The 1,099,892-nt window shown below is 49.0% G+C and overlaps 29 protein-coding genes, 6 long non-coding RNA genes, 2 other non-coding genes and 10 pseudogenes across 157 annotated transcripts, besides 178 other annotated features; 29 read left to right on the top strand and 18 right to left on the bottom strand.

Moving 5' to 3' along the window:
- Positions 1–10,732: 10,732 nt before the first annotated feature.
- Positions 10,733–37,128, bottom strand: CYP2B7P (cytochrome P450 family 2 subfamily B member 7, pseudogene; annotated as a pseudogene). The gene is made up of 9 exons (NR_001278.1): positions 36,950–37,128; positions 25,134–25,296; positions 24,852–25,001; positions 22,264–22,424; positions 19,921–20,097; positions 19,187–19,328; positions 16,875–17,062; positions 16,541–16,682; positions 10,733–12,340 (listed from the first exon to the last, which is right to left on the bottom strand). The product of NR_001278.1 is annotated as a cytochrome P450 family 2 subfamily B member 7, pseudogene (transcript).
- Positions 40,071–40,341: a silencer, noted in NCBI's record as "fragment chr19:41426957-41427227 (GRCh37/hg19 assembly coordinates)". NCBI's record gives its function as "represses an EF-1alpha promoter that drives an FKBP-Casp9 reporter gene in an ReSE screen in HepG2 liver carcinoma cells {active_cell/tissue: HepG2}" and the evidence as "EXISTENCE:reporter gene assay evidence [ECO:0000049][PMID:32094911]".
- Positions 52,879–53,028: a silencer, noted in NCBI's record as "silent region_10651". NCBI's record gives its function as "represses an Ori minimal core promoter by ATAC-STARR-seq in GM12878 lymphoblastoid cells {active_cell/tissue: GM12878}" and the evidence as "EXISTENCE:reporter gene assay evidence [ECO:0000049][PMID:35858748]".
- CYP2G1P (cytochrome P450 family 2 subfamily G member 1, pseudogene) lies at positions 60,885–70,567 on the bottom strand (annotated as a pseudogene). The gene is made up of 5 exons (NR_040249.1): positions 69,241–70,567; positions 67,401–67,719; positions 63,068–63,255; positions 62,815–62,956; positions 60,885–61,419 (listed from the first exon to the last, which is right to left on the bottom strand). The product of NR_040249.1 is annotated as a cytochrome P450 family 2 subfamily G member 1, pseudogene (transcript).
- Positions 63,835–64,129: an enhancer, noted in NCBI's record as "tiled region #12493; HepG2 Activating DNase unmatched - State 8:EnhW, and K562 Activating DNase matched - State 5:Enh". NCBI's record gives its function as "activates a minimal TATA promoter and a strong SV40 promoter by Sharpr-MPRA in HepG2 and K562 cells {active_cell/tissue: HepG2 | K562}" and the evidence as "EXISTENCE:reporter gene assay evidence [ECO:0000049][PMID:27701403]".
- On the top strand, positions 79,162–85,954 carry CYP2A7 (cytochrome P450 family 2 subfamily A member 7). 3 transcript variants are annotated; one of them, NM_000764.3, is made up of 9 exons: positions 79,162–79,362; positions 79,642–79,804; positions 80,765–80,914; positions 81,149–81,309; positions 82,457–82,633; positions 83,400–83,541; positions 84,016–84,203; positions 84,725–84,866; positions 85,519–85,954. In NM_000764.3, the coding sequence occupies exons 1-9, from the start codon at positions 79,183–79,185 to the stop codon at positions 85,698–85,700; spliced, it is 1,485 nt and encodes a 494-aa protein (NP_000755.2). In that variant the 5' UTR covers positions 79,162–79,182; the 3' UTR covers positions 85,701–85,954. The 3 variants fall into 3 exon arrangements, with proteins under 3 accessions (NP_000755.2, NP_085079.2, XP_047294235.1); NM_030589.3 differs by lacking the exon at positions 79,642–79,804 and having other exon boundaries at positions 79,162–79,372; XM_047438279.1 differs by lacking the exon at positions 85,519–85,954 and having other exon boundaries at positions 84,016–84,817.
- Positions 104,203–106,435: an enhancer, noted in NCBI's record as "-6754/-4532 enhancer fragment". NCBI's record gives the evidence for it as "EXISTENCE:reporter gene assay evidence [ECO:0000049][PMID:16857725]".
- Positions 104,203–110,967: a biological region, named in NCBI's record as "CYP2A6 5' regulatory region". NCBI's record gives its function as "regulatory_interactions: CYP2A6".
- Positions 104,263–104,298: a protein binding site, noted in NCBI's record as "DR4-6698". NCBI's record gives the evidence for it as "EXISTENCE:protein binding evidence [ECO:0000024][PMID:16857725]".
- Positions 104,263–104,298: a protein binding site, noted in NCBI's record as "DR4-6698". NCBI's record gives the evidence for it as "EXISTENCE:protein binding evidence [ECO:0000024][PMID:16857725]".
- Positions 105,487–105,510: a protein binding site, noted in NCBI's record as "DR4-5476". NCBI's record gives the evidence for it as "EXISTENCE:protein binding evidence [ECO:0000024][PMID:16857725]".
- Positions 105,487–105,510: a protein binding site, noted in NCBI's record as "DR4-5476". NCBI's record gives the evidence for it as "EXISTENCE:protein binding evidence [ECO:0000024][PMID:16857725]".
- Positions 106,342–106,371: a protein binding site, noted in NCBI's record as "DR4-4618". NCBI's record gives the evidence for it as "EXISTENCE:protein binding evidence [ECO:0000024][PMID:16857725]".
- Positions 106,342–106,371: a protein binding site, noted in NCBI's record as "DR4-4618". NCBI's record gives the evidence for it as "EXISTENCE:protein binding evidence [ECO:0000024][PMID:16857725]".
- Positions 108,520–108,554: an enhancer, noted in NCBI's record as "ERE". NCBI's record gives the evidence for it as "EXISTENCE:reporter gene assay evidence [ECO:0000049][PMID:17646279]".
- Positions 108,520–108,554: a protein binding site, noted in NCBI's record as "ERE". NCBI's record gives its function as "mediates induction by estradiol" and the evidence as "EXISTENCE:protein binding evidence [ECO:0000024][PMID:17646279]".
- Positions 109,750–109,778: an enhancer, noted in NCBI's record as "ARE". NCBI's record gives its function as "enhancer when multimerized" and the evidence as "EXISTENCE:reporter gene assay evidence [ECO:0000049][PMID:20887713]".
- Positions 109,750–109,778: a protein binding site, noted in NCBI's record as "ARE". NCBI's record gives the evidence for it as "EXISTENCE:protein binding evidence [ECO:0000024][PMID:20887713]".
- Positions 109,948–110,967: a promoter, noted in NCBI's record as "-1019 promoter". NCBI's record gives the evidence for it as "EXISTENCE:reporter gene assay evidence [ECO:0000049][PMID:14974084]".
- Positions 110,210–110,233: a protein binding site, noted in NCBI's record as "CCAAT-745A; G allele at rs61663607 does not bind". NCBI's record gives the evidence for it as "EXISTENCE:protein binding evidence [ECO:0000024][PMID:15247629]".
- Positions 110,831–110,967: a promoter, noted in NCBI's record as "-135 core promoter". NCBI's record gives the evidence for it as "EXISTENCE:reporter gene assay evidence [ECO:0000049][PMID:11394901]".
- Positions 110,832–110,861: a protein binding site, noted in NCBI's record as "probe 2 p53 site". NCBI's record gives its function as "positive regulation of promoter activity" and the evidence as "EXISTENCE:protein binding evidence [ECO:0000024][PMID:26343999]".
- Positions 110,866–110,893: a protein binding site, noted in NCBI's record as "probe B". NCBI's record gives the evidence for it as "EXISTENCE:protein binding evidence [ECO:0000024][PMID:15671201]".
- Positions 110,866–110,893: a protein binding site, noted in NCBI's record as "probe B". NCBI's record gives the evidence for it as "EXISTENCE:protein binding evidence [ECO:0000024][PMID:15671201]".
- Positions 110,881–110,905: a protein binding site, noted in NCBI's record as "probe A". NCBI's record gives its function as "positive regulation of promoter activity" and the evidence as "EXISTENCE:protein binding evidence [ECO:0000024][PMID:15671201]".
- Positions 110,917–110,921: a TATA box. NCBI's record gives the evidence for it as "COORDINATES:motif similarity evidence [ECO:0000028][PMID:11394901]".
- On the top strand, positions 110,946–117,852 carry CYP2A6 (cytochrome P450 family 2 subfamily A member 6). The gene is made up of 9 exons (NM_000762.6): positions 110,946–111,146; positions 111,413–111,575; positions 112,630–112,779; positions 113,014–113,174; positions 114,342–114,518; positions 115,296–115,437; positions 115,912–116,099; positions 116,621–116,762; positions 117,416–117,852. The coding sequence occupies exons 1-9, from the start codon at positions 110,967–110,969 to the stop codon at positions 117,595–117,597; spliced, it is 1,485 nt and encodes a 494-aa protein (NP_000753.3). The 5' UTR covers positions 110,946–110,966; the 3' UTR covers positions 117,598–117,852.
- Positions 112,588–113,087: an enhancer, noted in NCBI's record as "H3K4me1 hESC enhancer chr19:41354211-41354710 (GRCh37/hg19 assembly coordinates)". NCBI's record gives its function as "activates a minimal SCP1, AML or CMV promoter by ChIP-STARR-seq in naive H9 embryonic stem cells {active_cell/tissue: H9 hESC(naive)}" and the evidence as "EXISTENCE:reporter gene assay evidence [ECO:0000049][PMID:30033119]".
- Positions 117,475–117,769: an enhancer, noted in NCBI's record as "tiled region #4763; K562 Activating DNase matched - State 5:Enh". NCBI's record gives its function as "activates a minimal TATA promoter and a strong SV40 promoter by Sharpr-MPRA in K562 cells {active_cell/tissue: K562}" and the evidence as "EXISTENCE:reporter gene assay evidence [ECO:0000049][PMID:27701403]".
- Positions 134,010–134,509: an enhancer, noted in NCBI's record as "H3K4me1 hESC enhancer chr19:41332789-41333288 (GRCh37/hg19 assembly coordinates)". NCBI's record gives its function as "activates a minimal SCP1, AML or CMV promoter by ChIP-STARR-seq in primed H9 embryonic stem cells {active_cell/tissue: H9 hESC(primed)}" and the evidence as "EXISTENCE:reporter gene assay evidence [ECO:0000049][PMID:30033119]".
- Positions 134,510–135,011: an enhancer, noted in NCBI's record as "H3K4me1 hESC enhancer chr19:41332287-41332788 (GRCh37/hg19 assembly coordinates)". NCBI's record gives its function as "activates a minimal SCP1, AML or CMV promoter by ChIP-STARR-seq in primed H9 embryonic stem cells {active_cell/tissue: H9 hESC(primed)}" and the evidence as "EXISTENCE:reporter gene assay evidence [ECO:0000049][PMID:30033119]".
- On the top strand, positions 134,620–142,916 carry CYP2F2P (cytochrome P450 family 2 subfamily F member 2, pseudogene; annotated as a pseudogene).
- Positions 142,670–142,879: an enhancer, noted in NCBI's record as "active region_14669". NCBI's record gives its function as "activates an Ori minimal core promoter by ATAC-STARR-seq in GM12878 lymphoblastoid cells {active_cell/tissue: GM12878}" and the evidence as "EXISTENCE:reporter gene assay evidence [ECO:0000049][PMID:35858748]".
- Positions 148,783–149,673: an enhancer, noted in NCBI's record as "H3K27ac-H3K4me1 hESC enhancer chr19:41317625-41318515 (GRCh37/hg19 assembly coordinates)". NCBI's record gives its function as "activates a minimal SCP1, AML or CMV promoter by ChIP-STARR-seq in primed H9 embryonic stem cells {active_cell/tissue: H9 hESC(primed)}" and the evidence as "EXISTENCE:reporter gene assay evidence [ECO:0000049][PMID:30033119]".
- CYP2T1P (cytochrome P450 family 2 subfamily T member 1, pseudogene) lies at positions 150,293–152,950 on the top strand (annotated as a pseudogene). The gene is made up of 2 exons (NR_144551.1): positions 150,293–150,808; positions 150,898–152,950. The product of NR_144551.1 is annotated as a cytochrome P450 family 2 subfamily T member 1, pseudogene (transcript).
- Positions 152,544–153,043: an enhancer, noted in NCBI's record as "H3K4me1 hESC enhancer chr19:41314255-41314754 (GRCh37/hg19 assembly coordinates)". NCBI's record gives its function as "activates a minimal SCP1, AML or CMV promoter by ChIP-STARR-seq in naive H9 embryonic stem cells {active_cell/tissue: H9 hESC(naive)}" and the evidence as "EXISTENCE:reporter gene assay evidence [ECO:0000049][PMID:30033119]".
- RAB4B-EGLN2 (RAB4B-EGLN2 readthrough (NMD candidate)) lies at positions 152,952–183,174 on the bottom strand. The gene is made up of 12 exons (NR_037791.1): positions 183,002–183,174; positions 181,294–181,374; positions 180,894–181,008; positions 177,553–177,615; positions 177,318–177,472; positions 174,633–174,728; positions 174,415–174,545; positions 159,978–161,054; positions 154,719–154,838; positions 154,119–154,255; positions 153,842–153,909; positions 152,952–153,584 (listed from the first exon to the last, which is right to left on the bottom strand). It is a non-coding gene; the product is annotated as an RAB4B-EGLN2 readthrough (NMD candidate) (long non-coding RNA).
- On the bottom strand, positions 152,959–162,202 carry EGLN2 (egl-9 family hypoxia inducible factor 2). 2 transcript variants are annotated; one of them, NM_080732.4, is made up of 6 exons: positions 162,131–162,202; positions 159,978–161,054; positions 154,719–154,838; positions 154,119–154,255; positions 153,842–153,909; positions 152,959–153,584 (listed from the first exon to the last, which is right to left on the bottom strand). In NM_080732.4, the coding sequence occupies exons 2-6, from the start codon at positions 160,818–160,820 to the stop codon at positions 153,529–153,531; spliced, it is 1,224 nt and encodes a 407-aa protein (NP_542770.2). In that variant the 5' UTR covers positions 160,821–161,054; positions 162,131–162,202; the 3' UTR covers positions 152,959–153,528. The 2 variants fall into 2 exon arrangements, with proteins under 2 accessions (NP_542770.2, NP_444274.1); NM_053046.4 differs by lacking the exon at positions 162,131–162,202 and adding an exon at positions 161,755–161,871.
- Positions 157,011–157,190: an enhancer, noted in NCBI's record as "active region_14668". NCBI's record gives its function as "activates an Ori minimal core promoter by ATAC-STARR-seq in GM12878 lymphoblastoid cells {active_cell/tissue: GM12878}" and the evidence as "EXISTENCE:reporter gene assay evidence [ECO:0000049][PMID:35858748]".
- Positions 158,848–159,588: an enhancer, noted in NCBI's record as "H3K4me1 hESC enhancer chr19:41307710-41308450 (GRCh37/hg19 assembly coordinates)". NCBI's record gives its function as "activates a minimal SCP1, AML or CMV promoter by ChIP-STARR-seq in primed H9 embryonic stem cells {active_cell/tissue: H9 hESC(primed)}" and the evidence as "EXISTENCE:reporter gene assay evidence [ECO:0000049][PMID:30033119]".
- Positions 159,767–160,441: an enhancer, noted in NCBI's record as "H3K27ac-H3K4me1 hESC enhancer chr19:41306857-41307531 (GRCh37/hg19 assembly coordinates)". NCBI's record gives its function as "activates a minimal SCP1, AML or CMV promoter by ChIP-STARR-seq in primed H9 embryonic stem cells {active_cell/tissue: H9 hESC(primed)}" and the evidence as "EXISTENCE:reporter gene assay evidence [ECO:0000049][PMID:30033119]".
- Positions 161,865–161,914: a silencer, noted in NCBI's record as "silent region_10650". NCBI's record gives its function as "represses an Ori minimal core promoter by ATAC-STARR-seq in GM12878 lymphoblastoid cells {active_cell/tissue: GM12878}" and the evidence as "EXISTENCE:reporter gene assay evidence [ECO:0000049][PMID:35858748]".
- Positions 162,065–162,424: a silencer, noted in NCBI's record as "silent region_10649". NCBI's record gives its function as "represses an Ori minimal core promoter by ATAC-STARR-seq in GM12878 lymphoblastoid cells {active_cell/tissue: GM12878}" and the evidence as "EXISTENCE:reporter gene assay evidence [ECO:0000049][PMID:35858748]".
- MIA-RAB4B (MIA-RAB4B readthrough (NMD candidate)) lies at positions 164,449–185,856 on the bottom strand. Its single transcript, NR_037775.1, has 10 exons — positions 185,724–185,856; positions 185,508–185,641; positions 184,314–184,424; positions 181,294–181,374; positions 180,894–181,008; positions 177,553–177,615; positions 177,318–177,472; positions 174,633–174,728; positions 174,415–174,545; positions 164,449–164,823 (listed from the first exon to the last, which is right to left on the bottom strand). It is a non-coding gene; the product is annotated as an MIA-RAB4B readthrough (NMD candidate) (long non-coding RNA).
- RAB4B (RAB4B, member RAS oncogene family) lies at positions 164,451–183,146 on the bottom strand. The gene is made up of 8 exons (NM_016154.5): positions 183,002–183,146; positions 181,294–181,374; positions 180,894–181,008; positions 177,553–177,615; positions 177,318–177,472; positions 174,633–174,728; positions 174,415–174,545; positions 164,451–164,823 (listed from the first exon to the last, which is right to left on the bottom strand). Exons 1-7 carry the CDS (start codon positions 183,015–183,017, stop codon positions 174,430–174,432), a joined length of 642 nt encoding a protein of 213 aa, NP_057238.3. The 5' UTR covers positions 183,018–183,146; the 3' UTR covers positions 164,451–164,823; positions 174,415–174,429.
- Positions 181,544–182,075: an enhancer, noted in NCBI's record as "H3K27ac-H3K4me1 hESC enhancer chr19:41285223-41285754 (GRCh37/hg19 assembly coordinates)". NCBI's record gives its function as "activates a minimal SCP1, AML or CMV promoter by ChIP-STARR-seq in naive H9 embryonic stem cells {active_cell/tissue: H9 hESC(naive)}" and the evidence as "EXISTENCE:reporter gene assay evidence [ECO:0000049][PMID:30033119]".
- Positions 182,963–183,032: an enhancer, noted in NCBI's record as "active region_14667". NCBI's record gives its function as "activates an Ori minimal core promoter by ATAC-STARR-seq in GM12878 lymphoblastoid cells {active_cell/tissue: GM12878}" and the evidence as "EXISTENCE:reporter gene assay evidence [ECO:0000049][PMID:35858748]".
- Positions 183,093–183,332: a silencer, noted in NCBI's record as "silent region_10648". NCBI's record gives its function as "represses an Ori minimal core promoter by ATAC-STARR-seq in GM12878 lymphoblastoid cells {active_cell/tissue: GM12878}" and the evidence as "EXISTENCE:reporter gene assay evidence [ECO:0000049][PMID:35858748]".
- Positions 183,883–184,012: a silencer, noted in NCBI's record as "silent region_10647". NCBI's record gives its function as "represses an Ori minimal core promoter by ATAC-STARR-seq in GM12878 lymphoblastoid cells {active_cell/tissue: GM12878}" and the evidence as "EXISTENCE:reporter gene assay evidence [ECO:0000049][PMID:35858748]".
- MIA (MIA SH3 domain containing) lies at positions 183,903–186,233 on the bottom strand. Of its 2 annotated transcripts, NM_001202553.2 has the most exons (5): positions 186,182–186,233; positions 185,724–185,856; positions 185,508–185,641; positions 184,314–184,424; positions 183,903–183,996 (listed from the first exon to the last, which is right to left on the bottom strand). In NM_001202553.2, exons 2-5 carry the CDS (start codon positions 185,848–185,850, stop codon positions 183,973–183,975), a joined length of 396 nt encoding a protein of 131 aa, NP_001189482.1. In that variant the 5' UTR covers positions 185,851–185,856; positions 186,182–186,233; the 3' UTR covers positions 183,903–183,972. The 2 variants fall into 2 exon arrangements, with proteins under 2 accessions (NP_001189482.1, NP_006524.1); NM_006533.4 differs by lacking the exon at positions 186,182–186,233 and having other exon boundaries at positions 185,724–185,872.
- A 9,770-nt stretch (positions 186,234–196,003) lies between these two features.
- Positions 196,004–210,190, bottom strand: SNRPA (small nuclear ribonucleoprotein polypeptide A). Its single transcript, NM_004596.5, has 6 exons — positions 209,912–210,190; positions 203,889–204,061; positions 201,783–201,962; positions 198,319–198,492; positions 197,718–197,806; positions 196,004–196,385 (listed from the first exon to the last, which is right to left on the bottom strand). Exons 1-6 carry the CDS (start codon positions 209,982–209,984, stop codon positions 196,226–196,228), a joined length of 849 nt encoding a protein of 282 aa, NP_004587.1. The 5' UTR covers positions 209,985–210,190; the 3' UTR covers positions 196,004–196,225.
- Positions 206,184–206,323: an enhancer, noted in NCBI's record as "active region_14666". NCBI's record gives its function as "activates an Ori minimal core promoter by ATAC-STARR-seq in GM12878 lymphoblastoid cells {active_cell/tissue: GM12878}" and the evidence as "EXISTENCE:reporter gene assay evidence [ECO:0000049][PMID:35858748]".
- Positions 208,956–209,583: an enhancer, noted in NCBI's record as "NANOG-H3K27ac-H3K4me1 hESC enhancer chr19:41257715-41258342 (GRCh37/hg19 assembly coordinates)". NCBI's record gives its function as "activates a minimal SCP1, AML or CMV promoter by ChIP-STARR-seq in primed H9 embryonic stem cells {active_cell/tissue: H9 hESC(primed)}" and the evidence as "EXISTENCE:reporter gene assay evidence [ECO:0000049][PMID:30033119]".
- Positions 209,584–210,211: an enhancer, noted in NCBI's record as "NANOG-H3K27ac-H3K4me1 hESC enhancer chr19:41257087-41257714 (GRCh37/hg19 assembly coordinates)". NCBI's record gives its function as "activates a minimal SCP1, AML or CMV promoter by ChIP-STARR-seq in primed H9 embryonic stem cells {active_cell/tissue: H9 hESC(primed)}" and the evidence as "EXISTENCE:reporter gene assay evidence [ECO:0000049][PMID:30033119]".
- Positions 209,584–210,304: a biological region, named in NCBI's record as "NANOG-H3K27ac-H3K4me1 hESC enhancer GRCh37_chr19:41257087-41257714".
- Positions 210,122–210,304: a silencer, noted in NCBI's record as "fragment chr19:41256994-41257176 (GRCh37/hg19 assembly coordinates)". NCBI's record gives its function as "represses an EF-1alpha promoter that drives an FKBP-Casp9 reporter gene in an ReSE screen in phorbol 12-myristate 13-acetate-treated (for megakaryocytic differentiation) K562 erythroleukemia cells {active_cell/tissue: K562(+PMA)}" and the evidence as "EXISTENCE:reporter gene assay evidence [ECO:0000049][PMID:32094911]".
- Positions 210,299–210,368: an enhancer, noted in NCBI's record as "active region_14665". NCBI's record gives its function as "activates an Ori minimal core promoter by ATAC-STARR-seq in GM12878 lymphoblastoid cells {active_cell/tissue: GM12878}" and the evidence as "EXISTENCE:reporter gene assay evidence [ECO:0000049][PMID:35858748]".
- Positions 210,569–210,708: a silencer, noted in NCBI's record as "silent region_10646". NCBI's record gives its function as "represses an Ori minimal core promoter by ATAC-STARR-seq in GM12878 lymphoblastoid cells {active_cell/tissue: GM12878}" and the evidence as "EXISTENCE:reporter gene assay evidence [ECO:0000049][PMID:35858748]".
- Positions 210,840–211,465: an enhancer, noted in NCBI's record as "NANOG-H3K27ac-H3K4me1 hESC enhancer chr19:41255833-41256458 (GRCh37/hg19 assembly coordinates)". NCBI's record gives its function as "activates a minimal SCP1, AML or CMV promoter by ChIP-STARR-seq in naive and primed H9 embryonic stem cells {active_cell/tissue: H9 hESC(naive and primed)}" and the evidence as "EXISTENCE:reporter gene assay evidence [ECO:0000049][PMID:30033119]".
- Positions 210,909–211,148: an enhancer, noted in NCBI's record as "active region_14664". NCBI's record gives its function as "activates an Ori minimal core promoter by ATAC-STARR-seq in GM12878 lymphoblastoid cells {active_cell/tissue: GM12878}" and the evidence as "EXISTENCE:reporter gene assay evidence [ECO:0000049][PMID:35858748]".
- Positions 210,916–220,532, top strand: ACTMAP (actin maturation protease). Of its 28 annotated transcripts, none has more exons than NR_148548.2 (9): positions 210,916–211,108; positions 211,786–211,912; positions 216,195–216,263; positions 216,710–216,834; positions 217,197–217,326; positions 217,418–217,478; positions 218,623–218,878; positions 219,529–219,699; positions 219,954–220,532. NR_148548.2 is itself a non-coding variant. In NM_001353808.2 (9 exons), exons 4-8 carry the CDS (start codon positions 216,732–216,734, stop codon positions 219,686–219,688), a joined length of 720 nt encoding a protein of 239 aa, NP_001340737.1. In that variant the 5' UTR covers positions 210,916–211,108; positions 211,786–211,912; positions 216,195–216,263; positions 216,710–216,731; the 3' UTR covers positions 219,689–219,699; positions 219,954–220,532. The 28 variants fall into 28 exon arrangements, 24 of the variants coding, with proteins under 24 accessions (NP_001340737.1, XP_011525086.1, XP_011525077.1 ...); NM_001353808.2 differs by having other exon boundaries at positions 217,418–217,488; XM_011526784.4 differs by adding an exon at positions 219,204–219,320 and having other exon boundaries at positions 217,418–217,488; positions 219,529–220,532.
- Positions 215,419–216,384: an enhancer, noted in NCBI's record as "H3K27ac-H3K4me1 hESC enhancer chr19:41250914-41251879 (GRCh37/hg19 assembly coordinates)". NCBI's record gives its function as "activates a minimal SCP1, AML or CMV promoter by ChIP-STARR-seq in primed H9 embryonic stem cells {active_cell/tissue: H9 hESC(primed)}" and the evidence as "EXISTENCE:reporter gene assay evidence [ECO:0000049][PMID:30033119]".
- Positions 216,385–217,351: an enhancer, noted in NCBI's record as "H3K27ac-H3K4me1 hESC enhancer chr19:41249947-41250913 (GRCh37/hg19 assembly coordinates)". NCBI's record gives its function as "activates a minimal SCP1, AML or CMV promoter by ChIP-STARR-seq in naive H9 embryonic stem cells {active_cell/tissue: H9 hESC(naive)}" and the evidence as "EXISTENCE:reporter gene assay evidence [ECO:0000049][PMID:30033119]".
- ITPKC (inositol-trisphosphate 3-kinase C) lies at positions 220,533–244,281 on the bottom strand. Of its 5 annotated transcripts, XM_047439466.1 has the most exons (8): positions 243,103–244,281; positions 235,954–236,053; positions 231,978–232,191; positions 228,029–228,233; positions 224,306–224,407; positions 223,624–223,695; positions 221,814–222,036; positions 220,533–221,443 (listed from the first exon to the last, which is right to left on the bottom strand). In XM_047439466.1, exons 1-7 carry the CDS (start codon positions 244,255–244,257, stop codon positions 221,833–221,835), a joined length of 2,052 nt encoding a protein of 683 aa, XP_047295422.1. In that variant the 5' UTR covers positions 244,258–244,281; the 3' UTR covers positions 220,533–221,443; positions 221,814–221,832. The 5 variants fall into 5 exon arrangements, with proteins under 5 accessions (XP_047295422.1, XP_047295424.1, NP_079470.1 ...); XM_047439468.1 differs by having other exon boundaries at positions 220,533–222,586; NM_025194.3 differs by having other exon boundaries at positions 220,533–222,036.
- Positions 241,756–242,457: an enhancer, noted in NCBI's record as "H3K4me1 hESC enhancer chr19:41224841-41225542 (GRCh37/hg19 assembly coordinates)". NCBI's record gives its function as "activates a minimal SCP1, AML or CMV promoter by ChIP-STARR-seq in naive H9 embryonic stem cells {active_cell/tissue: H9 hESC(naive)}" and the evidence as "EXISTENCE:reporter gene assay evidence [ECO:0000049][PMID:30033119]".
- Positions 244,031–244,390: a silencer, noted in NCBI's record as "silent region_10645". NCBI's record gives its function as "represses an Ori minimal core promoter by ATAC-STARR-seq in GM12878 lymphoblastoid cells {active_cell/tissue: GM12878}" and the evidence as "EXISTENCE:reporter gene assay evidence [ECO:0000049][PMID:35858748]".
- COQ8B (coenzyme Q8B) lies at positions 244,507–269,863 on the top strand. Of its 2 annotated transcripts, NM_024876.4 has the most exons (15): positions 244,507–244,806; positions 246,758–246,862; positions 246,996–247,115; positions 247,260–247,326; positions 251,257–251,334; positions 255,946–256,068; positions 256,212–256,297; positions 257,538–257,678; positions 257,771–257,852; positions 258,700–258,793; positions 260,942–261,083; positions 261,219–261,326; positions 265,339–265,404; positions 268,356–268,442; positions 269,020–269,863. In NM_024876.4, exons 2-15 carry the CDS (start codon positions 246,761–246,763, stop codon positions 269,356–269,358), a joined length of 1,635 nt encoding a protein of 544 aa, NP_079152.3. In that variant the 5' UTR covers positions 244,507–244,806; positions 246,758–246,760; the 3' UTR covers positions 269,359–269,863. The 2 variants fall into 2 exon arrangements, with proteins under 2 accessions (NP_079152.3, NP_001136027.1); NM_001142555.3 differs by lacking the exons at positions 244,507–244,806; positions 255,946–256,068 and adding an exon at positions 246,274–246,340.
- Positions 244,961–245,040: an enhancer, noted in NCBI's record as "active region_14663". NCBI's record gives its function as "activates an Ori minimal core promoter by ATAC-STARR-seq in GM12878 lymphoblastoid cells {active_cell/tissue: GM12878}" and the evidence as "EXISTENCE:reporter gene assay evidence [ECO:0000049][PMID:35858748]".
- Positions 245,711–245,760: a silencer, noted in NCBI's record as "silent region_10644". NCBI's record gives its function as "represses an Ori minimal core promoter by ATAC-STARR-seq in GM12878 lymphoblastoid cells {active_cell/tissue: GM12878}" and the evidence as "EXISTENCE:reporter gene assay evidence [ECO:0000049][PMID:35858748]".
- On the top strand, positions 253,230–253,338 carry RNU6-195P (RNA, U6 small nuclear 195, pseudogene; annotated as a pseudogene).
- Positions 269,636–270,573: an enhancer, noted in NCBI's record as "H3K27ac-H3K4me1 hESC enhancer chr19:41196725-41197662 (GRCh37/hg19 assembly coordinates)". NCBI's record gives its function as "activates a minimal SCP1, AML or CMV promoter by ChIP-STARR-seq in naive H9 embryonic stem cells {active_cell/tissue: H9 hESC(naive)}" and the evidence as "EXISTENCE:reporter gene assay evidence [ECO:0000049][PMID:30033119]".
- Positions 270,050–270,289: a silencer, noted in NCBI's record as "silent region_10643". NCBI's record gives its function as "represses an Ori minimal core promoter by ATAC-STARR-seq in GM12878 lymphoblastoid cells {active_cell/tissue: GM12878}" and the evidence as "EXISTENCE:reporter gene assay evidence [ECO:0000049][PMID:35858748]".
- Positions 270,610–270,949: a silencer, noted in NCBI's record as "silent region_10642". NCBI's record gives its function as "represses an Ori minimal core promoter by ATAC-STARR-seq in GM12878 lymphoblastoid cells {active_cell/tissue: GM12878}" and the evidence as "EXISTENCE:reporter gene assay evidence [ECO:0000049][PMID:35858748]".
- On the top strand, positions 270,742–295,488 carry NUMBL (NUMB like endocytic adaptor protein). 3 transcript variants are annotated; one of them, NM_004756.5, is made up of 10 exons: positions 270,742–270,933; positions 274,398–274,482; positions 276,837–276,976; positions 278,425–278,499; positions 278,591–278,665; positions 280,336–280,476; positions 283,972–284,161; positions 287,744–288,049; positions 291,373–291,495; positions 293,255–295,488. In NM_004756.5, exons 1-10 carry the CDS (start codon positions 270,910–270,912, stop codon positions 293,923–293,925), a joined length of 1,830 nt encoding a protein of 609 aa, NP_004747.1. In that variant the 5' UTR covers positions 270,742–270,909; the 3' UTR covers positions 293,926–295,488. The 3 variants fall into 3 exon arrangements, with proteins under 3 accessions (NP_004747.1, NP_001276908.1, NP_001276909.1); NM_001289979.2 differs by lacking the exon at positions 274,398–274,482; NM_001289980.2 differs by lacking the exons at positions 270,742–270,933; positions 274,398–274,482 and adding an exon at positions 271,229–271,353.
- Positions 271,512–272,451: an enhancer, noted in NCBI's record as "H3K4me1 hESC enhancer chr19:41194847-41195786 (GRCh37/hg19 assembly coordinates)". NCBI's record gives its function as "activates a minimal SCP1, AML or CMV promoter by ChIP-STARR-seq in naive H9 embryonic stem cells {active_cell/tissue: H9 hESC(naive)}" and the evidence as "EXISTENCE:reporter gene assay evidence [ECO:0000049][PMID:30033119]".
- Positions 271,789–271,838: an enhancer, noted in NCBI's record as "active region_14662". NCBI's record gives its function as "activates an Ori minimal core promoter by ATAC-STARR-seq in GM12878 lymphoblastoid cells {active_cell/tissue: GM12878}" and the evidence as "EXISTENCE:reporter gene assay evidence [ECO:0000049][PMID:35858748]".
- Positions 273,575–273,869: an enhancer, noted in NCBI's record as "tiled region #4590; K562 Activating DNase matched - State 5:Enh, and HepG2 Activating non-DNase unmatched - State 23:Low". NCBI's record gives its function as "activates a minimal TATA promoter and a strong SV40 promoter by Sharpr-MPRA in K562 cells, with weaker activation in HepG2 cells {active_cell/tissue: HepG2 | K562}" and the evidence as "EXISTENCE:reporter gene assay evidence [ECO:0000049][PMID:27701403]".
- Positions 298,196–298,475: a silencer, noted in NCBI's record as "silent region_10641". NCBI's record gives its function as "represses an Ori minimal core promoter by ATAC-STARR-seq in GM12878 lymphoblastoid cells {active_cell/tissue: GM12878}" and the evidence as "EXISTENCE:reporter gene assay evidence [ECO:0000049][PMID:35858748]".
- Positions 309,106–309,155: an enhancer, noted in NCBI's record as "active region_14661". NCBI's record gives its function as "activates an Ori minimal core promoter by ATAC-STARR-seq in GM12878 lymphoblastoid cells {active_cell/tissue: GM12878}" and the evidence as "EXISTENCE:reporter gene assay evidence [ECO:0000049][PMID:35858748]".
- Positions 312,928–313,909: an enhancer, noted in NCBI's record as "NANOG-H3K27ac hESC enhancer chr19:41153389-41154370 (GRCh37/hg19 assembly coordinates)". NCBI's record gives its function as "activates a minimal SCP1, AML or CMV promoter by ChIP-STARR-seq in primed H9 embryonic stem cells {active_cell/tissue: H9 hESC(primed)}" and the evidence as "EXISTENCE:reporter gene assay evidence [ECO:0000049][PMID:30033119]".
- Positions 324,379–324,500: a silencer, noted in NCBI's record as "fragment chr19:41142798-41142919 (GRCh37/hg19 assembly coordinates)". NCBI's record gives its function as "represses an EF-1alpha promoter that drives an FKBP-Casp9 reporter gene in an ReSE screen in phorbol 12-myristate 13-acetate-treated (for megakaryocytic differentiation) K562 erythroleukemia cells {active_cell/tissue: K562(+PMA)}" and the evidence as "EXISTENCE:reporter gene assay evidence [ECO:0000049][PMID:32094911]".
- Positions 329,903–330,493: an enhancer, noted in NCBI's record as "H3K27ac-H3K4me1 hESC enhancer chr19:41136805-41137395 (GRCh37/hg19 assembly coordinates)". NCBI's record gives its function as "activates a minimal SCP1, AML or CMV promoter by ChIP-STARR-seq in naive H9 embryonic stem cells {active_cell/tissue: H9 hESC(naive)}" and the evidence as "EXISTENCE:reporter gene assay evidence [ECO:0000049][PMID:30033119]".
- Positions 331,573–368,227, bottom strand: LTBP4 (latent transforming growth factor beta binding protein 4). Of its 3 annotated transcripts, none has more exons than NM_003573.2 (33): positions 368,212–368,227; positions 362,138–362,196; positions 361,837–361,991; positions 361,216–361,325; positions 356,167–356,358; positions 355,741–355,988; positions 355,562–355,664; positions 355,086–355,160; positions 354,867–354,989; positions 353,864–354,028; positions 353,024–353,173; positions 352,790–352,909; positions 351,732–351,863; positions 351,522–351,647; positions 350,736–350,861; positions 349,999–350,241; positions 349,409–349,534; positions 349,201–349,320; positions 348,197–348,328; positions 347,864–347,989; positions 347,355–347,477; positions 346,947–347,078; positions 344,373–344,504; positions 344,168–344,293; positions 341,900–342,046; positions 338,726–338,992; positions 338,372–338,443; positions 337,661–337,789; positions 337,311–337,457; positions 335,384–335,536; positions 334,038–334,418; positions 333,536–333,688; positions 331,573–331,997 (listed from the first exon to the last, which is right to left on the bottom strand). In NM_003573.2, exons 1-33 carry the CDS (start codon positions 368,225–368,227, stop codon positions 331,843–331,845), a joined length of 4,764 nt encoding a protein of 1,587 aa, NP_003564.2. In that variant the 3' UTR covers positions 331,573–331,842. The 3 variants fall into 3 exon arrangements, with proteins under 3 accessions (NP_003564.2, NP_001036009.1, NP_001036010.1); NM_001042544.1 differs by lacking the exon at positions 368,212–368,227 and adding an exon at positions 364,013–364,158 and having other exon boundaries at positions 361,837–361,972; NM_001042545.2 differs by lacking the exons at positions 361,216–361,325; positions 361,837–361,991; positions 362,138–362,196; positions 368,212–368,227 and adding an exon at positions 359,756–360,024 and having other exon boundaries at positions 331,575–331,997.
- Positions 335,586–335,635: an enhancer, noted in NCBI's record as "active region_14660". NCBI's record gives its function as "activates an Ori minimal core promoter by ATAC-STARR-seq in GM12878 lymphoblastoid cells {active_cell/tissue: GM12878}" and the evidence as "EXISTENCE:reporter gene assay evidence [ECO:0000049][PMID:35858748]".
- Positions 338,160–338,800: an enhancer, noted in NCBI's record as "H3K27ac-H3K4me1 hESC enhancer chr19:41128498-41129138 (GRCh37/hg19 assembly coordinates)". NCBI's record gives its function as "activates a minimal SCP1, AML or CMV promoter by ChIP-STARR-seq in naive H9 embryonic stem cells {active_cell/tissue: H9 hESC(naive)}" and the evidence as "EXISTENCE:reporter gene assay evidence [ECO:0000049][PMID:30033119]".
- Positions 346,440–346,719: an enhancer, noted in NCBI's record as "active region_14659". NCBI's record gives its function as "activates an Ori minimal core promoter by ATAC-STARR-seq in GM12878 lymphoblastoid cells {active_cell/tissue: GM12878}" and the evidence as "EXISTENCE:reporter gene assay evidence [ECO:0000049][PMID:35858748]".
- Positions 346,941–347,488: an enhancer, noted in NCBI's record as "H3K27ac-H3K4me1 hESC enhancer chr19:41119811-41120358 (GRCh37/hg19 assembly coordinates)". NCBI's record gives its function as "activates a minimal SCP1, AML or CMV promoter by ChIP-STARR-seq in primed H9 embryonic stem cells {active_cell/tissue: H9 hESC(primed)}" and the evidence as "EXISTENCE:reporter gene assay evidence [ECO:0000049][PMID:30033119]".
- Positions 350,990–351,069: an enhancer, noted in NCBI's record as "active region_14658". NCBI's record gives its function as "activates an Ori minimal core promoter by ATAC-STARR-seq in GM12878 lymphoblastoid cells {active_cell/tissue: GM12878}" and the evidence as "EXISTENCE:reporter gene assay evidence [ECO:0000049][PMID:35858748]".
- Positions 351,210–351,539: a silencer, noted in NCBI's record as "silent region_10640". NCBI's record gives its function as "represses an Ori minimal core promoter by ATAC-STARR-seq in GM12878 lymphoblastoid cells {active_cell/tissue: GM12878}" and the evidence as "EXISTENCE:reporter gene assay evidence [ECO:0000049][PMID:35858748]".
- Positions 354,876–355,170: an enhancer, noted in NCBI's record as "tiled region #12022; K562 Activating DNase matched - State 4:PromP". NCBI's record gives its function as "activates a minimal TATA promoter and a strong SV40 promoter by Sharpr-MPRA in K562 cells {active_cell/tissue: K562}" and the evidence as "EXISTENCE:reporter gene assay evidence [ECO:0000049][PMID:27701403]".
- Positions 355,534–355,783: a silencer, noted in NCBI's record as "silent region_10639". NCBI's record gives its function as "represses an Ori minimal core promoter by ATAC-STARR-seq in GM12878 lymphoblastoid cells {active_cell/tissue: GM12878}" and the evidence as "EXISTENCE:reporter gene assay evidence [ECO:0000049][PMID:35858748]".
- Positions 357,368–357,427: a silencer, noted in NCBI's record as "silent region_10638". NCBI's record gives its function as "represses an Ori minimal core promoter by ATAC-STARR-seq in GM12878 lymphoblastoid cells {active_cell/tissue: GM12878}" and the evidence as "EXISTENCE:reporter gene assay evidence [ECO:0000049][PMID:35858748]".
- Positions 357,598–357,747: a silencer, noted in NCBI's record as "silent region_10637". NCBI's record gives its function as "represses an Ori minimal core promoter by ATAC-STARR-seq in GM12878 lymphoblastoid cells {active_cell/tissue: GM12878}" and the evidence as "EXISTENCE:reporter gene assay evidence [ECO:0000049][PMID:35858748]".
- Positions 358,236–358,759: an enhancer, noted in NCBI's record as "H3K27ac-H3K4me1 hESC enhancer chr19:41108540-41109063 (GRCh37/hg19 assembly coordinates)". NCBI's record gives its function as "activates a minimal SCP1, AML or CMV promoter by ChIP-STARR-seq in naive H9 embryonic stem cells {active_cell/tissue: H9 hESC(naive)}" and the evidence as "EXISTENCE:reporter gene assay evidence [ECO:0000049][PMID:30033119]".
- Positions 359,941–360,090: a silencer, noted in NCBI's record as "silent region_10636". NCBI's record gives its function as "represses an Ori minimal core promoter by ATAC-STARR-seq in GM12878 lymphoblastoid cells {active_cell/tissue: GM12878}" and the evidence as "EXISTENCE:reporter gene assay evidence [ECO:0000049][PMID:35858748]".
- Positions 362,722–362,781: an enhancer, noted in NCBI's record as "active region_14657". NCBI's record gives its function as "activates an Ori minimal core promoter by ATAC-STARR-seq in GM12878 lymphoblastoid cells {active_cell/tissue: GM12878}" and the evidence as "EXISTENCE:reporter gene assay evidence [ECO:0000049][PMID:35858748]".
- Positions 364,196–364,490: a silencer, noted in NCBI's record as "tiled region #6117; HepG2 Repressive DNase unmatched - State 20:ReprD, and K562 Repressive DNase unmatched - State 1:Tss". NCBI's record gives its function as "represses a minimal TATA promoter and a strong SV40 promoter by Sharpr-MPRA in HepG2 and K562 cells {active_cell/tissue: HepG2 | K562}" and the evidence as "EXISTENCE:reporter gene assay evidence [ECO:0000049][PMID:27701403]".
- SHKBP1 (SH3KBP1 binding protein 1) lies at positions 369,996–384,520 on the bottom strand. Of its 7 annotated transcripts, none has more exons than XM_006723474.3 (18): positions 384,408–384,520; positions 384,109–384,162; positions 383,952–383,997; positions 383,763–383,836; positions 383,181–383,239; positions 382,851–382,931; positions 380,908–381,069; positions 380,737–380,827; positions 380,457–380,647; positions 378,927–379,042; positions 377,908–377,995; positions 377,676–377,792; positions 374,449–374,649; positions 372,614–372,769; positions 372,215–372,311; positions 370,971–371,149; positions 370,540–370,663; positions 369,996–370,417 (listed from the first exon to the last, which is right to left on the bottom strand). In XM_006723474.3, exons 1-18 carry the CDS (start codon positions 384,491–384,493, stop codon positions 370,186–370,188), a joined length of 2,154 nt encoding a protein of 717 aa, XP_006723537.1. In that variant the 5' UTR covers positions 384,494–384,520; the 3' UTR covers positions 369,996–370,185. The 7 variants fall into 7 exon arrangements, with proteins under 7 accessions (XP_006723537.1, XP_006723538.1, NP_612401.2 ...); XM_006723475.3 differs by having other exon boundaries at positions 370,540–370,660; NM_138392.4 differs by having other exon boundaries at positions 374,449–374,619.
- Positions 384,422–384,491: a silencer, noted in NCBI's record as "silent region_10635". NCBI's record gives its function as "represses an Ori minimal core promoter by ATAC-STARR-seq in GM12878 lymphoblastoid cells {active_cell/tissue: GM12878}" and the evidence as "EXISTENCE:reporter gene assay evidence [ECO:0000049][PMID:35858748]".
- Positions 384,512–384,691: a silencer, noted in NCBI's record as "silent region_10634". NCBI's record gives its function as "represses an Ori minimal core promoter by ATAC-STARR-seq in GM12878 lymphoblastoid cells {active_cell/tissue: GM12878}" and the evidence as "EXISTENCE:reporter gene assay evidence [ECO:0000049][PMID:35858748]".
- SPTBN4 (spectrin beta, non-erythrocytic 4) lies at positions 384,929–494,392 on the bottom strand. Of its 6 annotated transcripts, none has more exons than NM_020971.3 (36): positions 494,088–494,392; positions 488,603–488,786; positions 473,545–473,696; positions 471,145–471,318; positions 468,339–468,430; positions 466,416–466,496; positions 463,789–463,904; positions 459,360–459,472; positions 459,078–459,265; positions 458,886–459,003; positions 458,460–458,618; positions 457,261–457,563; positions 455,007–455,157; positions 447,839–448,787; positions 445,945–446,082; positions 441,242–441,992; positions 437,754–437,956; positions 432,262–432,352; positions 428,622–428,768; positions 427,050–427,313; positions 411,980–412,204; positions 411,066–411,155; positions 406,968–407,246; positions 406,747–406,877; positions 405,105–405,309; positions 403,990–404,370; positions 400,990–401,234; positions 395,832–395,970; positions 395,648–395,732; positions 395,034–395,230; positions 393,111–393,730; positions 391,667–391,736; positions 390,665–390,957; positions 389,201–389,374; positions 389,013–389,055; positions 384,929–385,982 (listed from the first exon to the last, which is right to left on the bottom strand). In NM_020971.3, the coding sequence occupies exons 2-36, from the start codon at positions 488,769–488,771 to the stop codon at positions 385,824–385,826; spliced, it is 7,695 nt and encodes a 2,564-aa protein (NP_066022.2). In that variant the 5' UTR covers positions 488,772–488,786; positions 494,088–494,392; the 3' UTR covers positions 384,929–385,823. The 6 variants fall into 6 exon arrangements, with proteins under 6 accessions (NP_066022.2, XP_016882538.1, XP_016882539.1 ...); XM_017027049.2 differs by lacking the exon at positions 494,088–494,392 and adding an exon at positions 493,329–493,669; XM_017027050.2 differs by lacking the exons at positions 473,545–473,696; positions 494,088–494,392 and having other exon boundaries at positions 488,603–488,660.
- Positions 385,042–385,131: a silencer, noted in NCBI's record as "silent region_10633". NCBI's record gives its function as "represses an Ori minimal core promoter by ATAC-STARR-seq in GM12878 lymphoblastoid cells {active_cell/tissue: GM12878}" and the evidence as "EXISTENCE:reporter gene assay evidence [ECO:0000049][PMID:35858748]".
- Positions 390,328–390,897: a silencer, noted in NCBI's record as "silent region_10632". NCBI's record gives its function as "represses an Ori minimal core promoter by ATAC-STARR-seq in GM12878 lymphoblastoid cells {active_cell/tissue: GM12878}" and the evidence as "EXISTENCE:reporter gene assay evidence [ECO:0000049][PMID:35858748]".
- Positions 391,128–391,197: an enhancer, noted in NCBI's record as "active region_14656". NCBI's record gives its function as "activates an Ori minimal core promoter by ATAC-STARR-seq in GM12878 lymphoblastoid cells {active_cell/tissue: GM12878}" and the evidence as "EXISTENCE:reporter gene assay evidence [ECO:0000049][PMID:35858748]".
- Positions 431,896–432,215: a silencer, noted in NCBI's record as "silent region_10631". NCBI's record gives its function as "represses an Ori minimal core promoter by ATAC-STARR-seq in GM12878 lymphoblastoid cells {active_cell/tissue: GM12878}" and the evidence as "EXISTENCE:reporter gene assay evidence [ECO:0000049][PMID:35858748]".
- Positions 437,774–438,069: a silencer, noted in NCBI's record as "fragment chr19:41029231-41029526 (GRCh37/hg19 assembly coordinates)". NCBI's record gives its function as "represses an EF-1alpha promoter that drives an FKBP-Casp9 reporter gene in an ReSE screen in phorbol 12-myristate 13-acetate-treated (for megakaryocytic differentiation) K562 erythroleukemia cells {active_cell/tissue: K562(+PMA)}" and the evidence as "EXISTENCE:reporter gene assay evidence [ECO:0000049][PMID:32094911]".
- Positions 495,234–495,433: a silencer, noted in NCBI's record as "silent region_10630". NCBI's record gives its function as "represses an Ori minimal core promoter by ATAC-STARR-seq in GM12878 lymphoblastoid cells {active_cell/tissue: GM12878}" and the evidence as "EXISTENCE:reporter gene assay evidence [ECO:0000049][PMID:35858748]".
- On the top strand, positions 495,648–513,625 carry BLVRB (biliverdin reductase B). Its single transcript, NM_000713.3, has 5 exons — positions 495,648–495,783; positions 502,848–503,012; positions 503,149–503,238; positions 509,901–510,029; positions 513,347–513,625. The coding sequence occupies exons 1-5, from the start codon at positions 495,705–495,707 to the stop codon at positions 513,502–513,504; spliced, it is 621 nt and encodes a 206-aa protein (NP_000704.1). The 5' UTR covers positions 495,648–495,704; the 3' UTR covers positions 513,505–513,625.
- Positions 496,455–496,574: an enhancer, noted in NCBI's record as "active region_14655". NCBI's record gives its function as "activates an Ori minimal core promoter by ATAC-STARR-seq in GM12878 lymphoblastoid cells {active_cell/tissue: GM12878}" and the evidence as "EXISTENCE:reporter gene assay evidence [ECO:0000049][PMID:35858748]".
- A 2,504-nt stretch (positions 513,626–516,129) lies between the features above and the next one.
- Positions 516,130–516,876, bottom strand: SERTAD3-AS1 (SERTAD3 antisense RNA 1). Its single transcript, NR_187496.1, has 2 exons — positions 516,765–516,876; positions 516,130–516,503 (listed from the first exon to the last, which is right to left on the bottom strand). It is a non-coding gene; the product is annotated as an SERTAD3 antisense RNA 1 (long non-coding RNA).
- Positions 516,527–516,746: a silencer, noted in NCBI's record as "silent region_10629". NCBI's record gives its function as "represses an Ori minimal core promoter by ATAC-STARR-seq in GM12878 lymphoblastoid cells {active_cell/tissue: GM12878}" and the evidence as "EXISTENCE:reporter gene assay evidence [ECO:0000049][PMID:35858748]".
- Positions 516,807–517,126: a silencer, noted in NCBI's record as "silent region_10628". NCBI's record gives its function as "represses an Ori minimal core promoter by ATAC-STARR-seq in GM12878 lymphoblastoid cells {active_cell/tissue: GM12878}" and the evidence as "EXISTENCE:reporter gene assay evidence [ECO:0000049][PMID:35858748]".
- On the top strand, positions 517,058–520,549 carry SERTAD3 (SERTA domain containing 3). 6 transcript variants are annotated; one of them, XM_047438716.1, is made up of 3 exons: positions 517,058–517,178; positions 518,778–518,904; positions 519,307–520,549. In XM_047438716.1, exons 2-3 carry the CDS (start codon positions 518,839–518,841, stop codon positions 519,901–519,903), a joined length of 663 nt encoding a protein of 220 aa, XP_047294672.1. In that variant the 5' UTR covers positions 517,058–517,178; positions 518,778–518,838; the 3' UTR covers positions 519,904–520,549. The 6 variants fall into 6 exon arrangements, with proteins under 6 accessions (XP_047294672.1, NP_976219.1, XP_047294673.1 ...); XM_047438717.1 differs by lacking the exon at positions 517,058–517,178 and adding an exon at positions 517,316–517,538; NM_203344.3 differs by lacking the exon at positions 518,778–518,904.
- Positions 517,307–517,366: a silencer, noted in NCBI's record as "silent region_10627". NCBI's record gives its function as "represses an Ori minimal core promoter by ATAC-STARR-seq in GM12878 lymphoblastoid cells {active_cell/tissue: GM12878}" and the evidence as "EXISTENCE:reporter gene assay evidence [ECO:0000049][PMID:35858748]".
- Positions 517,832–518,211: a silencer, noted in NCBI's record as "silent region_10626". NCBI's record gives its function as "represses an Ori minimal core promoter by ATAC-STARR-seq in GM12878 lymphoblastoid cells {active_cell/tissue: GM12878}" and the evidence as "EXISTENCE:reporter gene assay evidence [ECO:0000049][PMID:35858748]".
- Positions 525,827–526,091: a transcriptional cis regulatory region, noted in NCBI's record as "candidate enhancer chr19.4185 targeted for multiplex CRISPR interference". NCBI's record gives its function as "positively regulates DLL3 gene expression in K562 cells {active_cell/tissue: K562}" and the evidence as "EXISTENCE:mutant phenotype evidence [ECO:0000015][PMID:30612741]".
- Positions 527,170–527,459: a silencer, noted in NCBI's record as "silent region_10625". NCBI's record gives its function as "represses an Ori minimal core promoter by ATAC-STARR-seq in GM12878 lymphoblastoid cells {active_cell/tissue: GM12878}" and the evidence as "EXISTENCE:reporter gene assay evidence [ECO:0000049][PMID:35858748]".
- Positions 527,170–528,153: a biological region, named in NCBI's record as "H3K27ac-H3K4me1 hESC enhancer GRCh37_chr19:40939147-40939975".
- Positions 527,325–528,153: an enhancer, noted in NCBI's record as "H3K27ac-H3K4me1 hESC enhancer chr19:40939147-40939975 (GRCh37/hg19 assembly coordinates)". NCBI's record gives its function as "activates a minimal SCP1, AML or CMV promoter by ChIP-STARR-seq in primed H9 embryonic stem cells {active_cell/tissue: H9 hESC(primed)}" and the evidence as "EXISTENCE:reporter gene assay evidence [ECO:0000049][PMID:30033119]".
- Positions 527,570–527,649: an enhancer, noted in NCBI's record as "active region_14654". NCBI's record gives its function as "activates an Ori minimal core promoter by ATAC-STARR-seq in GM12878 lymphoblastoid cells {active_cell/tissue: GM12878}" and the evidence as "EXISTENCE:reporter gene assay evidence [ECO:0000049][PMID:35858748]".
- SERTAD1 (SERTA domain containing 1) lies at positions 535,401–539,804 on the top strand. The gene is made up of 2 exons (NM_013376.4): positions 535,401–535,526; positions 537,847–539,804. The coding sequence occupies exon 2, from the start codon at positions 537,847–537,849 to the stop codon at positions 538,555–538,557; it is 711 nt and encodes a 236-aa protein (NP_037508.2). The 5' UTR covers positions 535,401–535,526; the 3' UTR covers positions 538,558–539,804.
- Positions 535,944–536,033: a silencer, noted in NCBI's record as "silent region_10624". NCBI's record gives its function as "represses an Ori minimal core promoter by ATAC-STARR-seq in GM12878 lymphoblastoid cells {active_cell/tissue: GM12878}" and the evidence as "EXISTENCE:reporter gene assay evidence [ECO:0000049][PMID:35858748]".
- Positions 536,076–536,878: an enhancer, noted in NCBI's record as "H3K27ac hESC enhancer chr19:40930422-40931224 (GRCh37/hg19 assembly coordinates)". NCBI's record gives its function as "activates a minimal SCP1, AML or CMV promoter by ChIP-STARR-seq in naive H9 embryonic stem cells {active_cell/tissue: H9 hESC(naive)}" and the evidence as "EXISTENCE:reporter gene assay evidence [ECO:0000049][PMID:30033119]".
- Positions 540,035–540,124: a silencer, noted in NCBI's record as "silent region_10623". NCBI's record gives its function as "represses an Ori minimal core promoter by ATAC-STARR-seq in GM12878 lymphoblastoid cells {active_cell/tissue: GM12878}" and the evidence as "EXISTENCE:reporter gene assay evidence [ECO:0000049][PMID:35858748]".
- Positions 540,200–540,700: an enhancer, noted in NCBI's record as "H3K27ac hESC enhancer chr19:40926600-40927100 (GRCh37/hg19 assembly coordinates)". NCBI's record gives its function as "activates a minimal SCP1, AML or CMV promoter by ChIP-STARR-seq in primed H9 embryonic stem cells {active_cell/tissue: H9 hESC(primed)}" and the evidence as "EXISTENCE:reporter gene assay evidence [ECO:0000049][PMID:30033119]".
- Positions 540,415–540,534: an enhancer, noted in NCBI's record as "active region_14653". NCBI's record gives its function as "activates an Ori minimal core promoter by ATAC-STARR-seq in GM12878 lymphoblastoid cells {active_cell/tissue: GM12878}" and the evidence as "EXISTENCE:reporter gene assay evidence [ECO:0000049][PMID:35858748]".
- Positions 546,557–547,205: an enhancer, noted in NCBI's record as "H3K27ac-H3K4me1 hESC enhancer chr19:40920095-40920743 (GRCh37/hg19 assembly coordinates)". NCBI's record gives its function as "activates a minimal SCP1, AML or CMV promoter by ChIP-STARR-seq in naive H9 embryonic stem cells {active_cell/tissue: H9 hESC(naive)}" and the evidence as "EXISTENCE:reporter gene assay evidence [ECO:0000049][PMID:30033119]".
- Positions 546,604–567,629, top strand: PRX (periaxin). 4 transcript variants are annotated; one of them, NM_001411127.1, is made up of 7 exons: positions 546,604–546,693; positions 553,010–553,053; positions 553,137–553,235; positions 553,362–553,487; positions 557,531–557,687; positions 562,577–562,773; positions 563,423–567,625. In NM_001411127.1, exons 1-7 carry the CDS (start codon positions 546,651–546,653, stop codon positions 567,425–567,427), a joined length of 4,671 nt encoding a protein of 1,556 aa, NP_001398056.1. In that variant the 5' UTR covers positions 546,604–546,650; the 3' UTR covers positions 567,428–567,625. The 4 variants fall into 4 exon arrangements, with proteins under 4 accessions (NP_001398056.1, NP_870998.2, NP_066007.1 ...); NM_181882.3 differs by lacking the exon at positions 546,604–546,693 and adding an exon at positions 548,015–548,055; NM_020956.2 differs by lacking the exon at positions 546,604–546,693 and adding an exon at positions 548,029–548,055 and having other exon boundaries at positions 562,577–567,629.
- Positions 550,722–551,313: an enhancer, noted in NCBI's record as "H3K27ac-H3K4me1 hESC enhancer chr19:40915987-40916578 (GRCh37/hg19 assembly coordinates)". NCBI's record gives its function as "activates a minimal SCP1, AML or CMV promoter by ChIP-STARR-seq in primed H9 embryonic stem cells {active_cell/tissue: H9 hESC(primed)}" and the evidence as "EXISTENCE:reporter gene assay evidence [ECO:0000049][PMID:30033119]".
- Positions 550,722–551,395: a biological region, named in NCBI's record as "H3K27ac-H3K4me1 hESC enhancer GRCh37_chr19:40915987-40916578".
- Positions 551,226–551,395: an enhancer, noted in NCBI's record as "active region_14652". NCBI's record gives its function as "activates an Ori minimal core promoter by ATAC-STARR-seq in GM12878 lymphoblastoid cells {active_cell/tissue: GM12878}" and the evidence as "EXISTENCE:reporter gene assay evidence [ECO:0000049][PMID:35858748]".
- Positions 551,314–551,907: an enhancer, noted in NCBI's record as "H3K27ac-H3K4me1 hESC enhancer chr19:40915393-40915986 (GRCh37/hg19 assembly coordinates)". NCBI's record gives its function as "activates a minimal SCP1, AML or CMV promoter by ChIP-STARR-seq in primed H9 embryonic stem cells {active_cell/tissue: H9 hESC(primed)}" and the evidence as "EXISTENCE:reporter gene assay evidence [ECO:0000049][PMID:30033119]".
- Positions 553,134–553,263: an enhancer, noted in NCBI's record as "active region_14651". NCBI's record gives its function as "activates an Ori minimal core promoter by ATAC-STARR-seq in GM12878 lymphoblastoid cells {active_cell/tissue: GM12878}" and the evidence as "EXISTENCE:reporter gene assay evidence [ECO:0000049][PMID:35858748]".
- Positions 556,744–556,793: a silencer, noted in NCBI's record as "silent region_10622". NCBI's record gives its function as "represses an Ori minimal core promoter by ATAC-STARR-seq in GM12878 lymphoblastoid cells {active_cell/tissue: GM12878}" and the evidence as "EXISTENCE:reporter gene assay evidence [ECO:0000049][PMID:35858748]".
- Positions 557,444–557,663: an enhancer, noted in NCBI's record as "active region_14650". NCBI's record gives its function as "activates an Ori minimal core promoter by ATAC-STARR-seq in GM12878 lymphoblastoid cells {active_cell/tissue: GM12878}" and the evidence as "EXISTENCE:reporter gene assay evidence [ECO:0000049][PMID:35858748]".
- Positions 557,704–557,873: a silencer, noted in NCBI's record as "silent region_10621". NCBI's record gives its function as "represses an Ori minimal core promoter by ATAC-STARR-seq in GM12878 lymphoblastoid cells {active_cell/tissue: GM12878}" and the evidence as "EXISTENCE:reporter gene assay evidence [ECO:0000049][PMID:35858748]".
- Positions 570,760–571,309: an enhancer, noted in NCBI's record as "H3K4me1 hESC enhancer chr19:40895991-40896540 (GRCh37/hg19 assembly coordinates)". NCBI's record gives its function as "activates a minimal SCP1, AML or CMV promoter by ChIP-STARR-seq in primed H9 embryonic stem cells {active_cell/tissue: H9 hESC(primed)}" and the evidence as "EXISTENCE:reporter gene assay evidence [ECO:0000049][PMID:30033119]".
- HIPK4 (homeodomain interacting protein kinase 4) lies at positions 571,212–582,122 on the top strand. Its single transcript, NM_144685.5, has 4 exons — positions 571,212–571,955; positions 577,254–577,610; positions 580,225–581,070; positions 581,624–582,122. Exons 1-4 carry the CDS (start codon positions 571,491–571,493, stop codon positions 581,804–581,806), a joined length of 1,851 nt encoding a protein of 616 aa, NP_653286.2. The 5' UTR covers positions 571,212–571,490; the 3' UTR covers positions 581,807–582,122.
- Positions 571,310–571,859: an enhancer, noted in NCBI's record as "H3K4me1 hESC enhancer chr19:40895441-40895990 (GRCh37/hg19 assembly coordinates)". NCBI's record gives its function as "activates a minimal SCP1, AML or CMV promoter by ChIP-STARR-seq in primed H9 embryonic stem cells {active_cell/tissue: H9 hESC(primed)}" and the evidence as "EXISTENCE:reporter gene assay evidence [ECO:0000049][PMID:30033119]".
- Positions 582,908–612,698, bottom strand: PLD3 (phospholipase D family member 3). 3 transcript variants are annotated; one of them, NM_012268.4, is made up of 13 exons: positions 612,625–612,698; positions 595,463–595,675; positions 594,883–594,974; positions 594,709–594,783; positions 594,478–594,620; positions 593,514–593,697; positions 591,365–591,485; positions 591,156–591,283; positions 589,520–589,720; positions 586,773–586,912; positions 584,619–584,784; positions 583,508–583,607; positions 582,908–583,407 (listed from the first exon to the last, which is right to left on the bottom strand). In NM_012268.4, exons 3-13 carry the CDS (start codon positions 594,907–594,909, stop codon positions 583,220–583,222), a joined length of 1,473 nt encoding a protein of 490 aa, NP_036400.2. In that variant the 5' UTR covers positions 594,910–594,974; positions 595,463–595,675; positions 612,625–612,698; the 3' UTR covers positions 582,908–583,219. The 3 variants fall into 3 exon arrangements, with proteins under 3 accessions (NP_036400.2, NP_001026866.1, NP_001278240.1); NM_001031696.4 differs by lacking the exon at positions 595,463–595,675 and adding an exon at positions 595,808–595,840 and having other exon boundaries at positions 612,669–612,698; NM_001291311.2 differs by lacking the exon at positions 612,625–612,698 and adding an exon at positions 601,698–601,751.
- Positions 589,317–589,611: an enhancer, noted in NCBI's record as "tiled region #12346; K562 Activating DNase matched - State 5:Enh". NCBI's record gives its function as "activates a minimal TATA promoter and a strong SV40 promoter by Sharpr-MPRA in K562 cells {active_cell/tissue: K562}" and the evidence as "EXISTENCE:reporter gene assay evidence [ECO:0000049][PMID:27701403]".
- On the bottom strand, positions 591,486–591,547 carry MIR6796 (microRNA 6796). Its single transcript, NR_106854.1, has one exon. It is a non-coding gene; the product is annotated as a microRNA 6796 (primary transcript).
- Positions 593,282–593,447: a silencer, noted in NCBI's record as "fragment chr19:40873853-40874018 (GRCh37/hg19 assembly coordinates)". NCBI's record gives its function as "represses an EF-1alpha promoter that drives an FKBP-Casp9 reporter gene in an ReSE screen in K562 erythroleukemia cells {active_cell/tissue: K562}" and the evidence as "EXISTENCE:reporter gene assay evidence [ECO:0000049][PMID:32094911]".
- Positions 605,291–605,480: an enhancer, noted in NCBI's record as "active region_14649". NCBI's record gives its function as "activates an Ori minimal core promoter by ATAC-STARR-seq in GM12878 lymphoblastoid cells {active_cell/tissue: GM12878}" and the evidence as "EXISTENCE:reporter gene assay evidence [ECO:0000049][PMID:35858748]".
- Positions 612,752–613,041: an enhancer, noted in NCBI's record as "active region_14648". NCBI's record gives its function as "activates an Ori minimal core promoter by ATAC-STARR-seq in GM12878 lymphoblastoid cells {active_cell/tissue: GM12878}" and the evidence as "EXISTENCE:reporter gene assay evidence [ECO:0000049][PMID:35858748]".
- On the top strand, positions 612,866–668,439 carry C19orf47 (chromosome 19 open reading frame 47). Of its 16 annotated transcripts, none has more exons than XM_011526460.3 (10): positions 612,866–612,956; positions 619,503–619,554; positions 624,986–625,073; positions 625,169–625,283; positions 627,464–627,542; positions 632,843–632,980; positions 634,907–635,059; positions 637,317–637,387; positions 639,017–639,365; positions 666,052–668,439. In XM_011526460.3, exons 1-10 carry the CDS (start codon positions 612,879–612,881, stop codon positions 666,072–666,074), a joined length of 1,146 nt encoding a protein of 381 aa, XP_011524762.1. In that variant the 5' UTR covers positions 612,866–612,878; the 3' UTR covers positions 666,075–668,439. The 16 variants fall into 16 exon arrangements, 14 of the variants coding, with proteins under 14 accessions (XP_011524762.1, XP_047294131.1, XP_005258577.1 ...); XM_047438175.1 differs by lacking the exon at positions 666,052–668,439 and adding an exon at positions 640,043–640,330 and having other exon boundaries at positions 634,910–635,059; XM_047438176.1 differs by lacking the exon at positions 612,866–612,956 and adding an exon at positions 612,996–613,069 and having other exon boundaries at positions 634,910–635,059.
- Positions 613,032–613,121: a silencer, noted in NCBI's record as "silent region_10620". NCBI's record gives its function as "represses an Ori minimal core promoter by ATAC-STARR-seq in GM12878 lymphoblastoid cells {active_cell/tissue: GM12878}" and the evidence as "EXISTENCE:reporter gene assay evidence [ECO:0000049][PMID:35858748]".
- Positions 625,957–626,251: a silencer, noted in NCBI's record as "tiled region #7250; K562 Repressive non-DNase unmatched - State 15:Elon". NCBI's record gives its function as "represses a minimal TATA promoter and a strong SV40 promoter by Sharpr-MPRA in K562 cells {active_cell/tissue: K562}" and the evidence as "EXISTENCE:reporter gene assay evidence [ECO:0000049][PMID:27701403]".
- Positions 630,064–630,264: a silencer, noted in NCBI's record as "peak3483 fragment used in MPRA reporter construct". NCBI's record gives its function as "represses an SCP1 promoter by STARR-seq MPRAs in K562 erythroleukemia cells {active_cell/tissue: K562}" and the evidence as "EXISTENCE:reporter gene assay evidence [ECO:0000049][PMID:32103011]".
- Positions 637,784–638,284: an enhancer, noted in NCBI's record as "H3K4me1 hESC enhancer chr19:40829016-40829516 (GRCh37/hg19 assembly coordinates)". NCBI's record gives its function as "activates a minimal SCP1, AML or CMV promoter by ChIP-STARR-seq in naive H9 embryonic stem cells {active_cell/tissue: H9 hESC(naive)}" and the evidence as "EXISTENCE:reporter gene assay evidence [ECO:0000049][PMID:30033119]".
- Positions 661,809–661,915, top strand: RNU6-945P (RNA, U6 small nuclear 945, pseudogene; annotated as a pseudogene).
- Positions 674,896–675,727: an enhancer, noted in NCBI's record as "NANOG-H3K27ac hESC enhancer chr19:40791573-40792404 (GRCh37/hg19 assembly coordinates)". NCBI's record gives its function as "activates a minimal SCP1, AML or CMV promoter by ChIP-STARR-seq in primed H9 embryonic stem cells {active_cell/tissue: H9 hESC(primed)}" and the evidence as "EXISTENCE:reporter gene assay evidence [ECO:0000049][PMID:30033119]".
- Positions 676,014–676,513: a silencer, noted in NCBI's record as "silent region_10619". NCBI's record gives its function as "represses an Ori minimal core promoter by ATAC-STARR-seq in GM12878 lymphoblastoid cells {active_cell/tissue: GM12878}" and the evidence as "EXISTENCE:reporter gene assay evidence [ECO:0000049][PMID:35858748]".
- AKT2 (AKT serine/threonine kinase 2) lies at positions 676,048–731,076 on the top strand. Of its 4 annotated transcripts, none has more exons than NM_001243027.3 (14): positions 676,048–676,212; positions 696,042–696,134; positions 704,339–704,467; positions 706,124–706,235; positions 718,706–718,859; positions 719,324–719,455; positions 721,283–721,348; positions 722,420–722,488; positions 723,302–723,424; positions 725,008–725,136; positions 725,289–725,503; positions 726,043–726,130; positions 726,246–726,348; positions 727,442–731,076. In NM_001243027.3, exons 4-14 carry the CDS (start codon positions 706,135–706,137, stop codon positions 727,519–727,521), a joined length of 1,260 nt encoding a protein of 419 aa, NP_001229956.1. In that variant the 5' UTR covers positions 676,048–676,212; positions 696,042–696,134; positions 704,339–704,467; positions 706,124–706,134; the 3' UTR covers positions 727,522–731,076. The 4 variants fall into 4 exon arrangements, with proteins under 4 accessions (NP_001229956.1, NP_001617.1, NP_001229957.1 ...); NM_001626.6 differs by having other exon boundaries at positions 696,042–696,171; NM_001243028.3 differs by lacking the exon at positions 696,042–696,134.
- Positions 676,884–677,023: an enhancer, noted in NCBI's record as "active region_14647". NCBI's record gives its function as "activates an Ori minimal core promoter by ATAC-STARR-seq in GM12878 lymphoblastoid cells {active_cell/tissue: GM12878}" and the evidence as "EXISTENCE:reporter gene assay evidence [ECO:0000049][PMID:35858748]".
- MIR641 (microRNA 641) lies at positions 678,752–678,850 on the top strand. Its single transcript, NR_030371.1, has one exon. It is a non-coding gene; the product is annotated as a microRNA 641 (primary transcript).
- Positions 680,645–680,764: an enhancer, noted in NCBI's record as "active region_14646". NCBI's record gives its function as "activates an Ori minimal core promoter by ATAC-STARR-seq in GM12878 lymphoblastoid cells {active_cell/tissue: GM12878}" and the evidence as "EXISTENCE:reporter gene assay evidence [ECO:0000049][PMID:35858748]".
- Positions 680,805–680,854: an enhancer, noted in NCBI's record as "active region_14645". NCBI's record gives its function as "activates an Ori minimal core promoter by ATAC-STARR-seq in GM12878 lymphoblastoid cells {active_cell/tissue: GM12878}" and the evidence as "EXISTENCE:reporter gene assay evidence [ECO:0000049][PMID:35858748]".
- Positions 686,085–686,144: an enhancer, noted in NCBI's record as "active region_14644". NCBI's record gives its function as "activates an Ori minimal core promoter by ATAC-STARR-seq in GM12878 lymphoblastoid cells {active_cell/tissue: GM12878}" and the evidence as "EXISTENCE:reporter gene assay evidence [ECO:0000049][PMID:35858748]".
- Positions 686,165–686,234: an enhancer, noted in NCBI's record as "active region_14643". NCBI's record gives its function as "activates an Ori minimal core promoter by ATAC-STARR-seq in GM12878 lymphoblastoid cells {active_cell/tissue: GM12878}" and the evidence as "EXISTENCE:reporter gene assay evidence [ECO:0000049][PMID:35858748]".
- Positions 686,745–686,824: an enhancer, noted in NCBI's record as "active region_14642". NCBI's record gives its function as "activates an Ori minimal core promoter by ATAC-STARR-seq in GM12878 lymphoblastoid cells {active_cell/tissue: GM12878}" and the evidence as "EXISTENCE:reporter gene assay evidence [ECO:0000049][PMID:35858748]".
- Positions 692,138–692,986: an enhancer, noted in NCBI's record as "H3K27ac-H3K4me1 hESC enhancer chr19:40774314-40775162 (GRCh37/hg19 assembly coordinates)". NCBI's record gives its function as "activates a minimal SCP1, AML or CMV promoter by ChIP-STARR-seq in primed H9 embryonic stem cells {active_cell/tissue: H9 hESC(primed)}" and the evidence as "EXISTENCE:reporter gene assay evidence [ECO:0000049][PMID:30033119]".
- Positions 692,987–693,836: an enhancer, noted in NCBI's record as "OCT4-H3K27ac-H3K4me1 hESC enhancer chr19:40773464-40774313 (GRCh37/hg19 assembly coordinates)". NCBI's record gives its function as "activates a minimal SCP1, AML or CMV promoter by ChIP-STARR-seq in naive H9 embryonic stem cells {active_cell/tissue: H9 hESC(naive)}" and the evidence as "EXISTENCE:reporter gene assay evidence [ECO:0000049][PMID:30033119]".
- Positions 692,987–693,951: a biological region, named in NCBI's record as "Sharpr-MPRA regulatory region 4564".
- Positions 693,657–693,951: a silencer, noted in NCBI's record as "tiled region #4564; HepG2 Repressive non-DNase unmatched - State 19:H4K20, and K562 Repressive DNase matched - State 5:Enh". NCBI's record gives its function as "represses a minimal TATA promoter and a strong SV40 promoter by Sharpr-MPRA in HepG2 and K562 cells {active_cell/tissue: HepG2 | K562}" and the evidence as "EXISTENCE:reporter gene assay evidence [ECO:0000049][PMID:27701403]".
- Positions 695,534–696,512: an enhancer, noted in NCBI's record as "H3K27ac-H3K4me1 hESC enhancer chr19:40770788-40771766 (GRCh37/hg19 assembly coordinates)". NCBI's record gives its function as "activates a minimal SCP1, AML or CMV promoter by ChIP-STARR-seq in naive H9 embryonic stem cells {active_cell/tissue: H9 hESC(naive)}" and the evidence as "EXISTENCE:reporter gene assay evidence [ECO:0000049][PMID:30033119]".
- Positions 696,652–697,237: an enhancer, noted in NCBI's record as "H3K27ac-H3K4me1 hESC enhancer chr19:40770063-40770648 (GRCh37/hg19 assembly coordinates)". NCBI's record gives its function as "activates a minimal SCP1, AML or CMV promoter by ChIP-STARR-seq in naive H9 embryonic stem cells {active_cell/tissue: H9 hESC(naive)}" and the evidence as "EXISTENCE:reporter gene assay evidence [ECO:0000049][PMID:30033119]".
- Positions 704,391–705,133: an enhancer, noted in NCBI's record as "H3K4me1 hESC enhancer chr19:40762167-40762909 (GRCh37/hg19 assembly coordinates)". NCBI's record gives its function as "activates a minimal SCP1, AML or CMV promoter by ChIP-STARR-seq in naive H9 embryonic stem cells {active_cell/tissue: H9 hESC(naive)}" and the evidence as "EXISTENCE:reporter gene assay evidence [ECO:0000049][PMID:30033119]".
- Positions 705,506–706,005: an enhancer, noted in NCBI's record as "H3K4me1 hESC enhancer chr19:40761295-40761794 (GRCh37/hg19 assembly coordinates)". NCBI's record gives its function as "activates a minimal SCP1, AML or CMV promoter by ChIP-STARR-seq in primed H9 embryonic stem cells {active_cell/tissue: H9 hESC(primed)}" and the evidence as "EXISTENCE:reporter gene assay evidence [ECO:0000049][PMID:30033119]".
- Positions 706,006–706,507: an enhancer, noted in NCBI's record as "H3K4me1 hESC enhancer chr19:40760793-40761294 (GRCh37/hg19 assembly coordinates)". NCBI's record gives its function as "activates a minimal SCP1, AML or CMV promoter by ChIP-STARR-seq in primed H9 embryonic stem cells {active_cell/tissue: H9 hESC(primed)}" and the evidence as "EXISTENCE:reporter gene assay evidence [ECO:0000049][PMID:30033119]".
- LOC107985289 (uncharacterized) lies at positions 707,066–711,660 on the top strand. The gene is made up of 2 exons (XR_001753939.2): positions 707,066–709,093; positions 709,353–711,660. It is a non-coding gene; the product is annotated as an uncharacterized LOC107985289 (long non-coding RNA).
- Positions 708,524–709,147: an enhancer, noted in NCBI's record as "H3K27ac-H3K4me1 hESC enhancer chr19:40758153-40758776 (GRCh37/hg19 assembly coordinates)". NCBI's record gives its function as "activates a minimal SCP1, AML or CMV promoter by ChIP-STARR-seq in naive H9 embryonic stem cells {active_cell/tissue: H9 hESC(naive)}" and the evidence as "EXISTENCE:reporter gene assay evidence [ECO:0000049][PMID:30033119]".
- Positions 709,148–709,772: an enhancer, noted in NCBI's record as "H3K27ac-H3K4me1 hESC enhancer chr19:40757528-40758152 (GRCh37/hg19 assembly coordinates)". NCBI's record gives its function as "activates a minimal SCP1, AML or CMV promoter by ChIP-STARR-seq in naive H9 embryonic stem cells {active_cell/tissue: H9 hESC(naive)}" and the evidence as "EXISTENCE:reporter gene assay evidence [ECO:0000049][PMID:30033119]".
- Positions 718,812–719,313: an enhancer, noted in NCBI's record as "H3K4me1 hESC enhancer chr19:40747987-40748488 (GRCh37/hg19 assembly coordinates)". NCBI's record gives its function as "activates a minimal SCP1, AML or CMV promoter by ChIP-STARR-seq in naive H9 embryonic stem cells {active_cell/tissue: H9 hESC(naive)}" and the evidence as "EXISTENCE:reporter gene assay evidence [ECO:0000049][PMID:30033119]".
- Positions 734,317–734,870: an enhancer, noted in NCBI's record as "H3K27ac-H3K4me1 hESC enhancer chr19:40732430-40732983 (GRCh37/hg19 assembly coordinates)". NCBI's record gives its function as "activates a minimal SCP1, AML or CMV promoter by ChIP-STARR-seq in naive H9 embryonic stem cells {active_cell/tissue: H9 hESC(naive)}" and the evidence as "EXISTENCE:reporter gene assay evidence [ECO:0000049][PMID:30033119]".
- On the top strand, positions 734,704–739,185 carry CCNP (cyclin P). Of its 5 annotated transcripts, NM_001411133.1 has the most exons (6): positions 734,704–735,018; positions 736,582–736,671; positions 736,750–736,905; positions 737,847–738,005; positions 738,090–738,241; positions 738,921–739,185. In NM_001411133.1, exons 1-6 carry the CDS (start codon positions 734,752–734,754, stop codon positions 739,084–739,086), a joined length of 990 nt encoding a protein of 329 aa, NP_001398062.1. In that variant the 5' UTR covers positions 734,704–734,751; the 3' UTR covers positions 739,087–739,185. The 5 variants fall into 5 exon arrangements, with proteins under 5 accessions (NP_001398062.1, NP_079153.2, XP_047295412.1 ...); NM_024877.4 differs by having other exon boundaries at positions 738,090–739,185; XM_047439456.1 differs by lacking the exons at positions 738,090–738,241; positions 738,921–739,185 and having other exon boundaries at positions 737,784–737,936.
- Positions 734,897–735,016: a silencer, noted in NCBI's record as "silent region_10618". NCBI's record gives its function as "represses an Ori minimal core promoter by ATAC-STARR-seq in GM12878 lymphoblastoid cells {active_cell/tissue: GM12878}" and the evidence as "EXISTENCE:reporter gene assay evidence [ECO:0000049][PMID:35858748]".
- Positions 736,375–737,574: an enhancer, noted in NCBI's record as "P300/CBP strongly-dependent group 1 enhancer chr19:40729726-40730925 (GRCh37/hg19 assembly coordinates)". NCBI's record gives its function as "activates an origin of replication core promoter dependent on BRD2, BRD4, P300/CBP, MED14 and CDK7 cofactors, with strong dependence on P300/CBP, by STARR-seq in HCT116 cells {active_cell/tissue: HCT116}" and the evidence as "EXISTENCE:reporter gene assay evidence [ECO:0000049][PMID:35650434]".
- Positions 740,773–741,972: an enhancer, noted in NCBI's record as "MED14-independent group 3 enhancer chr19:40725328-40726527 (GRCh37/hg19 assembly coordinates)". NCBI's record gives its function as "activates an origin of replication core promoter dependent on BRD2, BRD4, P300/CBP and CDK7 cofactors, and independent of MED14, by STARR-seq in HCT116 cells {active_cell/tissue: HCT116}" and the evidence as "EXISTENCE:reporter gene assay evidence [ECO:0000049][PMID:35650434]".
- On the top strand, positions 743,009–745,335 carry TTC9B (tetratricopeptide repeat domain 9B). 2 transcript variants are annotated; one of them, NM_152479.6, is made up of 3 exons: positions 743,009–743,438; positions 744,024–744,206; positions 745,121–745,335. In NM_152479.6, the coding sequence occupies exons 1-3, from the start codon at positions 743,012–743,014 to the stop codon at positions 745,228–745,230; spliced, it is 720 nt and encodes a 239-aa protein (NP_689692.2). In that variant the 5' UTR covers positions 743,009–743,011; the 3' UTR covers positions 745,231–745,335. The 2 variants fall into 2 exon arrangements, with proteins under 2 accessions (NP_689692.2, XP_016881857.1); XM_017026368.2 differs by having other exon boundaries at positions 744,818–745,335.
- Positions 743,551–744,141: an enhancer, noted in NCBI's record as "H3K4me1 hESC enhancer chr19:40723159-40723749 (GRCh37/hg19 assembly coordinates)". NCBI's record gives its function as "activates a minimal SCP1, AML or CMV promoter by ChIP-STARR-seq in naive H9 embryonic stem cells {active_cell/tissue: H9 hESC(naive)}" and the evidence as "EXISTENCE:reporter gene assay evidence [ECO:0000049][PMID:30033119]".
- Positions 745,336–745,817: 482 nt separating the features above from the next.
- MAP3K10 (mitogen-activated protein kinase kinase kinase 10) lies at positions 745,818–769,967 on the bottom strand. 5 transcript variants are annotated; one of them, XM_011526981.3, is made up of 10 exons: positions 768,680–769,967; positions 762,838–763,018; positions 756,736–756,908; positions 756,097–756,272; positions 755,236–755,482; positions 752,174–752,290; positions 748,417–748,588; positions 748,205–748,317; positions 747,172–747,876; positions 745,818–746,423 (listed from the first exon to the last, which is right to left on the bottom strand). In XM_011526981.3, exons 1-10 carry the CDS (start codon positions 769,359–769,361, stop codon positions 746,101–746,103), a joined length of 2,889 nt encoding a protein of 962 aa, XP_011525283.1. In that variant the 5' UTR covers positions 769,362–769,967; the 3' UTR covers positions 745,818–746,100. The 5 variants fall into 5 exon arrangements, with proteins under 5 accessions (XP_011525283.1, NP_002437.2, XP_047294801.1 ...); NM_002446.4 differs by having other exon boundaries at positions 756,760–756,908; XM_011526982.4 differs by lacking the exon at positions 745,818–746,423 and adding an exon at positions 746,492–746,743.
- Positions 754,881–755,401: an enhancer, noted in NCBI's record as "H3K4me1 hESC enhancer chr19:40711899-40712419 (GRCh37/hg19 assembly coordinates)". NCBI's record gives its function as "activates a minimal SCP1, AML or CMV promoter by ChIP-STARR-seq in primed H9 embryonic stem cells {active_cell/tissue: H9 hESC(primed)}" and the evidence as "EXISTENCE:reporter gene assay evidence [ECO:0000049][PMID:30033119]".
- Positions 769,270–769,569: a silencer, noted in NCBI's record as "silent region_10617". NCBI's record gives its function as "represses an Ori minimal core promoter by ATAC-STARR-seq in GM12878 lymphoblastoid cells {active_cell/tissue: GM12878}" and the evidence as "EXISTENCE:reporter gene assay evidence [ECO:0000049][PMID:35858748]".
- Positions 769,840–770,339: a silencer, noted in NCBI's record as "silent region_10616". NCBI's record gives its function as "represses an Ori minimal core promoter by ATAC-STARR-seq in GM12878 lymphoblastoid cells {active_cell/tissue: GM12878}" and the evidence as "EXISTENCE:reporter gene assay evidence [ECO:0000049][PMID:35858748]".
- Positions 770,500–770,739: an enhancer, noted in NCBI's record as "active region_14641". NCBI's record gives its function as "activates an Ori minimal core promoter by ATAC-STARR-seq in GM12878 lymphoblastoid cells {active_cell/tissue: GM12878}" and the evidence as "EXISTENCE:reporter gene assay evidence [ECO:0000049][PMID:35858748]".
- Positions 813,397–813,691: an enhancer, noted in NCBI's record as "tiled region #5792; K562 Activating DNase matched - State 20:ReprD". NCBI's record gives its function as "activates a minimal TATA promoter and a strong SV40 promoter by Sharpr-MPRA in K562 cells {active_cell/tissue: K562}" and the evidence as "EXISTENCE:reporter gene assay evidence [ECO:0000049][PMID:27701403]".
- Positions 816,071–816,120: an enhancer, noted in NCBI's record as "active region_14640". NCBI's record gives its function as "activates an Ori minimal core promoter by ATAC-STARR-seq in GM12878 lymphoblastoid cells {active_cell/tissue: GM12878}" and the evidence as "EXISTENCE:reporter gene assay evidence [ECO:0000049][PMID:35858748]".
- Positions 816,741–816,890: an enhancer, noted in NCBI's record as "active region_14639". NCBI's record gives its function as "activates an Ori minimal core promoter by ATAC-STARR-seq in GM12878 lymphoblastoid cells {active_cell/tissue: GM12878}" and the evidence as "EXISTENCE:reporter gene assay evidence [ECO:0000049][PMID:35858748]".
- VN1R96P (vomeronasal 1 receptor 96 pseudogene) lies at positions 839,163–840,070 on the top strand (annotated as a pseudogene).
- Positions 840,124–840,324: a silencer, noted in NCBI's record as "peak3482 fragment used in MPRA reporter construct". NCBI's record gives its function as "represses an SCP1 promoter by STARR-seq MPRAs in K562 erythroleukemia cells {active_cell/tissue: K562}" and the evidence as "EXISTENCE:reporter gene assay evidence [ECO:0000049][PMID:32103011]".
- Positions 846,688–846,784, top strand: LOC124904803 (uncharacterized; annotated as a pseudogene).
- Positions 853,650–854,214: an enhancer, noted in NCBI's record as "NANOG-H3K27ac hESC enhancer chr19:40613086-40613650 (GRCh37/hg19 assembly coordinates)". NCBI's record gives its function as "activates a minimal SCP1, AML or CMV promoter by ChIP-STARR-seq in primed H9 embryonic stem cells {active_cell/tissue: H9 hESC(primed)}" and the evidence as "EXISTENCE:reporter gene assay evidence [ECO:0000049][PMID:30033119]".
- Positions 866,659–866,748: an enhancer, noted in NCBI's record as "active region_14638". NCBI's record gives its function as "activates an Ori minimal core promoter by ATAC-STARR-seq in GM12878 lymphoblastoid cells {active_cell/tissue: GM12878}" and the evidence as "EXISTENCE:reporter gene assay evidence [ECO:0000049][PMID:35858748]".
- Positions 870,176–870,717: an enhancer, noted in NCBI's record as "H3K27ac hESC enhancer chr19:40596583-40597124 (GRCh37/hg19 assembly coordinates)". NCBI's record gives its function as "activates a minimal SCP1, AML or CMV promoter by ChIP-STARR-seq in primed H9 embryonic stem cells {active_cell/tissue: H9 hESC(primed)}" and the evidence as "EXISTENCE:reporter gene assay evidence [ECO:0000049][PMID:30033119]".
- Positions 870,299–870,628: a silencer, noted in NCBI's record as "fragment chr19:40596672-40597001 (GRCh37/hg19 assembly coordinates)". NCBI's record gives its function as "represses an EF-1alpha promoter that drives an FKBP-Casp9 reporter gene in an ReSE screen in phorbol 12-myristate 13-acetate-treated (for megakaryocytic differentiation) K562 erythroleukemia cells {active_cell/tissue: K562(+PMA)}" and the evidence as "EXISTENCE:reporter gene assay evidence [ECO:0000049][PMID:32094911]".
- Positions 870,450–892,241, top strand: ZNF780A (zinc finger protein 780A). Of its 11 annotated transcripts, NM_001142579.2 has the most exons (9): positions 870,450–870,487; positions 871,158–871,227; positions 871,979–872,133; positions 876,595–876,648; positions 878,156–878,282; positions 879,479–879,574; positions 885,184–885,257; positions 888,414–888,556; positions 888,744–892,241. In NM_001142579.2, exons 3-8 carry the CDS (start codon positions 872,131–872,133, stop codon positions 888,534–888,536), a joined length of 477 nt encoding a protein of 158 aa, NP_001136051.1. In that variant the 5' UTR covers positions 870,450–870,487; positions 871,158–871,227; positions 871,979–872,130; the 3' UTR covers positions 888,537–888,556; positions 888,744–892,241. The 11 variants fall into 11 exon arrangements, with proteins under 11 accessions (NP_001136051.1, NP_001136050.1, NP_001136049.1 ...); NM_001142578.2 differs by lacking the exons at positions 871,979–872,133; positions 888,414–888,556; positions 888,744–892,241 and having other exon boundaries at positions 885,184–888,348; NM_001142577.2 differs by lacking the exons at positions 871,979–872,133; positions 888,414–888,556; positions 888,744–892,241 and having other exon boundaries at positions 879,476–879,574; positions 885,184–888,348.
- Positions 905,162–933,133, top strand: ZNF780B (zinc finger protein 780B). Of its 17 annotated transcripts, none has more exons than XM_017026426.2 (6): positions 905,162–905,204; positions 905,909–905,977; positions 911,016–911,069; positions 912,597–912,723; positions 913,923–914,018; positions 924,767–933,133. In XM_017026426.2, the coding sequence occupies exons 3-6, from the start codon at positions 911,061–911,063 to the stop codon at positions 927,034–927,036; spliced, it is 2,502 nt and encodes an 833-aa protein (XP_016881915.1). In that variant the 5' UTR covers positions 905,162–905,204; positions 905,909–905,977; positions 911,016–911,060; the 3' UTR covers positions 927,037–933,133. The 17 variants fall into 17 exon arrangements, with proteins under 17 accessions (XP_016881915.1, XP_047294293.1, XP_016881914.1 ...); XM_047438337.1 differs by having other exon boundaries at positions 913,920–914,018; XM_017026425.3 differs by having other exon boundaries at positions 905,817–905,977.
- Positions 905,173–905,302: an enhancer, noted in NCBI's record as "active region_14637". NCBI's record gives its function as "activates an Ori minimal core promoter by ATAC-STARR-seq in GM12878 lymphoblastoid cells {active_cell/tissue: GM12878}" and the evidence as "EXISTENCE:reporter gene assay evidence [ECO:0000049][PMID:35858748]".
- Positions 924,653–925,852: an enhancer, noted in NCBI's record as "P300/CBP strongly-dependent group 1 enhancer chr19:40541448-40542647 (GRCh37/hg19 assembly coordinates)". NCBI's record gives its function as "activates an origin of replication core promoter dependent on BRD2, BRD4, P300/CBP, MED14 and CDK7 cofactors, with strong dependence on P300/CBP, by STARR-seq in HCT116 cells {active_cell/tissue: HCT116}" and the evidence as "EXISTENCE:reporter gene assay evidence [ECO:0000049][PMID:35650434]".
- A 3,054-nt stretch (positions 933,134–936,187) lies between the features above and the next one.
- Positions 936,188–938,026, top strand: LOC390933 (PAT1 homolog 1, processing body mRNA decay factor pseudogene; annotated as a pseudogene).
- On the bottom strand, positions 940,355–964,333 carry ZNF546 (zinc finger protein 546). Of its 2 annotated transcripts, none has more exons than NM_178544.5 (7): positions 964,236–964,333; positions 963,478–963,532; positions 962,983–963,145; positions 955,211–955,297; positions 953,993–954,119; positions 952,828–952,923; positions 940,355–947,728 (listed from the first exon to the last, which is right to left on the bottom strand). In NM_178544.5, exons 3-7 carry the CDS (start codon positions 963,064–963,066, stop codon positions 945,612–945,614), a joined length of 2,511 nt encoding a protein of 836 aa, NP_848639.2. In that variant the 5' UTR covers positions 963,067–963,145; positions 963,478–963,532; positions 964,236–964,333; the 3' UTR covers positions 940,355–945,611. The 2 variants fall into 2 exon arrangements, with proteins under 2 accessions (NP_848639.2, NP_001284692.1); NM_001297763.2 differs by having other exon boundaries at positions 963,061–963,145.
- Positions 945,606–946,805: an enhancer, noted in NCBI's record as "P300/CBP strongly-dependent group 1 enhancer chr19:40520495-40521694 (GRCh37/hg19 assembly coordinates)". NCBI's record gives its function as "activates an origin of replication core promoter dependent on BRD2, BRD4, P300/CBP, MED14 and CDK7 cofactors, with strong dependence on P300/CBP, by STARR-seq in HCT116 cells {active_cell/tissue: HCT116}" and the evidence as "EXISTENCE:reporter gene assay evidence [ECO:0000049][PMID:35650434]".
- Positions 963,299–963,398: a silencer, noted in NCBI's record as "silent region_10615". NCBI's record gives its function as "represses an Ori minimal core promoter by ATAC-STARR-seq in GM12878 lymphoblastoid cells {active_cell/tissue: GM12878}" and the evidence as "EXISTENCE:reporter gene assay evidence [ECO:0000049][PMID:35858748]".
- Positions 964,184–964,683: an enhancer, noted in NCBI's record as "H3K27ac hESC enhancer chr19:40502617-40503116 (GRCh37/hg19 assembly coordinates)". NCBI's record gives its function as "activates a minimal SCP1, AML or CMV promoter by ChIP-STARR-seq in naive H9 embryonic stem cells {active_cell/tissue: H9 hESC(naive)}" and the evidence as "EXISTENCE:reporter gene assay evidence [ECO:0000049][PMID:30033119]".
- Positions 964,184–964,698: a biological region, named in NCBI's record as "H3K27ac hESC enhancer GRCh37_chr19:40502617-40503116".
- Positions 964,217–964,511: an enhancer, noted in NCBI's record as "tiled region #7932; HepG2 Activating DNase unmatched - State 1:Tss, and K562 Activating DNase unmatched - State 1:Tss". NCBI's record gives its function as "activates a minimal TATA promoter and a strong SV40 promoter by Sharpr-MPRA in HepG2 and K562 cells {active_cell/tissue: HepG2 | K562}" and the evidence as "EXISTENCE:reporter gene assay evidence [ECO:0000049][PMID:27701403]".
- Positions 964,519–964,698: an enhancer, noted in NCBI's record as "active region_14636". NCBI's record gives its function as "activates an Ori minimal core promoter by ATAC-STARR-seq in GM12878 lymphoblastoid cells {active_cell/tissue: GM12878}" and the evidence as "EXISTENCE:reporter gene assay evidence [ECO:0000049][PMID:35858748]".
- Positions 964,684–965,185: an enhancer, noted in NCBI's record as "H3K27ac hESC enhancer chr19:40502115-40502616 (GRCh37/hg19 assembly coordinates)". NCBI's record gives its function as "activates a minimal SCP1, AML or CMV promoter by ChIP-STARR-seq in naive H9 embryonic stem cells {active_cell/tissue: H9 hESC(naive)}" and the evidence as "EXISTENCE:reporter gene assay evidence [ECO:0000049][PMID:30033119]".
- PSMC4 (proteasome 26S subunit, ATPase 4) lies at positions 979,629–990,228 on the bottom strand. 2 transcript variants are annotated; one of them, NM_006503.4, is made up of 11 exons: positions 990,155–990,228; positions 989,149–989,247; positions 988,838–989,024; positions 986,953–987,099; positions 986,760–986,869; positions 986,565–986,658; positions 981,409–981,576; positions 981,247–981,323; positions 980,939–981,107; positions 980,676–980,731; positions 979,629–980,201 (listed from the first exon to the last, which is right to left on the bottom strand). In NM_006503.4, the coding sequence occupies exons 1-11, from the start codon at positions 990,188–990,190 to the stop codon at positions 980,088–980,090; spliced, it is 1,257 nt and encodes a 418-aa protein (NP_006494.1). In that variant the 5' UTR covers positions 990,191–990,228; the 3' UTR covers positions 979,629–980,087. The 2 variants fall into 2 exon arrangements, with proteins under 2 accessions (NP_006494.1, NP_694546.1); NM_153001.3 differs by having other exon boundaries at positions 988,838–988,931.
- Positions 989,265–989,944: an enhancer, noted in NCBI's record as "H3K27ac-H3K4me1 hESC enhancer chr19:40477356-40478035 (GRCh37/hg19 assembly coordinates)". NCBI's record gives its function as "activates a minimal SCP1, AML or CMV promoter by ChIP-STARR-seq in naive H9 embryonic stem cells {active_cell/tissue: H9 hESC(naive)}" and the evidence as "EXISTENCE:reporter gene assay evidence [ECO:0000049][PMID:30033119]".
- Positions 989,969–990,358: an enhancer, noted in NCBI's record as "active region_14635". NCBI's record gives its function as "activates an Ori minimal core promoter by ATAC-STARR-seq in GM12878 lymphoblastoid cells {active_cell/tissue: GM12878}" and the evidence as "EXISTENCE:reporter gene assay evidence [ECO:0000049][PMID:35858748]".
- LOC124904720 (uncharacterized) lies at positions 990,422–997,135 on the top strand. 2 transcript variants are annotated; one of them, XR_007067260.1, is made up of 3 exons: positions 990,422–990,513; positions 990,957–991,039; positions 996,161–997,135. It is a non-coding gene; the product is annotated as an uncharacterized LOC124904720 (long non-coding RNA). The 2 variants fall into 2 exon arrangements; XR_007067259.1 differs by lacking the exon at positions 996,161–997,135 and having other exon boundaries at positions 990,957–991,162.
- Positions 990,859–990,908: an enhancer, noted in NCBI's record as "active region_14634". NCBI's record gives its function as "activates an Ori minimal core promoter by ATAC-STARR-seq in GM12878 lymphoblastoid cells {active_cell/tissue: GM12878}" and the evidence as "EXISTENCE:reporter gene assay evidence [ECO:0000049][PMID:35858748]".
- Positions 1,001,052–1,001,861: an enhancer, noted in NCBI's record as "NANOG-H3K27ac hESC enhancer chr19:40465439-40466248 (GRCh37/hg19 assembly coordinates)". NCBI's record gives its function as "activates a minimal SCP1, AML or CMV promoter by ChIP-STARR-seq in naive H9 embryonic stem cells {active_cell/tissue: H9 hESC(naive)}" and the evidence as "EXISTENCE:reporter gene assay evidence [ECO:0000049][PMID:30033119]".
- LOC124904722 (uncharacterized) lies at positions 1,001,371–1,002,073 on the top strand. Its single transcript, XR_007067261.1, has 2 exons — positions 1,001,371–1,001,525; positions 1,001,892–1,002,073. It is a non-coding gene; the product is annotated as an uncharacterized LOC124904722 (long non-coding RNA).
- Positions 1,014,477–1,014,771: a silencer, noted in NCBI's record as "tiled region #5808; K562 Repressive DNase matched - State 21:Repr". NCBI's record gives its function as "represses a minimal TATA promoter and a strong SV40 promoter by Sharpr-MPRA in K562 cells {active_cell/tissue: K562}" and the evidence as "EXISTENCE:reporter gene assay evidence [ECO:0000049][PMID:27701403]".
- Positions 1,017,411–1,017,911: an enhancer, noted in NCBI's record as "H3K4me1 hESC enhancer chr19:40449389-40449889 (GRCh37/hg19 assembly coordinates)". NCBI's record gives its function as "activates a minimal SCP1, AML or CMV promoter by ChIP-STARR-seq in primed H9 embryonic stem cells {active_cell/tissue: H9 hESC(primed)}" and the evidence as "EXISTENCE:reporter gene assay evidence [ECO:0000049][PMID:30033119]".
- On the top strand, positions 1,017,641–1,018,737 carry PRR13P5 (proline rich 13 pseudogene 5; annotated as a pseudogene).
- Positions 1,019,455–1,019,544: an enhancer, noted in NCBI's record as "active region_14633". NCBI's record gives its function as "activates an Ori minimal core promoter by ATAC-STARR-seq in GM12878 lymphoblastoid cells {active_cell/tissue: GM12878}" and the evidence as "EXISTENCE:reporter gene assay evidence [ECO:0000049][PMID:35858748]".
- Positions 1,019,645–1,019,724: an enhancer, noted in NCBI's record as "active region_14632". NCBI's record gives its function as "activates an Ori minimal core promoter by ATAC-STARR-seq in GM12878 lymphoblastoid cells {active_cell/tissue: GM12878}" and the evidence as "EXISTENCE:reporter gene assay evidence [ECO:0000049][PMID:35858748]".
- FCGBP (Fc gamma binding protein) lies at positions 1,026,759–1,098,070 on the top strand (the record flags this gene model as incomplete). The annotated part of the gene is given in 36 exon segments (NM_003890.3): positions 1,026,759–1,026,829; positions 1,033,087–1,034,334; positions 1,036,661–1,037,010; positions 1,042,751–1,043,321; positions 1,045,604–1,046,208; positions 1,047,136–1,047,702; positions 1,049,981–1,049,992; positions 1,050,311–1,050,319; positions 1,050,701–1,050,705; positions 1,050,707–1,050,716; positions 1,053,617–1,053,625; positions 1,053,628–1,053,633; positions 1,055,078–1,055,115; positions 1,055,117–1,055,146; positions 1,055,149–1,055,662; positions 1,058,556–1,059,150; positions 1,059,269–1,059,468; positions 1,061,696–1,061,837; positions 1,065,250–1,065,587; positions 1,066,898–1,067,471; positions 1,067,866–1,068,482; positions 1,069,207–1,069,750; positions 1,071,322–1,071,914; positions 1,074,808–1,075,402; positions 1,075,521–1,075,720; positions 1,077,947–1,078,088; positions 1,081,501–1,081,838; positions 1,083,157–1,083,730; positions 1,084,119–1,084,735; positions 1,085,462–1,086,005; positions 1,087,598–1,088,169; positions 1,088,742–1,089,315; positions 1,090,978–1,091,177; positions 1,094,273–1,094,656; positions 1,097,501–1,097,772; positions 1,097,897–1,098,070. Coding segments are annotated over 36 exon segments (12,654 nt in total), but the record flags the coding sequence as incomplete, so codon positions are not given.
- Positions 1,033,568–1,034,069: an enhancer, noted in NCBI's record as "H3K4me1 hESC enhancer chr19:40433231-40433732 (GRCh37/hg19 assembly coordinates)". NCBI's record gives its function as "activates a minimal SCP1, AML or CMV promoter by ChIP-STARR-seq in naive H9 embryonic stem cells {active_cell/tissue: H9 hESC(naive)}" and the evidence as "EXISTENCE:reporter gene assay evidence [ECO:0000049][PMID:30033119]".
- Positions 1,075,175–1,075,676: an enhancer, noted in NCBI's record as "H3K4me1 hESC enhancer chr19:40376357-40376858 (GRCh37/hg19 assembly coordinates)". NCBI's record gives its function as "activates a minimal SCP1, AML or CMV promoter by ChIP-STARR-seq in naive H9 embryonic stem cells {active_cell/tissue: H9 hESC(naive)}" and the evidence as "EXISTENCE:reporter gene assay evidence [ECO:0000049][PMID:30033119]".
- Positions 1,093,765–1,094,964: an enhancer, noted in NCBI's record as "MED14-independent group 3 enhancer chr19:40357069-40358268 (GRCh37/hg19 assembly coordinates)". NCBI's record gives its function as "activates an origin of replication core promoter dependent on BRD2, BRD4, P300/CBP and CDK7 cofactors, and independent of MED14, by STARR-seq in HCT116 cells {active_cell/tissue: HCT116}" and the evidence as "EXISTENCE:reporter gene assay evidence [ECO:0000049][PMID:35650434]".
- Positions 1,098,071–1,099,892: the final 1,822 nt, after the last annotated feature.

Raw genomic sequence — 1,099,892 nt, 5'->3', positions numbered from 1 at the left:
TTGGTACATGTATAGATAATAGAGCAAAAGATATTTATATAGAAGAAATAATTAGTGGATTTTTTGATGAATTTGTGGACATATGGACAGAAGGATGAAAATTAAAAGGATAGATAGATAGATAGATAGATAGATAGATAGATAGATAGATTGAAGGATGGAAAGAGTGTGGTGAGCCTGCCTCGACAGCCCGGGACAGGCTCAAATATATCAGGAAGTGGGTAAGAGATACTGAGACCTGTGGCTAGGGTGAGGAGATCCCTAGTGCTGAAGTGTAGGTGCTGGGAGTGTAAATCTTTTGCATTTTTCTCTAGTAGGTGGGGTAATGACTTATGGAATTTTCAGGTTCACTATAGTGACCAAGAAGTGCCCACACACACACACCCAAAAGGGGACAAGCAGCAAAGCCCTTTCTCTCTTGTTGAATTCCAGAGCCAGAGGGCTGGGAAGGAAGCCAGGCATCCCTCCTTCTGCTCTCAAAGGTCTCTGTTTTGGTGTTTTAGAAACTGGATTCCTCAGTCCTCAGCCCAGCTGAGTTGGGAGCTCCCCAAAGCCTCCACTGGCATCTTGATTCCACTGCTTTTCACCTTTTCTGGCAGCTGAGGGAGAGCCCTGAGGCCTGCCTGTCTCCTTTGGGAAGCTCCACCTGACTGCAGCCTGTCTCCCAGCCTGAGCCCCTCAATCCCTCTGGTTCTGTACGATTCATTCTCTGACCTTCCCTGGGGAAGGGAGGCAGTGATCTGACCTACCCACCCAATTCAGTAGCCATGGAGCTGGGGGAGGTGTCTATGAGGCCAGGTTGATGGATAGGTGAGAAGAAAGAAAGTATTCCTTCCTGATCTCCTCCTCATCCCTCACCCCACCCTCTGGAATAATGACAATTACATAATCACCTCCGCCTTACTCCTTCCCACAGGCAGAGAGCCAGAAGGAGAGGTATGTGGGCAAAGAGCATGGGTAAGAAGAGAGAAAGAGACAAAGGTTCCAGGGGGACAGAAAGCAAGAGAGAGAGAGAGCACCAGGGAGAGATGGGGGAGACAGAGAGAGATGGAGAGAGAGAGAGAAGAGAGAGAAAGGGAGACAAAAACACCAAGGAGAGATAGACAGGGGAGGAGAGAGACAGAGAGATGGAGAGAGAGAAAGAGAGATTGAGAGCACCAAGGAGAGATGCAGGAGAGAAAGAGACAGAGAGAGATGGAGAGAGAGAGAGAGGAAAGAGAGAGACAGATAGAAAAAGAGACAGATATCACCAGGGAGAGATGGGAGAGAGAGAGAGAGAGAAAGACAGAGACAGAGAGGGAGAGAGAGAGAAGACAGACAGAGATGGACAGAGAGAGAAAGAGAGACAAGGAACCCCAAGGAGAGATGGAGAGGGGAGGAGGGAGACAGAGAGATGGAGAGAGAGAAAGAGAGATTAAGAGCACCAGTGAGAGATGGGGGGGTGAGAGAGATGAAGAGAGAGAGAGAGACAGACAGAGAGCACCAGGGAGAGATGGCAAGAGAGAGAGACAGAGAAAGAGATGTAGAGAGAGAGATGGAGAGAAAGAGAGACAGATAGCACCAGGGGGAGATGGGAGAGAAAGAGAGACAGAGAAAGAAGGACAAAGAGCACCAAGGAGAGAGGGAGGGGAATGGAGAGAGACAGAGAGACTGAGAAAGAGAGAGACCGAGAGCACCAGGGAGACATGGGGTGTTGAGACAGATTAAGAGAGAGAGAGAAGAGAGAGAGACAGAAAGACAGAGGACACAAAGAAGAGATGGAGACAGGGAGAGATGGGGAGAGGAAAGAGAGATGGAGAGAGAGAGAGAGCACCAGGGAGAGATGGAAAGAAAGGGAGAGACAGAAAGAACCAGGGAGAGACAGAGAGAGAAAGAAAGACAAAGTGCCAGAGAGAGAGAAGGGGGAGAGGAAGGGAGGGAAGGAGGGGAAGGAGAGGGAGGGAGGGAAGAAGGTGGGAAGGGATGGAGGGAATAACTGGGACCCAGTGAAACAGGGAGAAGGAATCTGAGAAAGACACAGGACACTGCTAGAGGGAGAAGCAGAGAGAGATGGAAAGAGGCACACACAGAGAAAGGAAGAGGTGGACAGCTAGAGAGATGCTCACTCCGAAAGGTGTAAATGCAGATACAGACAGACCCAGAGCCCTGGATAGACTTAGACAAGTGAAAAAAAGAGACTCAGAGGAGAGAGTCAGAGAAGTACAGAGCGTCAGAGGCCCAGAGCTCTTTGGCTCTGCCTAATTTATTGGTTTACAAGCTCTTTGTTCTTAGGGCAGATGGGAGGGTGAGGAAGGGATGAGGAAAAGGATTAATCAATGAAGGAGAACTCGTGAGTCATTCAATAAGATGAACAGCAGTGGCGATTTCTGTGTATTTCCTTGAGCAAAGGCGTGTCTAAACTACTTAAGATCTTTAACTTATCAGAACTGAAATGGGTGGGAGTGGGTTTCAGGAGAAACCAAGATGTTTGATTATACTCCACTGCTTCTAGGGAGTGCTATCTCCCTGATCAACCTGTGAAATGCCACTGAGCGGTTATGCTCTCAGGGCATAAGGACATGAAGGCAATAAGGAGACTTTTCTCCTTAGAGGCTGCCCATGGCTCCCCATGGGTGTCTCACACGGGGGAGACCAACTCATCTGGCACTCCAGAAACTCTTTTTCCCGCAGGTCTCCCTTTTTTTGTCTCTATTAATTTTTTTTATTAATAACCGCTATTACTATCATGTCTCGTTCACAGTGTCTGGCTTCTCTCCGAAGGCGTCGTCTGCATCTGTAGACTAAAAACAAACAGCATAAACATACGTAAACCAAAATAAAATTTGCAATTGTTGATCCAGCTATGGTTTTAATCCACTTTAAAGGATTGGTATTAGAAAGGCCATCAGTGGCTCCAGCAAGAATATCAGCTCCGAGCAACAGGTTGAGACGAGCCTGAGATACCTCAAAAAGTTGTTTTTTCAGTTTAGCAATATCTAGGGTTAAATTATCTTCTTTTCCTTGTGGGTTACATCTAATCATCTCCCAATGGTGTACAGTGGCATTATAAAAGCTAGAAGTAATATAAAAATCAGAAGTATTCCAATCACATTGCTCCAAGCTCATAATCCAATCTCCCATCCAAATTACTGTTTGACGGAGATCACTAATTTGATTTGCCAATTTTTGATCTATTTGGCTTTGGGAATTCCAAAGCTTAGAAGAATTTTTCTGCCAACTATCCACAAAGCCCACAGTTTGAATAGAAGAGTGCAAAGCAACACCAGCAGCAGCAGCAGTAGCTGTGACAGCTATAAGGCCCATGATCACAGCTATTAAAGTAAATATGAATCATTTTGATCTATTAAGTATTCCTTTTAGTACTTCAGTGATAATATGTATAGAGGGAGAGGCCTCCCAAGGTCTATTGAGGGGAACAGGTATCCAAACTCCTTCTCGGGCCCTAAACAGTAACATGCTATTATCTTTATTAAAGGTAGAATTAATGCAGGTAAAAAGATGACAGTTGAGGCATGATATGGTTTGAGAATCAGCTAGGATATTAATTTTTCCCACTGCCAACATAAAAGGAGGTTTAACACAACTCTGCAATGGGACCATCTGATTAAAGGTCATGGCTACAACATTCCTTCCTCCTCTGGATGAGTAGGACCTTGGTTGTCTGTTGGTCCAGGCATCCAGACACTATCATTAATATAAACCTCTACTGGGGGGTCTAACAATGTAATAGGCCTAATCAGTGGTGGGAATGGAATTTAGGTCCAATAAGTGTAATTTTGATCTGCCTCAGCTACAAGGTGACACACCAAGGAGATTACCACCATCATAGCTACCATTAGATTACTGGTGGTCAGCGGCTTGTTCTGAGACCTCAGGTTCTCTTCTGCAACGTGAGCTAGTCTCTTCATCTGCCCCCAGGTCAGTGGAGTTGCTTGGTGAGTTTTACTGGTTTCCATCTGCTCAACAGAGATGTTCATCTGAGCCATCTGATGAACTGGGGGTGCAGAGACATTCCGAGGTCTTTTCCTCTTCCTTGGGTTCTGGCTCATGGCACAACTTAAGATGTCTTGTGGGTACCCAGACAGGAAGCTGATTCTCTCCTGGTGAGATACAAGCAAACCCTCAACCCCAACAAGACCCACTGGGGCCTTTTGTTTGGGCCACTTTTTTGGTCATTGATAAAGAGCTATGATGGACACATCTGCTCCTGTGTCGACCACACCCTCAAATTGTTTTCCTTGAATAGTGACCATACAAATAGATCTATTGTCAGAGACTTGATTTACCAATAGGGAGGCTTGCCTGCTGAATTTGTGCTTCCAAATTATTCTGTTCTTTTTTCTGAGCTTTCTTCTAAATTAATATACAGTAAAAGCCACAGTTGAGCTATTCTGTCACCTGGATTAGCACTCCAGGGAACAGTGGAGGAGATAACAATTTGAATTTCTCCCTGGCAATCAGAGTCCACTACTCCAGTGTGTACTTGAATTGCCTTTAAATTTAAGTTGGACCTTCCCACCTTGCCATCTGGCAATGGGTCATAAGCTCCCATTGGGACCTTCCTAGGAGGCTCCCCAGGAAGGAGGGATACAGCTTCAGTACAGCATAAATCTACTGCCCCACTTTTAGCTGTGGAGGGGAACAATTGCTGCACATTTGTACAGGGAAAGACTGGGCTGGGAACACCCCATTTGTAGTCAGGGACGTCCTGTCCTGAATTGGGAATGCCCCATTTTGAATTAGGGCCTGTGGCTGGCCCCTCTGTCCATTTCCTGGCAAGGGCTGTCCGCTGTTATCAAACTTTGAATGACAGTGATTAGCCCAGTGTTTTCCTTTTTTACATCTGGGACAGGTACCTGGTTCCCTGCTTTTTCCTCCTAAGTTTTGCCTTTTTTGTACACTCTCTTTTTGTATGTCCTATCTGTCCACAATTATAGCAAGATCTGGGGAACACTCATATGTTTTTTGTTACCCTTAGTCTAGCCATTGCCGGAGCAAGAAGGCTGGCCTTATTCAAGTGCCTCCAATGCCATCACAGGCTTTAATGTATTCACTTAAAGTTTTTTCCTCATTTAGATCTGCCTTTCCCTTAATAGGTCTAATTTCTGCCTGACATTCTGTATCAGCATTTTCATAAGCAAGCAGCTGAACTATCACTTTCCTGACATGAGAATCCAAAATAGCCTTTTGAGCCGTGTCTTGCAAATGGGTGATAAAATCTGGATAAGGCTCCTTTGGACCCTGTTGAACTGAGTTAAAAGAAGTATAAGTAGTACCAGGGTCGTGAATTTTTTCCCAGGCTCTGAGGCATATAGTTCTGAGCTGATCAACAGTCTCATCACCCATTACCATCTGTCAATTTAGAGTACCCCATGCCTGTCTGATTCCAAGCAAGTGATCAGATGTGATATTAACAGGAGGTTGGGCTTGAGCATTTCTGCATGCCTGATTTGTTGTTGCTTGATCTGTCCGCCAGGTTTTAAATTGGAGAAACTCAGTGGGGGACAGGGTAGAGTGGGCTAATGCCTCCCAATCCATAGGTATTAAATGCCTGTTATAAGCCACAGATTGTAACAAGGAATGAACCTAAGGAGAATTTGGCCCATATTGTCCAATTGCTTGCTTTAAGTCTTTTAATATTTTAAAAGGAAATGGCTCCCAGCATGCTTCAGCATGTTGTCTGGGCTCCTCAGCTGGAGAAATAATTACCAGAAACTGCCAAGCATCCAAATCCCCCACATCTCATGCCTGGTAAATAGATGCCTGGATTGTCCCTGCACCGTAATTTGTATTTGGACCTGCTCACAGCATTCCTCTACCATAATTAAAAGGTGGACAAGCCTGGATCATTCCCTCACCATAATTGGCTGTTGGGTGAGCCTGAAGCTTCCCTTCAACATAGTTAATTGTGGGGCATGCAACAATGGGAGCAGCAAGTCATGTCTCAGGCTCCCATTCCAAAAATTCATAAGGCTGAGGCGGGGGTGGCCATTCTGGACCTTCCCCTAAAGGCGCAGTGGGTGGCACTGTTTCTGCAGTAGGTGGAAATGTTTCTTCTATAAGTTTTTGGAGGTTAGCATATATCCCTTTCTCCCCCTTTTTAAAACTAAACTGTGATGGTTCACTTTGCAGATCATCAAACTCCTGATTATTAAACTTTTCTATGTCATCCTGAAACTTCTCATCCTCCTCAGTGTGGAAAGGCTCCAGTGGTATTTTGATTGCTGACCACACAGACCAAGCAGACAAGGGAATATTGTAGCCCTCTTGTTGTGCTCATTTTAAGTCTGCTCCGAACTTGTCGCAGTCTTTTACATTCATGGTTCCATATTCCGGGAACCAAGGGGAATACTTTTCTATGAGCTGGAACAAAGATGTGAGATTTTGGGTACTCACAATTGCCCCTCTGTGGCACAATAACTGCCACACCAAGCTTAAGTAATTAGCAAATTTACTCTCAGCCTGACCCGTTTTCCCGAGGTTACCGTGGAATTCTCCAAGCACACTACTTATCCACAGAGCTTGAAGTGAAAACATATTCAGGCACCCTTTTTCTGTCATCTTCCACTTTCCATGCTCTAGCATTCCTTCACCAGATTATTTGTAGAGATAACGGGGAGTCCCACGTTGGGCGCCAGATGTTGGGGAAACCAGCCCCACACCACCCTGCAGGTACCGCGAGTCCAACGGAGACTAAAGAGTTAGAAAGAAACAGAGTGAGAATTTAAAAGGTGGGTCCGGGGGACCAGAGTGTCAGAGGCTTGCTCATGGCCCAGAGCTCTTTGGCTCTGCCTAATTTATTGGCTTACAAGCTCTTTGTTCTTAGGGCAGATGAGAAGGCAAGGAAGGGATGAGAAAAAGGATTAATCAATGAAGGAGAACTCGTGAGTTATTCAATAAGATGTAGAGCAGTGGCAGTTTCTGTGAATTTCCTTGAGCAAAGGCGTGTGTCTAAACTACTTAAAATCTTATCAGGACTGAAATGGGTGGGAGTGGGTTTCAGAAGAAGCCAAGATGTTTGATTGTACTTCACTGCTTTAAGGAAGTGTTATCTCCCTGAGCAACCTGTGGAATGCCGCTGAGCAGGTATGCTCTGGGAGCATAAAGACATAAAGACAATAAGGAGACTTTTCTCCTCAGAGGCCGCCCATGGCTCCCCATGGGTGTCTCACATAGGGGAGACCAACTCATCTGGTACTCCAGAAACTCTCTTTCCCACACCAGCTTGGCCTGGGAAGCCTTGTGAGCAGCCGGCACGTCATTATTTTTCTGATACCACTTCTGTACCAGGCCCTGACAGACCTGATCTCTTTTAATCCCAACAAGAAGACTCAATGATAATTGTTACAGTGCATTCTTACAGTGCACAATGATATCCCAGACACTTTTTGGAAGTGCAAAAAGCTCTTTGCACATACCTCACTGAATCTTCAAACAGCCCCACATTAGAGGTGCTATGATGATCTCTGCTTACAGAGGCAGAAATAAGGCACACAGAGGGCTTAAGTCACTTCTCAAGGGCACCAGCAAGGAGCTGGGATTCAACATCCAGACAATCTGGCTCCAATCAGTGATATTATCTCCTTCATTCCTGACAGACGGGAAGCTGAGAACTCTAAAGATGTGGCCCCCAGATTTGGAGAAGTGGGAGTTCTTATATAGATGTCAAAATATCACCCAAAGGAGCCAATGAACACCCTGAAATAGTCATGCAGCTGGGTGGCATTGTACCCACCTAGAAAAACTCCATGCAAGTATTTTGGATCCCTTGAAGGCTCAGCTCTTATTTACTCCACAAATATTTATTGTGAACCCTACTATATGTCAGGCACTTGTTCTGGAGGGTGGGGGAACCCACAGGGACCAAAGCAAACCATGACAACAGTAATAATTAAGTAAATGAGAACCTGCCAGGTGCAATGGCTCACACCTGTAATCTCAGTGCTTTGGGACGTCAAGATGGGGAGATCATTTCAGACCAAGAGTACAAGACCAGCCTGGGCAAAATAGCAAGACTACATCCTTTCAAAATATTTAAAAGTTAGCCAGAGGTGGTATCACAAACTTAGTCCTCACTACTCAGGAGGCTGAGATGGGAGGATTGCTTGAATCCAGGAGTTGGAGGCCGCAATGAGCCATGATCACACCACTGCACTCCAGTCTGGGTGATATGGTTTTGCTGTGTCCCCATCCAAATCTCATCTTGAATTGTAGCTGCCATAATCCCTACATGTTGTGGGAGGGACCCGGTGGGAGATCATTGAATCATAGGGGTGGTTTCCCCCATACTGTCCTCATACTAGTCAATAAGTCTCATGTGATCTGTTGGTTTTATAATGGAAAACCCCTTTCACTTGGTTCTCATTCTCTCTCTTGCCAGCGCCATGTAAGATGTGACTTTTGCCTTTCAGCATGATTGTGAGGCCTCCCCAGTCATGTGTAACTGTGAGTTTATTAAACCTCTTTTTCTTTATAAATTACCCAGTCTAAGGTATGTTTTTATCAGCAGCATAAAAACGGACTAATACAATGGGCAACAGAGCAAGACTCTGACTCTATAAATAAATAAAGACAGATGGATAGATACATAGATGATAGATACATAGAAAGATAGGTGATTAGATAGACAGATAGATATAGATAGATAGATAGATGATAGATAGATAGATGATAGATAGATGATAGATAGATAGATAGATAGATAGATAGATAGATAGATAGATAGATGATAGATAGATAGATAGGAAATAAGAACCCTGCCCTCCCAGAGCTGTCATTTTACCAGGAGGAAACATTATCAGAGGCAATGCCTGCTTGCTCCCGGAAGGTGCCAAGTTTGCTTTCTCACCTCCGGGCCTTTTACCTTGCTGTTCCCTCAGCTGAGAAGGCTTCTCACCACACCTTCTCATGGCCAACTCTCAGAAGCCTTCTCAAAGAAGCCCTCTCTGACCACTCAATCTGAAAGAATCCCCCATGGAACCTTTGTACACTGTTGGTGGTAATGTATATTAGTAGAGCCACTTTGAGGAACAATATGGAGTTTCCTTAAAAAAAAAAGTAGAAATAGGCCAGGCGCAGTGACTTATGCCTGTAATCCCAGCACTTTGGGAGGCTGAGGTAGGCAGATCACCTGAAGTCAGGAGTTCAAGACCAGCCTGGCCAACATGGTGAAACTCCATCTCTACTAAAAATACAAAATCAGCCAGGCGTGATGGTGGGTGCCTGTAGTCCCAGCTACTTGGGAGGCTGAGGCAAGAGAATGGCTTGAACCCAGGAGGCAGAGGCTGCAGTGAGCTAAGATCATACCACTGCACTCCAGCCTGGGTAACAGAGTAAGACTCCATCTCAAAAAAAAAATAAAATAAAATAAAAATAAACAAACAAAAAAGAAAAACATTAAAAATCGAGCTACCATACAATCCAGCAATCCCACTGCTAAGTGTATTCCAATAAAAGGAAATCTGTATACCGAAGAGATGTCTGCACTCCCATGTATTTCGCAGCTCTGTTCACAACAGCCAAGATATGGAATCAACCTAAGTGTTCATATGGTGCCCATACAGATGGGAGTACTATTCAGCCATTAAAAAAGAAAAAGATCCTGATATTTGCAGCAACATGGATGGAACTGCAGGAAGTTATGTTAGGTGAAATAAGCCGGGCAGATTCTGCTGTCACTCTTAAAAGACATGTTTCTCTGTTTGTTGTTTTATTTCTGTGGTTGGTGAGGGAATGTGTGCCATGCATTTGCACAGGCAGAGTCCCTGCTAACTCTTCAGAGGCTACAAGGAGCCTAAAGCTGGCAGGTGCTGCAGAGGCCAAAAGGTTAGCATCTCAGGGCTGAGTCCCAGAACCAGCTTCCCATTGGCCACAGGCTGGCTGATGTATCCTTGCGATAAAGATATTAAACTTGCAACAACTCCCTCAGGGAAGGGTGGTGGTCCTGCTGGTGGAATATGTGGAGGTTGTATTTATTTATTTATTTATTTATTTTTGAGATGGAATCTCGCTTTGTCACCCAGGCTGGAGTGCAGTGGTGGGATATTGGCTCACTGCAACCTCTGCCTCCTGCGTTCAAGCGATTTTCCTGTCTCAGCCTCCCAAGTAGCTGGGACTACAGGTGCGTGCCACCACACCCAGCTAATTTTTCTATTTTTTTAGTTGAGACAGGGTTTCTGTATGTTGGGCAGGCTGGTCTCGACCCCCTGACTTGAGGTGATCCACCTGACTCGGCCTCCCAAAGTACTGGGATTATAGCCATAAGCCACCGTGTCCAGCCTGGAGGCTGAATTTAGAGTGGTTCCACTTCAAGAATAGCGCTAAGCTTTATCAAAAGGTGGCATTGCAGCACAGGGGATTGAGAGTAACTGGCAGGCAGAACTGGGGGCATCCTGGGCCCTTTGGGGATGATAATTTATTCTGGGCCAAAGAAGAAAGTGGGATATGGAGGAGACACAGTCTGATGGAGTAGCCTAGCTCCATTTTCTGTGGGCTGTGGGGGTAGTGGGTGGCTGATTTAGCCACTCATTCATTCATTCCTCACCAAATATTTTGAACACCTGTCATATGCCACATGCTGTATTGAGAGTACAGTGACGAGCAAGACAATGGTTTGGCCCTTCACAGAGTTGTCACTGAGGTGAGGGAGGCGTTCTCACCAACATTCCTTCCAGAAAAATCCCTAGGGACCTGACAATAAAAGAATCACACACAAAATGGCACAGATCACCTCTTGACGTGGGGAGGTCATGCTTTAGCGATGTTTATTTAATTCTCAGTGGATTTGAAGGAACATATCAGGGAATCCAAAGCACCAGTGCAGAATCCCACAGCTCAGGGAACCTGCGCCAAGGAGGCTTTTTGATAGAGGGAAACAGTAGGAGGAGGCAGCTGGGAATGAGGATGGGGGAAGACTACAGCAGTGTGTGACTGTGGTCTACAACAGGCACGAACCTCAAAAATAGCGTTCAACGTGAAAGGAACCAGACACAAAAGATCACATATTACGCCTGTAATATCAGCACTCTGGGACACTGAGGCGTGTGGATCACCTGAGGCCAGGAGCTCACAACCAGCCTGGCCAACATGTCCCTACTAAAAATACAAGAAAATTAGCCAGGCGTGGTACCACATGCCTGTAATCCCAGCTACTTGGAAGCTGAGGCAGGAGAATCTCTTGAACTTGGAAGGCGGAGGTTGCAGTGAACCAAAATCACGCCACAGCACTCCAGCCTGGGAGACAGAGCAAGGCTTAGTTTTAAAAAAAAAATCAAATATTGTGTGATTCTGTTTATAGGAAATATTCAGAATTGGTAAGTCCATAAGGACAAAAACCAGATTGACAGGGGCTGAGATGAAAAAGAGAATGGGGTATGGGGAGTGACAGCTTGATAGGTATGGGTTTTGTTGGGGGGAGATAATGAAAACATTTGGAACTAGGAGAATCACCTGACATCAGGAGTTCAAGACCACTGAACTCGAACCTGGGTGACAGAGTGAGACTCCGTCTCAGAAAAAAAGAAAATGTTTGGAACTAGATGGTGGTGGTTGTACAGCTTTGTGAATGAACCACACACCACTAAATTGTACACTTTAAAATGGCTAATTTTATTTTATGTGAATTTCATCTTAATTTTTAAAATTATATATATACATGGCCGGGCATGGTGACTCACACCTGTAATCCCAGCACTTTGGGAGGCTAAGGTGGGTGAATCACTTGAGTTCAGGAGTTTGAGATCAGCCTGGCCAACACGGTGAAACCCCATCTCTACTAAAAATACAAAAATTAGCCAGGCATGGTAGCACACACCTGTAATCCCAGCTACTAGGGAGGCTGAGGCAGGAGAATTTCTTGAACCCCGGGGGTGGAGGTTGCAGTGAGCCGAGATCACGCCACTGCACTCCAGCCTGGGCAACTGAGTGAGACTCTGTCTCAAAATATATATATATAATTTTGTATATTATAATTTTCAATAATCTCACTCCTCCACTCATTTGCACTGCGACCTCAGACAACTGGTGCCATGGAAGGGAAGGAAGCTGGCTTGCAGCAGGTCTCTCAGAGGCAGGAAGTTGCAGGGAGTCAGAGCCATTATCTACAGAGGTGGGGACACTGAATGACCCTGGAATCCTTTGACCCCCTTCCCTCAGCCCCTTCAGCGGGGCAGGAAGCAGATCTGGTATGTTGGGGGTATTTTGCCCACACCACACTCCTGGGGTGTCAGATCGATGTCTTCAGGAGCCACGGGGCTGGCCACGGAGAAGTTCTGGAGGATGGTGGTGAAGAAGAGGAACAATTCCGCACGGGCAATGCCTTCACCAAGACAAATCCGCTTCCCTGTGGGCACAGAAGGTCACCAGCATGGGCACAGGGCAGGTGCATACACTTCGCTCTGCCATGTCCCTAAGCCCAGACATGTATGTCCACTGCAAGAGATTTGCATAAGACTGGCCTTTAACCTACAATTCAGGGTGGACTTTTAGGAAGCTGCTCTGAAACCAGGTGCAAATCTTTGAATGGATGTGCCATGTTCATTTCTCTCTCTCTCGCTCTCGCTCTCGCTCTCACTCTCTCTCTCTCAATCTCTTTATTTATTTATTTATTTATTTATGTATTTATTTATTTATTTTTGAGATGGAATCTCTCTCGGTCACCCAGGCTGGAGCACAGCGGCGACATCTCGGCTCACTGCGACCTCTGCCTCTCAGGGTGTTGAAACGATTCTCATGCCTCAGCCTCCCAAGTAGATGGGATTACAGGCACCTGCCCCCACGCCTGGCTAATTTCTTGTATTTTTAGTAGACATGGGGTTTCACTATGTTGGCCAAGCTGGTCTCGAACTCCTGACCTCAGGTAATCCACCCACCTTGGCCTCCCAAAGTGCTGGGATTACAGGCGTGGGCCACCGCGCCCGGCGCCATGTTCATTTTTCTAGTAGAGAGTTTGTAGCTTCTGTTACAGTTCCAAAGGGTTTGGTGATCCCCACAGTGTATAATGACCCACTTCTGGTTGTGTGTGTGTGTGTGTGTACCTCTACATGTGTGTGAGCACATTTATGACAACATTCTTAGTGTTCACTTCTCATACGGGGAGAATGGCACCTCTCTCAAAGGGCTCTTCTGAGGTTAAAGGAGACAATTGTAAAAATTCTTAGAACAGCACTTGGCTTCTGCTAAGGAGCCTTAAGGTTTGGTTATCGCCTTGTGTTTGTTTCTGGGGGTATCTGTGGGGTATGTGTTTCTGGCCATGTGTCTGTGTCTGTGTCTCTAGGCTGTTTTCTGGTCTCAGCCTGAGATCCACAGGCTTCAAGAGCTCAGGGGGTAAAAAACCCAAATTGTATATAAATTGTGAATGGGACTGATGCATATGAGACAGGGAGGGTCTATGGCTTCCACCGATTCTCAGAGGTGCAAGGAACCCCCAGTAGGTTCTAAACCACAGATTGGGAGAAAAATGAGAACAAAGGGAGCTGGAAAAAGCTGAGGCAGAGACAAAGGGAGCCTTTCCCTTCACTTCAGTGTTTCATAATCTGCAAACCTTGGAAAGGCCATGTCAAGTGTGAGTTTTCAGGCATTCCCTATGCCTGCCAAGTTGTTGGACAAGTGTGTCTATGTGGAGGTGTCTGGAAATGGGTCCATGTCCCTTTGGCACATCCAGAAGTTGGGCAACATGAGCTTAGAAACAGGCAGGTCTCTGGGCCTGTTCTTCTGTAGCTCTTTGTGTGACCTAACATTTTCCACAACAGCCTGATGCTTATTATCTCCCTCTCATCACGCCCTCCCCATCTCTGGGGCCATCTGTTTGGACACCTTTCGAATTTCTTTGGCTGCAGTACCCTTTTGGCTTGGGTTATACCTTTCTTTCTGCCCCTGGCAGCCCTACTCCTGTCTTTTTCTCTGTCTATACCTGTCAGACACAGTTTTTCTTCTTTTCCTCTCCTTTTTTGGCTTTCTTCCATCTTGCTTAACCTCCTATCTCCATCTATTTGAATCTGATTGCTCCCCAATCTCTCTCTCTCTCCTTCTTTCTTTTCATCTCCCTCTAAAGATACCTTATTTGTCTCCTTCATTCTTTCTTCCTCTCTTCTTGTGTCACTCTCTCTTTTTCCTATCTCTTATTCTGTTTCTCTCCTTTCCCTCCTTCCTTCTCCCCTCCGCCTTCCTTTTCCTCCTCCCTCTCCTCTTATTCCTCCTCCTCCTCTTCTCCTTATGTGGCTCTCTCTGTGTGTGTCTCTCTCTCTTCCTCTCCGTATACTGCCTGATGTTCACCTGCTGTCTGTCCTTCTGCCACTGTCTCCCCATCTCTATCTCTCAGTGTGTTCCCTCTTTGTCCCCAACTATGTTTCTCAATCTTATTATCTTTGTTACTTATCTGTCTCTGTCCTTATTTCCCTACATCTCTGCCTCTCTTAAAACAAAATAGCAGGCCTGTCACAATGGCTCACGCTTGTAATCCCAGCACTTTGAGAGACTGAGGAAGGAATATCACCAGGTCAGAAGATCAGGACCATCCTGGCTAACATGGTGAAACCCCATCTCTACTAAAAACACAAAAAATTAGCCAGGCATGGTGGTACACACCTGTAGTCCCAGGTACCTGGGAGGCTGAGGCAGGAGAATCGCTTGAACCTGGGAGGCAGAGGTTGCAGTGACCTGAGATCATGACACTGCACTCCAGCCAGGGCAACAGAGCAAGACCCTGTCTGAAGAAAAAAAAAAAAAGAAACCTTAAGATAATGTCTCAGGCATGGTGGCTCACGCCTGTAATTCCAGCACTTTGGGAGGCTGAGGCGGGTGGATCGCGAGATCAGGAGATCAAGACTATTCTGGCTAACACGGTGAAACCCTGTCTCTACTAAAAAACACAAAAAATTAGCCGGGCATGGTGGCAGGTGCCTATACTCCCAGCTACTCAGGAGGCTGAGGCAGGAGGATGGCATGAACCCAGGAAGCAGAGCTTGCAGTGAGCTGAGATTGTGCCACTGCACTCCAGCCTGGGTGATAGAACGAGACGGTGTCTCAAAAAAGGAAAAAAAAAAAAAAACAAGACAGCAAAATTGAGAGAAGACATTGACCCTCAAGCCATCACCCCATGTGTTCCTAACTGTCATTGAAGATAAAATGTGGAAGGAGGTCACTGTACTGCACAAAACCAGGGGCTGGGCCAGGACCCTGGGTTGCTGAAGTCACTGATGAAACTCAAGACTAGGGATTTGTTTCTGGGGCCTTTCATGGATGGTGCGTGTTAAATTAAATTAAATTTGGCCTAAAGCAGCCTCCCTGCATAACAAACTGTAACGTAACTCAACATGTAAACAAACTGCAATGTAACTTGAGAGTATATTCTTGTAACAAGTAACCTTGGACAATCAGGGCAGCCAAGCTTCAGCCAGTCACAGGCTACAAGCTGCCCAGACATGCTCAGATAAGGCAAACACAGAGCTGTAACCAATCAGGCTGTTTCTGTACCTCAGTTCCTTTCCCTATGGATAAATAGTGCCTGATCACATTGCTGGGTGGAGCTCTCTGAACCTTTCCTGGTTCCGTGTGCTGCCCAATTCATGAATTGTTTCTTTGCTCAAATAGACTCTGCTAAGTTTAATTTGCCTAAAGTTTTTCTCTTAACCAGCCAAAGAGTGGAGGATGAGAACTGGGACAAGTCAGAGCACGTCAAGACCTTCTCCACCTCCCCAGTGCTAGACCATAAATCCAAACTCCTTCCACAGCCTTCAAGGTCCTGCCCAGCTGAGCCCTTTGTCTTATTCCCTTCCGCAATCTACACCCAAGGCTCACTGGACTTCCTATAGATTCTCAATGGTACCATCACATTTCCACCTTTAGCCTTTGCCCTTGCTGTTTCCTTTGCCTGGAACACACTTTGCAATCATTGATTGACGCCCACCCATGAACATCTCGGCTTGGAAGCCAGTTCCTCTGGTAAGCTTTTCCTTAATGACCCACCACAAGATTAGCTACTATTTCCTATTTTGTGCTCCCAAAGCTCCCTTTAGAGCACTTATCACAATTATGTCTAATTATAATAATAATTGCCCCGTGAGCATGTCCTTTGTGCCAGGCAGTTCCAAGCATGTTGCAGGCATTCATTCATTTCATGAGATGATTATTTTATTATTATTTGATGAATGTCCATCTTCCCTGCTGGACTTTAAATTTCCTGGGGCAGGAACCCTGTCTCCGTGTGACCTGTTTGATGCATTGTCTTCAGCCCCTAGTACAGCACTGGGCTTACAGCGGTGCTCAACAGATTTTTTTCTTTTTAAGAAAATGAATTCACTGAGGTTTAGAGATGTTAAAATACTTGCCCAAGTTCCTGCTTGCCCAGATGTGCCTTTGGGAATGTCATCTTCTTTCTCAAGCCTCCTTACAGGGTTGTAGTGAAGATGGAAGGGGATAAGGCAGGTGAAGCAATTGGAATATATTAAGTGCTCAATTAATAAGGACCTGTCATTTTTTTTCTCAAGTTGAGGATAGGACCTGCCCTCTGGTGTCTGGGAAAGAAACTGTGGGTCCAGCTTACCTAAGGAGAAGGGGATAAAAGCTTCATTCTTTTTCAGTGCCCCATTGGCATCCAGAAAGTGGTCAGGATTGAAGGCGTCTGGTTTTTCAAAGTAGTGTGGGTCACGGAGAGCAGTGCTCAGGATGAGAAATACTTCCGTGTCCTGAGGAAGGATCACAAGATCAAAAGATATTGCCATTCCCTGCCCACCCTCCACACACACAGCACAAAAAAGAAAAAGAAAAAAACAAAAACAAGGGGACTCAATTGAGAAGCTAACAAAAGGTTGAGTTTGGGGATTAAGAAAATCCAGGATGCCCACACAGGAGGGATGTGGGGGTGCAGCCAGTCTTACCTTGGGGATGGTGTACCCTCAGAAGCTGGTGTGTTGGGTGACAATGTGGGGCACACCCATGGGGAGAAGGTCAGCAAATCTCTGAATCTCACGGATGACTGCCTCTGTGTATGGCATTTTGGCTCGGTCATCAAGCGCTGGAGGGCGATGTGGGCCAACCACCTGTTCAATCTCCTTGTAGACTCTCTCTGCACAGAGAAGAAGATGAATGAATCTCATTTTAAAGAGGCATTTGAGGCCAGGCATGGTGGCTCACACCTGTAATCCCAGCATTTTGGGAGACTGAGGTGGGCAGGTTGCTTGAGTTCAGGAGTTCAAGATGAGCCTGGCCAACATGGCAAAATCCCATCTCTACTAAAAATACAAAAAATTAGCTGGGTGTGGTGGTGCAAGCCTGTAGTCCTAGCTACTCAGGAGGCTGAGGCAGGAGAATCGCTTGAACCCAGGAGGTGGAGGTTGCAGTGAGCTGAGATCATGCCACTGCACTCCAGCCTGGGTGACGGAGCAAGACTCTGTCTCAAAATTAAAAAAAAGAAAAAAGAAGGAAAGAAAATTTTTTAAAAAGAGACCTTTCAGCAGGGACACTACTTTCTATTGACCAATTAAAAACCTACAGTAAAGGCTTAGATCTTTGATACTCCTCAAAGCAATCAGCGTGGGGTGAGGAGAGCAGGAAGGAAGCAACAAGAATTCTCACTGCTTGAAATCTAATGACTATTATGGATCCTCTTCCCACATGCACAGGTACACACACACATATGCACACACATAACACGATTTTGCATGGAATTTCAGATTAAGAACTCCAGGCCACAAATCAAAACACCCTCTCTAAGATGAGTAGAAAATAAACTAATATTTATTGTGTGTATATTATAGGTGAGACACTATTCTTGGTCCTCAGGTATATAACAGTGTAATAGAACAATAGATGAATCCATGAACAACTGGATAAAAACATCAATCAATCAATCAATAGATCAATTCATGGAAGGAAAGATTGATGAAGAAATGAACAAACCAATAAATGGATGTATATATTTACTTACCAATTAATAGATGGATTGATTGATTAATTAATCACTAATGAATGGTCCATAGACAAAGAAATCAATGAACCCAATTAATGAATAATCACATGAATGGCTAGATTTATGGAAGAACAAGTGAATAAGTAAATTAGTGAAGTATGAGTAAATAAAGGAATAAATGAATGGCTGGATTGAATGATAAATAGATCAGAGGTGAATAAATGAGTGAATTATTGTGATAAATGAAGGAAAGCATGGATGGATTAAGGGTGAATTGAAAGACTGACTGATGGAAGGATAAGGGTGAAACCTAGTTCATAGAAGGATGGAAGAATGCATGAATGAATGAATAAATGAACCAATGAATCAATGACAAATTGTCCATCAACATATCACTGTTTCAAAGGATCAACTTGTGGATCAAGTAATCCAAATAAATGAATGACACAGTATATGTCCTTGGATGAATCATAAATGAAAAAATCAGTGAGTACACATTCTTTAATTAATAAATTAAACAAAGAATAGATGAAAAGATAAGTGGATGAACGGATCAATTTTTAAGTCATGGCACAGAAAGTCAAATATTCCATGTTCTCACTCATAAGTGAGTGCTACAAAATGTGTACACATGGACACAGAGAGAGGAACAACAGACAGTGAAGACTAAGAAGAGCGAGGGAGCAGAAGGGGGAGGTGAATGATGAGAAATTACTTAATGGGTACAATGTACACTGTTCGGGTGATAAATACCCTAACGGCCCTAACTTGACCATTACAAAACCTACGCACATAACAAAACTGCATATGTACTCCCTAAATTTGTACATCACAAGATCAGGAGATCGAGACCATCCTGGCTAACATGGTGAAACCCCATCCCTACTAAAAATACAAAAAAATAGCCGGGTGTGGCGGCGGGCGCCTGCAGTCCCAGCTACTCAGGAAGCTGAGGCAGGAGAATGGCATGAAACCTGGAAGTGGAGCTTGCAGTGAGCCAAGATCGCGCCACTGCACTCCAGCCTGGGTGACAGAGCAAGACTCTGTCTTAAAAAAAAAAAAAAGATCCTTGAGTGATGGAAGAAAACAATGGGAGAACGCATGGACAGATTCTTCATGCGTCCATGCATCCACCAACAGAATTGGCTTGATTGGAAGCTAGTCCAGAGCCTACAGTGATCCCGGAATAGGAAGCCAGCATCCCCTCTCTCATCCAGGTGGTACCCATAGCCCCATTTCTGCAGTCCAGAAGACCCCCTTGACTGGCTGTCCCTGGCCCACCTGCGACATGAGGGTATTTGAGCATGAGCAGGAAGCCGTAGCGGAGAGTGGTGCTGGTGGTCTCAGTGCCAGCAAAGAAGAGCGAGAGCGTGTTGATGATGAGGTTCTGGTGGCTGAATTCACTGTGTGGGTTGGATTTCTCCTGCGTCCACAGTAGGGAGGGGAGGGCAGGGTCAGGAGAGGCTGTAGCCTTGCTGTGCACACGCCTGTCTCCCTGGCTGCCCTCCGTTTGCCTGAAGGTCTTTGACATTATCTGGCCCAATTTGCTTTTCTCTGTCCTCTACATGTCCAGCTGCACATCTCTAACTCATCTCTCTCAGCCTCTTTTTACTCTGCCTGGCTCTGTTTCTATCTCTCTCCACATCTTTTTGATGTGTTTCTCTCTTTTTGTCTCCCAGTCTCTTTCTACCTCCGTGAGTCTTTTCTCCTGTTGCTGTATTTTTGTCTCTTGCCCCAAATTCCTTCCTCAGCCAGTCTTCTCTCTCCCTCTCTCTCTCTCCCCCACTTCCCACCACCACTCTCTCTCCATCTCAGTTCCTCCTATTTTCTCCTTCCTTTCACCTCATCTTTCTTTCCTTCCTCATCTGCTCTCCTCCTTTTCACTATTCTCCCCTCCCTAATCTTTGTTCTTCACTCCCCATCTTCCCCTTCCCTACCCCTTTTCCCTCCCTCTTCTCACCTCTCTATCTTGCCCTCCCTCCCCTCCCTTCCCTTTTTCCTCTCCCAGACCCCACTTTTTCCATGTGGAGCAGGTAGGTGTCGATGAGGTCCCTGGGGGCGCTGGGGTCCAGGGTTTCACGGTGCTTCTCCACACTGTGGCCAATGTAAGCATTGATTTCCTGTAGGTTTTTGTAAACTTGCCTGTGTGCCCCAGGAAAGTATTTCAAGAAGCCAGAGAAGAGCTCAAACAGCTGCAAGAAAGAAGGGGTGGTGAGGTTTGCCTAGGGCTGAGCTAGCAGGTCACAGGGAGAGAGCGCCTCCTGGGCCCCAATCCCTCCATGGGAACCCCACTTCCCCACTCCCCTCTGCCTCTGAACCCCTCACTCACTGACTCTATATCTCCTTTGATCTATCTCACATTTACCTCTTTCTGCATCTTCCTCCCTCATCCTTCTGTCTTTTTCTTGGCCTCTGCCCCATCTCCCTGCCTCTCTCCTTTCTATCTCTCTTAGTCTCTGTCTCACTTCCTTTCTGTGTCACCCATTGTCTACCTCGGCCTGTTTATTTGTCTTTCTCATACTTTTCTCTCCCTCTTCCCTCCTCTCCTCATCTCCCTTGCTGTGTCAGACATTAATAAAATGATTCTTACACAAGATAAGCCTGCTGACATGTTAGGACTATGTATTTTGGAGGTTATTTCTATTACTTTGATGAAGAATGGAATGCCTAATTTATTGCAAATAATTGCAAAAATGCAAACGTATATTGCGATGTAAAATTCCTTCTTAATCTCTCCTTCTAGAGATAACCATTGTTAACTGTCTGGTGGGTCTCCTTCCAGACTTTTCTCTGTGGTTCTCGGTGGGAGGAGAACATTAGAATTATTGGTCGGGCTTGTTACAAGTACTCACCTTGGACCCCATCCCAGACTTTCCAGATCAGACCGCCTGGAAAGTAGGGTCCTGAAAATCCATAACTGTGACAACCCCACATGTGAATCCAACATACACCCCTGCTTAAGAGCTGTAGCTATGTTGACCAGCCTGGCCGACATGGTGAAACACCATCTCTACTAAAAATACAAAAAAATTAGCTGGGTGTGGTGGCGCTCGCCTATAGTCCCAGCTACTCGGGAGGCTGAGCCATGAGAATTGCTTGAACCTGGGAGGTGGAGGTGGCAGGGAGTTGAGATCACACTACTGCACTCCAGCCTGAGTAACAGAGCAAGATACTGTCTGAAAACAACAACAACAAACTACAGCTATGCATACTGTTCTGCAGCTTGATATTCTTAAATTTAATATGTAATAGGCATATTTCCAGGTTAATCAATAAGGAGACATTTTATTATTTTCTTTTAAAAGAGCAGAAGATTACCTTTATAATCTGTGGAAAGTTTTTTTTTTTAAAAAAAAAAAAACAGGGAGAAGGAGCAATGGGAGAAAATGAAGAAATGCTGTTCCTTATTGTCTTGTATCCTTGAATTTCTTCAGGTGAGGAGCTTTACCAAAGACAGAGAAGCAAGCATACAGAAGAACCAGGAGTAGGCTGGACATAGTGGCTCATGCCTGTAATTCCAGCACTTTGGGAGGCCAAGGCGGGCAGATCACTTGAGGTCAGGAGTTCAAGACCAACCTGGCCAACATGGCAAAACCCTGTCTCTACTAAAAATACAAAAAAATTAGCTAGGCGTGGTGGCAGGTGCCTGTAATCCCAGCTACTCAGGAGGCTGAGGCAGGGGAATTGCTTGAACCAGGGAGGTGGAGGTTGCAGTGAGCCGAGATTGCACCACTGCACTCCAGCCTGGGCAACAGAGCAAGATTCCATCTCAAAAAAAAAAAAAAAAAAAATCTTAGCCAGATGTGGTGGCACATGCCTGCAGTCCCAGCTACTCGGGAGGCTGAGGCAGGAGAATCACTTGAACCCAGGAGATGGAGGTTGCAGTAAGCCAAGATGGCACCACTCCACCCCAGCCTGGCTGAGAGAGCGAGACTCCGTCTCAAAAAAAAAAAAAAAAAAAAAAAGACATCCAGGAGCAGAAGAGCAGAGATCAAGCCCAAAGCCTGATTCATTCTCTCTCTCCCTCTCTTTCACATTCATTCTCATCAACTCTGTCTCTCAGGATCTCTTGATCTCTGCCCTTCTTTGTCTTGTTTTTGCTCATCTTTCTTCTCTCAGTCTCTCTCTGACTCTGTTTCTGCCTCCCCATCGTGCCCCATTCTCTCTCTCACTGTCTCTATCCCTGTCTCACCGCCTCCCCTCCCTCCAGGTCTCCATGTCCCTGACTCCACGTGGTCTCTGCATTTCTTCCAGGGATAAGCTGCATTTCTGAGCCCCCAAGTCAGGTCATCCTTTTCTCGTGTGTCCTGGATGTTCACCTCACCCCCACCCTCCCTCTCCTTCTCCCTCTCCTGGACCTGGCTGGATATAGAGCTGATGAGTAAGAAACTCTGGCAGAACAAGTTCAGCGTCTTCAGGAACTCTTGATCTTGGTAGTGGAAGCGTTTTCCAAAGATGATGGAGCAGATGATGTTGGCGGTAATGGAATGGAAGAGGAAGGTGGGGTCCACGAGGGCTCCTAGGAAGAAGCAGCAGGTCAAGGACACAGACTGAAGGGCCTGGGGAACATCAGGCTGTCACCTATCTCTGTGTGATTGTCTGCCATCACTCAGTAATGGTAAACATGAGAATAACCATAACAGCTAATTATGTACCAGCACGTCACGTGTAATTCCACTGAACTCTCACTACAACAATGTGAGGCAGATGCAATTTGATTATTAGCTCCAAATTATAGATGGGCAGACAGAGAGGTTGAGTAATTTGACCAAAGTTGCACAGCTACTCATTCCTGAGGCCAGGATTTAGACCCAGGCAACACAGCTATCGAGTCCATGCAGCCGGTTCTCACTCTGCACCTCCTCTCCGGCCCCACCTCTGACTCTGGGAGTGAATACAGCTAAATCCCAGGGGTAGGGGCTGGGCAGAGTAGGTGTTTAATCAATTGCTTGTATAAATTAAAAAGCCCTGGGTGGGCACAGTGGCTCATACCTCTAATCCCAGCACTTTGGGAGCCTGAGGCAAAAGGATCAGGAATTCAAGACCAGCCTGGGCACCATAAGGAGAACCTGTCTCTACAAAAAAGTTAAAAATGTAGCCAGACATGGTGGCACATGCCTGTAGTCCCAGTTGAAGGAGTCTAGGGGGCTGAAGTGGGAGGATCACATGGGCCCAGGAGTTTGAGGCTGCAGTGAGCTATGATCGTGCCACTGCACTCCAGCCTGGGTACAGAGTGAGACCCTGTCCCTAATTTAAAACAAATAAAAAACCATCTTTCTACCCCCACCTGTTACTCCCCCATAATCTCTTCTTTCTACATCTAGGGCTCTCCAGTCATCCGGGCATTATTCTGCACTTGTTAAGTGATACCTGTATACACCAGGCTCAGCACTGGCCCCAGCTGGAGGGAGGGTGGTCTGTGAGCACCCAAGAATGTCAGGTTAGTGCAGCCTCTCTCTGGGTCTCACTTGCCTGTCTTCTCTCATTCCTCTGCAGACCCTTTCTTGAGCCTTGTCTGTCTGTCTCTCCTCTAATTTTTTCTGCCTCAATTTCTCTTTGCCTTTGTTTCTTTCTGTCTCTCTGTGTGTATATTTCTCTCTCTCTTTTTTTTTTTTTTTTTTTTTTTGAGACACAGTCTCACTCTGTCACCCAGGCTGGAGTGCAGTGGCATGATCTCAGCTCATGGCAACCTCCATTTCCCAGGGTCAATCAATTCTCCAGTCTCAGCCTCCTGAGTAGGTGGGATTACAGGCACGTGCCACCATGCGTGGCTAGTTTTGTATGTTTAGTAGAGACAGGGTTTCACCAGGTTGGCCAGGCTGGTCTTGAACTCCTGACCTCAGGTGTTCCACCAGCCTCAACCTCCCAAAGTGCTGGGATTACAGGCATGAGCCCCATGCCCAGTCTATATATCTCTTTGTTTTGGTCCCTCCATCTGTCTCTTTCCTCCTGCCTGTGTCACTCTGTTTCTTCCTGTCCTTCTCTTCAGTCTTCTTGTCCCTGTTTGCCTATAGCTCCTGTGTTTCTACCTCCCCACGCAGCCTCTGCATTTACGTCCCAGAGTCTCTTGAGAAATTTTGATAAGAGAGATGGTAAACACCTGGCATAAATGAGATGGAGGTACTAGCCAGAGACCCGTCACCTACATGTCCCACAGACACCCAGTTATGGAGAACTCAAAAATAACCTAGTGATTCTTTGATGACCCCTCCAGCTGCACCCGGGCAGAACATCCCACCTGGCCTGCTTGCTCACTGCCAGCTCATCAGCACTTCACCCAGGGCAAGGAAAACACAGGTCATTATTTGTTAAATGTCTGTAGTTTTTTCCTTTATCTCTTTGCTTTCTTTTACATAACTTCTGATTTTGCCTTCGATAGACACAATTGATCCATGAAAATATATGTCTTTCAGGGTTTGTTTGTTTCTTTGTTTGTTTGTCTGAGACAGGATCTTGCTCTGTTGTCCAGGCTGGAGTGCAGTGGCACAATCACAGCTCACTGCAGCCTCAACCTCCTGGGCTCAAGTGATCCTGTAGTCCCACCATAGCAAGTAGCTGGGACTACGGGCACACACCACCATGCCTGGCTCATTTCTTTTTTATATTGTGTAGAGACAGGATCTCATTATGTTGCCCAGGCTGTTTGCTTCCCAAAGTACTGGGATTACAGGTGAGAGTCATCGCATCCAGCCTCTTTGAGTAACTTTTGGACATTATACACCTGGCATCTCTCTCTTTCCCTGGCTCTGTTTCTCTCCTGCCAATCCCCGTCCCTCTCTATTCCCCTGTCTCTCTCACTCTCTGTCCCTATACCTCTGTCAGATCATGTCTCTGGTTTCGTCTGTCTCTGTCTCTGCCCATGTATACCTCTCTGCCTTTCTATTCCCGTGCCTGCATCTCTCAGTGTTTCATTGCCTTTCTTTCCTATTCGTCTCCCAGGACTCACCCTTGGATTTCCGAAGTTCCTCTATCAGACACTGAGCCTCGTCCTGAATCCGCTCCTCCACACTCCGCTTTCCCATCCCGAAGTCCCTCATGGTGGTCACAGAGAATCGCCGAAGCACCTTCCAGCGGTTTCCATTGGCAAAGAGCATGCCTGCAGTGCAGGGGAGGTGTGAGTTGGTTGCAGAAGAAGTTGGAAGAAGGCTCTGAGTCCTTCTTCCCCCCATATACTCCCTTCCCTGATGCACCCCCACCTGCCCCCTCCCAGTGCCTCTGAAGCCCTCACCATATCCCTGGTAGACTGGGTCCATGATGACGATTTTTCCCCGGCCAGAGAAGGCCTCAGCGTTGTCCACCAGGGCCTCCCGTATGGCCTCTACTCCACACAGCATGACCACGGGCCTCGGTCCCAGGTGTACCGTGAAGACGTCCCCATATTTCTCTCGGAACTGCCAATCACATCCACACCAGGGGTGGCTGTTAGTCAGCATACACCTCATTTGTAAAACTATCAAAATACTTACATACCAGATTGGTAATTAGCCCCTCCTCAACATCCGCCTCCCCAGGCTGCCCTTTCCCCTGCCAGGATCCAGCAAGTAAGGGTTAACAGTTAACGGTGTCCAAGGGAGAGAATACAGTCATAGGTTCTTAGTTTCTGTTTCTGATTGGGCCAGTAAAACCCCTTCCTCATCCTTCTTTTCTGTATATTACTAGAGACAAAATCTGAAAACCATGGCTTCAGGCTGCTGAAAGACTGAAACAAAACAAAACAGAACAACAACAACAAAATAAGGTGGGTTGGACAAGCTTAGGTTAATTGGTGGCCCAGCCAGGGTCTGCTCTAATTGGCTGCTGCCCTAAACAGTAGAGATGGTTGATAAAATACTACGAATATCACCCTCACCCCATACTTCTTATGATCTGTGGTTTTGCTTTTGCTTTTTTTTTTTTTTTTTTTTTTTTTTTTTGAGACGGAGTCTCGGTCTGTCGCCCAGGCTGGAGTGCAGTGGTGCAGTCTCGGCTCACTGCAAGCTCCGCCTCCCGGGTTCACACCATTCTCCTGCCTCAGCCTTCCGAGTAGCTGGGACTACAGGCACCTGCCACTATGCCTGACTGATTTTTTGTATTTTCAGTAGAGACAGGGTTTCACCACGTTAGCCAGGATGGTCTCGATCTCCTGACCTCGTGATCCACCCACCGCAGCCTCCCAAAGTGTTGGGATTACAGGCGTGAGCCACCGCGCCTGGCCTGGTTTTGCTTTTTGCAGTTTCAGTTACCTGCAGCTAACCACAGTCTGAAAATATTAAATAGAAAATTCCAGAAATAAGCAATTTGTAAGTTTTAAGTTGTGCACCATTCTAAGTAGGATGATGATGTCTCTCATCATCCACTCTGTCCCACCCAGGACATGAATCATCCCTTTGTCCACCCCGTCTGCACTGTGTATACCACCCTCCCTGTATAATGTGATTGTATAGGAAAAAAAGAGTATATATAGGGCTCAGCATTATTTGGGGTTTCAGGCATCCACTGGGGGTCTCAGAACATATCTCCGGTGGATAAGGTGGGATTACTGTGCAGCCACTTGGGGAACCGCTGGGCAGTATTTCCTGAAGCTGAACAAATGGATAACTGGGAAACCATCCACTTCACTCTCAGGTACATGCCCAGCACAAATGTGTATGTGTGTTCACCAAAAAATGAACAAATATTCACAGAAGCTTTCTTTATAAAATACTCATCAACACAGATATAGAGAAACAGTGAGAGTTCACACAATAGAATAGTATACAGCAACGAAAAAGAACAAACTACAGCTACATGCAATAACGTGGCTGAAACTCACAGGCATAATGTTGAGTGGAAGCAACTAGACACAAGAGAGTCCATGCATCATAATTTTATGTGTATGAAGTTCAAACACAGGGCCGGGCATGGTGACTCACACCTGTAATCCCAGCACTTTGGGAGGCTGAGACGGGCTGATCACGAGGTCAGGAGTTTGAGTCCAGCCTGACCAACATGGTGAAACCCCGTCTCTACTAAAAATACAAAAATTAGTCTGGCGTGGTGGCCCTCACCTGTAGTCCCAGCTACTCGGGAGGCTGAGACAAGAGAATTCCTTGAGCGTGGGGAAGTGGAGGTTGCAGTGAGCCGAGATCACGCTGCTGCACTCCAGCCTGGGTGACAGAGCAAGACTCCATCTCACAAAAAAGAAAAAAAAGTTCAAACACAGACAAAATCAACCCATGATCAAGATGGTAGGTGGATAGTGACTAGAAAAGGACGGGGTGTGGTGTTTTGGGGGACTCTTGCTACTTGGCCTGCATGTCAATTACATGAGTATGTTCAGTTTGTGAAAATTCATTGAGCTGTGCACTTTTTATAGTGATGTTCAATTTCAATAAAAACTTGACATAAAAATTAGAAAAATGTTTAAGTTTACTTACAAATGCCCTGCATTGATCTCTGCAAAGCCCCTTCACTGGTCTCCTGCCTTACATTCTTAGACCCCTTAACAACTGTTTCACTGCCCCACAAGCCAGGGTAACCCCACTAAAATGTAAAATAATTAATATCCCTGTGCTCACCAAGGCCTCCAATACTCCAACTTTGCTGAGAATAAGATCTGAAGTCTCCACCTGTGGTTGACATGGTCCTACATGATGTGGCCCCATCACCTCTCTGACTTCTCCTCCCACTGATTCCTCCATGTTGTTCCCTGAGATTTTTCCTGCTTCAGGATTCTTGCAACCACCCTGCCTCCTTCTGGCACCTTCCACCTGAATCTTTCCTGGTCCCTGCTAAGAAACAAAGCAAGGCGGAGTCTTTCCCTAACCACTCAATCTAATGTAGTTCTCCATCACTTTCTGAAATATCCTCCTGCTTTAGTTTAATCGTAGCTCTTGTCCACCTAACATTTCCTTATCTGTTTATTTTTTGCTTATCTGTCTCCACCAATGGAATGTCCATAAGCACAGTGTTACCTCGTATGTCTTGTCCAAGATGCCACATCATCAATTCATAGAATATTTCCTGGTACATAGAAAGTGCCCAGTGAATTGTTATTGGATTCATGAATAAATGAATGAGTGGATCAAGGTAGTTGCCATTTAATGAGCACTTATTATATACTAGCTGCATGCAATATCCCATTTAATTCTCACAACCACCTTAGGGGCACACATTCTCATTGTCATGGTCTTAATTGACAGAAGAGAAAACTGTGACTCAACGCATAAGAATTGAATCTGAGACACGAGCCCGCATCCCTCTGGCTCCAAAAGGAATCTGGAAGCTTATTGGGAAATGGAGAAGCAACAGCGCCACCTTCCTCAGCCTTGACACACACTTGCTCATGCCCTCCCTCTTTCCCCTACCCCCAAGAGATGCAATCATAATAGACGGTCATGAATACCTAGAGGACCCTTGGAAGGTTTATGAAAGAGTTTTAGGGAGTCTGTGAAGCCTCACAACTTTATGCAAACATGTATGTGCCTATTTGGAAAAGAGGGGGCCACAGCTTTAATCAAACTCTCAGAGGATTTCATAATCCACAAAATGTTAAGCAGCTTTAGTCTAGGAGGGCTTTGGAGACAGACCTCCTGCTGGAGCTCAGCTTCTCCTTTTCCTAGTTGTGTGCCACTGGACAAGTGCTTTCCCCAGGCTGAGCATCTCCATCCCTACTGTTTTTTTGTTATTGCTGTTGTTGTGTTGTTGTTGTTTTTTGAGACAGAATTTCACTCTTGTTGACCAGGATGGAGTGCAATGGTGCAATCTCGGCTCAGGGCAACTTCCGCTTCCTGTGTTCAAGCAATTCTCCTGCCTCAGCCTCCTGAGTGGCTGGGATTACAGACATGTGCCACCACACCAGCTAGTTTTGTGTTTTTTTAGTACAGATAGGGTTTCTCCATGTTAGTTAGGCTGGTCTCGAACTCCTGACCTCAGTTGATCTGCCTGCCTCAGCCTCCTAAAGTGCTGAGATTACAGGCATGAGTCACCATGCCCGGCCACCATCCCTACTTCTAAGATGAGGGTAGCACCTCACCTTGTCCACAGGTAGTTGTAAATGACACCTAGAAAATCCCCATGACAACACAGGTAATTCCCAGACACATTACTCTAGTGGGAAAACTAAGTCCATTGATTCACATGATAGCATGATATTCTCGTGACACATGGAAAATGATGAAAAGAAAACAATAGGCACTTGAGACCTTCACCTATGTGATGGGACTCTATTTGGTGGGGAGGGATCCTTAGATCTGCGACCCCCTACTGGGGGCCTGGTAGCACTTTGCAGGCCCCGGCCGACTGTCAGTTCTGCTGAGTCAGGCTTGGAGCTTTCACTCACTGACTCCTTCATTTGTTTCTATACACATATTTGCTAAACGCCTATTGTGTACCAGGCACTATGTTCAGCTCTGTGGTGAGTCCTCGCAGGCCTTCCTTGTCTGGAAGTGTGAGGGAGAGATCAGCCACAGGATCACAAGTAAATGCAGCATTGTCAAGGACATAGGCTCAGTAAGGAGGGGCAGCTGGTGTATGAGAGCCTATGGTGGGGACCTGGGGGTCAGGAAGTCTTCTCAAGGGAGCTACTGCTTGCCTGGATGGCTAAGGAACCCCAATAATGAGGAACGGACACTGTTCTTGCACTGACATTAACCAAGATGACCCACCCACATCCTCAAACAACAACAACAACAACAAAACAAACTATTTACCCCAAGCCCTCCCTGTGAGAAAATGGAAATCTTTGCTGCAACGAAGAAGGGGAGAGGGTCAAACATGTCTATTCAAAACTTATCCCAATGCTTTGGGATGTTGAAGCAGGAGGATTGCTTGAGGCCAGGAGTTCAAGACCAGCCAAGGCAATATAGTGAGACCCTCCCCCAACACGTCTCTACAAAAATAAAAAAAAATAGTGGGGCATGGTCGTTCACACCTGTAGTCCCAGCTACTCTGGAGGCTAAGGCGGGAGAATCTCCTGAGCCCAGGAGTTCAAGGTTGCAGTGAGCTATCACTGTGCCATTGCACTCCAGCCTGGGTAACAGACTGAGACCCTGTCTCTAAAACAATTTAAATGAAAAATTCAATATCGTTCCTGACAAGCCTCCACTTTCTATGAACTAACAAGATAGCCACAAAGATCCTTTTGAAAACTCATTTTAGGCAAATATGAATTTCATTGACAGTTTTGCTTGTTTCAGAATTTGTAAAGGATTGGGATATTCAATGACCATGCCAGCTCTCATAAAGAAAGGGGGCAGTGAGATACCAAGAGCTAGAAGGAGCAGCAAATTCTGTTAATAGAGGCATGATTGGTCTCCAGATAGTGTCTGCAGAGTTTAGAAAAAACCCTTAAAGAGAAGGTTCAGTGAATTGTGTAGGATGTCTTTGACCAGAATTTAAACCTATGCACACTTTCCTAAATGTTGTCACTCCTCACACTGCAGATGATTTTTTTTTTAAGAGACAGGGTCTTGCTCTGTTGCCCAGGCTGGAGTGCAGTGACGTGATCATAGCTCACTGCAACCTCAAACTGCGGGGCTCATGTGATCCTCCTGCTTCAGTCTCCCAAGTAGCTGGGACTACAGGCACAGGCCACCATGCCTGGCTAAATTTTTAAAAAATTTTTGTGGAGACAGGGTCTTGTTCAGTTGCCCAGGCTGGTTTTGAACTCCTGGCTTCAAGCAATCCTCCCACCTCAGCCTCCCAAAGTGTTGGGATTACAGGCATAAGCCACCACATCTTTGAGTGTTGCCCAGTGGGGTCGTGAGCCACCCAAACAATATTTTACCTAATCATAAGACTCCTTGGCTCCCTCCATGTCATTCCCCTGAAAAATCTAAGTGTTCCATAATTTGAGAGTCTATGACCCAATTACTTTGTATCTTCCAGCTAAAGTGACAGTGTCTAACTCATAACCAAAAACCACATGTTTTGACTAAGTGTCTAAGATAAATATATATGTATGACAATTATCACATTCATCATTTGTATGTCCACATATTCTGTCTAAGCAAATAATTTTAAAATTCATAGTACCATTGGCATATATACTCTGTATATATGCATATTTACTCTATCAGTAAAAAGACCATTGATCAGAAATAAAAAAACTCTATTAATAGCAAAAGGATAACAAGCCTAAGATTCAGGAGTATGGTCAACATGAGAGGGGGAAGGGGAAGGTATTGTCAGTATTCTAATTCTCCCATTGGAAAGTGGGTTGATTGATTAGTAATGATAAGTAGATAATTAATCATAAAATCAGGCATGGTAAGCAGTGATAACCCAGGTAAATACTGAGCCAGTGGCAGTTACCGGTATAGGGCACTATGTGTACTGTTGATGAGCACTCCCTACCCACACTCCTTTGCTGCTCTCCCTCTCTCCTCCACTCTCCTGGCACTGACATGGGCTAGTCTGCTCTCTCTCATTGGCACAGCAAAATCTATTTGATTCGTGCCACCACCTCTTTTACCTCATTCTTTCAGTGGCAGGCAGGTACCCAGGATGTAACAGAGGATGGCAGAGAAGAGTGAAATTCTACACCTGTGGCTCATACCCAGACACCTCGTCATGCCCACTCACCCCTCCAAGGACAGTGCCCCCGTGCAGTTCCAATTCAGAGACAGGGTCTCAATCTGTTACCCAGGCTGGAGTGCAATGGCACCATCAAATTACCTATGATAACCTATTTAATAAACCAGTGTTATGTACCTGAATTGGAGAAGCATAAATTGGTACTTATGGTATTAAAATTTGTATTTAAGAGGCTGTAATTCCAGTGTGAAGCATGCACTCATGGAGACACTGGATGGCCGCCTGATCCTTCCTGAGTTCTTAAAATTTCCATTACTAAAAGCTCTGCATTCCACGACTCATCATAGAAGAGATAAAATGATCCAAATTATGAAAAAATATTGATGAGGTGACTGTTCTAATGGTTTATAACTAATATTTGATTTATCAAATCCATAATTCTAGTAAGACAACAAAAACCAAAAACCACAGGTGATATATTTCTGGGACTTGGTAGATCATTTGAACACTTGAAGATGGAGTTAATTCAACTGCCACCTTCATTGCATGTTTTCTGGTTGTATTAAAGCTTTTTTATGCACAAAGATCAATGCCATAACAGTAGCTAAAATGTTATTAGAAAATGTATTTCCTTACTTGGCATTCCTGGAGAACTCTCCAGTGGTAGAGGTACTTGCTTCACTAGAGAAGTGGTAAAATACTTAAATAAGGTATTGAAGAAGGAATTAATGAAATCAACTATAACCTAATAGTAGTAGTAATAGAAATTTTAAAATCCTTTTAAAGTTGCTGCAAAGTGTGACCCCCACCTTACATTCAAGTTAAAAGAGAATATTAACAACCTTTCTTCTCTCTGTGGACAATGGACCTTATCTCTTCTTCCCAACTCCACATTCCTTAAAGTTTATTACAGGCCCAGTGAGTTCCTGCATGGCTGCAGGGTCATAAGACTGATAAGTTTAGGTTGCAACACATGTCTTTCTTAAGATGTAAGAAATGTTAATTAACTGCTTTGTTTCTCCCTTCTGTAACTTGCTTCCCACCTCATGTAGTTCCCACCTTAAGATGTTTAAAAGCAGGCAAAGCCCTTTGTTCGGGGCTCAGACTCTCTGGACATATTTCTGGCTGAGCCAGTGGTCACCTTAATTTAATAAACTCTCCTGAACCTTTTTTGGTCTCTCCAGTCTTTGATTGTCCCGCAACAGTATTACAAACAAAAGGCATTAGGCAAAGCATGCTGAATTGATTGGAGTCCCTTGGTCAAAGGTATTATTGATTGACGGCAATCAGATCCACTCCTATTGGAAAGACATAGATAGATCACTTGTAAAATAGTAATAGGAAGTCCTATGCCCCAATAATAGAATCTCATGTATCTCCCACTCTTATAAACTCTGATATGATTCAATAATGCAAGGCTTTAATACATTATGCCAAGGCATGTTTTCACCAGGTAAAAGGAGTCATTGATGACCCATCAGTTGATGACAACCAGACCTTTCACTATCTATAATTTAGAGGTTGGGCTCTTTGGAAATGACACCAGAGAAACTGTCCTTGAACTCCATTGGAAGTAACCATACCAGGTTCTTCTAAGACTGTCCTTGTACTCCATTGCAAAGGACAATGCCAAGTTCTTCTCTGTAGCAAAACTTCAGGGTCTGGGATCTTGGATCCACATCTCTCAATTGAAAAGGGTCCTTCTAGACTCCTAGAACTTTATGTCTGTTGAGACCTTAAGGCAAAGCTGACCAGGAAAGTTTTTCCCAAGAAGCAGTTGGCATCTTATATGTGGACAGCTTTTCCAAGACTGTGGATCAAGATTTCTCTTCCATCATGAAAGCATTATCTTTTATCCTTTCTTCCCTGTTTCTTGCTGTCCTAACCCTTTCCCTTTCCTTACAAGAAAATCCATAGTACAATAATCTGTGAATGGCTTTAGCAAAGGCTTATACCCTAGGAAAAAAGACAAGCAATTGTTGAGTTTGTGAGCCAGTTCCCCAAAATCAGGAAATAATTTCACTGGCGCCAATGCCTCTTTGTGTTCCCAATGGGAATCACCCGGAAACCCCAAAGGAGGAGTGGAAAGCTATATCTTGATATTCTAGACATCAATTGCCACTTGCTTTTTTGCACTCACTGGAAATATTTGATAGTGGTTATGTTATTAGTTATTTAATATAATAACAGTATGTAATAACATACTATTAACTAATAACTAGTTATTAGTTAATATAATACAATAACAGTATGTAATAACATTCTATTAACTAACTAATAATATAATCACTACCAAATATAGAAAATGTATCTGAATGATGGCTGCAAAAAGCATATTGTGCTTCCAGGCATCCCGCATAGGACCTGGGGACTACCTATGTGGGTACGGTTAATTGCATGTGTAATGTTACTGAATTAAATATGGTAAAGTGGCCAGGCATGATGGCTCGTGCTTGTAATCCCAGCACTTTGGGAGATTTAGATGGGAGGATCACTTGAGGCCAGGAGTTCGAGACCAGCCTGGTCAACATAGCAAGACCCCAACGCTATAAAAAATAATTAAATAAATAAATAAGTAAATACAGTAAAGTCTCTTTCCAACTAAATGTGGCTATGCACCCTTGCAGCATGATAGAAAGAGACCACAAAAAAAGTGAGCTTCCCACCTTGTTCAAGAGCTGTGCAGACTTATGTGTAAACAAATTTAACTGATATCTGCTCTAATGCCAGTAGGTGACCCTCTTTTCCAACCCCACAAGTGCCTACCTTGGGTCTGCTGAGGTTCGCTTACTCTGTTCTTTCTCCTCACTGGCCCGTAACTTGCTATTTGGCCTAGCTCACTGCTGCTTTCCAAATTTTTTCCTTGAGAGTTCCCTAATACCTCCCACAGTTAAAAGCCAAAACAGTCAATAACTGAAATTACTATCAACCTCAAAGTCGATGAAGATAAGTTGGTTTCTGCAGAGAAAAGGTTCCAATGGAGTCCCTGGGTGCTCACTTTTGGTGATATTGGGGTGACAGTTGTATGGAATCTGAGGCTAATTTATACATTAAGGGACATCTTGGATTATGTAGCCAATTGAACCTCCAAGGAGTTCAGATGGGTAGAAGCCACTCTCCAAAAGGAGGATGAGAACATTGTATTAAACAAAAACGCTTAATGGAACATCATGCAGTTTTAGATCTCCTCTTTGCCCATCTTGGAGGCTTGTGTATGGTGCTGAACAAAACCAAATATTGTTCTTATCTTTCCCGTGAATTTACTAGTACATATAACTTAATTTAAAATGTGGCTGACAATGCTGTTTCTCTAGACACTGCCACCAAATACACTAAGGAAAATTCTCAGGGGAAAAAGAAGATATGTATTTACGGGTGCAGGTAACAGTTGATTTGCAAGCATCCTGAATGGTGATGGCAAGTGATATGGTTTGGTTCTGTGTCCTCACCCAAATCTCATCTTGAATTGTAATCCTCAGATGTGGAGGGAAGAACCTGCTAGGAGGTAATTGGATCCTGGGGGCAGTTTCCCCCATGCTGTTCTTGTGATAGTGAGTGAGTTCTCACAAGATCTGATGGTTTTATAAGAGGCTCTTCCCCCTTGGCTCTCTCTCTCTCTCTCTCTCCTGCCACCTTGTGAAGAAGGTACTTGCTTCTCCTTCACCTTCCACCATGAATGTAAGTTTCCTCCTTCTCCCTCAACTTCTACCATGATTGTAAGTTTCCTGGGGCCTCCCCAGCCATGTGGAACTGTGAGTCAGTTACATCCCTTTTCCTTATAAATTACCCAGTGTCAAGTATTTCTTTATAACTGTGAGAATGGACTAATACAGCAAGCCTATCACAAGGTTTTCTACTCTTAATGTTTCTTCTAGTGGGTCTCCAAGGTACTATGACATGTGTTACCAGGTGAACTACAAAAACAAATGCCTCTGTAAATCAAGTTATTTTATAGCAAGCTCTAGTCCTTAATCACCATTGTGCTCTGAACAAAGTATATGACCAATTGGACTCTAATACTATTGAACTATCTTTATTGCCTGAGCTTTGAATTATTCGATTTTGATCAGTTTGGTTCATGGAGACTCCCGGTAAGGTACAGACTTCATTTTCTTTGTATTACCCTCCTGAGAGCCATCATAACAGTCTCCCTGATGTGTTGTATTTTCTTGAGAGTCTTGGCCGGGTGCAATGGCTCACACCTGTGCAATGGCTAGCACTTTGGGAGGCCGAGGCAGGTGGATTGCTTGAGCCCAGGAGTTTGAGACCAGTCTGGGCAACATGGTAAAACCCTGTCTCTACAAAAAATACAAAAAGTAGCTGGGCGTGGTGGCATGCACCTATAGTTCCAGCTACTCGGGGGGCTGAGGCGGAGGATCACCTGAGCCTTGGGAGGTAAAGGCTGCAGTGAGACATGATCATGCCACAGCACTCCAGCCTGGGTGACAGAGTGAGACCCTGTCTCAAAAAAAAAAAAAAAAGAGAGAGAGTCTTAAATGCTCATATGCAGCCATTCTTTGTACATCCAATGGCTTCATTACAGTATGAATAACAAAAACATGAAGAAAACAAAGAATCACTCAACTACTTTGACATTGTCCATTGTGAATTCCATACTGAGAGCAAACAAGTCCATTATGATGGTGACAGAAGTAATGTTGATGCCCAAGGTTTTGGTCAATCTCAAAATTTTGAGGCTCATCAAAAGGGGAGAATTGTTTAATTAAATTAAATTTGACATAAAGTTCTCTCTGCATAGAGTGAACTGCAACCTAACTTGGGAGGGAGTATATTCTTCTTTTTTTTATTTTTATTTTTTTGAGATGGACTCTTGCTCTGTCGCCCAGGCTGGAGTGCAGTGGCACCATCTCTGCTCACTGCAACCTTCGCCTCCTGGATTCAAGTGATTCTCCTGCCTCAGCCTCCTGGGTAGCTGGGATTACAGGCACACACCACCATGCCCAGCTAATTTTTGTATTTTTAATAGAGACACAGTTTCCCCATGATGGCGAGGCTGGTCTCAAACTCCCGACCTCAGGTGATCCACCGCCTTGGCCTCCCAAAGTGCTGGGATTACAGGCGTGAGCCACTGCACCCGGCCCAGATGAATAGATTCTTGCGACAAGTAGCCAAATGTTGGCTAATCAGAGCAGCTGGGCTTTCAGTCCACCACAGGCTGCTAGCTCCTCAGACTGTGACCAAGTAAGGCAAGCTGTGATCTGTGGCCAGCCAGGCTGTTTCTGTATGTCACCTCCTTTTTCTGCCTGTGAATACTGCTTGCCCATACTGCCGTGTGGTGTCTCTCCTGGTTTAGGGAGTTGTCCGATTCATGAGTCACTTCTTTGCTCAAATAAACTCTGCTAAATTTAATTTGACTGATGTTTTTCTCCTAATACTACCACCCATCATGCTTCACTATGCTCTGTACTCACCAACCATCCCCGTGCCACCCCTGACTCTGGAAGTCTGCCTCATTCTGTTTGGTGAAGGATCCCCAAGTACAGAGACAAGAAGCAGCCCACCCTCAGACCCCATTCGTCTGTGTCTTACCCTCAGAAAGGATTTGAGTAGGCCTCTTCTGTCCATCTGCAGAAGGTTCCCCAAAAGGGGCAGAGGGCGGGGCCCTGGTGGGAGGGTGCCATGGGAGTTAGGGTGACGCTGAACCAGGAGTAGCAAGAGGCCTGTGAGGAGTGCAAGGAAGAGGAGGACGCTGAGCTCCATGGTTCCAGTCTGACTGCCCTGCACCCCACTGCAGCCTCTAACTGGGCCTTTTATCCTGAACCTGCCTCTTCACTCAGTTATGAAACTTCATCCATTCCCCGCCTCCTTTCTCATTATCGTCAAGGAGCATTAGCTTAGAAAAAGGTGTTAGGGAACCCAGACTTCCTGCTTAGGCAACCCAGCGACCTAATGCCTATCCCTTATCCACTCTCTAGATGTTGGCAGGGATACAGTGGTAGAGATATCAAAGTCCACCTAAGCATGTGAACGTGTGGGTGTTTGTGTATGAGTATGTGTATTTTTGTAAGCACAGGTGAGCATGCACACTTTTTTACTTAGCTTTGTCTGTTTGTTTATGCTTCCGTGCATTTCTCCATGCTTGCTTGCATCCGTGTATGTGCTTATATGATTTTTATATGTAAAGTGGTGTTTGTATTTATGCAAATGTGCAGGCGTGTGTTTCTGTGGTTGAATCTGGGGGTGCTTATGTGTATATCCTTGCACGTGTGGAGCTTCCTTGTATTTATACAGTTTCATATATGAAAGTGCATTTACATTTGTGTGTTGTGGAGGTGGTGGTAGTGTGTGTTCAAAATTGGGAGGCTGGCTGGGTGCAGTGGCTCACACCTGTAATCCCAGCACTTTGGGAAGCTAAGGTGGGCAGATCACTTGAGGTTAGGAGTTCGAGACCAGCCTGGCCAACATGGCAAAACCCCGTCTCTACTAAAAATACAAAAATTAGCCGGGCGTGGTGGTGGGCACCTTTAATTCCAGCTACTCGGGAGGCTGAGGCAAGAGAGTCACTTGAACCTGGGAGGTGGAGGCTGCAGTGAGCCAGGATTATGCCACTGCACACTAGCCTGGGTGACAGAGCAATACTCTGTCTCAAAAAAAAAATTGAGAAGCTGATGAAAAGAAGGAATTGTTCAATTCAATCAAATCTGGTCCACTGCCTTTGTCGCATAGCAAACTGTAACCTAGCAATATGTGAACCAATTGTGTGTATCTGTGTGTGCTGGTGTATTTGTGCTTCTGTGTTGGTGCATCTCCTAGCCCCTCTCTTTGGAAGCCTGCAGACGCTTGTGGGGAAAAGAAAGAGAGATCAGATTGTTACTGTGTCTATGTAGAAAAGGAAGATATAAGAAACTCCATTTTGATCTGTACTAAGAAAAATTGTTTCTGCTTTGAGATGCGTTAAGCTGTAACTTTAGCCCCAACCCTGTGCTCACAGAAACATGTGCTGTATTGAATCAAGGTTTAATGGATTTAGGAATGTGTGGGATGTGCCTTGTTAACAATATGTTTGCAGTATGCCTGGTAAAAGTCATCACCATTCTCCATTCTCGATTAACCAGGGACAGAATGCACTGCGGAAAGCCACAGGGACCTCTGCCCAAGAAAGCCTGGGTATTGTCCAAGGTTTCCCCCCACTGAGACAGCCTGAGATATGGCCTCATGGGAAGGGAAAGACCTGACTGTCCCCCAGCCCAATACCCATAAAGGGTCTGTGCTGAGGAGGAGTAGTGAAAGAGGGAGGCCTCTTTGCAGTTGGGATAAGAGGAAGGCTTCTGTCTCCTGCTCATCCCTGGGAATGCAATGTCTTGGTGTAAAGCTGACCATTCCCATTCATTCTATTGAGATAAGAGAAAACCACCCGGTGGCTGGAAGCGAGATATGCTGGCAGCAATACTGCTCTGTTACTCTTTGCTAAACTAAGATGTTTGGGTAAAGAGAAACATAAATCTAGCCTGTGTGCACATCTGGGCACAGTACGTTTCCTTGAACTTATTCATGATACAGATTCCTTTGCTCACATGTTTCTGTGCTGACCTTCTCCCAACCTGTTGCCCTGCTACACTCCCCTCACTAAGATAGTAAAAATAATGATCAATAAATACTGAGTGAACTCAGAGGCCGGCGTCAGTGCAGGTCCTCCGTATGCTGAGCGCTAGTCCCCTGGGCCCACTGTTCTTTCTCTATACTTTGTCTCTGTGTCTTATTTCTTTTCTCAGTCTCTCGTCCAACCTGATGAGAAATACCCACAGGTGTGGGGGGGCTGGCCGCCTTCAATGCTCAGGGTCTATCTCCAGTGTCCCCTCCTTTATCAGTCCTTCTGTGACAGCCATAGGTGGAAGTGATGGGAGAAACAGAAGGAGGGGCAAGAAATGCAGAACCAGTGAGTCTCAGAGGAAGAGGTGGTCAGTTGGAGGGAGACAGAAACTGAGACTGGCAGGTGCAGTGATCGGGTCCCCTTGGTTTCTGATCACTCTAACTAGCGCTGAGGGGGTTCTTCCCAACTATCTTCCTGGTGCAGGAAATTTCTCTGGCTCTATCTCTCTCTAACTTTATGTCTCTGTTTTCCCCCTGGAGACTCTTGAGCTCCATGTGTGTGGAAACTGGGTCCAGTTTGATTGATGTCTACTGGACTCCCATATGTCTCTATCTTCACTGTGAGCCTGCACCCACACAGCCTCTGACAGGGTCAGTCCATATTTGCACAATTTGGATGTGAATGTGTCCGTGTCTGCCTGTCTCATCCTAGGCCTGACTTTTGACCATGAGGCAACATCTTTCTTGCAATGTTAACCAAACTCTTTGCTGGATCCAGGATCCTGACCCTGAAGTTACTTTGACCCAGCAGGAGAAGACAAACAGTCCTGATTTTTAAGAGGTGGAAGCTGTGCTTTCCTGACCCTGGAGAGGTGCCAGCACAGACCTGTCCAACCCAAGGACCTGGGTCTTGCTGTGCTGTGTCATCTGACACTAAGATTGAGTCCTCATTCCAGCCCCAGCGTGAAGCACCGATGGGGAGGCGTGAAGTGCTTTACACACAGTGACTCAGTGTTTACCCTGAGCCCAGAAGTTACTTTGACCCAGGAGAAGCAAACAATCCTGACTTTTAAGAGGTGGAAGCTGTACTTTCCTGACCGGGGAGAGGAGGCAGCATGGACTTTTCTGACCCAACGACCTGGGTCTTGCTGTGCTGTGTCATCTGACACTAAGATCGGGTCCTCATTCCAGCCCCAGGGTGAAGCACCAGTGGGGAGGCGTGAAGTGCTTTACACACAGTGACTCAGTGTTTACCCTGAGCCCAGAAGTTACTTTGACCCAGGAGGATAAGATAAACAATCCTGATTTTTATGAGGTGGAAGCTGTACTTTCCTGACACTGGAGAGGTGCCAGCATGGACTTTTCTGACCCAAGGACCAGGGTCCTGCTGTGCTGTGTCATCTGACGCTAAGATTGGGTGCTCATTCCAGCCCCAGGGTGAAGCACCAGTGGGGAGGCATGAAGTGCTTTACACACAGTGACTCAGTCTTTACCCTTTTAGGGAGGTATTGTTGCCATCCCCATTTTATAGATGGAGAGATTGAAGCAGTGACAGTTTGCAAGTCTTACCCAAGGTCATATAGTGGGTTGAGGCTACATTGTCCAATATGGTAGTAACTTGCTGCATGTGGCCACTAATTAAGTACTTGAAATGTGGTCCAAATCCTATTTACAATAGCAAAGATAGGGAATCAACAGATGAATGGTTAAATAAAATGTGGTATATATACACCATTGAATACTATTTAGCCATAAAAAGGAATAAAGTCTTGTCTTTTATAGCCACATGGATACAACTGGAGGTGATTATCTTAAGTGAAATAAGCCAGGCACAGAAAGTATCACATGTTCTCATTCGTAAGTGGGTGCTACACAATGTGTACACATGGACCTAGAGAGTGGAATAATAGATAGAACCTCCAGCGCGATTTTGAATCAGAGTGGTAAGAACCGCCATTCTTTACTTGCTCCCAATCTTAGAGGGAAAGCATCAAGTCTTTCACCTTTAAGTATGATGTTGGCTGCAGATATTTTTGTAGATGCCTTTAGTCAGGGTAAGAAATTCTGTTTATTTCTAGCTTGCTGATAATTTTTAATCAGGAATGGATGTTGGATTTCCATCAAATGTTTTTCATGTCTGTATTATTATTGGGAGAACCCACCCTCAATATTTCAACATAGGTTCTTTCTATTTTCCATAAGTGTTGGCCAGCTGAGAAATAAAGAGAGACAGTACAAAGAGAGGAATTTTACATCTGGGCCACCAGGGGTGACATCACATATTGGTAGGACCATGATGCTCACCTGCGTCTCAGACCAGCAAGCTTTTATTAAGGGTTTCAAAAGGGGAGGGGGTGTAAGAACAGAGAGTAGGTACAAAGATCACATGCTTCAAAGAGCAAAAAGCAGAACCACTGATAAGGGTCCAACAAAGATCACAGGACAAAAGGCAAAAGCAGAACCACTGATAAGGGTCCAACAAAGATCATAAGGCAAAGGGCAAAAGCAGAACCACTGATAAGCGTCTATGCTCAGCGGTGCACATATTGTCTTGATAAACATCTTAAATAACAGAAAACAGGGTTCAAGAGCAGACAACCAGTCTGACCACAAATTTACCAGGGTTAAGTTTTCCCAACCCTAGTAAGCATGAGGGTTCTGCAGGAGACCAAGGTTTATCTCGGTCCTTATCTCAACTGTACAAGGCAGACATTCCCAGAGCAGCCATTTATAGACCTCCCCCCAGGAACGCATACTTTTACCAGGGTATTAATATTAATATTCTTTGCTAGGAAAAGAATTTAGCAATATGTTTCCTACTTGCACGTCCATTTATAGGCCCTCTGCAAGAAGAAAGAAAGAAGAAAAATATGGCTCTTTTTGCCTGACCCCACAGGCAGTCAGACGTTATGTTTGTCTTCCCTTGTTCCATAAAAATCACTATTATTCTGTTCTTTTTCAAGGTGCACTGATTTCATATTGTTCAAACATACATGTTTTACAATCAATTTGTACAGTTAACACAATTATCACAGAGGTCCTGAGGTGACACACATCCTTAGCTTCTGAAGATAACAGGATTAAGATACTAAAGACAGGCATAAGAAATTATAAAAGTATTATTTGAGAACAGATAAATGTCCATATTAAGATGAAATCTTCACAACTTTTTTTATGTTTCAAAAATAATTGTAATAAGTGGAGAACAGTTTTGCTCCTTCCATTAAACATATGAATTTTACAAATTATAGTGATATATTTTTCTCTCTGGGTAAATATGAGTAATACAGAGAACAATGTGTAAAACAAATGGTTCCTGGAAAAATAGGAATAAACAAAAAGTACTGATCAGTACCGGTGGCTACCCATAATTAACACCACTAGTCAAATTCTCAATAACCACATAGAAAAAGGGTTTAACTGTATATGCTGAGGTAAGTGTCTTACAGAGCATACCTCTGTATGACACTTACATACAGCATGTAAGTGTATAGAGAAAGCATGTACTTTCTCTATTTCTTCTTATATATATACTTTAAGTTCTAGGGTACATGTGCACAACGTGCAGGTTTGTTACATATGTATACATGCGCCATGTTGGTGTGCTGCACCCATTAACTCGTCATTTACATTAGGTATATCTCCTAATGCTATCCCTCCCCATGGTGTATATGTGCCATATTTTCTTAATCCAGTCTATCATTGATGGACATTTGGGTTGGTTCCAAGTCTTTGCTATTGTGAATAGTGCCACAATAAACATAGGTGTGCATGTGTCTTTATAGCAGCATGATTTATAATCCTTTGGGTATATACCCAGTAATGGGATGGCTGGGTCAAATGGTATTTCTCGTTCTAGATCCCTGAGGAATCACCACACTGTCTTCCACAATGGTTGAACGAGTTTACAGTCCCACCAACAGTGTAAAAGTGTTCCTATTTCTCCACATCCTCTCCAGCACCTGTTGTTTCCTGACTTTTTAATGATCACCATTCTAACTGGTGTGAGATGGTATCTCATTGTGGTTTCAATTTGTGTTTCTCTGATGGCCAGTGATGATGAGCATTTTTTCATGTGTCTGTTGGCTGCATAAATGTCTTATTTTCAGAAGTATCTGTTCATATCTTCACCCACTTTTTTTATTATACTTTAAATTTTAGGGTACATGTGCACAACGTGCAGGTTTGTTACATATGTATACATATGACATGTTGGTGTGCTGCACCCATCAACTCATCATTTAACATTAGGTATATCTCCTAATGCTATCCCTCCCCCCTCCCCCCACCCCACATGATGAGTTCATGTCCTTTGTAGGGACAGGGATGAAGCTGGAAACCATCATTCTCAGCAAACTATCGCAAGGACAAAAAACCAAACACTGCATGTTCTCGCTCATAGGCGGGAATTGAACAATGAGAACACATGGACACAGGAAGGGGAACTTCACCCACTTTTCGACTGGGTTGTTTGTTTTTCTCTTGTAATTTTGTTTGAGTTCTTTGTAGGTTCTGAATATTAGCCCTTGGTCAGATGAGTAGATTGCAAAAATTTTCTCCCATTCTGTAGGTTGCCTATTCACTCTGATGGTAGTTTCTCTTGCTGTGCAGAAGCTCTTTAATTTAATTGGAGCCCATTTGTCCATTTTGCCTTTTGTTGCCATTGCTTGTGGTGTTTTAGACATGAAGTCCTTGCCCATGCCTATGTCCTGAATGGTATTGCCTAGGTTTTCTTCTAGGGTTTTTATGGTTTTAGGTCTAACATTTAAGTCTTTAATCCATCTTGAATTAATTTTTGTATAAGATGTAAGGAAGCGATCCAGTTTCAGCTTTCTACATATGGCTAGCCAGTTTTCCCAGCACCACTTATTAAATAGGGAATCCTTTCCCCATTGTTTGTTTTTGTCAGGTTTGTCAAAGATCATACGGTTGTAGATGTGTGGTATTATTTCTGACGGCTCTGTCCTGTTCTGTTGGTCTATATCTCTGTGTTGGTACCACTACCATGCTGTTTTGGTTACTATAGCCTTGAAGTATAGTTTGAAGTCAGGTAGCATGATGCCTCCAGCTTTGTTCTTTTGGCTTAGGATTGACTTGGCAATGTGGGCTCTTTTTTGATTCCATATGAAATTTAAAGTAGTTGTTTCCAATTCTGTGAAGAAAGTCATTGGTAGCTTGATGGGGATGGCACTGAATCTATAAATTACCTTGGGCAGTATGGCCATTTGCATGATATTGATTACTGCAATCCATGAGCATGGAATGTTCTTCCATTTGTTTGTGTCTTTTTTATTTAGTTGAGCAGTGGTTTGTAGTTCTCCTTGAAGAGGTCCTTCACATCCCTTGTAAGTTGGATTCCTAGGTATTTTATTCTCTTTGAAGCAATTGTGAATGGGAGTTCACTCATGATTTGGCTCTCTGTTTGTCTCTTATTGTTGTATAAGAATGCTTGTGATTTTTGCACATTGATTTTGTATCCTGAGACTTTGCTGAAGTTGCTTATCAGCTTAAGGAGATTTGGGGCTGAGACAGTGGGGTTTTCTAACACAATCATGTCATCTGCAAACAGGGACAATTTGACTTCTTTTCCTAATTGAATACCCTTTATTTCTTTCTCCTGCCTGATTGCCCTGGCCAGAACTTCCAACACTATGTTGAATAGGAGTGGTGAGAGAGGGCATCCCTGTCTTGTGCCAGTTTTCAAAAGGAATGCTTCCAGTTTTTGCCCATTCGGTATGATATTGGCTGTGGGGTTGTCATAAATAGCTCTTATTATTTTGAGATACATCCCGTCAATACCTAATTTATTGAGAGTTTTAGCATAAAGGGCTGTTGAATTTTGTCAAAGGCGTTTTCTGCATCTATTGAGATAATCATGTGGTTTTTGTCTTTGGTTCTGTTTATATGCTGGATTACATTTATTGATTTGTGTATGTTGAACCCACCTTGCATCCCAGGGATGAAGCCCACTTGATCGTGGTGGATAAGCTTTTTGATGTGCTGCTGGATTCGGTTTGCCAGTATTTTATTGAGGATTTTTGCATCAATGTTCATCAGGCATATTGGCCTAAAAGTCTCTTTTTTTGTTCTGTCTCTGCCAGACTTTGGTATCAGGATGATGCTGGCCTCATAAAATGAGTTAGGGAGGATTCCCTCTTTTTCTATTGATTGGAATAGTTTCAGAAGGAATGTTACCAGCTCCTCCTTGTACCTCTGTTAGAATTCAGCTGTGAATCTCTCTGGTCCTGGACTTTTTTGGTTGGTAGGCAATTAATTATTGCCTCAATTTCAGAGCCTGTTATTGGTCTATTCAGGGATTCAACTTCCTCCTGGTTTAGTCTTGGGAGGGTGTATGTGTCCAGGAATTTATCCATTTCTTCTAGATTTTCAAGTCTATTTGCATAGAGGAGTTTATAGTATTCTCTGGTGGTAGTTTGTATTTCTGTGGGATTGGTGGTGATATCCCCTTTATCATTTTTTATTGCGTCTATTTGATTCTTCTCTTTTCTTCTTTATTAGTCTTGCTAGTCTATCAATTTTGTTGATCTTTTCAGAAACCCACCTCCTGTATTCATTGATTTTTTGAAGGGTTTTTTGTGTCTCTATCTCCTTCAGTTCTGCTCTGATCTTAGTTATTTCTTGCCTTCTGCTAGCTTTTGAATGTGTTTGCTCTTGCTCCTCTGGTACTTTTAATTGTGATGTTAGGGTGTCAGTTTTAGATCTTTCCTGCTTTCTCTTGTGGGCATTTAGTGCAACAAATTTCCCTCCACACACTGCTTTAAATGTGTCCCAGACACACTGGTATGTTGTGTCTTTGTTCTCATTGGTTTCAAAGAACATCTTTATTTCTGCCTTCATTTTGTTATGTACCCAGTAGTCATTCAGGAGCAGGTTGTTCAGTTTCCATGTAGTTGAGTGGTTTTGAGTGAGTTTCTTAATCCTGAGTTCTAGTTTGATTGCACTGTGGTCTGAGAGACAGTTTGTTGTGATTTCTGTTCTTTTACATTTGCTGAGGAGTGCTTTACTTCCAATTATGTGGTCAATATTGGAATAAGTGCGATGTGGTGCTGAGAAGAATGTATATTCTGTTGATTTGGGGTGGAGAGTTCTGTAGATGTCTTTTAGGTCGGCTTTGTGCAGAGCTGAGTTCAATTCCTGGATATCCTTGTTAACTTTCTGTCTCATTGAACTGTCTAATACTGACAGTGGAGTGTTAAAGTCTTCCATTATTATTGTGTAGTAGTCTAAGTCTCTTTGTAGGTATCTAAGGACTTGCTTTATGAATCTGGGTGCTCCTGTATTGGGTACATATATATTTAGGATAGTTAGCTCTTCTTGTTGAATTGATCCCTTTACCTATGTAATGGCCTCCTTTGTCTCTTTTCATCTTTGTTGGTTTAAAGTCTGTTTTATCAAAGACTAGGATTGCAACCCCTGCTTTTTTTTTTTTCATTTTCCATTTGCTTGGTAGATCTTTCTCTATCCCTTTATTTTGAGCCATACGTGTCTATGCACGTGAGATGGGTCTCCTGAATACAGCACACTGATGGGTCTTGACTCTTTATCCAATTTGCCAGTCTGTGTCTTTTAATTGGAGCATTTAGCCCTTTTACATTTAAGGTTAATATTGTTATGTGTGAATTTGATCCTGTCATTATGACATTAGATGGTTACTTTGCTCATTAGTTGATGCTGTTTCTTCCTAGCATTGATGGTCTTTACAATTTAGCATGTTTTTGCAGTGGCTGGTACCAGTTGTTCCTTTCCATGTTTAGTGCTTCCTTCAGGAGCTCTTGTAAGCAGGCCTGGTGGTGACAAAATCTCTCAACATTTGTTTGTCTGTAAATGGTTTTATTTCTCCTTCACTTATGAAGCTTAGTTTGGCTGGATATGAAATTCTGGGTTGAAAATTCTTTGCTTTCAGAATGTTGAATATTGGCCCCCATTCTCTTCTGGCTTGTAGAGTTTCTGCCAAGAGATCTGCTGTTAGTCTGATCGGTTTCCCTTTGTGGGTAACCTGACCTTTCTCTATAGCTGCCCTTAGAATTTTTTCCTTCATTTCAACCTTGGTGAATCTGACAATTATGTGTCTTGGGGTTGCTCTTCTCGAGGAGTATCTTTGTGGCATTCTCTGTATTTCCTGAATTTGAATGTTGGCCTGCCTTGCTAGGTTGGGGAAGTTCTCCTGGATAATATCCTGAAGAGTGTTTTCCAGCTTGTTTCCATTGTCCGCGTCACTTTCAATTACACCAATCAGATGTAGATTTGGTCTTTTCACATAATCCCATATTTCTTGGAGGCTTTGTTCATTTCTTTTCACTCTTTTTTCTCTAAACTTCTCTTCTCGCTTCATTTCATTCATTTGATCTTAATCACTGATACCCTTTCTTCCACTTGATCAAATCAGTTACTGAAGCTTGTGTATGCATCACGTAGTTCTCATGCCATGGTTTTCAGCTCCATCAAGTCATTTAAGGTCTTCTTTACACTGTTCATTCTAGTTAGCCATTCATCTAATCTTCTTTCAAGGTTTTTAGCTTCTTTGTGATGGGTTCAAACATCCTCCTTTAGCTCAGAGAAGTTTGTTATTACCGATTGTCTGAAGCCTCCTTCTCTCATCTCATCAAAGTCATTCTCTGTCCAGCTTTGTTCTGTTGCTGGTGAGGAGCTGCATTCCTTTGGATGAGAAGAGGCGCTTTCATTTTTACAGTGTTCCGCTTTTCTGCTCTGGTTTCTCCCCATGTTTGTGGTTTTATCTACTTTTGGTCTTTCATGATGGTGACGTACAAATGGGGTTTTGGTGTGGATATCCTTTCTGTTTGTTAGTTTTCCTTCTAACAGTCAGGACCTTCAGCTGCAGGCATGTTGGAGTTTGCTGGAGGTCCACTCCAGACTCTGTTTGCCTGGATATCACCAGCGGAGGCTGCAGAACAGCAAATATTGCAGAACGGCAAATTTTGCTGTCTGATCCTTCTTCTGAAAGCTTCATCTCAGAGGGGCACCTGGCTGTATGAGGTGTCAGTGGGCCCCTACTGGGAGGTGTCTCCCATTTAGGCTACTCAAGGGTCAGGGACCCACTTGAGGAGGCAGTCTATCTGTTCTCAGATCTCAAACTCCATGCTGGGAGAAGCACTACTCTCTTCAAAGCTGTCAGACAGGGACATTTAAGTCTGCAGAAGTTTCTGCTGCCTTTTTTTCAGCTATGCCCTGCCCCCAGGTGGATTCCATAGAGGCAGGCAGGCCTCCTTGACCTGCGGTGGGCTCCATGCAGTTTGAGCTTCCTGGCCACTTTGTTTACCTACTCAAGCCTCAGCAATGGCGGATGCCTCTCCCCCAGCCTCGCTGCCACCTTGCAGTTCGATCTCAGACTGCTGTGCTACCTGTGAGTGAGGCTCCATGGGGGTGGGACCCTCCAAGCCAGGCGTGGGATATAATCTCCTGGGGTGCCGTTTGCTAAGGCCATTGGAAAGGCACAGTATTAGTGTGGGAGTGTCCTGATTTTCCAGGTACCATCTGTCACGGCTTCCCTTTGCTAGGAAAGGGAATTTCCCGACCCCTTGCACTTCCCGGGTGAGGCGCTGCCCTGCCCTGCTCCATGGGCTGCACCCACTGTCTGACAAGTGCCAGTGAGATGAACCCAGTACCTCAGTTGGAAATGCAGAAATCACCCATCTTCTGCATCACTCACGCTGGGAGCTGCAGACTGGAGCTGTTCCTGTTTGGCCATCTTGGAACCTCCTCCTCAAATTGGGATTATTTTGAAGAAAATGCCAGACCTTGCATCAATTCACCTATAAATGTTTTCACCACGTATCTCTAAAATTATCCCCATTTACCACTGGGGAAACCAAGGCATGAAGAGATCACATAACTTAATCAACGTCACTTTTCTGATAGCATTCAGAGCCAGGATCAAAGCCCAGCTCCCTGGATCCAGGGCCCTTGCCATTAACTGTTGAGATGCCTCTGGAAACTTAGATGTGAGTCTTTTTTTTTCTTTGTGTATTTTGTTTGTTTGTTTTCTTTTTTGTTTTTGTTTTTGGTAATGACAGGGTCTCAATGTGTTGCATGGGCTGGTCTCAAACTCCTGACCTCAACCAATCCTCTTGCCTCAGCCTCCCAAAGTGCTGGGATTACAGGAATAAGCCACCACGCTGAACCATGAGTGAGTCTTAAGTGTGGCATCACTCAGGCAACAAAGAAACTACCATTTCGTTTCAAAGTTGTCAAATTACTTCTCAAACCAACAGTTGGAATATAAACCTCAGGGATGAAAGTATTGCATCAACGTTAAATTTACTATAGCTGATAAATGTAACTGCAGTTATATCAGAAAATGTCCCCATTTTTAGGAGATACTCTCCAAAGTATTGAGAGGTAAAACCTATGTTGTATGTAATTTACCCTAAGTGGTTCAGAAAAAGTACTAAATAGATATTGCTATGGTTTGAATGTTTTTTATCCATGTTGGAATGTAATCCCCAATGCAACAGTATTGGGAGGTGTGGCCTATGACAGGTGATTGGGTCATGAGGGTTCCATCATCATGAATGGGATTAGGTACCCCTACAAAAGGGCTTGATGGATGGAGTTCACCTCTCTTGGTCTTCCACCTTCCACCATGTGAGAACGCAGTGATCCTCCCCTTGGAGGATCCAACAGCACGGAGCCATCTTGAAAGCAGAAACCTGATCCTCACCAGGCACCGAACCTACCAGCTCCTTGATCTTGGACTCCCAGTCTCCAGAACTGTGGGAAATAAATTTGTATTCTTTATAAGTAGACTGGGTGCTACTGCTCACGTCTGTAATCCCAGCACTTTGGGAGGCTGAGGTGGGCAGATTACTCAAGGTCAGGTGTTCAAGACCAGCCTCACCAACATGGTGAAACCCTGTCTCTACTAAAAATACAAAAATTAGCCAGGAGTGGTGGTAGGCGCCTGTAATCCCAGCTACTCTGAAGGCTGAGGCAGGAGAATCACTTGAACCCAGGAGGCAGAGGTTGCAGTGAACCAAGATCATGCCATTTGCACTCCAGTCTGGGCAACAAGAGCACAACTCCATCTCAAAAAAATAAATAAATATGTTACCTAGTCTGTAGTATTTTGTTATAGTAGCATAAAACAGAGTAAGATAGATAGATGATTGATTGATAGAATAGAACAAGTCATATTGGGAATGGGTTAAAATGTTAAGGTGAATCTGCATAAAGAGTACTTTTTTAAACATTTTAATCTGGGCCTCAGCCAGGCGCGGTGGCTCACGCCTGTAATCCCACCACTTTTGGAGGCTGAGGAGGACGTTCAAGACCGACCTGGCCAACAAGGTGAAACCCCATCTCTACTAAAAATGCCAAAATTAGCTGGGCATGGTGGTGCATGCCTGTAATCCCAGCTACTCGTGAGGCTGAGGCAGGAGAACTTCTTGAACTGGGGAGGTGGAGGCTATAGTGAGCCAAGATCATGCCACTATACTACAGCCTGGGTTACATAGCAAGACTCCATCTCAAAAAAAAAATAAATAAATAAAAATAAATAAATAATAATCTGGGCTGTTTGCAGTGGCTCCCACCAAAATCCCAGCACTTTAGGGGGCTGGAAAAGGAAGATTGCTTGAGCCCAGGAGTTTGAGACCAGCCAGGGCAACATGGCGAGATATAATCTTTACAACAAATTTTTTAAAACATTAGCCAGATGTGGCGGCATGCCTTGAGGGCAAGAGGAGTGAGGTTGGCCTAAAGCCCCCTCTCCCTGCAGGAGGAGAAGAACCCCAACACAGAGTTCTACTTGAAGAACCTGGTGCTGACCACGTTGAACCTCTTCGTTGGGGGCACTGAGACCGTCAGCACCACCCTGCACTACGGCTTCCTGCTGCTCATGAAGCACCCAGAGGTGGAGGGTAAGGCTGGAGGGGAAGGGAAGTGGAGGGTCCCAGACCCTCAAAACTCCCCTGAGCCTGGTGCAAAGTCCCCACCTGTCCCAGATCCCAGGACCCTGAGACGTGCCTTGCTGTCCAGAGACAGGGCAATATTCAGCTGATAGGCATCAGCTGAGTCTCATTAGCTATTTAAATATTGAAAATGTCTGCAATGATTGGTCAGTCACTCCTGTCCCAAGCCCACTGAGTGCCCGCTGCCCGCTCCTCTGGATCATCCCCTGAATTCCTCCCTGTGCCTCCCCTGTGATTCTGGCACGACCTGGTTAACGTGATCCTGCGCCAACAATGCTAATTGCTGACATCTGTTATGAATGGTCTACCTCCGTGTCATACACGGAGCCAAGTCATCCACCCCGTTTTACCTATTCAGGCTATCATCCCTGCTCTGAGACCCCTAGATACCTAAACGCATTCCCCTTCCTCCCCCAGCAAAGGTCCATGAGATTGACAGAGTGATCGGCAAGAACCAGCAGCCCAAGTTTGAGGACCGGGCCAAGACGCTCTACACAGAGGCAGTGATCCATGAGATCCAAAGATTTGGAGACTTGCTCCCCATGGGTGTGTCCCGCAGGGTCAAGAAGGACACCAAGTTTCGGGATTTCTTCCTCTCCAAGGTGCTGCATGTCCCCCCACCAGCCTAGGACTTCCAACACACTCTCTGTGACCTCAGCACCCCATCTCCATGAGAAGCTTTCTAGCCCCTGTCTCACTCTCTCAATGAAAGATTTTTTGAACCACCACATCCCTTCCATCTTCCCTCTCAGAGACTCCTGAATCCTGTATCTCCCCCAGAATTTTTGCCACATGGAGAGGAATGAACTCCATGTCCACAAACTCCCTGTCCCAAGGGACATGAGTCTCCTTTTCCTTTCCCCTTGCCTTTTTGCTTTAAGGACATAAATTTCATGTTCCCTGAACACCCTGCCTAAGAGGACATGAACCCCATGTCTCCCAAACTTCCTGTCTCAGAGACGTGAAACTTCTATCCCCCAAGGCTCCTCCCTCAGAGGTCCCCAATTCCCATGCCTGCCACTTCCCCTCACCTGGGGCACCCTAGTTCCCCCTCCAGCCCCTGTGTACTCTCAACAATCCCCCAACCCGCCTCATCACATACACCTTCCTCCTCCCTCCCAGGGCATAGAAGTGTTCCCTATGCTGGGCTCCGTGCTGAGAGACCTCAGGTTCTTCTCCAACCCCCGGGACTTCAATCCCCAGCACTTCCTGGGTGAGAAGGGGCAGTTTAAGAAGCGTGATGCTTTTGTGCCCTTCTCCATCAGTAAGAGACCACTGTTTGCTGCCAGGCTACTACTCACACCAGCAGGGGCCTCCCTTACCCAGCTCCCCTCTCTGCCGTGTAGCCTAGTATTTCCCCAGCTTGGAAGTTCCTGTTAGAATCTACCGTTGAGCCACCAGCTGATACTCCCTTAACTACCAAGCACCCAGTACCTGTGCCCAGGCAAAAGGAAAGGAAACATCATACCCCTTTCAGAGGCGGGGAAAACCAAAGCCCAGAGAGAATCAGAGATTTATTTCCCTAGGGTCACACAGCAGATTCTTCAGATCCCTAAAAAGGAGATGACGGCACAGCAGTCATATTTGCGAGTGTTATCTGGGGGAAGGGGCATCTAAACCTCCCATTGTGACACCTGGCATCGATCACCCCATCTTTTGTACATCTTTTGTACACTCAAGGAAACTGAGGCTCAGGGAGGATCAGAGCCTCCTCTGAAAGTCTCTCAGGCCATAATATTCCACCCCTCCTCCCTGGGAGAGCCGCAGCTGGAGGTCTGTAGCGGGGCAAGGCTGCACTAAGAGTGGGCTTCACCTCCACCCCTCCCGCCTCTCCTCCTCAGGAAGGCGGAACTGTTTCAGAGAAGGCCTGGCCAGAATGGAGCTCTTTCTCTACCTCACCACCATCATGCAGAACTTCCGCTTCAAATCGCGGCAGTCGCCTAAGGACATTGTTGTGTCCCCCAAACACGTGGGCTTTGTCACAATCCCACGAAACTACACCAAGTGCTACTTGCCTTGCTGAGGGAGGGCTGTGCTGGTGCCGGCGTGGTGGGCGGGATCAGAGGAAGGGCGGGGCCAGGAGCGGGCCTGCGGGAGGGGCGGGGCTAAGAATGGGGGCAGGACAGGGGGAAAGGAAGGGGCGAGGTGGTTAGGGGGAAGAGAAGAAACAGAAGGGGCTCAGTTCACCTTGACGATGTCCTTCAGAGCTGGGATGAGAGGAAGGGAAACCTTAAACTATGCTACAAAGAGTAGTAATAATAGCATCTCATTTCTTGAACAAGTACCTCCGTGTCAGCTCTGTTCAAAAACCGTTGCATGCTCACCTCACTTAATGCCCACAAACCTCTGCAAAGGGGAACAGCATTCATGCCCATTTTACACATGACAAAGCTGAGGCTCAGAAAGTTGTCTGTAGCTGAGGTGTCACAGAATATAAGTGCCCAGCAAATCTTTGAACACAACCCTCTGGGCAGATTCTTAAAAAGCACCCCTTCCTCAAGTCAAACAGCTTAGTATAGCATCACACAGCCTGAACAGCCCTGTCCTGGGGTTTTCTCCAGAGACCTGGCCGGCGGTTGTCCTGGCTTCACTGCACACTTGCCCACTCTCACCTACTCAAGCACACTTTGTGCACCAGGGTGTAGCCTGCACCCCCTACCAGGTAAGGCCACTGTCGTCCATTGAGAGTCAGTTCAGGGACACAATGAGACCGCTTAATGAAGAAATTGACAGAGAGAAACATTCTGAGAGAATGCTGGGAGAACTCTGGATCAGGACATACCATATGCATGTGTGTGATCATGTACAGTTGTGCATGTGAGCATATGACTGCATACTCTCCCCATGTATGCATGAAAAACATTCCACTATGGGTTTCTGAAGGTTGGGTTCTCTTGATGGATCTAGGGTCTGTTGTAAGACCCAGCTAAGAGTTTCACAATTACCTGCCCTCTCTCAAATAAGTTAGTGTGTGTCCCCCTTAGAAGCTCCCTTACAGCTTTCACGAAAATTAACTCCAAGTTTATTGTAGACCTAAATAAAAAATGAGTATAAAACTTCTAGAAGATAACATAGGAGAAAATCTAGATGACCTTGTGTTTGCTGGTGACTTCTTAGACACAACACCAAAAGCACAATCCATGAAAGAAACAATTGATAAATTCTACATCATTAAAATTACAAATTGCTCTGCAAAAGAATTGTCAAGAGAACGACAATACAAGCTACAGACGGAGAGAACATATTTACAGGGCACATACCTGATAAAGGACTTACATTCAAAATACACAAAGAACTGTTAAAACTCAACAATAGAAAGCAAACAACCCAATGAAAAGTGGGCAAAAGATCTGAACAGACACCTCACCAAAGAAAATATACACATAGCAAATAAGCATACGGAAAGATGCTCCACATCATATGTCACTAAAAATTTCAAATTAAAACAATAATGATATACCACTACCCACCTATTAGAATGGCTAAAATCCAAAACTGATCACCAAATGCTGGCAAGGAGGTGGTCCAACAGGAACTGTCATTCATTGATGGTGAGAATGCAAAATGGCGCAGCTAATTTGGAAGACAGATTTGCAGTTTCTTGCAAAGTTAAACAGATTCTTACCATGTGATACAGCCATCAGGCTCTTTGGTATTAACCCAAATGAGCTTTATATCCACACACAAAAACTTATATCCACACAAAATCTTACACAGAAATGTTTACAGCAGCTTTATTCATAATTGCAAGACTTGGAAGCAACCAAGATGTCCTTTAACAGGTGAATGAGGAAACAAACTGTGGTACATCCATACAATATTATTTAGCAATAAAAAGAAATGAGCTATCAATCTATGAAAAGACTGGGAGGAACCTTAAATGTATATGGCTCAGTAAAAGAAGCCAGCCTGAAAAGGCTTCATACTGTGTGATTCCAACTATATAATATTCTGGAAAAAGTGAGACTGTGAAGACAGTACAAAGATCAGTAGTTGCCAGGAGTTTAGGGAGGAGGGATGAATAAGTGGAGAATATGGGATTTTTTCTTTCTTTCTTTCTTTCTTTCTTTTTTTTTTTTTTGAGACGGAGTCTCGCTCTGTCATCCAGGCTGGAGTGCAGTTGAGGATCTCGGCTCACTGCAAGCTCCGCCTTGCCTCCCATTCTCTCCTGCCTCAGCCTCCTGAGTAGCTGGGTCTACAGGCGCCCACCACCACGCCTGGCTAATTTTTTGTATTTTTAGTAGAGACGGGGTTTCACTGTGTTAGCCAGGATGGTCTTGATCTCCTGACCTTGTGATCCGCCCCCCTCAGCCTCCCAAAGTGCTGGGATTACAGGTGTGAGCTGCTGTGCCCAGCCCATTTCTGTTGTTTTTTTAAGCCACTCAGTTTGTGGTACTTTGTTATATGTACCTAGGTTCCTAGGCAGCCCTAGGAAGCTAATAAATCCATCCCTGGATAAACTGATAAATAAAAGGTGATATATCCATACAATGCAATTTCGTTCAGCCACAAAGAGGAATGAAGCAGAACTTCATGCTACAACTAGCATGAACCTTTAAAAAAGTATTAGTGAAAGAACGCAGTCAGAAAAGACCACATAATATATGACTTAATTTATATGCAAGTCAGGAATAGAGAATCTAGGCCAGGCATGGTGGCTCATGCCTGTAATCCCAGCAGTTTGGGAGGCCAAGGCCGGACGATCATTTGAGGTCAGGAGTTCAAAACCAGCCTGGCCAACATGGTGAAACCCCATCTTTACTAAAAATACAAAAATTAGCCTGGCGTCGTGGTGGGTGCCTGTAATCCAAGCTACTCAGGAAGCTGAGGCAGGAGAATCTCTTGAACCTGGGAGGCAGAGGTTGCAGTGAGCAGAGATTGTGCCATTGCGCTCCAGCCTAGGCAACAGAGCGAGGCTCCATCTCAAAAAAAAAAAAAGTGAATCTACAAAGAAAAGTAGATTCGTGGTTGCTCAGGGCAGGGAATTGACTGTGGGGGAAAAGGGGTAAGACCTAGAAGGTATGAGGTTTCTTGTAGAGGTGATGAAAATGTTCTAAAATTGACCATGGTGATGGTTGCAGTATTGATTAATACACCCAAACCCACTTAATTGTACACTTTATGATCTGTAAGTTATATCAATAAAGGCTTTTTCAAAAAGAAAAGAAACAAATATAAAGAAAAAAACCTCACAGTAAAGAAAATGTCCTCTCTGACTTGTAGGTCTTGATTAGTTCTAGGAAGAAAATTGATTCACCTAGTTTCTGAGAAATGTTTACTCTAATTAAATGAATTACTTCCAGGGGATAGCAGGAGTACGGATTCCCTCTAACCTGCCTCATACTTCCTGGTGTTACCTAATCCACCTGGGCTTCCTCCATCACAGTCCTCCACATTCTACTCCGTGCTTCCTTCATCAGAGCTATGCTGGGCTATGCTGGGCCGTCACTGTAAAGGATGGAGCACTCTTCCCTGCTGGGCTGTGAGCCCTATGTGGTGAGTCACTGAGCTTTTCCTGGTCACCATTATGTCATTAGGTCCTTCCGTGGGCCCCTTGGAAGGACCCGATGTGTGTTGAATAACTACAATGTCTTAGATTCTCAGAATTTCTAGGAACTTTTTTTTTTTTAACAGAATCTCACTCTGTCGCCAGGCTGGAATGCAGTGGTTTGATCTCAGCTCACTGCCACCTCCACCTCCCGAGTTCAAGCGACTCTCCTGCCTCAGCCACACGAGTAGCTGGGACTACAGGCACGTGCCACCACATCCAGCTAATTTTAGTATTTTTAGTGGAGACGGGCTTTCACCATGTTGGCCAGATTGGTCTCAATCTCTTGACCTCGTGATCCGCCCACCTCGGCTTCCCAGAGTGCTGGGAATACAGGCGTGAGCCACCGCGCCAGCCTCTAGGAACTTTCTAATAGGCTCACGTCATAAATAGAAATGAAGGCTATTTTGAGGACCTATAGCTCTTCTGTGCTTTACCTAAAGAGAGATCAACAATTCTCTCTCCTGCTTATTCTTTTTTTTTTTTTCCTTAAGACACAGTCTTGCTCTATCACCAGACTGGAGTGCAGTGGCGTGATCTCAGCTCACTGCAACCTCTGCCTCACAGGTTCAAGCAATTCTGCTGCCTCGGCCTCCCTAGTAGCTGGGACTACAGGCACGTGCCACCATGCCCGGCTAATTTTTGTATTTTCTTGGTAGAGACAGGGTTTCATCATGTTAGCCAGGCTGGTCACGGACTCCTGACCTCAGGTGATCCACCCGCCTCAGCCTCCCAACGCCCTGGGATTACAGGCGTGAGCCATCGCGCCCGGCCTGCTTTATGTATTCTATTTGCAAGTAAGATCATTTTAAAAAACGTTTCACAGCTAAAAATGTTTGATGCCCATTGTACTGTGTACTTGCGAGGTGTGTTTGTAGCTCTGAGATGCTGCATTTATAGAAGGGGGTGCCAAGGCTTTAATGATGTGGGTTTGTATGTTGGTGTCTGTGGTGGGCATAGGGATGTGCTACTTGAATCTTCATTCATGGAGAACTTTCCAATCAGCTTCAATAAGGGCAGTGAGCTGAGAGTCTCCAGTTGCAGCACCATTAGGACCCACCTCAGTGTGGAGCGGAACCCATGCTTTTCCAAGGAAGCCCCAAATAGTAATTAAGGACTCTGGGATCCAGGGCATGACCCTATCTGTCCAACATAAACCATCCCCAACAGCATTTTTCTCTGGATTATGGGTCTGTTATCTCTGCCTGGTGGTCTTGGCCTGTCTCTGTCCAATCCTCCTTCCTTCCTTCTTTTCTTTCACAAGTGTTGGATCTGCATCCTGTTCTGAAGACTTTTCTGCTACCAGTGTCATCTGCTTCCTTCCTTTTTGGTCTTTCACATGCATTACCCTCCTCCCTCCAATAAAATGATGGACCCCTAACTCCGTCTAAATCTCAGCTTCCCGGAGGATCTAATTCCCATAATGTATATAATGGCATTTATTGTTTGTTTGTTTGTTTGTTTTGAGACAGTCTCACTCTGTTGCCCAGGCTGGAGTGCAGTGACACTATCACTGCAACCTCCACCTCCCAAGTTCAAGTGATTCTCATGCCTCAGCCTCCTGAGTAGCTGGGATTACAGGGATGCACCACCATGCCTGGCTAATTTTTTTTCTATTTTTAGTAGAGATGGGGTTTCACTGTGTTGGCCAGGCTGGTCTCGAACTCCTGGCCTCAAGTGATCTGCCCACCTTGGCCTCCCAAAGTCCTAGGATTACAGGCGTGAGCCACCATGCCTGGCCGCATTTATTGTTTATTATACACACAGTCTCAAAACTCTTTTCTGATTTTCTGAGTACCTCCTATTGTGTGGCTCTTGATCAGGGACAAGGCTTTGCCTCCCACTACAACAGCTGAAGGAGGTATTCATTCTTCCTCACCTCACCTTGAACCCTAAGGTTTTAACATGTGGCTAGATGTCTGGAACTCTTAATCATGAGGATGTGAGACAAAAACACAGACACAATCAGGAAATCATCTATAGTGGCATCAGTGGGTCTAGAGTCCCATGGCAGTACCCAGGGGGTGGGTCAGGTGTTCAGTACCCAGGAGATGGGTGGTGTGGCAGCAGGTCCTACCAGATAGCTTTGAACATTACCTTGGCTGTTGGTCCCCTACCACAGCCTCTTTTTCCTACTCATATTCTTACCCTATTTTTCCAGAATTGCTGTTAATTTTGTGAGCTAAACAATCACCTTCCAGTAGCTAACAGCCTTTCTATTTAAAATAACCAAAGTCACTTTATATTGCTTAAAAATAGGAACCCTGGCCGGGCGCAGTGGCTCAAGCCTGTAATCCCAGCACTTTGGGAGTCCGAGATGAGTGGATCACCTGAGGTCAGGAGATAGAGACCAGCCTGGCCAACATGGTGAAATCCAGTTTCTACTAAAAATACAAAAATCAGCCAGGCGTGGTTGTGCGTGCCTGTAATCCCAGCTACTTCAGGGAGCTGAAGCAGGAAAATCACTTGAACCTAGGAGGCAGAGGTTGCAGTGAGCTGAGATCATGCCACTACACTCCAGCCTGGGTGAGAGAGTGAGACTCTGTCTAAAAAAAAAAAAAAAAAAAAAAAGGAACCCTGACTGTCATGGGTCCCAAGGTTCCCTGGAGGTGACAGGTTGAAGAAGAGGTGATCAAAGATGAGATCCTATCCTTGGACTCCTGCCTGAACTCCCTCTTTCTCTCACACCCTATATACAATACCGTAGCAAACCCCACCATCTCAGAGAGTGAAACAGATTTCAAATCTACCATATTCTGCCCAGCTTCACTGCTGCTGCTGGGTCTGAGTCAACACCACCAGTTGCAGTAGCCTGCTAATAGGTCTTGGCTTTTGTATCCATCATATGATAGCTAGTGTGAGCCCTGTAAAATATGTCTGTACATGTCATCCTCTGCTCACCATCCCTCCAAATACCTCAATCACTCTCAGGGTAAAAGCCAAGACCTCACCTTGGCCCACAAGACCCCACACAGTCTGGTCCCCATCGCCTCCCTGGCCTCGTTTCCTTCACTCCTACTCTGTCTTCCTCCTCCATGCGAGCTACACCTGCTCCCTGTGGATTCCTGGATGCACACAGCCTCCTGCCTTAGGACTCTGCTGGTTTGTTTGTTGCTTTGTTTTTTGAGACAGAGTCTCACACTGTCACCTGGGCTGGAGTGTAATGACACAATCTCAGCTCACTGCAACCTCTGCTTCCCGGGTTCAAGCAATTCTCTGTCTCAGCCTCCCAAGTAGCTGGGATTCAGGCACCTGCCACCACGCCCAGCTAATTTTTGTATTTTTAGTAGAGACATACGTTTCACCATATTGGCCAGGGTGGTCTCAAACTCTTGACCTCAGGCGATCCGACCACCTCGGCCTCCCGAAGTGCCGGGATTACAGGCATGAGCCACCACGCCCGGCCACTGCTGTTGGTTAATCTTTCTGCCAGGAACACTCCCTTCCCAGATATCTTCATAGCTTGTTGCCCCATCACCTTGTGAAACCACCCCTAACCATCCATTTGCAATTCCAATCACAGAATGCATATCCCACTTACCAGCCTTGCTTTTCTAATGCAGTATGTCATTTGCATATTTGTTTCATGTATGCTTTATTGTCCACCTTCCTTACTAGAATGTTAGCTCCCTGAAGGCAGGAGTTTTTGTCTGTTTTGCTTACTGATGGATCCCAAGTCCCTGAAGACTACGCTGGCACTTGTTGGGTATTCAGTAAATATTGGCTGAATAAATGAAAAAGAGGGAACGTTTTTGTCAGTTAATGGAGTCTGGAAAGGGAATGATAGAAGCTGGGGATAACTGAGCTATCCTCAAAAATGGAGTGGGGAGGCCGAGCACGTTGGCTTATGCCTGTAATCCTAGCACTTTGGGAGGCCAAGGTGGGTGGATGGCTTGAGGTCAGGATTTCAAGACCAGCCTGGGCAACATGGCGAAAACCCATCTCTACTAAAATTACAAAAATTAGCCAGATGCAGTGGCACGTGCCTGTAATCTCAGCTACTCGGGAGGCTGAGGCATGAAAATCCCTTGAACCCAGGAGGCAGAGGTTGCAGTGAGCCTAGATGGTGCCACTGCACTCCAGCCTGGGCCACAGAGTGAGACTCCATCTCCAAACAAACAAACGGACTGGGGAGTATTTGGAATTGGGAGTTGTGCTGAGAGCAACTGGAAAGGAAGATTAGAAGAAGAGATGATGGCGGAGAAAGGTAATGAGTCAGCAAGATGGGTGAGGATGGGGCATTTTACCCAGGGGAAGTCACTGGAGAGCAGCTGGCAGAAACTATAACTCATAACAAGTCAAGAAAGACATTTCAAGCTGTTGGCTGTGCCCTACATCGCTGTCACACACCATACTCAATAAACTTGCTACGCTCAACAGACTTGAGGTCTTTGTTCACTTTTCGGGGGCTGGTGGGTAAAGATGAGAACCAAGGAGAAAGGATTTTAGACTACATTTTGGTCAAAATCAGAGCACACACAAAAAGGGACAACATGAAGACACAGGGACTGCAGTAATAATTTGATGCAGCCAGAAACCTAAGCAACGGTGACCATGTGACCATGAAACCTGCAGGCAGAGGTGCAAATCTTGCACAGGGCGTTGCTCTTCTACGGGAGAGGAAGACACGCAGCTGTACATTCTCAGGTGACCCTGGCTGACTCTGTAATCATAGTGCCTCCTCTTAGGGATGCTTGAGGATTAGTAAGATGAGGAAGAGGGGGTGCTCCTGAACACGAGAGGAGAGCTGCATTCTTCACCACTTCCTCCTTGCCCCGCAGGAGGTGTGGCTCAGCGGGCCACAAGGCAGAGCTCATAGGTCGGGGTGATGTTGCCAAAGCCTGAGAGCTTGGGGGTGATATCGATGTCCACAAGTGGCACCAGCGAGCATAGAGAGAAGTTCTGAAGGGTGGAGGTGAAGTAGAGAAAGAGTTCCATGCGGGCCATGGCCTCGCCCAAGCAGATGCGCTTTCCTGCAGGCACAGGGGAGGGCAGAAGGAAGGGTTGCACCTGCACAGGTCATGGGGGTGCCAGGGGTGTCTGGACTGACCACCCCACTGGGCCTCAGCTGCCTCATCCGCACATCAGGGCTCATGACTGTGACTGCTTTATAAAGGGGTGTTACACAGGCTTAGTGGGTATCTATAGTTAGTGCTCAGCTAGGACCTGCTACTTCTCTGATGGCTGGGATTCCATCCCGTTCCAAGACGGAATGGTTCTATAGGATCCATGAGTTTCAAGGTTGTGTTCATTTCAGTTCCTCAAGGGTTTGTCAAATGCCTATTAGGTGCCAGACACTGGTGAGGAAAAAAAGTGAAAACTCACCCGTAATAACACTTACTGTTTATAAGCCACTCTTCCAATTGTTTGGAGGGATTAATCTCTGTTTCACAGATGGGGGCTGAAGTGACTCACCCAAGACCCCACCATTTCTAAATGATGGAGTGGAGTCCAGATTCCCAACCACTGTCCTGACTCCAGGTTCCAAATGACATACACTTTTGGTTGTTGTTTTTTGTTTGTTTGAGACAGGGTCGTACTCTGTCACCCAGGCTGGAGTCCAGTGGCATGATCTCGGCTCACTGCAACCTACACCTCCCGGGTTCAAGTGATTTTTGTGCCTCAGCCTCCTGGGTAGCTGGGATTACAGGCGCCTGTCACCACGCCTGGCTAATTTTTGTATTTTTAGTAGAGACAGGGTTTCACCATGTTGGCCAGGCTGGTCTCGAACACCTGGCCTCAAGTGATCCACCTGCCTCGGCCTCCCAAAGTGCTGGGATTACAGGCATGAGCCACTGTGCCATGCCAACATACACTTAAAATGTTGCTGCATAAAGATTTTATGACATGAGTAGGCAAATGAGTGTCTGTTGGGCAAATTTGCCCTGCTGCTTGTGTTCATACAGCCTGCAAACTAGGATGCTTTTGGCATTTTAAAATGGTTGGGGAAAAAAGACTCTTTTGTGATATATGAAGATAAAACAAAATTCAAATTTCAGTGTCCGTAAACAGTTTTTCAGGCTCACACACATGCTCATTCATTTACATATTGTCTATGGCTGCTTTCATTGATCAATGGCAAAGGTTCAGAGACTATCTGGCTGGAAAAATAGAAAATATGTCTTATTTTGTTCTTAACAGCCAGCCAGTTGGTTTATGCCCTGTTTAGTGCTATTACCATCCCAACTTTTTTTTTCTAATTATCAGAGTCAAACATCCTAATATTTACTAATTCTGGGATTCTAAAACTTTATGGTTCTATGATATAACCTTCAAATTCACACTGTGACTTGAACTTCAAATACAGACCAGTGGCTTGGGGGTGGATTTAGCACATGCCTGGAGGAAGTCAGACCAGAGAAACCTACCAGAGGAAAAAGGCACAAAGGCTTCATTCTTCTTGAAGCGGCCCTGCTCATCCAGAAAGTGCTGGGGATAGAAGGCATCTGGGTAGCGGAAGTATTTGGGGTCTTTGAGGACAGAGCCAAGCAGGGGAAATACGTCTGTGCCCTGGGGTGAAAATGAGGGCAGTTAGGAGAAATCAGTGTTGGGCTACAGAGGTAGGGAACCAGGGAGAGAGAGGAGTGCAGTGGAAGGGAGGCAATGAGGGTGCAACCCCACCTTGGGCAGAAGGTAACCTCGAAACTGAGTGTCCTGGATGATGTTGTGGGGGACACCCATGGGCACGATGTCTACCAGTCTCTGTATTTCATGGATAACGACATCTGTGTAGGGCATCTTGACCCGGTCATCCACCCTTGGGAGCCGGTGTGGTCCAATCACCTGGTTAATCTCTTCGTGAATCTTAGCTGGAAGGGGCCAGAAAATATAGCGGACAAGGGCACAAAACAAAACAAAACAAAATAAAACAGGTGTTTTTGTTAGGGAAGCCAGGGCAAATCATGCATTCCAAGCTCCAGCAGAAAGAGATCTCAGATGCAAGCCATGCATGTTTGCTCCCTTCTTTTTTTTTTTTTTTTTGACAGCCTGTCACCCAGGCTGGAGTGCAATGGCACAATCTCGGCTGACTGCAACCTCCGCCTCCTGGGTTCAAGTGATTCTCTCTCCTCAGCCTCCAGAGTAACTGGGATTACAGGCACCTGCCACCGGCCCAGTTAATTTTTGTATTTTTAATAGAGACAGGGTTTCACCATGTTGGTCAAGCTGGTCTCAAACTCCTGACCTCGTGATCCACCCACCTCAACCTCCCAAAGTGCTGGGATTATAGGCGTGAGCCACCACACCAGGCCTGTTTGGTCGCTTCTTTAACTTAACAACTGACACACTGGTGATGCTCAATTACTCATCAGACATCGGGAGACAGGCAGCTTGGAGTCTTGAACGCTGCCAGGACATTTGGTCTTTACTTAAAAGAACCAAAAAGCCATGGTCCCAGCTTGGCTCTCATACATGGGTTTTTTAAAGAATGGGAAAGAGGCATGCTAGGTGACTAGGACAGGATTGACACAAATGACAAGCGGTTATGTGACTGATTAAGATCACCACTGCTGGAGTTACTCCTCTGCACTTTAGGGATGAGTGACTTCACCTTCTGAACTTGTTTCATCATCTTCAAAATGAGTGTGCTGTTTGGACAAGGTCATAGAGTTGTAAACATTACATAAAGTCTGGTATGCAAGGCAAGGAACTAGGACAGTGCTTGGCACATAGAAGCATCCAATAAATATTTGATTTTCTTTTCTTTTTTTTTTTTTTTTTTTTGAGACGGAGTCTTTCTCTGTACCCCAGGCTGGAGTGCAGTAGTGCAATCTTGGCTCACTGCAACCTTTGCCTCCTGGGATCAAACGATTCTCATGCCTCAGTCCCCCAAGTAGCTGGGATTACAGGTTTGCGCTACCATACCTGGCTAATTTTTGCATTTTTAGTAGAGAAAGGGTTTCACCATATTGGCCAGGCTGGTCTCGAAGTCCTGGCCTCAAGCGATTTGCCCATCTCTGCCTCCCAAAGTGTTGGGATTACAGGCGTGAGCCACTGCACCCGGCCTGATTATTTAGACCAGTGAAAGACAACTCAGACAATGGAGGTGACACTAGAAACATTTGAGTGGAAGTGTGTTAGCATCTCTCATCTGCACCAGGAGAAATCCTTTGGCTTGTTTTGAATTGCATTATTAAGGAGAGGGGCCAAAACTGGGAATTTTCCTTAAGCAAGTAGTGAGTTCCTCATTACTAAAGTTACCCAAATGGACCAGATCAGAAGTGATTGGAGACGGATTCTATTTAACTTTGGCAGGGCAGTTGGCTCGATAATGTCCATCAAAGATAACCACCTCCAAGTCTCTAAAACCTAATGCCTGGAAGGCTATGTATACAAGGGTAACAAAAACACAAGAGAGACTTTGAAAATGCCAGTAAATTAAGAATCTTGGGATGAAGAGATTAGCCTGGGTTGTCAAGATTGGCCTTCAATATAATATTGTGTGTCTGTATAAAAGAGAGGCGGGAGAATCGGAGTTTGAAAAAAAAGATGTGAGGCTAGGCGCAGTGGCTCATACCTGTAATTCCAGCATTTTGGGAGGCCAAGGAGGGTGGATTACCTGAGGTCAGGAGTTTGAGACCAGCCTAGCCAACATGGTGAAACCCTGTCTCTACTAAAAATACAAAATCAGCTGGGTGTGGTGGCACATGCCTGTAATCCCAGCTACTCAGGAGGCTGAGGCAGGAGAATCACTTGAACCCAGAAGGCAGAGGTTGCATGAGCTGACATCACGCCACTGCACCACAGCGTGGGCAAGAGAGGAAGACTCTCCAAAATAATGAAAAAGAATAAAAGATGTGATGCCAGAAGCAAACAGAGGCTTGAAGAAGCTACGCTGCTGGCTTTGAAGATGGAGGACAGAGTCGTGAACCCAGGATTACAAGGAGTACAGCTTTAACACCCCGAAAAGGCAGAGAATCAGATGGTCCGTTGGTGTCAGCTAGTGAAAGCCTATTTGAACTTCTGAAATTCAGAACAGAAGGATAATACATTTGTGTTGTTTTAGATGACTAAGTTCCTGGTAATTTGTTACAGCAGCCACAGGCCGCAGACACCAAGTAGAAGATTAAGTTAAATGACCTCCCAAAGTCGGGGATTTTGTGTTTCCACGTCCTGAAGTTCTAAAGGGTGAAGAGTCATGAGGATTCAGTATCATTATCCATATAAAATAATTAGCACAATGCCTGGCATACAGTAAGCACTCAAGAAAAGCTAGTTGAGCTTAATCATTATTTTTTATTATTATTACTTAAATGTGTTGATGTTAGAGACTCATATTTGGAGAAAAGTGGGATAAGGGACACATTATAAAAGTTCCTGAATTCTGTCTAGTTCTACCGATAATTCCATTTAGGCAATTTAAAAAATCCTTCCGGGCTGGGCGCGGTGGCTCACGCCTGTAATCCCAGCACTTTGGGAGGCTGAGGCAGGCAGATCATGAGGTCAGGAGTTGGAGACCAGCCTGGCCAACATGGCGAAACCCCGTCTCTACTAAAAATACAACAATTAGCCGGGCATGGTGGCAGGTGCCTGTAATACCAGCTACTCAGGAGGCTGAGGCAGGAGAATCGCTTGAAACTGGGAGGTGGAGGTTGCAGTGAGCTGAGATCATGCCATTGCACTCCAGCCTGGGTGACAAGAGCAAGACTCTGTCTCAAAACAAAACAAAACAAAATCCTTCCCTTGCCCTCACCTACACCTTCCGTAAAACAAGATCAGTAGATCTGGGAACAATTTCTCTAGAATAATGCACATATTCACAAATACACAATTTTATGAATAATTTCTGGGGTACATGGGCATTTGAAGCTTTTATATAGACCTGTTAATCACCCATAGAGACCAGGCAAGGAGCCTCAGGTGTAGAGAAAATGTGTCTCTATTTCTACCTCTTATCTAATTTTCTCTGTTTGTTTGTTTGTTTGTTTGTTTGTTTGTTTTCAGCCTGTCTTTTCTCTATAGACCCCAGTGTTTCTAGACCTTATTTTTTGGTGGAACTGAACTCCTTTAAAAACACAATGAAATGAGTATAGAGTTTCACATTTGCAAGATAAAAAAGTTCAAAAGATTTTTTTCACAACATGAATATACTTAACACTACTGAACTGGACACTTAAAATGGTGAATATGGTAAATTTTATGTTATGTATTTTTTTTACCACAATACAGATATACAAATGGAATGAAATTTGAGACTCTCTTCAAGAAGAGTCACAAAGTCATATGTCACCAAAATCTGTGTAGGATATCGAGAGCTCACAGACCCACCCTGAGATCCACTGATGAAAGTTTCTAGATAAGTGGTCTCTAAGGGTCTTCCATGTTAATTGTTTTGTTGTTGTTGTTTTAAGAGATAGAGTCTCACTGTGTCTCCCATACTGAAGTGCAGTGGCATGATCATAGCTCACTGCAGCCTTGAACTCCTGGGCTCAAGCAACTTCCAGCCTCAGCCCCACAGGCGGCTGACACTACAGGCATGTGCCACCATGCCCAGCTCATGTAAACTCTTTTTTTTTTTTTTTTGAGACGGAGTCTCGCTCTGTCGCCCAGGCTGGAGTGCAGTGGTGCAATCTCCGCTCACTGCAAGCTTCACCTCCCAGGTTCACACCATTCTCCTGCCTCAGCCTCCCGAGTAGCTGGGACTACAGGTGCCCGCCACCACACCCAGCTAATTTTTTTGTATTTTTAGTAGAGACAGGGTTTCACCATGTTAGCCAGGATGGTCTTGATCTCCTGACCTCATGATCCGCCCGCCTTGGCCTCCCAAAGTGCTGAGATTACAGGCATGATCATGTAAACTCTTAATATGGAAGCTGCCAGAAATCTCAGTGGATTCTTAATATTTTCCCTCTTCTTCCATTCCAGAGCTTTCTCCCGCCAAGGCCCATCTTCTCGTGACTGAGAGCTCCATAACCACCCAGTCACCTAGTGGCCCTCCCCCTTGTGGCCCTCATACCTTGGTCTTCTGGAACTCCTCCAGTAGGTAGCTGGCCTCCTCCTGAATTCGCTCCTTAATGCTCTGCTTTCCCATCCCGAAGTCCCGAAGGATGGTCAGGGAGAAGCGTCGGAGAATCCTCCATCGTTCTCCATTGGCCAGAGCTACACCTGCCAAGATCTCAGTCTCAGGCTTCTGCCTCCCTCCCCTTGCTGTGTTCAACTCTGTGCTTAGGCAGTGATGGGGAAAGATTATGAAAGCTCTAGACTCTGCTGTCCAGGAAGCCATCCTCAACCTTCAAGACTCAATCAAGAGAGTAAGGTTCCCTCTCTGCAGGATCCTCGGGAAAGAAAAAAAAAAAGTCCAGACTCAGGTGGAGGAAAAGGGAATCAGTGCAGGAATGATAGGGGGAGATCAAAGAGTGTTTCTTACAGGAAGCAGAGGTGGAACTGGATAAATAAAAAAATAACTGAGTGAATAACAGTTGGAGAGTGGATAGAGAGATTGATAGATGTATGAATGATGAAAGCATTAATGAATGGAAGGAATGATGACTAGATGAATAAATAGAAAGTTAATTGACAGAAGTATAGATAATAGAGTGAAAGATATTTTTATAGAAAGAATAATGAATGGATTTTCTGATGAATATAGATCAATGGACAGAAGAAAAAAGGTAATAGAAAGATAGATGGATAGATAGATAGATAGATAGATAGATAGATAGATAGATAGATAGATTGATAGGCAGAATGTGGTGAGCCTCCTTGGAATTGAAGGATGTGGGCAGTTAGAGATGGATGCATGAGAGAAAGAGATCTACCTAAGTGAAGGAGGCAGAGACCTATGGGTTAGGTATGTGTATAAGTATAGGAAGATGAGAAATAAGGTTAGCTATAAGGGGTATGAGGGTTGGCTATGGGTGCATAAAGAATATCACTAATCCCCCGGGCTCAGTGGCTCACACCTGTAATTCCAGCACTATGGGAGGCTGAGGCAGGTGGATCACCTGAGGTTGGGAGTTCGAAACCAGCTTGACCAACATAGAGAAACCCCATCTCTACTTAAAATACAAAATTAGCCGGGCGTGGTGGCGCATGCCTGTAATCCCAGCTGCTCAGGAGGCTGAGGCAGGAGAATGGCTTAAACCCAGGAGGCAGAGGTTGTGGTGAGCCAAGATCATGCCATTGCACTCCAGCCTGGGTAACAAGAGTGAAACTGTCTCAAAAAAAAAAAAAAAAAAAAATATATATATATATATATATATATATCTCACTAATCCATTAAAAATAGGAGCAGAAATAACACAGAAAACAGTTTGGAGTCAGATGGCATAGGCTCAAAATAAAATTATCCTACCACTTACTGTGTGACATTATCTAACCTTTATCTTAGCTTTTTCTTTTTTTTTTTGAGACAGAGTTTCACTCTTGTTGCCCAAGCTGGAGTACAATGGTGCAATCTCAGCTCACTATAACCTCCGCCTCCAGGGTTCAAGTGATTCTCCTGCCTCAGCCTCCTGAGCAGCTAGGATTACAGGTGCCCACCACTATGCCCAGCTAATTTTTTTTTAAATTTTTAGTAGAAACGGGGTTTCACCACGTTGGCCAGGCTGGTATCAAACTCCTGACTTCAGGTGATCTGCCCGCCTCAACCTCCCAAAGTGCTGGGATTACAGGCATGAGCCACCATGCCTGGCCTATCTTAGCTTTTTCATTGACAACATTAGTATAATGTTAACAGCTCTCCTAAGGGAGTCAATACAGTAAGTCATGTGGACTACTTACCAAAGAACCTGGCATATAGGGAGTGCATTGCAGTCATTTCCGGTTTTATTGTTTTTGTTGTTGTTGCTACCTACCATGACCTTGGAAGTTTTGCTTTATTGAAGCCAGTTCTCCACGGCCACTGAACTCATCCGCTTGGTCTATCAAGGCTTCCTTCACTGCTTCGTGTCCACATAAAACCACCACTGGCCGGGACCCATGTACACAGTGAACACAGGGCTGTATTTCTCCCTGAGCTTGGAGTGAAGGAAAACACAAGAGGAGGGGCTGACTGGAGTACCAAGCATAGGCCAGTTGAGGATTTTAGAGGATGGCGATTTTAGAGGGATATAAACATGGTACTAAGGAACCAAGGTAAATCTGGGCTTGGAAGGAATACTGGGAAAGAGGCACGGAAGTCTTGGCTTCTGTCATTCTCGGCAAAAGCTCATCCCTTCCCACAAGAGTTACTGTCTGCATCTCCAAAATAAGGGACCTGGATTCGATAAATTCCAAGATTCATACTTCTCTCTCTGAAATGTTAAATTTCTAGAATCTTAAGACTTCATGATACCAAGTCTCAAAGTGCTAAGACAAGCTGAGTCAAAGAATCCTGTGTTTAAAAATATAATGTACTGTGATTCCAAAGTCCTGAGATCATGAAAATCTTATTTCAATGCACTGAGAATGTGTGTTTCCAACATTTTAGGATTCTGGAATTTCAGAATTCTAAGATTTGCAAAGTCTGTGTTTCTGAGAGTCTATCTTTTAGAAGTCATAAGTTTCTATGTGAATCTGGCTATAGGATTAGTTGCTTTTAGCCCTATTAAAGGAGACAGACAGACTCACCTTCATGAAAGACTGAAACGTAGCATCAGTTCGAACTTGCAGCAGGTGCCCCAGGAAAAGAATTGGTGTAGGACCTGGGGGCAGCTTTCCTGCCTTATCCATTCGTTTCCAGGCAATGAGGATGAGCAGGCAAGACAAGCGGAGTGCCAGAAAGATGGTGACAGCCCCTCCCAGCTCCATGGTGCCAGGTCAACAGGTTCTGTCCTGGGCACCAGATCCTGCCTAAGTAGGTCCTGGGAGATCAGCTTATACCAAAATCTGAACACCCTGGGATTCAAGTTTTCCGGGTTTGAGTGTCATCGGGGAAGAGATTGCTTTATATTGGGGGTGGTTATATAACCTATAATCTCCCACCTGAATAAAGGTAAATTGAATTCACACAGGGAAATCCTCTGGGGCCATTCCCCTTTCTTCATATTTCCAGTCTCCCTGTTCTTCCCTCTCAGCTCAACAGAATTGAACAGAATTTCTTGGTGGGGTGTAAGAGGCAAATTATTATCTTTTTAGGCTATTGATTTTAGGATCCAGACAATCTGGGTACAAGTGGCAGCTCTGTCTTTTCTTCACTGGGAAAGTCACTTAACCTCTGGGACTTGTTTCCCCATCTATCAAACAGGGAAACCATGTTGTTTTATTTTTTTTTATTGTTTTATTTTTTGAGACAGATTCTCACTCTGTCACCCAGGCTGGAGTGTAGTGGTATAATCTCATTTCAACTTCTGCCTCCAGGGTTCAAGCGATTCTCATGCCTCAGCCTCCCAAGTAGCTAGAACTACAGGCGCACACCACCATGTCCAGCTAATTTTTGTATTTTTGTAGAGATGTGGTTTCACCATGTTGGCCATGCTGGCCTCGAACTCCTGGCCTCAAGTGATCCACCACCCGCCCCCCCGTTAGCCTCCCAAAGTGCTGGAATTACAGGCGTGAGCCACCACAGCTGGCAGACCATGTTGTTTTAGAAAGTCTTGATAGACAACAAGGAAAACTCTTTGTTCGTTACTTAATTAAGTATAACCCTAATTAAACAGTTATTAAATTTTTTTAATTGACATAATAATTGTACATATTTGTGGGGTACAGTGTGATGTTTTTATACATGTATGCGATGTATAACAATCAAATTCGGGTAATTATTATATCCATTACTGAGACATTTATCATTTCTTTGTGGTAAGAACATTCAAAATCCTCTCTTCTAACTATTTTGAAATATGCAATGTATTATCGTTAACTACAGCTACCCTACTGTGTAATGGAACACTAGAATGTTAATAAGGAAAGTAAGCTGAAGATTTAGAAAACAAGAGAAATAAATCAATTGAACAGGTTTTGTTCAAAAAGTTCTTGTTTTCTACTCAAGATGTTAAATAACAATAATCAAAGATTACTTGTGTTGGTGTATCAGAACTTTGCTGTATCAAATTTAAAAAAGAAAAAAAGAACTTTGCTGTATTGTGTGTTGGTGTGTGTGCGTGTGTGTGTTTTAAAACTCTAAGGTGTAGGGATCACCTCTGAACCCCAGTCTCTGGAGGAGAACATCTCCTCCAGCGCAATTAGTGATTGTGTTCCTTAATAATCTAAAAAGTGATTCACTACCTTTTCCGCACCAAATATTTTCAAAGCCTTATTGGCCTGAAATGAACTTCCTGGATATTATATCCTACCCACATATACTATTTATCAAAATTCAATGTCCTTTTCACACGACTGTATTCTCAGACTTGGAAACTGAATCCCTCAAGGTATCTGTAAGTTTTGGGAATGGGGTTTGGCTGGCTGAGCTGAGGCATCCTGTGTCCAGAAGCAGTGGAAATTCTACGAAAACTGAGTGACTCACACACAGTGCCACGTTCTGTCTCTTGGATCTGCTGCTAGAATGTCTTTCTTGGAGTAGAGACTCAGCTCAGCCCATCTCCTTTGACTCTCTTAGATTTCACCTCCCCATCCCATTCTGATCCTCACACCCCAGCATTTAACACCCATTCAGGGTGGTGGCATGTGTGTGGTGATGGTGAGTCTGGTTTTCCTACTCAGACGGGAAGGGAGAGAGCAAATACTCTTAGAACAGCTCCCTTCACCATTCCACCTCCAGATAGGAAGCCAGGAGTGGAGGAACTTGAACTAAAAAGTAGAAGCAAGCTAAAGAGGAAAAATAATTGCAGAGGACTTGAGGCAGAGAAATTCAGAGCATGGCAGATTATGCCAGGTATTATGTGATGGAGACAGAAATCAAGATTGAGACAAAATCGAGGTGCATAGAAACAGAACCAGAGTGAGATCAAAATAGAGATGAGGACAGGCACAGTGACTCACACCTGTAATCCCAGCACTTTGGGAGGCCAAAGCAGGTGGATCACCTGAGGTCAAGAGTTCGAGATCAGCCTGGCCAACATGGTGAAACCCTGTCTCTACTAAAAATACATGCACACACACACACACACACACACACACACACACACAATTAGCCAGTCATGGTGGCGGGCGCCTGTAATCCCAGCTACTCAGGAGGCTGAGGCAGGAGAACTGCTTGAACCCGGGAGGTGGAGGTTGCAGTGAGCCAAGATCGCACCACTGCACTCCAGCCTGGGCAACAAGAGCGAGACTGTCTCAAAAACAAAACAAAGCAAACAAAACAAAATTGAGATGAGAGAGAGAGAGATTCAGTGAGTCAAAGATAAATGTCAAGGAGGACACAGAGACAAAAGACAATTCAAAGAAACAGAGAGAGGGAGATAGAAGCAGAAAGAATAAAAGACAGGAAAAAAGTTTCAGTGAGACAGAGACTGAGAAAGTGACATACGGCTGAGAAGAGAATCAAGAGGAACCCAAAGAGTGGACGCACCCATGGCTCACAGAGAAATCCAACTAGACAAAAAGTTGGAGGTGGAGATGAACAAAGAGAAAGGCAACGAAACAAAGAGATACAGGGACAAGAGAGAAACCCAGGTCTAAGTGGGATAGAGAGAAGGAGATTTGTGCTCCAGAGGGTGTGTGCATGAAATGGAACCTGGGTCATTTTTTGCCTAGTCACATGGCCCTCCTTCTGGGACTAAGAAATGTGATGCTGCCAGAATATTTTTTTTTTTTGAGATGGAGTCTTGCTCTGTTGCCCAGGCTAGAGTGCACTGGTGTGATCTTGGCTCACTGCAACCTCCACCCCCGCCCCCGGGTTCATACTTTGTTTTGTTTTTATTTTTAATGTTTTTGATTTAAAATGGTTTTTTTTTTTTTTTCCTGAGACGGAGTCTCGCTCTGTCGCCTAGGCTGGAATGCAGTGGCACGATCTCTGCTCACTGCAACCTCTGCCTCCCAGGTTCGAGTGGTTCTCCTGCCACAGCCTCCCCAGTAGCTGGGACTACAGGTGCACGCCCGGCTAATTTTTGTATTTTTAGTAGAGACAGGGTTTCACCGTGTTGGCCAGGATGGTCTCGATCTCCTGACCTTATGATCCACCCACCTCAGCCTCCCAAAGTGCTGGGATTACAGGCATGAACCACCGTTCCCGCCCGGCCTTAAAATCTGTTTCAACTGGTATAAGTTATAGCTACTACTGCTTGCTGTTGGTTTTTGTCTACATGGAATATCTTTTTCCATCTATGTACTTTCAGTCTATATGCATCTTTACAGGTAAAATGAGTTTCTTATAGGCAGCATATAGTTGCATCATGTTTGTTTGTTTTTGTTTGTCTTGTTTTTGAGACAGAGTCCCTACTAAAAATACAAAAAATTAGCCGGGCGTAGTGGTGGGCGCCTGTAGTCCCAGCTACTTCAGAGGCTGAGGCAGGAGAATGGCATGAACCCGGGAGGTGGAGCTTGCAGTGAGCCAAGATTGTAGCACTCCACTCCAGCTTGGGCAACAGAGCAAGACTCCATCTCAAAAAAAAAAAAAAAAAAAGATTGCACCATTGCATTCCAGCCTGGGCAACAGAGCAAGACTCCACCTCAAAAGAAAAAAAAAAAAAAAGCTGTTCATCCCTATCATCTATCCAACTTCTTTCCCATCTCTGAACTCTAAGTCCTGCCATTTTACTGGTAGGGAGGAACTTCATGGCCATGGATGTGAGCTATCCAAACACTCAGAAAAAAAGAATCTTGACTGTCTTCTCTTCTTTGACCTTCTTCACTCTATTTTCAGCCAACATTCCCACAGCCCCACCCCCCAAATCCTTGTCATCAATCTGAAATGTGAAACACAGACATTTCACTCTCTGGCCACAACAACTAGTACCCCAACTCCCCCACTGCTTCATTGCCAATGGCATGAGGGGTATACTGGCCAACTAGGTCTTTGGTTAAGCTTCCAAAAAGTGCAAACACTACAGAAGGTCAAGTCTCCCTCCTATTAAAAGACTTTTTTTTCTAACATTTTGAAATCCTTTGTTACATGTTTACATGGAAGTATTTGAAGAAACACAAGAGAGTACAAGCAGTTTTTCTAATGTTTCATAAAGAAAAACAGGTGGGGCCTAGCAGTCCAAAGTGGTGATTAACAGCATGAAACTTACATTCACAGCCAGGCATGGTAGCTCATGCCTGTAATCCCAGCACTTTGGGAGGCCGAAGTGGGCAGATCACCTGAGGTCAGGAGTTTGAAACCAGCCTGACAAACATGGTGAACCCCGTGTCTACTAAAAATACAAAAATGAGCTGCGTCTGGTGGCTATAATCCCAGCTACTCGGGAGGCTGAGGCTGGAGAATCACTTGAACCCAGGAGGCAGAGGTTGCAGTGAGCCAAGATCGCACCATTGCACTCGAGCCTGGGCAACAAGAGCAAAAGAGCGAAACTCCATCTCAAAAAAAAAAAAATTTACCATCACACAAGACCATACTAAGACTCTACACTCATTAGCTGTGAAATGCAGAAGCAAGTCACTTATGACCGGCTTTGGGGGAACTTATCTAACTCATTTGCAAAATGGAGATGATAAAGCTAACCTCAGTCTTGCAATCAGGAGTTCAATTAAGATTATGCTCATAAAAAGCTTCCTGCAGTTCTGGGGGTTTTTTCAAGCAGATAAATGGAGCTGGGATAGGACTGTTTTAATCCAAACACAGATGAGCACAGGAAAATATCACATGTTCACGTGTATGCAACATGGCCCACAAGTCTGCACACACACACCAGAATGAACACATGAAAACATCCACATACTGGCCGGGCACGGTGGCTCACACCTGTAATCCCAGCACCTTGGGAGTCCCAGGCGGGCGGATCACGAGGTCAGGAGATCGAGACCATCCTGGCTAACATGGTGAAACCCCATCTCTACTAAAAATACAAAAAATTAGCCAGGCATGGTGGCAGGCGCCTGTAGCCCCAGCCACTCAGCAGGCTGAGGCAGGAGAATGGTGTAAATCTGGGAGGCAGAGGTTCCAGCCGAGACCATGCCACTGCCCCCCAGCGTGGGGACAGAGCAAGACTCTGTCTCAAAAAAAAAAAAAAACAAAGAAAAAAACATCCACATACTTATATGTAGTCACCCAATTGTGAATGTATACACACAAATATGAATATGCAGCATTCATCTTGTTCTACACAGAAATACACATCGTAGACACCCCTAAATCATGTGTGCACACATGCTGTATGCAGAGACAGACACAGATTGGCAAGCATTGAGAAACAGTGCCACACCCTGTCAGGCACACACACACATGTGCATGTGCAGACATAAGTTGGAATGGATACCCATTATCAAGCACAAACATACACACCACAAAGCCTGGTGCACACATAAATTCATGTATCAACATGAACGTGCTGAAACATACATGCACGTAGACACTAAAAGCATGCACCCAGAATGACACACACACAGTTGTATAAATGAGGATAAACATGGCAGAGGCATCCAGGAGAACCCACTGGACAAAATGGCACAAAACAAAGATGCACGAGCACACAGGGTGATTGAGGGGAACACTGACTTGCAGGGAAGGAGAAAGAGAAAGATAGAAAGATGGGATCCAAGACAAGCATAGACAGACAGGTGGGCAAAGTCCTGTGCAGGGCTCCAGGGCCAACCAGAATAACCTGAGAGTCTAATGCTGGCCTGTCCTTCCGCAGATACTGCCTAACTCAGCACCACACTCCAGGAGGCCATGAAGGATTAATTTCCTATTCACAGCTCCATGGGGTAAAGCTTGGCTGTGCTGAGGAAGGGATGGCGAAGGAGGTTCCCAAAGACTCTGTCCCTTTCCTCCTTCCCAAAGGAAAAGATTTGTGAGCTTTAGACTAGAGAATGTAAAAGCAAGGAATGTGCTTAGGGAACATCTCATCAATCTGCTTCATCCTACAGATTAAAGAGAACAACTACCATTCATTGAGCACTTACTGCCATGTACCTCATCTGCATTAACACATATACTTCTCCCCTAAATAGCCAAAGAGGTAGGAGCTGTTCTTGGCTCCATAAGACTCAGAGAGATGAAGTCAGCTGTTCAAAGCCACACAACAAAGAAAGGATAAGGTTAGGATTCCAATCCAGGCCTTAATCATTGCACCATCCATTCAGAAAGGGAAACTGAGGCCCAGCAAAGGAAAGGGATCTTCCTGGGCTCGCCACTAACTCACTCTGAAAGCCTGTTCCCAAGACACTGCCCACTGGGACAAGTCCCTCCCACATGATTTCAGACACCATTCTCTCACTCCATGCTCTAGGGTAATCAACAAGTCCAAAATTCATTGACCTCTATGTCCACAAATACTAGAGTTCTCCCAACCTGTCTCTCCCCATCCCCTCCCTGGCCAGGTCATGGCAACCTGCTGATCACTCAGTGCACTTCTTAGTGCCAACCCCACTGAGAAACAAACTCCTCAGATTTCTGTCTCCCACCTTTTTAAGAAACAAGAAGGAAAAGGAGGAGCCAGGCCCAGGTGCAGGCTGGTGAACAGGATTAGAGGGATTGATATCTGCCAAGCTGGTGCTAATCTTCCTTTCCACCTCTTCCCCTCCAAAATCAACAAACAACTTTCCTCTCTCTGCCTTGTTCTCTGACCTTTGTTCCCTCCACACAGGTCTCAGAGCTCAGCATCCTAGAACAGTTTGAGCAAGATGTCAGTCCTGGGGGTGCCAACCTCACCCACCTCCACTTGTCCAAAGTTGGTGACCCAGAGGACAGGTGCAACCCTAAATGGTCCAACCACCAGAGCCTGTCCTGTGGCCATCTGGGGCCCCTCTCAGGGTCTGGCTGAGGCTCATCTCAGACCCACATAGGACCAATATCAGCACCTGCCTCATGCTCATGTCAGAGCCCACTGGGACCAACCTCAGACCCTATATGGTGCCACCCTTATGCCCTCCTGAAGCAGGACACTCTTATGCCCTCAATGACACCTGAGACAACACACAGAGCCCTCTTGGCACCAAACATGACTTCAATATTCTCCTGGTGTCAAGTTCAGTGCCAACTTGTTTCCCATCCTCGCATACACCTGGGGGCAGTCCCAAAGCCAACACGATGCCTTTCCCTCCCTGGCCATACCTGATGCTGATATCAGAACCCGCCAATGTCATCAGTGTGTCCACTGCTGATGCCAGTCTCAGCACTCACCTCCTGCTAAGGCTGGCCCGCACTTGACTCCCAGGGTGATCTAGGCCAGTCAATGAAGGGGGGCGAGGAGAAAGTTCACATCCCAGCTCCCTCACTTACTCCCTGTGTGACCTCACTCAAGAGGGTTTATGGAGTCTAGATCTGCTCATCTTCAAAATGAGGATGATCACGATGAACCAACCTCACTGTTACAAAGATTCAACCAGATCATACACACCTAGACTTAATCTTCCCATATATGACCATGCTCACCAAAGGGTAACTGTCCTGTTTACTAAGGAAGAATTTCCCTGAAGGAAGGACAGGAGGGCTACTCATCCCTTCTCCACTCACACCCACCCCAGGATCTGCCTCTGTGCCTAACACTGGAGTTTACCCCAATCTCTTCTGCGACTGTTCCCTCTGCCTGCTAATAGTAGTAGCCCCTGACAAAGCAGGAATCGCCCTTAAAGGAGACTTAACTCACCCTCAAATGTGATCTTCTCTTCCCAAACACTCCCTTTCCACTGGCAGGAAAACCAAATCCAGAAAGGGGAACTAAGTACACAGAGCAGGAGAGATGGGAGTTCAGGGCCACTCACACATGTCCCCTGCCCACTGTCTGTTTTCTGTCCTCTGTAGATCTTTATATAAAATGAGAAACATAAACAACAATCATAATATTAATAGGGATGATACAATCAATCTAGTGGGTTTCCCTGAGGATCTGGGTTGGAAACCAGCGGACAACCCTTGGGACACTTGAGATTTTTCCACCATTTGGGGGTTGTTATTACTATTTCTCCAGACCTAGCCAATCCCTCTGCCAACCGCTAACTCCAGGTACTCTTCTCCAGGTGTGGGGAAAGTTCCCCTGAAATATGGCCCTGGTCTTCCACCCCTTTCCCAACCAGAGATGGGCAGTGGAGGTTCCATGGCACCCATCCTGGCCTCACTCTGAGGTTCCAATGAGGATTCTGGGCATCAAGAGATAGCTCTGGGCAAAAGCAAAATCAAGTCAGCCCCTGGGCCCATTGCTGGGCTGCTGGGCTTTCTGGGAGCACCTGCTGGCTTGCTACACACTCCTCCTCCCAGAAACTCCACACCCACAGCCCTGGGTCTTCCTAGCCCCGAGACTTTCAAGTCCATATGCCTGGAGTCCCCCCTCCTGAGACCCTTAACCCTGCATCCTCCGCAACAGAAGACCTCCAGATGCACAGCCACACTTCCATCTCACCCTAATAAAACCCAGACCTTTGGATTCCTCTCCCTTGGAATGCCCAAATCCACAACTTTGGGGTGCATTCTCACTCTCAGACCCCAAATCCAAAGCCCAAGTGCTCCCCTATGCAAATATTCCAAACTCTTCAGTTCTACAGTTTATCGGTTGCCCCCTCCTAAATCCACAGCCCTGCGGCACCCCTCCTGAAGTACCACAGATTTAGTCTGGAGGCCCCCTCTCTGTTCAGCTGCCCTGGGGTCCCCTTATCCTCCCTTGCTGGCTGTGTCCCAAGCTAGGTGGCATTCATGGTGGGGCGTGTAGTTGGGAGGTGAAATAAGGTGATTATGTAATTAGCCAAAGTCCATCCCTCTTTTTCAGGCAGTATAAAGGCAAACCACCCCACCCATCACCATCTGTCATCTCACTACCACCATGCTGGCCTCAGGGCTGCTTCTGGTGGCCTTGCTGGCCTGCCTGACTGTGATGGTCTTGATGTCTGTCTGGCAGCAGAGGAAGAGCAGGGGGAAGCTGCCTCCGGGACCCACCCCACTGCCCTTCATTGGAAACTACCTCCAGCTGAACACAGAGCACATATGTGACTCCATCATGAAGGTGTCCCAAGGCAGGAAGATGGGTGGCACAGGGTGGGGGCTGCCTAGTTGGCTGGGGCTTTGTGGCAGGGGATTGACCAGTGTGGACCAGAGTCTTAGGAAAGGGAGTTTTGGAGTTTCAGCATCCGGGTCCTAGCCAGGAAAGACAGGATCTTGGGATGTCCAGCTCCCTGACTGTGAGAACCTGGGGGTGAAGGATCCCAGTACTTGACATCTCGGTGCTGGGCCCCATTCAGAGTGGGGGCTGCTCCCTCTAACCACTCCCACTCGCCTCCATCAGTTCAGTGAGTGCTATGGCCCCGTGTTCACCATTCACTTGGGGCCCCGGCGGGTCGTGGTGCTGTGTGGACATGATGCCGTCAGGGAGGCTCTGGTGGACCAGGCTGAGGAGTTCAGCGGGCGAGGCGAGCAAGCCACCTTCGACTGGGTCTTCAAAGGCTATGGTGAGGGGGTGCCCAAGATGGGGAAGGTGGCCAGGCGGACACGATGGTCTCAGTGTTGCCAGCCTTCTCCCTGACTCTCCTGCCCACTGGAGGCTATGGCAGAACCCCCGGTCTGGTCTTATCTCCCCATCTCCCTTCACTGTGGCCTCTCCATGTGTATCCCTCACCTGTCTCCAGCGTCCCTGTCGTGATTCCTCCCTGCCTCTCTCTGCCCCACCTCCTTATTCTCTCTCACTGGAGTCTCCTCTTTCCCCTCTCTCTCCATCTCTGAGGACATCCTGGGTTTCTGTTTTCCAGCCCTGGTCCTCTGTCTTCATTTGTCTTTTTGTTGCTCTCAGCTTCTGTGCTTCTCCATGTTTCTCCTCTCTCCACTTCCCTCTCTCACTTTTTCCTCTCCCTTAGGATTTCATGCTATTCTTACTTCCACATCTCCAGCCTCCATCTCCTGGTAACAGTCTCTCTTCCTTCCAGACCCTCTCTGTTTCTGTCTCAGTATTTTTCTCTCTTCTCCAGCTCAGCTTAAGAATGTTTCACCATTTTTATTTCCTCCTCCCAGATCTCCCCATATCTCACTTCCCCTCCCTCCATCCTCTTCCTCCATCTCTCTCTTTCTCTCCCCACTTCCTACCCTTCCTCCATGGAGTATCCCCTTATCCCTCTGTTTCTCTGCGCATCTCTATCTGGCCTTTCTGTTTCTCTTCTGATTCTCTTATTCTTTCTACCCGGTCTCTCTCTCTCTCTCTCTCTCTCTCTCTCTCTCTCTCTCTCTCTCTCTCTCTCTCTCTCTCTCCCTCGTGTTTCTCTGACTGAGTTTGCACCTGTCCTGGGCACTGGCACTGAATCCATCTCTCTCCCACCCCACTACCCCTCTGCTCCACCCTTGGGGAGCCCCTTGGAACTGGTCCGCTCCTGCCACCGCCGCCCCCTGACCTCTCTCCACCCCCGCCTTGACCTCCCCAGGCGTGGCGTTCAGCAACGGGGAGCGCGCCAAGCAGCTCCTGCGCTTTGCCATCGCCACCCTGAGGGACTTCGGGGTGGGCAAGCGAGGCATCGAGGAGCGCATCCAGGAGGAGTCGGGCTTCCTCATCGAGGCCATCCGGAGCACGCACGGTGAGTAAGGTTCCCCGAGTGCGGGGGCAGGAGAAGGAAAACACCCAGGACGAGGAACCCGCGCGCGTTCTGCCTGCGGATGGGGACTAGGTGGGGAAAGGCGCCCGCACTTCCAGCCCTGGAGTCTGGCGCTGGGAATTTGGCTCAACAAGGCCCTGCCTCCTGGAATTCTGATTCTCCTCAGACCTCTGAGTTGACTCTCTCCCCAACCCCCTTCTCCCTCCACACCCGCAGGCGCCAATATCGATCCCACCTTCTTCCTGAGCCGCACAGTCTCCAATGTCATCAGCTCCATTGTCTTTGGGGACCGCTTTGACTATGAGGACAAAGAGTTCCTGTCACTGCTGAGCATGATGCTAGGAATCTTCCAGTTCACGTCAACCTCCACGGGGCAGGTAACTGGCTGCAGCCCGGCCCGTGACGCCCCTACCACAACCTGCCAACTGCTCCCCTACCTGGAGACAGGTGCCCCAAACTCCCACCCCGCTCCAGACAGTGTCCCCTCAAAATCAGCCCCCGATATTGGACAACTGGACAGTTGCACCAGAAGCCTGTCTCCAAGGACACCTGGATAGCTCAACAGATGCTCCCCAAAACAGAGCCTGCTGGTAGGATACATACCCTCAGCTCAGCTCTCTCACCTGGGCACGTGTTCCCATCCCCAACTTACCGTAATTTCTAACAGATGCTCCCTACCCAGTTCTTCTGAATATTTTAACACCTGGACAAATGACTGCGTCAACCCGCCTCCTGCATGCCTGAACACCTGGTGCTGCAAAATCCAGCCCATCATAATCATTTCACATCTACACAAATGTCCCAGATTAGCCCACTGGAATATCTGGCCAAGCGCCCTCTACTTCACCCACTTAAATGCCTGAAAACATGGACAGCTGCCCTAACCAACACCTTAAACACACAAATATCTAGACAGATTGTTCCCTGACACACAAATAAGTGTTCCCCAACCCTTTCCAATCACACACCTTACAGAGGTGCTCCCTGTGCATCGCACTTGGATAGGTAAACACCTCAACAGGTATCCCCTGCACTTCAACATCTTCACCAGCCCCACTTTAATACCTGAACACCTGAACAAAAGCCCCCAATCCAGACCCAGTAAGTATCTGGACAGCTGTCTCCAACCAAGCCTACTTGAATGCCTAAATACCTAGACAGGTGACACTCACCTCATACCAGCCCCACCTGAAGAGCTAAACACCTGGACAGGTGTCTTCCAACTCAACTTCACTTGAATATCTGAACACCTAGATGTGTGCTCCAATCCAGCCTCATTTGCATACCTGAAACCTGGATATATGCCTCAGTTCTTCTCACCTAAATTACTAGACCGTGGCCCTGGTACCTAACCTTCCTGAAAACTTAGATATAAGTTCCTATCCGACCCCACTGAAATACCTAAACAATGAGACAGATGCCTTTAACTCAGTTCCTTCCTTGCTATGAAACAAATCCCATTCCCATCAGCTCCTGCCCCGTGACAGCTGTCCTTCCCTTCCCATCCTCTCTCTGCAACCCCAGCTCTATGAGATGTTCTCTTCGGTGATGAAACACCTGCCAGGACCACAGCAACAGGCCTTTAAGTTGCTGCAAGGGCTGGAGGACTTCATAGCCAAGAAGGTGGAGCACAACCAGCGCACGCTGGATCCCAATTCCCCACAGGACTTCATCGACTCCTTTCTCATCCACATGCAGGAGGTACACCCCAGCAGCCAGTGCGGGGAGGTGCAAAGCCAGGCAGAGGGAAATCAGACTGGGAGTGGGGCGGGCAGACGACACAGACCCGTTCAAATTAGCCCTCATCATAATAATCCTCACAATTGGCTGGGCGCCGTGGCTAACAGCCTGTAATCCCAGCACTTTGGGAGGCCGAGGCAGGTGGATCACCTGAGGTCAGGAGTTCAAGACCAGCCTGGCCAACATGGTCAAACCCTGTCTCTACTAAAAATCCAAAAATTAGCTGCACGTGGTGGCGCGAAGGGGGGCAGAGGTTGCAATGAGCCAAGATCACGGCACTGCACTCCAGCCTGGGTGACAGAATGAGACCCTGTCTCAAAAAAAATTAATTAATTGTTTAAAAAGTAAGTGAGCCTGCATGGTCATGCGCGTGTGCAGTTCCAGCTACTCAGGAGGCTAAGGGTGGAGGATTGCTTGAGCCCAGGAGTTCGAGTCCAGCCTGTGCAACTTAGCAAGACCAAGTCAGTGTAAGAAAAAAAAAACTGACAGCTAAGTTGATAATTAAAGGACAGATGGTCAGCAACGTAAAGAAGGTGAGAAGAAAGAGCATTTTGGGCAAAGCCAGCAGCCAGGGCAAGGGCTGGAACCTAGAGCGAGTCTGGTAGATCTAGGGTCCCTCTTTCCACCTTTGGTCTGGACCAAAGAGAGGTAGATCCAAAGGAAAAGCCCTAGAAGGGCCCTGAGGGCAAGAGGAGTGAGGTTGGCCTAAAGCCCCCTCTCCCTGCAGGAGGAGAAGAACCCCAACACGGAGTTCTACTTGAAGAACCTGATGATGAGCACGTTGAACCTCTTCATTGCAGGCACCGAGACGGTCAGCACCACCCTGCGCTATGGCTTCTTGCTGCTCATGAAGCACCCAGAGGTGGAGGGTAAGGCTGGAGGGGGACGGAAGTGGAGGGCCCCAGACCCTCAAAATTCCCCTTCGACTGGTGCAATGTCCCTACCTGTCCCAGATCCCAGGACCCTGAGACGTGCCTTGCTGTCCAGAGACAGGGCAACATTCAGCTGGTAGGCATCAGCTGAGTCTCATTAGCTATTAAAATATTGAAAATGTCTGCACTGATTGGTCAGTCACTTCTGTCCCAAGCCCACTGAGTGCCCGCTGCCCCTTCCCCCGGGTCATCTCCTAAGTTCCTCCCTGTGCCTCCCCTGTGATTCTGGCACAACCTGGTTAACAGGATCCTACTCCAACAATGCGAATGGCCGATGTCTGTTCTGTTATGAATGCTCTACCTCCGTCTCATAGGGGGAGCCGTATCATCCACCCCGTTTTACCTATTCAGACTATCATTTCCTGCTCTGAGACTCCCAGATACCTAAACACATTCCCCCTCCTCCCCCAGCCAAGGTCCATGAGGAGATTGACAGAGTGATCGGCAAGAACCGGCAGCCCAAGTTTGAGGACCGGACCAAGATGCCCTACATGGAGGCAGTGATCCACGAGATCCAAAGATTTGGAGACGTGATCCCCATGAGTTTGGCCCGCAGGGTTAAAAAGGACACCAAGTTTCGGGATTTTTTCCTCCCTAAGGTGCTATCCTCCCCACCCCCTAGACTACGGGGACTTCCAGCCCTTCTCTGTGTCCCCAGAATCCTGCCCCCATTAGAAGCTTTCTACTCACTGTCCCACTCCCTCAATCAGTCAAAAAGGACTTCCCCAACCACCACATCCATTCCACCTTTCCACTTAGACACTCCTGAGTCCTGCATCTCCCCAGACTCTTTGTGTCGGGAGAATCAAACTCAAGTTCCAAAACTTCCTATCTTAAGAAACAGAAGCCCCCTTTCCATTAGGCCTTTTGTCTTAGGGACACAAATTTCAGGTCCCCCAAACAACCTGCGTAGCAAGACATGGACCCCATGTCTCCCAAACTTCCTGTTTCAGAGATGTGAACCTTCTATTCCCCAAAGCTCCTCCTTCACAGGACCCCAACTCCTCCATGCCTGCCACTTCCCCTTACCTGGGGCACACTAGTTCCCCCTCCAGCCCCTGTGTACTTTCACCAATCCCCCGACCCTCCTCATCACACACAACTTCCTCCTCCCTACCAGGGCACCGAAGTGTTCCCTATGCTGGGCTCCGTGCTGAGAGACCCCAGCTTCTTCTCCAACCCTCAGGACTTCAATCCCCAGCATTTCCTGGATGACAAGGGGCAGTTTAAGAAGAGTGATGCTTTTGTGCCCTTTTCCATCGGTAAGAGACCACTGTTTGCTGCCAGGCCACTGCTCACACCAGCAGGCGCCTCCCTCACCCACCTCCCCTCTCTGCGGTGTAGCCTGGTATTTCTCCAGCTTGGAAGTTCCTGTTAGAATCTACCCTTGAGCCAGCAGCTGATACTTCCTTAACTACCAAGCACCCAGTACCTGCACCCAGGTAAAAGGAAAGGAAACATCTTTCCCCGTAGATGTATTTCTCTAGGGTCACACAGCAGATTCCTCAGATCCCTAAAAAGGAGATGACGGCACAGCAGTCATATTTGCAAGTGTATCTGGCAAGAAGGACATCTAAACCTCCCATTGCTACACCTGGCATGGATCACCCCATCTATGATGGATGTGTGACATTATGCCTTTTTCAAAACCCATAGAACTGTATAACACAGAGTAAACCCTAGTGTAAACTATGGACTTTGTTAGTAATAATATATCAATATTGGTTCACCATTGTTACATCTCTTGTAGAAAGAAACTGAGGCTCAGGGAGGATCAGAGCCTCCTCTGAAACTCTCTCAGGCCATAATATTCCACCCCTCCTCCCTGGGAGAGCCGCAGCTGGAGGTCGGTACTGGGGCGAGGCTGCACTGAGAGTGGGCTTCACCTCCACCCCTCCCGCCTCTCCTCCTCAGGAAAGCGGAACTGTTTCGGAGAAGGCCTGGCCAGAATGGAGCTCTTTCTCTTCTTCACCACCGTCATGCAGAACTTCCGCCTCAAGTCCTCCCAGTCACCTAAGGACATTGACGTGTCCCCCAAACACGTGGTCTTTGCCACGATCCCACGAAACTACACCATGAGCTTCCTGCCCCGCTGAGCGAGGGCTGTGCCGGTGCAGGTCTGGTGGGCGGGGCCAGGGAAAGGCGGGGTCAGGGCGGGGTTCGCGGAAGAGGCGGGTATAAGAATGGGGGGAAGATGCGGGAAAGGAAGGGGCGTGGTGGCTAGAGGGAAGAGAAGAAACAGAAGCGGCTCAGTTCACCTTGATAAGGTGCTTCCGAGCTGGGATGAGAGGAAGGGAAACCTTACATTATGCTATGAAGAGTAGTAATAATAGCAGCTCTTATTTCCTGAGCACGTACCCCCGTGTCACCTTTGTTCAAAAACTATTGCACGCTCACCTCACTTAATTGCCACAAACCTCTGCGAAGGGGAAAAGCGTTCATGCCCATTTTACACGTGACAAAGCTGAGGCTTAGAAAGTTGGCTCTATCTGATGTCTCACAAAACATAAGTGCCCAGAAAATCTTTGAACACAGATCTGTGCCCATAGCCCTCTAGACACATTCTTAAAAACCACCCATTCCTCACGTAAAACAGCTTAGTATAGCATCACATGGCCTGAACATCCCTGTCCTGGGGAGTTTTCCAGAGACCTGGCGGGTGGCTGTCCTGCCTTCACTGCACACATGCCCACACTCTCACCTACTCAACATGCTTTGAATACCCGGGTGTAATCTGTGCTTGCTACCAGATAAGGCCACTGTAGCCCATTCAGAGTCAGTCCAGGGACACAACGAGACATGAATGGACATACAGAGTCAGTCCATTAACAATTTTTTGCAGAGCAGAAGTTTTTAATTTTAATGACATTCTGTCAATATATCCCTTAATGAAGAAGTTGAAGGAAAGAATCACTTACAGAGAATGAGAGAACTCTGGATCAGGACATAGCCATATTCATGTGTGTGATCATGTTCAGACATGCATGTGAGCATATGACTGCATATTCTCCTCCGTGTATGCATGAAACATATTCCACTATGGGTTCTGAAGGCTGGGCTCTCCTGATGGATCTGGGGTCTGTTGTAAGACCCAGCTGAGAGTTTCACAATCACTGCCCACTCTCAAAGAAGTTAGTGTGTGTCCCCCTTAGAAGCTCCCTTACGGCTTTCACGAAAATTAACTCCAAGTTTATTGTAGACCTAAATGAATAGTGAGTACAAAACTTCTAGAAGATAACGTAGGAGAAAATCTAGATGACCTTAAGTTTGGTGATGACTTATTAGATACAACACCAAAAGCACAATCCTTGAAAGAAGCAATTGATAAGTTCTGTGTCATTAAAATTAAAAGCTTCTGCTCTGCAAAAGAATTGTCAAGAGAATGACAATATAAGCTACAGACTAGGAGAACATATTTGCAGGGGACATACCTGATAAGGGACTTACATTCAAAATACACAAAGAACTGTTAAAACTCAACAGTAGAAAACAACCCAATTAAAGAATGGGCAAACGATCTGAGCAGACACCTCACCAAAGAAAATATACACATAGCAAATAAGCATAAGGAAAGATGCTCCATATCATATGTCAGTAGCCATTTCAAATTGAAACAATAATGATGTACCACTACTCACCTATTAGAATGGCTAAAATCCAAAGCTGACAACATCAAATGCTGACAAGGAGGTGGCTCAACAGGAACTGTCATTCATTGATGGTGGGAATGCAAAATGGCACAGCTACTTTGGAAGACAAATTGGCGGTTTCTTGCAAAGCTAAACATATTCTTACCATGTGCTACAGCAATCATGCTCTTCGGTATTAACCCAAATGAGTTGAAAACATACAGTCACACAAAAACCTCTGCACAGATGTTTATAGCAGCTTTATTCATAATTGCCAAATCTTGTAAGCAACCAAGATGTTCTTCAACAAGTGAATGGATAAATGAACTGTGATATGTTCATACAATGAAATATGGCAGGGCATGATGGCTCACACCTGTAATTACAGCACTATCGGAGGCCGAGGCGGGCAGATCACTTGAGGTCAGGATTTTGAGACCAGCCTGGCCAACATGGTGAAACCCATCTCTACTAAAAATACAAAAATAAGCTGGGCACGGTGGCATGCACCTGCAGTTGCAGCTACTTGGGAGGCTGAGGTGGGAGAATTGCCTGAACCCATGAGGCGGAGGTTGCAGTGAGCTGAGATGGAGCCACTGCATTCCAGCCTGGGTGACACAGTGAGATTTTGTCTCAAAAAAAAAAAAAAAAGCCAAAAAAAAGAAAGAAAGAAAGAAAAGAAATATGATTTGGCAATAAAAAGAAATCAGGCCACAGAAGGACATGGAAGAACCTGAAATGTATGTAGCTAAGTGAAAGAAGCCAGTCTGAAAAGGCCACATACTATATGATTCCAACTATATGACATTCTGGAGAAATGAAACTGTGAAGACAGTACAAGATAGTAGTTGCCAGGAGTTTAGGGAGGAGGGAGGTTTTTGTTCTTCCCTTTGGGGTGGTGAGTTCTTCCAGGCCCCAGGGAGGAATAGAGATGCTGTCCAGGAGCCAGGGCCTTAGCAATCTACCTGGTGCTCTATTCTATTGCAACTGAGGTGGCACCTCAGATCAATCAGTGTGATACATCATAACAACAGAATGAAGAAGAAAAACCATATGATCATCTCAACTGATGCTGAAAAAGCATTTGATGGAATTCAACATCCATTCATAATAAAAGCCCTCAAAAAACTAGGTATAGCAGGAAGATATCTCAACATAATAAAAGCCATGAATGACAGACCCACAGCTAATATCATATTGAATGGGGAATAACTGAAAGTCTTCCTCTAAGATCTGGAACATGACAAAGATGCCCACTTTCACCACTGTTATTTGACATAGTACCAGAAGTCCTAGCTAGAGCAATTAGACAAGAGAAGGAAAAAAAACGCATCCAAATTGGAAAGGGAGAAGTCAAATTATCCTTGTTTGTAGATGATATGATCCTATATTTGGAAAAACCTAAAGGCTCCACAAAAAAACTATTAGAACTGATAAACAAATTCAGTAAAGTTGCAGGATACAAAATCAACATACAAAAATCACTAGCATTTCTATCTGCCAACAGCAAACAATTTAAAAAAGAAATTTTTAAAAATCCAGCCTGGGCAACATGTCAAAACCCCATCTCTACTACAAATATTTTAAAAATTAGCTGGGCCTGGTGGTGTGCGCCTGTAATCCCAGCTACCTGGGAGGCCAAAGTAGGAGAATCTCTTGAGCCCAGGAGGTCTAGGCTGCAGTGAGCCAAGATCACATCACTGCACTCCAGCTCTGCGTGACAGAGCAAGACCTTATCTCAAAACAAAAGTGATCTCATTTACAGTAGCTGCAATACAATGAAATACCTAGGAATTAACCAAAGAAGTAAAGGATCTCTATAATGAAAACTATAAAACACTGATAAAAGAAATTGAAGAGGACACCAAAAATTGAAAAGATATTCTGTGTTCATGGATTAGAAGAAGCAATATTGTCAAAATGTTCATACTACTCAAAGCAATCTGCAGATTCAATGCAATTCCTATCAAAATACCAATGACATTCTTCACAGAAATAGAAAAAACAATTCTAAAATTTAAACAGAACCACAAAAGATCTAGAGTAGCCAAAGCTATCTTAAGCAAAAAGAACAAAATTGGAGGAATCCCATTATCTGACTTCAAATCGTATTATAGAGCTATAGTAACCAAAACAACAAGGTACTAGCATAACAAGTTACGTAGACCGATGGAACATAATAAAGAGCCCAAAAACAACTTCATACATCTACAGTGAACTCATTTTCTACAAAGGTGCCAAGAACATTCATACATTGGGGAAATAATAGTCCCTTCAATAAATGATGCCAAGAAAATTGGACATCTATATGCAGAAGAATGAAACTAGACCCCTATTTTTTGACATATGCAAAAATCAAATCAAAATGGATCATAGACTTAAATCTATGACCTCAAACATGAAACTACTAAAGAAAACACTGAGAAAGCTCTCCAGGACATTGCACTGGGTAAAGATTTCTCGAGTAATACCCAACAAGCACAGGCAACCAAAGCAAAAATAGACAAATGGGATCACATCAAGTTAAAACGCTTCTGCACAGCAAAGGAAACAATCAACAAAGTGAAGAGACAACCTACAGAGTGGGAGAAAATAAATATCTGCAAGTTTTCCATCTGACAAAGAATAATTGACAAAAAAAATAAGGAGCTCAAACAACTCAATAGGAAAAAAATCTAATAATCCAATTTAAAAATGAGTAAAAGATTTGAATAGACATTTCTCAAAAGAAGACATACAAATGGCAAACAGGTATATGAAAAGGTGCTAGTATTAATCCGTTCTCACACTGCTATAAAGAAATACCTGATGGCACGGTGGCTCATGCCTGTAACCCCAGCACTGTGGGAGGCCAAAGCGGGCAGATCGCCTGAGGTCAGGAGTTCGAAACCAGCCTGGCCAACATGGTGAAACCCTGTCTCTACTAAAAATACAAAAGAATTAGCCAGGCGTGGTGTTGGGCGCCTGTAGTCCCAGCTACTTGGGAGGCTGAGGCATGAGAATTGCTTGAACCTGGGAGGCGGAGGTTGTAGTGAGCCGAGATCACACCACTGCACTCCTGGGCAACAGAGTGAGACTCCATCTCAAAAAAAAAAGAAAAGAAATACCTGAGACTTGTATTAATCCGTTCTCATGCTGCTACAGAGAAATACCTGAGACTGGGTAATTTATAAAGAAAAGAGTTTTAATTGGCTTACAGTTTTGTAGGCTGTATAGGAAGCATAGCAGCTTCTGCTTCTGGAGAGGCCTCAAGAAACTGCCAATCATGGCAGAAAGCAAAGAGGGAGTAAGGCATCTTAGATGGCGGAAGCAGGAGCAAGAGAGAGTGAGCGGGGAGGTGCTGTACGCTTTTAAATAACCAAATCTCATGAGAACTCACTCACTATCACAAGAACAGCACCAAGAGGACAGTATGAAACCATTCATGAGAAATCCAACCACCCTCCAGCAGACCCCACCTCCAACACTGGGAGCTACAATTCAACATGAGATTTGGTGGGGACACAGATCCAAACCATATCAGTGCTCAACATAATTATCATCAGACAAATGCAAATCAAAACTACAATGAGATGTCATCTCACCCTAGTTCAAATGGTTTTTATCCAAAAGACAGGCAATAACAAATGCTGGCAAGAATGTGGAGAAAAGGGAACTCTCATACATATCTCTTGGTGGAAATCTAAATCAGTACAACCACTATGGAAAACAGTTTGGAGGTTCCCCAAAACACTAAAAATAAAATGACCCTATGATCCAGCAATCCCACTGTATATATCCAAAGAAAAGAAATCAGTATATCCAAGATATATCCACACTCCCATGTTTACTGCAGCACTATTCACAGTAGCCAAGATTTGGAAATAACCTGACTGTCCATCAACAGATGAATGGATAAAGAAAATGTGGTACATTCACAAAAAGGAGTACTATTCAGTCATAAAAATGAATGAGATCCTGCATTTACAACACAGTTGCAACTGAAGGACATTATGTTAAGTGAAACAAGCCAGGCACAGGAAGACAAAGGCCACATGTTCTCACTCCTATGGGAGAGCCAAAAAAAATTGAACTCATGGAGGTAGAGGTATAATGATGGTTAGCAGAAGCTAAAAAGGGTAGTGGAGAAGGGAGGATAAAAAGGAGATGGTTAATGGGTACAAAAATACAGTTATATGGAAAGAATAAGATCTAGTGTTTGGTAGCACAATAGGGTGAATGTAGTTAACAATGATTTTTAGTATATTTCAAAATAACTGAGAGTGGAATTGGAATGTGCCTAATACAAAGAAATGATAAATGCCTGAAGTTATGGATATCCGAATTTCTTTTATTCGATTATTACACATTGTGTCTATGTGTCAAAATATCACATGTACTTCATAAATAGTACAACTTTTATGAAAGAAAAAGAAAAGATTGGCCAGATGCGGTGGCTCACACCTGTAATCCCAGCACTTTGGGAGGCCAAGGCAGGCAGGACCGCTTGAGCTCAGGAGTTCAAGACCAGCCTTGGCAAAATGGTGAAACCCTGTCTTTACAAAAAATACAAAAATTGGCTGGGCATGGTGATGTGCACCTGTAGTCCCAGCTACTTGGAAGGCTAAGGTGGGAGGATGGCTTGAGCCTGGGAGGACAAGGCTGCAGTGAGCTGTGATCGTGCCACTGCACTCCAGCCTAAATGACAGAGGGAGACTCTGTCTTAAAAAAAAAAAAAAGAGAGGGAGAAGGAAGGAAGGAAGGAAGGAAAATAAAAGGGAGGGAGAGAGGAAAGGAGGGAGAAAGGAAGGAAGGAAGGGAGGGAGGAAGAAAAAGAAAGAAAGAAAGAAAGAAAGAAAGAAAGAAAGAAAGAAAGAGAGAGAGAAAAGAGGAAAGAAAATAAAAAAGGAAAAGAAAAGAAAGAGGGAGGGAGGGAGGGAGGAAGGGAAGGAAGGAAAAAATTCCTCAACATGACACAGCAATATTTAGCGGATTTTACTGTATAGATCTTACACTAAATGTAAGCCAAATGTAATGCTAGGTATGCCATTTTTTGTGTCATTGCTTATGGCATTTTTATTTTAATTTCCAAATAAAGAACTATGATCAATCTTTTCATTTTAAAAATCTTTGTCTACCCCAAGTTCATAAAGATTTTCTCCTATGCTTTCTTTTGAAGAATTCAGTTATAGCTTTTACTTTTAAGTCTGAGTCATTATGAGTTAATTTTTAAATATAGAGTGAAATAAGAGCAAAAGCATATTTTTTCCTTAAGGAAATTCAGTTATTCCAACACTTTCATTAAAAGACTTTCCTTTCTCCCATTGAATAGCTTTGGCATCTTAATCAAAAATCCATTGATCATATAAGTGTCTGTTTCTAGACCTTCTTTTCTATTTAATTGATCAGTATATGCCTACACTACTTTATGGTAAAATAAGGTGAGCCCTCTGAATTTGTTACTCTTTTATAATTACTTTGACTGGTAGTTGTAAAAGATATACATCTTAGAATTTTTTTTTTTTTTGAGGCAGAGTCTCTCTCTGTCACCCAGGCTGGAGTGCAGTGGCACGAACTCGGCTCACTGTAACCTCTGCCTCCTGGGTTCAAGTGATTCTCCTGCCTCAGCCTCCCGAGTAGCTGGGATTACAAGTGCCCAACACCATGCCCAGCTCATTTTTGTATTTTTAGTAGAAACAGGGTTTTGCCATGTTGGCCAAGCTGGTCTCAAGCTCCTGACCTAAGGTGAACCGCCCGCCCCAGCCTCCCAAAGTGCTGGGATTACAGGCGTGAGATACCTTGCCCAGCCACAGCTTAGAATTTTAAAATCATGTTATTAACTTATACCAAAACAAAGACAGCCTGCTGAAATTTTGATTGAGATTACAAATAATCTATTGATCAATTTCAGAAGAACTGACATCTTAACAATATTAAGTCTTCTAATTCGTGGCCATGATATATCTCTTTATTTAGATATTTAATCTCTCTCATCAATGATTTGTAGTTACACTATTGCATAACTTTTGTTAATTTTATCTTTAAGTATTTTGTGTTTTCAATGGTATTATAATCAAAGGCTTTCAATATCCCCTAAAATCTTAAATCCTGGCCGTGCACAGTGGCTCACACCTGTAATCCCAACACTTTGAGAGGCCAAAGTGGATAGATCGCTTGAGCTCAGAAGTTCAAGACTAGCTGGGCAACTTGGCAAAATACAGAAACACAAAAAAATTAGCCGGGCGTGGAAGTGTGCGCCTATGGTCCCAGCTACTCAGGAGGATGAGGTGGGAGGATGAGGTGGGAGGATCGCTTCAGCCTGGGAAGCAGAGGCTGCAGTGAGCCGAGATTGTGCCACTGCACTCCAGCCTGAGTGACAGAGAGAAACCATGTCTCAAAAAAAATAAAAATTAACAAAATCTTAAATTCAGAGCCATACAGAATTTTATAATGAGATTCTTCTGTATTCACATTAAGAACTACATTCCCCAGTGGCTGCAAATTTCTATTCTAAGAAGCTATCATTTCTTTTGATACCTATTGATCACGACAGGGAATGAAAATGGGTCCAGTGTGGTCTCGTCAATCCAGGAATTTTTCAGAGGAAGGGTTTAATATTGGTTGAATGCCCAAGAATCCAGCTTACATGGGAGGAACAAAGGGAGTGTGGGTTAATCATCATAATCCCAAAACTAGCACAGAAAGTGGGTATGGCCTCAGACATCACCCAAGGTGCTGAAAGGAATCGCCTCCCAGCCACAACACACCTGCTCTTTCCTCTCCAAACCACTAATGCCCATCCCAACTCCAGATTATGGAAAGGGTCAACTCTCACTTTTAAAAATCCTGTTTAAAAGATACTTCTGGCTGGGCGTGGTGGCTCACGCCTGTAATCCTAGCACTTTGTGAAGCCAAAGTGAGTGGATCACTTGAGGTCAGGAGTTCAAAACCAGCCTGGCCAACATGGTGAAACTCCATCTCTACTAAAAATACAAAAAATTAGCCGGGCATGGTGGTGCACATCTGTAATCCCACCTACTGGGGAGGCTGAGGCAGGAGAATCGCTTGAACCCGGGAGGCGGAGGTTGCAGTGAGCTGAGATGGAGCCACTGCACTCCAGCCTGGGTGACACAGCGAGACTGTCTCAAAATAAAATAAAATGTACTTCTGAGTGTGTTGTGAGTGTGTATCTGTGTCTGTGGGGAGGTGTGTGTGCATGTCTGTGTCTGTTTCTGGGATCCTTCTAATCTCATTAGTAGTAGCTTTTGTCTCCTTGGGATTTTATGTATCTGATAATATCAACGATGAATAAAAGTTTTATTTCCTCCTTTTCAATTTGTACTGCATTTCTCTTTTGTACTTTACAGCAATGGCTATATTGTTTAATGTGAGTGGTGAGAGCTGACATCACTGTGTTTGTTGGGTATGGAGAACCAGTCAGCCAAGAAAATACCTGTTAAGTACAATACTTTAGATAGTTAAGAATACCAAGTATTTTGTTCATTTACTTAGCATCTTTTTGGTATGTTTGTCTTTGAGGGAGTGGTAAATGGGTATGGAAGCTAGTATAGAGGATTAAATGTGTAGGAAGTTATGACTGTTTTTATCCATTCATATATATGTGAGAGAGAAAAGGCTATATTTTATTATAGAGTAATGCATTTCTTATTTTCCATTGTTTGTTTTGTACAGAAAATTTCTAAAGATTAAATAATACTCTCCATAAACTAATATTCTTCTGCGCTTTTTTTTTTTTTTTTTATTGAGACAGAGTCTGCTGTGTTGCCCAGGCTGGAGTGCAGTGGTATGATCACGGCTCCCTGCAGCCTTGAACTCCTAGACTCAAGTGATCCTCCCACCTCAGTCTTCTGAGTGGCTGACTATAGGCACATGCCACCACATCCAGCATCCAGCTAACTTTTTTTTTTTTGAGATGGAATTTCACTTTCGTCACCCAGGCAGGAGTGCAATGGCCAGATCATGGCTCACTGCAACCTCCACCTCCCAGGTTCAAGCGATTCTCCTGCCTCAGCCTCCCAAGTCCTGAGATTCCTGGTGCCCCACCACCATGCCCAGCTAATTTTTGTACTTTTAGTAGAGACGGGGTTTCACTATGTTGCCCAGGCTGGTCTCAAACTCCTGACCTCAGGCAATCCACTGCCTGCCTCGGCCCCCCAAAGTACTGGGATTACAGGTGTGAGCCACCACGCCTGGCCTAATGTTGTTGGTTGTTTTGTTTTGTTTTGGTAGAGACAAGTTCTCACTATTTGCCCAGGCTAGTCTCAAACTCCTGGCCTCAGCCTCCCGAATAGCTGGGGTTACAGGCACGTGCCACCATGCCCAGCTAATTTTTTTTGTATTTTTAGTAGAGACGGAGTTTCACTATGTTGGCCAGGCTGGTCTCGAACCCCTGACCTCTGGTGATCCACCCCCCTCAGCCTCCCAAAGTGCTGGGAGCCACCGTGCCTGGCCTAAAATCTTAAAAATAATAAAAGAAATGTTTAAATCCTATCTGTGACATTAATTGAAATCTGACCAGAGCCGGTGATGTAAGATACAAATACAACCTGCTCCACTCCTAAAAATAACAACAAAGTAATAATACTAATAACTAGCAACCCTCGTGAGTACTTACGTAGCAGGTTTTGGAGTTCCAGCCTAGTTTTGCCAAAACTCCTTATTTAATCCTAGGCCCCTGTCTCAGCCTCCCGAGTAGCTGGGACTACAGGTGCACACAACCACACCTGGCTAATTTTTGTATTTTTCAGTAGAGACAGGGTTTCACCACATTGGTCAGGCTGGTCTTGAACTCCTGACCTTAGGTGATCCACCCACCTCAGCCTCCCAAAGTGCTGGGATTACAGGCCTGAGCCATCATGCCCAGCCCAATTTTTTTTTTTTTTTTTTTGAGACAAGGTCTTGCTCTGTCACTCAGGCTGGAAGGCAGTGGTGTGATCATAGCTCACCATAGCCAGGACCTCTTGGGCTCAAGCAATCCTTCCACCTCAGCCTCCCGAGTAGCTGGGACCACAGGCATGCGCCACAATGCCCGGCTAATTTTTTTAATCTTTTGTAGAGACAGGATCTCACTATGTCGCCCAGGTTGGTCTCAGACTCCTGGGCTCAAGCAATTATCTTGCCTTTGCAGTGAGATAATTTAGGAATCAGAGAGACTGAGGGGTTGAGGAGGATTTCTTATTATTATTTAGGTGCACCGGCCCAGTCAGATCAACATCCAAAATGACTGAGCCCCAAACAAAGAGTCCAGTTACCTTTTAAGCACTTCTGGTGCAGGAGGAGATCTGTGCAGGGGGAAGCATAAAACAGAATCGAGAAACAAAGACACTTATCCAGTTGAGACATGCATTACATCATTTCTTACTTTTCAAGGAACGGCATATTTTACGACTTGAGATTATCTGTCTAGTGACCTTGCAGCTGCACAGCTAGAGAAACAGAGTCTTCACAATGCCTGGCAAAGGGAGAGATAAGGCTCCCTAGCCACAGAAAAACAGGCAGTTAATTTTAAAGGACTCCAGCTCTTTCTCTTCCTCAAGGGGAATTGGGTTTTCTTACGTAAGAAACTGAGCTTTTGCTTACAAAAAGAGCTCCAAAGGGAAAGAGCTGCTTACAGTGGCCTCAAATCATTGGCTGAATACAGAGCTGCACAGGCTGAGGGAAAGACTCCACAAAGCTGAGGAGAAAACAGCTACTGAGAAAAGAATGACTACTGGCTGAGCAGCTGAGGCATGAACATTTTTTTTTTTTTGAGACAGAGTCTCACTCTGTCACCCAGGCTGAGGTGCAGCCACATGATCTCAGCTCACTGCAACCACTGCCTCCCAGGTTCAAGCGATTCTCCTGCCTCAGCTTCCCAAGTAGCTGGGATTACAGGTGCCCACCAACACAACCAGCTAATTTTTAGTATTTTGAGATCACGCCACTGCACTCGAGCCTGGGTGACAGAGTGAGACTCCATCTCAAAAAAAAGTAAATACATAAAAATAAAGCTGAAGATGTCCTCATTACCAAGGTACCAAGGTAAGGTCCCAGAATCCTCCAATAGCCATGTTACATCTTCCTCCACAGCCTAGAATCTCCATGTTCATCCCAAACTTCCTCCCTCAGGACCTCCCAACAATACACATTTCCAAAGCCTCCTACAATAGAGGCCACCAAACTCCCATGTACACCAAATACCCATGTCCTGACCTCAAAACCCTTTCCTAATGAACTCAAATGGCCATGTTCCCCTACACAGTCTCCCTCAAGACAGAATTAGTGTGCAGGTGTCAGCCCCTTGTGATAGACAAGCAGAGGAAGAGCAGCAGTGGATCTAAGAACAGGTAAATGTCCACTACATGTCCTAATTGTGTGGGCTTGGCCTCCAGGATATCATCTTCTTCCTGCACCCTTGACTTTCAAGGAAGGAACAAATATGGAGAATAAAGGGGGGAGCCATAAGGAGGACGAGGAAGATCTTAGGGACCTAGAAATAAAAACAGCACCTTCAAGGCGTTGAGCTTCCCTGTGCCTGATGCTGTGCTAAGGAGAACTTTTCATGGAGTGTGCTATGCAGTCTTCACAAATCTGTGATAAAGGTTCTATGATCATCCACATTTTACATATGAGCAAACAGAGAGTCACAACCATTAAGGTTCAACCACTGAAAGGACCTAGCACAGATCACAGATGTAGTAGTCAGATCTGTTTGACTCTTTTTTTTTTTTTTTTTTTTTTGAGACAGTCTCACTCTGTCACCCAGGCTGGAATGCAGTGGCACAATCTCGGCTCACTGAAACCTCTGCCTCCCGGGTTCAAGTGACTCTCCTGCCTCAACCTCCTGAGTAGCTGGGATTATAGGCACCCACCACCACACCTGGCTAACTTTTGTATTTTTAGTAGAGATGGGGGTTTCACCATGTTGACCAGGCTGGTCTTGAACTCGTGACCTCAAGCGATCCACCAACCTCGGCCTCCCAATGTGCTGGGATTACAGGCGTGAGACACCGCACCTGGCCAAGGCTATGCTCTTAACTACACTTACTCCCCTTCCTGCCCTTTCCCCTCAATCTGTAGACAGGGTACTAAGACCAACCGGGAAGAAATTCAAACTCCAGGGCACTGCGTGTTTCATAATAAACCACAGATCTCAAGTTTCAAACATTTTCCAATATGTGTTGGCAGCTTAGATATCATTTGTTGACTGTCTTCTACCAAGGATGGGTTGGGGGAAGGTAATAACAAGCCCTAAAGCTGTGTCTGGTTTTGTAACAAGCATGTGAGTCCATAAAACCAAATGCCTGCATGAGATGGTAATTGTCCATGTGCTCTCCCCCTTGGAAAGAGGCTGAAACCTTTGACTCCATGATTCTTCAGCATCAGGACTATAGCAGATGTTAAAACCACAGTCTCTAAAGCAAAACTTGAGCTATTAAGATCACTGGGTGTGAAAACATGGCCTCTTGTTTTGTTGGTTGTTTGGGGTGGGTTTTTTTGTTTTTTTTGAGACAATGTCTTGCTCTGTCACCCAGGCTGGAATGCAGTGGTGCAATCATAATTCACTGTAGCCTTGACCCCCTGGCTCAGGCAATCCTCCCACCTCAGCCTCCTAAGCAGCTGGGACCACAGGCAGTACTAGGGTACTACACCCTAGTAGTAGAAAAAATTTTAAATATTTTTGTAGAGGTGGTGTCTCGCTATGTGGCCCAGGCTGGTATCCACTCCTGCCTCAGCCTCCCAGAGCAATCCTTACTCTCAGTTACGGTTCTTGGAACTGTAAATTGGTACAGCTTCAGAGGAGAGTAATGTGAACGCTTTTGTCTAAATTACAAAAGAACATACTCTTGGACTCAGTTAACTCCACTTCTAGTAATGTCTCCTACGATGTACATGACAGTGTGCAAAATCATCTAGATTCATCAAAGAACTGTTTACATAATGGAAAACGGGAAACCAAAATGTGCACCAAGATATTGGTTAAACAAATTATGATGCATTCATTTGATAGACTTTGTGCATCAGAATCCCAGCAGGAAAATATGAGTGCTTAATAGAGGGGTTTTTTTTTCTTTTTTTTTCTTTCTTTTTTTTTTTTTTGTGATGGAGTCTTGCTCTGTCACCCAGGCTGGAGTTTAGTGGTGCGATCTCGGCTCCCTGCAAGCTCTGCCTCCCGGGTTCATGCCATTCTCCTGCCTCAGCCTACCAAGTAGCTGGAGCTACAGGTGCCCACCACCACACCAGGCTAGTTTTTTGTATTTTTAGTACAGACAGGGTTTCACCGTGTTAGCAAGAATGGCCTCGATCTCCTGACCTCATGATCCACCCGCCTCGGCCTCCCAAAGTGCTGGGATTACAGGTGTGAACCACTGTGCCTGGCCAATGGAGGGACTTTTTACAAAGTTGAGGGCAGTGTGAAGGAAACCTACAAGATGTTGAAGCACTCTATGGCTTACAGTAAGGATAAGCCATCATCATCCCTAGGTGGAAAGGTGCAGTGAGAGGGACAAGTTTCTGAAACTGAGACTGACTGTATAGGGGTAAAAGAGAGCCTCCAGCAGGAGGACATGGTTTCTGGCAGAGGAATACAACCACTGTTATCACATGGCCAGGCACGATAATCTGACCTTGCTCTTCTCTCAACCTTCCATTGGCCAAGCCCAAAAGTTCTTAATGTAGACCTCTCTTCATGACCTTCATGAAGAGAGATGATGAGCACTCATAGAAGATCTAGTGGGTGAGGCAATACAGAGAGGGTTGCACACAATAAACCCACTCCAACATTCCTATCTCTCCAAACTTCTGGATTCCTTCCTCTGAACAATGCTGATGAAGTTGTGGCATCTCAAGTTCATTGACTTTAAAGTCACTCTTGAGACCAAGTTTCTCTCAACACCTATCTCAATTCTTAGAGCCATTTAAAGCTGCCTGAGCTAACATACTCAATCCAGAATTTCTGGTTAAGTATACCACGATCTACAAATTCAGCCCAATCTAATATTATATTCTATTCTCCTTGATCTAACACCCTTATAATATATTATCATTTCTTTTTTTGTTTGTTTGTTTTTGTTTTTGAGATGGAGTCTTAGTCTGTTGCCCAGGTTGGAATGCAGTGGTGGGATTTCGGCTCACTGCAGCCTCCACCGCCCAGGTTCCAGCAATTCTCCTGCCTCAGCCTCCCTGGTAGCTGAGATTACAGGCACGTGCCACTACGTCCAGCTAATTTTTGTATTTTTAGTAGAGACGAGGTTTCACCATATTAGCCAGGCTGGTCTCAAACTCCTGACCTCAGGTGAACCTCCCGCCTTGGTCTCCCAAAGCGCTAGGATTACAGGCATGAGCCACTGTGCTCAGCCTATATTACCATTTCTATTAACTTTGGTTTCAGCCTATGCAAAATACAAGAAGCATTGCAATTATTTTGGAGTATATGCTATTATCTCCAAGATCATACTTGTACTTGTCACCCAAAATATGCTGCGATCTGACTCTAATTAGGGATCTGTAGACAGAAAATAATAAATGGGGTGAGGTTGGGCATGTTGGCTCACATCTGTAATCCCAGCACTTTGGGAGGCTGAAATAGGCAGATCACTTGAGGTCAGGAGTTCGAGACAAGCTTGGCCAACATGGTGAAACCCTGTCTCTACTAAAAATACAAAAATTATCTGGGCATGGTGTCAGGTACCTGTAATCCCAGCTACTCGGAGGCTGAAGCAGGAGAATCGCTTGAACCTGGGAGGGAGGTTGCAGTGAGCTGAAATTGCACCACTGCACTCCAGCCTAGGTGACAGAGACTCCACCTCAAAAATAAATAAATAAATAAATAAACAAGGTGAGTATTGAGGAGAATATACTGCCCATTTCAAGATAACTCCCCTGTTATTATAAGAAAGAGAAAACTAGTGTCCTCGACCATGAGAGGGGAAGATACATTCATTCAGAAAGGATGCTCAGAGTGACTCAGTTTCATCTGAGGCTACCCAGATATCCCCATTCGAAGTATCAGGGTTCCTCTCCTTCCCAACCAATGCCCTAACTTTCACATATAAGACTTGGTGAGGATGTGATTTCAACTTCTGATATAATTCTTCAATCCACACAATTAAAATCTGTGTTTAATTTTCATCCTGCAGCAATAAGAAATAAGGGATTCCTATAGGATTAGATAGAAGCACTCTAGTTCAGCCAGGCACGGTGACTTGCAGCTGTAATCCAAGCACTTTGGGAGGCCAAGGTAGTAGGATTGCTTGAGGCCAGCAGTTCAAGACCAACCTGAGCAACATAGTGAGATCTCGCCTCTACAGAAAATTTAAAAATTAACTGGTCATGATGATGTGCACCTGTAATCCCAGCTACTGGGGAGGCTGACACAGGAGAATCCCCTGAGCCCAGGAGATCAAGGCTGCATTGAGTTATGATCATGCCATTGCACTCTGGCCTGGGCAATAGAGGGACATGTTGTCTCAAAAAAAAAAAAAAAAGGTATCTAGTTTACTGATTTAAACTGAGAGTTTAAAGACAAAATTTGCCTTTTTTTCTTTCTGTAATACATCAGTGCATCAAAGTAGTACATTTCTATCATTATTATTATTGTCATTATTATTATTATTTTGCAGGTGAGGAAATTCATTCTGAGAGGCATTGACTGACCTCCCCACAGTTACACAGCTACAAAAAGTATCAGTGCTCTGACTCAAACCATATCTTGTTTGACTCTTTCCTGCTCTTTATTCTACAGACAGGCAAATAAAGTCAAGTGTGAAGTGATTTAACTACCAGGGCCCTGTGCGATTTATAATTATACTATAGTTATCAAGTTCTGAACATTTTCAGGTTTGTGTTGACAGCTTCAATTCCAGTTTGGGCTGCTTCCCACTGACTGAGGGGAGGCATAAGAGAGTAGCAAGAAACCCAAAAGCCACATGTCATATTTCATAACAAACAATTGAATAACAATTGCTCATTCAGACCCTAACCATGCATGGGTACTGTCTCTTGGGAGGAGGCTGAAAATCTTTGAAAATCTTTGACTTACCCAGCCTTCCATGTATGAAAGAAAGATTCATGAAATCTTGGAAATTACAGTCTCTATACCAAAGACTTGAAATATTACAATCACTATCTGTAGGGTCATAGTTTCTGCTATAGTTTGAGTGTTCCTGTCAAAATTCATGCTGGAACCCCTGAATTCCCGGTTCGGTAATGCTGGGAGGTGAAACCTTTAAGAGGTGAGGCCTGATGGGAGGCACATAGGTCACATGAGCTCCACCCTCGTGGGTGGCTTGTTGCCTTTCTCAAGGTAGTGAGTGAGGTCTCATTTTGCAAAACAGGATTCGTTCTCATGGGAATGGATTCATTCCTTCAAGGGCAGACTGTTATAAATTGAGGACACCGCTCATGTGTTGACCCTTCACAAATGTCTACTTCCCCTTCGACCTCATGCCATGTTATGATACAGCATGAAAGCCATCACAGAAGCCAAGCAGACACTGGCATTATGCTCTGGACTTTCCAGTCACCAGAATCATAAGCCAAATAAGTCTCTTTTCTGTGTAAATTACCTAGTCTCTGGTATTATGTTATAGCAACACAAAATGAACTAAGACAGTCCTCTGAGACTTAACATTTTCTAATACAAACCTTCGAAAACTTCTGTAACAATTATAATCAACAATATCCTCTGGGTACGGTGGCTCACATCTATAATCCCAGCACCTGGGGAGACCAAGGCTGGTAGATCACTTGAGGTCAGGAGTTCGGGACCAGCCTCGCCAAAATGGTAAAACCCCGTTTCTACTAAAAATACAAAAGAAATTAACCAGGTGTGGTGGTGTGTGTCTGTAGTCCCACCTACTGGAGAAGCTGAGGCTCAAGAATTGCATGAACTTGGGAGGTGGAGGTTGCAGTGAGGCGAGATCTCACCACTGCACTACAGCCTGGGTGACAGAGTGAGACTCCATCTAAAAGCAATAATTTTTAAAAATTCCAAGATGGGGAACAAACACAGTTACACACTTCATTTATTCAATGAATTACTCAAGATACCCACCTACACCTATTTGCCAGAAATCTAATGTTCTTTACCTTGAGTTCTCTTAGCAGTCCTCATCTTCAGCTGTTGGAACATTCAGGATTCTGGGCTTGCTCCAAAGGAAAAGTCCCCATCCTTATCCTCTGCTAATAGGGCTGTACACCTCTATACATGATTTGACAATATCAGTCAAAATTATTTTTAAACAGCATTATTTGATTCAGCAACTCCATATATAATAATTTATCCTGTAGTTGTATTTGACTATGTGAAAAATCACCTATATACAAGTTTATTTACTGCAGTTTTATTTAATAGTGAAAGATTGGAAATGACCTAAATGTTCATCATTAAAGAACTGGCTAAATAAATGGTTCATCCATACAATGAAGTGCTGTGTGGGTTAGGATCCCAGCAGGAATGATAAGTCATACACAAACAGGATAATTGAGAGTTTAATGATAGGACTATTTACAAAGTTGAGGGCAGCATTAAGGGAAATCCTGGAAGCCCATAACAGTGGGGCTCCATTGCCACCCCATCCCTGAGAGTGGAAATGGAGGAAGTAGTTACTGGAGCCCAGTGAGACCTTTGGTATAAAACAGAGTTAGGCTGGAAGCAGTGGCTCATGTCTGTAATCCCAGCATTTTGGGAGGCCGAGGCCGGCATATCAGTTGAGGTCAGGAGTTCAAGACTAGCCTGGCCAATATAGTAAAACCCCGTGTCTACTGAATATACAGGTATATGTGTATATATATATATATACACACACATATACATACAAAATTAGCCAGGCATGGTGGCATGTGCCTGTAATCCCAGCTACTCAGGAGGCTGAGGCATGAGAATCAATTGAACCCTGGAGGCGGAGGTTGCAGTGAACTGAGATCTCGCCACTGCACTCCAGCATGGGCGACAGAACGAGACTCCTTCTCAAAAAAAAAAAAAAAACAAAACAGAGTTGGCCGGGCACGGTGGCTCACGCCTGTCATCCCAGCACTTTGGGAGGCCGAGGCGGGCAGATCACCTGAGGTCAGGAGTTCGAGACCAGCCTGACCAACACAGTGAAACCCCATCTAAAAATACAAAGAAAATTAGCCAGGCGTTGTGGCGTGTGCCTGTAATCCCAGTTACTTGGGAGGCTCAGGCAGAAGAATGGCTTGAATCCAGGAGGTGGAGGTTGCAGCGAGCCGAGATTGCACCATTGCACTCCAGGCTGGGCGACAACAGCGAAACTCTGTCTAAAAAAAAAAAAAAAGAAAAAGAGTTGATAGGAGTCATGGCCAAAGCAAGTAGACAGCCAAGCCTGTCCATGGGGTAGAGGAAAGTGTAATTCTTACCTAAGGAAAGGACCAGTGGGAGAGAAGAAAACATTTTCAACACAATATAAGCTGGGCGTGGTGGCTCACCCCTGTAATCCCAGCACTTTGAGAGGCCAAGGTGGGGAGAACACTTGAGGTCAGGAGTTTGAGAGCAGCCTGGCCAACAAGGCGAAAAACCCCATCTCTACTAAAAATACAAAAGTTAGATGGGCGTGATGGTGGGCGCCTGTAGTCCCAGCTATTCAGCAGCAGAAGGCAGGCGTATCACTTGAACCTGGGAGGTGGAGGTCGCTGTGAGCCGAGATCACACCACTGCACTCCAGTCTGGGCAACAGAGCAAGATTCTGTCTCAATAAATAAATAAATAAATAAAACAATATAATCACTGGGTGGGGTGGCTCATGTCTAAAATCTTAGCACTTTGGGAGGATGAGGCAGGAGAATCACTTGATCCCAGGAGTTCAAGATCAGCCTGGGCAACATAAGGAGACCTCTCTCTACAAGAAAAATTTTTTAATGTGCTATGCATGGTGGCATGCTTCTTGGGAGACTGAGATAAGAGGATAAGAGGATCATTTGAGCCTCAGGAAGTCAAGGCTACAGTGACCCATGATCATGCCACTGCACTGCAGCCTGGCGATGAAGCAAGACCTTGTCTCAAAAAAATAAAAATATAAAACAATATAACCTACCACAGAGAAGGTGATATAGTTTGGGTCTGTGTCCCTACCCCAATCTCATGTTGAATTGTAATCCCGAATATTGGAAGAGAGGCCTGGTGAGAGACGATTGAATCAGGGGGCAGATGTCCCCCTTGCCATTCTCATGATAGTGAGTTCTCGTGAGATCTGGTAGTGTGTAGCTGGCCGGGCACAGTGGTTCACACCTGTAATCCCAGCACTTTGCGAGGCCAAATGGGCGGATCACTTAAGGTCAGGAGTTCAAGACCAGCCTGGCCAACATAATGAAACCCTGTCTCTACTAAAAATACAAACATTAGCCCAGCATGGTGGTGCACGTCTATAGTCCCAGCTACTTGGGAGGCTGAGGCAGGAGAATTGCTTGAACCCGAGAGGCAGAGGTTGCAGTGAGCTGAGATCGCACCACTGCACTCCAGCCTGGGCAACAGAGTGAGACTCTGCCTCAAAAAAAAAATTAGTATGTTGAGGCACTTTCATGTTTATTGTAGCACTATTTACTAAATGTCCCATCTCTGAACTCTAAGTCCTGCCATTTTCCTGGTAGGGAGGAACTTCATGGCCATGGATGTGAGCTATCCAAACACTCAGAAAAAAAGAATCTTGACTGTCTTCTCTTCTTTGACCTTCTTCACTCTATTTTCAGCCAACATTCCCACAGCCCCACCCCCCAAATCCTTGTCATCAATCTGAAATGTGAAACACAGACATTTCACTCTCTGACCACAACCACTAATACCCCAACTCCCCCACTGCTTCATTGCCAATGGCATGAGGGCTATACTGGCCAACTAGGTCTTTGCTTAAGGTTCCAAAGAGTGCAAACACTATAGAAGGTCAAGTCTCCCTCCTATTAAAAGACTTTTTTTTTCTAACATTTTGAAATCTTTTGTTACATGTTTACACGGAAGTATTTGAAGAAATACAAGGGAGTACAAGCAGTTTTTCTAATGTTTCATAAAGAAAAACAGGTGGGGCCTAGCAGTCCAAAGTGGTGATTAACAGCATGAAACTTACATTCACAGCCAGGCGTGGTAGCTCATGCCTGTAATCCCAGCACTTTGGGAGGCCGAAGTGGGCAGATCACCTGAGGTCAGGAGTTTGAAACCAGCCTGACAAATATGGTGAACCCCGTGTCTACTAAAAATAGAAAAATGAGCTGTGTCTGGTGGCTATAATCCCAGCTACTCGGGAGGCTGAGGCTGGAGAATCACTTGAACCCAGGAGGCAGAGGTTGCAGTGAGCCAAGATCGCACCATTGCACTCGAGCCTGGGCAACAAGAGCAAAAGAGCGAAACTCCATCTCAAAAAAAAAAAATTTACCATCACACAAGACCATACTAAGACTCTACACTCATTAGCTGTGAAATGCAGAAGCAAGTCACTTATGACCGGCTTTGGGGGAACTTATCTAACTCATTTGCAAAATGGAGATGATAAAGCTAACCTCAGTCTTGCAATCAGGAGTTCAATTAAGATTATGCTCATAAAAAGCTTCCTGCAGTTCTGGGGGTTTTTTCAAGCAGATAAATGGAGCTGGGATAGGACTGTTTTAATCCAAACACAGATGAGCACAGGAAAATATCACATGTTCACGTGTATGCAACATGGCCCACAAGTCTGCACACACACACCAGAATGAACACATGAAAACATCCACGTACTGGCCGGGCACGGTGGCTCACACCTGTAATCCCAGCACTTTGGGAGTCCGAGGCGGGCGGATCATGAGGTCAGGAGATCGAGACCATCCTGGCTAACATGGTGAAACCCCATCTCTACTAAAAATACAAAAAATTAGCCGGGCATGGTGGCAGGCACCTGTAGCCCCAGCCACTCAGCAGGCTGAGGCAGATGAATGGTGTAAACCTGGGAGGCAGAGGTTCCAGCCGAGACCATGCCACTGCCCCCCAGCGTGGGGACAGAGCAAGACTCTGTCTCAAAAAAAAAAACAAAGAAAAAAACATCCACATACTTATATGTAGTCACCCAATTGTGAATGTATACACACAAATATGAATATGCAGCATTCATCTTGTTCTACACAGAAATACACATCGTAGACACCCCTAAATCATGTGTGCACACATGCTGTATGCAGAGACAGACACAAAGATTGGCAAGCATTGAGAAACAGTGCCACACCCTGTCAGGCACACACACACATGTGCATGTGCAGACATAAGTTGGAATGGATACCCATTATCAAGCACAAACATACACACCACAAAGCCTGGTGCACACATAAATTCATGTATCAACATGAACATGCTGAAACATACATACACGTAGACACTAAAAGCATGCACCCAGAATGACACACACACAGTTGTATAAATGAGGATAAACATGGCAGAGGCATCCAGGAGAACCCACTGGACAAAATGGCACAAAACACAAAGATGCATGAGCACACAGGGTGATTGAGGGGAACACTGACTTGCAGGGAAGGAGAAAGAGAAAGATAGAAAGATGGGATCCAAGACAAGCATAGACAGACAGGTGGGCAAAGTCCTGTGCAGGGCTCCAGGGCCAACCAGAATAACCTGAGAGTCTAATGCTGGCCTGTCCTTCCGCAGATACTGCCTAACTCAGCACCACACTCCAGGAGGCCATGAAGGATTAATTTCCTATTCACAGCTCCATGGGGTAAAGCTTGGCTGTGCTGAGGAAGGGATGGCGAAGGAGGTTCCCAAAGACTCTGTCCCTTTCCTCCTTCCCAAAGGAAAAGATTTGTGAGCTTTAGACTAGAGAATGTAAAAGCAAGGAATGTGCTTAGGGAACATCTCATCCATCCGCTTCATCCTACAGATTAAAGAGAACAACTACCATTCATTGAGCACTTACTGCCATGTACCTCATCTGCATTAACACTTATACTTCTCCCCTAAATAGCCAAAGAGGTAGGAGCTGTTCTTGGCTCCATAAGACTCAGAGAGATGAAGTCAGCTGTTCAAAGCCACACAACAAAGAAAGGATAAGGTTAGGATTCCAATCCAGGCCTTAATCATTGCACCATCCATTCAGAAAGGGAAACTGAGGCCCAGCAAAGGAAAGGGATCTTCCTGGGCTCGCCACTAACTCACTCTGAAAGCCTGTTCCCAAGACACTGCCCACTGGGACAAGTCCCTCCCACATGATTTCAGACACCATTCTCTCACTCCATGCTCTAGGGTAATCAACAAGTCCAAAATTCATTGACCTCTATGTCCACAAATACTAGAGTTCTCCCAACCTGTCTCTCCCCATCCCCTCCCTGGCCAGGTCATGGCAACCTGCTGATCACTCAGTGCACTTCCTAGTGCCAACCCCAGTGAGAAACAAACTCCCCAGATTTCTGTCTCCCACCTTTTTAAGAAACACGAAGGAAAAGGAGGAGCCAGGCCCAGGTGCAGACTGGTGAACAGGATTAGAGCGATTGATATCTGCCAAGCTGGTGCTAATCTTCCTTCCCACCTCTTCCCCTCCAAAATCAACAAACAACTTTCCTCTCTCTGCCTTGTTCTCTGACCTTTGTTCCCTCCACACAGGTCTCAGAGCTCAGCATCCTAGAACAGTTTGAGCAAGATGTCAGTCCTGGGGGTGCCAACCTCACCCACCTCCACTTGTCCAAAGTTGGTGACCCAGAGGACAGGTGCAACCCTAAATGGTCCAACCACCACAGCCTGTCCTGTGGCCATCTGGGGCCCCTCTCAGGGTCTGGCTGAGGCTCATCTCAGACCCACATAGGACCAATATCAGCACCTGCCTCATGCTCATGTCACAGCCCACTGGGACCAACCTCAGACCCTATATGGTGCCACCCTTACGCCCTCCTGAAGCAGGACACTCTTATGCCCTCAATGACACCTGAGACAACACACAGAGCCCTCTTGGCACCAAACATGACTTCAATATTCTCCTGGTGTCAAGTTCAGTGCCAACTTGTTTCCCATCCTCGCATACACCTGGGGGCAGTCCCAAAGCCAACACGATGCCTTTCCCTCCCTGGCCATACCTGATGCTGATATCAGAACCCACCAATGTCATCAGTGTGTCCACTGCTGATGCCAGTCCCAGCACTCACCTCCTGCTAAGGCTGGCCTGCACTTGACTCCCAGGGTGATCTAGGCCAGTCAATGAAGGGGGGTGAGGAGAAAGTTCACATCCCAGCTCCCTCACTTACTCCCTGTGTGACCTCACTCAAGAGGATTTATGGAGTCTAGATCTGCTCATCTTCAAAATGAGGATGATCATGATGAACCAACCTCATTGTTACAAAGATTCAACCAGATCATACACACCTAGACTTAATCTTCCCGTATACGACCATGCTCACCAAAGGGTAACTGTCCTGTTTACTAAGGAAGAATTTCCCTGAGGGAAGGACAGGAGGGCTACTCATCCCTTCTCCACTCACACCCACCCCAGGATCTGCCTCTGTGCCTAATACTGGAGTTTACCCCAATCTCTTCTGCCACTGTTCCCTCTGCCTGCTAATAGTAGTAGCCCCTGACAAAGCAGGAATCATTCTTAAAGGAGACTTAACTCACCCTCGAATGTGATCTTCTCTTCCCAAACACTCCCTTTCCACTGGCAGGAAAACCAAATCCAGAAAGGGGAACTAAGTACACAGAGCAGGAGAGATGGGAGTTCAGGGCCACTCACACATGTCCCCTGCCCACTGTCTGTTTTCTGTCCTCTGTAGATCTTTATATAAAATGAGAAACATAAACAACAATCATAATATTAATAGGGATGATACAATCAATCTAGTGGGTTTCCCTGAGGATCTGGGTTGGAAACCAGCGGACAACCCTTGGGACACTTGAGATTTTTCCACCATTTGGGGGTTGTTATTACTATTTCTCCAGACCTAGCCAATCCCTCTGCCAACCGCTAACTCCAGGTACTCTTCTCCAGGTGTGGGGAAAGTTCCCCTGAAATATGGCTCTGGTCTTCCTCCCCTTCCCAATCAGAGATGGGCAGTGGAGGTTCTATGGCACCCATCCTGGCCTCACTCTGAGGTTCCAATGAGGATTCTGGGCATCAAGAGACAGCTCTGGGCAAAAGCAAAATCAAGTCAGCCCCTGGACCCAGTGCTGGGCTGCTGGGCTTTCTGGGAGAACCCGCTGGGCTTGCTACACACTCCTCCTCCCAGAAACTCCACACCCACAGCCCTGGGTCTTCCTAGCCCCGAGACTTTCAAGTCCATATGCCTGGAATCCCCCTTCCTGAGACCCTTAACCCTGCATCCTCCACAACAGAAGACCCCTAAATGCACAGCCACACTTTGTCTTACCCTAATAAAACCCAGACCTTTGGATTCCTCTCCCCTGGAACCCCCAGATCCACAACTTTGGGGTGCATTCTCACTCTCAGACCCCAAATCCAAAGCCCAAGTGCTCCCCTATGCAAATATTCCAAACTCCTCAGTTCTACAGCTTATCTGTTGCCCCCTCCTAAATCCACAGCCCTGCGGCACCCCTCCTGAAGTACCACAGATTTAGTCTGGAGGCCCCCTCTCTGTTCAGCTGCCCTGGGGTCCCCTTATCCTCCCTTGCTGGCTGTGTCCCAAGCTAGGCAGGATTCATGGTGGGGCATGTAGTTGGGAGGTGAAATGAGGTAATTATGTAATCAGCCAAAGTCCATCCCTCTTTTTCAGGCAGTATAAAGGCAAACCACCCCAGCCGTCACCATCTATCATCCCACTACCACCATGCTGGCCTCAGGGATGCTTCTGGTGGCCTTGCTGGTCTGCCTGACTGTAATGGTCTTGATGTCTGTTTGGCAGCAGAGGAAGAGCAAGGGGAAGCTGCCTCCGGGACCCACCCCATTGCCCTTCATTGGAAACTACCTGCAGCTGAACACAGAGCAGATGTACAACTCCCTCATGAAGGTGTCCCAAGGCAGGGAGATGGGTGGCACGGGGTGGGGGCTGCCTAGTTGGCTGGGGCTTTGTGGCAGGGGGTTGACCAGTGTGGACCAGAGTCTTAGGAAATGGAGTTTTGGAGTTTCAGCATCAGAAAGACAGGATCTTGGGATGTCCAGCTCCCTGACTGTGAGAACCTGGGTGCGAAGCATCCCAGCACATGACATCTCGGTGCTGGGCCCCATTCAGAGTGGAGGCTTCTCCCTCTAACCACTCCCACCCACCTCCATCAGATCAGTGAGCGCTATGGCCCCGTGTTCACCATTCACTTGGGGCCCCGGCGGGTCGTGGTGCTGTGTGGACATGATGCCGTCAGGGAGGCTCTGGTGGACCAGGCTGAGGAGTTCAGCGGGCGAGGCGAGCAAGCCACCTTCGACTGGGTCTTCAAAGGCTATGGTGAGGGGGTGCCCAAGAGGGGGAAGGTGGCCAGGTGGACACGAAGGTCTCAGTGTTCCCAGCCTTCTCCCTGACTCTCCTGCCAACTGGAGGCTAAGGCAGAGTCCCCAGTCTGGTCTTCCCTCCCCATCTCCCTTCATTGTGGCCTCTCCATGTGTATCCCTCACCTGTCTCCAGCGTCCCTGTCCTGATTCCTCCCTGCCTCTCTCTGCCCCACCTCCTTATTCTCTCTCACTGGAGTCTCCTCTTTCCCCTCTCTCTCCATCTCTAAGGACATCCTGGGTTTCTGTTTTCCAGCCCTGGTTCTCTGTCTTCATTTGTCTTTTTGTCCCTCTTAGCTTCTGGGCTTCTCTGTGTTTCTCATCTCTCCGCATCCCTTTCTCACTTCTTCCTCTGTCTTAGGATTTCAGGGTATTCCTACTTCCACATCTTCAGCCTCCATCTCCTGGTAACAGTCTCTCTTCCTTCCAGACCCTCTCTGTTTCTATCTCAATATTTTTCTCTCTTCTCCAGCTCAGCTTAAGAATCTTTCACCATTTTTATTTCCTCCTCCCAGATCTCCCCATATCTCACTTCCCCTCCCTCCATCCTCTTCCTCCATCACTCTCTTTCTCTCCCCACTTCCTTCCCTTCCTCCATGGAGTGTCCCCTTATCCCTCTGTTTCTATGTGCATCTCTCTGTCTGGCCTTTCTGTTTCTTTTCTGATTGTCTTATTCTTTAAACCTGGTCTCTCTCTCTCTCTCTCTCTCTCTCTCTCTCTCTCTCTCTCTCCTCTCTCTCTTCTCTCTCTCTCTCCTCTCTCTCTTCTCTCTCTCTCTCTCTCTCTCTCCTCTCTCTCTTCTCTCTCTCTCTCTCTCTCTCTCTCTCTCTCTCTCTACCTCGACATCGTGTTTCTCTGACTGAGTTTGCAGCTCTGCTGGGCAATGGCGCTGAATCCATCTCTCTCCCACCCTACTCCCTCTCTCCTCCACCCTTGGGGAGCCCCTTGGAGCTGCTCCGCTCCTGCCCCTGCCGCCCCCTGGCCTGTCTCCATTCCCGCGTTCACCTCCCCAGGCGTGGTATTCAGCAACGGGGAGCGCGCCAAGCAGCTCCGGCGCTTCTCCATCGCCACCCTGCGGGACTTCGGGGTGGGCAAGCGAGGCATCGAGGAGCGCATCCAGGAGGAGGCGGGCTTCCTCATCGACGCCCTCCGGGGCACTGGCGGTGAGCAGGGGACCCCGAGTGCGGGGGCAGGAGAAGGAAAACACCCAGGACGAGGAACCCGCGCGCGTTCTGCCTGGGGATGGGGACTAGGTGGGGAAAGGCGCCCGCACTTCCAGCCCTGGAGTCTGGCGCTGGGAATTTGGCTCAACAAGGCCCTGCCTCCTGGAATTCTGACTCTCCTCAGACCTCTGAGTTGACTCTCTCCCCAACCCCCTTCTCCCGCCATACCCGCAGGCGCCAATATCGATCCCACCTTCTTCCTGAGCCGCACAGTCTCCAATGTCATCAGCTCCATTGTCTTTGGGGACCGCTTTGACTATAAGGACAAAGAGTTCCTGTCACTGTTGCGCATGATGCTAGGAATCTTCCAGTTCACGTCAACCTCCACGGGGCAGGTAACTGGCTGCAGCCCGGCCCGTGACGCCCCTACCACAACCTGCCAACTGCTCCCCTACCTGGAGACAGGTGCCCCAAACTCCCACCGCCCTCCAGACAGTGTCCCCTCAAAATCAGTCCCCGATATTGGACAACTGGACAGTTGCACCAGAACCCAGGATGGATGTCCAATACCCTGTCTCCAAGGACACCTGGATAGCTCAACAGATGCTCCCCAAAACAGAGCCTGCTGGCAGGATGCATACCCTCAGCTCAGCTCTCTCACCTGGGCACGTGTTCCCATCCCCAACTTACCGTAATTTCTAACAGATGCTCCCTACCCAGTTCTTCTGAATATTTTAACACCTGGACAAGTGACTGCGTCAACCGGCCTCCTGCATACCTGAACACCTGGTGCTGCAAAATCCAGCCCATCATAATCATTTCACATCTACACAAATGTCCCAGATTAGCCCACTGGAATATCTGGCCAAGCGCCCTCTACTTCACCCACTTAAATACCTGAAAACATGGACAGCTGCCCTAACCAACACCTTAAACACATAAATATCTAGACAGATTGTTCCCTGACACACAAATAAGTGTTCCCCAACCCTTTCCAATCACACACCTTACAGAGGTGCTCCCAGTGCATCCCACTTGGATAGGTAAACACCTCAACAGGTATCCCCTCCACTTCAACATCTTCACCAGCCCCACTTTAATACCTGAGCACCTGAACAAAAGCCCCCAATCCAGACCCAGTAAGTATCTGGACAGCTGTCTCCAACCAAGCCTACTTGAATGCCTAAATACCTAGACAGGTGACACTCACCTCATACCAGCCCCACCTGAAGAGCTAAACACCTGGACAGGTGTCTTCCAACTCAACTTCACTTGAATATCTGAACACCTAGATGTGTGCTCCAATCCAGCCTCGTTTAAATACCTGAAACCTGGATATATGTCTCAGTTCTTCTCACCTAAATTACTAGACCGTGGCCCTGGTACCTAACCTTCCTGAAAACTTAGATATAAGTTCCTATCCGGCCCCACTGAAATACCTAAACAACGAGACAGATGCCTTTAACTCAGTTCCTTCCTTGCTATGAAACAAATCCCATTCCCATCAGCTCCTGCCCCGTGACAGCTGTCCTTCCCTTCCCATCCTCTCTCTGCAACCCCAGCTCTATGAGATGTTCTCTTCGGTGATGAAACACCTGCCAGGACCACAGCAACAGGCCTTTCAGTTGCTGCAAGGGCTGGAGGACTTCATAGCCAAGAAGGTGGAGCACAACCAGCGCACGCTGGATCCCAATTCCCCACGGGACTTCATTGACTCCTTTCTCATCCGCATGCAGGAGGTACACCCCAGCAGCCACTGCGGGGAGATGCAAAGCCAGGCAGAGGGAAATCAGTCTGGGAGTGGGGCAGGCAGATGACACAGGCCCATTCAAATTAACCCTCATCATAATAATCCTCACAATTGGCTGGGTGCCGTGGCTAACAGCCTGTAATCCCAGCACTTTGGGAGGCCGAGGCAGGTGGATCACCTGAGGTCAGGAGTTCGAGACCAGCCTGGCCAACATGGTCAAACCCCGTCTCTACTAAAAATCCAAAAATTAGTTGGGCATGGTGGCGCGAAGGGGGGCAGAGGTTGCAATGAGCCAAGATCACGGCATTGCACTCCAGTCTGGGTGACAGAATGAGGCCCTGTGTCAAAAAAAATTAATTAATTGTTTAAAAAGTAAGTGAGCCTGCATGGTCATGCGCATGTGCAGTTCCAGCTACTCAGGAGGCTGAGGCTGGAGGATTGCTTGAGCTCAGGAGTTGGAGTCCGGCCTGTGCAACTTAGCAAGACCAAGTCAGTATAAGAAAAAAAAAAACAAAAAAAAACTGACAGCTAAGTTGATAATTGAAGGACAGATGGTCAGCAAGGTAAAGAAGGTGAGAAGGAAGAGCATTTTGGGCAAAGCCAGCAGCCAGGGCAAGGGCTGGAACCTAGAGCGAGTCTGGTAGATCTAGGGTCCCTCTTTCCACCTTTGGTCTGAACCAAAGAGAGGTAGATCCAAAGGAAAAGCCCTAGAAGGGCCCTGAGGGCAAGAGGAGTGAGGTTGGCCTAAAGCCCCCTCTCCCTGCAGGAGGAGAAGAACCCCAACACGGAGTTCTACTTGAAAAACCTGGTGATGACCACGTTGAACCTCTTCATTGGGGGCACCGAGACCGTCAGCACCACCCTGCGCTATGGCTTCTTGCTGCTCATGAAGCACCCAGAGGTGGAGGGTAAGGCTGGAGGGGGACGGAAGTGGAGGGCCCCAGACCCTCAAAATTCCCCTTCGACTGGTGCAATGTCCCCACCTGTCCCAGATCCCGGGACCCTGAGACGTGACTTGCTGTCCAGAGACAGGGCAACATTCAGCTGGTAGGCATCAGCTGAGTCTCATTAGATATTAAAATATTGAAAATGTCTGCACTGATTGGTCAGTCACTTCTGTCCCAAGCCCACTGAGTGCCCACTGCCCGTTCCACCGGGTCATCCCCTAAGTTCCTCCCTGTGCCTCCCCTGTGATTCTGGCACAACCTGGTTAACAGGATCCTACTCCAACAATGCGAATGGCTGATGTCTGTTCTGTTATGAATGCTCTACTTCCGTCTCATAGGCGGAGCCATATCATCCACCCCATTTTGCCTATTCGGACTATCATTTCCTGCTCTGAGACCCCTAGATACCTAAACACATTCCCCCTCCTCCCCCAGCCAAGGTCCATGAGGAGATTGACAGAGTGATCGGCAAGAACCGGCAGCCCAAGTTTGAGGACCGGGCCAAGATGCCCTACATGGAGGCAGTGATCCACGAGATCCAAAGATTTGGAGACGTGATCCCCATGAGTTTGGCCCGCAGAGTCAAAAAGGACACCAAGTTTCGGGATTTCTTCCTCCCTAAGGTGCTATCCGCCCCCACCCCCCAGACTACGGGGACTTCCAGCCCCTCTCTGTGTCCCCAGCATCCCACCCACATTAGAAGCTTTCTAGACCCTGTCCCACTCCCTCAATCAGTCAAAAAAGACTTCCCCAACCACCACATCCGTTCCACCTTTCCACTTAGACACTCCTGAGTCCTGCATCTCTCCAGACTCTTTGTGTCAGGAGAATCAAACACATGTTCCCAAACTTCCTATCTTAAGAAACAGAAGCCCCCTTTCCATTCGGCCTTTTGTCATAGGGACAGAAATCTCAGGTCCCCCAAACTCCTGCCTAGAAGGACATGGACCCCATGTCTCCCAAACTTCCTGTTTCAGAGATGTGAACCTTCTATCCCCCAAAGCTCCTCCATCAGAGGACCCCAACTCCTCCATGCCTGCCACTTCCCCTTACCTGGGGCACACTAGTTCCCCCTCCAGCCCCTGTGTACTTTCACCAATCCCCCGACCCTCCTCATCACACACAACTTCCTCCTCCCTACCAGGGCACCGAAGTGTACCCTATGCTGGGCTCTGTGCTGAGAGACCCCAGTTTCTTCTCCAACCCCCAGGACTTCAATCCCCAGCACTTCCTGAATGAGAAGGGGCAGTTTAAGAAGAGTGATGCTTTTGTGCCCTTTTCCATCGGTAAGAGACCACTGTTTGCTGCCAGGCCACGGCTCACACCAGCAGGGGCCTCCCTCACCCTCCTCCCCTCTCTGCGGTGTAGCCTGGTATTTCTCCAGCTTGGAAGTTCCTGTTAGAATCTACCCTTGAGCCAGCAGCTGATACTTCCTTAACTACCAAGCACCCAGTACCTGCGCCCAGGTAAAATGAAAGGAAACATCTTTCCCCGTAGATGTATTTCTCTAGGGTCACACAGCAGATTCCTCAGATCCCTAAAAAGGAGATGACGGCACAGCAGTCATATTTGCAAGTGTACCTGGCAGGAAAGGACATCTAAACCTCCCATTGCTACACCTGGCATGGATCACCCCATCTATGATGGATGTGTGACATTATGCCTTTTTCAAAACCCATAGAACTGTATAACACAGAGTAAACCCTAATGTAAACTATGGACTTTGTTAGTAATAATATATCAATATTGGTTCACCATTGTTACATCTCTTATAGAAAGAAATTGAGGCTCAGGGAGGATCAGAGCCTCCTCTGAAACTCTCTCAGGCCATAATATTCCACCCTTCCTCCCTGGGAGAGCCGCAGCTGGAGGTCGGTACTGGGGCGAGGCTGCACTGAGAGTGGGCTTCACCTCCACCCCTCCCGCCTCTCCTCCTCAGGAAAGCGGAACTGTTTCGGAGAAGGCCTGGCCAGAATGGAGCTCTTTCTCTTCTTCACCACCGTCATGCAGAACTTCCGCCTCAAGTCCTCCCAGTCACCTAAGGACATTGACGTGTCCCCCAAACACGTGGGCTTTGCCACGATCCCACGAAACTACACCATGAGCTTCCTGCCCCGCTGAGCGAGGGCTGTGCCGGTGCAGGTCTGGTGGGCGGGGCCAGGGAAAGGGCAGGGCCAAGACCGGGCTTGGGAGAGGGGCGCAGCTAAGACTGGGGGCAGGATGGCGGAAAGGAAGGGGCGTGGTGGCTAGAGGGAAGAGAAGAAACAGAAGCGGCTCAGTTCACCTTGATAAGGTGCTTCCGAGCTGGGATGAGAGGAAGGAAACCCTTACATTATGCTATGAAGAGTAGTAATAATAGCAGCTCTTATTTCCTGAGCACGTACCCCCGTGTCACCTTTGTTCAAAAACCATTGCACGCTCACCTAATTGCCACAAACCTCTGCGAAGGGCGTTCATGCCCATTTTACACGTGACAAAACTGAGGCTTAGAAAGTTGTCTCTGATGTCTCACAAAACATAAGTGCCCAGAAAATCTTTGAACACAGATCTGTGCCCATAGCCTTCTAGACAGATTCTTAAAAAGCACCTATTCCTCACGTAAAACAGCTTAGTATAGCATCACATGGCCTGAACATCCCTGTCCTGGGGAGTTTTCCAGAGACCTGGCGGGTGGCTGTCCTGCCTTCACTGCACACATGCCCACACTCTCACCTACTCAACATGCTTTGAATACCCGGGTGTAATCTGTGCTTGCTACCAGATAAGGCCACTGTAGCCCATTCAGAGTCAGTCCAGGGACACAACGAGACATGAATGGACATACAGAGTCAGTCCATTAACAATTTTTTGCAGAGCAGAAGTTTTTAATTTTAATGACATTCTGTCAATATATCCCTTAATGAAGAAGTTGAAGGAAAGAATCACTTACAGAGAATGAGAGAACTCTGGATCAGGACATAGCCATATTCATGTGTGTGATCATGTTCAGACATGCATGTGAGCATATGACTGCATATTCTCCTCCGTGTATGCATGAAACATATTCCACTATGGGTTCTGAAGGCTGGGCTCTCCTGATGGATCTGGGGTCTGTTGTAAGACCCAGCTGAGAGTTTCACAATCACTGCCCACTCTCAAAGAAGTTAGTGTGTGTCCCCCTTAGAAGCTCCCTTACGGCTTTCACGAAAATTAACTCCAAGTTTATTGTAGACCTAAATGAATAGTGAGTACAAAACTTCTAGAAGATAATGTAGGAGAAAATCTAGATGACCTTAAGTTTGGTGATGGCTTATTAGATACAACACCAAAAGCACAATCCTTGAAAGAAGCAATTGATAAGTTCTGTGTCATTAAAATTAGAAGCTTCTGCTCTGCAAAAGAATTGTCAAGAGAATGACAATACAAGCTACAGACTAGGAGAACATATTTGCAGGGGACATACCTGATAAGGGACTTACATTCAAAATACACAAAGAACTGTTAAAACTCAATAGAAAACAACCCAATTAAAGAATGGGCAAACGATCTGAGCAGACACCTCACCAAAGAAAATATACACATAGCAAATAAGCATAAGGAAAGATGCTCCATATCATATGTCAGTAGCCATTTCAAATTGAAACAATAATGATGTACCACTACTCACCTATTAGAATGGCTAAAATCCAAAGCTGACAACATCAAATGCTGACAAGGAGGTGGCTCAACAGGAACTGTCATTCATTGATGGTGGGAATGCAAAATGACACAGCTACTTTGAAAGACAATTTGGCGGTTTCTTGCAAAGCTAAACATATTCTTACCATGTGCTACAGCAATCATGTTCTTCGGTATTAACCCAAATGAGTTGAAAACATATAGCAACACAAAAACCTCTGCACAGATGTTTATAGCAGCTTTATTCATAATTGCCAAATCTTGTAAGCAACCAAGATGTTCTTCAACAAGTGAATGGATAAATGAACTGTAATATGTTCATACAATGAAATACGGCAGGGCTTGATGGCTCATACTGTTAATTATAGCACTATGGGAGGCCGAGGTGGGCAGATCACTTGAGGTCAGGAATTCGAGACCAGCCTGGCCAACATGGTGAAACCCCATCTCTACTAAAAATACAAAAATTAGCCGGGCACGGTGGCATGCGCCTGCAGTTGCAGCCACTTGGGAGGCTGAGGTGGGAGAATTGCCTGAACCCATAAGGCAGAGGTTGCAGCGAGCTGAGATGGAGCCACTGCACTCCAGCCTGGGCGACACAGTGAGATTAGAAGAAGCAATATTGTTAAAATGTTCATACTACTCAAAGCAATCTACAGATTCAATGCAATTCCTATCAAAATACCAATGACATTCTTCACAGAAACAGAAAAAACAATTCTAAAATTTAAACAGAACCACAAAAGATCTAGAGTAGCCAAAGCTATCCTAAGCAAAAAGAACAAAATTGGAGGAATCCCATTATCTGACTTCAAATCGTATTATAGAGCTATAGTAACCAAAACAACAAGGTACTAGCATAACAAGTTACGTAGACCGATGGAACATAATAAAGAGCCCAAAAACAACTTCATACATCTACAGTGAATTCAATTTCAACAAAGGTGCCAAGAACATTCATACACTGGGGAAATAACAGTCACTTCAATAAACAATGCCAAGAAAACTGGACATCTATATGCAGAAGAATGAAACTAGACCCCTATTTTTTGACATATGCAAAAATCAAATCAAAATGGATCATAGACTTAAATCTATGACCTCAAACATGAAACTACTAAAGAAAACACTGAGAAAGCTCTCCAGGACATTGCACTGGGTAAAGATTTCTCGAGTAATACCCAACAAGCACAGGGAACCAAAGCAAAAATGGACAAATGGGATCACATCAAGTTAAAACGCTTCTACACAGCAAAGGAAACAATCAACAAAGTGAAGAGACAACCTACAGAGTGGAAGAAAATAAATATCTGCAAGTTTTCCATCTGACAAAGAATAATTCACAAAAAAATATAAGGAGCTCAAACAACTCAATAGGAAAAAAATCTAATAATCCAATTTAAAATTAATAAAAGATTTGAATAGACATTTCTCAAAAGAAGACATACAAATGGCAAACAGGTATATGAAAAGGTGCTAGTATTAATCCGTTCTCACACTGCTATAAAGAAATACCTGATGGCACGGTGGCTCATGCCTGTAACCCCAGCACTGTGGGAGGCCAAAGCGGGCAGATCGCCTGAGGTCAGGAGTTCCAAACCAGCCTGGCCAACATGGTGAAACCCTGTCTCTACTAAAAATACAAAAAAAGTTAGTCAGGCGTGGTGCTGGGCACCTGTAGTCCCAGCTACCTGGGAGGCTGAGGCATGAGAATTGCTTGAACCTGGGAGGCAGAGGTTGTAGTGAGCCAAGATCACACCACTGCACTCCAGCCTGGGCGACACAGTGAGACTCCATCTCAAAAAAAAGAAAAGAAATACCTGAGACTTGTATTAATCCATTCTCACGCTGCTATAAAGAAATACCTGAGACTGGGTAATTTATAAAGAAAAGAGTTTTAATTGGCTTACAGTTTTGTAGGCTGTACAGGAAGCACAGCAGCTTCTGCTTCTGGAGAGGCCTCAAGAAACTGCCAATCATGGCAGAAAGCAAAGAGGGAGTAAGGCATCTTAGACGGCGGAAGCAGGAGCAAGAGAGAGTGAGCGGGGAGGTGCTGTACGCTTTTGAATAACCAAATCTCATGAGAACTCACTATCACAAGAACAGCACCAAGAGGACAGTATGAAACTATTCATGAGAAATCCAACCACCCTCCAGCAGACCCCACCTCCAACATTGGGAGCTACAATTCAACATGAGATTTGGTGGGGACACAGATCCAAACCATATCAGTGCTCAACATAATTATCATCAGAGAAATGCAAATCAAAACTACAATAAGATGTCATCTCACCCTAGTTCAAATGGCTTTTATCCAAAAGACAGGCAATAACAAATGCTGGCAAGAATGTGGAGAAAAGGGAACTCTCATACATATCTCTTGGTGGAAATCTAAATCAGTACAACCACTATGGAAAACAGTTTGGAGGTTCCCCAAAACACTAAAAATAAAATGACCCTATGATCCAGCAATCCCACCGTATATATCCAAAGAAAAGACATCAGTATATCCAAGATATATCCACACTCCTATGTTTACTGCAGCACTATTCACAGTAGCCAAGATTTGGAAATAACCTGACTGTCCATCAACAGATGAATGGATAAAGAAAATGTGGATAGAATGGATAAAGAAAATTCACAAAAAGGAGTACTATTCAGTCATAAAAATGAATGAGATCCTGCATTTACAACACAGTTGCAACTGGAGGACATTACATTAAGTGAAACAAGCCAGGCACAGGAAGACAAAGGCCACATGTTCTCACTACTATGGGACAGCTAAAAAAAATTGAACTCATGGAGGTAGAGGTATAATGATGGTTAGCAGAAGCTAAAAAGGGTAGTGGAGAAGGGAGGATAAAAAGGAGATGGTTAATGGGTACAAAAATACAGTTATATGGAAAGAATAAGATCTAGTGTTTGGTAGCACAATAGGGTGAATGTAGTTAACAATGATTTATAGTATATTTCAAAATAACTGAGAGTGGAATTGGAATGTGCCTAATACAGAGAAATGATAAATGCCTGAAGTTATGGATATCCGAATTTCTTTGATTCGATTATTACACATTTTGTCTATGTGTCAAAACATCACATGTACTCCATAAATAGTACAACTTTCATGAAAGAAAAAGAAAAGATTGGCCAGGTGCGGTGGCTCACACCTGTAATCCCAGCACTTTGGGAGGCCAAGGCAGGCAGGACCGCTTGAGCTCAGGAGTTCAAGACCAGCCTTGGCAAAATGGTGAAACCCTGTCTTTACAAAAAATACAAAAATTGGCTGGGCATGGTGATGTGCACCTGTAGTCCCAGCTACTTGGAAGGCTAAGGTGGGAGGATGGCTTGAGCCTGGGAGGACAAGGCTGCAGTGAGCTGTGATCGTGCCACTGCACTCCAGCCTAAATGACAGAGGGAGACTCTGTCTTAAAAAAAAAAAAAAAGAGAGGGAGAAGGAAGGAAGGAAGGAAGGAAAATAAAAGGGAGGGAGGGAGGAAAGGAGGAAGAGATGGAGAAAGGAAGGAAAGAAAGAAAGGAAAGAAAGAAAAAGAAAGAAAGGAAGGAAGAAAAGAAAGAAAGAAAGGAAAGAAAGAAAGAGAAAAGAGAAAAGAAAAGAAAGAGGGAGGGAGGAAGGAAGGAAGGGAAGGAAGGAAAAAATTCCTCAACATGACACAGCAATGTTTAGCGGGTTTTACTGTGTAGATCTTACACTAAATGTAAGCCAAATGTAATGCTAGGTATGCCATTTTTTGTGTCATTGCTTATGGCATTTTTATTTTAATTTCCAAATAAAGAACTATGATCGATTTTTCCATTTTAAAAATCTTTGTCTACCCCAAGTTCACAAAGATTTTCTCCTATGCTTTCTTTTGAAGAATTCATAGTTATAGCTTTTACTTTTAAGTCTGAGTCATTATGAGTTAATTTTTAAATATAGCGTGAAATAAGAGCAAAAGCATATTTTTTCCTTAAGGAAATTCAGTTATTCCAACACTTTCGTTAAAAGACTTTCCTTTCTCCCATTGAATAGCTTTGGCACCTTAATCAAAAATCAGTTGATTATATAAGTGTCTGTTTCTAGACCTTCTTTTCTGTTTCATTGATCAGTATATGCCTACACTACTTTATTGTAAAATAAGGTGAGCCCTCTGAATTCGTTACTCTTTTTTTTTTTTTTTTTTTTTTTTGAGATGGAGTCTTGCTCTGTCGCCCAGGCTGGAGTGCAGTGGCACAATCTCCGCTCACTGCAAGCTCCGTCTCCCGGGTTCACGCCATTCTCCTGCCTCAGCCTCCGGAGTAGCTGGGACTACAGGCGCCCGCCACCACACCCAGCTAATTTTTTGTATTTTTAGTAGAGACGGGGTTTCACCATGTTAGCCAGGATGGTCTTGATCTCCTGACCTCGTGATCCGCCCGCCTCGGCCTCCCAAAGTGCTGGGATTACAGGCGTGAGCCACCGCGCCCGGCCTGTTACTCTTTTATAATTACTTTGACTAGTAGTTGTAAAAGATATACGTCCTAGAATTTTTTTTTTTTTTTTTTTTTTGAGACAGAGTCTCGCTCTGTCGCCCAGGCTGGAGTGCAGTGGCACGAACTCGGCTCACTGTAACCTCTGCCTCCCGGGTTCAAGTGATTCTCCTGCCTCAGCCTCCCAAGTAGCTGGGATTACAAGTGCCCAACACCATGCCCAGCTAATTTTTGTACTTTTAGTAGAAACAGGGTTTTGCCATGTTGGCCAGGCTGGTCTCAAGCTCCTGACCTAAGGTGAACTGCCCGCCTCAGCCTCCCAAAGTGCTGGGATTACAGGCGTGAGATACCTTGCCCAGCCACAGCTTAGAATTTTAAAATCATGTTACTAATTTATACCAAAACAAAAACAGCCTGCTGAAATTTTTATTGGGATTACAAGTAATCTGTTGATCAATTTCAGAAGAACTGACATCTTAACAATATTAAGTCTTCTAATTCGTGGCCATGATAAATCTCTTCATTTAGATACTTAATTTCTCTCATCAATGATTTGTAGTTATGCTATTGCACAACTTTTGTTAATTTTAAGTATTTTATGTTTTCAATGGTATTATAACAAAAGGCTTTCAATATCTCTTAAAATCTTAAATCCTGGCTGTCTGCAGTGGCTCACACCTGTAATCCCGACACTTTGAGAGGCCAAGGTGGGTAGATTGCTTGAGCTCAGAAGTTCGAGACTAGCCTGGGCAACTTGGCAAAATATAAAAATACAAAAAGATAGCTGGGTGTGGTCGTGCGCACCTATGGTCCCAGCTCCTCAGGAGGATGAGGTGGGAGGATGAGGTGGGAGGATTGCTTCAGCCTGGGAGGCAGAGGCTGCAGTGAGCCGAGATCATGCCACCACACTCCAGCCTGAGTGACAGAGAGAGACCATGTCTCAAAAATAAAAAATAACAAAATCTTAAATCCAGAGCCATACAGAATTTTGTAATAAGAGATTCTTCTGTATTCACATTTAAGAACTACATTCCCCAGTGGCTGCAAATTTCTATTCTAAGAAGCTATCATTTCTTTTGATACCTATTGATCACGATGGGGAATGGAAATGGGTCCAGTGTGCTCTTGTCAATCCAGGAATTTTTCAGAGGAAGGGTTTAATATTGGTTGAATGCCCAAGAATCCAGGTTACATGGGAGGAACAAAGGGAGTGTGGGTTAATCATCATAATCCCAAAAATAGCACAGAAAGTGGGTATGGCCTCAGACATCACCCAAGGTGCTGAAAGGAATCGCCTCCCAGCCACAACACACCTGCTCTTTCCTCTCCAAACCACTAATGCCCATCCCAACTCCAGATTTTGGAAAGGGTCAACTCCCACTTTTAAAAATCCTGTTTAAAAGATACTTCTGGCTGGGTGTGGTGGCTCACACCTGTAATCCTAGCACTTTGTGAAGCCAAAGCGAGTGGATCACTTGAGGTCAGGAGTTCAAAACCAGCCTGGCCAACATGGTGAAACTCCATCTCTACTAAAAATACAAAAAATTAGCCGGGCATGGTGGTGCACATCTGTAATCCCACCTACTGGGGAGGCTGAGGCAGGAGAATCGCTTGAACCCAGGAGGCGGAGGTTGCAGTGAGCTGAGATGGAGCCACTGCACTCCAGCCTGGGTGACACAGCGAGACTGTCTCAAAATAAAATAAAATGTACTTCTGAGTGTGTTGTGAGTGTGTATCTGTGTCTGTGGGGAGGTGTGTGTGCACGTCTGTGTCTGTTTCTGGGATCCTTCTAATCTCATTAGTAGTAGCTTTTGTCTCCTTGGGATTTTATGTATCTGATAATATCAGCGATGAATAAAAGTTTTATTTCCTCCTTTTCAATTTGTACTGCATTTCTCTTTTGTACTTTACAGCAATGGCTATATTGTTTAATATGAGTGGTGAGAGTTGACATCACTGTGTTTGTTGGGTATGGAGAACCAGTCAGCCAAGAAAATACCTGTTAAGTACAATACTTTACATAGTTAAGAATACAAAGTATTGTTTTCATTTATTTAGCATCTTTTTGGTATGTTTGTCATTGAGGGAGTGGTAAGTGGGTATGAGAGTTAGTATAGAGGATTAAATGTGTAGGAAGTTATGACTGTTTTTATCCACTCATATATATATATGGGAGAGAAAAGGCTATATTTTATTATAGAGTAATGCATTTCTTATTTTCCATTGTTTGTTTTGCATAGAAAATTTCTAAAACTTAAAATAATACTCTCCATAAACCAATATTCTTCTGCGCTTTTTTTTTTTTTAATTGAGACAGAGTCTGCTGTGTTGCCCAGGCTGGAGTGCAGTGGTATGATCACGGCTCCCTGCAGCCTTGAACTCCTAGGCTCAAGTGATCCTCCCACCTCAGCCTTCTGAGTGGCTGACTATAGGCACATGCCACCACATCCAGCATCCAGCTAACTTTTTTTTTTTTTGAGATGGAATTTCACTTTCGTCACCCAGGCTGGAGCGCAATGGCCGGATCATGGATCACTGCAACCTCCGCCTCCCAGGTTCAAGCGATTCTCCTGCCTCAGCCTCCCAAGTAGCTGGGATTACAGGTGCCCACCACCATGCCCAGCTAATTTTTGTATTTTAGTAGAGACAGAGTTTCACTATGTTGCCCAGGCTGGTCTCAAACCCCTGACCTCAGGCAATCCACCACCCGCCTCAGCCCCCCAAAGTACTGGGATTACAGGTGTGAGCCACCACGCCTGGCCTAATGTTGTTGGTTGTTTTGTTTTGTTTTGGTAGAGACAAGGTCTCACTATTTCCCCAGGCTAGTCTCAAACTCCTGGCCTCAGCCTCCCGAATAGCTGGGGTTACAGGCATATGCCACCACGCCCAGCTAATTTTTTTGTATTTTTAGTAAAAAAGGGGTTTCACTGTGTTGGCCACGCTGGTCTCCAACCCCTGACCTCTGGTGATCCACCCCCGTCGGCCTCCCAACGTGCTGGGAACCAGTGCGCCTGGCCTAAAATCTTAAAAATAATAAAAGAAATGTTTAAATCCTATTGTGACGTTAATTGAAATCTGACCAGAGCCAAATAACAACAAAGTAATAATACTAATAACTAGCAACCCTCGTGAGTACTTATGTAGCAGGTTTTGGAGTTCCAGCCTAGTTTTGCCAAAACTCCTTATTTAATCCTAGGCCCCTGTCTCAGCCTCCCGAGTAGCTGGGACTACAGGTGCACACAACCACACCTGGCTAATTTTTGTATTTTTCAGTAGAGACAGGGTTTCACCACGTTTGACAGGCTGGTCTTGAACTCCTGACCTCAGGTGATCCACCAACCTCAGCCTCCCAAAGTGCTGGGATTACAGGCCTGGGGCATCATGCCCAGCCCAATTTTTTTTTTTTTTTTTTTTGAGACAAGGTCTTGCTCTGTCACTCAGGCTGGAAGGCAGTGGTGTGATCATAGCTCACCATAGCCAGGACCTCTTGGGCTCAAGCAATCCTTCCACCTCAGCCTCCCGAGTAGCTGGGACCACAGGCATGCGCCACAATGCCTGGCTAATTTTTTAATCTTTTGTAGAGACAGGGTCTCACTATGTTGCCCAGGTTGGTCTCAGACTCCTGGGCTCAAGCAATTCTCCTGCCTTTGCAGTGAGATAATTTAGGAATCAGAGAGACTGAGGGGTTGAGGAGGATTTCTTATTATTATTTAGGTGCACCGGCCCAGTCAGATCAACATCCAAAATGACTGAGCCCCAAACAAAGAGTCCAGTTACCTTTTAAGCATTTCTGGGGCAGGAAGAGATCTGTGCAGGGGGAAGCATACAACAGAAGCGAGAAACAAAGACACTTATTCAGTAGAGACATGCATTACATCATTTCTTACTTTTCAAGGAACGGCATATTTTACGACTTGAGATTATCTGTCTAGTGACCTTGCAGCTGCACAGCTAGAGAAACAGAGTCTTCACAATGCCTGGCAAAGGGAGAGATAAGGCTCCCTAGCCACAGAAAAACAGGCAGTTAATTTTAAAGGACTCCAGCTCTTTCTCTTCCTCAAGGGGAATTGGGTTTTCTTACGTAAGAAACTGAGCTTTTGCTTACAAAAAGAGCTCCAAAGGGAAAGAGCTGCTTACAGTGGCCTCAAATCATTGGCTGAATACAGAGCTGCACAGGCTGAGGGAAAGACTCCACAAAGCTGAGGAGAAAACAGCTACTGAGAAAAGAACGACTGCCGGCTGAGCAGCTGAGGGATGAACATTTTTTTTTTTTTTGAGACAGAGTCTCACTCTGTCACCCAGGCTGAGGTGCAGCCACGTGATCTCAGCTCACTGCAACCACTGCCTCCCAGGTTCAAGCGATTCTCCTGCCTCAGCTTCCCAAGTAGCTGGGACTACAGGTGCCCACCAACACAGCCAGCTAATTTTTAGTATTTTGAGATCACGCCACTGCACTCGAACCTGGGTGACAGAGTGAGACTCCATCTCAAAAAAAAGTAAATACATAAAAATAAAGCTGAAGATGTCCTCATTACCAAGGTACCAAGGTACCAAGGTAAGGTCCCAGAATCCTCCAATAGCCATGTTACATCTTCCTCCACAGCCTAGAATCTCCATGTTCATCCCAAACTTCCTCCCTCAGGACCTCCCAACAATACACATTTCCAAAGCCTCCTACAATAGAGGCCACCAAACTCCCATGTACACCAGATACCCATGTCCTGACCTCAAAACCCTTTCCTAATGAACTCAAATGGCCATGTTCCCCTACACAGTCTCCCTCAAGACAGAATTAGTGTGCAGGTGTCAGCCCCTTGTGATAGACAAGCAGAGGAAGAGCAGCAGTGGATCTAAGAACAGGTGAATGTCCACCACATGTCCTAATTGTGTGGGCTTGGCCTCCAGGATATCATCTTCTTCCTGCACCCTTGACTTTCAAGGAAGGAACAAATATGGAGAATAAAGGGGGGAGCCATAAGGAGGACGAGGAAGATCTTAGGGACCTAGAAATAAAAACAGCACCTTCAAGGCGTTGAGCTTCCCTGTGCCTGATGCTGTGCTAAGGATAACTTTTCATGGAGTGTGCAATGCAGTCTTCACAAATCTGTGATAAAGGTTCTATGATCATCCACATTTTACATGTGAGCAAACAGAGTCAGAATCATTAAGATTCAACCACTGAAAGTACCTAGCACAGATGTAGTAGTCAGATCTGTTTGACTCTAGAGGCTATGCTTTTTTTTTTTTTTTTTGAGACAGTCTCACTCTGTCACCCAGGCTGGAATGCAGTGGCACAATCTCGGCTCACTGAAACCTCTGCCTCCCGGGTTCAAGTGACTCTCCTGCCTCAACCTCCCGAGTAGCTAGGATTATAGGCACCTACCACCACACCTGGCTAACTTTTGTATTTTTTAGTAGAGATGGGGGTTTCACCATGTTGACCAAGCTGGTCTTGAACTTGTGACCTCAAGCGATCCACCCTCCTTGGCCTCCCAGTGTGCTGGGATTACAGGCGTGAGCCACCACACCCAGCTGAGGCTATGCTCTTAACTACATTTACTCCCCTTCCTGCCCTTTCCCCTCAATCTGCAGACAGGGTACTAAGACCAACTGGGAAAAAATTCAAACTCCAGGGCACTGCCTGTTTCATAATAAACCACAGATCTCAAGTTTCAAACATTTTCCAATATGTGTTGGCAGCTTAGATGTCATTTGTTGACTCTTCTACCAAGGACGGGTGGGGGAAGGTAATAAGAAGCCCTAAAGCTGTGTCTGGTTTTGTAACAAGCACGTGAGTCCATAAAACCAAATGCCTGCATGAGATGTAATTGTCCACGTGCTCTCCCCCTTGGAAAGAGGCTGAAACCTTTGACTCAGTGATTCCTCAACATAAGGAATTTAGCAGATGTTAAAACCACAGTCTCTAATTCAAAATTTGAGCTATTAGGATCACTGGGTGTGAAATCATGGCCTCCAATTTTGTTGGTTGTTTGGGGTGGGTTTTTTTGTCTTTTTGAGACAGTGTCTTGCTCTGTCACCCAGGCTGGAATGCAGTGTCACAATCATAATTCACTGCAGCCTTAACCCCCTGGCTCAGGCAATCCTCCCACCTCAGCCTCCCAAGCAGCTGGGACCACAGGTGCATTCTCCCACACCCTAGTAGTAGAACTTTTTTTAATGTTTTTGTATAGATGGTGTCTCGCTATAGGGCCCAGGCTAGTATCCACTACCACCTCAGCCTCCCAGAGCAATCCTTACTCTCAGTTACGGTTTGTGGAACTATAAATTGGTACAGCTTCAGAGGAGAGTAATGTGAATGCTTTTCTCTAAATTACAAAAGAACATACTCTCAGATTCAGTTAACTCCACTTCTAGTAATGTCTCCTATGATGTACAAGAAAGTGTGCAAAATCACCTAGATTCATCAAAGAACTGTTTACATAATGAAAAATAGGAAACCAACATATGCACCAAGATATTGGTTAAACAAATTATGATGCATTCATTTGATAGACTTGGTCCATCAGAACCCCAGCAGAAAAATATGAGTGCTTAATGGAGGGACTTTTTTTTTTGAGTCGGAGTCTCGCTGTTTCGCCCAGGCTGGAGTGCAATTGCGCGATCTCAGCTCACTGCAAGCTTCGCCTCCCGGGTTCAGGCCATTCTCCTGCCTCAGCCTCCCGAGTAGCTGGAACTACAGGCACCCGCCACCACGCCCGGCTAATTTTTTGTGTTTTTAGTAGAGACAGGGTTTCACCATGTTAGCCAGGAAGGTCTCGATCTCCTGACCTCGTCATCCGCCCGCCTCGGCCTCCAAAAGTGCTGGGATTACAGGTGTGAGCCGCCGCGCCTGGCCAATGGAGGGACTTTTTACAAAGTGGAGGGCAGTGTGAAAGAACCCTACAAGACGTTGAAGCACTCTATGGCTTACAATAAGGAGACGCCATCATCATCCTTAGGTTGAAAGGTGCAGTGAGAGGGAGTAGTTTCCGAAACCGAGACTGATTGTATAGGGGTAAAAGAGAGCCCCCAGCAGGAGGGCATGGTTTCTGGCAGAGGAATACAACCATTGCTATCACACAGCCAAGCAAAATAATCTGACATTGCTCTTCTCTCAAACTTCCATTGGCCAAACCCAAAAATTTTTTTAATGTAGAGGTGAAGGGAGCATGGGTGGTACAGTTTATAGAGGCCACCCTTCTAAAAGACAGGTCATGGTGGAGAGTGGAGATGGTAGGGCAAATAGAATACCCAGCACAATGGCCAGGAGCTCACACCTCTAATCCCAACACTTTGGGAGGCTGAGGTGGGCAGATCATGAGACCAGGAATTCAAGACCAGCTTGGCCAACATGGCAAGACCCTGTCTCTACTAAAAATACAAAAAATAGCCAGGTGTGGTGGCACACACCTGTAATCTCAGCTACTCAGGAGGCTGAGGCCCAAGAATCACTTGAGCCCGGGAGGCAGAGGTCGCAGTGAGCCAAGATTGCCCTACTGCACTGCAGCCTGAAAGACAGAGTGAGACGGTCTTAAAAGAAAAAGAAAAAAAATTCCAACCCAACCTGACAGATACAGTGGATATAGTAAGTTACTATTTGTATATTTGTGTATGGAATAACCTGGAAACTGGTAACATTAGTATCAACTTGGCAAGGGAAACTGGGTTGAAGAAATTTCACTTTCCATCATTTTGTATCTTTTGAATTTTGGATAGTGTCAACATATTATCTGATCAAGGAGAAAAGAAATTTAAAAATCAGGTGTAAAGGGAGTGTACCTCTGCTTCCAAATTTAAGCCAAGAGCCACTGTGAAAAGTAGTTTGGTGATTTCTAAAAAAACTTAAAATAGAACTACCATCCGACCCAGCAATCTCATTATTGAGTATATACACAAAGGAATATCAATCGTTCTACCATGAAGACACGTGCACACCTTTGTTCACAGCAGCACTGTTCACAATAGCAAAGATGTGGAATCAACCTAAATGCCCATCAGTGGTAGACTGGATAAAGAAAATGTGGGCTGGGCGTGGTGACTCACGCCTGTAATCCCAGCACTTTGGGAGGCCAAGGTGGGTGGATTACGTGAGGTCGGTAGTTCGAGACCAAGCCTGTCCAACATGGTGAAACCCCGTCTCTACTAAAAATACAAAAAAATTAGCCAGGCATAGTAGCGGGCACCTGTATTCCCAGCTACTTGGGAGGCTCAGGCAGGAGAAGTCACTTGAACCCAGGAGGCAGAAGTTGCAGTGAGATGAGATCACACCACTGCATTCCAGCCTGGGCAACAGAGCAAGACTCTGTCTGAAAGAAAGAAAGAGAGAGAGAGAGAAGGAATGAAGGAAGGAAGGAAGGAAGGAGAAAGACAGAAAATGTGGTATATATACACCATGGAATACTACACAGCCATAAAAAGGAACAAGATAATGTCTTTTGCAGCAACATAGATGGAGCTGGAAGCCACTATCCTAAGTGAACTAATGCAGGGACAGAAAACCAGACACCACAGGTTCTCACTTATAGGTGGGAGCTGAACATTGACTACACATTGACACAAAAAAGGGAACAACAAACAGCAGGGCCTACTTGAGGGTAAGATGGGAGGAGGGTGAGGACCGAAAAACTACCTGTCGGGTGCTATGCTTATTACCTGGGTGATGAAATAATGTGTACACCAAACCCTCACCATTGCTGAAGAGACTGGCGGCTAAATAGAGCAGTGGGTGAAATGGTCCCTGAGTGACATGTTAGGTCTTTGTACATAATTTAAAATAATGTGGCAATATTAATTTTAAAAAAAGAGGAGTGCAGGAAGAGCCAGAGAGAGACAATGTGAGGATGGAAGCAGAGACTGGAGTGATGTGCTTTGAAGATGGATGAAGGGGCTTCGCACAAAGGAATAAAGGGGCGACCAGAAGCTGAAAAGGCGAGGAAATGGATCCTCTTATCAAGGCTCCAGGAGGTACCAGCCCTGCTGACACCTTGACTTTATCCCAGTGAAGCTGATTTTGGAATTCTGGGCCCCAGAAGTAAAATAATAGTTTGGGGTCTGTTTGTTTACTTGTTTGATTGTTTGTTTGTTTGTTTGAAATGAAGCTTCACTCTTGTTGCCCAGGCTGGAGTGCAGTGGTATGGTCTTGGCTCACTGCAGCCTTGACCTCCTGAGCTCAACTGATTCTCCCGCCTTAGCTTCTCAAGTAGCTGGGATTACAGGCATGTGCCACCACATTCAACTCATTCTTTTAACTTTTTATAGAGAGGGAGTCTTGCTATGTTGCCCAGGCTAGTCTCAAACTCCTGTGCTCAAGCAATCCTCCTTCCTCAACCTCCCAATATATTCTGGGATTACAGGTGTGACCCACCACACCCAGCCTACATTATCTTTTCTTACTCAGTCCCTCCTGCCTCCCTCTAAAAAGGATCCCTGTGATTACATTAGGCCCAGCCAGACAGTCTAGAGTAAACTTCTCATCTCAAAATCCTCAACTTAATCCCACCTGCAAGGTCCTTTTTACCATGTAAGGTAACAAATTCACAGGTTGTAAGGATAAGGACCTGGACATCTTTTGGGGGGCATTACAACCTGCCACAACACCATGATCTGTAACAGCCTTGCAATGGGTCAGGCCCTTCACTGACTCCCAGTCACACACTCACTGACTCCTTATAGTAGCCCCAGGATGAGAGGAGTGCCATCAGGCCCATTTTACAGATGAGAAGACTGAGGCTCGGAAAAAGGAAGTCAGTTTGCCCAAGTCACACCAAGGCTAAGAGACCAACGAGGATTCAAACCGCGTCCATCTAACTCCAGATCTGGTTTTTTGGGCTGTGCTATTGTGTCCTGGGTGCTGTGTTGAAATATGCTGTTTTGGCCGGGCATGGTGGCTCACGCCTGTAATCCTAGCACTTTGGGAGGCCAAGGTGGTGGATCACTTGAGCTCAGGAATTCGAAACCGGCCTGGGCGACATGGTGAAACCCTGTATCTACAAAAAATACAAAAACTAGACCAGGCGCGGTGGCTCATGCCTATAATCTTAGCACTTTGGGAAGCCAAGGTGGGCACATCACTTGAGGTCAGGAGTTCGAGACCAGTCTGGACAACATGGTGAATCCCCATCTCTACTAAAAATACAAAAAAATTAGCCGGGTGTGATCTCAGCTCATTGGGAGGCTGAGGCAGGAGAATCTCTTGAACCTGGGAGGCAGACGTTGCAGTGAACTGAGATCGTGCCACCGCACTCCAGCATGGGCGACGGAGCGAGATTTCATCTCGAAAAAAGGAAAGAAAGAAATGTGTTGTTCAGTATTTACTATGGTCTGTTCAGCTGTTGGACGGCCAGATGCTACGTGTTGTGTTGAGATATTTCTGGGTGAGATTGTAGAGTTGTCAGGCACTGCATGTGATTTTGCATTGTGTCATCTGCTGGCTGCCAACGTTGTTGCGTTGCTGCATAGTGTGTCCTTTGTTCTGCTGCCTTGACTGTATGTGTTGTGATGCCACATCGTGTGTTCTGTGCTGTCTGCTGGGTTGCTGTGTACTAGCGTGTGTTGTGTGGCAGGATTATGTAGCGGTATGCTGGCATTACGTGTTGGTGTGTGGTTACCGTGTCTTGGGATGTTTCCGGGCTGGCTATTAGGTCACTGCGTGTCGTGTGTTGGCATGTACTGTGATCGTATTTGCTGGGTGTTCTGTTGCCCTGTGTTGTTGTGTTCCGTGATGCCTGATGATTGCCTTGTGCTATGTCGCGTGCTGTGTGTGTGTTGCCAACCTGTTCTGTGGTTGGGCGTTGTTGCTGTCGATGTGCTGCAGGAAGCTGTGGGTTCGGTGCTGTCTGTGGCATTGACAGATGCTTTTGGGGTGTTGTTAAGCAGCATGTTGTGACCATGTGCCCGTGTTTGCACCGTAAGACACGTTGCCATGGTTGAGTCGGATGTTGTGCAAATTAATGGTGTTGCTGCATGAGGTCTGGTGTGCTGCACATCGCGTCTTCCTGACCCATTCCATTCTTCACCCTCAGGCGAGCCCTTTGACCCCACGTTTGTGCTGAGTCGCTCACGGTCCAACATTATCTGTTCCGTGCTCTTCGGCAGCCGCTTCGACTATGATGATGAGCGTCTGCTCACCATTATCCGCCTTATCAATGACAACTTTCAAATCATGAGCAGCCCCTGGGGCGAGGTCAGCCAACTGAGTCCAGCAGGGGCAGGGTGTGGGGTCCGCAGGATCTAGGAATGGAGAGGAAACAGTGGGCGGGGAAAGGGCTGTGAATGGCCCGCCCAGGGCCCGCCCCCTCCCATCTGACCCCACCCAGAGTTACACGGCCACGCCCACTCCCCTCCACTGAGCATTTATGGCCGCCACTGCCTCCTTCCCACTCCCCCTCAGCCCCAACCCCCACCCCGGACCTGGCTGCCCTTTGAGACCCTGTCCCTGCCTACCTAATCCACACTGACCCCATTCGCCCCTGAACACCCTTCGTCCTCCTCCAAAACCCTCCTACTCTGTCTGGTCCCCAGTTGTACGACATCTTCCCGAGCCTCCTGAACTGGGTGCCTGGGCCGCACCAACGCATCTTCCAGAACTTCAAGTGCCTGAGAGACCTCATCGCCCACAGCGTCCACGACCACCAGGCCTCGCTAGACCCCAGATCTCCCCGGGACTTCATCCACTGCTTCCTCACCAAGATGGCAGAGGTAATCCCTACCTGGAAATCCCACCTCTAGTCTGACCTGAAATTCTCCTGCTGCCCCTGCCTCAAACCCACAGGGACCCCAGATGGGGCAGGGTTGGGGGACCTTCTCCCTGGAGAAGCTGAAGCATCTGGCCCAGCTGGGCTGGAGCCAGGAGCCACTCGCAGCCACCGCCAACTTACAGCTCATTAAGAAGTCATCAAAGGAGGTGGGGCAGGGCGGAGGGGGCAGTTGCTCAGGCTTGTTATCCCAGCACTTTGGGAGGCCGAGGCAGGAGGATCGCTTGAGTCCAGGAGTTCGAGACCAGCCTGGACAATATAGTAAGACCCAGTCTCTACAACACATACATACACACATACATACACACACACATACATACATACATACACACATACACACATACATACATCATACATACATACACACATACACACATACATGCACACATACATACACACACATACACATACATACACACATACACACATGCATACATACACACATACATACATACACACATACAGACATACATACACACATACATACATACACACATACACACACATACATACATACATACACACATACATACATACATACATACATAAAATGTATTTTTTAAAAAAACAAGAAGTCATTCAAGCTCTATCCAAGAAGTTAATTGTAGGCCCTGCAGCTGAGATTTTCCCTGCCCTGCCCTTCTGCGTTCCCCAGCTCTCCCAGGGAAAGAAAGTTAAACCCAGCTGGGACTGAATGGGCCCCCAGCAGCAGTTGTACTGGTCTAGAGTGAAGGGGTCTCCATCCCTGGCTCATATCCCCACCCCTCTACCACGGCAGAAGAAGGAGGACCCGCTGAGCCACTTCCACATGGATACCCTGCTGATGACCACACATAACCTGCTCTTTGGCGGCACCGAGACGGTGGGCACCACGCTGCGCCACGCCTTCCTGGCATTCATGAAGTACCCGAAAGTTCAAGGTGAGGCCCACCCACACAGCAGCGTGGAGGTGCCCATGTGTTCCAGCCTCACCCCAGAGCAGGGAACCACGACCCCACCTCCAGTCCCGCCTCCCAGGTCTGATATAGCCTCCTGCTGGCACCAGGATTCCACAGCCAAACCCACAAACCCACACGGAGGCCAATCCCACCACGTGGCCCACGAGGTCCACGCAGCCTGCCTGAATCCCGACCCAGATCCCACCCGCTTAATTGTTGGTTTTTTTGTTTTTGTTTTGTTTTTTGGAGACAGAGTCTCGCTCTGTCACCCAGGCTGGAGTGCAGTGGCATGATCTCGGTTGGCTCACTGCAACTTCTGCCCCCTGAGTCCAAGGCATTTCTCCTGCCTCAGCCTCCCAAGTAGCTGGGATTACAGGTGCACACCACCACATCCAGCTAATTTTTGTATTTTTAGTAGAGACAGGGTTTCACCAAGTTGGCCAGGCTGGTCTCAAACTCCTGGCCTCAAGTGATCCACCCACCTCGGCCTCCCAAAGTGCTGGGATTACAGGCGTGAGCCACTGCACCCAGCTCTGCTTAGTTTTTTGTTTGTTTTTGAGACAGAGTCACTCTGTCGCCCAGGCGTACAGTGGCACAATCACAGCTCACTGCAGCCCCGACCTCGGGCTCAAGCGATCTTCCCACCTCCGCCTTATCAATAGCTGAGAGTACAGACGTGCACCACCACACTCAATACACTCAGCTAATTTTTTATTTTTTGTACAGACAGAGCCTTGCTGTGTTGCCCTGGCTGGTCTCCAACTCCTGGGCTCAAGCAATCCTCTCACCTCGGCCTCCCAAAGTGCTGGGGTTACAGGTGTGAGCCACCGCTCCCGCCTCCACCTGCTTAGTCTTGCTTTGTGCCCACCGTGTCCACCACTGCATGCTGGCTTCAGAGCCCAGCTAACAGTCCTCCCAGAACTCTGCCCCAGAGCCCCAGCCACCCACTTGCCAGGGAACCCTACCTTTCCCACACAGCCTGGCCCACACACGGAGCTCTGTCTGCTACTCCACCTCCCCAAGCTCCACCTCTGGGTATAACCCCTGCTCTGCCTCTGATCTCCAGCCCTCCCACACAGTCCACCCACTCGATCCACCGTCCAGCAAGTAGGGTCCCGAAACTGCTCCTGAAATCCCATCAGGTCCTGGATTCCAGGCCTCCCTCCCTGAAGCCCCACCCACACAACCCAACGCCCAGGCCCTTGCACAAGCCAACCTTTCGCCCTCACTGACCCACTTCCTCCCAGGCCCTGGCTAACTCTTTTTTTTTTTTCCTTTTTTTTTTTTTTGAGATGGAGTCTCGCTCTGTCACCCAGGCTGGAGTGCAGTGGCCCAATCCCGGCTCACTGCAACCACCGCCTCCCAGGTTCAAGCAATTCTCCTGCCTCAGCCTCCTGAGTAGCTGGGACCATAGGTGTGCGCCACCATGCCCAGCTAATTTTTCTATTTTGTTTTAGAGATGGAGTTTCACCATGTTGCCCAGGCTGGTCTCTGAAGGGGGCCAGCCCCTTCACACCTGTGGGTATTTCTCATCAGGTGGGACAAGAGACTGAGAAAAGAAATAAGGCACAGAGACAAAGTATAGAGAAAGAACAGCGGGCCCAGGGGACCAGTGCTCAGCATACGGAGGAACTGCACTAGCCCCAGTCTCTGAGTTCCCTCAGTATTTATTGATTACTATTTTCACTATCTCGGCTAGGGGAATGCGGCAGGAGAACAGGGTGATAGTGGGGAGAAGGTCAGCAGGAAAACATGTGAGCAAAGGAATCCAGGTTACAAATAAGTCCAAGGGAAGGTACTGTGCCCAGATGTGTAGGTAGGCCAGATTTATGCTTCTCTCCACCCAAATATCTCAGTGTAGCAAAGAGTAACAGAGCAGCATTGCCACCAGCATAGCTCACCTCCAGCCACAGGGTGGTTTTCTCCTATCTCAGAACAGAAGGAATGTATGATCGGGTTTTACACTGAGACATTCCATTACCAGGGACATGCAAGGGATGGAGGCCTTCCTCTTATCTCAACCGCAAGAGGCCTTCCTCTTTTACTAATCCTCCTCAGCACAGGCCATTTACTGGTGTCAGGCTGGGGGATGGTCAGGTCTTTCCCTTCCCACAAGGCCATATCTCAGGCTGTCTCAGTTGGAGGAAACCTTGGACAATACCCAGGCTTTCTTGGGCAGAGGTCCCTGCAGCTTTCCGCAGTACACTGTGCCCAAGAATGGAGAATGGCGATGACATTTACCAAGCATACTGCCTGTAAACATATTGTTAACAAGGCACAACCTGCACAGCCCTAGATCCCTTAAACCTTGATTCCATACAGCACGTGTTTCTGAGCACAGGGTTGGGGCTAAAGTTACAGATTAACAGCATCTCAAGGCAAAGTAATTTTCTTAGTACAGATCAAAATGGAGTTTCGTATGTCTTCCTTTTCTACATAGACACAGTAACAGTCTGATCTCTCTTTCTTTTCCCTACAGTCTCAAACTCCCGGGCTCAAGTGATCCATCCACCTCAGCCTCCCAAGTGCTGGGATTATAGGCATGAGCCACCGCGCCCGGCCAGCTCTAGCTAATTCTCACATACGCCCCAGCAGTGGCGCCCAGCGCTGGGAGGCTTTGACTAGACCCCTCCCCACATACGGACACACCTCTTCCCAGCCTGGTTTGATACCCTCCACCCCACTTCCCCCTTCCCCTCCAGCCCACGTGCAGGAGGAGATCAACCTTGTGGTGGGACACGTGCGGCTGCCAGCGCTGAAGGACCGCGCGGCCATGCCTTACACAGACATGGTGATCCACGAGGTGCAGCGCTTTGCAGACATCATCCCCATGAACTTGCCGCACCGCATCACTAGGGACACGGCCTTTCACGGCTTCCTGATACCCAAGGTGCGCTAGGCCTGGCAAACGACATCAGGCAACCTAAGAGGAGGCATCCCAGGCTCTTGCAGCTCGCAAGCAGTATCCCAGGCACTAGCAATCAACACCCCAGGCCTTAGCAACTGGCATCCCAAGCCCTAGCTACAGACATCTCAGACCCTTAAATCCAGAAGCTCAGGCCTTTGCCAGGACCCCATCTCATATCATACTGGACTAGACCCCTTCACCGTGACAAATCCCCTTCCTAGAACCCCTCCCTGGAAGCCCTGGGGTGTGGAACTTCATCTGGAGGATCCCTGGGCCTAAACGCTATTCTCAGGGACCCCTCCTTTTCCCCAGAAACCCCACATCTGCTCCCACAAAGGGTGGGGGTTTCCCACATCCCTGCCAAAGTCCCCAATAATACAGCATATAGCACCCATCACTTGGAACCCTAGACACCCACACATATTTCCTTGGCCCCCGATTGAGTCCTATACCCACCTATACCCACCCCTTATCAAGTCCCCAGGACACCCAGCCCAATACAATGGAAAGGAGTTTGGGAGCCTCCCAGCCCTCCTACACTGCTAAGTCCACCTCCTCACCCACACAGGGCACCGATGTCATCACCCTCCTTAACACCGTCCACTACGACCCCAGCCAGTTCCTGACGCCCCAGGAGTTCAACCCCGAGCATTTTTTGGATGCCAATCAGTCCTTCAAGAAGAGTCCAGCCTTCATGCCCTTCTCAGCTGGTGAGGGCAGGAATCAGAGTCTTTCTGGCCCAATTTCTACCTACATTCCTCATCCTAATTCCACTTGCCAAATCCGCTCACTCCTTCCTTCCACCCATTCTCAGCTTTGGATGCACAGAGACATTCATTCCTCCTCTCAACTCTGCTCCTATAGGCAAGTAGTGACTAAAATCCTCGTGAAGCAAGGTGGGGAGGTTGATTAATAATTTAACTTGGGACTGGGCATGGTGACTCACACCTGTAATCCCAGCACTTTGGGAGGCTGAGGTGGGTGGATCGCCTGAGGTCAGGAGTTCGAGACCAGCCTGACCAATATGGTGAAACCCTGTCTCTGCTTAAAATACAAAAATTAGCCGGGTGTGGTGGTGGGCGCCCATAGTCCCAGCTACTCCTGAGGAGAAACAGGAAAATCACTTGAACCCGGGAGCCGGAGGTTGCGGCGAGCCGAGATTGCACCATTGTACTCCAGCCTCGGCAACAAAGCGAGACTCTGTCTCAAAAAAAATAATGATAATAATTTAACAGCCAGGGGCAGTTACTCACACCTGTAATCCCAGCACTTTGGGAGATCTAGGCGGGCAGGTCACCTGAGGTCAGGAGTCCAAGATTAGCCTGACCAACATGGTGAAACCCTGTCTCTACTAAAAATACAAAACTAGCCAGGAATGCACGCCTGTAATACCAGCACTTTGGGAGGCCAAGGCGGGCAGATCAGAAGGTCAGGAGATCGAGACCATCCTAGCTAACACGATGAAACACCATCTCTACTAAAAATACAAAAAAATTAGCCGGGGATGGTGGTGGGCTCCTGTAGTCCCAGCTACTCGGGAGGCTGAGGCAGGAGAATGGCGTGAACCTGGGAGGCGGGCCTTGCAGTGAGCAGAGACCGCACCACTGCACTCCAGCCTGGGCGACAGAGTGAGACTCCATCTCAAAAAAAAAAAAAAAAGAAAAAAAATTAGGCAGGAAATGGTGGCACATGCCTGTAATCCCAGCTCCTCTGGAGGCTGAGGCAGGAGAATCACTTGAATCCAGGAGATGGAGCTTGCAGTGGGCCGAGATCGCGCCATTGCACTCCAGCCTGGGCAACAAGAGCAAAACTCCGTCTCAAAAAAATAAATAAATAATAATTATAATAATTATTATTTAACTTGGGCCAGGTTCATCGGCTCATGCCTGTAATCCCAGCACTTTGGGAGGCTGAGGTGGGAGGATCGCTTGAGGCCAGGAGTTCAAGACCAGCCTGGACAACATGGCAAGACCCTTTCTCTACTGAAAATTTTTAAATTACCTAGATGTGGTGTGGTGTGCATCTGCGGTCCCAGCTACTTGGGAGGCTGAGGTGGGATGATCACTTGAGCTCAGGAGTTTGAGGTTACAGTGAGTATGATCATGCCACTGCACCCCAGTCTGGGCGACAGAGCGAGATCCTTTCTCTAAAATAAAAAATACTGACTAGCCAAAAATAAAAAATATATAAAATGTTTAAAAGAAAAAATAATAATTGAACTTGGGAGTGGTCATTGTCTACCTCTCCACTGGGTGGCGCAGTTGAGGTGGTTCTAGGGTTTTTGTTTTGTTTTGTTTTTTGGCTTTCCTCTTTACCCTGCTGAAAAATACTTCCCTCTTTACTCAGTAGCAGGAAAAGAAAAAACAACTGGCATAATAATAGGTAACTTACCATATTGCCTACTGTGCGTCAAGTGCTGCCTCTACAAGAGCCCAGCTAAGAGCTTATGTTTTCCGCTGGGAATGTGCAGCCCAGATTCCAGCAGGGTTTGCATCCCATCTGTCACCCCCTAGCTGTGTTGCCTTGGGTATGTTACTTCACTTCTCTGTACCTCAATGTCCACATCTATAAAATGGAGATAATACTAAGGCCTGCCTCTTGGAGTTGTTAGAATTAATTGTGATGTAATGCTTAGAGTAGGGCATGGCCCATGGTGAGCTACTTACAGCCTCACTGCTTTCCCTGTGTTTACCATTCACAGCAGCCTCATGAGGCACTATTACTATCCCTCCTTTTATTTTTCTTTCTGAGACAGGGTCTTGCTCTCACCCAGGCTGGAGGGCAGTGGCACGATCATGGCTCACTGCAGCCTTGATCTCCTGGGCTCAAGTGATCCCCTCGCCTCAGCCTCCCAAGCAGCTGGGACTGCAGGCATGTGCCACCTTGCACATTTTTTTTTAAATTTTTTATAGAGATGGGATCTTGCTGTGTTGCCCAGGCTGCTCTCAAACTCCTGGGCTCAAGAGATCCTCTTGCCTCGGCCTCCGAAAGTGCTGGGATTACAGGCCTAAGCCAGCGCGCCCAGTCTTCATATCCCCATTTTAAATACCCAGAAAGTGTGGTTTGTCCAGGATCACAAAACTAGTAGTGACAGCACCGGGATTCGAACCCAAGCAGCCCAGGTCATTCCGCTCCACAGTTTAAAGCATCTTTCCCACATCTTTACATGGGTGAATCTGTGACGTCCCCAGCTGCTGTCTTCCTTTCCTCTTATGTTTTCCTCTGGGAATGTGGGGTTGCAGCCTCTAACCTCATCTTATCTCACCACCGCTCCCCATCCTGCCACCCCTGCAGGGCACCGTCTGTGCCTGGGAGAGTCGCTGGCGCGCATGGAGCTCTTTCTGTACCTCACCGCCATCCTGCAGAGCTTTTCGCTGCAGCCGCTGGGTGCGCCCGAGGACATCGACCTGACCCCGCTCAGCTCAGGTCTTGGCAATTTGCCGCGGCCTTTCCAGCTGTGCCTGCACCCGCGCTAACGCCCCGGCCCTTCCAGATTCGCCTGTGAGCGATGAGGCCCACCCATGTGGGTTGCTACGTCCCCTTCTTGGTCCACGGTCTGCCTCCATCCCTCTGGCAGTCACGCTGTCTTCCCTGCATGCTGTGCCTGCCGCGTGCCCTTCCCCCATCCCTCCAATCTGTACCCCGTCTGCAGGGCAGAGGCAGATGTGGCATGTCTTTTTGTACCCACAGAGCTTGTTCTATGGCACGCCCTTTTCTGGGCTTTTTGTATCATTTCTTAGTACATTGTAATAGATTCAAACCAGTCTTGGCTGAATTAAAGTGAGAATGAGAGTCATTTAGGATGGGGAGAAGGGAGCTGGCTGCAGAGATGGAGACACTGGCTAGTTTTGCCCTCACCTTTAGGGTGGCTAGGGTGGGACAAATTGTATCCTGGAGACAGGCTTGAAGGTAAAGGCTGCGAGGACCTGAAGCCAGTGAGGCAGAGAAACCAAGACAGAGAAAAAGATAGCAGGACCAGGCGAAGTGGCTCACACCTGTAATCCCAGCACTTTGGGAGGCCGAGGCGGGAGGATCGCTTGAACCCAGGAGTTTGAGACCAGCCTGGACAACAGAGTGAGGCCTGACTCTACAAAAAAGTCAAAAAGTGGGGCAGGAGGATTTCTTGAGTCTGGGAGGTCGAGGCTGCAATGGACTATCATTGTGCCACTGCATTCCCGCCTGGGAGACAGGAGTGAGACCCCCCCCAAAAAAAAAAAAAGTAAGAAAGAAAAAGAAGAAGACAGCAGAGAGATATCAAGAAGAAGATGACAGCAGAGAGATATCAGAGAGAATATGCAAGAGATGCAGGGCACTGCAGAGAGATGGGGAAAGCAGGGCAAAGTGAGGCTAAGATGGAACAAGCACTGACACTAAATGACACTCCCTATTTGCACACTGTTCTGAATGCCTCATTTAAGTCTCCCTACTTTGCTCTGGTTTGTTTTGGGGGCTTTTGTTTCTTTTTTCTTTCCTTTTTTTTTTTTTTTTTGAGACAGAGTCTCGCTCTGTCACCCAGGCTGGAGTGCAGTGGTGCGATCTTGGCTCACTGCAACCTCCGCCTCCCTGGTTCACGTGATTCTCCTGCCTCAGCCTCCTGAGTAGCTGGGACTACAGGCGTGCGCCACCACGCCCGGCTAATTTTTTGTATTTTTAGTAGAAACAAGAGTTTCACCCTGTTAGCCAGGATGGTCTCAATCTCCTGACCTTGTGATCCGCCCACCTCAGCCTCCCAAAGTGCTGGAATTAGAGGCGTGAGCCACCGGCAACCGCACCTACCCTGTTTATTTCTTTTATAGCCAGGGTCTCCCTCTTGTTGCCCAGGCTGGAGTGCAATGGCACAATTCAAGGCTCACTGCAACCTTGAACTTCTGGGTTCAACTGATCCTCCTGCTTCTGCTTCAGATCACCAAATAGCTGGGACTACAGTCACCGTGCCTGGCTAACTTTTTTTTTTTTAATCTTTAGTAGAGACAGGGTCTTGCAATGTTGCCTAGGCTGGTCTTGAACTCCTGACCTAAAGCGATCCTCCCACCTCATCCCCCCAAAGCACTGGGATTACAGGCATGAGCCACCACACCTGGCCACAAAGCAGTATTACCACATTTTTACAGATGAGCAAACTGAGGCTCAGAGAGGTGAAGTGAGTTGCCCAAGATCACACAGAAACAGGCAGAGCTGGTATCTAAATTCAGACTCTGAGGCTACAGACACTGCACTTCTTTTTCTTCTTCTTCCTCTTCTTTTTTTTTTTTCCTTTTTTTAGAGACAAGCTCTCACTCTGTCTCTCAGGCTGGGATGCAATGGCATAATCACATCTCACTGCAGTTTCAGCCTCCCAGGCTCAAGCGATCCTCCCACCTTAGCCTCCTGAGTAGCTGGGACTACAGGGTGCACCACAACCACACCTGGCTAATTTACTTTTATTTTTATTTTTTGAGACAGAGTCTTGCTCTGTCACCCAGGCTGGAGTGCAGTGGCTCGATCTCAGCTCACTGCAACCTCCACCTCCTGGGTTCAAGCAATTTTCGTGCCTCAGCCTCCCGAGCAGCTGGGATTACAGGCGCCCGCTACCACACCCAGCTAATTTTTTTTTTTTTTTTTTTTTTAGTAGAGACAGGGTTTCACCATGTTGGCCAGGCTGGTCTTGAACTCTTGGCCTCAGGTGATCTGCCTACCTCAGCTTCCCAAAGTGCTGGGATTACAGGCATAAGCCACTGCACTCAGCCACTAATTTTTTTATTTTTATTTTTTGTAGAGGCAGTCTCACTATATTGCCCAGGCTGGTCTCGAACTCCTGACCTCAAGTGATCCTCCAGCCTCAGCCTCCCAAAGTTCTGGACAACCTGTGCACACTACCATGCCCTACTCAGACACTGCACTTCTAACTACTACCTTTTAATTCACAAGTCAGAGACCAAGAAAGAGGCAGACACCCTTAAATACAGAGAAAAGCAGAGAAATACCGACACTAAGAAATGGGAGGCAGGGGAATTGAGAGAGAAAATGGAAAGAAACAGAGAAATGACCAGAGAAAGACAGATGAGCAATGACAATGGGAGTTCTGAGGACTGAGGCTCTCTCCCTCAATCCCGAGCCCCTCTTTTCTTTTTCTTTCTTTTTTTTTCTTTTTTTTTTTGGAGGGTTGGGGGGACAGAGTCTCACTCTGTTGCCCAGGCTGGAGTGCAGTGGCATGATCTCAGCTCACTGCAACCTCCACCTTCAGCGCTCAAGTGATTCTCGTGCCTCAGCCTCCCTAGAGTAGCTGGGATTACAGGCATGCACCACCATGCCCGGCTAATTTTTGTATTTTTAGTAGAGATGGGGTTTCACCATGTTGGCCAGGCTTGTCTTGAACTACTGGCCTCAAGTGATCTGCCCACCTCAGCCTCCCAAAGTGCTGGGATTACAGGCATGAACCACTGCACTCGGCCCTCCCACCCTCTCACTGAAATTCTCTGAAATTCTCCCCTTTGGGATGAGGATGGCAACCCCAGGCATGTACCCTCCCAACCTGGGACCCGACCTAATACCCTAACATCCTGCTGACAGTGGCTGTTCTCGCTGGGCAGGCGTCCCAAAGCACATCGAGCCAGATTCAGGCAGAGTGGAACTGGCCCCTCAGCCATCAGTGGAGGTGGCCTGGGAGGCTCTACCCTGAACGGGGTCTCCCCAAAGTGATGCAGAAACTGGGACATGCTCTGCTGAGCATGGGGCTGACTGGAGTGAGGCTTATAGGCAGTGCCCACATGGGGATTAAGATGTCAGCTCTTTAATCCCCACACTGTTCCCATCACAGGCTGACCAGAGTCTGCCCCAGGACCCAGCCAGGGACACAGAGGTCGGGGGAGAGAGGGAGAAGAGAGGGAGAGACAGAGAGACTCAGAGGTCCTGAGAAAGACAGGCAGAGAGAGATGATGGAGAAAAACACGTGAAGACACTGAGAAGAGATGGAGAGGAAAAGGAAGAGACAGATACGCAGGGATGGCAAAGAGATCCTGGAAAACAGAGACCGGGAGGAGAAAGAGAGCCACTGAGAAAAGGGAAAGACAGTGATGTCCAGAGAGAGGAAAGACAAAGAGACCCTAAAGCAAAGATAAATAAAGAGAACAGAAATGAAGAGAGATAGAGAGACCTGAGAGAAAAAGAAAAAGGGAGGAAAAGAAAGAGAGAAACAGAGAAATCCAGTCTAATTACAAAGAGATAGAAACACCAAGGCGGGAGGATCACTTGAGCCCAGGAGTTCGAGACCAGCCTGGGCAACATAGTGAGACCTGGTCTCTATAAATATTTTTAAAATTAGCTAGGCATGGTGGCACGCACCTCTAGTCCCAGCTACTTGGGAGGCTCAGGTGGGAGGATCACTTGAGCCCAGGCAGTCATGGCTGCAGTGAGCTGTGATGGTGCCACTGCACTCCAGCCTGGGCGACAGAACAAGACAGACAGAAGGGAAGGGAAGAGAAGAAGAAAGGGAAAAGAGGGGAGGGGAGGGAAGAAAGAGGCTGGGCATGGTGGCTTATGCCTGTGATCCTAGCACTTTAGGAGGCTGAGGCAGGAGGACTGCTTGAGACCAAGAGTTGAAGACCAACCTGGCCAACCTAACAAGACCCTGTCTCTATAAAAAAAAAAAAAAAAACAAAGAGAAGTAGCGAGGAAGAAAAATTGGGCATTCATTCAACAAACATTTACTAAGTGCCTACTGCTGTGCTGGGCACTACTTTAAGTGCTGGGATACAGAAGCGAACAAGACAAAATCCCTGCTCTAGAAGAGCTGACATTCCAGAGGACAGCCCACCCGAGCAAAACGGAGGAAGAGTCAGGAGCTGGGGAGAAACCAGAAGCCATAATAAACAGGATCCATTAAAGCCTGTCACAGAGGGTGGGGTAGGGCTGGGGGAGGATGCAGCTTACTGTGCCCCACCACACTCCCGCTGTCAGTGGAGTCAGCAGCTCTGAGCAGGGGTCCTGCCCCACAACCCCTGTCAGTCACCAGGTTCCAGAAAGGCTGACAGGTAGGAAGACCCAGGATAGGGGAGGACAGAATATGGAGGTACAAGGGGGTAAACATGCGGAAAGGCACGCTGAAGAAATAAGGAGAGGCACAGAAGTGCCAGGCTGAGACAAAGGGAAGCACAGACTAGGGGAGATACAGGGAGGGGAAGACACAGACATACTGAAAAGAGAGACAGAAAACAGACACAAACAGAGGCAGAGACTGAGAGAAAAGAGAGAGAGATGGGAAGAGACAGAAAGAGGAGAGAGAGAGATGAACACAGAAACACAGAGACTGAGAGTGAGGGAGGCTGGGCGCGCTGGTTCACAACTATACTCCCAGCAGTTTGGGAGACCAAGGCAGAAAGATTGCTTGAGCCCAGGAGTTGGAGACCAGCCTGGGCAACACAGTGACATCCTGTCTCCTTAAAAAATACAAAAATTGGCCGGACGTGGTGGTGTGTACCTATGGTCCCAGCTACTTGGGAGGCCAAGGTGGGAGGCTTGTTTGATCCCAGGAGGTTGAGGCTGCAGTGAGCCATGATCGTACCACTGCACTCCAGCCTGGGGGACAGAAGCCAGGCTCTGTCTCAAAAAAAAAAAAGAAAAAAGGAAGGGAGGGAGGGAGGGAGGGAGGGAGGGAGGGAGGGAGGGAGGGACGGACAGAGGGAGGGAGGGAGGGAGCAAGCAAGACTGAGAGATGAAACAAAGATACACAGAGACCCTCCCAGAGACAATGCCAGTCCTAGGCTCTGCACAGTCCACCCCCCGCCCACCATCTCCCCAGGTCTGGGCCCTGTGCCAGGCACTTGGAGGAAGGCTGGATTTGGCCAAGCAGGGACAGGCAGGAGGGTGGACCACATTCCTGAACAGTCTGTTCCAAATACAGCCCCAACCTCACTGCTCCCACCACCGCAGCCCTGGCCCATCCAGGCCAGAGTCTGCCCCCTCTAGCCCATGCCCTAGGATGGGGGTTGGGGGGGATAGATGAGAGAATGAGGGATAAGTTTGTCTGTCGTCATGGCCTGGCCTCAGACAGGGACTTGGGGGACTGGATACCAGGGGGTTCAGCAGCATGGGCACAGAACATTTGGGGGCATCTGGGAGCCAGTGCCTTGGGGATAGAGATGGTAGATTCAGGGCAGGACATAATATGGAGGTACAAGGGGATCAACATGCAGAAAGGCACCCTGAAGAACTAAGGAGAGGCACAGAAGTGCCAGACTGATGGACACCCAGAAGCCAGGGAAATTGAAGGCAGATCTGGGGAACAAGCATAGTACACAGGGTCCTAAGAGTAATGGAAGTGACAAGGGCTCAGGTGTGAGCTCCTAGGAATCACAGGCACAGAGCACAGGAATGCCAGGGGTGTCTTTAGAAGTGTATTTGAGCCAGGCGCAGTGGCCTGTAGTCTCAACACCTCGGGAGGCCGAGGCAGGCGGATCACCTGAGGTCAGTAGCTTGAGATCTGCCTGGCCAACACGGTGAAACTCCGTCTCTACTAAAAATACAAAAATTAGCCAGGCCTAGTGGTGCATGCCTGTAATCCCAGCTACTCAGGAGGCTGAAACAGGAGAATCTTGAACCTGGGAGGTGGAGGTTGCAGTGAGCCGAGATCCCACTGCTGCACTCCAGCCTGGGCAACAAGAGTGAAACTCTAAGAAGGGAAAAAAAAAAAACAGAAGTGGTGTATTTGAGAGTCGGTGTGTATTTAGGAATCAGAGGTACAGGGTACAGCGTTCAGGGGACCCAGAGGTGGCCCGGAGATTGAGGAATACACACTTACAGGCCAAGTAAATTGGACTCAAAGGTGCTAGGGGCTCAGGAGGGTGCACCTGTTGTCCAGGTGTGTTGCCATGAAAATGCTGGTGCACGAAAGTTGCTAAGTAAGACAGGCTGAGGCAGACACACAAAAAAAGCCAGGGGGAGCCAGGGCACAGCTCCACTAGGGCTGGGGGCGGGGTGGAGACGTCGGGTTGGGGAATCCACGGAATGAGCAGCCCGGAGACGCCCACTCCTCCCACATCGGGTCTCCGCCCCGCTCCACCCCTAAGACCCCTTGGAAATCAAATAGAGGTGAAGGGGTGCAGGCGTGGAGAATTGCAGGCATGTCGCGGGTATCGCTGCGCTGCTGTTGTGGCTTCTGGTGCTGGCGCCGGCGTGGTGGGGGTAGGGTGGGTGCCGCGCTCAGATGCGGGGGTCCCTACCTCCCCGGCCCAGGCCGCTCCCATTGCTGGGGAACTTGCAGCTGCAGTCCGGAGGCCTGGACCGCGCACTCCATTCCCGACAGGAATGGGGGAACGGAATTCTGGATTCGTGAAGGTGGGGCTGGGGACTAGAACTCCTCCTGAATGAAGACAGCTGAGGGTTTGTACTCTATGATCCTGAGGAAGGACAGGAAGGATGAGTGCTCCGGACTGCTGAGTACTAGGAAAGGAGAATAGGGAGTGGAGAGCCTGGGGCCGGGACACTGGGTCGTAACGAAGGAGCCCAGAGCAGGAAATCAGGTTGTGGGAAGAGGGGAGCAGGGGGTCTGTTCTGGTTCAGGGTGGGCAGGCTGAGTACTGAGGGCCCAGGAGACGACTCTGAGGGTGCAGGAGGCTGGGAAGCTGGACTTCCAGGTCCTAAGGGAAGAAGGAAGTGGGGGCCTGGACTCCTGGATCTCAGGGAGGAAGGAGCTGGGGATTTGAATTCCTGGGCCTGAGGAATGAGGGTCTGAGACGAGGACTCCTGGGTCTGAAGGAAGAGGGAGCTGGGGGCAATGGCTCCGATGAGGAACCCTATGGGCACCCGCTGAGCACCGGCTACCCGTAGCTCTCCGGCCGCTGGGGCCGGGTGTTCACAGTGCGGCTGGGCCCGCGCCCTGCGGTGGGGCTGTGCGGCTACGCAGCGCTGCGGGACGCGTTAGTGCTACAGGCGGATGCGGTCTCTGGCCGCGGGTCCATGGCAGTCTTCGAACGCTTCACACGCGGAAACAGTGAGGCCCCGGCGCTGGACTTGCCGGCCCGGACGCTCCAGGCTGGGCGGGTAAATGGTAGAGGCGGGCAAATGGGGGCGGGGCCTAATAGAGACTCCAGCTAATGAGGTGCAAACGGCCGAGAGAGGGCGGGGCGGCGCTAAAGCGTAAGGTTAGAATGGAGGTTCATCCTGCAGCCAACAGGAGAAAAGAGCCTAAGAGTCAAAGCCCGAGAGCCAGCCTAGGTCAGGGATGGAGCCCAGCAAAGGCGGGGCCAATGTGTGGATAGGGCACTTGGAGGTCTGGTAAAGAAGCAAAGGGAACGAAGCCGGCCGCAGGAGTCGGAGGCCCCTAAAGGGATGTAGCCAGTGACCCGGCGCTTCCTGGATAGGGCGTGGCCGGCTCCCCGGCCCGCCTCCTTTCCCGTCCCCACCACAGGAATCTTGTTTTCTAACCGGCCGTGCTGGTGGACACTGCGCAATTTTGCACTTGGAGCGCTTAAGAAGTTCGGGTTGGGTACGCGGACCGTCGAGGCGCGCGTCCTGGAGGAGGCGGCTTGTCTGCTAGACGAATTTCAAGCCACCATTGCTTCGGCCTGGCCGGGAGAGCGGAAGGGCCTGGTGTGGGAGAGTCCCTTGCACTGCCAAGACGGGGCCACTGGAAGGTATTTGGGTGGAAGAAAGCCAGTAAGCCCATGGGGCTGGCTGGGGGCAGGACCACGCGTTATGACCACCGTCCTGTTCCTACCCCCAGGAGCCCCGTTTGACCCCGTGCGGCTACTGGATAATGCTGTATCCAATGTTATCTGTTCTTGTCTTCGGGAACCGCTATCGCTATGGGGACCCGGAGTTCCTGAGGCTCCTGAACCTCTTCAGTGACAACTTCTGCATCATTAGTTCCAGATGGGGCGAGGTGAGAGGGCCGGCCACAATCTTTCCTTGGTGCGTCCAGCCTTATGCCAAATCCCGAGTACACAGACCTACCTACAATGGATCATTAGAATGGGACAGATTCCTGGAAGAGTTCTAGAACATCCAGTATCAAAGTCCTAGTCCAATCTCCCTGTAGGGAAACTAAGGCCTAGTGGCCTTGTGCAGGGCCCATGTTGAGACAGACCCTGTCTCTCCAGATGTACATTTGCCTGTCCCTCATGGACTGGCTCCCGGGCCCGCACCACCGAATCTTCCGAAACTTTTCGGAGCTGCGGGTCATCTCTGAGCAAATTCAACGACACTGGCAGATGCGGCAGCCAGCGGAGCCCCGCGATTTCATTGATTGCTTGACCAGATGGGTAAGGCATGGGTCCCAGCTCTCTAAACTCTATCCATGCCGCCCACCAACAGGTGCCTGGCACGCGGCAGCACATCTCCTCTGCCCACAGTAACAGCAGGACCCGGAGAGCCATTTCCAGGAGTAGACGTCGGTAATGACGACGCATTTTTTTTTTGGCGTCACCGAAACCACGAGCACCACCCTGTGCTATGGGCTCCTCATTCTGCTTAAGTACCTAGAGGTGGCAGGTGTGCAACCCGGAGAGACCCAGAATGGGAGGCTGCAGTCTGGGGATGGCTGGAGGGTCCTGGAAGTGCGCAGCTCACAGCCTCCCCCGGCCTGAGCCAAGGTGCAGGAGCTGGACCCTGTGGTAGGGTGGAGGCCCGCCCCAAGCCTGGACTATCGCGTGTGCCTGCCCTACGCCAACGCAGTGCTGCTCGAGATCCAGTGCTTCATCAGCGTGGTGCCCCTGGGGCTGCCGCGCACCCTCACCCTCGACACCCACCTGCACAGCCACTGTCTGCCCAAAGGTACCCACTGAGTCTGGGGATCCCGTGCGGGACCCGGGTGCATGAGATCAGCCAGAATCAGCAGGTGTGCGCTGTGCAGACCAAAACACAATCAGTTACCCCTGGAGCAGGAAGGCAGCTCTGCCTTCCCTTAGGCTTTTTGTTGTTGTTGTTTGAGACGGAGTCTGGCTCTGTCATTCAGGCTAGAATGCAGTGGCATGATCTTGGCTCACTGCAACCTCCACTTCCTGGGTTCAAGCGATTGTCCTGCCTCAGCCTCCTGAGTACCTGGTATTACAGGCACCCACCACCACGCCTGGCTAATTTTTGTATTTTTAGTAGAGACAGGTTTCGCCATGTTGGCCAGGCTGGTCTCGAACTTCTGACCTCAAGTGATCTGTCCTCAGCCTCCCAGAGTGCTGGGATTACAGGCGTGAGCTACTTGCCCGGCCTATTCCCTTGGGCTTTTAAAAAGCGTCTTGGATGGAGGTGGTGCAGGTGCTCACCAAGCCCGCAGGTAACCCAAGTTGCATGTATCCCCAGGGCACTTTTGTGATTCCCCTGCTTGTGACTGCACACCGGGACCCCACTCAATTCAAAGACCCAGACTGCTTCAACCCTACCAACTTCCTGGACAAGGGCAAGTTCCAGGGCAATGATGCTTTCATGCCCTTTGCCTCAGGTGCAGGCAGAGGAGGAAGGGGACCAGCCTGGACTGGCTCTGGGGTACCTGGTGCTCACTGTGCACCTGTGTACCCGGCAAAGCAGATGTGCCTGGGCACAGGCCTGGCCCACTCGGGTATCTTCCTATTCCTTACGGCCACCTTACAGAGGTTCTGCCTGCTCCCTGTGGTACGCCCTGGCACCATCAACCTCACCTGCAGTGCACTGGCCTGGGCAGTGTCCCCCCAGACTTCCAGCTCCAGCCAGTGGCCTGCTGAGGTCAGGCTCCACTATGGTGGGCTCACTGGCCCTCAAACCTCCATACCCTCCTCGGTCAATAAAGGCCCTAAATTGCAGATGGAGTCAGATGTGTGCAGCTCTGAGGTAAACTTTTATTTCTTGGCTGACAGGACTTCCACACCCATGCTCCTCCTGGCACCTTTTACTCTGCCCAAGCAGTGGCAGCCCAGTCCAAAAGGTGCCTGCCATGGCCAAAGGGGTTGGGGAGTCACTTCACATTCCAGGCTGGAGGAGTGAGAGGACTTGGGGGTACTCCTCCCACCCCATTGCCAGCAAGAGGCCATGACTCACCTCAACCCCAAGTCCTGCATCCTGGTGGGAAGTGACAATGCCTCCTCCCAGCTCTCCATACCTAATGGGGTCATGACCAGACAGGGTAGGACCCAGGCCCCCAGCTTCAGTTGGTAACGGTGGCCTCCACGGCTGCCCCCTGTCCAGGTGACAACCCCAGCCCCCATGATGGGGCAGCAAAGGTCTCTTCTCCTCCTTGGTCCTCAGCAACAGACAGAGCCCTCCACACCAGGCAGGACAGAGGCAAAGTCAGAAGCAGCAGCGGTGGCAGGGAAGGAGCAGCCAGCACAGGCCCAGGGCTCTCCTGAAGTCATTTAAGCTGTCTGCCATGCGGCTCTGGGACTGGCCACTAGGTGGGCGTAGGCGGCTGTGATACAGGTACTTGGACACCTTTCTGTCCTGATGCTGGGGGTGAGAGGGGACAGGAGACAGTGAGTCATCAGAAGGACAAAGAAGCCAAGGGAAACCTGGGGAGATGGGGAGAGGACCAGGAAGAAATGGGGCTCCTGTTGGGGTACCAGGAGAGTGGGCTAAGGAAGGTGGGCAGAGATGAAGAAAAATGAGTGGTGGGATTTAACAAGAGGCTGATGAGGGGGATGGGGTGGCATCAGGCCCAAGAGGGCCCACAGAATAGGAAGGACTGAAGGGAGGGAAGCAGGTACCTAGCTGATACTTGTCTTTGGCTGCTGCCCGCTCCTTGGCATCAAAATACCAGACAGTGATGGCGTACCTGGAGACCAGGGTGGTTGGACATTAGTTTTCTGCAATTCCAGCTACCATATCCACACACACTAGGCGGCCATCCTTTTGAGCCACCCGGTTCTGCTCCCACCTAGGCCCCCTCTCAATACTTCGTCGCTCCCTAGTCACTCTGAGGCTCTGACAGGACATTGTCACAGGGGGAGCACCTGGGTGCGTCTCCAGAAGTACAGGTCATACCTGGTGGCATAGGCTGGCTTCACCTCGTGGGGGTTCCGCCGGTCAGACCAGAAAATGAGCAACCGGTCAAAGAGTGGCTCGATGTTGGCTACCACGGGCCGGCCCTCAGGGAAGATCTGCAGCAGGCCGCCATGCACCTGGGGGCAGGCCAAAGGATGAGGCTAGCTGGTACGGCCAGGAGCCGCTGCCTCCCACGGTGCCCCGGGAGCCCACTAGGAGGCGCAGCGTCTGCCTGCATCACTCCCTCCCACCCCTCGGGCTCTCAAAGTGAATGACAACCCAGAGACTGCATCACCATGGAGATGGGCAGGAAGCTACTAAAGACAGGAAAAGGGGGAAAGTGTTCATTACAAGGCCGGGTGGGGCTGGGCAGACAGCACCATTCCCGGAAAGAGGGGAGTTCCCACCACACAGTCCGCTAGAGAGGAGGAGGTGCCATTTCCCAGGAAGAGCCGGCAGATCGCACTGCCCGCTGTGTGTTGAGAAGAGAAACAGGAGAATGCCAGAATCTGGGCTGAGAGTGGAAAATGGAGTGGACGCACGCCACCCCCGCCCCAGCCCTAGCCCCAGCGCCACCCTCACCCTCACCCTCACCCCTACCTTAACGTCCCAGTTCTGATTCAGGTAATAGATACAGGTGATGCAGCGCCCATCGCCGTGGGGATTGTCAACGTGCCTTACGTACCCGAGCCCGTTGCCTGGGTAACACGCCACCATGGCCTGGCAGGGATGGAGGGAGGTAGGTTTACTGGGGCTAGGCAGGCACATCTTAGAGAAGCAGCCATGAATTACCTATTTTCCCACCCCTCCTTGCCCCATCTTCCCCATGACTCCTTGGGTCAAGGGTTCCAAGCTCCTGCCCCAAAAGACTTTCTTTTTCAGCCAAAATCCCATCCCCAAGTCTATCAGAAACCTCAGCTCCTGGGCCTCAAGAGCCCACTCCCTCCCAACACACATACCTGGGGCCTGGCACCCAGCTAGGGCTCAATTAGTAACAGAGTTTGATTTGTTTCAAGATACCCCAAACCCCACCTCAGCCATTTCAGTAGAATAATACCAATTTAAACATTTTCAGGTGTGCAAGGAGGTGGCCTCACAGCCCTAGACCAGGAATTCTTACCCTTGGCTGTGGAGTGGAGCCCCCTGGGGAGCTCTGAGGTTCTGAAGTACCTGGCCTAAGGAAGGGCCTGAAATTGGTAAAGCTTCCCAGGTAATTCTACCATGCAGCAATGTTAAGAACTGCTGCCCTGGACTACAAAGAATCCCCACTAAATTATCTGTCCCATAGACCTCCGAACAGGAGCCAAAAGCTACAGTCTGAATAGAAAGACCTAATTCCAACTCCAAGGATAATTTGCTGGGTAACCCTAGCCAGTTCCAACACCTGAATGGGCCTCAACTGCCTGATGTGTACAGCAGGGGTAATAAACACTGCTGTTTACAGCGGTAGCAATTAATCTCTCTGAGAACATAACTTGGGAGGTTCTGGAGCCCCAACTCCTGGAGATCTAACAGGACTCATTGCAGGGCTTGGTTTCTCTGTCTACAGGGTTCTTTCCTCTGCCTGACAGTTGCCACTCCCCTGACCCAGCCCTACAATGCTGTGGCCAGGGCCCCGGGATGTTTGTCATCAGGGAGCTGGCAGAAAGGTGGCTGAGAGGTAAAGGAAATGGCCCAGCCACTTCTGCAGACACAATTCCCTGGTTCAAGTCTCAGTGCTGCCACATGAGCTGTGGCATCAGGCAGGTGACTTCCTGGTCTCAGGTTCCTCATCCATGGATCCAATGGAGCTCACAGCTATTTCACAGGTTGTTGTGGAACAAGTGAACAAGATAACAAGTGTCTGGGAAGACAGCCAGCACAGTGCCTGCCACATGGAGAACTGGAGCACAGGCTGAAATGCCATTTAAAAATTTTAAAAGGTCCCTGTCCCACCCTCTGCCCAAAGTCACTGCAGTGGCAAGATGAGGTAGCACACAAAAAGGGGAGGACTGGCACAAGGACCCTTCAACTTCTCCCCAGCCCGGACCATCTGTCTTGACCTCTCTGCCCTGACCTCTCTGCCCTGGTACAACTCTGCTGGCGTCCATTCCCCACGAATGCTCAGCTACACCTATGGGCCCGGCCCAGCAAGACAGTCCCAAGATAAACATTCACGATCAAACATCAGTGGCCACTGCCACAACAGGATGCTTGCCAAGCACGCACGCCACAGCAGACTGGGCTGCTTCAATCCTCACCCTCCCCAGGACGCCTCCCAACACATTATCCCAGGGCTCACCCTCTGTGGTGGATGTTAAGCTGCTCTGCATTAACCATGTGCACCTCATCCACCAGACCTTGCCCTGGAAAGAGAGGGCTGCCACCATCTACTGCCACCTAGCAGTGGGAAGCTGACAACCTTCTCTCTGGCAGCACCAGAGTACAATTAGTGAGAAGGCCCCCCAGGGAAAACCCTAATGGCTACACTTCAAGGTTCAGGAGGGGGCACCTTCTTTGCACTGCTCACTCCCTATGGAAGGGTCGGCACTCTGAGCAACCACCTCACTGGGAGAAGAATTGGGCCATGGTCCAGGAGGCTTAGAAACAGTGAGTTACTGACTAGAGATGGGCAAGACCTCCCCAATTAGGAATCCAATCAGAGATTACACTGATGATGCACGTGGATGGGTGGCAGGGAAGGGGTCCAGTGCTGCACCCTCTTCCCACAATTCATCCCCACACAGCAGCCAGAGCCCCTCCTCTCCAGGTCTTCACTCCATCCTGAGAAAATACAAATTCCCAACCACAGCCTCAAAGGCCCCCAACCTCATGTGCCTCTCCCATCACTCTGCTCCATGCCTCAACAGGCTGAGCTCATCGCCACCACAAGGCCTCAGCACTGGCCTGGGACACTCTTCCTTCTGACCCTCTTTGTTATTCAGGATTCAGAGACCAAGGGTCACCTTGAGTACTCCGGCTGATTGTCCGTTCCACTCCTAGCAACATGGCATCAGCACAGGCACCTGTTTACCTAGTACTGCCCTGGAAGGCAGCCACAGGGAAGCCCCTGGGGCCAGGTTGGTCTCCCCAGTGCCCAGTGCAGTACCTGCAGACTGGAGTGCACTGCTCTGGGCCTCCTCTGCACCCCAGCCCTGCTATGTTTCCTCCTGCCCTGTACATTCTCACACAGCGCCTCCCACCAAGCACATGGGACTCACACAGAAACAGGAACCTGCTCTTTAGGGCCCCACCCTTCCCCCACATATACACACCTTGGGGGTGAAAGCATCCTCTGGCCCCAAGGAAAGTATCTACTTCCTGCCCTCACAGGGGAAGGCCTCAGGAAACTTGCTCTCCACCCCTCCCACCTAGGGGAGGGACAGGTGGGACCAGGGCCAGGAGACCAAAGACTTAAAGGCTATTGGTGACAATCTGCCTGCCAAGAGCCCCACCCCCACTACACACACACCCCAGTCAGAAGCCTGTGACTGTCCCACCTCCAAGCTGCTCTTCAAGGAGCAAACCAAGCAAGCTGGACTCTCCCTGGGGTCCCCTCTGGTAGCCCTTGCTGCCAGTGGGAGTCAACTCTCTCCCACCTACAGGTCAACGGAGCACCTGTCCCCAACCAGGGAGTTGGGGGAAGGAAGGATGACACAGGAGCTCCACTCAGAACGACTAAGAAGCACGTTTCTACTGGCTCTAGCCACACTGGTGATCCATGTCCCCACGGCAACTGCTGCAGCCCACCTGAGCACCCCACAGCCTTACTCTGGAGTACAGGAGAGAGTCCAGATGGGGCCCATCTAAAAGCGGGAAAGCCTGGAGTTGCTGTCTCACTGGGGAGGGGAGGGCTCCTCCCCTATGTTCTCAGTCCAGCCTGGCCTGTCCTTACTTCCCTAGGACAATCAAGGTCACCTAGGGCTAAAAAAGTCCAAACACGCCCCTTCCCCAATCCTCGCTGGGGCCCTGTCCCCAACCACATAGAAAGTGGGCACCAGAGGCACCAAAACACAAGAGATCTTCTCCTACTCTCCCCTCCCCAAACTGCCAGACTCACTGGGGATGTAACCTGGTTTTCGTATTCCGTGGATCAGCAAATTGAGGCTCAGAGCAGTGTCCCATCTGGGCCACTCAGCCCTTCTGGTCTCCCCCTGACGAGGACGACAGCCAACCTGGGGTGAAGATGCTGAGCCAGGGAGGCCACTGATCCCGCCCGCACAGGAGCCAAGCCCAGGGAGGGGCCGGCTCTGGCTCAGCTATCAAGTAACGGGAGGGAGAGGGAAGTAGAACAAGTTCCAGCTGGGGTGGGGAGGAAACAGGCCTTGGCCCCGGGGGAGCCCTGGTCCCTGAGCCAGCTCCAGCCTGAGAGGAAAGCCACACAGAAGCAGAACCCAAGATGGGATCTGCAGGAGGAGGCAGAGGACATCAGGAGCTCAGCCTCACGCCTGCAGGGCACAACACTGCCCGTGCCATCAGCCAGCCAGGCATCACTGTGTTGAGCAGTGGGCACTCCCCACAGGGCCTTGTCCAAAGGACACCAAGCCTTGGACTCAAGGCCAGGCCCCCACACCACCCATGAAGACAATGATCCTGTCAGCAGCCCGGAAAGGCCCTATGGACCACTGTCCTGTGCTGGGCTCCTGACCCCAGGTTCCTGAACAGGCAGCTGGAGGCCATGAGGCCTTGACAACTGCCCGGAAACTCCAAGCAAATGAGCATTTGTCTTAAGAGAGGATCTGTGGCCTCTGACAGATTCTCAAAAAGACCCAGGCTCCAAAATACCATTAAGAACTATTGTTCTAAAGCAAAAAGAAAAAGGGACTAAGAACAAACACATAAAGGCAGAGGAAGAGACAGACATGGGTAGGGAGGAAGTGACACACAGGACAGGGGGAATGGAGGGCAGGGACTGGGACAGTGAAGGGTGGGAGACATGGGGATGAGCTCCACCTGGGCCAACAGGCAGCCACCCAGTACCACCCCCAGGAGACTGTCCTCGATGCAGATGCCACAGTGGGGACCCAGGGCACAATGCAGTCCAGGGCCAAGCACTCGGCCCAGCGGGCAGCACCCCTTTCCTTCCCTCAGCCCAGGGCTCACTCATCACAGCCACCCTCCCCCTTCTGCTTCTCCTGCCTTGGAGACAGGATGGATGGACTAGAAACATGGGCCAGCAAACAGGGATGGACGACAGGAGCACAGGGAAGGATGTGGACAGGGACAGACAGCAACAGAGAACGGCCAGGTGAACTGTGTGCCTATCTACATCCCCGTGCTTGGTCTGGGGCCACAGACTGACACCAGGAGGCCATGAACCCCACCAAGGTCCACGCTGTGAATGTCAGCAGCTCTCATGAGTTTAAGAGGGTTCCTGGCAAAGTCAAGAACCACTGTGGCGATGCTTGAAGGCAGCATGCTCGTTAAGAGTCATCACCACTCCCTAATCTCAAGTACCCAGGGACACAAACACGCAGAAGGCCGCAGGGTCCTCTGCCTAGGAAAACCAGAGACCTCTGTTCACTTGTTTATCTGCTGACCTTCCCTCCACTATTGTCCTGTGACCCTGCCAAATCCCCCTCTGCGAGAAACACCCAAGAATGATCAATAAAAAAAGAAAAGAAAAAAAAAAAAAAAAAAAAAAGAACCACTGTGGCTCCAGGACAAACTCCTAGCTTATCAGGTGCACACATTAAGGCCCGTAGGGAGGATAAAGACCCCCCCAAGTCCCCACAAGTAAGCATACCCACTCCACTGAACTGCCTAAACCTTCTGTGACCTCCCAGAAGCCTGTCTCCAAACCCACTGTGCTCAGAGCACTGAATGCTGCAAACCAGGGTGCTGCAAAGCCCCTCCAAAGAGGCCCCCACCTAGCCTTACCTTGGTGCGCCCGTTGATGACATAGCTGCCCAGCCGCCCTGCGCAGTGGCGGATGACGGCGTCCACATGGGCCATGAGGGCACCAATGCTTCGACAGCCTGGTTCATGGCCTTCCACCCAGGCAATCTGGTCCCCACGGATGCTGCGCGGCGGGATCGCCCTCTGGCTCACTAGCTGCCCGTCTCGCAGGCGCCCACCCCGTTTGAGGGCCTCCACCTCGGCCAGCACGCGACCGCCCAGTGCTGCCCCCAGGAAGCTGTCCTTGACGCAGATGCCGTAGTACCGCATGCAGGGCACGATATAGTCCAGGGCCAGGCGCTCGGGCGCAGAGGGCAGCGCCTCCTCCATCAGCCCAGCACTGGCCTCACCACTGCCACTGCTGCAGCTGCAGCTCATGCCACCCTCCCGCTCTGCCTCCTGGTTCTCTTGCCTGGCCCAGGGCCGTTTGCTGGGTGAAGGGGCATCCCCACCATCCTCGGCCCATTTCCGTTTGGGGGCCTCAGGCCGTGCGCCCTGGGCTGCCAATCGCTGGCACCCCTTGGTGACCAGCGCTGCAGCGCCTTCACTCTGCAGCGGCCGCAGCTCACCACCATCCTGCCCGCCAAAACCGTCCCGAAGAGGGCTGGCAGTGGTAGAGGTGGCTGTGGCTCTGGGGGTCCCACTCCCTGCCGAGGCCTCACTAGGCACTCCTGGACAGTGGTAGGAGGGGAGCAGGGGACAGGGCAGGTAACTCTCCACTCCCATCCTGGCCCGGCCAGGCTCAGGCTCCAAGGGCTCTGACGAAGACCCTGGTAACTGAGGGAGAGCCTGACTTAGGGGCTGCGGCTGGCACGGGCTGTCCATGGCAGCAGTGTCTTCATCCCCCGGGCATGGAGGGCACCGCCCGGGCCCATGGTGCCACCCTCCTCCGCCTCCTCCTCCGCCTCCACTTGATGCAGCTGGGGGCCACCGGGCCTGGCGTGGGGCAGGGTGAGGCAGGGCAGACAGCAAGAGCTCTTCTCGTGCCCTGGGGGTTGCTTGCTGGTCCCCAAGTCCTCTGCGGTCCCTAAGGGCTTGGGAAGGGACCCTTCAGGGTGGCTAGAGAAAGGAAAAAAAAAAAGGGATGTGAGAGAAACTAGAGACAGGCAGGCAGGGGAAAGCCGGGATGGTATGGGCAGGAGTGGGGAAGACGACCAGGACAGACTTGACTATAGAGGCCCCCCAAAACCTGAGGCCAAGTCGGGGAGAGGACCCTGAGAATCTGGAGGTGCGGGAGTCCGCTGACAGATAAGAGGCAGTGATAGGGAGAGGCTGGAGGCCAGGGGCTGGGTAGATGACCCTAAGACAGAGGACTGTGGTGCAGGTTGTGGGACGCGGTAACCAAAGACAGAAGAAGGAGGGCTGGAGTAGAAAAGGGTGGTGTGGAGGAGTGGGAAAGGAGGGGGTTTGGAAAATAGGAGGGACCTGCCTCGGCGTTCCAGAAAGACAACGAGAAACGTGGGGGTTCCAGGGAGAGTCAGGGTGGGGGCGGGGGGGTCAAAAGACAGAGGAAACTGGGGAGTCCAAAAACAAAGAGAACGAGGGGCCCAGAGACAGAAAAATAGACCGGAGGGAAGCTGGGAGGGAGGACCCGGGGCGGAGCGGGACGGTGGGGTCGACCCGAGCCCGACGGGAGGAAGCCGGCCGGGGGCGGACACACGCCCAGACGGAAGGGAGGTCCCGAGACTGACCGACGGGAGGGGCCCTCGGGGAGAGGGTCCGCGGCGACAGAGGAAAGGACGGAGGAGGGTGCACGCACCCGGAGACAGGACGAGAGATAAAGGTGCCCCCATCCAGGGCACCCCAACGCCCCCAACCCGGGGCAGGCCCTGAGGCCCCTTCTGAGCGCAGTAGGCGACAGGGGCAGGGCCTAAGGGCCGCTCGGACCCCCTCCCCTCCCCCTCCACTCGGCCTCCGCCCGGCGCGCGCTCCCCGCCCCCACCCCAACCCCCACAACGGCCGGCACCCAACGTAACCGGCGCGCGTCCCCTCCCCCGCGCCGCACCCACATCCCCCTTCCCGGGGTCGCCCCGGCAGGCCCCGGCGCGCGCCCCCACACCCCGCCCGGTTCGCGCCGGCGCCCCGGCTCCGGCTTAGTCTCCTCCCGCTCCCTTCTCGCCCCGCGACCTCCTCACCGAGCTTTTTCCTCCGGCCCCGGCGCCGCCGTTTGTGCCAGCCGCCCTGCGCCGCACAGCGCGCCATACCCCGCCCCCACCGCGCGCGACGCCCCGCCCCGCCTCGCCCGGTGGGCACGTGACCGCGCCCCGCGGAGGGGACGGCGCCTGCGCAGGCCCGAGCCGCGCGGGGCGGGGCGGAGCGGGGCGAGGAAGTTCGGGACAACCCCCCTACCAAGGAGAAAGGAAACAGCGGTCCGTGGCCTACACGAGGTTCATTTGCATCCTCCGCCCCGCCCCCTTTGCGCGGGAGGGGGAACGCAGTGTGAGGGGCCGGGTCTGGGAGGGGGCGTTTCTTGCATGTTGGAATCAAGTGGCGTCGGCGGGGCGGGGCACGCAAATGATGTGATTTACATGGACAGGCCTACCCGCCCCCCGCCCAGCGCGGGGCACCGAGTTCGGCAGCGCGGTGCGCGTGACTTCATTTACATGGTCAGCTCCTCCTCCTTCTCGCCGTCCAGGAACGGAGGTGAGAGACGGAGAAATGGCTACGCAGTTAGTTGAGAAATGTATGTAAATTCGCACGTCAGTAATTTACATAAGTATCTTTTATAACGGAGGCAAAAAAGTGCGGGTTGCCCTTGAGAAAAGGGAACGCGGACTAGAAGGGATGTGCAAATGTGTATTTTCAAGACCCGCTCCGGCCTGCCCCCTCGGGACGATTGTGGGAATCAGAATAAAGAACCAGGGAAAGTCTGGGCAACGGAGTGAGACCTTATCTTTACACAAAATTAAAAAATGAAACAAAAAAAAATCCACGGAACGCTACACAGAGAAGACATTTGCATGGCCAGCTGGGAACACTTTAGGAGACTAAGGAGATAAGGTCATTTTGAATGCCCTGCCCGCTCCACCATTGCTCTGGAGAGCTGGGACTCAAGGCTCCCGCCGGGTCGGTGAAGGCCGACGTGGAGATGGGAGGGCGACGAGCAACTGGGAGTGTCCTCGGGGCTGCACCAGTCCCCTGCAGGCCACCTGAGGGCGTAGGGCGGTTCGCGTGAGCACAAGGGCATGCATACTGGTATCCACACATGCGTGAGGATTGCACAAAAGCCCGCAGTCCTCAGGGCACACACAGGGTTCATGGCCACACAAGGGTGTTTCTAGTTTAGTTTTGTTTTTGAGATGGGGTCTTACCCTTTTGCCCAGGCTGAAGTGCTGTGGCATGATCATAGTTCACTGCAGGCCCAACCTCCCAACTAAAGTGATCCTCACACCTCAGCCTCCGGAATAGCTGGGACTTCAGGTGTGTACCACGACACCTGGCTAACTTTTTCTGTTTTTTATTTTTGTAGATAGGGTCTCTCTGTGTTGCCCAGGCTATAGTCTCCAACTCCTGGGCTCAAGTGATCCATCTGCCTTGGCCTCCCGAAGTGCTGGGATTACAGGCATGAGCCACCACGCCTGGCCACACATGGGTGTTTAAAAGGAGCCAAATTCACACCAAAACACACACAGACCTCGGGGTACACATGCACAGGCACACACGCAGTAGTGAGTCACTGCCTCTGACTCTCAGGCATCAGACATGCACACACCGGAGGCCCACCTATAGGTCCAAATTCCCATCCCCTGGCCTTGATGTCCCAAACAATACCAGCCTCACCAATACAATGACCAAGGCCACAGAGCAGTTACGGCTGTCAGCATCACACACAACCAGCACACATTATATCCTATAGACATCATCCCATATGCAGGTACTGGAAACATGTACACATGTCACAAACACAGGGACATCAGCGTGTTTACACACGTGAGCTTAGAACACAGATTGTCACAAACTGTCCACACAGTAACAAATTCCCTCCCTCCGCAACAGGCACCTGAGTCATCATGCTTGGTATACCCCACACCACGTCCAATCAGGAAACAAGGCCCCCAAGGCCAGGCCCAGTGGCTCACACCTGTAATTCCAGCACTTTGGGAGGCCAGCGCGGGCGAATCACCTGAGGTTGGGAGTTCGAGACCAACCTTGACCAACATGGAGAAACTCCATCTCTACTAAAAATACAAAATTAGCCAAGTGTGGTGGCACATGCCTGTAATCCCAGCTACTCGGGAGGCTGAGGCAGGAGAATAGCTTGAACCCGGGAGGTGGAGGTTGTGGTGAGCCAAGATCACGCCACTGCACTCCAGCCTGGGCAACAAGAAGGAAACTCCATCTCAACAACAACAACAAAAAAACAGAAACAAGGCCCCCAAACACCATGACACATGATTCTTCCATCAGGGACCTCTTCCATCTCCCTGCCATCTCACAATAATGGAGGCCAAGACACAGGTGTAAACAATGCTTTATGGGGGTAGGGTGGGTGCTGGACAGGCCTCCAGGTAATAAATAACAGGTACTAGCAACAGCAGGGCCAGATGGGGAGTTGGGGACAAATGACCCTGGTCTCAGGCTTTGGGAGCTCTTGGGGTATGGTTAGGGGTTCAGGGGGACAGACGTTAGCCAAGACAGAGGAAGCAGCAGCAGGTACGGGATTCCCCCTTCCCCCGTGGCTCAGTCTTGCCCCAAAGCCAGGCCCCACCAGGCCAGGGAAGGGGGACAGGTGGCAACGTAGCTTCTCCGGGGCCAGGGCAGGTTAGGACACGGCCTCTCAGAGCCTGGGCCTGGGCCCCAGCAGGGCTGGTCCTGGAGAACAGGTGAGCTGAAAGAGAAGGGTGTGGTGACCTGCAGGGTCCCCGGGGTCTGTCCAGCCGGTCTCTATCTCATTTCCAGGTATTTCCTTCCCCTCCTATCTGCATCGGTCTGTCCATACCTTTCTTCTCCCGGTTTCTACATTGTCTGATTTTCCGCCTCTCCCCTGCAGGTAATTTGGGGCTTGTGCTGAGGGTACCTGCATCTCCCTCTTTGTTTGCCTCAGAGAGCTGTCTGAGTCTGTAAAGCCACATTTCAACATCTAAATATCATGAATCTGGATGGACGCAGTGGCTCACGCCTGTAATCCCAGCACTGTGGGAAGCCAAGGCAGGAGGAATGCTTGAGCCCAGGAGTTTGAGACCAGCTTAGGCAACACCACGAAACCCCGTCTCTACAAAAACATACAAACATTAGCCAGGTGTAGTGGCATGCACCAGTAGTCCCAGCTACCTGGGGGGCTGAGGTGGGAACATCGCTTGAGCCTGAGAGGTGGAGATTGCAGTGAGCCAAGATTGTGCCACTGCACTCCAGCCTAGGCAACAGAGTGAGACTGTCTCAAAAAAATAAATAGGCCGGGCGCGGTGGCTCATGCCTGTAATCCCAGCACTTTGGGAGGCCGAGGCGGGCAGATCACCTGAAGTCGGGAGTTCCAGACCAGCCTGACCAACATGGAGAAACCTCATCTCCACTAAAAATACAAAATTAGCCAGGTGTGGTGGCACATGCCTGTAATCCCAGCTACTCAGTAGGCTGAGGCAGGAGAATCTTGTAAACCCAGGAGGCAGAAGTTACGGTGAGCTGACATTGCACTATTGCACTCCAACCTGGGCAACAAGAGCGAAACTCCATCTCAAAATAAATAAATAAATAAATAAATAAATCGGCCAGGCACGGTGGCTCACGCCTGTAATCCCAGCACTTTGGGAGGCCGAGACAGGCAGATCACAAGGTCAGGAGTTCAGACCGCCCTGGCCAATGGTGAAACCCCGTCTCTACTAAAAATACAAAAATTAGCCAGGCGTGGTGGTAGGTGCCTGTAGTCCCAGCTACTTGGGAGGCTGAGGCAGGAGAATCACTTGAACCCAGGAGGCGGAGGTTGCAGTGAGCCAAGATCACACCACTGCACTCCAGCCCGGGCAACAGAGGGACACTCCATCTCAAAAAATTTAAATAAATAAATAAATAAATAAATAAATAAATAAATAAAATGAACCTGCCTTTGTATCTTTCTGTGTCCCTCTATGTTCCTGGATCACCCTGGCTCTAAGTCTCATTTCACTGTTCCCCAAGCTGGGGAGACAACGTTAGGTTAGTGGTTCTCACTTTGGTTGTATATAGCATTACCTGGGAGCTTCCAGAAATCCTGCAACTGGCTGGCTCACATCTTTTTTTTTTTTTTTTTTTTTTGGAGATGGAGCCTCGCTCTATTGCCTGGGCTGAAGTGCAGTGGCGCGATCTAGGCTCACTGCAAGCTCCGCCTCCTGCGTTCACGCCATTCTCCTGCCTCAGCCTCCTGAGTAGCTGGAACTACAGGCACTTGCCACCACGCCTGGCTAATTTTTTTTTTTTTTTTTTTTTTGTATTTTTAGTAGAGACGGGGTTTCACTTGATCTACAGATCAAGCCAGGATGGTCTTCATCTCCTGACCTTGTGATCCGCCTGCCTCAGCCCCCCAAAGTGCTGGGATCACAGGCGTGAGCCACCATGCCCAGCCTGGCACACGTCTTTAATCCCAGCACTTTGGGAGGCCAAGGTGGGAGAAATCGTTTGAGGCCAGGAGTTTGAGACCAGCCTGGGCAACATAGTGAGACCTCATCTCTATTTATCTTTTAATTAAGAAAAAGTCCTGAAACCACTTCAGAATCTCTAGGGTGAGGCCTGGGCATCAGTATCTTTTAAAATTCTCCAGGTCATTCTAATGTGTGTCACTGCCTTGGTGGGGAAATCAGTTTGGTGGGTCTTGACCAATTTTTAAATTCAAACAGAATAGCACAGAACGGCAAATACCAGAGTGCATCATATATAATAAGAATATTCTATTGGTTGGGCAGGCACAGTGGCTCACACCTATAATCCTAGCACTTTGGGAGGCAAGGGCAAGAGAGGATCACTTGGGCCCAGGAGTTCAAGACCAGCCTGGGCAACATAGACACCATCTCTACAAAATTAAAACATTATTTAAAAAAAAAAATTTTGTAAATAGGCCGGGCGCAGTGGCTCATGCCTATAATCCCAACACTTTGGGAGGCTGACAGACGGATCACCTGAGGTCAGGAGTTTGAGACCAGCCTGGCCAACATGTTGAAACCCTGTCTCTACTAAAAATACAAAGAAATTAGCTGGGCGTGGTGGCGGGCGCCTGTAATCCCAGCTACTAGGGAGGCTGAGGCAAGAGAATCGCTTGAACTTGAGAGGCGGAGATTTCAGTGAGCCGAGACCACACCATTGCACTCCAGCTTGGGCAACATAAGCGAAACTCCATCTCAAAAAATAATAATAATAATTTAAAAAGATATATTATATTGGTTGGCTGGGCTCGGTGGCTCATGCCTGTAATCTTAGCACTTTGGGAGGCTGAGGTGGAGGATTGCTTGAGGCCAGGAGTTTTTTTGTTTTGTTTTGGTTTTTTTGGTTTGTTTGTTTTTGTTTTTGTGAGACGGAGTCTAGCTCTGTCGCCCAGGCTGGAGTGCAGTGGTGCGATCTCGGCTCACTAAAACCTCTGATTCCAGGGATCAAGCTATTCCTCTGCCTCAGCCCCCTGAGTAGCTGGGATTACAGGAGCACACCACCACGCCTGGCTAACTTTTGTATTTTTAGTAGAGGTGGGGTTTTACCATGTTGGTCACCCTGGTCTCGAACTCCTGACCTCGTGATCTGCCCGCCTCAGCCTCCCAAAGTGGTGGGATTACAGGCGTGAGCCACTGCGCCCGGCAAGGCCAGGAGCTTAAGACCAACCCCGCTAACACAGTGAGACCATATCTAAAAAAAAAAAAAAAAAAAAAAACAAAAAAGAAAAGAAAAGAAAAAAGGAAAAGAGGCCAGGCATGGTGGCTCCCACCTGTAATTCCAGCACTTTGGGAGGCTGAGGTGGGTGGATCACTTGAGCTCAGGAGTTCGAGACCAGCCTGAGCAACATGGTGAAACCCCATCTCTTCAAAAAATACAAATATAAAAATTAGCTGGGCGTGGTGGTGCACACCAGTAGTCCCAGTTACTTGGGGGGCTGAGGTGGGAGAAACACTTGAGCCCAGGAGGTCAAGGCTGCAGTGAGCTGAGATGGTGCCACTGCACTCCAGCCTGGGTGACAAAGTGAGACCCTTCTCAAAAAAAAAAGGAAAAGGAAAAGAATATCATATTGGCCAAAAGAGACAGAAAACAAATTGGTGGTTGCTAGGGGTTGGGGGAAATGGAGAGTGACTGCTTAATAAATATGGGTACAAAGGTATAAGGTACAAAGCAGTATAAGCATGGCACCTCTGAGAGTAATGAAAACGTTCTGAGGCCGGGCGCAGTGGCTCACACCTGTAATCCCAGCACTTTGGGAGACCGAGGCGGGTGGATCACCTGAGGTCAGGAGTTCAAGCCAGCCTGGCCACGGTCAAATGCCGTTTCCACTAAAAATACGAAAATTAGCCGGGTGTGGTGGTGCATGCCTGTAATTCCAGCTACTCCAGAGGTTGAGGCAGGAGAATTGCTTGAACCCTGGAAGTGGAGCTTGCAATGAGCCAAGATCGCACCACTGCACTCCAGCCTGGGTAACAGAGCGAGACTCTGTCTCCAAAAAAAAGAAAAGAAAAAAAAAGAAAACATTCTGGAACAACACAGAAGTGGTGATTGCACAACCCTGTGAATGTACTGAATGCCACTGAATTGTACACTTTGAAAAGTCACGTAAATGTATGTTATGTGACTTTCATTTTAGTGCCAAGAAACGAAAGAATACTGGTGGTAGGAAAATGTGTGTTTGAGTTTTATATGTGGGTGGGATCTGCTACAGTCAGTCCTTGATTAACACATAAAATATATTTCCTCCTGTAGATTGCAGTCAGCAAAGTGTGAAAAAGCCTTGCCTTGCCTTGTTACATTTCACCTACTGAGGGCAAACTCTCTAGGACAGAGTCTCTGCTAAGCCCTGAGGTGAAGAAGACACACCCATTCATTTGAGCTCAGCCCAAAGATGGATAAGAAGAAAACTTTAAAAACAGCCCTCATCGATCAAGTCTTGACCATCAGGCCCCATTCTGAGCACTTTCGTGAATTAATGTATTTCTTCTTCTCAACATCTATAGAAGCAGGTGCTATTATTAGCCTCATTTTACAGATGAGCAAACTTAGGCTCAGGCACAGCAGGTGCAAAGTCCTGGAAAGACAAGAGAGCACTGTCTGAAGACATCATCCTTGATTCCTCTCTCTCTTTCAGATTACACATCCATTCCATCAGGAAATCACGTTGGCTCTGCCTTCCAAGTAGATCCAAGGTCTAACCACTTGTTCCCCACCTGTCCCACCCTGGAGCTGCCAAGGGCTGGGAGGGGATTTAGCATGAAGTATAGAAGGGAGAACTGGCAAGACATACACATCCCCCAGAGAAGGAGGGATGGGACCAAATCCTGCAGGGTTTTGAAAGCCTGTCAAGAAGTTTGGGGCCGGGTGCAGTGGCTCATGCCTATAATTCCAGCACTTTGGATGCTGAGGTGGGTGGATCACTTGAGGCCAGGAGTTTGTGAGCAGCTGGCCAACGTGGTGAAACCCTGTCTCTACTAAAAATATAAAAACTTTGCCAGGCGTTGGTGGCCCATGCCCATAGTCCCAGCTACTCAGGAGGCTGGGGCACCAGAATTGCTTGAACCTGGAAGCGGAGGTTGCGGTGAGCCGAAATCACGCCACTGCACTCCAGCCTGAGTGACAGAGACTCTATCTCAAAAAAAAACAAAAGTTTGGACCAAGCCTGGAGGAACAAGTAGTGCTGCCTGGAGGAAGGAGGTTGCCAGGGAAAAGAGGGTAGGAATGTTCCAAGCAGAGGCCCAGCATGAGCAAGGGCCCAGAGGAATGGGAAGAACTTCAGTGTGGCTGGAGTGGCCTGAGAGGTAGGGAGACCGACAAGTGGCTGAGGCCGGTAAGGCTGGGCTGGCAGGGGCCAGTCCCTGCAGAGGGTCAAACACCAGGCTGAGGAGTTCATTTGTGTCCTGGGGCCCTGAGATGCATGGATGGTTTTGAAAAAGGGAGCGACAGGAGCAGATATGTGTGTTAGAAAGACCCAGTGGCTGCATCAAAAGGAGACAGGATTGGCAGGGCACAGTGGCTCAGGCCTGTAATCCCAGCACTTTGGGAGGCCAAGGCGGGTGAATCACCTGAAGTCAGGAGTTCAAGACCAGCCTCACGAGCATGGCAAAACCCTGTCTGTATTAAAAATACAAAAATTGGCCGGGCGCAATGTCTCACGCCTGTCATCCCAGCACTTTGGGAGGCCGAGGCAGGTGGATCACGAGGTCAGGAGATCGAGACCATCCTGGCTAACATGGTGAAACCCCATCTCTACTAAAAATACAGAAAATTAGCCAGACGTGGTGGCACGCACCTGTAGTCCCAGCTACTCGGGAGGCTGAGGCAGAAGAATCACCTGAACCCAGGAGGCGGAGGTTGCAGTGAGCCGAGACTGCACCACTGCACTCCAGCCTGGGCAACAAAGCGAGACTCCATCTCCAAAAAAAAAAAAAAAATACAAAAATTAGCTGGTTGTGGCAGTACATGCCTGTAATCCCAGCTACTTGGGAGGCTGAGGCAGGAGACTCACTTGAACCCGGGAGGCGGAGGTCGCAGTGAGCCAAGATGGCGCCACTGCACTCTAGCCTGGGTGACAGAGTGAGCAGAGTGAGATTCTCTCTAAAATTAAAAAAAAAAAAAAAAAAAAAGGAAAGGCTCATGCCTGTAATCCCAGCACTTTGGGAGGCCGAGGCAGGAGGATCACGAGGTCAGGAGATCGAGACCATCCTGGCTAACACCGTGAAACCCCATCTCTACTAAAAAAAATACAAAAAATTAGCCGGGCATGGTGACGGGTGCCTGTAGTCCCAGCTACTCAGGAGGCTGAGGCAGGAGAATGGCATGAACCCAGGAGGCGGAGCTTGCAGTAAGCCAAGATCGCGCCACTGCACTCCAGCCTGGGTGACAGAGCGAGACTCTGTCTCAAAATAAAAAGACAGGAACCAAAAAAAAAAAAAAGAGAGAGGCCAAGACTGGAAGACAGAGAGTCTAGGGAGGACATGAACCCTATTCCCTTCTCAGCCACTCCTCTTCCCGCCCCCTTGTCCTGTCCTCCACCATCTTCCCTGGACTTTGCAGCAGCTTCCTCTCTGGTGTCCTGGTGACCTCCTCTGTCCCTCACAGCCCCTTCCCTTTATGCAGCCAGAGGAACTCTCTGCACCCCTGAATCTGATCCTGTCCTTCCTCTGTTCAGAAGCCTCCCATGGCTCCCACACAGGGTATAAGCCAGAGGCCTCCCCAGGGCCCACAGGCCCTAACTGATCTGCTTCCTCCAACCCCTGACCCCATCTCATGCTGTACCCACAAAACACACACAGGTCCTCCATGATGACCACACTGGCTGCTTTGGTCACCCTCACCGACACCAGGCATACCCCTCGCTAGAAGCGTTGCTGTGCTCTCCAGCAGTGCTCTTGCCCCAGATCCCCACAGGCCTCCCTATCTCCCTTCCTTCACTCAAATGTCATCTTCTCAGCGAGGCTTCCCTCCTCATCTTGTTTAAATGTACACTCTTGGCCAGGTGCGGTGGCTGACGCCTGTAATCCCAGCACTTTGGGAGGCTGAGGTGGGCGGATCACGAGGTCAAGAGATCGAGACCAACCTGGCCAACATGGTGAAATGTCTCTACTAAAAATACAAAAATTAGCTGGGCATGGTGGCACGCACCTATAGTCCCAGCTACTCGGGAGACTGAGGCAGGAGAATTGCTTGAACCCAGGAGGCAGAGGTTGCAGTGAGCCGAGATCGTGCCACTGCACTCTAGCATGGCGACAGAGTGAGACTCTGTCTCAAAAAAAAAAAAAAAAAAAAAGGCTGGGCGTGGTGGCTCCCGCCTGTAATCCCAGCACTTTGGGAGGCTGAGGCGGGCAGATCACCTGAGGTCGGGAGTTCCAGACCAGCCTGACCAACACGGAGAAACCCCGTCTCTACTAAAAATACAAAATTAGCTGGGTGTGGTGGCACATGCCTGTAATCCCAGCTACTCAGGAGACTGAGGCAGGAGAATTGCTTGAACCTAGGAGGCAGAGGTTGCGGTGAGCTGAGATCGCGCCATTGCACTCCAGCCTGGGCAACAAGAGTGAAACTCCATCTCAGAAAAAAAAAAAAGTACATTCTTGGCCGGGCGCAGTGGCTCACGCCTGTAATCTCAACATTTTAGTAGGCCAAGAGTGGGTGGATCACTTGAGGTCAGGAGTTTGATACCAGCCTGGCCAACATGATGAAACCCTGTGTCGGCCAGGTGCGGTGGCTCACACTGTAATCCCGGCACTTTGAGAGGCCGAGGCGGGCAGATCACAAGGTCAAGAGATCGAGACCAGCCTGGCCAATATGGTAAAACCCCATCTCTACTAAATACATAAAAATTAGCCAGGCGTGGTGGCGGGCGCCTGTAGTTCCAGCTACTCAGGAGGCTGAGGCAACTTGAACTCAGGAGGCAGAAGTTGCAGTGAACCAAGATCGTGCCACTGCACTCTAGCCTGGGCAACAGAGCAAGACTCCATCTCAAAAAAAAAAAAAAAAAAAAAAAGAAACCCTGTCTCTATAAAAATTAAAAAAAATTAGCCAGGCATGGTGGTAGTCGCCTGTAATCTCAGCTACTCGGGAGGCTGAGGCAGGAGAATCACTTGAACCCAGGAGGCGGAGGTTTCAGTGAGCCGAGATCACGCCACAGCACTCCATCCTGGGTAACAGAGCAATACCCCATCTCAAAGAAAAAAAAAAAAGTACACTCCTCCACCCTATCCACTCATCTGTGCCTGTTTTATTTTTCCCCATAGTTCTTACCTCCCTCACTACTACATACTTTACTTTTTTTTTTTTTTTTTTTTTTAAGAGTCTCGCTCTGTCACCCAGGCTGGAATGCAGTGGCGCATGGTCACAGCTCACTGCAGCCTCGAACACCTGGACTCAAGCCATCCTCCCACCTCAGCCTCCCAAGTAGCTGGGACTCCAGGTGCACACCACCACGCCTCGCTAATTTTAAAAAACTTTTTGTGGAGATAAGGTTGCTTTGTTGCCCAGCCTGGTCTCAAAGTGATCTTCCCATCTCACCCTGCCAAAGTGCTGGGATTACAGGTGTGAGCCACTGCGCCCAGTCGACTTACATCTCTTGTTTATCACCTGTCTCCCCCAAAGAGAATGTCAGCACCATGAGGATGGGAGTCTGTTGTACTCCCTGCCATATCCCCAGTGCCTTGAGCAGGGCCTGGCACACAGCAGGCGCTCAATAAATCGCTGGAGAACTATGAATGGGAGGGTCAAGGTCTAGGGCAGGAAGCTGGCCTGGGGCTGCAGGTGGATTCCCTGTGGCCTGGCAGATGTCTCTTTTTTTTTTTTTTTTTTTTTTTTTTGAGACAGAGTCTTGCTCTGTCGCCCAGGCTGGAATGCAGTGGCTGAATCTTGGCTCACTGCACCCTCAGCTTCCTGGGTTCAAGTGATTCTCCTGCCTCAGTCTCCCAAGTAGCTGGGACTATAGGCATGTACCACCATGCCTGGCTAATTTTTGTATTTTTAGTAGAGGAGGGGTTTCACCACGTTGGCCAGGCTGGTCTAGAACTCCTGACCTTATGTATACCCCCCATCAAATGCAACCCCTCTGCCTGTGTCCCCTCATCCCACCTGACCCCTCTGCCTCTGCCTGCCCTATCCCACCCTGATCCCTCTGCCTGTGCCCTGACCCTGGCCCTGACCCCCCTGGGCCTCTCCCCTGCTGGCTCTGACCCCTCTCCCCCAGTGCCTCCCCATCTGGTCCTGACCTTTCTTTCTTTTTTTTTTTTGAGACAAAGTCTTGCTCTTGTCACCCAGGCTGGAGTGCAATGGTGTGATCTCAGCTCACTGCAACCTCCACCTCCCAGGTTCAAGTGATTCTCCTGCCTCAACTTCCCGAGTAGCTGGGATTACAGGCACCTGCCACCACGCCCAGCTAATTTTTGTATGTTTAGTAGAGAGGGGGCTTCACCATGTTGGCCAGGCTGGTCTCGAACTCCTGACCTCAGGTCATCCGCCCGCCTCGGCCTTCCAAAGTACAGGGATTACAGGCATAAGCCACCGAGCCAGGCCTGGCCCTGACCTTTCTGAGCTGTCACTGTCTGGAAGTGGGTCTGTCTCCCCACCCCCACCCAATGAACTGCCTCCGCCCGCCTCGGACTCCCAAAGTGCTAAGATTACAGGCGTGAGCCACTGCGCCCAGCCAGATGCCTCCTTTAGCTTGTGTGTTTTTGCATCTTTCTCTCACTCTGTTTCTCTTGTCATCACATGTTCAGTGTCTATCTCCACACCATCTCCCCCATGCCCAAGAGGCCGCCCTGCCTCCCTAAAGCCCCCAGTGTCCCACCTGGCTCCACAGAGCTCAGCAGCCACACGGCTGAGGGGCCACGGCCTGGGCACTCCGAGGCTGCCGAAGCTGGCGGAGGGACGCATCCCCGTACTGAATGCCAGAGCCCATCCTCTCCGGGTCTAGCTCGCCTGTGGGGAAGGGGAGAGGTCAGCATTGGTTGCCTGGAGACCCCCGGGCCTGCCCTTCGCTCCCACTCGGGCCGGTCGGGGCCTCACCTGAGTCAATCTTGTTGAGGATAGTGCGGGCACACTTGAGGAACGCCTCCTCCACGTTCTCGCCTGTGAGAGCGCTGGTCTCCAGGAACATCAGCTCTGCAGGGGCACACACTCTGAGGTCAGGGCCCCAGTTAGTCCCCACCCTCCACTGAGCTCTCACCTGCTGACTCTCATCCTGTTCCTCCAATGTTCCATCCCCCCTTACCCTCACCTCAGGCCTCTGCGCATGCCATTTCCCTGCCACTAATGTCCGCTTCCCGATATGCCCACCCAGCTCTTCCTTCAGAGCTCAGCTCACACAGCTCCTCCTCCAAGAAGTCCTCCCTGACTTCCTGGGCTGAGTCAGGTACCGACTTAGGGCTCCCACAGCTTCTTGTGGCCCCCTATCCTGGCCCTGACCCCACTGCTTGTGCTTCCTCATCCTGGCCCCAACCCTCTGCCTGGGTCCCCATCCCACCCCTGACCCTTCTGCCTGGGCCTGCCCCATTCCTTTCCTGACCCTTCTGCCTGGACCTGCCCCATTCCACCCCTGACCCTTCTGCCTAGGCCTGCCCCATTCCACCCCTGAGCCCTCTGCCCATGCTCCCCCATCCCATGCAACCGCTCTGCCTGTGCCTCCCAAACTTGGCCTTGACCCCTCTACCTGGGCCCCCCATCCCACCCCAACCCCTCTGCCCTTGCCCCCCATCCCATGTAACTCCTCTGCCTGTGTCCCCTCATCCCAACTGACCCCTCTGCCTCTGCCTGCCCTATCCCAGCCCTGACCCCTCTGCCTGTGTTCTCCATCCCACCCCGATCCCTCTGCCTGCCCCCCCAGTACTGGCCCTGACCCTCTGGGGCTCTCCCCTGCTGGCTCTGACCCCTGTCTCCCGGTGCTTCACCATCAAGCCCTGACCTTCCTGAGGTGTCACTGTCTGGAAGTGGGTCTGTCCTTCCACCCTCACCCACTGAACTGTGAGCTCCATGAAGGTTGGGCCTAGGGCTGTCTCCAACACTGTGTCTCTAGCACCATCTAGGACAGGAACAGGCCAACCAGAGTCTACCCATCAGCAGCATGACAAGGCCCCACAGTCAGAAAATCAGAGCTGAATTCACACCCACACCTCTCTGATGGCAAAACCTCCTTTAAACCTGGAGGTTGCAAAACAGGGGAACACAGGCAGATCTCAAGCCACCAGATGTGGGTGGTTTGGCCAACACAATGTTTTCAAATGAGTTTATACTTGCAAACCTTTTTTGTTTTTTTCTTTGAGACAAAGTCTCTCTCTGTCCCCCAGGCTGGAGTGCAGTGGTGTGATTGCAGATCACTGCAGCCTCGAACTTCTGGGCACAAGTGATCCTCCTGCCTCAACCTCCTGAGTACCCCAGACCACAGGCACATACCACCACACCCAGGCTTTTTTTTTTTTTTTTTTTTTGTAGAGGCAGGGTCTCACTCTGTTACACAGGCTGGTCTAAAACTCCTGATCTCAAGTGATGCTCCTACCTTGGCCTCCCAAAATGCTGGGATTACAGGTGTGAGCCATTGTGGTTGGCCCTTGCAAACCTTTTGGTGTGGGTTGTCAGTATGCTGCACTCCCCTTAACACCAGTACCTGTTACTCAAGGATCTACCCCATCCCATCTCCTGTATTCAAAAATGTGCCTTTCACCGGGCGCAGTGTCTCACGCCTGTAATCCCAGTACTTTGGGAGGCCGAGGCAGTCGGATCACAAGGTCAGGAGTTCGAGATCAGCCTGGCCAATATGGTGAAACCCCGTCTCTACTAAAAATATAAAAATTAGCCAGGCGTTGTGGCGCACACCTGTAGTCCCAGCTACTCGGGAGGCTGAGGCAGAAGTTGCAGTGAGCCGAGATTGCGCCACTATACTCCAGCCTGGGCAACAGAACAAGACTCCGTCTCAGAAAAAAAAAAAAAAAAGTGCCTTTCACCTAGGGCCATCTAGGGTTGCAATCTCTACATTAAACCAATACCCAGGAAGGTGCGGTAGGAGGAAAAAATAAATAAAATAATTAATTTAAAAAACCAATACCCTGTGCGGCCTCCTGACGGTAGGCGAAACCTTAGCGGCCAACATTAATCTAGCACCCACTCTGTGGCGGGTGCTAAGGACTTTCCACAATCTCCCTTAATCATCACAGCACACTGTGGGGCAGAAACACTGTGATCCCACTTTCCAGATGAAGAAACTGAGAACCAGTGTAATCACATAGCTCACTGATGGCAACACTTAGTTTTGTTGTTGTTTTGTTGTTGTTGTTGTTTTTGGAGACAGTGTCTTGCTCTGTCTCCCAGACTGGAGTACAATGGCGTGATCACAGCTCACTGCAGTCTTAAACTCTCAGGCTCAGGTGATCCTCCTGCCTCAGCCTCCACTGTAGCTGGGACTACAGCCATGAGCCACCACACCCAGCTAATTTTTTAAATTTTTTATAGAGATAGGATCTCACTGTGTTGTCCAGGCTGGTCTCAAACTCCTGGGCTCAAGCAGTCCTCCCACCTTGGCCTCCCAAACTGCTGGGATTACAGGTGTGAGCCACTACACCCAGCCAACACTCAAATTTGAACCCAGACTTCTGAACCTCCACGTTCCCCTGCTGGGTACAGCCACTGAGAGCCAGTAAACCCATGGTCCCTGTGGACTGTCCACCCCCACCACCACCTGGTCCACGACACAGCCCTCACCATTCTCCTGGGCAAAGCGGGAGGCCTCCAGGAAAGTGACCTCCCGCTCAGGGTCCAGGTCCTTCTTGTTGCCACAGAGGATGACCACGATGTTGGGGCTGGCCAGGGTGCGGGCATCCGTCAGCCAGGCAGCCAGTGAGTTGTATGTCTCCCGGCTGTGGAGAAGGGAGAAGGGAGGGAGGCAGTGCAGGAGAGGAACCACCCATGCCCTACCCCACCCACCCCGGGCACCCACCTGGTGATGTCGTACACCAGCAGGGCTCCAGCCGCCCCTCGGTAATAACTCCGCGTCACTGACCTGTGGGGCCAGGGGGACCCAGTCACCCCCAAGGCTGGGGTCTGCCCCGAGAATGCCCCCCTCTACAGAGACAGACTGGTGGTTCGGAGGCCCCCCCCTTCACTGCTGGCCCATCCCCCAAAACCTGGCCTTGGTCGGGTCACCATGCAATTCCTCTCTCTTCTTGCATCCTTGAAGTCCCTCTCTCTTCGCCTCTCTCAGCTTCTATCTCACTTAGCTGGCCAGCTGTCTCTATTTATGAATCTCCATTTTTGTCTCTCCCTGTGTCCCTATCTTTCCATTCGTCTGTTTTTCTCTCTGTGTCTCTTTCATGTGTGTCTTATTTTTTATTTTTTTGATGGTCTTGCTCTGTAGCCCAGGCTGGAGTGCAGTGGTACGATCTTGGCTCACTGCATCCTCGACCTCCTAGGCTCAGTATCCCAACGGAGAGATCCTCCCACCTCAGCCTATGTAGTGTCTGGGACTACAAGTGTGCACCACCACACCTGGCTAATTTCTTAATATTTTTTGTAAAGATGGGGCTTTGCTAGGTTGCCGAGGCTGGTCTCCAACTCCTGGGCTCAAGTGATTCTCCTGCCTTAACCTATGTGTCTTTTTCCTTTTTCTTTTTTTTTTTTTTTTTTTTTTTTTGAGTAGGAATCTCACTCTTGTCTCCCAGGCTGGGGTGCAGTGGCATGATCTCGGCTCACTGCAACCACTGCAACCTCCACCTCCCGGGTTCAAGTGATTCTCCCACCTCAGCCTCTCGAGTAGCCAGGATTACAGATGCACGCCACCACATCAGGCTAATTTTTGTATTTTTAGTAGAGATGGGGTTGGCCATGTTGGCCAGTCTGATCTCGAACCCCTGAGCTCAAGTGATCCGCCCACCTTGGCCTCCCAAAGTGTTGGGATTACAGGCGTGAGCCACTGTGCCCGGCCCTACATGTCTTTTATTGATTGATTGATTGATTGATTGACTGATTGAGATGGAGTTTTGCTCTGTCGCCCAGGCTGAAGTGCAGTGGCGTGATCTTGGCTCACTGCAACCTTTGCCCCCCGGATGCAAGTGATTCTCCTGCCTCAGCCTCCCAAGTAGCTGGGATTACAGGCATGCACCACCACGCCCGGCTAATTTTTGTATTTTTAGTAGAGATGGGGTTTCGCCATGTTGGCCAGTGTGGTATTGAACTCCTGACCTCAAGTGATCTGCCCGCCTAGGCCTCCCAAAGTGCTGGGATTACAGGCGTGAGCCACCGTGCCTGGCCCTATTTAATTCCCTATTTCTGTCTTTTTTGTTTGTTTGTTTCATCTCTGTGGCTCTCTCATGCTTACCTTTGCCTTCCCATGCATTTGTGCATTCATTCATTCAACATTTTCTGAGCAAATCTCCCCTTTGCCTGGCCCTGCCCAAGCACTATACAACATCTGCTTATCCTTCTCCTGCTGTGTCAGGTGGAGTCTCCTTCCCAGTGTAGCCAATTCTGCATTCTCTGTCTCACCAGTCTGGGTCCTTCTGGAACTCATGCAATCATTCCACAGCATTTACTAAGCACTCACCGTAAACCTAGCCCATGCTACACACCTGTCTATCCTTCAGCCCCTCTCTCTGCCTTTGGGCTCTGTGCACCTCAGGCAGTTAATCCATACGCAAGAATTAACTCAGCAGCTACTAGATGCTGCCATAGATCACACTTTTCCGTGGACTGAATTCCCTCTATTTCTCTCCCTGCTCTCTGTTTCTCCGACTCTCCTAAGGTTTTTTTTTTTTTTTTTTTGAAACGGAGCCTAGCTCTGTCGCCCAGGCTGGAGTGCAGTGGCGCGATCTGGGCTCACTGCAAGCTCCGCCTTCTGGGTTCATGCCATTCTCCTGCCTCAGCCTCCCAAGTAGCTGGGACTTCCAGCGTCTGCCACCACACCCAGCTAATTTTTTGTATTTTTAGTAGAGACGGGGTTTCACCATGTTAGCCAGGATGGTCTCGATCTCCTGACCTCGTGATCCGCCCGCCTCGGCCTCCCAAAATGCTGGAATTACAGGCATGAGCCACCACGCCCGGCCTCTCCTAAGGTTTCTATGTGTCTATCAACTTTTCTGCTCTGCAGGCATTTCCTGAAGACCTACAGTGTGTTGAGCCCTACGCATTTCTCTCTCTCTCTCTCCCACAACACGTCCATTTCTCCATCTCTCTTTTGGAAAGATGGGATTTCACAATGTTGCCCAGGCTGGTCTCAAACTCCTGGACTCAAGCGGTTCTCCTGCCTTGGCGTGTGTGTCTTCAGTTCCCTATTTCTCACTGTCTCTCTTTCTGTTCCATCTCTGTGGCTCTCATGCTCACCCTTGCCTTCCCGTAAATTCGTGCATTCATTCATTCAACGTCCAACTACACCTGTCTGACTCACCCTGTCTCCCTCTCTGCCTCTGACCTCTGTTTCTCTGTGTCTCCTCACCTCCCTTATTTATTTATTTATTTATTTATTTATTTATTCATTTATTTATTTATTTATTTATTCAGAGACAGAGTCTCGCTCTGTCACCCCGGCTGGGGTGCAGTGGTGCGATCTTGACTCACTACAACTTCTGCCTCCCAGGTTCAAGCAATTCTCCTGCCTCAGCCTCCCAAGTAGCTAGCATCCACCACCACAGCCTGGCTACATTTTTTGATTTTTTTTTTTTTTTTTTTTTTTTAGTAGAGACACGGTTTCACCATATTGGCAGGCTGGTCTTGAACTCCTGACTTCAAGTGATCCACCTGCCTCAGCCTCCCACAGTGCTGGGATTATAGGTGTAAGCCACCGTGCCAGGCCTCCTTACCTCCCTTATCATTCTCTTCAACTCTCTTAGTCTCTGTCTCTCTTGCTCTTTTCCTTTCTGAGTGTGAGTCTCTCAAGTTTCCCCTTCTCTTTCTGTTTCGGTGTCTCTCAGTCTCCATCCCTTTCCCCACCCCCAAGCCACTTTTCTCTATCTCTTTTTCTTTCTTTGAGATGGGGTCTCACTATGTTGCCCAGGCTGGTCTCAAACTCCTGGGCTCAGGCAATCTTCCCACCATGGCCTCCCAAAGCACGGGGATTACCGGCATGAGCCATTGCGCCTGGCCCCTACCTCTTTTTCTTCCACCATCTCTTTATCTCTCCAGTACTCCCTCTCTCCTTGGATATATATACCTGCTAACTACGGTGTCTCATCTCTCTCTGTCTGCCTTGTCTGCCCTCTCAGTGTCTCCAAGTGACTCTACACACACATCTCTCTCTTTCCTTCTCACTCTCTCTCCCCATCACCCTTGGGAGCCCAGCCCACCTACCGAAACCGCTCCTGGCCAGCCGTGTCCCAAATCTGTAGCTTCACAGTCTTCCCACCCACGTTGACCACCCGGGATCCAAACTCCACGCCGATTGTGTGGTTGGAGTCCTGTTTGACTGGGAGTAGGAGGAACAGAAGGGGCAGTACAGGGAGAGAGGAGACAGCTCAGAGGATCCCCCATCCTCCAAGGCCCTCTCAGTCTCTACAAACCCATTCTCCTTGCTGGAGTGACTTGAGGTCAAGGAGAACCTAGTAAAGGACATACGACAAAGCAAGGACCAAAAAGCCAGCACTGGACTTGTACCTATGGCCAGCCCTGCCCTCCCCACCGGCTGCCCACCAGCCCACACCATGCGCATAAACACAGCTCAGGGTTCCCAGGACCACTGCGGGAAACTCACACTTATTCTCAATGAACTGATGAAGGAGACATGATTTGCCAGTTCCTGCACTGCCAATCACCAGGAATTTGAAGAGGAAGTCTGACCAGATGGAGCCAAAATCAGGGATACCCACAGGGAGAGAAAGATACAGGGAAAAAAGATGGATTCCAATCCAATCTCTCTCTCTAACCATCACAGTTAGAGGGAGAGAAACAGACATAGGCAGAAACAAACCAATAGGTAACAGTAACAGATAACTCTTATGTAGTACTTGCCATGTGCCAGGCACATTCTATATATTTTTTTTCAACTTTTATTTTAGATTCAGGGAGTACATGTGCAGGGGTTTTTTTGTCGTTGTTTTTGTTTTTTTGAGACAGAGTTTCACTTTTCGTTGCCCAGGCTGGAGTGCAATGGCGCGATCTCGGCTCACCGCAACCTCCACCTCCCAGGTTCAAGCAATTCTCCTGCCTCAGCCTCCCGAGTAGCTGGGATTACAGGCATGCGCCACCACACTCAGCTAATTCTGTATTTTTAGTAGAGACGGGGTTTCTCCATGTTGGTCAGGCTGGTCTCAAACTCCCGACCTCAGGTGATCCGCCTGCCTCAGCCTCCCAAAGTGCTGGGATTACAGGCATGAGCCACCGCGCCCAGCCCACATGTGCAGGTTTGTTACATGGGTCAATTGTGTGTTGTTGTGGGCCAGGAACAGTTCTAAAGGTCTTTACTCACATCAACAGCTCACATCATCCTCAGGAAAACTCTATGAGGGAGGTAGACTAAAAATTATTCCCATTTTCCGGATGAGGTAACAGGCCAGAAAGGTTAACTGACTTGCCCAAAGTGACACAGCTGGGCAGAAGTGAGATTCAAACCTAGGCCAAGGGCTCCAGAGTCCCAGATCTTAGCTATTTTGTCGCTAAAGTCTCTTGAAAGCTATTTAAACAAGGACTACGATATAGCCCTTGTTCCTCTTCACCTCCTACCACCCTCTGACTCATTCACTCCACTATAGCTCCTGACCTTCAGTCTATTCCCTGAAAATGACAAGCTGGTTCTCACCTCAGGGTCTTTGCACTCTTCTCCCTTCTCTTCTATATTTGTTGAGTGAATGCGGCTCCCTCTGACTCCTAAACCTGCACTTCCCCTGCCTCCAATCACCACCTCCTATGGTGCATCCCTACTGATTTTCCACTTCCCGACCTCTCCTTCCCTCCCTCTGCCCAGAACCCGGCTCCATTCTCATGCATAAGTCCCACCCTTTGCCACTAAGTCCTGCCCCTAACTCAAGGACAGCCCATCCCCAAACCCATTCCAGAGCTCTCTCCAGCCAGATCAGCCCCAGGGTCCCGAGCTTCCATTCAGTGTTCCCTCTAGCCCATAAGCCCGACTCCTGCCATTCATGCAGTCAGCCCCGCCCCTTCACTCAGGCTCCGCCCAGATCCATTAAGGCCCACCTCTTCCCTCAGGGCCTCCCTGAACCCCTCAGGACCAGCTCCCTCAAATCCCGCCCCAGATCTATTTAACCCACGCACCAGACCCTCAGGCTCCACCTAAATCGATTAAGCTCAGCCTCAGACCCACTAAACCCCTCCCAGCATCCACTTAGGTCCTGCCTCCATCACACCAGACCCCGCCCCCTGATCTACAAAGCCCCGCCCATTCCCACAGGCCGCATCCTCCCTGGGCCCAGACCCAGGACCCCAGCTTCGTCCACCACCCTCACCGTAGGTCTCAGCCATGACTCGGTCGCGGCCGCTGAGGGCCGCAATATGGCGCCGCGGCCGCGCCTGCTCCTCGGCTGGCAGCCGCTCCACTCCGGCTACAGCCCCGGCTCCTTCCTACTCCCCGGGCCCGGCACCGCCACTTCCGCCTCCGCCCCCCTCCGGCGCGACCCGCTCCGGCAGCTGGATACCAGGCGACGCTTTCCGAAGGGCGGGATTGGCGGACTCGCGGGCAGGGGGCGGGACAAGAGGCGCGGATTGGTGGCGTGAGAAGGACCAAGCCCAAAGGGGCGGGGCCGAGCCCAGCGATTGGCTGAGCAAGTGGGAAGGGACGTGCAGAGCTGCTTAGCTGAGCCGAGGAACGGATTTAGTCTGGAGTACGGGGGGCAGAGTCGAGTCTCCGGATTGGATCGGAGCGGACTTGGGGGAGGGGATACAAATGCAAAGAAGGGGGCACGGGCAGGATTGACAGAAAGAGGCTGGAAGAGGAGCTGATCTTGAGCTGGCGGGAGCGATTACTGTTCTCAAAGGCGAAAAGGAGGAAAACTGGGCAGATAGGCGCAGGTTACTTCCCACCTCCCTTTCCAGATAATCTTCCAAGAAAACCTTTACTGTGCGATTTATATCCTCCGCGTAGTCCGATTGGCTCCCTCCCACTGGTCTAGAGAGGACACTACAATCCCCTAGTTGGGCTGCTTAGGTTTTCCTTTGCTTGTGTCCGAAACCTAAGCTTAGGAGCGCTCCTACTGCACAGGGCTTTCATCAGTGAAACTCTGCCTAGCAACCACTGACGTTACCACAGGCAGCGGGTTAATTGGTTAGATTCAGCAACCTAGAGAAACATTTCATTTGTACAGTCCCCACCCTACCCTACCCCACCCCAAAGACCACGGAGACGAGCCGTTTGCACTGGGCTGATTGTATTTGCATAAAGCCAAGGAGGGGAAACGGCAGGGCCAGCGGTAGGCTGAGCTCACTGGCAGTAGAAATCCCATTTCTGAAAAAGAGAAAGGGGAAACAGTGGAAAGAAAACCAGCGGTCACACCACAAAGGATCTAGTGGTTTTAGCAAAGGCTGCAGCTGCAGGGCCCAGGTCTGGCCACACAAGTGCTATGCAAATTAGCCTAGAGCCCTCTAATCTTTGCACCTCCCAACTGGACCCATTTTACTGGTGAGAAAATTGAGGCAGGGAAAGAATTTCTCCCAGCGCACATACCTAGGCTGCCAGGGAGCCAAGTGTGGGAGCATTTTTGCCCATCCCCACAACCTAAGGGTCCTCCCCCCACATTTCTTGCCAGCCCCCATGACACTCACGTCTGTCTTCACATCGACTTTGCCAGGTTTCAGGGTCTGGTCCTCTCGGACAATGCTACTGGGGAAATAGCCCAGGCGAGCAGCCAGATCTCCATAGTAATCTCCCTGAACCTGGGGAAGAGGAGTTAAAAGCTAGGGTCTGGGAAGATGGCAAGCTTGTGCCTGCTGAAGGCCTTTGCATTCTCCCTTCTCCCTGATCTCCACATAACTGCTCCATCCTTGTCATATGAATCTCAGCTTAAATGCCACCTGTTCAGAGGCCCTTTCTGAACACCCAAGTAAGTCTCTGTTAATTCTCACAGCAGCGCATATTTGCTTTTATTATTATTATTATTTTGGAAACAGGGTCTCATTGTGTCGCCCAGGTTGAGGTGCAGTAGCATGATCACGGCTCACTGCAGCCTCAACTTCTGGGATCAAGCAATCCTCCCACCTCAGCCTCCCGAGTAGCCGGGACCACAGACACATGCCATGAAGCCCAGTTAATTTTAAATTTTTTTTTATAGAGATGGGGGTCTTGCTATGTTGCCCAGGCTGGTCTCGAACTCCTGGGCTCAAGCTATCCTCCCAACTTGGCCTTACTTGGGATTACAGGTGTGAGCTACTGTGCCCGGCTGCTGCTATTTTTTATGCCTTGCTTTTTGTTCATTTCCCTCCATTAGAATAAAAAGGATCATTTGTTGTTGTATCTTGGTGTCTAGAACAGAACGTGGGACCATATCAGGTCCTAAAATTGGTAAATAAAGTGAAAATAGGCTGGGGGGCAGTGGCTCACACCTGTAATCCCAGCACTCCGGGAGGCCAAGGCGGGCAGATCATGAGGTCAGGAGTTCAAGACCAGCCTGGCCAATATGGTAAAACCCTGTCTCTACTAAAAATACAAAAATTAGCCAGGTGTGGTGGTGCATGCCTGTAATCCCAGGTACTTGGGAGGCTGAGGCAGGAGAATCGCTTAAACCCAAGAGGTGGAGGTTACAGTGAGCCGAGATCGTGCCATTGCACTCCAGCCTGGGTGACAGAGCAAGACTCTGTCTCGGAAAAAATTAAAAAATAATAAGCAAATAAAATAAAGTAAGTAACAATATCCCCCCACAATGTCTATTTCAGTTCACCCCCCTCAAATCTTCCCTTCATGGGGATAATGAGTCTACCCCAGCTCTGTACCCTTCCCTCTTTCACTCTCCCAAGACTCACGCTGCCTCCCCAGAAGAGCCGCCCACGGCCCTTCAGCTTGGAGAAGACATACACCACTTGGCCCCGGTGAATGGTCAGGAATCGGCAGTCGGGGGCCATGTAGTCCTGAAGGGCCACAGCCATGGAGATAGGGTCTAGGGAAGGAATAGAAGGGAATGCAGCACCCTCCACACAGGCTAACGCCCAAGCCCCCAATTCTCCCCTCCCCATTCTTACGGCTGCACTCCTGGTCCGCACACAGCTTCCGGTCAGCCAGCTTGGGCATAGGACCACCCCTGACACCAGGTCCGGAGAAGGCAGACAGCAAGATGATGACACCAAGGCACACCAGGGACCGGGCCATCGTGGACTGTGAGCAAGAGAGTGAGCAAGGGGGTGCTGGGGTCTCCAATTTCCTCCCCTCCCTCTCTCCCGTAGTACAAGGAAACTTGTGTTCTTGGTCTTGTCCCCGCCCTAAACCAGTCCCAAACTTCGCCCACACCACCTAGAAGTTGCTATGAAACCAGAACCATTTCAAGGATAGGGTAAAGGCTGTAAGCCCAAGGAAATTCCCAGATAAGGTCCAAAGCAGCTCACAACTTTCCCAGTGACAGCCCCCTCCTCAACAATCACAGAGGCCTAGATAAGGTGGTTGAAATATTCAATTCCATCTTCTCTTGAGTTGGCTTAGGTACCTGGGCTCCTCCGCTGTCCCCTCTGGCCACAGAAGCGGAGGAGCCTGTAAAGAAAACCACCTTGGAATTTCCTGTGCTGTGGGGCAGGAGAACAAGGCAGCCCTTTGATTACCAGAAACAGCCCAGCCCTTGAGTACTGACTGAATATTGTATGCTGAACCTTAGGCTAGGCAAAGTCCCACCATGATCACTATTCCTCTGCACCAGACGCTTCCCACTGGATGACCTGGGCTAAGCTATTTCTCCTCACAAAGCCTCAGCTTCCTTATATGTAAAATGGGAACAATAAAAAAGCCAATAGTTACAGAGCATTCACCAAGTACATATTTATGTTATGAACTCAAATGGATACTCTGTATCATGTCAGGAGGAGTGATTATAACCCCTCCCTTTTTTTTCTTTTTTGAGACAGGGTCTCACCCTGTTGCCCAGGTGGAGTGCAATGGTGCCATCCCGGCTCACTGCAGCCTCAACCTCCTAGACTCAGGCAATCCTCCCACCTCAGCCTCCTGAGTAACTGGGACTACAGGCACAAGCCACCTATGCCCAATTAATCCATTTTTTTAAATAATTATTTTGAGGTAGAGTCTTGCTCTGTTGCCCAGGTTGGAGTGCACTGGCATGATCCTGGTTCACTGTAGCCCCTATTTCCTGGGCTCAAGCATTCCTCCCACCTCAGCCTACCGAGTAGCTGGGACCACAGACATGTACCATTATGCCCAGTTAATTTTTTGTATTTTTTGGTAGAGCCGGGGTTTCGTCATGTTGCCCAGCCTCGTCTCAAACTCCTGGGCTCAAGCAATCTGCCCACCATGGCCTTCCAAAGTGCTGGGATTACAGGCATGAGCCACCAAGCCCAGCCTAATTTAATTTTTTGAGACAGGATCTTGCTGTTGCTCAGGCTGAAGTACAGTGATGTGATCATAGCTCACTGCATCCTCAAACTCCTGGGCTCAAGAAATCCTCCCCTCTCAGCCTCTCGAGTAGAATAGTAGGCAAGTCACCATTCTTGGATGATTTCTTTTATTTTTATTTTTCTAGAGCCAATGTCTTACTGTGCTGCCTGGGCTGGTCTTGAACTCTTGTCCCCAAGTATCCTCCCGCCTTGGCCTCCCAAAGCACTGGGATTACAGGCATGAGCCACCAATGCCTGGCCTATAACCCCTTGTTACATGGAAATGGAAGTGTGGAGTTAAGGAACTTGTCTAAGGCTTACAGAGCCAGGAAGTGGAGAAGTGGAGAGGCTAAGACTTGTATCCAGGCCCACAGCCATTGCTATGCTATCTTTTTTTTTTTTTCTTTTTTTTCTTTGAGATGGAGTCTCATATTGCAGTGGTACAATCTCAGCTCACTGCAACCTCCACCTCCCGAGTTCAAGCAATTCTCCTGCCTCAGCCTCCCGAGTAGCTGGGATTACAGGCATGTGCCACCATGCCCGGCTATTTTTGTATTTTTAGTAGAGACAGGGTTTGTCCATGTTGGCCAGGCTGGTCTCGAACTCCCCACCTCAGGTGATCCACCCGCCTCGGCGTTCCAAAGTGCTGGGATTATAGGAGTGAGTCACCGCGTCTGGCCTGAAAGATTTTTTTTTTTTTACAGGCAGGGTCTCACTCTGTCACCCAGACTAGAGTGCAGTGCCACAATCACAGCTCACTCAGCCTTGAACAACTGGGCTCAAGCTATTCTCCCACCGCAGCCTCCTAAGTAGCTGTGACTATAAGTGTGAGCCACTGCACCTGGCTTTGAAATGCAATTTCTTTTTTTTTTTTTTTTTTTTTGAGACATTGTTTCGCTCTTGTCACCCAAGCTGGAGTGCAATGGCACGATCTTAGCTCACTGTGACCTCCCCCTCCCGGGTTCAAGTGATTCTCCTGCCTCAGCCTCCCAAGTAGCGGGGATTACAGGCATCTGCCACCATGCCCAGCTAATTTTGTATTTTTAGTAGAGATGGGGTTTCACCATGTTGGTCAGGCTGGTGTCAAACTCCTGACCTCAAGTGACCCACCCACCTTGGCCTCCAAAAGTGTGGGGATTACAGGTGTGAGCCACCGCACCCGGCCCCACTTTAAAACACTCTTTAAAAAATTATTTCTTCATTCAGGCCAGACATGGTGGCTCACTCTTGTAATCCCAGCACTTTGGGAGGCTGAGGCAGGCGGATCACTTGAGGTCAGGAGTTTTGAGACCAGCCTGGCCAACGTGGTGAAAATACAAAAATTAGACAGGCATGGTGGCACACACCTGTAGTCCCAGCTACTTGGGAGGCCGAACCAGAATCACTTGAAACTGGGAGGTGGAGGCTGCAGTGAGCCAAGATCACGCCACTGCACTCCAGCCTGAACGAGAGAGTGAGACCCTGTCTCAAAAAAAAAAAAAAAAAAATCCGCCGGATGCAGTGGCTCACACCTGTAATCCCAGCACTTTGGGAGGCTGAGGTGGGTGGATCACCTGAGGTCAGGAGTTCAAGACCAGCCTGGCCAATATGGTGAAACCCTGTCACTACTGAAAAATACAAAAATGAGCCAGGCATGGTGGCGCATGCCTGTAGTCCCAGCTACTCAGGAGGCTGAGGCAGAAGAATTGCTTGAACCTGGGAGGTGGAGGTTGCAATGAGCCAAGATCATGCCACTGCACTCCAGCCTGGGTGACAGAGTGAGACTCTGTCTCAAAAAAAAAAAAAATCATTTCTTCATTCATTGAAGATTTCATGAGTACATAAAGTATCCTAGGACTTAATCCAGACCCTGGAGATTCATCAAGGAATGAAAATTAAAGGGGAGATAATCAATGAACAAAGTTCAGATATATGATAGTGTGTGAAGTATTAAGGATACTCAGAAAGAACACTCAAGAATCAGCTGTGGGAACCGTGCCCCCTGCCCCATATTACTGATGAAGCCACAAAGAAATAGAAGTGACTTCAATTCCCAAAGCACAGTGCATGTATCTCCTGCTGCATAATTAGCCTAAGACCAACATTGCCCCAGTGCAGTGGCTCATGCCTGTAATCCCAACACTTTGGGAGGCTGAGACAGGAGGATTGCTAGAGCCTAAGAATTTGAGACCAGCCTAAGTAACACAGGGAGACCCTTGTACCTACAAAAAGAAGAAAAAAAGAGAAAAACTAGCTGTGCATGGTGGTACAAACCTGTAGTCCCAGCCACTCAGGAGGTTGAGGTGGGAGGACCACTTGAACCCAGGATGTAGAGGCCGCAGTGAGCCATGATCGTGCCACTGCACTCTAGAGCAAGAACCTGTTTAGAAAAAAAAAGACCAAAATTATCACCTTTTCTGTGGGTCGAATGTCTCAGGCTTAAGGTCTGCTATAAGGCTGCAATCAGCCTGTCAGCCAGGGGTGCAGTTTCATCTGAAGGCTGAATGGTGGGAGGACTGCTTCCAAACTCATTCAGGCAGCTGTTGGGGAGATGCAGTTGCTTGTGGGAACTGGACTGAGGGCCTCTGTCCTCAGTTTTCTTGACACGTGGACCTCTACAGACAGCTTGAGAGGTGAAGATGGCTGGGCCTCTGGGCCGGTGAGGACTTGGAGAACTTTTCTGTCTACCTAAAGGATTGTAAATGCACCAATCAGCACTCTGTGTCTAGCTAAAGGTTTGTAAACACACCAATCAGTGCTCTGTGTCTAGCTAATCAGGTAGGGGACTTGGAGAACTTTTCTGTCTAGCTAAAGGATTGTAAATGCACCAATCAGCGCTCTGTGTCTAGCTAAAGGATTGTAAGCACGCCAATCAGCGCTCTGTGTCTAGGTAAAGATTTGTAAACGCACCAATCAGCTCTCTGTAAAAACGGACCAATCAGACTCTGTAAAACAGACCAATCAGCACTCTGTAAAATGGACCAATCAGCTATCTGTAAAATGGATCAATCAGCAGGATGTGGGTGGGACCAAATAAGGAAATAAAAGCAGGCCACCCTAGCCAGCAGCTGCAACTGGCTCAGGGCGCCTTCCATGCTGTGGAAGCCTTGTTCTTTTGCTCTTTGCAATAAATTTTGCTGTTGCACATTCTATAGGTCCACATTATCTTTATGAGCTGTAACACTCACCGCGAAGGTCTGTGGCTTCACTCCTGAACTCAGCATAGACTACAAACCCACCAGAAGGAAGAAATTCCAGATACATCTGAACATCTGAAGGAACAAACTCCAGGCACACCATCTTTAAGAACTGTGACACTCACTGCGAGGGTGCATGGCTTCATTCTTGAAGTCAGCGACGCCAAGAACCCACCAGAAGGAACCAATTCCAGACACAAGCTCACAACGTGGCAGCTGGATTTCCCAACAGCAAGACAGAGGCCAGTCTTTGTACCCACCCTTTGTACTCTTCCTCCATATTGCAGCCACAGGAGCAGGGCCACTGAGAAGCACAATTTTTTTTTTTAATTTTTTAAAATTTTGAGACAGAATCTCACTCTGTCGCCCAGGCTGGAGTGCAGTGGCATGATCTCGGCTTACTGCAACCTCCGCCTCCCGGGTTCAAGCAATTCTGCTTCAGCCTCCAAGTAGCTGAGACTACAGGCACGTGCCACCATGCCTGGCTAATTTTTGTATATTTAGTAGCGACGGGTTTCACCATATTCACCACGCTGGTGTCGATCTCCTGACCTCAAGTGATCTGCCCACCTCAGCCTCCCAAAGTGCTGGGATTACAGAGGTGAGCCACCGTGCCCGGCCTCTTTTTTTTCATCTCTCACCTCCAAAGTGTGCTTCGGAGATCCACAGGCTAAGCGTCCTTCTCCAGAGGGTCCACGTTGCTCCCAGGGACCCTCACCTCTAGACTGGCAAGTCCAAGCTTTTTTTAGAAGAGGATGGACACACACAGGCTTGGGGCCAGGGAAGAGTTTGTCAGGGATGAAGACTAGGTCTGTGCCATGTCTACAAACCCAACACCAAGCACCATGAGCTCAGCTCAAATGCACCTTCTCAGAAGGGTTTTCTGGACCACTCATTACTGTTCCCAACCCCATCACCCGCTTCACATCAGGATTTTTTTTTTTTTTTTGGAGTCTTGCTCTGTCACCCAGGCTGGAGTGTGCAGTGCCACTGCACCTCCATCTCACTGCAACCTCCACCTCCAGGTTCAAGTGATTCTCCTGCCTCAGCCTCCCAAGTAGCTAGGATTACAAGCATGCACCACCACGTCTAACTAATTTTGTTGTTGTTGTTGTTGTTTTGTTTGTTTGTTTTTTTGATACAGAGTCTTGCTCTGTCGCCCAGGCTGGATTTTGGAGTGCAGTGGCGCGATCTCGGCTCACAGCAAGCTCCACCTCCCGAATGGCTCACGCCATTCTCCTGCCTCAGCCTCCCAAGTAGCTGGGGCTACAGGCGCCCGCCACCACACCCGGCTAATTTTTTTGTATTTTTAGTAGAGACGGGGTTTCACCGGGTTAGTCAGGATGGTCTCGATCTCCTGACCTCGTGATCCGCCCGCCTCGGCTTCCCAAAGTGCTGGGATTACAGGCATGAGCCACTGCGCCCGGCTGTTGTTGTATTTTTAGTAGAGAGAGTGTTTCAGCATGTTGGCCAGGATGGTCTCGTACTCTTGATCTGAAGTGTTCCACCCACCTCAGCTTCCCAAAGCGCTGGGATTACAGGTGTGAGCCCCTGTGCCTGGCCCAGCCTAGGTTGTTTTTTGTTTGGAGATGGGGTCTCACTCTGTCACCCAGGCTGGAGTGCAGTGGCACCATCATAGCTCCCTGCAGCCTTGAACTGGGCTCCAGTGAACCCCCTGGGTCAGGCTCCCAACTAGCATGCCACCACTCATGGCTAATTTTTAATTTTTTTTTTTTTTTTGTAGAGATGAGGTCTCACTTTGTTGCCCAGGTTGGTCTCCTTGCCTCAAGCGACCCTCCCACCTCGGCCTCTCAGTATGCTGGCCCCACCACATCAGTTTTGTTTTCATCACAACACAATACTGGAAATTCTCTATTTTATTAATCACTGCATACCTTGTCCCTACAAAAGTATGCAGCACACAATAGGTACCCAGCAAATATTTGCTGAACTTATTGAGTGCTTGCTAAGTGACTGAAAGGGAGAGAGTGTGTGCTAGGGGATGGGTAATGAGTACAAACATCATCATGGTATTAATATAGAGGGACTACTCTTTACACAGGAAGTAAACAAAACTCAGACTGGGGACATCAACTGCCCATGGGCTAACAGCTATGAAGTCCCCAGAAAGCAGAAACCAGGACCAGCTGACCACGGAACGCACATACTTAATAGCCAGTAGGCCTGTGGTTGCCAGTATGGTGGGCGAGATGTTTCCCCTTGCCTGTCAGCAATAAACGTCATTTACTGCAGAGGGCAATTCCTGTCGTTCCCATCTTTCCCATCACAAGTGGAGGAGGTCTGCATGGGGTGCCCTGTATCTTCACTGCTTTTAATATTGACATTCCTCGTGAACAGGGAGAGCAGGGCATGAGCAGGATTGGGCCTAGAGCCTTGGCAGGAAAATAAGAATTTAGTATGTTTAGCCAGGCACAGTGGCTCACGCCTGTAATTCCAGCACTTTGGGAGGCCGAGGTGGGTGAATCATTTGAGGTCAGGAGTTTGAGACCAGCCTGGTCAACTTGGTGAAACCCCGTCTCTAATAAAAATGCAAAAATTAACCGGGCATGGTGGCGGGTGCCTGTAGTCCCAGCTACTCAGGAGGCTGAGACAGGAGAATTGCTTGAACCCAGGAGGCGGAGGTTGCAGTGAGCCAAGATCATGCCATTGCACTCCAGCCTGGGTGACAGAGTGAGGCTCTGTCTCAAAAAAGAAAAAAAAAAAGCCCGGGCGCGGTGGCTCACACCTGTAATCCCAGCACTTTTGGAGGCCAAGGCAGGCAGATCACCAGGTCAGGAGTTGGAGACCAGCCTGGCCAATATGGTGAAACCCTGTCTCTACTAAAAATACAAAAATTAGCCAGGTGTGGTGGCATGCACTTGTAATCCCAGCTACTCAGGAGGCTGAGGCAGGAGAATCGGGACGCAGAGATTGCAGTGAGCAGAAATCGCGCCACTACACTCCAGCCTGGGTGACGAGCAAAACCCCGCCTTAAAAAAAAAAAAAAATTAGCCAGGCATGGTGACGGGTGCCTGGAGTCCCAGCTACTCAGGAGGCTGAGGCAGGAGAATCGCATGAACCTGGGAGGCGGAGGTTGCAGTGAGCTCAGATCATGCCACTGCACTCCAGCCTGGGCAACAGAGCAAGACTCCATCTCAAAAAACAAGGAAAAATTTAGTATGTTTTACTGTATTCATGTATGTATGTATTTATTTTGAGACAGAGTCTCACTGTCACCAGGCTGGTTGATTGCAGTGGTGCAGTCTCGGCTCACTGCAACCTCCGCCTCCCATGTTCAAGCGATTCTCGTGCCTCAGCCTCCCAAGTAGCTGGGGTTACAGGCACGCGCCTCCACGCCCAACTAATTTTTGTATTTTTAGTAGAGACAGGGTTTCACCATGTTGGCCAGGATGGTCTCGATCTCCTGACCTCGTCATCTGCCCACCTTGGCTCCCAGAGTGGTGGGATTACAGGCGTGAGCCACCGCACCTGGCCTACTGTATTTAGTGGTAGATCTACTTTTTGCCAAAAGATTGCCTTTTTCCATGTACCTGGTGTGAGAAAGGGTCTTAAGTAATATGCGCATGCGCATATATATATATATACACACACACACACACACACACACTTTTTTTTTTTTTTTTTTTGAGATGGAGTCTCACTCTTTTTGTCATCCAGGCTGGAGTGCAGTGGTGCAATCTCGGCTCACTGCAACCTCTGCCTCCCAAGTTCAAGCAATTCTTATGCCTCAGCCTCCCAAGTAGCTGGGACAAGTGTGTACCACCATGCCCAGCTAATTTTTTTTTTTTGAGACAGATTCTTGCTGTTGCCCAGGCCAGAGTGCAATGGCGTGATCTTGGCTCACTGCAATCTCCACCTCCCGGGTTCAAGCGATTCTCCCTCCTCAGCCTCACGAGTAGCTGGGATTGGCACCCGCCACCCGTGCCTGGTTGATTTTTGTATTTTTGTAGAAACGGGGTTTCACCATGTTGGCCAGGCTGGTCTTAAACTCCTGACCTCAGGTGAGCCACCCACCTCGGCCTCCCAAAGTGCTGGGATTACAGGAATGAACCACCACGCCTGGCCAATTTATTGTATTTTTAATAGAGATGGGGTTTCACCATGTTGCCCAGGCTGGTCTTGAACTCCTGAGCTGAGACAACCTGTCCACCTCGGCCTCCCAAAGTGCTAGGATTATAAGCGTGAGTCACAGCACCGGGCCATGTGCATATTATTTTTGGTCAATTTAAAATTCCCCAGGACAGGGATGTGACAAACTCCTAAGGATGGTCCCCCCAACCAATCTCCCTTCCCTTTTTTTTTTGAGACGGAGTCTCACTGTCACCCAGGCTGGAGTGCAATGGCACGATCTTGACTCACTGCAACCTCCGCCTCCTGGGTTCAAATGATTCTTCTGCCTCAGCCTCCTAAGTAGCTGAGATTACCGGAGCACACCACCACGCCTGGCTAATTTTGTATTTTTAGTAGAGATGGGGTTTCTCCATGTTGGCCAGGCTTGTCTTGAACTCCTGGCCGCTGGTGATGCGCCCGCCTCGGCCTCCGAAAGTGCTGGGATTACAGGTGTGAGACACCACGCCTGACTCAACCTTTTTTTTTTTTTTTTTTTTTTTTGAGTCTCGCTCTGTGGCCCAGGCTGGAGTGGAGTGGCTCAATCTTGGCTCACTGCAGCCTCCCCGTCCTGGGATCAAGCAGTTCTCCTGTCTCAGCCTCCTGAGTAGTTGGGATTACAGGCACGCACCCCTATGCCCAGCTAATTTTTTTTGTATTTTTAATAGAGACGGGGTTTCACCATGTTGGTCAGGCTGGTTTGGAATTCCTGACCTCGTCATCTGCCCACCTCGGCCTCCCAAGGTGCTGGGATTATAGGCGTGAGCCACCCTGCCCAATCTCCCTTTCTAATCCAGAGCTGCAGCTGGGTTTGTGGCTGTACAGCCAGAAGTCACATATCCTAGACTTCCCTGCAGCTAGACACTGCAGGGGAATTGGGGTCAGGCACCTGCCTGAAGCTCCTGGCTGGCCACTGGCCAGGAAAGTAGATCACCTGTGTGTGAGGCGGCCACACCCCTCATACCAGCATCAAGTCAGTAGCTTCCCAGGAGTGACCAAATGAGTCCAGGCACTGCCGGAAGCCAGAGTGGCATCCCGCTGAACTCTAGCTAGGAGCTCATTCGGGGGCTGCAAACTCGAACTCAAGAGTCTCAAACCCAGACCGCCACTCCTACCACCCACACGCCCCATGATTTCAGCAGCACCAAGTTTCCTGTATTAAATTCCTTTCTGTTTGAACTACCTACTGTGGTTTCTCTGGGGCCATTGCTACAACAGGCTGCACTTTTGAGAAGAGTAAAAAAAAGGTGAAGAAACACCTCTCCCTGAACACTCTTGTCATCTGTTAGAAAAGTGGTGGCATAAACTTGTAAGCCTACAAAGTGAATGGTGTGCCCTTAAAAGGTGCCATTCTTGTGCAGTACCCATCCTGCCTAACTGTACGCGGCAGCCCTGACTTTCCATTTCCTGACCCAGGATTCCATTTCCTGCTGTGAATTGGGACAACATACAAAACTGCCAAAGTAGTCATTGTAACCTGAGTTTGAACAATATTACTACACTATCCTATGTTTCCCCAAGGTTGCAAACCTCAAAATGCCAAGAGGTCCAAAAACCCAGGATGTGCTGCTGAGGTGGAGGGAAAGGAACCATGAAGAGCAAGAAAATCAGACAGACAAATGATTGTGAAAAACCAAACCTCAAAAAGCCACTTTAATTCCGGCCTAACAGCGCCAGGTGCAATGTCTGGGGACAGACTCTGGGTACAATGCTGTGTGGCGACCACTCACTCACACACGGCTCCAAGAAGGCCCCCAAGGGGGGACTTACCTTCAGGGGGCTGAGCCAAGGGGGAAAGGGGTGGCCCCAGAACAGGGGAAGGGGCAGGCATGGGGGGAAAAGGTGCTACTTCTTGGCAAAGGAGATCTTCATGGCGTTGTTCTGCGTGATCTTAAAGCCCTGCAGGGCATCGCGAGCTGCCCCTGCCTGTACCTCATTGTCAAACTCCACGAAGGCGATGTCATGCCGCCCGGGTACCAGACGGACCTCCTTGAAGCCAGGGAACCTGAAAGAGAACGACAGACCTCAGGGACTCAGCATTTCCCCCTAACGTAACGGCATCAAGTGGACAGAGGCCAGAAATGATGCCAAATAGCCTCCAATGCACAGGGCAGGGCCCCATTACTCAGAATTATCCAGCCCAAAATGCAGATAGTACTAAGTTGAAAAACTCTAATGTAAACATAGCATTTAATGAAAAATTTAAACACAAACACCCATGCAACTGCAACCTAAATCAAGAAACAGTACACCGCAGTCTCCTGGGCCCTTCCTAAATCATAACCCACCCGCCACACCAAAAAAATAACCAATACCCTCACTTTTTCCATTTTTATTCTTGTATTTTTAGGAGAGAAGGGGTTTCACCAAGTTGCCCACATTGGCCTCGAACTCCTGACCTCAAGTGATCCACCTGCCTCAGCCTCCCAACATACTGGGATTTTAGGCGTGAGCCACCGCACCCGGCCTTACCCTCACTTTTCTGATATGCTGTTTCTCTAATTTCCCTCTTCTCATTCCATACTTCTTTCTCCATTAAGCAGCCATCCTCATGTTTACTAGGTATCCTTTTTTCCATCGGCATTCTCACAAAATATACAGCTTTGTGGACAGGCTGCACATGTGGTATTGTTTTTCTGTATTTTTCAGGTTCTCACAATCTTCTCTCGGCACTATTATAAAGTTGCGCTTTCTGTTCTTCTAAGTGCCACGCAGTGCAGCATGGTGAGATGCTGCATGTAGCCATCCCTTCTCCCAGACACCCTCCAACTCCCCACCACAAACACTGACGAATGCCCCACTCACAGCCCCTGAAACAGAACCACCAGATGAACTCACCCACACCCACGACTTCACTCAACAATGGTGAACAGCCCCTCTACACATCGGCTGCACCGGCCTCCACCCTGACGCCAGGCACAAGAGTTTCACGCATCCCCATCTCCCACACTTGCTGTTTCTGAGCACGCTGACTTCTGCCAGTCTTAGCCAATGTTCAAGGACATCTCAATGCAGTTTTACACATACCTTGCCTTGCATGCCCCCATTTTAGGGGCTGGGAAAATGAGGCCCAGAGCCTGGACTCCCTCAGCCCTCAAACAAGGCTGAAAAAAGCCGGCAAGCCCTGGCCATGGAGACCTTTCCAGCCTCACCCCCATGTCCCCCACAGGCCGTGGGCCCAGCCACAGCCTCCTCCTTTCACATCTTTGGTCGCTGTCCCTTCTGCAAAGCCCTACTTGGCTCAGAGCTCTGCTGGCAGAGTTCTGAGGCCTGTTTCCATGGAGATGCCTCCTGGCCATCACCCTCCAGGGACCACCCAGCCACAGGCCCCACTTACTGATTGAAAAGCATGGACAGCATGAGCTCGTTGGTCTCCTCTGGCAGGTTGGTGAGGAACAAGATGTGATTCGGTGGATTCTCAGAAAGCTGCGGGGGTATAGGGGAGTCGGTGAGCACAAGAGCCCTGAGTCCAGTGGGAGACCCATAGTACTGCCACTTCCTCCATCCCTCACCCTGCTTGAATTCACTCTGGTACTTCCACCCAACATACCACATATTGTTGTCTGTTGCCTGTCTGCCTCCCACCTCTTTGCCCCTACAGACTATAGGCCACAGGACAGCAGAGGTTTCTATCTCAGTCCCTGCTGCAGCCCTACAGTGCAGAACGGGGCCTGGCACGTAAGGAGGCGCTCAATAGCTCATGGAATCAATCTAGGTGCTGGCACCACTCCAGCCTACCCTAACCTTCCGTACCCTCCAACCAGCATGCCAATTCCTCTGCCCAGGGCCCACCCCCACTGCTACTTCCTCATTCAGTACCACCTCCTCAGGGGGCCTGCCCAGACCACCCAACCTACAGCAGCCCCCCAACTGGTCCCTTTCTAGTCCTGTATTCTCACTATTTATATGAGACCTGGTGGGTGGGACTAGATACTCACAGGCTGGGCAGGGGGCATCTGTCCTGGCATAAGCTGCTGCGGGGGCATGGCCCCTGGTGGGATCTGGCCAGGTGCAAGGCCTGGCGGGGGGATCATACCAGGGGGCGGCATGTAGGGCGGCTGGCCCGGCATGTGGTGCATAATGCGGGGCGCCTGAGTCATCGGCGGCATGCCCTGTGGAGAGAGGGAGGAGAGTGCGTGGTTACAGCAGCCCCAGGAGGCAGAGAAGAGGCCATGAAAGGAAACCTAGCGGGTGAGAGATGTAAGGAAAAACACCCAGAAAGAGGCGCAAAAGGCACCCAAAGAGGGCCCGACAGAGCAAAACAAACCCAGGGTCTAGTGGGACATTAAATCAGAAAGAGTTAAATGCTATTTGTGAGGCTGAGGTAGGAGGATCACTTGAGCACAGGAGGTCAAGACTGCATGCAGTGAGCTCTGATTGTGCCACAGCACTCCAGCCTGGGAGGCAGAGCAAGACCCTGTCTCTTAAACAAAATCAAAGGAGAGGAAGAGATGGAAAGGGACAGTCAGGGCAGGTGCAGAAAGAAATGTGTGGTAGGCCGGGCACGATGGCTCACGCCTATAATCCTAACACTTTGGGAGGCCGAGGCAGGCGGATCGCCTGAGGTTAGGAGTTTGAGACCAGCCTGGGCAACATGGTGAAACCCCGCCCCTACCAAAAATACAAATATTAGCCAGGCGTGGTGGTGGGCACCTGTAATCCCGGCTACTAGAGTGGCTGAGGCAGGAGAATCACTTGAACCCGGCAACAGAAGGTTGGAGTGAGCCGAGATCACACCACTGCACTCCAGCCTGGGCAACAGAGTAAGTCTCTGTCTCAAAAAACAAAAACAAAAACAAAGGAGGGCAGTGATGGAAAGGGACACTCAGGGCAGGTGCAGAACAAAACGCGTGGCAGCAAGGGGAAGAGGGAAGACAACAGATGGCAGGCAGCACACTCAGGGGCTGGAATCACAATCTGAAGTCCAAAGTGGACAGAAAACTAGGTGCAGGGAAGAGGAGAGAGGTTAACAGGAGCCCACAGTAATCCAGACACCATCACCAACTTGGAGAAAGTGTGAGTGGCACCGAATAGAGCATGACCCAGTCAGAGCCATGAGACTCATGAAAGCCAGAGAGACACGGAGGCTCAGAGACCTAAGGAGTGGGCCTGGTTCATCCATCTTTTCTTTTGTACTCGGTGCTTTTTGTATCCTGTTTGGAAAACAGGATGTTTCCACTTTTCATGCCCTCACCAAGGTCATTTAGACATTTTCCTGTTTTCTTCTAGAAACTTTATTGTGTGAGGGCCGGGTGCAGTGGCTCACGCTTGTAATCCCAGCACTTCGGGAGGGTGAGGAGGGCGGATCACTTGAGGTCAGGAGTTCGAGACCAGCCTGGCCAACATGGTGAAACCCCATCTCTACTAAAAATACAAAAATTAGCTGGGTGTGGTGGCACATGCCTGTAGTCCCAGATCCTCGGGAGGCAGGGGCAGGAGACTCGCTTGAACCCAGGAAGCGCAGGTTGCAGAGAGCTGAGATCACACCACTGCACTCCAGCCTGGACTACAGAGCGAGGCTCTGTCTCAAAAAAAAAAAAAAAAAAAAAAAAAAGAAAAAGAAAAAGAAAAGAAAAGAGAAAAGAAACTATATTTTGTGAGTTGTCACATTTGGATCTGCAATTCACTTCAAGTTATATTTTGCATATAGTATGAGGTAGGGCTAATTTTTTCCCCTTGCAGATACCCAACTGCCCCGCATCATGAACTAGGGGAAAAAAAGTCCTTTCCTCAGTGAAGTGCAGTGGTACCTCGATCACACATCAAGTAATTATACAAGTGTAGCTGTACCTAGACTCTTCATCCTGTCCCCTTGGTCTGTCTTCCTACCCTTCTGCCAACTGTATATCATCCTGGTTGGTTGCTGCAGGTTTTTTTTTTTTTTTTGCACATGGACGTGGTGGCATGTGCCTGTGATCCAGCTACTTGGGAGGCTGAGGCAGAAGATCACTTGAACTTGAGAGGCAGAGGTTGCAGTGAGCCGAGATTGCACGACTGCATTCCAGCCTGGGGAGACAGATTGACTGAGACTCCCTCCCGAAAAAAAACAAAAGAAAACAAAACAAAACAAAAAAGAGACAAGGTCTCACTCTGTTACCCAGGCTGGAGTGCAGTGACAAAACCACTGTTCACTGCAGCCTTGACCTCCAGTTCTCAAGCGATCCTCCCAGCTCAGCCTCCTGAGCAGCTGGGACTACAGGAATGAGTCACCACGCCCAGTTTTCTATTTTATTTTTTGTAGAGATGAGGTCTTGCTATTTTATAGAGGCTGGTCTTGAACTCCTGACCTAAAGCAATCCTCCTATCTTGGCCTCCCAAAGTGCTGGGATTACAGGCATGAGCCATTGGGCCTGGCCTGGTTGCTGGAGCTTCCCCTGGTCATGCAGGTCCTGGTGCTTTATTCTCCTCGCCTGGCTTGGCCTTGTCTTTCCACACATTTAGAAAGAGCCAATCAGTGTCCAGTGTTTACCGAAATTCCTGGTGGGATTTTGATTGCAATCACGTTGAATCTTCAATTAATTTGGATGGAACTGACCTCTTGACAATACTGAGTCTTCCTATCCATTGCTGAGTCTCTGATTTCTCCCAGCTACATTCTGTGATTTCAGTGTAGTCGTTCTGCAAACCTTTTGTTGGATTTACCCCTCAGTGCTACTTTTCAATGTGAAGTCTACTGGTCTGTTACTGGCATATAAAAATAAAACTGGGGGCCAGCCATGGTGGCTCATGCATGTAATCCTAGCACTTTGGGAGGCTGAGACAGTGAGTTTGAGACTAGCCTGGGTGATATGGCTAAGCCCCGTCTCTACAAAAAATGCAAAAGTTAGCTGGGTGGAGTGGCACGGACTGACAGTTCCAGCTGCTAGGGAGGCTGAGGCGTATCACTTGAGCCTGGGAGGCGGAGGTTGTAGTGAGCTGTGATGGCGCCACTGCACTCCAACCTGGGTGACAGTGAGACCCTGTCTCAAAACATAATATGAATAAATAAATAAAACTAATTTTTTTCCATATTGCCTTTATATCCAGCGATCTTTCTAAATTTAAGTTCACTTATTAATCCTAACAGTTGCTTAGTAGACACTTGGATTTTCTACATGCACAATGAGTTACAAGACACAGGCGACAAAATCAAGGCCACGGAGAGAGCGAAACCAAGTCATAGCCATGAAGAAAGACCTTGAGAAACAGTCACAAGGAGGGAACAAGAGTTTCGAAAGGAGATAGCATCATCTAGGTGCTCAATACCCCCCAAAAGAGAGAGAGAAACACATCTCTATAAAGAAATGGAAAGGAGGGGTCTGAAGCCCCAAGGGGAGAACTCTCCCCACCCTGTCCCAAAGCCAGTCCATGTGGCTGAGGAAGGTCTGGCAGTGGGAGGGTTGGTCTCCGGGACCTGGCTTACCGGGACAGGCCCCTGGACAGCCCCCACCACGGGGGTGGCTCCCCCGCCTTGCACAGCCTTCTTGGTGGCCGGGGTCTCCTGGCTCTTGGGCTTCCTCTTCTCCCGCTTGCGGTCCCGCTCCACGAAGGTGCCTTTCATCTTGGCAATGATATCTGAGTCGGTCTTGGCATACTGGATACGCTACCAAACAGAGAGCAGAACGGGTTAAGAGCGTGGATTCAGAGCCCAATTGCCAAGATTCAAAATTGGACCTTTATCAGGGGCCAGGTGCTGCGGCTCATGCCTGTAATCCCAGCCCTTTGGGAGGCTAAAGCGAGCAGATCACTTGAGGCCAGGAGGTGGAGACCAGCTTGGCCAACATGGCAAAACCCCATTTCTTTGTTTCTTTTCTTTTTTTTTTTTTTTTGAGACATTGTCTTGCTCTGTCACCCAGGCTAGAGTGCAGTGATGAGATCTCAGCTGACTGCAACCTCTGCCTCCCGGGTTCAAGCAATTCTGCCTCAGCCTCCCTACTAGCTGGGATTACAGGCGCCCACCACCACGCCTGGCTAATTTTTGTGCTTTTAGTAGAGACAGGGTTTCACCATGTTGGCCAGGCTGGTCTCGAACTCCTGACCTCAGGTGATCCACCCACCTCGGCCTCCGAAAGTGCTGGGATTACAGGCATGAGCCACTGCGCCTGGCCAGGAAACCCCATTTCTACCAAAAATACAAAAATTAGCTGGGCATGGTGGTGCGCACCTGTAGTCCCAGCTACTCAAGAGGCTGAGGCAGAAGAATCGCTTGAACCCAGGAGGCGAAGGTTGCAGTCAGCTGAGATGGCACCACTGCACTCCAGCCCAGGCAACAGAGCAAAAAACAAAAAACAAAAAACAAACAAACAAAAAAAAATTCAGACCTTATCAGGAGCTTACTGAGAAACACAGAAATATCTTGGCCTTAACTTCCTTGTCTGAAAAATGGGGATTATGATACTTCCCACTTCAAAGGACTGTTGTGAGGACTAAATGAGTTAAAGTGCTTGGAACAGTACCTGACACACAGTAAGCAAGTGTTCAGTAGAAAGGCTGTTGGTATTTTTAAGGGAAGCTGGAACAGCAATAAACATCAGGCCAAAGGACCGAGGAGACAATGCTAGGAGAGGAGTGCAGTGCAGGGGGATTTCCTGTCACACAAGAATACTTCAGTCTTCCAGGTTCAATCTCACTCACTTAGCTGTTTAAGGAGAACCTGCCAGATGCCAGGCGCCATTCAAGGCTCTGGGAATAAAGCAATGAACAAAATAGACAAAAACCCCTCTTTCATGGTGCTTATTCAGTAGGGGAAGGTATGTTAAAGATTCTTAGTGTGGCACAGTAGCTCACGCCTGTAATCCTAGCACTTTGGGAGGCTGAGGCAGGCAGATCACTTGAGCTCAGGAGTTTGAGACCAGCCTGGGCAACATGGCGAAACCCCGTCTCTACTAAAAATAAAAAAATCAGCCAGGTATGGTGGCACGTGCCTGTAATCCCAGCTACTCAGGAGGCTGAGGCAGGAGAATCACTTGAACCCGGGAGGTGGAGGTTGCAGTGAGCCAAGATTGCACCACTGCACTCCAGCCTGGGCAACAGAGGAAGATTCTGTCTCAAAATAATTTATTTATTTATTTATTTATTTATTTATTTTTTCTGAGACAGAGTCTCACTCTGTTGCCTAGGCTGGAGTGCAGTGGCAGGATCTCGGCTCACTGCAATCTCTGCCTCCCGGGTTCAAGCAATTCTCCTTCCTCAGCCACAGGAGTAGCTGGGACTACAGGTGCATGCTGCCACACCGAGCTAATTTTTGTATTTTAGTAGAGACAGGGTTTCACGGTGTTGCCCAGGCTGGCTGCAAACTCCTGAGCTCAGGTAATCCACCTGCCTCGGCCTCCCAAAGTGCCAGGATTACAGACGTGAGCCACCGCCCTCGGCCAAAGAAAAGATTTTTAAATGAGGCAAGGTGCAGTGGGAGCCTGGTCCAGCCTCACCTTGGCAAATGAACCGTAATATCCCCTCCTCTAATCCAGGCCCGCCCAGTCTCCTATAACATTTTACACACCCACACAGCCTCCGTACCCGCAATGCTCACCATAGGTTTGTCATAGAAAGGGAAACCCTGCATGGAGCGCAGGGCGTTGGTGGCGCTGCTGACCTCCTTGAAGATGACAAAGGCCTGGCCCCTCATCTTCAGGCTCCGTGATACCAGGATATCCAGGATCTGGCCAAACTGGGAGAAGATGGCGTACAGGGACTTTTTTAGCTCTGCAGTGGGGGAAAAAAAGACCTTTGAGCTCCCCTTTTTAGAAGAAGCGCAGCCCAAATAGAAGACCATCAGCCAATTGATGGGGTACCCAGAATGCCTCGGGTCCATAATCTCTCAAGACCTAACAATCACAGAAGCAGCCAGGAACCACTCAAGTGGCCAAGTACACTCTTCTACTCTTCTGTAAGATGTGCTTACAGAGAGCTGCTATATAATGAACATGTGCACATACATGCAAAGTGCTCAGGACAGCATCCGGCACGTAGTAAACACTCGATAAATGAGTGATTCTTTTCACTGCCACCAGCACCCTGACATGGGCCTGCATGACGTGGCCCTGGCAGATTTCCCCCACCTCATCCCTGCCCACATTCCACCGCCCTCCTGAGTTCCCAACCACACTGGCCCCCAGGTCTGACACACCAATTTTGCCCCAGGGCCTTTGAACTGGCTGCTCTCTTTACCTGGAACATCCCTCCCCTGAGGTTTACATGGTGGCCTCCTTCTAGTCACCCAGTCTCAGAGGAAATGTTGCCACCTCTGACCACGACGTCTAAATTTCTTCCCATGTCATTCTTACTCTACTTCCTTTTCTTTCATGACTATTTCCCACCTCCTGTCATGGTACGTTAACTTGTCTATCTTGCCTGAGGAGCTATAAGCCTGTCCCATTTGTTTACTGCAGTATGCCAAGCCTAGCACAGACTCCACCACAATTTTTTTTTTTTTTTTTTGGTGACAAGGTCTCACTTTGTCACCCAGGCTGGAGTGCAGTGGCATGATCATGGCTCACCGTAGCCTCAACCTCCCGGACTCAAGCGGTCCTCCCACTTCAGCCTATGGAGTAGCTGGGACCACAGGTGTATGCCACCATGCCCAGCTAATTTCTGGATTTTGTGCAGAGACAGGGTCTTGCTATGTTGCCCAGGCTGGTCTTGAACTCCTGAGCTTCAGCAATTAGCCCACCTTGGCCTCCGAAAGTGCTGGGATTACAGGAGTGTGCCACCACACCTGGCTGCAAACATTTGACTAGATACCATCAAGTGCCTTTTTTTTTTTTTAAAGACAGAATCTCCTTCTACTGCTCAGGGTGGAGTTCAGTGGCATGATGGTAGCTTACTACAGGCCTGACCTCCCAGGCTCAAGCAATCTTCCCACCACAGCCTCCCAAGGAGCTGGGACCATAGGCACGCAGCACGACGCACGGCTAATTTTTTATTTTTTGTAGACACAGTCTCCTATGTTGGCCAGGTTGGTCTTGAACTCCTGGGCTCCAGTGATCCTCCTGCCTTGGCTTCCCCAAAGTGCTGGGATTACAGGCATGAGTCATCGCACCCCCATCAAATGCTTTATGGAGGTAACTTCACTTCCTCACAACAAACCCATTAGGTGGCAACTATGACTGTCCCAATTTTACTGGAAACAGGTTCTCAGAGGATTCCTCACTGGCCCAGGGCATCAATCTGGAGGGCATAAGGAAGCGTATGGCAGAGCCCAGTCCACGTATTCCATCTGAACCCGGTACCACCACATCTCACCAGCAAAGGGCATCACTTGACAGCAAGTGAGATTCAAGCTCAACAAGGATGGACTCCCTCTCACCACCCAGGTCTGCAAAGGGCACCAATGTCTTATGCAAAGAAGATGGCTGAGATGGCCAAGCATGGTGGCTCACACCTGTAATCCCAGCACTCTGGGAGGCCGAGGTGGGCAGATCCTTTGCACTCAAGAGTTCAAGACCAGTCTGGGCAATAGGGTGAAACCCTGTCTCTACAAAAGATACAAAAATTAGCCAGGCATAGTGGTGCATGCCTTGTGGTCATAGCTACTTGGGAGGCTGAAGTGGGAGGATCACTCTAGCCTGGGAGGCAGAGGTTGCAGTGAGCCATGACCTCACCACTGGACTCCAACCTTCATAAAAACTGGCCAGGCATGGTGGCTCATGCCTATAATTCCAGCACTTTGGGAGGCTGAGGCAGATCACGTGAGGTCAGGAGTTCAAGACCAGCCTGGCCAAGACGGTGAAACCCCGTCTTGACTAAAAATGCCAAAAAAAAAAAAAAAAAAAAAAAAGAAAAGAAAAAAAATTAGCTAGGCGTGGTGGAGGGCGCTTGTAATCCCAGCTACTGGGGAGGCTGAGGCATGAGAATAGCTTGAACCAGAGAGGCAAAAGTTACAGTGAGCAGAGATTGCGCCACTGCACTCCAGCCTGGGTGACAAATCGAAACTCCATCTCAAAAAAAAAAGCTAAGCTGAAGCAGAAGCCACTTGTAAAATAGATACCAGGCTAGGAAAGAAGCAAGAAAATGTGTAGGCTGGGTGGGGGCAGGGACAGCAGTCAAGGTTGTTTTTAAGCAATTAGTCAAAAATTCTCCTGGTGGTGACATTTCTGGTTTTCCTCTCCGTACTCCATCCCCATGAATCTTGCTCAGACTTCACTCATTCCACGGGACTCTGGGCCTCTCTCTACTCTCCAGCCTCCCCTCGCCCATTCGCATTTACCCTCCACAGCTGGGAGGATATTCCACCAGGGAGGCAGCCAGGACAGGGAAGCAGTCTGGCTCCCCAACACCCTCAGGGCAAAGTCCAACACCTCACAGCCATGAGCCACCAGTGCACAGCTCACTGGAAGTTTCCCCATGATTTACAAGCCTCAAAACTACTTGTAATACTCAGAATACGCCAGGCTCTTTTGACCCTAAACATCTGAACAAGCTGGACCAAGTTAAGAATGCTCTTCTCCCTCAGTGTAACATAAATACTGCTTACTGTACCTGGCAGGCTCTCCAAAATGTCTCCTTTTCCTGGAAGCTGAATGGATCTCTCTGTCTTTCTAAGTTCCCAATCCCAGCCCTCAACACTCTGCCTAAGCTTCCTGCCTGATGGCCCTGACTACTCTGGGCTGTCACTGTCCTAAAGAACCAGGGTTCTGGCCGGGTGCGGTGGTTCACACCTGTAATCCCAGCACTTTGGGAGGCCGAGGCGGGTGGATCACAGTTCAGGAGTTCGAGACCAGCATAGCCAAGATGGTGAAACCCCGTCTCTACTAAAAATACAAAAATTAGCCAAGCGTGGTAGCAGGTGCTTGGAATCCCAGCTACTCAGGAGGCTGAGGCAGAGAATCACTTGAATTCGGGAGGCGGAGGTTGCAGTGAGCTGAGATCGCACCACTGCATTCCAGCCTGGGCAACAGAGCGACACTCCGTCTCATCTCAAAAAAAAAAAAAAAACGCCGGGCGCTGGGGCTGACGCCTGTAATCCCAGCACTTTTGGAGGCCAAGGTGGGCAGATCACGAGGTCAGGAAATCAACACCATCCTGGCTAACATGGTTAAACCCCTTCTCTACTAAATATACAAAAAATTAGCCGGGTGTGCTGGTGGGCGCCTGTAGTCCCAGCTACTCGGGAGGCTGAGGCAGGAGAATGGCGTGAACCCAGGAGGCAAGGCAGAGCTTGCAGTGAGCAGAGATGGTGCCACTGCACTCCAGCCTGGGCGACAGAGGAAGACTCCGTCTCAAAAATAAATAAATAAATAAAATAAGATTTAAAAACAAAAAACCAGGGTTCTATGTCACCAATGTGTCCCCAGCACTGCCCGATAATGGTTGGGCACCACACTCTAAAAACATATGCAGGCCGGGTGTGGTGGCTCACACCTGTAATCCCAGCACTTTGGGAGGCCGAGGTGGGCGGATCACCTAAGGTCAGGAGTTCGAGAAAAGCCTGGCCAACATGGTGAAACCCCGTCTCTACTAAAAATATAAAAATTAGCCAGGCGTGGTGGCGGGTGCCTGTAATTCCAGCTACTCGGGAGGCTGAGGCAGGAGAATCGCTTGAACCTGGGAGGCAGAGGTTGTAGTGAGCCAAGATCGTGCCACTGCACTCCAGCCTGGGTGACAGAGTGAAACTCTGCCTCAAAAAAAAAAAAAAAAAAAAAAAAAAAAAACATATGCAAAATTTACACTCCTGATTTTTTTTTTTTGAGACAGTCTCTATCACCCAGGCTGGAGTACAGTGGTGCGGTCTCAGCTCACTGCGACCTCTGCTTCCCAGGGTTCAAGTGATTCTCCTGCTCAGCCTCCCGAGTAGCTGGGACTGTAGGTGCGCACCGCCACATCCAGCTGATTTTTGTATTTTCAGTAGAGACGGGGTTTCACCATCTTGGCCAGACTGGTCTTGAACTCCTGACCTCAAATGATCTGCCCACCTCAGCCTCCCAAAGTGCTGAGATTACAGGCGTGAGCCAGTGCCCGGCTGCTGGTTTTGCTTTCTTCAACAGCAACTTCACTGGTAACCTCAAACTGAATCCCAACAAGCTCCTTCGGTTCTCCCGATAATTTTCTTGAAGTGATAAGAGCTAACATTTATCCAGCCCTTTACTAGCTGCCAGTTACCATAAAAAAGAAATACTGCAAGGTTTAGCTAATTTAATCTCCCCCAACATCCATGCAAAAAAGGTATTATGATTTTGCTCAGTTTTTAGATCTGGAAAATGAGGTTCAATAAAGGTGATAATTTACTTGAGAATGTGAGAGAGTCTTTCCGATTTCAATAATTGAGTTCTTTTTTTTTTTCCTTTTTTCAGATAGGTTCTTGCTCAGCCCAGGCAGCAGTGCAGTGGTGCAATCATAGCTCACTGCAGCCTCAACCTCTCTAGCTCAAGCGATCCTCCCACTTCAGCCTCCCAAGTAGCTGGGACCACAGACGCACCCCACCCACGCCCAGCCTTTTTTTTTTTTTTTTTTTTTTTTGTAGAGAAAAGGTCTGGCTTTGTCGCCTAGGCTGATCTTGAACTCCTGTGTTTCAGTGATCCTCCTGCCTCAGCCTCCCAAAGTGTTGGGCTTACAGGCCTGAACCACCACGCCCGGCCAAAAATTGGGTTCCTAAGCAGAATTCTATACGGGTGGCCTCAACCACTTTACTTGCTATGTGACCCTGGGCAAGTCACATCACCCCTGTCTCAGTTTCTTTTTCTTTTCTTTCTTTTTTTTTTGAGACGGAGTTTCGCTCTTGTTGCCCAGGCTGTAGTTCAATGGCGCAATCTCGGCTCACTGCAACCTCCGTCTCCTGGGTTCAAGCAATTCTCCTGCCTCAGCCTCCCGAGTAGCTGGGATTATAGGCATGCGCCACCATGCCCGGCTAATTTTGTATTTTCAGTAGAGAAAGGGTTTCTCCATGTCGGTCAGGCTGGTCTCGAACTCCCGACCTCAGGTGATCCGCCCGCCTCGGCCTCCCAAAGTGCTGGGATTGATTACAGGGGTGAGCCACCGCGCCCGGCCCCAGTTTCTTAGTTGACGAATGGGAATAACAATAGCCTTCTTCCTACAAGATTGTTGTGAGAATTAAATGTTATCAAGATTTATATGAAAGCACACAGACCAGCCCATGATACAGAGCGTTAGCCACCATTATGGTACATGTTCATTGTGGGCTGATCACTGAAAAAGCCGGTGACCAAGAAAGCCCCAGTCCTTGCCCTCACGGAGTTCAAAGGCCACTGGGAGGAGAGAGAGCCCCACGACAGCTCAGAGGAATCAGGGCTTGATGGGAGATGGTCTCAGCGTACGGCAAGTCAGCGGCAGCCACGTGAAGGGACAAGGCAAGGCTTCCTGGAGGAAGGGTCCTGTGACCTCAAACCTTGTAAGATGAGCAGCAGTGACCACGTTAAAGGGCAGAGTGTAAGATGAACTAATGGAGTGTTGAAGACAGGAAGTAGTTTGTGTAAAGGCCAAGGAGTTAACTCGAAGTTTGGCTGGACAAACACTTAGAAAGAGAGGCGGGTGCAGGGGACGGAAGAGGGGCCAGCCCGTGCGGGACAGTCTGGACTCCGGACTATCCCGAGAACTCACCATCCTTCTTGATCTTCTCATTGAGGTTGTTGATATAAATAGTGTGGTTAGGGCGGGTCTCGGGAACTGCCATGGAGTGAAGTGTTGAGGTAAGTCTTAAAGGAGGAAAAACGTGACTTTAGCCCTGGGTTTCTCCAAATCCTTTGTCCCAACGTCGGCTGCTCAAGGATCTTCCTCCGAAAAGGAAGTCAGGTAAGGCGGGAGTAGGGGCAAGGACGGAGGCAAAGCGCGACAACAAAGCGTGCGTAGGACCCGCTTCTCCAGCCCGCGTGCGGAGAGAACTCTCGAGAGATTTACTACGACTTCCAGGATGCTCTACGCGACCCGGTGGGCGGAGCACCCTAAATGGCGATTCCCATTGGCCCAAGCATCCGAAGGGCCGTCCCGGAGAAAAAACCCGGATGTGGGAGCCAGTATAGAAAAAAGGGACAGGTCCTAGGCAGCCTGGCCTCGAGCAGCAAGTTTCCTCAGACGGGCCCAGGAAGGCCCGGACGCCAAGCGTACCGCTCGCCTGCCGCCGATGGTCGTTTGCACCGGAGGTTACCTTCCGACAGGGCCGTAGTTCTCTCAACCGGCGCCTGCTACTTCCCTGAGACCAAACCACAAAGCTTTCTCTCCTGGCCCCGCCTCTGCCTTTCTGCCAGCCAATCGCCGCGCGGAAACGCAGTAGCTTGACCAATCAGAGCAAGTCTCGTTTCTGGGCTCAGCTGTTGCCAATCAAAACGATATTTGGGTTCCCGCCTAGGTAGAAAAACCCCGCCCCACTCCCTGAAAGCCCACCTCCTTCCGTGGCGCCCGGGTCTACGGACCAATCAGTGAAGGTCACGAGTCTGTACGCGTCTCGCGCTGCGGTGTCTTCCGGAGGCAATCCTTTTTGGAGTCCCGCCTCTTACCCCCGCCAGAGCTGCGTTTTCTGTCACGTGATCGCAAAATGGGCGGGAACTGTTGCGTGTAATACCACGTGATATGGGAAAGGCAGTGTGCGGGGGCCGCCATTTTCCGGGAGTGGGAGGTGCACTTTACTTCCTGACTCCTTTCCTTTTTCCAGTGGTTATCGCGGCGCCCACCGGCCTCTGATCTCTGAGTCTTCTCCAACCCACAGACGTTTTTTGTTGCTCTGGTTCCAGGACCTTCTCCACAACTAGGCCATTTTCCCTGCCAGGTGTCCTTTTTGACCTCTTGACCTCTGACTCAAAGGTCAGCTCAAAGGTTCCGAACTCGGGCCTGGGATGTGAGGGGGTACTGAACCTAAGTTCTCCGAATCTTTAGCCCTGGGTCCCTAAGTCGCATCCTTAAGGCACCTCACTCTAGATCTGAGCCTTCATATCCCAAACTCACTCATGAGTTTCCACATCCAGCCCCAAAGAATGAGTTAACTCCTACTAACTCTCCACCTAAGACTCCCGAGGTAACCCAACCGGTACCACAGATCCGGTTCCGGATTTAAGGACCCCACCCTGTTAACCGTCAGGTGCCTTATGACTTGAGTCAGCCTCGCAATTCCTGCTCCCGTGGTTTCAAATATTAGCCCTGGTCCTTTCACACCCACTGCTCAGTCCCCAGATTCTGGAACTCAGCTCTTAAACCTTTAAAATCTCCATCCCTGAGACCGTTCTCCGTTGGAGGATCCTTCCCTCCCCGCTTTCTGAACCTCTCAACACCTCCTGTAGACCCCAAAATGACTTCTCCATGCTCTCCTCCCCTAAAACCACCAATTTCTCCTCCAAAAACCCCTGTACCCCAAGCCAGCAGCATTCCATCTCCTCCTCTACCCCCAAGTCCCCTGGACTTTTCAGCTTTACCATCCCCTCCCTGGAGTCAGCAGACCCCTGTTCCCCCACCGCTCCCACTGCCTCCTCCACCCGCTGCCACAGGGCCTGCTCCCCGTCATGTCTTCGGCCTGGAGAAGAGCCAGCTCCTGAAGGAGGCCTTTGATAAGGCCGGCCCGGTCCCCAAGGGCAGAGAAGATGTGAAGAGGCTTCTGAAACTACACAAGGACCGGTAGGGTCTCCATGCCCCACCCACCACCCAGGCTCTGCCCTAGACACTTCACAGATCTCTTGGGGTGGGGGGGGGGTTCCCGTGTCCTCAAGATCAAACAGGCTGACTACTTAGGTCCCCCACCTAGATCTCTTCCATGGTGGTGTGCCTCCAGCAATGAAGAAAGCTGTCCTCACAAGTGCCCAGTCCAGTCCGGGTGCTTTGGCTCATGCATGTAATCCCAGCACTTTGGGAGGCCGAGGCGGGTGGATCACCTGAGGTCAGGAGTTGGAGACCTGCCTGACCAATATGGTGAAACCGCATCTCTATTAAAAATACAAAAATTAGCCAGGTGTGGTGGCATGCAACTGTAGTCCCAGCTACTCGGGAGGCTGAGGCGGGAGAATCGCTTGAACCCTGGAGGCAGAGGTTGCAGTGAGCCAAAATTGCGCCACTGCACTCCAGCCTGGAAGACAGAGCAAGACTCTGTCTCAAAAAAAAAAAAAAAAAAAAAAAAGAGCAAATGCCCAGTCTAGTGAGAGAGACAGATCCCTCCACCTTTCCAGACAGTGACAACCCAGAGTGGTCAGGGCTGTCATGACAAAGCCCAGAGGGGTGTCTGACCCAGGCTGGGGAGTCAGGGGGAGCTTCTTGGAGAAGGGGAACCCTGAGTGCTGTTGAGCAAGTCGTGCAAATGCTGTGTGATGAGAGTATACAGCTTGCGCAGGGGCCTGGAGTGAAATGAGGACATGTTCTATTCAAGGAACTGCAAATATGTCCTTAACTTGCCGGGGGAAGTGGCAAACATGGGGCTGTGAAAGCGGCAGAGCCAGCCCACGCAGGACAGAGCGGGTCGTGCAAAGGGACTGAGACTTTCCTGAGGGCACGGGGGAGCCCTGGAGAGGCTCTGTGCAGAAAAGGAGGCTGCCTGTGGAAGTGGTACTTAGGAGCCTTGAGGAAACTGGGACATCCAGGGACCCAGGTGGGAGGGGAAAGGAGAGTGCCAGACCTAGGCTGGGGCCCTGAGGCTGAGGTTTAGTGATTGCCTGGCTGAAGAAAAGAGGGAGAAGCGACTTGCCAGGACTCACATTGAAACTCCAAGCTTTCCAGACACTTTTTTTTTTTAATGGAGTTTCCCTCTTTCATCCAGGCTGGAGTGAACTGGCGCCCACCACCACGCCCAGCTAATTTTTGTAATTTTAGTAGAGACAGGGTTTGTCATGTTGGCCAGGCTGGTCTCGAACTCCCAACCTCAGGTGATCCACCTGCCTCAGCCTCCCAAAGTGGTGGGATTACAGGCGTGAGCCACTGGGCCTGGCCTCCGGACACATTTATAACCTTCCCTAAATGCCCCCACTGAGATGAGGCAAATTTAATGCAAATTACAGCCACCTTTTACTGAATGCCTTACCCTATGTCAGGCGCTGTTGTGTTTAAATATTAATTTACTGAATCCTCTCAACAACCCCATGAGGTAGAAACTTTTATTGTCTCATTTTCCTGGTGAGAAAACTGAGGCTCATAGAAGTGAAGCCCCTTAGCTATAATGCCCCTTAGCTATAGTGCAGAAAGAGGAAGAGTCCAATTTGAACTCTGGCGGCAGGGCTCCAAGCTGTTTGTTTGTTTGTTTGTTTTTGGGACAGGGTCTTGCTCTGTTGCCCAGGATGGAATGCAGTAGCTGGATCACAGCTCACTGCAGCCCCAACCTCCCAGGCTCAAGTGATCCTCCCATCTCAGCCTCCAAAATAGCTGGGACCACAGATGTGCGCCACCATGCCCGGCTAGTTTTTTGTACATATATATTTTTTTGTAGATATAGAGTCTTGCTGTGTTGCCCAGGCTGGGTCTTGAATTCTTGGGCCCAAGCGATCTTCTTGTCTCGACCACCCAAAGTGCTGGAATTACAGGCGTTAGCCACCGCACCCAGCCTGGCTCCATGCTTATTTATTTATTTATTTATTTAGAGATGGAGTTTCGCTCTTATTGCCCAGACTGGAGTGCAGTGGCATGATCTCAGCTCACTGCAACCTCTGCCTCCCGGGTTCAAGCGATTCTTCTGCCTCGGCCTCCTGAGTAGCTGGGATTACAGGTGCCCACCACCACGCCTGGCTAATTTTTTGTATTTTTAGTAGAGACGGGCTGTCGTCTTGTTGGCCAGGCTGGTCTCGAACTCCTGACCTCAGGTGATCCACCTGCTTCAGCCTCCCAAAGTGCTGGGATTACAGGCGTGAGCTGCTGCACCCGGCCTCCATGCTTTTAATCATACTTATGTGGTATCATCTTTCATCAGGAGGGTACCCTAAACTAGGAACCAGGAGCTCTGAGTCCGCACCCCCCCAACACCCAAACCGAACCTTGCCTTCTTACCAGCCTTGGAATAGGAATAATAAGCATGGGCCGGGCACGGTGGCTCATGCCTATAATCCCAGCACTTTGGGAGGCCAAGGCAGGCAGATCACCTGAGGCCAGGAGTTTGAGACTAGCCTGGCCAACATGGCAAAACCCTGTCTCTACCAAAAATATAAAAATTAGCCGGAAATGGTGGCACACACCTGTAATTCTAGCTACTCGGGAGGCTGAAGCAGGAGAATTGCTTGAACCCAGGAGGTGGAGGTGGCAGTGAGCCAAGATCGCACCACTGTACTCCAGCCCGGGCGACAGAGCAAGACTGCATCTCAACAAAAAAAAGGAGGCCGGGCATGGTGGCTCACGCCTGTAATCCTAGCACTTTTCAGAGGCTGAGGCGGGTGGATCACCTGAGGTCAGCAGTTCGAGACCAGCCTGACCAACATGGAGAAACCCCGTATCTACTAAAAATACAAAAAAGGGCCGGGTGCAGTGGCTCACGCCTGTGATCCCAGCACTTTGGTAGGCTGAGGCGGGCAAATCACGAAGTCAGGAGATCGAGACCATCCTGGCTAACAGGGTGAAACCCTGTTGCTACTAAAAATACAAAAAATTAGCCAGGTGTGGTGGCGGGAGCCTGCAGTCCCAGCTATTCGGGAGGCTGAGGCAGGAGAATGGCGTGAACCCGGGAGGCAGAGCTTGCAGTGAGCCAAGATCGGGCCACTGCACTCCAGCTGTCTCAAAAAAAAACAAAAACAAAAACAAAAACTTAGCCAGGCATGGTGGCGCATGCCTATAATCCCAGCTACTCAGGAGGCTGAGGCAGGAGAATCGCTTGAACCCAGGAGGCGGAGGTTGTGGTGAGCCAAGATCGCACCATTGCACTCCAGCCGGAGCAACAAGAGGGAAACTCTGTCCCAAAAAACAAACAAACAAACAAACAAAAAGGAATGAATCCCTCAGGGCCAGACTATCTGAGTGGCCTCCCCCAGGGTACAAAGATTCACTATCAAGGTGATGTTTTAGGCCTTAAGCATGTTGTTACCTGGTTTTATTCAAAGTTCAGTTAAGGGATTTTCATTGTTGAACAGCCCAGGAAACAGACTTGAAGCGAAAAACAAATCACAGAGTTTGGAGCCTGGGCAACATATAGCATGATCTCATCTCTACTAAAAATAAAAAGAGTCGGGCACGGTGGCTCACGCCTATAATCCCCAGCACTTTGGGAGGCCAAGGTGGGTGGATAACCTGAGGTCAGGAATTCGAGACCAGCCTGGCCAACATGGTGAAACCCCGTTTCTACTAAAAATACAAAATTAGCTGGGCGTGGTGGCGCATGCCTGTAATCCCAGCTACTCGGGAGGCTGAGGCAGGAGACCCACTTGAACCCGGGAGGTAGGGGTTGCAGTGAGCTGAGATCGCGCTGTTGCACTCCAGTATGGGCAAAACGAGCAAAACTCTGTCTCAAAATAAAATAAAATAAAAAGAACTAGCTGGACATGGTGGTGCATGCCTATACTCCCAGCTACTCAGGAAGCCGAGGCAGGAGGAATAACTTGACCCTGGGAGGTCGAGGCTGCAGTGAGCTTTGATTGCATCATTGCATTCCATCCTGGGCAACAGAGCAAGAAAAAGAGTTGGAGATAGAGATACCACTTTGAGAAATTTCCTCAGATAAACCTGGTTGCAAAGTGCCACCCTTTGCTCCTCACCCTTCAATAACTGAGAGAGCGAGCAGGGAGCAGGCAGGCAGAAGGACCATTCCCACAAACCAGATGAGGAAACTGAAGCTTGGGGAGGGGAAGTCAGTGACTGAACCAGGAGCCGCCTTCAGCCTTAGGACAGCCAGGCCCATATTCCCTTCATCATCCCTGGATACGACCACTCCCAGCCAGACCTCAGGGTAGGGGGTGCTTCAGAGCTGGCTCCCTGGTGACTGAGCACGGCTCTGCTTCAGGTTCCGAGGTGACCTGCGGTGGATCCTCTTCTGTGCAGACCTGCCGTCCCTCATCCAAGAAGGCCCTCAGTATGTGCCCTGATGCGGGAACCCCAGCCCATCTGCTGCCTTTACTCTGCCCTTGCTGGGCTTCTTAAGGACTGATCTGGAGAAGAGGAGTGGATTGTCCCTGCTGGGAGGAGGAGGGAAGGAAAGGGGGAACTTTCCACTCAGGCTTCTGAGTGCCTGCATAGTAAACATAGTTGGGACATGCGAGGAATGAACGAATGAGCCTGGTCCATCTCTCTAACTCCACCTTGGTTCCTCCTCCCAGGAAGCTCAGGTGACCTCTCCCCCGCCTTCCACCCCCAGCCCTCCAGCCCTGGGCTCTCCCCTGAAGGGGAGTCAGGTCTCCCTCGCTGGCCTGGGAGAGGGGAGGGGGACTCCTCCAGGGCAGCAAACCTGTTCCCCAACTCCAGCTTCCAGGTAAGGGGGCTGTGACATAGGATTGACAGGCTGGGCCTCTCTGTCCCCAGATGCGGGCTGGTGGCCTTGTGGATGGCAGGTACTCTCCTGTCGCCCCCCAGTGGCGTCCCCCTGGAGAGACTCATACGGGTGGCCACGGAAAGAGGCTACACGGCCCAGGGAGAGATGTTCTCAGGTGAGCTGGGTGACTGCATGCTCCATCATCTCTTCATGAGGCTGGGACCAGAGAGGCTGGGTGGGATGCTGGCAGCCGTGTGTCAGGGTGTCTCATTCCATTCTTTGGGCCCTTCCCACTGCCCAGTAGAGCAGAGAGGTTACAAGATGGACTTGAGCTGGCTGCCTAGGTTGCAAACCCAGCTCTGCCACCTCTTCGCTGGGGCCATGGACAAGCCACTCACGCTCTTTGTGCCTCATTTTCTGCATTTGTACCAAGGGGTGGAAGGTCATGGTGAGGGTTGGAAGCATCGCCCACTGTGAGCCCTCAGCACGGTGCTGGGCACATGCAGCAAGCCCCCTCTGTGTGCTCTCACCCTGCAGTGGCCGATATGGGCAGGCTGGCCCAGGAGGTGCTGGGCTGCCAGGCCAAGCTGCTCTCTGGTGGCCTGGGCGGTCCCAACAGAGACCTCGTCCTGCAGCACCTGGTCACTGGACATCCCCTGCTCATCCCGTATCCCAGGGCCTGGGAGAGAGGAGGGCAGGGGTGGCAAAGGGTGGGTCCCAGGGCCACACCATCGTTTTTACCTTAATGCCAGCACCAGCTACGACGAGGACTTCAACCATGAGCCGTGTCAGAGGAAGGGCCACAAGGCACACTGGGCGGTGAGTGCAGGTGGGTTCCCCCTCCTTTGTCTGCACCCCTCAACCTGGGTCTCCCCGGCCTCCATTAATCCTCCTGACATTCTCACCCCTTGTGCTGGTGCCTCCCCAGCCAGGCTGGGCACTTAGCATTAGCACCGGGCAGGCTGGGCCCCAGGTGTCTGCCAGTTGGAGCTTCTACAAACAGAAGCTCAGAGCACAGATTTCAGGATCAGACCGTCTGGGCTCCAGGCCTGGCACAGCCTCTTCTAGGCTCTGTGACTCTGGGCAGGTATCATCACCTCTCTGGACAGCTCCTTTCCCCATCTGGAAATTGGGGGTAACAGTACCCACCTCATAAGGCTGCCTTGTAGGCAGAGCACTCAGCACTCTTAGAACAAGGCTTGGCCAGGCGCGGTGGCTCACGCCTGTAATCCCAGCACTTCGGGAGGCCAAGGTGGGTGGATCGCTTGAGGTCAGGAGTTTGAGACCAGCCTGGCCAACATGGTGATACCCTGTCTCTACTAAAAATACAAAAATTAGCCAGGCGTGGTGGTGTATGCCTGAAATCCTAGCTACTTGGGAGGCTGAAGCAGGAAAATTGCTTGGACCTGGGAGGCGGAGGTTGCAGTGAGCTGAGATCGTGCCACTGCACTCCAACCTGGGTGACAGAGCAAGACTCCATCTCAAAAAAAAAAAAAAAATAGAACAGGGCTTGGCGTGTGACATGTCTCTGTAAGTATTACCAGCACCGTTTTCATCATTCCCCCTGCCTGAAAGAAAGAAGGCCAGGTTGGTCCGCGTCAGGAGGTCCGGGGGAGGCTCCGCTCAGCTTCTTCATGGCTTTGTGGTCTTGACAGCTCCTCTTGGAGCCTCTTCCCTAAAGAGCTGAGGATGACCGGGTGACGGCATTTGCTTCATCTCATGCTGCCTCCCCACCTCCCCTGTGCTCAGGCCAGATGAGGCAAGACTTAAAACACCTACAGCTTTGGAGCCGGGTGCCACGGTGGGTCCAAATCCCAACCCACTGGCCACCACTAACGTCACCGTAACCTAGGAATGGCAGCTGCACCCACCCTGGAGGGCCGGGAGAGGGCGGAACTTAGTGAGCCCCAGCACCTGGTCCTGGCTCAGTCACTGCCACTCACCACCTTCTCCTCTCCCCCAGGGGTCCTGCTGGGTGTTCGGGCTGTGCCCAGTCTCGGCTACACTGAGGACCCTGAGCTGCCGGGCCTGTTCCACCCAGTGCTGGGCACGCCCTGCCAACCACCATCCCTGCCAGAGGAGGGCTCCCCGGGAGCTGTCTACCTGCTGTCCAAGCAGGGCAAGAGTTGGCACTATCAGCTGTGGGACTACGACCAGGTCCGGGAGAGCAACCTGCAGCTGACGGACTTCTCGCCCTCACGGGCCACTGACGGCCGGGTGTACGTGGTGCCCGTGGGTGGGGTACGGGCTGGCCTCTGTGGCCAGGCCCTGCTCCTCACACCACAGGACTGCAGCCATTAGCTGCGGCTGCGGTCTCAGGCTGCAGCCTAGCTCGGTAACCATTTGAAGTGTGCCTACACTTCTCCCACTGTGTGATGGCGACAAGATTGAAGCTAGGTCTCAGGGGTCTCCAGTCCTCCTTCATCAGGGCCACCCCCTGCAGTATTGAGCACCAGCTGGTCCCTCTAGGGAGAGATTGACAACAGCCCGGACCCTGCGGCCTGCCTATTCCATCTGAATGTCGCATCGTCTGTTTCTCACTAGGGGCCGCCTCTGTCATCTCACTAGACATTTGAGGAACCTCCTGCCTGGGCCCTCTGCTTCTCACAGGACAGGGACACTGAACTGCGTCAGCCTCAGCTCACCCCTCCTTAGCCCAAGGTCTTCCTCATGCTTGCCACCTACTAGTCATACTGGCCTTTTAGATCCCTGAAGTGTTGTTCAAATCCCCGGATCATTGAGTCCCACCCCCAGCCCTCTGCTGCGGATCACTCCTTAACTTTTCCATTGGGGCTCAGGTATCACTACCTCAGGGAAGAGTCCTGCAGCCCCAGTCAAGACACCCCTCCCCCACCTCATGTCTTCACAGTTTTAAAGCCCATCTGGGAGCAGTTACCTGTGCCAGCCCCTCTACCTGTGTTAGCAGATCTGGCAACCCTGTAAGGGGGGTGCTAGATGGACCCGATTTGACAGATGGCAAGACTGAGGCCTGGAGAAGTGGAATCACTGGCCTGAGGTCACATGACTAGCACATGGCAAGGTCAGGATTCAAGCTAGGTAGTCAGTATCTCAGCCAGGCTGTCTCCTGGCTCCCTGAACATTATGGTGCTGACCACAAACTTTCCTGTCCACTTATACAAACTTCTAGTGAGTGTGTGTGATTACTAGCTTCATGAATACCTGACCCCTCCACTCTGAAGGAGGAACAGGCCTGTCTGGATCACTTCTCTGTCCCTAACTGAGCCCATCTCATTTAGGGAAACTACAGAGCACTGTTGCTTTTTTTTTTTTTAGATGGAGTCTCGTTCTGTCGTCCAGGCTGGAGTGCGGTGGCGTGATCTCAGCTCACTCCAGCCTCCACTTCCCAGGTTCAAGTGATTCTCCTGCCTCAGCCCCCCAAGTAACTGGGATTACAGGCATGCACCACCATGCCTGGCTAATTTTTTGTATTTTTAGTAGAGACGGGGCTTTGCCATGTTGGCCAGGCTGGTCTCGAACTCCTGACCTTGAGTAATCCACCCGCCTCGGCCTCCCAAAGTGCTGGGATTACAGGTGTGAGCCACTGAGCCCGGCCACAGTGCAGTATTTCTAACCAGTGATCAGGGTAAAGAGGATGCGTGTCCACCATCCCAGCCCTGATCAGCCTGTCTGTGCATCCCCCATCCCAGCCAGGGCTTGGAGCAGCCTTGCTCACCACTGTGTCCCCTGCATTGTAACACATCCAGGCACAAGAATAGCCGCCCAGTGACTGCCAAGTGAGTGAACCAGCCTGCTTGGAGCCTGCCTCTTTCCCAAACTGCTCATTATCCTGTTACCCCACCCAGCCCACGTGTCCAAATACACTCCAGATGCAAAATAAAAAGCTCTACGACATTGGCTCTGAATGTTCTGTTTATTGGGGTGTTGTCATGGGTAGGAGGCTCAGCAGAGCCATTCTGCCTCCTGCTTCCCAGTACTACCCCGTCCAGCAACTGCCTCTCGTATAAATAAGTATCAAGATGGTCAGTAGAAAAGGAGAGCATCTCCTCAGCCCTGGAAGACAGTGTGGGAGCTTCAGCTTAAGGAAGAGGTAGGTGCCTGTCCGCCAGCCCAGCCTCAAGGGCCAGGAAGACCTGGCTATGGGTGCTGGAGGGGCCGTTAGCCACACCCCAGGGTTCTACAGTCTTTGGTTTGGATCAGGCTGCAGGCCAGGGTCCTGGCTGGCAGCCCCACCCACCCTGCGCCTCTGACACACACCCAGCGCTTTTCCCTGCAGGGGCCCGGGATTGGATGGGGCCCTCCTGAGTGCAGCAGCTCTGAGTTGCAAGGGGAGGCCCACTTTCCCAGCCTCTGAACCTCCTTTCTGCCACTGCAGTTTGCTGGGAGAAAGGAGAGAGAAGCCTGGGGGTCAGGCAGGAGGTGTAAGTCCTGAGGCCGGATCTGGTGCACAGAGGAGCGAGGTACTGTCACAGTGCTGGCACAGAAGCTGGGATGTGGCTGTGGTTTGGGTCTGCAGGAGGTCAGCAGAGTCCGCCGAGGAACACGGAGGATCCCACAGGGCCACAGCAGGGCAGGATACCGCCCAGCGGTATCAGCCCTCAGGCCGCATCCAGTCCCATGGGGTCATGCCCTCTGAGCCTCTTGTCGCTCAGCACTCAAATGGCTCCCTGGTGAAGACATGGACTGTCACTCTCCCCAGATGGTCCAGCAGCGCCTGCATCTGTTCACCAATGATGCTGACCCTCTGAGGCGCCACAGATGAGCCTGACCCAGTCCCTGGCCTCAGCCAGCTGGCAGCCTGGAGGCTGACAGGGAGGCAGGTTAGAAGTGATTCATGTGTCCACAGGCACCCTGTCACACCATACCCTGTGACATGTGAACTGAATGCTCTCAGGGCAGCCCCTCAGAAGCCTTCCCGGCAGATCCGGGGACCCCGTTCTGGTTTTTCTGACTCACTGCCTCATCACCTTCCTTCCAGGTCCCCAAAACCCCTGCATCATGATGGGGCCAGGTGCTACCTGGTCTCCCAAGGCCCTTCAGACTTTTCCACGTTGGTCTCGTGTGGCACATGACACAATCTCTCCCGTCCCTGGAGGCCAGCTCCCCCGTGGCCAACCTCAGGCCTCCCATGGCATCTCAGGGCTCCTCCAGCCAGACTGGCGCCATCCAATTAACCTGATGGTGGCTGAGCAGCTCAGCTCTGTGCCAGCCCCTGCAGGAGGCAGATCATGTTGTCCAGGCCCCAGAGGTAGCCGTCCTCACGGTTGCCCTCAGCCCAGGGCAGCCTGTGGCTGAGCGTCTGGTGGTCGGGCAAGGCCACCGTCTTGCCGAAGTCTATCATCCAGACCTTGGCCAGGCCGGTGTGGTCGTGCACGAAGAGGAGGGAGCTGCCTACCACCTGCCGGGGTAGAGACGGGAGGTTAAGGGAGGAGCAGGCACTGGCCAAGGTCCCTTCCTGACAGGCAGCAGAGCAGGGTGATTGACAGCATGAACCCTGGAGCCTGGCTGCCTGATTCATATCCTGGCTGTGCCACCTCCTGTCTGTGCAGCCTTAGGCAGGTGTCTTAACCTCTCTGTGGTTCTGCGTCCTCATATACAAAGTGAGAGTAATACAGTTAGTCTCCCCAGTCCGTGGTTTCATTTTCTTTGGTTTTAGTTACTCTCAGTCAAGTGCGATCCAAAAATATTAAGTGGAAAATTCCAGAAACAAACAATGTGTAAGTTTTAAGTTGCACATTGGTTTAACTACTGTGATGAAATCTCGTGCCATCCCGCTTCGTCCCACCTGGGATGCGAATCATCCCTTTGTTCAGCAAGTCTATGCTGTATCCGCAACCCACCCACTAGTCACCTAGGAGCCATCTTGGTTATCAGATCGAGAAAACACAGTCTATAGTTCAGTACTATCCACAGTTTCCGGCATCCACTGGGGGTTTGGAGGAGATCACCTGAGGATAAGGGGTCGACTGTAGGATCATTTACCTCAGAGGCTGCTGGGCATATTATATGTAGGAATTAATCTACATTAAGTGCTTAAGACAGTGCTTGGTACATAGCAAATACACAGCAAATGTTCAGTGTGAGGCATAATCAAAATGCACTGCAGCCTTGACCTCCTGGACTCAAGCCCTCTTCCTGCCTCAGCCTCCTGAGTAGCTGAGACTACAGGTGTGCACCACCATGCCTAGCTTTGCTTTTTTTTTGAGACAGAGTCTCACTCTGTTGCCCAGGCTGGAGTGCAGTGACACAATCTCAGCTCACTGCAACCTCTGCCTACTGGGTTCAAGCAATTTCTGGCTAATTTTGTTGTTGTTGTTGTTGTTGTTGAGACAGAGTCTCACTCTGTTGCCCAGGCTGGAGTGCAGCGGCACAATCTCGGCTCACTGCAAGCTCCACCTCCCGGGTTCATGCCATTCTCCTGCCTCAGCCTCCCAAGTAGCTGGGACTACAGGCGCCCGCCACCACGCCCGGCTAATTTTTTGTATTTTTTAGTAGAGACGGGGTTTCACTGTGTTAGCCAGGATGGTCTCGATCTCCTGACCTCGTGATCTGCTCACCTCGGCCTCCCAAAGTGCTGGGATTACAGGCATGAGCCACCGCACCCAGCCAATTTTTGTATTTTTAATAGAGACGGGGTTTCGCCATGTTGGCCAGGCTGGCCTCAAACTCCCGACCTCAAGTGATCCGCCCGCCTCAGCCTCCCAAAGTGCTGGGATTACAGGCATGAGCCACTGCACCCGGCCTTTTTTTTTTTTTTTTTTTCCAAATAGAGACGGGGTCTTGCTGTGCTTCCCAGGCTGGTCTTGGCACTCCTGGGCTCCAGCAATCCTCCCACCTCAGCCTCCCAAAGTGCTGGTATTACAGGTGCGGGCCACAACGCCCAGCCCCTTTTTATATCTTTGACCTGTAACTCATCAATGGTTTCCCCTCCATGCACCTGGACCCCGACACCCATACATCCACCCATGGAAGCCAGGGCTCGCACCTCGTGGGTCTTGAAGAAGGGGGAGATCTCCAGAGCTTCACGAAGTTCTTCTAGGCATGCCACGTACTTTTGCTGTGTGACAGGGAGCGTTCTTTGGTTAGCATGGGGACTTTGTGGGGCCTTGCCCACCTTGAGCTCTGACCTCACCCCATTCCCCCAAAGGAGCAGGCAGGCTCTAGCCAGGATGGAATAGGGGAGCCATGGGGAAGACAGGGCAGAGGAGTGAGGGCTTGGATTCATCAAGGTGGCATGGAGAAGAGTGGTGGATTCCATGAATTTCCACTCCCATCCGGAGGCGGAGTCTGTCTCCAGACCCCTCGATCCAGGCTGGGTCACATGACTTGCCGAACGGCAGAAATGATGGTGGCCATTCTGAGCCCAGGCATCAAGAGGCCTTGCATTTTTACTTGTTCTCTTGGCCCCCTGCCTCCACTGTGAGAGCAAGCCCAGGCCATCCTGCTATCGAGAGACGTGCGGCCAAGTCATGAGCCAACCGGCAGAGCTGGGAGCAGGGCCCCCTGGACCAGCCAGCCTTGCCAAGCCACCAGCTGACCTCAGACTGAGCAAAGCCAGCCAGTATCAGTCCAGCCCCACCCAAAGCAGAAGACCACTGACTCTGGAGCAAGAATAAATGGTGGCTGTCTTAAGCTGCTACATTCTGGGACATGGGTGTCCCACTCACCAGGATGACGTGGTCTCCATCCACGAAGTCCTCCAGCACTTTTGTCACCTGCTCCAGTGCCTGCGTCTTCTTGAAGTTGGTGTTACAGGTCCCATCTGCCTTCTGTAGGGCAGGGTGTGGAGGGGCAGGGTCATGGGCTTTTCCTTCCCGCACCCAATACCCAGCAACCTCAAATACCTCCCAGGAGGCCGGGCGCGGTGGCCAAGACCAGCCTGGGCAACACAGCAAGACCCCATCTCTATTTAAAAAAAAAAAAAATTCTGGTGTGGTAGTATGCACCTGTGGTCCCAGGTGTGGGATCATGCCTATAATCCCAGTGCTTTGGGAGGCCGAGGCGGGAGGATCACTTGAGGTCAGGAGTTCACAACCAGCCTGGCCAACACGGTGAAACCCCGTTTCTACTAAAAATACAAAAAATTAGCCAAGTGTGGTGGCGGGCGCCTGTAATCCCAGCTACTCGGGAGGCTGAGGCAGGAAAATCGCTTAAACCCGGGAGGCAGAGGTTGCAGTGAGCATTGATTGCACCACTACATTCGAGCCTGGGTGACAGAACAAGACTCTGTCTCAAAAAAAACAACTTCCCAGGGCCACCCACCTGCCTGCACACTTGCTGCCAGAGGAGGAAGCCAGCTTACCTGCCCAGCCCAGCTCAACCCAGCCCCAGGTCACATGCCTGAGCCCCAGTCCTTCCACACCCTTCCAACCTTGAACCTCCTGGTTGAACCCATCTAGGAAAGTGGGCTTTGGAGCAGGGTGGAGCTGGCTGTGAATCGTGACTCTGCTCTTTTCTTTTTTTTTTTGACAGAGTCTCACTCTGTCACCCAGGCTGGAGTGCAGTGGTGCAACCTGGGCTCACTGCAAGCTCCGCCCCCTGGGTTCATGCCATTCTCCTGCCTCAGCCTCCTGATAGCTGGGACTACAGGCTCCCGCCACCACGCCTGGCTAATTTTTTGTATTTTTAGTAGCAACGGGGTTTCACCATGTTAGCCAGGATGGTCTCGATCTCCTGACCTCATGCTCCGCCCGCCTTGGCCTCCCAAAGTGCTAGGATTACTGGCGTGAGCCACTGCACCTGGCCATCTCTGCTCTTTTCTAGCTGGGCAGTCTTAAGTCATTTCAGCTGCCTCAGCCTCAGTTTCCTCATCTGGAAAACGGGAATTGTGTTGGTGTCTACTTGCTAAGGCTGGTGTAAGGATTAGAGGAAACCAGGTGTGTAGGATGCACAGCACAGTGCCTGGCATATAGTTATTTGAGACTAATGAGACTAATGTTATCTGTTATGTTTCAGTAGGGCTCAGAGAACCCACCTAAGTCATCTGCCACACTGTGCCAGGTGCTATGTGGGCACTTGGCAATAGGGAGTAACACGACAGACACAGTCAGATGAGGGGGCAGACACTGATTAAGATGATCAGAAAGGAAGATAAGAATAATGAAAGAGTATAAGGAGCTATGAGGAGGTGAAGAGGGGACCCTGATCAGTAGAACAGAAATCAGGGAGGGCTTCCCTGAGGAAGCAAAATTTGAAAGGAGACAGAAAAATGACTGAGAATCAACCAGACCAGGGGGCACAGACGGAAGAGACCAGGGTGTGGTGGCACGCACCTGTGTCCCAGCTACTCAAAAGACTGAGGTGGGGGGATCACTTGAGTTTAGGAGATTGAGGCTGCAGTGAGCTGTGATCGCGCCACTGTACTCCAGCCTGGGGGATGACAGAGTGAGACCCTGTCTCAAAAAAAAAAAAAATAGAAGAGCATTCCTGGCAGAGGGGTGCAGAGGCCTTGTGGCAGGAAAAAGCAAGCCTATTTCAAGTAAATGCAAGTGCTTCACTGTGCCTGAAGGTACACAGAAAGAATGAGAGGAATGAGAGGTTGGGCGTGGTGGCTCACGCCTATAATCCCTGCACTTTGGGAGGCTAAGTCAGGCAGATCACTTGAGGCCAGGAGTTCAAGATCAGCCTGGTCAACATAGTGAAACCCCGCCTCTCTTAAAAATACAAACATTAGGCCGGGCACAGTGGCTCACGCCTGTAATCATCCCAGCACTTTGTGAGGCCAAGGCGGGTGGATCACAAGGTCAGGAGTTCAGGACCAGCCTGGTCAATATGGTGAAACCCTGTCTCTACTAAAAATACAAAAATTAGCCAGGAGCGGTGGTGCACACCTGTAATCCCAGCTACTTGGGAGGCTGAGGCAGAAGAATCGCTTGAACCCGGGAGGCAGAGGTTTGCAGTGAGCTAAGACTGTACTACTGCACTCTAGCCTGGGCAACAGAGCGAGACTCTGTCTCAAAAAAAAAAAAAAAAACAACAATTAGCCAGGCATGGTAGTGCGTGCCAGTAATCACGTCAAGTCAGGAAGCTGAGGTGGGAGAATCGCTTGAACCCAAGAGGTGGAGGTTGCAATTAGTTGAGACTGTGCCATGGCACTCTAGCCTGGGTGACAGAGCGAGACTCTTTCTCAAAAAAAAAAGAAAAGAGAAGAATGAGAGAGAAGAGGCTAGATCCTAGAGGGCCCTACAGGCTATGGAACTTCACTTCAAGGTACTAGGGAGCCACAGAAGGGTTTCGAACAGGAGAATGGCATGGTCGGATCTGCAACAGGCATTCTCATACATTGCTGGTGGGATGTGCAGTGGCATAACACCGAGAGTGGAAGTTTGGTCATCTCTCGCAAATTTCCCATGCCTTTAAGCTTTGACCCAGGAGTCCTGCTTCTGGAAATCTACAGCTCAATCTGCATACTTGCAAAATGTCTTATATACAAAGTGATTCTTTGAGGCCTGCTAATGGCAAAAAATGGAAACAACCCAGGTGTCTGTCTATAGGGGACCAGGCACAGTCACAAAAACAGTGTTACATAGCTGTGGGGGAAAAAAAAACAGAAAGAGGAAGCTTTCTATGGAATGATGTGGAAAACTCTGCAGGGTGTTACTATTAAGTGAAAATAGCAAAGTACCAATCAGTATGCGTACTGAGGAACATTTCGGATCTACAACTCCATTTACTGGCACTAACAGGAAGAAATACAAGAAACTGACAAAGTGGTTCCCCATGAGCAGGTAGAGGGATAGAGGGACAGAATGGGAAGGACAGCAGCAGAGTTGGGAGAGAAATTTCTCCACATTTACCCTTTTATAATATTATTTTGACTTTTGAACTGTGTGACTAGCTATTCAAACAATTTTTTTTTCTTCTAGAAACAGAAGCTCCCTATGTTGGCCAGCTTAGTCCTGAACTACTCCTGGCCTCAAGCAATCCTCCTGCCTTGGCCTCCCAAAGTGCTGGGATTACAGGCATGAGCCACCATGCCTGGCCTATTCATACAATTATATTTAATTTGACAAAGAAAAAGGAATGCAAGAAAGAAAAAGAGAAACCTTCTCCATAGCTGGGGGAAAGGGATCCCTCCAGCTCTTGTGCTGCAGGGAGACCAGGGCCAGGATGCCCAGGGAGACAGAGGCAGGAGAAGATGGGGCTGGACTAGGACATGACCATGGAGAAGGAGAGGAGGAAAAGATGGACTCAGGAGATGCTCAGGCAGACGGATAAACAGAACCTGGGCTCTGATGGGTATGGAGGTAAGAAAGAGGCTGGGCTTCCCCAGCCCCAGCCTTTCATCCCACGCCGTCTCCTGCACTCTCTCGTGGCTTTCCCCAAGAAGCCCTGCCTGGGATCTGGCTATAGGCCTTCCCGGGACAGGCCAGGCGGTTCCTGGTCCTCACCTTGATGCCCTCGATCCGGAAGCCCAGGGTAGAGGTGGAGCTCATGGTTTCCCTCCACTGCATGTAGCGGGGCTTGGTGACTGCACCCTGGGCATGCTCCTCAGGGGTAGGGGCCCCAGGGTCCACAGCCACCATCTTCTCATACATGTCCTTCCGGGGACGGGGACGTTCCCGTGCCTTCACTAGCTCCTCTTCCAGATAGGTCCTGAGCACACAGAGGATGTGACAAAGGAAATTATGTAGAACAAACTGGAGGGCTTACCCTTCCTGATATTAAGACATAAAGCCACAGTGTGGCACAAGAATGGGCAAATCAATGCACAGAATACAACAGAGTCCACAAAGACACACACGTAGAGTTGTGCAGTTATGACTAGGCACTGCAATTCAGTGGGGAAAGGGAAGTCTTTTCAATAAACAGTGCTGGGTCAACAATCCATATGGAAAAAAATGAACCTGATCCCTACCTCCCACACACAGAAACATTAATTCTATCTGGAATGTAGGTCTAAATATGAAAGCTAAAACAATAAAGCTTGTAGAAGAAAACATAATATTTGCATGATCTTGGAGTAGGAAAAGATTTCTTAAACACAATGAAAAAAACTGACAAACTGGACTAAATTAAAGGTAGGGCCAGGTGCAGTGTTCACATCTGTAACCCCAACACTTTGGGAGGCCAAGGCAGGAGGTTCACTTGAGCCCAGAAAGTCAAGATCAGCCTCGGCAACATAGCGAGACCCGGTGTTAGTTACAATGTATATTGGTTTCCCTCTATGGTTCCTGGCTGGTAACTCTCATAGCCCTTGTTACAATCTTTTTTTTTTTTTTTTTTTTTTTTTTGACGCCCGCCCGAGCTAGAGTGCAATGGAATGGTGGTGATCTCGGGTCACTGCAACCTCTGCCTCGCGGATTCAAGCGATTCTCCTGCCTCAGCCTCCTGAGTAGCTGGGATTACAGGTGCCCGCCACCACACCCGGATAATTTTTTGTATTTTTAGTAGAGATGGGGTTTCACGATGTTGGCCAGGCTGGTCTCGAACTCCTGACCTCGTGATCGGCCTGCCTCTGCCTCCCATTTACAAGTGTGAGCCACTACGCCCAGCCTTTTTTTTTTTTTTTTTTTGAGATGGAGTCTTGCTCTGTCACCAAGGCTGGAGTACAGTGGCGTGATCTTGGCTCACTGCAACTTCTAGGACCTCCCGGGTTCAAGTGATCCTCCCACCTCAGCCTCCTGAGTAGCTGGAATTACAAGAGTATACCACCACACCTGGCACATTTTTGTATTTTTTTAGTAGAGTCAGAGTTTCACCATGTTGCCCAGGCTTGTCTTGAACTGGCCTCAAGTGATCTGCCTGCCTTGGCCTCCCAAAGTGCTGGGATTACAGGCATGAGCCACTGCGCCCAGCCACAATCTTTTGTTATAATTTTAGGTGTGTTAGATCTCAGAAGCTGGCTCAAGAAACCAAAATCTCTGACCTCCTCCTGCCCTCCTTTCACCTGCCCCAAGGCAGGACTCTAATCTTTCCCCACCTTCCTGACTGTGGGTCTTAGGACCCTCCCCAGAGAGGATCCCACCCTATACTCTGGGGGAAGGAATGCTGGTGTCTTAAAGCCTCCATAAAAACCCAAGGATTAGGCTGGGCATGGTGGCTCACATCTCTAATCCCAGCACTTTGGGAGGCCAAGGCGGGCGGATCAGGCCACTGCATTCCAGCCTGGGACACAGAGCAAGACTCCCTCTCAAAAAAAAAAAAAAAAAAAAAAAAACCAAGGATTGGGCTCAGGAGCTTCCAGATAGCTGACCCTGTGGAGGTTCCTGGAGCGTGGTGCGCCCAGGGAGGGCATGGAAGCTCCGTACCCCTTCCCCCATACCTTGCCCTACACTTCTCTTCATCTTTTGCAGTATCCTTTGTAGCAGTACCCAACCAGGGACTGGTTTTGTAGAAGATAATTTTTCCCACAGACTGTGAGGGGGATGGTTTCTGGATGAAACTCTTCTACCTCAGGTCATCAAGTATCAATTAGATTCTCATAGGAGCATACAATCTAGATCCCTTGCAGGCACAGTTCACAATAGGGTTCGCCCTCCAGAGAATCTCCTGCCCGCTAGTCTGACAGGAGGTGGAGTTCAAGCGGTAATGCTCGCTGGCCTCCTACGGTGGGGCCCCGTTCCTAAGAGGCCATGGACCGGTACTGGTCTGCGGCCCAGGGGTTGGGGACCCCTGCTTTATATTAAACCAGTAAAGGTAAGTAAGTATCCCCCTGAGTTATTTGAGCCACTCCAGCAAATTATTTGAACCCAAAGAGGAGGACATGGGAACTCCAACTTGGAGCCAATCAGTCAGAAGTTTCGAAGGCCTGAACTTATGACTGGTGTCTGTAACTGGGGGGCAGTCTTGGGGACTGAGTCCCCAACCTGTGGGATCTGACACTATTTCCAGGTAGATGGTTTTAGACTTGAATTGGAGGACATCCAGCTGGTGTCCGTTGCTTGGTGTGTGGGGTTAAAAAACCTAAACATTTGGTCACAGAAGTCTTCTGTGCTCTCATTGTTGTGGCAGTGGTGTGAGAACGGAAAAGCATGGATTCAGAGCTTTTCCTAAATAGCCTGTCTCTACAAAAAATTGAAAATTAGCTAGGTGTGATAGTATGCACCTACAGTCCCAGCTACTCAGGGGGCAGAAGAAGGAGGATCACTTGAGCTCAGGGGTTCAAGACCAGCCTGGGCAGTACAGGGAGACCATGTCTCTATAAAAAATAAAATATAGCCAAGCCTGGTGGGACATACCTATAGTCCCAGCTACTCTGGAGGCTAAGGTGAAAGGACCGCCTGAGCCCAGGAGTTCAAGGCTACTGTGAGCTATAATCATGCTCCTTCACTTCAGTCGGGGCAACAGAATGAGACTCTGTCTCAAAAAAGAGTAATAATACAAATACTATTTTGTTTATAAAAATATGTTTATCAAAAGACTACTAAAAGAATGAAATGGGAGAGTTGAAGACTATGTGTGTGTCTGTGTGTGTGTGTCTGTGTGTGTGTGTGTATACAGCCTCCCAGAGTGTTGGGATTATAGGTGAGAGCCACTGAACCCAGCTGGAGAAAGCAATTAGAGTTCACTTCTTGCAGACTAGGCGTGGTGGCTCACGCCTATAATCCCAGCATTCTGGGAGGCCGTAGTGGGTGGATCATCTGAGGTCAGGAGTTCCAGACCAGCCTGGCCAACATGGTGAAACCCCATCTCTACTAATAATACAAAAATTAGCCAGGTGTGGTGGCGGGCGCTTGTAATCCTAGCTACTTGGTTTACACAGGAGAATCACTTAAACCCAGGAGGTGGAGATTGCAGTGAGCCGAGATCGTGCCACTGCACTCCAGCCTGGGCGATAGAGTAAGACTCTGTCTCAAAGAGGAAAAAAAGGGATCCTATTCCAAACCCATCGGAATGGTTTAAGTTAATAAAACAGACAGTACCAAGCACCGGTGAGAATCTGGGACGACTGTAACACTCATACATGGTGGTGGGAAGGTACACTGGTACAACCACTTTGAAAATGGACTTGGCGCTATTTTCTTTTCTTTTCTTTTCTTTTTTTTGAGACAGGGTTCCACTCTTGTTGCCCAGGCTGGAGTGCAATGGCTCAATCTCAGCTCACCGCAACCTCCACCTCCCAGGTTCAGGCAATTCTCCTGCCTCAGCCTCCTGAGTAGCTGGGATTACAGGCATGCACCACCACGCCTGGCTAATTTTTTGTATTTTTAGTAGAGACAGGGCTTCACCACGTTGGTCAGGCTGGTTTGGAACTCCCAACCTCAGGTGATCCACCAGCCTCGGCCTCCCAAAGTGCTGGGATTACAGGCGTGAGCCACCGCGCCTGGCCAGGCCAATATTTTCAATAATGCCCACCCCCTGCCCTCCATCCCTGCCCCAGGGCTGCCCCAGCCCCACCTGCTGCCCATCTTGCAGTCCATAATGGAGGGGCCCTCAAAGTCAGCCAGGAGGTCTTCCATCTGGTTGAAGGTCTGGCCATCCTGCAGCACCATGCCATAGTAGGCAGGCACGAAAGGTCGCAGCGGGTCTTTCATCAGCTGCTCCAGGCTGCGCTGCTCACACTGACAGAAACGTTTCAGAATCCGACCATCCTCTCCTGCCTGGAAGTTCCCTAAAGGTGGTAGAATAAATGAGAGGATCAGGAACTGGATCAGGAAGAGAACCTCTCCGCAGCTGCCTGTTTGCATCAGATCCTGGCCACCATTATCTTGCCCGACCCTCCTGCAATGCTTTCTCTCCCTGCAACTTTTTTTTTAATGATTTTAAGATTTTATTTTATTTTTTTGAGATGGAGTCCCACTCTGTTGCCCAGGCTGGAGTGCAATGGTGCGATCTCGGCTCACTGCAACCTCCGCCTCCCGGGTTCAAGCAATTCTCCTGCTTCAGCCTCTCAAGTAGCTGGGATTACAGGTGCACACCACCAAGCCCAGCTAATTTTTGTATTTTTAGTAGAGACAGGGTTTCACCTTGTTGGTCAGGCTGGTCTTGAACTCCTGACCTCAGATGATCCACCCGCCTTGGCCTCCCAAAGTGCTGGGATTACAAGCGTGAGCCACTGTGCCCAGGCCGCAACTCTTAAAAGTCTTGCCCAGGGGTTGGTAAGGAAAGGGCGAATTTCTGTTCTCTGTTGCTTAAACCAAGTCCTGTTCCCAGCACAGGATATCCTAATTTGTTTTGTAATTTTTGATTGTACACATGTGATCATCTGTGGGAATTCTGTGAGATCTAAGTCCAGAGCGTCACTCTCCAGAGTGGATTTGCTTTTGCTGCTGCCTGGAATCCCAAGGTGCTAACAACCAGGGCCTATTTAAGTTAATTTATAGATCAAGCATTTCCTGGACCACGCAGAGTGTATAGATTATAATAATTCTAATTTCTTCTAGTGGCCAGCTGTATTTTCAGATTATATTTTCTTTTTCTTTTTTTATTTGAGAGGATCTCACTCTGTCACCCAGGCTGAAATTGAGTGGTATAATCATAGCTCACTGCAGCCTCAAGCTCCTAGATTCAGGTGATCCTCCCACCTCAACCACCAGAGTAGCTAGGACTACAGGTGTGCACCCCCACCACTCCCAGCTAATCTAAAAAAAAAAAATGTGTAATGTCGGGTTGGGGTAGTGTTGCTATGATGCCCAGGCTGGTCTCGAACTCCTGGCCTCAAATGATCCTCCCATCTCAGCCTCCCAAAGTGCTGTGATTATGTCCAGCCTGGATTACATTTTCCAAAGTTGGCTACAACAGTATCTCCTGATCACAGTGGGTCTCAGACCCATTCCTGATCCTGCTCTTATAGAATTTTCCCATCAAGGAGTATACTCTTAATTGCTCTCCCAAGCTGGGTGCAGTGGCTCATGCCTATAATCCCAACACTCTGGGAGGTTGAGGCAGGAGGATCCTTTAAGGCCAGGAGTTCAAGGCTGCAATGAGCTATGACTGCACCACTGCACTCCCGCCTGGGCAACACTGAGATCCTATCTCAAAATTAAATGAATAAATAAAAAATAGATTGCTCTCCCATTAAATATGGGACGGTTTATGGCAGAAGTGCTACTGCATGACTTCTGTTGGCAGAGACACTTACCTTCAAGGTAGTCCTGAGCTGTCTTGTTAGAAATCTGAGTACTCTGAGGCCACCATACTGTGAGGAAGCTCAAGGAGCTACATGGCAAAGCCACGTGGCAGCCCCATCTGAGACCCCAGCCAATAGCCAGCATCAATCACCACGCATGCAAGTGAATGAACCTCCAAAAGTTTTCAGCTTGTAGCCTCCAGGTGTCCCTAGCTGAGTTCCCAGATATTGTGGAGCAGTGAAAAGCCATCCCTGCCATCCTGTCTGAATTGCTGACCCAAAACTTCTGAGGTCAATAAAATGATTGTTTTATTCTACTAAGTTATTTTTTTTAACCATCACTAAGTCTTGGGGTTTTTGGGTTTTGTTTTGTATTTATTTTATTTTATTTTATTTATTTATTTATTTTTGAGACAGAGTCTCGCTCTGTCACCCAGGCTGGAGTGCAGTGGTGCTATCTCGGCTCACTGCAACCTCCGCCTCCCGGGTTCACGCCATTCTCCTGCCTCAGCCTCCCGAGTAGCTGGGATTACAGGCGCCCGCCACCATGCCCGGCTAATTTTTTGTATTTTTAGTAGAGACGGGGTTTCACTTTGTTAGCCAGGATGGTCTCGATCTCCTGACCTCGTGATCCGCCTGCCTTGGCCTCCCAAAGTGCTGGGATTACAGGCGTGAGCCACCGCCCCTGGCGTATTTATTTTTGAGACAGGGTCTCACTCGGTCATCTAGGCTAGAGTACTGTGGTGCGATCAAGGCTCACTGCATCCCAGACCTCCTGGACTCAAGTGATCTTCCCACCCTCAGCTCCCAAGTACCTGGGACCACAGGTGCATGCCACCATGCCCAGTTAATTTCTTTATTTTTCGTAGAGACAAGGTCTCACTATGTCACCCAGGCTGGTCTCAAACTCCTGGGCTCAAGTGATCCTCCCACCTCAGCCTCCCAAAGTGCTAGAACTACAGCCATGAGCCGCTGTGCTCTGCTGAGTTTTGTTTTTTTAATAAACTCAGCAATAGTAACCAGAACACATATAGATGGCAAACTTGTGTTGACACAGTTTTAGGGGGTCTTGCCTTATTTCCAGGTCAGATCTAAAGACAAACAAGGCAGACAAATTCTCTTACTGTCGCCATTTGCCAATGGGCACACTTTTCTAGTCCAGCCTGCTGCTGGTTTTTGCAAATAAAGTTTTATTGGAATACAGACACACTCATATGTTTACATAGTGTCTATGGCAGCTTTCCTGCTGTAACAGCAGAGCTGAGTAGTTGCGACAGAGACCATAGGCCCACAAAACCTAAGATATTTATGGCCTAGCCTTTCAAAAGAGCACTATATGCCACCATTGTGCTACTCTGTGCTGCAGGCATTTGCAAGGTCCTGGGGGCAAAATGTTACAGCTGCTACTTACTGAAGGCCTGCTATGCTCTGAACACGCGGAGAAGGCAAGGAGTGATCATTTCCATTCATAAGAGTCCTGTGCCTCAGTCTTTTTTTTTTTTGAGACGAAGTTTCGCTCTTGTCACTCAGGCTGCAGTGCAATGCTGCGATCTTGGCTCACTGCAACCTTCACCTCCCGGGTTCAAGTGATTCTCCTGCCTCAGCCTCCTGAGTAGCTGGGATTACAGGCACCCGCCACCATGCCTGGCTAATTTTTTTATTTTTAGTAGAGAAGGGATTTCACCACATTGGCCAGGCTGGTCTTAAACTCCTGACCTCAGGGGATCCACCCACCTCGGCCTCCCAAAGGCCTGGGATTACAGGCATGAGCCACTGCGCCCAGCCAATCTTTTTTTTTTTTTAATTGAAACGGGGTCTCACTATATTGCCTAGGTTGGTCTTAAACTCCTGGGCTCAAGCGATCCTCCTGTTTTGGCCTGCCAAAGTGCTAGGATTACAGATGTAAGCCACCGTGCCTGGCCTCAATCTTTATATACATTTTGATTTTAACTCTTCGGTTAATCCTGCAAGGGAGGTAAGGTTATCTCCACATTAACAGATGGGGCAGCTGAGGCCCAGTAAAGGAAAGTAACTTGCCCAAGGTCACCCATGAATACAGAGCAGAACTAGGGTTTGAGCTCAGGTCCGTCTGAAGCTCCCTCTCTCCACCAGAATAACAAGGAATAGCCCTCTGCCCTGACATACGAAGGGCCAGGCCCAGGCCTAAGCACTGCCCATAACAGTCCCATAAGGTGGGGACTGTCACCAAGCCCATCACTAGGTGGGGGAACTAAACTACAGAGAACATCCCTTTCCCTGGCCCAGGAGACTCTGCCCAGCTCTGTCCACCACCACCCCACTTACCAGCATGTCCAGAAAGCTGGACCCAAGGGTAGTGTTTTCGGAAGGAGACCACAAAGGGTGAATACTTCAGAACTGTCTTCAGCTTCTTCCAGGGTTTGCTCTGTAGGGAGCAGAGCAGGGTGGGGTCAGGGCCAAGGCCAGGGAAGGCAGGGGCTAGAGGTGCTGCCATGAGAGGGAACGAAAGGGGACCTGCAGTCTTTCCAGGGCCAGGGGCTTCCTGGGATCACTGTTCCCAGGCTTGTTGGGGTGAGTGAGCCCCACTTAGTTCGGCAATCACATGATCGCCCAAAGCCCTCAGCAAGATAGGGGAAATTCTTTGCCCATTTCTCCCCTCTGTCATCACTTTCTTTGTATCTATGTCTCTCTGTCCTTCTCTTATGAGTAAGGATCTTATGAGTAAGGACAGGCTAGGTTTTGTTGTGGTTTAACAAACAACCCTTACATCTTCCACTGCACATACACAGTTCCAAATCTTCTTTTTTTTTTTTTTTTAATTGAGACAGGGTCTCTGTCACCTAGTCCAGAGTGCAGTGGTATGATCTTGGCTCACTGCAACCTCTGCCTCCGAGGTTCAAGTGATCCTCCTGCCTCACCCTCCGAGTAGCTGGGACTACAGGTGCATGCCACCATGTCTGGCTAATTTTTGTATTTTTAGTAGAGATGGGGTTTCACCATGTTGCCCAAGCTGGTCTTGAGCTCCTGACCTCAAGCAGTCCACCTGCCTCAGTCTCCCAAAGTGTTGGGGTTTCAGGCATAAGCCATTATGTAGGGACCAGTGTCAAATATTGGAAGCCCCATCTCTGTCCCTAAACCAGGTCAGACCTTTTGGGGAAAATTATAGAGGCAGGAGTTGATGGATGGAGATGGACCACAGAGAGAGACAGAAACAGAGAGGCAGATGACATAGTGATGACAGAGAGACAGAGACAGCGACAGAGACCGTGGCAGTCATGACAGCTGTTCACCACATAGCTCCAGCTATTAGTTCAGGGATGTCCCTGCCCTCCTGAACTGGGGATTGTTGTTTTTTGTTTGTTTTGTTTTGTTTTAGAGACCGGGTCTCACTCCGTCAGCCAGACTGCAGTACAATGGCACCATCATAGCTCACTGCAACCTCCAACTCCTGGACTCAAGCGATGCTCCCATCCCAGCCTCCTGAGTAGTCAGGACTACAGGCGTGTGCCACCATGCCCAGCTACTTTATGGCATCTTGCTATGTTGCCCAGGCTGGTCTTGAACTCCTGGCCTCATGCAATCCTCCCATCTTGGTCTCCAAAGTGCTGGGATTATAGGTGTGAGCCACCACACCTGGCCTTGCTTTGGCCAATTAACTGGGAGCAGAAGTGTCACTTTCGGGTAGGAGCCTTAAGAGCCAGTTTATGACTCGCCACGTTTGTTCCCCAGTGGGGGAGGGAGTAAGAAAAGAAATGGAAGCTCCCTCAGCCTGGGACCCTGAGTGAAGACAGCATGAAGCAGAGCCCTTGACCCACCACTGACCTGTGACCAATGTGTAGTATAAAGCAAAATAATCCTTTGTTGTTCTAAGTCACTAAGATTTGGGGGCTCTTTGTTACTGCAGAAAATCCTGACCTACCCTGACTAATACAGAGACAGGTATAGAATTGCTAAAAGATAAAGAAATAGGCCGGGTGTGGTGGCTCTCACCTGTAATCCCAGCATTTCGGGAGGGTGAGGTGGGCAGATCACCTGAGGTCAGGAGTTTGAGACCAGCCTGGCCAACATGGTGAAACCCCACCTCTACTAAAAATACAAAAATTAGCCGGGCGTGGTGATACACACCTGTAGTCCCAGCTACTCAGGAGGCTGAGGCATGAGAGTCGTTTGAACCCGAGAGGCAGAGGTTGCGGTGAGCCAAGAACACGCCACTGCACTCCAGCCTGGGCGACAGAGCAAGACTGTCTCAAAAACAAAAAAAAAACAAAACAAATATAGGAAGACTAAAAGAGAGAGATACAAAGTAATGATGAAAAGAAAAAGATGAACAGAAGTAGACAAAGAGAGAGAGAACAAAGGAAACCACAAAAGCAGCGGGTACGATGGCTTACGCCTGTAATCTCAACACTGGGAAACCAAGGTGGGAGGACCACTGAGCCCAGGAGATTGAGGCCAGCCTGGGCAATATAGCAAGACCCCATCTCTACAAAATGTTTAAAAATTAGGCCGGGCGCAGTGGCTCATGCCTGTAATCCCAGCACTTTGGGAGGCTGAGGCAGGCGGATCATGAGGTCAGGAGATTGAGACCATCCTGGCTAACACAGTGAAACCCCGTCTCTACTAAAAATACAAAAAATTAGCTGGGCATGGTGGCGGGCACCTGCAGTCCCAGCTACTCGGGAGGCTGAGGCAGGAGAATGGTGTGAACCTGAGAGGCAGAGGTTGCAGTGAGCCGAGATTGTGCCACTGCACTCCAGCCTGGGCGAGAAAGCGAGACTCCATCTCAAAAAATAAATAAATAAATAAATAAAAAATTAAGAATCAGCTAGGCGTGGTGGTGTGCACCTGTAGTCCCAGCTACTCAGGAGGCTAAGGTGGGAGGATCACTTGAGCCCTGGAGGGTGAGGCTGCAGTGAGCAGTGATTGTGCCACTGCACTCCAGACTGGGTGACCCAGTGAGACCCTGACTCAAAAAAATAAGAAAGAAAGAAAGAAAACCAGAGAAGCAAATAGAAAACAGGGTTTTCGTTGTATCATGCCGACTAAACTATGAGCTTTTTGAGACAGGGTTAGTGTCTGATTCATGAACACATACACACACAGGAATACATTCTGCACCCCACAAGCATGTCAAGTCCCTTAGCAAGTACTGGAAGAGTGGGTCACCTCCAGAGAAGGAAACTGTATGGCTCATCCCTCTCCTACCCCAGGATCAGGGACGTGTTCATCTCTCCCGCCCCCTCAGAGCCCAGCTACCTCACAGACATCTCTTTGACAGTGGGAAGGTTAAGAGGGAGTCAGGGTTCGGGAAGGGCTAGTCCCTCCCCAATCCAGCTGCCGGCCCTGGGGAAGAGATGATTAATAAAGGTTCCTGTTTACTAAGTACCTGGAACATTCCAGACACAATGACAAAGACTCAGTGTGCCACAACCTACTTAATTTCTAAAAACACAACCCCAGGGAGATTATCGTCTCGGTGTTACAAAGGAGGAAACAGAGGGTCTGAGAGGTGAAGCCACTTACCTAACATCACCCCACACAGCGCTGGGGTTCTAGCTCTGGTTGGATCCCAGTGCCTTGGGGCTTATCCCCTACACACTTGCTGGACTACAAGCTCATGATGGCAGAGACTGGGGTTGTCATGGTTATGATTATGTCCCCAGCACATGGCCTGGCACACGACAGACGCTCCAGAAACATTCTTTGATGCTTGGACTGAAGAATGTTAGTTGGGATTTTTTTAATAGTAATTTTTTTTTTTTTTGAGACAGGATCTCACTCTGTTGCCCAGGCTGGAGTGCAGAGGTGTGATCTTGGCTCACTGCAACCTCTGCCTCCCAGGCTCAAGCAATCCTCCTGCTTTAGCCTCCCGAATAGCTGGAAAACAGGCATATACCACCACATCTAGCTAGTTCTTTTTTCCTTTTAGTAGAGATGAGGTCTCACTGTGTTGCCCAGGGTGGTCTCAAATTTCTGGGCTCAGGCAATCCTCCCACCTCAGCCTCCCAAAGTGCTGGGATTATAGGCATAAGCCACCACACCTGGCCCCTTAATCATAAACATAATATCTTCTCTCTCTGTTTTATGTTAGATCCGGGCCGGGCACAGTGGCTCATGCTTGTAATCCCAGCACTTTGGGAGGCTGAGGTGGGTGGATCACCTGAGGTCAGGAGCTCAGAACCAGCCTGGCCAACATAGTGAAACCCACTCTCTACTAAAAAAAAAAATTAGCCGGGCGTGGTGGCGTGCGCTTGTAGTCCCAGCTACTTGGGAGGCCGAGGCAGGAGAATCACTTGAACCCGGGAGGCTGAGGTTGCAGTGAACTGAGATCTCGCCACTGCACTTCAGCCTAGGCAACAGAGTGAAACTCCGCACTGCACGCCCTCCAAAAAAAAAAAAAAAGTTAGATCCAATGGTTTATCTGGGCTTTCTCGGATTTTTTTCACAATGGTCTCAGCTTATATGCCCCTTCCTCCAGGAAGCCCTCTCTGATACCCTGTGTCTGGCCAGTGACCTCCTTCTGGGCTCACACATCCTCCTGACCACTCTGAACTGTGACTGTCGGCTGATTGGTCTGTCTCTTTCATGGGCCTGGGAGCTCCATGAGTGTCTTGGTCACTGCTGTTTCCCCAGCAAAGCTAACATAGGACCAAATACATGGTAGGGGCTTAGGGAGTGATTTTTGTCTCATTAGAAGAATAGGATAGCACACCTGTAATCCCAGCACTTTGGGAGGCTGAGGCAGGAGGATCACTTGAGCCCAGGAGTTCAAGACCAGCCTGGGCAAGATAGCAAGACCCCATCCCTACCAAAAAAAGAAAAAGAAAGAGAACACAATTTTAAAAAAAGGACAGGATGGTGAGAAGGAAGGAAGGAGGAAAGGGAGAAAGGAAGCTGAGCCTTTACGGTCAGAGAGGATTTCAAAATTAAGGGAGAAGGAAGCACGGGTATGCTGGGCAGTGGGAACGGCTTGAGCAATGCGTGGAGGCAGGACAACAGAAGAGTGTTCAAGGAACAGTGTGTACTCAGGCCTAGTTACAGCAGAGGGGGTCAGGAGGAGGGAAGGAAGTCGATTCTGGGAAGGCGCCTGGAGACCGGAGGCTCCAAACGCAGCACTGAGCCCCTGACTGCTCTCAGAGAGGGCACCTGAGCAGACAAAGCTGGGCCATGGAGGCAGATTCTGGAAGGATGAGAAAAAAACTGGAGATAGGGAGGCCTGGGAGGGAGACAAGTTAGGAACAGATCTACACACTGGAGGGTTTAAACGATGGGTTTGAAACTCAGCCAGAACTGAGTTAGAATCCTGGCTCTGACTTGACGTGGCCAACCCTAAGCAAAGAATCTCTCACCTCTCTATGCCTCAGCTTCCCCATCTGTTGTTTTTGTTTTTTTTTTTTTGAGACCGAGTCTTGCTCTGTCACCCAGGCTGGAGTGCAGTGGTGCAATCTCGGCTCACTGCAACCTCCGCCTCCCACATTCAAGCGATTCTCCTGCCTCAGCCTCCCAAGTAGCTGGGATTACAGGTGCCCGCCATCACACGCCTGGCTAATTTTTGTATTTTAGTAGAGACAGGGTTTCATCATGTTGGCCAGGCTGGTCTTGAACTCCTGACCTTAGGTGATCCCCCTGCCTCGGCCTCCCAAAGTGCTGGGATTACAGGCTTGGGCCACTGAGCCTGGCCCCCATCTGTTGAATGGAGACAATCTCAGTGCTGTCATAAGGACTCAGAGTTAACACATACAAAGCCCTTAATTAAGATAGATGCTATTTTAAGATAAAAAATGACAGAAAAAAATTGACAAAAAAGACTAAAAAAAAAAAAGAAGAAAAAACTTAAAACAGTGTCTGGTGTACAGTAAGGATTAGAATTATTTGATCTGCATCTTGCAAGGTGATATCCTTGGACAAGTGACTTGAATTCTCTGTGCCTCAGTTTCCTCATCTGTAAAAGGGGATAATAATAGTATCTACCTCAGCCGGGTGCAGTGGCTCATGCTGGTAATTCCAGCACTTCGGGAGGCTGAGGCGGGTGGATCACTTGAGGTCAGGAGTCTTGAGGTCAGCCTGGCCAACATGATGAAACCCTGTCTCTACTCAAAATACAGAAATGAGCCAGGTGTGGTGGCGGGCACCTGGTGTCTCACCTACTCAGGAGGCTGAGGCAGGACAATCACTTGAACCCAGGAAGTGAAGGCTGCAGTGAGCCGAGATGGCACCACTGCACTCCAGCCTGGGCAACAGAGCGAGACTGTCTCAGAAAAAAAAAAAAAGTATCTACCTCATTAGGGTTGCTGCGAGGAGTGAGTGAGTTAATAAAAGCACAGCACTTAGCACAGGGCTAAACATGAGTGAGTGCTAATTGTTGTTGTTATTATTATTATTATTATTATTATTATTCACCCACTTCCAGCTCAGCTGTTCTGAGATGCCAAGGAAGTGAGAGGGCAGGCAGAGAGAAAAAAGCAATGGGGCCCAGGAGGGTCAGCCCCTGCACACAGGCACAGGCACGTCAAGGCAGGTCTGTCTCTCACAGCTAGGGCCACATGTGTGAACACGTCCCCAAGGAAGGCATGTGGGGTGAAGCGGGGCTCAGGGCAGACTCCAGCCAGGGGCCCCAGAGCAAAAAGAGGCCTCAGCAGGCAAGCTGGCAAGCTGATGGACTCCGGACTCGGCTCCCAGCCCCACGGCTCCCAGCCCCACGTGAGGCTCTCCAGTTTCACACCGGCCTCTGCTCTGTCCCGCCCTCCCTGAACCTGCCCGGCCGGTCCTCCTGATTCACCAGGGGAGAGCCACACCCAAGCTGGGGGTGACGGTGGACAAAGTAAACAAGAGTGTTCAGGGGGCTCCTTGGGGATGTAGGGGTCACAGGGGAGACCAGGTGGGCTCCCGGCTAGGCCAAGGATCCTTTGGCGTTTGGGGTCACACAGCCCTTTTGCGAATCTGATGCAAGCTGGGGGAATCGCTTTGCTCCCTAGAAAAATGTACATACAAATAGGCTAAGGGGTGGTGAAGGTTTGTGACCCTTTAAGACAGCCACAGGCCCCAGATTAAGAAATGTGGGGTAGAAAGTGCACCCTGCCTGTCTCCCTATCCCAGTGTTCTTCAGATTCCAGAGGATTAGACAGATGTCAGACCGTCGCTGCAACAATGTATGTGAACACGCACGGCAGGCTCCTTAGTCCTACAATTTCAGGGGTTCCTGGGCCCCATAAAGTCGGTCAGTGGCCCTCCATTGTAGACCCCCAGGAGTGGAGACAGTGCAGGAAGGGGAAAGGAGAGAATTAAGAAGGGGTGCCTGGAGTGAATTAGTAACCTGGCTGTCAGAGGGAGGAGGTCAGTGGATGGAAGAGGTTCCCGGAGATGAAATTGCTGGTGGGCAACTAACAGTAAATGGGTAGAGAACTTCCTAAGCAAAGGCGGAGGAATAAGGAGTTTTGCGTGATGTGGCTCAAGGGCAGGATGGGTCCCACTCACCCCAGACCTGTCCTCGGGATCGCTGGCACCTCCGCCCCCGGCCACCACGTCATCCTCAGACTCGTCGAAAGAAGAGGCAGAGGAGAAGCCGCCGCTGCCCCCCTCAACCCGGGAGGGGGGTCCCACTGGCTGGGCCTCAGGCTCAGGGGTCTCAGGGGTAATGATGAGGCGGGGCACAGGGCACAGGGGGCTACACTTCAGGTGAGAGTACAGGTGAGTCAGCAATTCTCCAGGCTCTGGTTCCTCTAATGGGCCATCCTCAGGCTCTCCCAAGAGGCAGTCTGTCCCAGGTGCTGTCTGGGAACCGTCAGTGCTAGGTTGTGTCCAGGAGCCATCAGTATCCTGTTGTATTTGGAAACCACCAGTGCCAGGCTGTTTCCTGGCTGCTTCAGTATCCTGTTTTTTCTGGGAGCCATCAGTATATGGCTCTGTCCAGGGACCTTCAATATCCTGTTGTGTCCTGGAGCCATCAGTATACAATTCTTTCCAGGAGCCATCAGCACTTGGCTCTTTTGAGGGACAGGCTCCTTCTGGGTGAGTCTGGAGGCTGGAACTGTTCTGGTGGGTCCAGAGGTTATCAGCCCAGGACTTGACCCTCTCTGGCTGAGTCTGTGACCCATGCGTTTCCAGCTCTGTCCAGGGCCCATGAACCCCTGGCTGTGTCCAGGGGCTGGCCTCCTCGGGCTGAAACTGGAGGTCGGACCTGTGCGGATCAGTCCAAAGGCCATCTGTCCCGGTCTCCGTCCAAAGACAAGTCGTCTCCAGCTCTGACCAGCTCCATTCTAGATGCGTCCGGAGGCTGGACCTGTCTGGCTCCGTCTTTTGCTTGGGCCTCTCGGTCTCTACTCCAAGGCCAGCTGCCGCGGGCTCAGTCTGTCCGTCTGTCCAGAATTCTGCCTGCGGACTCTCTGTCCCCGGCGCAGGCCCGAGGCCGGCCCTCTCAGGCTCGCTGTGGAGGCTGGACCCCTCTGTCCGGGCCCAGGGCCCGCCCCCCTCCGGCCGCCCCGCCGGGGCCCCTGCGCCGGGCCCAGGTCGCTGCTGTCCCGGCTGCCGCCGCCGCCCTCCTCGCGGCGCCTCCAGTCCCATGCGGGCCGCCGCGGGCAGCGCCCCGGCCTCCGCCTCGTTCAGGCTCCCACGGCACGGGCAGCGCCTCATGCCCGCTCCTTCGGTTCGGGCTTCGGCCGACCCGGCCCCTCCTATCCCTTTAAATCCCGCGAGGGGTGTGGCTGGGGAGCCCCGACTCCCGGGTTCCGGCCCGCGGAGCTCCAGCCCGCCCCGCCGCGCAAGGGTTAACCGATACTCCCCTCAAAGGGGAAAGCCCCGAAGCCCCGCCCCACCGGACGTGACGGAACGGAACGAGACGGAGCCTTGTCCGACTCCGCCTCCCAAGGGGAGGGGGTTTGCCTCTGAGCATCCGAAGCGCGGCCAGGTATGCATCTAGGGCACCGGGGTCCTGGTGGCGCGCCAGTGGGCCCCCTCCCTCCACCCCTGTGACTAAACCACCCTCCCTACACGGTTGAATGACAAGTTCAACCTTCCCTAAAACCCCCGGTGACGAGTCCAGCCGCGCGCCCATTCTTCACGCAGGGGCGGGACGGACTTTCAAAGACTTGGAGTTCCCACGGGTGTGGGTTCGAGACCTTCCTCTGCCAGTTCCCAGCTCCGCTACCCTGAGCAAATGACTTACGCTCCATTGGATTTTCCGTAAGAAATCTCTGTCATGTATAGAGTACTTGTTCTGTATCAGACCCTGACACGATTTCAGTTCATTCTCCAAGGCTGAACAATAGGGATGCCAGGGCTCCATTTTACACGTGAGAACAGAGGCTCAGAGATCTGCCGGCCTCTACCCTTTGCTTGCAGCTACGGGGCTATCTGACATGATCTCATGTATGTGAAGCATGTGGCCCCGGGCCTGGCACTGTCAGTTGTAGCCCAGTAGGATTATTTATTGTCCTAGGTGATTTTGATATATTTTGCCCCCAAGGCTGAGCTGCCACCCAGCTCCTGAGTCAGCCGTTCACCTCTGAAGGGGGAGAGGAGGTGGTTTGTCTTGAAATTGAGTCAACTGGGGGAGACATTGGGCACAGGTCCAAGGCTCTAAAATGAGTCACCTTTTCACAGACCAATGAGAGAAATCGAAGGCAGGAGCCCACCTAGTACCTCATACAGGTTGGGAAGGAGAAGTCCAGAGAGGGATGAGGGCTTTTCTGAGGTCACACAGTACGGGAATAGAGACAAAGAGGCCTGATTCCCGACAAGAGGGGTTGGGGCAGCGGGGTTCTGTGGGGGAAGCATCGGCATCCCTCCCTCTCCCAGTGGTGGGAAAGATGCCCCAACCAGATGCCTCTATTCCAGACTGTGAGAAGTGGGTGAGTCAGCCTGTTGTGGGGAGAGCAGGCTTTCCAACGCGCGCGCGCACACACACACACACACACACACACAGAGAAAGAAAGATAGGATGGGAGGTGGTTTTCTGGGATGCCAAGGTTCCTGACTCAGCACTGGGAATCTTGGCTGAGTGTGTTCTGGGAAATGTCAGGCCTACAGGAAGCAGAGGGCTCCCAGTCGCACCATTCCGCAGGTGGGCGGGGAGCGGAGAGAACAGGGTGTGTGAGGGAACAGAGACTCAGTGTGCAAGTGGGGGGGAGGGTATGTACACGAGAGAGTTGAAGGCGTGAGCGGGAAACAGTTGGCAAGCAAGGCAAGGGATTTATATGCACAAGGAAGGAGGTTGGGTGCCAGAATGTGGGTGTTTGTGCAAAGTGGAGGGGCTCCATGTGCAAGGGAAATGTTTGCTGGGAAGAATGTGTATTCAAAGGAATTGTGTTGAGCCTGCCAGGGGTAAAAATAAGAAGGGGGGTTGGCAAGATATTCGTGCAGAAGAGAGGCGTCAGGTTTGTAAGGGAGACTTTGCAAGAAAGTGTAGGGAACAGAAGGGTCTGTCGCGTACAAGGCACTTTGAGGTGAGTGGAAGGGCAGACAGGGCACGCTTGCGCTCCCGCGATGCCTCAGCAATCCCCCCAGATGGGCCCCCGATGCCCACCTTAATTCCAGGCTCCATCGCTAGGGCCTCTCTCTGGCCCCTTCCCCCGCGCACAGATGGAGAAACTCCGTGCCAGTCAGCGAGTTGCTGCCGCGCCATTGGTTGGCTGGCCGAAGGGGGCGGGCATACAGAGGCTCCCGGAAGCACAGGAGGGCCCCAGCAGGTTGCGGACTCGGAGGCTGAGAGCAGTGGGTGCTTAGCAACGGGGGGAGGTGCTCAGTAACGGGGTGGGGATCGGGCGGGGGGACACCGGAGGAATTGCGGGTGCCTACAGGGCCAACAGAGGGGAAGGCGGTGCATAGCAACGAGGGGGGTTTCAGAGAAGTGGAGAGGTAGCCCCTGAGGAACTGTGGGTGTCTAGTAACGGGGGCGGACCCTAGCAACGGCGAGGGTTGGGAGAGGGGGGAAAGTGGGTTTTGGGAGGCCTGCAGGAAGAGCTAAGGGTTCCTAGCAACCAGGGGAGAACCAGGAGAAACTGTGGGAATCTATTAATAGTGGAGGAAGTATTTAGTGGGTGGGAATGAGAGAGGGTGGACACAGAGGAACATGGGGGCCTGGCCAAGAAGCCAGGCAACTCCCACCTGAATAATCCCTCCTCTTCTCCTCCAGGCAATGTGGCTGAAGGTGGGGGGCCTACTTCGGGGGACCGGTGGACAGCTGGGCCAGACTGTTGGTTGGCCTTGTGGGGCCCTGGGGCCTGGGCCCCACCGCTGGGTAAGAGGCTAGGGAGCAGGTCCCCAAGGGGAAGAGGCTGAGGGAGACTTCAGAGGGTAAAAGGACAGGAGGGGTCCAGAAGGGCCAGGTGATCCCATGTCCTCCCCTCCTTATCAAAGTATATCTCTTGCAGGGACCATGTGGAGGTTCTTGGGCCCAAAAGTTTTACCAGGATGGGCCTGGGAGAGGCCTGGGTGAGGAGGACATTCGCAGGGCACGGGAGGCCCGTCCCAGGAAGACACCCCGGCCCCAGGTATCATTACCCCCACCCACCCAGCAACACCCCACGAATACTGCTGGCCCCCTGAGCTTGGGGAAGGGTGTGGTGGCAGAGTGGCTGCACTCTCTGGCCACGATGCCCACTTTCCCACCCTCAGACCTTGTCCCCATTTCCCAGCTGAGTGACCGCTCTCGAGAACGCAAGGTGCCTGCCTCCCGCATCAGCCGCTTGGCCAACTTTGGGGGTAGGTGTGACTTTGGGGGATCTTGGTGTGACCTCAATTAGAAAGGGCAACATTTACAGATTGAAGCAAGGGAGAGGATGAATCAGAGACAGGAAAGAGAGAGAGACAAAAAAAGAGAGACAAAGGCAAGGGCCTGCAAGGCCAAGAGAAATCAAGAGGAACATAAATGATAATTTTTTTTTTTTTTTTTGAGACAGAGTCTCACTTTGTCACCCAGGCTGGAGTGCAGTGGCGCGATCACTGCAGCCTCAAACTTCTGGGCTCAAGCAATTCTCTCGCCTCAGCCTCCTGAGTAGCTGGGACCACAGTTGTGCACCATCCGCCCGGGTAATTTTTTTTTTTTTTTCCTTTGAGACAGAGTCTCGCTCTGTTGCCCAGGCTGGAGTGCAGTGGCACCGTCTTGGCTCATTGCAACCTCTGCCTCCTACATTCAAGCAATTCTCCTGCCACAGCCTCCTGAGTAGCTGGGATTACAGGTGCCTGCCACTATGCCTGGCTATTTTTTTTTTTTTTTTTTTGAGACGGAGTATCCCTCTGTCACCCAGGCTGGAGTGCAGTGGCGCCATCTTGGCTCACTGCAACCTCCACCTCCCGGGTTCAAGCCGATTCTCCTGCCTCACACTCCCAAGTAGCTGGGATTACAGGCATGCATCCACCACACCCGGCTAATTTTTGTATTTTTAGTAGAGACGGGGTTTCACCATGTTTGTCAGGCAGTGGTAGAGCTTTGGCACCAGGCTGCCCAGGGTTCAAGGGATGACTCTGCTATGTCCTCGCTTTGTGATCCGCCTGCCTCAGCCTTCCCAAGTGCTGGGATTACAGGCGTGAGCCACCACACCTGGCCGCCTGGCTAATTTTTGTACTTTTAGTAGAGACAGAATTTCACCATGTTGGCCAGGCTGGTCTTGAACTCCTGACCTCAAGTGATCCACCCACTTCGGCCTCCCAAAGTGTTGGGATTTACAGATGTGAGCCACGGTGCCCGGGAAGCCACTGTGCCTGGCCTGGGTAATTTAAAAAATATTTTTTTGTAGAGATAGGGTCTCCCTATGTTGCTCAAGTTGGTCTCAAGCGATCCTCCTGCCTCGGCCTCCCGAAGTGCTGGGGTTCTAGGCATGAGCCACTGCTCCTGGCCATAATAACATTTACTGAGAACCTGTAATGTGCAGTGTCCCATATACACACATGCTGCACTGAATCAATGAGTGTTCTATTCCGTACATGAGGACATTGAGGCTAACAAAGGGGAGGTCACTTGACTTTGGGTTACACAGCCGGATGTCGTGCAAGTCACATGAAATAATTTAGTGGGTTGCAACCAGCATTTAAAAAGAAGAATAGGACAGAAAATATGCATGCACCTGTAGAGCAAGGGAAAGTCTTGTTTCGTGAAACATATACCTTGGTCTGCACTGGTTATAACGTAAATGTCTTCTTATTGCTGATCATGGTTCAAGTTTTGTTTTTGTTTTTGTTTTTGAGATGGAGTCTTGCTCTGTCACCCAGACTGGAGTGCAGTGGCATGATCTCAGCTCACTGCAACCTCCACCTCCCAGGTTCAAGCAATTCTCCTGCCTCAGCCTCCTGAGTAGCGGGGGTTACAGATGCACGCCACCACGTCCAACTATTTTTTGTTGTTTTTTTTTTTTTTTTTCTTAGGGAGACAGGGTTTCACCATGTTGGCCAGGATGGTCTCGATCTCCTGACCTCATGATCCGCCTGCCTTGGCCTCCTAAAGTGCCAGGATTACAGACGTGAGCCACTGTGCCTGACCGCTAATTTCTGTATTTTTAGTAGAGATGGGGTTTCACCATGTTGGTCAAGCTGATCTCGAACTCCTCACCTCGTGATCCACCTGCCTCAGCCTCCCAAAGTGCTGGGATTATAGGCGTGAGCTACCATGCCCCGCCTGGTTCAAGTTTTAAAAATATAGATTCACTTGCTTGTACCCAGGAGGTAGAGATTGCAGTGAACCAAGATCGCACCATTGCACTCCAGCCTGGGCAGCAAGAGTGAAACTCTGTCTCAAAAAAAAAAAATCTATATATATATACATAGATAGATTCACAGTCTGCAGAGGCAGTCAAAGGCACTGGTTAGAGCTTTGGCACCAGGCTGCCCAGGGATTAAGGGATGACTCTGCTGTGTCCTCGCTTTGTGACGTGACTCTGGGCAAATTACTTCACTTCTCTGAACCTCAATTTCCTTTTCTGTAAAATGGAAGTTTTCTGTAAAATACATTTTATGAAGGTGGAGACCTCATGTAAGGACAAAAATTAGTAAGTGCACAGAAGGCACTGGGAACAGCCCCTGACATGTAGAAAGGACACAGAAAATGCCAGATATGGTAATTGACAGAGATGGTGACAACAAAAGAAGGAGAGAGACCCGAGACGTCTTTAGGGACAAGAGGAGAGGTAGCAGAGGAAATCAGAGATGGAGAGATAACATCAAAGGGAGGAAAAGAGAGAAAGAGATCTAGATAGATAGGACAAATGGGGAGAAGGCAAGAGATGCAGAAATAACTGGCTTAGAAAGGGAGAGGTCAAGCCTGGTAGCCCACACCTGTAATCCCAGCACTTTGGGAGGCCGAGGCAGGAGGATCACGTGAGTTCTGGAGTTCCAGACCAGCCTGGGCAACATAGTGAGACCCTGTCTCAATAAAAAATTAGGTGAGCGTGGTGGTATGCACGTGTGGTCTCAGCTACTCAGGAGGCTGAGGGAAGAGGATCACTTGAGCTCAGGAATTTGAGGCTGCAGTGAGTTATGATGGTGCCATTGCACTCCAGCCTGGGCGACAGAGTGAGACCCTGTCTCTAAAAAGAAAAAGAGATAAGCATAAAGAAGAGGAGGTGTGGACAGAGAAAGAAGAGTCACCAGAAGACAGAGGGACCTAGGACAATTGTTTCGGGGCCTTCTTTTTTTTTTTTTTTTTGAGACGGAGTTTCTCTCTTGTTTCCCAGGCTGGAGTGCAATGGTGTGATCTCGGCTCACCGCAACCTCTGTCTCCCAGGTTCAAGCGATTCTCCTGCCTCAGCCTCTTGAGTAGCTGGGATTACAGGCATGCACCACCACGCCCGGCTGATTTTGTATTTTTAGTAGAGACAGGGTTTCTCCACGTTGGCCAGGCTGGTCTCGACCTCCTGACTTCAGATGATCTGCCCACCTCGGCCTCCCAAAGTGCTGGGATCATAGGCATGAGCCACTGTGCCCGGCCGAGGGGCCTTCTTAACCTTGATCGCACATTAGAATTATCTGAGGTGCTTTTTAACAAAACACAAATTCCCATGTCTCAGGCCAATTTAATCAGAATTTGGGGAGTGGAGTCTGGGCATTATATTTACCGGAGCTCCTCTGGTAACTGGAATGTGCAGCCAGGGCTGAGAACTGCTGGGAGGGAGACAGAGACATGGAGAAAGGGTTAAAGAAAGAGGAAGCTGCACCTTAAAGGGAGCCCCATGCAGGAACAGAGTCAGAGACTGATTTGGAAACAGAGATACAAAGAATTGGGAGACAAGACTGAGTGCGGTGTCTCATGCCTATAATCCCAGCACTTTGGGAGGCCGAGGCGGGAGGATCACCTGAGGTCAGGAGTTCGAGACCAGCCTGGCCAACACGGTGAAACCCCGTCTCTACTAAAAATACAAAAAAAATTTAGCCAGGCGTGGTGGGCGCGTGCCTGTAATCCCAGCTACTCGGGAGGCTGAGGCAGGAGAATCGCTTGAACCCGGGAGGTGGAGGTTGCAGTGAACCAAGATTGTGCCACCACACTCCAGCCTGGGCAACAGAGCGAGACTCCATCTCAAACAAAAGAAAAAATAAAAAGAGTTGGGAGACAAGCATTCTTGGAGAAAAACTGAGAAAGGAGAGTGGGTTAGGCTGGGGGCACCCCAGGCAAACGGGCACTCATGTTCTTCTCTTGCACTCCAGGACTGGCTGTGGGCTTGGGGCTAGGAGTACTGGCCGAGATGGCTAAGAAGTCCATGCCAGGAGGTCGTCTGCAGTCAGGTGAGTGAGCCACACTGCCTGGGTTCAGATCCTGGCTTTGCTGTGTGACCTGGGGCAAGTGACTTCACCCCTCTGAGCTCCAGTTTCCTCATGCGGAAGATGGAGGTGGTGATAATTTACCCACCTCTTAGAGTCATTGTGAAGTGCTTTGAACAGGCCTAAACCACTATCAGGGTCATGATTAAGAGAAGCATATTAGATTTTTTTTTTTTAATTTGAGATGGAGTCTCACTCTGTCGCTCAGGCTGGAGTACAATGGCGCAGTCTTGGCTCACTGCAACCTCCACCTCCCAGGTTTAAGCAATTCTCCTGCCTCAGCCTCCCAAGTAGCTGGGATTATAGGCACATGCCACCACGCTTGGTTAATTTTTGTATTTTTAGTAGAGACGGTTTCACCATGTTGGCCAGGCTGGTCTTCAACTCCTGACCTCATGATCCACCCGCCTTGGCCTCCCAAAGTGCTGGGATTATAGCATGAGCCACTGTGCCCAGCCACATATTAGATTATCTGAGAAAACATTTAAGCCATTGGGAGTTCCTAACTTGGAGCAGGAGCAGAAAGCTGAAAATAGAAGTGCCAGCGAGGGTCTGTGTACATCAGAGATGGAATTAGATGTGTAGCATTTGCCGTTATAAAAAATAAAATAAAAAGTTGAGGGTAGGTGGAGGTTCCCTCAACAAGTCAATGTCTTGAAACAAGTGGGGGTGGATATTCCAGATTAAAAACAGATGAAAGAGACATTATTTGACAAATGGAGCATCTGAACCATGATTGCATATCAGTTTGGAAAAAACAGCCATGAAAGACTTTTTGGAGACAAATGGAAAATCTGAATATGGACTGCATGGCAGATGTTAAGGAATTGGTGTTAATTTTCTTACATGTGATTATGGTACTGTGATTGTGTAGGGGAATATCCTTATTCTTAGCAAAGCTTAAGTGCAACTACATGCAAGTGGGTCAGCAAAAAATAATAATAGTAAGTGTGTGGGTACACGCACAGATAAAGCAGACGAAGCAGAATGGTACCATGTTGAATCGAGGTGGAGGGTGTGCGGGTGTGCAGGTGTTCACGATATTATGCATGCAACTTTTCTGTTTGGATTTTTTTCTGTCTTTTTTTTTTTGGAGACAGGGTCTTGCTGTGTCACCCAGGCTGGAATGCAATGGTACGATCATGGCTCACTGCAGCCTTGACTTCCCCAGGCTCAGGTGATCCTCCCACCTCAGCCTCCTGCATAGCTGGGATTATAGACACGTGCCACCACGCCTGGCTAATTTTTTGTATTTTTTGTAGAGAGAAGGTTTTGCCATGTTGCCCAGGCCGGTCTGGAACTCCTAGCCTCAAGTGATCCTCCCTGCTCAGCCTCCCAAAGTGCTGGGATTACAGGCATGAGCCACCACACCCAGCCTGGATATTTTTTTCAAAATAAAAAGTTGAGGGTAGGTGGAGGATTAGGGTTTGGGTATGACCAGCCTGAGTCTACACCCCACTCTGCCACTTCCATGCTATGTGACCCAGGGATAGGTGCTGCACCTCTTTGAGTCTCTTGCTTTCTCACCTTGAAAATTAAAGGATTGATAATTCTTACTTCCAGGTGTGATTGTGGGCATTCAGCCAGAGAATCCACAAAGACACTTAGGATTCTGCCTGGAACAGCTCAATAATGAGCTCAATAACATTTTATTTTATTTTAAATTTTATTTTAAGAGATAGAGTCTTGCTGTCACCCAGGCTAGAGTGCAGTGGTGAGTCATGGCTCACTGCAGCTTTGAACTTCTGGGCTCAAGAGATCCTCTTACCCTGGCCTCCTAAAGTGCTGGGATTACAGCTGTGAGCCACCACAACTGGCCTTCAAAATTAATAAAGGCTTAAGAATTGCTTTGTTGTGCTGTGCTTGCTTCAGCATCACATATAAATAAAAATTGGAATGAGACAGAGAAAATTAGCACGGCCTCTGTGCAAAGATGACACATAAATTCATAAAGTGTTCATATTAAAAAAAGAAAAATAAATGTTTTGCCAAAGCTGAAATGTAATTTGCATATAAACCCAGGTACACATACCTGTAAGTGTATGGCTTGGTGCGTTTTCACAAAGTACATTTGTCCGTACCCAGAGTAAGAAACCCTAGAATAGCTGCTCTCAAACTTCTTGGTCTCAGGATCCCTGCACACCTTTAAAACTGATGAATGGATGAATAAAATGTGATAGGCATACAATGGAATATTATCCAGCCATAAAAAGGAATGAAGGGCTGACACATGCTGCAATGTAGATGAATCTTGAAAACACTAAGTGAGGCCGGTTGCGGTGGCTCACGCCTGTAATCCCAGCACTTTGGCAGGCCGAGGCAGGTGGATCACCTGAGGTGAGGAGTTCAAGACCAGCCTGTCCAATATGGCGAAATCCTGATTCTACTAAAAATACAAAAAATTAGCTGGATGTGGTGGTGGGTGCCTGTAACCCCAGCTACTTGGGTGGGGGGTAAGGCAGGAGAATTGCTTGAACCGGGGAGGCGGAGGTTGCAGTGAACCAAGATCATGCCATTGTACTCCAGCCTTGGAGACAGAGCGAGACACTGTTTCAAAAAAAAAAAACACTAAGTAAAAGCAACCACACACTGAAAAACCACATATTGAATGATTCCATTAATATGAAATGTACAAAATAGGAAAATCTGTAGGGACATAAAGTAGATTAGTGGTTGTCAAGGCCTGGGGAGATTGGGGGAAATGAAGAGTGACTGCTAATGGGTATAGGGTTTCTTTTTTTTTTTTCTTTTTTTGAGACAAGGTCTCACTCTGTCACCCAGGCTGGAGTGCGGTGGCGGGATCACGGCTCACTGTAACCTCTACCTCCTGGGTCCAAGTGATCTTCCTGCCTCAGCCTCCTGAGTAGCTGGGACTATAGGCATGCACCACCATGCCCAGCTAATTTTTGTATTTTTTGTAGAAACAGGGTTTTACCATATTGCCCAGGCTGGTCTCAAACTCATGAACTCAAGTGATCCCGCCCCGACGTCCCAAAGTGCTGGGATTACAGGCATGAGCCAGCACTCCCAGCCAGGTTTCTTTTTTGCGTGGTGTAACTGTCCTAAAATTGATTCTGGTGATGCTTGCACAACTCTGTGAATATACTAATAATCATTGAATTATATAACTTAAATGGTGAATTATAACAGTATGTGAATTATTTCTCAATAAAACTGTTAGAATGAGCCTCCAAAGAGCTTATTTATGTGGATTATAGTTATCAATGTCTACCATATTAGAAATTAAAACTGAGAAATTTTTAGGCCAGGTGCGGTGGCTTACGCCTGTAATCCCAACACTTTGGGAAGCTGGGGCGGGAGGATCCCTTGAGGTCAGGAATTTGAGACCAGTCTGAGTGACATAGCGAGGCCCCATTTTTACAGAAAGTAAAAATATTAGCCAAGCATGGTGGTGCATACCTGTAGTCCCAGCTACTCAGGAGGTTAAGGCAGGAGGATCACTTGGGCCCAGGAGGTTGCAGTGAGCCATGATTGTGCCGCTGCACTCCAGCCTGGGTGATAGAGTGAGACACTGTCTCAAAAACACAACAAAAATACAGAGATATTTTTAAAACACAAGAGTACACACGTACACATTCCATCAGCTGTCAGTCTGATGGTGTCCTCACATGTCCTGGAGCCTCTGGAGAACTCCAGTGAATGTTCTTAGACGCATGAGAGCAGAAAGGGGAAAATAACATCTTAATGTTACGATAAAAATAGTTTGATCTCTCAGACCCCTCTGAATGGTCTCAGGGACCCTCAGGGGTCCCTGGCCCACATTTCGAGAATCGTTGCCCTTCTCATGTCCCCACCTGGTCACTCCCCTCACCAAGGGTGACCTCTGTCTTGGCTCCTGGACCCTGGATTTGTTTGGCCTTGTTTTGCTCTTTATATCAGTGTAACTGGGTGATGATTTCATGCACCCGGCTGCTTTCACTCAGCATTACATTTTTGAGACCCACCTGGGCTGTTGTGTGTAGTGATAGCTCATCTATTCAATACTGTAGTAGTTACTCTTTGACTCTCCTGCAATTTGTTTTAACTTATGTTTATTTTTCTTTCTTTCTTTTCTTTTTTTTTTTTTTTTCCCGAGACAGGGTATTGCTTGGTTGCCCAGGCTGGAGTGCAATGGTGCGATCACAGTTCATTGCAGCCTCAACCTCCAGGGCTCAAGCAATCCTCCTGCCTCAGCCTCCTGAGTAGCTGGGACTACAGGCACATGCCACCATACACCCAGCTAATTAGAGACAGGGTCTTGCTTTGTTATCCAGGCTGGTCTGGAACTCCTTGACTCAAGCCATCCTCCTGCATTGACCTCCCAGTGTTGGGATTATAGGCGCGAGCCAACAAGCCTGGCCTCCGTATTTCGTTTTAGCCATTCCTGTTGGTGTGCAGATGATATATATTTTTTTTAATAGAGAAAGGATGTCACTGTTGCCCAGACTGGTCTCAGACTCCTGTGTTCATCCCGCCTGGGTCTCCCAAAGTGCTGGGATTACAGGCGTGGGCCGCCGGGCCTGGCCGCAGTGATGATATTTGTGGTTATAATTCTAATGGTTGTTCTCTCCCCAGAGGGTGGTTCTGGGCTGGACTCCAGCCCCTTCCTGTCGGAGGCCAATGCCGAGCGGATTGTGCAGACCTTATGTACAGTTCGAGGGGCCGCCCTCAAGGTTGGCCAGATGCTCAGCATCCAGGGTACAGCATGACCCTCGACTCCTGACCCCTGACCTCCCTTCTACCCCAGCCCTACCCACCAACAGGCCCCAACTTCAGATACTCACACGGGGTCCCTCCTCACCTCTTCGCTTACTTCCCCCCTGGTTCCACTGTCTCCCAAGACAACAGCTTCATCAGCCCTCAGCTGCAGCACATCTTTGAGCGGGTCCGCCAGAGCGCCGACTTCATGCCCCGCTGGCAGATGCTGGTGAGTGCCCAGTGGGGGAGGGCGGTGAGGGAGGCAGGCTCCATCTCCTCTGACCTGCCTGACCTTCCTGGCTTCACTGCCCCACTCCCTGCCTCTGAGCCTCACTTTCCCCATCTGTAAAATGGGAATCACCAGAGTACACACCTCCTAGCATTGCTGTGGTGATTAAAACAGGGAACAGCAGCCTGACCTCTCTGTGCTTCAGTTCCCTTCCCTGGGAAATGGCGATAGTGACAGCCACACCCACATCATAGGGTCACATAAATCAGTTTACACTGAGCACTGAGAACGGCCCCTGATTCACTGTGAGCAACATGCAGGTGTTAGCTGTGATTATTACTGTTTTTTTAATTAAAGGAGATCGTGTCTGTAATAGGTTGGCACGGCGCCTGGCACCAAGTAAGTGCCCAGGACATGAGCTGTTCTAATAACTGGGTAAGGCATGGAATCCAGGATTCCGCCACCCACCTGCTCTCCCATCCCTGTTCTGCTTATTCGCCATGCGGCCCCAGGCAGGTACTGCCTCTCTCTGGGCCACTCTGAATAGGACCTGGCCCACAGGAAGCCCATTGTAAATTTTAGCTCTTCTTGATCACAGTAACTGTGAGTTAATAATAACATATAAGAGCATAATAAAGGATGGTTGGCCACGTGTAATGGCTCATGCCTGTAATCCCAGCACTTTGGGAGGCTGCGGTGGGAGGATCATTTGAGCTCAGGACTTCCAGACCACCCTGGGCAACATAGTGAGACCTTGTCTCTACTAAACATAATAACAGTAATAATTAGCTGGGCACAGTGGCACATATCTGTAGTCCCAGCTATTCAGGAGGCAGGAGGATGGCTTGAGCTCGGGAGGTTGATGCTGCAGTGAGCCGTGAGAGTGCCACTACACTCCAGCCTGGGCTACAGAACAAGACCCTGTCTCAAAAAAAAAAAAAAAAAAAGGATTGTTATGAGTCTTAACTATAAATAATAGCAATCCCCACAACAGCCCAGGGAGTCCAGGTTCAGGGGACACAGGCTAGGCTGAGCCTCACAGTCTGCCAGTGCCTGGCTAGTCACTTGCACAAGGGAGCTCTCTCTGAGCCTCAGTTTCCTCATCTGCAAAGGGGGTGGCAGCCAAGAGCTTAGCCCAGGGCCCTGCATGTGGTGAGTGCTGGGGTTATCAACACGTAAAGCACTCAGCCTGGGGAATGAACTCTGCCACAATGATGATGGCTGTGACCACTCCCCGCAGAGAGTTCTTGAAGAGGAGCTCGGCAGGGACTGGCAGGCCAAGGTGGCCTCCTTGGAGGAGGTGCCCTTTGCCGCTGCCTCAATTGGGCAGGTGCACCAGGGCCTGCTGAGGGACGGGACGGAGGTGGCCGTGAAGATCCAGGTGAGAGGGGAGGCTGGGCAGGGTAGGGGCGGGCACCCTGCTAGCCCAGAGAAGTGACTCCCACCTTCTCTCCCTCCCTTCTCCCTTTACAGTACCCCGGCATAGCCCAGAGCATTCAGAGCGATGTCCAGAACCTGCTGGCGGTACTCAAGATGAGCGCGGCCCTGCCCGCGGGTGAGGCGCCCACCCACTCCTCTGCTGACCTCCCAAAGGGGCTATGCCCAGAGAGAGAAAGCAGGAGGGGGAGCCCAGAGGAGAGCACGGGCAGGGTGTGCTGGCGTTGTGAGCGGGAGTGTCAGAGACAGAAAGGACACCAAGGCGGGGAGAGCCCAGGGAGCATGAGCAGGTGTGGGAAAAGCCTTATGGATTTTAACAGAGCCTTAGAGAGACGGGAGCCCAGGGCCAAGATACAGCAGCAGACTCTCAGAGGGTGTGCATGCAGGGAGCGGGATTGTAGGTGCGGCAGAGCAGAAAAGGACAGTCCTGGGGATGGCACGTGAGGAGGCGCCTAGAGAAAGGAGGGTGGGTTGTGTTTGTGTAAGAGACGGAGAGGGAGAGGGAAAGCCAGGCCCAGAAGTGAGATTCAGATGCAGTGAGCAACGTGAGAGTCAGTATGAAAAGGAGACAGAATAGAGGCAGGCGTGACTCTGAAAGAGCTGCCAGGGACTGGGGTGCAGGCATGTGCAAGAGACAGAGCCCAGAAAAGGCTTCGGAAGACCCCGGGGAACCCTGTGGTGCTATGAAGGACGAGGGAAATGTGTAGACAGATGATACGATGCAGGTCAGAGGCCTGGAGCAGGAGCTGCAAGGGGCAGCGGGGGAGACAGGAGAGGGACAGATGCAGGTCAGAGGCAGGAGCAGGAGCTGCGTGGGAGACAGGAGAGGGACAGATGTGGGTCACAGGCCTAGAGTAGGAGCTGTGAGGGACAGCGCGGGAGACAGGAGAGAGAGGGTTGGCAGGAGAAGGCATCCACCAGTGGGCGCTCGGGGCCCTTCCCTGGCTGACACACCTCCCCCACAGGCCTGTTTGCCGAGCAGAGCCTGCAGGCCTTGCAGCAGGAGCTGGCTTGGGAGTGTGACTACCGTCGTGAGGCGGCTTGTGCCCAGAATTTCAGGTGAGCTGAGTGCCCTGAGCTTCCCTCCTTCCCTCCCTCCCAGGCTGGGTGGGAAGTAGCTGCCCCCTCAGCTTCTGGCAGCTGGAGCTGTGGGGTAGGGCAAACTCTCTCTTTCTTTCAATCATTGTTCATCCATCCTTCCACTCATCCATCACTTCGCTTACCCCCTTTGTCCTCTGTGAGCTTGGGCAGGTCACTTCCCAAGCGGCAGTCTTCTCCTGTGTCAGATGGGCCGCATATCCACTGTGGTCCGACACAGGCACTTAATTAATTACACAATGACACACTCTTACCTCTGCTGGACTGACGGAGAGCAAGGAGCCCACAGCACTGGGAGGTAGAGAGAGTGGGCTCCACAGCATCCCTTCTGCACTGCAGGTTGTGGGAGAAGGTGGTAGAAGCATTTTGAGAACAGGTTGGCATCATCACATAAGCCCTTATATTCAAGAACTCTGCAAGCCAACGATTGCCCTCCCTGCTGAACACTCTAGGGACCCTTTTGCCAGTATCCATCATCAGACTGTTCTAGAACGCTTGTCTGCAACAGCCCCAAACTGGAAACAACCCATATCCATCAAGTTTATCCAGCAGGGTGGACAAATAAGCAACGGTATATTCATCTGTGGAATATTACGTAGCAGTGAAAATGCATGAACTATGGCTACGTGGAACAATGTGGTTATATCTTGGAAGCATCCTGATGTGTAGCAATTAATGGCACCTCAGTGGGGTCCTCCACAGTGTGGCTCACACATTTATTGACAGCCTAAAACGTGCCAAGCTCTGTAGACAGAGAGTGAAAGCTCAGTAGAAGGCAGTGGTTAGAGGCACACACCCTAGACTCAGATGCGGGATGAAATCCTGGGTCAGCCCTTAACAGGTTACGTGGCCTGCATCCATACAATCTGTACAGTGGCCTCCAGAGAGCATCCCCTCACTGTGGAGTGAGGATGAAAGGGGAGTGTGCCGATTAAATGCCCCACATGGCTCCGGTTCATGAGGAGCAGTTCAAACATCAGAGATTTTTATCAACAAGGACAAAAATACAAACCCCAAAGGAGGAGCTCAAGGAAGAGAGTGTGAAGTGGGGTGATGGGCCAGAGACCCCCCCGTCCCCCACAGGATTCCCGGGTGCCCTTAGGATAAAACCCCACACCACCCTCCTGTTCTCCCTCACTCTCCTCCAGCCATCCCACGGATCCTCAACCAGAGACCTTGCTCATATTCTCTGCCTCCCAAATCTTACATAGACATACTTCTTTTATTTTTTTGAGACAGGGTCTCGCTCTGTTTTCCAGGCTGGAATACAGTGGTGAGATCACAGCTCACTCCAGCCTCGACCTCCCAGGCTCAAGTGATTTTCCCACCTCAGCCTCCTGAGTAGCTGGGAACATAGGCGCAGGCCACCACGCCCAGCTAATTTTTGTAGTTTTTCATAAAGACGAGGTTTCACCATGTTGCCCAGGCTGGTCTTGAACTCCTGGGCTCAAGCGATTCTCCCACCTCGGTGTCTCAAACTGCTGGGATTACAGGTGTAAGCCACTGCACCCAGCCAACACACTTACCTCAATCTATAATCCGTCTGTTTGTGAGAGTGTGGTCTCGGGGTTGGGGGCCAGGTCCAGGGACTGGTTCATTCACTGCTCTGTCCCCAGCATCATTTAGCACAAGGATGGACACAGAAGATTCTTTCCCGCTATTTACCTGTGTTCAGAGTAGTGATTGCAAGGACTGACCCATGGGTATCACTATAGACTTCACAGATTTTGATACCAGTGACTACTTTTGGGATGAATGAATTAATAAATTAATGAAAAAGTAATGCAAAGGCTGAAATACACCTGAACTCATCCTTCTGGGGCAACCAGAAGTCATAGAAGGGTTTCGGGTAGGGAAGTGGTGACTGGGTTTCCAGCAGCACCCAGTTGAGAGGCAGGTGCAGAGTAGGCACCTTGGAGATACTTGTTAAATCTCAGTCCAGCCAGGTGTTGGTCATCACCCAGGGCAGACAGCAGCAAGAGATGGGCAGGAGGGAGGGCATGGCGCAGACTGTTCATGGAGGACTTCTGAGAGCACAAGGAGGAGGTCTCAAGCTGGGTCACAAGCCTGAAGCACGAAGTCCCCTTCCTCCCTTTCCTTCTGCCCCAGGCAGCTGCTGGCAAATGACCCCTTCTTCCGGGTCCCAGCCGTGGTTAAGGAGCTGTGCACGACACGGGTGCTGGGCATGGAGCTGGCTGGAGGGGTCCCCCTGGACCAGTGCCAGGGCCTAAGCCAGGACCTGCGGAACCAGGTATGCTGTCTGGTGGCACAGTGGGAAGGGCATGGCCCCAGGGCGGGTGGGCCAGGCTCATGGTCTCTCTCCAGGCCAGCAGTGGCACCACAAGGGAGATCACACTGAGATGCCTGTTAATTCTCCCCACCCCAGATTTGCTTCCAGCTCCTGACGCTGTGTCTGCGGGAGCTGTTTGAGTTCCGATTCATGCAGACTGACCCCAACTGGGCCAACTTCCTGTATGATGCCTCCAGCCACCAGGTTGGTTCCTAGTGATGTGTGTCTGGGTACATTTGCTGTTGTAACAAATATTCCTTGATATTTCGGTAGCTCAACAAAATAGCAGTTGATTACCCCCACAATAGGCAGGGGTGGCCCTTTTCCAAGTGGGATTCAGGGACCCAGCTCCTTCCCTTTTGTGGTTTTGCCATCCCTGGGGCCTTGCAACGCTCTGCTTCCCAAGGAAAGGGTAAGAGAGGTTGAGGGTAGCCCCCTGCCTAACTGCTTTGGCCAGAAGTGGAAAAAGTAATGCCCAGGCTAAATACACTAAGCTCATCCTGGGGCAATGGACATAGCACTTCCGTTGCCATTCCATCAGTGAGAGCTAGTGACATAGCCTGCCTAGGTGCAAGGCATGCTGGAAAATGGAGTCCCTGGCTAGGCAGTGGTTCCTGGTGGCAATGTGACAGCACAGAGGGGAAGTACAGCTTTTGGAAGGCAGTTAGCCATCACTACCACACTCGTCATCCATACAGAACACACCATCACCTGCCCTTGCCTCTTGACAGCAATAAAAAGACATCCCTGACCCTTGCCTTCTCAGAGTGCCCAGTCCAGTGGGGGGACCTGGCACCACACAGCGATGACCTAGAGTGGTTCGTACCAACCACAATGAGGAGCACAGGCCAGATGGGTCAGGACCGGGATGGGGGAGGCACAGGCAGAGGGGTGGGGGCTGGAGTTGGGGGAGGCACAGGAAGTTATGGGATCCCAGGGAAAGTGCCTGACTCACTGTGGGGTGAGCAGGGATTAAGGGAGGCTTCTTAAAGCAAGTGCCATTAAAGCTGAGGCCACTGAGAGGCTGAGGTGGGAGGATGGCTTGAGCCCAGGAGGTCGAGGCTGCAGCGAACCAAGATCATGCCACTGCACTCCAACCTGGGTGACAGGGCGAGACTCTGTCTCACCAAAGAAAAAAAAAAAAAGCTGAGACCAGAGGCTGAGCATGGTGGCTCATGCCTGTAATTCCAGCACTTTGGGATGCTGAGGCAGGAGGATCCCTTGAGGCCAGGAATTTAAAACCAGCCTGGGCTCTATTTAAAAAAAAAAAAAAGGCTGAGATGGGACAGGGGAAAAGGAGACAACCATCCAGAGAGCAGAGTGTTCCCAGCAGAGGGCAGGGGGTGTACAAAGACCTGTAGTGAAGGTTTGGACCTGCAGACTTGAGTGTTGGTGGATACATCATTACCTTTATCAGGGGTTGCCAACTGTTTTCCAAAGTGGTCTATCCCCATTTTGTCCCCAGAGGGGTCTTTCTAAAGCACAAATCTGGTCAAGATATCCCTCCTACAGCTTCACAGCCCCCTCAGAATCAAGTCTGAACCCTTTGCTGAGCATCCTGTGGCCCCACGGAGTCTCCAGCCCTAGTCCCTTGCCTCTTCTTTCTCCACAATGTGCATACACCCTGTGTCCCCTCCTAGGTTCATACCCCAGGGATATGTTTACCCAACTCCAAGTGATAGGAGTCCTGACATCAATTTATTGGTTTCCAACAGGACTTTTTTTTTTTTTTGAGACAGAGTTTTGCTCTTGTTGCCCAGGCTGGAGTGCAATGGCACGATCTCAGCTCACTGAAGCCTCTGCCTCTGGGGTTCGAGAAATTCTCCCACCTCAGCCTCCCAAGTAGCTGGGATTACAGGTGCCCGCCACCACACCTGGCTAATTTTTTGTATCTTTAGTAGAGATGAGGTTTCACCATTTTGGCCAGGCTAGTCTTGAACTCCTGACCTCATGATCCACCAGCACTTTTTTTTTTTTTATGGAATAGATGATGTCAGTATGTCACAGATGGGAGGGATCCATATTATTTTGGGACACTTTTCTTTTTTTTCCCCGAGATGAAGTCTCGCTCTTGTCACCCAGGCTGGAGTGCAATGGTGTGATCTCGGCTCACTGCACCCTCCGCCTCCCAGGTTCAAGCAATTCTCCTGCCTCAGCCTCCCAAGTAGCTGGGATTACAGGTGCCTGCCACCACGCCCAGCTAATTTTTGTATTTTTAGTAGAGATGGGGTTTCACCATGTTGGCCAGGCTGGTCTCGAACTCCTGACCTCAGGTGATCCGCCTGCCTTGGCCTCCCGAAGTGCTGGGATTACAGCCATGAGCCATTGCGCCTGGCCTTGGGACACTTTTGTTTGACGTTTTTGTGTGCATTTGCATGAACGCCCAGTAGAAACTCTCTCTCTCTCTCTCTCTCTCTCTATATATATATATATATATATATATATATAATTTTATTTATTTGTTTGTTTAGAGATAGAGTTTTGCTCTTGTTGAGAATGGAGGCTGGAGTGCAGTGGCACAATCTCGACTCACTGCAACCTCCACCTCCTGGGTTCAAGTGATTCTCCTGCCTCAGCCTCCCAACTAGCTGGGACTACAGGCGTGCGCCACCACACCCAGCTAATTTTGTATTTTTAGTATAGGTGGGGTTTCACCATGTTGGCCAGTCTGATCTTGAACTCCTGACCTCAGGTGATCCGCCCCCCTCAGCCTCCCAAAATGCTGGGATTACAGGTGTGAGCCATCACGCCCAGCCACCAGTAGAAACAATTTCTTACTGTGGGTTGTGGTCAGTTCAAACTCTACTGCCCTAGAAACATTCTTACAGGTGTTCATTGAGCACAAAAATTAGAAACAGGCCAGGTGAGATGACTCACTAATGTAATCTCTGCACTTTGGGAGGCTGAGGTGGGAGGATCACTGGAGCCCAGTAGTTCGAGACCAGTCTGGGCAACGTAGTGAAACCCTATCTCTACAAAAAATGTTTCAAACTTAGCCAGGTGTGGTGGGGTGCACCTGTGGTCCCAGCTACCCAGGAGGCTGAGGCGGGAGGATCACTTGAGCGTGGGAGTTTGAGGCTGTAGTAAGCCATGGTCGTGCCACTGCACTCCAGCCTGGGCAACAGATCAAGACCCTGTCTCAAAAAAAAAAAAAAATGTCAGAACAGAGTTTATAACTAATAAACATATTTAAAAAGAAGGAAAAAAAATCAGAAACAACCACAGTATTCCTCAGCCAGATAAATGCACTGTGATAGATTCACGCAACGAAGTCCTTACACAGCAGTGTGAAATGAGTGACTGAGCTGGAGCGACACATGGCAACAGGGATAAATCGCAAAACCATGCTGGGCAAAAAGCACAAGTTGCAGGAGAACGACAGTAAATACCACTTCTGTGAAGTTTGAAAATATGCACACCATTACTCTAGATTGTTTACAGCTGTACACATACATAGAAAATATAGAAATGCATAAATGAGAATTTCAGGAAATAATTTAATAATGATTGTAGGAAAGAGGTGACCCTGGGGACCTGGGGGAGGTGTGATCAGGGCGGGATACACAGGAGGCTCCACGTGGATGGGGAGTATTTTTTTTTTTTTTTGAGACGGAGTCTCACTCTGTTGCCCAGGCTGGAGTACAATAGCACAATCTCGGCTCACTGCAACCTCCACCTCCCAGGTTCAAGCCATTCTCCTGCCTCAGCCTCCCAAGTAGCTGGGATTACAGGCACGCACCACCGCACCTGGCTAATTTTTGTATTTTTAGTAGAGACGGGATTTCACCATGATGGCCAGGCTGGTCTCAAACTCCTGACCTCATGATCCACCCACCTTGGCCTCCCAAAGTGCTAGGGTTAGAGGTGTGAGCCACCACGTGTGGCCGGATGGGGAGTATTTTATATTTTAGGCTGGGTGGCAGGATTTGTGAGTATTCATTTTACTTTTCTATATCTTTTATTATTCTCTGGATTTTTTTTCTGGGTCTAAAATTTGTTATTGCATAAACAATTAGAACTAAAAGAAAAAAAAGCCTTCAGCTAGGGGGTCGGTTGGAAACGGGAGATGAGGCCAGGAGCCCAGTGAGGCAGCCAGGCAGGGACTCTGGCAGGAGCAGGCAGGGTCATGGGGAGGGAGACAGATCCTGGCTGCCCCAATAGACAGTGAGGGTGTGAATGGGATCCCAGCATTCCTTTCACCATTCCTTGCTTCCAGGTGACCCTGCTGGACTTTGGTGCAAGCCGGGAGTTTGGGACAGAGTTCACAGACCATTACATCGAGGTGAGTCTCCCCCAGACCCCAGGGCCTCTGAAAGGCTGAGGCTCAAGCCATATACTGAGGCAGAGGAGTAAGAAGGCGAAATGCAGTTTCTGGAATTAAGAAATAATAAATAATAGTAATACTCGTAGCAACTAGCACACACCAAGCACTTAATATGTCAGGCTCCATCTTTAGTGCTTACGTATAGGAACCGATATAAACCACACAGCAACACAATGCGAAAAGGACCGTTTTTAGGCCCGTTTTAGGCCAGATGAAGTAACTGGGTCCTGGAGGGGTTAAGTCACGTGCCCAAGATCACAGCAGACTTGGGATTCAAATTCAGGTGGTCCAGGTCCAGAGCCCAAGCTTCCAACCACTGCCCAGCTCCCTCCTAAGAGAAAGGCCCACAGTGACCATCTTGTCACCTCTCCAGACCCCATGCTGTCCAGGGCCCTGGTGTCCAGCCCAGGTGTGTGTCCCTGGGGGCAACTCTGTCTACAGGAGGTGTTTCCTCACGTACTTGGCTCGTCTCTCCCACCCACTGGGGTCAGTTTGTCTTAGAGGCTGCAGAGAATACCATTTCATTCGTTGTTGAGATTGGACATTTGCCCTGGGTCCTCTAATCATGTAGCCATCAATCTAAACGTTTTCTTTTCCTTTTTTTTCTTTTCTTTTTTTTTTTTTTAATTGAGACAGAGTCTTGCTCTGTCGCCCAGGCTGGAGTGCAGTGGCTCGATCTTGGCTCACCACAACCTCCACCTCCTGGGTTCAAGCGATTCTCCTGCCTCAGCTTCTCGAGTAGCTGGGATTACAGGCATGTGCCACCACGCCCGGCTAATTTTTGTATTTTTAGTAGAGATGGGGTTTCACCATGTTGCCCAGGCTGGTCTCGAACTGCTGACCTCAGGTGATCCTCCTGCCTTGGCCTCCCAAAGTGCTGGGATTACAGGCATGAGCCCTCCTGCCCAGCCAATCTAAATGTTTTCTGACCCCTCCTCTGTGCCCAGCTCTATTCTAGGCAAAGCTGGAGACACAGCAGTGACCTGGGCCCAGCCTAGGCCCCTCCTCACAGAACTCATAGTCAGTGAGGCGACAGTGAGGACCTAGCATGGACAGGGCTGGGATGGGGGAAGCGCAGGGCACTGTGAGCCCAGAGGAGGAGCCTGAGCCAGCCTGGGGAGCCAAGGAGGGCTTCCCGGAGGAGGGAGTGTCAGCATTGAGACCTGAGGGATGAGGGGGGCCAACTGGGAAAAGGCTCGGAGGGTATTTCAGATAGACAACATGTGCCAAGACGAGGCAGTGATAAGGGACAGTCCCATTAGAGCAGCATTTCTCAGACTTGGATGTGCATGTGAAGCCTGGTGATCCTGTGCAAGTGCAGATTCTGGTCTGGAGGTGGGTGTAAGATGCTATGTTCTGACACGCACCCATGTGAGGCCAGGGCTACCCGTATGGGGACCACACTGGTAGTAGTAAGGCCCTAGAGCACCCAAAGGAAGCTCCCATTCTGAGTGGGAGGGCAGGTCGGGGGGCAGCACAGTGACGAGGCTGCAGCAAATCACTGCGGATTTTAGAGGCTGCGCTCTACAGCTCGTACTGTATCCAGGTGCCCTGCGGAGCCGTGGAAAAGATTTGAGCAGGGAAGGGATGCAGTCAGAATTTGAAAACTCCCTCTGAATAAGAAGTGGTCTCTAAGCCTGGGGGTGGGAGCTCAGGGCAGCTGTGGAGAGGGGCAGAGGGGTGGCTGGGAGATGCCCAGCTGGCAGTCCATGGGAGCAGACGGGCTAGAAGTTGGGGACAGAGGTGTCTAGGGGTCTGGTCTGGGGACTGGTGGGGCCACCTCTGAGACAGGAACAGGAAGAGGAGGTGATAACCCCTTACACACAGGCCCCTTGGGGCCCTCTCTGCCGGCCACTGAGGCACAAAGCTGAGACCCTTCTTCTCCCCACTGACACCCTCCCCTCCCACCCAGGCCTGCAGCCTTTGCCACTTTATAAAAGCCCTGGCTTCTGAGGACCACAGGCCTGACAGATGGCCAGACATGCTCGGGCAGGGGGAGCAGAGAGGGAATGGAATTAATCCCGAATCCCCCTCCTCACAAAAAAGGGCAACCCAGTAGTGAGTGGTGTGACCCGGTTCCACTCCCTACTCCGGGTCTGCTTCCCCTTCTGTGAAATAGGGACCCCCGTGCCCACCTCTTAATAATGGTAGATTATAGTATTTACGGTGCTTCCTGCATGAGACACAGCGCCAGGCAGGCCACAGGCATCACCTTCTTTATCCTCCCAACAGCCCCATGAGGAAGGCACTTTTGGCATCCCCACTTCACAGATGAGAAAGTGGAGGCCCAACAGGCCGGCAGGTGGCAGAGCTGGGACGGAACCCTAGCCAGCTGGCCCCAGCTGGGCATCTCTCCATGCCCACAACTCCTGCCCTGTGTGTGTGAGCTCATGGCTGGAGAGCTGCTCTGCTCCACACGCTCATTTGCTAAAGCAAGGTTCACCCAGGGCCTCCTCAGCACCAGACCCTGTGCCCCGTGCGACTAAACCCAACTGGGATCCTTGCTCTCACGGGGCTCAAAGTCCAGTGTGGGAGACAGAGAGATGGCCCCTGGCAACTTTGGATGCAGTTCTGGGTCACGCTCATACCCGTCCAGTTGAGTGTTTGGACTCACCAGCAGCCCTGACACTTGTTTCTTGCACTGTTTCACTGTGGCAGTTCCCGGGCAGGCCCCACATTGCCCTCTAGGTGGGCAGGATCCCTAACCACCTCCACTCCCAGGCTCTGGAAGAGTCTTTAAGGGAGTCACAGACAGGCAAAGTTGGGAGCAGGAAGCTTCCAGGTGAGGGAGGGCCCAGGCAGATGAGAATGGAGGTGGGTACATGGGAGGCCCAGGCTTCCAGCTCCTCTTCTCCAGAGCCCCCTTGAGCCCCGGCCTTTGTCCCTCTAACTCCCACCCGTCTCCCCAGGTGGTGAAGGCTGCAGCTGATGGAGACAGAGACTGTGTCCTGCAGAAGTCCAGGGACCTCAAATTCCTCACAGGCTTTGAAACCAAGGTGGGGAGACACTGGGGGAGAAAGGGGCTGGTGTCTGTTGGTGGGGTGCAGTGGGGGGCTGCTTATCTCCACTGAGGAACTCGAGTAGGTGATGGGGCATGTCGATACCCGGGGACTGGGGGACTCTAGGAGGGGCTTGTCTCCACTAGGGAGAATGGAGGCTGTGTGTCTATACCTGGGGAGTGGGTGACTCTAGGAGGGATGCTTATCCATGCTGGGGGCTTTGGGGAGGAGTGGGGGGAGGTGGCTGCCTGACTTCTCAGGAACCCTGGGAACATGGGCACCGTGGATCTGTTCAGGAGGGGCGAAGGCCGCTTCTCTGTTGTAGAGAGAGTAGAGGGCTACTTGTCTGTTGGAGGCTCTGCAGGGAAGTAAGGGGTGCTTACTCGGGGAATAGGCAGCTGCTTGTCTAGTCCAGGCTCTGGAAGGAGTGGAAGCTGCTCACTCTTGGGGGAGTCGGGGCTTGTGTTGATGGTGGAGACTGGAGGGAGTGGAGGCTACACGTTGTTTCTGGGTTATGCAGAGGGCTCTATGTCCACACTGGCTGCCTTTGCTCTCCCCCCACCCCCACTCCCAGGCATTCTCCGACGCCCACGTGGAGGCAGTGATGATCCTGGGGGAGCCTTTCGCCACCCAGGGCCCTTATGACTTTGGGTCGGGGGAAACGGCCCGCCGCATACAGGACCTCATCCCGGTGCTGCTGCGGCACCGGCTGTGTCCCCCACCCGAGGAGACCTATGCCCTGCACCGCAAGCTGGCAGGGGCTTTCCTGGCCTGTGCCCACCTCCGAGCCCACATCGCCTGCAGGGACCTCTTCCAGGACACCTACCACCGCTACTGGGCCAGTCGCCAGCCAGACGCAGCCACTGCCGGCAGCCTCCCCACCAAAGGGGACTCCTGGGTGGATCCCTCATGACAGCCTCCATGGGGGATTCAGTCCCCAGAGCAGGCCGTACCCTGCTGTAGTGCCTCTTATCCCTTCCCCGTCTGCCCTGGGTCAGAGGAGCCCCCTTGGGCTTCCCAGTCTTGCCTGGCTCTCCTCCTTGGCCCAGGAGCTCAGGATCCCTGGGGCTGGGGAACTCCCAACTTCGTGCCCTAGATCCTGCACCTCCCCACTCGAAAGTGGGTATCCGAAAACTAAGCCAGGGAAGCGGTTAACTTATCTTTGCCAACATTTGAGGGAGCCTTGGGCCGCTGCATGTCGTTATGCAGATCAGACTCATCAGGGGGAGCCCTCACCTCTGCCTCAAGCCTCCCGTGGAAGGCGAGATGGTCCTGGAGGCAGTCCTCACCTCTGCCTCCCTCGCTCCTCCAACAGCTGCCTTCTCCCGGGTTCCAGCCTCTCAGTGTGTTGGAGAGGTAGGGGTGCGGGGTGGGGGGGAGCTGAATCTTCAATCGGAATAAAAGCAGCCCTCCCCTTCCCCCAGCTCTTTTCTCTGCGCTAGGGTTGGGGGGAGAGGGGGAGGAGCTCGCCAGCGGCCTCCAGGTGCAGATGGCCAGCCCCCCTGCACCCCCTTGTCTGAAAGCCTCAGCCCTGCCTGTGCCATCTGTTGCCGGGAACCTCCTTCTCGCCTTCCCCACCCCCCCCCACGTGCTGACCACCTGCTCTAAGGGCTGTGGCAGCTGAGGCCTCCCACACACACAGTGCCTCTTGGCTGCGGGCTCCCTCCCCTCACTCCTGGCAACCTCGCCTTTACTAATGGGCTCTAATGTCCCTGCCAGCTGCTTTGCCAAACCCACAGGATTGGCGTAGGGGGCGGCGGGGGCGCCGTAGCGGCCAGAACCGCGCCCTGGTCCCACCCCGGCGCCCCCGTTCCCAAAGCCGAACCGATCGCGCATCAGGACGCCTTGGTCTGTTCACACCCCCTCCCCTTCCTTGCAAAAAGTGCCTCGTCACCGCTCCTGCCCGCCCCCGCCGGGCTGGGGAACCATGGGGTTAGCGGGAAGATTTGGGGGTGTGGGGCGGCAAGGCGCCTCTAGAAGCAACTCTTTCGGACGCGGAGCTGGAGGGGATCTGAGGTCAGGTGTCACGGAGGGAAAGGGAGCCCAGGCCAGGACGGACCGGGGGAAAGGACTCGGCGATGTTCATAGGCATGCTCAGCTCGGGACTGGCCAATGGGCGTGGCGGGGCGGTGGCCGCGCCGGGGAAGGCGGGATGGTGTCTGCGTGTGGGCGGGGTCTTCAGGCCAAGGGGCGGGGCGGGGCGGGACCTTTCTGCATATACGGCAGGCGGCGGGCCAATGGGCGGGGTCGGGGCGGGGAGCCGAGGCCGAGGGACGCTCCCCCGCCCCCGGAACGGAATCCTCCCGGGAGCCGAGGAGGCTCGCGCGCGTGCATCCCGCACCATCCCCCGGCCCCGGGCCCTGGCCGGCGTCAGACCGAGCTGCCGCCGCCACCACCGCAGCAGCAGCAGTCGGGGAGCCAGGCCCAGCCAGGGCCGCGGGAGGCGGGGGCGCCCGGGCCCTGGATGTCCCGCAGCGCGGCGGCCAGCGTGAGAAGGGCGGGAGAGGGGGGCTCGGGTCGGGGGCGGCGCCGCTGCTGATGTGGCGGAGGGTGGGAGGCGGCCGCGGCGCCCGGATGGAGAGAGGGTGCCAAGGCTGGAGAGGGTGGTCCCGGGTGGGGGTCCAGGAACAGGCCCAACAAGCCAAAGCCCAGGAGACCGGGGTCTTGGGCACAGACCCCTGGGCCATCTCTTGCCAAGGCCCTGGAAATAGGGATCCTGGACACAGACCCCCCACAAAACCAAGGACAGGGGTACAGAGATTCTAGGTACAACTCCTAGAACTAGATGGGGATGGAGATGGGGTCGGGGACACAGCCCCCGTATCAAACCAAGGCCTCCAGGACGCGATTCCAGACACAATCCCTACCTCTCCCTGCCTAAGGGGGTCTCAGCACAACAACTGCCTAGGTACGGTCTCGAGGATGGGGTCACTGGGTACAGCGTTCCCACCACGCCAAGGCCTAGGGGGACTCCAAGCACAGCCTGCCCCCAGGTCTCAGAGGCACCCTGGGCACAGCATCCCCCCAATCCTTGGGCGGAGTCCCAGGCACAGCCACTTCTCAAAACAAGGTCCCTGTGCCTGGGACTCCACCCCACCCCAGCCTGAATAAAATAAGGACAATTTCAGGCAACCCCCAATCCCTCCACCCCCTGGCTTGGTCATGGGTCCCAGGGCACAGGATCCCTAGGCCACCCCCTTTGTCCCCAGGGCTGCCCAGCTGTCCAAGAGTGGCCCCACCCGCAGACAATGCACCGCTTCCCCCTCCTGGACCTGGCCCTCAGGCTCCAGGATACAGGCTGGGCTGGGGGCGGCTCCCCAGGGACCGGGTGCAGCCCTGTCTGTCTGCAGTGTCTGCGGTGACGGTGACGGCGGCTTTGTGTGTGGTACCTGGGGGGAAGGGGGGAAGCAAGCGATGGGGAGGTGGCTAGGAGTGTGCCCTGTGTTTGTGTGACTGTGGCTGTGTATGTGTGTGTGTGTGTGCACGCGTACGCTGCAGCTGGTGACTGAGGAATCCTGTGTCGTGTGTGTGTGCTTGTGGTGGTGTCTATGATTGTGTCTGTGACCCTAGTATCTGTGTGACTGTGTATGTGTGTGTGACAGCTGCTCACTGTGCAGAATCCTGTACTTTTTAGTCTGTCTGTGTTTGGAGGTGTGCATGGTTGTGACTGTGGTTGTCTGTGATTGTGTCTTTTGTGACCCTGTGTTTGTATGCCTCGGTAACTATAACTGGGTATGTGACAGTATGTGTTGAGTCTGGGGGTGGGCATGCGTGTGACTGACAGGACGTGGGTGGAGTTGTGACTGTGTGTGAGTGGAGTTGTCTATGGCTCCATGTGCATGTGTGACCCTCCCAGTGACTGACAATGTTTATAGTTGTGTCTCTACCTGATTTTATATACGTGAGTGACACACACCTGTCTGTGCAACTCTGCCTGTGTGACTGCCATTGTGTCTGAAGTCACATTGTATCTGTGTGACTGGGGTTGTGTGACAGTATTGTGTATGACAGTGGTTGCGTATGCAGAACCATGTCTGAGTGTGTGACTGAGGTTGTATTAATATAAATGACTGTATCTAGCAGTGTGTGTGATAACGAGTGATTGTGTGTATTTCTAGCCTTGCATGTGTGATTTGGGTTATGTATTTGACTTGGTGTCTGAAACCCTGGCTATTTAGAGGGATTATTTGTGTGTGACTAAAGCTGTGGATGTGTCTCCGTGCTGGTGCCAGGAAATTATGTTTGTAGGGGTGTGTATATGATTATGGCTTCCATATTATTGTGTTTGACCTGCATGTCTGACCCTGGGTGACTATAGATGTCTGTGTCTATGTCATCATCTGTGAGAGTGTGGGGTCTGTAGCTGTGTGCCTGTTTTTGTCTCTGTGTGTATGTGCTGGACTACCTGTGTTAGAATGTGTGATTTGGTGATGAGATTGGCCCCTGACTGTGCACATGGCTCCGTCAGGACCTGTGTCTTCTGTGTAAACCCAGCTATAAATGCCACATCCTGGTCACTGCATTTATGTGCATACACTGGACTGTGTACTTGTGACATGGGAAACTAAAACTGTGTGCTTATGTCTCTATGTGTGAGATATGTGTGTAGGTGGGGCTTGTGACTTTGTGCACCTGTCCACACGGGGCTGTGATTCTATATGGCCACATACTTGTCTGTGTGACTTGTGTGCCTGCATGAAGAAAGGCTATATGTTTCGCTGCATTGGAGTGACATGGTACAGCTGTGTATGGACACTGGGTGACGGGATTATGACCATGATAGGTGGCTGGGTCACATGGACATTGATGCTGTGGCCATGCCTATAGGACCACCATGGCTGTGTCTTGAGGGAGGCCATCCTTGGGGACAGTTGTTTGTGGGTGGTTGCATGCTGTGGCCATCAGTACCTCTGTATGTGGTTGTGTATAGAGGACTGTCCCTATGAGTGTGGCTGTCACAATAGACTGTGTGACTGATGCTGTGACCAGATTTGAGCACCTATGACTGAGTATGTGTGACCACGTGACAGTGTGTGGCCAAAAACAGTGTGTTGGTGTGACTGGTCTGGTTGAGGCTGCATGTGGTCTCCGTGGGACCAAATGTGTGTCTGTCCGTGTGCATCTGTGACCAGATGTCAGTGTGCAGCAGTGGAGATACGTGTAACAAGTGTATATAGCTGCGATTGTGTCGTGTGGGACTGGGTCAGCAAATGGGTGAACTCTGGGTGTGATTCTATCTGGGTGGGCCTGTGACGTCAGTATCTTGGGCGGGTGCCTGAGGAAACATAGCTGTCACTGGGTGTGGCCACGCATGTGCGGCTCTAGTGGGTTGTCTGGGCCCCGTTCTTTGTATGTGGCTGAGAATGTGGAAGTGACCAAATTTCAGTGGGTGGTGTGACCAGGTGTCTGCGGTGGGAACTGAGTGGGCCAGGACATGCTGCATGTATGTGGACAAATGTCTGTAGTAGAGACTGTGTGTGTCCGAACATGAATATGCGGCCAGATGTTTACAGTGGCAGCTTTCTGGGTTTGGGACTGTTTCTGTGTATCTGCGATCTGAGGTGTGTAGCTGTGATTGCGTCTATGTGTAACCAAGTGTGTAAAGCTGTGGCCAGATGCTAGGGACACCTGTAGATATGAGTTGGCTGCGTATGTGTGTAGCCCTGCACATGCATCTGGAGGGCAAGGCCACTCTCACAGCATCCCCTTGGGCAGTGAGGCTCTCCTGAGGCCAGCACATCCCCAACATATGCCCCCCAAACATACCTACTCCTTCCTGGGCCCTTGGAACCAGGTGGCTGATCTCCCTGGTAACAGTTGCTAGGACAACTAGGACTCTCATCAGGGAGCCCAAGATGGAGGGGGCTGGCCGAAGTCCAAAGTCGGGGTGAAGTATCAGACTGAGCCCCAACCCAGACAAACTTCTCACCTTCTCCTCCCCTACTCGGGCAGGGCGGACCCCGGAGGCCTGAGCGGCACCTGCCCCCAGCCCCCTGTGGGGCCCCGGGGCCCCCAGAAACCTGCAGGACGGAGCCAGGTGAGCGACCAGCCTGGGACAGGGCAGGGCTGAATGGGTATGTGGTCTTGCCTAACACGACCAGAGGAGCTGTCCCTGCGGTCACACAGGCTTAATCACACTCATGAGTGGACACCCTCAGGCATCTTCCTCAGCGACTGTCAGAGCCCCACTCATGCACAGACCCACACCCTGACACCCTTACAGCCTCAAGTGCAGAGTCACAAACACTCACATCTGTAGATATACGGTTAGAGACACACACACACACACAGATCTCTTTCAGATCACACACACTTGCTAATGCAGTGACACACTTGAACACATGCTGAAGTAGATGTTCATCACACTAATGTACACACATATATACACACACACACATTCCTAGACAACACCCAGATTCACAGGTGACCACAGACGCTCGCTGGATACAGACTCTGAGATACACACTCTCAAGAGACACACTCTTGGCCGGGCGTGGTGGCTCAATGCCTATAATCCCAGCACTTTGGGAGGCTGAGGCGGGAGGATCACCTGAGGTCAGGAGGTCAGGAGTTCGAGACCAGCCTGACCAACATGGAGAAACTCTGTCTGTACTAAAAATACAAAATTAGCCAGGGGTGGTGGCACATGCCTGTAATCCCAGCTACTTGGGAGGCTGAGGCAGGAGAATCGCTTGAACCTGGGAGGCAGAGGTTGCTGTGAGCTGAGATCATGCCATTGCACTCCAGCCTTCATTCGCAACAAGAGCAAAATTTCGTCTCAAAAAAAAAAAAAAGAGACACACTCTTGCACAGTCTGACAACACACACAGACCCACATTTCTACAGACGACAGCCACACTTTCACAGACAGCACCCGCGGGCCCAGGCTCTCACAGGGAGCTACGGTTGTGTACAAACATGCACACAGTCTCACAAAGAACACCCAGCACTCTCTCAGGCAACAGTCACACCCTTACAAATAACCCTCATGAAAACACTCTCAAAGACAACCTCATGTTCCCACACACCCTAACGGATGCACCACTGCACACAGATACACCCTCTGTGCAATACCCACACACCCACACTCTAAGGCAACAGCCACAGTCACACAGGCTCACCGCCAACAGCTGCACTCTTGGACACAGACAGTCTTGTAGATCCCTCAGATGCACTCTCCGAGGCAATGTCATCACAGACAATAGCCACACCTTCACACAGAGACATAGCTACATGGATAACAGCCATGGACACACCCTTTGAAAGACGACAGCCTCATCTCAAACACAGACACACCCTCACAGGCAACAGGCACTGAGCCACAAGTTCTCATAGACAACAACGGCACTCTCGGATATAGACAGCAGACACACACTCACAACCACTCTCAGACATCGATGCCCTTCAGCAACAACCTTCAGGGCCTCAGACTCACAGACAACAACCACACTTTTGGATGCATCCCTCACGGACAGCATTCACAGATGCACACTATCCTACACCATTCTCAGACATGCGTTCTTCCAGACAGCCTTCAGAAACACACTCACAGACATTACTTGCCTGCTCAGATATAGAGCCCCTCATAGACAGCGTTCCAGAACATACCATTGCACACTTGCTTACACACACACACACACACACATCCCCCTCTGCTGTTGGTGCTCCCAGTCCTGGGACTGTCAGGATGGCTGATCAGTGAAGACTGTCCTAGTGGCTGGCCACCTCCACACCCACTCCACACACCCACAGCCCTGCCTCTGACAGTCATCAGTGCAAGGCCCCAGAAGCCTTGCCTGGGGACTAGACACAGTTGTCACAGAATGGCTGTGTCTCAGAGTTCCAGAGACAAGCCACCATCCCCCATACCCCATGCACCTGACTCCTGCACCCCTGACCCATGCAATTCCCAACTCCTCTGCTGCCCTCTGATCACCCCACTGCCTGACTCTCATACCCCTAAAACCCCTGACCGTGCGGCCCCTGACTTCTATGCCCTCTAGCCCCCATGCCCTCCTACGTCTGATTTCCCACCCTTTGTGTCCTCACGGCCCTGGGAATGAGGAAGCATCCACCACATGGACAAGAAGCCCTCCAATGCCCTGAAGCCTGTGCCCCATACCCCCCACCCCAGACCTCCAGCCCCTTAGCCCCATGGTTCTGAATCCCCAGTGCCCAACTTTCGCACTCCCCTGGCTTCTGTTGGCTCCTTTCCTCACTGTCCCCTGACTTGAGCTGCTGATCCCATGTGCGCTGCCAACTGACCCTGTAACCCCGCTTCCAGTTATCTTGTTATCTGACCCCATGCTCCCTGAGCACTGGTCCCTCCCCGTTGAGCTCCATACCTTCTGACCCCCACCCTTGACCCACATCACTGTCCTGTGTCACCAGACGGGGCGGGCACCATGAACAAGTTACGGCAGAGCCTGCGGCGGAGGAAGCCAGCCTACGTGCCCGAGGCGTCGCGCCCGCACCAGTGGCAGGCAGACGAGGACGCGGTGCGGAAGGGCACGTGCAGCTTCCCGGTCAGGGTGAGTGGGCGCGGCAGGGTGCGGCGGGGCGAGGGGGACGGGGGCCGCTGTGCTGTGCTGTGCGGGTGCGCGGCCTGGCTGGGACACCAGCCCAAGTCGTTTGAAGTTGGTGTTAAAAAGCGTGAGGCCGGCAGTCCTGGCTATCACGGTGAAACCCCGGCTCTACTAGAAATACAACAAATTAGCCTCGCGTGGTGGCGGGCGCCTGTAGTCCCAGCTACTGGGGAGGCTGAGACAGGAGAATCGCTTGAACCCGGGAGGCGGAGATTGCAGTGAGCCGAGATAGCGCCATTGCACTCCAGCCTGGGCGACAGAGCAGACTCTGTTTCAAAAAAAAAAAAAAAAAAACTTGAAGCGTAGTGGTGGCTAACACCTGTAATTCCAGCACACTGGGAGGCTGTGGTGGGAGGATTGCTTGAGTCAAGGAGTTCAAGACCAGCCTGGGCAAACACAGGGAGACCCTGTCTCTACAAAAAATAGGCACAGTGGCACGCACCTGTAGTCCCAGCTACTCACAAGGCTGAGGTGGGAGGCTCACTCGAGTCCAGGAAGGTCGAGGCTGCAGTGAGCCTTAATTGTGCCATTGCACTCCAGCCTAGGCAACAGAGTGATACCCAATCTTGAAAACAAACAAAAAACCAGAACACATTTTTTTGTACCAGCAAACTATTACCTGGAAGCCGTCATGTGGTGTAGCATTTGCAAAGCGCTCTACCGATAAGGACGTTCTGGTTTAGCCATACCCTACGCTTTTACATTCCTGTGAGGGGGAGAGCAGGATTCACGGCGTGGACTGTGGAGCTCAGCCCCTTCCTGGCTGGGTGATGACTGACCATGGTCACAGCCCCTCCACCACCTTACGTTCCCTTCCCTGGAAGCAGACTTTGAATGTGACGGCTTCATTTGGGAGGTGCAGGAAATGGTGTTGGGAGTGAGGAAAGTAAGGCAGCCAGTAAAGGGTGTGTTATTAAAACTGCAGCAGTGTGCAACTGAGCTTTCCCCTGGGAAACTCGAGGCAACAGTCATCCCACCTGCAGATGAGGGAGCTGGGGCTCAGGTACCCTAACTCCCTTCAGTCATTGTGGGGACTGGCCCAGGCTCTTTCTAGCTGCTTTAGGGTAGGCAAAGCAGCTTTGCATGGCCTGTGGCCAGTCCTCACGCACAGAGATGCAAATACTAGCTCTCGGGAGGACCACGGTGCCGGGTTAGGGCCCAGGGGTATAGCTAGACTGGAATCACTACTACGTGCTGTGCTTCAGTTTCCCCATCTGCATGTCTAGACCAGGAATGGGGTCTCCACCTTGTAGAGTTGAGATGCAGAATAAATGATTGCATACACATCATGTGCTTAAAATATTGTCTACTGCATGGCAGATGCTCAGTGGACACTGAGAATGAGTGATTACTGTGCTGTTTCATGTCCCCCCCCCCATTCCCTCCAACCCAAGTACCTGGGTCACGTGGAGGTAGAGGAGTCCCGGGGAATGCACGTGTGTGAAGATGCGGTGAAGAAGCTGAAGGCGGTGAGTGAGGGGGCTGCCATGAGGGAGGGGGCAAGGTCAGACAGGGAGAGGCACCCTGACCCGGCTCCTTTGTCCCCTTGCCTCCCTCCAGATGGGCCGAAAGTCCGTGAAGTCTGTCCTGTGGGTGTCAGCCGATGGGCTCCGAGTGGTGGACGACAAAACCAAGGTAGGAGGCCTGTGGGGGTGGACGCCAGGGGGCCTGTCTGCTCACCCTGCTGGAATCAGGGCGGAGGACACCTTCCCGCCTCCTCTGCACATCCCTCCCTCAGGGACCTTCTAGACGATGCCGTGTGCTCCCTCTGTCGTCATAACTCAGGAATAAATGCTGTGATTATTTGGGAACTGGCATAGGCTGTGGGTGAGAGAGACTGGAGCAGCTGCCTCAGCTCCGATCCCAGCTTAGGGACCCTGGGCATGAGATTTAACCTCTCTGAGTCTCAGTTGTGTCATCTGAAAAATGCAGATTATAGGCCGGGAGTGGTGGCTCACGCCTGTAATCCCAGTACTTTGGGAGGCCAAGGAGGGTAGATTACCTGAGGTCAGGAGTTCGAGACCAGCCTGGCAATATGGTGAAACCTCATCTCACTAAAAATACAAAAATTAGCTGGACATGGTGGTGTGTACCTGTAATCCTAGCTACTTGGGAGGCTGAGGCAGGAGAATCTCTTGAACCCGAGACTTGGAGGTTGCGGTGAGCGGAGATCATGCCATTGCACTCCAGCCTGGGCAACAAGAGCTAAACTCCATCGCAGAAAAACAGGGATTATAATAGACCCTACCATTAAGTGAGAAAGCATATGCAAGTTATTTGAAATGGTGCCTGGCTGGGAGGGCCCCTTGAAGCCAGGAGTTCAAGATCAGCCTGTGAAACATAGCAAGGCTCCATCTATACAAAATAATTTTTAAAAAAATTTAAATGTGGGCTGGGCACGGTGGCTCACGCCTGTAATCCCAGCACTTTGGGAGGCCAGGGCAGTTGGATCACCTGAGGTCACGAGTTCGAGACTAGCCTGGCCAAGATGGTGAAACCCCACCTCTACTAAAAATACAAAAATTAGCCAGACGTGGTGGTGCGTGCCTGTAATCCCAGCTACTTGGGAGGCTTAGGTAGGAGAATCACTTGAACCCAGGAGGCAGAGGTTTCAGTAAGCCAAGATCATGCCACTGCACTCTAGCCTGGGTGACAGAGCAAGACTCCTTCTGGGAAAAAAATATATATATATATTTAAATGGGGTCTAGTACATCGTAACTGCTCAGATCAATGAATGTTAGCCATTAAGTGTTTATTGTCACCCTGCCCAGTCAGAAGGAAGCACTATGAGGCCACAATCTAGGTATCTGTTTGCTCACCTTGAATCTGCTGCCCCCAGCCCAGAGACTGCCCTAGGAGGTGCCCAGGACATGCTGAGAGTTGGGTTAATAACAGAACAAGATCACCACCTTTGCAAGGCAGTTCCCTCAGCCCAAAATACTGTTCCTTGACTTTTTTTCTTAGTTAGTACCTGCTCCAGGAAGCCTTGCCTGACTGACCCCAAGCTGGCTTCTGCCATGCTGGCCCTGACCCCTCTGCCTGTGCCTCCATGGTCCTGGCCCTGACCCCTCTGCCTGGGCCTCCTTCATCACATCCTGGCTATGACTCTGGGCTGCCCATCTCGTGATGGGTCTGATCTTCCCGCTGACCTGGGAGCCCTCTGCAGGCAAGGCACAGGGTGTCTCAGTGACTGCTGGGTCCCCACCCTGTTCAGGACTGGATTTCAGCAGACACAGAGAGAATGTTGAGTGAACACTTGAAAGAGAGTTCACACTCTTCTCCTGGCCTCCCCGGCCCCTCCTAGGATCTTCTGGTCGACCAGACCATCGAAAAGGTCTCCTTTTGTGCTCCTGACCGCAACCTGGACAAGGCTTTCTCCTATATCTGTCGTGACGGGACTACCCGCCGCTGGATCTGCCACTGTTTTCTGGCACTGAAGGACTCCGTGAGTATTGCCACAGCTGGCCAACTCTTCCCTCCCATGCCCTGGCATCCCAGCCCCACCCCTACAAGCTTCCTGCATTCAGGCACATCACTAACCTCTGTGTGCCCAGTTTCCTCATCTGGAGAAGAAAGTATACTCACGGTTCCCAATTTAGAGTATTCACGTGAGGGCCGGGTGCAGTGGCTCACACCTGTAATCCCAGCACTTTGGGATGCTGGGGCGGGGGGATTGCCTGAGCTCAGGAGTTCAAGACCACCCTGGACAACATGGTAAAACCCCATCTCTACTGAAATACAAAAAATTAGCTAGGTGTGGTGGTGCACACCTGTAGTCCCAGCTACTTGGGAGGCTGAGGCAGGAGAATCACTTGAGCCCGGGAGGTGGAGGTTGCAGTGAGCCAAAATTGCACCACTGCACTCCAGCCTGGGAGACAGAGTGAGACTCCATCTCAAAAAAAAAAGAGTATTGGCCAGGCGTGGTGGCTCACGCCTGTAATCCCAACACTTTGGGAGGCCAAGGCAGGCAGATCACCTGAGGTCAGGAATTTGAGACCAGCCTGGCCAACCTGGTAAAACCCCATCTCTACTAAAAATACAAAAAAAGTAGACAGGCATGGTGGCAGGCGCCTGTGATCCCAGCTACTCCAGAGGCTGAGGTAGGAGAATCACATGTGGGGAGAATCACATGAACCCTGGAGACGGAGGTTGCAGTGAGCCAAGACTGCACCACTGCACTCCAGCCTGGGTGACAGAGCGAGACTCTGTCTCAAGAAAACAAAAAAAAAAAACTATTTGGGGATGAGAATGAAAGCCAGAAAAGAGCAGGACCATCTCCTGTGGGTAAAGAATGTGATGTTGGATGAATTCCTTCCTACTTCTGAAGGAAGTTTTAACCATTAAGCAGTAGAATTCCCCAAGTTCAACTTTTTTTTTTTCTTGAGGTGAAATTCACATAAAATTAATCATTTAAAAGTGTACAATTCAATGGCATTTAATACATTTTCAGTGTTGTTTAACCATTGACTTTAGCAGTCCTGAAACATTTTCATCACCGCTAAAGGAGACCCCATCTCCATTCATCAATTCACCCCGTCTCCCCACTACCCCAGCCCCCTGGCAACCACTAATCTGCTTTGTCTCTCTGTGGATTTACCTATTCTGGATATTTCATTTAATGGAATCATATAATATGTGTCTGGCTTCTTTACTTAGTGTAATGTTGTGTTTTTGTTTGTTTTTGAAACAGAGTTTCGCTCTTGTTACCCAGGCTGGAGTGCAATGGAGCAATCTCAGCTCACTGCAACCTCTGCCTCCCGGGTTCAAGCAATTCTCCTGTCTCAGTCTCCCAAGTAGCTGGGATTACAGACATGCACCATCACAGCTGGCTAATTTTATATTTTTAGTAGAGATGGGGTTTCTCCATGCAGGTCAGGTTGGTCTTGAACTCCCGACCTCAGGTGATCCGCCTGCCTCTGCCTCCCAAAGTGCTGGGATTATAGGTGTGAGCCACCCTGCCCGGCAATGTTTTTAATTAATTTATTTAATGACACAGCGTCTCTCTCTGTCATCAAGGCTGGTGTGCAGTGGTGCAATCTCGCCTCACTGCAACCTGGGTTCAAGCGATTCTCCCACCTCAGCTTCCTGAGTAGCTAGGACTACAGGCACACGCCACCATGCCTGGCTAATTTTTTGTAGAGATGGGATTTCGCCATGTTGCCCAGGCTGGTCTCGAACTCCTGGACTCAAGCGATCCAGTCACCTTGGCCTCCCAAAGTGCTCGGATTACAGGCGTGAGCTGCTTGTATCAGTGGTTCATTCCTTTTTTTGAGACGGAGTCTCGCTCTGTTGCCCCAGGCTGGAGTACAGTGGCACGATCTTGGCTCACTGAAACCTCCGCCTCCAACCTTCAAGTGATTCTCCTGCCACAGCCTCCCTAGTAGCTGGGATTACAGGTGCACGCCACCACACCTGGCAGATTTTTGTATTTTTAGTAGAGATGGGGTTTCACCATGTTGGCCAGGCTGGTCTCGAACTCCTGGCCTCAAGTGATTTGCCTGCCTCGGCCTCCTGGGATTACAGGTGTGAGCGACTGCAGTCACACCGTCTGATTCTTTTTGTATGTCAAATTTGTAGGCATTGGACTACTTCAGCATGCACACCATTAAGTAGAATTCGTATTTGTTTCCAGATTTTTTTTTTCTTCAAAGCGAAAGATATGATTGTCTTAGTTCAGGCTGCTATAACCAGATAGTGTAGACTGTGTGGCTTAAATGACAAACATTTGTTTGCCGCAGTTCTAGAGGCTGGATACCTGAGGTCAGGGTGTCAAATGGCTCATTTCTTGGTGAGGGCTCTTTTCCTGGTTTGCAGATGGATGCCTGCTTTCTGTATCTTCACCTCTCAAGGTGGAGGGGAGATCTCTTGTCTCTTTTTCCTTTTTAAGGGCATTAATCCCGGCCGGGCATGGTGGCTCACGCCTGTAACCCCAACACTTTGGGAGGCCCAGGTGGGCAGATCACTCGAGGTCAGGAGTTCGAGTCCAGCCTCACCAACATCATGAAATCCCATCTCTACTAAAAATACACAAATTAACCAGGTGTGGTGGCGCATGCCTATAATCCCAGCTACTTGAGAGGCTGAGGCAGGAGAATCGCTTGAAGCCGGGAGGTGGAGGTTGCAGTGAGCTGAGGTCATGCCGCTGCACTCCAGCATAGCATCAGAGTAAGACCCTGTCCCAGAAAAAAAATAAATAAATAAGGGCATTAATTCCATCATGAGGACCCCACCTCATGATCTAACATAACTTTTATTGTCTCTCAAAGGCCCACCTCCAAATACCAGCACATTGTGGATGAGGGCTTCAGCGTTAGAACTGAGAGAGACACACACGTTTAGTCTATAGCAATGCACAAGCCTTTGGTGTACAGTCAACGAATTTCGACAACTGCATACACCCATGTAACGAAACCCCTATCAATATCTAGAACATTGCCACCACCCGGTCATCCCCTCATACACTTTCCAGTCATTCCCCACCCCATAGGAAACTACCACTATTCTGACTTTTTTTTAGACAGAATCTCACTCTGTCACCCAAGCTGGAGTGCAGTTGCCCCATCATAGCTGCTTGCAGCCTTGACCTCCTGGGCTCAAGGGAACCTCCCGCCTCAGCCTCCCAAAGTGCTAGGATTACAGGCGAGAGCCACCACTCCTGGCCTGTTCTGACTTTTTTTCACCATAGAACCATAGATTAGTTTTGCCTCTTCTGGAATTTCCAGTAAGTGGAGCCACACAACAGGCTCATTGGTTTCTGGCTTCTCTCACTTGGAGCTGTCATTTCCAGCCCTTCCTTGTGGTGCAGATGAGCACTGAGGCCCAGAGAAGTGCAGAGACTCATCCGGGGCAACCCAGTACCTAGCGGCTATAACCCAGTGCCCCTGGCCCCTGTCCGCACTGCCCAGCGCCTCTAACCCCCCCGCCCATCCTCTCCCCATAGGGCGAGAGGCTGAGCCACGCTGTGGGCTGTGCTTTTGCCGCCTGCCTGGAGCGAAAACAGCGACGGGAGAAGGAATGTGGGGTCACGGCCGCCTTCGATGCCAGCCGCACCAGCTTCGCCCGCGAGGGCTCCTTCCGCCTGTCTGGGGGTGGGCGGCCTGCTGAGCGAGAGGCCCCGGACAAGAAGAAAGGTGGGTGTTGCCCCAAGCGCCAGCAGAGCACAGAGTGGGCACAGGGTACCCAGTATCAGGGGGCAGGGAGCTGCAGAGGTGCAGAGACTCAACAGTTTACAAAGTAGGGGATGCTTCAGGCCAAGCGCCATGGTTCACACCTGTAATCCCAGCACTTTGAGAGGCCGAGATGGGCGGATCGCTTGAGGTCAGAAGTTTGAGACCAGCCTGCGCGACATGGTAAAACCTCGTCTCTACTAAAATACAAAAATTAACTGGGCATGGTGGCCTACGCCTGTAATCCCAACTACTTGGGAGGCTGAGGCAGGAGGATCGCTGGAACCCTGGAGGCAGAGGTTGCAGTGAGCCGAGATCACGCCACTGCACTCCAGCCTGGGCAATAGAGTGAGACTCTGTCTCAAAAAATAAATAAATAAATAAAGCAACTTCCATGGAAAGAGTTCTCTGGGCAATATTCTAAGGGCGCACCAAGTGGTTTACTATCCACCAATTCGGGGCTTTTCGAGGCTTTTCTTTTTTTGTTTGTTTTTTTTTTTTTTTGAGACGGAGTCTCGCTCTGTCAACCAGGCTGGAGTGCAATGGTGTGATCTAGGCTCACTGCAACCTCCACCTCCCGGGTTCAAGCAATTCTGCCTCAGCCTCCCGAGTAGTTAGGATTACAGGCATGGCTAATTTTTGTATTTTTAGTAGAGATGGGGTTTCACCATGTTGGCCTCAACTCCTGACCTCAGGTGAGCCACCGCGCCTGGCCTTCTCAGGGCTTTTCAACCTGTGTATTAAGACCTGGGAAGCCAATTTGCTGTACTGTGGCTGGCATTTTTTGTTTTGTTTTGTTGTCTGAGTTGAGGTCTAATTCTGTTGCCCAGGCTGGAGTGCAGTGGTGCGATCACAGCTCCCTGCAGCCTCAAACTGCTGGGCTCAAGTAATCCTCCTGCCTCAGCCTCCATGTAGCTGGGAATATAGGCACAAGCCACAGCATCTGGCTAATTTTATTTTTATATTTTGTAGAACTGGGATCTTGCTGTGTTTCCCAGGCTGGTCTCAAACTCCTGGCCTCAAACGATCCTCCCACCTCAGCCTCCCAAAGCACTGGTATTATAGGTGTGGACAACTGGGCCCAGCCCATGTGGCTGACATTTAAAAAAATGAAATCAACCTGGGCAACATAGGGAAACCCTGTCTCTACAAATCATTAAAAAATTAGCCAGGCGTGGTGGTGCAACCTGTGGTCCCAGCTCCTCAGGAGGCTGAGGCAGGAGGATCACCTGGGCCCAGGAGGTAGAGGCTGCAGAGAGCTGCGATTGCACCACCACACTCCAACCTGGGTGACAGACAGAGTGAGACCCTGTCTCAAAAAAAAAAAAATTAATTTAAAAACAATGAAATAGAGAATCATAGAAAATATCAGAGTATATTGAATGGCATAAGGGTTAAATATAATTTAATGATACTTTTATTTGAGAGAGAGAGTGTGTGTGTGTGTGCACGCGTGTGTAAGAGGCTACCATATAAAAGATATCTCTTAACTCTGGATTGCCATCAAGAAAGTTTGAAACATACTTGGTAAAACTAACTTTCTAGGTAAATGGTTAAATACTTTGTAAGTTCTAAAACTCTGTGTGTGTGTGTGTGTGTGTGTGTGTGTGTGTGTGTGTTTAAAATATAATTGTATGTATGTCCTGAGTCACCATATAATTAATTTATTTATTAATTAATTAATTTATTTATTTATTTTACTGTGAATTTAAGTTCTTTGGGAAAACACTACTTAGAATTTACAAAGAATTTACCATTGGGAACTGATCCTGATTAAGGGAGACTAATGAGGTTTAACAGGTATTAATAGATGCGAGATGTGATCCTGAATTAGATCCTGGATTGTAAGGGGAAAAAAAAGAACATCTTTTTTTTGAGACAGAGTCTCTCTCCGTCACCCAGGCTGGAATGCAGTAGTGCCATCTCAGCTCACTGCAACCTCTGCCTCCTGGTTTCAAGACATTTATGTGCCTCAGCCTCCTGAGTAGCTGGGATTACAGGTGCCCGCCACCACGTCCAGCTAAGTTTTTTTTTTTTTTTTTTTTTTTTTTTTGAGACAGAGTCTTGCTCTGTTGCCCAGGCTGGAGTGCAATGGTGCGATCTCGGCTCACTGCAACCTCTGCCTCCCGGGTTCAAGCGATTCTCCTGCCTCAGCCTCCAGAGTAGCTGGAATCCCAGGCGTGTGCCACCACACCCAGCTAATCTTTTTTTGTATTTTTAGTAGAGATGGTGTTTCACCATGTTGGCAAGGCTGGTCTTGAACTCCTGGCTTCAACTGATCCCCCCACCTTGGCCTCTCAAAGTGCTGGGATTACAGGCGTGAACCACTGTGTCCAGGCATGCTTTTGTTGGATTCCAAAACATTTAACATTCACTACCTAAACTGACCCTCTCAGAGGCTTGGGAGGTAGCACTGAGATGTTTATCCCAGGTTTCTAGTTGGCAAACTGGAGCCCAGAGAGGGGAGGGGACTTCCTGAGGTCACACAGTGAGTGGAGGCAGAGGAGGTTTCCTGGTTCCAACCTGTCCTGGGCTGTTTCCACTGCCTTGGGCCAGGCCTGCATGGGTGCCCCATTGTGTCACGATGGGAGAAGCAGCACTGGGCGACATCCTTATGGGAGGGTCTCTCTGGGCCTGAGTTTAATCTCCATGGCATTCAGGCTGCAGCTCGGGGAGGCCCTGGTAGGAGGGTAGATGTGTGTTTGTGGTTTGGCAGGGGTGAGGGCAGCCCTGCCCTTGAAGAGCCTGCCTCTCCTGCTGAGTGGGGAGGTCAGGTTTCCTCCCAGAGTACAGAGAACAGTCTCAGAGTGGAGGGAGCCAGGCTGAGAGCCTGGAACAATCTGGAAAGCTTCTCAGAGGATGAAGCATCCAAGCCATGTCTAGAATGACTGGAGGAAGGGAGGAGCTACTTGAGGTGGGAAGAAGGCTGGGAGGTGGGAGACAGAGGGGAACAGACAGTGACAGAGAAAGACAACATGATATGGAGAGACAGGTCAGAGGGAGACAGGGCGGGCAGTCATTTGGAGCATGGGGTCCAGAGTCAGCCTGCCCCTTCCTAGCAGTAGGACTTGGGCACATCACACTGGGCCTTTGCTGGGTCTCAGTTTCCACATCTGTAAAATGAGAATCATATCAACCCCATGGGTAGTCGTGTGGATTGAATGAGTGAATACTTGAAAAGCATCTGGAACAATGCCTGATACGTTGTTCCAGCACCAAATCAGTGTTTGTTAAGTGATCAAAAAGGGAGATAGAGGGTCTTAGAGGGAAGAATGGTGAGAGCAGCAGGGCAAGACAGAAAGGGGCAGGAAGCTGGAGAGACACAGAGGGTGAGCCTGGGGGACGGTTTTCCAAGAGCCTCCTGGGGAAGGGGATCATGACTTGGGTGGGGGTGAGGGATATCTCAGGGCTTTGACTAGCTTGTCTTAAGGGCAGGACTCACTGGGCAAGGAAGGCAGCCTTGGAGAATGATCAAGAGAACCAGGTGGGAGAGGCCTTGCATGCCATGGTGAGATATCTAACCATCCATCTCCCCCATGTCTCCAGCAGAGGCAGCAGCTGCCCCCACTGTGGCTCCTGGCCCTGCCCAGCCTGGGCACGTGTCCCCGACACCAGCCACCACATCCCCTGGTGAGAAGGGTGAGGCAGGCACCCCTGTGGCTGCAGGCACCACTGCGGCCGCCATCCCCCGGCGCCATGCACCCCTGGAGCAGCTGGTTCGCCAGGGCTCCTTCCGTGGGTTCCCAGCACTCAGCCAGAAGAACTCGCCTTTCAAACGGCAGCTGAGCCTACGGCTGAATGAGCTGCCATCCACGCTGCAGCGCCGCACTGACTTCCAGGTGAAGGGCACAGGTGAGCCCTGGGCCCAGTGGGAAACGGCGTTGGAATCAATTGGCACTATCTGATGTGGGCAAGGGATGGAGGCGAGATGGTTCACACTGTGATTGATTTGCACTGTCTGCCATGGGCAAAGGAGAGAGAGTGGGAACATGTCATGATCGATTAGCAGTGGGCAAGGGAGAGGAAAGAGATAGCACAAATCAGGATTGATAAGCCGTGTCTGCTCTGAGTAAGGGATAGTAGAAAGGCATCACAAGTTATGATCAGTTAGCAATGTCTGGTGTGGTTAAGGAAAAGGAGAAAGATGACACACATCATGATTAGTTAGCAAAGTCGGCTATGGACAAAGAAGTCGGGCATGGATAAGGAAGTTTGCCATGGGCCAGGGAAAGAAGAGAAGCAACACCATTGGCCTGTTTTTGCTCAGGAGTAGACTGAAGCACTACAGGTTAATGCTCCCTCCCTCCAAGCATTCACCTATGAGATCTGGCTAGGTGAAGGATACAGGTATTCCTCAGGCTCTGAGGAAAGGAGGATTGTGATGGATTAGAAATGTCTGCCTAGGGCAGGGAGCATCAAGGGATGGCAAAAAAGGCATCACAAGTCATGATCAATTAGCAATGTCTGCTGTGGTTAAGGGAAACGAGAAAGATGGCACACATCATGATCGGTTAGCAGTCATGATCTCCATGCAGTGTGTGTCATGGGCAAGGGAGAAGAAAGAGTAGCAAGAGTGTTATGTTTTTACCCAAAGGGGAGACTCCCAGAATTTGGTCAGTAGAAACATGACATGCAGGGCACCAGTGAGCTCAGAGATCCCAGGGGTCAGGGGCATAGTGATGGATCAGGAACATTTGTTGTAGGCACAGAGTTGAGCAGAGGCAGTACCCATCACGAAAAGGAGCAGCACATCATAATTGATTGGCATTGTCTGCCATGGCTGGTGGTAAGAGAGAGGAGATATAAAGGTCCTGTTTTACTTGGAGGGAAGATGGAGTTACAAGGATCTGTTTCTTCTAGCACTTGGCCAGGGGAGCCATGAGGTCTGGACAGGTGACGGGTAAGGTGAGCAAAGAGCTCCGTGGGGGAAAAAAGCATTGTGTTTGATTACTAATGTCTGCCATGGGCCAGGGAAAGGAGACAGGTGGTGTACATCATGATCTAAAAGTGATGTCTAGCCAAGTGCAGTGGCTCATGCCTGTGGTCTCAGCACTTTGGGAGGCCAAGGCAGGCAGATCACTTGAGCCCAAGAGGGGCTCAAGGATCCCTTGAGGCAGATCACTTGGCTAAACCCTGTCTCTACAAAAAAATACAAAAACTAGCCTGGTGTGGTGGCGCATGCCTGTAGTCTCAGCTACTCAGGAGGCTGAGGAAGGAGAATTGCTTCAGCCCAGCTGCAGTGAGCTAAGATTGCGCCACTTCACTCCAGCCTGGGCAACAGAGTGAGAACCTGTCTCAAAAAAAAAAAAATTAAGAGCAATCTCTGCCATAGGGAAGGAAGATAGAGGTGGCACGCTACTGAGTTTTTGCCTGAGGGAGGCAGGCAGAAGGGCTGTCTTCCCCACCAGCAGCCAGTGAACCCATGTGGTCTGGCCCACTCTCTTGCTCCTGGATGCCAAATCTGCATCGCCTACCCGTTATGTCCTCGGGGATTGATGTGGGAGGGTGTTGAGCTGTATCCAGGAGGCTGGGCTGCTCCAAAAGGTAACCGGTGAGCAGATGCCAACCCTTGTTGAGAGTGACGCACGCTCCCTCCATGCCTGCAGCATTCCTGGGCCATCACACACCCTCACATTTGCTGTCCTTAACGCAGCCTGACATCAGGCACACTCCCCAGGCTGTCACACGTGCTCCTGAGAGGTGGCAGGAGCTCCAGGCTTTATTTGGAAGCCTCACACTCCTGTGGCCAGCTGCACGCTTATTTGGATGTGACTTGCCACACAGAAATTTCACATACTCACATAGACATTGCACCCCCCCACACACATGTCACACATGCTCAGAAGTCACAAACTCACAGTCAGGTATACTCTCAAGTCACACACACTCCAAAATCACAGAGTCAGAAGTCACACATGGCCAGACGTGGTGGCTCACACCTGTAATCCCAGCACTTTGGGAGGCTGAGGCAGGAGGATCACTTGAGCTCAGGAGTTTGAGACCAGCCTGGGCACCACAGCAAGATCTCATCTCCACAAAAAAATTTTAAAAATTAACCTTTATTGTTAACCAGGTGCAGTGGCATGCACCTGTAGTCCCAGCTACTCAGGAAGATTGCTTGAGCCTGGGAGGCGGAGGTTGCAGTGAACTAAGATTGTGCCACTACACTCCAGCCTGGGCAACAGAGCGAGACCCTGTGTCAAAAATAAATAAATAAATATTTTTAAAAAAGAAACACACTCAGATTTACACACCTTCACAGACCACACACCCAGATTTATGCAAACTCCAAAGCCACATGTGCAGATCCATGCACACCTGCAAACACACTCATACATCACACGGCAGATGCACTCACACCTGGGAGTCACGCATCAGGACGCCACACACCCGGACCCCAGTCACACTCTCAGAAGCTGCATTCCTGTTTGGACGAACATGCACAATCATTGTCGACATTGGCTGTCCCACCCGGGCGCCCCCGCAGCACACCTGCAGACTCCTACGGCCAGTTCTGATGTTCACTGGAGCATCTACATGGTCCCTTGGAGACAGCCATTGGCTAAAACATCACAGACATGTGTCACACACCACACATGGGAGTCCTTAATTGTTTATTTGGATGGTACCTTTGCTCATCACAAGCCCTCACGGGGCCGCCATGCCTGCTCAGTGTCTCCTGCCTTGCTGGCACAGGTGTATCTCTGCTCTCATGATGTTTGCCATAGATCAGCCTGGGTGGGGTGGACAGGACCCCACTTCTCTGCCCAAAGCTGGACAAATGATCCCCAGCCAGTGAGCGGCCATGCCACAGCCCATTCAGACTGGGCCCATGTCCTTGCCATGCACGTGGTTGGGCATATTTTTAAACTAATATATGTTGCTAAGTGTTTTAGACAACTCTTCTGGTTTGTGGCCACACACAAATCTTGAGGTCCTTGGTTTGGGGTCCCTGTTACTGTCAGCCGTCAAATGTCACACACTAACTCAGTCGTTCTGCCGCTCAGATGTGACACACACATATGCACAGTTATTTGGCGGTCATGGCCACTTAGTTACTACAGTGGGAAAGGATCCAGGTCAGAAGAGAGGGCCACCGAGGGCGGGGGGTAGAGGGCGGGGCTGCGGCAGGGTCTGGGCCTGTTTGCTGACCTCTGTCCTGCCCTGCTTCCCAGTGCCTGAGATGGAGCCTCCTGGTGCCGGCGACAGTGACAGCATCAACGCTCTGTGCACACAGATCAGTTCATCTTTTGCCAGTGCTGGAGCGCCAGCACCAGGGCCACCACCTGCCACAACAGGTAAAGCCAGGCTTTCTGCTGGGCAGACACCCTGCATGTCCCTCCTGTATCCCCTCCTCTATCCAGGGCTACCCAGACACTCCAGGGGTCTTGGGATCCTACAGGCTTAGAACCATGGATCACCTCAGAGCCAGGGGATCATCCTACAACCATGGATCATCTTAGAGCCATGGGATTACCTGAGAATCATGCGATTACTTTAGAACCATGGATCATCTTAGAGCCAGGGGATCATCCTAGATCCATGGATCATCTTAGAGCCACGGGATTACCTGAGAATCATGCAATCACCTTAAAAGCAGGGATCATCTTAGAGCCAGGGGATCAGCCTAGAACCATGGGATTATCTGAGAATCGTGTGATCATCTTAGAGCCATGGATCATCTTAGAGCCAGGGGATCATCCTAGATCCGTGGTTCATCTTAGAGCCATGGGATTACCTAAGAATCATGTGATCACCTTAGACCCAGGGATCATCTTAGAGCCAGGGGATTATCCTAGAACCATGGATCATCTTAGAGCCATGGAATTATCTGAGAATCATGTGATCACCTTAGAGCCATGGATCATCTCAGAGCCCTTGATCATTTTAGAGCCACGGGATCCCCTTAGAACCATGGGATCATCCTAGAACTATGGATCATCTTAGAGCCATAGGATCACCTTAGAAACACAGATCATCTTAGAACCAGAGGATCATCCTAGAACCAAGGATCATCTTAGAGCCGTGGGATTACCTGAGAATCAAGTGATCACTTTAGAACCATGAATTATCTTAGAGATACGGGATCATTGTAGAGCCACGGGGTCACCTCAGAGGCATGTGCTCATGCTAGAATCTTGGGATCACCTTAGAGCCCAGAGATCGTTTCAGAACCATGGAATCCTTGAGAACCATGTATCATCTTAGAGCCATGGGCTTATCCTAGAACCACAGGTGCACCTTAGAATCTCAAACACTGTAAATGTAGAACTCGAGAATCTTAGAAAGCCCAACCCTAAACTGTCAAACCTTACTATGTTAGGATACTATTATACATGTGGAGAAAGATCCATGCAATCTTAGAATCTTAACTCCTAAAACAATACATTCTGAAGGTATTAGAAAATCAAGGGTGATATTCAAAATAGTGAATACCAGCTGGGTGTGGTGGCTCATGCCTGTAATCCTAGTACTTTGGGAAGCCGAGGCAGGGGGATTACTTGAGGTAGGAGTTCGAGTCCAGCCTGGGCAACATGTTGAAACCTCGCCTCTACTAAAAATACAAAAAATCAGCCGGGCGTAATGGTGCGCGCCTGTAATCCCAGCTACTCAGGAGACTGAGGCACGAGAATTGCTTGAACCTGGGAGGCAGAGGTTGCAGTGAGCCCAGATAGGGCATCCCTGGGCAACAGAGTGAGACTCTCAAAACGAACAGACAACAAACAAAACAAAATAGTGAATCCTAGGCTTGGCACTGACCAGTCAGAAGGGTAGTGGGGCTAGGAGGATGTCAGTCCTACTTAGACTTTCTCATCATAGGGCCTTAGAAGCTCAGAATTGTATGTTCTTAGCACTCCAGAACCATTACGTGGTCCAGAATGGTGAAGTCACTCGCCTGAAGTCAGCAAGCTCGGGAGGTGCAGAGCTGGGATTCAGAGGCAGGCGGTCTGGCTCCAGAGTCCGTGCTCTGATCCCCACACCATGCCAGTTCCCAGCCTGGGGTTCTTCTGCTGAAGCCGTTGCCCCCTCCCTCACCTGTCCCTCTCCTCTCTCCAGGGACTTCTGCCTGGGGTGAGCCCTCCGTGCCCCCTGCAGCTGCCTTCCAGCCTGGGCACAAGCGGACACCTTCAGAGGCTGAGCGATGGCTGGAGGAGGTGTCACAGGTGGCCAAGGCCCAGCAGCAGCAGCAGCAGCAACAGCAACAGCAGCAGCAGCAGCAGCAGCAACAGCAGCAAGCAGCCTCAGTGGCCCCAGTGCCCACCATGCCTCCTGCCCTGCAGCCTTTCCCCGCCCCCGTGGGGCCCTTTGACGCTGCACCTGCCCAAGTGGCCGTGTTCCTGCCACCCCCACACATGCAGCCCCCTTTTGTGCCCGCCTACCCGGGCTTGGGCTACCCACCGATGCCCCGGGTGCCCGTGGTGGGCATCACACCCTCACAGATGGTGGCAAACGCCTTCTGCTCAGCCGCCCAGCTCCAGCCTCAGCCTGCCACTCTGCTTGGGAAAGCTGGGGCCTTCCCGCCCCCTGCCATACCCAGTGCCCCTGGGAGCCAGGCCCGCCCTCGCCCCAATGGGGCCCCCTGGCCCCCTGAGCCAGCGCCTGCCCCAGCTCCAGAGTTGGACCCCTTTGAGGCCCAGTGGGCGGCATTAGAAGGCAAAGCCACTGTAGAGAAACCCTCCAACCCCTTTTCTGGCGACCTGCAAAAGACATTCGAGATTGAACTGTAGCCCGAGCCGCCCCACCCACTCCATCATCTCCAGGTGCCCCACGCCTGGGGGTGGAGGCACAACCTCTCCCCTAACCCTGCTCCCTGGGGCTGCGCCCCTCAACACCCTCTCAACACCCCCCTCCCTCAACCACCCCGACAACCACTACAGAACCAACATTGTGACGCCCAGGTTGCAACAGGATGGAATTCAGGGACGGACCCAGCCTGGCTAAGGGAACCATTTCACTGCCGGACTTAGGCTGGCAATGCCCCCTTCCCCAACCCCAGACACAGGGGTTGGCCACAATCCCACTGAATGCCCTTGGTTCACACTCCATTTCCCAGTTTCTGTTGACCCCCACCTTCCAGTGTTGGACAGGATGGAGGGGGGACACTTGCTTAGGGGCTCTCCTGGGCCCCACACCAGTGCCCACCCCAAATCTGGTCGTCTCCTCCCCCCATGCACAGCACAAGCTAAGGGCTGCCCTCTGCCCACACGCTGCGTTCACTGCCAATGCTGTACTCACCTCCATCACCCTCCAACTTTGGGGCCCATGTCTTCCTTGGGCCAAGGTCTCATGGGGGCTAGGGCCAAGTTGGGGGCCCAGGAGGCGGGGAGGGAGGAGGAGGAGAAGATGCGCAGTTACCTCATGTCGGTGCCCGCTGGGGAGGGGTCCGGGAAGAAGGGGAAGGGGTGCCTGGCGGGTACTTTTCTATCTTTTATTTCCAGATTTTTTTTGTATCTAAACTTGAAGATTTGTATTATACAAGGACAGCCAATAAAGGAAGAATATAATGGTGCCCCTCGGGAAACGAGGGTGTGTGTAGGGCGCTGGTGAGGCCCTAGAACCTTTCCTCCTGAGTCATGGACTGAAACAGAGTCAGAAGGATGTCCCTGAGTGATAACCTCTGAGTCATAGCGTGGTAACAGGTACCACTGACTCAGCACCTGCCAGGCGGGTATTAAAGGAGCCAAAATTAATCACCCCATTTCTATTCCTTACAGAGTTAGAATCAAGGAATAAAAAACAAATATTATGAACTGCTGGCTGGGCACAGTGGCTCACGCCTGTAATCCCAGCACTTTGGGAGGTCGAGGCAGGCAGATCACTTAAGGTCAGGAGTTCGAGACCAGCCTGGCCGCCATGGAGAAACCCAGTCTCTACCAAAAATTCAAAAATTAGCCGGGCGTGGTGGCAGGCGCCTGTAATTCCAGGAGGCTGAGGCACAAGAATCGCTTGAACCCAGGCAGCAGAGGTTGCAGTGACCTGAGGTCACACCATTGCACTCCTGCCTGGGCAACAGAATGAGACTCTGTCTCAAAAAAAAAAAACAAAAAAAAAAAAACTACTTCTAATTAGCTCAATATTAATATTTTAACAAGTTGGGTTGGTAACAGTATATCTTTGCCCATGCTGGCAAATTCTTGTTTTGTCAGCATTTTCCATAACTCTGGCCAAAGTGTCACCTGATGTGGCAACGTTTTACAGTCTTGCTATTGTTTCTTGAGTCCTTTAATCTATAAGATGTATTTTTAAAAATATATAACATATAAATTTTGTTTCGTTATAGCTCTTTAAAATGAGGTGGTTGATTTTGTGCAGTCCAATATTCTATTCCCACTGGATAGATGGGGAAGTTGAGTCAGTGGCCCACGGTGATACATTTGATTAGTGTGGGCCAAAGTCAAAGGCAGTCGTGAAACCATCAGGCTGAGGCCGGGCACTGAGGTGGCTCTCACCTGTAAGCCCAGCACTTCGGGAGGCCAAGGTGGGAGGATCGCTTGAGCCCAGGAGTTCGAGGCCAGCCTGGGCAACATAATGAGACCCTGTCTCTACAAAATAATTTTAAAATTAGGTGGGCGTGGTGGCATACGCCTGTAGTCCCAGCTGCTGGAGAGGTTGAGGTGGGAGGATTGCTTGAGCCTGGGAGGTCCAGGCTGCAGTGGTCCGTGATGCAGTCACTGCACTCCAGCCTGTGAGGGTGACAGCGTGAGACCCTGTCTAAAAAAGCAGACAAAACAAAAGGCTGGGCGTGGTGGCTCATGCCTTTAATCCCAGCACTTTGGGAAGCCGAGGCAAGTGGATTACCTGAGGTTGGGAGTTCGAGACTAGCCTGGCCAACATGGTGAAACTCCGTCTCTACTAAAAATACAAAACTTAGCCAGGCGTGGTGGTGGGTGCCTGTAATCTCAGCTACTTGGGAAGCTGAGGCAGGACAATCGCTTGAACCTGGGAGGCCAAGGTTGCAGTGAGCCAAGATCACGCCACTGCACTCCAGCCTGGGCAACAGAGCGAGACTCTGTCTCAAAAACAAAAAAGCATCAGGCTGTGAGGGAACAAGCCTAGGGGTCTGCCCTCTATAGCGTTTCCATTACATCCCATTAACCTGCTTGTGGACTCCAGGACTAGGAGACCTAAGACAGCTCTGTCGGGGTATGACGTTGGGGGAATGTCCCAGGCAGGGAGCAGAGGACCCTGCCAGAGATAAGCCACACTCTCACCTCCAAGCTTTTGCATTTGTCATTCTTTCTGCCTAGAACACCCTTTCCTTCATGGTGACACAGCACTTCCCAGAAGAATGCTACTCATTCTTTAGGACTCCGTTCAAATACCTTTTGTTAGAAGGTGACCCTCTTCCAAGGCCCTGAGCCCCATCCTATCCTTTCATTAGGATTTATTTATTTTTTGAGACAGAGTCTCACTCTGTCGCCCAGGCTGGAGTGCAGTGGTGTGATCTCATTGCAGCCTCCACCTCCTGGGCTCAAGCGATTCTCCTGCCTCAGCCTCCCAAGTAGCTGGAACTACAGATGCCTTGCCACCACACCTAGCTAATTTTTGTATTTTTAGTAGAGACTGGGTTTCACCATGTTGGCCAGGCTGGTCTGGAACTCCTGACCTCAGCGATTTGCCCACCTCGGCTTCCCAAAGTGTTGGGATTACAGGTGTGAGCCGCCGCGCCCAGCCCAGTATTTTTGCTATTATTATTTTGGAGGCAGGGGTCTCACGCTGTCACCCGGGCTGGACTGCAGTGGGGCAATCATAGCTCATTGCAGCCTTGAATTCCTGGGCTCAACCAATCTTCCCACCTCAGCCTCCTGAGTAGCTGGGACTATAGGCGTACACCACTATGCCCAACTGATTTTTAAATTATTTTGTAGAGATGGGGGTCTCGCTATGTTGTCCAATCTGGTCTGGAACTCCTGGCCTCAAGCGATCCTCTTGTCTCTGCCTCCCAAAGTGCTGGGATAACAGGCGCCCGGCCCCATCCTACCTTTTTGGTCTAAGTTCAGACGGCTCTTCAACCCCCCCAGACTGAGTCAGCAGCACCCACTCTCCCCTTGGATCCTACAGGCCCCTCTCCTCCCCTATCCCAGCCCTGACCCATCTGCCTGTGCCTCCCCCGTCCTCTCAATGACTCATTCTGGGCTGTCACTATCTGGTGGCAGGTCTGTCTGCCTCACTGGACTGTGAGGGAGAAGGGGGTCTGGGGCGTCTCAGTCACTTCCCCGTGCCAACACAGGGCCAGGCACAGAAGAGGCAGCCTCAGTGTTTCCCCTCTGCAAACCACTAGGAAGTGAGAGGGGCAGAAACGGCCTAGGACTGGGACAGAGAGGATTTGAGCAACTGGAAGGATGGGGAACTGAGGTCAGAAGCACGCAGCAAATCTGGGACACAGTCAAGGCACCCCCACCCCGTCCCTGACTGATCTCTTCGTTCAACCACCCTTCCTTGCGCCCAGAGCAGCCTTTCTCAGAGCTGCCCCCACAACGGTTCCCGCGGATGCAGATGGAAGGGGGCCGTCCCGGGGAGGACCTCCCACAGGCTCCTCTTGGCCCATTTCCCATCTTCCCTCCCACGCCCAGGATGGAGACTCTGGCTCTCCACGGAGCTTTTCGCTCCAAAGAGGCCCTGGAACCCGGATCAACCGCCCACTCCCACTTCTCCAGGTTTCAGCCCGCTAAGAATAGACCAGGGACATCGCACTGGAAAGCCCCGCCCTACCCAGGAACCCCATCCCACACAAACGCCTATCGAGGTCATTTTGGGGGAACAGGAGGACGTCCCCCTGGGGCCGGTTCTGCACTCCTCTCTCCCGTTCTTTGGGAAGCTCCGCCCTCCGTTGCAGCCCCGCCCCTCGCGGCCGCCCCCTTTCCCGGAACCGCCCCCGGCCGCGCAGGCTATTTTGATGCATTCCACGGGTGACAGAGCCGGGCGCCCCCACCCCGCTTCCTGTTGGGTGATTTTGTTTTGTTTTGTTTTGTTTTTTAAAGCTCCACCCCCAGGAGGCCACAGTTTCTCCGGGAGCCGGCCGCGCAGGACCGGGGACAGCCCTGGCCCCTCGCTGCACAGCGCTGGGACCGCCCCACGGAGCGCGGCGTCTCATGCTCCCTGGGGCCCGCTGCTTCCACTGCCCTGCGCAGGGCCACGCGCCACCCCGGGCTGCCTGGCCGTAACCTACCCCGTCCACCCTCCAGGCGCGCTCGCCGACCTCCCGCACCTGTGGGGCCACGTGGTTGCCGGGAGCGCTCCTCTAGCGTGGTGAAGCAGCGCCCCCTCGTGGTCTTGCGCTCGCGGCGCCTGGGCGGCCGCCCCTCCAAGACTTTGCTAAGGCAGGAAAAGTGTTTAAGAAAAATTAAAATTGTGCTGGGCGCGGTGGCTCACGCCTGTAATCCCAGCACTTTGGGAGGCCGAGGCAGGTGCATTACCTGAGGTCAGGGGTTCAAGACCAGCCTGGCCAAAATGGCGAAACCCCGTCTCGACTAAAAATGCAAACATTAGCCGGACGTGGGGGCGGGCGCCTGTAGTCCCAGCTACCCGGGAGGCTGAGGCAGGAGAATCGCTTGAACCCGGTAGGTGGAGGTTGTAGTGAGCCGAAATCGAGCCACTGCACTCCAGTGATAGAGGGAGACTCGGTCTCAAAAAAAAAAAAATTGCTGTCGCATTCATGAACATTATACTTCAGGCCCTGGCTCAGCCATTCACCCCTCTGGGAAGTCCTCCCTGACTGGTCGGGCGCCTCCTTTGGGCTCCTATGGTTCCTTATGCTCCTCAACTGGGCCTGTACCTCCCCGCCCTGGCCCGGATCCGTCTGCCTGTACATCTCCCATCTGGACCTCGACCCCTTTGCCCTCTGCCTGCACCTCACCAGTCCCCGCCCCGACCCCTCTGCCTGTGCCCCCCATTCCAGCCCAACCTCTCTGCCCGGGCTTCCCCCATCCTGGCCTCCCACCCCTCTGCCTGTCCCCTCCCCACCATCCCGCCGTGATGGCTCTAGGCTGTCACTGTCTATAATGGGTCGGCGTCCCCGCCCTGCACAGAAAACCTCATGAGGGCAGGGAAGAGAGCTGTCTTGATAACTACTGAGTCCTCAGTATTACCAAGGTAACATTTATTTCCTCCCTCAACACTGGTTTTGTTTTAACAGCTTTACTGAGGTATAATCTACCTGTCATAAAATTCACCTATTATAAGTGATTTACTGATTTTGGGTGATTTTACAGTTCTGCAGCCATCACAGCCAATTCAAGAACATTTCCATCACTCTGAAAAGATCCCTTCTGCCCATTTGCAGTCGCTCCCTATTCCCTGTCCCAGCCCCAGGCAACCACTGGTCTACTTTCTGTCCCATACATATTCTCTTCTTCATTTTACAAGCATTTTCTGAATATTTATTTTTATCAGCTATTGAGGGCTGAGGGTACACAATGAAACTCACAGGCCCTGCCTTCAGGGAACTCAGAGTCTGGTTATTGTAATAGCTGATGGGAAAATATGTCCATGCACTAATTTCTTCATTCATTCAAAAAACATTTATTGGCCAGGCACTGTGGCTTGTGCCTGTAATCCCAGCACTTTGGGAGGCTGATTGGGGAGGGTCACTTGAGGCCAGGAGTTCAAGACCAGCCTGGAAAATATAGTGAGACCCCCCCCCCCACCCCGATCTCTACAAAAAAATTTTTTTTTTTAATTATCAAGGTGTGGTGGTGCACACCTATAGTCCCAGTAACAGGAAGCTGAGGTGGGAGGATTGCTTGAGCCCAGGAGGTCGAGGCTGCAGTGAGCCATGATTGTGCCACTGCACTCCAGCCTGGGTGACAGAACAAGACCATCTCTACAGAAAAAAAAAAAAAAAAAAAAAAGAGAGAAAAAGAAGGGTCTTCCAAAAATTCATGGAAAATGTGTATTATGAAAAAACTATGCATGGAGTTCAATTTTTTTTTTTTGCACCAAAATAAATTCATACTAACTTGTTATAACTTGTCTGAACAGGACCTAGTTTGAGACACTAAAATAAAACATCAGATTGAAAAGAGCCCCTATCAGAGCAACACGAATTCTAAAATTGAAGCAAGAACAAGCATCAAATTGATGGTGAAGCTTGGGTGGAAGAATGATGAAATCATTGATGTTTTCCAAAAACTTGACAGTGCCCCAGAGAAATCAGCCATTTACAAATGGATAACTCGTTTTAAGAAGGGACAAGTTCGGGCGTGGTGGTTCACGCCTGTAATCCCAATACTTTGGGAGGCTGAGGCCAGCGGATCATTGGAGCTCAGGAATTCGAGACCAGCCTGGGTAACATGGTGAAACCCCATCCGTACAAAAAATACATAAATTAGCTGGGTGTGGTGGTGCACACTTGTAGTTCCAGCTACTCAGGAGGCTGAGGTGGGAGGATCACTTGAGTCTGGGAGGTAGAGGTTGCAGTGAGCCGTGATTGCGCCACTGCACTCCAGCCTGGGTCATGCTGAAGATGAAGCCCACCGTGGCATACCATCCACATCAATTTTTGCAGAAAAAAATTAAATTTGTTTATGCCTTAATTAAAGAGGACTTACAGTTAACAGCAGAAACAATAGCCAACACCATAGACATCTCAATTGGTACAGCTTACACAATTCTTTTTTCTTTTTTTTTTTTTTTTTTTTTGAGACAGGGTTCTCATACTGTCGCCCAGGCTGAGTACAGTGGTGAGATTGTGGCTCACTGCAGCCTCAACCTCCTGGGCTCAAGCGATCCTTCCACCTCAGCCTCCGAAGTAGTTGGAACTACAGGTGCGTGCCAGCACGTTCAGCTAAGTGTCACACGCGTCCCTGTGAAGAGACCACCAAACAGGCTTTGTGTGAGCAACAAGGCTGTTTATTTCACCTGGGTGCAGGCAGGCTGAGTCCAAAAAGAGAGTCAGCAAAGGGTGGTGGGATTATGATTAATTCTTATAGGTTTTGGGATAGGCGGTGGAGTTTGGAGCAATGTTTTGCGGGCAGGGGGCGGATCTCACAAAGTTCATTCTCAAGGATGGGAAGAATTACAAAGAAACTTCTTAAGGGTGGGGGAGATTACAAAGTACATTGATCATTAGGGTGGGGCAGAAACAAATCACAATGGTGGAATGTCATCAGTTAAGGCTATTTTCACTTCTTTTGTGGCTCTTCAGTTGCTTCAGGCCACCTGGATGTATACGTGCAGGTCACAGGCGATATGATGGCTTAGCTTGGGCTCAGAGGCCTGACACTAAATTTTCGTATTTTTTGTAGAGATGGGGGTCTCATTAGGTTTCCCAGGCTGGTCTTGAACTCCTGGACACAAGTGATCCTCCTGCCTCATTCTCCCGAACTGCTGGGATTACAGGCTTGAGCCACCTCACCCGGCCTCAGCTTACACAATTCTGACTGAAATTAAAGCTAAACAAACTTTCCACTCGATGGGTGCCAGAACGGTCGCACCCAGATCAGCTGCAGAGAAGAGCAGAGCTTTCCATGGACATGCTAAACAAGTGAGATCGAGATCCTAATGCATTTCCTTGAAGGATTGTAACGGGAAATGATACATGGTTTCACGGGTGCAATCCTAAAGACAAATCGTAATCAGAGAATGATTGCCAAGAGCGGGGAAGTGATCCAGTCAAGGCAGAAGCACACTGGTCAAGAGCAAAGGTCATAGCAACAGTTTTTGGGGATGCTCAAGGCATTTTGCTGGTTGACTTTCTGTAGGGTCAAAGAATAATAAGATCTGCTTATTATGAGAGTGTTTTGAGAAAGTTAGCCGAAGCTTTAGTAGAAATAAGCCTGGGAAGCTTCACCAGAGAGTTCTTCTCCAGCATGTCTACGCTTCTGCTCATTCTCCTCATCAAACGAGCAATTTTACAAGTTTTGATGGGAAATTATTAGGCATCCACTTGGCAGTCCCAATTTGGCTCCTTCTGACTTTTTGTTTCCTAATCTTAAAATCTTTGAAGGGCACCCATTTTTCTTCAGTTAAGAATGTAAAAAGACTGGGCTGGGCGGAGTGGCTCACGCCTGTAATCTTAGCATTTTGGGAGGCCAAGGAGGGTGGATCACCTGAGGTTGGGAGTTCAAGACCAGCCTGACCAACATGGCAAAACCCTGTCTCTACTAAAAAAAAAAATACAAAAATTAGCCAGGTGTGGTGGCTCATGACTGTAATCCCAGCTAGTCGGGAGGCTGAGGCAGGAGAATCACTTGAACCCAGGAGGTGGAGGTTGCAGTGAGCCGAGATCATGCCACTGCACTCCAGCCTGGGCAACAAGAACAAAAAAAAAAGGCCTGGCACAGTGGCTCACAACTGTAATGCTAGCACTTTGGGAGGCCGAGGCGGGCAGATCACCTGAAGTTAGGAGTTTGAGACCAGCCCGGCCAACTTGGCAAAACCTCGTCTCTACTAAAAAAAAAAAAATTAGCCAGATGTGGTGGTACATGCCTGTAGTCCCAGCTACTCAGGAGGCTGAGGCAGGAGAATGGCTTGAACCCGGGAGGCAGAGGTTGCAGTGAGCCGAGATCATACCACTGCACTCCAGCCTGAGCAACAGAGTGAGATTCCATCAAAAAAAAAAAGAAAGAGAAAATGTAAAAAGGCTGCACTGACATGATTAAATTCCTGGGACCCTCAGTTATTTAGGGATAGACTAAATGGCTGGTATAATGGTTTACAAAAGTGTCTTGACTTTGACCTTGATGGAGTTTATGGTGAGAAATAAAGATTTTTTTAAAATTTTTATCTCTTAATTCCATTCTCCATCAACTTTTTGAATTCCCCTCATAACACAATAGCAATTTGTAGCTCATACCTATAAGCTTAGATAGCATACAGTAGCTCATACCTATAAGCTTAAGTAGACATTTACATAACTTTTAGATATCTATAGTACGTAGATAGCTACAGATCAATGTAGATGTCGAAAGAGAAAGAGCGAGACCAGGCCAGGTGGTTCACGCCTGTAACCCCACTGCTTTGGAAGACTGAAGCAAGGGGATCGCCTGAGGCTGGAGGTTCCAGACCAGCCTAGACAACATAGCAAGAACTCATGTCTACAAAAAAATTCTTTTCATTAGCTAGGTATAGTGGCACACACCTGTAGTCTGGGCTACTCGGGAGGCTGATGCAGGAGGGTCTCCCGTGCCTAGGAGTTTGAGGCTGCAGTGAGCTATGATCGAATCATCGTACTCCACCTGGGCAACAGAGAAAGACCCTGCCTCTTAAAACACAAAGAAATAGGCCCAGCACAGTGGCTCACGTTTGTAATCCAAGCACTTTGGGAGGCCAAGGTGGGGGGAATCACTTGAGCCCAGGAGTTTGAGAACAGCCTGGGCAACATGGTGAAAACCCGTCTCTACAAAAAATACAAAAATTAGCTGGGTGTGGTGGTGGGCACCTGCAGTCTCAGCTACTCAAGAGGCTTAGAAGGGAGGATCGCTTGAGCCTAGCAGGTTGAGGCTGTAGTGAGCTGTGATCACACCACTGCACTCCAGCCTGGGCAACAGAGTGAAACCCCATCTCAAAAACAAACAAACAAACACACACACACAAACCAAAACAAAAACAAAAACACAAAAGGCCAGGTGTGACGGTTCACGCCTGTAATCCAGCACTTTGGGAGGCCAAGGCAGGCGGATCACCTGAGGTCAGGAGGTCAAGACCAGCTGGCCAACGTAACAAAACCCTATCTCCACTGAAAAATACAAAAATTAGCTGGGCATGGTGGTGGGTGCCTGTAATCCCAGCTACTTGGAAGGTTGAAGCAGGGAGAATTGCTTGAACCTGGGAGGCAGAGCTTGCACTGAGATCGCACCATTGCACTCCAGCCTGGGTGACAGAGCAAGACTCCGTCTCAAAACAAAAACAAACAAAAAACTGCAAAAACCTAGTGAATCCATATCCACAGTATATTATTATATCTTCTACTTTTCTTGCAATTCTTTTGCATGTTTAGAAATTTTCTAAATAGAAGGGTGGGGGTAGGGGTGTGGTAAGCATCTGCCTTAGAGGAAAGCAGGAATTGTCCATGAGTGGCATATGTGGAATGAGGAGAGGAAGTGCCTCCATATTGCCTGGGTTTCTGGCTTGAGGTCCCAGGTAGAGACATTTTTGAGACTGGGAAGATTGTGATCGTGGAGGGGAATAGGTGTGAAGGGGAAAAATCAACGGTTTAAGAATGACCACCAAGTGTTGGTCAGAGGCTTGTCAAGAAAAAAGAAACCACATGAAGTATTTCAACAAGAAAATTGAATGTAAGGATCTACCTTTCAAAGCAGGTGAGTCTCGAAGGCACTGGAATGTGTGGCTGGAGCTCTGAGGAGGGGGTGGGCTGGGGCCAGGCACAGAAGATACCAGGGATGTATTCATTGCAACACAGGGAGGGTGGATGGACAGCTGAGTAAAGACAAGACCCCTCTCTGGGTACAGCTGTGTAACTGAAGGCAGAGGCATGTGGAGAATGGGTTGTCTTAAGAGTGGGTCAGCCTGGGGCACACATTTCCTTTTCTGAGCAGTGGCCCAGCAGGCTCTAGAATGGGGTTGAGGCATAGTTTCCAGAGGTTTTTTCTTTTTAGAAGTCACCTGCTTATTATTTTTTGCTTTATGCACTCATAGGAGAGTGAAGATGAAAAAGATTATGAAAGAGAGAAATTGATTCACTTTTGAGGATCCCCAGGGTTTTGGAACAATCTTTGAAAACCCCTTCAGTCACAATATTTTGTGGCTCTCTCTTAACTTGTGCAGTTAATCCATAATGGTTGGGGTTTCAGCAGGTTTGCCATTATGACAAGTGCTGTGGTGGACATCCTTGTTGCTAAATTCTTCTGTACACATGAAATCATTTTTTTTAATTTTAAAATTTCTTTTTTTCCTTTATTTTTTATTTTCTTTCCTTAAATACTCTCCTATTCCAGAATAAAACCATCTTTTTTTTTTTTTTTCTCGAGATGGAGTCTTGCTCTGTCACCCAGGCTGGAGTGCAATGGCACGATCTTGGCTCACTGCAATCTCTGCCTTCTGGGTTCAAGAGATTCTCTTGCCTCAGCCTCCCGAGTAGCTGGGATTACAGGCCTGTGCCACTAGGCATGGCTAATTTTTTGTATTTTTAGTAGAGGCGGGGTTTCACCACGTTGGCCAGGCTGGTCTCGAACTTCCTGACCTCGTGATCCACCCACCTCAGCCTCCCAAAGTGCTGGCATTACAGACGTAAGCCACCACGCCAGGCCGAATAAAACCATTTTTAATTGACTTATTTATCCTCCCCACCCCTTTTCAATGACTTGGAAATCAGGATGTGTCTTATAAATGATTATGTGTCATAGTTTAACTGGCAGCTGTTTTTTCTCCCCTGGGGATTTGAAGTGACAATGCATCTTGGCTGGGTGTGGTGGCTCACCCTTGTAATCCCAGCATTTTGGGAGGCTGAGGCGGGTGAATCACTTGAGGTCAGGAGTTTGAGACCAGCCTGGCCAACATGGTGAAACCCCATCTCTACTAAAAATACAAAACTTAGGCGTGGTAGGGCACACCTGTAATCCCAGCTACTCAGGAGGCTGAAGCAGGAGAATTGTTTGAACCTGGGAGGTGGAGGTCGTAGTGAGCTGAGATCGCACCACTGCACTCCCACCTGGGCAACAGAGCAGGACTCTGTCTCAAAATAAAAATAAAAAATAAAATAAAATAAAATAAAAAACAATGCATCTTACCTTTGATGGCTTCTTGGATTTGAATGATTACTGTAATAACAGTAATACTCAGCGTAAACACCCACATAACACTGTGTGCCAAGGTAACTCTTATAACAACGCTGAGAGGCAGATACTATTATTGTCTCCATTTTCCAGAAGAGAAACTGAGCCACAGAGTGGTTAAGGAACTTGGCCCAAAGTCACACAGCTAGAAAGCAATGAAGGGGAGCAGAACCCAGAAAGTGGCTCCAGGGTCTCTGTATTTTTAGGGTTTCCAGTAGATAGTACAAGATGAGCATTATGGTTAAGATTCCTCCCTCCTGGGCCAGGCGCAGTGGCTCACGCCTGTAAATCCCTGCGCTTTGGGAGGCCAAGGAGGGTGGATCACCTGAGGTCAGGGTTGACCAGCCTGGCCAACATGGCAAAACCCCGTCTCTACTAAAAATACAAAACGTAGCCAAGTGTGGTGGCAGGTGCCTGTAATCCCAGCTACTAGGGAGGCTAAGGCAGGAGAATTGCTTGAACCTGGGAGGCAGAGGTTGCGGTGAGCCAAGATCACACCCCTGCACACCAGCCTGGGGGACGAGAGCAAGACTCTGTCTCAAAAAAAAAAAAAAATTCTTCCCTCCTACTCCCCAGCTTTGTTTGTACACAAGGGACCCCTTCCAGGCCACAGATAACTGAACCAAAGTGATATTAACCCATCCAAAGGGGCCCTTTTGACATGCACTATCTCCTACATGGCTGCACGTTGAACATACCTAACCATCCCAGGCTTACAAATGCTTTTAGAGCAAGTTTCAAAGTTTGGTCCAGGGTTTCCTGGAGGTCCCTGAGACTTTGTCCACAAAGTTAAAATTACTTTCTTTTTTTTTTTTTTTTTTGAGATGGAGTCTTGCTCTGTCGCCCAAGCTGGAGTGCAATGGCGCAATCTCGGCTCACTGCAAGCTCCGCGATTCTCCTGCCTCAGCCTCCGGAGTAGCTGGGACTACAGGCGCCCGCCACCACCCCCGGCTAATTTTTTTTTGTAATTTTAGTAGAGACGGGGTTTCACCATGTTAGCCAGGATGGTCTTGATCTCCTGACCTCGTGATCCGCCCGCCTCGGCCTCCCAAAGTGCTGGGATTACAGGCGTGAGCCACCGCGCTCGGCCAAAATTACTTTCATAATAATTCCAGGACTTTTTTTGCGTATTTCAATCTCATTCACTTATGAGCATACAATGGCTCCATGACATGTGATGACATAATTGCTCTGCCAGTGTGTGCTTGTGGATGGCTGGATTTTAATATTGTCAGTTTTAGCCTAGGCAACACAGCAAGACTGTGTATACAAAAAAATCAATAAATTAGTTGGGTGTGGTGGTGCACACCTGTAGTCCCAACCACTCAGAAAGCTGAAGCGAGAGGATCACTTGAGGCCAGGAGTTCGAGGCTGCAGTGAGCTGTGATCATGCCACTGCACTCCACTCTGGGCAACAGGGTGAGACCCTGTCTCAAAAATCAATCAATAATAAAAAATTTGTTTAAATGGCCAGTTTTAAGTTCTAATATGGTAAATATCAATAGCTATAACCCACACAGGCCGGGCGCAGTGGCTCATGCCTGTAATCCCAGCACTTTGAAAGGCCGAGGCGGATGGATGACCTGAAGTCAGGAGTTGGAGACCAGCCTGGCCGACACGGTGAAACCCTGTCTCTAATAAAAATACAAAAAAATTAGCCAGGCGTGATGGCGCACACCTGTAGTCTCAGCTACTCGGGAGGCTGAGGTGGGAGGATTGCTTGAACCTGTGGGGCAGAGGTTGCAGTGAGCCAAGATCACACTATTGCACTCCAGCCTGGGCGACTAGAATGAAACTCCATCTCAAAAAAAAAAAAAAGTTATAACCCACACAAATAAAAGCTGTTTGGGGTCCTTGATACTATTAAGAATGTAAAAGAGTCCTAAGACCAAAAAGTTCCAGAACAGTTGCCTATAGCAACATTTCCCGAGTCACTGTGACAGTCCCTAAAGGATCCCACAGATCCCCAAACATTTCCCCAGGCCCAGGCCCTGGATGACAGTCACAGCCATGAGCTGCCGAGAGCTCTTTGGGATCAAGACCTTTCCTTCAGGTTCGTACTATGATGTCAAATTGGATTTTTCCCAGAACTTCCAGAATTGCTACTACTGCCCAAAACTGAGGACAAAAGTGGCCAACTACCCCAGAGCCTAAGTTCGAGGTCACTGCCATTATAACCAGCCACTTACCCAAATAAGTTACTGAGAGGACCCAAGGCTGTCCAGAAAAGGATAGAGAAGAGAAAGGAAGCATCATCCTGTTTGGGGGGAAAATGAGAGAGGAAAGTTCTCAAGAGAGGCTACACCTTTCCCTCCCCATGAACTTTGTGGGTTTTTTTGTGTATTTGTTTGTTTGAGACCGAGTCTCACTCTGTCGCTCAGGCTGGAGTGCAGTGGTGCGATCTCAGCTCACTGCAACCTCCACCTCCTGGGTTCAGGTGATTCTCCTGCCTCAGCCTCCTGAGTAGCTGGGACTACAGGCACATGCCACTATGCCCGGCTAATTTTTAAATTTTTGTATTTTTAGTAGAGACGGGGTTTCACCATGTTGGCCAGGCTGGTCTTGAACTCCTGACCTCAAGTGATCCACCTGCCTCGGCCTCCCAAAGTGCTGGGATTATAGGTGTGAGCCACCGTGCCTGGCCTGAAGGCTATGTTTTTAAATGAATGAAAATGAGAGAAATATTAAAGACTCTAGCAAAATTGTCATTAAGTTTCCCTGTAGCCTTTATCCAACAGGAAAAAGGAAATTAACAATACATTTATTTTTAAAAATAAAAATAATAGACAGGCCGGGCGTGGTGGCTCACTTCTGTGAGCCACCTTTGGGAGGCCGAGGTGGGTGGATCACTTGAGGTCAGGAGTTCAAGACCAGCCTGGCCAATATGGGGAAACCCCGTCCCTACTGAAAATACGAAAATTAGCCGGGTGTAGTGGTGCGTGCCTGTAATCCCAGCTACTCCGGAGGCTGAGGCACGAGAATGGCTTGAACTGGCAAGGTGAAGGTTTCAGTGAGCTGAGATCGCACCACTGCACTCCAGCCTAGGAGACAGAGCTAGACTCTGTCTCGAAATAATAATAATAATAAAGACACAGTCTTGGGGCCAGCTGTGGTGGCTCATGCCTGTAATCCCAGCACTTTGTGAGGCCAAGGTGGGTGGATCATTTGAGGTCAGGAGTTCAAGACCAGCCTGGCCAACATGGTGAAACCCTGTCTCTACTGAAAATTCAAAAATTAGCCAGGCAGTAGTGGTGTGCACCTGTAATCCCAGCTACGCAGGAGGCTGAGGCAGGAGAATCTCTTGAGCCTGGGAGGCAGAGGTTGCGGTGAGTGGAGATTGCGCCACTGCACTACAGTCTGGGCGACAGAGTGAGACCCTGTCTCGAAAACAATAAATAAATAAAAAAGACACAGTCTTGGATGCTGTGATTTTGGATCATAGTCTTGGAAAACAATAGATAGCAGGTAGAGAGCAGTCACTGCAGAACAAATGGAAACTGTCATGTTTTTGATCCCAAGGGATTGAGATTTCTCAATAAACTATTTCTGTTTAGAACAGGGAGTTGGAGCTGTGCCCAGGTGGATGTTATTGGGCACAGGCTGTATAGAGGTGGGTCTTAAATCAGTACCAGTAAAAGCCAGATGTAACTTCCAAAGATGGTGGCAACAATGTTTCCCAGCCCATATATTCCTCTAGAACTTTGATACCCCTTCCATTGGGAAGTGGAATTTGTGTAAGCTCCCCTTACATCTAGGCAGTTTGTGACTTGCTTGTAACCAAGACTATGTGGCAGAAGTAATGCTGCATGATTCCAAGGCTAGATCAGAAGAGATAAGGCCCCTTCCTTTCCTTCTTTCCTTCCTTCCTTCCTTCCTTCCCTCCTTCCCTCCCTCCTTCCCTCCTTTCTTTCTTTCTCTCTCTTTCTTTCTTTCCTTCCTTCTTTCTTTCTCTCTTTCTCTCTTTCTCTTTCTTTCTTTCATTTCGATGGAGTCTCACTCTGTCGCCCAGGCTGGAGTGCAGTGGCGTGATCTCGGCTCACTGCAACCTCCGCCTCCCAGGTTCAAGCGATTCTCCTGCCTCAGCCTCCTGAGTAGCTGGGACCGCAGGCCCGTGCTACCATGCCCAGCTAATTTTTGTATTTTTAGTAGAGACGGGATTTCACCATGTTTTCCAGGCTGGTCTTGGACTCCCGACCTCAGGTGATCCACCTGCCTCAAGCTCCCAAAGTGTTGGGATTACAGGCGTGAGCAACCGCACCCAGTCGCGGCTGCTACTTTCATAAAACACTTGTACTGGATGCCGAAGCTGCCATGTAAGTCCAACTGCCCAGAGGCTGTCATGATGTGAGGGAGCCCAAACCAGTTCGCGTGGAGAGACCACATTGAGAAGCCCTGAGACAACATGGAGTGGGGAGAGAGTAAGAGAAAGAGAGAGAGAGAGAGATCCATCCACCCCCAGCTGCTTCCCTGTTCCAGTTTCAGCTGCCAAGTGACTGCAACCATATGAAATTCCAAGTCAGAACTGCCCAGTTGGGTCCTTCCCAAAACTCTGACCACAGACACAGTGAAAAATAATAGGATGACTGTTGTTGTTTTGGGCCACCATATTTTGGAGTGATTTGTTACCAAGCAATAGTAACTAGAAAGAGGGAAATGTGTGGAGCATAAGGAGCTTGCAAAGAAAAGCAGCCTTAAGAGGTGAGAATGGCCATGTAATGACGATAACAGAAGCTAACATTTGAACGCTTTCTGTATATGGGCACCATTCTCAGTGCTTTGCATTAACTAACTCATTTAATCCTCACGGGAACTCTACCATATGAGTGCCTTCATTATCTCTATGTTACTGACGGGAAACAGGGCAGAGAAGACAGAAATTTGTTTGGAATGGAAATTGAACCCAGGTGTGGCTCCTGCAGCCCTAGTGTGAGCCACTCACCTTACTATTTGAGGAACATGTGACTTGGCTCAGCCAATCTGGCCATTATGGTTTTTCCTTCTGTCCCTCCGATCACAGTGATTGGCTCTTGCATGAACACGTGCCCTCTGTTGGCCCAATCAGAGTTAGCCTCATTACTTTGGCAGGAAACCTGAGCCAAAGGTGCTCTCCTTTGCTTGTGGGATATGAAGAAGGTTCCCTGTGGCCAGAGGCTGGAGGTAGTCATCTTGGGAGCTTCCACTGGAAAAGATAAAGCAGAGAGATAAAAAGAAATGGGAGAAATGGGGTCTGGCCGGGCACGGGGGCTCACGCTTGTAATCCCAGCACTTTGGGAGGCCAAGGCAGGCAGATCACTTGAGGTCAGGAGTTCAAGACCAGCCTGGCCAACATGGTAAAACCCGGTCTCTATTAAAAATACAAAAAACTTTTTCTCTTTTGTCTCCTGTGACTGTGTTTGTTCGTTCCTTCCTTTCTTCCTTCCTTCCCTCCCTCCTTTCTCTTTTCTTTTTTTCTTTCCTTTCTTTCTTCCTCTTTTTTTTTATTCTTTTCTCTCTTTCTTTCTTCCTCTTTCTTTTTCTTTCTCTTCTTTTTTTGTCTCTGTGTCTTTCTCTTTCTTTCTTTCATCTTTTTTTTTTTTTTTTTTTTTTTTTGAGACAAGAGTTTCACTCTTGTTGCCCAGGCTGGAGTGCAATGGCACCATCTTGGCTCACCACAACCTCTGCCTCCTGGGTTCAAGCAATTCTCCTGCCTCAGCCTCCTGAGTAGCTGAGATTACAGGCATTTGCCACCACGCCCGGCTAATTTTATATTTTTAGTAGAGACAGGATTTCTCCATGTTGGTCACGCTGGTCTTGAACTCCCGATCTCAGGTGATTTGCCCGCCTCCGCCTCCCAAAGTGCTGGGATTACAGGCATGAGCCACTGCGCCTGGACTTTTTTTTTTTTTTTTTAAAGAGCCTCACTCTGTCACCCAGGCTGGAGTGCAATGGAACAAACTCGGCTCATTGCAACCTCTGCCTCCTGGGTTCAAGTCATTCTTGTGCCTCAGCCTCCTGAGTAGTTGGGACTACAGGTACATGCCACCATTTCCTGGCTAATTTTTGTACTTGTACTAGAAACGGGGTTTTGCCATGTTGGCCAGGCTGGTCTTGAACTCCTGACCTCAGGTGATCCGCCCACCTCAGCCTCCCAAAATGCTGGGATTATAGGCATGAACCACTGGGCCCGGCCTGACTGTGTATTTTCAAATAGCCTGTCTTCAAACTCACTAATTCTTTCTTCTGTTTGATCAATTCTGCTGTTAAAATACTCTGATGCGCTCTCGCTCTCCCTCTCCCTCTCCCCACGGTTTCCCTCTCCCTCTCTTTCCACGGTCTCCCTCTGATGCTGAGCCAAAGCTGGACTGTACTGCTGCCATCTCGGCTCACTGCAACCTCCCTGCCTGATTCTCCTGCCTCAGCCTGCCGAGTACCTGGGATTGCAGGCGCCGCCACGCCTGACTGGTTTTCGTATTTTTTTGGTGGAGACGGGGTTTCGCTGTGTTGGCTGGGCTGGTCTCCAGCTCCTAACCGCGAGTGATCCGCCAGCCTCGGCCTCCCGAGGTGCCGGGATGGCAGACGGAGTTGCGTTCACTCAGTGCTCAATGGTGCCCAGGCTGGAGTGCAGTGGCGTGATCTCGGCTCGCTACAACCTCCACCTCCCAGCTGCCTGCCTTGGCCCCCCAAAGTGCCGAGATTGCAGCCTCTGCCCGGCCGCCACCCCGTCTGGGAAGTGAGGAGCGTCTCTGCCGGGCCACCCATCGTCTGGGATGTGAGGAGCCTCTCTGCCTGGCTGCCCAGTCTGGAAAGTGAGGAGCATCTCTGCCCGGCCGCCATCCCATCTAGGAAGTGAGGAGCATCTCTGCCAGGCCGCCCATCATCTGAGATGTGGGGAGCGCCTCTGCCCTGCCGCCCCGTCTGGGATGTGAGGAGCGTCTCTGCCCGGCCACCCCGTCTGAGAAGTGAGGAGACCCTCTGCCTGGCAACCGCCCCGTCTGAGAAGTGAGGAGCCCCTCAGCCCGGCAGCCACACCGTCTGAGAAGTGAGGAGCCCCTTTGCCCGGCAGCCACCCCGTCTGGGAAGTGAGGAGCGTCTCCGCCCGGCAGCCACCCCGTCCGGGAGGGAGGTGGGGGTCAGCCCCCCACCCGGCCAGCCGCCCCGTCCGGGAGGGAGGTGGGGGGGTCAGCCCCCCGCCCGGCCAGCCGCCCCGTCCGGGAGGGAGGTGGGGGGGTCAGCCCCCCACCCGGCCAGCCGCCCCGTCCGGGAGGTGAGGGGCGCCTCTGCCCGGCCGCCCCTACTGGGAAGTGAGGAGCCCCTCTGCCCGGCCAGCCGCCCCGTCCGGGAGGGAGGTGGGGGGGTCGGCCCCCCGCCCGGCCAGCCGCCCCGTCCGGGAGGTCAGGGGCGCCTCTGCCCGGCCGCCCCTACTGGGAAGTGAGGAGCCCCTCTGCCCGGCCAGCCGCCCCGTCCGGGAGGGAGGTGGGGGGGTCGGCCCCCCGCCCGGCCAGCCGCCCCGTCCGGGAGGTGAGGGGCGCCTCTGCCCGGCCGCCCCTACTGGGAAGTGAGGAGCCCCTCTGCCCGGCCACCACCCCGTCTGGGAGGTGTACTCAACAGCTCATTGAGAACGGGCCATGATGACAATGGCAGTTTTGTGGAATAGAAAATGGGGAAAGGTGGAGAAAAGATTGAGAAATCGGATGGTTGCTGTGTCTGTGTAGGAAGAGGTAGACATGGGAGACTTTTCATTTTGTTCTGTACTAAGAAAAATTCTTCTGCCTTGGGATCCTGTTGATCTGTGACCTTGCCCCCAACCCTGTGCTCTCTGAAACATGTGCTGTGTCCACTCAGGGTTGAATGGATTAAGGGCGGTGCAAGATGTGCTTTGTTAAACAGATGCTTGAAGGCAGCATGCTCGTTAAGAGTCATCACCACTCCCTAATCTCAAGTACCCAGGGACACAAACACTGCGGAAGGCCGCAGGGTCCTCTGCCTAGGAAAACCAGAGACCTTTGTTCACTTGTTTATCTGCTGACCTTCCCTCCACTATTGTCCTGTGACCCTGCCAAATCCCCCTCTGCGAGAAACACCCAAGAATGATTAAAAAAATAATAAATAAAAAAATAAAAATACAAAAATTAGCTGGGCGTGGTGGCACATACCTATAGTCCCAGCTACTCGGGAGGCTAAGGCAGGAGAATCACTTGAATTCCGGGGAATTGGAGGTTGCCGCAGTGAGCCAAGATTGTGCCACTGCACTCCAGCCTGGGCAACAGAACCAGACTACGTCAAAAAAAAAAAAAAAAAAGAGAGAGAGAAAGAAAGAGAGAGAAAAGAAAGAAAAAAAGAAAGAAGAAAGAAAGAAGGAAAGAAAGAAAAGAAAGTCCTTGGTGACATGGCTGAGCCATTGTGTCAACTTTGGCTGAAGCCAGCACAAGTGTGGATTTTCCAGCCACAGATTCCCCTTACAATTTAAGCCATTTGAGTCAGCTGTTCTGGTACTTGCATCTAGGCGAATCATCAAATATTTTACAAGCAGTCCAGGTGCAGTGGCTCACACCTTAATCCCAGTACATTGGGAGGCCAAGGCAGGAGGATCGCTTGAGTTCCATAGTGAGAATTTGTCTCCAAAAAAAAAAAAAAGAAAAGAAAAAATGAATTTCACAACCAATACTTTGGGCACTGACCGAGCAGCATGGTTCACTTCTGTGCCCGATATTGACCCTTTACTTCCTGCATTGTGGAGAGGTCTGGGAAGTCCTGGGAGAGGGACCAGGGCAGCTAGAGTGGCCTTGGTGGAGGACGTCATTGGAGCGACTTGAGACAGAATGATTTACCAACCAATACGGAAATAATTCAGTATTTCAACAATCAACATAGCCTAGATATACCCCAACAACATGCTCCGCAGACAGCTAGTCCAAGCTGAATATGAGCTTTACTTGCTGAAGGATACAACACCCCCCGCCCTTTTTTTGTTTGTTTGTTTGTTATTGAGACGGAGTCTCGCACTGTCGCCCGGGCTGGAGTGCAGTGGCGCGATCTCGGCTCACTGCAACCTCCGCCTCCCGCGTTCAAGCGATTCTCTTGCCCTTTTGACGTGAGCTAGTGTGAATGGATTTCTGTTTCTTGCAACCAAGCACATACAGAAGAAAAAAAAAAAAAAGATCCCCTGACAAGCCTGAGTCATGAATCAAACGTTCAGGAAATAAATAGCAGTCCAATCTCACTTTAACCGTATGAGGTCATCTTAGCTTCGGGTCAGGCTGAAACTCTGCCGAGATTTTTGACCATGAGCTCTGCCAAAGGGTCCGCACCCTTTGGCCCAAGAATCCCTCCTCTGGGACACACAAGGAGGTCCATGAGGGGATTATTTATAATGGGAGGAAATTGGAAACAGCTTCAACCTCTGGCAATGCTGCCCTTTTGAATAAACATAGTGCAAACATTAGAGATTGTGTTTATCCAAAGATGTTTTAACAGGGGAACAGCTTACATTTTAAGAGGGGAAAAAACAGGGCTGTATAAACAATTTGCTCACACAGTTATGTAAAACACACACGTGCACACACACAACACACGCATTTAAAAAGCTCACAGAGAATAGAAAAGGCTGAAAGGAAATATATCAAAATGTCAACAACCATAGTGGTACAGGACTTAGGGATGGGAGGGGCGTCTTTGCCTTGCTAGTTCTCTGTAGTTTCCAAATGTTGCTTGATGAACGCCAAACTCTCCTTTTTTTTTTTTTTTTTTTTTTTTTTTTTTTTTTGAGATAGAGCCTCGCTCTATACCCCAGGCTGGAGTGCAGTGGCACGATCTCGGCTCACTGCAACCTCCGTCTCCCGGGTTCAAGCGATTCTCATGCCTCAGCTCCCGAGTAGCTGTGATTACAGGTGCCTGCCACCACGCTTGGCTAATTTTTCTTTTTCTTTTTCTTTTTTTTTTTTTTGAGAAGGAGTCTCGCCCTGTCCCCCAGGTTGGAGTGCAGTGGCGCAATCTCGGCTCGCTGCAACCTCTGCCTCCCAGGTTCAAGCAATTCTCTGCCTCAGCCTCCCAAGTTGCTGGAATTTACAGGCGCCCACCACAACACCTGGCTAATTTTCGTATTTTTAGTAGAGACGGGGTTTCACCATCTTGGCCAGGCTGGTCTTGAACTCCTGACCTTGTGATCCACCCACCTCAGCCTCCCAAAGTGCTGCTGGGATTACAGGCATGAGCCACCGCACCCAGCCTGATTCTTGTATTTTTGGTAGAGACAGTGTTTTGTCATGTCGGCCAGGCTGATCTTGAACTTCTGACCTCAGGTGATCCACCTGCCTTGGCCTCCCAAAGTGCTGGGATTATAAACGCGAGCCATTGCACCCGGCCCAAACTCTCCTTCAATAAATTTTATTTTCAGTTTTTAAACTCTTATATCATGAAAATTTTCAAACAGACACAAAAAGTCAAGAGACAATAAGCTTACATATACTCATCACCCAGGTTCAAGAACCATCAATATTTTGCCATTTCATCTTCTTTCCCCTCCCCATTTTTTTGAATACTTGAAAAAAAATCACACCCTGTAGTCCCAGCTACTCAGGAGGCTGAGGCAGAAGGATCGCTTGAGCCCAGAGTTTGAGACGAGTCCGGGCAGCATAGTGAGGCCCTGTCTGTAAAAAACATAAAAATAAAAAATAGGCCAGGCAGGGCAGGACGCAGTGGCTCACGTCTGTAATCCCAGCACTTTGGGAGGCCGAGGCAGGCAGATCACAAGGTCAGGAGATCGAGACCATCCCGGCTAACATGGTGAAACCCCGTCTCTACTAAAAATACAAAAAATTAGCCAGGCGTGGTGGGGGCCTGTAGTCTCAGCTACTCGGGAGGCTGAGGCAGGAGAATGACGTGAACCCAGGAGGCGGAGCTTGCAGTGAGCCGAGATCAGGCCACAGCACTCCAGCCTAGGCGACAGAGCGAGACTCCACCTCAAAAAAAAAAAAAAATTGGCCAGGCACGGTGACTCAGGCCTGTAATTCCAGGACTTTGGGAGGCCAAGTTGGGAGGATCACTTGAGGCCAGGAGTCTGAGACCAGCCTGGGCAATATAGTCTTGTGTCTACAAAAATAATTTTTAAAACATTAGCAAAGCATGGTGGCCAGTGCTTGTAATCTCAGCTATTTGGGAGACTGAGGCGGGCGGATCACTTGAGCCTAGAAGTTTGAGGTTACAGTGAGCTGTGATCATGCCACTGCACTCCAGCCTGAGCAACAGAATGAGACCCCATCTCTAAAAAATTAATAAATAAAAATTTTAAAAAATTACAGGTGAGAGGTATTATGTTGTTTCATTTGTAAATACTTCAATGAGCACCTTGAAGAGAAGAATAGGGTACATTTTCTTTTCTTTCTTTATTTTTTTGACGGTCTTGCTCTGTCGCTCAGGCTGGAGTGCAGTGACACAATCTCAGCTCACTGCAACCTCAAACTCCTGGGTTTAAGTACTCCTCCCACCTCAGCCTCCTGAGTAGCTGAGATTACAGGCGCACCCCACCACACTCGGCTAATGTTTTTTAAAATTTTGTGTAGAGATGAGGTCTCACTATGTTGCTTAGGTTGGTCTCGAACTCTTGAGCTCAAGCAATCCTCCCATCTGGGCCTCCCAAAATGCTGGGACTACAGGTGTGAGTCACCACGCCCAGCCAAGGCATGGTATGTGGGCATTACCCAACCACAATGGCATTATCAAGTCTAGCATAATTAACCGAAATTCCTTAATATCTCCTAAAAGCCAGTTTGTGTTCCCCAATTGTCTCAAAAACAGATTTTTACAGTTGTTTGGTGTGAATTGGAATCCAGAGAAAGTACATTCATTGTATTTGGTTTTGAATTTTCTTCTTCTTTTCTACAAATGGTAAAATTTATGGGTGAGTGTGCGTGTGCTCGTGTATAATCCTGATTCTTAAGGGTTTTTTTTTCTTTTTTTGGTTTTGGTTTTGGTTTTTGAGACAGGGTCTACAGTGCAGTGGCACGATCATTTCTCACTGCAACCTCAGCCTCCGGGTTCAAACAATTTTCTTGCCTTAGCTGCTGAAATAGCTGGGATTACAGGCATGTGCCTCCACACCCAGCTAATTTTTGTATTTTTAGTAGAGACGGGGTTTCACCATGTTGGCCAGGCTGGTCTTGAACTCCTGGCCTCAAATGATCCTCCTGCCATAGCCTCCCAAAGTGCTGGGATTGCAGGCAGGATCATTTCATCTGGCTCGATTCTGAGTTTTGAAAAATTCGTAAGTCATGTAATCACCACAGTCTGCATTCATGACAGTTTTATTACTTCAAAAATTCTCTTGGGCTTTGTAGACAAGCATAGTTGGTTTTTGTATCTGCATTTATTGTTCTAATGGGAGGAAAAGCAATCGTGGGAGGTTGTTTAAGGCCTGAAGTTATTCAAGATTGGGCGGGAGTCCACCAGCAAAAGCCCAGGATTAGGCAGGAGGAGACCTGGGCTCCAGGCTTGCTCTTCCACTTGGGCCTTCCTCTCTCTGAGCCTCAGCTTCCCCATCTGTAAGATGGGTATGTGAAAACCCCAAGAGTTAACAAAGGCATCCAGGAAGCTCTCAACTGTGGCAGCTCTTTCTTTCTTCTACTTTTTTTTTTTTTTTTTCGAGATGGAGTTTTGTTCTTGCTGCCCAGGCTAGAGTGCAGTGTTGTGATCTCGGCTTACTGTGATCTCTGCCTCCCGGGTTCAAGCGATTCTCCTGCCTCAGCCTCCCGAGTAGCTGGGATTACAGGCATGTGCCACCACACCCGGCTAATTTTGTATTTTTAGCAGAGATGGGATTTCTCTATGTTGGTCAGACTTGTCTCGAACTCCCGACCTCAGGTGATTAGTCCACCTCGCCCTCCCAAAGTGCTGGGATTACAGGCGTGAACCACCGCGCCCGGCCCTCTTCCTTCTTTATTTACAGCTCTGAGGCCGAGTCATCCCAACCCAGGCACTAGCCCTGCACAGAGCAGCCAGCCCTCCTGGTCGCCTGCCCGCTGCTCCCCCACAGACAACCTGACAGTGTTCCGCGCTTTATTTTAAATTATTTTTTATTTTTGGAGACAGGGTCTTACTCTGCTGCCCAGGCTGGAGTGCAGTGGCATGATCACGGCTCACCTCAGATCTCCTGGGATCCAGCGATCCTCCCACCTCAGCCTCCTAAGTAGCCTTGGGAGTACAGGTGGGTGCCACCATGCCTGGCTAATTTTTAATTTTTTGTAGAGACAGGGGTCTCACTATGTTGCCCAGGCTGATCTCGAACTCCTGGGATTAAGCCAGCCTCCCACTTTGGCCTCCCAAAGTGCTGGGATTAGAGATATGAGCCACCACACCCAGCCTATGTTCTGTGTTTTCTACCTTCAATAGCACTCAAATTCTCCCCTTCCCTTGGCGGGGCGTAGTGGCTCACACCTGTAATCCCAGCACTTTGGGAGGTTGAGGTGTGCGGATCACTTGAGGCCAGGAGTTCAAGACTAGCCTGGCCAACATGGCAAAACCCTGTCTCTCCTAAAAATACAAAAAATTAGGCCAGACGTCGTGGCTCATGCCTGTAATCCCAGCACTTTGGGAGGCCGGGGCAGGTGGATCGCTTGAGGTCAGGAGTATGAGACCAGCCTGGCCAATATGGTGAAACCCCGTCTCTACCAAAAATATTAAAAATTAGCTGGGTGTGAGGGTGCGTGCCTGTAATCCCAGCTACTTGGGAGGCTGAGGCAGGAAAATCCCTTGAACTCGGGAGGCAGAGGTTGCAGTGAGCAGAGATCGTGCCATTGCACTACAGTCTTGGAGACAGACTGAAACTCTGTCTCAAAAAAATATAATAAAATAAAATTATCTCCTTCCCCAATCCACAGTCCCCAGGGCCTGCGCCTCCCAGATTCTCCATGGCCCTGTCCATCTCCGCTGCCTGGGTCCCTGCCCGGCCGGCCTCCTCCCTGGACTCCAGCCTGCCCTTATGTCTCCCATGACCCACTCCCACCCAGCCACCCACAAGCACTTTCTAAATCTGACCACAGACCCCCATGTCTCAAAGGATAACTCGAGGCCTGCCAAGCGCCTCCCTTCCCCATAGGACAAAATTATTGCCAGTAATAATCAGGAAATGAAATGAACAATATTAATAGTCAGAAAAGAAATGTAAACAGTGGAGATTTTCTTTTCTTGAACCTCATATACGTAAAGTCTGCCAGTAAAAATTAAATTTAAAAGTAAACATTACAGTACTAAAAAAAAAAAGAAAGAAAAATAGCACTACTATTTATTCAAAGTTTATTGAAAAATTCGAAGTTGGAACTTGGGTTTTTGGGTTACAGTCTGATATAAAATTGTTATGTAAATAGTTGTGAGTTTTTTTCTTCTTGAGGAGAGAGAGACTGGGAGGGAGGGAGGAAACAGGAAGAGAGACAGACAGAGAGACAGACACAGAGTGAGACACAGTTGACCCCTTCACATGGGGCCCTGGGCACTTAGAATTCACCCTGCAAAGCCCCCCCGAAGTCAGGACTTGGTGTGGGGTGTTGCAGAAATGTTTCCTCCCCCTGCCCGGGCTCCGCTGGGAAGCCACGTCCCCCACCCCTGCCCTTCCTCCCACCCACAGCCTGCCTTCTCTCTGGGGACCTCTGTGGAGCTGCCTGGAACATGCGTGGGGTGACATGCATAGCAAGCTGGGGGAAGCAACCAAGGTGGTGGCCAGGCCCCTTGAAGACATAAAAGCACATTGCATTGGGAGGGAGGGACCCCGGGGGGCTGAGAATGTCCTGTTGCTTAAACTGGATGGAGGGGACACTGGGTGGTGGGTGCAGCTCCTCGTTTTCAGCAGTGGTTTCTTGAAGTAGACCCATATTCAGGAAAGTACAAACCGTAAGTGTAACCGCTGGAGGAATTATCACCGATTGAACACACCTGTGTCACCAGCCACCAGCCCAAGAAGCAATATCTCCAGCCCCCCAGAAGCCCCCTCGGCGCTCCCTTATCACCTGCCCTCCCTCCAAGGTCATTATCACCCTCACTTCTGACAGCATAGATTGGTTGTGCCTGTTTTGAATTCATGTAAATGCAATCTGAAAATATGTTCTTTTTAGCATCTGGCTTTTTTCAGTCAGCACCGTGAAAAAAATTCATCCTGGTTGTCGTGTGCAGTTACAGGTTATTCTCATTGCAGCACACACACATTGCAGGCCACTGTGGGATCAGTTTATCCATTCTTCTGCTGGTGGTGAGGGACTGAGCCAAGGGGGCCAGGCGCGGTGGCTCACACCTGTAATCCCAGCACTTTGGGAGACTGAGGTAGATGGATCACTTGAGATCAGCAGTTCGAGACCAGCCTGGCCACATGGTGAAACCCCGTCTCTACTAATAATACAAAAATTAGCTGGGGGTGGTGGCGGGTGCCTGTAGTCCCAGCTACTCGGGAGGCTGAGGCAGGAGAATTGCCTGAACCTGAGAGGAGGAGCTTGCTGTGAGCCGAGATCGTGCCACTGCACTCCAGTCTGGGCAACAAGAGTGAAAAAACTCCGTCTCAAAAAAAAAAAAAAAGAGAAACTGAACCTAGTGGAAAGAGTCCCCTAGGCAGAGGGAACAGCCAGTGCCAAGGTCCTGGGGTGGGATGGGAACATGTCTGGATCTTAGAGAAACAACAAGGAGATCCGTGTTGCTGCAGAGGAGCGTGTGGGGGGTGGAGGGGAGGTGAGGTCAGAGAGGGAACAAGAAGCAGACGGTGCAGAGTCTGCTGGACCACAGTGAGGACTTTGGCTCTTACTTTGAATGAGATTGGCGGAACACAGTGGCTCAGGCCTGGAATCCCAGCATTTTGGGAGGCCGAGGTGGGTAGATAAGTTGAGCCCATAAGTTCAAGACCAGCTTGGGCAATAAGGGAGGCCTCGTCTCTATCAAAAAATTGGCTGGGTTGTGGTAGCCCTGGAGGCCTGGAGGATGGCTTGAGCCGAGGAAGTCTAGGCTGCAGTGAGTCATGACTTGCACCACTGCACTCCAGCCTGGGCAACAGAGTGAGACCCTGTCTCAAAAAAAAACAAAAAAAAAATGAGCAAAATAATCTTTGAGTGAGATGGAGCCACAGGAAAGTTTTGAGCAGCAGAGGGAGTTGAGTTGACTTGGTTATTCCCAGAGTCCCTCTATCTGCATGACGGGGAGAGATTGTGGGGCCAGGAGTAGGAACTCCAAACCCTAGGAGGAGGGTAAGATATGGGTGGCAGCTATGGAGGTGGTAAGAAGTATTTGGCCTCTGAATACATTTTTTCTTTGTTTGTTTTTGAGAGGGAGTCTCACTCTGTCACCCAGGCTGGAGTGCAGTGGTGCAATCTGAGCTCACTGCAACCTCCACTTCCTGGATTCAAGCAATTCTCCTACCTCAGCCTCCCAAGTAGCTGGGATTACAGGCGTGCACCACAATGCCTGGATAACTTCTTCTTCTTTTTTTTTTTTTTTTTTTTTGTATTTTTGGTAGAGATGGGGTTTCACCATGTTGGCCAGGCTAGTCTCAAACTTGTTGCCTCAAGTGATCCGTCTGCCCCAGCCTCACAAAGTGCTGGGATTACAGGTGTGAGCCACCATACCTGGCCCTGAATACATTTTTTGTGTATGTGATTAATGATGTATTTTATTTACTTCTACCATTTTGCTTTGTGATTCTAGTGTCCTCATTTTTCTACGTTTATTTATTTTTTCATGCTCATTTAAGCTTCTTTGAATTGGCTGCATTTTTTGTTTAGTTTTGTCTTATGTTTTCTTATTCTTTGTTTTCCCTCTACTAGTTTGGAATCTATGCACCATTTCTTTCTTTTTGTAGCAATCTTTGAAATTTTAACATGCTTTTTTTTTTTTTTTTTTTTTTGAGGCAGGGTCTTGCTCTGTTGCCCAGCCTGCAGTGCAGTGGTGAGATCCTAGCTCGTTGCAGGCTGGAACTCCTGGTCTCAATGGATCCTCCCTCCTCAACCCCCTGTGTAGCTGGCACTACAGGTGTACAAGACCACACCCACCTAATATTTTTATTTTTGTAGAGACAGGGTCTAGCTATGTTGTCCAGGTTGATCTCCAACTCCTGGGCTCAAGTGATCCTCCCACATTGGCCTCCCAAAGTCCTAGGATTATAGGCATGAATTACTGTGCCTGGCCATGCACATTTTTAAAAATCAGGTCTATTTCTATTGGAGGACAGAAATTTAAAAAATCAAGTCTAGGCTAGGCGCAGTGGCTCACGCCTGTTATCTCAGCACTTTGGGAGGCCGAGGAGGGCAGATCATGAGGTCAGGAGTTCGAGATCAGCCTGGCCAATATGGTGAAACCCCGTCTCTACTAAAAATACAAAAATTAGCCAGGTGTGGTGGCGCACACCTGTAGTCCCAGCTACTCAGGAGGCTGAGGCAGAAGAGTCGCTTGAACCTAGGAGGCGGAGGTTACAGTGAGCCGAGATGACGCCACTGCACTCCAGCCTGGGCGACAGAGCAACACTCTGCCTCAAAAAAAAAAAAAAGAAAAAATCAAGTTTAAAATCTAATATTTTCAACATCACACCAAACAGTACCTGGAGCACAGAGCATGTTGTTTTTGATCTCCCCAATCCTACTTATAATGATAGTGTTGTCTAAGATTTTATTTTATTTCATATTATTTTTGAGTTGGAGTCTTGCTCTGTTACCCAGGGTGGAGTGCAGTGGCGCCATCTCGGCTCACTGCAACCTCCGCTCCCCAGGTTCAAGCGATTCTCGTGCCTGAGTAGCTGAGATTACAAGCACCTCCCACCATGCCCAGCTGATTTTTGTATTTTTAGCAGAGACAGGTTTTCACCATATTGGCCGGGCTGGTCTCCAACTCCTGACCTCATGTGATCCACCTGCCTCAGCCTCCCAAAGTGCTGGGATTACAGGTGTGAGCCACCACGCCTGGCCTAAGATTTTAGATCTCTCAATTTTAGAAAGTGTTTTAACTTTTCCTTTGGAAATAATTTCAAATTTACCAAAAAGTTGCAAGACAAATAATAGGACAAAGAACTCTCTTGTATTTTATACTCAGGTTCATGGATTGGTAACATTTCTACCTCATTTCCTTTATCACTTGCTCTCTTCTCTGTTATGTATTTTCTTTTTCTGATTTTTAAAAAAATCTTTGAGGCTAAGTTACAAACAACATCACCCCTAAAAGCTTCTATAATGGGCTGGGCACGGTGGCTCATGCCTATAATCTCAGAACTTCGGAAGGCCAAGGCAGGCGAATCATCTGAGGTCAGAAGTTCGAGACCAGCCCAGCCAAGATGAAGAAACCTTGTCTCTACTAAAAATACAAAAATTACCTGGGTGTGGTGGCACACACCTGTAGTCCTGGCTACTCAGGAGGCTGAGGCAGGAGAATCACTTGAACCCGGGAGGTGAGGTTGCAGTGAACCAGGATTTCAGTGAACTGAACTGCACTCTGCACTCCAGCCTGGGCGACAGAGCAAGACTGTCTCAAACAAACAAACAAACAAACAAACAAAAACTTCTGTAATGTATCTCTTTTTCTTTTCTTTCTTTTTTTCCGTAGAGACAGGGTCTCACTCTGTCACCCAGGCTGGAGTGCAGTGGCATGATCCTGGCTCACTGCAGCCTTGACACTGCAGCCACCACACCTGGATCATTTTTAAAGTTTTTGAGAGATGGGTTCTTGCCATGTTGCCCAGGTTGGTCTTGAACTCTTGGGCTCAAGGGATCGTCCCACCTCAGTGTCCCAAAGTGCTGAGATTACAAGCATGAGGTAATGTGCTCAGCCGCCCTATGTATTTCTTAAGAATTGGGATATTTGGCCGGGAGCGGTGGCTCATGCCTGTAATCCCAACACTTTGGGAGGCCGAGGGGGGCGGATCACCTGAGGTCAGAAGTTCAAGACCAGCCTGGCTAACATGGCAAAACTCTGTCTCTACTAAAAATACAAAAAATTAGCTGGGTGTGGTGGTGGGTGCCTGTAATCCCAGCTACTCAGGAGGCTAAGGCAGGAGAATTTCTCGAACCCCAGAGGCAGAGGCTTCAGTGAGCCGAGATTTCGCCATTGCACTCCAGCCTGGGCAACAAGAGCAAAACTCCATCTCAAAAAAGAAAAGAAAAGAAAAGAATAGGGATATTTCTGGCCAGGCGACGTGGCTTACACCTGTGGTCCCAGCACTTTGGGAAGCAAAGGTGGGCAGATCACTTGAGGCCGTAAGTTCGAGAACCCTGGCCAACATGGTGAAACCCCGTCTGTACTGGAAATATTAATACGAAAATTAGCTGGGCATGGTGGCACACACCTGTAGTCCCAGCTACTCGGGAGGCTGAGGCAGGAGAATTGCTTGAACCCAGGAGGAGGAGGTTGCAGGAGCTGAGATTGCACCACTGCACTCCAGCCTGGGCAACAGAGCGAGACTCCGTCTCAAAAACAGAACAAAGCAAAACAAAAGAATAGGGATATTCTCTTACATGACCACAATATAGTGATCAACTTCAGTAAATTTAATATTAGTATGTGAATTTTTCTAATCGACTGTTCGTATTCCAGTTCTGTCAACTGACCCGGTAACGTCCTGATAGACAGCATCGCTTTTCCTCCAACACAGAATGGGACACCTTTTCTAACTAGAGCCGACAGAATTTGCTGACAAATTTGATGTAAGATGCAAAGAAATGTTCTGGAGAAGGGTGAGACAGAGGTGCAGATGACGTGCGCCAGGCACCAGTCTCTCTGTTCCTCTCCCAGCGCTGCTTCCCCTCGTGTTGGCTGCATTTTCAGGCCAGCTCTTCTCCCATGTAAGAACCCAGTGTTCCAAGCCTGTGCCCTTTCAGCACAGTATGTCTAGGAAGCCCCTTCTTCAACAATCAGCAGTAGTTCCAGAGCCAATGCTCATCAGTCCAGCTTCAGGGACACACCTGTCCCTAAGCCAGTTGCAAAGGCTGAAGGGAAGGGATTCTCTCACTGGCCAGGTCTGGAGTCTTCCAGTAGGGTCAACATGTGAACCAAATGAGCTGAGAGTGAAGGAGGCAGCTCTCCCTGTGGGAGAGACAGTTAAAGTAGTGGTTTTCAAAGTGTAGAGATGGGGTTTCACCATGTTGGCCAGGCTGGTCTCGAACTCCTGACCTCAGGTGATCCGCCTGCCTTGGCCTCCCAAAGCACTGGGATTATAGGTGTGAGCTACTGCGTCTGGTCTATAGCATTTTGTTTTGTTTTATAGAGACAGCTCTTGCTCTGTCGCCCAGGTTAGTCTAGAACTCATGGCCTCATGACATCCTCCTGCCTTGGCCTCCCAAAGCCCTGCGGTTACAGGCATGAATCACTGCCTGGATGATCATAGCTTTTTTTTTTTTTTTTTTTTTGAGACAGAGTCTCACTCTGTTGCCCAGGCTGGAGTGCAGTGGTTCGATCTCAGTTCACTGTAACCTCCGCCTTCCAGGTTCAAGCTATTCTCATGCCTCAGCCTCCCGAGTAGCTGGGATTACAGGTGCCCACCACCACACCCGGTTGCTTTTTTGTACTGTTTTGTAGAGACGGGGTTTCACCATGTTGGCCAGGCTGGTCTCGAACTTCTGGCCTCAAGTGATCCACCTGCCTCGGCCTCCCAAAGTGCTAGGATTACAGGTGTGGGCCACCACGCCAAGCCTACTAGCTATTGATGATGATGATGATGATGATGATGATGATGATGATGCCAACGATGACAACGACGATGACCCCAGCCTGCAAAACCAAGGGCTGGCTAGCAAAAGCTCGGGGCTCGCTGAAGACTTTACGAGCATCGGCCACTAGGGGGCGCAGCCGGCTTGGGCTGCGCCGGCGCGCGGTGGCCATCGGGGGGCGCTGCGTTGCTTGTCTGGCGAGCGCGGTGACCGCCTGGACTACCTCCCTCTGAACATTCCAGAGGAGAACGCGTCGGTCCCGGCCAGTGCCAGAAGCCCCAACGCCAGGTCTGGGGGTTAGTGCAGGGGATGCAGGCAGGATAACAATTAGATCCATGGGGCACACCCTCCAGGCCCGGCGGCGGGCGAGATCTCAGAAGAAAGATCCCACTCCCAGGATGCTGAAATTCGATTGCAGTTTTCCAGCACTGTTGGCCAGCCCTGTCGCAATTCCTGGGACATTTATGCAGCAAGGTGGTTGTGGGGGCGGGGTGGGAATGGGATACCCACAGAAGATTCCGAGGAAGGATGAGAATACTTGGAAATTGCCTGCAACCTTTGTTTGTGTGAGTTTTTCTTCTGTGAATGAGCTTTCGACAGATTCTCAAAGGGATCTAGACGCCCAAACAGAGACTGTTCAGAGCTTTGTCTCTTTCTCCAGAAAGCCTTCCCTGATCATCTCTCAGACTGGATCAAGTGTCTCCTCTGGGCATGCATGCCCTCTGATCTTCCCCCACCGCAGCCTGACCCCTGCCTGTGCCTCCCCCATACAGCACAGGCTCTCATGTGTGGTGATGTGTCGGTGTCCCCCATGAAGGCAAGGGCCTGGGATTTCTCAGGCACCAAGATTGTCACCATTGTTGTCCAATACAGGCCTTAGATACCAAAGGAAAGACATCTAACAGACACTTGCTCTCTTACTTCTAGGCCTTCGGAAGTGCTGTCCCCTCCACCTGGAACATGGTTCTCCACCTCTTTCTCTTTTCTTTTTCTCTCTCTTTCTTTCTTTCTTTCTCTTTCTTTCTTTCTTTCTTTCTTTCTTTCTTTCTTTCTTTCTTTCTTTCTTTCTTTTCCTTCCTTCTTTCCTTCCTTCCTTCCTCTCTCTCTCTCTCTTTCTTTCTGACAGAGTCTCACTCTGTTGCCCAGGCTGGAGTGCAGCGGTGCAATCCTGGCTCACTGCAACCTCTGCCTCCCGGGTTCAAGAGATTCTCCTGCCTCAGCCTCCGGAGTAGCTGGGATTATAGGCACCTCCACCCCTTTCATCTTGCTCATTTCCCTACAGTAATCAACTCTCAGCTCCAACATCTCCTCCTCCAGGAGCCCTCCCTAACCACCCCCCAAGGCTGGGTTAAAGTTTGTGTTCCTCGAATTCACTTATTGCAAAGCAGGAAAATATTTGTTGAATGAATGACTGAGGAATTAGTGGTTGGGTCGGGTTCCCTGTATCAGCTGGAGGGTAACTTTCTGAAACGCTTTGTAGAGTCGGCGTTTTTAAAGAAGGGCTTTATTGACTTATGATTCACATACCACACAAGTCACCCATGTGTAGTGTATAATTCAATGATTTTTGGTACAGACAGTTTTGTGCAACTGTCACCCCTTTGTGGAGCCTTGAGCCACTCCTTGTCTGACACTCCTCCCCACCAAGGCCTTGTGTTAGGTGTTTCTCACTGTCCTGTTGAAGGGGATGGGGTCTGGCCTCCTCCTCCACCCTGGGAGGGAGAATTGGTAAAGAAAAAGACCTAGCCAGGCCAGGTGCCGTGGGTCATACATGTAATCCCAGCACTTTGGCAGGCCAAAGTGCAGGAGAATCACTTTAGCCCAGGAGTTTGAGATCAGCTTGTGCAACACAGTAAGGTCCCCTCTCTACAAAAAATAAAAATTAAAAAATTAGCTGAGCATGGTGGCACATGCCTGCAGTTCCAGCTAATTGAGAGGCTGAGGTGGGAGGATCACTTGAGCCTGGGAGGTTGAGGCTGCAGTGAGCCATGGTGGCACCACTGCACTCCAACCTGGGCAACAGAGCAAGACCCTATGTCAAAAAAAAAAAAGAAAGAAAGAAAGAAAGAAAAGAAAAGGAAGAAGGAAAGGAAAAGAGAAAAGAACAAGACCTTACTATCTGCCCAGCCACAGGGCTCAGCATATCCTGGGAGGCCCAGGGTTATGCCAACAATGACTGAGCCCTTGCTCTGTACCAGGTGACATTCTAAGCACATATATGACAATTCATTTAACCACCACCACCAATCCTGCAGGGTAGGCGCTCTTAGTATGATTCCCCGATGTAGCACAGGAGGCTGCTGGGCATGTGACCCCTCCTGACACTCAGCGGGTGGGCTGGAGATCAGGTCAGGAAGCAGCCTCCAATCCACAATTTATGCAATTTCAGCAGTGCCTAGAGGATTAAAACTGGAGCCTCATAGGCCAAATAGGCCCCATAGGGTACTATATTAGTCTTTTTCTGTTTGTTTTTGGTTTTTTTGAGACAGAGTCTTGCTCTGTCACCCAGGCTGGAGTGCAGTGGCCCAATCTCAGCTCACTGCAACCTCCGGCTCCTGGGTTCAAGCGATTCTCCTGCCTCAGCCTCCCGAGTAGGTAGTATTACAGGCATCCACCACCATGCTCTGCTAATTTTTGTATTTTTAGTAGAGATGGGGTTTCACCATGTTGGCCAGGCTGCTCTTGAACTCCAGACCTCAGGTGATCCACCTGTTTCAGCCTCCCAAAGTGCTGGGATTGCAGGCATGAGCCACCGTGCCCGGCCCTATTGGTCCATTCTTACTCTGCCATAAAGATACCACCCAAGACTGGGTAATTTATAAAGGAAAGAGGTTTACTTGATTCACAGTTCTGCATGGCTAGGGAGGCCTCAGAAACTTACAATCATGGCAGAAGGCAAAGGGGAAGCAGTCACCTTCTTCACAAGGCGGCAGGAGAGACAGCGAGCCAAGGGAGAAGAGCCCCTTATAAAACCATCAGATCTTGTGAGAACTCACTCACTATCACGATAACAGCATGGGGGAAACTGTCCCCATGATCCAATCACCTCCCACCAGGTCCTTCCCCGGATTACAATTCTGATTACAATTTGAGATGAGATTTGGGTGGGGACACAGCCAAACAATATCAGATAGTTATTAAAAATATACATTAAAAAAAACTTTTTTGGAGACAAGGTATGCCTTTGTCACCCAGGCTGGAATGCAGAGGCACGATCACAGCTCACTGCAGTCTCGACCTCCTGGGCTCAAGCAATCATCCCACCTCAGCCTCCCAAGTAGTTGGGACTACAGGCATGTACCATCGCACCCAGCTACTTTTTTGTAGAGATGGGGTCTCACTATGTTGCCAGGCTGGTCTCAAACTCCCGAGCTCAAGTGATCATCCTGCCTTGGCCTCCCGAAGTGCTGGGATTACAATCGTGAGCCACCCCGCCAGGCCAAAAAAAAGTATTAACAATGGGGAAAATTCCCCTTCCTAGTCTAACCAAGCCTTAGGCAGAAGGTAATGTGTGCCTCAATTTTCCCTGCTTCCTGCTAACATTCCGGTTCTGGTCTTTGCAGCATATGAGTTTGAAACCCTGGGGACACAAGAATTGACAGGTGGGTGAAGAATGACAGGTACAGTTTTGTGGGTTTTTGTTTTTGAGATGCAGTCTGGCTCTGTCGCCAGACTGGAGTGCAGTGGCGTCATCTCGGCTCACTGCAACCTCTGCCTCCTGGGTTTAAGTGATTCTCCTATCTCCGCCTCCTAAATAGCTGGGATTACAGTTGCATGCCACCATGGCGGGCTAATTTTTATATTTTTAGTTGAGACCAGGTTTCACCATGTTGGCCAGGATGGTCTTGATCTCTTGACCTCGTGATCCGCCTGCCTGGGCCTCCCAAAGCGCTGGGATTACATGTGTGAGCCATCGCGCCTGGCTGAGGTACATTTTTTTTTTTTTTCCCAGCTTGGCCCAGTGCCAAGTTGATCACCCACGATTCCCGACCCCTACTCCTGCCCTAAGTTTATGCTGATCTAGGCCGTTCTTGTTTTTTAGGGAGGAGGAGTCTGGACTAGGAACATGGCCAGTAAGCAGGCAGGGCACATGGAGGAGGTCCGTGCTGGGCACTCCACCATCACACACAGAGCTCATTCCCGCCTCCAGCTGTCAGGACTGCCGCTCCATACTCCATCCACAGCCAACTCCTAGCTGGAGCGTCAGGTCTGGGTTTGGCCCTCCAGGGACTCCTGCTCCCTGCTCTTGCCCCACTTGTTCCAGGACAGCTTAAGACTTCTAGGCCAAGCACGGTGGCTCACATCTATAATCTCAGCACTTTGGGAGGCCGAGGTGGGAGGATCACTTGAGCCCAGGAATTTGAGACCAGACTGGGCAACATAGGGAGACCTCATCTCTAAAAAATAAAAGCTGGGTGCGGTGGCTCACACCTGTAATCCCAGCACTTTGGGAGGCCAAGGTGGGTGGATCACCTGAAGCCAGGAGTTTGAGACCAGCCTGGCCAACATGGCGAAACTCCGTCTCTACTAAAAATACAAAAATTAGCCTGGGTTGTAGTGTGCACCTGTAATCCCGGCTCCTTGGGAGGCTAAGGCAGGAGAATCGCTTGAAACCGGGAGGCAGAGGTTGCAGTGGATGGAGATGGCGCCAGTGCACTCCAGCCTGGGTGACAGAGTGAGACTCCATCTCAAAAAAAAAAAAAAAAAAAAAAAAAAAATCCAGAGGCAAGATTGCTCTCGAGATGAAAGAACCAAACAAAGAGAAGGGAAAAGAGAAAGACGCATGCAGAAACAGAAATGAAAAGACAGGATGTAGAGGTTAGGCAGAGAAAACAAATCAGAAAGAGACAGAGATGAGATAGAACGACAGAGACAGAGAGAGAAGGAAGACAGAGACCAAGAGAGGCAGAGAGACAGACGAAACTAGGGGTCAGAAGGGAAGGGAATGTCATTTAGTGACTCAAAGCACAAACTGGGGTAGACTTGGAGAAATAGACAGGAGGAGGCAAAAGATAGAAAATAGGTGGTTTTTAATGGAAAATTTTATAAAAGGGAGAGGGCATGTAAAGGGGCCCCTGGGCCAGGCCCGGGACCACGACATCAGTGGGAGGCGCTGGTGGAGGCGGGAGCAGTGCAGGGCGTCGCAGCTTCCAGGCGTCCGTAGGTCCCTTCTCCAGGTCCAGGCGGGCGGCCCCGTGCACATACGCATAAGCGGGCTGCAGGATGCGCGGCAGGGGCCCCGAGTGGCGGGCGCGGGTGGGCGGCCAGCGGGTGCCAGGGCTCAGGCCCGGGGCCGTGCGGGCGCACAGTGGTGCGGCTGGTGCGTGGGTGCGAATCCCGGGCGGCAGATGCAGCGGAAGGAGCCATCCGTGTTGAGGCAACGCGCGTTGACGCACAGCGGGGAGGCAGCCTCGGCCTCATCACACTCGTTGATGTCTGCGGAGGGGAGACAACGATCGCTGCTGAAGGCTGGGGCCCCAGAAGCTCGCCTCCTTGGCCCCTTAAGTTCTTGGAACAGAGGAGCACAGATGCTGAGCAGTTTGGAGTCCAATCTGGCCTCTGCCATCTGCTAACTGTGTGAGCCCGGCCAGGTGGCTTAACCTCACTGTGCTTCAGTTTCGTGTTCTGTAAGATGGATATGGTGGCCCATACCGCACTAGGATTTTGTTAAGAAAATAATAATGGCCGGGCGCGGTGGCTCATGCCTGTAATCTCAGCACTTTGGGAGGCTGAGGCGGGTGGATCACTTGAGGCCGGAGTTCGAGACGAACCTGGCCAACATGGTGAGACCCCGTCTCTACTAAGAATACAAAAATTAGCCAGGCATGGTGGCGGGCGCCTGTAATCCCAGCTACTCGAGAGGCTGAGGCAGGAGAATCGCTTGAACCTGGGAGGAGGAGGTTGCTGTGAGCCGAGATCAGGCCACTGCACTCCAGCCTGGGCGACAGAGTGAGTCTCTGTCGCCAAGAAAAGAAAAAAAAAAGAAGAAAAAAATACTGATGATGGTGTCAACAACAATAAATGTTCATGCATTGTTTTAAGCACATTACAAGTATTAACTTTGTCCTTCTAATACCCCTATTAGGTAGGTACTGTAATTCGTTTTACGCATGTGCCTCCATTTGCACATGACTCTCAATGTTATTGTAAATCAGTGTTAATAATATTCGCAATTCTATGAAATGGGATCTTTGACTGTAGCCATTTTTCATATCAGAAAAATTAGGTAAGGGACAGTGACCTGTCCAGCGTCACACAGCAAGTTGCTGGACTGAGTCTGAGGTCTATGTGACCTCCTCGAGTTTTGTTTGTTTTTTGAGACGGAGTTTTGCTCTTATTGCCCAGGCTGGAGTGCAATGGCGCGATCTTGGCTCACCACAACCTCTGCCTCCTGGGTTCCTCCCGAGTAGCTGGGATTACACGCATGCACCACCACACCCGGCTAATTTTGTATTTTTAGAGACGGGGTTTCACCATATTGGCCAGGCTGGTCTCAAACTCCTGACCTAATGATCCGCCCGCCTCGGCCTCCCAAAGTGCTGGGATTACAGGCGTGAGCCACTGCGCCCGGCTATGTTCTTGATTTTAATCACTTGGCTTTACTGCCATCCAAATTAGGCAGACTTGATTAATATTCCCATTTTACAGGTGGGAAGACTGAGGCTCTCCAAAGAGGTCCTGCAGACTGCCCAAGGTAGCACTGCAAGTCACACCAGCACTATTCTATTCCTCTATCCTGCTTCAAGGCCCGGCTCCAGCCCCGTGGTTAAGCCCTGCCCTGCTGGCACCCTGACTCCGCCTTCTTCAGTCAAGCCCCACCCAGGTGGAAGAATTACTCCTCCCTTTTGCGCTGGCCCGTCCCCTGTAGTGAGGTCCTTTCCCGTCCCTGACCAGCACCCCCTAGTCAGGGCTTCCACCCTCCCTGGACAAGCCTCGCCTCTCCCTGCGCATGCTGGCCCCGGGCCCGCCCTCACCAACGCAGGCCATGCGGGTCATGTCCAGGCGGTAGCCGTCGAAGCAACGGCAGGTGAAGCCTTCGGGGACGCGCACGCAGCGGCCGTTGGTGCAGCCGTCCAGGATCCCGCACTCCTCCGCCTCCAGCTCCTCGTAGGGCTCAGCCAGGGAACCTGTGGGAAATGCGGGGACCCTATGACTTGAGGTCCCTGCCTTCACCCCTTACCCACAACGGTGGGTGCGCGTCCTTGGCTCCATCTTTCTCGCTGTAAACTGTCCATCCCGCTCCAGGGCTGTGGCGGGTGCTGCGGGGCCAGTAAGCTTACCTCATTCTCTCGCCAGCTTTCCCTCTGCCACCTTCTCTTTCTTTGCCGGGCTATAGACACTTCTCTGTCCCTTTCTGTGGCTCTCTCCAGTTGCACCTGTGTTCCGTCTCTCCTCCCGCCTTCTGTTTCCCTCCCTCCTCTCTCCGTGCACACCTCACCCCTCATCTCAGTCTCATCATGCGCTGGCAGTGCTCACCAGCATAGCTTCCACCTTCAGGAGGCTCCTCGGGCTCTGGGAAGGAGCGGCGGGTGTCCCGGGACCGATAGGGCCAGCGGGTGCCCGGGCCAGGTGGCGCAGGAGCCTCAGATTCGCCATAGGGGCCACCATCGTCCTCAAAGTCTGGCATGTCGAAGCGGGGTGCCCCATAAGGAGCCTCCCGGCGGGCGAAGGGCCCAGGTGGCGGTGGGTAGGGGTCGTAGGGTAGCGCAGGTGGTGGGTACAACTCAGGCCCATATGGGAGGCCCTGGTAAGGTGGACCTAAGTCTGGGCCGTACTCGTAGGGGAGTCCAAAGCCACCTGGTCGCGGGGGGCTATATGCGGGGGGGCGTAGCACATTGCACAGGGCCTCGAAGTCATCTGGGAACAGGAGCCAAGGCAAACAATCAGCCCCTGCTGGCCCCCACACCCACCACTCACATACCCCCCTTGGGAGAGGAGGCAGAGGACTGGATGGGGAGGGTCCTGGGTGGCCCCGGGGTTTCTGGAGCCAGCGCTGAGAATCTGAAGGCTGAGACTGGGATTCGGACGTGCTGAGATCAAGGGTAATGAAGCCTGCTAAGAATCAGGGTCTGAGAGGCTGGAATTGGAGCGACCCATGGGAGCTAGGACTAGGGACCTGAAGAAATTAGATGGGGGTGTTCTGTGGACCAGGACTGGGGAATCCCAGGGATTGCTGCTGGGGACCTGAGGGGGCAGGATGCATGGGAGACAGTCTGAGGCACTGGGACCTGGAGGTCTGAGGACCCAGGACTGGGGCTTTGGAACTGGGTTCCTAAGGGCTGAGGACTGAGGGACTCAGAGGTTGTAGAAACCAAGACTTGGGAATCTCTGGGGCTGTGTGTTGGGGTCTTAGGCACCCGGATGTGGTGTGTAAGGCAATGGGACTTGGAGGGTGTCTAAGGCAATGGGACTTGGAGGTCTGTGGGGCTGTGACCAGGGGGTCTGGGGCCAGGATGGTGAGGTCTGAGCAACTGGCATTTCAGGTCTAAGGGCCCAGGATTTAGGGGAGGACATCTCATAGGCTGTGTCTGGTGGTTCTAGAGACCAGGAGCTGAGCATATGAGAGACCAGACCTCAGGGGCCTGTGGGTCTGGTACTATGGGATCTGCTGGGTCAGGCCTTGGGATGTCTGTGGCTGAGACTTGGAAGTCTTTGGAGTGTGAATCGGGGACCAAGATTTTGGGATGGGCTGCGACATAGGGGTTGGTCTAGGGGACAGAGTTTGGATAGAGTCTGGGGGTTCTGCGACTGGGGATCTGAGGGCCTAGATTTGGAGCCCATGGGGCAAGGCCTCTGAGTTCAGCCTAGGCCAGTGCCAGCACCTGAGTCCTGCGCAGGGCAGAGGGCGCAGTCCATGCCCCAGGCCTCTCCATACAGGCAGCAGCACTCTGTGTAGGTGGCCTGACGGTCCAGCCGAGGGTGGCTGCACACGAGGTCAGCCCCCACTTCCTGCCAGCACACTCCCAGATTGTCATCTGTAGGTGGAGACAGCATGTGTCAGAGTGGGCCTGGCACTCAGGTCCTCCCAGGGGCTGGACCCTTCCCCTGCTGAGCAGCCCAGGCACCCTCTGCCTATCAGCAAATCCTTCTCATCAGCTGTGATCTAACTCTGGAAGTTCTCTGAGGTCACTCCAGGGTTCTGGATTGAGGAACAAGGAGACTGTCATATAGGAGGAGAGGGCAGAAGAAGGTGTCCAATGACTGGGAGGTAGGGCCTGAGAGGGGTCTACCCAAGTCTGGCCTCTGGAGGGCTGTGTGGCCTCGGGGCAGTTGCTTTGCTTCTCTGAGCATTGTCTGACATCTCACTGTATGGGGGTAAGTGCTGAAGGCACAGGAAATGAGAGAAGAGTGGTTGGGACAGTGGGCAAAAAGAGAGGTGGCAAGAAGCACAGAGAGAGTGTGTTGGAGCCTGTAATCCCAGCACTTTGGGAGGCTGAGGTGGGGGGGTTGCTTGAGCCCATGAGTTCAAGACCAGCCTGGGCAACATGGCAAAAACCCATCTTTAAAAAAAAAAATATATATATATATATATATATATATATATATATATATATATATATATATATATATATATATATAAATACAAAAATTAGCCAGGCTTGGTGGCGGGCTCCTGGACTCCCAGCTACTGCAAGTCTGAGGTGGGAGGATCATTTGGGCATGAGAGGTGGAAGCTGCAGTGAGCTGTGATTGTGCCACTGTACTTCAGCTTGGATGACAGAGCGAGATCTTGTCTCAAAAATGAAAACAAACAACGACAAGTAGAGTGTTCAAGAGACAGAGCTTCAGCAGAAGTTGTTAGGGGCCTAGAGATAGGAAAATAGTCAGAAACGAAAAGGGAGAAAAAAGACCCAAAGAGAGAGAGAGAAACACATCCAAAGAGTCAAAGACTCAAAACAGGAAAACAAAGATACAGAGGCAGGAGAAAGGGACCTGAAAACAAAGATCCAGAGGGTGTCAGAAATTCAGAGAAAACCCCAAAGACAGAAATCCACAAACAGCTGGAAAGAGACAGAGACCTAGAGATGCAGATAAATAATAACAGGCAGCACTCATGTGGTACTTAGTAAAAAATAAATAATAAAACTAAAAATTAAAAATTAAAAATAAAATAAAATAAAATAAAATTCATCAGCCAGGTGTGGTGGCTCACACCTGTAATCCTAGCACTTTGGGAGGCCAAGGCAGGCGGATCACCTGAGGTCGGGAGTTCGAGACCAGCCTGACCAACATGGAGAAACCCTGTCTCTACTAAAGAAAAAAATACAAAATTAGCTGGGCGTGGTAGCACATGCCTGTAATCCCAGCTACTCGGGAGCCTGAGGCAGGAGAATCGTTTGAACCCCGGAGGTGGAGGTTGCAGTGAGCTGAGATGGCGCCACTGCGCTCTAGCCTGGGCAACAAGAGCGAAACTCCGTCTCAAAAAATAAATAAATAAAATTAAATAAAATTCCTCACAGCCACCCTATAAGGTAGGGGCTATTCACCCAGTGTGCAGAAAGAAACCTGGAGTCCAAGAGGCAACATGCAAAGGTTGCCCTAAAACTTTTGCCTTTAACCACCTAGCCAGCTCGCCTCAGAGAGACAGACAGTGGGACAGAGACTGAGTGAGGGCTCAGTGGGGCGTGGTCGAGCCAGGAGCATGGGGCGTGGCCTTCGGAGGGCGTGGCCGTCGCAAAGGTGTGGCCCGGGTGCGGGTGTGAGGCCGAGCCAAGGGAAGGAGGGCCTGGATGGCGTGGGCGGGGTTACCGAGGCTCTGGCTCTCGTTGGAGACGCAGCGGCGCTGCGAGCCATCCAGCACCAGTGGGGGCTCGCAGGTACAGTGATAAGAGCCCACAGTGTTGACACAGCGGCCGCCCTCACAGGCCGGTTCCTCATCGGCGCACTCGTCATTGTCTAGGGAGAGGATGATTAAGAGGCATCCCCTTCAACTCTCCCCACCCTTTCCCATTTCTCTTCCCAGCACATTGGCAGTGTGATGGATGGAGTCTAGACTCCAGGAAAGACTTCCCGCTGGTGGTGGCCACATTCCAGAGGGGAGCTGGCAAGGCTAGGGGTTGGAGAGAGTTGCCGGGGGTTGGGGGAGGTGGGGCTTGTACCGATGCACTCCAGCCGCTGTGTGTGGTAGTAGTAGCCGTTGCTGCAATAGCATGAGTAGCCCGGGGCCGTGTTCACACACACGCCACTCTTGCACACCTGGTCTCGGAAGAGCTGACATTCGTCCACGTCTGTGCGAAAAGCAGAGAGAGAGATGGGGGCGGGCTGGATGGGTGGAGTGTGTGAGGGCATGACGTGGGAAGACAGAGACAGAGCTGGTGATAGACCAAGAAGTAGAGACAGGGAAAGAAAGATGGAGAGGCCAGGAGCGGTGGCTCATGCCTGAAATCCCAGCACTTCAGGAGGCTAAGGTGGGCGGATCACTTGAGGTCAGGAGTTCGAGACCAATCTGGCCAACATGGTGAAACCCTGTCTCTACTAAAAATACAAAAAAATTAGCCAGGCGTAGTGGCTAGTGTCTGTAGCCAGCTACGCCAGAGGCTGAGGCAAGAGAATCGCTTGAACCCAGGAGACAAAGGTTGCAGTGAGCCAAGATCTCGCCATTGCTCTCCAGCCTGGGCGACAAGAACAAAACTCTATCTTAAGAAAAAAAAAAAAAAGAAAGAAAAGAAAGAAAGAGACAGAGTATGGGTGGGGTCGGGGAGACAGATACAGAGAAACAGAAAGGGTGAGAGACAGAGGCAAAGAAAACAGGAAGAGACGAAGCTGGGCCTCAGAGCTGAGTGGGGTGGAGGGTCAAAGGCTGGCCTCACCTCTCCGGAGGCTCAGGTCTCCACTGGGCGCCAGGTAGCCCCGGCCGTGAGGGCACAATGACTGGTACTCAGCTACACACAGAGACAAGCCTGAGCCAGGACACCAGAGCCCCAGCCCCAGCCCTGACCTGCTCGTGCCCACTTGTCACAAAAGTCCCTCTGGCCCTGTGCCTGTTAGTGCCCACCTCTCAGCCTTATGTCTGCCCATGCCCACCTGCCTGGCAGCTCGCCCTTGCCCTGACAGTACTAGTACCTCAAGGCCCTGTCCAAAAGTGTCCCCTGTCCCAGGCCCACACCCCACCCAGTATTTCCACCCAAGCCCTCAGCCCTGTGTCCCCATCAGCCCATGCCCACCTGTCTCGGTGCCCGGGCACTGCTGGATGCGGCAGCCGCTGCCCCAGCCCTCACCCACAGTACAGCAGCACTCCTGCCATGTCACATTCCGAGCCAGGATGTTGTCACATGCATCCGGGGCCGCTGTGTCAAAGTAGCACTCCCGGCGCCCACTCCCCACAGGGCCCTGCCTAGGTGTGCTGGGTCGGCGGGGCAGGGGTGGCGGAGGTGGCCTGGCGGGCAGAACGGGGCTAGCAGGTGCCTGGGGCTGCGAGCCTGGGAACGTGCCTGGGGAGACAAGGAGCTTTAGCCCAGTGTGGGCTGAATCCCCAGCCCCGCCACTATCATAGATGGGGAAACTGAGGCTGGCATAGATAGGGAAACAGAGGGTGGCAGCCATCAGTGGCAGAACCAGACTCCACACCTCTCACGCTCCTCTGTCACTGTTTCTCTTTCTCCCACTGTCACCTCCTGTCATTTCTGCATCTCTTGCCTCCCCACCTCACACTTTCCCGTCACTGCAGCTAACAGCTTGGGTGGGTGGTGAGGGAACTTCCCTGGCTTCCTGGATGCCTCTCTGGGTCTCTTATCCAGTGTGTGGCAAACTGGCTGAGTCTTCATCTCAAAACCTACAATTTGTCGCCAGGTGCAGTGGCTCCTGCCTGTCCTCCCAGCACTTCAGGAGGCCGACGCGGTTGGATTACTTGAGGTCAGGAGTTCGAGACCAGCCTGACCAACATGGTGAAACCCGGTCTCTACTAAAAATAGAAAAAATTAGCCGGGTGTGGTGGCGCATGCCTGTAATCCCAGCTACTTGGGAGGCTGAGGCAGGAGAATCGCTTGAACCCGGGAGCGGAAGTTGCAGTGAGCCGAGATCACACCACTGCATTCTAGCCTGGGCGACAGAGCGAGACTCTGTCACAAAACAAACAAACAAAAAACCTATGCCTTGTCTTGGACACAGCTTCCCCACCCAGACATCCACAGCTTGTCCACATGGCCTCTTGGGTTTTTCTCCCACCACCTTCTCCTCCCCTTCCACAGCCCCTGCCTTGGTCCAGCCCTGTTCTCTCCTGTCCAGGCCCCTGCCCCAGCCTGTTCCCTGAGCTCCCAGCCTCCATATCACCCGCTTCAATCACCTTCACATGGCGGCCAGAGGGAGGTTTCAAAATCTGATTCTATCTTTCCTGCTTAGAACCCTTCCATGAATACTACACAGCCATGAAAAAGAATGAAATCATGTCCTTAGCAGCAACATGGATGCAGCTGGAGGCCATTATCCTAAGCAAATTAATGCAGAAACAGAAGACCAAATACCACATGTTCTCACTTACAAGTGAGAGCTAAACAGTGGGTACTCATGGATGTAAAGATGCCCACAATAGTTGCTGGGGACCACTAGATGGGGGAGGGACAGAGGTACAAGGGTTGAAAAACTGGCTGTTGGGCCGAGCATGGTGGCTCACGCCTGTAATCCCTGCACTTTGGGAAGCCGAGGCAGGTGGATGACCTGAGGTCAGGAGTTCGAGACCAGCCTGACCAATATGATGAAACCCCGTCTGTACTAAAAATACAAAAAATTAGCTGGGCGTGGTGGCGGACACCTGTAATCCCAGCTACTCAGGAGGCTGAGGCAGGAGAATCACTTGAACCAGGGAGGTGGAGGTTACAGTGAGCTGAGATCACGCCACTGCACTCTAGCCTGGGCAACAAGAGCAAAACTCCGTCTCAAAGAAAAAAAAAAACTGGCTGTTGGGTACTGTGCTTACTATCTGGGTGACGGGATCATTTGTATCCCAAAGCTCAGCATCACGAAATATACCCAGGTAAAAAGCCTGCACATGTATCCCCTGAATCTAAAGTAAAGATGGAAATTATTAAAAATAAATAAATACATAGCTTTTTTTTTTTTTTTTTTTTTGGGACGGAGTCTTCCTCTCTCACCCAGGCTGGAGTGCAGTGGTGCAATCCCACAACCTCCGCCTCCTGGATTCAAGCGATTTTCCTGCCTCAGCCTTTCGAATAGCTGGGATTACAGGCGTGCACCACTACACCCAGCTAATTTTTGTATTTTTAGTAGAGACAGGGTTTTGCCATGTTGGCCATGCTGGTCTCGAACTCCTGACCTCAGGTGATCCTCCCGCCTTGGCCTCCCAGAGAGCTGGGATTATGGCCTTCAGCCACCAATCCTAGCCTAAATATGTAACATTTAAAAATTAAAAAAAAAAAAATACTGCAGCCTGGGCAACATGACAAAACCACATCTCTACAAAAAATACAAAAATTAGCTGTTGTGGTGATATGTGCCTGTAGTCCCAGTTACTCAGCAGGCTGAGGTTGGAGGATTCCTTGAGCACAGGAGGTGGAGGTTGCAGTGAGCTGAGATCACGCCACTGCACTCCGGCCTGGGTGAAAGTACGACCCTGTCTTAAAAAAAAAACATTTAAAAAAAATTTTCAAAAAAAAAACGCCGAAACCCCTTCCACGGTACCGCAGTGCTCTCTTACTGTGATAAGTCAGTGTGATCGGGCACCTGACTCTTTCCCTGGCCCCATCTCTCCCTACCCCTTCCTTTGCTCTCTAAATCATGCCATGTTGAACCTGTTTCAGTTCTTCTCACATGCCAGATGCTCTCTGGCTTTGCCAGGCCTTTGCCCTTGCTGTGTCCTCTGCCCAGAATGCCCTCCTCACTCATCGGGCCTGGCTCATTTCTATTCATCCCACAGCTCTCAGTTCAGATGTCGTCTCCTACAGGAAGAACTCCCTAATCCTCTTCTCATGCTGGGCCAGGCGCCTCCTCCAAAACCCCCCTGGGCTTTCCCCGTCACAGTCTTGTTGATTTCTCTGGGTTGTCACTATCTGGTGATATCTCTGTCTGCCCCATTGGCTTGTGAGCCCCTTGAGGACAGACAGTGATCCCTTCTGGTCACTACTATGTTCTCAGTGCCCAGAAGATGGCCTGAACACAGTGCACACCCTGTGAACATTTGTTGAATGAAAGAATCTGGTAGAGTCAGGACCAGGGTCTAATTCTCCTGACACAGTCTCACTACCCATGTTAACTTATGTGTCTTTTGTTGATGTTTAAAACAACAGTATTTAGCTGATGGTAGCTGTCCACATCAGGAATGATTAGACCACGTGATTTTCCCATGGGGCCAGCCGCCATCAGTTAAATAGACACATCAGTCTCACCAGCAGAAGTTCGTGGGGGAACACAGCGTCCAGTCATGGGGTCAAACTCTTCCGGGCTGTTGGGGCAGACACAGAGGAAGGAGCCTTCGACATTTTCACACAGGGCAGCTCCACATACACCCTGTAGTGTTTCACACTCGTTCACATCTGTAAGCAGGAGACAACAGGGGAGAGGGACTCAGTGGTTATAAGCTTCTATGATTCCAAAGGTCCGAAAGTCTCAGCTTTCAAATATAATGTGTATATTTAATGGCCCAGATCCCATCATCTGTTTTTCTTCTAGTGAGAAACCTTGAATTTCCCTTGGGAACCCTGTGCTCCTCTATTTTCAATCCTGTTCTTTGAGTAGGGCTATATCTACTCTGAGAGGTGGGCACAAGTTCCAGGAATGACCAAACAGATGACGGCATTTCTCTGGTTCAGACATAGGCAGTGATCATGCTGGGTCAATCAAAGCCAGGCCTGGCGCTTTTGCTAGAAATATTGAAAAAAAAACCTCCCTTTTTAGCTCTCGGGTGGCCCACTGGAGATGTTAGCCCAGAGGTTCTAGGGCCACCTTCATCATTGTGAAAAATAATCTGCCTGAAAATCATGCAATAGAAGAAAGCAGAACTCAGAGAAGATAGAAATAGCCTTGTTAAAATTCCTGGATCCAGTTATGCCTGGAGTTCAAATATATCCCAAGACTTTATAGTTTTAATTCCCTTTAAAGAAATAAAACCTGTTGTGTTTGCATTTGTGAAAATTTACAGAATGTATAATTAAGATTGCTGCATTTCACTGTATATAAATTGAACGTTGAATGAAAATATCTGTAGGGTACAATGGCTCATGCCTGTAATCCCAGTGCTTTGGGAGGCCAAGGAGGGAGGGTTGCTTAAAGCCAGGAGTTTGAGACCAGTCTGGGCAACAGAGCAATAACTCATCTCTACAGGCCAGGCGTGGTGGCTCATGCTTATAATCCCAGCACTTTAGGAGGCCACGGTGGGCGGATCACCTAAGGTCAGGAGTTCAAGACCAGCCTGGCCAACATGGCAAAACTCCATCTCTACTCAAAGTACAAAAAATTAGCTGGGCATAGTGGTGGGCACCTGTAATCTCAGCTACTTGGGAGGCTGAGGCAGGAGAATTGCTTGAACCCGGGAGGTGGAGGTTGCAGTGAGCCAAGATCATGCCATTGCACTCCAGCCTGGACAACTAGAGCAAAACTCTGTCTCCAAAAAAAAAAAAAAAACTCATCTCTACAAAAATTAAAAACATTAGCTGGGCGTGGTTGCGTGTGCCTGTGGTAGCAGCTACTCGGAAGCTCAGTTCTGGAGGGAGGATGGCTTGAGCCCAGGAGTTAGAGGCTGCAGTAAGCTATGATCAAACAACCACACTCCAGCCTGGGCAACAGAGCAAGACCCCACCTCAAAGTAAAAAAAAAAAAGAGAGAAGAGAAGAATACATTGGTAAACACATATTGAATTCTGGTTAGTGATATGCATATTGAAGAATTTATGGGGAAGCAGACTGGTGCCTGCAATTTACTTTTAACTCTGTCCAAAAAATTAGATGGATTAATGGATAGATATGTGAGGAAGCAAGTGTAATAAAATGATAATATAATCTAGATCATGAGTAGGTAGGTGTTCATTCTATGATTCTCTCAATTTGCTTTGTGTTTAGAAATTTTCCTCATAAAATGTTAGGAAAGATTAATGTTTATGAACACTTAAGATTAGTACTTTATACATTTATACTTTATACATTTTTAAAAGAACACACACAAAAATAAAACCTGATTAAGTCAGGTTTCTGTCACCAGCCACTACAACAGTTCTGATTTTTTTTTTTTTTTTTTTTTTTTTGAGACAGGGTCTCACTCTGTCACCCAGGCTGGAGTGCAATTGCACAATCTTGGCTCACTGCAACCTCCACCTCTTGGGTTCAGGCAATTCTTGTGCCTCAGCTTCCTGAGTAGCTGGGATTACAGGCATTTGCCACCAGATCCGGCTAATTTTTGTATTTTTAGTAGAGACGGGGTTTCACCATGTTGACCAGGCTGGTTTCAAACTCCTGACTTCAAGTGATCTGCCCGCCTCGGCCTCCCAAAGTACTGGGATTACAGGCGTGAGCCACCGTGCCTGGCATGAAGATGATCTTATATTCCAAAGTCTAAATTCCACAACCCGAAAATTCCCATTTGTTCAGATATATGGGGAGGGACAGGGCCTGACCAACCTCCCCCACCCCCTTTGGTCCCATCCACCTCCTGAAGTCCCGTACCCACGCAGTGACGCCCATCCCGTGCCCCCTCGTAACCCTGGTCACAGAGGCACTGGAAGGAGCCGGGCAGGTTCTGGCACACGGCGTGGGCACCGCAGAAGGACCGGTTCCGGCATTCGTCCACATCTGCAACCACCAGACAGTCAGGCCATTTCTGGACCTTCTACCATCTCCACATCTCACCCGATGCCTGATGGACACCCACCCTGGCATCCGCCCCCTGGCGTGGGCTGATAGCCAGGGTCACAGGCTGGTGTGCAGCGGTAGGAGCCAGGGGTGTTCTCACAACGCTGGGCTCCACAAATCTCGGGACCATATTCTTGGCACTCATCCACATCTGCAGAGTGTGGAGGAGATGAAAGGGGAGTCAAAGGCCTGAATTCAGAAGTTCTAACACCACTTCCGGTGCCCAAGACTAAGAAGTCTTTAGCAATCTGGTATTCTAGGAGCCTGAGCTTCTGAAGATCAACAATGTTGAAAACTTTGTTTTTTCTTTGAGACGGAGTCTCGCTCTTTCACTCAGGCTGGAGTGCAGTGGCTCAATCTCAGCTCACTGCAACTTTTGCCTCCTAGGTTCAAGCAATTCTACCTCAGCTTCTAGAGCAGCTGGGACTACAGGCATGCACCATCATGCCTAGCTAATTTTTGTATTTTTAGTAGAGATGAGATTTCACCATGTTGACCAGAATGGTCTCGAACTCCTGACCTCAAGCGATCTGTCCACCTCGGCCTCCTCAAGTCCTAGGATTACAGGTGTGAGCCACCACGCCCAGCCACTATCTTTTTTTTTTTTCTTTAGTAGAGATGGGGTTTCATCATATTGGCCAGGCTGGTGATGAACTTCTGACCTCAGGCAATCTAGCTGCCTCAGCCTTCCAAAGTGCTGGGATTATAGGCATGAGCCACCCCATCCAGCTTTTTTTTCTTTTTTTTAAATGGGGTCTTGCTCTGTTGCTCAGGCTGGAGTGTAGTGACAGGATCATGGCTCACTGGAGCTTCAACCTCCCGGGTTCAGGCAGTTCTCCCACCTTAGCCTCCTGAGTAGCTGGGATTACAAGCTTGTGCCACCACACCTAGCATAGTTGATAACTCTCAAGTCCTCACTGCCATTTCTCAAAAGCATGGTCCTGCCTCAGAGCCTTTGCACTGGCTCTTCCCTCTGCCAGGAACAGTCTCCCCTCAGCTCTCTGCATGGCTGCCTCCCTCGCTTCTGTCTGGTGTCTAGGTCAAGCCCTCCTAGCACTCCTCCATCCACTGCTCTGTCATCTCTGTCCCATTTGTCTTGCTTTGTTTTCCTTCCTAAACCTGATGTTATACGTATGTATTTATTGGTATGCCAACTGTCGCCTCTCTAGAATACAAACTCTACAATAGCAGGGATTTGTGTCTATTTTGTTCCTTGCTACATCTCCAGTGCCCAACATATAGTAAGGTGCCCCCCAGTTTTTTGTTGTATAAATTTTTTTTTTGAGACAATCTCACTCTGTCGCCGAGGCTGCAGTGCAGTGGCGCGATCTCGGCTCAACTGCCACCTCCGCCTCCCGGGTTCAAGCGAGTATCCTGCCTCAGTCTCCTGAGTAGCTGGGACTACAGGCGCATGCCACCATGCCCAGCTAATTTTTGTATTTTTAGTAGAGACGGGGTTTCACCATGTTGGCCAGGCTAGTCTCGATCTCCTGACCTCGTGATCCATCCGCCTTGGCCTCCCAAAGTGCTGGGATTACAGGCATGAGCCACAGCTCCTGGCCTGCTGTATAAATCTTGAATTTATTTACATATTTATTACCCCACAATAACTCCAGGAAGGCAGGGGTTTTTATATGACTTATTTCCTGTTGCTCTTATTACCTTTTCCAGACGCTGGCATAGAGTAGGTGCTTAGTGAATTCTTGTGGAATTAATGAATGAGATCTTATGAAGCTAGATTTCCATGAGTCAGAGGTCTAGCAGAGTCAACGGCAGCCCACAGATGTTTTGTTTCATGTGTTCCACAAGATGCGGACTCACACACCATCACCGCCCCCCCCCCCCCGCCGACACAAAAAAATATATACTGTATGGAAGATTAGCCCCACCCTCCTGCCTCGCTGGAGCCTGACCCGGGAGGGGTGAAAGAGCGGGGCGGGAGGGAAGGCCTGGAAAGTAAGAAAAGGCAAGGGGCGGGTCTGTGGGCGGAGCAAAGATAGGAAGGGAGGGCCTAAGTGTTCGAGAGACTGGAGCCATCCGAGCGAATGGAAAGCCCTGTCTAGAGAGACCAAGGAAGGGCAGAGCTTAAACGGGCGGGGGCCAATGCTAGGAGAATTTCACCTTGGGAATTTCTCATTGGGAAAGAATGGGGCCTAGGGCCACCGGGATTGGGCCTCTTTGGAGGGAAGGCTGGAAGTAGGACTGGTGGAGGGCGCGGAAAGGGCACGTCCAAACTTCTGTTAGGAAGAGAAGGGGCCTGAAGAGGGGGTTTTAATCCAGAGGCCGATTGGAAGGGGCGGGGCCTAACAGTTTTGGGGCGGTGTCTTACTGGGGGCATAGCCTAAAATGTGGACCGGGCTTCAGCTGCAGAGGGGGAATGGACTGCGGCTGGAAGGGAGGCTTGGCCGTGATCCTGACACAAGAAAATACATGGACACGGTGGCGGCTTATTTCCACTACAGAGATACGGTGAGAGGGTGTTCTTTCCCTCCGCCTAAGTCTGGGAAGCAGGGCGCCCCTCCTCAGTCCCCAAGGGAGCAGCCTCCAGCACCGCGTTGCAAGCGCTAGCGAAGGCGGGTGGGGGCAGGCTCACCGTCACAGGTGCCCTCGGGGCCCGCGTGGTACCCAGGATCGCAGTCCCGGACACAGCGGTAGGAGCCGGGAGAGTTCTCACAGCGCTGCGACCCGCACAGGGCTGGGCCTCGCTCGCGACATTCGTCCACGTCTGAGGAGAGAGGTCGGGTGGTCGGATGTGGGAAGCAGGGAGGCAAGATGGGGGATACAAAGAGGGGAGAGGAGAGTCAGAAGGGGGAGGCCGGGGAAGCAGAGGAGAGGGCAGGAGAAGATTGGGGTAGAGGAGAGTTGGGGAGGCTAGGAGAGGAGGCGGGGGAAAGAGGTAAGGGGAGGGGAGAAGCGGAGGAGGAAAGACAGAGGTGGGAGGCCAATCGGCGAGTCGGGGAGTCGAAGGGAGGAGGGATCAGGCCGGGGCGGGGCCTCTCACCGAGGCAGGAGGCGAGGTCCGGGCCAGCGCGGTGTCCCGGAGGACAGATGCACTCGAAGGAGCCGTCGGTGTTGGTACAGATGCCGCTCTGGCAAAGGTCCTCCTCGCTGCACTCGTCAACGTCTGCGGGACAGGGCGTCCGAAGGCCCGGCCCACCTCCCGCTCCGCCTAACATTCTAGGCCACACCCCTCCACCGCCCCTCGGCTCTCCTAGGCCTCTCACGCCTTCCCCAACCTGCCTCACGCTACTTCCCTCCCTGCAAACACCGCCCCCCGACGGGTTTAGAACAGCTTCTTTACAATCACGGTCCAAATACCCAGACTCGGCCCTTTCATCTCCACGCCCCGCCCCCCCTCACTGCCTCGAGACTCCCACCAGCTGCCCCCTGATCCTGCTGGAATACCCCGGCTAAAAACTCGTTTTCCCCTTTTCGCCCTCTTCTCCCCGTCCCGCCTTTTCCTGCCCTAAGCCCACCCTTTCCGGGGCCAGGATCAGCCCGGGTACGAACCGAGGCAAGAGGCTCCGCGGGGTCCGGGTCGGTAGCCAGGGGCACAAGTACAGGCAAAGGAGCCGTCAGTGTTGAGGCACTCGCCGTGAGGGAAGCAGAAATCGCCCTCCAGGCACTCGTTCACGTCTAGGGTACGCGGGAGATTGGGCGGAGTCACGGGACCCGGCCTCCCAGACAAGCTCCGCCCACATCGCAGTAACCCCGCCCCCACCAATGCCAGGTTTCTAAGCTCCTCCCACAGCGCCTTGGTCCCGCCTCCACCTTTCCAGCCGGCTTTGCCCTGGAACCCAGGCCCTACTCCCAGACTCTCTGGCGGGTCCCTATGCTGCTCACCTGCGCAGGGCCCGGGCCGACCCGACGGCGCCCGGTAGCCTGGCGCGCAGCTGCAGCGGAAGGAGCCTTCGGTGTTAGTGCAGTGGCCGTGGGGACCACAGGGAGGGGCACCCGAACTGCATTCGTCCACATCTGTGGGGGGTGGGGGTGTTCAGAAAGGGTCCAGTCTCGGGACACACCCGACCAATCCCCTTGGAGTAGGGTGTCTGGGGGAGGTGGTGGGAAGTCTCATGAGTTGGAGGCTGGGGGAGGGCTCTATGGCAGAGGTGGGTAGGGCTGACCAAGGTTCTCGGGTTCCGGGGACCATGGTTGCAAGTCCTGTGGGTCTAGGTTTCTAGGAACTACCTGTGCCAGGATTTTGGAGTCAGGAGAGGGATCAGACAGGGATCAGAAATCAACTAGGGCAAGGGACCAGTCAAGTATTATAAACTAGGATCATTGGATGGGATTCGGCTGAGCCATGGGTCAGAGTTAGTGACTGGAATCTGAATCCAGTTAGGATCAGAAGTTATAGTCAGGGTCCAGAATTCTGCCTCAAGTCAGGGGCCAGGGTCAGGGATTATGAACCCAACCAGGTTCCAGAGAAGGGATTCTGAGAAGAGGCAGGGGCTGTGAAAGAGATAGGACCAAGAGTCACACAGTCAAGGTTATGGTCAGTGCTATGGTTAGTGGTTATGATTAGGGTCAAATGTCACAGTCAAATTCAGGAGTTATAGGTCACATTCAGGGCCAGAGTCATGAGGGTCACAATTGCTATCAGGGTATGGGCAGGGACTATCATCAAGGGTGATGGTTAGGGTCAAATGTTACTGTCAAGTTGGGTCTCAGGAGTCACATTCAGGGTCAAGAGTTGTGGTCCAGGTCAGGGTCAGGAGTCACAGGCTCTGGGGACTGAGGGACTGAGGTCCAGGTCAGGAGGTTACGGCCAGGTCATAGTTGTGATCTGGGTCAAGGGTCGGGGGTCATGATGCAGGCCCAAGGTCACAGCCAGGGCCTGGTCTCACCAGTGCATCTGCCACGGTGCAGGTGGTGGCCAGAAGGACAGGTCCTGCACTGGAAGGAGCCGGGCGAGTTCACACACTCCTGCCCAGGGCATGCGAGGTGGTTCTCACACTCATCCACATCTGGGGGGCAGGGGAGAGGGTGGCCTTGAAGAAGTGGTCCAACTCCCCCCTCACCCATCCACACTCCTCCCTCCCTCCCCGGCCTCACCCTCGCACTCGGAGCCAGCAGTGTTGGGTTGGAAGCCCATGGGGCAGACACACTGGAAGCTGCCTTCTGTGTTCTCACACCGGCCGTAGGTGCAGGGTGGGGGGCTTCGGGCACACTCATCCACATCTGGGGCAGAGGGGACCAATGAGGCTGAGGAAGGGGCCTGAATCCATTCCCATGGCCATCACCACCCACCCCAGCATTCCAGTCTTGAGCCTGCCTTCTGGACTTGCCTCAGGCTGCTCCCTCTTCCCAGGAAGACAGACACCTTCCTCGTGTCCCCATTCAATGGTCTCTCCAGCTACTAAGGTGGGGGCTAAGGCACCAACTCCATGTTGCCTGCCCTGCCTCAGGTGACCCCCTCCTCAGGGTTCCCATAAGCACAAGAGTATCTTTCAAAAAGGGAGGAGGGGTGGGGAGGACTGCCTTATTTTGTTGAAAGGAGAGAAGACTCTGGAGTGAGGTCCCCATCCCTCAGCCCCTGTTCTCCATCCCTGAGCCCCATCACTCTGCCTCTCTGCCCCTCAATAATCTCTCTCCAGTCTCCACAGCAAACAGTGATGGAGTAGGGCTGGGCTCAGCACCCTCACCTTGGCAGGGGGCCCCGGGCCCTCGGGAGCGGAAGCCAGCAGGGCAGGCACAGTGAAAGGAGCCTGCCGTGTTGTCACAGCGGCCGGGCCCACAGGGCGGCGGCTCCTGGGCACACTCATCCACATCCTCTTCACACGCCGAGCCCCGGAAGCCAGCCGGGCAAACACAGCGGAAAGAGCCAGGCAGGTTCTTGCAGGCCCCTCGGCCACACAGGCCTGGGCTCTGGGTGCATTCATCCACATCTGCACAGGGCAGGGGGCCCGGGGTCACTTGTTCCCCTCTGCCTCCCTGACCTCTGTCACTTTGGCTTTCCACCCTCCAACATTCTGTCCCCGTGACCCCATCTCTATTCCTCCTTGTCACCATCATCTGACTCTGCATCCTCCACCAATCCCTACTAAGCTGCCTGGCTGGTTCTGTCTCTGTAGTCCCCATGAGAAGGCCTCCTTCTCCCCTTTCCTCCATAACTCTGCTCCCCTTACCCGATTACTGACATCTCCATCCCTCCTCATTCTGCTTCTCCATCTTTCATGACTCAGCCTTTCTGTTTCCCATCACTTGGCCTCTGCATCCCAGGTCTCTCTCTACTGCCATCAGGCCACACGTCTGCTCGAGAGCCTGGCCTCTGTCTCCAAATCAACTCGCTTTGCCCTATTGTTCAGTCTCTCTGGCCCTCATCACTGCGCTCTACCCAACCGCTCACACCCCTTCCCAGCTGCCCCTCCCAGGCCCTCACCCTGGCAGCTGGCTCCGTGCGGTGCAGCCTGGTACCCGGCGGGGCACACGCACAGGAAGCTGCCTGGCGTGTTCTCGCAGCGCCCGAGGTCACACGGCGGCGGCACGCGGTGGCACTCGTCCACATCTGTAGGCACAGACCAGGCGGCTGGGACTGGGGCAGACAGCCCCGGGAGAAGCGACGCAAGGAGGCAGGGGTAGAGGGAAGCGGGAGCGGGACCAAGCTTGGGCCAGAGCCAGGATGGGGACCCGGCCAGGACAGCCGGAGAGGGGCACAGTGAGAGAGGCAATTGTGGAGGGCAGGGTTTGGTAGCGCAAGGGCAGAAAGGAGAGCTTTGGGGACCAAGCTAAGGGAAGGTGGGGTAGGGGCTAGAGAAGAAAGGAGCAGTTTGGGGATAGGGCTCTGGTGTGGCAGGGTTGGAATCGGGGTCGCGGTCAGGAGATTGGTTGCCGCAGTTGCAGGACAGTGGCGGGGCCTGGGGGAGGGAGTTAGTCAGGGAGGGGCGTGGCCAATAAGGGCGGGGCCTGGGCGTGGGGGCGGAGCAATACGAGTTGCGACCAGGCCCCGATAGAAACTGGCAGTTTGGGAGCTGGGTAGGGGTGGGGTCAAAGGGAGGCTGGAGCTGGGTGGAGGCGGGTCAGGGAAGGGCAGGGCCAAGGGCCAGGGCAGAGCAGTCCTGGGGCGGGACCCGAGAGGGGAAGCGTGGGAGGGCTGGAGAGGCTCTGGAGTGAGAGCAGGAGCGAGACCCTGGGGTGGGCCTGGAGCCGGGTGGGGCAAATTTCTCACCCAGGCATTCCGCAGCCCGTGGGCCGGCTCGGAAGCCCGGGCCGCACACGCAGCGGAAGCTGCCTGGTGAGTTCTCGCAGCGCCCGGGAGCACAGGGCGGGGGCACGCGGCGACATTCGTCCACATCTGAGGACACGGAGGGGGCTGGTGACAAGGTGACCAGGCAAAGCCCCCCGCCCCGCCTCCTTCCGCGCCCTCCGTCTTGCTCACCAATGCATCGGGTGCCCTGGGGGCTGAGCCGGAAGCCAGAGTCGCAAGCGCAGGTGTAGCCGCTGGGCCGGGAAATGCAGCGTCCTGGGCCGCAGACCTGGGGGTTGCGCTGACACATGCCGGAGGAGGGACCTGGGGGGTCCAGTCAGCCAGGGTTCCCCCATCTCTGAATCCTCCGTTCCTTTCATCCCAGTAAAACCCCCACCCCCGGAGACATCCATAAAACACCTTCATGGATGTCTCCTCCCCAAGCAAGCCCAGTCTTCTTCTGATCTCCATCTTTTTTATCCTGGAACGTTCTCATCAGATCCTTGGCCGAATCCCCTCATCATGCCACCCCAAGGTCTCTGGCTTTGAATAGTTTGCTCTCCAACCCTCCGCCTGAGATACATTCTTAGTGCCCTACCTGAGAAATAATTATCTAATATTAGATAATGAAAAATAATTATCTACCATAAGTATTTATCTGAGCACTTACTAGGTGTCAGACACTTCAGAGGCATCTCAACAACCATCCCCATTTTACCAATGAGAAAACTGAGTCTCAGAGGTTAAATGGCTTGCTCGATTGACACAGAAGAGCCCAACTGTGACTCCAGCTCCTGATCTAACTACCACCCAACCCTTCAAACGCTTATCTCTGCCCATACCATTCCTATTTGCTGTAACCTGGAATCTTCACCTTGGAGTCTTTTACCCCAGAATCCCACCTGTAATACCCCCATCAATGCCCTGAATTCTTTTTTTTTTTTTTTTTTTGAGATGGAGTGTCGCTCAAGCTGGAGTGCAATGGCACGATCTCAGCTCACTGCAACCTCTGCCTCCTGGGTTCAAGTGATTCTCCTGCCTCAGCCTCCCAAGTAGCTGGGATTACAGGCATCTGCCACCACGCCCAGTTAATTTTTGTAGTTTTAGTAGAGACAGGGTTTCGCCATGTTGGCCAGGCTGGTCTCGAACTCCTGACCTGGTGATCCACCCTCCTCAGCCTCCCAAAATGCTGGGATTACAGGCGTGAGCCACTGCTGCAGGCCCAATGCCCTCAGTTCTTTCTAGCAAACCTGATTCAGGAATCTCAGGACCAGTCCAGGCAGGGATGCTGGGCAAGGGAAGCTCAGGGCCGGGCCGGGGATCGGGCCGGGGTTCAGGCCGGGGCTCCAGGCGATGGGTGGGCAGAAAGCCTGATAAAGAAGGGGTATCAACGAGTGGAGCCCAAATCCTCTCTTGCCTCCTTTCACTATGGGGCTGGGGCAGCCCCTTGAAGATGGCACCCACTTCTGCCAGAGCCAGCTCACCTGCAGATGGCCGAGAGGTGGCTGGCAGGGTACGAGGCTGGCTGAGTGACACTCGGGGTGGCTCCTGGCCCAGGGGTCTGGTGTTGTAGCGGAGGTCGGAGGCCGAGTAGTGGTAACCAGGACCAGCCGGGCAGATCTCCCGGAAACCCTCTGGGAATAGGTAAGAGAGACAGAGAGAGGACAAGAGAGCGGGAAGAAAACGATGGCCAGCCCAGACTCTGGCCTTGGCTAGGGGCAGGGCTTGGCTGGAGAGTGTCAGGGGTTTGAGCTGGAGGCTGGGATGGGGTGGTGTCCTGGCCAAAGAGTAGAATGTCTTAGAGGCTACAGGTGGGGCCAAGAGCGTTTTCCCACATTTGGGATGGTGGTAGGAACAGGGTTGAGGGCAGGGTCCGGTTGGGTCTACAGGGACAGAGTTGGAGGCTAGGAAATAGCTCCCTTGTGAGATTTAGTTTTAAGCAGAAGATAGAATGCCAGGGAGGTGTCTCAGGGAGGGGCATGCCTGGGGTGGGGCTAAGCTGAAGGCAGTGTCTCAGAAGCCAAGGACTTGGTCAAAGTTCAGGGACAGGGTGGGACTGGGCGTTGACGCTCAGGAGACAAAAACTAACTTGGGAGCTCCGGGGTAGCTGTGGCTACGAATGGAGGGGTGGCTGTGGCTACAGATGGAGGTGGAGCCATGGATGCTGTCCAGTCTGAGGCCTGCGGGTCTCAGAGGCTGCTGCGTGGCCAAGGCTGGAGCCCAGCCAGTCAGGTTGGGGCAGTGAACTCAGGGTTGGAGGGTGGGGCGTAGAATGAGCGCCACATGTGTTGCGCGTAGGGCTAGGCACTGCCGCAGGGGCTCACCTGAGCCGAAGGGTGGGCAGAGCTGGCAGCCCCGGCCCCAGGCCTTGCCTACGCGGCTGCAGCAGCAGATCTGTTTAGTGATGTTCCGCAGAATGGGCAGCGAACAGCCGCCGTCGCGGAGCACGCGGAAGCAGGGCCCTTTGGCCTCTGAGATCACGTGTTGGGCTGCGAGGAGCAGGGAGGAAATCCTTCAGGGCGGGGCTGGGAATGCTGTAGCACTGAGGGATTTGGGAGAGAGGGGAATGGTTCTGGGGTTGGGGGTGGGGGGTTGGTGGGTGCGAGGGGCATTTGGGAGAGGTCTGAGAGGGTCTGAAGGAGAGCAGTGGGCTCTGGAGGTCTGAGAAGGGCTTGGAGCCTCAATGGGGTGTCAGTGGTGAATGAGAGACTCTGAGAAGGATCTCAAGATCTGAAGATAGTCGAGTCGTTGAGGGGGACGAGAGGATTTGGGGGTCTGAGAAGGATTCCAGAAAGTCTGGGAGAGCTGGGCGCAGTGGCTTACGCCTGTAATCCCAGCACTTTGGGAGGCTGAGGTGGGCAGATCACTTGAAGCCAGGGGTTTGAGGCCAGCCTGGCCAACGTGGCGAAACCCTGTCTCTACCAAAAATACAAAAAAATTTAGCCGGGCATGGTGGTGCCCGCCTGTAGTTCTAGCTACTCGGGAGGCCGAGGCAGGAGAATCACTTGAAACCAGGAGGCAGAGATTGCAGTGAGCCGAGATCGCGCCACTGCACTCCAGCCTGGGCGACAGAGCGAGACTCCATCTCCAAAAAAAAAAGTCTGGGAGTCTGGAGGGATCTGGATCCAAAAGGCTTGAAAGGTCTAAAGGTGGTCCAGGGATGCTGAAGCTGTATAAGAATCTGAGAAGTTCTGAGGGGGCTCTAAGGCTGACAGAGGAACCCGGGAGTCTGGGGGGGTCCGAGGGAATTAAAGGCCCCAGGATGCTCTGGGACTTCTGAGGGCAGGGAGGGCGGGACCCAGCCTCAGCTCCCTGCTGGTTGCTCACAGATGCAGCTGCTGCGGGACGAGTCGAGCAGAAAGCCGTCGGGGCACACACACGTGTACCCGCCGCGCGTGTTTGCACACTCGCCGTGCTGGCAGCGCCCGCCAGTCGCGCACTCATCCACATCTGCCAGGGTTGGGGAGGTCACCGTGGAGTCAGGAACTTGATCCCTGCAAATCCCGCCCCCAGAACCAAGCCCCTCCCACCCCTGCCCCGTTGCACCTTCGCAGGACCCATTAACTCTTTCAAAGCCGGTTGGACAAGGTCCATCTGGGGCGCTCACTCTTTCGGAGTTCCCTGTGGCGAGAGGAGAGGGGTGGGCCAGGGACAGGTGGGCAGAGCGAGAATGGAGTGGGCAGAGACGAAGACGGGGTGGGAGGGACTAAAAGATGTTGGCTGTAGTTTAAGTGCAGGGACAGCCTTAGGTTGGCAGTTGAAATGGCAACATTGGAGACTCCCAAAGTATATGGTGGGGGGCCAAGGCACAAAGGCAGGGTGAGAACAGAGTGGCCAAAGTCAGAAAATGGGGTGGGTGGTCCCAGAGCGGTATGAAAAGCTCAGGACTGGAAGTCGCCTCCACAATGGGGTAGGCGTGGCTACAATTTGTGAACTGGGTTTATCTAGGGCAGAGTAGGAGGAACGGTGAGGTTGTCACCACTCCCCAGCTCCGAGCACTTCGGGGACGTCCTGGGGCTTACCCAGGCGCTCGGAGCACAGCTGACAGTCGTGAACGCCCCAGGCCAAGCCGGCCCCTCGGCAGCAGACCTCCTGCGTCCGGAGCCCGGGCAGCGGGGACGCGCACTGCGGGGAAGTGTTGGGTGAGCGCGCCCCCGCGCGGAGGCAAGCTCCGGGCCCCTCCCCACGGGCCTCCTCTCACTTCGCCTCCGCGCAGCTCCCGAAAGCAGTAACCGAAGCCCGAGGCATCTGAGTAGCCGTCCTCCCGCGGCGCGCTCTGTGCCAACACCGTGTAGGGCGCTGCCGCCTCCGCCCGCGCCGCCGCTTCCGCCCGCGCCACCGCCTCAGCGTCCGCCTCCTCCCAAGGGCCAGACACACGCTCCACCTGGTGCACCACCACCGACGCCTCCTGCGGGTGCTCCACGTGGACGCTCACCATAGATGCCACGCCTAGGGGAGGCACGGCCGGGCAAACGGATGTCTACACGGGTTCTTACGGGGTGGGGCTAGACAAGGCGGGGAGGGCGAGCTGGGCAAAGGTGCTCGGGAAGGCGGGAAATATGAGGGTCAGGGGCAAAGTGAAATGCTTGACAGGGGTCGGAGGGGACTCTGGCCACCCTTTCCTCACCGTGCTCGTCGTCGCGGTGGTTGGCCAGTGGCATAGTGTACACGGAGCGGGTGAGGCCTGGTACAGCCGGGGCCGGGGGCCGGGCGCCCGAGGAGTGCAACTGGCAGAACTTGCCAGCGAAGTCCGGGGGACAGAGGCAGCGGTCAGGCTTCACGCACACACCGCCATTGTGACAGATCAAGGGACACAGGACTGGGAGGAGAACGAGGACACTCAGGGGCGCCACCATTCCTGGCAGGTTCTCCTGGGGTCCCTACTCCCTCAAGGTATCATTCATTTCTAAGTCGCTCCGCCCTTAGCTGTCATGTGGCCCCGCCCCAATTCTGGCATCAGCATTGGCCCAGTCCAGTTGTTCAGCCATCAGAGGTACGGTCCCACCCACTAAGTCGGCAGGATCTCGCTCTATTGCCCAGGCTGGAATGCAGTAGCGTGATTATGGCTCTGCAGCCTCGACCTCCTAAGCTGAAGTGATCCTCCCATCTGAGCCTCCTAAGTAGCTGAGACGACAGGCGTGCACCACATCGGGCTACGTTTTTTAAAAATTTGGTAGAGGCGGGGTCTCACTATGTTGGCCAGGCTGGTCTTGAACTCCTGGGCTCAGGCAATCCTTCTGCCTCAGTCTCCCAAAGTGCTGGGATTACAGGCGTGAGCCCAGCCAGCCCTCAGGCTGTTTATTCACTTTCATGTCAACCTCTCGGATCCCAATTTCTGGCTGAGTCCACGGAGTTCCAGACCAGCCCAGACGGCGCTGACCCCGCCCATTCCGTAGTCCGACGGAACCCTTTGCTGTTCCAGCCCCTCCGACCCAATGCTGATCCCTTCCATTGACTCAAACCACATTTTAACCACTCCCTGGCATAACTCCCCGCCCAACTCTGTCTCCTTCGCATTCTATGCCCGCCCACACTCCCTCTGCTTGGTCCACGAAGTCCTACCTCCGCCCCCTGGCTGTGCCCCCTTTGTAGCCCCTCTCACATTACCTTCTACCCGCGGGATTCTAAACCCCGCCTATCCAGGAGCTTAACCTGCTGCCTCTAGCCCCTCCCACCTTCCTTTCCGCACTCTGATTCGCCCGGCTCACTTGTTCACGCCCCTCCCACCCCACCTCCAGGCTGTCCGGGTGCCCTAGTTCCGCCCACCGCGCTGTGTCTCCGCCCAACTTCTTTCTGGCTGGGGCTTTAGAGTTCTAGCTCGGCCTTACAGCCTCCAGTAGCACCGGGGCGGAGCCACGAGCGGGAACGCGCCTCCACTCCCCTCTGCGCGCCCTCGCTGGGCCCCAGGCCACCTCTGGGCGGGGCACTGCCAGCTGTGCGGCGGGGTAAACAAAGAGAGAGGTGCGGCGGGGGCAGGGCGGAGGCTCCACATTCCGGACCCTTGGGGAGCCCCGGGACCTTTGAGCCAAAGGAGGCCGGGCTGTCCTGCGAGGGCACCCCCTCCCTCTCTCTCCCGGGGCTGCAGAGAACAGCTGGAGACAGCTGTGCGGAGGGGAGGGAGGAGGCAGGCGGCCGGGGGAGGCGCGTGTGGGATTCTGAGCCACAACTGTAGAGAGGAAAGGACGCAGAGAGCCACCTCCGTTTAGAAGGATAAAGGGACTGGAGTCCTGGGAGGAGATCGACTAAAGGGCAGTCCTCTCGAGTTCAAAGACGGCTGGAGGTTTCTGGGATGGAGGAACCTAGCTCAGAGGAAACTGAGGCGTCCTTTCAGCAGGAGTCCTTTTGTGGACAGTTACCTAGAAAACAGGACTCTAGTGCCGCCTAGGAGACAACCAGTTTGACGGTGCTGAAAACAGGGTTTAGATAGTGAAGTGGAATTCCTGGAAGTCATCAGCACTTAAGAGGCTCAATTGGCCGAGTCCCTCTGTGGAATCCCCTCCCCTCCCAGCTAAGGATTAAGTGCCAAAGGCTTTTTATTAATGGCTGCCTGTAAGGAGCACAATGTCTGGAGTCCTCTTGCGAGAACCCACTTATCAAGACCAACCCTGGGGTTCTCTGAAGATAAATGGGATCAGAAGTTCCTGGGGAAGGGGGTGAGCTAGAAGAACAGGACTTCTGGACAATACTACAGAGTTATCTGGGGAAAGGCACAGTTTGGGAGGTGGGAGGGAAGAATGAGAGGGAATTTCACTGGAGGAGTGGTCTCTAAAGTCTGTTGCCATGGTTGGAGAGCGGGTCTAGGGCCTGGAGCAAAAACTCAGCTCCCTTAGGTAGGAGTGTGGGGCCATGACTCCAGGGTGGTCTAATGGGGGCTTTTAATTGAGTAGTGGGGCCTAGGAGAGGCTTAACTAGGAATCAAAATTGCAGAATGGTAAGGGTCTCTGATGGAGGGGGTGGGAAACCAGCCAGGTCTGAGGGTATTTCCCAGGCTCCAGAGGCATTTCTCTGCCTTCTCTTGGCCTGAATGCAGGCCCGCAGGCCAGCTCCCTGGGGGTGCCTACACCCAGGGTGGGCCACTAGATGGCCACAGCCAACGTCATGCCCCACAGCCCTGGCCAAGCGGGGAGTTGAGGACATAGGGGTCCCTTTGAGGTCAGCCCCCACTTCACATGCCACTCCTTGCACCCCCAAGGGCTTGGCACCCGCCTGGGCATGGCGCCTGGCACAGGCACGTTGGGGCTGGGCCGGGAAAGAGTGAAAGAAAGAGGGAGGAAGGGGAGGAGAGAGGGAGTGGCAGCGGGCGGGGGCTCAGGCGGGAGATGAGCTCACGCCGGCCGGGCTGGGCTGGCTGGGGGCCAGGCTGGGCGAGTTCTCCGCTCCAGGGGCCCCCACTCCCCACTCCATAGGGTCTGCGGGGTAGGGGGCAGGAAGGCCCGATCCCAGAGAGTCTGCCCACTTTTGCATCCTGGAACAACAGGTGGTGCGCCCTCCCCCACCTCACCTGAACCCCCAAGGCTCCCCATCTCTAGGAGTGCCTGGTGCATACACCTCCTGTCCCCTCCGCCCCCAGGGGGCGCCCCTTCCGTAAGCCCTCTTATCTGGATTTCTGTCGCACGTGGGACCCCTGCAACTCAGGTCCTGCGGAGACACCCCCACCCCACCCCCGCCGCCACACACACACACACACACACACACACACACACACACAACCCCCGTCTCTGTCCCCTCTCCCTCTTAGTTCTTCGGATTAACTTTCTTCTCTCTAGTACCCCACCTCACAGGCATTCCCATACAGAACCTTCCCACCCAAACACACAGAAACTGAGACGTCCCCCATGCGGTCCTGAGACTCTTGCTTGGTCCCCGGGGACTCCTTACTCAGCGTCTCAGAATTCGAGCCCCCCTCCCAAAAGTTCTCAGGCCCCTCAATTCTGAGATCCCCATTTTGACGCAAAGCATGAAAGCTGGCGCCAATTCCCTCACGTGGGACATCACAGGCCTCTAAGAACCCTCATTGCTTGCAAAATCGGAACCCTCAGGACCCAACCCCAAAAGCCAGGAATTTGGGGCCCCCTTCCTCAAATAGCCCCTGATATTCCCTTGCACTATTGCATATGGAATCTGGGCTCCCTCTCCCTGGAGGACTGTCTCCTCCATCCCCAGGGATCCTCCTCCCCCCCGGAGCCGCTCTCTCGGGACCACCACCCCGCACTCACAGGCGCGGAAGCCGGGTCCCCCCGGGGCCGCCCCGCCGGGAGCGCCGCTGTCCACGCTGGTGGCGTTGCGGGGCGCGCAGGTCGGGGTACAGCGGGAGCCGGTCGGCCCATGGACGCAGCGCAGGCCGCACACGACCGGGGTGAAGCGCACGCGGAGACGCTCTCCGAGCCGGCCCAGTCCAGGCTGCGGCCCTAGCTGCGCCAGCAGCACCAATAGCGACACCCAGAGCAGCCGCACGCCGCCCGCCATGGCTGCAGCGCCGCGCTCCGCCGCGCCGCCGCCCCAGCCCGCCCGAGGGGCCCGGCCGCACCCGCCCGCCCGCCCGCGGGGGAGGTCGCCCGCGCCCCCGCTCAGGCCCCCCCTCCTCACCACTCCCTCCCCGGCGGCCGCGCGGGGGCGCGTGGGGCTGGGCGCTTAGCCAGAGGCTCGCAGGCTGGGCGCTAGACTCGCAGGGGTGAGCGGGGCGCCCCCTCTGTCCCCATCCGCGCACCAACAAGTGGACCGGGCCTGTAGGGGAGCGGCGGGGAAGGGAACAGGTGGGGGCGGGCGGGTTTCCCCCCAGACAGAGCTGAATCCATAAAGAGGAAATCCATTAAGAGTAGTGGGGGCCACATTTGGGGAGACAGCTAAGAGTTGATCCTCTTCTGCCCGGGGCACAGAGAAAGGGGCTTCATCTTGATAGGGGGCTATCATGGTACATCTGGACAGCCAGGTGGGACATCTGAGGGATGGGAGAAGGGTCGCTACACCTGGGCACATAAAGGAATTGGGCGTCTAGATCCTGGGCAGGAGGCTGGAGGTGGGGGGGATACATGTGAAGATGTAGCCACATCTGGCCAGAACGCCACACCTGGCGGGAGAAGTCACAATGGATAAAGGGAGGCTGTGGGCGGGGGTACTAACATCTGGCCCGAGGCTCACATCTGGAAGACTTTAGGGGGAGGGGTCACATCTGGGCTGAAGGCTACAGCAAGAGGAGGGTTTTGAGGGTGTTTGAGATGAGGGGTGTTCTAGACTAGGGGTCAAGAGCTGGAGCGGGAGGAGGGCAGGGGGAAGATTCGGGAAACAGGAGGAGGCCTTTGGCCCCCAGCCGCCCCACAATCTTGAGCATTTGGTGCCCAGGCAGGCGCCAACCCGCACAATCGCTTTTGTTGTCTGGGCTGGTTCGGCGGAGCTTTCTAACGGGCCAGCGCCCTCCCTCTTCGGCCGCGGGGAGCCCGGACGCCTGGCTTCCCGGCCCCACCCCCGCGGGTCAGTGCCTCTGGCCTGTGTCTGGTCCTGTCCCGGGCTCACCTCGCACGGCCGGACGCTGGGGTCCCTAGAGGGGGCCTCGTCCTGGGGGTGGGTGCTGAGCTACAACGGGGGGCGGGTAGGCGGCGGCTGGACCGTGGGAACCAGACGGCTTTATCTGGCCCGGAACCCCCCTCGCCCCAGGCGGAGGAAAGGCGGATGTGCTTACCCGGGGCCTTGCCAGCGGGGGCACGCTGTGGGGGCCTCCTTCTCAGTAGTCCCCGGCCCCCTGGCCCCCGGGGCCGCCGCCGCTTCAGTAGAGCTCTGGCCTCCTGGAGCCTGGGTGGGAGAGGACGGAAAAGCTGCTGTCACCGGGTTAAACTGACCTCCCCACCAAAGGGCCTCCATGCCAGGAAAATGTCTTTCAGTAGCGGCTCTGCCCAACCCTCCCCCCACAACACCTATTTATGGGGACCAGGCCTCTAGTGGGAGAGAAACAAAGACCCTGAGAGAAAGAGAGATGATGGGGGTTGGGGGAGAGAAAGAGAGAAGGGGCAGAGAGACTTAGACATAGAGGCAGGCAGTGAGACACAGGGAGAAAGAGAGAGAGGAAAAGAGACAGGTAACTAGAAAGAAACAGAAAGAGACAGAAATAATGCAGAGATGGGAAGAGCCTGAGATAGGCAGGCAAGGGATGAAATAGAAACGGACAGACAGGCTGATAGCAAAAGAAAGAGCCGGGGAGGGAGGGGGGAGAGAGAGGGAGAGGGGAAGGGAGGAGGAGCGGAAACGGGGGCAAAGCTAGGAGTTCCTGAGGGAGGATTTGGTAGGGGAGGGACTGCCCACTCACGTCAGTGGCTGCCAGTTGAGGGACACCTGTCTCTTCCTCACGCTGGGGCTGGGACTGGGCACTGCAGGCACTGGGTTCAGGCACCGCTGGGGGCCTGCACACTTTTTGGGCTGGCAGCTTCGGACCCTGCAGAAGGCTTCGGAGACAGCCAGGGACTAAGTGGGGAAGGAGGGGACCAAGTACTTCTCTACCAAATGCATCCAGCTCTCCCACTGGGATGAGGGGAGGGATGGGGAGCTCCCTGCCCCTCTCCTCCTATTCCCTTTTGCCCCCTACTCATACTCCATCTTCCAGAACCCACCTCGGATGCAGCGGCTCCTCCTAGACGTCTGGCCCGGGCAGCAGCGACAAACAGCAACGCTATAAATAGTGGAGTGGAAGTCACTCAGGCCCCTAGCACCCCAGAACTCTGCAAAGGAGGGCAATCGGGGAGGGGAAACCAAGACGCATCCTGAGGGGGCTTGAAACAGGTATATGACTAACGAGGTTCTTCTCCCCACGCCTCAGTTTCTCCATCTGTACAATGGGAGGCAAATTGGCTTAGACTTCGGGCTGAAGGGCACAGAAACCGTACTTTTGTCTTATGAAGAGATTTTGGCGTACGATTTTATTGAAAAAATACGTTATTTTAAAGCCTTTTAAAAGTGATTAAAAAACAAAAACAAAAACAAAAGACTCGATTTCTAAGAGCATTTCTAAGCCCGCACTGTCTGGGAATCTAGAACCCCGCCCTCCCGCACATCCCGGTCCGGGACTCAGACGCCATCCTGAGCCTGGCCGACAGGTGGCGCCATTTTCACAGGCCTCGGCAGCTGGGGAGGGAAGGCTCTTCCCTCTGACTGTGGGTCCAGCAGGGTGCTGAGGTGGAGGGGGATAACGGGAGTCACAGTCCAGGACTGAGAATCCCAGAGCCTGAGTTCTAGCCCGTTCTTGCCCTTCCACGATGTGTGTCCAGAAGCCAGCGTTTCTTGGTCTTTGGGCCTCAGTTTCCCGCCTGACCAGGAGAAAGGTGCCGTTCTTGCAGACATCTCCCAGCCCAGAGGGTCTCAGTGGCGGAGCTTCCAGCTCCGGTTCAAGTGCGTCGCAATGAAGGGGCCCCCCAGACAAGTCCATTATCCCCAGGCTAAGGGGGTCTAGAGACGAGGGCGCGCGCCCAGACCCCGAGAGGAGAGCAGTGGGGGGGTGCAGAGAGGGGGGTGTCCAGCGCGTGGGCCCCTCTCAGGTGGGTGGGGCCGAGTGGAGGATGAGGCCATCTGGTGGGGAGCCTCGGGGATCCCCGATCTTGCCGTCATCCCTCCCGCCTTTTCTCCAGGTTAACCCCTTCCCGGCCCCGCCCCCGCCGCGGCTCGGGTTACTAAACGCATTCGCAGAGACCCAGGCGGGAGAGGAGCCCGGGGCCTTTGTAACGGAGCGCTGGGCCGCCAGGCGGGGAGGGTGGGTGGGGGTGCTGGGCAGACGGCTTCCTTCAGTCCCGTCACCCGCAGACAGGAAGGGCGCCTATAGCCCCCAGATCTATAGGGAATCCTGGATCTCTCGCGGTGAAATCACTGGAGCCTCATTCAATCCCAGAGTCCTCTAATTCTAGGAAACTTGAGCATCCCCAACCGTTCTGAAGCCTGAGGACTCCCCCACCCGACCCCACTCCCCACAAGCCCCTCCACCATCAACGCAAGAGTCTATGTCTTCCTGACCAATTCGAAAAACCCAAAGGTCGCTTTTCATGAACACAGAGCCCCCAAATCCTAGAAAACCAGGACAACTCAGCGGCCTCATAAAGTCCCTCCAGAATCCCCCAACACCTTTCCTCCTTACGCGCCCAAGAAACTTGGGGCGCTCCATCCTAGCTCGAAGACCCCACACGTCTCTATCATTCTAGGAGAGCTCAGCCCCCCACCCCCTGCCCCAATAAACTAGAGACCTTTCCCCGAACTAACCCCAGGATTCTCTGGAGACTTAGCCTTCTCCACCACAATAAAGGGGACTCTTTCCCCTAAAAATCTCAGTACTCCCCGAATCTAACCCCTACAAATTGAGGGCGCCTAATAAATCCAAGGGCCCTCTTTGCATCTCCACATCGAAGCAGTGGGTTCGAGTTTCCCCTGAATCCGAAAGCCGTGGTCCTCCTGGACCACCAGACTTATTGGGTGGAAGGGGCACAAGGAAGCAGGGGGCTTACCTGGCCGGGCGGCTGGGGACCCCCGGGACCTCGACGACCTGGCTGGGGCTGGGGCTGGGGCTGGCGGCGGAGGTGGCGGCTGCGAAGAGCGGCAGCAACAGCACCAGCAGGAGGGGGCGGCGGCCGCTGGTGCCAGGCCTCGGCATCGTGTCGGGCGCCGAGTCCCGCTCCGGGCGGGCGGTCTGTCCAGCGGGTCAGGCTAGCCCCGGCCCCGCCCCTGCCCCCGCCCCCGCCCCCGCCCGAGGCCGACTCACTTTCTCCACAGTCCAGCCACGGGCTGCGAACTTCCCGCCAATCACAGCCCGGCGCCGCCAGCGCTCGCCGCGCGGCCAATCAGGAGGCAGCAGGGACAGGTGCCGGACTAGGGGCGCGGGGGACCTCGAGTTCCCCACGCGGTGGGGGGAAATTAGGACTCGGATACTGGCTCCGTGAACCTTCTCGTGGAACAGAGGTCCCAGGCGTAGGGGTGCTTAAAAATGGGAGGGATACGGGAGCGGGGTTGGGGGCAGGGTCCCCTAAGCTGGACTCCATCTGGCAGTCCTCAGCTCTCTGCTCCCAGTTCTGGGAGAATTCGGTCAGAATTTAGCTCCCTCGCTGGCGTAGAAGCTGGAAGCCCCCCACGGGTACCCCTTTCCACGAGAGAGACTGAGGATTCTGCAAATGGAGCACCAACCCTGCACCAGCCCCCAGGTCCTGCCCCTCTGAGGGTCCCAAGTTCACATTGGATCTTCTCAAAGAATTGATCTCTTCTCAAGACCCTGGGCTTCAGGGATTCCAGGCTCACCATCTGCAAAAGCTTGCTCCCCGAAGCTCTGTCCCTCAGTGAACCCAGCCAGGCTCTGCCCCTGATCCACAAACTCTGCTCCCAGGGTGCTCCTGGCTCTGCCCCCTCCTGCACCCCACTTATCGCCGCCCCCAGAGGGTATCAGACCCCCTTCCTTGCCTGAGTCTTTGAATGCTCCCAAGAGCAGCCTCCCACCACCCAGAATTGCAGACTTTCTCCTTAGAGAGTTCCCAGTTCCGGCTAGGTGCCCTGGCGCGGGCCTGTAATCCCAGCACTTTGGAAGGCCGAGGTGGATCGCTTGAGTCCAGGAGTTTGAGGTGAGCCTGAGCAACATAGTACAACATAGGACCCCATCTCTATTAAAAATCCAAAAATTAGGCCGGGCGCGGTGGCTCATGCCTGTAATCCCAGCACTTTGGGAGGCCGAGGCGGGTGGATCATGAGGTCAGGAGTTCGAGACCAGCCTGGCCAAGATGGTGAAACCCCATCTCTACTAAAAAATACAAAAATTAGCTGGGTGCAGTGGTGGGCGCCTGTAATCCCAGCGACTCGGGAGGCTGAGGCAGGAGAATCGTTTGAACCCAGGAGGTGGAGGTTGCAGTGAGCCAAGATCACACCACTGCACTCTAGCCTGGGCGACAGAGCAAGACTCTGTCTCAAAAAAAAAAAAAAAAAAAAAAAAAAAAAAAAATCCAAAAATTAGCCGGGTATGGTGGCATGAGCCAGTAGTCCCAGCTACTCGGGAGGATGAGGTAGGAGGATCACTTGAGCCTGGTAAGTGGAGGCTGCAGTGAGTTGAGATGGCACCACTGCACTGCACTGCACTCCAGCCTGGACGATAGAGTGAGACCCTATCTCAATAATAAATAAATACATAAAACTATATAAAAGAGAGTACCGATCCCTTCCTTGCCTAAGAGTCTCCACCACTAGGAGCTGCAAGCCACAGGGGCCCTTAAACCCCGTCCACACCGGGGTTCCAGGCTTCAAGCCTTCAAACTCAGGGTCTCAAGCCCAGCTTGAGACTCAAAGCTCTTGGGAGCATTCAAAGACTCAGGCAAGGAAGGGGGTCTGATACCCTCTGGGGATGGCAATAAGTGAGGTGCAGGAGGGGGCAGAGCCAGGAGCCCCCAGGACCCCCTGGGAGCAGATCCTGTGGGTCAGGGGCAGAGCCTGGCTGGGTTCACTGAGGGACAGAGCTTCGGGGAGCAAGCTTTTGCAGATGGTGAGCCTGGAACCCCTGAAGCCTAGGGCCTTGAGAAGGGATCAATTCTTTGAGAAGATCATTATAAATTCAAGGCTCCACCCTATATTCTCTGAAATACAAGCCCCTTCTCTCCCTAAGGCACCACCCTCAGAGCTTCACTCTGCCCCTAATCACCTCTTTTTCCAGAGTTTCAGGCCACACCCTTTCCCACAGAAAACTGGGACGTGACCACATGTAGGATCCCAAGCCCACCCCTTTCATGTTTGCTTCGCTTTGGGGTTCCAGGCCCCATATCCCAAAGCAGTTGGATTCTTAAGCTTCCCAGTTCTGTAGCGTTAGCCCCGCCCCCACCTCGTGGATCCCAGGCTCCACCCACACAGGGTACTAGGCCACACGCCGTGACCACAGAGCCCACCCCAGACCAAGAATGGCAACTGATCCAGTTGCACCCCCCACCCCCCACTCCTGCTCCTTCTTCCAATCCAGGAGGGTGTGCAGGACTGACGGGGAAGCCCTTCACCCCCGCTCACTGTGAGACACACAGGCTGACTCACACGGCTACACACCATTACTGCCACCTACAGCAATCCATGCCTCCATCCCACACTGACACCCAGAAATCTGGGTCCAGCACCGTCCAGGGACACACAGTCCCTGGGGCAGGTGACGACGGCACTCACACTCCATTCACAGCTATTCGTGGGCTGTCCCAGAGCCCGGCTCTGCCCCATGACTGTACTCCATGACCCTGTTTTTGTATAACCCCCAAGACCCCTGCTCACATGACCCTGCAGGACAGCATATCCCTACCCGCTTCCCCCCTCACCACCTCCTACCCTGTGGCTGGAGCATTTGCTGGGGGCGCTGCTGAAATTTCTCCCTTCTGTCCGGGATCCAGCGCATCTTCAATGCTTGTTGCTAGGCAACATCCTCTGGCTCACCACTGCAACTTCCGGCGTTAGCCTCCCCTCCCCCTAGAATTTGGAGTCCCCAGCTCCCCATCCCTCCCATCAGTGTCACTATCTCCCAGGATCGTGTCTATGTCACCTCTTGAATCCTAACTCATCTCAACCCTTCAGAATCCCTCAGAGTTCTAGTCCCCCCGCATTCCAGAATCTTCCACCCCTCCCCCCATGCCCTCTCACGCACAAAAACACACAGAGTTAATACTATACTAGGATAATACTATCTCTAGCATTTAAAAAACCCAGCTCTTCAGTGTTCTAGATTTGCTAACATCCCAAATTCTCCTCTCTCTCTCCCTCTCTCTCTCTCCCCCCCCACCCCCTCCCCCAGAATAAGGCCGGCTCACGTCTGTAATCCCAGCACTTTGGGAGGCCGAGGTGGGAGGGCAGATCACTTGAGGTCAGGAGTTTCAGGCCAGCCTGGCCAACACAGTGAAACCCTGTCTCTACTAAGAATACAAAAATTATCCAGGCATGGTGGCGCACGCCTGTAATCCCGGCTACTCAAGAGGCTAAGGTGGGAGGATCACTTGAACCCGGGAGGCAGAGGTTGAGGTGAGCTGAGATCACACCACTGCACTCCAACCCGGGCAACAGAGAAAGACCCTGTCTCAAAAAAAAGAAATAAAGAAAATAATAAAAATTTAAACATGAAATAAGAATAGAATGACCAGCATTTCAGCAACACGAGCGTTCTGGATTCTCCGGCCTGGAAAAAAAAATGACTCTAATATTCTAGATCTGTGAGCATTACAAAACACCACCATATTCTAGATTTCCTGACCTTCCAGGCCCTCCCCCTACATACTAGATTTCCTAACATGCCAATATCCCCCAATATTCTGAATATCCTGGCATGTAAAAAATTTTCTAGAGTGTGAGGCTGGGCATGGTAGCTCACACCTGTAATCCCAGCACTTTGGGAGGCTAAGGCAGGAGAATGGCTTGAGCCCAGGAGTTTGAGACCAGCCTGGGCAACATAGTGAGACAATGTCTCTACAAAAAAACTTAAAAAGTAGCTGGCTGTGGTGGCACACACCTGTAGTCCCAAATACTCAGGAGGCTGAGGCAGGAGGATCACTTGAGCCCAGAAGGCCGAGGCTGCAGTGAGCCATGATTGCACCACTGCACCCTAGCCCGGGCAACAAAGCAAGACCCTGTCTCAAAAACAAACAAACAAAAACAAAATTAGGGTTTGAGGTGCACAGCTATTTCAGAACACCCCGGTTTCAGAGGCACTCACCTTTTACGTCTCCCATTTGTGTTCCAGATTCTCTGATAATCCGGAATCTCCTGCCATTATGGATTTCTTGGAACGCAAACAAACCTTCCAGTGCTCTGGAAGGGCGGATAGTCCAGGATCTCTCCCATTCTCTAGATTTCCTAGTAATCCAGGTTCCTTTCTGTATCCTATAATTCTCAGCATTCCAGACATCCTGGCATGCAAGATATTCCTACCGGTGGAGATTCATGGGTATGAACTCCCCTTGACACTCCCCTATTCTAGAATCAGTGATTTTTCAGGTCCTTTTTGTCAGAAACTTCTATATTCTGGATTCTCTGATAAGCAGGGGAGAACTCTAATATTGTTAATCCATGAGCACTCCAGAATATCCTTGTGTCCGAGATGTCCTAATGTTCGAGACCCCTCTCTACTATGTTTCAGAAGCTCTGGCATTCCAGAAACTATGGAATTCTAGAATTAGCATGTTCTAGTATTCTCTACTCCTAGTCTGTCCCCACTTTCTGTCCCTTTTTTATTGGCACAAGGAAAAAAGATGCAGAAAATCTCCTCAAGGAAGTGCCGTAGGAACGGGCATTATTTGGGGAAAAAAAATCCCAAGGCCAGCCAGGAAAGGTGGCTCACGCCTGTAATCCCAGCACTCTGGGAGGCCGAGTTAGGTGGATCATCTGAGGTCAGGAGTTTGAGACCAGCCTGGCCAACATGGTGAAACCCTGCCTCTACTAAAAATACAGCAGGACACATGATCCAGGCTGCAATAATGGAAGGCCTTCATCACACTGGCCACAGTAATTGGTTCAGGAATGGCCACCTGACTTAATTCAAGCCAATGAAAATCAGTCTTGTGATTTTTGCTGTTGCTAGGGAAGAAAGAGTTGCTAAGCAGCTGCTTAGAGTCACCTTGCCACAGAGAGAAAACCTGATTGAAGATGTATTCCAGAGGTAAGTGAAGTTAGGAGATAAAAAGATATTCTGGGCCGGACACAGTGGCTCTCGCCTGTAATCCCAGCACTTTGGGAGGCTGAGGTGGGCAGATCACCTGAGGTCAGGAGTTCGAGACCAGCCTGGCCAATATGGTGAAACTCTGTCTCTACTAAAAATAAAAAAATTAGCTGGGCATGGTGGTGCACACCTGTAATCCCAGCTACTCGGGAGGCTGATGCAGGAGGATTGCGATTGCTTGAACCCGGGAGGTGGAGGTTGCAGTGAGCTGAGATCATACCACTACACTCCAGCCTGGATGACAGAGTGAGACTTTAAAAAAGAAAAGAAAAAAGAAAAAAAGATATTCTGAATTAGTGTTTGAAGCCCCGGATCCAGCCATGCCTGAAGGCAGAGTAAAAGCCAACACATTCCTCCCCTGCAACACCTTTTTTGTTTTGTTTTGTTTTTGAGACAGGATCTCACTCTGTCACTCAGGCTGGAGTGCAGTGGTGTGATCATGGCTCACTGTAGCCTTGGCCTCCTAGGCTCAAGCGATCCTCCCACCTCAGCCTCCCAAGAAGCTGGGACCACAGGCATGCACCACCATGCCTGCTTAATTTTTGTATTTTTTTGTAGAGATGGGGTTTTGTTATGTTGCCCAGGCTAGTCTGAAACTTCTGAGCACAAGCAAACTGGCCTCCCAAAGTGCCAGGATTATAGATGTGAGCCACCATGCCTGGCCTCCCTTTGCTTAAACAAGAGAGGTAGATGTTCCTGATTTTGCATATATCGGGTTGGGTCCCACATCTTCCCCACCCCTTTCCTGGGGAGTCCCAAACCTGCTAAGAATAAGCAAGATGTTGGCAGTGAGGACTTTATTGGGGAGGGTGACTTTGGCTTCCAGAAAAGAGGGAAGGTGGGGACCTAGTAACAATAACCATTTATTCCAAGGAGGCCCTGGCCCTGAACCCGGGGTTCCCACAGGAATCAGGGAGGCACCTGAGTCCCCCAGGACCAGGGCATCCCAAGGCATCATGGCAGCTGCGTTGTTCAAAAGGAAGTTTCATTGAGCTTCATCTTGGGAGGTGTGAGGGGAGTGCCGAGACCGCTGGAGGGCCACGGGGCTGGTGTGGGTGGCCGTCGGAGGTCTGGCCCACTCCGCACCAGTTCCTGGCAGCGTTCCACAAAGCTGCCCCCACCACGGCGCCGGGCCTCAGCCTGCGGGGGGCTTGGGCTCCCACGGTGGCCAGACAAGGAGGTGTTGCTGGAGGCTGAGTGGAGGCTGAGGAAGTAAGGACAGTAAGTGCACGTCATCACGGGGCAGCTGGGCCACTCTGTCCCCGGGAACACCATGCTGTCCCCTCTCCCCTCATTGCACAGAAGGGGCAGTGGAGTTGTGGCTACCTGGTGAGGGAGATGCGGGGTGAGGGGCTGGGGAGACAGCCCCATGAGGGAGCTGAAGGAGCCGGCGGGGCCAGCTCACAGTGTTCCAGCTGTTCCATCAGCTCTTGCTCCGTCAGGCCACCTGCTGGGGGGCACGGAAGCAGGGTCAGGGGGCAAGACAGGGGTCATAGGGCAAGGGCCTGGGTTGCATTGCAGTGCAAGCACCGAGGGTCAGGACAGGAGAGAGGAAGCAGAGATCAATGCATGGGGGCCAGAGGCTGAGACAGGGGTTGAAAAACAAGGGCAGGAAGGGATGGGGAGCAGAGAGGGGGTCAAAGGAAAAGGGGTCAGAGGGCAAGGGCCTGGGAGAGAGATCAAGCAGTTGGCAGTGGAGAGTGGTTCTGGGTGAGGCTGTGGGGCTTGGGACGGGATTGGGGTGGGGCAGGGAGTACCAGGGGCCTGGCCGAGGCCGTCCATGGCGGTGGTTAGGTCCCACATGGCCAAGCTGCCGTTGGCCTGGCCAGTGAGCAGGTAGCGCCGGGGCCGAGAGCCGAGCCGCCGGGAGCCCTCGCACTCCAGCACTGTGAAGGCTGTCGTGGGTGAGCCGTCCACGGAGCGCACGGAGCACACCCTGGGGGGTGCAGTGGGGGAGGTGGTCACCCTCGCTTTCTCACCCTTCCTCGTCCCAGTCCCCACCACTGTGGCTGCAGTTCCTGCCTCTCCAGGGGCCATCCCAATCTTTATCCATCCCTAGCCTGCTTTTGAGTTCCAGTCCCAAGGGTCCAGCAGCTCTTGGACACCGCAGCCCCAAACACCCAGGGAGTCTCCCAGAGCTTCTGCTCTTCCCTGCTCCCACTGCAGGGAAGACCTGAGGCCCGTCCCAGCTGCTCCCCCACCTCCTATCAGCCTCCTGGCCTCCTCCCTGGGCTCCTGGCCTCCCATCAAGCCTCCTTTCATCCCCCATGCAGTGGCCACGGCTCCCCGCACAGGACAAAGCCTCAGCCCTTCCACAGCCTGACAAGGCCCGCCCGCATCTGCACCCCATCCTCACCTCCTGTTCTGTGCTCCAGCCCAGGAGCCCACGTGTCCTTCCCATGTGACCCTATTTGGCCCTTCTCAGCCTCTGCACATACAGTTCCCTCAGGCTGGGGCCCCCTTCCCCTGCCTTCTTTCTTCTGCTCCTTCCTACTTGTCCTCTAGGTCTCTGCTCAGAGTCCCTTCATCCAGAACATCCTCCGAGGCCCCTTTCCCAGCTGAAGCAAGGCTCCTACAGCTCCCTGGGTCTCCTCCATCCCATCCCGACCCCTGCCCCTGGTCCCCCTATCCCACCCCAACCCCTCCCCCTGGTCCCCCCATCCCACCCCGACCTCTCCCCCTGGGCCCCCATCCCACCCCTCCCCCTCCGCCTGGGCCCCCCATCCCACCCTGACCCCACCCCCTGTGCCTTCAACCTGGCCCTGCCTGCACTGGGCTGGCACTGCGCCAGGTCAGTCCCACCAACACCTGTCACACCTTTGATACCAGAAGACAAACCTACCAGGCCTGTCCTCCCTCCCAGCCTTTGCTCCTTCAATGCTCCTTGGCTGGGACCCCTTTCTGGCCTCAGTGATCTGGCTAGCATCTTGCCTTCTCCCCTGACCTCCCTCCCTGTTGGACAGGACTGTCCTCCCTCCCTGTTGGACAGGACTGTCCTCACCGCTGCCCAGTAGATGAGAGACGCACGAAGAGCTGGCTGGCACTGGGCACCACCTTCTGGATGAACACTTGCTGGTCGTCCCGCTCACCGTAGGGGCCTGGGCCAGGCAGGGGCAGGGGTCAGGGCCAGCTGGGATTCCCTCAGCCTCAGACTTCCTTCCCCACTGATGAAACCCACCACCCCAAGACCCCAGTCCCATCCCCAGGTTGTTAGAGTTGGGCAGGGCCAGAGAGGGCTGGGGGGTTGTGGCAGTCAGTGGAGCTCAGGTGCCTCAAGGATCAGGACACCCCAATCGTTGCAGGCTCCTGGGTCAGGTGGCCGCAAGTGGGAATCAGCGGAGGTCAACAGGGGTCAGGTAAGGGGGTCAGTGGGGTGGGAAGGCCAGGAGCCAGTAGGCACCAATGTCATTGCCAGCACTGCAGCCGCCATGCCCATCTGCCGACTCCAGAGCCAGGATCTTAAAGGAAGCGAGTGGGGTGGAGCCGGGCTGGGTGGAAATCATGCCGCGGAAGCGAGTCACAGACCATGTCCGCACGTGGTTGTTGTCGGCACAGACTGAGGGGCACAAGGAGAGCAGGAAGTCAGGCCTGGTGCAGGCATCAATGCTGCCTGCCCGTCCAGAGCCTCAGGACAGCCCCGTTTCAGGAGGGTCAGCCCTTGCTGAGTTCTTCCCTTTCAGAGAATCCTTTCCTCCCCAGAATTCCAAATGTTAAAAACCCTGTTGCCTCTGCCTCCAAAACTGTTCCAGAGCCTGATCTCACCTTGCCCTATCCTCTGCCCCACACCGGTCCTGGTCCATTTCGTCACCTGCCTGGACCGTATCAGCACGCCCCTCCCAGAGGTCCCTGCTCCTGTCCTATCCCAGTAGTGTGCTCCCACGGGCAGCCAGGTGGAGCCTGTGAACACCTGAAGCTAGTCATGTCCCTCCCCTGCTCGGAGCCCTCTGTGGCTCCTGCCCTTGTCACCTCCATACCCTCATCTCCTCCCATTCTCCCCCTCATTTACTCTGTTCCAGGCACAAGTGGCTCCCTGCACTTCCTCAGGCATCCTCTCACCTCAGAGCCTTTGCAATGCCTGTTCCCTCGGCCTGAATGCTTGTCCCTACCAATCTGCACTGCTCATTCTGTTATTTCTGCTCAAAGGTCCTTCCTCAGGCCTTCCCTGAATGACCCCTCTCCAGCGACTTGACACTCTCTAGCCACACACAGCTTCATGTTTATTCATAGCCCTTATCATTGCCTGGTGTTGATTTAGATTATTTTATTAATATTTTATGAGATAGAGTCTTGCTTTGTTGCCTGGGCTGGAGTGCAGGGGTGCAATCATAGCTGATTGCAGCCCCTGACTCTTGGGCTCAAGTGATCCCTCCACCTCAGCCTCCCAAGAAGCTGGGACCCCAGGTGCATGCCACCATACTTGGCTAATTTTTTAAAAATTTTTTGTAGAAACAATGTCTCACTTTGTTGTCCAGGTTGGTCTCACACTCCTAGCCTCAAGCAATCCTCCCACCTTGGCCTCCCAAAGTGCTGGGATTATAGGCATGAGCCACAGTGCCCAGCCTGATTTGCATTTTTATCTATTTATTTTTGAGATGGAGTCTCGCTCTGTTGCCTAGGCTGGAGTGCAGTAGCATGATCTGGGCTCTCTGCAATCTCCGCCTCCCAGGTTCAAGCAATTCTCCTCCCTCGGCCTCCCGAGTAGCGGGGATTACAGGCACGTGCCACCACACCTGGCTAATTTTTTATATTTTTGGTAGAGGTGGGGTTTCACCATGTTGGCCAGGCTGGTCTCGAACTCCTGACCTCAAGTAATCTACCCGCCTTGGCCTCCCAAAGTTCTGGGATTATAGGTGTGAGCCACCGCAGCTGGCCATTGATGTCCATTTTTATAGATTTATTGTCTGCCATCGCTGCTAGAATGTCAGCTCCACGAGGGCAGGGACTTGGCCTGTCTTGTTCATCACTGTATCCCCTATGCCTGGCACATGGTGGGTGCCCCGTAAATCGTTGCTGAATTGATGGATTCCCAAACACACACAGATTCACTCTTCCCCAGACTGATCCCCTATGGTATTCTCTCACTTCTGCAATTACAGTCCCATCCCAGGTCAATCCTCTCCGCCAGAGCTCTCTTCCTACACAATGTCCCTCCCCAGTGGAAATTCTCATCCTCCTGTCTCCACACTCCCATCTGAGCTGTCTCTCCCAGCACTGGAGCACCCCACAGAGGCTCACCTGAGATGAGGTGCTTCTCCGACAGCATGATCTTGGTGACAGGGCTGCGGTGCACAGTGAAGGTCTGGAAGAGCTGAGGCCCCGAGCCCACAGTCTCCGGGTGCTGCACGATGACCCGCACGCCCCCTGAGCTGGTGCCATAGGCGATCTCGATCCAGTTCCCACTGTCACCTGGTGAGGGGCCAAGGATGAGGAGAGGGCCTGGGCCACAGAGACAGAAACCAGGGCAGGGAGAAAGAAACAGGCACAGAACAGAGACACAGTCAGAAAGCAAGGAGAGGCCGGGCACGGTGGCTCACGCCGTAATCCCATCACTTTGGGAAGCTGAGGCGGGTGGATCGCTTGAGGTCAGGCGTTCAAGACCAGCCTGGCCAACGTGCTGAAACCCTGTCTCTAGTAAAAATACAAAAATTAGCTGGTGGTGGTAGTACGCACCTGTAATCCCAGCTACTCAGAAGGCTGAGGCATGAGAATTGCTTGAACCCAGGAGGCAGAGGTTGCAATGAGCCAAGACCACGCCACTGCACTCCAGCCTGCATGACAGAATGTGACTCTGTCTCAAAAAAAAAAAAAGAAAGAAAGAAAGAAAGAGACACAGAACAGAGACACAGTCAGAAAGCAAGGAGAGAGGGAAGGACACAAAAAGATGGTGATGAGATGTGGGAAATGGAGGAACAGGGAGACAAAGGCACAGGTCAAAGGAGGAGAGGCCCAGAGACAGAAATTGTAACAGTGAAACAGCAAATAAGAGAGGAAAGAGAAAGTAAAACAGAGAACAGAGGCCGAGGCAGGAAGATTGCTTGAGGCCAGGCGTTTGAGGCCAGCCTGGGCAACATAGTGAGACCCTCATCTCTACAAAAGATTTTTAAAAAACTAGTTGGGTGTGATGGCATTCACCTATGATCCCAGCTACTCAAGAGGCTGAAGTAGGAGGATCACTTGAGCCCAGGGGGTGAGGCTGCAGTGAGCTATGATTGCGCCACTGCACTCCAGCCTAGGTGACGAAGCGAGACTGTCTCAAAAAACAAAGAAAAATGACATAATAGTGGCATGTGGCGGGAAGGGAGATGAGGAGGAAATGAGTAAGTAAGTGAAATAAGAAAGAGGCCGGGTGCAGCAGCCCATGCCTGTAATTCCAGCACTTTGGGAGACGACGAGAGGAGAATCCCAGGAGTTCAAAACTTGCTTAGCCAACGTGGCAAAACCCTGCCTCTACTAAAAACACAAAAATTAGCTGGGCATGGTGGCAGGCACCCGTAATCCCAGCTACTTGGGAGGCTGAGTCTGGAGAATTGCTTGAACCCAGGAGGCAGAGGTTGTAGTGAGCTGAGATTGCGCCATTGCACTCCAGCCTGGGTTGAATGACAGAGCGATACTCTGTCTCAGGAAAAGACAAAAAAAAAAAAAAAGAAAGAAAGAAAAAAAAGAAATAAGAAAAGGGCCTTACAAAGAAGAAAGGTGATAATGTGTCATGAAGTTAGGTGTATTATTAACTTATTTCTGCTTTAAAAAAAAAAGAAAAGCAGCAGCAGCAGCTATGGCCAAGCACAGTGACTCAAGTCTGTATTTCCAGCACTTTGGAGGCCAAAGTGTGAGGATCACTTGAGCCCAGGAGTTCAAGAGTAGCCTGGGCAACATGGCAAAACCCTGTCTCTACAAAAAAATACAAAAATTAGACAGGTGTGGTGATGCATGCCTGTGGTTCTGCTGTTCAGGAGGTTGAGGTAGAAGAATCGCTTGAGCCCGAGTGGCGGAGGTGGCAGAGAACTCACATCATGCCACTGCACTCTAGCCTGGGCAACAGAGCAAGACCCTGTCTCTATTTTTTTTTAAAAAAGAATAATCCCTGCTTCACACCATACATAAAATTTAATTTCTGATAGAACAGACTTCCATGTAAAAACTAAACTGTAAATCTTCTAGAAGAAATTCAGGAGAAGATCTTTGTAACCTAGAATAGGTAAGGATATCTTAAGACCCAGAAAACACTAACCATTTAAAAAAATATGCTAAGTGAAAAATGCAGACACAAAAGACCATATAATGTATGATCCCATTTACAGGAATTGTCCAGAACAGGCAAATCCATAGGTATAGGAAGCATATTGAGCCTGGCCAACGTGGCGTAACCCAGTCTCTACTTAAAGTAGAAAAATTAGCCAGGCATGGTGATGCACACCTGTAATCCTCCCCTACTCAGGAAGCTGAGGCATGAGAATCGCTTGAACCCAAGAGGCAGAGATTGCAGTGAGCTGAGATCATGCCACTGCACTCCAGCCTGGGCAGCAGAGCGAGACCTTGTCTCAAACAAAAAGAGAAAGCATATTAGTGATTTCTAGAGGGTATCAGAAGTGAGAAATGTGGAGTTACTGCTAAAGATCAGGGGGTTTCTTACGGGGGTGATGAACATACTCTGGAATTTGTTCATGGTGATAGTTGTACAACCTTGTGAATATACTAAAATCCGCTGAATTGTGCACGTTCAAATGGGAAATTTTATGGTATGAGAATTACGTCTCAAAAATTAACCCATTCTGCATTTGATGTCAAGAAAACAAAACAAAAAACTGTCTCAAGTAAGAGAACTCAGGTTCATCTGCTGTAAAACCTGCATCTGTGTTGTTTTATGAACATGTGAACATCATGCCTTAATCACAAAGGTGGGAAAGAAACACAAAGATTAACTCCTAATGGTCCATTCTGCCCCTAGTGGAGAGGGTGGCCACCATCTAGCACCTAGAACGTGCTTATATACAGGGATACTCAGTAAATATTTGTTGAATGACTGGATGAGAGTTGAATCTGGCTGGGCGCGGTGGCTCACGTCTGTAATCCCAGTACTTTGGGGGGCTGAGGCGGGAGGATCATCTGAGGTCAGGAGTTCAAGACCAGCCTGGCCAACATGGTGAAACCCCATCTCTACTAAAACTACAAAAATTAGCCAGGCGTGGCAGTGGGCGCCTGTAATCCTAGCTACTTGGGAGGCTGAGGCAGGAGAATCGCTTGAACTCAGGAGGTGGAGGTTGCAGTGAGCCAAGATTGCACCACTGCACTCCAGCCTGGGCAACAGAATGAGAGTCTGTCTCAGAAAAAAAAATGAGAGAGAGTTGAATCTGCCGCCCCTCGATAAACCCCTCTGGGTCATGCTACACAAGTTGGGGGACAGCTGCAGGCTGGGGCTGGGGCTGGCAGGTGACAGCAGCAGGGGAAGCCGGGTCATAGCTTACTGGTCTTGGGGGTGAGGTAGACACTGAGGGCGGTGACCCCATCCTCCGCTGGGTCCCGATAGAGCTCGCTGACAAGGAGGTCGTTGTCTTTCATGCGCAAGGGGAACTTCTGCACATCTGGGGTGGGCAGGGAGGGTGGAGCGGGTTTGTTCCAAGTGCCCCAGCCTCTCTCCCTCCCTTCCCCTCTCCCAGGGGAGGGTCTCGGGCACCCGGGACACAGGCTGCTGCTCACCCACGTAGTAAATGGAGCCGTTGTTGCAGCCCAGGAGGAGGAAGGAGCCTGCCGCGTCATAACTGGTGATGGGCTGCACCTCCTGGACCTGGGGGTGGGGCAGGACAGGCTGCAGCCGGGAGCCCTTCCATTCCTTTCCTTCCGTGGTGACCCCTCACAGAGGATGGGCCCTCTCCTCCACCTCCAGAACCCACCCACTGCTCCCCAGCCCCGTCCACCCCAGGCCTGCCTTTGTCCCTGTCTTGTTCCCTCCCTTCCTCCCTTTGATGCATCTGTCTGTCTGACTCTTGGCCTCTCCTGGACTCTGTACTTTTTAAAGTTTTAATTTTTTAAATTTTTTGTAGAGACAGAGTCTTATTATGTTTCCCAGGCTGGCGTCAAACTCCTGGGCTCAAGCCATCCTCTTGCCTCGGCCTCCCAAAGTGCTGGGATTACGGGCGGGAGTCACTGCACCCGGCCTCCACTATGTACTTCTGACATGACTCTAATTCATCTCCATTTATCTCTCTGAGTTCCCCCATCTGCCACAGTGGTTCAGTCTGGTTTGACTCTGTCTACCCTTCTCTGTCACCTCTTTCTGATTTTCTATTTCTATTTGCCTGGTTTTCTGCCTCTCTGTCTCTTTCTCTGCCTCTGTCTGTCTTTCTCCCAAAGCCATCCTCCCACCTCAGCCTCCCAAAGTGCTGGGATTACAAGTGTGAGCCACCGAGCCAAGCCAGTTCTTGTCTTCTACAGCATCCCCCCTAACCTGCTCTCTCACCCAGTCCCAAGACAATCCTCCCTACTCCTTTTCAAACCCATTCATGCTTCATGTGGGCTCTGCAGCACCTCCTCCAGGAAGGCTTCCCTGGTGCTCCTTAGGCCTTTATCACAGACATCCCCAGGCTCTGGCCAGCTGCTGGTTCTCTGGCTTCCTCCAGGCTTAGGGGGTGGGGGTGGGGGCAGACGTGAACCCCTTCCTGGGTCTGTACAGTCTGGAAAACTGGGAAGGGGGCAGCCAGGCTGGCCAGAACTCTGACCTGCCAGTGCTTGGTGACGGCATTCCACACCCCGATGCGCCCTGTGTGGCTTGTAGCAATGAGCTGGTTCCCGACGAAGAACAAGGCCTCCACAGGCACCCCCAGATGAAAGACCCCTGCAGTGGGCAAAAAGGGCTCAGCTGGAACCCTGCCTCATGGAGGAGGAGAGGTGGGAGGAAGAACTCCAAGGACCAGAGGGTTCAGTGGGACCACAGAATCCTTGAAGGATAGAAGATTCCATCAGGGGCTGGGCACAGTGGCTCACACCTGTAATCCCAACACTTTGAGAGGCTCAGGTGGGCGGATCATTTGAGGCCAGGAGTTTGAGACCAGCCTGGCCAACATGATGAAACTCCATCTCTACTAAAAAATATAAAAATTAGCTGAGTGTGGTAGCACACAACTGTAGCCCCAGCTACTTGGGAGGTTGAGGAAGGAGAATTGCGTGACCCCAGGAGGCAGAGGTTGCAGTGAGCCGAGATCATACCACTGTACTCCAATCTGGGCAACAGAGAATGACTCCATTTCAAAAAAAAAAAAAGTGAAGATTCCAGCAGGAATTAGAGAAGATAAAATGGGCCAGAAGATTTCTGATGGGGTATGGGATTCTAAAACGGTCTGGAATTCTAACAGCACTGAGATTTGCAATAAGGCAAAAAAACCTCCACTGGTGGCAGGGGATTCTTACGAGGGCTGAGATTTATTTGGGGACAGATTAATAAGTCCGAGATTTGTTGCTGTGGCTTTGAGACAGGGTCTTGCTCTGTTGTCCAGGCTGGAGTGCAGTGGTGCAATCATGGCTTACATAGCTCACGGCAGCCTCGAACTCCTGGCCTCAAGCAATCCTCCTGCCATGGCCTCCCAAAGTGCTGGAACTACAGATGTGAGTTACTGTGCCCAGCCATAAGTCAGAGATTTCTTTTTTTGTTTTTTTTTTTTTTTTGAGATGGTGTCTCACTCTGTCCACTCTGTCGCTCAGGCTGGAATGCAGTGGTGCGATCTCAGCTCACTGCAACATCTGCCTCCCAGGTTCCAGTGATTCTCCTGCCTTAACCTCCTGAGTAGCTGGGATTACAGGCACGTGCCACCACACCCAGCTAATTTTTTTGTATTTTTGAAATAAAGACTGGGTTTCACCCTGTTGGCCAAGGGGGTCTCGAACTCCTGACCTCAAGTGATCTGCCCGCCTCAGCCTCCCAAAGTGCTGGGATTACAAGCATGAGCCACCGCACCGGGCCAAGTCAGACATTTCTCATGGCCACACAGAATAGCGCATTCTAACAAAACCAAGAGATCTAACAGGGCAGGGAATTCTGATGGAGGGAGAATTGTATGTGGGTGGATTTTTCTAGGAAGCCAGGGAATTCTAACAGGATACAGAATTCTGAAGGGCTGGAGCATTCTAATGACACAAACAGATCTAATAGAGCAGAGAATTCTTATGGGTTTGAGGATTTTATGGGGTGGGTCATTTTAACAGGCAGTAGAATTTAAAGGACAGAGGGTTCTGGAAAAGGCTTGGGGTCATACCTATCTCGGAGCCACCGCCTTCCGCCTGCAGAGCCCATAGCAGGATCTCGCTGCCGGTGGCTGCTGCCACCATCTTGTCATGTTCACCCAAAGCCCCACCATGCACCCGGGCTGTGAGCGCCAGTCGTTCGATGGGCCAGTCCAGGCGGGGGCTGGAAAACACCAGCTGCCAGCCAGAGGCTTCCTTCAACCTGTAGGATCGAGGGGACATCACCAACCCTCACCGCATGCCCTTCCCATCAACAGGGCTGGGACCTCCTGCCACTCCCTCCCCAAGCACCTGTAGCAGACTAGAAACTGGGTATAGGCCACAGCGATCCAATTATGGTGTCCACACACCAGGCGCACCATCCCCGGCTCCTCAGGTTGTCCTTGAGGGGAAGAGTAGGGATCAGAAGAGGGTCACAGGGACCCCACAGCTGCCCCAACCTTCCACGAGATAGAAACGTACCTGAGGGTGAGGGAGGGGTTTTCTCATCCAGCATTCGGCCCAGCAGCCCTGCATTGCCAAGGTTGGGGGGCATCGTGTTGCTCCGTCGGACAGGGGCTGGCCGTCCTCCTAGCTGCTGAGGCCCCACTAGGCTGTGCCGGTTCCGCCGCTTCACTGGGAACACTACAGTGAGAATAAGAGGTAGAGTAACAGTCATTGTAATCGTGGCTGTCACACAGCAAGCACTTAAAATATGACGGTGATTGATTTCCCCATGTGTGGGACATAGTCTCCGGGTGAAGATTTTAAGTGGTGCAGTGACACAGCATGAAATGACACTGAACCACATAGCAAGTTACTTCCCTTTCAGTTCCCTTGAGCCCAGCACAGAGGAAGACTGAGTTTAGTGCTGCTGTGATATTAATGAATCTGCAGTATTACCTAATTTTCCGTTTTTTTTTTTTTTTTTTTTTTTGAGTTGGAGTTTCGCTCGTTGCACAGGCTGGAGTGCAATGGCACAATCTTGGCTCACTGCAACCTCTGCCTCCTGGGTTCAAGTGATTCTCCTGCCTCAGCCTCCCAAGTAGCTGAGATTACAAGCACCCACCACGACACATGGCTAATCTTTTATATTTTTGGCAGAGATAAGGTTTCACCATGTTGGCCAGGCTGGTCTCGAACTCCTGACCTCAGGTGATCCACCCACCTCAGCCTCCCAAAGTGCTGGGATTACAGGCATGAGCCAATGTGCCTGGCCCTAATTTTCACTTTTAATAAATGGAAGACTGCACCCTTGGCAAGCAATAGCATCTAGCCAGAGTTGTTTTTCGTTTTGTTTTGTTTTGAGACAGCATCTCGCTCTGTCACCCAGGCTGGGGTGTAATGAGTGATCATAGTTCACTGCAGCCTTGACCTCCTGGGCTCAAGCGATCCTCGCACTCCAGCATCCTAAGTAGCTGGGACCACAGGTGCATACCACCACACCTGGCTAATTTTTTTTTATTTTTAGTAGAGATGAGGTCTTGCTGTGTCACCTGGGCTGGTCTCAAACTCCAGGTCTCAAGTAATCCACCTGTCTCGGCCTCCAAACTGCTAGGATTACAGGTGTGAGCCACTGCTACAGGCCAGAGTTTAATAACACTGCTATGTTTGGGTTTTATTTTCATGTTTACTTTGTATTTATAATATAAAGCTTGCATTTAAAATGATTATTATTTTTTTAATTAGCCGGGCATGGTGGCGAGTGCTTGTAGTCTCAGCTACTCAGTGGCAGAGCTGAGGTGGAAGGATGGCTTGAATCTGAGAGGCAGAGGTTGCAGTGAGCCAAGATCGCACCACTGCACTCCAGCCTGGGTGACAAAGCCAGACCCTGTCTCATAAAATTAAATAAATAAATAAATAAATAAATGATTGTTTTTCGGAAAACAGGATAAAACTAAGTTGGAAAAGTACTACTACAGATCTTTATATCTGGCAACTTTCATGAAGGTAGCAGGTGCTGACTGCAGTTAGGGAAATAAAGCTGTAGATGAAATTTCCCTACTCTGTTACTTCTACCAATCAGAAAAGCCTAGTTCCAATAACCACTGGGGCATACCTTCCATGGCCAGTGGGCTGGCTATCATGGGCATTACTGTCAATAACTTCCTATTAATATTTCTCCCCTCCATACGAAGAATCCCAGGTCTTCCAAAGCCCCCCCTACAAAGAAACCAAACCCGGACTACAACTCCCATGGGGCTCCAGGACATCCTTCTGAGCCTCAAGAGTTAGCTGGCCCATTGTCTCATGGGAAATGCTGTGTCCAACTTCCTTTCCAAGCATCAGCCCAAGCATCTGATAGGGAACTACACCTCCCACTGTATCTCAGGACGCACAGCACAGGCACCCGAGAGCTGCAGCCTTATGGGAAATGTAGTCTTTGGCCCACCTCCGCGCCCCTCCATTCCATTGGGAGTGCCTACCTGGTGGCGGCAGGTAACCATTGAAGAGGACGTTTCCACAAGAAGATCGATCCAACTCCTCTCGAAGCTGCAGGCGACGAACTGCAACAGGAGGACTTAAAGGCTGGGACTTAGGGAGATGCTGAGGCCACCCCATTTCCCCCTCCCCATTTCTTTCTACACAGAGTACCAATACTCCTCCCAGTACGAATACAGACCCGGCCAGGGCCATAACCAGTCCTCCCACCTCTACCCCAGCCCTCTTTCAGGAGAGAAGGGGAAGAGGGGCAGGTAGCATCACAGAGTTGGTTTTCTATACAATGAGGATGATAGCTGGGGGCTCCCACTTACCCAGAGGAGTGAGCCCATAGAACTGGGCTTCATGGAGGAGGCTGGAACCGTGGACACCCCTGGGTAGTAGAATTGACTAGAGGTCAGGGTCTAGGTGTGGGGGTGAACAGAGAATGCTGAGAGGGTAATTTTCAAAACTGCACAGAGAATGTCAAGGGGTAGAAAGTTTTGATGGAATAAAGATGCTAAGGAGTGATGATATGGGTGGAGGAAATGTTGAGTGTGTGTGTGTGTGTGTGTGTGTGTGTGTGTGTGTGTGTGTGTAGGGAGAAATCGAAGGACATAAAATTTTAACATGATCAAGATTCTCATGAAGTTTTGCCTGTTTGCTTTTTTAGAGAAGGGGTCTCGCTATGTTGCCCAGGCTAGTCTCCAAATCCTGGGCTCAAGTGATCCTCCCACCTCGGCCTCCCAAAGTGTTGGGATTACAGGCGTGAGCAATCCCGGCGCGCCCGGCCTGTGATCAAGGTTCTGAATGAGAATTCTAATAGAATGGAGCTCACGTGGACATTCAGAGGAGGTGAAAGAACTCCTCAGGGACTGAAGACAGTGAGGGACTCCCTCCCCTTTTTCCATGCCAACCTGGGATCCAACTCTTTGGTGCGCAGGAAGTTGAGGATGGGGGCGAAGACTGTAGGGTCCCTGTCGATGAAGATCTGCGGGAAAGGGGGGCAGAGGATGGATGGGGTAAAAGGCAGGACTGAGTGGGGTCCTGCCCCTCTTCCTACCAACCCCTCCCCCCCATCCCATTTCAGTTCTTGTCCGACTCACTGCTCCGGTCTCATCTTTCAGCGTCGAGATGCGTCCGCTCAGAAGACTGCAGGGAAGGGACACCGAGCAGGCGTCACGGGCCGGGGGAGTGGATATTAGGTCTCCCACGCCCTCTCCATCCCTCCTACCCTCGCCCCAAACTCGCTCTCCCGATCACCTGGAGAAGAAGGAGTCTGGGATCCAGGTGAGAGTCTGGCGAGAGGTACTGAATCTGGGCGGGGAAGGTAAACGGACGCAAGAGATGAAGAGGAGCGGGTGAGGAATGCGTCCCCCTCCCGCAGGATCCAGGGTTCCCTCCCCTTCCCCCTCCCCCGGCGTTTTTCCAGAATCTCGCGCCTCCAAAGGGGGGGGGGGCGGAGCAACCCTTGATGGACAGGGATTCCCCCAGGAGAGGCGGATACTCCCACCCCGCTTCCCGCCCCCGAGGATGGGACCTCAGGAGTCTCCCACACTCACCTCTTGCCTCCCACATTCAGATGAATGACTTCCCCGGGAGGCCCCCGACTGGGGACCCCCTCGGCTGCAGTAGCCGCTGCTGCCATGGCCCCCGGGCGAGCCGGCTGGCCCGCACCCACTTCCGGGTGTGCACCCGGACCCCGCCTCCATAGGCTGCTCATTGGGCCAGAGACTCCAGGAGTCACTAGCGATTGGACAGAGCGCCTGCCCATCGCGGTTAACTTTTCCGCCTCCTTAAAGGGGTCCGCCTTTCCTGAACTTGACGGGGCGGACCCGGAGTCTCCTTTGGGGAAGTTTATTACGAAGCATAACGAAATATTCTCCATCCCTCTAGGTTCTCGTCAAGGGGCGTGTGTTTAGACCCCGAAATTAAGTCCACATAAAAGGGTACATCTGGATGTTCTCCGCAGCCACGGTACCCCCGTGCCCCTCTCCCCACCCCGCACCCACCCCTACAGCCACCACAGCCCTCCTTTCAATCCTCCCGGGCGCAGCCCAGAAAACCCAAACAAAGGACCATAGACCGTCAAAGCCAAAGGGTTTATTATAGGTACATACAGTGTGCGCCCGCCACACCGCCCCACACCCCCGGGCCCCAGCGGCTTCTCCAGGCGGCCATGGGGACTGCCCACAACCCAATCCCCCGACTCCCCAGGGAGGTGCTCCAGCCAGAAGCATGCAGGGGTGGGCTTCCCCTCGCCCCTCCCCTCATGAAGTGGCATTTACAACTGGAGGGGGGAGGAGAGAGGAAAACAGTTTTGAGCTTTGACGCCCCTCCCATTAAAAGCCTTCGCGGATGCGGGGCGGGGGAGGAGGAGATCGACGTTTTGCAAAAATAAACTAAGTCAGGAATTAACCGCATGGCTCTGAGGCGGCGGAGTGCAGGGGGCTAGGGCCCCTTCACTCCCCCCTCCCAGACAGAGATCAAGGCAGCATTGGAAGTGAGGTAAAGGCGGGGAGGGGGTGTCCCCTCCCTGCCCCCTAGCACCCTGGATGGTCCAGGGGACCTCACCAGCGCCCCCGTGCCCATCCCTAGGGCAGAGAGGGGGGCAGGAATTACTGCCCCCACCACCCCAGCTTCTTGGGGCAGGATCTGCAGATCGGGGCTGGGGGCTTGGCTCAACTGGCCCCCTGCCCACCCCCATCAAGCTCAGTTATTGCATAAAAATAAGGGACCCCCAGCACCTGGGGTGGGGGTGGTGAGTGGGAAGGGGCCGAGATATGGCTATAGGGGCAGCAATCTCCCCACCACTTCTTGGGGTGCAGGAGAAGTCCCCTCCTTTCCGGTGCCCACCATGTCACGCGTCCTCAGTGTTGGAACTAGGGGCTCCCGCCCCTGCGGAAGAAAAAGTGTCTTTGTGCCCACAGTGCGGAAAAGAGGGGAGACGAGATGTGTCAGGTCCTGGGGGTGGGAAGTCACTTCCTGCGCCCGCTGGCCCTGCGATCTCCGCCTTCCCTCTTAGGGTTGCCCTCATCTGTGGATGAAGTAGTGGGTAGTGTCTGGCCCCAGCGGGCGATCTCTGCGTGTTCCGCCACCGAGGAAGCTACAGCCTCCAGCCAGCCGTTCATCTCCTCCTGGGGGAAGAAACAGGGCACAGAGGCCGTATTTGGAAGAGAGAAGCTGGAATAATAGGTGAATTTCAGATCAGACTACCCTCTCTGAAATTCAGTTTTCTCATCTATTAAAAAGGGATGATGATGATGATGCAGTTACATAGCAATATGTGCCAGGCTCTGTTCCAAACACTTTAGTGGATTAATTCCCTTAAACCTATGCAATAGGATTGTATATACTTCCTACTACAGAGATAAATGACACAAACAATGATAATAATATGGGCAGGCACTACTAGAGCACTGATATTTACTAGGCCCTGTGCTAAGTATCAGTTTATCATGTATCAATTAAACATGGAGCAATTTAATTCTCACAGTAACCCTATGATAAGAGACTTTTTTTTTTTTTTTTTTGAGACAGAGTCTTGCTCTGTCCCCCAGGCTGGAGTGCAATGGCTCGATGTCAGCTCACTGCAACCTCCATCTCCCAGGTTCAAGAGATTCTTGTGCCTCAGTCTCCTGAGTGTCTGGGACTACAGGCACGTGCCACCATGCCTGGCTACTTTTTGTATTTTTAGTAGAGATGGGGTTTCGCCACGTTGGCCACACTGGTCTTGAACTTCTGACCTCAAATGATCTGCCCACCTCAGCCTCCCAAAGTGCTGGAATTACAGGTGTGAGGCACCATGCCAGGCCAAGAAACTATTTTTAATCTTCATTGTGCAGATAAGTAAAAGAAGGCATGTAGTGGGTAAAGGCCTACTTCTGGCCGGGTGTGGTGGCTCATGCCTGTAATCCCAGCACTTTGGGAGGCTGAGGCGGGTGGATCACCTGAGGTCAGGAGTTTGAGACCAGCCTGACCAACATGGAGAAACCCCGTCTCTACTAAAAATACATAAATTAGCCGGGCATGGTGGCGCAAGCCTGTAATCCCAGTCACCCAGGTAGCTGAGGCAGGAGAGTCGCTTGAACCCGGGAAGTGGAGGTTGCAGTGAGCTGAGATTGCGCCATGGCACTCCAGCCTGGGTGACAAGAGAGAAACTCTGTCTCAAAAAAAAAAAAAGCCCACTTCTTCATTGCATCTTGTGAAGATTGAATGAGATAACAAGTGTTAGTTATTACTCTCAACATCTCTTCAAACCACCTTTATGCTTGCCTCTCTCAGACTCCTCTTCCTCCTCTCCCCACAGGCCTGTGTGGCCCAGCCATGCGCTCTCCCACTTGGGTCCCTGCCCTGGCCGCGGCCTGGGCTACCCACCCAGGTAGCCAAAGGAATCTTTTTTTGTTTTGTTTTGTTTTGTTTTGTTTTGTTTGTTTGTTTTGTTTTGAGATGGAGTCTCGCTCTGTCGCTCAGGCTGGAGTGCAGTGGCGCAATCTCAGCTCACTGCAAGCTCCACCTCCCGGGTTCAAGCCATTCTTCTGCCTCAGCCTCCCAAGTAGCTGGGACTACAGGCGCCCGCCACCATGCCCAGCTAATTTTTTTGTATTTTTAGTAGAGACGGGGTTTCACCGTGTCAGCCAGGATGGTCTCGATCTCCTGACCTTGTGATCTGCCCGCCTCGGCCTCCCAAAATGCTGGGATTACAGGCGTGAGCCACCATGCCCGGCCTGTTTATTTTGTTTTTGAGATGGAGTTTTGCTCTTGTTACCCAGGCTGGAGTGCAATGGCGCTGTCTCAGCTCACTGCAACCTCTGCCTTCCGGGTTCAAGCAATCCTCCTGCCTCAGCCTCCCGAGTAGCTGGGATTACAGGCATGCACCATAAGAGATGGGGTTTCTCCATGTTGGTCAGGCTGGCCTCAAACTCCTGACCTCAGGTGATCCACCCGCCTCGGCCTCCCGAAGTGCTGGGATTACAGGCGTAAGCCACTGCGCCCAGCCAGGAATCTTTTTTACACATCACTGTAATCCCCCCTAGCTCTCCAGTGCCCTTAGGTAAAAAATCCAATCTCCTCCAAATGGCCCATCCTGTCCTGAGACACCTATCTCCTGGGAACCTTTCTGGGACCTTCTTCCATGAACTCTGCCCTCCAGCAGTTAACCCTTTGCAATACTGCACCTCTGGTCCTCTGCACTTGCAGTTCCCTCTACCTAGATCACCCACCCCCTCTTGTTTTTGAGACAGAATCTCACTCTGTCACCCAGCCTGGAGTGCCATAGTACAATCACAGCTCATTGTAGCCTTGACCTCCCTGGTTCAGGTGATCCTTCCACTCGGCCTCCTGAGTAGCTGGGACCACAGGCATGTGCCACCACTCCCGGCTAATTTATTATTATTATTACCCATAGAGATGGGATCTTTCCGTGTTGCCCAGGCTGATCTTGAAGTCCTGGGCTCAAGCAGTCTCCTGCCTTGGCCTCCCAAAGTGCTGGGATTACAGGCCTGAGCCATGGTGCCCAACCTGAATCACTCCTTTTTTTAGACCCCCACTGTCCCTCTGAATCACCCTTTTTATTTTTATTTTATTTTCGAAGGAAGTCTCGCTGTTGTCCCCCAGGCTTGAGTGCAATGGCTCCATCTCAGCTCACTGCAACCTCCGCCTTCCAGGTTCAAACGATTCTCCTGCCTCTGCCTCCCAAGTAGCTGGGATTAAGGCACCTGCCACCATGCCCAGTTAATTTTTGTATTTTTTAGTAGAGACGGGGTTTCACCATGTTGGCCAGGCTGGTCTCAAACTCCTGACCTCAGGTGATCTGCCCGTCTTGGCCTCCCAAAGTACTGGGATTACAAGCGTGAGCCACCGCGCCTGGCCAAATCACCCCTTTTTAAAGCGAACTCCCTCCATTCCAGTCTCACCTGAGTGACCACGGCAAAGATGTTGGACTTTGTCATCAGGATCTGCAGGCAGCCCTCCCTGAAGCCCTTCCCACTCCCCACTGGGTTAGGAACCTCCTTTGGGCTCTCAGTGCCTGTGGGCTTTCCCATTACAGCCCTGATAACTCTGGCCTGTGAGTGTCCCTTCTCACAGCCCCATCACTCTGGGTCAGGAGCCAGACAGCCAGGTCATTACTGAGGTCCACACAGAGGGAGGAAAGGACCAGATCTCACCTCATCTTTTGCCTGGAGCAAAAACTCACTGCCATCCTGGGTCCTGCAGGAAGGGACACAGGACTTCAGAGATCTGGGGAAGGGGCCCAGCCCACCTGCCCACCAAGTGTCCCCCAGGGAAGCCAGGGTCCCACTGGGAGTTGAAGCTGAGCCTTGGATCCCTCCCTCCTGCCCATTGGGGGGCTCACTGGAGCTTGAAGACATGCTTCTTTTTCTTGTAGTCACTAGCCACCTCGCTGGTGGCCTTGTGCAGGCTGAGCAGCGGTTCCCCACCGTGTGTGCTCCCGGATGCCGGGCCCTTGGAGTCCTTGTAGAAGCCCAGTTCCCCCTTACTAAGCACACAGTACAGGCTCACCCACGACCTGGAGCGACAAGATGGGGCTCAAGGCAGAGCCGCAGCACTCTGCCTAATAACTCTTCATTAACATCCTCAAGGTCTGAATATGTCTGAGCCTTCCTACCTCTGGACCTTTGCGCCCTAGTTGCGCCCTAGTTGGACCTAAAATGCTCTTCCTTAAGGCTGTTGCTGCCCTGAGGGGAGCATTTAAGTCTCTCAGTATCAAGCCTTTGCCCAGGCTGAGATTTCCCTTCCTTATCCCCTCCCATACTGAATTTCCTGAAGGTAAGTCTTAAGCTGTCTCCTCCATAAGCCTTTGCTCCACTCAATCCTCCCCACTCATGGAGCTTTCTCAAGGAAAGTCTATTGGTCTACTGTCTGGAATAAAGAATTCCTGTCTCTCCAGTCATCCAAAGCCTCGATCCTGGAGGAATCCCTCCCAAAGCAAAACATACTAGGTGCCCTTGTTTATTCCTACCTTGGCATTAGGTACGAGGAAGAAAGACCACCTACAGATTCCACTAGCAAAATCTGAATCTGTCCTGCCCACTTCATATCTTGGGACTCACTCCATTACTGGCCGGTGATACCCCTTTTTGGCTCCACTTGTCCCCAGATTCTGCCTCTCAGTTGGACAAAAAGAGGGTGGACAAGCAGGAGCTGGACTCCCCAAGAGCAGGCACATCATGGCTAGACCCTCATTTGGAAACCTGTAAGAGATGACTCCCCCTTCCCAACCCCTACCCTCATTAGTTTGGGCTCTGCCCGTTTTCGGACCCTCCCCCAATTTGAAACTTCAAGGGTAGACCCACCCCACTCATTGGTTGAGTGACCTCTCCAAGCTCCACGACAAGCCATTGAAACCTTCTCAACTAGATGCCTCCCTCTTTGCTATTTAGCTGATCAACTCCTGGGTTGGTTGCTAAGAGGTTAGGTTCCAATTTACTCACTTTCAGAACATTTTCCTTCTGTTCCCACCTAAGCTCTACCCATCATCCATTAGATGCACTAACCTTAGGTCCTGCCCCTTCCTGTTCATTGGTTGGAATCATCAAAGTTGAGCCCCACCCCTCATCTGGCCCCACCTACTACCCCCACGGGTTGGAGGGCCTGACGTTAAACCACACCCCCTCCTGCTCATTGGTTGGCTTTCTTGATTTAAGCCACCACCACCCCCCAGCTCTGGCCCCACCTACTACCGCCACCTGCTGGAGGGCCTGAAGTTGAGCCACACCCCCTCCTCAGTCCCACCGCTCCACGCAATGGTCACCCTGAGCCTGAGACCCGCCTTCCAAAGCCCCGCCCACACGCTCACCGGTTGGACGACTTGCGGTTAGCGTCGAGCTCGCGCTTGCGCAGTAGGAAGCCCTCGTGCTGCACTGTGTGAGTGGGCGGTGGCGGAGGCGCGGGGGCGGAGCCGCCCTGGGCCGGGGCGGAGCGCGAGCGCCGGCTTCCCCCGCCCTCACCACCCTCTCTGGGCCGCGGCCGCCGTCGCGGCTTGGGCCGGTCCCGCGCCCGGGGCCGGTCCGGCCGAGGTGTCCGCTCGGGCAGCTCAAGCCCGTTGGGCAGGCGACCTGGGGGAAGCTCGCGTGGCTGAGGCAGCGACGGCTGTGTGAAGGGAGGGGGAAGAGGGGTGCTGTCCATGGAGAGGGTGTGGGGGTCATCTGTTTGGGGGAGTCATGGGTCTGGGGTCCCATCTGTCTACAGGGCCATTTGTCTCGGAGGCGAGTATGGGAGGACCTCAGGGTTGGAGGCCCAATTCTTAGGGCCCCATGGGTCTTGGGAGTGAGTCTGTTAGGACTCATTGGTTTGGAATCTCTCTCGGTGGTGGAAAGAGGCAGCCAGATCTCTGGAGGTGGGGGTGCAAGCAGGGCGTGTCCCCACTGTCTGCAGGAGAAACCTGGGGCTTCCTTCTGTGTGTGTGTGTATGAGGCTATGAAGAAATTTGGGACCCCACTGAGCTGAAGAAATACGGAGTCCAGGACAGATGTGGGAAGAGTCTGTGTGTGTGTGTCTGTGTGTGTATCTGTGTCTGTGTGTCTGTGTGTGTGTGTCTGTGTGTGTGTGTCTGTGTGTGTGTGTGTGTGTGTGTGTGTGTGTGTGTGTGGAGGGGCAGTAGGGGTCTCTTAGGTAGGTGCCCCGTCTTTCTAAGGGGGACATTTTCAGATTCTGGGGACCCTGAGAGTCCATGCTGTCTCTGCAGGGTCCAGGTAGGGAATGGGTCCTGCCAGGGCTAGGCACTGGCTGTTTCTGAGATCCTGCCTCCTGCTCTGAAAAAGGGGTCCTCCTATCCCCACCCATCCGAGGCTCAACTTACCCCAGCAGGCAGCCCTGGGCCTGCCTCTTTCTCCTGCAGCTGTTCCACAATGTCAGCCAGGGTGGCCTTCCTGGGGGATGGGGGACAGAAAGACCCAGTGAAACCAGGGTTCCTTCTCCCATGGACCTGTCTGGCTGGGCAGAGGAGCCTCCACTTCTTAGCTGGAAGTGCCAGGCCCCTGCCCACTTCTGCAGCTGTTTCTCTCAGATGCTCGCCTTAGGTACCACAGGTGTTTGGGACGTGTCTGCTGAATGGAAGACCAAACCTCTCGCCCCTTTGAATTTTTTTTTTTTTTTTTTTGAGACGGAGTCTTTCTCTGTTGCCCAGGCTGGAGTGTAGTGGTGCATGATCTCGGCTCACTGCAACCTCTGCCTCCTGTGTTGAAGCGATTCCCCTGCCTCAGCCTCCCAAGTAGCTGGTACTACAGGCGTGCGCCACCATGCCGGCTAATTTTTGCATTTTTAGTAGAGACAGGGTTTTGCTATATTGGCCAGGTTGGTCTCGAACTTCTGACCTCAAGTGATCTGCCCGCCTCAACCTCCCAAAGTGCTGAGATTACAGGCGTGAGCCACCGCGCCCAGATGCCCCTTTGAATTTTAAGCAGCACAAAGAACAACTTGCAAACGTTGCCTTTCTCCACCCACCCCTGACTCTCCAGTCCCCCAATCGCCCCCATTCCAGCCCAGATAATTCTCGGTCATCATTGATGACAAGCCTGTTTTTCCCAATGGACTGTGAGTCTCTAAAGTCAGGGATGGGACTGGTTCAGTCACCGCTCGACTCAGCACATGCCAGGCAGAGTGGGCACTCAGCAAATGTTCATGAAATGTGCAATTTAAAAAGAATCAAGAAGTCATTGTCTCCTGACCAAAGGCCTCTTTCTGGAGACACACTCAGCTGACTGGACAGATCTGCACAACACACACTGGCCAACTCTGGATTCTGAAAGTCCTGGTTCGTTTAAGCTGAGTGACTTGCCCTTTTTGTGCCTCAGTTGCCCTAGTCATACAATGGAGAAGACAACAGCCCCCACTTCATAAGGCTGCTGAGAGAATTGTGATAAAGGGTCTCCTCTCCAATCAAGGAGGTGAGGGTTCCACCATTAGCCCAGTGGGCAAACTGAGGCACAGAGAGGACAAAATCCCTGCCTCGGGGCACCCGGGAGACTTGATGCAGGAGTCACAACCCAGGGGCCGAGAACCTACGTCTGGAGAAAGGCAGTCTGCCTTTTCTTTCAACAGGAAGGGCTCCCCTTTCTGTGTAACAATGGGCACATCGATTATCTTGCAGCTTCAGTTTACACCTCTGCAAAATGGGTACCGCGGCGATATCTCCTTCTTTGGGAAGTTCTGAGCCCTGAAGCCCTTTCACTGGGCCTGAGGGGTTCTAGGAGCTCTCCGCTTTCCCCTCCCCTCACTTTCTGGTCATAAGGCGGGCACCTCACCCCTTGACCAGGTCTCCTCTGATGGGCATCTCCTGTTCGCTGGACTCCTGCCGCTCCAAGCGCCGCTCACGCCGCTCGCGCCGCCGCTCCATCTGCTCATAGCGGCCCAGGGTAAGGCTGTGTGCCGCCTCGTGCTCCGCTGACTCCTGCCGCTCCGGCCGCCGCCTCCGCGCAGCCTCCTCGGATTGATCGACTGACTCTTGCCGCTCAGGCCGCCGCCTCCTGGGCAGCTCCTCCGCGCGATCAGCTGACTCCTGGCGCTCCGGTCGTGGCCGCACCTGCTCCGCCGCCGCGGGGGTCGCGGGGGTCTCCGCCGCGTCCTCTGGTGCGGCCGGCAGGGCCGCGGGCTCCACCCTCCCCGGGATCTCCGGCAGCCGGTCAATGCGCGGCTGGAGGCGCTCGGGCTTGAGCTCCTGGCGCACATACCCCACCCGAGTCCGCACCTCGGCCGAGAGCGTGTCCGAGGCTCGGCGGGCCAGGGGCTCCAAGCCCCTTTCATAGCCCCCTGGCCGCAGCAGGGGCGCCGCCTTGGCCGCCAGTTCCGTGGGGTCCCCAAAGAACTTGCGCCCCAGCAGTGGGGTAGGCGGCTGCTTGCTCTGTTCCGCTTTGATTTTCTCGATCTGAGGATGGAGGGACCAGGGTTAGGTTGGAGGCGTGGGGCCGGGGCGGGGTAAGGGGGAGGTCCGGGGAGGCGGCCTGGGTTTTTCTGCCTCATCACTCAATTGACCAGTTCCTTGAAAAAGCAAGGTGTCCAGGCCTGTGCGATGCTTTGCTCTCTGCCAAGAACTTAAAGCCTATTCTCTCCGGCAAACACCTATTGCTCTTTTAAGAATTGGCTAAATCACTTTTTTAAAAATTGGGTAAATCAATTGCTCTGCGTGCCTTTCTGACTCCCATTTCTCCTTCCTTAATGTCCCCCCACCCAGGACTTTAAGACTTTATTTATTTATTTATTTATTTATTTATTTATTTATTTATTTATTTTTGAGACAGTCTTGCTCTGTCGCCCAGGCTGGAGTGCAAGCAGCAAGATCATAGCTCATTGCAGCCTTGACCTCCAGTGCTCAAGTGATCCTCGAGTCTCAGTCACCCCTCTGAGTAGCTGGGACTACAGGCACGTGCCATCACGCCTGGCTGTTTTTTCTTTGTTTGCTTTTGGTTTTGGTAGAGACGGCTTCTCAGTATGTTGCCAAGGCTGGTCTTGAACTCCTGGGTTCAAGTGATCCTCCCGCCTAGGCTTCCAAAGAGAGTACAGGTGTGAGCCACCCCACCCAGCCTTTAAGCGGTTTTTTTTTGTTGTTTTTTTTTTATTGTTGTTGTTGTTTTGAGATGGAGTCTTGTTCTGTTACCCAGGCAGTGGCACGATCTTGGCTCACTGCAACCTCTGCCTCCCAAGTTCAAGTGATTATCCTGCCTCAGCCTCCCGAGTAGCTGGGATTACAGGCGTGCACCACCACGCCCAGCTAATTTTTGCATTTTTAGTAGAGATGGGGTTTCACCACGTTGGCCAGGCTGGTCTCAAACTCCTGGCCTCAAGTGATCCACCCATCTTGGTCTCCCAAAATGCTGGGACTACAGGCATGAGCCGTCACACCTGGCCTAATCCTTTTTATTACTACATTCTCTTCACCTAATTATTCAAGTCTCAGAATAGAATCCCCCAGGCCAGTTCCCCCTCCCACTCCCCCATCCCAGGCACTATCCCTCTGCTTGTTCTTCCCCTATCACATCCCTGACATTCTGGGCTGTCACTGGTGACAGGTCTGTCCCTCTGCTCCACTGGGAGCCTAGCAAGAGTCTGTCTTGGCACTCACACAACACAGGACCAAGCACCATGTCTCGGTGTGTCTGTCTCATATAGAGCCATGGGTGTGGGGGTCTTGGTGGGGGTGGGGGTAATGGGGCAGTATCTGGGGAGCTGACCGTGGTCAGGCGCCGCAGAGAGCTGAACCTCTCTTCCCAGGCTGCAGCCGCTTTGCGGAAGGCCTCATGTCGCCGGATAAGCTGCTCCACCTCATCCACGCTGCTGCCCAGCTCCCGGCTCTGCAGGAGCGGCTCCTGGGCTGTCAGCCAGGCATCAGCCACCACCGCCTCCTGGGCAAACTGGTGCACCTCCAGCACTGAGGAGGGGCATGCAGGGTAAGGATTCTGGGGCATCTGGGGCCCTTCCTGGGGGCAATGGCTGTTCCCCTGGCCTTCCACACCCCTCCGGCTTTCCATACCCGAGCCCTGACCATCCTGGGCTCTGCAGGAATGGCAGAGGCTGGGGCTATTTCAGTGGGCATCATTCCTCCTTTCTGACTCCCATTCCTCCTTCCTTAATGTCCCCCCACCCAGGACTTTAAGACTTTTTTTTCAAGGGTGGGTATTCAATGGCAAGGCAGCCCCCTTGTCCACCCTTCCAGGCCCTTATGTTTGCTTCTGGAGACCCATGGGTAGGGTGCAAAGCATGCTCCTGTCACCCTCTGGGCCTTGGCTGGACAGGCTGGAGCATGTCCCTGTGCCCTTGAACCACGTGTGCCTGGGCCCCCACTCACTCTGCTGCAGCCACTCCCAATGGCGGTCCCACTTTTCCGACACCTCCTCCTTCCTGGTTCCCAGCTTGTCCAGCTGTGCCTGGATCTGGGAGTGGCAGGTGGGTGGGAGGGAAGTCAGGGTGTGGAATGGCTTCCACCCCAATGTGCCCGGGTGGCAGAGGGGGACCCCCTCCCTGCTCCCCACCTCATCAGCCATGGCACTTTTGTTGAGCAGCAGAGATCGCCCCAGCTCCTGGCAGGTGGTCAGCTCAGGCACCCGCGCCTCCAGCTCAGTCTTCAGGCCCTGGTGGTAGTTCATGAGCACCTCCACTGATGACACGTCCCTGCAGTGGGTGGCAGGCAGGGATCTGAGCCACAGGGAGCCTCCTCAGCCTGCCCCATACATGTGGCTCCTGGTGACCCCAAATCCTTGAGGCTGACATCCCATACCACCTCAAGACACTTACTTTCTTTTCTTTTCTTTTCTTTTCTTTTTTTTTTTGAGATAAAGTCTCACCCTATGGCCCAGGCTGGAGTGCAGTGGGGCGATCTCGGCTCACTGCAAACTCCACCTCCCGAGTTCAGGCGATTCTCCTGCCTCAGCCTCCTGAGTAGCTGGGATTACAGGCACCTGCCACCACGCCCAGATAATTTTTATATTTTTAGTAGAGATGGGGTTTCTCCATGTTGGCCAGGCTGGTCTTGAACTCCTGACCTCAGGTGATCCTCCCATCTCAGTCTCCCAAAGTGCTGGGATTACAGGCGTTGAGTCACCAAACCAGACTGAGACACCTACTTTCGATGACCAAATTCTGAGGGTCCATGGTTCACTAATTCAATGATTCAAATTTTCCAAGTTTCTAAAATTTCACACTTTGGTGATTCTAACCTTCTAGGATTTCAAGATCCAAATTTTCCTTTTTTTTTTTTTTAATAGGGTCTTGCTCTGTTGCCCAGACTGGAGTGCAGTGGCAAGATTGCAGCTCACTTCAGTCTCAACCTCCTGGGCTCATGCAATCCTCCTGCCTCAGCCTCCTGAGTAGCGGGGACCACAGGTGCACACCATCACACCCAACTAATTTTTCATTTTCTGTAGAGACAGGGTCTTGCTATGTTGCCCAGGCTGGTCTCAAACCCCTGGGCTCAAGCAATCCACCTGCCTCAGCCTCCCAAAGTTCAAGGCTATGGGCATAAGCCACCACACCCAGCCAAGATCCAAATTTTCAAACTTTTTCTAGCTATGCTTCTGAAGGTTCCACTAGCCAATGATTTTAACGTTCCAAGTCTGTGCTCTCCAAGGCAGTAGCCACTAGACATGTGAGCACTTGAAATGTGGCCAGTCTGAATTTTGGTGTAAAGTGTAAAATGCACACCAGATTTTGTGGAGTTAATGTAAAAAAGAATGTAAAATGTCTCATTAATAGTTTTTTGTTGTTGTTGTGCAGTGGTGCGATCTCCGCTCACTGCAACCTCCCCCTTCTAGGTAGGTTCAAGCGATTCCCCTGCCTCAGCTTCCTGAGTAGCTGGGATTACAGGCACCTGCCACCATGCCTGGCTAATTTTTTTGTATTTTTAGTAGAAACAGGGTTTCAACATGTTTGTCAGGCTGGTCTCAAACTCCTGACCTCAGTTGATCCGCCTGCCTAGGCCTCCCAAAGTGCAGGGATTACAGGCGTGAGCCACCGCACCCAGCCTTTGTTTGTTTGTTTGTTTGTTTTTGAGACAGAGATTTGCTCTTCTTGCCCAGGCTGGAGTGCAATGGCGTGATCTTGGCTCACTGCAGCCTCCACCTTCTGGGTTCAAGCAATTCTCCTGCCTCAGCCTCCCGAGTAGCTGGGATTACAGGTGCCCGCCACCAAGCCTGGCTAATTTTTTGTTCTGTATTTTCAGTAGAGATGGATTTTTGGCATGTTGGCCAGGCTGGTCTCGAACTTCTGGCCTCAGGTGATCCGCCTGCCTTAGCCTCCCAATCTCAGCCGAGATTACAGGCATGAGCCACTGCGCCTGGCCTCATTAATAGTTTTGTTTCTTTGTTTTGGTTGTTGTTGTTTTTGAGATGGAGTCTCCTTCTGTCACCTAGGCTGGACTGCAGTGGTGCGATCTCCGCTTGGCTGAGATTGGGAGGCTGAGGCGGGCGGATCACCTGAGGCCAGAAGTTCGAAACTGCCTGGCCTCATTAATAGTTTTAATATTGACTACCTGTTGAAGTGATAATACTTTGGGTATGTCAGGTTAAATAAAAATGTATTACTAAAATTAAGTTTCATTTGCTTTGCTTTGTTAGTATGGCCACAAGAAGATTTTAAAGTATATATGTGGCTCGCATTTGTGGCTCGTGTTATATAACTATTGGACAGCACCATTCTAAGCCATCTTATGTCCAAAACAAATTCCAAGTTTCTGAAGGTTCCATCAGTTGGCAATCATAGCTTCATGCTATGGTTTGAATCTACCACCTGGGCTTAAGTGATCATCCTGGCTTAGCCTCCAGGGTAGCTGGGACTACAGGCATGCACCACAATGCCCAGCTAATTAAAAAAAAAAAATTTTTTTTTAAGACAGAATCTCGCTCTGTCACCCAGGCTGGAGTGAAATGGCATAATCATGGCTCACTGCAGCCTGACCCTCCTGGACTCAAGTGATCCTCCTCCCTCAGACTCCCAAGTAGCTGGGACAACAGGCATGCACACCACCATGCTTGACTAATTTTTTTCTTTTTTGTAGAGATGGGGTCTCACTATGTTGCGTAGGGTAGTCTCAAACTCCTGGCCTCAAGTGATCCTCTTGCCTTGGCCTCCCAGTGTTGGGATTACAGGCGTGAGCCACCTCTTTTGGCTAGATTGGCCAAATGTTGATGGTTGTTCAAGCCAAGTGTTCACGATACACATGTGGGTTACCTTTACTTCCCTGTATATTTAATTTTTTTTTTTTTGAGATGGAATTTCGCTCTTGTTGCCCAGGCTGGAGTGCAATGGCACAATCTTGGCTCACCGCAACCTCCGCCTCCTGGGTTCAAGCAATTCTCCTGCCTCAGCCTCCCAAGTAGCTGGGATTACAGGCATGTGCCACCACACCCGGCTAAGTTTGTATTTTTAGTAGAGATGAGGTTTCTCTATGTTGGTCAGGCTGCTCTCGAACTCCCGACCTCAAGTGATCCACCCACCTCAGCCTCCCAAAATGCTGGGATTACAGGTGTGAGCCACTGTGCCCAGCCTTTTTTTTTTTTTTTTTTTTTTTGACACAGAGTCTCGCTCTGTTGCCCAGGCTGGAGTGCAGTGGTACGATCTCAGCACACTGCAACCTCCACCTTCCAGGTTCAAGCAATTCTCCTGCCTCAGCCTCCCCAGTAGCTGGGACTACAGGCACATGCCACAACACCCAGCTAATTTTTGTATTTTTAGTAGAGGCGGGGTTTCGCCACATTGGCCAAGCTGGTCTCAAAGTCCTGTCCTCAAGTGATCCACCCGCCTTGGCCTCCCAAAGTGCTGGGATGACAGGTATAAGCCACCATGCCCGGCCTATTTTTCTCAAATGTACACATCACATCACTCCACTCTGCTCTAAACTCTCGCATGGCTCCCACGTTCCTCATAGAGAAGGCATGCTCCTCACCATGTGTGGTTTCCAGGGCCCCAGTGCCCCTCTGTACTCACTTCCTCTCACCCTACACTCCCTCACTCCCTCCCTCCATCTGGCCACAGTGATCTCTAGCTTTTCCTCACACATGCCTAACTACAGCCCACTTCTGGGCCCTTGCACTTGTGGGTCCCTCCACCTAGAAAACTCTTCCCTCAAAACTTTACCTGACTCACCCATCACTTCATTCAGGTCTCCAGTCAAACGCACATCCTCAGAGAGACTTTGCCAGCTATCATTCCCTTCCTATGTATGTATATATACCCACGCTATATTTCATTTTTTTTTCTTTTCTTTTTTTTTTTTTTGAGACGGAGTTTTGCTCTTGTCACCCAGGCTGGAGTGCAGTGGCACGATCTTGGCTCACTGTGACCTCCACCTCCCGGGTTCAAGCGATTCTCCTGCCTCAGCCTCCCAAGTAGCTGGGATTACAGGTGTCCACCACTATGCCTGGCTAATTTTTGTATTTTTAGTAGAGACGGAGTTTTGCCATGTTGGCTAGGCTGGTCTCAAACTCCTGAGCTCAGGTGATCTGCCTGCCTCAGCCTCCCAAAGTGCTGGGATTACAGGCGTGAGCCACTGTGCCCCATCCCCATGCTATATTTCAGAAAGTAATAAGTGCTATGAGAATGCAATCTGTCTCAGGGCAAGTGCTTGGCCTTGCTCACCACATGGCACACCATATGCATTTAATACATATTTGCTGAGTAAATGAATGCAGGCTGCAGGATCTGCATTCCCAGAAGCAATGCCAGGTGTCCCTGATTCCCTAGGTCCTTTTCTTCCTAGCCACACCATGAAACTAAATTTCCAGCCTAGGTCAGGCACGGTGGCTTATGCCTGTAATCCCAGCACTTTGGAAGGCTGAGGCAGGTGGACCACTTGAGGCCAGGAGTTTGAGACCAGAGTGGCCAACACGGTGAAACCCTTTCTCTACTAAAAATACAAAATTAGCCAGACGTGGTGGTGGGCGCCTGTAGTCCCAGCTACTTGGGAGGCTGAGGCAGGAGAATCGCTTGAACCTGGGAGACGGAGGTTGCAGTGAGGTGATATTGTGCCACTGCACTCCAGCCTGGGCAACAGAGCAAGACTCCATCTCAAGAGAAAAAAAAATTTGCAGCCTCCCTGGCAGACAGGTTAGGCCACCGGGCTGGCAGTGTGTGGGTGCCGGCTTTATCCCTAAAACCTTCTGTGTGATCCTCCTGCTATCTTTTCCCATCTGCAGCGGGATGCAGAGGGTCCAGCATGTGACTCCCAGGGTGGCATGATGGAAGGACCCTGGCTCCCAATCACCAGGGGACAGGATTCTGCTGGACACTCACATCCAACCACTATGTGAGCAATAAGCCCATGCCCACTAATGAAGCCACTGAGATGCTGGAATTGTTAGAATTCTTCACCCACCCTCACAAATACAGTCCCACACCTCCCTTGCCCATCCTGTCTTTAGCCTGTTTCATGCTGTGACATCCCATGGAGAGGGTAATAATAGGCAACTGGGAAGGACAGCGGACAGAAGGATGCCCCATGACCGAAGTCCCCAATGACAGGCCTAAAAAAGGGGTCTGAATACACACGAAGCACCTAGAACAGTGCCTAGCACACAGAGGCGCCACACAGATATTGGCTGTTGTCATTCCATTGAGAAGGGGGCTGTCAATGGGCTGGGGGTGGCTGGGGTAGGCCACCAGGGGGAGGCAGGAAGCCCGAGGAGGGATGAGGGGCACCTGGGCTTGTCGGCTGCCCCAATCTGGCTGGCGATGCCATCCATCCAGGAGAGCAGGTCGCGGACTTGGCTGTGGAAGCGCAGGGCGTCGGCTGTGGAGCTGACATGCAGGCGGGCATCCTCACAGGCTGACAGCAGCTCTTTCCAACCCTGCAGCACCTCCTGCTCCCGGCTAGCGATGGCCTCGGCATGTTCACCCGCATACACCGTCCGCAGCTGGGCCGCCCCCTCCTGCAGCTGCCGTACCTGAAGGGCATGCCAGGTCGGGCGCCAGCCCTCCACGGGGCCCAGGCTGTGCCCTCCCTCCCACCATCTGCTCCAGCGCAGAACCTCAAGATATAAGGAGCCTCACACTGTGATCCCACAGCCAGGCTCCTGTCATATCTGCTGCCTGATTTCTCTTTGACTTACCCGCATTCTGACTTCTTTTAGATCTACTACCACATCTCTTTCAACCCACTGCCTGATTTCTTTTGGTCTGAGAGCTTTATTTCTATTGGGTCTGCCACCTGTGTTTTCAGGCAGGCCCACCCCTACCTTGGGTCTTTCAGGAAACCCCTTTCCACTTTGATGTCTTTTAGATGTGCTAATTTTTTTTTAACTCAGTTTATTTCAAACCCACTCCTTCATAGTAGCCCAGTTTCCTACACGACGGCTGTTCAATTGCCATTACTCCCCTGCCCAATTTCCATTCATTCTGCTGTATGAGCTCTGCTCACTCTATCTTTTGGGTTTTGGGTTTTTTGTTTGTTTTTCTGAGACAGGGTCTTGCTCTGTTGCCCAGGCTGCAGTGCAGTGGCACAAACACAATTCACTGCAGCCTTGACATCCCGGGCTCAAGTGATCCTCCTGCCTCAGCCTACTAATAGCTGAACTACAGGTGCATGCCACTGTATCAGGATATATACATATATGTTGTAATAGAGATGGAGTCTTACTATGTTGCCCAGGCTCATCTTGAACTCCTGGGCTCAAGCAATCCTCCCAGGTTGGCCTCCCAAAGTGCTGAGATTATAGGCATAAGCCACTGTGCTCAGCCTGCTGCTCACTCTGTTGGTTCAATCTCCTGATTTATTTTGGTGTGACCTCCCCATCTCTAACAGATCCACCACTTATTACTATGAATCTCTCAGCCTGATTTCTAAGTCATTTGTAGGATTTATAAAAAATAACTGGGCTGGGCGCGGTGGCTCATGCCTATAACCCCAGCACTTTGGGAGGCCAAGGCGGGCAGATCACTTGAGGTCAGGAGTTCAAGATCAGCCTGGCCAACATGGTGAAACCCCATCTCTACTAAAAATACAAAAATTAGCTGGGTGTGGTGGCTTGCACCTGTAGTCCCAGCTACTCGAGGCTGAAGTGGGAGAATTGCTTGAACCCGGGAAGCAGAGGTTGCAGTGAGCCGAGATTAGACCACTACACTCCAGCCTGGGTGACAAAGAGAGACTCTGCCTCATAATAATAATAATAATAATAATAATAATAATAATAATTGCCAGCTGGGCATAGTAGCTCATGCCTGTAATCCCAGCACTTTGGGAGGCCGAGACGGGTAGATCACCTGAGGTCAGGATTTCGAGGCCAGCCTGGCCAACATGGTGAAATCCCGTCTCTACTAAAAATATAAAAATTAGCCAGGTGTGGTGGCGCGTGCATGTAATCCCAGCTATTTGGAAGGCTGAGGCAGGAGAATCGCTTAAGCCTGGGAGGCAGAGGGTGCAGTGAGCTGAGATCGCGCCACTGCACTCCAGCCTGGGTGACAGAGTGAGACCCTGTCTCAAAAATAAACAAACAAACAAACAAAAATTGCCCAACTTCTACCTTCCATTAGAACTGCAACCCAATTTCCTGCTGCCTGAGTTGTATTGGGCCTGCAGCTTCATTTCCATCTGACTGCTCAGATCCACATCCGAATTCTGGCCAGAACCTCTGCCTAATTTCTAATATCTCTGTTGCCTTTTTCATTAAATTCGCCCCCATCAAATTAATTTCAGAAAAGTCATATGATTTCCATCAGAGACCTGTTATCTAAGTTCTTTTTTTTTTTTGAGATGGAGTCTCACTCTGTCGCCCAGGCTGGAGTGCAGTGGCGCGATCTCGGCTCACTGCAACCTCCGCCTCCCGGGTTCAAGCGATTCTCCTGCCTCAGTCTCCTGTGTAGCTGGGATTACAGGTGCCCGCCACCATTCCTGCTAATTTTTGTATTTTTAGTAGAGACGGGGTTTCATCATGTTGGTCAGACTGGTCTTGAACTCCTGACCTCATGATCTGCCCGCCTCGACCTCCCAAAGTGTTGGGATTACAGGCGTGAGCCACCGCACCTGGCCTTGTCTGTCGTCTAATTTCTATCTACACCACAGCCAAATTCCTCTCAGACTTCTCAAAATTCCCTTTAGACCCTTGATCTGGATTTAGGCAAAACTCACAGTTTTAGGAGAACCACTGCCCAATATCTATTGGAAGCTTTTTTTTTTTTTTTTTTTTTTGAGACAGAGTATCACTCTTGTCACATAGGCTGGAGTGCAATGGCGAGATCTGGGCTCACTGCAACCTCCTCCTCCCGGGTTCAAGTGATTCTCCTGCCTCAGCCTCCCAAGTAGCTGGGATTACAGGTGCCCGCCACCAGACCTGGCTAATTTTCGTATTTTTAGTAGAGATGGGGTTTCACCACGTTGACCAGGCTGGTCTTAAACTCCTGACCTCAGATGATCCGCCTGCGTTGGCCTCCCAAAGGGAGCCACCACGCCCAGCCAGAAGCTGTTTAATATCTGTGAGACCTTCTAAGGTACCACTTTTCCCTGCCAATACCTGATTTCTATATATCATTCCATCAGTCCATTTTCTATCTGCTCCATTATCTAATTTCTTCCTGTTCTGTAGTCCGCTTTCTGTCTGTGCCACTGCCTAATTTCGACCTGCTCCACAGCCTGATTTTTGCCCACTCTGCTGCCCACAGCTGTCCAGGCCCTCCCACCTGCCCTGATGGCCACCGGCGCCCCACCTGGGACACGAGGAGCTGCAGGTCATGCTCAAAGGCTCTCAGGGTCCGCTGCATGGAACTGGCACTGGGTCTCGGCTCAGGCGGGGTGGTCAGGCGGGGCAGCCGCCTCCGCTTCTCCTCAATCTGTCCCTGAAGCTCTCGGGCGTCACTGAAGAACTTATGAAGCTCCCGAGAGGCGGCCAGCAGCTGGGCCCGTGTGCCCATGAGCTCCAGCAGCTCAGCCCAGGCCTCGTTCAGTCCGTCCTTCCACTCGGCCATGGTGGCCGCTGCTGTATGGCCACACTCGATCAGCTCATCCACCATCTGGTTCACAGCTGCCAGCCGTTCCCGCCCTGCCATACCTGTCTCGCTGGCAAACTCTGAGAATTTCTCCTGCAGCACCTGCCATCAGGAAGTGGGGGGGGGGGTACAGCAAAGTGAGCAAAGGGGCAGCATACACCAGCCCCCTCCAGCCTACAATGTTTTTTTTTCTTTTTGATACAGAGTCTTGCTCTGTCGCCCAGGTTGGCGTGCAGTGGTTCAATAGCCACTTACAGCAACCTTCACCTCCCCAGTTCAAGCAATTCTCCTGCCTCAGCCTCCCAAACAGCTAGGACTACAGGCATGTGCCACCACACCCAGCTGATTTTTTTGTGTTTTTAGTAGAGACGGGGTTTCACTATGTTGGCCAGGCTGGTCTCATACTCCTGACCTCAAGTGATCCACCTGCCTTGGCCTCCCAAAGTGTTGGGATTACAGGCATGAGCCACCACACCTGGCAGAGGCTACCATTTTGTGGCAGGTAAGAGTAATGATAATCATCATCATCATCATCATCATAAAAAATAATATCTAACACTTACTGAACACCTGGCAAGAATAGTAACAAAACAGTAACAATAAAAATAACAATAAGTAACAATAAAATAATAAGCTGATAATAATAACCAACACTGTGTGAGGCAGCATGTGTGCCAAGCAGGGTCCTCAGTGCTTTACGTTATATTAACTCATTTGTCTCACAGCAGAGCCATGAGGCGGGTGCTGTTATTATCCTCATACTACAGATGAGGAAACTAAGGCCCAGAGAACCTTAGTGGTAGCTCCTGGTATCACTTATTACTAATGATGCTCACCGAGACATGCTCAAAGTCCTGGCCGAGCTCGGGTGAGCCAGCCACCACCTCCTTCTCGGCAATCCAGTGCTCAAGCTCGCTCACCTGGCGGCTGAGCTGGTACAGCCAGTACTGCTGTTCCAGAGCCACCCGGCGCTCCTCACCCAGCTCCTTGAGCGCCACGTACAGGCGGTCCACCTGAGACTGCCGCCGGCTGATCTGCTCGCTGAAGGGGGACATGGAGGGGCAGGGATGGACCCCTGAGACTTCTGGGGCAGAGCGTGACCCCCCTAAACCCCCTCCCCAGGACAGGGCTGTGTTTCCTTGGAATCTTCAGACACGGCTGTGTCCCCAGGTAGAGCTCTGTTTTCTTTTCTTTTTTCTTTTTTTTTGGAGACAGGGTCTTGCTCTGTTGCTCAGGCTGGAGTGCAGTGGTGTGATCACAACTCACTGCAGCCTCCACCTCCCATGCTCAAGCAATCCTCCCATTGCAGCCTCCCAAGTGGGACCACAGGCACGTGACTCTACACCTGGCTAACTTTTTGATTTCTTTGTAGAGATGAGGTCTCACTATGTTCCCTCTGTTCTCAAACTCCTGGGCTCAAACGATCCTCCTGCCTCAGCCTCCCAGTGTTGAGATTACAGGTGTGAGCCACTACACCTGGCCAGGACTCTGTTTTCTGCAAGTCTTGGGTTCAGAAAGCCCTGCATTTCAGCATGCAGGGAAAGCTCCGCTTCCCTAAATGGATAAGCTCACCTCTATCCAGCCTCACCCAGTTTCCTTTCTTTTTTTTTCTTTTCTTTTTTTTTTTTTTTTTTTGAGACGGAGTCTTGCTCTGTCACCAGGCTGGAGTGCAGTGGCGCGATCTCGGCTCACTGCAACCTCTGCCACCCAGGTTCAAGCCATTCTCCTGCCTCAGCCTCCCCAGTAGCTAGGACTACAGGCACGTGCCACCATGCCCAGCTAATTTTTTATTTTTAGTAGAGACAGGGTTTCACCATGTTGGCCAAGCTGGTCTCCAACTCCTGACCTCAAGTGATCCGCCCACCTCGGCAGCCTCACCCGGTTTCTATCTCAGTCTCACGCCCCTCCTATCCAGGAACCTCGGTGGGACTCTGGACTCCCAGGTTGGGTCCCCAGCCAATGCATCCCACCTCTAGCCCCAATCTCTGAGCCCACTTGGACAGAGGTCTCTCTCTGTACCTCCTTACAGATTCCATCCCTGGTCCAGGCCTGGAGCTCAGCATCCGCCTACACGAGGCAACATCACCCCACTGCACCAGGAGGTCTCCAGCCCCACCGCCATAGCCAATCTCAGCACAGGCTTTTCTGTCCTCCCAGACACTGAGTAGAAAGAGCCCCTTGCCTGTCCTGAGTAAATTCTTCTCTACCCCAGTCCTAGACATCGCCTACTCTTTTCTCCCCCGACAAGGTCCCCACTACTACACTCAAATCCAGGTGCTCCTGGCCCCACCCTCTCAACCATCCCTGAGCCGTGTCCCCCCATTCCGGCCCGCCCACTTGCCAAATTCGAGGGCTCCAGCACACAGCAAGGAGGACCTCTCCCACCCAACGTCCAATTCCAGCGCTGCGCCAACTCCCAACAGCGAAGCTTCAGGTCCTGCTGGACCATTCCTGTGAACTGGCCACGCGCCCGCCCACCTGTCCGGGTGCCCCATCTCCAGCAGCGCCCGGCACTGGCGCGACAGCTGCGCGATGCTTTCCTCGTAGTTCTCCACGCCTTGCTCCAGCTGCAGGTGTTTCTTGAGCAGCTGCAGGGTGCTCTGTTCGTCCTGGGGGCACAAAGCGCCCACGATGAGGCGGCAGCGGCGGCCCCCGGCTCCAGCGCCCCCAGGCCCTCCGCACCCCCAGCTCGGGCGCACCTTGCCCTTGTCCTCACTCATCATGAGCAGCTCCTGCTCGCCCAGCCACGCCTCCACCTCAGCCACGTCGAAGTAGTACTGCTCCACCTGGAAGGCGGCGTCCAGCACCTGCTGCCGTCGCTCGGCAGCCTCCCGCAGTCCGGCCCAGGCGCTCTGCAGCTGCTCCAGGCCCCGGCGCACTGCCTCTGCCTCCGGGCTGCGCAGCGACGCCAGCGCGCCCGCGCGCTCCAGCACCTCCTCCAGGCGCGGCCCATGCGCCTGGATCTCCCGCCGCAGGCCCTGGGGGCAGGAGGTAAGGGGATGTGGGTGGAGAGGGGGCGTTCCGAGGCCCTGCAAGACCACACGCTCCTCTGCTACTGGCACGGCCCACGGGGCAATTAACAAGCACCCCCAGCTCGCTAACCACGTGCCAAGACCATGTAAACATTTTGCTGATACTCCCTCACTCATCATAACCCTATGCTTGCTGCAGGTGGGAAAACAGGCACAGAGGGGCGAAGTACGGCGCCCAAGAACAAGCAGCCAGTAAGGAGTGACAGGATTTGAACACAGGAGGCTGGTTCCAGAGACTGTGCTCTGAGCCAAGCCGCTTGCCGACCCAAGATGGGCCCTAATACAGAAACCCTGCAGCTTAGCAGCCGAGGTATCATTTGTATACGGTAGAGTGCACAAATCTTAGGTATACAGTTGCACACATTTGTACAGACACATACACCGGTGTGCCCAGATCAGCGTGCGGAACACTTCCATCCCCCAGAAGGTTCCCTCAACCAGCTCTGTACTTGCAGAGTACCTTATTTAACGTTTTGTGTGCCTTAACCTTATTTACTTACAGAGTACCTTATTTAACTTTTTGTGAGTCTTTTTTAACTTTTTGTGTGCCTTAACGTTATTTAACTTTTTGTGTGACTCAACTGATAAAGATAATAACAGCCAGCAAGTCCTCTCCTTATTTTGCTTTTTTAGAGACAGGGTGTCACTCTATCACCCAGGATGGAATGCAGCAGCTTTAAACTCCTGGGCTCAAGTGATCCTCCTGCCTCAGCCTCCCAAGCGGCTGGGACTACAGGTGTGCACCACCATGCCCTGCTATTTTAAAAAATATTTTTGGAGAGACGAGGTCTTGCTATGTTACTCAGGCTGGTCTTGAAGTCCTGGCCTCAAGCGATCCTCCTACCTTGGCCTCCCAAAGTGCTAGGCTTATAAGCATGAGCCACTGTGCCCGGCCAGCCAACGATTCTTGAGTGTCTGCTACCCTGCTACCTGCCAGGTGCTTTGCTAAGTAAGAGCTTTACATAATATAGCCTCACACCTCCTCACTCCCAACCTATGGAGCCAGACAACATTACCATCTCCATTTTACAGATGAGAAGACTGAGGCACAGAGAGGGTGAGGAATTTGCTAAGGTCACACAGCTAGTATCAGGCTGAGATAATCTACCTTGCGGGGTTGTTATAAGGTGATAAACTATGGAGCACTTGGAACTGAGTCTGCATGCACCAAATGCATCATATTTGCAGCTATTTTTGGCTTAACAGCCCCTGTGTATCCAGCACTCTCACTGCACACACAGCTGAGCTCCCCCAATTTTAAGTACTAAGTGCACTTGATCAGTTTCCTCAACCATGACAACGATAAGCCAGTTCTGTCGCCCACACTGTTGACAGCCAAGAGTATTTTCATCAAGACAGGAAAACAAAATCTCAGCAAAACTCCAGTCTCTTAAATAACTCTACCTACTGCAGAATGATCAGGAAGCTTCCAAAATAATCTGTAGACCCACCTCCCCACCATCCTTCAGTGCCCTATTCTTCCAACATACATTGTTTGGTGAAATGAGGATAATGACAATATCTACCTCATAGGGTTATAGAGGGGATTAAATTAAATAATCAGCATAAACCCTAAGACAGTACTTAGCACACAGTAAATCTTTTTTTTTTTTTAATCTTTTTTTTTTTTTTTTTTTGAGACGGAGTCTCGCTCTTGACACTCAGGCTGTATTGCAATGGTGCAATCTTGGCTCACTGCAACCTCCGCCTCCTAGGTTCAAGCGATTCTCCTGCCCCAGCCTCCCGAGTAGCTGGGATTACAGGCGCCCGACACCTCGCCCGGCTAATTTTTTGTGTTTTTAGTAGAGACGCGGTTTCACCGTGTTAGCCAGGATGGTCTCGATCTCCTGACCTCGTGATCCACTCGCCTCGGCCTCCCAAAGTGCTGGGATTACAGGCGTGAGCCACCGCACCTGGCCTTAATTTTTTGCATTTTTAGTAGAGACAGGGTTTCACCATGTTGGTCAGGCTGGTCTCGAACTCCTGACCTCAGGTGATCCACCCACCTCAGCCTCCCAAAGTGCTGGGATTACAGGCATGAGCCACTGCACCCAGCCAGCACTTAGTAAATCTTTAATCGATGTTTTTTTTTTTTTTTTGAGACAGGGTCTCACTCTGTCACCCAGGCTGGAGTACAGTGGTGTGATCTTGGCTCACTGCAACCTCTGCCTCCTGGGTTCAAGCAATTCTCCTGCCTCAGCCTCCCAGGTAGCTGGGATTACAGGCACCTTCTACTATGCTCAGCTAATTTTTGTATTTCTGGTAGAGACGGGGTTTCCCCATGTTGCCCAGGCTGGTCTCAAACTCCTGGGCTCAAGTGATCATCCTGCCTTGGCCTCCCAGAGTGCTGGGATTACAGGCATGAGCCACCACACCTGGCACAATGCCTTATTATTATTATTCCTCTTTTATGTCTTGCTTTAGGCTTTGGTGAAATAGTTGCTTTGACCAAGGGGTTCCCTTCGTATGCAGTTTGAGAACCACTGCTCTAAACCAACTCTACTTTAGATGTGGAAACTGAGCCCCAGAGGAATGAACAGATTCAGAGATTTTTTAGGAGCTCAAAGGCCCCCTCCCCCACCTTGCTCAGGTTAGGGGGCAGTAGTATCCTCTTGCTGATTATCTCTGTCCTTTGTCCCTATGGGTGTTTTTGTTTGTTTGTTTTGGGGGACGTGTGTGTGTGTGTGTGTGTGAGAGAGAGAGAGAGATAGGGTCTCATTCTGTTGCACAGGGTGGAGTGCAGTGGGGTGTTCAAGGCTCACTGCAGCTTTGACCTCTGGACTCAAGGGACCCTCCCTCCCCAGCCTCCAGAGTAGCTGGGACTACAGGGGTACACCATCACACCAGGCTAACTCGATGTTTTGTGATTTTGTTTGTTGTTGTTTTACTTTTTCCTTGTCCAATAGCTATTCCCCTTCCTTCTAGTCTCAAGCCCCTGATTTTCCTTTGGGAAACCCCCTTTGCCTCCATCTCAGCCTTGGTAATTAAGCTAAGGCTGATTCCAGCAGCAGGTTCCAGGGGAGGGCGCTTAACCAGGCCAGCCCAAGGAGCAGTCCGAAACCCCATCCATCATGATTAGTTCAGGGATGGGCGTGGGATGCCATGGGCATGGTGAGCCAATGAGAGTTATTCCTGAGACTACTGCTGACATTATTGAGGTGGGAAATTCTCTTCAGTTTTGCTGGTGGGAGGTAAACCTGAATCCACTGGAGGCCTTTTATCACCAGGAGAGGAGGACTGGCCTAAGAAGAAAGCTCATGCAGAAAAACAAACAGGCCGGGCGCGGTGGCTCACACCTGTAATCTCAGCACTTTGGGAGGCTGAGGCGAGTGGATCACTTGAGGCCAGGAGTTCGAGCCCAGCCTGGCCAACCTGGTGAAACACCCCACCCCCCGCCGTCCATCTCTACTAAAAATACAAAAATTAGCCAGGTGTGGTGGTGCACACATGTAATCCCAGCTACTTGGATGGCTGAGGCAGGAGAATCGCTTGAACTCAGGAAGTGGAGGTTGCAGTGAGCAAAGATTGTGCCACTAAACTCCAGCCTGGGCAACAAAGCAAGGCTCCATCTCAAAAAAAAAAAAAAAATAGAGCCAAGAGTCATGAAAATATATGGAAGCACCTGGATACATCTGTATCTGCTGTCCACAGTCTTGTTAATTCCAAAAGCCAATACATTCATTGTTTTGGCTTTAACCACCTTCAGCTGTTTCTATCACATGTATCCAAATGTCCTAACTCGCTCCCTCACCTGGCTCTGCTCACCTGGTTCTTTTTGATGTGCTGCTGGACCGCCTGCAAACCGTTGCCTCGCTCTGTCTGCATGGCCAGTGGCAGCCGCTCCTGAACCCATGCCTGGAGAGGACACAGGAAGCAGGTCAAGGGGAGAATGCATCCAAGAACCCCTGCATCGCAACTAAACTTTAAACCTGCACGGCATCCCAGGCCCTTCCTTGCCTAAGAGCCCAGTTGAATATTCAGCCTCCTCCATTTTTTGTTTTTTTTTTTTCTTTGAGATGGGATCGAATCCCCAGGCTCAAATAATCCTCCTACCTCAGCCTCCCATGTAGCTGGGACAACAGGCACCACCACACCTGTCTCAGTCTCCTCTGTTGACATACTCTTTCTTGCTGTCTGCACTTAAGCCAGGCTCACACCGTTGGCCTTTGCACATACAGGTCTTGTTTCCTATCATATTCCTAACCACCCTGAATTGTCACTGTCTGGGGACAAGTCTGTTTTCCCCGTTGGACTCTGAACCCTCTGGGGCACAATGGGGTCTGCCTTGGCCACCCCTGTGGCCCCACTATCATCCAAACACAGGGCTGGGGCTAGAATGATCAACTGAGTGAACAAATGAATGAGCAAATCAGGAAATTGAGTGATGGAATGAGGAACAGAGGAGTGAATGAATGAATAGTTAAGTAAATAAATGAGTGGAGGAAAGAACAAACTATGGATGAGTGAATAAATAAATGAGTGACTTCATGAATAAATCAACGAATGATTCAAAGTGAGTAAATGAGTGTGAATGAATGAATGAGTGAACGGCTGAATGCGTCTTTCAGCGTATGAGTGGGAGGGTCTCAGCCGTCTCCATCTTCAGCCCCGCCCCATGCCCACCTTCTCCGCCCCACCGCCCCGCCCCGCCCCGCCCCAGGCCCCTGCGCTGGCCTCACCAGCTCGTCGTCCAGGTCGTGCGCCACCTGGTGCAACTCCTTGGAAGCCAGCAGCAAGCGGCGGCGCTCCTGCAACGGCTCGAGCAGGCGCACCAGGCGCTCGCCCACCGCGTTCTGCCGCTCACCCACCAGCTCCTTGCTCGCCGGCTCCAGCGGCAGCGCCGCCGTCTGCGCCTGCAGCTCTCCCACCTCGCGGTACCACTCCTCCACCTGCGACTCCATGGACTGTGGGGACAGAGGCAGGGTCAATGGGCCCCACCCGCCCTCCTGATCCTGCTGTGGCTCTCCAGTACCCTTATGGTGACAGCCAGACCCCTCACCGCGGCCCACCCTTCCACCCTCTCCTTGTTCAGTCCCCTCCAGGAGCGATGCGCTCCGCATGAACCTGCATCACACTAAGCTAGTCCCTGCCTCGGAGCCTTTGCCTTTGCTGTTTCCTCTGCCAGGCATGCTCTTCCTTGTCAATCAGATTTCAGCTGGAGTATTACCTTCTCAAAGAGGCTTACCTGACCCCGGAACTAAAGTGGTCCATTAATTCACTAATTCCCAGAACAACCTTCAAGATTGGTAGTCTCCCTGTTTTACAGAGGAGGAAACCAAGGCCAAGAGAAGTTAAAGAATTTGTCCAAAGAGTCAACTTTCCAAAATTATTACCATCAAATATAGTAATAATTTTTTGTTAACGCTTTTTTTTTTTTTGAGATGGAGTCTCGCTCTGTTGCCCAGGCTGGAGTGCAATGGCGTAATCTTGGCTCACTGCAACCTTCACCTCCTGGCTTCAAGTGATTCTCCCGCCTCAGCCTCCTGAGTAGCTGGGATTACAGGCACCTGCCATCATGCCCGGCTAATTTTTGTATTTTTGTAGAGATGGGGTTTCACCATATTGGCCAGGCTGGTCTTGAACTCCTGACCTCAGGATGAACAAATCAGCCTGGGTGCTGTGTCATCCAGGCTGGAGTGCAGTGGGCAACCTCAGCTCACTGCAACCTCCACCTCCCAGGTTCAAGTGATTCTTGTGCCTTGACCTCCCAAGTAGCTGGGACTACAGGCACCTGACACCATGCCTTGCTAATTTTTTTTGTATTTTTAGTAGAGATGGGGTTTCACCATGTTGGTCAGGCTGGTCTCAAACTCATAACCTCAAGTGATCTGCCCATCTTGGCCTCCCAAAGTGCTGGGATTACCGGATAAAAAAATTTGATAGTAAGAAATTATCAAAAATAAATACAAAGCTATAGTAATTTGGATGGCTGCTGTGTCTTAGGAATAGACAGAAAGTGCAAAAGCAGACCCAAATACACAGGAAAATTCATGTGTTTCATAGGTGCCAATTCAAATCCCCAAGGGAAAGATGGATTATTTAATGAATGGTCATGGGCCAATGGCTAACCAATTTAGCTGGATCCTTTCCTTGCTGTTTGTACTGAAAACAATTCCAGATGGATTAAAGACCTAAACAGAGTAAGTAAATCCATAAGGCACTAAAAGAAAACCTGGGCAAATGCTTTTATAATGTTGGGATGGAGAAAAATCTTTCCAAGCATAAAAAACATAAAGGGAAAGATTTATAATTTGATCACATAAAAATACTTCTGCATCAGCCAACAGACATATGAAAAAATGCTCACCATCACTGGTCATCAGATAAATGCAAATCAAAACCACAATGAGATATCATCTCACACCAGTTAGAATAGCGATCATTAAAAAGTCAGGAAACAACAGATGCTGGAGAGGATGTGGAGAAACAGGAACACTTTTACACTGTTGGTGGGAATGTAAACTGGTTCAACCATTGGGGAAGACAGTGTGGCGATTCCTCAAGGATCTAGAACTAGAAATACCATTTGACCCAGTGATCCCATTACTGGGTATATACCCAAAGGATTATAAATCATGCTACTATAAAGACACATGCACACGTATGTTTATTGTGGCACTATTCACATTAGCAAAGACTTGCAACCAACCCAAATGTCCATCAATGATAGACTGGATTAAGAAAATGTGGCACATATACACCATGGAATACTATGCAGCCATAAAGAAGGATGAGTTCATGTCCTTTGTAGGGACATGGGTGAAGCTGGAAACCATCATTCTGAGCAAACTATCGCAAGGACAGAAAACCAAACACCACACGTTCTCACTCATAGGTGGGAGCTGAACAATGAGAACACTTGGACACAGGGCAGGGAACATCACACACCGGGGCCTGTCATGGGGTGGGGGGAGGGGGGAGGGATATCATTAAGAGAAATACCTAATGTAAATGACGAGTTAATGGGTGCAGCACACCAACATGGCACATGAATTCCTATGTAACAAACCTGCACATTGTGCACATGTACCCTAGAATTTAAAGTATAATTAAAAAAATAATTAAAAAATACTTCTGCATCAACCAAAATTTCATAGAGTTAGAAGGCAAATGACAAACTGTAAAAATTGATATGTATCAGTGCAAGGAACTAGTTTAACAATCAAAGAATTTCCCTCCATCCTGCTTCGTCTTCACAGTGCTTACCACCATCAGACAACTCTCTTGATTTGTGTGTGTGTGTTTTGTTTTTTGATAGGGTCTTGCTCTGTCATCCAGGTTGGCATGCAGTAGTAAGATAATAACTCTCTGCAGCCTTGAACTCCTGGGCTCAAGGGATCCTCTTGCCTCAGCCTCCCAAGTAGCTAGGACTACAAGCACACACCACCATGCCCAGCTCATTTTTGAAATTTGTCATAAAGATGGGGTCTTGCTATGTTGCCCAGGCTGGTCTTGAACTCCTGGACTCAAACTATTCTCACGTTGGCCTTCCAAAGTGCTGGGATTACAGGTGTGAGCCACTGCACTCAGGTACTTTTGTATTTTTATTGGTCCCTTGCTTCCAGAATGTGACCCACATGATGGGAGGGGCTGTGTCACACTCACTGCTATATTCTTGAAAGCCTAGAACAATTTTTGGTACACAATAGGCCTCCAGTTATGATTTGTTCAATGCATACATGAATGACATCAGCAAAAAAAAAGGACTGCCCAAAAAGAGAAATGGGCATCAGATGTGAACAGGCAACAGACAAAACAAGCATATGAAAAGATGCTCAGTCTTATTAATAAGCTGGAAAATAGAAATTAAAACAAGACTTCCTTTTCTTTTTTCTTTTCTTTCTTTCTTTCTTTTTTTTTTTTTTTTGAGATGGAGTTTCGCTCTTTTTGCCCAGGCTGGAGTGCAATGGCATGATCTCGGCTCACTGCAACCTCTGCCTCCTCAGTTCAAGTGATTCTCCTGCCTCCGCCTCCCGAGTAGCTGGGATCACAGGCACACATCACCACGCCCGGTTAATTTTGATTTTTTTTTTTTTTTTTTTTGAGGCAGAGTCTCGCTCTTTCGCCCAGGCTGGAGTGCAATGGTGCTATCTTGGCTCACTGCAAGCTCCAAGCTCTGCCTCCTGGGTTCACGGCATTCTCCTGCCTCAGCCTCCCAAGTAGCTGGGACTACAGGTGCCCACCACCACGCCTGACTAATTTTTTTTGTATTTTTAGTAGAGATGGGGTTTCACCATGTTAGCCAGGATGGTCTCGATCTCCTGACCTTGTGATCTGCCTGCCTTGGCCTTCCAAAGTGCTGGGATTACAGGCGTGAGCCACCACGCCTGGCCAATTCTGAATTTTTAATAGAGATGGGGTTTCACCATGTTGGCCAGGCTAGTCTTGAACTCTTGACTACAGGTGATCCACCCACCTCGGCCTCCCAAAGTGCTGGGATTACAGGAGTGAGCCACTGCGCCTGGCCAAGGCATTCTTTTCTACACATTAGGTTGGCAAAAATGTAAAAGACTTATAGTATCTAATGCTGGCAAAGATGTTGGGAGATGGGCACACTCAGCCACTGTCAGTGGTGGCATAAATTGGTAGAGCCTTTTTAGAAGGCAATTTGGCAGGTCTTTGCATCAAAATGCAAAATATGCATCTGCTTGACCCAGCACTTGCATTTCTAGTAATATAACTAAAGAAATACTGTCATAGGCCAAGTGCAGTGGCTCACGCCTGTAATCCCAGCACTTTGGGAGGCCAAGGCAGGCAGATCACAAGGTCAGGAGTTTGAGACCAGCCTGGCCAACATGGTGAAACCCTGTCTCTACTAAAAATACAAAAATTAGCTAGGCGTGGTGATGCACGCCTGTAATCCCAGCTACTTGGGAGGCTGAGGCAGGAGAATTGCTTGAACTTGGGAGGTGGAGGTTGCAGTGAGCCGAGATCACGTCGCTGCAATTCAGCCTGGGTGACACAGCAAGACTCCATCCTGAAAAAAAAATTTTTAAATAATAATAATAAAAATTTTTTTAAGAAAAAAAAGAAATACTGGCACAGATGCACAAAGTTGTAGTATCACAGCAGAGTTTATAATGGGAAAAAACTGGAAGCAACCTCAATGCCCATCAAGAGAGAAATGGTTAAGTCAGGTGCAGCAGCTCATGCCTGTAATCCCAGCTACTTAGGAGGTTGAGGTGGGAGAAATGCTTGAGCCCAGGAGTTTGAGACCAGCCTGGGCAACACAGCTAGACCCCCTCTCTTAAAAAAAAATAAAAAATAAAAAAGAGTAAAATGGTTAAACAAATCCAGACCAGTATGGAAAAATAGCCAAGTGTTACTGTTAAGAAGAAAAAGCATGCTGGGTGCGGTGGCTCACGCCTGTAATCCTAGCACTCTGGGAGGCCAAGGCGCGTGGATCACCTGAAGTCAGGAGTTTGAGACCTGCCTGGCCAACATGGTGAAACCCCATCTCTACTAAAAACACAAAAAATTAGCCAGGCGTGATGGCAGACACCTGTAATCCCAGCTACTCGGGAGCCTGAGGCAGGAGAATCACTTGAACCCGGGAGGCAGAGGTTGCAGTGAGCCGAGATCATGCCACTGCACTCCAGCCCGGGCAACAAAAGCAAAACTCCATCTCAAAAAAAAAAAAAAAAAAAAAAAAGCCGGGCACAATGGCTCATGCCTGTAATCCCAGCACTTTGGAAGGCTGAGGCGGGCGGATCACGAGGTCAAGAGATAGACACCATGCTGGCCAACATGGTGAAACCCAGTCTCTACTAAAAATACAAAAAATTAGCCGGGCATTGTGGCAGGCGCCTGTTATCCCAGCTACTTGGGAGGCTGAGGCAGGAGAATTGCTTGAACCCGGGAGGCGGAGGTTGCAGTGAGCTGAGATCGCGCCATTGCGCTCCGGCTTTGGCAAAAAGAGCGAAACTCAGTCTCAACAACAAACAAACAAAAAAAAAAAAAAAAAAGAGGAAGAAGAAGAAGCAATTTAGAACCTACCTATGAATATAAATTTATAGTGGATTGCACATGCATAAAAATTCCCTGGAGTAAACAAGAAGTTCATAACAGATGGTACTTACTGGGGGAGGGGATGAGAACTTAATGAATGGGGAACAGGGATGAAGGCGATAATTTTCCCATGGGATTTCCCTAGAGGTTTTGATGTCTTCACCATGAAAATTTATTTATTCAAAAATTGAAATTAAACATGAAAAGCAAATAATATAAAAACATTAAACATCCATATAGGTACACTTGTAAATGCACAGAAAGAGGTCTAGATGGATGCACACCAAATAACTGAGGCTCTCTTTGGGATGTGGGATTGGGAGGCAGATAGGAGTGAGACTTTATGTTTTACTGAAGACTGCTCGGTTAGTAAAATTTTTTCCCAAAAGAATATATTCATATATTACCCTTGTAATTCTAAACAGATGGAGGAAAGCTAGAGAAGAAAACAAAATAACAATTAAAAAATTAAGTGGTAGCAGATTACCACAAATGACTGCAAAACAAAACCCCAAACTCAAGAACCAAGCCAAGACTTCTTGATTCAAAGTTCTGTAGTGCAGAGTTGTTGGTTTTGCCTGCCCAAAATCCATCCTCTCCTTCCAAATACATCAAAACTCACTCTCAGGTCCTGAGCTTCCTGAAGGGCAAATGAAACCTAGAGAGTCATGGGTAATCACATGACCCAAGTGGGGCCAAGCAGAACACTGAAAACACCCTGGTCATAAAGATTGGGTCAGATATGAGCACGTAACCTTAGATGGGCCAATGAAAACTCTTCCCACTTTTTCTTTTTTGGTAGAGGTGGGGTCTCGCTGTGTTGGCCAGGCGGGTCTCCAACTCCTGGCCTCAAGCAATCCTCCCATCTTGGCCTCCTAAAGTGTGGGATTACAGGTGTGAGCCACTGTGCCCGGCCACTCTCCCCATTTTCGCCAGGAAAATGTGTGTGCACAGAAGAGATGCTCTCTTTCCCATGGGCTTCCTAAGTTGGGAGGAGGTAGGCCGGGCATCCTGGGGTCATCCTGCCAACATCAGGGACTCCCTGACCATGAGGCCAACACAGAAGAAAGCGGTGCTCAGAAATGAAGACAAGGAGATTTGTGAAGACGTAATTTGAGTTACTGATCACTCCACCCCTCAGACCCCGAGCCAGCACCTTCATAAATTGAAGACATAATTTGTGAATTATGAAGACATAATTAGCTGAGATCGCGCCACTGCACTCCAGCCTGGGCAACAGAGTGAGACTCTGTCTCAAAAAACAAAAAAACAAAAACAAAAAAAAAAGGAAAGAAAGAAAGGATGGGGTCCCTTGCCTTGAGTCCCAATAAGGCAAGGACTGGGACTGTATAGTCCCTGAATGTGCACTCCTCTCCTAGGCCATGCTGAGCTGGATACAAAAACATGGGACAGAGAAGCAGAACAGGGGGGAGGAGGGTGTTTCCTTGGCCAGAGAAAGAGCTTTGCTTAGGGTGGGGGTGGGCCTGGAAAAAGTGTGGGGTCCCCAGGGACAGAGCCTGGCAGCTGCAAAGCCTCTAGTGCATTTTCTCATCTGGCAGGAGACCAGTCCCCCATCTCTCCAAGCAGGAGCCTGTGGCTGAGGCCGACCAGCTGGCCAGGTCCCTGAGGGCTGGGGAGCCAGGACTTGAGACTCCACCATCTGGCTTCTTGGCCAGGAAGCACAGCTTGGCAACAGGCCCCGAGAGAGGATTCTGGGTCACGTGGCCAGGACCTGGGAGGTGGGGTCCCAGAGAGCCTGCTGCAGCAGCGGGTGTGGTACGGGATGAGGGAGAGGACACAAGGAGGACATGAGGAACACGGGAAGGAGGCAGAGACAGAGAAGTCAAATAAAAAGAGACAGAGAGACTGGGGTGGTGGCTCATGCCTGTAATCCCAGAACTTTGGGAGGCCAAGGTAGGCAGATCACCTGAGGTCAGGAGTTCAAGACCAACCTGGCCAACATGGTGAAACCCCATCTCTACTAAAAATACAAAAATTAGCCGGGCGTGGTGGCTCACGCCTGTAATCACAACTACTTGGGAGGCTGAGGCAGGAGAATCGCTGGAATCCGGGAGGCGGAGGTTGCAGCGAGCTGAGACTGTGCCATTGCACTCCAGCCTGGGTGACAGAGTGAGATTCCGTCTCAAAAAGAAAAAATAAAAATAAAAAAATACAAAAATTAGCCAGGCATGGTGGCGGGTGCCTGTAATCCCAGCTACTGGGGAGGCTGGGGAATCGCTTGAACCTGGGAGGCGGAGATTGCAGTGAGCCAAGATCGCGCCACTGCACTCCAGCCTGGGTGACAGAGTAAGATTCTGTCTCAAAATAAATAAAGAGACAGAGAGAAGGGAGTGAGAGAGTAGGACAGAGAGGGACACAAAGGGAAGAGAGAGACACAGAGATGGCGACGGGAGGACAGGAGAGAGGCTGAGGGGGACAGATCGCTCACACACTGCACACCACTACACCCCTCAGACCCCGAGCCAGTACCTCCCTCAGCCCAGCCTGGCCCCAGTGCCCTAAGGGTGGATGGGACAGCCAGGAAACGTGCCAGGCTGGATGGCAGCCAACCCCTCTCCTGTGTATGCCCCAGGGGACAGCAGGGCCTTGGCAGGTCCCTTCCCCAGTAGCAGCTCCTGAGGGGCAGCTGGGCTCCGTCTGGGTGCCCTGGCCCACACAGTCACTTCCTGCCTCGGGCTCCCTCTGCTGGGAAAAGGGCCCAGGAGTCTCGTGCTGGAGCCTGCCTCTGGCACCCATCACTGTGTGACCCCAGGGCCACTCCCTTGTCTCCTCTGGGCTTCAGCCCCTCCCTTGAACAATGGGGACCCCCATCTCATGGTTTGCTGGGCTTGGTTGAGACTGAACCCCCTACAGGGAGGGAAGAGCTAACTCTGTACTCTGGCTAAAGCAGGAGGCCCCAACTCCTTCCTCTAAAACCTAAATAGTACAAAAGAAGGTCAAAGATGGTCAAGCTCGCCAGTAGCATTGGAAAAAAATACAAATACACACACTGCAGTGAGATACCACTTCCCAGCCATCGGACTGAGAAAGATCTAAAATGTCTGACAAAACCAAGTGTTGGCAAGGACGAGAGGAAACAGGAGCTCATGTGTACTGCTGGGGAGAGAGTGAGCAGCCACAGAAGGACCTGGGCAGGCAATTTGGCAAAAGCAAGTGAGCTAAAGATGGTTCTAACTTTTAACACTATATAAATATTTCATTTACCACCTCCAAATTACTTTTCTTTTTTTTTTTTTTTTTTTTTTTTTTGAGATGGGGGTCTCACTCTGTCGACCAGATTGGAGTGCAGTGACACGATCACAGCTCACTGCAGCTTCAACCTCCTGGGCTCAAGTGATCCTCCCACTTCAGCCTTCTGAGTAGCTGGGAACACAGGCATGTGAATCTCGCTATGTTGCCCAGGCTGGTCTGGAACACCTGGGCTCAAGCGATCCTCCTGCCTTGGCCTCACAAAGTGCTGGGATTACAGGCATGAGCCACTGTGCCCAATCATCCATGTTGCTTTTTTAAAATGTGTTTTGGGGCCAGGTGCAGTGGCTCACGCGAATAATCCCAGCACTTTGAGGGGCTAAGGCAGGAGGACTGTTTGAGCCCAGGAGTTTGTGACCAGCCTGGGTAACATAGTGAGACCCCATCTATCAAAAAATAAAAATAAATTAAAATTAAAAAGCAGCATGGAGAGGGGTAAATGCCCCAAATGGAATATGAACAAAAACAAATGAAGTAACCGTGTATCACATAAGTAACAACCAAAGGGAAGGTGAAACAACTAGCTTTTGAAAACAGTAGAGTGATGGTGATATGCTCTCAGTTTTATGACAGTTAAAATTAAAGACTGGCCAGGCACGGTGGTTCATGCCTATTATCCCAGCACTTTGGGAGGCCGAGGCGGGCGGATCACTTGAGGTCAGGAGTTTGGGACCAGCCTGGACAACATGGCGAAACCCCATCTCTACTAAAAATACAAAAATTAGCCGGGTATGGTGGCGGGTGCCTATAGTCCCAGCTACTCGGGAGGCTGAGGCAGGAGAATCACTTGAACCCAGGAGGCAGAGGGTTGCAGTGAGCCGAGATTGTGCCACTGCGCTCCAGCCTGGGTGACAAGAACAAAACTTGGTCTAAAAAAAAAAAAATTAAAGACCTGTGAATAAATACTGAATCTTAGATTTGTTGGGTCAGCAGTTCTGAAACCACTTAATGCATTATGTCTTTTCACCTTCACAATGTCCTTATGAGGTCAGAAATATCATTATGCCCATTTTACTGAAGAAGAAAATGAGGCACAGCCAGGCGCGGTGGCTCATGCCTGTAATCCCAGCACTTTGGGAGGCGGAGGTGGGTGGATCACTTGAGGTCAGGAGTTTGAGACCAGCCTGGCCAACATGGTGAAACCCCGTCTCTACTAAAAATACAAAAATTAGCCAGGCGTGGTGGCAGGTGCCTGTAATCCCAGCTACTCAGGAGGACGCTGAGGCAGGAGAATCACTTGAAGCCAGGAGGCGGAGGTTGCAGTGAGCCGAGGTCCTGCCACTGCACTCCAGCCTGGGCAACAGAGTGAGACTCCCTCTTAAAAAAAGAAAAAGAAACTGAAGCATGGAGAGAAAAGTAACCTCCTTGGGCTATCCAGGTGATAAGGCACAGAGCCAGGGCTTGACCCAGGCAGCCCAGCGCCAGCATCCATGCCCTTCACTGAGATGCTCTGCTGCTTCCCACACTCCTGCTATCCACCAGGGGGTGAGCATTGAGGTCCTTCCCATTGCAAGGAGAAGGCATCCAAGGCTCAGAGGGAGAGACGAAGGCAGCAAGTGGGAGAGCTGTGACTCAGAACCAGACCTGCTGGAGTCCCAAGTCTGTGCCTTCAGCCACTGCAAAACACTGCTGGGGAAGAATTAGTAATCACTGCAAGATAATTATGAATCCTAGCAATAGGCTGGGGCAGTGGCTCACGCCTGTGATCCCAGCACTTTGGGAGGCCGAGGTGGATGGATGCTTCAGCCCGGGATCTTGAGACCCATAGTCCAAGCTTCTTCACCCTGCCCTGTGCAGGACTGACCTGCATGGACCAGCCCTCCTGTCCTCTGGCTTCCATGTGGGTTGGCCTCAAACATGGCTTATACTTTTCAGTGCAAAATGAAAACACAAGGTCCCTTGTTCAAATATTTATTAAGAATTTTATCCAGGGGCAGTGCTTCACCCCTGTAATCCCAGCACTTTGGGAGACTAACGTAGGAGGATCACTTGAGGCCAGGAGTTTGAGACCAGCCTGGGCAACACAGTGAGGCCCCCGTCTCTATAAAATACTACAAAAATTATCTGGGCGTGGTGGCACACGCTTGTAGTCCCAGCTACTCAGGAGGCTGAGGTGACAGGTTCACTTGAGTCCAGGAGTTCAAGGCTGCAGTGAGCCATGATCACGCCATTGCACTTCAGCCTGGGTGACAGAGGTAGAAACTGCCTCAAAAACAAAAAAATTCAAGACATCAATAGTAGGGCATTAAACCAAGCATGGAGCCCTGTGTCACTGCACGGGCAAACACCCATGAAGCCAGCCCTGGCTGACAAAGGGAAGCCCAGAGGAAAGTGAGTCTGGGGTATTATCTCCCCAGCTCTTCCCTGCTATGGTGCCATGGTCTGGCTGCCGTTCTTTCTTTCTTTCTCTTTTTTTTTTTTTTTGAGACAGAGTCTCACTCTGTCACCCAGGCTGGAGTGCAGTGAGGTGCAATCTTGCCTCACTGCAACCTCCGCCTCTCAAGTTCAAGCGATTCTCATGCCCCAGCCTCCCGAGTAGCTGGGATTACAGGCATGTGCCACCACGTTCGGCTAATTTTTGTATTTTTAGTAGAGACGGGGTTTTGCCATGTTGCCCAGGTTGGTCTTGAATTCCTGATCTCAAGTGAACCACCCGCCTTGGCCTCCCAAAGTGCTGGGATTACAGGCGTGAGCCACTGCGTCTGGCCATGGCTGCCGTTCTTGACTAAGAGTGCCAGCTCCTGTCTGGCAACTCTCCCCTTCCAAGTTCCAATAACTTTTCCTTCTCTACCTTCTCTGGCTAGGGAGGAGCAAAAGCTCCCCTCCATGAGTCCCACAGCCCTATATGCTTCCTGCAGCTTCCCCGTTCTCCACTCACACCTTTGTCAAGAAACTCAAGTTTTCTGCAGGTGAGCCTGCTTCTGTTTCTGGCTGGGACCCTGACAGTCAGATGCCCCTTTCTTGCAGGCTTACCACATCCTGGGCACTGTGCTAAGTGGCTCCTTTCTGTGCACATCCCCACCTGGCCCTGGGAGACCTGCACTGATGATAGAGTCCTATTTAAGAGGGAGGACAGAGGCTCAGGGAGGGACTAAAGGTGGTATTGAATAGCCACTTGGTAGCCATGTGACCTCTGTGAGCCACAGATCCTTTCTGTGCTGTGGTTTTCTGCTGGGTGGGGATAATAACAGGACCTCCCTCATGGGGCTGTTGGGGAGGAGAGAGGAGTTAACAGTGCCCAGCACATTGTGTACATCAGCAGTTCTCAAACTGTGGCCAAGGAACCCCTGGGGGATCCCTGAGATCTTTTCAAGGCATCTGCAAGGTTACAACTATTTTTATAAAAATACTAAGATGTTATTTGCCTTCACCATTCTCATTCTCTCTCCAGCATGCAGCAGTGTTTTTCAGAGACCTGATGACCTGTGCTAGTGAAATGGATTGAATACAGACACGGATGGGAGAAGCTAGCTCTCTTCTATTCTAGACATGAAAGAGAACTACAGTCTGGATGCCATGGCTCATGCCTGTAATCCCAGCACTTTGGGAGGCCAAGGCAGGCCGATCACCTGAGGCCACGAGTTCGAGACCAGCCTGGGCAACATGCTGAAACCCCATCTCTACTAAAAATACAAAAATTAGCCAGGCTTGGTGGCACAGGCCTGTAATCCCAGCTACTCCAGAGACTGAGGCAGGAGAACTGCTTGAACCCAGGAGGCAGAGGCTGCAGTGAGCTGAGATCAAGCCACTGCACTCCAGCCTAGGTGGCAGAGCCAGACTCCGTTTTAGTTTTTTTTTTTAGTTCAATAAATAGAGATAAAGACTGGCCAACATAGTGAGATTCTGTTTCTTAAAAAAAAAATCAATCAGGCATGGTGGTGTGGGTCCGTAGTCCCAGCTACTTGCGGGACTGAGGGAGGAGCATCACTTGAGCCCCAGAGGTTGAGGCTGCAGTGAGCCGTGATTGCACCACTGCAGTCCAGCCTGCTAACAGAGCGAGATCCTGGCTCAAATAACTAAATAAAATAAAATAGAGACAGGCTGTTGCTCCGTTACCCAGGCTAGTCTCAAACTCCTAGGCTCAAGCAATCCTCCTGCCTCGGCCTCCCAAAGTGCTGGGATACAGGCATGAGCCATTATGCCTGGCCTCGATTTTCATTTTTAATACAGTGAATGTCAATAGGTCTAACCCACACAGACAAAGCTTTCTAAGGATCTCAATGCGGTTTAAGAGTGTAAGGGGGGTCCTGGAGACCCAGACATTTGAGAACTGCTATTCTATATTAAGTAGTGACCTCATTGGCCGGGCACAGTGGCTCACACCTGTAATCCTAGTACTTTGGGAGGCCAAGGCGGGTGAATCACCTGTGGTCAGGAGTTCGAGACCAGCCTGGCCAACATGGTGAAACCCCATCTCTACTAAAAATAAAAAAATTAGCTGGGTGTGGTGGCACATGCCTGTAATCCCAGCTACTCAGGAGGCTGAGGCAGGAGAACTGCTTGAACCTGGGAGGTAGAGGTTGCAGTGAGCAGACATTGCACCACCACACTCCAGCCTGGGTGACAGAGCAAGACTCCAACGAAGGAAGCAAGGAAGGAAGGAAGGAAGGGAGGGGAAAAGAAAAGAGAGGGGAAGGGGAGGGGAGCGGAGGGAAAAAGAACGAACTGACCCCATTGGCCATCACATTCAGATCTGTTTGTCTTTTTGTTCTTTTGCTTGTTCCCCCAACCAGAATGGGATCACCGTGAAGGCAGTAACTTTTCATCCATTTTGCCCACTGCTATATCCCAACACCCAGAAAAGTGCCGGGCACATAGTAGGTACCTAATTATTTTTTTTATTTTTTTATTTTTTGAGATGGAGTCTCGCTCTGTCTCCCAGGCTGGAGTGCAATGATGCAATCTCAGCTCACTGCAACCTCTGCCTCCCCGTTCAAGTGATTCTCCTGCCTCAGCCTCCTGAGTAGCTGGGATTACAGCCTCCTGAGTAGCTAGGATTACAGGCGTGCACCACCATGCCCAGCTAATTTTTTTGTGTGTGTTTTTAGTAGAGATGAGGTTTGACCACATTGGTCAGGCTGGTCTCGAACTGTTGACCTCGTGATCCGCCCGCCTCGGCCTCCCGAAGTGCTGGGGTTACAGGCGTGAGCCACCACACCCAGCTGGTACCTAATAATTATTTGCCACAGAGATGAATGAATACATACTAATCAGTGTCATTATGTATTTCTTACTAGCCTTTTTTTTTTTTTTTGCCATACACTATGCCAAGCACTATATAACTACATAGGAAATATATCAAAAAGGAGGAGTGAAGAGTCAAGGGCACTGGACTGAAATCCAGGCTTTGCTATTTGCTACTCTGGACAAGTAAGTTCACCTCTCACCTCCTGGAACCTCAGTTTCCCATCAGTCAGTCAGGCATTGTTCCTGACAGGTAAAAGCAGGAGTCACGTGGGCCAGATACCATGGCTCACACCTGTAATCCAAGCACTTTGGAAGGCTGAGGCGGGAGGGTTGCTTGAGCCCAAGAGTTTGAGACTACCCTAGGCAATATGGTGAGACCCTGTCTCTATAAAAAATTTAAAAAGATTATCCAGACGTGGTGGTATGCGCTTGTGGTCTCAGCTACTTGGAAGGCTGAAGTGGGAGAATCACTTGAGCCCAAGAGTTTGAGGCTGCAATGGACTGAGATCAAGCCACTGTACTCCAGCTTGGGCGACAGAGTGAGTAACTATCTTGAAGAAAAAAACAAACAACAACATCAACAACAGCAACAAAAAAAGAAAATCAAAGGCAGGAGCCATTACTCCCTGGGAGGTGAGAAGCAATGGCTACGTTCACCTCTGGTCATTCCACGTGAACTGCTGTGTACCAAGCATGGAGCTGCCAAGCTGGGAGCAGATACAAAGCAGACGCTGCGTCTGTTCTCTAAGAGTGCCCTGTTTCATAAAGGAGACACTGGTTAGCTGTGTGTCCTTGGGCCAGGTGCCTTACTTTCTGTGCCTCAGTTTCCCCATTGGTAAAACAGGATAATAACAGTACCAATCTCCAGAAGTGGCTGGGATGAGTTCAGTGAGTGCTTGGCCCAGAGACTGGTAGAGAAATGCTCAATGAATGTCATTGTTATTCCATGCAAAGCCATTCCCATACCCCTGAGCCTTGGTTTCTCCATCCAGGAAATGAGTGTCAGGGTCCTGTGAAACCTTTAGCATGCTAGTCATTTACCTACTGCTTTGTGGCTCTAGATCCTTCCTTTTCCCTTTGTACTCCATACCTTAGGGAGTGGTGGCTGCTTCCAACAGTTATTACTAGCTGGATTGCTTCAATATTCCCTTTCTCATCTTCTACAAGTTTGAAATAAATCCCTGTATTAAATCCCCTCCACTTGACATACCTTGAGTGGGGTTGGACCCTGACCTGGCCCCCATGTGGCATAGGGAGCCCTCATCTGGGCCAGGAAGACCATACCTGCAGCTTCTTGAGCTGACTGTTGACAGTGGCCAGGTCTCCTCCAGGGTCCACGTCTTGCAGCTGGCTCTCCATGTGAAGGAGCTTCTTGTCCAGCTCAGCAAAGCTCTGCACCAGCTGGTCTGCTTTGCTGGCCTCAAAGAGCTGCCGTGCCTTGGCCTGGGTGGTGCTCTCCAGCTCCGCCCAGCACTGGCGGATCTCGCCCAGCTTCTTCCGCACGGAGGCCGCCAGTTCGGGCTTCTCCTGCATCAGTTGCTGGCCCTCCTGCCCCAAGTGGGTGGATGGCAGGAGATGGAGAAGATAGATAGATGGTGGGGAGAATCAGAGAAGTGTGGGAGAGTGACAGGACACAGGGAAGGATGTGAAAAGAGAATCAGAGGCAGGGAGTGGGAGACACATAGGGAGAGAGAGACATGAGGGGTGGATGCAGAGATAGGCCCAGAAATGGAAGGAACCAAGGAAGAGAGACAAGAAGAGAGAGACAGACAGACAGAAGTGAGGGGAGGGAGACAGAAAGATACAGGGAGAGACAGATGGACACAGAGACATGGGAAGGAGTCAGGGAGAGACAAACAGTCACAGAGTGATCAACAGAGAGACAGGCACAGAAAATCAGAAACATGGGGAGAGGACCGTAAGAAAGACAAGGATAGAGGGATAGACAGACAGGAAAGAAAGATAGAGGGAGCCAGAGAGGCAGGGAGAGAATGAACTTCCATTAAACTCAAAGTCAAGAAGACTGCCTTCGCCATATGCCACCATTTATGAAACATCAATGACCATTTAAGGGTTTAAGGCCAACATGGGTGTCTCTGTGTGAGTCAGAAAAGTGTGTATATCCAGGGCTACAGGTCTAGGGGTTCAGCCAGAGGAGGGGGAAGTTCTGAGGGTTGAGGCTTAGAGCAAATATCTACCTCAGTCCCTCCAAGACTGAAGTCAAGGTTCTTAGTGGCCCAGAGCTACTTAGGTAACATTAAGTATTAAAAGTAACAAGACCACAGTAATTACAGCTCTTAGGTGCGTGGCCTTGTGTTAAGTACTTTATGTGCACAGAGCCCAGGAAGTAGCTATATTTATTATTTCCTTAATTTTATAGAACAGCAAACTGAGGCTCCAAGAGGTTAACACAATTACCTAAGGCCCCACAGCTGGTAACAGGCATAGACACAGTTAGAACCCAGGGCTCTAAGAATCCAAAGTTTACTTTAACCCTGGGCTTCCCAGGGTCTGTCCCAGCCCATCTCCCCAACCTTCCATCTTAAATGCCCCAAATGGTATGGAAGGAACCTGGTAGAGGAGGTTATATTAAGAAGTGAAATATTTAACAAACAGTAGGATACAGGCACCATTCAGAAGAGATGCTGGCCACTTTACAGATGAGCAAATTGAGGCTCAAAGATGTTACATGAATCACTCAAAGCCACATAGCTAGGAGCAGATCTGGAGCTGATTTGAGTCAGTCCAGAGGTGTAAGACCAGCAGGATGGCAGCAGCGGGTGCAGCAGGTGAGACGTGGGCTCCCTGGAGGCCTCCTGCACCTGGCACAGGCAGAGGGGCCATCAGCTTCCTCACCCGCTCGATCTTCTCCAGCCACTCCTTATTCTGAGCCAGCTCGGCCATGAATGCCTGGTGCCGGAGCCATCTCTTATGCAGCTTGTGGTTGTCCTCCCGCGTGCCATCCCGCGCCATCAGCATCTTCTCATGGATCCAGCCATCCAGCTGTGCAGAACAGGGCAGGAGGGCTCAGCTGGTCCCCTCAACCTGCCACAGCCCCCCATCCCTTCAGGAAGTCCCAGGTTCAGGGCCTGGGCTGCTAGGGTGTATGGGTGGAAGGAATAGGAAAGGATGAAAAAACCTTTGCAAGTGAGGCCTTTATATTGGGGGTGGGTGCAGCTCAAGCTCTTTCCTGGATAGAGGATGGATGGAAGGGTCCCCAGAATGCCCAATCCTTTGCTCCCCTGTCCCCTGTCCTGAGGGAAGCCCTCCTCAACTCCCCACAAGCCCCCAAGGCAGGGCCAGTCAGCCTCTTAGACTTGGGGACAGATCACCCCCCCCAAAACAAGCTCTCCAACCCAATTTAGCTAACTCCCAATTCATCCCCAGGACCACCCCTCCCATAGCAACACTTAGACACTTCATTCAATCTTAGCCACCCCCCAATAAGGACCAATTCAAGAGCCTCAACCCATTCCCAAGGGTATCAAATGAAGCCCCCATATCTAGCCCCAGTTCCTCCAGTATGGCCAGATAAACCCCCCAAACAACCTCCCAATTAAAGCCAACTCTAGCTCTCTCTAAACTAACCCTCTAATCTGGAGTAGACCCATCCTCCATAATCGAGATCTAGCACCCCTAATGAGCCCACAGGGCTCCCCAGTTCTAGCCCTGGGACTCTAAGACCATAGATCCCCAAACCATGACCAGTTCTAGCCCTCAACCAAAGCCAACCCCAGCCAAATGTGAAAAACAAAGCTGTGTTCTGGCTCTCCAAACCAGTCTACCCCAAAATCTAGCCACAGACTCTCCATCGTGGATCAGATCGGACCTCCCAAGCCCGGCCAGCACCCCCACCCCTACAACTAAAGCCAGTTCTAGTCCTCCTACCCACCAACAAAACCAGTCATCCAAAACGCAAGCACCAAGAGTGGGCCCCTCTCACGGCACTAGAGAGGATCAATCACAGGCTGCTTTTTGAGCCTCCCCCAACCCCCTCCAGTAAAAAACCAGACTTATCCTCCAAGCCAGAACTTCCCCACTCATGACCAAACCTGGCACCTGAAACAGTTTGCTCCTCCCCTTTCTCCTCCCCACTCCAGTCACAAGATCCTCCCTCCTCCCTCCTGCAAAAAAAAAAAAAAAAAAAAAAAAAAAAAAAAAAACAAACACTGGACTCCAGCTCCGCGGTCCCGGGAGGCAAATGCAGTCATAGCCAAGGACAAATCCCAGATCCCCAGCCGGCCAAACCCCAGCCCATGTCCCCTGAGCATGTGCTCCCCAGGGGTCCAGGACAGCATCACACTCCTTCATACACACACTAGAACCAAGTCCAGTGCTGAACCCCCCAACTCAATTCACAGGTTCCCGACGTGCAGGGAAGAGTCCAACGGCAACCACAGCCCGCAGTGAAAGCAGAGCCCTTAAAGAGATGGTACCCCATCCTCAAAGTAAAGCCCCCTCAAAAGTGATTCCTTCATGATGGAGGGCAAAACCAGACTATCCAACAACCCAGGAAAAGCCCCACAAAGTCAGAGCCCCCTAGACCCAGAGAAAATCCAAGGCCCCTCATCTTCCAAGGCAGAGCCCCCCAAAAGTGATTCACCTCCATCATCCAAGGCTGATACAGATCCTCCCAAAACAAGAAAGAAACCCCCCAAAAGGTTGAGAAACCCCCAACCCCAGGGCAAATCTTAGATGCCCCATTACCCGGAGAAGAGCCCCCCCTCGAAAGGCTGAGACGCCCTGAACCCTTAGGGCAAATCCAGATTACCCTAGAAGTGGTCTTAGAAGTCCCCCCGCTTCGCTCCCCTCCCTTGGGGGCCGGCCCCTCAGTCCCGCCCGCGCCAGCACCGCGGACAGCTCCCGGCGTCCTTGCCCCTCCCCCAGGGTGGGGGTCCGGGCGCCTGCCCGGCCCGCCCCCGCGCCGCCCCGCCCCTCCCTCCCGCGGCCACGACGGGCGGGCACGCGCCCGAGCCCCCTCCCCTGTCTGCGTCCGCGGGGTGCGCGCCAACCCCCTCCCCTGGGCGCCCCCGAGACCTGAAGCGGCAGTGGCGTTGGCGGGGCGTCCCTGCAGCGGGCGGGCGGGTGCTCGCCCCTCAACTGCGACGGCAGCGGCAGCGGCGGCGAAGGCTGAGGCTCCGGCGGCCGCGCGCCCCCTCCCTCGCCCCCGCGCGGCGGCCGCGCGCCCGCCCGCGTGCGCCCCCTGCCTGCCTCCCTGCCCGCCTCTTTGCGGGGCCCCAGGTGGGGGTGCAGGAGGAACCACCACTCGCCCCAAGGCTTCGGGTGGGGGGCTTCTGCGCCATCTCAGATGATTGCTGCCTGATCCAGAACAATCTCATGAGGGATGGGGGGTGCTCCTGGACCAAATCTAATGCCGGGAGGGAGCGCCTGGGGCTTGGACTGCCTCACTAAGGGAGTGGGGATTATGGTGAGGGGCTGGGTGGGGGCCTCCTGAACCATCTCTAATGGGAAGAAGCTCGGGCTCCTGGCCACCACATGTGGACAGGGGATATGGGAGGGCGACCTGGAACATCTCACAATCTCCAGTGGGGGCGAGGGGGAACAGGGGGTTCCTCCAGTGGCTCAAGTCCCGGCCTACCCCAGTTATGGGGGAGGGGGGCACGGTATGGAGGCCCTTGTTTATTCCGTGTGCGGAGAGAACAATCTCCCATGGGTGTTCAACATAGGGGGGAGGGTCGAATCGTCTTTAATTGAGGCTGAGGGGTTTAGGGGTTAGACCTGGTTCCTGAACCAGCTTTGGTTGGAAGAAACTTAGGTACGGGGTGATGATGGAGGAGGGGATGATCCTGGGTCACACAGATGGAGGGGCTCAGGGCCAGGCCTAGCTCTGTTTAGGGTTTAGGAAAATGTTTACTAGGCCATCTCTAATGTGGCCAAAGTCTAGAATCGTTTCTATGGAATGCAAGGGAAGGAGGGGAAGACAGCAGGTCTCCTGAACCGTCACTAATAAGGAAGGGGGCCTGGACCATCTCGGATTAGGGGAGATCGTCCCTAATGTGTGCAGATCATCCCTAAGGGAAGGGGCTTGATTACTGAACACCTTTAAAGGGGCGAGGGCTTGGTTCAGAGCCATCGCTGGCTGCAGGAGGGCGCAGGGCCGCTGGCCCCCCCACGGCCCTCGGCCCTTATCCCCACCGCCCGCCCCGCCCCTCTCCTGGGGTAGAGCGATTCTCACAAATCTCAGGAGAGAAAGGTGAGATCAGCGCGCGTCCCCGCGGGACCCGTAGGCGCGGACACGCGCGGTTGCCAGGGGCGCCCGGGGCCCCTCCTTCGTTTCCCGGAGTCGGCGTGGGCGGGCAGGGACTTGCGGAGCATGCGCACTGAGACCCGGCTCCGCGCGCCCCCTGGCGGCTTAGAGCGAGCATCGCTCCGCGACCCACTTAGACGGGGCGTCCCCACCCCCACCTCGGCCGAGAAGCACTTCCCTCCCGACTAAAGGGGATGTCTCCGTCCCCAGCACACCTGGAGTTCCTACCTCGTGGCAGTCTCGGAGGAAGTGCTGCAGCTCAAGTTGGTCATGTAGCTTTTGCATCCATTGCTGGGCCCGTAACTGGTTTTCTTGGTTCCTGGGGATGGGGAGATAAGGGCTGGGGAAAGGCCCCGGGTTGGGGGGTGCGGCGCTGGCAGTAGGACTGTGAGGGCACTGGGCTGGGTAGGGGAAGAAGGGCGTGGAAAATATGTAAGAGAGAGGGAGGAATTAGTGGGGCAAAGCCAGGGACGCAGGGACGGGGCTGAAGAAGGGCAGAGAGAGAGACAGACAGAGGAAGAGAAAGGGAGAGGCAGAGACAGGCACTTAGAAAGAAAGAGATATAGACGGAGAGAAAAAAAGGCAAGTCCAGAGAGAAAGATAACAGAGAAGTAAAGACAGACATACCTAGGGACAAAAACAAAACAAAACAAACGAGAAAGTGAGAGGAGACACCAGAAAGAGAGCGAGAGAGAGAATAAAAAAAGACGAGAAAAGAGATGGAGCAAGGCAGAGCCAGAAAGAAACTCAGGGAGCAGCAGACGACGAAAGAGAGGAGGCAGAGAGAGGGAAAGTGACAGGAGGAGTCCGGTCAGGGACAGCCCAGAGAGAGACAGGCAGAGGAGTGGCAAATGCCACCAGGAAAAGACAGCCCCACAGACGACAGACAGACCAGGGGGCCGCAGAGTTGGAGAGAGGGAAGAGAGCAGAGTGTGGGGAGAGATGACAGCAGAGTCGCAGAGAAGCTGAAGTGGGCACTCCTGCAGGCAGAGCGAGGCCCTTGGCCTGACTGAACTGACCAGGCTGGACCCAGGCCGTACCACTCTGGAGCCGGCTGGGACCATGGGCCCCGGGCAGTCTGGCCTCCTGCCCACAGTGCAAGGCAAAGTGCCCAAGAGGCCTGGTGGATGGGGCTGGGGCATCCCACATGGGCTCCCATGCATCCCTGTCCTGTTGCTATCTGTCTCCCCCAGGGAGAGAGAGAGAATGAGACTATCCTCCCAGGGTCTCCATGAGAGTCCTTAGAGATCCTCCCAGGGTCTCCATGAGAGTCCTTAGAGTCCTTTTTTTTTTTTTTTTTTTTTGAGATGGAGTCTCGCTCCATCGCCCAGGCTGGAGTGCAGTGGCGTGATCTCGGCTCACTACAACCTCCACCCCCCAGGTTCAAGCGATTCTCCGGCCTCAGCCTCCCAACTAGCTGGGATTACAGGCGCCCACCACCAGGCCTGGCTAATTTTTGTATTTTTAGTAGAGACGAGTTTTCGCCATGTTGGCCAGGCTGGTCTCGAACTCCTGACCTCAAGTGATCCACCCGCCTTGGCCTCCCAAAGTGCTGGGATGGGAGTGAGCTCCTGCACTCGGCCAATCTCAGAGGCCTTTCTGACCTACCAGGCCCCACACCCCCACCTTTCCAAACTCTTATTCTCCTTGCACTCTTCCCCCTCACTCTGTGGTAACTGTACTGCCCTTCTCGCTGTGCCTTGAGCAAGCCTCAGGCCCTTGGCACTAGCCGTTCCCTCTGCTGGGAATGCTCCTTCCCCCAACATCTACTCAAAGATCACCTTCTTCGTGAGGTCCCTCCTGACCACTCCCCAACACTTTCTGGCTTTCTTCCCTTCTTTAATTTTCTCCTTAGCACTTAACGCAATCTAACACGTGCTATATGTTACTTATTTATCTTGGCTGTCTCCCATGCTAGGATATATCATTTCCATGAGGGCAGGGATTTTTGTCTGTTTTGTTCATAGATGTGTCCCCAATGCTTAGAAAAAGGGCTTGGCATACAGTACACGCTCGACTTATATTTGTTAAATGAATGAATGCAAGAAACACAGTGGCAGAGAGAAAAAAGATGGGAGAAACAAAAGTACAGTATCTGTGAAAGACAGAGGCAGAAAAGACAGGGTTAGAGAGGTGCAGATGGAGGGAGAGAAAAACGGAGAGAAAAACAGAGAGGGAGCAGGAAACAGAGATACAGAAATAGATGGATAGATGGAAGCAAAGAGACAGAGTGTATAGGAGACAGTTGCAGAGACAGAACCAGAGAGAAGGAACAGGAAGGGCCTGAGACAAGCAAGCGAAGCACTGACTGCCTCCTGCCCAACTTAGCTTAGGAGCCAGGAAAGATAAAATGCCTCTGAAATTGAGCTGAAATCAATCTTTCCAGGCCTTCAGCAGCCAAACTGTCAAGCATCAGTCCTAGAGATGAGGAAGACCCTGAGTCTCCATGAGGGTGAAAGAACAACAGAGTAGGCCGGGCACGATGGCTCACGCCTGTAATCCGAGCACTTTGGGGAGGCCAAAGTAGGAGGATTGCTTGAGCCCAGGAGTTTGAAACCACCCTGGGCAATATAGTGAGACTTCATCTCTACAAAAAAAGAATGAAAAATTAGCCGAGCAAGGTGGCACATGCTTTTAGTCCCAGCTACTCAGAAGGCTGAGGCAGGAGGATTGTTTGAGCCCAGGAGATTGAGGCTGCAGTGAGCAGTGATCGCACCACTGCACTCCAGCCTGGGCAACAAAGCAAGACCCTGTCTTTAAAAAAAAGAAAAGAAAAGAAAGCAACAGGGTTCAAATCTAGGCTGTGGCACTTCCTGGCCATGACTCTGGGCAAGTCAGTTTTCCCCTCTGAGCCTCACATGCAAAACGCAGATAAGAACAGCACCTAGCGGCCGGCGCGGTGGCTCACGCCTGTAATCCCAGCACTTTGGGGAGCCGAGGCAGGTGGATCACTTGAAGTCAGGAGTTTGAGACCAGCCTGGCCAACATGGCAAAACCCTGTCTCTACCAAAAATACAAAAATTAGTTGGACATGGTGGCTCTTTCCTGTGATCCCAGTACTCAGGAGGCTGAAGCAGGAGAATAGCTTGAACCCTGGAGGCAGAGGTTGCAGTGAGGCGAGATCGCGCCACTACACTCCTGCCTGGGTGACAGAGTGAGACTCCATCTCAAAAAAAAAAAAAAAAAAAAAAAGAACAGCACCTCACACACAGGTTCCAGGTGAGGGGCCAGGCAAGCTGAAGCTCTAAGTGACTTGCCCTGAATGTCACGGATTCAGGGGTGAAGCCAGGTCTAAGACCCCCAGGGCCCCAGGGCCCCAGTCCCCAGCTCTGTATGGCTCTGCCCCCTTGGCGGATGTGGAAACTCCTCCCACTCCTCCCACTCCTCCCACAGGGTGGGAAATGTGTCCCTAGACAAATAAATGACTGGGATGGTGGGAAGGTGCAGAGATTAGTCCGTCTCAATCCCTCTGTGACCACACCTCACCCACCACAAGCCTGGGACAAATGCTGCCTCTCCCACAGCGGCTGCACGTCTCCCATCCGGGCCCTGACCTTTCTGCCTGGACTTCCTCCATCCCAGCCCCGAGCATTCTGGGCCATCCTTGTCAGATAACGTTCGAGCTCTGTGAGGCAGGAATCATGTTCTGTCCTGGTCATTTCTGTGAACACACCCCCACTCCGTACAGAGCACGGGCTCAGTACATGTTTAATTGACTGGAGGATGAGTGAATAAACAATAGAGTGAAAGGAGCAATTAATGAATGACTGAAAAGTAATGAATGAATGAATCATGGAATGAACAGTCCCCCGGGCTCCTCCTCCTCGTTTTGCTGAGCCTGGCATGCAGCAGGTGCTCAAGAAATGTGGAACAGGCCATGCTCAGTGGCTCACACCTATAGTCCAGCTACTCAGGAGGCTGAGGCAGGAGAGTTGGTTGAGCCCAGGAGTTCCAGGCTGCAGTGAGCTATGATTGCACCACTGCACTCCAGCCTGGGCAACAGAGTAAGATCCCTGTCTCAAAAAAAAAAAAAAAAAAAGTGGAACAAAGGAAGGATCCAGGCCTGGATGGAAAAGGGGGCACTAAATGATGAGTTTGCATCCTCAAGAACAGAATTCCCATAAAAGTTTCCTTTAGAAGCATGCTGCCTTGCCCCAGATAAATCTAGGGAAAGGATGTCTGAGCCGTAAACAGAAAAGGGGTAGCGGTCCTGGGGCTGGGGGTGGCACAGTGAAGTGACCAGGGATGCTTTCTGTCAGGAGATGGGAAGACAGAAGGAGGGGTACTGGGTCCCCTTCTGGCCTGGATCATGCCGGAGAGAGCCAGAGAGCCTGAGAGGAGAAATTTAGGGTCACCAGGAGGAGCAGAAACAGCTCTAATGACAGACAGAACTGGGTCTGGAAGATGAGAAAGGACTTCCCATGATGGCTGGAGGTGGTGGTGTTGTTTTGTTCAGTGCCTACCTACAATAGTGCCTGGCACACAGTAGATGCTCAATAAATATCTTCGCTTGATTAGTGCAAGGACAGACAAGAGAGTGGTGGCAAGAGACAGATGGCGACAGAAGCAGAGAACAATGAGGTTCAAGAGATGAGAGAGACACAGAGACATGCAGACACTCACTTTGCATGCTTCCTAGAGTGGCTGGGGCCAGGAAGAGGTGCTTATGCAAAATATTTGACAACCAGCCTGGCAGGGGACACTGTCCCATCTGGAAAGCTGGAACACACCTGTGCCTGGCCTCTAGCTGCTGGATCTGGGGAGGTCTGGGGGTTCCCAAGGAGGGTGCAGAAGAGCAGGATGGATAATGAGGCATCTAGGGAAGTAAGTTAACACATTTTTTTTTTGGAGGGGGGACAGAATGTTGCTGTGTCATCCAGGCTGGACTGCAGTGATATGATCACAGTTCATTGCTGCCTCAATCTCCCGGACTCAAACAGTCCTCCCATCTCAGCCTCAAGAGTAGCTGGGACTACAGGCACGCATCACCACGCCCAGCTTTTTTTTTTTTTTTAATTTTAGAGAAGGGGTCTCACTATGTTGCCCAGGCTGGTCTGGAACTCTTCAGCACAAGCAATCCTCCCGTCTCAGCCTACCGAAGTGCTGGGATTACAGGCATGAGTCACTGCACCCAGCCTAACATTTTAACAACAGGACCAGCTATCCCATGCTCAGGGCAGACTTAAGAAAGAAACCTTTCATTGTATATCCTTCTGTATCTTTTGGGTTGACAGCCTCAGGTTACCTTTTCACAATATATCCACTTAAGGCCAGGTGCAGTGGCTCATGCCGCTAATCACAGCACTTTGGGAGGCCAAGGTGGGTGGTCAAGAGTTCAAGACCAGTCTGGCCAACATGGTGAAACCGTGTCTCTACTAAAAATACAAAAATTAGCCAGCGTGGTGGCTCATGCCTGTAGCCCCAGCTACTCGGGAGGCTGAGGCAGGAGAATCACTTGAACCTGGGAGGTGAGGGTTGCAGTGAGCCGAGATCGTGCTACTGCACTCCAGCCTGGGCAACACAGTGAGACCCCGTCTCAAAAAAAAAAATCCACTTAAATCAAATCTAAGACAACATGGAATTAAATAGAAATAGGAAAGAGCCCCAGAGAAGCAGAAATCGTGATGAAAGGAGTGGGACCCTGGCCTCCCACACCACTCCCCTATGCTGGGCCCCATCTTCTGCCCCCTCCCTGGGGTGGATGGGTCTAGGGGACCTACTTCTCCAGCAGCCGGGTCACAGCCTCCTGAGCCTGCTCCCCGTAGATGTTGCCCTGCCTCAGCAGGCCCTCTGCAGCCTGCACGGCCACCTGCATCTTTTGCTGGCTCAGCTCCATGGTGGTGAGAAAGTCACGGTGCTGTTTCAAGGCCTCCTCCACCGATTCCACTGTGCCCGGGAGCTCCGCACCAGACAGCGCCATCTCCTGGGGAGGAGGGAGCGTGGTGCAAAGGTCAGCCTCATTCCATTCCAGGACCTGGGAGAGGCTGCCAGCCTGGCTTGCCACCACTCCCCGCAACCTTGCAAGCATAGAACATTCCAGTTGTGGTCCCACCTCGGGGCTGTTGCCCATGCTGGTGCTTCTGCCTGGGAGTCTGTCCCTCCAGATACCCCCATGGCTGGCTCCTTCACTTTCTTCAGGTCTCTGACCAACCTGCCAAATTTATCAACTCCCACCCCAGCCCTATCCCACTACCCTCCTGTATTATTTCTTTTTGGCAGGGAGGGAGCAGATGGAGTCTCACTCTGTTGCCCAGGCTGGATGCAGTGGTGCAATCCCGGCTCACTGCAACCTCCACCTCCTGGGTTCAAGTGATTCTCCCGCCTCAGCCTCCCAAGTATCTGGGATTACAGGTGCATACCACCATGCCCGGCTAATTTTTTTGTATTTTTGGTAGAGACGGGGTTTCACCATGTTGGCCAGGCTGGTCTCAAACTCCTGACCGCAGGTAATCCACCTGCCTTGGACTCCCGAAGTGCTGGGATTACAGGCGTGAGCCACCACACCCAGCCAACCCTCCTGTATTATTTCTCATAGCATGTACCTGGCAATATTAGCGATGCATTGACTTGTTTACTCTCTCCTCCCCTACATACTAGAATGTCAACCACATGAGGGCAGGATTTTGTATTTTGTTGCCTGAGGTGTGCTCAGCCCCAAAATAGCGCCCAGCACAGAGGAGGCACTCAGTAAATATTTGGTTAATATTAGGCCGGACATGGTGGCTCATGCCTGTAATCCCAGCACTTTGGGAGGCCGAGGTGGGTGGATCACCTGAGGTCAGGAGTTCGAGACCAGCCTGGCCAACATGGTGAACCTCATCTCTACTACAAATACAAATATTAGCCGGGTGTAGTGGCACACACCTGTTATCCCAGCTACTCAGGAGGCTGAGGCAGGAGAATCGCTTGAACCCAGAAGGCGGAGGAGGTGCAGTGAGCCAAGATCACGCCACTGCACTCCAGCCTGGGTGACAGAGCAAGACCCCATCTCAAAAAAAAAAAAAAAAAAAATTGGTTACTATGAAGACTGAAGGCTGGGCACGGTGGCTCATGCCTATAATCCCAGCACTTTGGGAGGCAGAGGCGGGAGGATCACTTGACCCCAGGAGTTCAAGACCAGCCTGGGCAACATGGTGAAATCCCATCTCTACTAAAAATACAAAAAATTAACCAGGCATGGTGGCACGTGCCTGTAGTCCCAGCTACTTGGAGGGCTGACGTGGGAGGATTGCTTGAGCCCCATAGATCAAGGCTGCAGTGAGTCATGATCGTGCCACTGTACTCTGGCCCGGGTGACAGAGTGAGGTCCTGTCTCAAAAAAAGAAGACAACTAAACTGGGTACTGTGTGAACTCAAGGAAGTTCTTTTCCCTCTGGGGTTAGTTTTCTAACTAGTAAAATGAGTGGGTCAGGGCCGGGCATGGTGGCTCACACCTGCAATCCCAGCACTTTGGGAGGCCAAAGCAGGGGGACTGTTTGAGCCCAGGAGCTGGAGACCAGCCTGGGCAGCATAGCAAGATCCTGTCTCTATTTTTTAAATGGGTGGGTCAGAAAGGGTCTCTCAAGGCCACTTCAGCTCCATATTTAGTAATCTTATGATTCAGGGGCTCTCTGTCCTTTCTCCTCCACTCCCTAGATCAGGATTTCCCAAGCCCTGGGCCACAGAGGGGTACTAGTCCATCGCCTGTTAAAAACTGGGCCGCATAGCAGGAGGTGGAGGGGGGGCGAGTGAGCATTACTGCCTGAGCTCTGCCTCCTGTCAGATCAGCAGCAGCTTTACATTCTCATAGGAACACAAACCCTATTGTGAACTGCGCATGTGGGGGATCCAGGTTGCACACTCCTTATGAGAATCTAATGCCCGATGATCTGTCGCTGCCTCCCATCACCCCTAGATGTCACTAGATGGGAACGTCTAGTTGCAGGAAAACAAGCTCAGGACTCCCACTGATTCTACATTATAGTGAGTTTTATAATTATTTCATTATATGTTATAATGTAATAACAATAGAAATAAAGCACACAATAAATGTAATTCGCTTGAATCATCCTGAAAACATTCCTCCTTTTCCCACCGGTTTGTGGAAAAAATTGTCTTCCAGAAAACCAGTCCTTGGTGCCAAAAAGATTAGGGACTGGGCCTGGTGCAGTGGCTCATGTCTGTAATCCCAACACTTTGGGAGGCCGAGGCAGGCGGATCATGAGGTCAAGAGATCAAAACCATCCTGGCCAACATGGTGAAACCCCATCTCTACTAAAAATACAAAAATTAGCTGGTCATGGTGGCTCGCGCCTGTAGTCCCAGCTACTTGGGAGGCTGAGGCAGGAGAATCGTTTGAACCCGGGAGGCTGAGGTTTCAGTGAGCTGAGATCACGCCACTGCCCTCCAGCCTAGCTACAGAGCAAGACTCTATCTAAAGAAAAAAAAAAAAGATTGGGGACCACTGCTGTAGATAATCCTCAAACTGGGTCAGCATCCCTTATATAACCAGTACAGGCAGGCACCCTTTCTAACATGATCCCCAAACACTGGACAATCTGAAAACTGGCTGTTCCATCTTGCCAAAATTCTCAAACTTGGTTCCCATCCCAGAGTGATCTCCCAACTGGATTGGCTGTCCCCAGATAACCACTGCACTTGGTTCCTCATGCCACAGACACAGTTACTCTCTCCAGAGAATCCATAGTTGTCATTCCCAGAAATGAAGATATTGTGCTAATTTAGCCATCCACACCATGTAATCCACAATCACTGACTGACTCCAATAACCCCTCAGCCTGTTACCTACCTCCATAATCCTAATCCTTTGTTATCCATACCAAGATCTTCTTTGAACCCCATTTAACCATCGCCAATCAACCTCATAGTCTTATTTCCTTTCAGATAATCCACGAACCCAGGAAGCCACTCCAATAAATATCCTCGTGCATTACTTACTCGGGATAGCCCACAAACTGTCACCTCCGATAAGACACCAACCTACCCCACTGATGATACTCCTCAAATTCTGTTACATACACACTTCCACACACACTGGATGTTCCACAAACTCAGTTATCCATTCCGGATACTCTCTCACCTCCCACCCACCTCAGAACCCAGTGGTCCCAGGAAACACCCTCCTCCCCACCCCCGCATGTCCCTGTCCCTGCAATCCCCCCGCGGCCTCGGACTCTCCCTCTCCGAAATGTACACCCCGAGTGGGCACCTGGTTACGCAGCACCACGAGCGCCTGGCGTAGATCCCGCAGGAAGAGCTGGTAGATGTGCGCCTGGACCAGCGCCTCCCTGCGCGCCTCCCACAAGCCGAGCAGTTTATGCCAGCCAAGTTCGAGGTGTGGCAGCCACTCGTCTAGTGCCAGGCCCGGGCCCAGCTCTGCGCCGTCGGCGGCCAGCAGCGCCTCGCTGGCCGCCACGATGCGAGCATAGTCTTCCTCGCGCTGGTCCACCTCCTCCTTGAGCGCAGCGTGGCGCGCCAGCAGCGCGTCCGCCTCTTCTAGGCTGTTGGGCAGGGGCCCCTCGCTGCCGCCCGCCGCCTCCTGGGCGCGCACGAGCCAGTCCAGGAAAGCGTCGAGGTCATGTAGGAAGCGCTGCAGGCGCCCTGCTGCCGCCACCGCCTCGCCGCAGGCCTGAGCCGCGCTAGCTAGCGCGCCCCACTCGGCGCCCAGCTCCTCCGCGCCCTGGTGCAGCCGCGCCGCCTGCGCCGGGAAGCGCTCAGCCAGCAGGGCTGCCTCCTCCAGAAGGGCCGCCTGGCGCGGCTCCAGCGCCTGCAGAGCGGCCTCTAGGCCGCTAAGACGCCACTGCAGGGCGCCGCCGGCCCGGGGCGCGCTCTCCACAGCTCTCCGCTTCTCACGCACCTGGGCGCGCACCTCGGCCACCTCCAGCACGTGGTTCTCCACCAGCAGCACCGCGCTCATTTCCTCTTTGCGCTGTTCCACTAGCTCCACGATGCGGTTCCACCTGCCCAGGGGAAAGAGAGTGACTTGAGGAGGACAGGGACTCCTCTTGGGCGCGGAGGGCCCGCCGACCCAGGGTAGAATCCAGGCCCAAGCCACCCAGCCACTGTGTGACCTCAGAAAGTTTCTCCAGTTTCTGCCGGTGTAAAATGGAACCCTACGCAGCACTTTTGCTTAGGGCAGCCATTCTCAACATGTAATCTGATAGAGGACAAAACTATCTTCATAAAAATGTGTTAAGACGCCATTTGCTTTTTCACTCTCATTCTTTCCCGAGTGTTCAGTGGAGTTTTCCAGAGGCGGCAGGAGAGACTGAGAGCAGAAGCCGACTCTGATTTAAGAGAAGCCCAGCTGCCATCTCTTAAACCAGACTTTAAAGAGATTTGCAAAGGTACGAAACAATGCCACTCTTAGTACATTTTGTGTTATGAAAAGTTATTTTTAATAAAAAAGTTATATTAACACGTTAGATATTTAGATTTAAAAAAATTTTTTTAAGACGTGAGATCTCACTATGTTGCCCAGGCTAGAACGCAGTGGCTATTCATGAACTCGTTTATGGCACACTGAAGCCTCCAATTCGCAGGCTCAAGCGGTCCTCCCACCTCAGCCTCACAGGTCTAACAGGCACGCACCACTCCCAGTGTATTGTTATTTTTAAATAATGTTTTCAAATTTCTCAGCCGGGTGCAGTGGTTCACACCTGTAATCCCAGCACTTTGGAAGACGGAAGCAGGTGGATCGCTTGAGCTCAGGAGTTGGAGAGCAGCCTGGGCAACATGGTGAGACTCCTAAAATACAAAAATTAGCTGGGCGTGGGGGTGCACACCTATGGTCCCAGCTACTTGGGAGGCTGAGATGGGAGGATTGCTGGAGCCTGCGAAGTCGAGGCTGCAGTGAGCCATGATTGTGCCACTGCACTCCAGCCTGGGTGACAGAGTAATGAGACCCTGTCTCAAAATAAATAAATAAAAATAAAAACATTTTAAATTTTCTCAGTACTAAGTTCTAATATAGTAAATAGCAATAGATATGACCCACTAAAACAAGCTCTTGGGGTCCTCAATAGTTTGGGTTTTTTAAATTTTGTTTTCTTTTTTAGACAGAGTCTTGCTCTGTTGCCCAGGCTGGAGTGCAGTGGCACGATCTCAGCTCACTGCAACCTCCGCCTCCCAGGTTCATGGGATTCTCCTGCCTCAGCCTCCCAAGTAGCTGGGATTACAGGCGTGCACCACCACACCCGGCTAGTTTTTATATTTTTAATAGAGATGGGGTTTCATCACATTGGCCAGGCTGGTCTCAAACTCCTGACCTCAAGTGATCTGCTTGCCTCGGCCTCCCAAAATGCTAGGATTACAGGCGTGAGCCACCATGCCCTGCCTGTTTCTTGCATAAAGCCATTATGATTCTCTAAATATCTTGTCCATTTATTAGTGTATTTAACTGTCTTTCTGCCCCCTCTAGAATGGACACACCATGAGGACAGAGATTAGGACTCTGAAATCAGGCAGACCCGAGTTCAAGTTCTGCTCTGGCCAGATTTGCCATGTGACCTTGGGCAAATCATTTCCTTCTCTGATCTTCAGTTTCCTCATCTGGAAAATGGGGATAATAAAGTCCACTTCATTGAGTGTGTAACGAGATCATGTGGCTAAAGCACTTGGCATATAGATCTCTCTACATGCTGTAAATCGTTATGATTGTAGTTATTTTTTTAGGCCTGGATGCTTTGCGATGGTCTTGGCTACAGAGGTTTTAAAATCCCTGGATATTGGAATCTTGCAGCACAGAGTCAAGAGCGTAGTCTTTGGGTGGGGCAGAGTGGCTCATGCCTGTAATTCCAGCACTTGCGGAGGCCAAGGCAGAAGATCACTTGAGCCCAGGAGTTCGAGACCAGTCTGGGCAACAGAGTGAGACCCCATCTGTACAAAAAATACAAAAATTAGCCGGGTGCAGTGGTGTGCATCCATAGTCCCACTACTCAAGAGGCTGAGGCAGGAGGATTTCTTGAGCTCGGGTCGGGGGCGGTGAAGGCTGTAGTGAGCCATGATCGTACCACTGCACTCCAGTCTGGGCGAAAGAGCAAGACCCTGTCTCAAGAAAGAAAAAAAAAAAAAGAGCACAGTCTTTGAAGTCAAACATATCCATCTTCAAAGCCCGGTTTGATCCCCTAACTTGCTGTGTAACCTTGGGCCTCCATCTTCGCCTCTCTGAGATCCAGTTTTCTCCTCTCTAATGTGGGGTAGTTTCCACCTCATAGTGTTACCAGGAAGACTGGATATATTAGATAAACAGCTACAGCTCAGGATTCAGCCAGAACTGTATTTGACTCCTACTTATAGACTGAGTAATCTTGGATAAGGAGTTCACCTTTTTGGACTTGTATCTTCATCTATGAACCCCACCTGCACTGGGAGAATTGCTGGTAGTATTCCAGAGGTACTGATATTAGTTTGTTACTTATCTTAAAGAGTTCTGGGCTAGGAGCAGTAGCTTACACTGTAATCCCAGCTCTTTGGAAGGCCAAGGTGGGAGGAGGCCAGGAGGTTTTTGTTTGTTTGTTTGTTTGTTTGTCTGTTTTGGTATAGATTCTTGCTCTGTCACCTAGGCTGGAGTGCAGTGGTGTGATCTTGGCTCACTGTAGCCTCTGCCTCCCGGGTTCAAGCAATTCTTCTGCCTCAGCCTCCTGAGTAGCTAGGACTACAGGCACATGCCACCATGCCCGGATAATTTTTGTATTTTTAGTAGAGATGGGGTTTCACCATATTGGTCAGGCTGGTCTCGAACTCCTGACCTCAGGTGATCCACCTGCCTTGGCCTCCCAAAGTGCTGGGATTACAGGTGTGAGCTACCACGCCCAGCCGAGCCCAGGAGTTGTAAGACCAGCATGGCCAACACAGTGAGACCCTGTCTCTACAAAAAAAATTTTTTTTAATTAGCTGGGCATGGTGATATGCACCTGTAGTCCCAGTTCCTCAGGAGGCAGAGGTGGGAGGATCGCTTGAGCCTAGGTGTTGGAGGCTGCAATGAGCCATGATCATGCCACTGTATTCCAACCTGGGCAACAGAGCAAGATCCTGTCTCAAAAGAGAGAGAGAGAGAGTTCTGAATTCTAGGATCTTTACTATGGAAATTGGGATATTGGGAATTTTTTTTTTTTTTTTTTTGAGACAAGGTCTGGCTCTATTGCCCAGGCTGGAGTGCAGTGGCACAATCTCTGCTCACTGCAATCTCTACCTCCTGGGCTCAAGGCATCCTCCCAACTCAGCCTCCCATGTAGCTGGGACTACAAATGTGCACCACCATGCTTGGCTAAATTTTGTATATATATATACATATATATAGTGTGTATATATATATACATATATATGTGTATATATACGTATATGTGTGTATATATACGTATATATGTGTATATATACGTATATATGTGTATATATACGTATATATGTGTATATATACGTATATATGTGTGTATATATATGTGTGTGTATATATATATTTTGTGTGTGTGTGTGTGTGTGTGTGTGTGCGCGCACGTAGAGAGAGAGACGGGGTTTCACCATGTTGCCCAGGCTGGTCTTGAATTCATGAGCTCAAGTGATCCACCCATCTCAGCCTCCTGAAGTGCTGGGATTACAGTATGAGCCACTGTGCCCGGAAGAATGTTGGGATACTTTAGAAAGGTATATAAAGTGCTTGGGAATACTCCTGGCAGATTGTAGATATCCAATACATTCTTTCTGGACAAATAAATGAACAGCCAACTGAAATGTTGTTTTAATTTTACCACGTCATCACCAGTATCAGGGATTATGATTTTTGGTCAACATTTTGTTGATTTATCGGGTGGCCATTATGATTCCAGGGGTTTGAGATTGCACATCTTGCTGTCCATGGCTGTGTGAGTGTGGAAGGGAAGGATGGGAGGGACTCCCAGCCCCAGGCCCTCCTACCTGCTGTTGAGGTGGTCCTGGCAGGAACGCACCTCATCTGAACTGGGGTGGCCTCCTTCCACCAGCTCCTGGACTGTGTGGTTCACGTCCAGAACGCGGCCCATCAGGCTGTTCATCTCTTGGTCCAGGCTCTCGAATCTGCAGGAGGATGGAGATGCTCAGACACCCGAACCCTGCGGACCTTGGTTTTATGAAATACCTTCTACTGGTTCTACTCCTAATTCTCAATCCACCCTTCTTTTCAGCCTCCTTTGTGGGCTCCTTCTCTTCTACTTGCTGCTTATTTTATTTAATTTAATTTAACTTATTTAATTTAATTTAATTAATTTATGTATGTATGTATTGAGACAGAGTCTCGCTCTGTCACCCAGGCTGGAGTGCAGTGGCGCGATTGTGGCTCACTGCAACCTCTGCCTCCCGGATTCAAGCGATTCTCATGTCTCAGCCTCCCATGTAGCTGGGATTACAAGCATGCGCCACCACGCCCAGCTAACTTTTCTATTTTTAGTAGAAACGGGATTTCACCATGTTAGCCAGGCTGGTCTCCAACTCCTGATCTTATATGATCCACCTGCCTTGGCCTCCCAAAGTACTGGGATTACAGGCGTGAGCCACCACGCCCAGCCTCTACCTGATGTTTAAATGTGAGATTCCTCAGCAGCAACTCCACCCTGAGCCCTCTGGGTTTTCCTTCACACCCTTCTTCAATGATTCCACCCAGCCCCACAGCCTTGGTCTTTGCCCCTGAACTCATGACAGTCACACCTCAGTCTCCAGCCTCAACCTCTTACCTTTTGAACCTGTCTTCGACCTCAAAGCCTACTGTATACCTTCTTGGGGCTATTCACACCCACCTGACTCAAATTTGTTCTTCCTCTGGGCCCCCATGTTGGGGACAGCACTGTCATCTGCCAGGCCAGAGCCCTGGGCTTTGTTTTGGAAAATCGCTCCAGCCCATCAGTCTCCATGGCCTGTTTACTTACCTCCCGCCCTGGTCTAATCTTGTTCCGCTCCATCTGGGTCCCCAGCCCAGTTGCCTCTCTGGGTTCCCAGCCACAACTCTTACCCGCTCCAACCTGCCCTCCACATGGCAGCCACTGAGGTCTACTTTAAGCTAGACATGGTCCTCCCATCTTTAAATCAATGTTTCAAAGAACTGGGCAACTGCAGGCACAGTAGGGGCAAGGAGCAGCCCTGTGTTTCCAGCAGTGCCCAGCACAAGACCTAGAAAGGCATAGGCACTCAGTAAACACCTGCTGAATGAATGTATGGATGAATAAGATGCTCAGACAGAGTGGTGCAGAGGGGGAATAGGCATTGTTCACCCACTAATTGAACAACTCATTGCTAAGTCAGCCAACAGACAAGTCAGTATACAATATGTCATGGGATGGTAAGTGCTACAAAGAAATGTAAAACAGGATGAAACAATGGAAAATCACAAGAGTCAGAGCTATTTTAGTAGCTAGGGAGGTGACATTTATGCAGAAGCAATGGGAGGCCTCCCAGCAGAGGGGCCAGGCTGAGGTGTCCCTGTAGAAGCATAGGTCGTTGATTTCATGCTTGGCGAATGTAAGCCTGGGTAACAAGAGCAAATGCTGGGGGAATGCTTCCTCTACCCCCAGGCATTTGCTTCGTATTCTGCATGTATGAACTCATTTACCGTTCATCACAAGCCTGGGTAGGGACTAATATCACCCCCATTATACAGGTGGGCAAGCTGAGGTTCAGGAAGATTAGGCAGGTTGCAGAACTGTCACAAAGCTGGCTATGGGTGAAGCAGGGATTGGAACTCCTAGTTCCAGCTGAGCAAACATGGGAACTGTTGAGCCAATGAAGGTGAGACTGGGTGCATGAGGAAGGGGACCCCGGAGTCCCACATGTGCGCGCTCACCGGTGCTGCACCACCTCGACGTCGTCGAGTGAATCCGGCACACGCATGGAGAGCAGCCATTGCTCCTTCTCGCCGATCCACAGCTCACACGCGTGCACCTCGCCAAACATGCGGTAGACAGCGAGCGCGTCCCGCAGCCACTGGCGCCTCAGCGCCGCCACTTCGGTCACCTCAGCGAACAACTGCTCTGCTTCCACCACGCGCACCTGCAGCGCCACCACCAGTGGCCCTGCGCCACTGGCACCCCCGAGTGTCGCCAGCTGGCGCCGCAGGCCGCTCACGGGCCCGCGATGTGCCTCCACCTCCCCGGTGAGCGCGCGGTGCTGGCGCGCCAGGCGGCGGCTGGAAGCTTCGTCGTGGCCGAAGTCACCGGCGGCTGCCAGGCGGTAAGCGTCGCGAAGCCAGTCCAGCAGCCCGTCGAGGTCAGCGCCGAACTGGTGCAGCGCCCGCGCCTCCTGCAGCCGCCGCTCTCGCCGCGCCGCCGCCTCTTCCAGCCTCTGCCAGCGGCGCCGGGCGCTCGCCGCGCGCTCCGCCAGGCCTACCAGGTGCACGGTGTCTGCTCCCGGGCCGACGGCACCGCCGGCCGCAACCAGCTCCTCGCCACACCGCAGGGCCTGCTGCAGCAACGCTCGCCGCCCGCCCAGCTCGCCCTGCAGGATCTTGTGCTGGGCCAGGAGGCGCGCTGTGCTGGACAGGTCATGCGCGCCGCCCGCTGTTCCCGCTGCGCCCGCTGCGCCCGCCGCACCGCCGCCGCCCGCAGCCTCCAGGAGACGCTCCTTGTCGCGCGCCCAGCTCTCGGCCTCCTCCAGCTCCTGCAGCAGCGCCCACAGGCTCCGCGAAGCCTCCAGCTCCGCGCGTCGCCGCGCTGCCTGCTCCTGCAGCTCCGCCAGGCAGCCGTGCACGTGGTTCACGCGGTTGCAGATGACCTGCGGGTCGCAGGGCTGGTAGCCTGAGCCAGGAGAAGGGGAGCATCCAGGATTGGTCACAAGCCAAGGGGCGCCCAAGAGAGGATGGTGCGGGCTACCTACCCTGTCCTTGGTGTGACTTCATCAGATGCCGGGTCACGTGGCTCCTCCTCCAGGCAGCCTTCCCTGACACCCCAAGGCTGGAGCAGGCTCCTCCTCGACCCTCTCAGGCTTCTCTGCTTCCCCATCCTAGCCCTGACTACTCTGTGTTGTCATTGCCTTGTCCTGTCTCCCCCACTGGACTGAGAGCTCCTTAAGGGCAGGACCTGGGTCTGTCACACCCTATCCCAAACACTGCCCAGCAAAGGGTGGAGCCCAGAGCTGTAGCCTAGTGAATGTAGTGATTTGTTGACTGAATGATGGATGGATTCAGAGCATCTCAGATTCTGTATATTTGAGTGAAAATTGTGCTTATGTCAGAACTGAGTCAAATGAAACTTCTTTGTTTTTTGTTTGTTTGTGTGTTTGAGACAGATTCTTACTCTGTTGCCCAGGCTGGAGTGCAGTAGCGCGATCTCGGTTCACTGCAACCTCCACCTCCAGGTTTAAGCGATTCTCCTGCCTCAGCCTCCCCAGTAGCTAGGATTACAGGCGCCCGCCACCACGCCTGGCTCATTTTTGTATTTTTAGTAGAGACGGGGTTTCACCATGCTGGCCAGGCTGGTCTCAAACTCCTGACCTCCAGTGATCCACCCGCCTTGGCCTCCTAAACTGCTGGGATTACAGGCATGAGCCACTGCCACCGGCCAACTTCTCTTTTCTTAAACCATGTTTCTAGGTTCCCTCTGTCATCCTCTGTTGCATTATCTATCAATCCCAGTGGTTATCTGCACTCCTTTTTCTTTTTAAAATAGAGACAGGATCTCACTATGTTGGCCAGGCTGGTCTTGAACGGCTGGCCTCAAGCAATCCTTCCACTTGGCCTCCCGAAGTGTTGGGATTATAGGCATGAGCCACTGTGCTTAACCCCGAACTCCCTCTTTTTCCTTAAATAGTTCACCTTCCTCCTGGATGGCTAGTTGGCGACTAGAAAACAGTGAAGTTAATTTAATGGGTCACAGCCAGCATTTGTTTGGTGGAATAGAATAGAAGGAACGGAAAATATCACAATGCAAAACAAGGTCGGGGGAGTATTTTTGTTGTTGTTGCTGTTGTTGTTTGGTATTGTTTGTTTGTTTGATTGAGACAGAGTCTCTCACTGTCGCCTGGGCTGGAGTGCAATGGCTTGATCTCAGCTCACTGCAGCCTCCACCTCCCAGGTTGATGTGATTCTCCTGCCTCAGCCTCCAGAGTAGTTGGGATTACAGGCGCGTGCCACCATGTCCAGCTAATTTTTTTTTGTATTTTTAGTAGAGATGGGGTTTCGCTATGTTGGCCAGACTGGTCTCGAACTCCTGACCTCATGATCCGCCCCCCTCAGCCTCCTAAAATGCTGGGATTACAGGCCTGAGCCACCGCGCCCAGCCTGGAAGTATTGTTTTATAAAACCTCTGTGTTAGCCTGTGTGCCCATGTATGCATGTGAACTGTGAGTCATGAGGTAAGTGTGTTTATTTATTTATTTATTTATTTTAGAGATAGGGTATCACTCTATCACCCAGGCTGGAGTGCAGTGGCATGATCATGGCTCACTGCAGCCTCCAACTCCTGGGCTCAAGTAATCCTCCCGCCTCAGCTTCCTGAGTAGCTGGGACTATGGGCCCACAACACCATGCCTGGCTAATTTTTTTTCTAAGTTTCTTGTAGAAATAGAGTCTCGCTGGCTGGTCTCCAATATCTGGGCTGAAGAAATTCACCCACCTTGGCCTCCCAAAGTACTGGGATTACAGGCGTGAGCCACTGCCTGGCTGTGTATTTCTTACTGGATCATAAAAGTGAGACACTGCCCTATGTGGAATGCGGGATTTCTGTAATTCTGGACATTCGCTGATGTTGACTCAAACCACAAGGTATCCAACTGAATAATAGTTACAATAACAACAGCTTCTTGCTAGGCGCAGTGGCTTACACCTGTAATCCTAACTTTGGGAGGCCGAAGCAGGCAGATCACTTGAGGTCAGCAGTTTGAGACCAGCCTGGGTAACACGGCAAAACCCCATCTCTACCAAAAATACAAAAATTAGCTGGGCATGGTGGCGTGCACCTGTAGTCTCAGCTACTCGGGAGGCTGAAGTGGGAAGATCACTTGAGCCAGGGATGTTGATGCTGCAGTGAGCCGAGATAGTGCCACCGTACTCCAGCCTGGGCAACAGAGTGAGACTCTGTCTTAGAAAACAAAACAACAACAACAAAAAAAAAACAGCTTCCATGTACCCAGCCCTTACTCTGACACAATGTCATTTGATTCTCACAACCATCCTATGAGGCCAGTGTCCTTATCAGCCCCATTTTCCAGATTAAGAGACTGAGCCTCAGAGAGGGGAAGGATTGCCCTAGGATCAGCTAAGAAGTGGCCCATCAGGAGCTCACACTCTGGACCACCCATCAGGAAGCGCTGCCTCCCATCCCCATGACAACGCACTCCCCACACTCGCACTCCCCACACTGGCCCCTCTGCTGTATTCTCGGAGCTGCTGATTGTCACAGGAGCCGAGAATTCACAAGGCGAGGGCAAAGGGAGCTTCCTGAGACAAACCTAGCTAAGGTGAAGGAGAGGGTCCCAACAACCTCCCCTGGAGGTGAGATGGGGATGGGAGGGAGCTGAGCCAGGGTCAGGATGTCCACACCAGGGCGTGGAGGGAAACTTCAGCATTTGCATTTAGGATGTGACCCAGGTCGGCTAGGGTGAGAAACTTCCCCATCAACCTGCAAGCCAGACAGGTTCTTCCTTTTCGAATAATGCTCCAAGATTCCAAAGGGCTGTGGGCTCCAGATAAAGGAGGAGAACATCTTAATGGAGAGATACGGACCAGCCTCAAGACCCTCTTATCAGCTCCATGGCCTGGGCCTCAGTTTCCTCATCAGTGAGAAAGAAATAAAGCAGCCCCAACTGCCGTCAGCACTCAGGGCTAGCCATCGTGTTCTGAGGAGTATAAATAATCTCACAGGCCAAGCGCAGTGCCTCACACCTGTAATCCCAGCACTTTGGGAAGACAAAGCGGGCAGATCACCTGAGGTCAAGAGTTTGAGACCAGCCTGACCAACATGGAGAAACCCAGTCTCTACTAAAAATACAAAATTAGCCGGACATGGTGGCGCATGCCTATAATCCCAGCTACTCGGGAGGCTGAGGCAGAAGAATCGCTTGAACCCAGGAGGCAGAGGTTGCAGTGAGCCGAGATCGCGCCATTGCAATCTGGCCTGGACAACAAGAGCAAAACTCCATCTCAAAAATAAATAAATAAGTAAAAATAATAATCTCACAGAAATGGCCAGGGACAATGGCTCACGTCTGTAATCCCAACACTCTGGGAGGTGGAAGCGGGAGGATTGCTTGAGCCCAGGAGTTCAAGACCAGCCTGGGTAACATAGAGAGATCAAGTGTCTAAAAAAAAAAAAAAAAAAAGCAATAAACAACAACAATAATAATAAAAAAAACTCACAGAACGCTCATATCAGATGGGGCCACTCTGACCACGATGGAGTAGGACAAAACCAAGCTCGCTCCATAATCTTGCCTGAGCACAGACAAAATCAAGGTCACTGTGCAAACCACAAAAATGACCACGCATCCCCTCGCCGGCTCAGATGAATGACAGCTGCCAATGAATGCAACAGCCTCCTTCTCTTCCTCCCACCACCTAGATCAAAATGATTAAGACCCCCAATCACCTAGTCACCCCCATATTCTGACAGCATCCAATCCACAGCAAAACTCACTACACTGAATCATCTTCCAAATCACCTAACACAAGCCCAAATCCTACAATAAGCCACCAGTCATATATATATATATATTTCTTTGAGATGAGGTCTCGCTCTGTTGCCCAGGCTGGTGTGCAGTGGCACGATCTAGGCTCACTGCAACCTCCGCCTCCCAGATTCAAGCGATTCTCCTGCCTCAGCCTTCTGGGTTGCTGGGATTACAGGCTCATGCCACCACACCAAATTAATTTTTTGTATTTTTAGTAGGGATGGGGTTTCACCATGTTGGCCAGGCTGGTCTCGAACTCCTGACCTCATGTGATCCACCTACCTTGGCCTCTCAAAGTGCTGGGATTACAGGCGTGAGCCACCGCGCCTAGCCCCCCATCATACTTTCTTGCTGAGAAGCCCCACAGCTCCCCATGGTGGGTGTAAAGAGCCACCAAACCCAACTTCGTTTGACCACAGAGGGACTCCTGGTGGTCTCTGGCTGGAGGGCATTGACATAAGTAAGACAGGAACCTTATTAGAGCCAGTCTTGGTTTTGCCTATCAGCATCCATGTCCCATCCATATCTGGTAAGGCCGTCCCTCTCTCCTCTTTTTCAGTCTAAGCCTTTGTAATGGGCTGACCCCACTCCTGGCCCTGGGGTAGGCAGGTCACATGCATGTGGCCGATTAGATCACTGCATGCCCTGGGGCCACAATGATTGGCTGAGCAATGATGGAACCCACTGTGAGCCAATGCAAGCTCTCCTAGGACTTTTTGTCAGAACTCTTGGGAGAAAGGGGCCTGGGTCCCATTGGCTCTGCTAACCTGTTAGGCTGTATACCTGGGGCTGAATGATCCCAGATTTATACCACAAGGGACAGGACTGCTCAACAGTGACACTAACACAAAGACTAGTGATGGAGAGAGACGAGAGAGATGGAGTCTTTTGTTTTTGTTTTGAGAAGGAGTCTCGCTCTGTCACCTAGGCTGGAGTGTGCAGTGGTGCGATCTCGGCTCATGGCAACCTCTGCCTCCTGGGTTCAAGCAATCCTCCCACCTCAGCCTCCTGAGTAACTAGGATTACAGGTGTGCACCACTATGTCCGGCTAATTTTTTTGTATTTTTAGAAGAGACGGAGTTTCACCATGTTGGCCAAAGCCTGACCTCAAGTGATCCGCCTGCCTCGGCCTTCCAAAGTGTTAGGATTACAAGCATGAGCCACCGTGCCTGGCCTGAGTCTTTTTCTTTTTTTTTTCTTTTTTGATATAGAGATGGGGTCTCACTATGTTGCCCAAAACTCCTGGCCTCAAGCAATCCTCACATCTTTGCCTCCCAAAGCTCTGGAATTACAGGCATGAGACACCATGCCTGGTCTCAGATGGAGTCCTAAAAGCACCCTTGAGCCATACCTGGATCCAGCCATGCCTGAGGTAAAACCCACCCTTCCCCAGACTTTTTTTTTTTTTATTTTATTTTTTTGCTGACAGGGTCTCAGTCCAGTTGCCCAGGCTGGAGTTTAGTGGCACAATCTTGGCTTACTGCAGCCTCGACTTCCCAGGCTCAGGTGATTCTCCCACCTCAGCCTCTGCAGTGGCTGGGACTACAGGCGTGCACCACCATGCCTACCTAATTTTTTGTATTTTTGGTAGAGACGGGGTTTCGCCATGTTGACTAGGCTTCCCTGAACATTTTGGTTACATTAGCCAATCCACTCCTTTTCACCTTAAGCCATTTGAACTGAGTTTCTATCACTTGTGTTAAATAGGCCCTGATTAACATTACTTAGCACAAGTTTTCTTTTTGGTTTTTTAAGAGACAAGATCTCACTGTGTCACCCAGGCTGGAGTGTAGTGGCATGATCATGGCTCACTGAAGCCTCCAATTCCTGGCCTCAAGTGAGCCTCCTGCCTCAGCCTCCAAATAGCTGGCACTACAGGCTTGTATCACCGTGCCTGGCTAATTTATTTATTTATTTATTTTGGTACAGATGATGTCTTTCTATGTTGGCCAGGCTGGTCTTGAATTCCTGGGCTCAAGTGATCCTCCTGCCTCGGCCTCCAAAAGGGCTGGAATTATAGGCATGAGCCACCGTGCCCAGCCCACACAAGTCTTTTTAAATGGTATTCGTTGAGATCAATCTGTGAAGGGCTTGGCACATAACAAGTGCTCAATAAATGTGGGTTATTACTGCAGAATCTAAAGCAGGAAGAGGTCGAGTGGCCCATCCTGCCACTCAGGGCACTGATTCTCCCTATGACTTCCCCAGTGGAATGTAATCTTAGGCTCTGCTTAAATGCCTCCAAGGACAAGGAGCTCACTCTTTCCTTCTCTCAGGAGTCACTCTTGCCTCTATTAGCACCAGTCCTGACAGTCTCCACCCATAGCCCCAGCCCCAGCCCCAAGACTCACCCTGCAGCTGGGAGAAGCGCAGGGCAGCGGCATTGAGAGCCTCCACCCGCTCGCTCTGGGCGGCAATGTCTCCCTCCAGCAGTCCATGCTTCTGCAACAGGTCGTCTGCCTCCACCAGGTGCTGCCCACACTCCCGGGACAGCAGCTGAGCCTACAAGCGGGGACAGCACTGAGCACACCTCTGGCACTGCCCTGGGCCACTCACCTCTCCCCCATTGCCTATGCCAGCCCCTGCTACTCTGCACCATCACTCCCGACTCTGACCCTCTTGGAGAGATATGGACCAGCCTCAAGACTCTCTTACCAGCTCTGTGGCCTGGACCTCGGTTTCCTCATCAGAAAGAAAAAAGCTGAGCCCCAGCTGCTGTCAGCTCTCACAGCTAGCCATGGTGTTCTGTCTCTGTCTCCCTCTCTCTCTACCAGTCTCTCTCTGAATGTTTCCATCTCTCGTGGACTCCACATTTCTGGGCTCTGTCTCTGTCACAGTGGCTCACTCTCTGCCTCCATGTCTTTCTTATCTATACATCTTTGTCTCCATCTTTCTCTGCCTCTCTTTCTACATTTCTACCCTTTTCTCTTTCTCTCCATCTCCTGTTCACCTTCCTGTCTGTGTCTCCTGTTCACCTTTCTTTCTTCCTTCCTTCCTTCCTTCCTTCCTTCCTTCCTTCCTTCCTTCCTTCCTTCCTCCCTTTCATTCTTTTTTCTTCTTCTTTTTTTGAGACAGAGTCTGCCTCTGTCACCCAGGCTGGAGTGCAGTGGCGCGATCTCAGCTCACTGCAAACTCCACCTCCCAGGTTCAAGTGATTCTCCTGCCTCCCGATTAGATGTACTTCGCCCGGCTAATTTTTGTATTTTTTAGTAGAGATGGGGTTTCGCCATGTTGGCCAGGCTGGTCTTGAACTCCTGACCTCAGATGATCTGCCTGCCTCAGCCTCCCAAAGTGCTGGGATTACAGGTGTGAGCCACCGTGCCCGGCTTCTTCTTTTTTTTTTTTTTTTTTTTTTGAGACAGGGTCTCACTCTGTCATCCAGGTTGAAGTGTAGTGGTGCAATCATGGCTCACACAGCCTCAACCTCCTGGGCTCAAGCGATCCTCCCACTTCAGAGTAGCTGGGACTACAAGCGCACACCACCACGCCTAGCTAATTTTTTTTTTTTTTTTTTTTGTACAGACAGGATCTCACTATGTTGATCAGGCTGGTCTCAAACTCTGGGGCTCAAGCAATCTGCCTACCTCGGCCTCCCAAAGTGCTGGTACCGCAGGTGAGAGCCACCATGCCCAGCTGGCTTCTATCTTTCTTGTCTCATCTCTCTCTAGATCTGGTAGGTCTCTCTCTCTCTCTCTTAAATTGATTCCATCTTCCTGTATCTTTCTCTGTAGTCATGTAGATTTCCATGTCACCTTTGTGTCTGCCTTCTCCTCTCTCTGTCTCTCTGATTTCCTCTCTCTCAAACTGTCACTATCTCTCTGTCTGCATCCCTGGTTTACTCTGTTTCTATATCTCTATGTCTTTTTTCATTTCTCTCTTTTTTTTTGAAACAGAATCAAACTCTGTCACTCAGGCTGGATGGAGTGCAGTGGCACCACCTTGGCTTACTGCAGCCTCTGCCTCCTGGATTCAAGCAATTCTTGAGCCTCAGCCTCCCAAATAGCTAGGACTACAGGCACACGCCACCACGCCCAGCTAATTGTTTTTTGTTTTTTTTGTTTTTTTTTTTGAGACGGAGTCTCGCTCTGTCGCCCAGGCTGGAGTGCAGTGGCGGGATCTCGGCTCCCTGCAAGCTCCGCCTCCCGGGTTCACGCCATTCTCCTGCCTCAGCCTCCCAAGTAGCTGGGACTACAGGCGCCCGCCACTACGCCCGGCTAATTGTTTTGTATTTTTAGTAGAGATGGGGTTTCACCATGTTGGCCAGGCTGGTCTGAAACTGCTGACCTCAAGTGATCTGCCCTCCTTGGCCTCCCAAAGTGCTGGTATTACAGGTGTGAGCCACCGTGTCCAGCATGTTTCTATTTCTCTCTATTTGTCTCTGTCTCTTTCTCATTCTGTGTTTCTTTGTCTGCCTCTCTTGTCCATCTCTGTATCTTTCTCTCCCTCTCTCTCTTGTTCTCTCTTTTTGTCTCCCTGGCTTTCTCTCTATCTTCTTCTATCTCTGCCCTTCCCTCTCCATCTCCAGCTGTCTGACAACTCTTTCAGCGTCTGCATCCTCCCCTCCCTCCTGGCACTCCACCCGCATCCCCGCCCCCCCGCCGGCACCTGCATCTCCTCCATCCAGTCCACCATGTACACCATCTCCTGGAAGACCTTCTGCAGGGCAAGGTTCTGCTCAAGTCGTGTCCGCCGGGCACCCACAAGCCCAGTTAGCAGGGCCCACTGGCGCAGGACGCTGTCACGCTGGGCTGCCACCCGCCGGATATCGTAGTAGCCTTCGGCTGCCAATGCCTGGGCCAGCTCCGCCACACCCTGCACCCGCTCCTCGTAGGCCGCAATGTCTGCCTCGATCGCTTCGTGTTTCTTCATGGCTGCCTCCACTGCGGGCAGCTCATACCCAAAGTTGTCCTGGGGCAGTGAGCCAGACACTCACCCATGCTGCCTCAGCAGTCCACCTGTTACCTTGACCCTGTGTGACCCTGGGGACTCCCCACTCCATTACCTTGGAGACTGGCCCTGCCCTCCCTAGTTATCCTGGAGACCAGCCTCATCCTCCCCTGTTACCCAGGTAACCTGGAGACCAGCCCCACCCTCCATTGTTACCTTGGAGACCAGCCCCACCCTCCCCAGTTACCCTAAAGACCAACCCCCCATCCCCTGTTGCCCTGGAGACCAGCCCATCTTCCACAGTTATCCTGGAGACCAGCTCCACCCTCCCCTGTTGTCCTGGAGACCAGCCCAATCTTCCCCAGTTACCCTGGAGACCAGACCCACCCTCCCCTGTTGCCCTAGAGACCAACCCCACCTTCCCGTTTCCCCAGAGACCAGCCCCACTCTCTCCAGTTACCCTGGAAACAAGTCCCACCCTCCTGTTACATCTCTAACCTTAAACTTGTTACCCAGGAAGGAGGCCCATGCTTCCCCTGTCCTGGAGATTAGGGACCAGGTTTACCTGACTCTGTTACTTAGGAAACCAATTCTATCCTTCTGAGTTACCCTAGACACAAGATACAACCTCCCTTGTCACTTAAAACACTCCCCCATTCCTGAAAAGATGAATTCTGCCCTCTCTAGTTACCCTGGAGACCAGCCTCACTCTCCCATTACCCTGGAGATCAGGCCCATTCCCCTCACCCAACAATCACTTGGAAGGCCAAGTCTCCCATCCCCATCCTCATTTATCACCAGGAGACTAATCTAACTCTTCCCTGTTGCCTAGAAGATCAAGTCTCCCTCTCTGGTCCCAGGACCATCAGCCCCGCCCTCCGTCCCTTTACCCTGGAGCCAAGCCCTACACCTTGTACCTGGGAGACCAGACGCTGGTTCTCATTCAGCCAGCTCTCCCTCATAGCCACCTTGTGGTCAAACCTCTGTGCCAGTAGTTCCAGCTTCTCCTGCCGAATCAGCTCAGCCCGTAGGGCAGCCTCCCGCTCATGCTCAGCCTTCTCCAGCTCACCCCATGCCTGCAGGAGATGGGAGGAGGCACTCAGACTCTGACAGCTCCCCACAGTTTAATGGTCTTGACTTAGTCTGAGGTCACTCATAGCATTATGGCAACTTCATGCAAATTGGAAAAAATATTGCTTCCTTATGACACTTTACTACTGAAAAACTGTCAGAATGAATATCTAATCCATCATGTCTACAATGTGAATGATTCCCTTGAGCAGTGTGCAACCTATACAACTCCACAGTGCAACCCCGCCTCTCCCCTGCATCCCCGGCCTCACCTTGTCAATATCCCAGATGCCACAGCCCTCCCGAGGCACAAAGAGGCGACGGTTGCAGGCACGCAGTTTGCTCTGGATGCTGAAGAGCAGCACCTCTAGGTTCCCCTTCTCCTGGAACCTGAAGGGGCATGAGCTCAGGAGCCCTGCCGTCATGCCACCCCTGCCCACCCTCCCTCCAGAGCTGGGCCTCACTTGACAGGCTTCTCCAGCGTGCAATAGGCCGTGAAAGCCTGGAGTTGCTGCTGCACCCCACTTAAGGAGTTGGCAAATTTCTGATTGCTGATGAGGCCCACGGTGCGGTGGATCCAGGCCAGCAGCTCAGCCGCCAGCTCCTCGTAGCGTTCTATGATCTTCCCCACCTCCAATACCTGGTCCAAGACCTGACACAGCAGAGGAAGGGGGGTCAGCCTCATCCCACCCGTGCCTGCCACCAGCTTCCAGCTTCCCACTCACCCACTCCTTGGCTCCTTATACCTTCCCGATACGCTTCCCCTCCACAGCCAGAGCCTTCATCTTGGAGAAATAGTGGTAGAAAGAGACCACGTAGGTGATGATGGACTTCTCATCTGGAGCCTCCATGTTCACATCTGGAAGCAAGAGGGAGTGGGGAAACAAGACAGTGGGCACTTTGACAGAGTGCTTGAAGGTATTGGATGGAGGGATGGAGAAGCCACTCTCACTAGCTGTGTGACCTTGGGCAAGATAATTAACCTCTCTGTTCCTCAGGTTTTGTATCCGTCAAATAGAAATCTACCTCCTGGAATTAAATAGTGCCTGACACATATAAACCACCGCAGAGAAATAAGCTATACTTTTCTTTTTCTTTTCTTTTTTTTTTTAAGATGGAATTTTGCTCTTGTTGCCCAGGCTGGAGTGCAATGGCACGATCTCAACTCACTGCAACCTCTACCTCCCAGGTTCAAGTGATTCTTCTGTCTCAGCCTCCCAAGTAGCTGGGGTTATGGGCATGCACCACCATGCCTGGCTAATTTTATATTTTCAGTAGAGACAGGGCTTCACCATGTTGGTCAGGCTGGTCTCGAACTGCTGACCTCAGGTGATCCGCCCACCTCGGCCTCCCAAAGTGCTGGGATTACAGATGTGAGCCACCGCACCTGGCCTATATTTGTTTCTTGAACACACCTTTCTACCTTCCACCTCAGGGCCTTTGCATGTGCTGTTCTCACTGTCTGGAGCACTGTTCCTCTTCTGTGTTCCTAATTCCCACTTATTCTTCAGAGCTCAACTTTTTACTTTTTTTTTTTTCAAGAGATGGAGTCTGGCTCTCTTGTCCAGGCTGATTGTGCAGTGGTGCAATCATAGCTCACTGCAGCCTCGAGCTCCTAGGTTCAAGCAATCCTCCCACCTCAGCCTCCTGAGTAGTCAGAACTAAAGGTGTGAACCACCATGCCTGGCTCAACTCAAATTTCCTTAGACAAGCCTCCATGTTCACTCTGTCTATAGTTGATAATCCTCATGTTATTCTCCTCTTAGCATCTTATGATGTCCTTCCCAGAATGTATCACAATTTGTAATTACATATTCACTTATGTGATTATGTCATTATCTAGAGCTTGAGCTTCATGAGGACAAACACTATGCCTGTTTCCTTTCTTTTCCTTTCCTTTCCTTTCCTTTCTTTTCTTTTTCTTTCTTTTTTTTTGAGACAGTCTCAAGCTATTGCCCAGGCTGGAGTGCAATGGCGTGATCTTGGCCCACCACAACCTCTGCCTCCCAGGTTCAAGCAATTCTCATGCCTCAGCCTCCCAAGTAGCTGAGATTACAGGCACACACCACCACGCCCGGCTAATTTTTTGTAATTTTTTAAATAGACTTTTTATTTTTTATAAAACATAGACAGGGTCTCTCTGTGTTGCCCAGGCTAGTCTTGAACTCTTGGGCTGAAACAATACTCCTGCCTCAGCTTCCCATAGTGCTGGGACTATAGGCGTGGGCCACTATAGGCGTGGGCCCAGCCGTATGCCTATCTTCTTTATCACTGTTCTGTCTTACCCAGCACACAGTAGGTGCTAAATTAAAATTTAGTTAGCTTGCAAATTGTGCACAAGGCTTGATGTCAAGAACATAGGCTTTGGAGGCAGCATGCACTTGGATCCCAGTTCAACACTTACTCACTGCATGTCCTTAGAAAATAACCTAGCTTCTCTAAGCCTCAGTTTCCCCATTGTTATAATAAAGATTATCATGGTTCCTGCCTCCTGGGAACAATGTAAGTATTAGAAAGACTAGCCTGGCACAGAGGGGAAACTCAACAAATTCTAACATCACTTTAATTGGTTGTTGTTTTTTGCTTTTTGAGTTGGGATCTGGGGTGCAGTGTTGTAATCAGAGCTCACTGCAGCCTCGAACTCCTGGGCTCAAGTGATCCTCCTGCCTTGGCCTCCTGTGTAGCTGGGACTACAGGTTTGTAGATATGGGATTTCACTACATTGCCCAGGCTGGTCCTGAACTTCTGGCCTCAAGCGATCCTCCTGCCTTAACCTCCCAAAGTGCTGGGATTACAGGCACAAGCCATCACCATGACTGAGTGATATCATTTTAATTTACCCACTGGATGCACAACAGTATACCTGGCCTTTATTCTTCACTGCCTTGTCCAACTGACATCCATTAGCACCTACTACGTACCAGGCACTGAGCACAGGATACAGCTATAAGAGGCAGGGTAGAGGACTGATTAAGACCATGAATTCTGGAGCCATAAGGTCTGGTTTCCTGATTTTCAGTGTGATGCTGGGCAAGTGACAACATCCCTGAGCTGTCATTCTCATCACTTTGGAAGACAGGTTAAGCCAGGCATGTGGCTCGGGCCTGTAATCCCAGGCACTCTGGGAGGCCAAGGTGGGAGGATCGCTTGAGTCCAGTAGTTTGAGACCAGCCTGGGCAACATAGCGAGACCCCACCTCTACCAAAAAAAAAAAAATCAAAAATTAGCTGAGCATGGTCGTGCACGCCTATAGCCCCAGCTACTCTGGGGGCTGAGGTGAGAGGATTGCTTGAGCACAGGAGGTTGAAGCTGTAGTGAGCCAAGATTGTGCCACTGCACTCCAGCCTGGGCAACACAGTGAGACCCCATTTCAAACATAATAATAATAATTAAACAGGGTTTAAATATTAAATTCAGTTGGATAAAAAAATAAATAAGTAAGCCAGGTGTGATGGCTCACGCCTGTAATCCCAGCTCTTTGGGAGGACGAGGCAAGCAGATCACTTGAAGTCAGGAGTTTGAGACTAGCCTGGCCAACAATGGTGAAACCCTGTCTCTGCTAAAAATACAAAAAAAAAAAAAAATTAGCCAGGCTTGGTGGCGTGCACCTGTAGTCCCAGTTACTTGGGAAGCTGAGGCAGGAGAATCACTTGAACCCGGGAGGCGGAGGTTGCAGTGAGCTAGGATCGCCCCCACTGCACTCCAGTCTGAGTGACAGAGCGAGGCTCTGTCTCAAATAAATAAATAAATGAACATAAGAACAATAAATAAATAAAACGTCCAGGCACGGTGGCTCACACCTATAATTCCAGCACTTTAGGAGGCTAAAGTGGGCAGATCACCTGAGGTCAGGAGTTTGAGACCAGCCTGGGCAACATGATGAAACCCCACCTCTACTAAAAATACAAAAATTAGCCAGGTGTGATGGTGCACACCTGTAGTCCCAGCTACTTGGGAGGCTGAGATGGGAGAATCACTTGAGCCTGTGAGGTGGAGGTTGCTGTGAGCCGAGATCATGGCACTGCACTCCAGCCTGGGCAACAGAGCCAGACCCCGTCTCAAAAATTAAATAAATAGGCCGGGCATGGTGGCTCATGCCTGTAATCCCAGCACTTTGGGAGGCCAAGGAGGTGGACCATAAGGTCAGGAGATCGAGACCATCCTGGCTAACACGGTGAAACCCCGTCTCTACTAAAAATACAAAAAATTAGCCGGGCGTGGTGGCGGGCGCCTGTAGTCCAAGCTACTTGGGAGGCTGAGGCAGGAGAATGGTGTGAACCCAGGAGGTGGAGCTTGCAGTGAGCCGAGATCATGCCACTGCACTCCAGCCTGGGCGACAGAGTGAGACTCCATCTAAAAAAATAAATAAATAAATAAATAAATAAATAAATAAATAAATAAATAAAATAAAATAAAACAGGGTTGATAAATTCTCTCTAACCAGGTCAGTGTGAAGATGAAAGTGAACAGCTCTGATAAGGTTCCCAGACATGTGTCTGGCACACAGTAGAGCTCAGAGGAAGGGAGCAGCTTTAATTTGGGATGGGAGATGGGTGTCAGGGCTGATCCTGGTTTGGGGCTGAGGCTGAAGTCAGGGATGGGATTAGGGATAGACTGGAAATGGAAAAGCAGCTGAGGATGAGGATGGAGTTGTGGGAGAGATAGACATGGGGATGGGCTAGGGCGAAATGAGTTTGGAAATGGATTAGGGTGGGGATAGGAATGGAGTTGGAGCCGAAGATGTGGTGGGGATGGAGACACTTGAAGATGGGGTTGGCGTTAGGGGTGGGGATGGCGTTGGAGATGCCACTGGGTTTGGGGCTGGGGTAGGGGAGTGGGAGTTGGTTTAGTGGGAGATGGTTGAAAGCAGGGTTGGGGAGGGTGTTGGGGATGGGTGGAAATTGAGAATGGGGAAGAGGAGGGGTTACGTTGGGACACGGTTGGGGATGAGAGAGGAAGAGGTGTGAGGATGGTATGTGGGAGGGATCGCACATGAGGAAGGGGAGGCACAAGGGGAGGAGGCTGAGGAGACAGTTGGGATTTGGAAAGAGTTGGGATTTGGAGAGGCCTCAGGATTTGGGATGGTGCTGGGGTGGGATGGAGTTGAGTGTGACATGGCATTGGGGTTGGGAGTCCCCCAAGACGAAGTCTGGGCTGGGCCCGCGAGAGGCTCACCTTCAGGATCCAGCAGCCGCGCCAGCCCCAGGTGCTGCTCAGCTGTGCGGAAGGCTCTCTGCAGGTTGTAGTTGGCATTGGACTTGGTGAGTTTGCTGAAGTCCACGAGATCAGGCCTGGGCAGGGGCACAGAGCAGGCAGGCAGCAGGCAGGCTCCAGAGCCGGCGGGCAAGCAGGGAAGAAGCCACCCTTGTCTGAGCACTGCCCAGGGCAATGGGCAGAAGGGCACAGTCTAGCCAAGGGGCAAGCTGTGTGTGCTGTGCAGCATTTAGCTGTGATGTGAGTGTGATGGACGCGGGCATGTCTCTGTGCGTTCCCGGGAATGTGTGTGTGCATGTGCATTTGTTGCTGGGCCGGCCTGTGCACACAGACGAATGGGTAGGCCAGCCTGAGTGTGCTTGGAAGAGATGAGCCCACACGGTGCCTGCCTGTGTATGTCTCTGTGAAATCATATGACAATACGAGTGTGTACAGCCCTTATGTGTGTTGTGTGAGGACACATGTACCTCTTTTTTTTTTTTTTTTTTTTTTTGAGATGGAGTCTCGCTCTGTCACCCAGGCTGGAGTGCAGGGGCGCGATCCCAGCTCACTGCAACCTCCGCCTCCGAGGTTCAAGCAATTCTCCTGCCTCAGCCTCCCAAGTAGCTGGGATTGCAGGTGTGCACCACCAGGCCCTGCTAATTTTTATATTTTTAGTAGAGACGGGGTTTCACCATGTTGGCCAGGCTGGTCTCGAACTCCTGACCTCAAGTGATCTGCCTGCCTAGGCCTCCCAAAGTGCAGGGATTACAGGTGTGAGCCACTGCGTCTGGCCAGGACACATGTACCTCTGACACACATATGCTTACTTTGGGGATTCTTATGTAGTGTTATGCAGTGGTTAGAAGTGTGAGGACCAGAGCCAGTTCATCAGAGCTTGAGCCCCAGCTTGGTCATATCCTGGTTGTGTCACTCTAGGTGAGCTACTGCGTTTCTCTGTGCTTTGGTTTCCTCTAAAATGGGGATAATAATAGCACCTGCCAGCCGGGCATGGTGGCTCATCCCTGTAATCCCAGCACTTTGGGAAGCTGAGTTGGGCAGATCACTTGAGGTCAGGAGTTTGAAACCAGCCTGGCCCAAATGGTGAAACCCCATCTCCACTAAACAAACAAAATTAGCCGGGCGTGGTGGCACATGCCTGTAATCCCAGCTACTTGGGAGGCCGAGGTGGGTGGATCACCTGAGGTCAGGAGTTCAAGACCAGCCTGGCCAACATGGTGAAACCTCATCTCTACTAAAAATACAACAATTATCCAGGTGTGGTGGCGGGCGCCTGTAATCCTAGCTACTCAGGACGCTGAGGCAGGAGAATCACTTGAATCTGGGAAGCAGAGGTTGCAGTGAGCCGAGATCGTGCCACTGCACTCTAGCCTGGGGGACAGAGTGAGACTCACCCTCAAAATAAATAAATAAATAAAAATAGCACCTGCCCATAGGTGGATCGGACACACTGAATGGATACATTGACTATTGAATGTTTTAGTGGGAAGCCCTTAGAACAGTGCCTGTGCATAGAAAACACTGAGCGAATGTCACCTAGTGTGAGGATGACCCTGGTGCAGCTTGTGAGTTTCTGTGTATGGAGGTGGGTCTGGGTCTCCCCATGTGTGTACGAGTGTGTGTAGGTGTGAGAAGCAGGGATTGTGAGTGGACAGGTGTCCACAGCAGAAAAAGCTGGGTTCTGGCTTCAGCTACACCACCACAAGCCCCTTCCTGCGCCTGAGTCTCAGTTTCCCCAATATGTCATGCGAATGATCATGATGTGTGTCTAATTTGTGTGGGTGTCTGACCCTCAGCTATTTCAATGTCAGGCCCCAAGGTATGAATCCGTGGGTGTACAGGGACGGGGACTCTAAGGGCTCACTTTGAGGAAGTGTTTTCTTTTCTTTTCTTTTTTTTGGTGGTGGTGGGGGGGTTAGGGGTGGAGTCTCACTCTGTTGCCCAGGCTGGAGTGCAGTGGCACAATCTCGGCTCATTGCAACCTCCGCCTCCTGGGTTCAAGCGATTCTCCTGCCTCAGCCTCCCCAGTAGCTGGGACTACAGGGGCGCACCACCACACCTGGCTAATTTTTTATTTTTATTTTTAGTAGAGATGGGGTTTTGCCATGTTGGCCAGGCTGGTCTTGAACTCCTAACATCAGGTGATCCTCCCACCTTGGCCTCCCAAAGTGCAGGGATTACAAGTGTGAGCCACTGCGCCTGGCCTGAGAAAGCATTTTCTGATAGGAGGAGGTGCTGGGTACACAGCAGCATGACAGTGACAGGGGAGCGAGCTTCCTACCCTGCGGGCAGGCTGTGCACGTGCGTGGGTATCTGTGTGTGTGTATGCATCTGTGCGAGGGCTCATGTGTGTCCATGTGTGCACAGGGTATGTGGCCTGGACAGGAGCCTGTGTGGGTGTGTGTTCCTGTGTGTAAATGTGCAGGGCATGTGTGTGAAGGGAAAGAAAACTGTATGTGTGTGTAGAGGTGAAGGGATGGGTCTTTATGTCTGTGTGTGCCATCTACACAAGTACATGTACAGGTGTGCAGCTGCAGGGATATGGGGGGCTGAAGGGCAGGACTGGGCTGTCCCAGGCCAGGTGGTACCTGTGCCGGTGAATGAGGGCATTGAAGGCCAAGCCATCCCGCCAGCTGGTGGTGAAATTCTGGATGTTTACCTCAGGGTAACTGGAAGGGTGAAGGGAGAAACAGAGGCAGAGATGGGGAGAGTTAGGAGGGAAGAAAGGGGAAAAAGACAGAGGGAGACCGAATGATAGGGAAGGAAGATGAGAGAGAGGGGGTAGAACATAGAAAGATGGATGGATGGGTGGGTGTTGGGTAGGTAGAGAGAGAGATAGGTAGATACACAGATAGATGATAGACAGGTGATAGATGGTGAGTAGAGAGAGAGATAGGTAGATACATAGATAGATGATAAATAGGTGATAGATAGATTGATAGATGATAGACAGATAATAGATATAGGTTGATAGATGATATATATATAGATTGATAGAAGATAGATAGATAGATACATACATACATAATAGATATAGGTTGATAGATGATAGATATATAGATTGATAGAAGATAGATAGCAGGAGAGAAGAGAAAAAGAGAAGCAAAAGAAAGAAGAGAGAAGAGAGGGAAGGAGAGAGAGAGGAAGGAGAGAGGTATCAAGACAGGGAGAGAGCAAGATATAGACAGAGATGGGGAGGGAAAGGAGAGGAGAGAGAAAGAAGACATGAAGAGAAAAGGGAAGGAGGAAAGGAGGGAAGGAGGGAGGAGAGAAGAGATAAGTACAAGGAAAAGCAGATATAGAGATAGACACATGGAGAAACAGATGGCAAAAGTCCCCATGATCTCCTTTGCAAGACAGACAGCCAGAAGGATGAGAGTCAGAGAAGCCCACCTCCATCCCACACCTGCCCCTCCCTCCGTCCTCCCAGGAGCTGCTCTACAGAGGACAATTGAGTTTCAGGTCTTACTGCTCCCTGCAGGGCAGAGAGTTGGGGGCCAAAGGGAACCTTCCCAGTAGAGCCTGCACCCCACCCCGCCACCAGCTCAGCCACACTGAAGCGACCAAGGACTTTGAACTTTCCTGTGTATGCCCTGTGAGGCAGAAGGGAGATGCTCACAGCGGGAGAGGGTGGCCAGAGCTTGGACATAGCACTGAGGGTCCACACAGGTGAATGTGAGATCTCTTGAAATGTAGGATGAAATGGGATGGGGGAGAGAGAGAAGAGAGCAGGCTGGGGACAGTTCACCTCTTTCCAGCATTGGTCTCTGAGGAGTCCAAGAGTTCTATTTTATTTTTATTTATTTGTTTGTTTATTTATTTATGTGTTTGTTATTTATTTTCAAGACAGGGTCTTGCTCTGTAGCCCAGGCTGGAGTGCAGTGGCATGATCGTAGCTCACTGCACCTTGAACTCCTGGACTCAAATGATCCTCCCATCTCAGCCTCCTGGGAACCTGAGAAGCTACGACTACAGACGTCTGCCACCATGCCTGTGATTAAAAACAACAACGACAACAACAACAAAAAAAACCCCACAACTTTTTGTAGAGATGGGGTCTTGCTATGTTGCCTAGGCTGATCTCAAAGTCCTAGCCTCATTCTCCCAAAGTGACAGGCATGAGACACTGTGCCTAGTGAGGCCAAGAGTTCTACATTTGAAACTGGGTGGGGTGCAGTAGTCCCAGCTACTTGGGAGGCTGAGGAGGGAGGATCACTGGAACCTAGGAGATCAAGGCTTCAGTGAGCTATTCAGTGCATGCCACTGCACTCCAGCCTGGGTGACAGAGCAAGTTCAAAATAAATTTGAACCTGGCCTTCTAGCATGTTAGGAAGGATTATTAGTCAAGGCTGGAGAAGTGGACATATTTTATTTACCAGCTGGTTAGTTTCAGATGTAACTTTTTGACCCTGAGGACATGGGCTGCCCCTTGAGCTCTTGTCTGGGAAGGAATTGCAGAGGTTAGGGGACCACTTGCCTAACCTCCTAAGGAAGGTGGTGGGGGTGCTTACCCAGCTGTCTTCATCTGACACCACAAGAGCAGAGCATCCTTGGCTGAGCGTGTCTCTCTGTTGTCCTCAGTCTCAATTTTGATGACTTGAATCTGTGAAGATACAAAAAATGGCTACCAGGGCCTGGAGAGCTTGAGGCTTCGAATGCCCCCCACTCACCATCTGCTACCAGAGAAGGTGGCAGGTGACAGAGGAGATGGGGGAGGCAGCTTCTGGCTGGGGGTGGGGGTCCAGGAGTGTGAGGATAATTCCTGAGGGCCAGGACATCCACAATTAGGGGATCAGTTAGGACTTCGGTCTCTGTTTCCAAGAAAGCCTCCAAACTGAGCATCTGGGCCACTTTCCTGGTCTAAGGCACTGCCGTCTCCTGCCTAGGCTAGTGCGGTGGCCTTCATGCTGATCTCCCCACTCCTGCATCCACAGTGTGTTCTCCACATGGCAGAGAGAGGGACCCTGCGAACACTCAAATCAGATCCTTGCTCCTCTTTTCAACACCCTCCGTATCTCTGTTTCATTCAAGGTAAAAGTAAAAGTTCCCATGATCTCCCATCAGTAAGTTGATGACCTCATCTTCAACAGCTCACTCCACTCCATACCTGCTGGCCTTTTTCCTGAATCACAAGCATCCTCCCTCCTTGGTCCTTTAGCACTGGCTGTTCCATCTACCTGGAACATCCCCAACTCCAATGTCCTGGACCCATAACCACTGGACCCATCTCAAACTGGCCTCAGGGTGTTCCTCAAACCTGCTCCTTCTCCCTGTCCCTGTCTCAGGGCAGCCCCATCATCCTCTAGTCCCCAGGCCAGAGCTCTGAGTCTTCCCCTGGACACCCTCTCCCTCTCCCCTCCCGTAAGGCCTGTCCACTCCACTCCCTGAGTGTCTTCCCCACCTGCCCCTTGTTGCTTCCCCATAGTCCCACCCTGGTCCAACTCTATCCTCCTCCCTGGGCTCTCAGCTCCCAATGTTGGTGAACACCTCCAACCCAGAGGGATCTTTCTTTGTTTTTTTTTTTGTTTTGTTTTTGTTTTTTTTAGATGGAGTTTCACTCTTGTTGCCCAGGCTGGAGTGCAATGGTGTGATCTCAGCTCACCGCAACCTCCACCTCCCAGGTTCAAGCGATTCTCCTGCCTTGGCCTCCCTAGTAGCTGGGATTACAGGCATGTGCCACCAGGCCCAGCTAATTTGGTATTTTTAGTAGAGATAGGGTTTCTCCATGTTTGTCAGGCTTGTCTCGAACTCCTGACCTCAGGTGATCCACCCACCTCAGCCTCTCAGAGTGCTGGGATTACAGGCATGAGCCACCAAGCCCGGTCACTTTTTTTTTTTTTTTTTTTTTTTTTGAGACAGAGTCTCTATCTATTACCCAGGCTGGAGTGCAGTGGTGTGGTCTCGGCTCACATTCTCCTGCCTCAGCCTCCTGAGTCGCTGGGATTACAGGCGTGCACCATGAAGCCCAGTTAATTTCTGTATTTTTAGTAGAGACGGGGTTTCACCATGTTGGCCAAGCTGGGCTCGAACTCCTAAACTCAGGTAATCCTCTTGCCTCAGCCTCCCAAAGTGCTGGGATTATGGGCATGAGCCGCCATGCCCAGCCAAAGGGATCTATCTTTCTAAACTTGTATGCACCTCCCCTTGATAAAATGTTGCAACCTCTCCCCATCTCAGACAGAATAAAATCCAAACTACTCATCACAGATCACCTAGCCCCTTCCATCCCCTGAGCCTCAGCTCCTCCATGTCTCCCGTTGCCTCCCATTCTCTAGCCACTCTGCTCTTCCTCCTGTATTTCCAACAGGCCAAGCTCATTTCTATCTCAGGGACTTTGCATCTGCTGTGCCCCCTGCCTGGAATGCATTCTCTCTTCATCTTTGTATGTCATTCAGCCATCAACTTCCCAGACAGCCCTCTTCTGACCACCATATCTAAAATCTCAACACCACCAACTGACATTTTATATCCCTATTACTTGTTTTATCATAATCTGTATTTTTCTGGGTAGCTTTTTTTTTCTTTTAAGTCATGGTCTCACTGTTGTCTAGGCTGGAGTGCAGTGGCATGATCATAGCTCACGGCAGCCTCACACTGCTGGGCTCAAGTGATCCTCCTGCCTCAGCCTCCTGAGTAGCTGGGACCACAGGCATGCACCACCATGCCTGGCTAATTTTTTAAATTTATTTAAGGTCTCATTATGTTGGCCAGGCTGGTCTCAAACTCCTGGCCTTAGTGTTCCTCCCATCTCAGCCTCGCAAAGTGCTGGGTTTACAGGCCACTTCACCTGGCCCTGCATAGCTTTTTAAACTTCTCTAACTAGAACTGGTCCTTTTTCCATACATGTCTTCTTTACATATTTATGTATTTATTATCTGTCTTCCTCACCACAATGTAAGCTCCTAAAAGGCACACCTTTGTCTATTTGTCTCTATACTGGATCAAGATTGCCTGGATTCGAATTTCAGCTCCAACACCCAGGTATATGTGATCTTGGGCAGATGACACCACCTATCTGGGCTTCCATTTCCTCACTGGTAAAATGGGGTACTAAATAGTACCTAATTTATGGGGTTGCTGTGTGTATTAAATGTCAAGTGCTTAGAACAGTGTTTGGAACAGGGTCGATACAAAATGATTATCGTGATGGTGGTGATCGTGACAATTATTTTTATCATTATTTTCATCCCTAACACCTGGAATAGGATTCCAGCATATTAGGATATTATTGGAAGGAAAGAATGAATGGGTAAATGGTGGGGAACGCTTTCCTAAGTCCCATGTTGCGGGGCTTGGCAGGGGCCACTCGAGGGTCACCTGGAAGCGCAGGATGATGGTCCAGACCAGCCCCAGCGTCAGCCGGTGATTCCCATCCACGATGTCATGCGAACCCACGTTCTCCAGGTGCACGCGCTGCTCCTTCAGAAACTGCAGCGCCTTGTCCACGTTCTCCAGTGAGTGGATCCGCATGCGGCCGCGCGTGGGCCTGGGCTAGGGCGACAGGGGCGGTGGGCGATCGGGGGTCTGGACAGACAGGAGTATGGCGCCCTCGGCCCCGCAGCTTCCAAAGAAGCCCGCCTCCCGTGGCCACGCCCCCTGAGTGTCCAGGATCAGGCTGTCCTCCTCTCGTTTTATCCAAGACACAGGACTCAATCCTTCTAAAGAAGCTCTGTCTCTTCCCATAGCCAGACCCTTTAAAGAATCACATCCCTTCAAGGTTTATTCACGTCCCTGGCTCTGCCCCTTCCACGGGCGCCCCACTTCGAACCTGATAACCACGCCCCCATCATGAAGCCCCGCCCTCCTAGCCCATAGTCTCAGCCCTGGCCCTGCCATTGGATCCCTCTCTACCAATGTTTTGCCACTAATCCCATGGCCGCCCCGGCGTAGTGGCTCAATCCTGTAATCCCAGCACTTTGGGAGGCCGAGGCGGGTGGTTCACTTGAGGCGAGGAGTTCGAGACCAGCCTGACCAACATGGCGAAACACTGCCTCTAACTAAAAATACAAAAATTAGCCGGGCTTGGTAGCGCGCTCCCGCAATCCTAGGTACTCGGGAGGATGAGGCAGGAGAATCCTTTGAACCCGGGAAGCGGAGGCTGCTGTTGAGCCGAGATCGCGCCACTGCACTCCAGCCTGGGTGAGGGAGCGAGACTTCGTTTCAAACAAACAAACAAAAACTCCGCGTCACACCCCTCGCTGCTTCCCTTTCGGGTCCCTAGCTAGAACCACGCCCATCCCAATCAAGCTCCGCCCTGCCCCAGTGCTCTTCCCCTTGTTTATGGCTCAATTCCTTCCAACAGCGTTGGTTCCTATCTATTCTTTTTTTTCTTTCTTTTTTTTTTTTTTTGGCTTTTGTTGTTGTTTTTGAAACGGAGTCTCACTCTGTCGCCCAGGCTGGAGTGCAGTCGCGCGATCTTGACTCACTGCAGCCTCTGCCTCCTGGGTTCAAGCGATTCTCCTGCCTCAGCCTCCTGAGCAGCTGGGACTACAGGTGCCCGCCACCACACCCAGCTAATGCTTTTTGATTTTTTAAAAATTTTTTGTAGAAACGGGTCTCACCACAGCGCTTGGGTTATTTATTTATTTTTGAGACAGGGTCTCTGCCCGGTGCAGTGGCTCACGCCTGTAATCCCAGCACTTTGGGAGGCCGAGGCTGGAGGATCGCTTGAGTCCAGGAGTTCTAGATCAGCCTGGGCAACATAGTGACGCCTCGTATCTATTTAAAAGAATAAAAAAATTAAGAAAAAAGAGAGAGAAACAGAGTCTCGCTTTGTCGCCCAGGCTGCAGAGCAGTGGTGCAATCATGGCTCACTGCAGCCTCGACCTCCCAGGCTCAAGCGATCCTCTCTCCTCAACCTCCTGGGTACTTGGGACTACAGGCCTGCGCCACCACGCCTGGTTAATTTAAACAAATAAACAAACAAACAAACAAACCGTAGAGACGGGGGTCTCATTATGTTGCCCGGGCTGTTCTGAAACTCCTGAGCTCAAGTGTTCCTCCCACCTTGGCTCCCCAAAGTGCTGAGATTACAGGCATGAGCCACAGCGCCCAGCTGTTTGTTCCTATTCCATAGCCATGCCCCTCACAATTCCTTGAGATCCAGGCTCCAGTCCTTTAACGAATCTCTACCCCATGAGAATCCCACGCTTTTAGATGAAACCCCATTCAAGCCCAGAGACACAGCCCCAATTTATACAACAAGCCACATCCCAGGACACCGTCTGCGTCCCTAGACACCGACGACCTAGGTGTCACCCTACCAACGAACACTGCCCCCTAGCCTAGAGCCCCGCACCTTCATCCACTACCCACCCCCAACCCGCAATACAGTTCTGCCCCTGTTTTATAGCATGCCCCTACTAGCTCATAACCCGGGCCAGTCCCTTCTAACAAAGCTCCTCCCTTCTCTAATAGCCCTGCCCCTTGCAACAGAGCCCGGCCCCTTCCACCGAAGCCCCGCCTCGCAACCGTAGCTAGCGAGCCATCAGCTTCGGTTCCAGCCACGCGCCCAGGCTTCTCACGACCAAGCTCCGCCCCAGCGCCACAGCCCCACACACCCGAGTAGAGGGACCTCTTACCCACAGGGCCCTTCCAGCACGTTCCACTCGCCCATGAGCCAGGCCCCTGCTTGCAGTTCAGCCCTTCCAGAGAAGCCCAACCCCCAGCCTGAGACCCCAGGGAGGACCCCTGCCCCAGCCCTTCAGGCCCCCTCACCAGCTGCTCCCCAGACAGCACTTCCAGGAGCCGCGTGAGCACGAAGCCGTCCCGGAGGTCCACATAGAGGTCCCCGATGTGGCAGCCCACGCGGGCGAGGTGCGAGTTCACCCACTTGGTGAAGGTTTTCTTCTGCACGGCTTCCCGCTCATCTGGAGGAGAGGCCCTGATGAGCCCCCAGGCGCTTCCACCTTCACCCCAGCCCTCCGCGAGCCAAGCCTGCTCAGACCCAGCTCTCTGCAAGAGTCCAGCCTCACAGGCGGATCACCTGAGGTAGGAGTTCGAGACCAGCCTGGCCAACATGGTGAAACCCCGTCTCTACTAAAAATACAAAAAGCAGCCGGACATGGTGGCGGGCGCCCATAATCCCAGCTACTGGAGAGGCTGAGGCAGGAGAATTGCTTGAACCTGGGAGGTGGAGCCTGCAGTGAGCCAAGATCGCATCACTGCACTCCGGCCTGGGCGACAGAGCAAGACTCCATCTCAAAAAAAAAAAAAAAGAGTGAGTCGGCTGGGCGCGGTGGCTCATGCCTATAATCCCAGCACTTTGGAAGGCTGAGACGGGCAGATCACAAAGTCAGGAGTTCAAGACCAGCCTGGCCAATATGGTGAAATCCTGTCTCTACTAAAAATACAAAAAGAAACTTAACCGGGCATGGTGGTGCATGCCTGTTAATCCCAGCTACTCGGGAGACTGAGGCAGGAGAATTGCTTGAACCAGGGAGCGGAGGTTGCAGTGAGCCGAGATCACGCCACTGCACTGCAGCCTGGGCAACAAGGCAAGACTCCTTCTCAAAAAAAAAAAAGAGAGTCCAGCCTCAGCAGTCATGTCTCCTCCTACCTGTGACGCCTTCCCCGACCCTCTGCCACCCACCTGGTGAAAACCTTCCTGTCCCTTGAAGTTTTCCTGACATGTCACTTGCACAGGAAGCCTTCCCTGCTTGTGACCCCAGTTGGCTCTAGTCATTCATTCATTCAATAAATATTCGAATGCACACTCTGTGCCTGTTCAAGGCTCTGTGAATACAGCAGGGCCCTCACAGAGCTCAGTTCAGAGAGGACACGGATAAATACAGCCATGGCCTCAGCCTCCCAAAGTGCTGGGATTACAGGCATGAGCCATTGCGCCCGGCCTTAAGGAACTGTCAAACTGTTTTCCAAAGTAGCTGCACCATAGGCCAGGCATGGTGGCTCATGCCTGTAATCCCAGCACTTTGGGAAGCCAAGGCGGGTGGATTGCTGGAGTACAGGAGTTTGAGACCTGCCTGGGGAACATGGTGAAGACTCTGTCTCTACAAAAAAATACAAAAAATTAGCCAGGCAGGGTGGAATGCCCCTGTAGTCCCATCTCCTTGAGTGGCTGAGGCAGGAGGATCGCTTGGCCTTGGGAGGTTGAGGCTGCAGTGACCTGTGCTCATGCCACTGCACTCCAGCAAGGGTGACAGAGCCAGACCCTGTCTCAAAAAAAAAAAAAAAAGTTGCTGCACCAGCAATGTGTGAGGACTCCAAATCCTTGCCAACACTTGCTGTTTCCCAACCCCTCCTTTTTTTTCCCTTGAGACGGGGGTCTCACTACGTTGCCCAGGCTGGAATGCAATGGTGCAATCTTGGCTCATTGCAACCTCTGCCTCCCAGCCTCAGGTGATCCTCCCATCGCAGCCTCCCAAGTAGCTGGGACCAAAGGAGCATGCCACCAGGCCTGGCTAATTTTTGTATTTGGTGTGGAGACAGGGGTCTCACTATGTTGCCCAGGCTGGTCTCAAACTCCTGGGCTCAAGGAATCCACCCACATAGGCCTCCCAAAGTGCTGGGATTACAGGTGTTAGCCACTGCGCTTGGTCATTTCCCTCTACTGTTTTTTTTTTTTTTTATGGCCATCCTAGTGGGCGTGAAGTTGTACCTCACTGTGGTTTTCTTTTGCACTTCCCTAATGGCTAATGATGTTGAGCATCTTTTCATGCTCCATCAGACAGTTGTATATCTTTGGAGAAACGTCATTAAAATCCCTTGGACATTTTTTAGTAGGATTACTCTTTTTTTTTTGAGTCACAATCTCACTCTGCCGCCTAGGCTTGAGTGCAGTGCCACAATCATGGCTCACTGCAGCCTCAACCTCTCAGGCTTATGCAGTCCTCCCACCTCCTGAGTATCTGGGGTTACAGGCACATGCCACCATGCCCATCTGATTTTTTAATTTTTATTTTTGTAGAGACAAGGGTCTCACGATGTTGCCCAGGCTGGTCTCAACCTTCTGTGCTCAAGCAATCCTCCCACGTACGCTTCCCAAAGTGCTGAGATTACAGGCTCGAGCTACCACAACCAGCCAGTTACATGTCTTTTTATCATCTCTACTATCTTTGCGACTTCCTATGAATGTGTAATTATTTCATAATCTAAAGTTTTAAAAAGGCTGGGCATGGTGGCTCACACCTGTAATTCTGGCACTTTGGGAGGCCAAGGTAGGTGGATTGCCTGAGCTCAGGAGTTCGAGACCAGCCTCTCGAACACTGTCTCTTCTAAAAATACAAAAAACTAGCAGGACTTAGTGGCGCACATCTGTAATCTCAGCTACTCAGGAGGCTGAGGGATGACAATCGCTTGAACCAGGGAGGTGGAGGTTGCAGTGAGCCGAGATCGTGCCACTGCACTCCAGCTTGGGCTACAAAGCGAGACTCTGCCTCCAAAATAAATAAATAATAAAGTTTAGGCCAGGCACGGTGGCTCACGCCTGTAATCCCAGCACTTTGGGAGGCTGAGGCAGGTGGATCACCTGACGACAGGAGTTTGGGACCAGCCTGGCCAACATGGTGAAACCCCACCTCTACCAGAAAAACAAAAATTAGCGGGCATGGTGGTGGGTGCCAATAAAGTGGTTTTTTTGTTTTTTGTTTTTTGGTTTTTGTTTTGTTTTTTTTTTGAGACGGAGTCTCACTCTATCGCCCAGGCTGGAGTGCAGTGGCGCGATCTCAGCTCACTGCAAGCTTTGCCTCCCGGGTTCACGCCATTCTTCTGCCTCAGCCTCCTCAGTAGCTGGGACTACAGGTACCTGCCACCACGCCCGGCTAATTTTTTTTAATTTTTTTTTAGTAGAGATGGGGTTTCACCATGTTAGCCAGGATGGTCTCCATCTCCTGACCTCGTGATCCACCCCCCTTGGCCTCCCAAAGTGCTAGGATTACAGGCGTGAGCCACCTCGCCTGGCCAAAAATAAAGTTTAAAAAAGAAAAAGAAAATTGCTGCCTGGCCTTCCTCTTTCTTCCCCTGACTCCCATAAACTGGAAAACCAAGGTCAATGTCTACAGAATACAAGATGAAATTAACCTGGAATGTACACTGACCTCTCTGAGCTAAGTCTTCCTGCCAACTGTGTTGATCATCTCGAGGTTATCTGGGAGGGAGAAATAGCTTCTCCATTAAGCCACTGTACTGTGAAGTCGATTTGTTGGCAGCTTAGCCTGTACAGTTACTGTTAAAATCCCATTACTAAATAATATTAAGTTTCCTATTAAGTTTTCCATTAATTCAGGAATAAAGATGTATATTTCCAGTTTATTTCTCCTTCAACCATTTGAAATCTCTCAATAATTTCCTTTTTCATAAAATTTACCTTTTGTAACATTATCAATAGTGGGGTTAAGGGAAGGGGTGATGGTTAATGGGTACAAAATATGGAAAGAATGAGTAAGATCTAGTATTTGATATCAGTACAACAGGGTGATTATATTCAATAATAATTTAATTGTACTTGTTTTTCTCTCTTTTTTTTTGATACAGGGTCTGCCCTGTATAAAATCCAGGCTGGAGTGCGGTGATGTAAGATCATGGCTCACTGCAACCTCTGCCTCCCAGGCTCAAGCCATCGTTCCACCTCAGCTTTGCGAAGAGCTTTGCGATGATCCCCCAGAATCCACTGAAGAAAGCCAAATCTAGTCCAAATCCCTCTTTTTGCAAATGTGAAAACCGGGGTCCCGAGAGGGGAGATGACCTCGAGAAGTCACCTGGCCAGTTATTAGTACAGACAGGGCAGAACCCAGTTGTCCTCATTCTGGTACCACTCTAGGGATGCACTAAAATTCCACTTTGGCTTTAGTACTAGCCAAAACCTGCTATTTGGCATGGGCATCATCTGTTAGAAGGCAGAGGAATAAATCCTCAATTTAGCATCTTTTCTGCCATCACTTTCTCAGGTATGATTGATGATCAGTATTCACATAGGGTCCCATCTTATCTAAACAGCACAAAACCCACACTGACACAAACAAGATATTTCCTTTGCATTTACTGTTAATATTTGCATATTTGTTTTCAAACTAGAGGTAAACATTCAAGGTGCAATTTAAAGTTAAAAAATACAGATAAGTAAATGTATATTTTCTACTGCTAGAGTAAGAAGCAATATTTTTTTTAAAAAATTGTATTTTTAATTTTAGTGGGTACATAGCAGTTATATATATTTAAGGGATAGATACTTTTGTGTTGCAGACAATCCAATTATACTCTTTTAATTATTTTAAATTGAGGATTTATTCCTCTGCCTTCTAACAGATGATGCCCATGCCAAATAGCAGGTTTTGGCTAGTACTAAAGCCAAAGTGGAATTTTAGTGCATCCCTAGAGTGGTACCAGAATGAGGACAACTGGGTTCTGCCCTGTCTGTACTAATAACTGGCCAGGTGACTTCTCGAGGTCATCTCCCCTCTCGGGACCCCAGTTTTCACATTCGCAAAAAGAGGGATTTGGACTAGATTTGGCTTTCTTCAGTGGATTCTGGGGGATCATCGATTTTGGGAACTCATACTTGAGAGAGGTAGGGGTGTGTGTGTCTATGTGTGTGTGTGTATACATATATATTTTATTTATTTATTTTATTATTTATTATTATTTTTTTGAAATGGAGTCTCCCTCTGTCTCCCAGGCTGGAGTGCAGTGGTGTAATCTTGGCTCATTGCAACCTCCACCCCCCAGGTTCAAGCAATTCTCCTGCCTCAGCCTCCCGAGTAGCTGGGATTACAGGCATGCGCCACGAGGCCCGGCTAATTTTGTATATTTTGTAGAGACAGGGTTTCTCCATGTTGGTCAGGTTGGTCTCGAACTCCCAACCTCAGGTGATCCGCCCGCCTCAGCCTCCCAAAGTGCTGGGATTACAGGCATGAGCCACTGCGCCCAGCCTCTGAGATATATTTGGTTGCACCCCGACTGCGTTTTATAAAAATGTAAATCAGTTGCCAACATTTTAAAATAGGAAGACTTTGTCTTTAAAAAATTTAGATTTTGGGCTTCTCATGAAATATCACATGATACGGCAACCCTGGACCTCCATTCCTGCCAGGCTGCCATCGCGGGAGCTATGTGGCCGCTGCCCTCTTACAGGAGGTCCCAGTTCTCTCAGTGTATGCAGCCCGTCTGGTCTTGGTGGGCATTTCAGTTCTCAACTCTTGCTCCATGCTAACAAGACTGTAATCAGGAATAGAAAAATCAGGCCAGGCATGGTGGCTCATGCCCATTATCCCAGCACTTTGGGAGGCCGAGGCAGGAGGATTGCTTGAGGCCAGGAGTTCCACACCAGCCTTGGCAACATAGCCAGACCCCATTGTATAAAAAATTAAAAATCAGGCCAGGCATGGTGGCTCACGCCTGTAATCAGAGCACTTTGGGAGGCAGAGGTGGGTCGATCACCTGAGGTCAGGAGTTCGAGACCAGCCTGGCCAACATGGTGAAACCCCATCTCTACTAAAAATATAAGAATTAGCCAGGTGTGGTGGCGGGCACCTGTATTCCCAGCTGCTCAGAAGGCTGAGGCAGGAGAATTGCTTGAACTTGGGAGGCGGAGGTTGCAGTGAGCTGAGATCGTGCCATTGCACTCCAGCCTGGGCAACAGAGCAAGATTCCATCTCAAAAGAAAAAAAAAAAAGACTTGAATGGCCATCTCACTAAAGGATATTTGAATGGCCAATAAATGTATGAAAATGTGCTTCACCTTCTTCGTTGTTCTTAGTCATCAGGAAAATGCAAAGTAAAACCACAACAGAATGCACAGCCACCAAAATGGCTAAAATTAAAAAGACTGACCATCAGCTGGGCATGGTGGCTCACGCCTGTAATCCCAGCACTTTGGGAGGCTGAGGCAGGCAGATCACCTGAGGTCAGGAGTTCGAGACCAGCCTGGCCAACATGGCGAAACCCCGTCTCTACTAAACATACAAAAATTAGCTGAGCGTGGTGGTGTGCGCCTGTAATCCCAGCTACTTGAGAGGCTGACACAGGAGAATTGCTTGAACTCAGGAGGCGGGGGTTGCAGTGAGCAGAGATCGCGCCACTGCACTCCAGCCTGGGCGACAGAGTGGGACTCTGTCTCAAACAAAACAAAACAAAACAAAAAACCTGACCATCGCAAGGGTGGGGTGCACAGTAACTGAATCTCTGGTACACTGCTAGTGGGAATATAAAACGATACAAACGGGCAGTCTCTACTAAAGTTAGATATGCACTCACTTGGCCGGGCGCATGGCTCACACATGTAATCCAAACACTTTGGGCAGCCAAGGCAGGAGGACTGCTTGAGCCTAGGAGTTGGAGACCAGCCTGAGCAACATAGCGGGACCTTGTCTCAATTAACAACAACAGATACATATATATGTAAAATAAAATATATACCCTTACTCTATGATTGGACAGCTTCACTCCTGCGTGGGTGTAAACCACCAGAAACAAGCGCATATGTCCACCAAATATGTGTACTAGAAACTTGAGAACACCACCATTTATTTTATGTATTTATTTATTTAAGACAGAGTCTCACTCTGTTACCCAGGCTAGAGTCCAGTGGCACTATCTTGGCTCACCGCAACCTCCACCTCCTGGGTTCAAGTGATTCTCCTGCCTCAGCGTCCTGAGTAGCTGGGATTACAGGCATGCACCACCACACCCAGCAAACTTTTTTGTATTTTTAGTAGAAATGGGGTCTCACTGTATTGCCCAGGCTGGTCTTGAACTCCTGGACTCAAGTAATCCGCCTGCCTTGGCCTCCCAAAGTGCTGGGATTACAGGCATGAGCCACCACACCTGGCCCAACACCACCATTTATAGTAGCCCCAAACTAGCAGCAACCCAAATGCTTATCAACAGGTGAATGCACAAACACACTGTGGTACATTCACACCACGCAACACTATACAGCAAGGAGAAGGACCACCCCACAAGCACAGGGAGACATGGATGAATCTCCCACAAGCATAATGTTGAGTGAATAATGCCGGACATAAAACAACACACAATGCATTATTCCATTTACAGAAAGTTAAAACACCAGCAAAATGAAGCTGAGCTGTTAGAAGTTAAGAGAGTACACCCTTGGACTGTAGTGATAGGGAGGTGGCATGAGGATGCTTTTCTGGAGCTGTCATATGTCACATTCTGTTTGTTTGTTTTTTAGAGATGGTATCTCATTCTGTTGCCCAGGTTGGAGGGCAGTGGCACCTTCTTAGGTCACTGCAGCCTGGAACTCGGGCTCAAGCAATCTTCCCACCTCAGTCTTTTGAGTAGCTAGGACTACAGGCTCATGCCACCACACCCAGCTAATTTTTTTTTTTTTTTTTTTGAGACGGAGTCTCTCTCTGTTAACCCCGGCTGGAGTGCAGTGGCTTGATCTCCGCTCATTGCAAGCTCCGCCTCCCAGGTTCACACCATTCTCCTGCCTCAGCCTCACGTGCAGCTGGGACTACAAGTGCCCACCACCACGCCCAGCTAATTTTCTGTATTTTTAGTAAAGACAGGGTTTCACTGTGTTAGCCAGGATGGTCTCAATCTCCTGACCTCGTGATCCATCCGCCTCTGCCTCCCAAAGTGCTGGGATTACAGGCGTGAGCCACCACGCCTGGCCCCACCCAGCTAATTTTTAATTTTTTTTTTTTGTAGAGACGGGGTCTCTCTATGTTGCCCAGACTGGTCTTGAACTCCTGGCCTCAAGTGATCATCATGCCTCAGTTTCCCAACGCACTCGGATTACAGGCATGAGTCACCACACCCCATTGTATATTCTGTTTTTTAATATGGGTGCTGGTTACAAGAGAGTACTCATTTGTGGAAATATTGGCATGATTTATCTGCCATTCTGTGTCATGAACTACTTTAATAATAAAAAGTTAAATATATATATATATATATATATATATATGCTTACTCATTAGCAATGCACATTTTGCAAAATTATTCTCATGCAAAGAAAAAGATTCACATTAAAAACTATCTGAATGGGGTCAGAAGCAGTGGCTTCCCAACACTTTGGGAGGTCGAGGTGGGAGAATTGCTTGGGCCCAGGAGTTCAAGACCAGCCTAGGCAACATAGCAAGACCCCATCTTTATTTAAAAAACAAAACAAAACAATGTCAGTGGTTGCCTACAGGGGAGAAGAAATTGATTTGAGATTTGGGAATAAAAGAGAATTGGAGAGAGGCGTCACACAGATCAATGACAGTAGTGAGCCACAAACTGTGGAGGGTGAGTAGGAGAACACACTGAACGTGGGGTCCAAACAATTTTCCTTAATGTTGAAAACATTGATAGAGACAGGGTCTCACTATGTTGTCCAGGTCGGTCTCAAACTCCTGGGCTCAAGTGATGCTCCCATCTCAGCCTCAGTGCTAGGATTACAGGCAACCTGGGAGGTCGAGGCTGCAGTGAGCCGTGATAGCACCACTGCACTCCAGCCTGGGTGACAGAGTGAGACTCTGCCTCAAAATAAAAGCGGGAGAAAAACCATGAGAGAGCTGGGCAAAGGGATGCAAAAGAAATGCAGCGTAGTGGTCTACGTCATATTTGCACTTTGAGTGGCAAGGTGGTTTCAGCAGGAGAGCAGCATCATGAAGTTACTATTAAGCTGAATGTTACTGGTTTGGGGTCTGGAGTTCCTCTATAAATGTGTTTTACTTGTAGAGCTATATGTGAACCCTAAGCATGGGAGATTTAAGCAGAGTTGTGCATTTGTGAGCATTTATGAAAGTCATACAGGCCGGGCGTGGCTCACGCCTGTAATCCCAGCACTTTGAGAGGCTGAGGCAGGTGGACCACTTGAGGTCAGGAGTTGAAGACCAGCCTGGCCAACATGGTGAAACCCCATCTCTACTAAAAATACAAAATATTAGCTGGGCGTGGTGACGGGCGCCTGTAATACCAACTACTCGGGAGGCAGAGGAAGGAGAACAGCTTGAACCCAGGAGGCAGAGGTTGTAGTAAGCCAAGATCGTGCCATTGCACTCCAGCCTGGGTGACAGAGCGAGACTCTGTCTCAAAAAAAATAAAATAAAATAAAATTTCTTAAGGTGGGATCTCACTCTGTTGCCCAAGCTGGAAGGTTGGAATGCAGTGGTGCCATCATAGATCACTGCCTTCAATTCCTGGGCTCAAGCGATCCTCCTGCCTCAGCCTCCAGAGTAATATAGGCACATGCCACTGTGGCCAGTTAATTTTTAAAGTTTTGTGCATACAGGATCTTGCTTTGTTGCCCAAACTGGAGAGGATTTTTTTTTTTTATCTTAAAGGGGATTTCTACATTTCCCTGGGCAAGATGCTCTCAGAAGCATGGTTCTAAGATTTGGAGAGTCCTTAATTCTCATCTTACCATATCCCACCTCTGCTTAAAATCTTCCCACCTCTGCTTAAAATCTTTCCATAGCTCCCTGGTACCCCGCAAGGCCCTTTAAGAGCTGGCTTCTGCCAGGCTCAGTGGCTTATGCTTGTAATCCCAGCACTTTGGGAAGCTGAGGCAGGTGGGTCACCTGATGTCAGGAGTTCGAGACCAGCCTGGCCAACATGGTGAAACCCCCATCTCTACTAAAAATACAAAAATTAGCCAGGCAAGGTGACAGGCGCCTGTAATCCCAGCTACTCAGGAGGCTGAGGCAGGAGAATCGCTTGAACCCAGGAGGCGGAGGTTGCAGTGAGCCGAGACTGCGGCATTGCACTCCAGCCTGGACAACAAGAGCGAAACTCCGTCTCAAAAAAAAAGGATCTGGCTTCCACTGGCTCCTCTCCCATCATCATTTACTCCTCACCTGTATCCTTCTCAGTCAAGCCACTCCCAGCTTCTGGAGGCCTTGCATATGCAGTTCCCTCTACCTAGAATACTCTTCCACTCTTCACTCCAGTGTTCATGCCAATTCATCCTTTAGGCCTGAAGTTAGGCCTCTCCTTCTCCAAGAAGCCCTCCTTGATTCTCCAGGCTGGATCAAGTACATCCTATGGGCTCCCACAGTCCTTGGGCTTCCCCATCACAGCCTGATGCTTGTGCCTTTCTGTCAACAGCCCCAACCTCTCTGCCTGTGCCTCCCCTACCCTGTCTCTGACCCCTCTGGGTCATCATTGTCTAACCGGATCTCTCTCTCTCACTGACCTATGAGTCCTGTGGGGGCAGGACCCAGGCTGCCTCAGTCACCACTATGCCCCTCATGTTGTCCAGCATGAGCCAGGCACACAGCAGGCACTGAATTAATATTTTCTAGATAAAATAAATTCCAGTGGTTCACACCTGTAATCCCAACACTTTGGGAGGCCAAGGTGGGAGGATCACTTGAGTCCAGGAGTTCAAGTTCAGCCTGGAAAATATTGCGAGACCCTGTCTCTATAAAAAAATAAAATAATAAGAAAATTAGCTGGGCATGATGGTGCATGCCTGTAGTCTCAGCTACTTGGGAGGCTACGGTGGGAGGATTGCTCAAGCCCAGGAGTTGGAGGTTGTAGTGAGCTATGATTTTTATCACCACACTCCAGCCTGGCAGCAGTCCAAATAATAATAATGATAATGATAATAATAATAATAATAATAATAAATTCTACAGCTGGGAGTGGTGGTACACATCTGTAATCCCAGCTACTCAGAAGGATGAGTTGACACCGGGAGTTTGAGACCTGTCTAGGCAACATGGAGAGACCCCCTCCTCCTCAAAAAACAAACAAAAACTAAAAACAGGACGGGCGCGGTGGCTCATGCCTGTAATTCCAGCACTTTGGGAGGCCAAGGCGGGCAGATCACGCGGTCAGGAGATCAAAACCATCCTGGCTAACACAGTGAAACCCCATCTCTGCTAAAAATACAAAAAATTAGCGGGGCATGGTGGCAGGCGCCTGTAGTCCTAGCTACTCGGGAGGCTGAGGCAGGAGAATGGCATGAACCCAGGAGGCGGAGCTTGCAGTGAGCCGAGATAGTGTCACTGCCCTCCAGCCTGGGCGACAGAGCAAGACTCCTTCTCAAAAACAAAAACAAACAAACAAAACTAAAAACAAACTCACTTACACTAAATTAGTAAATTCTAGAATTCTAAGTTGATATGTTCCTACCTTTTTAAGGTTCTAAGGCTCTAAAAGTATGACTGTAAGTTTCCATGAGTGTATGTTTTCATCAGTCTAGGTTTCTAGATCAGACAAAGCTGGCAATCCACCAGTTGAATCTGGTTCATACTTTGTGGCATATACAGATTTCTCTCTCTCTCTCTTTTTTTTTTTTTTTTTTGAGACAGAGTTTTGCTATTGACGCCCAGGCTGGAGTACAATGGCACGATCTAGGCTCACTGCAACCTCCGCCTCTGAGGTTCAGGCGATTCTCCTGCCTCATCCTCCTGAGTAGCTGGGATTAGAGGCACGCGCCACCACACCCAGCTAATTTTTGTATTTTTAATAGAGACAGGGTTTTGCCGTGCTGGCCAGGCTGGTCTCAAACACCCAACCTCCAGTGATCCCCCCACCTTGGCCTCCCAAAGCGCTGGGATTATAGGCGTGAGCTACCGCGCCTAACCAGGTTTCTTATTGTTTTGAGACAGGGTCTCAACCTGTTGCCCAGGCTGGAGTGCAGTGGCACAATCTCGGCTCACTGCAACCTCTGCTTCCCGGGCTCAGGAGATTCTCCCACCTCAGCCTGTTGACTAGCTGGAACTACAGGCATGCGCCACCACACCTGGCTAATGTTTATATTTTTAGTAGAGACGGGGTTTCACCATGTTGGCCAGGCTGGTCTCGAACTCCTGGGCTCAAGCGATCCGCCCGCCTCGGCCTCTCAAAGTGCTGGGACTACAGGTTTCTAGATCAGCCAGGTTTCTTGAGCCAGCGCCATGGCTCATGCCTGTAATCCTAGCATTTTGGGAGGCCAAGGTGGGCAGATTGCCCGAGCCCAGGAGTTCAAGACCAGCCTGGCCATCATGGTGAAACCCCGCCTCAATTAAAAATACAAAAATTAGCCAGGCATGGTGGTGCGGGCCTGTAGTCCCAGCTACTCGGGACTCCCGAGGCGGGAGAATCTCATGAACCTGGGAGGTGGAGGTTGCAGTGAGCTGACATTGCGCCACTGCACTCCAGCCTGGGCAACAGAGTGAGACTCCACCTCAAATAAATAAATAAATAAATAAAGTTCCAAAAATCTTAGTATCAGAGATCCATCTTGTGATTATAAACTGCTGAGTTACTAAAGTTCTAAGATTTGGAGGGAACTGATTCTGACCTTTGGGTTTTAAGAATTCATGATTATGATCATCTATATTTTATGATTCTAGCGCTCCGTGTTTCTAAGATGTTAAGGTCCCAAGGGTCAAAGGTGCTAGGGTGTCATGTTTTAAAGGCTTATGATTATGACGTTCCATATCTCTGAGGCTCCTCAGGGTCTTTGCCAGTTTTAATGCTGATGATTAAACACTTCTAAGGTTCCAGACCTCTATGAATACTAAGTACTAAGGTTCAAGGGTCTACAGTTCTAAAGGTCTAAGGTCTTTCTATAACTATAAAGTTCTCTGGTCTTTGCTAATATTGTTCTGATACATCAAAGTAGGGTGACTACTAGGCACTCTGGCTTACCCCTGTAATCAAAGCACTTTCGGAGGCCGAGGTGGGAGGGTTATTTTAGCCCAGGAGTTCCACACCAGCCTGGGCAACATAGCAAGACCCCATCTTACAAAAAAATTTTTTTGTTTTGTTTTGAGACGGAGTTAAGCTCTTGTCACTTAGGATGGATTGAAATGGTGTGATCTCAGCTCACTGAAACCCCCATCTCCCGGGTTCAAGTGATTCTCCTGCCTCAGCCTCCTGGGTAGCTGAGATTACAGGTGCCCACCACCACACCCATCTAATTTTTGTATTTTTAGTAGTGTCACCATATTGGTCAGGCTGGTCTCAAACTCCTGATCTCAAGTGATCCATCCGCCTCAGCCTCCCAAAGTGCTGGGATTACAGGCATCCGCCACCATGCTTCGCCAAAAAAAAAAATTATTTTTAATTAGCCAGGCATGGTGGCGCATGCCTGTAGTTCCAGCTATTCAGGAGGCTGAGGTGGGAGGATCACTTGAGTCCAGGAGTTCAAGGCTGCAGTGAGCCATGATCACACCACTGCACTCCAGCCTGGGTGAAGAGTGAGACCCTGACTCAAAAAAAAAAAAAAAATGGTAGGGTGACCCACTGTACTGGTTGGCCCAAGGCTGAGAGTTTCGGTGGTAAAAGCAGGAAGGTTTTGGTCACTCTATGTCAGATTTCTCAAGATCCACATTTCTAATTGGAAACTCCAAAGGTTTAGTATTATCAAGTCCCAAAGGTTCCTGTGTATTACAGTTTCAGTTTCTAAGGGCCTATGATCCTAGGGAACAATGACTAAAATTTCTTAGGTCTGTGATGATAACGTTTCACATTTCCAAAGCTCTTTTTTTTTTTTTTTTTTTTTTTTTTTTGAGATAGGTTCTTGCTTTACTGCTGGGGCTGGAGTGCAGTGGCGCGATCTTGACTCACTGCAATCTCCACCTCACAGTCTCAGGCCATCCTCCCACCTCAGCCTCCCAAATAGCTGGAACTACAGATGCATGCCACCACGCCTGGCTAATTTTTTTTTTTATTTTTATTTTTAGTAGAGACAGGGTTTCACTATGTTGGCGAACATGGTCTCGAACTCCTGCACTCAAGAGATCTGTCCACCTTTGCCTCCCAAAGTGCTGGGATTACAGGCGTGAGCCACCGCGCCAGGCCAGAGGTCTTCATTTCAAGAGGTCTAAGAATCTCTTAGACATTTCAAGTTCCAAGGATCTGATGGCTCTGCATTTCGGGATTCTAAGGGAATATGCTTACAGAGTCCCACCATTCTGGGACTGTACATTTCTAAGGCTCTAAGGCTGTGCTGACCTATACAGCAGTCACAAGCCACATGTGGCTATTTAAATTTAATTAAAACAGGCCGGGTGCCGTGGCTCATGCCTGTAATCTCAGCACTTTGGGAGGCCGAGACATGTGGATCACCTGAGGTTGGGAGTTCGAGACCAGCCTGACCAACATGGAGAAACCCCGTCTCTAGTAAAAATACAAAATTAGCTGGGCGTGGTGGCACATGCCTGTAATCCCAGCTACTAGGGAGGCTGAGGCAGGAGAATCGCTTGAACCTGGGAGGTGGAGGTTGCGGTGAGCCGAGATCGCGCCACTGCACTCCAGCCTGGGCAACAAGAGCGAAACTCCGTCTCAAAAAAAAAAAAAAAAAAAACACCAGGCCAGGTGCAGTGGCTCATGCCTGTAATCCCAGCACTTTGGGAAGCCAAAGCAAGTGGATCACTTAAGATCAGAAGTTCAAAACCAGCCTGGCAAACACAGTGAAACCCGGTGTCTACTAAAAATACAAAAAGAATTAGCCGGGTGTGGTGGCGGGCACCTGTAGTCCCAGCTAGTCAGGGGGCTGAGGTAGGAGGATGGCTTGAGCCGGTGAGGTGGAGATTGCAGTGACCCAAGATCTCACCACTACACCCCAGCCGGGGCAACAGAATAAGACTCTGTCTCAAAAAATATATATATAAATAAATTTAATTAAAACTAAATAAAATTTAAAACTCAAAGGCTGTCACATAGCACTGGCCACATTTCTAGCATTCAAAAGTCACAGAGACTAGTGATTATTATATGGTACATTATGGATATAGACTATTTCCACCATCATGGAAAGTTCTATTGGACAGTGCTGGTCTCTTTTCCCACCCTCCCAGCCACCAAGGTTCTCGGGCACCCTTCCCCCTTCCCCCTCCTCCTCATCCCACCCCAGCCCTCCTCCAGGTACCTGCCAAGGCCTTGATCCGGGAGCACTCAAAGAGCGAGGCCGCTGCGGTGGACGCAGCCGGCTGCTCCCGCTCCCAGCCCCGATCCGGACTCTCCCAGCGGGCAGCAGGGTTGTTGTTAGGAGCAGGCAGGCCCTCCATGTTGTCCACTTCCCCTGGTACCTGCGCCATCGGGGAAGGTGAGGCCTGGACATAGGGAGAGGTAGGTTAGGTCTAGGATCAAGTCTCATTTCTAACAGTGACTGGCTTTGAGTCCTGTCCCCTCTCTTGTCCTCAATTTCTCTGTCTTTAAAGTGGACATAATAACAATGATAAGGCCTAGGCACAGTGGCTCATGCCTGTAATCCCAGCACTTTGGGAGGCAGAGGCAGGAGAATCGCTTGAGCCCAGGGGTTGGAGACCAGCCTGGGCAACATAGCAAGATTTCATCTCTATAAAAATAAAAATAAGCCAGGCGCAGTGGCTCAGGCCTATAATCCCAACACTTTGAGAGGCTGAGGAGGGCGGATTGCTTGAGCCCAGGAGTTCGAGACAAGCCTGGGCAACATGGTGAAACCCTGTCTCTACAAAAAAATACAAAAATTGGCCAGGCACGGTGGCTCACACCTATAATCCCAGCACTTTGGGAGGCAGAGGCGGGCGGATCACCTGAGGTTGGGAGTTCGAGATCAGCCTGACCAACATGGAGAACGCTGTCTCTAATAAAAATACAAAATTCTCCAGGCGAGGTGGAGTATGCCTGTAATCCCAGCTACTCGGGAGGCTGAGGCAGGAGAAGCGCTTGAACCCGGGAGGCGGAGGTTGTGGTGAGCCAAGATCATGCCATTGCACTCCAGCCTGGGCAACAAAAGCGAAACTCTGTCTCAAAAAAAAAAAAAAAAAAAAAATAGCTGGATGTGGTGGCAACGTGCCTGTAATCCCAGCTACTCAGGAGGCTGAGGTGTGAGGATGGCTTGAGCCTGTGAAGTGGAGGTTGCAGTGAGCCAAGATAGCGCCACTGCACTCCAGCCTGGGCAGCAGAGCCAGAAACTGTCTTTTAAAAAAATTTAAAAATTAGCCAAATGTGGTGGTTGCCACCCGTAGTCCCAGCTATTTAGGAGGCTGAGGCAGGAAGATGGCTTGAGCCCAAGAAGCCAAGGCTACAGTGATCTATAATAGTGACACTGCACTCCAAACTGGGCAATATGGCGATACCCTATTTCTAAATAATAATAATAATAATGTTCACCCTCACCACTTCACAGGATGTGATAAAACACATGGCTTAGCCCCTGGCACATATTAAGGGCTCAGCAAATTGTCACTGTTATTATTAGAACAATAGAGTTCTGTAATGCAGTAATAACAATAATGAACATATTGAACACTTGCACTGTGGTCAGTACTTCATGTACCTTCTCTTATTATTTCCACAAATTTAATTCCCTAACAGTTGGCTATTATTACACCTATTTTACAGAGGAGGAAACTGAGGCACAGAGGAGTTGATCTATTTTTCCAAGGTTACACAGCCAGTTAGTATCTAGGATTCAAACATAGATGATAGGGCCAGGCGCGGTGGCTCATGCATGTAATCCCAGCACTTTTTGGGGCTGAGATGGGTAGATCACCTGAGGTCAGGAGTTCAAGACCGGCCTGGCCAACATGGTGAAACCCTGTCTCTAAAAATACAAAAATTAGCTGGGCGTGGTGTCACACACTTGTAATCCCAGGTATTCAGGAGGCTGAGGCAGGAGAATCACTTGAACCTGGGAGGTGGAGGCTGCAGTGAGCCGAGATCATGCCAATGCACTCCAGCCTGGGAGACAGAGCAAGACTCCGTCTCAAAAAAAAAAAAGGTGATAGAATATTTGCATTAATGGGGCTGGGCACAGTGGGTCCTGCCTGTAATCCCAGCACTTTGGGAGGCCGAGGCAGGCGGATCACGAGGTGAGGAGTTCGAGACCAGCCTGGCCAACATGGTGAAACCCGGTCTCTACTGAAAATACAAAAATTAGCTGGGTGTGGTTTCGGGCTACTGTAATCTCAGCTACTCAGGAGGCTGAGGGAGGAGAATCGTTTGAACCCAGGAGGCGCAGGTTGCAATGAGCTGAGATTGTGCCACTGCACTCTATCCTGGGCGACAGAGTAAGACTCATTCTCAAGAAAAAAAGAAGAAGAAGAAGAAGAAAAATTTAAAGTGGAGGGGGCAGGCACAGTGGCTCATACCTGTAATCCCAGCACTTTGGGAGGCCAAGGCAGGCAGATCGCTTGAGGTCAGGAGTTCAAGACCAGCCCGGCCAACATGGTGAAACCCCATCTCTACTAAAAATACAAAAATGAGCTGGGCATGGTAGTGCATGCCTGCAATCCCAGCTACTCAGGAGGCTGAGGCAGGAGAATCGCTTGAACCTGGGAAGGCAGAGGTTGCAGTGAGCCAAGATGGCACCACTGCACTCCGGCTTGGGCAACAGGGCGAGACACCATCTCAAACAAAAATAAAAAAATAAAAATAGGCCGGGCACGGTGGCTCATGCCTGTTATCCTGGCACTTAGGGAGGCCAAGGCGGGTGGATTGCCTGAGCTCAGGGGTTCGAGACCAGTCTGGGCAACTTGGTGAAACTCCATCTCTACTAAAATACAAGAAATTAGCCAGGCATGGCATTGTGCACCTATAATCCCAGCTACTCAGGAGACTGAGACAGTAGAATCGCTTGAACCTGGGAGACAGAGGTTGCAGTGAGCTGAGATCGTGCCACTGCACTCCAGCCTGGGCGACAGAGTGAGACCCCATCTCAGAAAAAATAAAATTAAATTAAATGAAAATAAAAAAATAGAAAACAAAAAATTATTTAAAAAAAGAAGAAATTGGCCGGGCACAGTGGCTCACACCTGTAATCCCAGCACTTTGGGAGGCCAAGGTGGGTGAATCACCTGAGGTCAGGAGTTCCAGACCAGCCTGGCCAACATGGTGAAACCCCGCCTCTACTAAAAATATAAAAACTAGCCGGGTATGGTGGTACATGCCTGTAATCCCAGCTACTCAGGAGGCTGAGACAGGAGAATTGCTTGAACCCAGGAGGCGGAGGTCGCAGTGAGCCGAGATCGCACCACTGCACTCTAGCCTGGGTGAGAGAGTGAGACTCCATCTCAAAAAAAACAAAAAAAAAGAGAAGAAATTTAAAGGGTTAAGTGACATTAGATGTATCTCCTTTACCTTCTGGGCCCCCAGGCCTGATTCTAAGACTAACGGCTGGGCGTGGTGGCTCACACCTGTAATCCTAGCACTTTGGGAGTCTGAGGCGGGTGGATCACGAGGTCAGGAGTTCAAGACCAGCCTGGCCAACATGGTGAAACCCCATCTCTACTAAAAACACAAAAATTAGGTGGGCAAGGTTGCAGGTGCCTGTAATCCCAGCTACTCAGGAGGCTGAGGCAGGAGAATTGCTTGAAACCGGGAGGCGAAGGTTGTAGTGAGCCGAGATTGTGCCACTAAACTCTAGCCTGGGCGACAGAGTAAGACTCCTTCTCAAAAGAAAAAGGAAAAAAAAAAGACTAACAAAGGAGGAAGTTGGGAGATCAATGTCCTCAAAAGACCCAGACAATTGCCAACCCACTGAATTCTAGGAAGGCAGGGTCTAAGTCTTGGTCAGTAGAGTGAGTAGAGTGGAAATTGTCCCTTAGGGGGACACATTGAAATCTTTTTTTTTTTTCTGAGACAAGGTATTGCTCTATCACCCAGGCTAGAGTGCAGTGACACAATCATAGCTCCCTGTAGCCTCCAACTCTTGTGCTCACGCGATCCTCCCACCTCAGCCTCCTGAGTAGATGGGACTAGAGGCAAGCTCCACCATGACCAGGTAATTTTTGTATTTTTTGTAGAGAGGGGGTCTCACTATGTTGCTCAGGCTGGTCTCAAACATCTGGGCTCAAGCTATTTGCCCACTTCAACTTCCCAAAGTGCTGGGGTTACACATGTGAGCCACTGTGCCCAGTCCCAAATCCATTTTTGTTCTTCCCTCCTTCCATGGAAAAGTGAAAGTGAGCACACAGCTACCTACCACCTGTGTGACCTTGGCTGAAATACTTCCACTCTTTGGGCCTTAGTTTGTTCATCTGCAAAATAGTAATGATGGCCCGGCACGGTGGCTCATGCTTATAATCTCAGCACTTTGGGAGGTCAAGGTAGGTGGATCACTTGAGGCCAGGAATTCGAGACCGGCCTGGCCAACATGGCAAAACCCGGTCTTTACTAAAAAAAATACAAAAATTAGCCAGGCGTGGTGGCACGTGTCTGTAGTCCCAGTTACTTGGGAGGCTGAGGCAGGAGAATCGCTTGAACCTGGGGGATGGAGGTTGCAGTGAGCTGAGATTGACTCACTGCACTCCAGCCTGAATGACAGAATGAAACTCTGTCACACACACACAAAAGGGTAGGCCAGGCGGTGGCTCACGCCTATAATCCCAGCACTTTGAGAGGCCAAGGAGGTGGGTGGGTCACCTGAGGTCAAGAGTTGGAGACCAGCCTTACCAACATAGTGAAACCCCATGTCTACTAAAAATTCAAAATTAGCCAGGCATGGTAGCTCATGCCCGTAATCCCAGCTACTTGGGAGGCTGAGGCAGGAGAACTGCTTGAAGTCGGGAGGCAGAGGTTGCAGTGAGCCAAGATCGCGCCATTACACTCCAACTTGGGTGACAAGAGTGAAACTCCGTCTCAAAAAAAAAAAAAAGTAATGATAATCGTACCCGTTTCTTAGCGGTGTTTGAAGAGGTAAGTTATTAATGCAGGGATCATGGTATCTGGTACACTGCAAGCCCTTGATACATGTTCCTTGCTATTATTCTTCATCTTTTCCTCACACATCTCAGCAAATCGATTTGCCTCTTCTGGAGTCAGACAGAAATGAGTTCAAGTTCCGCTTTATTCTTGCTGTATCTTTAACCGAGTATCTTTAACTTGGCCTTTCTGTGCCTCAGTTTCCCTCCCTGTTAAACGGTGGTTACAGCTGTTTTCTTCAGTGGAAGACACTTAGAGATGGGGAGGCCCTTAGCACTCCTGTTAGCCCTCTGGCCAGGCCGAGGATCAGCTCTGGCCATAACGCGATTGAATGGGAAGGAAGGGAGCAGGTAATAGGGAAGCCGGGAAGGGGTGTCCTGCGAGCCTCCCCCCAACACCCCCCCCCCCCCGCAAAGGCTGGTGGGGCGCTGGGCTGCGGTGGCATCAGAGGCTTTAACCCTTCCCAGGCCGCGCCTCTCTCCCTGCGGTCCAGACACTGCGCCCAAGGAGGGGGCCTGGGAAGGACAAGGCCTGGGGGTAAGACCCACGCGTGGCGCGGAAGCTAGACCGGGTGGGGGGGTTGTGGGCTCGTCCTGCCCTCGACCCTTTGCCTCCCTCCAGCCGGGGAGACCCGGGGCTCCAGCCATGCCCCGTGCGCGCGGAGGAGGGATGCTCGCCAGGTGGGGACATACTTGGGGGAGGGGCTGTCGGCCCCCCTAGCAGCTCACCTGGGCCCGCGGCCGCCAGCGTCGCTGTCTCCGCTGCTCGCCGCGACCGACCGCCCTCCCTGTCGGCGTCCGCTGCCCGGCCCGGCCCGGCCCGGCCCAGCCCGGCTCAGCTCGGCCCCGCCGGCCCGCGGCTCAGCCAGATCCGCATGCGCCGCCGCGCCTCCCTCTCTCGCGCCGCCGCCGCGCTCAGCGCGCCCCCGGGACCCCCTCCCGCCCGCGGTCCCCGCGCCCCGCCGCCCGAGGCCCACGCGCAGTCACACCCGGCCGCGGCGTGGGGTGCACGGCTGCACTCGCGAGGGCACGGCGGCGTCACGCGCTGCACACTCCCACGGGGTCACGCTCGCCACGCTGCCATACTCGCGGGGGCCTCGGCGCACAAACTCACCCCCGCATCCACGCGCTTGCGCGCCGTCACTCCCTCCTGTGGGGTCTCACGGGGTCACACCCTCACGCCGTCACACGCGGCGTCCACACTGGAACGGTGTCACCCACCACCACACAAATCCAATAGGGTAACCACCGCCCACGCGGCGTCACACACAAATGCACCTGTCACACACAGCCGCACACTCCCCGGCAGTCACAAACAGTGTCATAGGCCCACACATCACGCACAGCTTCACAGCCACAGTGTCACACACTCTACACACTCGAACCTTCATAGCAGTCGCCCCGCACATGCTGCACCGCCGCACCTCACACATCATAGTCACAGGGGGTCACAATGAGCAGCTCAACACAGACACCCACAGCCACACACTCGAATGGGGTCCCGGTGTCACACATCCTTACACGAGACATGTGGTGTCACACACTGTCACAGTCTAATTAGTCTCACGCTTCCATGTAGCACACCTCACACGTCCCACACCCTATCGTACAGGCTGACGCAGTGTCACCCACGGTGTCACCACAAGGTCACAAAAGAACAGAATCAATGCCTGCCACACGTGGTGTCACGCACGTGTAGTCACACTGTAACACGGGATCACACTCAGAGGATGACACAAGGTGTCACCCACAGTCCTGCTTGCCCTCCGGGTCACTGAGTCACACAGGGTCATATAAGTGCATAGGTACGCCGTGACACAGTGTCTTACATCCAAGTGCACACACACACTCTGTCCTCCTAACTTTCTCCCCTTGCTGGTTCTGGGAGGCCCTGGGGCTTAGAGTGCGCCCCAGATCCGCTCCAGGCTCCGGGAGAGGGGGCGTGAGCTACGAGAGGCCGTGGGTGAGGCTCGCCTGGCCCCGCCCCTCTCCGGGAGGTGGAGCGCGGAGGCAGGGCGCTGAGTGACAAGTTATCTCGGCTCCGTCCACTCTATTTGTTGCTATGTGGAGGCGTGGCCTTCTGTGGCCCCGCCTTCCAGTCTAAGTGGCGCGCAGAGAGGGCGGTGCTGGACGGTGAGCGAATGCAAGCTGACGCCTGCCCCGCCCATCCGCGTTAGGCCCCGCCCCTTGACCTGAGCCGCGGGCGGAGAGTCTGAGGCGTGGCCCTTCGAGCCAGCTCCGCCCCGTTGTTCCTGGCTTGAGTAGGGCAGAGAGCACCGCCCAGCAGCCAGTGGGTTCCCGCGCGTGCCGAGACTCTGAGGCCTTGCACCCCCACGATCCCGTACGATGGCCGTCAAGAAGATCGCGATCTTCGGCGCCACTGGCCAGACCGGGCTCACCACCCTGGCGCAGGCGGTGCAAGCAGGCATGAGCCGGGGCGGGCGGGGCATGTCACGGGACAGACGGGCAGAACTTTAGGAAGGGGCACCATGGGGTCGGGCCGAGGCTGATTGGGGCCATGAGCGCCCCAGCCAGGTGTATGAGGACTCAGGGGCCAAAGCAAGTGGCCACGGGGGCAGAAATGGGGAAAGATGTGAGATCCAAGTTTATGTGAGTCCAAGCCAGAGAGGAATTGGCCCCGGGAGCCCCGGGAGGACTCCACTGGCACAGTCGTGTGTAAGTCCAGGGCTCTTATGCAATGCGGTTGTCATTATTGTGGTTGTGGTGGTGGTTGTTCGCACTCCCAGAGAGGATTTACTAAGCCAAGCTTGCTCTGTCGTCTCTTCACATGAGAGCTTTCAAAATGGGGTGGGAACTAGTATCACCCTACTTGACAGATGAGAAAACTGAGACCCAGAGAGTGACTTGCCCAATATCACACAGCTGTTAACTGACAGGACTGGGATTTGAACTCAGCTCATGCTCTTAACCACCACAAGTCCCCAGGCTGGAAACTGAAAAAGTTGGGGGGTCAGGTTGCTGCGAGTACCTAATGGGAAGGAGTCACAGAGAGACATGAGTGAAGACTTGGGGACAGCAGTCCTGGGAAAGTCAATGAGGGCTGAAAATTTGGAGTTGCCCCAGGAGAGAGGGCAGAAAAGGGGATAACCATCCCCCAGCACTCCCTGCCCCCACAGCCCAGACTTGACCAACTCCCAGCTGGGCCTGGGACTTCCAGATATGGGGCCCCACCCTTGCAGGCCTTGGGGACGCTGAAGATATTGACTATCTGCGTGCCCCAAAAGGGTGGAGGCCAACAGGACCCCACTCTGCTGTCTCCCTTGGAGGGACTCTGAAAGTTCTTCTCTAGGTCCATAACTCTCCCCTTCCCCAGGGAGACCACGTGAGGATCTTGACTTGTGGAGAATGGGGAGCTGTGGGCCTCTCAGTAAAAACCAGTTTGCTGATAAGCATTTATTCGGGAGTAATGGAGAAGGAAGTAAGAGAGAGAAGTTGAGAGGCGCTGAGTCACCTGGAAATCCACTAATTCCACCGAATTCCACTCGCCCACCCTGCTGGTCATAGCTGGGACTGCACTCAGAGGGTTAAGAACTGGAGCCTAGGGAGCTTCAGAGCTGTGGCTCTGAAAAATCTCTTCCCAGCTCTCAGCTTTGCTGTCCCCCTCAGCAAAGGGAAGGGCTGGCCAGGCACGGTGGATCATGCCTATAATCCCAGCACTTTGGGAGGCCAAGGCGGGAGGATGGCTTGAGGCCAGGAGTTTGAGACTAGCCTGGGCAACGTAGCAAGACCCCATCTCTACAAAAATACAAAAAAAAAATAAATTAGCTGGGCGTGGTGATGCATGCCTGTAGTCCCAGCTACTCAGAAGGCTCAGGTGGGAGGATTGCTTGAGCTCAGGAGTTCAAGGCTACAGTGAGCTGTGTTTGCACCACTGCACTCCAGCCTGGGTGACAGGGTGAGACCCTGTCTCTCAAATTTAAAAAAATACATAAAAAGAAAGAAAAAGAGGCTGGGTGCGGTGGCTCACGCCTGTAATCTCAGCACTTTGGGAGGCTGAGGCAGGTGGATCACGAGGTCAGGAGTTCGAGACCAGCCTGGCCAATATAGTGAAACCCCGTCTCTACTAAAAATACGAAAAATTAGCCGGGCATGGTGGCTGGTGCCTGTAATCGCAGTTACTTGGCAGACTGAGGCAGGAGAATAGCTTGAATCCGGGAGGCAGAGGTTGTGGTGAGCCGAGATTACGCCACTGCATTCCAGCCTGGGCGACAAGAGTGAAACTCTGTCTCAAAAAAAAAAAAATTAGCTGGGCACAGTGGTACGTGCCTGTAATTCCAGGTACTTGGGAGGCTGAGGCACAAGAATCGCTTGAACCTGGGAGGTTGCAGTGAGCTAAGATTGCATCACTGCACCACTGCACTCCAGCCTGGGTGACACAGCAAGATGAAAGGAAAGAAGGAAGGAAGAAAAGGAGGGAGGGATGGAGGGAGGGAGGGAGGGAAGGAAAGAAGGGAGGGAAGGAGGGAGGGAGGGAGGGAGGGAGGGAGAAGGGGCTTGGATTAACTGGAGTTCACAATGGTTCTGTAGGGCCAAGAGTCTTAACAGGCATGAACTCTGGTGCCAGCCTGCCCACATTCAAGTCACCAGCTCTGCGGCTTACAGCCTTTGTGACCAAATGCCTTGTCATCTGTGTACCTAGATATGTGTAAGATCATGACAAAACTGGTAGTACTTGCCCTAGGGCTCTTGGGATAATTAAATGAGATCTTATATAGGAGGTACTTAGACTAGCATTGAATTTTGCAGTCTCTGGATCAGACTTACTTAGGTAAAAATTCAACCTTCTCTACCTACTAGCTGTGTGATCCTGGCCCGGTTGCCTAAAATTGCCTCAGTTTCCCCATCAATGTGGACAGGATAATGATACCTACCTTGCAGGGTTGTTGCAACCTGATGCTTCTCAAACTGTGAGTTACAATGAGATCTGAAACATATGGTCACAACGTGTATCAACAATATAGGGTAACAAATGATGACATAGTATCAAAATGTATCACATGTTAAGTATTAGTTTTGTGAAACTCATTTTAATTATATATGTATGCGTTTGTGTACACCAGGTTAGGCAATGAAATTTTTTGTATTGATGGCTGATTTTTTTTTTTTTTTTTTTTTTTTTTTGAGACAAGAGTCTCACTCTGCCGCCCAGGCTGGAGTGCAGTGGCACAATCTTAGCTCACTGCAAGCTCCGCCTCCCGAGTTCAGCCATTCTCCTGCTTCAGCCTCCCAAGTAGCTGGGACTACAGGCGCCTGCCACCATGCCCAGCTAATTTTTTTTGTATTTTTAGTAAAGATGGGGTTTCACCATGTTAACCAGGATGGTCTCCATCTCCTGACCTCATGATCCGCCCGCCTCAGCCTCCCAAAGTGCTGGGATTACAGGCGTGAGCCACCACGCCCGGCCAATGGCTGAGATTTTCAAAAAGCTTAAAAAGAGGCCAGGCACCATGGCTCACGCCTGTAATCCCAGCACTTTGGGAGGCCAAGGTGGGCGGATCACAAGGTCAGGAGATCGAGACCACCCTGGCTAACACCGTGAAACCCCATCTCTACTAAAAATACAAAAAATTCGCCGGGTGTTGTGGTGCACACCTATAATCCCAGCTACTCTGGAGGCTGAGGTGGGAGAATCGCTTGAACCTGGGAGGCGGAGGTTGCAGTGAGCTGAGATTGCGCCACTGCACTCCAGCCTGGGCAAGAGAGTGAGACTTCATCTCAAAAAAAAAAAAAAAAAGAATGCCCATATTGGCCCATGCAAGCCCCTGCTGCTCCCCCATGTGTGAGGGCAGCACAGATCTTGTGTCATTCCCCTATGAAAGGTGGTCACATAGCACGGGGAGGCTGGTGCTGTGATCCTCACTTCAGAGATGAGGAAGCTGAGGTCCAATCACGGAAGAGGTTGCATGAGGTTCCTCAGCTGGTAAGTGGCAGAGCTGGAGTTTGGATCAAGGTCCCTGGGGCAGTAATGCCTGTGCTTTTGTGTTTACAAAGGTTCAGGGAGATGGCAGAAAACATGACACAGTCCCTGGACCCACAGGGTGCTTGGTTTGCTGCAGGTCAGCATAAAGAGGGCTGTGACAGAGGAAGTACAAGTTACTGGGGGGACCGGGTAAAGAGGGTAAAGGGTGTTCCAGGCAGAGGGCACAGCACGTGCAAAGTCCAGGAGGCAGGAAGCAGCACCATGCATTTGAGGAACTGAAAGAAGAGCAGTTGGGGCCGGGTGCAGTGGCTCATGCCTGTAATCCCAACACTTTGGGGGGCTGAGGCAGGTGGATCACACAGTCAGGAGTTCGAGACCAGCCTGGCTAACATCGTGAAACCCCATCTCTACTAAAAATACAAAAAAATTAGCCAGGCATGGTGGCAGGCGCCTGTAATCACAGCTACTCAGGAGGCTGAGGCAGGAGAATCGCTTGAACCCATGAGACGGAGGTTGCAGTGAGCCGAGACTGCACCACTGCACTCCAGACTGGGCAACAGAGCGAGACTCCGTCTCAGAAAAAAAAAAAAAAAAATGTGCTGTGGGTGAAGAGGGCAGAGGCTTCAGCAGAGCCTGGAGAGGAGAAGCCAGATCCCGAGGGGCCTGGAAGGCTGGCATGAGGAGCATGGGTTTTATCACAGGGCATTTCAGGCTTGCGGGAGGCAACTGAGCAGAGAGGCACTTAAATATTACTGTGGAGAACTCTGTCTGGCTGCTGTGTGGAATATGGATTGGAGAGGGCAGGACTGGGTCCAGGAGCCCAGGGAGGACCCAGGAAAGGGACCAGGAAGGAGACGTAGGCCTGGATCAGGCCAGGAGATAAAGTTGCAAAATGGTTACAAGGTGTAATAGGCCACGCTCGGTAGCTCATGCCTGTAATCCCAGCACTTTGGGAGGCCATGCCAGGCAGATTACTTGAGTCCAGGAGTTCGAGACCAGCCTGGCCAACATGCAAAACCCCATCTCTTTTTTTAATTTTTTTATTGTGTCTTTTTGGGTTTTTTGGTTTTTTATGTTTATTGTTGTTGTTGTTGTTTGTTTTGTTTTGTTTTGTTTTGTTTGAGACGGAGTTTCGCTCTTGTTGCCCAGGCTGGCGTGCAATGGCACAATCTCAGCTGACTGCAATCTCTACCTCCTGGGTTCAAGCGATTCTTCTGCCTCAGCCTCCCAAGTAGCTGGGATTACAGGCATGCACCACCATGCCTGGCTAATTTTGTATTTTTAGTAGAGGCGGGGTTTCCCTGTGTTGGTCAGGCTGGTCTTGGACTTCCAACTTCAGGTGATCCACCTGCCTTGGCCTCCCAAAGTGCTGGGATTACAGGCGTGAGCCATCGCGCCCAGCACCAGGTAACTCTTATTTCTGTGCCAGGTAGTAGCCTAAACTTTTTGTTAATTTAATTTAATTTAATTTAATTTAATTTATTTATTTATTTTTGAGACAGAGTCTTGTTCTGTAGCCCAGGCTGGAGTGCAGTGGTACAATCATAGCTCACTACAGCCTCAGCCACCTGAGTAGCTGAGACTACAGGTTGCGCCAGCACACCTGGCTAGATTTTTTTTATTTTTTTTGCAGAGACGGGGTTTCACTATGTTGCCCAGTCTGGTCTCAAACTCCTGGCCTCAAACAATCTTCCTGTCTTGGCCTCCCAAAGCACTGGGATTATAATAGGCATCAGCCCAGGAATTTGAGGTTACAGTGAGCTATGATTGGCGCCCCTGCACTCCAGCCTGGGCAACAGAGCAAGACCCTGTCTCTAAATATATATATATATATATATATATATATGTTGCTATTACAGTATACCCAAATGTTAACATCCTTTGCCAATGTTTAAAACAAAGGAAGAAATATGTTAGTTGTGAACTTTAAAATGTGTGTGTATGTGTGTGTGTGTTGAAGAGAAACAAAATTATCCAAAATTATTTTGGGAAGGAACATACTAAGACAATATTAAAAATCTTTAATGACCACTAAAGGAGGGCTGGGCTTCCCAGCAGTAAGGCTGGGCAGCAGGGGCTGGGACCAATCCCAGCACTGGTCAGTCTGTAGGCAACCCATGTCCCCCTCAGAACCTCAGTTTCTTCCAGGACCATGGATGGGAGACAGAGACCAGTGCAATGCCTGCATTAACCCTTTAGTTGTTAGAGGGTAGGGAAGTTGCTGGCTGGGTACAGTGGCTTACGCCTGTAATCCTAGCACTTTGGGAGGCCAAGGTGGGTGGATCACCTGAGGTTAGGAGTTCAAGACCAGCCTGGCCAACATGGTAAAACCCTATCTCTACTAGAAACACAAAAATTAGTTGGATGTGGTGGCATGCGCCTGTAGTCCCAGCTACTCGGGAGGCTGAGGCAAAAGAATCGCTTGAACTTGGGAGGCGGAGGTTGCAGTGAGCTGAGATCATGCCACTGTGCTCCAGCCTGGGCAACAGAGGGAGACTCTATCTCAAAAAAAATAATAATGATAGCCAGGTGTGGTGGCACGTGCCTGAACCCGGGAGGCGGAGGTTGCAGTGAGCCGAGATTGTGCCACTGCACTCTAGCCTGGGTTACAGAGTGAGATTCCGTCTCAAAAAATAATAATAATAATAAATAGAAGGTAAGGAATTTACAGGGTGTGGTGCTTGGAGGCTTCAGTTCAGATTATTTATGAATTATCATGAAGGTATGGTCTTTTTTTTTTTTTTTTTTTTTTTTTTTTTTTTTTTTGAGATAGAGTCTCGCTTTGTCATCCAGGCTGGAGTGCACTGGTGCAATCTCTGCTCACTGCAACCTCCGCCTGTCGGGTCAAGTGATTCTTTTGCCTCAGCTTCCCAAGTACTTGGGATTACAGGTATGTGCCACCATGCCTGGCTAATTTTGTATTTTTAGTGGCAATGGGGTTTCATCATGTTGTCCAGGCTGGTCTCAAACTCCTGACCTCAGGTGATCTGCCCGCCTCAGCCTCCCAAAGTGTTGAGATTACAGGCGTGAGCCACCATGCCTGGCCAAGGTATGGTCTATTTTAATAATCAGCCCAATACTAAGCATCAACTGTAGGTATGCCAGCAAAAATGTTTGAAGGCCACGGCGCAGTGGCTCATGGGGAGGCTGAGGCAGGCAGATCACCTGAGCCCAGGAGTTCAAGACCAGCCTGGGCAACATGGCAAAACCCCTTCTCTACAAAAGATTGCAAAATTAGCTGGGTGTGGTGGTGCACACTGTGGTCCCAGCTACTTGGGGTGCTGAGATGGGAGGATCAGTTGAACCCCGGAGGTTGAGGCTGCAGTGAGCTGTGACTGCACCATTGCACAGCAGCCTGGGCAAGTGAGCAAGACCCTGTCTCAAAAACAAAACAAACAAAAAGAAAAAACCAAAAATGTTTGAAGACCACTTCCCCAGAACAGAGGAGGGGATGGATTTGAGAGTTCATGGTGGCTTCTAGGACCCAGCTCCTGGAGCCCAAGAGTGCCAGCCCACTGACCAGGCTCTCTGCTCCTCTTTGCCCACAGGTTACGAAGTGACAGTGCTGGTGCGGGACTCCTCCAGGCTGCCATCAGAGGGGCCCCGGCCGGCCCACGTGGTAGTGGGAGATGTTCTGCAGGCAGCCGATGTGGACAAGACCGTGGCTGGGCAGGACGCTGTCATCGTGCTGCTGGGCACCCGCAATGACCTCAGTACTGAGCCCCCCCTCTGCCCACGGCCCTCCCCTACACCTCGGCCCCCAGCGCCACCCCCGCCCCCGGCCCCGCCCCTGCCACCCCTGCCGCCGCCGCCGCCCACCAGTGACAGCCACTCTCTGTCCCCTCTAAGGTCCCACGACAGTGATGTCCGAGGGCGCCCGGAACATTGTGGCAGCCATGAAGGCTCATGGTGTGGACAAGGTCGTGGCCTGCACCTCGGGTGGGTGGTGGGATCATGGAGGTGGGGCTGAACTGGGGGGTACTGGGGAGGCAGCCCAGGGGCCTCTGAAAGGTGACGCTGAAGCCATTCCATGTTACTGTGCATTTACTGAACACCAGCTGTGTGCCTGAACCTTACTGGGTGATGCTGGGGACACAGTGGTGACCTGTACAGCCCTGGGCCCTGCTCACACAAGGCTCACAGAGAGAGGTGGTAAACAGATCCATGATCAAACTGACATCCAGATCATCGGAGCTGGGATCGGGAGGCAGGCAGAGGGGATAGGGCCACAATGGGAGAAACTACAGGACTATGGGAGCCCAGAGGAGGCGTCCGACTTAGGCTGAGAGAGGTCAGGGTAGGCCTCCCAGAGGAAGTGATAGAGCTGTGGATAGACACTAGGTCTCTGCCCTCACAGAGCTCCCGATTATGGGGACACAGACATTAAGCAAATAGTTGCCCTGTATAATCATTTATTTATTTATTTATTTATTTATAGTTATTTTGAGGTTTGTTTGAGATAGAGTCTTGCTCTGATGCCCAGGCTGGAGTGCAGTGGCGTGATCTTGGCTCCCTGCAACCTCCGCCTCCCGGAGGTGGTTCTCCTGCCTCAAGTGATTCTCCTGCCTCTGCCTCCCAGGTAGCTGGGACTACAGGTGTGCACCACCATGCCCAGCTAATTTTTGTATTTTTAGTAGAGACAGGGTTTCGCCATGTTGGCCAGGCTAGTCTCGAACTCCTGACCTCAAGTGTGTTTCATGACACAAATTGCCTCCCTGGAAAGGGAAGTGGCATGAGGGAGGGCTGCCTGATGATTGTAATTACACTCCAGGCAGAGGACAAAGCAAGCAAAGAGGCCTGGAGGCCAGACCTAGTTGGAGGGTAGGAAGCAAAATCATTTATGGCTTTTTTCCTCAAGCTCTGAAATGGAAAAGTAATACACGAGTAAACTTGCGATTTCAGAATGGTTCACTTTTTTTTTTTTTTTTTGAGACTTTCTGTCACCCAGGCTGGAGTGCAGTGGTGCAACCATGGCTCACTGCAGCCTCAGTCTGGGTTCAAGTGATCCTCCCCACTGCAGCCTCCCAAGCGGCTGGGACTACAGGCATGCACCACCACACCTGGCTAATTTTTTGATATTTTTGTAGAGACAAGGTCTTACTTTTGTTCGCAGATTGGAATGGTCTGCTGTTAATTTTAGTTTTGTTTTTTTCTCCCATGTCTTTTTTTCTTTGAGATGAAGTCTGACTCCATTGCCCAGGCTGGAGTGCAGTGGCGTGGTATCAGCTCACTGCAACCGCCACTCCACCTCCCGGGTTCATGGTGCCTGGGACCAAGATCGTGGCCCACAGTGATTCTCCTGCCCCAGCCTCCTGAGTAGCTGGGATTACCGGCGCCTGCCACCATGCCCTGCTAATTTTTGTATTTTTGGTAGAGACAAGGTTTTGCCATGTTGGCCAGGCTGATGTTGAACTCCTGGCCTCAAGCAGTCCTCCCACCTCAGCCTTCCAAAGTGCTGAGATTACAGGTATAAGCCACCACGTCCAGACTCTCCCATGTCTTAAAAACCAATTTAACTGGTTAAGTTTTGCTTCCATGAAAAAGACAAACCTGTAAAATTGATTTAATTTGCTTTCTTTTTTCTCATTTTTTTTTGTTTAGATTGTTTTCTAAATATTAAAGTCTTAGGTGTGCCAGGATTTTTTTTTTCATTAAAAAAAAAACAAACATAGAGACAAGGTCTCGCTCTGTCACCCAGGCTGGAGTGCAGTGGCCTGATCATAGCTCATTGTACCCTTGAACCCCTGGGCTCAAGGAATCCCCTCACTTTAGCCCCTCAAATAGCTGGGGCAACAGGTATGAGCCATTGAGTCCAGCTTAACTTTTTATCTGGAAATGATCTTAAACTTACAGAAAAATTGAAAGGACACCAGTACACCTACCGTCCTCTGTTCACAGACACACAATGTTTTTTTTCTGACCCATTTGAAGTTAGCTTACATACATCATGGCTGCTTACTTCAATGTGTAGGTCCTCAATATACTTTTTAACTTTTTATTATAAAAATTTTTAAACAGAAAAGTTAATAGTCGTGTGAACAACCATATTCCTTTTCTTTTTTTATTTTTAAGTTTGTAGCTATCTATCTATTTATTTATTTATTTTGAGACCGGGTTATAAGGCTGGCTAATTTTTGTATTTTTGGTAGAGATAGAGTTTCGCCATGTTGCCCAGGCTGGTCCCGAACTCCCGGACTCAAGCGATCCACCAGCCTCAGCCTCCCAAAGTGCTGGGATTACACCTGAGCCACTGCACCTGGCCAACAGCCATATTCCTGATTTTAAAATTGTGATTGTGTTTTGTAATTGGTTTATCTATGCACATACACATACACAAATAGATTTTGTTTTTGTTCTCCTAAACTATTTGGGTTTTTTGTTTGTTTGTTTTTATTTGAGACAGAGTCTCATTCTGTCACCCAGGCCGGAATACAGTGGCGTGATCTTGGCTCACTGCAACATCCACCTCCTGGGTTCAAGGGATTCTCCTGCCTCAGCCTCCTGAGTAGCTGGGATTACAGGTGCCTGCCACCACATCTGGTTAATTTTGTGTGTGTGTATTTTTAGTATAGATGGGGTTTCACCATATTGGGCAGGCTGGTCTGACCTCAAGTGATCTGGCCTCCCAAAGTGCTGGATTACAGGCATGAGCCACTGCGCCCAGACTTCCTAAACTATTTGAAATGGAGTTGCACACCCACAGACACCTTCGGCAAGTCCCAAGAAAAAGGACTTTTCTCTTCCAGCACCACAGTGCTATTGTCACACTTTAATTATCTTCCAGCCTCTAATTATTAGAGTTTAATCTTCCCTCCATATTCAAATGTCAAGGTAAAAGATTAGAAAGATTTTTGTCATCTAAGGAGCTTGGAGTTTATCCATTAGGGCTTGGGGAGGATTGTTTTTTATGGAGGCATCTGAGAGGATTAGAAAGAAACCCAGAGTAAGGCCAGGCACAGTGGCTCACGCCTGTAATCCTAGCACTTTGAGAGGCCAAGGTGGGCGGATTGCTTGCGTCCAGGAGTGCAGGACCAGTCTGGGCAACACAGCAAAACTCCATCTCTACAAAAAAAAAATACAAAAAATTAGCTGGGTGTGGTGGTACACACCTGTGGTCCCCAATACTTGGGAAGCTTAGGTAGGAGGATCCTTTGAGCCTAGAAGGCAGAGGTTGCAGTGAGCCGTGATGGCACCACTGCACTCCAGCCTTGGCTGCAGAGCAAGACCCTGTCTCAAAACACAACAAAACAGCCGGGTGCTGTGGCTCACGCCTGTAATCCCAGCACTTTGGGAGGCCAAGGTGGGTGGATCACGAGGTCAGGAGATTGAGACCATCCTGGCTAACACAGTGAAACACCGTCTCTACTAAAAATACAAAAAATTAGCCAGGCGTGGCGGCGGGTGCCTATAGTCCCAGCTACTCGGGAGGCTGAGGCAGGAGAATGGCGTAAACCCGGGAGGAGGAGCTTGCAGTGAGCTGAGATCGTGCCACTGCACTCCAGCCTGGGTGACAGAGCGAGACTGCCTCAAAAAAAAAAAGAAAAAAGAAACTAGGGGTAAGTTAGAGACTGGATTTGAGATTGTGAACTGGAGACTGGAGGCTGCAGACAAAAACCCACTTCACACTCTGCACCGCAGTTTTCTCATCTGTAAAGAGGAAATCCTAGACCAGGCGCAGTGGCTCACGCTGTAATCCCAGCACTTTAGGAGGCTAAGGCAGGTGGATCGCTTGAGGTCAGGAGTTCGAGACCAGCCTGGCCAACATGGTGAAACCCCGTCTCTACCAAAAATACAAAAACTAGCCAGGTGTGGTGGCACACGCCTGTAATCCCAGCTACTCAGGAGGCTTAGGCAGGAGAATCACTTGAAACTTGTAGGTGGAGGTTGCAGTGAGAATGATGTCATCATAGCTCGCTACCGCCTCCAACTCCTAGGCTCAAGGGATCCTCCTGAGTAGCTGAGACCACAGGCATGTGCCACCATGCCCATCTAATTTTTAAAATTTTTTTGTTGCGACAGAGTCTGGCTTTGTTGCCCAGGCTGGTCTCTGTGACACACCTTTTTATAACCACTAACATTACTCAAACTATTTATTTATTTCTTTTTGTTGAGACAAGGTCTTGCTCTGTTGTCCAGGCTGGAGTGCAGCGGTGCAATCACAGCTCACTGCAGCCTCGAACTCCTGAGCTCAAGCGATCCTCTCGCCTCAGCCTTCTAAGCAGCTAAGACCACAGGTCCCCACGCCTGGCTAATTTTTTAATTTTCTGTAGAGACAGGTCTCACCATCGTACCCAGGTGAGTCTAGAACTGCTGGGCTCAACTGATCCTCCTACCTCAGCCTCCCAAAGTGCTGGGATTACAGGTGTGAGCCACTCTGCCCAGCCTTTGAACAATTTATATCATCCCAGTTTGCACATGAGGAAACAAGAAGCTGGCCAGTGGTCGATCCAGTACTTGACTTTAGGCAAAACCCAAGCTCTTTAACTATTCACCAAACTGCTCCTAAAAATATTTAGCATAGTTCTTGGCTTGAGGTAAAAGTTCTATAAATGTCAGCTGGTGTAGCTTGGCCAAGTTATAGCTTGTTGAAAGCTAATTCCTGAACAAATATTTAGTAAGTACCTACAATGTTCCAGATGCTTCTAAGGGCTGGGATTGGAGCAGGAAATGTGATAGAGTCACAGGATAACTCTAGCGTGTGGTGGCAGGGGAAGGGTCCTAGGGAGAAAACAAGGCCCCAAGAAAAGGGATTGGTAAACTGGGCTGGGGGAGACAGGATTTTGCAATTTTAAACAGGACAGTCAAGAAAAGCTGCATGGAAAGGTGACCTTTGAGCAAAGTCTGCAAAGAAAACAGGGAGCCATGTGGCTACGAGAGGGAAATGGCAAAGGGTCCTGGGTCACACCTGTAATCGCAGCATTTTAGGAGGTCGAGATGGAAGGATCGCTTAAGCCCGGGAGTTCAAAACTAGCCTGGGCAACTTGGTAAGACCTCCATCGCTACAAAAAAAATGTTTTTTTCTTTTTCTTTTGAGACGGAGTCTTGCTCTGTCACCCAGGCTGGAGTGCAATGGCACGATCTCGGCTCACTGCAACCTCTGCCTCCCAGGTTCAAGGGATTCTCCTGCCTCAGCTTCCTGAGAATAGCTGGGATTACAGGCATGCACCACGACACCTGGCTAATTTTTGTGTTTTTTTTGTTTTGTTTTGTTTTGTTCTGCTTTGTTTTTGAGATGGAGTCTTGCTCTGTCTCCCAAGCTGGAGTGCCGTGGCGCGATCTCAGCTCACTGCAACCTCCGCCTCAAGGGTTCCAGCAATTCTCCAGCTTCAGCCTCCTGAGTAGCTAGGACTACAGGCATGCACCACCATGCCCAGCTAACTTTTGTATTTTTACTAGAGATGGGGTTTCACCATGTTGGCCAGGCTGGTCTCGAACTCCTAACCTCAGGCGATCTGGCCTCCTCAGTCTCCCAAAGTGCTGGGATTACAGGGGTTAGCCACCAGACCCGGCCTAAAAAAATTTTTTAAATTAGCCAGGCTTGGCCGGTATCATGCCATTGCACTGCAGCCTGGGTGGCAAGAGGGAAGGAAACTCTGTCTCAAAAAAAAAAAAAAATAGTGGGGTTTGGTGGCTCACCCCTGTGGTCCCAGCTCCTCAGGAGGCTAAGGCAGGAGGATCACTTCAGCCCAGAAAGTCAAGGCTGCAGTGAGCCGTGTTCACGCCACTGTCCTCCAGCCTGGACAACAGAATGAGACCCTGTCTCAGAGAAAATAAAAAAGAGAGGGAAATGCATCAGGGGCAGAGGAATCAGACATTGCCAAGGCTGGGAGGCAGAACCTGGCTGGAGCAGAGGCGTGTAAGAGAGAGTGGTAGGCAGAGTAGGCAAGGACGTCAGAGGGCTGATGGGGCCATATCAGGTGGGGCCTTGAGGGCTGGCCATGGGGACTTTGCTTCTACCCTGAGTGAGATGGAGCTATGGATGTGAACTGATAGGGGTGTTCACGGGCTCCTTGGGAGGAGGGAAGGAGGGGCTGAGAGACCAGGGAGTAGGCTGCTGGGCTGGTCCAGGCAAGAGGTAACAGTGGACAGGACCAGGCGGAGTGAGAAGAGGTCAGATTTGGAATTATTGTGATCAGCAGACAGCTCTTACCTGGGGTGTGAGGGAAAGAGGAGCCCCAGAGGACTCCCCTGTTTTTGCAACTGGAAAGCAATGGTCAGCCATGGCAGGGTTTTGTCCTGGCATCAAGACAAGCGAGCCCTTGGCTGGGCACAATGGCTCATGCCTGTAATTCCAGCACTTTGGGAGGTGGAGGAGGGTGGATCACCTGAGGTCAGGAGTTTGAGACCAGCCTGGCCAACATGGCAAAACCCTGTCTGTACTAAAAATACAAAAATTAGTCAGGCCTGGTGGTGTGCACCTGTAATCCCAGCTACTGGGGAGGCTGAGGCAGGAGAATTGCTTGAACCCGGGAGGCAGAGGTTGCAGTGAGCCGAGATTGCGCCACTGCACTCAGCCTGGGTGACAAAGCGACACTCTGTCTCAAAAAAAAAAAAAAAAAGACAAGAGAGCCCAGGCTGATCCTGCCCTGTGTTCCCTCCAGCTTTCCTGCTCTGGGACCCTACCAAGGTGCCCCCACGACTGCAGGCTGTGACTGATGACCACATCCGGATGCACAAGGTGCTGCGGGAATCAGGCCTGAAGTACGTGGCTGTGATGCCGCCACACATAGGTAAGCAGGGCAGGGACCTGGTGGCACCAATGCCATCTGCCTGTTCCCTCCTGCCCTCTGGGGAGATCTGCAAGGCCTTCCCTGACCACCCTAAAATTGCAAACCTTCCTATGATATTGTGACATATATATTTGGCCTTTGTCCCTGTTTCCTGGCATACAACTCCTAAAATCCTTGGAATCTCCAAAATGGTAAATGTCTTTTTCTATGCTAATGAGTTCACTGAGAGCTGGCAGCCCCTAGGCAGCTTCAGGTCTGGTCACCAGAAAGACTAAGGCTGGATTACAGGGTTGGGACTTTCACCTCTGGGGAGTGGTGAGGGATTGAAGGTTGAGGGGATTACCACTGGCTAATGGTTTAATCCATTATGTCTATGGATTCTGGGGCTTCAGCCTCCTGAGTAGCTGGGATTACAGGCCTGCATCACCATGCCCCGCCATGGCTTACATTTCTAGTATGGGAGATAGAGATTAGATAGATAGATAGATAGATAGATAGATAGATAGATAGATAGATAGATACATAGGCCAGGCATGGTGGTTCACACCTGTAATCTCATCACTTTGGGAAGCCAAGACGGGAGGATTTCTTCAGCCCAGGAGTTTGAGACCAGCCTGGGCAACATAGACTTATCTCTACAAAAAAAAAAAAAAATTAGCTGGGCGTCGTGGCACACACCTGTGGTCCCAGCTACTGGGAGGCGGGAGGATGGCTTGAGCCCAGGAGATCAAGGCTGCAATAAACTGTTGCCCAGGCTGCTGTACTCCAGCCTGGGTAATAGAGTGAGACCCTGTCTAAAAAAAAAAAGAAAAAGACAAGAAAAGATAGATATTAATGGCCGGGTGCGGTGGCTCACGCCTGTAATCCCAGCACTTTGAGAGGCCGAGGCGGGCAGATCACAAGGTCAGGAGATCGAGACCATCCTGGCTAACATGGTGAAACCCCATTCTCCTGCCCAGCCTCCCGAGTAGCTGGGACTACAGGCGCCCGCCACCACACCTGGCTAATTTTTTGTATTTTTTAATACAGACGGGGTTTCACAGTGTTAGCCAGGATGGTCTCAATCTCCTGACCTTGTGATCCGCCCGCCTCGGCCTCCCAAAGTGCTGGGATTACAGGCGTGAGCCACTGCGCCTGGCTTTTTTTTTTTTTTTTTTTTTTTTTTTGAGACAGAGTCTTGCTCTGCCGCCAGGCTGGAGTACAGTGGTGCGATCTTGGCTCACTGCAACCTTTTGCCTCCTGGGTTCAAGTGATTCTCCTGCCTCAGCCCCCCGAATAGCTGGGACTACAGGCGCGTGCCACCACGCCCAGCTAATTTTTGTATTTTTAGTAGAGACGGGGTTTCACCATATTGGCCAAGATGGTCTCGATCTCTTGACCTCGTGATCTGCCCACCTTGGCCTCCCAAAGTGCTGGGATTACAGGCGTGAGCCACCACGCCCAGCCAAGTGTGTGAAAACTTCCACACCTCCCGATTTGAAAGCATTAAAGGTTTATGAATACACATAAGCCCTTTGTTTAGGTTCAATGCTTAGCATTTTATCCTGTTGTCTCTCCCTCTCTCCTCCTCTCTCTCTCTCCATGAATATATAGTTAGATTTTGCTGAATATATTGTGAAAACATATATGCATATGTATATTTGGCTTAATCATTTGAGAGGAATTGCAACATTGTCGCACTTAACTCCTAAATACCTAGACAGCCATCTCCTAAAAGAAAGATATTTGCACACAAAACATGCTCACACCTAAGGAAAGTGACATTTACTCTGTCATATCATTTAGTATCCACTCCGTAGTAAAATTTCCCCAACTGTCAGGCCAGCGTGGTGGCTCACATCTGTAATCCCAGCACTTTGGGAGGCTGAGGCGGGTGGATCTCTTGAGGTCAGGAGTTCAAAACCAGCCTGGCCAACGTGGTGAGACCCCGTCTCTACTAAAAATACAAAAATTAGCCAGGTGTGGTGGCGGACACCTGTAATCCCAGATACTCGGGAGGCTGAGGCACAAGAATTGCTTGAACCTGGGAGGTGGAGGTTGCAGTGAGCCAAGATTGCACCACTGTACTCCAGCCTGGGTGACAGAGCAAGACTCTATCCAAAAAAGAAAAAAAAAAATTCAACCCACTCTGCCCTTTTTCTTTAAGTTTCTCATAACATTAACCAGGCCAGGTGACTTTAAAGGCCCACATTCTGGATTTTTCTAGCTGTTTTGTCACAGATTCAGATTAAACATGTTGGGCAGGAATGCCACATGGGTGAAGGTGTGTGTTCCTTTTTTTTTTTTGAGACAGGGTCTCCCTCTGTAGCCCAGGCTGGAGCGCAATGGCACAATCTTGGCTCACTGCAACCTCCGCCTTCTGGGCTCAAGTGATTCTCCTGCCCAAGTAGCTGGGACTACAGGCATAAGCCACCACACTCAGCGAATTTTTGCATTTTTTGTAGAGATGTGGTTTTGCCATGTTGGCTGGTCTCAAACTCCTGAGCTCAAGTGATCCTCCCACCTTGGCCTCCCGAAGTGCTGAGATTACAGGCGTGAGCCACTGTGCCCAGCCAGGGCAGGAGCTTCCTGTCTGCTTTGTCCCAAGCAAACACACAGCCAAGGGTGTGTGTTCCATACTGTGCATAATTCCAGCCTGTCTCTGTTTGGGTGATGGTACATTGTATCCCTAAGTTTAGTTGGTTACTGTCAGATAGACAGATATATATCTATCTGACAAATATATATATATATATATATATATATATATATATATTTGTTGTTGTTGTTGTTAGAGACAAGGTCTTGCTCTGTCGTCCCGGCTGGAGTGCAGTGTCACGATCATGGCTCACTGTAGCTTCAACTTCCCTGGCTCAAGCAATTCTCCAGCCTCAGCCTCCTGAGTAGTTGGGACTACAGGGGCATGCCACTGCACCCGGCTGATTTTTGTATTTTTAGTGGACTCAGGGTCTCCCTGTGTTGCCCAGGATAGTTTCAAACTCCTGGGCTTGAGTGATACTCCTGTCTCAGCCTCCCAAAGTGCCAGGATTACAGGCATGAGCCACCGCCACTGGCCAGGGCAGGGGATTCCTGTCTGCTTTGTCCCTTGCTTGGGTGCCCAGCACCTGGCCACACAATAGGTAATCAATAAGGATTTATCGAATGAATGAAGCAAAGGATATAGATGAGCACCTGCATATGGAAAGTCCATTCTTGGCTGTGACACCACCCAGGCTGGACACACAGTAGGCACCCTGGGAAGGTCTTTCTGGGGGTCGAATTTTGGGGGAAGGGAAAGGTGTCTGCTTTATCCAGCCCCTCTTGTCTTTACTTCATAGGAGACCAGCCACTAACTGGGGCGTACACAGTGACCCTGGATGGACGAGGGCCCTCAAGGGTCATCTCCAAACATGACCTGGGCCATTTCATGCTGCGCTGCCTCACCACCGATGAGTACGACGGACACAGCACCTACCCCTCCCACCAGTACCAGTAGCACTCTGTCCCCATCTGGGAGGGTGGCATTCTGGGACATGAGGAGCAAAGGAAGGGGGCAATAAATGTTGAGCCAAGAGCTTCAAATTACTCTAGAGAAACCGACTGTGTGACTCTTCCTCTCTCTGCCTCTGTCTGAGTATTTTGGTGTGTCTGCCTGCCTCTGTGTAAGATTTGCTTGTTATGCATTCATTCATTTGTTCAGTAACAGTTTATTTTTATTTTTTTATTTTTTTGAGACCGAGTCTTGCTCTGTCGCCCAGGCTGGAGTGCAGTGGCGCAATCTGGCTCACTGCAAGCTCCACCTCCCAGGTTCACACCATTCTCCTGCCTCAGCCTCCCCAGTAGCTGGGACTACAGGCGCCCACTACCACACCCAGCTAATTTTTTTGTATTTTTAGTAGAGACAGGGTTTCACCGTGTTAGCCAGGATGGTCTTGATCTCCTGACCTCATGATCCGCCTGCCTCGCCTCCCAAAGTGCTGGGATTACAGGCGTGAGCCACTGCGCCCCGCCCAGTAACAGTTTATTGAGTCTGGCCAGGCATGGTGGCTCATGCTTGGAATCCCAGCACATTGGGAGGCCGAGGCGGGTAGATCACTTGAGGTCAGGAGTTCAAGACCAGCCTGGCGAACATGGTGAAACCCTGTCTCTACTAAAAATACAAAAATTACCCAGGCGTGGTGATGCACACTTGTAATCCCAGCTACTTAGGAGGCTGAGGCAGGAGAATCGCTTGAACCTGGGAGGTGGAGGTTGCAGTGATCCGAGATTGTGCCACTGCACTCCAGCCTGGGTGACAGAGCGAGACTCCATCTCAATAATAATAATAATAATAACTTAGCTGGGCATGGTGGTGTGCACCTATAGTCCCAGATACTCAGGAAGCTGAGGTGGGAGGATGGCTTGAAGCCAGGAGTCCAGGTTGGGCAACATAGTGAGACCCCATCTCTACAAAATAATTTTTAAAAACTTAGCTGGGCATGGTGGTGTGTACCTGTAGTCCCAGATACTCAGGAGGCTGAGGCGGGAGAATGGCTTGAGGCCAGGAGGTCAAGGCCTGGCCACTGCACTCCAGCCTGTAGGACAGATCCAGACCCTGTCTCTGAAAATAAAAAAAAGTTTGTGCTTTATTTTGAGGATTTATGCAAGGAGTGGAGCACCAGAGAAGTAAGGCAGGGGGGACAGTTGGGTGTTTTATGAAGCTTCCTTTGGCTACTCTGTGAAGGTGGAAAGGAAGGGTCCAGGAATGGAGGCTGATAGCCCAGAGGGAGTTGGAGGAGGAACTGTAAGGAGGGGAGGAGAGAGTGGGTGTGAGGAATGCCTGGGAGCCTGCGTGGACAGTTGGTGAGGGGTGGAGGGGAGGCATCAGAAAGAAGCATACGGCTGTAACCCGGGGACAGAGTTACACTAGTGCTTCAGGAGGGAGGCTGAGGCTGCAGTGAGCCAAGGTGCGCCACTGCACTCCAGCATCCACGACGGAGTGGGACCCCGTCTCAAAAACAAAAACCCAAATGCAGTAGGGCTTTCCTGAGTTGTGGACCCTATAGGAGGCGCAGGTTTTGGAGGAGGAAGGGGAAGAATTGCTCCTTCCTAATTATGTCCTTTTTTGGAACCTACTGTCCCTTTCTTTTTTTCCCAGGGACACCTTCCCTAGGCCTGGGTGAGCTAAGACACTTCTCTCTCCCTACCTCCAACCCACACCACCCACCTACCTATTCCCCTCCCATTTATCCTGCAAACATCAGGATGACTTGGTTGACAAACTCCAACCGGCAAGAACTGGTCTGAGGAGGCTTAAACCTCCCTTCCCAGAGGTGGCCTGGAGAAAACTGCCTCCTCCCCTTAGGGAAACTCGTTGTAGGGGCGGAGCATTACGGGTGTGGGCTTTCAGGACACTAGCAGTGTCTTCTTTCTGCCTTATTTTTCTGTCACATTCCTGAGCATTTAGCAAACTTTCACTGGGACCTGCTACGTGTCCAGCCCTGTGCTAGGTGATCCTGCAGACCAAGAGGTGGTTGACAGAGATATCCTTGGTACCTGCCCTCGGCGGGGCGTTCCTCAGTCCATATAGTAACTGACAGTCCAGGACTGGGATGGCGGCACAGGAGGCCATGGAATCCTAGAATGGATCCTAACCCAACCTGGACTGCCAGGGAGGGCTTCGGAGAGGAGGAAACCTTTGAAATGTGTTCTGAGAAGCAGCCTGGGAATTGAGGGTATATTTTGAGGATGAGGAAACAAGTTTAAATATCCAGAGGCGAGAAGATTGCTTGAGGCCAGGAGTTCAAAACCAACCTGGGCAACACAAGAAAACCCCCCTCCCCCCTCCCCCATCTCTCTGTCACCCAGGCTGGAGTGCAGTGGCACGATCTCGCCTTCACTGCAACCTCAACCTCCCAGGTTCAAGCGATTCTCCTGCCTCAGCCTCCCAAGTGGCTGAGATTACAAGCGTGCGCCACCACGCCCAGCTAATTTTTGTATTTTTAGTAGAGACGGGGTTTCACCATTGTTGGCCAGGCTGGTCTCAAACTCCTGACCTCAAGTGATCTGCCCGCCTCCGCCTCCCAAAGTGCTGGGATTACAGGCGTGCGCCACTGCGCCCGGCAAAAAATAATATTAATAATAAAGATCCAGAGGCCTTTTATTGTCATGTTTGCGAACTTATTATGTACCTGGCATTGTTGTAGACACTGGGGTAAAGCAGGGAAGAAAACAAACAGAGAAAATCCTTTCGTTTTCCTGATGGGGTGAATGGGAGCTTGAAGCCATTTTAGAAAAACTGGAAGTGACTCAATGGGGCAGGATCGGAGAGAACCAGGAGAACGCATCAAGCAAGGTCGTGAGGGGCTTTGTGGCAAAAGGAAGGAGTTTGAAGTTTGTATTCGGGGTGGGTAGGAAGCCATGAACAGTAGCAGAGGAGTCATCTTGATGGAGCGGGGAAGGAAAGAGGGTGTCAGAAGACCCAGGTGGGACCACCAGAGGACGTGCTGAGAAAACCTGAGGATTAAGAAGGGGCCGCGCGGTAACGTATAGGGGGCGGGAGGGGCAGCAAGGGGGCGAGGCTACGATCGCCTAGGCAACGCGGGCCGCGCCACTCTATTGGCTGGTCTTCCGCTACGTCATCCCCCGCGCCCCAGCGTCCTCCCTCGGAACCCCGGGGGCGCGGCCTCCTCCGGTTGCTCGGCCCCGCCCGCCTGCACAGCGACTTGGGGAGGGGCATGCCAGCCCCTCTGGCTCCACGGTGGAGTCCAGGCCTACCATAAAGGAACCGCAGGGAGCAATGGTGACGATCTTGGAGCGAGGACTGTAGCTGAGTGGAAGGAAGCGGTTCTGTTGGACCGGCCGCCCTCCACCCCGGAGTCGCTGCCCCGCCCCCTGCCAGTTGCACTTCTTTAAATGGCCCGGGGCGCTAGGGAGGGGTGGGCGGATCCGGCGTCTCGGGGCACGGGCGGATGGCTCCGCCCAGCCAATCGACGCCCCGCGGCGGGCGGGACTCCAGCCAATCGCGGCTCGCGGCTCGGCTCCGGGGCGGGGCTGGTGGGCCAGAGGCCAGACGGAGAGGCCCCGCCGAGGTGAGCGAGGCTCCAACCGGTCACTGGTGGGTCCTGGCACTGGCGGGTCGCAACGCTGTGGGCGTTCCAGGAGGTGGTCGTGGCGAACCTGGCAGCTGCGGTGAGGAGTGGTCGCCTGGCTTGGGAATTTACCTTAGGCTGGGGGAGAGAGAAGCGCGCCCCGGGGACTTGCGGAGGCGGGGTCTGGGTGGGACCGGGGGAGGGGGCCTCAGATTCAGGGTGATGATAGGGAGGGTCTGGGGACCTGAGACTGAGTTCAAGACCCAGGAGGGGAGGCGAGGTTGTTGGGGCAGTATTTTCAAGTGGAGGGAGTTTGAAGCTGGGACGTTGGGCTTTTGGAGAAGCGAGAGAACAGAGGGGAGGAACTTTTGAGACAGGGAACCTGGAGATTCGATTCCACTTGGGTCTTCCGGACGGGTTGAATTCGGGGCTTTATCGTGTTCTGGAAAAGGTGTGAGAGGTACGGAGCTGAGATTCTGAGTATTTGGAGAAGCGAGAGAACTAGGGTCAAGGATTCTTGGGACTCCAAGACGCACTGGCGGGGGAAGGAGGTTGCCGGGAAGAGTTCAATGTTCGGGTCTTGGAGCCGGACAGCGAGTTTGGAGGTGAAGTCCAGGGGCGTTTGAAAGTCAGGAGACTAGGAGAAGTGGGAGGAAGTATCAGAATTAGGATACGTAGTCTCCCGAACTAGATCGGAGCATTGTCGTCTTTGAGCGATGTGTTCGGATCTGGGTCTCTGGATCCAAGGGCAGTTTGGAAGGAGAATCGCGGACTTTCAAGGAACAGAGGGACCGGGAGAAAGCAAATTTAGAGCCGGAGTCTGGGGTGGGGGAGGGGTGTTCCGGGCCTGGAGCTCAGACTCGCGGCCCCGGAGGCAATGGAGGGCGGGGCTCGGCAGGCGCCGGCAGCTGGACGTCCAGGTTCCCTTCCCCCACCCGCCTGTGCCCCTGTGCGCATGCCCTGAGGGAGAGCGGGGTGAGGGGGGTGGCTCGTCCCCTGGACGGGCGGAGCCCTCTGGGGATTGTAGTGCGTGCTCGACGTCAATTCGTGTACCTGGCGGCTGTTGGCCCCCGTTTCCCAGAAGCCCCTGGGCCAAATTGGGGCGTTCCTGGATGCTCTGTAAGGACCCATGGGGGGGCGGGGCCTTACAGTGTCGCGGTCTGATTGAGTGGGACCTCCGAGGGGGCGGGGCTTGGTCTGAGCTGAGTTCTAGCAAGTTTTCCTATGGGGCGCGCTTTGGGGGAATCTGAAAGCGTGGGCAGAGGGAATGAGACAGGCCCCTTTCCTACTCTTGGGAGCGCTCCCAGTCGGTTAAGGAAGAGGACATAGAAATATCCCGACTGTTGAAGAAGAATCTCAACATAGGTTCCCCAACAGGGCTCCAGGAGATTTCGAATATAGTAGGCACTCAGTAAATCTGTTGAGCGAATAACTGGCAATTAACTCTTGATCGAGGCCGGGTGTGGTGGTAATCCCAGCTACTCAGGAAGCTGAGGCGGGAGGATCGCTTGAGCCCAGGACTTCGAGACTGCAGTGAGCTGTGATAGCGCTGCTGCACTCAGCCCTGGGCGACAGAGCGAGACCCTGTCTCTAACAAAAAACAAACACAACTCTTGTTCATTAAGCACTTCCGGTGTGGTGGGCCCTATAGATACGTGGCATCTCCTTGACAGAGGTGGTGAGAAGTATTTTTTTACAGTCCCTATTTTACAGATGAGGAAACTGAGGCCCTGAGAATTGACTCATTCAGATCACTTCCCATGATCACGCAGCTGAGCAGTTTCCAATACAGAATTCAGATTTGGGGTTCCCTACTTCCAATCCAGGTCTCTGTGCTCCACACTTGTCTTTCGTGCTCCATGTTTGAAGAAATTAATATTGTGGAAGAACAGTTTTAAGGCTTAGAGGAACTTGAGTTAGGATCCGTACTTGGCAGATGAGGAAATTGATTCTCATGGATGTAAATTCACTGTTTGAGGCCACAACAGGCAAGTAAGTGAGATTTAAATCTAGCTGTACGTAACGCCAGATCTTATTTTCTTAATCGTATATGTACTCACCTTCTTAAACTTGTAGGATTCAGACAGCCTTCATTTTATACATCAGTAAACTGAGATTCCGATGATTAAAAATCACTAACAACTCAATAGGCCTGAGAAAGTGGGATATGAGCCAGCACTACGGTGTCTGGTGTCTGACCTTCCCCTATGCGCCTCTTCTCTCTACAGGGCATCATGGTGGGAGGCTTGAAGAGGAAACACTCTGATTTGGAAGAGGAGGAGGAGAGGTGGGAGTGGAGTCCAGCAGGCCTTCAGAGCTACCAGCAAGCCCTGCTCCGCATCTCCCTAGACAAAGTCCAGCGCAGCCTGGGCCCCCGAGCACCCAGCCTCCGCAGGCATGTCCTCATCCATAACACCCTCCAACAGCTGCAGGCTGCACTTCGCCTGGCTCCCGCCCCTGCCCTGCCCCCCGAGCCCCTCTTCCTGGGCGAGGAGGATTTCTCCCTGTCAGCCACCATTGGCTCTATCCTCAGGGAGCTGGACACCTCCATGGATGGGACTGAGCCCCCTCAGAATCCAGTGACTCCCCTTGGCCTCCAGAATGAAGTGCCACCCCAGCCTGATCCAGTCTTCTTAGAAGCTCTGAGCTCCCGGTACTTGGGGGACTCTGGCCTGGATGACTTCTTTCTGGACATTGACACATCTGCGGTAGAAAAGGAGCCTGCACGGGCCCCACCAGAGCCTCCTCACAACCTCTTCTGTGCCCCAGGTTCTTGGGAGTGGAATGAACTGGATCACATCATGGAAATCATTCTGGGGTCCTAAAACTGTGATAGAGGGGATCGATCCTTCCTCATGTCATCTTCGGTGGCCTGGATCCCTGAATGCAACTCTGGGTGTGTGTTTTTGTGGGGGCTCGAAGCAGTGACTATGGCCTCCTTTGTTCCCATTTCAGGGTTCCACAAACTGTCTTGCATGTGTGTGTGTGTCTGGTTACCCCGACCTTCTGTGAAGGTGGGTCTTCCTGAATTAATTTATCTATTCCAAATGCCTTAACGAGACTCTGTTTCTGGGAGTCTGATTTTCCACTTACACATTTCTTCCACCTTTCCTGCTAGTTCCCACTCCCCTGTGACCACTGGGGCCTCAGGGAAGATAAAGAAAGCTGGGCCTGTCGAAGGATGACAGGGATGTGCTGCCAGGTTGCTATAGAAACCCAGGCTCTGCCTCTTGCACCTTGAGGGGGTGGGAGGGGCTGGTGTCCTCCCTCCAGGCTGAACCCCACTTCCTCGGCAGGACCCCAGTCTCAGCAGCCTCCTGATTTCATAACCAGGCCGGACCACGTGCAATAGGGTGGAAACCAAACTGCTCCATGCCGGGTTATTTAAAAGAAAGGCAGAGTTTGTGGTGGCTTTTTTTTTTTTTTTTGGATTGTTTGTAATTTTTTTAAATAAAAGTATTTTGGAAGGAGGGATGTTGTCTAATGTTTCTAAACTTCACTGGGTCAGTGGGAGGGACCTGGTAAGTTCCTAAACATCAGCACCACTTCCGTGCCATAGCTGGGGTAGGTGTATCATTGTACATGACATTTATTGAGTGCTTGTTGGCTGAGTGCTCTAGCTCCCACTTGGAATCCTAGCACTTTGGGAGGATCTGCTTGAGGCCAGCCTGGGAAATGTGGCGAAACACTGCCTCTACAAAAAATACAAAAAGGAGCTAGGCATGGCGGCCTGTAGTCCCAGTTACTGGGGAGGCTGAGTTGGGAGGATCACCTGAGCCTGGGAGGTTGAGGCTGCAGTAAGCCATGGTCACACCACTGCACTCCAGCCTCAGAAAAAAATTAGTGCTTGTTAAGAGCACTGTTCTAGCCACTTTATTTGAATTAAGTCTGTTAATCCTCATATAGAAGTAAGTACTGTTACCACTTTTTATACAGGAGGAACCAGAAGTTTAGAGAGGACAAGTCACTTAATTCAGAGCCACACAGCTAGGAAGAACAAGGACCAGGGAGCTAGGCTGAAATGGCCTCCAGAGCCTTGTCCTTCACTATTATAAATGTTGCTTCTTAGACTAACCAGCCACGTGGGTGGGCACAGGAGGGAGAAACTGAGTCACACGGAGTATGTGTCACTGAATGTGCTGCTGAGCCCAGAGGGGCAAGAAAATGCCCAAAGACCCCCAGTACTAAAAGACCTCTTTAGGAGAGTTGGCTAGGAAGCAGAGCCCAGATTAGATTTATAGTGCTAATGCTTTTTTTTTTTTTTTTTTTTTGAGACGGAGTCTCACTCTGTCACCCAGGCTGGAGTGCAATGACAGGATTTTGGCTCACTGCAACCTCCACTCCCGGGTTCAGGCAATTCTCCTGCCTCAGCCTCCCGAATAGCAGTGACTACAGGTGCTTGCCACCACGCCCAGCTAATTTTTGTATTTTTTTTAAAATAGAGACAGTTTCACCATGTTGGCCAGGCTTGTCTCCAACTCCTAACCTCAAGTGACCCGCCTGCCTCAGCCTCCCAAAGTGCTGGGATTACAGGCATGAGCCACTGTGCCTGACCTGTGCTGATGCTTTATTTCGGAGGTACGAGCCCAGGCTGCTGAGATACAGGAGAGGAGAAGGAGGTGAAGGAAGTGAAGGAAGAGGTAATGTGATACCTGTACAGGCTATGCCTTTACAATGGTCTTTGAAGAGATGAAGCAAGTGAGCTACACAGCATTAGGGACTTTTCTGGAAGGGCTGCGAGGAGGAACAACACCTGAGTATAGTCCATGGGTGGAGAAAGGATGGGGATTTTGCTTGTGGTTTCTGGGTCAAAGCCAGATTTCTCAACCTGAAGGGGTCATTGTCAGAAAGTGGAGGGATAACCTGAAGAGGTGGGTGCCAATCCAGAGAGAGGAATGAGGTGGCCCAGAGGATCTAAAGAAAGCAACCAGGTACAGGCCAGGCGCGGTGGCTCAGGCCTGTAATTCCAGTACTTAGGGAGGCCAAGGCGGGAGGATTGCCTGAAGTGAGGAGTTTGAGACCAGCCTGGCCAACATGGCGAAGCCCTGTCTCTACTAAAAATACAAAAAATTAGCTGGGCATGGTGGCAAACACCTGTGGTCCCAGCTACTCAGGAGGCTGAGGCAGGAGAATCACTTGAATCCAGGAGGCACAGGTTGCAGTGAGCTGAGATCATACCACTGCACTCCAGCCTGAGTGACAGAGCGAGATTCCATCTCAAAAAAAAAAAAAAAAAAGCAACCAGGTGTGATACTTGCTGTGGAATTGTAAAAAATAAAAATAAAAGGTAAGCAACCAGGTCTGCATCCCAATATGATGGCAATTGAATCATGTCTTCCTCCTTGAAACCTTCAGTGCCTTTTTTTTTTTTTTTTTCTTTTGAGACAGGGTCTCTGGCTCTGTCGCCCAGGCTGGAGTGCAGTGGTACAATCACAGCTTACTGCAACCTCCACCTCATGGACTCAAGCAATTCTCCCACCTCAGCCTCAGCCTCCCAAGTAGCTGGGACTACAGGCACGTGGACCACACCTGACTAATTTTTGTATTTTTTGTAGAGATGGGGTTGTGCCATGTAGCCCAGGCTGGTCTTGAACTCCTGGAATCAAGCGATCCTCACATCTCAGCCTCCCAAAGTGCTGGGATTACAGGCATGAGCCACCACGCCCAGCCTCCAGTGACTTCTTGACACACTCAATAAAGCGCCAGCTCCACCAAGACCTGCAAGGACTGACTTATTCTCACTTCGGACAACTTTCTCAGTTCCATCTCCCACTCTCTCCATCACTCAACTGGGCTCCCTTGACCCCAGCTCCTTCTCACCCCAGGGCCTTTGCCCTAACTGTTAAATTTTCCCAGTGGACATTTTCCCCAATAGCTTCACCAATCCCAATATCCCCTTCTCAGGGAGGTCTTCCTTGCCCTTCCTAGCTCAACACATCCAGGTGGGTCACCACCCCACCACAACTTGTTTGATTTTCTTTCTTTCTTTTTTTTTGAGATGGAGTCTTGCTCTGTCTCCTAGAATGGAGTGTAGTGGCATGATCTTGGCTCACTGCAGCCTCTACCTCCCAGTTCCAGCAATTCTTCTACCTTAGCCTTCCGAGTAGCTGGGATTACAGGCACATGCCACCACACCTGGCTAATTTTTTTTTTTTTTTTTTGACACGGAGTTTTACTCTTGTTGCCCAGGCTGGAGTGCAATGACGCGATCTTGGCTCACCACAACCTCCGCCTCCTGGGTTCAAGTGATTCTCCTGCCTCAGCCTCTCGAACAGCTGGGATTACAGGCATGCGCCACCACACCCAGCTGATTTTGTATTTTCAGTAGAGACAACGTTTCTCCATATTGGTCAGGCTGGTCTTGAACTCCTGACCTCAGGTGATCCGCCCGCCTCGGCCTCCCAAAGTGCTGGGATTACAGGCATGAGCCACTGCACCTGGACTGATTTTGTTTTAGTAGCATCTACCCAATCTCGAGTTACTTATTTCCCATCTATAGGTAGCCTCCTACTCTCCTGGGAACTCTGAGGGTTGTGTTGGTCTGTGCCTAGAACTATGCTTGGCACAACTGCACTCTCCAAAATTATTTGTTGTTGAAGGGTCAGGCACGGTAGCTCACGCCTATAATCCCAGCACTTTGGGAGGCCAAGGCGGTCGGATCACCTGAGGCTAGGAGTTCGAAACCAGCCTGACCACCATGGAAAAACCCTGTCTCTACTAAAAATACAAAATTAGCCAGGCGTAGTGGCACATGGCTATAATCCCAGCTACTCAGGAGGCTGAGGCAGGAGAATCACTTGAACCCAGGAGGCGGAGGTTGTGGTGAGCTGAGATCGTGCCATTGCACTCCAGCCTGGGCAACAAGAGCGAAACTCCATCTCAAAAAAAAAAAAAATTATTTGTTGTTGAAAAACTTGGCCAGGTGCAGTGGTTCACGCCTGTAATCCCAGCATTTTGGGAGGCTGAGGCAGGAAGATCGCTTGTGTCCAGTTCAAGACCAGCCTGGGCAACACAGGGAGACCCCATCTCTACAAAAAACTAAAATAAAATTAGCTGGGCTGATGGCATGCCCTTGTAGTCCCACCTACTCAGGAGGCTGAGGTGGGAGGATCGCTCGAGCTCAGGAAATGGAGGCTGTGAGCAGAGATAACACCACTGCACTCCAGCACTCCATCTGGAACAGAGCAACAGAGGGAGGTCCTGTCTCAAAAAAAAAAAAAAAAAAAAAAAAAGGCCGGGTGCGGTGGCTCACACCTGTAATTCCAGCACTTTGGGAGGCCGAGGCGGGCAGATCACGAGGTCAGGAGATTGAGACCATCCTGGCTAACACGGTGAAACCCCGTCTCTACTAAAAATACAAAAAAATTAGCCGGGCGAGGTGGCGGGCACCTGTAGTCCCAGCTACTCGGGAGGCTGAGGCAGGAGAATGGCGTGAACCTGGGAGGCGGAGCTTGCAGTGAGCCGAGATTGCACCACTGCACTCCAGCCTGGGTGACAGAGCAAGACTCCGTCTCAAAAAAAAAAAAAAAAAAATGAACTCCAGACCTAGCAATGACTAACTTTCCCTCCCACCTTTCTGAACTCATCTCCCCTACACACCCTCACTCTTATACTCCCACCACACCATTCCCTGCTGTTCCTCATATACACCATATTCCAAACTGAAGGATCTGGAGTAATACCTGCCTCACACTGCAAAGTGTCAGGGAGCCTGAGGCAGGCCAAGGATTCCAATAATGGCTCAGATTTATTGAGTGCCTGCTGTGGACCTGGCACTCTTCAGCAGGAAAATAAATAAAATAGACAATTCCTGCTCTCATGAAATTTAACAGTGGGGGAAGAGTGAAATACACATGAAAAATAATGCCAGGCATGGCAGCACGTGACTATGAGCCCAGTAACTCAGGAGGCTGAGGCAGGAGGATTATTGGAGGCCAAGAATTCAAGACCACTTTGGGCAACATAGCAAGACCACATCTCTAAAACAATTTTAAAAAAAAATTAGCTGGGCACGCTAGTCCCAGCTATTCAGAAGACTCGGGTGGGAGGATCCCTTCTTCAGCCCAGGAGTTGGAGGTTACAGTGAGCTGTGATCACAGCACTGCACTCCAGCCTAAGCGACAGAGTGAGACTCCCACTCCAAATAGATAGATAGATAGATAGATAGATAGATAGATAGATAGATAGTTAGTTAGATAGGGCCGGGCGCTGTGGCTCACACCTGCAATCCCAGCACTTTGGGAGGCCAAGGCGAGTGGACCACCTGAGGTCAGGAGTTCAAGAGCAGACTGGCCAACACAGTGAAACCCCCTCTCTACCAAAAATACAAAAAAATTAGCTGGGCATGGTGGCCGGCGCCTGTAATCCCAGCTACTCCAGAGGCTGAGGCAGGAGAATCGCTTGAACCTGAGAGGTGAAGGTTGCAGTGAACTGAGATCAGGCCACTGCACTCCAGCCTGGGCAACCAGAGTAAAATTATGTCTCAAAAATAATTAAGTAAATAAAAAGAAAAATAAGGCCGGGTGTGGGGGCTCACGCCTGTAATCCCAACACTTTGGGAGGCCAAGGTGGGTGGATAATTTGAGGTCAGGAGTTCGAGACCAGCCTGGCCAACATGGTAAAACCCCATCTCTACTAAAAATACAAAAATTAGCTGGGTATTGTGATGCACACTTGTAGTCCCAGCTACTCAGGAGGCTGAGGCAGGAGAATCACTTGAACCCGGGAGGCGGAGGTTGCAGTGAGCCGAGATCACACCACTGCACTCCAGCCTGGGTGACAGAGCAAGACTCTGTCTCAAAAAAAAAAAAAAAAAAAGAAGTGAAAATGTGTAAGTCAGCCAGGTGGTGATAAATGCTGTGGGGGCAGGGGGGAGCAGAGGAGTGAGGAGGGTGTTGCAATTTACATAGGATGGCCAGATAGGGCGTCTGAGACAAGGTGACATTTGGGTAAAAACCTGAAGAAGGGCCAGGCACGTTGGCTCACCCCTGTAATCCCAGCACTTTGGGAGGCCAAGGCAGTCAGATTGCTTGAGCCCAGGAGCTTGAGACCAGCCTGGGGTAACATGGCAAGGCCCTGAGGTCCTGTCTCTACTCAAAAAAAAAACCAAAAAAACAAAAAAAACAAAAAAACTGGGTGTGGTGGTGCTCACCTGTAGTCCCAGCTACTAGTGAGGCTGAGGTAGAAGGATCGCTTGAGCCCATAATGGGCAGAGGTTGCAGTGAGAGGAAATCCCACTGCTGCACTCCAGCCTGGGCTACAGAGCAAGACCCTGTTTCAAAAACAAAAACAGGTAGGGCGCCCTGGCTCACTCCTACAATCCCAGCACTTTGGGAGGCTGAGGCAGGCGGATTACTTGAGGTCAGGAATTCAATACCAGCCTCGCCAACATAGTGAAACCCCATTTCTACTAAAAATACAAAAATTATCTGGGCAAGGTGGCAGCTGCCTGTAATCCCAGCTACTCCGGAGGCTGAGGCAGGATAATTGCTTGAACCGGAGAGGTGGAGATTGCAGTGAGCTGAGATGGGGCCACTGCACTCCAGCCTGGGCGACAAGAGCGAAACTCCGTCTCAAAAACAAACAGGCCAGGCGCGGTGGATCATGCCTGTAATCCCAGCACTTTGGGAGGCCGAGGCAGGCGGATCACGAGGTTAGGAGTTCGAGACCAGCCTGGCCAACATGGTGAAACCCCGTCTCTACTGAAAATTAGCCGGGTGTGGTGGCGGGCGCCTGTAATCCCAGCTACTCGGGAGGCTGAGGCAGGAGAATTGCTTGAACCCGGGAGGCGAAGGTTGCAGTGAGCCGAGATGGCGCCACTGCACTCCAGCCTGGGCGACAGAGCAAGACTTCGTCTGGAAACAAACAAACAAACTTTTTGTTTAAAAAGTGAGCCACCGTGCCCCGCCCTCCCCCTTTCCCTGCAGCTCTCTGCCTGCCCTGAAGATAACCCTGGGAAGGGGAATCGCACAGTTCCTTAGCACCGCGATGAGGCCAGTAAGAGGAGCACCCTCTTTCCAGATGAAAAAACTGAGGCTCCGAGAGGCCCAGCGCCTTCCTTAACACCGCACTTGTTAAAAAGAACTGGCCACAGAAGTGGAAAGGCTGGCCCTGCAGAAGGAACCGAGTCCCCGAGGGCAGTGTCCACGTTCCCCAACCTGCCCTCCTCCGCGGCGGGGGATGGGCCCGCGGCCCGCCCTGGGCGTGGCGGGAAGGCCCAGTCCCTCCCCGCTGCCCACCCTCCGCCCTGGGCCGGCCGGGGTACCCGGGAGGCGGCCGCGGCCGGGAGCCGGCCTGGCGCCTCCTCCCTCCCCAGAGGCCGGACGGGGCGGGCCGCGCCTCCCGACCCCCCTCCCTGCCTCCCTCCCCAGCAGGCGGAGGCTTCTCTCCAGGCCTGCCGGGCCCGGTGGCTTCGCCGATGGTTTCATTTCCCCAGGCCCGGCCTCTCCTCTTCTCCCTTCCCCCAGCCTTTGAATTCCTGGCTCCGTCTCCATTTTCTGGCCCCAGCTCCAATGTCAACGCCTCGAAGAATCTCTCTCTAGGACCACCCTGGTTACAGGCGATTATCCCGTCTTATTTTGTTTTCTTCAAGTCACTGAACGGAAACGGAAATTATTTTTCTCATCGATTCATCTTCCAGGGTCTTCTCATCCCGCTCGGAGTAAAAAACAAAGGTCCACAGAGTAGGCTAAAAGGCCTCACTTCTCGGACCTCCTTCCCGGCAGCTCCCAGTCCAGCTGCCCTGGCCTTGTCTCCTGACAGGCAGCACTTCAGAGCCTTTGCACTGGCTCTCGCCTCTGCCTGGAATGCTCTTCCTCTAGTTTTCCTACCTCTCTCATTTGTTTTGGTTTGTTTGTTTTTTGAGACAGAGTCGTTCTCTGTCGCCCAGGCTGGAGTACAGTGGGGCGATCATAGCTCACTGCAGCTTCAAACTCCAGGTTCAAGTGATTCTCCTACCTCAGCCTTCCAAGTACCTGGAACTACAGGCACGCCCGGCTAATTTTTTTGTTTGTTTTTGTTTTTGTTTTTTGAGATGGCAGTGGCACCGTCTCGGCTCACCGCAACCTCCGTCTCCCGGGTTCAAGCAATTCTCCTGTCTCAGCCTCCCGAGTAGCTGGGACTACAGGCGCCTGCCATCACGCCGGGCTACTTTCAAAACAAAACAAAACAAAAAAACCACACAAATTATCTAGTACCTTAGGAGCAGGTAATTGCAAAGGAAAAGAAAAAAGCAGACCGGGTGCAGTGGCTCATGCCTGTGATCCCAACACTTTGAGAGGCCCAGGCGGGTGGATCACTTGAGGTCAGGAGTTCGAGACTAGTCTGGCCAACATGATGAAACCCTCGTCTCTATTAAAAAAAAAAAAAATTAGCCGGGCATGGTGGCAGGCGCCTGTAATCCCAGCTACTCGGGAGGCTGAGGTAGGAGAATTGCTTGAATTCAGGAGATTGGAGGTTGCAGTGAGCTGAGAGATGTGCAGCTTTGGGGAGGAGGATGTGTTATGTCTGAAGAGGTGACAATTCAGCAGAGACCTGATGAAACAAAAGAAGTAGACCCGGCGGCCAGGTGGCTCACTCCTGTAATCCCAGCACTTTGGGAATCGGAGGCATGAGGATCACTCGAGCCCAGGAGTTCAAGACCAGCTTGGGCAACATGGGGATACTCTGCTTCTACAAATAAAAAATTAAAAAAAAACTGGCCAGACGTGGTGGCTCATGCCTGTAATCCCAGCACTTTGGGAGGCCGAGGCGGGCGGATCACCTGAGGTCAGGAGTTCGAGACCAGCCTGATCAACATGGCGAAACCCCATCTCTACTAAAAATGCAAATTAAATTGATTTAATTTGCTGTCTTTTTTTCAATTTTTGTTGTTGTTGTTGTTTAGATTGTTTTCTTTTCTTTTTTCGGACAGAGTCTTGCTCTGTCACCCAGGCTGGAGCGCAGTGGCACGATCTCGGCTCACTGCAATCTCTGCCTCCCGGGTTCAAACAATTCTCTTGCCTCAACCTCCCAAGTAGCTGGGAGTACAGGTACTTGCCACCACACCCGGCTAACTTTTGTATCTTTAGTAGAGATGGGGTTTCACCATGTTGGTCAGGCTGGTCTCGAACTTCTGACCTCAAGTGATCGGCCTGCCTCGACCTCCCAAAGTGCTGGGATTACAGGCGTGAGCCACGGCGCCCGGCCAAGGTAATTTGTTTATTGTTCATCTGCTCCCATAAGAGATTTTCATCTATAATTTCACTGCCCTTTCTTCAGTGCCTATAACAGTGTCTGGCACACAAAAGGGGCTCAAGACATAAATGTTTGCAAATCAATGAATGCATTCGTTTTCATATATATTTTCTCTCTTCACCTCCTACCCTGTTCCATGAGAGGGGAGACTCTGTGAAATTTACCCAGTGCTGTATCCTCACCATCTACAACAGTGGCCACCACATAGTAGGTGCTTAATAAATATATATTAATCAGATGATTCCTCTGAGCTCTTGTTCTTGTTTTTTGTTTTTTGTTTTTTGTTTTTTTTTTTTTTACAGAGTCTTGCTCTGTCGCCCAGGATGGAGTACAGCGCAGCAGCAGCCTGATCCTGGCTCACTGCAACCTCTGTCTCCCAGGTTCAAGCGATCCTCCCACCTCAGCCTCTGAAGCAGCTGAAACTACAAGCATGAAGGAAAATTTCCTTTTCCTTCAGTGTATGACCTGGAGTAAGCCACTGGGAGACTCCAGGTCCAGGCGTCCCTTTTGCCAGCCATAAAAATGGATTCTGGAGGGCAGAAAATGTGAATTTGCCTAGTGGGGGCCTGGTTCTAATTAGCATCTTACCTTAATTTTATTATTAAAAATTCAAGCACATAGAAAAGATGGGGAAAAAAAGTATTCTGAGCATCTGAATACTATCTCACCTAGATTTATTTGATAGTTGTTGGACAGGGAACAACTATAATCCCAGTACTTTGTGAGGCCAAGGCAAGAGGGTCACTTGAGTCCAGGAGTTCAAGATCAGCCTGGGCAACATGGTAAGATCTCATCACTACAAAAAAATTTAAGAGCCAGGCGTGGACCGGGCATGGTGGCTTATGCCTGTAATCCCAGCACTTTGGGAGGCCGAGGCAGGCGGATCACCTGAGGTCAGAAGTTCAAGACCAGCCTGACCAACAGGGAGAAACCCCGTCTCTACTAAAAATACAAAATTGGTCAGGCGTGGTGGTGCATGCCTGTAATCGCAGCTACTCGGGAGGCTGAGGCAGGACAATTTCTTGAACCCAGGAGACAGAGGCTGTGGTGAGCCAAAACTGTGCCATTGCACTCCAGCCTGGGCAACAAGAGCGAAACTCCGTCTCAAAAAAAAAAAAAAAAATACTCGTCCCATAAACTGGCAATGAGACTTAACCTTCTTCAAGTAGCTCATTTGTTAATTCCTGAGCTGTGGGAAGAGCTTTTAGTTTTGAATAAAGCTCCTGGCCAAAGTAAGTTCTCAAAAATGCTAACTATGGTAGTTAATTCAGGCAGCAATTGTCAATGAATGCTCAAACAGTTGGGTGAAAAGTTAGTGGAAAACAGGATCTTTTGGGGTCTCACTCTTTCACCCAGGCTGGCGTGCACTAGTGCAATCATGGCTCACTGCAGCCTCAAACTCCTGGGCTCAAGTGATCCACCTCAACCTCCCAAGAAGCTGGGACTGCAGGTGCATGCCACCATGCTAGGATAAGTTTTTAAAAACAGTATTCTGTAGATAGTGCCACTGCACTCTAGCCTGGCGACAGAGCGAGACTCCGTCTCAAAAACAAACAAAACATAAACAAAAACCAGTATTTTGTGGAGATTGGGTCTTGCTGTGTTGCCCAGGCTAGTCTCAAACTCCTGGGCTCTGGCCAGGCACAGTGGCTCATGCCTGTAATCCCAGCACTTTGGGAGGGCGAGGTGGGTGGAGTTCGATACCAGCCTGACCAACATGTTGAAACCCCGTCTCTACTGAAAATACAAAAATTAGCCAGGCATGGTGGTGCACGCCTATAATCCCAGCTACCCAGGAGGCTGAGGCAGGAGAATAGTTCAACGCGGGAGGCGGAGGTTGCAGTGAGCTGAGATTGTGCTACTGCACTCCAGCCTGGGTGACAGAGACTCCATCCCCCCCCCCAAAAAAAAAAAGCCAGATGTGGTGGCTCACGCCTGTAATCCCAGCACTTTGGGAGGCCAAGGTGGCTCATGCCTGTAATCCCAGCACTTTGGGAGGCCAAAGTGGGCAGATCACCTGAGGTCAGGAGTTTGAGGCCAGCCTGGCTAACATGGTGAAACCCTGTCTCTACTAAACATACAAAAATTAGCCAGGCATAGTGGCATGCACCTGTATCCTAGCTACTCAGGAGGCTGAGGCAGGAGAATCCTTGAACCCGGGAGGCGGAAGTTGAAGTGAGCCAAGACCACGCCATTACACACCAGCCTGGGCGACAGAGCAAGACTCCATCTCAAAAAAAAAAAAAAAAAAAAAAAAAACTGGCCAAGTGCGGTGGCTCACGCCTGTAATCCCAGCACTTTGGGAGGCAAAGGCGGGCGGATCACGAGGTCAGGAGATTGAGACCATCCTGGCTAACATGGTGAAACCCCGTCTCTACTAAAAATACAAAAAAAAAAAAAAGGAAAAAAAATTAGCCGGGCGAGGTGGCGGGCACCTGTAGTCCCAGCTATTCAGGAGGCTGAGGCAGGAGAATGGCATGAACCCAGGAGGCGGAGCTTGCAGTGAGCCGAGATCGTGCCACTGCACTCCAGCCTGGGCGACAAAGTGAGACTCCGTCTCAAAAAAAAAAAAAAAAAAATCACAAAACCTCCTGGGCTTAAGTTCCCGCCTTGGCCTCCCAAAGTGCCAGCATTACAGGCATGAGCCACCACATACATCTTGGAGATAGGATCTTCACAGGCTCTAAAGCATCATCCCAAAGGTTATTTGCTAACTAGAAAGGATAAATTTATTTTACGATGTAACCCTCACAATCTTAATCACGTGATGAAACTCTGCATTACCAATGGTGGGACATCCTGACACTGGTGCCAACTACTATAATGCGTTAGGATTAGGAAGTACATTAATAAGGATTAGGACACACCCTGTGGAGTCTCCCTGTTCACTGCATAAGCAGAATCTCACCAGGCCCCTAGACCCAACCTCCAGCTTATTGGAAAAAGAGAGGAACAAATTAAACACAGTCAGACAAATCCAGAATGTGGGACACTATGCAGCATGACTAGTCTGTTTTGCCAGAAATTCAATGTCAACAAAACATCAAAAAGGATTTGAGGCTGAGTGTGGTGGCTCATGCCTGTAATCCCAGCACTTTGGGAGGCCAAAGCGGGTGGATCACCTGAGGTCAGGAGTTTGAGACCAGCCTGGCCAACATGGCGAAACCCTGTCTCTACTAAAAACACAAGAAAATTAGCCAGGCGTGGTGGCGCACGCCAATAATCCCAGCTACTCGGGAGGCTGAGGCAGGAGAATCACTTTAACCCGGAAATGGAGGTTGCAGTGAGCCAAGATCATGCCACTGCACTCCAGCCTGGGCGACAGAGCAAGACTCTGTCTCAAAAAAAAAAAAAAAAAAAAAAGGGATTTGGGTGGGGGAATATTCGAGAATAAAATATAGTATGTAATTTCTTCATTACAACCAAATTAGCATGTGAACCTTCATTGGATCCTGATTTTGGAGAAAAGAAAGCAACTATAAAGGATATTCTTGGGTCAGTTGGAGAGATTTGATTAGGTGATATTGTGGAATTCTTGATTCTATTAGATGTGAAATAGTATTTTTGTGGCTTGTACATGAATGTCCTTATTCTTTTTTTTTTTTAGGTGGAGTTTGCTCTTGTTGCCCAGGCTGGAGTGCAATGACGCAATCTCAGCTCACTGCAACCTCCACCTCCTGGGTTCAAGCAATTCTCCTGTCTCAGCCTCCTGAGTAGCTGGGATTACAGGCACATGCCACCATGCCCGGCTAATTTTTGTATTATTAGTAGAGACGGGGTTTCATCATATTGGTTAGCCTGGTCTCGAACTCCTGACCTCCGGTGATCCACTCGCCTTAGCCTCCCAAAGTGCTGGGATTACAGGTGTGAGCCAACGCACAGGGCCTAATGTCCTTATTCTTAAGAGATGCCTCCTGAGCTGTTAAGGGTAGAATATCAAGATGCTTGCAATTACTCTCCAAAGGTTTAGCAAAAGAAACAATATATACACATATGTAGATAAAGGGAACTTAGCACAATGTTACCAACTACTACTTTTTTCTTTTTTTTTTTTTTTGATACAGGGTCTTGTTCTGTTACTCAGACTAGAGTGCAGCGGCATGAACATGGCTCACTGCAGCCTTGACCTCCTGGGCTCAAGGAATCCTCCCACCTTAGCCCCACAAGCAGCTGGGACCACAAGAACATGCTACCACGCCTGGCTAATCCTTTTTTTTTTTTTTTTTTGAGACAGAGTCTTGCTCTGTTGCCCAGTCTGGAGTGCAGTGGCGCTGTCTTGGATCACTGCAACCTCTGCCTCCTGGGTTCAAGCTATTCTCCTGCCTCAGCCTCCTGAGTAGCTGGGATTACAGGCGCCTGCCACCACACCTGGCTGATTTTTTGTATTTTTAGTAGAGACAGGGTTTTACCATGTTGGCCAGGCTGGTCTCGAACTCCTGACCTCGTGATCTGCCCACCTCGGCCTCCCAAAATGCTGAGATTACAGGCGTGAGCCACCACGCCCGGCCCACGCCTGGCTAATTCTTAAATTTTTTTGTAGTGATGAGATCTCACTGTGTTGCCCAGGCTGGACTCAAGTGAACTCCTGGACTCAAGTGACCCTCCTGCCTTGGCCTCCCAAAGTACTGGATTACAGTTGTTGCCTAGCTAACAACTATCAATTAAATCTAGGTGAGAGAGTATTCAGGCGTGAGCCACTGCATCCGGCCATGGGAGGAGTATTATACCCTGTCTACCTCTAGCCCCATCCTGCATGTCTATCCACCTTGAACTAAGAGCTTGTCTTATTACAACAGCTATTACTACTAACAAAGAAACAACGTTGCTAACCAGGCATGGTGGTGTGCGCCTGTAGTCCCAGCTGCTTGGGGGTCTGAGGCAGGAGGATGGCTTGAACCTGGGAGGCTGCAGTGAGCCGAGATGGCACCCCTGCACTTCAGCCTGGGTGACAGAGCGAGACCCTGTCTCAAAAGCAAAATAAAATAAAATAAAAAGTAAAGAAAAAAATAATAAGCAGCTGGGCGCGGTAGCTCACGCCTGTAATCCCAACACTCAGGGGCCGAGGAGGGCGGATCACCTGAGGTGAGGAGTTTGAGACCTGCCTGGCTAACATGGTGAAACCCCATCTCTACTAAAAATACAAAAATTAACCGGGCGTGGTGGCGCACGCCTGTAGTCCCAGCTACTCGGGAGGCTGAGGCAGGATAATTGCTTGAACCTGGGAGGCGGAGGTTACAGTGAACCGAGATCGTGCCCCTGCACTCCAGCCTGGGCGACGGAGTGAGAATCTGTCTCAAATAAATAAATAAATAAATAAATAAAATGAAAAAAAAAAAAAAAACACAAAACATGTTGCACCCCACTCTGAAGATTTTTCATGAATTAATTTAATCCTTAAAAACAATCCTGTAAACTAGGCGCTATTTTCTCTCATTTTAAAGGAGAAACAGACCAGAAGGGATTAAAACACTTGCCGCAGGTCACACAGCTGCTTAGGGAATGGAGCCCGGGATGTGATTCCGTTGGTATCGCACTCCCACCTCACTCCCGCCTTTAACCACAATTAAGTCCAACTGTCCAGCATTGCTTGAGTGTGGTATTGTGTTCTTATAGATACGATCCTACTTAAAGTATCCTGTCAAGAGGTAGGCAAGACGATCCCCATTTAACTTTGTGTAGCTTGAAGAGGTTGATCATTTTTCCAAGGTCACGCATCCAGTGAGTGGGGAATCCGGAGTCGGAATTTGAACCCGGGCATTATCTGTAGTGTAGACCCCTGTCGGGGCTGGATGTGTAAGAAGCTTAATTGCCGGGTTTGGCAGGTGCATGGGTAGTTGTGAGGGGCTCGTATTTTGAGAGGCAAAAGCCCCCACTCGCCACCGTTCCCCGGAGTAAAAAGCCACCTCTTTCCACCCCTCACTCGCGCAGCTGCCCGGGCATGCGCCCTGAAGCCCCTCCTTCAGAATCCGCCCCCTACAAGCTCCGCCCATCACCATGCAGGGCCAATCCCTGGGGCGGAGGGCGGGGCAGCCACGAGAGTGGGCGGTCGCTAAGGGTAGTTAGGAGTCTGGAGTCGTGAGCCGGAGTCAGAACTGCGTCTCGCGACCCAGGCGCGGGTTTCCGGAGGACAGCCAACAAGCGATGCTGCCGCCGCCGTTTCCTGATTGGTTGTGGGTGGCTACCTCTTCGTTCTGATTGGCCGCTAGTGAGCAAGGTATGTAAATGAAGGGGCCTGGGAACAGAAGGGCTACCAGCGGCCGGGTCCTTCACAGAGTTCGATCCCTGGGTCCGACAGGTGCCCGCCGGGGCTGCCCGGGATCGAGACGCACGGACCTCTACGTGCTGTCTGCCCCGGCCGGGCCGGGTGAATCACGCCGCAGTCCGAGAAGGGGGCGGAGGCGCCGGCTTCTTGGCTCCGGCTGCGTGACTCACCCGCCCCCGCCGCCGCCGCTTCGGGAGGAGCCGCCTCCACTGCCGGAAGCGAGCGGAGGCCGGGCGCAGAGAACAGCCCGCCAGGGGTCCCGGCTCGCACGGCGCCGGGAGGCCGGCAGGAATCACAGCCGGGAATCGGGGCAGTAGAAGGGGTCCTGGGGTCAGAGGGGCCAGAATCCCCGGGGGAAAGCCGGCCTGGGCACCGCTAGGGGGCGCCGGGACCCGGGGGCGGAGTCGGGGGTGGGGGCGGAATTCCTGCGGTTCCGGACTCCCCGGACTGCGGGGAAGGGGACGAAGACCCTGTTTTGAGTAGTGTGGTGGGCCATTCTTAAAATCTTGCTAGGCAGGGTTCCGAAACTGGACTCTACAGTCTTCCTGGCCCAAAAAAGTAGGTAGCGCCAGGAGTCCAAAACTCCAGCCCTACCCCCGCCACTCCAAGAACAGTGGACCCTCAAACTTATCTCAGTGACTGAACCCGGTGCCGATCACGATTTCCCGACAAGCCCTGTCTATTCTGCCTCCCAAATAAGTCCTGACTCGACCGACTTCCTTCCATGCCACTACCAGCTCCTACTCCAGGCCATCACCATCGTCCGTCCCAAACGAGTACAGCCTACCAGTGGGTCTCAGATCCCCCCTCTTTTTGCCCCCCACAGTCTTCCTCGAAGCAGCCATGGGGGGGATCTTCCGGAAACCTAATCAGCTCACAGCACCATTCCCTCCCTGCTCAAATTCCTTTAATGACTGCCCACCACACTCAGGATAAAATCCAAACTCCCTACTTCTGCATATGTGGCTTTCTGTGACCTGGCTTGTGCCCGTTCCCCTAGCTGCTCCCCAATCTGGTCTCCTACCATGTCACTCTCTGTGTGCCACCCATGCTGGTCTCTTTCCAGTTCAAGCCCATCCAGCCTCTGGGCTTTTCTCTGCCTTTTTTTGTTGTTCCCTCCTCCCGGAATGCTTTTCCCAGGGTCTCCCATGGCTGACTTCTCTGGCCTGAGGGCTCCATTCAAATGTCACCTCCTTACAGGAGCCTTCTCTGATGATCTAAAAGGTCTCTAGGAACTTTTAGTGTCTTCCTGTAATTCTCTGTACATTTCCTGTGTTTCCTTATTTATTTACTGTTTGAAACATAGTCATAGTAGACAATAAATATTAAACTACGTGAAACTAGTTTAGTATTTATAATATTATAACTTATTTAGATATAATTATGTTATTATAATAAAATATGTGAAACAGCTGCTTTTGTAGGGGAAAAAGTTGAATATTGGCCATTCCACATGGTTCACTGAAGAAATAATAATGTTATCATTAAGTGTACTTATTGGCAGGGTGAGGCAGCTCACACTTGTAATCTCAGTACTTTGGGAGGCTGAGGAAGGAGGATGGCTTGAGGCAAGGAGTTTGAGACCACCCTGGGCAACATAGTGAGACCATGTCTCTACAAAAAAATAAAAGGGAAAAAAAAAAGTACTTATTGACTGAGGGGGGAGGATCGCTTCAGGCCAGGAGTTTGAGACCAGCCTGGGCAATATAGTGAGACCCCATCTTTATTTTTTCAGATAAAAAAGTCTATAAATATACTTAAATATAAAATTTAAAATTTAAGAAGTCTATAGGCCAGGCGCGGTGGCTCACGCATGTAATCCCAGCACTTTGTGAGGCAGAGGTGGGCGGATCACTTGAGGTCCAGGAGGTCGAGACCAGCCTGGCCAACATGGTGAAACCATGCTTCTTCTAAAAATATAAAAATTAGCCGGGTGTGGTGGCATGTGCCTGTAATCCTAGCTTTTGGGGAGGCTGAGGCACGAGAATCATTTGAACCTGTGAGGCAGAGGTTGCAATGAGCTGAGATCACGGCATTACACTCCAGCCTGGGCAACAGAGCGAGACTCCATCTCAAAAAAAATCTATAAATATACATATACAGTTAAATAAAAATTGTCTATATCTTTAAAGTTCCCTAAGAAAAGCTAGGCACAGAGAGGTTAAGTGACTTCCCCAAGATCCTACCTGCAGCAACTGTCAGATCCAGGCTTTGAACTTAACATTTGTTTTCTATAACTGACTATAACTCCATAACTCCCTGCCCTCTGCAGATGCTGAGCAAGGGTCTGAAGCGGAAACGGGAGGAGGAGGAGGAGAAGGAACCTCTGGCAGTCGACTCCTGGTGGCTAGATCCTGGCCACACAGCGGTGGCACAGGCACCCCCGGCCGTGGCCTCTAGCTCCCTCTTTGACCTCTCAGTGCTCAAGCTCCACCACAGCCTGCAGCAGAGTGAGCCGGACCTGCGGCACCTGGTGCTGGTCGTGAACACTCTGCGGCGCATCCAGGCGTCCATGGCACCCGCGGCTGCCCTGCCACCTGTGCCTAGCCCACCTGCAGCCCCCAGTGTGGCTGACAACTTACTGGCAAGCTCGGACGCTGCCCTTTCAGCCTCCATGGCCAGCCTCCTGGAGGACCTCAGCCACATTGAGGGCCTGAGTCAGGCTCCCCAACCCTTGGCAGACGAGGGGCCACCAGGCCGTAGCATCGGGGGAGCAGCGCCCAGCCTGGGTGCCTTGGACCTGCTGGGCCCAGCCACTGGCTGTCTACTGGACGATGGGCTTGAGGGCCTGTTTGAGGATATTGACACCTCTATGTATGACAATGAACTTTGGGCACCAGCCTCTGAGGGCCTCAAACCAGGCCCTGAGGATGGGCCGGGCAAGGAGGAAGCTCCGGAGCTGGACGAGGCCGAATTGGACTACCTCATGGATGTGCTGGTGGGCACACAGGCACTGGAGCGACCGCCGGGGCCAGGGCGCTGAGCCCTCGTGCTGGAATGGTTGTCTGGTATCTGAACTGAGCCTGCTGGCTGGACCAACTGTCCTCGAAAAGACACAGCTGGCTTCCCTAGTACAGAGAACAGGGCTTGGGCCACTTTGGAGAGACAGAATCTAGTCCTGGGCAACTTCACATCCGTCCTCCTGTCTCAGGGCTGGCAGGGGGAGCCTGGAATTACCCCCTAGTGATGGAATGACAGGGTCTGGTGGGGACTGAATTCCCTGGCCCTGGGGTCATAGCTTGGGCTGTTCCTTCTCTGATACGGGAAGAGACCCCAATCAGATTTTTCAAATTAAAGCCAGTCCTGGGAAATCTCAAATCCGTGTGCTGCTTTGTCTCTGGGCAAATGTGAAGGCGAGATAAAAACATCAAACATTTTATTGGGCGTAGGCTGTGTACGAGGCACAGTTTCTAAGCACGTCACTGTGTTAACTCATTTAATCCTATAACAGCCCTACAAGATCGGTAGTATTATCATCCCTATTTTACAGGTGAGAAAACCAAGGTTCCAAGATTATCACTTGAGGTGGGTTTTAAATTATGAACTTTTTTTTTTTTTTTTTTGAGATAGGGTCTCGCTCTGTCACCCAGGTTGAAGTACAGTGGTCTGATCATGGCTCACTACAGCCTCAAACTCCTGGGCTCAAGCGATCCTCCTACCAGGCCACTTTTTTTTTTTCTTTCTTTTTTTTTTAAGACAGATTCTTACTCTGTCGCCCAGGCTGGAGTGCAGTGGCGTGACTTCGGCTCACTGCAACCTCCACCTCCCAGGTTCAAACGATTCTCCTGCCTCGGCCTCCCAATTAGCTGGGACCGACTAATTTTTTATATTTTTTGTAGAGACAGGGTTTCACCGTGTTAGCCAGGATGGTCTTCATCTTCTGACCTCGTGATCTGCCTGCCTCAGCCTCCCAAAGTGCTGGGATTACAGGCGTGAGCCACTGTGCCTGGCCTTTTTTTTTTTTTCTTAAATTTTATTTCTTTTCTTTGCTAGCAGGAAGTCAAGGCAACTTTTTAAAAATGAAAGCAAGTCCTCGCCTGGAGTCTACCTGTATTTATTGAGGAGCGAAGGGGAGATTGCTTTCAGAATGGTCCCGAAATAAAAACACAAAACCTGGACCCTGGACAGATCCTCTCCAAGGAGCCCTGAGAGTCGGCTCTCCAGGAAAATGGGGGAGGAAAGGGGGACAACAGCCCATTTTTAAAAATAAAATTCACTCCTGGTCTTAAATCTCTGGGCAAAGGATAGGGACGCTTGGAGCTGTGTCTGAAATAAAGCCACTAGGCTTGGTAGCTGGACTGCAGAGAGGGAGCTCAGGGCAGGCAGCTGTGCCTTCCTTCTAGAAGAAACCCAGACCCGGACGAGCTGGGGCCACCTGCCCGTGTGCTGGGCCTGGCTGGAGCGCCGGGTGTCAGCGGCCGCCCCCGCGGTCCAGCCGCATTCCAGGCCTGGCTGGGAGGGGCCGCACACTCAGCGGCCTGGCACGGGACCCAGGCTGCGTCCTTCCTGACGGCCGCAGGGACAGGGCGGAGCCTGAGGGGGGGTGCACGGAGGGGAGGGAGTGTCACCGTGAAAACTGCGGGTGCGCATGGAGAGAGGCGCAGGGGGCTGGACGGTGACCCGAGGGGCCAGCGGGGCCTTGAGTGAGGGAAACGCCGCCATCGTGGGGTCCCAGAGCCTCGCTTCTGGCCAGAAGCCTCGGGGAGGCAGAGGCAGGAGTGGAGCTGGGCCAGATGGGGAGCCTGGGTCGGCCCCAGGGGCCGGGAAGGGGCGGGCAGAGTGGCGCTTCCTGGAGGAGCAGAGGAAGTTGTGCCCATTTCTGGAAGTGGATGAGGCGGGCCGCGGAAGCGGGTGAAAATGGCCTGCGGGGAGCTGTCGTCCAGGCTGAGGGTCTTCCAGGCGCCTGACTCCAACCCCGAGTGACTCCAGCCCCGGGCAAATGGGACTCGGACTGCTTTGCCGCAGACTCAAAACTTGGGCGCCTGGGCTGAGCTCAGCACCGCCCCCTGGTGCCCAGTCGGGCTCTGCGGTGCCGCCGTCTTGGGTTCCCCGGACATCTGTCCAGTGGTCGAGGGATCATGAACGCCCTCTGTTTACAACACTCTGCGGGCCTGTTTCTTTCTTTTCTTTTTCTTTTTTTTTTTTTTTTAGAGACGGGGTCTCGCTTTGTCGCCCAGGCTGGAGAGTGCAGTGGCGCGATCATAGCTCACTATAGCCTCGAATTCCTGGGCTTCAGCAATCCTCCCGCGTCAGCCTCCCAATTAGCTGGGGTTACAGGTGCACGCCACCACGCCCAACTGATTTTATTTTTATTCTTATTTTTATTTATTTATTTATTTATTATTTTTTGAGATGGATTCTCGCTCTGTCGCCCAGGCTGGAGTGCAATGGTGCAATCTCGGCTCACTGCAGCCCCTGCCTCCTGGGTTCAAGCAATTCTGCCTCAGCCTCCCGAGTAGCTGGGATTACAGGCGCCTGCCACCATGCCCGGCTAATTTTTTGTATTTTTAGTAGAGACAGAGTTTCACCATGTTCGCCAGGCTAGTCTTGAACTCCTGATATCAAGTGATCCGCCCTGCCTCAGCCTCCCAAAGTGCTGGGATTACAGGCGTGAGCCACCATGCCCGGCCGATTTTTTAAATTTTTTGTAGAGACAGTGTTGCCCTATGTTGTCCAGGCTGGTCTCGAACCCCCAGGCTCAAGCAATCCTTCCACCTCAGCCTCCCAAAGTGCTGGGATTCCCGTGGGCCTGTTTCTTATTCTTTCCTTTCCCCGCTTTTTCAAAGAGATTGGGTCTCACTGTGTTGTCCAGGCTGGAGAGCACTGTCTGTACAGAGGAGTGATCATAGTGCTGTACAGCCTTGAACTCCTAGGCTCAAAGGATCCTCTGGCTTCAGCCCTCAGAGTGGCTGGGACTATAGGCACAAACCACTGTGCCCAGCTAAGGACCTGTTTCTGATGTCTCCGAGGCCCAATATGGGGTGAGCTGATCCTTCCGTCTGCCCCTGTGCCTGCTTTGCCACTGATGGCCCCTCTCCCCAGAGCCTCTAGGTACAGTTGCATAGGTTGTGCACTGCATATAGGCTCCGTATGTAAGGGGCTGCCACTGGTGTTCCAGGTACCCTGCATTTACATATTTATTACAAGTTTCCCAGCAGATGGAGGTCAAGTACCTCCAGGAAGGGGCATGTCTTTTACACAAAAGCACCATATGGGCTACATCAGCCCTGGTCCCGTCTGCCCGGTGCCCTCAGGTTTATGAATGGCTCATGTGTGAGGACCTGCCCCTCTCTCCCCATGTGTCACCCCCAGATGGGTTGTGCAGGCTCCCTGGCTCTGGTGTGCTGCTCCACCCTCAGGCTCAACCCCAGGAGGCCACACCACCTTGGCCAGCAGACTCCAGGGCCCACACCATTCCTAGCTGAGCCGCCAGCCCTGGCACAACTGCCACCTTTCACAGAGCCTCTGTGTATGCTCGCCATGACGCCCCCTAGGCCAGCTTTCCTCCATGGCATTCACAGACCACCCCCAAAACACACACACACACACACACACACACACACACTCTCTCTCTCTCTCTCACACCTGGAAGAGCTGTGACCAGCTATCTTGTCTCTTTTTCCTCCCTCCCTTCTTCCTGTCCTTCATTCAGCAAAAATTTATGAGCACACACCTACTGTGTGCCTATCCCTATGTAAAGGGTAAATCTGACCACATCTCTCCCCTGCCCCTGGGCCCTTATTACCCCACTTCTCTGGGGTCTGAATTCTGTACTTTCCAAGGCTCACCTTCTACCTCTGTCCCTATTCATTAGACACTTATTGAGTGGCCGGGCATGGTGGTTCACGCCTGTAATCCCAGCATTTTGGGAGGCCGAGGCAGGTGGATCACAAGGTCAAGAGATTGAGACCATCCTGGCCAACATGGTGAAACCCCATTTCTACTAAAAATACAAAAATTATCTGGGCAAGGTGGCGGGCCTGTAATCCCAGCTACTCAGGAGGCTGAGGCAGGAGAATCACTTGAACCCGGGAGGCGGAGGTTGCAGTGAGCCGAGATTGTGCTGCTGCACTCCAGCCTGGCGACAGAGCGAGACTCCATCTCAAAAAAACCAAACCAAACAAAATTAAAAAACACTTATTGAGCACCTATGGTATGCAGTCCCGGCACACTTTAGAAATCTAACAGAGATATTATTGAAGCAGTAAGCTGGAGAGAAGAGACTGTTCCTGAAAGCCAGACTGCCTGGGTTTGAACCCCAGCTTTGGCCAGATGCGACGGCTCACGCCTGTAGTCCCAGCTACTCAGGAGGTTGAGGTGAGAAGATCACTTGAGGCCAGGAGTTTGAGGCTGCAATGAGCCATGATTGCACCACTGCACTCCAGCCTGGGTGACAGAACAAGACCCTGTCAGAAAGAAAGAAGGAAGGACGGAAGGAAGGAAGGCAGGAGGGAAGGAAGGAGGGAGGGAAGGAAGGGAGAGAGAGGAAGGAAGGAAGAAAGAAAGGAAAGAGAGAGAAGAAAAAAGGAAGGAAGGGAAAGAAAGAAAGGAAGAAAGAAAAGAAAGAAAGGAAGAAAGAAAGAAAAGAAAGGAAGAAAGAAAAGAAAAGAAAAGAAAAGAAAAGAAAAAAGAGTTACCGCTCTGTGGCTGTGTGACTCTAGGCAAGGTACTTAACTTCTCTGAGCCTCGGGGTCCTCACCTGTAAACTGGAACAGTAACAGTATCTGCCCCAAAGAACTATTGTTCTGGTGGGCAAGGAAACAGCAAGGGTCACTGAGAGAGAGACCCTACAACATTTTCAGGGATCTCTAAGCTGCTGGGTTTGGCTGGAAGGAGGAGGAAAGCAGTAAGGTAAATGACAAGACTGGAAGGGTCCGCAGGGGCCAGGGCATATAGGACCCTGGATGGGGGACTTAACTCTGAAGATGCTGGGGAGTCATGAAGTAAAAGGATCCCTTCACTAGGTGGGTGGCATCGTCGGGGAGGTGACACTGGAGGCCAGGAGCCCAGGATCCCAGGGGTGGAGAATCTGGGGAGGGACGGAGCAGCTGTTGGGAGGGAAGAGGCACTCAGGAGGCCCAGCAGACAGGCTGTGGGACTGACAAGGCCTGGAGGAGGGGTCTCAGACCAGGCTCAGGGCTCTAATCAGGGGACTGGGAGACACTGGGGCCATCCCTGAGATGGCAACTGGGGAGAGAAGCAAGTCTGGGGTTGGGGCTGAGGCCAAGGAGGGACCCAGGGGGTGCAAGAGGCTGGGGAGACACCCAGGGGAAGGCATGGAGCTGCCCGGGCCCTGGGCCGGGAGCTCAGGAGAGAGGACTGGGGTGTGGGGGTGGGCGTGAACGGTGGGATCGAGGGAGACACCAGTGTCCCTTGGCTGGACTGGGTGGGGCGGAGTGGCTAGGCCACGCAGGGCAGGCCAAGGCTCCTGCTTGGCTCAGACTGAGTCTGGAGAGGGTGGTCCCTGAGAAGAAGCGTCCACCTCCTTCCCTAGCCTCACAGGATGTCCTGTGTTTACTGCGGTGGCCACAGCCGGAACCAGGACACTGGGGCCACCCCCAACTTAGCTTCCCGTGGCCACACCCCCTTGGGTGAGGGAAAGCATGACAGAGAGAGAGGGAGAGAGAAACGCACAGACAGAATGAGACAGAAAGAAACTAGGAAAGAGAGACAAAGAATAAGGACAGAGAGAAACAGAAGAACAGAGAGACACAAAGATAGAGACACACAGAGAGACACACCATTCGTGATAAGAATTCACAACAGTCCAGGTGTGGTGACTCATGCCTGTAACCGCAACAGTTTGAGAGGCCAAGGCGGGTGGATTACCTGAGGTCAGGAGTTCAAGACCAGCCTGGCCAACATGGCGAAACCCCCATCTCTGCTAAAAATACAAAATTATTGCTTCTTGGCCTTTTGGCTAAGATCAAGTGTAAAATACAAAAATTAGCTGGGTGTGGTGGTAGGCGCCTGTAATCCCAGCTACTCGGGAGGCTGAGGCAGGAGAATCTCTTGAACCCAGGGGGCGAAGGTTGCAGTGAGCCGAGATTGTGCCACTTTGCTCCAGCCTGGGTGAAAGAGCGAAAACTCTGCCTAAAAAAAAAAAAACAAAAGAAAAATTAAAAAAAAGAAAGAAAATAACTCACAGCAGGCCAGGCACAGTGGCTCATGCCTGTAATGTCAGCACTTTGGGAGGCCAAGGCAGGAGGATCGCTTGAGGCCAGGAGTTTGAGGCCAGCCTGGGCAACATAGTGAGACCCGCATCTCTCAAAAACAAGAAAACAAAAAACTCACAGCAAACTAGGGAAAGAAGCTTCCTTAACCTGATAAAGCGTATCTACAAAACATGGACCGCTAACTTCCTACTTTATGGCAAAAGGTTAAATGCTTTCCCCTAAGACTGAGAACAAGCAAAGATCTCTGCTCTCTGCGACAAGGGAAGAGAGGGGATGTTGTGTACCAGCCTCCCTTTTCTGTTTGACCCTGAGCAGAGAGAGGGGGATTTTCTTCCCTATGCTAGCCTGGCTGATAGCTCAGCCTCTTTCTGCCTTCAGGTACCTAAAAGCTCAGTGCTATTCATACTTTGTCCCTCTGATAGCTCTTCAGGGCCCACAGGACAAAGTCTGAGGCCCTCCTCATGGCCCTGCTGACCCCTGGACCTCCTCTTACCTTTCCCTCACACTCTCACCTTAACCGTTTTCTCAAAGGGCCTTTGCACAGGGTGTTCCCGCTACCTGAAACACACTGTCATTCCTTCACCACCCATGGCTTTGGGTTAACTTCTATATATCCTCCAGGTGCAAGCTCAAATGCCACTTCCTCCAGGAAGCCCTCCTTGATTTCTCTTCCTAGGCTGGGGCAGCCACCTTTTCTGGACTTCCCCATCAAGGCTTTGACCTCTCTGCCTATGATTGCCCCATCACAACCCTCCTCTTTCTGGGTTTGTTCCCTGCTGGACTGTGAATGGTGTGGATGCAGGCCTGAGCTGTCCCAGTCACACTGTGTCCCCAGCACCATCCAGCCTGGGACTGGACAGAAGACCAGGTGCTCACTGAATGTTTGCTGATGGTGAATGAAGACCCGCTCCATTTCTCACCTCTGGTCCTTTGCCCACATTTGTCCCTCTGCCTGGAACCCCCTTCCCTCCTTTTTTCCTTAGCTCCCTCCTCCTCAATCTTCCATTTTGACTTCCTTTTATTATTTATTATTATTTTCTTTTTGAGACAGAGTCTCGCTCTGTCACCCAGGCTGGAGTGCAATGGCGCAATCTTGCCTCACTGTAACCTCTGCCTCCTGGGTTTAAGCAATTCTCCTGCTCAGCCTCCCGAGTAGCTGGGATCACAGGTGCCCGCCACCACGCCTGGCTAATTCAGTTTGACTGCCGATATCACCTCCTGCAGGATCCTTTCCTGAGTTTGCCGCCTCCTCCCTGGGGTGGAGTTAGATCTGTTGATGTCCCCTGTGCCCAGCAAAAGACCTACCACTAAACAGGGCTTGTGAGTGTTTGTTGAATGAATATAGGAACAAAAGAATGTTTGCGTGAATCAATGAAGGAGAGAGACTGCAATGAAGTGAGGGTCTCCTCAGGCCCATCGGGAGCCCCGACCATACCATCCCTTCTACCCCTCCTGGGAGGAGGGCTCTGGCTGGCTTCTGGCCACACCCCAATGCTTGGTTGCTGCCAGGCCTGGAAGGCATTTCCCAGAGCTCAGCACATTCCTGCCTTCCCCGGTGGCTGAGAGTGGGCAGGGGGCATTTCAGAGAGAAGGGAGGGAGGCCCCCAGCATTCCGGGATCCTGCCATCCTGGCCTGGTCCCCCACGCCCTCTGAAGTAGGCCCCAACCCTCTGGTGTGAGATGGGGGACAGGTCTGCAGAGGGGCCACCCAGGCTGGTGTGAGGGGCGAGGGTGCCGACAGAGGCCAGGGCTTGGTGTCTGTGCCTGGCTGGACAATGGGGCAGAAGCTGCTGACATGCGCTTTGGGGGTAATCCCCCAGCCTCAGCCCAGCCCAGGCCTGGGGCCTGGGTTCAGAGAGCGACGAGCTTCCGAGGCAGCAGCCGGGTGGGTTCAAGTGGCATGTGGGGGTACCTGTGCTCCCTGTGCCGCCCCCCGGGGTCTGGTGAGTCAGGGCAGGCTGGGGGCTGGACCAGGGTCCAGGGGTTGGGGGTGAGGCCTGGTAGCTTTGGCTTGGGAGTCGGGCAGGTCTGGGTTCAACTCTGGACCCCTGCCAATGACCTGCTATGGTGATATTGGGAGAGTCACTTACCTTCTCTGAGCCTTCTGGTCTGCAAAGTGGAAGGGGCAGAAGAGTGTAGCAGGGTTTTTGTGGTCCAGGAGAACAGGGGTTGGACCTCAGCTTCACCACCTCCTGGCCACATAGCTATAAATTGGGCATAGCTGGACGCGGTGGCTCACGCCTGTAATCCCAGAACTTTGGGAGGCCGAAGTGGGAAGATCGCTTGAGCCCAGGAGTTCGAGACCAGCCTGGGCAACATGGTGAAACTTTGCCATTACAAAAAATACAAAAATTAGCTGGGCATGATGATGCATACCTGTGGTCCCAGCTATTTGAGGGGGCTCAGTCGGGAGGATTGCTTGAGCCCAGGAGGTGGAGGCTGCAGTGAGCCATGATCACACCACTGCACTCCAGCCTGGGCAACAGAGTGAGACCTTGTCTCAAAAAAAAGGGTGGGGAGCATAAGGAGCCCATTTTACACCCTTGATTCAAAAGCAGGGCTTCAGCACTGAGCATGGTACTTAGTATGTGATAGGTGTCCCCCTAAACAGTAACTCCATTAGACAGAGAACTGGGGGTCCCCTGTGCCCAGCCTTACTGAAAAGGGGCCAAAACCCCCCAGCAAGATGAGCCAGCCACCTAATTTGTGTGAAAAATAATACCAAATACTTATTAGTAACCCTCATTATGTGCCCGGCATTGTCTTACATTTTCAGTCTCTTTTAACTCGTTTAATCTTCACCACAGCCCCATAAGGTGGGTACTCTTACTATCCGCAAAGAGAAGCTGTGACTGGCAGCAGGTCACCCAGCGAGGAAGTGGTCGCGCTGCGATTTGAACCCAAGTTGACAGGGAGAGGGAGTGAAAGGAGTTTACAGTAGAGGCAGTTGGCCAGGCCCGGGTCCTGGAGCCAGGAAACAGTGGGGCTGGGGTGGGGTCCTGATTCTCCAAGTCGAGGAAGCCAACGTGCAAATCCTTGAAGCTGAGCTCATGGCAGAGATCTCGGCCCAGGCAAGAGAGAGGCGGCTGGTGGCTGTCCCGTGGCCCCCACCCCTTGGGGATAGATGTAGCTGGAGGAGGGGGATGTTTGTTTCTCCACCACCCACCCTCTGGTGACGTCACACCCCCGCAGCCAATGGCTGGGGTCTCTCTCTCCTCCCCCCTCCCCATTCCTTTTCCCCCCCAGCCTAGGGCTAGGGCTGACAGACGGGACCAGGAGCTCTCGAGGTGTCTGGAGGCTCAGCGGTAAGAGATCAGCCGGCCGGTCCCTTCCCTGGCCAGGCTGAGACACTGTGGGAATGAGGTTCAGGGTCCCGGGAGGTGCTGGGAGGGGGCCTGGGGGCTCAGGAAGCCGTGTGGTGTAGGTGTTAAAGGTATAGACTTTGGAGCTGGTGGTTCAAATCCCCTTTCCTCTCCTTTCTGGCTGTGCAGCCTTGGGCAAGATACTTCATCCTTTGTGCCTCTGTTTCCCCATCTCTAAAATGGGCTGATGTCTGGAGGCCACCTCACAGGGCTGGTGCCGAGTAAATGAGTTGCTGCTTTTAAAGAGCTAGGGCAGCCAGGCATGGTGGCTCATGCCTATAATCCCAGCACTTTGGGAGGCTGAGGCGGCAGGACTGCTTAAGCCCAGGAGTTCGAGACCAGCCTGGGCCACATAGAGAGGCCCCCATCTCTACAAAACAAAAAAAAATTTTTTTTAATTAGCTGGGCATGGTGGTGCATGCCTGTGGTTCCAGCTACTCTGGAGGCTGAGATGGGAGATTGGGTTGGGCCCAGGAGGTTGGGGCTGCAGTGAGCCGTGATCACACCTCTGCACTCCAGTCTCAGTGACAGAGGGAGACCCTGTCTCCAAAAAACAAACTAACAAACACCAGAGCTGGGGCAGGAGGCCTGGGGTGGGTCCCTGGAGTAGGGTGCTAGGGAGGCAGCATGGATCCTGTTGGGAGGCTGGTGCCTGAGCTGGGTTTTGTCTCTCAGCCAAAGCTCCCCTTTGGTAGCAGAGAAAGTGGGGGCCACTGAGGAGCAAAGGTTGGATGTGCAACACTGTGAGAAGCACAGCTCCCTCCCTCCATACTCTCCCTGTTGCTGTCAGAGACGAGTTTATATTAATCAAGCATTTACTATACAGGAGGGATATTCTAAGCACCTGCTGTTCTCTCACAAATCTTCAAAGCCTTTCTTATTGGCTCCATTTTACAGATGGAGAAACTGAGGCCCCAGAGATGAAGGATCTTGCCCAAGTCCTCACACCTGGGAAGTGCTGGAGCAGGGACTAACCGAGGCAGCCAGAGGCCACTGCCTTAACTCCCCCTGACCCCCTAGGTGGCCTCAGATAATGTTTAGAGGTCTGGATGAGTCAGCCCAACCCCTGACCCCCATTGCTATGAGAGATCACGCTGGTGGCGGGGGAAAGCTGAGGCTCTGAGCAGGCAGGGTTCCCAAGTGAAGTTGGTGGCAGTCACCAGGGAAAGAGGGCCAGAAGGGCAATGCCCTCAGCCGATCCCTCAGCAGCCTCCGAATGACAACCCCTCGCTCCCAGCTGCTCTGAAGGGCATAAGTCGCATCTGAAATGGATATCTCAGTTGTACCCACTCCAGGGAGATGTTACAAAGATTTAAGGAGCCAAGACAGGAAGGATCTTAGCACACAGTAGGTGCTCAAGAAATGGGGACCCTGGGGATTCTGAAAGTTCTGGCATATGCCAGGGTCATGCCACAGTAACTACCCAAGAAATAGGCTGCTGGCATCTGGAGTGTCTGCCTGGTCCCAGTGGATCTGCCTCTAACACAAGGCAGGGACCCTCCCCAGGAGCCTCCCCACCCCTCTTTCCCCTGCCTAGTGGGATAGGCAGAGCTGGGAACACAGAGTCCTCTCTGTGGGTTTCCTTCCGAAGCTGCCCCCACCTTACCCCAGGGGCTGGGTACGTGGCTCAGGAAGAGCACAGTTGGGCTAAATATAACCTGGGCTGGGTGCCTGTCCAGGCAGGGACGAAGAAGGAGGGCACTCTCTCTTGTCCCTGCCCCGCCTGAACTTCCTGTGCCAGGCTCCGGGCATGACCCTCACAGCCACGGGCCTGGGACAGAGAGCTGATGACCCAGGAGACCCCCTCTACTACCACCTACAAGGTTCAGGCTTCTCGTGTCCCCAGCTCAGGACTCTGTGCTGTGTATCAGTCCTGGGTAAGGGAACTGAGTTCGCTTTCACACCTGGGCTCAAGTCTCGACTCTGTCACTGTGATCACCGGTCTCTTAACTCTCATTGACTCATCAGTTAAATGGGGTCCCACAAGGTCAAGTATGTAAAGCGCCTGCCCGGTCCAGGCCCGGCACCTGGCCTGGGTGTGTTTCTAGCACCGTTGGCCCCCTCCTGCCCAACCCAGCTCCTGCCCCAGTGCGCAGAGCCACCAATGCAAATTAAGGTGAAGCAGGGGTGAAGGGCAGGCACGGGTCCTAGCTCTGCCCCTTTCTGGCTGGGTGACCCCTCTGTGAGCCTCAGTTTCCACCCCATAACAGCCACAACATCTAGGGTGATTTTGAGGCCTGTGGGTGCTAGCACAGGGCCCAATTCAGAGGAAATGCCCCAGACATGGCAGACAAGGTCTTAGTGCAGGGACCAGCTAATATTAATACTAACCACTCAATACCCATCAGTTGTTATTATGATTGTCCAGCTAAAGCGCTGGAGCTTTTTTTATTTTTATTTTTATTTTTTTGAGATGGAGTCTCGCTCTATCGCACAGGCTGGAGTGCAGTGGTGCATTCTCAGCTCACCACAACCTCCGCTTCCCAGGCTGAAGCGATTCTCCTGCCTCAGCCTCCCGAGTAGCTGGGATTACAGGCGCGCGCTGCCACGCCTGGCTAATTTTAGTATTTTTAGTAGAAACGGGGTTTCACCATATTGGCCAGACTGGTCTCGAACCCCTGACCTCGTGATCCACCCACCTCGGCCTCCTAAAGTGTTGGGATTACAGGCCTAAGCCACGCGCCCAGCCCGTGCTGGAGTTTTTAGACAAGTTCAAGTCCTGGCACAGCCTGGAAGGTGTAGGGGGCTCACAGGGGATCCCAGGGAAGGCCACAGAGACCAGGACCCCCTAGGAGATGCAGAGAGAAGCCCTCTTACACTGTGGGGGGCGTGGGTGCTGTGGGAGTGTTAAGGGGTCCCCATGTCCTCTCTCCTGGCCACTGATGGGCTATGAAAGGCCATTGTGTGGCCAGGGTGGGTGGGCAGGGGCGGAATGCAACTGAGCACAGCAGACGGGCCATTGTGTGAGGGAATGTGCCGCGTGAGGCCTGACCTTTCCCTGTGCAATAGGGGTTGGCGGGTTGGCATGCCAGGTGGGGGCTGTGAGGACAAGCCCAGAGTCGGGGGTTGGGGGAGAGAGTATTCATCTCCATTTCCCCAGATGGGCCTGGCGGGTGGCTGCATGTGAATTTCAGCTTTGCCTCCTTCTGGCTGTGCTATGAGGCCTTGAGCAAGTTCTTTTGGCCTCTCAGGAAATGGGGTTTTCCGAGGTGAAGTAGAAGGTGAAGGTCTTAGCACGGGGGCCAGCAAATACTAATCACTCAGTACCCATCAGGTATTATTACTACCCAGATAAAGGGCTGGAGCCTTCAGACAAATTCAAGTCCTGGCTCGACCATTTGTGACCTGGGCTAGTGACATCCCTTCCCCCAGCCTCAGGTGTCTCCTCTGTAATGGGCTCAGTAGTAGCTGATTGCACAAGGCTGTGCTGAGGGCCATGTGCAGTGGAGCATGTGGGGCGCTCGACACAAGGTCAGGGCCATAGGAAGTTCTTAGTAATAATAATGGCCTGACAGGTGCAGTGGCTCATGCCTGTAATCCCAGCACTTTGGGAGGCTGAGGCAGGTGGATCACCTGAGGTCAGGAGTTCCAGACCAGCCTGCCAACATGGTGAAACCCCATCTCTACTAAAAATACAAAAAGTAGCCAGGCGTGGTGGTGGGCACCTGTAATCCCAGCTACTTGGGAGGCTGAGGCAGGAGAATCACTTGAACCCAGGAGGCAGAGGTTGTAGTAAGCCGAATTCGCACCACTTCACTCCAGCTTGGACAACAGAGCGAGACTCTGTCTCAAAATAATAATAATAATAATAATAATAATAATAATAATAGCAAGTATTTATAAAGCACCTGCCAGGTGCCTGGCACTTTACACTTATTAACTCATTTGAGCCTCGGAACAGCCCTGCGAGGTAAAAGCTCTTATTCTCCACATTTTATAGACAACATAACTGAAGCACAGAGAGGAGCTGTGATTTGCTCACTGGGAGTACATGGGAGTGGCTATAATTATTTTATAGCATCAAGAGGCTGAGGCAGGAGGATAGCATGAGCCCAGGAGTTGGAGCTCAGTTTGGGCAACCTAGGGAGACTCCATCTCTACAAATTAATTTAAAAAATTAACCTGGTGTTGCCAGGTGTGGAGGCTCATGCCTGTAATTCCAGCACTTTGGGAGGCCAAGGTGGGCTGATCACTTGCAGTCAGGAGTTCAAGACCAGCCTGGCCAGCATGGTGAAACTCCGTCTCTACTAAAAATACAAGAAATAGCCGGGTATGGCGGTGCGTACCTGTAGTCCCAAGGTGCGTGCCTGTAGTCCCAACTACTCGGGAGGCTGAGGCGGGAGAATCACTTGAACCCAGGAGTTGGAGGCTGCAGTGAGCCAAGATCGCGCCATTGCACTCCAGCCTAGGTGACAGAGCAAAACTCTCTCTCTCACACACACACACACACACACACACACACACCACCAACAACAACAAAAACGTAGCCGGGTGTTGTGGCATGCACCTGTGGTCCCAGCTACTCGGGAGGCCAAGGTGGGAGGATCGCCTGAGCCCAGAGACCGAGGCAGCAGTGTGCCGTGATTGCACCACTGCACTCCAGCCTGGGCAATAGAGCTAGACCCTGTCTCAAATAGCAATTATTTTTTAGTGAATTTGGCCCCCTCAGTTGGCCAAGATCTTTGGCACGGGGGCTCTGCTGCCAGACAGGCCTCGGAGTCAGTTTTGGCTTTACCGTGTGTTGTCCAGCTGAGTCATCCTGGGTAAAGGTCTTCTGAGGCTCAGTTTCCCACCTGCACGACGGGGATAGGGTATCAGCAGAACGCAGCAGGGTCAGGCACTCAGGAAGTCATCGGTGGCTGTTAGCCAATAACACTGCTCACATTATTCTTCTTAGAGCGCCGGACCCAGGAGGCCCAAGGAGCTGGAGGTGACCCTCAGGTGAGCGCAGGCTGGTGCCATATGCCCCTCCCCACCCCTTCCTCGCCTGCCTGGAGCTTCACATCCTGGCCTTTCCCTGGCAGGCAGCAAGAACCCCACGGAAGGGCGTGAGCCCTGCAGACAGCTGTGCGGCACCTCGGGCTGGGCTCCTGTTAGGAGGAAGTGCCTGCACCCAGGCAGCGGTGAGAGGACAGCTGGGGTGGGGGCCCTTCTCCCCTTCTAATACCCACCCTGCTTTCTCCCTGTAAGCATGGCCTCCACCTCTCGTCCCCTACTGGCCTCAAGCCTCCACTGCTGTCCTCCCACAGGCTCAGAGGCAGCTGCTCCATGCAGAACTGAAGCTGGTTCTGCAGCAGAAAGGGGAGAGGACACAGGAGCCTGGGGTGCAGGTGCCTCCCAGCAACGCCATGGAGGCCAGGAGCCGGAGTGCCGAGGTGAGTGCCCACGTGTCCTGCAAGGCGCACTTGAGGGCAATGGGGAGGCACAGACTAGGGCAGCAAGGAGACACTTTCTGGCCTCTCTGTGCCTCATTCTCTCCATCTGTGAAATGGAAATAATAACAGGGTCTATTTTATGGGTCACTGTGAGGAGAAGAAAATTAACATATGTAATGTCCTTAGTGCAGCATCTGGCACAGGCTAAGACTCAAGGCAGTGAAATCACTGGCGCACAAAGGAGCTAAATTAATAAGGAGCTGAAGAAAATCCGGCAGAAACCCTTCATCAGAAGAGGCAGCATATGCCAGGTGCAGTGGCGCAGGCCTGGAATTCCAGCACTTTGGGAGGCCGAGGCAGGAGGATCGCTAAAGCCTAGGAGTTTGAGACAAGCCTGGGCAACATAGGAAGACCCTGTCTCTACCGGAAAAAAAAATGAGCCGGGTTTGGTGGTGCATTCCTGTAGTCCCAGCTACTCAGGAGGCTGAGGTGGGAGGATCACCTGAACCCAGGAGGTTGAGGTTGCAGTGAGATATGATTGAACCACTGCACGCCAGCCTGGGTGAAAGAGCAAGATCCTGTCTCATTAAGTCTCCTGTGTGGAAAGAATAAATGAGAAAAACAAAGAAAAAAAAAAAAAGACCCTGTCTAAACACACACACACACACACACACACACACACACACACACACAAGGGCATATAATGTAGGAGTTAAGGACATGGGCTTGGACCCATGGCTCAAATCCCAACCCTACCACTTCAGCTGTGTGGCCCTGGGCAGATGATCTCACCTCTTTCAGCCTCAGTTTCCCACTGAAATGGAGGTAATGGGGCTGGGCGCAGTGGCTCACACCTATAATCCCAGCACTTCGGGAGGCCAAGGCGGGCGGATCACTTGAGGTTAGGAGTTCGGGACCAGCCTGGCCAATACGGTGAAACCCCATCTCTGCTAAAAATACAAAAATTAGCCGGGCATGATGGTGCACACCTGTAGTCCCAGCTACTCGGGAGGCTGAGGCAGAAGAATTGCTTGAACCCAGGAAGCGGAGGTGGCAGTGAGCCGAGATCACACCATTGCATGCCAGCCTGAGGGTCACAGTGAGACTCTGTCTCAAAAAAAAAAAAAAAAAAAAGAAATGGAGGTAATGATCTCCACCTCTGAGAACTCCCGCTTGAGCCATTTGCACAGAGTCTGGTGCTGAGGAAGCCTCTTTGAATGACAGCTGCTGTCACTGTTACTGAGATGGTGGATTGGCATTGACCATGTCTTACTGTATACCAGGCACAGAGCGGGTCTACTGTTACAGGGGCCAAGCTGCTACTGGGGGCGAGAGGCAGTGGGTACAGCGCCAGGAGTTCTCTGCCCACAGGATGGCCTATGAGTTCTGGGGTCACAGACCTAAGGTTGAGGCCCAGCCGCTTAACTTGCTACAGGGCATTAGGCAAGTCACTTTACCTCTCTGGGCCTTAGTGTCCTCCTCTGTGACTGCCCAAGGCTATAGGGAGAGGATGAAATGAGATCCTGCAGACTGCATTCGATGGCTCACACCTGTAATCCCAACACTCTGGGAGGCTGAGGCCAGAGGATCCCTTGAGCCCAGGAGCTGGAGACCAGCCTGGGCAAAACAAGACTCCGACTCTTTTTTTTTTTTTTTTTGAGACGGATTCTTGGTCTTGTCACCCAGGCTGGAGTGCAGTGGTGCGATCTCAGCTCACTGCAACCTCCGCCTCCCAGGTTCAAGCAATTCTCCTGCCTCAGTCTCCCGAGTAGCTGGGATTACAGGCGCCCACCACCACGCCTGGCTAATTTTAGGACTTTTAGTAGAGATGGAGTTTCGCCATGTTGGCCAGGCTGGTCTTGAACTCCTGACCTCAGGTGATCCTCCCGCCTTGGCCTCCCAAAGTGCTGGGATTATAGGTGTGAGCTACCGCGCCTGGCCTGACTCCGACTCTTAAAAAAAAAAAAGAGGCCGGGCGCGGTGGCTCATGCCTGTCATCTCAGCACTCTGGGAAGCTGAGGCGGGTGGATCATGAAGTCAAGAGATCGAGACCATCCTGGCCAACATGGTGAAACTCTATCTCTACTAAGAATACAAAAATTAGCTGGGCGTGGTGGCGTGCACCTGTAATCCCAGCTACTCGGGAGGCTGAGGCAGGAGAATCGCTTGACCCGGGAGGTGGAGGTTGCAGTGAGCCAAGATTGTGCCACTGCACTCCCAGCCTGGGTGACAGAGCGAGACTCCGCCTCAAAAAAAAAAAAAAAAAAAAAAAAAAAAAAGAGATTCTGCACATAAAATGCTGAGCCCAGGGCCTGCTGAGCCAAAGGGCGGTACTGGTGGTCATGCTGTTCCCTACAGTCCCAGCCACAACTCTCCTTACCCAGACTGCCCTGCTCAGCCCCCTAGTCCCTTGGGGCCACTGCTGTGGGGCATCTGGCCTAGACCTGCTCTCCCTCCAAGTCCTGGGCTCAATTCCAGTCCGTGCTGGCCCCAGTGCGTTGGCCATGACAGTGTCCTCTCAGATCCCTACTGCAACCTCCTTCCAGTATGCCTATGTTACCCTATTTTGCAGCAGGGAAGTGGGTCCAGAGAGGGCAAGATTCTTCCTAAGACACACAGCAGATTGGATTCCTAGACAGGATCCAGGTTTGTCACTGCCTCTTCTGGGAAGCCCTATTGTGAATCCCATAGTGGCTTCTGGGCCAGGTCCAATCTGCATCATTTACAGTAAATACCGGGAATGCCATGTCTCCCAGTCCCATTCATTACCCACGCAGACCCCCTTCACTGGATTCCCTCTCCTGTGGGCGTTTCACAGGTCTTCGGGTCATTGAATTTACAATAGAGCACATTCTCACACACATTCAAGCCTGCAGGGAGGCAAATCCCACTCCCTGTCCCCCCAATCCCAGAGGGCTTGAAGGTCCAGCCAGCCCCTTCCTCAGAATCCCATCCTCAACTATTCTCTTGTTCTGCTGTAATTAAAGCCCCTCCCCCATAGTTAAATTCAGTTTGTAGAATATGGGTCTCCGGGCCAGATGCAGTGGCTCATGCCTGTAATCCCAGTGCTTTGGGAGGCTGAGACAGGAGGATCTCTTGAGGCCAGGAGTTTGAGACCAGCCTGGGCAACACAGTGATACCCCTGTCTCTTAAAAAAAAAATTAAAAATTAGCTGGGCGTGGTGGCGCGTGCCTATGTTCCCAACTACTTGGGAGACCGGAGCGGAAGGTCTGCTTGAGTTTAAGGAGGTGGAGGCTGCAGTGAGCCATGATCACACCACTGCACTCAAGCCTGGGGACAGAGTGAGAGACCCTGTCTCCCCCAACAAAAAAATAATAAGGGTCTCCGCCCCAGCTCCAAATAACCTCCCATAAACTCTGGCCACATTCCTCTCCTATCTTTTGCACCCTTCTATACCCCATTTGGCTCTTCCTCTCAGGCCTGTGTTGTCTTACCCCTCCTACCCGCACCAACCCCCCCCAGCCCCGCCCTCCCGACCTGACCACGCCCCCACGATCCTGGTCCCGCCTCTCAATCACAACTCAAGTTATCTCCAGCCCACTCCGACGCAGTCCCTCCCCTTACAACCCCGTCTCCTCCCCTAACCCCTTTCGGCTGCCGCTCCAGGGCCTCGGAGAGGCCAGCCGGCCCGCGGAGCTGTTTAACCGTTCCGCGGGTCCTAGAAAGCCAGCTGCCCTCAGGCTTGCTTAAAGGGGAGACGCCGGAGTGGGTGTGCCCCGACGTCCTGCGAGGGCAGCGCCGAGGGGCGTGTGCCCTGAAGGCCCGCTGAACAGCCGCTTTTGGCCGGGCGCGGTGGCTCACGCCTGTAATCCCAGCACTTTGGGAGGCCGAGGCGGGAGGATCCCTTGGGCCCAGGAGGAGTTCGAGACCAGCCTGGGCAGTGTGGCGAGACCGTCCCCCACCCCCGTCTCTAAATATATATAAACATATATATGTATATGAGCCACTGTTGAGCGCAATGGCGGGCTCTGGGCGAGGTCCGGCCCTAGAGCCCCAACGCGACACCTCGCCGCCCTCTGCAGGAGCTGAGGCGGGCGGAGTTGGTGGAAATTATCGTGGAGACGGAGGCGCAGACCGGGGTCAGCGGCATCAACGTAGCGGGCGGCGGCAAAGAGGGAATCTTCGTTCGGGAGCTGCGCGAGGACTCACCCGCCGCCAGGAGCCTCAGCCTGCAGGAAGGTGGGCGGGCCCGGGGTGTGGGGCGGGGTCGAACTGCGGGGGCGGGGTTAGGAATCTGCCTTGGGTCCAAAGAGAGGCTGAAACTGACCGGGGGATGGGGGCGTGACCGGCGACCAGGAGGGGTTAAGGGCTTGGGGCGGGGCTTTGCTGACTGTTCACAGCAAATTCCGGAGGTTCACTGTCTGGGTGCGAATTTCACATCCCCCGTTTACTAGCTTGTGATCTTTCTGTGCCTCAGTTTTCTCATCTCTGAAATGGGACTTATTCTAGTATGGGGTTATTATGTATTGAGGATTTAACGAGTCAGTATGTGAAAACACTTAGCACATAGCTAAGTGGCACATAGTGCTTAACTATGTGAGTGCTAGTAAATGTTTTTGTTGTTGGGGCAGGAGAAAAGGGTGGAGTGAGCCACTTAGAGGGGTTGGGAAGAGTAAAGGATGTTTTAGGATATGGATGAAGCTGACGTGATTTATTCATGCAACAACTATTTATTAGTGCCTTCTATTTCAGACTTTATTTATTTATGTATTTTGATACGGAGTTTCTCTCTTGTTGCCCAGGCTGGAGTGCAATGGCACGATCTCGGCTCACTGCCACCTCCGCCTCCCTGGTTCAAGCGATTCTCCTGCCTCAGCCTCCTGAGTAGCTGGGATTACAGGTCCCCTCCACCACGCCCGGCTAATTTTTGTATTTTTAGTAGAGACGGGGTTTCACTATGTTGGCCAGGCTGGTATCGAACTCCCGACCTCAGGTGATCCATCCGCCTCAGTCTCCCAAAGTGCTGGGATTACAGGCGTGAGCCACCGTGCCCCACCCTATGTCAGACATTATCTTAGCTGCTTGGGCTTCAGCCGTGAACAAAACTGAACAACAGTCCCTGCACTTATGGAGCTTACATTCCAGTGGGGAGAGATTTTTTTTTTTTTTTGAGACGGAGTCTCGCTCTGTTGCCCAGGCTGGAGTGCAGTGGCGCAATCTCGGCTCACTGCAAGCTCCGCCTCCCGGGTTCACACCATTCTCCTGCCTCAGCCTCCCTAGTAGCTGGGAGGGACTACAGGCGCCCACAACCACGCCCGGCTAATTTTTTGTATTTTTAGTAGAGACGAGGTTTCACCGTGTTAGCCAGGATGGTCTCGATCTCCTGACCTCGTGATCTGCCCGCCTCGGCCTCCCAAAGTGCTGGGATTACAGGTGTGAGCCACCGCGCCCAGCCGGGAGAGACATATTTAAGCAAATTAAGTAAAATACCTAGTAAATTAGAAAGCAGTAAGTGCTACAGTTGCCAGGAGGACAATGTGCTACAGCTGCATTTTTATTATTTTATTTTATTTTATTTATTTATTTATTTTGAGACGGAGTCTTGCTCTGTCTCCCAGGCTGGAGTGCAGTGGCACGATCTCGGCTCACTGCAAGCTCCGCCTCCCGTGTTCACGCCATTCTCCTGCCTCAGCCTCCCTAGTAACTGGGACTACAGGCACCCGCCACCATGCCCGGCTAATTTTTTTTGTATTTTTAGTAGAGACGGGGTTTCACCGTGTTAGCCAGGATGGTCTCCATCTTCTGACCTCGTGATCCGCCCTCCTCGGCCTCCCAAAGTGCTGGGATTACAGGCGTGAGCCACCGAGGCCGGCCTACAGCTGCATTTTTAAATGGGGGTGGGCTTGGCTGGGTGCATAATCCTAGCACTTTGGGAGGCTGAGGTGGGCTGATCACCTGAGGTCAGGAGTTCGAGGCCAGCCTGGCCAATATGGCGAAACTCTGTCTCTACTAAAAATTCAAAAATTAGCCGGGTGTGGTGGTAGGCGCCTATAATCCCAGCTACTCAGGAGACTGAGGCAGGAGAATTGCTTAAGGTTGCAGTAAGCCGAGTTCGCGCCACTTCACTCCAGCCTGGGCGAAAGAGCAAAACTCCGCCTAAAAAAAAAAAAAAAAAGGGGTGGGCTGGAAAGGGTGAAAAGGCTAAAGGAGGTAAGGGAACAAGCTATGAGGCCATCTGGAAGAGGGAACAGACAGCAAAAATGCCCCAAGGTGGGACCATGCCTAGCTTGTGGTAGAAACAGTGAGGAAGCCAGTGTCTACGCAATTGAGTTAGTGAAGAGGAGAGTAAGAGAGAAGGCCAGAGAGGTAAGGGGAGGACACTTTTTAGAGGGCTTTATAAGACTTTGGCTTTTATTCTGTGAGGGCTGTGAGCAGGGAGAAACGTGAATTGACTGTGCTGAACTGCTGCATTAACAGTAGAGTATGGCCAAGCATTGGGTGGCTCACACCTGTAATCCCAGCACTCGGGGAAGCCAAGGCGGGAGGATCGCTTGAGCCCAGGAGACTGAAGCTGCAATGAGCCATGATCACACCACTGCACTCCAGCTTGGGCAACAGAGCAAGATTCTGTTTCAAAAACAAGGCCAACAACAACAAACAGTAGAATATATGAAGGCAGGTTTAGGAGCAGGGAGATCAACAAACTGGCTACTGTGATTATCCAGGTAAGAGATGAGGATGCTCAGGACCAAAGGGTTTTGGAGGTATATATATATTTGGATTCTGAATATATTTTGAAGGAGGAGCTTTGAGGACTGGATATTGGGTATGATGGAAAGAGGGTTGTCCAGGATGGATCTGGGGATTTTTGACCTGAGGATGGAGTTGCTGGTCCCTCAAAAGGAGCACACTGAGGCTAGTACTAAGAAAGACCAGGAGTACAGTTTGGATCTGTTAAAGGAGAGGTGTGGTGTGGGACACCCAGGTGGAGATATGATGGAGATGTTGGATGTGAGTCTAGGGTGGAGGGGAGAGTGCTGGACTGGAGAGATATACTTGGGAATTGTTAGCAGATTTATGGTCTTTTAACTTCTCAATCTGGATGAACTTCCCAAGAATTCCCAAGGGGTGACTTGAGCATGTAGACAGAGAGGAGGTCCAAGTCCTGAGGTCTGGGGTAGTGTGTCTTTAAGAGGCCAGAGAGGCTGGGTGTGGTGGCACGGGCCTGCATTTGCAGGAGGATCGCTGGAGCCTGGAAGTTCAAGGCTGCAGTGATTTGTCATTGCACCAGTGTACCACAGCCTGGGTGAAGAGTGAGATCTTGTCTTTTTTTTTTTTTTTTTTTTTTTTTTGAGATGGAATTTCGCTCTTGTTGCCCAGGCTGGAGTGCAATGGCACGATCTCAGCTCACCGCAACCTCCGCCTCCCGGGTTCAAGTGATTCTCCTGCCTCGGCCTCCCTAGTAGCTGGGATTACAGACATGTGCCAACATGCCTGGCCAATTTTGTATTTTTAGTAGAGACAGGGTTTCTCCATATTGGTCAGGCTGGTCTCGAACTCCCGACCTCAGGTGATCCACCTGCCTCGGCCTCCCAAAGTGCTGGGATTACAGGCATGAGCCACCGCACCTGGCGAGATCTTGTCTTAAAAAAAAAAGAGGAGGGGCTGGGCACGGTGGCTCACGCCTGTAATGCCAGCACTTTAGGAGGCCAAGGCGGGCAGATCACCTGACGTCGGGAGTTCGAGACCAGCCTGACCAACATGGAGAAACCCCGTCTCTACTAAAAATACAAAATTAGCTGGGTGTGGTGGTGCATGCCTGTGGTCCCAGCTACTCAGGAGGCTGAGGCAGGAGGGTCGCTTGAACCCGGGAGGCAGAGGTTGCAGTGAGCCAAGATCGCGCCATTGCACTCCAGCCTGGGCAACAAGAGCAAAACTCCATCTAAAAAAGAAAAGAAAAGAAAAGAAAGACAGACAGACAGAAAGAAAGAAAGAGAAAGAAAGGAAAGAAAGCTGGGTGAAAGAAAGAAAGAAAGAAAAAGAAAGAAAGAAAGAAAGAAAGAAAGAAAGAAAGAAAGAAAGAAAGAAAGAAAGGAAAGAAAGCTGGGTGTAGTGGCTCACGCCTGTAATATCAGCATTTTGGGAGGCTGGGGTGGGAGGATCAGTTGAGCCTAGGAATTTGAGATTGGACTGGGCAACATAGTGAGACTGTTTAGAAAAGAAAGAAAGAAATCAGGGAGAGGGAAAGCAAACATCTATGGAGACTGACAAGGAACTCCCAGAGACGCTCCAGAGGGTGTAGCACCTTGGAAGCCAAGGGAAGCAAGGATATGACAGAGAGTGAGGTTAGATCAGATGCTGAGTGGTTTAAGCAGATGAGGCCTGGGACTTGACCCTTGGACTTACTATACAGAGGTCACTGCCTGGAACCTTGAGAGGAGCAGTTCAGATGTGCGTGTTGGAAAGCAGGGTCAGAGGTGTGACTGGAGAACTGGTAACAATGCCACTGGAGAACTCAATACCTTTTGCCTATTAAGGTGAACAGATAAATGGGGCAGGAGCTCCGGGGGAGTGAGGCCATGACAACCTTTCTTATGCGAGAAATAATAATATGTTTGTATGCTGATGGGAATAATGTAGACGAGAAGGACAACTGATGACGTGGGAAGAGGAGAGAATTGCTGGAGGATGTCCCTGAGAAGGCGGTGGAGAGATTGCCCTGAGCTAGGAGTGGGGTTAGTTCATCCCCAGGAACAGGAAGGCGAATGGAGTAAGTCGCCGCAGGAGAAAGGGGGTGAACACACAGTGTGGGAGATTCTGGAAGTTCCCTTCTGATTCTGTTCTCTCGGTAAAAGAAGCAAAGTCAGTATCTGAAACGTAAGGATGGGTAGGGGAGCGACAAGGTGCGGGCGTGGCCTGAGTGGGCGCGGCTTTGTTCATTGCAGGGGGCGGGGATAAGGTCATGGGGCGGGGACTAGCGTAACTGCGACTTAATCCTGCGCTGGGGATTGGAGAAACTAAAATTTGGGGCGGGTCCTCACCGCGAGGGCTCCGTGCAAGTGGGCAGAACTAGGCCCGGGCGGAGCCGGGAGATGCCCACGTGCTGCGCACCTCCACCTCGCCCGCAGGGGACCAGCTGCTGAGTGCCCGAGTGTTCTTCGAGAACTTCAAGTACGAGGACGCACTACGCCTGCTGCAATGCGCCGAGCCTTACAAAGTCTCCTTCTGCCTGAAGCGCACTGTGCCCACCGGGGACCTGGCTCTGCGGCCCGGGACCGTGTCTGGCTACGAGATCAAGGGCCCGCGGGCCAAGGTGGCCAAGCTGGTACGCGTGCTTAGCCCGGCCCCGGCCCTGGACTGCCCCAGCGATCCGGTCTCTGCGCCGTGAGCCCCATTCCCCGCCATCGTGGGCCAGCCTTGCCCTCTGTCTTGTCACTAACCCAAGCTAATTCCACCCTCTGCCCCTTCCTCTCTGCCCCAAACTCTTCCCCGGGAAGGGGGACAGACCCACCCCAGCCCAGGGCCCTCACCCACCTCGGAGAGGCGTCCCCACCATCGGATCCAGGCTTGCTAGGGGTCCTGAACCAGGCTACTTCGAACCAGGAAAGCCAGATTCCAGCCTGAGTGCTGGCCCAATTACTGCTGAGTGGCCCTGGACAAAGTTGTTTCTCTCCCTGGGCCTCAGTTTCCCCATCTCTAGAATGAGGATGTTGGGGAAAATCCCGGATCAGGATCTAGAAGTCTTGGGTCCCCGTCCCTACACTCCTGTTGACTCATTTGGAGATCCTAGATGGCTGCCTGCTTTCCTGGGCACTCATGGTGAAATGACAGGCAAGAAGTGGGGATGATGTTTGGGGAACAAGATACTTGACCCAGCACATCCCCCGCCTGGTCCAATACCAGGTGGGGCTCTTCCTGTCCACTCCCAGCCTCCCACTGTCCCACCGCCTCCTGCCTCTCTCCTCTCTCCCCAGAACATCCAGAGTCTGTCCCCTGTGAAGAAGAAGAAGATGGTGCCTGGGGCTCTGGGGGTCCCCGCTGACCTGGCCCCTGTTGACGTCGAGTTCTCCTTTCCCAAGTTCTCCCGCCTGCGTCGGGGCCTCAAAGCCGAGGCTGTCAAGGGTCCTGTCCCGGCTGCCCCTGCCCGCCGGCGCCTCCAGCTGCCTCGGCTGCGTGTACGAGAAGTGGCCGAAGAGGCTCAGGCAGCCCGGCTGGCCGCCGCCGCTCCTCCCCCCAGGAAAGCCAAGGTGGAGGCTGAGGTGGCTGCAGGAGCTCGTTTCACAGCCCCTCAGGTGGAGCTGGTTGGGCCGCGGCTGCCAGGGGCGGAGGTGGGTGTCCCCCAGGTCTCAGCCCCCAAGGCTGCCCCCTCAGCAGAGGCAGCTGGTGGCTTTGCCCTCCACCTGCCAACCCTTGGGCTCGGAGCCCCGGCTCCGCCTGCTGTGGAGGCCCCAGCCGTGGGAATCCAGGTCCCCCAGGTGGAGCTGCCTGCCTTGCCCTCACTGCCCACTCTGCCCACACTTCCCTGCCTAGAGACCCGGGAAGGGGCTGTGTCGGTAGTGGTGCCCACCCTGGATGTGGCAGCACCGACTGTGGGGGTGGACCTGGCCTTGCCGGGTGCAGAGGTGGAGGCCCGGGGAGAGGCACCTGAGGTGGCCCTGAAGATGCCCCGCCTTAGTTTTCCCCGATTTGGGGCTCGAGCAAAGGAAGTTGCTGAGGCCAAGGTAGCCAAGGTCAGCCCTGAGGCCAGGGTGAAAGGTCCCAGACTTCGAATGCCCACCTTTGGGCTTTCCCTCTTGGAGCCCCGGCCCGCTGCTCCTGAAGTTGTAGAGAGCAAGCTGAAGCTGCCCACCATCAAGATGCCCTCCCTTGGCATCGGAGTGTCAGGGCCCGAGGTCAAGGTGCCCAAGGGACCTGAAGTGAAGCTCCCCAAGGCTCCTGAGGTCAAGCTTCCAAAAGTGCCCGAGGCAGCCCTTCCAGAGGTTCGACTCCCAGAGGTGGAGCTCCCCAAGGTGTCAGAGATGAAACTCCCAAAGGTGCCAGAGATGGCTGTGCCGGAGGTGCGGCTTCCAGAGGTAGAGCTGCCCAAAGTGTCAGAGATGAAACTCCCAAAGGTGCCAGAGATGGCTGTGCCGGAGGTGCGGCTTCCAGAGGTACAGCTGCTGAAAGTGTCGGAGATGAAACTCCCAAAGGTGCCAGAGATGGCTGTGCCGGAGGTGCGGCTTCCAGAGGTACAGCTGCCGAAAGTGTCAGAGATGAAACTCCCAGAGGTGTCAGAGGTGGCTGTGCCAGAGGTGCGGCTTCCAGAGGTGCAGCTGCCGAAAGTGCCAGAGATGAAAGTCCCTGAGATGAAGCTTCCAAAGGTGCCTGAGATGAAACTTCCTGAGATGAAACTCCCTGAAGTGCAACTCCCGAAGGTGCCCGAGATGGCCGTGCCCGATGTGCACCTCCCAGAAGTGCAGCTTCCAAAAGTCCCAGAGATGAAGCTCCCTGAGATGAAACTCCCTGAGGTGAAACTCCCGAAGGTGCCCGAGATGGCTGTGCCCGATGTGCACCTCCCGGAAGTGCAGCTCCCGAAAGTCCCAGAGATGAAACTCCCTAAAATGCCTGAGATGGCTGTGCCAGAGGTTCGACTCCCCGAGGTGCAGCTGCCAAAAGTCTCAGAGATGAAACTCCCCAAGGTGCCTGAAATGGCCGTGCCCGATGTGCACCTCCCAGAGGTGCAGCTGCCCAAAGTCTGTGAAATGAAAGTCCCTGACATGAAGCTCCCAGAGATAAAACTCCCCAAGGTGCCTGAGATGGCTGTGCCCGATGTGCACCTCCCCGAGGTGCAGCTGCCGAAAGTGTCAGAGATTCGGCTGCCGGAAATGCAAGTGCCGAAGGTTCCCGACGTGCATCTTCCGAAGGCACCAGAGGTGAAGCTGCCCAGGGCTCCGGAGGTGCAGCTAAAGGCCACCAAGGCAGAACAGGCAGAAGGGATGGAATTTGGCTTCAAGATGCCCAAGATGACCATGCCCAAGCTAGGGAGGGCAGAGTCCCCATCACGTGGCAAGCCAGGCGAGGCGGGTGCTGAGGTCTCAGGGAAGCTGGTAACACTTCCCTGTCTGCAGCCAGAGGTGGATGGTGAGGCTCATGTGGGTGTCCCCTCTCTCACTCTGCCTTCAGTGGAGCTAGACCTGCCAGGAGCACTTGGCCTGCAGGGGCAGGTCCCAGCCGCTAAAATGGGCAAGGGAGAGCGGGTGGAGGGCCCTGAGGTGGCAGCAGGGGTCAGGGAAGTGGGCTTCCGAGTGCCCTCTGTTGAAATTGTCACCCCACAGCTGCCCGCCGTGGAAATTGAGGAAGGGCGGCTGGAGATGATAGAGACAAAAGTCAAGCCCTCTTCCAAGTTCTCCTTACCTAAGTTTGGACTCTCGGGGCCAAAGGTGGCTAAGGCAGAGGCTGAGGGGGCTGGGCGAGCTACCAAGCTGAAGGTATCCAAATTTGCCATCTCACTCCCCAAGGCTCGGGTGGGGGCTGAGGCTGAGGCCAAAGGGGCTGGGGAGGCAGGCCTGCTGCCTGCCCTCGATCTGTCCATCCCACAGCTCAGCCTGGATGCCCACCTGCCCTCAGGCAAGGTAGAGGTGGCAGGGGCCGACCTCAAGTTCAAGGGGCCCAGGTTTGCTCTCCCCAAGTTTGGGGTCAGAGGCCGGGACACTGAGGCAGCAGAACTAGTGCCAGGGGTGGCTGAGTTGGAGGGCAAGGGCTGGGGCTGGGATGGGAGGGTGAAGATGCCCAAGCTGAAGATGCCTTCCTTTGGGCTGGCTCGAGGGAAGGAAGCAGAAGTTCAAGGTGATCGTGCCAGCCCGGGGGAAAAGGCTGAGTCCACCGCTGTGCAGCTTAAGATCCCCGAGGTGGAGCTGGTCACGCTGGGCGCCCAGGAGGAAGGGAGGGCAGAGGGGGCTGTGGCCGTCAGTGGAATGCAGCTGTCAGGCCTGAAGGTGTCCACAGCCGGGCAGGTGGTCACTGAGGGCCATGACGCGGGGCTGAGGATGCCTCCGCTGGGCATCTCCCTGCCACAGGTGGAGCTGACCGGCTTTGGGGAGGCAGGTACCCCAGGGCAGCAGGCTCAGAGTACAGTCCCTTCAGCAGAGGGCACAGCAGGCTACAGGGTTCAGGTGCCCCAGGTGACCCTGTCTCTGCCTGGAGCCCAGGTTGCAGGTGGTGAGCTGCTGGTGGGTGAGGGTGTCTTTAAGATGCCCACCGTGACAGTGCCCCAGCTTGAGCTGGACGTGGGGCTAAGCCGAGAGGCACAGGCGGGCGAGGCGGCCACAGGCGAGGGTGGGCTGAGGCTGAAGTTGCCCACACTGGGGGCCAGAGCTAGGGTGGGGGGCGAGGGTGCTGAGGAGCAGCCCCCAGGGGCCGAGCGTACCTTCTGCCTCTCACTGCCCGACGTGGAGCTCTCGCCATCCGGGGGCAACCATGCCGAGTACCAGGTGGCAGAGGGGGAGGGAGAGGCCGGACACAAGCTCAAGGTACGGCTGCCCCGGTTTGGCCTGGTGCGGGCCAAGGAGGGGGCCGAGGAGGGTGAGAAGGCCAAGAGCCCCAAACTCAGGCTGCCCCGAGTGGGCTTCAGCCAAAGTGAGATGGTCACTGGGGAAGGGTCCCCCAGCCCCGAGGAGGAGGAGGAGGAGGAGGAAGAGGGCAGTGGGGAAGGGGCCTCGGGTCGCCGGGGCCGGGTCCGGGTCCGCTTGCCACGTGTAGGCCTGGCGGCCCCTTCTAAAGCCTCTCGGGGGCAGGAGGGCGATGCAGCCCCCAAGTCCCCCGTCAGAGAGAAGTCACCCAAGTTCCGCTTCCCCAGGGTGTCCCTAAGCCCCAAGGCCCGGAGTGGGAGTGGGGACCAGGAAGAGGGTGGATTGCGGGTGCGGCTGCCCAGCGTGGGGTTTTCAGAGACAGGGGCTCCAGGCCCGGCCAGGATGGAGGGGGCTCAGGCTGCGGCTGTCTGAAGCCCCTAGTCAGATGGGGATCCCTTCTTGCCTTCCTTTCTCTACCCCCTCGCTGTTGTGTGTGTGATAACTAGCACTAACCCTAAGAGGGCCGGGAGGTGGGTGACTGACCAGGGCTGGCAGGGAGGCCTGCTCCTGTCTCTCTGGCAGGAGTGCCTGTACCCCACCAAGCCATGTGAATAAAATAATCTGGAAGTAGCCATGTATTTGTCTCCTCTGTGTGCATAGGGGGCAGGGAGGGGCAGGAGTGGGTATAGGGGAGATGCAGAGAAGGCAGTCTCCAAAGAGGAGGTTCTAGGGGTCGCCTGAGCCTGGCCTGAGGGGAACCTCTGGTGTGAGGGGAGAAACCGGTCATACCTGGTCTGAGAAGAGTCAGGGCGGGTTGGGCGCAGTGGCTCATGCCTGTAAGCCCAGCACTTGGGAGGCCAAAGCAGGAGGACTGCTTGAGCCCAGGAGTTTAAGACCAGCCTGGGAAACATAGGGAAACCTCATCCCTACAAAAAATACAAAAAATATCCAGGCATGGTGGCCCGTGCCTGTAATCCCAGCTACTCGGGGGGCTGAGGTGGGAGGATCACTTGAGCCCGGGAGGTCGAGGCTGCAGTGAGCCTTGATGGTGCCCCTGCACTCCAGCCTAGGCAACAGAGCCAGACTGTTTCAACAAAAACAAAAACAAAGACTCAGGATGGCCTTGGGACAGGCCGTGGTGGGAAGGGAGACGTCCCTAGCCCTTGAGAATTCCCAGGGGTTGTTAAAGAGGACTCTGGGATGTTCCCTGGCAGAGCACAGCTTCGGGACCCCTCTGCCAGGAAGCCTGCCTGTCCTGGGGGACCCACTCCTACCAGGCTGGTTGCTCCCCACCTGCCCTCTGCCGGTGAGGGCACTTCTGCACATCCTGGCCTTCTCTTTCCTGTCTGGCTGGTTTGACTGCCCTGTCCACTCTGGCCCCACCCAGGAAGGCTGCTCCTGGTCCCCTCAAAGCCTCTACCCCAGAAACACAGCCGCCTCTTGGAACTAGGTCCCAGGGTCCTCAGCACCTGTCAGTGCTGGTCTCAGCTCCCAGGGGCCATGGGCCATCCATCCCTGCCATCCCAATTCAGGATCTAAGTCCTGAGGCTCCCAGCAGGGCCTCCAGCCTCCTCCATGTCTCTCTGTGATGTCCCACACTGGACTAAGGAGACTCAATATCCAGTCCCAAGTCTCGCCCCGACAGCCCCCCACTCTCCTCACATCTCCCTATCCTGTCTCAGTGGATGAGGGGCCTGGCAGAATCCCCCACTCACTTGAGTACCTTGTCCCTTCCAGCCAGCCCTCCTCAGGTCACTGTCTCACCACACACTTTTTCTTTGCCCCCACCAAACATGGCAGGAGTTATCTACACTCACAGTGCACCCCCATTTCCAAGACCCCAGCATTTGGGGTTTTCCTCCTACCTTGTCTGTGTCAGCAGTGACCTCCCCGTGGCCACGCCTGAGGGTTTCCTTTGTCTCTCTTGTCCTGACTCTTCAAGGCCCCTTCGATCTTCCTGACACTTGCTCCTCTTCCCCACACCTCTCTCTCCCCGTGCTCCTTGGGCACCGGAGGTTCCTCCCGGGCCCTTGTCCACCCCCACACCCTCCCTAGGGTGCATCACCCTCCCCCATGGCTTCCACGCCTCCTCTCTGTGCTGACAACTCCCAAACTCTCTCCTGCATCCCCTTGGGGACCCAGCAGCTTCTGCACCCCTTCTCCAGAGGTCTCCTGGTTTTTAGGAGGTTGTGTGGGTGGTGGTTCAGAGTTTGGCGCTGGAGCCAGGCTGCTTAGGGTCAGAGGCTGTCTCTGGCAGTCACTTGAGTGACCTTAGGCATTTTATTTTATCATTTATTTATTTATTTTTATTTTTTGAGACAGAGTCTCACTCTGTTGCCCATGCTGGAGTGCAGTGGTGCAATCTTGGCTCACAGCAACCTCCGCCTTCCAGGTTCAAGCGATTCTCATACCTCAGCCTCCCGATCTCAGCCTCCCAAGTAGCTGGAACTACAGGTGTATACCACCATGCCCAGCTAATTTTTGTATTTTTAGTGGAGTTGAGGTTTTGTCATGTTGGCAAGGCTGGTCTCAAACTCCTGACCTCAGGTGATCCGCCCACCTTGGCCTCTCAAAGTGCTGGGATTACAGGCGTAAGCCACCACTCCTGGCCAGGCACTTTAAAAACTTCTTTGTGCCTTGATTTTCTCTTCCATAAAATCCCTACTTTGTATGTTGTAAGGATCAGATAAGACTTCTAAAGAACTTCATCCTTGTTTAAATGTTTTGATGTTACATTTTCTTTTACTTTTTTTTTTTTTTTTGAGACGGAGTTTCACTCTTGTTGCCCAGGCTGGAGTGCAATGGCGCAATCTTGGCTCACTGCAACCCCACCTCCCGCGTTCAAGCAGTTCTCATACCTCAGCCTGCCGACCTCAGCCTCTTGAGTAGCTGGGACTACAGGCATGTGCTAACACACCCGGCTAATTTTGTATTTTTAGTAGAGACGGGGTTTCTCCATGTTGGTCAGGCTGGTCTCGAACTCCCGACCTCAGGTGATCCACCTGCCTCAGCCTCCCAAAGTGCTGGGATTACAGGCATGAGCCACCGAGCCCGGCCCGCTGTTAAATATTCTAATCTGGCTGGAGTGGTGGCTCATGTCTACAATCCCAGCACTTTGGAAGGTTGAGGCAGGAGGATCACTTGAGGCCAGGAGGATCACTTGAGACCAGCCTGGACAACATAGTGAGACCCCATTTCTACAAAAAATTAAAAAGATAAATAAAAATGAACACTTTTTTTTTTTTTTTGAGATGGAGTCTCGCTCTGTCACCCAGGCTGGAGTGCAGTGGTGCAATCTCGGCTCACTGCAACCTCCACCTCCCGGGTTCAAGCTATTCTTCTGCCTTAGCCTCCCGAGTAGCTGGGACTACAGGCGCCCTCCACTATGCCTGGCTAATTTTTAGTATTTTTAGTAGAGACAGAGTTTCACCGTGTTAGCCAGGATGGTCTCGATCTCCTGACCTTATGATCTGCCTTCCTTGGCCTCCCAAAGTGCTGGGATTACAGGCGTGACCCACCGCACCCAGCCAAAAATAAATACATTTTCTAATTTGGCCTCAACATCTCCCCCAAGCTGCTTCTTATCCATGTCCATTTCTCGGGGACTGCCCCTTCATCCCAGAGCCCTAGGCCCGTTCTTAGACAGCTCCCGCCTTTCCCTCAAACCGTCGGTCTCACGGCTGCTTCTCCTGGCCTTTTGAGTGTCTCATCCATTGGCCTCGCCCTCTCCTCCCCAACCTCTCCCATCTGTGCCCTGTCCTGGACTCTTTCCCTGGCTTGGGGCTTCCACTCTTACCCGCTCCAACCTATCCCTTTTCATACAGTAACTTTCTGACACTCATATCTGACCCTGCCCTCCCCTGCTCAAAGCCCTTCTGTGGCTCCCCAGTGCCCTCAGAACAGAATCCAAACTCCTTAGCCTGGCATTCAGGGCCTTTTACAACCTCACCCCACAGTAGCCACAGACTGGGACAGGAGTTTTCTGAACACAGACACACACACATCACATCTCCCAAGCTCAAGAAGCCCACCTTTCCTCACTCCTGCCTTATCCCCATTCCTGTATGCCCAAGGCCCACGATTAGACCCCCCTCTGTCAACACTTCACCTGTTTGGTCTTTGCAAGATTCCGCCACTGGGCGGGGGAGGGGGCCCAGCCTGGTACCCCACCCCCACTCCAGCCAGGGCTCAGGTCTCCAACAACAGAACCAGAGCCACTCAACAGCGCTGGAACCCATTCGGTGGGGCCTGGGGCCCCTCATCCCAAGCCAGGAGGGTTTCTGGGGAGGGGTGCAGCCCCTGGCAGACTGACAGTGTGGCCTGGGGGTTTGGGGGTGCCAGGGAAGCAGGGGCCAACCTCATAGGAGGAGACACGAGTGCGGTTCTCTTTCCCCCACTGGGGGGCCTGCTGTGTCAGCAGCCAGGCGGGAGGCCTGGGCGGCAGAGCCAGTGGTACAGGGGCCTGGGCAGGGCGGTGTCTGGCAGCAGCGGCACCATGTCCACCATCCAGTCGGAGACTGACTGCTACGACATCATCGAGGTCTTGGGCAAGGGGACCTTCGGGGAGGTAGCCAAGGGCTGGCGGCGGAGCACGGGCGAGATGGTGGCCATCAAGATCCTCAAGAATGACGCCTACCGCAACCGCATCATCAAGAACGAGCTGAAGCTGCTGCACTGCATGCGAGGCCTAGACCCTGAAGAGGCCCACGTCATCCGCTTCCTTGAGTTCTTCCATGACGCCCTCAAGTTCTACCTGGTCTTTGAGCTGCTGGAGCAAAACCTTTTCGAGTTCCAGAAGGAGAACAACTTCGCGCCCCTCCCCGCCCGCCACATCCGTACAGTCACCCTGCAGGTGCTCACAGCCCTGGCCCGGCTCAAGGAGCTGGCTATCATCCACGCTGATCTCAAGCCTGAGAACATCATGCTGGTGGACCAGACCCGCTGCCCCTTCAGGGTCAAGGTGAGTAGGGGTCGTCTAGGGTGGCTGCGTCCCTAGTTCCTTGTCTTTTTCCCAGCTTCTTCCAGCCCTAGATTTTTTTTTTAATTTTTTAAAATTATTATTATTATTATTTTTGAGACGGAGTTTCATTCTGTTACCCAGGCTTGAGTGCAGTGGCACAATCTCAGCTCACTGCAACTCCGCCTCCTGGGTTCAAGTGATTATCCTGCCTCAGCCTCCCGAGTTGCTGGGATTACAGGGATGCGCCACCACGCCCAGCTAATTTTTTTTTTGTACTTATCAGAGACGGGGTGATGATGGCATGATCTTGGTTCACTGCCTCCGCCTCCCGGGTTCAAGCGATTCTCCTGCCTCAGCCTCCTGAGTAGCTGGGAATACAGGTGCCCGCCACCCATGCCCGGCTAATTTTTGTATTTTTAGTAGAGATGGAGTTTCGCCATGTTGGCCAGGCTGGTCTCAAACTCCTGACCTTGTGATCCACCTGCCTCAGCCTCCCAAAGTGCTGGGATTACAGGCGTGAGCCACCACGCCCAGCCAATTTTTGTGTTTTTTGGTAGAAACAGGATTTCATCATGTTGCCCAGGCTGGTCTCAAAGTCCTGAGTTCAAGCAATCTGCCCACCTTGGCCTCAACAAAGTGCTGGAATTACAAGTGTGAGCCACCATGCCCAGTCCTCTGTCTGCTTTTGAGTTTGATACTGTCTGGATGCTTCTGAACCAGGGGCACCCTGAGGGCAAGGCTGGGGCTGACTTAATCATCGCTGTGTCCCTGACATCTCCCAGCACTGCAGTCATGGAGCCAGTGCTAAATGAATGCTTGCCAGAGACACAGAGACAGAAAAAGGTGGATTATTCTGCCCCAAGAGGTGGAAGGACAGAGACCCAGGGAAGCAGGGACTTCCACAAACACAGCAGGGGACAGACAGGACGGATCCACAGCACCTGGCCGGCATTATCACCCCCACTGTCTCTGTGGAAGGAATGAATTCATTCCACAAACATAGACTAAGTGCCCAGGGTCACTCAGCCTCTTGGGTACTGAAGCCCTGGCACTCTGGGATCAGAATAGCAATTAATAACCATTTCATGATACTGCTTTCTGCAAGTGAAAGGTGAGGGATGGCCAGGTGCGGTGGCTCACGCCTGTAATCCCAGCACTTTGGGAGGCCGAGGCGGGTGGATCACCTGAGGTCAGGAGTTCAAGACCAGCCTGACCAATATGGTGAAACCTCGTCTCTGCTAAAAGTATAAAAATTAGCCGGGTGTGGTGGCGGGCACCTGTAATCCTAGCTACTCCAGAGGCTGAAGCAGATAAATCGCTTAGAACCCGGGAGGCAGAGGTTGCAGTGAGCTGAGATTACGCCACTGCACTCCAGCCTGGGCGACAGAGGAAGTCCCTCTGTCTCAGAAAAAAAAAAAAAAAAACTAAACTAAAATTAGCTAGGCGTGGTGGCACATACCTGGAATCCCAGTTAGTTGGGGGGCAGAGGCAGGAGACTCACTTGAACTTGGGAGGCAGAGGTTTTGCAGTGAGCTGAGATCACGCCACTGCACTCCAGCCTGGGCGACAGAGCTCGACTCTGTCTCAACACAAAACAAAAACAAAAAACTGAGAAATGGCTGAATGAAAAGCAGAAAAACTCAGAGAAGGAAACAGGCTGGCCAGGTGTGGTGGCCCAAGCCTGTAATCCCAGCACTTTGGGAGGCTGAGGCAGGTGGATCACCTGAGGTCAGAAGCTCAAGACCAGCCTGGCCAACATGGTGAAATCCTGTCTCTATTAAAAATACAAAACTTAGCCAGATGTGGTGGGGTGCACCTGTAATCCCAGCTACTTGGGAGGCTGATGCAGGAGAATCGCTTGAACCCATATGGGGGCGGAGGTTGCAGTGAGCCGAGATCATGCCGCTGCACTCCAGCTTGGACAAAAGAGTGAAGCCACCTGAAAAAGAAAAAGAAAAAGAAACAGGCCAAGAGAGAGTCACGGAGATTCAGGGTGAAAATGGCAGACAGCTCCACCAGAGGCATGGGGAGAGACAAAGGCTTTCGGCCATTCGCAATGTTGGTTCCGCAGCTGTTGGCCAAGCACCTGTCATGTGTCAAAGGCCTGTGACGAGTGTGAACAGTGCCTGAAGAGGAAGACAGAAGAGGACCGGGACTTCAGGGAGGTGTCTTCCTAGTGGACGACACAGAGACAGAGATGGAAAGAGAGAGAGAGACACTGAGAGACAAGAGACAGGCAAGTGATGGAGAGGCAGTTGCAAAGAAAGAACGAGAGGTACAAATGGCCAGGCACAGTGGCTCATGCCTAGAATCTCAGGACTTTGGGAGGCCGAGGTGGGAGGATTACTAGAGCCCAGGAGTTCAAGACCAGCCTGGGTAACATGGTGAAAACCCATCTCTACTAAAAATACAAAAATTAGCTGGGCATGGTGGCATGTGACTGTAGTCCCAGCTACTTGGGAGGCTGAGGCAGGAGAATCGCTTGAACGTGGAAGGTGGAGGTTGCCTTGAGCCGAGATTGCGCCACTGCATTCCAGCCTGGGTGACAGGGTGAGCCACTGTCTCAAATGAGAGACAGAGAGAGAGAGATACAAGCAAGAGATGGAAAGAGAATGAAGGAACTCAAAGCCCATACATACATTCATTCATTCACTCATTATTTACTGAGCCCCTGCTGTGTGCCAAGCCCTGTTCTAGGCATCTAGGGATACAGTATTGAACAAAATGGATAAATTCTTTGCCCTCGTGGGACTGACATCCTCGCTGGGGAGAGAAATGCTGAGAGAGGCCAGGTGCAGGGCCTCATGCCTATAATCCCAGCATGTTGGGAGGCTGAGGCAGGAGGATCACTTGAGCCCAGGAGCCATCCTGGGCAACATAGTGAGACCCATCTCTATCTCTACAAAAAGTTAAAAAATTAGCTGGGTATGGAGGTGCATGCCTGTGGTCCCAGCTACTCAGGAGGCTGAGGCGGGAGGATCTTGTGAGCCCTGGAGTTCGCGGCTACAGTGAGCTACGATGGTGCCACTGTACTCCAGCCTGGGTGATAGAGCAAGACCCTGTCTCTAAAAAGGAAAAAAGGGCTGGGCGCCGTGGCTCACGCCTGTAATCCCAACACTTTGGGAGGCTGAGGCGGGCAGATCATCTGAGTCAGGAGTTTGAGACCAGCCTGGCTAACATGGTGAAACCCCGCCTGTCTCTACCAAAAATGCAAAAGATTAGCGCTTGTAATCCCAGCTACTCAGGAGGCTGAGGCAGGAGAATCACTTGAATCCAGTAGGTGGAGGTTGCAGTGAGCCAAGATCACACCACTGCTCTCCAGCCTGGCCAACAGAGCGAGACTCCGTCACAAAAAAATAAATAATTAAAAAATAAAATTAAAATAAAAAATTAAGAGATATAGTGTGTGAAATGGCATTAAGAGCAATGGTGGACCTGGGTGCGGTGGCTCACGCCTGTCCTAGCACTTTGGGAGGCCGAGGCGAGTGGATCACCTGCGGTCAGGAGTTCGAGACCAGCCTGGCCATCATCGTGAAACCCCGTCTCTACTAAAAATATAAAAATTAGCTGCGCATGGTGGTGTGCACCTGTAATCCCAGCTACTTGGGAGGCTGAAGCAGGAGAATCACTGGAACCTGGGAGGAGGAGGTTGCAGTGAGCCAAGATTGCACCATTGCACTCCAGCCTGGGTGACAAGAGCAAAACTCTGTCTCAAAAACCTCCGACTCAAAAAAAAAAAAAAAAAAAAAAAAAAGAAAAGAAAAGAAAAAGAAAAACAGGGGCCTGGCGGGGGATAGAAAGGATGGGGACTGATGGCTGATGCTTTCACAGAATGATTAGGGAAGGTCTCACTGAGAAGGTGATCATTTTTTTTTGTCCTGCCTTTCACCTTTTGATAGAAAGGTGACATTTGAGTAAAGACCTGAAGGAGGTGAGGCAGGGAGCCCTGTGCTCATGCAGGGAAGAGCATTCCAGGCAGAGGGAACAGCGAGTGCAAAAGCCCTGAGCTGGGAATGTCTGACTTGTTCAAGGAATAGTGAGGAGACCCTTGTGGCTGGAGGAGGGTGAGTGATGGGGAGAGTGGGAGATGTGGCAGAGAGGTGACAGAGCAGACATTGGAGACCTGTGGGCCACGGTGAGGACTTTGGCTTTTGTCACAGGATGTGGCTATGAGCAGGGGAGGACCCAATCTATCCCGGGCGGCCACAGGATCCCTCTGGATGCTTGTGACAGACAGACTAGGGGGCAGAGGAGAGGAGCAGGGAGACCAGCGAGGAGACCCCCGCGTTGGTCTAGGTTGGAAAGGATGCAGGATAGGACCAGGGTCGGGGCTGTGGATGGCATGCAGAGGGAGCAGATTCTAGATCTGTTGGCTGATGGACAAGGTGTGGGGTGCAAGAGGAAGAATAGGGTCCTAACCCTCCTTTGCATAGTTCTAGTGGAGAGAAACAGAGACAGAGTCAGTCACTCGAACCAGACACAAAGGCTGGAAGAGACAGAGATAGGGACTTAACAACTACGGCCACAGCTGGGTGCGGTGGCTCATGCCTGTAATTCCAGCACTTAGGGAGGCTGAGGAGGGCAGATCATCTGAGGTCAGAAGTTTAAGACCAGCCTGGCCAACAGGGTGAAACCCCGTCTCTACTAAAAATACAAAAATTAGCAGGGCATGGTGGTGTGCACCTGTAGACCCAGCTATTCAGGAGACTGAGGCTGGAGAATCACTTGAACCCAGGAGGCAGAGGTTGCAATGAGCCAAGATTGCGCCACTGCACTTTAGCCTGGGCGACAGAGTGAGACTCGGTCTCAAAAAAAAAAAAAAAAACCAACAAAGGCTGGGTGCGGTGGCTCACGCCTGTAATCCCAGCACTTTGGGAGGCCGAGGCGGGTGGGTCACATGAGGTCAGGAGTTCGAGACCAGCCTGGCCAACATAGTGAAACCCCATCTCTACTAAAAATACAAAAAATTAGCCGGGTGTGGTGGTGGGCGCCTGCAATCCCAGCTACTCAGGAGGCTAAGGCAGGAGAATCGCTTGAACCGGGGAGGTGGAGGTTGCAGTGTGCTGAGATCGTGCCATTGCACTCCAGACTGGGCAACAAGAGTGAGACTCTGTCTCAAACAAACAAACAAACAAACAAACAAAAACCAACAAAGCAACTAAAGAATCACAGACCCAGAGATGGCCAGAGTCAAATAGCAGATGCAGGAAGATGCCAGGTGAAAGATGCCGGGGTGGCCCAGCTCGGCTGTCCCTGCTGCTTGACCTGCCCACTCGCCCTCTTCCCCACCCCCGACAGGTGATTGACTTCGGATCCGCCAGCATTTTCAGCGAGGTGCGCTACGTGAAGGAGCCATACATCCAGTCGCGCTTCTACCGGGCCCCTGAGATCCTGCTGGGGCTGCCCTTCTGCGAGAAGGTGGACGTGTGGTCCCTGGGCTGCGTCATGGCTGAGCTGCACCTGGGCTGGCCTCTCTACCCCGGCAACAACGAGTACGACCAGGTGCGCTACATCTGCGAAACCCAGGGCCTGCCCAAGCCACACCTGTTGCACGCCGCCTGCAAGGCCCACCACTTCTTCAAGCGCAACCCCCACCCTGACGCTGCCAACCCCTGGCAGCTCAAGTCCTCGGCTGACTACCTGGCCGAGACGAAGGTAAGGGAAAAGTTGGGTGAGGGCAGTCAGTGTGGGGGCTGTTACATGAAAAAAAATTCTAGGGTGGGCAACGTGGCTCACACCTGTAATTCCAGCACTTTGGGAGGCTGTGGTGGGAGGATCCCTTGAGCCTAGGGGTTTGAGACCAGCCTGGGGAACATAGTGAGACCTCCTCTTTATAAAACATGGAAAAAAAAATCAGCTGGGCACGGTGGTATGGGCCTATTGTCCCAGATACATGGGAGGCTGAGGCAGGAGAATTCCTTGAGCCTGGGAGGTCCAGGCTACAGTGAACTATGATCATGCCACTACACTTGAGCCTGGGTGACAGAGCAAGACTCTGTTTCAAAAAGAAAAATCTATCAGACCAGAAGAATGGAGTGAAAAGAACAAAAAACAGAGGCTGGGTGTGGTGGCTTACGCCTGTAATCCCAGCACTTTGGGAGTCCGAGGTGGGTGGATCACGAGGTCAGGAGTTCAAGACCAGCCTGGCCAAGATGATGAAACCCAGTCTCTACTAAAAACACAAAAAATTAGCTGGGCGCAGTGGCAGACGCCTGTAATTCCAGCTACTCGGCGGGCTGAGGCAGGAGAATCGCTTGAACCCAGAGGGCGGAGGTTGCAGTGAGCCGAGATCCCACCACTGCACTCCAGCCTGGGCAACAGAGTGAGACTCCGTCTCAAAAAAAAAAAAAAAAAAAGAAAGAAAAGAAAAATATTTTTTTCTTTTTTTTTTAAGACGGAGTCTTGATCTGTTGCTCAGGCTGGAGTGCAGTGGTGCGGTCTCAGCTCACTGCAACCTCTGCCTCCCAGGTTCAAGAGATTCTCCTGCCTCAGCCTCCTGAGTAGCTGGGCTTACAGGCACCCACCATCACACCCGGCAATTTTTTTGTATTTTTACTAGAGACGGGGTTTTACCATGTTGGCCAGGCTGGTCTCAGACACCCGACCTCGTGATCCACCCACCTCGACCTCCCAAAGCAGTGAGATTACAGGCATGAGCCACCGCGCTCGGCCAAAAAAATATTTTTTTAATAATTGAAAAAAAAAATTTCTGGGCTAAACCTCAATGAGGACTGGAACTTGGGGGTCAGCCTAGGGCATTTTCACAGCAAGAAAGAGCTGCATGAGATCAAATGTGGGACTGGTCAGCAACTGCAGCAAGATAGATCTGGGGGAGAAACTGCAGGGAGAATTAGATGTTTGGAAGTCAGATGTGGGGGCTGCTCTAGCAAGAGAGATCTGGGTCATACTATAAGTGTGACAGGACGATTGGGGCAGCTTCTCTGCCAGCTTCAGCTCCGGGGTCAGCAACTTGTGTGGCAAGAGGGATTAGACCACAGAGAATATATGAGGTCTGAGATTGGCTATGAGAATTGCGAGAGAGGCCAGGTGCAGTGGCTTATGCCTGTAGTCCACGCACTTTGGTGGGGGCCAAGGCAGGAGGATCACTTGAAGTCATTGTGGGCGACATAGCAAGACCGTGTCTCTAGAAAAAATTTTTTTTAAAATTTAGCCAGGCATGGTGGCACACACCGGTAGTTCCAAGCTACTTGGGAGGCTGAGGTGGGAAGATCACTTGAACCCAGGAGTTGGCAGTTGCAGTGAGCTATGATTGCACCACTACACCCCAGTCTGGGCGACACAGCAAGACCCTGTTTAAAAAAAAGGATCTAAGGCCAGGCACAGTGGCTCACACCTGTAATCCCAGCACTTTGGGAGGCCGAGGTGGGTGGATCACCTGAGGTCAGGAGTTCGAGAACAGCCTGGCCAACATGGTGAAACCCCATCTCTACTAAAAATACAAAAATTAGCTGGGCATGGTGGTGGACACCTGTAATTCCAGCTGCTCAGGAGGCTGAGGCAGGAGAATCGCTTGAACCTGGGAGGTGGAGGTTGCAGTGAGCCGAGATTGTACCACTGCACTCCAGCCTGGGCAACAAGAGTGAAACTCTGTCTCACACACATACAAAAAAAAAAAAAAAAAAAAAAAAAAAAGGATCTGAGTGAGACCTCAGGTGAGTCTAGAGGTTTGGGGCAGCAGCCAGTCTGCTACCTCTGTGGCTTTGCCCCTCCCATCTGTGCAGCAAGAGCCTGGGTTAGACAGCAGAGGGGACTAGGAGTTTGAGGTCATAGGTCTTGATTTCACAGCAAGAAGGGTCTGGATGGGACCACAGGTGAGACTAAAAGTCAATGGCAGTTTAATAGCAGGGGGTGACAAACTACTATAGCAAGAAGGGTCTGGGTTTGACCACCAGGAGGCCTGGGATCAAGTGTGGAGCTGTGGCAGTAAGAGGGACCTGGATTTGATTCCAGGGAGGACTAGAGATTCCGGGCAGCCCTTCTGCTAGCTGCTGGTAGGGGCTGCACCCATGGTGCTGAAGGGGACTGGAGGTCTGGGGCAAGGGGTGGAACTTGGGCCAGTGATTTGGGTTCGATTAGAGGGGCTTGGGTGTGACGGATCCAGGGTGGCCCTCCTAGCAGCCAGAGAGCTCCAAGGCAGATCATGGGCAGACCTGGAAGTCGGGGCTACATGTGGGTGCCACAGCAGGAGTGCCCAGGGCCCTAGCCCTGCACAATGGTCAACCCTGCCCCCTTCTCCATGCCCCGCCAGGTGCGCCCATTGGAGCGCCGCAAGTATATGCTCAAGTCGTTGGACCAGATTGAGACAGTGAATGGTGGCAGTGTGGCCAGTCGGCTAACCTTCCCTGACCGGGAGGCGCTGGCGGAGCACGCCGACCTCAAGAGCATGGTGGAGCTGATCAAGCGCATGCTGACCTGGGAGTCACACGAACGCATCAGCCCCAGTGCTGCCCTGCGCCACCCCTTCGTGTCCATGCAGCAGCTGCGCAGTGCCCACGAGACCACCCACTACTACCAGCTCTCGCTGCGCAGCTACCGCCTCTCGCTGCAAGTGGAGGGGAAGCCCCCCACGCCCGTCGTGGCCGCAGAAGATGGGACCCCCTACTACTGTCTGGCTGAGGAGAAGGAGGCTGCGGGTATGGGCAGTGTGGCCGGCAGCAGCCCCTTCTTCCGAGAGGAGAAGGCACCAGGTATGCAAAGAGCCATCGACCAGCTGGATGACCTGAGTCTGCAGGAGGCTGGGCATGGGCTGTGGGGTGAGACCTGCACCAATGCGGTCTCCGACATGATGGTCCCCCTCAAGGCAGCCATCACTGGCCACCATGTGCCCGACTCGGGCCCTGAGCCCATCCTGGCCTTCTACAGCAGCCGCCTGGCAGGCCGCCACAAGGCCCGCAAGCCACCTGCGGGTTCCAAGTCCGACTCCAACTTCAGCAACCTCATTCGGCTGAGCCAGGTCTCGCCTGAGGATGACAGGCCCTGCCGGGGCAGCAGCTGGGAGGAAGGAGAGCATCTCGGGGCCTCTGCTGAGCCACTGGCCATCCTGCAGCGAGATGAGGATGGGCCCAACATTGACAACATGACCATGGAAGCTGAGGTGAGCCGGGTGCGTTCAGGATACGATTAGGGTGGGAGGAGGCTCAGCACACACTCACCCGTGCTCAGGATATGATTAGTGTGTGAGGAGGCTCAACACACACTCACCCATGTTCAGGATACAATTAGGGACTTAGGAGGCTCAGCACACACCTAATACCGTCAAGATATGATAAGGCTCAGCACTTACTCAGCTACTTCCAGGCTGTGACAAAAACTCAGGGCACAGTAATCTACTTATAAGAAGCTTGATAAAGAGCCTGGGCAACATAGTGAGATCCCGTCTGCACCAAAAAATTAGAAATATTAGCTGGTTTTGGTGGCATGCACCTGTAGTCCCAGCTACTCAGGAGGCTGAGGTGGGAGGATCACTTGAGCCAGGGAGGTCGAGGCTGCAGTGAGCTGTCATCACATCACTACAAAGGGGCAATAAAGGCCCAGCACTGGTAAGACCCTAGCACATGCTCACCCTCATCAGGAGGAGGTGACAGAGGCTCAGCAGACACTAATACACTAACACTGCTTGGCTGATGCCCCTCTCTCTTCCCCCACAGAGGCCAGACCCTGAGCTCTTCGACCCCAGCAGCTGTCCTGGAGAATGGCTGAGTGAGCCAGACTGCACCCTGGAGAGCGTCAGGGGCCCACGGGCTCAGGGGCTCCCACCCCGCCGCTCCCACCAGCATGGTCCACCCCGGGGGGCCACCAGCTTCCTCCAGCATGTCACCGGGCACCACTGATGGTGATTCCACCCCTGCCCATCACTGGGGGCTGCGCTAGCTGGGCTGGCATTCCCTCCCAACCTGAACTGCTCCTCAGAGCCATCTCCTGAACCCACAAATTATTCTTACAGAAAGATAGTTATCCAGAAATTCTCATTCCCCGTCTGCGGTGCGGTGCGTGCCTGCACACCTCTCCTAAACACAGCAGGGCTTTGGAGTCTGGCCCATGCTCCTTGGCCAGAAGGACAGCAGGAAAGGGGGCTGCACCCCGCTGGCCCTGCGCTCGCCCTTGGCCCTGCTGCCTCTGTCTATTTCAATATAGAACTGTTCAGCAGTCCTGCTTCAAGCCTGCTCTCACTGCCTGGGGCTTGGACTGGCCCTGGGGGGAATGGGGGCTCCAGGCTGGCACCCAGTGACTTGCTCTGCGATGCTGGGCCCAGTTGACCACTGGCTTAGGCGGGAGCCTGGGCTGCTGTCACACTAGGAGGGAAAAGCTGTGCTTGGTTGACTAACCCTTGTCCTAAATACGCTATGTGCTTGGCGTGTTGGGAATCCACCCTCAGAACATGCTGTGTTCAGTATGTGTTAATCAAGTTTGCCGGATGCTGGGGTCTCCTTGTCTGTTGACCTGTCCTTCCTACATGTTTACAGGGTTGGCATGCACTCACCCACATTTGGGACGTGCTGGGTGTAAATCCACTTGGCAGGCCTAAATTCACACTTGGTGCACACTCTGGTGCTCAGCCATGCTTGTTCACCCTTGGGATGTGGCAATGGTTTGGTCCCTGCTGATCAATCTGGGAACATGCTTCTCTGCAGCACATACCCATGCTGGCTACATGAGTGCTAAGTCCATGCCGGGCCACAGGGTGGCACGCTGCATGCTCAGCACAGGTCAGCCCATGTACACTACATGTTAAGGGCTCAGCACATGCCAACCCATGCCAGCACATGCTGAGGGCTCAGTACATGCTAACCCACACTGGTCACACACTGAGGGCTCAGCACATGCCAGTGACATGTTGAGGGCTCAGCACAAAAAGATGTCCCCACCAGAGGCCCATGCCAGCTGTCCCCTACCCCTGCACCCCATCTCACACCACTCAGTCAGGCACAGGCTGTACAGACAAGTTATTTACTTATTATAACCCTGGGCCCTTTTTGCCCTGGAAAGTGGGGGTGGGCCAGGGGGCCAGGCCCAGCATGCACCCCCATTTCTTTGGGGGCTGATCCCTCCCCCAGCTCTGCTGGGTCCCGGGGCCACAGCGTCAGGCCGGTGGGGGTGGAGGTAGAGGTGGGAGAGCAGGGGAGAGAGCCTGAGGAGCCACAATGGGGCAGACAGAAGCGGGGGCGCGGGGACAGGGACCGTGACCCAGAGCACCTGGGTCCGCGGGGGCCCAGCAGGCCTTGGCCTGCCCACTGGATCGGGCCTCAGAGCAGGCGGCAGGCGTTGCCCACGCTGTCAGCTGAGGTGTCAAGGTCATGGCTGTAAGGGGAGTCCCAGTCCCTCAGGAAAATGGCCTCCAGCTGGCTCCGCAGGCCGCCCCTCCCATTCTGCGTCACCAGCAGCGAGGTGCCCGCCGTCTCCGTGAAGTAGTTGCCAGACCAGTTGGAGGTTCCTAGAGAGGAATGGGTGGAGCATAAGGGCACCCTCGGGGGGCCGCCCCTGGTGTCTGAACCCCCTCTTCTTCAGCGCCCCGTGGTGCTCAAGACACTCACCGATGTAGGTGGCGCGTTCAGTCACCATGTACTTGTTGTGGTTGACACGGGCATATGGGATTCGAGCCTGGGCCTCATCCGCGGGGACCACAAAGAGTTTCTGAGTGGGAGGGGAGGATGGGAAGGAGTGTGAGAGGCAGGGGGAGTCGGAGGAGCCCCGGGATCAGGGAGCAGAGTGTGGAGCGAGATCTGTGGGACTCCACTGCTTCCCACAGAATCCTCGGGGGCCAGAACAGGGCCAGGTGGAGGGGCCCTCTGAGAACGAAAGCTGAAAGGGAGGCCCCGGTGGTCTCATTTGCAAAACACTGTTCCCGGCAGAATGGCTCCTGTTCATTCCTGAGGTCTCATCTCAGATGCCCCCATTTCCAGAACATCTTCCTTGGCCCTTCCCGCTAGGGCAGAGGCTTCCTCTGGGCATCCCCACCCCAGCCCTGACCCCTCTGCCTGTGCCCCCCGACCCTGGCCCTGACCCCTCTGCCTGGGCCTCCTCCATCCCAGCCCTGACCCCTCTGCCTGTGCCCCCCCATCCCAGCCCTGACCCCTCTGCCTGTACCTCCTCCATCCCAGCCCTGACCCCTCTGCCTGTGCCCCCAACCCCAGCCCCGACCCCTCTACCTGCCCACTCCCCCAGTCCTGGTCCCAAACCCTCTCTCTGTGCCCCCCACCCCAGCCCTCACCCCTCTGCCTGGGCCTCCTCCATCCTGGCCCCGACCCCTCTGCCTGTGCCCCCAACCCTGGCCCTAACCCCTCTCTCTGTGCCCTCCAACCCGGCCCCGACCCTTCTGCCTGTGCCTCCCCATCCCAGCCCTGACCCCTCTGCCTGTGCTCCCAATCCCAGCCCTGACCCCTCTACCTGCCCATGTCCCCATTCCTGGTCCCAACACCTCTCTCTGCACCCCCATCCCGGTCCCAACCCCTCTGCCTGTGCCCCCTCATCCCGGTCCTGGCCCCTCTCCCTGTGCCCCATGACCCTGGCCCTGACCCATGGTTTCCCCACAGTGACAGGGCTCACTCTGGGCTGCCCTTGTCATTGACAGACGAGTCCCATGAGGGCTGTGTCCCTAGGACTGCCCCACACAGGGGCCAAGGGGTGGCTTGGGGCAGTACTTACCACCTGGATGTCAGAGTGGGTATGGTTGTCACGCAGGGCAGCCAGAGAGAGCAGGAAGGCCCGCATGGATGGCTCCGAGTGTCCCCAGCAGCTGATGAGCAGGCGCACCTTGACGCCACGCTCGTAGGTGGCCCGCCGCAGCCCATCGTCAATGGCAGGCCAGAACCTGAGGACGGGTGTATAGGAGGTGGGGCAGGATGCAGAGGGCGGCTGTGTCCACAGGCTTTGCCCTCAGCTTTGGGGAACCAAGCCTGGGCCCTGCTTTAGCTATTGAGAGGACTTCCTCATCGCTGGCTCCCAGACCCTGTTCCTGTCTCCATAAATCCCACATCCCTATTTCCTCTTCCTGGCTGTGGCTCCCATTCCTGCTCCCCAAAACCCAGTGTTGTCATCCTCTTTTATTCTTTCTTTTTTTTTTTGAGGTGGAATTTCGCTCTTGTTGCCCACGCTGGAGTGCAATGGCACAATCTCGGCTCACTGCAACCTCTGCCTCCTGGGTTCAAGCGATTCTCCTGCCTCAGCCTCCCGGGTAGCTAGGATTACAGGCATGCGCTACCACGCCTGGCTAATTTTGTATTTTTAGTAGAGACGGGGTTTCTCCATGTTTGTCAGGCTGGTCTCGAACTCCCGACCTCAGGTGATCTGCCCGCCTTGGCCTCCCAAAGTGCTGGGATTACAGGCGTGAGCCACTGTGCCCGGTCCATCCTCTTTTTTTTCTTTTTGAGACAGGTTCTTGCTCTATCACCCAGGCTGGAGTGTAGTGGCACGACCATAGCTCAATGCAGCCTCCAACTCCTGGGCTCAAGTGATCCTCCTGCCTCAGTCTCCTGAGTAGCTGGGACTGCAGGTGAGTGCCACCGCACTGGGCTAATCTTCCAATTTTTCTATAGAGACGGGGTCTCATTATGTTGCCCAGGCTGGTCTCAAACTCCTAGGGATCCTTCCGCCTCGGCCTCCCAAAGTGTTGGGATTACAGGCGTGAGCCACCATGCCTGGACCCACTGTCTTATCTACTGCCCCTAGAATACCTTCTTTGAGCCCCACAAGTGCCATCATCCACCTGGATGTTGCAGTGGGTATGGTTGTTATCCTTCTTTTTTTTTTTCTTTTCTTTTTTTTTTTTTTGAGAAGGTGTCTCGCTCCGTCGCCCAGGCTGGAGTGCAGTGGCATGATCTTGGCTCACTGCAACCTCCGACTCCCGGGTTCAAGCGATTCTCCTGCCTCAGCCTCCCAAGTAGCTGGGACTACAGGCGCCTGCCACCACACCTGGCTAATTTTTTGTATTTTTAGTAGAGACGGGGCTTCACCATGTTGGCCAGGATGGTCTCGATCTCCTGACCTCGTGATCCACCCGCCTCAGCCTCCCAAAGTGCTGGGATTACAGGTGTGAGCCACCACGTCCGGCCGGTTGTTATCCTTCTTATCCCAGGATCACAAATCCCCAAGCTTGCTACCCTAAACCCAAATACTTTTAGTCCCCATCCCCCAAGCCCCTCATCCTGTTTCCAGCCCATGCCTCCTACCTCCCCAAATCCCACATCCTGCACCCCTGCCTCAGGCTTCCTGCCCTCAACCCCAATATTCTGAGCCTTCTCTTTTTTTTTGTTGTTTTTTTGAGACAGAGTCTTGCTCTGTCTGTCGCACAGGCTGGAGAGCAGTGGCGCGATCTCAACTCACTGCAACCTTCACCTCCCAGGTTCAAGCAATTCTCCTGCCTCAGCCTCTCAAGTAGCTGGGATTACAAGCACGTGCCACCACGCCCGGCTAATTTTTGTATTTTTAGGAGAGATGGGATTTCACCATGTTAGCCAGGCTGGTCTTGAACTCCTGACCTCAAGTGATCCACCCACCTCAGCCCCGCAAAATGTTGGGATTACAGGCGTGAGCCACCACGCCCGGCCCTCTCATCCTTTTCTCTGTTCCCTCAAACCTTGTCCTGAAACCTCATCCCTGTCTCCTCTGTAATCTCTCTTTCTCCTGTCTCAAGTGCCTAGATACCTTCTTCCGGTCACCTCCTGGTGACTGTCTCTCCCTGCAGCTTCTCTTCCATCTGTCCCCTTGCCTGGAGCCCCCACCAGCTTTCTGGTCTCCATGATTCCCTCTCCCGTCTCCTGGCCAACTGCAGCGGCTCCCTATCTCCACACCCAGCAGTACCTGTGAGGGTGGGAGAACTCCAGAGTGGGCAGGTAGTTCATGACAGCGACGTAGATGAAACTCCGGGCATTGTCCACCACGTTGAGTAGAGCCTTCAGGTCTGGAGTGCGGCCACTTGGACACAGGGGTGGGGGCGCACTCTGAGGGCGAGGGGACAGTTAAGACATGTGCCCTGCCAGGGTCATCGTCACAACGGACCCCACATACGGACAGCTCACCACAAGCCAGGTACTGTGGATCTCACCAAATCCTCAGCCTCCATGAAGAAGAGGGTCAATCACCACATCCATTTCACATGTGAGGAAACTGAGGCTCAGAGAGGGTAAGTGACTTACTTAAAGTCACACAGCAGATAAATGGAGCCAGGATTCGAACCCAGGCTGTCTGGTTCCAGAATTTATGCTCTAACCCAGTGCTTCTCAACGTAAGGTCCCTGATCCAGCGGCAACAGCATCACCTGGGAACTTGTTAGAAATGCAAATTCCTGGGCCTCACTGCACATGGCCTACTGAATCAGAGTGCTGGGGTGGGGTCCAGGAATCTGGGTTTTAACAAGCCCGCCCAGCTGATTCTGGGGCATGCTCAGTTTGAGGACCTCTGCTCAAGTCTTTTTTTTTTTTTTTTTTTTTGAGATGGAGTCTTGCTCTGTCTCCTAGGCTGGAGTGCAGTGGCATGATCTCAGCTCATTGCAACCTCTGCTGCCTCTTGGGTTCAAGCGATTCTCCTGCCTCAGCCTCCCAAGTAGCTGGGACTACAGGCGTACATCACCATAGCCAGCTAATTTTTTTGTATTTTTAGTGGAGATGGGATTTCACCATGTTGGCCAGGCAGGTCTCGAACTCCTGACCTCAGGCAATCCACCTGCCTAGGCCTCCCAAAGTGCTGGGATTACAGGCGTGAGCCACTGTGCCCAGCCTCGAGTCACTTTCTTCCCTGATTTGCTCACAGCCTGCCTTGACTGGGAACCCCTCGGGTGCCCAGTGCCTCACCAGGCCCTCTTCCCAGTTCCCCCGCTCCCCCGCTTCCCCCCCTTTTTTTTTTTTTGAAGTGGAGTCTCACTCTGTCACCCAGCCTGGAGGGCAATGGTGCAATCTCGGCTCCCTGCAACCTCTACCTCCTGGGTTCAAGTGATTCTCCTGCCTCAGCCTCCCGAGTAGCTGGGATTACAGGTGCCCGCCACCCCTCCAGGCTAATTTTTGTATTTTTGGTAGAGATGGGGTTTCATCACGTTTCCCAGGCTGGTCTCCAACCCCTGAGCTCAAGTGATCCGCCCATCCTGGACTCCCAAAATGCTAGGATTACAGGCATGAGCCACTGTGCCTGGCCCCCCATCTTCCTTAATGCTCAAGAGACAAGGAAACTGAGGCTCTAAAAGGGGAAGTGGTAATGAGGAGAGCCTTGATCCCCTGCGGGAGGCCCTTGTAGTGAAAGACCCCAATGAGTCACACTTCCCTACGTCCACGCCTTAGGGTTGTGCCTTCCACGATGACTCTGGGCTTGGACAGGTAACTTGCTCAGGGGGACCTAGGGAGACCTGGGTTGCCTGCCTCAACTAGTGAAACTATCAAGAGCTAGAAACATCAGTGCCTTGTCCAGAGTGATCAGTATCTGCCATGGCGAGAGCCAGTGTTGTCCAACAGAGCCTGTCACAGTGATGGAAATGTCCAATATGGTGGTCACTTGCTACAGGTGCTACTGAGCATATGAAATGTGGCTACTGCATGAGGAACTGAATTTTTTCTTTTTTTGGAGACAGGGCAACAGCCTCTTGCCCAGGCTGGAGTGCAGTGGTACAATCAGCTCACGCAGCCTCAAACTCCTGGGCTCAAGTGATCCCCCTGTCTTAGCCTCCCCAGGGACTACAGGTGCACACAACCACACCCGGCTAATTTTAATTAATATTATGTTTTTGTAGAAATGGTGTCTCCCTAGTTCTTGGGTATCCTATCTAGAACAATAAATAATAAGACCAAAAAAAAAAAAAAAATAGAAAGAAATGATGTCTCCCTATGTTGCCCAGGCTGGTCATGAACTCCTGGCCTCAAGTGATCCTCCCATCTTGGCCTTGGCCTCCCAAAGTGCTGGGATTACAGGGATGAGAAACCATGCCTGGCTTGAAACAATTTTTTTTTGAAACAGGCTGTCACCCAGGCTGGAGTACAGTGGTGTGATCATGGCTCACTGCAGCCTAGATTTCCTGGGCTCAAGTGATCCCCCTGCCTCAGCCTCCTGCGTAGCTGTGACTACATGCATGCACAACCCAACCCAGCTAGTTTTGTTTGTTTGTTTGTTTGTTTGTAAAGATGGAGTCTTGCTATGTTGTCCAGGCTGGTCTCAAACTCCTGGCCTCAAGTGATCCTGTCACCTCAACCTCCCAAAGTATTGGGATTACAGGCATAAGCCACCCCACTTGGCCTGAATTGTTAATTGCATTTAATTAACTTAAACTGAAAGAGCCACCTGTGGCTATACTGGATGATATAGAGCACCAAAGGTTTGGTGTGCATGAACCCAGGGTACCTCTCCCAGCAGCCCTAACAGGTTGGAAACAATACCCATTTTCTAACTGAAATAGAGGCCGAGGGATGTTGGGAACTACTCCAGGCCCCTGACCAAGCAGAATGAGCTGGGGTGAGAACTGATGGTCAGGATACGCCCTCCCTGTCATCACCAAACAGGGACAGATGGAGGCTGTGAGTGACGGCATGGGGCTGGGACATGACAGGCCCCACTTGCCCCAGACTCACCGCCAGGTAGGCCAGAGCAGGGGTTCCATTGAGGCAGATCTCCATTGGTGTCTCTTGGTTGTAGCGGGTGTCATAGAACCGGGGCCAAGTTGATGGGATGGAGCTGCCTGCCTGGCCCAGGAACCAGTAGGCCTCAAAGATCTTGGTCAGGTCTCGAGCCAGGCAGCTGCAGTTGTACATGACCACGCCCAGCTCCTTGACCTGTAGGAGGGCAGTGCTGAGCTCAGCGATAGCGGCCTAGTGCTCACAGATGACAGGGACACTCCCCAGTCTGGTCTCTGTCTTTCCCCCTGTCCCACAGTACCCCCTCCACCCCAGCTCCAATAGCTAAAGTCCTAGAATGATTATCAACTTAAGTTTTGATGAAAATCAGTTATTCCAAAGCTCCAGGTTTCCTGAACGTTTGCAATCTGCTGTTGCTTCTACCCTCCACTGAGCTAGCTTCTACTCATTCTTAGGTCTAGGCTGACATGTTGCCTCCTTCAGGAAGCCTCCCATGACTACCCAGCCTGCACCAGGCATTCCTCTGGGCTCTCACAGTCCCTTGGGATTCCCTCCTCATTCTTTCTGGTGACAAACTGGTCTTCCCATTGGGCTGGGAGGACAGGCACTAGGGATGTCTCAGTCACAGCTATATCTACAGCATCTCCCTGCATAATTGCTGAGATTAAAGGTTAGGGGAACTATCTGTTGAGGAAATGAATTCATGAGTTATTGTCCTGTCTTATCTTCACCTCATTGCCCAAGCTGTTTCCTGTTCCATCTTGCGCTAATTCCTCCCTATCCTTCAGGGATCAGATTAGTTATACCTCCTTTGGGAAACCCTCCAATGCCCCAGGTTGGGGTCTCTGAGCTTCCACAGCCCTCTGTTCCCTCCATCCTGGCCCTGACCCTCTGCCTGTGTCTCCCCAACCCCGGCCCTGACCCCTCTGGGCTGTCACTGTCAGGTGACAGGCCAGTCTGCATTGGGCTGGGAGTTCCATGAGGTCCATCTGTTACCACCATGTTCCCAACATTACCCAGGATAGGGCTGGACTTAGAGCAGGCACACAGAGATGTACAATGAAGATCAAATGGGTGCGCAGGTTCTTGAATGCCATGTAGAGGGGCTGGTAGCTGCAATTGGGGATCAGAGGGAGCCCCAGGCTTCCAGGAGCAGGGGGAGGGCAGTAGAGGGCTCCATTTAGGGATTCTTTGTTTTGTAACAGGGTCTCACTCTGTCACTCAGGCTGGAGTGCAGTGGCATGAATACAACCCACTGTAGCCTCAAACTCCTGGGCTCAAGTGATCCTCCCACCTCAGTCTCCCAAGGAGCTGGGACCAGAGGTGTGTGCCACCACACCGGGCTTATTTTTTTTTTTTTGGTAGAGATGGGGTCTCACTATGTTGCCCAGGCTGGTCTCCAACTCCTGGGCTCAAGCAATCCTCCCACCTTGGCCTCCCAAAGTGTTGAGATTATAGGTGTGAGCCACCGTGCATGGCTTGGATTAGGGAGGCCTGGTAGGAGGCAAGAAGGAAGCCATTACAGAGAATGGGTGGAGAGGACTCTGGATTGAGTGAGGGATGCAGTCGGAGGCTGGGTGCCCTGTGGGGCAGGGAGTGGCCTGGAAGGAAGGTAGACAGGGTGCAGACAGACCTGGGTCAGTGAACGCCAGTCCATGTTGGCACTGCCCAGGTAGAAGTGGGTCTGGTCCACCACCCAGAACTTGGTATGCAGGACGCCATGGGTCAGCTTCTGCATGTCCACCATGCGGACCTGGGCACCTGTGACCAGCAGGGGCAGAGATCAGGGGCCAGGCTGGGTACCCCCAGGCCCAGACCAGCCCCAGTTGGGCCCCAGCTCACCGCTCTGCAGCAGAGCCTGCAGGTCCGCCTGTGGCTGGGGCCCGCTGGGCTTGCTCACAGCGATGCGGACGTTCACGCCCTTTGGTGCCAGGGTCTGCAGCTGCCGGAGGACCTCCTCACCCTGCGGGGAGGGGAGAGCTTCTGAGGGGCTGGACCAGCCAGCTCTCCAACCCCACAAGGTAATGCCCGGTGGAGTTATTTTGAGACATGATTAGGAGTAAACAGACTTTACATTAGCCTGCATAGATTAAAGACTTTACAGATTAAAATATTAAAAGACTTCCTTATCTGTTTTAAACATCTTTATCTGCTTTAATAATTAGTTGCCCTGTGATCCCCCTCCAAGTCCTCCTGACCCCTCCTGCCCCTCCAGGGACTTTCTCAAAATTCAGCATCAAGGCAGGGCCTCCAGGCATCTCCCAGTATGGTGGGGGCGAGGCTCAGGCAGGGGGTCCTGGAAGGTATCGGGTGAGGCACGATGATGCCAACAACAGCAACAGTCAAGGATGCCCTGGAACCTACTGTGTGCCAGGCCCTGTTCTAGGCCTCTTCTCAGCGAACTCACTGAATTCTCACAACCCAGTGAGGCTGGTTTAATTATAATCCCCACAGAGAACTCAGTAGTGGAGTGGGATTTTGTTTTTGTTTTTTTGTTTGTTTGTTTGTTGAGACAGGGACTTGCTATGTTGCCCAGGCTGATCTTCAATCCCTGGGCTCAAGCATTCCGCCTGCCTCAGTCTCCCAAGTAGCTAGTACCTCAGGAGTGCACCACCACATCCAGCTATGGAGCAGGATTTGAACCCAGACCATCTGCCTCCTACATCTGTGTTTTAAACCACTTTAGAGGGAGCCAGCAGGGAGTGGGAGCTCATACGGTTTTTTAACATAAAAAAATTTTTTTTTAGAGACAGGGTTTCACTATGTTGCCCAGGCTAGAGTGCAGTGGCATGATCACAGCTCACTGCAGCCTCCAATTCCTAGGCTCAAGTCATTCTCCTGCTTCAGCCTCCCAAGTAGCTGGGACCACAGGTGTGTACCACTATGCCTGGCTTTGGTTTTTAACTTTTGTAATTATTATTATTACTTTTTCTTTTTCTTTTTTTTGAGACAGGGTCTTGCTATGTTGCCTGGGCTGGAGTGTAGTGGCATGATCACGGCTCGCTGCAGCCTCCAACTCCTGGGCTCAAGCCATCCTCCTCCTTCCATCTCCTGAGTATCTGAGACTGCAGGCATGCACCACAACACCCTCCTAATTTTTTTTTATTTTTAGTAGAGATGGTTGAGGGGAGGTGGGGGGCGGGTCTCACTATGTTGCTCAGGCTAGTCTCGAACTCTTGGGCTCCAGTGATCCTCCTGTCTAGGCCTCCCAAAGTGCTGGGATTACAGGTGTGAATCACCACACTTGGCCATAATTATTTTTTTCAGGCAGTTCTTAAGGAGCCTTGTAATTTTAGTTAAGTTTTAAGACAACTTCTCACAAAAAGAGCCAGTAGGGAGAAGAAAACAGAAGGAACAAATTCATGGTTTTTCAATGGAAGAGGTTATCCATGTAGGCTGTTCCTTTTCAAATTGTGAAGCTTTTATGTTCTTTAAGTTTGTCTGCAGACCATACCAGGATATATAGTAACAGCAGACTCACAAAGGCTGACTCTGTGCCAGGCACTGTGCTAAAATTTGCATGGATTAGTCCATTTCATCCTCACAAGAGCCCTAAGAAGCAGGTGCTATAAATTGGCCCCATTTTACAGATAAAGAAACTGAAGCTGGAGAGAAGAGGTGGCCTGCCTGGGGTCACACAGCTGGGAGGTGGCCCCTGTCTTGAGGCTGGGCTGTTAATTACTCCACTCTTCCCTTTCTTTGTGTGACTGGGTCAGGACAGCTTGTGGGTGAGTGACATCTGCCAGCCTAATAATCCCTTGTAACCAAACCCGCACCCTGACATTCAGAGGCCTACAGATGACCGTGACAAACGCCCCCAGTCCAGAGAGCCACGTGACGACAGCTGCTTGCAAACACCTGTGTCCAATCTGCTGTGTGAGACACACCCCTCTGTCTCCTGGGCTGCAGGAGAAACCCCTTCATTCCCCACAGCCCCCGCTGCCTCCCACCCCCTGCCCCTGCTGCCGGCCAGGGCCAAGGTTGCAGGTACCTGCTGGGCAGAGGGCTCCTGCGTGTGGGTGTCATTGTTGGTGAGGGTCCAGTAGAAGGAGGCGATGTCCAGGCTGCTGTGCGCACCGGCGAGCAGGCCCAGCCAGGCCTGGCTGGTGGAAGGGTTCCCCGTGGAGGCATTGGGGAAGTCCAGGCCCTCAGGAATGCTTTCCACCAGCACTGCTCTGGGGGGTGGGGGATGCTATCAGCCATACGGTGCCGGAGAGCAAGGGCTGGGAGGTGAGTGCTCAGCTGTCCGTCCATGGGTGTGTTGGATAGACTGTATTTTTTTTTTTTTAGAGACAGAGTCTTGCCCTGTCCCCCAGGCTGGAAGCGCAGTGGCGCCATCTCAGCTCACTGCAGCCTCGAACCCCTGGGCTCAAGCGATCCTCCCGCCTCAACCTCTTGAGTAGCTGGGACTACAGGTGTGCACCAGTATGCCTGGTTACTTTTTTTACTTTTAGTAGAGATGGAGCCGCACTACATTGCCCAGGCTGGTCTGGAACTCCTGGGCTCAAGCAATCCTCCCGCCTCAGCCCCGCAAAGTGTTGCAATTACAGGCGTGAGCCACCAAGCCCAGCTAAACTGTATTTGAGTTTTTCTTTTCTTTTAAAAAAAATTTTTTAAAACTGTGTGTATTTGAATGCGTGCCTGGACTCATGATCCTCTGCGTGTCTGTCTAGAGGTGTGGAAGGAAGGTCGTGTATTGAGATGTGTGTGTGGGTCCACAGATGTGGGTGGAAGATGCTGTGTCTGTTCACAGGCCTGACAGAAGATGACGCTGTGGCTGCCATAGAAACTATGTGTGTGGAGGAGGAGGGGGCGGGCGAGCACTTGGGAGCCTGCAACCTCCTCACTTGTCGCAAGCGCTGGGTAGGGCTGAGTGCAGGCCCTGTTTAGTGTGTGCTTAAGTGTACCTGGTCTGGCAGGCCCCTCCCCCACCAACTGCAGCACCCCCCACTTACTCGCAAGGGTCATAGCAGGGGGCTGGGCGCTGGTTGGGCCCAAAGAGATGCAAGTCGCCGTATTCCCATAGAAACAGCTGAGTCATCAGGGCTCCGAAGCCCACAACCGCCAGAATGAGGACCAGCAGGACCCAGCGGGCTTTCTGTGGGGAGGAGGAGGTGGTCAGCCAGCCCGAGGGGGGCAGCCCAGCCTGTCTCTGAGACAGAGCGAGGGTGGCGGAGGGCTCCTACCTTTTCCGCAGCCTTCCACGCCTCAATCTCATTCATGGGCAGCTCATTGGCGGGCTCCTCTGCAGGCACCTTCAGCTGGGGATGGGGACAACAACGGGGGTGACAGGTGGCTCTTGGGAACCCCCACCCCCACTGTACCCAGTTCCACCCTGCTGAGCCCCCCAATCCACCTACCTCCTGGTACATCAGTTTAGGCTTCATCTTCCCTCAAGGCTGGGGGATACGCAGAGCCCAGGTGAGAAGGTGGGTGTGTCAGGGTCTCCAAACTGGCAGAACAAAAGTGGGCACTGTGTGGGGTGTTCTACGCTTTCCAGGGACAGACATCACAGAAGAGTGATTAGTCTTGGGGCTATTCATAATCATGGGGGCCACTGGCACACTGCCCACCACCCCAAAAAGAGGAAGCTGGTCACTGGTCAGCAGGATTTCGAAATCCCTCAAAATCCAACGCTCTGCTGCCTGCTCTTCACTCTGCAGTGCCCACCCTGCCCCCATCAGCACCCACGCAGCTCCCCTCTAGCAGCCCCCTTCTCCCTCCTCCAACCTGTAGACACCCCAAGAAAGGCAGCGCTGGATGAGGTCAGCGGAGCCCCAGGTCTTTGTGCCTGGCTTTTCTCAGCCCTGGGACAGGGGGTATATTCTAGGTGGCTCCTCCGCCCTCAGGTGCCCCCACACCACACAGCTCAGCCAGGGATCATCGGGGCCTCCCTGCCACCCCGCTGCCCATCCCCCCAGCCAGCCTCCCCCCACCTACCCCTGAGGGGCCTCGGCCTCGCTCTCAGGCGTCTGCAGCTACCTCCGGTGGGCCCCAGCTTCTGTCTGGACAGGCTGAACGAGGGTGGGAGGAGGGGGCGGGGCCTGTGGGAGCTCCGCCCACTGCAGCGGGGAGTCTGCGCAGTGCGTGCCCCAGTCCGGGCTCACCGCAGCGAGAAGCGGGGCTCGGCTCCCCAGACACGGTCGCTCCAGCCTGGCCGGGTTGGGGGGTAGTACATGGCTGGTGGATGGGCTTTGCTACATTCCACCCTAGAGTCCCCGTGTAGGGCAGGGAGGCCACAGGTAAAGAACAAAAGGAACCTCACGTCTTTTCTCATTTACAAACCTTGTGAATTTGTGTACCATGGACATGCATTACCTAGTCAAAAATAAATACATAAATGAAATTAATAAAACGCTTATAAAATGAAACGGAGAGATCATGGTTGAATAACAGAATGAAGAAAGGTAGCGATAAAGTCAACAGAAGACAGTTCACAGCATGAGATGGGAAGAAAAGGTCAGAGGAGATGGTGAATTTTCTGTTGGAGTCTATTTAGATTTTGGTATTTGATTTTTTAAAAAAAGCCAGCTGATATTTTGGTAGGGATTTAAAAAAATTTATTTTCCGATCCACCCCATCCCATATCTCCCAAGAGGGATTTAAGGCCCCGGCTGGAGAAATACACTGGAGACCCCTTTCCTCTCTCATCCCTCCTCTCCTAATTGACAGAGGGTGGCACCTCTTTTCACGGCAGGGTGGCACCTCTCTCAATGAGACAGGGACACCCTCTTCCCTCAAGCTCCCCCAAACACACATGGCAGGAAGTCAAGAGATAACTGCAGAAAAGGAGTATTACTGAGAGAAGCAACAGGGCAGAAGTGGTTGTCTTCAAGGGAGTGGGATTTTGGGGTAGGTCAAGATTGCTTTTTATTGTAAGCCTATTTTCTTTTCTTTTCTTTTCTTTTTTTAGTGCCAGAGTTCTGTTCCCTAGGCTGGAGTGCAGCAGCATGATCATAGCTCACTGCGGCCTCAACTTCCCAGGCTCAAGCAATCCTCCTGCCTCAGCCTCCCAAGCAGCTGGGACTACAGGCACGTGCCACCATGCCCAGCTGCTTTTTTTTTTTTTTTTGGAGACGCAGTCTCGCTCTGTCTCTCCCACGCTGGAGTGCAGTGGCGCCATCTCGGCTCACTGCAACCTCCACCTCCCTGGTTCGAGCAATTCGCCCACCTCAGCTTCCCGAGTAGCTGGGACTACAGGCGCCCGCCACCATGCCCGGCTAATTTTTTTTTTGTATTTTTTAGTAGAGATGGGGTTTCACCATGTTAGCCAGGATGGTCTCGATCTCCTGACCTCGTGATCCGCCCGTCTAGGCCCCCAAAAGTGCTGGGATTACAGGCATGAGCCACCGCGCCCAGCCGCAGCTAATTTTTTTTTTTTTAATTTTGTATAGACGGGGTCTTGCTTATTGCCCAGGCTGAACTCCTGGACTCAAGTGATCCTCCTACCTTGGCCTCCCAAAGTTCTGAGATTACAGGCATGAGCCACCACATCTGGCCCCTATTTTCTTTTTTCTGAGACGGAGTTTCGCTCTTTTGCCCAGGCTGGAGTGCAGTGGCACAATCTTGGTTCACTGCAACCTCCGCCTTGTGGTTTCAAGCGATTCTCCTGCCTCAGCCTCCCGAGTAGCTGGGATTACAGGCGCCTGCCACCACGACCAGCTAATTTTTGTATTTTTAGTAGAGACAGGGTTTCACCAAGTTGGCCAGGCTGGTCTCGAACTCCTGACCTCGTGATCCGCCTGCCTTGGCCTCCCAAAGTGCTGGGATTACAGGCATGAGCCACTGTGCCCAGCCTATTTTCTTTTTTAAAATTGTGAAACATAAGCTATTTTCAGAGAAGTATAGAAAATATCTCGGTGTAGGTTGAGAAATAATTATAAAGCAAACACAGGCGTCACCAGTTTCATTACCTTTTAAAAAATCAGGGGCGCGCATTACTCTTTTTTGAAAAAGAAGAAAAAGAAAACTCTCAGAGCTAGGTGCTCCCCTTACTCCAAGATCCAACCTAGATTTGTAGGGATAACTTGCAAACTCCTCCCTACCAATGTCAGATCCCAGACTGGCGAGGGTAGAACATGCTAGATCCCCTCTTTTCATGGCAGGAAGACAAATGGGGATGCCTAAAAAGGATCTAGCAGGTCGGGTGTGGTGGCTCACGCCTGTAATCCCAGCACTTTGGGAGGCCGAGGTGGGTGGATCACCTGAGGTTAGGAGTTCAAGACCAGCCTGGCCAATGTGGTGAAACCCTCTCTCTACCAAAAATGTAAAAATTAGCTGGGCGTGGTGGCGGGCGCTTGTAATCCCAGCTACTCGGGAGACTGAGGCAGGAGAATTGCTTGAACCTGGGAGGCAGAGGTTGCAGTGAGCTGAGATTGCGCCACTGCACTCCAGCCTGGGTTAAAACAGAGCGAGACTCCGTCTCAAACAAACAAACAAACAAACAAACAAACAAATCTAGCAAGAAACAGCAACAGACTAAGGTTATTTGAAACTCCAGAGGTCACTAGGAGAAGCAGAAGATAACATCAGTCTTAGAGGCGGTTGACCACAACATTGTGGGTGGAGGAGGCAGGAGGGAGTGCAGGAAATGCTTGTCTTCAATTTTCTTTGAAGGCCTTGGTGAGACATATTTTTATTGAAGAATATGGAGTTGGAACAGCAGGCAATGTGAAATTAGGGAAGCCAAGATGAAGAAAAACAAAACCGAAGGCAAGGTGGGGCATGGAGATCTGAAGTAACAGGGCTGGCAGCGTCAGGGCTGGAGAACTGGGATGGTCACTAATAAACCAAAAATAAGGAGAAAGGCCTGGCACCGTGGCTCACACCTGTAATCTCAGCACTTTGGGAGGCTGAGGTGAGAGGACTGCTTGAGCCCAGGAGTTCCAGACTAGCCTTGGCAACATAGCAAGGCCCAGTCTCTACAAGAACATAAAAAATAAAAACAAAAACAAAATAAAAATAGGAAGAAAATAGATGGACTTCGTTCAAATTGTCAGTGATGTTTTGGCTTCCAAATTGTACAGTGATTACAGGTCTGTAATGATTAGTTTAATTTTAACTTTTGATGTTTTAATTGTATTATTTTTCTTATTGTGTTAACTTTTGATTAAAAAGTAAACTAATATTGGAGGGCCAGGCACGGTGGTTTACACGTGTAATCCCAGCACTTTGGGAGGCCAAGGTGGGAGGATTGCTTGAGCCCAGGAGTTTGAGACCAGCCTGGGCAACATAGTGAGACCTAATCTCTACAACAAATGAAAGAAAATTAGCCTGGTATGATGGTGTGGACGTGTAGTTCCAACTATGTGGAAGGCTGAGGCAGGAGAATTGCTTGAATCTGGGAGGTGGAGACTGCAGTGAGCAGTGATCGCACCACCTCACTCCAGCCCAGCTGACAGAGTGAGAGCCTGTCTCATAAAAAACAAACAAATAAAAACTAGTACTGGAGAAGTGATTTCGATTGGATGAGACTGGCAAGACAATACAGTAAGTGCTAGAGCCAGATACCTGTGTTTGAATCTGAGCTTCTGCACTTAGTGACTGTTTGACCTTGGAGAAGTGACAACACCTCTGTGCTCTTGGTTTCTCCATCTGCAAAATGGGCATGGTAACAATAGCATTTGCTGTTCGTTAATTTTACACACATTTACTGGTTGCCTTGTGTGCATCAGGTATTGTTTTAGGCACTGGGGATACAGCTGTGAACAAAATAGACACGAGGGAAAAACAGAGGCCAGGCGCGGTGTCTCACGCCTGTAATGCCAGCACTTTGGGGGGCCGATGTGGGTGGATCACCTGAGGTCTGGCATTCGAGACCAGCCTGGCCAACATGGCGAAATCCCATCTCTACTAAAAATACAAAAATTAGCCGGGCGTGTTGGAGGGCGCCTGTAATCTCAGCTACTCAGGAGGCTGAGGTGGGCGAATTGCTTGAACCAGGGAGGTGGAGGTTGCAGTGAGTTGGCGCCACCGCACTCCAGCGTGGGCGACAAAGGAAACTCCGTCTCAAAAAATAAAAAAAAAAGGTGATAATAAACAAGATAATAAATAAATGATATAATGTTAGAAGGTAGTAAGTGCCATAGAGGATCAGGGAAGGGGGTGGGGGTGGAATTGTTTGTGATATTTAATAAGGAGGTCAGAAAAGGCCTCACTGAGAAGGGGATACCTGAAGAAAAACTTCAAGGTGGGGTGAGATGGACATCTGTGGGAAAAATGATCAGTACAAAGGCCCTGAGGGAGGAATGTGCCTGGTGTGGATGGAGAAGAGTGAGGATGCCAGTGTGTCTGCAGTGAAGTGGGCTGGGGGGAGTGGGAGAGGAGATGTCACAGAGGTGATAGGGCCAGATCCTGCAGGGCTGCCTGGACTGTGATGAGTAGAACAGGGTCACGTGTGGGTTCCCAGCAGGGAAGGATGATGTGATCTGCTTCAGATTTTTTTAAGAGATGGGGATCTCCACTGGGCGTGATGGCTCATGCCTGTAATCCCAGCACTTTGGGAGGCCAAGGTGGGCGGATCACCTGAGGTTGGGAGTTCGAGACCAGCCTGACCAACATGGAGAAACCCTGTCTCTACTAAAAATAAAAAATTAGCTGGGCATGGTGGCACATGCCTGTAATCCCAGCTACTCGGGATTGCTGAGGCAGGAGAATCGCTTGAACCCAGGAGGAGGAAGTTATAGTGAGCCAAGATTGCGCCATTGCACTCCAGCCTGAGTAACAAGAACGAAACTCCATCTCGAAAAAAAAAAGAGATGAGGATCTCCCTACGCTGCCCAGGCTACTCTTGAACTCCTGGCCTCAGGTGACCCTCCTGCCTTGGCCTCGCACAGTGCGGGGATTTCAGGCATGAGCCACTTCGCTGGGCTTCAGTTGGATTTTGTAGTGGGTTGAATGGTGGCCTCAAAAAAGATGTGTCCCACGCAAGCATAATCCCCGGAACTTACGTGCATGTGACCTTATTTGGAAAAAGGATCTTTGCAATTGTAATCAGATTTAGGATCTTGAGATGAGATCATCCTGGACTAACTGGATGGGCCCTAAATCCAATCACAACTGTCCTCAGAGATAGAACAGGCAGAAGGTCATGTGAACAGGGAGGCTGACATTAGGGTGATGTGGCCATAAACCCAGCAATGCCTGGAGCCACTAGAAGCTGGGAGAGGTGAGGAATGGAATCTCCCCTCCAGCTTCTGGAGGCGCATGGCCCTGCTACACCTTGAGTTTGGACTTCGGCTCCAAAACTGAGAGAATGAATTTGTTGTCTTTTTTTTTTTTTTTTTTTTTTAAGACGGAGTCTCGCTCTGTTATCCAGGCTGGAGTGCAGTGGTGCAACTTCAAATGATCGACTGTCTCGGCCTCCCAAAGTGCTGGGATTACAGGCAGGAGCCACTGCGCCTGGCCATACATTCTGTTGTGTTAAGCCACCAACTTGGTGGCAATTTGTTACAGCAGCCCGAAGAAACAAACACAGGTGTTACAGGATCCCCTGGCGGCTGTGCGTGGGGAACAGACTGGGGCAGGGCAAGGGAGCCCAGGGAGGAGGCTGCTGGGAGCATCCAGACAGGAGCCAAGGGTGGACAGGACCAGGGTGTGGTCAGCCAAGTGTCGAAGAAAGGGCGGGGTCTGGATGCATTTTGAAGGTGGAGGGGATGGCATTTCTAGGCTGGATGTGGGTTTGAGAGCAGTAAAGGAGTGAGGGATGACTGAGTTTTGGCCGCAGCAACTGCAAGGATTGGAGGTGTCAACAGCTGATTGGGCAAGACAGGGAGACACAAGTTTGGGGAAAAGACCAGGAGTTTGGTTTTGAACATACAACATTTGAGATGTCTAAAATCTGACTGACTCCTCTGAATTAAAGGAGTCAACAGGCTGGGAAAGGTGGCTCACACCTGTAATCCCTGCACTCCGGGAGGCTAAGGTTGGGGGTGGATTGCGTGAGGCCAGGAGTTCAAGACCAGCCTACACAACACAGCAGGACTCATCTCCACAAAAAGTAAAGTTTTAAAAAAGGAATTAGCACACATATAATGTGCATAGAAGAGCCCCTGACATGCAGGAGGCTCTCAGCAAAGGTGACTGTCAAGTCTCCTAACAGCTCCCCACGCAAAGGCATCCCCCATCCCACCCCCAGAGACAAGACGGTTGCTTTTCATTGTAGGTCTTTACTTACATTGAATTTTTTTAAATGCACATATAACTTCTATGGAAACTAAATTATAAAGAGGCTCAGGCTCCTAGCTAGGGTGCCCCATCACCAGATCCTAGCCTCCAGAGGACTGTGGTCTCAGCGGGAGAAGGAAATCAGGCCCCCTCCCTGCTCAGATCCTTGTGGGAGCAGGGTAGGGTGAAACTGAAGGTGGGCACGGGCAGCCGGATGCTGGAGTTCCTCCTCAGCCCGTCTCAATGCCTGTATTCTCAGGACCCTAGAACCTCCATGGGGCTCCCAGCGCGCCCCATCCAGGTTGGTACTTATGCTCTGCCTCCTTGCTGGTATGACATGAGATGAAATCAGGTCTCGGTCGGGCGCAGTGGCTCACACCTGTAATCCAGCACTTTGGGAGGCTGAGGTGGGCAAATCACCTGAGGTCGGGAGTTCAAGACCAGCCTGACCAACATGGTGAAACCCCGTCTCTACTAAAAATACAAAATTAGCCGGGCGTGGTGGCGCATGCCTGTAATCCCAGCTACTCAGGAGGCTGAGGCAGGAGAATCGCTTGAACCTGGGAGGCGGAGGTTGCAGTGAGCCAAGATTGCGCCATTGTACTCCAGCCTGGGCAAGAAGAGCAAAACTCTGTCTCAAAACAAAAAACAAAAAACAAAAAAGAGATCAGGTCTCATCTGGGAGAGGGCACTGCCAGGAAGCGTGCTCTCTCCCAGCCCACAGAATACCCCCTAGTCCCCTTGCCTTGTGGTCCTGCCCCCCTTGGAGTATGACACCATAGCCCGCAAAAAGGAGGAAGTAAAACCCACTGGGTCACAGATCCCTGAACACCCCACCCCCAGGGGAGGGTGGCAGTGGGAGATTTGATTCCTCCTCTACAGCAGCCCTTTAAATTGGAGAGCTCATGGTTCAGATCACACCTCTGCCACTTTCTTGCTGAGTGATGCTGAGCATGGGGCTTTACTTCTGAGCCCTGCTGGCCTCATCTATAAACCAGTATTAGCCATATTGGCAGGGCGCAGTGGCTTATGCCTATAATCCCAGCACTTTGGGAGGCCAAGGCGGGAGGATGGCTTGAGCTCAGGAGTTTGAGACCAGTTGGGGCAACAAGGTGTGACCCCATCTCTACAAAAACTTAAAAAATTGGCTAGGCGGCTGGGCACGGTGGCTCATGCCTGTAATCCCAGCACTTTGGGAGGCCAAGATGGGTGGATCACCTGAGGTCAGGAGTTCGAGACCAGCCTGGCCAACATGGTGAAACCTCGTCTCTACCAAAAATACAAAAATTAGCCTGGCATGGTGGCAGGCTACTCGGGAGGCTGAGGTCCAAGAATCGCTTGAACCTGGGAGGCAGAGGTTGCAGTGAGCCGAGATTGCATCATTGCATGCCAGTCTGGGCAACAAGAGCGAAACTCCATCTCAAAAACAAACAAACAAAAAGATAATTGGCTAGGTGTGGTAGCCCATGCCTACGCCTGTGGTCCCAGCCACTTGGGAGGCTGAGGTGGGACCACTGCTTGAGTCCAGGAGGTCAAGGCTGCAGTGAGCCGTGATTGTGCCACTGCACTCCAGCCTGGGCGACAGAGCAAGACACGGTCTCAAAACAACAAATGAAATGGGTATCATCTTATATGCACTGGAGGGTGGTGGCTGGGGGATCTCTGAATGGTTAAGGGGGTGGGTCTCAGAGTCCCACAGCTCAGACTTCAGATCTCAGCTCTGTGGAACTGGGAAAAGAGGTTCCCTTCTCTAAGCCACACTTTCATTCTTTGAACAATGTGGAGATTAATAATACCAACCTCACATTTGTTGGGAAGTCAATGAGATCATCCATGGAAGGCAGGAAGCACAGTAAGCCCTTGAAACATGCTAGTTGGTGAGATCTGTGTACGCCCTCGTATCTTGTATACATTTTAATCACACATAATCAACATATGTGTCCCTTGCTATGTCCGTGTCTGATTTATTCCTCTAGCTCTAGGGCCCAGACCATTGTAATTGCTCAAAAAATACTGAAAGCAGAAGAAATGGAGCAGCAGAATAGAAAATTTTGAGAGGAGATTATTTTAGATGTCTCTCTATACCTAGTGACACTTTTATACACAATGATAACCAGCTGGTATCAGTTCTAAGCCCAGAGCATATAGGGTGGGTGCAGATAATGGCATCTCAACCTGAGATTCAGGCTGAGAGGGTGGGGAAAAAGTCAAGGCTGATTCAAGCCATCTGAGAATGCAGAGTGTGCTTCTGAAGCCTACATACAGGAAACATGAGGCAGATCACACCACAGGAGACATTTACAAATCCACAGGCTGGCCAGGAGCAGTAGCTCACATCTGTAATTCCAGCACTTTGGTAGGCTGAAGTGGGAGGATCGCTTGAGCCCAGCAGTTCGAGACTAGCCTGGGCAACAGAGCGAGACCCCTGTCTCTAATTTTAAAAATAACAAAATAAAATAAAATTCACGGGGCTTCCAAATGGTTTAAAACAGAAATGTTCTCATGTTTAATGGTGCTGATTTTCACTAGATGGTACAGACCTCTTTGGACTAAACCATCAATTGTTTCTGACCTCTTTGGACTGAACCATCAATTGTCTACAGAAAACGGAACAGAACACTGGTTTTGCAAACTGATTTTTCATTTTCAGCAGTTAGATCTTTTATTTCAACGGACCCTTTAAAATAAGTGCCCCTCCTAGGGAGAGAAGTCAGTCAGTCTGAAAAACAATTAAATAGGTCCAAAAAGCATCATGAATGATAAACACTTCTGAACTGGAACTTAAAAACCCTAAGCTGTCTCACTCCTGCTCAAAATCCTTCTGTGGCTCCCCATTGCCCCCAGGACAAAGGACAAACTTCTTACCATGTCCTACAGAGCCCTACATGGACAGGCCCCTGTGGACCTTCCCCCATCATTACAGCTTCAATTCCCTCTTTCTCAACCCAAAGCTCTGTCTTGTTTCCTCCTTTCCCCTGACTCCAGCTCTAGAGGTTCCAGGGCCCCCCAGATACCTCCTTCAAGGTGTCCCCAGACTCCCACACCTACTATGTCCCCAACTGTCCTTACCATCTTCCTGCCCCAGGTCCCCATTTCAAGAAGAGCTGTTGAACCCATCCTTCAGGTCTCAGCCTTGGTGCCTCCTCCTCCAGAAAGCTCTCCTTGACTACCCCCAGCCCTGGGCCTTGTCCTGGACCCCAACCATTTGTCGACTTGGTCCTGTGAGGGTCTCTCCAATTCGCCCTCCCCCACAAGCTCTGACTTAGTCTCTCCCACCTGGGTCCCCACTCCAGCCACCTCCCTTGGCTTCCAGACTCCACTCAATCCTTGCAATCCGACCTCCACGTGAATTTGACACATCCCTCTCCTGCTCAAAAACTCTGTGGCTCCCCGGTGTCCTCAGTACACAGTCTCAGCTCCTCACTGTGGCTGACAGGGCCTTGAATGATCTTCCCTGAATGACCTCTTTGGCCTACTCTCTCACCGTTCTTCCCACCCCAGCCATATTTATGATCTTTCAGTTCCTTGAACCAAAACCACACTTTCATCACCAGACCCTCCCACAGCTGCTTTCCCTGCCGAGCACACCTTGCTCATTTCTGTCCGCTCACATACCACCTCCTCCATGAAGCCCTCTGGGCTCACACAGTCCCCTGGGCCTCCCTTTCCCAGCCCTGATCCCTCTGCCTATGCCTCCTAGGGAGAGAAGACGGTCAGTCTGAAAAACAATTAAATAGGTCCAAGAAAGCATCATGAATGGTGAACACTTCTAAATTGGAACTAGAGAAATCTAAGCTGTCCCACTCCTGCTCAAAATCAGTGCTGTGATTAGCTGGCAGTGCTTGCTGCTGGCAGTGCCTAATGATGGGTTCGTCTCTCCTATTTGACTGGGAGACCTATGACGGCAGGTCCAGGCTATCTAACTCACTGCCATGTCCCCAGTACCATGGAGCATAGGAAAGTGCATAGCAGGTGCTCAGTGGCCAGTTAATTAATCTATTAATTCAACTAATATTTAATCAATAATGACTTGCTGACAAGCCCTGCTCCAGAAACTGAGATTGCAGGAAAAAAAAAAAAAAAAAAAAAAAAAGGAGCCGGCACGGTGGCTCACACCTGTAATCCAAGCACTGTGGGAGGCTGAGGCAGGCGGATCATCTGAGGTTGGCAGTTCGAGACCAGCCTGGCCAACATGGAGAAACCCGTCTCTACTAAAAATACAAAATCAGCCAGGCCCTGGTGGCGCGTGCCTGTAGTCCCAGCTACTTGGGAGGGTGAGGCAGGAGAATCACTTGAACCTGGGAGGCAGAGGTTGCGGTGAGCTGAGATCACGCCACTGCACTTCAGCCTGGGCAACAAGAGCGAAACTCTGTCTCAAAAAAAACAAAAAACAAAAAAAAAAGGAAAAAAAATCTTCTTAAAGATGTTATTCTACTAAGGGAGTGAGGGAGTGAAAATAAATGAGTGAAATACATGGAATGTGCCTTGGAAAAAAATAAAGCAGGGGAGGGAGACAGTGGCATCACAACTGCCAAAGGCTTATGTCCCAGTTCAAAAATAACAACAGGGTCGGGCATGGTGGCTCATGCTTGTAATCCCAGCACTTTGGGAGGCCGAGGTGGGTGTATCACTTGAGGTAAGGAGTTCGAGACCAGCCTGGCCAACATGGTGAAACCCCATCTGTACTAAAAATACAAAAATTAGCAGGGCGTGGTGGTGTGCATCTATAGTCCCAGCTACTTGAGGGGGCTGAGGCATGAGAATCGCTTGAACCTGGGAGGCGGAGGTTGCAGTGAGCTGAGATCATGCCACTGCACTGTAGCCTGGGCGACAGAGTGAGACTCAGTCTCAAAACAACAACACAAAAACAAAAATAACACAGCCGGGCACGGTGGCTCACACCTGTAATCCCAGCACTTTGGGAGGCTGAGGCAGGTGGATCACTTGAGGTCAGGAGCTCGAGACCAGCCTGGCCTACATGGCGAAACCCTGTCTCTGTTAAAAATACAAAAATTAGCAGGGCGTGGTGGTACGCACTTGTAATTCCAGGTACTTGGGAGGCTGAGGCAGGAGAACTACTGGAACCCGGGAGGCAGAGGTTGTAGTGAACTGAGCTTGCACCACTGCACACCAGCCTGGGTGACACAAGACAGTGTCTCAATGAAAAATAAAATAATAATAATAACATGGCTGGGCACAGTGGCTCACTCACACCTGTCATTCCAGCACTTTAGGAGGCCAAAGCAGGGAGATTACTTAAGCCCAGGAGTTTGAGACCTGGGCAGCCTGGGCAACAAAGTGAGATCTTGTCTCTACAGAAAAATAAAAAGCCTAGGCCAGGCGTGGTGGCTCACGCCTGTAACCCCAGCACTTTGGGAGGCCGAGGCAGTCAGATCACGAGGTCAGGAGTTTGAGACCAGCCTGACCAACATGGTGAAACCCCGTCTCTACTAAAAATACAAAAATTAGCCGGGCCTGGTGGCATGCACCTGTAATCCTAGCTACTCAGGAGGCTGAGGCAGGGGAATCGCTTGACCCCAGAAGGTGGAAGTTGCAGTGAGCCGAGATCGCGCCACTGCACTCCAGCCTGGGCAACAGAGCGAGACTCTGTCTCAAAAAAAAAAAAAAAAAAAAAAGGCTAAAAAATAGCTGGGGATGGTGGTATGCGCCTGTAGCCCTAGCTACGTGGGAGGCTGAAGCAAGAGGATGGCTTGAGCCTGGGAGCTTGGTCTGCAGTTAGCCATGACTGCACCACTGCACTCCAGCCTGGGTGAGAGAGCAAGACCCTGTCTCAAAAAAATAAAGAAAGAAAAATAATAACATGGTAGGGCCAGGTGTGGTGGCTCACGCCTGTAATCCCAGCACTTTGGGAGGCCAAGGCGGGCGGATCATGAGGTCAGGAGATTGAGACCATCCTGGTTAACACAGTGAAACCCCATCTCTACTAAAAATACAAAAAATTAGCCAGGCGTGGTGGCGGGTACCTGTAGTCCCAGCTACTCGGGAGGCTGAGGCAGGAGGATGGTGTGAACCTGGGAGGCAGAGCTTGAAGTGAGCTGAGATCACACCACTGCACTCCAGCCTGGGTGACAGAGCAAGACTCCATCTCAAATAAAAAAAAAAGAAAAGAAAAGAAAAGAAAAATAATAACATGGTAAGTTTAGGGCAAAGCAGTGTTACCATCTCTGTTTTTCAGATGAGGTGGCAGGGCTCAGGGAAATTACCTGCTTAGGTTGCACAGCATTGGTTTGTCAGTTGGAAATTTGTTTGTTTTTTGAGATGGTGTCTCACTCTGTCACCAAGACTGGAGTGCAGTGGCAGGATCTCGGCTCAAAGCAACCTCCATCTTCCAGGTTCAAGTGATTCTCATGTCTCAACCTCCTGAGTAGGTGGGATGACAGGTGCCCGCCACCACACCTGGCTAATTTTTGTATTTTTTGTAAAGACAGTGTTTCACCATATTGGCCAGGCTGGTCTCGAACTCCTGACCTCGAGTGATCTGCCCACCTCAGCCTCCCAAAGTGCTGGGATTATAGGGATCAGCTAGGAATTTGAACCCAGAGCTCAGTTGTATTCCAGGGCAGTACATGGTTGAACTAATTCATGAACAAAACAATGCAAAATCTCCCTTCATCACATCAGGCGAGGGACCCTGCAGCTTGAGGGAGGCGTGAGCCTGCAAAAGTGCAGGGTGTGGAGTGAGACAATGGGGCTTCTTGCATTCATTTTTGATTTTTTTTGAGACAGGGTCTCCTCGCTTTGTTGCCCAGGCTGGAATGCAGTGGTGGGAACACATCTCACTGCAGCCTGGAACTCCTGGGCTCAAGTGATCCTCTCGCCTCAGCCTCCTGAGTAGCTGGAACCACAGGTGTGTGCCACCATGCCCAGCTAGTTTTTTATTTTTTTGTAGAGTTGGGATCTCACCACATTGCCCAGGCTGCTATTGAACTGCTGGGCTCAAGTGATCTGCCTACCTCAACCTCTCAAAGTGCTGGGATTACAGGCATAAGCCACTGTGCCTGGCCTCAAAGCACTTAATATATTTGTTTTATTTTTTTAAATTGGACTTAATATATTTAATTTTCACAACAGTCCTCTTAAAAATCCCACTTAGGGAATTAAGGATCCAGAGAGGTGAAGTCACAGGTATAAAGAGAAATAGGATATGTGGTAAGCCTGGAACTGGACTTTGGTTAAAAAAAAAGAGAGAGGAAATGGAGCAAGGATTTGAACCCAAGCTGCCTCAAGCTTCCAGGGACAGATGCCACATGACAGCTGCCTCTCCTGTTGTTCATCATCTGTAGATCCCCTGCTGCCTGCCCCCCACCGTCTGGGACAGCAGCTGAACCCCGTGGTGGCGCCGGCCTCTCAAAAATTCCGTTAGCATTTCCCTAGCCTGCCCTCAAATTTTATGACTATTTATTTATTTATCTGAGATGGAGTCTTGCTCTGTTGCCCAGGCTGGAGTGAAGTGGTGTGATCTCGGCTCACTGCAACCTCTGCCTCCCGGGTTCAAGCGATTTTCCTGCCTCAGCCTCCTGAGTAGCTGGGATTACAGGCACAAGCCACAACGCCCAGCTAATTTTATATAATTTTGGTAGAGATGAGGTTTCACCATGTTGGTCAGGGTGGTTTCGAACTCCTGACCTCAAGTGATCCGCCCGCCTCAGCCTCCCAAAGTGCTGGGATTATAGGCGTGAACCACCACGCCCGGTCTCGATCTTTGACAGGGATATTTGAAACTTTCTCCCAACATAAAGGATATGTGAGTGCGGACTGAAGAAGATTCTGGCTCTCTTTCCAATAAGGCTGCCTCTCACTAGTCGATCCTGGGTAGAAGTTCTGGAGCTGCCACAGCTCAGGGTGATGGCTTCATGTCACACTGGACCGCATCCCTCCTCGGCTCCACATCCTCCTGTGGCACCCACCTCACTGGGAGTAAAAGCCAGCCTTCTGCATGGCTCACAAGGCCTTCCACGATGTGCCCCATCACCCCTCCAATGTCGTCTCTTGCCCCTCTCCTCTCTCACTGACCTCCTTGCTATTCCTTAAATATTCCAAGCTTGCTCCTACCGCAAGACTTTTGCTTTTGCTGTTCTCTTTGCCCAGCATGCTGTTCCCCCAGAGGGCCATGTCACTCTTTCTTTCTCTCTCTCTTTTTTTGAGACAGAATCTCGCTGTCGCCCAGGCTGGAGTGCAATGGCGCAATCTCAGTTCACTGCAACCTCCGCCTCCCTGGTTCAAGCGATTCTCCTGCCTCAGCCTCCTGAATAGCTGGGATTACAGGTGTCTGCCACTATGCCTGCCTAATTTTTTGTAATTTTAGTAGAGACGAGGTTTCACCATGTTAGTCAGGCTGGTCTCGAACTCCTGACCTCAGGTGATCTGCCAGCCTTGGCCTCCCAAAGTGCTGGGATTATAGGCATGAGCCACTACGCCTGGCCGTTTTTTTGTTTTGTTTTGTTTTTTTGTTTTGAGACAGGGTCTCCGTCTGTTGCCCAGGCTGGAGTGTATTGGCAAAATCATGGCTCACTGCAGCCTCGAACTCCCAGGCTCAAGCGATCCCCCCACCTCTCAGCCTCCCAAGTAGCTGGGACCACAGGCGCACACCACCATACCTGGCTAATTTTTGTAGAGATGGGGTTTCGCTATGTTGCCCAGGCTGATCTCAAACTCCTGAGCTCCAGCGATCCACCTTCCTCAGCCTCCCAAAGTGCTGTGATCACAGGCGTGAGCCACCGTGCCCAGCCCTACTCTCTCTTCTCCTTCAAGTATTTGTTTCAAATGTCACCTTCTCAGAAAGCTTTCCCTGACCACCCTATTTAAAACTATAACCTTGACCCCACATTCCCCATGCCCCTTCTAATACATCCAATAATCTACTTACCTATTTACCCATTGCCTCTTACCCCCACTAGAGTGTAGTACACAGTCCATAAGGCCAGATTTTTTTTTTTTTTTTGAGATGGGGTCTCACTCTGTCACCCAGGCTGGAGTGCAGTGGTGCGATCTCAACTCACTGCAGCCTCCGCCTCCTGGGTTCAAGCAATCCTCTCACCTCAGCCTCCCGAGTTGCTCAGATTTTAGGGGCGCGCCACCATGCCTGGCTAATTTTTGCATTTTTAGTAGAGATGGGGCTTCACCATGTTGTCCAGGCTGGTCTCAAACTCCTGGTCTCAGGTGATCCACCCACTTCACCTCCCAAAGTGCTTGGATTACAGGTGTGAGCCATTGCGCCAGGCCGAGATATTTTTGTCTGTATTGTTCATTGAGGTATCCCCAGTGTCTAGCAGTGTTGGGCACATATATAGTACATGCTTAAGAATTATGTGCAGAATGATTAATTTGTGTTTTCATTCCCATATTGCAGATGCAGTAACTGAGGCGCTGGGAGGTTAAGTTAGTTGCCCAAGATCATGCAGTTTTTTTTTTTTTTTTTTTTTTTGAGACGGAGTCTCGCTCTTGTTGCCCAGGCTACAGTGCAATGGCACGATCTAGGCTCACTGCAACCTCCGCCTCTCAGATTCGAACGATTCTCCTGTCTCAGCCTCCCGAGTAGCTGGGATTACAGGCATGTGCCACCATGCCTGGCTAATTTTGTATTTTTAATAGAGATGGGGTTTCTCCATGTTGGTCAGGCTGGTCTCGAACTTCCGACCTGAGGTGATCCGCCCGCCTCGGCCTCCCAAAGTGCTGGGATTACAGGCGTGAGCCACCGCGCCTGGCCTATTATTATTATTTTTTTTTGAGACGGAGTCTCGCTCTTGTTGCCCAGGCTGGAGTGCAATGGCGCGATCTCGGCTCACTGCAACCTCCACCTCCCCGGTTCAAGCCATTCTCCTGCCTCAGCCTCCCGAGTAGCTGGGATTATAGGCATGCACCACCACGCCCGGCTAATTTTGTATTTTTAGTAGAGACGGGGTTTCTCCATGTTGATCAGGCTGGTCTCGAACTCCCGACATCAGGTGATCCGCCCACCTTGGCCTCCTAAAGTGCTGGGATTACAGGCATGAGCCACCGCACCCGGCCGAGGGTGACATGGTTAATAACAATATTAGCCAAAAACACCATGTCAAGCTGAGCCTACCACAAGAATAAACTCACAGAATCGTCACACTCAGCCCTGATGTGGATGTCCCCGTGTGCATTTTGCAGATGAAGCTGGGATTGGAAAGGTGCCATAAGGCAGTCAAGGTATCCAGAGGTGTAGTGGTGGGGCTGGGATTCTGACACACCCCAGGTAATGGGCTGCAGTACCCCGTATGTTATGTGAGATGTGACACGGGGAAATGACGAAGACACGGAGGGAAGAAAAATAACTGTAAGGCTGGGTGGCTCCTTATGGGGAAAACTGGAAGCATGAGGAGTGGATGGTGACTGGTCAGAGGAACAGTGATGCCAAGGGAGGGACAAAGACACAAGGGGTAATGATGACGTAAGAGTTGCATTAGCGCGATTTAAGAAGAGCGATGGGGACAGTAGCCATGCGAAGGTGACTTGGGGGTATGATGAGGGTTTAAAGAGAAATGAGGATTTTATAAAGGAGAAATGGCAACAAAAGCAGGATGCAGGTAACATATGGCGATGACGAATTTAAAGGGAGCGATTACGACCTATGGTGGCAAAGAGGGCTTACAGGGAACGAAAGCGAGTTAAGGGCGTTGATGACAACAAGAGGAGTTGTGAGGATTTAAAGAGGGTGATGGCGACAGAAGGAGTTGTGAGGATTTAAGTGGGATGAGACAGAAGGAGAGGAATGGTGACATAAAGAGACCGAGGACGACATAAATTATAGCGTGGAAGACAACGCTATAATTATATATATTATATTCCATATATTATATTCCATATAATATATATTATATTCCATGCATTATAGCGTGGAAGACAACACGAGGAGGGTAGCCGAGGCGCCGCGCCCCCAGATCGCACAGTACCTGCACTCCACGTCTCCCACTCCGAGACCCAGCCCCACACGCACCTTCCAGGCTGTATCCCCGCCTGACGGCCCCTCCTAGCCGCGCGCAGGCGCACTACGGCTAGACTGCAGGCCGGCGGGGGCCAGGCATGCGCCTTTCTCATTGGCCGCGCCGCTTGCTAGCTTCGGGCGGAGGGGAGCGCCGGGCCGACGGTGGGCGGTCACGTGACGGTTACGACTGCACTCTCGCTGGTGTCGGTGGGCGGTCACGTGATGGTTATGGCCGCACTCTCGCTGGTGGCGGCCTGTTGGGGTAGAGCGGCCGCGGACGAGTCAGTTCAGCTTCCGGCGGTGAGAGGATGCTTCCGGGGCGGGCAGCCCGGGCCGGGGGAGGAGTGTCTGACAGTTGGCGCCGCCGGGAGGGAGGGCGGGCGGCGCGAGTGGGCGCGGGCCCGGTGGGCCAGGTGAGGCGCGGGCCGGGGGTGGTGGGACTGGGCCGGTTGCGGTAGGGACGGGTGGCGTCCGGGTGTCTGGACTCAGTTCGGGCTCCGTTGTACGGCTTCGGACTTACGATTTGTTTCTTTGAGCCTCAGTTTCCTCCCCTGTGGAATGGGGGTTAGAATCCGACTGTATCACCGGCTTTATAAATGGGAGTGAGAAGTCAGGTCGTGTACGTTGGATGCCTTAGCTCAGCGCCTCCGCATAACGCTCACTTCGTTACTATACTATTATTATTAGTATTGATGTTTGAGCGCTTAGTATGAAAAATTGTTGGGTTTGGAAGCCGTCGAATTTTGGTTCAAGTCCCGCTCCACTGTGCGGCAGTGGGGCCTGTGTCTTCGCTTCCTTGAACCCCGTTTTTTCTCATCTGTACAATGAGAGCAGATAGTCCCAATATCATAGGGTCGTCTTGAGGATTCTGATGAAATCTGTGTGTGTAAAGATTTTAAGCAGAGGGGCTGGCACAGTGAGAGCTCGTGGATTGGGACTATAATGATAATGATTCTGAGAGTCATTGGTGTAGCTGGGAATTCCAGGGAAGCTGGGGGAGAAAGCTCAGAGACAGCAATAGGAAAAACTTAGAATTGGAGCCGGGGAAATCGACATCCTGTCACTTACTATTTGACCAATTTTGCTGAGTCCTGAAGTACTAGTTTTTTTCTTTTTCTTGATAATGACTAGTGCATTTTTTTCCCCAGTAAGTTAATTTGAGAAGGCAAATTTGCATTGCTGTCTTCTTCTTTTTTTTTTCTTTGAGACGGAGTTTCGCTCTTGTTGCCCAGGCTGGAGTGCAATGGTGCAATTTCGTCTCACCGCAACCTCCGCTTCCTGGGTTCAAGGGATTCTCCTGCCTCAACCTTCCGAGTAGCTGGGATTACAGGCATGCGCCACCACGCCCGGCTAATTTTTTTTGTATTTTAGTAGAGACGGGGTTTCTGCATGTTGGTCAGGCTGGTCTCGAACTTCTGACTTCAGGTGATCTGCCCGCCTCTGCCTCCCAAAGTGCTGGGATTACAGGTGTGAGCCACCGTGCCCGGCGCATTGCTGTCTTCAATGGAAAACTAGCATTGCTGGCCATGAGAGGAAGGAAAAGTTCAGGTAAAATACAATGGAAACTGAACAGCCCATTACATTGTACACTGAAATGGAAAGATAATTGAAAAGGAATACTACGTATTCCCTTTGAATAGGGATACTGTTCAGAACCTGTACTGTGTGATTCCCTGTTGTCAGATCCCATGGACCCCCATTAAGTTGTCCTTATACTTGTTCCCAGCTCACACTTTGTATAAAACTAGCATTAAGTCAGTGACTGTCCCACTGTTTCCCTAGCTTACTGAAGATTTGTTTTATTTGATGCACACTTAACATCGCACTTAACCACCTGCCGTGCATCTTTGTTCTAAGGACTCTGTTTATTAACTCGTTTAATCCTTGTAACACCTTTAAGAATGGGTCCTTGGCTGGGCGTGGTGGCTCACGCCTGTAATCCTAGCACTTTGGGAGGCCGAGACGGGCGGATCACGAGGTCAGGAGATAGAGACCATCCTGGCTAACACGGTGAAACCCCGTCTCTACTAAAACTACAGAAAATTAGCCGGGCATGGTGGTGGGGGCCTGTAATCCCAGCTACTTGGGAGGCTGAGGCAGGATAATTGCTTGAACCTGGGAGGCAGAGGTTGCAGTGAGACGAGATCACGCCACTGCACTCCAGCCTGGGCGACAGAGTGGGACTTCATCTCAAAAAAAAAAAAGGGTCCTCTTTTTTTTTTTTTAAGATGGTGTTTTTTTATTTTTATTATTTATTTATTTATTTATTTATTTATTTATTTATTTATTTATTTGAGACAAGGTCTCGCTCTGTTGCCCAGGCTGGAGTGCAGTGGTGCGATCTTGGATCACTGCAACCTCTGCCTCCCGGGCTTAAGCAATTCTCCTGCCTCAGCCTCCTGAGTAGCTAGGATTACAGGTGCCCACCACCACGCCTGGCTAATTTTTGTATTTTTAGTAGAGAGGGGTTTCACTATGTTGGCCAGGCTGGTCTTGAATTCCTGACCTCAGGTTATCCACCTGCCTCAGCCTCCCAAGGTGCTGGCCAAGAATTGGTAATCTTACTTTTTTTTTTTTTTTTGAGATGGAGTCTCACTCTGTTGCCCAGGCTGGAGTGTAGTGGTACAGTTTCGGCTCACTGCAACCTCTGCCTCCTGGGTTCAAGTGATTCTCCTGCCTCAGCCTCCCGAGTAGCTGGGATTACAGGTGCCTGCCACCATGCCCAGCTAATTTTTTGTATTTTTAGTAGAGGCGGAGTTTCGCCATGTTGGCCAGGCTGGTCTCAAACTCCTGACCTTGTGATCCACTGCCTTGGCCTCCCAAAGCGTTGGGATTACAGGCATGAGCCACTGCGCCCAGCCACCTTTCCTTTTTTTTTTTTTTTTTTTGAGACTGAGTCTTGCTCTGTTGCCCAGGCTGGAGTGAAGTGGCGTAATCTTGGCTCACTGCAACCTCTCCCCCCCCCGCCCCGGGTTGAAGCGATTCTCCCACCTTAGCCTACTGAGTAGCTTGGATTACAGGCATACACCACCATGCCTGGCTAATTTTTGTATTTTTAGTAGAGATGGGGTTTCACCATATTGGCCAGGCTGGTCTCGAACTCCTGACCTCAGGTGATCCACCCGCCTCAGCCTCCCAAAGTGCTGTGATTACAGGCGTGAGCCACCACGCCCAGTTTTTTTTTTTTTTTTTTTTTTTTTAACAGTGACAGGGTCTCGCTATATTGCCCAGGCTGGCCTCAAAATCCTGGGCTCCAGAGATCCTCCTGCTTCGGCCTCCCAAAGTGCTGGGACTACAGGTGTGAGTTACTGTACCCGGCCTTACCATTCTTATTGTGCAGTTGAGGGAAGTGAGGTCAGAAAGGTTAAGCTACTTGTCCAGAGTCAGGATTAGGACGTGGTAAAATTGGGATTTGGATACAGGTCTTCTAAGGGCTTAGCACATGGAGTCTGGTATGTGGTAATCCCTTGAGTTTTGGGAGCTGCTGTCTTTAAAATCACTATTATAATTTTCACTATTCGGAAAGTCAGTGCTGGAGATGGGCTTTTAAGATTGTGGAGAGAGGAAATTGAATTCAGTAGGGTCTGTAGCACTTGGGGGAGAATACCAGTACTTAAAGGATTCTGGTTAGCATTAACTGAGACATTGAAAAACAGACCATAGTACCTGGCTGGTAGTAATCCCTCAATCAGCATGAACCATAGCCATTGGACTGCGTGGGGTCCAAGTCCTGCTGCTTCCTTTACTTGCTATATGATCTTGAACTCCTAGGCTCAAGGGATCCTCCTGACCCTAAAGTGCTGGGATGACAGGCCTGAGCCACTGTGCCCAGCCTTTTGCTGTGTGATCTTGGACCTGCCATTCTCATCTGTAACTTTCCGAGGGTGGTTGTGAGGAGCGACTGAGATGTGTATATGCTCAGTTCCTGGTACATAGTAAGCACTCAATGGGACCTATTCCCTGGACGTCAGAATCAGGAAGAACTTGTTTTTGAATCCCAGTAAGGTCAGTTGCTAGATGTGCCATTTGACAAACGACTGCACCTCAATGAGTCGGGGTTTTTCATCGATAAAAACAGGGCTAATAATAGTCCTCACTTGCTGAGCTGTTGGGATGCATCTGCATGATGCTTGGCGCTGGTCCTGATGCATAGTTAGTGCTTGGTTTGTGAGATGTTCTGTCTGACTTACTGAGACCTCTCCGTGCTGTTCTTTGAGAGATGCATGTTGTACTGTATTTTATTTCATTATTATTTTTTGAGACAGAGTCTTGCTCTGTCACTCAGGCTAGAGTGCAGTGGTGTGATCTCGGCCCACTGCAGCCTCTGCCTCCCGGGTTCAAGCGATTCTCCTGCCTCAGCCTGCCGAGTAGCTGGGATTACAGGCGCCCACCACCATGCCCGACTAATTTTTGTATTTTTAGTAGAGATGGGGTTTCACCATGTTGGCCAGGCTGGTCTCAAACTCCTGACCTCAGGTGATCCACCTGCCTCGACCTCCCAAAGTGCTGGGATTACAGGCACGAGCCACTGCTCCTGGCCTGTATTGTCTTTGGCCAGTGGTAAAATTCAGGAGGGAAATTGGATCTAAGAGTGTTGAGTACAGGACAGAGTGATGTCTGTGGTCATACTCATCAATAAGAGATTGAGCAGAAGGCCAGGTGCCTGTAATCCCAGCACTTTGGGAAACTGATGTGGGCAGATCACTTGAGGTCAGGAGTTCGAGACTAGCCTGGCCAACATGGTGAAACCCCATCTGTACTAAAAATACAAAAATTAGCTGGGTGTGGTGGCGAGTGCCTGTGGTCCCAGCTGCTCGGGAGGCTGAGGCAGGAGAACCGCTTGAACCCAGGAGGCGAAGGTTGCAGTGAGCCGAGATCGCGCCACTGCACTCCAGCCTGGGCGACAGAGCAAGACTTTGTCTCAAAAAAAAAAAAAAAAAATTGAGCAGAAGCCAGAGAAGGGCAAGATTAACCCTAGTGAGGATAGAGAAGAGAGTCTCATATGTGGGGACTTAGGGAAAGTGTCACAAAGTAGATGGCAGTGGAGCAGAAGGAAGGATAGGTTGCCAGGAGGAGACAGGCATTCCAGGCACAGGTGACATCCTCTAAAAACTGGGAGGCCGGCAAAGCACCTGTGTGGGGAAGGAGGCCTGGAGGATGAGACCAGGCACAACACCTCCAGGGTGCTTAGTAGGCACCAAGCACTGTCTCAAGTGCTTTTATTCATAGAAACTCATCCAGCCCTTATAGCAGTCCTCTAAGGTAAGTCATGTTTGCACCCTCCCAATTCACAAATGGTGACACCGCGGCCTGACTGTTGAAGTCACTTGCCGAGATCACACAGCTAATAAGTGGTAGAGCTGGATTTGAACTGTACAGTCTGGTTGCAGAGTTGTTACTCTTGACCACTCCATTATACCATCAAAATCTGTTAGGGGATGGGACAGGTCGTATGGGGTGGTAAACAGGAAGGTTCTGGGACAGAGGGCTTCTGCACCCCATGCGGGGGTGAGGGAGGATCAGTATTGGGGGCTGCGGTAGATAGAAGGGAACAGAGTGAGGGAAGAGGGCAGAGGAGCCGGGTCAGGGAAGAGGCAGAGGGCTAAGTAGGAAGGAAGTTTGGGCCAGGGCAGTGTGGGCCCCATGATCCTGGAGTCGCATAGCGTTGAATCAGCACATGAAAAAGTTATTTCCTTTAGTTCCCATTCAACACTGCTTTTAACGGAGACAGTCTCCATTGGTGCTAATATGTCCTTAACACCACCTTTCTACCATCTGCTAATGTAAGGGAAAATTGGTTTTCCATGTCTTCTCTGGGACGTCTCATGATCAGGTCGCCACTTCTGTGACCTGTCTCCTCCCAGTGTCCTTCCTGCTCGCTCCACTGCAGCCACACTGGCTCCTTGCTTTCCCTCCAGCATGCCAGATGAGCCACTGGCTCAGGGCGCTGGACTTGCTGTACCTTCTTCTGGAACACTTTTTCTCTGTAAAACCACATGGCTCATTGCTTCCCTCCCTTTAGGTCTCTAAATGTTGCTTTAGGTCTTCCCTGATCACTCTGCTGAAAATTACAACCCCTCCCTTCCCAGGTCCTCCATGTCTTCTCCGTGGCACTAAAGGCTTCCTAACGTACTATATTAACTGTTTGGCTTGTTTACTCTCTGTCTCCCCTGTCCCCTGTACCCAGCTAGCTGCTAAGTTCCATGGCTTTGTTCAACTTGGTATCCCTAAGTGCCTTACACATAGTAGGTTCTCAGTGAATAGGGTTTTGGGTTTGTTTGTTTGTTTGTTTGTTTGAAGACTAGTCAACTGCAGTAGTGAGAAAAGGAGAAAGAGTAGAATAAGGAGTTCCATCTGTAAAGGACTATGAACAGTCAATTGAGATAATTCACTACCTTCGGACCAGCCTTTTTTTTTGAGACAGGGTCTTGCTATGTTGTCCAGGCTGGTCTTGAACTCCTGGCTTCAAGTAATCCTCCCACCTTGGCCTCCCAAAGTCCTGGGATTACAGGCATGAGCCAGCATGCTTGGCTGGTATTTATTGTTAAAGTCTTGGCCAGAAGTGTCTTATTTCTGTTGCACTCCTTTTCCAGCCAACCTTTTGGGGTGTGTGTGAATGGAGCTGTGGACATTTGCTGTCCCTGGGCCTTGTCTCAGGCACAAGCGATGATGGTGGTGGCAGCTCTGTCCCAGGCTGACTTCCTGCCAGCTGCTCCAGGCTATTCCTGGGCGGTGAGCCCCTAGCCCAGGAACATTCCTCTGGCATGCAGACAGACAGGCACAGGAGAGGGACAAACACTCACAGCCGGCAGCAGCTCATGGGCTCTCTCCTCTCTTCTCTTTCAGGCTCCAGGGAGCAGTGTCAGGGCCAGGGAGACGATGGTCTCCGTGACTATGGGTGAGTCTGTGGCCTTCTCTCCAGGGCCCCCTCTCCCCACTGCCCTTTTTGAGGTATGGCCTTGGTGGGGGATGATGGGATGGGGGAGGGAGGACTGGGTCACTGGCAGGAACAGCTGTACTCTGAGGACCGTGGCAGGGTGGGGCTGGAACTGCTTGAGGCCTGCCCGCCTCATCACTGGATCTCTCTCCTGACTGTATAGTTTAGCTGTGAAGAACGTGGGTTATGAAGTCCAGCAGGTCTCCCACGTGGCCTCACAGAGCCTTGGTTTTCTCACCTGTGAAATGGAAATGATATTCACACATCCTGGGATTAAGGAGATTATAGCATGTAAAAGCTTGGGCATAGTTCTAAACAAACCTTAGGTGTTGTTATTATCACAAGCCTTAAGCTCTGTATTTGGGGATTGCTAAGGCACAGAGGTTAGTTGGTGGCTTTGAAAAATTTTGACATTTATTATAATATAGAAAAGTATATTATATATATTATATATGTATGTTTGTTGAGATGGAGTTTCGCTCTTGTTGCCCAGGCTGGAGTGCAATGGCACGATCTCGGCTCACTGCAGCCTCCACCTCCCGGGTTCAAGTGATTCTCCTGTCTTAGCCTCCCAAGTAGCTGGGATTACAGGCGCGTGCCACCACGCCCAGCTAATTTTTGTATTTTTAGTAGAGACAGGGTTTCACCATGTTGGCCAGGCTGGTCTCCAACTCCTGACCTCAGGTGATCTTCCCTCTTTGGCCTCCCTAAGTGCTGGGATTACAGGCATGAGCCACCGCGCCTGGCCCATAAAATATATTTGTATAGTTTTAAGAGTGATTAAAAAGCAAAATCTGAGTATATCCTTTTTTTTTTTTTTTTTTGAGACAGGCTCACACTGTTGCCCAGGCTGGAGTGCAGTGGTGCAATCTCAGCTCACTGCACCCTCTGCCTCCCAGGCTCAGGTGATCCTCCCATCTCAGCCTCCGAGTAGCTGGGACTATAGTCACACACCATCACGCCCGGCTAATTTTTGTATTTTTTGTAGAGATGGGGTTTCACCATGTTGCCTGGGCTGGTCTTGAACTCCTGTGCTCAAGAGATCCTCCTGCCTCAGCCTCCCAAAGTGCTGGGATTACACATGTGAGCCACTGCGCCTGGCCTGTATTCCTTTTTATTTGAGACAGAGTCTTGCTCTGTCGCCAGGCTGGAGTGCAGTGGCATGATCTCCGCTCACTGCAAGCTCTGCCTCCCGGGTTCACGCCATTCTCCTGCCTCAGCTTCCCACGTAGCTGGGACTACAGGCACGTGCCACCACGCCCAGCTAATTTTTGTATTTTTAGTAGAGATGGGGTTTCACCATGTTGGCCAGGATGGTCTCGATCTCTTGACCTCGTGATCCACCTGCCTCGGCCTCCCAAAGTGCTGGGATTACAGACGTGAGCCACCGCGCCTGGCTGCCTGTATTCTTTATAATTCCATTTATATAAAGCATAGAAGCAGGCAAAATCTATTTTGTTAGAAGGTGGTGGTTGCCTCTGGGAAGGAGTGAGTAGAGACTCTAAAGGTAATATAAAGGGTTCTGAGGTATTAGAAATACCTGATTTCTTGATTTGGGTGCTGATTACATAGGTGTGTCTGGTTTAGGAAGATCTATTGACTTGTGCACTTTTTTGCATGTACATTATAGTTCCATAAAAAGATTGAAAAATCCAAACCCTATTACCCATCCAGGTCAAAAAAAAGAGAATATTGTCAGCCCCCCGAGAGTCCTACCCCAATCTCACTCCCCTCTCTTCTCCATTCTCCATATGGAATAAATCATTCTGTGAACATATTTTCTTGCCTTACCTTTCTTTTTTTGTTTTTTTTTTTTTTTGTTTTGAGATGGAGTTTCGCTTTTGTTGCCTAAGCTGGAATGCAGTGGTGCGATCTCGGCTCACCGCAACCTCTGCCTCCTGGGTTCAAGCAATTCTCCTGCCTCAGCCTCCAGATTGAGTAGCTGGGATTACAGGCATGCACCACCATGCCTGGCTAATTTTGTATTTTTAGTAGAGATGGGGTTTTTCTATGTTGGTCAGGCTGGTCTTGAACTCCTGACCTCAGGTGATCCGTCCATCTCGGCCTCCCAAAGTGCTGGGATTACAGGTGTAAGCCACCGCTCCTGGCCTTCCTTGCTTTTCTTTATAGTTGTATTACCAGTGGGACATTCCTATTCTATAGACTTTGGTTTTGAATTTATATGAATGAAATCATACCTTGTGTTCTTTTGTATCTGGCTTCTTTTGCTCAACATAATGTCTAAGGGTCATCTATGTTGACTTTCTTTTCACTGCTGTATAGTATTTCACCTTGAGAGTGACCACCGTGTGTTTATCAATGCTGCTGTCAATGGATATTGCATTATTACTGGGTTGGAGCTATCACAGACAAACTGCTATGAATATTCTTGTACGTGTCTCCTGGTGTGTGCAACAAGCCACATCTCATCGATTCCAAGACTCACATCATTGCACAACTTAATATTTCTGAAGTAGGGGTATATCTTACAGCCAGTGCCTTATGACAGTTTAATTGGCTGCATATTTTCCTTCCTTAGCAATACATGAAATGATGGTGTGTGCTTAATGTGGGGACTCTTTCAATTCCTCAAACACTGGGTTTCAGTAATCTCTTGGTTAAATTCACAGGCTTTGCCTGGTCCCTAGGAACTGATTGGTCTTTACAACTAATTGATCACAACCAGTTACAGATTTCTTTGTTCCTTCTCCCTTCCTACTGCTTCACTTGACTAGCCTTAAAGTCAATCAGTCAATTAATCAATCATAGGCTTTGGCTCAGAGAGCTACCCCCAACCTACGTGGTACTTTTTTCTCCCCTTAATAACAGCTTAGTGTAGCTATAATGCATTTATCATACATTTTACCTAGTTAAGGTGTATAATTCGATGGTTTTTATATTATCTGTTCACAGAGTTGTGCAGCCATCACCATAATCAATTTTAAAACATCTTTATCACTCTCTCTTGAAACCCCATACCTTAGCAGGGTGTTATGGTGCATGCCTGTAATCCCAGCACTTTGGGAGGCCGAGGCAGGTGGATCGCTTGAGTCCAGGAGTTTGAGACCAGCCTAGGCAACATGGCAAAACTCTGTCTCTATAAAAAATACAAAAAAATGCCGGGGGCGGTGGCTCACGCCTGTAATCTCATCACTTTGGGAGGCCAGGGCATGTGGATCACACGGTCAGGAGTTTGAGACCAGCCTGACCAACATGGTGAAACCCCGTCTCTACTAAAAATACAAAAATTAGCTGTTCATGGTGGCGCGTGGCTGTAATCCTAGCTACTCAGGAGGCTGAGGCAGGAGAATTGCTTGAACCCGGAGGTGGAGGTTGCAGTCAGCCGAGATTGCGCCACTGCACTCCAGTCTGGGTGACAGAATGAGACTCCATCTAAAAAGAAATATATATATATGTGTATATATATATATGTATTTGTGTGTGTGTGTGTATATATATATTTGTGTATATATATATTTGTGTATATATATGTGTATATATATATATTTGTGTGTGTGTGTGTGTGTGTGTGTATATATATGTATATATATACAAAAAATTAGCCTGGCCTGGTGGCATGCGCCTGTAGTTTAACTACTTGAGAAGCTGAGGTGGGAAGATCGCTTGAGCCCAGGAGGTTGAGACGGCAGTGAGCTATGATTGCGCCACTGCACTCTGGCCTAGGCGACAGAGGGAGACCCTGTCTCAAAAAAATTAAAACCCCATACCCATTAACAGTCACTTCCCCTGTCCCCCTAGCAACCACTAATCTACTTTCTCTTTAGATTTGCCTGTTCTAGACACTTCATATACATGGAATCATTATGTGGTGCTTGTTGATAGTTAGAGGTGCCTGCTTCTGGTCAGTGGGACCCAGGGCCCTATGGCTTAGCAGGTGGATGGTGCCTGCACAACATAGGGAAATGGTACCCCTTTCCTCTGGCCTGGCGGAGGAAATCCTAAGGACATGAGCTCCTCGCCAGCCTCAGTCCCCAAGGGCCAGTCAGCACCCTGGGTAACCGGCCTGTGGCTGGCTGGGCAGGGGCCTTCTTGGAGATGTGGCCCATGGAGTTTCACCTGAGCCCCGCACTGCCACTCGTGTAACACCTGTGTGTCTGTTTCCCTGCTCTGAGTCTCTATTGTCTTAAAAGAAAAATGGGTGAGGTAATAACAGATTTCTTCTAATCTAAAATAGCATGGATTATTGGATGTACTGAGAAAGAAAAACAGTTTGCTAATTAAACTATGGCACACTGTCAGTCATGAAGTAGATCCTAGTTTCAGAGATGTCAAAATGTGAAAAAAAGTTCTACTTCGAATCAGTGATCTTAGCTATCACCTGGCCTGGCAGGTTGGGGTCAGTTTGAGGGTCACACCCACCAAGAAGCCAAGAAAATTTAGAAAGAATAAAGTTTCATAGGTGGGGTCTGCCTGGTCTTGGCTGTGGCTCTATGTTTAGTGGTGATGGGAGTAATAGTAATAATAATAATAATAATAATAATAATAATAATTGCTGTCATGGTTTGAGGATGTCCTCTGGGTCAAGCATCATTTAAAGCCTTTTATATGGAGGTTCTCATTGAGTCTGCACAGTGACTCAAGGACATTGGGGCTGTTATCACTAAAATCTCAGCTCCACAAGGGCTGGGACTTCATCTTGTGCCTTGTGGTATCCCCCGTGTGTAGGACAGGACCTGTCCTTTGCCAAATGCTGGGTAAACACTTGTCAGATCTGTTATCCCAGGTTTACAGATGAGGAAACCAAGGCACCAAGAGTTAACTTACCCAAAGTCCCTCCATAGGGAAATCGCAGGGTTAGGATTCAAACCCAAGCTCCGAAGCCCATGTTAGTAACTTCCATGCCTCTCTCTGAGGGAGGTTTGCTATTGTGGCGGGTGGGGGCTTGCCAAGGCTCATGGGCTGGCTCTATGATGCTTCTTTCCAGCCACCTGAGGATCCTATCATCCTCTGGGCCTAGGCTGGCTGATGGGGACTAGGGCAGAGAACCCAGAGTCCCAGTTACCCTAAATCAGTCATGGGCCCAGCATGTGTAGTGATGCAGAGAGCAAGCACTGGGGCGGGGTGGAGCTGTAAGGAGAAAGGCTGTGGTAAAGGTTTGGGAGCTCTGCCCCTTGTTTAGCATTGTGGCTTGGGGTGGGTTGCCCAACCTTTCCCTATCTCATTTTCCTCATCGGCAACTCAGGCGAATCTTAATACTGCTTAACTCACAGGGTCAGGAAGGCTCAGTTCCATCATGTGTGTGTGGAGCACTCCATGCAGGGCCTGGCATATGATGAGCATTTAATTTGTGGGAGCTGCTGTGATTGTGGTTTTGCTAATGCTATTCTCTAAAGAGGACAGTGTGAGTAATGAGCCCTGTCCAACCCCACAGCCACTTCCGAGTGGATCCAGTTCTTTAAGGAAGCCGGCATTCCTCCAGGACCTGCCGTCAATTATGCCGTGATGTTTGTGGATAATAGGTGAGGAGGCTGAACTTGGGGATGGGGTGGTGGGGAGCTGGCTGGCCCACCCACTCTGGCCCACCTGGGGCCTCACCACTGACCTTTCCCTGCAGGATTCAGAAGAGCATGCTGCTGGATCTCAATAAGGAGATAATGAATGAGCTGGGCGTGACCGTGGTGGGTGACATCATCGCCATTCTCAAGCATGCCAAAGTGGTGCACCGTCAGGTGGGTGCTGTGCCCAGCCCCTCTGTCTCTGGGTTTGGCATGGAGGTGGAGGGTCAGTTGCAGAGCCAATGGGAGGCCTGGCAGCAGAGGCAGGCCGACCCAGGTTCCAGGGCTGGTTCAGCCATTTGCTGTGTGACGCTGGGCACATTGCCCAACCTCTCTGAGCTGTATTTTCTGCATCTGTGAAAGAGAGGCAAACCTGGCCGGGTGCGGTGGCTCACGCCTGTAATCTCAGCACTTTGGGAGGCCGAGGTGGTCGGATCACGAAGTCAGGAGATTGAGACCATCCTGGCTAACACGGTGAAACCCCGTCTGTACTAAAAATACAAAAAATTAGCCGAGCGTGGTGGCGGGCACCTGTAGTCCCAGCTACTTGGGAGGCTGAGGCAGGAGAATGACGTGAACGTGGGTGGCGGAGCTTGCAGTGAGCCGAGATCGCACCACTGCACTCCAGCCTGGGCGACAGAGCGAGACTCTCTCAAGAAAAAAAAAAAAAAAAAATCTTGAATGGTGGTTGTATATATTTTTTTGAGACGGTGTCTCGCCATGTTGCCCAAGCTGGTGTCGAACTCCTGGGCTCAGGCCATCCTCCTGCCTCGGTCTCCCAAAATACTGGGATTTCAGGCATGAGCTGCTGCTCCCAGCCCTGGTTGTGAGTATTAAGCTATGTGAAGCACTAGCACAGTGGAAACTGCCTGTATTTGGGTCCCTCTGTAATAACTATTATTGCTGCTTCACATTTTCCTTGTGATAAGTATTATCTCCAGGACAGCAGCTTCCTATGTGGGACCCAGATGGCAACCTGGCTCACAACCTGGACATTCCAGTCTTGACCCCTCCACTTATAGTGACCCACCTTCCTGGATCTCTTTGAAATGGGCTTCTCACACAGCCCTGATGCTAGTGTGGCTGTGGCCACCTACCAGATAGTATATGTGGCCTTGAGCACCAGACCTGGAGTGCTGTACTCATTAAGTGATTAATATAATAGCTAACACTTACCAAGCACTTGCTGTGGCCTGCCAGGCACTGTCTCCCTCCCTCCCTTCCTCCCTCCCTCCCTCCCTCCCTCCTTCCCTCCTTCCCTTCCTCCTTCCCTCCCTCCCTCCTTCCCTTTCTCCCTTCCTTCCTTCCTCCCTCCCTCCCTCCCTACCCCCCTTCCTTCCTTCCTTTCTTCACTTGTTTATTATTTATTTTTGAGACAGGGTCTCACTCCATCGCCCAGGCTGGAGTGCAGTAGCACTATCTCGGCTCACTGCAACCTCTGCCTCCCAGGTGCAAGTGATTCTCCTACCTCAGCCTCCTGAGTAGCTGGGATTACAGGCATGTGCCCCTGTGCCTGGCCTCTTTATTTTATTTAATTGAGACAGAATCCTGCCCTGTTGCCAGGCTGGAGTGTAGTGGTGCTGTCTTGGCTCACTGCAGTCTCCACCTCCCAAGTTCAAGAGATTCTCGTACCTCAGCCACCCGAGTGATTGGGATTACAGGCGTGCGCCACCATGCCCAGCTAGTTTTTATAATTTTAGTAGAGATGGGGTTTTGCCATGTTGCCCAGGGTGGTCTTGAACTCCTGGCCTCAGGTGATCCACCTGCCCCGGCCTCTCAAAGGGCTGGGATTACAGGTGTGAGCCACCGTACCTGGCCATCTTTCACCTATTTTGGAGACAGGGTCTCACTCTGTTGCCCAGGCTAGAATGCAGTGGTACAATCACAGCTTACTGCAGCCTCAAACTCCTGGGCTCAAGCAATCCTACCACCTCAGCCCCTGAATAATTGGGACTACAGGTGTGTGACACCATGCTTGGCTAGTTTTTTAATTTTTTCTAGAGATAAGCGTCCCACTGTGTTGGCCAGGCTGGTCTCAAACTCCTGACCTCAGGTGATCCACCCGCTTCGGCCTCCCGAAGTGCTGGGATTACAGGCGTGAACCACCGCACCTGGCCTATTTTTTCAATAGGTGAGGAGGCTGAACTTCAGATATATATATCTGAATATACTGGTCAGATATTTTATAGAGTGTCCCTCAGTTTGGAGGTATCTGATGCTTTCTTATGGTTAGGAGTGAAATGTGTTAGAATCTTCTCTAGCAGTCAGGTGTTGATCCTTGTGGTGTTGCTTAGATCTCTAGGTTGATGCATGATTCTTCTGTGGTGACCCAGGTGCCTGTTCTTTTTTCACAGGACATGTGCAAAGCTGCCACTGAGTCAGTACCCTGCAGCCCTAGCCCCCTTGCAGGCGAAATTCGCCGTGGCACCAGTGGTGAGTCCTAACTATTCAGGCCTCTTTTCCTTGATTTTTATACCCTGTCAGTGAAGGGGACACGTCTGGCCATCCCATCCCCGCCTGTAATTTTCAAAGGTAGAAACAAAGCCATTGGAGGAATTCTTACTCTTCTTTTAGGGGAAAAAATAAACTGGGTAGTGAATGGCTGTACACACAGTCAATTGTCATCTGTGGTCATTAAGTTCTGTAAAGTTAATATGTACACTTAGTGAATTCTTAGCTCCTAGAAGAAATACAGAGCAATGGAGAATCCGTTGCTCCTATGGGAAATACTAGGTTAGGTTCCTGCAAGCCTGTCGTCAAATATATAGCTTTATTTTATGTGTGTCTCCTTTTAAAGGCACTGTAGTTAATACATAATGTTGATTTCATTAACCGGGAACTCATAGCCAACAACACTGTAACTCATTCCTGCACAATGCTTATCTCACACACACATTTTTTTGATCAGGTACATCATACCCTTCTTACATTTAGGAAGCCAGACAGCACTTCAACACTGTGCTTTGAGGGCCATTTTATTTATTTATTTATTTATTTATTTATTTATTTTCTTATTTATTTATTTATTTTGAGATGGAGTCTCTGTTGCCCAGGCTGGAGTACAGTGGCACGATCTCAGCTCACTGCAACCTCCACCTCCCGGGTTCAAGCGATCCTCCTGCCTCAGCCTCCTAAGTAGCTGGGATTACAGGCACCTGTCACCACACCCGGCTAATTTTTGTATTTTTAGTAGAGACGGGGTTTCACCATCTTGGCCAGGCTGGTCTCGAACTCCTGACTTCAAGTGATCTGCCTGCTTCGGCCTCCCAAAGTGCTGGGATTATAGGCGTGAGCCACTGCTCCCGTCCAGGGGGCTATTTTAAACAGCAAAATCACCAACAAAAATGTGAAAAATGTTCACATTCATGACATCAAGTAGACTGGGCAAAGGATGCTTGTTTACAGAGCGGGACCTGAAATAAGAGGGTGAGAATGCCTTCTTTGTCCTCATTTGGGAACGTGTCTGGAGCAACTCAAAATGTTCTCTGTGTGTGTCTGTGAATGACAGTGAAAGCACTGCTGTATTGATTTTGGGGTTACAAATACATTTGAATGAGTAGGCAAGTTTGCAAATATGGAATCTATGAATGATGAGTATTGACTGTATTTATATTTTTTCTTTTTCTTTTTTTTTTTTGAGATGGAGTCTCCCTCTGTTGCCCAGGCTGGAGTACAGTGGCGCGACCTTGGCTCAGTGCAACCTCCGCCTCCCGGGTTCAAGCAGTTCTCCTGCCTCAGCCTCCCGAGTAGCTGGGATTACAGGTGCCTGCCACCACGCCTGGCTAATTTTTGTATTTTTAGTAGACAGAATTTCACCCTGTTGGCCAGGCTGGTTTTGAACACCTCAGGTGATCCACCCGCCTCAGCCTCCCAAAGTGCTGGGGTTATAGGCGTGAGCCACCACTGCACCTGACCTTTTTTTTTTTCCCTTGAGATAGTCTCGCTGTGTTGCCTACGTTGGAGTGCGATGGCACGCTTAGCTAACTGCAAACTCTGCCTCCCAGGTTAAGTGATTCTTGTGCCTCAGTCACCCAAGTATCTGGGATTACATGTGTGTGCCACCATGCCCAGCCAATTTTTGTATTTTTAGTAGAGACAGAGTTTTGCCACATTTGCCAGGCTAGTCTTGAACTCTTGACTTCAAACGATCCACCTGCCTCAGCCTCCCAAAGTGCAGGCATGAGCCACTGCACCTGGCTATTTTTGGTTTTTAAAAGCAGTATGATACCATTTTTTTTTTTTTTTGAGATGGAGTTTCGCTTTTGTGGCTCAGGCTGGAGTGCAATGGCATGATCTTGGCTCACTGCAACCTCCACCTCCTGGGTTCAAGCGATTCTCCTGCCTCAGCCTCCTGAGTTGCTGGCATTACAGGTGCCTGCCACCATGCCCAGCCAATTTTTGTTATTTTTAGTAGAGATGAGGTTTTACCATGTTGGCCAGGCTGGTCTCGAGCTCCTGACTGTAGGTGATCCACCCACCTTGGCCCCCCAAAGTGTTGGGATTACAGCCATTAGCCACCGCACCCGACAGATACCTTTTTTAAAAATAAACTTTAAAATTTTAATATACACATTAGCTTCCCTTTGCTGATAACTAAGCCGCCCAAAACTGTGCTTTAAAACACAGACATGTATTTTTATTTTTTGAGATGGGAGTCTCACTCTGTTGCCCAGGCTGGAGTGTAGTGGTGCAGTCATAGCTCACTGTAGCCTCAAAGTCCTGGGCTCAAGTGATCCTCCTGCCTCAGCCTCCTGAATAGCTGGGATTACAAGCACAAGCCACCATGTCTTGCTAAAACATGGGTGTTTATTTCTCATGATTTTGTGGGTTGGCTGGTCAGTTCTGCTCTAGGCCAGCTCAGCTGATTTTAGTGGTCACCTGGCAGCTAGGTTGAAGCCGGGTTGACGGCCGCATTCACATATCTGATGGTTGTCCTGATGTTATCTGGGCCCACAGGGTGACTTGGCTACGTGTCCATAATTATCTAGCTGGCTAGCCTGGGCTTGTTCACAGTGGTGGTTGCAGGGTTCCTAAAAGCAGCAGAAGAGGGCTGGCCCCAGTGTGCAAAGCACCTCTTAAGCCACTGCTTGCACAACATTTGCTCTTGTCCTGTTGGCCAAAGCAAGTTACATGGCTAAGTCCACAGTCATTGTGGGTAGGGCCTACCCAAAGATGTGGATGCAAAGAAGCTGAGCAAATTAGGGTTCGTTTCTGCAACACTCCTCCATAACATACATTCAGAAAAGCATTCACCCATAATATTACAGTGGGGTGCCATTCACAGATGGGACACCCATGTAGCCAGCACCCAAATCCAGTAATGGAAACATGACCAGCCTGCCAGAATCCCCCTGTGCCCCCTCCCAGCCACCACATTGTCTCCAGGGTACCCACTACCCTGATTGCTAACAGCACACATTAGTTTTACCAGTCTTTCAAATCTTTATAAATGAAATGTTCAGCTGGGTATGGTGGCCCATGCCTTTAATCCCAGCACTTTGGGAGGCCCAGGTGGGAAGATCACTTGATGCTAGGCATTTGAGACCAGCCTGGGCAACATAGTGAGACCCTGTCTCTACAAAAATTAGTAAATTAGCTGTGGGAGGCTTGGGAGGCTGAGGTGGGAGGATTGCTTGAGCCCAGGACTTTGAGGCTGCAGTGAGTTATGATGGCACCACTGTACTCCATCATCGTGGGCAACAGAGTGGGACCCTGTCTCAAAAAAAAAAAAAAAAAAAAAAAAGAGGGCCGGGTATGGTGGCTCACGCCTGTAATCCCAGCATTTTGGGAGGCCAAGGTGGGCAGATCATGAGGTCAGACCTCGAGAGATCGAGACCATCCTGGCTAACATGGTGAAACCCCATCTCTACTAAAAATACACAAAAAAATTAGCCGGGCATGGTGATGGGCGCCTGTAGTCCCAGCTACTCGGGAGGCTGAGGCACGAGAATGGTGTGAACCTGGGAGGCAGAGCTTGCAGTGAGTCAAGATCGCGCCACTGCACTCCAGCCTGGGCGACAGAGCGAGACTCTGTCTCAAAAAAAAAAGAAAAAAAAGAAAGGGAAAGTAAATGAAAATAAATAAATAAAAAGAGAAGGGGAAACAGGCAAAGAAAGAAAGGGGTGGGAAGAATGCTCTAAAAACATTCCTGAGATGATCACTTTTACACACTTTAGAACATTGAATGATGTGTCTGTCAGGAGTGGGAAAGAGAACAGTTCTTTGTATTCTGATATCCTGACTGCAACGCAAATGCAAGACAGAGTAAAGACAGAGTTGGTTGCTTAACCGCCACCCAAATGGGGCTTGCCTGTCATGACAATAAAGCATCACATTCCTGACATCTTTTCAGCTGCAGATTTCCCTCTGGGTACAGCAGGACAGGTAGGGCCCTCTTAACAGCTTGCCTTTTATAGCAGAAAATCCTGATCCTATTGCACTCAGCTAGGTAAAGAGTATTGTGAATGGAGGCTCTCACAGGACAGATTCTGCATAGCCAGAGAGTTTGCAGCCATTAGACATAAAGCCACCCATCCAACCTGAAAAATGTCTGAAGAAGTGCTGGGGTATATTATTAACAGAGGAGAGAGAGCAGGCCTGAAAACCAAGAATTTCTTCCTGCAGAGAGGGAGGAGGTCTGATAGGGAAGGATCTGTCCTGGGACTTCTGGGTACCAATAATGTCATGATGCCTGGGTGCTGGGTGCTTGGGGGTCACGTTTTATTAAATGTTCTGTGATGGTTTAATGTAGTTTTCTTTCTTTTTCCCCCCTGTTTTTGAGACTGGGTTTCACTCTGTTGCCCAGGCTGGAGTGCAGTAGTGCGATCACAGCTCACTGCAGCCTTGACCTCCTGGGCTCAAGTGATTCTCTTGCCTCAGCCTCCTGAGTATCTGGGACTACAGGCACATGCCACCATGCCTGGCTGATTTTTTGTATTTTTGGTAGAGATGGGATTTTGCCATGTTGCCCAGGCTGGTCTTGAACTGGGTTCAAGTGATCCATCCCCCTAGGCCTCCCAAAGTGCAGGGATTACAGGCATGCGCCCTTGTGCCTGTCCTCAGAAACCACTTTAGGCACTGGGATACAGCAGTAAACAGACACAGCCTCCTCGTGGAGCTTATGTTCTTGTGAGTGAGTTTACCAGTAAACAAATAGAGTTTAATGTCAAGCAGTTGTAAGGGCTGTGAAGAAAATGAAAGTGGGTAAGGGTGATAGAGGTTGAGGAGGTGCTGTTTTTGATGGGGTGGTCAGGGAAGTTTTCTCTGAGGAGTTGCCATCAGAGAGGAGGCCTGAATGATGAGACGCAGCAATTCCGCTGTGCTTGGGGAACTGCATGCCAGGCAGAAGGAACAGCAGGGACCCTGAGGAAGCGCCTACTTGCTAGGTGAGGAAGATCCTGGAGACCAGCATGGCTGAAGCAGCTCCGGGAGGGGCGAAGCGAACTCAGCACGAGGCTGGGTGACTGATGGGTGAGGTGTGATCAGAACTAGTGTGGTCTAGAGCCTCAGGAAAGGCTCCCAGGATAGGGAGGGATGGGCTAGTTCCTGGGGAGATGCAGCCCACCCTGCCCCCAAGCATCCCCATCACGAGTACCATGCAGTTACAGGGTGATACCCGCTGACCTTCTCATTCAGTCTCAAGCCTCACCTTCTCCATCCTGACCCTGAGACTGCTGGATTGAGGCCTGTCTTCCAGGACCCCACCCGACCGGACTCTCCTTTTCTCCCCACAGCTGCCTCCCGAATGATCACCAACAGCCTGAACCATGACTCTCCACCCAGCACACCCCCCAGGCGCCCGGACACCAGCACCTCCAAGATCTCGGTCACTGTGTCCAACAAGATGGCAGCAAAGAGTGCCAAGGCCACTGGTGAGGGAACATGGGCAGGTGGTAGGAGGAGCTGGAGGGGAACGTGGGTTGGTAGGAGGTGTTGGGGGTCATGCTTCCAATATTGTAAGGTGCTTTGAAGGCCACAAGGTATACAAAACATTTGAACCTGAATCACCTCTGTAAACTTGGTCAAGGTGCCATACGTCTGTGGGCCTCACTTTCTTCATCTGTAGCATGGGGGGTGGCGATACCCCACCCAGGAGGATGGACAGAAGCACCTGAGTTGGTGTGTTGAGGCATGTGTGCATTGCCTTCTCACTCAGGGGTTCACGCTTTGTGAACAGGTCTTCACCGAGCCCCCTACTTGTGCACAGCTCTGTGCTTGATGCCTGGGGTCATAGGTTAAGAACCTCTTGCCTCCTCTTAGCAGCCAAGGGATCCATCCTTGAAAACCTTCAGTCTGATCCTGTAACCCCCTGGGCTGTAACTCTCCGGGGCTCCCCATTATTCCAGTAATAAAGGCCATCTTCCCCACATGGTCTGTAGGGCCCTGCATCATGTAGATTCATCTCTTGCATCGCCCCACTTTGCATGCTCGCTTGCTCCCCTCCAGCCTCCTTCCCATCATGGGGCCTTTGCTCCTGGTGACCCCTTGGCCTGAGCACTCTTCCTTCCCAGACTGCTCCATGTTGGCCTCTGTCCTCCTCCAGGTCTCAGCTTGAGAGCTGGGAATGGGCCTGCAGTCACTGGGCTCCCAGGCCTTCCCGTCCACCATGCTCTTAAGCCTTTGCTGGACCCATCCCCACAGCAATGACCTCATGGTGTCATAAGGCAAATGTGGAAACTGAGGCCCAGGGCGCTTCATGTTTCTGACACCCACTCCTATCACGCCCCGTCCACCTCCATCACAAAGTCTCCCCTTTGTCCTGCAGGTTTGGAAGTGCCTCACCCTCTTCTGGCCTTTGATTTGTGTGCCACAAGCAAAAAAGTTAAAATCAGGCTGGGCATGGTGGCTCACGCCTATAATCCCAGCACTTTGGGAGGCTGAGGCAGGAGGATCACTTGAGCCCAGGAGCTCAAGACCAACCTGCACAAGATGATGAAACCCTGTCTCTACATTTAAAAAAAAAAAAAAAAAGGCTGGGCGGGGTGGCTCACACCTGTAATCCCAGAACTTTGGGAGGCCGAGGTGGGCGGATCACCTGAGGTCAGGAGTTCAAGAGCAGCCTGACCAACATGGTGAAACCCCATGTCTACCAAAAATACAAAAATTAGCTGGGCGTGGTGGCGCATGCCTGTAATCCCAGCTACTTGGGAGGCTGAGGCAGGAGAATCGATTGAACCTAGGAGGCAGAGGTTGTAGTGAGCTGAGATCGTGCCATTGCACTCCAGACTGGGCAACAAGAACAAAAACTCAGTCTCAAAAAAAAAAAAAAAAAAAAAAGTTAAAATCAGTGTAACAAAGTATTGCGAAGATGGCGAGCCTGGGAGCAACTGGCTCTTTTAACCCTTAACACGTTTGAGGGGATTCATTTTTTAAATTGAGGTGTAACTTATGCACAATCCACCACTCATAAGTGTACACAGCTCAAGTGCTTGTTGACAAGTGAGTGCAGCCATAAAGCACTGCCTGCTTGGAGCTCTAGAACCTTTCCACCACCCAGCAGGTTCCCCATCCGAGGGGATGTGGGCTGGGCTGGGCCAGAAGCCTGCTTGGAATAGGGACAGAGCCACAGAAAGCCTGGGAGGCCTGCCACAGCCTGGGGATTCTGAGCACCTTCTGTGACCTCGTGTAACAGAGACCTGAGTTTCTCTGTGGTTCGGTCAGTGGTGATGTGGGTGGTTGGGAAGGTAAGGGATTCCAGTCATGAATGTGTGGAGATAAAGGACACCTAGTGTCCAGCTTCCATCCTGGGAGAACGTTCTGTCTCAGAGAGTGCTGATACCCCTGCTTTCTTCCCCCAGCAGCCCTGGCCCGCCGGGAGGAGGAGAGCCTGGCTGTTCCTGCCAAGCGGCGCCGGGTCACTGCTGAGATGGAGGGGAAGTACGTCATCAACATGCCCAAAGGCACCACACCCCGCACCCGCAAGATCCTGGAGCAGCAGCAGGCTGCAAAAGGTACTGGCCCATCAGGGGCATGCTTCCCTGCGGGGTCCATGTCCCTCCCTCTGCATCACACAGGGCCCGTCATATCCTACAGACGGTGGCTGAGAAGCAGGTTCTAACGGGGATGCAGGAGCCGTAGGCCAAGGGGACAGTGATGGTGGCTGCAGAGGAGGGAAATACATCACCTCTGCCCTCTGATCCTGCAGTTAGTGTAGCTGGGCCCCTTGGCACCTCTTCCCCAAGGGGCAGGAGCAACGATAGAGTGATGGCCTGCTGTAAAATGAGTGGCTGTGCTTGGCCAAGGGCAAATACCCCAAAGTGGCACCGTTAATATGAACCAGAGGAGACGAGTGGAGATATAGTCCAAAGCTAGGCCTTCTGACTTGGAGTACAGAGATGATCTCTTGGTCGGGTGTGGTGACGCACACCTGTAATTCCAGCACTTTGGGAGTCTGAGGTGGGAAGATTGCTTGAGCCTAGGAGTTCAAGCGTGCAACATAGTGAGCCCCTATCTCTATTAAAAAGGCTGGGCGCGGTGGCCCATGCCTGTAACTCCAGCACTTTCAGATGATACAGAAACATATTCAGTAAAAACAAACTCTTTTCCCTCACTCCCATATCCCCGTCTCTTGTTAACCTTTCCAGACCAGCATCTAGGTACATACATAACACATATATAGGCAGTTTTTTGTTTTTTAGTTTTAATTTTTATTTTTTTGTGATAGGGTCTCACTTCATCACCCAGGCTGGGGTTCAGTGGCACCTTGTCAACTCACTGCAGTCTCCTCGACCTCCCAGGTTCAAGCAGTCCTGCCTCAGCCTCCCGAGTAGCTGGGACTACAGGCTCATGCCACCATGCCCACCTAATTTTTGTATTTTTTGTAGAGAGGGGGTTTTGCCATGTTGCCCAGGCTGGTCTCAAACTCCTGAGCTCAAGTGATCTGCCTGCTTCACCTTTCCAAATTGCTAGGATTACAGGTATGAGCCACCACACTCAGCCTAGTTTTTCTTTTTTAAACACAAATAGTATTTGTGTTTAAAATGTAAGTATTGTTCTATAACTTTTTTTTTTTTTTGAAACGGAGTCTTGCTCTGTTACGCAGGCTGGAGTGCAGTGGCACAATCTTGGCTCACTGCAACTTCCGCTTCCTGAGTTCAAGTGATTCTCCTGCCTCAGTCTCCCAAGCATCTGGGATTACAGGTGCACGCCACCGTGCCCAGCTAATTTTTATATTTTTAGTAGAGACGGGGTTTCATCATGTTGGCCAGGCTGGTCTCAAACTCCTGACCTCGGGTGATCCACCTGCCTTGGCCTCTCAAAGTGCTGGGATTACAGGCGTGAGCCACCATGCCTGGACCTAACTTTTCTTTTCTTTTTTTTTTTTTGAGACAGAGTCTTGCTCTGTTGCCTGGGCTGGAGTGCTGTGGTACGAACACGGCTCACTGCAGCCTCGACCTCCTGGGTTCCTACCTTACCTCCCCAGTAGCAGGGACTATAGATGTGGGCCACCACGCCCAGCTAATTTTTAAATTCTGGTTTCTAACTCTTAGGCTCATGCGATCTGCCCACCACCACCTCCCACCATGTTGGGATTACAGACATGAGTCACCACTCTTGGCATGTTCTATAACTTTTTTGTTCATATATATATATTTAGACATGGGGTCTCACTATATTACCCAGGTTGTTCCCAAACTCCTGGGCTCAGGTGATCCACCTGCCTCAGCCTCCCAAAGGGATTACAGGTACACCCTGCCATGCCTGGCCCATGTTCCATAAATTTTTTGTTGAGATCTTCTCATATTAATGCAGGTAGATCTTCTTCATTCTTTTTTCAATGGTTGTTTATTATTTCCAGAGTATTCATATACCATAATTTAGTAACCATTCTATTGATGGCTATTAGGTTATAATTTAGGGGAGGATGCACTACCACTCATCAGATTCTCTCAGAGGTCCCTGACCCCAAGAAGTGAAAGGAACATGCAGGCACTAAGAACTCTTCCCGTGCACACAGTTCATGAGCTAGTGCTGAGGTGTAGGGAATCTGCCACTTGTAGCTGGTCTTTCCCACATTTGGCTCTAGCCAGATAGGGGTGGGTTAGGGTCAGTGTGAGCCAACAGTGTAGACATAACACCCAACTCAGCACAGTCTGGCCCTGCCTGTCCCAGAGCTACTGGTGTCTGGGCTGCCTTGGTGTCTGTACAGAGCTCAGCCTAGGCCTGGCCCACCGGGGCCTCTCCCTGATGGCTTCACTTCCCTCCCAGGTCTCCATAGGACGTCTGTGTTTGACCGCCTCGGCGCCGAGACCAAGGCAGACACCACGACAGGGAGTAAAGTGAGTGGGGATGGGGGAGCGATTCTGGGCGTGCGAGCTGTTGTCTTCCCTGAGCGGTGCTCCTGACTCTTTAACACATCTCAACCTCACTCGGCCCAGGGCCGTCTAACCTGCCTTTCCAGCCTCAGTTCCTGGCTTTGCACTGGCGGCTTTCCCATCTGTCTTCTGCCCTGGCTTCTCTCCCAGTTTCCAGCCCTGGGGGTCCAGTACTCCTGGATGCCTCCCACCCACCATGTCCCCAACTGGTCTTAGTGTCTTTCCCCAAGTCAGCCCTCTCCTGGGCCCCCATCTGAGGGCTGCCTGCCCTCCCCATTGCAGTCTGTCAGTGGGTCTGATGACTCTACTGTCTCTCCCTCCTCTGCCACCTCTCCCTGTCAGGATAGGATGATAGCCTCCTGAATGGTCTCGCACAGTTACCATGGACCCCAGCCCCTATCCCCACAGCAGCAGTGTGTGCGGCCCACAGGACAGGGCCCGTCCCCTCACTGGAAGCCCTGCAGAGGCTCTTCACTGTGCCCATGATGCAGCCTGTACTTCCTGCCGCGGCCCGCAGTCCCACAGGCCCCAGGCCTGGTGTGTAGCTCAGAGTACACCCTGAAGCCCACAGGGGCCTGACTGCGTGGCTTTGGCCATGTCACTTAAGTCCTTTGTACTTCAGCCTCCTCATCTGTATAGACCCACCTCCAAGGATGGCTGTAGAGTTAAGATCATCCCCGCATGGTGCTGGGGTGTGCGGCGCCTGTTGGTGAACTATTGCAGAGCCTCCCAGCTGCGTTTCCTGCCTGCCAGTGTCCTGCTCTGCAGGGTGCAGCAACTCGGGCTTGCTCACTTCCAAGAATCTTACCATGAGGAGGATGGGAACACTCGGGATCATGTGGCTGGAAGTTCCAGCCCTATGAAGAGCTGGGCGCATAGCGAGTGCTCAATACATAGGATTATACTTCCTGCCTTCAGGGCATAGCACATACTCTTTTCTTTGCTAATTCATCTTGGAGGGCCTGGCTTCAAAGTTGGTGCCTCAGGGAAAGTTCCTCTGGACTGATGAGGAGCCACCCCTGTCTTCTGCCCTCCAGCTGTCCTTCTCCGTCTAGAATGCGTTACTGTCATTCTTGCAGAATTATTTGTGTCATTTCTGATGCCAAGCCTGTCTTCCCCACTGGACTGTGAGCCCCATGCGGGCAGCGCTGAGGCTGTCTTGGTCATCACTGTGTCCCTAGCACTGCCGGCCTAGGACCAGGTACAATATAGAATTGGGACTCAAAATATTCGTGGAGTGAATGACCAGATTAATCTCTCCACTCCACTCATGCCCACCTATTGACCTTGCAAATGACATTCCCTTTGTGCGGCACTCCCGTCCTCTTCCCTCTTTCTTAGACCTACTTCCAGCTCAGATGTCCCCCCTCTCAGGGCGCCCTCCCTGAACTTCTAGGAAGGTCAGGTACTTCCTCTGGGCTCCTCCAGTCCCCTGGACTCCCCCATCATGGCTCTCGCCACTATCTGGGGTGTCAGTGATGGGTGTTTCTCCCAACTGTGAGTCCCAGGAGGCCAGGCACAGAGGAAGCAGCTCTCCATGAATGTGTGTTGAGTGACTCAGTGACTCATTCATCCTGTCTCTGACCTCCACAGCCCACAGGAGTCTTCAGCCGCCTGGGGGCCACCCCAGAAACGGACGAGGATCTGGCTTGGGACAGCGACAATGACAGCAGCAGCTCTGTCTTGCAGTATGCCGGGGTCCTGAAGAAGCTAGGACGGGGCCCAGCCAAGGCCAGTCCCCAGCCAGCACTGACTGTCAAAGCCAAGGCCACAAGCTCAGCGACAACGGCTGCTGCCCCGACACTGCGGCGCCTGGCGCTTTCCTCACGGTCTGGGCTTGAGAGGAAGCCGGAGTCCTTGTCTAAAGTCAGCATCATCAAGAGACTGGGCGCAGCTGCCCTTGTGCCCGAGGCCCAGGACAGCCAGGTCACCAGCACCAAGAGTAAGTCCTCAGCCGAGGTCAAGGTCACCATTAAGAGGACTCTGGTGGGGCCCCGGGGGAGCAGCTCCAGCGAGGGCCTTGGTGCCCAGATGGACCACGCGGGCACTGTGAGCGTGTTCAAAAGACTGGGCCGCAGGACCTTCTAGCCCACCTGTGGGCGGGGTGCAGGCAGCAGAGCCTGCGGGCATCTGCCCTGGCCGCCCCAGGCTCCTGGCTTCATCACGCCTCCCACCAGCTCCTGGATGACACAGCTTGTCTCCCTCGGGCTCTAGAGCTAGGCCCGAGCATTCGGGGGATCACCCCATTTCTCCTAGCCTGGGATGGTCGTCGCAGCTGGCCTGGCCTGCTCCAGGACTCCCCTTCTCTCATGTCCTCTGTGCTTTCTTCTCTGGCTGTGGCCTTGGCAGAACCCACTTTTCTACCTCTCCCAAGTGCCAGGGGGCTTCTTCCTCTCCTACATTCCCCTTCTTCCCCTGAGCAGGGTCTGCTGCCTCAGACCCCAGCTCATCAGCCTCCCTGTCCCCCTCAACTAAGTGGGTGTCACCTGGTGGGCCTCCCTTCCCCCACTCCCCACTGACCTCCCTCACTCCTCTGCGCCTCCCCCCACTGCTGTGACTTCTCTCTCTCCCTGTCTTCACTTTGTTCATTTCTCTTCTGTTTTCTGTCCCCGTGGCAAGGCCCGACTGTCCGCTGCGTCCTGCCCGACCCTCCTGTACCTCCGGCCTCCCAGCGGCCCCCTCGTCGGCGGTGGCGTCGAGCCTGTTGAGACTGTTAGCCGCCCTCTACTCCCAGGCTGGAGGGACCTCTCCAGACCCTGGGCTGCGGCTGAGGCGCATCCGTTTTCCTGCCCTGGGCATCTGTCTCTGAAAGTGTATGGCGGGTGGTGGGCAAGGGGCACTGGGAAGGGAGGCCAGTGCCTAGAGTGAAGACAGCTGCTGTTTTAATATATTTTTGTGACTTTCAAATCATTTCCCCCACTCCTTCAGGGTGAGTTGCAGGACTGTTTCACACTATGCGCAGCTGGGCTGGGGATGGTGGCAGAGGATTGGGCTGTGTCTCTAAAGGTCAGGCTTCCTGCACACACATGGTCCATGTCCCTGCTGCAAGCCCTGAGTCAGGGGGAGTAATGGCCACAGTCACCATTCAGTTAGGCCGCCCCCTGCCCCCAATAAGCCGTAGTGGTTTTGTCACTCTATCCCCTCCCCCCATGGATTTCACCTGCCTGCTGGCACCTTTCCAAATGATGGGCTCCGTTTGTGAGACCATGAGTTTCCACTGGTTTGGTCGCCCACCCCTCCCTGCTGCACAGCGCCCCTGAGCCAGGCCTGTCCTAGGAGCTGGTAGCAGGTAGTGAGCAGGGCCTCTCCAGGGATGGGGTGTAGGTAAAGCGGTGGTGCTGGCCAAGGAATCTGAGGAGTGGGAGAAAGTGGCCAGGGCCGCTTCAGTGGTTGTGGATAGGAAGGCCTTGCAGAAGGGGTGACATGGAGGCCAAGTTGGGAATGTGGCTTCATGAAGTTCAGGAGGAGAGCTTTCAGACAGAGGGACAGCCAGGGGCAGAGGTGCTGAGGTGGGACAAGGAACAGGAAGAAGGCTGGTGGCTGTGGGTGAGGGTGGGCCCTGCCTCCAGCATGAGGCAGAGGTGGGTGGGCAGGGGCTAGGTGGCTGGGGGTGTTGTGATCAAGGAGGAGGAATGTGCACAGTGACCCGGGAGTGCTGGATCGGGAGGATTTGGAGCTGGGATGTGCTGAGCTGAGTTTCATTTAGGATCATCGCTCTGGCTTCTGTGAGGAGAAGGAATGGCTGGGAGGGCTGGGGTGGATGCCACTGCAGCAGTCCAGGCAGGAAGCCAGGATGGCTGCGAGGGCATGGCAGTGGGGAGCAGGGAAGAGGGCCGCTTGGGCTGCTTAGGGTGTGCTTTGGAGGAAGAGCTGTGGGATGTGCTGATGGGTTGGAAGTTGGGGCTAGAGAAGATGAGAATCATAGGGCCCGCCTAGATGTTAGACCGGAGCATCTGGGGGAACGGCTGTTAACAGAGAAGGGGAGACGGGAGGAAGGTCAAGGAAGAGGGAGCTGTGTTCTGACTGCATTGCGCCTGTTAGGGTCCCCGCTGGGGCTCAGGCGGACACCTGGGCTGGGGGTTCATGGCTGCTGACAGTGCGCAGGGTACAGCTGGAATCAAAGCCAAGGGCCTTGGCTGGGCGTGGTGGCTTACGCTTGTAATCCCAGCAGTTTGGGAGGCCAAGGCGGGTGGATCACAAGGTCAGGAGTTCGAGACCAGCCTGGCCAAGATGGTGAAACCCCGTCTCTACTAAAAATACAAAAATTAGCCGGGTGTGGTGACAGGTGCCTGTAATCCCGGCTACTTAGGAGGCTGAGGCAGGAGGATCGCTTGAACCCGGGAGGTGGAGGTTGCAGTGAGCTGAGATCGTGCCACTGCACTCCAGCCTAGGCAACAAGAGCGAGACTCCATCTCAAAAAAAAAAAAAAAAAAAGCCAAGGGCCTGGTAATACCAGCTGGAAAGGGATCATAGAGATTGGAGGGAATCTGGGGCCCTTTCCCTGTTTAGAGAACAGGAACTGACAAAAAGAGACAGCCTAGGAGAGGTCAGGGGGTTGGAGGAGAATTAATGAGAGAGCAGGTAAAGATGAGACTAGATCTCATCCGTTTATTTATTTATTTTCATTGTGTGAAAATATACCTCGTGAAATTTACAATTTTAACCATTTTATTTTATTTTTATTGTTTATTTTTTTTTTGAGTTAGAGTTTTGCTCTTGTTGCCCAGGCTGGAGGACAATGTCATGATCTTGGCTCACTGAAACCTCCACCTCCAGGGTTCCAGCTATTCTCCTGCCTCAGCCTCCCTGGTAGCTGGGATTACAGGCACCTGCCACCACTCCCAGCTAATTTTCATATTTTTAGTAGATGGGGTTTCACCACGTTGGCCAGGCTGGTCTCGAACTCCTGACCTTAGGTGATCCGCCCGCCTCAGCCTCCCAAAGTGCTGGGATTACAGGTGTGAGCCACTGCGCCTGGACCATTTTAACTATTTTAAACTGTACCATTCAGTGGCATTAAGTACTTTCACACTGTTGTGTACCCTTCGCCATCATCCATCTCCAGAACTTCTTTCATCTTCCTAAATCCATTATTTTCAGTTTTTCAGTTACGTCATATTGGGGGCTGACTGTGTGTCATGCAGTGTCCCAGGCACTGGGGATGGGGTGTGAAGGGCCGGACTTCAGGATGAGGGACAACTGTAGAGAGCAGTAATAGATGCCTTTCTCTGTGGGGGCCCAGGCTAGACCCTCCTGAGACTGGCTGAGGCCTGACCTCAAAGGACAGCAAATGCTGGCCCTCAGATTCCAGGGGCCGCCCCTTCAGGTCATTGCCACCAGGAAGAGCTCACACATGCGCACTTTCCCTGCTGAGCTTCAGCCTTCTTTGTTTCCTAATAATTTCCTCTGATTCTACTTCATAGGTAATTTTAACAACTGCTGGGGTGAACTGGAAGAGTTCCAGTTGCTAAATTTAAGAGCCATGGTAATTTCTCAATGTGTAATAGGAACTGCAATGATATAAAAACATATATAGGTAATTTACCACACAGGGTTTAGCTGTGCCAGGGAGATTCTCTTATTGTTGCGCTTTACAGAGGCACAGAGAGGGGAGTTAACTGCTGAAGGCCTCACCCAGCTGGCGGGTGGCAGGACTGAGTTTGACCCCAGGGAGCAGACTTCAGAATCCTTGCCCGTTAATCCCTACCCTGTGGTGCCTTTTAAAAATTTTTATTTTATTTTATATTTTATGGAGACGAGGTCTCACTATGTACCCTATGCTGGGCTCGAACTCTTGGGATCAAGTGATCCTCTCTCACCGGCCTCCCAAAGTGCTGGGATTACAGACATGAGCCACTGCACCCAGCCACCTGGGCTGCCTTGATAGCAGATTTGAAACATAGCCCTTTTGGAGAAGGGTCAAGGCGGAGGTCTTAAGACAGTGATTTTGGACCTGGCATGGTGGCTTACGCCTGTAATCCCAGCACTTTGGGAGGCTGAGGCAGGTGGATCACTTGGAAGTCAGGAGTTCAGGACCAGCCTGGCCAACATGGCAAAACCCCATCTCTACTAAAAATACAAAAATTGGCCGGTGTGTTGGTGCACGCCTGTAATCACAGCTACTTGGGAGGCTGAGACACGAGAATCACTTGAACCCAGGAGGCGGAGGTTGCCGTGAGCAGAGATCATACCACTACACTCCAGCCTGGGCGACAGAGTGAGACTGTCTCAAAAAAAAAAACAAAAAAAAAACAGTGGATTTGGACTCTCTAGAGTTGTCCATGTGTAGATGTCCGCACCAACCTTATTGGCTTGTCCTAGGAAGCATTTGCAGCTAGGATGCTGCTCGCCTTGAGAGCCACATCCTTGTGACCTGAGCCGATGCCGCCTCCACCTCCCAGCTGCTCCAGAGTCACAGTGGCCCACCCGTTATACATTTGACTTGGCAGTTCTCCCGAGCCCGCCCCAACAGCCATGACCCACAGGGGTAGATTTTTTTTTTTCACTGATTCTATTAAGCACTTTTTACTTTTAGTTTTTTAGAGACAGGGTCTTTCTATGTTGCCCAGGCTGGTCTCAAACTACTAGTCTCAAGCAATCCTCCCATCTCAGCTTTCCAAAGTGTTGGGATTACAGGCATGAGCCACCATGCCCTGTCTGTTAGGCATTTTTGAGCATAAATAATACATTCACAGCCACGTTTGGTGGATCATGCCTGTATTCCCAGCTACTTGTAAGGCTGAGGTGGGAGGATCCCTTGAGCCCAGGAGGTTGAAGCTGCAGTGAGCTGTGATCGCACCACTGCAACTCCACTTGGGCAACAGAGCAAGACTCTTGTCTCGAAAAAAAAAAATTAAGAATACATTCACATGGTTCAAAATGCAAAAGATACAAAAGTCTCTACAGTGAAAAGTATCTTCCCATGTCTCCTAGCCCCCTAGTCCCTTCCTCAGAGACTACAAATGTTAACCAATTTCTTGTGTAATCTTTCCAGTGAGATGTACACACACACACACACACACAGCAGAGGAGCATATAGGATCCATGTACAAGCATACACGTGTCTTAGTAGTCTAATTTATTTAACCAGTTCCTTTTTGAAGGAAATTCAGGTTGTTTCCTACCTCGTGCTATTACAAGTAGTCCTAGAATGAACAATTTTCCTTACACATGGGATCAATTCAGGGGTGACTTCGAAGAACACATTATTACATTACATTATTTAAGTGCAAATACTGGTGATGAGTCCGTTGCAGATCTGAACTAGCCTCTCCTCCAAGATGATTGGCATCCTTCAGGTGATTTATTTACACAGTGACCACCCCATTTCATAAAGGAATGAAGAGCAGTTGGACTCTTCCAGCTGGAGACCGCTGGAGGAGTTGGGTCAGGGGATGCTGAGAGCTAACGTTGACTACCACCTGTGTGCCAGGAAGTACTAAATCAACGCTTGGCTAAGTTGTTGGACTTGTCGAATCCTGAGGGCAACATCATAAAAGGCAGGGTCTTCCTATTCTCATCCCATAAACGGATGAGGAGATGGTGGTGCAGCGAGCCCAGGGCTCATGCTGAATGGCAGAACCAGACCTGCAGCAGCCCAGCAGAGTGATTCTGTGTGGATGGTCGCCCTGAGACAAGGCCACCTCTGGACACATCCCTTCCTCTGGTAGCCCACATCAGTGGATACTAAAGCCAGATGCAAACTAGCAGTATCTGTGGCAAGTGGCCAAGGCCTGGGCCAGCCTCAGCCCCCCTTTCTCCAGTGCCCAAGCCCCCTGCTGCTGAGATGAGCCAAGAGTTGAGCTGCAGCCACCTCCACCCCTCCTTTGGGCATCTGACCTGAGTTAGTTTGGCAAGTGCTGCAACTATAGACCCAACTTTGAAGGCCTGTCGGGGTCCTGCAGCAGAGGAGACATTTCCCTTTGCAAAATCAGGGCTAAATCTCTCTCTCTCTCTCTCTTTTTTTTTTTGTAATAGACTTTATTTTTAGAACAGCTTTATTTATTCATTTATAGATAGGGGCTTGCTCTGTCACCCAGACTGGAGTGCAGTGGTATGATCCCAGCTCACTGTAGCCTCCACCTACCAGGCTCAAGTGATCCTATTGCCTCAGCCTCCTGAGTACCTGGGGCTACGGGCACCTGCCACCATGCTCAGCTAATTTTTTAATTTAAATTTTTTTTTTTTTTTGAGATGGAGTGTCACTCTCTCGCCCAGGCTGGAGTGCAGTGGGGTGATCTCGGCTCACTGTAGCCTGCGTCTGCCGGGTTCAAGCAATTCTCCTGCCTCAGCCTCCTGAGTGGCTGGGATTACAGGCATGCGCCACCATGCCTGGCTAATTTTTTATTTTTAGTAGATATGGGGTTTCACCGTGTTAACCAGGCTGGTCTCGAATTCCTGACCTCAGGCGATTTGCTCACTTCGGCCTCCCAAAGTGCTGGGATTACAGGCGTGAGCCACCATGCCCGGCCAGTTGTTTTTTTTCTTGTAGAGACGAGGTCTCACTATATTGCCCTAGCTGGTCTCAGATTCCTGAGCTCAAGCGATGTACTCACCTCAGCCTCCCAAAATGTTGGGATTACAGGCATGAGCCACCACACCTGGCCTTAGAATAGTTTTAGAGTTGCAGAAAAAATTGAGAAGATAGTGCAGAGAGCTGCTGTATACCCCACGCTCAGTTACTCCTAATATTAATGACATCTGACATTGGGGTGGTACGTTTGTCACAATTAATGAAATAATATCGATCCATTAGTATTAACTAAAGTCTATAGTTTATTCAGATTGCCTTAGTTTTGCCTAATGTATTTTACTGTTCCAGGATCTCATATGACATTATGTTATCAAATTTGATAACATTCTGGCTCCAGACATTTATATTGACAAGTAAGGAGTTGTCGTGTCTCCTTAGGTTCCTCTTGGCTAGGGCAGTTGCTCAGACTTTCTTTGGTTTTGATGCCTACTTTGATAGTTTCGAAGAGTTCTGGTCAGACATATTATGGGATGCCCCTCAGCTGGGATTTGTCTGATATTTTTCTCATGATTACACTGGAGTTACGTGTTTTTTGGAGGAAGACCTCAAAGGGGAAGTGTCATTTCATCACATATCAAGGGGACACACTGACCACATGATTCACCACTGTTTTTGTTCATCCTGATCACCTGTTTGTCAAGTTTCTCCACTTTGTAAAGCTACTCTTCTTTCTCCCTTTACACCTTGTCCTCTTTGGAAGGAATTCACTGCACAGCCTGCATGTAAGGAGTTGGGGGGTTTATGCTCCATCTCCTTGGGGGCAAGGGATTTACATAAATTATTTGGAATTCTTCTGCAAAGGAAATGTGTCTCTTCTCCTCATTTAGTAACTTAGTCATTTATTTTTATGAGTTTGGACTCAGGGATATTTACTTTGTATTTGAGGTTATCATCCAACGTTACTTTCTTTATTTTGTCACTCACATTAGTCTGACTTTGGCCATGGGGAGCTCTTTCAGTTGGTTCCAGAGTCCCTTTGACTTGTTATACTCCCATTGTTTTTGTTTTTGAGACGGAGTTTCGTTCTTGTTGCCCAGGCTGGAGTGCAATGGTGCAATCTCAGCTCACCACAACCTCCGCCTCCTGAGTTCAAGTGATCTCCTGCCTTAGCCTCCTGAGTAGCTGGGATTACAGGCACATGCCACGATGCCTGGCTAATTTTTGTATTTTTAATAGAGATGGGGTTTCATCATATTGTTCAGGCTGGTCTTGAACTTCTGACCTCAGTTGATCTGCCCGCCTCAGCCTCCCAAAGTGCTGGGATTATAGGCGTGAACCACCGCACCCAGCCTTGTTTTTGTTTTTACTGTGTCCTTACTTTCAGGCTCTAGAGATGCTGCAGGCTCATCTTGAATATTTCCTGCCCCAGTCCTGGAGCCAACCATTTTTCCAAGGAGCCTGGTCCTTTTAATTGCAGAACAGTGGTGGAAACCAAGATCTAGGCATGAGATGTGCTTGGCTGCTACTGGAGCCTCCCTTCTTTTTTTCTATACCTTTTTTTTTTTTGAGACAGAGTCTCCCTCTGTTGCCCAGGCCAGAGTGCAGTGGTGTAATCTCACTGCAGCCTCTGCCTCCCGAGTAGCTGGGATTATGGAGACAGGATCTTGCTCTGTCACCCAGGCCAGATTGCAGAGGCACAATCGTAGCTTACTGCAGCCTTGAACTCCTGGACTCAGATGATCCTCCTGCCTCTTGCCTGTAATTGTAGGAATTACAGGCATGAGCCATCATACCCAGTGACAACTCCCTTTTAGAAAATGAAGCCTTAATATGGAACCCCAATGTGTAAATCATTCTTAAAAAGGAAAAGCGGGCTGGGCATGGTGGCTCATGCCTGTAATCCCAACACTTGGGGAGGCCAAGGCAGGCAGATCTCTTCAGCCCAGGAGTTCCAGACCAGACTGGGCAACATGGTGAAACTCCATCTCTACAAAAAATTTAAAAATTAGCTCGGCGTGGTGGCGCATGGCTGTAGTCCCAGCTGCTTGGGTGGCTGAGGCAGGAGGATCACTTGAGCGCAACAGGTAGAAGCTGCAGTGAGCTGTGATCACGACACTGCACTCTAGCCTGGGCAACAGAGTGAGCCCCTGTCTCGAAAAAATAAAAAATTTAAAAAAGCAACATTACTATAGGTTTAAGCACTTATTTTGGATTAATTCATGGGAACAGTACAAAATTCCAGTCCTTAAAAGGATATGAAATAAGACCATTGTGCACCCAGTAGACTGGCAAAAACCTTAAGTCTCAAGTGTTAGGGAAGATTTGGAGTAATGGGAGGATATACTTTGCTGATGGAATGTAAGCTGGTACCAACCATCTTGGAAAATAGTTTGGTAGGTTGTGGTAAAGTTGAAGGTGACACACTTTCCAACCCAGCAGTTACTCTCCTAGCAAATATATACCCTGGAGAAACTTCCACGTACATGCAAAAGACATGTATGAGAATGTTCACAGCAGTGCTGTTTGTAATAGCATAAATGTGGAAACAAATATCCAGCAACTGGAGAATGGACAGATTGTGGCATAGTTGTTCCAGTTACCTAATGCATCACTAATCACCCCAAAACTTAGTGGCTTAAATTAACAATCATTTTATTATCTCTTATAGTCCCAGGGGTTGACTGGACTTAATTAGGCTGTTATCACTTGGGGGCGCTCATGTGATTTTAGTAAGATGTTGGCTGAGGTTGGTGTCGTCTTAAAACTTCCTCAGATACCTGGTGGTTAACCAGTACTGGCACTTATCTGGGGCCCAGCTTGGGCTGCCAGCCAGAATGCCTACACATGACTTCTTCCTGTGGCCTGTGCTTCCTTACAGCATGGCAGCTGGGTTTCAAGAAGGAGCTTCTTGAGAGCCAGAGGAAACTGTATGGCCTTTTCTTTTTTTTTTTTGAGATGGAGTCTCGCTCTGTCGCCCAGGCTGGAGTGCAGTGGTGCGATCTCAGCTCACTGCAAGCTCCGCCTCCTGGGTTCACGCCATTCTCCTGCCTCAGCCTCCCAAGTAGCTGGGACTACAGGCGCCCGCCACCATGCCTGGCTAATTTTTTGTATTTTTAGTAGAGATGGGGTTTCACCATATTGGCCAGGATAGTCTCGATCTCGACCTCGTGATCCGACCGCCTCGGCCTCCCAAAGTGCTGGGATTACAGGCGTGAGCCACCATGCCCAGCCCTGTATGGCCTTTTCTAACCTAGCATTGGAAGCCACAGGGCTTCACTTCTGCCACAGTCACTGGCCCATCAGATTCAGGAGGAGGCATGATAGATCCCACTTCTCAGTAAGAGGAAGTCAACATCTCCTTGTAAGAAGAGCATGTGGGATGAGAACTCGCATTGTGGTCATGTTGGAAAATAAGACACCAGTGTTGGATGCATTATGTTTTACATATTGGATGTGGGATAGTGTACATCAATGAAAATGAACTAATGTTGCACATATCAATATGAATAAACTAAAACACTGAGTGAAAAAAGCAAATTGGGCCGGGCATGGTGGCTCACACCTGTAATCCCTGCACTTTGGGAGGCCAAAGCAGGTGGATCACTTGAGGTCAGGAGTTCCAGACCAGCCTGGCCAACATGGTGAAACCCTGTCTCTACTAAAAATACAAAAATGTAGCCAGGCGTGATGGTATAGGCCTGTAGTCCCAGCTGCTCAGGAGGCTGAGGCAGGAGAGTCGCTTGAACCCAGGAGGCAGACATTGCAGTGAGCCGAGATTGTGCCACTGCATTCTAGCCTGGGCGACCCAGCAAGACTCCACATCTCCCTTCACTGCATCATGTGAGGGACTCCGCCACCTGAAGGAAGTGTGAGCCTGTGAAAGCGCAAGGTGTGGGGTAAGACAGTGGGGCTCCTTGTGTTTATTTTTTATTTTTATTTATTATTATTATTTTTTGAGACAGGGTCTTGCTCTGTCGCCCAGGCTAGACTGCAGTGGTGCGATCTCAACTCACTGCACTCTCCGCCTCTCAGGGTCAAGTGATCCTCCCACCTCAGCCTCCTGAGTATCTGGGACTACAGGTGCGTGCCACCACGTTTGGCTAATTTTTTTTTTTTTGAGACCGAGTTTTGCTCTTGTTGCCCAGGCTGGAGTGCAATGGCGTGATTTTGGCTCACCGCAACCTGTGCCTCCCGGGTTCAAGCGATTCTCCTGCCTCAGCCTCCCAAGTAGCTGAGATTACAGGCATGCGCCACCATGCCTGGCTAATTTTTTTGTATTTTTAGTAGAGACGGGGTTTCTCCGTGTTGGTCAGGCTGGTCTCAAACTCCCAACCTCAGGTGATCCGCCCGCCTCGGCCTCCCAAAGTGCTGGGATTGCAGTCGTGAGCCACTGCACCCGGCCCAATTTTTGCAGGTTTTTTTGTAGAGAAGGGGGCTTGCTATGTTGCCCACGTTGGTCTTGAAGTCCTGGACTCAAGCAATCCGCTCACCTCGGCCTTCCAAAGTGCTGGGATTATAGGTGTGAGCCACTGCGCCTGGTGTAATGGTTTTTAAAACTGGGCGGTAGGCACATGGTATTCATTGTGTTAATTTTTATGTATTTTTGGGCATCTCTTATTTTAAAAATAACAATTCTGCTTCTACTCTGGATCCGTCAGTCATCCAGTTCCCCTCTCCAGAGGCAGTCAGTGTTACTGGAGTTTTATGAGTTCCCCCAGAAATATCTGTATATTTACAAACATAATTATATTTTCTTACTCAGATGGTTACATATCTAATAGTTTTACACTTTGCTTTTTTCACTTAATATACCTTGGAGATTGTTTTATATTAGTACATAAAGAGCTTTTAGAAAAACAGCTCTACTGAGATATAATTCATGTATCAGACAATTCACTCATTTAAAGTGAACAATTCGGCTGGGTGCGGTGGCTCACATGTTTAATCCCAGCACTTTTGGAAGGCGGAGGTGGGCGGATCACCTCAGGTCAGGAGTTCGAGACTACCCTGGCCAACATGGTGAAACTCCATCTCTACTAAAGATACAAAAATTAGCGGGGTGTGGTGGCACACGCCTGTGATCCCAGGTACTTGGGAGGCTGAGGCACGAGAATCGCTTGAACCTGAGATCATGCCACTGCACTCCAGCCCAGGCTGGTCTTGAACTCCTGTGCTCAAGTGATCCTCCAGCCTCAGCCTCTGAAAGCACTGGGATTATACATGTGAGCCACCGTGGCTGGCCTGTATTCCTTTTTTTTTTTGAGATGGAGTCTCACTCTGTCACCAGGCATGTATCAGAGTTTCATTCCTTTATCGGCTAAATAATATTCCATTGTATGGATGTATTACATTTGTTTATCTATGAGTTGATGGACATTTGGGTTGTTTATACTTTTGGGCTATTGTGAATAATGCTGCTATCAATATTCAGGTACAAGTATTCTGTGTAGACATATGTTTTCAATTCTCTTGGGTATATACCCTAGCAGTAGAATTGTTGGGTCATATGATAATTCTATTTTTAACCATCTGAAGAACTGCCAGACTGTTTTCCATCAGCTGTATGATCTTACATTTCCACCAGCAGTATATGAGGGTCCCATTTTCTCCACATCCTCACCAACACTTACTAGTATCTGACTTTTTGATTATAGTTGTCCTAGTGGGTGTTAAATGGCATCTTACTGTGGTGTTGATTTGCATTTCCTGATAGCTAATGATGTTAAGCATATTTTATTTAGTGTCCTTATTGGAAAAAGCTCCTTTTAAAGTAACTGCATATTTTGTTGCATATTCTTTTTTTTTTTTTTGAGATAAGGTCGCTCTGCCACCCAGGAGCAAGTACTCTGTAAAATGTTCGTGGGGAGGAAAGGCAACTTCAAGGGACAACTTTCCTATGATGAATTTAGGTTTAAGTGCTCTGAGCCCCTGCCTCAATTTGACACTCAAATGATGCAAAAATCAGTCCTGAATTATGCAAGGTTTAACCAAAATAAAAGAGAGAAATAGGCGAGGCACGGTGGCTCCCGCCTGTAATCCCAGCACTTTGGGAGGCTGAGGCCGGCAGATCACCTGAGGTCAGAAGTTCGAAACCAGCCTGACCAACATGGAGAAACCCCGTCCCTACTAAAAATACAAAAATTAGCCAGGAGTGGTGGCGCATGCCTGTAATCCCAGCTACTCAGGCTGAAGCAGGAGAATCGCTTGAACCTGGGAGTTGGAGGTTGTAGTGAGCTGAGACCGAGCCACTGTACACCAGCCTGGGTGACAGAGTGAGACTGTGTCTCAAAAAAAAAAAAAAAAGAGAGAGAGAAATAAAGTGGCTGCTGATTATGTAGCTGAACCTACTAGCCATTATCACTGGAGGAGAAATCAGAATTTTCTTCAAACAAACCTGATCATTTTCAATATCCACTTTTATTTATTTGTTTATTTGAAACGTGGTCTCACTGTGCTGCCTAGGCTGGAGTGCAGTGGCATGATCACAGCTTACTGCAGCCTTGACCTCCTGGGCTCAGGTAATCCTCTTGCTTCAACCTCCCAAGTAGCTGGGACTATAGGCACATGCCCGGCTAATTTTTTAATTTTTTGTAGAGACAGGGTCTGGCCATGTTGCCCAGGCTAGTCTCAAACTCTTGGGCCCAAGCGATCTGCCTGCTTTGGCCTCCCAAAGTGCTGGGATTACAGGCTTGAGCCACTGTGCTTTTGTTGTGTATTCTTATAAAATGTTCTATTCTGGGCGTGGTGGCTCACGCCTGTAATCCCAACACTTTGGGAGGCTGAGGCGGGCGGATCACTTGAGGTGAGGAGTTTGAGACCAGCCTGGCCAACATGGCGAAAACTTGTCTTTACTAAAAACACAAAAATTTGTCAGGTGTAGTGGCATACGCCTGTAATCCCAGCTATTTGGGAGGCTGAGGCATGAGAATTGCTTGAACCTGGGAGGTGGAGGTTGCAGTGAGCCAAGATTGCGCCACTGCACTGCAGCCTGGGTGACAGAGCAAGACTCTGTCTCAAAAAAAAAAAAAAAAGTTGACTTTCTGGCTGGGCGTGGTGGCTCACACCTGTAATCCCAGCGCTTTGGGAGGCTGAGGCGGGCAGATCACCAGGTCAGGAGAGCGAGACCATCCTGGCTAACATGGTGAAACCCCATCTCTACTAAAAATACAGAAAATTAGCCGGGTGTGGTGACACGCGCCTGTAATCCCAGCTACTCTGGAGGCTGAGGCAGGACAATTGCTTGAACCTGGGAGGCAGAGGTTGCTGTGAGCCGAGATTGTGTCACTGCACTCCAGCCTGGCGACAGAGTGAGACTTCGTTTCTAAATAAATAAATAAATAAATAAAGTTGCCTTTCCTCCCTCCAGACATTTTACAGAGTACTTGGTCCTGAATTATCAGTAGAGCATATCCTGGCCATCCTTAAACCTTCTTGATTGTGTGTTATTATGAAGAGCTTGATCCTACAGCTGTGTGATCCACAAGTTACTCAACCTCTCTTCAGTTTCCTCTTCACTAAGATGAGAGTAATAATTAGCCGGGCGTGGTGGCGGGTGACTGTAATCCCAGCTACTTGGGAGGCTGAGGCAGGAGAATTGCTTGAACCCGGGAGGTGGAGTTGCAGTGAGCCAAAATTGCATCACTGCACTCCAGCCTGGGTGATAGAGCAAGACACTGTCTCAAAAAAAAAAAGCCACAAAACCAAAAAAACCAAGATGAGAGTAATAATAGCACCTATCCCATGGAATGGTTTTGGGGATTAAATGAGTCGATTAGTGTGAAAGGCTTAAAACAGTACCTGGCATACAGTGTTGATACCTAATTTTATCTCTGAAATTTCCTGTAATCCCAGTACTGTGGGAGACAGAGGCAGGTGGATTGCTTGAGCTCAGGAGTTCAATACCAGCCTGGGCAACAAGGCAAAACCCTGTCTCTACAAAAAATACAAAAATTAGCCAGGTATGGCGGCTACTAGGGAGGCTAAGGCAAGAGGATCCCTTGAGCCCAGGAGGCAGAGGTTGCAGTGAGCCGAGCTCATGCCACTGCATTCCAGTCTGGGTGACAGAACGAGACCCTGTCTCCAAACAACAAACAAACACACCTGCTCGGGTATGGTGGCTCATGCCTGTAATCCCAGCACTTTGGGAGGCAGAGGTGGGTGGATCACTTCAAAACAAGAGTTCGAGACCAGTCTGGCCAACATGGTGAAACACAGAGTCTACTTAAATACAAAAGTTAGCTGGGCATGGTGGCATGCGCCTGTAATCCCAGCTACTCAGGAGGCTGAGGCACAAGAATCACTTGAACCGGGGAGGCAGAGGTTGCAGTGAGCCAGGATTGCACCACTGCGCTGTAGCCTGTGACAGAGCAGGACTTCGTCTCAAAAAAAAAAAAAAAAAAAAAAAAAAGGGCCGGGCGCGGTGGCTCACGCCTGTAATCCCAACACTTTGGGAGGCCCAGGCGGGCGGATCACGAGGTCAGGAGATCAAGACCATCCTGGCTAACATGGTGAAACCCCGTCTCTACTAAAAATACAAAAAATTAGCCGGGCTAGGTGGCGGGCGCCTGTAGTCCCAGCTACTCAGGAGGCTGAGGCAGGAGAATGGCGTGAACCCCGGGGGGCGGAGCCTGCAGTGAGCCGAGATCGCACCACTGCACTCCAGCCTGGGCAACAGCAAGACTCTGTCTCAAAAAAAAAAAAAAAAATTTTAATGACATTCTTACAGGCTATAAAATAACTTTTTTGGTAATGCTTTATTTTAGTATAATTGTAAACTTTTAGAAAAGTAACAAGAAGCCTGATGCAGTGGCTCACACCTGTAATCCCAGCACTTTGGGAGGCTGAGGCTGGCAGATCACCTGAGGTCAGGAGTTCAAGACCAGCCTGACCAACATGGTGAAATCCCGTCTCTATTAAAAATACAAAAATCAGCTGGGCGTGATGGTGGGTGCCTGTAGTCCCAGCTACTCAGGAGGCTGAGGCAGGAGAATCGCCTGAACCCGGGAGGCGGAGGTTGCAGTAAGCCGAGATCTCGCCACTGCGCTCCAGCCTGGGCAGCAGAGTGAGACTTGGTCTCAGAAAAAAAAAAAAAGTAACAAGAGTACAAAGGATTTCTGTATACTCTTTACCCAGATTTGCCAATTGTTTACAATTTGTTCCATTTGTCTTACTGTTCCCTCTTCTCCCCTCCATAAGGATACATGCATCATCTATATCTATTGTGTTATGAGCCATTTGAGAATTAGGTTGGAGAACATCATGTGTCTTTCTTTACCTCAGGACACTTGTGTGTAGTTCCTAAGATCAAGAACATTCTCTTTCCTTTTTTTTTTTTTTTTTTTTTTTGAGACAGAGTTTTGCTCTTGTCGTCCAGGCTGGAGTGCAATGGTGCGATCTTGGCTCACTGCAACCTCCTTCATCTGGGTTCAAGCGATTCTCCTGCCTCAGCTTCCCCAGTAGCTGGGATTACAGGCGCCCACCACCACGTCCGGCTAATTTTTGTATTCTTTAGTAGAGATGGGGTTTCACCATGGTGGGCTGGCTGGTCTTTGAACTCCTGACCTCAGGTGATCCACCTGCCTCAGCCTCCCAAAGTGCTGGGATTCCAGGCGTGGGTCACCATGTCTGGCCGAACATTCTCTTTCATAAGCACAGTACAACTATCAAAACAAGAAATTTAACATGGACATGATACTTTTATCTAATGCAAAATTCATGTTCCAATTTCATCAATTGTCCCAATAACGTTCCTTATTGCTGTTTTTTCTCCTGGCTTGGAATCCAATTCAGGATCACATGTTACATTTATTTATTTATCTTTTCCGAGACACCCTGGTGACTTAACATGTTGCATTTAGGTGTCGTGTAAGAGCTTCCTTTTAGACAGTGAATGTTCAAATATAATGGTCCCGCAAATTGCTCTAGGAAGACTTGATGCCTGCAAGACATAGCTGGGTTTCTGCAGGGATGACCAGCTCATGTGGCGCCATCTTGTGGCAAGTGAATAGAGTTTATAAATCCACTGGGCAGCTGTGAAATTTTTCTCTTCTTGAAAAAGATCAGGTGGTGTTTATATTATTTCAGTTTTTCTTAGTAATGTGGGAGGCTGTGTTGTAAGGATTTTTCTATTTCAAATCTACCTTTTTTTTTTTTTTGAGACAGAGTCTGACTGTGTCGCCCAGGCTGGAGTACAGTGGCACGATCTTAGCTCACTGAAACCTCTGCCTCCCAGGTTCAAGCGATTCTCCTCCCTCAGCCTCCTGATTAGCTGGGATTACAGGTGCCCACCACAACGCCTGGCTAATTTTTGTATTTTTGGTAGAAATGGGATTTCGCTATGTTGGCCAGGCTGGTGTCGAACTCCTGATCTCAGGTGATCCGCTCTCCTTTGCCTCCCAAAGTGCTGGGATTACAGGCATGAGCCACCGCGCCTGGCCTAATTTTTTGTATTTTTAGTAGCAGGCTGGTCTCAAACTCCTGGCCTCAAGTGATCCGCCCACCTCAGCTTTCCAAAGTGCTGGGATGACAGGCATGAGCCACCGTGCCTGGCCAACTCGGTAAACAGACAAGTTCAGACCTGGAATAAAAATCAGCCTAGTACAGAGCTTTAACCTTCCTAATCAAAACTGCATTTGGTAAACAAATATTTTTTGATCCCCAAGTCCCAACTATGTGCCTGGTGTAGGGGAGCAAAAAATGGCTTCCCTGTACCCTTCTAGGTTCTTTGACTGGGCTACATATTAAATTGACATAAGGCAGATTAACAGTAGAAAAAAACTCATTTTAATTAAGTAAGTATGCACAGGAGCCCCACAATATATGAGATTCAAAGAAGGGCCAGATGATTGAAGCTTATATAGCATCCTGAGCTACAGAAAAAAGAGGGGCTTGCGGCTTCTAGGAGGTGGTGGTGACCTAAATTATGGGAGGGTGCAGGGAGGAAGTGTATGGTGAATAAAAGTTGTCTTGTTATGCAGATTATAAGTCTCTTAGTTAAGAAAAGTTGTCCCAGAAGAATAGATCTGGGCGTGGTGCCAACCTCCAGTCTCATCTCCTGTGATCTGAGCTCATCTTTCCTGATTGAGAAGATTCCTGGGGAGGGGATTCGTGACACTGAAGTTCCTTTTGGAGGATCCGTGTTTAGGTAGATAAGGGAAGGTCAAAGAAAGTCCTCCCTGCCCTTGCTGTTCCCCAGGTTCCCTCCATTTGAAGTAATCAGTCTATCAAAGGGATGTATTTTGGGATGGCATTTCTCGAACTTCTTCATTTCTCCTATCTGAAACTTCTCTAGAAGTTCCACATGCTAAAAGTTGATTTGGTGGTGGATGACAGAAAAATCAGATTAGTGTTTGAATAGTATGAGACCTGGGACTAGGTCAGTCCAATTAATCAGTTCTGTCTCATTCCAGGAGGTGGTGTGGCAGGTGGGCTGCCATCACAGTCAGGCCTCTGTATGGCACAAGCAAACAGGTATTTAATAAGAGGAAACAAAAGAATAAGGTTAATGTTTGCAGCAATCTGTAAACTAGTTTCTGAGCCTGGAGGGCAGCCAATTGACATGATTTCTAGATGCTGGATCAAAGCATTTTCAGTTGGAGTAGGGGCAGGCAGTGATAATTTGACACAGATTTTCCTGGTTGCAATTTGCATTAGGGGTTCCAGTGAACTTTTTTTTTTTTTTTTTTTTTTTTTTTCAGACAAAGTCTCGTTCTGTCGCCCAGGCTGAAGTGCAGTGATGCGATCTCGGCTCATTGCAACCTCTGTCTGCCAGGTTCAAGCGATTCTCCTGCCTCAGCCTCCTGAGTAGCTGGGACTACAGGCGCATGCCACCACGCCCGGCTAATTTTTTGTATTTTTAGTAGAGACGGGGTTTTACCGTGTTAGCCAGGATGGTCTCGATGACCTTGTGATCCACCTGCCTCGGCCTCCCAAAGTGCTGGGATTACAGGCATGAGCCACTGTGCCGGCCTTTTTTTTTTTGAGAGTCTCGCTCTGTTGCCCAGGCTGGAGTCAGTGGTATGATCTCCGCTCACTGCAAGCTCCGCCTCCTGGGTTCACGCCATTCTCCTGCCTCAGCCTCCCAAGTAGCTGGGACTACAGGTGCCCACCACCATGCCCAACTAATTTTTTGTATTTTTAGTAGAGATGGGGTTTCACCGTGTTAGCCAGGATGGTCTCGATCTTCTGACCTCGTGATCCCCCCACCTCGGCCTCCCAAAGTGCTGGGATTACAGGTGTGAGCTACTGCGCCTGGCCTGTTTTTTTTTTTTAGATGGAGTTTTGTTCTTGTTGCCCAGGCTGGAGTGCAATGGCACAATCTTGGCTCACTGCAGCCTCCGCCTCCCAGGTTCAAGCGATTCTCCTGCCTCAGACTCCCAAGTAGCTGGGATTACAGGCACCCGCCACCCCGCCCGGCTAATTTTTGTATGGGGTTTCACCACGTTGCCCAGGCTGGCCTTGAACTCCTGACCTCAGGTGGTCTTCCCACCCCGGCCTTCCAAAATGCTGGGATTATAGGTGTGATCCCAGTGAACTTTCTGATTAGTTTGTATATTGGTAGGCATGAAGGTGGTGTATACCTAAGTGTTTGTGGTGATTTATCTGAAGTCTCTATCAAGTCTTCTAGTTTTAGCTTGCAGGGCTTCAGGAAAGGAAGTCTTACTTTCAGTAACTCCAAGTCAGAAGGGAGAAAGACTGGAAATGTTAGTTTGGAGAGTCATAGCCAGACATTTGAGGAAACTGGAAGAATTCAGGATCCACTCAAGTTTCCAGGTAAATAACAAACCCTCCACAACAATGAACTAGAATCTAATAATGGATACACTATAGTTTTCTTCTGAAACATGATTTTTCTTTGTACAGTCACCCCCATTTCTGCCAGACACAATCACAATGAGATCAATTTGTTGCCAGGAGTGGTGGCTCATGCCTGTAATCCCAGCACTTTGGGAGTCGAGGCAGAAGCAGATTGCTTTAGTCTAGGAGACCAGCCTGGGCAACATGGCAAAACCCCATCTCTATAAAAAATACAAAAAAATCAGACGTGGTGGCACACGAAATACAAAAAAATTAGACATGTTCGTGCATGCCTGTAGTCCCAACTACTCAGGAGGCTGACCTCAGAAGGATCATCTGAGCCTGGGGGGTGGAGGCTGCAGTGAGCCGTGATCCTACCACTGTACTCCAGCCTGGGTAATAGAGCAAGACCCTGTTTCAAGGAAAAAAATATCAATTTGTTGCAAAATAAGGTTGGTCTCTTATTAAACTTGGCCTGATTATTTATGTAAGAGCAGTAAGAATAATGATTGATTGTAAAGATTCTTTTTTTTGCTTTTTGGAGATGGAGTCTTGTTCTGTCGCCTAGGCTGGAGTGCAGTGGCACGTTCTTGGCTCACTGCAACCTCTGCCTCCCGGGTTCAAGCGATTCTCCTGCCTTAGCCTCCTGAGTAGCTGGGATTACAGGTGCCCACCACCATGCCCGGCTAATGTTTTGTATTTTTAGTAGAGATGGGGTTTCTCCATGTTGACCAGGCTGTTTTCCAACTCCTGACCTCAAGTGATCCACCTGCCTCGGCCTTCCAAAGTGCTCGGATTACAGGCATGAGCCACTGTGCCTGGCCCAGATTGGACCTTTTTTTTTAAGATTTTTTTCCTAGACAGAGTCTTGCTCTGTCACCCAGGCTGGAGTGCAGTGGAGTGATCTTGGCTCACTGCAACCTCCACCTCCCAGGTTGGAGTGATTCTCCTGCCTCAGCCTCCCAAGTAGCTGGGACTGCAGGCGTGGGCCACCATGCCCAGCAAATTTTTGTATTTTCAGTAGAGATGGGTTTCTCTATGTTGGCCAGGCAAAGCTTCTCAGGCCAGGCGCGGTGGCTCGCACCTGCAATCCCAGCACTTTGGGAGGCTGAGGCAGGTGGATCACGAGGTCAGGAGTTTGAGACCAGCCTGACCAACATGGCGAAACCTCGTCTCTACCAAAAATACAAAAATTAGCTGGGCATGGTGGTGGGTTCCTGTAATCCCAGCTACTCGGGAGGCTGAGGCAGGAAGAATCTCTTGAACCTGGGAGGCGGAGGTTGCAGTGAGCCAAGATCATGCCACTGCACTCCAGCCTGGGCGACAGAGCGAGACTCTGTCTCAAGAATAAATAAATAAATAAATAAATAAATAAATAAATAAATAAAAGCCTCTCAAGGTTATGAAGCCAGGGACTTGCCATCAAACTATGCCTATGGCACTATAATACTGTAGGTATTAAAAAAAAATTATAATCTGTCAGCTCAGTCCCATGTAATTCTTATTCTTCCTGATGTTGTTAGCAGGGTTTCTTTTTCTTTTTATTTTCTGAGACAGAGTCTCGCTCTGTTACCCAGGCTGGAGTGCCTCGGTTCAGTGTAACCTCCACCTCCCGGGCTCAAGCGATTCTCGTGCCTCAGCCTCTGGAGTAGCTGGGATTACAGGTGTGCACCACCACACTCAACTAATTTTTTTGTTTTGTTTGTATTTTTAGTAGAGATCGGGATTCTCTATGTTGGCCAGGCTGGTCTCGAGCTTCTGGCCTTAAATGAACCGCCTGCCTGGGCCTCTCAAAGTGCTAGTATTACAGGCATGAGCCACCACACCTAGTCGAGTCAGCAGTTTTCTGAGTCCAGTTTTTCCACTAGAGTTTTGGAAATTCTTACCCAGTCCAATGTTATAATCATAAGTTTATTAGGACCTTCTATTCCAGACTACTTGTCAGAGTCATTTCCATGAATCTTGAAGAAGCAATTTGGGGCAATAGCTGATTGCAAATGCTTTTAGAGAAGAACCAAAACACTATTGATGAGCAAGACAGAATGGCCATGGTTAAAAAATCTGATGAGAGTTCATTATAACCAGCAATTGACAAGGAAACCTGGTTATTTCTGTGGCATATATCATGTTAACATAGTAACAAAATTATGACTTATAACATTAGATTTCTAGGAATCTCATAATTTTTAGAACATTCATATCAGTAACATATCCAGAAATATAACTTTTTTTTTTTTGAGATGGTGTCTAGCTGTGTCGCCCAGGCTGGAATGCAGTGGTGCGATCTTGGCTCACTGCAACCTCCGCCTCCTGGGTTCAAGCAATTCTCCTGCCTCACCCTCCCAAGTAGCTGGGATTACAGGTGCCTGCCACCACACCCAGCTAATTTTTGTATTTTTAGTAGAGACGGGGTTTCATTGTGTTGGCTAGGCTGGTCTTGAACTCCTGACCTCGTGATCCACCTGCCCTGGCCTCCCAAAGTGCTGGGATTACAAGCACGAGCCATTGCACCCGGCCATATAACTTATTTAAAAAAATGTTTTTTATCACCCTCATCACCTCCTACCCTGGGTTCATAAATATAAACGTTTAGCATCATTTATTATTTGACAATGTTTCCCATTTAATTTAACATTTCAAATAAGCCTAATTAGTCTAATATCTCTCTTTTTTCAGATGGAGTTTCGCTCTGTTACCCAGGCTGGAGTGCAATGGTGCGATCTCGGCTCTCTGCAACCTCCGCCCCCTGGGTTCAAGCGATTCTCCTGCCTCAGCCTCCCGAGTAGCTGGGATTATAGGTGCCCGTCACCACGCCTGACTAATTTTTTTTGTATTTTTAGTAGAGACAGGGTTTCGCCATGTCGGCCAGGCTGGTCTTAAACTCCTGACTTCAGGTGATCCACCTGCCTCGGCCTCCCAAAGTACTGGGATTACAGACGTGAGCCACCGTGCCTGGCTAATGTCTCTCTTTTTCGAGGTGAGAAACACATCTTTTGAGCTTTCCCAGGGGCTCAACTGGCAAATTCCAAAGTTAATTCAAGGTCAAAAGACTGAATTTAGAATTTGATTTTAGGAAGTTTGTCAAAAATGTAAAAAAAGATTTAAAACACTTGATGAGTGCTTGCTTTGGCAGCACATATACTAAAGTTGGAATGATGCAGAGAAGATTAGCATGGCCCCTGTGCAAGGATAACTCACAAATTCATGAGGCCTTCCATATTTTTTGAAATTAAGAAAAGAAAAAAGGAAAAATTTGATTAATAGGATCTCAGGTAACTATTAATTTAGGTCACTAATAATTAGTCTGGTTACCAGAGTGATTATTGAATTATATAGTGATCTGGGATCCTATTTAATCAACTGTTCATTTTATAATCATTTAATATTTTATGATTTAAGTATTTAATGAGCATTTAATATTTATTAATATTCATTTCATAATCACCAGGGTAATTATTAAAAGGCTTTGAAGGCAAATAAAGTTATATAGTTGTAAAAATATATATATTAGCTCTCTTAATAGGATTTTATTTTCTTGGAAAGTAATTGAAGGCCTGATAAAAGATAACATGAAAGAGAAAATTATTTTGATAAGACATAATTTTTTAAGGCAGATTACTTAAAAGGTGAAAAAGAAAATCTTTCACTCTTTTTTATCAATACTACAAGAAAATCTTGCATTTTAAAAGATAATGCCAAATTCTAGTTTTGCATCAATGTACCCTTGATATTAGGGCTCATTTTTAAGACATAATAAATTCACTCTCATTTTTAAGACATAATAAATTCACTCAATTTTGGTCAGTTTGACCACAAAAGATTCTCTCTTTCCAACTTTTATATGCATTCAGTTTTACCTGTATCTTTTCTTCCTTCCTTTATTCTGCAACAACTTATAAACTAGACTAAGTTATTTTTCCTCAACAAAACCCCCCCACATCTTCATACCTCACTAACATCTTACTTTCCTTGTACACTTTGCATACAGAGTCACTTATAGTAGTTATATAATTATATATGAGAATTTTAAGTCTTAGCAACTCTACAGCGAAACCTAGGAAGTAAGCGATTTTGAACTGTCATGAGCTAACATTTTGTGAAGACACATAATTTCTAGAAACGTGTTTTCTCGCAGAATAGTTTTTCAGTATGAAACAGGACATGTTTACCTATGGACCCAAATATATTATTTCTTTCTATAAATTTTAAGAAGCCAAAGGTAAATAAACTTGTGTCTGTGTTCAGCAATGAATGCTTTAGTATTTTGTTTTATTTGGAAATGACCTGGATATTTAATTAATATCTGCCATCCAAGGGTGTTGTTATCAGTGAGGTTGGGAAACCGTTTTAAAGAGCTATTTATAAACCACAATTATTTTTTCTTTTTTTTTTTTTTTTTTGAGACAATGTTTCACTCTTATAGCCCAGGCTGGAGAGCAATGGCATGATCTCAGCTCACTGCAACCTCCGCCTCCTGGGTTAAAGCATAAAGCACGATTGTTGTTGAAAAGTTCATTTATCAACTTTGATCCTACTTACATTTATTTATTTCACATGTTCTTAACAATTATGCTTAGATTAGTCATGGAAGTTTCATGAGACATTAGACAAAGTCAGCTCTCCCAAGTCATTTCCCTAGTCACCATTCTTTTTTTTTTTTTTGAGACAGAGTGTCACTCTGTCACCCAAGCTGGAGTGTAGTGACTCTATCTCGGCTCACTGCAGCCTCTGCCTCTGGGTTCAAGCCATTCTTTCTCCTGCCTCAGCCTCCCGAGTAGCTGGGATTACAGGTGTGCACCACCAAACCCGGCTATTTTTTTTTTTTTTTTGAGACGGAGTCACCTCTGTCGCTCGGCCTGGAATGCAGTGGCACGATCTCAGCTCACTGCAACCTCCGCCTCTCAGGTTCAAGCGATTCTCCTGCCTCAGCCTTCTGAGTAGCTGGGAGTACAGGTGCCCGCCACCACGCCCAGCTAATTTTTTTTTTTTTTTTTTTTTTTCCGAGACGGAGTCTCGCTCTGTTGCCCAGGCTGGAGTGCAGTGGTGCAATCTCGCCTCACTACAACCTCCGCTTCCTGGGTTCAAGCAATTCTCTGCCTCAGCCTCCAGAGTAGCTGGGATTACAGATGCCCGCCACCATGCCCAGCTAATTTTTGTATTTTTAGTAAAGACAGGTTTTCACCATCTTGGCCAGGCTGATCTTGAACTCCTGACCTTGTGATCCACTCACCTCGGCCTCCCAAGGTGTTGGGATTACAGGCGTGAGCCACCACGCCCGGCTAACTTTTTTGTATTTTTAGTAGAGACTGGGTTTCACTATGTTGGCCAGGCTGGTCCTGTACTCCTGACTTCAACTAATCTGCCCACCTTGGCCTCCCAAAGTGCTGGGATTACAGGCATGAGCCACTGTGCCTGTCCCCACTATTCACCATTTTTACATCAAATGCATGTCAGGCAGCCATCATCTAAGCAAGGACCATAAGTGAAATCCATGTATAAGGTTTTTGGGTTTTGTTTTTGTTTTAATTTTTTTTGTAAGTCAGAAGACAGAGCTGATTTTCATTAAACCAACAATATTAAACTAGTTTTATTTACCAAAGATGTACCCAAGTCATGTGAACTTGAAAAGCATTTGGATTACTTCCTATATTTCTAGCAGTTTTAGGCATACAGTCATCTCCTGCATAATGATGTTTAATGAGCAATGCACCACATAGATAATGGTGGTCTCATAAGGTTATAATGGAGATGCCCTCTACAAGTGCACCACTTTTATCTTTTTTTTTTTGAGACAGGGTCTTGCTCTGTTGCCCAGGCTGGAGTACAATGGTGCGATCTCAGCTCACTGCAACCTCTGCCTCCTGGGTTCAAGCAATTCTCTTGCCTTAGCCTCCCAAGTAGCTGGGATTACAGATGCCCGCCACCACGCCCAGCTAATTTTTGTATTTTTAGTAGAGATGGGGTTTCACCATGTTGGCCAGGCTGGTCTTGAACTCCTGACCTCAGGTGATTCACCTGTCTCAGCCTCCCGAAGTGCTGGGATTACAGGTGTGAGCCACTGCGCCTGGCCCACTTTTATCTTTTATTGTACCTTTTCTATGTTTAGATATACGAACACTTGGCCAGGCACAATGGCTCATGCCTGTGATCCTAGCATTTTGGGAGGCCGAGGCAGGCAGATTGCTTGAGGTCAGGAGTTCGAGACCAGCCTGGTCAATGTGGCGAAACCCCATCTCTACTAAAAATACAAAAAATTAGCCAGGCATGGTGGTGTGCACCTGTAATCCCAGCTACTCGGGATGCTGAGGCAGGATAATTGCTTGAATCCAGGAGGCAGAGGTCGCAGTGAGCCAAGATGGTGCCACTCACTCCAGCCTGGGCGACAGAGCAAAACTTGGTCTCAAAAAAATAAAAACAAACAAACAAACAGCATTGTGTTACAATTGCCTTCAGTATTCAGTACAATAACATGCAGTACAAGTTTATAGCAATAGACTATAACTTATAGCCTAGGTATATAGTAGGCTATATGATCTAGCTTTGCGTAAATACACTTTCTGATGTTCACACAATGACAAAATTGCCTAATGAAGGAATTTCTCAGAACATATTCTCATCATTAAGTGACACGTGACTGTATTTAATTTACATGAGTGGGCCAGGCATGTTGGTTCATGCCTGTAATCCCAGCACTTTGGGAGGCCAGGGCAGGAGGATCACTTGAGACCAGGAGTTTAAGAGCAGCCTGGGCAACATGGCAAGACCCTGTCTCTACAAAACTAAAAATATTAGCCAGGAGTGGTGGCACATGCCTGTAGTCCCACCTACTCGGGAGGTTGAGGTGGGAGGATCACTTGAGTCCAGGAGGCAGAGGCTGCAGTGAGTGGTGATTGCGACGCTGCGCTCCAGCCTGGGTGACAGAGCGAGACCCTGTCTCAATAAATAAATACGTAAATAAATAATCTAGGCCAGGCACGGTGGCTCATGCATGTAATCCCAGCACTTTGGGAGGCTGAGGCGGGCGGATCACCTGAGGTCAGGAGTTTGAGACCAGCCTGACCAACATGGTGAAACCTCATCTCTACTAAAAATACAAAAATTATCCGGGTATGGTGGTGGGCGCCTGTAATGTCAGCTACTCAGGAGGCTGAGGCAGGGAGAATCGCTTGAACCTGGGAGGTGGAGGTTGCAGTGAGCTGAGACCACGTTATTGCACTCCAGCCTGGGCGACAGAGTGAGACTCAGTCTCAAACAAACAAAAAAAGTAATCTGATTTCTGCTTTTTAATCTTGTTAGAGGAGTCTCTAAGACTAGCTGTTATATCCCTTTCTGTCCTCTTTTCTTCTTGATCTTTCCATAGGTACCAATAAGACAGCTGTTTAGGCCGGGCACGGTGGCTCACGCCTGTCATCCCAGCACTTTGGGAGGCTGAGGCAGGCGGATCACGAGGTGAGGAGTTCAAGACCAGCCTGGCCAACATGGTAAAACCCTGTCTCTACTAAAAATACAAAAATTAGCTGGGCGTGGTAGCAGGCACCTGTAATCCCAGCTACTTGGGAGGCTGAGGCAGGAGAATCATTTGAACCCAGGAGGCGGAGGTTGCAGTGAGGCGAGATTAAGCCACTGCACTCCAGCCTGGGCGACAGGGCGAGACTCCGTCTCAAAAAAGAAAAAAAGAAAGCAAAGACCTTTGTTGCCACAGGCATTAAGGATAGTGTTTGTGTAAATGGTGTCTCATGACACTCACTGACCCGCTAATCTGTGACACCGGGCAAGCACTACTGGGATTGGACTTTCCTAGCATTGTCCAATTGAAGGTTGAGACAACAAAGCCCTACGGACTGGGACAGTTATTGGGACCAAACTCTCCTGAGAGCTGGCACGAGTGGACAAAGAGAATGCCGCTTGTCACTGCATCGTGGGCTTCCAGCCTATTTGACTGGCTGGCTGACACAGGCTGACACTTGCACCCTCAGCTGGCAGAGGCCAGAGTGTTCTCACTGATGGAAAAGCCAAGCTCTGAGGACATAAAACAAGACCCAAGGAGCACCTCATCTGGTTTTTGTCTTGGGGACCCACAGCAAAATTAGTCTGAACAGACATTGGTTTGCAGAGAACTGTGAACTCACCAGTCTTTGAGGCCTGTGTTCTTGCCCTATGATTCTCTTCTGTATGACACAACACAAAAGACACAGACATGGGAAAATAATGACCATCTCTGGGAGGGGAGGAATCAGAAAACAATAATACCTCCCCTCACCACCAAAAAAAAAAATAACCAAACAAAAAAACCAGAGTTATTATACAAGAACTAGTTCGCACACATTTTCTCCTGCTAATCCAAACTTAGAAAAGGGAAAAAGACAAAGAGACCCTTACCTATCTTGCTTCCGCTGGACTCTACAGGCAGAGATCTGGGGGGCTAATGTGGTAGGAAATCTTATCTGTGGCCAGTGTTTGGTCAGGCATGTCAGGAGCCTGCTGCTGAAGCAGTCCTAGAGTAAAAAGTGAAAGATGCCCCACGTTGGGCACCAGAAACTCGAAGGGAGTGAAAAATGGCTTCCCGCTACCCGTTTTTTTTGGAGACGGATTATTGCTCTGTCGCCCAGGCTGGAGTGCAGTGGCGCCATCTCAGTACACTGCAACCTCCGCCTCACAGGTTCAAGCGATTCTCCTGCCTCAGCCTCTTAAGTAGCTGGAATTACAGGCATGTGCCACCATGCTTTGCTAATTTTTGTATTTTTAATAGAGACGGGGTTTTACCATGTTAATCAGGCTGGTCTACTAACTCCTGACCTCGTGATCTGCCCGCCTTGGCCTCCCAAAATGCTAGGATTATAGGCATGAGCCGCTGCGCCCGGCCCCTCCTGCTATGCTTCTAAGTTCTTTGGCTGGCTTACACATTAAACCAATATAAGGCAGATTAACAGTAGCAAAAGGCCGAGCATGGTGACTCACACCTGTAATCCCAGCACTTTGGGAGGCCGAGGCAGGCAGATCATGAGGTCAGGAGCTTGAGACCAGCCTCATCAACATGGTGAAACCCCGTCTCTACTAAAAATAGAAAAATTAGCCTGGTGTGGTGGCACTTGCCTGTAATCCCAGCTACTCAGGAGGCTGAGGCAGGAGAATCGCTTGAACCCGGGAAGCGGAGGTTGCAGTGAGCCAAGATCGCATCATTGCACTCCAGCCTGGGCAACAGAGCAAGACTCTGTCTCAGAAACAAAACAAAAACAAACAAAAAGTAGCAAAAAATTGCTGGGCACGGTGGCTCATGCCTGTAATCCCAGCACTTTGGGAGGCTGAGGCGGGCGGATCACTTGAGGTCAGGAGTTTGAGACTAGCCTGGGCAAAATAGTGAAACCCCATCTCTACTAAAAATATAAAAATTGGCCAGGCGTGGTGGCATGGTGGGCACCTGTAATCCCAGCTACTTGGAAGGCTGAGGCAGGAGAATTGCTTGAACCTGGGAGGCAGAGGTTGCAGTGAGCCGAGATCGCACCACTGCACTCCAGCCTGGGCAACAGAGTGAGACTCCATCTCGAGAAAAAAAAAAAAAATTACATACTTAGACGTGAGAGTCCCACAAAATATGAGATTTAAAGAAGTGTCAGAGGATTGAAGCTTATCATATAGCATCCTGACCTGCAGAAAAGAAGAGGGGCTTGGGGCTTTTGGGAGGTGGTGGTGACATAAGTTATGGGAGGGTGCAGGGAGGAGGTGTATGGTGAATAAAAGTTGTTATGCAGATTGTCTATTAGTTAAGAAAAGTTTTCCCGGAAGAATAGGTGACAGTCTGGGCATCACGTCAACCTCCGGTCTCCTCTCCTGTGATCTGAGCTCATCTTCTCTGATTGAGAAGATTCCTGGGGAGGGGATTCATGACAATGGAGTTCCTTTTGGAGGATCCGTGTGCAGACAGGTAAGGGAAGGTCAGAGAAAGTCCCTGCACTTACTGTTCCCCTGAGTTCCCTCTGTTTGAAGTAATCAGCATATCAAATGGGCATATATTGGGGTGGTGTGTCCTGAACTCTTTCACAGGCATTCTTCCATGGGCTGGGAATACAGCGGTACCCAGTAGTCCTTGTCCTCATGAGCAAATGTATATTCTGGCTTGGGGGAGGACACAAAATAAACAACAAAAATATTTTAGTGTTAAGTCCTAGGTAGAGGATTCAAATATGCTTACAAACATAGTGACAGCATGGCCCTTTTAGACTCGGAGTGCACAAGGAGGTGAGATTTGGGTTTTTTGTTTGTTTCTTTCTTTTTTGAGACGGAGTCTTGCTCTGTTGCCCAGGCTGGAATGCAGTGGCACCATTTCAGCTCAGTGCAACCTCTGCCTCCCGGGTTGAAGCGATTCTCCCACTTCAGCCTCCCAAGTAGCTGGGATTACAGGCAGCCACCATTATGCCTAGCTAATTTTTGTATTTTTTTTTGTAGAGACAGGATTTCACCATGTTGGCCGGGCTGGTCTGGAACTCCTGACCTCAGGTGACCCAGCTGCCTCGGCCTCCCAAAGTGCTGGGATTATGGGCATGAGCCACTGCACCCGGAGGTGAGATTTGAACAGAGTTGTGAAAGAAAAGAAAGAAGGAGCCAGTCATGCCAAGATCAGGATCAAGGACATGAAGAGTCCAGCCAGAGGAGACAGCAAGTTCCCAAATGCTTGTCTTTTTGTAGGGGCAGAGAGGAGGTATGTGTGTCTGGAACATGGGCCAGGGACAAGAGTAGTTTGTGATGAAGTTAGAGAAACAGGCAGGGACAGATCATATACAGCCATGAAGGCCACGGTGAGGCCTTTGGTTTATATTCCACATGGGATTGGAAGCCATCTATGTGTTGGAAGCAGATTGATAAAGGTGTTTGATCTTATTGAGAGGAGAAAAGTCTGGGTGTGGTGGCTCATGCCTGTAATTCCAGCACTTTGGGAGGCTGAGGCAGGAGGACTGCTTGAGGCCAGGAGTTCAAGACCAGCCTGGGCAACATGGTGAGACCCCCCCCATCTCTAAAAAATTTAAAAATTAGCTGGGCAGGCCGGGTGCAGTGGCCCACGCCTGTAATCCCAGGACTTTGGGAAGCCGAGGCGGGTGGATCACCTGAGTTCAGGAGTTCAAGACCAGCCTGACCAACATGGAGAAACCCCATCTCCACTAAAAATACAAAATTAGCCGGGCATGGTGGCACATGCCTGTAATCCCAGCTACTCGGGAGGCTGAGGCAAGAGAATCGCTTGAACTCAGGTGGTGGAGGTGGAGGATGCAGTGAGCCGAGATCACACCATTGCACTCCAGCCTGGGCAACAAAAGCGAAACTCCATCTCAAAAAAAAAAAAAAAAAAATTAGCTGGGCGTAGTGGTGTGCGCTTGTGGTCCCAACTACTCTGGAGTCTGAGGTGGGAGGATTGCTTGAGCCCAGGAGGTCAAGGCTGCAGTGAGTGTGTTCACACCACTGCATTCCAGCCTGGAAGACAGAGTGAGACTCTGTCTCAAAATAGTAGTAAAATAATAAATAAAAAAGAGGCTGGGCTTGGTGGCTCATGTCTGTAATCCTAGTACTTTGGGAGGCCGAAGCGGGTGGATCACCTGAGACCAGGAGTTCAAAACCAGCCTGGACAACATGGCAAAACCCCACCTCTACTAAAAATACAAAAATTAGCTTGGGGTGGTGGTGGGCGCCTGCAATCCCAGCCACTTGGGAGGCTGAGGAAGGAGAATCACTTGAACCCTGGAGGTGGAGGTTGCAGTGAGCTGAGATCGCACCACCGCAGTCCAGCCTGCGCGACGGGAGTGAGACTCCATCTCAAAAAAAAAAAAAAAAAAAGTAAAAGAAAAAGAAAAGAAAGAAAGAAAAAAGAGCAGAGAAAGCTTCATCCCAAGGTCTACACAAAGTATACTAGCCTAGCATGACCACTTAAATATTTGTTGTTTTGTTTGAGTAGTTGGGACCATGGGTGTGTGCGACTGCACCCGACTAATTTTTTTTTTTTTTTTGTATTTTTTGGTAGAGAAGGGGTTTTGTCATGTTATCCAGGCTGGTCTTGAAGTTTTAAGTTTGAGTGATCTCCTTGTCTTGGCCTCCCAAAGTGCTGGGATTACAGGCTTGAGATGCTGCACCTGGACTTAAACGTTTCGAGAATCTCCGATATATTAGAAAATTGAATGTGCACTGTGTCTTCCATTACAATTTTTGAAAAAGAAACAAATTTTAAAAAAGGAAATTGGAACCAACATTTGCGGAATCCCTGATGCTTATATGTACTTCTGCCAAATATATTAATAACATTACTCTGAAAGGATCTTCCCAACACGGTAGTATCTGGGGGAGGCAGTGGGGAGTGGGCTTTGTAGATTCTGGCTCGGGAATCAAATACATGATTTTGGCATTTCTTTATAATGTGGGAAACTCTTTTAAATATTTTATTTATTTATTTATTTATTTATTTATTTATTTTTTGAGCTAGAGTCTCGCTCTGTCACCCAGGCTGGAGTGCAGTGGCACAGTCTCGGCTCACTGCAACCTCTGCCTCCTGGGTTCAAGTGATTCTCATGCCTCCGCCTCCCAGTAGCTGGGATTACAGGTGCCTGCCACCTCCCGGGCTAATTTTTGTATTTTTAGTAGAGACGGGGTTTCGCCATGTTGGCCAGGCTGGTCTCTAACTCCTGGCCTCAAGTGATCCTCCTGCCTCGGCCTCCCAAAGTGCTGGGATTACAGGTGTGAGACACTGTGTCCAGCCTAATATTTTAAATAAAAAATAAAAATGGGGCCGGGTACGGTGGCTCACGCCTATAATCCCAGCACTTTGGGAGGCTGAGGTGGGCGGATCACGAGGTCAGGAGATTGAGACCATCCTGGCTAACATGGTGAAACCTTGTCTCTACTAAAAATACAAAAATCAGCCGGGCATGGTTGTGGGTGCCAGTAATCCCAGCTACTCGGGAGGCTGAGGCAGAAGAATCACTTGAACCCAGGAGGTGGAGGTTGCAGTGAGCCGAGATCGCACCACTGCACTCCAGCCTGGTGACTGAGAGAGACTCCATCTCAAAAAAAAAAATTATTTTGTGACTAGTCCCCACAGCTTGTCCAGTTGCCATCGATAAGGAGACTCCTCTGTGAGAAGCCTTGGAATGGACTCCTGGGCCTGATTTCTACTCCCTGGGCACAGAAGGGGGCTTTGAGGAGATGTCCTCTCCAACCCTTGGGGCAAGATCCCTCATCGTTTTCTTTTTTCTGAATCAAGAGACCTTTGAACAGCTTTCAATAAGTTACCGGCCCCCTCTACCCAGCAAAGTGCATGTGCAGTCCATACTTATAGTTATGGGGAGAGAGTTTATAGACTAGATTAAGATGGAAGAAAATGGGGTGAGGTTGTAGGGAATTTTCTTCTGGTTCACACTTTTTTTCTTTCTTTTTTTTTTTTTTTTGAGATAGAGTTTTGCTCTTGTTGACAAGGCTGGAGTGCAATGGTGCCACCTCCGCTCACTGCAACCTCCACCTCCCGGGTTCAAGGAATTCTCCTGCCTCAGTCTCCCAAGTGGCTGGGATTATAGGCGCCTGCCACCACGCCCGGCTAAATTTTTGTATTTTTAGTAGAAATGGGGTCTCACCATGTTGGCCAGGCTGTTCTCGAACTCCTGACCTCAGGTGATCCACCTGCCTCTGCCTCCCAAAGTGCTGGGATTACAGGTGTGAGCCACCATGCCCAGTCGCCTCGATCGATCACCCTTGATGCTGAAATGGAAAGGGTCTCGCTGTGTTGCCCTGCCACAAGATTCAAAGTGGCCCTCAAGTTTCACCCTTGATGCTGAAAATAGAGAAAGAGTCTCGCTATGTTGCCCAGGATGGCCTTTGAGGCCCCCCAAAGATAACTAAGCCATTTGCAGAAGTAACATAGGGCACAAAAGTAGGGCCAATACTTTTCCATTTTCTAGCATGAGTTGAGTTAAGAGCACAGGCTCTGGTATCAAACTGTCTGGGTTCAAATACTGTCTTTGTCCTTAACTTGTCCTGGGAACTCAAGCAAGGCCCTTAATGTGCTGTTACATTTAACCTCCAGGGTTACTGTGTAGATAGCAACAGGATAGCATCAGTGGGAGTGTGTTTACACAGAACTTGGCCTGTAACAATTGCTAAATAAATTATATTATTACTGTCTTAATAGAATAAAGAAAGGCAAGCTCAGAGAAGTGAAGTGACTTTGACAAGGACACAGAAAAGATACGATTAGAACCTGGGCCTACTCATCATCAATGCTAAAAAGTGTTGTTTACCTCCTAGACTAATGTTTTACAAACTACAAGGCACAACCAGAAAATCAGTTCAGCAGGGTTGCGGAATTGAAATAAATAGTATATTAAGGGCTGGGCGTGGTGGCTCATGTCTGTAATCCCAGCACTTTGAGAGGCCAAGGTGGGCAGATCACCTGAGGTCAGGAGTTCGAGACCAGCCTGACCAACATGGAGAAACACCATCTCTACTAAAAATACAAAATTAGCCAGGCGTGGTGGTGCATGCCTGTAATACCAGCTACTTGGGAGGCTGAGGCAGGAGAATCGCTTGAACCCAGGAGGCGGAGGTTGTGGTGAGCCGAGATCGTGCTATTGTACTCCAGCCTGGGCAACAAGAACAAAACTCAGACTCAAAAATAAATAAATAAATAAAAATACAAAAATTAGCCAGGTGTGGTGGTGCACGCCTGTAATCCCTCTACTCAGGAGGCTGAGGCAGGAGAATCACTTGAACCTAGGAGGCGGAGGTTTCAGTGAGCCGAGATGGCGGATGGCACCACTGCACTCCAGCCTGGGAGACAGAGTGAGACTGTGTCAAAAAAAAAAAAAAAAAAAAAGAATATTAGGCCAAGTGCGGTGGCTCACATCTCTAATCCCAGTTCTTTGGGAGGCTAAGGTGGGTGGATCGCCTCAGCTCAGGAGTCTGAGACCAGTCTGGGCAACATGGCGAAACTCCGTCTCTACCAAAAATACAAAAAAATTAGCTGGGCATAGTGGCGCACATCTGTGGTCCCAGTACTTGGGAGGCCGAAGTGGGAGGATCGCTTGAGCATGGGAGGTGTCGGTTGCAGTGAACTGAGATTGTGCCACTGCATTTCAACCTCGGTGACGGAGGGGGTGAAACCCTGTCTCAAAAAAACAATAAAAAACCAAAACCAGAAAGAGCCGGGTGCAGTGGCTCACACCTGTTATCCCGGCACTTTGGGAGGCCAAGGCAGGTGGATCACGAGGTCAAGAGATGGAGACTATCCTGGCCAACATGGTGAAACCCCCTCTCTACTAAAAATACAAAAAAATTAGCTGGGCGTGTTGGCGCGTGCCTGTAATCCCAGCTACTCAGGAGGCCGAGGCAGGAGAATCGCTTGAACCTGGGAGGCAGAGGGCAGAGGTTGCAGTGAGCCAAGATCTCGCCACTGCACTCCAGCCTGGCGATGCAGTGAGTCTCAAAAAAAAAAAAAAAAAAAAAGAGAAAGCCACTGCCCTTGACTACCAGTGCTGCAAGGAGTTTATACACAAGCACATGGGTGGTTTCAGTGAGATCTCAGTGTGTCATAATTAAGTGCCCTAGGAGGGGCTAGGATTCAAGTTGGCCCAGGGGAGACTTAGACGTAGGGGAATGGCCTGTGAGCTGTTCAGTGTGGACAGGAGTGAAGAGGGTTGGTCACAGTAACCTTGAGTCTAGATTAGGGCAGAAGGGCTAATGCTTGAAACAAACATTCTGCAAGAGCCCACTCTGGGCAATGTTGGATACACACTGATCTCTGAGACAGTCTTGGTCTCTTCCTTTACTGTGTTTCCTGTGCAGTGGGGGAAACAGACCTGTCACCAGACAGTAATAGATGAAAATGGTTAGGGCTGTGAAGGGGGAGGCATTGGTCAGAGTTATTAACACCGACTGATGGGGAAGACCGGGAATTAGGAATACCAAGCAGCAAGTTCCAAGCTAGAAACCAAATAAGAAAGGGCTAGTTCCAGCATTAGGTTTACGTCTCAGAAAACGAAAGCCGAACCCTCAGCAGGATTTGCCTGAAACACTCTCACAGACTGAGGTGGACCCAGGATTCAACTCTCAGTCAGGCATTTTTCTCACTTACCAATGCATACAATTGCCAAGTTATATGGCATACTGGAACCCAAATTCAGGAGGCAGCACAATCCCCTATGAGAGAGGAGGGGCTGGGAGCCAGATGTCTCACAGCTGTCCAGTATACTAGCTAATATACGGATTAGGATCTGTGCAAAGCTCTTTTCTTGCAGGGTCATTTTTTTTCTTTTTTCTTTCTTTTCTTTTTTTTTTTTTTTTTTGAGACGGAGACTTGCACTGTCGCCCGGGCCGGAGTGCAATGGCATGATCTCGGCTCACTGAAACCTCTGCCTCCCGGGTTCACGCGATTCTCCTGCCTCAAGCCTCCCAAGTAGTTGGGATTACAGGCACACACCGACATGCCCGGCTTTTTTTTTTTTTTTTGTATTTTGAGTAGAGACGGGGTTTCACTATGTTGGCCAGGCTGTCTCGAACTCCTGACCTCATGATCCGTCTGCCTTGGCCTCCCCAAGTGCTAGGATTACAGGAGTGAGCCACCGCGCCCGGCCGCAGGGTGATTTTAAGGCCTTTATGGGCCCAAGTTGCATTATAAAATGTTATATCCCAGATTCACTGGAATATGTACGATGAGAGCAGGTGGCATTAATATCTTGCAGTAATGAACTAATTGGTAAAAACCGTTTTGTTTACATTAAAATGGTTCAAAAGCCAGCGACACAGCGATGATTGTTTCCATTTAGCAGATGTGGATACTGAGGCACAGAAAACGGTCAAGCCTTCTGCCCACAGTCACCAGAAAGGAGGAAATTCAAGTCTGGGGTTGTGTGGCTTCAGAGCCTGAGCTCAACCATGACGAGCACACTGAAAAGGAAACCCCTCCTAACTAACTCCCGCTCCGGGGTCCTTTAAGAGCGTCAGAACCCAGAACTGAGTAAAACAAGATCAAAGCGTATGTAAATACGGACTAGGGGCTGCCGGGAAATAATCACTACGGCTAGGCCCTAGGGAAAGCAGACGTCGGAGTCCTAGTGCGCCTGCGTAGCCCCATCTCGCCTTTCCGCCCCACGGCCTAGCGAGGCCCATCTCTAACCCACACAGGCCCAAAGTTGTCTAATGTGCGCAGGCGCCCTGCTGTGAGCCCGCCTCCTTCTCTGCCCTGCTCTTGCGCTCTCGCTCTCTCAGAGTTCGTCTCTGGCTCTTTGTACGTCACTTCCTGTTTGTGGCGCGAGAGGGCGGTATTTCCGTCCAGAGGGTGGGAGGGGGCGGTAAGCGGGGGCTGGGGGGAGGGGGCGGGGGGGGCCGCGCCGTGCTAGCCGTTGGGCCTGCCTCGGAGGAGGCGTCGCCGCCGCCGCTGCCGCTGCCGGCGCCGTTGCCGCTGCCGGGAAACACAAGGAAAGGGAACCAGCGCAGCGTGGCGATGGGCGGGGGTAGAGCCCCGCCGGAGAGGCTGGGCGGCTGCCGGTGACAGGTGAGTGCGCCAGCGCGTGTCCCCGAACGCCCCCCCCACGATGGTCGCGTCCGGGCCCCCCGCGGTGCCGCGATGGGCTGTACCACCCGTGCCCGGCGGGGGGACCGCGGCCCTCGAGCCCCTCCTTCAGGAGCTGAGTGGGGGTGGCCGAGCGGGGGCGGTGGGACCAGCCTCGGGGGGCCGGGGCGGTGGCGGCGGGCCATACCACTGAGGCGGTGGGGGGAGCGCTGCAAGTTTGCGGGACGGGGAGCGCAGGCCGCAGCGTGCGCGGGCCGGGGGCTGGACCTTTCGGGCGCGGCGGGCAGATCGAGCCTGGCGTGCGCGGGCTAAGCTATCGAGGGGGCGCGCCGCATCAAGTGTAGAGGGCTGTACCTTTTTGGCGCTGTGGAAGCCGTTGCTGTGCTGTATTTACAGGGGTGGGGGCTTCTGGGGAGGATGCTTCCCCAACTGTGGCTGGGTTATATCACCACGGCGTTGGGGGAGCCCTGCTTAGAACGTAGGGGAACCCAAATCAGAGGACTGTGATGTTTGTGATCTTTAAGGGACTGGGACGGGGCGGGACAGGCCCTAGTGGGTTTTAGGGGCGTATTTTGGGAGGACTGTGATGCCGATTGGTGAGGAGGGGTTTCTGTTTCCTGTATTTGACGTGTGTGGCGTTGGGGGTTTACACTGATCTCAGCCTTTATTGAACTTCTTAACGACTCTGGAGGGAACGTCATGGTTACTGGGGTGCTTTGGACCATGGAGGTGCTGCTCTGGATTCCATTACCCTCTCAGATTATTTACCAGGCAGTAACAGTTCTTTCCTTCCATAGGGGAGGGAGGAAAGCTGTGTTAGAAGTCACTGAAGTTGTCTGAGCCTTAACATTCTGAAGAGGAAGAGGGATTGGGCTTGGATTTGAGGAGCCGTGCCCCTGCACCCGCTTGTTAAAACTTGGGAGGAAGGAGTGTTTGGGGGAACACCTCTTCCCCCCAGGGAAGCTCTCTGGGGGCATCTTGATCTTGGGATTGTGAGGACCTCTTCCTCTCATTTGGAGACCTCTTGGGGCTCAGCAAGACGCCTGGGCTGGAGTAACTAGAGCCTCCAATGGGCTGCTTTTCAACTTCATCCACTCCTACCTTCCCAGAGAAGCAGCAGGAGTTCACTCGTGGGCTGAACTTGGTTGGCAGTGGATGTGAAGGGTCCAGGAACCAACGCAGACCACTACATGCTCCTCTGTCGCTGGCCACGAAGCTGTTTGTGTCTCCCAGTTACCAGCTCGGTCACACATCATGTTTACACTCCCCACCAAGGCAGTAACAGTTGGCCTTGCAGTGAGGCCGGGAGCTGTTTTCCCAGCTGTTCCTCTTTGCATAGGCCAAGGGGACTTGGAGTGGGGGTGCCCCTGGCCCAGCCTGGCCCAGGGAGGAAGGCTGCTCTGAAGGGCTTGGGACAGTCAGATCCCCCATGGATCTGGTGTCTTATTGTGGTCTGTGGGCTGGTGCTGGGAGCAGCCAGCCCCAGAGGTCTGTGGCCAGTGTCCCTGCTCCCTAGGCCAGATCATGACCTTGGCTTGCCCTGTAGCCTTTGCTCTGGGTCTGGAGTTCCCAGAGGACTGGCTGCAGTCCCTGATTGACCCAGCAGACCTGGGCTGGTGATGTGGTCAGAGGGGGCAGATGGTTGCCCCTAGTCCGCAGCAGTGACTTCCAAGCTGACTGGCTTCCGTGGCTCGTGGTTCCTGGAGAGAAAGGTCCCACAGTCTGTGAGGCAGCGGCGACTCTGTAGAATCTTTCTCCACTAGGGGTTTGTTCCTCTGGTCCTCTCCTGCCAGCTTTTAGAGGGTTTGCCTGATGGGGCTAACAGTGGCAGTGAAAACAGTAATCATGAAATTGATGGCTGACAGTAACTGAGTGCATTCTGTGGGCCACACACTGTTTGGAATGCTTCATATAGATAAACTTGCTGAATACTTGAATTCTAGAGCGGTAGGCGCTGTTGTTATGCTCTCCCTTTTAGATGAGAAAACAGCATCTCAGAGAGGCAGATCATTTCCAGAGCTAGTGGATGCCCAGTGTTTATAGCATTCACCCCATGCCAGGCGTGTGACAGGGCTTTTGTACATGTGATCTCACTTAAGTCTCAAAACATACCTGTGGTTAGGCCTATTTTATGGAGAGCTACGAGCTAGTTAGAAGTGTGATACCATTTTACAGATGAGGAATCATTTCACTCACTGTGAAGTGCAAAGATTTCCCAGAGGTCTCATAGCTGAAGTGGGAGAGGTGTGATGTGAGCCCTTGGCCAACCTTGGCCTCAGATCGTCTTGTCAAGGAGAAACTGGAGGAGTGGCTTTTGTCTGTGAGCATATACTCTGCCCAGCCCTGTGCTTTGGGCTTTATATGGTATTTGTGTCCTTTTTTGCAGAGTCCGAAATTGAAGTTCAGAGGAAGAATTGCCTTCCACCGCATCTTATCAGACCCTATGGGTGCCAGGGTAGGATTTGAACCCAGGTCACTGAGCCCCTAGTGCCATGCATTCCTTGCTCACCAGGTTCCAGGCTGGGTGAAAGGAAGGAAAGACATAGGATAGAGTCACCTCTGTCCTCTGTCCTCTACCTATAGAGGTGACTGTCCTATGTCTTTCCTTCCTCTTACCCCTGAGCCTCAGGCTGCCCTGAGCATCTCTGCCTACAGCCAGTCCAGCATTTCTTGGTCCCTCCTCAGAGTGGAGGCAAGGCATCCTTTAACCCTGGGCAGGTGTGTGCTGGGAGAAGAAGACAGCAAGAGAGCCATGCAGGGGGTGACACAGCTACCAGGGACCTGCGTTAGCTAGCAGCAGGACGGTGAAGTCGGTTCTAGCTCTGCGACCTTGGACCACACTGTTCACTCCCATACAGTGGTCTCAGAAGGACGTCCACCTTGGGCTGTTGTGAGGATTAAATGAATTAATCCACGAGAAGCTCCTAGAATGGTGCCTGGTACTGTGTAAGTCTTGGTTGGCAGTCATGATTATGTTATGGAACGGAGGCATCCAGCCTCCCCCACCCCCTACTTTTGGTCCCCTCGAGCATTCCGGGATCCAGCTCCCCAGCCTGGCCCAGCTAGGATCCAGAACTTCAATGTTCTGGTTTCCAGCCTCTGTAAAGAGGTGTATGGAAGCGAGTGAGAGCACAGGGTTCAAATCCAGCCGTGCCACTCCATGGCTGTGTGACCTTGAGCAGGCTCCCCAACCCTTGTGAGCTCATTTCATCATCGGTGCCATGGGGATGATGATAATTCCCACCTGATAGGATTATTGTGAAGGCTGAGTGGATTAATTTGTGGGAAGCATTCATAACTGTTCTGGCATACAATAAGCCTACCGGAAATGTCTCCTCACTAAGAACAGTGCCCGACACATGGTGAGCTGTTGGTCTGTCTTAGCAATTGTAATTCTTAGTATTTCTGCCGGGACTTTGAAGGCCTTTGCCAGTTCACAGAACCGTGTCAGAGAGCACTAGGAGGAGATCAGGGCTGAAATTAGCATCTCAGTTTTACAGATGCAGAAACAGAGGTCGGGGGAGACATGCAATCAAGTCAGAACTGACAAGGGCAGCTCCCGGGCCCACTCCTCTTCCACGCAGTGGCTTTGCAGCCCTGAGCGCCTCCAAGGTAGACACACTGGAGTCTTTTCAGAGGTCAGGCTCTGTGCTTGTTTTTTTTTTTCTTTTGAGACAGGGCCTCCCTCTGTCACCCAGGCTGGAGTGCAGTGGTGTGATCACAGCTCACTGCAGGCTTGACCTCCTAGGCTTTAGTGATCCTTCCACCTCATCCTCTTGAGTAGCTGGGACTACAGGTGCATGCCACCATGCCTAGCTAATTTTTAAATTTTTTGTGGAAACGGGAGTCTCGCTATGTTGCTCAGGCTAGTCTTGAACTCCTGGGCTCAAGTGATCCTCCTGCCTCAGTCTCCTGAGTAGCTGGGACCGTAGGTGCATGCCACTGCCCCTGGTTCCCAGCCCACCACAGCTCACAGCTCTGGGAGTGGCAGGAAGGCTGGGCCTGGGCAGGGGGAGCAGCAGAAGTGCCTGCAGGGGTTGGCAGGGGCTGTGCTGCACTGGCCTGTGGGCCTGGGTGAGAGGTGAGGATGGATCCTAAGGGTATTGTGGAGCCGAGGAAAAGGTTTCACTCATCCGCCACCATTTACTGAACACCTCGTATGTGCCAGCGTTGCATCAGTACTGGGAATACAGCAGTGTACTTGCCAAAGTCCCTATCCTTGTGGGGCTAAGCAAGACCAACCCGAAACAGGTTAATAAGCAAGGAGCCGGTTAGAGGGGGAGGAGCTAGGCAGCGAATTCAAATCAGGTGACAGACTGGGCACTTCTTTAGATGCATGCGGCTGTGGGGAGGGCCTCTGAGCTGATCCCAGTTTGGCAAGGTGAGGCAGTCATGTGGGATGGGAGGAGAAGGAACAGCCCTCCAGGTGGAGGGAACCACAGTGCAAAGGTCTGAAGGGAGGACAGAGCTTGGTGAGGTGCAGGGACAAGCCTCACGGAGGCCTGTGTGGCTTGGCAGAGCGAGGGAGCAGGGAGGAGATGAGTCCTGGGGCTGCGGGGCAGGCAGGGCCCTTTCACTGGGAGCCTTGTGGACTGTCTGTGAAGGAGTTTGGAATTTCAGCAGGAACAGCCTGGTCAGATTCAGGGTGTTAGCAGGTGACCCAGGAGCCGGTCACAGGCTCCTGCCTGGGGGCGTGGGTAGATTTGACTGAGCGGAGCAGGGCGTTTCACAGGCCTCCCACTTCCCCTCCAGTAGCATCACTGCCTTACAGCCAGCAAAGGCCTGAGGGTTGCCTCCCTCCTGTGGTTTTCACACCGTGTTCTCCAGAGCCCGTGGCTGTTACTTTTAGGGAAAGAGGAGGGGAGGCTCATTGGGCTGATTTCTCTGCCCATTCCTCCCCAACCCAACCAGCCGGACTAATACTGAATAGCAACGCAGGGCAGCAGTCACACCTGATACAGACAGCACCCGCTGACCCTGCGTCCACGCTGCCGTGGGCCTGTAGGCCTGCGCCATTCCCAGTGCTCCTCTGGAATTGGAAAGACCAGGGCTTGTGACTGGCGCCCAGCACCCAGGTCTCTGGTTGGGCTCAGGTGTGGTTGATATTACGAAGGCAAAATAAATGAGGGCCAGGTTGAGAGTGTGGGCATGTTTCTCCACTATAGCTGGGTGATCAGGGAGGACCTCCCTGAGGAGGTGACGTGTGGGTAGGGACTGGAGTGCTGTGAGGGAGCCATGGGAGGATCTGGGTGAAGACCCATTAGACCCAGGAGGAATCTTCTCTGATTCCCGCTTTACAAGTGGTGAGAACTGAAGCCTGGAGAGCCTCTGTAGCTTGTGCTGAGTCCCCCAACCAGGAAGTGTTGGGGACAGGCTATGAATCTGGGCTTCCAGAGATTCCCCCACCACAGCTCAGTAGCCCCTGGTGAGTGTGACTTCTGATCCCACCCATGGGCTCACCCCTAAGGCTTGGTGCGGGAGCAGGCGCTCTGGCTTTTTTTTTTTTTTTTGAGGTGTGTTCCAGGGTATCTTCCTAGAAGGAGCAGAACCCCTCAGAACAAACCACTAGGGTCTCCAGAAGGCCCCCGGGATGGGTTGGGATGGAAAGGAGTGTCTTTCAGACTTGAGCTCCAAGCCCCTGGAGGACCCAGGGTCACCCCTCCCCGGGCCTCTCTTCAGCTTCCCAGAGCTCTCAGCGGAAGGCCCTCAACCACAGGCCTCCGGGCCGCACGGTGGGGTGGTTCCATGGCAGGCTCTTCTGGACAGCCAGCCAAGCAGCGAGAGGCCCAGCTGGGGGAGACAGCCTGGGAGCAGGACCAGGAGGGAGGGAGTGAGTGTGGGAGGGGCGCTGGGTGGGAGCTCAGCCTGGCCCCCTTGGGGCAGGACCCACTGCCAACTCGGCACCCACAGCAGGGCCCAGGTGCTCTGACTGTGCCGAGCGAGGGACAGCAAGCCGGGTCGGCCAAGAGGAGACTGCATGTCAGAGGTCCCAGCAGGAGTTTCTTCAGCCCAGCCGTCCTGCTGGAGAAGCTCGTTCGCAGATGTTGTTTCTAAGGGTGAGGCCAGAAACCCAAGTCTTCCTCGGTTTGCCACTTTGTGGGCCCTTTCCGAATGGGCTGGGGCAGTTGCCGCTCCCCGGTTCTCTTCTCCAGCCTGGCTTCAAGTTCTTCATGGTCTGGTGGGTTTTTGGTGTACACTTACCCAGCTGGGGCTGCTGAGTGACCTGGTCCCGGGGGTAGCTGACGTGGGTGAGAACCCTGCTCTTGGCACCCCTCTCGGTGGCTGTGGAGCTCTGGGGCCTTATTTCTTCTCCCTAAGGTGCATTTTGCTCAGCTGTAAACGGGAACCTTCCTGCTGAGTGGGGCGGTGGGGAGGATGCACGGAGCTGCTGCGTTGGAAAGCACAGGCCTCCTGAGGAGGCGGCGGGATGAATTTGGGCTGATGCTACTCCTGGTGATTGCCAGACAGGACTGAGGGCACCTGAGAGCACAGAAGGGGCTCTGCAGGGCAGTGGGCACAGGCTCGTTGTTGGTCCTTGGGAGAGAGTGGTAGGGCCTGTTAGCTGATGGGAGGGCTCCAGACAGGAATGTGAATCACTCCCACCACTGTACTCCTGCCCAACCAGACGCTGCATATTAGCTCTACAAACCTGCACAGCAGCCTGGGAGGTGGGCAGTGTTAGCACTCCCATCTCGTAGATAGGAAACTGAGGCCCAGGAAGCCACATAGAATATTGGGGTCATTCTCGTGAGTAGTTCGCCTCTCAGTGCTGGGCACTGCTGCAGAGCTTAAGGTGTCTGCTCTCACTCATCCTCACCACAGCCTGGCAGCTCGCTGTCCCGATCGTCCCCGTTGTACAGGGGAGGAAACGGGCATAGAGAGGTTATTGGATTTGCTGGAAGTCAGTAATAGGCATGATGGTTGAACCCTGCTCTGTCGGCGAAGCTGCCTTTTGAAGACAGCCTCATCTTCTTGCCCTGCCTGCTATGACTGGAGTTGTCACTGTTGTCATCATGATTTCTTTTCTGCTTTCTCTTCTCCTAGACAGAGCTGGCACAAAGTAGGCCTCAGTAATCCAGAAATGACTCCATTCCATGCCTGCTTGGGATGTGGGGTGTGGCTGCTTCTCTCCACCCCCAATACCATGACCTTGGCCCCTCCCAAGGGGGGCCCAGGGGGAAGAGATGAGGATGGGAGGCACCCCCTCCCCACTGCCCTAGGGGCCTGATTGCTGAACAGCCTCAGGAGCCAGCCTTTGGCTGTTCTTGGTCATTTGTGTGTTCCATCTGTCTCCAAATATTGATTGAATCACTTCTATGTGCCACGTGTAGTTCTGGATGCGATCGGAGGTGGCAGAGAGGTTGCATTGGCCTGTGAGTGCTTGGTGTGGCTGAAGGAGGGAACAGAGATCTAGCTGGACTGGGTGGGAGAGGGGCTTGGGAAGGCTGCTGAGGAGCCCCTGTGATGTGAGAGCCCGAGGAAGTGGGCTGGACGGGGTGCAGCCAGGTAAAGGCCGCAAGGAAGGCGATATCTGGATGTGCTGGTGGAACAGCAGGCCCATGTAGCTGGAGCCGGGGGAGTGGGTGAGGGGGAGAGAGCAGGGTGGCAGGGCTCAGGGCCTGGGCTATGATGGGGATCCAGGGCTTTATCCCCAAAGAGAAGGGACACAGGTGGGTGGGGAGGGACCTGTGTGGGAGAGAGCTGGCTGGATTCAGGTGGCAGCCAGGGATGGAGAAAGCAGACCATATTCTGCTTTGGAGACAGGGCGCCCTAGAGCCCAGCTTCTCAAACTGGTGTCCGAAGGCCTTGGCGGGTGGGAGGAGGTGTCTGCAGGGCATTGACTCTTTTTAGCTGTGTGTTTTCATTTAGATGATATTTTCAAAAAGTTAGTAGGGGCATGTTGGAAATTATTGGGATGATTCCTTTAGAACCAAGTAGTGACAGCAGTAACATTAGCTGCCACTGCATGGCTCTGACAGGCTCAGGACGGCCCCTGATGTCAGAGTCCTTTATGTAATTGCCACCTATTTTTCAAGCACTGGCCCTGTCCCCAGCTGTGTGTGAAGCCATCTCATTGGGTCCCCAGGACAACCCATGGTTATCAGAAAAATCATCTTTTTAAATTTTTCATTATTTTTTTGAGACAGGGTCTGGCTCTGTCACCCAGGCTGGAATGCAGTGGCACCATCATGGCTGATTGCAGCCTTGACCTCACTGGCTCAAGTGGTCCTCCCACCTCAGCCTTCTGAGTAGCTGGGACTACAGGCATGCACCATCATACCTGGCTAATTTTTTTAAAACAATTTTCAGTAGAGATGGGAGTCTCCCTATTTTGCTCAGGCTGATCTTGAACTTTTGGGCTCCAGTGATCCACATCCCTCAGCCTCCCAAAGTGCTGGGATTACAGGCGTGAATCACTGCACCTGGCCTGCAAAAATTATCTTTTGAGATAACATAAACATGTGCTTGGGCAGATTGGTGTTAAGATTCCATTCTACAGGCTGGGCACGGTGGTTCACACCTGTAATCCCAGCACTTTGGGAGGCCGAGGAGGGTGGATCACGAGGTCAGGAGTTCAGTACCAGCCTGGCCAAGATGGTGAAACCCTGTCTGTACTAAAAATACAAAAATTAGCCAGGTGTGGTGGTGGGTGCCTATAATCCTAGCTATTCGGGAGGTTGAGACAGGAGAATTGCTTGAACCTGGGAAGCAGAGGTTGCAGTGAGCCAAGATCGCACTACTGCACTCCAGCCTGGCGACAGAGTGAGACTCTGTCTCAAAAAAAAAAAAAAAAAAAAAAAAAAAAAAAAAAAAAAAGATTCCATTTTACAGATGCGGAAGCTGAGGTTCAGAGAAGTGACCTGTGTAGCCTGGAAGTGGTAGAGTCAGGATTTGAGTTGACTAGAGGTGTGAGTTTGGGCCTGAGTCCTGCTCCAATTCCCCAGGTAAGCTGCGTTGGGGTGCGGGAGAGATGGGGTATAGCATGGGAGCTTCCAGCCGCACTGGGATGATCTGGCTCCTCTTGGGCCTGTGAGAGTCACATCCCTGCCTCCTGCCTTTAAGCTCCCGGTGCTTAATTAGCAGGAATTCTATAGAATTGCACTCCAGAATGGTAGCTACTAGCCATGTATGGACTTTTTTTTTTTTTTTTGAGACGGAGTCTTGCTCTGTCACCCAGGCTGGAGTGCAGTGGTGTGATCTTGTCTCACTACAACCGCCGCCTCCCGGGTTCAAGCGATTCTCTGCCTCAGCCTCCCGAGTAGCTGGGATTACAGGCGCCTACCACCACGCCTGGCTAATTTTTGTATTTTTAGTAGAGACAGGGTTTCACCATCTTGGCCAGGCTGGTCTTGAACTCCTGACCTTGTGATCGCCCCCCGCCCACCCCCCCCCCCCCCAGCCTCCCAAAGTGCTGGGATTACAGGCGTGAGTCATCGTGCCCGGACTCACATATGGCTTTTTAAGTTTTAATTAATTACAATTAAAGAAAAGTAAAAAGTCAGTTCTTTAGTTGCACTAGCCATCATTCAAACATTTAGTAACCACATTTCTGTCGTTATGGAAAGGTCTGTGGGCTAGTTCTGCTCTGGTTGCGGTCCCTCTCCTGCACCTACTCGCTGTGACTGTGTGCATGTGGCTCTCTCCCTGGGCCTCAGTTTTCCCATGTGAGGAACGGGGATAGTAACACAGGCTGGCTGTGAAGATGAACATTAATCCATGCCTGGTGCTTTGTGAGTGCTCACTGAGTATTAGCCTTGATGCAGACCCACTGGTTTCTCCTTTTGCCACTGGGCCCTGCCCTGGAGCTCCCAGGGAGGTGGTGGCGATGCAGAGCGACGTGGGTCAGGGATTCCCCATGCAGTCCAACTGGAGGGCTCCCGTGCATGCGTGCACATCAGGGGCGGTAAGGAAGGGCTGGCCGGGGTGTGGGAGGAGGCGACACAAGATGGGAGGTGGCCCTGTCTCTTGGGAGCAAAGGCAGAAGGAGGTGGAGGCAGCTCAGGGCTCGGAGGAGAGGGGTCCGGGCTCCTTGGCTGTGTCCCTGCTGTCTCTCGCTGTGGGTATTCACCGAATCTCTCCCATCCTCGGTTTTCACATCTGCTGCATGCAGGTCCTCATGGTTCTCAAGTGAGGCAGGTGGTGAGCCCATCAGGCCAGTGCCCAGGGCTTATTCTGGGGACAGCTCCTGGAGAGGAAGGGCTGCCTCCCTAAGGACTCCTGCCCTGCCCTGGGTGCAAGGGGTTCCACCTGCTGCCCCTCCCCCACTCCCCAGCTCGCCTCAGGCGGATAGTTCCCCTCTCACTCCAAATAAGAGCCACAATGCTGACAGTGGCCCCCAAGGCCCTGCCCAGCGGTCCCCAGCTTCCTCTAGCTACATCTCCCGGCCCTCCCCTTCACCCACTCCTGTAGGCGCCTCGAACGCGCCTCAGCCCTGCTCCTCCCCTGCCTGCAGCGTTCCTCCCCAGGTCTCCCCCGGCTCTCTCACCTGCTTCCGGTTTTGCTCAGACTGCGCTGCCTCAGTGCGCCCTTCTGTCACCATCCTGTGTATAGTCGGAAACCCCTGCTCCCTTTCCCTGCACTGAATCTTCCGTGTGCTCCTTTTCTCCATGGCATTTGTTAGCTTTGGCTATCCTGTCTAATTTGCGTATGTATTTATTTTTTATTTTGCTGCCTGTTCCCTCATTCCCCCAACTCCCCAATGGCAGGGAGTTCTGTTTTGGTCACTGCTGAATCCCTGGTGACCCGAGCAGTGATGATGCAGAGTTGTTGTGATATTTGTGGAATGAATGAATGCAGGATTTTTTGTTTTACCTTCACTTGGCACAAATGCTGTGGTTCTGTTCACCACTCCCCCCTGAAGTAATGAAAGTTATGGGCCCATCCCTGTGCTGAGTGGAGCTGGGGACACAGTGGGGGCTAGGACAGACTGTATCCCTGCCTTGTGGAACCCACAGTCCAGTGGGAGAGGCGACATTACCCACATAGTCATGCAGGTGACAGAGGCAAGTGCTGTGAGGGGAAGGGAAGGCTGAGCTCTGAGAGTCCGCTGCTCGTGGGAGAGGGGTGGTCAGGGAAGGCCTCCGTGAAGAAGATGGGTGAACAGAGTGCCAGGCAAGGGGTACAGCATGTGCAAAGGTCTTGGGGTGTGAGAGCAGGGAGTCTTCATGGGGCCAGGAGAAGGGGAGATTGTGTGTTGGAGCGAGCAGACCAGTGAGGCTGGAGAGCAGGCGGGGCCAAGGCAGATGGCCCCTGGCAGCCTCCATAGGGGCCTTGGACGTGATCCATGGGCACTAGGGAGAGGTCCTGAGCAGGGGAGGGACAGGGTCAGAACTGCGTGGAGGATCCCGCTGGTTGCAGCATGGAGCCCTCAGAGTGTATGGAGCCCGTGGCCAAGCAGACTAGAATATTTGACATGATTTCTGTGGGTGCTGTAAGGCCCTGGGTGGCGTGAGGGGGAAGGTGTGTGTGTGGGGTGGCAGGGAGGAGAAGGAATCTGCTCTGTGCTTATTCTTGTCCCCGTTTCTTTTGCAGCCTGCCCACGGCTTCAACCTGCCTCCAGCCCCACCTGCTCCAAGCAGACAGATGGGGCGAGTGTAGGGAGTGTGTTTAAAAGAAAAAAGAAACAAAAAGTCTCTCTCTTTTTTTTTTTTGAAGTACCCAGACCTTTTCAGGAAAAAAAAAAAAAAGTTTCTTCAGTGCCACCTTCTCACCAAGGAGGTAGAATAGGTAAAAATTCACCTGTTCAGAAACATACAGTATAGAAAGTGAAGTTTCCCATGTCTCCACCCATCAGAGGAAATAATAATTTTTTTTTTTTTTTTGAGATGGAGTCTTGCTCTGTCCCTCAGGCTGGAGTGCAGTGGTGCAATCTCTGCTTACTCCAACCTCTGCCTCCCGGGTCCAAGCAATTCTCCTGCCTCAGCCTCCTGAGTAGCTGGAATTACAGGTGCCTGCCACCAGCCCGGCTAATTTTTGAATTTTTAGTAGAGACAGAGTTTCACCATATTGGCCAGGCTGGTCTCGACCTCCTGACCTTGTGATTTGCCCGCCTCGGCCTCCCAAAGTGCTGGGATTACAGTCATGAGCCACCGCGCCTGGCCAGTGATGATAATATTTGATACGTGTTGAGCAGTTGCTCTTACAGGCTCTTTTGGGAGGACTTCATGTGGATTAACTCACTGAACCCTCCAATAGCCTTAGAGATAGGTATATGCAGTTATTATCTCTAATATACAGATGAGGAAACAGAGGTGAAGAAAGGGAACATGACTTGGTGACTTGCCCAAGGTCTCACAGCAGGTGACACAGCCAGGGCTGAAAAGCTGGCATTTGGTTCCTGAGGCTGCCTTGCCTCCCGCACCCACTCTCCTGCCTCTTAGTGTGGCGTATTTCCTTCGGATTTCTTTTTTCTGTGCGTGTGACATTTAAACACATACCTCCCCGTGCCCTGAAGTCTAAGACAGTATGCCCTATAAGGTCCATCATTGATCATATAACTGCTTTTCTGAAAAGAATGCGATAGGTGAGTTTTGTCCATGGATTGCAAGGTACATGCCAATCTCAATGACATCAGCATGTGAAACAATACGCATATTGTAGAATTGAGGTGACAGGGCGTGTGTGTGTGCGTTTCAGAAAAGGCATCCCGCCTGCATTCTGTCGTGCCGCGAGCCTTCGTTAGCGAATGCTGATGGTCCCAGTGTCAGCACAGCAGGGCTGGTTTCTGTGTTTCTGTGCTCAGGATGGCTTGTTGTGTTGTGTGGCCAGACCGTCTCCACGTGCTGGGTGCTGTGCTGAGCCCTTCCCTGCATTAGCCTGTGATGAAAGCGCTGCTGTCTGTCCTTGCAAGGACAGGAGGAAACGGAGGCTTGGGAGTCTAGAAAGTGGGCAAACAAGGACCCCAGTCCAGATCTGCCTAACTCTCAAGGCTGTGTGGCATGGTGTTGTGGGGGAGCCAGGCCGCCTGTACTTCCTGAGATGAAGTCATAGGGCAAGTCATTTCACTTCTGTGCCTCAGTTTCCTCATTGTCATAGAAACAGTAGGAGTGTCTGCCTCAAAGTGTTGCTGTGAGGGTTATATTGGTATGTGCGAAGCACTCAAATGGGCCTGGCACGTGGTATGGGCTATGTGAGCCTTGCTCTTTTTAGTAGAGTCATGATATTAACCAATATATAGCACCAGACCCCTGTTGTGAGCTTTTAGATTGTTGCCAGGTTTCCCTATTTCAGCAGTACATACTTAGGACAGCGGTTGTCAGCTGGTGGTGGTTTTGTACCCCAGGAGACATTTGGTGATGACTGAAGACATGTTTGATTGTCGTAACCAGGGGAAGGTGTTCTGTTGGCTTTAGTGAGTAGAGACCCAGGATGCTGCCAGACCTCTTCAGGGTGCAGAAGAGTCCCCACATCAGGGATTCTCTATCCCCAAATGTCACTAGTGTTGAGGCTGAGAATTCCCAGCTTAGAACTTCTGTGCCCTGGCACTAGCATTTTCTGCAGGAGAAATTCCTCCAAGCACATGTACATTTTCCACTTTATGAGTTTTACCAGAATGTTCTCACAAGACGCTGGGACCAGTTTATAGAGTGGTGAATGGCTGGTGGCAGATGAGGGAGTTGGTTCCCTCACGTCTTGCCCCAGGTGCCTTTCTCCTGAGTTCCCATGAGCAGATGCTGCCTGTTACACCACTAGTTCCTGTTGTCTTTGGGTTTTTTGGTTTTTTTTTTTTTTTTTTTGAGACAGGGTCTGGCTTTGTCACCCAGGCTGGAGTGCAGTGGCACAATCTCAGCTCACTGCAACCTCTACCTCCCAGGCTCAGGTCAACCTCCCACCTCAGCCTCCCAGGTACCTGAAACTACAGGTGCACACCACCACACCTGACTACTATATATATATATATGTATATATACGTGTATATATACATATATATGTGTGTATATATATATATATGTATGTATGTATGTACGTATGTTTTTTTTTTTTTTGGCAGACACAGGGTTTCACCATGTTGCTCAGGCTGGTCTCAAACTCCTGGGTTCAGAGGATCCTCTTGCCTTGGCTTCCCAAAGTGCTGAGATTACAGGTGTGAGCCACCGTGCCCGGCCAGCTTTTTTTGTTTGTTTGTTTGTTTGTTTGTTTGTCTGTTTTTTGAGACACAGTTTTGCTCTGTCTCCCAGGCTGGAGTGTGGTGGTGTAGTCATAGCTCACTGCAGCCTCAACCTCCTGGGCTCAAGCAATCCTCCTGGCTCAGCCTCCCAAGTAGCTGGGACTACAGGTGTGCACCACCACACCTGGCTAATTTTTATATTTTTTGTAGAGATAAGGTCTTGCTATGTTACCAAGGCTGGTCTTGAACTCCTGGTCTTAAGAGATCCTCTTGCCTCAGCCTTCCAAAGTGCTGGGATTACACGCGTGAGCCACCACGTCCAGCTTCCTGTTGTCTTTGAATTTATCTCCTGAGCAAGTCTTCCTCCGGGCGCTGTGGAAAGGCACAGATCTGAGTGCAGGCGACAGAGGCTCCTGAGGGGGTCGCTGCCACCTCCCCAATGAGCCTCCGCAGCACCAGGAAGGAGCCCCACCCACCAGCTCCAGCTCCAAGAGACGCAGATCTCTGCTTCCCCACCTGCCTCCCTAGCCCATCTGTGCTGTCTGGCATCAAAATCAGGTCAGTGAGAGGGGGCGAGAGAAAAAGGACTTAGTAAGTGGCAAGGAAAGGAATTGAGCTTATTTTGAGCCTGTTCTGGGCACAGGGCTTCACTCTGTACATGTTCATTCCACAGATACTTATTAAGTACCCACTCCACTCTGTGCCCAACACCCTACAAAGCTCTGGGGATCCAGCTGTGGCTAAGGCAGCCAAGAGTCCTGCCTTTGTCGTGCTGACATTCCAGTGTGGGTGGTGGGCTGTCAGCGTAAGCAAACACATACAGTAACATCGGTGGTGATGGGTGCTTAGGGGAAAATGAAGGGTAAGGGTAAGGGGAGGTAGGGTGGGCATGCTTTGCCTAGGGAGGTTAGGAAGGCTTCTCAAGAAAGGGACGTGAGCAGAGGCTGAAGAGAGTGGAGAGGGGCCTGAGTTTCCACCTGAGGGTGCAGTGCCTGCAAGGCCCTGAGGTGGGGCGTCCCCATGTATCCTGGCAGCTGAGGGAGCCAGGCACTGCTGAAGTGAAGTGCCCTCAGAGAAGCAAAGGGGGATGTTGCAGGCCGCGTAGGGTCCTGGGGCTGCTTTGGGGATTTTGGCTTTTATGTTGCATGGGAGGGTTCGAGCGGAGAAGGGGTGGGAGCTGACTCAGGTGGTCACGGGGCTCCAGGCTGCAGGAGGGGCGTGGGCAGAGTGCTGACTTCTTTCACTCTATAACATTCTCTCACTCCTTCCCTGCTGTATTCAGCAGCAGTTTAGTCCTTTTCGTTGCTGAGTAGTGTTCTACTGTGGATCTACGTGTTTGTTTATTCATTCTCTTGTGGGTAGACTCCTGGTCTGTTACCAGTTTGGGGTTACTGTGAATATTGCTGCTGTCAACATTGTAGTACAAGTCTTTTGTACATACACTAATTTCCTTGAGACGAATTGCTAGGTCGTGGGATAGGCATATATTGAGCTTTGATTTTGACTGCTTAACAGTTTTCCACAGTAGTTGAACCATTTTGCACCTCCCACCAATAATGAGTAAGGGTTCTGGTTCCTCTACATCCGAGCCAGCAGTTGGCCTTGTCAGTTTTTAAAATTCGAGCCATCCCAGGTAGGTGGTTATGATTTGCATTTGCCTGTAACTAATGAGATTATGTATGTTTCTTGGTTGTGTGGGTGTCCTCTCCTGTGAGGTGCTCTTGCTCTTTTTACCTTGTCTTGAGTCAACAGCTGCAGCTCTGGCCCAGGCACTCAGAAGACTCATGCCCAGGAACCTTAGGAAGTAATGAGTGTGGTGGGGCCGTGCAGGGACTCCCCTCCGCAGGGCGTGCTATGGGGGTTCCATAGGCGAGTCTCTGTCCCCCTGCCTGAGTGTCCTCCATTGGCAGCCCCCCGAGTGATCAGGCCATCTTTTTTTTTTGAGATGTAGTTTCGCTCTTGTTGCCCAGGCTGGAGTGCAATGGCGCGATCTTGGCTCTCCACAACCTCCACCTCCCGGGTTCAAGCGATTCTCCTGCCTCAGCCTCCCAAGTAGCATGTGCCACCACGCCCAGCTAATTTTCTGTTTTCAGTGGAGACAAGATTTCTCCATATTGGTCAGGCTGGTCTCGAACTCCCGACCTCAGGTGATCCGCCCACCTCAGCCTCCCAAAGTGCTGGGATTACAGGCGTGAGCCACCGTGCCCGGCCTAAGCCAGCCATCTTCTTGGCTGCAGTGGCTGGTATTTCATCACCACAGGACTGCGTCACGGACACCTCAGCTGAGGCACCACCCTCAGTGGGAGGACAGGGCAGGATCCAGGCGGGACGCAGGGGATCTTCCAACTCCTCCCCCTGCTCTCCCTCCAGCTGTGCTGACTCCTTAGTTGCTGAGATGAGCTTGTAAAAAGCAGCTCTGTTGATCCCAGCAGCGGCCAGGGCCTCCGCTGCTTCTCGGCTGGGAGACCCGAGGTAAACAGCTTCCCTTCTCTCAGCTTCTGTCCTCATCTGGGCATGGTCACTGACTGTCTGGTGGGGTGTTGGGAGCATTCAGGAGAGACTCCATGGGAGCGCCGGCACCCTGCCCAAGGCCACCCAGCTGGCGGTGGCTCTTGGACTCTGGAACCCAGACCACTCTTGGCCATACCTGGCTGCCTTTGCTTCTCTCTGGAATAATGGCAGCCATGTGTTTGGCTGTTCACTGGGCGCCAGGCAGTAGGCCGAGCCCTGGGCCCACAGTGGGTACTTTAGTGCTGCTGCATTACAAGGGCCCTGAGAGGCGATGTCCCTGGGCCGCTGTGGGCCAGCGAGAGGGGAGATGAGACATGGAGCCCCTGTTCTATTCCCTCCACATCAGCCCCTCCTTTGGACTCTGAGTTCTCCCTCCCAGCCATTTGGGAAGTATTTTGAACTGAGCTTGCATCAGGGAAGGTGTGGTGTAGGTCCGTGTAGGGGACGGGCTTCTCTCAGTCCCAGCCATAGCCCAGAAGGCCCTTGGTGTTCTCCCCTGTCCACCTCTCTCGTGTTTCTCCTCACCAGGCCCCCTCCTGCCTCAGGTCCTTGCATTTTCTGTTCCCCTGCTGAAATACATTTCCTCATGTGTTACACAGCTCACTCCCTCAGTTAACTCGGGTGTCTGCTCGCAAGTCCCGCACACCAAGCTAACATCCTGTTCTTCCACTCTCCAGCCTCCCCACCACCTGATTATTTGCATATTCGTGTATTTTTCTGCCCCTCACACCAGACTGTGAGCCTCATGAAGGCAGGGCTGTGTCTTAGTGACATTCTGTTGCTGGTACCATCCGGGGTCTAGGATGCACCCCAAAAAAGATTGGTGTCATGAAGAGAGTCTGGTAGTGTGTCCCTGGCTGTGTGTGGTCCTGGGGTGGGGGTCAGTTGGGGACACTTGGCCTCTTTCTTCATGTGCTCATTAGATAAGACGCTTTGCTGGTCTACTGCATTAGCGTTAATAGGTGTTGGGAGGGTTGCTCCGAGGGTGCACAAAGAGCACACAGTGCAGCCTCTGAGGTGGGGAAGGCTTCCTGGAGGAGGCACTGGTTTAGCTGAGACCTCAAGGAAGAGAGAGAAGAACGCCCAGAAGGAGGTGCTGTCCCTGATGGAGGCCAGAGGGAAGGGCTTGAGTGACAGAAGCATAACATGGAGAGTCAGGTAGGGCGGAGAGGCTGGAGAGGTGCAATAGTCAACGTCATGGTCCTTAGCCTTTCCCGAGGGCTTTCTAGGTGCACGTCTCAGCTCATGCACCTGGAACGCAGGGCAGCAGAGGCGAGGTCCTGAAGGGCCTTGGATCCTCAGCTGAGGAGTTTGGCTTTTTTGCTGGGAACACCAGGGAGCCACAAAGGTTCTGAGCAGGAGAAAGACAGGTTCAGCGTTGGGGATCCCTCTAGCTGCTGAATGTGGGGTGAGTGGGAGGGAGCAAGAGTGGAGCGTAGGAACTCGGGGAAGAGGTGGGGGCAGATGGGGGCAGACCTGACTAGAGCCAGGCCGCGGGCAGGATGGGGAGAGATGGTCACGTTAGAGGTTGACACACAGAACAGTGGGAGATACAGAAATACATACATATTTATATATTTTTTGAGACAGGGTCTCATTCTGTCACCTAAGCTGGAGTGCAGTGGTGCAATCAAGGCTCACTGCAGCCTGGACCTCCCAGGCTCGAGTGATCCTCCTGTCTCGAATAGCTGACATTACAGGTGCACAGCACCATGCCTGGCTAATTTTTTAATTTTTAATTTTTTTGTAGAAAAAAATTAGGTCGTGAGACAAGTTCTCACTACGTTGCCCAGGCAGGTCTCAAACTCCTAGGCTCAAGGGATTCTCCTGCTTTGACCTCCCAAAGTGTTGGGATTACAGACATGAGCCATTGTGCCCGGCCGAGATGTGGGGATGCTGAGGATTGAGAGTCTGGCAGTCCTGTGTGCTTGGGTTGTGGGGTGCCGGGCATGTTGCTGGCAAGGGGAGCCCCTTATTGCTGCTCCCAGCCTCGCATCATTGCCTTTGCAGCTTGGAGCCCAGAATGTGATTTCTCACCCTCTTGTTTACTTCCCTGTCATGTCCATCTTGTCTTTCCTCCCGCTTCCTACCACTTACCTCCCTTCTTTCTGCCGGGACCTGGGCAGCCTGCCACTGTCACATGCCAGGCAGTAGCGTGTCCGGCCCACCAGCTCCCCTGGGGCACGAGAGAAAGCTGATGCCCATGGTGTCCCTAGAGCCAGCTGCCACTTCTCTGGGCGCCACCGTAGCTCCCGACCTGCTGTCCGCAAATAACCCCAGGCTGGGAAAGGCAAAGGCGCCTTGGTCTCTGTGGACCCTGGCCAGGCCCCAGGCTCCAGGTAGGGGCCCAGCTGGCGCTGCCTCGCGCCCTCCTCCCCTCCGTTCTGGGAACCTGAGACGAAGCAGTGGCCTCGGCGTCCCTCAGTCTGTTGGTTGCTGGTCCCTGAGGACAGAAGTGAAGGTCTTGGGGTAGGGATCAGGGCCTCGGTCAAGCCCCCAGGACTGGCTTCTAGGCCCCAGACCGTGCATACGCAGTAGGTTGCTTTCTTGTTCAAGATCCCGGATTGTCTGAGACCTGTCTTTTCTCTGTCATCTGATGGGGGGAGGGAGGCCGCTGAGGCTCAGGGAATGGCATGGGATGGCATGGGGGGACGGGAGTGTGCTTAGTTTGTTGAAGGTGGCAGGTTGGTGGCTTCCTGGTTTGGAAAGAAGGGAGAGGGGAGAGAGAGAAAAGAGTGTGTGTGTGTAAGATGGTGGAGGGACAGGCAGATGCTGGTGGCTCTGCGCATTCCCTCAGGTACCCTGGGCTGCCTCATTCATACTGGGTTACCTCAGTGTTGGGCCATGGGAATGACACGGGGAGGGCAGGGCACGGCTACCTTGATGCTTGCTCAGTCAGGAGTGACTGTGGGTGGAGGGGCCACCTCCCCCCAGCATGGGTGTCCTGAGTTTGGGGTCTGGCCTGCGCTTAGGCCGGGGAGCTCTGCTTCCCCCAGATTGGGGTCGCTGGGGACATTGCCACATCTCTCTGCTCAGAATGGGTCCTTGAGAGCGGGCTCCACGCCACCCTTGCTGGCCTTACCCTTTGCTGAGTGGGCAGAACAGCCAGAGGGCCTCAGAGCCCGGCGTCCTCAGGGAAGGGGCTGGTGTGGAATCCCCTCCCGCCCTGACCAGCTCCTCTCTTGTCTTGCAGACTGTGCCCTGTCCACGGTGCCTCCTGCATGTCCTGCTGCCCTGAGCTGTCCCGAGCTAGGTGACAGCGTACCACGCTGCCACCATGAATGAGGTGTCTGTCATCAAAGAAGGCTGGCTCCACAAGCGTGGTAAGAGGCCGCTTTTGCCCGCCAGATTCTTTCTCCCACGCTGGCTCCTCCTGGAAAGCTGTGCCCTGAGAGGCAGAGGCGGAGGGTCTTACCAGCCTGAGGAGCCAGCATTCCGCAGCCCCAGGCCCACAGCTGCTTATGCCCCCATTTCGTGGACTCCTTCAGTGGTCATCTGGGCAGGAGAGCAGGGATCTGACTGTGCATGAGTGATCTCATTCATAGCCCCATTTTATAGATGAAGAAACTGAGGCCCAGAGAGGGGAAGTCACGTCACTGAACTAACACAGTGAGGCAGTATTCAGCATTCATTCAGTTAGCAAGTATTCATTGACTGTGTGCTGTGCCGGATAGCCCCGGGCTCCGAGACACAGTGGTCCCCTGATGGAGCTTACATTCCAGTGGGGGTGGGGCAGGCAGTAAATAAGTAGACATGGAATGTCGGGGTGGCAAGTGCTGGGGTGAAAAGTGGGAACTGTGAGTGAGGGACAATGGGCTGGGGGCGGGGGGGCATCAAGAGGCTGCCCGGAGGAGACGGCAGTGGTCAGAGGCCTGGAGCCTGGAGGAGGTGAGACGCTGGCTGGGCAAGGGTGTCCCAGGGAGAGGGACAGCAAGGACAGAGGCTCCCAGGTGGGGATGTGCCTGGTGTTTTCTGGTAACAGCGTGGCTGGAGCAGTGTGAGCTAGGGCGAGCTGGGGGAGGCAAGCAGAGGAGCAACGCGGAGTCCAGCTGTGTCGCGCCTGCAGGTCATGGAAAAGGACCTTGGCTTTGGCACTCCAGACGAGAGCAGCCCTGTGATGTCGTGAGCCGATGCGTGGCCTGATCCATTTGTACTAGTGGGAAGCTGAGGTCCCCTTTTAGTGAAGTTAGGACAGGGAAGAGACCCTTTTTGACCCCAGGGCTGTTTGTCCCAAAGTGGCTGCCACGCAAGACTGGGAGGCAGATGGGGAGAAGCGCCACCTGCTGAGAGATGGCTTTGTCCCAGGCCAGCTTCTGTGGGCCTCCCCCTGGAAAGAAGGTCCCCAGGTGTGGCGGTTGGCTGCCCTGTGTGCACTTGCATTCATTCAGCAAACACGTGCTGAGCAGCGCCTGTGGGCCAGGCGCTGTTCTAGGTCCTGGGGTCCAGCAGTGAGCCCGACAGGCAAACATCCCATCCTCGTGTTAGTATCTTGGGCGCTGACAGGGAGGCAGACAGCTCCCAGGCAGACATGCATGTCTCACGGTGGCGCGAGCCATGGAGAAAAAACAAGCAACGTGAGGATGGGAGGGCATGAGGCAGGCAGGGCGGCCAGAGGGGGCTTCGCTGAGAAGGGGGCATCTGAATAAAGGCCTGAAGGAAATCGGGGATTGAGCCTCACAGTTATGCCAGAGGCGACAGCCAATGAGTCCTGAGGGGGTAAGTGGGCTTGTTCAAAGAGGGGGCAGGAAGCTGGCGCTGCAGGCATCGGGAAGAGCCACGCATCCTGCACTGTACCAGCCTGCAGACGCAGACAGGGAGCAGCGATGAGGGATGGACGCCCCTCCCTGGGAGCAGCCTCCCCACCTGACTGAGCAGAGGAGATTCGTGTCCTGCTGCTCTTTCTGGACAGAGATGGCTTTTAAGGTCCCTTGGCCCAGTCCCCCAGCCTGAGCCTGGAGTCTGGGTTTGTTGATGGAGCTTCCTGAGTCTTGGCAGCTATCAAGGTTCTAACCCTGGTTCTGCTGCTTCCTCTTAGTGCAACTGTGAGCAAGCCATGTCACCTCACTGAGCCTTGGTTTCACATCTATAAAGTGGGTTAACAAGCCAGATCTCTGATGTTGTCAGCTCTACAAGGGTAGGCATTTTCATGAGGCTTCTTCACAGTGGTATCCCCAGCACGTCTAAAAGTGGTGGGCATACAGTAGGCACTCAGTAAATGGTTGTTGAATGAATGGTTGGCGTGGTGTGTGGGTGGTGTGCTGGGGAACACAGGGTCATGGGCTCCTGTCCCGTGGCCTGCACGTGCGGAGGCCATGGCTCATTAGGCTGGACTGTGAGAGCCTTGGGATGGGTGTGGAACTGTTGGAGGGGCAAGAGTTTCTCTCTGGTCTAGGATTACTGATGGCATTAAATGAGTCTTGGCCCCTCTTGGGCCTTCAGTGTCCGCATTCATGTTACAAGGGGCCAGATGACCCAGCCACAGGCCTGCCTCTGTCATCTGGGATGGCCTAGCTCTGACACACCTGTCTCAGGTTTGCACCCTACACACACGCTTGTGCACACCTGCACTCTTGGGCCTTCCCAGTGCCCATCTTTCTGAGTAGCAGCTGGCAGAGGTGGGCAAGGTGAGGTGGGCCCTGCTGACTACTGCTGTTTTGGGACCTGTACCACCCCACCGACCCCCTTGGTGGTTAAAATAATGGCAGTGCTGGTTTACTGAGCACTTACTGTGTGCCAGACACCTGTCTCTGCTCTAGGCAAGCCTGATTTTGTTGAATTTTTATAGATGCCCTGTGGAGCACATGCCACCTTACAGACTGGAAAGCTAAGGTTCAGTAGGAAGAGTGACTTGCTTGAGGTTTCAGCAAGGAGTGGGTAGAGCTGAGGTTGGACTCAGGCCCTCTGACTCCTGAACTAGTGCTCTCAAGGCCTGGCCCACGTGCTGCCTCTCACCCAGCAAGCTGTGCTTAAGGCCAAGGGTGTAGTAATAGCACATCTAATCAGAGTCACTCATGCCATGTGCTGGTCCCACTTCTGACACAGCTGCAGCACACCACCATTAGCAGAGCACCTGCCCTCTGCCACGCCCCATGCTGGGCTCCATCTGCCGGTTTAGAGGCAGACGGTATAGTAGTCAAGATGTGGGCTGTGCTTTCCAATTCTGGCTCTCCCAGGTAACAGCTGGGAAGGTTGGGCAAACTAATAGGACCTCTCTGTGACTCAGTTTCCCCATCCGCAAAATAGGAATACAATTGTGAGGATATTTTTCCTTCTACCTGTTTTTTGTCTTTTTTTTTTTTTCATAGATATATGGTCTTGCTATATTGCCCAGGTGGGTCTTGAACTCCTAGCCTCAAGTGAGTCTCCTGTCTTGGCCTCCCAAAGTGCTGGGATTACAGTTGTGAGCCACTGCGTTCAGCTTTTAGGTTTCTTTTCTTAGCTTGTTACCAAAGTATGAAAGGCCACAGATAAATGCCTGGATAATAAACTCGCCCCAATCCCAGTGTACAGTTCAAGAAATAGAATAAGACGGTCCCCGGAAGCTCTCCCAAGTGCTCCTCCCAAGCAGTTACCGCTCTCCTAACCTCCAGTAACACAGATGAGGTTTTTTTTAGTTTTTATCCTTTAAAAAAAAAAAAACGGGGATGAAATTTACATAACGTGAGATTAACCATTTTGAAGTGTATGATTCATTGGCCTTTAGTATATCACAATGTTGTGTAACCACTACCTCTATCTAGTTTCAAAACCTTTTCATTACCCCAAAATAAAACTTTGTACCCATTAAGCAGTCAGTTTTTGTATCCTATGTCTTAGTTCATTCTGTGCTGCTATAACATATTACCCGAGACTGGGTAATTTATAATGAACAGAAACTTATTTCTTACCGTTCTGGAGGTAGGGAAGTCCGAGATTCAGGGTTGGCATCTTCTTGTCACACGTCCCATGGTGAAAGGGGAAGGGTAAGAGAGAACAAGACAGGGCTGAACTTGTCTTGTTTTTTTTTTTTTTTGAGATGGAGTCTTGCTCTGTCGCCCAGGCTGGAGTGCCGTGGCGCGATCTCGGCTCACTGCAACCTCTGCCTCCTTGGTTCAAGGAATTCTCCTGCTTCAGCCTCCTGAGTAGCTGGGATTACAGGCGTGTGCCACCATGCTTGGCTAATTTTTGTATTATTAGTAGAGATGGGGTTTCACCATGTTGGCCAGGCTGGTCTTGAACTCCTGACCTCAGGTGATCCACCTGCCTTGGCCTCCCAAAGTGCTGGGATTACAGGCGTGAGCCATTGCGCCTGGCCGAACTCGTCCTTTTATAAGGAACCCACTCTGTGATAATGTCATTAATCCATTCATGAGGGTGGTGCTCCCTTCACCCAAATACCTCCCATGAGGCTGCATTGGGGATCAAGTTTCCAACACATGAACTTTGGGGGACAATTCAATTCATAGCACCCCCTGTCTCCTGGTGTCTGCTAACCACCAGTTTACTTTCTGTCTCTATGAATTTACCTACTCTGGACATTTCATGTAAATGGAATCATATGTGGCCTTTTGTGACTGGCTTCTTTAACTTAGCAACATGATTTTTTGTTTTGAGTCAGGGTCTTGGGCTATCGCCCAGGCTGCAGTGCAGTGGTGGGACCTTGGCTCATGGCTCACTGCAGCCTCAACCTCCTGGTCTCAAGTGATCCTCCTGCCTCAGCCTCCAGAGTAGCTGGGACTACAGGCAGGTGCCACCACACTTGGCTAAGCTTAATGTTTTTGAGGTTCCTCTATGTAGTAGCGTATATCAATATGTCGTTCCTTCTTATGGATGAATAATCTCTATGTTGTAGATGTATCACATTTTGTTATCTGTTAATTTGTTGATGGACATTGGGATGATATATTCTTTTTTTTTTTTTTTTTTTTTTTTTTTTTGAGATGGAATCTCACTCTGTCACCAGGCTGGAGTGCAGTGGCGTGATCTCGGCTCACTGCAGCCTCCGCCTCCTGGGTTCAAGTGATTCTCCTGCCTCAGCCTCCTGAGTAGCTGGGACTACAGGTGTGCGCCACCATGCCTGGCTAATTTTTATATTTTTAGTAGAGATGGGGTTTCACCATATTGGCCAGGATGGTCTTTATCTCTTGACCTTGGGATCCGCCCACCTCGGCCTCCCAAAGTGCTGGGATTACAGGCGTGAGCCACCAAGCCCGGCCTCGGGGTGATATATTCTATATTTAACTTTTTGAAGAAGCAGCTGCACCATTTTACATTCCCACCAGCAGTGCATGAGGGTGTCAGTTTATATCCTTGCCAACACTTGTTTTTTTTTCATTACAGCCATCCTTGGGCATGTAAAGTTGTACCTCATTGTGTGTGTGGATTTTTTTGTTTTTGTTTTGTTTTGTTTTTTTGAGACAGAGTCTTGCTCTGTCTCCCATGCTGGAGTGCAGTGGCACGATCTCAGCTCACTGTAACCTCCACCTCCTGGGTTCACATGATTCTCAGGCCTCAGCCTCCCAAGCACTGGGACTATAGGCATGTGCCACCACGCCCGGCTAATTTTTGTATTTTTAGTAGAGATGGGGTTTGATCATGTTGGCCAGGCTGGTTTTGAACTCCTGACCTCAAGTGATCCGCCTGCCTCGACCTCCCAAAGTGCTGGGATTACAGGTGTGAGCTACCGCGCCCGGCCTTCATCGTGATTTTGATTTATGTTTGCCAGATGACTAATGATGCTGAACATCTTTTCATCTTTCTGTTGACCATTTGTGTATCTTTGGAGGAATATCTCTTTGAGTCCTTTGCTCATTTTAAAATCAGGCAGTTTGTCTTTTTGTTGTTGCATTGTAAGAGTTCTTTATGTGTTCTGGTTAATAGACCCTTATTAGATTTCCAAGTATTTCCACCCATTCTGTAGGTTATCTTTTTACTTTCTTGACAGTGTCCTTTCATGCACAAAGGTTTTTAATTTTGATGAGTTCACTTGAAGTTTTTCTTTTTGTTGCTTGTGCATTTGGTGTCATCTAAGAATTCATTGCCAAATTCAAAGTAATGAGATTTACTCATGTATTCTTAGACTTTTTTTGTAGTTTTAGCTCTTATATTCAGGTCAATTCATTTTGAGTTTATTTTTGTATATGGTTTACAGTGTGAAGTAGGATATCACAAAAGAATGTGATATCCATTCTTTTGAATGTGGATATCCAGTTGCCTCAGTTTCTTCATCTGCAAAATAGGGATAAGATTGTGAGGATAGGCTACTCTGGGCACATTGCCTATGGGTCACTGTTCCCTGCTCTGCAAGGAACAGTATTTAAATTAACAAAAAAAATTGTAAGGATATTTTTTCTTCTAGGTTTCTTTTCTTTCGTTTTGAAAAAATATAGTCTCTTTGTTGAAGAAACTGTTCTTTCCCCATTGAATGATCTTGGCATCTGTGTTGAAAATCAGTTGAATGTAGATATTTGGGTTTATTTTTTGGCTCTGAATTCTCTTCCATTGGTCTGTATGTCTGTCCTGTATAAACTGTACTGTTTTGATTACTATAGCTTTGTATAGTAAATTTTGAAATTGGAAAGTATTTAACTTTATTTTTCTTTTTCAATATTATTTTGGCTCTTTGGGGCCCTTTGAAATTCCATGTGAATGTGAGGATTGGCTTTTCTATTTCTGAAAAAAGAAAAAGCCTGTTGGAATTTTGATAGGGATTGCATTGAATCTGTATATTGCTTTGGGTAGTATTGCCATCTTAACAATATTGTCTTCTAATCCATGCACACAGGATGTTTTTGCATTTATGTAGATCTCTAATTTCTTTAAACAATGTTTTGTAGTATACAAGCCCTTCACCCCCTTGGTTAAGTATTTTTTTGGAGGCTTTTGTAAATGCTTTTTTTTTTTTTTTTTAAGAGCTAGGGTCTTGCTCTGTCACTGGGCTGGACTGCAGTGGCACCATCATAGCTTCAATTTCTTGAGCTCAGGTGATTCTGCCATTTCGGCCTCCTGAGTAGCTGGGACTTCAGGCACACGCAACGACTCCTGGCTAATTAAAAAACATTTTTTGTGGAGACCAGATCTCACTATGTTGCCCAGGCTCGTCTCAAACTCCAGACTTAAGCCTGCCTCAGCCTCCCAAAGTGCTAGGATTTTACAGGTGGGAGCCACTGTGCTGGTGTTTAATAGCCATGTTGAGGTAAAACTGATGTACTACATGATTCATCCATTTAAAGCATACAGTTCAGTTGGTTTTAGTATGTTCAGAGTTGTGCATCCATCACCATACTCAGGTTTTTTTTTTTGTTTTTTTTTTTTTTTTTTCGAGACGGAGTTTCGCTCTTGTTGCCCAGGCTGGAGTGCAATGGTGTGATCTCGGCTCACGGCAACCTCTGCCTCCCAGGTTCAAGGAGTCTCCTGCCTCAGCCTCCCAAGTAGTGGGATTATAGGCATGCACCACCATGCCTGGCTAATTTTGTATTTTTAGTAGAGATGGGGTTTCTCCATGTTGGTCAGGCTGGTCTCCAACTCCCGACCTCAGGTGATCCGCTCGCCTCGGCCTCCCAAAGTGCCGGGATTACAGGTGTGCGCCACCGTGCCGGGCCCTACTTTTCATCTCTGTAGATTTGCCTGTTCTGGGCATTTTATATAAATGGAGTCATAATGATACGTGGTCCTTTGTGACTGGCTTCTTTCACTTAGCATAAGTTACGGTCCCTCCACATGGCAGCATGTCTCAGTACTTCGTTTCTTTTTATGACTGAATAGTTTTCCGTTGTATGAATCTGCTACATTTTGTTTATCCATTCGTTGTTGATGGACATTAGGGTCGTTTCCACTCGATGGCTGTTATGAATAATGCTGTTGAGGACATTTGTGTGTAAGTTTTTGTGTGGATGTGTTTCACCATCTCCTTTTAATCCTTAGCAGCTCTCTGATGAGTGGGTTCGTGTGTGTGTGTGTGTGTGTGTGTGTGTGTGTGTTTGTGTGCATAGGGTGCTTGGATATTCATGGTGAAGAACAGTTGGAAAGAGTCAAGGGGCGCTGGGAGGGTGTGGCAGCAGTGCCACCCTGCCTGGCACAGAAGTGTTTTGGCATTGGAGCTACCTGCACAGCTGTATTGGTGAATCCCAGCCCATGGGATTTGGCCTTACAGGGCCACAGGGCATGTGTGTTTGGAAGCCTGGGCCTCCCCTGGGACTAGGCCAGGAGCTGGCACAGACAGCTTGCTCCTTGCCACACGCTGAGGCAACTGGTGCCCCAGGGCACTGCTGCTGGCACCTTCCTGCCAGGCATGACCTGTGGATCACCCGGGCTCAGCCCAGTGCCCCAGCCTGCGTCAGCAGGGGCCACCTGGAGGGCTCCTCTGGGAGAGGCATTCTCGTGTGTCCCCCGCACCTCCCCGCCCCGTGGTACCCCTTGTGAGTCACCGTCACACTGGGCCTCCTGCCGCCTACCTGGGACATCACTCAACCTTGTCCTAACCTCTCTCCCTCCCTTCCTGCCTCATTTCAGGTGAATACATCAAGACCTGGAGGCCACGGTACTTCCTGCTGAAGAGCGACGGCTCCTTCATTGGGTACAAGGAGAGGCCCGAGGCCCCTGATCAGACTCTACCCCCCTTAAACAACTTCTCCGTAGCAGGTGTGTCTTGGGATGAGTGGGTCAGTGTTCTGGTGCTCACAGGATGGCTGGCACGTCTTAGGGGCTTGTGGGACTTGGTCATTGAGCCATGGGCCTGTCCTGGGCCTGCTTGCCCTTGGATCTGTTTTCACCCTTCCCCTGCTCTCCCTCCTTGTTAGCTGGCCAGGCGGGGCTGTCCTGCGGGGAGATGCAGAGTGGGAGGGAGGGAGAAGCCAGGGCATTTGCCCACACCCAGCCCCATGCATCGCCTCCTTGTGGTTCCAGCTTCTGTCAGCCAGGCCTTGGAGTCCCCAACTGGTGGCAGGTGCCTCCCATCCTGTGCTTTGGTAACAGCCTCCATCCTCTGTCCCTCGGACGTAGAGGGGTCACAGCTTCCCACTCAGCTGGTCACAGGGCTGGCCTCGCGTCCTCTGTCCCTCTGTAATACCCAAAGGGATGTCTTCCAGCCAGACCCTGGCAGTGAAGTTTCACAAGCCCCAAGCTCTTGACTGAGCCTTGGAGAATATGGTCCTGTCCACATCGCTGCCCCTTTCTGCCGCCTTCCTTCCTTGCTGACCTGATGGGTCACCATGTCCTGTTGTTCTGCCTGCTAAGAACATTACAGAGGCACCCCCATCTCCACTGCCAGTGCCTTAGCTCAGACCACTATCCTCTCCTGCCATGCTGTGGAACCCAGTCCCCGTCCCACGCTGCTCTGCATGAAGCCTTTTCCTGATTGCTCTCCACATGTGCTGGTGACCCTGACACATCTGTTCCCAACCTCAGTGTCTCACTAGAACTCCCAGCCTGTCCCAGGCTGCTCCTTGGACACATCTCCCCAAGTGTCTTCAAGGTCCTCATAAGTGCCACATCCCAACCTGACCTTCAGGCCTCTCCCAGCTCTATTCCTGTCTCTGTCTCAGGGACAGCAGGCCGAGAGGCCTGGGCCTGGTCCTCAGTGCCCTCTTCCCATGGCCTGTCTGCAGGGCTCCACTCTGGTGTGGCCCCATCCTCCCTAGCTGGCTCCCCACCTCCCTGGCCTTCCAACCTCCAGCCTCACCCTCTACATGGCAGCCAGAGGGATCATTCTCAGTCTGTTTGTGTCTCTTCCCTATCTAAAGCCTTCTATGGCTCCCTGCTGCCCTGAGGACAAAGTCCAGATTCTTTCCCATGGCCTCCAAAGCCCTGCCTGGCTGGCCCCAGCCCACCTCTCCAGGGCTGTCTCTCACTTACCCCTCCTCACCCTTGGAGCAGAATTGGCCACCCCCTGAGGATGTTGAACCTCCTCTCACCTCTGAGCGTCTGTTCTCCGTGTACCCTCTAAGTTCCCTTTTCCTTCAGGGCTTAGTTCAGAGAAGCTGCTTCCTCTGGGAAGCCCCCCAACCCCCCAGGCTGGGTTGGATGCTACCTCTGAGCTTCTGCACACCTCTAGGCTTGTCCCCATCGCGGCCCTGTCTATGGAGCCATCACTCTCTGGTGGGCTTCTCTCCTTCCACACACACACACACTAGACCCTGAGCCCTGTGAGAACAGGACCAGGGCTGTCTCAGTCCCTAGAGTGTCCCCAGCACCATCTAGCATGGGGCTAGGCCTGTGGGAGGTGGCTCGGGCACTTTGGGCTGCAGGCTAGCAGGGCTATCCCCTCAGCCCCCTGCTGTCTGTTCCCTCTGCCTGCAGAATGCCAGCTGATGAAGACCGAGAGGCCGCGACCCAACACCTTTGTCATACGCTGCCTGCAGTGGACCACAGTCATCGAGAGGACCTTCCACGTGGATTCTCCAGACGAGAGGTCAGTCTGGGCCTCTGTGTGGCTGCCCTTGAGAGGGAGCAAGCCTGGTGTGAGGAGAAAAGGTACAGCTGGAGAGATTTTCCCTGGGACCCTACATAGGGGTTTCCTATCTGCGCTTCTGGTTGGGGGGTCTCTCCAGCTGGGGCTGAGAAGAGCTGGGGTTCTTAGTCTGAAGACCCTACTCTGCCCTTTGACTTGCGGGTGCATCGGAATCACAGGCAGAGCTCGTGAAATGTCTAGACCGCTGGGCCTCGCCTCAAGACCTGTGACTACCTGGAGATCTGCCCAGGGTCAGGGAGCTACATTCTTTTTTTTTTTTCTGAAATGGAGTTTCGCTCTTATTGCCCAAGTTGGAATGCAGTGGCATGATCTTGGCTCACTGCAACCTCCAACCTCCACCTCCTGGGTTCAAGCGATTTTCCTGCCTCAGCCTCCCAAGTAGCTGGGATTACAGGCGTGTGCCACCATGCCCGGCTTAGTTTTTGTATTTTTAGTAGAAAAGGGGCTTCTCCATATTAGCCAGGCTGGTCTCAAACTCCTGACCTCAGGTGATCCGCCTGCCTCGGCCTCCCAAAATGCTGGGATTACAGGTGCAAGCCACCACACCTGACCCCCTTTTTTTTTTTTTTTGAGACAGAGTCTTGCTCTGTTGCCCAGGCTGGAGTGTAGTGGTGCCATCTCAGTTTACTGCAACCTCCGCCTCCCGGGTTCAAGTGATTCTCCTGCCTCAGCCTCCCAAGTAGCTGGGATTACAGGCACGTGCCACCACATCTGGCTAATTTTTGTATTTTTAGTAGAGACAGGATTTCGCCATGTTGGCCACACTGGTCTCGAACTTTTGGCCTTAGGTGATCTCCCTCGGCCTCCAAAGTGCTGAGATTACAGGTGTGAGCCACCCTGCCCGGCAGGACCTACATTCTTAATGAGCATCTCTATTGATTTTGAGGCAGGTGGTCCAGAGAGTCATTTTAAAAAGATCAATTTAGTAATCAGAAGAGATGATAAAGACTCATCTATTTCAAAATTGAAACAGTATAAGGAGGTGTCTAGTGGGAGCTTCCCCTACCCTGCCCTTTCCATCCACCTCCCTGCCCCCCAGTTAATCACTGTTCTTAGGTGCCCTCAAAGAGCAGAGGGAGACCTTTGTGCCTGGCTGCCTTTTTTTTTTTTTTTTTAAATACAAAAGGTAGCATTGTACATGCTTCTGGACTTGCTTTTTCCCTTAGTGTACCTTGGGGAATTTGCCTTGATATATGGAGAGATGCAGCTGCTTTGTTTCATGTTTTGCTTTTTTTTTTGGACAGTTGGACATGCGTGTCCCAAGTGTGTTTATTTAGCCGTTCTTTATTGTGATGACTGGGGTTGTTTCCAGCCTTTGGCTCATTATAAGGAATGCTGCAGTGAAATAGCCGTGTCTGTCTCGTTTGATGTGTGCACAGGTAGACCTGTGTGACGAGTGCTTAGATGCAGGATTGCCGAGGCACAGGGAAAATAAGTTTGTGGTTTTGCGATGTTTCTATTAGGCGATGTCTGAGAGTGCCCCCATGGCCTTGTGTTTTCAAACATTTGGATTTGTACCAGTCTGAGCAGTGGAAAAATTCAGCACCTCGGGGTGTTTAACTTTCCTTTCTTTCTCTGTGGATGAGTTTGACCCTCAAGGGCCATGTGAGTTCCTATTCTGAAGTGTCTATATTGTCTATTTTTCTGTTGGGTAGTTGGTCTTTTTCTTATTTATGTATTAGCTCTTTATAGATTAAGGAGCTTTGCCCTTTGTAATCAGTGGGAAATGTTTCTTTTTCCCACTTTGTCCTTTTGGGCCTCACTTTGAGAAACAGTCTTCTAGCTTATCTATGGGGTAAGGTTTCAGCAGACCCTCTAGAGAGCCCTAAAATCATGCCGTCCAAGAAAACTTCCGGCCATTGTGGAAATGCCCTTTATCTGCACTGTCCAGTAGGCACCTGTGCCAATTGCCTGTGCCGATTGCCTGTGCTGACTGCTTGTGCCGATTGAGCATTTGAAATACAGCCACCAAGGAATGGATTTTTTCTAGTTTATTTTAATTGATTTAAAGAGCCACATATGGCTAGTGGCTACCTTCTTGGACAGTACAGCTCAGGAACCCACAATATCATGAGACTTGTTACTATAATCTATACTATAATTATTGTTGCACATCCTCCCAAGGTAAAAAATATACTTGCCCCACTGAGGGGAACAAAATTACCATCTCAAGCCAGCTGAGGTGCTACTCAGTTGAAAACTATGGACCAAAACATGAATGGCCAGTAAAAACAGATCGAGACCAGTGGGTGTATAGGTCCTGGGTGTTGAGCTGGGTTTTGAAGACTGGATAGGATTTGGCCACGGAGATAGCAAGGAGAAAGTTCAGAAGGGACAGCATATGCAAAGACCTGGAGGTGAAATAGCTCATGCATTCCAGAGACTACAGGGGGTTCTGTGTCACCAGAGAACCAAGGGGCCAGGAGTGTTGGAAGAGGGGAAGTGGAGGCGCTCGAAGCTGGAGAGCTCAGCCAAGGCCTTGGACTCCAGGTGGAGATCCCCACAGGGCTTGGCAGGCACTTAGTAAATTGCGGTTTGTCCCAGGGTAGTTACACGATGCAGGGGAATGATAAATAGGAGCGGCTGATGCAGCAGTACCTGGCACATCAGGTACTGACAAGGTGGAGCTGACAAGGTGTTTTAGTAGGCAGGAGAGATGGTCTCGTTTCCATTTTCACAAGACAACATGCCCTTTCCTTTACCAAGATTCTGTAGGCTGGAGAGCCCCACCTGCCTTTTCTTCTTGGTACCTGCTGCTGTTGCCAAAGAGAAAACTGCTGGAACGACTAAGAGACCAGGTCCCAGATTTCTGACCTTAACTATGGGTGGGTGGAGGGGGTGAACCAGAAACCCAGCAAGAGGGAGGCCCCCTCCACTCTGCTCCTGGCTGACTGATGCTGTCCTCACAGCCCTGGCCCACACAGGCTGATGTCAGCTGGCCTCTCTTAAGCCTGGGGAGGGAGGCAGGGGTTGCAGGGCAGGTGGGTGCCAGTCGGTGACTGCTTGTTGGCTAGGTGCTGCAGCGCCTCCTCACTGGGCTCCTGGTTGCCTCTCCAGCTGGAGAGACCCTCCTCCCTGTCCCCCACTTCACTGCAGACGTGTTTCACATGGAGAAAAGTTGAAAGAATAGTATAATGAATGGACATCCACGCGCCCCACTCCTAGACTCTGCAGTCCCGCATTCACCGTGTCTGCTTCATCTGGTTGTGTTTTATGCTGAACTTGAACTTGTGTTCATACTTAGTGACATTCTTAGTGTTTCAGCAGGCATCTCCTAAGAATAAGGACTTTCTCCTACAGAATCATGATGCTGTCACGCCTGAGATGATTATAATCTTTGTTTACTAGTAACTTCTCCTTATCCATGCCGTACTTGAATTTCTTTAGTTACCTTTTGAAGGATATGCAACCTTTAGAACATTGTTTTAAAACCAGTATTCATTCAAGGTACATGTCTCTTTGACTTGTTTTATTTAATCTAGTTCAGCCCTTTGTCTTTTTTTTTCCTCCCCAAGACATTGATTTTTTATTAATTTATTTATTTTTTTGACAAGCCAGGCTAGTTGTCTTGTAGAATGTCACACCTTCTGGGTGTGTCATATTATTGCCTTTTGGTGTTGTTTACTTTTGTTCCCCATGTTTGTATTTCTTGTAAACTAGAATTAGGCCAGGAACAGGGTTGGCAAACTATGGCCCTGCCTTCCATTTTTGTAAATAAAGTTTTATTGGAACATGACCATGTCCATTTGTTCATGAATAGTCTGGCTGCTTTTGGCTTACTGTGGCTGGGTTAAGTAGTTGTGACAAAGACTGTCTTGCAAAGCCTAAAAAATTTAATAATTGGCCCTTTTAAAATTTTAATTAAAATTTTTTAAATTTAAAACTTTTTTTTTAGAGACAAGTTCTTGCTCTCTTGCCCAGGCTGGAGTGCAGCGGTGCAATCATAGCTCACTGCAGTCTCAAACTCCTGAGCTTAATCCATCCTTACGCCTCAGGATCCTGAGTAGCTGGGACTAAAGGTATGCACCACCATGCCTGGCGAATTTTTAAATTTTTTTGTGGAGACAGAGTCTTGCTATGTTGTCCAGGCCGGTCTGGAACTCCTGGTCTCAAGCAATCCTCCCTCCTCCACCTCCCAAAGTGCTGGGATTATAGGCACAAACCACCACACCCAGCTTTCTGGTCCTTGATGGAAAAAGTTTGCAGACCCCTGGTCTTGGCAGGCAAGAATACTTAATAGTGCATCAGGTGAGTATGATCTTTTTGTTGTTGTTTTGATGGGGTCTCTGTTGCCCAGGCTGCAGTGCAGTGGCAGAATCACGACTCACTGCAGCCTCAATCTCCCGGATTTAGGTGATCCTCCCACCCCAGCCTCCCTAGTAGCTAGAACTACAGGCGCCTGCCACCACACCAGGCTAATTTTTGTATTTTTTGTAGAGATGGGGTTTCACCATGTTGCCCAGGCTGGTCTTGAACCCCTGGGCTCAAGTGATCTGCCCATCTTAACCTCCCAGAGTGCTAAGATTACAGCCATGAGCCACTGTGCCTGGCCATCTGTGATCTTTTTGACGTAAATCTTTCTTTCTTTTTTTTTTAGACAGAGTTTCACTCTTGTTGCCCAGGCTGGAGTACAATGGTGCAATCTTGGTTCACTGCAACATCTTCCTCCTGGGTTCAAGTGATTCTCACGCCTCAGCCTCCTGAGTAGCTGGGATTACAGGCACGCGCCACCATGCCTAGCTCATTTTGTATTTTTAGTAGAGATGGGGTTTCTCTCATGTTGGTCAGGCTGGTCTCGAACTCCTGACCTCAGGTGATCTGCCCGCCTCGGCCTCCCAAAATGCTGGGATTACAAGCGTGAGCCACCGTGCCTGGCCTTGATGTAAATCTTATCATGTATTTTCTCTGCTTAGAACTCTGAATGGCTTTCACTCCCACTCAGAGTAAACTCCAAGGTCCGTGCTGTGTCCTGCAGAGTCCTGTATGATCCAGCGACCTCTCCAGAAGCATTTCCTACCACAAGCACCCTCACTTAGCCACGTGTCTCCTTGCTGTTCCTTAAACATGCCTAGCACATCTCTTGCCCGAGGGCCTCAGCGCTTGCTGTCGCGTTTGTCTAAGGCCTTCCTCCCTGAGATGCCATCACAGCTCTCCCCGACTCCACGAGGTCTCTGCCCCAGTGTTGCCACCCCAGTGCGTCCTGCCCTGCCTCCCTTCGCTGTCTTGCCCTTCCCCAGCTGTGCTTTTCTTCATAGCACCTGTCCACCAAGTGGGACATTTATATTTATGTATGTATCTGGCACACAAATGGGTGTTCAGTAAATGTTTGTTGGATAAATAAAAAATAATTAAATTCTCTGAGCTAGATCCTGTTCCGAGGACTTTTCATATATTAATTTATTTTCTCCTCACAAGGCAGACTATCTGTGCACAGGGAGGGCCCCAGATGCCCTCCAGCTGTAAATGCCCCTCTAGGTCGGGGAGGTGATGGTTAGGGGAGAGTCCCCACAGTCAGCTGTCACTCCTGAAGCGGTGAGGACGGGCTTGTGCATGAAGGACAGCCCTGCCACCTCTGCTTCGCCGAGCTTCTCTCTGGGGTGCCCCGCAGGATGGCCCAGGGCTGGGGTCCAGGCCCTGGATTCAGGCCAGCTGCCGTGTCTCTCCCTCAGTGGGGCTCAGTTCCCTGGCTGTCATGTGGTGTAGAGGAGGAAGTAAACATGAAGGCACTGGCGCAGGGCCTGCCCATGGCAGCTTTGGCACACGCAGCACTGGTACCTTTCTTACCTCTGTCTCCTCTGCCACCAGCATCTCTTTCCTGGAGGATGCCGGGGTCTCCTCTCACTGCCCCCAGTCCGTAGCCCACACAGCAGCTACTGACTTAAAACAGAAATTTGGAGCCTGTTCCCCCCTGACTAAAACCCTTCAGCGACTTCCTGTGGTGCTGAGGATAAGACCCAGATCTCTAACATGGTGGCACGTAGAGGCCGGAGCGGTCTGGGCATGCTCTCCTCCCTGTCCTCATCTCCTCCACTCCTCCCTGTCCTCATCTCCTCCACTCCTCCCTGTCCTCATCTCCTCCACTCCTCCCTGTCCTCATCTCCTGCACTCCTCTCTCTCCTCATCTCCTCCACTCCTCCCTGTCCTCATCTCCTCCACTCCTCCCTGTCCTCATCTCCTGCACTCCTCTCTCTCCTCATCTCCTCCACTCCTCCCTGTCCTCATCTCCTCCACTCCTCCCTGTCCTCATCTCCTGCACTCCTCTCTGTCCTCATCTCCTCCACTCCTCCCTGTCCTCATCTCCTCCACTCCTCCCTGTCCTCATCTCCTCCACTCCTCCCTGTCCTCATCTCCTGCACTCCTCTCTGTCCTCATCTCCTCCACTCCTCTCTGTTGGCTCCAGCCATTCTGGCACCTGTGTGCCTTTCACAGACACCCCAGCTTGCTCCTGCCCTGGGGTCTTTGCCATGCAGTTCCCTCTGCCTGGGTTCCTTTCCCTCCCAATCCCCTGCCTCCTTCCCTCCATTTCATTTATTTCATAGCTGTGTGCCAAGGGCCTGTTCTAGGCACTGGGGATGGCCATTGTTCAGGTCCTGGTTTAAACGTCATCTCCTCAGGCCTCCCCTGACTGCCCTCTGAGAAGGAGTCTCCCTGTTTGGCCCCCGCCTTGGAGCTTCTACACACTTGTCCTCCCCTTGAGGTCAGGAGCCATGATGGGCTTGTCCCCTGCTGCATCCACAGTGCCCTGAACAAGCCTGGTGCACAGAAATGCTCCACATTTGCAGGCCGGCTGGGTGAACTCTCATGACAGCCTTCTGAGACCTCAATGTGCTGGGCACCGCTCTCAGCACTTTATGTCTAGTGTCTCATTTCACCCTGATAGGACCCTCTAGTGCCTCACCCACCGAGGCACAGGAAGGGCATACAACCTGCCCAGTGTTGCCTGCAGGAAGGGGCAGAGCTGGGATCCACGTCCAGGCCATCCCCCAGAGCCTGTCCTCTCACCCACTGTGAGGTCCCCAGCTGGTACGGAAGGCAGGCAGCGCATTGGGTGGCAATGACCCCACAGCTCCTGGCCCAGAGCCTGTGCTTGCCCCGTACTGTGCCCTTCCCAGTGTTGGTATGGCGAACGTGGCTCCCCCATGTCCCTCCCCTGGCCCTGAGCCCAAATGAGGATGAGAAGGTTCCAGAAAATACCGATGGGGGAAGTGCTCTTGGAGGTAGAAGTGCCTGGGCACTTCTTGTGTCCCTGGCCTCTGTCGGTGGGCAGATGAGCCTCTCTGTGCTTCGGTCTTGTCATTTTAGCATGAAGTGAATGGCAGTACCTACTACACAGGGTTGCTGGGAGGGCGACAGGAGTCCTCCACCATAACGCACAGTGGTACCAGCCTCTGCAAGTGGAAGGTGTTCTTGGGACTGCTGTTGAGTGGCAGGGGTGGGGGCCCCTCTCTGAAAAGCGGGTGCAGATCATGGCTTACGAGGAGAGTTCTTCCTTTGCTTTTCCCGTGGGCTCCCTGGCTGGGTGTCCCATGAGCCTTCCCTAGAGAGGGTCCCTGCTTTACCCTCCTGAGTCTCGTGTAGCTTTCAGCGCTTCACTGAGGCTCAGGGACAGGCGGGTGGTGCTAAGGAGGAGTAGGCTGTGCACAGGTGAGTGCCAGCTCTGCCACATCCCTGCTGTGTGACCTTCACAGGTGACTCCACCTCCATGTGCCTCAGTCCCCACAGCAGAAATGCTGGCTCTTGAGAATTGCAGTGCTCTTGAGAATCAAGCGAGGTGGTGTCTGGAGCTAGCCACTCAGTGCTGTTATTTTTACAGTCGTGGTTTACCCAGGGGCTCTCCTCTGGGGGCTAGAAGATACTTGAGGCCCAGCTTCATGGGGAGCTCCCCTTTGCCCCAGACGCCATGTTGCAAACCCTTGAGAAGGATCCTGGACAGAGGCCCTTGCTTTTCATCTGGAATTCTGAGTGCTGCAACCTTGCAACTTTGGTCCAGTTAGAATTGGATCGGAAGCTAGTCAGGCAGCAGGCGAGCCCCAGTTACTCCCAGATAACCTCCTGCATTGCTGTGGTTTCTGGAGCTTTCTGTAGGGTGGGCAGTGGGAGCCAGGGTAGGTGGGGTAGGCCCGCCCCTGCGAGTGTCTTCGGCACCCTCCCTTCCACCCCGCCCTGCGCGCGGTGCTCTGCGCCGACAGCCCGCCAACCTCTTAGCCCCAGGCCCAGGCCCTGGTGGAGGGGAGAGCTGGGAGGGCTGAGCTGGTCCAGGTGGCAGAGCCACTCTTGGAGCCCCAGCTGGGGTGGGTCCAGGGCCTGTGCTCCTGATTCCCATCTGGAGTAGCCTCCCAGAGCTGCTTCTGGGCTGGTGGTGTGGCAGTGCCATCCTTCATGTATTTGGGTTCTCTCCACAGAGGGACCATCTGTGTTCTCTCCACCCCTGTCTTTGAAAACAAAGATGATACCACGCTGTACATCTTAGTCTGCAATCTGCCATCTTCACGTGACAGTCTCTCAAGATCTTTATATATGAGAGACATATTTTCCTTTTTAATATCTTCACTGTATCTCTTAGGAGATCTGTGATTTTTTTTTTCCCAATCCGCCATCATTTACTCAGAGTCAGCATTAAAAAAATTTAAAATTTGTGAGAGGACAACTATGTCTGATAAAGCATGTCATGGAAGGCTGGGCACAGCAGCTCACACCTGTAATCCCAGCACTTGGGGAGACCGAGGCAGGCAGATCATGAGGTCAAGAGATCGAGACCATCCTGGCCAACATGGTGAAACCCTGTCTCTACTAAAAATACAAAAATTATGGTGGCGGGTGCCTGTAGTTCCAGCTACTCTGGAGGCTGAGGCAGGAGAATCGCTTAAACCTGGGAGCCACTGCACTCCAGCCTGGCAGCAAAGCGAGACTCTGTCTCCAAAAACAAAAAGAAACAAAAAAGAAAAAAGCCTGTCATGGAATGGGCTCCTGCCCTGTCCCCGGCCCCTGCTTTTTTTTTTTTTTTTTTTTGAAAAACAGGAATATTAGTGTAGGGTTTGGGAATTAGGCTGTAATTTGTTCCTAAGGGGGCATGGGTTAAAGCAAGTTGAGAAATACTGGCTTGAGATGTTGGGCCAGGGAGTGCAGAAGCCAACACCGCTCTGCCCGGGTGTGCACCAGGGCTCAGTGCGTGCTCTGCCCGGGTCTGCACTGGGCCCTGCTGCGCCCTGGCCCTGGGGCCACTTGGACTTTGGCTGCCTCACTCTTTCATTACCCAAGTATCTACTGAGTATCCACCATGAGTTCTGGGGGCAGAACTGTGTTCAAAGCAGGTGGAAATCTCTGCCTCCGTGGGGTGGACATAGATGGGTTATGGGGACTCCAGTCTCTGAGTGGGTGGGGAGGGCAGCGTGCCTTTTGTAATTCCAGCTACCAAGCCTGGAGCAACTGCTGTTTTTCTGGAATCTGTTTTTTCAATCTGTGCCCCAGTTCCTCCTTCATAATGGGTGGGAGTAGGGATAGTTGATGATAGCAAGTGCTTCCCATTTGTTATTAGAGGCTGTTCCTTTCCTTCGACTCCCAGTTCCCCTCCCTTGGAGGCAGGCAGGGCTCCAGGATCATGACTTCTCTTCTGGAGATGTTTGTGCCTATGTGAGCATGTGTCTGCAGAAGTTCATTATTTTCTAACTTAGGAGCACAGAACTGTATACTGTTCTTCACCTTCCTTAATTTTGAAATTTTTTATAAAGGCGTGGTCTTCTTATGTTGTCTAGGCTGGTCTGGAATTCCTGGGCTCAAGCAGTCCTCCAGCCTCTGCCTCCTAAATTGCAGGGATTACATGAGTGAGCTACCTTGCCCATCCCTGCACCTTCCTTTTTCTCTTAAGAAGTCTCAGATCATCCCAAGTCAGCATACAGACCTGCCTCAATCTTTCCCCCAGCTGCAGAATGTCTCATTGCACAGATGCCTCACAGGCATTCTACCTCACGACAGCCTGTGTATTAAACACTGCTGTGATATTTCATCAAATCGAAGGCGCTGTCATTGGGGAGGCACCCTGTTTCATATAGTGCCAAGAAAAAGGCGTGCCCAGTTAAATCAAGACAGACCCCAACTGTGAGATTAATCTGCATTCCAGCAGTGTCAAAATGTGGAAGAGGGTGCGTTGTGGGATGGATGGAAATAGAAGTAGTTTCGCGTGGTACACCAGGAAACGAGACTGGGGAGGAATACAGCCCAGCAGGGTGTCCCGGCTTGGATTTTGAAGCCCAGTCCCAGCCACACTTGTTCCCTGCCTGACCTTGGGTAGGGGCCCCAGTGTCTCAGGAACACAGGAGCAGTGACACTTGCCCTGGGGCGGGGGCCATCCTGGAAGATGCTGTGAAGGGCTGGCTGCACTCCCTGTGGCTTATTTAAATCACTGGGATTTGCGTGATTACACTCTCTGAATTTTCTCATTCTTAGTGAACATTTTATTTTTCTTGTTGGTCATATGAGTATTTTCTAGATACAAGCAAAATACACGGGGGGTTCAAAATGCGTTGGGTTGAAACACCTAATTGCAGTGTGGTCAAAAATGGGGGATGTGGACAATTTGGTGTAATTCAGCCTAATATATTTTTCATTTTGGTCTCTGGTCATTTTCACTTATTAGACAGAACAGTTTGTAAGTATCCAAAGAAAATTATTTTGTTTTTTTTTTAGCTGATTGCAGTGGTATGATCATGGCTCACTGCAGCCTCCACCTCCTGGGCTCAAGCAGTTCTCCCACCTTAGCCCCCTGAGTAGCTGAGACCACAGGCATGTGCCCCCACACCTGGCTAATTTTTTATCTTTGGTCTCTACAAAGTGGGTATCCATGTTGCCTAGGCTGGTCTCAAACTTCCGGATGCAAGCCATCGTCCCGTCTCAGTCTCCCAAAGTGCCAGGATTGCAGGTGTGAGCCACCGAGCCCAGCTCAAAGACAGTTCTTTCTCAGCAAGTTCTAAACCATGAGTGACAGAACTAGTTTATTGTTCTTTATTTTATTATTATTATTATTATTATTATTATTATTATTATTTTATTATTATTTTGGGATGGAGTCTCGCACTGTTGTCCAGGCTGGAGTGCAGTGGCGCGATCTCGGCTCACTGCAACCTCCGCCTCCCGGGTTCAAATGATCCTCTTGCCTCAGCCTCCCGAGTAGCTGGGATTACAGGCGCCCGTCACCACGCCCGGCTAATTTTTTGTATTTTTAGTAGAGACTGGGTTTTACTATGTTGGCCAGGCTGGTCTCGAACTCCTGACCTCAAGTGATCCTCCACCTTGGCCTCCCAAAGTGCTGGGATTACAGGCGTGAGCCATCGCACCTGGCCTGTTTTTATTTTTTATTTTTGTTTTTTAAAAACTTTTTAAGAGATGGGTCTTGCTTTGTTACCTAGGCTGGTCTTGAACGCTTCGGCTCAAGCACTTGGTCCACCTTGGCCTCCCAAAATGCTGGGATTACAGGTGTGAGCCACAGTGCTTAGCCTCTAGTTAACTGTTCTTAAACCAGGCTCCCTTCTGCTGGGACCTACTTCTTGTCCACCAGCTTCTCTCCTCTACATCCCTGGGCTGCCAGGACCTCTGTCCCTGCCATGCAGACTCCCTGCTCCCAGTGGACTGTCCCCTCCAGGGAGTCCTGCGGGCCAGCTCTTGCCTTGCAGTGTCTTCAGCTCCTTTGGCTAATGAATGCTGCTTCTTACTCTTGGTTTAACTTTACAAAACATTGGTAACTTATAAACTTGAGCTTGTCATTTGTTCCGAAGAATTCACAGGAGCACTCTCTCTCCCTCATTCAAGGCTCAGGGTGGTGGCTCATTTTCAAGGGGCTGTGAAAAGAGAGGGTCACTCCTTTTTGATCATTTCCCTGCTGCCTGGCTTCAAATGGCCCTCAGGCCAGGTCACTTTAGGGAAATTGGTGATCGCTCTTGGTATTCCACTTTTTTTTTTTTTTTGAGACGGAGTCTCGCACTGTCACCAGGCTGGAGTGCAGTGGTGCGATCTCTGCTCACTGCACCCTCCGCCTCCCGGGTTCAAGCAATTCTCCTGCCTCAGCCTCCTGAGTAGCTGGGATTAGGCGAATGCCACCCCTGACTAATTTTTGTATTTTTAGTAGAGACGGGGTTTCACCATGTTGGCCAGGCTGGTCTCGAACTCCTGACCTTGTGATCCATCCGCCTCAGCCTCCCAAAGTGCTGGGATTATAGGCATGAGCCACTGCGCCTGGCGTGGAATTTCACTCAGGTCCCTTCAGCTCTCTCTGGTTCTGACAGATCTTGCCCAAATTCCCATGGTTATGTGGTCATTTGCTTGCCTGTTGCTGGGGGTGGCTGGGAGGTGGCACTCAGCTGTTCGACTCTGAGGCCCAGGACTCCTGGCTGCTGGGACTCACGTGTGTCCCTGCACAGGGAGGAGTGGATGCGGGCCATCCAGATGGTCGCCAACAGCCTCAAGCAGCGGGCCCCAGGCGAGGACCCCATGGACTACAAGTGTGGCTCCCCCAGTGACTCCTCCACGACTGAGGAGATGGAAGTGGCGGTCAGCAAGGCACGGGCTAAAGTGGTAAGTGCTGGGAGCAGGGGTGGGGCTGCCAGCCTGCGGTGCCCCCACCCCCAGTGCTGGCCTGCTCTCCTTGGTTTCCATAACACAGTTCAGGGGGCTCAGCTGAGAGACAAGGCTGCCCTGCAGGGTGGGGTGATTTCAGGTGGCAGGTGCCCTAGGGTGTGCTCCATGCCCGTAGGGGAGGGAGCAACCTTGGGTGGACCCACTGCAGGTTCGTCCTGGGAGTTGGTGAAGACCTGGCTACCCCCACGTCAGAGCCCAGCCCTCCCAAGGCCCTGTGCCTGCAGAGCCTGGTCTGAAGGCCGCTTCAGAACACACAGTTGCTGCCCAGAGCCTCCCTTCCTGCTCCAGCCTAAGCCGTTTGGCAACAGTGTCTTTTGGTTTTCCTCTTTCTTTTGTTAAAATTTCCTCCCACGGGCCATGAGCCAGGCGCTGACTGCCCCCACTCTCCCTGTCCCTGGCAGACCATGAATGACTTCGACTATCTCAAACTCCTTGGCAAGGGAACCTTTGGCAAAGTCATCCTGGTGCGGGAGAAGGCCACTGGCCGCTACTACGCCATGAAGATCCTGCGGAAGGAAGTCATCATTGCCAAGGTGCGTGCCCCGGGAATTGCGCTCGCGAGCCTCTGTGGGGGCTGCGGTCTGGAGCCTGACCCTGAGGCCTGGACGCTTACCCGCGCTTTCTGCTGCTGTGGGCTTATTTCCCCCACAAATTCCCCCTAGTCAGAAAAGGGGGAGCCTGAGGCCCAGAGAGGAGCAGCAGGCCTTGCTGCTGAGTCCCCACCTCCACCCTATGTTAGGGGCTGGGGGTGCCTGTGGAGAGAGAGAGCCTCGGGGCCCCACCCAGCAGGTACTGTCAAGGGAGGCTGGGGCCTGTTGGGGAGGACGTCGCTGTTGGGGAGTCCCGGGCTTTGCTCAGGGTATCCCAGGTGGAGGCCGGGCCAGGAGTGGAATTCTACTTTTTCCCTTATTTGAATTTTTTGTAGTGGAAGATTCCAAAGACATTCAAAAATTTAAAAAGAAAATAAATATTACGGACCCCCATGTAGCCATTGTCCAGTTTAACCAGTTATCAGCGTTTAGCCAGCCTTGTTTCCTTAGCTCTGCCTGTCCCTCTTGTTCTGGAATACTTTAAGGCCTGTCCTAGACAACACGTCACTTCACTCATCCATACTTGAACATGTGTCCTGACAGATGAAGACTGTAAAGAATATAATCATGTGGTGCTGCCATCAGAGCCAACCAAATTAGCTGTTCATTCCTGATGTGACGATTGGGCCTAAGGCAGCCTTCCTCAGCCTCAGCACTGTTAACGTTTTGGGACAGATGATTCTGCGCTGTCGGGGCAGCCCTGTGCATTCTAGGGTTTCAGCAGCACCCCTGGCTTCTACCCACTGAAGCCAATACTAGCTCCCCAAGTTGTGACAATCAAAAATGACTTTTGGGTTGGGCGCCACAGCTCACGCCTGTAATTCCAGCACTTTAGAAGGCTGAGGTGGGAGGATCGCTTGAGCCCAGGAGTTCGAGACCAGCCTGGGCAACAAAGCAAGACCCTGTCTCTGTAAAAATAAAAATAAATTAGCTGGGCATAGTGGCGTGCACCTGTAGTCCCAGCTGCTCAGGAGGCTGAAGTGGGAGGATCAGTGGAGCCTCAGAGGTTGAGGCTGTAGTGACCCATGTTCACACCACTGCACTCCAGCCTGGGCGACAGAGCCAGACCCCCAGCTAAAAAAAAAAAGGGAAAAAAAAAAAAAAGACTTCAGACATTCTCAGGTGTCCCCTGGGGATAAACTTGCCCCAGAGAGAGCCTGTGTTCACGTTGCTGCAGGTGGCTCCAGATTTTTGGAACCACTCCTGGTGGTTCTGCTGTACAGTCAGGTACCAAATTAGAACCTGAATTAGAGTCACCCAAAGGGCTTGTGAGACAGTGCTGGGCCCACCCCGAGTTTCTGACTCAGTGGGCCTGGGGGTAGGTCCCAGGAATTTGCATTGCTGCCAGTTCCCAGGCGGTGCTGAGGTGCTGTGTGGGGACCACACCAAGAAGCACTGTTTTTCCTTCTTTGGGCAAGAATGCTTTCTAGGTGGGACTTCCCACAGCCTGTGGTGGCACCTCGGGGCTCTCGTGATGTCTGTTTGTCTCCCTTGCAGGGACGTCACAGGTGTCTTGTCCCTAGCAGCCTGGTCCTTACATTGTGACATTCCTGCTGACTTTTCACCTGTGGCTTTGAGAGCCACTGATGATCCTCGTCTGGGTCTGCTATTTGCTGAGGGTTTGCAGGCTTTCACTTTTCACTCCTGTGATTTTCTGCATTTATGGCTGGGAATGGAATTGCATTTCACAAGGCCTTGCTCCCCTTCGTCGGGGCGGAGTGGGCAGGTGTGGTGTTGCCCACCAGCCCCTCACCCGCAGTCTGTCTGCAGGATGAAGTCGCTCACACAGTCACCGAGAGCCGGGTCCTCCAGAACACCAGGCACCCGTTCCTCACTGTGAGTTGCCCTCCCCTTCCCAGACAGTGTGAGGCCAGCCTTTGGACAGAGCTCAGAGAGAGAGCCCTAATCTTCTGGTACAAAGCACAGTCTTGGGGTAGGCCAGGCGGGCAGGGCAAGGTGTTGCTGCGCCCTGCCAAGTCATCCGAACCAAGACATGTGGTGGGGGTGAGCAGGCTCGGGGAGTGGGAGGGTGACAGCTTCTTCATAGATGGTGGCTTCATGTAAGCATTTGAACTAACTGAAGATATCACATTATTTGCTGGCTGCTGTCTCTATGAGTTAGGAGCACTTAGCCCAGCTGGTTGAAGTGGAAACATTATTTTTTTTGTTTTTGTTTTCAGATATGCTCATAGAAGCAGATGTGTTAGCATTGTGTTGTCTGTCAGCCTGGACTGAGTAGATGCCTGTTTGGGCTGCAGTCTCCATCAAGGCCAGTGGCCACCAGTTAAATGGACTAGATTGAGGATGGCTTATGTATCATTTCTTTATCTCAGTTGCTGTCCAGGTATCCTATTAAGCCACAGTACTTTTTCAAATAAAATCTTATGAGGTACCTCAGTGCAGAAAACAGAATAGTTGAGTTGTCATGAGCTGAAGGACCCCCTGGTGGGAGTCTCTGAGGAACTCTCTGTAGATCTCCTTAGTGCAGTGGAGAACTACTGTTTGTTGACTGACAGCCTGTCCATCCTGTCATTGAAGTTGGCTCCCAAGCCTTTGCCACTCCCAGCCACAGCAGACATCACTTGTGTGTGTAAGTTGAACACATTTTACTGTAAAAACAAGAGCCATGGTTGCTCAGAACAGCTCTAGTTCTCCCTTGGCTGTGCCTGATGGAGGCAGAGGACAAGATGGTTCAGCATGTAACCCTTTCCTACCGCAGAGCCATGCCTTCACTTAATGCCCCAAAAGGTGCAGCCGGTATGTGAACCCCATATGGCTGACTCCTGGGGGCCCCAGCCAGGGCAGGGTGTGTGTGTGCAGAATAAGCAGGGCCAGGGCCCTGCCCTGGCATGGCTCAGCAGAGCCCTCCTCCCTCCCACCTCCCACCCTGCTGCCTTCATCCCCCAGGCGCTGAAGTATGCCTTCCAGACCCACGACCGCCTGTGCTTTGTGATGGAGTATGCCAACGGGGGTGAGGTGAGCCGCGGCTGCCTTGACTTTGCCCTCTGGGGCCTCCTTCTTTAGGGTGGGGCGGGATGGAGAGGAGCTGTGGGTGAGATGGAAGGGTGGAGGGAAATTTCAGTGTCATCTAGTGCCCCTCTCCCTTGAGGCAGGCGGCTTCGTCTCCATTTTGGGGGGGCAGTCACTGAGGCTCAGAGAGGTTAAGTGGCTTGCCCAAGTTTACACAGCTAGTGAGTGGGTGGGTCAGGTCCAAACCAGTCCAGAGAGGTGTGGAGAGGGCTGTGGGGCGATAGCACTGGGAAGGATGGTCTTAAAGGCCCCAGAGAAAGCCCCCAAGGGTTAAAACCTAGCAGCCCTCCGTTCCCGTGTCCTCTCGAAGTGAATTCCCGCAGCCGCTCAGCTTCCCCTTACAGAGTCGCCTCACTTTTGTCACCCACTCCTTGCCTCGCGCCTTCTCTGTGCAGTGGTTGGCACACCTGCTTTGGGATGCGTGGTTTGCTCATCTGTCTGATCTGGGCTTGCCCATGGCCTATTGTTACTTGGTCATGACGTGTGCTTCTTTTTGCCTCCATGCCATCCTCCCTCCTGTCTCGGATGTCTCTCCCATACCCTCTCATGGGTGCCTCCTGGCAGACCCTCGCCCTTCCCCCCAGCTCTGTGTCACTTATGAGCTTCTGCGCTCTGCCTTGATTGGTCCCTCTAGCTGTCACTTGCTGGTTCATGATACAGGTGTCACCACATCACTGCGCTGGGGCAGGGGGCTGGGAAGGTGAGGGCAGGTGGGTGGGCTGGGGCCTGACCTCCTCTCCCCACCCCTTCCTCCTGCAGCTGTTCTTCCACCTGTCCCGGGAGCGTGTCTTCACAGAGGAGCGGGCCCGGTTTTATGGTGCAGAGATTGTCTCGGCTCTTGAGTACTTGCACTCGCGGGACGTGGTATACCGCGACATCAAGGTTAGTGGCAGGGTGTGCGCCAGGCTGACCTGTGGCATGCACACCACATGGGACTCACACTGGGGAAGTTGGGCTGAGCTTCTGCCCTCATTCGCCAGGCTCCCCACCAAGGTCCAGGGTGGTGGCTGCCCTCATTCGCCAGGCTCCCCACCAAGGTCCAGGGTGGTGGCTGCCCTCATTCACCAGGCTCCCCACCAAGGTCCAGGGTGGTGGCTCTGTGGCAAGTTGCCCCAAGTAGGGACCTTCCCAAGCCTCCCATGAGCGCTCCTAGGCCACTAGCGGAGTGTCAACTGCCACAATACCTACTTTATTTGTATTTATTTATTTATTTATTTTTGAGGAGTCTTACTCTGTTGAGTGCAGTGGTGTGATCTCGGCTCGCTGCAACCTCTGCCTCCCGGGTTCAAGCGATTGTCCTGCCTCAGCCTCCCGAATAGGTGGGATTACAGGTGCCCGCCACCATGCCCAGCTAATTTTTGTATTTTTAGTAGAGACGGGGTTTCATCATATTGGCCAGGCTGGTCTCAAACTCCTGACCTTGTGATCCACCCACCTCAGCCTCCCAAAGTGCTTGGATTACAGGCATGAGCCCCCGCGCCCGGCCAATTTTAGAAGATAGTTTGGCAGTGTCCACCAAAGCTGAGCACCAGTCATCTGCCCTAGCTGTGTGCACAGGAGAAGTGGGGACACACACTCACCTTAGAAAGTGTCCCCCTCACTCAGCAGCAGGACTTACTCTAGCCCCAACTGGAACAACCCAAGTATCCACTGTGAGAGGAACAGTCAGATCCACTGTGGAGTGTTCTCACAGTGGGACGCCACACAGCAGTTAGGAATGAGCTACAGCTACACACGACAGTGTGGACGCGTCTCATAGGCTAATGTCGAGGGAAAGCCGCACAGAGGAGGTGAGTCCACAGTTCACAGGTGTGTCTGTGTGCAGTGGTACAGATGGGAAGTAGAGGTTAATTCTTGTGGGGGATGGTCAGTAACCGGGAGGGGCACACAGGGCCTTCCAGGGGGAGATGCCACCTCAGCCTCGCAAGTAGCTGGGACTATAGGTGTGTGCCACCATGCCTGGCTAATTTTTTTTTTCATATTAAGAAATATGGAGATGGGGTCTCGCTGTGTTGCCCAGGCTGGTCTCAAACTCATGGGTTCAAGCAATCCTGCCACCTAAGTCCCCCAAATTGCTGGGATTACAGGTGTGAGCCACTTTGCCTGGCTGCATATTTCATAATTAAAGGACAGAAAGTCTAGAAAAAAAGAATAGAAGAAAGCTAGTGCCCCCACGTTCGAAATAAGAACCACAGTTCACAATGGGGACGGTGGGTGGACAGGGCCTGGCTCTCGGCTCTCCCTGCCCAGCTGTTCCCAGGTACCATGGGGGTGGGCCAGAGGGTGAGGAGGGTTGGATCTGGCCTCTCTCTGAGCCTCAGAGGGTGAGGCTGTGTGTGCTGGGCCCAGCCTGGCATGGGAGGGTTGATGTCCAGGAGCCCCGGGCATCTTTCCCTGGAAGGAAAGGCTGGGGTGGCAGGAAGCCTTGGGAGCATGCACCTGAGATCCGTTGACTTTTCCAACAGCTGGAAAACCTCATGCTGGACAAAGATGGCCACATCAAGATCACTGACTTTGGCCTCTGCAAAGAGGGCATCAGTGACGGGGCCACCATGAAAACCTTCTGTGGGACCCCGGAGTACCTGGCGCCTGAGGTGTCTGGGGTTGGTGGGGGTAGGAACGTGTGAGGCCAAGGGTAGGGGGATCCCCCAGACCTGTGTGTTTCCAGCCCAGATGCCCTGAGGGCAGGACTGTGATGCCAGCCTCAGGGCCACGGGCCCAGCCCTCATTTCTCCTCCATCCTCAGGTGCTGGAGGACAATGACTATGGCCGGGCCGTGGACTGGTGGGGGCTGGGTGTGGTCATGTACGAGATGATGTGCGGCCGCCTGCCCTTCTACAACCAGGACCACGAGCGCCTCTTCGAGCTCATCCTCATGGAAGAGATCCGCTTCCCGCGCACGCTCAGCCCCGAGGCCAAGTCCCTGCTTGCTGGGCTGCTTAAGAAGGACCCCAAGCAGAGGTGAGGGCTGGCGTCGGCCCCACCCAGCCCAGCGCCAGCTGCTGCCACTGTCCCTGCGGCCTGGAGGGGGCAGCGTCCACAAGGGTGCTCGCTTGTAGGGTCGCAGTGTGTCGTCCCCACACAGCCCCTGAAAACGTCCACAGTGGCACTTAGGGAGTGCTTCCCCCAGGGCAGGCCCATCCTTGACACTGCCTTATTTTATGGGGACACTGAGGAACAGGGCATCCCCTGGGCCTGGCTGGGGCCACCAAACCATATGTGGCAGAGCCAGGATAGGAACGGAGCCTGCCCTACTAACTCCCTTTCTGGACTCAGGGTAAGGCCAGGCAGTGAGGACACGTGGGTCCGGGTTGCTGACTCCCTGGCTCTGACCCTGGGCACGTGAGCTCCCTCCCTGAGCCTCGGTTTCCTCCTCTGTGAAGTGGTTTGTGGTCAAGACAGAATCATTAAGGGCCATACAGGGCCTGCCTGCTCCGAAAGCCCGTCTGCCCGAACCCAGCTGCTCCGGGAGGCAGGTGCTGACGGCCGTCTCTGCACAGGCTTGGTGGGGGGCCCAGCGATGCCAAGGAGGTCATGGAGCACAGGTTCTTCCTCAGCATCAACTGGCAGGACGTGGTCCAGAAGAAGGTGAGCCCCACTGCTTGCCCCAGCAGGACCCTCAGGGACCTGGCCCACTCGTGGTGACCTTGGTTGAGGCCTCCTGGCCTCAGGGTCCCTGAGCCTGAGCTCCTCTCCTCCGTAGCTCCTGCCACCCTTCAAACCTCAGGTCACGTCCGAGGTCGACACAAGGTACTTCGATGATGAATTTACCGCCCAGTCCATCACAATCACACCCCCTGACCGCTGTGAGTGCCTGGGGCCCCCGCGCTGGTGTGCCTGCCCCAGGGGTGGAGGGATGGGATCTGCTCTTAACTCACTTCTCAAGGAGGGCCCTCGAAGGCCCCCGCTTCATGTCTGGGAGATTTCCCCAAGTCTGCTCTCAGGCCCTTTTGCTGTTGGTCCTCTTTGGACCTGGTGAGGCCACCAGGAGCCATTGACTGCAGCACGTTCTGGAGCTCAGTCGGGGGGCTCAGGGCAGGAGGCAGCCCGGTCCCTGAGCCTGGCTGGGTTCACTGCTTTACAGCTGTTTGGGTTCTTACTCTGAACTCAGCCCAGGGCTGGGCTATGCTGGGGACACAGCACTGATTGAGCCAGCCCTGGGCCCTGCCCTGGAAAGCTCCCAGCCCAGGTAGGGTGGGCGGCCTGGAGTGGTCAGGGCTAGGGCGTGGGAGGCCAGGGACTGGGGAATCCCAGAGGAAATATCCGACCTGGCCTGCAGTTAGGGAGGGCTTTCTAGAGGAGGAAGCAAACGTGTCAGCTGGCCGGAGGAATGACGTGTGGGATGCCAGCAATGGGAGAAGCATGGCATAGCTAAGGACCGGCAGCAGCCAGGGAGATGGTGGTGAGAAGAGAGGGCATGGGGCTGGAGTGCAAGGGTCTGGGGGCCACTGGGAGGGGTGGGGACTGCTTGCATGGCGGGAGCCAGCCATGGAAGGGTTTCATACAGAGAGGGACAGGGTTAAAGCAGGCCTTTAGAAAGCCCCCCTGGCTGCCCGTGGAGAATGGATGGGAGGGTGCGAGAGGCAGGCCAGGACAGGGCTCTGGGCTGGACTCTGGCATGGTGGTGTGTGGGGCAGAGAGAAGGTGGGAGGCTCAGAAGGCCCTGCCAGCTGTGGGGCGCATGGGCAAGGGCACAGGAAACTCCCAGAGGAGGCCGCCCGGGGCTCAGGTTTGGGGAGTGGGTCCGTGGCTGAGGGCCTCCATTGCGGAGGGATGGGCCTTTCCTGTCCTGTCCTGTGGGCAGCCCCCGCCAGCTGGGGCCGTTTCCCCAGGGAGTCTGGGCAGGTGTCCCAGGCCCTCTCCTGACTGGTCCTCCCCATCCACCTCTGCCGCCCACAGATGACAGCCTGGGCTTACTGGAGCTGGACCAGCGGACCCACTTCCCCCAGTTCTCCTACTCGGCCAGCATCCGCGAGTGAGCAGTCTGCCCACGCAGAGGACGCACGCTCGCTGCCATCACCGCTGGGTGGTTTTTTCCCCCTAACTTTTTACTTAGCCTTTTTGGTTTGTGTCCCCACCCCCACCTCCTCACCCCCTTTCCAGTTCTTCTTCAGGCCCCTCCCAGACGCACCCCAGCGGCCCCTGCAGCCCCTGCCTCCAGCCTCCAGCCTCACCTTTGTGCCCAGACTCGCATTTGGAAGACTCCACCTCCCGCCCAGGCCTGGGCTGTTGGGCGGTTGGAGATTCAGGTTTTAATCCACACAAGCCCCAGTGAGGGGTGAAGCATGGCGCCTGGGGCCTGCCTGAGTTTCTGGCCTGGGTGTCGTGCTGGTGTCTGCCTCCGCGCTGCTGCATCTGGACGAAGGCTGCCTTCTGGTGGGACGCGACACCCGGCAGACAGTGGTGCTGCCTTCCAGGCCCCGTGGCCTAGGCTCGGAGTGGCCAGGCACGGGGCGGTCCAATCCCCCACCCGCTGTCCCCCTATGGGGGCAGAAAAGCAATAATGTCCAGGGGCAGGCAGGGGCCCTTGGGAGCTGCAGGGCTGGGGGTTAGGGCTGCTCCCTGGTGAATGGAGTCAGATCCTAGGATCTGTACCATGGGGAACCAGGAGTGGCCGGGCTGGGTGCCGCCTCCTGGTCCGGCCTCCTCCCCACCAAACTGTCCTCACCCTATGGATGAGGCAGGAGGAACATTTGGGGCCAAACCTGCCTGCCTCCCAGCCCCGTGCCTTACTAGGGCTTCCTTCCAGCTGGCCTTACCTCCCGCTGGACCCTGGGCCTGGCCTGGCCCCACTGGGGGCTATGGGCTGGGCTCACCCTCTCCTCTGCGGGGGTGGAGGGCCACCAGCCTTGGCTGTTACAATCTTACACCGGACAGTATTGGGCCCCATGGACTTGGTCAGGGAGGGGTGGGGGTGGGCATCTCTGGTACCTATTGGGGTGGGGGGCCTCTGAAAAGGGAGGCTCCTAGGCCCCCCTCACCCCTCCCTCTCCCCAGGGCCCCACGTTCTGCAGCCTTAAGGTTGAACATGAGTGCACGTCCATGTCAGTGCTGTGGGACTCCTGTGCGTGCCTCGGACTGCGTGTGTCGGCGGGACGCAGGCACACGTGGGTGTGTGTGCATGTGTGTTTGTGTGAGGGCAGCGTGTCCTCCAGTGTGCATGGTGTGTGGGCTTGGGCCCCATCCCTGGCCCGAGCATTTCATCCTGTGGGGGAGGGGTGCTGACCTAGTGGGAGGAGCCCCACTGTGATCCATGAGCTGCCCTGCCCACGCCTCCCCTCCCTGTAGCAACACCTCTGGGTGTTTGGAGTTTAGCTTTTGTGGGTTTGCTCTCCCTATCCCATCTCCTGTACTACACAGTTCATGGCAGGGTGGGGAGGGGTGGGGTTGGTTCGGGTGGGTGAGGGTCTTTTTCCTCTGTGTGCGATGTTGTTATCTGACAGTTCTCCGTCCCTACTGGCCTTTCTCCTCGTCTTCATATTTGTACGGTACAAGCAATAAAGACACTCATTTCAGACCAGGGCCCAGCCTGCACTCACGCCAGCCCAACCACTCTGGGCTTTGCCTTGGTGATGGAGTCAGACCCCTGGGCCCCAGCTCCTCCTGTACTAGCCGTTCCCTTCAGCAAGGAGGGCACTGAGCTCAGGGTGAGGGCAGCTGGGGTGTGTGCAGGAGCTCAGGCTGGAGAGGGTGGGTGGAGCTGGTGCTGTGGGGCTGAGGGGTATGGGAAGGCTCCCCGCATGTGGGGGTGGGGTGGACAGAGACCACTCCAGGCCCTCAGTGCTGCTTAGGCTAAGAGAGGTGGGGTGGAGGGACAGGGCTGGAAGATCTGGGTAGCCCAGAATGAGGAGGGTGCCTGTGCTGTCACTGAATGAGAGGGAGTGGTTCATTCCACCCGGCTGCCGAGCCTCAGAGGGGGGCATTCCTATCCTGCCCCACCTCCCTGTTTATGCTGCCACCTGGAAGCCTTGAGGCCCCCAAATTCCAGTACAGACCCAGTGGTGTGTTCATGGTGGCGTGGTTGCTGTCACCTGGGAGCTCCTGAGCGTTTGGTTAGAACCCTGTTCAGCTTGGGGTCAGCCCTCCCCTAGTCACTGCCCTTTAGCCTGGATGTGTCTGGGCCCCTGCACTTCCCGTGCTTGAGTCACGTGGCTGCATGGCCGGGCGCTGGCCGGATGGAACACCTCCCCCAGCAAGGGACCAGGGACCAGAGCCCTGGCCTGCCCTGCTGAGCCCTGCTGTGCAGAGGGCCTGGCACAGATGAATTTGAGATTTTGCCGCAAGGTGTTAGCACTTCACACCCATTGAGTCTTTGAGATTTTAAGTGAATGTAAGCAGAAAAAGTCAGATCCAATTTACAGAAATCAGAGTTAGCTACAGCTAGGACTCGTTTGGTTGGGGTTTTTTAGTTTGTCTTTCTAAAGTCATGTGGACCTTAATTTAATTACAAAAGTCTACCCTGGTGGTCATAAAATAGGCAGGCCTATGAAGAAAGGCCTTTTACTCTTCCATCTCGTCCCAGCCCCGAGTTGACCCACGTTGCTGCTCCTCACACCATGGTGATGCAGGTCTCGTAGTGTGGGCACAGGCCTGGCTACCTCATCTTTTTAGTGCCTCTCTCCTCTTCCACAGGATGGGGTCCCACAGCTGCAGCAGCTGGCCCCGTAGTTGAGCATGTGTGGTTATCCTGTAGAGCTTTTCCCAAGAAGGGTGTTTGAACTTAGAGTCTTAATAAAATCTTACCAAATAAATTTTGAGTAGAATAATCGTCTTTTGCAATGTACATTTTAAAAATTTCACACATTCTTTTTTGTATATAAAGAACAGTGACTGGGCACAGTGGCTCATGCCTGTAATCCCAGCAATTTGGGAGGCCGAGGCGGGCGGGTCTCTTGAGGCCAGGGGTTCGAGACCAGCCTGGGCATCATAGGGAGACCTTCATCTCTACAAAAAATACAAAAATTAGCTGGGCATGGTGGTGCATGCCTGCAATCCCAGCTAACTTGGAAGGCTGAGGTGAGGTGGGAAGATCACTTGAGCCCAGGAGTTTGAGGCTGCAGTGAGCTATGATTGCGGCACTGCACTGCAGCCTGGGACAATGAGACTGTGTCTCTAAAAATAAAAAAAAAAAAAACATGATACATGCTATTAAAAAAGACAGCAAAGCAGGAGTATAAGAAAGGAAATTCACCCGAGGTCGCAGGGCCTTGAGTACTCATTTTGGTGCTGATTACCTCTCTGCAAATGGACACGGCATCATAAATTGGTAGTTTCCTGCTCTTTTTGTGTAATCTTTTCCAGTTAATGTGAAGCCTCTGGGGGCTGCCCTCGTGCACTGATGGTTGTGTGGAGTCGGGGGCGGCAGTGCGATTCCCTTTTAGCTGCTGCATGGGGGGAACTCAGGCTTTCCAGCTGCTTCCTGGGGTTCCATGGGGTAGACCCCTCAACCGCTTCAGCTGCCCCGTTAACAGGAATTGACTTGGTTTCGTTTGGTGCTACCAGCAGTCCTGTAATAAACTAGCTATCCATCTGTACTGTGCTGGTGCTTTTGTTTGTCTACATCCCAGGATTTTAATGTCCAGTACCTTTCCAAAAAAGTGTAGCCATTCAGATACTTTAAATTTTGAAATAATTGCAGACTTGCAGAAAACTTTCAAAAATAGTGCTGTACTAAGATTATTCCAGGCCTGGGGCAGGAAATGTACAAGATGAGCCTGGGGCATCTTGCAGTGCCTGAAAGCACGCACTGATATGCTTAAGTCACAGGGACACAGGAGCCAACAGAAAGCTTCCAGTGGCCAAAGCTGAAAAGAATTTGAACAACAAAATAAATAGCATAATATTGGGTTTTCACCTAAAATGTGAAATAAGTCTATTGCTAAGTGGCAAAATGGGGAGAATATGCAAATCTACACAAAATCATAAGTAATTTCTGTAGACAGCCTTCAAGGAGGGCTATGGAACCCCCACTTCTTAGGCGTGGGCTGCAGTGACTCCTCCAAAGAGTGCAGTGTGGAGAGGGGGAAAAGTAACTTTTCAGTGAAGGTCCCTGGCAAACACTACATCATCCAGCCAATCGAGGCAAACACTGCTGATGAATCACCTTCACAGTGTCCCTTTAATGTGATAGAATGGCACTTTCCCTCTGATCCTCCTCTTGCAGACACACACCACCTCACTGAGAGGAAGCAGACATCAGACAGATCTCAGTTGAGGGATTTGTCTGCCAAGGTGGTTAATCAGAAAATTCTGAGAAAGTGACACATCCAAGATCAACCAAAAGAGTCATGGTGACTAAATGTAATGTTTCCTGAAATAGAAAAAGAACGTAGGGAAAAAGGAAGGCTTGAATAAAGCATGGACTTAATAGATGAATATTGGTCTAACGGATTGTGACAAATGGGGCACACTAATATGAGATGTTCATTGGGGAAATTGGGTGTGGGGTAGGTGGGAACTGTCAATCTATTCAAAAAAGTTATGTAGAAGAATTACAAAATATACCCTTCGCCAGGTTCGTCATAGCATTTTACTTAAAACGGACAAAAATGGGATCAGAATGTTAAATTCACCCCTCCACCTCCCGCTCCACATTGTATACCTGTCCTAAAGAACATTCTGCTACATAACTGCTCTCCAGTTACCAAGGTCAGGAAGCTAACATTGAAACTGCTCTTCTGTACAGATTTTATAGTGTTCGCTAATGGTCACGCTTAATGTCCTTGTATGTTAAAAATTCCTAGCTAATGACCAGGCTCACATGTTGCATTCAGTTGGCAGGTGTGAAACTCACAGGGCAGTTATTTTGCAGTTATTTTCCCTCAACCAGGGTTGGTTGCCTCACTTTTTTTTTTTCTCTTTTTTTTAAGACGGAGTCTCACTCTATCGCCCAGGCTGGAGTGCCATGGTGCGATATTGGCTCTCTGCAACCTCTGCCTCCAGGGTTCAAGTGATTCTCCTGTCTCAGCCTCACCAGTAGCTGAGATTACAGGCACCCACCACCACACCCAGCTAATTTTTGTATTTTTAGTAGAGACAGGGTTTCACTATGTTGGCCAGGCTGGTCTCGAACTTACCTCAAGTGATCTGCCTGCCTCACCTTCCCAAAGTGCTGGGATTACAGGCGTGAGCCACTGCGCCTGGCCTAAAAGATATATATATATATATATATTTTTTTTTAAAGCTACTTACGTCTCTCCATTTGCCCGCAAGGAAATTCCTTGTGGACAGAAGACAGGCAGAGTTCAAAGTCATCCCTGTGCTCACATGAGACCAATGCATATCTGATGGCTTCCTCCGTCCTATTGTTTGACCCAGACTAGGCATGGATGGCTCTTCCTGTAAATTGTGCATTCAGTAAAAGGCTAATCAAACTCAAAAGAATGCAGCCGTTTGTCTCCTGTCTATGACCTGGAAGCCCCCTCCCCTGCTTCGAGTTGTCTTGCCTTTCCGGACCGAACCAATGTACAGCTTACACATATTGAGGACGTCTCATGTCTCCATAAAACGTATAAAACCAAGCTGTGCCCCGAATACCTCCTGAGGCCGTGTCACACGCACACCCTTAACTTTGGCAAAATAAGCTTTCTAAATTGATTGACACCTATCTCAGATACCTTTTGGTTTACACAGTTAATAAACATCTTGTGTAGAGACATTTTGTAGATATCCCGATTCCTATCAGATGTTCACCCACTAGTTTGAACATCTATTGATATTTCTTGCATGAAACGATGCTGTGGTGGTTGCCAAATAGGATTTTCCAACCTTCTACATTATTAGTTCGGCCAGTCATGGCGGCCCACACCTGTAATCCTAGCACTTTGGGAAGCCAAGGTGGGAGGATTCCTTGAACCCAGGAGTTCAAAACCAGCCTAGGCAACAAAGTGATACCCCAGTCTCTACAGAAAAATTTAAAAATTAGCCAAGCATGATGGCGCACACCTGTAGTCCTAGCTACTTGGGAGGCTGAGATGGGAGGATCACTTGAGCCTAGGAGGTTGAGGCTGCAGTGAGCCGTGTTCACACCACTGCACTCCAGCCTGGGTGACAGAGCGAGACCCTGTCTGAAAACAAAACACATTTATTAGTTCACTTTCTAAAGATTAGAAGAGCTTTTCTTTCCCACTGCCTGAGTTATATCAGAATAAACTTGTATTTTAATTTTATTCAGTGGTTTGTGATCTATGACTATCATCTTGATGCTCACATTTTCTAGATTTAGCTAGTGACTTCTGCATCTATGTGACTTGCCCTGCTGTTGGGACACTTTCTGCCACACAAAAATATTCCAGATCTTGTACCTTCTCTTGTATGACCCTGGGATCAGCCATTTCTCCAGGTAGCCCTGGTTCCTTTTAGTGGAGAATGGGATGTGGCGGCCAGGGTTTGGATGTTAGGGGTGCTTCTCACTATTGGGGTGTCGCTGCTCTTAAGCTCTCCCAGTGGATTAAGCTAGGAAATACATGTTTGCATACACACCACTTTTTAAAAAAAATTTTTTTTTTTTTGAGACGGAGTCTCGCTCTGTCGCCCAAGCTGGAGTACAGTGGCCCAATCTCGCTCACTGCAAGTTCCGCCTCCAGGGTTCATGCCATTCTCCTGCCTCAGCCTCCTGAGTAGCTGGGACTACAGGCTCCCGGCACCACGCCCAGCTAACTTTTTGTATTTTTAGTGGAGATGGGGTTTCACAGTGTTAGCCAGGATGGTCTCCATCTCCTGACCTCGTGATCCGCCCGCCTCGGCCTCCCAAAGTGCTGGGATTACAGGAGTGAGCCACCACACCCGGCCACACAACACTTAACTTCTATGTAAACAACCATGTGTTCACACAATTTTATCTCCAATTCCATTGCGACACCGACACCACAAGGGTCATTCTAACCTCCGATCTATGTTTGTACATCCATCCTCTGACGGTGCAAACCCTGATTCTACATTTTGAAATCATCCCGACTTTATGGTCAGGAAAGCGAGGCCCAGAGGGGCTGCTTCCGGGCAGCAGGATGAGGATCTGTCTCCAGCTGTCCGACCTTAGAGGGCTTCGAGAGGACAGAGCCAGCCTGCGGGGCACTCACCTTTGTGCACCTGCCCGGGCGAGGCGGGCTCAGTGCGCACGCGCCCAGGGGCCTTTAAAGCGCCCGCCGCGCGTCTCTTCCCCTAGCTGCAAGGGTCGGTGCTTGGCCTCGCCCGCAACACCCTCCTGGAGGATGCTGGTGAGAGGCAGGGACCAGGGGTCCGGCTCCCGGCTCGGGCCTATCGTTAGGCGCTGGGCCCCCAGGCCCTCTCCTTTGCAGAGTCTCGCTGCCTCCCTCGACGCAGAGCCTTCAAGCGCCGCAGTCCCCGACGGCTTCCCCGCGGGCCCCACTGTCTCCCCAAGACGCCTGGCGAGGCCGCCGGGGCTGGAGGAGGCGCTGAGCGCGCTGGGGCTGCAGGGAGAACGCGAGTACGCCGGGGACATCTTCGCCGAAGTCATGGTGAGCCTACCCGCCGCCTGCCCTGGTGAGGGCGACGCCGGCCCACCGCCCGGCACCCACTCAACACCACTCTGAACTCCCACCGCTCCAGCCTCTCCTCCCTATCACTGGCAGCCGGCGTTCCTTCCCTGCAACGTCCAGGCTTTTGTTTTGTTTTCACACAGCGCCGTTTCTACCGCTGGGAATGCCCTTTCCCACCGTCCCCGGGCTCTTTGCAGTCCCTCCTGGGGTGTTTATGGTCCCCTGTACTTGTCCTCCACATTTATTTGTTTAACAAATATTTAATGGTTTAGTAGCAAATGTTTTAGGTGCTGGAGATGCTGCAATGCTGGCCTCGTTCTGGGGAGATGAGCAAACACATAGAACAACTAGGGAAAGGCCACGCAAACCAAAACATTGGCCTCGCCAGCCTTCAGATATCCCTATGAGAGGGTTGCTGCGGAAGGAAGACTGAAGGGAGGAGTTTGTTGAACGTCTTGCCTGCGACTCTCCTGGGCCAGGATCTCTGTTAGGACCTGAGAGACACTTGTGTTGTGGGCAGAAGTCCCTGCCCTCGTGGGACTGGCAGCCTAGCGGCCAAATAGACAAAGCACACAGGGAGACATCTTCACAGTGAAAATGCTGAGACAAAGAGATAGTGATCGGGTGGTAGGAGTATAGACAAAGTCATGGAGATGTTAGCTGAATGACGGAAAGGTCGAGTAAGGGGCTGGGGAAGGACCCTCTCTGTAGAGGAAACAGGAAGTGCAAAGGGCCTGGGGTAGGAATGGGCTTGGTATAGTCTAGGAGCTAAAAAGAAGGCAGCTGTGGCTGACGCATGGGTTGTGGGGAGAGAGAGGGAAGAGGTGATGCTGGAGCAGAGCCTGAAAGAAATCAGAGTTTTCTCCAAGGGTACTGGGAGCCATGGAAGGGTTTTAAGCTGGGGAGTTCCTTGGTCAGATCTTTCTTTGGGAAGATGCTTCTGGGTGCTCTGAGGCAGAGGGGTTGAGGATTCGTGGTCAAGAGTTGAAGTCTGAGGCCGGGTGCAGTGGCTCATACCTGTAATCCCAGCACTTTGGGAGGCTGAGGTGGGCGGATCACCTGAGGTCAGGAGTTCAAGACCAGTCTGGTCAACATGGTGAAACCCCGTCTCTACAAAAATATAAAAATTAGCCGGGCATGGTGCCACATGCCTGTAATCCCAGCTACTAGGGAGGCTGAGGCGGGAGAATCGCTTGAACCCAGGAGGCGGATGTTGCAGTGAGCCAAGATTGCGCCATTGCACTCCAGCCTGGGCAACAGAGTGACTTTGTCTCAAAAAAAAAAAAAAAAAGTGAAGTCTGGGAACCTAGAGGGAGACGCCCAGGAGTCCACGTGGCGGAGAGGTGGGTATGGAGGCATCTGGAACGAAGCCCAGAGTTCTAGGTGAGGACACGTAAGAGGAGCTCATTTGGAGGCCAGTTTGGGTGTGGCATGCCTAAGATGTCCAACTGACTGGAGGAGGCTGCTGCATCCAGGGCTGGAGCTCAGGAGAAAGGCAGAGGCACAGGTGTGGAGAGTGAAGCGTCCCTGCCCCAACCCCAGGTGTGCCGCGTGCTGCCCCTGAGAGCCCTGCCCCGCGCTGTGACCCCGGAGATGCGCGCCCTGGTGGTAGACTGGCTGGTCCAGGTGCACGTAGGTATCTGGAAGGGTGTGGGGGGCTGAGTTTGCGTCGCCGCCCAGGACCCCGTGGTCACCCTTGCCCCTCCTCAGGAGTACCTGGGTCTGGCTGGTGACACACTTTATCTGGCGGTTCACCTGCTTGATTCCTACCTGAGCGCTGGCCGCGTGCGTCTACATCGCCTGCAGCTGCTGGGCGTGGCTTGCCTGTTTGTGGCGTGCAAAATGGAAGAGTGCGTGCTTCCCGAGGTACTTCCGGGGTGGGGTTTGGGAGGGTGGATGGAGTCCTTTGGGGAGTAACTGATTCAGTGACTACTGTGTGCCAAGCACCGTGCTGAGTCTGGGATTCCCAACATGTATGAGGGAGGGGCTGTCAATGTGTCCCTTAAACAGAAGAGGAGACCGAGGCTCAGAGAGAGGAAGACATTTGCCCCAAATCAAGCAGTTGGAACTTGGACTCAGTCTAGAATAGTCTGTCTTAAGGCTGGGGGTGGTGGCTCACGCCTGTAATCTCAGCACCTTGGAAGGCTGAAACCGGCAGATCACTTGAGATCAGGAGTTTGAGACCAGCCTGACCAACATGGTGAAACCCTGTCTCTACTAAAAATATAAAAATTAGCCAGGTGTGGTGGTGCACGCCTGTAGGCCCAGCTACTCAGGAGGCTGAAGTAGGATAATTGCTTGAACCCAGGAGGCGGAGGTTGCTGTGAGGTGAGATCGCGCTACTGCACTCCAAAAAAACAAACAACAACAACAAAAAAAAACAAAACAAATCACTTTGGGGAGCCAAGGTGACCTCGTCTCTAATTTAGAAAAGTAAATAAAAATAATATAAACTAGTCCATCTTGAATAGTTACCGTCAACATGCATGAATTCAGTGCCTTATCAGAACTGCCTGGTGAAGCAGGGAGTAGTATCTGTTTTACGGGGGGCGGGGGGTAGCTGAGGCAGAGAGCTTAAGTGAATGTCCTATGTCACACAGTGAGCAGATGATGGGGTTTGAACTCGAACCTAGGTCTTGAACCCAGGACCCTCAAGCCCGTGCTCTCTACGACTTCCAGACACAAGTCAATGGCCCCATTTTACACACCAGGAAACTGAGGTCCGGAACTTGGGGCCTTTCCAGGGCAGGGAGTAAAGAGCCCGGATCCAAGACTCCTTCACCTCCCCCCGCATCCCCCATCTGCAGCCCGCCTTCCTCTGCCTCCTGAGCGCGGACTCCTTCTCACGGGCGGAGCTGCTGCGCGCCGAGCGTCGCATCCTGAGCCGCCTGGATTTCCGGCTGCACCACCCCGGCCCGCTGCTGTGCCTCGGGCTGCTGGCCGCGCTGGCAGGGAGCAGCCCCCAGGTGAGCCCTTGTGAATACGCGGGGTGGGGGCGTGGCCGGCGCGAAGTGGGGCGTGGCCTGACAGTCGCCCCGCCTCACTTGCAGGTGATGTTACTTGCCACCTACTTCCTGGAGCTGTCTTTGCTGGAGGCCGAGGCGGCGGGATGGGAGCCGGGTCGTCGTGCGGCTGCGGCTCTGAGCCTGGCGCACCGCTTGCTCGACGGGGCGGGCTCCAGGCTCCAGCCAGAACTTTACAGGTGTAGTCTTGGCGGAGGAAGTGTATGGGGTCACCGCAGCTTCAGGGACTTACCTTCCTGGTCATTTTTACGGTCTCGGAGAATGAGAGACAATTATTGAGGAGGAGGTGGCACCTAGACTTGATTTTTCTGGGTGTGGGAGAGAATGGGGTGGGAGGACCCCATTAGTCCAGATCTGGGGTCTCTTAACCTTGCCCCAGAGTGGAAGATAGTCTCCCAGGCCCAGAAGATGCTCCTATTGCCTTCCAGGGCTGAGAACGAAGGATCACCCAGGCCTCGAGTCCTCCATCTCTGTATCTGGTGGTGGATGGGGTGTTCCTTTAGCTGCTAGGGCCGCTAACCATGCTACCAGGTGGCAGGGCGAACCATGGTTTCCCTCAGCCTGTGCACCCAGCATAGAGAGGATGGCTGCCCATCCTCAGCTCCCCTCCTTGCTTCCTCGAGTGTTCTGACTCCGCACTAGCCGCGCCCTGTAGGAAGAATAGGGTGTCCACCTCTCCCCGGTGCTCGCCTAGTCACTCCAGTTGAAGACGGGACGCGTGCCCGATCTCAAGAGAGCCCCCGACCCGTCCGTGGGGAACCACATCGACGCTTCTTCTCAGCCTCCAGTCTCCAGTTCCAAGGATGGGTCATCTCCAACCACTTGCCCTGCCTCAGTTTCTCCATCTCCCTGCTGCAGCCCCGAGGAACTGGGCACCCTCGAGCCGTGCATGGCCCGCGCTGCGCTCCGAGGTCCCGCGCCGGGTCGCGCCGCAGTCTTCCTCAAGTATGCGCGGCCCCAGCGCCAGGGGACCAGCCTTGCCGCCGCCTGCCTGCTCCGCCGCCTCCAGTCTGAGCCTCCCTGAGTACTGGGACTCAGTCACAAAAAAATCAACAACAAAAAACAAAACCCTCCCAGTGTGTGTCCGTCTCTCATCTCAATAAAAGAATTTATTTTATTCTGAGCGCTCTCTGCCCTCATTGGTCGAATTCCGGTCCCCTCTCGCTTTTGATTGGTCGCTTTCTAGGCCTCGCATCCCTCTGATTGGATGTGCTCACCACTTCCTTTAATGGTTGCTGGGAGATAAAATGCAAATTCTGAACTCCTCCACCAGGGGGCAATGGCGGGCTTCCCCAAGAGTCATTCAGCGGGATAAAACTGGGATCCCTTAAGGACTGGCAAAAAATCACAAGAGATGGGGACTGTGGGGGAGTTGAGAATGCCCATCCCGGTCAGAAGAAATGCTACCTCGATGTTGCCGGATTTTCAGATCTTATTCAAGTAAACCTGAGATTCTGCAATTCCATATCTGCGTTTAGATGTCAACTAATTCAGTCTTTCTGTTTTTGTTGTTGTTTTAGACGGAGTTTCGTTCTTGTTGCCCAGGCTGCTGGAGTGCAATGGCGCGGTCTCGGCTCACTGCAAACTCCGCCTCCCGGGTTCAAATGATTCTCTTGCCTCAGCTTCCCAAATAGCTGGGATTACAGGCTCCTGCCACCACGCCCGGCTAATTTTTGTATTTTTAGTAGAGACATGTTTCACCATGTTGGCCAGGCTGGTCTCGAACTCCTAACCTCAGGTGATCCTCCCGCCTCGGCCTCCCAAAGTGCTGGGATTACAGGCTTGAGCCACCGTACCCGGCCTAATTCAATATTTCTTAATGGTTGTACAAGCCCAACACATCACATATACTGGGCTATGAAGATAGGTTCTCCCAAGCCTGGAAGATGCTCTGCGAAGGTCATCAGTTTGTAGTAGTAAGTCCTGGATAGTAAGAGTTTTATCAATGGGGTCTGATATACTTAACCTGGGAAGTGCCCAGGTGTCAGTGGGGATAATTATGGTACCAACCTCCTGACACTGTGGTGAGGATGTGAGTTAAAATATACGTAAAGCAGCCAGGTGCGATGGCTCAAGTCTATAATCCCAGCACTCTGGGAGACCGAGGCGGGCGGATCACGAGGTCAGGAGTTTGGGACCGGCCTGGTCAACATAGTGAAACCCCGTCTCTACTAAAAATGCAACAAATTAGCTGGGTGTGGTGGCGGGCTTCTATAATCCGAGCTACTCAGGAGGCTGATGCAAGAAAATCGCTTGAACCCGGAAGGTGGATGTTGCCGTGAGCCGAGGTCACGTCATTGCACTCCAGCCCCGGCGACAGTGCAAGACTCCATCTCAAAATAAATAATAAAAAATAAATAAAAGGGAAAGCTCTTTATGACAATGTCTGACACCTAGGAGGTGTTGTAAAAGTGTTAGCATTGCATCCCAGCAGGACTGTGATTTTAGGTACAGTTGTCCTGTGCTACTGTGCCTGGGTACCTAGGCATTTACTTCGTCAGAAAACATGGTTATGAATCAACGGATCTCCTTTTTTTTTTATTTTTTTTTTTGAGACAGGGTCTCACTCTGTCATCATTCAGGTTGGAGTGCAGTGGTGTGATCTCAGCTCACTGCAACTTCCACCTCTTGGGTTCAAGCAATCCTCCCGCCTCAGCCTTCCAAGTGGTGCACGCCACCACCCCTGGCTAATTTTTTGTATTTTTGGTAGAGACAAGGTTTTGCCATGTTGCCCAGGCTGGTCTCGAACTCCTGAATTCAGGTGATCCACTTGCCCCGGCCTTCCAAAGTCCTGGGATTACAGGTGTGAGTCACTGCGCCCAGCCAGATCTCTGTGTTTTTCATTACAAAACAGACACACCGGAGGTAGGGAAAGGTGTGTGCACTGCTCAAGAACTCAAATTCATGAGTTTTACACTCCTAACTGAGCCTGGGTTTGGAGATGCAGAGAGGAAAATGTTTGCACCCCTGAGGTGTTCAAGGCTGGACCCCAGGGATAAGGGAGAAACTCACTCAGCAAAAGCGTTTTACAGCAAAGTACAATAAGAGATAGAGGCAGATGCTCTGGTTGAGATGGAAGGTGCTGAGTTCTGGTTTCTGTCTGTCACATGTGACCTGCCATGGGACCTCCAGCTAGAGGATGTGCTGTGGGGGTGGAGTTGGGGAGAGTGGGGAGGCCTGGGGCTGAGACCCAAGCTAGAGTCTCAGAGGAGGGGGAGGAGTAGTAATGCATAATGCCATTCACTCACACACTCATTCATTCAACAACTATATATGGATGCTGACTCAGAGCCAGGCACTCATGATCACATGACTCAGAGTCTAATGGACGATAAGAAACACCAGTTGTTAATTGCCCATTAATGTATGAAGCCCTGTGCTAAGTGCCTTACCTGCATAAGATAATTCAGTCTCTGCAACCGCTCTGAGGTTAACTTGCCTTCTATCCTCATGTCGCACAGACGAAGCCGAAGGAGGAGGATCGAGGAACTTGGCCCAGGTCCCACAGCTAAGGAGGCGGCAAAGGAGGACTGAAGGGCAGTTGACTCATTCATCCTCGATTTTTTTCTTGAAAGCCTCCTGCATGCTTCCTTTCCTGGGGACTTGTTTGCCCTCTCACTTGTTTTCCCCCATAGACAGCCGAGCTGGATGAGGGCAAGAAGGAGATCTCTCTTGTTTTTAGAGTTATTCCCTCCTCCAGGAAGACTTTATCACCACCTCAGCCCAGGGCAGGTACCTCCCACATCCCAGCCCCGACCCCTCTGCCTGTGCCTCTTCCACCTCGGCCCCGACCCCTCTGCCTGTGCTTCCCAGGCTAGCCTGCTCAGGGCTGTCACTGTCTGGTCACTGGTCTGTCTTCCCACTGAACTGGGGCCCAGTGAGAGTAGGGTCTGAAGCTCACGCAGTGTCTGCTATGTCCCAGCATCATCCAGCACAGAGCTGGGCACAGAAAGGATGTCAGTGAATATTTGTTTCATAAATTAACAGATGAATCCCAAAGGTGGTATTATTTTTAATTCCTTTCCTTTCCTTTTTTCTCTTTCCTCTTTCCCCTTTCCCCTTTCCTTTCCTTTCCTTTCCTTTCCTTTCCTTTCCTTTCCTTTCCTTTCCTTTCCTTTCCTTTCCTTTTTTGAGACGGCATCTCCCTCTGTCACCCAGGCTGGAGTGCAGTGGCACAATCTCGGCTCACTGCAACCTCTGCCTCCCAGGTTCAAGTGATTCTCCTGCCTCAGTCTCCCGAGTAGCTGGGACTACAGGTGCACGCCACCACACCAGGCTAATTTTTGTGTATATATACAAAAATTTTGTATATATTGTATATTAGTAGAGACGGAGTTTTGCCATATTGGCCAGGCTGGTCTCAAACTTCTGACCTCAAGCGATCCATCCACCTCGACCTCCCAAAGTGCTGGGATTACAGGCGTGAGCCACCTCGACTGGCCCTAAAGGTGATATTATTGTGCCATGTTACTGATGAGGATACAGAGTTCCAGGTAGTTTAAGCGAGCTGTCTAAGTCATACCACTAGTGAGAAAGTAAGCAGGGATTTGAATTTGGGAAGCTTGGGTCCAAATCCTGTGTTCTCATTCGATATGCCAAATGGCCAGTGGGCTGAGAGCCAGCTTTCCGTGAGGCTGATGTCTTCCTGCTCTTTCCCCCAGGCTCGTCCTTTCCTTCTAGAAATCTTCGGGAGCTTTGGGCACCGGGGAGGAGAGCAGGCAGGAGGTTGGGGAGGGTAAGGGGAATGGGAACAATTCGGGGGGCGGGCTGGAGAACTAGGACTTGGTTAATTTGAGAGTGAGCATGGGGGAAGTCTCGAGGGGTTTCCCTAGACCCATAGGGGGCAGCCGGAGTCGGCTGCCGGAGGTGAGGGGGCGGAGAAAGGGTGGGGACCAGCCCCGCGGGGGGCGATGCGGTAGCTGCAGCGGCGGCGGCAGGAGTTTCCCACAATGCAGCGCGGCGCGCTGTCCCCGGTGCTGATGCTCAGCGCTGCCCCGGAGCCTCCGCCGCGCCCGCCTCCCGCCCTCTCCCCACCGGGCTCGGGCCCAGGCTCGGGCTCCCGCCATGGCTCGGCTCGTCCCGGTCCTACCCCAGAGCCGTCGGGGAGCCTGGGCGCGGCGCTCGACAGCAGCCTGCGTGCCGCCGTGGCGTTCAAGGCAGAGGGCCAGCGCTGCTATCGAGAGAAGAAGTTCCGGGAGGCCATCGGCAAGTACCACCGAGCGCTGCTGCAGCTGAAGGCGGCGCAGGGGGCCCGCCCTAGCGGCCTGCCCGCCCCCGCCCCCGGGCCCACCAGCAGCCCCGGGCCGGCGCGCCTCAGCGAGGAGCAGCGGCGCCTGGTGGAGAGCACGGAGGTGGAGTGTTACGACTCCCTCACGGGTACGCCGTCGGGGGGTGGGGGGATGGGGCACGAGGGGAGGGGGCAATCGGGAGAGCTTGGCGACTTGGGGGCCAGGGGCCCTGGGGCTGAAGGGTCCAGGGCTGTGGGCTTCTGGGGGAGCCTTCAGAGCTTGATCAAGGAAAGGGATTAGGGGTAGGGGATGACAGGGGTCTGTGGCTGGAGGGAGCTGGGATGCAGGAAATGGTCTTTGGGTCGGGTATTCAGGGCCTCGCTTCCCCTGAGTCATTCTTTCCACCCCCTGGCCGCACGTGGACCCAAGGTGAGGAAGTCTGCCCTGAGCCAGGCTCTCGAGGTCCCGGCCCTCGCCCCCGCGCGGGGCCTTAGTGCTCTTGCCCACCGACAGCTCTGGGTGGATCGCCCAGTGGCGCCTGTCCGTGTTTTGGCGCCCCCTAGCAGCGGCGCAGTTGCGCCTGTTTCGATAGGCGAGCGGATTGGCGCCCCTGGTTGCCGGAGCAATCCCTTAGGCCTGGTTCCCTGCCGCCTGGAGCCTCGGCTCCTCGCAGTCAGGTGGGTTCTGGGGGTGCCAGCAGGCTCTGAGAGTGCCGGCCGCGGGGCCCTCGCAGCTTGCCTGCTGCAGTCGGAGCTGGTAAACTACGAGCGCGTGCGCGAGTACTGTCTCAAGGTACTGGAGAAGCAGCAGGGCAACTTCAAGGCCACCTACCGTGCCGGCATTGCCTTCTACCACCTGGGCGACTACGCACGCGCGCTGCGCTACCTGCAGGAGGCCCGCAGCCGGGAACCCACAGGTGAGTGGCGGGGCGGGGCAGAGGTGAGGGCTGGGCCCAGGGCGGGGAAAGGGGCTGCAGCGGAGGGAACAGGCAGGAAGATCAGGGCAGAATAGCAGAGCCCTCCTCCCGCGGAGCTGCTTCTAGGTAGGGCTGCGCCACCCACCTACTCCCTACACGCCCACTCATCCATTCATCCACCCCGCCCTTCACCCGCCATTCAAACATCCGTCCACCTATCGCTCCTCTGACATCTCCCCGGCCATTTCTCATCTACCGTCATTGCCACATCTGATATCTCCTATTCACCTGCTCAGTCACTTCCCTATCCACCCACTGTCATCTCCATTACCCCGTCCCACCCCTGCCTACCGCACACACTCATTCCTCCACTCACCCATTCACGCACACCTATTCATTCACTTCCTGCACCATCCACTCATCCACTCGGGTGGACGATGCCAGGAAATTGGGGTGTGTGTGTGTGTGCGTGCATGTGTGCACTTACACACATGAGTGCAGGAGGGCAGACACAACACTCAGTTTTGTATTAAGAGCCAATGAAGAAGGAAGAGGGATTACAACAGGTGCAGGGTTGTGGGAGCCGAGACGAGATTAGTTTTCCTGTTAAGTGGCTCGGAGAGAACAGACTTCTTGCAGATGTCGCTGGAGGATGAGAAGTGTGACGGGAGCCTCTGCGAAGAGGCATTCCTGGCAGAGGGTGCCGCAAATACAGGCGCACAGAGGTGTGCGATGGCTCCGCTGTGACTGGGGACTGCCGACTGTGACTGGGGCTTTGGGGAAGGGCTCTGGCTCTACTGGCTGTGTGAGCGAGCTGCTGGATACTTCGGAGAATGGGGTGTGAGCCAGGGAGGTGTGGAAGTCACCTGCTGCCCCGGGACACCCAGATGATGCCCTGCCCACCTCCCCTGCAGACACCAATGTGCTCCGCTACATCCAGCTGACTCAGCTGAAGATGAATCGTTGCAGCCTCCAGCGGGAAGACAGTGGGGCTGGGTCCCAGACTCGGGATGTAATTGGCTGAGGCCAATCCAGGGGGACCTCTCTATCCCTCGCCCTCCCACCTCACCATGTAACTTCCCCCGACTCATGTGTTTGTTGGTAAAACACTTGTCACTGGTGATCATAACTTGTGTGGTGTTCTTGGGGGGACCAGGGAGGGCCTCATCCCTTGGACCTTAGAAACCCAGAGAAGCCCAGGGAGGGTGTGTGGGGTCGGGGGGAATGTTCCACTGGGATGACCCAGCATCAGGGCCTGGGCCAGGGAAAGAAACAGTCTAGGCCAGGCGCAGTGGCTCACGCCTGTAATCCCAGCATTTTGGGAGGCCGAGATGGGTGGATCACTTGAGGTCAGGAGTTTGAGAGCAGCCTGGTCGACATGGTGAAACCCTGTCTCTACCAAAAATACAAAAATTATCTGGGTGTGGTGGCGGGAGCCTGTAGTCCCAGCTACTCATGAGGCTGAGGCAGAAGAATCACTTGAACCCAGGAGGCGGAGGTTGCAGTGAGCTGAGATGGTGCCACTGCACTCCAGCCTGGGCAACAGAGCAAGACTCTGTCTCCAAAAAAAAAAAAAAAAAAAAAAGGAAAAAGGAACACAATCAAGTGCGGTAGGGGGCAGGGGTTACCTTTAATGCTCCATTTTGTGCCAAATCCCCCATGATGCCCTGTCCCTGAGTATCCCTGCCCACCCTCCCCCCAGTGCAGGGTGGGCACAGGGCTCCACCCCCTGGGGTACAAAGGAATAAGTTAAGTGTCCCCCCCCTCCCTCCTTCCCCAATAAATAGAGTGAACATCCTGCCCAGGGCCTCCCCCACCTTGTGGCATGGCGGGCTGGGGCAGGGCCTGGGGCGCTACATTCATGGCTGCCCAGGCGGGCGGTGGTGGGCAGGCCTTAGTGGGAGCCGTGGGCCCCGCACAGGGGCACTGTGCTGTCTTGGTTCTGCCCCTCCATGTCCATGTCCAGCAGTGTGGGCTGCACGCTGGGGGGCCCAGGGCTCTCCGGAGTGTCTGGCCTGCTGGGAGGCGAGATGGTGAGTGTCCGGCCGAAGGAGACCAGTTTCCAGGGGTCCAAGCGGGGGCGACTGGCAGCCGGCCGAGGTCTCGGGGCAAAGGTCAGGGTGGTGGGGCGGCCTGGGAACTCAGGGGGCCGGCGGCGGGCTGGGAACAGGGCCTGGGGGTCGGGCAGGCGGGGGAAGTCCAGAAGGTCACGAGGGCCTGGTAAGAGAGGTTCAGAGGAGGTGAGTGGGGTGGGGCAGAGGGTGGCATTAAAAAGCCCAGAGCTGTTACATGAAAAGCACAAGTTCTGGTTTCTCTCGAGAAATCCGTGGATCTTGCTGCATCCAGTTTCCATCTGTAGTGTGGCAGTGCTGGGACCTTGACCTAGACTGGGACCACTCCCAGCTGCTTGCTCCTCTGGGTGGACCCTGGCATGTTCCTCAACCTTCTGGAACTGCTGCTTAGCGGCAGCCTCGGGGGCCAAAGCCCTGGTCTTCCCGACTCTCCTGCACTGGGCTAAGCTCAGGCATGGCTTAGCTCTGAAGGGGGATAAAAATGGTGCCTCACCACGCAGGTGAGGAGCAAATAGAATAACCATAACTTAAAACAAGCAGCACAGTGCCTGACGTGGGTACTTAATAACACTGCTATGGCCGCATCTCCCACCCAGTTAACAGATGGAGGAGAACAGTGTCTAGGCTGTGTAAGAATTGGCGATGGTCATGCTGGTCACAACCGCTATAGGCACCTGCCTGGCCTTATAGGCATCAGTTTGCCGCCTGTGTCTCAGTCCCCTGGAGACCCCCGATGCCTCCAGGAGTGAGCGGTAAAGGGACACAGACCCTCCCTCCTCCACAAGAAGCAGGAGGTGGCTGCCTGAGGGGTCGTGGCTGGGCTGGACTTGCGACCCTGGCAGAGGAGGAAAGAAGGGGTTTTCTGTGACCTGGGTGCAGGGCGCCTCACTCACCAGGGCCATGGCCCGCGGGCTCGGGCGGCCCCCGCTGCCCCAGCGCCCCGTCCGATGGCGTCCGCCGGTGCCCGCGGCTCACAGCGCATGCAGCCGTGACGTGGGTGGGCGTGAGCGACTGGCGGGGGTCCTTCTTGAAGCTCTCCAGCTCCAGGTCCACCAGGGGGTTGGTGCTGGGCGAGGGCGTGGGTGTGGGCGCGGGCGGGGAGGGTGGTGGGGAGGGCGCGGCCGGTGCGGCCTCGTCACTGTCAGAGCGCAGCAGTGAACGCGTGGAGTTGCAGTCGGACACGGACGACAGCGACACGAGGGTGGCCGAGGGCGCCAGGCCCAGGCCGGGGCCCACGTCTTCGCGGCGGCCGTGGGGACGCGCGGGTGGGCTGAGGCCCCGCGGGAAGCGGCCGGCGCGGGGAAAGAAGAGGCCGTCGAGCCAGCGCCGCTGCTCCTCACCGTCGGCCGCGCGCGCCTCGGCCACGTCGGCGCCCAGGCCCACAGCCCCCAGCAGCGTGGCGCAGCCTAGCAGCGCCAGGTCGCAGCGCCGCCGGGCGCCGTGTCCCCACCGAGCGGGGGGCGCGGACGGCGTCGGCTCCCACGGCGCCCGCGCCCCCGGGGAGGGCTCGGCAGGCAGTGGCACTGAGAGGTAGGACGGGGTCGAGTAGGGGGAAGGGGGCACGCTGCTGCCTCCATCCTCTGCCTCCGCGAACTCCTCTGCAACCGGAGAGGGCCATCACTCCGCTGCAGGGCTGGCCAGGGCCCCACGGGGACTTGTGCCAAGGGACAGCCCCCGATGACCCCTCCAACAGCAAGACCAAGACCCACGAGCATCGTTCTTGAATCTGTCTCCAGGAGAAGCCTCAGAGAAGGGTGGTCCCTGCCCCTGGAAATGACCCCCCACGCCCCAGGGGCCACCATCTCCCTTCCCAGGAAGGCCTTCCACTCACTGGCCCAGTGAAACCTGGTCTCTTCGCTCAGCCCCAGGAGGCTCACCCCTTTGGCCAGGGAACCCCCACCCCCTTACAAGAACCCAGGCTCTTACCCATCTCATTGAGGCTGGCAAAGCCAGGGGCGATGGGTGTGTGTTTGGGGGACTTGCCCAGGTTGGGGGCACTTGATGACCACTGTTTGCTTCCTTCCCCCAGCCCCTTCAGCCTGCGGGGTCCAGGGAGAGATGGAGACCTCAGTCCTGTGGCCTGGAGCCTGGGAGCTGGGGCTTGGGCACAGGGTGGGCATGACCACACCACACCTCACCTCTCCTCTCCTCCCACCCGCTCCTTCTGCAGGGTGGAGCTGGGCCCCCACGTTCGTCCCTTCTTCTTGCCCCCGACCAGTTCTTCCTTCTTTGGGGGCCCACCGCGGCTCCATGTCCCACTTCCTCCACTGCTGCTGCCACTGCTGCTGCCACCACAGTCCACGGGAGTCACTGGGTCCAGAGAAGCCACTTGGTTACTGGGTGGAGGATCTGTCCCCACTGGGCTCCCAGCCTCCAGTGCCCCCAGCTCAGGCCCACCCTCCGCCTGGGAGTCCAAGGGCTCTTTTGAACTCCAGTCATGACCCTCCCTGCTATATATCTCCCCATAGCCCCCTACTGCTGTCAGGACAAGGTTCCAGCTCCTCCGCCTGGCACTGAAGGCCATGAGCGGTTCCCTGCCAACTCCTCCAGCCTCCCCTCCTCTTCACAGCCTAACCCTTCACCATTCATTCTGGCGGGCTGCCTGCGCTTCTGGTCTCCAGCTCTGGGTAGTTAGTTCCCTGGGGGTCAGCTGCCTTCATCTCTGTACCTGCAATGCTCTGGACCTATCTGGTGCCAGTGTTTGCTGCCATGGTATGGGTATTTGTCTCTGTGTCCCCTGCAGGACTGACCTCCTGGGCCTGGTACAAAGCAGGTGCCCAGACAGAGGGCAGGGGGGCTGTGGGTGGGGACAGTGCTGGGGTGAATGAGGTGTTGGAACTTGGGAGCTAGCCTTTCACCCTTCAACCCACCAGGAAACTCCGATGACCGTGTCTCTGCCATATAGCCCCGACTGTGGACATCTGTCCCTTCCAAGTCCCCCACCCTGGCCTGGCCTCCATCATCTCACTGCTTTCTCCACCTTTATTTCTTACAGCAGCCAGAGGGAAAAAGGTCAATTTGATTCCCTCAGTGCCTTGCTCGCATGGCTCTGGGGGCTGCCCCAGGGCAGTTAAAAGAAAATCCATACCAGGCCAGGTGCGGTGGCTCTTGCCTGGAATCCCAGCACTTTGGGAGGCCCAGGCAGAAGAATCACTTGAGGTCAGGAGTTGGAGACCAGCCTGGCCAACATGGTGAAAACCCCATCTCTACTAAAAATACAAAAATTAGCCAGGCATGGTGGTGCAGGCCTGTAGTCCCAGCTACTTGGGAGGCTGAGGCAGGAGAATCGCTTGAACCTGGGAGGCAGAGGTTGCAGTGAGTTGAGATCGCACCATTGCACTCCAGCCTGGGAGACAGAGCGAGCGTCTGTCTCACCATGGAATACTATGCAGCCATAAAAAGGAACGAGATCATGTCCTTTGCAGGGACATGGATGGAGCTGGAAGCCATTATCCTCAGCAAAATAATGCAGGAACAGAAAGCCAAACACTGCATGTTCTCACTTATAAGTGAGAGCTGAGCAAATAGATCACATGGACACAGGGAGGGGAACAACGGACACTGGGGCCTGTTGGGGGGTAGGGTGGGGGAGGGAGAATATTAGGAAAAATAGCTAATGCATGGGCTTACTACCTAGGTGATGGGTTGACAGGTGCAGCAAATCACCATGGCACACGTTTACCTATGTAACAAACCTGCACATCCTGCACACGTACCCCAGAACTAAAAACAAAAATTAAAAACAAAAAAATCCATACCAAAGGTGTCAAATGAAAATTAAAAAAAAAAAAAAAAAAGAAAGGAAAATCCAGACTCTTATCCTGCTCTCAGGGCCCTGCCTGATCTGACCCCTGAGAACTCCCTGATCACAAAACCTATGTCCTCCTCCCATTCACTCTGCTCCAGCCAAACAGGTTAACAAGCAGCCCATGCTGTTCTCACCTCCAGCTTTTGCCTTTGCTGCTCCCTCCGCCAGGGGCATGCTTCCCTGAGGTCTCAGCCTGTCTCACTCAGCAGGAAGGTCCCTGCTCAAACCTCACCTCCTCCCATAGGGCTTCCAGATGGAAAATCGCAACCCTTCTGTGATGGGTAATTTTATGCGTCAACTTGACTGGGCCAAAGGACGCCTAGGTAGCTGGTTAAACATGATTTCTGTGAGGGTGTTGCTGGATGATTAGCATTTCAATCAGTGGACTGAGTAAAGAGAGATCATCCTCGCCAATGTGGGTGGGCACCATCCAATCCACTGAGGGCCCAGACAGAACAAAAAGAGAGTTAGCTCTTTTTGTCTAGGAAGGCAGAGGAAGGGTGAGTTTGCTCTCTGCATGAGCGTGGATATCCATCTTCTCCTGCCCTGAGACACTGGACATTGGTGTTCAGGTTCTCAGGTCTTTGGACAATTTTTTTTTTTTTTGAGACTGAGTCTCACTCTGTCGCCCAGGCTGGAGTGCAGTGGCACGATCTCGGCTCACTGCAACCTCCGCCTCTCAGGTTCAAGTGATTCTCCTGCCTCAGTCTCCCGAGTAGCTGGGATTACAGGCATGCGCCACCACGCCTAGCTAATTTTTGCATTTTTAGTAGAGACTGGGTTTCACCATGTTGGCCAGGCTGGTCTTGAACTCTTGACCTCAGGTGATCCACCTGCCTCGGTCTCCCAAAGTGTTGGGATTACAGGCGTGAGCCGCCGTGCTGGGCCAGGTCTTTGGACTTGATTTGGAACTACATCACCGGCTTTCCCGCACCTCTGGCTTGCAGAAGGCAGATTGCAGGACTTCCCAGCCTCCATAATCGTATGTGCCAATCCCTCATAATACATCTATTTCTTTTGTTTTTGTTTTTGTTTTTTTTGAGACGGAGTCTCGCTCTTTCGCCCAGGCCGGAGTGCAGTGACGCTATCTCGGCTCACTGCATGCTCCGCCTCCCGGGCTCATGCCATTTTCCTGCCTCAGCCTCCCGAGTAGCTGGGACTACAGGTGCCTGTCACAGCACCTGGCTGACTTTTTGTATTTTTAGTAGAGACGGGGTTTCACCGTATTAGCCAGGATGGTCTCGATCTCCTGACCTCGTGATCCGCCTGCCTCGGCCTCCCAAAGTGCTGGAATTACAGGCGTGAGCCACCGCGCCTGGCCTTTGTTTTTGTTTTTAAGTAGAGATGGGGTCTCGCTTTGTTGCCCAGGCTGGTGTCGAACTCCTAGGCTCAAGCAATCCTCCCACTTCATCCTCCCAAAGTGCTGGGATTACAGGTATGAGTCATCGTGCCCAGCCAATACATCTCTTTCTATATATCTAAACATATGCTGTTGATTCTGTTTCTCTGAAGAACTCCGATTAATACATCTCCTCTTTTATTCCCTTCCCTGAGCTCCTTTAAAGAACTTATCACTACTAGAAATTATCCTGCGCCCGGGCGCGGTGGCTCATGCTGTAATCCCAGCACTTTGTGAGGCTGAGGTGGGTGGATCACTTGAGGTCAGGAGTTCGATACCAGCCTGGCCAACATGGTGAAACCCCCATCTCTATTAAAAATACAAAAAATTAGGCAGGCGTGGTCATGTGTGACTGTAACCACAGCTACTCGGGAGGCTGAGGCAGGAGAATCGCTGGAACCCAGGAGGCGGAGGTTGCAGTGAGCTAAGATTGCACCACTGCACTCCAGCCTGGGAGATAGAGCGAGACTCTGTCTGTCTCCAAAAAAAAAGAAAAAAAAAAAAAAGAAATTATCCTGCTTACTGACTTATTTGTTTACTATCTGTTTCCTGTGATAAGAATGAGGAAAAGGGCCTTGTCTGTCTTCTTTCTTGCTGTTACTCTGGCTTGGTGCCAGGTATAAACATCGTGCTAAAAAATGTTTGTTCACTGACTGACTGACTGGTCAGGGCCTTGGGAGATACTCACGGCGAATGGCCCTCAGCCGGGGGATGATGCTGGGGCTTGCAGGGGGGCTGGCCCCATCGGATCCTTTCCGCTTATCCAGAGTTGGAGAGGCCTGGACTGTGATCTTATGCTCAAAGCCTGCAGAAAGAAAGAGAAGCTTTCCTAAGCAAATGGTTCCAGGGATTACCAAAGGGAATTTTCTTCTGTAGAAGTAGAGAAGGAATTCTAGAATGGGAACACCGCCATTTTTCATTCCTTAATGCAGTGGTTCTCAGAGTGTGGGCCCCAGAACAGCAGCATCACCATCAGCTGAAAATTTCTTGGCAATGCAAATTCTTGGGCCCTCCCTGAATCAGCAAGTTGGGGTGAGGCTCAGCAATGGACTGTGGTTTAATAAGTACAAGCACAAGAGCTCTTGTGGATCAAGGACCTAGGCCTCAGTGTCCAATATGGCCGCCAGTAGCTACGTGTAGCAGCTGAGCACCTTGAAATGTGGCTTGTGCAATGGGGGAATTGGAGTTTAACCTTTATTTATCTAATTTTTAAACTGTATATATATATATATATAAAGGATGAGTTCTCACTGTGGTGACCAGGCTGGTCTTGAACTCTTGGCCTCGAGCAATCCTCCAGCATCCGCCTCCCAAAGTGCTGGGATTACAGGTGTGAGCCACCATGCCCAGCCAACTCTTTATTTTATTGTAATTACCGCAATTTGAGTTTAAATTTTAAAAACAGGTATGGGGGCTGGGCGCGGTGGCTCATGTCTGTAATCCCAGCACTTTGGGAGGCCGAGGCAGGCGGATCACGAGGTCAGGAGATTGAGACCATCCTGGCTAACACGGTGAAACCCTGTCTCTACTAAAAATACAAAAAAAAAAAAAAAAAAAAAAAAGAAAGAAAGAGCCAGGCGTGGTGGCGGGTGCCTGTAGTCCCAGCTATTCAGGAGGCTGAGGCAGGAGAATGGCATGAACCTGGGAGGCAGAGCTTGCAGTGAGCCGAGATCATGCCACTGCACTCCAGCCTGGGTGACAGAGCGAGGCTCCATCTCAAAAAAAACAAAAACAAAAACAAAAAAACAAACAACAAAAAACAGGTACTCCATTTGGTTATTGGAAACATTTAAGCATGTTTGGAGCAACTTGGGTATGTATATGTACTTTTTCAACTCTAACTTTTATGAAATCTAAATACAGATCCAATATTTTTGATGGGTCAGGTACAGTAGCTCACACCTGTAATCCCAGCACTTTGGGAGGCCAAAGTGGGAGCGCTGCCTGAGCGCAGGAGTTCAAGACCACCCTGGGCAATATAGCAAGACCCCATCTCAGAAAAAAAAAAATTTTTAATGAAAATTTACTGTCCAAATTTAGATGTGCCATAAATATAAAATACATCTGGATTTCAAAGATTTAGTGTGAAAAAAGAAGGTAAAATATCTCACAATTATTTTGTATTGATTGCATGGATATATTGGGCTAAATTAAAAAATATATATATTTTTTGAGATGGAGTTTTGCTCTTGTCGCCCAGGCTGGAGTACAATGGCGCGATCTCGGCTCACTGCAACCTCTGCCTCCCAGGTTCAAGCGATTCTCCTGCCTCAGCCTCCTGAGTAGCTGGGATTACAGGCATGCGCCACCACGCCCGGCTAATTTTGTAGTTTTAGTAGAGATGGGGTTTCTCCATGTTGGTCAGGCTGGTCTCAAACTCCTGACCTCAGGTGATCTGCCCGTCTTAGCCCCAAAAAGTGCTGGGATTACAGACGTGAGCCACCCCACCTGGCCTAATAAAAAATATTAAAATTGACATCTCTTATTTCTTTTTGCTTTTATGTGTAGCTTACTAGAAAATTTAAAATTATACACGTGGCTTGTATTATATTTCCACTGGCCACTGCTGCTTAAGGCACTGCTTTCTGGCTTGTAACATCACAGAAAGAGACAAGTAGACACTACGTGCCTCCCTCCTGAATGCATTACCTGGGAAGCAGTGTGGGGAAAAAAAAAATCAAACCTGAATCTGAATCTGATTAAGTCTTGAGATCCAACTATTAGGTTGATCCATGTGAAACTTCTGTTTTTGTAGGTAAAAAAATGGTCAAATATCAGCATATATATGTATATCTTAATTATATATTTTGTGACAGAGTCTCACTCTGTCACCCAGGCTGGAGTGCAGTGGCACAATCTCGGCTCACTGCAACCTCTGCTTTCCGGGTTCAAGCGATGCTTGTGCCTCAGCCTCCCAAGTAACTGAGATTACAGGCGTGTGCACCACCACACCCAGCTAATTTTGTAGTTTTAGTAGAGGCGGGATTTCACCATGTTCTAGAGCCAGGCTGCTCTAGAACTCCTAGCCTCAAGTGATCTACGCACTTTGGCCTCCCAAAATGCTGGGATTACAGGCGTGAGCCACTGCACCTGGCCAGATTAAAAGATATTTTTAAAGAGAGATAACATGAAAAAGAAAGTTCAGAAGTGACTGTCCTAAGTGTCAAGACAGATGTTCCTCTCAGGGGATGGTGTGAGGTTGTCTGGAGGGGCAGGTAGAAAGCACTTGGGATGGCTGTGAGGTTCTCTCTGCTTTCATGGGGGTGACTAGAGTAACTCATTTGGCTGTACAGGTTTTTGGTCATTTTCTTTTTTTCTTCTTCTTCCCTTTAGAGATAGGGTCTTGCTCTGCTGCCCAGACTGGAGTGCAGTGGTGCAATTACAGCTCACTGCAGCCTCGAACTCCTGGACTCAAGTGATCCTCCCACCTCAGCCTCCCCACTAGCTTGGACTATAAGTGCATGCCAACGTGGCCAGCTAATTAAAAAAAATTTTTTTTTTTTTTGGTAAATATGGGGTCTATGTTGCCCAGGCTGGTCTCAAACTTCTGGCCTCAAGTGATCCTCCCACCTTGGCCTCCTGAGTAGGCTGGGACTACAAGTGCTCGCCACTGCACTGGGCTGATCACTGACTATGTGCGATATATTTAGCAATAAAAACAAGTTGAAAAAGAAAAGGAAGAGATAAATCCTAGGTCGGGGCTGCTCCCAGCAGCCTCTTGGGGGGCGCTCTGGGGACACGGGTGGGTACCAGAGGGCAGGCTGATGTGGCTGCCGCCTTCCCGCAGCTTGAGCAGGCGGCTGCGCTTGAAGTTGCCCTTGCGCTTGCGGACCCGGGGCTTCTCCTGGCTCAGCTGGCACATGAGCAGGTGCAGCTCCCGTTCCACGATGTCCATCTCACGTTCTGCCAGCTCCTGCTCCCGCCGCCGCAGCTGCTCCTCCTGGAAGCGCTGCTCCTGTGCCGCCCGCAGCAGCTCCTCCTCACGGCTCCGAAGCTCCTGGGAAGGAGAGGCGGTGGCTGGGGGGAGGGGCTTAGCTGCTCTGCTTCCTGGGGAGGGACCCAGGGCTGCTGCGTCTGGTTGGTGCCTCACACAAGGGTACCTTGCTGTGGGGTACACTGGTTTCACCACCCGACTCATGCTTTGCTAGCCAAGCTGGGTGCCAGGGCAGGGAACTGTGTTAGCTCAAAGAAAGGGGTGCTTTTTCTTTCTTTTTCTTTCTTAACTCTTCAATTTAGAAAACTTCAAACATCCACAAAAGCAGAGAACAGTGCACCCCCCTGTACCCATCATCCAATTTCAACAATTACCTATGCTTTGCGAATCTTGTATCCCCGTCCTTCTCTCCTCTTGCCCTCTCTTCGTTTCTGCTGTAGTATTTTAAAGCCAACCCCAGACATCATGCAGTGTCACCTGTAAGTACTTCAGTACAGGGTGCCTTTTTCTTATTAATCCACCAACAGGAGGCTGTCTTTTCTTAATATGCAAAAAAGGCTCCCTTGACCCTGCATGGACCCAAAGGCTGGGGTTCAGGGGAGGAGTCTCTGAGCAGCCCAAGGCATCAGAACTCAGGGGTCTTGCTCCATCTTTCCCACCTTGCCCCCTGCCTTCACCTTCTCCTTGGTCCGAAGGTCATCAAACATGTGCTGAATCTCCAGCTTCCAGTCTTCCTGCAGCGAGTGGAAGGACTCCAGTGGCATCTGGAACAGGGCTGACTGTTCGATGACTTCAAGCCGCTTCAAGATGCTACCGAAATCTGGCCGCCCGTGGGGGTCTGGGTCCCAGCATTCTGGGGTGGGAGGAGGAAGGACAGTGGTGGGGCATGGAGGTGTCAGTGGTCATGCTCTGGGGACTCAGCCTGCTCAGAGGAAGGCAGAATTTCTGGGGATGGCAGACAAACAGCTGCTATGGAGCTGAGGGGAAGGGATTCAAAGCCAAGCTCCTGGCCAATTCCACTCAGTGAAACGCTGGGAGAGAAACCCTGGGACCTGCACCCCGAGGAGGGGCTGGTAGTGGAATCAGGATCAAGGTGGAATCCCAGGGCCAAGGAATCCTAACAGGTTGTCCTGAGAGCTCTGGGCCTGGCCCAAACAAGGGCTGGGATGTGGGGGATGGAGCCAACCATGGGGAGGCTGTTTAGAGTCCAGTGGGTTCCAGCCCCTTCTTCCTCACTCCTGGGCCCACTGGTATGGATAGGTGTGAAGGGGAAAGGTCTGGGCCCACAGGTCCCTGCCACTCCAAGCTGAGCCTACCCTCGTCACGGGGCCCCGGCTCACCCTCCAGGAGGCGGGCAAAGGGCTCGGGGCACGTGGAGGGAATGGGCAGCGTCAGCTTATTCATAGCCACGCCATACGCCACGGCCAAGGCGTCGATCTCACGGTAGGGGACCTCCCCCGTCAGCAGCTCCCACAGCAGCACCCCGAAGCTGCAGGCAGGGGAGAGGGAGGGGTGATGTCGCAGCCCACCCCAATCCTCACCTATACCCAGCCCTGCCCTTGGTCCCATGCAGGGCTGCCCTCACCCCAACAGCCACCCCCGGCCAATGAGGTCACAAGAACTTGCTTTGACCTCCATGGCCTTGTTCTCCAATAGATGGGGTGGGTTTGGCTCTCTGATGTCTCTCCTTTGCTCGGCCTGTCTTCCCTCTCCCCTGCCTGAAAATCTTCAGGTCCCGTGTTCCTACTGGCCAAATCCATCTTTCTTATTTTTATTTTTGTAGAGATGGAGGTCTCACTATGTTGCCCAGGCTGGTCTCAAACTCCTGGGCTCAAGTGATCCTCCTGCCTGGGCTTCCCAAAGTGCTGGGATTACAGGCATGAGCCACTGCATCCCACCTAAATCCATCCTTCTTGGCCCTGGCCTTTGATGACCCCTGCAGCCTCACTTCCAAACACTCTCAGCCCATTCTAACCCCAACTTCATCTTGCAGCCACACTGAATACTGAGCAGGCCCTGTGCTTTCTAACCTCTGGCCTTCACACATGCTGTTCCCTTTGTGGAGAACACTCTTCCCTTGTGTAACTATTTGTCCCTCAAGTCTCAACACAGGTTGCCCCCTCTGTCAGGAAGCCTTCCTTGATTCCACAGCCTCCAAAGCTAGGTTAGAGGCCCCTCCTCTACGTTTCCCCAAAACACTCAGCACTTACCTCTAAAAACCAGTTAACATTATTTAACATTTATAAAGCACTTACTGCAGGCCAGGCACTGTGCTAGGCACTCGGTAATCCTCACAACAGCCCTGTAAGGCAGAAGGATTTGGTATGACCCCTGCTTTAGCTGATGAGCAGGTACACGCTCAGAGAGGTAAGGGGCTTGCCCAAGGTCACACAGCTAGTGAGTGGTGGAGCCACACTTGGACTCAGGTCTGCCTGCTGCCCACGACAGTGCTCTCAGTGGCTCCATGGTACCAGAGCGTGCGTCACTGTGCTGTGGTCCCTGCAAGGCTATCTTCCTCTGCAAACTCTACATCCTCCCAGATCCTGATGGCCATTCTGTGTGGTGTTTATCCTGGAGTAGATCCCTGGTCTCCCCACTATCCACTCATGCATTCATTCAACATATCCTTTTTTTTTTTTGAGACAAAGTCTCTGTCACCCAGGCTGGAGTGCAGTGGCATGATCTCGGCTCCCTGCAACCTCCGCCTCTTGGGTTCAAGTGATTCTTGTGCCTCAGCCTCCCAAGTAGCTGGGATTACAGATGTGCACCACCATCCCAGCTAATTTGTGTATTTTTAGTAGAGATGGGGTTTCACCATGTTGGCCAGGCTGGTCTCCAACTCCTGACCTCAGGTTCCGCCTGCCTCAGCCTCCCAAAGTGCTGGGATTACAGGCATGAGCCACTGCGCCCGGCCCATTCAACGTATACTTATTAAGTGCCTACTGTGTGCCAAGCACCATTTTAGACATTGGGAAGAGATAGACACAATCACTGCCCCCATATGCAGCTGACAGCCTCCCATTCTTCAGTGACAGTGCTGGTGAATTGAGCTGGCCACATGCTGCCTGCATGAATTTTCCATTCTCCTTTGCAGCTAAGCATGCCACATGACCACAGTTCTGGTACATGGGATGTAGGAGGGGGTGTAGTAGGCAACTAGCTTCCAGGAAGTATCCTCAAAAAGAAGGGGTGCCCGGCCGGGAAAGAGTGTGAGGTGGGATGATGGCTTGAGCCCAAGAGTTCAAGGCTGCAGTGAGCTATGACTATACCACCACATTCTAGCCTGCGTGGGAGAGTGAGAGCCTGTCTTTTAAAAATTTTTTTAAATGAAAAATAAATTTATAGTGGGTTAATTTTATATTATTTATATCTTAAATAAGATGAAATCTGTCCCCAAACACCCTATCCTGTAAAGACTATTGTTCAAAGAAGGAACAGAATGGACCCCAAAATAAGAGGTGAAAATCCCCACATACACTCTAGTCATGCCAAGGGCAGCCTGACAGGCAAGGCTTCTTGCTTCCTGTCTCAACTTATCCCTGTCCTGCGAAGCCGCGGCAGGACACATCTGCAGCTCAGCACAGCAGACAGGCACAGGAGCGCAGGAACAAAAACAACATGGGTAAGAAAATGAGGCCGGGCGCGGTGGCTCACGCCTGTAATCCCAGCACTTTGGGAGGCCGAGGCGGGCGGATCACAAGGTCAGGAGATTGAGACCATCCTGGCTAGCACGGTGAAACCCCGTCTCTACTAAAAATACAAAAAATTAGTCAGGCGTGGTGGCGGGCGCCTGTAGTCCCAGCTACTCGGGAGGCTGAGGCAGGAGAATGGCGTGAACCCAGGAGGCGGAGCTTGCAGTGAGCTGAGATCGTGCCACTGAACTCCAGCCTGGAAGACAGAGTGAGACTACGTCTCAAAAAATAAAAAGAAGGGGTGCCATTTTCCTTTTTTCCCCTTCTTGTGGTTGGAATGTAGACATAAAACCTGGAGCCTGGGGGGTGGGGGACAAGGGGAGGGAGAGCATTAGGCAAATACCTGACACACGCGGGGCTTCAAACCTAGATGATGGGTTGATGGGTGCAGCAAACTACCATGGCACATGTATACCTATGTAACAAACCCTGCACGTTCTGCACATGTATCCCAGAACTTAAAATTAAAAAAAAAAAAAAAAAAAAAGCTGGCGTGTGGAGCTAGGCACAGTGGCTCACGCCTGTAATGTCAGCACTTTGGGAGGCCAAGACAAGAGGACCTCTTGAGCCCAAGAGATCGAGACCAGCGTAGGAAACAAAGTGAGACCTCGTCTCTACAAAAAATTAGCCTGGTGTGGTGGCATGCCTGTAGTCCCAGCTACTAGAGAGGCTGAGGTGGGAGGATCACTTGAGCCCAGGAGGTTGAGGCTGCAATGATTTGTGACGGCATCACTGCACTCCAGCCTGGGTGACAGAGCAAGACCCTGTTAAAAAAAAAAAAAAAAAAAAGGCTGGGTGCGGTGGCTGACGCCTGTAATCCCAGCACTTTAGGAGGCCCAGGTGGGCAGATCATGAGGTCAAGAGATCAAGGCTGTCCTGGCCAATATGGTGAAACCCCGTCTCTACTGAAAAATTAAAAAAAATAAATAAATAATACAAAAATTAGCTGGGCCTGGTGGCATGTGCCTGTAGTCCCAGCTACTTGGGAGGCTGAGGCAGGATAATTGCTTGAACCCAGGAGGCAGAGGTTTCAGTGAGCCAAGATCGCGCCGCTGTACTCCGGCCTGGGCGACAGAGCAAGACTCCAGCTCAAAAAAAAAAAAAAAACAAAAAACGCTGGAGCTCAAGCAGTCATTTTGGATCATGAAGTAAACTTCAGAATGGAGACCATACAAGGTGGGGGAGAAACAGTGGTTTATAACTGGAGGGTAGCATGATCCACCCCTCTCTCCCATGTCCTTGGAAACCTATGGGGTTACTGTGATTGTAATAATGACTGAGAATGTTACTGAAGTTTATGGCGGGGAGGTGTGGATATCCTGCATCCTGCTAAGTACAGGACAGGACCACATCAGAAAGAATTAGCCTGCCCGGCCGGGTGCAGTGACTCATGCCTGTAATCCCAGCACTCTAGGAGGCTGAGGCGGGCGGATCACCTGAGGTCAGGACTTCAAGACCAGCCTAGCCAACATGGTGAAACCCTGTCTCCACTAAAAATATAAAAATTAGCCAGTGCATGCCTATAATCTCAGCTACTCGGGAGGCTGAGGCACAAGAATCACTTGAATCTGGGAGGAGGAGGGTGCAGTGAGCTGAGATTGTGCCATTGCACTCCAGCCTGGGCGGCAGAGTGAGACTCTGTCCCAAAAAAAAAAAAAAAAAAAAAAAAGGTAGCACAAATGAACGCCTGATGTACAGCCAGTTGGAAATTCTCCCAAAGGGCTGCTCTGCTCTAGGCTGAGCTGGAGACTTCCTGTCTGATCTGTCTCAGTCCCATACCCATTAATTTGCTGCTTGGACAATCTGGAGCCTCAGCTGGGAATTGACGGGAACAGTAAATGGGGAGACCCAGGTTTGGCTCCAACCAAGCAGAAGGTCCTGGGTTGAAAGTCTCCATGGCCACCATCAACTCTCACTGGTGACAGCAACAGACCCATCATTGGCTGTCTCTACCTAACAGTCAAAGGAGCTTTTATTTTTAAGTATTTTTTTTCAGATGGAGTCTTGCTCTGTCACCCAGGCTGGAGTGCAACGGCGCCATCTCAACCTCTGCCTCCTGCAGTCAAGCAATTCCCCTGCCTCAGCCTCCTGAGTAGCTAGGACTACAGGCACCCACCACCATGCCTGGCTAATTTTTGTATTTTTAGTAGAGATGGGGTTTCACCATGTTGGCCAGGCTAGTCCTGAATGAACTCCTGGCCTCAAGTGAACCACCCACCTCGGCCTCCCAAAGTGCCAGGATTACAGGCGTGAGCCACCGCGCCTGGCCGAATTTTTGTATTTTTAGTAGAGGTGGGATTTCACCATGTTGGCCAGGCTGGTCTCAAACTCCTGGTGTCAAGGGATTCACCCACCTGGGCCTCCCAAAGTGCTGGGATTACAGGCGTGAGCCACCGCACCCGGCCTCCAAAGGAGTTTTTATTTACTTCCTTTTATAAAAATTAATTTAAAAATTTCTTTTTCATATACATGGGGTCTCACTACATTGACCAGGCTGGTCTCAAATTCCTGGCCTCAAGTGATCCTCCCACCTTGGCCTCCCAAAGTACTGGGATTATAGGTGTGAGCTACCACTCTATTCAGACATGGCTCCTCATGGCTTCCTACTTCATTAGAATAAAACCTGAAGGCCACTCCCTCACCCACAGGGCCTTCCAGCTCCCTCTCCTACATAATTTCCTACCTCTCTCTTCCTTGCCTGCACAGTGGCAGCCACATGGGCCTCTTTGCTGTTTCTGGGACACACCATGCTCACCTCAGCACCTCCTTCTTCCTCCAAACTTTTCGTGACTGGTTCCTTTTTGCCACTTGGAACTCAGATGAAGTATCATTTCTCAGATTGCTCAGAGAAGCGTTCCCAAAAGTAGTCTTCCAGCCCTTAAAGTGCCTTCCTCTCAGCCTCCTCGCACTTTGTACTAACACTTTTTTCTGGTGTACTTGTCTTTAAAAATTATAATTTTCTTAAAAAACAGCTTTATAAAAAAGAGCTTCTTGTATGTTGACTGACTTACTATTCCTGAGGGCAGGGATTGCATGTATTTTTCTTCTCTGCTATATCCCTAGAACCCGGTGCAGTTAGATGAAGGAATGAATGAGTGAATTAATCATTTTCCTGTCTGACAGATGGGACAGTGCATGGGCTAGTGTCTGAGGGGGCTTTCAGTGCTAGCATCCATGTGCTGTCTCTATGCTTTTTTAAATTTTTTCTTTTTTTGGAGACAGAGTCTCGCTCTGTCACCCAGGCTGGAGTGCAGTGGCCAATCCCAGCCCACTGCAATCTCTGCCTCCCGGCCTCAAGTGATTCTCCTGCCTCAGTCTCCCGAGTAGCTGGGACAACAGGCATCTGCCACCACGCCCAGGTAATTTTAGTATTTTTAGTAGAGATGGGGTTTCACCATGTTGGTCAGGCTGGTCTCAAACTCCTGACCTCAAGTGATCCGCCCACCTCGGCCTCCCAAAGTGCTGGGATTACAGGTGTGCGCCCCCGCGCCCGGCCTTGTCTCTAGATCCTATGAGCTTTTTATTCTAATCCAGTGTGCCCCCTAGTTGCCATTTGTGCTAGCTGAACAGGTAACTGGCACTTGTCTGGTGGCCTGACCTTGCCAGCAGGTCCCTTTGTCAGACTGAGATCCTGGCTTCAGCAGGAGACCCTCCCTCCCACTCTGCCCTCACCCCTTCCTCCCTCCCTTACTCCCCAGAGGCCATCCCGGCCGCGCCTTTCAGCACCTCCAGACATCACTGCTTTTGGAGAAGAGGGAGAGACGGATAACCTCCGGCGCCATCCAGGCGTAGGTCCCCGCAGCGCTCATCTTGGTGGTCTTGTGCCACTCGCGGGCGAGGCCGAAGTCCGTGATCTTGAGCACCGTGTCTGCGAGGTTGTGGTTCTCGATGGCCTCCAGGATCAGGACTGTGGGGTGGGAAGAAAGGTGGGTCACCCCAGACCTGCCACGCCGCAGACCCAAGTGTTCTGGCCCGCTGCCTCAGCTAGAAACACGTCTTTCCTCTCACTGCCTCAGGCTGCCCCGCTCTGTGGCAGGTCCTTTCCTGGCCTGGAACATCCATGAGCCCCTCCGCCCAGGTCTAATCCCTGTCCCAGGCTCCCATGAGGGAGTAGGGAGCTCCTCCTGTGTCCTCTGCCCTCCTGATTCTGTCCTGGGCTTTGGGGAGCTCCATGAATGGTCAAGAACCAACAGCCAAGGCTGAAGCGGGTCACTTGAGCCCAGGAGTTCGAGACCAGCCTGTGCAACATGGCAAGACCTCATCTCTACAAAAACTTTTTAAAAATACCTGGGTGTGGTGGTGCATGCCTACAGTCCCAGCCACTTGGGAGGCTAAGTTGGGAGGATCACTTGAGGCTGGGAGGTTGAGGCTGCAGTGAGCCATGGTCTTGCCATTGCACTCCAGCCTGGGCAATAGAGTGAGACCTCGTCTCAAAAAAAAGAAACAACAGCCAAGGCCTTAGTCCTCCAGGCCTTGAGTTCCCAGCTACCCTGGAAGCAGGAAGTGCAAACCTGGGGCAGAAGGGAGGAACGTGGCTTCCCCCTCGTGTCTATCACCCCCGTGGCACACTGCAGTCAGGGTCCCAATTCTACCCCTTCCTGTGTCCACACTCTGCCATGAGACTTTGCCATTCTTTCTGCTAAAGAGGCAGAGTATGGCCAGGCACGGTGGCTCACACCTGTAATCCCAGCACTTTGGGAGGCTAAGGCAGGCGGATCACTTGAGGTCAGGAGTTCGAGACCAGCCTGGCCAACATGGTGAAACCTCATCTCTACTAAAAATACAAAAATTAGCCGAGCATCATGGTGCTCACCTGTAATCCCAGCTACTTGGAAGGCTGAGGCATGAGAATCACTTGAACCTGGGAGGTGGAGGTGGCAGTGAGCTGAGATTGCGCCATTGAACTCCAGCCTGGGTGACAGAGCGAGACTCTGTCTCCGAGAAAACAAAAACAAAAACAAAAACAAAGGCAGAGTGCACCCTGACTCTGGCTCAGCCGTATGACTTGCTTTGGCTAAGAATGACAGGGTGCCAATTCCAAGCCCAGGCCTTGCATGTCTGCTGGCCCTCTTGCACTTGTGTCATCACCATGACAACATGCCTCAGCTAGCCTGCTTGTCCAAGAAGATGAGAGCTACTTGGAGCAAAGCCTCTCCAGCTGAGCCCAGCCTCCATCAGTTTACCCTCCAGCTGGTCCGCAAATGCAGGAGCAGTAATACACAATGGCTGTTTTAAGATGCCGAGTTTTGGGGGTAGCTTATTACACAGCATGATCGTGACAAAATCTGACTGAAGTATTCCCTAAACATACTGGATGGTTCTAGCTTACTTTCTACCCGGGTTGTCACTAACAGCCATGAGGATCATGGCTAGTGTTTGTACTGTGCTAAGCTCTCTATAGGAATTGACTCATGAATGACCCCCACCCCGAGCCCTTTTTTATTTTTTTAAAGAGACAGGGTTGGCCAGGAGCAGTGGCTCATGCCTGTAATCCCAGCACTTTGGGAGGCCAAGGTAGGTGGATCACTTGAGGTCAGGAGACCGAGACCAGCCTGGCCAACATAGTGAAACCCTGTCTCTACTAAAAATACAAAAATTAGCTGGGTGTGGTGGCGGGTGCCTGGAGTCCCAGCTATTTGAGAGGCTTTGGTGAGAGGATCACTTGAACCCAGGAGGCAGAGGTTGCAGTGAGCCGAGATCGTGCCACTGCACTTCAACCTGGATGACAGAGCGAGACTCCATCTCAATGAAATAAATAAATAAATAAAGAGACAGGGTCTTTTTCTGTCACTCAGACTGGAGTGCAGTGGTGTGATTATGGCTTGCTGTAGCTTCAAACTTCTGGGCTTAAACAATCCTCCAGCCTTGGACTCCCAAATTGCTGGGACTACAAGAGTAAACCACTGCACCCAGCCACAACCCATTTTTCTTGACTAGCTAACAGAGGCTCAGAAGTCACTTGGCCAAGAGGTCACATGGTTAGAAAATGGCAGGACAAAGGCTTGAATTAGTTTTGTCATCAGAGCTCAATCTCTTAACTGCTGAGATATTTTACTACCTTCTATCACATAGAGGCTCCAAAGTATACAGTGTGCTGCCTGGGTTTGAGTCTCAGCCCTGCTTCTTCCTAGGTGCATAACCCTGTACAGTTTACTTTAATCTTCACACCGAGACTTCTCCTCTATGAAATGGGGCTCGTAACAGAATTTACCTTCTAGCGTTATAGTAAAAATTTATTGCCTGAAGCAATAGGGCCTTTAAAAGTGTTAGCTGTTATTATTAGTGTGTGATATTGCCATAATTGTTCCGAATTTCTCCACTTTTCTTTTTGCCATTCCTGGCTACTTCCCAGTCATAATAATAATAGTAAGGTAGTTCTACTATCATGCCCATTTGGCAGATGAAGGAACTGAAGGTGGCAGAGATTGGCAAATCACCCAGGGTCACACAATTGATAATCCTGCCCATCCTTTAAAGCCCAGCTTCAGATTGGACGCGGTGGCTCATGCCTGTAATCCTAGCACTTTGGGAGGCTAAGGCAGGCGGATCACCTGAGGTCAGGAGTTCAAGACCAGCCTGGCCAACATGGCAAGACCACCGTCTCTACTAGAAATACAAAAATTAGCCAGGCTTGGTGGCGCACGCCTGTAGCCCTGCCTACTTGGAAAGTTGAGGTGGAAGGATCACTTGAACCCGGGAGGCGGAAGGTTCAGTGAGCTGTGATCACACTACTGCACTCCAGCCTGGGTCACAGAGTGAGATGACTCTGTCTCAAAAAAAAAAAAAAAAAAAAAAAAAAAAAAAAAAAAAGGCCGGGCGGGCTTCAGTGTTACCTCCTCCTGGAAGCCCCCACTGTAAATTCCTAGTCTGTAACTCCACCTCTGCAGAAGTTTTCCCTTCTTAGGTCCCCACCTCTCCTGTTTGTATCGAAACCCTGTGACAGAGGGAACATCTCATGGTTTTATGCTTTATTTCTGTATTTCCCAGGCTGGGCCTAAGTCAGTCCCCCTTCAAAATCTTTATGTAATCATGTCACTCCCTGCTTCAAATCCTCTAATGGCTTCCACTACATCAAATAAAATACCCCAAGTCCTCACCATGGCCCCCAAGGTCCTATGTGATCTGGCTCCTGCCAGCCTTTCTGATCCTACTTCCTCCCATCTCTGCCTCAATGCCTGCTGTTCTGGTCTTGCTGTTCTCCAGTGAGACACACTCACTCCCACCTCAGGGCATGTGCCCCACTGTTCCCCTTCCCCAGATCTTTGTAAAGCTGGGTCCCCTTTGTTCAGGTCTCTGCTCAAATGTTGCCTTCCCTGACCACCCGATCTAAATAAAGAGAACCCTCTGCTCCAGCCTTTGCCTTAGTCCACTGAGAGCCCCTGATACTCTCTGAAATTTTGGTATCCATCTATCCATCATTTATTCCTGTTCACCGGAATATAAATTCCATAGCTGGGGGAGGGAGAAATCTTGCCTTGTTCACTTCTGTAATCCCAGAGCTGAGGCAGTGCCTAGTAAGAGTAGGCACTTAAGAATTACTGGTGGAATGAACCAATGAATGAATGATGGCAGATGAGGCGCTCCTTAGGGTAGGATGAGTGGGGAAGCAGTGCTGTGGAGGCGCTGTGTCCTCTGTTTCTGGCACAGAGCAGACCCATCACCCCGGGAGGAAGCCCTGGCCATAAGAGGCCCACTGACCCTTTGACCAGATAGCACTGGCTACAAAAAACCTGGGGGTGTGGGGCGTGCTGTCAATCAGCAGAGGTGAGGAAGGGCTGAGGAGTCCCAGCCTTCAACAGGAGCATGCTGGGTGGCCCTGCCTCCATTTACCCAACATTTCAGAGGTGCTGGGGCATAAGCATCAGTTCCCCAGACACAGCACCAGCTCTGGCACATCGTGGTCACATGTTAGCTTTTTTTTTTTGCGATGGAATCTTGCTCTGTCACCCAGGCTGGAGTGCAGTGGTGCAATCTCGGCTCACTGCAACCTCCACCTCCTGGTTTCAAGCGATTCTTCTGCCTCAGCCTGAGTAGCTGGGATTACAGATGCATGCCACCATGCCCAGCTAATTTTTGTATTTTTAGTAGAGAAGGGGTTTCACCATATTGGTCAGGCTGGTCTCGAACTCCTGACCTCGGGTGATGCACCCACGTCGGCCTCCCAAAGTGCTGGGATTACAGGCGTGAGCCACCGCGCCCAGCCAAGCTCTCTGTTGATATACAAATGTCAGGCTTGGGAGGCAAGGAAGATGCAGTCCCTCTATTCTAGGGGCTTACAATTGCTATGGGTGGGGAATAGCAATATATTCCTAAAAATAGTGGGATGGATTAAAATAAATTTCAAGATGTAGAAGTGACAGAAATCAGGAATAGATGAGATGTGGGTGTTGAGAGCAAAGGGGGCACCTTCACATTTTGGGGCTTAACTGTGAGTGACGTGAGGGCCGGGGACATGCTGGCCTTCTCCACTGCTGATGCCTTTGCTTAGCACATGATCTGGCCTGGTAAATACCAAATGGAAGAATGAACAAATGAATGAAGAAATGAAAGGGAGTGAGATGGGGCACAGCACGAATGGGAGAGCCAGGAATGTAAGATTTTTTTTTTCTTGCTGTATCCCTGGGACAGGGTCTGGCACACAGCACTCTGGAAATATCTGTGGAATGAATGAATGAAATTGCTAGCCTGTGAGTACTGTCAGGGCAGAAACCATGGCTGTCTTACTCCCAGCTGGGCTCCTGCTTAATAGGTGCTCAATTAATACTTGTTGACACCACATGAAGCTCTTCCATCTAGAAATGAGTCTTGCAGAATGTTCCCTTCTACCTGGCTCCATTATTTATTCAACCAACCAATCAACTTTGGAGAACCTATCAGGCAGCCTGGAAGCTTTTATATAAGCCACATCAATTTAATTCCTCCCTCATCTTTTCCAGTTTGCCTTGGCCAGCTCGGCCTATGAAGACTCCAGGAAATGGTTCTCAACTGGGGGTGATTCTGCCCCCCAGGGGACATTTGCAATGCCTGGAGACACTTTTGGTTGTCATAGCTGGGGAGAGGGGGCAGGGAATGCTAATGACATCTAGTGGGAAGAGGCTAAAGATGCCGCTAAGCAACTCACAATTTACAGGACAGCCCCTACAACAATGATCTGGCCTCAAGTGCCAATAGTGCTGGGGTTGAGAGACACTGACTCCAGACGGGGTAGGCTCTTTTTGTCTCTGCCTGGTGGACTCTGGCAGCATGGCTGGATGGCAAGCACCTTGAAGGCAGGCACTGCATCTGTCCTGTTCATGCAGGGAACGCAGGTGTTCATGGATACATGTTTACTGAGCGATTGTGACTCTGCAGCCTGGGAGGCAGGTAAGTCCTTCAACCTTTCTGAGCCTCCTTTTTCTCCCTTAAGGCAGGCAAGGCCTACCTCACCTTCACCCTGAAGGTATCATACTGCTGCCCCTTCTCACTCCAGGCACAGTGTCATCTGGTGTCCCTCACCCTGTTTCCCACCACCTAGGCCTGGCCTTGAGAGGTTCTGTGGAAGGAATTTTGGGGAGAGGACACCACTTACTGTTGATGGACTTGAGGTCCCGGTGGATGATGGGCACAGGGGCATCATTGTGTAGGTAGTTCATGCCCCGGGCCACCTGCACAGCCCAGTTGACCAGCACGTGAGGTGGCACCCGGCGACCTGCCAGCACCCTGCTCAGTGCACCACCCCGGGCATACTCCATCACTAGGCAGAGGTGTGGGGGGTTGAGGCAGGCGCCCCTAAGGGCAATTATGTTGGGGTGCTGCAGGGCTCCAAAGAGCCGGGCTTCCTGGCACACCTGCTCCGCTGTCACTGCCGGGTCCTTCTCAGGGTCCAGCCGGGCGGCCTTGACTGCCACCTCCTCGCCACGCCACAGGGCCCGATAGACCTTGCCAAAGCCCCCCACACCGATGATCTCCTCTAGCTGCAGCTCGTGGAAGGGGATCTCCTGGGGCAGCTGGAGGCCCGCGGGTGCAGCGGGGGCGCCGGGGGCCACGTAGTTGCTGGGGAAGACGCCCACGCGGCCGCTGGGGAGCTGCCCGGTCCACCAGCCCTCGTCGCCGGACACCGCACAGTCTTGGGAAAGCACCTGGACGCGATCGCCCCTCCGCAGGGTCAGCTCCTCGTCGCCCGCCGCCTCGTAGTCGAACACCGCGGTCCAGACGGGCCCCGCGGGGGTCGTGCCCCACTCCTTGGCCACCGCCCCCTCCTCCTCCTCCATGGGGGAGGGGCCGGGGGCTGCGGGAGGCCGCTTCACACAGGCTGCCCGCGGGATGCAGAGGGCGGGCCCCGGCGGCCGGGATGGAGGGCAGTCCCTGCGGGGTCTAGGGAGCTCCTGAGGGCCATGGCTGGGGCGCCCTCCGCAGGAGCAAGAAAAAAAACCCTTTCAAAGGGCAGGCTCGTCCCTTCCGATTTGGCTGTACGGGCGGGGCGGGGCGGGGTGGGAGTGGGGCGGCAGGTTCACCCGTGCCCCCCAAACGGCAGAGGGCTAAGAGGGCCTGGCCGCGCGGCTCTCGAATGCCCGCCGGGGTCCGCCGGTGGGGGACGAGGGCGAGGGCGGCAGGCAGTCCCCGTTCCCCGCGCCGCTCACCCCGCGCAGCTCCACCGGCGGCCCCCGGCTCCGCATCCCGGGCCACGACTGCCGGGCCGGGCGGGGGTGGCGGGGCCCCTGGGGCGGCCGCCCCGGGCCGGGGTGGCGCGCCCCTCGGCCTCCTCACGCGCGGGGCAGCCGGGCGGCCCCCATCCTTGGCACCGGCCTCCCGGTCGGCCCCAGCCCCTGCCCCCCGCCCGTGCTGCTTCCCCGGGCCACCGGCGGGGCCCGAGTGACGTGTGGGCGCCGCCGCCGCGGTGCCTCCTGGGAGTTGTAGTCTCCGGCCGTGCGGCCTCGGGGCCCGGCTCTCAGCGCCCTCCAGCAGAGCCCCGCGGCCAGCCTCGGGCCGCAATGGACATGACACCCCACGAAGCCGAAGGAGTCCTCCCGGGGAGATGAGCCCGGCCTCGGCCCCTCCTTCGGACGCGGCGTAGCGGGCGCCCGGGGCGGGGGGAAGCGCTCCTCACAGACCCTGTGGGGGCCGCGGCCCAGGATGGGTTGGACTGCAACGGACGCGATTAGCAACGCGAAAAATAGGAGCTGCGTGCATGACTGTGACTGCCCGGAGCCGCGAACGCAGCCTGGACCTTATCCCTGAGGCAGGACGGCCCCTCGGACCCCCCGACCGAGATGTACGCTGGGAACTGTAGTCCGCGCGGGGACCTGGCGCTGCAGGGGGCGGCCCCCAAACAGCGGGCTGCGGGCGTCGGCGGGTGGTTGGAGCAAGTTAGGGGTCGGGCCGGTGGCGGGACTCTGCGGGGAAGATGGGGCTGGGAGGATGTGTTTAGTGTCCCTGGGGATGTCACAGCCACGTCTGCTTTCCCCACCAGCTCTGGGTTCCTCTGCTGAAGTCAGAACTCCTGCTCTTGAGAATCCCCGATTCCTATTTTATAGGAGTTTCAATTTCGGGGAGCTTAATGTGCATGTTGTATTCAGTGCTTTGTACACGTGGTATCGTTAAGTCTTCACAAAGAGCCCCATTTTACAGATGACTCATAGAGAAGTGAAGTCATTTGTGCAAGGCTACAGAGCTATAAATGGCAAAGCAAAAATGAAAGGCAGTTTTAAAAATTAACAACCAGGCCGGGCGCGGTGGCTCACGCCTGTAATCTCAGCGCTATGGGAGGCCAAGGCGGGCGGATCACGAGGCCAGGAGTTCGTGACCAGCCTGGCCAGCATGGTGAAACCCCCGTCTCTACTATTTAAAAAAAAAAAAAAAAATTAGCCGGGCGTGGTGGTGTGCGCCTGTAATCTATCCCAGCTACTCGGGAGGCTGAGGCAGGAGAATCGCTTGAACCTGGGAGGTGGAGGTTGCAGTGAGCCAAGATCACGCCACAGCACTCCAGCCTGGACGACAGGGCAAGACTCCGTCTCAAAATAAATAAATAAATAAATAACCATCGCCACGATTAACAAAAACAACAACAACAAAAAAAAAAACAACAAAAAACAAACAAACAAAAAACCCACTGCCTTTCTATTTAAAGAATGAGGAAAGTAGGTCCCGCAGAGGTTCAGTGACTTCTTCAAGATCTCTAAGCTTGTAAGAGGCAAAATTCTGGGTCTTTTTACTTGGCCTCTCCTGAGTGGTATGGGGTCTAGAGGGAGGAGAGAAGAAGAGGAAATAAGAGGGACTCTAGTGCCCAAACTCCAGAGAACTGCCCCTCAGGGTCCTTGGGGAATTGTTCCATTGTCAGAGGGAAGTGGGTTACCTGGTCTCCTGGCTACCTAGCAGGGACACTCGGAGCATATCAAAAATGCTTGTTGGAAGAGAGAGCCCCAGCTTCATTCTGAGTATAAGTGTTTCTGCTATAACCTGCTATATGCATTCTTAAAAAACCTTCAGTTCTTCAAAACGGTGCACTAAAATTAACAAGACTTCATGGAAAAAATAGAGTTAGAGACAGATTGCTCAAAATATATGCAACTAGCTGGGCACGGTGGCTCATGCCTGTAATCCCAGCACTTTCAGAGGCCGAGGAGGGAGAATTACTGGAGTCCAGGAGTTTCAGACTAGCCTGGGCAACATAGGGAGACTCCGTCTCTACAAAAAAATAAAAAATTAGGCGGGTGTGGTGGTGTGCACCTGTGTTCCCAGCTACTCGGGAGACTGAGGTATAGGGGTATTACCTGAGCCCAGGAGGTCGAGGCTACTGTGAGCTGTGATTGTGGCACTGACTGCACTCCAGCCTGAGAGACAGAGCGAGACCCTGACTCAAAAAAAAAAAAGTAAAAATAAAAACCTGTATACAACTTTTTTTTTTTTTGAGATGGAGTCTCACTCTGTTGCCAGGCTGGAGTGCAGTGGCACGGTCTTGGCATACCACAACCTCCGACTCCCTGGTTCAAGTGATTCTCCTGCTTCAGCCTTCCGAGTAGTTGGAATTACAGGTGGGCGCCACCATGCCCAGCTAATTTTTGTATTTTTAGTAGAGACAGGGTTTCACCATGTTGGCCAGGATAGTCTCGATCTCCTGACCTCGTGATCCGCCCGCCTTGGCCTCTCAAAGTGCTGGGATTACAGGTGTGAGGCACCATGCCCGGCCTCTTGTATACAACTTTATATTCAGAGTGCTACAAAACCAATAATGATGCTAATAGAAACACTAGAATAGGTAAATTTCCATGAGCATTTGCTTTCAGCAGCACTTTGCAGCCTTGAAGGTGGGGCTTATGCTTCCTCTTTGGGGATGCTGGTTGGAGATATTAACTATTGATGGGGATCATTTTCATCAAAACTCGAAATGTGATCCAAGGTGTGATCTTTTTCATTAATCTGTTATTTTAATATGGGAGAAATATATTTGCAATTTCTTCATCTGCATTCATGGATTTGCCATAGGCATAACACTGTGACAAATATGGTGGTCTTTGAAGTCACTAAACCAGCCACCGTGGATCCAAAGGAAGACACTTCTGTAGATTTGCAGCTTTTTCCTCTGAAGATCTTCTTTTAGTACTAAGGCTTCCCCTTTAACTGTGAGAAAGCTTGGCCCTGATTGCTTCAAAATGTTAACTTCCTGGAGAAAATTGCATGTTAACCAACATGCTTGTGTTATGCTGACATCATTACTCTGTTTACCAATCATTTATGGGGTGATTCATCTCAAAGAAGCAAATAGAGGGTGGGGGCGGTGGCTCACACACCTGTAATCGCAGCACTTTGGGAGGCTGAGGCAGGCAAATCACCTGAGGTCAGGAGTTTGAGACCAGCCTGGACAACATGGTGAAACCTCATCTCTACTAAAAATACAAAAATTAGCCAGGCGTGGTGGCAGGTGCCTGTAATCTCAGCTACTCAGGAGGCTGAGGCAGGAGAATCGCTTGAACCTGGGAGGCGGAGGTTGCAGTGAGCCGAGATCGAGCCAGTGTACTCTAGCCCGGACGACAGAGGGAGACTCTGGAAGAAGCAAATGGGCTGCAGAACAGGTTGTCTCTGGGCCCGGTGCGGTGGCTCACGCCTGTAATCCCAGCACTTTGGGAGGCCAAGGCGGGTGGATCACAAGGTCAGGAGTTCAAGACCAGCCTGGCCAACATGGTGAAACCCTGTCTCTACTAAAAATACAAATTTAGTCAGGGCATGGTGGCAGTCACCTGTAATCCCAGCTGCTCGGGAGGCTGAGGCAGGGGAATCGCTTGAACCGGGTGGCAGAGGTTGCAGTGAGCCGAGATTGCGCCACTGCACTCCAGCCTGGTGACAGAGTGAGACTCCATCTCAAAAAAAAAAAGAAAAAAAATTATCTTGGATTTGGCTGCCTTGTTGAACTCACTCTTGCTTGTTCTAGAATAGCTTGACAGATAATTCTCTTCGATTTTCTAGCTAGATGATCCTGTTGTCCAGAAAAAAGAAAAAAATTACAGCTTTAAAAAATCTGATGTCTATGCTTTTTTTCTTAATCCTCTCCTCTTTGGCTAGGAGTTCCAATACAATGTTGAATGGCAGTGGTATTAATGGACAATTCTTGTCTTGTCCTAGACATTTAAGGGAATGATCCTAAGGTTTCATCATTAAATATGATGCTTTCAGTAGATTTCTAGTAGAAGTCCTTTATCAGGTTCTATTCCTAACTTGCTAGAGATTTTTCTTTCTTTCTTTCTTTCTTTCTTTTTTAAATGCAGGTGTTACATTTTATCAAATGCTTTTTATGCATTTATTTATGCAATCAGATGGTTTTTCTGCCTTTAATCCATTAATGTTGATTATCTCCTCTTTCTTGCTTTCACCATTGCTGGATTTGATTTAATAATACTTTATTTAGGGTTGTTTTGCATTTCTTTTCTTTTCTTTTCTTTTTTTTTTTTTTTTGAGACAGCCTTGCTGTGTCATCCAGGCTATAGTGCAGTGGTGATATCTCAGCTCACCCACCTCCTGGGTTCAAGCGATTCTCCCACCTCAGCCTCCAGAGCTGAGACTATAGGCGCATGCCACTGTGCCCAGCTAATTGTTACATTTTTAGTAGACATGGGGTTTTGCCATGTTGGCCGGAGTGGTCTCCAAATCCTGGCCTCAAGGAATCCACCTGCCTTGGCCTCCCAAGGTGCTGGGATTACAGGCATGAGCCACTGTGCCTGGCCTGCATTTGTTTTCATAAATGGAATTTTCTGGTGTTATTCTTGCCTAGTTTTGACATTGGCGGAATGCTAGCCCTATTCAATGAGTTGGGGAGCTTTTTTTTTTTTTTGTGGTGAGAACACTTAAGACCTACCCTTATAACAAATTTCAAGTATACAATAAAATCTTATTAACGATAGTCGTGTCATTGTACATTAGATCTCTAGAACTTATTCATCTTGCATAACTGATATTTTGTATCCCTTGACTAATATCAAGTCAACTTTTTATTTTTTAATCTTTTTTTAAGATGGAGTCTCGCTCTGTCGCCCAGGCTGGAGTGCAGTGGCACAATCTTGGCTCACTGCAACCTCCACCTCCTGGGTTCAAGTGATTCTCCTGCCTCAGCCTCCCTAGTAGCTGGGATTACAGGCATAAGCTACTATGCCCACCCAGCTAATTTTTGTATTTTCAGTATAGACTGAGTTTCGCCATGATGACCAGGCTGGTGCTGAAATTACAGGCATGCGCCATTTCTGACCTCAAGTAATCCGCCCTCCTTGGCCTCCCAAAGTGCTAGGATTACAGGCATGAGCCACCTCGCCCAGCTGTGTTAATTTTTTCAATGATGTTCTGATGTCCTTGTTTGGAAGAAATCTTTAAATTTCATGTAGTCAAACCCGTCACATTTTCACCATATGTGCTTTCTGGGTTGAAGAATCTTTGCTCACTCCAAAGCCATAACAATATTCTACATTTTTCTAGCAGCTGTTATGGGTTGAATTGTGTTCTTCCAAAAGGATATGTTGAATTCCTACTCCCAGTACCTCAGAATGTGACTGTATTTAAAACAAGGTCGTTGCAGATGTAATTAGTTAAGATGAGGTCATACTAGAGTAGGGTGGGCTGCTAATGCCGTATCACTGTTGTCCTTATAAGAAGACAGCCTGGTTGGGCGCCGTGGCTCACACCTATAATCCCAGCACTCTGGGAGGCCAAGGTGGGAGAATCACTTGAGCCCAGGAGTTCAAGATCGGCCTGGGCAACACAGTGAGACCCCGTCTCTATAAATAAATAAATAAAAAGAAGATAGCCATGTGAGGACACACACACACACACACACACACACACACACACACACACACACACACACGGAATGCCATATGACAACAAAGGCAGAGATTAGAGTTATGCAGCTACAAGCGAAGCAACTCCAAAGGCTGCCAATAAATCATCAGAAGCTAAGACCAGGTGAGGAAGGATTCCCCTGCAGGGTTCAGAGCGGGCATGGCCTTGCTGACACCTTGAGTTTGGACTGCTGGCTTCCAGGAATGGGGAGACAATAGATTTCTGTTGGGTTAAGCCACCCAGTTTGTGGTACTTTATGGCAGCCCTAGGAAATTAACATACAGTCCTAGCCTTCTGGTTTTACCTTCCTTATTTAGGTTTCTAGCCCATTTATTTGACCTTTGTATTATGGAGAGAGGTGGGGAACTAACTTTACTTTTCTCCTTACAAGTGCCAGGTTCCCTAATACTATCTCTAACAATCTCTCTCTTTTCTTCTTCTTTTTTTTTTTTGACTTTGAGACAGGGTCTCAATCTGTTGCCCAGGCTGGAGTGCAGTGGTGCGATCTCGGCTCACTGCAACCTCTGCCTCCTAGGCTCAAGCGATCCTCCCACCTCAGCCTCTCCAGTAGCTGAGACCACAGGTACACGCCACCACGCCTGGCTAATTTTTTAAATTTTTAGTAGAGACGAGGTCTTGCTATGTTGCCCAGGCTGGCCTCGAACTCCTGGGCTCAAGTCATCCTCCTGCCTGAGGCTCTCAAAGTGCTGGGATTACAGGTGTGAACCACTGTGCCTGGCCACACCCTGTATAATTTCTTCCAATATGTGCCTAGTTTCTTTTCTTTTTAGCTGTGCTGTAATCGATTTCATTTGTTCACTGGGTTTTAAAGTTTTCACTTATATAATTTTTAGTTTTTCCTCTTCAAATCTTCCTTGACAGTTTTAATAATCAGCTTTTCCTTCAGTATTTTTAAAGCTCTGCCATTAATTTCTTTAAAGATTTACTGTATTTATTTTATATTCTGTACAGCATACTTCCAGTGGCTGTGCCATTTGTGAGTCTGATTCTGAGGCTTATTGCTTCTGCTTATGTAGTTTATTTCCTGTTAGTGATTTTTTAAAATATCAACTTATGTTCCTTGGGATTTTATATGAGGAATTTTTTTTTTTGAGATGGAGTCTCGCTATCTTGCCCAGGCTAGAGTGCAGTGGCACAATCTCAGCTCACTGCAACCGAGATCTCCCTCCTGGGTTCAAGCGATTCTCCTGCCTCGGCCTCCCAAGTAGCTGGGATTATAGGAGCCTGCCACCACGCCTAGCTAATTTTTGTATTTTTAGTAGAGACAAGGTTTCACCATGTTGGCCAGGCTGATCTGGAACTCCTGATCTTCCCACTTTGGCCTCCCAAAATGTTGGGATTATAGGTGTGAGCCACCGTGGCCAGCCCTAAGGAAATTCTTGAAAGCCCAGGTTTAAATGCATTTTCCTGGCTAGGTGCAGTGGCCCATGCCTGTAATCCCAGCACCTTGGGAAGCTGAGGTAAGAGGATTGCTTGAACCCAGAAGGTCAAGTTTGCAGTGAGCTATGACTGAGCCACTGCACTCCAGCCTGGGCAACAGATCAAGATCCCATCTCTACAGCAACAACAACAAAAGACTTTTTTTTTTGGACTCTTTTCAGTCTTTTATTTACCATACTCTCTTTTTTTCTCCTTTCCTTGCTTCCATGAATACATTGATTATTTTCTACTTCTGATTTGAAAATTATTTAATTTAAAAAAATTTTAAAAAGTTATAGTAGTTATTCCTAACATGCTCAGACTAATTTGTGTTTATTCTACCCCATAAATTCTCCCCTCTGCTTCCTTTTGCCCTGAAACTGCCATATTGATATTTTTTAGACTTTTGATTTTGGATTTGTATAAATATGCCTTTTGGGGGCATTATTTATTTATCATAGAAATGTAGTCACTATTATTTGCTGTGTCTCATAAGTTGTTTCTCTTCTCGCTGTAATACTTCCTCCAGGATTATTTTTGAAGGTTTTTGTGGGGTAAACTTTTTTTTTTTTTTTGAGATAGAGTCTCACTGTGTTGCTCAGGCTGGAGTGTAGTGGTGGGAACTTGGCTCACTGTAACCTCCACCTCCCGTGTACAAGTGATGCTCCTGACTCAGCCTCCCAAGTAGCTGGGACTGCAGGCACCTGCCATCACACCCGGCTAATTTTTTTTTTTTTTTTTTGTATTTTTGGTAGAGACAGGGTTTCACTGTGCTGGCCAGGCTGGTGACGAACTCCTGACCTCATGATCCGCCCACCTTGGCTTTCCAAAGTGCTGGAATTACAGGCATTGAGCCACTACGTCTGGCCCGGGATAAATTTTTGACACTTTTTTATATCTGAAAATATCTTTATGTACCCTCACATTTAAATGACAGTTCTGCTAGACATAAAATTCTCTAAGTTCCAAGTGTTTTCCTTTTATTCTTTGAACAAAATACTACCCCATTGTCTTCTTGCATCTGTTGTTGCTGCTGACAAGTCTGGTGTTGTTTAGTTTCTGAAAGCTGTTAGAATTTTTCTCTTTGACGGTCTTCAGATTAATTGAAAATTATCTACATATTTTGAAACCTATTTGTCTATGAGCCTGGTGTGGGTACCCCACCCCCCAGATTCACATGTTGAAGTGCCAACTCCCAGTGCCTCTGACTGTATTTGGAAATAGGGTTGTTGCAGGTGTAGTTAAGATGAGGTGATACTGGAGTAAGGTGGGTCCCTACTCCAATATGACAGGTGTCCTTATGAAAAGGGGAAATTTGAGGCCGGGGCAGGGGCTCTCACCTACAATCTCAATGCTGTGGGAGGTGGGTGGATTGCTTGAGGCCAGTATTTGGCGATCAACCTGGGCAACATAGTGAGACCTCATCTCTACAAAAAATACATGTTGGCCAGGCTGGTCTTGAACTCCTGACCTCAAGTGATCTCTCCACCTCAGCCTCCCAAAGTTCTGGGATTATAGGCGTGAGCCACTGTGCCCAGCCTGTTTTTCATAATTATTTATGTCATTTTGATTTGTGGCCTGCAAATATCCCTTCCTCAATTAAGCCTCCTCCTGGGCTTTGGCAGGGCTGGAGGTAAATTACTGACAATTCTGGTTAGAAGATAGCATTGCCATTTGCTCTGCTATGTCATCTTCATCCAGCTTAATGTCACTCACAGAGCTGCTTGGCTCTGGGCTGGGGACCAACAGGAAGCTATTCTCTTTAATTTTTTTTTTTTTTTTTTTTGAGACAGAGTCTCTGTCTCTCACCCAGGCTGGAGTGAAATGGCATCATCTTGGCTCACTGCAACCTCTGCCTCCTGGGTTCAAGCAATTCTCCTGCCTCAGCCTCCCAAGAAACTGGGATTACAAGTGCCCGCCACCACGCCTGGCTAATTTTTTTTTTTTTGAGCCAGCCTGACCTCTGTTGCCCAGGCTGGAGTGCAGTGGCACGATCTCGGCTCACAGCAAGCTCCGCCTCCCAGGTTCATGCCAATCTCCTGCCTCAGCCTCCCGAGTAGCTAGGACTACAGGTGCCCGCCACCACGCCTGGCTAATTTTTTATATTTTTAGTAGAGATGGGGTTTCACCCTGTTAGCCAGGATGGTCTCGATCCCCTGACCTTGTGATCTGCCTGCCTAAGCCTCCCAAAGTGCTGGGATTACAGGTGTGAGCCACCTTGCCCGGCCAACCTTAAGATTTTAATTACCATGAAAAACAAGAGATGAGACTCTGAATGAGGCCCTTCCTGACATCTGGTATAGCTCCATGGAACTTCCAGATATTTATAAACAGAAAGAAGGATGAAGTCTTGATATAAGAATTTGCAGCCAGGCACAGTGACTCACGCCTATAAGGCCAGCACTTTGGGAGGCTGAGGCAGGAGGATCGCTTGGGCCCAGGGGTTTGAGACCAGCCTGGGTAACATGGTGAGATTCTGTCCCTACTAAAAATCAGACAAATTATTGGGTGTGGTGGTACATATCTGTGGTCTCAGCTACTCAGGAGGCTGAGATGGGAGGATTGCTTGAGCCCAGGAGGTTGAGGCTGCAGTGAGCCATGTAAGTACCACTACACTCCAGTATGGGCTTCAGAGTGAGGTCCTGTCTCAAAAAAAAAAAAAAAAAAATTTCTGTGCTCCATTCTCAGTGCCTAAATCTTAGATTAACTGGATGTTTCAGTGGGCACTTCCTAGAAGGATTCTTCTCTGTGAAAGGATCTCCTGCTAAACCCTGTTCACTCTTGGGATACTGCAGTGGAATTTGCTGACTCCATACCTAAGGGACAGTGCAGGTAGGTCCATTGGTGCCCATAGGGATGTTTCCAATTGTGTCTGTTTGGTTCCATCTTGTTTTACGTGGAAGTTCTTTCATGCTTTATCCACACAAGGTGTCCAATTCATCCAGCCTCCATTCAGGGAGCCTATAAGGATCCAAGTCTATTGAAAGGTGGGTTGTCCATAGGTGATGAGTGTGTAAGGGGGTAAACTCCAGAACAGCTCATCTTTGAATCCTTTTTACTCTGTCTCTGGTTCTCATGCTCTTTTTGGTTCTCTGTTCTCCTACTTCAAGGACTCCTGGGATGTTTTCCAACACCAACAGCCAGTTCTCTGATTCTCTGGCCACCAACTGGATATTCAACAATTCAGTTCAATTCTGATACTACCTGGAGTTAGGGCAGATTCCACAGCTGAAGGGCTCAAAACTGCCCCACCCACCAACTTCAGATGCCAGTTGCAAGTCCCAGGACTCCCATACTTCTGACCAATGTAAACCAAAAATAAAATTCTTTTTTTTTTTTTTGAGACAGAGTCTCACTCTGTGCCCAGGCTGGAGTGCAGTGGCATGATTTTGGCTCACTGCAACCTCCACCTCCCAGGTTCAAGCAATTCTCCTGCCTTAGCCTCCTGAGTAGCTGGGACTACAGGCAGCCACCACTCCCAGCTGCTGATTTTTATATTTTTAGTACAGACGGGGTTTCACCATGTTGACCAGGCTAGTCTCCAACTCTTGACCTCAGGTGATCCACCCGCTTCAGCCTCCCAAAGTGCTGGGATTAACAGGCATAAGCCACTGCACCCAGCCGAGACCAAGGTTCTTCTTATGGAGATGAAGCCTCCAGGTAGCAGGCTTCAGAGAGAATAGATAGTAAAATTTCTTGCAGTGGCACGCACCTGTAATCCCAGTTACAGGGAGGCTGAGGCATGAGAATCACTTGGACCCAGGAAGCGGAGGTTGCAGTGAGCCAAGATTGGGCCACTCCACTCCAGCGTGGGCAACAGAGTGAGACCCTGTCTCAAAAAAAAAAAAAAAAAAAAAAAAAGAACTTGGTCCCTTATCCTAACTCAGATACTCCTTTCTATTGACTCCAGGTCTTTAGTTAAACTCTTTCAACCAACTGCCAATCAGAAAATCTTTGAATCCATCCATGACCTGGAATCCCCACCTCCCCTCCCTTCCACCCCACTGCCTTGCTTTCAGTTGTCCCACCTTTCCAGACCAAACCAGTGTATATCTTACACGTGTTGGTTGATGTCTCATGTTTCCCTAAAATGTATAAAAGCAAGCTGTGCCCCAATGACCTTGGGCATGTGTTCCCAGGATCTCTTGGGGTTGTGTTATGGGTCATGGTCACTCGTATTTGGCTCAGAATAAATCTCTTCAAATATTTTACAGAGTTTGACTCTTTTGGTTGACCAACCAGCTATAAATCGGGGGGTTTGCATGCCTCCCTCATAATGTTCGATAATTTTCTAGAACAGCTCACAGAACTCAGGAAGACACTTTACTTATGTTTACCAGTTTAATATAAAGGGTACAAGGGAACAGATGAAGAGGTGCATAGGATGAGGTCTGGAAGGGTTGTAAGTACAGGAGCTTCTATCGGCATAGAGTTGGAGTGCACCACCATCCCCGTCTGAGGATATATTTAACAATCAGGAAGCTCTCCATAATCTCGAAGTTTAATTTTTTTTTTTTTTTTTGGAGGCAGGCTAGAGCGCCCAGGCTAGAGCTCAGTTGCATGATCATGGCTCACTGCAGCCCCAACCTCCCCAGGCTCAAGTGATCCTCCCATCTTAGCTTCCCGAATAGCTGGGACCACAGGTGCATGCCATCACGCCTGGCTGTTCTGTCTTTTTTGTTGTTGTTGTGGAGACGGGGTCTCACTCTGTTGCTCAGGCTGATCTTGAACTCAGCCTCAAGCGATTCTCTCACAGCAGCCTCGCAAAGTGCTGGAATTACAAGCATGAGCCACTGCCCCTGGCCTCAAAATTTGTCTTAGTTCTTGCTTTTGAAAAGCAAAGAACAGGGGAGAAATTTGTCACTGAGGGACAATAAATGTGAGGAGGAAGAGGTAGGGTGATTGCAGGGTAGGACAGAGGGTGTTGATCATGCAAGAGTCAAGATGGACATGACGATCAAGAAGGGAATGGATCCTTTTTCTTGAAAACAGACAGGAATTGGCCGGGCGCAGTGGCTCAAGCCTGTAATCCCAGCACTTTCGGAGGCTGAGGCGGGCAGACCACCTGAGGTCGGGAGTTTGAGACCAGCCTGGCCAACATGGAGAAACCCCATCTCTACTAAAAATACAAAATTAGCTGGGCGTGGTGGCACATGCCTGTAATCCCAGCTACTTGGGAGACTGAGGCAGGAGAATCGCTTGAACCTGGGAGGCAGAGGTTGCGGTGAGCCAACATTGCAGCACTGCACTCCAACCTGGCCAACAAAAGCGAAACTCCATCTCAAAAAAAAAAAAAAAAAAAGAAAGAAAGAAGACAGGAATCTGAAGCAGAAGATGAGAATAAGGACTGGGGTTGAGAGGAAGAGAGGTGAGACAATAAACATGGAGAGAGAAAAGAATTGGCCAAGGAAAGATGCAAGAGGCCGTTAGAAGCCAGAGGATGGGGCAAAAAAGAAGCTGGTATGGGAATATCTACCGGGAAGCTTTTCATTTTGTGCATACCAGTATTGCTTTCTTTTGAGTACCTGTGACTCACCTTTAGGTATACACTTCTTTGCTGGAACATTCTCATTGTGTTCTGTCAACTGCCCTGAGGAGTGGGCTAGAACAGAAGTGGCTTGTGAGGCCCAGCTGTCCTAATGCCCCAAAGGCAGCTCCTGGACCAGTGGATTGAAATGGATGTATCATTATATGACAAATCGCCTTTGAACGTGCCTGGAGATCTGACTGTCAGCAAAGATCATGTCAGGGCACTGAAGTACTTCTTTGGCTTCTTTAAAACACAGTAAGCCAGGGATAGTGTCTCATGCCTGTAACCCTGGCACTCTGGGAGGCCAAGACAGGAGGATTGCTTGAGCCCAAGTGTTTGAGACCAGCCTGAGCAACATTGTGAGACCCCATCTCTACAAAAAAATTTTAAAAAATCAGCTGGGCATGATGGTGGATGCCCTGTAGTCCCAGCTACTTGGGAGGCTGAGGTGGGAGAATCACTTGAGCCCGGGAGGTTGAGGTTGTAGTGAGCCATGATCACGCCACTGCACTCTGGCCTGGGTGACAGAATAAGACCCTGTCTCAAAACAAAACAAAATAAAACAAAAACAGTAAACTTTGAGGATAAGGAGGGTGTTGATGGATCTGTTTGTAATTCCTTCACTCTCTTTCCTTCCCCCAAACCTATTTTGGGCCAGGAGCAGTGGCTCAAGCCTGTAATCCCAGCACTTTGGGAGGCCAAGACGGGCGGATCACGAGGTCAGGAGATCGAGACCATCCTGGCTAACACGGTGAAACCCTGTCTCTACTAAAAATACAAAAAAAAAATTAGCCAGGCGTGGTGGCGGGTGCCTGTAGTCCCAGCTACTCCAGAGGCTGAGGCAGGAGAATGGTGTGAACCCGGGAGGCAGAGCTGGCAGTGAGCCGAGATTGTGCCACTGCACTCCTGCCTGGGCGACAGAGCAAGACTCTGTCTCAAAAAAACAAATAAACAAACAAAAACAAACAAACAAACAAAAACCTATTTTGGTTTGTACAACCTGGAAGATCCCCAGAGTCTTCCTTGGCTCTATTTTTTGTCTCATTTTTTTTCTTTGACATTTCTCCTTTACATGACTCACAGTTGACACTGCCGTGGGCCTGAAGAGCTCAGTCATGTCCCAGGGCAATTCCTACTGGGGTGGGTGTAGGTTGCACTTCAGACAAGTTGCGAGGTGTGCTTCTGGACAAAAGCAGTCAAGGATGGCTGATAATGGGGATAATGGCCTGCTACAAAGAAGGATCTCATAACTGAGCAAGAAATCCATCCTTGCTGTAATCACCCAACTGGTTCTTCTTGCCTGCTGCCCAGAAAAGCCAAGACACCAAGAACAGCAGGAGTTACAGCAGAGAAAGTTTAATAATCACAGGGCCAGTCAAGTGAGAAGAACAGGAGATATTTCTCAAATCCACATCCCCAAGAATTTGGAGGCTAGGGTTTTTCAAGGATAGTTTGGCAAGCAGGGGACTAGGGAATGAGGAATGCTGAGTGGTTGGGTCAGGAATGAAATCATAGGGGATCGAAACTGTCTTCTGTGCTAAGTCAGCTCCTGGGTGTCAGTTGCTGGTCCAGGTGGCGCCAGTTGGTCCATACGGAATGCAAGGTCTGGAAAATGTCTCAAATACCAGTCTTTGACTGTACAATAGTGATGTTGTCCATGGGGGAATTGGGGAAGTTATAAATCTTGTGACCATTGGCTATATGATTTCTGAGTAATAAGCAGTTACAAAAAAAGGCAAGTTATAAAACAATGACTTGTTAGAGTTTAACTATATCCACATCTTAGAAGAAACAATGGCTGTTAGAGTTTAACTATGCCTTCATCTTAGCAGAATTCAGGCCCCTACCACAATTCTAACCTTGAGGTCTTTCATTAGTTATACAAAGGCAGTGTCAGTCAGTCCCTGAGCAAGAAGGGGGTTAGTTTCAGGAAGGGACTGTTATCAGCTTTATTTTATTCGTTTTATTTTTTATTTTTATTTTTTTGAGATGGAGTCTTGCTGTGTTGCCCAGGCTGGAGTGCAGTGGTGTGATCTTGGCTCACTGCAACCTCTGTCTCCTGGGTTCAAGTGATTCTCTTGCCTCAGCCTCCAAAGTAGCTGGGATTACAGGCGTGTGCCACCACGCCTGGCAAATTGTTGTATTTTTTTAGTAGAGACGGGGTTTCACCATGCTGGCCAGGCTGGTCTCGAACTCCTGACCTCAAGTGATCCACCTACCTCGGCCTCCCAAAGTGCTGGGATTATAGGCATGAGCCACCATGCCTGGCTTGCTTTGTTTTAAAGTTAACTATAAACTAAAGTCCTCATATAGTTGGCTTGGCCTATGTGCAGGAATGAGCAAAGACAGCTGTGAGCTTAGAAGCAAGATGGAGTCAGTTACGTGATATTTCTTTCACTGTCACAATTTTTGCAAAGGCAATTTCACAGCCAGCCAGCTGGAATGGGGGCAGTTGATGGAGGTGGCTTTGCCACGAGCTGAGTATGGGCCCAGTAATATATCTTTCATTTCCTGAGGCTATCAAGAATACTCACTTCTGGCCAGGCGCAGTGACTCACACCTGTAATCCTAGCACTTTGGGAGGCCTAGGCAGGTGCATTGCTTGAGTCCAGGAGTTCAAGACCAGCCTGGGCAGATCAGACATGGCAAAACCCCATCTCTACAAAAAATACAAAAATTAGCTGGGTGTGATGGTGGCATGTGCCTGTAGTCCCAGCTACTCGGGAGGCTGAGGTGGGAGGATGGCTTGAGCCTGGGAGGTGGAGGTCACAGTGAGCCGAGATTGTGCCACTGCACTCCAGCCTGGGTGACAGGGCCAGACTCTGTCTCAAAAAAAAAAAAAAAATTCACTTCTTTCTTCTTCTGTAACACCTTGTCAAATGCAAAGGGCTGTTTGTTAATGAGAGTCTTCAGCCTCTATAATTCTTGTAGCTCTATTCTAAGACAGAAATACTTAGCATGGACATAGTCACAAGGGAGAAGCAGCTTGGCAGCGAGGACTTCTGCACTTTATCTATCATGGTCTGTGGCCAGCTGGGTCAGAAGGGCTGGAGGGAGAAGAAAACCGAGGACAGAAGTCTTTGGTAGAAAAATAAAAAGCAGGCCGGGTGCGGTGGCTCACGGCTATAATCCCAGCACTTTGGGAGGCTGAGGTAGGTGGATCATGAGGTCAGGAGTTCAGGACCAGCCTGGCCAAGATGGTGAAACCCTGTCTCTACTAAAAATAGAAAAAATGAGCCAGGCATGGTGGTAGGCACCTGTAATCCAAGCAACTTGGGAAGCTGAGGCAGAGAATTGCTTTAACCTGGGAGGTGGAGGTTTTGTTGCAGTGAGCCTAGACCGCACCACTGCACTCCAGCCTGGGCGACAGACCAAGACTCTATCTCAAAAAATAAAAATAAAAAGCAAATACCAAGCAAATTGTCTTGATCATGGACAAGGAGAAGTGGGCCATGCACACCTGGGACCAGCTAGCTCATAAATCTATGATAAAAGTGTCAGATTTGAACTTGATTGTCAGTTGTATTTGAGATGACTGCCCCTCACTAGGGACAGGCAGGTGAGTTCAAATGAGGTTCTGGTGTTCTTCTTTGAACTCTGGGCATTTCTTTGAGTCTGAAAATATTAGAAATTCATGGCACTACCAGAGACCTGGGAGGGTTTCGTCAGTGATAGCATCCATCACACAAGCAAGAATGTTAATATGGTTGAGCACCGTGGCTTATGCCTGTAAACCCAGCACTTTGGGAGGCCAAGGTGGGAGGATCACTTGAGCCCAGGAGTTTGAGACCAGCCTGGGTAACCTAGAGAGACCCTGTCTCCACAAGAAAATAAAAAAATCAGCTGGGCATGGTGGTGCATGCCTGTAGTCCAAGCTACTTGGGTGGCTGAGGTGAGAGGATCACTTGAGCCTGGGAGGTCAAGGCTGTAGTGAGCTGTGATGGTGCCACTGCACTCCAGCCTGGGTGAACGAGTGAGACCTCATCGCTTAAAAAATAATAATAAAAAAAGAAGCTGAGGCCTTTGGGGAGGTGATTAGTGATGAGGGTGGAGCGCTCAGGCTGGGATTAGTGCTTATATAAAATAAGCCCAAGAGAGCTTGTTTGTCTCTTCTACTATGTGAGGACACAGTGAGAGGGCACCATCTAGGAAATGGGCCCTCGATAGACACCGAATCTGTCTGTGCCATGATCTTGGACTTCACAGCTTCTAGAAAATGTGGAAAATAAATATTTTTCCTTCCTTCCTTCCTTTTCTTTCTTTTGTTTTTTTGAGACGGAGTTTTGCTCTTGTTGCCCAGGCTGGAGTGCAAGGGTGTGATCTCAGCTCCCTGCAACCTCCAGCTCCTGGGTTCAAGCGATTCTCCTGTGTCAGCCTCCTGAGTAGCTGGGATTACAAGCATGCGCCACCATGCCCAGCTAATTTTTTGTATTTTCAGTAGAGGCAGGGTTTCACCATGTTTGTCAAGCTGGTCTCAAACTCCTGACCTTGTGATCCACCCACCTCGGCCTCCCAAAGTGTTGGAATTAGAGGCATGAGCTACAGTACCCAGCCAATATTTGTTGTTTATAAGCCATCCAGTTTATGGCATTTTGCTATAAGGAGCCTGAATGGACTAAGACAGAAGGAGAGGAATGCAATTGTATGAGAGCATATAACAAAGGAACTTGAACGTGACCTAAGCTGTCATGTGTCATGGAGAGAGGAAATCCTGAATTCCCCTTGCCTTACTCCTGAGGCCCACGCCAGCCATGTCCACACATGCCTGGGAACATGTCAATGGAAAACACACGCTTCCCAGTCAAAACTCCCTTCATTTAGTCTTACTGTGTGCCCAGGAACAATGGAGAGCTGTACCTCTACCCAAGCATACAAACTCACGTGATACAGAGGGCTTAACTTTTTTTTTTTTTTTTTTTTTTTTTTTTTGAGACGGAATCTTGCTCTATCACCCAGGCTGGAGTACAGTGGCGCAATCTTGGCTCGCTGCGACCTCCACCTCCTGGATTCAAGCGATTCTCCTGCCTCAGCCTCCCGAGTAGCTGGGACTACAGGTGCACACCACCACTCCTGGCTAATTTTTTGTGTGTTTTTAGTAGAGATGGCGTTTCACCATGTTGGTCAGGCTGGTCTCAAACTCCTGACCTCAAGTGATCCACCTGCCTTGGCCTCCCAAAGTGCTAGGATTACAGGCATGAGCCACTGCGCCCGGCCAGGACTTAACTTTTTAAACTTCATAATCAGCAGGGTGTGATGGCTCACACCAGTAATCCCAGCACTTTAGGAGACCAAGGTGGGTGGATTGTTTGAGCCCAGGAGTTTGAGAGCAGCCTGGGTAACATGATGAAACACTGTCTTTACAAAAAATACAAAAAATTAGCCAGGCGTGGTGGCGCACGACTGTTGTCCCAGCTGCTCAGGAGGCTGAGGCAGGCGAATCACTTGAACTTGGGAGGTGGAGAATGCAATGAGCTGTGATTGCGCCACTGCACACCAGCCTGGGCGACAGAGTGAGACCCTGTCTCAAAGTAATAAAATAAAATAAAACGAAACAAAATAAAAATTTCACAATCAAACCTGCCATGTAATGTATGAAGATATTCTCTAGATCTTCATGCTGATACTATGTACTTAGCATTATCTGTCCCATAACAATGTATCCCATGCTATTGGCAGGATACCTGGGATTCCTTGTGAACAAGGCTAACCCCACGCAAAACTGAGGCTGATAAATTTTCTCTTTGGGATCCCCCCTTCTTGGCAGATACTTTGCTGTGCTTGCCCCTGGAACAAGTTTAGTGCATTTGATTTTCTTCCCATCTTTCCATCAAATGTGCACCACAGTCCTCAGAGTTGGAAAGAAATATTCTGCTTTATACTGAGTTACTACTAATTTTATCATTCAGTCCTTCAGGCCTGCTTCCCAGTTCCAAAAGGATTGAGGCTGTTTGGAGATACTAATTCCTGCAATTTGGAACCTTCCTTTTTATTTATCTTCCAGTCTCTTTAAATCGTACTGTCTCTCCTTTAACAGTGGCACAACCAGGCGAAGGACCCAGATGTGTGGACCCCAGGCCTCCTCTGCTCTCTTTCATTGAGTTAAAAAGCTAGTTGGTTGGGTGTGGTGGCTCGCGCCTGTAATCCCAGCACTTTAGGAGACCGAAGCAGGTGGATCACCTGAGGTCAGGAGTTCGAGACCAGCCTGGCCAACATGGGGAAACTCTGTCTCTACTAAAAATACAAAAAATTAGCTGGGTGTGGTGGTGGGTGCCTTTAATCCCAGCTACTCCGGAGGCTGAGGCAGGAGAATCACTTGAACCCAGGAGGCAGAGGTTGCAGTGAGCTGAGGTTACGCCATTGCACTCCAGCCTGGGCAACAAGAGTGAAACTCCATCTGAAAGAAAGAAAGAAAAAGCTAGCTGACATACAATTATTCATATGTATTCTTTTTTTTTTAATTAAAAAAAATTTTTTTGAGATAGAGTCTCATTCTGTTGCCCAGGCTGGAGTGCAATGGCGCGACCTCGGCTCACTGCAACTTTGGCTCACTGCAACCTCTGCCTCCCTGGTTCAAGTGATTCTCTTGCCTCAGCCTCCTGAGTAGCTGGGATTACAGGCCTGTGCCACCACGCCTGGCTAATTTTTGTATTTTTAGTAGAGACGGGGTTTTGCCATGTTGGCCAGGCTGGTCTCGAACTCCTGACCCCAGGTGATCCGCCTGCCTTGGCCTCACAAAGTGCTAGGATTACAGGCAGGAGCCACTGTGCCTGGTCAAAAAAATTTTTTTCTTTATAGAGACAAGGTCTCACTGTGTTGCCCAGGCTGGTATCAAACTCCTGAGCTCAAGTGATCCTCCTGGCCTCGGCCTCCCAAACTGCTAGGCTTACAGGTGTGAGCCACCACACCCAGCCTGTACCTATTCATTTAAAAATTAATTGTATCCTGTCTCTAGCTTTCAGACATGACACTTATTTACTTATTCTTCCACTGGTTATTGCTCTTATTCAGAGAACCCTGAAGGATTGGTAATATCCTAAAACCAAGGACTGTCTCTGTTATGGCTGACTTATGTTCCCCCTCCCCCAAATTCATATGTGGAAGCCCTAACCCCCAGTACCGCAGAATGTGACTGTATTTAGAAATAGGGCTGTTAAAGACGTGATAAAGTTAAAATAGGGTCATGAGGCTGGGTCCAATTCCAAACTGACTGATGTCTTTAATTAATTAATTAATTTTGAGTCAGAGTCTCACTCTGTCGCCCAGGCTGGAGTGCAGTGGCGCAATCTCGGCTCACTGTGACCTCCACCTCCTGTGTTCAAGCAATTCTCGTGCCTCGGCCTCCTGAGTAGCTGGGACTACAGGCATGTGCCACCACAACTGGCTAATTTTTGTATTTTTAGTATAGACAGGGTCTCACTATGTTGCCCAGGCTGGTCTTGAACTCCTGGCCTCAAGTGGTCCTCCCAAATGCTGCCTCCCAAAATGCTGGGATTACAGGCCTGAGCCACCATGCCTGGCCAAGAAGAGGAAATTTAGACACAGAGAGACAGAAGGGATGTGTATGCATAGATAACAGAACATGTGAGGACACAGTGAGTAGGCGGCGGACTGCAAGCCAGGGAGAGAGGCCTCAGAAGAAATCAAACCTGCCAACACCTTGATCTTAGACTTCCAAGCCTTCAGCATTGTAAGAAAATAAATTTCTGTTGTTTAAGCCACCCAGTCTGTGGCACTTTGCTATGGCAGCCTGCGCAGACAAACACAGCCTCCAGTGCCTTAATTTCAGACCACTCCCTTTTTAGCCCAGAGGGAGGAACTACGATTTGACACGGGGGAGTGGGCTTTGCAAAGCTGTCCACCTCACACCCAAAGCACAGCCTGGTTTGGCAGACAGACCTAACAAGCCCAGGCCTGGGATGTGTCTCACGGGTGCAGCATTCTGTTTCTTTTTTCAGGGTGTCATTTCTGAGGGTTTCAAATCCTTCTACTCAGAAATGAGCTCGGGGACAGGCAACATCCTGGTGAGGCTCCAGACTTCTGCGGAGGACTCCACTGAGAGAGCTGTGGGAGTCTCAGGGTGGGTAAAAGGAAAGGACTCGGGGATGCACCCAGGAGGACTGTGGGAGAGGCGAGACAACAGGAGTTAGGGAGGGCAGAGGAAGGGACACACTCTCTCAAGCGAGAAACTGGCTTTCTTTCAACAGGCATAGCACGGAAGGGCATTTCATGAGGTCTAGAGGCATAGAAGGGGCCAGGTGTGGTGGCTCATGCCTGTAATCACAGCACTTAGGGAGGCCAAGGCAGGAGTGAGAGGTAACAGCGTGCTGGCAGTTCTCACAGCCCTCGCTCGCTCTCCGCGCCTCCTCTGCCTGGGCTCCCACTCTGGCGGCACTTGAGGAGCCCTTCAGCCCACCGCCGCACTGTGGGAGCCCCTTTCTGGGCTGGCCAAGGCGGGAGCCGGCTCCCTCAGCTTGCAGGGAAGTGTGGAGGGCGAGGCGAGAGCGGGAACCCGGGCTGCGCGCGGCGCTTGCGGGCCAGCTGGAGTTCCGGGTGGGCGTGGGCTTGGCGGGCCCCGCACTTGGAGCAGCCGGCAGGCCCTGCCGGCCCCGGGCAATGAGGGGCTTAGCGCCTGGGCCAGCGGCTGCGGAGGGTGTACTGGGTCCCCCAGCAGTGCCAGCCCACCGGCGCTGTGCTCGATTTCTCGCCGGGCCTTAGCTGCCTTCCCGCGGGGCAGGGCTCGGGACCTGCGGCCCGCCGTGCCTGAGCCTCCCACCCCCTCGGTGGGCTCCTGTGCGGCCCGAGCCTCCCGGATGAGCGCCGCCCCCTGCTCCACGGTGCCTAGTCCCATCGACCACCCAAGGGCTGAGGAGTGCGAGTGCATGGCGCGGGACTGGCAGGCAGCTCCACCTGCAGCCCCAGTGCGGGATCCACTGGGTGAAGCCAGTTGGGCTCCTGAGGCTGGTGGGGATGTGAACCTTTATGTCTAGCTCAGGGATTGTAAATACACCAATGGGCACTCTGTGTCTAGCTCAAGGTTTGTAAATACACCAATCAGCACCCTGTGTCTAGCTCAGGGTTTGTGAATGCACCAATCAACACTCTGTATCTAGCTACTCTGGTGGGGCGTTGGAGAACTTTGTGTGGATACTCTGTATCTAACTAATCTGATGGGGACGTGGAGAACCTTTGTGTCTAGCTCAGGGATTGTAAACGCACCAATCAGTGCCCTGTCAAAACAGACCACTTGGCTCTACCAATCAGCAGGACATGGGTGGGGCCAGATAAGAGAATAAAAGCAGGCTGCCCGAACTAGCAGTGGCAGCTGGCTGGGGTCCCTTTCCACGACGTGGCGGCTTTGTTCTTTTGCTCTTTGCAATAAATCTTGCTACTGGTCATTCTTTGGGTCCACACTGCTTTTATGAGCTGTGATACTCACCGCGAAGGTCTGTAGCTTCACTCCTGAAGCCAGTGAGACCACGAGCCCACTGGGAGGAACAAACAACTCCAGATGCGCCGCCTTAAGAGCTGTAACACTCACCACCAAGGTCTGCAGCTTCACTTCTGAGCCAGCGACACCACGAACCCACCAGAAGGAAAAAACTCCGAACACATCCGAACATCAGAAGGAACAAACTCCAGACGCGCCACCTTAAGAGCTGTAACACTCACCGCGAGGGTCCGCAGTTTCATTCTTGAAGTCAGTGAGACCAGGAACCCACCAATTCGGGACACAGGAGGATCACTTGAGCCCAGGAGTTCAAGACCAGCCTGGGCCATATGGCGAGACCCTGTCTTTAAAAAAAAAAAAAAAACATAGGAAACACTGAAAGGGAATGATGTCAGGTGAGTTGAGAACTAATGGTAATTCAGGGGTGGGCGTGGGTGTCTGGGCTTCCAGCCCTGTTCTGCTTCTCTTTATAAGCCAGTGGTATGGCCTGAATATTTGTGACCCTCCAAAATTCCCCTGTTGAAACCAGAGAACCAAGGTGATGGTATTAGAAGGTGATGGTGTTAGAAGGTGATGGTGTCATGAGGGCTCTGCCCTCGTGAATGGGAATAATGCCCTTAGAAAGGGGCTCCAGAGAGCTGTCGTTTTCTTTCGCCAGGTGAAGATACATAGAAAGTGCCATTTACAGGGAATGGGTGTTCATTAGATCCCAAATCTGCGGGCACCTTGATCTTGGATTTCCCAGTCTCCAGAACTGTAAGCAATAAATTCCTAGTCTTTTTATTTTTTGCTTTTTTTTTTTTTTTTTGACGGTCTCACTGCCACACAGGCTGGAGCACAGTGGCGCAGTCTCGGCTCACTGCAACCTCTCCCTCCTGGGTTCAAAGGGTTCTCATGCCTCAGCCTTCCAAGTAGCTGGGACTACAGGTGCATGCCACCACGCCTGGCTACTTTGTGTGTGTGTGTGTGTGTATATATATATATATATATTTTGTTTTTTGGTAGAGATGAAGTTTCACCATGTTTGCCAGGCTGATATCGAACTCCTGGCCTCAAGTGTTCCACCCGCCTCGGTCTCCCAAAGTGCTGAGATTACAAGCGTGAGCCACCACACCAGGCTCTATGATTTTTTTTTATTTTTATTGAGACAGGGTCTCACTTTGTCACCCAGGCTAGAGTGTGCTGGTATGATCACGGCTCACTGTAGCCTCAATCTTCTGGGTTCAGGTGATCTTCCTGCCTCAGCCTCCCCAGTAGCTGGGACCACAGGCTCATGCCACCATGGCTGGCTAATTTAATTTTTTTTTTTTTTTTTTTTTTTTGAGAGTGGAGTCTTGCTCTGTCGTCAGGCTGGAGTGCAGTGGCGCAATCTCGGCCCACTGCAACTTCTGTCTCCCGGGTTTAAGCGATTCTCCTGCCTCAGCCTCCCAAGTAGCTGGGATGACAGGCATGCACCACCACGCCCAGCTAATTTTTTTTGTATTTGTAGTAGAGACGGGGTTTCACCATGTTGGCCATGATGGTCTCGGTCCCTCACCTCGTGATCTGCCTGCCTCGGCCTTCCAAAGTGTTAAAAAATGTTTTATTTGTAGAGATGGAGTCTTGCTATGTTGCCCAGGCTGGTCTCGAACTCCCAGCCTCAAGCAATCCTTCTGCTTTGGCCTCCGAAAGTGCTGGGATTACAGGCATACACTACCAGATCCAGCCAAATTTCTATTATTTATAAATTATCCAGTCAAAGGTATTTTGTTACAGCAACCCAAGTAGACTAATACATTCAGGAAGCTAATTTAATCATAATTCATAATTATTATCCATGACATCTATTACTCAATTATTAATCATCCATTAATATTAATTATCTAGTAATCATTAACCATTGCATCTATTAATCATGTGAACCTAAATAACAGAGCTTTTCTAAAAGAAAAAGGTATTTACTCAGGAACAGAGCATTGCAATAGGAATGCAGTTGTCACAGTAAACTCTGTGTATATTCCGGGAGGCAAAGGGAGACAAAGCTTTTTTTGTTTTGTTTTGTTTTGTTTTTTGAGACGGAGTTTTGCTCTTGTGGCCCAGGCTGGAGTCTGCAGTGGCGCGATCTCAGCTCACTGCAGCCCCTGCCTCCCACGTTCAAGCGATTCTCCTGCCTCAGCCTCCCGAGTAGCTGGGATTACAGGCATGCGCCACCACACCCGGCTAATTTTGTATTTTTAGTAGAGGCGGGGTTTCTCCATGTTGGTCAGGCTGGTCTTGAACTCCCAACCTCAGTGATCTGCCCGCCTTGGCCTCCCAAAGTGCTGGGATTACAGGCTTTAGCCACCACTCCCGGCCTGTCAAAGGTTTTTAAACAAAAAATGAGGAGCAGTACATAATTGTTTTGAGATAATTATTCTTGGCTACAAAGATCAGTAACGGGTATGATGCCAGTTTGAAGTTGGATAGGCAATTGCTGGGAAGATGTTCTTGCAGAAGTATTTTTGGTGTATGCAAGGTTGTGGGTTTTGCAGAGTTGGAGTCTTTTGTAATAGTTTTTGTGATCAGGCACCCAACCCTGAGAATCTTCTCTTCATGGCCTTCCCCATCTCTATCTGTCAGGGTTTTCTTTTTTAAAAATTTTTATAATTTTTTTTTTATAAACAGAGTCTTGCTCTGTCACCCAGGCTGGAGTGCAGGGGCCAGATCATAGCTCACTGCAGCCTTGAACTGAGACTACAGGTGTGTGCTACCACATCCAACTAATTTTCTTCATCTTCTTTTGGGGGGGAGGGGGACAGGGTCTTGCTATGTTGTCCAGGGTGTTCTTGAACTCCCGTGTCAGGGTTTATTTATTTATTTTTTTCAGTTCCATTCTTTTTTGAGACAGGGTCTTGCTCTGTCTCCCAAGCTGGAATGTGCAGCAGTATGATCTCAGCTCACTGCAGCCTCAACCTCCCAGGCTCAGGTGATTCTCCCACCTCAGCCTCCTGAGAAACTGGGATTACAGGCACGCACCACCACACTAGGCTAATTGTATTTTTAGTAGAGACAGGCTTTTACTATGTTGCCCAGGCTGGTCTCGAACTCCTGAACTCAATATGCCCTCCTCGGCATCCCAGAGTGTAGGGATTACAGGCTTGAGCCACCGTGCCAGGCCTGGTGACTCCATTTTGACTCTGACAACTTTCACAACCTTTACCATTTCTTTTCTCCAGGCTTCTTGTATGATAAACTCATTCTTTAATTGAAAAAAATATTTACTGAGAGGAGACAGCCCCTTCTCTGCAGTGCTGCCTGTTGCACTCTTGCAACGTATTTTCATGCCTTCTCTAATAAATGCCTTTCTTTTCTTTTTTCTTTTTTTGAGATAGAGTCTCCCTCCATCGCCCAGGCTGGAATGCAGTGGCGCGATCTCGGCTCACTACAGCCTCTGCCTCCTGGGTTCACGCGATTCTCCCTCCTCAGCCTCCAGAGAAGCTAGGATTACAGCCATGCACCACCACCCCTAGCTAATTTTTGTATTTTTAGTGGAGATGGGGTTTCACCATGTTGGCCAGGCTGGTCTTGAACACCTGACCTCAAGTGATCCACTGGCCTTGGCCTCCCAAAGTGCTGGGATTACAGGTATGAGCCACCATGCCCAGACCTAATAAATGCCTTTCTTTACCTAAAAAAAAAAAAAAAAAATTAAAAAAAATGGGAAAAAAAATTTACTGACTACAATTGCTTTGCCAGGTACTTAGCAGTGGAGGAGGCAGTGCTTGCCATCTTGCAGCTTGAAGTCTGGGTGTGCAGAGAGGCGCTGGGCAAACACACCCATGCTGCGTGTTTGGGAAGGGGCAGTAGAGGGCGCTGTGGGCACACGGGGACTGAGAACTACTGGGTGGGGAGGCCTCGGGGAGCAAGCTAAGACCCTAAGGATGAAAAGGAGTGGGAGGGAGAGAACCGTGTCATGAAACCCCTAAAGTAATTGAGTGCCAGCACAGGACGCTGAAGAAGCACAGAGAGTCCGAGGCTGAGACAGCAAGTAGAGACCTCCTGGAGGAACCTTCTAGAAAAAGTTAAGGGTTTTAGACTCTTCCTAAGGGAAAACGGGAAGCTATGGGGGATTTTAAGAGAGGAGTGACTTGACGTTCTGTGCTTGTTGGGTGGATCATGAATTAATTGTAGGAGCCAGACTTGGAAGGCTCCTGCAGCAGTAATTCAAGCCAGAGATGATGGTGGCTTGGGAGAGTGTGACTTCTGTGGGGACTGAGAAGTGACAGGCTTAGAACTTCCAGGATATTCCAAGAGGTCTGCTATGGGAGTAAGGAAGAGGGAGGAGTGAAGGATGACTCTCGGATTTCTTTTTTTTGTTTGTTTTCTTTTCTTTTTTTCTTTTCTTTTTTTTTTTTTTTTTTGAGACCAAGTCTTGCTCTGTCACCCAGGCTGGAGTACAATGGCGTGATCTCAGCTCACGGCAACCTCTGACTCCCGGGTTCAAGCAATTCTCCTGCCTCAGCCTCCCAAGCAGCTGGGACTACAGGTGCTCACCCACCATGCCCGGCGAATTTTTGTATTTTTAGTAGACACGGGGTTTCGCCATGTTGGCCAGACCGGTCTCGAACTCCTGACCTCAGGTGATCTGCCCACCTTGGCCTCCCAAAGTGCTGGGATTGCAGGCATGAGCCATTGCACGCAGCCGACTCTCAGATTTCCAAGTAGACCGTGGAGAGCAAGGGAGAAGAGGACCTGGCCCAGCGCGTTGGCTCACACCTGAAATCTCAGCACTTTGGGAGGCTTTGGTGGGGAGAGGGGATTGTTTGAGGCTGGGAGTTCAAGTTTGAGACCAGCCTGGGCAACATGCGAGACTTCATCCCTACAAAACATAAAAATTAGCCAGGTGTGGTGGCATGTGCCTTTAGTTCCAGCTACTCAGGAGGCCAAGGAGGGAGGATCACTTGAGCGCAGGAGATTGAGGCTGCAGTGAGCTATCATGGCACCACAACTCTACAGCTTGGACAACAGAGCAAGATCTTGTTTCTGGGGGGGAAAAAAAAAAAGGTGAGACCTAGTCTCTACAATAATAATAATAATAATAATTTATAAAGTTAGCCTGGTGTGGTGGTGCGCACCAGTAGTCCCAGCCACTTGTGGGGCTGAGATGGGAGAACTGCTTGAGCCCAGGAGTTCAAGCCTGCAGTGAGCCGTAATTACACCACTGCACTCCAGCCTGGGCAATCAAGCAAGACCTTGTCTCTAAGAAAAAAAAAAAAAAAAAAAGGCCGGGTGCGGTGACTCAGCCTGTAATCCCAGCATGCACTTTGGGAGGCTGAGGCAGGTGGATCACGAGGTCGGGAGTTCAAGACCAGCCTGGCCAACATGGTGAAACCCCGTCTCTACTAAAAATACAAAAATAAGCTGGGCATGGTGGTGTGCACCTATAGTCCCAGCTACTTGGAAGGCTGAGGCAGGAGAATCACTTGAACCCGGGAGGCGGAGGTTGAAGTGAACCAAGATCATGCCACTGCATTCCAGGGTGGCAACAGAGCAAGACTCTGTCAAAGAAAAAAAAAAAAAAAAAAAGAAAAAAAAAGCCCCAAAACAGATCTGTCTAGGAGGCTTGCTAAGGGGAAGTGGAAGCAGTACAGCTCAATAGCATAAACCTCAAAGGGACAGGGTTAAAAAACAACAAAGACTATGGATAGGCCAGGTGCAGTGGCTCACTTCTGTAATCCCAGCACTTTGGGTAGCTGAGGCAGGAGGATGGCTTGAGCACAGGAGTCTAAGAGTAGCCTGGGCAACATGGCAAAAACCCCATCTCTACAAACAACAATAACAACAAAACACTAGAAAAATTAGCCGGGTTTTGTGGTGCACACCTATAGTCCCAGCTACTCAGGAGGCTGAGGTGGGAGGATCGCTTGAGTCCAGAAGGCTGAGGCTGCAATGAACCAAGATTGTACCACTGCACTTCAGCCTGGACAATAGAACAAGACCCTGTCTCAAAAAAAAAAAATAGTATGGAGAAGAAATAGTGACAATATCTGGAAACAGTATTGTCATGCCAAGGTATGGCAGATTGCATTATTGGTCATGATATTTGCTGTCCCTTCAGGAAGGTCCCCAGTGACAGCAGCCTTGGCCATCTGAATGAACCTCGAATGAAACCAGACATTAAAGGATAAATGTTGTAGTGAGACCATATCTCTAAAAAATTTTTTAAAAATTAGCCGGGCTTGGTGGCATGGGCCTGTAATCCCGGCGACTCAGGTGGCTGAAGTGGGAGGATCGTTTGAGGCCTGAACTCTTGAGACCAGCCTGGGCAACATAGCAAGACCATCTCTCTCTCTCCCCCCTCCCCCCTCCCCCTCCCCCCTTCCCTCTCCCCTCTCCCCTCTCTCACACAGACACACACACACACACACACACACACACACACACACACACACACACACGACAAATGTATCCTTCCAGTTGTATAAAATGTTCAGAGAGGCAAATCCATAGAGATATAAAGTAGGTTATTGGTTGCCAGGGGCTGGGGGAAAGGGAAAGCAGGAAGTGGCTGCTGATGGGTACAGAGTTTCTCTTCAGGGTGGTGAAAATGTGCTTGAGTTAGTGGTGATGGTCACCCAACATTGTGAATACATGAAAACCCACTGAGTTGTAGACTTCAAAACGGCAAATTTTGGCCGGGCACGGTGGCTCACGCCTGTAATCCTAGCACTTTTGGGAGGCCAAGGCAGGAGAATAACTTGAGGTCAGGAGCTCAAGATCAGCCTGACCAACATGGAGAAACCCTGTCTCTACCAAAAATCCAAAAATTAGCCGGGCCTGGTGGTGCACGCCTGTAGTCCCAGCTACTCAGGAGGCTGAGGCAGGAGAATCGCCTGAACCCGGGAGGCAGAAGTTGCAGTGAGCTGAGATCACGCCATTGCACTCCAGCTGGGTGACAGAGCCGGACTCCGTCTCAAAAACAACAACAAAAAAACCTACCAAACAAAAAACAAACAAAACGACGAGTTTTATAGTACGTGAATTATATCTCAATTTAACAAGTAAAATATATACAATTTTTATTTGCCAATAAAAATAAAAAATTATAGAACAGTGACATGCTTGTCATACTGAATTTATGGGAGTTTCTTAAATCTGCTACACATGTCGCCTCTGAATCTTTGCACATGCAGTTCATTCTGCTTAGTAACAAATGCTTCAATGCCACCTCTCCTCTTTTTCCTAATGGTAAAATTCAGGCTATACACTAATCTACAAAGAGAGAGCATTTCAGGTGAGAATTGTGTTATCAGCAATTTATTTAAAAAATTTTTTTTAAGACAGAGTATTGCTCTGTCGCCCAGGCTGGAGTTCAGTGTCACCGTTCTAGCTCACTGCAGCCTCAACCTCCTAGGCTCAAGCAATTCTGCCTGAGCCTCCCAAAGTGCTGGGATTATAGGCATGAGCCACCATGCTGGGCCCTCACAGGCACTGTGGTCCATGTTACTGCTAGATCCCTGGGAGTCCTGGGTTTCTCCCAAATGAGCAGACTGAGCCATGGCCCCAGAGTGTGATCTGGGCTTCACTGTGGAGATGTGGCCCTGCAGAGTGGCACGGCTTTGCAGCTGCACTCTTTGTAAAAGTCACTGGGGACGTAGGACTACAACCAGCGGGCCTGGGCAGTTGTCTGAAAAACCAGAGGGCTGACCTTGTCTTGTATGTCCTTTGAGTGGCATTTGTTACTAAGAAGCTCAAGGCCAGCACTCTGCTCCATAGACCAGCTCCTTCCCAGGTGGTACAACCCCAGGCCTGGGAATGTTACACTGGCTTTCCCAGCAACTCATAGCCAAAGTCAGGGAGATGAAAGGCATTGTTGCTTAGTGGCTTGTAGCTCTCTTGACATAATCAGTGGTCTTTCCTTTGGGGAAAACCCTATTCTCTGAGTGACACACAAGAACTGGCAGCACTAGCTGCTTAGTGAGGTGCATTTTGGGAAGACGGATCTGCCCCGGAATAGCTAAAGGAGGCAATCAGGGGCATTAAGTGAGGGACTTCCCAGGCAAAGGCTTGCTTTATGCCAGATCACTGGAGTCACCGAACCTATTACTCCTTTCCTTTCCTTCCCTTTCCCTTTCCCTCTCCCTTTCCCTTTCCCTCTCCCTTTCCCTTCCCCTTCTGCTTCTCTTCTTTTCTTTTCTTTTTTTTTTTTTTTTGAGACAGAGTCTTGCTGTGTCACCCAGGCTGGAGTGCAGTGGCGCGATCTTGGCTCACTGCAACCTCCGCCTCCTGGGTTCAAGCGATTCTCATGCCTCAGCCTCCTGAGTACCTGGGATTACAGGCACCTGCCATCACACCTGGCTAATTTTTGTGTTTTTAGTGGAGACGAGGTTTCGCCATGTTGACTGGTCTTAAACTCCTGACATCAGGTGATCCGCCTGCCTTGGCCTCCGAAAGTGCTGGGATTACAGGCGTGTGCCACCATGCCTGGCCCTATTACACCTTTTTAACCTTAAAACAATACTATGAGCTGGGCGCGGTGGCTCACGCCTGTAATCCTGGCACTTCAGGAGGCTGAGGCTAGGGGATCATTTGAGCCCAGGAATTTGAGGCCAGCCTGGGCAACATGGCAAGACCCCGTCTCTACAGAAAATACAAAAATCAACTGGGCATGGTGGCTCAGGCCTGTAATCCCAGCTACTTGGGAGGCCGAGGCACAAGAATCCCTTAAACCTGGGAGGTGGAGGTTTCAGTGAGCTGATACTGCACCAGTGTACTCCAGCCTGGGTGACAGAGCGAGCGAGACCCTGTCTAAAAAAAAAACCAACAAAAAACCCCAACACTGTGAGTTAAGTGCCATTTACCACATTTCAAAGAATAGAACTCTAACAGCTAACATTTCAATTATTTATTATTTAAAAAAAAATTTTTTTTTTCTTTGAGACAGAGTTCTAGTCTTATTGCTCAGGCTGGAGTGCAATGGCACGATCTCGGCTCACTGCAACCTCCGCCTCCTGGGTTCAAGTGATTCTCCTGCCTCAGCCTCCCGAGTAGCTGGGATTACAGGCATGCGCCACCATGCCCAGCTTATTTTGTATTTTTAATGGAGATGGGGTTTCTCCATGTTGGTCAGGCTGGTCTTGAACATCTGACCTCAGGTGATCTGCTGTCTCGGCCTCCCAAAGTGCTGGGATTACAGGCATGAGCCACCGCACCCAGCAAAAAGTTTTATTTTTAGATACAGGGTCTTGTTCTGTCTTCCAGGCTGGAGTGCAGTGGTGCAATCATAGCTCACTGTAGTCTTCAACTCCTGGGCTCAAACGATCTTTCTACCTCAGCCTCCCAGGTAGCTGAGACTACAGGTGTGCTCCCCCCACCCACACACACCTAGCTGATTTTTAATTTAATTTGATTTTTTGTAGAGATGGGGTCTTACTATGTTGCTCAGACTGGTCTCGAACTCCTGGGCTCAAGTGATCCATCTCTGCTTCCCAACGTGCTGGGATTGCAGGTGTGAGCCACTGCCCCCAGCCCACCTAATATTTCAGTTCTGTCTAAAATCTCCAGCTCTGTACTCTGGACTGAACATTCACTGCCTCAGTTAATCCTCCATGCAATGAATGAGGCACTGTTGTCAACATCATTCTTCTGTAGGAAAAGAATTCAGGCCTGGTGAGCTCAATCTCTTTCCCAAGGCCAAACAGCCAGCAGCTATCTCACCAAGCAGCTTGACACCAGCGCGCTCACTTGTAGCCACAACACGCCATAGCTTCTGCTCTGCTATTCAGCGGAAACTCAGATCATCCTAAACTTGGCCAAAGTTGAATAAGAATTGGCTGGGGCTGCATTTGAACATCTTTTTTCCTCCCAGCTTTATTAAAGCATAACTTAAAAATAAAAATTGTATATACTTAAGATATACAAGGTGATTTCTTTCTTTCTTTTTTGAGATGGCGTCTCGCTCTGTTGCCCAGGCTGGAGTACAATGGCGTGATCTCGGCTCACTGCAACCTCCGCCTCCCAGGTTCAAGCAATTCTCCTGCCTCAGCCTCCCGAGTAGCTGGGACTACAGGTGCGCCACCATGCCTGGCCAACTTTTGTATTTTTAGTAGAGATGGAGTTTCACTATGTTGGCCAGGCTGGTCTCAAACTCCTGACCTCGTGATCCACCCGTCTCGGCCTCCCAAAGTGCTGGGATTACAGGCATGAGCCACCACGCCCAGCCTTTTTTTTTTTCTTTCTTTCTTTTTTAAATGAGACAGGATCGATCTCTGTAGCCCAGGCTGGAGTGCAGTGGTGTGATCACGACTTTACTGCAGCCTCAAACTCCCAGGCTCAAAGTGATCCTCCCGCCTCAGCCTTCCAAATAGCTGGGACTCTAGGCGTGCACCACCATATCCTGTCAATTTTTAAATTTCTTTTTTTGTGGAAATGGGGTCTCATTGTGTTGCCCAGGCTGATCTTGAACTCCTGGGCTCAAGCAATCCTCCCACCTTGGCTTCCCAAATTGCTGGGATTATAAGTGTGAGTCATTGTGCCTAACCTACAATATGATTTTTAAAATACATTGTGAAATGATGATCACAATCAAACTAATTGACACATTCATCACCCCATACAGTCACCTGTTTATGTGTGTGGTGAAAATATGTAAGGCCTACTCTGTTAGCAAATTTCCAGTATATAATACAGTATTGTTAACTACAGTCAGTCACCAAGTTTTACATGAGGTCTGCAGAACCTATTCATCCTATAGCTGCAAGTTTGTATCCTTTGACCAATATCTTCCCATGTCCCTCCTTCCCCCTGAATCCCTGTGGCCACCCTTCTCTCTATGTAAATTTGGTTTCATCAAAAGTCATTTTACATGTATTCAACAAGGGTAGGATGAGTGTCTACTATAGGGAAGATATTGTGCTCAAAATGTGGAATCTGAAGATGGAAAGCCACAGTTTCTGCCCAACAGAAGGTTTAGCATGGTGGAAAGACAGTTGAGTAAACATTTACCATCGAGCTCATGGAAGGGAGGTACTGAATTCAATAGGATCCCACACAGCCTAGAGTTTGCCTCAGAAGTCTTCACAAAGGAATTCATGCTGGAGAAAAACTGAAGAAGACCTGTCAGAAATCACCTGATTTGAAAAGAAAAAATGTTGCAGTAGAAAGGGTGGGGAGTGGGGAAAGCAAAGTCAGGCTGGGCACAGTGGCTTATGCCTGTAATCCTAGGACTTTTGGAGGCCAAGTGGGGAGGATCACTTGAGCCCAGGGTTTCAAGACTAGCCTTGGCAACATAGTGAGACCACATCTCTACAGAAAATTAAAAAAAAAAAATTAGCCAAATGTGGTAGCAGGCATTTATGGTCCCAGCTACTCAGGAGGCTGAGATGGGAGGGTCGCTTGATCCCGGGAGGTTGAGGCTACAGTGATCTATGATGGAACCATTGCACTCGGGAGCCTGGGTGACATAGTGAGACTCTGTCTCAACAAAAAAAAAACAAAAAGCAAAATCACCCTTTTAACCAGATAACCTTGCAAGCTTATTAGCCTTTGAATTTAAGGAAAAGCTTGGTAAATGATTGCAGAATCATTTATATCCCCTGATATTATTTTATAAACCATCTCTAATTTTCAAATCAACCACAGCTTTTTCATTTATGGAATTAATCTAAAGCTGTTCCAAGCCTTAAAATGAATTTAAGGCCGGGTTCAGTGACTCACACCTGTAATCTCAACACCGAGGTTGGAGGATCACTTGAGCCCTGGAGTTCAAGGTTACAGTGAGATCTGCCCAAGCTACTGCATTCCAGCCTGGGTGATACAGTGAGACCCTGCTTCTAAAAAATTAAAAAATAAAAGAATTCAAGTATAAATATCTTTAGCAGGAAAGAAAACCTAGCAAGTTTCATTAGCACTGGGAGCGTTATCTTTCTTCTCCTTGGGTGTCAGAAGCGTGAGAACAGTAAATACTATGTAATTCAAAAATACATTTGCTTCAATTTTCTTTGGCCTTCAAATCCAGCTAACATTGAGCTGATCAGAAGTTAACTTCCATTCTTAAAGTGGAAGCACATCTTTTGATCTGATGTTTTCTTCTAAAAAAGGGGTTTGGCTGGGCGGACAGTGGCTCATGCCTGTAATCCCAGCACTTTGGGAGGCTGAGGTGGAAGGATTACCTGAGGCCAAGAGTTCAAGACCAGCCTGAGAAACAGGGCAAGACCCTCTCTCCAAAAAAAAAAAAAAAAAAAAAAATTAGCTGGCCATGGTGGTGTGGGCCTGTAGCCCCAGCTACTTAGGAGACTGAGGTGGGAGGATAGCTTGAGTCCAGGAAGTTGAGGCGTCAGCCAGCTGTGATCGCGCCACTGCACTCCAGCGTGGGTGACAGACCAAAACTCTATCTCTAAAAAGGGGGGCTTAATATGCTTTTTTTTTTTTGGTTTGAGACAGAGTCTCCCTCTGTCGCCCAGGCTGGAGTGCAACAGCATGATCTTGGCTCACTGCAACCTCTGTCTCCCAGGTTCCAGTGATTCTCGTGCCTCAGCCTCCCAAGTAGCTGGGATTACAGGTTCACACCACTCTGTCTGGCTAATTTTTGTATTTTTAGTAGAGATGGAGTTTTACCATGTTGGCCAGGCTGATCTCTAACTCCTGACCTCAGGTGATCTGCCCACCTTGGCCTCCCAAAGTGCTGGGATTACAGGTGTGAGCTACTGCCCCCGTCTAATCTTCTTTTTATCCGGATGAGGGACTAGTGTATTAAAAGCATAGAAAATGGAGAATATGATTTATTTTTTAAAAATTCAAAGATTTATATATTTCTGGAATGTCAAGTTCAGGAGAGGAGATAAAACTGGGCTGTAACTGAGGATAACTTTGAGGAACATTTTATACCTCATTAAAAAGTTGAAATTTCACCCTGGTTGGCTGGTAGGTAACTATGGAAAACTTTTGGCAAGAGTCTGAAATGATCAATTTTATCTACTTATAAAGCTCCTCTCAATGGCAGCCCAGAGGACGGATTGGAGAGGACCAGGAAGATCATAAACAGTCAGTATCAGGCTGGGCCAGGTGGCTCATGCCTGTAATTCCAGCACTTTGGGGGGCTGAGGGAGGTGGATCACCTGAGGTCAGGAGTTCGAGACCAGCCTGGCCAACATGGTGAAACCCCGTCTCTACTAAAAATACAAAATTAGTCAGGCGTGGTGGTGCTTGCCTGTGGCCCCAGTTACTCGGGAGGCTGGGAGAATCGCTTGGACCCAGGAGGCAGAGGTTGCAGTGAGCCAAGATCGCACCACTGCACTCCAGCCTGGGCGACAGAGTGAGACTCTGTTTAAAAAAAAAAAAAAAAAGTATCAATTACAGAGTTACTGTCTCTGAGCTCCAAACGCACCATCCTGTGCCCTGCTTTGTGATGCTGGGACAAGCAAGCCACATTTCTGCTTTGCCAGATGGTTCTATGTTAGGCTCTGGCAAGACAGTTTGCTAGGAGACTGCAGAAGTAGGGTAATCAACTCGTCCCACTTTCCCCAGATCTTTCCCATTTTTAGCACTGAAAGTTCTGCATCCCGGAACCCCTTCCACGGGGGCTGGTCACCTCCAGGAGAAGGGACTTTTGCTTCCTGTCTGCCTGCTTTTTTCGTGAGTGTTACCCCAGCAACACTTCACTTCAGAAGCAGCATCAGCAATTCCTTCCTGTGGCAACCACGGTAAAAGTTCGTGCCCAGTTTCCTCCTCTGTCTCTTCTCCTAACTGACTTGGGCTCCCTCGTGTGGTCCCCCATGGAATCATATGCCCCTTCCTCTTGGGAACTGTGAGTAACAAACTGTCTTTTCCATAGCAATCATCTCCTCATCTGTTACCTCAAAATTTCTTTCATTTTCTTTTTTTTCTTTTCGAGACGGAGTTTTGCTCTTGTTGCCCAGGCTGGAGTGCAATGGCACGATCTTGGCTCACTACAACCTCTGCCTCCCAGGTTCAAGCAATTCTCCTGCCTCAGCTTCCTGAGTAGCTGGGATTACAGGCACCCACCACCACATCCAGCTAATTTTTGTATTTTTAGTACAGACGGGGTTTTACCATGTTGGCCAGGCTGGTCTTGAACTCCTGACCTCAGGTGATCCACCTGCCTTTGCCTCCCAAAGTGCTGGGATTATGGGCATGAGCCACTGCGCCTGGCCTCTCTTTTTTTTCCTTTAGAGACAATGTCTAGCTCTGTCACCCAGGTTGAAGTGCAGTGGTACAATCTCGGCTCACTGTGGTCTCCACTGCATGGGCTCAAGAGATCCTTCCACCTTAGCCTCCTGAGTAGCTGGGACTACAGGCATGCACCAACATGCCTGGCTAATTTTTGTATGTTTTGTAGAGATGTGGATTCACTGTGTTACCCAGACTGGTCTTGAACTCCTGGGCTCAAGCAATCCTTCTGCCTCAGCCTCCCAAAATGGTGGGATTACAGACAGGAACCACTATGCCCAGCCTCAAATTTTCTATTAGTATTACATCTTTTTTTTTTTTTTTTTTTTTGAAACTGAGTCATGCTCTGTTGCCCAGGCTGGAGTGCAGTGGCACGATCTCAGCTCACTGCAAGCTCTGCCTGCCGGGTTCACTTCATTCTCCTGCCTCAGCCTCCCGAGTAGCTGGGACTACAGGTGTGTGCTGCCACGCCCGGCTATTTTTTTTTTTTTTTGTATTTTTTAGTAGAGACAGGGTTTCACCATGTTAGCCAGGATGGTCTCGATCTCCTGACCTTGTGATCTGCCCACCTTAGCCTCCCAAAGTGCTGGGACCGCGCCTGGTCTACGTGATATTTTAAGACAGGAGGGTAAGCACTGAAAACCATTTGGCAATTAAGTATTGATTATTTGGGTGAGAGTGGTGAAGTTACTATTTTAAAAATAGCTTTCCAGCTTCTACAGTACTCCAGGGCACAGTAGGCAGGCCTTGGGAGTAGATGCAGGGCATCCGTTCTCCATATCCACGGTGGAGGGGCAGGGCCCAGTTACCACTGATTTTGCAGAAGATTAGTCGAGCTGAAGTACCAGAGGCAAGCTTGTTCAAGGGCTGTGGCTGGAGGGTTAGATGCTTGGCTGATGAAAAATTGATGCCACAAGAATTCAGGAAAATGGGACTTAGTAGTCTAAGACAGGGATTCCCAACCCCCAGGCTATGGACTGATATGGGTCCATGGCCTGTTAGGAACTGGGCTGCACGGCAGGAGTGAGCAGCAGGTGAGCCAGGGAAGCTGAGCTCCGCCTCCTGTCAGATCAGCGGTGGCATTAGATTCTCATAGGAGCGTGAACCGTACTGTGAACGGTGCAGGCAAGGGACCTAGGTTGCTCGCTCCTTATGAGAAGCTATTGATAAATGTAATGTCATTGAATCATCCCAAAACCATCCCCCCATTCCCACCTCACCCACCCTACCCATGGAAAAATTGTCATCCACAAAACTGGTCCCTGGTGCCAAAAAGGTTGGGGATCGGTGCTCTAAGATGTCAGGGTTTAAAGAATCAATTAATTTGGCTGGGTGCAGTGGCTCACACTTGTAATCCCAGCACTTTGGGAGGCCGAGGCAGGTGGATCACAAGGTCAGGAGTTCGAGACTACTGCGGCCAACCTGGCGAAACCCCGTCTCTACTAAAAATACAAAAATTAGCCAGGCCTGGTGGCAGGCGCCTGTAATCCCAGCTACTCTGGAGGCTGAGGCAGAAGAATCACTTGAACCTGGGAGGCAGAGGTTGTTGTGGGCCTGAAGAGGGTTTTCTTTCTAAATGGTAAGGCAAAACTTTATGTGGAGAAGACTCTAGATGTTTCTAGATGTTTGCCCTTCACTTCCTGCCGGAGACGTGGATGTGCAACCTGGAGATGCAGGAGTTATTTTGCAACGAGGAGGAAGAAAGACACAGGGTTGGATGATGAAGCAGGAGCAGAGGAGCACATCTTATTTTTATTTTTATTTTATTTTTTATTTTTGTTGTTAAAAAAGACAGAGTCTCACTCTATCACCCAGGCTGGAATGCAGTGGCATGGTTATAGCTGAGTTCAGCATCGAACTCCTGGGCTCAAGTGATCCTCCCACCTTGGCCTCCCAAAGTGCTGGGATTATAGGAGTGAGCCGCTGCGCTGGGCCTGGGAGCCTATTTTATCAGCCTATGGTTGTAAAATAAAACATATATACAGAAAATGACACCAAATTGTTGGGTGTGGAGGTATGTGCCTATAGTCTCAGCTACTTGGGAGGCTGAGGTGGGAAGATCACTTGAGCAGAGGCAGTTGAGGTTGCAGTGAGCTATGACAGTGCCACTGCACTCCAGCCTGTGGAACAGAGTGAGATCCTGTCTCCAGAAAAAGAAAGAAAAAAGGAAGGAAGGAAGCCAGCTACACCAAACGAAAGTCTACCTTAATGAGATAAGACAACAGCCTTTTAACTTCCACTTGCTTCAAGAACAGAACATTGCTGGGCACCCCAGGAACCCCGCCGTGTTCCCCATTGCAGTCCTCTCCCTGCTCCCCTGGGTAGCCACTGTGCTGTCTTTTTTTTTTTTTTGACGGAATCTTGCTCTGTCACCTAGGCTGGGTGACAGTGGCGTGATCTCGGCTCACTGCAACCTCTGCCTCCCGGATTCAAGCAATTCTTTTGCCTCAGCCTCCTGAGTTGCTGGGACTACAGGTACGTGCCACCAGGCCTGGCTAATTTTTGTATTTTTAGTAGAGCGGGGTTTCACCATGTTGGCCAGGTTGGTCTTGAACTCCTGACCTCGTGATCTGTCCACCTTGGCCTCCAAAGTGCTGGGATTACAGGAGTGAGCCACCACTCTCAGCCTGTGCTGTCTTTCATAGCAATCACATTTCCCAGTTCCTTCTGGTTGTCACCCCAATGTGCACCCCTATTATGTTTTGTGCCCTCCAAAGTTTCTACATTGAAGCCCTAACCGCTTGTGTTATGTTTAGCTGTCTTTGGAGCTGATTCTCTAAGGAAGTATTAATAAAGTTAAATGGACATTCTTTAGGGACCCACAGAAAACCTCTGATTCCTAGAGGCCTGGGTTTTAAAAAAAATGTATTTTTTTATTTTTATTTTTCAGAGACATGGTGTCACTCTGTTGCCCAGGTTGGAGTGCAGTGGTGCAATCATAGTTCACTGCAGCCTTGACCTCCTGGGCCCAAGAGATCCTCTTGCCTCAGCCTCCCAAGTAGGTGGGACAACAGATGCATGTCGCCACGCCGGCTAATTTTGTTTTTTATTTTTTAGAGATGGGGTTTTGCTGTGTTGCCCAGGCTGGTCTTGAACTCCTGGCCTTGAGTGAGCCTTCCATAAGGACTTGGTTTTTAGGCTCACCTGAGCCAGAAAAATGGTTCCAGGCAGCCTTCCTCTGGACCTTGAAAAATAGGCATAAAATTAATTTCTTATAGGTTTCAGCTAGTGTTCATCAGGTTAAAAAAAATTTTTTTTTGTTATTGCAGCCAAAAGCATTCCTTCCTGATAACAGCTTATAAAAACTGTCCATCAGCCAGGCGTGGTGGCTCACACCTGTAATTCCAGCACTTTGGGAGGCCAAGGTGGGCAGATCACAAGGTCAGGGGTTCGAGACCAGCCTGGCTAACATGGTGAAACTCCGTCTGTACTAAAAATACAAAAATTAGCCGGGCATGGTGGCACGTGCCTGTAGTCCCAGCTGCTCAGGAGACTGAGGCAGGAGAACCACTTGAACCTGGGAGGTGGAGGTTGTCGTGAGCCGAGATCGAGCCACTGCACTCCAGCCTGGGCAACAGAGCAAGACTTTGTCCCAAAAAACAAAAAACAAACAACCTGTCCATCCAGGCAGCCTGATTCAGGCCTGGGTTAACCATTGAATGTGTTTGCCTTTCATAAACCTCAGCCTCATCTCTGTTCTGACCACGTCCTCACTGGCTCTATTAAGGGACACATATCCAGAACTGGTCACACTAATTCTAGTATGGTCTCGGTGTGAGTGGGATGGCTCATCTTTGATGAATTTCCTGATCTGAGCCGGAATCTTTGAGCACAGTGGCTCTCCTTTCCTTTCCTTCCACCTAATAGCTGAGGCCTTGGGCAGGCAGCTTCCACTCTCTGCGCCTCAGTTTACTCATCTTTAAAGTGGGGTTAATAACTTCGCTTTGGGATTGGCTTGGTCAACACCCTTCCAACCCCCTTCAAGCATGACTCCCTATAATGGTGGGATTGAAAAGCCCCCTTTGCAGCTAGATGTGGCTTTGTTTCTGTGTCCGCACTAAAACCGCGTAAATGGAAATGTTTGCACAAGTTCCAGTAATTCACATTGCAAGGGAGATGCCATGCCCTTCTTCCTTCCTTGCTTTCATTGCCTGGAATTTACATGTGATGTCTAGAGCTCAAGCAATTGTCTTGGGTCATGAGGCAATGTGCTAGACGTAACAGACAGTAAGTAGAAGTCAAGGTAATTCGACTTCCTGCCCCTAGGCTTTTTGCTTTATTTATTTTTATTTTAGTTTATTTTATTTTTTTCAGACGGAGTTTCACTCTTGTTGCCCAGGCTGGAGTGCGATGTCATGATCTCAGCTCACCACAACCTCTGCCTCCTGAGTTCAAGTGATTCTCCTGCCTCAGGCTCCCGAGTAGCTGGGATTACAGGCATGCACCATCACACTCGGCTAATTTTGTATTTTTCGTAGAGACGGGGTTTCTCCATGTAGGTCAGGCTGGTCTCCGACTCCCGACCTCAGGTGACCCGCCCGCCTCGGCCTCCCAAAGTGCTGGGATTACAGGTGTGAGCCACCGTGTTTTATTTTTAGGAACAGCTCTAATAAGATAGAATTCACATATTATAAAATCCACCAATTTAAAAGATACGATTACTTAGTTTTAGCATTGAATTGGGTCATTCTTGCATTGCTATAAAGAAATACCTGAGACTGGGTAATTTGTAAAGAGGTTTAATTGGCTCACAGTTCCGCAGGTTGAACAGGAAGCATGGCAGCGTCTGCTTCTGGGGAGGCCTCAGGAAACTTACAATCACGGCAGAAGGCAAAGGGGTTGCCAGCGCTTTACATGGCCAGAGCAGGAGGAAGAGAGATGGGGGAGGTGCTACACATACACACTTTTAAACAAGCAGATCTCAAAATAATAACTCACTATCACGAGAACAGGACTGAGGGGATGGTGCTAACCCATTCATGAGAACTCCACCCCCCGATCCAATCGTCTGCCACCAGGCCCTTCCTCCAACACTGGGTATTACAACTGGACACGAGATTTGGGTGGGGACACAGATTCAAACCATATCAGGCATATTTCCAGAGTTGTGCAACCATTACCACAGTCAATTCCAGAACATTTTCATCACTCCAACAAGAAATTTTTTTTTTTTTTGAGACGGAGTCTGGCTCTGTTGCCCAGGTTGGAGTGTGGTGGCATGATCTTGGCTCACTGCAACCTCTGCCTCCTGGGTTCAAGTGATTCTCCTGCCTCAGCCTCCCAAGTAGCTGGGATTACAGGCACCCCCCACCATACCTGGCTAATTTTTGTATTTTTGGTAGAGACAGAGTTTCACCAGGTTAGCCAGGCTGGTCTTGAACTCCTGAACTCAGGTGATCTGCCTGCCTCGGCCTCCCAAAGTGCTGGGATTACAGGCGTGAGCCACCATGTCTGGGCTCCAACAAGAAATTCTGTATCTGTATCCATTCAGTCACTCCCTAATCCCCCAAGTCGTTCAGTCCTAGGTAACCACGAATGTAGTTTCCATCTCTGTATATTGGCCTATTCCAGATATTTCATATAAATGGAATGATATATTGTGTGGTCTTTTGCCTCTTCTTCTGCTTGGCATGTCTTTGTGGCTCAGTCATGTTGTAGTATGGATCAGTACTTCATTCCTTTTTGTGGCTGACTAATATCCCATTGTGTGGGTGTACCACATTTTAGTTTCTAACCAATTAAGCATATCCTGAAAAATGCCATTCTGACAAAAAGAACTACTCACGGTGGCTCACGCCTATAATTCTGATACTTTGGGAGACTAAAGTAGGTGGATTGCTTGAATCCAGGAGTTGGAAACCAGCCTGGGCAACATGGTGAGACCCTGTCTCTACAAAAATTACAACAATTAGCTGGGTGCGGTGATGCGCCCCTGTAGTCCCAGCTATTTGGGAGGCTGAGGTGGGAGGATCACTTAAGCCCAGGAGGTCGAGGCTGCAGTGAGCCATAATTGCGCCACTGCACTGTAGCCTGGATGACAGAGTGAGACCCTGTATGAAAAAATAAAAACAAACAACAACAACAACAACAAAAGTGCACAGACAGTTCTGGGTCAGATCTTGGCACACAGTATTATCGGGATGTGATTACTATTAGGGATTGTTTTTATTTTCTGAAAATTTTCTTTTTTCTCTTTTAGTTTGAGACTGTTTTACTCTGTTGCCCAGGCTGGACTGCAGTGGCATGATCTCGGCTCACTACAACCTCCACCTCCTGGGTTCAAGCGATTCTCCTGCCTCAGCTTCCCGAGTAGCTGGGATACAGCTGCGTGCTACCACGCCCGGCCAAGTTTTGTTTTTTTTGAGACAGAGTCTTGCTCTGTTGTCCAGGCTAGAGTGTGGTGACGTGATCTCGGCTCACTGCAACCTCCACCTCCCAGGTTCAAGCAATTCTGCTTTAGCCCCCTGACTAGATGGGATTACAGGCACCTGCCACCATGCCCGGCTAATTTTTTGTATTTTTAGTAGAGACAGGGTTTCACCATGTTGGCCAGGCTGGTCTTGAACTCCTGACCTCAAATGATTAACCTGCCTTGGCCTCCCAAAGTGCTGGAATTACAGGTGTGAGCCACTGCACCCTGTACCTCCACCACCTCCTGAGTACCTAGGACTACAGGAGCGTGCCACTACACCTGGCTATTTTTTTAATTTTCAATTTTTTTTTTTTTTGTAGAGAAGGGGATCTCACTATGTTGCCCAGGCTGGTCTCAAACTCCTGGTCTCAAGCCCCTCAGACTTCTGCCTCGGCTTCCCAAAGTGCTGGGGTTACCGGCTGGGATTTCAGAGCCCTGAAACATCCTTATAACAATATTATTGACTTATGATTATAAAAGTAATTCATGGTAGTTGTTGAACATTTGGAAACTACGCACCAAACAAAAACAAAAAACACCCAAGTGGAAAATAAAAATCATTGTTAATTTCATTCCGATTGAGACGAATTTAGTATGTCCAAGAAAAATGAGAATGAAAGATGACGGGGGATATCCCAGGATCCACAGAGCTGTGTCGTTGATCCCAGACTGTACTGTTTATGGGGTGGATCCTGCCAGCGTCCCTGTGGGGGCAGCCTTCACAAAGAGCAGGGCGCTGTGCTCTCCCTCCCACCCCACTCCCTATGCGTGGAAGGGCTGAAGGATGGGTTTCCCACAAGAGAGCAGCTACTCCTTCGGGAGGGTAGGAATCGGGGCGCGGGGAGAACGCAGCAAGCCCACGCTCCCTCCCAGACCTTGCCAGCTCTGCCTTGAAGTCTCCTCGGACTCCTCCAAACCTCTGCAGACTCCGAAGGTGTTGGTCGTTGGCCGAAGGGCGGAGGTGTAATTCTTCCAATCCTACCCTGTGCCAGGGCTCTGCGCCTGGGCGGAAGTGTAATTCTTCCAATCTCACCCTGCGCTGGGGCTCTGCGAAGCCCTGACCCTAGTCACCAAGGGTTTCCCACCAGTCCCAGGCAGCCCTGCAGGAGTCAGTTTTATAAGACCTAGACCCACAAGAGACGTCCTCCAAGCCCGCCTGTTAAAGGAGTCACTGTTTCTGAAGAGCCAGCTCTCAGTGATTTCACATCTGGGAGGCTCCAGGGTTTCAGGAAGTGTGAGTCATGATAGAAAGTTTGTGCAGATCTAAATTATACCGAGAAAGACAAGAATAAGACTGGGCATGCTTCCCTAATTTTTTTTTTTAAATCAGGGTGAGGTGGGGGCCCTGTGCCTTAAACTGGGGTTGTATAGGTTGTGCACTGCACAAATTTGTTTGACCCAGGAGGCATGTGGAGGCTGAAATGCAACCTGTGCCCTTTCACCAGCCACACATCCTGGTGTGGAGCTGTGTCTACCCAGAGGAAGGGAGGACAGCCTTTTCCTAATTTGCACAAAGGCATGTAACAGGGGAGCTCAAGGGTCCTGAACTGGCAGTTCCAGTAGCCTTCTCTGACTTCTGGCTGGACCTACGTCCTAAGTAGCACCCATAGGTCCACGTAAGGTCTGAGACCTGAAGAAATAAAACAGCCAACAGAATGGAATCAGACCACACTTTGAGACTGTGGTAGGCTGAATAATGTGGCCTCCAAAGTTTCCATGTCCTGGCTGGGTGCAGTGTCTCATGCCTGTAATGCCAGCAGTTGGGAGGTCGAGGTGGGAGAATCACTTGAGTCCAGGAGTTCAAGAGCAGCCTGGGCAACATAGTGAGATCCTGTCTCTACTAAATAAATAAATAAGTCATGTGTGGTGGCACGCATCTATGGTCTCAGCTACTTGGGAGGCTGAAGTGGGAGGATCACTTGAGCTTGGGAGTTTGAGGCTGCTGTGAACTGTGACCGCACCACTGCACTCCAGCCTGGGCAACAGAGGGAAACCCTGTCTCAAAAACAAAACACAACAAAAAAGTTTGGGCACGGTGACTCACACCTGTAAGCCCAGCACTTTGGGAGGCCGAGGCAGGCGGATCACCTGAGGTCAGGATTTCGAGACCAGCCTGGCCAACATGGTAAAACCCCATCTGTACTAAAAATACAAAAATTAGTCAGGCATGGTGGTGGGTGCCTGTAGTCCCAGCTACTTGGGAGGCTGAGGCACGAGAATTGCTTGAATCCGGGAGGAGGAGTTTGCAGTGAGCTGAAATTGCACCACTGCACTCCACCCTGGGCAGCAGAGTGAGACTCAGTCTCAAAAAAAACATGGCTGGGCACAGTGGCTCATGCCTGTAATCCCAGCATTTTGGGAGACCGAGGCAGACTTGAGGTCAGGAGTTTGAGACCAGCCTAGTCAACATGGTAAAACCCCATCTCTACTAAAAAACAAAAATTAGCTGGGTGTGGTGGCAGGTTCCTATAATTCCAGCTACTTGGGAGTCTGAGGCATGAGAATCCCTTGAACCCAGAGGTGGAGGTTGCAGTGAGCTGAGATTGTGCCACTGAGCTCCAGCCTGGGTGACAGGGGGAGACTTCATCTCAAACAACAACAACAACAAACAACAACAACAACAACAACAAAACAAAACCAAAAAACAAAAGAAAAGAAAAAGTTTCTCTTGCCCCACAAGGCTTGGCTAAGTATTAATAATAATTAAGAAGGTTTATACATCCTAATCCCTAGAACCTGTGAACGTTCCCTTATATGGCAAAATGGACTCTCAGATGTGATTAAGTTTGTTCAGTTGGGGAAATGATCCTGGGTTACCTGGGTGGGTCCTGAATAGAATCACAAAGATCCTTACAAGAGGGACACAGGAGAAGTTGGTCAGAGGGATGTCGATGTGACAATGGAAGCAAACATTAGAGGGATGCGGGTTTGTTTGTTTGTTTGTTTTTTGAGACGAAGTGCAGTGGTGTGATCTCAGCTCTTTGCAACCTCCGCCTCCTGGGTTCAAGCAATTCTCCTGCCTCAACCTCCTGAGTAGCTGGGATTGCAGGTGCTCACCATTACGTCTGGCTAATTTTTATATTTTTAGTGGAGATGGGGTTTTGTCATGTTGGCTAGGCTGGTCTTGAACTCCTGACCTCAGGTGATCCACCCGCCTTGGTCTTCCTAAGTGCTGGAATTACAGGCATGAGCCACCTCACCCAGCCGAGGGCCACTTTTGGAGAAGGAGGAGGGGGCCACGAGCCAGGGGATACGGGTGGCTAAAAAGACAAGGACATAAGGTCTTCCCTCAGTGCCTCCAGAAAGAATCAGCCCTGCCAACCACTTGACTTTAGCCCAGGGAAGCTGATTGCTGGCTTCTGACCTCCAGAACTGTAAGAGAATAAATCTGTGTTATTTCCTTTCTTTTCTCTTTCTTGTTTGCTTGCCCAGGGAAGCTGATTGTTGGCTTCTGACCTCCAGAACAGTAAGAGAATAAACTTCCTAACTTCCTTCCTTCCTTCCTTCCTTCCTTCCTTCCTTCCTTCCTTCCTTCCTTCCTCTCTTTCTCTCTCTCTCTCTCATTCTTTCTTTCGTCTCAAATCCCTGGGCTCAAGTGATCCACCCACCTCAGCCTCCCAAAGTGCTGGGATTATAGGTGCGAGCCACCTTGCCCAGCCAATCTGTGTTGATTTGGGGTTTGTGGGAGTTTTGCAGCATGGCCACTCAGTATGGAGTGCTTGGATCTGAGCTTCTCTGGTCCCTTGGCCTAGTAAGGCTCAAGATAGCTTTGCCCTGTCCTAAGTGTCTTACTTCTGTTAAAACAGTTTATTCTCATGACAACCTCTAGGAGGTAGGCATTGTCATATCTCAGTTTTATGTGTGTGGTCACAGAATCAGAGAGGTTAAGTGATTTGATTAAGGTCACGCAGCTAGTAAGTGAGGGAGCCAGAATATAAATCTAGACCATTTGAATCTGGATCAGAAGTTCTCCACGTTTGATCTCACTATAATCTTGTAAGTGAGCCGGGTGTGAAGGCTCACCTGGTACCTGTAATCCCAGCACCTTGGGAGGCCAAGGCAGGAGGATCACTTGAGCCCAGGAGTTCAAGGTTGCAGTGAGCCGAGATCACACCACTGCACTTCAGCCTGGCCAACAGAGTGAGACCCTGTCTTTAAAAAAAAAAAAAAAAAAAAAAAAAAAGGCCAGGCTTGGTGGCTCACGCCTGTAATCCCAGCACTTTGGGAGGCTGAGGTGGGTGGATCAACTAGGTCAGGAGTTTGAGACCAGCCTGGCAAACATGGTGAAACCCCGTCTCTACTAAAAATAAAAATTAGCCGGGCATGGTGGCATGTGCCTGTAATCCCATCTACTTGGGAGGATGAGGCTGGATAATTGCTTGAACCTGGGAGGTGGAGGTTGTAGTGAGCCGAGATCAAGCCACTGCACTCTAGCCTGGGTGACAGAGCAAGACTCCATCTCGGGAAAAAAAAAAAAAAATTCTTGCAAGTGGAGAGAGAATTGCAACCTTTGTGGCACCTTTAGACACTTCCAAAGCGTTTGTGTTTCATAGAGAATGCTTTTCTTTTTGATGTAAGTCTATTTCTTAACACATTAGAAAGAAAGAGAGTTTCCCGTGGAGGAGCTTTGTCATTGTCAGGAAATGCTGCATTTCAAGTGGTTTCACAGCTAGCATAACGTTGTAAAAGCAAAAATATATTCAAATTTATTTGACATTGCAGAGGCCCAAAATGGTGCTGATCAAGATGTCTGGTACAGTTCTTTTCACAGGGTGCTCTGATTTCATCAGCCAGCATTCCTAATTTAAAATAAGGAAAACAAAGGCAAAGTCCCCAGCTTCCCAAATCTGTACGATTATTCCTTTGTTTTCAATTCTGTGATGGAGATGATTTTTTTTTTCCCCTGAAGAAACGCAGATCTCCTTATTGGTGGATCTTTTTCTCTGCAAGAGGCTTTGCTTCTAATTTATTAGGTATTGATTCATATAATAAAAATCTTCCTTTTAAAAAACAAAGTACTACATTTCTTTGTTAAAAAAAAAAAAAAAACCCCAGGAAGTTCTTAAAATAGGAGTTCCTGAAATTCAGCGAAACACACAAATTGTGTTATTTTAAGGCAAGCCACTTGTAACCACATGTAAGTCAAGAAATAGAATTTGCCAGCTGTTCATAAGCCTCTCCACGTGCCCTAGCCCAGGCGCCCAGGCCCAGCCCCTCCCTTCTCTCTACCAAAATTAACCCTCAGCCTGACTTTTTTTTTTTTTTTTTTTTAAGATAGAGTCTCACTCTGTCATCCAGGCTGGAGTGAGGTGGCATGAGCTCGGCTCACTGCTACCTCCACTTCCCAGGTTCAAGTGATTCTCATGCCTCAGCCTCACCAGTAGCGAGATTACAGATGTGCACCACCACACTCAGGTAATTTTTTTGTATTTTTAGTAGAGATGGGGTTTCGCCATGTTGACCAGGCTGATCTTGAATTCCTGACCTCAGGTGATCCGCCCGCCTGGACCTCCCAAAGTGCTGGGATTACAGGCGTGAGCCACCGTGCCTGGCCAGCCTGACTTTTATAGCAATCATCTCTGTGTTTCTTTATAGTAATTAGTTATCCAAATGTGTGTCCATAGTTTAGTTTTGCCCTTTACAACTTCTAAAATGTTATTATTATGCCTCTTTTTTCTTATTCAGAGAATGTTGAATTCTCAAAGAAAAAAAGAGAATTTTGAATTGTAGTGACATCAGCATACGTTTTGAAGTATGTGAATATATATGCATATCTGAATATATATGTGCATATATAAAATTTTAAAATATCAATACTATCACTAGTAATATGATGACTAAATATAGTTTAAGATTTTCTTATGGTGCTTTTTTTTCCAGGAGGATATACCCCATTAGGGATTTATGTCAAATTAATATATCTTAAATTACTTTAAGACATTGTTTTAGCCTGGGCAACATAATGAGACCCCATCTCTATAAAAAGTAAAAAATTAGCTGGGCGTGGTCACACACGTCTGCAGTCCCAGCTACTCTGGAGGTTGAGGTGGGAGGATCGCTTGAGCCCAGGAAGTGGAGGCTGCAGTGAGCTGTGATCATACCACTGCACTCCATCCTGGGTGACAGAACAAGACCCTGTCTCAAGAAAACAAAAAACCAAAACCATTGTTTTGTGGGTGATTGAGTCCCAATCGCAAAAATTGTTTTGACATTCCATTTACTTGGAAAATATAAACCAATGAACATATGTATTCATTTTCCTCTCTATTGAGCAAAAGGTACATCCTGTTCATACCAATTTGCACCTTGGTTTTTTCACTTAACTACATCTTGGAGGTGACTATATATGTGTGTACACATGGGCCGGGTGTGGTGGCTCACGCCTGTAATCCCAGGACCTTTGGGAGGCTGAGGTGGGCGGATCACTTGAGGTCAGGAGTTCAAGACCAGCCTGGTAAAAATGACAAAACCCCATCTTTACTAAAAATACAAAAATTAGCAGGGCGTCATGGTACGTGCCTGTAGTCCCAGCTACTAGGGAGGTTGAGGCAGGAGAATGGCTTGTATCCTGGGAGGTGCAAGTTACAGTGAGCTGAGATCGTGCCATTGCACTCCAGCCTGGGCGGCAGAGCAAGACTGTCTCAAAACAAAACAAAACAAACAAATAGTCAAAAAAACAAAACAAAAAAACACGTGTGTACACACTTGTACATACACACACATCACATATATATGTAATCTTAATATATCTTATTTTCACAGCTGTACAGTGCTCTGTATTTGTGGATATAGCATAGTTGAATTAAGCAGCACCCTCTTCATGGCTATTGCAATAGTTTCCAGTTTTTTGCTATCATGCGTAGGGCTCCAGTGAAGAGGCACGTTCATATGAAGTTTCCTATTTCTGTCTGTGTCTTTGGACCTAATTCCTAGAAGTAGGATTGCTGAGTCAAAGGGCAAATTCACTAGATATTGCCAAATTCTCCTCCATGGAGGTTTTATCTTTTTATATTCCATCAGTAAAATGGAAGAGTCCCTGTTTCCCCACAGCGTTGCCAACAAGAGGGCTGTCCAACATTTGGATTTTTGCTAATCTGTTAGGTGAGAAATAGGATCTCAGGGCAGTTTTAATTGTGTTTCTTTTATTATGAGTGAGGCTGAGCTTTAGTTTATTTTTTATTTTTTGAGACAGGCTCTTGCTTTGCCAGTCAGGCTGGAGTGGAGTGGCACAATCTCGGCTGGCTCATTGCCACCTTCGTCTCCCAGGCTCAAGCGATTCTCCTGCCTCAGCCTCCTGAGTAGCTGGGATTACAGGTGCATGCCACCATGCCTGGCTGCACCATGTTGCCTGGCTGCAACATGGCATGCACCATGCCATGTTGGCCAGGCTGGTCTTGAACTCCTGACCTCAGGTGATCTGCTTGCCTCAGCCTCTCAAAATTCTGGGATTACAGGTGTGATATTTTATTTTTTATTTTTTGAGACAGGGTCTTACTCGGTCACACAGGCTGGAGTGCAGTGGTGCAATCATAGCTCACTGCAGCCTTGAACTCCTGGGCTCCAGCAGTCCTCCCATCCTCCCACCTCAGCATCCCGAGTAGCTGGGATCACAGGTGTGTGCCACCACACTCAGCTAATTTATTTTATTTTATTTAGAGACAAGGTCTTGTCATCTTGCTCAGGCTGGTCTTAAACTCCTGGGATCAATCAATCCCCTCACCTTCCCTTCGAAAGTACTGGGATTACAGGGATGAGCCACTGTGTCTGGCTATTTTTATAAATTTAGGTGGCATTTGCATTTTTTAACGTGAACTCTCTGTTTATGTATCTTGCCCGCTTTCAATAGGTTTCTTGTTTTTTTTCCCTTAATTTTTAGACACTTTATATTTTAGGGATTTTAACTCTTTCTCTTCTGTGATATAAGTGGTAAATATTTTTCTTATTTTGTCATCTGTAGTTTTTGGTTGTGTATGGCTTATTTTGTGGCCACGCAAAAGGTTTTTGTTTTTTTTTTGTTTGGTCATTTAACAAAATTCTCTTTTATGGCTTCTGGATCTTGAGTAATAGTTTGGAAAATTTACACCCTCCCCGGTAATGAGGGAACTCACCAGTGTTTTATTATCTGTGAGGCTGTGTTTTTTCATTTAGATCTTTGATATGTTTAGGATTTAATCTGGTATATGGGGTGGGAAATGCATTCAAGCTTCTTTGTTTTCACGTGGTCATCTAGTTGTTTCTACACTACTAAATTAAAACCTTTTCTAAAGTCCCTTCCTGAATTAGAAATTACTATATCATCATATAAATCTCCATCAGCAATTGCTTCTGTCTTTGGATTTTCTAACCTTCTTTTGATCTGTCTGCTTATTTATGCATCAGTAACACATTTTAAAATATTGTTTTTATTTACTTTTTTTTTTTTAGCCCCAACCATGGCAAGGGCACATATTGTTTTATTTTTATTGTATTATTTTTATTATTTTTAATTTTTCTGATACGGAGTTTTGTTCTTGTCACCCAGGCTGGAGTGCAATGGTGCAAACTCAGCTCACTGCAACCTCTGCCTCCCGGGTTCAAGGGATTCTCCTGCCTCAGCCTCTCGAGTAGCAGGGATTACAGGTGCCCACCACCATGCCCAGTTAATTTTTGTATTTTTAGTAGAGATGGGGTTTCATCATGTTGTCCAGGATGGTCTCAAACTCCTGACCTCAGGTGATCCACCCGCCTCAGCCTCCCAAAGTGCTGGGATTATAGGCATGAGCTACCACGCCTGGCCACTTATATCGTTTTAAGTATTTGGTAGAGCTACTGCCTAAGTTGGTGGCAGCCACGGCTGCTACTGCTTCTTTCTAGCTCTGGGGCAAAAAAAGAAAACACACACACACACACACACACAAACACACACACAAAACCCTTGATGATATCTGTATTGGGATTGCAATAAATTTGTAAACAAACTCAGAGGCAATTGAGTTCATGATGCTGGCAGCCTGCTTCTATCCTTGGAATTCTGGTGCCATCTAGTCGTCATTATGTGCAACAACAACTTTCTGAATTTCAAAAAGAAAATCTGGGAGGTAAAAGCAGTAAACATTTATTGTCTCACACACTTTTTGTGGGTCAAGTATTTGAGAGCAGCTTATCCACATGGTTCTGGTTCGAAGGCACTGGCCTGGGGTTCAGTCATCAGAAGGGTTTAAAGGAACTGGAGAATGCCCTTCCAAGGGGGCTCACTCACACTCCTCTGGGTCCACTTGCTCTAGGGGAAGCTAGGCCACATGATGGGGACTGTGGGGAGGGCCAGATGGTGAGCAAGTTAACGCAGAGAGTGAGGTGGAAGCTGTAATGCTAGATAATTTTAGACTTGCAGAAAAGTGCAGATAGTACAGAGAGGTCCCACATATCTCTCATCCTGCTCCCCCTATTGTTATTAGCATAGCACAATGATCAAAACTAGGAAATTAACATTGGTATCACAGTATCAACTAAACTACCAATCTTATTTGAATGTTAACACTTTTTCTATTGATGTCCTTTTTTTTTCCTTTTTTCTGTTCCAGACTCCCATATTGTGTTCAGTTGTTGTGTCTCTTCTAGACAGGAACATTTCCTCTGTATTTGCTTGTGTTTCATGACTTTGACACTTTGCTTTTTTAAGAGGTAGGGTCTCTTTCTGTCGCCCAGGCTGGAGTGCAGTGGTGCGATCATAGCTCACTGCAACCTTCAACTCCTGGACTCAGAGGATCCTCCTGCCTCAGCCTCTTGAGTAGCTAGGACTACAGCCACATGCCATGGTGCCCGGCTAATTTTTTTTGTCAGGATGGGGTCTCACTGTGTTGCACATGCTGATCTTGAATTATTGGCCTCAAGCAATCCTCCTGCCTCAACCTCTCAAAGCTTTGGGATTATAGGTGTGAGCCACCATGCCCAACTGACTTTGACACTTTTGAATGGTACTGATCAGTTAGTTTATAGGATATTCCTCAATTTGGGCTTGTCTGACATTTTCTCATGACTGGACTAAAGTTATGAGTTTTTGCCAAGAACGCCACAGAAATGATGTTGTGTCCTTCTCAGTGCATGATATCAGGAGGCACCTGATGTCAGTGTATCTTATTGCTGGTGATGCTGACCTTGATCACTTAAATTGCTGTATGCTGCACATCTCCACTGTAAAGTTACTATTTTCCCCTTGGTAATTAAAAACTATCTTGAAGGAGATTTTTTGAGACTATACAAGTCTTTTTCCTTCTCAAACTTTTGCCCACAAATTTTAGCATCCATTGGTGGATCTTGTCTGCAACAGTTATTGCTGTGACATTTGACTAATGGTAATTTTTCATATTCCTTTCTCCTTTTACATTTATAAATTGTAAATCTACTGAAAGATAGAACCATCCCTTCTCCTCATGTATTTATTTTTTTATTTCGATCCATGCAGAAGTGTGATTTATTTATTTATTTATTATTTTTCAGGTGGAGTCTTACTCTGTCACCCAGGCTGGAGTGTAGTGTTGTGATCTCTGCTCACTGCAACCTCTGCCTCCTGGGTTCAAGTGATTCTCATGCCTCAGCCTCCTGAGTAGCTGGGATTACAGGTGTGTGCCACCACACCTGGCTAATTTTTTTTTTTTTTTTTTTTTTTTAGTACAGACAGGGTTTCACCATGTTGGCCAGGCAGGTCTCAAACTCCTGATCTCAAGTGATCCACCCGCTTTGGCCTCCCAAAGTGCTGGGATTACAGGTGTGAGTCACTGCACCCGGCCGAGAAGTGTGGATATTTATTTTATTCTATGGATTAAAACCTGATATTGAGAGACTTACATTTCGACAGTCTGCTGGGTATGAAATGGTATGCCGTTGTGGGTTTTCCCCTTCTCTTTGTGGAGAACAGAGTCTTGCTATGTTGCCCAGGTGGGTCTTGAACTCCTGGGCTCAAGCGATCCTCCCACCTCGGCCTCCCTAAGTGTTGGGATTACTGGTGTGAGCCACCGTACCTGGCCTCATTGTGTGTTAATTAGAATATTCTGAATACTGATGAGTTTGGGCATCTTTGGCCTTTCCTACTGTGGCCTCTATGAAGTGCTTTTAAAAAATCCTGCTCTTGCCTCTCCAGGTCAGGATGTTAGGCTCACTGGACAGAGAAGAGTCTATTTTTTTGGGAAGTTGGCATGAAATACTTTAAGAACCTGTTAATAAGGTAAATGCAACTTCTAGGCTTTGCATAACCGTCTATATGCTGTTGAGGGCTGTTGTTGTTTGAGTTCTCTGGAAGCAGACACTAAGATGCAGTTTGGGGTGCAAGAGACTTATTAGGGGTTGACGCCTGTGGAAGGGAGAGGGGAGCCAGGGTTGAGCAGATGGAGAATTTGAATTAGACGTGGCACAACCTTGGCCATGGTCAACCCTGCAAGAGCTCTGCAGCATAGATAGCTGCTGTGGTCTCAATGTGTCCCCCACAATTCGTGTGTTGGAACCTTAATCTCCAATCCAACAGTGTTGGGAGGTGAGACTTTTGGGGTGTGTTTAGGTCATGAAGGCTCCACCTTCGTGAATGGATTAATGGTATTATAAAAGGGCTTGATGAAGGGAGTTTATCCTTTTTTGCCCTCCGCCTTCTACCAGTGTTACTCCCCTCTGGAGGACACAGTGTTCAAGGCACCATCTTGGAAGCACAGATAAGACCCTCATTAGACACTGAGTCTGCTAGCGCCTTGATCTTGGACTTCTCAGCCTCCAGAACCATGAGAAAATAAATGTCTGTTCTTTGTAAATTACCCAGTCTCAGGTATTCTGTTTTAGCCGTACAAATTTATGAAGAGAATAGCTTATTAGACTTGTTATCTGTTTGGCTCAGATTGCTGGGCCTTATATTCCTTACTGGGGCTTTCCCCGGAGAGGTGTGCATTTGGTCAAGGCAGCTCTCTGCAATTGAGGCTGGTCCTGAAGGACTTGACAGCAGAAAGTTGTCTGCTGACAGCACTCCCAGTGGCTGAAGCAGCAAATCCTGCTTGGAAGAGGGATCTGGACAGGGTATCTCTGTATCCACCGTTAGTCTCAAACTTATATTGGCACTGCAAACCTCTCCTCTGAATTCTGCACTTGAATGTTTAATGGGCTCTCAAATTACTTGTATCCAAAGCTGAGATCCTGATCTTCCGTCCCAAACCTGCTTATCCCGCAGGCTTCCCCGTCTCAGTTAACAGCACCTGCATCTTTCCCTTTGCTTAGGCTGAAATCTTTGGAGTCATCTTTGACAGACTCCTCTCTTTCTTCCGTATGTCATGTCTGATATGTCGGCAAATCCCATTGGCTTTATCTGTGAAGTATTCCACATGCTAACACCTGGGCCAGGACACAGATCACCTCTTCCCTGGGATATTGCAATAGTTTTCTAACTGGACTCTCTGCTTCTATCCCTTCCCTGCGAAGTCATTCTCCTGTCGAAATGCAAATCAGATCCTGTTTCTTCTCTGCTTATTACTGGCAGTGGCTTCACAGTCACTACGAGTAAAACCTTCACAGCCGGCAGCGTGGCTTCTTCTCTCCTCTTTGACCTCTGCCTTGTCCTTACATCTTCTCTCTCTTATAAGGACCCGGTGATTAGATTGGGCACACTAGATAATTCGGGATAATCTCTCCATCTCAAGATCCTTAATTTCGGCCAGTCCAGTGGCTCATGCCTGTAGTCCCAGCACTTTGGGAGGCCAAGGTGGGTAAATTGCTGAGCCTGGGAGGTCGAGGCTGCAGTGAACCAGGATGGTACCACTGCACTTCAGCCTGGGTGACAAAGCAAGACTTTGTCTCAAAAAAAAAAAAAAAAATCCTTAGCTTCATATGTGCAACATCCCTATTGCCATGTAAGGGAAACTGCAGTATATTCCCAGGTTCTGGGGGTTAGGATGTGAACATCTTTGGGGACCGTTATTCAGCCTACCCCAGAGGTTGAGTGTGGACTTCTTGGCAAAAAATTCACCTTGTCTTGTGCATCCTTCAGACCCTCCAAGATACAGTATAGTATGGTTAAAAATGTGAACTGGCTGAATTCAAATCCTGGCTTTGACAAGAATCCATTCTTTTCTGTCCTGCAATCATGTCGCCATATCTCAATAAAGGATCAATAAATTCCTCAGTGATATTTCATTGCTATGCTTACCCCTTGTTATAGAGTGCTAAGACTATAAATTTACGCAGCCACTCAGAAAAGAAAGCTTGGTGTCTAAAGTACTCTCTGATGAAAAATGTAATAGACAAATACTACTGCACAGGGGTACATCAACTCACCTTCAGAAAGGGGATTGGGTCCATAAATAATTTTAAAGTTCCAACTTTTGGCCCTGGGGGAGCAATCTTTGCATGAAAATTTTTGCAAGTTACAGTCCTATGGTGCTTTGCCTTCTCTACATTATAATGGTGCTATATTCAAGATCCAGAACCAACCACATCTGCCACGTGTATCTGAGAGTTTGTGGGGAAATCACTTCTCTTTACTTTTCTGATTAAATTCCCAGCCACACAAATCTTGCCAGTCATGGTAGAGAAATATTGGACCATTAAAGACCAGGTTAAAATGCTAAATACTTCAAAGTTCTCTGATAAAACAAAACAAACAAAAAAACCAAAAACCAATATGGTTTTTTCTATCCTTCCTTTCTTTTTTTGTAGGAGTGAGAACCAGTACTGCAGTAAACATTTTCTTAATTCCAAATGATTTAATGATCTGGATGGTATATTTTTGGTCGCTTATCTCTTCCTTATTCTGGGTTTTGTAGGTTTGTTTTTTTTTTTTCCTATATCAGGGATCATAATCCATTTCTTTTGACCATGGGTCTTGGGGTAATTACTTTACAGCTTGGGAATTTAGTTAATCTGAGCAGAGCTCTGGGTCTTCTTTTCTTAATCTTCATAATCTTTCCTAACATGGGCCCTGACATCCAACAGCCTGTTAATTCTAAGGTAATAACTCCTTTTTAGGTAGCTTCTAAGTTCCTGCTTTAAATCCCATTTAATTGGACAAGATGTTGTAAATTCACTTACTTCTTTGTAACAGACACACAACAGAAGCTGAATCAGGCTGATTAAAAATACAAAGAGTTTATTTTTTTTAAAAGAGCTCCTTAACAAACCATTGAGAGTCTAAGCCCCCCAGAACAATGTTCAAAACATGACAATGAAATGGTCTGATGAGCCAGGTGCAGTGGCTCAAGCCTATAATCCCAGCACTTTGGGAGGTCGAGGCGAGTGGATCACCTGAGGTCGGGAGTTCCAGACCAGCCTGGCCAACATGGCGAAACCTCGTCTCCACTAAAAATACAAAATTAGCCAGGTGTGGTGGTGTGCGCCTATAGTCCCAGCTACTCAGGAGGCTGAGGCAGCAGAATCGCTTAAAGGTGGGAGGTGGAGGTTTCAGTGAGCTGAGATCACGCCCCTGCACTCTAGCCTGGGTGACAGTGAGACTCTGTCTCAAAAATAAAATAAAATAAAATAGTGAATTCTCTAAACACAAAAAGGTGTCCATGTGCTAAGTACCCCTCCACCCCCTGCGCAAAAGAGAGACATATCTATACATTTTATTTAAGGCTGTCTCTTTTGGAAGATCTATAATTAAGATGATAAAGTCTTTCACAGGAAATATCCAGGGCAACTGCATGCATGCAATTATAATTAATGACAGAATAGTCTCTTGCATTTCTAATCAATCAATTAATTATGTATTCAGCACCCTGGCGTCAGGACTAGTTATAGAAGTGGTGACTATAGCAGCCACTTTTTTATATTTGCTAATTGCTTATTTTTAAAAATAAATTTTTTATTTATTTCTTTATTTTGAGACCAGGTCTTGCTATTTTGCTCAGGCTGTTCTTGAACTTGGGCTCAAGTGATCCTCCTGCCTTTTATGTAGGTGGGGATTACAGGTGCGTGCCACCACATCCCGCTACTAATTATTTCTTTAACACATTTCTGCGGCCTTTTATGAAGACCTCTGATGGAAATATGGCTGAATTGACAGTAGATTTTTTTTTCATCTGGACAAAGATCAAGTGCAATTACTGCAGTTGTGCCAACAAAGAGCGTTCTCCATCCTTTCCCTCTGTGTCTTTAGCTCTTTGGTTAAAAACCTGGGTTGGCTGGAATCCCCCATTCTAAAGAGCAAGTGAGGAGCAAATAGATTGATCTCTGCCACCTGTTTTTCATTTTCCCTCCTAGGTCCACCCTTTACCTTTCTCCACTCTACTATGTGCCCAGGAGGCTGGCCTGTGTAGATTACATCAGTGGACTCACCTCTTGGCTTTGGATGAGGTCAGTGAATGGGAGGCTTCAGCAGAGGATGAAAGGGTAGTTGCAATGATGTCAGAGCATTCATTCCTCCAGCCCCTCTCTGCCAGGCTGTCTTGGGTCTTGCTGTATCCTGGGCTTTGGTAACCATTTTCTCCTCAACTCCTTCTGGTCTAGGAGGAGGGGCAATGGCTATCGGTGCTGCTAGCTTCAAATAGTTTGCTATCCCTTGTTGGTTTCCCTTAACCCTGTCCATACATTTCTGTAAATACTCTCTTTATTAAATTATTCTTGCTGGGCATGGTGGCTCATGCCTGTAATCCTAGCACTTTGGGAGACTGAGGCAGTCAGATCACTTGAGGTCAGGAGTTCGAGACCAGCCTGGCCAACATGGCGAAACCTCATCTCTACTAAAAATACCAAGATTAGCTGGATGTGGTGGCAGGTGCCTGTAGTCCCAGATACTCGGGAGGCTGGGGTGAGAGAATCGCTTGAACCTGGGAGGCGGAGATTGCAGTGAGCCAAGATTGCGCCACTGCACTTCAGCCTGGGTGACAGAGTGAGACCCCGTCTCAAAAAATTTTTTTTAAATAAATAAAAATTAGAAAAAAATAAATAAATTATTCTTCATTTCCCCTTTGAAGGTGCATCCCCAGTAAACTATCGCAAGAACAAAAAACCAAACACCGCATATTCTCACTCATAGGTGGGAATTGAACAATGAGAACACATGGACACAGGAAGGGGAACATCACACTCTGGGGACTGTTGTGGGGTGGGGTCGGGGGGAGGGATAGCACTGGGAGATATACCTAATGCTAGATGACGAGTTAGTGGGTGCAGTGCACCAGCATGTCACATGTATACATATGTAACTAACCTGCACATTGTGCACATGTACCCTAAAACTTAAAGTATAATAATAAAAAAAAAACTACAATCCTCAAAAAACAAAAAAAAAGAAGGTGCATCTCGGTTTTGTCAAAATTCTCACCAATAGAAACACCAATATGACCCAAGTAAATGTCCATTCTTTTAAATATGAATTAATTCGATAAGCATTTATCAGTATTTATACAAAAAATGTTGAATCATGTCAATAGAGAATATTTACCTTGGCATTTTCCCATTTAAACAGATTCTCTAGAAAAAAGTTAAAGTAACAATCAAAAAAGAAAAAAAAACAAAAGAAACAAGAGAAGACTTCTCTCATAGCTAGCTCTCAATATATATTTCTTATCAAAGCACCTGGGAAATATTAATCACTTTATTGTGCACATAAGGACTTTGTTGCTGAGAAATCATCTTTTTCAATTCTGTAACGTTCCAAAATTGTTTCTGTGCTTCTTGGTGGTGGAGACCATATCATGTTCATTTTAAATAACAGCTTTATTGAGATATAAGTAACATAAAATGCATACTTTTATAAAAGTGTACAATTTAGTGGTTTTTAGTATATTCATAAGGTTATGGAACCGTCATCACTATCCAGATTTAGAAAATTTTAATCATCCAGGGAAAAACATTCGGTCTGTCATTATTGAGTGTGATTTTAGCTGTGGGTTTTCTTTTCACACAGGGTCTCACTTTGAGGCCCAGCCTGGAATGCAATGGCACAAACATGTCTCACTGCAGCCTCAACTTCTGCACTCAAGCAATCCTCCCACCTCGGCCTCTCACCTCAGCCTCCTGAGTAGCTGAGACCACAAGTGCATGCCACCATGCCTGGCTATTTTCTTTTAATATATTTTTGTAGAGATGGAGTCTCACCATGCCACCCAGGGCTCAAATGACCCTCCTGCCTCTGCCTCCCAAAGTGCTGGAATTACAGGCATGAGCCACTGCATCTGGACAGTTCTTCATATATGATCTTTATCATGTTGGGGGAAGTTCCCCTGTGTTCTTAATTTGTTGAGTATTCTTATCATGAAACACTGTTGGATTTTGTCAAATGATTTTTCTGCATCAACTGATATGATCTTGGGTTTTTTTCCTTCATAATATTAATGTGGTGTATTACATTAATTGATATTTCTATGTTTAACAACTCTTGCATTCTGGTGGTAAATCCCACTTGATCATAGTGAATAGTTATTTTAATATGCTGCTGAATTTGGTTTGCTAGTATTTTGTTGAGGATATTGACGTCTATCTTCCTTAGGGATGTTGGCTTGTAGTTTTCTTTTCTTTTAGTATCTTTGTCTGGCTGTTGTATCAGCGTAATGCTGGCCTCTTAGAATGAATGAGGTAGTCCTCCCTCTTCTTCAATTTTCGAAAGAATTTGAGAAGAGTTGGTGTTAATTCTTCTTTAACTGTTAGGTAGAATTCCCCAATGAAGGCTTCTGGTCCTGAGATTTTCTTTGGAGGGGTTTAATAAAGTGTTTTTAAAAAAAGTATTGATTCAATCTCCTTACTAGTTATAGGTCTATTTAGATTTTCTGTTTCTTCTTGCATCAGTTTTGGTAGACTGTGTGTTTCTAGGAATTTATCCATTTTATCTAGGTTATCCAATTTGTTGGTGTACAACTGTTCATAATATTCTCTAATAATCCCCTTTATCTCTGTAAAATTGGTAGTAATGCTCTCACTCTCCCTTCTCATTTTAGTAATTTGAGTTTTCTTTCTTTATTTTCTTAATCTAACTACAGGTTTGTCAATTCTGTTGATTTTTTTTCAAAGAACCAATTTTAGGTTTGTTGATTTTTCTCTATTGCATTTATTCTGTATTTTGTGTATCTCTGGTCTAATCATTATTATTTCCTTTCCTATGCTAACTTTAGGTTTAGCCCGCTTTTCTTTTTCCAGAGTCTTAAGGTGTAAAGTTAGGTTATTAATTTGAGAACTTTTCTCCTTTTAATGTAGTCATTCATAGCTATAAATTTCCCTCTAGTAATGCTTTCCCTGCATCCCATAAGTTTTAGTATGTTGCATTTTAATTTTAATTTGTCTCAAGGCATTTTCTAATTTCTCTTGTGCTGTCTTTTTTGACCCTTGGCTGTTTAAGAGTTTGAATAATAACAACTTAGTTTCAATAGAGTACAAACACTGCTCTTATTCATTTCTCTTCTTTCTCCTTTATATTGTTATTCTCATAAGTTATATCTTTACACACTGAATTCTCATTAACATAGACAATAGAACAATAACATAATTATTGTTCTATGTATTTGTCTTTTACATCACAAAGGAAAAGAGAAGAATTACAATAAATTGTATTTTGTATTTACCTGTGTAGTTAACTTTACCAGTGTTCTTTATTTCTTCTAATGGCTTCAAGTTCCTGTCTAATATCCTTTTATCTCAGCCTGAAGAGTCCCTTTGACATTTCTTGTAGGGCAGGTCAACTGGTAATGAATTCCTTCAGTTTTTATGCTTCTCCTTTATTAATTTCTCCTTTATTTTTGAAGGACAGTTTTGCTAGATACAGAATTCTTGGTTGAGTTTTTTTCTTTTAGAACTTTAAATGTGTCATACCATTGCCCTCTGGCCTCTGTGGTTTCTGTTTAGAAATCAACTGTTCATCTTATTGAGCATCTATCATATGTGATGATTCACTTGTAAATCTACCTGTAAATTTCTTTGACTTTATATTGCTTGAAGTGTGTTGAGTTTACATGTAGTTAAGATAAAATTTGTTGAGCTTAGGTGTAGCTTCTTGTCTTTCATCAGATTTGGGAAGTTTCAGCCACTATTTCTTTAATTTTTTCCTGCTCCTTTCTTCTCCTTCCAGAATTCCTATGATGCATATGTTGGTACACTTGATGGTGTCCTACAGATCCCTGGGACTCTGTTCATTTTCTTCATTCTTTTTTTCGTTCTGCTCCTTAGACTGAATAATTTTGATGGCCTTAAATTTAAGTTCACGGATCCTTTCTTCTTCTTGCTCAAGTCTGCTGTCGAATACCTCTAGTGAATTTTCCACTTATTGTACTTTTCAGCTCCAGAATTTCTGTTTGGTTCCTTTCTATATCTTTATAGGTATTCAGGGGTATTCTCACTTTATTCACACGTAATTTTCAGGTTTTCTTTAGTTCTTTATTCATGGTTTCCTTTACTCATTGAGCATGTTTAAAAGTTGACTTAATGTTTTTCACTAGTAATTGCAACGTCAGGGATTCCTCGAGTGTGGTCTCTATCAGATTTTTTTTTCCTGTGAATGGGCCATATTTTCCTATTTATTTGTATGCTTAGTAATTTTTTTGAGAGCTGGATACTGTCAATATTATAATGTGGTAATTCTGAAAAAATGATTCTCTAACTCCTCAGAGACTGCTGATTTTTGCTCATTGAGGATTAGAGCATCCATTTGTGACTTTCTCAAATTTTTTTTTGCAGAGTGTTTATTCCTTTTGTGTGTGATCATTGAAAATTCTGTTTGGCTATCTCTGTAGTTAGACCTATCAAAGATTTCCTTAAATGTCTGAGTCCAAAGAGTAGGGAGGAAAGTGTTCTGTCCCTTTAGAGCTTCTGCTGCTGCTGCTGGAGAAGCTACTGCAGTAGAGAGAGCCAAAACCAAGGCAAGAGTCTGTGCCAGTCCCTTGGAGCCAAGCAAAATGCACAGCCCCACATTCTTTGAGGAAATATATTTAGCCCTTGTCTACTATCTCCAATATGTGGGCCATCTGTTTGCTTAAATTTGATATTGTTTTTGCTGATTGTTAGTCACATTTCTTGCATCTTAGAATGTCTCATAATTTTTAATTGTATTAAGCCTTATTGTTTTAGGTGACCTTTTTTCTGTATTAGACAGTTGTGCAGTTGATCACCTTAATCTGAGCTGGTACTGAGTGTGGTCAGAGCTTATTTGCAAAGTTTGCAAGATTTAGTCTATCTCCATTTGCTCACATTTGCTCACATTCTTAGGGCATGGCTGTTGATGGCATTCATATAAAAGCCTTATGGTACTTTGCTTCTTTGTTATGTAAAAATTGGGAATTTTCATACTATTTTAAAGAGCTTTTCAGCTTAATTCTTTAGCTGTGCCTGCATGTAGCATAAGAATCTGGGTATTAGTATTTGAGGACTCTCAAATCTCCAATTTTGTCACTATATCCCATTATCACTACATCATGTGATTACCAAAATTCTTGGTGGTTTCTCTGAAATCTGGCAGCAGACCTTTCCCACAATAACATCTGAGTTTTCACGCCTGTAATCCTAGCACTTTAGGAGGCTGAGGTGGGCAGATCACCTGAGGTCAGGAGTTCGAGACCAGCCTGGCCAACATGGCAAAACCCCATCTCTACTAAAAATACAAAAATTAGCCAGGTGTGGTGGTGGGTGCCTGTAATCCCAGCTACTCGGGAGGCTGAGTCAGGAGAATCACTTGAACCTGGGAGGTGAAGACTGCAGTGAGCCGAGATCGCACCATTGCACTCCAGCCTGGGTGACAGGGCAAGATTCTGTCTCAAAAACAAAAACAAAAACAAAAACAGAAAATACACATGTATGTATATTTCCTTTTTTCCTTCTGGGATTCTAATTACATGTATAACAGCCCATTTGATAGTATTTAACAGGTAAAGGAAGCTCTGTTCCTTTCAAAAAAATTCAATATTTTATTTATCTCTTTTGCTCTATTTAAAAAATTGAAATTGTGTATATTTAATATGTACAGCATGATTTTTTGATATACATACACATGGTAAACTGATTACTGCAGTGAGCTAATTAGTATGTCCATCTGTCTACATAGTTAGCATTTTTTTGGTGATGAGTACACTTAAGATGTACTCTCAGCAAATTTCAAGTATACAATACAGTATTATTAACAATAGTCCCCATGCTGTACATTAAATTTCTAGAACTTATCCATCCTACATAACTGAAACTTTGTACACTTTGACCTAGATCCCTCTGCCTACTCCTGTTCCTTGTAACCATCATTCTACTTTCTGCATCTATGAATTTGACTTTTTTAGATTCCACATAAGAGTGAGATCATTCAGTGTTTGTCTTTTGGCATCTGGCTTATTTCCCTTAGTAGAATGTCCTCTAGGATCATCCATGTTGTCACAAATGGCAGGATTTCCTTATTTTTCTAAAAGATGAACTATATTTTATTATATATATGTATATAATATATATGTCTCATAATTTCTTTATCCATTTATCTGTTGAGGGACACTTAGATTGTTTCCATATCTTGGCTATTGTAAATAATGTTGCAATGAATGTGAAAGTGCAGATATCTCTTTGAGATACTGATTTCTTTTTCTTTGGATATATACTCCGAAGTGGGATTGCTAGATCTAAGGTAGCTCTATTTTTAATTTTTTGAAGAACTTCAGTACTGTTTTCCATAATGGCTAATTTACATTCCCACTAACAATGTACAAGGGTCCTTCTTCTCTACACCCTCAGCAATGCTTGTCATCTTTTGTCTTTATGATGATAGTCACCTTTTGCTCCATTTTGGATAGTTTCTGTTGCTATTTCTTCTAATTCACTGATCTTTTCTTCTCCATTGTGTAACCTATTGTTAATCCCATCCAGTGACTTAATTGTTTTTTTTTTTTTTTTGAGATGGAGTCTCATTCTTTCACCCAGGCTGGAGTGCAGTGGCACCATCTCAGCTCACTGCAACCTCTGCTTCCTGGGTTCAAGCAATTCTCCCACCTCAGCCTCCCAGATAGCTGGAACTATAGACGCCCACCACACCTGGCTAATTTTTGTATTTTTAGTAGAGATGGGGTTTCACCATGTTGGCCAGGGCTGGTCTTGAACTCTTGACCTCATGATTTGCCCACCTTGGCCTCCCAAAGTGTTGTGATTACAGGCATGAGCCACTGCGCCTGGCTAAGCCAGTCATATCTTGAACATTGTCCGTCTTTGAGCTCTGGGAATTGTTTAGTTCACCATTTTCTGGTTTTTAAATGCCCAATCCTATGGAATTTCACCCTATGAATGCACAATTTAGTGTCCTATGAAGACTCTAGGGGGTCTCCATGTAGATGTTTGCAGCTTTTTTTCCTACACATCTTTCTATTCTCTTTCATTGGCTTCTGGGCCATTAATATATAGTCTCAATTTATGTCATGCCAGTTCATCTCAATCTTTCTTTCTCTCTTTAGTGTAATATTTTTGTCAATCCTTTCTATTTCTTTCGGTATCCATAATTCCTTTCTTATTGTCATTCCATGACTCTGAACTGGAAAACATATTAATTGAATCTGGTCTCCATTTCCCTTCTCCCATAGTTACACTATAGAAGTCTTGTGTAGCTGAATAAGCAACTAGGTAGATTGGCATCAGTCATAAATGTTTCATTGGCAATAATCCGAATCCCTGCTATGATTCTGCCCAACAGCCCTCTTCTGTTTCATCTTCCAACTCTTCCTGCCATTATCCACTGCTGTGCTTTCAAATATTCTCAATTACTCTCAGGTCTCTATGCTTCTCTATCTCTTTTCAAATATGCTTGTCTCCTGCTTCTTAAGAGAAGTTGAAGCCATCTTCAGCCTCTCCTAGTTGAGAAATCCCTCTATTTCCTTACACAATTCAGATTAATCCTGACTTTACACTCATTCTTTTTTCCTAAATTTATGTTAATGAGTGATATATTCCTCTTTAAAATTAAGATTAATTCCTTTACTTATGCCATGGATTATACTCTTTTTAAACTAATGATAGGCCTCAATCTAACAAATGTAAATATGTTTACTTAAATTCAACACATTCTGATCTGCCAGATCTTACCCGTAAGTATTTATTTATTTATTTATTTTAGAGACAGGATCTCTCTCTGTTGCTCATGTTGGAGTGTAGTAGTGTGATCATAGCTCACTGCAGCCTTGAACTCCTGGGCTCAAGTGATCCACCTCAGCCTCCAAGTAGCTAGGAACACAGGCATGTACCACTGTACTTGGCTAAGTTTTCAATTTTTAAAAATTTTATAGACCAGGCTAGTCTTGAACTCCTGGGTTCAAGCAATCCTCCTGCCTTAGCCTCCCAAAGTGCTGGGATTATAGACATAAGCCAACCTCACCCAGCCTTCTATGAGTATTTAAATTCTCCCTTAACCTCATCAATCCCTGGGTACCCCTTTATAATGATATTTACTGAGAGAGTGGTCCACACTCCCTCCCTCCATTTCCTCACCCCCACACACTCTTGGTCCATAGTAGGTTGGTTCCCACCACACCACCTCATCTCATTTATTTTACCTCTTATAATGGGTTCTAGGTCAACACTTGCTACCTTGTTTATATGTCCCACATGCTCTATCTTTGGAATGCCTCTCCTCTCTTTTTTTTTCTACTAAATCTTTAATAGGTAGAATTCATCAGGTTTTTAGGAACCCAAAAATTCTCTTCTAAGAAATATACCCCTTAGAGTTTTTTTTAAATATAGCCAGAATCATGTGTTTATTCTCCAATCCCTCACTTTTTAGGCCTCATAATTATTTGACCTCACCCCTATAGGGAGTTCAGAAAACTTTTTCTCCAGCTACCTCTGGCAGCATCTTGGGATGTTCTCTGTAAACACTCATAATTAATTTGGATAAGTTAATTATGCTAAGAAAAAATGTGTACAGATTTTTCTTGGAGACACTATCACTGATGCTAGAAATAACATAATAATCACAGCTCTAGAGAGAGATGAGGTCAAGGCAATGAAAACTAAAGGCTTAGCTTTCTCTCTCAGGACAAATCTGGTAAACATTAGGTACAACATCCTGGAATGGAGGTTACTTAGGTGAGTGGAGTTTTTATTTCAGACTTAAAAATCGTCTGGGAAAGAAAAGGGGTGAATATTTAGACATGGGAATCTATACAATGTCTGGACCATTAATGCTTTTTCATGAGACTATACCAGAGTCATAATAGAGCCCATTTTCACTGTGAAGAGATATTCTCTGGTCTTTGCAGATTATTTACTTTTCTTACCCATTTTCCTGCAATGTCTCCTTAACTCTTTCCCTGTATAAGTTCTGTCTGAATTTCCACCTCTGTTCCTTGATTTGTTCTTTGATTTTTAGCCCATCCTTCTGCAGAATGTTTGTTCTTAACCTGAGATTCTTTAAGCATGGGGACAAGATTAATTCAAATTAAAATAGAGAAAATTGTAGGCCTGGTGCACAAGCTATCTTAAATAAATGTTAGTGTCTTTTGTTTCCACTGGACCTTGTCAAGGTGAGACTGCACTTGGGCAATTCATTATACTGAACATTTTTGTGTATGCACTGCGTGAAAATTTCAAGGCATTGTCCAGAATTTTATTAGAATTGGTGCAGCAGAAAATTACATGTTATTAAGGATTCTGACCTTCAAATCCACATAATACTCTTTGGAATAAACACCAGACTCAACTACAGAAGAAGGCGTGTTTACTAGTGAATTTTCTCAGCTGGACCCTCCCTTGTAATAGCTACGTGGATCTGAGAATTGGATTCTGAGATGTGATACTGACCCTATAATCACATACCTGATGTAGACCCTACCTTCTGCTCTGTGTTCCAGGGGAGCGATAAAAACCTTGAAAGAATATATGCAGTTCAGGGCAGTGGTTACCACAGAGGTCAATGCTGGCAAAGGTTTAGTGAGTTAATGAAATCTCACTGAACCTCAGGGTACATGGATCTTGGGGAGGCATCTCCCCTCTTTTTGCTCAAGCCAAGAGTCCACATAGGATTAGCCATCAGGTTTGTGGCCAAATGCGCCTCTGCTATTTCTTTCTGTGTGTGAGAAAAGAGAGTTCCATCTCTTCCTAATTTTTTTCTTTTTGCCCTGAAATTTGTCTGTATGATTTGATTTGGCCATCCAATTGTATATTTCCCAAATCATTCATCTGTTTTTCTAGATCCTTAATATTGATCAATTATATTCTAATTTGCTGAATTTCCAACTTATAAATAACTTTTCTGGACAATGTTCTGAACCATTGATATGTGTGACTATTCTTTTTTTGTGCTACACACTTTAATTGCTGTATTAGGTTTTAGGAAATTAGGTAGGAAATTAATCCAGTTCTTTTTTAAATAAATGGCTAAGTTTCTGTATGTTGAAAACTTTTCATTTAAAAAAGTGGGAAAATGACTTGGATTTTCTTGAGCAATGTAGTTAAAATTTGTTGCAAATTGTATAGCTCCTAAAATAGTCCCTTGCAATTTTGATTCATAATGAATTGAATCTACAAATTTATTTGAGGAAATTTCAAATCTTGAGAGCACATTATGTCTTTCCATCCAAGAACATGGAATTTCATTCTACTAATTCAAGATTTATTTTCCACTTTTTGATTGAGAATGCTCATATTTCTGGCATATTACTGATCTAGATTACTCCTAAGATTTTCAAAGTGTTTATACACAGTGTATTCTTTTATTTATGTTATATTTGGGCAAATTACTATCTTATTACTTCTAAATATTTTAGTTGTTTCTTTGAATGTAACATAAAAATCATCTAACTTTCCCAAAGAGGGATAAACTTTACCTTCCATTTTATTGACCAGGTGAGAAAAATATTGAATAATTGTGGTGCCTGTGGTCACGTTAGTCTTTTTCCCCAATGAAATGAGATTAATTCTTTTTTGTTTGTTCGTTTTGTTTTTCAATTGTTTTATTTTTGTAGAGACAGGGTTTTGCTGTGTTGCCCAGGCTGGTCTCGAACTCCTGGACTCAAGCGATCTTCTTGCCTAAGCCTCCCAAAGTGCTGGAATTATAGGCGTGAGCCATTGCACCCGGCCAAGATGAGATTATATCTAATGTTCATTTTGATATTAATCATGTGTATTCCTGGACTATATCTTTGTTAATGTTTTATTATTAAGGTACTCTGCCTAATTCAGTTTGGGTCCTTGGTCCAAAATTTGTTTTGGATTATAGAAAGATCATGCTTGACAAAGAGTATTTGATAGAATCAAGTGCAACATAGGACACTGAACACTTGTCTCTCAAGAAGACCAAATTTTTACACAAACAAAACAAAGCAAAACCCCCAAATCAAGCAAGGATATGTAGTTTCGAATAACGCAATTAGCTTAATGCACTAGATATTTTTAACTATCAAGGAGAGATTCTGCTTCCCATGTTAATAAATCTATTAAGGTAAAGAACACATTGAAATAATTTTTGACACGGAAATAATGACTCTGTTCAGTAGTTCATTCATTTATTCATGTGATAAATATTGACTGACTGCTTAACAGTATGTTGTTCTAAACCTTAGTTATGGGCTGAAAACAGGGTAGACAAGATGTCTGCCTTCATGACCTTCATCTTTCCATTGGAGGAAATGGTCTTCCTTCAATAGAAATAAGATAATCCAGTAAGATAATTTCTGTTGTTATAGGTACCAAGAAAGATATACTAGGTGGTGAGGAGAAAAAACCTTCATGGATGGGATTTTTATGTGTGACAATAGCATAGGGGTCCCAGGAAGGAGATTTGAAAGAAATTAAGTACATTTCATTTCACTTGAAGAAATTCATGTGTTCCTTCCATTTTTCTCCAGGTTCCTGGATCTGAGCAAAAGCATCATCTCTCAGTCACTGAGGGAATGCTATCTATTGATGTAGCAATGGGTGTGATTATCTTTACACAGACTGGAATAGGGATTGTGGGGAATTTTCGTTACTCCTTTGTTATTATATCTGTTCTCTTTTTAGGAGACACAGATTGAGACCGTTAGAGCAAATAACCAACCATCTTGTGTTAGCCAATACATCAATCCTTCTTTGTGGAGGAATCCCTCAGAAGATGGCAGCTTTTGGGTTGCAATACTTCCTGGATGATGTTGGATGTAAACTTGTCTTTTATTGTCACAGAGTGGCCTGGGGAAATTCTCTCAACACCATCTGTCTTTTAGGTGGCTTCCAGGCCTTAAGTATCAACCCCACAAACTCCAGGTGGGCAGAACTCAAATTCAAACCCCCCAAACATATTAATTCTCCCTGTATTGTGAGCTGGGTGTTTCACTTGCTGGTAAATCTCATTGTTCCCATGAGAATGACTAGCCAATGGAGTAGCAGAAATATCACTGTGAAATCAAACCTTGGATATTGTTCTCATCTATTAGTTGATACAATTACAAAATCAATGTGTTCAGTTATTTTCTCCTGTATTGATGTTTTTTGCTTGGGAATCATGGCATGGGGCCAGTGGCTCCAAGATATTTTTTCCCTCACCGGTACAAGTGGCAAGTCTGATACATTCATGGCACTAAACAGTGCTCGCAAATATCCCCAGAGACCAGAGCCACAAAATCTATTCTGATACTTGTGAGCACTTTTGCCTTATTTTTTTCTTTCTCTTCTGCTTTTGAAATGTGTGCTTTTTCTTTTTGACAATCCACAGGTGTGGCTTATGAAAACCAGCATTCTTCTAGTATCTGGTTTTCCAACCATCAGCCCCCTTTTGCTCTTAAAAAGTGACACCCATGTTTCCAGCCTCTGGTCCTCCTGCTGAGGAAGTTGTAGAGCCTACCCAGTTGCTGACAGCGTTTTATACTCTAGTCATTCATCCACTCATCTCATACTGTGAAGAAGTACCTTCCCTGTGTCACTCCTATTCAGTAGTAAACAGAAAGGTATCTACTTCCTTAAAGTCTGTGGGGGAATCCAGACATCAAAGAAACAATTACAGAACCAATGATAGTTGTAGTTGCATAGGTTGCTGCAATGAGGAGCTCAGGGTAGTTTGTTTCAGGACCATGGAAAGCTCCCCTTTGTTAAATAAACTTTACAGTTTAGCCAATGGTTTAGCCATTGGTTTGGGCTGAGCCCCTGCATGAGGCTCAACAGACCAAACAAAAATGGAGTTACTCCTGCTGAAGTTCCATGCCACCAAGCTGAAACTAGGTTATTTATCTGATCTTCCAATAATTCGAGAGAGAGAGAGAGAGAGAGAGAGAGAGAGAGAGAGAGAGAGAGAGGGAGATGATAGCCAAATCTCCAAGCAGGCCAGTTTATTTCATTTCATTTCATTTCATTTCATTTCATTTCATTTCATTATTTCATTTCATTTCATTTTATTTTATTTTTAAGTCAGAGTCTCACTCTGTTGCCCAGGCTGGAGGGCAATGGTGTGATCTTGGCTCACTGCAACCTCTCTATCCCAGGTTCAAGCGATTCTCATGCTTCAGCCTCCCGAATAGCTGGGATTACAGACATGCGCCACCACCCACGACTAATTTTTGTATTTTTGGTAGAGACGGGATTTCACCATATTGGCCAGGCTGGTCTCAAACTCTTGTCCTCAGGTGATCTGCCCACCTCAGCCTCCCAAAGTGCTGGGATTACAGGCATGAGCCACTGCACCCGGCCTGACCAGTTTTAGCTGGCATGATATTGAAACCCCCTCTGCTTTAACCTTTACAGGGGAAGTAACTTTGAAATGGCCAAGGCACTTTCTGCTCTCTGTGTCTGTTTTCCTCAGCCCTTTTCTGTCTGTAAAACCACCCTGCTCTGCTCAGCTCCTCTACTCATTCTATTTTGTAGAATAAAGTGCTGCTTGATTCTAGAATCACAAATAAAATAAATTAAGGTCTTTAAAGTAAATGTGTTGTAATTTCGTTTTTTGACATCTTTGTATCTGCAGGTTGGGCTGCTCCCTAAATATTTTAGAGGTTAACCAGCCATAGCAGGCACTTTAGGCAAATGGAAACCATTGTTTGAACAACATTTGCAGAAAGGAACAAAGGACATGCAAAGAATGAAAGGAAATTCTGTGTGCTATGCCTTGTGTTCCAACAACAAGAGAATTGAGCAGGAGCTGAGGTTACTGAGTTAGGATGCCGTGACCATCTGCCATGTTTTATCGATTAGGTTAGGAATTTGTACCCAACAGTAATTTTGGGTAATTTAAGGACTTTATCAAAGAGACAGGAGACATTTAAAAAATTGTCTAGTTTACCTAACAATTATGAGCATAGTTTATTGAATTGAGTAAGCGTAAACATGGGAAAAAACATCTGTGTCAGAGCCATCATCCCCTCTCGCCTAGTTTACTTCAAACATCTTCAAAACAACTGTTGATGTTTTGATCTTTTGAAGATGTTTGAAGTAAACTAGGTGAGACGGGATGATGGCTCTGATACAGATGATGAAAATCAGCATGAAGGAGAGCGTTGTACTTGCACAATAATTCCTTGGGAAAGAAGTATGCAGTAAACATAGCAAGTGTTTCGTAAAGGTCTTTTTTTCTTTTGTACTTTAAAAAAAATTTTTAGAGATAGGGTCTCATGCTGTCACACAGGCTGGAATGTAGTTGTGTGATCATGGCTCACTGTGGCCTTGAACTCCTGGGCTCAAGTGATCCTCCCACTTGGCCTCCTGCGTAGCTGGGATTACAGTGGTGTACCACCACACCTGGCTAATTTTTATGTTTTTTTTTTGTTTTTTTTTTTTTTTTTTAAATTTATTTTTTTATTGATAATTCTTGGGTGTTTCTCACAGAGGGGGATTTGGCAGGGTCATGGGACAATAGTGGAGGGAAGGTCAGCAGATAAACAAGTGAACAAAGGTCTCTGGTTTTCCTAGGCAGAGGACCCTGCGGCCTTCCGCAGTGTTTGTGTCCCTGATTACTTGAGATTAGGGATTGGTGATGACTCTTAACGAGCACGCTGCCTTCAAGCATCTGTTTAACAAAGCACATCTTGCACCGCCCTTAATCCATTTAACCCTGAGTGGACACAGCACATGTTTCAGAGAGCACAGGGTTGGGGGTAAGGTCACAGATCAACAGGATCCCAAGGCAGAGGAATTTTTCTTAGTGCAGAACAAAATGAAAAGTCTCCCATGTCTACTTCTTTCTACACAGACACGGCAACCATCCGATTTCTCAATCTTTTCCCCACCTTTCCTGCCTTTCTATTCCACAAAGCCGCCATTGTCATCCTGGCCCGTTCTCAATGAGCTGTTGGGCACACCTCCCGGACGGGGCGGCTGGCCGGGCGGGGGGGCTGACCCCCCCCACCTCCCTCCCGGAGGGGGCGGCTGGCCGGGCGGGGGGCCGACACCCCCACCTCCCTCCCAGACGGGGCGGCTGGCCGGGCAGAGGGGCTCCTCACTTCCCAGTAGGGGCGGCCGGGCAGAGGCGCCCCTCACCTCCCGGACGGGGCGGCTGGCCGGGCGGGGGGGCTGACCCCCCCCACCTCCCTCCCGGACGGGGCGGCTGGCCGGGCGGGGGGCTGACACCCCCACCTCCCTCCCGGACGGGGCGGCTGGCCGGGCAGAGGGGCTCCTCACTTCCCAGTAGGGGCGGCTGGGCAGAGGCGCCCCTCACCTCCCGGACGGGGCGGCTGGCCGGGCGGAGGGCTGACCCCCCCACCTCCCTCCCGGACGGGGCGGCTGGCCAGGCGGGGGGCTTACCCCCCCACCTCCCTCCCGGACGGGGCGGCTGGCCGGGTGGGGGGGCTGACCCCCCCATCTCCCTCCCGGACGGGGTGGCTGGCCGGGCTGAGGGGCTCCTCACTTCCCAGTAGGGGTGGCCGGGCAGAGGCACCCCTCACCTCCCGGACGGGGCGGCTGGCCGGGCGGGGGGCTGACCCCCCCACCTCCCTCCCGGACGGCACGGCTGGCCAGGTGGGGGGCTGACCCCCCCACCTCCCTCCCGGATGGCACGGCTGGCCGGTCGGGGGGGCTGACCCCCCACCTCCCTCCCAGATGGGGCGGCTGGCCGGGCGGGGGGTTGACCCCCCCCACCTCCCTCCCGGACGGGGTGGCTGCCGGGCGGAGATGCTCCTCACTTCCCAGATGGGGTGGCTGCCGGGCGGAGAGGCTCCTCACTTCTCAGACGGGGCGGCTGCCGGGCGGAGGGGCTCCTCACTTCTCAGACGGGGTGGTTGCCAGGCAGAGGGTCTCCTCACTTCTCAGACGGGGCGGCCGGGCAGAGACGCTCCTCACCTCCCAGACGGGGTCTCGGCCGGGCAAAGGCACTCCTCACATCCCAGATGGGGCGGCGGGGCAGAGGCGCTCCCCACATCTCAGACGATGGGCGGCCAGGCAGAGACGCTCCTCACTTCCTAGATGTGATGGCGGCTGGGAAGAGGCGCTCCTCACTTCCTAGATGGGATGGCGGCCGGGCGGAGACGCTCCTCACTTTCCAGACTGGGCAGCCAGGCAGAGGGGCTCCTCACATCCCAGACGATGGGCGGCCAGGCAGAGACGCTCCTCACTTCCCAGACGGGGTGGCGGCCGGGCAGAGGCTGCAATCTCGGCACTTTGGGAGGCCAAGGCAGGCGGCTGGGAGGTGTAGGTTGTAGTGAGCCGAGATCACGCCACTGCACTCCAGCCTGGGCACCATTGAGCACTGAGTGAACGAGACTCCGTCTGCAATCCCGGCACCTCGGGAGGCTGAGGTTGGCGGGATCACTCGCGGTTAGGGGCTGGAGACCTGCCCGGCCAACACAGCGAAACCCCGTCTCCACCAAAACCAGTCAGGCGTGGCGGCGCGTGCCTGCAATGGCAGGCACTGGGCAGGCTGAGGCAGGAGAATCAGGCAGGGAGGTTGCAGTGAGCCGAGATGGCAGCAGTACAGTCCAGCTTCGGCTCCGCATGAGAGGGAGACCGTGGGGAGAGGGAGACAGAGGGAGAGGGCTGTTTTTTTTTTTAGAGATGGGGTCTAGCTATGTTGCCCAGGCTGGTCTCCAACTCTTGGCCTCAAACAGTCCTCCTGCCTCAGCCTCCCAAAGTGTTGGGATTACAGGCATCAGCCACTTTGCCCTCATAAAGGGTTGTTTGAGAAAGGTTAGTATGGGTAATGACTCACAAGTCTCTCACATGAGCAACTGGATTGGTCATGGTGGTGTTTATTGACACTGACAAACTGAAGAGGCTGTGGTTTGGGTGTAAAGGTAAGAGCACACTCTATTTAGCACATGTAGTTTGCTCTGTCTTTAAGGCACCTGCATCATACATGTGGCTAGTCATGTATCATATACACATATGTATGGGTAAAGCTCAGATGGAAGGTTTGCTTTGAGAAGGCTGTCAACAACATATATTAGTAAGAGAACTGTGAAAGTTGTCAGAATCGAAACGGAGTCACTAATGTTAAGAAAACTGACATATCATGGGCCAGGAATAGTGGCTCACACTTGTAATTCCAGCACTTTGGGAGGCCGAGGTGGGAGGATTGCTTGAGACCAGGAGTTCAAGATCAGCCTGGGCAACATAGTGAGACCCCCCCATCTCTACAAAACATAAAAAAAATAGCTGGGTGTGGTGGCAGGTGCCTGCAGTTTCAGCTACTTGGGAAGCTGAGGCAGGAGGATTGCTTGAGCCCAGGAGTTTGAGGCCGCAGTGAGCCATGATCACACCACTGTACTCCAACCTGGGTGGCAGAGTGAGATCCTGTCCCAAAAGAAGAAAAATGAAAACTCTGACAAATCAAGCATGGGGAGAACATGAAGAGAAGGTTTTCATGCTTGTATGCCTGATCACAAAAACTGTCACAAAAGACTACAAAAACCACAACTTTGCACAAAGTCCACCATAACCTTATACAAATAATACTTCTGCAAGGACATCTGCTCAACAATTCCCTGTCCAGTCTCAGACTTGTTATTGATCTTTGTAGCCAAGGATAATTATTTCAAAACAATTATGTAATCCTCCTCATTTTTTCATTTAAAAACCCTTGTCTTCCTTTATCTCCCTGAATTTGCACATATTTCACTATGGTATACAGATTCCCATTGCAATGCTCTATTGCTAAACAAATATCTTTTCTTTCAGAGAGACTCTTTCTGTTTGTTAAATAGGTTGACATATATGGTGTTTGAAACAGGACCTGAAAAAGTTCACTAGCAGAAGAAATGGTGACCAGGCATAGTGTCTCACACCTGTAATCCCAGCACTCTGGGAGGCTGAGGCGGGCAGATCACCTGAGGTTGGGAGGTCCAGACCAGCCTGGCCAACATGGTGAAACCCCGTCTATACTAAAAATACAAAAATTAGCCGGGTGTGGTGGCGAGCACCTGTAATCCCAGCTACTCGAGAGGTGGAGGCCGGAGAATCGCTTGAACCCGGGAGGCGGACATTGCAGTGAGGCGAGATCACGTAGCTGCACTCCAGCCTGGGTGACAGAATGAGACTCAGTCTCAATAAAAAGAAACAACAACAACAAAAACAACCAAAACAAAAAGAAGGAAATGGTGATACTTGGAACCAGTGAGCAGTATTTACTGAGTCACTTCCCTGGCTCACCTTTTCTGCCCTGGTGATGGGCAAATTACAAGTGATCCTCCCTCCTTCTGTTGGAGGCTTTTTGACTTTATTTGGGGTCTTGTTTGGATAAGGTCATTTTTATGAAAGACCATACATCCCTCCTGAAATAAGACTTTTTGTCTTTTCTGGTAAGTCCTTCCGGGTATAGAGACAAGTATCTTTCTGCATTGAATACTCTAGGTTTCTAAAGTATTTACATCCTGTCTGCGAGGTACATCTTCTCTGGTCTGTGCACCTTCTCTGGTTTAATATTTTGTTTGATCTGCACACCTGGGTTAAAATATTTGGAACATTCTTATCTTGGTTTCCTTCTATTTGGTTTGACTCTTTTTCCTTGCTTGTTTCTGAAAATCTTACAGGAGCAAAAGTAAATATTCTAAATGATGGATGCACGAGGGCTACTTTACAGCTACCAGGGCAGACACCACCATCTAAAACACTGGTCTAAACTCCTGAATTTGTCCGGGTGCGGTGGCTCAGGCCTATCATTCCAGCACTAGGAAGCCGAGGTGGGTGGATCACCTGAGGTCAGGAGTTCGGACTAGCCTGGGCAACATGGTGAAACCCCGTCTCTACTAAAAACACAAAAATTAGCTGGGCATGGTGGCGCAAGCCTGTAATCCCAACCACTCGGGAGGCTGAGGCTGGAGAATCACTTGAATCCAGGAGGTGGAGGTTGCAGTGAGCCAACATGGCGCTGTTGCACTCCAGCCTGGGCAACAGAGCAAGACTACATATCAAAAAAATAATAAAATAAAAAAATAATAATTTTTAAAAAACTTCTGAATTCCCTTACAGGACTTAGAAGATTTTCTTTGCTCCCAGGAGATGAATAAGAAACAAAATGGCATTCTCAAGACTATACTTTCAGGGATCATTTCTATAGTTTGTTACTAGAGAAGTTTCTCTGAACGTGTAGAGCACCGAGGCATGGGCAAGGACTTCATGTCCAAAACACCAAAAGCAATGGCAACAAAAGCCAAAATTGACAAATGGGATCTAATTAAACTAAAGAGCTTCTGCACAGCAAAAGAAACTACCATCAGAGTGAACAGGCAGCCTACAAAATGGGAGAAAATTTTCGCAACCTACTCATCTGACAAAGGGCTAATATCCAGAATCTACAATGAACTCAAACAAATTTACAAGAAAAAAACAAACAACCCCATCAAAAAATGGGCGAAGGACATGAACAGACACTTCTCAAAAGAAGACATTTGTACAGCCAAAAAACACATGAAAAAATGCTCATCATCATTGGCCATCAGAGAAATGCAAATCAAAACCACAATGAGATACCATCTCACACCAGTTAGAATGGCGATCATTAAAAAGTCCGGAAACAACAGGTGCTGGAGAGGATGTGGAGAAATAGGAACACTTTTACACTGTTGGTGGGACTGTAAACTAGTTCAACCATCGTGGAAGTCAGTGTGGCGATTCCTCAGGGATCTAGAACTAGAAATACCATTTGACCCAGCCATCCCATTACTGGGTATATACCCAAATGACTATAAATCATGCTGCTATAAAGACACATGCACACGTATGTTTATTGTGGCATTATTCACAATAGCAAAGACTTGGAACCAACCCAAATGTCCAACAATGATAGACTGGATTAAGAAAATGTGGCACATATACACCATGGAATACTATGCAGCCATAAAAAATGATGAGTTCATGTCCTTTGTAGGGACATGGATGAAATTGGAAATCATCATTCTCAGTAACCTATCGGAAGAACAAAAAACCAAACACCGCATATTCTCACTCATAGGTGGGAATTGAACAATGAGATGGCACATGGACACAGGATGGGGAATATCACACTCTGGGGACTGTGGTGGGGTGGGGGGAGGGGGGAGGGATAGCATTGGGAGATATACCTAATGCTAGATGATGAGTTAGTGGGTGCAGCGCACCAGCATGGCACATGTATACATATGTAACTAACCTGCACAATGTGTACATGTACCCTAAAACTTAAAGTATAAAAAAAAAAAGAAAGAAAGAAACAAAATGGCATTCTCAAACATGAATAAGGCATGCCAGATTTTCTGGGACCCACTATAGTTGGCACATATTATGGCCTGTTCTTGTGCACATTTTTACATTGATGGGCAAATTACAGCAAGGAAAATTCAGAGCTTAGATGGTCATTGTTAAAAAAAAATCTGCAACTATAGAGTTAACATGTAGAGTCTTCTAAGCTATCTCTCTAATTTTTTCTCTGCCTACTTGGAATCTGCTGACCTTTCTGCTGGTGTTGAGATAAAACTCACTGCTTATGGCATTCCAATCAAGATTTTTAAAAGAAGAAGTTTTAAAGGGCTTTTGAATTAATAGCTTTAAAATTACAACTCCGTGGTAACCAACAACCGAGACACCTTTTAGAAATACAAATTTAGGCTGGGTGTGATGGCTCATGCCTGTAATCTTAGCACTTTGGGAGGCCAAGGTGGGCAGATTGCTTGAGGCCAGGAGTTTGAGACCAGCCTGGCCAACATGGCAAAACCTGTCTCTACCAAAAATACAAAAATTAGCCAGTGTGGTGGCCCATGCCTGTAATCCCAGGTACTTGGGAAGCTGAGGCATGAGATTCACTTGAACTCGGAAGGCAGAGATTGCAGTGAGCAGAGATTGCATCACTGCACTCAAGCCTGGGTGACAGAGTGAGACTCTGTATCAAAAATAAATAAATAAATAAATTTGGAGTTGTCTGACTAACAATTGTGTATGATGATAAAACACTTATTTGAAAAATTAGTAATCTAAAAGAAAAAGGAATAGATAAATGTTTTTAAAGCTTAGGCTCTCAGATCAAACAAGATAGAAAGGAACCAATAAGTAGGAGAGAGGAATGTGAGAAAAGGTAGGAATATGAAGATGTATTTTTCGTAAGGGAGGTTAAAAAATAGAAGAATAATTTTGTATGAGAAAGAATCTTTTCATGGTAAATTTTTGTCCTAAAGTAAAATGACTGGTTATTTAAGAAAAAGGAAGTATAGGACAAAGTAGAAAGTCCAAGCATGTTGTCAATAGTCTAAATAAATTGTGATAAAGTTCATGAAAAGAAAATTTATTTGGCTGGGCATGGTGGCTCACACCTATAATCCCAGCACTTTGGGAGGCCAAGGCAGGTGGATCACCTGAGGTCAGGAGTTCGAGATCAGCCTGGCCAACATGACGAAACCCTGTCTCTACTAAAAAAATACAAAAATTAGCTGATTGTGGTGGTGAATGCCTGTAATTCCAGCTACTCAGGGGCCTGATTGAGGAGAATCGCTGGAACCCAGGAGACAGAGGTTTCAGTGAGCCAAGAGCACACCACTGCACTCCAGCCTGGGCAACAGAGTGAGACTGTGTCTCAATAGAAAAAAAAAAAGAATTTTGTGTGGGATCAACTTGGCTGTAATTTAGTCTTTCTAAAGACTGAAGTTTGATATTGATACAGTTTGGTTCTGTGTCCCCACCCAAATCTCATCTTGAATTGTTATCCCCATGTGTTGTGGAGGGACCTGGTTCATGGGGGTGGGTTTACCCCACGCTGTTCTCATGATAGTGAGTGAGTTCTCACACAATCTGATGGTTTAAAAGTGTGGCACTTTCTTTATCTCTCTCTCCTGCAGCCATGCAAGACGTGCCTTGCTTCCCCTTCACCTTCTGCCATGATTGTAAGTTTCCTGACACCTCCCTGGCTATGCAGAACTGTAAGTCAATTGAACCTTTTTTTTAAAAAAAAATAAATTACCCAGTCTCAAGTAGTTCTTTATAGCAGTGTGGAAATGGACTAATACAGATATTAAAAATGCTGGCTGGGCATGGTGGCTCATGCCTGTAATCCCAGCACTTTGGGAGGATCACTTGAGGTCAGGAGTTCGAGACCAGCCTAGCCAACATTGCGAAACCCTCCCTCTAGTAAAAATACAAAAATTAGCTGGGCATGGTAGTGGGTGCCTGTAGTCCCAGCTACTCAAGAGGCTGAGGCGGGAAAATTGCTTGAACCCAGGAGGTGGAGGTTGCAGTGAGCTGAGATGGCACCACTGCACTCTAGCTTGGATGACAGAGCAAGACTCTGTCTAAACAAAAAAAAAAAACAAAAAAAAAAGAAAGAAAAAAAGAAAAAAAAGCACTAATGCAAAACTAAAAAAATTTAGTCCTCTATGTTAGAATAAGTTTTTCTTAAAGTATTGATTTGCTCTATATAAAATTACAAGAGGTTCTGGTTTTTAATTCTGAAATCTGTTTAACAACCATCTTTCTATATTATTTCTATTTCTTCCTGAGATATAATTAACCTCCCTAATTTCAGGTTCGAAATGCTATCTTTTTCATTCAGAATGTGATTTTATTCTCAAGGTAAATTGTTTTCTTTTTGGAACTTCTCAGATTTATTTATGAGAAGTTCATCCTTCGCTGTATCTCACTGCATGTGATGTGATGGTCATACATCATTGCCTTCTGTTCTTTCTCCCCTTGAAATGGTATATCATTTTTGCTTGGCTGAGGTGATAACTTTCTCATTCAACCTTTTTTTTTAAATTGCTGTAACTTCCCTCACCCCCCACCCCCGGTTTTAATCCTACTGTTATGGCCCAATGCTGAAATGTTTATCTTGCAGGTCAAGAAAAGCAATGTTTTCTTCCAGTATAACTTGATTCTGTACTCTTGGCTTTTCTTGATGTGTCTGAATTGCTTCGTGTAACCGGGAAACTTCCCATGCTGTTACTAAGAGCTATGTTTTCCCCCCTGCTCAAGGTACTAGTTTTCTTATTTACATTCCTCTATAATATAGTGTTTACTCATAGCCTTGGACAAACTCTTCCTGTGTCTGATAAAATTCAAGTACCCTTTTCATTAGATTTGACTTCCAGCTTGCCTAAACATGCTTCCCATAAGGAAAAACAATTAGAATACAAGAAGTTTTTAATTTAGCTTTTTGTAACTGGTCTTAAACAAAACCCCAAAGATTTTACATTTTATCAAGACAATTCCTACGTTGTCTTTATTAGGTTTTTGATTACTTAGAAAAACTGAGCTTTGAAAGGGTTAAAGTTTTCATATCCATGAAATTTTCTGTATTGTTTTTGAAGCCTTTTGATTATCACTCTGGTTAAATGAATAACCATGATTTTACAGTGATGTGTGATTCTGTTTTGATAAATTGGGAGCCTTTATGGCTAGTCTAAGTTTTTGTTACTTACAGTAATTGTTTTGAATTCTTCTCTAAAAACATTTATAATCAGCCATGGTTCAAAATTGCTTTTCAAGAAAGCAACTCTAACACGTACCCTTGAACAGACTTTTTTTTTTTTTGGTGACAGGGTCTCACTCTGTCACCCAATTTGAGTGCAGTGCCATGATAATAGCTTACTACAGCTATGAACTCCTGTGATCAAGTAATCTACCCATCTCAGACTCCCGAGTGGCTGGGACTATAGGTGTCCACAGCTGTGGTTGGCTGGTTTTATTATTTTTATTTTTTTGTAGAGAGGGGGGTCTCACTATGTTGTCTAGGCTAGACTTGAACTCCTGGCCTCAAGTTATTCTCCTGCTGTGGCTTCCCAAAGTACTGGGATTACAGGTGTGAGCCACTGCACCAGGCTTGAACACAGATTTCTGACAGCTTTAAGATCAATGGATTAAATAAAAATTTCAAGAACTCTAATAAAGAAACTGATGGACTCATAAAACTATTAATTGGTCCCTCTCCCTCTCCCTCTCCCTCTCCCTCTGTCTCCCTCTCCCTCTCCCTCTCCCTCTCCCTCTCCCTCTCCCTCTCCCTCTCCCTCTCCCTCTCCGTCTCCCTCTCGCTCTCCGTCTCCCTCTCGCTCTCCGTCTCCCTCTCGCTCTCCCTCTCCCCACGGTCTCCCTCTCATGCGGAGCCGAAGCTGGACTGTACTGCTGCCATCTCGGCTCACTGCATCCTCCCTGCCTGATTCTCCTGCCTCAGTCTGCCGAGTGCCTGCGATTGCAGGCACGCGCCGCCACGCCTGACTGGTTTTGGTGGAGACAGGGTTTCGCTGTGTTGGCCGGGCCGGTCTCCAGCCCCTAACCGCGAGTGATCCGCCAACCTCGGCCTCCCGAGGTGCCGGGATTGCAGACGGAGTCTCGTTCACTCAGTGCTCAATGGTGCCCATGCTGGAGTGCAGTGGCGTGATCTCGGCTCACTACAACCTACACCTCCCAGCCGCCTGCCTTGGCCTCCCAAAGTGCCGAGATTGCAGCCTCTGCCCGGCCGCCACCCCGTCTGGGAAGTGAGGAGTGTCTCTGCCTGGCCGCCCATCGTCTGGGATGTGAGGAGCCCCTCTGCCTGGCTGCCCAGTCTGGAAAGTGAGGAGCGTCTCCGCCCGGCCGCCATCCCATCTAGGAAGTGAGGAGCACCTCTTCCCAGCCGCCATCACATCTAGGAAGTGAGGAGCGTCTCTGCCCGGCCGCCCATAGTCTGAGATGTGGGGAGCGCCTCTGCCCCGCCGCCCCATCTGGGATGTGAGGAGCGCCTCTGCCCGGCCGAGACCCCGTCTGGGAGGTGAGGAGCGTCTCTGCCCGGCCGCCCCGTCTGAGAAGTGAGGAGACCCTCTGCCTGGCAACCACCCCGTCTGAGAAGTGAGGAGCCCCTCCGCCCGGCAGCTGCCCCGTCTGAGAAGTGAGGAGCCTCTCCGCCCGGCAGCCACCCCATCTGGGAAGTGAGGAGCATCTCCGCCCAGCAGCCACCCCGTCCGGGAGGGAGGTGGGGGGGGGTCAGCCCCCCACCCGGCCAGCCACCCCATCCGGGAGGGAGGTGGGGGGTCAGCCCCCCCGCCCGGCCAGCTGTGCCATCCGGGAGGGAGGTGGGGGGGTCAGCCCCCCGCCCGGCCAGCCGCCCCGTCCGGGAGGTGAGGGGCGCCTCTGCCCGGCCGCCCCTACTGGGAAGTGAGGAGCCCCTCAGCCCGGCCAGCCACCCCGTCCGGGAGGGAGATGGGGGGGTCAGCCCCCCCACCCGGCCAGCCGCCCCGTCCGGGAGGGAGGTGGGGGGGTCAGCCCCCCGCCTGGCCAGCCGCCCCGTCCGGGAGGGAGGTGGGGGGGTCAGCCCTCCGCCCGGCCAGCCGCCCCGTCTGGGAGGTGAGGGGCGCCTCTGCCCGGCCGCCCCTACTGGGAAGTGAGGAGCCCCTCTGCCCGGCCAGCCGCCCCGTCCGGGAGGGAGGTGGGGGGGTCAGCCCCCCGCCCGGCCAGCCGCCCTGTCCGGGAGGGAGGTGGGGGGGTCAGCCCTCCGCCCGGCCAGCCGCCCCGTCTGGGAGGTGAGGGGCGCCTCTGCCCGGCCGCCCCTACTGGGAAGTGAGGAGCTCCTCTGCCCGGCCAGCCGCCCCGTCCGGGAGGGAGGTGGGGGGGTCGGCCCCCCGCCCGACCAGCCGCCCCATCCGGGAGGGAGGTGGGGGGGTCAGCCCCCCGCCCGGCCAGCCGCCCTGTCTGGGAGGGAGGTGGGGGTGTCAGCCCCACGCCCAGCCAGCCGCCTCGTCCGGGAGGGAGGTGGGGGGGTCAGCCCCCCGCCCGGCCAGCCGCCCCGTCCGGGAGGGAGGTGGGGGGGGTCAGCCCCCCTGCCCGGCCAGTGGCCCCGTCCGGGAGGTGAGGGGCGCCTCTGCCCGGCCACCCCTACTGGGAAGTGAGGAGCCCCTCTGCCCGGCCAGCCGCCCCGTCCGGGAGGGAGGTGGGGGTGTCAGCCCCCCGCCCGGCCAGCCGCCCCGTCCAGGAGGGAGGTGGGGGGGGTCAGCCCCCCCCGCCCGGCCAGCCGCCCCGTCCGGGAGGTGAGGGGCGCCTCTGCCCAGCCACCACCCCGTCTGGGAGGTGTGCCCAACAGCTCATTGAGAACGGGCCAGGATGACAATGGCGGCCTTGTGGAATAGAAAGGCGGGAAAGGCGGGGAAAAGATTGAGAAATCGGATGGTTGCCGTGTCTGTGTAGAAAGAAGTAGACATGGGAGACTTTTCATTTTGTTCTGCACTAAGAAAAATTCCTCTGTCTTGGGATCCTGTTGATCTGTGACCTTACCCCCAACCCTGTGCTCTCTGAAACATGTGCTGTGTCCACTCAGGGTTAAATGGATTAAGGGCGGTGCAAGATGTGCTTTGTTAAACAGATGCTTGAAGGCAGCATGCTCGTTAAGAGTCATCACCAATCCCTAATCTCAAGTAATCAGGGACACAAACACTGCGGAAGGCCGCAGGGTCCTCTGCCTAGGAAAACCAGAGACCTTTGTTCACTTGTTTATCTGCTGACCTTCCCTCCACTATTGTCCCATGACCCTGCCAAATCCCCCTCTGTGAGAAACACCCAAGAATTATCAATAAAAAAATAAATTAAAAAAAAAAAAAAAAAAAAAAAAAAAAACTATTAATTGGGATCAAGAACAACAAAAAATTAATTACATAAAATTAAGTAACTGATAAAGATAATGTTTTATAACTTTTATTTAAAACATCCTTTACTTAAATGTTTTGTTTCCCAGATTTAAGGACATTTTATTTCATAAGGTATAGTTTACAACAATTTGTAAATAAGTATATTGTACTTTTGTCAACAAACATGGAAGCATTTGCTTTTTCTCTCTACTTGATTTCTCCAAAATTCAGAAACCACTTGTGAGTATTCTTGTTTTCATTTACATAAGTTTAATAAAGACCTGCTTTCTTTATAACCAGATTGCAATTTGAAACATTGGCTCTATTACCAAGGTTTTTGACTGAAATGCCACATTTAAGAATGTACACTAGATGCCTAGCTTCAGGAGTTCCCAGTCTTACAATGAGTGATTAAAAATGGTCACTTCCTGGCAGGCCCAACAACCTTAAGATTCTTAGTAAAATCTAACATCTGCCTAGGTTTGGCTTCCTAATCTCAAAAGGTTTTTAAATCTGAGATGTTTTTTCTGCTTCCACTTCCTGGGTTCAAGTGATTCTCCTGCCTCAGCCTCCCAAGTAGCTGAGATTACAGGTGTGTGCCACCATGCCCAGCTAATTTTTTGTATTTTAGTAGAGACAGGGTTTCACCATGTTGGCCAGGCTGGTCTGGAATTCCTGACCTCCAGTGATCCACTCACCTTGGTCTCCCAAAGTGCTGAGATTACAGGCATCAGCCACCATGCCCTGCCAAATCTGAGATTTTTATATTATCAATGTAGAGGGAAAAACTTTGTTTCAAAGAAAAACTATAATACACCCATTATTAGATTAGACTGTAGCCCTGTGCATTAGTTTCAAGTTTTTGTCATCTACCTATAGACTAGACCCATTCATGAATTCTCCTAATTTTTTTCAATATTTGGCTACAACTCTCCAACTGAAAACAAAATCTGCTCTATTCCTAAAGCCCTATAAGCTGAAACTAGATGAATTTTCAGGAACAAGCCTCATGCCTGATGTATGGACCATACAAAAAGTTCACCAAACCACCCAATGTCATGCCCAGACATTCAAACTACCAGTCAGGAGGAGAAGTTGATGTTGTTATGTTGTAAACAGCTTTCCCCAAGGCTCCCCTTAATGTTACCGTTTTCACTTATCAGGATAATGGTGTAATTAGTCCACACTCACACTGCTATAAAGACATACCTGAGACTGGGTAATTTATAAAGAAGAGGTTTAATCAGCTCATGGTTCTGTGGGCTGTACAGGCTTCTGTTTCTGGGGAGGCCTCCGGAAACTTACAATCATGGTGGAAGGTGAAGGGGAAGCAGGCACATCTTCACATGGCTGGAGAGAGAGAGAGAGAGGGCGTAGGTGGGGAGGTGCTACACATTTTTCACGAGAACAGCAAGGGGGACAGGGGGAAGTCCGCCACCTCCCACCAGGCCCTTCCTCCAACACTGGGAATTACAATTTGACATGAGATTTGGGTGGGGACACAGAGCCAAACCATGTTATGGTGTAAATGAAATTTTACGTTCAACAGCTTCTGCTGGTAACTTAAGAAATCTTTTTTTTTTTTTTTTTTTTTTGAGACGGAGTCTCGTTCTGTCGCCCAGGCGGGAGTGCTGTGGCGCGATCTCCGCTCACTGCAAGCTCCGCCTTCCGGGTTCACGCCATTCTCCTGCCTCAGCCTCCCGAGTAGCTGGGACTACAGGTGCCCACCACTGCGCCCGGCTAATTTTTTGTATTTTTAGTAGAGACGGGGTTTCCCCGTGGTCTCGATCTCCTGACCTCGTGATCCGCCCGCCTCGGCCTCCCAAAGTGCTGGGATTACAGGCGTGAGCCACCGCGCCTGGCAGAAATCTTAACCTAAGAAATCCTTTAGCATCTATTGGTTAAATAAGAAAAGGTCTGTACTATTGCTAATACTATTACATGCTGTACCTGGATAGATTCCTCTGGGAAAGTTGAGACGCATATACACAAAATAAGAAAACAGGCCACATGGTTACAATAGGTCTCATCTAATTTTCTATGGTCACTTGATATATTCAATTAGTTGTCTTTAAGCCTAGGTTCATGTCTCAAGACCATTATGCAAACTGGGATTGTCATACTGCAGTTAGTTTTACTTTGTTTTTGTCCCTTTTAAAAACTTTGTATTTGTTACTTGTTAATTTTGCAGAATACAACTCCTAATAAAATAATGCTAGCCAAGCACTTTCAGATGATTACCAAAAAACTACAGAACAGACAAAATAGAATTTAGTAATGGATTCCACGTAGACTTGGCATAACAGCCACTCCTTTGAAATCTCCCTTGTTGTTTAAATGTGGCTCAAAGGGTTTTCACACTGATTCCTAGTCACCAATCACTTCCCTCAATGTGGGTCAAGACCAGCAACTGCAACAGGTTCATGTCAGCATTAAGGGACATAAAAATTTAACTACAGGATGATTGATCAGTGATGTTTTTGGAGAAAGATCTTGAATGAAAGAGGGAAATGTGAAAGTTTCCAGAATCAAAATGGAATCACTAATGTTAAACAAATCCTGACAAATAGAGTTGGATGAAGAGGGCTATGAAGAGGGGATTCTCAGCTTGTATGCCTGATAACAGAAAAGACTTTGCAAAACTCACAATCGAGCTGGGCAAGATGTCGTGCATCTACAGTCCCAGGTATTTGGGAGGTGAGGCATGAGGATCACTTGAGTTGTGTCTAAACAAAACAAAACAAAACCAAAACCTTGCACAAAGGCCGTTGTAATCTTACACAAAAGAATACTTCTGCAAGGACATCTGCCCAACAACTGCCTGTCCGACCTCAGACTGACATCACACTTGTTATTGCCCATGAGGTTGAGGCTGCAGTGAGCCATGATAGTGCCACTGCACTCCAGCCTGAGTGACAGTGTAACATCTTTTTTCAAAAGATAAAAAAAAAAAAAGATTTATGAAAGTTCCAGGCTATTATTTACCTAACCTTATGTCTTTTTTCCCATACATTTTATTTCAGTGCAACATTCACAAAGGAGAGAGTTCAAATCGTAAGTGTACAGACCTTCACATTTTCATAATTTGAATACTCTCCTGAAAACAAAATCCAGATTAAGAAACAGAGTAATACCAACATCCCAGGGTCTACTTTCATGCCATAATAAAGTCACTAATCCCAAAGGTTACCACTATCCAAATCTCTAAAACTGTAGATTAGTTTCATTGTGTTTGAGCTTTGTATAAATGGAATCACACAGTACATATACTCATTGTGCCTGACTTCTATGGCTCAACATTATGTCCTGAAACTCATACATACTATTGCATGTAGTTGAAATTTTTAGTTTCTTTCTTTTTATTTATTTATTTATTTATTTATTTATTTATTTATTTATTTATTTTGAGACAGAGCTTTGCTCTTTTGCCCAGCCTGGAGTGCAGTAGTGCAATCTCGGCTCACTTCAACCTCTGCCTCCCAGGTTCAAGTGATTCTCCTGTCTCAGACTCCCGAGTAACTGGGACTACAGGCATTCGCCATCACGCCCAGCTAATTTTGGTACTTTTAGTAGAGATGGGGTTTCGCTATGTTGGCCAGGCTGATCTCGAATTCCTAACCTTAGATGATCTGCCCGCCTCAGTCTTCCAAAGTGCTGGGATTACATGCATGAGCCACCATGCCCAGCCAGTTTTTATTTTCATATCACTGTATTTTTCCACTGTCATAACAGCACTGTTTTTGTGTATGTCTTTGGGACACTTAGGCACAACTTTTTTGAGAATACAGTTTTGTCTTTACTTCAGTTTTGTAATCTCTACTCTTTCCCATTGGTCTATTTGTCTAACTCTGTGCCATTGCTACATTATCTTAATTATAAAGGCTTTTAAATAAGCCCTCCAGCTCTGTTCTTTTCTTCAGTTTCTCTTCAATGAACTTTTCTTCATCTCTGATCTTTCCATTTCCATTTTGGAATCAGCCTATACATTTTCACAAACAATCCTGCTGGAATTTTCACTGGGGTTGCATTTAATGTATATATCTATTTGGAAGGATTGATATTTTTTAAAAATTGAGTATTTCAATCTTTTTTTTTTTTTTATTTGCCCAGGCTGGAGTGCAGTGGCACAATCTCAGCTCACTGCAACCTCCACCTCTTGGGTTCAAGCGATTCCTCAGCCTCCTGAGTAGCTGGGATTACAAGTGGCTGCCACCATGCCCATCTAACTTTTGTATTTTTAGTAGAGACATGGTTTCATCATGTTGGCCAGGTTGGTCTTGAACTCTTGACCTCAGGTGATCCGCCCACCTTAGCCTCCCAAAGCGCTGGGATTACAGGTGTGAGCCACAGCATCCAGCCAAATTGAGTATTTCAATCTATAAACAGTGTATCCCTTGCTGATTTAGGTCTTATTTAATTTTTTTCCAGGAACAATTTGTGTTTTGTTTTTGTTTTGAGACAAGGTCTTGCTGTGCTGCCCAGGCTAGAGTGCAGTGGCACGGCTCACTGCAATCTCGATCTCCCAGGCTACAGGTGTGTGCCATCATGCCTGGCTAATTTTTATAACATTTTTGGGGTTTGACCATGTTGCTGAGGCTGGTCTAGAATCTGGGCTCAAGTGATCCTCCCACCTCAGGCTCCCAAAGTCTTTTTTTTGAGACAGGGTCACACTCTGTCACCTAGGCTGGAGTACAGAGGCGTGATGATGGTTCACTGCAGCCTGACCTCCTGGGCCCAAGTGATCCTCCCAATTTAGCCTCCTGAGTAGCTGGGACTACAGGGGCACACCATCATGCCCAGCTAAATATTTTTTGTAGAGACATGGGTCTCACTATGTTACCCAAGCTGGTCTTGAATTCCTGCCCTCAAGCAAGCCTCCCTCCTCAGCCTCTCAAAGTTCTAGGGTTACAGGCATGAGCCACTGGGCTAGGCTAGTGTAGAAGTTTTCTACACCATTTATTAGATTTTTTTCTAGATACTTGATATTTTAAATGGCACCACTTTAAAATTTTCATTTTATATTTCTTTGTTGGTAGTATTTAGAAATTACATAGAAATAATATTTCTTTTTTGTATTTGTACTTTATATTTAAATCCAGTGACATTGCTAAATTATATAATACATTGCTGTAGATTCATTTTTATTTTCTATTTTTGCCATGATGTCATCTGTGAGGAACAACAGGTTGTCTATTTTCATTCCATTGATACGCCTTTTATTCATATGTTTTGCTTTAATGCATTGAATGGAGCCTCAAATAAAGTGGTGAGAATGGGTATCCTTGCTTAATTCTGATCTCAGAAGAAGAGCTTTCAATTTTTCACTATTAATTATAATAATTCATCATTAATTATGATTTGCTAAAGTTCTTTGTAAATCTTATGATTAAAATGAACTTTTAAATCATTTTTAAAAATCTTATGATTTGCTAAAGTGCTTTTTAAAGTTCTTTAGCAAATCATATTAGATGATATTTATAAAAATAGGGAAGCTTTTTTTGTTCTTAGTTTGCTGTGTTTTAAGTACTGACTTCTATCAAGTGGTTTTTCTGAGTCTACCAAGACGATTGTATTTTCTGTTAATATACTAGAATTATACTGATTGATTTTCAATGTTACGCTACCCTTGCATTTCTTAAATAAACCCTACTTGGTTGTGATATATTATACTTCTTATATTTTTCTTGATTTGCTATTATTTTGGTAAAGATTTTTGTACTTATGTTTATAAGATACAAATTGAAGTATCCTTGTCAGGTTTTAATATCAGAATGACTGGACTTTTAGAATGAGTTGGGAAATGTTTCCATTTTTTTCTATTCTCTGGATGAGTTTGTCTAAGGCTGATGATATTTCTTAAATGTTTAGAAGGATTCATTAGTGAAGCGATTTAGACTTGGAATTTTCTTTTGGGAGAATTAAAAAAATACTAGTCCTTTTTTTTAAATAGATTAAGGATAATTCAGAATTTCTATTTCTTCTTATGTCAATTTGTACAAGTTTTATTCCTCAAGAAAATTGGACATTTAACTAAATTGTCAAATGTCAAAAAGTTTTTATTGTTTTACCTTAATTCTCTTTTTTTAAAATTTTATTATTATTATACTTTAAGTTTTAGGGTACATGCGCACAATGTGCAGGTTTGTTACGTATGTATACGTGTGCCATGTTGGTGTGCTGCACCCATTAACTCGTCATTTAGCATTAGGTATATCTCCTAATGCTATCCCTCCCCCCTCCCCCCACCCCACAACAGTCCCCAATGTGTGATGTTCCCCTTCCTGTGTCCATGTGTTCTCATTATTCAATTCCCACCTATGAGTCAGAACATGCGGTGTTTGGTTTTTTGTCCTTGTGATAGTTTGCTGAGAATGATGGTTTCCAGTTTCATCCATGTCCCTACAAAGGACATGAACTCATCATTTTTTATGGCTGCATAGTATTCCATGGTGTATATGTGCCACATTTTCTTAATCCAGTCTATCGTTGTTGGACATTTGGGTTGGTTCCAAGTCCTTGCTATTGTGAATAGTGCCGCAATAAACATACATGTGCATGTGTCTTTATAGCAGCATGATGTATAATCCTTTGGGTATATACCCAGTAATGGGATGGCTGGATCAAATGGTATTTCTAGTTCTAGATCCCTGAGGAATCGCCACACTGACTTCCACAATGGTTGAACTAGTTTACAGTCCCACCAACAGTGTAAAAGTGTTCCTATTTCTCCACATCCTCTCCAGCACCTGTTGTTTCCTGACTTTTTAATGATCGCCATTCTAACTGGTGTGGGATGGTATCTCACTGTGGTTTTGATTTGCATTTCTCTGATGGCCAATGATGATGAGCATTTTTTCATGTGTTTTTTGGCTGCATAAATGTCTTCTTTTGAGAAGTGTCTGTTCATATCCTTTGCCCACTTTTTGATGGGGTTGTTTGTTTTTTTCTTGTAAATTTGTTTGAGTTCATTGTAGATTCTGGATATTAGCCCTTTGTCAGATGAGTAGGTTGCGAAAATTTTCTCCCATTTTGTAGGCTGCCTGTTCACTCTGATGGTAGTTTCTTTTGCTGTGCAGAAGCTCTTTAGTTTAATTAGATCCCATTTGTCAATTTTGGCTTTTGTTGCCATTGCTTTTGGTGTTTTAGACATGAAGTCCTTGCCCATGCTTATGTCCTGAATAGTATTGCCTAGGTTTTCTTCTAGGGTTTTTATGGTTTTAGGTCTAACATTTAAGTCTTTAATCCATCTTGAATTAATTTTTGTATAAGGTGTAAGGAAGGGATCCAGTTTCAGCTTTCTACATATGGCTAGCCAGTTTTCCCAGCACCATTTATTAAATAGGGAATCCTTTCCCCATTGCTTGTTTTTGTCAGGTTTGTCAAAGATCAGATGGTTGTAGATATGCGGCATTATTTCTGAGGGCTTATAATGTCTACAGAGTCTGTATTCAGACCTCATTTATCATTTCTGATATTAGTAATTCCTTCTATCCCTCCCTCTCTCCCTCCCTTTCTTCCTGCCTTCCTTTTCCTCTCTCCCTCTTACACTCCTCTCTCTCTCATACATTTTGCTAGAGGTTTTTAAATTATATATATATTTTAAAAGAACCAAATTCCGATATTGCATTATCTATTGTATATTTGTTTTATATTTTACTGACTTCTGCTTTTATATGTGGTACTTCCTTTTATACATTCTTTGGCTTGATTTGTTCTTTTACTAGCTGCTTGTGATGGGAGTATCAGGTATTAGGGCAGTGCTAAACTTATAAGGTGAGTTTTGAAGCATTCCTTTATCTTTAATTTTTTGGAAGAGTTTGAGAATAATTCATGTTAATTCTTTTTTAAATGTTTCATGGAATTCAGCTGTGAGGCCATCTGGTCCTGGGATTCCCTTTGTAGGGTTTTGATTCCTGATTTGATCTCCATACTTGTTATTAGTCTATTCAGGCTCTATTTCTTCATTATTCGGTCGTGGCAGATTATATGTTTCTAGAAATTTATCTATTTTTTCTGTTAGCCAGTTTGTTTGCATATAATTGTTCATAGTTGTCTCTTCTAATCCTTTTGTTTGTGGCATTTCTTGTAATGTCTACTCTTTTATTTGTGATTTTATTTTTTGAGTTTTCTCTCTTTTTTTTCCTTAGTCTAGCTAAAGATTTGTCAATTTTGACTTACAGAAAAGCCAACTCTTAATTTTATTAACCCTTTTTTGGTCATGAGTTCACTTATTTCTGCTCTGATCTTTAATGTTTCCTTCTTTATGCTAATTTTAGGTCCAGTTTTTTTTGTTTGTTTGTTTGTTTTTCTCTCCGTAGGCCTTGAGGTACATTGTTAGGTTATTTATTGGTGACATTTTTTTCTTTTTTTAAAATGTAAGCATTTATAGTATAAACTTCCCTCTTGTAAGCACTTTTGCTGCATCCAATAACTTCTGGTATGCTGTGTTTCCGTTTGTATTTCTCTCTCCCTTCCCCCACCCCTCTCTCTCTCTTTCTATATATATACGTATATATATATTTTGTTTGTTTGTTTTTGAGACAGCATCTTGCTCTGTCACCTAGGCTGGAGTGTAGTGGTGCAGTGGCATGATCTTGGCTCACTGCAGCATCCTCCTCCTGGGTTCAAGTGATTCTCGTGCCTCAGCCTCCCAAGTAGTTGGGACTAAAGGCATGCAACACCACGCCCGGCAAATTTTTGTATTTTTAGTAGAGATGAGGTTTCACCATGTTGGCCAGGCTAGTTTCAAACTCCTGGCCTCACGTGATCTAGCCACCTTGGCCTCCCAAACTGCTGGGATTACAGGCATGAGCCACCGTGCCTGGCCATCTCAATATATATTCTGATTTCCCTTTTGATTTCTTCTTTGACCCACTGGTTGTTCAGTAGTGTATGAGTTTCCACATATTTGTACATTTTCCAAATTTCTTTCTGTTATTTCTAGTTTTATTTCATTGTCGTCGGAAAAGATACTTGACATGATTTCAATCTTCTTGAATTTGTTTAGACTTGTTTTGTGACCTAACGTGTGACCTATTCCAAAGAATGTTCCATGTGCACTTGAGAAGAATGTGTATTCTGCTGCTGTTAGGTGAAATGTTCCATATATGTTTATTATGCCTAATTTGGTGTCTACTGTTGTTAAAGTCCCCTATTTTCTTATTGATTTTCTGTCTGTTTTATCTATCAATGGTTGAAAGTAGAGTATTGAAGTCCTCTACTATTATTGTATTGTTATCTCTTTCTCTTTTCAGTTCTCTTAACATTTGCTTCATATATTTGGGTGCTCCATTGTTGGGCACATATATATTTATAATTATTATATCTTCTTATTGAATTGACCCCTTTATAACTATACAATAATGTTTCTTTATGTCTTGTGACAGTTTTTTGACTTAAAGTTTATTTAGTCTCATATAGGCATAGCTGCCCTTGTTCTCTGTTTTTTTCAATTTTAATTAAAAAATTTTAATAGACATGGGTGTTGCTATGTTACCCAGGCTGACCTTGAACTCCTGAGCTCAAGCAATCCTCCCACATCAGACTCCTGAGTAGCTGGGACTACAGGAATATACCACTGCACCCATCAACCACTGGTGTCTTCTGGTTACCATTTGTATGAAATATCTTTTCCAATTCTTCAATTTCAGCCTATGTGTGTCCTTACAACTGAGTCTGTTGTAGGCAGAATATTATTGGATCTTGTTTTTTTTTATCCATTCAACCACTGTATGTGTTTTGATTGGCAAATTTAATCCATTTGCATTTAAAGTAATTATTCATTACTACTGCCATTTGTTAATTGTTTTCTATTTTGTAGTTCCTTTGTTCTATTTTTCTCCCTTGCTGTTTTCCTTTGTTATTTGATGATATTTTGTAGTGATATGCTTTGATTCCTTTCTCTTTGTCTTTTTTTGTATTTACTGTAGGTATTTTTCTTTGTAGTTACTATAAGGATTACCTAAAACATCTTATAATTGTAGTAGCCTATTTTAAGCTGATAACAATTTAACTTCAACTGCATACAAAAATTCTACACTCTTTGGCCAGTTGCAGTGGCTCACGCCTGTAATCCCAGCACTTTGGGAGGCCGAGGCGGGCAGATCACGAGGTCAGGAGATCGAGACCATCCTGGCTAATGCAGTGAAACCCCGTCTCTACTAAAAATATAAAAAATTGTCCGGGTGTGATGGTGGGCACCTGTGGTCCCAAGCTACTTGGGAGGCCGAGGCAGGAGAATGGCATGAACCCAGGAGGCAGAGCTTGCAGTGAGCCGAGATTGCACCACTGCACTGCAGCCTGGGCATCAGAGCGAGACTCTGTCTCAAAAAAAAAAAAAAATTCTACACTTTCTTCTCTCCTCATATTTTACATTATTGATGTCATAATTTGTACCTTTTTTATTTTTTTTGAGACAGAGTCTCACCCTATCACCCAGACTGGAGTGTAGTGGCATGATCTCAGCTCACTGCAACCTCTGTCTCCAGGGTTCAAGTGATTCTCCTGCCTTAGCCTCCTGAGTAGCTGGGACTACAGGCAAATGCCACCACACCCAATTAATTTTTGTATTTTTAGTAGAGAAGGGATTTTACCATGTTGGCCAGGCTTGTCTTGAACTCTTGACCTCAAGTGATCTGCCCAACTCGGCCTTCCAAAGTATAATTTGTATCTTGTATATATCATGTACCCATAGGCAAATTGTTGTAGTTATAGTCATTTTTAATCCTTTTAGCTTGTTTTGTTTTGTTTGGGACAGAGTCTCACTGTCACCCAGGCTAGGGTACACTGACATGAACATAGCTCACTGCAGCCTCAAACTCCTGGGCTCGAGTTATCCTCATGCCTCAGCCTCCTGAGTAGTTAGGACTACAGCTCTGCACCACCATGCCCAGCTAAATTTTTTTAAATTAAAAAATTTTGTTTGTTTTGTAGAATTAAGGTCTCACTATGTTGCCCATGCTGGTCTCAACTCCTGGCCTCAAGCAATTCTCCCACATTGGCCTCTCAAAGTTTTGGAATTGCAGGTGTGAGCCACTGCACCTGGCCTGTCTTTTAACTTTTAAATGACCTGTCTTCAAGCTCATTAATTCTTTATTCTGCTTAAGTCTGCTCTTCAGGCATTCTATGGAATTTTTCAGTCTGTTATTGTGTTCTTTAGTTCCAGAATTTTTGTTTGCAAAAATTTGCTATGTTTTCTATCTCTTTTTTGAACTTCTAATTTTGTTCCTATATCATTTTCCTGATTTTGTTTAGTGTTTATCTGTATTCTCTTGTTTGCTCACTGAGTTTCTTTAAAACAGTCATTTTGAATTCTTTGCCAGGCATTTTGTAAATGTTCATTTCTTTAGAGTTGGTTACTGATGGTTTATTTTGATTTGTGTTGGTGTCATGTTTTCTTAATTATTCATGATCTTTGTGAACTTGCTTTGGTGTTGAACATTTGAAGAAGTAGGCATCCCTTCTAGTCTTTACAGACTAGCTTTGGTAGTGAAAGCCCTTCATCAGAGATATTGGGTGGGCTGTATAGAGAAGTTTGTGGGTGGGATTACTGCTGAAGTTATCAGACATGCTGGTCTGGTGCCAGGGTCAACAAATGGATAGGCCTGAGGACTGTCCATGGGAACCAGCCTGAAGTCTGGGTCCACAGAGGTTGACCTGGTGCTGGGGTGGTCTGGACATAGGCCCATAATATGCCTTGGTCTTGAGCTCATAGGGGTCACCCTGCTTCCAGGATCCGCTTGGGCAGGCGTGGACCCTGGGTCCACTGGAGCATAGGGTCACAAGAACCAGCCTGGAGCTTGGGTCTGGTCTGGGGCATATTTGGGTCTGGATTCCACAGGGGTCAGTCTGAAGCTTGAGGCTGTGGGTGCTGTCCTAGGGATATGGAGGCCAGCCTGGAGCCTGTGTTTTTAGGTGTGGTTCTAAAGCTTTGGTCTCTAGGAGCTGGCCTGGCACTTGGGGTCTCCTGGGCCAGGTCTGGATATTGGATGCGGTGGAGTGGGTTTGAACCCTGGGTTTGTCAGAGTGTAGGACCATGGGAGCCAGCTTAGAGACTGGAGCCACAGGGGCTGGGTAGGCTGACAGCCTGTATCCATGGGGGTTATCCTGGAGCTTGGATCTGTGGGTGCCAGCTTTGTGCCTGGAGCTGAGGGTGCCACCTTGGAGTTTGGGTCAAGGGGGCCAGCTGGTCATTGGGTTTCAGTGGAGTAGTCCTGCTGCCAGGGTCCACAGCAAAGTTGGTGTTCACTTTATTCATCCTCTAACACGGAGGGTATCTCACCACACTATAATTTCTGGGCTGGGCTTGGGAGAGTGATGGACTAGGTAATGCAAAACGCTCCTTCTTAGCCTCTTTAATGTATCTTTTCCTGTTTCTGTGCTACAGCAAGGTGCTCTAATCTCTTACTTGGATACTTTAGCTCTTGTGAAAGTTTGTTCATGAGTAAACAGATGTTTAAATTGATGTGAGGGCTAAGTGCTGGAAAGTCCCATTCTCCAATCTTGCTGACATCACTCCTCTTAAGATTTTCTATTTCTTCTTGAATCAGTGACAGTTTGTGTAAAGAATTGTTCCTCATCACACACTGGGGCCTGTCGGGGGTGGGGGACTAGAGGAGGGATAGCATTAGGAGAAATACCTAATGTAGATGACAGGTTGATAGGTGCAGCAAACCACCATGGCACGTGTATACCTATGTAACAAACCTGCACATTCTGCACATGTATCCCAGAACTTAAAAGTATAATAATAAATAAATATTGCAAAAAAAGAATTGTTCCTTTCCATTTAGTTTATTTTGTTGGCATACAATTGTTTATAATATTCTTCTATAATCATTTTCATTTCTGTAAGGTTAGTAATGTCTCCACTTTCACCTCTGACTTTAGTAATTTGAGTCTTTTCTATTTTTTTCTCAGTCAATCCAGCTAAGATTTTGCTACTTCTTTTGATCTTTTCAAAGAACCACTTTTAATTTTGTAATTTTTCTGTATTATTTTTCTATTCTCTATTTAACTCCACTCTTATTTTTATTATTTCCTTCCTTTCTTGTCTTCTATTTATTTATTGTTTTGCTATTTTTCATGTTCTAATTCCTAAAGTTGTACAGTTAGGTTGTTGATTTGACATCTTTCTTCTTTTATATAGGCATGTAGAGCTATAAATTTTTCTCTTAGTAATAAGCATATCATAAACTTTGGTAACATGTGTTTTTATTTGTATTTATCTAAAATATTTTCTAAATTTTTGTATTCATTCTTTAATCCTTTGGTTGTTTAAGATTGTGTTGATTTGGCACAAGACAAAGATGTCTTCTCTTACCACTCCTATTCAACATAGAAATTCAACTGAATTTCAGTTATCAGAACTGGCCAACATGAAGACAATGGGATTTAGTCCTACAAATTAAGAAAGAAACTGAATGAATTAAGTCATGAAATATCAGATGGCATACAGGATTTAATTTTGAAATTCTTCAATTTTACTGAGGAATTTCTTCAGCTATGGGAATAGTCTTTTGATGATGCTCCAATTTTTAACTGGATCAATTTGCAATTTGTGTCAGAATGGAGCGCAGTTGAGAAGCCTTATGTTACTGCAGCATCTAAATTTGGCTTAACATTCAAAGGAATCATAAATAGAACCAATATGTTTGCCTTGTAAAGATAATTATCAAAGAAATGTACCCTTCTTAGGGTACAAAAAAGAGATGGCAAAAAAAGAGATGTACCTTGAAGGCAAGATACATTAACTACAAGAATATGAACTGCAATCTAATTTTTCCATATTCAATATTCACAATACTTGTGAGGATATCTTCCATTTCATTGGATATATTCTGAGACTTCTGGTTACCTTAGTATATACAGAGTATATATCTCAGTTTAAAAAGTATGGTGTTCAGAGAAGAGTCATTTGAAGGTAGCTATAATTTTGAGTTTATTAAACATAAAGTCCAACATTGAAGATTGCATAAAATTTTATCAAAATTTAAAAATAATAGACCACATTGAAAGAAAATACTTAAAAAGAATGGTGATATTGGTTAGGAAATCGATTAAAGTATCAGAATATACTTAAATATAATTATTCTCCGCTTTATTCTAATGTTTAGTCAACATAAATAGCTTAAAAATTTTTTTCCTTACTACAAAATTGTTATTTTGCTTTAACGTATATATGTTATTGTTTCACCCTTTAGGATATAACAGAATATTATAATTAATACAGGAATTTTTCAAACATTACATAATTTCAATTACCTTAGTATTCATACCTTTTCGAATTTGTACTACTTTGGACAATATATTATATATTCAGCTATTATTGAGTTCTAATTTAATTCCATTTTTGTCAAAGAATATGCTTTGTATGACTCGAATCCTCTTACATTTATTGAGACTTGTTTTATGGCCCAGAATATGGCCTATACTGGTAAGTATCCCCTGTCCACATAGATGAATTTTACTGTCATTGAGGAGAGTGTTCTCAAATATAAATGAGATCAAGTAAGTTGATATGTAGCTCAAATCTGCTATACCCTGTTGCTTTTCTGTGTTTGTTCTATCAATTACCAAGAGAGATATATTGAAATATCTGACTATAATTGTGGATCTGTCTCCTTTTCGATCTAATAGATTTTTCTTCCCATACTTAGAAGCTTTGCTTTTAGGAGCAAAATTTATGTTTGTTTTTTTCTACTCGATGAGCTATCTCCTTTATCATTATTATGCCCTTCTTTATCTCTGGTAATAGTCTATGTCCGGAGTCTACTTTGTTTTTAATAAAGCCACTCCAGCTTTCTTTTGACTAGTGTTAGGATGGTGTATATTTTTCCATCCTTTTACTCTTAACCTTTTAGTGCTTTTCATTTAACATATTACCTGTAGGTAGCACCCATTTGGGTCTGACTTTTTGTTTATTTATTTATTTAATTATCTTTTTTTATTATACTTTAAGTTCTAGGGTACATGTGCACAAAGTGCAGGTTTGTTACATATGTATACATGTGCCATGTTGGTGTGCTGCACCCATTAACTCGTCATTTACATTAGGTATATCTTCTAATGCTATCCCTTCCCCCTCCCCCGACCCCACTATAGGCCCCGGTGTGTGATGTTCTCCACCCTGTGTCCAAGTGTTCTCATTGTTCAATTCTCACCTATGACTGAGAACATTTGGTGTTTGGTTTTCTGTCCTTGCGATAGTTTGCTCAGAATGATGGTTTCCAGCTTCATCCATGTCCCTACAAACGACATGAACTCATCCTTTTTATGGCTGCATAGTATTCCATGGTGTATATGTGCCACATTTTCTTAATCCAGTCTATCATTGATGCACATTTGGGTCTGACTTTTTAAAAAATCCAATCTGACAATCTTTTTAAATTAAGGTGTTTAGACCATTTACATTTAATGTGATTATTGATATGGTTGAGTTAATCATCTTATTTGTTTTCTGTCACAATTCTGGAATGAAAAGACGTTTTGCTCTTTATTATTACATGTTTCCTCCTTATGTAGCATAGGAAACTAGAAAAATGATTTTGAAAGTTAAATATTGTTAGACTACAACAGTGAAATCAGGCTCTTCCTAGGAAAAGCAAGCCCTTTTTTGCATTTGTTTATACTATTTTAACAAAGTGTTAATTATTCATCCTTCAAGATAAGGCAAGTAATTATCTGTGTATTTTTATCCGTTTCCATGTCGTCCTGAATCACGTTTTTCTCTCCAGATAACAGGAACATTGTCTCGAAGAATCCAGGACATTTGATTCTGAAATCTCCAATGTGAACCACACTTCCTCTCCTAGTATATAACCAACCAATTCTTTAGTTCAAGCTTTTCAAATTTATCCTAAGTCCCCTTCAAATAGCACAGAGAAGTGGAAGCCTATCGCTGGGGTCTGAGACAAAGGAGTTAAAGCACCTACATGTTGACATAATTTTACTTTAAATTCTTCTTTCTTCTTTAAAAGTTCTGCTCATTTGCATTCTCCATGGAGAGAAAAAGTAAATTATACTGACGCTCCGAGAGGGAAACGCTCTTCTCACATGGGGATCCTTGCTCATGGCAACAACCTGTGCACCCCGCGGGCTGGAACTCCCACGAATCCACTAGGCTCGGCTCCCTTAGGGGTCAGCCCCCATAGTATGCTGGGATCAACCTGAACGGATCACAGCTCAAGGCTTCTGAGGCTTTTTCTGTTCGGGACTGTATTTCCCAGCGGCCACCGCGCCAGTCCACTTCCGGTCTCCGGGGTCGACGACATAGCGGGGTAAGGTCTTCACGTCTGAGGAAGAGATCTGTGGCTGCGGGAGATCTCTGCGGATTGGGGCTCCAGCCTGACTGACCCGACAGTGCGGGTGGCCTAGGGGGAGGCGCTCAGAGTAGGAACCCGGGGGTGCAGACGGGATCTGCCGGATCCCCAGGCGTGTGTGTGCGCGGGTATCAGAGGAGGGGGATTGTGAGATCATGAGTGACGGAGGGGACTGTGAGTGTGTGCGTGAGGTTCTATGCACAGGCCCGGGAGGGCGTGTGGACGCAGCGCACTTTGCTGAGTGACACTGTGCCGGTGCCCCTAGGCTCCTGCTGCTTCCTCCCTCTTTCCGCTTCACAGCTGCGGGGACTGCAGCAGAGGAATGGCCCCAGTAGGGAGGTCAGATATTGAGCCGAGAATGAAGCTTTACACAAGAAAGCGCAGAAGTGCCCCCGAGTGTTCCCCAGGGGGGCAGCTACATGTTGAGAACCACAGCGTCCTCAGAGCTCTGTCCCCAGAAACCAGCTCCAAACTGGTTGTACTGGTTGAATCGATTCCTCTTCCTTTTACTTCCTTCCTATTTCGTGTGAAGTGAGGGAAATTGTGGCTATGGAGGGAGGGTGTTTTCAAACTTAGTCTGCGCTCCAAGAAATGCCTGGAGTCTCACGCTTGCCGTATCCTTCTCCAGTCGTATTTTTATCCAAAAGAAGGACCTGGAGGAGGATGAGAGCGTTACTGCTGCACACCTAAAGTCAAGGGTGAGTTTGTGCTTTGTATTTGTTCAAGACATGCGTTTTTGATTTTAGAATATTGAGATTTCCCCTTAAATTTTCAGTGAAACTAGGGGGATATGCAAATTGATTCGTGCCCCCTCCTTCACCTTTCCACTTAATAGTCACAAAACAATTTGGCAAATCGTTCACACCTTCCTGTGCGCTCTCTTTTTCGAAGCTGGTATAGAAATACACCTCCAGTAGTTAATATTAAAGCTCCATTTTAGACCCATATTTGGGAAGGAGGAGATTAGTGTTTAGGTGGAATCACACACTAGACATCAGTTGGTCTTTACAGACCTCCTTTTCAAAACAGGGAAGAATGGAGATGGTTGGATGATCTCCATTGCCTGTGAGGCATTCGGTAGTGGAAAAGTGACCGCACAGAAATTGGTATCAACAAGAGCCAGGATTTTTCCAGGGAGTCCATGAGATGATATTTGTAATACTTGCCAGATCTCTCTGAGGTTTGGCAGCTCCAGTTGTGTTTTAGGCGTGTGTGTGTGAGTGTGTGTGTGTGTGTGTGTGTGTGTACTGTGAGAGGCAGTACACTGTTGTGGTTAAGAATAGGGGAGTGGATCCAGAGTATCTGGGTTGGAATATTGGTTCTGTCATTAGAATGAATTAATATCGTAAAGCCCCTTAGAGCAGTGCTAGGCATATAATAATGTTTAATATGTTTTAACTGTTGTTTTTTGTGTAGTCATTTTAAGTCATTCCCCTTGACTCTCTACAGAACAGGAGCATTGGGAATATGTGATTCATTGCGACTGCTGGTTGTATATTAAGAAAATGAGTGAGGGGCTCAAATGATCTAGGACAGAAATTCTTTCTTTTTAAATCGACAGATATAATTGTATGTATTTATCATGTGCAACATGAAGTTTTATGGTATGTATACATTGTGGAATGACTAAATCTAGCTAATTAACAATGCATTACCTCACATAGTTATCATTTTTGTGGTGAGAACACTTAATATCCACCCTCCTAGCATTTTTCAAGACTACAGAATATTGTTATTAATTGGAGATACCCTGTTGTGTAATAGATCTCCTGAACTTATTTCTCTTATCTTCCTGAAATTTTGTATCCTTTGACCAACATTTCCCCAGTCAACACTGCCCTCCTTCCTCCCTCACCCACATTACCCCAGATCTGTAAATACGATTCTACTCTCCACTTCTATGATATCAACTTTTTTAGATTTGGCTGAAGAGTGAGATCATATGTCTTTCTGTGCTTGGCTTACTTCACTTAATATGATGTTCTCCAGGTTCATCCATGTTTTTGCAAATGACAGAATTTCCTGCTTTTTATGGCTAAATAGTATTCCCTTGTGTAAATATACCTGCATATATACCACATTTTCTTTATCCATTTATTCATTGTTAGACGCGTAGGTTGATGCCATATCTTGGCTATTGTGAATAATGCTGCAATAAACATGGGTATGCTGATATCTCTTTGACATACAGATTTCATTTCCTTTGGAGATATATTCCCAGTAGTGGGATGGCTGGATCATATGGTAGTTCTATTTCTAATTTTTTGAGGAACCTCCATACTGTTTTCCATAATGGCTGTGCCCATTTACATTCTCACCCACAGTGTGTAAGCGTTCCCCTTTTCTTGCCAATACTTGTTAACATTTGTCTTTCCAGTAGCCACCCTAACAGGTATGAGCTAATATCTTATTGCGGGTTTAATTTTCATTTCCCTGATGATTAGTGATGTTGAGTATTTTTTCATAAACTGTTGGCCATTTATATGTCTTCTTTTGGGATGTGCCTGTTCAGGTCCTTTGCCCATCTTTTAATCAGGTTTTTTTTTGCTGTTGAGTTGTTTGACTTCTGCATACATTTTGGATCTTAATCTCTTATCATATATATGGTTGCAAATATTTTCTCTCATTCTACAAGATGTCTCTTCACTTTGTTGATTGTTTCCTTTTCTGTGCAGAAGCTTTTTAGCTTGACATAATTTCATTCGTTCATTTTTGCTTTTGTTACCTGTGCTTTTGAGGTCATATCCCAAAAAAAATCATTGCTCAGATCAGTTTCACAGAGCTTTCCCCCTATGTTTTCTTCTATTTGTTTCATAGTTTAGGATCTTACATTTAAGTCTTTAATCTGTTTAGAGTTGATGTTTGTATAATGGTTTGAGATAAGGGTCTAATTTCATTTTTCTGCATATGGATACCTACTTTTCACAACAGTATTTTTTGAAGAGTCTCTCTTTTCCCCATTGTATGTTCTTGGTACCCTCCTCAAAACTCGGTTGGTTATAAATATATGGATTTATTCTGGGCCTCTCTATTCTGTTTCTTTGGTCTATGTGTCTGTTTTTATGTCAGTACCTTGTTGTTTTGGTTACTATAGCTTTGTAGTATATCTTGAAGTCAGATAGTTTTGATGAGTCCAACTTTGTTCCTTTTGCTCAAGATTGCTTTGGCTATTTGGGTCTTTTGTGGTTCTATACAAATTTTAGCATTTTTGTTTTTTTCCTGTTTCTGTAAGGAATGTAGGACAGAAATTCTTAACCTGAGTTCCTGTGACTCCATTTATGGTCTCAGGGACCAAAAGCTCTTGAAATAAAATATTGAAGTATTATAGAAATTTATAAATGTGGGTTTTAGGGGGAGAAATAGTGTATCATTTCATAAGATTATCAAAAAAATTTATGTGACCCATGAGGTTTGGATCCATTGATCTAGATAGAACATTGGTTCTCAGCTGGGGTGATGTTTAGAAACTTTCGGTTGTCATGCTGTCGGGGAGGGTGCTACTTAGATCTAATGGATAGAGGTCAGGAATGCTGCTAAACATTGTGTTATGCACAGGATAGCTCTCCCCACTCTCCCATCTAAGAATTATCCAGCACAATATGTCAGTAGTGCCTAGGGTGAAAAACTGTAGTCCAGAATCAAAAGATTGTGATATCTGGAATGACATTGTAAATGATCTTGTATAAAATAAGTGTCCTATAATACAGAAATCATTAAGCTAATCATACTAGACTCAAGTGATAGAGTATTACACAGGTAATAAAATGATGTCTATAAGGAATTATGAAAAGAAAAATATTTGATATATCATTAAGCAATATTCATGCTATGAACAATAATACTCAAGAAAATGTTACATGGGGCGGGGCGCGGTGGCTCACACCTGAAATCCCAGCACTTTAGGAGGCTGAGGCAGGCAGATCATTTGAGGTCAGGAGTTTGAGACCAGCCTTGCCAACGTGGTGAAACCTTGTCTCTACTAAAAATATAAAAACTAGCCGGGAGTGGTGGCAGGCGCCTATAATCCCAGCTACTCAGGAGGCTGAGGCAGGAGAATTGTTTGAACCTGGGAGGCTGAGGTTGCAGTGAGCCGAGATCAGGCCACAGCACTCCAGCCTGGGTGACAGAGTGAGACTCCACCCCTGCCCCCCAAAAAGAAATTGTTATGTTTTATATGAATCCCATATACTAAGATAGGGTTTTTGTATAAGAATTCTATAAGAATTCTATCTGAAGGCATTCTATAAGAATTATATCTAAAATAATATTTTAATTGGTTATTTGGTGAAGAAGGGAACCAAGCATGGTGGTGTATATTTCACAAATTTTCTCACATAGTTTGCAAATGCCACTTATCTGCATTGTGTTCATTCAAAGAAGAATCTTGATAATGAGAATATCTAATTATATTGGTGAGATACAGCTAAAGGATATTAGAACTAGCTGATGTTATTTGTTGTAGTCACTTTAACCTCTTTTGTTGAATCTCGTGACAGGCTCAGGTTTTTTTCCTGATAACTCTGTTTTTATTTTTTACTTCAAAAGTAGAAATAGACTATCATTAATGCATACAAGACATTGGTTGGGGACTTGTAGACAATTTTTTCTAGAGATTGCTCCAACATACATAGAAAAACATAGACATCTTAGTGTTGGTCAAGAATTGGAAAATAAAGGAAACAAACTTGTTAAGTAAAAACAACAGTTCATTAGAGTATGCTGATTTCCCACCCCAAGTTCAAAGGGAGATATCTAAATAAAAAGTGTCTTTCATCTAATTTGGAGAAGTTTCCTCATAGGAAAGAAATGTGTATGTACATTTATATATGTCCATATATAGAGATGCATACACACACACACACACATATATATATATAAATATATATATACACACACACATATATATATACACACACGTGTGTGTGTGTGTGAATATAACTATATATATTCCAAGTTAATGCTTGGATGTAGTTACAATTTTTTTTTATATGAAGGCTCGCTCTGTTGCCAGGCTGGAGTGCAGTGGCACGATCTCAGCTTACTGCAACCTCCGCCTCCTGGGTTCAAGCGATTCTCATGCCTCAGCCTCCTGAGTAGCTGGGATTATAGGCATGCACCACCACACCCAGCTAATTTTTGTATTTTTAGTAGAGACGAGGTATCACCATGTTGGCCAGGTTGGTCTCGATCTCCTGACCTCGTGATCTGCCTGCCTCAGCCTCCCAAAGTGCTGGGATTACAAGTGTGAGCCACCGTGCCCGGCCATGAAATGCTCTTAAGCAAAAAGAAGAAAATTGGAGCTACAATACACAGAGGAGAACTCTTAACATGTATATAATTTTCTAAATTTTTTTCTATTAATGTCTGTTAGTCTTTTTATTAGTATTTCTATATACATATATTTTACAAATGTAATCATATTATCTATCCTGTTTTGTAACCTGATTTTTCTGTTAATCATATATCTTGAACGTTTAATATTTACTTTGTATTCTATTAAGTGGATGTTCTGAACTGTATTAACCAACTGGCTTTTGCTGAATTTAGAATGCTGAACACTGTCAGTGCAATTTGGTGCAAACACTGCCAGTGCAAATATGCTTTCCAGTTCTCATGCCTTCCCCCACTGCACCCAATCCTGATTTCACAAAGAGGTTCTGGTTTGGATGATGCAATCCCTTCTCAGCTCTGAAAGGTGGGACTGGGGGAGGAGGATCTGCTAAGGGCAGGATCAGAGGTCCAGACCTAGGCCAAGATAGGTATCCCAAGAATGGAGGACTGGCTGGAAGCCACAACTTCAAGGCAGAAATGCCTGTGCTCGGCATTCATGCTTCTGCCGCAGGTTCCCTGGGATGCAGGCGAGAGCTTGGTTTCATCCCTACTCCACCCGTTCACTGCCAGCTATTTGTGAGAGAGTGTGTGTGGGGGCAAGGGGAGTGATGGGAGAAGGGTGGAAGTGTGCGTGTTAGCAGGAGTAGTTGAGAAATAGGAACGGAGGATAAAATAGTTATTTGCTTTTGAGACACAGCTTTAATTGTGGCCTTTTTGTTGTTGTTGTTTTCCAGGGGAGAAGCCCGAGGAAGATTGACCAGTTTTGTAATTCTAGCAACATGGTCCATGTAAGTTTGTATTTCTCTCTTTTCCTTGAAATATGGTGACTTTCAGGTTAGGTGACTGTTATTATTTAACCTGAAGCTTCGTACCTAGAATTCACGATCTTACACCCCAGTTTGTCCCATTACAGTGAAGGTTGGTGACAAAAAAAAAAAAAGTCACTGCTCTTCCTATTTGTACCTCTGTTTCCTACTGGCTTTGATGTTTTCTTTGAAAAAGTTATTCAGTCTGTGCTCTGTGCTCAGACCTTGGTCAGGAAGAATATTGGAACAGTGGAGGAATCAGTCCCCACAGGGAAACAGGGTCTTATGGGTTTGATAAGTTACAGATGATTGACCACACTTGGGAACACTTTGAAACTTTACAGACTAGAGCTTTCCAGGTAGCTAAGGTAGAATTCCATAGTGAGTAGCCTCAGTCTGCAAGTGTGACAAGGTGATCTGCTTTATGAGGCTTTTAGGAAAATGATAGGTGAGGACAGTGGGCAGTAGCAGGGAGAAGATAATTCAGGGCATGAATGATAGGTGATTACAGATTCTCTGGCTGGACATGGTGGCTCACGCGTGCAATCCCAGCACTTTGGGAGGCCGAGGTGGGTGGTGGATCACTTGAGGTCAGGAGTTTGAGACCAGCCTGGCCAACATGGTGAAACCCCATCTCTTCTAAAAAAAGAAAAAAAAAAATTAGCCTGTTGTGGTGGTGCGCACCTGTAATCCCAGCTGCACAGGAGGCTGAGGCAGGAGAATCGCTTGAACCTGGGAGGTGGAGGTTGCAGTGAGCTGCGATCGTGCCACTGCACTCCAGCCTGGGTAACAGAGTGAAATTCTGTCTCAGAAAAAAAATAAAAAATAAAAAATTCTCAGAATTGGGGAAATCCTTAGAGGCCCTGGCCATCCTCAACGTATAAATAGAAAAAAAATGAATAAATCTAATATGTGAGTTCTATTGACTTTAATGCAGCTTATAAAAATCAGTTGTCATGACAAGAAAAAATACTTTTGCTGTCATCTCATACCATAATGAACTTGAGGATTAAGAACATTCTTTAATTGTATGCCACCTTTTTTTTTTTTTTTTTTTTTCTCTGAGACAGAGTCTTGCTCTGTGGCCCAGGCTGGAGTGCAGTGGCGTGATCACAGTTCACTATAGCCTTGAACTCCTGGGCTCAAGCAATACTCCTACCTCAGCCTCCCGAGTAGCTGGGACTACAGGTACGTGATACCACACACAGTTACTTATTTAATTTTTGCAGAGATGGGATATCATTATGTTGCCCAGGCTGGTCTCAAATTTCTAGGCTCAAGCAATCCTCCTATCTCTGCCTCCCAAAGTGCTGGGACTATAGGCATAAGCCACCATACTCAGCCAGCAGGAGACTTCTTGAAGAATGTGCAGGCACTCTGTGAATTTCCATATTGCTTTTTTCTTACACTACACTCCTTCACTTCCTCTCCTTTCATCTTAAAACAACTTTCTTCAGTTTCACCATTATACATGTGTTTGTGGTTTCAGGGATCAGTGACATTCAGGGATGTGGCCATTGACTTCTCTCAGGAGGAGTGGGAGTGCCTGCAGCCTGATCAGAGGACCTTGTACAGGGATGTGATGTTGGAGAACTACAGCCACCTGATCTCACTGGGTAAGGTCGTTGAGTCCCAGCTATTTTTATATCTATTTTCTGGAATATCAGCTTTCTTCACCGTGAATTTCAGGGCTATCTTTTAAGAGGTGGCTGAATTCCTTCTTCTTGTTCCCAAAGGAATGGATTGGGATTTGTTGGGTTGAAAACAGGCACCTCCCTGGAGCCCCTGCATCTTGCCTACTCCACAATGGCCTCCTTCGTTACGCTGGTCCTCTCTGTAATTGCCTCTCTCTTCATGACCATGGGGCTGAATTTGAAATCTTGTACATTCATTGAAAGATATTGTCTAAGAACCAGATTTCATATTATGTTTGATCTCAGAATTACTGTAGATTTTCTGTTTGTTGGTTTGTTTTTGTTTTTCTAACCCATCTGTAAGGAGAAGAGTGTCTTGAATTTTTCTATCAGAGAAACCTCTATGATCACTGGGAGGTTGAGGCTGCAGTGAGCTGTACCCATCACTGCACTCCAGCCTGGGCAATAGACCGAGACCCTGTCTCAAAACCAAAAACAAACAAACAAAAATGTCTGTTATTTACGTATACTGATTGGGTTGACAGAAATTCATTTAACACTAAAGGGAATGCATTTCATTTCCTTCAATAAACATTCCATTGTTTTGCAGTTGAAAGTTTCAGACCATGGAGTTTATGTATTTTCATTTAGTGAATATACTGAGTGAGCTATAAATGTCTAAGGATGCAAAATAAATGACAATAATAAACAATAATTCTTGACTTTGTGCTACTGTACATCAGGCAATGTTAGAAGTATTTTGCATATATATAACTTATTTTGTCTTAGTATCAATCCTATAAAATAGGTATTGTATCATCCCCATTTTAGAGTTGGGAAAACTGAAGGACAGAGTTTAAGTGACTTACCTGAGGTCATACTGCTAGTGAGTAGCAGAGATAGGATTTGAACCTGGCAGTCTGGATTGAAGTTTCCTGCTCTCAACCATTCAGTTATACCTCTTTTCAAGGGATAAGATTCTGAGTTTAAATGAAAGGAAGTCCTTTTCTAACATAGTTAGAAAAGAGTTCTCTTACTCAACCTCTCACTCTTATCTGAAGTCTCTTTTCAATATTGTTTTGACTTGTAATTTATTGTAAGTTTAAGCAGGTCACAAAGATTTGAAAAAAAAAAATCTGTATTAAAAAAATTCTACATGTGTCGTTTCTTTTAAGCAGGAAGTTCCATTTCTAAACCAGATGTAATTACGTTACTAGAGCAAGAGAAAGAGCCCTGGATGGTTGTAAGGAAAGAAACAAGCAGACGGTATCCAGGTAAGTGAGGGTAAAGCAGGCGGGGGGAAGCCATCATTGTCCTGGACATGTGCTCAGAAAGGAGTCATACACTTGAGATGTGGTTTGAAAAGCTTTCTTCAGTGACCCAAGTCCTGTTGGATAAAAATGCCCAAGACCTGGGAAGGAAATAAAGATTACAGCAGAAGCCATCACCAAGGAACTTCATCATTTACTAATCACCTAATTTCTGTTCTCTTATTTCCTTCCCCTTTTAGTGGAGTAAGTTCCCTCTTTTTTTCCCAGGGTAAACTTTTTTTTTTTTTTTAAGGTGGAATCTTGCTCTGTCCTGCAGTGTGGAGTGCAGTAATCTGATCTTGGCTCACTGCAACCTCTGTCTGTTGGGTTCAAGCAATTCTCATGCCTCAGCTTCTCAAGTAGCTGGGATGACGGGTGCCCACCTCCACACCTGGCTAATTTTTGTATTTTTAGTAGAGATGGGGTTTCACCATGTTGGCCAGGTTGTTCCTGAACTCCTGACCTCAGATGATCTGCCCGCCTCGGCCTCCCAAAGCCCTGGGATTACAGGTGTGAGCCATCGTGCCCAGCCCATTTGCCAACTTTTTAATTGGATTTTTTTTTTTTTTCCTGTTATTTGAGTCTCTTGTCAGAGAAATAGTTTGCAAATAATTTCTCTCATTTAATTTTGTCTATTCCCTCCGATGATAGTTTCCTTTGCTCTGCAGAAGCGTTTAGTTTAATATAGTCCCATTTGTCTATTTTTGTTTTTGCCGCCTATGCTTTTGCAGTGTTAACCAGAAAATTTTTGCCTAGGTCAATGTCCTGAAGCACTTCCTTTATGTTTTCTTTTAGTTGTTTTATAGTTTTGAGTCTTACATTTAAGTCTTTAATCCATTTCCAGTTGATTTTTGTATACGGTGAGAAATAGGGGTCTGGTTTCATTCTATCACATACGGATATCCAGTTTTCCAGCACCATTTATTTATTTATTTTTAATTTATTTTCCAACTTTTATTTTAGGTCCAAGGGGTACATAAGTGGGTTTTTTATATGGGTAAATTGCATGTTGTGGTGGGTTTGGTGTGCAGATTATTTCACCACCCCGGTAATAAGCATAGTACCCAATAGGTAGTTTTTGGATCTTCGTCCTCCCACCCTCTACTCTCAAGTAGGCCCTGATGTCTGTTTTTCTGTTCTTTGTGTCCATGTGTACTCGGTGTTTAGCTCCCATTTATAAGTGAGAATATGTAGTATTTGGTTTTCTGTTCCTTAATTAATTTGCTTAGGATAATGGCATCCAATGCCATCCATATTGCTGCACATAATCTTGTTCTTTTTTATGGTTGCATAGTATTCCTTGGTGTATATGTACCACATTTTCTTTATCCAGGTAACCATTGATGGACATTTAGGTTGATTCCATGTCTTTGCTATTATGAATAGTGCTACAATAAACATAGGCATTCATGTGACTTTAGGCTAGAACTATTTTCTTTTTTTGTTTCTTCCTTGTCTGGTTTTGGTTTCATGGTATGCCAGCTCCATAGAAAGAGTTAAGGAGAATTCCCTTCTCTGAAATTTTTTGGAATAGTTTGAGGAGAATTAGTTCTTTGAGAGTTTGGTAGATAGAATTCAGCAGTGAAGCCATCAGTCCTGGAGTTTTCTTTTTTGGGTGACATTTTATTACTAATTCAATCTCATTACTCATTGGCCTGTTCAGCTTTTCTATTTTGATGATCTTTTCTGTTTCTGTGGTGTCAGTGGTAATATCTCCTTTTTTTATTTCTGATTTTGCTTATTTCTTCTCTTTTCTTCTTGGTTAGTCTAGCTAGTGGTTTATTAATTTTATTTATGTTTTTTAAAAAACAACCTTTCATTTCATTGATCTTTTGTATTATTTAGCCTGTATTTTATTTAGTTCTGCCCTAATTTCATTAGATCGTTTATTTGAAATCTTTCTGCTTTTTCAATGTAGGTGTTTATTGCCATCAACTTTGCTCTTAGCAGTACTTTTGCTGTATCCCATAGGTTTTGGTATGTTGTATTCTGATTTTCATTTGTTTCAAGAAATTTTTTAATTTCCTCCTTATGTTCTTTCTTGACCCAGTGGTTATATAGGAGCAGGTTGTTTAATTTTCATGTGTTGTACAGTTTCCAAAGTTCCTCTTGTTACTGATTTCTCATTCTATTCCATGTCTGAGAAAAGACTTGATATAATTTTGGTTTTGAAGAATTTGTTAAGAATTGCATCCTAACATATGGTCTATCCTAGAGAATGTTCTGTGTGCTAATGAGAAAATGTGTATTTTGTAGCTATTTGATGAAATGTTCAGTAAATGTCTGTTAGGCCTGTTTTGTCTAATGTGAAGTTTAAATCCAATGTTTCTTGTTAATTTTCTATCTAGATGATCTGTGTAATTCAGAGTGGGGTGTTGAAATCCCCAATGATTATTGCACTGGAATACATCTCTCTCCCTTTTGATCTAATAATATTCACCTTATATATCTGGGTGTTCTGGTGTTGGGATTATAGTATGTTTAGAATTGTTATATCCGCTTGCTGAATTGATCCCTTTATCATTATACAGTGATCTTCTTTGTCTCTTTTTTGCTGCTTTTGACTTAAAATCTTTTTTGTCTGATATAAATATAGCTATTCCTGCTCACTTTTGGTTTCCATTTGCATGGAATATCTTTTACCATTCCTTTACTTTCAATCCATATATGTCTTTACCAGTGAGATGAGTCTGTTGGCAGCATATAATTGGGTCACTTTTTAAAAAATCCATTCCATCTATATCTTTTAGATGAAAAGTTTAATCCATTTACGTTCAATGTGATTACTGATATGTGAGGGCTTATTCTTGTCATTTTATTAATTGATTTCTAGTTGATTTGTGTATCCTTTGTTCCTTTCTTTCTCTTTTATTTTTCATCATTGTGGTTTGGTTGTTTTCTATAGGGGTAACATTTGGGTTCTTTCTGCTTATTTGTGTTTGCTGTGTCAGTGGGTTTTATAATTTTGTGTGTTTTCACAATGGCAGATATTCTTTCACTTCTAGGTGTAGGACTCTTAAGCATATCTTGTAGAGCTGGTCTGCCCTCAGCTTTTGCCTGGGAAAGATTATTTCTTCTTCATTTATGTTTTATAATTTGCTGAGGATAGTATCCTTGACTGGCAAGTTTTTTCTTTCAACATTTTGAATATACCATTTCATTCTCTCTCATTTCTTTCTGTTGAGAAATCTGCTGTTCGGCTAATGAGAGTTCCCTTGTAAGTGACTAGATGCTTTTCTCTTCCTGTTTTTAGTATTCTCTCTTTGTCTTTGACTTTTATATTTTGACCATAATGTGCCATGGAGAAGACCTTTTTGTGTTGTTATGTATTTGGGTATCTCTGAGCTTCCTGTATCTGGATGTCTACATCTCTTGCTAGAATTGGAAAGTTGCCAGCTGTTATTTCATTAAATAGATTTTCTTTCCTTTATTTTTTCTCTTCATCTCTGGGACCTCAAAATTTCAAATATTTGGTTGTTTTATGATGTCCCATATAGGGTCTTTGTTTCTTCTTCTTTTTTTGTTTTTCTATTTTTGTCTGACTGGGTTATTTCAAAAGAATTGGCTTTATGTTCTGAGATTCTTCTACTTGATCTAGTCTGTTGTTGAAGATTTTGAATGTATTTTATATTTTATTCAATGAATTATTCAGTTTCAGAATTTCTGTTTGGTTCTTTTTTATAATGAAATTGGTAAGTTTCTTCTTCTTATCCTGAGTTTTTTTTTTCTGATTTGTTTGTATTGTTCTTCCGAATTCTCTTGTATCTCACTTAGCTTCTTTAATATAATTATTTTGAATTCTTTTGCTAGGATATAGCATTTTTCTCCCATTGGAATGTTTCTGGAGAATTATTATGTTCCTGTGGAGATGTCAAGTTTCCTTCTCTTTTTTTTTTTTTTGTTATTTCCTGTGTTTATTCTCATTTTTTTGAATTTGCTTTTGTAGGGGAGGCTTTTTTCCTAAAGATGTACCTATGGTTAATAGGGTTGGATAGGGCATTTTCGCTTTGATTCTGGGCGTGTGCAGTAGTGTTGTTATGTAGTGTTATGATTTTTTTTTTGGCTGTAAACAGTGCCTTTGGTGTCTGTGATTTCTTCCTTGGCTTTGGTTGTGATGGTTAGTGGAGGGTATGGTGAAGTTTTATTGGGGATGAGGAGTGATATAGTTTAGATATTTTCCCCTCTAAATCTCATGTTGAAATGTAATCCCCAGTGTTGGAGATGGGGCCTGGTGGGAGGTAATTGGATCATAGGGGTGGATTTCTCATGAATGGCTTAGCACCATCCCCTTGGTGCTGTCCTCACAATAGTAAGTGAGTTCTTGCAAGACCTGGTTGTTTAAAAGTATATGGCACTTCTTCTTGTTCTCTCTCTTGTTCCTTCTCTTGCTGTGTGACATTCTTTGTCCTGTGTTGCCTTCTTTTATGAGTAAAAGGCCCCTAAAGCCTCCCCAGAAGCTGAGAAGATGCTAGCGCCATGTACAACCTGCAGAACCATGAGCCAGTTAATACTCATTTTTTCGTAAATTACCCAGTCTCAGGTATTCCTTTAATGCAAGAATGGCCTAGCACGAGGACACAAGGTAGGCAAGTCCTTGGGCTCTGGTGGTGGCAGTGGCAGTCCAGATGTGCCTGTTTTGGGGCCCCAGCATAGTGTATGCTGGTACTAGTATTAGTGTGTCTAGGCACGTTGATTCTTTGGCCTCCTCGTAGTTTGGATAGTGCTGGCAGTGGTAGTGGTATGCTGGGTAGGTGGATGGGTTCTTGGATTCTTGGGCAGCAAGTGTGGCATGGGTGATGGTAGTAGTAGTGAACAGGACAACCTTCTGGCTCCCAAGCAGTAAGTGCTTAGTGTTGGAGGTGACTATGATGGGCTGGGTGGGCCAGTCCCCAGAACTTCCGGTTGTGAGTACAGGTGGGTACCAGTTGTGGAGGAAACAGCAGGTTGTATGTGTCTGACCTTAGGCCTCTGTGATGAGTGCTTAGGTAGCAAAGGTGGTAGATGGATCAGGGTGATCCCCAGGTCCCCAGATGGTGTGCTTGGGGACTTGGGCACAGAGCTGGGTCTGCTGGACCTGACCTTAGGCCCCCCAGTTGTACGTGCTGGTTCTTGTGGTAAGCAGGGGTGGGGTGATCCCCAGGCCCCTGGCAGAATGCTGCTGTTGATTTTCTTTTCCAATGTGAGTTGAAATTTTCTTGTATATGCCAGTATATTTGGATTGTATCCTGGACATTCTAATTACTGACTATGAAACTATGGGTCTCATGGTCTTAAGTCCTATAGAACATATCAATATGTTTCAACAGATAGTTGACCTAGTTAGGTTCAATCTTCTGTGGTTCATTTTCCTATTTTTACATGTACATAACCAGGCTGGCTCAGATGTGCATTTGCTTCCACTGGAAACAGAAGTGATATGAGAAAGGTTCTATCTACCAACTTTGTTGGTTTTGGCTAATAAAATCAATAAAGGTTTTATTGGTTTGAATTGATGGTTTCAGTTGACAAAAGGACTTTGTATGCATGTGTGTTATACGAAAATAAAATAGGTTTGCTTTCTTCATTTCTTTCAGATTTGGAGTTAAAATATGGACCTGAGAAAGTATCTCCAGAAAATGATACCTCTGAAGTAAATTTACCCAAACAGGTTATAAAGCAAATAAGTACAACTCTTGGCATTGAGGCCTTTTATTTTAGAAATGACTCAGAATATAGACAATTTGAGGGACTACAGGGATATCAAGAAGGAAATATCAATCAAAAGATGATCAGCTATGAAAAACTGCCTACTCATACTCCTCATGCTTCTCTTATTTGCAATACACATAAACCGTATGAATGTAAGGAATGTGGGAAATACTTTAGTCGTAGTGCAAATCTTATTCAGCATCAGAGTATTCATACTGGAGAGAAACCCTTTGAATGTAAGGAGTGTGGGAAAGCCTTTCGACTTCACATACAATTTACTCGACATCAGAAATTTCATACTGGTGAGAAACCTTTTGAATGTAACGAATGTGGAAAGGCCTTTAGTCTTCTTACCCTGCTTAATCGCCATAAGAACATTCACACAGGTGAGAAACTGTTTGAATGTAAGGAATGTGGGAAGTCCTTTAATCGTAGCTCAAACCTTGTTCAACATCAGAGTATTCATTCTGGTGTAAAACCATATGAATGTAAGGAGTGTGGGAAAGGCTTTAATCGTGGTGCACACCTTATTCAGCATCAGAAAATTCATTCCAATGAGAAACCCTTTGTATGTAAGGAATGTGGGATGGCCTTTCGATATCATTACCAACTTATTGAACATTGCCAAATTCATACTGGTGAGAAACCCTTTGAATGTAAAGAATGTGGAAAGGCGTTTACTCTTCTGACAAAGCTTGTTCGACATCAGAAGATTCATACTGGTGAGAAACCCTTTGAATGCAGGGAATGTGGGAAGGCCTTTAGTCTTCTCAACCAGCTTAATCGCCATAAGAACATTCACACAGGTGAAAAACCGTTTGAATGTAAGGAATGTGGGAAGTCCTTTAATCGTAGCTCAAACCTTGTTCAACATCAGAGTATTCATGCTGGTATAAAACCATATGAATGTAAGGAGTGTGGGAAAGGCTTTAATCGTGGTGCACACCTTATTCAGCATCAGAAAATTCATTCCAATGAGAAACCTTTTGTATGTAGGGAATGTGAGATGGCCTTTAGATATCATTGCCAACTTATTGAACATTCTCGAATTCATACTGGTGACAAGCCATTTGAATGTCAAGACTGTGGGAAGGCCTTCAATCGTGGCTCAAGCCTTGTTCAACATCAGAGTATTCACACTGGTGAGAAGCCCTATGAATGTAAGGAGTGTGGGAAGGCTTTTAGACTTTACCTACAACTTTCCCAACATCAGAAAACTCACACAGGTGAAAAACCATTTGAATGTAAGGAATGTGGGAAATTCTTTCGTCGTGGTTCAAATCTTAATCAACATCGAAGTATTCATACTGGAAAGAAACCCTTTGAATGTAAGGAATGTGGGAAAGCCTTTCGACTTCATATGCACCTTATTCGACATCAGAAATTGCATACTGGTGAGAAACCCTTTGAATGTAAGGAGTGTGGGAAAGCCTTTCGACTTCATATGCAACTTATTCGACATCAGAAATTGCATACTGGTGAGAAACCCTTTGAATGTAAGGAATGTGGAAAGGTTTTTAGTCTTCCCACCCAGCTTAATCGCCATAAGAACATTCACACAGGTGAGAAGGCATCTTGAATGTAAGGAATGTGGAAAGTCCTTTAATCGTGTCTCAAACCATGTTCAACATCAGAGTATTCGTGCTGGTGTAAAACCATGTGAATGTAAGGGGTGTGGGAAAGGCTTCATTTGTGGTTCAAACGTTATTCAGCATCAGAAAATTCATTCCAGTGAGAAACTCTTTGTATGCAAGGAGTGGAGGACGACCTTTAGATATCATTACCACTTATTTAACATTACCAAATTCACACTGGTAAAAAACCCTTTGAATGTAAAGAATGTGGAAAGGCCTTCAGTTTTCTGACACAGCTTGCTGGACTTCAGGTCATTCATACTGGCGAGAAGCCATTTGAATTTGAGAAATGTGGGAAGGCCTTCAATAGTGGCTCAAACCTTGTTCAACATCAGAGTATTCATACTGGTGAGAAACTCTATGAATGTAAGGAGTGTGGGAAAACTTTCAGATTTAGTTTGGTCCTGACTGCACATCAAAGAATTCATACTGGTATGAAACCCTGTGAATGTACAGAATGTGGGAAGACCTTTAGTTGTAGCTCAAACATTGTTCAACATGTTAAAATTCATACTGGTGAGAAACGCTATAATGTAAGGAATATGGGAAAGCATTTGCTGTGGATGATCAGCTGTCTCAACATCAGAAAATTCAGAATAGTTAGAAATTTTGTGACAATAAGGAGTGTGGACAAGCCTTCACTGTGTACGAAAAATTTACTCAACACCAGAGAGCTCATATTGATGAGAAATCTTGTGAACATAAAAGAATGTGTGAAGAACTTTCATCATGGCCTGGGATTTGCTCAACTTCTGAGTATTCATACTTCTGAGAAATCTTTGAGTGTAAGGAATGTGGGGCGTTTTATAGCCACACTAAATACCTTAGAGTTCGGAGAAGATAATTCTTGTGAGAAAGTCTTTGAATGAGGAATATAGGGTAGTTGTCATGTTCACAATGTACTCCCTATGAAATAATTTACCAGATACAGGCATACCTCGCTGAATTGTGCATTGCAGTTATTGTGTTTTATACAAACTGAAGGTTTGTGGCAACCCTGTGGTGAGCAAGACGATCAGGTCCATTTTCCCAACGTCAGGTGTGCATTTCATGTCTTTATGTCACATTTTGGTAATTCTCAGAATATTTCAAACTATTTCATTGTTATATATCTATCATGGTGATCAATGACCAGTGATTTTTGATGTTGCTATTGTAATTGCTTTGGGATACCACAAATTCTGCCCATAAAAGATGGTAAACCTAGTTGATACTTGTTGTGGGTTTTGAAAGAATAGTCAAATATACAATCATATACCCCAACCTAGATTCAAAATTGTTAACAATTTGCACGTTTATTTTTTGTATATTTGTTGTACCATTGAGAATAAGTTTTAGACATCATGACACTTTACCCTTTATTTAATCAACGTGTGTATCAACCAAACATGAAGACAATATAGACAATATCATATAGCCATTGTACCATAATTACCGTTAAGGAAAGTATTCATAATTCTGTAATATCATTCCATTTTCAGATTTCTTCATTGGCTTCCAAACCATCTTTTACAGCTATTCATATTCAAAGGAGAATCCATTGCAGAATCTGCATTGCATTTGGTTATCTCTCTTTAGTGTATTGTAGCCTGGAAATCCTATGAATGTAGGCGCTCAAATTTTGGTAGGTATTAGAATCAACAGTGGCACTTAGTAAAGCTACAGAGGCTTAAGCCCTAGCTTATAATTCTGGGCCTCTATGTTTTTTATTATTTCTCCAGGTGATTGTGATACCAACCAGAGTTAGAGAGCCACTGACCTAGAACATTTCTCCTTTCTCCTCATTCTTCTTTTTTTTTTTTTTTTTGCAGTTGCAAGATTTAATAGAGTGAAAACAGAGCTCCCATACAAAGGGAGGGGACCCAAAGAGGGTAGTCGTTGCCGGCTCGAATGCCTGGGTTTATATCCTGATCATTGTCCCTCCCGCTGTGCTCTCAGGCAATAGATGATTGGCTATTTCTTTACCTCCTGTTTTTGCCTAATTAGCATTTTAGCGGGCTCTCTTTCTTACCTGATGGGTCGGGTGTGAGCTGAGTTGCAAGCCCCGTGTTTAAAGGTGGATGTGGTCAACTTCCCATCTAGGCTTAGGGATTCTTAATCGGCCTAGGAAATCCTGCTAGTCCTGTTTCTCAGTACCCCCTCTCAACAGGAAAACCCAAGTGCTGTTGGGGAGGTTGGCCAACAACTGCTCTAATTGCTTCCTGCTGAATTGGGGTGTAGTAGGGGTTGTGCAGTTGAGATTTCCTCTGGAGGGGTGCCTTCGATGTCATTAACATTGGAGCATGGGCTAGCAGGCCGGTCCAGGGGTCCGCGGTAGATTTTAGTCATGGACTGCATCTGGGGCTCCATTTGAAGAATGAGTTGTGGCTTTACAGCTTCGATTCTGGAAAAGACAAACTTAACAAGGAGGTTAAAGATACAGAGATTGAAATGTATGGCCTGCAGTGCAGGGGATTATTTCTTTGGCACACTTCACAGGCCCTGACTATCTGCTTGATAGTTTTGAAAAGGCCTGGTCCATCTCCTCATTCTTAAAAAATGAGATTGAATTTTGATTAGCCCAGGAAAATTGTCTATGTGTTTAGATTTCTTTCTTTATAGTGTCATTTAGTGTTGTTCTCTTTGTTGCATATTCTGTACAAGGGAATTTGAGTCCAGAGGCTCTGTTAGGTCAGATTAAACATTTTGGGGAAGAATACTTTGTAGGCTATTTGTATGGCATATTTCACTGTCAGAAAACATTTAAGTACAGGTCCTTGCATTAGTGAAACTAAGTTTGATCATTTGGGTAAGCTGGTAACCGCCATAAGTCCATTGTAAAGATCTAATTTGTAGTGCATAAATAATCTATGGAGAGACTTTGACCTCTGAATATTTATAATCATGTGTATTTTAGCTGTGGATTGAATACAAAATGAAAATTGAAATAGACTATTCAAAAATGAATGCCATTAAGGTTGTCAACATAAGTCAACTTGTGTGATAAGGCTGACAGTATATTCAGTACAAAATTAGCACCCTCTAGTTTATTCAGGGAGCCAAGATTATTTTGTCTGGAACCTTGTTTTTGTTCAGCATTTATCATCAGCACCTATACATCATGGCTGGTATGTGAGCTGTTGATAAACTTTGAAAAAAATTAAGCCTTTAAATCAAGCTATAAAACATGATACCATTGTGGCATCATGAATTAGAGAGATTAACTTTTTTAAAGATCAATAATAATCCTTTGTGATTTTATTCCAGTGCATTTAAAAATCTATAAAATGATAATTTATATTGATAGCTTTCTTCTTTTTGTGAATATATCCTTATCAGATTATTATGCTTTTGATAGACTACTTAATTCTATTTCTTAACATTTAATTGTATCTATAATCATAGGTAAAGTTATAATTTTCTAAACATTTTTCAGGTTTTGTTAATGCAGTGATCTTATAAATCTTACAAAACGAGGCTATTTAAAACCTGGCTTTCTAGTCTCATGTTCCTATTTTTTATTTCCACTTTCATCTTTTTCATATTGATTCTCTTTGACTTTCTTTTTTGAACTCAACAGATTCCCTGGGTATTAACCCAGCACAACTCCTTTATGGGTCATTGCACATTCTGGTATCTCATTAAGAATTGTCATAAAAAAGAGATCCCAGGAGGCCTTCCAGTGAAACTCTATCATCATGCAATCTTGGGATTTCTAAGTTGGAAGTCACAGTCCCTTTGCAAACATAATAAAACACTTTAAAATATTTGCTAAAGTTACAAACCAATTATGTAAAAATTTAAAAATCACCTACTACTTTTAAAAGCAGAGAAGGCATCCATAGACTATTTCCTTGCTTACAAGCTCAGTGAACATACTGAATTCACTTATAAAAAGAATTTTCTCAATTTTAGTTGCTTTTCAAAAAATTCTTATTCCTTTTATTTGTAATTCTTTGACATTGTTGCTGCTTCACAGTTTTGGTAATTGGACAGTTTGGTCTTTATTATGATATTAACATTTTTACCTGTCCTGAAACAAGGAAATACAATCAAAGAAACAGAAGATTGGTGGACCTTGAACCACATTATGATATCAGATGACCCAGAGTCATGGTTACTAAGTTGCTTAAATTTTTAGTAACAAAGATGTATTAGAAAGTGACAGGTCAATTCAATAATGGTTTTTTTGGATACATTTAATTATATAATCCCCTTAAGTTGTGCTTAGTCAGCAGTATTTAATCTGTTGTCTATTATATATCTAACTGGTCTGTTATGTTTATTATATATTTATATATTGCTTATTCATATCTTATTGGAGTAACTCATTTTTAAAACAATATATTTCATCTCCTAGGAGAAGAGGATCGAGTATGTGTTTTTATTCTTTTTCATTAGGACATTGGGGTATTTTCTTATTGTGAAATGTATTGAATATTTCATTTATTTGGTTTGTGAGTCTGACCTTCACTCCCTAGCACTGATTTTTATTTGGCCCTCCTTTTACCTGATTCATAGGAGTTACGAGTAGCCGTTAATATGGATACATTTTTCCCATTTCTAGTACACTGCCCCTTCCAAAAGTGTCTGGCTTACTCAAACTTTTCTGTATTTGTTCCATCTTGCTTTTACAGATCAATACAAATAGGTAACTATACCTTCTAAACAAACATCAAGTTGGTGGAAAAAAGGCATATGAACAGTTCTTTCTCACCTACTATCAACAAACAGTAAATTAAACATTCCTAACTGCAGCCTCCTTTTGTAAAATTTATAACCATTTATCTTTTGAGTGTGACATGATACTAGATGTATGATAATTACATGTTTTGTGTATCAGTATGAACATGATTTTTAACAGACTTGTTCCAATGAACTATTATAGAGATGGTCCCCAACAATGTCAACTAACAATTTCTCAGCTTTATGATGGTACAAAAGTGATATGTTGCTATAGTTTGGATATTTGTCCCTCCAAATCTCATGTTGAAGTTTGATCTCAGTGTTGGAGGTGGGGCCTAATGGAAGGTGTTTGGGTCATGGTGGAAGATCCCTCATGAATAAATTAATGCCCTCTCTGGATTGAGGGGTGAGTGAGCTATCGCTCTGTTAATTTTTGTGAGAGCTGGTTGTTCAAAAGAACCTGGCACCTCCTCCCTCACCCTCTTGTTTTCTCTCTTGCCATGTGATGTCTGCATACACTGGCTCTCCCTTCATCATCTGCCATGAGTGGAAGCAGCCTGAGACCCTTAGCAGAAGCAGATGCTGCACCATGATTCTTGTACATTCTGCAGAACAGTGAGCCAAATAAACCTCTTTATTAATCACCCAGCCTCAGATATTCTTTTGTAGCAATACAAAATGGACTAAGACATACTCAGTCAGAGTATGCTCCTCAAACTAAGATGGGGCTATGTTAAGTTGAAAATATTGTAGGTCATAAATACACATTTGGCATATGATGTTTTCAATTTGTGATGGGTTTATTTGGATATAACGCTGTCATAAGTTGAGAAGCATCTGTAGTAATTATGATAATTTGATGTGTAGCCAGTAGGAGTCCAGTTACATTTGTTTTTTTGACTTCTTTTTTTCTTTTTTTTTAAATGAATATTGTGTTCAGGTCCTAAGAAGATGTTTTAGACTGATCCTTCTTTGTTGGTCCATGTTCCCCATGCCTCTTGTCCTGAGTCATGGAATCAACCCATGATTCAGTACCCTCGTAGGGTGTCCTGGTTCTATTTAGAGGAAAAGAGCCTTTGAGACCAAGAAATCTGGCTGCTATGGGTGCACATGGCAGTTACAGGTATGGAAGAAGATGCTGGTTTTGTTAGAATTCTTTTAATAGTTTCAGAGTAGAAAATGTCATTGTAAGGTCAGAAGTTCACTCTGATTTTTCTCAACTTACATTTCTATGATCTGCTCTTGTTTGCATTTGATATTTTATTGAATTATAAGGTTTTATGTATGGTGATAGCTGAGAAGTTTATCTCCTGCTAGGGCCTGCCTGAAATGACACATTAATCTGCTTGCCCATTTTTGGAGATATTGGTCTGATTCAAATTTGTCATGGTGTTTCTGAGCAGTGTTATGAAGAACATTCAATAATGGATAATAGATAGATAGATAGATAGATAGATGGATAGATTTATATTTGAGATGGAGTTTTGCTTTTGTTGCCCAGGCTGGAGTGCAATGGTGCAGTCGTGGCTCACCACAACCTCTGCCTCCCAGGTTCAAGCGATTCTCCTGCCTTAGCCTCCCAAGTAGCTGGGATTACAGATGCCTGTCACCACGCCCAGCTAATTTTTGTGTTTTTAGTAGAGACAGCTTTCAGCATGTTGGCCAGGCTGGTCATGAACTCCTAACCTCAAGTGATCCGCCCGCCTCAGACCCCAAAGTGCTGGGATTACAGGTGTGAGACATCTTGCCCAGCCGACAATAGATAATATTTTGAATGTTCATAGATTCTCCAGAAAAAAACTGGACAGAAGATTTCTGTCATCCTTTTTTTTTTTTTTTTTTGAGACAGAGTCTCACTCTCTCGCCCAGGCTGGAGTGCAGTGGCGCAATCTCGGCTCACTGCAAGCTCCGCCTCCTGGGTTCACACCATTCTCCTGCCTCAGCCTCCCGAGTAGCTGGGACTACAGGCGCCCGCCACCATGCCCAGCTAATTTTTTTTGTATTTTTTTTTTTTTTTAAGTAGAGACGGGGTTTCACCGTGTTAGCCAGGATGGTCTCGATCTCCTGACCTCGTGATCCGCCTGTCTCGGCCTCCCAAAGTGCTGGGATTACAGGCGTGAGCCACCAAGCCTGGCCTTCTGTCATCCTTTTATAGGGTATTATGATAATCCAGTTTGCAGTATGGGGGATGAGAGACCTGTGTGTTCTAATTTCTAGGATACCATTCCATTTCTATGAGTCTTCTGCACAAGTGTGGTCTCTAGGGTTGCACTGTGGTTATTTGTAATTGCTGAAAGTGAAACTTTCTCCTTGGATTCCCCAGCGGGTCAGAGTCTGTTATTACAGATTAGAGTCCAGGATTATAGAATCAGTAATTTTTATTAACAGTTGGCTATGACTATCTAGAGTAAGCACTGCATTTATTTTTCCAAGATGTTGTCATGTGACATAACTTATGGCCAGTAGGATGTAAGTGAATATTTTTGGCAGTTCTGGAAACCTCTCTTAAAACACAGCTGGCTGAATATATTAATATTTGAGAAATCTGGGTGAGGGATATCCAGAAATTCTTTACGATTTTCCCCAGTTCTGTGTAAGTCTGAGAGCTCATACCATTCTGATGCCAGCAGTGGAAGAATTCATGATTGGTTTGGAGCAAGGCCACAATATCAGGCTTACATCCATATTATATGACAGAGAAATTAACCTTATCTTGTTTTATCCACTTTAATTTGATGCAGTTTTACTATTTTACTCACAACCAAATTTAATCTTAAATGATACACCTAGATTGTCATATATTAAGACTAAGAACAGTCAATATATTCTTCTATGTTCTGTAGCTCAAAAGCACAGATCTGCAGAGAGCAGAGCATCTATCCCATGCATGTTGTCATGTACTTATCCCACACCCTATTAAAACCACAGTACCTGTAAGGGAGACATTTTTTTTCTTCAAGAATATGTATTTCTGCCACATCTATGATTCTCCAAAATGAGATGACAGAAAATGCTAAACGATTGTTAGATGACTGTATGAAGTTCCACTTCTGGATGATAGGATAGGGAGACTCTGCAGGCTCATTTACCAGCAAGACAAGTAAAAGTGAAAAAAAAACAAAAAACAAAAACTATTTTTAAAACCTTACTATTTGAGATCTGAAAGAGTGCAAAGAGTATACAGTGAATGAAATATCTAACAACAAAGTCTACTAAAACTTGGTAAGAGCAGTGAGAATTCGTGGTATTTAAGACACAGCCCACTCTCTTCTTGTCTTCACAGCTCAGTTTGATGGAAGCTTCACACTGGGTGGATGCTGCCAAGATTATGCGGCTCCAGCTCTCAATCAAGTTTTATAACAACAGGAGGGTCAGGCTTCCAGGGATTCTTATTCCCACCTCCTCTCAGTTGAAGAGGCTAAATTCCTGGTGATGCAACCAAGAGGCTTGGGGCTCCATTGCTTCCCCCGCTCCCACCCATAGGTTGGAAGCTCTACCCAGGCACAGTGAACTCAGATTTGGGCCCTGATTGCCTTTGCCTCAGCTTGCTTGTAAGGCAGAGGTTTCACAAGAGAAACAAAATGGCTACCACCCAGCCCATTGCCCAGAATGGTGGTTCAGAGATTTTGTCCAGAGGGAGAGACAGTGTATAAGAATAGAGCTCTGAAGCTCTCTCAAGAAGAATGGAATTTATTTGAAACAGTGTCAGAAACTTCCCTTAATTAAAAACAACATGAACCGTAAGTCAGCTAGTTAATCAGGTAATTCCAGGGGAAGACACAGCTAAGGAGCCCTTCTAAGGTCAAAAGAAACCTTAAAGACTGGCCTCAAAAACTAGCCCTGCTTGGCTTAAATTATACCAAACTGCTTAGTAATTAATGCTCCAAGGACTTGTGGAGAACAGTAGACTGATCAGACAGAAGCCAGTGGAGCCTAGTGGGCTAGAAATAATACCAAAGGAGACAAACATCTTAACAGAGAGATCAGGGAAAGATGGTCAAAGAGACTCCTGTTTAAAACCATACCAGGGTATATTCTGCGTATGTCCAAGGCTGTACCCTCTGAAGAGCAACAAAATGCTTCCCACTGCCAGCTATTTCACTAAAATAGCTTAGTGAAAACACAAAACAAATAACTACGAGTAACTCTGCATATGTCCAAGGCTGCACCCTCTGAAGAACAACAAAATGCTTCCCACTGCAAGCTACTTCACTAAAATAGCTTAGTCAAAGCAGAAAACAAATAACAAAACAAAACAAACAACAAAACCACTCTGAAGAACAACAACAAAAACCACTCTGAAGAAGGGGACAGGGAATCAGTATCCAGAATCGCTATAGTATGTTACCTAATATGTCCACTTATCAACAAGAAATTGTAAGACATACAAAGAAACTGAAATGTTCGACTTATAAACAGGAAAAAAGCAGGCAACAGAAATGGCCTTTGACAGGGAACAGATATCAGATTTAAAAGACAAAAACTTCAAGGTAGCCATTATATATATATTCACAGCAGTAAGGGAAAATACAAAGATAATGTCTCATCAAATAAAGAATATCAATAAAGGAAATCATAAGATGAACCAAATGTAAATTCTGGAGTTGAAGACTATAATAACTAATATAAAAAATCATTAGAAGGGCTAAATAAGTTTGAGCTGGCAGAAGAATTAGAAAACTTTCAAATAGATCAATAGAAATTATGCAACCTCAATTCCATCTTCCCATTAGAAAATAGAATAGGAAAATGAAGAAATAGGATGAGAAAATAGAACAAAGAAATATAAACAGAGCCTCAGAGAAATTCAGGACGCCTTTCAGTGCACCAGTGTACATGTAATGAGAATACCATAAGGTGAGGAGAAAGAGAAGCACAAAAATATTCAAAGAAATAATGGCTAAAAACATCCACAATTTATTGAACAAACATTAATCTATACTCACAAGCATCTCAACAAACTGTGAACAGAATGAATGCAAACATATCCACAAACAGACACGTCATAGTAAAAATGTTAAAAGTGAAAGGAAATGTTGAAAGCTGTAAGAGAAAAACAATGTGCCACAAGGGTACCCCAATAGATTAACAGCAAACTTCTCATCAGAAACAATGGAGGGGATGAAGGCAGTGGGATGATACATTCAAAGTACTCAAAGGACAAAAGCTTTGTGAACCATGATCTTATTTCTAGTAATGCTGCCTTCAAAAAAAAGGTGAAACAAAGCCCTCCCAGATCTGCCATATGAGAAATTGTAAAAAAAAAAAAAAAAAGTTATTAATACTGAAAGCAAGTAAAACACATGAAAATTTAAAATCACATTTTTAAAAAGAACAAAATTAATATTTATAATTAAAGGTAATTATAGCCAGGCATAGTGGCTCATGCCTGGTATCTCAGCACTTTGAGAGGCTAAGGCGGGCAGATTGCCTGAGGTTGGGAGTTCAAGACCAGCCTGGCCAACATGGCAAAACCCCGTCTCTACTAAAAATACAAAAATTATCTGGGCATGGTGGTGTGCACCTGTAGTCCCAACTACTCGGAAGGTGAGGCAGGAGAATCGCTTGAAACCAGGAGGCAGAGGTTACAGTGAGCTGAGATCATGCCACTTCACTCCAGCCTGGGCAGCAAAGTGAGACTCTGTGTCTCACACACACAAAATGGTAATTATAAAAGGCAGCATAAATGCACATTTCTTTTACTTTTTTCTCTTAATAGATTTAAAAAGCAATTGTATAATATGTACATAATTGTATTATTGGCCATATGACATGGAAATGTAATATATTTGACAATAGCAGCATAAAGGAAGTAAATGACAGCAGAGTTGTATTGGAGTAAAGAAATGATACGCGATAGTAACTAGAATTCATAGGAACAAATAAAAAGAAGTAGAAATAGTAAATAAAAAGCTATATATCAAAAATACCATATAAATATATATATACTCTATTCCATCCTTAATAGACATAAACCTATACAGAATAAGTATAATAATGTATTTTTGAGTCTGTAGCATGTGTAGACATAATAATGTAGAACAATAATAGAATTGAAAAGTAGGATAGATTAGAACTATATAAATAACATTTATATATCTCACTGGGATCAAGTTAGTATTATTCTGAAGCTGATTCTAAGATGTATATAATAAACCCTACAGCAGCCATTAAGAAAATAACAAAAATACAATGAATAAAAAATTTAAATGTGTTATTATAGAAAATCAACACAGAGGAAGGCAGTAAGAAAAGAAATGTGGGACTGGGTGAACTATAGAAAAAAACAACATGGCAAAAATAAGTCATTCCTTATCAATAGTTACTTTAAATGTAAACGGATCAAACTTGGCAATCAAAAGACATAGATTGGGAGACGATAAATGAACGAGATCCAACTAAATGCTATCTATAAGAAAGTCACTTTAGATCTAAGGACACACATAGTTTGAAAGTGAAAAGATGGGCCGGGCGCAGTGGCTCACGCCTGTAATCCCAGCACTTTGGGAGGCCGAGGCGGGCGGATCACCTGAGGTCAGGAGTTTTAGACCAACCTGACCAACATGGAGAAACCCCGTCTCTACTGAAAATACAAAAACTTAGTCGGGCTTGGTGGCGGGCGCCTGTAATCCCAGCTACTTAGGAGGCTGAGGCAGGAGAATGGCGTGAACCCAGGAGGCGGAGCTTGCAGTGAGCCGAGATCGTGTCACTGCACTCCAGCCTGGGTGACAGAGCGAGACTCCGTCTAAAAAACAAACAAAAAGAAAGTGAAAAGAAGAAAAAAGATATTTCATGCAAACAGCAATTAAAAAGAGTGGGCATGGCTGTATTAATATCAGACAAAATATACTATAAGTTAAAAAAGGTTAGAAGAGACAAAGAATATATAATAAAAGGGTCAACTTACCAAGAAGATATATCAATTACAAATACATATACACTAAACACCTGAGCTCCAAAATATATGAAGGACACATTGACAGAATTGAAGGAAGAAATAGACATCTATGCAATAATAGTAGGAGACTTCAATACACTACTTTTAATAATATGTAGAGGAACAGGACAGAAGATAAATAAGGAAATAGGGGACTTGAACCAATTGGACCTAACACACATATATACATAACATTTCCACTCAACAATAGCAGAGTGCACATTTTCCTCAAGTGCATGTGGATTATTATCCAGGATAAACTATGTCTTAGGCCACAGAAGAAGTCATAATGTTAAAATATTGAAACTAGAATTCAATAGCATAAGTAAAACTGTAAAATCCACAAGTATATGAAAACTAAGCACACTCTAAACTAGTGGATCAAAGAAGAAATCAAAACAAATGAAAATGAGGTAAATGAAAATGAAAACACAACATACCAAATTTATGGGATGCAGCAAAAGCAGTGTTAAGGGAATTTTATAGCTGTTAGTGTTTACATTAAAAAAGAAGAAAGATTTCAAGTCAGCCCCCTAACTTTATGCCATTAGAAACTAGAAAAGAAGAAGAAACTAAATCTGAAGCTAGTAGAAGGAAGGAAATGAAAATATTAGGCTTGAGATTAACATATTAGAGAATAAAAAATAGAGAAAATTAGTAAAACTAAGAGTTGGTTATTTGAAAAGCTCAACAAAATTGAGAACCATTAGGCAGATTGATTAAGAGAGGAAGACTGAAATAACTAGGATCAGAAATGAAACAGGGAACATTCCATTCCTACCAACTGTATACTAATAAAAAGCATTATTCAAGAGTACTTTTTACAACGGTATTCCAATAAATTTGATAACCTAGACAAAATGGAAAAGTTTCTAGAAACACACACCTTTCTAAGACTCAATAATGAAGAAATAGAAAATCTGAATATACCTATGACCAGTAAGAAGAATGAATAGCAATCTAATACCTCCTAACAAAGAAAAGCCAAAGACTACATGGTTTCACTGGTGAAGTCTACCAAATGATTTTACATCTTTATTCTTTTCTAGCACTATAGGCATTTAAAGCTAAAAATAAAAACATATTTAGCTGCTCCAAAAATTTGGATTGTTTTTGTTTTTATTAAAAATACATTCTAGGCAAGGTGCGATGGTTCATGCCGGTAATCCCAGCATTTTGGGAGGCCAAGATGGGAGGGTTGCTTGAGGCCAGGAGTTTGAGACCAGCCTGATCAACATAGTGAGATTCTCATCTCTATTTTTAGGAAGTAAAATAAAAAATACATCCTAATTTCTCTTATAATTTATTCTTTGATCCATGGGGTATTTAACAATGTGTTGAATAATTTCAAAATATTTTTACATTTCCCAAATTTCCTCAGTGTTTGATTTCTAATTTTATTTTCACTGTGGTCAGAGAATATACTTAGCATGACTTACTTATAAAAAATATTATGATTTGCCATATATAAGTCTAGTATATTGTTTAGTTTAGAAAATGTTGCATGTTGAGTATGTATTTTATTGTTGGTTGAGTGTTCAACCAACCATCAGTTAAGACAAACTAGTTTGTAGTGTTGTTTAAGTCTTCTATATCCTTGCAGATTTTCTGTCTAGTTGTTGTATGTATTGAGAATAGAGTGTTAAAATCTCCACCTTCTATTGTTGAGCTGTCATTTTCTCTCTTCAGTTTTGTCAGTTTTCCTTTCATGTATGTAGTCTCCTGTTTTTAGGAGCATATACGTTCATTGTAGTTATATTTTTCTAATTAACTTGCCCTTTTATCATTAAATAAATCTCTTTTTCTTTAGTAACATTTTGAAAGCCTGTTTTGTCTGATGGTAGTATAACCATTCCTATTCTCTTCTGATCACCATTTGTATGGTATCTATTTGTATCTTTTTCCATCCTTTTGTTTTCCGTCTGTTTTCAGCTTTTAAAAAGAACTAATGTATATCTTAGCTTAAAAAAATCTAATTGAGATTATTGCTAAAATAATAACAGTAGTCGTCAGGCATGGTGGCTCACACCTGTAATCCCAGCACTCTGGGAGGCTGAGGTGGAAGGATTGCCTGAGCCCAGGAGTTCACGACCAGCCTGGGCAATATAGTGAGACCCTGTCTCTACAAAAAATTAGAAATAAAATTTTAAAAATCAAAATAAATAAAATAATATCAATAGTATACAGAAAGTTTACTCCAATATAGCTCCCTTCCTTTGTGCTATCATAGTAATATGAATGTGACACAAATTACAACTTTATACATTATGAACAAAATAATACAATTGTATAATTATGGTTTTATGCAGTTATCTTTAATCAGTTAAAATAAAAAAGTAAAAGTGTATATTATCTTTTATTTACCTATGTAATGACTTTAATCAGTGCTCATTATTTCTTTGTGTGGATTCCAGTGACCATCACCTTCATTCTAAAGAACTTTAATATTTCTTATTAGGAAAGTCTGCTAGCAACAAAGGCTTTCAGTCCTTATCTGCAATTCTCTTTATTTTATCTATATTTTGAGAGAGAATATTCTGGATATAGAATTCTTGGTTGACTGGTAGGGTTTTATTTGTTTTTGTTTTGTTTTGTTTTGTTTTTTGTTTTTGTTTGTTTTAGTACTTTGAATCTCATCCCACTGCCTTTTGTTCTCTGTTGTTTCTGATGAGAAGTCAGCCAGTAGTCCTGTTGAGAATCTCGTTTATATGATGAATAATGTTTCCCTTGCTGTTTTCAAGATTTCCCTTTGTTCTTGGCTTCTGACAATTTGACTCTGGGGTAGCTCTCCTTGAGACATGTTGATTAAGTATTAATATCTGGGTTTATCCCACTTGGAGTGTGTTCACATTCTTGTAAATGTAGGTGTGTGTGCATGTGTGTGATCAACTTCACAGAGAGTTTGGCCATTATTTTTCAAGCATTTTTTCTTTTTCTTTCCTTCTGACCCTCCTCTTATATGTATGTTGGTTTGCTTGATGGTGTACTACATGCCTCTGATGCTTTCTTCATTTTTATTCCTTCTGTTTTTCTTTCTGTTCTTCAGACTGCATAATTTTATTGACTTGACCTATTTTCAAGTTCACTAATTCTTTTTTCAGGTTAAATCTGCTATGAGTTCTTCTAGTGAATTTTTCATTTCAGTTATTGTGCTTTTCAACTCTAGAATTTCTACTTGGTTCTTTCATTGCAGTAATAATTTCCATCTCTCTGTCGATAGTCTCTGGCAGGGTATTATTGTCATACTCTTCTTTAAATTCTTTACATATGGCTTGTTTTAGTTCTTTGAACATAATTAAAATAGCTGCTTTCAGATCTTTGCTAAATCCAACATTTTTGCTGTCTCAGAGACAGTTGTCTACTAGCTGCTTCATTCCCATCCCCTCTGAGTGAGCTACTTGGATTCTTTAGCTCCTGTGAAAGTTTGTTCATGCATAGATATACGTTTAAATTGATGTTTCTGTGAGAGCTAAGTGCTGGAAAGTCCCATTCTTCTATCTTGCTGACATCACTCCTGTTAAGATTTTCTATTTTTTCTTGAGTCAGTGATAGTTTGTGTGTTTCTAGGACTTTTTCCTTTCCATTTAGGTTATTTTGTTGACATACAATTGTTTATAATTTTCTTCTATCATCATTTTCATTTTTGTAAGTTTAGTAATGTCTCCACTTTCAGCTCTGACTTTAGTAATTTTGATGTTTTCTCTTTTTTCTTGTTCAGTCCTGCTACAGTTTTGCCACTTTTTTTGATCTTTTCAAAGAACCAGCTTTTAATTTTGTAAGTTTTCTCTATTATTTTTCTATTTTCTATTTAATCTAACCTCACTTTTATCTTTATTATTTCCTTTCTTCTCCTGGTTTTGCTTTTTTTTTTTTTCTATTTTTCATATTCTAATTCCTAAGTGTATACAGTTAGGTCATTGATTTGACATCTTTCCTCCTTTTTATAGGCATGTAGAGCTATAAATTTTTCCCTGAGCAGTAAGCATCTCATGAACTTTAGTAAATTTGTATTTATCTAAAATGTTTTCTAAATTCTCTTTTTATTTGTTCTTTAACCCTTTGGTTGTTTAAGATTCTGTTGATTTGGCACAAAACAGTGATATCATCTATCCTTACTCCTATTCAGTATAGAAATTCAACAGAATTTCAGTTATCAGAACTTGCCAACATGAAGACAATGGGATTTAGTCCTACAAATTAAGGAAGAAACTGAATAAATAAAGTCATGAACTAACGTATTATATACAGGATTTAATTTTGAAATTCTTCAATTTTGCATAGGACTTTCTTCAGCTATGGCAGTAGTCTTTTGATGGTGCTCCCATTTCTAACTGGATACATTTACAATTTGTGTTAGAATGGAATGCAATTGAGAAGGTTTATGTTTCCGTAACACCTAAATTTGGCTTAACATTCAAAGGTATCATAAATTGAGCCAATTTGTTTGGCTTTAGGAATAATTTTTAAATAAATGTACCCTTCCTAGACTAAGTGGCAAAAAAAAAAGTAGAAATGTACTGTGAAGGCAAAATACATCAACTGCTAAAATATTTGCAATCTAATATTCCATATTCACAATACTCATGAGGATATTTTCCATTTCATTGGCTATATTCTAAGACTTCTGATTACCTTAGTATATGCAGAGTATATATCTCAATTTAAAAGGTATGGTGTTCAGAGAAGCGCCATTTGAAGGTAGCTATAATTTCAAGTTTATTAACCATAAAGTCCAGCATTGAGGATTACATACAATTTTATCAAAATTTAAAAATAATAGACTGTGTCAAAAAAAATCCTTAAAAATATGGTGATACTGGCTAAGAAATTGATTAAAGCATTGGAATATATACCAAAAATAATTATTCTGCTCTTTAATGCATAGTCAATATAGATAGCTTAAAATTTTTTCCTTACTACAAAAACATTATTTTGTTTTAATGCAAATATGTTATTGTTTACCCTTTAGGATATAACAGAAAATTATGACTCATAAAGGAAATTTTCAAACATTATATAATTTCAATTATCATAGTATTCATACATTTTCAAATTTTTACTACTTTGGACAATATATAGTGAGCTGTTATTGATTTCTAATTTAATTCCATTTTTGTCAAAAACATTCTTTGTATGACTTGAGTCCATTTACTCATTTATGGAGACTTGCTTTATGGCCCAGAATATGGTATACGCTGGAAAGTGTCTCCTGTCCACCTAAGATGAATTTTACTGTCTTTGAGAAGAGTGTTCCAGAAGTGTAAATGAGATCAAGCAGGTTGATATGTTGTTTAGATAATCTATACCCTGTTGCTTTTCTGCATTAGTTCTATCAATTACCAAGAGAGATATGTTGAAATATCTGATTATAATTGTGGATTTGTCTGTTACTTTATTGATCTAACAGGTTTTTACTCACATACTTAGAAGCTGTATTAAGAGCATAATTTAGGTTTGTTCTTTCCACTGGATGAACTGTATCCTTCATCATTATGATGATGTAACTTTCTTTATCCCTGATATAGTCTTTTTGGTGAAGTCACTTTGTTTTTAATATAGCCACTCCAGCTTTCTTTTGACTAGTGTTAGGATTTTATATATTTTTCCATCCTTTTACTTTTAACCTATTAGTGCTTTTATATTTTAAGTATTACCTGTAGGTAGCACGTATTTGGGTCTGACTTTTAAAAAAAAAATCCAACCTGACAACCTTCTTAAGTTAAGGTGTTAGACCAGTTACACTTAATGTGATCATTGATCCAATTAAGTTTGTTATCTTGCTATCTGTTTTCTGTCACAGTCGGGAATGAAAAGACATTTTGCTCTTCATTATTCCACGTTTCCGCTTTATATAGCATAGGAAACTACAAAAATCATTTTGAAAGTTCAATGTTGCTAGATTACAACAGTGAAATCAAGCTTTTCCTACGAAAAACAAACCCCCTTTGGCATTTATTTAGACTGTTTTAAGAAAATGTGTTAATTATTCATCCTTCAAGATAAGGCAAGTAATTCTCTGTGTACTTTTATCTGTTTCCATGCCGTCCTGAATCACGTTTTTCTCTCCAGATAACAGGAAGATTGTCTTGAAGAATCAAGTATATTTGATTCTGAAATCTCTCATGTAAACCACACTTCCTCTTCTAGTATAAAACCAACGATTCCTTTTCTTTCTTTCTTTCTTTTTTTTTTTTTTTTTGAGACGGAGTCTCTCCAACCATTTCTTTAGTTCAGGCTTTTCAAATTTATCCTAAGTCCCTTCAAATAGCACAAAGGGGAAGCCTATGCTCGGATCTGAGACGAAGAGGTCAAAGCAGCTACATTTTGACGTAATTTTACTTTAAATTCTTCTTTAAAAGTTCTGCTCATTTGCATTCTTTTGCATAGAGAGAAAAGGTAATTTACCCTGACGCACCGAAAACAGCAACGCTCCTCTCAGATGGGGATTCTCGCCCGTGGCCGCAACCTCTGCACCCCACGGTCTGGAACTCCCACAAATCCATTAGGCTCGGGTCCCTTAGGAGCCCCCAATGTATGCTGGGATCAACCTGAACAGACCATAGACCAAGACTTCTGAGGTTCTTTCTGCTCAGGACTGTATTTCCCAGAGGCCACCGCACCGGAATTAGCGGTTCCACTTCCTGTCTCCTGGGGTTGACGACCTAGCTGGGTAAGGTCTTCACGTCCTAGGAAGAAATCGGTGGCTGCGGGAGGTCTTCGTGGACTGGGACTCGAACCTGACCGACCCGGCAGTGCGGGTGGGCGAGAGCGAGGCGCTCAGAGGAGGAACCCGGGGCGCAGACGGAATCTGCCAGATCCTTAGGCGTGCGTGTGCGCGGGCATCAAAGGATGGGGATTGCGCGATCTTGAGTGACGGAGGGGACTGTGTGAGTGTGTGCGTGAGGCCCTGTGCACAGGACCGGGACGGCGTGTGGACGCAGTGCGTTTTGCTGGGGCTGTGTGAGTGTCACTGTGCCGGTGGTACTAGGCTCCTGCTGCTTCCTCCGTCTTTCCCCTTCAAAGCTGCAGAGGCTGCAGCAGAGGAATGAAAATGTCCCCAGTAGGGAGGTTAGATATTGAACCGAGAATGAAGCTTTGCACAAGAAGGCGCAGATCTGGACTCGGGGTGGGAATATGAGAGCTGGAAGTGCCTCTTGAGGGTCCCCCAGGAGGGCAGCTACATGTTGAGAACCCAGCGTCCCTCAGAGATCTGTCCCCAGGAACCAGCTTCGAACTCAGACCGATTCCTCCTCCTTTTATTTCCTTCTCATTTCGTACGAAGTGAGGGAAGTTGTGGCCATGGAGGGTGCTTTCAAACTTAGTCTGCGCTCCAAGAAAAGCCTGGAGTCTCACGCTTGCCGTATCCTTCTCCAGTCGTATTATTATCCAAAAGAAGGACCGAGAGGAGGATGAGAGCGTTATTGTTGCACACTTAAGTCAAGGGTGAGTTTGTGCTTTGTATTTGTTCAAGAAATGCGTTTTTGATTTTAGAATATAGAGGTTCCTGTAAATTTTTAGTGAATTTCAGGAGAATATGCAAATTGATTCTTGCCCCCTCCCATTGTGCCGCCTCCCAGCGAGCCGTTCCCCACCCCGCCCGCTCCCCACCTTGCCATTTAATATTCACAGAGCCATTTGGCAAATCGTTCACACCTTCCTGTACGCTCTCTTCTTCTAAGCTGGTATAAAAATAGTCCTCCAGAGGTTTATATTAAAGCTTTATTTTAGACTCTGCTTTGAAAAGAAGATTAGTTTGTGGAATCACACGCCAGGTTTCTGACTCTTTACAGGCCTCCTTTTCCAAGTAGGGAAGAATGGAGATGGTTGGGTGATTTCCATTCGTCTGTGAGGCTTTCAGGAATCGGAAAGTGATTGCACAGAAATTGGTATCAACCAGAGTCAGGATTTTTCGGGAGAGTCCATGAGATGATAATTGTAATACTTGCCAGATCTCTGTGAGATTCGGCAGTTCCGGTTGCATTTTGGGCTATTTGTGTGAACTGTGAGAGGCAGTACGCTGTTGCGGTTAAGAATAGGGGAGTGGATCCAGAGTATCTGGGTTGGAATGTTTGTTCTGTCCGTTTCTGGTCTTCTCAGGCTTGTAATGAACATTAGAATGAATTAATACTCTAAAACCTCTTAGAGCAGTGCTAGGCATATAATAATAAATGTTTAATGTTTTAGCTTTTGTTTTCGTGTGGTCATTTTAGGTCATTTCCCTTGACTTTCTATAGGACAGGAGCATTGGGAATATGTGATTCATTGTGATTGCTGCTTGCATAGTAAGAAAATGAGTGAGTTGCTCAAATGATCTAGGACAGAAGTTCTTTTTAAATTGACAGATAAAATTGTATGTATTTATCGTGTGCAACATGATGTTTTATAGTATATGTACATTGTGGAATGACTAAATCTAGCTAATTAGCAATGCATTACCTCACATAGTTATCATTTTTGTGGTGAGAACACTTAATATCCACTCTCTTAGCACTACAGAATAGTTATTAATAGTAGTTATTAATAGTAGATACGTTGTTGTGTAATAGATTTCTTGAGCTTATTTCTCTTATCTTCCTGAAATTTTATATCCTTTGACCAACATTTCCCCAGCCAACACCATCTTCCCTCCCTCACCCACATTACCCCCGACCTGTAAACACCATTCTCTTCTCTAATTCTATGATATCAAGTGTTTTCTTTTTTTGAGAGAGAGTGTCTTACTCTGTTGCCCAGGCTGGAGTGCAGTGGCGTGATCTCGGTTCACTGCAACCTCTGCCTCCCGGGTTCAAGTAATTCTCCTGCCCCAGCCTTCCGAGTAGCTGGGACTACAGGTGCATGCCACCACACCCAGCTTATTTTTGTATTTTTAGTAGAGACAGGGTTTTGCCATGTTGGCCAGGGTGGTCTCGAACTCTGGACCTTAGGTGATCCGCCTGCCTCGGCCTTCGCCTCCGCTTTCGAAAGTGCTGGGATTACAAGTGTGAGCCACCGCACCTGGCCTATATGAACATTTTTCAGATTCCACTGATGAGTGAGATCATCTGCCTTTCTGTGCTTGGCTTACTTAATATGAATTTCTCCAGGTTCATCCATGTTGTTGCGAATGACAGCATTTCCCTTTTTTTATGGCTAGTTTTCCATTGTGTATATATACCTGCATATATACCACATTTTCTTTATCCATTCATTGATAGACAGTTAGATTGATTCCATATCTTGGCTATTGTGAATAGTGCTGCAATAAACATGGGTGTGCAGGTGTCTCTTTGGTATACAGATTTCATTTCCTTTGGATAAATATCCAGTAGTAGATTGCTGGATCATATGGTGGTTCTATTTCTAATTTTTTGAGGAACCTCCATGCTGTTTTCCATAATGTCTGTGTCACTTTACATTCTCACCAACAGTGTGCAATGGTTCACATTTCTCTACATTCTCACCAACATTTGTTAACTTATGTCTTTTCAATAGCCACCCCAACACATATGAGGTGATATCTTATTGTAGGTTTAATTTTCATTTCCCTGATGATTAGTAATGTTGAGTATTTTTTCATATACTGTAGCCATTTATATGTCGTCTTTTGAGATGTGTTTATCAGGTCCTTTGCCCATTTTTTAATTGGGTTGTTTTCTTGCTGTTGAGTTCCTCACACGTTTTGGATATTAACCCCTTATTAGATACATGACTGCAAATATTTTCTCTCATTCTGTAGGTAGTCTCTTCACTTTGCTGTGCAGAAGCTTTTTTAGCTTGATGTAATTTCATTTGTCTATGTTTGCTTTTATTGCCTGTGCTTTTGAAGTCATTTCTAGAAAAAAAAATTATTGCCCAGATCAATGTCATGAAGCTTTCCCCGTACGTTTTTTTCTATTTGTTTCATAGTTTGGGATCTTACATTTAAATCTTTAATCCATTTAGAGTTGATTTTTGTATAATGGTTTGAGAAAAGGGTCTAATTTCATTCTTCTGTGTATGACTCCCCAGTTTTCACAACAGTATGTATTGAAGAGACTGTCTTTTCCTTATTGTATGTTCTTGGCACCTGTCTCAAAAATCAGTTGGTTGTAAACATATGGATTTATTCTGGGGCTCTCTATTCTGTTCCGTTTGTCTAGGTGTCTGTTTTTATGTCAGTATCATGCTGTTTTGGTTACTATAGCTTTGTAGTATATATTGAAGTCAGGTAGTTTGATGCCTCCAACTTTGTTCTTTTTGCTCCAGACTGCTTTGGCTATTTGGGTCTTTTGTGGTTCTATGCACATTTTAGGATTTTTTTTTTTCTATTTTTGTCAAGAATGTAGGACTGAAATTCTTAATCTGAGTTCTTGTAACTCCACGTATGGTCTTGGGGACCACAAAGCTCTTGAAATAATGTATTGAAGTACTATGGAAATTTATCAATGTGGGTTTTAGAGGGAGAAATAGTATATCATTTCATAAGACTATCAAAACTGTATGTGACCCATGAGGTTTGGATCCATTGATCTAGATAGAACATTGATTCTCAGCGGGGGTGATGTTTAAAAACTTTTGGTTGTCACACCATGGGGGAGGTGCTACTTAGATCTAGTGGATAGAGGTCAGGGATACTGCTGAACATTGTACCGTGCACAGGATAACCCTCCCTATAGCCCCAACAAAGGATTATACAGCACAATATGTCATTAGTGCCTAGGGTGAAAAACCTTAGTCTAGAATCAAAAGATTGTGATACCTGGAATGACACTGTAAATGATCTTATATAAATCAAGTGTCCTGTAATATGGAAATCACTAAGCAAATTATACTAGACTCAAGTGATAAAGTATTATGCAGCTAATAAAATGATGTCTATAAAGAATTATGAAAAGAAAAATATTTGATATACCATTAAGCAGTATTCATGCTATGAACAATGATACTCAAGAAAATGTTACATGTATATGAATCCCATATACTAAGATAGGGTTTTTGTAAGGCATTCTGTAGGAATTGTATCCAAAATGATATTTTAATGAGTTATTTGGTGAAGAAGGGAACCAAGCATGGTGATGTACATTCCACAGATTTTCTCATGTAGTTTCCAGATGCCACTTATCTGCATTGTGTTCATTCAGAGAAGAGTCTTGATAATGAAAATGTCTAATTATATTGGTGAGATACAGCTAAAGGATGTCAGAACTAGCTGATGTTATTTGTTATAGTCACATTAATCTTTTTGATCCTCATGACAGGCACAGTTTTTTGTTTTTTATGATTAAAAGTACTCACTCTCTGTTAACTCTGTTTTATTTTTATTTTTGAATTCGGATGTAGAAATATGACCATCATTAATGCATACAAGAAATTAGTTGAAGACTTGTAGACAATTTTTTTTAGAAATTGTACTAACATACATAGAAAAACATAGACATCTTAGTGTTGGTCAAGAATTGGGAAATAATGGAAACAAATTTATTACATAAAAACAAGAGCTCAGTAGAGTTTCCTTTTTTTGTCCCCACGTTGAAAGGAAAATGTCTAAATAAAAGATGTCTTTCATCTAATTTGGAGAACAATTTCCTCGCAAGAAAAAAAATGTGTATGTACATTTAAATATGTACATATATAGATACATACACATGTGTATATGTGTGTATATATGTGTGTGTGTGTGTGTGTGTGAATATAATTATATATTCTAAGTTAAATGCCTGGGCATAGTCACAATTATGACATACTCTTTAGCAAAAAGAAGAAAATTGGGGCTACAATACAGAGATAAGCACTGTTAGCATGCATATACCTGTCTAAATTTTTGTATTGATGTCTATTAGTCTTTTGCTTAATATTTCTATATACATATATTTTACAAATGTAATCGTATTGTTTATCCTGCTTTGTAACCTGATTTTTCTGTTAATCATATGTCTGGAACAATTAATGATTACTTTGTATTCTATTACATGGCTATTCTGAACTGTACTTACCCCAGCTGGCTTTTGGTGAACTCAGAATGCTGAACACTGCCCATGCAATTCTGTCTATATCCTTTCCAGTTCTCATGCCTTGCCCCACTGCACCCAATCCTGAGTTCACAAAGAGGTTCTGGATTGGATGATGCAAGCCCTTCTCAGCTCTGAAAGGTGGACTAGGGGAGGAGGATTGCTTACAGCAGGATCAGAGGCCCAGTCCTAGGCCAAGATTGGTATCCCAAGAGTGGAGGACTGGCTGGAAGCCACAACTTCAAGGCAGAAATGCCTGTGCTCGGCATTCATGCTTCCGCCGCAGGTTCCCTGGGATGTAGGCGAGAGCTTGGTTTCATCCACACTCCACCTGTTCACTGCCAGTTTATTTGTGAGAGTGTGTGTAGGGAAAAAGGGAGTGACGGGAGAAGGGTGGAAGTGTGCGTGTGAGCAGGAGTAGTTGAGAAATAGGAATGGAGGATAAAATATTTATTCGTTCTAGTGCTTTCGGACACAGCTTGACTTAGGGCCTTTTTGTTGTTGTTGTTTTCCAGGGGAGAAGCCCGAGGAAGATTGACCAATTTTGTAATTCTAGAAACATGGTCCATGTAAGTTGGTGTTTCTGTCTTCTTGAAATATGGTGACTTTCAGGTTAGGTTAGGTGACTGTTATTATTAAACCTGAACCTTCTTACGTAAGGATCCACGATTTTTTTTTTTTTTTTTTTTTTTTTTTGAGACGGAGTCTTGCTCTGTCACCCAGGCTGGAATGCAGTGGTGCGATCTTGGCTCATTGCAACTTCCGCCTCCCAGGTTCAAGCAATTCTCCTGCCTCAGACTCCCGAGTAGCTGGGACTACAGGCACCCACCAGCACGCCTGGCTAATTTTTTGTATTTTTGGTAGAGATGGGATTTCACCATATTAGCCAGGATGGTCTCGATCTCCTGACCTCATGATCCCCCTGCCTTGGCCTCCCACAGTGCTGGGATTACAGGCGTGAGCCACTGTGCCTGGCCAGGATCCACAATCTTACACCCCACTTTGTCCCATTACAGTGAAGTTTGGTGACCAAAAAATAAAAGTCAGTGCTCTTCCTATTCGTACCTCTGTTTTCCCACTGGCTTTGATGTTTTCTTTGAGCAGGTTATTCAGTCTGTGCTTAACTCAGTCCTTGGTCAGAAAGAATGTTGGAACAGTGGAGGAGTTGGTCCCCACAGGGAAACATGGTCTTGTGGGTTTGATAAGTTACAGATGATTGTCGCATTTGACCACACTCGGGAACACCTTGAAACTCCTCCACAGACTGGAGCTTTCTAGGTAGCTGAGGTAGAATTCCATAGTGAGTGGCCTCAGTCTGCAAGCGTGACAAGGTGTTCTGCTTTATGAGGCTTTTAGGAAAGTGATCAGTGAGGACAGTGGGCAGTAACAGAGATTATTCAGGGCATGAGTGGTAGGTGATTACAGATTCTCTGAATTTGGGAAAACCTTAGAGACTCTGACCATCTTAAATGTATAAATAGAAAAATATGACTAAATCTAATATGTCAGTTATTTTGAATTTTACGCAGCTTATAAAAATCATTTGTCATGACAAGAAAAAATACTTTTGCTATCATCTGATACCACAGTAAGCTTGAGGATTAACGGCATTCCTCAATTGTATGCTGCCACCTTTTTTTTTTTTTTTTTTTTTTTTTTGAGATAGGGTCTCACTCTGTAGCCCAGGCTGGAGTGCAGTAGTGCCATCACACTTCGCTGCAGCATTGAACTCCCAGGCTCAAGCAATACTCCCACCTCAGCTTCCCAAGTAGCTGGGACTATAGGCACATGCCACCACGACAGTTCTTTCTTTCTTTCTTTTTTTTTTTTTTCCAGGGAGTGCATCTCGTTATGTTGCCCAGGCTGTTTGCCAACTCCTGGGCTCAAGCAGTCCTTCCACCTTGGTCTCCCAAAGTGCTGGTATAACAGGCATGAGCCACCACACCAGGCCAGCAGCAGGATTCTTGAAGAATGTGTAGGCACTCTGCGATTTTCCATATTGCTCCTTTATTGCAGTTTAATCCTTCACTTCCTCTCCTTTCGTCTTGAAACAACTTTCTTCAATTTCACCATAATCCATGTGTTTGTGGTTTCAGGGATCAGTGACATTCAGGGATGTGGCCATTGACTTCTCTCAGGAGGAGTGGGAGTGCCTGCAGCCTGATCAGAGGACCTTGTACAGGGATGTGATGTTGGAGAACTACAGCCACCTGATATCACTGGGTAAGGTCATTGGTCCCAGTTATTTTTGTATCTGTTCTCTGGAATATCAGCTTTCTTCATCATGAGTTTCAGGGCTGTCTTTTAAGAGGTAGTTGGATTCCTTCTTCTTATTCCCGAAGGAATGGATTGAGATTTGTTGGGTTGAAAACAGGCACCTCCTTGGAGCCTCTGCATCTTGCCTACTGCACCAGGGCCTCCTCCATTATGCTGGTCATCTCTGTAATCCCCTCTCTCTCTTCATGACCATGGGGCTGAATTTGAAATCTTGTATATTCGTTGAATGATATTGTTCAAGAACCAGGTTTCATATTATGTTTGATCTCAGAATTACTGTAGATTTTCTTTGTTTGTTTTTGTTTTTCTGGCCCACCTGTAAGGAGAAGAGTGTGTTGAGTTTTTCTATTAAAAGAGCCTCTATGATTGCTTGAACCTGGGAGGTCAAGGCTGCAGAGAGCCGTGGTCATGCCACTGTACTTCAGCCTGGGCAACAGAGCAAGACACTGTCTCAAAAAAACAAAACAAAACAGAGCCTCAATGATTTACATATACTGATTGGGTTGACAGAACTTATTTAGCACTAAGTCAGTATATTCCATTTCCTTCGACAGACCTTCCGTTACTTGTTTTGTAGTTGAAAGTTTCAGGCCATGAAGTGTATGCTTTTCTGTTGGGTGAAAATTCTTAAAATGAGCTGTAAATGTCTAAGGATGCAAAATAAATAATGACAATAAACATAATAATTTTTAACTTTGTGCTACTACGTATGAGTGAGAGTTAGAAGTATTTTACATATATTACCTTATTTAATATTAGTATCAATCCTATAAAACAGGCATTATTATATTTCTGTTTTAGAGTTGGGAAAACTGAAGGACAGAGAGTTCAAGTGACTTACTTAATGTCAAAGTACTAGTGGGTGGCAGAGACAGGATTTCAACCAGGTAATCTGGCTTGAAGTTTCCTGCTGTTAACCACTAAATTATACCTCCTCTTGAGGGATAAGTTTCTATTATGAGTTTAAATGAAAGTGCTTTTTTTTTTTTTAAACATAGTTGATCCCTTACTCAATCCTCTCTTATCTGGAGTCTCTTCTCAATATTGTTTTGGCTTGTAATTTATTATAAGTTTAACTAGGTCTCAGGGTTTAAAAAAAATTTTTATATTAAAAAAATTCTACATGTGTTATTTCTTTTAAGCAGGAAGTTCCATTTCTAAGCCAGATGTGATTACATTACTAGAGCAAGAGAAAGAGCCCTGGATTGTTGTAAGTAAAGAAACAAGCAGATGGTATCCAGGTAAGTGAGAGTAAAGCAGGCAGGGGGAAGCCATCATTGTCCCGGACAGCCCATGTGCTCAGAGAGGAGTCACACCCCTGAGATGTGGTTTGGAAAACTTTCTTCAATAACCCAAGGTCCCCCACTGGACAAAAATGCCCAAGACCTGGGAAGGAAATAAGATCACTGTAGGAGCTGTCCCCAAGGAACTTCATCATTTACTAATCACCTAATTTCTGTTATTTTCTTCCTCTTTTAATGAAGTGAGCTTCCTCTTTCTTTCCCAGTGTAAACTTTAAACAGTTTTTAAAATTATTTTTTAAGAGGCAGCATCTTGCTATGTTGCCCCAGCTGATCTTGAACTCTTGGCCTCAAGTAGTCTTCCTGCCTCAACCTCCTAAGTAGCTGAAATTACAGGCATGAGCCAATGCTTCTGGCCCCCAGTGTAAACTTTTAACACGTATTTTGGATCCAGCTACTTTCCAACTCTGCTTTTGCATTTAGATTTCTACATGTGTTTTCACTAAGAAATGTATTCATGTTCAGTAAATATGTATAGAGTGCGCATTCCTAGAAGGCATATGCTTGGCTCTGGTCAATACTGTAATGTACAGGTAATGAACAAGACTGAGAAAGTCACTGCTGTCATGGACTTTACCAGCAGTTGGTGAGACATGCCTCAAACAAGTAAGCAAATGAATAGATAAGGAATACCAAATAATCATGCTATAGAGACAAGGAAATAGGAGTGATGGGGTGAGAATGGCAGCACTTGGGTGCTTAGGGTACCTGTCTGGAAGTGGGCTTGCTTGCATAGAGATGTGAAGTAAGTGTTCAAGTACTCTAGTCAGACTGAGCAGGAAACACAAAGGTGGAGTAAGTAATGGAACAGCGGGAAGAAAGGTCTGAGAGTTACGTCGGAGTCGTATCATACAGGGTTTTGACTGTCGTTGTGAGGAATGTGGGAAGTTCTTCAAGAGTTATTTATTCATTTTTAATTGATACCCAATATTTGTACATATTTATGGGATACATGTTATGTTTTGTTCCATGCATAGAAGGTGTAATGAACAAGTGTCAGGGTATTTGAGGTATCCATCAGATCCACCAGAGGAGGGTTTATCATTTCTTTCTGATAGGAACATTTCAAGTCTTCTAGCTATTTTGAAATATACAATACATTGTTGTTAATTAGAGTCACTCTACTCTGCTTATGAACATTAGAAGTCATTCCTCATATTTAACTGTATGTTTGTAACATTAACCAACTCCTCTTCATCCCCCACCCCTCACCCACACACCCTTCCCAGCCTCTGGTTTCTATCATTCTATTCTTTACCTCTGTGAGATCTTTTTTTAGCCTCCAGATATGAATGAGAACATATGATATTTGTCTTTCTTTTTTTTGAGTTGGAGTCTCATTCTTGTCGCCCAGGCTGGAGTGCAGTGGTGCGATCTTGGCCCACTGCAACCTCCACCTCCTGGGTTCAAGCAATTCTCCTGCCTCAGCCTCTAGAGTAACTGGGATTACAGGTGCCTGCCACCACGCCTGGCTAATTTTTGTATTTTTAATAGAGACAGGGTTTCACCACATTGGCCAGGCTGGTCTCAAATTCCTGACCTCAGGTGATTCACCCACCTCGGCTTCCCAAAGTGCTGGGATTACAGGTGTGAGCCACTGCGCCCAGTCTGATATTTGTCTTTCTGACCTCCGATTCCCTCCATGTTGCTGCAAATGACATGATTTCATTTTTTAAATGCCTGAATAGTATTCCATGTGTATATATCACATTTTCTTTATCTGTTTGTCTGTTGGGGGACACTTAGGTTGATTCCATACCTTTGGTATTTTGAATAATGCTACAGTAATCATACAAGTGCAGGTATCATTTTGATATACTGATTTTATCTTCCTTTGGATTAATACCCAGTAGTGGGATTGTTGGATCATATGGTAGTTCTATTTTCAGGTTTTTGAGAAATCTGCATGCTGTTTTCCATAGTGATTGTACTAATTTATATCCCACCAACAGTATATAAGAGTTCCCTTTTTCCCTCATCCTCTCAGGTATGTTTAAACCCAATGTTTCTTTGTTAATTTTCTCTCTAGATGATCTAATTCTGAGAGTGGCACAGTGACGTCCCCAGTGATTATTATACTGTAGTATCTCTCTCCCTTTTGCTCTAATAATATTTGCCTTATATATCTGGGTGTTCTGGTGTTGGTGTTATATGTTTAGAATTGTTATATTCTCTTGCTGAATTGATCCCTTTATCATTATATGATGACCTTCTTTGTCTCTTTTTGCTGTTTTTTACTTAAAATCTGTTTTTTTCTGATATAAACGTAGCTATTTCTACTCACTTTTGGTTTCCATTTGTATGGAATATCTTTTCCTGTTCTTTTACTTTCAATCCATATGTGTCTTTACCAGTGAGAAGAGTTTCTTGTAGGCAGCTTATAGTTGGATCATGTTTTTTCATCCATTCAGCCCGTCTGTATCTTTTAAATGAAGTTTAATCCATTGACGTTCAGTGTGATTACTGATATGTGAGGGCTGATTCTTATCATTTTATTAATTGATTTCTAGTTGTTTTGTTTATCCTTTGTTCCTTTCTCTTTTATTTTTTATCATTGTGGTTTGGTTGTTTTCTTTAGGGGTAACATTTGAGTCCTTTGTCCTTATTTGTATGTTTGCTGTGTCAGTAGGTTTTATACTTTTGTGTGTTTTCACAATGGTAGATATTGTCCTTTCACTTCTAGGTGTAGGACTCTTGAACATATCTTGTAGGGTTGGTCCAGTGGTGATGAATTCTGTCACCTTTTGCTGTCTGGGAAAGACTATTTCTTTTTCATTTTTGTAGAATACTTTGCTGAGGATAGTGTCCTTGACTGGTGATTTTTTTCTTTCAACACTGAATGTATAATCACATTCTCTCTCATTTCTCTCTGTTGAGAAATCTGCTGTTAGGCTGATGAGAGTTTCCTTGTAAGTGACTAGATGCTTTTCTCTTGCTGTTTTTAGTATTCTCTTTTGTCTTTGACTTTTATATTTTGACCATAATATGCCATGGAGAAGACCTTTTTGTATTGTATCTATTTGGGTATCTCTGAGCTTCCTGTATCAAGATGTCTGCATCTCTTACTAGAGTTGGAAAGTTTCCTGCTATTATTTCATTAAATAGATTTTCTATCCTTTATGTTTTCTCTTTGTCTCTAGGACCTCAAAAATTCAAATATTTTGTTGTTTTATGATGTCCCATATGTTACGGTGGCTTTATTCATTCATTCAGATGTTCTGAGGAAAACATTTATCCTAAGGCTTAAAAGATGAGTTAGAGGGGTGGAACCAAGATGGCCGAATAGGAACAGCTCCGGTGTACAGCTCCCAGCATGAGCGATGCAGAAGATGGGTGATTTCTGCATTTCCATCTGAGGTACCGGGTTCATCTCACTAGGGAGTGCCAGACAGTGCATGCAGGACAGTGGGTGCAGCGCACTGTGTGCAAGCCAAAGCAGGGCGAGGCATTGCCTCACTCGGGAAGTGCAAGGGGTCAGGGAGTTCCCTTTCCTAGTCAAAGAAAGGGGTGACAGATGGCACCTGGAAAATCGGGTCACTCCCACTCTAATATTGTGCTTTTCCAATGGGCTTAAAAAACGGCACACCAGGAGATTATATCCCGCACATGGCTCGGAGGGTCCTATGCCCACAGAGTCTCACTGATTGCTAGCACAACTGTCTTGAGATCAAACTGCAAGGTGGCAGCAAGGCTGGAGGAGGGGCGCCTGCCATTGCCCAGGATTAGGTAAACAAAGCAGCCGGGGAGCTCAAACTGGGTGGAGCCCACCACAGCTCAAGGAGGACTGCCTGCCTCTGTAGGCTCCACCTCTGGGGGCAGGGCAAAAAGACAGCAGTAACCTCTGCAGACTTAAATGTCCCTGTCTGACAGCTTTGAAGAGAGGAGTGGTTCTCCCAGCACGCAGCTGGAGATCTGAGAACAGGCAGACTGCCTCCTCAAGTGTTTCCCTGACCCCCGAGCAGCCTAACTGGGAGGCAACCCCCAGTAGGGGCAGACTGACACCTCACACGGCCGGGTACTCCTCTGAGACAAAACTTCCAGAGGAACGATCAGGCAGCAGCATTTGCGGGTCACCAATATCCACTGTTCTACAGCCACCACTGTTCTGCAGCCACTGCTGCTGATACCCAGGCAAACAGGGTCTGGAGTGGACCTCTAGCAAACTCCAACAGACCTGCAGCTGAGGGTCCTGTCTGTTAGAAGGAAAACTAACAAACAGAAAGGACATCCACACCAAAAACCCATCTGTACGTCACCATCATCAAAGACCAAAAGTAGATAAAACCACAAAGATGGGGAAAAAACAGAGCAGAAAAACTGGAAACTCTAAAAAGCAGAGTGCCTCTCCTCCTCCAAAGGAATGCAGCTCCTCACCAGCAATGGAACAAAGCTGGACAGAGAATGACTTTGACAAGTTGAGAGAAGAAGTCTTCAGACAATCAAACTACTCCGAGCTACAGGAGGAAATTCAAACCAATGGCAAAAAAGTTAAAAACTATGAAAAAAAATTAGACGAATGGATAACTAGAATAACCAATGCAGAGAAGTCCTTAAAGGAGCTGATGGAGCTGAAAGCCAAGGCTCGAGAACTACATGAAGAATGCAGAAGCCTCAGGAGCTGATGCGATCAACTGGAAGAAAGGGTATCAGTGATGGAAGACAAAATGAATGAAATGAAGTGAGAAGAGAAGTTTAGAGAAAAAAGAATAAAAAGAAATGAACAAAGCCTCCAAGAAATATGGGACTATGTGAAAAGACCAAATCTACGTCTCATTGGTGTACCTGAAAGTGACGGAGAGAATGGAACCAAGTTGGAAAACACTCTGCAGGATATTATCCAGGAGAACTTCCCCAATCCAGCAAGGCAGGCCAACATTCAGATTCAGGAAATACAGAGAATGCCACAAAGATACTCCTCGAGAAGAGCAACTCCAAGACACATAATTGTCAGATTCACCAAAGTTGAAATGAAGGAAAAAACGTTAAGGGCAGCCAGAGAGTAAGGTCGGGTTACCCACAAAGGGAAGCCCATCAAACTAACAGCGGATCTCTTGGCAGAAACTCTACAAGCCAGAAGAGAGTGGGGGCCAATATTCAACATTCTTGAAAGAATTTTCAACCCAGAATTTCATTCCAGCCAAACTAAGTTTCATAAGTGAAGGAGAAATAAAATCCTTTATAGACAAGCAAATGTTGAGGGATTTTGTCACCACCAGGCCTGCCCTAAAAGAGCTCCTGAAGGAAGCACTAAACATGGAAAGGAACAACCGGTGCCAGCCACTGCAAAAACATGCCAAAATGTAAAGACCATCAAGGCTAGGAAGAAACTGCATCAAGTAATGAGCAAAATAACCAGCTAACATCATAATTACAGGACCAAATTCACACATAACAATATTAACTTTAAATGTAAATGGGCTAAATTCTCCAATTAAAAGACACAGACTGGCAAATTGGATAAAGAGTCAAGACCCATCAGTGTGCTGTATTCAGGAAACCCACCTCACATGCAGAGACACACATAGGCTCAAAATAAAGGGATGGAGGAAGATCTACCAAGAAAATGGAAAACAAAAAAAGGCAGGGGTTGCAATCCTAGTCTCTGATAAAACAGACTTTAAACCAACAAAGATCAAAAGAGACAAAGAAGGCCATTACATAATGGTAAAGGGATCAATTCAACAAGAAGCGCTAACTATCCTAAATATATATGCACCCAATACAGGAGCACCCAGATTCATAAAGCAAGTCCTGAGTGACCTACAAAGAGACTTAGACTGCCACACAATAATAATGGGAGACTTTAACACCCCACTGTCAACATCAGACAGATCAACGAGACAGAAAGTTAACAAGGATACCCAGAAATTGAACTCAGCTCTGCACCAAGCAGACCTAATAGATATCTACAGAACTCTCCACCCCAAATCAACAGAATATACATTCTTTTCAGCACCACACCACACCTATTCCAAAATTGACCACATAGTTGGAAGTAAAGCACTCCTCAGCAAATGTAAAAGAACAGAAATTATAACAAACTGTCTCTCAGACCACAGGGCAATCAAACCAGAACTCAGGATTAAGAAACTCACTCAAAACCACTCAACTACATGGAAACTGAACAACCTGCTCCTGAGTGACTACTGGGTACATAACGAAATGAAGGCAGAAATAAAGATGTTCTTTGAAACCAACAAGAACAAAGACACAACATACCAGAATCTCTGGGACACATTCAAAGCAGTATGTAGAGGGAAATTTATGGTACTAAATGCTCACAAGAGAAAGCAGGAAAGATCCAAAATTGACACCCTAACATCACAATTAACTAGAAAAGCAAGAGCAAGCACATTCAAAAGCTAGCAGAAGGCAAGAAATAACTAAAATCAGAGCAGAACTGAAGGAAATAGAGACACAAAAAACCCTTCAAAAAATTAATGAATCCAGGAGCTGGTCTTTTGAAAAGATCAACAAAATTGAAAGACCATTAGCAAGACTAATAAAGAAGAAAAGAGAGAAGAATCAAATAGATGCAATAAAAAATGATAAAGGGGATATCACCACCAATCCCACAGAAATACAAACTACCATCAGAGAATACTACAAACACCTCTACACAAATAAACTAGAAAATCTAGAAGAAATGGATAAATTCCTCGACACATACACCCTCCCAAGACTAAACCAGGAAGAAGTTGAATCTCTGAATAGACCAATAACAGGCTCTGAAATTGTGGCAATAATCAATAGCTTACCAACCAAAAAAGATCCAGGACCAGATGGATTCACAGCCGAATTCTACCAGAGGTAAAAGGAGGAGCTGGTACCATTCCTTCTGAAACTATTCCAATCAATAGAAAAAGAGGGAATCCTCCCTAACTCATTTTTTGAGGCCAGCATCATCCTGATACCAAAGCTGGGCAGAGACACAACGAAAAAAGAGAATTTTAGACGAATATCCTTCATGAACATTGATGCAAAAATCCTCAATAAAATACTGGCAAACCGAATCCAGCAGCACATCAAAAAGCTTTTCCACCATGATCAAGTGGGCTTCATCCCTGGGATGCAAGGCTGGTTCAACATATGCAAATCAATAAATGTAATCCAGCATATAAACAGAACCAAAGACAAAAACCACATGATTATCTCAATAGATGCAGAAAAGGCCTTTGACAAAATTCAACAAAATTCATGCTAAAAACTCTCAATAAATGAGGTATTGATGGGATGTATCTCAAAATAATAAGAGCTATCTATGACAAACCCACAGCCAATATCATACTGAATGGGCAAAAACTGGAAGCATTCCCTTTGAAAACTGGCACAAGACAGGGATGCCCTCTCTCACCACTCCTGTTCAACATAGTGTTGGAAGTTCTGGCCAGGGCAATTAGGCAGGAGAAGGAAATAAAGGGTATTCAATTAGGAAAAGAGGAAGTCAAATTGTCCCTGTTTGCAGATGACATGATTGTATATCTAGAAAACCCCATTGTCTCAGCCCAAAATCTCCTTAAGCTGATAAGCAACTTCAGCAAAGTTTCAGGATACAAAATCAATGTACAAAAATCACAAGCATTCTTATACACCAATAACAGACCAACAGAGAGCCAAATTATGAGTGAACTCCCATTCACAATTGCTTCAGAGAATAAAATACCTGGGAATCCAACTTACAAGGGATGTGAAGGACCTCTTCAAGGAGAACTACAAACCACTGCTCAAGGAAATAAAAGAGGATACAAACAAATGGAAGAACATTCCATGCTCATGGGTAGGAAGAATCAATATCATGAAAATGGCCATACTGCCCAAGGTAATTTATAGATTCAATGCCATCCCCATCAAGCTACCAATGACTTTCTTCACAGAATTGGAAAAAACTACTTTAAAGTTCATATGGAACCAAAAAAGAGCCCGCATCACCAAGTCAATCCTAAGCCAAAAGAACAAAGCCGGAGGCATCACACTACCTGACTTCAAACTATACTACAAGGCTACAGTAACCAAAACAGCATGGTACTGTTACCAAAACAGAGATATAGATCAATGGAACAGAGCAGAGCCCTCAGAAATAATGCTGCCTATCTACAACTATCTGATCTTTGACAAACCTGACAAAAACAAGCAATGGGGAAAGGATTCCCTATTTAATAAATGGTGCTGGGAAAACTGGCTAGCCATATGTAGAAAGCTGAAACTGGATCCCTTCCTTACACCTTATACAAAAATTAATTCAAGATGGATTAAAGACTTACATGTTAGACCTAAAACCATAAAAACCCTAGAAGAAAACCTGGGCAATACCATTCAGGACATAGGCATGGGCAAGGACTTTATGTCTAAAACACCAAAAGCAATGGCAACAAAAGCCAAAATTGACAAATGGGATCTAATTAAACTAAAGAGCTTCTGCACAGCAAAAGAAACTACCATCAGAGTGAACAGGCAACCTACAAAATGGGAGAAAATTTTCACAACCTACTCATCTGACAAAGGGCTAATATCCAGAATCTACAATGAACTCAAACAAATTTACAAGAAAAAAACAACCCCATCAAAAAGTGGGCGAAGGATGTGAACAGACGCTTCTCAAAAGAAGACATTTATGCAGCCAAAAAACACATGAAAAAATGCTCATCATCACTGGCCATCAGAGAAATGCAAATCAAAACCACAATGAGATACCATCTCACACCAGTTAGAATGGCGATCATTAAAAAGTCAGGAAACAACAGGTGCTGGAGAGGATGTGGAGAAATAGGAACACTTTTACACTGTTGGTGGGACTGTAAACTAGTTCAACCATTGTGGAAGGCAGTGTGGCGATTCCTCAGGGATCTAGAACTAGAAATACCATTTGACCCAGCCATCCCATTACTGTGTATATACCTAAAGGATTATAAATCATGCTGCTATAAAGACACATGCACACGTATGTTTATTGCGGCACTATTCACAATAGCAAAGTCTTGGAACCAACCCAAATGTCCAACAATGATAGACTGGATTAAGAAAATGTGGCACATATACACCATGGAATACTATGCAGCCATAAAAAATGATGAGTTCATGTCCTTTGTAGGGACATGGATGAAACTGGAAACCATCATTCTCAGCAAACTATCACAAGGACAAAAAACCAAACACCACATGTTCTGACTCATAGGTGGGAATTGAACAATGAGAACATATGGACACAGGAAGGGGAACATCACACTCCGGGGAATGTTGTGGGGTGGGAGGAGGTGGGGAGGGATAGCATTAGGAGATATACCTAATGCTAAATGACGAGTTAATGGGTGCAGCACACCAACATGGCACATGTATACATATGTAACAAACCTGCACATTGTGCACATGTACCCTAAAATTTAAAGTATAATAATAATAAAATTAAAAAAATATATATATATAAACAGAAAAAAAAAAAAGAGGAGTTGGATGTTTGTTACAAAGAGCAAAGCCAGACGATTCTTGGAAGATGAAGCAGTCTAAGCAAGCAAGAAGATAAGAGAAAGGTTATATCATGTTCTGGTTGCTAAAAGGAGGGAGTGGTTAGAGATCAGCCACAAAGGAGGACAGTGCCCTGATAGGAAGTTTTGTTCTCTGTGTTAAGGTTTTTGGATTTTGTGCTAAGACTAAAGATAAACCATTCAAAACCAGTTTTAAGTATGATCTGTAAACTTTGATCTGAATCAGAATCATCTGGTAGAGATATTAAAAATACAGCTTTGGCTGGGTGTGATGGCTCCCACTGGTGATCACAGCATGTTGGGAGATCAAGGCAGGAGGATTGCTTGATGCCAGGAGTTCAAGACCAGCTTGGGTAACATGGTGGGACACCATCTCTACAAAGTAAAAATAAAAATAAAGTAAAAATTAGCCAGACTTTGGACTGCAGGAAGACTAAAGAAAAAGAAATTGTCCAGACTTAGTGGCATGTGCCTGTAGCTGTAGCCACTTGGGAGGCTTAGGCAGGAGGATTGCTTGAGCCTGGGAGTTTGAGGCTGCAGTGAGCTGTGATCATGCCATTGCACTATAGCCTATGCAACAGAGAGAGACCCTGTCTCTTAAAAAAAAAAAAAAAAAATAGAGGCCAGGCACAATGGCTCACACCTGTAATCCCAGCACTTTGGGAGGCCAGGGTGGGTGGATCACCTGATGTTAGGCATTCCAGACCAGCCTGGCCAACATTGTGAAACCTCGTCTCTACTAAAAATACCAAAATTAGCCAGGCACGGTGGCAGATGTTTGTAATCCCAGCTACTCTGGAGGCTGAGGCTGAGGCCAGAGAATCACTTGAACCCAGGAGGTAGAGGGTGCAGTGAGCTGAGATTGTGCCATTGCACTGCAGCCTGGGCGACAAGAGTGAAACTTCGTCTTAAAAAAAAAAAAAAAGCTTTCTTCACTAAAAATTCTGATTCTGTACATCTGAGTTGCTTGAATATCAATATATTTAATCTTACCAAATGGTTTTGATTCACACCTAAATTTGACAAAGTTAACCTGTTCCCTTATGCACACCACCATCTTACATAAATTCATTATTGGCACCCTTTTCCTTTTTCAGATCCCTTCCCTGAAAGTATTATATTTTATACTTAGGCCATTTGTTTAATGGATTTTGTATGCATGTATGTTATAGGAAAATAAAATAGGTTTGCCTTCTTCATTTCTTTCAGATTTGGAGTCAAAATATGGACCTGAGAAAATATCTCCAGAAAATGATATTTTTGAAATAAATTTACCCAAACATGTTATAAAGCAAATAAGTAAAACACTTGGCCTCGAGGCCTTTTATTTTAGAAATGACTCAGAATATAGAAGTAGATTTGAGGGACGACAGGGACATCAAGAAGGATATATCAACCAGAAGATCATCAGCTATGAAGAAATGCCTGCTTATACTCATGCTTCTCCTATTCATAATACACATAAACCATATGAATGTAAGGAATGTGGGAAATACTTTAGTTGTGGTTCAAATCTTATTCAGCATCAGAGTATTCATACTGGAGAGAAACCCTATAAATGCAAAGAATGTGGGAAAGCCTTTCAACTTCACATACAACTTACTCGACATCAGAAATTTCATACTGGTGAGAAAACTTTTGAATGTAAGGAATGTGGAAAAGCCTTTAATCTTCCCACCCAGCTTAATCGCCATAAGAACATTCACACAGTTAAGAAACTGTTTGAATGTAAGGAATGTGGGAAGTCTTTTAATCGTAGCTCAAACCTTACTCAGCATCAAAGTATTCATGCTGGTGTAAAACCATATCAATGTAAGGAGTGTGGGAAAGCCTTTAATCGTGGTTCAAATCTTATTCAGCATCAAAAAATTCATTCCAATGAGAAACCCTTTGTATGTAGGGAATGTGAGATGGCCTTTCGATATCATTACCAACTCATTGAACATTGCCGAATTCATACTGGCGAGAAACCCTTTGAATGTAAAGAATGCAGAAAGGCCTTTACTCTTCTGACAAAGCTTGTTCGACATCAGAAGATTCATATGGGTGAGAAGCCCTTTGAATGCAGGGAATGCGGGAAGGCCTTTAGTCTCCTCAATCAGCTTAATCGCCATAAGAATATTCACACAGGTGAAAAACCATTTGAATGTAAAGAATGTGGGAAGTCCTTTAATCGTAGTTCAAACCTTATTCAACACCAGAGTATTCATGCTGATGTAAAACCATATGAATGTAAGGAGTGTGGGAAAGGCTTTAATCGTGGTGCAAATCTTATTCAGCATCAAAAAATTCATTCCAATGAGAAACCCTTTGTATGTAGGGAATGTGAGATGGCCTTTCGATATCATTACCAACTTATTCAACATTGCCAAATTCATACTGGTGGGAAACCCTTTGAATGTAAAGAATGTGGAAAGGCCTTTAGTCTTCTGACACAGCTTGCTCGACATAAGAACATTCATACTGGTGAGAAACCATTTGAATGTAAAGACTGTGGGAAGGCCTTCAATCGTGGCTCGAACCTTGTTCAACATCAGAGTATTCACACTGGTGAGAAGCCCTATGAATGTAAGGAGTGTGGGAAGGCTTTTAGACTTCACCTACAACTTTCTCAACATGAGAAAACTCATACAGGTGAGAAACCCTTTGAATGTAAGGAATGTGGGAAATTCTTTCGTCGTGGTTCAAATCTTAATCAACATCGAAGTATTCATACCGGAAAGAAACCCTTTGAATGTAAGGAATGTGGGAAAGCCTTTCGACTTCATATGCACCTTATTCGACATCAGAAATTTCATACTGGTGAGAAGCCCTTTGAATGTAAGGAATGTGGCAAGGCCTTCAGTCTTCACACCCAGCTTAATCACCATAAGAACATTCACACAGGTGAGAAGCCATTTAAATGTAAAGAATGTGGGAAGTCCTTTAATCGTGTCTCAAACCTTGTTCAACATCAGAGTATTCATGCTGGTGTAAAACCATATGAATGTAAGGAGTGTGGGAAAGGCTTTAGTCGTGTTTCAAACCTTATTCAGCATCAGAAAACTCATTCCAGTGCGAAACCCTTTGTATGTAAGGAGTGTAGGAAGACCTTTAGATATCATTACCAGCTTACTGAACATTACCGAATTCATACTGGTGAGAAACCCTTTGAATGTAAAGAATGCGGAAAGGCCTTTGGTCTTCTGACACAGCTTGCTCAACATCAGATCATTCATACTGGTGAGAAGCCATTTAAATGTAAGGAGTGTGGGAAGGCCTTTAATCGTGGCTCAAACCTTGTTCAACCTCAGAGTATTCATACTGGTGAGAAACCCTATGAATGTAAGGAGTGTGGGAAGGCTTTTAGACTTCACCTACAACTTTCTCTGCATCAAAAACTTGTACAGGTGAGAAACCCTTTGAATGTAAGAAATGTGGGACAGCCTTCAGACATCAGTAGCAACTTACTGAACATCAGAAAATTCATACTTGGGTGAAAACCTTTGAATGTAAGGAATGTGGGAAGGCCTTTCAATATCATTACCAATTTCATGGACATTATAGATTTCATATTCGTGAGAACCCTTATGAATGTCAAGGATGTGGGAAATGCTTTACCAGTGGTAGAAACCTTAGAGTACATCAGAGAATTCATACTGGTGAGAAACCATATCAATGTGAAGAATGTGGGAAAGCCTTTAGTCATAGTTCAAACCTGTTAAACATGTTAAAATTCATACTGATGAGAAACCCTATGAATGTAAGGAATGTGAAAAGGCCTTTAGCAGTAATTATGATCTTACTGTACATCTGAGAATCCGTACTGCTGAGAAACCCTGTGAGTGTAAAGAATGTGGAAAACTTTTGGATTTAGCTTAGTCTTTACTGCACATCAAAGAATTCATACTGGTATGAACCGTATGAATGTAAAGAATGTGGAAAGACCTTTACTTGTAGCTCGAGCCTTGTTCAACATGTTAAAATTCATACTGGTGAGCAACCCTGTGAATGTAAAGGATGTGGGAAGACCTTTAGACTTAGTTCAGTCCTTTCTGCACATCACAGAATTCATACTGGCATGAAACCCTATGAATGTAAAGAATGTGAGCAAACCCTTACTGTGAATGATCTGCTTACGCAACATCAGAAAATTCATTATAGTTAGAAGTTTTATGAATATAAGGAGTGTAGACAAGCCTTCACTGTGTATGAAAAATTTACTCAACACCAGAGAATTCATATTGATGAGAAATCCTGTGAACATAAAAGAATGTGTGAAGAACTTTCATCGTGGCCTGGGATTTGCTCAACATCAGAGTATTCATACTGCTGAGAACTCCTTTGAGTGTAAAGAATGTGGGATATTTTATAGCCACACTAAATGCCTTAGAGTTCAGAGAAGATAATTTTGGTGAGAAAGTTACTGATGTGAGGAATGTAGAGTAGCTGCCATGTTCACAGTTTACTGCCCGTGAAATATTTTACTGGATACAGGCGTACCTTGCTTAATTGTGCATTGCAGTTACTGCATTTTATACACACTGAAGGTTTGCAGCAACCTTGCAGTGAATAAGTCTATCAGCACCATTTTCCAAACAGCATATGCACATTTCATGTCTTTGTGTCACACTTTGCTAGTTTTCATAATATTTCAAACTTTTTCATTGTTAAATCTGTTATGGTGATCTGTGACCAGTGTTTTTTGATTACTAGTGTAATTGTTACTAGTGTAATTGTTTGGGGATACCACAAATCCTGCCCATAAAAGATGGTGAACCTAGTTGATAATTGTTGTGGGTTTTGAAAGAATAGTAAAATATATACACATATCCCCCCCACCTAGATTCAAAATTGTTAACAATTTGCCACATTTATTTTTTGTATATTTGTTGTACCATTGAGAATAAGTTTTAGACCATTGAGAATAAGTTTTAGATATCATGACACTTTACTCCTTGTTACATCAGCATGTGTGTTACCCAAACATAAAGACAATATCATATAACCATAGTACCATAATTACCCTTAAGGAAAATATTCATAATTCTGTAATATCATTCCATCTTCAGATTTCTTCCTTGGCCTGCAAACCATCTTTTACAGCTATTCATTTTCTCTTTTTTTTTTTTTTTTTTTGAGATGGAGTCTCGCTCTGTCGCCCAGACTGGAGTGCAGTGGTGCGATCTGGGCTCACTGCAAGCTCTGCCTCCTGGGTTCACGCCATTCTCCCGCCTCAGCCTCCTGAGTAGCTGGGACTAGAGGCACCCGCCACCATGCCCAGCTAATTTTTTGTATTTTTAGTAGAGACAGGGTTTCACTCTGTTAGCCAGGATGGTCTCGATCTCCTGACCTCGTGATCCACCCGCCTTGGCCTCCCAAAGTGCTGGGATTACAGGCATGAGCCAGCATGCCTGGCCTACAGCTATTCATTTTCTAAGGAGAGTCCATTGCAGATTCTGCATTGCATTTGGTTATCTCTCTTTAGTGTATTGTAGCATGGAAACCCCATGAAAGTATGCTCTCAAATTATGGTGGGTATCAGAATCCCCTGTGGAACTTAGTAAACCTACAGAAGTGTAGCCCTAGTTTATAAGCCTGGGCCTCTGTTTTTTATTATTTCTCCAGGTTTTGTGTCTGTGATACCAACCAGAGTTAGAGAGCCACTGGTCTAGAACATTTCTCATTTTAAAAAAATGACATTGAATTTTGAGTAGCCCAGAAATGTTGTTGGCTATGTGTTTAGATTTCTTTCTTTATAGTGTCATTTAGCCTTGTTCTTGGTTGTATTTTCTTTACAAGGGAAAGTAAGTCCAGAGGCTTTCTTAGGTCTAGATTAAACGTTTTGGGGAAGAATACTTTGTAGGTTATTTCTATGTCATATTGTACTGTCAGAAAACATTTAAGTACAGGTCCTTGCATTAGTGAAACTAAGGATGATCATTTGGGTAAGCTGGTAACCGCCGTAAGTCCATTGTAAAGATTTAGTTTGTAGTGGGTAAGTAATCTATGGAGAGACGTTGTCATCTCTGAAAAGTTATAGTCACGTGTACTTAAGCCCTGGATTGAATACAAAATGAAAATTGAAATAGACTATTGAGAAATGAATGCCATTAAAGCGTCAACATAATTCAACTTGTGTGATATGGCTGACACTGTACTCAGTACAAAACTGGCACCCTTTGGATTGTATAGGGAGCCAAGATTGTCCGGAACCTCTTTTTTGTTCAGCATTTATCACCAGCACCTATACCATGGCTGGTACATGAGCTGTTGATAAAAATTTGAAAAAATATTAACCCTTTAAATCAAGCTGTAAAACATGATACCATTAAGCCGGGAGCAGTGGCCTCATGCCTGTAATCCCAGCACTTTGGGAGGCCAAGGTGGGCAGATCACCTGAGGTCAGGAGTTTGAGACCAACTTGGCCAACATGGCAAAACTCCATCTCTCCTAAAAATAAAAAAATTAGCTGGACATGGTGGTGCATTCCTGTAATCCCAGCTACTTGGGAGGCTGAGGCAGGAGAATCACTCGAAATTGGAAGGTGGAGGTGGCAGTGAGCCAAGATCGTGCCACTGCACTCCAGCCTGGGCGACAAAGTGAGACTTCATCTCAAAAAAACCCCAAAACAAAACATGATACCGATGTGGCATCATGAATTAGATTAAATTTTTTTTAAGATTAAGAATAATCCTTTGTGATTTTATTCCATTGTGTTGAAAAATCTATAAAGTGATAATTTATATTGATAGCTTTCTTCTTTTTATGAATATACCCTGGTCAGATGATTATTCTTTCAATAGACTACTTAATTCTATCTTTTACCATTTAATTGCATCTATAATCATAAGTAAAGTTATAATTTTCCAAGTATTTTTCAGGTATTGATATTGCAATGATGTTATACAACTTATAAAACAAGATTATATAAAACTTGGCTTTCAAATCTTATGTTCCTATTTTTTATTTCCAGTTTCATCTTTTTTCTATCCATTCTCTTGAACTTTCTTCTTTGAAATCAGCAGAGTCCCTGGGTATTAACCTAGCACAACTCCTTTCTGGGTCATTGCACATCCCGGTAGTATCATTAAGAGTTGTCAGAAAGATCCCTGGCAGCCTTTCGGTGAAACTCTATCATCATGCAATCATGGCAGTACTATGTTGGAAGTCAGAGTCCCTTTGCAAACATAATAAAACACTTTAATATATTTGTTAAAGTTACAAACCAAGTATGTACAAATTTAAAAATCACGGCCAGGCACGGTGGCTCACGCCTGTAATCCCCAACTTAAAATGGTTTGACTTATAATTTTCAGCTTTATAATAGTACAAAAGTGATATGCTGCTATAGTTTGGATATTTATCCCCTCCAAATCTCATATTGAAGTTTGATCCCAATGTTGGAGGTGGGGCCTAATGGGAGGTGTGTGGGTCATGGGAGAAGATCCCTCATGAATAAATTAATGTCCTCTCTGGATTGGGGGGTGAATTATCACTCTGTTAGTTCCTATGAGAGCTGGTTGTACAAAAGAGCCTGGCACCTCCTTCCTCACCCTCTTGCTTCCTCTCTTGCCATGTGATGTCTGCATACACTGCCCCCTTTCATCTGCCATGAGTGGAAGCAGCCTGAGGCCCTTACCAGAAGCAGATGTTGCACCATGATTCTTGTAAATCCTACAGAACACTGAGCCAAATAAACCTCTTTCTTTATTAATAACCCAACCTCAGACATTCCTTTATAGCAACACAAAACTAAGACATACTCAGTCAGAGTATGCTCCTTGACTTAAAATGGGGCTATATCTAGATAAACCCATTGTTAAATTGAAAATATTGTAGACCATAAATGCACATATGGTGTATGATGTTTTCAATTTATGATGGGTTTATTTGGACATAACTCCCCGTAAGTTGAGAAGCACCTGTAGTAATTATTATTATTTATGCTCAAATTGACATAATGTGGCCAGTAGGAATCCATTTACATTTTTTTTTTACTACTTATTTTTTTCTTTTGATGTTTTAAAGGAATATTGTTTTCAGGCCGTAAGAGGATGTTTAAGACTGACCCTGTTTGTTGGTTCATGTCCCCCATGCCTCTTGTCCTGAGTCATGGAATCAACTCATGATTTAATACCCTCTTATCTTAGGGAGTCCTGGTTCCTTTTAGAGGAAAAAAGAATTAGAGACCAAAAAATCTGGCTGCTGTGAGTGCACATGGCAGTTACAGGTATGGAAAAAAAGATGCTGCTTTTGTTAGAATTCTTTTAATAGTTTCAGAGTTGAAAATGTCATCCTAAGGTCAGAAGTTCCCTCTGAATTTTCTCAACTTACATTTCTATGATCTGCTCTTGTTTGCATTTGGTATTTTATTGAATTATGTTTTATGTATGGTGATAGCTGAGAAGTTTATCTCCTTTTAAGGCCTGGCTGAAATGATACATTAATCTGCCTCCCATTTTTGGAGATATTGCTCTGATTTAAATTTGTCATGGTGTTTCTGAGCAGCGTTGTAAAGAAACTTGTTTTAGAATATTCAGTCATGGATGTTATCTTGAATGTTCATAGACTCCCCAGAAAAGAAGAAAAAGTAGACACAAGATTTCTGTCATCCTTTTACAGGGTATTGTGATCATCCAGCTTGGGGTATGAGGGATAACGGACCTGTGTGTCTTAATTTCCAGAATACCATTCCATTTCAATGAGTCTTCTGCACAAGTTGTGGTCTCAGGGATTCACTGTCTTCATTTGTAATTGATCAAAATGAAACCATCTCCAGGATTCCTCAGTGGGTCAGGATCTGTTATTTATTAGGCCCGCATATCCATTCTACCCTGCTTTCATGATTATAGAACCAGTAATTTTTATTGATAGTTGGCTGTGACTATCTAGAATAAGGACTGCAGTTATTTCTCCAAGGTGTTGTCATGTGACATAACTTATGGCAAGTAGGATGTAAGTGAATATTTTGGCAATTCTGGAAACCTCTTAAAACAAACTAGCTTAATATATTAATATTTGAGAAATCTGGGTGAAGGGTAACCAGAATTATTTACTATTCTTCCAAGTTCTGTATAAGTCTGAGTGCTCATTCCATTCTGATGCCAGAATGGTAAAATTCATGATTGGTTTAGAGCAAGGCCACAGTATCAGGCTTACATCCATATTATATGACAGAGAAATTAACTTTTATTATATTTTATCCACTTTAATTTGGGGCAGTTTTACTATTTTACTCACAACCAAATTTAATCTTAAACGCTACAACTAGATTGTCACATGTAAAAAGTAATAACCATCATTATATCTTTTATGTTCTGTAATTCCAAAGCACGGATCTGTAGAGAACAGAGTGTCTATCCCATGCATGTTGTCATGTACTTATCCCACACCCTATTGAAATCACAGTACCCATAAGGGAGACATTTTTTTTCTTCAAGAATATGTATTTCTGCCACATCTATGATTCTCCAGAATGAGATGACAGAAAATGCTAAACTATTGTTAAATGACTATATGTAGTTCCACTTCTGGATGGTAGATGGGGGGGCTCTGCAAACTCATTTTCTAATAAAACTGGCAAAAAAAAATGTATAAAAACCTTGCCATTTGAGGTCTGAAAGTGTCCAAACAGTATATAGGAAGTGAAATATCAAGAAATTCTACTAAAACTTGGTAAGAACCAAGAACTTGGTAAGAGAATTTGTGGCATTTAAGACACAACTCCCTTTTACTCTTCACAGCTCAATTTGATAGAAGCTTCTCTGTGGGTGGATGCTGCCAAGATGATGGGGCTGCAGCTGTCAATCAAGGTTTGTCATATATCAACAGGAGGGGCATGCCTCCAGGGTTTCTTATCCCCACCAGCTCTTGGTTAAAGTGGCTAAATTCCTGGTGAACGCAACTAGGAGGTTTGGGGCTCCTTTGCTTCCCCCAGCCCCACCCAGAGTTTGGAAACTCTACCCAGGCAGAGTGAACTCATTTGCACCCAGATTGCCCTTGCCTCCACTTGCTTCTAAGGCAGAGGTTTCATAACATAAAAAACAAGATGGCTACAACCCAGCCCATTACCCAGAATGGTGGTTCAGAGATTTTGTCCAGAGGGAGTGGCAGTCCATAAGAATAGAGCTCTGAAGCTCTCTCCAAAGGAATGGACTTTATCTGAAACAGTGTCAAACAAATAGCTCCCCTAAAGTAAACACAACAACATAAACCATAGGCCAGGTAGTTAATCAGATAATTCCATGGGAAGAGACAGCTAAGGAGCCCTCCAAAGGTCAAAAGAAACCTTAAAAACTGGCCTCAAAAATTAGCCCTGCCTGACTTAAATTATATTAAACTGCTTAATAATTTAGGCTCCAAGGAAATGTTGAAAACAATGGAGTGACCAGATAGACGGCAGCGGAGCTTAGTGGGCTGGAAATAATACCAAGGGGGCAGTTATCTTAACAGAGAGATAGGGAAAGATAGTCAAAAAGACTCCTGTTTAAAACCATTGTCACAGCAGGGTAACTGCATATGTTTAAGGCTGAGGAACAACACAAAATACTTCACACTGCAAGGGGAAAGGGAAATCGATTTTACTAAAATAGCTTAGCCAAAACACAAAATACATAGCCAAGCAAACAACAACAAGAACAAGCTCTGGAGAGGGGACAGGCAAATCACTACAGTATGTTTCCTAATATGTCTACTTATTAGGAAAATAATAAAAAGTAAATTAAGACATGCAAACAAATGGGAAAGTTGGACCTATACACAGGAGAACAGCAAGCAGGCCAGGTGCAGTGGGTCACACCTGTAATCCCAGCACTTTTGGAGACCAAGGTTGGCAGATCACTTGAGCTCAGGAGTTTTGAGACCAGCCTGGACTACATGATGAAATCCCATCTCTACTAAAAATACAAAAATTAGGCAGGCATGGTAGCACATGCCTATAACTAGGCTAAGACACGAGAATCGCTTGAATTCAGGAGGGAGAGGTTGCAGTGAGCCAAGATCACACCACTACACTCCAGCCTGGGCAACAGAGCAAGACTCTTAAAAAAAAACAAAACAAAACAACAACAACAACAAAAAAAAACGGCAACAGGTTGGCCTATGACAGGGAACAGATGTCATATTTAATAGACAAAAACTTCGATGTAGCCATTATATATTCACAGCAGTAAAGGAAAATATAAAGATAACGTCTCATCAAATAAAGAAAATCAATAAGGAGAAATGACAAAATGAACCAAATGTAAGTTCTGGAGTTGAAGACTACAGTAACCAAAATAAAAAATTCATTAGAAGGGCTAAACAAATTTGATCAGCAAGTAAATAGAAAACTTTCAAACAGATCAATGGAAATTATGCAACCTCAATTCCATCTTCCCACTAGAAAAAAGAATAAGAAAATAAAATGAAATAGAATGAGAAAATAGAACAAAGAAAATATGAACAGAGCCTTGAAGAACAAGAAAATATGAACAGAGCACTTTTAAGTGCATGAACATACATGTAATGAGAATACCAGAAGGAAAGGAGAAAGAGAAATGAGCACAAAAATATTCAAAGAAATAATGGCAAAATACATCCACAATTTGTTGAATAAACATTAATCAATACCCACAAGCATCTCAACAAACTGTAATCAGAATGAATGCGAAGATATCCATGAACAGACCTATCATAGTAGAAATGCTAAAAGTGAAAGAAAATGTTGAAAAATATAAGAGAAAAATGATGTGTCGCTTACAATGGAACACCAATCGATTGACAGCTGACTTCTTATCCAAAGCAATGGAGGGGATGAAGGTAGTGGGATGATATATTCAAAGTACTCAAACGACAAAAGCTCTGTCAAGCAGTAACACACTGTCTTTCAAAAATGAAGGTGAAATAAAGCCCTTCCCAGACCTACCACATAAGAAATTGTAAAGGTTATTCAAACAAAGCAAGTAAATCTACATGGAAATTCAAAACCACATTTTTAAAAAGAACAAAATTAATATAATTAAAATTACAAAAAGCAGCACAAATGCACATTTCTTTTTACTTCTCTTAATAAATTTAAAAGGCAGTTGTATAATACAGTATGTACATAATTATATTGTTGGGCCTATAACATGGAAATGTAATATATTTGACAATAACAGCATAAAGGAAGTAAATGACAGCAGAGTTGTATTGGAGTAAGGAAATGATACATGATAGTAACTAGAATTCATAGGAACAAAAAAAGAAACAGAAATAGGTGGCCAGGGGTCGCAAGCTGGTGGAGGACCTGCCCATGGAGGAGCCCAGGGAGTCAGTGCTTCTTCCCTCCCTCCCCCACTCCCCTCCCCACTCCCCCCCACCTCCCCAAGAATGTTCCACTATGAGTCTTGGGAGGATTGTCTTCTGGATGAAGATGAAGATGAATTTCAGGGACTGAGAGAAGAAGATGAAGAGATTGATCAATTCAATGATGATATTTTTGGGTCAGGTGCAGTTGATGATGATTGGCAGGAAGCACATGAGTGCCTGGCTGAATTGGAAGAAAAGCTACCAGTGGCAGTTAATGAACAAACAGGCAATGGAGAAAGGGAAGAAATGGACTTGTTGGGTGACCATGAGGAAAATCTGGCAGAAAGGCTCAGTAAGATGGTGATTGAAAATGAACTAGAAGATCCAGCTATCATGAGGGCAGTGCAGACCAGGCCAGTTTTATAACCCCAACCAGGAAATCTGAATTCCAGTATCTGGGATGGATCCAAAGTTATGAGGCAAATCTGAGGACCACTGCTCACTTAGGAAATGTCTACAGTGTCTGTATTAGAATATGCCTTGCCTCAGAGGCCCCCCAGGGTCCAGAAAATGATTGGGACCTTTCTGAACATGCATTACCAAGGTGGTCAACTTCACCTGTCATTGGCAGTCCTCCTGTTAGAGCTGTCCCCATAGGCACCCCACCTAAGCAGATGGCCGTACCCAGCTTTACCCAACAGAGCCTGTGCAGTCCTATTCCATAGACTTTCCTCCGCCTGAAACCAGCAACTGAAAACGAAAGCCAATTTGGAAGATTCTGCGTTCAAAGCCTGTCCATGTTCGGCCCCCAATGCCACCGTGTTATCCTGGTCCCTATGATGAGAGGATGCCTCCAAATCAGCTCTACAGTGTCCTGAACTCTTCCCTCCTGGGTCACCCTTTTCCTCCTAGTGTTCCTCCTGTTCTCAGCCCCTTTCAGAGAGCACAGCTTCTTGGAGGAGCACAGCTACAGCCTGGACAGATGTCTCCCAGCCAGTTTGCATGGGTCCCTGGATTTGTTGGTAGTCTGCATGCTGCTATGAATCCCAAGTTGCTACAAGGGCAAGTTGGGCAGATGCTTCCCCCAGCACCAGGCTTCCATGCCTTCTTTAGTGCTCCACCCTCCGCTACACCACCTCCACAGCAGCGCCCTCCTGGCCCAGGACCTCACTTGCAAAACTTAAGATCTCAAGTCCCAGTGTTTAGACTGGACGCAACTCCCCTCCATCCACAGCACCATTGACTCTTGCATCAGAGACAGCAACAGAATAGAAATCAGCATCAGAATCTCAGTGGTGCAGGAGATAGAGGAAGTCACTGGAGCAGTCATCAAGATCATCTCCGAAAGGATCCATATGCCAATCTCATGTTGCTGTGGGAAAAGGATTGGGCCTCTAAAATTCAGATGATGCAACTGCAAAGCAATGGTCCCCACCTGGATGATTTTTATTACCAGAATTACTTTGAAAAACTGGAGAAACCATCAGCTGCTGAAGAAATACGAGGTGATGGCCCTAAAAAGGAGCATAACAAGCTTATTACCCCTCAAGTGGCCAAACTGGAGCGCACCTATAAGCCAGTACAATTTGTGGGCTCTTTGGGAAAGCTTACTGTTTCTAGTGTGAATAATCCCTGAAAAATGATTGATGCTGTTGTGACATCTTGGAGTGAGGATGATGAGATAAAAGAAAAACAAATTCGAGACAAGAGGAGAAAAACCCGTCATAATTAAGAAAACCTACAGTTTACTCCTTGATGTGGAGGACTATGAAAGACATTATCTCCTAAGTCTAAGACAGCGACCTGCTCTAATGGATGAGCGAAAGTACGGAATTTGTAGCATGTATGACAACTTAAGAGGGAAACAGCCTGGACAAGAGAGGCCTAGTGATGACCGCTTTGTACAGATCATGTGTATCCAAAAAGGGAAGACAGTGGTTGCCCGTATTCTTCCTTTCCTCTCCACAGAGCAAGCAGCTGACATTTTCATGACAACAGCCAGGGACCTCCCTTTCCTTATCAAGAAAGATGCACAAGATGAGGTGCTGCCATGCTTACTGAGTCCCTTCTCTCTCCTCCTCTATCATCTTCCAACAGTGACTATCACCAGCCTTTTGCAACAGCTAATGAACCTACCTCAAAGTGCAGCTACACCAGCTCCCTCCAATCCTCACTTCACTGCTGTGCTCCAGAACAAATTCTGACTGGATTCCACTGAATCCCTAGATCAATTTGAGAAATGACTTCTAAACATTGGGTCTTCTCATCTGTAATTATGGAAGATGTTTCAATTTATTAAGGCCTTCCCTAGCTTCTCTCAACAAAATTGTGTAATTTTTAGGTAGTAGTCTTGCATGTGTTTTGTTAAATATATTCCTAAGTATTTTATGTTCTTTATCAATGAAAATTTTTTTGATTTCATTTTCAATTGTTTGCTATGATAGAAAAATTCAATATTTTTGGTATATTGTCCTTGAAACTACCACTAAAAATCCTTTCCGCAAAGAAAGGTTGACTCAGATGACTTCAATGGCAAATTGCCCCAAGATTTGTCAAAAAACCAAAAAGAATATCTAGGGAAAATAAACAGCTAACATAGAACTTTATGATAAATTATTGACTGCTTTTTCACTAAAGTCAGACTCAAGGTAAGGATGTCTGCTCTGATAATTTTTTTTTTTAAGACAGCGTCTTGCTCTGTTGCCCAGGCTGGAGTGCAGTGGCACGATCTTGGCTCACTGTAACCTCCACCTCCAGGGTTCAAGTGATTCTCCTGCCTCAGCCTCCCGAGTAGCTGGGATCACAGGTGCACCACCACACCCAGCTAATTTTTGTATTTTTAGTAGAGATGGGGTTTCGCCATGTTGGCCAGGTTTGTCTCGAACTCCTGACCTCAGGTGATCCAACTGCCTCAGACTCCCAAAGTGTTGGGATAACAGGCGTGAGCCACTGCGCCCAGCCTTGCTTTGAACATTTCCATTCAACACTCTACAGAATGCCCTAGCCTGTGCAGTATGGCAAATAAAGGAAATATAAATTAAAAGGAACTGTCTTGACAGATGTCCTGATTGCGTTTATAGAAAATTCTAAGTAATTTATAAAAAATAAACCCTGCTAGGCCAGGCGCGGTGGCTCACGCCTGTAATCTCAGCACTTTGGGAGGCTGAGGCGGGTGGGTCACGAGGTCAGGAGATCGAGATCATCCTGGCTAACACAGTGAAACCCCGTCTCCACTAAAAATACAAAAAATTAGCCAGGCGTGGTGGCACGTGCCTGTAGTCCCAGCTACTCGGGAGGCTGAGGCAGGAGAATGGCGTGAACCCGGGAGGCGGAGCTTGCAGTGAGCCGAGATTGCGCCACTGCACTCCAGCCTGGGCGACAGACCAAGACTCCGTCTCAAAAAAAAAAAACAAAAAACCCTGCTAAAGCTAAGTGAATTTAGCAAATCATAAAATGTAATATCAAGATACAAAAATGTAAATACTTTAAGGACAAATTGTTTCTAGGTGTTAAAGAACAGATCATTACAACTCTAAAATCTTATCAATAAAATAAAAAGAAACTATAATACTGCCTTGACTATAGATGAAAAAGTTCTAATTAAAATATCACCAAATGGACTCTAGCAGTATGACAAAAATTGTAGCATATTACAAGAAATGTTTAAAATTTAATAAAGTCATAAGTACAAATCAATACATCAATAAATTTAAGGAGAAAAACATAAAATTAAAATAGATAACAAAATGGCCTTGGAAAAAATTCAGCAGTTTTTAAATTAACAATCACTACAAAAGTAGGCATCCTCCCTCTACCCCTACATATATTGAAGGAAATTTAAAGTCAGCAGAGAATTTATCCCCAAATGAAGAGTGAATATTATAGTAAATGATTAAATGTAGGTTCTTGAGGAAACATAGGACCAAAGAAAAAAATGTTGGGAAATATTCCATTAAATTTGGAAACAAAAGATACCTACTACCATAATATTCAACTGTGTTCTGAAGATTCTAGCTATTGCAATAAGAAAAATAAATATAAATACTGGAAAATAAAATTTTATTTGTGTAATCTGCAAAGATTACATAACTGATAACCTATAAATCTTAAAATGTCTCATAAAGATAGAATGCATGGTCAGACTATATGCATGTGGTGGAAAATACTGCATCAACATAGCAAAGTATCCAGAATGACATTCAAGTCAATTAGAGGGAAGAAAAAAACAAGACAAAAATAATGGAGAAAGCCAAGAATATGAAAGTCAAAGTAAAGGAATGATGATAGGCCAAGAAATACATTTGAAAAATGGCTTAAGTCAAAATTTAGGAATACATACAAAAACATACCTAAACTGAAGCTATAGCACTCAATTTACCAGTTCTCAGGAGTCTAAGAGAACAATTTGGAAATATCTAGTAGGGTATACAGAACCCATGGTTGATTTAGTATTATCTAACATAACTGAAAGAGTGTATGATGTATGAGCAATTGTACTTCCATGTATATACAGCTACTGAAATTCCAATTCACATAAACCAATGATCACAGACAAGGATATTTATTGAAGTATATTTGAAATAGTGAAAACCTGTTAAAACATAAATACCAATGAAAGTTTAAATTCATTATAGTACGTTCAAATAAAAAATTGAGCCATCCTCATTAGTATAGTAGTGAGTATATAAAAACTAAACTGGGCCAGCAATTTATTGCAGAGGAATATGTGAGCAGCAGAGCAATATACAATTCACTTCCTTTCCCAGCATAGCTAAGCATCTGCCATTAGATCTGAATATTCTATCTTTAGGGTCACTCTTTTTTGGTTATGGCATTTCCAGTGTGGGCTCACATCCAAAATATTAGATATTCTGAATGAGACTTCCTTAGTAAAGTTTATCATGCACTAGATAAAATTAAGCAAATTTTCTTTACTGAAAGACTCAAATCTTTTGATTGATAGCCTGATAATAAGCACTTTTTTAAAAAAGGGATTTAGTATTCAAAACTTCACAAGGCTGTGTGCCCACAAACCAATTCTCAAGTTGCCATTAAGTACTACTGTTCCCAGAGATGTTCTTTTAGATATGTTGTGTTAAGGCACTGGTACTTTGGAGGAACAATCCACTGATACATTAACAATATTTTGCATTAATATACGTCTCAAAATACTCTGCTTTTTGTTACATCCAATTATTGTTATTTGTAAAAATAATTTGCAAATGTTGAGCAATGATATAATTAGATAGTAAATGACTTGTACAATGATATATTATGGCTGTCTTATTTGCATAAAATGGACCTGGAGTTGCAAATCATAATGGATCCATGAGATCACAGACATTTTGGTTGACAATGGACATTAGTCCAAGTTGAGGAAAGTGGTAGTATGGTAGTCTTAAAGAAATGAGTTACAATTATTTTTAAGGAAGAATTGAATTTCAACTGTATATATTCACGCAAACCCCTACATGCCATTAAATCTATATATTTTGGTGCAGATGCTTTTGTATTCTTACCGGGAAGGCTTTTCACAAAACTGCTTGATGACTGCCACCTGGTTGGAAGTATTGTCAGATGCCATAAATTGTAAGATACACCTTGATTTCAAATATGTGAAAAATTGTGCTCAGTGTTAAGCATTGAGGAAATTATCATATCCAATCTAAGCCACAATTTGGCCATTTAAAGCTAAGAAAAACTGAGAACATGGATCTTGAAGATACTTGGACTGGATCAGCTCTTCCTTTCCCATCATTAATTTGGAAAACTAGAACAGATCTATCCCTGGACAGTCCAAGTAAACAAATTATTTTGCTTAATTGCTTTACTAGGTTTTTGAATGAATGTGCTGATGGTTTAGAATTTCTGCTTTCTTCGTAATGACTCACCTACATTTTTGCCTTTTAAGAACTATCCTCATCTGTTGTATTATCAGGATTATAATATCAGTGTAGAAAGAGCTAGTGAAATTTTGATATTACTTCCTCCTTGAAATTTTCAATAAAACAAAAAATATCTCCTCCATCTGTACTTACATCCAATTCTCATTCACAATGCTGTAATTATCTTTTTCCTTTGATTAGCTATACTAAAATCAAGTATTAATATTTTTTCACAAAGCCTTAATAAGTCTATTTTATTTTCAAATTCATTAACTCCTTTTAATGATCCTCCCTTCTTTCTTATATTGACTTATTTTTCCCTTAGTTTCTTGAGTTTAATGCTTCTTCATTCTTTTAACAGTTTTATAAGTGATTACTATGTTAAAGAGACAGTATTAAGTCACTGGGAGTAGAGTGGTGAGCAGGAGAAACAAAGTGCTGGCCCTCAATATTTGTTTCCTGAATATATTAACAGGTTACTGATTTTTCACTGAGCACAGGTTTGGCCACATTCACAAATTCTGATCTTACCATTCATTTCTAAATTGTCCTTTATGGTTTCATTTTCTTTTTGATCTAGTGTCATTATATTATTGGAGATTTTAAATTTCCGAAATGCCAAAGTACTACTCTACAGATCGTTTACTAAATTAAAAGAAATATTTAGCTCTACAACAGAGAAACCTGGTGATTACCATATGAAGCAAGTATTTCAGTTACCTATCGCTGTGTGGCAAACTACTCCAAAACTTAGTGGCTTAAAACAGGCCATATTTTAAACGTAAATCTGCAATTTGGGCAGGCTCATGGGGGAAAGCTTTTCTCTGCTCCACTTAGCACCAGCTAGGATAGCCTGAAGGCTAAGGGTTAGAATCATCTGAAGGCTCATACCCTCATACACTTGGTGCTGGATCCCGGCTGTTACCTCAATTACAGCTGTAATCAGGACAGCTTTACTTAGCTTTTCTATGTGATTACTTGGCATCTTCATAGCATGGTGGCTGGGCTTCATCCCAAGTGGGTCAGGCAGAAGCTGTATTGCCTTTTATGACTTAGTCGTGGAAATCACAGTGTTATTCCTGCCATAAACACAGGCCCACCTGGCCAGATTCAAAAGGAAGGACCATGAGCTCTACCTCTTGGGGAGTGTTGGTATCACATTGTAAGATGAACATGCAGAATGGGATATATTGGTGTGGCCATCTTTGGAATGTATGTTCTGCTACACCAAGTGAATGAACTAAGGATACCATAGTGGTATAATGACATTGTATGCCACCTAATGGGTTACAAATTGAAATACAAAATTTCTCCCATTAAGTATTCTTGCCAAAATATTTAATCTGTCCCTAATTGGGTCTCTAATCCCAAATTCCAGTTAATGGGAAATACTGGGGATAAAAAAGCACATTTAAAAATACTTTGGGAAGGCCGGGTGCGGTGGCTCATGCCTGTAATCCCAGCACTTTGGGAGGCTGAGGCGGGCAGATCACCAGGTCAGGAGATCGAGACCGTCCTGGCTAACATGGTGAAACCCCGTCTCTACTAAAAATACAAAAAATTAGCCGGGCATGGTTGAAGGCGCCTGTAGTCCCAGCTACTGGGGAGGCTGAGGCAGAATTGCCTGAACCCGGGAGGCGGAGCTTGCAGTGAGCCAAGATCGCACCACTGCACTCCAGCCTGGGCGACAGAGACTCCATCTCAAAAAAAAAAAAAAAAAAAAAAAAAAAAAGTCAATGTTGCAATAAAGTTGTGGGGGGAAGGGCCATTCTTACTTTAAAAGAGACGAACAATGCACAAATGTAATTCATGAATTTGGTTCCTGAATTTAAAAATAACCTATGAAAAGCATTGTTTACACAAATGAAAAGAATGAACACAACTGAGAATATGAACACAGACTGAATATTACAGATTATGGAATTATTGCTAATCTCCTTAGGTGTGAAGTTACTGGGGGTCAAATCTTTTGGCTTCCCTGGGTTACACTGGAAGAAGAATTATCTTGGGCTACACATAAAATGTGCTAACAATGGCGGATGAGCTTAAAAAAAATCACAAAAAAAATCTCATGTTTTAAGACAGCTTACAAATTTCTGTTGGACTGCATTCAAAGCTGCCCTGGGGCACAGACAGGTTGGACAATTGTTATATAGCAATTAAGTAGGAGGCAGCCTTTATTCTTAGATGTGATGTGTTATAGTATCTGCAATTTATACTCAAATACTACAGCAAAATATGTAAATATTATGTATAAGCAAACCAAATGTGACAACATATTAACAATTGCTGAATCTAGATAGAACATAACTGTTCATTATTCTTTTAAGTTTTCCAAATGGATAGTGGCTGTTTTTAATTTATCATTGTGGGCAGAAAAAGCGACTGACATACCTGCTTTTTGGGTTATAAAAAGAAAAAAGCATTACAGCTATCCCTGAGTCTTCAAAACTTTACTCTCATAATCTTCACACCCATCAAATCTAGAGATTTCTTTCTCACATTAATTTTCAGAGATAGGTTCTGACTTTATAAATGGAAGTTTAATCTATTTTACTGGATATTATCTCCAGTTAATTATTCCAATCTAAATAAGGAGTGAAAGGTAATGGACAGTTTTTACAAATTTCTTACACCCACAGGGCCTTCCTCTCACATGAATGTACTAAATGTATCCCCAATGAAAAAAATAAAGCAATATTTATTGATAAAATGCTGTGTGCCAAATACTCTTTTAAAGGTTTTATCTTTTATTAGCATTTCATCCTCACAAAAATACTATTAGGTGGTACTGTTATTACCATTTTAAAAACCAAGGCACAGGGGCATGTTTTGCCAAACACCACATAGGCAGAGGTGGAATTATGAGAATTATATTATTTATATATATCATAAAGATAGGCCAAGGCTGGTCTTTCCCATGTTCATTACATTAACAGAATCATTTTCCGTTACAGTGCTATATAAAGTGTGGTCCATGTGTTGACACTGGCCCACAAATTGTTTGCTTCTGGTCTCTGCAAAAGTTATAGATACCAAGAGCAAGTATTTAGAAATGTTTGCAGCAATCTGACAGAGTTAACTCAGTTAAATACCATAATAAAAAACTGGGGCTTTTATTTTGTATGTCTGTTTTTTTCTTTTCATTTTTCTGGTAATCTATTTATTTATTTATTTAAGAGACAGAGTCTTGCTCTGTTGCCCAAGCTAGAGTGCAGTGGTGCGATCTCAGCTCACTGCAACCTCTGCCACTTAGGTTCATGCAATTTTCCTGCCTCAGCCTCCTGAGTAGCTGGGATTACAGGCACCCCCCACAATGCCTAGCTAATTTGTGTATTTTAGTAGAGAAGGGGTTTCACCATGTTGGCCAGGCTGGTCTTGAACTCCTGACCTCAGGTGATCTGCTCACCTGGGCCTCCCATAGTGCTGGGATTACAGGTGTGAGCCACTGTGCCTGGCCCGCATTTTATTTATTTATTTAGAGACAGGATCTCACTCTGTCACCAAGCTGGAGTGCAGTGGCACAATCATGGCTCACTAAAGCCATGAGGCAGGGTCTCACTATGTTGCCCAGGCTGGTTTCGAACTCCTGTCTTTCCACAGTGCTGGGATTACAGGTGTGAGCCACTTCACCTGGCCCATTATTATTGCATTTTAGAGAAGCACTGTTCAACAACAGTTTGTAGGGGAAAAGGCCCTTGATGGTTTGGGATGCAGTGCATCAGTATCAATCTTCTAAAGTCTAACAGGGACTGAGTGATGCTATAGTCTTTCGACTCTTTAACATACGAAATAATTTCTGATAAATTGTGAGCATGAAGTAAAAGGGATTCCCACATGTTCCGTAACAAACAGAAAATTTCTTAAATTACAAATTCTCTGCTAAAGGGCATTTTCTAAAGGCCATCGTATTCTCTTTACATTATGCATAGGACTTCCTCACTAATATGATTTCTCTGATGTAAAGTAAGTTGATCACTACGAATAAAGGCTTTTCCACATTCTTTACATTGATAGGGTTTTTCACCAGTATGAATTCTGTGATGTCGAGTAAGTTCTGAATTAACACTGAAGGCTTTCCCACATTCTTTACATTTATAGGGTTTCTCACCCGTGTGAACTATGTGATGTCGAGTAAGTTCTGCTTGAAGACGAAAGGCATTCCCACATTCTTTACAGCTATAAGGTTTCTCACCAGTATGAAGTCTAAAATGTTGAGTAAGATGATACCGACGACTAAAGGTCTTTCCACATTCCTTACATTCATATGGAAGCTCACCAGTGTGAATTCTTTGATGTAATGTAAGTCGATAACTGCAAATAAAAGCATTCCCACATTCATTACATATGTAGGGCTTCTCACCAGTATGGCCTCTGTGATGTTGAGTAAGATGATAGTGCCGACTAAACGTCTTCCCACATTCCGTACATTCGTAGGGTTTCTCACCAGTATGAATTCTGTGATGTTGCGTGAGATGAGTGCTACGAATAAAGGCCTTCCCACATTCTGTACATTTATAGGGTTTTTCACCAGTATGAATTCTGTGATGCTGAGTAAGTTCTGTTTGAAATCGAAAGGCTTTCCCACATTCATTACATATGTAGGGTTTTTCACCAGTATGAATTTTAAAATGTTGAGTAAGATTATAGCGACGACTAAAAATCTTCCCACATTCTTTACATATGTAGGTGCTCTCACTGGTGTGAATTCGCTGGTGTGAAATAAATTGATTGCTATGAATAAAAGCCTTCCCACATTCCTTACATTCATAGGGTTTCTCACATGTATGAATTCTGTGATGTCGGGTAAGTTCTCCTTGAAGACGAAAGGCTTTTCCACATTCGTTACATATGTAGGGTTTCTCACCAGTATGAATTCTGTAGTGTTGAGTGAGATGATAGCGACTACTGAAGGTTTTTCCACATTCCTTACATTCATAGGGAATCTCACCGGTGTGAGTTCTCAGATGTAAAGTAAGTTGATAACCACAAATAAAGGCCTTCCCACATTCCTTACATTCATAGGGTTTCTCACCAGTATGAGTTCTATGATGCCGAGTAAGTTCCGTTTGAAGACGAAAGGCTTTTCCACATTCTCTACATTCATAGGGTTTCTCACCAGTATGAATTCTACGATGTCGAGCAAGTTCTGCATGAAAACTAAAGGACTTACCACATTCTTTACATTCGTAGGGTTTTTCACCAGTATGAATTTTCTGATGTTGAACAAGGTATGAGCCATGACTAAAGGCCTTCCCACATTCATTACATTTATAGGGTTTGACACCAGTATGAATTTTCTGATGTTGACTAATATGTCGTTGTACCCTAAAGGTCTTGCCACAAACCTTACATTCATAAGGCCTCTCACCAGTATGAATTCTTTGATGTTCAGTTAGTTGATAATGAAGTCTAAAGGCCTTCCCACATTCTTTACATTCATAAGGTCTCTCTCCAGCATGAATTGTCTGATGTACTCTAAGGTCTCTAACACGACTAAAGGCTTTCCCACATTCCTTACACTCGTAGGGTTTCACACCAGAATGTATTCTCTGATGTTCAGTAAGGTGATAATGAAGTCTAAAGGCCTTCCCACATTCTTTACATTCATAGGGTCTCTCCCCAGCATGGATTGTGTGATGTACTCTAAGGTCTCCCACTCGACAAAAGGCCTTTCCACATTCCATACATTTATAGGGTCTCTCACCAGTGTGAATTCTCAGATGTTGAATAAGGTATGACTGTTGTCTAAAGGCCTTTCTACATTCCTTACATTCATATGATTTCTCTCTAGCATGAATTTTTGGATGTAGAGGATGAGATATTTGTTTTTGGATTAGCATTTGACTAACGCATCCCATCTGATGTCTCTCTTGTCTCTCAAATTCATGTTTACACTGCAAACCATTTCTGAAAATGGTGTCCTCATGGATGGTGTTTTTACTTTTTTCCCCTGTCTGCAATTGAGATAAATAGATTTTGCAAACATTCTTTTCTGAAAGCAAATTCTTGGTAATATACTTGTATTCCAAATCTGCAAAAAAAAAAAAAAAAAAAAGCAAAGAGTAAACAAATGCTATAATGCTATTTTTCTGTGTTGGGGCAGGGATGGGGGTTGTACCTCATAGTAGAAATAAAAGATAAACAGAAATAACATACATTAGAAATAAATGGTTTAGAGCAGGATTCAACAAACTTCTTCTTTAAAAGACCAGATAGTGAAGGTGTTAGGCCTTGGGAGGCATATGGTCTCTGTCACAATTACTTAGCTCTGTTATTACAGCACAAAAGTAGCCACAGATGATAATAAGTGTGGCTGTGTTATAATAACACTTGACTTATGGACACTGAAATTTAAATTTCAAAAAGTGTTTACATGAAACAAAATCTTGATTTTTTCAACCATTAAAAAAATGGAAAAAACAGTTGTAACTTAAGAGCCATGCAAAAACAGGCAGTGAGCTATTTGGCTCATGGGCTATAGTTTGCTGGTTCCTGGCTTAGAGAACTCTAAATTATTGTAGTGCAATTTAAAAGAAGGCAAAATACCTCAGAAAATGATGTGACTTTTAAGAATTGTAAAATAGGCCGGGTGCGGTGGCTCGTGCCTGTAATCCCAGCACTTTGGGAGGCTGAGGCAGGTGGATCATGAAGTCAGGAGATCGAGACCATCCCGGCTAACATGGTGAAACCCCGTCTCTACTAAAAATACAAAAAATTAGCCAGGCGTGGTGGCGGGTGCCTGTAGTCCCAGCTACTCGGGAGGCTGAGGCAGGAGAATGGCGTGAACCCAGGAGGTGGAGCTTGCAGTGAGCCAAGATTGTGCCACTGCACTCCAGGCTGGGTGACAAAGCGAGACTCTGTCTCAAAAAAAAAAAAAAAGAATGGTAAAATAGGTGAATAGGATAATAGGGTAAATCAGTGATCCGCTTATTTAGGATGGATTTAGGGAAATTTCTTACATATACTGTTCTTCAGGCACCAAACCAGACAAAATCAAAATCTATAGGAGCAAGTCCTGGATATGTGCATTTAAAATCTTTTTCATCAAATGGCTTTGATGGAGATCATTTTGAAAATCTGTACCTAATTCTTTTCCCTTTAGAATAGAGTTTCTCGTTCCCCCTAGAATAAAACCCAAACATATTACCATTGATAAAAACCCCTTTCTTATTTGGAAGACCTCTGCAAACCACCTCTGTAAATATTACAAACAAGTCACTGAGAGGGCAGCTAAGTATAATAACTTAATTTCCCCAAATTACAACATAGTTATGAATATATCTCCCTGATTCCAATCTCATCCTAGTACAGCAATTAAATATGCTCTTTCCTGGATCACTTCCCTTCTGAAAGGGAACAAAGATACATCCAAAATTGCTCAATCAAAAGTATAAATGGAAAAGTCATTTTTGTATTTCATCATTTTCCAATTACCTATTGTTACCTTGAACATTAGGCATCTCCAAAACTGTTTACATTTGCCCTGTGTGTGTGGCTACTGTTCCTTCTCTTTGTCTCTGTCCCAACTCAAGTACTGAGATATTTTATTTGGTGAGCATCAGTTGTTTTATCATTACTCATTCACAGATCCTCAAACTCATTGCTAGTCAAGAATTACACTGCAGGTCCTGGCTAGTAGAGTAAGGCAAGGTGAAGAACACAGGCTTTAGAAAGGAGAAAAATAAACGCCTTTATTCTCAGATGTAGTAGGTTGAATTGTGGCCCCCAGAAAAGACATGTTCCTAACTCCCAGTGCCTGTGAATGTGACCTAATATGGAAAAAGGGTGGGCCCTAAATCCAATAACAGGTGTACTTATAAGAGCGAGGCATAGGGAGATCAAGAGAGGGTGCCATGAAGATGGAGGCAGAGACTGCAGTGATGCGTCTGCAAGCCAAGGAATGCCAAGAATGGCCAGTAACTACTATTCTTTTCATAAATTGTTGGATTCAAATGGCTAAAACTTAGTCTAGAATTTTTGCATTTGTGTACATGAAAGATACTGACTTATAGATTTCTTTTCTTATAATGCCTTTGTCTGGTTTTGGTATCAGGGTAATGCTGGACTTGAAGAGTGAGTTTGGAAGTATTCCCTTATCTTAAAGTTTCTGGAAGAGTTTGTGTACAATAGGTATACAAATGTAAAAATCTAAAACCATAAAATTTCTAGAAAAGCTGGGGGCAGTGGCTCACGCCTGTAATCCCAGCACTTTGAAAAGCTAAGGTGGGCAGATCATGAGGTCAGGAGTTTGAGACCAGCCTGGCCAATATGGTGAAACCCTGTCTCTACTAAAAATACAAAAATTAGCTGGGTGTGGTGGCGTGTACCTGTAGTCCTAGCTACTCGGGAGGCTGAGGCAGAAGAATTGCTTGAACCCGGGAGGTGGAGGTTGCAGTGAGCCGAGATTGTGCCACTGCACTCCAGCCTGGGTGACAGAGCGAGACTCTGTCAAAAAAAAAAAAAATTAGAAGAAAACAGAAAATTTTTGTACTTTTTATATTGGGCAAAGATTTCTTAAATATGACTGAAAGGACAATCCATAAGAGAAAAATGTGATAAATTAACTTAATCAAATTAAGAGCTTATGCTATTCAGAAGACACTGTTAAGAGTTTACAGATCATACATTTGATAAAGGACTTACATCCAGAATATATAAGGGACTCTCAAAACCCAATAATTAGCAAACAACCAATGCAATTAGAAAATGGGCAGAAGGCCAGGTATAGTGGCTCACGCCTGTAAGCCCAGCACTTTGGGAGGCTGAGGCAGGTGGATCTGAGGTCAGGAGTTCGAGACCAGCCTGGCCAATGTGGTGAAACCCCATCTCTACTAAAAATACAAAAATTAGCTGGGCATGGTGGCACATGCCTGTGGTCCCAGCTACTCAGGAGGCTAAGGCAGGAGAATTGCTTGTACCCAGGAGGCGGAGGTTGCAGTGAGCCGAGGTCGCACCACTGCATTCCAGCCTGGGCAACAGAGCAAGACTCTGTTTCAAAAAAAAGAAAGAAAGAAGCAAAGAGAATGAGCAGAAGACTGTAATAGATGCTTCACCAAAGAAGATATATGGATGATAAATTAAGAATAAAAAGTTGCTCAGGATTATTAGGCATTAGGAAAATGAAAATTAAAACCACAGTGAGATACCATTACTCACCTATTAGCAAAGCTAAAATTTAAAAGACTGACCATACCAAAGTGCTAACAAGAATGTCGAAGAACTGGAATTTTCATAAACTTCTGCTGGGAAAGTAAAAAGATACAACCACTTTCTTCTTCTTTTTTTTTTTTTTTCAGACATTATCTTGGTCTGTCACCCAGGCTGGAGTGCAGTGGCACAATCTCGGCTCACTGCAACCTCTGCCTCCAGGGTTCAAGTGATTCTCCTGCCTCAGCCTCCCAAGTAGCTGGGATTACAGATGCCTGTCACTATGCCTGGCTAATTTTTGTATTTTTAGTAAAGATGAAGTTTCACCTTGTTGGCCAGGCTGGTCTTGAACTCCTGACCTCCAGTGATCCACCTGTCTCGGCCTCCCAAAGTGCTGGGATTACAGGCATAAGCCACTGCTACTGGCTGATACAACCACTTTCAAACACAGTGTGGCAGTTTCTTAAAAAATAGACATATATTTATCATATGATCTACCCATTCTACCCCAGACAGTTACCCAAGATAAATGAAAGCATAAGTCTATACCAAGAATTTTACATGAAAGTTTCCAGTAGCTTTATCTGTAATAGCCAAACACTGGAAATAACTCAATGTCCATCCTTATACATAAATGGATAAGTAAATTGTGGTACATCCATACAATGGAATACTACTCAACAATGAAAAGAAATGAAGTACTGATACATATAGCAACATGGATGAATCTCAAAATAATTTTGCTGAGTGAATGAAGCTAAATTTTAAAAATCACCATATTTTTAAAAAAGGAAGAAAAAAATCACCATATAATTCCATTATACAAAATTCTAGAAAATGAAAACTAAGTTATAGTGACAGAGAGATGATCAGTGCTTACCTGGGCAGTGGGTAGAGAGGGACATGAGGGAGGGATTTCTTTTGGAGGTGATGGATATGTTTATTATTTTGATTTTGAAATGGTTTCACAATATACAGGGCAACTTAGCAAATTTTATACTTTAAATGTGTGCAGTTTATTGTATGCTAATTATATGTCAATAAAACTGTTTTAAAATGTTATAAAAATTGACACTTAAAATGAGTACATTTTATACTATATAAATTATACCTCAATAAATATGATTAAGAAAATACACTTGTCCTATGACCCAGAAATTCCACTTCCATATATTCCCAAGAAAAATGAAAACCCAAGAGAAATGAAAACATCTGAACACAAAAACAATTGTACAAGAATGTTCACATCAGGTGGCATAATTTACTTTGGGAATAAACACAGATGGTTCTTCATCTCAGAACCTTTGCACTTGCAGCTTTTTCTGCTTGTAATGTTCTTCCTCAATACTCACATGGCCTGAGACCTTACTTTATGTCTCTGGTTCAAATATCATCACCTCAAAATGGCCTTTTCCTGATCTTATCTAAATTAGCCCTACTAACTCCCCAACACTCTAGCTCCTTACTCTACTTAACTTTCTTCACAACACATATGAAAACTTGATTATTATCTGTTTACGTATTGACAACATGTTTCCCTTACTATAATATCAACATCTCTGTGACAAGAGTGTCTATCAGTAGTGCCTAAACTCTAGCACAGTGCCTGGCTTAGGTTAGGTAAATGGGAAATATTTGATGAATAAAACTTGGACAATGGAGAAATGAATATAAATCAAAATGTTAAAGGAGGCCTGGAAACACACGTAAAATGGTCATCAATGGGGAAGAAAGAAAGCAGCCCCACTTTGAAAGAGGAGAGAAATACGAGAGAAGAGAAACAAGGAGTATGGCAAATTGGGTAAAGTTCCTTTGGTAGCTAATGTAGAGAGAATCTGAATGCTTCCCAGGTATCAGTCCTTTTTCCACAGGCCTCAGGCCTTTGAAGGGAGCTTTCCAAACAACTCAGTGCTGTGCCTCCTCCCTGACATCATGGGTCATAACTTGTGATAGCACCCTCCCGCCTAATTTGCTGTCACTCACCTGTGAACCAATTCCTTGTCCCTTCCCTCATTACTATCCAGGGCTCTTTCTCTTGCTCCAATAAAGTAATCACATCTGGCTTAGGAATGGTATATCCTGCTCATGAGAAAAGAAATGACACATGTTATAGAAAAAAACAAAAACAACCATAACCTTGAAATGACAATTCAGACTTGGTTACATTTGTAAGAAACTGCAGGTGAAAATGGTACTAGACAATGCCATGACAGTAAAGAAGAAAAAGGCCATCTAAGAATATTCACGTTAACATGGACTCACAATTACAGGACTAAAGAGACAAGGTGAGAGAGCGAAAAGGTCTGCTTTGCTGTTAACGGCAGTATAGAAAGGGGACCAGTGAGCACACCCTCTGGAGCCCTATGGCCTGGGTTCAAATCTTCTGCCACCTACCAGCTGTGTGACCTTCAAAGTTACCCTGCACATATTCACTTTTATCAAATGCAAAATGGGGCTGATATTACCGACTTCTTAGGGCTGTGGTGAGAATTAAATGAATTAATATATGCAAAGGCATATAATATGCCCAGTATATAGTATTATTTTGTTGTTGGTACTATTTTCCTAGGAGAAATATACTAAGTTTCCTAAAATATTTCCAGGTTCTTCCTCAGATATTCCTTCAACAGAAAATGTCAATTCACAGACTTTAACTTTCAACCGCAAAGCAGGTTAAGGAGAATATGTCTCCTTTAGGATGGGGTGTGTTGGCTTGAGTTTTAAATGACTATTGTTAACTCAATCCACCACTGTATAATCCATGGAGGTTCTTTTGATAATCAAGGAAAACTAGAATTCTGAGACTAGCTGTTGTCTTGTAGGAAGGTCAGATATTAACACAGAACAGCTATAGGAATTCTGAGTATATGCATTATATGAAATCTGATGTCACACAACTCAAACCTGGAAATTATTTAGAAAAGCAAGCAATGACAGGAAAAGTCAGAGGGAGGAGTGAATGTCACTGAGGGTCAGAAAGGTGAAGTTGCTTAACACAGGTGCCCATTTCCACCCCAACACTGCTGAAACTATGACTTTAGAAATAGGGGTGTCAGTCAGCCTCTTAAAACAGAGTTCTAAAGTTTGACAGTGGAGAAAGCTGATACTCCAGAAAACAGATTGTAAACGATTTCGAAAGATACCTTACCCAGTGAGACCAGGTTGCTGTAGTTCTCCAACATCACATCCTTGTACAAGTCCCTCTGCACAGCGTCCAGGCACTCCCACTCCTCTTGGGAGAGGTCTATGGACACATCCCTAAATGCCAAAGATACCTGAAATGACAAGCCTATGTATTAAAAAAAAATTAAATGTATTTTCAAGATGGAAAACTGCTTTGCAGGAAAGAAGCAACATAGTAAGCAAATAAACTGGGGCTCAAGCCTGCAATGTGTGTAAAAGAATAAAGAAATTAATATTTCTGAAATAAAGTGTTCATACGCTTTTAAAGAATATTGTTGATGCAAATTAAGTGAAATAGCATAAATAAGCACATTGCCCATTATGTGCCTGCAGTTAAAGTTCTGAATAAATGCAAGTTCCATCATCCTCTCTTCCCTTCAAAAAATTTTTGGAAAAAGAATTTTTTCACCAAAAAGTACTCTAAAATCTCTCTTAGAAAACAGGATTTGACTGACATTACGTGATTTCGTTAAAACTCTGGTTCATCATGATGCAAAATAACCTCATAAGAAAAGTCTTCAGTTAGTATATTTATTGGCTAGCTAATAATATCATCCATCTTAAAGATACAGCAGACTAATTCTTCTTTTATTCTTAGGCATTTAGGTTGGCCAAAATGTTTAAGGTCTTCCCCAGTTCTGTTTCCACCCATCATTAGGGATCAGAGCCTATTTCCAGCCATCATTAGGGATTGGAGGATCTTCCTACCTGCTACCCCTGCCATACCTCAGGAATACTTGCTTTGTTCCTAAGCCAGAGGATGCTGACGTATCCACAATGACACTGATGTCACTGGAGACCAGCACAACCTCCTCAACCACAAAATTGACTTTTGTTTTCTTATTCATCCCTTGGAAATTCCCTGGCTAGATGCCTGAAACTACCATATGCAGGCCCCAATCATACTCCAGCCTAGTCCTCTAAGCCTCTCAATGCATGGGATCTGACCTCTGCCTCTGAGGCTGACATGGAAGACAATGTTTGAGCACAGATAAGAGAAAACAGGAGCAAATGAGGAAGACACTAGGCTATTTGGCACTATCCTTCACTGTAACTAGGGAGTAACTAGGGAGCAGGTTCCACAACAGGGTTGTCTTAGGAAGGAAGTCTCAAGATAACGAGACTTCAATGATCACATGAATTTAAAAACACAGTATTTCAAGGAAGAAAAACACAAACTTACATTGGCCATGGTTTTAGAACCACAAGAACTTGTCAGTTCTCCTTGAGTTTCCTCCATGGAGAAGCACAGAATCCAGAGAAACCGGGGCTGGGGGGAAGAACAAGTGACTCTGAGACCAGATGTGTGTCAAAACTCCTAAAATGACTTAAGTTAATAAGATCCTGTTATGCCATCATTTCTACTTCCAACCCCACCATTCTGCGCATATAAACTGGGGAAGATATCTCAATATCAAGGCTGGGGTGGTGTAAATTCATGCCCACGGTTGCCAGGTGATGACAACAAAAGTAGCTATTTTTAGGATCTTCTGCATGATGGGTCCTTTATCATATTAACATTTAACCATGCAATGCATTTATCTCCATCCAACAGATGAGGTAATGAGGGCTTAAAATAATGTAACTTGCCCAAATTCACAGTTAGTAAGAGGCAGAGCTGTGTTCTGAATCCACATTTCTCTAATTATAAAGCAAACTATCTTTTTTTTTTTTTTGGAGACAGGGTCTTGCTCTCAACTCTGGCTTTTGCCTCTGAAGCCCAGAATGTTTTCAAATGAAACTTAAGCATGAGCAATTCACTAAAAATAGCAGCATATCATCCACCGAACTTATTAAATTTCAATACAATGAAGCAGATCCTAATTAAGGAAATACCAGTTGACAATTATTAGAATGGCAGACTTAAAAGATTAATAATATGCCAGATGAGCAACATCACAGGGAAATGAATACTGTGTAAATGCTACAGATTTGTAGGACCTTAAAACATGGCATGTAGAAGGATGTGAGAGACTTTTACCATCCAAACCTAATTTTGGGACTCTACCCAAAGCAAATGATGTGTATTAAGATGCATGCAGGTTAGGCCGGGCGCGGTGGCTCACACCTGTAATCCTAGCACTTTGAGAGACCAAGGCGGGCAGATCATTTGAGGTCAGGAGTTCGAAACCAGCCTGGCCAACATGGTGAAACCATCTCTACTAAAAATACAAAAAAAATTAGCTAGGCATGGTGGCACATGCCTGTAATCCCAGCTGCTTAGGAGCCTAAGGCAGGAGAATCGCTTGAACCCGGGAGGCAGAGGTTGCAGTGAGCTGAAATCGCGCCACTGCACTCCAACCTGGGCGACAGAGCAAGACTCTGTCTCAAAAAAAAAAAAAAAAAAAAAAAAAAAGATGCATGCAGGTTAGGGGTGCAAAAGGCTTACTGGAAAAAGCAAAAATAAAAAAGATGCATGCAGGGAGGTAGAATTCAGCATTCTGAGTCCAGCAATAGCTGACTGGTTAGATAAGTTACAGATCATCTATGAAACAGAATATTAAGTAGATATTAAATACTATACTAAATTGGAGAAAATATTTAAAGGATTTGGGAAATATCCAAGATATGTTCTAAATTAAAAAATAAGGTTAAAACCCAGAATGTACAATATAATTACATTTGTGAAAACATACACACACACACACATACATAAAGAAAGAACGAAGGACAGGCAGAAACTGAGAGAGAGAAAAAAGTTTAAAAATGTATATATCTATATGTCAGCACTGCCAAGCTGCATGACATTACTTGATATATTTTTAAAGTATAATCTGTAACTTTAAAAATTAATTTAGGCTGGGCACGGTGGCTCACGCCTGTAATCCTAGCACGCTGGGAGGCCGAGGTGGCTGGATCACCTGAGGTTAGGAGTGCGAGACCAGCCTGGCGAACATGGCAAAACCCCATCTCCACTAAAAAATACAAAAATTAGCTGGGTGTGGTGGCACATGCCTGTAATCCCAGCTACTTGGGAGGCTGAGGAAGGAGAATCACTTGAACCCAGGAGGTGGAGGTTGCAGTGAGCCGAGACTGTGCCACTGTAGTCCAGCCTGTGCGACGGGAGTGAGACTCATCTCAAAAAAATAAAATAAAAATTTAAAATATACACACCGGCATACATATGTACTTATTTTTCATTTTGATAAGAGAAAGCCTTTCCTTTGTTGAACGATCTTCTCTTCAACTTGAAGGAAAAGCTTAAGATAATCTAAAAACAGCTGATATATATATATATTAATATAGTTATATATATAATATATATTTATATATTAATATAGTTATATATATATTTATATATTATATATAAATACATATAAATATATTTATATATTTATATATATATATTTTTTTGAGATAGAGTCTCACTCTGTCACCCAGGCTGGAGTGTAATGACACAATCTCAGCTCACTGTAGACTCCGCCTCCTAGGTTCAAGTGATTCTCCTGCCTCAGGCTCCCGAGTCGCTGGGATTACAGGCGCCCACCACTGCGCCCGGCTAATTTTGGTATTTTTAGTAGAGACAGGGTTTCGCCATGTTGGCCAGGCTGGTTTCGAACTCCTGACCTCAGGTGATCTGCCCTCTTCAGCCTCCCAAAGTGCTGGTATTGCAGGCATGAGCCACTGTGCCTGGCCAACAGCTGTTATATTTTTACTGAATGTCTTTTTTCCCTTTAGCTCATAACATTGGAAGCAATTCTTTTGATTTTTCACATATGTCCATGTATGCTAATATATTGCAATGTCTTATACATATGAATGCTGGTCACAGTGAAGTGGCTTTTCATGTACTCCTGACAAACGTATTGACAGTTTGTGCTCTGAAATTTTCCTTTCAGCCACAATATCCTCCAAACTGCTGCTGAATAATCTTGTCCCATTAGCCTCACTTTGAATCTAACAATAAAAACTTTGTTTTTGAATCTAACAATAAAAACCCATTAGCCTCACTTTGAATCATTACAATAAAAACTTAAGGTATGAAATTGTGCTGTTCAATACAAATATGGTTATTTAAATCAAATTTTAAGCTGGGCACGGTGGCTCACGCCTGTAATCCCAGCACTTTGGGAGGCCGAGGCAGGCAGATCACGAGGTCAGTAGATCAAGATCATCCTGGCTAACAACGTGAAACCCCGTCTCTACTAAAAATACAAAAAAAATTAGCCAGGCGTGGTGGCAGGCGCCTGTAGTCCCAGCTACTCGGGAGGCTGAGGTAGGAGAATGGTGTGAACCTGGGAGGCAGAGCTTGCAGTGAGCCGAGATTGCACCACTGCACTCCAGCCTGGGCGACAGAGCGAGACTCTGTCTCAAAAAAAAAAAAAAAAAAAAGTTAAATCAAATTTTAAATAAAATTAAAAGTTCAGGCCGGGCACGGCGGCTCACGCCTGCAATCCCAGGACTTTGGGAGGCCAAGGTGGGCGGATCTTTTGAGGTCAGGAGTTTGAGACCAGCCTGGCCAATATAGTGAACCCCTGTCTCTACTAAAAATACAAAAATTAGCTGGGCATGGTGGCTGATGCCTGTGGTCCCAGCTAATCAGGAAGCTGAGGCAGGAAAATCGCTTCCACCCGGGAGGCAGAGGCTGCTGTGAGCTGAGATCTCGCCACTGTACTCCAGCCTGGGCGACAGAGTGAGACTCTATCTCGACAAAAAAAAAAAAAAAAGTTAGTTTCCCAGTCACACTAGCCATATTTCAGGTGCTTATTAGCCACATGTGGTGAGCAGCTACCACACTGGAAAACATAGAACAAATCCATCATCATGGAAAGTTCTATTGGACAGCACTGGACATCTCCTTCCTATGAACTCCCAAGGCCTGTGACCTGAATTTCTTTACTGTTTTTTATTATCTTCTACCTTATACTTATTCAGTCTATTCTGATTTTAGACTCTCTGCTGTACAGTAACACCTATGTGTTTTCAGTTCTTGTATTCCTCTGATTACTAACACAAGATTCAGTATACTGTGAGCCCTTATGTCTGATATTTGACTAAAATTCCAATTTTTGGCATTTTTTTCTTGCAAGTGGCTATTAAAGCATATTAAGACATATACATAAGACATTTATCATATAACAACTTATAATAATCAAATATTAAAAATACTAATAGCTATAGTAGGCAGCAGGTTAAATAAACTATGGTCAGTTATGATGGCACACTAAGGCCTTACTAATACTAACTATATTGGTCCATATTTATTTTTGGAGGAAGACATCAATGATGAGTTACTGACTGATACAGGCAAATTAAAGGAGCATATGCCATTATGGGCAGGGTTATAACGTTGTCATTAATAACACAAACTCTGTTGTCAGATTTTCAGAATGTGAATCTTAGTCTGACAGCTACATACTTTTCAGTTAGTTTGTTGGTAAATTAGGGATAAAAACAGCACCTATCTCATAGGGTTGTCACGAAGATTGAGATAATACATACATCCCACTTAATGATACATAATTACGTAATAAAAGTTAGCCAGTATTATTAAAATAGAGGATATTATGTCCTTTGTTCCACTGCTATTAAATAAAATCATTTTATATTATTTCATTTTTTCTAGTAAAGTTTGAGTCTCATGCCCATTTTTTAATAATGATATTTTAAGTATTTCAGAGCTGAGCCTTGAAGATGCAATTATTTTTAATTAACAACATTCGTAAAACAGACTCCCAGAAAGATAATCAAGAAATCTCTTCTTGGTAGAGCGCGGTGGCTCACACTTGTAATCCCAGCACTTTGGGAGGCTGAGGTGGGTGGATCACCTGAGGTCAGGAGTTCAAGACCAGCCTGACCAACATGGTGAAACCCCGTCTCTACTAAAAATACAAAAATTAGCCAGGTGTGGTAGTGGGTACCTGTAATCCCAGCTACTCTGGAGGCTGGGCAGAAGAATTACTTGAACCTGGGAGGCAGAGGTTGCAATGAGCTGAGATTGAGCCACAGCACTCCAGCCAGGGCAACAGAGTGAGACTTCATTTAAAAAAAAAAAAAAGAAATATCCTCTTTTGTTCTTGCAACTACCAAAGGGGGGACATCATTCTTCAACATAAAACTAGCTAAAATAATCTAATTAAGGCAGGGGTCCCCAACCCCCAGGTCACTGACTGACACTGGACCACGGCCTGTTAGGAACTGTGCCACACAGCAGAAGGTGAGCAGCAGGCCAGCAAGGGAAGCTTCATCTGTATTTACAGCTACTCCCCATTGCTAGCATTAACCGCTTGATCTCTGCCTCCTGTCAGATCAGCTGCAGCATTAGATTTTCATAGGAGTGCGAACCCTATTATGAACTGACCATGTGAGGGATCTAGGCTGCGTGCTCCTTATGAGAATCTAATGCCTGATGATCTGTCATTGCCTCCCATCACCCCAAGATGAGACCATCTAGTTGCAGGAAAACAAGCTCAGGTCTCCCACTGATTCCACATTAGGGTGAGTTGTATAATTATTTAATTACGTGTTATAATGTAATAATAATGGGAATAAAATGCACAATAAATGTAATGTGCTTGAATCATCCTGAAACCATCTCCCTCTCCCTGTCTGTGAAAAAACGGTCCTCCATGAAACCAGTCCTGGTGCCAAAAAGGTTGGGAACTGCTGTAATAAGGCATTCAATAGATAATTTTAATATGAGGTTCAATCTTGTTCTCCTGTTCTATATGGAAAGATTTACATGAATATTTGTAGCTGTTACTATCTTATTCTGTTTTCTTTTTCTTTTTCTTTTTTTTTTTTTTTTTTGAGACAGAGTCTCACTCTGTCGCCCAGCCTGGAGGGCAGTGGTGCTATCTCGGCTCACTGCAACCTCCTGGGTTCAAGCAATTCTCTGCCTCAGCCTCCCAAGCAGCTGGGATTACAAGCGCATGCCACCACAGCCGGCTAATTTTCGTATTTTTAGTAGAGATGGGGTTCCACCATCTTGTCCAGGCTGGTCTTGAACTCCTGACCTCGTGATCCACCTGCCTGGGCCTCCCAAAGTGCTGGGATTACAGGCTTGAGCCACCATGCCCACCCTTATTCTGTTTTCTACTGTTATAAATCTGTCCTAGAAAATGTTATTTGCATAATGGAACCCTGAAAAAAACCTAACCAAGATAAGAGTATTGCTATGTCCTGTAAAAGCAACCTTAAAAATCTAAAAAAAGAGTATAATCCTGAAGAACTATCTTACTTGATAAATTATGTCATATTAATTATCCTTGATTGGTTTATATAACCCTAAAAGGTGTAAATTTCTCAAAGGTTAATCAAACTTAGCAGGATTCATTGGTGTTTTCCTCTTCTCCCTATGTGCACAGAGTTATAAGAAAGCTATGGTTAGGGAGAATTAGTTTTTCTAACTAGAAGCTGGAAAGTCTTGTGTCCTTTGAATAATCAGTTAGTGCAATTTCTATTCTGCAGGAAGAAAAGTGCAGGTGCTGTGCGCACACACATACACACACACATACATACAAGTGTGCTGAAAAATCTTGCTGAAATAGGTCGGGCATGGTGGCTCACACCTGTAATCCCAGCACTTTGGGAGGCCGAGGTGGGTGGATCACCTGAGGTCAGGAGTTTGAGACCAGCTTGGCCAACATGGCGAAACCCCATCTCTATTAAAAATACAAAAAATTAGCTGGGCGTGGTAGCAGGCGCCTGTAATCCCAGCTACTCGGGAGGCTGAGGCAGGAGAATTTCTTGAACCTGGGAGATGGAGGTTGCAGTAAGCCAAGATCACATCACTGCACTCCAGCCTGGGCAACAGAACGAGACTCTGTCAAAAAAAAAAAAAAATCTTGCTAAAATATAGCTCCCCAAAGTGTTAATAGTGATGCTGGGGCTATTTTAACTTTCTTCTTTATAAGTGCCTTATGTAATATAATGAGTAACTAAATAATTTATAAAAGGTGAATATTAATTCTATAACCAGAAGTATACAATAGATCTATATCCAATTATAAAATAAAATGTTTTAACACATCAGAAGCAAATTGGTTTGACATGTATGCAAACAATAGGAAAACAGCATGACCATTATAAATAAATGCCTGCCAGTTCTTGAACATTCTTCTTCAATTCAACAAGACCTTTTCACTGTTAAGATTCTTCTCTTAATACACAAGCCAGGTGAACAGTGTCTGCAGACTGAATAAGAAAATTTGAACAAAGCAGACAGAAGAGTGTTTGGTTCTCCTCTACTTCTCCAGCAAATAATCAGTTGAAATGTTAATTTAGATATAATGCTTGTTAAATGTCTTTAAATCCTAATATTAGTGAGATTCATATAAAATTTAAAATTTGCGGCTGGGTGCGGTGGTTCATGCCTGTAATCCCAGCACTTTGGGAGGCCAAGGCAAGTGAATCACCTGAGGTCAGGAGTTCCAGACCAGCGTGGCCAACGTGGTGAAACCCTGTCTCGACTAAAAATACAAAAATTAGCCAGGCATGGTGGCAGGCGCCTGTAATCCCAGCTACCTGGGAGGCTGAGGCAGGAGAATCACTTGAACCCAGGAGGCAGAGGCTGCAGTAAGCCGAGTTCATGCCATTGCACTCCAGCCTGGGTGACACAGCGAGACTCCTTCTCAAAAAAAGAAAAAAAAATTGCGTATTATTCTTCATCACTATGACTATTACTTTACTCATATGTACTTTTTATTCTTATGACTAACTCTGTATAAAAATAAATCTCAACTCATGGATTCCTTGGAAAAAAATCCCTGCTCATGTTCACACAGATTTCTATGCTTGGACTTCCAATCACATTCCCACTTCTAAAAGCCTTAAAAGCAGGCGACCATTATCACTTGCTTACTGACACTAGTCAGGTCATCTCTAATCCTGTCATATTTTAAAACTGAGGTCTTTGGAGAAGATTGGAGAAGATGGATGATGTGATTCTACCTAAACATTAATCTCAATAAAACAAAGTTTTAACTTTAGACTCCAGGATATGCATTTCTCTACCATTATAGAAAGTGAGTGCAGAGGAATGATTTGAAAAATGAGAAAGTCATTTGGAGGCCCGTGAAGAGGAGGGTCCACCTGCATGGTCCATTGTTCACTGGAAAGGAAGGCCTGGGATAGGTCACTGGACAATTCAGGAAAAGCAAAGCAATGTTTCCATTTCCTAAAAACAAAAACATTTTATGCATTTATTTAAAGATTTACTTAAAGATATAGACCAGAGAGTTGCAATTTATGTGACAAATAATTTAGTCTTTTTAGATTGAATCAAATGAACTTCTTCAAAGGGAAAAATGCAAATGAAAGCTACAGAAAGTACCTGGGGATGTGATTTTTGTGACTGTGAGCAATGAGGTGACAGGCTCTGTGGTAGATTGTGGCTGTGCTTGACATAGCAGTGTGGTACCACGCCGTATGACTGGGTGCAGGCAAGGCTGTGTGAGGATTAGAATGTGTGATTTCCATTTTATGAATAAAAAGGAAATATAAACTTACCTGGACCTGAACTTTTAGACCTGCTACAACAATTGTTCCCTCCTTTTCAGGATCCCTGTTTTGATGAATAGCAGAATGGGGGAAGAAAAATAATCATGAGACAGCAGGCCTTTCTTAAGAGCACAGACCGACCTAGAATATCCCCTCCAGCGCCACATCTGTGCTGACCTCACGCACATAACAGCTGTGTGAGAGTGAGGCTGGGATCTGTCTCTGAACTCACACCAGGTTTCTAGATCAAAGGTATGGGAATGCAGTGGTTCTGAAACATGCAGCTGCCCACACAGCGGCTCCAACTGCGCAGTCTTCCAACCTGTCGTCCCAGGAGTCTGTTTTAGGGACACTTCTAATTCAAAAGTCCAATCGCCAACCCAGGTCTGTACCTTCTTGCTGGGAACCTTCATCCCAGAGCTCGATATTTGACTTCCCTCTTGGGGACACTGCTGTGTGCAAACACCGAGGCCGTGAGGAGGGTAGAGGGTCAGTGACACACACCAGAGAGCCAGGCACCTGTCTCAGCCTCACACCCGCACCCACACCCGCCCAACCCGGTCCTGACAGGCGCCCCGTCGCGCGCACACACACACATACACCGTCTGCCACATTTTGTCACACAATTTCCCTTCTCCGCTCCCCAAGCACGCACAGGCCTGAGGCTCCCTGCGGGCACGACACGCCAGGTCTGGGCCCTGGAGCGCCTCACTTTGGGCGGCAGTTCTATCCCCAGTCCTACTCGTAAGAGTCCCGTTCCGCCTCACCTAGCTCGGACTTCTCGCCCGCAAGTGAATAATAACGGTTAAGGTGACTGAACCGTTAAGAACGCAATGTAAAGGGCCCTTGGGGTCCAGGCAACACTGCCCAAGGGGCTTCTGGGAAATGTAGTCCACAGCCGGAAACTGATCCTTTTGGGCGGAGGCGCAGGCGCGCGCGCATCCGGCGGGTTCGACTCACTTACCAGGAACCCACGCAGGAAGCTGAGGAGGAGAACAGACGCCTCTGGGCCACTGGCCGGGCCACTTGAGCGTGGGACCGCCGAGTGTGACCCTGAGGCCGAGTGCGTGCGGGACTGGGCGATAGCTCCGCCAGGCAGGATTTTGTTTGTTTCACCTCTTGAGGTAGTCCCGGCGTGTAGTACATAATAGGCGCTTAATATGTGTATTGTAAAGAATGAGTGCCTGGCCATTTGTATTTGCCTTGTGAGCGCGTGTGTGTGGCACTGTGAGGGTTGCGGGACCGACGGAACCTCTCTGGCTCTGGCGGGTTGTGTTTCCGCGTGTGTGTAATTTGAGTGTGAGTCAGTGTGTAGTGAGTGAAGGGATCTGACTGGAGAAAACCACAGTAAATACCCGGGGCTGTGATTTTTGTGACTTTGGTCAATGGGACGACAGGCTCTGTGGTAGACTGGCTGTGCTTGACGTAACAATGTGGTACTATGCCGTGTGGTTGCCGGCAAGGCTATGTGAAGATGAGAATGTGTGATTTGGAAAATCTGGATGTGGAACATCACGGGTGCCAGTGGAATTGTGACTCTGTGTGTGTATAAAAGTTTGCAACCATAGGCCTATATGTCTGTGGGATAAAGAGAATATGTTGCGTCTTCTTGGAGTATCAGCTTTATTTAAACATTTGCATCAGAGAGTTGCGATTTATGTGCCAAAGATTTTTGTCTTTTTATATTGAATTAAATGAATTTTTTACAAAGAGAAAAATGAAAATAATAGTAACTTTCAAAAAATATTAAGAATTTCCTTCCACTCTTATATTCTGGCAATGGATCTTTGGCAATGGGTCTTTGGCAGATCAATTTGAAAAGCTTGGACTGAGGAAATTATACTTGGAAAGCACATTAGGCAGTCAGCCCTTGGTTCCTAAATACCATGCTCCACTGAAAGGAGCAAGGCTCCATGGAGAAATGGCAGATTCCAGAGCTGGGGAAGGGAAAGTTCAGAATGAACTTGGAACATCTTGTGCTTGAAAGTAAGGCAGTGCTCAAAGAATGGTGGGGACGTGTTCAAAGGACATGGAAACCAGATTGAAGGGACTTCCACTGACCAAACTTGACATGGTTTGAGCATCAAAATAAATAATGCTAGTTATAGATTAAAACCCATTAAATAACAGAGGGAATCATAATTCCAAACTGATATAAATTAGTACGTGAAAAAAAATTGAAAGTTTGATGAGGGACTGGATGTTTACATTGTTGCAAAGAACCCCTGCCCCCCCCCAAATCCCTTAAAAATGTGTCAATATAAGGCTGGGCACGGTGGCTTATGCCTATAATCCCAGCACTTTGGGAGGCCGAGGTGGGCGGATCGTGAGGTCAGGAGTTTGAGACCAGCCTGACCAACGTGGTGAAACCCTGTCTCTACTAAAAAAATACAAAAATTAGCTGGGTGTGGTGGTGCGTGGTGGGTCCTGTAATCCCAGCCACTCAGGAGGCTGAGGCAGGAGAATTGCTTGAACCCAGGAGGCGAAGGTTGCAGTGAGCCTAGATCGCGCCACTGCACTCCAGCCTGGGTGACAGAGTGAGACTCCATCTTTAAAAAAAAAAAAAAAAAGTGTCCATATGAAAAAATGCTCAACATTACTAATCATCAGAGAAATGCAAATTAAAACCACACTGAGATACCACCTCACAGTGTTAGAATAGCTGTAATCAAAGAGACAAAAGACGACAAGGGTTGGTGAGGGTATGGATATAAGGGAACACTTGTACACTATTTGTGGAAATGTAAATTAGTACAAACATAGAAAATATCCGGAGTTTTCTCAAATTAAAAATATAACCACTATATGACCCAGTCATCCCACTATATATATCTGTATATATCTGTATATATCCGTATCAGTCCATTCTTGCATTGCTATAAAGAAAACCCGAGACTCGGTAACTTATAAGAAAAGATGTTGAATTGGCTCACAGTTCTGCAGGCTGTACGGGAAGCATAGTGGCATCTGCTTTTGAGCAGGCCTCAGGAAGTTTCCAATCATGGTGGAAGGCAAAATGGGAGCAGGCACATCACATGGTGAAAGCAGGAGCAAGAGAGTGAGGAGGGAGATGGTACACACGTTTAAATGTCCAGATCTCATAAGAACTCACTATTATGAGGATGGAAACAAAGGGCTGCTAAGCCATTCATGAGGAATCTGCGCCCATGATCCAATCACCTCCCACCAGTCCCCACTTCTTATATTGGGGATTACATTTCAGTATGAGATTTGGGTTGGGATACACATCTAAACAATGTCATTCTGCCTCTGGCCCCTCTCAAATCTCCTGGCCTTCTCACATTTCAAAATACAATCTTGCCTTCCCAGCAGTCCCCCAGAGTCTTAACTAATTCCAGCATTAACTCAAAAGTCCAAAGTCTGAAGTCTCATCTGAGACAAGGCAAGTTCTTTCCTCCTATGAGCCTGTAAGATCAAAAACAAGTTAGTTACTTCCAAGATAAAATGGGGGTACAAGCATTAGATAGACATTCCTGTTCCAAAAGGGAGAAATTGGCTAAAAGAAAGAGGCTACAGGCCCTATGCAAGATCAGAACCCAGTAGGGCAATCATTACATCTTAAAGCTCCAGAATAATCTTTGATTCCATGTCCCATGTCCAGGGCACACCAATTTAAGAGGTGGGCTTCCAGCCTTGGGTATTTCTTCCCCTGTGGCTTTGCCGGGTTCAGGCTCAGAGGCTGCTCTGATCTACCATTCTGGGATCTGGAAGATGGTGGCCCTCTTCTCATAGCTCCACTAGTCAGTGCCCCAGTGTGTACTCTGTGTGAGGGTTCCAACCCCACATTTCCTTTTTGCACTGCTCTAGTAGAGGTTTTCTGTCAAGGCTTAGCCCCTGCAGCAGGCTTCTGCCTGGACACCTTGGCTTTTCCACATATCCTCTGAAATCTAGATGGAGGCTCCCAAGCCTTATTCACACTCTGTGCACCTGCAGGCTTAAGACCATGTGGAAACCACCAAGACTTATGGCTTGCAACCTTTGGAGCTGCAGTCTGAGCTGTACCTGGGCCCTTTTAAGTCACAGCTGGAGTTGGAGAAGCCAGGATGCAGGGAGACATGTCCTGAGGCTGCACAGGTCAATTCTGGCCCATGAAACCATTCTGTCCTCCTAGGCCTCGGGGCTTGTGATGGGAGGGGCTGCCTCTTAGATCTCTGAAATGCCTTAGAGGCCTGTTTCCCATTTCTTGGCTATCTGCACTTGCCTCATTTTTAGTTAGGCAAATTTCTCTAGCAAATGGTTGCTCAGAAACTTTCTTGAATTCTTCTGAAAATGAACTTTTCTTTTCTACCACATGGCCAGTGCAAAGTTTCCAAACTTTTACACTCTGCTTACCTTTTACATATAAGTTCCAGCTTTAAGTCATTTCTTTGCTCCCACATCTTAGCATAGGTGGTTACAAGCAGCCAGGCCATATCTTGAATGCTTTGTTATTTAGGCATTTCTTCTGCCAGATACCCTAGGTCATCACTCTCAAGTTCAAACTTCCGTAGATCCCTAGGGTGTGGACACAATGCAGCCAAGCTCTTTGCTAAGGCATAGCAAAAGGGACCTTTTCTCCAGTTCCCAATAAGTTCCTAATTTCTATCTGAGACCTTGGCAGCCTGGACTTCATTGTCCGTTATCACTATCAGCATTTTAGTCACAACCATTTAACCAGTCTCTAAGAAGCTCCAAACTTTCCTTCATCTTCCTATCTTCTGAGCACTCAACTCTCTTCCAACCTTTGCCTGTTATCCAATTCCAAAGCTGCTTCCACATTTTCAGGCATCTTTACAGCAATGCCCAACTTCTCGGTACCAATTTTCTGTTAGTCCATTCTCGAATTGCTATAAAGAAATACCTGAGACTAGGCAATTTCTAAGTAAAGAGGTTTAATTGGCTCACAGTTCTGCAGGCTGTACAGGAAGTATAATGGCACCTGCTTCTGGGGAGGCCTCAGGAAGTTTCCAGTCATAGTGGAAGGCAGAGGGGGAGTAGGCATGTCATATGTCAAAAGCGGGAGCAAGAGAGTGAGGGGGAGGTGCTATACACTTTTAAACAACCAGATCTCATGAGAACTCACTATTGGGAGGATGGTACTAAGAGGGATGGTGCTAAATCATTCATGAGGACTCCACCCTCATGATCCAATCACCTCCCACCAGGCCCCACCTCCAACATTGGGGATTACATTTCAATATGAGATTTGGGCAGGGACACACATTTAAACTATATCAATATCCAAAGGAAATAAAATCAATATGTTTAAGAGATATCTATGCTCCCATGTTTAATGCAGCGCTATTCACAATAGTCAAGATGTGGAAGCAATCTAAGTGTTCATCAAAGGATGAGTGGAGAAAGGAAATGGCATATATATAATGGAATAGTATTCAGACTTTAAAAAGGAGGAAATCATGTTGTTTGCAACAAGGATGAACCTGGAGAACATTATGTTAAGTGAAGTAAGCCAGGCATAGAAAGACAAATACTGTGTAATCTCACTTATATGTGGAATCTAAAAAAGTTGAACTCATAGAAGTAGAGCGTAGAATTGTGGTTACCAGGGCCTGTCAGGGGTGGTGTTGGTTGGAGAGATGTTGGTCAAAGGATATACAGTTTCAATTAGGAGGAATTTTTAAAAAGTGTGTGTCGAACTTTGAGTCAGTTCTGAGTGAGACTAGAATGTCCATAAGAAACTGGATGTGATGGAGGCTCAATAATTTAGCAGAATTATGACAAAGAGACAGGGGTGATAAGGTGAATTATATGCCAACAAACTTCTCTCTTGCACCAAGCACTACCTAGGATATTCAGAGCCCATATGGGATGTGGTTTGAATTCTACGAGTTTCATGTACAAGTGTGTATTTTATATATATATATATATATATATATATGTATATGTATATATGTGTGTGTGTGTGTGTGTGTGTATATATATATATACACACACACCAAGGTATGTATGTACAGTATTTAAACAAGTCACATGTGACCTAGAGGTTTTGCTATTATTCATACAACATGAACTGCTCAAGAAGAAAGTGGATTAGCAAACAGCTCCATCTCTTCCTTTGTGAGGGATACAGGAGGATGCATAACAAGGACAAGGCACAGAGAAGGCCATGCCCTGCGAGGAGACAGTATAAGACTGTCCACAGCAAAGTCTCAATGCCTCGAAAGTGAGGCAAAAGTGCACTTTGGAATAATGAATCAGTTCTGACACTCTGCCACCCCTTGGCCTCCTTTAGCCCTGATGTAGGAAAACACAGGGCCAGGATGACTGCCAGATGGATTAAGCATTGTTTTGCCAGTGGTACTCTTATACCCCTTGCTGAGCATGCACCTCCGAAGGGTGCATGGGGGTGGGAGCATACTGGATGCTGGTGTAAGGGAAGTCCCAGTGAACAGTGTTCTGTATTGGGCCAGTAATAGCCTCTACTCCAGATGCCATCTTCTCATGAGTCATTCCAGGTGGTTTCTCCTCTAAGAGCCTCTGCTCAATATGTTTCTCCCCTTGTTCAGAATATGCCATGATTCCAGGGGTCCCAGGAGAAGTAAGACTTTTTATTTCTTCCGGATTCCATCTTGGAAAGTTGTATGTTTCTAGGAATTTATCTATTTCTCCTATATCCGGGTTCACAATCCCTGGGCCATGGACCAGTACCAGTCCATGGCCTGTTAGGAACTGGGCTGCACAGCAGGAGGAGAGCGAACATTACTGCCTGAGCTCCACTTCCTGTCAGATCAGTGGCAGCATTAGATTCTCAGGAGCATGAACCCTATAGTGAACTCTGCATGCAAGGGATCTAGGTTGCCCGCTCCTTATGAGAATCTGATGATCTGAGGTGGAACAGTTTCATCCTGAAACCATCCTCCCCTGTCCCCTTATCACCCTGGTCTGTGGAAAAATTGTCTTCCATGAAACCAGTCCCTGGTGCCAAAAAGGTTGGGGGCCACTGTACTATATTTTCTAATTTGTTGATGTATACTTGTTTATAATAGTCACTTATGATCATTTTTATTTCTTTGTCATTCAAGGTAATGTCTCCTATTTCATTTCTGATTTTCTTTGAGTCTTCTCTATTTTTTTTCTTAGTCTACGTAAGGGATTGTTGATTTTGCTTATCTTTAACAAAAACACAACTGTTAGTTTTGCTGATTTTTCTTTATGGTTTTTCTGCTCTCTATTTTATTTCTTTTTTTTTGAGATGGAGTCTTGCTCTATCGCTGAGGCTGGAGTGCATGGCGAGATTGGCTCACTGCAACCTCCACCTCCTGGGTTCAAGCAGTTCTTCCTCAGCCTCCTGAGTAGCTGGGATTACAGTCGCCCACCACCACAACCAGCTAATTTTTGTATTTTTAGTAAAGACAGGGTTTCACCATGTTGGCCGGGCTGGTCTTGAACTCCTGACCTCAAGTGATCTGCCCACCTCGGCCTCCCAAACTGTCGGGATTACAGGAGTGAGCCACTGTGCCCAGCCTATTCCATTTATTTCCATTCTAATCTTTATTATTTTTTTTCTTTCTGCTAGCTTTGCTTTTAGTTTTTTTTTCTACTTCCTCGAGTTGTAAACTTAGGTTGTTTGAGATATTTCTTCTTTTTAAATGTAGACATTTATCCCTATAAACATTTCTCTTAGGACTGCTTTTGCTGCATCCCATAAATTTTGGTATGTTGTATTCTTGTTTTCATTTGTCTCAAGGTATTTTTTAAATTCCTTTTTGATTTCCTCTTTCACCCAACTGGTGTTCAAAAGTGTGTTGTTTAGTTACTATGTGTTTGTGGATTTTCCTTATTTATTGCTGTTATTATTTCTAGTTTGATTCCACATGGTCTGAGGAGATAATTGGTATGATTTCAATCTTCTTAAATTCTTAAGACTTGTTTTGTGACCCAACATGTGATCTGTCCTGGAGGATATTCCAAGTGTGTTTGAAAAGAATTTGTTGCATGGGCTAATTCTTCTTCTGCTGGGTGGAAAGTTATAGATATGTTTGTGGGGTCCATTAGGCTAGAGTGCACAAGTCGGGTTTTTAAAAATTGATTTTCTGCTTGAGTGCTCTATTCATTATTGAAATTGAGGCATTAAAGTTTCCTCCTATGATAGCATTGCTGTCAATTTCTCCCTTTAGCTCTGTCAATATTTGTTTTATGTATTTCAGTGCTCTGATGTTGGGTGCGTATATATTTACAATCTTTATGTCTTCCTGTTGAATAGACCCTTTTATTATTATATAATGACCTTTTCTGTCTCTAATAACAGTTTCAACATAAAGTCTATTTTGTCTGATATAATTATAGCCACCCTGCTCTCTTTGGTTACCAGTTGCATAGAATAATTTCTTCCATCCCTTCACTTTTAGCCTATGTGTCTTTAAAATTTTTTTAAATATTTTTATATTGATAATGTTTATACATATTCATGGGGAACATGTGATATTTTCTTTTTAAAAAAATGTAAATAGAAACGGGGGTCTCATTTTGTTGCCCAGGCTGGTCTCAAACTCCTGGGCTCAAGTGATCCTCCCCGCTCAGCCTCCCAAAGTGTTGGGATTACAGGCATGAGCCACTGCATCCAGCCAGATGTGACATTTTCTTACATTCATAGACTGTGGGATGCTCAAGTCAGGGTATTTGGGGTATCCATCACCTCGAGTATTTATCATTTATGTGTATTGGGAACATTTCAAGTCCTCTCTTCTAGCTATTTTGAAATATACATTGTTAATTGTGATCTCTCTACTCTGCTATTGAACATTAGAGCTTATTCCTTCTAACTGTGTGTTGTGTACCCAGTCTTTCTTCATCCCCTCACAAACACTCCTCCTAGCATCTAGTATTATTGTTCTACTGTATACCTCCATGAGTGACTTTTTTTTTACATCTCCCAAATGTGAGTGAGAATATGTGATATGTGTCTTTCTGTGCCTGGCTTATTTCACTTAATGACCTCCAGTTCCCTCTACATTGCTGCAAATAACATTATTTCATTCTTTTTTATGGTCAAATAGTATTCCATTATGTATACATATCACATTTTATTTATTTATTTATTTATGAGACAGAGTCTCCCTCTGTTACCCAGGCTGGAGTACAGTGGTGGCTCATTACAACCTCTGCCCCCCAGGTTCAAGTGATTCTCCTGCCTCAGCCTCCTGAGTAGCTGGGATTACAGGCACCTGCCACTGCGCCCGGCTAAGTTTTGTATTTTTAGTAGAGATGGGGTTTCAACATATTGGTCAGGCTGGTCTTGAACTCCCGACCTTGTGATCCACCCACCTTGGCCTCCCAAAGTGCTGGGATTACAGGTGTGAGCAGCTGTGCCCGGCTATCACATTTCATTTATTCATTCATCTATTGATGGACGCAGGGTGATTCCATATTTTGCTATTGTGAATAGGGCTGCAATAAACATGGGATTTAAGGTATCCCTTTAATATACTGATTTTTTTTCCTTTGAGTAGATACCCAGTAGTGGTATTGCTGGATCATATGGTAGTTTTTAGTTTTTTGAAAAATTTCCACATTCTTTTCCACAGGAGATGTACTAATTTAAATCTCCACCAAGAGTGTGTAAGAGTGGTGAAACCCTGTCTCTACTAAAATTACAAAAATTAGCCAGGCGTGGTGGTGTGCACCTGTAGTCCCAGCTACTGGAGAGGCTGATACAGGAGAATTGCTTGAAATGGGAGACAGAGGTTGCAGTGAGCTGAGATCATGCCACTGCACTCCAGCATGGGCCACAGAGTGAGACTCCGCCTCAAAAAAAAAAAAAAAAAATTCCCTGTTCTCTACATCCTCAACAGCATCTATTATTTTTTATCTTTTTAGTAATGGTCATTCTAACTGGGCTAAGATGATATCTCATTCTGGTTTTGATTTGCATTTTCCTGATGATTATTAATGTTGGGCTTTTTTTTTTTTCTATTCCCGTTGGCCATTTTTATGTCTTCTTTTGAGAAATGTCTATTCATGTACTTTGCCTGCTTTTTAATAGGATTTTTTTTGGTTGGGTTGTTTTGTTTTGTTTTACTGTTGTGTAAGTTCCTTTTTTATTCTGGATATCAGTCCCTTGTCAGATTAATAGTTTGCAAAAATTTTCTCCCATTCAACAGGTTACCTCTTTACTCTGTTGTTTCCTTTGTGATGCACAAGCTTTTTACCATAATATAGTCCCATTTGTGTATTTTTGTTTTTGTTACCTATGCTTTTGAGTTCTAAGCCATAAAATTTTTGCCTAGACCAATGTCCTGAAGTATTTCCCTTGTTTTCTCTTCATAGTTTTATAGTTTGGGTCTGCCATTTAAGTTTTTAATCCATTTAATCCATTTTCAGTTGATTTTTGTATATGGTAGATTGGGGTCCAATTTCATTCTTCTGCATATGCATATCCAATATTCCTAGCACCATGTATTCAGGAGGGTATCCTTTCCCCTGTACATGTTCTTGGTGCCCTTGTTGAAAATCAGTTGGTTATAAATGCACAGATTCATTTCTGGGTTCTCTATTCTGTTCCACTGGTCTGTGTGTCTGGTTTTATACCAACACCATACTGTTTTGGTTATCATAGCCTTGTAATATATTTTGAAGTCAGGTAGTGTGATGCCTTCAGCTTTGTTGTTTTTGTTCAGGATTGCTTTCCTATTGGTTTTTTGGCTACATCAGATCTAAGAGTTTTTTGTGGATTCTTTAGTTTTTCCTAGAAATAAGAGCATATCATTGGTAAAGAGGGACAGTTTGATTTTCTCCTTTCCAATTTGGATGTCTTTTATTTATTTATCTTGCCTGATTAATCTGGCTAGGACTTCCAGTACTGTGCTGAATAGGAGTGGTGAAAGTGGGCATGTTTGTCTTGTTCCAATTCTTAGAGGAAAGCCTTTTGGCTTTTCCTCATTCAGTATATTAGCTGTGGGTTTGTCATATATGGCCCTTACTTTGTTGAGGTTTGTTCCTTCTATGCCTAGTTTGATGAGAGTTTTTATCTTGAAAGGATGTTTATTTTCATCAAGTGCTTTGAAATCTATTGAGGTGATCATATGGCTTTTTTCCTTCATTCTGTTATGTGATGTATCACATTTATTGATTTGAATATGTTGAACTATCCTTGCATTCCTGGGATAAATCCCATTTGGTCATGGTGTATTACCTTTCTGATGTGCTGTTGGATTTGGCTAGTATTTTGTTGAGAATTTTTGCATCTATGTTCATCAGGGATATTGGCTTCTAGTTTTTTGTAGTTGTTGCATCCTTGTCTGGTTTTGGTCTCAAGGTAATGCTGGCCTCTTAGAATGAGCTAGGGAGAATCCCTTCTCTTCAATTTTTGGGAATAGTTTGAGAATTGGTGTTAGTTCTTCGAAAGTTTGGTAGAATTTGCAGTGAAGCACCAAGTCCTGGACTTTTTCTTTGTTGGGAGACTTTTAATTACTGATTCAATATATTTGAATCATTATTGGTCTTACACATTATTGGTCTGTTCAGGTTTTGTATTTCTCCCTGATTTAATCTGAGTAAATTATATGTATCCAGGAATTTATCCATTTCCCCTAGGTTTTCCAGTTTGTTAGTGTATAGTTATTCACTGTAGTCTCTGATGATCTTTGGTATTTCTGTGGTATCAGTTATAATACACTTCTGGTTTTGTTTATTTGGTTCTTTTATTTTTTCTTGGTTAGTCTAGCTAGTGGTTTATTAATTCTATTTATCTTTTCCAAGAACCAACTTTTCATTTTGTTAATCCTTTGTATTTTTTTGAGTCTCTATTTTGTTTAGTAATTTTCTGATCTTTATTATGTCTTTCTTTGTACTAATTTGGGTGTGGTTTGTTCTTGCTCTGTAGTTCCTTAAGGTGCATGATTCGATAGTTTAAAATTTTCTACTTTTTTGATGTAGGCATTTATTGCTATAAACTTTCTTCTTAGCACTGCTTTTCCTGTATCCCGCACATTTTGGTATGTTGTGTTTCTATTTTCATTTGTTTCAAGAAATTTACTTCCTCCTTTATTTCTTCCTTGACCCAGTGGTCATTGAGGAGCTTAATTTCCATGTACTTATACAGTTTCCAAAGTTCTGCTTCTTACTGATTTTTAGGGATTTTTTTCTATTGTGATCTCAGAAGATACTTGATATGATTTCAATTTTTAAAAATGAAACTGTTCTTCCTGCCCCTTATGTTGGTTATTCTAGGTGTTTTTTTGCTCCACTGTGTTGCTGCAGCTTCTTAACTGGATTCCAGAGCTCTCCTAGAGCTATTTTTATTCATGGATAGCTAATTGTCCACTTTTGTGGGAGGAAGGGAGCAAGAATCCCCTACTTTGATATCATGTGATATTACTACCCTTTCTTTGTTTCTTATGACAACATTTTTGAAGAAAAAAGTTGTTACTTTATATAATGTCTCTCAATTTTGTAGTTTGATGTATTCCCATAATGAGATTCAGGTCATGGATTTTTAGTGGAATACTGGAATTACTGCATAATTTATGTGTGGCAAAGGCCATAGTGCAAATTAAATGACATGATCTTTGAATAAGATCAAGACTCCTTTTGAAAGGCTGTTTGATCAGGGAACCTGCATTGCTCTACCACCTTATTTCATGGCTATGAGCATCAAATTTTAGGGAGTTGATTCTGACCTATAACAAATTTAGTGCCTTAGCTATGCACTGATACCTCCAGTTTAACCACTACTTATTTGGTATTCCAAGAACTACCCATTTGTCTTTTTTACAGTTTTGAAATTTTCTTACAAAAGCAATACAACACTGGAACTTTTGGGCCCATGAAGTCCAAGAGGACTTTATTAACATTAAAACCTAGGGGTTTGCTGCAACTTGGCCTGGTTTTCTAGACTGTACAAAACACCACCTATCTTACGATTTATATTGAGGGACAAGTCTTGTGTTTCTGCATGGGCCAGATCCTTTGAGTGGAGATATTTACAACCAAGTTAAAACTGTTTGTATAAGAATGTGTGGCTGGGCGCGATGGCTAATGCCTGTAATCCCAGCACTTCAGGAGGCTGAGGCAGGTGGATCACCTGAGATTGGGAGTTGGAGACAGGCCTGACCAACATGGAGAAACCCTCTCTCTACTAAAAATACAAAATTAGTTGGGCGTGGTGGCGCCTGCCTGTAATCCCAGCTACTCGGGAGGTTGAGGCAGGAGAATCACTTGAACCCAGGAGGCGGAGGTTGTGGTGAGCTGAGATCGTGCCATTGCACTCCAGCCTGGGCAACAAGAGTGAAACTCCGTCTTTAAAAAAAAAAAAAAAAAAAGAATGTGTGCCACCAGCCAGGTGCAGTGGCTTATGCCTGTAATCCCAGCACTTTGGGAGGGCAAGGTGGTCGGATCATGAGGTCAGGTGAAACCCCGTCTCTACTAAAAATACAAAAATTAGCTGGGTGTGGTGGCACACGCCTGTTATCCCAGCTACTTAGGAGGCTGAGGCAGGAGAAGTGCTTGAACCTGGGAGGCGGAAGTTGCAGTGAACCGAGATTGCGCCACTGCACTCCAGCCTGGGCCACAGAGTGAGACTCTGTTTCAAAAACAAACAAACAAACAAAAAAACTATTTTAAAAAATGATTAATATTGCCAAACCAAAGGTCATGAAGCTATCCTTCTACGTAATTATTTGAAACTTTTTTTACCTTTTACATTCACAATTAGATTGTAGGGGTCCAAATGAGGCAGGAGAATAGAGTCTGGAGACAGGGAACCTAAGGCCAACCCCTGCTGACTTCTTGGAATTGGACTAAGAGGAAAACCTCACCTCTCCGTGACCAAATAACGAGGCCAAAGGCCCTCCTTCTCTGAACCTCCCCTCCCCTGTGTCACAATGGGAATGCCTGTGATTGGTTCATTCTGAATCCCTCATTTGCAGGGTGCCTCTGATTGGTCCTGGGCAGAATTCTTCATTCCTATAGAGTATGACCTGTTAGAGGCTTCTAAAGGACGTTTAGGCGTGCTACTATGCTCTTTTAGTTTAATAAAATCCCCAAGGAACATTATAATCTGGACTTTTGAGCCACTTGTTTGAGCCCTCTCTAACTCTGTGGAGTGTACTTTCACTTCAATAAATCTCTGCTTTTGTTGCTTTTTCTTTGTCTGTGCATTTTGTTCAGTTCTTTGTTCAACATGCCAATAACCTGAACAACCCAATTAAAAACTCTTCATCTGGTAACACAGATTTATTTTATCTACATAGAGTTGACAAGGCAACATTTAATAAAAGATCACTCATACTCCAGTGTACCACAGGATTAACTTTGTCAGAAATCAAGTGAGTATATTATTTTCTTTTTGGACTCCATATTTTGTTCCATTGATTTGTCCATTGGTAAGGCCATACCACACTACATTAGTTACAACAGCTTTACCATCAGTCTGGATATTTGGTATTGTAAGTCTTCCAGCTTTGCTTTTTTCTTCAAATATTCTCTTGGCTATTTCTGAGCCTTTCATTTACTTATATATTTCAGAATCAGTTTGTCAGTTTCCAGCAGGACAAAACTGCTGGGATTCTGATTGGCGCTGCGTTGTTTATAGATCAATTTGTGGAGAATTAATATTTTTACTCGTAATCTTCCAATACATTAACATGTTGTATCCCAACATTTATTTGTCTTCTTTGATTTCTGTCAATATTCTGTAATTTTAACTATTTATATCTCATATTTTAAATTTATTCTTGGCACTTAAGAATTTATTTGATAAATGTTATAATTTAAAATTTAATTTCCTATTTATTTATTGCTGATATATGTATTTGATTTTTTTTCAGAGACAGTGGGTCTTGCTGTGTTGCCCAGGCTGGACTTGAACTCCCGGGCTCAAGCAATTCTCCTGCCTCAGCCTCCTGAGTAGCTGGGACTGTGGATGCATGTCACCATGCCTGGCTTATATTTAATATTTTATATTGACCTTTGTTTAGCCACATTGCTAAATTCACTATTTAATTTTAATAGGTTTTGTGTAGACTTAGATTTTCCATATATGCAATCATGACATTTGTGAATAATGAAGAGTTTCATTTCTTTTCCAGTCCCACGCCTTAATTTTTTTTCTTACCTTATTGTGCTAGGTGGAACTTCAAGTACATTTATGTATGTAACTATTAATTTTATTGAGGTATCAATAAAACTACAATAAATTAGGTACAATTTGATAAGTTTTGACATACACACTTGAAAAACCATTACCACAGTAAAAACAAACAAGCAAAAAAACTAAACATGTCTATCACCTCCTACTTTTTTCTCTATAATCCGTCTCACCTGCCCCAAGCCCCATATACCATTGGTATGCTTTGTTACTTAGATTAGTTTGGATTTTCTAAAACTTTATGTAAATAGAATAATACATTATGTATTATTTGTTGTCTGGATTCTGTCACTCAGCATAATTATTTTGAATTTCACGTTTTTGCATACATCAGTAGTTCATTTTCATATTACTGAGTGGTGTTATATTGCATACAAATATTACAATTTGTTTATCCATTCACTTGCTGATGGATATTTGGGTTGTTTCCAGTTTTAGCTATTTCAAATAAAAATAATGAGAACATTTATTTACAAGTCTTCATATGGATGTATGCCTTATTTTTTCTTAAGTAAATACCTAGAAGTGGCTAAATCATCTGATAGGTGTATTTTTAGCATAAGAAATTGTCAAACTGTTTTCCGAAGTGGCTTACCATTTCACATTCCCACCAGCAGTGTGTAAGAGTTCCATTTCTTGACCAGGCACAGTGGCTCACGCCTGTAATCCCAACAACTTAGGGAGGCCAAGGCAGGCAGATCATTTGAGGTCAGGAGTTCGAGACCAGCCTAGCCAATATAGTGAAACCCTGTCTCTACTAGAAATACAAAATTTAGCCGGGTGTGGTGGCAGATGCCTGTGGTCCCAGCTACTCGGGAGGCTGAGGCAGGAGAATCACTTGAACCTGGGAGGCAGAGGCTGCAGTGAGCCAAGATCTCACCACTGCACTCCAGCCTGGGTGACAGAGCAAGACTCCATCTCAAAAAAAAAAAAAAAAAAAAAAAAAAAAAAAGTTCAGTTTCTCAGTCATGCTAGCCATATTTCAGGTACTTATTAGCCACATGTGGCGAGCAGCTACCATACTGGAGAACACAGAACATATCCATCATTGTGCAAAGTTCTACTGGACAGCACTGGACATCTCCTTCCTATGAACTCCCAAGGCCTGTGACCTGAATTTCTTTACTGTCTTTTACCTGTAGGAAATGAGGGAGATGCACAGGGCTTTATCCCGTGATTAAGGACTCCATCTCAGGTTCATTTTCCATCCCTTTCCCCACATTTTGGAAGTCATCTGGTTTGAATATTTTGGTTCTCTCAAGCTGCAACCCAGGCCATGCACCTCGTCTGCTCATCTGTCAGATTAAGAGGGACCCAGAGGATCCTATTCAAGGCCCACATTCTCCAAAGGAGTTAAACTTCTAAGAAGAAATTAAATGGATTCGATCTTATCTATTTATTGAAGAAACCAATCCTGGGTAAAGAAAAAAGGGAATGAGGTTTTGGGACAGAGGTGCTGGGGGTGCGAGAGAAGCCCCAGCCCCTGAGTGGTGTGGTGGAGGGAAGGGAAGGGTCACTTGTAAAACTCATGCTCCTGCTCGTCCTTCTTGATGACAGTCTTGTATGCTTTCTCGAAGTCCTTGGCCAGGACAATGTAGCGGTTTTCACGGACAGCCAACATTCCACTCTGTTGAAGGATGAGAGTTAAAATCTACTTCCTGTGGCAGGGCACAGTGGCTCACACCTGTAATCCCGACACTTTGGGAGGCTGAGGTATACAGATCACTTGAGCCCAAGAGTTCGAGACCAGCCTGGGCAACATGGTGAAACCCTGTCTCTACAAAAAATACAAAAATTAGCCAGACTGGTGGTGGGCGCCTGTAATCCCAGCTACTTGGGAGGCTGAGGTGGGAGGATCACTGCAGTGAGTCATGATTGCCCCACTGCACTCCAGCCTGGGCGACAGAGTGAGTCCCTGTCTCAAAGCAAAACACAAAAACACTACCCCTGTACTATCCACCCCTAGTGATGGTAGAGGAAGAGAGAGATGGCGCCCACGACCCAGGGCAGCCATGAGGGGACAGGACTGCAGCAGAGTGGTTCAGAGAAGAAGGGTCCTCACACACCCGCTGCCTGGATCCAGAGAGAAACCACCACTTACCTCCTGACAGATGGAGTTAATATCAGCTCCTGAAATCTTATCTGGCCGGGCCACATCTGCAGCGAGTTAAGGAAACTATTCCCTGTGTGATGGGGTAAATGCCTGGGGCTGGAAGTCATCTTTGGCCATCTCTGTCACCTCCCCTCCTCCCTGGACCTTGGTCCCACCTGCACAGTCTGGGCTGTGGTGCTGGCAGAAGTTGAGCTGAAGATCTAATCCCCGTTCCCAACTAGGGCCCCTCCCTGACTTCTGGAGCAGGATACAGTCTTCCAAGTCAACCTCCTCAGAGAGGTTCATCTTGCTAGTGATAGTGGAGAAAATCAATCTCTTCTGGCGGCGGTCAGGAAGTGGAAATTCAATTTTACGGTCCAGCCGTCCTGGCCGTAGCAGGGCCGGATCCAGGGTGTCTGCTCTGTTTGTGGCCATGATTACCTGACATTGGGGGGCAGGCCAGCTCAGATCTCTGCACTCCTACCTCCTTCCTGTCACGATAACCACCCCTTAGGTGCCAGCCCCCAACTTTCCCCAGTTCCTACACCACACCTCCCCTTGTCCATCCCAAACCCCAAACCTTGACATTGACATTCTGATCAAATCCATCCATCTGATTCAGCAGCTCCAGCAGGATCCTCTGAACCTCCCTGTCGGCTGAGAGTGCACAGCACAGTCAGTCCCAGGCATCCCATGCGACAAGCCTGTCCAAGACCCCGGGCCTTGTTTCAGCATCACTTACCCCCTGTCTGAGCATCGAATCTCTTGGTGGCGATGGCATCAATCTCGTCTATGAAGATGATGGCAGGTGCATTCTCCTTGGCCAGGCGGAACACATCCCGGACCATGCGGGGGCCCTCACCCAGATACTTCTGTACAAACTCCGAGCCCACGACCCGGATGAATGCAGCTGATGACAGGATGACAACAGTTAGGCGGGAATGAGCCTCCTGAGGGGCCCATTCTGCTTTAACAGAAACTGCGAATTCCTTGAAGACATCCTTTTCCTTGGATACCCATACCTAGTAGTTGTGTCATTCCCTCATGCCCAAGGGTGAGCCCCACATCCAGCCCTGAGGAATAGCCATCTACTTGTACCCCACAGTGACCCAGTGGCCTAAATCATGAATCATCCTTACAAATGTGTCACTTTTTTTTTTTTTTTGGAGACAGAGTCTTGCTCTGTCGCCCAGGCTGGAGTGCAGTAGCACAATCTCGGCTCACCACAACTTCTGCCTTCAGGGTTCAAGTGATTCTCCTGCTTCAGCCTCCCGAGTAGCTGGAATTACAGGCGTGCACTGCCATGCCAAGCTAATTTTTGTATTTTTAGTAGAGACGAGGTTTCACCATGTTGGCCAAGCTGGTCTTGAACTCTTGACCTCAAGTGATCTGCCCGCCTTAGCCTCCCAAAGTTCTGGGATTACAGGCATGAGCCACCATGTCCAGCCAGATGTGTCATTTTTTTGGCCCAACATTTAAAAATCAGGATATGAAATACTAAAATAAGAAAGAAAAAAACCAGTCTACATTTCTGGAGCACTTGCAAAATCAGCAAGAAAACAGGCATGCTGCCCATACACTAAGACATCATACTGCCTCGCCAAGAGCTCTGAGTTCCTGTTTGCTATAAGGACCAGCTTTTTAATTTCCTGAAAAAGATCAGGGACCACGGGCATGTTCTGATATAACTGACAATTGGCAATGGGGTTGAAGACAGATTTGTTCTGGGCCCTCCCTTTGGACTTGGAGTACAGTGGTATCATCATAGCTTACTGCAGCCTCAATCTCCTGGGCTCAAGCAATCCTCCCTCTTCAGCCTCCCGAGTAGCTAGGACTATAGGCATGTCCCCACACCTAGCTTTTTAAAATTTTTGAGGAGATGGGGTCTTGCTATATTGCTCAGGCTGGTCTCAAACTCCTGGCCTCAAGCGATCCTCCTGGCTTAGCCTTCCAAAGTGCTGGGATTATAGACATGAGCCACCCCATGCTTGACCCTGGCCTTGTTTCTTAAAGTTACACTTGTTTCTTAAGGATCAGATGCTTTGTGTTGTATGAAGCATACCCCCAGGACTCTCCTTCCAGCCACCAGAGAAGGGAGACATGCAGTCCATAGATAGACTGAGTGGTTTTATGTCATAAGCTAGGAACTGTTCAAGGCTTCAGCCCTGCCCTGTTCACTCCCTAAGATCCAGACTTTACACCTGGCTCAAGGGGTCCCTCTTTCTTGATACTTGCATCAGCTGGGGGCTCATTCAGCATCCTAACCTCAAGATTTCTGACTTTTTCTGCTCTAAACAGAAAACACACCTTGACCACCTGACTTTGGCCATTTACTTGGCTGTTCTGCAAATGTCCAACCAGTTCCACATGAAACCCCCATCCCTGGAATTGCCTTATCTGACCGAGCCTGTCCGTCAGCCTTTCCTACTCAATCACTACAGTCCCCTTCCTACCCCAACCTTCCCTGTCCTCCCAATCTCTCAGCTCCCCCTGGGCTCTACTACTCCTTCCACCTATCCTGGAATGGGCTCCTGCTTCAGTTACTCACTCTTAGTAAGCTGTGCTGTCACCGGAACAAATAGATGAATTCCCCCCGAAAAACAAGAGGAAAAAAAGGCTCACACCTGTGATCCCAACACTTTGGGGAGCTGAGGCAGGAGGATGGCTTGAGCCCAGGAGTTCAAGACCAGCCTGGGCAACATAGCAAGACCCTGTCTCTACTGAAAATGAAGATACAAAAATTAGTTGGGCATGGTGGCACACGCCTGTAGTCCCACCTACTTAGGAGAGACAGGTGGGGAGGATTGCTTGAGCCCAGGAGATTAAGGTTGCAGTGGGCTATGATCACACCACTGCACTCCAGCCTGGGTGACAGAACAAGACCCTATCTCTCTTTTTTTTTTTGGAAACAGAATCTCGCACTATTGGCCGGGCTGGAGTGCAATGGTGCGATCTTCGCTCACTGCAACCTTGGCCTCCTGGGTTCAAGCAATTCTCCTGCCTCAGCCTCCCGAGTAGCTGGGATTACAGGCGCCCACCACCATGCCTGGCTAATTTTTTTGTATTTTTAGTAGAGATGGGGTTTCACTATGTTTGCCAGGCTGGTCTCGAACTCCTGACCTCGTGATCTGCCCACCTCGGCCTCCTGAAGTGCTGAGATTATAGCCGTGAGCCACCGCGCCTTGCCAGACATGACCCTGTCTCTAGAAAACAAAACAAAACTCAACCCCAGTCAGCAGCTTTTCCCATTTCTACATCCCTTCTACACCTTCTCTCTTCCCTCCCTCTGCCAGTGACAAACCACCCCAATTCACTCAGAAAAACGACAGAACCTGAAGTGAGGGTCTCTAGTGGGAAAAGCTGGTAAACTTTGAAGGAGGTCTAAACTTTAGTTCATTGTATTGTACCACTGTTAATTTCCTGGTTTTCCTAATTATACTATGGTTACATAAGATAGTAACATTAGGGAATCTGGGTGAAGGGTACACAGGGCCACACTGGAAGATCTGTCTTGGGCCACACATAAAATACACTAACACTAATGATAGGTGATGAGCTTAAAAAAAAAAATCACAGCCGGGTGCAGTGGCTCACGCCTGTAATCCCAGAATTTTGGGAGGCCAAGGTGGGTGGATCACCTGAGGCCAGGAGTTCGAGACCTGCCTGGCCAACATGGTGCAACCCCATTTCTACCAAAAGTACAAAAAAAATTAGCCAGATGTGGTGGCATGTACCTGTAATTCCAGCCACTCGGGAGGCTGAGGTAGGAGAATCGCTTGAACCCAGAAGGCAGAGGTTGCAGTGAACCAAGATAGCACCACTGCACTCCAGCCTGGGCTACAGAGTGAGACTCTGTCTCAAAAAAAAAAAAAAAAAAAAATCACACACAAAAAATCTCATGTTTTAAGAAGGTTTACGGGCTGGGTGCGGTGGCTCACGCCTGTAATCACAGCACTTTGGAAGGCCCAGGCGGGCGGATCATGAGGTCAGGAGATCTAGACCATCCTGGCTAACACGGTGAAACCCCGTCTCTACTAAAAAATACAAAAAATTAGCCGGGCGTGGTGGCGGGTGCCTGTAGTCTCAGCTACTCAGGAGGCTGAGGCAGGAGAATGGTGTGAACCTGGGAGGCAGAGCGTGCAGTAAGCCGAGATCGCACCACTGCACTCCAGCCTGGATGACAGAGCAAGACTCCATCTCAAAAAAAAAAAAAAGAAACTTTACGAATCTGTGTCGGGCCACATTTCCAACTAAGACATCACCTCCATAAGGAGGTGTTCTGTTTACTGCCACGTCTCTATTCTTTTTTTTTTTTTTTTTTTTTTGAGACGGAGTCTCACTCTGTCACCCAGGCTGAAGTGCAGTGGCGCCATCTCGGCTCACTGCAAGCTCCGCCTCCCGGGTTCACGCTGAGTAGCTGGGACTACAGGCGCTGGCCACCACGCCCAGCTAATTAATATATATATATATATATATATATATTTTTTTTGGAGATGGAGTCTTGCTTTGTCGCCCAGGCTGGAGTACAGTGGCGTGATCTGGGCTCACTGCAAGCTCCGCCTCCTGGGTTCACACCATTCTCCTGCCTCAGCCTCCCAAGTAGCTGGGACTACAGGCGACCGCCACCACACCTGGCTAATTTTTTTGTATTTTTAATAGAGACGGGGTTTCACTGTGGTCTCGATCTCCTGATCTCGTGATCCTCCCACCTCGGCCTCCCAAAGTGCTGGGATTACAGGCGTGAGCCACCGCGCCTGGCCCATGTCTCTAGCATCTACAACACATCCTGGCACATAGTGGGTGTTCAATAAACAGTCACTGAATGACTGAGTTCTAGGTGTCTTTTTCTTTTTTCCCAGTCAAGGCAAGGGACATCTCTGATTGTCATCTTTGCATTCCAGCACAAGGCTTGGTACAGAGTAAAAGTTCAATAAAGTACCAAGCAAATGAGTAACAATGACAACAGCTAACATTTATTGCCCATTCCAGATGCTTTGTATCAATTTGCTCTTCTGAACACCCACCCTAGAAAAATAGGTACTATGATTGTTTCCATCTGACAGGTGAGGAAACTGAGTCACAGAGAGGTTAATTTACCCAGGATCACATAAGAAGTTGCTGGGGGAGTAAGATTTCAAAGCCAGGCAGTCTAGCCCCAGAAAACATACTGCTTAACTACTACCTCCTACTGCTCCCTGGCTCACATGTGTTAAGATCTGAACATATGCTTAAGATTTTAGGGCTTTAAAAAAAAAAAAGTTATAGAGTGAGTGACTTTCAGACATTTTTGTCTGGCACCTACAATAAGAAATACATTTTTGGGGCCAGGCACATGGCTCACGCCTGTAATCCCAGCACTGTGGGAGGATCCCTTGAGCCCAGGAGTTCAAGACCAGCCTGGGCAACAGAGTGAGACCCTATCTCTACAAAAAAATTTAAGAATTAAAATATATATATATATTTTTGAAGAACCACAAGTATACATGAGTGTGCACATCTGTATGAAACAAGTTTCACGAAACAGATGAACTTGCACCATATATACTTGTACCATGGTATAAATACCATGTGGATGTTCTCTGGCGCTTTCTGTTCTATTTCATGTTTCAAAATACTGGCTGCAACCCACAAATTGAAATTCATAATTACTAATAGGTCACAACCCATTGTAGGAAAACACTGCATTATTTCATTAACTGCTCACTATCACCGGGTGAAATGAGTCTTCAACTACTAGGAGAGGCCCAAGGAGGTGAAGTCAGCACAGCCAGTAACATGCACACGTGGGCTATGACCCCAGAGTCTGTTTCTAATTACTGTGCAGTGCCAGTGAGCGAGCAGGGAGCAAGGCGAAGAGGCCAGAAGATGAGAGCTCGGGGCAGGGGCGAAAGGGCTCACCTGTTGTGTGATGTGCCACCGCCTTTGCCAACATGGTCTTCCCACAGCCAGGTGGGCCATACATGAGGACGCCTCGGGGGGGATCGATGCCGATCTGAAACCCAGAGGAAGGAAGAGAAGTGGGAGTCAGGGGTTCCACCTCCAACCCCAGACCCAATGGGGCCTCTCCCTTCCCTGCCACCTGCACCGCCTCACCTGCTTGTAGAGCTCGAAATGCGTGAGCGGGAGCTCCACGGCCTCCCGCACCTCCTGCTTCTGGATGTCCATGCCTCCGATGTCCGCGTACATCACATCTGGCTTCTGGTCTGGTGGGAGAGCAGAGCTGGGGCTCCTGGCCAGGTCCTCAAGGTCCCCATGGGGCCCTCCCAGCTGCAGGCTCCCCCTTTACCTGAGGTGAGCATCATGATGCTGCTGTCGGCTTCGGGGGGCAGCACGTCCACCAGTGCATTGCTGTGCTTGTGGAGGGCCACTGAGGCGTTGGGCTTGAGCAGCTCCCGATCGATGGTGCTCAGGATGCGCACATAATAGTTGGAGCCTGCGAGAAGGGAGAGAGGAAAACGAGAAGTGTCAGCCTGGAAACTGCCCCTTCCCCCTTCCTCCCTCCTAATCTCCACACCCCAACATCTCTGGTTCAGACCCTGAGGGGTCCCCTCTCGGCCTCCAGCCTTCCCTCCTGCTGTCCGTCCCCAGTATTCACACGAACTCCTTGTCTACCGCCCTGATTCTCTCTTGACATCCAGCCCTGGCTGTCCAGCAGGCCTCCCCCTGCATCTCATACTAGTGAGGCACACTTCTGTTTCCAGGCTCAGTCTCTCTCCTGATTGTCAGACCTGGCTGACCAGCAGCCTCCTGGACACCTCCCATGTGCTCTGGACTGCCCTCCCTGTCTTCCCACAAACCTACTCCTCTACCCATGGTGCCATCTCAGGGAAAGCCACACTATCCCAACTCCCACAGGTCAAAGAGAAAGGCCTCATCCTGGATACCACCCTCTCCTCACTTCCTCATAGCCCACCAGTCCAATTCCAGGCACAATCGCACACCTTTCTCCAAAACCTTTACAAGAACATGGCTTGGTCCAGAGGAGCAGAGCCCAGAAACAAGAAAAAACAGATAAGATGCCAGTGACAATGACTATCAAGAGGGCAAGGCCTAGACCTATATAAACAGCAGCAGCTACAATATACTCTGATAAGGACTCTGAGTCCCTATCAGGGCCCAGTATTTTTTTTTTTTTTTTTTTTTTTAGACAGAGTGTTGCTCTGTCACCCAGGCTGTAGTACAGTGTCACGATCTCGGCTCACTGCAACCTCCACCTCCTGGGTTCAACAGATCCTGTGCCTCAACCACCTGCGTAGCTGGGATGGCAAGTGTGTGCCACCACACCCAGCTAATTTTTATATTTTCAGTAGAGACGGGGTTTTGCCATGTTGCCCAGCCTGGTCTCAAACTTCTGGCCTCAAGTGATCTGCCCACCTGAGTCTCCCAAAGTACTGGGATTATACGTGTGAGGCACCATGCCTGGCCTCAGAGCCCAATCTCTTAACACTCCTACTCATCGTTTCAAACTGCAGGCCCCAAACCAGTAGTAGTTGTGAAATCAATTTGGAAGGTCATGACCAGAACTGTGTTTAAAGCAAAACAGACTAGAATAGGATAGAAAACATCAGCATATACCACACCTAGTAAGGCTAAATATTTCATGGTGAAACTTATGTTTTACACATCTATCTAAAAAGTAAGAGACAGATACAGATAATCACAATGTAAAATACATTTCTGGCCAGGTGCAGTGGGGCTCAGGCCTGTAATCCCAACACTTTCGGAGGGTGAGGCGGGTGGATCGCCTGAGGTCAGGAGTTCAAGACCAGACTGGCCAACATGGTGAAACCCTGTCTCTACTAATAATACAAAAATTAGCCAGACTTGGTGGTCCATGCCTGTAATCCCAGCTACTTGGGAGGCTGAGACAGGAGAATCGTGTGAACCTGGGAGGTGGAGGTTGCAGTGAGCCGAGATCATGCCATTGCACTCCAGCCTGGACAAGAGCAAAACTCTGTCTCAAAACAAAAAACAAACAAACAAAAAAAACATAGATATACATATATATATGTGTATATATATATATATGTATGTATTTCTACCTTTCGATCAGTCAAAATACTCTGAAGAACATTGCACTGCACTGCCCTGCCTTGTTTGCTGCTGCCTAGCACATGGTAGGAAATAGTTGTTAAGTGGACAGATGAATGAATGAGGTGTCCTTAGCACACCTGTGGTAGAGCCCACGATGGCTGTATTCTGATCCACAGCCTCCAGAAATTGTCCGATGACCAGCGGGATGCTTTGGATTCGCTTCACCTCCTCCTGGGCATGGAGAAATTCCTTTTTCAGGTTCTTTTGCTCATCTTTGATGTATTCCTCCTGCACCTCCAGGAACTCCAGCTCTTGCTGCAGCTTCTGCGAGCAGAGAGGGGACAGAAGGGGATGGCTCCAGACTTGCTGATCCAGAGAGTGGTGGAAAGTGGGGAAGAGTATGAGATGTCAGGTCCTGTGCAAGGTCTGGGTTGGGGGTCGAATGTACCTTGTAGCGGCTGTACAGGTCCTCCAGGTCCTCAGGCTCAGGGCCCAGGAAGGACAGGCCGGTCTGGGGCCGGGACACGGACAGTGCTGGGATCTCATCCTAGACGAAAGGGGATAACTCACATTGGAAGAAGACAGTCCTCTCATGAAAGCTTCCCAACTTCACTAATGTTTGTTCCCCTCCCCACTTCACCCTGATGTCACTTAGCCCCTAACAGACCCCTGATATCTTAAGACCCTCTAAATAGATCCTGGAAACCTTTTGGCCACCTAAACAAGCTCTTTATGTCAACTTGCCCCTCAAACAGATCTTATGTTATCATATACCACTCATAACATGTCCCCAGTGTCACACAACCCCCAACTAGGATCTAAACGTCACATCAACTCCTTATCAGACCCAAATGCCACCCAATCCCCTTCAAGAGGTTCCTAATGTCACATGGCTCTCCTAGATAGGCTGTTAAAGTGACTGCGCCTTCAACGAGTCCCAACATTCCCCAGTTTCCCCTCAAAGATCCCTTATGTCACAGTCTCCTAACTCACCTTAGACCTAAATATCACTCAGGCAAGCCACAGATAATACTTAACTACCCGCCCCATTACCCCCATCAGCAAAGCCCTGAACATCAGTCAGCCCCGCAGCCCAGACCCGGGGATCACTCGGCCGCACGGCGGGATCCCATATATCACTCACCGCCTGACCCAATCCCAACGCCGGGCCACCGACCTCACTAAGCACTACCGGCCAGGGTTCGAAATCAATCCGTCTCAAAGACCCACTAACGTCACTCACTCCCCCAGCCCCGCTTTCTGAGCCTTACCTCCTACCATCACTCGGCCACCCAGACAGGCCTTCGAATGGCACAAAGCTCTCCACCGAGGCCTCTAAAATAACCCCAACCTGGGCCGGGGTCCTGGAAGCCATTCCTCCCCCCACTCAGGTCTGGCTTCACCCTCTCCCCGCGAGCCCGGCCCGGACTAAAAAGCCCAAGTCCCCACTGTACCTGAGCCTTCTCCACCAAGATGCCTATCTCCTCCATAGTGACCAAGCCGGCCTCTGTGTGGCCTGGGATGATCTGTCACCGCTTCCGCTGACGACAACGGAAGTCCCTGGCTGAGGAGGCTTCTGGGAAGTGTAGTTTAAGTTACGGCTGAGAGGTGCTGGAAGGGCAGGATAGGACGAAGGGCTGGTCTGGGCTCCGCCCTCAACATAAGCTCATGCGCTGTCCGTACCCGCAGGCGCGAGGGCGGGACGGGAGCTGTGGGCGTGCGCAGTATCACGCGGTGGCGCCATCTCGCCCTGCCGTGGAGGGCTGGGGGTTCTCTCCGGGAGGTGGCGCAGCCCCGTTGCTCTTTCAACGGAGTAAGTTCGCAGAGCTCTGGCACGGACAGTCTGGCGGCCAACTGCTCTTCGCTTTCTAGTGTCTGGGCTGGAGGGTCCTTGAGCTGGGTTCCACAGAAGGGATTGATCGTACGGGCGGGTAAGGTCTCCACGTGGCGCTGATCCAAAGATTGTGCGCCGCGCGGGCGTGGGAAGATCCGAGCTGCCCCTGAAGGTGACATTTCATACTGGGCTTTACCCCGGGATTGAGGAGCCCCGAGCCCGCAGTGAGCAACCAATCGAGTAGAACCCACGCGTCTGGGCTGGGGAAAAGGAGGCAGCGAGTGCCCAGAAGTTGGGTAGCACAGGAGATCCATAGACCTTAGTTCTGTATCCCAGGTTTCCGCCTTACAGATCTATGCCAGGTCCTGCGCTTAAGCTTTACAGGCATCATCGTCGCAAGTATTATGTTTCCTCATTTATAGAGAAGGAGACAAGCTCAGAGCCACGAAGCCACCAGCCACAGTCAACAATGTGCCGAAGGGACAAAGCATAGATTGGGACCCAGGTCTGTCTGTCCCCAAAGCCTGTACTCTTGGCCCCAGGGAAACACTGCTACCCTTCACACCAGCTACAATTTTTGTTAAGTAAACCTTTTATTGAAGTTAAATAAAGAGAAGAGCACAAATCATTACAGCTCGACAAAATTACACAAAGTGAACATGCCCATACAACCTGAATCCAGATCGCAAAACCAAACAGTAGAAGCCTCATGTGCTCCCCTTTCCCCCATCCCTTCTTCTCCCCCCTCCACTCCCCGCCCCGAGACGGAGTCTCACTCTGTTGCCCAGGCTAATATTTGTATTTTTAGTAGAGACAGGGTTTCACCATGTTGGCCAGGCCGGTCACAAACTCCTGACCTCAAGTGATCTGCCTGCCTTGGCCTCCCAAAGTGCTGGGATTATAGGCGTGAGCCACCACATCCGGCCTCCCGATCCCTTCTAAAGGTTATCATTCATCTGTTTTTTTCTTTTTTTTTTAAGAGCTAGAGTCTCTGTCGCCCAGGCTGGAGTGCAGTGGCACGATCATAGCTCACTAGAGTCTCCAACTGCTGGCCTCAAGCTATCCTCTCTCCTCAGCCTCTGAAAGCACTGGGATTACAGGCATGACCCACCCCATGTAGCCTTTAAAAATATATCTTTTGAAAGAGATTCTTGCTCTGTTGCCCAGGCTGGAGTGCAGTGGTGAGATCACTACTCACTCCAGGTTCAACCTCCCAGACTCAAGCAATCCTATACCTCAGCTTCCCAAGCACCTGGAACTACAGGCGTGTGCCACCACGCCTTGCTAATTTTAAAATGTTTTTTGTAGAGATAGGGTTTCGCTGTGTTGCCCAGGCTGGTCACGAACTCCTGGACTCAGATGATCCTCCCACTTCAGCCTTCCAAAGTGCTGGGATTACAGACATGAGCCACTGTGCCTGGCTGGACTCGCCCTGACTTGTAACAGCTGGGTTACTTTTGTTTGTTTTGAATTCTCCTTCTCTCTAGACCAGTACTCTGTGTACTGTGTTTGGTTTCTTTTAGTTAATGTTGTTTTTGTGAGATTCATGCATACCGTGTGTAGAAATAGTTCTTTCATTTTCATTCTGGATGGTTTCCATTTTATGACTATGCCCTATACCTCAGACTGGATATTTTCCAGTTTAGGGGTGTTATAGTGCTATTGTTACTGGGGGTCCTTGTTCTTAGAGCTCCCAAGATGGTGGTGGGCCGCTTCCAAGATGGCAGTAAGTCTCTTGTTCTCTGACCTGGGGTTCTTGGCCTCACGGATTCCAAGGAATGGAATCTTGGGCCATGCGGTGAGTGTTATAGCTCTATTCAGCTCGATTAGGAGGAACCCCGGGCACTTAGCCCGCGCAAGAACAATGGTGAGCCTCTAGCCCAATTGGGAGCGGCAATGGGTGCCGCCTCGCTGGATCAGAAGTGCAGTGGACACCCGGATCCGGAGGGGTGGAAGTCAGCGGCAGGTCTGCCACAGCTGCCATGGCAGCAGACAGCAGCGGTGGACAGTGAGCGAAAGCTCAGCTCAAGCCATAACAAACACAGACCAGAAGAGTGTACAGTTGCAAGGTTTAATAGAGTGAAAACAGAGCTCCCATAAAATGGGAGGAGACCCAAAGGGGATTGCCTTGCGGGCTCCAGTGCTGGGTTATATCCCGCCGATCATTGTCCCTCTCTCTGTGCTCTCAGGCGTTAGATGATTGGCTATTTCTTTACCTTCTGTTTTTGCCTAATTCGCATTTTAGTGAGCTCTCTTTACTACCTGATTGGTTGGGTGTGACCTAAGTGGCAAGCCCCTTGTTTAAAGGTGGATGCGGTCACCTTCCCAGTTGGCTTAGGGATTCTTAGTCGGCCTAGGAAATCCAGCTAGTCCTGTCTCTCACTATGAATATTCTAGTACATTTCTTTGGACAAACTTACGTATTCATTTCTTCTGAAAATAGATCCCCCTCCCAAAGAAAAACAAAAACAAAAACAAAATAGACCCAAGTGTGGAATTGCTGGTCGTAGGGCAGGTATGTGTTTAGCTTTAGTAGACACTGTCAGACTGTATTAATTTACACTCCCACCATTTGTATGTATACTCTTGATATTTTGTGTGTTTGGACATTGTTTTCTATTTGGTGGATGGATCATGGGTTGTCACACGAGACACCACTTGCGCATTCACTTTTGGCCAGGAAAATTCCAAACCATGATCTCATAACAGCCCTCAGAGGTAGGTTTGCTTTTCCTCATTTTACAAATGAAACTGAGGTGCAGACAGGGGAAAGCCACTTCCATTAAGTTACAAAGAGAATTGGTGGCTCCTGCTCAGTGGAGATCACTGAGTAGGGAGGATCACTCTGCTGGGAGAACCCAGAGATTCATTAGATCTGGCTCCTGCCTTTCTTAAAGTCCTAGTGTCTGTGTTTCCACAAAAAAAAGGAAAACGACAATGACAATAAATCTTTTTGTTTTCCTCTGCATGAGCAACTCTTAATTCTGTAAGTTTTTTTTTTTTTTTTGAGACAGAGCCTTGCTCTGGCGCCCAGGCTGGAGTGCAGTGGCACAGTCTCGGCTCACTGCAACTCTGCCTCCCAGGTTCAAGTGATTCTCATGCCTCAGCCTCTGGAGCAGCTGGGACTACAGGCGTGGGCCACCACACCTGGGTAATTTTTTGTATTTTTAGTAGAGACGGAGTTTCGCCATGCTGGCCAGGCTAGTCTCAAATGCCTAACCTCAAGTGATCTACCCTCCCAAGCCTCGAAAAGTGATGGGATTATAGGCGTGAGCCACCGTGCCTAACATGGGCAATTCTTAATTCTGTATCCCAGGTTTCTACCTTACACCCAAAAGGCAACCTTGATTTTTACTTGAGACTTAGAATCTATTACTTAAAATGGAATCCATCATCTTGCCCCTGGCCTCCCATCCTCCCTGTTTCCAGGCTTCAGACTGAAACTCATCTGAGAGCTTTGCCTTTATTCCCCTAAGCCCAAATAATTGCCAGGTTCTCTCTGGCCCCTTTGGTAATGACAAATCAGTGTATCCCTTTGGAATTTTTATGGATAATAATCATAAATAACCATTTCCTGAACACTGACTATTGTCAACTAAGACAAAAATCAGGCCAAGTGCTCATTCCTGCTCCTATAATCATCTCAGCACTTTGGGAGGTGCAGGCAGGAGGGTTGCTTGAGCCCAGAAGCTCAAGACCACCCTGGGCAACATAGTGAGACCAAAAAATGTTTATAAAAATTAACCCAGCATGGTCGTGCGCCCGTAGTTCCAGCCACTCAGGAGGCTCAGGGGGGAGAATCACTTGAGCCTAGGAGGTCAAGGCTGCCAGTGAGCCAAGATTGTGCCACTGCACTCCAGCATGGGCGACAGAGTGAGAGACCCTGTCTCAAAAAAAAAAAAAAAAAAAAAAAAGGAAAGAGAAAAACCTACTTTTAGAGAATTAAAGTTAGTTTGATTCAGAAGTCTTACTGAGGATCACAACCTGGGAGAGTCTTTCAAAGTAACCGTTGGACTGCTCCGGAGGGTTTCAGCCTGCGGTTTTTATACAGGTGGCTGCAGCTCATGTTCTCAGAAGTTACATGAGAGCAAAATCCCATCAAGGTTTGGGTGTGACACATAATCATTAATCCTCTTCGATATTTTCCTACACACGGGCAGAGGCAAGGGCTAGGATCAATGAACTTTTCTTTTCTTTTTTCTTTTTTTTTTTTTTTTTGAGACCCAGTCTCCCTCTGTCACCCAGGCTGGAGGGCAATAGCACAATCTTGGCTCACTGCAACCTCTGCCTCCTGGGTTCCAGTGATTCTCCTGCCTCAGCCTCCCAAGTAGCTAGGATTACAGGTGTCTGCCACCACGCCCGGCTAATTTTTGAACTTATCTTTTCCAAAATACAGTGATTTGGGCCGGGTGCAGTGGCTCACGCCTGTAATCCCAGCATTTTAGGAGGCCGAGGCGAGTGGATCACCTGCAGTCGGGAGTTCGAGACCAGTCTGGCCAGCATGGTAAAACTCAGTCTCTACTAAAAAATACAAAAAATTAGCTGGGCGTGGTGGCGTGTGCCTGTAATCCCAGCTACTCGGGAGGCTGAGGCAGAAGAATTGCTGGAACCTGGGAGGCGGAGGTTACAGTGAGCCAAGATGGCACCATTGCACTCCAGCCTGGAGACAGAGCAAGACTCCCATCTCAAAAAAAAAAAATCTCTTTTCTTAGAAATTTGAAAAAAAGGCCGGGTGTAATGGCTCACATCTGTAATCCTAGTACTTTGGGAGGCTGAGGCAGGTGGATCACTTGAGGTCTGAAGTTTGAGACCAGCCTGGCCAACATGGTGAAACCCGTCTCTGTTAAAAATACAAAAATTAGCCTGACATGGTGGCATGTACCACTGTGGATTCTAAGTCCAATTTATCAATTTTTTCTTTTATGAATCATGCTGTTGGTGTTGTATTTTTAAAAACCTTAGCCTGGTGAAAACTCACAAAGTTTTTTTAAATGTTTTCTTCAGAAGTTTGATAGTTCGATTGGCTGGGTGTGGTGGCTCACATCTGTATTCCCAGCACTTTGGGGGGCGAAGAAGAAGTTTGATAGCTCGATATTTCACATTTACATCTATGTTCCATTTCGAGTTTGTTGTTGTTGTTTTTGAGACAGAGTCTCATTCGGCCGCCCAGGCTGGAGTGCAGTGGTGCGATCTCAGCCCACTGCACCTCTGCCTCCAAGGTTCAAGCGATTCTCCTCCTTCAGCCTCTGGAGTGGCTGGGATCACAGGTGCCTGCCACCACGCTCGGCTAATTTTTGTATTTTTAGTAGAGATGGAGTTTCACCATGTTGGCCAGGGTGGTCTCGAACACCTGACCTCAGGTGATCCACCTACCTGCCTCGGCTTCCCAAAGTGCTGGGATTCCAGGCCTGAACCACTGTGCCTGGCCGAAGTTTCATCTTTTTGCATGTGAATACCCAGTCGCTCCAGTACCATTTATTGAAAACATTATCTTTTCCCACTGAAATGCCCTGCAGCTTTGTCAAAAATCAGTTGATTATGCATGTGTGTACATCTATCTGTGGACTCTTGATTCTGTTCTGTTGATCTAATTTTCTTTCTTTTTTCTTTTTTTTTTTTTTTAAAGATGGAGTCTCACTCTGTTGTCAGGCTGGAGTGCAGTGGCACAATCTCGGCTCACTGCAACCTCCGCCTCCCGGTTTCAAGAGATTCTCCAGCCTCAGGCTCCCGAGTAGCTGAGACTATAGGCGTGCGCCACCACACCCGGCTAATTTTTGTATTTTTAATAGAGACGGGGTTTCACCATATTGGCTAGGCCTGTTGGCTAGGATGTTCTTGATCTCCTGACCTCGTGATCCCCCAACCTGAGCCTCCCAAAGTGCTGGGATTACAGGCGTGAGCCACCGCACCCGGCCAGCATTAAATCTTATAATCTATGAACCTGGTATATCTCCCTATTTATTTATTTATTTATTTATTTATTTAATTTATATTTTGAGAGGGAGTCTCGCTCTTTCACCCAAGCCAGAGTGCAGTGGCGCTATCTCGGCTCACTGCAAGCTCTGCCTCCCAGGTTCACGCCATTCTCCTGCCTCAGCCTCCCGAGTAGCTGGGACTACAGGCGCCCACCACCGCACCTGGCTAATTTTTTGTATTTTTAGTAGAGACGGGGTTTCACCGTGTTTGCCAGGATGGTCTCGATCTCCTGACCTCGTGATCCGCCTGCCTCGGCCTCCCAAAGTGCTGGGATTACAGGCGTGAGCCACCAACGCCCGGCAATCTCCCAATTTATTTAGCCATTCCTTAACTTCTACCAGCAATGTTTTTTAGTTTTCAGTGTATAGGTCTTGTAAATCTTTTGTCAGGTTATCCCTATGTATTTCATATTTTATGATATTATAAATGTTATTAAAATTTTTTAAATTTCTGATTTTTGTTTCCTTATGCTTAAAAATATGATTGACTTTTGCACATTATTCTGTGATCTTGTAAAAATCATTTATTAGTTTTAGGAGTTTCTGTAGATTTCCTGGAGTTTTTTTTGTGACAACTATGTCATTAGTGAATAAAGACAGTTTTATTTTTCTTCCTTTTCAATCGACATTACTTTTGTTTCCTTTTCCTACTTATTACATCGGCCAGGACTTTCAGTACAATATTGACTAGGAGTGGTGAATGCAAACATTCTTTTCTTTGTTCTCAATCTTTGGTGGAAAGCATTTAGACTTCTAACATTAAGTGTCTTTCAAAATGCCCTTTTAGCAGATTAAGGAAGTTTCTTTCTCTTCTTAGTTTGCTGAGTTGGTTTTTTTTTTTTAAACCCTGAATGGATGTTCACTTTTTTTTTTTTGAAATGAACCCTTGCTCTGTCACCTAGGATGGAGTACAGTGGTGCCATCTTGGCTAACTGCAGCCTTCGCCTCCTAGGTTCAAGCAATTCTCCTGCCTCAGCCTCCTGAGTAGCTGGGATTACAGGTGCCTCCTACCACACCCGGCTAGTTTTGCATTTTTAGTATAGAGACAGGGTTTCACAATGTTAGTTAGGCTGGTCTCAAACTCCTGACCTCAGGTGATCTGCCTGCCTCAGCCTCCCAAAGTGCTGGGATTACAGGTGTGTGCCACCACGCCCTGCTAGATGTTCACTTTTGTCAAGAAAATTTTGAACAGACCTTGTATTCCCAGGATAAGCCCTACTTGACCATGATGAATTGTCCTTTTTATATTGCTAGATTCAATTTGCTAATATGAGGGATACTGATTTATAGTGTTCTTTCATTGTAGTGTCTTTGGCTTCTGGTATCAAGGCAATGCTAGCCTCATAAAACAAATTGGAAAGTATTTCTCCTCTTATATTTTCTGAAAGAGAATTTTTTAGAATTCATGTTATTTCTTTCAATAATACTTGATAACATTCTCCAATAAAACTGGGCCTAGAGATTTTCGGGGGAAGATATTTAACTATAAATTTAATTTCTTTAATAGTTCTAAGACCTCTTTATCTTGTTCATCTTTGGTGAATTGTGGTAGTTTGTATCTTTCAAGGGACTGATCTATTACATGTAAGTTGTAAAATTTATAGATACTGTAGTGATATCTCTTCTATCATTCCTAATATAGGTAATTTTTGTCTTCTCTGTTTTTTTCTTGGTTCGTCTGGTTAGAGGTTTATTAGTTGTATTGACCTTTCATAAGGAAAATTTTTGGTTTCATTGATTTTTCCTGTTTTTAATTTCATTGATTTCTGCTCTTTATTTTCTTTTTCCTTCAGTGCTTTGGATTTCATTTACTTTTCTTTTTCTACAATATTAACGTGGAGGGTTAGATTTGAGATTTTCTTTCATGACATATGTGTTTGCTAATATAAATTTACCCCCTAAAAACTGCCTTAATTGCTTACATACATTTTGTTATATTTTATTTTCATTAAGTGAAAAATATTTTCTATTTCTTCTTAATACTTCTTCTTTGACTCCTGGATTATTTAGAAGTGAGTGATTAATTTCCAAATATTTGGGCATCTCCTAGACATCTTTCTGTTAATTGATTTCTACTTTAATTCTATTATGGTCAGAGAAGAGTAGCATTGTTTTGCATTTTTGCAAATCTCTTTAATGTCCAGCTTGATGGAAAACAACTGGATCTTAATGTCTGCTTTTTTTTCTGCTTTTTTTTTTTTTGAGACAGAGTCTCACTCTGTCCCCCAGGCTGGAGTGCAATGGCACGATCTTGGCTTGCTGCAACCTCTGCCTCTCAGGTTCAAGTGATTCTCCTGCCTCAGCCTCCCACGTAGCTGGGATTACAGGTGCGAGCCACTGCGCCCGGCTAGTGTTTTGTATTTTTAGTGGAGACGGGGTTTCGCCATCTTGGCCGGGCTGGTCTTGAACTCCTGACTTCAGGCAATCCTCCTGCCTCGGCCTCCCAAAGTGCTGGGATTACAGGCGTGAGCCACTGCGCCTGGCCAATGTCTGCTTTTGCATTCAATGTGCTGTGATAGTTTGTTTCGGTTAACGTATACCAAAAAAAATGTAGCCACACATATATAAGTAGTGGTAATATGGAAGTATATTTAATCTGCCACCATGAGCTTGACAGCTTCCCAAATGCTTATTGCCTTTCAGATTAGAATGATGTGGATATCTATGACTATAATTTTTCAGTATTTTATAACAAATGTTTCAACATTTGGAAAGCTGTATAACTCACTGCACCAATATTTTCCAAATTCCTGTTGCATGATGCTATAAAACTATGAATGGGTAAAAGATCCATGCAAAGTGCAATATAGACCAAGGGATTTTACTGTAATAGCATGGAAATAATTCACTGATATCGTTTCAGACACCATATTGCAACTAACCTTTAAGATACTTCCACTTGTAGAGTTTTGGTGTAATATTAAAACAAGAAGATTCCATTAATCTGATGATTATTAGCTAAATTGATTTGGGGCAAGGGCCAGTAGTCTTACTTACCATTGTTTTTGCACTATCAGTGCAAATATTAAGAGTGAAAAATTTGAATAACATCTTAGTATTATTATAAAAATAGTTTTGACCTCAGGGACCCTCTGAAGGGATCAGGGACATGCAAGGGTCTGCAGTCCCACTTTGAAAACTTCTCTACTAAGGAAAAAGAGAAAAGTCCAGTGTTTTCCTGCAGGAATTAGAAAGGTAGAGCATTGGTCCAGCCAGGAGGTTAGAGCCAAGGTGAGACCTGAAGGACAAGTACTAATTAGCTAAGAAAGGTGAGGAGAGCCAGGCGTGGTGGCTCATGCCTGTAATACCAGCATTTTGGGAGGCTGAGGTGAGCGGATCACGAGGTCAGGAGATCGAGACCATCCTGGCCAACATGGTAAAACCCCCATCTCTACTAAAAATTCAGAAAATTAGCTGGGCATGCTGGTGCACCCCTGTAATCCCAGCTACTCAGGAGGCTGAAGCAGGAGAATTGCTTGAACCCGGGAGGCAGAGGTTGCAGTGAGCTGAGATTGCGCCACTGCACTCCAGCCTGGGTGACAGAGTGAGACTCCAACTCAAAAAAGAAAAAAAAAAAAAAGAAAGAAAAAAAAACAAAGGCGAGGAGAAAGACATTCCAGACTTTAAAAAAGCAACCCAAGTGGGAGTATGTGTGGGAGACATGTAGGGTGAGAACAGGAGTTTTGGGTTGAGATAGGAGAGGAAGGCTTGAATTATAGGAAGTCTTGAATGTCACCTAAGGAGCTTACAATTTGTCCTGAGGGCAAGGGACAACCCGTGAAGGGTTTTAAGTGGCAGGGAGTGGGGGATTGGGGGAATGACTTAACAAGATTTGTGTTTGTTTAGGATGATCATGCTTACTGTGATGTAGATAGAGACTCAAAAGGATAAGACTCAGCAAAAAAACCCAGAAAGCTGTTGGAATAATCCAGTTGAGAGGTGGTTGCCAGAATCACTTGTAAAATGGTTGTGGATTTAGAAATAGATTGTTTTGAGAGATATAAAGAACATATAAGCAATGAGATTAAGAGAGTAATTAGAGCCGGGTGCAGTGGCTCATGCCTGTAATCCCAGCACTTTGGGAGGCCGAGGCAGGCAGATCACCAGAGGTCGGGAGTTCAAAACCACCTGACCAACATGGAGAAACCCCGTCTCTACTAAAAATACAAAATTAGCTGGGCATGGTGGTGAATGCCTGTAATCCCAGCTACTCTGGAGGCTGAGGCAGGAGAATCACTTGAACTCGGGAGGCAGAGGTTGTGGTGAGCCGAGATCGTGCCATTACACTCCAGCCTGGGCAACAAGAGAGAAACTCTGTCTCAAAAAAAAAAAAAAAAAAAAAAAAAAAAGAATAATTAGAAAGAAGGGTGAAAGGAAAAAAGAGGAACCCAGGATGACACTCCTAGCTTGGACTGCTGGATGATGGCATAGTGTTTGACTAGAATCTAGACATAGGAGGAGGGGCATATTGGAAGGAGAGCAATGAGGTTGAGCTAAGGTACCTGTGGGACATTCGAGTGGAAATTTTCCATAGTCAAATGGGTACATAGGACTGGAGGTGACGTACTTTCTGATTCCATTTGTATGACATTCTTGAAAACACAAGATTAAAGGAACAGAGACGAGGTCACTGGTTTCCAGGGGTTGGTGGGGAGGGATACTACAAAAGGACAGCATGAGAGAAGTTTTGGGGTGATGAAACTGTATCTTGATTGTGGAGGTGTGGGGAAAAGAAAGAGAGATCAGATTGTTACTGTGTCTGTGTAGAAAGAAGTAGACATAGGAGACTCCATTTTGTTCTGTAATCTGTAACCTTACCGCCAACCCTGTGCTCCCTGAAACACGTGCTGTGTCAACTCAGGGTTAAATGGATTAAGGGCTGTGCAGGATGTGCTTTGTTAAACAGATGCTTGAAGGCAGCATCCTCCCTAAGAATCATCACCACTCCCTAATCTCAAGTACCCAGGGACACAAACACTGCGGAAGGCCGCAGGGACCTCTGCCTAGGAAAGCCAGGTATTGTCCAAGGTTTCTCCCCATGTGATAGTCTGAAATACAGCCTCGTGGGAAGGGAAAGACCTGACCGTCCCCCAGCCCGACACCCGTAAAGGGTCTGTGCTGAGGAGGATTAGTAAAAGAGGAAGGAACGCCTCTTTGCAGTTGAGACAAGAGGAAGGCATCTGTCTCCTGCCCGTCCCTGGGCAATGGAATGTCTCGTGTAAAACCTGATTGTATATTCCATCTACTAAGATAGGGGAAAACCGCCTTAGGGCTGGAGGTGGGACATGCGGGCAGCAATACTGTTCTTTAAGGCATTGAGATGTTTTTATGTACACATATCTAAAGCACAGCACTTAATTCTTTACCTTGTCTACGATGCAGAGACCTTCGTTCAAGTGTTTATCTGCCGACCTTCTCTCCACTATTATCCTATGACGCTGCCACATCCCCCTCTCCGAGAAACACCCAAGAATGATCAATAAATACTAAGGGAACCCAGAGGCCGGTGGAGCCTCCGTATGCTGAACGCCAGTTCCCTGGGCCCCCTTTATTCTTTGTCTGTACTTTGTCTCTGTGTCTCTTTCTTTTCCAAGTCTCTCATTCCACCTAACGAGAAACACCCAGAGGTGTGGAGGGGCAACCTACCCCTTCATGGAGGTGGTTACACAAATCTATACATATCAATTTTACTGTTTTTTTTTTTTTTTTGAGACAGGATGTCTCTGTTGCCCAGGCTGGCGTGCAGTGGCACAATCTCAGCTCACTGCAACCTCCACCTCCCAGGCTCAAGTGATCCTCCCACCTTTCATGCATGTCTGTGTGAAGAGACTACTAAACAGGCTTTGTGTGAGAATAAAAGCTTTTAATCACCTGGGTGCAGGTGGGCTGAGTCCGAAAAGAGAGTCAGCCTTCTTGTCTCCAATGATTTGAGATGCAACCTTTATCATATACTAAATATCTATATGCATTTGGGTCTGCTCTGGATTCTCTATTCTGTTCCTTCATTCTGTGGTATTCATGTGCTAATACCACACTGTTTTCATTAGAGGTTTTCTGTTTTAATATCTAGTCAGGTCGGCCAGGCGCGGTGGCTCATGCCTGTAATCCCAGCACTTTGGGAGGCTGAGGCATGTGGATCACGAGGTCAGGACCTCAAGACCAGTCTGGCCAACATGGTGAAACCCCGTGTCTACTAAAAATACAAAAATTAGCTGGGCATGGTGGCACGCATCTGTAATCCCAGCTGCTCGGGATTACAAAAAACAAGAACAGCTAAGAAAGTTCTGAAAAACTCAGGAGGCTGAGGCAAGAGAATCACTTGAACCCAGGAGGCAGAGGTTGCAGTGAGCTGAGATTGTGCCACTGCACTCCAGGCTAGCGATATATATATATATATATATATATATATATATATATATATATTTATATATATGTAGTCAGGTCAGTGGTGCCTCCCTACTCTGGGAGATAGGGTGGGGGCAAAGGGAGATAGGGGTGGGGCCATTTTATAAGATTTGGGTAGGTAAAGGAAAATTACAGTCAAAGGGGTTTTGTTCTCTGGCAGGCAGGAGTGGGGGTCGCAAGGTGCTCAGTGGGGGAGCTTTTTGAGCCAGGATGAGCCAGGAAAAGGACTTTCACAAGGTAATGTCATCACTTAAGGCAAGGACCAGCCATTTTCACTTCTTTTGTGGTGGAATGCCATCAGTTAAGGCGGGGCAGGACATTTTCACTTCTTTTGTGATTCTTCAGTTATTTCAGGCCATCTGGGCTTATACGTGCAAGTCACAGAGGATGCGATGGCTTAGCTTAGGCTCAGAGGCCTGACACCACCTCAGCCTTCCGAGTAGCTGGAACTACAGGTGCACACCACCATGCCTAGCTGATTTTTTGTAGAGATGGGGTTTCACCATGTTGCCTAGGCTGGTCTTGAACTCCTGGACTCAAGTAATTCTCCTGCCTCAGCCTCCCAAAGTTCTGGGATTACAGGCGTGAGCCACCACACCCGGCCTATTTTGCTTTTTTTTTTTTTTTTTTTTTTAAAGATAAACGTGAATAGTGTCTGCTTTTCTATTATTCACAAAGGTAAACATGAACATATATAGATGGAAGGGCAATGGTTTTGGATAGGAGACTCACATAATAAAAATATCTCTCAAAAAGTTAGTTTAAAAATGTAATGCAATCCCTCCAAAAATATCATCAGGTTTTTATCTAGAATTAGAGAAGTTATTGTAAAACTTATTTGGGAGAATGAGAAAAACAAGAACAGCTAAGAAAATTCTGAAAAAGACCAGAGTAGGGAGGCACCACTGACCTGACTACACATATATATATATATATCGCTAGCCTAGAGTGCAGTGGCACAATCTCAGCTCACTGCAACCTCTGCCTCCTGGGTTCAAGTGATTCTCTTGCCTCAGCCTCCTGAGTTTTTCAGAACTTTCTTAGCTGTTCTTGTTTTTTGTAATCCCGAGCAGCTGGGATTACAGATGCGTGCCACCATGCCCAGCTAATTTTTGTATTTTTAGTAGACACGGGGTTTCACCATGTTGGCCAGACTGGTCTTGAGGTCCTGACCTCGTGATCCACATGCCTCAGCCTCCCAAAGTGCTGGGATTACAGGCATGAGCCACCGCGCCTGGCCGACCTGACTAGATATTAAAACAGAAAACCTCTAATGAAAACAGTGTGGTATTAGCACATGAATACCACAGAATGAAGGAACAGAATAGAGAATCCAGAGCAGACCCAAATGCATATAGATATTTAGTATATGATAAAGGTTGCATCTCAAATCATTGGAGACAAGAAGGACTTTTTAATCAGTGATACTGGAGTAAGCTGACAACTCTATGGAAGAATATAAAATTAAACCCATTCCTCAAACCACACAGCAGGACAAATGTGAAAAGGTCAGAGATCTAAATTTTAAAATGTGAAACCCTGTAACTACTAAATGTGAATGAATTTATTCATTTAGGTTTTAAGTTGAGACAGGGTCTGGCTCTACTGTCCAGGCTGGAGTGCAGTGGCATGATCTCGGCTCATTGCAACCTCTGCCCCTTTGGTTCAAGCAATTCTCCTACCTCAGCCTCCTGAATAGCTGGGACTACAGGCACACACCTGCACAACTGGCTAATTTTTGTAATTCTTTGGTAGAGATAGAACTTCCCAATTTTACCCAGGCTGGTCTCGAACTCCTGGGCTCAAGCAATCCTCCTGCCTTGACCTCCCAAAGTGCTGGGATTACAAGCATGAGCCACTGTGCCCGGCCAATGAATTTCTTTATAACCTGGCAGTGGTCAATTTTTTTTGCTACCTGATTCAAATTACAGAAGCAATAAAAGAAAGGACTGATACATTTGACTACATAATAATTACAATTTTATGCATGACAAAAACACAACAAGGTAAGAAAACAAAAGAACAGAATTCATAGAAAATGCAAACCCTTAAATGAACAAATGATTTATCTCATGATACTACAAATGCAACATAAAACTGTATCGAGATACCATTTCTCACCTATCAGATTGATAACATACTCTTGCCAAGGTTGTGGGAAAATTGGCACTCTCACATTGCTAGTGGGAATGAAAAATAGTACGTGCCTGCCTGGCGTGGTGGCTCATGGGCCAGGCACAGTGGCTCATGCCTGTAATCCCAGCGCTTTGGGAGGCTGAGGTGGGCGGATCACCTGAGGTCAGGAGTTCAAAACCATCCTGACCAACATGGAGAAACTCCATTTCTACTAAAAATGCAAAATTAGCCGGGCGTGATGGCACATGCCTGTAATCTCAGCTACTCGGGAGGCTGAGGCAGGAGAATTGCTTGAACCCAGGAGGCAGAGGTTGCGGTGAGCCAAGATCGTGCCATTGTATTCCAGCCTGGACAACAAGAGTGAAACTCCGTCTCAAAAAAAAAAAAGTCAAGTAAAAAAAGTAAAATAAAGAACAGTGTGAGCTGGGCGCAGTGGCTCACTTCTGTGATCTCAATAGTTCGGGAGGCTGAGGTGGGAGGATCACCTGAGGTCGGGAGTTCAAGACCAGCCTGGCCAACATGGTGAAACCCGTCTCTACTAAAAAATACAAAAATTAGCCGGGCATGGTGGCACACACCTGTAATCCCAGATACTTGAGTGGCTGAAGCAGGAGAATCGCTTGAACTTGGGAGGTGGAGGTTAGTGAGGTGAGATCGTGACACTGCGCTCCAGCCTGGGCGGCCGAGTGAGACTTGGTCTCATAAAAACAAAACAAAACAAAACAAAAAGAAGAAAACACAATGTGTATGATATGCTATAATATGCTACCTTTTGCAAAAGAAGGAAAGGGAAATGCACAGACACGCACACTTGTATATGTATGTCTTTCCCTATATTTTCAAAGAGAAATGATGGAAAGTTGAATGAAAATCCCATAAAAATGGTTACTCACAGGAGAAGGGAGGAAATGTGGAGAGGACAGGGATGGCAGCTAAAGCTCTGTGAAGATAACTTATTGTCAAGTTTTGGCTCTGGAACTGTGCAAATGTTTTACAAAATTAAAAATATTAAAGGCAGTTCCTCCCCTAGTGCTCAAATTATAGTGTCTAAATTCAATTTGGGGCCAGGCACGTGGCTCACACTTATAATCCCAGCACTTTGAGAGTCCAAGTCAGGAGGATCACTTGAATCCAGGAGTTTGAGAGCAGCCTGGGTAACATAGGGAGACCTTGTCTCTACAAACAATTTAAAAATTAGCTGGGTGTAGTGATGCACGTCTGTAGTCTCAGCTACTTGGGAGGCTGAGGCAGGAGGATCACTTGAGCCCAGGAGGTCAAGGCTGCAGTGAGCCATGATCATGCCACTGTACTCCAGCCTCAGCAACAGAGCAGGACTTTGTCTCAAAATAAATAAATAAATACAATTTGGTAATCATAGGAATTGTGGCTCTTTTAGAAATGGATGATTGTGGTTCTGGGTAGGAAATGTACCATAAACCAAGACAGCTCCCACTGGTCTAAGGTTTGACCACTTCAAATGTTAAAAATCCATGCATTCATAAGGATATTACATACACACACACACACACACACACACACACACACACGCACACACACGTTTTGGTTACCTTTAGAGAGAATGTACTAAAACTGAAAATTGAAGCATTTAAGTTGCTTTTTCTGTATTAACTACAATTTAGGGTAACCAGAGAATTAATGAGGGGATGCTTCTTTGTATAATAGCATTGTAGTTAATAAATGAAGAGAAAATAATACATTAAAAATCCCCATTTTGCAAAGCCCTGGTGAAATAATGGAACTAGACAGGTTTCCAGATTTAGCCAATAAATGGCATGGGACATATTTATACTAAAAATTAATTGTCACCTGAAATTCAAATTGAACTGGAGGTCTTGTATCTTAGTTAGCAACTCTACATCAAGGTAATGATCAACAATGGATATTAATATCATTGAGACAGATGCAGAAAAATCATTTGATAAAGTTAAACATCTATTTATGATTAAACAATTAAAAGTAGAAGGAAACTTCTTTAATACAATAATGTATACTTTCAAAAATGCTACGGTAAGCATCATACTTAATAGCAAAATATTGAAAACAGGCTGGGTGTAGTGGCTGATGCGTGTAATCCCAGCACTTTGGGAGGCTGAGGGAGGTGGATCACTGGAGCCCAGGAGTTCGAGACCAGCCTGAGCAAAAACCCCATCTTTACAGAAAAATACAAAAATCAGCTGGGCGTGGTGGCATGTGCCTGTAGTCCCTACTACTTGGGAGGCTAAGATGGAAGGATCGCTTGAGCCCAGGAGGCAAAGGTTGCAGTGAGCTTAGATTGTGCCGCTGAACTCCAGCCTGCGTGACAGAGCGAGACTCCCTCTCAAACAACAACAAAAACCAATGGAAAGTATTTTCTTTGTGATCAGAAGCAAGACTAGGATGCCCCCATCATATCTTTTATTCAATTATCTATTGGAAAGCCTAAAGAAAAGTTATAAAGATGAGAATGGAAGGAATTAAACTAATTCATAAGCAATATGATTGTATGTGTAGAGAACCCAAAAGAACCTACAAATACATTATTCAAATAATAAATCATTTTATTTATTGACTCCTGGTTTTGTGACAGGCAAGCTGGCTGACTTCCTGTTTTGATGTGGTCCAGAGAAAAAGAAGAAAAGCCCCTTACTCAAGATGTAGCTTACCTAATCTCCAGCCAATCAGCATCAAAGGCCCAAGAAGCTAGTAACCACAAGTTCCTGCTTTAGGGGCCTAGGGACTTCCCCAGGGACCTGCAAGTACAGCTAGGCTTGTTTCAACTTTTCCTTATTTTAATGCTAAAAATCATGCCCAGAGGTGATTTAAAATGCTAATGTTATATACAATGTATGAAAAAGCGTGTTGAACCACTGTGCAGGCACCAAAGAAATCCCTCCTAAACATTCAATGACAGGCACGTCACAGCAGCTAGGCCCCTATAAGACAGATCAACCTGCTCCCTTTGGGGTGCAGCCCACCCTTTTCCTTTTGCAGTGCTGACCTTTCTTGTGCACAAGCTAAAATAAACATTCTCTTTTTCTTTCTTTTTTTTTTTTTTTTTGAGATGGAGTCTTGTTTTGTCGCCCAGGCTGGAGTGCAATGGCACAATCTCAGCTCACTGCAACTTCTGCCTTCCAGGTTCAAGCAATTCTCCTGCCTCAGCCTCCCAAGTAGCTGGGATTACAGGTGTGCACCACCACACCCAGCTGTTTTTTTTCGTATTTTTAGTAGAAATGGGTTTTCACCATGTTGCCCAGGCTGGTCTTGAACTCCTGGGCTCAAGCAATCCACCTGCCTCAGCCTCCCAAAGTGCTGGGATTACAGGGGTGAGCCACCACACCCAGCAATCTCACTTGATTTCTATCCTGGAAGACTACAAGAACCAAGGATGATTGTAACATCTCCTGGTACCCCAGATGGGACCCTCATTTTAGGTCCCCACAGGAGTTAGCAAGACTTCCTGGAGGACAGAGGCAACTGACCAGGTGGTAACAAAGGTGGCCACTCTGGACCATTGCTTTGGTGTTGGTGCTTTGGAGAGTCAAGTCTGGACCCTAGGTGAGTCTGCTCTTCTTCTTCTCTCTCTCTCTCTCTCTCTCTCTCTCTCTCTCACCAGATGCCCAGTAAATGGCATGGCCAGGATTATATCTGGCCATCTCCTCTGCGTATTTCTTACCCTTTCCAAGATTTGAAACTTTCACCAGGAGTACAATGAGTGAGGACTACTAGAACATCTTGTCAAGTCAAAGGAAATGTTAGACTAAACTTAATACATTAATCACTAAACCTATCTGGATTGTTCAAGAACCGGCCAAACCAATCCTTGCCTTGACTTATGTCTGACATTGATAAGGGCCTCTTTCTTTCTTTTGTCTCTCCTTCTCTCCCTTATTTTTGGAAATTTGGGTGGGAAGTTGGGGTGATTCCAGTTAGCCCTTCTGGGAAACTTGCGTAGGCAGTTGGAGTGATTCTGGCTGGCCCTTCTGAGATTGGTCTAGGGAACTGCCCCAGACATGTGTGGGCTAGGTACCAGCCGGCAATCTGGAATTCTCTTTTGTTTCAAATACTGAAACCACTCAGTATTTTCCCTGACCGTATTCTTCTTTGTGGAGCCTGGACGTTTATAATCTGTTTTGTCAGTTGTCTGAATGGAAATGCGTTCTTGTTTCTGGTCCTTGTTGCATGGGTGAAGCCACCCTCCAGGATTCTTGGAAGGAAGCCTTACTCATTAGGCCAGATGAAATTTTTCCTCTGTCTAGTACATCATCTCGTTTCTTGTTAGAGTCCATGTAAATAAATGTGGGTGTAGAGTAAGTTCTACTTGGAGCTGATGTAAAATCTACTACTTGCTAGACTTTGTGGGTTGAAGCTGGCAAATCCAAGAGCTAAAGGCTCTCAAGCCCCCTCGTTCTGCTCTCCTCCCTCTGTCCTCTTTGGCTTGCTTAGTTCTTGCCAGGGATTTGAAGGTCTGGGATGAGTCAGACCAGGATGTGTGCTGCAATTGTGAAGACTGTCAGAGTCAGAGGCTGCATCCCTCACCAGACCTCTTGATTACAGGACACCAGCTCTACCATGGGAAACACTACAGACGTCCCAAAAGATTCCCCCCCTTGGATGCATCCTCTGTAATTGGGATCAGTTTAAATGAGATATTACAAAGAAAAAGAAGCTCGTGTTTCTCTGTGATGTTGCTTGGCCTCAGTATCCCCTGGGGTACCAAGAGAAATGACCTGAGAATGGGGTCCTTCAGTTACAACATCATTTTCCAATTGGATATATACTGTAAAAAATTCTAATAAATAGCTTGAGATTCCATACATGCAGGCCTTCAGGAAATTATATCTGGATCTCAAACTCTAGGACTCCTGCCAGGTTTATATGGTACCTCTCAAGCAACAGCTGAGAGATGAGCCAAGTCCTGTCTCAGATTTTAACCCCTAGGGCTCAATTCTCTCACTACCTTTCTAAGGGCAGGGTGGGAAGCAGGCCTCTCTGCTACTGTGGATCCTTTCTCCTTCTGTCTGGAGCCTCCTCCATACCATGCTGGGTCAGGAAGGCTTTCCCCTTCTACTCCTCAACAACCCTCAGTGCTGTCCCCAGTGTGGCTCCAACTGGGCTCCAAGTCAGCACCCTCCTTCACTTCCCCACCATACCAGGGCTGCTTTCCCCCTGGGAGGTAACGGATGGAACTAGAGGGGCAACTCAGGTACATGGACCCTTACCAATGTCAGACATAAATCAAGGCAAGGATTGGTTTGGCCGGTTCTTGAACAATCCAGATAGGTTTAGTGATGAATTTATTAAGTTTAGTCTAACCTTTCCTTTGACTTGACAAGATGTTCTTGTAGTCCTAACTCGTTGTTGTACTCCTGGTGAAAAAACTCGAATCTTGGAAAGGGTAAGAAATATGCAGAGGAGATGGCCAGATATAATCCTGGCCATGTCATTTACTGGGTATCTGGTGAGGCAGTCCCAGAGCAGAACCCGCAATGGGTTTATACGGATGACAGGGACTGGTTAAGGATCAATCACTTCCTTAATTGCATATCAGAGGGTGTCAGACAAAACCAGTAAAGTATAATAAAGTAAAATAATTGCTCAGGAAGTGGATGAAAATCCAGCTGGGTACCTTAATAGGCTCTCTGAGGCTTTTAGAAAGTATAGTAACATAGACCCAAGGACCAATGAAGGCCTAACACTTCTGGCCATGCATTTTATAACCCACGCTGTGCCAGACATTTGGGAAAACCTTCAAAAGCTGAAAGCTGACCCTTAGACCCTTCAAGCAACGTTGGTAGCAGAGGTCTTCAACATTTTTAACAACTGGGACCAGGCAGAGAAGGTGTAGAAAAATGAGAGAATAAAAAGGAAGACACACATTTTGGCTGCTATAATCATAGGCCCACCTTGAGGTGACCTTAGGTAACAGAGAAACCTGAATGCGGGGGGGTGGGGATTAAACCCCACCCAATGTCCATGGAAATGGGGTGCAACCAGTGTGCTTACTGTAAGAAGAGGCACTGGAGAAAGGACTGTCCATTCTTTTCTGGGAAGCCAGGATGGAGTAGACCTCCCCAGCCCACTCCTCTTGTTGCTGGCCTCTCAAATAAAAAGGCTACCCCCTCTGAATGAGGTGTTCTCAAATGCTTATCTGCCTCCAGTCCTGAAGAGTTCCATCACCATCACCACTGTGGAGCCTTGGGTCACCCTCAATATGGCAGGTAGGAAACTGAATTCCTTATGGATACCAGAGCCCCCTACTCTGTCCTGACCCATCCTGATGGATCTCTGTTCAGCGCCAGTTGTACAGTGACGGGAACAGATGGACAACCCAAGGTAAGACAGTTTACCTTTCCTTTGACTTGTAAAATTGGATCTAAGGCTATCACTCATTCCTTCCTATATGTCCCTGAGTGTCCCCTTCCTTTAATGGTTCATGACTTATTATCTAAGTTGGGAGCCTCAGTTTCCCTCCAGGGGAATGCCATACAAGTCTCAGTGCCTCCTGAGAAAGGAATCCATTTACTGGCCCTTTTGGTTCCCCAAGATCAGAAGCTACCCCCAGTCCTAGAAAAGATATTGATTTGAGTGGAAAAGTCTGTATGGGATACCAACATTTCAGGACAGGTCATCAATGAGGAGAATATTAAAATAAAGCTTAAGCCAGGCCTACCCTACCCACGCAAGCCAAAATACCATTTGAGGCCAGAAGCCCTACAAGGGATATGGCCCCTCCTGGAAACATTGATACAGAACAGACTAATTCAGCCCTGCAGTCCCCTTGTAATACTCCAGTCCTGCCTGTGAAGAAACCAAATGTAGAATACCAGTTTCTTCCACACTTTAGAGTAGTGAATGACTCAGTTGTTCCCACACATCCTTCAGTCCCTAATTCATACACACTCCACTCTCAAATCCCTGGGTGCACACAGTTTTACACTGTACTGGATCTAAAGGATGTTTTCTTTAATATATGCTGCATCCTGACTCCACCTACATTTTTGCCTTTGAATGGAAGGATCCAGAGACTCAGGAAGCTCCCCACTGTACTTGGACAGTGCTACCCCCGGGGTTTCCAGATAGCCTCCACCTCTCTGGGCAAAGCCCTGGAAGTCCTAATTCAGAAGCTAGGGCCTGTCCAAAGGCCAGTGACTTATTTTTTAAATCAACTGGACCCAGTAGCCCAGGTGTGGCCTGGCTGTCTTAGGGCAGTGGCAGCCACCAGCCTCCTGGTCAGGGATATCTCCAAACTCATGCTAGGCCAATCCCTTGAAGTTTATACTCCTTACCAGGTCCAGAATGTGTTGGAAATCAAAGGGAGCCACTGGCTAACTCGGGGAAGGTTAACTCAAAATCAAGCCCCACTGTTAGACACCCCAGACTTGACCTTAAAGATATATGAGTCCTTGAATGCTGCCACCCTCCTTCCCTTGCCCACCTTGGGGACACTGGAACACACCTATGTGGAAACTTTGGAGCAGATCTATTCTAGTTGGATAGATTTACGGGAGACCCCTTGAGAGAATCCAGATGAAGAATGGTTTACAGATGGGGGTTGTTTTGTAGAAAATAGAGCCTGCAGGCCAGGCATGGTGGCACGCCACCACACCCAGCTAATTTTTTGTATTTTAGCAGAGACAGGTTTCACCATGTTGCCCAGGCTGGTCTCGAAGTCCTGGGCTCGTGATGCGCCTGTCATCCCAGCTACTCAGGAGGCTGAGACAGGAGAATCGCTTGAACCTGGGAGGCGGAGGTTGCAGTGAGCCAAGATCACGCCATTGCACTCCAGCCTGGGTGACAGAGCGAGACTCCATCTAAAAAAACAAACAAACAAACAAATAAAATGGAGCCCGGAAGGCAAAACATGCTATTGTCAGCCTACGCTGGACCAGAGAGGCAAAATAACTTCCCCTAAGCACTTCAGCTCAGGAAGCAGAGCTCCAAGCCTTAGTTAAGGGCTCTTCAGCTTGAAGAAGGGAAGAGACTTAATATATATACTGATTCTAAGTATGGATTCCTAATGCTCCATACTCATGCAGCTGTCTGGAAAGAGGAGAATGCTAACTGCCAGGAGCACCCCGACAAAACCCAATGAAGCGATTTTATTCCTCCTTGAGGCAGTTCATCTCTATGTTAGTCTGTTCTTACACTGCTATAAACACATACCTGAGACTGGGTAATTTATAAACAAAGAAAGTTTAATTGACTCACAGTTCTGCATGGCTGGGAGGCTTCAGGAAACTTACAATCATGGCGGAAGGTGAAGGGGAAGCAAGGCACATCTTGCATGGCAGCAGGAGAGTGAGTGAAGGAAGCCACACACTTTTAAGCTATCAGATCTCATGAGAACTCACGTACTATTGTGAAAACAGCATTGGGGAAACTGCCCCCGTGATCCAGTCACCTCCCACCAAGTACTTCCCTTGACATGAGGGGATTACAATTCGAGATGAGATTTGGGTGGGGACACAGAGCCAAACCATATTAAGCTCCCTGCCCAAATAGCTGTTATGTCCTATAAAGGGCATCAAAAAGACAATTCTTTAATCAGCCAAGGAAACAACCAGGCTGATAGAGCTGCCAAACGGGCAGCTGGGCCGGGCGCGTTAGCTCATTCCTGTAATCCCAGCACTTTGGGAGGCCGAGGCAGGCGGATCACGAGGTCAAGAGATCAAGACCATCCTGGCTAACATGGTGAAACCCCGTCTCTACTGAAAACACAAAAAATTAGCTGGGCATGGTGGCAGGCGCCTGTAGTCCCAGCTACTTGGGAGGCTGAGGCAGGAGAATGGCGTGAACCCGGGAGGTGGAGCTTAGAGTGAGCTGAAACCGCACCACAGCACTCCAGCCTAGGGGACAGAGCGAGACTCCATCTCAAAAAAAAAAAAAAAAAAAAAGAAGTTGGCAGTGGTTGGCCAGGAGTGATGGCTCATGCCTGTAATCCCAGCACCTTGGGAGGCCAAGGTGGGAGGATCACCTAAGGTCAGGAGTTCGAGACCAGCCTGGCCAACATGGTGAAACCCTGTCTCTACTAAAATACACAAAAATTAGCTGGGCGTGGTGGTGCATGCCTGTAGTCCCAGCTACTTGGGAGGCTGAGGCAGGAGAATCGCTTGAACCCAGGAGGGAGAGATTGCCATGAGCTGAGATGGCACCATTGCACTCCAGCCTGGGCAACAGAGCGAGACTCCATCAAAAAAAAAAAAACTGAGCAGATGAAGGAGGGTATAATTTAAATGGTCAGGGTGGCTAGAAGATCAGCAACAATGCCTTTTCCTACCAGAAGCTGACCAATGGAAAGTCATCAAAAGACTTCATGAGGAAACTCATTATGAGAGAGACTCACTATGGAATTTAATCCAAAATCTCCTAGTGAGCAAGGCTTTAAAAGCTACAGCCTAACAGGCATGGTGGTTCACACCAGTAATCCCAGCATTTGAGGAGGCTGAGGCAGGAGGATTGCTTGAGCCCAGGAGATCAGGACCAGCCTGGGCAACACGATAAGACTGTGTCTCTACAAAAGCATTTTTAAAAATTATCTGGGCATGGTGGAATGCATCTGTGGTACTAACTACTTGGGAAGCTGAGGTGGGAGGATTGCTCGAGCCCAGGAGTTTGAGGCAGCAGTGAGTCAAGATTGCACAATTGCACTCCAGCCTGGGTGACAAAGCGAGACCTTGTCAAAAAAAAAAAAAAGAAAGAAAGAAAAAGCCACAGTGGGCCAGGTGCAGTGGCTCACACCTGTAAGCCCAGCAGTTTGGGAGGCTGAGGTGGGTGGATTACCTGAGGTCAGGAGTTCGAGACCAGCCTGGCCAACTTAGTGAAATCCCGTCTCTACTAAAAATATAAAAATTAGCTGGGTGTGGTGGCGCATGCCTGTAATCCCAGCTACTCAGGAGGCTGAAGCAGGAGCATTGCTTGAACCTGAGAGGCAGAGGCCGCGGTGAGCAAAGATCATGCCACTGCACTCCAGCCTGGGTGACAGAGTGAGACTCAGTCTCAAAAAATAAAAATAAAAAAGCCACAGTGGACTCTGTAACTCAAGCATGTGAAATTTGTCTTAGAAATAATTCCTGAGCCCATCCACTGGCTCTGCCCCAGTGCAGCATAAGAAGACCTATCCTGGAGAAGATTGGCGAATTACACAGATACCCCTAAAGGGGAATTCAAATATATTCTGATTTTTATAGACACTTTCGCAGGCTGGGTGGAAGCTTTCCCCACACAAACAGAAAAAGCAATTGAAGTTTGTAAATGACTGCTTAAAGGCCGGGTGCAGTGGCTCACGCCTGTAATCCCAGCAGTTTGGGAGGCTGAGGTGGGCGGATCACCTGAGGCCAGGAGTTTGAGACCAGCCTGACCAACATAGTGAAACCCCATCTACTAAAAATACAAAAATTAAGGCCAGGTGCGGTGGCTCACACCTGTAATCCCTGCACTTTGGGAGGCTGAGACGGGCAGATCACAATCAGGAGATCGAGACCATCCTGGTTAACACGGTGAAACCCCATCTCTACTAAAAATACAAAAAATTAGCCGGGCATGGTGGCAGGCGCCTGTAGTCCCAACTACTCGGGAGGCTGAGGCAGGAGAATGGCGTGAACCCGGGAGGCGGAGCTTGCAGGGAGCCGAGATCGCACCACTGCACTCCAGCCTGGGTGACAGAACGAGACTCCGTCTCAAAAAAAAAAAATACAAAAATTAGCTGGGCATGGTGGCACAGGGCACCTGTAATCCCAGCTACTAAGAAGGCTGAGGCAGGAGAATTACCTAAACCCTGGAGGTGGAGGTTGCAGTGAACTGAGATCGTGCCACTGCATTCCAACCTGGGCAACAAGAACGAGACTCTGTCAAAAAAAAAATTAAAAACCAAACCAAACCAGACAAACAAAAAGTAAATGGCTGCTTAAACAAGGAATTCCTAGGTTTGGGCTTCCAGCCTCCCTACAAAGTGACAACAGGCTGTCTTTTATCACCTAGGTCACCAAAGGGCTGTCTAGCAGTCTTAGCATCCAATACAAACTTCACTCTGCCTGGCATCCTCAATCTTCTGGGAAAGTTGAGAGAATGAATCAAACCCTTAAAAAGAACCTTGGCTACACTATGCCAAGAAGCCCAGAAATCATGGATTAAGTGCCTCCCTATTGCCTTACTAAGAATAAGATCCACCCCAAAGGGGAACTTAAAGCTCAGCCCTTTTAAAATGACCTATTGGAGCAGTCCTTTCTCAAGACAAACTTTCTAATAGATGAAGACTTAAATCAGGCTTTAAAATACATTATCAACTTGGGGAAAATTTAGCAGACAATATAATAATAAAATATTACCCCAGCTGGGTAAGATAGTTTGGGATCATTTCCCTATTAGGTGCACAGGTCATACTCAAGACATGGTGAGGGCCTGGCATGAATCATGCTCCCACTGTACCCTCTTCCTTTTTTTTTTTTTTAAACGGAGTCTCACTCTGTTGTCCAGGTTGGAGGGCAGTGGCACGATCTCGGCTCACTGCAACCTCCACCTCCTGGGTTCAAGGGATTCTCCTGCCTCAGCCTCCTAAGTAGCTGGGACTACAGGTGCATGCTACCATGCCTGGCTAATTTTTTGTATTTTAGAGATGGGGGTTTCACCGTGTTAGCCAGGATGGTCTTGATCTCCTGACCTTGTGATCCACCCGCCTCGGCCTCCCAAAGTGCTGGGATTACAGGCGTGAGCCGCCGCGCCCAGCCACTGTACCTTCTATCTCACTGTAACCTCTTCCTTTTAGTCTGGGTGCAGGGTACCTGGAGTCACAATAGCCCTAGGCATATAGTGGACCAGGTGAGGCAGGCCCTGGAAAGGCTAAAAACCTCCCTCAATTCTCTTGCTAATGTGGTGTTGGACAACTGCTAGGCCTTACCCTCCATAACTTGGGCCTTACCCTCCATAACTTGGTTCCTTCCTTTCTTAAGCCCTTATTAGCTATCTTTCTTCTTTTAATCTTTAAACCATGCTTCTTTAACCTGCTGGTAAAATTTGTGTCTTTCAGACTACAATAGTTTCATGTCAAGTTAATCATTGTGCAAGACTTCTAGGTTACTTATTAGCTGAACAGGAAGATGTTTGTACAGTCACCATACCTCCTGCTGCACTTGGATAAATACTACTGGGCGAGTAGAGGTTAACACCCAGGCAATTTACAATCAGGAAATTGGTTACACTCTTTTGATAAAGGAAGTCAACTTAGTGTACAATGCTGTCAGATGAACCTTACCCTTGTAAGGCTTGTAACTTGGTTCCTCCCTTTCTTAAGCCCTTATTGGCTATCTTTCTTCTTTTAATATTTAAAGTTTTTAATCTTTAAATTTTTAATTTTTAAACCATGCTTGTTTAACCTGCTGGTAAAATTCACGTCTTTCAGACTGTAATGCTTTCATGCCAAGTAAATGGTCTTGCCAGGCTTCCAGCCTGTTTCAGAGACCACTAGCCCAGAGCCGTATCAGCCCCTTCAGCAAGCCATAAGAAATTTCTACTCCTCCTGGAAATAGATGTAGAGACTATGTCCATGCTTAGCAGGAAGTAGTTCCAGAAGAGACCTTTGCTCCTTAAGAATAAGGAGAATGAGGACTGCGAAGGAGAACGCAGCAAGCCCAGGCGGCGGTGGAAAGGCTGGAGGACACACCTAAACATGTGGAATCCCAATGCCGGGCAGCCAGGGCCAAATCCATATCCCCCCAATATTGGGTGCCCTGGAGGTTCCAATCCTGCCCACCCACCACCTATTAATCCACCCTTTCCCCCAGGCCCCTGTCCTCCTCCCCCAGGAGCTCCCCATGGCAATCCAGCTTTCCCCCCAGGTGGGCCCCCTCATCCTGTGCCACAGCCAGGGTATCCAGGATGCCAACCGTTGGGTCCCTACCCTCCTCCATACCCACCGCCTGCCCCTGGAATCCCTCCTGTGAATCCCTTGGCTCCTGGCATGGTTGGACCAGCAGTGATAGTGGACAAGAAGATGCAGAAGAAAATGAAGAAAGCTCATAAAAAGATGCACAAGCACCAAAAGCACCACAAGTACCACAAGCATGACAAGCATTCCTCCTCTTCCTCCTCCTCTTCCAGCAGTGATTCTGACTGAATACAGGCCCTGGACCCTTCCCTCAAGTCCCACCAGTTCTGCTCTCCCATCAAGCTTCAGATGCCACGTTGTACTGGGGGAATGTAGCCCTTGTGCTCCCCACCCCCTACCTCCACCTGAGCCTCACCCTGCTGTTGAGCCCTGAGTGGCTAGGGGAAATAGGAAGAGGATTGCCATGGCCTGGCCATCTTGTTGCTGCTTGGAGAGATCATATAGCTAATGAATTAGGCAGGGGAGCTATTTTTTGAAGATGATGAACTAAATGTTGAAGACAAGTTTGAGATCTGTAAAATGTGATTTTTTACTTCCACTTATAATACTTGTGATTGGGGAGGTTTGTGGAAATTCAATTATGATGAAAAACCTCTATCTTTTTTGTAATGTTGGCATACTTGGGGGATTTAGTGGCAAATACATTCCCCAGCAGGCCTTTTGTTGGTTGCACTAACTGCAAGGTTGCTGGGAAGTAGAGTCCATTTGGTTGATGAGCTTTGACTGCGGTTTTGGAACCTTACCTCTCCTCCTTAGCCCAATATGCTGTCTCGGGTCCTATTCAAATAAAGTTATTTCTCCTGGTCTAAAAAAAAAAAAAAAAAAAAAAAGAATAAGGAGAATGAAATCTCTTGGCTGGGAGTGAGACAGCTGGCTGGCTTCCTATTTTGAGGTGGTTTAGTGAAAAAGAACAAAAGCCCCTTACTCAAGCTGTAGCTTGTCTGCAGCAGGATAATTAAGGAATCAGAGAGACCGTGGGGTTGAGGAGGAATTATTTAATTATTCAGGTGCACCGACCCAGTCAGATTAACATCCAAAGGACTGAGCCCTGAACAAAGAGTCAAGCTACCTTTTAAGCATTTCGTGGGGCTGGGGGAGATCTGTGCAGGGGGAAGCATATCACAGAAGTGAGAAACAAAGACAGTCATTCAATTGAGACATGCATTATATCATTTTTTTTTCAAGGAACAGCATGTTTTACGACTTGAGATTATCTGTCTAGTGATCTTACAGCTGCACAGCTAGAGAAACAGAGTCTTCACAATGCCTGGGAAAGGGAGAGATAAGGCTCACTAGCCATAGAAAAACAGGCAGTTAATTTTAAAGGACTCCAGCTCTTTCTCTTCCTCAGGGGGAATTGGGTTTTCTTACATACAACTAAGTTTTGCTTACACATTCTTTATTTCTTTTAATTCCTGTTCTATACCTAACCTCCAGCCAGTCAGCATCAGAGGCCCAAGAAGCTATTAACCACAAGTTCCTGCTTTAGGGGCTTAGGGACTTCCCCAGGAAGCCACAGGAACAGCTTAGGTTTCAACTTACAGTGATAATTTCCTTATTTCAATGCTAAAAATCATGCTCAGAGGTAGAGATTTAAAATGCCAATATTACATGCAATGTATGAAAAACCATGTTGAACCATTGTGCAGGCGCCAAGAAATCCCTTGTTAACACATGATGACAGGCACATCATGGCATCTGGACCCCTACAAGACAGATCGACTTGCTCCCTGTGGGGAGCAGCCTACCCTTTTCCTTTCACGGTGCTGACCTCCCTTCTGCACAAACGGAAACAAACTTTTTTTTTTTTTTCTCTTTAATACTGTGTCTGGTAATCTCACTTGATTTCTATCTTAGGAGACTACAACAAGCCAGGATGATGGTAACATCTCTGTCAAGATGACATAGATTTATTTTTCCTGGCTCCTCTCTGCTAAAAACCCTGGAATAACATAACAGACATTCTTAAGAGGACTCTGAAAGATAAAAAGAAGGAAAACTGACAAGGGCCTTAGAACTCGAGAAACATCTCAGTGGCCCAGCATCTCTCAATTTCCCACCCAACGACAGGACGTGGTCTAGATCCAGCATCTCCCCAGCCCCCTATCCAGCGGCAGAAAGCACCCAGGTAGGTGCTTTCCCCACCCTAGTGGATGGCAGAGATGAAGGAAGAGCCCTGCTGGCACCACGCAGCCCAGGGAAGTACTCTCCACCCTTTTGTGCCAGTGTCTCCTACTCCTAACGTAGCAGCACCAAGCAGGCCCCAAGAAAATGCTTTTAACCTCCATTGGTGGTACTAACAGGAATTGGGTATGAGCTCAACCAGCACCAGGCAAATGAAATAGACCGGAATAATAATGCAAGGGCTCTGAAAACTAAATTGTCATTGGAATCATAGCACACAAAAGTAGGCCAGGACCTGCATGCTAACCTAAAAACAGTGACTGCTAAAATGGAAGAGTTAAATAGGATCCAGGGTCTCCTCTCATAATACCAGAAATGTCCAGGATATAATTTAAAAATCATACATAATATGAACAACCAGAAAAATCACAACTTGAATGAGAAAAGCCAATCAACAATCTAACACTGAGATGAAAGATTTTAGAATTATCTGACAAAGATCTAAAGTAGCCATCATAAAAATGTTTCACCAAGCAAGTAGAAATTCCTTGCAAAGATGGGAAAGAAAAGAAAATCTCACCAAAGAAATGGAAAGTATGTTCTTAAAGAATCAAATGAAAATGATAAAACTGAAAAATACAATAACTAAAATAAAAACTCACTGGAAAGGCTCAAGAGCAGAGCAACTATGACAAAGGAAATAAGAAGTGAACTTGAAGATAGAACAATAAAAATTACCCAATCCAAAAAACAGAGAGACAATCAACTTTAAAAAAGAGAAACAGAAAATGACTAACAAGGGCTCAGAGAACCTGCAGGACAATTATAAAATAGCTAACATTTGTATTATCAGATTAACAGAAGGAGAAAAGAAAGTGGGGCTGAAAAATATTTGAAGAATAATGACCAAACCTTCCCAAATTTGGCAAAAGACATAAACCTACAGATGCAAGAAGCTAAACAGAATAAATCTGACGGATTCCATGCCAAAACACAGTATAACTAACTTATGAAAACAAAGGCAAACAATGAAACTATCTTGGAAGCAGCTAGAGAGGAATTATAAATTGTCTATAGGGAACACTGATCAAATGACAAAAAATTTCTTATCAAAAACCATGGAGAAGAAAGCCTGGAGCAATACTCTTCAAGTGCTGAAAGAAAATAACTATCTGCTGAGAATCTTTTTTTTTTTTTTTTTGAGACAGTCTCGCTCTGTCCTCCAGGCTGGAATGCAGTGGTGTGCTTTTGGCTCACTGCAACCTCCACCTCCCAGTGATTCTCCTGCCTCAGCCTCCCAAGTAGCTGGGACTACAGGCGCCCGCCACCATGCCCGGCTAATTTTTGTACTTTTATTAGAGACAGGGTTTCACCATGTTGGCCAGGCTGGTCTGGAACTCCTGACCTTGTGATCTGCCCGCCTCAGCACCCCAAAGTGCTGGGATTACAGGCGTGAGCCACTGTGCCCAGCCGAGAATCTTATATGCAGCAAAACTATCTACGGGGTATGAAGAAGAAATAAAAAGCTTTTAGATGAAGGAAGACTACAAGACTTTGCCGTCAGCAGAATTATTTTTAGAGAATGATTAAAGGAAGTTCTCCAAAGTCCAAATGATTACAGGAAAAGGCTCAGAACTTTAGAAAGGAAGGAAGAACAGCAGAATGGACAAAAATAGTGATAACTATAGCAGATTACCCTTCTCATGAGTTTTTAAAAATCGTAGTTGGTTGAAGCAAAAATTATAGTATTATCTGATGTCTATAGGAAGAGACAATACTTAAAATAGTTATATGTGTATACACACACACGCATATGTATAAGTGGGAGGGTAAAAGGATCTATATGGATGTAAAGTTTCAACACTTCAATCAAAGTGGTAAAATATTCATAAGTTGGATTATAATCAGTTACATATGTATATTGTAGTACTAGAGCAAGTGCTAAGAAAATTCTACAAATTATGTATTCGAAAATAATATGAATCAAAATGGAATGCTAAAAAATGCTCATGTAACTCACAGGAATGCAAGAAAAAATAAGAATGAGAAATGGAACAAATGGAAAATGAATATTAAAATGTTAATCTTAAGTCCAAACATATCAATAACTACTTTAAATGTAAATAGTCTATCTCCTTACATGAAATAAAAGGCCAGAGATTGGTAGAGTGGATTTAAAAAATGATCCAACTAGATACTGTCTCCAAAAAACTTTACTCCAAATATAACAACATAGGTAGGTTGAAAATAAAAGAATAGAAATATATATTAATTTTATTAATTTATGTTATTATAAATATAAATTTTAGGCTGGGTGCAGTGGCTCACCCCTGTAATCCCAGCACTTTGGGAGGCCAAGGCAGATAGATCACTTGAGGTCAGGAGTTCAAGACCAGCCTGGTCAACATGGTGAAACCCCGTATCTACCAAAAATACAAAAATTAGCCAGGCGTGGTCACAGGTGCCTGTAATCCCAGCTACTTGGGAGGCTGAAGCAGGAGAATTGCGTGAACCTGGGAGGCAGAGGCTGCAGTGAGCCGAGATCATGCCCTTGCACTCCAGCTTGGGCAACAGAGCGAGACTCTGTCTAAAAAATAAATAGATAAATAAATAAATAAATATATATATAATTTTAAATATAAATTTTTAAAAGGAAGGAAGTACTATATTAATACGAAAATACTTTCCTTCAGAGCGAAAAACATTGCTAAAAACAAAGGATCATTCTGCCAAGACATTGCAATCCTAAGGTATATGTACCAAACAACAGAGATTCAAGTACATGAAGCAAAAACTGATAGAGCTGAAAGGTGAAATAGACAAGTCCACAAATATAGTTGGAGAATTAAAAACGTCAGTCTCACCAAATTGATAGAACTACCAGGATAAAATATGTGAGAATATCAAAGAACTGAATAACAGCATCAATCAACAGGATCTAATTGATATTTATAGAATGCTCTATTCAACAATAGACAAATCCACAAATACATTTGGGAAATTCAAAGACTTGCTCTTGTTAGCAACAACAACAACAACAAAGAAGTAGTTCTTTCGTTTCATTGATTTTCTCATGTTCAGTTTTATTAATTTCTGCTCTTCATTATTTCCTTTCTTCTGCGTTGTGTTTGTTTTGGTCTTTTACTACTTTATTGTGTAAGAAGAGCTTAGAATATTGGTTTAAGAACTTTCCTCTTTCCTAATGTAAATATTTAATGCCATAAATTTCCCTTTAGCTATATCCCACATATTTTGAAATATCTTCTTTTCATTTTCATTTAATTCTATGTATTTTTGATACTTCCTCTTTGGCCCATGGATTATTTAGAAGTGAGTTGCTCAATATCCTTGTGAGTGGAGATTTTCCTGTTTTTCTGTTATTCATTTCAAGCTGATTCCATTATGGTCAGAGAACATCTCCTATAGAATTTCAATTATTATAGGCAGAGAGGAAGTGTGAATGTCAAATGTTAGAGGGAAGGAACTAGAGGCAAGTGGCAAATAATGGGTCATTGGAGAGTTTAACAAAACGTTCAGTGCTTATGGAAGTCGGATTGTGGGATCCAGAGCGTAAAGGAATTAAGTTAGAAATTGCCCGCAAGCCTGAATTTAGCTGGAGAGAGTAAATTCTCTTCCACTGTGCTCCAGTCTATAAAGCCAAGACTAGTCAGAGGGGCCCAGGGGTCTGGGATGGTATAGCCAGTGCCCATGCTGCAAGGAGACGGAAGCAGATAAGCAGGAAGAGGCCGAAAGGCTCAGGTACACAAATACCCTTGTTTGGGCTCAGAGCAAGGCTGCCAGTGGAGGGATGGATGCGATTTCTCTGACCATAAGGAAGTGTCCCCAGAGTTTATTTCCCGGGTCACCAAAGGGTTTCCTGAGAATTGATATAATACAGGGTAAAGCACAGGGGTGTACACACACACATACACACACACACACACACACACCCACACACACACCCACACACACACCACTTGGGCCTTAAAAGGAGTGAGAAAGAAGACCCAAGGGGATTGGCACATACAGAGTATTAATTTGTGAGATCTCCCACCACAACCACCCCATTTCTGGGGACTCTGGCTGTGGAGAGCGATGATGAATTTTGAAGGCAGGAAGCTTCTTTCTGTGATCAACCAGGGGAAACCCCAAGGCTTAGAGAGAATTGAGGGCCAGAAACACCCATGAAACTCACCCTGATTCTTTCCCTTCACCTCCCATTTGTCTCTGAGTGCCTCTAATTACAAGAGGCATATGGCACACAGAGGATTTTATTTTCTTTTTTCTTTTTCTCCCCAGGCCAGAATGCAGTGGCATGATCACGGCTCGCTGCAGCCTCAGACTCCTAGGATCAAGCAATCCTCCCACCTTAGCCTCCTGAATGGTGGAGACTACAGGTGCATGCCACCACACTCGGTTTATTTTTATATTTTTTGTAGAGAAAGGGTCTCACTATGTTGCCCAGGCTGGTCTTGACCTTGTGGCCTCAAGTGATCCTCCTGCCTCAGCCTCCCAAGTAGCTGGGACTACAAGCGTGCACCACCGTGCCTGGCTAATTTTTGTATTTTTTTGTAGATACAGGGTCTCACTATGTTGGTCTTGAACCAGGCTGGTCTCAAACTCATGGCCTTAAGCAATCCTCCTGCCTCAGCCTCCCAAAATGCTGGAATTATAAGCTGAGCCACTGCGCCTGGCCTCAGACAGAGAATTTTCACATCTTGGTTTGCAATTGCTGTTTCCTCCTAGGAATCCCGACGTCTCCTCCTCCGAGTCCTTCTCTGTCTCAGGGACCCAGCAGCCCCTTCCACCAACTTTTAGACCCCTCAGGGACCCAGGCATCCTTTTCCCAAAGCTTCCACTTCCTGTGGGTCCCCTGCCCCTGCTTGTTTCTTGTTATCTCTGGCTTTTAGCCAGTCTCCTATTTACTCACCTCATTCTCCTGGTTGACTTTATGTCCCAGTCAACTCTTAGCCTTTATCTTTCCCTCCAGGAACGTTTCTTGGGTGGGCGTGGGGATTGGTTGGAGCTCCAGGGAGAGAGAAGCCCCCCACCCGCTCTGGCCTCCCAGAGGCCCAGGCTGCTGTGATAAGAGAGGAGGAGCCCCAGGGGCAGCAGCTGCTAGGGTGTTGGTCCAAGAGAGCACCCAGGCTTTGCAGCTGCTGGTCCCAGGGGAGACTCCCCCAGCAAACAATGAGATCCTGAGTCAGGGAGAAGGCAGGCAGGGCATGGGTCAGGCCAGCCCCTCAGAGGAGCTGACTCCAGCTGAGAAAGCCCAACTTTCAGCTCATTCTTCTGCTCCTTGTGTGCAACCTAGACCTCCACCTCCCATCTCAGGCAAATTCTGGGGTGATGGAGAGGCACAGAGTCCCCTAAACCTGTTCAGCTAGCCCCTGCTAAGAGCAAACCCTCCCTACACACAAAAAAACTCCAAAACCAACAGGTCCTGGCTCTTCCTCAGTCCTCACAGGCTGGGGAGTCCCTGGCCACCTATATCCTGTTTCCAGCACCACTGAGGAGCAGGTGTCTGGGATCAGAAGTAGAATCTGGGTGTCTGTGTGGAACCAGGAAACAGAGGCCATTGTCCCTTCTTCACACACCGCCTCAGTCCCAGTGCCCACCTGCAGCCTGGCCTGCGCCCACACCAGAGGAGGCTGCCCCCCAGCTCTACAGTCCTTGAGAATTTTTTTACATCTCTGGGACGTAAAGATGCCCAGAGAGGCTGGTTTTGGTGTTCCCATTTTGCAGATGAGAAACCGCAGACGCCCCACTGGGCTGCGGTGGAGGTCTTGTGTCCCACTCCATAGCCTCAGACTCCTGCCCATCCCAGACACCTGCCCCTAGTGGTGTCTGGAAGCAGGATGTGGGTGGCTAGGGACTCCCCAGCCTGTGGGGACTGAGAAGGAACCAGGACCCGGATATGGGTCCCTCACTGTTGTTCCTGGCAGGAGCCAAAGGAAGGAACCTAGCCACTAAGCCAGCAAATATGACCACATGCCACCTCCCACCCTCACTGCCCACACCCCCACCCTACCCCACCTCCACCCAGGGACCCAGGTGCTCATCTGCCTGCTCCCCAGCTGTCTCCCTCAGGGACCCCACCCTTCCAGGACCAAACTCTCCAGAAGGCTTCCAGGGAATGGCCACCAGCTGTCCTCACTCCCTTCTTGGAACCCAGGCATCCAGAATCACTGTCCCTCCTTCCCAGGCCTTCACAGTTTCCCATTTCATCTGGCCATGAGGATGGCAGCCTCCTCCAGGAAGTTGGCATCATCTGCCTGGCACGTGGCCCAGGGTGTGGCCCAGAAACTCCACTATATAGCCCTGCCACAGGGCTGGCCCTGCAGCTCCAGGGACCTGCAGGTGAGAAGGGCTGGGGTCCCCTTTGGAAGTGGGACAGCAGGTCCCCTACTCTTGCCCCTGACTGTAGGCCTCCTCATCCTACCCCTAGACCCACAAGACAGCCAACTCTCCACCCCGTCCCTGGCTTCTGCCCTCCCCAACCCACCTCCAGACCCGCTGGACAGCCAGCCTCCCCTATACACACACACTGGTCCTTGGATCCATACCCCCTGGCCCAATCTGCCCGACTTCTTTCCCCACCTCAGCCTTCATGGTCCCAGGTGGCCCTTGTCATGAGAGTGGGCCCTTCTGCCCAGGACAGTCTCCAGCAGAGGCGGTGGATCAGCCTTCTATGATCCTTTCTCTTTTCCTACTGCAGCCATGGGTGCCCTATGGAGCTGGTGGATACTCTGGGCTGGAGCAACCCTCCTGTGGGGTAAGTCAGACCAAGACCCTCTCCATGTCCTTGTTCCAATCTGGGGAACTCTGCGTGGGTCCACGCCTTCCATGTGTGCCTCCTCCACATGTCACCCCAGGCTAGCTGAGACAGGAGAGAGGCCCTTAGGCTCTGCAGGGGGATGTGGTAGAATTCACCAATTCTCACCCTTTTCTGGATGGGAGCACAGGCAAAAACCTTAGTCCCCAAACTCAAGTGTGCAAGAACTTTCTTGGTTTTCTGCAACTCAACTAAGGTTTTGACTCTGAGCCTCATTCTGCTAAGTTGATGGAAAATTTCACGAAAGTCATTCTTGGAGGGTGTTGTCCCCACTTCTCCCAGGGATGTGTCCAGAACTAAAATTTTGGATAAAGCCAAAGTACTGGGGGGAGGATGGGATATGAGGACCCTCTCGTCACCAGTCAGCATCCATCTAGGTTACTTTTGAAATGTCCATTGTTCCTGATCCCCTGGCCCCCTGGGATATCCTTCAAAGCCCCCTTTATATGGAAGGTGGTCATTCCATAGCCCCCACACTCTCTTCAAGATTCCTTAGACCTCTCTCTCCTCAGCCCCAGGGACGCTCTTCCTAGTTGGGGGTGGTCAGAAGCCCCCACTGCCATCTATTTCTAGGAGACAATTCATTCACCCTTCCATAATCCCCTTCTTCTCTTTATCCCCTTTTCACAAACCCCCAAGTCCCATTATTATTATTATTATTATTATTATTATTATTATTATTTGAGATGGAGTTTCACTCTTGTTGCCTAGACTGGAGTGCAATGGTGTGATCTCAGCTAATTGCAACCTCCACCTCCTGGGTTCAAGCGATTCTCCTGCCTCAGCCTCCCTAGTAGCTGGGATTACAGGCGCCCCATGCCACCATGTCCGGCTAATTTTGCATTTTTAGTAGAGATGGAATTTCACCACGTTGGTCAGTCTGCTCATGAACTCCCGACCTCAAGTGATCCACCCGCGTTGGCTTCCCAAAGTGCTGGGATTACAGGCAAGAGCCACCGCGCCTGGCCCCCACAAGTCCTATTAAGACAAAAACCAGCTGGGTACAGTTGGTCACGTCTGTAATCCCAGCACTTCGGGAGGCTGATGCAGGAGGATCACTTGAGCCCAGGAGTTCAAGACCAGCTTGGGCAACAAAGTGAGACCCTGCCTCTAGAAAAAAATTAAAAAATGAGCCAGGCACACAGTGCGTGCCTGTGGTCCCAGCTATACCAGAAGCTGAGACAGGAGGATCCCTTGAGCCCAGGAGGTTGAGGCTGCAGTGTGTTGTGTTTAAGCCACTGCACTCCAGTTTGTAAAAAGATGGAAATCATACACTGGCAGCAGAGTACATCCACCTTGAGCCCCAAAGTGCTTAAAACAATTGTGGGTTGGAGATTTCACATGAAAATTCAGATAGCCACATTCTCTTTAAAAACAGAAAGAACGGCCAGGCGTGGTGGCTTACGCCTGTAATCCCAGCACTTTGGGAGACCGAGGCAGGTGGATCACCTGAGGTCAGGAATTTGAGACCAGCCTGGCCAACAGGGTGAAACCCCATCTCTACTAAAAATACAGAAATTAGCTGGGCGTGGAAACCGGGAGGCAGAGGTTGCAGTGACCCAGGATCGCGCCACTGCACTCCAGCCTGGGTAACAGAGTGAGACTCCATTTCAAAAGAAAAAAAAGAAAAAATACAAAAGTTAACTGTGCCTGGTGGCGCACACCTGTAGTCCCAGTACTCGGGAGGCTGAGGTGGTAGAATCACTCGAACCTGAGAGGCAGAGGTTGTGGTGAGCCGAGATCGTGCCACTGCACTCCAGCCTGGGTGACAGAGCGAGACTCCATCTCAGAAGAAAAAAAAAAAGAAAAACAGGAAGGTCTTACAATTTAAAAAAGCTCACATTCTTTCATTATAACAGGTGAAAGCTAGTACCAACAATCCACTTTTTTTTTTTTTACTAGTTTATATATTTTTAAAATTTTTAATTTTTATGGGTTTGCATTTATGGGGTACCTGTGATATTTTGATACAGGCATACAGTGTGTAATGATAAAATCAGGGTAACTAGGGCATCCCTCACTTCAAGCATTTGTCATTTCTTTGTGTTAGGAACATTCCAATTCCACTCTCAGTTATTTTAAAATATACCATAAATTATCGTCAACAATAGTCATCCTGTTCTGCTACCAAATACTAGATTTTATCTATTTTATCTAACTGTTTAACTGTATTTTTGTACCCATTAACCATATCTACTTATCCCCCAGTCCCCGCTACACTTTCCAGCCTGTGGTAATCATCGTAACCATCATTTTACTCTCTATTTCTATGAGTTCATCAGTTAAAAATTTTAAATTCCCATCTATGAGTGAGAACATGTGAAATTTGTCTTTCTATACTGGCTTATTTCACTTAACATCATGTCCTCCAGTTCCATCCATGTTGTTGCAAATGACAGGATCTCATTCCTTTTTTTTTTTTTTTTTTGAGACCGAGTCTCACTCTGTTGCCCAGGCTGGAGTACAGTGGCGCGATCTTGGCTCACTGCAACCTCCGCCTCCCAGGTTCAAGTGATTCTCGTGCCTCAGCCTCCCGAGTAGCTGGGATTACAGGTACATGCCACCATTCCTGGCTAATTTTTGTAGTTTTGGTAGAGACAGGGTTTCACCATGTTGGCCAGGCTCGTCTTGAACTCCTGACCTCAAGTGATCCACCTGCCTTGGCCTCCCAAAGTGCTGGGATTATAGGTGTGAGCCACTGTGCCGGGTGATCTCATTCTTTTTTATGGTGGATAATTCTCCATTGTTTGTATGTACCAAATTTCCTTTATCCACTCATCTGTTGATGGACACTTAGGTTGATTCCGTATCTTGGCTATTAGGAATAGTGCTGCAATAAACATGGGAGAGCAGATGTCTCTTACATATACTGACTTCCTGACTTGGAAGGAAAGGAATTGCTGGATCATACAGTAGTTCTAGTTTTAGTTTTCTGAGAAACCTTCATATTATTATCGATAGTGATTGTACTGATTTACATTCCCACCAACAGGGTAACAGGGTTCCCTTTTCTCCACATGCTCAGCAGCATTCATTACTGCCTTTCATTAGGATAAAAGCCATTTTAACTCGAGTGAGATGATATCTCACTGTGGTTTTAATTTGTGTTTCTCTGATGATTAGTGATGTTGAGCATTTTTTGATATACCTGCTGGCCATGTGTATGTCTTCTTTGAGAAATGTCTATTCAGATCTTTTGCCCATTTTAAAATCAGATTAATCCGGGCGTGGTGGCTCACGTCTCTAATCCCAGCACTTTGGGAGGCCGAGGCAGGCGGATCACTTGAGGTCAGGAGTTCGAGACCAACCTGGCCAGCATGGGGAAACCCTGTCTCTACTAAAAGTACAAAAATTAGCCGAGCATGGTGGCGCATGCCTGTAATCCCAGCTACTTGGAAGGCTGAGGCAAGAGAATCACTTGAACCCAGGAGGCGGAGGTTGCAGTTAGCTGAGATCGTGCCACTGCAGTCCGGCCTGGGGTGACAGAGTAAGACCCCATCTCAAACACACACACATACACACACACACACACACACACACACACACAAATCAGATTATTTGATTTTTTTCCTATTGAGTTGTTTGAGCTCCTTTTATATTCTGGTTATTAATCCCTTGTCAGTACCATCTAGAAATGCTACTGATTTTTGTATGTTGATTTTGTATCCTGCAAATTTAGTGAATTTGTTTATCAGTTCTAATAGCTTTTTGATGGCGTCTTTAGGTTTTTTTTAAATATCAGATTATATCATCTGCAAACAAGGATAATTTGACTTCTTTTTTTTTTTTTTCCAGTTTGGATGCCTTTATTTCTTTCTCTTGTCTAATTGCTTTAGCTAAGATGGGTTGTATATATTTTCTCTTATTCTGTCAGTTGTGTCTTCACTTTGTGGATTGTTTCCTTTGCTGAGCAGAAGCTTTTTAGGTTGATGTGATCCCATTTGTCCATTTTTCTTTGGTTGCCTGTGCTTTTGATGTATTACTTAATAAATTTTTGCCCAGACTAATGAACTGGAGAGTTTCCCAAATGTCTTCTTGTAGTAGTTTCGTAGTCTGAGGTCTTAGATTTAAGTCTTTAATCCATTCTGATTTGATTTTTGTATGTGGTGAGAGATAGGGGTCTAGTTTCACTCTTTGCATATGGATATCCAGTTTTCCCAGTACCATTTATCTTCAATAAATGCAATGTATGTTCTTGGGATCTTTGTCAAAAATGAATTCACTGTAGGTGGGTGGATTTGTTTCTGGGTTCTATGTTCTGTTCCACTGGTCCATGTGTTTGTTTTTATGCCAGTACCACACTGTTTTGGTTATTATAGTTTTGTAGTATAATGTGAAGTCAGGTAATGTGATTCCTCCAGTTTTGTTCTTTATGCTCAGGATGGCGTTAGCTATTCTGGGTATTTTGTGTTTCCACACAAATTTTGGGATTAGTCTTCTATTTCTGTGAAGAATGTCACTGGTATTTTTATAGAGATTGCATTGAATCGGTAGATTGCTTTGGTTAGTATGGACATTTTAACAATATTGTGTCTTCCAATCCATGAACATGGAATATCTTTCCATTTTTTTTGGTGTGTGTCCTCCTCCATTTCTTTCATTACTGTTTTATAGTTTTCATTGTAGAGATCTTTCATTTCTTTCGTTTATTCCTAGGTGTTTTATTTTATTTGTGGCTATTGTAAATGGGATTACTTTCCTTTTTTTTTTTCAGATTGTTTGCTGTAAGCATATAGAAATGCTACTGATTTTTGTATGTTGATTTTGTATCCTGCAAGTTTAGTGAATTTGTTTATCAGTTCTAATAGCTTCTTGATGAAGTCTTTAGGTTTTCTGTTTTTTTTGTTTTGTTTTTTGTTTTTTGTTTTTTGAGATGGAGTTTTGCTCTCGTTGCCCAGGCTGGAGTGCAATGGTGCCATCTCAGCTCGGTGCCATCTCAGCTCACTACCATCTCTGCCTCCCAGGTTCAAGCGATTCTCCTGCCTCAACCTCCCGAGTAGCTGGGATTACAGGTGTCTGCCACCATGCCAGGCTAATTATTTTTTTGTATTTTTAATAGAGACAGGTTTTACCACGTTGGTCAGGATGGTCTCAATCTCTTGACCTCTTCATCTGTGCAGCTCAGCCTCCCAAAGTGGTGGGATTACAGGCTTGAGCCACTGCACCCAGCCAAAGTTGTTTTTTTTTTTGAGACAGAGTCTTGCTCTGTCATCCAGGCTGGAGTGTGGTGGTGTGATCTTGGCTCACTGCAACCTCCACCTCCTGGGTTCAAGAGATTCTCTTGCCCCAGCCTCCCGAGTAGCTGGGACTACAGGCATGTGCAACTATACCCAGCTAATGTTTGGTTTTTTTTTAGTAGAGATTGGGTTTCGCCATGTTGGCCAGGCTGGTCTTGAACTCCTGACCTCAGGTGATCCACCCACCTCGGCCTCCTAAAGTGCTGGGATTATAGGCGTGAGCTACCAAGCCCAGCTGTCTTCAGGTTTTTCTAAATATAAGATTATATCATCTGCAAACAAAGATAATTTGAATGCCCTTTTTCCAGTTTGGATGCCCTTTATTTTTTTCTATTGTCTAAGTGGTTTAGCTAGGACTAACAATAATATGTTGAAGAATAGTGGTGAAAGTGGACATCCTTGCTGTGTTCCAGATCTTAGAGCAAAGGCTTTCAGTTTTTCCCCATTCAGTATGATACCAGCTGTGGGTCTGTTGTACATGGATTTCATCATGTTGGGGTGTGTTCCTTCCGTGTCTACTTTCTTGAGAGTTTTTATCACGAAAGGATGTTAAATTTTATCAAATGCTTTTCTGGCATCAATTGAAGTGATCACATAGTTTTTGTCCTTTATTCTGTTGATAAGATGTATCACACTGATGGATTTGCATAAGCAACAACCCACTTTAGATGGTATAGGAGTGCTTCAGTTCCACAGTCGCCCCTCCGGGACTGTTTCACACATTTATATTTCTTGCCTGGCCCCATCAGCATTGGAGTTTGAGGGCCCTGTCTAAGGTGTTTAGATTTTTGAAAAACAAAAGCCAGGAAGGCTTGTAGACGAAAGCTGCATGAATCAGAAGAAAGGAAAGAGAAGGGTGGTGGGGGAAAGCCCAAGTTAATACTTCAACATGTTTCTGGGTGCAGAGCAAAAGTGGGGAGGATTGGATAAGTGGACCCACAACTGTATTTTCTCAACCAGGATTGACCCAGGAGGCTTCAGTGGACCTCAAGAACACTGGCAGAGAGGAATTCCTCACAGCCTTCCTGCAGAACTATCAGCTGGCCTACAGCAAGGCCTACCCCCGCCTCCTTATCTCCAGTCTGTCAGAGAGCCCCGCTTCAGTCTCCATCCTCAGCCAGGCAGACAACACCTCAAAGAAGGTCACAGTGAGGCCCGGGGAGTCGGTCATGGTCAACATCAGTGCCAAGGCTGAGATGATAGGCAGCAAGATCTTCCAGCATGCGGTGGTGATCCATTCTGACTATGCCATCTCTGTGCAGGCACTAAATGCCAAGCCTGACACAGCGGAGCTGACACTGCTGCGGCCCATCCAGGCCCTAGGCACCGAGTATTTTGTGCTCACACCCCCCGGCACCTCAGCCAGGAATGTCAAGGAGTTTGCCGTGGTGGCCGGTGCCGCAGGTGCCTCGGTCAGTGTCACGCTGAAGGGGTCAGTGACATTCAATGGCAAGTTCTATCCAGCAGGCGATGTCCTAAGAGTGACTCTACAGCCCTACAATGTGGCCCAGCTACAGAGCTCAGTGGATCTCTCGGGGTCAAAGGTCACAGCTAGTAGCCCCGTGGCTGTCCTCTCTGGCCACAGCTGTGCGCAGAAACATACGACCTGCAACCATGTGGTTGAGCAGCTGCTACCCACGTCTGCCTGGGGCACCCACTATGTAGTACCCACGCTGGCCTCCCAATCTCGCTATGATTTGGCCTTCGTTGTGGCCAGCCAGGCCACAAAGCTGACCTACAACCATGGGGGTATCACTGGCTCCCGTGGGCTCCAGGCAGGTGATGTGGTAGAGTTTGAGGTCCGGCCATCCTGGCCACTCTACCTGTCTGCAAATGTGGGCATCCAGGTCCTGTTGTTTGGCACAGGTGCCATAAGGAATGAAGTGACTTATGACCCCTACCTGGTCCTGATCCCAGATGTGGCGGCCTACTGCCCAGCCTATGTGGTCAAGAGTGTACCAGGCTGTGAGGGCGTGGCCCTGGTAGTGGCACAGACGAAGGCTATCAGCGGGCTGACCATAGATGGGCATGCAGTGGGGGCCAAGCTCACCTGGGAGGCTGTGCCAGGCAGTGAGTTCTCGTATGCTGAAGTGGAGCTCGGCACAGCTGACATGATCCACACGGCCGAGGCCACCACCAACTTGGGACTGCTCACCTTCGGGCTGGCCAAGGCTATAGGCTACGCAACAGCTGCTGATTGCGGCCGGAGTAAGTAATGGAAATGTCCCCTGGTCCTGTCCACCTGGTGACCGCTTTTCCACCCACCTACTCCTCTGTGGCTTTCGGGATCCTGATTGTCCTCCCCTCACTTCTCTTCTCCGCGACATCCTTCCTCAAGTCTTCTCAGCCCCTCCCATCCGCCCAGAAACAATATTCTAAATATTTAGCAACCAGGGAGAGCTGGGGCACTACCAGTCAGAAGAGACAGCAGCCAAAGCACTGTGACAGGGTCCTGAAGCCCCCATCATGCTGGCATCAGCCCCTGTCTGTTGGTTTGTTCTGGAAAGGGCCCTAGGGGAGAGCCAGGGTGCTGAGAAGGAGGGATCTTTGGGGTTGTGGGGGACAGTCAGGTCAGCAGCTTCTCACCAACCAGTTTGGAAATATTTTGATATTTTAGCAACTGACATAGCCACACCAGTTGCTAAGCCACTCTCCACACCTCATGTAGGAATGTTGATACCCAAACTTAGGAGATCTAAATGTATGATAATAAGATGACTACGCGTTGGGGAGGGGAGTATCTTGCAATCTTTCTAGGTGTTTCACGTGTTTTTGACACAGTTAATGTATATGACCTGGCAGTTTGTGTGACCTCAGGCTCAGCCCATGAGACGCTGTCAGTGTAGTGCAGGGTCCCAGGGTTCAAATCCCAGCTCTGCTGTGTGATCTTGGACAAGTGACTTCATCTCTCTGGGCTTCAGTTTCCACATCTGTAAAATGGGGATAACTGTTTCTCCCTCAAAACTTTGTTTTAGAGACAGGGTGTCACTCTGTCACTCGGGCTGGAGTGCGGTGGTGTGATCACAGCTCACCGTAGCCTCGAACTCTTGGACTAAAGCAATCCTCCCTCAGCCTCCCAAGTAGCTGAGACTATAGGCATGCACCACCACACCCAGCTAATTTTTAATTTATATTTTGTAGAGATAGGGTCTTTCCATGTTGCCCAGGCTGGTCTCAAATTCCTGGGCTCAAGCGATCCTCCTGCCTCAGCCTCTCAAAGGGCTGGAATTACAGGCCTGAGCCACCACACCCAGCTGCAAAAACTTTTGAGGACTGGGAGGCAGATGGAGGAAAGCTGTTTCTTCCCATGTAGTCCCTGCCACGCTAAGACTCTGGCATTCCTGGACCTGGCAAAAATGCCCCTCCCCTCCCCTCCAAGGCATGGAAGCCACCCAACTTCAAGGAGCCACTTTGGGCTTGAGAAATAGAATGAGGGAGCGGTGGGTGATTAATTATAATGGGTAACACTCCACTTAACACGTAGGTTCAGTTCTAAAGCTTTCTCGAGTTTTAGCTTATTTAATCCTAACACCCCCCACCAAGATCCCTACGAAGGAGGTATTATTATCACCCCCATGTTACAAATGAGGAAACTGAGGCAGAGGGAGTTTAAAACCACTTGCCCAGTGTCTCAGAGCCAGTTGGTTGAGCCAGGATTCCTACCTAGGCGGCCTGACTCCATAGTCCTTTTCATCCTGCTGAAGGCTGTCTTCCATTTTCTGTCCTTAAAAAAATCCCTTAGCTCTTTTTGACCCTGGAGGGAAGGTAGGGAAGAGGGGAAAAGGGGGAGAGAAAAACACAAATTAACATTTTAATGACCGTTTCTGCCTTTTCTTATTTACTGCCTTCCCTTCTTCTAGGCTGCCCTGTGTTAAACTGGAGAATCAGAAAACATGGGGCTCTCAGAGAGGCCTGAGCAACTCTCTCCCTGTGGGGTTCCAGACCTCGGTTTCCCCACCTTTAAAATGGGCAAAAATGGGCAAAAATGGGCAGTTGTGAGCGAATTGCTCAAGCTTCCCCGGCAAGGTGGGCTCCAGGATGCCTCCCTCTGAGGCCTGAGGCGGTTTCTTCCTTCTTCCTTCTTCTTCCCTCCTCCTCCTCCTCCTCTTCCTCCTCCTCCCCCTTCCCTCTTCTTCTTCTTCTTCTTCTTCTTCTTCTTCTTCTTCTTCTTTCTTCTTTCTTCTTCTTCTTCCTCTTCTTTCTTCTTTTTTTCTTTGTGAGACAGAGTCTCACTTTGTCACCCAGGCTGGAGTGCAGTGGTGCCATCTCAGCTCACTGCAACCTTCGCCTCCTGGGGTCAAGAGACTCTCCTGCCTCAGCCTCCCAAGTAGCTGGGATTACAGGCATGTGCCACCATGCTCTGCTAATTTTTGTGTTTTTAATGGAGATGGGGTTTCACTATGTTGGGCAGGCTGGTCTCGAACTCCTGACCTCAAGTGATCCGCCCCCCTCACCTTGGCCTCCCAATGTGCTGGGATTACAACCCCGCGGACACTTCTGATTCTCTCTTTTCACCGTTCCCTTCCCTCCCCAGCTGTACTGTCCCCAGTGGAGCCCTCCTGCGAAGGCATGCAGTGCGCAGCCGGGCAGCGCTGCCAGGTGGTAGGCGGGAAGGCCGGGTGTGTGGCGGAGTCCACCGCTGTCTGCCGCGCCCAGGGCGACCCCCATTACACCACCTTCGACGGCCGTCGCTACGACATGATGGGCACCTGTTCGTACACGATGGTGGAGCTGTGCAGCGAGGACGACACCCTGCCCGCCTTCAGCGTGGAGGCCAAGAACGAGCACCGGGGCAGCCGCCGCGTCTCCTACGTGGGCCTCGTCACTGTGCGCGCCTACAGCCACTCTGTGTCGCTGACCCGCGGTGAAGTTGGCTTCGTCCTGGTGAGTACCTGGGGGCTTTGGGGGGTTAACATCCATGAGCTGCGGGTCCGAAGGCGGAGGCAAAGCCCAATGGCCGACCTCAAACCAGGGTGCAGGGAAGTGGGCCATGGAGTTGGAGGGTGGGGAGGCGGATTTGAAAATCAGTAGCAGGACCTTAGAACCCTGCCCTCCAGCCATCCCACGTCTAGAAATTTAAAGGATATTCAGAGACAGAGACTGGGGGGTAACATGCCAACATGGTTTATAATAGCATAAAACAAAAACAAACAAACAAAAAATTATCCAGCAATGGGGGATTTACGTTGACCAAATAACTAAATTTAATGAGCACCTGCTATGCACCAGATATGTTTCTTAGCACTTTTCTCATCTTAACGAATTTAATGCTCACAAACTCAGTGCAGGAGGCATTATTATTATGAACATGTTCAGATTGGGAAACTGAGGTTGAGATAGGCTAGTGACTTCCCCAGGGCTCAGAGCTAGTAAGAGGTGGAGCTAAGGGCACAGGCATGCTGGCTCTGGAGTCCTTGTTCTTAATCCCTCAGCTGTCCTGACTCTGGTAAATGCATTTCTATTCAGTTCATATGAATAACAGCAGCCTAGAGCAATTACTTCCTTTTTCTCGCCATGTTATTATGAAAATATTAAAATGTCCAAAGTTGAAATTCTTATACAGTGAATGCTCATATGCCAATCGCCTAGAGTTTTCTTTCTTTCTTTCTTTCTTTTTTTTTTTTTTTTTTGAGATAGAGTCTTGCTGTGTCACCCAGGATGGAGTGCAGCGGCAGGATCAGGTTCAAGCGATTCTCCTGCCTCAGCCTCCCGAGTAGCTGGGATGACAGGCATGTGCCGCCATGCCCAGCTAATTTTTGTATTTTTGTAGAGAGGGGTTTCACCATGTTGGCCAGGCTGGTCTGGAACTCCTGGCCTCAACTGATCGGCCTGCCTCAGCCTCCCAAAGTGCTGAGATTACAGGTGCCAATCATCTAGATTCTAAACACTGTACTCTTCTTGATTGATCACACACTGATCCATCGGTTCATCCCTCTGTCCATTCCACAATCTCTCTTATTTTTTATGCACTTCAAAGTTCCAGACATGAGTACATATCACCCAAAAGACTTCACCATGTCATTAACTAGAATATAATATTTTCACACTTCTTTTGGCTGATTTTGGAGGTGAAATTTATATATAACAAAAATCACAAATCTTAACTGTATAGTTCACCTTTGGCAAATGTGTAACCAAATTGCCCATTAAGATACAGAATATTTTTATCACCTGGGAAAATTCCCTCATGTGCCTTACCAAACAGTCCCCAACCTACTCCTGGAGATGATCACAATTCTGATTTTTTTTTTCCAGCATAGATTAGTTTTGCCTGTTCAATAACTTCAGGGCCAGGCGCAGTGGCTCATGCCTATAATCCCAGCACTTTGGGAGGCCTAGGTGGGTGGATCACTTGAGGTCAGGAGTTAGAGACCAGCCTGGTCAACATGGTGAAACCCCATCTTTAGTAAGAGTACAAAAATTAGCTGGGCGTGGTGGCGCATGCCTGTAATTCCAGCTACACGGGAGGCTGAGGCAGGAGAATCGCTTGAACCTAGGAGGCAGAGGTTGTAGTGAGCCAAGATTGCACCACTGCACTCCAGCCTGGGTGACAGAGTAAGACTCTGTCTCAAAAAAAAAAATAAATAAATAAAATATATATATATATAGAGAGAGAGAGTATATATGTGTATATATATATATATACATATATACACACACATATATACATGTATATGTGTATATATATGTTGTGTTCTCTACTTTGCTTTTTGCATTTAGCAATACATTCTGAAACAGTTTCTCTATCAACAGTTTCTCTATCAGCCTCTATTTTTTTTTAACATCTGCACAATTCTTTATATGGATATGAACACCATGGTTCATTCAACCAGTCCCCTGTGGATGGACACATTGTTCACTATTACAAACAATACTGCAATGAATATTTTTTTGATTTTTTTTTTTTTGAGACAAGGTCTTGCCCTGTTGCCCAGGCTGAAGTGCAGTGGTGTGATTATAGCTCACTTCAACCTCAAACTCCTGGGCTCAAGCAATCCTCCAGCCTTGGCCTTCCAAGTAGCTGGGACTACAGTCTCATGCCACTATACTGGGCTAAGTATTTTTATTTTTAGTAGAGATAAGGTCTTGCTATGTTGCCCAGGCTAGTCTCGAACTCCTGGTCTCAAGTGATCCTCCCACCTTGGCCTCCCAAAGTTCTGGGATTAGAGGCGTAAGCCCCTGTATCTGACCTGAAATAAATATTCTTGTACCTCCCTGATTTTGTGAGTGTGCAGGTAGATCTCTGCGATTAATAATCAGTTGGTGAAAGGAGGTGTTCTTCAGCCCTGGAGGGGTTGAGCACAAGTTCAGGCGGACTTCAGATCCCTTGAAATTATATACAGAATTTTATACCTCTCTCTGAAAACTACTTTTTATTTTTTTTGAGACGGAGTCTCGCTCTGTTGCCCAGGCTGGAGTACAGTGACGTGATCTCGGCTCACTGCAACCTCCGCCTCCTGGGTTCAAACGATTCTCCTGCCTCAGCTTCCCGAGTAGCTGGGACTACAGGCACATGCCACCACGCCCGGCTAATTTTTTGTATTTTTAGTAGAGCTGGGGTTTCATTGTGTTAGCCAGGATGGTCTTGATCTCCTGACCTTGTGATCCGCCCAACTCGGCTTCCCAAAGTGTTGGGATTACAGGCATGAGCCACCGCACCCGGCCTTTCATTTTTTTTTCCGTCAGATCCTCACAGAGGTCAGTGACTTGACAAAGGTGCAGAGCTACTGTCAGAATCATAGTAGGATACTCACAAGACATTGTTAGGAGAGGAGTTAATGAAATAGTGACTTCAGCATGGTCTTTTTTTTTTTAAGTGTAAATATATCTAAAGGTAGGAAAAAACTCAACAGGATCTATACATTTGTATGTGTCTGCCTACAGGGTGATTTTCTTTTCTCATTTTTGCTCCTGTGCATTTTCAGTTTTCTGTAATGAACGAATATTATTTGTGTCATTTAAAAATGGAGATTGGCTGGGCATGGTAGCTTACGCCTGTGATCCCAGTACTTTGGGAGGCTGAAGCTGGAAGATTACTTGAGCCCAGAAATTTGAGACCAGCCTGGGCAACATAGGGAGACCCTATCTCTACCAAAAAAAAAAAAAAAAAATAGCTGGGTGTGGTGGCGCCTGCCTATGGTCCCAGCTACTTGGGAGGCTGAGGCAGGAAGATGGCTTGAGCCCAGGAGGTCGAGGCTGCAGTGAGCTATGATGCTGCCACTACACTCCAGGCTGGGTGACAGAGCAAAACTGTCTCAAAAAAATACATAAATAAAAAAATAGAAAAATTAAAATGGAGATCACTGGACTTAGGGGAGAAACAGATTTGAGCAGCCATGCTGGACTGAGAGCTCTGAGCATGGGGCCATGGCCTGTCTCCATCACTGCAGTGTCTAAAGCACCAGCTGGCACAGAGCAGGCCACACAGTGGGACTCACAGAAGCTTTGCTGGGAGCCGGAATGAGTGAATGCTCTGTCTTCCTTCTGGGCCATTGCTCATGCTGTCCTCTCTCCTGTTGCTCCTTTTATCATATTCCATCCTCTTGGCTAAGACTTCTCCACTTCAAGTCTCAGCTCTGGCACAGCTCAGAGAATGTGTAAGGAAAGAGTAAGAAAGAGATGCCCAGGCTGGGTGCGGTGGCTCACACCTATAATCCCAGCACTTTGGGAGGCCGAGGTGGGAGGATTGCTTGAGCCATGAGCTCCAGACCAGCCTGGACAACATAGTGAGACCCCCATATCTAATTTAAAAAATTTTTTTATTAATTAAAAAAAAAAAAGGCTGGGTACGGTGGCTCATGCCTGTAATCCCAGCACTTTGGGAGGCTGAGCAGGGGTGGGCAGATCACTTGAGGTCAGGAGTTCAAGACCAGTCTGGCCAACATGGTGAAACCCTATCTCTACTAAAAATACAAAAATTAGCTGGACGTGGTAGCAGGCACCTGTAATCCCAGGTGGGAGAATCACTTGAACCTGGGAGACAGAGGTTGCAGTGAACCGAGATCGTGCCAATGCAGCCCAGCCTTGGTGACAGAGCAAGATTCCATCTCAAAAAAAAGATGCCCCAGGGCACAGAGAGACATAGTTCTTATCTCCTGGTTCTTAGTCAGACTTCAGGCTTCTCCAGAGCCTGGGAGGCTTATAAACAACACAACCTCGTCTCTGTGTTCTGGAGGCTGGAAGTCCAAGATGAGGTCACCAGCACTGCCAGGTTCAGGTGAGGGTGCTCTTCCAGGTTGCAGATGGCCTACTTCTCCTTGTATCCTCACACGGTGGAAAGCGGATCTGAGAGCTCTCTGAGGCCTCTGTCATAAGGGCACTAATCCCATTCATGAGGGTGCCACCCTCATGACCTAATCACCTCCCAAAGGCCTCCCCCCACTCTTAATACCATCATGTTGGGTGTTAAGATTTCAACATCCCTGACCAGCAAGGTTAGATCTGGCCATTTTTCTAGGTTTTCACAGCCTCCTATCTCCCCACTATCCCAGCTCTGAACCCTCAGCCTGTACCTCCCCTATCCCATCCTTGACCCCTCTGCCTGGGCCTTTCTGATCCTGGCCTTGACTTTTCTGCCTGTGCTTCTCCCATCTCTGCCCTGACCCCTCTGAGCTCTCACTGTCTGGTGATGTGTCTGTTTCTCCCAATGGACTGGGAGCCCCATGAGGGTAGGGCTTGGGGCTGTCTCCGCCACCTTCGTATTCCCAGGATCTCCCAGCTCAAGGCCAGGCACAGAGTGAGTGCCCAGTGAATGTTTATTAAATGCAGCAGTGACTTAATTCACTTAGTGAGTGCCTGGGATTCTACCAGGCCCTGTTCTATGCACTGGGGATAAAGCAGTGATCAAAGCAGACCCAAACCCTTGTCTTTGTGGAGCTGCCATTCTGATGGAGTAAGACAGATGATAAACATGGTCAATTTGTGAATTATATTTCAGAAGGCCAGATGCTATAGAAAAAAAAGGAAAGCAGGGAAGGAGGCTATGGAATAGGGAGAGGCTGCCTTTTTTTTTTTTTTAGACAGAGTCTCACTCTGTTTGGCACGATCTTGGCTCACTGCAGCCTCCACCTCCTGGGTTAAAGCAATTCTCCTGCCCCAGCCAACTGAGTAGCTGGGATTACAGGCGTGCCCCACCACACCCAGCTAATTTTTTTATTTTTAGTAGAGACAGGGTTTCACCATGTTGACCAGGCTGGTCTCAAACTCCTGACATAAAGTGATCCACCCGCCTCAGCCTTCCAAAGTGCTGGGATTACAGGTGTGAGTCACTGCGCCCGGCCCAAGGCTGCCATTTAAAAAGGGGTGTAGGCTGGGTCCCATGGGTCATGCCTGTAATTCTAGCACTTTGGGAGGCTGAGGCAGGAGGATTGCTTGAGGCCAGGAGTTGAGATCAGCCTGGGCAACATAGCAAGACCTCATCTCTATAAAACAAAACAAAACAAACAAACCATAAAATAAAATCATAAAATAGGGCAGTCAGGGAAGGCTTGAGTCAGTGACGTTTGAGCACATACTCTTTTTCTATATTCTCCTATTTAAAACTTTTAATTAAAAAGTACTTTAATGAGGGCTGGAGGCCAGATGGCACAGGGGCCTGACCACCTCCTCTTCACCCACTCTGCAGGTTGACAACCAGCGCTCGCGCCTGCCAGTCTCCCTGAGTGAGGGTCGCCTGCGTGTGTACCAGAGCGGACCACGGGCCGTGGTGGAGCTGGTCTTTGGGCTGGTGGTCACTTATGACTGGGACTGCCAGCTGGCACTCAGCCTGCCTGCACGCTTCCAAGACCAGGTGTGCGGGCTGTGTGGCAACTATAATGGTGACCCAGCAGACGACTTCCTCACGCCTGACGGGGCTCTGGCTCCTGACGCTGTGGAGTTCGCAAGTAGCTGGAAGCTGGATGATGGGGACTACCTGTGTGAGGATGGCTGCCAGAACAACTGTCCCGCCTGCACCCCAGGCCAGGCCCAACACTATGAGGGCGACCGACTCTGTGGCATGCTGACCAAGCTCGATGGCCCCTTCGCTGTCTGCCATGACACCCTGGACCCCAGGCCCTTCCTGGAGCAGTGTGTATATGACCTGTGTGTGGTCGGTGGGGAGCGGCTCAGCCTGTGCCGTGGCCTCAGCGCCTATGCCCAGGCCTGTCTGGAGCTTGGCATCTCGGTTGGGGACTGGAGATCACCAGCCAACTGCCGTGAGTGATGCCCTGGGTGGGGGCTGGGAGCATACAGTGAGGGGCAGGAGATCCCTAGCATCTGCTTAATATCTGAGAAGTTATTATGGTTCAGCCTGGTGCTGGGCAATGCCAGGGGCCTAGTGATGGCCAAGACAGCCAGCTCTGTCCACAATGAGCCTAAGGTTGGAGAGACGTTTCACTAGACATTGACAGTCTGGAGGGGTCCAGGCAGGATGGGGAGGCCCACTCGGATGGGTTGGGGCCAGGATGGGAGAGAGACAGGCAGATGAGTCAGGGCTGGGATTGCGGGGGACACAGGCAGAGGGGTTGGGGCCAGGATGGAGGAAGTCAGTGGGGCTATGGGAAACCAGAGGAGGTTCCTGGCCCAGCCTGGGGAGCAGGGGTGGTCAGGGAGGGTTTTCTAGAGAAAGATGTCCAATTTGAAACCCATAAGAGGGGCTGGAAGTTGCCAAGAGAAAGAGGAGGAAGTGAGTTGCAGGCCCAGAGAACAGCATGCTCAAAGGCTTGGCAGGACGGGAATTCTTGTCTGCAGAATCCCAACACAGAGACGTGACGTCTCTTCCTTTGCCTATAGCCCTCCCATGACTCCCATTGCCCTCTAGATAAAGTCCAGGCTCTTTAGCCAGGTGTCCGTCTGCTTAATCGTTCACTCATTCATTCCACAAGCATTCCTTGAACCCCTGCCTGCCCCCTGTGCATGCTAATGATATTGAAGACACAGTGAAGACCAGCATAAATCTATTCCTGCCCTTGTGAGTGAGGCTCCTAGAGACATGTCCCAGAGGCAGAAAGGACAGGTAGGAGGGAGGAAGAGGCATCCAGGCCCAGGCCCAGAGGGAGGGGGAGTAAGTACAGGGCAGACATAGAGGCCACTAGGTGTTTGTCTTGGCCAGTTCTGTGTCCCCACTGCCCAGTAAGCACCCCCCCAACCCCATGCCTGGCGCAAAATAGGAATCAGAGAGTTCATTTATTCTCCCTTTCACTTCTGCAGTATTTCCTGAGCACCTGCTGCGTACCAGGCCCTGTCCTTGGTGCTGGGGACTCAGCAGTGATTGAGACAGATCAGGTCCCCACTCCCGCAGAACTTCTCTCTTAGCGGCAGGGGAGGGACACAGACAGTGAGCAGATGAACTAGGAAGTATCTTCAGAGAGGCAAAGAAACAAGTTCATTCAATGACAGTGACTGTGAGGCTCGTGAAGAGGGTGATCAGGGAAGGCCTTTCTGGGCAGGTAACATTGGAGCTGAGACCAGGGTCAGGCAATGGAGTCAGCTAAGTACTAACTAACAGTGATGTCCACAGAATGTTTCCCCATAGATCAACTCATTTAATCCTCACAACAACCCTGTGAGGTCTCGACTACATTATCCCATCTTACTGATGGGGAAACTGAGGCACGGGGAGATTGGAGTCAGTGGCCGAGAAGGAGAGATCTGGGATCTGAACCCAGGCCACCTGGGCCCCAGTGGGCTTTCTGGGGAAAGGGAAGGCAGAGGGAACAGCCAATGCAAAGGCCCTGAGGTGGGAGGGTGAGGACCCGGGAGGAGGAGGCAGCTGGGGCTGGGGCAGAGTGAGCCCGAGGGAGAGGGAGAAGAGGTGAGGGCTGAGAGGTGAGAGGAACAGATGGCACAGGGCCTCCTGAGGCATGGGGAGGACTCTGGCGTTTACCCTGAGTGAGAGGAAGCCACAGTAGTGCTCTGAGATGGGGAGGGACCTGATCTGACCCAGATGTTCCCAGATTCCTCGGCCTGGTGTGAGGAACAGGCTGTGGGGGCAGGAGGGAGCCCAGGCAGGAGGCTGCTGCGGTGGATAGGATCAGAGGCAGATTCTGTAACTGGGTGGATTTTTTTTTTTTTTTTTGAGACAAAGTCTTGCTCTGCGCCCGGGCTGGAGTGCAGTAGTGTGGTCTCAGCTCACTGCAACCTCCGCCTTCCGGGTTCAAGCGATTCTCCTGCCTCAGCCTCTTGAGTAGCTCGGATTACAGGCCTGCGCCACCACTCCCGGCCAATCTGGGTAGATTTTGAATATGGAGCTCACAGGACTTGCTGACAGATTGGTTGTCCAGTGAGCGTTAGGGGGTTGGCGGGGTGGAGATTAACTGCGTCGCTGGGGTGTGGCGCAGGAGCACCCAGAAGAATGGCAGTGCCATTATCTGAGATGGCGAGCTCTGAGAGAGGAGCAGGGTTTGGGGATGGAATTCCTGGGCGCCGTCCCCGACAGGGCGCTCTTCGACGGCCCCTGCTACGCGGGCCTGATCCACCCTCTCTGATCTCCCCGCAGCCCTGTCCTGCCCTGCCAACAGCCGCTATGAGCTCTGCGGCCCTGCTTGCCCGACCTCCTGCAACGGGGCTGCGGCGCCGTCCAACTGCTCCGGGCGCCCCTGCGTGGAGGGCTGCGTGTGCCTCCCAGGCTTCGTGGCCAGCGGCGGCGCCTGCGTGCCGGCCTCGTCGTGTGGCTGCACCTTCCAGGGTCTCCAGCTCGCTCCGGGCCAGGAAGTGTGGGCGGACGAGTTGTGCCAAAGGCGCTGCACCTGCAACGGCGCCACCCATCAGGTCACCTGCCGCGACAAGCAGAGCTGCCCGGCGGGTGAGCGCTGCAGCGTCCAGAACGGCCTCCTGGGCTGCTACCCCGATCGCTTCGGGACCTGCCAGGGGTCCGGGGACCCACACTATGTGAGCTTCGACGGCCGGCGCTTCGACTTCATGGGCACCTGCACGTACCTGCTGGTCGGCTCATGCGGCCAGAACGCAGCGCTGCCTGCCTTCCGGGTGCTGGTGGAAAACGAGCATCGGGGCAGCCAGACTGTGAGCTACACGCGCGCCGTGCGGGTGGAGGCCCGCGGGGTGAAGGTGGCCGTGCGCCGGGAGTACCCCGGGCAAGTGCTGGTGAGCGACGTGGCGCCCAGGGCTGGGTGACGGAGCAGGAAATACCCTCTGAAGACTTGGAGTTCTGGATGGGCCTGAGGGTGGGGGAGGCCTGTTAGAAGATTTTATTTTTTTCGTTTTCCTTTTTCCTTTTTGTGCAGAACGGAGTCGCACTAAGTTGCCCAGGCCGGTCTCCAACTCCTGGGCTCAAGTGACCCTCCCGCCTCAGCTTCCTGAAGTGCTAGGAAGTGAGCTATGATCGTGCCACTCCATTCTGGCCTGGGTGACAGAGTGAGACCCCTGTCTCTATTTTAAAAAGGAAGCTAGTGGCTGGGCACCGTGGCTCACGCCTGTAATCCCAGCATTTTGGGAGGCTGAGGCGAGTGGATCATCTGAGGTTTGAGACCATCCTGGCCAACATGGTGAAACCCCCTCTCTACTAAAAATAGAAAAAAAAATTAGCCAGGTGCAGTGGCTCACACCTGTAATCCCAGCTACTAGGGAGGCTGAGAGAGAATCGCTTGAACCCAGGAGGCAGAGGTTGTAGTGAGCCAAGATTGTGCCACTGCACTCCAGCCTGGGCAACAGAGTGAGACCCTGTCCAAAAAAAAAAAGAAAAGAAAGCTAGTATGGTTGCAGCAGCCTGAGTGAGAGGGACAGTGAGAAGAGGTGAGGCGAGGGAGGTAATGGGGAGATAGACAGATCATGTAGGTTTTGAAGGCCATGGGTGAGGGATTTGGATTTAAGCTGGTGCTTTAGGAATGAAGAGGGGTGAATGGTGAGCCAGGCAGAGGGAACAGCAAGTGCAAAGGCCTCGAGGTGGGACTGAGCGTAATATGTCCAAGAGAATAGCAAGGAGGTCAGGGTAGCTGGAGGTGAGTGAATTGAAGGGTGGGCCACAGAACTGTGAATACCCTGACCAGGTGGCCCTCTTGCATCTCCACCCAGGTGGATGACGTCCTTCAGTATCTGCCCTTCCAAGCAGCAGATGGGCAGGTGCAGGTGTTCCGACAGGGCAGGGATGCCGTCGTGCGCACGGACTTTGGCCTGACTGTCACTTATGACTGGAATGCACGAGTGACTGCCAAGGTGCCCAGCAGCTATGCTGAGGCCCTGTGTGGACTCTGTGGGAACTTCAACGGGGACCCAGCTGATGACCTGGCTCTGCGGGGTGGGGGTCAAGCTGCCAATGCACTGGCCTTTGGGAACAGCTGGCAAGAAGAGACGAGGCCCGGCTGTGGAGCAACTGAACCGGGTGACTGTCCCAAGCTGGACTCCCTGGTGGCCCAGCAGCTGCAGAGCAAGAATGAGTGTGGAATCCTTGCCGACCCCAAGGGGCCCTTCCGGGAGTGCCATAGCAAGCTGGACCCCCAGGGTGCCGTGCGCGACTGTGTCTATGACCGCTGCCTGCTGCCAGGCCAGTCTGGGCCACTGTGTGACGCACTGGCCACCTATGCTGCTGCATGCCAGGCTGCTGGAGCCACAGTGCACCCCTGGAGGAGTGAAGAACTTTGCCGTGAGTATCGGAAGTGGCAACTGGGGGACTCAGCCTTATATATATTCATTAATGTATAAATATCATTAATTCATTTAATCCTTATAATAGCCCTATGAGGTAGGGATTGTGGTTATACCCATTTAACAGATGAAGAAATTGAAGTTCAGAAAGGTTCAGTTACACACCTGGGATCATGATAGCTAGAAAATCACAGATGGTGGGCATGCAGTTGGTATTTTTTTTTTAGATGGAGTCTTGCTCTGTCACCAGGCTGGAGTGCAGTGGCATGATCTCGGCTCACTGCAACCTCTGAGTCTGGTTCAAGCTATTCTCCTGCCTCAGCCTCCAGAGTAGCTGGGATTACAGGCATGCGCCACCAAGCCCAGCTAATTTTTGTATTTTTAGTAGAGATGGGGTTTCACCATGTTGGCCAGGATGGTCTCGATCTCCTGACCACGTGATCCGCCCACCTCAGCCTTCCAAAGTGCTGGGATTACAGGCGTGAGCCACCGTGCCCAGCGGCAGTTGGTATTTGTAAAATGACTGAGTACACCTGGTGGCCCAGGGTCTGATTCCCACATAACAGCTGTCATTGAGATATGAGCAACAGTATTGTCATTAGGAGTCTCATCCCCTCTCTGGTTCTTTTTGGTCCCCATCTATCCTACCTCGCTTATTTACATCTGCCTGACCCCTTGGGCAGTCAGTTTGAGAGCCTTGTTTCAGAGGTGGGTGCATGAATGGTTTTCCAACACCTTTGCTTGCCTATGAAAGAAGTTTGAAAAGCCATGCATCCTCTCACCTGATTTTTTTTAAGATGGGGTCTTGCTCTGTTGCCTAGGCTGGAGTGTAGTGGTGCAATCATAGCTTACTGCAGCCTGGAACTCCTGGGCTCAAGCGATTCTCCTGCCTCAGCCTCCTGAGTAGCTGAAACGGCAGGCTTGCACCACCATCCCCCGCTAATTTTTAAAATATTTTTTATAGAGACAGGGTTTTGATATTTTGCCCAGGCTGGTCTCGGGCTCTTGGGCTCAAGCAATCCTCCTGCCTCGGCCTCTCAAAATACTAGGATGACAGGTGTGAGCCATCGTACCAGTTTCCTCTCACCCGATTTTTAATTTAAAAAATTTATTATTGAAATATAATACAGATATTTAAAAATATGTACATATCATAAGCTAACAGCTTGATCAGTTTTCACCAAGAGAACAAACCTGTGTGAACTGTCCCAAATTCAAGAAAAAAAAAAAATCCAGGTTCCCAACCCCAAGAGGTAACCACTATTCTGACTTCTAAAGTTTTTGAATTTTGGAATTAATAGAAGCATACATGTCTAGTTTTTCACCTGAAATAATCATAAAACTTATAATTTCTAACAAATGGTAACTTTTGACTTTTAAGAACCTTTTTTTTTTTTTTTTTTTGAGATGGAGTCTCACTCTGTCACCCAGGCTGGAGTGCAGTGGCACGATCTCAGCTCACTGCAACCTCCGCCTCCTGGGTTCAAGCAATTCTCCTGCCTCAGCCTCCCAAGTAGCTGGGACTACAGACGCCCGCCACCATGCTTGGCTAATTTTTTTGGTATTTTTAGTAGAGAGGGGGTTTCACCATGTTGGCCAGGCTGGTTTCGAACTCCTGACCTCAAGTGATCCGCCCAACTCGGTCTCCCAAAGTGCTAGAATTACAGGCGTGAGCCACTGCTCATGGCCTTAAGAACATTTTTATTAGGGAAAAATTTAAACATATCCAAAGTAAACTAGGATAGTGAGCCAGCATATATCCATCATTTAGTTTCCACAATTATCAACATAATATTGGTATTTCAAAATGAAACCATTACTTGACTTATGCTCCTCTTTTAAATGTATTCAACAGATACATAGCACACAGTGGTACACATCATTGTCCACTGAAAAATACAGGATAAATACATCATTCCTTTTTCTCCTTCAACTTACATTCATTCATTCAACAAATATCCAAAACATTCAAAAATACCTTCTGTATTCCAGGCACTATTCTAAACACTCCGGATACAATAGGGGAGAGAATAAGAAAACAAATCCTTGCCTTTCTGAACTGATTTTCTAATGCTTTTTAGTTCTAACAGAATTTAACCTAATGTAACACATTTGAATGCATGGAAGTCTTTTGTTAAAGTCACTGTATCAGCTGGCTTTTGGTGCCTAACAAACAACCCAAGGCTTAGTGGCTGAGTGCATTAAAACAAGTGTTTATTTTTATTTATTTATTTATTTATTTATTTATTTATTGACATGGAGTCTCGCTCTGTTGCCCAGGCTGGAGTGCAATGGTGTGATCTCGGCTCATTGCAACCTCCGCCTCCTGGGTTCAAGTGATTCTTCTGTCTCAGCTTCCCAAGTAGCTGGAATTACAGGCATGTGCCACCATGCCCGGCTAATTCTTTGTATTTTTAGAAGAGATGGGGGTTTCACCATGTTAGCCAGGCTGGTCTCGATCTCCTGACTTCAGGTGATCTGCCCGCCTCAGCCTCCCAAAGTGCTGGGATTACAGGTGTGAGCCACCATGCCCGGCCAAGTATTTATTCTTTCTCATGATTCTGGGGGCTGCTGAGCTGTTCTCCCAGCCTGGGCCAGCTTGGTTGATCTCTGCAGTCTGTTGGAGGCTCAGCCAAGGCCGGGTAATCTAGGGTGATTTTACACATCTGGCAGTTGTCAAGCTGGTTGGTTTGGGGGGCCCTCAGCTGGGAATTCTTGTCTCTGCTCTACTTGGTCTCATCTTCCAGCAGGTGAGCCAAGGCTTCTTCCCAAGGTGCTCTCAAGATTCCTAAGAGCACACAAGCCCCAGTGTGCAAGCACTTTCCAAGGCTCTACTTGGTATCATGGTGGCCAATGTCCCATTGGCCAAAGCAAGTGCCATGGTCATGCCCAGAGTCAAGACGTGACCATTGGCAGCCTGTGTCACAATCGCCATCACACTTCTCTGCCACAAACATACACATCTATGACTAAGATTTCAGAATTTTTATAATCCCAGCTACTCGGGAGGCTGAGGCAGAAGAATCGCTTGAACCCAGGAGGCAGAGGTTGCAGCGAGCCGAGATCAAGCCACTGCACTCCAGCCTGGGCAACAGAGCGAGATTCTGTCTCAAAAAATAAAATAAAATAAAATAAAATAAAATAAAATAATAACAGTGCAGTCTCCACTCATCCCAAATCTCAACACGTGGCATGTTGCCCTGGGGTGTGAAACCTCCCAGGACAAAACAGCCTTCTTATAAAAGATATAAGAAGTTTTAGAAATTCCTGAGACTCTAAGACTCTAAGTGGTTTTTTTAATGGAGTAAGATATCATTGCAAGAATTGTTTGTGCACAATTGATAAAAATATTAAACAGAAGTAAATTGTAATGGCCATTGTAATGGCATCACTCAGTGAGCTTACCCCCACCCAATATTTCACATATATTGTTAGAATGAGACAGGGTTCAGCATCAATTCTAATCCTATCTTTCATTTTTGTAGATATGATATTTATTTATTTTTGAGATAAGGTATTATCCTGTCACCGAGGCTGGAGTCCAGTGGTGTGATCACAGCTTACTGTAGCCTCCATCTTTGGGCTCGAGTAGTCCTCCTGTGTCAGCCTCCTGAGTAGCTGGGACTACAGGTGCACACTACCATGCCTGGCTAATTTTTTATTTTTTGTAGACACAAGATCTCGCTATGTTGTCCAGGCTGGTCTCAAACTCCTGGGCTCAAGCCTTCCTCCCGCCTTGGCCTCCCAAAGTGCTGAGATTACAGACTTGAGCCACAGCTCCTGGCTTACATGATATTAATAAGTGGGTGGGAGTGGACAGAGTGCAGGTGGAGTAACATCACTCCGTGCTCTGAACCCCTTCTGAGTCATAGGGAAGGCACACAGTGAGACACGACAAATTTATTTTATATTATCTGTGAGCAGCCAATTCTATTAGGCCCTCCTTTTGATTTATTACTCAATAATGATTCAGCATTCGTTGTGTTCACAGCGATAGCAATATTTGAAATCGTCCGTTTATGTCCTCAGAGGTTTCACACTCCAGGGCACTGTGCCATGTGTTAAGATTCAGGATGGGGCTGGGTGTGGTGGCTCATGCCTGTAATCCCAGCACTTTGGGAGGCTGAGGCGGGCAGATCACTTGAGGTGAGGAGTTCGAGACCAGCCTGGCCAATATGGCAAAACCCTGTCTCTACAAAAAATACAAAAGTTAGCTAGGCCTGGTGGTGAGCGCCTGTAATCCCAGCTACTTGGGAGGTTGAGGCAGGAGAATCTTAGCTTAAACCTGGGAGGCAGAGATTGCAGTGAGCCGAGATCGCACCACTGCACTCCAGCCTGGCCCACAGATCGAGACCCTGTCTCAAAAAAAAAAAAAAAAAGATTCAGGATGGGTGGGGGACTGCACTGTTCTCTTCTGTAAAGTGCAGGAAGCACACTTGTGAAGGGGACAGGTGGACAATGGGAAGTGGGAATGCTCTTCTAACAGAGCATTCTTGGGCTGTCCTTTTAGGCAGGACACGTATAATTCCAGCTAGCAGTTGTGTGACACGCATCCCACTGGGCAGGTCCTGTTCTAAGGGTTTCTCATTGAATCCTCACAACCACCCCGTGAGGCAGAATTGCTCTTATTCCTATTTTACAAGACGAGGAAACTGAACCACAGAGATGTTAAGGAACTAGCCTGAGGTCACACAGCCGGTGGGGTGATTTGAACAGGCTGGCTCCTGATTTTGTGCTGTTAATTATCAGACTCTGTGGCCTGTGTGGAAATTGAGAATCTCTTGTTTCCTTAAAACTACTCCTTTCCTTGTACCACCTGGAAGTTCTAGAAGACTGGATCATGAGGTCTTAGATATGCAGACGGAGGCCTGACCCAGCTTGAACAATTATTGGTATTTTGCCATTCTTAGTTCCTCTACCTCTCACTCCACCCCCTCTTTTTTGGTAGAATATTTTAGATCAAATTCTAGGCAGATCAGTTCTCCTCTAACTACTTCAGTAAGCATCTGCTTTTCAGCAACAAAAAAGGACTTTTAAGGCACAGGAGTTTGCTTTTCATGCCTGTAATCCCAGCACTTTGGGAGGCCTAGGTGGAAGGATCGCTGGAGGCCAGGAGTTCAAGACCAGCCTGAGCAACATAGCAAAACCCAGTCTCTACAAAAATAAAAATAAAGAATAAGCCGGGCATGGTGACTAGTGCCTATCATTTCAGCTACTCAGGAGGCTAAGGTGGGAGAATATCTTCAGCCCAGGAGGTGGAGGTGGCAGTGAGGCGAGACTGTGCCACTGCACTCCAGTGAGGCCCTGTCTCTAAAAAAAAAAAAAAAAAAAGGAAGGAAGAAAGAAAGAGATATGAGGGCATGTGGTAATTACCAGTAACAACAATAACATTAATTCCCTAACATCATGTAAAGCCCAATCTGGGTTCAAATTTTCCCAATTGTCTAAAAAAAAAAAAAGGTTTTTTTCTATTTTGTTTGGCTCTAGAACCAAACCAAATACACATACTGCATTGGATTGATCTACCTCTTTGCTTTTACTCTGTCAGAATTTCCTTCCTTTGTTCCTCCCAACATAGTATTATGAAAATTGTCAAATATACAAAAAAGTTGAAAGAATTTTACAGTGAAGACCCATAAACCTACCACCTGGACTCTACACTCTAATTCTTTTTCTTTTCTTTTTTCTTTCTTTCTTTCTTTCTTTTTTTTTTTTTTTGAGATGGAGTCTCACTCTGTTGCCTAATCTGGAGTGCAGTGGTGCAATCTCAGCTCACTGCAACCTCCGCCTCCCGGGTTCAAGCGATTCTCCCACCTCAGCCTCCCACGTAGCTGGGATTACAGATGTGCGCCATCATGCCCAGCTAATTTTTGTATTTTTAGTAGAAACGGGTTTTACCATGTTGGCTAGGCTGGTCTCGAACTCCTGACCTCAAGTGATCCTCCTGCCTCGGCTTCCAAAAATGCTGGGGTTACAGGTGTGAGCCACCGCGCCCGGCCTCTTCACTCTAATTCTAATTCATTCATTTGCCTTATCACATAGCTATCCCTCCATCCAGCTCTTCCTTTTGTCTATGTCACTTATTTACTGGGAAAGATAGGTTATTTATCCTGCAGAATTTCATACTTTCAGGATCTGGCTAGTTGCTATTTTGGAGTGTTATTGAACTTGTCCCTATGTCCCCATGATTCTCCTGTAAGCTGGATGTCAGCTTCAGAACAGCACCACCCAGCAGAACTTCAATGATGACAGCTCCATATTTGAGCTGTTCAAATACATACCAGGTCACCACAGGTCACATGTGGCTGCTGAGCACTTGCAATGAGGCTGTTGTGACTGAGGAGCTAAATCTTCAATTTTGTTTCATTTTAATTAACTTACATCCAAATGGTCACAAGTGGCTAGTGGCTACTGTATTTGACAGCACAGATAGAGATTTAATGTGGTTTAGTTTTAGTCACTTAGATTTGCTTTTTATGGAGTGACTGGAGTTTGGGGAGGGGAGCAGGGAGGTTTTTCTTTTTTTCTTTATAACACTGGCTAAATATTTTAATTACTGCTATAGAAGGAAGAAGCTAAAAGTATTGCATTCACAAATATTGCATAGATTATACAAACACAGAAATATATGCATATGCATGTTTAAAATATATGCCACATATCAACACCATGTATCCAACTTGAATAAGGTCATTAAAGACATAATAGAAGGCTGGGTGTGGTGGCTCATTCCTGCAATCCCGGCACTTCGGGAGGCTGAGGCAGGTGGACTGCTTGAGCCCAGGAGTTTGAGGCCAGCCTGGGCAACATAGCGAGACCGCATCTCTATAAAAAATTTGAACAGTTAGCCAGGCATGATGGTGCACGCCTATAGTCCCAGCTACTCAGGAGGCTGAAGTGGGAGGATTGCTTGAGCCCAGGAGGTCAAAGCTGCAGTGAGCTGTGATAGCAAGCACCACCGCGCTCCAGCCTGAGTAACAGAGCGACCCCTATCTCAAAAAAAAAAAAAACCATAATAGATAACTCCAAACCATAGTTAAATTGGGAAAGAATCTTAATTATCAGGATCAGATTAACTGCGATGTAATGTGTTCCCCAAGCACCCTGCAATGGGACCGCTTGTGTGTGAGTGTCTTTGAGCATCTGTGTGTGCATACGAATGTGTTGGGGGACCGCTTGTGTGTGTGTGAGTGTGTTTGAGCGTGTGTGTGCATATGAATGTCTTGGGGGACCACTTGTGTGTGAGTGTGTTTGAGTGTTTGTGTGCATACGAATGTGTTGAGGGACCACTTGTATGTGAGTGTGTCTCGAACTCCTGACCTGGGAGCAGGAATTCTTGATCTTGATGTCTCCTCTCCCTGCAGCACTGAGCTGCCCACCCCACAGCCACTATGAGGCGTGTTCCTACGGCTGCCCGCTGTCCTGTGGAGACCTCCCAGTGCCCGAGGGCTGTGAGTCGGCCTGCCGTGAAGGCTGTGTCTGCGATGCTGGCTTCGTGCTCAGTGGTGACACGTGTGTACCTGTGGGCCAGTGTGGCTGCCTCCACGATGACCGCTACTACCCACTGGGCCAGACCTTCTACCCTGGCCCTGGGTGTGATTCCCTTTGCCGCTGCCGGGAGGGCGGTGAGGTGTCCTGTGAGCCCTCCAGCTGCGGCCCGCATGAGACCTGCCGGCCATCCGGTGGCAGCTTGGGCTGCGTGGCCGTGGGCTCTACCACCTGCCAGGCGTCGGGAGATCCCCACTACACCACCTTCGATGGCCACCGCTTCGACTTCATGGGCACCTGCGTGTATGTGCTGGCTCAGACCTGCGGCACCCGGCCTGGCCTGCATCGGTTTGCCGTCCTGCAGGAGAACGTGGCCTGGGGTAATGGGCGAGTCAGTGTGACCAGGGTGATCACGGTCCAGGTGGCAAACTTCACCCTGCGGCTGGAGCAGAGACAGTGGAAGGTCACGGTGAGAGCAGATGGGGAGCAGGGGGCGAGGGGCCTGTGGGTAGGTGGGGCACAGGCAGCGCTCAGCCCAGGAGTTGGGGGCACAAGAGATGAGAGTGCATGTGCGAGGCCTGGGGTCTCTGAGGACAGAAGATGCCAGTCAGAACCGAGTGGGAAGCCAATGAGGGAGGTGTCATCAGGGACTTGGGAGCTGCTCCCCCATCTCTGTCCCTCAGTCTCCACCCTCTCTTTACCTCCATGCATTGACTTTTCTCTCCAAATTTCTCCCACCCTCTCCTCCCTCCCACTCCATCCTCTCTCCACCTCAGTCCTGGATTCTGCCCTACTCACCTCCCTAGTCTGCCACTTATTGGCAGGACGTGGTGCCATCAGAGGTTGAGAAAGTCCGAGTTTGAGAAGCTTCATGGACAGAGGACAATCTGTGGGTGACACTCTCACCGCCTTAACAACAACAACAGCAGCTATAGTTTCTATACAGCTGACTGCACACCTTTTGGCTGCCAGGCACTTCACGTCCATGGTGTCTGTATGCTTGCAACAGGGACTGCAGGCACTATGACTTGCTTTATTTTTCAGAGTGGGATGGCCCATCACTGGCCCATAGTCCCCCAGCAAAGGTGGAGCTTGAACCCCGTGCTGCTCTGCAGTGCTTTTCTTACTGAGAAGATTTGGTCTCATGTGGAGACTGGCATCTGAGTTACAGTGGAGGGGTTTCCCCTGAGATCCCACTGAAACAGACACGCAGCTGTTTTTCTAGTGGCAGTATTGGCGAAGGTGCTGATCAATTACTGACTTAATCTGGCGAACTGGACAGGCGTGACTTTTTTTTTTTTTTTTTTGGCACAGAGTCTGGCTTTGTCACCCAGGCTGGAGTGCAGTGGCGCGATCTCGGCTCACTGCAACCTCTGCCTCCCTGGTTCAAGTGATTCTCCTGCCTCAGCCTCCAGAGTAGCTGGGATTACAGGTGTGCAACACTATGCCCAGGAAATTTTTGTATTTTTAGTGGGGACGGGTTTCACCATGTTGGCCAGTCTGGTCTCCAACTCCTGAGCTCAGTGATCTGCCGGCCTCAGCCTCCCAAAGTGCTGGGAATAGAGGCATGAGCCACTGTGCCCGGCCGACATGCAGGACTTAATTGAATATATTCCCTAATGTTTCCCAAGCTCCTAGAATAGCCCCTGACATACAGCGCCTAAATACACAGGAGTTGTTGATGTTCTTGTTAGTTGCTTCTTACTGAAACCCCCAGCTTCCCTACAGATGTGGGAGCTCTTATTACCCCGCAGTTTACAGCTGAGGAAACTGAGGCAAGGCTAAGTCAGTTGCCCTTACCCACCGCCCAGCCCTGCTTGGGAAGTGTGGCAGTTGACCATCTTTTTAGGAGACTCAGCCAGGAGCATGTCTTTCTCCTGCCTTCTCCTCTGATTCTTCACATTTCCAAAAGAATCCGGTGTGCACTGTCTGTGATAAGGAAGGGTAAGAAAGCATGTTAATCAGGGGTTGATGTATTTATTTATTTTTTAGAGACAGGGTCTTGCTCTATCACCAAGGCTGGAGTGCAGTGGTGTGATCCTAGCTCACTGCAGCCTCAAACTCCTGCTCTCAAGCAATCCTACCACTTCAGCCTCCTGAGTGGCTGGGAGTACAGGCATGCACCACCATGCCCAGTTAATTTGTTTTCTTTTTTATTTTGTAGAGACAGGATCTCGATATATTGCTCAGGCTGACCTTGAACTCCTGGGCTCAAGTGATCTTCCCGCCTTGGCCTCTCAAAGTGCTGGGATTATAGACATGAGCCACTGTGCCCTGTCCAGGGGTGGATTTACCAGGCTTTGTTGGAGCCTAGTAAATCTTTAACTGAAACCACTGGTCCTCAGCTCATAGGTTTAAGTTCATTTCCCCAAGAATTTAGCCTAACTTTCCACTCGCTGATGCTTTAAAGCAAAAACCTGTGGTTCTGTTTACTCTTCAGAAGAAAAACCTCCACTCATAGCTGCTAATAACAGCAAATGCTCCTGAAGCATGCATGCTATGCCAGCCACGTTTCTCAGCACTTTACAGATACTAATTTATGTGATCCTGACAACAGTTCCATGGGGCAAACGCCTTATTCCCACTTGATAGATGAGGAAACAGAAACAGGGAGAGGTGACTCACTTGCCCAAGGTCACAAAGAGGGTAAGGGGGAAACTGTTTGAACTCGGGCAAGTGGCTCCGGGGGCGATCATTGCTTATTAATGGCTGCAGCAAGCGGTAAACAAAGGATAGCTGGAGGCTTGTTACTTCATCGAGACCTGTATTCGTTTCCCATGGCTGCCATAACAAATTACCACGAGCTTGGTGGCTTAAAACACTAGAAATGTATGTTCCACAGTCCTGGGTGCCAGAAGTTCAACATCAAGGTGTGGGCAGGGCTGCACCCCCTCCAAAGACACTGGTTGGGGGATCTTCCTTTCCCTTTCCAGCTCTGCAGACTCCAGGTTCTCTGGGCTTGTGACAACACCATTCTAATCCCTGCCTTCATCTTCATGTGGCTTTTTCTGTGTGTCTCTTTGCCTTTTTCTTTCTGGCTCTTATAAGGATACTAGTCATTGGATTTAAGGCCCAATTTAATCCAGGATAATCTCATGTTGAGATTATTACCCTGATTACATCTGCAAAGAACTTTATTCCGAGTAAGCTCACGCTATGGGATTCTGGGTGAATATGTCTTTTGGGGACCACCATTCAATCTACTATCAGGCCCTGTTATTATATCCATTTAATAAATAGGAAACTGAGGGCCTAAGAGGTGAGGTCACAAAGATCAGCATCAGGCATGGGCTTGAACTAGGGTCCCACCCTCACTCAAAGTATACTTTCTGAAGCGTGGCCTGCCTCTCTTCCCCTCCCAGGTGAACGGTGTGGACATGAAGCTGCCCGTGGTGCTGGCCAACGGCCAGATCCGTGCCTCCCAGCATGGTTCAGATGTTGTGATTGAGACCGACTTCGGCCTGCGTGTGGCCTACGACCTTGTGTACTATGTGCGGGTCACCGTCCCTGGAAACTACTACCAGCTGATGTGTGGCCTGTGTGGGAACTACAATGGCGACCCCAAGGATGACTTCCAGAAGCCCAATGGCTCGCAGGCAGGCAACGCCAATGAGTTCGGCAACTCCTGGGAGGAGGTGGTGTCCGACTCTCCCTGCCTGCCGCCGCCCACCTGCCCGCCGGGGAGCGAGGGCTGTATCCCCAGCGAGGAGTGTCCTCCCGAGCTGGAGAAGAAGTATCAGAAGGAGGAGTTCTGTGGGCTCCTCTCCAGCCCCACAGGGCCACTGTCCTCCTGCCACAAGCTGGTGGATCCCCAGGGTCCCTTGAAAGATTGCATCTTTGATCTCTGCCTGGGTGGTGGGAACCTGAGCATTCTCTGCAGCAACATCCATGCCTACGTGAGTGCTTGCCAGGTGGCTGGAGGCCACGTGGAGCCCTGGAGGAATGAAACTTTCTGTCGTGAGTGAGGGAGAGCCGGAGGGGCAGGGAGGGGAGAGCTTGAGGCACAGAAGGGGTAGACCCTGGGCCTTGCAGCCCCTCCCTCCCCAGGGCTCTGATCGGCACCCCCTCCTTGCAGCCATGGAATGCCCTCAGAACAGTCACTACGAGCTCTGTGCGGACACCTGCTCCCTGGGCTGCTCGGCTCTCAGTGCCCCTCTGCAGTGCCCAGATGGGTGTGCTGAGGGCTGCCAGTGTGACTCCGGCTTCCTCTACAACGGCCAAGCCTGCGTGCCCATCCAGCAATGTGGCTGCTACCACAATGGTGCCTACTATGAGGTAGGAACCTAGTCATCTGGGGCAGAATATGGGGTCTCACCCCTCCCACTGCTCATCAGCCCCACGGCCTGTCTACTTAGCCTCTTATTTATTTCTTTTAGAGTCAGGGTCTCACTCTTGTCACCCAGGCTGGAGTGCAGTGGTACCATCATAGTTCACTGCAGCCCCAAATTCCTTGGCTCAAGCAATCCTTCACCTCACCTCCCACGTACCTGGGACTATAGGTGCGCACCACCAAGCCCAGCGAATTTTTAATTTTCCTGTGGACACATAGAGATGGGGGCGTCTCACTATGTTGCTCAGGCTGGTCGTGAACTCCAGGCCTCAAGCCATCGTCCCGCCTTGGCCACCCAAAGTGCTGGGATTAATGGCATGAGCCACCATGCCCGACCCACTGAGCCTCTTTTTTTTTTTTTTTTTAAAGATATAGTCTTGCTCTGTTGCCCAGGCTGGAGTGCAACCTCCGCCTCTCGGGTTCAAGCTCACTGCAACCTCAGCATCCCAGGTTGAAGCAATTCTCTTGTCTCGGCCTCCCGAGTAGCTAGGAGTACAGGCACGTGCCACCACACACGGTTAATTTTTTTGTATTTTGGTAGAGGTGGAGTTTTGCCATATTGGCCAGGCTGCTCTCGAACTCCTGACTTCAAGTGATCCTCCTGCCTTGGCCTCCCAAAGTGCGAGCATTACAGGCGGGAGCCACCACAGCTAGTCCACTCAGTCTCTTCAGTGTCTCTTGTACCCACTCCTTTCCCTGTCCCCATGGCCCTCCCTTGGTCCAGCTGGTCCTCTCCTACCTGGGTCCCTCCCAGCTCCTACCTCTGCTCCCTCTGGTCCACCCTCCACGTGGCAGTGGTAAAGATCTTTCTAAATATGACCACGGGCTCTGAAGCTTTAAACCCTCCCCTGACTCCCCAGGTCAAGTTGTGGCTTTGCCTTCCAGGTCTGGACGAAGGGAGCCTTTCTGACCACAAAGACAAGATTTCCATGTGTTATACCAGCTGCTAACACCCTCTACTTCCCTCTCCCACTCTGTCCCCGTAGGTCCTTTTTCTTTGACTGGAGCATGTGTTTGTCTAATGTCCATCTCCCTTGGGGACTGTGAGCTCTCCTAGGGGTGGAACCCTCTCTCTGTTGTTCTCCTCACATAAATAATATTAATAATAACAGAAAATGTGTAGATAGTGCTTACTATGTATCTGGTACCGTTTTAAGTGCTATGTGTGCATATTTTTATATATGCATTACATATCTAAAAACTTTTTATTCTGAAAACGTTCAAACATGCAAAAATTAAGAGAATAGTGGAATGACTGTCCATGTACTTACCCATCACTTAGCTTCAAAAATAAGCCATATTCTCCCGATCTTGTTTGATGTCTACCCCACGTATCTCTCCTATCTGAATGTTTTAAAGGAAACCCTTTTCTGTTTTTGTTTTTTTTTTTCCTTGAGATGGGGTCTCGCTCTGTCACTCAGGCTGGAGTGCAGTGGCGCAGTTTTGCCTCACTGCAAGCTCCGCCTCCCGAGTTCACACCATTCTCCTGCCTCAGCCTCCCGAGTAGCTGGGACTATAGGCGCCCGCCACCACGCCCGACTAATTTTTTGTATTTTTAGTAGAGACGGGGTTTCACCGTGTTAGCCAGGATGGTCTCAATCTTCTGACCTCGTGATCCACCCGCCTCGGCTTCCCAAAGTGCTGGGATTACAAGCATGTGCCACCGCGCCCGGCCTACCCTTTTCATTTTATCTGAATTTTACATGTCTGAATATAACTTGGTTATTATCTGAATATAACTTGGTTATTATCTGAATATAACTCAGTTATATTTCCAAAGGCAGGCGCTACTATCATCTGCAATCTGCAGATCATGAAACTGAGCCATAAAGAGGTGAAGTAACTGCCCAGAGTCACACACTTTGGAAACAGCAGAAACGGGCTTCAAGCCCAGGCGATCTGCCCTTAGTTACTGTGTCACACCATTTCTCCTACAGCAGACGTTGAGTGGATATTTTGGAATGAATGAGTAAATGAAGAAAAGTGAATGAACCAATGAATGATGGCCCCAAAGCCATGCTGTGCCTCAGCTTCACAGACAAGGGGCCATCCTGCTGAGAGATGTCCCTTGTCTGTGATGTCTGCCAAACCCCTCTGTGCCAGAACGCCAGAGATGTGAGAGTCGGCTCCCACCCGTGGTGTCCCTGATGGCCGTTCCCTCTCTCCCCACAGCCGGAGCAGACAGTCCTCATTGACAACTGTCGGCAGCAGTGCACGTGCCATGCGGGTAAAGTCGTGGTGTGCCAGGAACACAGCTGCAAGCCGGGGCAGGTGTGCCAGCCCTCCGGAGGCATCCTGAGCTGCGTCACCAAAGGTGCTGGGCTGGGCTGGGCTGGGACTGGGGCTGATGGGACTAGGGATGGAGGATGGGGACTCTGGGGCTGAGGGTAGTGTAACTGGGGTGTCCATGGCGGGAGGTGTACAGGACTAATGATTGAGGTTGCAGACCTGGGGAACCCTAGACCAGGTTTCACAGGGCCAGGGCCACCTACTTTGGGAGGTAGGGACCCTTAGGGAAAATCCAGGCTGTGGGGACCCTCAGAGATAGTTTTCTCAGGGTGGATGTCAGAGACCCTCGGTATAAGGCAGGGACAGGCGCGCCTTTGCTCTAATGTGCTACATGGTAAATGTTTAAGCTCGCAGGCTGTAGGTTCTCGTTCCAGCTACTCACTCTGCCACTGTGGCATGAAAGCAGCCGTAGACTATGTAAGTGAAGAGGTCAGGCTCCTATAAGACTTTAGAATACAAGAGCAGCAGCCTAGGGGGCCATCATGAGCGGAACACTGATGTGTGGGATTGGACTTGGGGTTCAGACACTAGCACCAAAGGGCAGGGGAGAGACTGGGATCCCAGGGGCAGGGACAGAGAGCAGAGTTCTGAGTCTCACGCACGGAGACCTCACCAAGGCAGGACATTGGATATGGGGACCCCTCTTAACTGGAAGATCAGGATTTCTGGGGGTATAGTCTCTGATGTGGGAATCCCCCAGACTAAATCTGGGACACAGCCACCCCCAGGGCTCATTTCTTAGGGTGAAGAGCAGAGAACTCTCCTCCCCCTAAGGATAAGAGAATGGGAGCTCCAGCACCAAGGAGTGGGGGCTAAGACTCTCAGGGCTGATGAGCAGGATAATGGGGACTCCCAGAAATGGGGGGTATATCACTCAGCATCTAGTCGAGAGACAGAAAGCGTATGGCCATTTGAATGAGGAAAGTTTAATTAAAGAATCACTTACTTATTAATAGGAGATTAACTATTAAGGGTAAAGAGGGTCTGGTGCCGTGGCTCACACACCCAGAACTTTGGGAGGATCACTTGAGGCCAGGAGTTTGAGACCAGCCTGGGCAACATAGCGAGACCCCTGTCTCCACAAAAAATTGAAAATTAGCCAGGTGTGGTGATGCGTGCCCGTGGTCCCAGCTATTTAGGATGCTGAGGTAGGAGGATCAGTTGACCCCAGGATTTCGAGGCTGCAGTGAGCTATATGATTGCACCACTGCTCTCTAGCGTGGGCAAGACAGCAAGACCTTGTCTCTTTACAAACAAACAAATAAACAGAAATAAGAAACGGTAAAGAGAGCACTAAAGAATACCACCAAAGCACACACAGGAAGTAGCCGCCACTCTAGGGCTAAGGTAAAAGCCTCATGGAAGGGAGAAATTGGCCCCTACTCTTCAAGGAGGGGAGAATCAGCCCCAAGGCTGAGTCCAGTCTCACTGCAGCTGTAGCCCACTGGGTGGCACAGAGGTTTCTGCAGGCTGGACTTGGCAAGAAGGGAACCCCTCACTGGGAAGCCAGCTGCGGCCAGTGGCACTCGCTGAATGTGGCCCCGCACCCTGGCCAGAGCTGGAAGGACCAAACTGGCTAGAAGCCAGACCAGGAGACCGTCCCTCCTGCAGTGACTCTCCGGCGCCCTCTGTTGACAAAGCTTAACTCCGTGGGTGTATTTGAAGCTGAGAGGCGGTACATAGATAATGGACACAGGAGGAAGGAGACGTTTGAAGGCTGGCCTCTCCCACACAGGGGTTCCGCAAGCTGGGGTCACAGATGTAGTAACTGTACGAACAGGGTCTCGGACACAGAAACCCCCCAGGACAGGGCCTCAGCAGTGAGACACGATCAAGGCTACTGTCTTGAATACAGCAACCCTCAGGGATGGAGTCTTGCACTGAGGGAGCCCAGCCCATGAGACTTAGCTAGTTAGGGTCTCAAACATTTCAAATCCTGCTGAGACCCTGGCACTGGGCTCTTGCCAGAAGATCACCCCAGGGCCCTAGTCTTGGGCACAGAGGCCTCCAGGACCTAGAGAAATTGGAGACCAATTTCTATCAAATGTGGAGATGTCCAGGGGGCTGAGGTCTCAGGCATGGGGGACCCTGAGACCTAGATCTTTTTTTTTTTTTTGAGCTAAGGTCTCACTCTGTGGCCCAGGCTAGAGTGTAGTGTAGCTTACTGCAGCCTCGATTTCCTGGGCTCAAACAATCCTCCCGCCTCAGCCTCCCGAGTAGTGGGGGACTACAGGCACACACCACCACGCCTGGCTAATTTATTAATCTTTCTGTAGAAATGGGGTCTTACTATGTTGCCCAGGCTAGTCTCAAACTCCAGGGCTCAAGCTATCCTCCCACCTCAGCCTCTTAAAGTGCTGGGATTACAGGCCTGAGCCACCACACCTGGCCTGGGGCCCAGGTCTTGAACACAGAGAACCCTGGGGCTGGGATCTCAGACATGGATGCTCTCAGGGCTGGCATCGCAGACACAAGGACCCCTGGGGCACAGATCTCAACTGGGGTCAAGTGCACCTTTTCTCTAAAGGGCTAGATGGTAAGTGTTTAAGCTTGCAGGCTATACCTTCTGGATCACAACTACTCACTCTGCCACTGTGGTGTGAAAGCAGCCGTAGCCTATGTAAGTGAAGACGGTGAGGTTCCTATAAAACTTAAAATACAAGAACAGGGTGAAATCTCAAGCAAGGGCACCATGGAAAGTGCACCTTAAACACAGACCCAGAGCCTTGGTCTTTACCTTGGTCTTAGGTGCGTGGACTCCAGGATCTCAGTCTCACACAGCAAATGGCAGGGCCTCAGTCTCAGAAGTAGGGGAACTCTAGGTACTGGGTCTTGGCTGTACAGACCTCTGGGGCCCAGGTCTCAGGTATGGGACCTTTGACAGCCGAGACTTAGACACAGTCCCCCATGGGGCCTCAGTGTCAGCTGTGTGGGACTCCCAGGGGCTGGTCTTGAAAATAGCAGGCTGGGCATGATGGCTCATGCCTGTAATCCCAACACTCTGGGAGGCCAAGGTTGGCTGATCACTTGATGTCAGGAGCCCGAGACCAGCCTGGCCAACATGGTGAAACCCTGTCTCTACTAAAAATACAAAAATCAGCCAAGCATGCTGGTGGGCACCTATAATCCCAGCCACTCAGGAGGCTGAGTCAGGAGAATCACTGGAGCCCAGGAGGCAGAGGTTGCAGTGAGCCGAGATTGTACCATTGCTCTCCAGCCTGGGTGACAGAGAAAGACTCCATCTCAAAAAAACAACAAAACAAAAGAAAATGTAAAAGCAAACTATAGGAAGTGGGTCCTAGACATGAGGACTCTGTAATGTGGTCTTGCCTGCAGTAACCCTCAGATCCCTGGCACAGACTGGGTAGATGTGGAGGGAGCGGCCATGCTTTACAATGGGCAGCCCCTCAAGGTCCTCCTCCCTCTTCTGTCCCCAGACCCGTGCCACGGCGTGACATGCCGGCCACAGGAGACATGCAAGGAGCAGGGTGGCCAGGGCGTGTGCCTGCCCAACTATGAGGCCACGTGCTGGCTGTGGGGCGACCCACACTACCACTCCTTCGATGGCCGGAAGTTTGACTTCCAGGGCACCTGTAACTATGTGCTGGCAACAACTGGCTGCCCGGGGGTCAGCACCCAGGGCCTGACACCCTTCACCGTCACCACCAAGAACCAGAACCGGGGCAACCCTGCTGTGTCCTACGTGAGAGTCGTCACCGTGGCTGCCCTCGGCACCAACATCTCCATCCACAAGGACGAGATCGGCAAAGTCCGGGTATGTGTGGCAGGATGGTCCCCTGAGGTCCCCGGGAGGGCAGGAGGGATCCTGACGACCACAGTTAGCAGCTCAAGGCTCTTTGTCTTCACCTGGGCCTGAAACAAACTGTCAACAAAGAGAATAATTGCAACAAAAATATCACCCTGTTACTGGGAATTAAATGAGCCTAGCCCCTGGCAAAGGGCTTTAACATAGGACCTCAGCATTTGCCTTTTTTATAGACCTGGGTTTCAATCCAGCCTCTCCTCCTTATGAGCTATGTGATGCTGGGCAGTTCACTTGGTAGGCCTCAGTTTCCTCATCTGTGAAGTGGGCATCGTATCAGGGCCTCCCCCACAGCAAGGCCGTGCATGTCACATGCTGAGCTCAGAGTCTAGTCCAGGTGAACAGTCGTTTGAGTGTCGGTGAGGGAAAAGTGAGAGGCCCAGAGACCAGGACATGGAGAGAAATACAGGGAGACTGGGCTGGGCCCGGTGGCTCACGCCTGTAATCCCAGCACTCTGGGAGACCGAGGCCGATGGATCATCTGAGGTCAGGAGTTCGAGACAAGCCTGGCTAACATGGTGAAATTCCGTCTCTACTAAAAATACAAAAATTAGCTGGGTGTGGTGATGCTCCTGAATTCTCAGCTACTCAGGACACTGAGGCAGGAGAATTGCTTGAACCTGGGAGGCAGAGGTTACAAGAGCCGAGACTGCAACACTGCACACAAGCCTCGGTGACATAGTGAGACTCCGTCTGAAAAATAAAAAAAGTAATCAAGAAAAAGAAATATAGGGAGATGGGGGAGAGGAATGGGCTATCCTTTCTGCCCAAGGAAATGGAGATGTAGCTTGATGGCAGCTCACATGGAGAGACTGAGGGATGCAGCAGAGTAGGCACTGAATAAATGATGGTGAGTGAGTGGAAGAGATGCACAAAGAATGAGGGAGGTAGGGAGGAAGGGAAAAGGGTGAGACAGAGACAGAGAGACAGAAAGAGAGAGAGAGAGACAGAGACAGAGAGAGAGAAGACCCAGAGGCATAGCCTTAGGTGAAGACAGAGGGAGAGAGACACAGAGAGAGAGACAGAGACAGGGGAGGGAGATAGAGATGAAGGGAGAAGATCTAGAAAAAGTAAAGTGAGGTTTCGTTCCCCAAGACCTGGGCTAGAACAACTGTCCACAGTGTGTCAGATGACAATCCAACTCTCGGGGGAAGGCCCTGGCCTCTCCCAGCCCCCGGTGGGATGAGAGAGAGGGAGGCAGAGGGCCAGAGCTGGGGCCGTAAAACCTCCAGTGACCCGTTTGCCTTCCCTCCTTCCCCCAGGTGAACGGTGTGCTCACAGCCTTGCCTGTCTCTGTGGCCGACGGGCGGATTTCAGTGACCCAGGGTGCATCGAAGGCACTGCTGGTGGCTGACTTTGGACTGCAAGTCAGCTATGACTGGAACTGGCGGGTAGACGTGACGCTGCCCAGCAGCTATCATGGCGCAGTGTGCGGGCTCTGCGGTAACATGGACCGCAACCCCAACAATGACCAGGTCTTCCCTAATGGCACACTGGCTCCCTCCATACCCATCTGGGGCGGCAGCTGGCGAGCCCCAGGCTGGGACCCACTGTGTTGGGACGAATGTCGGGGGTCCTGCCCAACGTGCCCTGAGGACCGGTTGGAGCAGTACGAGGGCCCTGGCTTCTGCGGACCCCTGGCCCCCGGCACAGGGGGCCCTTTCACCACCTGCCATGCTCATGTGCCACCTGAGAGCTTCTTCAAGGGCTGTGTTCTGGACGTCTGCATGGGTGGTGGGGACCGTGACATTCTTTGCAAGGCTCTGGCTTCCTATGTGGCCGCCTGCCAGGCTGCTGGGGTTGTCATCGAAGACTGGCGGGCACAGGTTGGCTGTGGTGAGTGTTGGGGGAGCAGAGGCGGGGCTGGGGGCGGGGTCCCATCTCTTCGGGGCTGGTTTGGTTTCACTCTGGTCCTTCTGGGTCTCTTTGTTTTCTTTTTTCTCTGTTTGTCTCTCTGTTTCTTGGTGCTCGTCTCTGGGCCTCGCTTTGCTTGTCTCTATCTGTCTGTTTCTCATTCTCTAGCTCCCTCAGTTTCTGCTTGGGTCTCCTGGTGTCTCGCCCTCTCCCATTTCTTTCTCTGTGTCCTCTCTCTGTGTCTTGTTTTCTGTCTCCCCCTTTCTCTGTCTGCTCCCTAGTGTCTCTCTCTGTCTCCTCCCACCCTGTTCTGGGACCCCACCCCTAACACCCTTCTTTCTGTTTCTCTCCTTCCTGCTCCTTCATCTGCCCACAGAGATCACCTGCCCAGAAAACAGCCACTATGAGGTCTGTGGCCCACCCTGCCCGGCCAGCTGTCCGTCCCCTGCACCCCTTACGACGCCAGCCGTATGTGAGGGCCCCTGTGTGGAGGGCTGCCAGTGCGACGCGGGTTTCGTGTTAAGTGCTGACCGCTGTGTTCCCCTCAACAACGGCTGCGGCTGCTGGGCCAATGGCACCTACCACGAGGCGGGCAGTGAGTTTTGGGCTGATGGCACCTGCTCCCAGTGGTGTCGCTGCGGGCCTGGGGGTGGCTCGCTGGTCTGCACACCTGCCAGCTGTGGGCTGGGTGAAGTGTGTGGCCTCCTGCCATCCGGCCAGCACGGCTGCCAGCCCGTCAGCACAGCTGAGTGCCAGGCGTGGGGTGACCCCCATTACGTCACTCTGGATGGGCACCGATTCGATTTCCAAGGCACCTGCGAGTACCTGCTGAGTGCACCCTGCCACGGACCACCCTTGGGGGCTGAGAACTTCACTGTCACTGTAGCCAATGAGCACCGGGGCAGCCAGGCTGTCAGCTACACCCGCAGTGTCACCCTGCAAATCTACAACCACAGCCTGACACTGAGTGCCCGCTGGCCCCGGAAGCTACAGGTGAGGAGGGCTGTGGGCCAGACAGGAGCAAGTGCCAGCTCTGGGGTTGCCTGAGATGGTAAGGGCTTCACCATTCCCCTGGGCCCCTTTCACAGCTTAGCTGGGGCATGATGGAAGGGTCAGAGTGTACGCCTAGGAGCCTGATGGCTTGGCACAGCAGCTTCTTCCTCTGTGAGCCTAGTGTATTCCTCTGTAAACTGGTCTAGGAAAAGTACCTGTTTTCGAGAAGGATAAGGAGTCAGTGACATGAGCCAGTAGAGGCTCTTTGTTTTTCTTTTCTTTTTTTCTTTCTTGCTTTTCTTTCTTTCTTTCTTTCTTTTCTTAGCCTGACTCTGTTGCCCAGGCTGGAGCGCAGTGACAGGATTAGGGCTCACTGCAGCCTGGAACTCGTGGGCTGAATCGATCCTCCCGCCTTGGCCTCCACCTCCCAAGTATCTGTGACTAAAGGCACACGCCACCACGCTGGCTAATTTTTCATTTTTTTGTAGAGATGGGGGTCTCACTATGTTGCCCAGGCTGATCTGAACTTCTGGCGTCAAGCGATCCTCCCATCTCGGCCTTCCAAAGTCCTGGGATTGCAGGCTTTGCCACCAGGCCCGGCCTATAGATGCTCATTATTATTTTCAGCGGGAGGTGACATGCTCTGGGTCCCACAGCTAGTAGGTAGTGGGGCCAGGATTCAAACCCGTGTTTGCTCCGTTCACCGCTCCCCCACTGCCCACAGGTGGACGGCGTGTTCGTCACTCTGCCCTTCCAGCTGGACTCGCTCCTGCACGCACACCTGAGCGGCGCCGACGTGGTGGTGACCACAACCTCAGGGCTCTCGCTGGCTTTCGATGGGGACAGCTTCGTGCGCCTGCGCGTGCCGGCGGCGTACGCGGGCTCTCTCTGTGGCTTATGCGGGAACTACAACCAGGACCCCGCAGACGACCTGAAGGCGGTGGGCGGGAAGCCCGCCGGATGGCAGGTGGGCGGCGCCCAGGGCTGCGGGGAATGTGTGTCCAAGCCATGCCCGTCGCCGTGCACCCCAGAGCAGCAAGAGTCCTTCGGCGGCCCGGACGCCTGCGGCGTGATCTCCGCCACCGACGGCCCGCTGGCGCCCTGCCACGGCCTTGTGCCGCCCGCGCAGTACTTCCAGGGCTGCTTGCTGGACGCCTGCCAAGTTCAGGGCCATCCTGGAGGCCTCTGTCCTGCAGTGGCCACCTACGTGGCAGCCTGTCAGGCCGCTGGGGCCCAGCTCCGCGAGTGGAGGCGGCCGGACTTCTGTCGTGAGTACTGCTCCATGCATGGTCCACATGGTTGGGTCTCTCCCTGCCCTTCCCAGGACTGTAGGACAGCAGCCCCTTCCTCCTCCATGGGGCTCAGGGGCCACTTTCCTTCCCGAGCTCGGTATCTACTGTCAGGAAACACCTTGGCACTGACACACTGAAATGCCCCAAGTCAGGTACTGCAGTGAGAGAGAGTCAGTTAGAAACACCTAGTCAGAGTGTGGGCGCGGTGGCTCACGCCTGTAATCCCAGCAATTTGGGAGGCCGAGGCGGGCGGATCACCTGAGGTCAGGAGGTCGAGACTAGCCCGGCCAACATGGTGAAACCCCACCTCTACTAAAACTACAAAAATTATCCGGGCGTGGTGGCGGGCACCTGTAATCTCAGCTACTCAGGAGGCTGAGGCAGGAGAATCACTTGAACCCAGGAGGCAGAGGTTGCAGTGAGCCGAGATCGTGCCACTGCCCTTCAGCCTGGGTGACAGAGATTCCATCTCCAAAACAAAAAACAAACAAACAACAAACAACAGAAAAAAAAAAAGAAAGAAAAGAAACCTGGGGTCCAGGACACTCTTAGGGATTGGTGATCCATGCTTTCAGGTATCCAAGGCATGTAGATTGGGATGGCTGACCCTGCCTCTGTCACATAGCAAAGTACCCCTTGTTAGGAAGACCTAGTGAGTTTCAGCTGGTCAGAGGGCCCAGGTCTGTTGCACACACTGAAATACACCTAGTCACATGGAATTAGTCGCATACCTTCAGTGATATCTGCTTAAATTTTATACTGACTGGTCAGATACACTCAGAAAGAAACAGGATCCTGGCATAGCCTTGGGCAGATCCACACAGATGCATAGTTAGATAGTCCTAGGCGGTTCCCTTCAGGCAGGTCTCCTGGTCACAGGTATCCTGCCAACTTCACCCAGGCACAGCCTTAGGCAGACCATGTCAGAAGGACTCTGGGAGATGCTGCATGTCAGACACCCACAGCTGGGTGCCCTCAGGCAGAGCCATACCCTGAGATACATGTGGCCCCACACCCCAGTCACATTCACACGCTGAGATGCCCATAGTCAGTTCTGATCCTGCATACCCCGAATAGATATAAGTGATCCATTTCACCCAGGTAAGCCTGGCTTACATAGTGAGACCCCATCTCTACAGAAAATAATAATAAATCAGCCAGATGTGGTGGCTTACTCCTGTAGTCCCAGCTAATCGGGAGGCTGAGGCCAGAGGATTGCTTGAGGTTTAGGTGGAGGCTGCAGCGAGCTGTGATTGCGCCTCTGCACTCCAGCCTGGGTGAGATAGAGTGAGAGCCTGTCTCAAAAAAAAAAAAAAAAAAAATATCAGCCAAGCAGAGTCATTTGATCTTCAGAAATATTTGGTCAGAGAGACCTGGGCATGTCCCCTCCCATTCCAGGTCCCACGCTGAGTCCCCCAGTTAGATGTCCTGGATCACATGTGCATGCCCAGAGACGCCCAAGTTGGCCTGAGCAGTTTTCCCACTCAGGGCCTCCCAAGACTGCGACTCAAACACCTACCTGGCTGATGCCCACCTTGTCCCCACAGCCTTCCAGTGCCCTGCCCACAGCCACTACGAGCTCTGCGGTGACTCCTGTCCTGGGAGCTGCCCGAGCCTGTCGGCACCCGAGGGCTGTGAGTCGGCCTGCCGTGAAGGCTGTGTCTGCGATGCTGGCTTCGTGCTCAGTGGTGACACGTGTGTACCTGTGGGCCAGTGTGGCTGCCTCCACGATGACCGCTACTACCCACTGGGCCAGACCTTCTACCCTGGCCCTGGGTGTGATTCCCTTTGCCGCTGCCGGGAGGGCGGTGAGGTGTCCTGTGAGCCCTCCAGCTGCGGCCCGCATGAGACCTGCCGGCCATCCGGTGGCAGCTTGGGCTGCGTGGCCGTGGGCTCTACCACCTGCCAGGCGTCGGGAGATCCCCACTACACCACCTTCGATGGCCACCGCTTCGACTTCATGGGCACCTGCGTGTATGTGCTGGCTCAGACCTGCGGCACCCGGCCTGGCCTGCATCGGTTTGCCGTCCTGCAGGAGAACGTGGCCTGGGGTAATGGGCGAGTCAGTGTGACCAGGGTGATCACGGTCCAGGTGGCAAACTTCACCCTGCGGCTGGAGCAGAGACAGTGGAAGGTCACGGTGAGAGCAGATGGGGAGCAGGGGGCGAGGGGCCTGTGGGTAGGTGGGGCACAGGCAGCGCTCAGCCCAGGAGTTGGGGGCACAAGAGATGAGAGTGCATGTGCGAGGCCTGGGGTCTCTGAGGACAGAAGATGCCAGTCAGAACCGAGTGGGAAGCCAATGAGGGAGGTGTCATCAGGGACTTGGGAGCTGCTCCCCCATCTCTGTCCCTCAGTCTCCACCCTCTCTTTACCTCCATGCATTGACTTTTCTCTCCAAATTTCTCCCACCCTCTCCTCCCTCCCACTCCATCCTCTCTCCACCTCAGTCCTGGATTCTGCCCTACTCACCTCCCTAGTCTGCCACTTATTGGCAGGACGTGGTGCCATCAGAGGTTGAGAAAGTCCGAGTTTGAGAAGCTTCATGGACAGAGGACAATCTGTGGGTGACACTCTCACCGCCTTAACAACAACAACAGCAGCTATAGTTTCTATACAGCTGACTGCACACCTTTTGGCTGCCAGGCACTTCACGTCCATGGTGTCTGTATGCTTGCAACAGGGACTGCAGGCACTATGACTTGCTTTATTTTTCAGAGTGGGATGGCCCATCACTGGCCCATAGTCCCCCAGCAAAGGTGGAGCTTGAACCCCGTGCTGCTCTGCAGTGCTTTTCTTACTGAGAAGATTTGGTCTCATGTGGAGACTGGCATCTGAGTTACAGTGGAGGGGTTTCCCCTGAGATCCCACTGAAACAGACACGCAGCTGTTTTTCTAGTGGCAGTATTGGCGAAGGTGCTGATCAATTACTGACTTAATCTGGCGAACTGGACAGGCGTGACTTTTTTTTTTTTTTTTTTGGCACAGAGTCTGGCTTTGTCACCCAGGCTGGAGTGCAGTGGCGCGATCTCGGCTCACTGCAACCTCTGCCTCCCTGGTTCAAGTGATTCTCCTGCCTCAGCCTCCAGAGTAGCTGGGATTACAGGTGTGCAACACTATGCCCAGGAAATTTTTGTATTTTTAGTGGGGACGGGTTTCACCATGTTGGCCAGTCTGGTCTCCAACTCCTGAGCTCAGTGATCTGCCGGCCTCAGCCTCCCAAAGTGCTGGGAATAGAGGCATGAGCCACTGTGCCCGGCCGACATGCAGGACTTAATTGAATATATTCCCTAATGTTTCCCAAGCTCCTAGAATAGCCCCTGACATACAGCGCCTAAATACACAGGAGTTGTTGATGTTCTTGTTAGTTGCTTCTTACTGAAACCCCCAGCTTCCCTACAGATGTGGGAGCTCTTATTACCCCGCAGTTTACAGCTGAGGAAACTGAGGCAAGGCTAAGTCAGTTGCCCTTACCCACCGCCCAGCCCTGCTTGGGAAGTGTGGCAGTTGACCATCTTTTTAGGAGACTCAGCCAGGAGCATGTCTTTCTCCTGCCTTCTCCTCTGATTCTTCACATTTCCAAAAGAATCCGGTGTGCACTGTCTGTGATAAGGAAGGGTAAGAAAGCATGTTAATCAGGGGTTGATGTATTTATTTATTTTTTAGAGACAGGGTCTTGCTCTATCACCAAGGCTGGAGTGCAGTGGTGTGATCCTAGCTCACTGCAGCCTCAAACTCCTGCTCTCAAGCAATCCTACCACTTCAGCCTCCTGAGTGGCTGGGAGTACAGGCATGCACCACCATGCCCAGTTAATTTGTTTTCTTTTTTATTTTGTAGAGACAGGATCTCGATATATTGCTTAGGCTGACCTTGAACTCCTGGGCTCAAGTGATCTTCCCGCCTTGGCCTCTCAAAGTGCTGGGATTATAGACATGAGCCACTGTGCCCTGTCCAGGGGTGGATTTACCAGGCTTTGTTGGAGCCTAGTAAATCTTTAACTGAAACCACTGGTCCTCAGCTCATAGGTTTAAGTTCATTTCCCCAAGAATTTAGCCTAACTTTCCACTCGCTGATGCTTTAAAGCAAAAACCTGTGGTTCTGTTTACTCTTCAGAAGAAAAACTTCCACTCATAGCTGCTAATAACAGCAAATGCTCCTGAAGCATGCATGCTATGCCAGCCACGTTTCTCAGCACTTTACAGATACTAATTTATGTGATCCTGACAACAGTTCCATGGGGCAAACGCCTTATTCCCACTTGATAGATGAGGAAACAGAAACAGGGAGAGGTGACTCACTTGCCCAAGGTCACAAAGAGGGTAAGGGGGAAACTGTTTGAACTCGGGCAAGTGGCTCCGGGGGCGATCATTGCTTATTAATGGCTGCAGCAAGCGGTAAACAAAGGATAGCTGGAGGCTTGTTACTTCATCGAGACCTGTATTCGTTTCCCATGGCTGCCATAACAAATTACCACGAGCTTGGTGGCTTAAAACACTAGAAATGTATGTTCCACAGTCCTGGGTGCCAGAAGTTCAACATCAAGGTGTGGGCAGGGCTGCACCCCCTCCAAAGACACTGGTTGGGGGATCTTCCTTTCCCTTTCCAGCTCTGCAGACTCCAGGTTCTCTGGGCTTGTGACAACACCATTCTAATCCCTGCCTTCATCTTCATGTGGCCTTTTCTGTGTGTCTCTTTGCCTTTTTCTTTCTGGCTCTTATAAGGATACTAGTCATTGGATTTAAGGCCCAATTTAATCCAGGATAATCTCATGTTGAGATTATTACCCTGATTACATCTGCAAAGAACTTTATTCCGAGTAAGCTCACGCTATGGGATTCTGTGTGAATATGTCTTTTGGGGACCACCATTCAATCTACTATCAGGCCCTGTTATTATATCCATTTAATAAATAGGAAACTGAGGGCCTAAGAGGTGAGGTCACAAAGATCAGCATCAGGCATGGGCTTGAACTAGGGTCCCACCCTCACTCAAAGTATACTTTCTGAAGCGTGGCCTGCCTCTCTTCCCCTCCCAGGTGAACGGTGTGGACATGAAGCTGCCCGTGGTGCTGGCCAACGGCCAGATCCGTGCCTCCCAGCATGGTTCAGATGTTGTGATTGAGACCGACTTCGGCCTGCGTGTGGCCTACGACCTTGTGTACTATGTGCGGGTCACCGTCCCTGGAAACTACTACCAGCTGATGTGTGGCCTGTGTGGGAACTACAACGGCGACCCCAAGGATGACTTCCAGAAGCCCAATGGCTCGCAGGCAGGCAACGCCAATGAGTTCGGCAACTCCTGGGAGGAGGTGGTGCCCGACTCTCCCTGCCTGCCGCCGCCCACCTGCCCGCCGGGGAGCGCGGGCTGTATCCCCAGCGACAAGTGTCCTCCCGAGCTGGAGAAGAAGTATCAGAAGGAGGAGTTCTGTGGGCTCCTCTCCAGCCCCACAGGGCCACTGTCCTCCTGCCACAAGCTGGTGGATCCCCAGGGTCCCTTGAAAGATTGCATCTTTGATCTCTGCCTGGGTGGTGGGAACCTGAGCATTCTCTGCAGCAACATCCATGCCTACGTGAGTGCTTGCCAGGCGGCTGGAGGCCACGTGGAGCCCTGGAGGAATGAAACTTTCTGTCGTGAGTGAGGGAGAGCCGGAGGGGCAGGGAGGGGAGAGCTTGAGGCACAGAAGGGGTAGACCCTGGGCTTTGCAGCCCCTCCCTCCCCAGGGCTCTGATCGGCACCCCCTCCTTGCAGCCATGGAATGCCCTCAGAACAGTCACTACGAGCTCTGTGCGGACACCTGCTCCCTGGGCTGCTCGGCTCTCAGTGCCCCTCTGCAGTGCCCAGATGGGTGTGCTGAGGGCTGCCAGTGTGACTCCGGCTTCCTCTACAACGGCCAAGCCTGCGTGCCCATCCAGCAATGTGGCTGCTACCACAATGGTGTCTACTATGAGGTAGGAACCTAGTCATCTGGGGCAGAATATGGGGTCTCACCCCTCCCACTGTTCATCAGCCCCACGGCCTGTCTACTTAGCCTCTTATTTATTTCTTTTAGAGTCAGGGTCTCACTCTTGTCACCCAGGCTGGAGTGCAGTGGTACCATCATAGTTCACTGCAGCCCCAAATTCCTTGGCTCAAGCAATCCTTCACCTCACCTCCCAAGTACCTGGGACTATAGGTGCGCACCACCAAGCCCAGCGAATTTTTAATTTTCCTGTGGACACATAGAGATGGGGGCGTCTCACTATGTTGCTCAGGCTGGTCGTGAACTCCAGGCCTCAAGCCATCGTCCCGCCTTGGCCACCCAAAGTGCTGGGATTAATGGCATGAGCCACCATGCCCGACCCACTGAGCCTCTTTTTTTTTTTTTTTTAAAGATATAGTCTTGCTCTGTTGCCCAGGCTGGAGTGCAACCTCCGCCTCTCGGGTTCAAGCTCACTGCAACCTCAGCATCCCAGGTTGAAGCAATTCTCTTGTCTCGGCCTCCCGAGTAGCTAGGAGTACAGGCACGTGCCACCACACACGGTTAATTTTTTTGTATTTTGGTAGAGGTGGAGTTTTGCCATATTGGCCAGGCTGCTCTCGAACTCCTGACTTCAAGTGATCCTCCTGCCTTGGCCTCCCAAAGTGCGAGCATTACAGGCGGGAGCCACCACAGCTAGTCCACTCAGTCTCTTCAGTGTCTCTTGTACCCACTCCTTTCCCCGTCCCCATGGCCCTCCCTTGGTCCAGCTGGTCCTCTCCTACCTGGGTCCCTCCCAGCTCCTACCTCTGCTCCCTCTGGTCCACCCTCCACGTGGCAGTGGTAAAGATCTTTCTAAATATGACCACGGGCTCTGAAGCTTTAAACCCTCCCCTGACTCCCCAGGTCAAGTTGTGGCTTTGCCTTCCAGGTCTGGACGAAGGGAGCCTTTCTGACCACAAAGACAAGATTTCCATGTGTTATACCAGCTGCTAACACCCTCTACTTCCCTCTCCCACTCTGTCCCCGTAGGTCCTTTTTCTTTGACTGGAGCATGTGTTTGTCTAATGTCCATCTCCCTTGGGGACTGTGAGCTCTCCTAGGGGTGGAACCCTCTCTCTGTTGTTCTCCTCACATAAATAATATTAATAATAACAGAAAATGTGTAGATAGTGCTTACTATGTATCTGGTACCGTTTTAAGTGCTATGTGTGCATATTTTTATATATGCATTACATATCTAAAAACTTTTTATTCTGAAAACGTTCAAACATGCAAAAATTAAGAGAATAGTGGAATGACTGTCCATGTACTTACCCATCACTTAGCTTCAAAAATAAGCCATATTCTCCCGATCTTGTTTGATGTCTACCCCACGTATCTCTCCTATCTGAATGTTTTAAAGGAAACCCTTTTCTGTTTTTGTTTTTGTTTTTCCTTGAGATGGGGTCTCGCTCTGTCACTCAGGCTGGAGTGCAGTGGCGCAGTTTTGCCTCACTGCAAGCTCCGCCTCCCGAGTTCACACCATTCTCCTGCCTCAGCCTCCCGAGTAGCTGGGACTATAGGCGCCCGCCACCACGCCCGACTAATTTTTTGTATTTTTAGTAGAGACGGGGTTTCACCGTGTTAGCCAGGATGGTCTCAATCTTCTGACCTCGTGATCCACCCGCCTCGGCTTCCCAAAGTGCTGGGATTACAAGCATGTGCCACCGCGCCCGGCCTACCCTTTTCATTTTATCTAAATTTTACATGTCTGAATATAACTTGGTTATTATCTGAATATAACTTGGTTATTATCTGAATATAACTCAGTTATATTTCCAAAGGCAGGCGCTACTATCATCTGCAATCTGCAGATCATGAAACTGAGCCATAAAGAGGTGAAGTAACTGCCCAGAGTCACACACTTTGGAAACAGCAGAAACGGGCTTCAAGCCCAGGCGATCTGCCCTTAGTTACTGTGTCACACCATTTCTCCTACAGCAGACGTTGAGTGGATATTTTGGAATGAATGAGTAAATGAAGAAAAGTGAATGAACCAATGAATGATGGCCCCAAAGCCATGCTGTGCCTCAGCTTCACAGACAAGGGGCCATCCTGCTGAGAGATGTCCCTTGTCTGTGATGTCTGCCAAACCCCTCTGTGCCAGAACGCCAGAGATGTGAGAGTCGGCTCCCACCCGTGGTGTCCCTGATGGCCGTTCCCTCTCTCCCCACAGCCGGAGCAGACAGTCCTCATTGACAACTGTCGGCAGCAGTGCACGTGCCATGTGGGTAAAGTCGTGGTGTGCCAGGAACACAGCTGCAAGCCGGGGCAGGTGTGCCAGCCCTCCGGAGGCATCCTGAGCTGCGTCACCAAAGGTGCTGGGCTGGGCTGGGCTGGGACTGGGGCTGATGGGACTAGGGATGGAGGATGGGGACTCTGGGGCTGAGGGTAGTGTAACTGGGGTGTCCATGGCGGGAGGTGTACAGGACTAATGATTGAGGTTGCAGACCTGGGGAACCCTAGACCAGGTTTCACAGGGCCAGGGCCACCTACTTTGGGAGGTAGGGACCCTTAGGGAAAATCCAGGCTGTGGGGACCCTCAGAGATAGTTTTCTCAGGGTGGATGTCAGAGACCCTCGGTATAAGGCAGGGACAGGCGCGCCTTTGCTCTAATGTGCTACATGGTAAATGTTTAAGCTCGCAGGCTGTAGGTTCTCGTTCCAGCTACTCACTCTGCCACTGTGGCATGAAAGCAGCCGTAGACTATGTAAGTGAAGAGGTCAGGTTCCTATAAGACTTTAGAATACAAGAGCAGCAGCCTAGGGTTCCATCATGAGCGGAACACTGATGTGTGGGATCGGGCTTGGGGTTCAGACACTAGCACCAAAGGGCAGGGGAGAGATTGGGATCCCAGGGGCAGGGACAGAGAGCAGAGTTCTGAGTCTCACGCACGGAGACCTCACCAAGGCAGGACATTGGATATGGGGACCCCTCTTAACTGGAAGATCAGGATTTCTAGGGGTATAGTCTCTGATGTGGGAATCCCCCAGACTAAATCTGGGACACAGCCACCCCCAGGGCTCATTTCTTAGGGTGAAGAGCAGAGAACTCTCCTCCCCCTAAGGATAAGAGAATGGGAGCTCCAGCACCAAGGAGTGGGGGCTAAGACTCTCAGGGCTGATGAGCAGGATAATGGGGACTCCCAGGAATGGGGGGTATATCACTCAGCATCTAGTCGAGAGACAGAAAGCGTATGGCCATTTGAATGAGGAAAGTTTAATTAAAGAATCACTTACTTATTAATAGGAGATTAACTATTAAGGGTAAAGAGGGTCTGGTGCCGTGGCTCACACACCCAGAACTTTGGGAGGATCACTTGAGGCCAGGAGTTCGAGACCAGCCTGGGCAACATAGCGAGACCCCTGTCTCCACAAAAAATTGAAAATTAGCCAGGTGTGGTGATGCGTGCCTGTGGTCCCAGCTATTTAGGATGCTGAGGTAGGAGGATCAGTTGACCCCAGGATTTCGAGGCTGCAGTGAGCTATATGATTGCACCACTGCTCTCTAGCGTGGGCAAGACAGCAAGACCTTGTCTCTTTACAAACAAACAAATAAACAGAAATAAGAAACGGTAAAGAGAGCACTAAAGAATACCACCAAAGCACACACAGGAAGTAGCCGCCACTCTAGGGCTAAGTTAAAAGCCTCATGGAAGGGAGAAATTGGTCCCTCCTCTTCAAGGAGGGGAGAATCAGCCCCAAGGCTGAGTCCAGTCTCACTGCAGCTGTAGCCCACTGGGTGGCACAGAGGTTTCTGCAGGCTGGACTTGGCAAGAAGGGAACCCCTCACTGGGAAGCCAGCTGCGGCCAGTGGCACTCGCTGAATGTGGCCCCGCACCCTGGCCAGAGCTGAAAGGACCAAACTGGCTAGAAGCCAGACCCGGAGACCCTCCCTCCTGCAGTGACTCTCCGGCGCCCTCTGTTGACAAAGCTTAACTCCGTGGGTGTATTTGAAGCTGAGAGGCGGTACATTGATAATGGACACAGGAGGAAGGAGACGTTTGAAGGCTGGCCTCTCCCACACAGGGGTTCCGCAAGCTGGGGTCACAGATGTAGTAACTGTACGAACAGGGTCTCGGACACAGAAACCCCCCAGGACAGGGCCTCAGCAGTGAGACACGATGAAGGCTACTGTCTTGAATACAGCAACCCTCAGGGATGGAGTCTTGCACTGAGGGAGCCCAGCCCATGAGACTTAGCTAGTTAGGGTCTCAAACATTTCAAATCCTGCTGAGACCCTGGCACTGGGCTCTTGCCAGAAGATCACCCCAGGGCCCTAGTCTTGGGCATAGAGGCCTCCAGGACCTAGAGAAATTGGAGACCAATTTCTATCAAATGTGGAGATGTCCAGGGGGCTGAGGTCTCAGGCATGGGGGACCCTGAGACCTAGATCTTTTTTTTTTTTTTGAGCTAAGGTCTCACTCTGTGGCCCAGGCTAGAGTGTAGTGTAGCTTACTGCAGCCTCGATTTCCTGGGCTCAAACAATCCTCCCGCCTCAGCCTCCCGAGTAGTGGGGGACTACAGGCACACACCACCACGCCTGGCTAATTTATTAATCTTTCTGTAGAAATGGGGTCTTACTATGTTGCCCAGGCTAGTCTCAAACTCCAGGGCTCAAGCTATCCTCCCACCTCAGCCTCTTAAAGTGCTGGGATTACAGGCCTGAGCCACCACACCTGGCCTGGGGCCCAGGTCTTGAACACAGAGAACCCTGGGGCTGGGATCTCAGACATGGATGCTCTCAGGGCTGGCATCGCAGACACAAGGACCCCTGGGGCACAGATCTCAACTGGGGTCAAGTGCACCTTTTCTCTAAAGGGCTAGATGGTAAGTGTTTAAGCTTGCAGGCTATACCTTCTGGATCACAACTACTCACTCTGCCACTGTGGTGTGAAAGCAGCCGTAGCCTATGTAAGTGAAGACGGTGAGGTTCCTATAAAACTTAAAATACAAGAACAGGGTGAAATCTCAAGCAAGGGCACCATGGAAAGTGCACCTTAAACACAGACCCAGAGCCTTGGTCTTTGCCTTGGTCTTAGGTGCGTGGACTCCAGGATCTCAGTCTCACACAGCAAATGGCAGGGCCTCAGTCTCAGAGGTAGGGGAACTCTAGGTACTGGGTCTTGGCTGTACAGACCTCTGGGGCCCAGGTCTCCGGTATGGGACCTTTGACAGCCGAGACTTAGACACAGTCCCCCATGGGGCCTCAGTGTCAGCTGTGTGCGACTCCCAGGGGCTGGTCTTGAAAATAGCAGGCTGGGCATGATGGCTCATGCCTGTAATCCCAACACTCTGGGAGGCCAAGGTTGGCTGATCACTTGATGTCAGGAGCCCGAGACCAGCCTGGCCAACATGGTGAAACCCTGTCTCTACTAAAAATACAAAAATCAGCCAAGCATGCTGGTGGGCACCTATAATCCCAGCCACTCAGGAGGCTGAGTCAGGAGAATCACTGGAGCCCAGGAGGCAGAGGTTGCAGTGAGCCGAGATTGTACCATTGCTCTCCAGCCTGGGTGACAGAGAAAGACTCCATCTCAAAAAAACAACAAAACAAAAGAAAATATAAAAGCAAACTATAGGAAGTGGGTCCTAGACATGAGGACTCTGGAATGTGGTCTTGCCTGCAGTAACCCTCAGATCCCTGGCACAGACTGGGTAGATATGGAGGGAGCGGCCATGCTTTACAATGGGCAGCCCCTCAAGGTCCTCCTCCCTCTTCTGTCCCCAGACCCGTGCCACGGCGTGACATGCCGGCCACAGGAGACATGCAAGGAGCAGGGTGGCCAGGGCGTGTGCCTGCCCAACTATGAGGCCACGTGCTGGCTGTGGGGCGACCCACACTACCACTCCTTCGATGGCCGGAAGTTTGACTTCCAGGGCACCTGTAACTATGTGCTGGCAACAACTGGCTGCCCGGGGGTCAGCACCCAGGGCCTGACACCCTTCACCGTCACCACCAAGAACCAGAACCGGGGCAACCCTGCTGTGTCCTACGTGAGAGTCGTCACCGTGGCTGCCCTCGGCACCAACATCTCCATCCACAAGGACGAGATCGGCAAAGTCCGGGTATGTGTGGCAGGATGGTCCCCTGAGGTCCCCGGGAGGGCAGGAGGGATCCTGACGACCACAGTTAGCAGCTCAAGGCTCTTTGTCTTCACCTGGGCCTGAAACAAACTGTCAACAAAAAGAATAATTGCAGCAAAAATGTCACCCTGTTACTGGGAATTAAATGAGCCTAGCCCCTGGCAAAGGGCTTTAACATAGGACCTCAGCATTTGCCTTTTTTATAGACCTGGGTTTCAATCCAGCCTCTCCTCCTTATGAGCTATGTGATGCTGGGCAGTTCACTTGGTAGGCCTCAGTTTCCTCATCTGTGAAGTGGGCATCGTATCAGGGCCTCCCCCACAGCAAGGCCGTGCATGTCACATGCTGAGCTCAGAGTCTAGTCCAGGTGAACAGTCGTTTGAGTGTTTGTGAGGGAACAAGTGAGAGACCCAGAGACCAGGACACAGAGAGAAATACAGGGAGATCGGGCTAGGTGCGGTGGCTCACGCCTGTAATCCCAGCACTCTGGGAGGCCGAGGCGGGTGGATCACCTGAGGTTAGTAGTTCGAGACCAGCCTCGCCGATATGGTGAAACCCCCATCTCTACTAAAAATACAAAAATTAGCTGGGTGTGGTGGTGCTACTGTAATCCCAGCTACTCTGGAAACTGAGGCAGGAGAATCACTTGAACCTGGGAGGTGGAGGTTACAAGAGCCAAGATTTCGACACTGTACTGCAGCCTGGGTGACAGAGTGAGGATCTGTCTCAAAAAAAAAAAAAAAAAAAAAGAAAGAAAGAAAGAAATATAGGGAGATATGTAGGGAGATCAGAGGAGACAGATGGGCTATCCTTTCTGCCCAGGGAAATGGAGATAGAGCTTAATGGTAGCTCACAGAGAGAAAATGAGGGATGGAACAGAGTAGGCACTGGATAAATGATGGTGAGTGAGTGGAAGAGACACACAGAGAATGAGGGTAGGAGGGAGGAAGGGAAGAGGAGGGAGAGATAGACAGAGAGACAGAAAGAGAGAGAGAGAAGACCAAGTGATATAGACTTAGGTGAAGACAGAGGGAGAGAGACACAGAAAGACAGAGAGACAGAGAGACAGAAGAGGGAGATAGAGATGAAGGGAGAAGATCTAGAAAAAGTAAAGTGAGGTTTCGTTCCCCAAGACCTGGGCTAGAACAACTGTCCACAGTGTGTCAGATGACAATCCAACTCTCGGGGGAAGGCCCTGGCCTCTCCCAGCCCCCGGTGGGATGAGAGAGAGGGAGGCAGAGGGCCAGAGCTGGGGCCGTAAAACCTCCAGTGACCCGTTTGCCTTCCCTCCTTCCCCCAGGTGAACGGTGTGCTCACAGCCTTGCCTGTCTCCGTGGCCGACGGGCGGATTTCAGTGGCCCAGGGTGCATCGAAGGCACTGCTGGTGGCTGACTTTGGACTGCAAGTCAGCTATGACTGGAACTGGCGGGTAGACGTGACGCTCCCCAGCAGCTATCATGGCGCAGTGTGCGGGCTCTGCGGTAACATGGACCGCAACCCCAACAATGACCAGGTCTTCCCTAATGGCACACTGGCTCCCTCCATACCCATCTGGGGCGGCAGCTGGCGAGCCCCAGGCTGGGACCCACTGTGTTGGGACGAATGTCGGGGGTCCTGCCCAACGTGCCCTGAGGACCGGTTGGAGCAGTACGAGGGCCCTGGCTTCTGCGGACCCCTTTCATCTGGCACAGGGGGCCCCTTCACCACCTGCCATGCTCATGTGCCACCTGAGAGCTTCTTCAAGGGCTGTGTTCTGGACGTCTGCATGGGTGGTGGGGACCGTGACATTCTTTGCAAGGCTCTGGCTTCCTACGTGGCCGCCTGCCAGGCCGCTGGGGTTGTCATCGAAGACTGGCGGGCACAGGTTGGCTGTGGTGAGTGTTGGGGGAGCAGAGGTGGGGCGGGGGGCGGGGTCCCGTCTCTTCGGGGCTGGTTTGGTTTCACTCTGGTCCTTCTGGGTCTCTTTGTTTTCTTTTTTCTCTGTTTGTCTCTCTGTCTCTTGGTGCTCATCTCTGGGCCTCGCTTTGCTTGTGTCTATCTGTCTGTTTCTCATTCTCTAGCTCCCTCAGTTTCTGCTTGGGTCTCCTGGTGTCTCGCCCTCTCCCATTTCTTTCTCTGTGTCCTCTCTGTGTCTTGTTTTCTGTCTCTCCCTTTTTCTGTCTGCTCCCTAGTATCTCTGTCTCCTCCCACCCTGTCCTGGGACCCCACCCCTGACACCCTTCTCTCTATTTCTCTCCTTCCTGCTCCTTCGTCTGCCCACAGAGATCACCTGCCCAGAAAACAGCCACTATGAGGTCTGTGGCCCACCCTGCCCAGCCAGCTGTCCGTCCCCTGCACCCCTTACGACGCCAGCCGTATGTGAGGGCCCCTGTGTGGAGGGCTGCCAGTGCGACGCGGGTTTCGTGTTAAGTGCTGACCGCTGTGTTCCCCTCAACAACGGCTGCGGCTGCTGGGCCAATGGCACCTACCACGAGGCGGGCAGTGAGTTTTGGGCTGATGGCACCTGCTCCCAGTGGTGTCGCTGCGGGCCTGGGGGTGGCTCGCTGGTCTGCACACCTGCCAGCTGTGGGCTGGGTGAAGTGTGTGGCCTCCTGCCATCCGGCCAGCACGGCTGCCAGCCCGTCAGCACAGCTGAGTGCCAGGCGTGGGGTGACCCCCATTACGTCACTCTGGATGGGCACCGATTCGATTTCCAAGGCACCTGCGAGTACCTGCTGAGTGCACCCTGCCACGGACCACCCTTGGGGGCTGAGAACTTCACTGTCACTGTAGCCAATGAGCACCGGGGCAGCCAGGCTGTCAGCTACACCCGCAGTGTCACCCTGCAAATCTACAACCACAGCCTGACACTGAGTGCCCGCTGGCCCCGGAAGCTACAGGTGAGGAGGGCTGTGGGCCAGACAGGAGCAAGTGCCAGCTCTGGGGTTGCCTGAGATGGTAAGGGCTTCACCATTCCCCTGGGCCCCTTTCACAGCTTAGCTGGGGCATGATGGAAGGGTCAGAGTGTACGCCTAGGAGCCTGGTGGCTTGGCACAGCGGCTTCTTCCTCTCTGAGCCTAGTGTATTCCTCTGTAAACTGGTCTAAGAAAGTACCTGTTTTTGAGAAGGATGAGGAGTCAGTGACATGAGCCTATAGAGGCTCTTTGTTTTTTCTTTTCTGTTTTTCTTTCTTTCTTTCTTTTCTTAGCCTGACTCTGTTGCCCAGGCTGGAGTGCAGTGACAGGATTAGGGCTCACTGTAGCCTGGAACTGCTGGGCTCAATCCATCCTCCCGCCTTGGCCTCCGCCTCCCAAGTGGCTGGGACTAAAGGCGCAGGCCACCATGCTGGCTAATTTTTCATTTTTTTTGTAGAGATGGGGGTCTCACTATGTTGCCCAGGCGGGTCTGAACTTCTGACCTCAAGTGATCCTCCCATCTCGTCCTTCCAAAGTACTGGGATTGCAGGCTTTGCCACCAGGCCCGGCCTATAGATGCTCATTATTATTTTCAGAGGGGAGGTGACATGCTCTGGGTCCCACAGCTAGTAGGTGGTGGGGCCAGGATTCAAACCCGTGTTCTCTCCACTCACCGCGCCCCATCCCCCCGCCGCCATCCCCCGCCCGCAGGTCGACGGCGTGTTCGTGGCTCTGCCTTTCCAGCTGGACTCGCTCCTGCACGCACACCTGAGCGGCGCCGACGTGGTGGTGACCACAACCTCAGGGCTCTCGCTGGCTTTCGATGGGGACAGCTTCGTGCGCCTGCGCGTGCCGGCGGCGTACGCGGCCTCTCTCTGTGGCTTATGCGGGAACTACAACCAGGACCCCGCAGACGACCTCAAGGCTGTGGGCGGGAAGCCCGCTGGATGGCAGGTGGGCGGGGCCCAGGGCTGCGGGGAATGTGTGTCCAAGCCATGCCCGTCGCCGTGCACCCCAGAGCAGCAGGAGTCCTTCGGCGGCCCGGACGCCTGCGGCGTGATCTCCGCCACCGACGGCCCGCTGGCACCCTGCCACGGCCTTGTGCCGCCCGCGCAGTACTTCCAGGGCTGCTTGCTGGACGCCTGCCAAGTTCAGGGCCATCCTGGAGGCCTCTGTCCTGCAGTGGCTACCTACGTGGCAGCCTGTCAGGCCGCTGGGGCCCAGCTCGGCGAGTGGAGGCGGCCGGACTTCTGTCGTGAGTACTGCTCCATGCATGGTCCACATGGTTGGGTCTCTCCCTGCCCTTCCCAGGACTGTAGGACAGCAGCCCCTTCCTCCTCCATGGGGCTCAGGGGCCACTTTCCTTCCTCTGAGCTTGGTATCTCCTGTCACCAAACACCTTGGCACTCACACACTGAAATGCCCCAAGAAAGGTACTGCAGTGAGAGAGAGTTAGAAACACCTAGTCAGAGTGTGGGCGTGGTGGCTCACGCCTGTAATCCCAGCACTTTGGGAGGCCGAGGCAGGTGGATCACCTGAGGTCAGGAAGTTGAGACTAGCCCGGCCAACATGGTGAAATCCCTGTCCCTACTAAAAATACAAGATTTATCTGGGCGTGGTGGTGGGCACCTGTAATCCCAGCTAATCAGGAGGCTGAGGCACTTGAACCCAGGAGGCAGAGGTTGCAGTGAGCCATGATGTGACACTGCATTCCAGCCTGGGCAACAGAGTGAGACACCATCTCAAAAAAAAAAAAAGAAAGAAAGAAAAGAAACACCTAGTCAGAAACCTGGGGTCCAGGACACTGTTGAGGATTGGTGATCCATGCTCTCAGATATCCAAGGCATGTAGATTGGGATGGCTGACTCTGCCTCAGTCACACAGCAAGGTACCCCTGGTTAGGAAGACCTAGTGAGTTACAGCTGGTCAGAGGCCCTTGGTCTGTTGCACACACTGAAATACACCTAGTCACATAGAATAAGTCACATACCTTCAGTGGTATCTGCTCAGATTTTGTACTGAGACTAACTGGTTAGATACACTCAGATAGAATCAGGACTCTTACATAGCCCTGGGCAGATCCACACAGATGCATGGTTAGATAGTCCTAGGCGGTTCCCTTCAGGCAGGTCTCCTGGTCACAGGTATCCTGCCAACTTCACCCAGGCACACCCTTAGGCAGACCATGTCAGAAGGACTCTGGGAGATGCTGCATGTCAGACACCCACAGCTGGGTGCCCTCAGGCAGAGCCATACCCTGAGATACATGTGGCCCCACACCCCAGTCACATTCACACGCTGAGGTACCCATAGTCAGTTCTGATCTTGCATACCCCGAATAGATATAAGTGATCCATTTCACCCAGGTAAGCCTGGCTTACATAGTGAGACCCCATCTCTACAGAAAACTACTAATAAATTAGCCAGATGTGGTGGCTCATACCTGTAGTCCCAGATACTCGGGGGGCTGAGGCAGGATGATCGCTTGAGCCCAGGAGGTGGAGGCTGCAGTAAGCGCGCCTCTGCACTCCAGCCTGGGTGAGATAGAGTGAGACCCTGTCTCAAAAAAATAAAAAATAAATAAATAAATAAATAAATAAAAATCAGGCAAGCAGAGTCATTTGATCTTCAGAAATATTTGGTCAGGCTAACACATAACCTGGTCAGAGAGACCAGGGCATGTCCCCTCCCATTCCAGGTCCCACACTGAGTCCCCCAGTTAGATGTCCTGGATCACATGTGCATACACAGAGACACTCAAGTTGGCCTGAGCAGTTTTCCCACTCAGGGCCTCCCAAGACCCCGACTCGAACACCTACCTGGCTCATGCCCACCTTGTCCCCACAGCCTTGCAGTGCCCTGCCCACAGCCACTATGAGCTCTGCGGTGACTCCTGCCCTGTGAGCTGCCCGAGCCTCTCAGCACCCGAGGGCTGTGAGTCGGCCTGCCGTGAAGGCTGTGTCTGCGATGCTGGCTTCGTACTCAGTGGTGACACCTGCGTACCCGTGGGCCAGTGTGGCTGCCTCCATGATGGCCGCTACTACCCACTGGGCGAGGTCTTCTACCCGGGCCCTGAGTGTGAGCGGCGCTGTGAGTGTGGGCCAGGTGGCCATGTCACCTGCCAGGAGGGCGCAGCCTGTGGGCCCCATGAGGAGTGCCGGTTAGAGGATGGTGTCCAGGCCTGTCATGCCACAGGCTGTGGCCGCTGCCTGGCCAACGGGGGCATCCACTACATCACCCTTGATGGCCGTGTCTACGACCTGCATGGCTCCTGCTCCTATGTCTTGGCCCAAGTCTGCCACCCAAAGCCTGGGGACGAGGACTTTTCCATCGTGCTTGAGAAGAATGCAGCTGGAGATCTCCAACGCCTCCTGGTTACTGTGGCTGGCCAGGTTGTGAGCCTAGCTCAGGGGCAGCAGGTGAGTCCATGTGAGCCTGCCCTGGGGGTCTGAAGGCAACACAGCCCCATCTAGGGGGTTCTGAGGGAGACACGACCCCACCCTGTAGGTATGAGAGGGACATTCCTCTAACATGGGAACTCTGGTACCTACCCTGGAAGGTTTGGTGAATGGTCCCACCGTGGGAGATTTTTGTGTTGTTTTGTGACAGGGTCTTGTTCTGTCACCCAGGCTGGAGTATATTGGCGTGATCACAGCTCACTGCAGGCTCAACCTGCTGGGCTCAAGCAATCCTCCCACCTCAGCCCCCCATGCCTAGCTAATTTTTTATTTTTGGTAGAGATGAGGTCTTGCTGTCACGGCCAGGCTGGTCTCGAACTCCTGGGCTCAAGTGATCCACCTGTCTGGGCCTCCCAAAGTGCTGGGATTATAGGTGTGAGTCACCACGCCAGGCCTGGGGCCCAAGAAGTTTAAGGGAAACATGACCTGACGTTAATGGGACTGAGGGAGATGCAGCTCTGGCCTGGGAGTGGGACAGGACAGCCTTGCCTGTGGTTCTGTGAGTTCCTGACCTACCCGACCCTTCCACCCAGGTCACCGTGGACGGCGAGGCTGTGGCCCTGCCTGTGGCTGTGGGCCGCGTGCGGGTGACCGCCGAGGGCCGAAACATGGTTCTGCAGACGACCAAGGGGCTGCGGCTTCTCTTTGATGGCGATGCCCACCTCCTCATGTCCATCCCCAGCCCCTTCCGTGGACGGCTCTGTGGCCTCTGTGGGAACTTCAATGGCAACTGGAGTGACGACTTTGTCCTGCCCAATGGCTCAGCAGCGTCCAGTGTGGAGACCTTCGGGGCTGCATGGCGGGCGCCCGGCTCCTCCAAGGGCTGTGGCGAGGGCTGCGGGCCCCAAGGCTGCCCAGTGTGCTTGGCAGAGGAGACTGCACCCTATGAGAGCAACGAGGCCTGCGGGCAGCTCCGGAACCCCCAGGGCCCCTTCGCGACCTGCCAGGCGGTGCTGAGTCCCTCTGAGTACTTCCGCCAATGCGTATACGACCTGTGCGCGCAAAAGGGTGACAAAGCCTTCCTGTGCCGCAGCCTGGCAGCCTACACGGCGGCCTGTCAGGCAGCTGGCGTGGCCGTGAAGCCCTGGAGGACAGACAGCTTCTGCCGTGAGTGTCCGTGGGTCCCTCGCAGGACTCTAGACCAGGTGTAGGGGCCCCTCCTGGCCCATTCCTTCTATTTGCATGTCGGAGTGGTTTCTCCCTGTAAAAGCGCTCCCTCCCCACCCCCTCCCACCCCACACCCACACAACTTCTTCTCCCACGGCATAGTCCACTGGCTTCCCTGCTATCCCTCTGACTGTTCCTTCTCAGCCTCCTGTCTGGGCCCACTCTGCTCAAACCTCAAATTCTCTTCTTCCCTAGTGTTCTATTCTGGACTCTTTCTGCAGTGACCTGAAAGGGAGAGTTGGATGGGTTGGGAGATCTGTGGCTCACACAGACCCTCCTTCTACCCCCGACAAGACCATATCCCCTCAGATCCCCCCAAGACAAGGCTGCAGGCTATTAAACACCCCGCTAAACTAGGACTGTACCTCTCATTCAATTCCCCATGGGAGGGACATCACCAGAGACTCTCAGGAAAAAGCAATGGCCCCTTCGGCTCCAGGTCAGAGCCAGGTCTCCCCTGGGCAGGACCTATACCCAGGGCGGTCATCCACACCCGCGGCCTTAGATTTGTTCTCATTGTTGACCATGGACCTGGTCTGTCTGTCTCAAGCCCTGAACTCTCTCCTGACTGTCAGCCCAGTGATCCTGATTTCTGACTTCTGGCCTTCAGAACTGTGGGAGAATGAATTTCCCCTGTTTAAGCTACAAAGTCTGTGGTAATTGTTAGGGTGTCCAAGACACCTTCCCCTGGGTGTCCTTACCGTCCCTCTTACCTGCTGTGTTCCCAAATAAAATCAGCATTTCACCCCCAGCCTGATGCTCCTTCCCCAAACCTGGTGGGCATTGCAGAACAGCCACACCTCCACCAATTGCTTAGCCAGAGACCAGGGACTTACCACAGATAATTCCCTTGGGTCCATATAGCCCCTGTCCCAACTCTGACCCCTCTGCCTGTGCCCCCCTATCCCAGCCCTGACCCCTTTGCCTGTGCCCCCCACACCCTGGCCCTGACCCCTCTGCCTGTGCCCCCTACCCAGCCCTGACCCCTCTGCCTGTGCCCCCTACCCCGGCCCTCAACCCTCTGTGTGTACCCTCCCCATCCCGGCCCTGACCCCTCTGCCTTTGCCCCCCCACCCCAGCCCTGACCCCTTTGCTTGTGCCCCCAACCCCAGCCCTCAACCCTCTGTTTGTGCCCTCCCCATCCTGGCGCTGACCCCTCTGCCTGTGTGCCCCCACTCTGGCCCCGACCTCTTTGCCTGTGCCCCCGACCCTGGTCCTGACCCCTCTGCCTGTGCCCCCTACCCTGGCCCTCAACCCTCTGTCTGTGCCCTCCCCATCCCAGCCCTGACCCTTCTGTCTGTAGCCCCCTACCCTGGCCCTGACCCCTCTGCCTTTGCCCCCTCATGCCTGCCCTGACCCCTCTGCCTGTGCCTCCCCACCCTGACCCTGACCTCTCTGTCTACACTCCCTGATGCAGCATGTTCACTTTGGGCTCTTCCTGTCTGTCCCACTGGAAGTGAGCTCTGTAGGACTGGGGTTGAGACTTTTCTCAGTATTTGTGTCCTCAGCACCGCCTAAAACAGGGCTGGGTGTGCAGTAGGCCCCCTTGGTTATCCAGGACCCTTTGGAGGTGTGACTCAGCCCTGCCTCCTCTCTCTGCAGCGCTCCATTGCCCCGCCCACAGCCACTACTCCATCTGCACTCGCACCTGCCAGGGATCCTGTGCGGCTCTCTCCGGCCTCACGGGCTGCACCACCCGCTGTTTTGAGGGCTGTGAGTGCGACGACCGCTTCCTGCTTTCCCAGGGTGTCTGCATCCCTGTCCAAGATTGTGGCTGCACCCATAATGGCCGATACTTGCCGGTGAGTAGGGGCTTGGGGTGGGCAGAGAGGGTAGAAGAGCTTGAGAGAGACCCAGAGATTCTGTGCTGACCTCTTCAAGGCTGGGGACAGAGGAGGTACCGCCATATCCCAGCTATGTGACTTGATGCAGGCAACCTCCCCCTATTAGTCTCCTGCAGCTTCTGTAACCAATTACCGCAGACATGGTAGCTTAAACAGGAGAAATTCATTCTCCCACAGTTCTGAAGGCCAAAAGTCAGAAATCAGGAATACTGGGCTGACATCAAGGTGTTGGCAAGGTGGCACTCCCTCCAGAGAAATCTAGGGGAGGCCATGCCCAGTGGCTCATACTTGCAGTCCCAGCCCTTTGGGAGGCCAAGGCGGGAGGATCACTTGAGCCCAGGAATTCAAAACCAGCTTGGGCAACATACAATTGTTTTTTTAATTAGCTGGGCATGGTGGTGCACACCTATAGTCCCAGCTACTCAAGAGGCTGAGGTGGGACAATGGCGTGACCCCAGGAGTTGGAGGCTGCAGTGAGCTATGATCACGCTGCCGCACTCCAGCCTGGGTGACAGAGCAAGACCTTACCTCTAAAGAAAAAAGGAAAAGAGCCAGGCACGGTGGCTCACACCTGTAATCCCAGCACTTTGGGAGACTGAGGCGGGCGGATCACGAGGTCAGAAGTTCAAGACCAGCCTGACCAACATGGTGAAACCCTGTCTCTACTAAAAATACAAAAATTAGCCGGGCATGGTGGTGCGTGCATGTAATCCCAGCTACTCAGGAGGCTGAGGCAGGAGAATCACTTGAACCCAGGAGGCGGAGGTGGCAGTGAGCCGAGATTGCGCCACTACACTCCAGCCTGGGTGACAGACCGAGACTCCATGTCAAAAAAAAAAAAAAAAGAAAAGAAAAGAAAAGAAAAAAGAAATCTAGGGGAAAATCTGTTTGTTGCCTCTTCCAGTTGCTGGTTGCTGCAGGTTTTCCTTGGTTGTGGCCACATCACACCAACCTCTGCCTCCTCTTCTGAGTGTGTCATAACACCTCCCTCTGCTTCTCTCTTATAAGGATACACGTGATTGCATCTAAGGCTCACTCAGATAATCCAGGAGAAATTTTCCATCTTCAGATCCTTAATTCAATCACATCTGCAAACACACTTTTCCCATATAAGGTGACATTTACTCATTACAGGGATTAGGACCTGATATCTTGGGGCGGGGGCATCATTTGGCCCCTCCTTGAACTGCATTTTCTTCACCTGTAAAATGGGACTAATCACCATCTTTGTACCATAGGTATCTGAGGATCAGGCCCGATTATACAGGAAAGATACCCACTGAGCACTGGGCCTTGCCCTGCATGTTCATCACACTCAGTAAAAAGAAAGAGCAGTTTACAGCGGGGCGCAGTGGCTCACACCTGTAATCCCAGCACTTTAGGAGGCCAAGGCGGGCGGATCAAAAGGTCAGGAGTTCGAGACCAGCCTGGCCAATATGGTGAAACCCCGTCTCTACTAAAAATACAAAAATTAGCTGGGTGTGGTGGTGGACACCTGTAGTCCTAGCTACTCGGGAGGCTGAGGAAGGAGAATCCCGTGAACCCGGGAAGTGGAAGTTGCAGCGAGCCGAGATTGTGCCACAGCACTGTAGCATGAGCAACAGACCGAGACTCCATGTCAAAAAGAAAAAAAAAGAAATAGCAGTTTACAACAGTGCAAATAGGTAGCCCAGCTAATAATTGTTTAATAATATGAATTAAATTGAAGAATTGATTTATTCTTGTTAATAATTTTTTTGAGCTCTTACTATGCACCATGTTTGTTATGGGTGTTATTATTTATTTATTTATTTATTGAGATAGGATTGCACTCTGTCTTTCAGGCAGGAGTGCGGTGGCATGATCACGGCTTACTACAGCCTCAAACTCCTGGGCTCAAGCGATCTTTCTGTCTCAGCTTCCTGAGTAGCTGGGACCACAGGCTCACACTGCCATCCCTGGCTGACTATTTAATTTTTATGTAGAAATGGGATCTCGCTATGTTGTCCAGGCTGGTCTCAAACTCCTGGGCTCAAGCAATCCTCCTGCCTTGGCCTCCTAAAGTGCTGGGATTACAGGGATGAGCCACCTCTCCCGGCCATGTTCTGGATGTTAATTCATTTAATAATCACAACAATCCTATGCAATAGATACTATGACTATTTTCCCCATTTTACAGATGAAGAAATTGTGACATAGAGAAGTCAGCCCGAGGCTAGCCATTAACATGCAGCACTAACTTGCATTGCTTGCAAATGGAGCCAAATTTTGCTCTTTCCTTGAGGTCTCACTGCCTACTGGAAGCCATCCTTGATCCCCTAGGCTGGGTTAGGTGCCTCCTCTGAACCCCTCAGCTCCCTATGCTTCCCCATCTCTGCCCTGACCCCTCTGCCTATGCCCGAAGTCTTGGATTTGTGAGTCTGGCCTTCATGGGAGAGGTCTGGCCTAGAGATGTGGAAATCATCATTGTAGAGATGGCATTTATTTTGTTAATTACATTTCTTCATTTCTTACCTGTATCAGTTAGCTTTTGCTGGGTTACAGATCACTCCAAAACGTTGTGGCTTAAAACAATTATTCATTTAGTTTGCAATTTTGTGACTGCAGTTTAGGCTGGACTTGGCTGGGTGGTTCTTCTGCTATCCTCTGGGCTTACTCATGTATAATATCTGTAGTCAGCTGGTGGGTCAGCTGAAGGCTGCCTGGTCTAGGGTGGCCTGAGCTGGAAGAGTTATCTATGTTCCATGGGGTCACTCATCTTCTAGGGAGCTAGCCCAGGCTTGTTCTCATGGTGGCTGGGCAGGATTCTGTGTATGTGAGAGAGAGAGAAGGAAAGAGAAGCTGTGAGGTCTCTTGAGGTCTAGGCTTAAACCTGTTACAACATTGCTTCTTCTGTGTTTCATTGACCTAAATATAGTCTTACGGCCAACCCAGATTCATAGGGAGGGGGAAATAAACTCTATTTCTTAATGGGAGTCTGTAAAGTCACTCTGCATGGATACAGAGGGTTCAAGCAGTGTGGCCATTTTTGCGATCCATCCCACCACCATAACCTGGCCCCTTTCTGTGCACAGGTAAACTCCTCCCTGCTGACCTCAGACTGCAGCGAGCGCTGTTCCTGTTCCTCAAGCTCTGGCCTGACATGCCAGGCAGCTGGCTGCCCACCAGGCCGTGTATGTGAGGTCAAGGCTGAAGCCCGGAACTGCTGGGCCACCCGTGGTCTCTGTGTCCTGTCTGTGGGTGCCAACCTCACCACCTTTGATGGGGCCCGTGGTGCCACCACCTCTCCTGGTGTCTATGAGCTCTCTTCCCGCTGCCCAGGACTACAGAATACCATCCCCTGGTACCGTGTAGTTGCCGAAGTCCAGATCTGCCATGGCAAAACGGAGGCTGTGGGCCAGGTCCACATCTTCTTCCAGGATGGGATGGTGACGTTGACTCCAAACAAGGGTGTGTGGGTAAGTTTGTGAGTAGGGGGTAGGGAATGTCTCCCTGGGCTTTTGCTCTTCTGATTACAGTGTCCCCACATTCCTGGCTTCCTTTCTGTCTTGCGATCTGTTTTCTTTATCCAGGTCTCTGCGGTTTAGTCTCTGGATTTGTATTTATCTCAATATTTCAAACTTGGTCCCTCTGTTCTGGCTGAGTTCTAGAGGAGCAAAAACATACTCAAGCAACTTAATAGTTTTGACATTAGTATGAATCGAGACTCTATGGGTTGCAAGTGACTTAAAACCAAATTCAAACTGCCTTAAGCAAAATTGAATTTATTAGTCCATGTAGCTAGAAAATCCCAGGATAGAGCCTCAGGAATGGCTGGATCTAGGTGCCCTGGCAATATTATCAGAAATTTGTACTTCCGTCTTTGAGACTTGCTATTTGCCAAATCAGCTTTGTTCTCAAACAGGCTTTCCACTTACAGGTGTAAAGACGACCCCCGCCCAGCTGCCCAGGCCTACACCCCACCAGCTTATCTACCTTAACAGAAAATGGTTCAATAAAAGACCCAGGATTATATCTCACTGAGCCAGTTTGGGTCACATGCCCACCCCTGGAGCCAATCACTGTGACTTTAGGGAGGAAGTTCCGTGATTGGTCAAGGCTGGGGGTGGGGGGTCACATAATGTGTCAGGGTTTCCCATAACCTGGTTCAGTGATTCACTAGGACTCACAGGACTCAGCATATAGTTGTACTTAGGGCTAAGATGTATCATAGGGAAAAGATACGAAGTGAAATTGACACAGGGAAAAGGTGCATCGCACAAAGTCCAGGGGAAATCATGTGCAAGCTTCCGAGAGTCCTTTCTCGGTAGAGTCACACAGGATGTGCTTAATTCCTCCAGCAACAAAGTTGTGATGAAACATGAAATGTCATCTGCCAGGGAAATTCATAGAGTCTCAGTGCCTGGGGTTTTGGTATCCACCTACCAAAATTCCAGACTCCTAGAAGGAAACTCCCAGAAGATGCTCAGCATCTTTGTTCATCACTGGACTATAAGCCGCAGGTAGGCAGGGATCCTGTCCATCTTGGTCACCAGTTTGTTCCCAGTACCCAGATCAGGGCATGGCACCTAGAGGGTACTCAGTAAAAGGCTGGTTTTGTGAATAAACTCAGCCCTGCTCCTTTTGTGCCAGGCCATGTGCTGGGTAACAGAGATGACTCGGACTCAGTCGTTATACTTGGAAAGCTTGCACCCTACTGAGACTTTCCATCCACTAGTCTTCATCTGTCCTTCACTACACCCATCCTCCCTTTTCCCCTCCTTCCTTCCAGCATCTATTCTACCCCCTTCTCTTTTTCCTATTTCCTTCCTTCTAGTCTTTTTCCCTTCCTTCTTTCTTCCATCCACCCACCCATCTGTCCATCCATCCATCCACCCACCAATCCACCCATCCACCCATCCATCCCTCCATCCATCCACCCACCCACCCACCCACCCATCTGTCTTTTCAGATCTATCTACCTATCTCTCCAATCATCTGGCAGAGGAAAACTCAGATACAAAAGCATTTAGAGGGCTGGGCATGGTGGCTCATGCCTGTAATCCCAGCGCTTTGGGAGGCCGAGGCGGGCAGATCACTTGAAGTCAGGAGTTAGAGACCAGCCTGGCCAACACGGCAAAACCCTGTCACTACTAAAAATACAAAAATTAGCCGAGCATGGTGGCACATGCCTGTAGTCCCAGCTAAGGCAGGAGAATCACTTGGACCCGGGAGGCGGAGGTTGCAGTGAACTGAGATCGCGCTATTGCACTCCAGCCTGGGCGACAGAGCAAGACTCTATCTCAAAAAAAAAACTAAAACCAAAACCAAAAAACAAAACAACAACAACAACAACAAAAAACAAACAAACAAAAGAAGGATTTACAAAAAAAAAAAAAAAAAAGACAAGTCTTTTAAGGAAGTTTCTCTAGGGAATCTAACTTTAGAAGGGTTAATTCACCAACTAACATAGACAACAGTTATGTAAAGGAAAAACTCACAAAGTTACTGGATCTGCAGCCTATGATGAAGAAAAAGTAATTTTCTCACATGATTATTATATTTGCTAAAGTCATTACTTATCTTCAGACATCAGCATTGCAAAAATAAAGGATAACGTTGTTTTGGTTAGGGAACCAATAACTTACAGGATGTGCTCAAAGTTTGTTTTATTTTGCAAACTAGAACCAGGCTGAGGGAGGCAGATCACCTGAATCCAGGAGTTCAAGACCAGCCTAGACAACACAGTGAGACCCTATCTTTAGAAAAAAATACAAAAATTAGCCTGGTGTGGTGGCACACATCTGTAGTCCTGTAGTCTCAGCTACTCAGAAGGCTGAGGTGGGAGGATTGATTGAGTCTAGGAGGTCAGGGCTGCAGTGAGCTGTGATTGCACCACTGCACTCCAGCTGGGATGACAAAGCAAAACCCTATCTTAAAAAAAAAAAAAAGAAAAGAAAAAGAAAACTAGAACCATAAGGATGACCCTGGGGTTTGATTGTTTGTCTGTCTGTTTGCTTATCTGTCTGGTACAAAATGCTTCCCCCACCGACTTTGGGGTGTTGTGTAGATCCATGGGTACGTCTCTCCATCCCTCCACTCTCCATCCTTTTATCCGTCTATCCAGATCTCTAGCTATCTTCTCATGTATCCATTGCTCCAAATAGTGCAAACATCCAGGTCTTCATCTCTTTCAGCACCTGCCTCTTTGATTTAGCTCCATGAACTTATCTTGTTTGGGGTCTCCATCCTCCATCCTGGTAACACCCAGCTATTCTGGGGCTGTGGCCTCACCTCTGTGTTTGCTGGGCATCCCCCACCAGGTGAATGGTCTCCGAGTGGATCTCCCAGCTGAGAAGTTAGCATCTGTGTCCGTGAGTCGTACACCTGATGGCTCCCTGCTAGTCCGCCAGAAGGCAGGGGTCCAGGTGTGGCTTGGAGCCAATGGGAAGGTGGCTGTGATTGTCAGCAATGACCATGCTGGGAAACTGTGTGGGGCCTGTGGAAACTTTGACGGGGACCAGACCAATGATTGGCATGACTCCCAGGAGAAGCCAGCGATGGAGAAATGGAGAGCGCAGGACTTCTCCCCATGGTGAGGGATGTAGTATGGAAACCAGGCTTCTTGGGGCAAAGGCACCTGGATCCTCATGGGATGAGGGCAGTCAGGGTGGGTGTTTAGTCTGCAAGCGGAGGTGCTAAATGTCTGTGTCTTGCAGTTATGGCTGATCAGTCATCCACCAGGAACGAAGATTTCCTGAAGAAGACCTGGTCCCTCTGGAGGTTGCAGTGGCTGAAGGATGCATCATGTGCTCCTACCCTGCTCTACCGCTTTTCTGGGTCACAGAGGCCAAATGTGAGAGCATTGAATAAATATCTTAAGCTAAGCTGCATGTCATTGTGTCTGTCTCATGCCTTCTCATCCCTGACTTTCCTCCTGCACAGCAGGTATCAGGTGCCTGGGGAATCTGGCACGTGATGAATATTTATTGGGGGCTGGGAGGATGGATGGATGATTGCATGGATGGATGAAGAGATGGATGGGTGAATTGAGAAAATGGTGTGTGGGGAACTAGGAAGATGAGGCAATAGGTGATTAGAAGAGTGGATGGATGAGAAGATAAATGGCCAGGCACGGTGGCTCACGCTTGTAATCCCAGCACTTTGGGAGGCTGGGGCAAGAGGATTGCTTGAGCCTAGGGGTTTGAGATCAGCCTGGGCAACATAGTGAGACCCCATCACTACAAAAAATATAAAAATTAGCTGGGCGTGGTGGCACTTGCCTGTATTCCCAGCTACTTGGGAGGCTAAGGTGGGAGGATGACTGGAGCCTGAGAGGTCGAGGCTGCAGTGAGCCATGATCATTCCACTGCACTTCAGCCTGGTCAACAGAGTGAGACCCTGTCTCAATAAAAAGAGAAGATAAATGATTGGATGGAGGGAAGGAGTGGAAAATGGAGAAAGATCAATAGATTCTGGCTTTATCATTTATAACCCTAGCAAGTTACTTAATTTCTCTCTGGATTAGTTTTCTCATCTTTAAAGTAGAGTTAATGATAGTACTTATAGAGCTGGAGTGAAGATTTAATGTGTTAATGCAACCAACAAGTAAAACACTGAAGTCTTTGTTTCCTTTCAAATCTGTCCCCTTCCCATGAGGGTCTTCCCTACCTCCTTAAATAGCACAATTACCACCCAGTAAGTTCAGCAGCAAGAAAATAGGGGAATTATTATTATTATTATTATTATTGTTATTATTTTTGAGATGGAGTCTCGCTCTGTCACCAGGCTGGAGTGCAGCAGCACAATCCTGGCTCACTGCAACCTCTGCCTCCCGGGTTCAAGCGATTCTCCTGCCTCAGCCTCCCAAGTAGCTGGGATTACAGGCGTGCGCCACTACGCCCAGCTAATTTTTGTACTTTTAATAGAGACGGGGTTTCACCATGTTGGCCAGGATGGTCTTGATCTCTTGACCTTGTGATCCACCCGCCTCGGCCTCCCAAAGTGCTGGGATTACAGGCGTGAGGCACCGTGCCCGGCCAGGGGAATTATTTTTTATTTCTTCCTCTCCTTTGTCCTCCACTCAGTTCCTTAACAAATCATGTTGAACTGTTTCAAAACATACCCAAGGCCCCATGGTGGCTCACGCCTGTAATCCCAGCATTTTGGGAAGCTCAGGTGGTCAGATCATGAGGTCAGGAGTTCGAGACCAGCCTGGCCAACATGGTGAAACCCTGTCTCTACTAAAAATACAAAAATTAGCCGGGCATGGTGACGGGTGCCTGTAATCACAGTTAGGAGGCCGAGGCAGGAGAATTGCTTGAGCCTGGGAGGCGGAGGTTGCAGTGAGCCAAGATTGTGCCACTGCACTCCAGCCTGGGCAACAGAGCAAGATTCTATCTCGACAAAAAAAACAAAAAACATACCTGAAATCTACCTTTCTTATTATGCCCACTGTCACCATCTGGTACAAGCCATTATCCTAACTTCTGTCAACAACATGGTAGCCTACTGTCCGCTCTTTCTCTTCTGTAATCCATTGTCACAGCTGCCATGAGAATCTTCCTTAAAATAGAAACAGGTCACTTGGGGCCAGGAGTTCAAGACCAGCCGGGCAACATAACAAGACCTTGTCTCTACAAAAAATTTAAAAATTAGCCAAGCGTGGTGGTGCAGGCCTGTAGTCCCAGCTACTGAGGAGGCTGAGGTGGGAGG

The sequence above is a fragment of the Homo sapiens genome, chromosome 19, assembly GCF_000001405.40.
Source record: "Homo sapiens chromosome 19, GRCh38.p14 Primary Assembly".
NCBI lineage: Eukaryota > Metazoa > Chordata > Mammalia > Primates > Hominidae > Homo > Homo sapiens.
The sequence above is the reverse complement of the archived record's forward strand: the minus strand, read 5'-3'. Positions and strand labels throughout refer to the sequence as shown.

Excerpts from the sequence above, each read along its gene's own strand:
- PSMC4 (NM_006503.4), bottom strand. The coding sequence starts at position 990,190 with ATGGAGGAGATAGGCATCTTGGTGGAGAAGGCTCAG. Across the intron at positions 987,100-988,837 it reads CATCGTGGGCTCTACCACAG|GCTCCAACTATTATGTGCGC; the intron begins GTGTGCTAAGGA and ends CCCTTCTCGCAG. Across the intron at positions 986,659-986,759 it reads ATTTCGAGCTCTACAAGCAG|ATCGGCATCGATCCCCCCCG; the intron begins GTGAGGCGGTGC and ends TCTGGGTTTCAG.
- MAP3K10 (XM_011526981.3), bottom strand. The coding sequence starts at position 769,361 with ATGGAGGAGGAGGAGGGGGCGGTGGCCAAGGAGTGGGGCACGACCCCC. Across the intron at positions 763,019-768,679 it reads GGACCTCAAGTCCATCAACA|TCCTGATCCTGGAGGCCATC; the intron begins GTAAGTGGTGTC and ends CCCACCCCACAG. Across the intron at positions 748,318-748,416 it reads CGGGTGGGAGGAGAGGAGAG|GCTGAAGGGGCTGGGGGAAG; the intron begins GTGAGGTGTGGT and ends TGGACCCCGCAG.
- ZNF780A (XM_006723150.5), top strand. Across the intron at positions 878,283-879,475 it reads CAGCCACCTGATCTCACTGG|CAGGAAGTTCCATTTCTAAA; the intron begins GTAAGGTCGTTG and ends GTTTCTTTTAAG. Across the intron at positions 879,575-885,183 it reads AACAAGCAGACGGTATCCAG|ATTTGGAGTTAAAATATGGA; the intron begins GTAAGTGAGGGT and ends CATTTCTTTCAG.
- SERTAD3 (XM_047438716.1), top strand. The coding sequence starts at position 518,839 with ATGATCACGCAGCTGAGCAGTTTCCAATACAGAATTCAGATTTGGGGT. Across the intron at positions 518,905-519,306 it reads GTTCCCTACTTCCAATCCAG|GGCATCATGGTGGGAGGCTT; the intron begins GTCTCTGTGCTC and ends TTCTCTCTACAG.
- SHKBP1 (XM_006723474.3), bottom strand. The coding sequence starts at position 384,493 with ATGGCAGCAGCGGCTACTGCAGCCGAGGGGGTCCCCAGTCGGGGGCCT. Across the intron at positions 383,240-383,762 it reads ACCAAAGAGTTGGATCCCAG|GGGTGTCCACGGTTCCAGCC; the intron begins GTTGGCATGGAA and ends TCTACTACCCAG. Across the intron at positions 371,150-372,214 it reads CTCTCATCTACTGGGCAGCG|GGTGTGCTCCGTGCGCTCCG; the intron begins GTGAGGACAGTC and ends TGCACCCCCCAG.
- PRX (NM_001411127.1), top strand. The coding sequence starts at position 546,651 with ATGTGGGGGTACCTGTGCTCCCTGTGCCGCCCCCCGGGGTCTG. Across the intron at positions 546,694-553,009 it reads GTGCCGCCCCCCGGGGTCTG|AGCGCCGGACCCAGGAGGCC; the intron begins GTGAGTCAGGGC and ends TATTCTTCTTAG. Across the intron at positions 562,774-563,422 it reads GGGCCAAGGTGGCCAAGCTG|AACATCCAGAGTCTGTCCCC; the intron begins GTACGCGTGCTT and ends CTCTCTCCCCAG.
- HIPK4 (NM_144685.5), top strand. The coding sequence starts at position 571,491 with ATGTCCACCATCCAGTCGGAGACTGACTGCTACGACATCATCGAGGTC. Across the intron at positions 577,611-580,224 it reads ACTACCTGGCCGAGACGAAG|GTGCGCCCATTGGAGCGCCG; the intron begins GTAAGGGAAAAG and ends ATGCCCCGCCAG. Across the intron at positions 581,071-581,623 it reads ACATGACCATGGAAGCTGAG|AGGCCAGACCCTGAGCTCTT; the intron begins GTGAGCCGGGTG and ends CTTCCCCCACAG.
- ACTMAP (XM_011526775.3), top strand. The coding sequence starts at position 211,590 with ATGACTTCTCCATGCTCTCCTCCCCTAAAACCACCAATTTCTCCTCCA. Across the intron at positions 216,835-217,196 it reads CCAGGGAGAGATGTTCTCAG|TGGCCGATATGGGCAGGCTG; the intron begins GTGAGCTGGGTG and ends CTCACCCTGCAG. Across the intron at positions 219,321-219,528 it reads TCACCCCTCCTTAGCCCAAG|TTTTAAAGCCCATCTGGGAG; the intron begins GTCTTCCTCATG and ends ATGTCTTCACAG.
- LTBP4 (NM_001042544.1), bottom strand. The coding sequence starts at position 364,158 with ATGCCGAGGCCTGGCACCAGCGGCCGCCGCCCCCTCCTGCTGGTGCTG. Across the intron at positions 338,444-338,725 it reads GTGCCCGGGCACCGAGACAG|CTGAGTACCAGTCATTGTGC; the intron begins GTGGGCATGGGC and ends CTCTGTGTGTAG. Across the intron at positions 331,998-333,535 it reads GACCCGCATGGCCTGCGTTG|ACATCAACGAGTGTGATGAG; the intron begins GTGAGGGCGGGC and ends TCCCCTCCGCAG.
- ZNF546 (NM_178544.5), bottom strand. The coding sequence starts at position 963,066 with ATGCAGGTGGACCCTCCTCTTCACGGGCCTCCAAATGACTTTCTCATT. Across the intron at positions 954,120-955,210 it reads GTTCTAAAACCATGGCCAAT|GTATCTTTGGCATTTAGGGA; the intron begins GTAAGTTTGTGT and ends TTGTCATTTCAG. Across the intron at positions 947,729-952,827 it reads GACAAGGAATTGGTTCACAG|ATTTGGAATACAAGTATATT; the intron begins GTGAGTGACAGC and ends TTTTTTTTGCAG.
- SNRPA (NM_004596.5), bottom strand. The coding sequence starts at position 209,984 with ATGGCAGTTCCCGAGACCCGCCCTAACCACACTATTTATATCAACAAC. Across the intron at positions 201,963-203,888 it reads CTTTCTATGACAAACCTATG|CGTATCCAGTATGCCAAGAC; the intron begins GTGAGCATTGCG and ends TCTGTTTGGTAG. Across the intron at positions 198,493-201,782 it reads CTGTCCAGGGGCCTGTCCCG|GGCATGCCGCCGATGACTCA; the intron begins GTAAGCCAGGTC and ends CTCTCTCCACAG.
- SERTAD1 (NM_013376.4), top strand. The coding sequence starts at position 537,847 with ATGCTGAGCAAGGGTCTGAAGCGGAAACGGGAGGAGGAGGAGGAGAAG.
- BLVRB (NM_000713.3), top strand. The coding sequence starts at position 495,705 with ATGGCCGTCAAGAAGATCGCGATCTTCGGCGCCACTGGCCAGACCGGG. Across the intron at positions 503,013-503,148 it reads GGGCACCCGCAATGACCTCA|GTCCCACGACAGTGATGTCC; the intron begins GTACTGAGCCCC and ends GTCCCCTCTAAG. Across the intron at positions 503,239-509,900 it reads GGTCGTGGCCTGCACCTCGG|CTTTCCTGCTCTGGGACCCT; the intron begins GTGGGTGGTGGG and ends TGTTCCCTCCAG.
- CYP2A7 (XM_047438279.1), top strand. The coding sequence starts at position 79,183 with ATGCTGGCCTCAGGGCTGCTTCTGGTGGCCTTGCTGGCCTGCCTGACT. Across the intron at positions 79,805-80,764 it reads CTGGGTCTTCAAAGGCTATG|GCGTGGCGTTCAGCAACGGG; the intron begins GTGAGGGGGTGC and ends TGACCTCCCCAG. Across the intron at positions 81,310-82,456 it reads CGTCAACCTCCACGGGGCAG|CTCTATGAGATGTTCTCTTC; the intron begins GTAACTGGCTGC and ends CTGCAACCCCAG.
- EGLN2 (NM_080732.4), bottom strand. The coding sequence starts at position 160,820 with ATGGACAGCCCGTGCCAGCCGCAGCCCCTAAGTCAGGCTCTCCCTCAG. Across the intron at positions 154,256-154,718 it reads ATCAGAACTGGGACGTTAAG|GTGCATGGCGGCCTGCTGCA; the intron begins GTAGGGGTGAGG and ends GCCTGCCCCCAG. Across the intron at positions 153,585-153,841 it reads CAAAGACAAGTATCAGCTAG|CATCAGGACAGAAAGGTGTC; the intron begins GTACCTGCTTCC and ends TCTCACCCCCAG.
- TTC9B (XM_017026368.2), top strand. The coding sequence starts at position 743,012 with ATGCAGCGCGGCGCGCTGTCCCCGGTGCTGATGCTCAGCGCTGCCCCG. Across the intron at positions 743,439-744,023 it reads GTGTTACGACTCCCTCACGG|CTTGCCTGCTGCAGTCGGAG; the intron begins GTACGCCGTCGG and ends GGGCCCTCGCAG. Across the intron at positions 744,207-744,817 it reads CCGCAGCCGGGAACCCACAG|TGGCTCGGAGAGAACAGACT; the intron begins GTGAGTGGCGGG and ends TTTCCTGTTAAG.
- RAB4B (NM_016154.5), bottom strand. Across the intron at positions 177,473-177,552 it reads CTGGTGTACGACATCACCAG|CCGGGAGACATACAACTCAC; the intron begins GTGGGTGCCCGG and ends CCTTCTCCACAG. Across the intron at positions 174,546-174,632 it reads CCTCAACAAGATTGACTCAG|GCGAGCTAGACCCGGAGAGG; the intron begins GTGAGGCCCCGA and ends CCTTCCCCACAG.
- C19orf47 (NM_001256440.1), top strand. The coding sequence starts at position 612,879 with ATGGTTATGGCCGCACTCTCGCTGGTGGCGGCCTGTTGGGGTAGAGCG. Across the intron at positions 625,284-627,463 it reads CCAAAGTGGTGCACCGTCAG|GACATGTGCAAAGCTGCCAC; the intron begins GTGGGTGCTGTG and ends CTTTTTTCACAG. Across the intron at positions 627,543-632,842 it reads AATTCGCCGTGGCACCAGTG|CTGCCTCCCGAATGATCACC; the intron begins GTGAGTCCTAAC and ends TTCTCCCCACAG.
- SPTBN4 (NM_020971.3), bottom strand. The coding sequence starts at position 488,771 with ATGGCGCAGGTACCAGGGGAAGTGGACAACATGGAGGGCCTGCCTGCT. Across the intron at positions 463,905-466,415 it reads GCCCTCATTCACCGGCACAG|GCCTGATCTCGTGGACTTCA; the intron begins GTACCACCTGGC and ends GCCCCTGCCCAG. Across the intron at positions 437,957-441,241 it reads TCGTGGTGCTGCGTAACCAG|GAGATGGCGCTGTCTGGTGC; the intron begins GTGCCCACTCGG and ends CCTCCTCCCCAG.
- NUMBL (NM_004756.5), top strand. The coding sequence starts at position 270,910 with ATGTCCCGCAGCGCGGCGGCCAGC. Across the intron at positions 270,934-274,397 it reads CCCGCAGCGCGGCGGCCAGC|GGCGGACCCCGGAGGCCTGA; the intron begins GTGAGAAGGGCG and ends CTACTCGGGCAG. Across the intron at positions 280,477-283,971 it reads TTCTGGCACTGAAGGACTCC|GGCGAGAGGCTGAGCCACGC; the intron begins GTGAGTATTGCC and ends CTCTCCCCATAG.
- MIA (NM_001202553.2), bottom strand. The coding sequence starts at position 185,850 with ATGGCCCGGTCCCTGGTGTGCCTTGGTGTCATCATCTTGCTGTCTGCC. Across the intron at positions 185,642-185,723 it reads TGCGGACCAGGAGTGCAGCC|ACCCTATCTCCATGGCTGTG; the intron begins GTAAGAATGGGG and ends TTCCTTCCCTAG. Across the intron at positions 183,997-184,313 it reads AAGTCGATGTGAAGACAGAC|AAATGGGATTTCTACTGCCA; the intron begins GTGAGTGTCATG and ends TCTCTTTTTCAG.
- ITPKC (NM_025194.3), bottom strand. The coding sequence starts at position 244,257 with ATGAGGCGCTGCCCGTGCCGTGGGAGCCTGAACGAGGCGGAGGCCGGG. Across the intron at positions 224,408-228,028 it reads TCCGGATCGAGGGCATCAAG|AAGGCAGATGGGACCTGTAA; the intron begins GTGAGGACCAGG and ends CCTGCCCTACAG. Across the intron at positions 223,696-224,305 it reads ATGGAGACCACGTCATCCTG|CAAAAGTACGTGGCATGCCT; the intron begins GTGAGTGGGACA and ends CCTGTCACACAG.
- AKT2 (NM_001626.6), top strand. The coding sequence starts at position 696,126 with ATGAATGAGGTGTCTGTCATCAAAGAAGGCTGGCTCCACAAGCGTG. Across the intron at positions 696,172-704,338 it reads AGGCTGGCTCCACAAGCGTG|GTGAATACATCAAGACCTGG; the intron begins GTAAGAGGCCGC and ends GCCTCATTTCAG. Across the intron at positions 722,489-723,301 it reads AGTATGCCAACGGGGGTGAG|CTGTTCTTCCACCTGTCCCG; the intron begins GTGAGCCGCGGC and ends TTCCTCCTGCAG.
- ZNF780B (XM_005258591.6), top strand. Across the intron at positions 912,724-913,919 it reads CAGCCACCTGATATCACTGG|CAGGAAGTTCCATTTCTAAG; the intron begins GTAAGGTCATTG and ends ATTTCTTTTAAG. Across the intron at positions 914,019-924,766 it reads AACAAGCAGATGGTATCCAG|ATTTGGAGTCAAAATATGGA; the intron begins GTAAGTGAGAGT and ends CATTTCTTTCAG.
- CYP2A6 (NM_000762.6), top strand. The coding sequence starts at position 110,967 with ATGCTGGCCTCAGGGATGCTTCTGGTGGCCTTGCTGGTCTGCCTGACT. Across the intron at positions 114,519-115,295 it reads TTCTCATCCGCATGCAGGAG|GAGGAGAAGAACCCCAACAC; the intron begins GTACACCCCAGC and ends CTCTCCCTGCAG. Across the intron at positions 116,763-117,415 it reads TTTTGTGCCCTTTTCCATCG|GAAAGCGGAACTGTTTCGGA; the intron begins GTAAGAGACCAC and ends TCTCCTCCTCAG.
- PLD3 (NM_012268.4), bottom strand. The coding sequence starts at position 594,909 with ATGAAGCCTAAACTGATGTACCAGGAG. Across the intron at positions 591,284-591,364 it reads GCAGGCTCTGCTGCAGAGCG|GTGCCCAGGTCCGCATGGTG; the intron begins GTGAGCTGGGGC and ends TGCTGGTCACAG. Across the intron at positions 584,785-586,772 it reads GAGTTCTCCCACCCTCACAG|GTTCTGGCCTGCCATTGACG; the intron begins GTACTGCTGGGT and ends ACCCGTCCTCAG.
- CCNP (NM_001411133.1), top strand. The coding sequence starts at position 734,752 with ATGCTGGTGAGAGGCAGGGACCAGGGGTCCGGCTCCCGGCTCGGGCCT. Across the intron at positions 736,672-736,749 it reads ACTGGCTGGTCCAGGTGCAC|GAGTACCTGGGTCTGGCTGG; the intron begins GTAGGTATCTGG and ends GCCCCTCCTCAG. Across the intron at positions 738,242-738,920 it reads CTCCAGCCAGAACTTTACAG|CCCCGAGGAACTGGGCACCC; the intron begins GTGTAGTCTTGG and ends TCCCTGCTGCAG.
- COQ8B (NM_024876.4), top strand. The coding sequence starts at position 246,761 with ATGTGGCTGAAGGTGGGGGGCCTACTTCGGGGGACCGGTGGACAGCTG. Across the intron at positions 257,853-258,699 it reads GAGCGCGGCCCTGCCCGCGG|GCCTGTTTGCCGAGCAGAGC; the intron begins GTGAGGCGCCCA and ends CCTCCCCCACAG. Across the intron at positions 261,084-261,218 it reads GCCAGGACCTGCGGAACCAG|ATTTGCTTCCAGCTCCTGAC; the intron begins GTATGCTGTCTG and ends TCCCCACCCCAG.